The following is a 1153433-nucleotide window of genomic DNA, read 5'->3' on the forward strand; positions in this document are numbered from 1 at the left end:
TTCAAGCTCGCCAACTCCAGATTCTTCACTATCAAGCACTCCATACGTCAATGATGGGAGGTGGCTACAGCCTTTTACACCACTAGTTATGCTGAGGCTATTTCTGAACTTCACATAATCCTTCAGGAGGTATCCTATTACCTCATCAAAACTGTTTGTGATGCCTATGATAACCTCTGAAACAGTGGCCATCATCATAGGCACCTGCTGTCTTGCATAGTTCAAAGCATCTGACCTCAGGGAAGATCTGCATGACCACCTTATCAACAAACCCTGTTTATCGCCAAATAAAGTGTCCCCCAAAATCAAAGACACTACCATAACCTGAGATGCATTTGCCATTTCCTGGGGAGGCTCTTTTCTTTGCCTTACTATTTCCCCTCATCTCCCAAGTGCTCCAAAAGATACAGCATGACTGCAGATGTCATCTTGATTGCACCATGGTGGCCCAGGCAGCTAGGGTTTCCCATTCTCCTCTCTGTGCTCCTGGATGAGTCTACCCCTGTCACCATGCCTAACCCTTATTACCCAGCAGAACAATGATCTCTTCCACCTCAGCCTCTGAGAGCATAGGGACTGAATGGAGCCTAATTCCAATCACACAAGAGGTCATGCCAATCATTTTTAACATTTGAAAAACTGAGCACCAGAAAATCTTACAAATTTAAATGGACTTGTGTCACTCGTTGGACTTGAGCCAGGAATCTTGACTTATATCAGTGTTGCTGAACTATCTCTTGTATCTCATTGACTCTGACCTAAAGCCCATTTCTATATGCTAAAACCAAAATAAAAAACTGCAGTCCTTTCTAGTAGTGATACGTCTTACATAAGACTTCTAGATCAGGCAAAAATTATTATGGATATATATTCCTTACCACCATCTTAGGGACTCCTGATGAAGACGTATTGATCAAAACAAGAGCCATGTCAGGTCCCTTTTATCTACCTGAGGTGATCTTATTGTACGCAACAAATTGTTTATTGAAATAAACATTGCCTGCATCCTACAGTGTTCTGCAGTTTTTTCTTTTGGTTTCAATGTTTCTTCACTGCAGACTTGTTGGATTTTGCCCGACATTTCTATACGCCTACATCTTTCAGTGGTCTCTGCCTACTATGAGCACAGAACTGTCTCAATGCACCTTCTTGTTTCCTGCGTCATGAAGGGGGCTCTAAGGTGGCTGTTGCCTCACCTCTCTCTCTCCTCCGCAACATCTTTTCTCATATCAGGCAGCATTATGGGGTAAAGATCTGGAACAATTACTTATGCTCACTAATACTTATGGGGAATTTAAGAGACGCCTAAAAACATATCTGTTCCTGAAGTATTTAGGTAACTGATCTGTACTATCTTATTCCACAATAACTGATCTCTAGAGCTGTTAATCACTAGCTTTTAACTTTGTTAACTCTACTCAAGTTGTAGCATCTTTTAATCATTGTAAACCGCATAGAACTTCACAGTCCTGCAGTATGTAAACTGTTATTATTATCATCCCCCCATCATGATCTAATACTCTTCTGTGACCTCAACCTTATCTTGGATGCATTAAAGAAGAAACCATTCAAATCCATGGTCCTCGCTGAGCCAATTTACCTCATGTGGAAAACCATGTTTTCTCATAACCATCACCTCAGCAAGATGGGTCAGTGATCTTTAGGCCATAGTCAGCTATGCTCCATACACTCAGTTCTTTTACAACCAAGTAGTGTTTGAGTACAGCCCAAGTTTCTTACAAAAGTCATCAACAACTTCCACATCAACCAACCCATTGTCCTTTCCTGGACCTTGTGACCTTCCAGTGAAAAGACTTGCTGCAGGCATAGCCTCCAACTGCTGCAGTACCGACTTAGTCTTCAAGTCCTCACAATATTTTGTCACCTTCAACCCTAACATTCCAGGGTTTCCAGCTTCCAAGTGTGCAGGGAGGTCTACTATTACCTGATTGCTTAGGTGTCCATAGTGTCAGGTCTAGGACCTCTTCCATTGCCTTCTTCAGAGACATTCCCTTATCTGACATCTGTAAAGCTACATTATGATCTTCCTCAGAAAACACCACTACCTTGATGCTCTGCCTCACAGGACATGGCATTCAGTTAGTTTGTCCTTAGAAATATACTTGCCGGCTAAGGACTGGGCAACCATTCAACACTACCTCACCATCATGTGCCTGCATTTCCTCCCCCCTCTCAACTTGTTTCCTAGAGAATGCAACATTGCTTACCTAAAACCAGAGTTCTGTGTGGACAGCAGGGGAATGCAGCCACACTTAGCCTTCCCCCAGCCCTGCTCTCTCATGCAAGCAGGAAAAAAAGCTGAAGTAGGCAGGAAACTACACTGAGTATGGGAACGCCTGATCTTGCCCAGAAAGCTGAGGAAGGCTACATTTAATGTTTCCACTCCCAACCATGCCTAGTAACTCAAGTGGCTTACTTAGCTAGAGGAGAGCTGTGGCACACTAGATCTTTCAGAAGATGTCACCAAGTACATTTGTATTCCTCTACTGTCGCTGGAGAATCCACCATAAAGTAAGCAACTCTGCTTGCATTCTCAGACCACCTAAATGATAGTCAAGAAAATACAAAATAAATTAAGTAAACTGTGCCCCAACCTTTTGGGTTTTTTTTTCTTCCATACCTGTTTAAGTTATACTCCCTCTTTGTTGTGCCAATGAATTCCACAACTTGGGTTGGAGGCATTTGTTGGAATGGTAATATATGAGGCAGGGAAGGTTGAAAACAGGCAATCTTGCTATAGAGAATGAGAGAGATTCTCTCAGAAAGACAGAAAGACTACAGCTGAGTTGATGTCATTCTCTAGGCAAGGAAGCACATGCTACAAAAAGTGATAAAGTGAAATCTCCTGAATGCGAGCAAGAGATAACTGTTCCTAGATGATAAAGAATCTTAGAGATTGGAGGGTGGATAAGGTTTCCTGAATAGTGAGAAACAAGTGTTCCATGGAATATGGCACAGATGCCAATCAGGTAAGGAAAAAACAAAGTGGTGGTGGATACAGTGCAGATGCGATAGCAGTACCACTAGGCTGTGCAGGCTCTGTCCTGGGCCCTTTCCTCTTTTCCCTATACACTCGCTCTCTTAGTACGCTGATCTTCTATCATGGTTTTCAATATCACCTTTATGCTGACAATTCCCAGATCTCTCTCTCCATGCCAGATATCTCTGCGGAAGTTCAGGCCTGAATTTCAGCCTCCCTGTCTGACATTGCCACTTGGAAGTCTTGCTGCCATCTTAAACTGAATTTCTTATCTTTCCGCCTAACCCTGCCTTCCCCCTCTAGCCGTTCTCTATTTCTGTGGCTACGCTATCCTCCTCGCTGTCTCATCAGCTTGCAACCTTGGGGTGATCTTTGACTCCTCTCTCCTCTGCTCAGATCCAACAGACTGCCAAATCCTGTCGCTTCTTCCTCTATATTACCAAAATCCGTTCTCTTCTGTCTGAACACACTACCAAAACTCTTGTCCACGCTCTCATCACCTCGCGCTTAGACTACTGCAATGTACTTCTCTCGGGCCTCTTGCGCGCCCGTCTCTCGCCTCTTCAGTCCATTCAAAATGCTGCTGCGACTCATTCAGTGAGAGCGCTATTCTCACATTACCCCTCTCAAGTCACTTCTTTTTCCCTTTTTTTTTTTTATAATTTCTTTATTCATTTTTTCATATTACAAGTGTATCAGAAAAATTTATATGATCTTATAAATACACACTTGATTTACCTTCATGAACACTTTAAGTACAACATATCATATTTATATACATATTTTATAATGTTCTAAATAATATGTAATTCATTTAATATGTATGACCACTTCATTGGCTCCCCGTCCATTTCCGAATAGTTTAAACTCCTCTTGCTGACTTACCAGTGCATTCGCTCTGAAGCCCCCCAATATCTCTCCTCGCTTATCTTCTCCTATGCTCCCCCTCGTGATCTCCGCCCATTGGGCAAGCCCCTCTTATCTGTACCCTTCTCTTCCATTACCGCCTCCTGAATCAATACGTTATGCGCTGTCCCTGGCAGTGTTCAAATCCAAGCTAAAAGCCCACTTTTTTGAAACTGCTTTCAACTCTTAACTCCCACTTACTGCTGTCAGATACCTATATCCACCTATAATCTCCCCAACCCTGAAATGTCCTGTCTAAATTAGATTGTTGTAAGCTTTTCTAAGAAGGAACTGTCTATTGTGTGTTAAGAGAAAGTACAGCGCTGTGTGCACCTTTCAGCGCTATAGAAATAATAAGTAGTAGTAGTAGCAGGAAAAAATATGCGACACTGAAAAAAAATTAAAGAGTATCACCTTATACTGAAGTGGTGACTGAGGAGCTGCCAGTAGGCGAGATGAAAAGGCATCTGGATAAATGCCTCTTTGAGATGGAGACTGGTCCGCCATTCATTGGGTACCAGAAGAGGGAAGATGGTGGGAATGAAATATCTCGTTCTATGCTTGAGGCAAGCATTGCATGAACATAAGAACTAATCTAATCTAAACCTTAAGTTTATATACCGCATCATCTCCATGAGAATGGAGCTCGACACGGTTTACAAGAACTTATAAAAGAAATTTGTATTTATTTTATATTTTTTAATTTAAGGAAGAAATTTAAATAGAAGTCTTCATTTTCCTCTATTTTTGGGTACCTTCTCTACTGCATTGTATTGAATGAGAAGAGATAGTTATGCTATTAGAAGCAGAATGTAGCAATCCTGTATATGAATAGAAGCCCTAAACAATAATCCACTCAATCAGAAAAGTGCATATCTTATTCTGATATTACTATATAATCTCCTCTTAGTTCAGGAAAAAGGCCTCAGAAAGGGAGCCTACGCAGTCTTATCATAGACTACAACAGTTCGCATAGTTTACAATGCTCCATACTCCAGTCATCGGCCAAAAAACCTGAATTCTTTATTAAATCTTTTATTTTTTTTATATCATTTTCTTAAAACATTTTTTAAAATTTTTCTTAAATAATTTGTTCAATTCTTTCATTGATTTTTATAGGCTCTTTTCAAAAGTCATTAGAAATACACTTCTACTTTAGTTTGAAAAAGATTGACAGCTATTTACTTATCTCAATCAGTTATTCTACATGCCGACGCAGGCCAGCGTTTCACGGAGTTCAACTTTTTATCCGCTGCTTCAGGGCCAAATTTAAAGCATCAAGACATATTTTTATTCAAGACTGTCAAAAATTCAGGCCTTTTTCCTGAACTAAGAAGAGATTATATAGTAATATCAGAAAAGATATGCACTTTTCTGATTGAGTAGATTATTGTTTAGGGTGATATAGTGACTATTTTGGCCACTCGGGTTGATAAAATCTTAAGTTGTATACTATATGAATAGAAGCCCCCCAGGGTTAGGGAAAAGGTTGAAGGAGTTAAGGCTGCCTTAAGGCTTACCGTAAAATGAAGCGAGGCTGTTTGTCAGTAGAGGAAAATAATTGCAAGGCCAAATTGGGGCCCACAGGAGCCTTACCTGCTGTGTGCTGATGGCTGAGTACTTGTTACCTTAGAGATGATCATTTGGATGATACTGCCAATCTGCTCTACGGATAAGTTCTTGGGCTATGTTATTCTGTGTGTTAGTGTGAGCTGAGAAAGGTGTTCCTGCTGAAGGAATGAAACTCAATATCATGTTAAGGAGAATAGATATTCAGAAAAAGAAAAATGGGTCTGAGATATACTCTTTATATCAACTGTTTCATAATATGCCCTTGTTGAACAATGTACTTGAAAGGGCTGTGAACATTATTTTGAACAAAAACTAATATAGCAGAAAACCTGGGAGGTAGATAAAGCCCATACCATACTTTATGGTCAATGTAGTCTGAACTATCAGAAAATCAATATAAGTTCTGATTGTAGAAATATATATTGGAAAGTAAATGTTAGTTTAAAAGGGAAAGGCACCACAGGTTTCCTTTTGTTTAAAGTATAGAAGTGGAAGAAAAAATTTCATATGCATTGAGCATGAACCCTGTCTTTATTTGCCCTTTACTTAGCAATGTAGTTGAGAGGGCTCCGGATCCTCTGCTGAATAAATCCAAAATAGTTAAAGAAAAAACTGATAGGCAAGGGGAGAAGCCTTGGAAGGTGGGAGTCCTTGCACATGCCCAGTAAGCCAAAAAGCTTACTATTACTAAGGGAGAGCACCGACGCACAGGATGAGTCTAAGGACTTCACCAATAAGTGTGGCTGCATATCTCCTGCTTGTCTCCGGAGAAATTCTCTAAGCAGCTGGCTACTTCTATACATATACTGTAGCTCTGGGGGATCAGTGTCCCAGAATCCTGAATATATTGGTAAAGGGGGAATTTCTATTTCTTTTTTTTTTTTTACTTTATGATAGCAGGGCTCATTTTCAAAGCACTTAGACACACAGAGTATCATAGAAAATGTATCTTCTGGTCTGCCTCCTATGTACATAACCAGCCACAGGGTACCATAGGAGGCCAGGAGTTGCACAAGTGGCACCTGAATGGCAGGAACTTAACCCAAAGAGCTTACCTTAATCTTAGTATATTTTGCTTCACTCCACTCTAACCACTTTGGAGCACACTGGTTGCTTTATCAGTATGAAGAGAAACACAAAACCTAGAGCAAGGAACCACTGTTCCACAACGATATTGATGAATCCAAAAACACAAAAAGGTGGAACAAAAAGTTCCTGGATGCTCAGGAAGCTTCAGATGCAAATGTTTATTGTTCTCAAAATGTCAAAAACAAAAAAAACCACCACCCTGCTGCGGTATCAGTGTGCCAAAGGGGCAGGAATTTTAAAAATAAACACATGAAAAAGTATTACTGTAAAAATGGCAATGCAAACTACTATATTGGTGTACATGAGAAGGATTCAAGACAAAGTTAGACAAGTTCCTGCTGAACCAGAACGTACGCAGGTAAGGCTAGATTCAGGGCACTGGTCTTTGACCTAAGCGCCGCCACGGGAGCAGACTGGTGGGCACAGTGGACCACTGGTCTGACCTAGCAGCAGCAATTCTTATGTTCTTTGGTTCCTTTGGCAATTTGTTCCCAGGAAAATTCAGACTGTACTAGAGAGAAACACAAACGTAGGCAGCATAAAAATGAACTCATCTGCAATATTGATTGTGGGTATTCCTAGGACCGAATATATTACTCTGGTTTTGAAGTCTTTTTTTAAATTTATTGATTTTCAAACTAAAACAATGCAATACAAATAAAATTAATTACTCTGGTTTTGAAGTCTTGACATTGGTTACCAGTACAGCAGCAGATATATTATAAGGTGGTGGTGGTTGCTCACAAAGTTTTATATTAATCTGCTCTTTTATGTTTTCAAAATCTGTGGGAGATTTACCAACCAGTGAAAAACTTGAGATCTGAGGGAGAGATGCAGTTGATTAATATGAAGGAAGATAGGGTTCATTATGCCAGATCAAAGATGGCTGTTTCTATAGGTAGGAAAAACAAAACAAAACTTTGGATCTCCCTTCCTGGAGCTTTGAGAGTATGTAGGGATCTGATGACTTAAGAAACCCTTAAAAACACAACTATTTATAGATGCTTTTTTATAAACTTAGTGAGATTTAATTCCCCAGGTATGGGTGGGTTTCAATCTTAAATTTGAAGTATCTGTATACAAATGCTAGAAGTGTAAAAAATAAAATAGGAGATTATATAGCACTGAATGAGATAGATATAATAGGCATTTCGGAGACCTGGTGGAAAAAGGACAATCAGTGTTGTCTGGGTACAAATTATATTGCAAGGATAGAGTAGATCAAATTGGAAGGGGATTGCACTATATAGTAAAGAGGGAATTGAATGATATAAAATAAACTTTCTGCAAGACATAGATAGTGTAGAATCCTTATGGATAGAAATTCCATGTGTGAAGGGAAGGAATATAAAAAAGGGACAAAATGAGCAGACAGATGAAGTAATGTTTTCAGAGATTAGGAAAAGCTGGAGAATTGGGCAACAGTATAATAATGGGTGATTTTAATTACCAAATTCACAAGATGAGATAAATCAATTCACTAACAAACAAAAATACTTTTATCCCCTACTGCTGAGAATGGAAAATAATATTCAGCAATAATAAATTATGGAGGAGAAAAAGACCTCACTTATAACAAGATGCTCACCATAACAACATAAAACTGTAAAAAGAGTAAGTCTTCAGTTCATCATGTCATAAAAAAACTCCCCCACAACTGCAGCAATATCTTCCATTCAACAGCAGGAAAGCACAAAATAGGAAAATACTACAAAATTTGAAAATGAGATGTGGAGCAGTAAGGAGGAATTAATTGCATACTGAGAAAAAGGCAGTCTATCAAGAGTCCAAACTATAAATCCAAATGATCCAGGTAAAGGTCCACAAAACATCCAAATGCATATGCAAAGTTTGAAGTACTAGGTCAAAAGGAGAAATTAGGTTCTTACCTGCTAATTTACTTTCTTTTAGCTTCTCCAGACCAGTAGAGGTTAATCCTTACGAATGGGGTATATATCTAATCATGACCAGCAGGTGGAGACTGAAAACAAAACTTTGGGACAGTATATACTATCCTCCCTTCTCTATTTCCCTCAGTCTGCCGAATAGCCAAGCAGAACCAAGAACTGAAAAACAGGAAGAAAACAATACTCCGAACAGGAGTAACAAATAACATACCCAAATGCTGTTGGAAAATGCAGAGGAGAAATACCCGAAGGAAAATGTCCCCACAGCTCGCCAGCTAAGCCAGCCGAGCCACAGCCGCTGTTCTTTAATTCTCCCCGATCCTAGAAAAATACTAGAACCCGCAGCAAAAAACAAAAACTGCCCGCGAAAAAGCCCCAACAACAACAGACAGGGTGGGGACCTCTACTGGTCTGGAGAAGCTAAAAGAAAGTAAATTAGCAGGTAAGAACCTAATTTCTCCTTCTTTAGCACTCTCCAGACCAGTAGAGGTTAATCCTTACGAATGGGACGTACCAAAGCAGTCCCCTCACGGGCGGGACCCCCGAAGGGCCGATACCAGAACACGCTCACCGAACACCGCGTCCCGACGCGCCTGAACATCTACCCGATAATGCCTAACAAAAGAATGCAAGGAGGACCAAACCGCAGCCTTACAAATATCCACCGGAGGCACGAGCGACGACTCAGCCCAAGAAGCCGCCTGACCCCGAGTGGAATGAGCCTTGAGAAACTCCGGAACCGGCTTCTGACTCAGAAGATAAGCGGAAGCAATCGTCTCCTTGATCCAGCGCGCAATAGTAGCCTTAGAAGCTCCAGCCCCCCGACGAGGACCCGCCAGAAGGACAAAGAGATGATCGGAGCTCCGAAAATCCCGGGTCCGCTGCACGTAAGCGCGGAGAACCCGACCGATATCCAACTTGCGCAGCTGCCGTTGCTCAGAAGAACCCTCCCGACTACCCAAGACCGGGAGGACCACCGATTGATTGACATGAAAAGGAGAAACTACTTGCGGCAGAAAGGAAGGAACAGGCCGCAAAACAACCCGCTCCCTCGAAAATTCCAGGAAGGGAGCCCTACAAGAGAAAGCCTGTAGCTCAGACACCCGCCTAGCGGAAGTAATGGCCACCAAAAAGACCGACTTCAGCGTAAGGTCCTTCAAAGAACAGCCATCCAACGGCTCGAAGGGCGGGCGCACCAGAACCGAAAGAACCAGATTGAGATCCCAAGAGGGAATCGAGGGCCTTATGGGAGGCCTGAGCAACTTGGCCGCCCGAAGAAAGCGAATCACATCAGGAATGGCCGACAAACGCTGACCTGTCACCAACCCCCGAAAAGCCGACAGGGCCGCCAGTTGAACCCGGAGAGAAGACCAAGCCAGGCCTCTATCCAGGCCATCCTGCAAGAACTCTAGAATGTTAGGCAGGGAAGCGCGAAAAGAGACCACTCCCCGCGCCCGGCACCATTCCTCAAAAAGACGCCAAACCCGCACATAAGCCCGAGAGGTAGAAAGCCTCCAGGACCCCAAAAGAGTAGAGATCACCTTATCTGAATATCCCTTCTTACTCAGGCGGCCCCTTTCAAGAGCCAAGCCGTAAGACAAAAGGGAGACGGGTCGAACATGGGAATGGGACCCTGCACCAGAAGATCGCACACGAGAGGCAGAGGAAGAGGATCCGCCACCAGATGCCTCACCAGATCCGCATACCACGGACGACGAGGCCAATCCGGAGCCACCAGAACCACCAGCCCCGGATGGCGAACAATGCGAAGCAGTACTCTGCCCACTAATGGCCAAGGAGGGAACACATACAACAGCCCCTCCGTTGGCCACGGTTGAACCAGAGCATCCAGACCCTCGGCCAGACCGTCTCTGCGACGACTGAAGAAGCGGGGCACTTTGGCGTTGCCACTTGTGGCCATCAGATCCATCAGGGGCTGCCCCCAAGCCCGCACTATCAACTGAAACGCCACGGCGCCGAGACACCACTCTCCTGGATCCAGGAAGTGACGACTGAGGAAGTCCGCCTGAACGTTTTCTACCCCGGCAATGTGAGAGGCCGAGAGGTCCAGAAGATGCGACTCCGCCCAAACCATGAGCCGAGCCGCCTCCTGCGCCACCTGAGTGCTCTTGGTGCCCCCCTGACGATTGACATAAGCCACCGCCGTGGCATTGTTCGACAGGACTCTGACCGACTTGCCCAACAAAAGGGAGTGGAAAGCCAACAGCGCCAGCCGGACCGCTTTGGTCTCTAACACGTTGATCGACCAGGAGGCCTCCTCCGCGGACCAGGTACCCTGAGCTGAGTGACCCAGACACTGAGCCCCCCAACCCAGGAGACTCGCATCCGTAAGGAGCACCGTCCACTGCGGAAGATCCAGACCCACCCCCTGAACTAGGTGAGGGGTCTGGAGCCACCAACGCAGACTGCAGCGCGCCAAGCCTCGCAGGGGAACCGGAACATCCATCCCGTGCCTCTGGGGAGACCACCTCCGGAGCAGAGCATACTGGAGAGGACGCATGTGGGCCCGCGCCCACCTCACCACGTCCAGGGACGCCGCCATCGACCCCAAGACCTGGAGGAAATCTCGCGCCCGAGGACACCGGGACGCCAAAAGCAGGCGAATCTGAGATTGCAATTTGCTCACCCGGGCCTCTGGGAGGAAGACCTTCCCCAAGGAGGTGTCGAACAGCACCCCTAGGTACTCCAGACGCTGAGCCGGGACCAACCGACTCTTGGAAAGGTTGACCACCCAGCCCAGCGACCGGAGAAACTCCACCACCCGAGCCGTAACCCGGGAGCTTTCCTGCAACGACTTTGCCCGAATTAACCAGTCGTCCAGGTAGGGGTGTACCAGGATGCCCTCTGACCGCAAGGCTGCCGCGACGACCACCATCACCTTGGTGAACGTCCGGGGAGCCGTGGCCAGCCCAAAGGGAAGCGCACAGAACTGATAGTGCCGACCCAAGATCGCAAAGCGCAGGAAACGCTGATGAGAGGCCCGAATGGGAACATGCAAGTAGGCCTCCGTCAGATCGAGAGAAGTGAGAAACTCAACCGGCTGAACCGCCAGAATGACCGACCGCAGAGTTTCCATACGGAAAGAGGGAATCTTGAGAGCCCTGTTGACCCCTTTCAAATCGAGGATGGGCCGAAAGGTCCCCTCCTTCTTGGGCACCACAAAGTAAATGGAGTACCTGCCCGTGCCCCACTCCGGAGGGGGCACTGGAACAACTGCCCTGAGATCTAGCAAGCGCTGAAGGGTCTGGCGAAAAGCCTGCGTCTTCCCAGGAGTCTGACATGGAGAAGCGAGGAAAAGGTCCGGCAGAGAGCGGGCGAACTCCAGGGCATAACCGTCCCGCACCACCTCCAGGACCCACTGATCGGACGTGATCTCGGCCCATTTGGGGAAAAATTAGCGCAGCCGGGCCCCCACCGGAACCAAAGGGGGCGCCGGCAAGGCGTCATTGTGCAGGACGGGAAGCGGGGGAACCGGCGGAGGGATTCCCTGCCCCCCGACGGGCCCCCCGAAAGGGCTGCATGCGCTGGAAGAACCGACCCCGGGAAAACCCCGGAGACTGGAAAGAAGCAGCCCCACGCCCAGGGCGATAATTGCGAAATTCCCGCAAACGCCCCCGGGCCGCACCACCCCGAGACGCAGGGCGGGCACGGTCCTCCGGCAGACGGGGAACTTTCGAGTCCGACAGAGTCTGAATCAACTTATCCAAGTCCTCTCCAAATAAAAACGACCCCCGAAAGGGAAATTTAATAAGCTTAGCTTTGGACGCAGCATCCGCCGCCCAAGCGCGCAGCCACAACACACGCCTTGCGGCCACGCCAAAAGCCATAGGCTTAGCCGAGATCCGCACCAAGTCATATAGAGCATCCGAGAGGAATGAGGCAGCCATCTCAATCTTCGCTACCTCCTGATCCACCAGAGACCAGTCATCAGACTCCCGATCCAAGACACGCTCCGCCCACCGAAACACGGTGCGAGCGACCAGTCCCCCACAAATAGCCGCCTGGACCCCAAAGGCAGAGACCTGAAAATTTTGCTTAAGTATGTTCTCCAACTTGCGCTCCTCGGAGTCCCGCAAGGCAGAACCGCCCTCAACAGGCACGGTATGCCGCTTGGAAATTGCCGAGACCACCGCATCAACGACTGGCGAAGCTAACGTAGCCCGATCCCCTTCTGGAATGGGATACAGGCGAGCCATGCTGCGCGCCAGCCGAAACGGCGTCTCCGGCGTTTTCCACTGCTCCAGAATAATATCCCGAATATCCTGATGCATAGGAAAAGAGCGGGAAACGGAACGGATCCCCCGTAACAGAGGGTCCCCCACACGCGGAGTCTCCGGCGGCGCGTCCTCAAAACGCAAAACCGAAGAAACCTGTTGAATAAGGTCAGGCAGCTCATCTCTCTGAAAAAGGCGCACCACGGACGCCTCTTCACCGGCGAACGGGAAACCCGACAACCCGCCGCCAGCTTCCGTCCCCTCCAGAGGGTCCTGGAATTCCTCAGAAGGGTCCAGGTCCTCCTCCAGACCGACACGTTCCTCCGACCACAAATCTTCGTCCCACGACACCCGCGGACGCTTGGACAAGGGAGGCGGCGGAGGGGACGTCACGCCAGACGAGAGGCAAAGCCGCAGGGAGCGCGGAGGAAACCCCACCCCCCGAAACCCCCTGGGCGCAACCGGGACCCCCAGCCGCTTGAAAATAGGCTCTGCATAAAGAAAAGAAAAAATCAGGAGAAAACCCCCCCGAGGGTCCCAAGGGACTCCCTGCCACAGCAGGGGACCCAGCAGAAACCTGCCCCTGCATAGACAAAACAGGGGGAAGGTCACCTGAGGTGGAAGATAAAATGGAGGGGCCAGACAGAGAAGATGGCGGTTTTCCCGCCAAAAAAGCTCCCTCCATAGCCTGAAGCGGCTGAGAAACCTGAACAGTCTCAGCCGCTAAAGCAGGCAAGCCGGCATCAGCTGTCAAAAAATCAGCTGAGAGGGAATCCTCTAAAACCCGACCGTCGGCGGCTCGGGGAATCCCTCCGTGGGCGGACGGAGAAGACCGGGCTTCCCCACCGTTCCCTGCCGACTCGCGAGGCACCATCGGCGGGGAGCTCTGGGCGCCTGCAGCCGCTGCCGACGGAGCTCCTCCACCGCACCGGCCTGAACACCGCTTGCACAGGCCGGCCGCGAGTGCCTCGCGTCTGGAGCACAATGAGCACTTTTTCCCTTTAGAAGTGCTCATTGCTCCATACGCGACCTAGCTGTAAAAAAGTGCCGGTTAGTTGAAAAAATACAGTAAAATACAGTTTTCTTAAAGGGAAACAACCCTCCAGACCAGCACTACCTCAGGATTTTTTTTTTTTTTTTACAGAACAGACTCCACAGGCTCTCTAAGCAATATGCCTTGCTTGATTTAGGGGGCAAGGCTTACTGCTGAGGCTCCTCTAAAAAAATGTGGGGAGGTGGAGGAAGTGGGGGGAGGGACCCCGCTCGAGACCCGCCGGGTTTGACACCCCCGAGGTCGGACGAACCCCCAAACAGAGTCCGTCCAAGCTCCGTCCGGCCAAAAACAGGGACAATAAACCCCCTAAACAAATTCCAACAGCCCTACCAAGGGAGATGGGTACAGATCACATCAACACCTGCTGGAGACTGAAAGAAGACTGAGGGAAATAGAGAAGGGAGGATAGTATATACTGTCCCAAAGTTTTGTTTTCAGTCTCCACCTGCTGGTCATGATTAGATATATACCCCATTCGTAAGGATTAACCTCTACTGGTCTGGAGAGTGCTAAAGAATGACAATTGCCATATACATACAAAGTTCAAAGTGCTTATCCAAAATGACAATTCCCTCCTTGGCTGGAACAGGAATTCTTCAAACTTTCAGCAAATTTTTCTGGCACTTGAGTTTTCAGTGGAAACACCGTGACATAGCATATTTTGGAGGAATGGACACACATCCCTTCTTTTATCTACTAAAGTTTTGTTATATGAGAAAACACTTTTTTAACTGAAAGATTAATGTATTATTAGAATAACCTACCAACAAAGAATGTTTAAAAACCAGTACTGTGACAGAATCGAAGCATCTGTGGGATAGCTATACACCAGCGGTCTCAAACACGCGGCCCGCATGTGTCTCTCCAGGTTTTATTTGCGGCCCACGGTCTAGATGCGATCAACAGCATTTCTCTTCCCCTTTCCCTTCCTTTTGGAACAGCAGCAATTCTGGCCGGCTCGTTCCGTTCAAAGCTGCGGGTTGGCGGCTCCTTGCGAGCCTGTGTATGAAGCCTCTCTGATGTTGTGACGTCAGAGAGGCTTCCGATGCAGGAGTGGATAGCGCGAAGATCCACCAACCCGCAGCTTTGAACGGAACGAGCCGGCTAGACATGCTGCTGCTCCACAAGGAAGAGAACGGAATGGGAGGGGAAAAAGAAATGCTTCTGCTACATAGGAAAGGGGGACCCTAGGAAAATGCTGCTGCTGCTGTACAGGGAAAGGGAGAGGGAGGGAAAGGGGAAGAGAAATGCCTCTCCTGCACAGGAAAGGGAAATGCTGCTGCACCCAATTGGGGAAAGAGAGGGAAGGAAGGAGAAGGGAGAGGAGAGGAACAAGAGAAGAAGCCAAGTTCATGGGAGGGAGGGAAGGAAAGGAGATATCAGATCATGGAGGGGGAGGGAGAGATGCCAGGGCATGGGGGAAGGGAAGGAGACAGATGCCAGACCAGGGGAAAGGAAGGAAGGAGGGAGGGAGGGAGAGAAAGGAAGGAAGGAAAGAGATGCCAGACCATGGAAATAGGACGGAAGAAGAGAGATAGGAAGTGAAAGTAAGACATAGAAACGTAGATTTTGAAAAGAAAGCAGAAAAATTGAACATTAAGTTAATGCCAAAGATGGATGCAAGGCAGAAAGTGAAGACGGAGAGAAAAACAGTCAAAGGACAAGAAGGCCCTGGAAACATAGTTGAAAGCACAGAAAAATAAAATCACCAGACAACAAAGGTAGGGAAAATGATTTTATTTTCAATATAGTGATTGAAATGTGCCAGTTTTGAGAAAGAAAAGATATTAAACTTTAAATGTGAGGGTTGCAGAAAAAATAGAGTACTTGGAGGGCCGCAGAAAAAATAGTTAATGTCTTATTAAAGAAATGATAATTTTGCATGAGGTAAAACTCTATAGTTTATATACCTTTCCTTTTAACTGTTAAAGGAACGTTTTATAAACTATAAAGAGTTTTACCTCATGCAAAATTGTCATTTCTTTAATAAGCCAACTATTTTTTCTGCGGCCCTCCAAGTACCTACAAATCCAAAATATGGCCCCGCAAAGGGTTTGAGTTTGAGACCATTGCTATACACGGTAGTAGGGCTCAGAGATTATAGAATTGCTAACCTACCCTTCATTCTTTTAAGGACAAACCTGGGACAGGTGATAAGGAGAAAACAAGGGACAGCATGATCTAACACTGCAGGCCATAGGGTAGCCATGGTGGAATCATCTTGCTAATGGCTACAGATTGTAATAGCTAGATAACATGAAACAAGACCAAAAGGGGCCTAGAAGCTTAAATATCTGGTAGCTGTTTGGTACTTGGTTGGGGGAAGTTTATGGGATTAGTCTTTGTAAGATTGTTTGCACAATAAATAATTCTGTCCTCCTGTATATTTCTACCTTGCTGAGAGCTCATAACAGTTCACCATTATCAGCATATATGCAATTCTGGCATATTTTTGTAAACTATTGCAAAGAGTGATGTCGCTTGCTTTGACAAGCAATATTCCAACTAGTCCATTCTTCATGTAGGAAGGGCTGACCCTCAATCCCCTAAAGCAATATTTTCAACACAATCCTTGGGGTACACTCAGCCAGTCAAGCTTTCAGGATATCCACAATGACTATCTATGAAATAGATTTGCATACAATAAAGGCAATACATGAACATAAGAACATAAGCAGTGCCACCGCTGGGTCAGACCACAGGTCCATCCCGCCCAGCAGTCCGCTCCCGCGGCGGCCCAACAGGTCACGACCTGTCTGAATCACCCCTTAGTTTCAGTACCCTACGATCCCTTTGTCCCTCAGGAATCCGTCCAATCCCTGTTTGAATCCCTGTACTGTATTCTGCCTGATCACTTCCTCCGGGAGCGCATTCCATGTGTTCACGACCCTTTGGGTGAAGAAAAACTTCCTTGCATTTGTCTTGAACCTATCCCCCTTCAGTTTCTCCGAGTGCCCCCTCGTACCTGTTGTCCCTCTCAGTCTGAAGAACCTGTCCCTATCCACCCTCTCTATGCCTCTCAGGATCTTGAAGGTCTCTATCATATCTCTATCATTCATTTGAAGATCGTGTAAACCTGACTGGCAGACTGGTTGTGAAGCCATCATTTATGACAATAGGGGTAAATCCATGGCTTCTCTGTAGCTTATCAACACATGACCCAGTTTACCAAGAAGGGACATTAATTCTTATATGTTTTCAGGCCCTGGATTCCTCAGTGAGATTTTAATCTGGTTCTCAGTTCACTTACACTATGAAGCAGATAGTGCTGAAGGGTAGTTTCTCCAATAGTCATTTATTCAAGTGTTTCACTGTGGAAGCAATTCCAAGATTCTGTTTTCTGTTCCTTTCTTACACTGACTACATTTTGGTAAAGGAAGCTTAGTTTCTTTTGCTGTTACTTAGCTGTTTGGTTCCAAATACCACTGCTTTTGAGATCATTGGGACACTAGCAGATGATTTATCTGCACCATTCCTACCTTACAGGGATATAACCAAAATGTCATAGTTCTAGCTACTGGCATACATCTACCTATAATATGAATGAAAATTAACAAACAAGGTAAGCCTTATTTTGTCTAAGAGCTTTCAACACAGTAATGACACTGCAGGCTTGACGACCCTATGTGTAGATGTTGTAGTAACCTGTGAGTGCATACTCTCGACTTGCTCAGTACCTGTGTGTCCAAAGCATGCAAGATCAGAGTGACACCATCACAAAGAAAATAATGGAATTTTATCAAATCATTATGTTTATTGCCAGGCATTTATAACCATACAGATGATGCATTTGGCTTTGAATCAGTCTCTTGAACTTTTTCAGCTCCTCCCAGCCCCGACTTGGGTTTTGAGAGAGAAACTTCATGAACAGAGAAAGACTCTTGCTCAGCAACATGCCAAAAGCATTCTCTTTGCCCGATCCTTGCTTTTGTACATGCTGCTCAACATGTCAAAAGCAAGGGAGGCCTTCACTCACTGAATTCTTATACCATACAATATGCCATTAAAATCCGAACAGAAAATAAAATTTACAGTCTTACCAAAGTGATCCTAGTACAAAGAATTTTTTTTTTGTTGCAAAATAATTTTGTATTCACACAGTACATGACGTGATAAGTTCTGAGAAAAGACACCTTTGTATTGGCTCATTATTAACCACCATTAAGAAAAAGGGATACCTAGCTTATGGTTCTTCATCACTGGCAGTGAGCTCCTGCTCCTATTGTCCTATCCTGTATCATGGAAATGGGCACAATCACTCACTTCTATTCTCTCATCTAACCATTGCTGTGATGAAACAATATCAAAACGGACATCTTTGAACTTCCCCTTAAAGCAATGGCTTTATTACACTAAAATCTATGTGTAGAGCCTGACAGCCATGTAACACATCTCCAGAGGGGCTCTCCATTAAGCAGAAGAGACTGCTACACATCCGATACTGAGAGGAGCCTTTCACTGCAAAGGCACCCGAGAGCGTTTTCACCAGGACAGTAGTACTCAGAGATGAGGTGGCTCTATCTCCCCTCATGCCACTTTACTACACAAAATAAATGAGCCAGGGAGGCAGTGAATTCCCTGGCACTGGAGCTATTTAAAGGCAGGTATGACAGCTGATGCTTTAAAACAGTACAGGCACCTGTAAGAACAGATTTTTTTCATCCCTTCCCCCCCCCCCCCTAGTTACATTCAGGTCTCATAAGGCCATGATTCTTCAGCAATGAAAAATATCTATATGCATTGGACGCTTTCTACACACGCATGTGTGAAGTAGCCTGCTTGCATGAAAAGGCAGACTGGAGGAGAGACATTAGGAGAATATAACCCACTTCCACAAAAGCTAGGCAAAACTAAAATACATCAGAAAGAAAGCAAAACTGTACAAGGTAAAAGTAATTTCTTACCCCGACTTACCCAGTATTTCTAGAACATGAGAGAAACCAGTATGAACATAGTAAGACCAAAGCTGATGAAGAGACTAGAAATGGAAGTGATCTCACCTGCAGCACTTGACCAGTCTCTAGCACTGCTGATCTTGTAAAACTGTGGAGCTAAGAAGGGACCAGAACATTTGGATTACCAACACCTCACTACTTTACCTTGCTTTTCAGTTCTAATTACAAGTGTGCCTGCTCACATTGCTGGCTTGTCTGTTTTTCACAGCAGCCAGCCATTGGCAGTAGGTGGTGATTGCTGGCAGTGACCCAACATGTTGGTTTAGCCAATTTCCAGTGCTTCTTTCCTCGTGGTTGTGGTTTTAATACTGTATGACTGCTTGTTAATGCCACACATTTTCCACCCTATCCCCCTTGATTTTGGCACAGATGTATGAAATGGCCTCCCAGAGGATAAAAAGGAATGTAATGTATAAACTTTTATACTGATAGGGGACACTTAAAATATTCTTCCAAATGTTTCTCATTTAAAAAGGATTTTTTGGAGTTACCTCACCTACTGCCAAATCATCTGCATCATGAAAGCTGAGGCAGTTTAATGTATAGAATACAATTGCAAGCAGAAGCTGCTGGTAGATTCCTGTTTCCAGTATGAAGGGAGGAAAGAGATCCTACTGCACTCAGCTTGATGCAACATCTTTTATCCCTTTAGATTCTGGAAAAACAGAAGGATCGAAGATCCCAGAATGGTGAACTTGCCCAACAGACTTTTTAATGCTAAACCTCCTCTTCCCTCCTACCCCCCCTTTTTTTTGTAAATAGATGCATCTACCTATAGTCCTATTTTAAGTGATAAACTGTCAGCATCAGTGCTTTCCAGATTACTGAGAATACTACACTGAGTTCCAGCTACACGTGAACTTCTGGTGTTTCAGATCCATCTAAACAAACTGCATCGACAGCTGGACTCAGAACTGACAAACAGACGGACTTCCATCTGAGTCTCAGTCATTGGGAAATGGAATGTTTAAATACATTGGTGAAAAAGTGATTCCATATTTAGGGCTCCTTTTATCAAGCTGCGCTAACCCCTGCGCTGGCCAAAAAACTACCACCTACTCAAGGCAGGCGTTAGCGGCTAGTGCGGCCGGCAGTTTAACGCGTGCTATTATGCGCGTTAAACCGCTAGTGCGGCTTGATAAAAGGAGCCCCTAATCTCTCTCATATACTTGATGTAATAGGGCGGAATTTCTTTTGCATCCCCTGGACCTGCAAGATGCCAATCTCCACATTTCTATTAGAGAATTTCAAATCACTTCTATTCTTTTCAACCTCACACTGGCTCTAAGAATTTTCAGGAACATGTTAGCTCCTCTCATTGTGCCCTATTTCGAACTGACAGCTATGGAAGGGACAACCGGTATTAGTTTTGTGCACCACTCACTGTGTTTTCCTGACCCCTGCCATGAGTCACATAAAAGGAGTATTAATTACATTTTCTCTTTCTTTGAGGAGCATAATCAGCAGTGCATACATATCCAAGTACATGCTCAAATATAAACCTGGATTTTTGGTCTCCCCCCTCCCCCCCCAAAAAAAAGGCCCAATTTATATTTAAGTCTTCCACCTCTCAGACCCATCCCAGGCCCTACCTTAAGCCCTGCTGATCCAGTGGTGAGCCAGGGCAAGATCAATCCTCCTATGCTCCTGCCCCAGCCAGTCTCATTACTCAAAATGGTGATGTTAGTTCCCACAGTACTTGCTATGTTTATTTGCTGCCTTTTCATGAAGAGGATAGCCTGGGTCACTTATTACATTAACAGTAGCAGTGCTCAGACTTCCAGACCTGAATAGAAATGAGGCTCTTGATGAAGGTGCTTTGTGAGCAAGTCTCAAACTGATACCCTTGAAGTTAAGAAATTTCAGCTAATGAGGTATTGGAATTTTTACTAAAATTTAGATAGCATGTTCTAAGCAAGGTTTCCCCAGAAGTATAGAATTATTATTATTAATCTATATATTTATTTTTTGGGGGGGGTTTCTAGTACCAGCTTTAGTAGCAAGAGAGCCTATAGCTGAAAAGTGGATTGGTTTTCATCCATTATGGCTTGTGTTACTAGGTGCAACACAATAGAACTAACAGTTACTTACCTGTAACAGGTATCAGAGGACAGCATGCAGATATTTACACATGTGGGTGACATCCACACAGCCCAGTACAAATGTGAAAGAGTGCCATCACTGCAAAAAATTTTGAAGTCTCGAGACTGCCTCTGCCAAGCACACACTGGAGCCTTCCTGCCCAAAGTCAGCTCATGGAGCCTTCAGGTCAGTAAAAGGGCTAAGAAGCAAACTAGGGGAGGTGGGAGGGTTGTGAGAATATTTTGCCTACTGACCTTGGATAACACCTGTTACATGTAACTGTGCTTTATCCTAGGACAAGCAGGCAGCATATGCTCACAGTACAGGGTTGGTGGGTAGTTGGCATTTAAACAGAGAATAAATTTTGTCGAACTGTTTGGCCGAACCAACTATCTCATCTGGAAGGGTTCTTCAGAGAGCAGTGAGATGTGAAAGTATGAATTTAGGACTAGGCAGCTGATCACAAATGTCCTCAATGGATTGCAAAATGTGCTACTGAGGTTGCTATCGCTCTAACTTTATGTGCCATGTCAGGACCATTCAGTGTCAGCCCAGTCCAAGCATAGCAGAAGGAGAAGCAGTCCGCAAGCCAGGTTGAGCTAGTTCTCGGTTACCCGAGCGCCTGGCATGTTAGGATAAAATGATAGGAACAGCTGAGTGGAAGTCCTGTGAGGTAGGACTTCCACCCGCCGAACAGGAGAAAAAAACATGGTTGCTGCAGGTACAAAGACAAGGCCATTCACCACCCCATGGAGCGGTGAATAGACTTGTCCCCGCAGTTAAGTAAGGTAGCGTGTTAAAAATACTTATCACCCCTCGCGCAGTCCAGCCACCCCCTCCCTCTTGATCTCCGCGGTCGGGGCATCTCCCTCCCTCTCTTCCTCTTCGCTGGCAATTTTAATTTTTCTGTCTCCGAGCAGCCCAAACCTTTAAACAAGTCATGCACGGCTGCCTGAAACTTGTCCTCTGACGCAACTGGAAACAGAAAGTTTGTCAGAGAAGTTTCAGTGCAGCCACATGTGACTTGAGAAAATACTCGGGACGCTTGGAGACAGAAAAATGAAAATTGCCAGCGAAGGCGAGGGGAAGGGAGGGAGATGCCTGGATCATGGCAATCGGGAGGGAGGGGGCTGCTGAGCCACACGAAGGGCGCTGAAGGGAAGTGGAGAGAGAGGGGCAGGGGAGAGAGGGGAACAGACAGCGAAGGGAAGTGTGTAGGGGAGATAGGGGATAAAAAAAAAGGGCACATGCTGGACTGGGGAGACAGATACCAGATCTGAGGGCAGGAAAGGAGGAGAGAGATGCAAAAAACAAAAACAAAACCCTGGGGTAGGGAAGGAAAGATGGAAGGGAAGAAGACAGATGCCAGACTATGGGGGGAGCCTAGGAAAGAAAATGGGTGCCAGATCAATGGGTGGAGGGTGGGGGGAGAGATGAACGGAGAGGCACAGTAATAGAGCAGATGCCATATGGAAGAGGCAGAGAAAACAACAAAAACCAGAGAAAATGACCCAAGTTTTCACAGAGAAAATGGCAAGCCAAACAAGGCAAAAGTTGGAAACCATCAATTTTCAAAAACTTCATTTTATTTCTTCAGAGAACTAAAAACACTGTCCACATTTGTGTTTATGGACCCAACACAGGTCGTGTTTCGGTAAAACACCTTCCTCAGGGATCCAATGAAAAAGATGTTATAAAATAATGTTGCTAACCAAATATGGAGAAGACCAGAACCTCACCAACCTCCACGAGAACATTACAGCTTGCATAATGAGACTCCATTCTTGGTCCTTCTCGGTACAGATGAAATTGAATGAATCAAAAACAAAATTACTCTGGCTCGGCCCAAAATTAGAACACCTGCCCACCCTCTTTGCACTACCCTTAGGTGCTGCACTGCAGCTTGAGTTCTCAAGCAAGGTCCTTGGCATCTTTATCGATTCTTCTCTCTCCCTCAATGACCACCTCAACTCCTTGGCTAAATCATGCTTTTTCAGCCTTCACATGCTGAGGAAAGTAAGATCCTATTTTTGCCAACAACATTTTGCTGTCCTTGTCCAATCCATCATCCTCTCCAAACTAGACTACTGCAATGCCTTCTACTTAAGCCTATCAAAAAAAAGTCTTCAAAGACTCCAGCTAATCCAGAATACTGCAGCCAAGTTGATCTTTGCAAAACACAAGTTTGACCATGTCGCCCCACTCCTAGCCAAACTTCACTGGCTCCCAGTGATTTCCAGAATCCATTTCAAATGCTCCTGCCTGGCTTTTAATATCATTCATGGCATCCTTCCTCCCTTAATCCCACTATCTTATAACTCCTCGAGTACTGATTTTACCAGACCCGCCCAAAGGTATAAACTATCCTTCCCCTCTCTATACGGTATTAGCTATGCAGGCAAACTGGGAAAATCCCTTCTCTTCAGAATCACAGGTCTTTGGAACGACCTTACTACCCCACTGCGGACCCTGGACTCCCTCCAATTATTCCGCAAGCAACTGAAAACCTGGCTTTTCACTAAAATGTAATTCTATCCCCCCTTACTCTTCTCTTCTATATATAAGTTCATGTAAACCTTTTTTTTCCCTTCTCTTCCTATATTTTAAGTTCTTGTACATGAAAGGAATTCAAGTGTATGTTTTATGTGATCTTTTAAAATTTCTATGTTACACTTGTTGATATATGAAAATTAATAAAAAATTTAAAACAAAAAATAAATAAGTTCTTGTAAACCGTGCCGAGCTCCACATCCGTGGAGATGATGCGGTATATAAACTTAAGGTTTAGTTTAGTTTAGAAGTGCTCCATAAACTCTCGCTGAAAAGTGAGGCACAGAGAAGTCAGACAGTGGATGGAAGGAATAGAATGATGAGAAGATGAGGAAAGCAGAAACCAGACAACAAAAGGTAGAAAAATTTTCTATTTCTTTTTTTTCTTTTTGCTTTAGGATAAAGTAGTATATTAGTTGCTTTAGGATAGAGTAGTATATTAGTTGTGTTAGCTAAAGATCTCTTCCTCTAGTTCAGCAGCCAGAACTTTTGATTTATAAAATGACAATTGTACTGAAAATTGTTTCTTTTTATACTTTAATAAAATAAGTTCAGTATTAAATTATTTGAGGCTTGTGCGGATGGGATCAGATGGTTTGCAGGAATGGGGTGGGGACCGATTTCACAGGGATGGGGCCAAGTTTGCGGGGACAGGGACAAATTTTTTCCCCGTGTCATTCTCTACTGTGAGCTTTTGTGTGATCCAAATAATAAGTAAGAGCTGGTTTACAGTCTAAGGTGCGTAGAGCAGCTTCACCAGGATATGAATGTGGTCTTGGTGGAACATTCCCTCTCGCCCCAAGGAAGTACTGTGGCCTGGCTGAGGCGAAATTCTGAGACTACTTTCAAGAGGAATTTTGGATAGGTACAAAGGACCACTCTGTCACGGTAGAAAGATGTGAATAGAGGATCAGATATCAGTGCTTGAAATTCGTTGACTTGGCCTGCCGAGGTAATACAGAGCAGAAGTGCTACTTTCAAGGTGAGAAACTTCAACGATGTAGAAGAGTGGCCCAAATGGTGGTTTGATAAGAGTAGATGAAACTGAGATCCCAAAGGACTGGTGGTGGCTTGATTGGAGGCTTCATGTGAAGAAATCCCTTCATAAACTTGGACATAAACTTGGATTAAGATTTGTTGTTTACGGAGACATGAAACACAGCTATCGCACTCAGGTGAATTTTAGCAACACAGCTATCGCACTCAAGTAAACTCTAGCAGTTTTTAGGCCAGAGTCAGATAAGTGTAAAAAGGTAATCCAAAACTGAAGAAATAGGACAAGAAAGGTTGCAGCATTCGTTGAAGTGAATTCACTAGAAAAAGTAACAACGTTGAGTGGATGGCCATTTAGAAGCTTCAATAATATCTAAAACTGGCCTTGAGAACTCTGATGGGTATATGGATGAGGAGCAAGATACCATGCTGTGAAAGCTAAGGAGCCAAGATTGGGATGCAGAAGAATGCCCTTGTTCTGCGTTAGTAATGTTGGGCAGATTGACAGAGAGGGGTTCCCGTACTGTGGATTGCTGGAGAAGAGGGAACCATGGCTGACGGGATTATCGAGGGGCTATTAGTATCATGGTGGCTTGTTCTTGGCAACATTTGAGCAGAGTCTTTGTCAATAATGGAAATGAAGGGAAAGCAGAGAAACTTGGGCTGCCAGCTGAGAAGAAATGTGTCAGACTCCAGGCAACGGCGAGTGTAGATCCTGGAGCAAAAAAGTTGAAGTTTGTGATTGGAGAGGGATGCAAATAGGTCTATCTCTAGCATTCATCATTTCTGGAATATCTGTTGGAGAGTGTTGGAGTTGAGAATCCACTCATGCAGTTGAAGTCTGCTTAGCCTGGCCGCTAGAATGTTCTGTTTTCCTTCTACATAAAGTGCTTTGAGAAAGATGTTGAAAGGAATGGCCCGATTACAGATCTTTAGTGCTTCTTGTCATAGAAGGTGAGATCCTGTAGCTCCCTTGCTTGTTCACTTAATACATAGAGCTACTTGATTGTTCATGAGAATGAGGACTACTTGGTTGAGTAGATGGTCCTGAAACGTGAGAAGAGTATTTCAAATTGCTCAGAGTTCTAGGAGATTTATGTGTAATGGTTTCTCATGGGTGGTCCTCGGAGCCCCATGTGCATAAGATTCCAGATAGGCTCCCCATCTGAGAATCGATGCAGTGGTCGTAAGAACTTCCTAATGCAACGGGGTTTGAAAAAAAAAAAAAAAAGAGACCTCTGGAGAAATTGGTGGGGGAAAGCCAACATATCAGAGACTGATGAGTTTGGATGTTACTTGTATCTTCTAAGACAATGTTAGACCACTGAGAAGACGAGTCCATTAAGAAACTCTGAGGTATAGATGAGCAAATGGAGTTATGTGTACTGTAGATGCCATGTGACCTAGCAGACATAACATTTTGCACGCCGTGATCATGTGGATTCCAGAACCTGAGAAGATTGGAGATGAGATTTCTCATAATTTACTGCAAAGCCTAGTAGTTCCAGAAGTTGTACTGTCAACTGGATTGCTATGTGTGCTGTTTAAGGAGTGTGCACCTTGATCAACCAGTCGTCTAGATAAGAAAAACATGGAGACCATAAGCAGGGAAGTGTTGCTGCTCTAACTACTACACATTTTGTGAATACCCGAGTCACTGAAGCTAGGCCAAAGGATAGAACTTGTCTTGATCCCACTCTGAAACAAAGGACCTTCCTGTGAAGAGGGTGACTAGTAATATGAATGCAAGCTTCCTTGAGATCTAGAAAGCAGAGCCAGTTGTTCGCTTCCAATAATGGTAGCAAAGTTCCCAAAGAGACAATCCAAAACTTTTCCTTCACCAAGTATTTGTTGAGTGCTCTTAGGTCCACGATTGGACGTAAGGCCTCCCGTCTTTTTCAATATGAGGAAGTATTTGGAGTAGAACCCCCTGTCCCTCAGGTGAATGGAGACTAACTCAAACTGCGTTTAGTTGGAGAAGAGCCAAGAGTTCCTTGTAAAGGAGGTTTTTCTGGTGATATGTGAAAGAAGACTTTTGTTGGATTGTTTGGGGTCTTCTCTGGAGGTGGAGGGTATAATCTTGCTTGATTATGTAGAGGATTCATCGATGGTAGAAGTGAGTGAGACAGCCTCCAATGGGTAAAGGGGGAGGCTGAGAAATGCTGGCTAAGCTCTCCAAGCGAAAGTCAAAAAGAGGGTTGTGTTTTTTGTTGAGGCCGAGTTTTCTGTTCCATCTGTTGCCTCTGGCATCTCTGAGGTTGCGTCCTGGAAGAGAAAGAGGGAGGAATGTACTTGTGGCCTAGGATAGTACAAAGTTCTTCTTGAGGAATAGTATCTAGTTGTGGACTGTGGCTTTGTTGTTTTAGACGAGTACAAGGTGGTCATGGAGTCCTCATGGCGCTTTATTTTTTGTGCAGCTTCCTCTATTTTGTCACCAAAAAGTTCATTCCCCAGACAGGTAATATTGGCCAACCTCTCCTGGGGTCAAGGTCTGAGACTCAAATCCAAGCTTGTCTGTGCATTGCTATGGACACCACTGATGTTCTAGAAGTAACATCAAATGTGTCAAATATTGAGTGGGCCATATATATTCTTGTTTCAAGAAGGTTGTGGTTATTTCTTGGAAGTTGGCTAATTTGTCTGGTGGAATGAACCTCTCAAAGGCAGCCAAAATCTGTGCAAGCTGCTTCAAATAAAAAGTCAAATAAAAGTTATAACTTAGGTCTCTACTGCCAGACTTTCTAGAGTCCTTCCCTCTCTGCCAGGTAGCGTGCTGGCATACATTCTGGAGCTGTTAACTTTTTTCAAGGCAGATTCTACCAGTAACAACTTGTGTTGAAGCTGTGGTCTATTAAATCCAGGACAAGATTGAACCCTATAAAGGGAGTCTATTTTGCATAGTACTACAGAACATTATAAAATGGTAAAATGAGACAGTCCATTGGCCATTCTTTAAAGTCTAGAGCATCAAATAGCTCTGCCCTGGACTCTGACTCAGATTCCAGTTTAATAGCCAAGGCTTGCCCCATCTGCAGTATGAAATGTGAGAGACTCTCTGGGAGGCAATGGAGTTGGGTCAAAATCCGAACCATATAATTCCACTGAAGAGAGAATTCTGATAAGTCAAAGTCATATTGTTGAATGTGTCCTGCTGTTGATGAGCGTCGAGACTGGTGTCAAGGAAAGTGTCTAGTTGGTGATAAATGTCTGTGAGATTGGTGCCAATCAGATCTATCAATTCTCCTTGTAGAAGATAGGCGGTGCTGACCCGAGGTGGATCGGGAGGAGGAAGTACAACTCCTAGAGGATGTACAACACCTCAGTACCGACCGATGTTGGTGCAGAGTACAGGACCGGTGCTTCGTGGAGCTAGATGATTGCTGGGGCTGGGCTGACCCCAAAGGTGTCATGTCGGAACCTAGGTCTGTTGTGAATGCAGTAACAGAGAGAGCTCCTGCTGTACCAGCTCCAGAAGCTGATCCTGGAGCGACAGTACCAGTACTGAAACTGATGTCAGCACAAATGGTGCTCGGCGTTGGTGTCAAGGCGTTGGGTGACCTCGAAGAGGCATGCATCAGGGAAGACACCACCTTAACGACAGAGACCTTGCATGCGGCCTGCGACGCTTAGAATCTATTGAGGGTGTCAAGGCCTGAGAAGACATCAAGGTGAACTGAGGTGGGGAGGAGTGCTTACACCTCTTAGCAGACTCCTCTGATGATGGCGGTACTGCAGCCATTGACACAGATCTCGGTGTCGAGGATGGTGCTGGTATCAGGGCAGAAGGTCTTAAGGCTTTCAGCTTCTGCAGATCCAGACATGGTTGATGCAACTATGGTGGACAAAAAATGTTTTTTTGTGCTGAAAGTTGTTTAGACCTCTTCTGCAACTGGAAGCAGTGTGAGCAAGACTCAGGATGATGGGCCAAGGCACTAAAGGTTCCTGTTATGGGGGATCAGTGACTGATATGGTCCTACACAGCATTTGAAAGCACTCTGCAGTTTTGTCATGGTGAGAAAAATTGTCCAGGGAGCTTGAGGAGATGGAATACCGAAAAATGTTCAATGTTCCTAGCCTGAAAAATAGGCTTCAAGGTGCCCAAAGGCCCGAAAACGAATAGACCTCAACTTTAAAGAAAATTATACCAAAAGGTAAAAAAATAAATATGGCAAATGGTGAGGTAAAGACGGCAAAAAAAAAGACTGGGAAGGAAGAGAAACAGAGCCCTTGGAAGAACTCCAAGAAAACAGTGCTTTCAGCTCCGCAGAAGACTGAAAACTGATGGTTCTGCAAGCCAACTTCAGACAGGATGGCTCCAGCGCATGTGAAGTACAAGCAGTCTCAAGACTTCAAAATTTTTTAAGTGACGGCACACTTTTTCACTGTCTGTACCAGGCTCCTTAGATGACATCACCCACATGTAAGAATATGCTGCTTGCTTGACCTAGAACTTATATTCAGCACTAAAGTTGTTATGCAGCATCCTTTTACATCTTTGGGTGTAGTAGTTTTAAAATTTTTAAAACTAATATCCTTCATTAAGAGTACATGATATGACGGCAATGTCAGCATCCCCTTTCCTCAACTTTTTCCATTCCAAGTTTTATAGCCGAGATTCTAATTTCCATATAAATTCAAGGGGTTTATTTTTGCACAACTGCATCCTCAGTTATGTTGTCAAGAAGTTAAGAGACTATTAAAGTACTATTTGGGCAGAACAAATTTCTGAATAGCTGACCAACTTGTTTGGTAGGCTGCCAATAAGAGACTATCATGCTCAAGGCCATCTATTCCTAAATAACTTAAATCTGGATTATAGTGACACTCTGTAGAGAAGGCTTTACAATTGGGCAGTAGTGGATGGATTTCTTTCTAAAGGAAACATTTGCAAGTAGCACCATTACCTGCAAATAAGGCACAATTTTGGCATGTGCAGAGTATTTGGGATTGATGAAGGGGAATGAAATGAAAGTTTTGTCTTACCTTAGTCAATTCATATCAGATTGGACAACCACTCCTGATTGCATAGTTTATGCAAGCATACAGATTACTGGATTTTTGTTTTTTTATTAGACAGTGCTACCTTAGTATTTGTCTTCTACTTTGTTTCAATCTGTAAAAGCGCTGAACATTATCAACTGAGGGGAGTAAAAAGGCTGGAGAGTGGTACAGATAAGATCACTTCATGATTTGTTTGTCTCTCGCTGCAGAGAACAAATGCTTTTGCATCCAGATTAGTATAGAGAACTAATTTATCAAAAATCAAAAAAAGAAAACAAAATTTCCATTTTGAAAAAGGATGTGTACATGAGATACTCTTTCCTTATATAGGTTGAACAGTTGTGCTCCAATTTACCCATCTGTAGAACAAAGTAGGGAAACAAAGTAAACAGATGTTGCAAGTACAAAGTTGTGTTCAGTACAGGCAACATATCAAACAAGTTACAACAGCATCAAGTGCAGACATCGTTATAGTTCTGCCAAGTAGACAAAGCAGGCAGCACAAATGCGTGCAATGGTGTTTTAAAATTTTTTTGAAAGGGTAAATTTTAGCTAGTGACTTTTCAAAAATTCCTCTCCTTTACTTACATTCCCAGGTAGATGTTCCCATATAAAATCTTGTTCTACAAAGGGTCTTAGTTCAGTTACTAATTTGCTTCCTAATTCCTATATACAGTACATAAGCTTGGAATGAGCACAGTTCTCACCTGTCTCATATCACTAACAATGTTATCACAGCGTTTCCAGGAATCCAAACTAAAGTTCTGTAGTCTTATTAGAGTGCTTCTGGACTCGCACTAGAATTGTCTTGAGTTGTACTGGCTCCCCTGGGGGTGACTTCAATTATTCGTGGTTTGTCAATGATGCGTGCAAAACGATTTCCCTTTTCCACAATCCCAATTATCCAGGCCTGAAGCCCTTCTCCATATTTTGGGGATTTGATTTCAGCACAGAAACGGGCAGCTTGCTCTCGAGGAAGGCATATCAACAGTCCCCCTGCAAAATCAGCAAATTAGGTATAAATCAGCAGTCTCTTTGGTTGCACAGCATTCCAAACAAGCAAGCAGCTGAATGGATTGAAAGGGAAGGAGAACAAAGAGTAGAGAAGATTAGTCTGTGCTCCTGTAGCATCAAACTTCTCTGGCACAAAAGGCAGCAGCATCACTGCACGTCAAATACTCTAAAAGCTGACAGACCCTAATATCCAAAGTCATCCAAAGCAGATCCAAAGTTATGGAGTTTGAAGAAGCAGTAATTTCTGTAATCATTCAATCTCTCTATAAAAATCATGTCAACACTCATGACAAATTTACATTGTAATGAAAGTGAAATGAAAACCTGGTACACTAAGATAAACAAATATCCTTTGGTGCTCAAGAGCAGCATATACACTTACCAGAAGTTTCAGGAGATGTTCCCTGGAGAAGTCCAAAGCGATTCCCACAAGCTTTTGTGATGGCAGCCATCTTAGCAATGATAGGTAAGTTATGGATGACAAAGGAGACATCACATTGTTGCTGTTTTGCCAGATTCTGTGCATGTCCCAATATGCCAAAGCCAGTGACATCTGTGGCAGCATGAGCATTGAAGGTATGCATGAGACTTGCAGCTGAAGAGGGAGAAGTCAAGAGACCAAAAGATTACTGCTGCTCATAGAAAACTTATTATCAGGCACCAACAGTTCTTAATCTACACAGCAGCTAAACCAAAATATATGAGATTCTTATAATGAGTATAATGAGGTATGGGAAGATTAGGCTCTTTCCTCGATAATCTTCTTTCCAGTAAAAAATACAGGAGTCTTAATAAGTGGGTTACTTCCCCGAAACCACAGGTTTCTTGCAGAAGGATGTCATCTACATCTTTCTGCTCCGCCTCCTTCCTCATTGGGCTGTGCCTAGTCTCCTCAGTTTGTACCAAAGCACTTTAATAGGAGACATAACAAGGAGGGGTACGGGGAACCTCCCTAACACTTCTGTTCTGCTCTATAAAAACAATGTTAACACAAGAACATCTTGGGTAGAACAAATGGGGCACCTAACTTATGGAGCTCTCACATGCCTCTTTTTATTGTGTTTTTGTTTTTTTTTTAAATTAAGGCTTTTACTCTTATCTTACTGGCAGGAAAAGATCTCTAATTCTGGACACACATCTGACTGAGGCAGTAGGCAGACAAATTGTAAATGGACAGGATGGGATATCAAGATTCCTGTACCCTTTTACTGGAAAGATTATCACAGTAAGAATATAATCTTCCCTTCTAGTGCAAAGGGTACAGGATTCTTGACAAGTAGAACATTCTAAAGCAGTCCTTTGAGTATAGGGTGGGACAGATGAGCCTGACCTAAGAGTGGAGTTCCTTTGTGCTATCACATCCACCTTGTAAAAAACTTTGTAAAAGTTGTGAAGAGTGGATAATGTAGCTGCCCTATAAATCTCCTCAGCTGTCCTACAAATCTCCGCAAGTGGAACTGCTCATGCCTCCATCCATGAAGAAGCCACACTTCTAGTGGAAAGTGCTCTCAGATATTGGTGGCTATTTACCACGCCCAATGCATTCTGATGAAATTGACATGGAAGCTGGTCTGCCTTATCTGGCCTAATTGGTTAGAACAAAAAGATGATCTGAGAGCCTAATATCATTGGTCACCTCAAGGTAACAAGAGAAGAACTCTCCTCACACCCAACAACTTCAGCACTTTGTCCTTTTTCCTTGAACCCGTGGAATAGAAAGTGAGTAAGCAGACTTCTTGACTGACATGGAAGGCCGAAACAATCTTCAGCAAAAATGAAGGAACTGTGCGTAGGGAAATCCCAGCTTCTGTAATCTTGGGAAATGGCTCTCTGCATATGAGTGCCTGAAACGCCAAGACTCTTGCACCAGGTGACCCTTGTAATGCCCCCCACTTCAGCCGTAAACCGTGCCGAGCTCTACGATTGTGGAGAGGATGTGGTATACAAACTTAAGGTTTAGTTTAGTTTAGTACAGGCTGGCATCTGTTGTCAGAATCTCCCAGGAGTCTATACACAGAGGTATGCACTTTGACAGGGACTCTGATGGAGCCACCTACTCATGCTTTGCCGGCTCAATCTAAGGGAGAGAATCTGTCTACAGAGACCAGCAGGATAACAATGAGTCCTGAAGCAGATACATATGTGCCTTCACCCAAGGCACAACTTCTATGGCTGCAGACATTGACCCTAGGCCTTGGAGATGTTACAAAGTCATGAGCCGATATAGTCAGGATGTCTGAAATTTGACTCTTGAGATTCAGTTTGCATGGCTTGGAAAGAAAAAAATGCAGCCCACTGCTTTGCTGAAACAGATTCCCAAATGGCTTTTCTGGAAATTGATGATCCAACCTAGGTCCTGTAACAGCTGAACCAATTGCGCCACTGCTCTCTCTCCCTCCACCTTAGACAAGGCTCTGATTAGCCAATCGTCCAAATATGAATGCACCTGTATCGTAGCTTTGCAGAGATGAGCTGCTACCACTTAGCATCACCTTGGTGAAGGTCCATGGTGCTATTACCAGCCCAAAGGGGAGAGCGGAAAACTGGAAATGTCTCTCCATCAAGTGAATCTTAGATACTTCCTGTGATCTGGAAATATGAGAATATGCAGATAGGCCTCCGTTAAATCCAAAGCAGCTAGAAATTCTCCTGGCATCAGTGCTGCAATGACTGACCAGTGTCTGTATGGAATTGGGATACTTTCAGATATAAGATTGGTCTCCAATTATTCACTATGAAGTATATGGAGTATCTGCCCAAGCCCGATTCATCAGAAGGTAAGGGCTCCATGGCCTGAATATCTAACAGTCTTCTCACCGTCACTCGGACTTTGACCGCTTTTCTCTGAACATCCAGCCAGTCTGCCAGAGGTTGACAGAATTCGATCTTGTATCCTTCTCAAATGATATGAAATACCCAGCAGTCTGAGCAGATCTGCACCCAGACCTCCCATACGCTGACAGTTTCCCTCAAATCTGTGGAGGTTTGGCCACTGATCTGACATCATTGGGATTTTTTGGAGGCCGTTGTGGTGCAAGAACTGTAAGGTTGATGTCGCTTGTTGCTAAACCTCTGTCTAGATTTCTGGAGTGGTCTCTGAGCAGAGGAACCTCTGTAGTACTTATGAAAGCGCAGAGATCCATGAAAATTATTTTGACCAGATTCCCTAGGGGTACATGATGTGCTGTCTGGCACTATCTTAAGGTGATTCTGCCACACTTTCAAGTCATCCGGTCCCTTACCAAAGAGAATTTGTCCTTTGAAGGGAAGCCTGCTTAAGGTAGCTTTAGAGCCTGTCCACTGCTGGATCTAGAGCATTCTGCATGCAGAAATAGAATAAGCACAAATCTTAATCATCACTATGATTACATCATATAATGTATCTGCTACATAGTCAATTCCTGCTATTACCAACTGGAGATAAACATCGTCATCCACTACAGGAGTCTGACGTGATCTGGTGTTGTCACTGCTGCTGTCTTAATCCCAAGAGCCAAGGCCTCAAATTGCCTTTTTTATTTATAGGTTTCATTATAACTTGTACAGAAAGAAATTATTTGGAACAATATTGAGGCCTAAGAATCCAACTGACATATATAAAAATAGACTTCTTCTAATTATGACAGGGGTCGCTATGCAAATGATAACTAGGAACTGGAAAAACTATGACAGGTTAAATCTTTTTTTTTGGTGGGAAACATTGTGCTTGTATTACAGGTATGAAAGAATTAATGCAGAGCAATTGGGAAATAAGGAGAAATTAGGTTCTTACCTGCTAATTTACTTTCTTTTAGCTTCTCCAGACCAGTAGAGGTTAACTTTACGAATGGGTATATATCTAATCATGACCAGCAGGTGGAGACTGAAAACAAAACTTTGGGACAGTATATACTATCCTCCCTTCTCTATTTCCCTCAGTCTGCCGAATAGCCAAGCAGAACCAAGAACTGGAAAACAGGAAGAAAACAATACTCCGAACAGGAGTAACAAATAACATACCCAAATGCTGTTGGAAAATGCAGAGGAGAAATACCCGAAGGAAAATGTCCCCACAGCTCGCCAGCTAAGCCAGCCGAGCCACAGCCGCTGTTCTTTAATTCTCCCCGGCCCTAGAAAAATACTAGAACCCGCAGCAAAAAACAAAAACTGCCCGCGAAAACAGCCCCAACAACAACAACAACAACAGACAGGGTGGGGACCTCTACTGGTCTGGAGAAGCTAAAAGAAAGTAAATTAGCAGGTAAGAACCTAATTTCTCCTTCTTTAGCACTCTCCAGACCAGTAGAGGTTAACTTTACGAATGGGACGTACCAAAGCAGTCCCTCTCACGGGCGGGACCCCCGAAGGGCCGATACCAGAACACGCTCACCGAACACCGCGTCCCGACGCGCCTGAACATCTACCCGATAATGTCTAACAAAAGAATACAAGGAGGACCAAACCGCAGCCTTACAAATATCCACCGGAGGCACGAGCGACGACTCAGCCCAAGAAGCCGCCTGACCCCGAGTGGAATGAGCCTTGAGAAACTCCGGAACAGGCTGCTGTTTCAGAAGATAAGCGGAAGCAATCGTCTCCTTGATCCAGCGCGCAATAGTAGCCTTAGAAGCGCCAGCTCCCCGACGAGGACCAGCCAGGAGGACAAAGAGATGATCGGACTTCCGGAATTCCTGGGTCCGCTGCACATCAGAGCGAAGGACCCGACCGACATCCAACTTGCGCAGCTGCCGATGCTCAGAAGAGCCCTCCCGACCACCCAAGACCGGGAGAACCACCGATTGATTGACATGAAAAGGAGAAACAACCTTCGGCAGAAAGGAAGGAACAGGCCGCAAGACGACCCGCTCCCTAGACAACTCCAAGAAGGGAGCCCTACAAGAGAAAGCCTGCAGCTCAGAAATACTCCTAGCAGAAGTAATGGCCACCAAAAAGACCGCCTTCAAAGTAAGGTCCTTCAAAGAACAGTCGTCCAAGGGCTCGAAAGGCGGGCGCACCAAAACAGAGAGAACCAGATTAAGATCCCAAGAGGGAACCGAGGGCCGTAGGGGAGGCCTAAGCAACTTGGCCGCCCGCAGAAACCGAATCACATCAGGAAGAGCCGATAAACGCTGACCTGACACCAACCCTCGAAAGGTCGACAGGGCCGCAAGATGAACCCGGAGAGAAGACCAAGCCAGGCCTCTATCCAGGCCATCCTGCAAGAACTCTAGAATGTTAGGCAGAGAAGCGCGAAAAGAGGTCACTCCCCGCGCCCGACACCATTCCTCAAAGAGACGCCAAACCCGCACATAAGCCCGAGAGGTAGAAAGCCTCCGGGACCCCAACAGTGTAGCGATCACCTTGTCTGAATATCCCTTCTTGCTAAGGCGACCCCTTTCAAGAGCCACGCCGTAAGACAGAAGAGAGACGGGTCGAACAAGGGAATGGGACCCTGCATCAGAAGGTCGTCCGAGAGAGGCAGAGGAAGAGGAACCGCCACCAGGTGCCTCACCAGATCCGCATACCACGGACGTCGAGGCCAATCCGGAGCCACCAGCACCACCAAACCCGGATGGTGAACAATGCGAAGAAGCACTCTGCCCACCAGCGGCTAAGGAGGGAACACATACAACAGCCCCTCCGTTGGCCACTGCTGGACCAGAGCATCCAGACCCTCGGCCAGCCCTTCCCTGCGACGACTGAAGAAGCGGGGCACTTTGGCGTTGCCACTCGTGGCCATCAGGTCCATCAGGGGCTGCCCCCAATCTTGCACTATCAACCGAAACGCTCCGGCGCCGAGAAACCACTCTCCTGGATCCAGGAAGTGACGACTGAGGAAGTCTGCCTGAACATTTTCTACCCCGGCTATATGAGAAGCCGAGAGGTCCAGAAGATGGGACTCCGCCCAAACCATGAGCCGAGCCGCCTCCTGCGCCACAGGAGTGCTCTTGGTGCCCCCCTGACGATTGACATAAGCCACCGCCGTGGCATTGTCCGACAGGACTCTGACCGACTTGCCCAGCAAAAGGGAGTGGAAAGCTAACAGCGCCAGCCTGACCGCTCTGGTCTCCAACTCGTTGATCGACCAGGAGGCCTCCTCCGCGGACCAGGTGCCCCGAGCTGAGTGGCCCATAAACTGAGCCCCCCAACCGAGGAGACTCGCATCCGTAAGGAGCACCGTCCACTGCGGGAGATCCAGACCCACCCCCTGAACCAGGTGAGGGGTCCGGAGCCACCAGCGCAGACTGCAGCGCGCCAAGCCTCGCAGGGGAACCGGAACATCCAAATCTTGCCTCCGGGGAGACCACCTCCGGAGCAGAGCATACTGAAGAGGACGCATGTGGGCCCGCGCCCACCTCACCACGTCCAGGGACGCCGCCATTGACCCCAGGACTTGGAGGAAATCTCGCGCCCGAGGACCCCGGGACGCCAAAAGCAGGCGAATCTGAGATTGCAATTTGCTCACCCGGGCCTCTGGAAGGAAGACCTTCCCCAAGGAGATGTCGAACATAACCCCAAGGCACTCCAGACGCTGAGCCGGGACCAACCGACTCTTGGAAAGGTTGACCACCCAGCCCAGCGACCGGAGAAACTCCACCACCCGAGCCGTAACCCGGGAGCTCTCCTGCAACGACTTTGCCCGAATCAACCAGTCGTCCAGGTAGGGGAGAACCAGGATGCCCACCGACCGCAAGGCTGCCGCGACGACCACCATTACCGTGGTGAACGTCCGAGGAGCCGTGGCCAGACCAAAGGGAAGCGCACAGAACTGAAAGTGCCGCCCCAAGATCGCAAAGCGAAGGAAGTGCTGATGAGAGGCCCGAATAGGAACCTGCAAGTAGGCCTCCGTCAGATCGAGAGACGTAAGAAACTCCCCCGGCTGAACCGCCAGAATGACCGACCGCAGCGTTTCCATGCGGAAAGACGGAATCTTGAGAGCTCTGTTGACCCCTTTCAAATCCAGGATGGGCCGAAAGGTCCCCTCCTTTATGGCCACCACAAAGTAAATGGAGTACCTGCCGGTGCCCCACTCCGTAGGGGACACCGGCACCACTGCCTCGAGATCTAGCAAACGCTGAAGGGTCTGACGAAAAGCCTGCGTCTTCCATGGAGTCTGACATGGAGAAGCGAGGAAAAGGTCCGGCAGAGAGCGGGTAAACTCCAGAGCGTAACCGTCCCGCACCCCCTCAAGGACCCACTGATCGGACGCGATCTCGGCCCATTTGGGGAAAAATTTGCGCAGCCGGGCCCCCACCGGAACCAAAGGGGGCGCCGGCAAGGAGTCATTGCGCAGGACGGGAAGCGGGGGAACCGGCGGAGGGATTCCCTGCCCCCCGACGGGCCCCCCGAAAGGGCTGCATGCGCTGGAAGAACCGACCCCGGGAAAAACCCTGAGCCGGGAAAGAAGCAGCCCCACGCCCCGGGCGATACTTGCGAAATTCCCGCAAACGCCCCCGGGCAGCCCCACACCTAGACGCAGGGCGGGCACGGTCCTCAGGCAGACGGGGCACCTTCGAGTCTGTCAGAGTCTGAATCAACTCATCTAATTCCTCTCCAAACAAAAAGACCCCCTAAAGGGAACTTTAGTAAACTTAGCTTTGGACGCAGAATCCGCCGCCCAAGCGCGCAGCCACAAAATACGCCGCGCGGCCATGCCATAGACTTAGCCGAAATCCGCACCAAGTCATAAAGAGCATCTGAGAGGAACGAGGCAGCCATCGCAATCTTCGCTACCTCCTGATCCACTAGAGACCAGTCATCAGACTCCCGATCCAGGACACGCTCAGCCCACCGAAACACGGCGCGAGCGACTAGCTCCCCACAAACAGCCGCCTGGACCCCAAAGGCAGAGACATCAAAATCATACTTAAGAAGAGTCTCTAACGCACGCGCCTCCGAGACCCTAAGAGCAGAACCGTCCATAACAGGCACGGTATGCCGCTTAGGAAGTGCCGAGACCACCGCGTTCCCCATTGGCGAAATTAAGGTAGCCCTACCTCCCTCCGGGACGGGATACCCAAGAGCCAAGGCGCACACCAAACGAAACTGCGCCCATAGGCCACTGCGCCAACACAAAATCCCGCAAATCCTGACGCACAGGAAAAGAGCGGGAACCAGGACAGACCCCCTGAAGCAGAGGGGCCCCCATACGCGGGGTCTCCGGCGGCGCCACTGCAAAAATGCAGCACCAAGGAGACCTGCTACACAGGTCTAAAAGCTCATCCCTCTGAATAAAAAAGCGCACCACGGACGCATCTGCTCTGGAAGACGGGAAACCCGCCGCCCCGCTGCCAACAGGCGTCCCCTCTAGAGGATCCTGGAAGCCCGCCAAAGCAGCCAGGTCCTCAACCAGGCCAACACGCTCCTCCGCCCACCAATTCGCAATCCAAGCCCCCCCGCGGGCGCTTGGATGAGGGAGGAGGAAGAGGGGACGCCAAACGAAAAGAGGGAGGCAAAGCCATAGGGGGCGCGGAGGGAAACCCCCCCCGAAACCCCCCAGGCGCACGTGGGACCCCCAAAAGTCCGCACAAAGAAAGAAAATAAATTGGGGGCAAAAAACCCCTGGGGGTCCCCAGGGACTCCCTGCCCCAGCAGGGGTCCATGCTGAAACCTGCCCCTGTGTTCGCCATACAGGGGGAAGGTCACCTGAGGTTGCAGACAAAATGGAGGGGCCAGACAAAGAAAATGGCGAAGTTCCCGCCAAAAATGCTCCCTCCATGGCCTGTAGCGGCTGAGAAGACTGAACAGTCCCAGCCGCTAAGACAGGCAAGTCGGCATCAGCTGTCAAAAAATCAGCTGAGAGGGAATCCTTCGGGGAATCCCTCCGTGGGCGGTTGTGGAAGACCGGGCTTCCCCACTGCTCCAAGCCGACTCGCGAGGCACCATCGGCGGGGAGCTCTGGGCGCCTGCAGCCGCTGCCGACGGAGCTCCACCACCTCACCGACCCAAACCGCCGAGTTCAGGCCGGCCGCGAGTGCCTCGCGGCTGGACTAAAATTGTGGCCTACTCCCCCGGAGAAGGGCACAATTGCTCCAGACGCGACCTAGCTATAAAAAAGTGCTGGTTACATGAAAAAATACAGTAAAATACAGTTTTCTTAAAGGGAAACAACCCTTCAGACCAGCACTACCTCAGGATTTTTTATTTATTTATTTATTTTATTTTTTTTACAGAACAGACTCCACAGGCTCTCGAAGCAATATGCCTTGCTTGACTTAGGGGGCAAGGCTTACTGCTGAGGCTCCTCTAAAAAAATGTGGGGAGGTGGAGGAAGTGGGGGGAGGGACCCCGCTCGTGACCCGCCGGGTTTGACACCCCCAAGGTCGGACGGACCCCCAAACAGGGCCCGACCAAGCTCCGTCCGGCCAAAAACAGGGACAATAAACCCCTAAACAAATTCCAACAGCCCTACCAAGAGAGATGGGTACAGATCACTCAACACCTGCTGGAGACTGAAAGAAGACTGAGGGAAATAGAGAAGGGAGGATAGTATATACTGTCCCAAAGTTTTGTTTTCAGTCTCCACCTGCTGGTCATGATTAGATATATACCCATTCGTAAAGTTAACCTCTACTGGTCTGGAGAGTGCTAAAGAATAAAAGGTTTAAAGAGCAACTAAAATGGTTAAGGGGCTGGAGGAGTTGCCGTACAGTGAGAGGTTAGAGAAACTGGGCCTCTTCTCTCTTGAAAAGAGGAGACAGAGGGGACATGATTGAAACATTCAAGATAATGAAGGGAATAGATTTAGTAGATAGAGACAGGTTGTTCACCCTCTCCAAGGTAGAGAGAACGAGATGGCACTCTCTAAAGTTAAAAGGGGATAGATTCCGTACAAACGTAAGGAAGTTCTTCTTCACCCAGAGTGGTAGAAAACTGTAACGCTCTTCTAGAGGCTGTTATAGGGGAAAACACCCTCCAGGTATTCAAGACAAAGTTAAACAAGTTCCTGCTGAACTGGAACATACACAGGTAAGGCTAGTCTCAGTTAGGGCCGCCGCAGGAGCGGACTGCTGGGCATGATGGACTGCTGGGCACGATGGACCACTGGTCTGGCCCAGCAGCGGCAATTCTTATGTTCTTAAAAAAAATATGGGGGTCCATTAGAGGCATTTGTTAAACAAAAGACTAAGGGCCTGTTTTACGAAGCCGCACTAGCGGCTGCGCTGCAGTAACGGCCCCAAAGACCATAGAGATTTAAAGGGCTTCGGGGCTGTTGCTGTGCGGTTTTGTAAAACAGGGGGTAAGTGATGAAACCTTTAATTCCAAGATGCTTTCTACACACATCCATAGAGGAAGTGAGGGAGTGAAGTGTACTCTTGTTTTAATATTTGTTTGACTAAGTGCTGTTTTATCTGAATGTATATTTGTTTGCACTTTGTATCAGTTCTGAAAATTAATAAAGATTTACCAAAAAAAGAAATTAAACCTAGAACATTCTCCAACATTCCAATAAAACTGGCTGTTTAACAATCAAAAATAATAAGAAATTCAACTACATAGGGGGCATGGCTTGGACGCGCATGAGGTCGGAAGCCTGATCACAGAGCTCCTCTCTTCCCTGCTTGTTTTAAATAAATTAAGGGGGTTTATTGAAAAATTTCACCTCTCAAATGGCTTCCACTCGTCAAACAAAGATTAACAGTGCTTGTGGAGGATCTTGGGGGGGGGGAGTGAAACCATGACCCTCCCACACACATCACACCAGCTGAATCCTCGGAGATTTTAGAAACAGTTATTGCTGAGTTGAATGTTATGAAAGCTGTGATATCAGATACGAACAGCAAGGTAGTAACAACAGTGAAAGACGAGGTTGCTAATATCTCACAGCAACTTGCAGTATGTATGTCCAGGATGGACTCTGTGGAACAGAAGGTGGCAGTCTTTCAAGGAAAACTGAATAGTAGCAGTAACGATCACAAAAGGTTACTGCAATTGAACAAGGAATTGGAGCATTTAAGCAACCACTCCAGGAAAAGCAATGTCCAGGTTCTGGGGTTACAGGAGGTGGGGGGGGGGGGGGTCGAGGGGCCGGAACCGGTTACATTTGTGGAGGGTTTTATCCCCAAATTACTGAAACTGAACTTTGCGGCTCCCTTTGAAGTAAAGCGGGCACACAGAATACCGATGGGAATGAATAATAAATTCAAAGGTCCACATCCTTTAATATTTAAGTATTAAGATATGAGGCAGTGGAAATTTTAGGCGCTGCTAAAGAGAAGAAAATGCTAACGTGGTAGAAAAATAAAATATCCCTAGTACCTGACTTTGCAAAATGCACAGCTGATCTAAGGAAACAGCTGTTGGCTCTATGACCAGATTTAAAACAATTAGGAGCCAGATACGGGCTCTTTTACCCTGCAGTGATGCGGGTCACTTTTAACAATAAAACTTTTAATTTTGACTCTGCTGAATCTCTTAAGGATTATATAGATCAACATATGCAAGCCATGGAGCCATGGAGTAGAATCTCAAGATTCTATAACGGTCACATACAAATACGAGTCATTTAAAACAAATTGATACCGATACTGTGCATTATTAATTACTTTTGCTTTGGTTGAAATACTTTATACCAGGGGTGCCCAATACGTCGATCGCGATCGACCAGTAGCTCAGGAAGGCAACGTGAGTCGATCGCGGAGCCCATCCCGGGCTCCGTGATAGACTCGTGTTGCCGTCCTGATCTACAGGCCAATCAGCCTTCCTCTCCAGTGTTCTCCCTAGGGCCTTTTAGCTGGGCGGTCCGCCCAGCTGTCATCTGCCGCCGCCGAACATTAAAAAAACCCAAAAAAAACTGGCTTGGAGATTTCAGCCCGTAGCGAACTTATGCTCCGGGCTCTAACGTGTGCGTGCCGGCTTCTCTTCTCTCCGAAACCGGAAGTTATGTCCGTCGGTGGGGGAGGGGGGAGAAGGGAAGCCAGCACGCACATGTTGAGAGCCCTGAAGCAAGCGTTCGCTACGGGCTAATGCGGGAGACAGGTTAGTGAAGCATTTGTTCTTCTTCCTGCCTGGTCCTGCCTACTTTCTGTTTCCGCGAAGGCAGGACTCGGCAGCATTTCCCCCAATAGGTTGATCACGATCTTGGGCTGATCAGCCTTCCTCTTCCCGACGGCAGAATTGATGTCGGGGAGAGGAATGCTGGTTGGCCGAAGCAGGGAGAGCTTGGGGCCTGTTATTGGTGGCGTTTGGGTCCTGGTCCCCGATGGCAAAGGCAGTGGCAATGGCTTGGGGGAGGGCAGGGAGAAAGAAAGAAAAATGGCAGGCAAGGAGACAGAAGGAAAGCAGAGAAACAGAAAAAAAAAAGAAAGGGAGGCAGAGAGAAAGAAAGGGAAGAGGAAGGAAAAGTTGGGGGAAGGAATGAGGTCTGGAGGAGGGGAAGCATACAGGCTAAAAGAAGGGAAGAAAGATTGTATGCACAGTCAGAAGAAGAAAGTGCAACCAGAGACTCATGAAATCACCAGACAAGGTAGGAAAAATGATTTTATTTTAAATTTAGTGATCAAAATGTGTCTGAATTTATATCTGCTGTCTATCCTTATTTCCGCAAATGAATTTAAAAAGTTCTCAATTCGATTTGATACCTCCATTCTACCTAAAAAAATATTTTTCTCATTTTGGTCCATTTATACTATCTCTTATTCAGAATAGTCTGCTTACATCTACTGTCCCATCCCACTGGAAAAAGGCATCCATTACTCCTATCGTCAAAGATCACAAAATTAGTATAAATGAAGTATCAAATTTTCGCCCAATCACTAATATACCATTCATAGCAAAATTAACAGAAAAGCTGATATTTAATCAACTATCCGACTTCATAGAGAAAACAAACGCACTACATCCGAATCAAACTGGGTTTAGAAAATTTCATAACACTGAATACTCGTTAATAGGACTGACTTCCAATATTCAATATTATTTAGATCACCACAGATCTGTTATTCTTTTCTCCCTTGACATTTCGGCTGCCTTTGATACCATAGATCACGATTTACTTTTATTTAGACTTGAGGAAAAAGGAATAAATGAACAAGTACTACAATGGTTCAAATCTTATCTTACAAATCGAACTTCCACAGTCAGATTCAATAATGTAAATTCGAATTCATTTACTACATCATCTGGTATACCACAGGGTTCTATCTTGTCCCCTTTATTATTCAACATCTTCCTATCTCCGTTATTAGAAATTAGTCAGGCCTTAGGTTTTATACCATTTTCCTATGCAGACGATATACAACTTATACATCCCTTGGATCCCGAAAACTATTCAGAAATTTCAGCTATAAATCAAAAATTGGAACAAATTCAAAACTGGTTAGATACAAATAAACTTGCATTAAATATAAATAAAACAAAATCTATTCTGTTTACTTGGAAGAAAGAAATAACACTCATTAAACCTTTTCATCTTAATAACATTCAAATTAATTTGGTCCCCTCTGTTAAAATCCTTGGTATAGTGATTGACGCGAATCTATCATACCATGATCATATTTCCCTCGTAGTTAAAAACTGTTTCTATAAACTTCGCCAAATTAGGTCAATCTCTAAATTCCTTACCACATCATCTTTGAAAATATTAATCCATTCTTTTATAATATCAAAAATCGACTATTGTAACGCTTTATTTTTAAATATTACCAATAAGGAGAAAAGGAGACTACAAATCATCCAGAATACAGCCGTAAAATTAATTTATAATGCAAAAAAGTTTGACCATGTTTCCCCTCTCTTGAAGGACGCGCACTGGTTACCTATAGGTCATAGGATCATGTATAAAATAATGTTTCTTATTTTTAAAACATTAGCATCTAATGAACCTCAATTCATATCCAAACTATTAATTCCTTATAAGCCAAAACGCTCACTGCGATCATCAGAACAAAATTTACTTTCCGTACCCTCATTAAAGATTATTGGGACCAGAAGACTGGATATTTTTACAGTTATGGGCCCTCAATGGTGGAATACTTTACCACAGTATATTCGATCTGAACTAGATATTGTTAAATTTAAAACACTTTTAAAGACTTATTTATTTAAAGATGCCTACGATTTTTCTTAATTATTTTTAAATTTTTCTCTTACATGGTGCTCTGGTTTTATAATACCCTTCCCATTGTTCTTTCCTTTTTTTAACTATACCCAAATATTGTAACTTTTACCCCCATTCCTTAACCTCATGTGTGTGTTTTTTTAATTTTGTAATTTATAATTTGAATTATTTTGTAAGTTTCTTCTATTTAAATTGTAATATGTACATCGCCTAGAATCTGTAATAGGCGATTCATCAAAAACTGAATAAACTTGAAACTTGAAACTATATTTTACACTAAGGTCCCCTTTTACTAAACCGCAATAGAGGTTTTTAGCGCAGGGAGCCTATGAGTGTCGAGAGCAGCGCTGGGCATTCAGCGCAGCTCCCTGCGCTAAAAACTGCTATTGTGGTTTAGTAAAAAGGGAGGGGGGTATATTTGTCTATTTTTGTATGGTTGTTACTGAGGTGATAGTGCATAGAGTCATCTGCTTTGACCTCTTTGAAAAACCCTGGAATAGGAATGATAATTAACATTTTCTATGCGTACAGTGTGCTTTGTGTTTTTTTTTTTTATTTTATTGTTGGTAGATCATTTTGACTTGGTCATTTAAAAAGTAGCTCGCAAGCCCAAAAAGTGTGGGCACCCCTGCTTTATACTGTATGATGAATTGTTTTAAAGGAAGAAATACAAATACAAATATTTTGAACTGACCGTATGAAGACAAGGTAAAGAGAAGTTTTGGTGCTGCAGCGTATGAGGACATCGCCCAGCTTTCTACCATAAAGGAGTGTCAAGTAATATTTTTTCAAGGGGAGCTAAGTTGATTTTCGTTTTCCAAAAAGAAAACATTGCTGCCCTCTACTGGATTCCCATGACTTTAACTGTCAGGAAGCAACTAAATTGGATTAGCTACGGGGCTGTGTTTGTGTTTTGTATGAAAATACTTGAAATTGTTTACTTCTATATTAAAGTCGATATGGATGCCCGGTTGATGTCACCTTTAGTTGGATTGTTTGACAGTTGTATCTGTGAATTGGAAATGACGTGACTCTTCAGGGAGAGGAAGAAATCTGTAGTTTGGAAGATGTTTTCAGGGACAGCCTGCAAAGTGCTGATATCATATAGGGATTGAATGTAGTAGAATTTACTATCCGTTTCTTGGGCAGTTCTCTGATATGTTATTTCCTTGTACTTGTGAAAATCTAGTTAAATATTTCATTTTTTAATTCATTATTCATTTCAAGATGCTTATTCTTATGGAGTTTTAAGCTATTAAAATTTTTTAATTTAATTTATGAATGTATGAGCAAGAGCTTTAGGGGGGTTATTAGATATTTGTAATCATTAACAGTTGTTTTACTTCAAATTATAAGGGAAATATATCTTTTGGGGGTTAAGAATATTTCTGAAATTTCTAAGTAATTAATTTTTATGCTTAATATTAATCCATTTATTATTTATAGGGTGATTAAATATGTAACTAATCAATATTGTTCTCATTCTAGGGAGGTTTGTTATTTTGTAATTGATTCAATTTTTAATATAAATGGAGTTTCTGATGGTGGTTATTAGACACTTTCATTAATAATTGATAGAATGCAGGGGAGGGGGGAGGGTGGCTGGGGTCTGATCAAACGAGTCTGAGTACACCATGAAATACTTAATTAAGTGGGCGGGGTGGGTTGGGGATAGGGATGTATGTGGTAATTATTCAGATATTATCAGTTTATGGATTTCTAGAATTTAATCAATTTAAATGGCTATGAAATTTTATTTGTTAAATGTAAATGGACTTAATCATCCCATAAAGAGGAAAAAAATGATGAATTTAAAAAACAAACAAACAGCAGGCTGATGTTTATTTCTTGCAGGAGACACATCTTTCTTCAACTGAGGCCAGGAAGTTGGAAGGTGGCTGGGTGAAACACTGGTTTTTTTTACGCCTGTGGAGGGTAAGAAGGCTGGTGTAGCTATCCTGGTTAATAGGAAATGCTCTGCTTTATTTGGTAATGTTAAAGCAGGCCCTATGGGAAGATGGATTCATATTGATATGGCCTCAGGAAAAGATGCCCTGAAGCTTATAAATGTGTACGCCCCTAATAATAATCAGGCTGATTTTTTAAAGAAACTTCAGCAGTCGATTCTATCTCTGGCTTCATCTAATCTAACTGTAGCTGGTGACTTCAATGCTGTTATGGATTCATTGTTAGATAAGCAGCCTAAAACAATTCAACTCTCTAGGTTTAGATAATTTGGTAAGATCGTGTGGTTTGAAAGACATCTAGAGATTGTTTCATTATAATGCTCGGGAATTTTCATTTTGCTCCCAAGTTCACAAATCATTCTCTAGAATTATTTTTTTGTTTCAGATAATTTAACACCTCAAGTTATAAAAACTAGCATAGATCCGATTCTTCTGACAGATCATGTAGGAATTTGGATCGAAGGTCAGTTCAATGAAGTAGACACCTCTACACCTGTCTGGAGATTCAATAATACACTGCTTGCAGATTCAAACTTTCTTGAAGAAATAAAACAAAAAATGGATGAATATTTTCAATTTAATACCTCAGAGGAAATCTCATTGGAAACCACTTGGGATGCTTTTAAAGCTATGATAAGAGGGCAAATAATTTCTTATGCGGCACACATGCGGAAATTGCTTAAATTAGAATTTTGTAATCTGGAACAAAATATTCGATCCTTAGAATCACAATTGGTTTCCAATTGGGAATATGCTACTTTACAAGCCCTCTTGAAAGCTAAATATAAATACAATGAGATTTCCTCACAATATGCTAGGAAAAATTTGTTTTCTCAACAAGCTTTGTATTATGGAAACTCGAATAAAGCGGGAAGATTATTGGCTAATTATCTTAAAGCTAGAAAGAGAAAAGTAAAAATTTTGGCTATTAAAGTTGAGAAGGGTAATACTCATTCTCAAATTGGAGATATTTTGAAAGAATTTTTGAAATTTTATAAAGCTTTATATTCTTCTGAGCTCATTTCTAATAAAGAAGTGGAAGGATTAGAATTTTTAAAGTTAATTCAGGGACCAAAAATTCCCGAACATATAAAGAGAAATCTTGATGCATCTATATCATTACAAGAGCTTCAGACAGCATTGAAGTCCCTCAGAGTTGGATCCGCTTCGGGTGGTGATGGATTCACGGTGGAGTTTTTCAAATCATTTCAAAATTTACTTTTACCTAATCTTTTAAAATTATATCAATCACAACTGAATAGAGGTTGTATTTCAGGTACTATGGCTAATCTTTGACCAAAGCCAAATAGAGATCCCATGTTGGTTTCAAATTACAGGCCTATTTCTTTAATTAATGTGGGTGGAAAACCTCTGGCTAAGCTATTGGCTCTAAGATTAGCTAAGGCTCTCCCTTATATGATTGGTATGCATCAAACAGGGTTTGTTGCTCAAAAACATTCTTCAAACAATACCAGACTGGCTTTCCACATGTTAAATTTAGCAAAAGCCATGGAAAATCTGGCCTTCTCTGTAGCTTTGGATGCAGAGAAAGCCTTTGATCGTCTGGAATGGACTTTTATTGTATCAAGCAATGGGATGGTTTGGTATTGGTTCCGGATTTATACAAATGATTCAAACTTTGTATAGTTCCCCTTCTGCCAGATTATATATTAATAATATTTTTTCAGAACAATTTTTTCTGGAGAGGGAAGTTAGACAAGGGTGTCCTTTATCTCCTTTGTTGTTTGACATTGTACTGGAACCCTTGCTATTGACTATTCAACAAGCAGAGGAGATACAGGATATTCCTTATGCAGGTCGGGAATATTAAGGTCTCTGCCTATGCAGATGATATTTTGCTTCATTTGAAGAATCCACCATTCCGCATTTACTGGAATTGATTGAAAGATTCGGTAAATTTTCTGGTTATAAAATAAATTGGAATAAATCCGAAGTTCTTCCAACTAAACGTACATTTTACAAAAGGATTATTTGATACACTAGTGTTTAAGCACGTTCCATTTGTTACAGTAACGGGTGCTAGAATAGCCCCACCTATACCCCGACACTACCCATGCCCTAACTGTACCATGGCCGGATCATGCCTCCCACTGATCCCAGGCCCACCACCTCACCTTTCACCATTTCCGTAGTCCTCTATACCCTTTTGGCCCTCATACCATTTCCATCGCTCCCTTTCATACCCTCTACCACCTCTCTCTGATCCTGTGCCACCCCTTTTACCATCTTTTCATTTTAGGTCCCCTCATCTGTCTCTCTCCTGCCCCTTCCATCCTCCATGAATTCCCCTATCCAGCAACACCCCTTCCCTGCTCCCCTCTGTTCAGCAGTAACAGCATCCATAATCCAGCAGCTCACAATCAACACGTTTGCCACTACCAACTCCCCCTTTTTTTCCCCCTTAGGAACCTTTCAGTCATGCCGCCACAGCCACGCCGCCGTAGCCTACTCTCCACGTGGCCAGCTAAAGTCCACTGAAACCCCCTCCCTCCATCATGTCCACACTTGTAGGCCTGTTTCCTACCAACCGGACAAATATTTGTCGGCGTTAAACCCATTCCAAGGCTGAAGAGTGCTGATCTTTTCCCCCTCTTGTTGCTCACACTGTGCGGTGCCGCTGCACGTCGGAAGCTCCCAGCCACCAGGAAGCCTCCCGGAACACCCTCTGCAGCACGCAGTCACCACACACAGCACTCTCTGGCCACATCCATCCCACGCCGCATTACCGCAGCTCGTGAGAGGAGGCTCTGGCGCACTTAAAAATAAAGTTTGGCCATTAGGACTGTATTTTCTTGATGGAGGACTTCCACTTCGATAGCTTGAGTAGGTGGAGAGCAGGGAGGCCAGCGCTTTGCAATTTCTCTGCCGGTCACTGGCACAGCTAAGTGCACATGCGCACTCCTGCCGCACGGACCTATGGATCACGCAGGTAAGAGTGTGCATGCGTGCTTAGCGTTTTATTATAGTAGATTCCCATTCCTTTGGAAGGAAGAAGGGTTCAAATATTTAGGCATAATGATACAAAAGACTCTTGAAGACACAATGAGTACATGAGAAATCTTTATTGCAGAAAGTCAAAGAAATGTGTGAGCATTGGAATCCTTTACATCTTTCTTGGTGGGGGAGAGTACAAACTGTGAAGATGATGGGTCTGCCTAGGGTTTGTTATCAAATAGGGATGTTGCCAGTTTTTTTTCAGGGGTCCTTTTATAAAAAAGTAAATGTTTTAAATGTTTTGGCTGCATCTCGATCGATGTCCATATTTTCCAACAATGGAAGCAACATAGATGACCTGGCAAATATTTTAAGTGGCTTACAAAGCCAGTTCCTAGCTTGTCTCAGACTTCAAAATAGGATGGTTTCCTAATATGCACATAGAACAGCAGGTGAGCTGGCTCTACTAATTGAGATGCCAACTGTGTGAAAGCATAGAACTGCATTCTTTTAATCCAGGCAACCAATTGCCGCATTAGAGAGGCCACATTGTACCTCCACATATCAGGGACAGCCAGCCCTCTGCAGCCCAACAACCTGGACAGTTGCCACAATGTTGCCCTTGGTTGTTTGTTTGTTCCACAGAAATTTATGTAAAACTTTATGAAATCTGTTTATATCTTTGACAGTGAGGACCATGGGGAGGTTTTACAGCATATAAACCCATTTAGGGAAGAGGACCATCTTGAAAAGTGCTATATGCCCCAACAAACTTAAAAAAAAGCAAGTGAGATGTATTTATCAACCAACAGTTACATTTATAGCACTTAGGCATAAAGTCCCAATAAAATTGCTTGACTTGGAACCAGATCTTACAGAAAAAGTCCTAACTAGGATCCAATTTTCGGAAGGTACAAACATTAAAAAATGTTACTTAAAAAAAGAAAAAGAAGATTCTGCTTATTCTGCCCTTCAGTACCAGTGGTGTATTAACAGGAGCAGGGGGAGGCAGTTGGCATAACAGGTACGGTGCTCCACCAACTCCTCGAGGGCCAGCATCAGCAGCGCTCACACTTCACTGGTCTTGTTGGCTTCAGGCCTTCCTCTCTGCCAGATCCCGCTTTGTTGACGACCGGGAGGGGAGGGTGACAAAGAGAGGAAGGGAGCAGAGGGGGAGAGAATTGCTGCACTGGGCATCATCTTTCTGTTGATATTCTGCCTTAAATCTACTTATTTGGGATAGCATTTTGTTGATATGCCAACCCCACCTGACTGGTGAGAGGGAGGGAGAAGGGGTATTGGTTTTATGCCTGATCTGACATGTCAGACTGTTTTAAATTTTCTGTAAAACTCAATTAAACTAAAATAAAAATTGTCAGAACTGCTGCTTTTTATGGGGATAGGTTATTTTTATGGGGGAGACGGAAGAGATTCTGGCAAGGACAGGTGGGATTTTTGTCCCTGCACAACTCGATTCCACAAGTCCCAATTTATAGGTTTGTTCCTCAGTAAAGTACATTCAATGTAACACCCTATATTGACATTCTCTGAATTCTGCACTAACAGAACTCTGGGATCCATTTTATCAATTGGACTACATCAAGTGAATCTTTTCTTAATCCTAAATCAATGCAGCATCCCCAGGTCTATCTTAATAACGGTACCAGAAGAGTACAACAGTGCCTTGTTGGTAATCCCAATTACTGAGCATTTTAAGACTGCACAGTACTCTTAAGGGTTGAATTACACAGAACTGTGCATCAGTTGTTCAATGGACATGACCCACAGGTTCTGGGACTGGTCTAGTTTATATGCTACGGAACTATAAATTAGAACTCCACACCCAGGAGTGCTAAGCTTTGTCAGACTCAGAGTGCCAAGATGAAAAGTGATTATTGCTTCAGGGACCAAGAGATGTACTCCTGATTGTGGGGCTCTCCAAACTAATTATGAAAAAAAGTGTTTGCATTTGTGCTACTAAAACTATGTAAATCTTTCTTCTTCCCTCATACTTCACTGTGTTAAGTGCAAGTTGTCCATTTCTCTCTGGAGTGATTGAGAGGCTTATCAGTACCCATGCTATTGCAGGAATCACCATCATTTGTTTTCTCTAACTTGTTTAAAGGTCTGTTTCAGTATGTCGATACTTAACTATTTATGTACTCAAATATAAAGCAGTGCTCAACTGGCACATGTATTTTTTCTAAAAATCAGTCACAGCTCAGCCTTACCTGTCCTGTTCAGTGTGGCCATACTAAACATTGCTTCCTGGTAAGCCAGCTCTACATCTTCTCGTGACACCACCAGCTTGATCTTATTCCATTTCTCTGGCTATAGAAGACAAACAGTGAAATAAAGAGATGCCCCTCAAAAAACAGCTCCTGTTTTGCCACATAATCCATCTAGCATTTCACTATAAGGAATGTTCAAATATCTTCCCATCACAGAAAGAAAACATGCATCTATTACATGGGTGGACAACTCTGGACCTCGAGGGCCGGAATCCAGTCAGGTTTTCAGGATTTCCTCAATGAATATGCATGAGATCTATTTGCATGAACTGCTTTCAATGCAAATTCATTGAAGAAATCCTGAAAACCCGACCGGCCTTCAAGGACCAGAGTTGCCCATCCCTGATCTAATCTTTCTAGTCTGTTGGAGATCCCCCCAAAAATGGCATCAGAACGCATTGCCACTACAACTCAGTATCTTAGAAAGGTTTGAACTCCTCTCCTTATTGCAAAAAAAAAAAAAAAAAAAAAAAATTAAATAAATAATAATGTAGACCATAGACCTGCCTTTCCCAATCACATTCTAATCGGGCTTAAGCACGTCTCAAATTTCTCTCATCTTCAGAGCAGACTAGCACCTAGCTTGCCACATCCTTACAGAGTTAAATCCATTGTCAATCTTTGAATTACATATATTACAAATAACAAAAGCTTACATTATCCAGCCACTGATGTGCGTTGACAGCAACTTGAGTGCCCAAAGGCTTTGTTAGAACTAGAACATCTCCTGGAACAGCACTATCGGGCCTAGAAAAATAAAAAATTTCACAATATTTGGAATCCACTAATAATCAAAAAATCCTAAGCAAACTACAACACACTTGACAATGAAAACCAAAGATAAAAACAAACCCACCCTGCCCCAATTAAAATAATTTCCCATAACCCTTGCAAACCATTTTCATCAGCTCCGCAAACGGAGAAGATCCACCCAACAATTAAAACCTATATCACATCCAGGAACAATAGCAAAAGTTTTTAACTTTCTAAAATTTTAACAAATCTCTCTCCAATCAGAAAGGGTCAGAGAATTCCACAAACCTGGACCAGCAAAGTGATATTACTTACCTGTAATGGAGATTCTCCACAGAGAGCAGGATAAATCACTCACAGACCAGTGATATCATCCAGTGGCACTACAGGTGTAAAAGCTCTTCTAGAGTTCAGAAAAGCATGGAAAGACCTTCCTAAGCATGTGCTTACTAACCACAATCACCATACTTGCCTATTTTCAAACTTGTGCTCTCTTCAGCTATAAGCAGGTTCATCCTAGAGGGGAAGGCAAATAGGCTTATGTGGCCAACTTATTTTACTGTCCACGGAGAACCCCCAGTACAGATAAAGCAGTTACTTACCGTAACAGGTGTTATCCAGGGACAGCAGGCAGCTATTCTCACATATGGGTGACGTCATCGACGGAGCCCGAATGCAGACGCCTCACAAGCATACTTGCTTGAAGAAACTCGAAGTTTCGAGTCGCCCGCACCGCGCATGTGCGAGTGCCTTCCCGCCCAGCGTAGGGCACGTCTCCTCAGTTCAGATAGCTAGCTGAGAAGCCAACCAGGGGAGATGGGTGGGTTGTGAGAATAGCTGCCTGCTGTCCCTGGATAACACTGTTACGGTAAGTAACCGTGCTTTATCCCAGGACAAGCAGGCAAGTATTCTCACATATGGGTGACCTCCAAGCTAACCAGAATGGGATGGTGGGGGTGTTGGCAATTTAGGAGAATAAATTTTGTAATACTGTTTGGCCAAACTGTCCATCCCGTCTGGAGAAAGTATCCAGACAATAGTGAGAAGTGAAGATATGAACAGAGGACCAAGTAGCAGTTCTACAAATTTCCTCAATAGGTGTAGATCTGAGGAAAGCTACTGAAGCTGCCATAGCTCTGACTTTATGGGCTGTGACTTTACTGTGAAGGGGTAATCCAGCCTGGGCATAGCAGAATGAGATACAAGCCGCCATCCAGTTGGAGATGGTACGCTTAGAAATAGGATGTCCCAACTTATTGGGATCGAAGGAGACAAAAAGTTGAGGAGCAGTTCTGTGTGGTTTGGTGCGTTCCAAGTAGAAGGCCAAAGCACGTTTACAGTCCAGAGTATGAAGAGCAATTTCTCCAGGATGAGAATGAGGCTTTGTGGAAAAAACACTGGAAGAACAATGGACTGGTTGAGATGAAATTCCGAGACCACTTTAGGGAGGAATTTAGGATGAGTACGAAGAACCACTTTGTTATGATGGAACACTGTGAACGGTGGGTCAGCAACTAAAGCTTGCAGCTCACTAACTTGTCGAGCAGAAGTGAGGGCTATGAGAAACACCACTTTCCAAGTGAGATACTTCAGATGAGCCTTATCAATTGGTTCAAATGGAGGCTTCATGAGTTGAGAAAGGACAACATTGAGGTCTCAAACCACAGGAGGCGGTTTGAGAGGAGGTTTGACATTGAAAAGTCCTTTCATGAATCTGGAAACCACCGGATGAGCAGAGGGGTTTCCCTTCAATAGGCTGATGGAAAGCTGCAATTGCACTGAGATGGACTCGGATAGATGTAGACTTGAGGCCAGAATTGGATAAGTGCAAAAGGTAGTCCAAAACAGAAGATAAGGAGGAATGCAGAGGCTCTTTATGATGAGAAAAACACCACGTAGAAAATCTAGTCCACTTCTGGTGATAGTATTGTCTAGTGGTAGGCTTCCTAGAGGCTTCAAAAACATTTCTTACAAATTGAAAAAACTGAACAGGGGTTATGTTGAGAGGTACCAAGCTGTCAGGTGTAGGGACTGCAGGTTGGGATGAAGTAGAGATCCTTGACTCTGTGTAAGCAGAGAAGGAAAAACTGGTAGAAGGTATGGCTCCCTGCTGTTGAGTTGAAGTAGAAAGGAGTACCAAGGTTTTCTCAGCCACCGAGGATCAATTAGAATCATGGTGGCATGATCGTTCGTCAACTTGACCAGAGTCTTGAGAATGAGAGGGAATGGAGGGAATGCATAGAGGAAAAGATTCGACCATTCCAGAAGAAAAGCATCTGCCTCGAGGCGATGAGGAGTGTATATCCTGGAGCAGAACTGAGGCAGTTTGTAGCTGTGGGGAGCTGCAAAGAGGTCTATTTGAGGTGTTCCCCACAGTGAAAAAATGTGATGAAGAGGGGCGGAATAAAGTGTTCACTCATGAGGCTGCAAGAAACGACTTAAGTTGTCCGCCAAGCAATTCTTCGCCCCTTGAATGTAGACAGCCTTGAGGAAAGTGTTGTGGCGCATTGCCCAGTCCCAAACCTTCATAGCTTCTTGACATAGGGAGGCAGACCCCGTCCCTCCTTGTTTGTTGACATAATACATGGCGACTTGGTTGTCCGTCCGAAAGAGGACTACTTGGTCGTGAAGCAGATGTTGAAAATCATTGAGAGCTTTGAGGATCGCTCTGAGTTCCAACAGATTGATATGACACTGACGATCCATACTGGTCCATAGGCCTTGAGTACGGAGACCATCGAGATGAGCGCCCCAAGCGTAGGTTGAAGAGTCTGTCGTGAGGACCTTCTGATGGGAGGGCCTTTGAAAAAGCAAGCCTCTGGAAAGATTGGAAGAGAGCATCCACCAACGGAGAGACTTCTTCAATGAAGGAGTGACTTAGATGTGTTGAGAAGGAGGGTTGCAAACCTGCGTCCATTGAGATGCCAGGGTCCACTGAGGAATTCTGAGGTGAAGTCTGGCAAAAGGAATCACGTGTACTGTGGAGGCCATGTGACCCAAAAGTACCATCATGTGTCTCGCCGAGATGGAAGAGCGGGAAGACACTGTATGACAGAGCTGAAGAGCTTCCAGACATTGTTGTGGAAGGAATGCTCTGAATTGGACAGTGTCCAGAACAGCTCCAATGAACTGTAGATTCTGTGAGGGCTGAAGTTGAGATTTGGGAAATTTGATTTCGAATCCCAGACTTTGTAGAAACCAGGTAGTCTGTTGGGTCACTACAATAACCCCTTGATATGTGGAATCTTTGATGAGCCAGTCGTCTAGGTAGGGAAATACCTGAAGACTATGATTTCTTAGAGCTGCTGCTACCACTACCAGGCACTTGGTGAATACTCTGGGAGACGAGGCCAGGCCGAAGGGTAGTATTCTGTATTGAAAATGCAGATTCTCCACCCGAAATCTGAGGTACTGACGGGAGGCCAGATGAATGGGGATATGAGTGTAGACCTCCTTGATATCCAGAGAGCATAACCAGTCGTTCTGCTCGAGAAGGGGATAAAGGGATGCCAGGGATAACATGCGAAACTTTTTTTTGATTAGAAATTTGTTGAGAGCCCTGAGATCTAGAATGGGTCGTAGATCGCCCGCCTTCTTCGGAACAAGGAAATAACGGGAGTAAAACCCCCTGTTCTGCTGTTCCAAGGGAACTGGTTCAATGGCATGGAGACGAAGCAGAGCTTGAGCTTCCTGAAGAAGGGCAGTCTGGGATAGATTGGAAGGATACTCTCTTGGAGGAAGCTCTGGTGGAATCTGAGAGAAATGAAGAGAGTATCCTTCCCTGATGATGGAAAGTACCCAGAGGTCGGATGTAATTATCGTCCATCGGTGATAGAAATGATGGAGACTAAACTAAACTAAACCTTAGGTTTGTATACCGCGCCATCTCCACAAGCGTAGAGCTCGGCACGGTTTACAGGGTTAGGTTGAAAAGGAGCTACAATGAAGGGTTATAGGAAAGGAGCTAAGAAGATAAAGAGGGACAGAGACGACCTCCTATAGGGGGAAAATGTTAAAGAAACCTTGCCAGTAGTATGAAAGGCGAGAGTCATTTTGAAGAGTTTTTCTGCCTAGCTCTGATTAGTTAGAGGGGATAAAGGAGGGAAAGATTGTGGAGGGATGTTTTTTCTAGGAGATGCAGGGGACCTAGGTTAGAAGACAGAGTAGTTACACCACACTATAGATAAATAACAGCACAGTTTAAATCATAATAACTAAATAAGTCACTGCTCCAGTCTAGAGAAAATATATTGAAACTATATTGAGTAGCAAAACCTATTTCCAATTAGTTGAGACTATTTAAGAATAAATCAAAGGCACTTATCAATTTCAGATTCCCTGATTGTTGCCATAGCTTCCCTGCTCTTGTTATTGGCTCCTGGAACGTATTCAGTCTCTGCCTACAAGCAGACAGACTTGCTCCCGTGTCCAAATGTTCCTGCAAACTGCATAGAAGTGTCATCCGTCTAACAGTCTGCTCAAAGCACAATCTTATACTTGATTTGATGTGCCAAATGCTCTGGCTTACTTCCTTTTGCTTATTATTTTCATCTAATCTTGTGCTTGGCCACCTCCATATACTTCATCCGAGTGCTTGCCGATGCTTTAAAGCAGGGTTGTCAAAGTCCCTCCTCGAGGACTGTAATCCAGTCGGGTTTTCAGGATTTCCCCAATGAATATGCATGAGATCTATTTGTATGCACTGCTTTCAATGCATATTCATTGGGGAAAATCCTGAAAACCCGACTGGATTGCGGCCCTCGAGGACAGACTTTGATACCTGTGCTGTAAAGGATGAACACGCTTGTTTACATAAAGTCCCTTCACAGCCCACTGCTTGAGAATCATCAATGTGTGGCTAACTTGTCCTGCTTGTAAAGGGGATCCCAATAAGAGCACAAGATTAAATTTTTTAATAAAAAGCATAATTTTTTTTTTTTAAGTGCTGATATTTTTATTTTAGTATAAAGTACACATGTGGCAATGAAATGTGGAGCACAATATCTGAAATCACAATGTGTGTACTTTATACTAAAATAAAAATATTAGCACTTTTCAAAAAAAATTATGCCTTTTTATTACAAAATTAAATCTTGTGCTCTTATTGGGAGAAAATGTTATTTATCCCAGGACAAGCAGGCAGGTATTCTCACATATGGGTGACGTCATCGACGGAGCCCGGATGCGGACGCCTCACAAGCAGACTTGCTTGAAGAAACTCGAAGTTTCGAGTTGCCCGCACCGTGCATGCATGAGTGCCTTCCCGCCCAGCGTAGGGTGTCTCTCCTCAGTTCTCAGTTTTCTCTGCATTAACTTCGTTACTTGTGCCTTCTCTGAACCGCAGTTTGTTATTTTTTTCCTCACGAATCGCTGTTCTTATTTTCTTTATTTTATTTTCAGTTTAAAAAAAATAATAAATTTTTTTCCTCTTCCGTCCGTTTTCTGGGACAGGCCGCACGGCCGCAGCCTGAGGGCTTCGATCTTGCGGCGGCTATTTTCACTTCTATGTCCCGGCCTGTCACGGGCTTCAAGAAGTGTGACAAGTGTCAGCACGCGATCTCTCTTATGGACCCACACCGTCTCTGCCTCAAGTGCCTTGGGCCTAGACATCATCCTAGATTGTGCCTGCGCTGTCAACGCTTCAGCCTTGAGCTTTCAGTCGTCGTTGTATTTTGGTGGACGAGCTCTTCGAGATGGAATTTTCTACTGATCCCTCGACTTCAAAGGTGACCTCGGCCTCGACTCCTAATGAGGTTCCTCCTGCTTCTACCTCGAGCCTCATCAGACCTGTCGTTTGCAGCGGTTCTTTCTTCGACGACATCTGCTGTTTCCTCAGGTCAGCTCAGCAGTCAGTTCCAGCAGTAGTGATTAAAGTGCCTAAGACTTCCAAGTCGAAGCACACTCGCACTACCTTGAAGGAACCTCCAGCCAAGGCAGGTGGTCCGGTTTCAGACGTGGATCCATCCTTGCCGGCTTCTTTCCAGACCATGTTGGAGCAGTTCATTCAGTTCCTTACTAATATGGGACCGAAGTTTCTTCTTCTTATCCAGCCTGGGCATTCAGCAGTCTCCCGTGAGGTCGAGCCGCTTCCACTGCTTCAGGCTGACCTTCCACACTCTTTGCAGGGAGCAGAGTCTCTGCGAGTGTCTGGTCTGGCATCAGTGCACGTACAGCAAGGAGCAGATTCTTTGCAAGTGCCTCGGAAGGAATCCTCACACTCCTATACAAGGAGCAGAGAAAGTAGCTTTAAGGTTTAATGTGCAACTACAGATAAAAGCACGGGAACTGGTACCTAGATTTATTAGGGATATTTGGAATTTAAAAAGAAAAAAAAGGTAGATATCAGAATTTGTATCATAGTGTCTCAATTGCTAGCCCCTCCTATGGAAGTGTTGATAGGGAACTTGGTGACAAACTATATACTCATATATAGACAGCCCAATAGTCAATCCACATTCCAACCAATCAAGATGATGTATTCAGTGTAATCACTGTAGTGCTTTAGTTCCAAGGCATACAATCTGGAGGCTTAACGCTTGCCCCATCCATCTTCAGCTTGCTAGTGTTAAAGAGGAGTTCTGTAAACTTAAGCAGGAGTTGGATGCAATTAAAGCAGCTATGATCAACCCACAGAATCATACCAATTTACCACCACTGCCTCAAAGAATAAAACAACCCAGGAATAAATGGGTCACAGCAGGCTCGGGTAGACTGCAGTATGTGACACAAACACCCACCCTCGCAATTGCTGCCCCTACAGAATTCCTTTGCTCCATCAGACCAGTGCGATGCTAAAGAAAAAAAGAATTGAGGTGGAACTAAACTAGTGAAAGCAACTTGTGAAGAAAAGCACTCCCAAAGCAGAAATAAAAAAAATCTCAAACCAGAAAATTATTGCTGCTAGGGGAATTTCATCATCAGAGGAATTCACCTTGGAACAGAGGACGAGGAGCCAAAATAGTGAAATGCCTTCCAAGATACTTAGCTATCAGGAACACCAGGCATATATTGACTATAATTAGGGAAGAAACAAAGAATTGAACCCTGATGTTATCCACCTAAGAACAAATGACCCAGCCAACAATACTCCACTTGCAGCGCAGAAAGCTTTTTGGTAGCTGGGGAAGGGGTTAAAACCTTTTGTAAAGACTGTAGCTTTTTCAAAAGTACTGCCTACTTATGGAAAGTGAGATGAAAGAATACAAAATACAGATAACTTCAACAGGTGGTTCAAAGCCTGGTGTCATTAAGAAGGCTTTCGGTACATAGGAGGCTGGGGTAATACTTGGAAAAACAAAACTATATTGTAATGATGGACTGCATCTTACTATGACAGGAAAAAGAATCCTAGCTGAGAAATCCAAGCAACACGTTTCTAGGCATTTAAACTAGAAGGTGGCGTATTTATGCAAGTCACTTCTGGTGGTCACCCCCAGCAAAAGAGAAGATATGACGGTAGTAAAAATAGCAATGAAATCAACATTATTAGCAATTCACTTTTTAGAAATGCAACAGGAAATAAGATGAACCTAAAAACTTTACAAAAAATGAAAATGCCACAGAATGGTAATTGGAAAGCAATGATCACAAACGCTTGCAGTCTAAGCAACAAAAATCAGTATCTGCAAGCCCTGATAAGAGGCAGACATGGATATTGTTGCTATCACATAGACATGGTTTAGTGATGGATGGGACAAACATACTGGGATATAATCTTTTTAGGAAGAACAGAGATGGTCGAAAAGGCGGAGGAGTACCGTATTTTCACGCATATAACGCACGCGTTATACACGATTTTACAAACCGAATATAACCATGCGCGTTATATTCGTGAGCGCGTTGTACACATTTTTTTTTACATAGTCTCCCCCCCCGACGTCCGATTCAACCCGCAGGACCGCTCGCACTCGCACCCCCACCCTGAAGGACCGCTCGCACCCCCACAGCCTCCCCACCCCCCCATCATGGAGAAGCTGCCTACCGTTGTCCTGCTGCTTCCTCTGCCGGCAGTCCCGCCCCTTCTCTGAGCCCTGCGTCTGCGCTGCTTCCTCTTCCGGCGGTCCCACCCTTTCTCCGACATCAGAGAAAGGGCAGGACCGCCGGAAGAGGAAGCAGCGCAGACGCAGGGCTCAGAGAAGGGGCGGGACCGCCGGCAGAGGAAGCAGCAGGACAACGGCAGGCAGCTTCTCCATGATGGGGAGGGGGTGGGGAGGCTGTGGAGGTGCGAGCGGTCCTGCGGTGGGGGTGAATCGGACATCGGGGGGGGGGCATCAGGCTTTCAGGGTGGGGACAGGACTTCAAGGGGGGACAGGACTTCAAGGGGGAGAGGAGAGTCGGGGCGGGCGAAAGGAGAGTTGGGGCTGGCGAAAGGAGAGTCGGGGCGGCCAGAGGAGAGTCGGGCGGCGATGGGAGAGTCAGGGCGGCATGCGCGGTATACGGGTGTGCGCGGTATATAAAAATTTCTTTACATAAATTACAGTTTCCTGCGCGCTATACTCGGGTGCGCGGTATATGAGTGAAAATACGGTACCTCTCTACGTAAAGACCAACATCCAAGTCAGGGGGGAAGGAAGAAGCAATATAGATCATTTTGAAAAGAGAAGATGGAACTTCTTATCTACAGACCTCCAACTCAATCGCAGCAAAATGATAAAGATCTGGTTGCAGATATCAAAAATCTGGGAAAGAAAGGGGAGGTGCTGTTGCTGGGTGATTTCAATCTGCTGGAGATCCCAAAAAATAGTATCAGAATGTGTTGCCACTACAACTCAGTAAAACCGGGCAAAAGTATGAAGAGAGGACCAAGAAACCGCCCTGCAAATTTCATCAGGATGAATCGTACGAGATGCCCCTCAAGATGCAGCCACACTTCTCATCGAATGCTGTAAATGAGATTGTCGGCTGCTAGCCACAGGTGATGGAAGTCATGGAAATGGCCATTCTAATCCATCAAATGATCGAGGATTTGGATGCTGTCCTACCACGGTGAGACACAGCAGTGAGAACAAAAAGGTATCAGACAGCCTGAACTCAACTGTACTTTCCAAACAAAGGAGCAAGACCCTCCAACATTCAAATTGTGTAAGATCTGATCTGTGCGCTCTGACCTGTTGGATGAAATGCCGTCAAATTAACCTCCTGATTGACTTGGAAAGGAAGATACAGTATGGAGACAAACATCTGTGTCTGAAACACAGAGAAAGGGTTCCCTGCACGAAAGAGCAGAAACTCCAAAATCCAATGTGCTGAGACAACAGAAAAAACATCTTTCAAAGGGGCCTCACCAAGGCCCTGTAAAACAATGTTAAGATTCCATGAAGGGAAAGGAAGACGCAAGGGAGGACACAGATGAAAGCGCCCCCTCATACACCTGGTCACATCTGAAAGAGCAGTAAGCGAACTAGTGCATCAGTGTGCTCAAAAACATGAGAAACCTGCAATCTGAACTTTCAGGAAGGCCACTGCTAGACTTCTGTCTAAATCCCCCAGAAGGAAAGCCAGGACTACCTAACTGGAAGCCTTCTCAGGCTCCATCTGATTCCTAGAACTCCACCGTGAAAAAATCTACCAGGCTTTGGCAGAAAAAGCCATAGTAGAGAGAACTTCGAGAACAAGAGTTGAGAAAACTACCTCCAAATAACTGCTCATCATCAAGGCTGAGCGCTCAAGAGCCATGCCTTAAGACCACAATGCCAAGGGATCTCCATGGACATTGGTCCCTGATTGAGATGATATTGACGAAAAGGGAGTTGTTGCCTCTCGTTCTGCTAAAGATGTACGAGAACCGCATACCACAGTGGCAAGGCCAATCCGGAGCCACTGATCACTAGGCCAGGATGCATGCTGTCTGGAAGACCCAACCAAAGGCCACGGAGGGATCATCATACAGGAACTCATGCACCAGCCAGGGCAAAACCAAGGAATCCGGCACTAGTTTCCGTGCTGTTCGTCGACCGAAAAGGCACCTGGCTTTCAAGATATCAGTCAAAGCCAACAAGACCCTCTGGGGAAAACCCCAGCACTTACTCACTGTGACCTGTGCTGGAAATGTGCTGTAGCATGCTTCACTAGCTGGAATCAGAAAAATCACTGCCTCATGCTGGGAATGCCTCTGCAACACTGATCTTCAGGCTGCCATCAGACCTTATGCCCGACTGCCCTGTGGACCGAATGGACACGCTCAGGAACGGGTAGAGGTGAGAAGACACAGCTGGCAACCAGTGAGACACCACTGAGTCTCCAACGGATGCCAAATAGCCTGCGCTTGAATCCTCGCTAAGAAGGAGAAAGATGGGGATGGCCCTGAGCTCCTATGTAAGTAAATTCAGACTGGCTGACAGGTACCACCAGGGATGGCCTGTCAGCTGTAGACTGAAGTATGTGAAATCTTAATGCAGGTAAAGCTGAATAATCATTCCAAGTACCAGAAACCCTGAAAAATACACTGAATAAAATAAATTGTGGAGAGCAGAACAGCACACGTGCAAAAGGGAAAAACAGTAGGTGGTGCTAAAGAATACAGTGAAGTATAGCAGAGGCAGAGAAAAAAATCCAGAGTGGATTCCTTCTGCAGATGGCACATGGTCATGGGGACATTACCCATCTATCTAGAATGTCTCGCCTATTGCATTGGAAATGATCTATTTACTCTGATCTATCAGGTGCTTCGGAGTGATCAGAACTGACCACTATCAAATCATGATGCTGGACTCAACTGACCTTTGGCCTGACCAGCACCACACATCTTATGTTCCAACACTGAATAAAGTTGGATAACTGCTTCAAAAGTGATCTTCTCAGGCCAGTTCCTCTAAAGAAAACGAGGCTAGAAATAGTCAGCTAGTAAAGGAGATAGCATGCCAGGAGATCTAGGATGTTTTTACATCCCTTTTACATATAACCACATGGATGGTAAACCATGTTTGTAGGATCAACAAGTAGTTTATACAATGCTCAATAAGTCCACTGAATGTCAAACTAGAAAATCTCTTTTGATGTGCTTTTTCATTCACAAAGTTGCACCAATGTTTTCCATTACACTTTCACAGCAATATGTTTTATGTTCTCTCTCTCTCAACACACGTCAAACAAACAAACAGTCTCCTGGAGGACAATTAAAAGGGGAGGGCCAGAAATCAGTATAATAGGCCTGCTAAGATCAGGGAATGAAAGGAGAAGGGGGAACATATACCAAATTTCATTTTTTTAAATTCATGCAAAAAAACCCCAAAACAAAACATTTAACTTGTAACATACATGATGAATTCATTTGGCTGACAGACTACAGTAGCAACTCCTCCAATTATGATCCAGGGGTTAATGACAGTCTGACCACCAGTGACCGAGGTCCCACCTTCCTCTGCTGCATCACGAAATCCTCTAATCATTAAAGGCATGATCTTCTCTCGCTCCTGAAAATGGCAAAGGAGGGGAATAAAGAGATTAGGTTCTTACCAATATCTTTCTAGTAAATAGATATATCATTCTGGACAACGGGTAATATCCCAGTGCTTGCAAGCCGTGCAGGAATCCCTCCAATCCAGCTTTTGACTCCTTCCTCCTCTAGAGGCTCTGCAGTCCCCTTCAGTTTGTACCAAAGCAGGCAATAGCCCCATACAGAAACACATGTGAAGAAGTATGGGGAAAATCCCTGAACTACAATTCTGTTCGGTTCTGAAAACACAAACATGTTAAATATTGCCACTGAACAATCAAAATAGCAAAACAAACATGCCAAACAGGAACTTACCCTAATGTATTATAGCAATAGATAATTATTCAAACCCTTAAGGTCTGACATCCAAAATAAGTTTTGGACTAACTTTCGGACTGAAACAGTAAGCTCCAGAATGATACACCTATCTACTAGATAAGATAAGAACATAAGAATTGCCGATGCTGGGTCAGACCAGTGGTCCATCGAGCCCAGCAATCTGCTCACACGGCGGCCCACTGGTCAAAGACCAGCGCCCTGAGACTAGCCCTACCTGAGTACGTTCCGGTTCAGCAGGAACTTGTCTAACTTTGTCTTGAATCCCTGGAGGGTGTTTTCCCCTATGACAGACTCTGGAAGAGCATTCCAGTTTTCTACCACTCTCTAGTTGAAGAATTTCCGTACGTTCGTACGGCATCTATCCCCTTTCAATTTTATCTGACCCTCCTTCCTGACCCCTCATTGCCTCCCCTATCCCCAGTGGACCCCCGTTATGGGCCCTGGTGGTTCAGCAGGTAATTTGGAACAGGAGTGATCCCTGCTTACTCCTGTCCATGATGTCTCCTGGCTCATTTTGACTCAGGAGATGGCATGGGCAGGAACAAATAAAGATCATGAGATATTCAATGTCAGTACCCTCATGGGTGGTAGCACTGAATACTAGGGCTTAATTTAGCGTCAGCTGAATATTGGAGAGTCTTTTTCAAAATACATATAAAGACACTGGAGAATACATGTCTAGACTGCAGTATGTGCGGCAGGGACAGTCATTTTATAAAGGAACAAGTTCAATAAAAGAGCACTTTTGCAAGTGTAAGTACTGGTATTTATAATTGCGAGAGCTGATTTTACAAAAGTGGACGACCAGCTAAAGCCAATTAAGGAGTTGAGTAACATAACTTAAAAAAAATAAAAGGATGTGATTTTAAATACTACTACCATGACGCGGGAAGTCATCATGCCATTGTATCGAGCGATGGTGCGTCCACATCTGGAATACTGCGTTCAGTATTGGTCGCCGCACCTCAAGAAGGACATGGCGGTACTTGAGAGAGTCCAAAGGAGAGCAACGAAACTGGTAAAAGGGCTGGAACACTGCCCATACGCCGAGAGGTTGGATAGGCTGGGGCTCTTCTCTCTGGAAAAAAGGAGGCTCAGGGGAGATATGATAGAGACCTTCAAGATCATGAGGAGCATAGAGAGGGTGGATAGGGACAGATTCTTCAGACTGAAGGGGACAACAAGTACGAGGGGGCATTCGGAGAAACTGAAGGGAGATAGGTTCAAAACAAATGCAAGGAAGTTTTTTTTCACCTAAAGGGTCGTGGACACTTGGAATGCGCTACCGGAGGAAGTGATCAGGCAGAGTACAGTACAGGGATTCAAACAGGGATTGGACGGATTCCTGAGGGATAAAGGGATCGTGGGATACTGAGGGAGGAGCTGGGATGTAACACAAGTATAGAAAGCTAACCAGGTAATAAGTATAGAAACCCAACCAGGTCGTGCATGTGCAAGACCGGAGGGTTAGGACTTCGATGGGAAGATAGGACTTCAATGAGAAACCAAGGTGGCAAAGGAGCCCCTTCTGGTGATTCAGACAGGTCGTGACCTGTTTGGGCCGCCGCGGGAGCGGACTGCTGGGCAGGATGGACCTATGGTCTGACCCGGCAGAGGCACTGCTTATGTTCTTATGTTCTAGAGAGTGCCCTCTCGGTCTCCCTACCTTGGAGAGGGTGTCCTTATCTACCAAGTCTATTCCCTTCAGTACCTTGAATGTTTCGATCATGTCCCCTCTCAATCTCCTCTGTTCGAGGGAGAAAAGGCCCAGTCTCTCTAATCTTTCACTGTACGGCAACTCCTCCAGCCCCTTAACCATCTTAGTTGCTCTTCTCTGAACCCTTTCGAGTAGTATCGTGTCCTTCTTCATGTACGGCAACCAGTGCTGGATGCAGTACTCCAGGTGAGGGTGCAATAGGTGTGTCATTCTGAACAGATAAGACATACAAAAGCAGTCCCAGAAATCTAAGGCAGGACCATTATGCTGGCTCATAACACTGTAGGACCCAAAGGTCCCTTGCCGCTACATCCACTCTGTAACACTTGGAAAATGTATGTAAAGTAGATCAGGTCGCCACTCTACAAATTCTCCTTGGAAGAGAATGCCTGAGCATCCATCTACGATGAAGTCATGCTTCTAATTGAATGCAGTTTTACACAGACTGGTGATCGTTTTCCAAAGGCAATATATGCAGATGAAATGGCCCTACAGATCCATCTAGGAATCGTGGCCTTGGAAGCGAGTGTGCCACATCTAGCCTAACTAGTGAGCACAAAGATGGTCAAATATATTGAACTTGTCGGTGACCTCAAGATATCTTAGAAGCACTCTTCTTACATCCAATTTTTTCAGAATCTGGTCCTTTTTCTTAGAATCTGTGGACTAGAATGCAGGTAATCTGACTTCTTGATTGACGTGGAAAGCTGCAACAACCAAAGCCAGGCTGATGGAAGAACTAGTCATGCTGAGCCCGGAAAGCAATGCTGGCCACCCTGCTGGGCATTTGGTCACCTGCTTCAGCTAAGCTGAATGCTACAGCCCCCCCCCCCCAAAAAAAAAAAATCTGTGCCACGTGATGCAAAGATACTCTAAAAGTGCTAACTTTGTGCAATCCTGGCAATAATTCACACGAGGAGAGCCCAAGGACTTCATTCCAGCAGTTTTCTATGCAAAATTCAAAGTTTTGAAGAATCGGGAAGATGAAGGAAAAAAAACGATTGTTAAAAATCCAAGATGGCCACTGGCACAAAATTTGCACCAAAATTGTGATTTTTATAAACACATTTCCCGAACTTTAAAAACAGCGATTTTAGGATATTTCAGGAGGGGGAACATCTGGAAACACTCAAAACCCCACTTTTTCAGCTTCCCCCTATGTCTCTCACAGGTTGTCAGCCTGTACTCACTGTGACCAGACAAGATCCATGCTGTAAACCAGGGGTGCCCAACGCGTCGATCGCGATCGACCAGTAGCTCAGGAAGGCAACTCGAGTCGATCGCACTCGTGTTGCCGTCCTGATCTATGGGCCGATCAGCCTTCCTCTCCAGTGTTCTCCCTAGGGCCTTTTAGCTGGGCGGTCCGCCCAGCTGTCATCTGCCGCTGCTGAACATAAAAAAAAACCCCAAAAAAACCGGCTTGGAGATTTCAGCCCCTAGCGAACTTATGCTCCGGGCTCTAACGTGTGCGTGCAGGCTTCTCTTCTCTTCCCTCCGAAACCGGAAGTTATGCCCGGGGAGGGGGAGGGGGGGAGAAGGGAAGCCTGCACGCACATGTTGAGAGCCCTGAAGCAAGCGTTCGCTACGGGCTAAGGCGGGAGACATGTTAGTGAAGCATTTCCTCTTCTTGCTGCCGGGTCCTGCCTACTTTCTGTTTCCGCGAAGGCAGGACCCGGCAGCATTTCCCCCAACAGTTCCTCGCGATGCTGGTCGGCCGAAGCAGGGAGAGGTTGGGGCGGCGTCGGCTTTCGGGCCTGTTATTGGTGGCGGTTTGGGTCCTGGTCTCAGATGGCAGTTTGGGTCCCCGAAGGCAGTGGCAGTGTCTTGGGGGAGGGCAGGGAGAAAGAAAGAAAGAAAAAGGGCAGGCAGGGAGACAGAAGGAAAGAAGAGAAACAGAAAAAAAGGAAAGGGAGGCAGAGAGAAAGAAAGGGCAGGGGAGAGGAAGGAAAAGTTGGGGGAGGGAATGAGGTGTGGAGGAGAGGAAGCATACAGGCTGAAAGAAGGGAAGAAAGACTGGATGCACAGTCAGAAGAAGAAAGTGCAACCAGAGACTCATGAAATCACCAGACAAGGTAGGAAAAATGATTTTATTTTAAATATAGTGATCGAAATGTGTCTCAATTTATATCTGCTGTCTATATTTTACACTAAGGTCCCCTTTTACTAAACCGCAATAGAGTTTTTTAGCGCAGGGAGCCTATGAGCGTGGAGAGCAGCACTGGGCATTCAGCACAGCTCCCTGCGCTCTAAAAACTGCTATCGTGGTTTAGTAAAAAGGGAGAGGGGTATATTTGTCTATTTTTGTATGGTTGTTACTGAGGTGATAGTGCATAGAGTCATCTGCTTTGACCTCTTTGAAAAACCCTGGAATAGGAATGATAATTAACATTTTCTATGCGTACAGTGTGCGTTGTGTTTTTTTTAAATTTTATTGTTGGTAGATCATTTTGACTTGGTCATTTTAAAAGTAGCTCGCAAGCCCAAAAAGTGTGGGCACCCCTGCTGTAAACCTTCTGCTCTTTCACAGTAGCTGAATGAGAATTTCACTGCCACAATGCTGGGAATGGTTCTTCAAAGTTGATCTTTGGCCTGCCAGTCAGACTCCTCTGTCTGACTATATCTCTACCCCTGTGGACCAACGGATGTGCACTGGAACAGGTGGAGGTGCAAAGACACAGCCGGCACCCTGCAAGACACCGCCGAGCCTTCTAAGGGCGCCTAACAGCCTGCGCTTAATCCTTGATAAAAAGGGCAGCAGAGCGCTCTAGTGAAGGAGGAAGGATTCAAAAGCTGTTGTGGATTCCTTCTGTATGGCTCACAAGCACAGGGATATTACCCATCCATCCAGAATGACTCACCTATTGCACTAGAATAGTTTTTAAATGAAGTCTCTACAGACATTTCTATAGATGTAGAAGCAGAACTGATGAAAAGGGAATAAAGCAGGACCTAACAATTTTTTGGGGAGAGGGTTGGAATCCCCTCCCATAGCAGCAGTAGCTACCTTAGAAACTGACTAAGATATTTTCATTCTATTTTGTGCCTGTGGGCAAAGATACTGTAAAAATCAATTCATTAAGAAGCCTCTTCTAATCAACTACATAATTAATAGTCTCCCTTCCCTCTACGTAGATCAGTGGTCTCAAACTCACAGCCAGCTAGGCACTTGGAATTATAAAGAATGATTCTTTATGGAAAACTTGTGCCTTAAGTGTTCGGCAGTTGTGCTCTGGAACGTTGCCTGCCTCATTGCTGTAACCTCATGCAAGTGCTTTCCTGCGTCTGTACGCGATTGTCCACTCCACCTCACAATCGCGTAAAGACGCAGGAAAGCGCTTGCAGTTACAGCAGTGAGGCGTGCAACATTCCAGATCATAAGGTAACAATTGGAGGCAGTGCAGCTTGTGTATCCGGTGCTGGAGGAGGAGAGAGCTGAAGGCAGTTGCGGATGCGACCACCAGACACTTAAGGCACAAGTTTTAAATAAATAAAGAATCATTCTTTATGATACCGAGGACCTCAAAATAGTTGGTCTAAAATCTTGTCTCTTGCAGTTGATACTTTGATAGTTTTCCACTTTCTGCATGTTGCACTGCTTTCAGCTGGGTATAATTTAAGATAATCCACATTTTGGATTTGTAGGTACTTACCTCAAGCAAAGTTTGTCATTTCTTTAATAATACATTAACTATTTTTTCTGCGGCCCTCCAAATACCTACAAATCCAAAATGTGGTCCTGGAAAGGGTTTGAGTTTGAGACCACTGATGTAGATGAAGCATTTGTTTCACCTATCATCATAGCCTGGGTCTCCATCAGTCTCTTTTCATAATCACCCTCCCCTCCAGTCTTCGCCCAGTCTATCATATCCCCCCTCCACAGAACCTTCACCCAGTCTGTCTCTCTCATGCCCCTCGCTGCCTCAAACCACATCTCTTGACCCTGTACAGTGATCAGGCTTTGCATATAATTGAGCCACACAGAGAAGGAAGTGGTTTAAAGTATATGAATAATAATAACAGTTTATATACTGCGGGACCGTGAAGTTCTATGTGGTTTACAATGATTAAAAGATGTTACAAATTAATTGGAATTAACAAAGTTAAAAGCTAGAGATTAACAGCTCTGGGGATCAGTTATTGTGGAGTAAGATTGTACGGGTCAGTTGCCTAAATACTTCAGAAACAGAGATGTTTCCTAAATTCCCCATAAGTAGTAGGCGTAAGCAATTGTTCTAGATCTTTACCCCATAATGCTGCTTGATGTGAAAAAAGATGCTGATGATGTCTTAAGTTTACATCCTCTAACTGGAGGGGAGACAAAGTTCAAGGGTGAGCTTCTCTTATGTCTGTTCATAATCACCCTCCTGAACCTGATCACCATTCAGGGCCGAGAAGTGGTTTGAGGCAGTGCTGCTATAGGAAGGAAAAAAGATATCAGGGGAATGAAGCCCCAGGTACTAGGATGAAATTTCTAGATGCCATGGCAACTGGGATTCTTCAGGTTCTAGCTATAGTATATGATTACCTGAGCAAGTCATACTTTACCTCCTCATTCATCTTTTGACTGACACTCAGCAACATCAACATGTTGTCACATTCAGTAATGCCCATGGCATAGAGATCACTCAACACATTGGCACAGGCAATGCGACCCTGGGATAGTAAGAAGCACAATGGTGAACAAGATGCATTGCCTCAATATAACACAAGCACAGGTTGCATTATTAGCTGAATGTTTTTAACGGTCTATGAAAAACTGAGTTTATCTAGATGTTTCCTTTCAAAACTGTTATAGCATCTACTTCATAAGCTGCTTACCATCATGTAGGGGTCTTCTACAGAAGGGTAAAAAAAGTCTGTGGTCTGCACAAGTGAAAGGCCACCATGGCGTAATGGAATTACACAGGAGTCCATACCAATTCCTGAACACAGAAACATCAGAATTTTGCAAGATCAGAATAAAATATCAATCCTTGGGCACCAGTTAGAATACACTGCTAGGTATGAGAAGCACCAGGGAATAATTAGGCAGACACTGCTTAGCTAACTGAAACACTTCTTATAGTAAGTTGTGCTACTTTTTAATGCAAGAAAACCAAGACTAAACCACTGCACTAATCTTGCTCCTAATGCAATACGATTAGCACAAGAAAATCAGCATAAAACCATTGTACTAAGATATCACAGTGCAACCCAAGCTGGTGTAGAGATGCAGCACAGGAGAACATAAGAATTATCATACTGAGGCAGACTGAAGGTCCATCAAGCCCAGTATTCCTGTTCCCAACAGGGGCCAACCCAGATCCTAAGTACCTGCCTAGATCCCAAAGTAGTAAAACAGATTATATGCCTCTTATCCTAGGAATAAGCAGTGGATTTCCCTAAGCCATTTCACCAGTGGTGTAGTAAAGCGGGGGGAGCAGTGCATCGGCACTTCTCCGCCTCCCCAATTCCATACTTGCGCCCTTCCCGCGTACCTATTTAAATCTTCACCAGTGTGAGCAACTTTTCCGGCCTGCTGTCAGCACTGGCCTGGCTCCCCTCTGAAATCATTTCCTGGTCGCATAGTTGGTAGAAGGAAAGACAACACTGGCGCAAGAAGGCTGGAGAAGCTGCTCTTGCTGGCGAAGACTTAAAGAGGTACAGGGAAAAGGGAGGGTGGCAAGTCTCCTATCATCACTTTACCACTACATCTCACTAATGGCCTTAAGGATTCTCTTTTAGGAAATTATCCAAACCTTTTTTAAACCCCACTAAGCTAACTGATATCACCAAAAGGATCCCTGAAAATTAAATTTGCACTGCTTCACCTCAGATGACCCAAGATCCATGGTAACCTAAGAGATCCCTGCTCCCCATCCTCAATGATCTCCCTGGTGGACAAAAGTGGGGGCCCTGGTCCAAACCCCCCCCCCCCTCCCACAAAAAAACAACTTTCCTAGCAACTAAAGTCACCACCTTGCTCTTCTCACTAATCACATCCTAGGTAGCTAAGTGACCTTTCCCAATATCCCACTCCAGAGCTGGGAGGCAGAAGTGATGCCCAATCGCTCCTGCCTCTGCACCGATGGCAGTACCCAACTCCATGCAATGTGTCAGATGCAACATGCAGAGTATATTTTCTAGGGAAAATAGAAAAGGAATGAATGCTTTAGTGGCAGACTGATCACACATGGGATCAGGCACCGACATAAAATGGCGGCATAGAGGCAGAATCAAATGGGCATTGTTCCTGTCTCCTAACTCTGGTGGTTGACTTTGGAAGGGGTTTGAAAGGGTATTAGGGTCCGCTTGGACACCCAGATGGCTGTGTGCAAATTGATTTTGGTGGTGCTTTGCTAATAGTAAGGTGCATTATGTTCTACCACTTTTAGCCAAGCAAATGAAGTAAGGTATGACACTGGATTTAAGTTATATCTTCAGCTGTAGTTCGAGGTAGGTTATGTTTAGGTACAACATATTTTCCTGTTCCTGGAGGGTTAAGTGACTTGCCCAATATCACAAGGAGACACAGTGGGATTTGAATCAGGCTTCTCAGCCCAACAGTGCTACAGATTACCTATAAATTGTTAAGTGAACTTTGGATGCCAGATTCTCTAATCTCTAACACTACGGTAAAAAAAATACCACAGTGGGTGCAATATTTGTTTTACTGGCAATTCTCAGTACAATCGCATGCAGTAAAGGTGAGAGGAAATGTGCTCAGAAGAAAAATTGCTAGCACAGCTGCTCCTCCTCCTGCCTGCACTGTCAAAAAAAAAAATACAGCCTTTGCTCTCCCTGCTTGAACAGGCAAACAAAGAGAGCAGGGGCAGCTTTTTTTAAATGGGTGCAGCTGTTGCGAGTATTACATTACATTAGGGGATTTCTATTCCGCCATTACCTTGCGGTTCAAGGCGGATTACAAAAGGTTAATTTAAAAAAGACAGAATTACAATGATTAGCTAGAGAGGTAAGTTGTAGATCTTAAGAGCATTTAGAGGTCGTGTTGTTATTGCTGTTTCAGGAATTTCTTGAAAAGTGTGGTTTTTATTTCTTTTCTGAACGTCCTATAGTCTGGGGTGGTCATCAGAAGGTTGGAGATCTGGTTGTCCAGTCTTGCGGCTTGAGTGGCTAGGAGGCCGTCGTGTAGTTTTGTTCTTTTTACTTCTTTGATTGGGGGGGGTATGAATGGGGAGTGCGTTTTTCTGTGTCTGGTACTGGGTGCTTGGATGAGGCGATTGTTCAGGTATGATGGGCTGTCTCCGTGTAGGGTTTTAAATAATATGCAGTAGAATTTGAATTGGATTCTTTCTTGGATTGGGAGCCAGTGTGAGTTGATGAAGGCTTCAGTGATGTGGTCATGTTTTTTCAATGAGTAGATGAGTCTCAAAGCTGTATTTTGGATTGTTTGGAGTTGTCTTATCATAGTTGCAGGACATGGAAGGAAGAGTATGTTACAGTAGTCCAATATACCTAGTATTAGGGATTGTACTATAAGTTGGAATTGTGTTCTTTCAAAGAATTTTCGGACTTGTCTCAGGTTTCTCATGATTGCGAATGATTTTTGAATTGTTTTATTTATTTGCGGTTGCATTGTGCAGCATCTGTCTATGGTCATGCCTAGTAGTTTTATGGTGGTTTGGATGGGATATTTGGTTGCGTTTATGTCTAGGTTGGTTGTGGTTTGGATCTTGTCATTTTCTAGGAGGATGAATTTGGTTTTGTCTTGGTTGAGTTTAAGTTTGTGATTTTTCATCCAGGTTGTGACTGCTTCAAGTGTTTGGTGAAGTTTGTCTGTCATGGTAGGTTTAGAATGATCATATGGGACGAGGATGGTGATGTCATCCGCATAACTATAGGAGGTTATGCCTAGATTATCCAGATGCGTTCCTAGAGAAGCAGTGTAGAGATTGAAGAGGGTAGGGGATAGTGGAGATCCTTGTGGTACGCCGCAGGGGTTTGACCAGGATTCTGACTTTTCTTTGTTTGATTTTACACTGTAGGTTCTGAGTTTTAGGAATCCTTCAAACCAATAAAAAAACAAATAAAAAAACAAATAAAAAAACAAAAAACCCACCCTTTGCCCCCCCATCACACCAAACCTGGTAGTCTAGTGGCCACCCCCCCAATCACCCTTGACAGCAAGTTCCCCCTCCAACAGTCCCTCACCACACTAAGCCTGGTGGTCTATCCTCCTCGGTACCCTGACATCAAGCTCCCCTTCCCCCGACAGCCCCTCCACCATGCTAAGCCTGGTGGTCTAGTGAGCCATCTCCCCCCCTTGTATCTTTTTTAGAAGGCCAGCAGGAGGGATGCTCATTTCTGACCACTCAACTTAACAAAACCCAACGTATAGAAAACCTAATATACTGATAGGTAAAAAGTTCTAACATGCTTGGCTGGGCGTTTCACTTATCTTTAATTTTTGGCTCTTTTATGAGTTTATCCGCAACTTTATGAGGTTCCTGACGAAGGATTTGGTCTTCCGAAACTGAAGCAGATGAACTGGATCAGAAGCAGCAACATGCAGCGGATGCATAACATAATGAACTGAAACAGCTCATTTCATCTTCTCTGGGACTTTTTGGATTCATTTTTCCGATTCTCCACAATGAGATGTCCCTCTTCTCTAATATTTTTTTGTGGTTAGGGTTACGCAGTTCTCAATTTTCAAATAGTGCAGCGCATTAAATTATTCACTATTTTTTCATTTGAGTGTTTGCACGATTCACTTGATGCACATGGAAGACTCTATGATGATGTGGTGCATGTTGCTTAGTCACATGCACGGGTTGAAGTACTGAACGGCTTGTCCGTTTATCTAACTTTTTAATCCACACTGAGGTCTTCTCACTAAATTTATTTATTTATATACCAGTGTGTATATTTTCCCCGATTGGGGGTATTAGTGTATGCTCTGCACTATTTGTAAAACTACTTTACCTTAGAACTTTTTACCTATCACTTCTGACCATCAGCAGGCCCACCTCTTTAAAACAGCGGGCTTTTCCAGTGCATTTGGGATGCACTGGGGAGGGGTCTAGGGCCTTGATTGGCCCAGGCTCGTAAGATCCCTCCTATAGGAGGGGCTTTAGACATCTGGGCAAGAGTCTTAGGTCCTTTCCTCCCACTGCATCCCAGGAAACACCAGGAAGGGGCCACAGGAGGGGTCTTAGGCACCTGGGCAAGTCAGGGCCCTAGGCCCCTCCCTGGTGCATCCCTGTCATTTTAAAGGGGTGGACCTGCTGAGGGGAAGGAATGAGCATCTCTCCTGCTGGTCTTCTAAAAAAGGTACAAGGGGGGACGGCACACTGGACCACCAGGCTTGGTCTAGTGGGGGGCTGTTGGGGGGGGGTGTAGCTTGCTTTCAGGGGGTACCGGGGGAAGGGAGGGGGGATGGCTGGCCTACTAGACCACCCAACTTGGTGTGGTGGGAAGTTGTCAGGGGGTCCCCGAACCTGCAGCAGGAGAGAATGGGCATTGGCAGCAATGGTGGGGTACAAGGCCATCAGGCTTTTTTTGGGCTCCATTTAGGAGGAATTGGGACCACTGTAGTAGAGTGTCTTTGCTGCTTTATTTTCGTCATTAAGGTTCAGACCTTGCTGTAAATATTGGCCATGATTCCTCATAAATAGAGAGGCATTCCTTTTTGAGAATCGCCCGGAGAGACTTTAATATTAAAATGACCTTGGACTGCATCTGCATAGCACAATTAGAGATTGCTAGAAAGCACAGAAAAGACCACAGTGAGCTGTTTTGATGATCGGGTAGTAAAATACGTGAATTTTTAGAGAATCTGCTTCTTAGGTCTCCTTTTACTAAGCCGCATTAGGGCTTTAACGCGTGGAATAGTGCATGCTAAATTGCTGCCCGTGCTAGACCTTAACACCAGCATTGAGCTGGTGTTAGTTCTAGCTATGTAGCATGGGTATAGCATGCGCTAAAACCGCTAACGCGGTTTAGTAAAAGGAGCTCTTAGTCTTGTTTCACCAAATTAGAGTGCTCTTACATATACAAGCTGATGAGAACAACGTGAGGGAAAGGTAATATTACATACAGACAATAAAATCAAGTATATCATGGCACACAAACTCAGCCCAGATAAAAGATATTACGTTTGTACTTAGATTTCACATTTAAGCAGATAGAGGAAATAGTTATCTTTCTATATTCTGCATACAAAGAAAAAATTAAACGTAACATATCAACTATTATAAACTCGATCAGTAATAAGCTAGTGAGTTTTAAAAAAACAAATCAAAACACAAGAGTGAAAAGTGTCCAGATACTACAGCCTTGAAGGGGGGGGGGGGGGGGGGGAACCATCATATCTAGTTAAACATAAGTTCTTAAATAGTGTTATTTATTTGATGTTATACTACAAAGAAATTCAAGTGATGTATTTCATTTTAAATGTTTTATTATTTGTACACTTGTTGTAAGATTAAGAAATGAATAAAGAATTTAAAAAAAAATAAATACTGTTAGCAAACAGCAGTGTGACACATGGGAAGATGAAAGGACAACAGGTGGCAAAGTAGCTTCATTCAATTATTAAAAATCCTGAACTGTGAGTGCTTTGAGAAATAATAATAAAAATCTTAGGTATGTTTCCAGCATCAATTCTCTACCTCGAGAGCATAAAGAAATAAAACAGCAGTGCCTTCGCTCAGCTTCAGCATCATCCCTCCTCCCATGACAGCAAGCATCCAAGCCTCCAGCACAGATACCCCCCAAAGGGCCACTCACTCACCCAACGTTGGTGTCACGATTCCCGACATGAAGCCGCCTCCATCGGCCTCAGGGCCTCCGCCGGGCACCACATCTCCCCCCGCGGATCTCGCCGACTGCAGTCCCGACAGGAGCTTGAGCAGCGTCTCCTGCGGGACTTTGCAGCCTCAGCCCTTCAGCTCGGAGAAAGATGTTAGCCGAAAACTCTTGTCCAGGCCGAAGGCCTCCGGGTCGAAGGGCCGGTAACCGCCGGGAGCCGAGCTCTCCGCCATCTTTTTTAGTCCTCCCTCGACCTGTCGACGGGAAGCAAACGTCCTGTGAGAAACCAACACAAGCAAGTCCGACGTCCCCCCCCCCCCCGGTACAAACATTAAAGCAGCCGTTTCCCAGGCAACGGCATCGTACCGTAGGCAAACAGCGGGACTCAGTAATTGGGATGGGGGGGGAGGCTCAGAAAGAAGAGGTTACAGCAGGGGTGAGGAAAGGGTTGGAAACGTACGACAGCATACCTTCACGAAAGCGGCGCCACAGAAACCGCCAGCCCCCCAGTAACGGAGTACATGAGAGGGCGCCAACCCCCAGCAGCGCAACCTCTCGCTCACCTGCAGATTCTCCGCTCCAAAGCCGCCCAGAGCCCGCCAACCACAGACAGTCGAGAGCGGGTGAGCTGGCCAGAGCGCCGCTTCCGGTCCACTAGAAGATCGTGACGCAATCGGAGGGCTCTACCAGGTGAGGCGGTGTTCGCTGTGGTGGAGGTGAGGACTGTGGGAGCCGGTGCAGATGGTATCGTCCTAGGCCAGGGGTGTCAAAGTCCCTCCTCGAGGGCCGCAATCCAGTCGGGTTTTCAGGATTTCCCCAATGAATATGCATGAGATCTATTAGCATACAATGAAAGCAGTGCAAGCAAATAGATCTCGTGCATATTCATTGAGGAAATCCTGAAAACCCGACTGGATTGCGGCCCTCGAGGAGGGACTTTGACACCCCTGCCCTAGGCCTTTCCCTCTTCCTACTACTACTACCGGTACTACTATTAGTTATTTCTATACTGCTACCAGACACACTGGGCGCTGCACAGAGTCACAAAGAGTAAGAAAACACTCCCTGCTCGAAAGAGCTTACAATCTAAGAGCTTACAATCTAAACAGGCAAGACAGACAAACAATATTTTGAATTCAACAATCAAGTGACACAAAACATCCTATATAAATGCAGTAGATGCCGATGGATCTTCGAGATTCTGTGACTGTAATGACCTATTTTTTGATTCGACTGCAGTTGCTTTTTGCTACCCTATGGGGCCGATGCTCAGAACTCCTGTGATACAGAGAATAGCGCCCAATGCCAAACCTTAGCTCCTCTATGCTCATCGCTAATGGTATGCACACTTTGAAACCGAGTCAGGGGGAGGAACATGCCTGGTGCATGCACAAAAGAGTTTCACAAAAAAACATAGCTCTTGGGTGCATGGCCAAGCAAACGGAACTGAAGCACATATTAACATCATTCCTCCATCTTTAGCTTTTCAAATTTTTTTATTTATCTAAAAAGTTTATGAGTGGATTTTTGACAGCTTTGAAAGAAGCAGCTGTGTTAAAACTGAAAAGGGGCCATGTGTCACTATTTCTGTGGTGTTGCATTGTACACAGAGTCTGGCTTCTTGGCGGTTCAGTTTAACTTTTGCCTATATATATTTCTATTTTTAGTTTGTGATCACTTATTCCATACTGGGTGAGGGTATAACTGTGTTCTGTTTGTATGAAAAAGACATGGTTTTCTGTTAGCATTGACTGTGCTGGATCGATCTGTATCAGTCTGGCCTGGCTTATTCAGTGGAGGGGGGTGTTAAAAAATGATCAGCCCCGGGTAACAAATATACTAGGTATGCCACTGGCACCTACTACCCTTGCACTGACCTTCGTTTGATTCCTAGACCCTTGCCAAATCTCCCATCCCTATTCTTCTCCCCCCTCCCCCCCAACAGTAGTGGGGGAGGAGAAAGGAGTGTGCCTGTGGCATCATGTTATACAGTGGAATTTAACCTTTTTACTTGGGACAAATCCATCTTTCTACTCCTTTACTAGCATTTCTGTTTACAGACCCTGCCTATTTGGTATCTGGCAAAATTCAGTCTCCATAGGTAAGTTCAGTGAACTGTTGATTAATAAAGCTTCTCATTGCAAAACATTATGTATTGATGACATTGGCTTGCTAATGGATCTGCTGGGGTAGATCTTTGGCAGTGTAAATTACGCAGCAACAGGGATATACAGACTCATTTGTAAGAAAAATAAGAGCCATATTGAAATAAATTGATAAGGTGGTATATCAATTTTTTATTAAACTTGAAAAATAAGAGCCATTTATTGTAAAGTTACTTGCCTAAACATGTAACTCTATGCAGATTCAAAGAGCACAAAGGAAGTTTACGCTCTAATGAGCTGATGCTGAAGACCTAACTGGTGCTAAAGGTGATTAGTGCTGGACTAGCACCAGCATTAATCTATGCAGAATATTCAGAGAGCTCTAGCGCAGGAAACATACATGCCAAAGATCAGCACAAACAGTATTTAAATGTAATCAAATAGATGTTAGTGAAGTCATTTCCTTTTTCCTCCCAATGCTCAGAGAACAGCACACAAAACAAAGCTGTCCTCACCAGTGTTCCCTCTAAGCGGGCGGGTGTTGTGAGCAAACTTTTTTCACTGTGAGCTAAAAATATCGGGCGCCAGCAAGTTATGAGCCAAATAAATATGTTGCTTTCTACCACAGAACTTCCTTACGTTTGTATGGAATCTATCCCCTTTCAACTTTAGAGAGTGCCCTCTCGTTCTCCCTGCCTTAGCTACTAAGTCTATTCCCTTCAGTACCTTGAATGTTTCTATCATGTCCCCTCTCAATCTCCTCTGCTCAAGGGAGAAGAGGCCCAGTTTCTCTAATCTTTCGCTGTACGGCAACTCCTCCAGCCCCTTAACCATTTTAGTTGCTCTTCTCTGGATCCTTTCGAGTAGTACCGTGTCCTTCTTAAAGTACCAGTGCTGGACGCAGTACTCCAGGTGAGGGCGTACCATGGCCCGGTACAGCAGCATGATAACCTTCTCTGTCTCTTCAGTCCAGCATCTGCCCCTTCCATTCACTGTCTGTCTTTCCCTGCCATCTCTCCTCCTGCCCCCCCCCACCCCCCAATTTGGTCTAGCATCCATCATCTTCCTTCTGTTCCCCTCATGGTCTGGCATCTCTATCCTTCCCTCCCCCCTGTGGTTTTTAGCATATCTCTCTTCTCATTTCCTCCACTCAGATCTGATCATTCTCTGCTCTCTCTTCCCTTTTCTTCTCTGGTCTTCCTTCTCTATTTTCTGCCTCCATCTAAATTAAATTCTTTCTTACTATTTAGTCCCGTTTCCCTCTTTTCACTGTGTCTACACACAGCTTGTCACCCCTTTCCCTCACCCCTCCATTATCTTACTATTTTCTTCCCCCTTTATTTATCTCCTCCTTCCATCCAGTATGTGTTCTTTCCCCACTTCCATTCAGCATCTGCTCTCCCTTCTCAACTGACATCCATCTGCCTTCTGCTCTCTCTCCCTTCTTCTCACTTCCATCATCTGTCCCCTTCTCTCTCTCTCTCATCTCCTCTATTCCATCATCTGCCCCTTCTCTCTCTCTCTCTCTCTCTCCCCCCCCCAACTTCCATCATCTGCCCCCCTTCCCCTCACCTTTGTGGGTCACTTTCTTTCCCCTGAGGGTGGCTCATGTCACAGGGGAAGCTTTGGCCGAGCAGAACCGCTTGATTAACAGTGGAACTTACTTGATTGATGTCGATGCTGGGGCCCGTTGCCGTTTGAAGGAAAAAAAAAAAGGTGGAAAAAAGGAACCTGTAAAGGCGAGAGGAAGGGAAACCTCCAGGACAGCTGCTTTTTGCCCTCCTTCAGCGGTCCAAGAGTTCAGACCAGCAGCGGCAGCTCTGTATGCTTTTAACTTCGGCACAGAGCTGCCCCTAATCAATAGTTTAGCGCGGTTTCATGAGGCAGCCTCGGGGCCTTTGATAGCCGGCCCGCTTCGATGATGCGATGTGGGCCGGCCTAGCAAAGGCCCCGAGGCTGCCTTATGAAACCGCGCTAAACTATTGATTAGGGACAGCTCTGTGCCGAAGTTAAAAGCATACACAGCTGCCGCTGCTGGTCTGGAGGTGCGGAGACAAGGCAGGAGGCAAACGCGGTGGAAGGCAGGAGTCCCGGCGAAGGCAGGAGTCCCGGCACAGCGACTGCAACAGGAAGTTGCAAGTCAGCTGACGCCGGCCTTTCGTTGCGGCGGGGACCGAATCCTTCGCGGACCGGCAAGATTTTGTTTGCGGACCGGCGGTTGAAGAACTGTGCTCTACACTGTGTGCGCTGTGACGAGAAACATGTGCGCTGCGAGGTAATATTTTGTGCGCCAACGCACCCCAGCGCAGCTTAGCGGGAACACTGGTCCTCACCCCTGGAAATCTATTGCCAGCTTATAGCTGTCATTGGGGTGTTTAAAGAGAGGATTTCCCACAATTTTGTCTCTAAAATGTGCCAGGTTTTATTTAGTTTGGAAGACCATGCAAGTCCCTAAGCACTAGTAGTGAGAGATGAATGTGTTCAAGTCAGAGCAAACCCGAAAGCGAAAACACACATTAGCATCGGTTTTCTGTACTTACAGAGGGATGCTCAAAAGATTTGTGGTAATTGGAACTCTACCGCACATCCAGCACAGAAGAATCAGAGTGGTATGGTCAGAGTAATGAACTTGCAAATTCTTGCTGCATTAAAATTGCAGCAGTAATTTGCTGCTCAGTACTCTGGATTAGTCCAACTCTAATTGATTCAGGCACTGACAAGAAAGCCACACACGCTTATTTTGGTGATATCCCACTCTAAGTTTCAAAAACTGGCTGCCAAGGCCACCAAAATAAGCGTTTGTGGTAATGAATCTTCTGAGGCAGGTCTGGGGACCAAAACACTAGGAGGGTCAGTATGGGTGCTGTACCCTTAGCATTGGGAGTGATAGCTAAGCAGCGCTGGAGTTCTCACGGACAGTTAAGTACCATCTCACATGTTGTGAGATTTTTCTGTGTAACTCCTGGCCCATTAAAAAAAATGGCAAGCTGCCCTACCTCTCCCCACCCCTCTGGAAGCAAAATAGAGGCAGGAGGGATGCCCACTCTCTCCTGCCATTGCTGCGTGGTCCTTAATACATACATTTACCTCTCAATACTGTTTAGAACAGAGTTCCAGAAGAGACAGTCTGTTTGGATAAGCAGTCCTGCAAAATATTCTTACATCCTGAGCACCAACTTTCCTCCAGCCCTTTTGGATTATGCCAGGCTCATGTTTATGCAATATTTAAACTCTTCTTGAGTCAAGATCCTGGCAGCTGGGGAGTCCCACATGTGAGATAAAAAAAAGATATTTACCTGTAGCAGGTATTCTCCAAGGACAGCAGGCATATATTCTTAAATCCCACCCACCTCCCATTATTAGCTTCTTAGCTTTTTTACTGTACTGATGGTCCCAAATGTCGATGTTGGGCAGGAAGGCACCTACATGCGCATGGTGGGGGCTCCACCTCAAAGATTTAAGGTGACAGTATACTTGGCAGTGTCCACACTGGGCTTTGTGGATGACATCATCTACTTGTGAGAATATACTGTATGCCTTCTATTGCCACCACCTACCATCTCCCAGTAGAGGTGGTGGCGACAGAGACTGTGTCTGATTTCAAGAAAGCTTGGGATAGGCACGTGGTATCTCTTAGGCCCTCCTTTACAAAGGCACGCTAAGCATTTTAGCGCGGATTTAGTGCGTGCTAAATCAACACGTGCGCTAACCGTTAACCCATCCTTTGTAAAAGAGGGGGTTAGAGAAAGGAAGAGATAATGGTTACACTTAATGGAGATGGGCCATTTGGCCTTTTATCTGCCATCATGTTTCTATCTTCATTTTATCCCATAGCCAAAATACAAGGTTCTAAGCCTGTGGACAGCAGATCAGATTCATGCATTATTATGGAGTACTTTGTATTTTCAGTTAAAAGGCAAAATATTTTCTGATGGACATTATGGGACATATAGTTTAATGGTTCAGCTATCTTTCCTTCTGAATGGACTTCTCACCCAGGCATTAGCAGTCTGTCTCACTTCCAATGCATGCAAGACACATACGGATCAGGAAAATGCTAGCCTGGCCTTGCTAGAGCTGGTGTCTTCTTGTGATCCTCTCCCATTGATTGCAAAAATAACAATCATTTATTAAGGTTTCAAGTTTTCAATGGTCACTGTGTTTCTACAATTTGACAACCTGCCAGGAGAGTTGATTTTTTTTTTCTTTTCGTCATCTATTTGGGCAATTGGAATTGGTTCTTTAAATATTCACACTTGCAGCTCCATTTTGTTTGATTGCACTTGCTATAAAATCTGAAAATACAGCCCACAAGGCAGTTCTAGTCTATTTTTGTTTATGTCAGTATATTAAGGAATTAAATATCAATGTTAAGGACTACTATTGTGAAAGCTTTCCTGAGTTAATGAAATTTTGCAATTCATTCAATGAAGGACAGATTATAGTTCACTATCTGATATACGGTTTGTGAACACAATTGCACCAGGGTTTGTTCTTAGTATTCCACTTTTGGTGAGCAGGAAAAAGGGGAGAGAGATTTGTTTGTTGGTCAGATGATGACAAAGCAGTTGATGGCACCCCAGTCTTTCTGTGATATATCATAAGAACATAAGAATAGCCTTACTGGGTCAGACCAATGGTCCATCAAGCCCAGTAGCCCATCCTCACGGTGGCCAATCCAGGTCACTAGTACCTGGCCAAAATCCAAGTTGTAGCAATATTCCATGCTACCGATACAGGGCAAGCAGTGGGCTGGAAGGTGCAATGTTTTGGTCTGGAAATGAGGTATGTGTATGGGATGTTTGCATTGTTCCATTTATTGTTCATCAAAGCTGAATAAGATTCTAGGAGCATTGCAGTAGAATGGGGACTGGAAAGTGAGGGCCAGATTGTCAAACCCTACTATGCGATTAACAATGATTGCTAAACCAGTCCCAGCTGGTTTAGAGTGTCAGTTTAGCGCCCAGTTATCAGAATGGCTCACTGTGGTCTTTTCCAAGCTTTCTAGCAGCCTCTGACTCTGCCATGCAAAGGCATTACAATGAGGTCATTAATATTAAAATGGTAGTAAAATGGGATCATTAATATTTAAACGAGCACTCCAGGCAATTCGCTATCATTGACGGGTGATTCTCCAAGCATGGTGCTGACTTCTGATGACCAAAACTTACCAGCTGGTCTGAGGGTGCCGGTACTGTGAAAAGCACATCTCAGGTGTGTGTTTCTGGCTGTGGCTCATGATAAAATTTAAGAAAAATGCACCATTCACATAAATTATAATAGTTTTTTGGGGGAAAAAATCTCAAAAGCATGCATTTTGGAGTAAAATTCAAAAGCCCTTTAATTATATGCGTTTGTGAGCCATACATGTTTTGTGCTACAACAGTGGATGGCGTTATGGATGGTGGTTCTTATCCTTATGCTCTGCATGTTGTCCTGATGAAATGACATGCGATGAGACCCGAAGATGATGATGTTGGAAGAAGGGAGGTACAGCGGCCATGCAGGACTGTAGTGCATGCCTGTCCTCATGTGACATGCACTATGATGTATGCATATATTGCGCTTTAATAAGGCACACCCAAGATATGCATGTCCCTGGAACATACGCATATTTACGCCTCTTTTCTTGTACTATTCTGCACCATGTGCCAATTGCTATTACATTACATTAGTGATTTCTATTCCGCCATTACCTTGCGGTTCAAGGCGGATTACATCCAAACTAAAACAAGAATTACATTCAAAATTTGAAGGAATAGAATAATCGACGACATAAAATTTTTAAGGTAATAAAAACGTTGGGTAAAGAGTTACCAACGGAAAGTAGAAGTCTTTAGGAGATAAGAATAAGGTGAATTATGGGGTTTTAGATAACGTTTGGTAGATAGAAGGATATTAGAGTACTAAGGGTATAGAGAGTGTTGGATGTTGGGTTGGGATTGGTCGTGCTGGATAGGTTTTATGTGTTTTTTGAAGAGTATGGTTTTAATATCTCTCTTGAAGGTTTTGTAGTTTGTAGTTGAAGATAACAGAGTGGTGATTTGTCTGTCCAGTTTAACTGCTTTGGAGGCTATTAGGTTGTCATAAAGTTTTTTCGTTTGACATTTTTGGATGATGGGTGAGAGAATAGTGAGGGGTTCTTCTGTGTCTGGTTGAGGAGGATTGATTTAGTCGGTTATTCCAGTAGGTTGGGCTTTCTCCGTTGATAGCCTTGTAAAGTAAGCAGTAGAATTTGAAGTGCATTCTTACTTCTATTGGAAGCCAGTGCGAGTCATGGTATGCCTCTGTGATATGGTCATATTTTTTTAGTGAATAGACAAGTCTTAGGGCTGTATTCTGTATTGCTATCACCAACATAGAAACATAGAGTATGTCGGCAGATAAGGGATGGCGGCCCAACAAGTCTGCCCACTCAAGAACCTACCCTCAACAAATCTGCCCACTCTAGAATCCCCTCTCCCATGAGAATCAATCTTTTAAGCATAACTCTGTAGCAACCCCATATGTTTGTCCCATCATCTCTTGAAGTCGGGCACGTTGCTGGCCGATCAATCACCCTTTTGGTGAAGAAGTATTTCCTGGTGTCACCATGAAATCTTCCCCCTTTAAGTTTTAGCGGATGCCCTTTTGTCGCCGTGGGACCCTTGAGAAAAAAAGATTTCTTCCTCCATTTCAATGCGGCCCGTGATGTATTTGAATGTTTCTATCATGTCCTCCCTTTCTCTGCGCTCTTCGAGAGAATATAAGCGCAGTCTGGTCAGACGTTCCTCATAAGGGAGATCTTTAAGTCCTGAGACCATCTTAGTGGCCATTCTCTGGATCGACTCCATTCTCTTCACATCCTTTTGATAATCTGGTCTCCAGAACTGGACACAGTACTCCAGGTGAGGTCTCACCATGGATCTGTACAATGGTAGTATGACTTCAGGCTTTCGGCTGATGAAGCTCCTTCTGATGCAACCCAGCATTTGTCTAGCTTTTGCTGAGGCTTTCTCCACTTGATTTGCAGCTTTCATATCGTCCCGGATGAATACTCCCAAGTCCCTTTCTGCAGTAGTTCTTGTTAAGTTTTCACCGTTCAAGGTGTATGTTCTGCATGGATTACTGTTTCCAAGATGCATTACTTTACATTTTTTGGCATTAAAGTTTAGTTGCCTAGTACTGGACCATTTTTCCAGCAGAAGTAGGTCCTCCATAGTGTTGGGCCTGGTTGTGCTGTCAGGTTCCTTTGCCCTGCCCACAATGTTGCACAGTTTAGCGTCATCGGTAAATAATGTAATTTTGCCATGAAGTCCCTGAGTCAGATCCCTTACAAAGATATTAAACAGCATTGGGCACAAGACCGAGCACTGTGGCACTCCACTGGTCACTCTTGACGTTTTTGAGGGTATACCGTTTACCATTACCCTTTGAAGTCTGCTGCTAAGCCAGTCTTTTACCCATGCTGTCAGTGTTTCTCCTAGTCCTAGCGTGTTCATCTTGTTCATTAACCTACGGTGTGGGACACTATCAAAAGCCTTGCTGAAGTCTAAATATACGATGTCCAGGGACTCACCCCATCCAGATTTTTGTTACCCAGTCAAAGAAGCTTATCAGATTGGATTGACAAGACCTTCCCTTCGTAAAGCCATGCTGGTGGGGATCCCTTAACCTTTCATTATCCAGAATCGCGTCCAATCTGTTTTTAATCAACATTTCCATGAGTTTACTCACTATTGATGTGAGACTCACCGGTCTATAATTTTCAGCCTCTGATCTGCATCCCTTTATGTGGAGTGGGATAACGTTGGCAGTTTTCCAGTACAGGGGCACTTTTCCCTTGCTTAGGGAAAGATTGAAGAGCTCGGCTAACGGTTCTGCCAGGATATCTCTCAATTTTCGAAATATTCTGGGGTGCAGATTATCCGGGCTCATAGCTTTGTTCACTTTTAGTTTTGATAGCTCGTGGTAGACGTCACTCGCGATAAATTCCATGTCCTGGAATGGGTCCTCCGAGCTCCCCTTTGTCTGTAGCTGAGGATCGAATCCTGGCGCTTTGCAGGTGAAGACTGAGCAGAAGTAGTAATTGAGTAGTTCTGCTTTGTCCGCGTCCGAGTCTGTAAAGTTGCTGTCAGGTTTCTTCAGGCGTCCAATACCGCTTGTGTTCTTCTTCCTGTCGCTAACGTATTTAAAAAGGATTTCTCCCTTTCCTTTACCTGCCTAGCTATGTTTTCTTCCATCTGGAGTTTGGCCTCTCTGACTGTCGTTTTAACTTTTCTAGATTTTTTCAGATAGGTTTCTTTAGCTTCCGGTCATTGTGATTGTTTGTAGATAACGAAAGCTCTTTTCTTTTGCTTTACTAGTTCTGAGATCTCCGCAGAGAACCACTGTGGTCTATTTTTCTGTGTCGTTTACTCACGGTTTTTATGTATATGTTGGTTGCTTTTTGCAGGGTAGATTTCAGAGCCAACCATAGTACTTCTACATTGTCCATCGTGTTTTGATTTTGCAGCACTTCGTAGACATAGTCCCCTCCATGCCCTGAAAGTTAGTTCCTTTAAAATTTAGGACCTTAGTCGATGTGTTTGACCTAGTGGTTCCTTTCTTGAGGTGTAAATTTGGTGACCCTCAGTCAACCTCCGCAAACCTCATTTGCATGCGCGGTTCTTCGAGAATGACTTATCTTTTTTAAATCATTATATTTACGGCTGTAACAGCGGCCTGTTGGATTTTACCAGCGATATTAGAGAATCTGGCCCTGAGTTACCTATGAAGCACACTAAGGTTTTGACCAATTAATATACAGTCAAATCTTGGATAGTGAGTAACGTGGTTTACGAGTGTTTTGCAAGACGAGCAAAACATTTTCTTAAATTTTAACTCGATAAACGAGCGTTGTCTTGCAGTATGAGCAAGACATATACATGAGCATGTCAAATATGCACAATATGTGTGTATCGCATCACTGATTGTGTCTGAACGTAATACATGCACCTACAGTTCAAGCACACACAACATGTGCACATCTCACGCTGAGCACGGCTGAACATAATAAAAGCATCACGTCCAATTCACCCGCAGTGTTTGAAACGAGTGAGATCTTACAATACAAGTACGTACCGTACTGTATTTTATATTAAAGTTTTTGGGATGTGGAACAAATCGTCCCAGTTTCCATTATTTCCTATGGGGAAATTCACTTTGATATACCAGGATTACGAGCATGCTTCTGGAACGAATTATGCTCGCAAACCAAGGTACCACTGTATTATCAAGAAAAACATCTACAGTAGCTTCCTTTACTATTTGCATATCCCTGTAAACGAGTGATGGCAGAAGAGGGTGCCAGATGGTATCAATAGTTTCAAAGTTCCAGTGATGATGTGTATCACATTGTAAATTGGTGAAGTGCACTGCAAAAAATCAAGCAAGCTTTGTGCTACAGAACTTAATGTTAATAATTCACTTCCAGGGTTAGTACATTTGAAAATAGATTTAATCTGATTCAAGTTAAAAGTATTTTTAAAGATTCCACGGCATTAAAGCAAAACTAGACACAGCACAAAACACTTTTTTAAAGTATAAATTCACATTATTTTTTTAATCTGCAGAAGTTAGCTATCAAAAAAAATGTCAGCAACAGAACAGTAAAGAGTTCTGGGTAACTACCACTTAAAAGCAGTTATTAGTTATTGGACTGACACATGATAATCATTGCATCATGACAGAGGCAACACCTATTAATTTCTGAATGAGCTGGGCACTTACAGTCAAGAGTCAAGTTCACTGAAAATCACATAGGCAATGGATAATGAGTCTTGATCTCTGATCCAGCAGCTTGTAATAGTTACTATACCCGATTATTACTTTTGATCAAGTTAACTTGAATCAATGTTTTTGCTAATATCTTTTCTAGTAGATACTATAGGTGTGTCATTGTGGATGGATGGGTAATATCCCATTTCCTGCAAGCCATGCAGAAGGAATCCACACTGGCTTTTGAATCTCTCCTACTTCACCACAGGGCTCTGCTGCCCTGTTCAGTTTCGTTCCCTAGTGAGAGGACATTCTTTCCATTTTGTCAAAATCTGAGTACCCAAAATACAAGGCAAGGGGTAAACACAAGCTGCTGGACTGTGCAAATCATGATTCCCTAATCAGAACTGATTTATTTTTGGAAAAAATAAAGACTATTGTGCATATTGTTAGGCCAGTGAGGGTGTAAAATGTTTTCCCTCTCTGTGTCTGTGAAAAAAGCCTCCCTCAGGGCCATGCATATAAATGAACCAATGTATTTCCATCAATCTAAATTTATTTCCTCTCACACTCAGTATCAATTTATTTCAGCCACTATCATCTCAACAGAGAAAAAAAATATTAAAAGAGAAAACTGTAATGCATGAGGAAGATTAATGTAAGAGAAACCAGATAGCTGACACTGTAAACATGCCCAGTAGATCATGAGGAATCAAAGGGAAATTATTCTGTTAATTGTTCAGACTTCTAAGTTCTGGAATTTCTGAGATTTGTTCTGGTGGTCAAAATAGGCAGTTTAGCATTGGGCGTTTCCTTGACATTAGGTTATGATTGAACAGACATTTTTCGAATCATATAGTTCAAGATGCCGCCATTCTGGAAGTAGGTGAGCTCTACATCTGTGTCAAATCTCATGACAGCTTGAAAGGTCTTCCCAGTGTCCAGCTGTACAGAGGAAAAAGAGGGAGGGTGAAACTTTTAACAATGAAAAGAAAAAAAAAACCCAAACATTTTCAGACTGCTCCTGACAACAACATTTATTTTATAAGCATTCAAAAACATCTGTCATAGAAATATGCTGAGAGAACAGGGAGAAAAAAAGATGGTGAGTCAACAAGCAGAGATATGGCAGGACACTGCAATGGAGATTGCTATTTCAAGTTTTATTTAGACTTAATATACCGCACATCCCAAAGTAGCAGAAATTGGCTAACAGGAATAATAACTTTATTCTTATAATAATAACTTTATTCTTATATACCGCCAGCAATCTTGCGACTTCTAGGCGGTTTACAATAAGAGAAACTGTAAATACAATAAAGGGAAGCTGTACATACGACGAATTAAAGAGTATAGCAGTGTACATCTGATAACATTAATAATGTTAACGACAGTTTGTGTGCTGCAAGGCCGGAGGTGCCAAGCTATTTATACAGAAGTAGAATTAATCCGTAGATTGAATGGAGTGTTCATAATTAGTGATTAGGGTTACCAATTTACAAGTTCAAGTATGTGATGATGTTACGAGGGGGGCTGATGTTCCGGTTCGTTACCTAGGTATTTCAAGAATAGGTAAGTTTTTAGGTGTTTCCTGAATTCTTCATAGTTGTTTGTGTGCGTAATTAGTTTTTCTAGGTCTTTACCCCATATGGCTGCTTGATACGATAGCAGTTGTTGATGGTGTCTCTTATATTTGCACCCTCTAGCCGGTGGGGAGACAAATTTCATGTGTGTTTTTCTTTCATGTTTGTTGGTTGGGAATGAGAAGAGGTCTGTAATGCATTTTGGGGCTAGACCATTTAATACTTTGAAGCAGAGACATCCTAGCTTGAACTTCGTGTGTGCCTCCATCGGCAGCCAGTGTAGGAGTCGGTAGGAAGGAGTTATGTGATCGGACTTCTTCAGCCCGAAGATCATCCTGACTGCTGCATTTTGTATCAGTTGTAGTCTTTGCATTTGCTTCTGGGGGATTGTCAGATGGGTGATGTTGCAATAATATACATGCCAAAAACATTTGGTTCAGTATGGAGTAGGTTTGTCTTCAGATACTGAATTCTTTCTTTATTTTAGCATTTATAGATCACTTAGGGGTCCTTTTATTAAGGCATGCTAACCGATTTAGTGCATGCTAAATGCTAAGGCATCCATTATATTCTATGGGCGTCTTAGCATTTAGCGTGCTAAATCAGCGCACCTTACTAAAAGGACCCCTTATAGTCTAAGTCATTGTCTCTCAAACTGTGTGTCACGACACAGTGGTGTGCCCCGAAGAGATCCCAGAATTTTACATTATTTAAAAAAAATTCCCTTCATAAGTATACACTAGAATAGATGACATGTATGTAGTGTACGCAAGCGTCTGTATGTGCAAGGATACAACCGCCCAGACAAGCATCATTCTTTGACATGATTGGTTCTTGAAAACTAACAGCAAGTAATTTTAGTTTTATTTTTTTATGCAGTAGTTATCCTAACTTGAGCAACAAAGCAATCAAGGCTTTGTTACCATTTGGATCTTATCTTTGTGAACTTGGATTTTCCACTCTGACAGAAATTAAATTGAAAAAAAGAGAACGACTGCAGATGGTGGATGATGAAATCTGTGTTTGCTTGTTAACTATCGAGCCGCATTTTGAGTTAATTTGCACTCAAAAACAAGCACGTCCATCACATTGATTAGCAATTCTATTATATCTACTTTAGTTTCACCATTATTACAATTACCCATACATAGCTTAAATTAAACTTTTTGTTGGTTTTGTAATTTTATAATTTCAATTATAATGTGCTATGAAAATATTTGCTTCATTTAGTGTGCTGTGAAAAACATTTGCTCCGTTTAGTGTGGTGGAGCTAAAAAGGTTTGAGAGACTCTCATCTCAGTTTACATTCAGGTGTTCGAGGTTCTCTCCCTCTCTGTCCTGACGGGCTCACAATCTGACTAAAGTACCTGGGGCAATATAGTATTAAGTGACTTGCCCAGGATCACAAGGAGCAGGGCTTGAACCTGCAACCTCAGGATGCTGAGGCTCAGTGGCATAGTAAGGGAGTTGCGGACGCCCTGAGCGCCAAGTCGGTAGGGGGTGCTGGCACCGCTCCGCCACATCATGCCACCCTCGTGCCATCCCTCCCCCCACCCCATACCTCCATATTATCTTCACTAGCACGAGCAACTTCTGTCTGTTGCTCGCACCAGCTTGGCTCCCCTCTGAATCATGAGGCCAGGATGTTTTGTCAGAGAAAATCCAATGCTAGCATGAGGAGCATGACGCTACTCGCGCTGGCGAAGATTAAGGGGGAGGGAGGGAGAGCGCAAGTGTGGAATGGGGGGCGGGAAGGAGCAGAGGGTGCGCGGAAGGAGCGGGGGGCACAGAGAGGAGGGTGCAGGGGCACCTCCTACCCTTACTACGCCACTGCTGAGACTGCAGCCCTAACAACTAGGCCACTCCTTCACTCTTGTCTCATTCAACCCCATTAATGTCAATAGAGGAAGCAATTTTACAGCAATTGGCTGGCCCAGAACGTCCTCTCCGACGTCAGAATTAACGTCGGGTGGTGAGAGTTGGTCGGCCCCACGGGGAAGGGAAGCAGGGAGAGCTCAGAACTTGGTGCCAGCCTGTTCCCCGATGGTGGTGGTGGCAGCTTATTCCCCGATGGCGGCGGTGGCAGCCTATTCTCCAGCGGCAGTGGCAGCCTGTTCCCCAGCGACAGTGGCTTGGGGGAGGGCAGTGAGAAGGGAAGCAGATTGGGCATCCCTGCTCTAGACGAGCTGCACTCAAGGGGCTAAAGAGCCGCATGCGTCTCGTGAGGCGCAGTTTGCTCACAACTGGCTCAGTTGGTCCTCGTTTTCCGTCTCTGGGCAAAAGAAAGAAATTCACACAGCCTCCAATAGTTATACAGCAAAAGCTTCCAGCTTCTGCTTAACACAGTAGATTACAACCAACTGGCACAACCCCTCTTGCTTCTTCTGCCTTTTAATTGAGAAGCTTCTGACTGATGTTACACAATACAGATCAGCAGTTACATCTGTGAGTCATAAAAATGACCTATCAGCAATTAAAAGGTAAAGTCTTATAACTGTCAGCAGTTAGGTGGAAAATCCTTGTTAAAGTCCAGGCATTACAAGCAATTAAATCATACCAGGACTTACACTGAAGTTCAGATGGATGATGGTTGGGGTGCGACTATTGGTAGGAGCTGGGGGTTTCATTAGAAAAATAGAGTTGGAATCAAAGGTTTGGTGTACCTCTCTCTCTCTCTCCTCCTTCCTCTTTCCCCCTCTTGCCTTTCCTCTTCCCTCTCCTCTCCCCTCTCTTTATGTTGCCTAGGTATGCGTGACACACAAATAGAAGATTAGATTAGAGTTAAGATTTGGAACAGCAATCCATCACACTGGTCATATGGTCATCCAAGCATCTGCCGCTTAAAGCGTAATCTGTTTAGAGTAGCATTGGAGGCTGAATTGCCCGCCCACTGCCTAATCCAGAGCATCTGGCACACAATCCACTCCTTCCATAATCAAATGGGGATAGACTTCCTCCAGCTCTGAAGGACTATGCTGCAACCCAGTATGACAGGCCTATGCAGAGCGGTATTATAACTTTCTCTGATCTACTTGTAATTCCCTTCTTTATCATGCCTAACTTTCTATTTGCTTTCTTCGCTGCTGCCACACATTGTGCCGACGGTTTCAGGGTCTTATTTATCAGTACACCCAGGTCCTTTTCCTTTTCGGTACCTCCAGATTGGCTGGTAGGTTTGGAGCATTAAAGGTCAGCGCTTCACTTTGTGCATCACCAGGCAATGTCTGGGCATTGCTTGGAGTGCTCATTTTAATATTAATGACCCTGTTGTACTACATTTACATAATATTATCAGAGGCTGCTACAAAGCACGGAAGCTAAACTACTTCAATGCTAAACCAATTAGAACTGGAGTTGGCAGAAGAGGAATCTCAGACCTCTCAGAAGAAGAAAATTATCTCACCTGTTTATATTTTACAGTGCAGGTATTGGAAACAGGCTGGAATACCCCGATGCATAGAAGTCTACAGCAAAATGTGGCATGTATGTGAAAGCTTGCAGCATTAAAATAAAAATGGTTGCATAAATTTGATTCTATTTGGCAGTCCTTCACAAATTGGGTGCAAAGTTAATATTTCTGCTATTGACAATGCCATATTAACTGATACATGGGGGGTGGGAAGGGAAGGTAATATTGAAAAAAACTTTAGTTTGAGCTTATACCATTTTTCATTGTTTTTCTTATCTTTAATGTCGACAGGTTTTTATTATACTTCAATGACGACTGTACTTTGACCCAAAAGAGACATGCACTTTGTTAACCACTGTATTATTTAAAAACAAAAAGTTAAATATTAAAACCTGGTTCTTTGAGCAAGCTTTTGCTGATTTTTTGTAATTTGACCATGAACGAGGCCATTGCCTGCTAGGGTGACCAACCGTTGGTCATGAGTTTAAGGGAGATTTAGTTGCAACAAATTTTGCGCTTTTTTAGTGTCGCAGTGTCACTCCAGCAAATGTTCACGGAATGGATAATATTAAACAAAACAAGTTCCTTTACAGGTCACCCACATCATTAACACTCGCAGGGGCAGATTCTCAAAACTAAAATCTGCCTTTAACGTGCTCGCTAAACCGGTTCCAGCCTGTTTAGCGTGCATGTATTTTAGCGGCGGATTATCAAAACGGCTTATCGAGGTCTTTTCCAAGTTTTCTAGCAGTCTGTGATACTGCCATGCAAATATAGTACAACAAGGTCATTAATATTAAAATGAGCACTCTGAGTGATTCTCTGTAATCACCAAGTGATTCTCTAACCTCGTTGTGCCACATTTGTAGCCACAATTTGCCGCCAGGTCTGAGCTGTCATTGCCTTACTTTCTGATCAGTGCCTGAGCACTGATTGGCTCAGGCACTAACAGGAAAGTAAAGTTTGACAGCTCAGACCTCCCATGCAAATTTAAATAAAAAACCCAAACTCCAAATTGAAGATTTCCCCTCCCCCTTACCTTGTTAATGATGGCTAGCTGGAGGAATGCCTTATCCTTCCGGCCAGGAGACACGCATCTTCAAAATGGTGGGCCTTCCCTTCCCCATAGGAGGGACTAAAACAACCTGGGCCAATCAGAGCCTTAGGCCCCTGGAGGGGAAGGCCCACCATTTTAAAAAAAAAAAAAAAGGTGGACCTGCTGGCCGGAGTAGGCATCCCTCTGGCCTGCCATCATTAACAAGATAAGGGGAAGGGGACGGGGTTATCAGAGGCATGGGGGTGTCGGTGAGGGGGGTGCATGACAGTGGGAGGGAGTGTGTATCTCTCCCACTGCTGGGGGGGGGGAGGGGTCAGAGGAGCATTGCTTGGCCGGAGGGAGTGGGCATCTCTCCTGCTGCCAGGAGGTTGTCAGGGGGGGGTGTTGCTTGGCGGTGGGAGGGAGTGGGTTTCTTTCCCACTGCTGGGGGGGGTGTCAAGGCAAGACATTGCTTGGTGGTGGAAGGAAGTGGGAATCTCTCCCGCTGCTGGAGGAGTGTCAGGGGAGGCGTTGCTTGGCGGCGGGAGGGAGTGGGCATCTCTCCTGCTCTGGGGGGGTATCAGGGGAGGGAGTGGGCATCCCTCCTGCCGATTTTCAATTTGTTTTGGGGTTTTTTTGTGCATTTATTTTGTGCATGTGCTGATCACTATCACCAGCGATGGGCACAGGCAAATTTAGCGAACCTTCACTACTCTCCGCCAACCTCTTTTGCATGCGTGTTATTTGGAGAATGATTCGCTTTTTTAAAATCACTACAATAATGGCTGCAACAGCAGTCCATCAGTTTTTAACGCAAAATTTTGAGAATCTAGCCCACAGTCCACCTCTTGGTAAGAAACTGCCGGTAGTGGTCAAATCTCTTTCTCTCTCTCCCTGTGGTTGGGTCCCTTTCTTTCTCTCCTTCCTTCCTTCCTCCCTCCCTACCCCCAATGATCATGTGTGGTCTGGTCTCTCCTTCTTTCCTCCCTCCCCCCTACTTCCATCCCTCTTTCTAACTTTTCATAGCTGCAGGCAGTGCTAGCAATTAAGGTAGAGCACTGCCGGCAGGCTAGATGGCTCCGGTTTCTCGTGGTCTCTTCAGTCAGTTATTTAACTAACTGTTCCGGTGTAGCAGGGACTGGAGAGGTGCATGAGATTGGAGTCAGCTAGCCTGCTGGCAGTGCTCTGCTTTAATTGCTAGCACTGCAGGCAGCTATGAAAGGTTAGAGAAAGGGAGGGAAGGCACCATGGCTACCAGGCAGGTGGTGGTAGCAGGTGGCGGGTGGTGCTGAGGAAGCAAGGGAGCCTATTGGAAGATTGGAGCTGGGGGAGAGAGATCATGATGGCGTGAAAGACAGATGCGCTGAGTTGAGTTTTTTCCCTGATGGAAATTTGAACTTTTTGCCAAAATATTTTCATTTACCTTTGGGGTTTTCTTCTTCTTTTTTTCATTATGGGGATGCAGAAAGGAAGTTCCCAGCCATGTCCTCCAGCAGCCGGGAACTCGAAGCATCTGATTCAAACAACCATAACTGGAATGGTTGCACACCACGTGACGGAGGCATCGTCGGCTTTGGGAGGAATGCCGGGCAAAACGGTAGACCTCAGTGTCTATTGGGTTTCTCTGAGCCCAGATCAGGAGCAGGCTCCCCTCCAGCATGGAAACAAGAGCACAGTAGGAAAGGAGACAAATCAGTCCTCCCAAGAGGTAAGGACGACATCTACCTCTGGAGGAGCAATAGGATCATTGGTGAATGTTTGCCCTGCTGAAGTCTGGATATCGGTATCCTGCGAGGAAGTTGAAAAAACTCCCTCTTTTGGTAGTGAGTCCATCTACTTTGGAGAGATGACAAAGCCTGCCATAGTCAACTTGGATGCACTGTGGAAAGTTACTGAAGTTTTGGATTCCAACTTGAAGAAAGCAGTGACAATTTTGTGTAATGACTGTGTGGAGCTATTAATTCCTTGGTGAACATTCAAGGTGAAACACTACAAGAACACAGTGAGAGTATTAAAAAGTATGAAGAACAGCTTAATCATATTAAGACTCTATAAGTGGAAATTATTAAAGAAAGGTCATATATCCAGAAAAAGTTAGAATTCATAGAAAATAAGCAAAGGAAAAACAATTTGAGAATGTTAAATTTTACAAAATCTCCGATTGTATCAATTGTTGAAATAATGTGGCGATATATGAGAGAAATATTGATGATTCTCACAGAGAATTTACCACCTATTTTGAGAGTTCAGTATTTAACCCATGGGAACAAATCGGGGAGCTCTACTATTACTGATACAACGTTTAACTTCAGGAAAGGGAACAATGATGCCATGAGACGAATGGTAAAGAGAAAACTCAGGAACAGCTCCAGAAAGGCACAGACAGTGGACCAAGCCTGGACCTTATTCAAGGACACGATGAAAGAGGCACAAAACCGGTATATACCCAGATTTAGAAAAGGGTACAGAAAGAATCAAGCAAAAGACCCAGCATGGTTAACCAAAGAAGTTAAGAAGGTGGTAAGAGATAAGAAAATATCCTTCAGGACATGGAAAAAGGACAAAACCGAAGAAAATTGGAAAGAGCACAGGAAGCACCAAAGAGAATGTCACCGCGCAGTCAGAAAAACAAAGAGAGAGTATGAAGAGAGACTTGCAAAGGAGGCACGGACTTTAAACCTTTCTTCCGATATGTGAAAGGGAAACAGCCGGCAAGGGAGGAGGTGGGACCCCTGGACGAGGGGGACAGGAAAGGAGTAGTAAAGAAGGAAAAAGAAGTAGCGGACAGATTAAACACTTTCTTCTCGTCGGTCTTCACAAAGGAGGACACATCCAATGTACCAGAACCGGAAAAATTCTTTAAGGGGGACCAAGAGGACAAATTATCGTGCATAGAGGTAAGCCTTGACGACGTACTCAAACAGATAGACAAGCTAAAAACTGACAAATCTCCGGGCCCGGACGGAATCCACCCAAGAATACTAAAAGAACTTAGAGATGAAATAGCGGAGTTACTGCAGCAGATTTGCAACCTATCCTTAAAAACGGGGGTAATACCGGAGGACTGGAGGATAGCAAATGTTACACCTATCTTCAAGAAGGGATCCAGAGGCGACCCGGGGAATTATAGACCGGTCAGCTTAACCTCAGTTCCGGGGAAGATGGCCGAAGCGATAATCAAGGACAGTATCAGTGAGCATATAGAAAGAAATAAGCTGATGAGAACAAGCCAGCATGGTTTCTGTACTGGAAGATCTTGCCAAACGAACCTGCTGCACTTCTTCGAAGGGATAAGCGGACATTTGGACAAAGGTGACCCCATAGACATAGTATACCTGGACTTCCAGAAAGCCTTTGACAAAGTACCTCACAAGCGCCTACTAAGGAAACTGTGGAACCACGGGGTGGAAGGAGACATACACAGATGGATCGGTAACTGGCTGGCGAAAAGGAAGCAGAGGGTAGGAGTAAAGGGACACTATTCTGACTGGAAAGGGTCACGAGCGGGGTCCCACAGGGGTCGGTGCTGGGACCACTGCTATTCAATATACAGTATTTATAAATGACCTGGAAACAGGGACAAAGTGCGAAGTTGTTAAATTTGCAGATGACACGAAACTCTCCAGAAAGGTTAGATCTGTAGAGGAATGTAAAGAACTTCAAATGGACCTGAACAGACTGAGTGAGTGGACAAATAAATGGCAGATGAGCTTCAATGTAGAAAAATGTAAAGTTATGCACATAGGGAAAGGGAACCCGATGTACAACTACACAATGGGGGGGATGGTACTGAGGGAAGGCAACCTAGAAAAGGACTTGGGGGTTTTGGTAGATAGAACAATGAAGCCGGCGGCACAGTGCGCAGCGGCCTCAAAAAAGGCAAACAGAATGTTGGGCATTATCAAAAAAGGTATCACTACCAGAACCAAGGAAGTTATCCTCCCGCTGTATAGGGCGATGGTGCGACCGCATTTGGAGTACTGCGTTCAGTACTGGTCGCCGGACCTTAAGAAGGATATGGCGATTCTCGAGAGGGTCCAGAGGAGAGCAACAAAAATGATAAAGGGCATGGAAAACCTCTCATATGCTGAGAGGCTGGAGAAGCTGGGGCTCTTTTCCCTGGAAAAGCGGAGACTTAGAGGGGATATGATAGAAACTCATAAGATCATGAAGGGTATAGTGAAGGTAGAGAGGGACAGATTCTTCAGACTAGCAGGGGCAGCAAAAACTAGAGGGCACTCAAAAAAATTGAAGGGAGATAGGTTCAGAACAAATGCTAGGAAGTTCTTCTTCACGCAGAGGGTGGTGAACACCTGGAATATGCTTCCAGAGGAGGTGGTAGAGAAGAGTACGACTTTGGGGTTCAAAAGGGGATTGGACGAGTTCATGAAGGAAAAGGGGATCCATGGGTACAATTAGAGGGTTACTATACAGTACAGAAGGCTGAAAAGTAATAGAATAGTAGAGTAATAGATCACTACAGGTCATTGACCTGGGGGGCCACCGCAGGAGCGGACTGCTGGGCGTGATGGACCTATGGTCTGACTCAGCAGAGGCAATGCTTATGTGCTTATGATACGGCTGGAGGGGTTGATGGTGAAATGAATCAAAAATTTTCTGGAGAATTCCTTGGAAGAAATTACTGAAAGAACTACTCTTATTTGCCTTGGAATATGATAGGGATTTAATTCTTCGTACTTATTTCAGACATATTAATGACCAATATCTCAGCTCAACAATTCATTTGTTTCCTGATATATCTGAAGTGACAGGGAAGAAGGAGGGACTTTTTGGCTTACAGGTCTAGGGTCCAAGCTTTGAGAGCATCTTTTATATTAAAATTTCCTGCAAAATGTTGTGTTTCACCAGGTGGTAAAAATTTTCTCTGTTTTGAGCAGAAGCAATTGTTGGAATTTATTGTAGCTAAGGAAACGGGTAGAGTAATGATAAATTTGCCATCTTATTACAATTTGACATGTCTGCAGCTTTCGATGTCATCCATCATGACATTCTGACTCATCTGCTCTCAGAGATAGGCCTTGATCATGCAGTTTTACATTCGTTTTCTAATTTCTTACGATTACATTCTTATACTGTTAATATGGATGGTATAATGTCACTTCCTTGGAAGCCGTTGTGTGGGATCCCACACGTTTGCCTTTATCTTCCATCCTTTTCAATATTTATATGTCTACTTTGAAATATCTTGATACATCAATCTTTGAATCTCTTTACATTTATGCAGACGACATTTTCATCCTTCTTGGGGTAGATTCGAATCTCTCAAATCTTTCCTTGGACATAACTCAGTGTATAACGAAATTACAAGCTTGGGCATTTTCTGTTCAAATGAAATGAAGCCAAAACTAAACTCTTATGGCTCGATCCAAAATTGGATCATTTTCCTTCTGTTTTCTTGTCGGGTATTTCTCTACAGATTGACTTTTCCTCCAAAATCTTGGGTATCATCATAGACTCTTCCCTCTCATTCAATGAACAAATTAACTCTCTAGTAAAAATAAATATTTCTTAAGCCTTCACATGTTGAGAAAAGTTAGGTCCTGTTTTCAGTAGCAGCATTTCTCTGTTCTTGTTCAATCTATTATCCTCTCTTGGTTAGATTATTGTAATTCAATCTATTTAAGTCTAACCAAGAATAGCCTGCAGAGGCTCCAGTTAATTCAGAATACCGCGGCTAGGTTGATTTTCAGCAATGGTAAATTTTAGCATGTATCTCTGCTATTGCCCAAACTTCATTGGCTCCCAATATTTTCTAAGATACACTTTAAATGTGTCTATTTAACTTTTAAGATTCTATTTGGCATATGTTTCTCACTTGTATCTCTTTCCTGGAACTCTCAAAGATTTGGTCTAGTCAGGACCATGCAAAAACTTAAACTGTCTTTTCCCTCTCTTAAAGGAATTGCTTCTATTGGAAAATTAGAGAAATCCTATTCTTTTAAATTAACAGAAATATGGAATGATATTCTCCTAAGGCTAAGAGAATTAGGTTCACTCCATCTCTTTCGCAAAAATCTAAAAACATGGCTATTCTCAAAATTATAAGTTTATGTCTACTTCTTTATTTTTATTTGATGTAAACTGAGTCGAGTTTTATTATATGAAGATGACCGGGTCTATAAATCTAAGTTTTAGCTTAGTTTAAGATCAATAGCTTCTCCTATAGCTTGATACGTACTGACTACCAATTTTGTTCATCCAATGCTGTCTTCTTAGTAACATATACATTCTTTTCTATGACTTTTCTTTTTCTTGGTCTCTAAAATTGTGGATTAAATAATCAAAATTTTCTAATGTTTGGTGACTATGTTCACCATAAAAGATCATGTGGTTTTCAAATGAATCTGTATTCAAGTATTGTATGCTTGCTTTTGAAGTTATTAATTCAATTAAAAAAATATGGGAGCTGGGAGGATCCAAAATTTAGCTCATTAGCTCTCTAATAGAGGAGTTCCCGGGAAATACAGGAGAGAAGCAGCAAGCAGGGACAGGTTTTACACCCACTTCTGAATCCACTATGTGCAGAGGGGGTGGGGTAAACTTCAAGCAGCAAGCAGGAGAGCAACTCATTAATCAATCTGGTAGTGCCTGCTAGCTCAGCTGCTGAGAATAAACCAGGTGAGTTTCCACAGTTAGAAAGGCACAGGCTGAGGCATGGGAGGCAGAGGCATGAGGAACACAAGCATTGCAAAGAGAGACAAACCAAGCTTTCCAGCTCCAGACCTCACAGCTCTAAAGGGAACATAAGAATAGCCTTACTGGGTCAGACCAATGGTCCATCAAGCCCAGTAGCTCATTCTCACGGTGGCCAATTCAGGTACCTAATTCTTGGCCAAAACCCAAAGAGTAGGAATAGGTAGCAACATTCCATGCTACCGATCTATGTCTTTCTCAATAACAGACCATGGATTTTTCCTCCAGGAAATCGTCCAAACCTCTCTCAAAATCAGCCACGTCAAATGCTCCAACCACAACCTCCAGCAACGTGCTCCAGAGCTCAACCATTTTCTGAGTAAAAAAAAAACCAAACTCCTCCCATTGGTTTCAAAAGCACACCCCTGTAACTTCATCAAGTGTCCCCCAGTCCCTGCAATTTCCAATGGAGTGAAAAATCGATCCACTTGTACCCGTTCTACTCTACTCAGGATCCTGCAGACTTCAATCATATCTCCCCTCAGTCGTCTCCTCTCCAAGCCGAAGAGCCCCATTACCCCCCAGTCGTTCCTCATATGAGAGAAGCCCACATCTTTCTCAAGATGAGACCATAGCTGAACTCAGTTCTCCAGGTGAGGTCGCACCATGGAGCGACACAGGGGCATTACAACATTCCCAGTCTTGTCAACTATCCCCCCCCCTCAATAATTCCCAGCATCCCGCTTGCCTCCCTGCAACACTTCACTGCAGGCAAGGAATCTGATTTCAGGCACTCAGCCAGGAAGGCGTGTAGGCAGGCTCAGTCAACTAATGATTATGAGAGATTAAGCCTAGCAGATAATAGCCTGGAAGAACTGTCTGATTATGCTTTGGAAACAGAATAGCAAAAGCCCACAGTAACTGTGGGCTCCTTTTACTAAGCTGCATTAGGGCTTAGCGCAGAATAGCACGCGTTGAATTGCCGCGCGTGCTAGACCTTAACACCAGCATTAAGCTAGTGTTAGTTCTAGCCGCATAGCGCGTGGTGTAGCACGTGGTAATATCCTGCATGCACTAAAAACGCTAGCGCACCTTAGTAAAAGGAACCCTGTGTGAAACGAACTCAGTGTTTTTAAAGCCACACCCTGAGATAGAAGTACTGGGGAGAAGGGGGGGAGGGAAACTCAGTAGCCTTCTACCTAAGTCTCTTGAAACCCAAAGAGATAATAGCATTCAAAGTGAAACATATAATTGGAATGCACTATGTTAATAAAGCCAACCATTTTGATGTTTAGTGGTTTTGAAAATAGACGTTTAACTTTTGGACGTCATGTGGGAAATGTCCAAAGTTGGACTTGGATGTCCTATTAAAAAAAGGCCCTGAGAGGGTCCTATGTGCCCAACCACAAAATCAGGACGTACTGTATATAACCATTAAAAGATTAGCTCTTCAAGTGTTTTCCATTTTACAAAGTTGTCTTACATTAAAGTTTTGGGCTCCTTTTACGAAGCCGCATTAGCGGCTTTATCGCACGCACCTTTTTTGCGCACGCTAACCCCTGCGCTAGCCAAAAAACTACCGCCTGCTCATGAGGAGGCGGTAGCGGCTAGTGCGGCTGGCAAATTAGCGCGTGCTATTACGCGCGTTAAACCGCTAACGTGTCGTCGTAAAAGGAGCCCTTGGTCTCAAACAGAAAAGAATGAACAATTCTGTCCTATCATCAGTCAAAAATTACTGATAAATTTTGGAGAGCTCATTGGAAGGGGAAAAAAAAGAATAAAAAACAATGAAGCACGGGAAGGACACAGTAGTTTTCCTCTAACTCAGTGTTTTTCAACCTTTTTACACCCATGGACCGGCAGAAATAAAAGGAATTATTTTGTGGACCGGCAAACTACTAAGACTAAAATTAAAAAAACACATTTCCGCCCCGTCTCCACGAGCTCGGTTCCCGCAAACCATTTGATCCCATCCGCACAAGCCTGTTATGATTTTATATTGAATGTATTTTATTAAAGCATAAAAAGAAACAATATTCTGTACAATTGTCATTTTATAAATACAAATATACAGAGCAAGGACCAACAAAACCCCTGTCTCCCCTCCCCTTCACATATATCCCCTCTATTATCAAGAAAACTGAACAAGCCAAATTATTACAGAATGCTACACAGAAATATCATGCTAACAGAATAGTGCAGTCACACTTGACAAGAATAGTGTTAGGGGAGTGCCCCCTGGTCAGAGAGAGCCCTAAGCCCGCTGGAAGCTAAAGAAGCACTGCCTAGGCTTTGCAGTCCCCAGTTATGTCTCTAGCAGGATATATATTTCAAATCTGATATATTCTGACAAAATAGAAATAAAATGATTTTTTTCTACCTGTTTCTGCTTTTATCTTCTTTTCACTCTTTTTCTTCCAGTGTCTGCCCTGTCTGTTGAATCCAGCATCTGCCCATTCCATCCACTGTCTGCCCCTTCCAGAAACTGTCTGTCTCCCCCTGCTCTAGACCACCCCCCATCATCTTCCCTCTGTTCTCTCATGGTCTGGCATCTTTTTCCTTTCATCTTTCTTTCCCTCCCCCCTGTGGTTTTTAGCATCTCTCTCTTCTCATTTCCTCCACTCAGATCTGATATCTCTCTCCTCTCTCTCTTCCCTTTCCTTCTCTGGTCTTCCTTCTTTATTTTCTGCCTCCGTCTAAATTAAATTCTTTCTTACTATGCAGTCTTCAGTTTCCCTCTTTTCACTGTGTCTACCCACTGTGTCTACCCTTTCCTTCACCCCTCCACTATCTCACTAACTCTATCTTCTTCCCCCATCCAGCATATGTCCTTTTTCTTTATCCCTCCTTCCATCCAGAATGTGTTCTCTTTCTCCACTTCCATTCAGCATTTGCTCTCCCTTCTCCCTACTTCCATCATCTGCCCTCTTCTCTCTCCCCACTTCCATCATCTGCCCCTCCTCTCTCTTTCCCCCCACTTCCATCATCTGCCCCTTCTCTCTTTCCCCCCACTTCCATCATCTGCCCCCTTCTCTCAATCTCTCCATCCACCACAGGCCCATCTCTCTCCCTTCCTCTCACCTTTCTTTCTGATTTTGGCAACAAGATCGGCAACGCTTCCCTCCTCCGGTCACGATGACATTCAAGATCGGCAATGGGCCTCCTTCTCCTCCCGGCATCAACAGCACTTCAGATCGGCAACGCGGTGCTCAGTCCAAAGCTTCCCTCTGACTCGAACTGCCTGGGCAGAAACAGGAAGCTGAATCAGAGGGAAGCTTTAGGCTGAGCACTGCTTTGTCGATCTGAAGTGCTGTTGATGCCGGGGTGGAGAAGGAGGCCTGTTGCCGAACTTGAGTGCCGTTGCGAGAGGGGGGGAGGCCCATTGCTGATCTTGAATTGCATTATGGGGGGGGGGGGGACTGCCAATACCGCTCATCGCCGTTGCAGCTCAGACGCTGCCAATGCCCCAATCCGATCTTGCCGGCCCTGCGCGGACTGGCAGGAATTTTCTGCGGACCGGCGGTTGAAGAACAGTGCTCTAACTTTTCAATCTTTTTATACCTATGGACCAGTGGAAATAAAAGAATTATTTTGTGGACCAGAACCGTTCTGTGGACCAGCGATTGAAGAACACTGGGCTAAGTCATGGGCCAGACCCCGCCCATCTCTGCCCCAGACCCTGCCCTTATAATAGTACTAATTGTAACACTATTTTTTCCATTCATTTTTCACACACAATATAATCTTATTAACATATAATGGTTAACCACAAAATTATACTGCTTCTCAACATTCATTCTTACCAGAACACAGATAACTCCTATGCAAATATGGGACTAAAAACTAAAAGTATTAATATATACAAATGAAACCCTAAGATTCAAGACTCTGCATGCAGTACAACCCCAGAGAAAAAGAAACAAATGCATTTCTTCCTGAACAATGCAAAATATAGACACAATTCAATCACTAAATTCAAAAGTAAAATCATTCTTTGTTGTCTCCCTCCCTCCATGCTGTGCCTTACCTTCTGGCCTGCTCCCGCCTGGCTGTTTTATGCCGCCCCTGGTGTTATCTTTGGGCCGGCTCCCTCTTCCTTACAGATGCAGTGCACAAAGCTGCGAGTAGCGGCTCCTCACGCCACATCTGGAAGCCTTCTCTCTAATGTTGCGACATCAGAGAGAAGACTTCCGGTTCTGATGCAGGACGTGCATAGGAGCTGCTGGCCGCGACTTTGTGCACTGCGGCAGTGAGGAAGAGGGTACCGGCCCGAAGATAACGCTGCATCGATCGCAACGTGGACAGACGGTTAAAGAACACTGTCTCGGGCCTGATGCACATGCTGGAATGGCAGGAAATTTCTGCGGACTGGCTCCGGTCTGCGGACCGGTGGTTGAAGAAAACTGATCTAGAGTAGAGAATGACACGGTGACAAAATTCATCACCGTTCCCGTCCCCGCGGATAACCGTGGGAAACCATCTTCATGTCATTCTTTAAGGAGAGAGGGAAGAATCAGAATATAAATGTCCACAACCACTGACCCTCAAGTTTTGCTTTGAAGAATGCTGGTGTAGAAGGACTGAGGTTGAAATAGACACTAGAAAATGACATGGGATTATTTCCCGCGGTTATCCACGGGGACGGGGACGGTGATGAATTTTATCACCGTGTCATTCTTTAATCTAGAGCATGATCAGTATCAGTGGATGCTGCCACTGATAATACCTCTCTGCACACAGATGAACGAATCGGAGAGATTGAGGTCATACTTCGCACACTCTGGTTTAGAAGTGAGGTTCATTCCTGTCATGGTATGTATGTACTCCCGGAGAGAGAATTAGAAATTAGCAGGTTGAAAGGGAAATATCCAGCAAAAAAAGTAGGATGCACAATTTGATCGTGGAGCCCAGATGTGCATGTAAACTAATTAGTCTACTGGGTGCTAACAACCAATTACTGGTGTCAAATGGAGGAGTAGCCTAATGGTTAGTGCAGTGGACTGTGATCCTGGGGAACTGGGTTCAATTTCTATGGCAGCTCCTTGAGACCCTGGGCAAGTCACTTAACCCTCCATTGCCCAAGGTACAAAAAAACAAGTTGTGAGCCCACTAGGGACAGAGAAAGTACCAGCATATAATGTGTACAGTGCTGCGTACTAGTAGCACTATAGAAATGTTCTATCAAATTGGGATTTTCGCCAAGTGTTGCGAACAATGGTTTTGTCAAAGCTCGATTATTGTAATGGCATTTATTTGGGACTGAAAACTCAAAAAAATCGGCATATAATGGAGAAAGAGGGGAAAATGAATGAGTAAATGAAAAGTGCTGGCATATTTTTTGAGCTTTGAGGACATGTTGAAAGAGGGAGATGATTGAGTCATGAATTGTTACACATTTTTTCACTTTTTCATTTACTATATTGTTTGAGTTTTTGGAAGCACGTTTCTTCACTTAGAGACAATATGATGTATCGGGCAAACTTACTTGGGCTTCAATAGCCATCACGAAGTCGACAGCCCGGGGGATACTTTATTAAATTACAGTTCCCCGATACTGAAGTCTCTAAAGTTTCTTACAGGTTTTATACTCATAGAATCATTGAGCAGTATTTCACTTTTCATTTACTCATTCATTTTTCCCCCTTTCTCAAATATATGTGAAGAGGTGTCCTCCTCTTCTCATATCTTTGCCGATTTTTTTGAGTTTTCATTCTTATATGCGGCAAGTTATTTAGTATTTCTCCATTTATTTGTGATTGCCATCAGTCCGTATTAATACTACAGAATAAAGCCTTAAAACACCAACCCCACGTTTCAAATCATTTATAGCAAAAAAAGGTGTATCCTGATGGTAAAAATAATTTTGATAATGAATTTCTAAACATGTTTTAATTATGATAACAAATAAACTGTTGTCATCAGTTCCTAACATTCACTTTTTCTATACATCTCTATTGGTGTTCTTCTTATTCCCTCTTTGAGCAATCAAACTTGTGGTGGGCATATCATAACTATACAGACATCAGTCTTCGGAACCTCTTATGATGTATAAATCATTTCAAGTTCCTGTCTTGTATATTTTAATAATCATTTATGTCTACCACTTCCTACCATTCCCTATTAAATCTTTATTTTTAATTCTTTAACTCATATTTAAGAATAAAGTTATTATTATTATTATTATTTTGATGATAATACCCATAAAATTTTTTTTTGTTTTTTTAAACCTTGTAAATCGTGTAAACAAAAAACTTCTAATTCTAATTGAAGGGCAACACTTATCTTGAAACTTGGTGCCACCATCAACGTTGATGTTTATTTGTTATCATAACAATTAAAACTTGTTTAGAAATTCATTACCCAGATTGTTTATTTTTACCATCTGGATACCCCATTTTTTTTTTAACCTATAAATGATCTGTCCGTATTAAAGATTTGCAAACTGTTCAGAACTCAGCAGCTTGGATTCTGATGGGAGTTTCCCATTAGGAGCGTATTTCTCCGATTTTGAAAAAAAATTACACTGGTTGCCCATACATTTTCATATACAATTCAAAATCTTGAAACTTGTTCAGCAAGGAATTTATGATACCTTGCCAGATTATTTGGCTAAGGGCTCCTTTTACTAAGCTGCGTTAGGGCATTAACGTGCGGAATAGCGTGCGCTGAATTGCCGCGCGTGCTAGACCTTAATGCCAGCATTGAGCTGGCGTTCTAGCCGCGTAGTGCGCGGTAGTATCATGCATGCACTAAAAACGCTAGCGTACCTTAGTAAAAGGAGCCCTAAGTGTTTGACTGTGTTCAAACCGACTAGAGCTCTGAGATCTGAGAACCGTTTGTTGCTTGATGCATGTAAAAGGAACACAGTAAGATACGTAAGTACAAGGAAATCCTGTTTCTCCATTGCTGGGCATGATTTGTGGAATGCCCTTTCAGGAATTTTGAGATTCTGTGGAAATTTATTGCAGTTCAGGAAATTATTGAAAACTCATCTTTTTGCACAAGCTTTTTTCTTGACATGAGAAGAGTAGACTAATTGGAGGTGATGTATCTTGATAACTTTTTCATCTTTGTAAAGACACGATGAATAGTATTCTTCTTTGCCTTCTATGTTTTTTTTTATTGATTCAGTTTTTTATTGTTTAAGATTATTGAGGAAATAGAAACATAGAAAAATGGTGGCAGAAAAGGGCCATCGAGTCTGCCCATTCCAAGTATCTGCCCCCCTGAATTTACTCCCTTAAAGATCCCACGTGAATAGAAACATAGAAAAATGGTGGCAGAAAAGGGCCATAGCCCATCGATGTGATGTATTCCATACTGTGTATGTTTATTTGGTTTAAAACAGATTATAAATGTTTTAAATAAATAGTAGTAGTAGTTAAATAGCATGAAATTGGCACTAATTTGGGTTTATGCGCACATCTGTCTACATGCTATTCTATAATGCTGCACACCCAAAACGTCTCAGAGGCAACCCAAAAGGGGGAAGGGGCATGGGTGGGTCAGGAGCATTCCCAAAATTTAGATGCAGTATTCTAGAATACTGGGTTTTCACGCCTAACCTACTGGGTACTCTCATTCAATAACATCCCTCCCATCGTATAGTTGTACCTCAGGTTTCTGCTTCCCACATGCAGTACTTTACATTTCTCAACGTTGAACTTCATCTGCCATCTCGTTGCCCATTCCCCTAGTTTATTCAGGTCCCTTTGTAATTCTTCGCAGTCCTCTTTAGTCCGAGCTCCACTGAATAGTTTGGTGTCGTCTGCAAATTTTATTATCTCACACGTCGTCCCTATTTCTAGATCATTTATGAATATATTAAATAGTAGTGGCCCGAGCACCGAGCCCTGCGGAACACCACTTGTGACCCTCTTCCAGTCCGAGTAGTGGCCCTTCACCCCTACCCTCTGTTTCCTACCCGCCAACCAGTTTCTGATCCATCTATGCACATCTCCGTCCACCCCATGGTTCTTCAGTTTCCGGAGTAGACGCTCGTGAGGCACCTTGTCAAAGGCTTTTTGGAAATCTAGGTATACGATGTCTATGGGGTCTCCTTTATCCGTCCGTTTGTTGATTCCTTCGAAGAAGTGCAATAAGTTAGTTAAGCACGATCTCCCCCTGCAGAAACCATGTTGGCTTGGTATCAGAAGTTCATTTCTTTCCAAATGTTCATCGATGTTTTCTTTTATCAGCGCTTCTGCCATTTTCCCCGGAACCGAGGTCAGACTCACAGGTCTGTAGTTTCCCGGGTCACCTCTTGATCCCTTTTTGAAGATGGGCGTGACGTTGGCTATCTTCCAATCCTCTGGTATCACACCTGTTTTCAGGGATAGGTTGCAAACTTGCTGCAGTAGTTCTGCTATCTCCTCCTTTAATTCCTTCAGAACCCTTGGATGGATTCCGTCTGGACCCGGGATTTGTCAGTTTTTAGTTTTTCTATCTGCCTGCGCACATCTTCAAGGCTCACTTCCATGGATGTTAATTTTTCTGCTTCATTTCCATTGAAGAATTGCTCAGGTTCCGGTAAGTTGGTTGTGTCTTCGTTCGTAAATACAGACGAAAAGAACATGTTAAGTCTTTCTGCTACTTCTTTCTCCTCCTTCACTACCCCCTTCCTGTCTCCATCATCCAGCGGTCCCACCTCCTCCCTAGCTGGCTGTTTCCCTTTAACATATCTGAAGAATGGTTTGAAATTTCGTGCCTCCCTGGCTAGCTTCTCTTCATACTCTCTTTTGGCTTTTCGAACCACTCGGTGACATTCTTTTTGATACTTCCTGTGCTCCATCCAGTTCCCCTCAGTTTTGTCCTTTTTCCATTTCCTGAATGAATTTTTCTTATTGCCTATCGCTTCCTTCACTATTTTAGTCAGCCATACCGGGTCTTTTGTTCGACTCTTTTTGTTCCCCTTTCTGAATCTGGGTATGTACAAATTTTGCGCCTCGCTCACCGTGTCCTGAAAAAAAGACCAGGCATGTTCTACCGTTTGCCATTTCTTGGAAGTGTTCCTAAGTTTCTTCCTTACCATTTCCTCATTGCTTCATAGTTTCCTTTCCTGAAGTTGAAAGTTGTTGCTATGGTTCTCTTTCCTTTCGGTATTCCTACTTCAACTTTGAACTTGATCATATTATGATCGCTGTTTCCCAACGGTCCCACTACTTCCACTTCCTTTGCAGGTCCCATTAGCCCATTTAGGATTAGATCCAAAGTTGCATTTCCTCTCGTCGGTTCTCTAACAAGCTGCTCCATGAAACAATCTTGTGTAGCCTCCAGAAATTCTGTCTCTCTAGCGCATCTGAGCTTCCAAGTTTCCAGTCTATCCCGGGTAGTTGAAGTCTCCCATAATAACTGTGTAACCACTTTTGCATTCTCGCTTCATCTCGGTTTCCATTTCTCTGTCGATATCTCCGGTTTGCCCGGGTGGACGATAGTATAGGCCCATCTTTATTTCATGTCCTTTCCTATCCGGTATTTTAATCCATAGCGATTCCAGCTTGTTGGTCATCTCCACTGTGTCCATTCTTGTCGATTGTATGCTTTCTTTTATGTATAGGGCTATTCCACCTCCTTTCTGTCCTGACCTGTCCTGGCGATAGAGCTTGTACCCCGGCAGTGCTGTATCCCATTTGCTTTCCTCATTCCACCATGTTTCAGAGATTCCAATGATGTCTATGTCCTCTGCATTGGCCAAAGCCTCTAGTTCCCCCATTTTGTTGCTTAGGCTCCTTGCATTAGTATATATGCAATTTAGGTCCTGGCATTTTCTTGTCTTCACTACCTTTCCCTGTGCTTCGATCCTTGGTGTCTTCTCTTTTGCTGCACTCTTTCTAACCTCCTCTTCTGGGTTAGTCGACTCCTGTAATTTATCCCTTGCTTCTTCCCAGCCTTTTTTCCCCTTAGTATCTTCATGGATACCTTCTTCCGAATCGTCGACTCTAGGTCGACTGTCGGCTTTCCCCTTCCTTTTAGTTTAAAGCCTGTTCTATTCCTCTCATGACGTTGCTTGCTAGAAGTCTTGTTCCCGCTGTGCTCAGGTGCAGTCCATCTCTCCTGTAGAGCTTGCTCATGCTAGAATTTATCAATTTTTCAGCAGGCATTAAGTCCTCTTATCCAAAGTTGGGCATGAGAATTTGTTCTAAGCGCTATTCTACAAAGGGTGCTCAGCCTGATGGGCTCATTATAGAACAGCACTTGGCAAGGATTTTCCCCGGTGCCTAAATCTGGGCACCGGTGTGTTGTAGTGTATCCTTAAAATCATTTGAATTCTAAATTAGATTTGTTATGTAAATGGTTGAACGATTATGATTTTAGTTATAAATCTTCAGCGATCGTTGAGAAATCTTCAGCGATGTAGCTATGAGGTAAGTCAGGGCTGTCCAACATCAGTCCTCGAGGGCCACAATCCAGTCGGTTTTTCAGGATTTCCCCAATGAATTTGCATGCACTGCTTCCATTGTATACAAATACATCTCATGCATATTCATTGGGGAAATCCTGAAAACCTGACCTGGCAAGGGCCGAAGTTGGACGCCTCTGATTAAGTCAACCAGTGCCGCAAGGCAAGCCAGTTCCATTGAAGGATCATACAATCAGTTTGGGATTTAAATGTGATAGCTTCTTGAAATTTGATAAACATATTAATTCTGTTAAATCATCTTATTTTTCAGCTTATATTAATGACAAAACCTTTTTTGAACAGATCCAATTTCATCACAATAACCCATGCATTTGTAATGAGTAGACTCAACTACTGTAATTCTTTATTTCAAGGACTTACTAAAACCAGCTTGAAACGACTTCAACTAGTTCAAAATGCTGCAGCTAATGGAAAAGATCAGATCATATTACTTTTGTTTTATGAGACCTGCACTGGCTTTCCATCTCAACCAAGATCACGTTTAAAATTTTAAATCGCTTTATTTGATCTTTAAGCAAATCCAAATGGGGCACCTAAAAATCTTTCAGATAAGTTGGTTAAACAAGAACAGCAACGTTCTCTTAGACTTCCGTAGCTGGCATCATGATTGTTGCAGTTTTCTGGGCCTCGCTGCGTCTGGGTAGGTAGAACTGACATTTCAGCAATCCTCTCAACACCGTTTGTAAAACCTCCATCACTGAAACTGGCTAGACTGACCTCAACAAGAACAGAACCATTAGTTGTGTTGGATCTACTGTGGAAACTATACCAGGGTCCCCCAAAGTCCCTCCTTGAGGGCCGCAATCCAGTCAGGTTTTCAGGATTTCCCCAATGAATATGCATTGAAAGCAGTGCATGCACATAGATCTCATGCATATTCATTGGGGAAATCCTGAAAACCCAACTGGATTACGGCCCTCAAGGAGGGACTTTGGGGACCCCTGATCTATACCCACCTCTGTTACTAATTTGTCTAGTTATTTCAGATGCTGCAAAATTTTGAGAACTTGGATTTAAAGTTTTCTGAGTTTTGTAATAGTTTGAAGATTTAGATTGGGAAGTGTTTTATTGCTTTTGATTGCTGTTTAGATTATAAAATGTATTTTATTCAATTGTAAACCACTGTAATACTAACTGTCAAAAGCAATGTATCAAATCTGGATGTGCCAGGGCAGTCCATGGGTGAAGGTCATAGTTATATGGTTAACGGTGATGTTAAGCTCACTAGCTGGATAAAGTGAGGACATGGTCAGCGCTGAACTCAGTCAGTGCCAGCTACTGGTTAGAAATATACAGATTTAATTCAGCAATGGTGGCTGACATTTAAAAACAATTCTGACTGCCCCGACTAAATATGGACATGCTGGTTTTACACAGTACATGATTTAGACCAGTGTCTTGCAAACTGTGTGCTGTGGCACAGTGGTGTGCCATGAAGAGATTCCGGGTGTGCTGCGAGAGATTCCAGAATTTATTTTTAAAATTTCCTTCATAAGAAATAATTCATAAAATTAATATACACTAGAATAGATGATATGTATGTCGTGTACACAAGAGTCTGTCACTGCCGGCACTAGCACCTCTCCTCCTCTCTGCCCCCTGGCATATCTCGGTAAATATTCGCTAACGAGAGCAATATCTTCCACCTGCTGCTCGCACCAGCCTCAGCTCCCTTCTGACATCATTTCCTGTCACAGGACCAGGACATGACATCAGAACGGAGCCGAGGGCAGCGCAAGTAGCAGATGGAAGATGCTGCTCATGCTAGTGAACATTTATAGAAGTATAATTTCAATTTTAATGTGCCGTGAAAAACATTTGCTCTGTTTAGTGTGCTGGAGCTAAAAAAGTTAGCGAGACACTAATTTAGACAGAACCCAGACGTATAAGCAATGTTTTAGAAAGAAAACAGGAACCCATTTCAGGTGCTAAGCAAACAATGTTAAAATAAAACATTAACAATTCTCCTGATACTAGACATGTGTCATATAAGTCCACAGAAATTATAAACTGAAGACCTGGCACAGTGGCTTGGAGGCAGTGTCACGCAATACCAGGTAGTAAGGCAGGGTTTGATTCCTGAGCCAGGCCTCTCCTCTGGCAGGCTGCGATGGGAAAACTATCAGCATTCTATTAATGGTGTGTCAAGAGTCAATGCTCATGTTAGAACACAAGCAAACTACAGTGGTTAATGACAATAAGTGACATCTAAGTTAGGCCTTTATCTGCCTGTTTGTGATACTGTTTTTGAATAATTTTCTGGATATTTTCTTTTTTTCTTTGTATAGATTAGGTGCAGTTAGCCCCATTGATTTGGACTAGATCAGTGATACAGTTTCATTTAAATTTTCTTTTGTATTTTGATGTACCTAATTTTGTTATGTATGTAACAAATATATATATATATATATACTGTTCTGTCAAGACCTGAATTACCCACTGCTGTCTAGAGGCTGTCATGGCCCCACGTACCTTGATCTGGACCTGCATGCTTGGTGCGAGTTCTTTTGGAATGTTAATGGTGTAGCGCTCGCGTCCAGAGAGCCCCAATGTGTCTGCATTCTCTCCTGGAAGGTACTGCAAGGGAATCACCCCCATTCCTACCAAGTTGCTGCGGTGAATACGCTCATAACTCTCAGCAAGGACAGCTTTGATCCCCTGCAAGAATTCAACAACATCAAACGGACCTTAAATTTTTGAAGCTCATAATTATTACCTTTGTCAGCTGGATAAAAAGAATAGCTCTATCTCAATATTTTGTTCTGGAGAGCGATGGGAGGGGAGATGGCAGAATTCCAGATCTAATTTGCTATTTGGAATATTCATGATCAAAGCCAAGATTTGAGCTGCAGCTTCATCGATCCAGGGATTCTACAACAGCATGAGGCAACCTGAACTTTCTTCATCTGTTTTAGGGGGCTTAAAAAAAAATCTAGCTACATATTTTTTCAACATTTCCCAATAGCACCAAATGGCCAAGTGCCATTGCTTTTTGGCAATATCATCACCTTTTGAGACATCTGGGCATTCAGAACTGTATTTCCCATACCTCTCCTAAAGGCACAAATAGCCAGTTATGTTTTTAGGATATCCAAGATGAATATGCACAAGAATAGATCTGTATATGCTGGAGACCCATTGCACACAACTCTATTATACATGAAGTGGCATTAAAAAAAAAGTCCAAGTCCGAATTAGGACGTTTTGCTCATTACATCCAAAAAAGGTTGATTTTAGAACCATTTTTGAACAGGAAAAACAGATGAGTTTCCCTTTTGAAAATGGCTCAAAGATTAGAGGTTTTTGCACAGAAAAGGTCTAAAGAGAGGAACCATTTTTCAAACTGAGAGGTCCAACTTATAAACAGCAAGAAATCAGACACAGAAACATCTAGCTGGAATCATTTAAATGGCCACACAGATATCCCTGCTGATCAGAAAGGCAGCCTAGAGGTTAGTGCAGTGGACTTTAAAGAGGCACCTAGGTACAATTCCCACAACATCTTTATTTTGGATTGTCAGCCCTCCAGGAACAGAATAAAAGCTTCTCTACAATCCTATATTTAGGTACAGTAGGTAATTTGGTGGTTTTGGAGTGTTCACAATTTCCATCAGAAATGTAATCAGTAGCATTGGATTTGGACCTGGATCCCCTTGCTCACAGTCACCAGTAGGCTAATCTTGGGAGCTGCTTGCTGCTGTGTTGGGTATGCTCATAATATTATGGTTACCAGACGTCCAGGAAAACCTGGGCATGCTCAGATGATTTTTAAAAAATGGGAGAGTCTGTCTGGGTTTAGCCGGCTCTCTCAACTCCCTACCACCTCTTTTCGTTGTAACTGAATCTTTGGGCAGCTGGGAGCAGCAATGAGGTACGCTTGCTACTGCCGGTCTGCCCCGGATGCCACATCTCTTCAGCTACAGTACTTCCTGACTTTCAGAAAGGTGGCTTCTGGGGCAGGCCGGCAGTAGCAGGCTTCCCTTGTTCCTGCTGCCAGCTGCCCAAAGATTCAATTACAGAAGCCGAGCCTAGGGAGAAGGAAGGCTAGAGAGTTGGGAGCTAGAGCAGTTGTGAAGTGAAGCAGTGTATGAGGAGGGGAGAAACAGCATGGAGGGAGGGTGGGCTGGAGAAACAGAATGGGGGGAGGAAGGGAGGAAGACTGGAGAAGCATTATGGAATGGAAAAAATGCTGGATGTAGCATGGAGTAGCATGGAGTAGAGTAGTGCTGGATGGGAAGGGAGAGACAAAAACAGCAGAAGAGGTTGAAAGGAGAGAGAGGGGCAGCCGCGGAGGAGGGGATTCACTTCTTAAGGGGGAATTATGGAGGGGGTCAAGCCTTAATCCCTCAAGTGGTCAGCTGCTTAGTCAAAACACATTTTTGTAACTTAGACCTGAAACATACTAGATAAAAACATACTTTTTTGTCTTAAACATTTCCTGTTTCATTATTGTTGAAAGATGTTTTAATTTCGGGCCCTTCCTAGTTCTGCCCAAAACATGCCCCCTATATGCCCCCTTGCTATCTGGACAAACACAGTGGAACATGTCCCAGTTTTGCCTTTAAAAAAGATTGTGATTTATACATTTTCGGCAGATGGAACTTTTTTGGCTATTTTGAGATGTCTATCTGCTTCGAAAATGAGCTCCATAGCCATTTTGACCATCTGAAAACCCGTCTGGTGAGAGGTGCCTTCAGGAGAGGAGATGGGACATATTGGTTTAGGAAATAGCAAATAGATTAGTTAACTGAAGAAAATATATTAAAAAAATAATACAAGAGGAATCCTTTGCTGCTCTGTGCCAGGAAAGTCTTCTCCAGGCAAAATAGGACAAACAAAATCAAAGCACACCTATGTTTCTTTTTGATGTGTAGTTTGATGTGTTGGAAATATTTTGATACTGAACACTTTTTAAACTAGGAAGAAGGGGAAAGCCGACAGTCGACCGAGAGAGAGAGTCAATCGGTATACCCGGAGGATACCGTGCAGGAAGATGGAGGGGAAGACTTACCAGATCACAGACAAGACAGACCAAAAGGGACACAAGCGGGAAGGACACGCAAGAAGGGAACAGCTTGCAAATTCAAATGTATGTACACGAACGCAAGAAGCCTTAGAAATAAGATGGGTGAATTAGAAGCTGTGGCATAAAAGGATAACGTTGACATCATCGGCATCACAGAAACATGGTGGACTGATGAAAATGTCTGGGACAAGGTGCTACCAGGATACAAACTATACCGCAGAGACAGAGTGACTCAAAAAGGAGGAGGCATTGCCATATACGTCAAAGAGGGAATTGAATCTACTGGAGAGAACATGCCACAACAGACGGATAAGTTAGAGTCTCTATGGGTCAAAATTCCGGGAACAAATGGACCGAAAATGAGGATAGGCATCTACTACCGCCCCCAGGGCAGTCCGAAGAAGAAATGACGGAGAAATGACGGAAGAGATTAAACACAACTGCAAGGGAGGCAACGCAGTTATCATGGGCGACTTCAACTATCCGGGGATAGAATGAAACCTAGGCATCTCCGGCTGTGCTAGAGAGACCAAGTTCCTGGAAACTGTAGAAGATTGCTTCCTGGAACAACTTGTCAAGGAAAATACAAGAGGAAACACAATTCTGGACCTAATTCTAAATGGACTGCGAGGACCGGCACAAGATGTAGAAGTAGAAAGGACGCTGGGAAACAGCGATCACAATACGATCCGCTTCAACCTGGAAATAGGGGCAAAACATCAGTCCAGAATGATGGCCACGGCGCTAAATTTCTGAAAAGAATTACGAAGGGATGAGATGCATGTTAGGGAAGAAGATTAAGAACAGGATAAACACTGTAAAGACGCTAGAGCAAGCTTGGTCTCTTTTTAAGGATATGGTCACCGAGGCACAAAATCTATATATACCGCATATCAACAAGGGATCCAAGAGGAAAAAGAAAAAAGAACCAGCGTGGCTCACTGTAGAGGTAAAGGACACGATCAGAGACAAAAAAGCCTTGTTTAAGTAATGGAAAAGATAAAAAACAGACGAAAGCTGGAACAAGCACAAACAACATCAACGCAGGTGCCATAAGGCGGTAAAAGAAGCCAAAAGAGACTACGAGGAAAAAATAGTCAAGGAGGCAAAAAGCTTCAAGCCGTTCTTTCGATATATTAAAGGGAAATGACCCACGAAGGAAGCGGTGGGACCGTTGGATGACCAAGGAATAAAGGGAGCGCTAAAGGAGGACAAAGCAATCACCGACAGACTGAACGCGTTTTTTGCATCTGTTTTTACCGAAGAGGACATACACAGCATACCGGAACCCATCAGGCTATATGCTGGAAGTGAAAACGGGAAACTGACAGGGATAACGGTCAGTCTAGAAGAGGTATGCAGGCAGATTGATAGGCTTAAGAGCGATATATCCCCGGGACTAGATGGCATCCATCCGAGGGTCATCAAGGAACTGAAAGGGACCATAGCTGAACTGCTTCAACCAATAGTCAATCTGTCGATCAAATCAGGAAAAATTCCAGAGGACTGGAAGGTGGCGAATATTACACTGATCTTCAAAAGAGGTTCGAGGGGAGACTCGGGAAACTACAGACTGGCAAGTCTGACCTTGGTACCGGGAAAGTTGGTAGAGGCGCTGATAAAGGACCGCATCATTGATCACCTTGACAGACATGGTCTGATGAGAACCAGCCAGCACGGTTTCAGCAAAGGCAGATCTTGTCTGACAAACTTGCTGCACTTCTTCGAGGGAGTAAACAGGCAGATAGACAAGGGCGACCCGGTCGACATTGTATATCTGGACTTTCAGAAGGCGCTCGACAAGGTTCCGCATGAATGACTACTTCGGAAAATTGCGAGCCATGGAATCGAGGGTGAAATACTCACATGGATTAAAAACTGGCTGGAGCATAGGAAACAGAGAGTGGGGGTAAATGGACAATACTCGGACTGGAAGAGCGTCACCAGTGGGTGCCGCAGGGCTTGGTGCTTGGACCCGTGCTCTTCAATATCTTTATAAATGATCTGGACATAGGTACAACGAGTGAGGTGATTAAATTTGCAGACGATACGAAGTTATTCAGAGTAGTGAAGATGCAGGGGGATTGCGAATATCTGCAACGTGACATAATCAGGCTCGAGGAATGGGCATCAACATGGCAGATGAGATTCAACGTGGATAAGTGTAAAGTGATGCATGTTGGTAACAAAAATCTCATTCACGAATACAGGATGTCCGGAGCAGTACTTGGAGAGACTTTCCTGGAAAGGGGCTTGGGAGTTCTGATCGACAAGTCGATGAAGCCGACTGCGCAATGTGCGGCGGCGGCGGTGAAAAGGGCGAACAGAATGCTAGGAATGATAAAGAAGGGGATTACGAACAGATCGAAGGTTATCATGCCGCTGTACCGTGCCATGGTGCGTCCTCACCTGGAGTACTGTGTACAGCACCAGTCGCCGTACATGAAGAAGGACATGAACTACTCGAAAGGGTCCAGAGAAAAGCGATCATGATGGTTAAGGGGTTGGAGAAGCTGCCGTACAGTGAAAGATTAGAGAAACTGGGTCTCTTCTCCCTCGAACAGAGGAGATTGAGAGGGGACATGATTGAAACATTAAAGGTACTGAAGGGGATAGACTTAGTAGACAAGGACAGGTTGTTCACCCTTTCCAGTGTAGGGAGAACAAGAAGGCACTCTCTAAAGTTGAAAGGGGATAGATTCCGTACGAACGTAAGAGAGTGGTGGAAAACTGGAATGCTCTTCCGGAGGCTGTCACAGGGGAAAACACCCTCCAGGGATTCAAGACAAGTTAGACAAGTTCCTGCTGAACTGGAATGTACGCAGATAGGGCTAGATTCAGTTAGGGCACTGGTCTTTGACCAGAGGGCCGCCGTGTGAGAGGACTGCTGGGCATGATGGAACGCTGGTCTGACCCAGCAGCGGCAATTCTTATGTTCTTATTATTCAATATGCTATGTATTTTTGAGTGAATTCTTTTTGATGTGTAACATATTAGATCCACACTTGATTTTAGGCAAAAGAGTGAAAAGCAAAGATGTCAGATATTTTCTTAGGTAGGTGCAAAGAGCTTCACGGTCCTGCAGTATTTAAGCTGATTGTTATGTTATGTTGGGAGTCAAATTAGACACATTTACTGTAATATCAGCTCTGTGCTGTCTTGAAATGGTCTATTTTCCTGGAAGAGTATAATAGCTACATTTCTTTTTTCAGTGTTTACCTCCGCACATTGTACACATACCCCATGCAGTCCTCACTAGTGCTACCTGATTCACGATTCAAATTGATTCACCGATTCGAATCAGGTGAATCGATTCGAATCGATTCAATTAAAAAAAAAAAAATCGGCCTCCCGATTTGATGACCGACCCTTCCCCCTGTGCCTTCCTAAAGCAGGAGCGGCTTCGCTGCCTCTTGCTGGCCGTCCGCTGCCCCTCCTGCTTGAGGGGGAAGGGTCAGTCGAAAAGGCCTGCATGTTCCCCCAGTTTCCCTGCTCTTATCTTAAGCTTATATGGCAGCCTGCAGGATCGCTGGTGCTATAGTGAACCCTGCAGCTGCTGTCGTCCTCAGCGGTACGGTCTCTGCTACGGTCTCTGCTACGGTCCCGCCCCTCCTCTGATGTCAGGGTCAGGATTGCGGCAGAGAGAACGTGCTGCTGAGGAAAATGGCAGCTGCAGTGATCGCTATAGCACCAGCGATCCTGCAGGCTGCCGCATTAGCTTAAGGTAAAAAAGGGGAAGCTGGGGGAACATGCAGGCTTGCGGGGGGAACAGGCCTTCGCAGCAAGGGGGGGAAGGCCTTCATGGTAGGGAGAGCAGGCCTTCGCAATGGGGAGGCAGGCCTGTGCAGAGGGAGGAGGAGGAGGAAGAGTGCCTTCACGTCAGGGAGGCATGCCTGTGCAGAGGAAAGAGTAAGAGAGGGGAGGGGAGATGCCAGACCTGGGGTGAAGTGAAGGGAAGAGAGAGACCAAACCAAAAATAGGGGAAGGAAAGCAGAGGAGAGGTGCTGGACTAATGGAGAGAGGGAGAGAGAAATGCAAGACCACAAGGGGAAGGGATAGATACTGCTCCAAAATAGGTGGGCAGGGTGCAGGATGGCAGAAGAGACAGTAGGAGAAAGCCTGTACTTGGGGAAGGGGATACAGGAGGTAAGGAAGAGAGAAAGAAGAAGCTGGATATGGGGAGAGACATGAAACAGAGATAAGATGCTGAGCATGGAGGGAGCATAGGAACAAGGACACAAGGGGGACACTACTGGAGAGGAGAATAGGGACAAGAACACAGAAGAGAGATGCTGGATGAAAGGGTAGTTGAGAAAAAGAGAGATGGTGGATCTGTGGATGGTGGGGTCCATCGCTGCAGCTGCGGGGTGATGGAGATGAAAAAAAAGGAAAGATGCCAGACCTCCGGGGGAGAACAGAGATGGAAGATGGATGGTTAGCACAGAGAAAGAATAAAGAAGAGCCTGATCAGAAGACAACCAGAGGCTGGGACCAACATGATTTGAAAAATGACCAGACAACAAAAGGTAGGAAAAATAATTTTATTTTCTGTTTTGTGATTACAATATGTCAGATTTGAAATGTGTATCCTTCCAGAGCTGGTGTTAGACCCTGAACGTGAGCTAGGATTTAACAGAGAGAGGAAAAGTATTTTTTGTTTGTTTATACCACAGGACCAGTGTGGGTAGGAGAGGGCAAAGGGGGTGAACAGGATATAAAAGGGGTGAAGAGGCTATAAAATAAACCCACTAGGATGTTTGAAAAAAATAAATAAATAGAAACCACCCAATTGGGCAGGAAAATCAAATTGAATAATCAATTCAATAGGCTGAATCGAATCAAAATTTTTAATTCCTGAATTGGGCAGCACTAGTCCTCACTCCTGAACAGCCATCGTGGCCTCACAGCTCCTCTCCACAAATCACAGGATAGCCAGCAGTGAATGACCTAACCTGGTATCTGTCATACACAAAAGCTCTCTTGCATTTTATCTTCCATCCCCAATAACAGAGGAGGCTCTGCCTTCAGATGTTCCTTCCTGCAAGCACCCTGATACCTTTAACAACACATTCATCATTCACATTTGAATGATGTGTTTTATTAAAAGTTGCCCCATGCTCAAAAACCATGTATTGTAGGCCTGAAATGTATATTACACATGTGGGTACAGGATACGCCATCATCTCTTTGGCAATGTAAAAATTTGATGCATTGTTTGATGACCTGGGTAGCTAGAGATGCTTGTCTGATCTTCAAAAGAAAGAAACACTTTTAGTCTGTTTGGAAATATTATGACACTTTAGGATTCGGTTATTCGCAATTTTTTTTTTTTTTTAAACAATTTCTTTTTTGGGCTATTTTTTAGCCATCCGAACCTCCCCGGAACCTTACCTGGTGGTCTAGCGGTGAAGTGGGTCAGGATCGATCTTCTTATGCTCCTGCCCCGTGCAGAGCTATCACCAAAATGTCTTGAGACTACAACAGGAATTCACGGCAGCCATTTTGGTGACGGCTCTACATGGGGCAGGAGCATAGTTAGATAGCTCCTGCCCTGCTTCACTGCTAGACCACCAGGTAAGGTTCCGGGGACACAGGAGAGAGGCGGGGGTGGGTCAGAGCTAGCCGAAAAGTTATTTGTGATTTTTCACACTTCGCGGTCCGGCTCTGCACCTAACCCCTGCAGATACGGAGGGAGAAGTAGATGTGCTTTCTTCTAAGTCTCGTAGTCTGATACCGTAATAAATTAAATCTATGATCGGGTTGAGAGGCTCTTTGAGATATACAGATATGTCGTCCTTTTTCTTTTTGGGATGTTTCTGCTGTGGTAGGGTGGGGGAGGGTTGGGAGGGGAGTCTGCCTTTGGGGGGGTTTAGGCTTTATATTCACAATAATGTATATTGTTTGAAATCTTGTGCTCTGGTAAATGTTCTGTTTTTGTGTTGTATTTTGTATTTCTAATAAAACAGATTTTTCTAAAATATGCCACGCATGTTAACTGCTGTCACTGCTCAAGAGATGGCATGCCAATATATTTGAAGATAACCACCCTATGTACGTATAAAATGACTCATCTGGAGGCTCATTTTACTAATGAGAAATATAATTTTTGGTCCTTCACTCCAATCAGGACACTGTACACACGCTTCATTTGGGCCAAAAAAATCACAGTGGAAGGAGAATTGGCATCAGGATGACTTTTAGAGGACTATCAGGGTTTTAAGGACTTGATGACCAGCTTTGAAATCAATTTGCAAGAACAAAATAAGAGACCAACAGTGGTGAAGCCAGCCGGATGCATGACAAACTAAATTATAAACTTCTGTGAAGTGTAATGAAGACCCTTAAGATCTGAGCCATATTTTAAATGATGGGTATTGAGTACTGAGAGTCTGTAATTCCAAGTTGAGTGCAGGAAATGTTTTTTTTAACAAAAGGCAGAAGGCAGTAAAACAAGCTAATGTCATTTAGATTGGTATTAGCTAGTTCCTGCCTCCCTTAATGGTATAAAATGTAAGAATGCAAGGAATAATTAGAGCTGTGTCTCACAGAAAGTCTTATTAAGGTTTATATAATGATTTTTTTTCAAGCTTGTTCTGCTAAGCTGTAATACTTGTACCTGTGCTTGGAAATTTGACAAAAATATGTAAGTTACAAACTCAAAAATATGGGGATGGAAAAAGGGGCAAGAGTAAAGGGAAGTAAAAGCAGTGAGGGGGATGGTGGGGGAGGGAAAAGGTAAGGAAGTGATGGAAGGAAATATAGTTTAAACCTGAAACTTGATTTATGTGGTGTATGAAGCTGGCATTTTGAAGACAACTGGGTTCCACTGTTGCTACTAATTTTAACATTTTGATTAAAAGGTTTTTTTTAAATGTGTGGTAAGCTCCCCCAACTCATACACAACCATTAGTGTCTTTGGTATATGTGTGAGGTAATGTTTCATCTTAGAGGAGCTGTACCGTGGGCGTCTGACTCACCAACAGAAAAGGTCCCTTGGCTGCCCAGTCCCTGGAACTTCCTGAGCCATACTCCTTCCCAGCCAGGATGATCAGAGGATGGCCTGCTTGTTGGTATCGCTCAGCAGCATCAAAAATATCAATCTGACAAGACATATAAAATTGTCCATCCGTTATTATATTATCCTGTCCATTTGCCCAAAATAGTACTGGTCCTGAACAAAACTCCCTTAGATTTCTTAGAAGTTCAGGAAGCTTAGACCAACAGAAGAATATACCAAAGGTCATGTGCATGTGTTCTGAAAGTCCACCACTCTCTTCATTCATCCTTTGATATAGGAGGACCCACCTCTTTTCACCACATTTTATTTATTTATTCATTCAATTTTCTATACCATTCTCTCAAAACGGTTTACATTAATTTATTCAGGTACTCAAGCATTTTTCCCTGTCTGTCCTGGTGGACTCACAATCTATCTAACATACCTAGGGCAATGGAGCAGCGTGGGTTTGAACCCACAACCTCAGGGTGCTGAGGCTGTAGTTTTAACCACTGCGCCACACTCTAATCAGACCACTTTATCCAGTAAGACAAAACTGGAAGAAACTATTCTTTAGTGGCAGTTGTTGTCATAGGTACCAACATTTAAAAATGACTGAAAGTGCCAAACACAATATAAATTACCCCTCCCTGAAGACAAAGGAGCTTGATCAATATTGGGGGTACTCAGTACCTACAGAGTTAGCTCCTATGGTTATCATGCAACAATACCAGGCAGTTATTCACCTCCAGAAGAAATCCTATAAATTACTGAGAACAGTGAAGTTTGTGGAATCCAATGGATTATAGGATCCAAGGCAACATGGATTCACTAGAGATAGGTTTTGTCAGACAAATCTGGTCAATTTCTTTGATTGGGAAAAATACACAACACGCTTTCATGTAATACTGTAACCAAAATTAAAAAAAACATAGATTTAAACATAGTTTGTATGATTTGAGTGCTATTTAGTTAGTTTAAACTGTTAACTTAATGTATTTGGGGGATTGTGTTTCAGAGACTGACACCCAGTATAAAAGACTCGTCTTTTGAATGTTTCATTTGGCTTCCTGAAGAAACAGTGAAACATGGCACATCGAGGCCAAAGTATTGTATTTATCAAGATAAGTGTCATTTATTTTTGATGCTTTGTGCTACATTGTTATCTTGTAAAGTGGAAGATTACAAAGATTGGGTGACGAGGTTGTTTGGGGATTTGTTCCCCTTTTTCCTCCATGTTTCTAAGCACAATCTTTCCACATATGAGAGCATGTATTAGAAACCTTTCATGAAGTTTTATTGAATTTTGGTTACAGTGTTACATGAAAGCGTGTTGTGTATTTTTCCTAATTGAATTTTTCACGCTTTCTTTTGGAATTGTGTTTCCTCCCCTTCTAATTTTGACTTAGTCGGCAATTTCTTTGATTGGCCAAACTTTCCTCAGACAAATGTCAGAGACTGGTAGATGGCTGCAAGAAGTGTCTCATTGCCGTTATTTCAGTCAAAGGGCGTAACACTAGCTATTAGGGTGTAGGGTGTTCTAATTTATTCCTCAGTTAGAATACACATTTTTGTGGATATCTTTTGTTTCATGTGTAAATCAAGGAAAATTTTTGTTGTTTACCTGCAATTACATCACTTTCTTTTCCAGAGATAAATTAAAAAAAAAAAAAAATTTGACATCAATATGTGAACATTTCTTAAGAAAGAACTGAATATTTCATGGGGTGTACTAATTTTCTCACATGACTGTACCTAGCGTTTCGAAGGAAGCTAAAGACCTACTTCTTTGATTCCATATACTCTACTGATATTTAACTACTGAACCCGATCCAGTACCCCTATTACATCAGTAGCTATACTATGCAACCTACTAGCTCAAGTCTACTAACTATCTCTGCACTCTTCAAATTACCGAACAATTCTTAATCTCTCTACGGAACTGTTATCTTCTCCTATTTTTGTTTGCAATATATCAATTTGTGAACCTGTAATTTAAAATTATAAGTCACATTGAATCTGTTTGGACATAGTGCGACTCAGAAATCCCAGGTTAGATTAGACTAGATTTACTACTTTGCATCGTAATTGTTTAACACACTTTAGTGAAAAGACCCCCATATGACAAAAGAAAAAGAAAGCAATTAGGGAGGGATGGAGGAAATTACTAGATGGCACAAAACAATGGATTGCAGCCTAAAAAAAGCTCACTTCAGATAGGAAACAATTCGGCCTACTGGATCTCTAATCCCTCTACCTAAAAAAAATCCTTTCTAAAGAAAAGATCAATACAAAAAAAATGAAAACAAATTCACTAAGTCAGTGCTAAAATTAATTTGATGTGGTGAAAATGAACAATCTGATGCACAACAGTAATGTGACTTCTTTATAAGCTTCCAACGGTTAGGGCTAGATTCATTACGCAAACCGATCATTTACCGATCGGTTTGCGACCCGATTTCCCTCTGATCCGATTCACTAACCTCTGTCCCGATCAACCTCCGATCCGTGCATGCAAATGAAGGGGAACGGCATTCAAATGTAGGCAGGCAGCAATTCACTAAACAAAATGAGGGACATCGCCTGGACTGACCGATCCAAAAATAAGCGACTTCTGAGGTCCTTTCTGACTGCCCTGCCTTCTGCCGCTCTGCTTCTCCTGCTTTCTGTCCCCGACCCAGCTCTGTCTGTCCCGACTCTCCTGCTCTCTCCCCCCGACTTTCCAGCACTCTGCCCCGATCGCCATCCCCGCAGAGAGAGCCCGTGGTTTTAAAGCAGGTTAAAACCACAGGTTCACTGGGCTCGCAAAAGTTAGAAAAGTTAAGAAGTTAAAAAAAAAAAAAAGGGTCACTGCTGCTTTAAGTATGCGCAGACCATCTACAGATGGTCTGCGCATGTGTTGGGATCGCTATAGAGCGATCCGGGTGCTCAGTTGGGGGCGTGATTCCGATAGCCCTCACGGATTGGATCCAATCCATGCCCTTAGTGAATCTAGCCCTTAGTCTTTGCCATGTTTTACCCTGACCTCCACTTTCATATCCAGACTGTCTCCTGCTTTATTACAGGGAAAAAGTGATAGACTTCACTTCTGCAAGTGATATAACACTGTAGTAGCAAAAAACACAGTTCTTTAGCTGTGGGAGCAACTATCATGAGTAACAAAACTGCAGGCTCCTTACCGTTTCATTTGAAGGGATGTGTACGGTCTGAGGTGCCTGTTTATTTAGGAATTTGTTGAACAAACGGATGTTTGCGAATGTTCCTCTCGCCATGACAGCATCGTTACCTCTGCGTGAGCCATACGAGTTAAACTCTCTGGGAGTCAAACTGAAAGAGAGAGCATTCTTTTTGTTTACCCCTGTTATATAAATCATGTAAAGCAGGTTCAAATTATTCATCTTTTTTTTTTAATATTTAAATATTTATTAAAGATTTTGTAAGATAAGAAATACACGCAATTCAACATTCAACAGAAACATCAAATGCAGATGAAACAGCAAATACAGAAAAAAAAGGGCACACCAACCGTACAATTTTCTTCCACATAACCCCCCTTCCCCCTATCCCCCCACCCCCACGAACTCAATATCCCCTGCCCAATGCTCTCCAACGTGCCCCCCCCCACCTCCCCCATCACCTAACAGACCAACAAAGTAACAAGGCCCGAGGGACCCTTTATAGAGTAGCCAACAGCGCTTCCAATTTGCTCCATGTTGAGGTCTGGAGTATATATACATGGCGACGTTTAGCCACCGCCTGCTCCATCCTCCCCAGGGATAACAATCGATTGATCCAGTCAAGATGTGTTGGGGCTACCCTATTTTTCCAATGATTGACTATTAAACATTTTGCTGCTGCCAAACCCCATCGAAGTAGTTTGGTTTGCCAGAGATGCTCCCTATTATTATGTAAGCCTAGCAAGCAGCTCTGAGGGGTCGCTTCAACGCAGTCCCCCAGAAAAACAAACATAGTATGAACCAATGCTGTCCAAAAGGGGCCAATGATCGCACAATCCCACCAAATATGTAGGAAAGACCCCACATCCATATTACATCTCCAACATTGATCAGACACTCCTGGGAACATTCTATGCAGTCGTTCCGGGGTATAATACCATCTAGTTAGGACCTTACAAGCATTCTCTTGAACCAATGCACACGAGGTAGCCTTATACACCTCCCTAAAAATAACTCCCATTCTTTAGTGGTTAATTGCGACTCCAAATCCCCGTCCCAGTGCTTTTGAAAGGAGAAATGAGTGGGCGAATGACCTCTCCAATACTGGTACACCACTAAGAGCGGCCTAGGAACCTTCTGCAGAAGCAACCTCAAATTCTCCAAGTGTTCCCATTCGAGTGAAGACTGGGAACCCCAGCCCTGAGCCTGCATAAAATGTCTAATCTGGAAATAGGCCAAATAGTTCCTATCAGGCAAATCAAATTTCCTCTGGAGCATGGCAAAAGAAAGGATCCCAGAAGTCCCCAACAAGTCTCTAAAGACATGCAACCCTTTCTGAGACCACCGATTAAAAACCCGATTGTCCCTGCCCACCGGGAATTGGGGCTCCGCTTGTATATTAGACAGGGATGACACTAAGGCTCCATTACCCAATTTAGTATGTACTTGGGTCCATACCCTAGCCAGATGTCGTACAAAGGGGTTATTAATGTTTTGGATCCATTGGCACTGTGAACCTGATACCCAAAGCCTGTTCTTCAACAACTCCCGGCCCCCATACTCCTGTTCCAGCTGTACCCCACTTTTGTGTTCCCCTGGGCAGAATTAGGGACATAAATATTGATAATGGTCAATGGACGACCTTGCAATATACCCTTCAAGGCCAGACATCTGCTCACTCTGTCCCTATAAATCTGTTTCACCTGCAGCCCCAGACCTTTGCGTACCAAAATGGCCAACCCACCAGCTCTTTTTGTGGCCCCCTCCCCCTGATGTGTCCATATCAAATCAAATTGTGGTCTTTGAAGGAGAGACACATCTCTGGACCTCAAATGGGTCTCTTGTAACAGACAAATATCCCAGTTCATACGTTTGAAGTCTCTAAAAACCATGCTCCGCTTGCCAGGACTATTTAGCCCATTTACGTTCCAGGACCCAATGATAACCTCTGGATCCTCCACAAGTGGCCTCCCTTGGCCCAAATCCAGTCGTCTGCTAGTGCCCATCCCAACAGTACCCCCTCTCCACCCCACTCCCCTCCAAGTAGCTGATCCTCGAAGCCTCAAATCAGCCATGGTGAGAAAAATGAATCATTTTGAAGAGGCTCATACACATCTTACTGCCTTTCCCTGCATTCATTCATTCCCCCCAATCCCCTCCGCAATGCAAACCACACACTCTCTATACTACAATCGCAAAAACAACCAATCACACATTCACCTCATAATCTACAACTGCTCAGGCAACTAGGTTGCTCAACCCTTAAACTGCTTCTAAGATGAGACAATTGACAAACCACAACAGAAAATACACCAGTTCAAAAACTGGAAAACATTGCAATGTGAATGGGATCATAACTTTCCCTAAAAAGTCAGGGAACAGAAAAACATACAAAAAGAGATTTAGAGCAGTTCAAGTAGTCGATGTTTAAGGCTGGCTAGCTTCAGCAGAGACCCGAGATTCCCGATCACCAATCTCCACATTCGTGCCAAGCAAGCTCCGCTCTTGCTGATCCGCTGGCATACGACATCCCATGTCTTTCAGTGCCATCCAGGCATCAACCACATTATCCACCTTCCGATGTTTCCCATTGATAGTAAAATGTAATCCAAAGGGAAAAAGCCATATATAGTGGTAGCTCTCAGAGCGCAACAATTGAGTGACTTCCCGAAAGGATCTCTGTTTTTGGAGAGTAGCAATTGCCAAGTCTTGATAGACCCCCACCGTTATCCACTGCCTGGTAAAAGTGGGACGATGGCATGCTGCCTGGGAGATCTTTTCTTTCACTAAGAAATCCCCAAAACAGGCGACTATATCGCGATTACCAGGCCCCCGCGTCTGGCCCAAACTTCTATGGGCCCGTTGCAAGTCGATGGTAAACTGTGCCGCCCGATTCTCCTCTGCAAGCAAGTTTTTACAGAATTCCAACACCACTTCTCTAGCATCTCTATAACGTTCAGTTTCGGGGATACCTTTAAACCGCAAATTATTGCGTCTCAATCTATTTTCCAAGTCCTCGACTTGCCGTTTCAGATCATCCAACTGTGCAAGCGCCGTGTCCATCGTGGTGGAGGTCTCCTGCAAAGATATCTCCACATGGCCTAGCCTATCCTCAGAGGCTGAAACTCAGCCACCCAAATCTCCCACCTCCGCCCGGATCTCCACCAGCGCTGCCTTAACATCAGAGCGCAGACCCACCATTTTGGCTTTAAGATCTTGAAACCACAGCTCAATTTTCCATACCACTAGCCACTCACTCTGTAAAGAGTTAGCCTTAGATGATTCAGTCTGCATGGCTGCGCCATCTTGAGCGGATTCGTCGGGGAGCTGTTACCATACGATCTTGTTTTCACGCTCATAGCGCCAGGATAGTGGAATTTTTCCAACTTTTTCTTACTCACCATACATTCAGCAAGCGTACTCTCCCCAAAGTAAAGCACGCGCTCCGCAGTAGAAAGTGAATATAAAACTAAAAAGCTCGAGCCCCAACGGAGCTCTAGAATTAAGCTGCTATACTTCTCGATGACGTTACTTCATCCTCTCAAATTATTCATCTTAATATAATCCTTCCCTCTCCGCTATTTAGAACAGAATGTTGTGTGGGTATTAAACAATTTAAATCCTCTTAGCACAGATATAAAGAATGACATGCATTAACTTAATTATGACTACAATAACAGACATCACAATATAGCATAACATCTCAGAAAATCAAACCCACTGACTTTAAAATTCTTTATTCAACCTAGATATTGTTTTCAAACATTTTAATGCCTCACCTATTTCCATTACTGTACACTTCCTCCTCGGTATTCGAGGTTTCATTAACCACGGTTTTGATTATTAGCGGTTTTTCATTCTCTGGCTCCGCCCCCCAATTTACATCACAGGAAATCGCTGCTCCTGGCATTGGATAGAGGAAATCGCTGCTCCCAGCGTTGTATGGAGGAAATCGCTACTCCCAGAGCAAATCAGGTTAGGTTATTCGTGGTTTTTAATCTTTTAGGGGGTTTGTTACCGAAAAAACCGCAAATAACATATGAAAAGCTTCTATGCTTTGCCCCTATCACCGCAAATGGGGAGGGGGGAGTGTAAAGTCCTGTAAATCACCTGTGAACCTGTACTCAAAATCTCCCTGTAATTGTGTAAACTATACTTATGATAATGTAACTATAATTCCCCATATTACTATATGCACCTCCTAGCTTGTAAATCAGTTTGAACCTGTATTGGATAAGTGCAATACAGAAATTCACATTAGATTAGATTAAAGGAGCATTAGAAATTAGTGGACAATCTGCAAGCAGAGTACAGTACTGGATTTCTTCACTATTTCTTTTTTTGTGTGTATGTATGTAATCGTCTTTATTCATGCAAGCTACAACCAATGATACAAACAACTGCATAATAGGCATCGGAAGTACAGCAGAGCAATCAACAGCAAACAGGACAAGCAAAGCAAAACAAACCTGTCCATATAGAGATGCAAACAGAGATAAGAACAGCACGATACCAACAATCATCAGCATAGAAACAAATACACAGCATAGAAACAAATACACTACAATTTGAAGTGAGAATACAAGGCTCGCACCCCCCTCCCCCCACGACAGCATACAACCCCTCCACACACTCAGACCAGGCATAAACCCCCCCCCATCCATACCCCCAACTAACCCACACACTCGGCTAGAGAGTCCCAACAGGGGCAAGTCGCTCAGGCATGGTACCATTTAGGATTTAGGATACACCTGAGGAAGACAAAAAATGCTCCCATAGAGCATAATAAGCCTTTCACACCTCCTTATTTCTGGAAGAGTAAGTGTGGAGCTCAAATCGAGCGAGAACCCTCATTCAGGCACTCCACAACTGGTAGGAAGGAGGCTCCGGAGAGGCCCAATGTTGCAGAATAAGTTTTTCCCCCAGTAGGATAGCGTGGAGTATAAACTTCTGGGATTCAAGAGGCAGTCCTTGTTGGGAAAGTACATCCTGTACATCCCCCAATAAAAGTGCAGGAGGGTTCCAGACAAGAGTTCGTTGGAGCGTAGAAGTAATAATAATAATAATAACAGTTTATATACTGCAGGACCGTGAAGTTCTATGCGGTTTACAAAGATTAAAAGATGGTACAAATTGATTGAACTTAACAGAGGTGAAAGATAGTGATTAACAGCTCAAGAGAACAGTTATTGAAGAGAAAGAGTTGTACGGGTCAGCTGCCTAGGTACTTCAGGAACAGATATGTTTTTAGGCGTTTCCTGAATTCCCCATAAGTAGTAGGCATAAGCAATTGTTCTAGATCTTTACCCCAGCAACGTTTCACAGAAGCCCAAAAGGAGAGCTCCGAGCAATCAAAAAAGGAGTGCAGGAAAGTTCCAGGTTGTTGATGGCATTTAACACAAATATTGTCCGATCACAGGCCCATAGTGCAGCCTTTGGAATGGGAAATATATGTTTTGGAACGGGAAATATGTGCAGAATTTTGAATTATGTTTCCTGTAAAGAAACCACTTTTACAAACACAAACATTTTGGGAAAAAAGTTGCAGATCTGTAATTTTGACCTCCATACCCAGTTCTGTTGACCAATTCCTCACTATGGGATTGAGGCACAACACACCCTGTAGGTCCTTACCCCTTTTGTACCAAGTAGATATTTTATTTAGTGCAGGTGATGTTAGGAGGCCCTCACTATCCAATGGACCAGAATCCCATGATAAAGGGGAAGAAGGGACCAAAGAATCATAATAATTTTGACTCTGCAGGTAAGTATACATCGCAGTCGGGGACAATCCCCAATGACCCTGCATTTGTGAAAAGGAAGGAAATTGACCCCCCGCCCAACTGTAACAGATCCCCCAGAATGACCTCTCGTTCATCCCATCCCCGGAATCCCGGGAGTCCAGAAAACCCAGGTAAGAAACAGGGATTGTGCAGGAGGGAAAGGAACGGAGATGTATGTGACAGTCGCTGTTGCTGACCACGCCATCATCGCCATACCCGGCAAAAGGAAGTGAGGAAGCTCAACGTGGGGTACGCCAACCGTATAGAGGGCCCCTGCAAGCCATGTATGTAAGACGTGAAAGACAGAGGGGTGCAACAGGTGGCTAAAAGCCCCACAGGAGAGTAGCGATGATGGGGTACGATATTTCACAGTGTTTTATTGTTATACAATTCTTTGCGTCAAAGTCAGAAAAAACAAAAGTATGGATAAAAAGATGACTCTTCTGGTAAAGCTTTGTTAAAACAAATTTATTAACAAATCACAAATGTTCATAAAGCACAACATGGACCCATGTTATGGCACAGGACTGTCTTCTTCAGGGGTAAATATATCATTAATTGGGAAATTGACTTAGTAAGATACTGTATGAGACTGGGCAATCATAAATGAAGATGCAAGCTCAGAAGATTGTGAAAAAATTACAAGAGGACCTTGTGAGGCTGGGAGACTGGGCATCAAAATGACAGATGAACTTTAATGTGAGCAAATGCAAAGTGATGCATGTGGGAAAGAGAAACCCAAACTATAGCTACGTGATGAAGGGTTCCACGTTAGGAGTCACTGCCCAGGAAAAGGATCTAGGTGTCATCGTTGAGGATTTGTTGAAACCCTCAGCTTAATGTAATGTAATGTAATGTAATTTATTTCTTATATACCGCTACATCCGTTAGGTTCTAAGCGGTTTACAGAAAATATACATTAAGATTAGAAATAAGAAAGGTACTTGAAAAATTCCCTTAATGTGTGATGGCGGCTAAGAAGGCAAAAAGAATGTTAGGAAAGGAAGAGAAAACAAAGATGAAAATGTTATTATGCCCTTGCATTGCTCTATGATACGGCCGCACCTCAAATACTGTGTGCAGTTCTGGTCGCAGTATCTCTAAAAAGATATAGCGGAATTAGAAAAGGTAGAAAGAAAGGCAATGAAAATGATAAAAGGGATGGGATGACTTCCCTATGCGGAAAGGTTAAAGTGGCTAGGGCTCTGCAGCTTGGAGAAGAGGCAGCTGAGGGGTGATATGATGCAGGTCTATAAAATGATGAGTGGGGTAGAAAAGGTAGATGTGAATCACTTGTTCACTCTTTCCAAAAATACTAGGACTAAGGGTCATGCGATGAAACTACTAAGTAGTAGATTTAAAACAAACCAGAGAAAATAATTAAACTCTGGAATTCCTTTGCTGGAGAATGTGGTGAAATTAGTTAGTTTAGCAGAGTTTAAAAAAGGTTTGGATGATTTCCTAAAAGAGAAGTCCATAGTACTACTACTATTATTTCTAGAAGGCTACCCGATGAATACAGAACTGTACAGAGTCACAAAAGAGACAGTCCCTACTCAAGTGAGCTTACAATCTAAATAATCAAGACAAACAAACAGAATGCCAGGGTAGGGGTTACAGTTAGAGGGGATGGTTAAATTGCTGGCTAGGGTGGTGAGAAGAGGGGAGTAGGCTTATGAGTTGAAGGCAGACTCAAAAAGGTAGGTTTTCAGCCTACTTTTGAATAAGGAAAGGGAAGGGGCATGGCGGACAGACTCAGATAGTTTATTCCAGGCATATGGGGCAGCGAGCCATAGGCCATTATTGAGATGGCTTGGGGAAATACATTGCTTATTCCTAGGATAAGCAGCATAAAATCTGTTTTACTACTTGGGATCTTTCTAGGTATTTTGGACCTGTGTTGGCCACTGTTGGAAACAGGATACTGGGCTTGATGGACCTTTGGTCTGTCCCAGTATGGCAATTCTTATGTTCTTAAGATTATCCATTGCTAGCGTGTACTTCAAAAGCGTTTTATCTTTTTATCCCTAATTTTGCTTTTTCTGTGTTTGCACGAAGTGTTTCCCTTTTTTTTGTATTTTTCTTTACGTCAAAACCATTTTCTTTTGTCCTGTGAATTATAATTTTAAAAATACTGGCGCTGATATCTCTTAGTATAGTAGGGCCTAATTTGACAGGAACAGCTCATCTTCTAGTACCACTAATATGTAATCTTGCCATTGGACATCGGCTGAGTCTCTGGAACTAGTATTGGAGGAATCAGCTTCATTTGTTTGTTAATTGGGAAGTTAGGGGATTTCCTAAGAGAAGAAAGCATTATTTGGATACATGAGACTCATTACACAGATCAACACATCATTTTCATCAGAGTTAATGTTGGGTGGGTTTTGTAGTATTTTTCATGCTGATTTCAAATCTGTTTAGTTTTTTACTAGCACGCCACATTTTTGTAATGAGTCTCATTATATATAATTATAAATGTTAATTGGGTGATATATCATGCGTTTATAGAATAAACATATAAGGAGGGTTAACGACAGTTGTCCTTGTTTATCATGCCAAGACATTGTACTATTCATCCAGATAGTTTCTGTTACATCTGTGGTTCATTCACAACGAAAGCACACCATTGCCCAATTATCGTAGATCTGAAGAAGGTATACACATTGTACTTTGGCTGTCCACTGGGTGACCAGGATAAGTCTTAGGCTCCATATATCATCTATACCAGTTGTTCTAACAGACTTCGTGACTGGCTCAATCGACGAAAGGCAGCAAAGTCATTTGCAATCCTAATTATATAGAGGGAACCGCAAGACCATATTAAAGATTGCTACTTTTGCCTTGTGAACACAAGTGGATTCTCGGCAAAAACTAAGCACAAAATTATATATTCCACTCTGGATTCTGCTATTAGGCCTGTTCCTCATGATGACTGTCCCTGTACCTCCACCAGGTGGACTTGCTTCTGTGAAACATGATGAGGAATGTGATGATGATGCAGCAGTTGGTCACAATCCAGAATTATCTGATCCTGATGATGGTGTGTGGGTCCTCGTGAATGGAATAAACTTCCGGGATATTTATGACAGTAATCTAGTTTGAGTAGTTTTAAGAAAATGTTGAAGAAACTTCTCTTCTGTAAGATGAAATATGGGACTTGAATTATAGTTTTTTGATGCGAGGCACTGGTAGCCTCTTTGTAATTTTAGGAGGCTTTACATTATTATTATTATGTTATATTGATGTTTGATTTCTTGTATTGTATGTGATTCTGTTTGTGTATGTACTCTACTATGACCCGCCTTGGGAAAGAAATACAAATACGAAATACAAATGGGAATGATGAAGATTCAGAACCAGAGACCTTTACATAAGCTGAGCTCAATGATCTTATTCGTGATCTAAATCTTTCAAAAGAAAAAGCAGAACTTCTTGCTTCAAGGCTTAAGCAAAAGCACTTGCTCATTACAGAAAAGGGAATCATAACAACAACATTCTTCACTGTAAATGGATCATTGTGCTTTTGTCATGACATCAACGGGCTCTTCAACAATTGGTCACAAGTGCATTGTGCAGATGAATGGCTTCTCTTCATTGATTCTTCACAGAGAAGCTTAAAGGCAGTGATACTGCACAACAGAAATTCCAAACCAAGTATTCCAATTGCCCATTCTGCTCATCTAAAGGAATCTTATGAGAATATGAAGAATTTACTAGAAGCAATCAGTTATAAAACATACCAGTGGAACATCTGTGGTGATCTGAAGGTCATTGGCATGTTAATGGGAATGCATGGAGGATTCAATAAATATTGCTGTTTTCTGTGCTTGTGGGATAGCAGAAATACAGCTGAACATTATGTCAAGCGTGTCTGGCAGCTGAGGGATACCTATAACCCAGGGACAAGCAATGTGAAATTTATGCCATTGGTGGAGCCTCATAAAATATTTCTTCCACCTCTTCATATCAAGCTGGGGTTGATGAAGAACCTGGTAAAGGCCATGGGTAAAGCAAACTCTCCAGGTTTTCAATATCTTGTTAAGAAATTTCCAAAAATCAGCACTGCAAAACTGAACAAAGGATATTTATAGGCCCACAGATCAAGTCCACAATGTAGGATAAAGATTTTAAGCAATCACTCTCAGCAGCTGAGCTTGAAGCTTCGGAGGCATTCAAGTGGTTAGTGGAAAACTTTATCAGCAACTATAAGTTTCCTTCATACAAGGAAGGAGTTCAGAATCTCCTTGACTCATATCAAAAATTTGACTATCGCATGTCATTAAAAATACACTTTTTGCACTCACATCTTGACTTTTTTTCTGGAAAATCTTTGTATAGTGAATGACGAGCAAGGAGAACATTTTCACCAGGACATTCAGTTAATGGAGCATAGCTACCAAGGTTTCTGGAATGAGAGTGCAATGTCCGACTACTGCTAGATGTTGTGCCATGACAATCCAGACACAACTCACAAAACAAAATCATACTCTAAGCATTTTTGAAGAAATATTGGTTGCTAAGTGACACAATCCAGTGTAATTATGCTATGCTGTGTGCTTATTTGACTTTGGACCAAAGATACTGCAACATTTCTTTAAGTTGATGCTGCAATTCTTAAAACCCTATATGCTAAAACACTATAAACTAACATTAGTCATAACTCTAAAAGTTTATGTGACTGAAAAAAACTAATAACAGATCTGAAATCAGCGTGAAAAACTGATTTAGAAAAATGTGCTGTGTTGTCAGATGATTCCGAAAAAAAATTTTTTGTTGCCTTGTTATGTAAGACTGTTAAAGTTTGTGGCTCTGCATGGTTTGTGGTTGTGGGTGACGGGTGGTAGTGTTTGTTCTTGAATACCAGTGGCTTCAGGAGTCACAATAGCCGGTGACGTGTCAAAATTGTGTGAGACAATCGCGTGCAAAGCCGGGCCGACAATCGCACGCAGGACATCAGCACGCCGGATTTAAACTGAATTTTAATGTACTCCAAGGGGGTGTAGACGGGGGAACCACCGCACTTAACTTAGCAGTGTAGGCACTGCCGTTGGGGGTGGGGTGGGGGAACCTCCCCACATTAAAGAGGAAACTGAATTTTTTCCAAAAAAATAGGGAAAAAGCCTGTTTCCTCTATAATTCTATAACTTTTTTTTTACAAAAATTGTTTTACCTCTATACACAGGGAAAAAAACATTAGTAAATGGTAAGAAGGTACCCATGCAAGAACCATCATGGATTATTTCACCTATGCAGAACTTCCTACCATTTCAGCAGTAAGTTATCAATGTGGGCTACTGTTAAGACTTGTTATTTTACCACTAACTTGTGCTAGTACAGGTCCCATTTTATGGTGTGATTCCTGGTTGCTAATAATTGGGGGTTAACTGTGTAAAAACCAGTCTTGACAACAGCCCATATTGATAACTTGCTTGAGGTTGTGGTAACACAGGTTAGTGTAGATGGGATAAATAAAAGTTTAGACAAATTCCTGGAGGAAAAGTCCATAGTCTGCTGTTGAGATAGACATGGGGAAAGCCTCTACTTGTCTTGGGATCTGTAGCATGGAATGTTTCTACTATTTGGGGTTCTGCCAGGTACTTGTGACCTGGATTGACCATTGTTGGAAGCAGGATTCTGGGCTAGAAGGGCCATTGGTCTAACCCAGTATGGCTATTCTTATGTTCTTATTGCATAGGTGCTATTCTCTGCCTAAGTTGTCTAGCGCAGTGTTTATCAACCTTTTGACACTTATGGACTGGCGGAAATAAAATAATTATTTTATAGACCGGCATAAGACAGGCAGTTGAAGAACACTGGGCTAAGTCTTGTCCATCTCCACCCAATCTCTGCCCCAGATCCCGCCCCCATAATAGTACTAATTGTAACACCATTTTTTCCATTCATTTTTCATATATACACACACACAAAATAATCGTATTAACAACACATAATGGTTAACCACAAAATTAAAATACACAAAGCACATTGTATGCTTTTCAACATTCATTCCAACCAGAAAACAGATAACCTCATGCAAATGCAGGACCAAAAACTAAAAGTACTAATATTTACAAACAAACCCTAAGATGCAAGACTCTGCAAGCAGTGCAACCCCAGAGGAAAAGAAAAAAACTGCATTTCTTCCTGAACAGACAGCAGATGTAAATCAATCACTAAATAAAAAAATAAAAGCATTCCCCGTATCGTTGTTGTCTCTCTCCCTCCATGCTCTGCCTTGCTTTCTGGCCTGCCTCCCGGTGTTATCTTCGGGCCGGTCCATGGTGCGATCAATGCGGCGTTTTCGGGACGGCTCCCTGAGTGCTGCACTGCACAAAGCTGTGGGCAGCGGCTCCTCGTGCACGTCTTGCGCCTCATCTGGAAGCCTTCCCTCTGATGTTGCAATGTCAGCGAGAAGGCTTCCGGTTCAGGCGCGGGACGTGCGTAGGAGCCTTTTCCCACGGCTCTGTGCACTGCAGCACTCGAGCTGGCCCGAAGACGCTGCGTAGATTGCACTGTGGACTGGCGGCTGAAGAACACTGTCTTGGGCCCGATGGACATGCCGGCCCTTTGGACCGGCACCGGTCCACAGACTGGCGTTTGAAGAGTACGGGTCTAGCGCATAACTGCAAAGAGGTGTTCAGGTAAGAGGGGCATGGTTAGTTCATGAGTGTTCTATTACAGTGTACGCTTTACAGAATACTGTCAATTGTGCCTGCAGATACTGCATTTAGTCGCAAATATTTATGCCTGTCACAGAACCACTGTAAGTGGTCACACCTAAGTTTAGGCATGTCACTGCCCACTTATACTAGCATTCTGTAGCGGCCTTGGCATGCAAATTTGCCATTACAGAATACTAGCTTCGTGCTCACCTTTTTGGTTCCTAATTTGTAGCCCTTTTCATAGAGTTGCTTCTCCATGTGAGTAATTCTATAACAGAGCAGCTATATGTTTAAATCTTTTTTATTCATTTAAATAAGTAACAAAACAAAGAATCAATCAATCCCGCAACAGAGTCAAGGCAGCATTTTCCAACTCTAACAAGTCAATCTCCCAACCACCCACCCACCCACCCTCCCACTCCCTCCCATGGGAACAGCCATAAAATTAGCACATCAATTCAACAGTCTACTGCGTACAACCAGTGTCAGAGTAGCACAAAAAGGCATCCAACAACGTAAATATAATGAACCTGATTTAGAGTTCATATCTGCAATGGCCAGACGTTCATATCCCGCCAATTGAATCATCTGCGTTCGCCAATGAGCTACAGTTGGGGTATGTGAGGACAGCCAGCATTGGAGAATAGTTTTAAGGCCCATGAATATAGTCTTTTGAACAAATGCTGTTGCGCCTGGACGGTTGGGTGTTAAAATAAATTTCAACGTAAAGAGAAAAGTGTTCGTTGGTGTCCAGGTACAGTTCCAAATGGATTGAACATGTAATAGCGTTCCTTTTCTGCAGGAGATACCAATAGTTTCATTCCCAAGGAGAAACTCCGTTTAAGAACATCCATCGAGATAGTAATGTGTAAGTCTTGAGTCCATTGAAAGGCCAAAGAAACATAATCCAGTTCACCGGCTAGGTCTTGTAGAAAGCGGTGATGAAAGCGTAATGGTATGGGCTCCTGAGCCGTCAAACAGAAAGCTTCTGACAATTTGTCCTTAACATCTTTTCTTAAAGCTGGTCTGGGCAAAGAGTTGACATAATGATGTAGTTGGTTATAGGAGAACCAATCACCGGATACTAGCACGGAAGAGTCACATAATGTATGAAAAGATTGGAGAGATCCATCAGACTGTAATACATGAAACAAATAATACATTCCCCTCCCAGTCCACCAAATGCGGGCACCCAAATCCATGCCCGGGGAAAAGGCTCCATTACCAGTTACAGGGAGACATGGGGGTCACATCATATCTAATGGCCAGTCGCTGGCAAAGAGATTTCCAAATTTTTCTCAGGGGAAACAAAAACAAATCACCATAAGTCACCTCCCTTTTAGGTAGGCAACTAACATGTAGTAGGTAACTAAAGTGGTAGGGGGTAAATGCTAAACATTCCACCCCCGTAGCCGTAAAATATGAGGTGTTACAGAACCAGTCGTTCAGATGCCGGATTTGGCAAGCCTCGTTAAATCTACCTATGTGTAAGAGACCCAGACCCCCTTGGGAGGTAGGTAGTGATAAGTTATGCAAAGTAATCCTAGATCTTTTACCCCCCCATAGAAATCGTGTTACTGAACGGTGATGCTGTCGGAGATGCTGTCGGAGATGGGTGTGCAATAAAAGAATAGGTAAAGTTTGCAAAATATAAAGCCATTGTGGGATCACCATCATGTTATATAAAGCGATCCTACCCATTAACGTCAAAGGATAAGCTCGCCACGCCTGTAGACGCTGTTCAGTTCGAGAGAGCAAAGGCAATACATTTATAGAATAAAGGGTGGTTAAGTCCCTAGGAATGAGGACACCCAGATATCTGATGGATGAGCTAGCCCATACAAGAGGAAAGGGACCAGGCCAGGAGTCACAAATTATGGGTTGAAGTGGAAGTACCAAAGATTTCTGTTTATTCAGTGTCAGTCCAGAATATAAATGAAATTCATCCAGAAGTTCCAAAGCACGCATCAAGGAGCGATGCGGCTGAGCAAGGGTAAGCAGAATGTCATCCGCATAAGCTAGCACTCGTAATTGGGATTCTCCCTCCAACAACCCAACCACAACATCATCCCGCTGTATAGTTCGTAAAAGAGGCTCTAAGTAGAGAAGAAAAAGTAAAGGGGACAACGGGCAACCCTGACGAGTACCCCGGCCAACTGCAAAGGTCCTTGTTAAGATACCATTCACTAATAGGGAAGCGGTAGGAGCAGAGTATAACACCCGCAGAGCTGACCAAAACCAGCCACCCACCCCCACATATTGCAATACTTCAAAAAGGTAGGTCCAGTTGACTTGATCGAAGGCCTTTGCAGCGTCTAAACTGGCCAAAATACCCGGTGTAGATGTCGCCTGTGCTCTGGACATTGCCAATAGCACTCTCCTGACATTCACCACCGAGTGCCGGCCCTGGACAAACCCTGCCTGTGCAGGTGAGATCACATGCGGTAAGATAGGAGTCAACCGGTTGGCCAACAAACGGGCCAAAATTTTAATATCTACATTAAGGAGGGATATGGGACGGTAAGAGTCAACCTCGTCTTTGGGTTTACCCGGTTTAGGGAGTAATGTAATGGTAGCTGTGTTGCCATGAGATGGAAAGGTTCCTTTCTCCAATGCCACCACATAGTAGCTTAGAAGAGATTCACACACCTGCAGTGACATGGTTTTATAAAATTCAGTTGAAAACCCGTCAGGGCCTGGAGCTGTACAAGATCGTAAATGTTTGATCGCTTTCTGGATCTCCGTACCCTGAATCGGTCCATTCAACACCGATCTCTGCAGGTCTGTGAATTTAGGCATGCCCGCATCTTCCAAATAGTCTAAGACATCAGGGCCCGTATAGTTGCCAGGACTTTTATAAAAATTAGAGAAATGTTGATAAAATGTCTCAGCAATGTCTGCCGGTTTAGTATGGTAAGAATGAGTTCCCGATTTAACTCGGGGGATATAGCGATCGTCCTGCCAGTTCCTAGTCAAGGTGGCTAACAATTTACCTGTTCTATTCCCGAAACGATGAAACCTATACTTTCTATAAAAAAGGGAGCGCTTTGCCCGGTCATGCAATAAAGCATTCAATGCTACTTGCGCTGAGTGCATTTCCTCACAAAGTATTCGAGTAGGATGGAGGAGGTAACGAGCTTTCAAACGAGTATATTGATTCTCCAGTCTAATAATGCCATTGGAAATTCGTTTGCGACGAGCTGTGACATAAGAAATGATCGCCCCTCTAAGTACAGCCTTGGCCGTGTCCCAAAAGAGATCTGGAGTGGATTGATGGTGTCCATTAATTACCAAGAAATCCTCCCAACAAGAACGTAAGTACGCTAGAAAAGAAGGATCATCCTTCAAGTATGAAGGAAAGCGCCACCTGTAGCTTCCCGAAGGAGGCGAGCCCCAGGACACATCCAGCCAGACAGGACAATGATCAGATATCGCCAACGGTCCAATGGATGCCTCAGTTACCCGAGAAAAGAAAGGTTCCGAGATCAGGATATAGTCTAAGCGGGAAAAGGTCCCATGTGCCCGAGATTGGTGAGTATAGTCCCGCTCGAACGGATGAAGGAGGCGCCAGGGGTCCACCAGTCCCAGGGACTTGCAAATGAAGGGTAATCCCTTAGTATTAGGTGTAGAGGGAGAAGTGGAATGACCAGAACGGTCAACTGTAGCATCCATTACTTGATTAAAATCCCCCACCACTAATAACACTGCACAACAAAGTTTTTGCTTCCTGAACACTGCTGGGTGTTTCTTATAGAATTTTGGGTGCTGATCATGAATATTACATCAAAAATTACCCATCACGTACCATTTCAGAGAAATCTTCAATTTTGTCGTGATTTTTTCTTATATTTGGATGCAAACAATTTTTTCTCCCATAAGTGTCTTATCAACAACGGTTTGTGCCGCCTGGGTATGTCCATGCATAAAATCTAGCCAGGTTGGAAGCTGTTTTATGGAAGATGACATCCTGGGCATGTCTGGGCAGGTCTGAACGAGCTTGCGCTGTCTCACCATGCTATAATGGTGGCTTCCATACACCGATCCTGCTCATTTGGTTAATATAGATAGTCCGTGTGTGTATATAGTATCAGTATAGTAAAGTATAGTAGTATAGTAGCTGTAGCAATATAACAGTAAGTAAGCTTGATGCTATAGACGTTTTGGTGTCGGGCAATATGTCTCGTCGGTGTCGTAACAGCCGCGACACATTCTGCTATATCTGTGGGGAATATACACTTACGCCTCAGAGACGTTCGATGACTGCCCTTGTAAAGAAAGCCTATCATCTGTATTTTGGCTGCAAAATAGGTGATCAAGACAAGCAATGGGCGCCTCACATTTGCTGTGCGACATGTGCTGTTAGTCTGAGAGCCTGGCTCAGAGGTACTCGAAAGACGATGCCATTTGCTGTTCCGATGATATGGCGAGAACAGAAAGACCATGTGACGGACTGTTATTTCTGTTTGACTAATGTGTCTGGTTTCTCTGCCAAAAACAAGAAGTCAATTGAATATCCTAATCTGCCTTCAGCAATGAGACCCATGCCACATGATGACAGTCTTCCAGTTCCGAAACCACCAGAGGATTGGACCTTAGACGAACCAGATGAAGAAACTGCAGTGCAGGGTTCTAACAGTGACATTGACCCGGATTTTGAACCATCCTCATCAGGCGATCCACATCTGATAACACAGTCCGAATTGAACGATTTGGTCAGAGATTTGGGTCTGTCAAAAGCAAAAGCTGAGCTGCTAGGTTCGAGACTGCAGGAATGGTGTTTGCTATCACCAGGTACGAAAATTTCTGTGTTTCGAGACCGGCATCATGATATAACCAAATTTTTTGCACAAGTCGACAGTCTCTGTTTCTGTTGTGACATTGAAGGATTGTTCTCGGTCTTTGGTTGTGATCACAACCCGGAAGAGTGGCGTCTTTTCATTGATTCGTCAATGTTAAGCCTGAAAGCTGTTCTGTTGCACAATGGCAACGTTTATCCTTCAGTACCTGTTGGCTATGCAGCACATATGAAAGAAACATATGAGAATATGGAAATGTTACTAAAGTATGTCCAGTATACCAGGTATAACTGGAATATCTGTGGAGACCTCAAAGTCGTTGCTCTGTTACTAGGACTGCAGCTTGGCTATACAAAGTACTGCTGTTTCATCTGCGAATGGGACAGCCGAGACAGAGAGTCGCACTATTCTAGAAAGAACTGGCCACTCCGTAAAAAGTTAGTTCCAGGACAGAAAAATGTAGCACATGAATCGCTTGTTGACCCGACAAAGATATTTTTGCCTCCTCTTCACATTAAACTGGGACTCATGAAGAATTTTGTGAAAGCAATGAACAAGGAAGGGAAGGTTTTCGTTATTTAAGACAGATGTTCCCAAGAATAACTGATGCCAAGATCAAAGAGGGTATTTTTGTTGGCCCCCAGATCAGACATGTTATGAGTGACAAGCGATTTGAAGATCTGTTAGTTGGGCCGGAAAAAATTGGCTGGAAAGCCTTGAAAGACGTTGTTGACAATTTTTTGGGCAATTACAGAGCCCCAAACTACATTCAGCTGGTAGACAAACTTCTCAAAGCATACAAGAGAATGAAGTGCAATATGTCACTCAAGATTCATTTCCTCCATTCACACTTGGACTTCTTCCCCGCAAATCTCGGTGCTGTGAGTGACGAGCACGGTGAAAGGTTTCATCAAGACATAGCTACGATGGAGAAACGATACCAGGGCAATTGGAATCCGTCAATGCTTGCCGACTATTGTTGGATGCTACAACGTGATGCACCAGACACTGAATATAAAAGAAACTCGGGAGCAAAACACTTTTAATTCTGTTTCATTTAGTCGCTTGTGCGAAACGTAAACTTGACTATATATTTTATTGTCAGTAAACATAAAAATGTCTATTTCTCATAGTTCTTACGTGATGCAGTAAAACCAAAACCATATTTGAGCATACCAAGTTGGTACCTGTCATAATCACCAAAAACTTTTCAGGAATCAAGACTTAACCAAAAAATTGTTGTGCAGTGTAATGGAACGGAAGCATCTTGGAGTCCCAGCGAAACTAAAGAATTAAGGTAGATTTGAGAGTGAATGTTAGGCCCATATGTAATCAACAGTCTGAATTCTGTACCCTGTAATGAGATATGTAATAGTAGATTCCTACCCTGAGTGTCAGGATGGCAGGAGGTGACAGCACACTTCAAACCCTTGCGAATCAGTAAACATACTCCAGCCCGCTTACCTGAGGAGGAGGCATAAAAAAACAGATCCCACCCATCCTCGCCTCAATTTCTCATGTTCTGCGGCAGTCAATTTAGTCTCCTGCAAACAGGCCAAATCTGCTCAGTGATGTTTAGAGCAGCTATATATAGGCACAGATTAGAGAAATAAAAGTAGAGGCCTACTTTCCTTTGTAGAATAATGGAGAAAGAAAAACATAAATGCATTTCCTTTCGTACTTAACACAATACAAATATATCTGTGATGCACTTCCCAAAGTTAACACATTTCAGTTAATAAATTAAAATAATTGTTATTTTTCCATCAGTTGGTCTCATTTTTTCTTTTCTGCTTTCTTATCTGTCTTTTGACAATTTGTTTCCATGGCTGTTATTTGTCATGTGCACATTTGCACTTATAAGTGTGCGCGCCTAAGTATCAGTGATATGCATGTAACTTATTGTATAATGTTACATCTGTAAATGCGTGCCCCACCCATTATATATATACCCACCTTTAAAATATGCGCTATTGCCCACCTCTCGCCTCTTCAATCCGTTCAAAATGCTGCTGCGTGACTCATATGCCATGAGAGCCGCTATTCTCACATTACCCCTCTCCTCAAGTCGCTTCATTGGCTCCCCATCCATCTCCGAATACAGTTTAAACTCCTCTTGCTGACTAACAAGTGCATTCGCTCTGAAGCCCCCCTCATCTCTCTTCACTTATCTCCCCCTATGCTCCTCCCCATGATCTCCGTTCGTCGGGCAAGCCCCTCTTATCTGTACCCTTCTCTTCCACTGCCATCTCCAGACTTCGTCCCTTCTTTCTTGCGGCGCCATATGCCTAGAACAGGCTGCCTGAATCGATACGTCGTGCTCCCTCCCTAGCGGTGTTCAAATCCAAGCTAAAATCCCACTTTCTAAAATGTTTTCAACTCTTAACTCCCACTCACGGCTGTCAGATACCTATACCTACTGTATCATTTCCTCTACTATAATCTCACCAACTCCGAAATGTCCTGTCTAAATTACATTGTAAGCTCTTCTGAGCAGGGACCGTCTATTGTATGTTAAAATATACAGCACTGCGTATGCCTTTCAGCGCTTTAGAAATAATAAATAGTAGTAGTAATAGTAGAGAATGACACGATGATTGTTACCTGCGGCTAGCCGTGAGTAGCCGTGGATAACCCGCCAAAATGGGGAGAGAAAAAATAGTGGTCGCTGCGGAGACAGGGACAAGGCCATTCACTGCCCTGTGAAGTGGTGAATGGTCTTGTCTCCGCAGTGAAGCAATCAACGATTGTGCGGTCCAGCATCCCCACCCGATCATCGCATCCCGCATCCTGCCATCTACCTCCCTCCACCTCACCTTAGGTGCCAACTTCAATTCTTTTTCTCCCAGCCGCATGCTTTCAATAAGCCTTGCGCACAGCTGCTCGAGTTGTTGAATCTTCTCCTCTGATGCAACTTCCTGTTTCCAGTTGCATCAGAGGAGAAGATTCAACAATTCAAGCAGCCGTGCGTGCGCGGCTTATTGAAAGCGTAAGGTTGGGAGAAAAATAATTAAAGTTGGCACCTAAAGTGAGGTGGAGGGAGATGGCAGAACGCTGCGATCGGGCGGGAGGGGGCTGCTGGACCGCGCGATCCATGATCGCGCATGTTCCCGGCTCACACTAGGAAGTAGGGAGTGAAAGTGAAAGAGATTCTGGGCCAAGGGGATGAAGAGGGAGAGAAACAAATCCACAGCAGGAAAGAAAGGGGAGGACAGGCAGGTGAGCCAGATGCTGGAAGCAGGGGAGTGGGGGAATGAGGGAAAGAAGCTAGATGGGGTTGCAGAAAAGAGACACATTGGTGTGGAAGATGAAGAGAGGGGAAATCTGGACACAGGAAGGTAACAGAAACAGACGGGAAATTATGTACATGGCATAGGGACAGAGACATAAAGGGGACATATATGGGGGGAATTATGTGCATGGGGGCATAAACGGAACATACATGGGGATGGTATATGGACACGGGGGGGGGGGGGGCAATGGCCGATACATAGGGGAGATATTAGAAATGGGGAAAATAGGAATACAGAAGCGAGATGGTTTGTGGGGATAGGATGTAGACCGAGCTCACAGGCTCCAGCGGCTTGCACTAATTACATTGTAACGCGCCATGAAGGTAAGAGGGAGGGAGGGAGGGAGATGGTCGGACCATGCGAGGGGTGCTAAAGGGCGGTAGAAAGGAACAGATGGTGAAGGGGGTGGTGAGAGGGAAGGGTAGTGATGGAAAGGAATAGAACAGACGCTGAAGGAGGGTGGAGAGGAACAGATGCTGAAGGGAAATGTGGAAGACAGAGTGGGGAGAAGATGCTAAAGGGAAATGGGGAACAGAGAGTGGGGAGAAGACACTGAAGGGAAATGTGGAACAGAGAGTGGGGAGAAGACGCTGGAAGAGAAGAAGACAGAGATGCCAGACTATGGGGGGAGCGGAGGGAAGAAGATGGGTGCCAGACCAATTGGGGAGGGTGAAGGGAGAGGCACAGTAACAGAGCAAATAGAAGATGCAGAGAGAAGACAGACAGTGGATGGAAGGAATTGAATGAGAAGATGAGGAAAGCAGAAACTAGACAACAAAGGTAGAAAAAAAAATTCTATTTCTTTTCTTTTCTTTTTTTTTTTTTTGCTTTAGGATAAAGTAGTATATTAGTTGTGTTGATAAAAATTTATAATAAAGCCCTGCCAACTTAACATCTCTTTCTCTAGTTCAGCAGCCAGAACTTTGATTTATAAGGAAGGAATAAGCTAAATATTGCAGTACTGAGGCTTATATGGATGCTGCGGGGACGGGGCGGTGAAGGGGACGGGGTGGAGAAGGGAATGGTGGTCCAGGGACGGGGCAGTGACAGGGACAAAATTTTTCCCCATGTCATTCTCTAAGTAATAGCACACTGGTGCATATTCAGCACGAATGTTTGCACACACGCTAATAGTCTCAACATTTACACATGTAATTGATTTGTAAATGTTAGCACCTGCTTCATGTAATTCCTCTCCATGTGCCTAGATCTGCTGGCACAATGCCTACTACTGCATTCTATCCATTAACTTAATTCCATAACACCATATAGACTATATGCAGAAACTGAATGGACAACAATAGTTTGATTGACAAGGGTGGGAGTTAACTTCCTGATGTAGCTGGCAAGTTGATTGGCACTCAATGGTCACATATGTCTATTTAAGGAAGTTCCCACTGGAATAAGCAGTGCTACTTCACAAGTGCCTTCAAGCATACATTTCAGAGTAATAAGGGAGACCTACACAAATTAAAATTAAAAAAAAAAATCAAGTGTGTGTAGGGCTGCACATTTAGTGTGTTTTTAACGTGCTAAAATATTAACTTGCATCAATTTTAACATGTTAATCGCATTCTCCTACCACTTGCAGCCTTCTGAATTTGCCTGGAACCTCCATCCTGTGGCTGCTGCAACCCACAACCCTCTCCCGAATTCACCACCTTTTCTTTCGGACTCTTTCCTCTCATCTACTAGCTTTCAAAATTACCCCTGCAGTAACGGCAACAGCAGCAGCCTTTCCTCAGCCCGGTCCTGCAGCTTTCAAAATCATCCCGGCAGCAACAACAGTAGCTTTTCCTCAGCCCAGCCCCAGAGCTTTCAAAATCACCCTGGCAGCAAGAGAAGCAGCCTTTCCTCAACCTGGTCCTGCAAAATCACATCAGCAGCAACAGTGGTAGCGTTAATTCCTTGCTCGGGCTGACCTGTAGTCTTTCTTTATCCATATCTCACCCCTTTGATGCAACATCTTGTTTATGGTGGGACCTGGCTGAGGAAAGGCTCCGGGTTGGTCCAGGCAGTGAATCAGCGCTGCCACTGTTACTGCTGACATGATTTTGAAAGCTGCCGCTGTTGCTGCCAGGGCAATTTTGAAAGCTGTGGGACCGGGCTAATGAAAAGCTGCTTCTGTTGCTGCCAGGGTGATTTTGAAAGCTAGTAGGTGAGAGAAGAGGGGGGGGGGTCAGGCTAAGGAAAAGGTGGTAAGACTCAGGAGAGGGAAGGAGGATGGCTGAGAATGAGGTGCTGTACTCCAGGGGGGTGAGAGAGAGGAAGAGGTGCTGAACTGAGGGGAAGCAGAGGCTGAAGAAAGGGTGCTAGACTGAGGGTACAGAGGGAGGGGTGCTGGACTTGGGGGGGGAAGGAGAGAGAGAGAGGGAGGAGCAGAGGGAGAGTTGTTGGATAGGGGTGCTGGACCTGAAACAGAAGTGACAGAAAGCACTGTACAGGGTAAAAAAAAGAGGCTTAGAAGGAGCAAATTAGAGGTAAAGAAACTTCTAGTTATAACTTACCCTCTGTAGGTTAAATAGCGAGCCGCTGGACTGTTTCTAGCTATATTCCCAGCAGGAGAGATGTGATCAGTAGTTACAGAATCTCCCAAATTTAATAGGACATATGCATCAACTATAGATTTTGGGGGCTGAAGCTCCATTGTCTTAAAAAAAAAAAAAAAAAAGGAAGAATATTTTGAGAGAAGTACAATTTAATTTTTCTATTTCATCACACTTGCTCTAGGCTCATTAGAGACAGTGTACAGCAGAGCCAGGTCTACAGGTCTACTCTGGGTCTGAGCTTCTGCTTCCTGACTAGATTAATCTCTTCTATTTTCCCTGTCTTCCTAGCATACAGGGATGTCAGCTAAGTTCACACCTATTTATACCAAGCTATTTGCCTGGTGAATTGTCACTGACCAAACCATTGATTAGTGGCATTGAGAGATTCATCCTGGAAGAAAACCAAATGTGTCTTATCAGCAAACATTCACCATTCGGTATATCAAACTAAAGCTTAATATACTGCTATTAATACCAATAGTACAACACAGCAGAATACAGTCATAATAATAATAATGATAGAGACAAACAAAATAAAAGAAATGAAGTCTGATTGACTGGTTAAGATGGAATTCTGACACTACCTTAGGAAGGAACTTGGGTTGAATATGTACTCTACTGTGATGAAATTTTGTGTAAGGTATATCAGCTACTAAAGCTTGGAACTCACTATTAACCCTGAATGCTCAGACTACCACCAAAAATGACTACCACCCAAAATAGGACCTTTCAGGTCAGGTACTTTAGATAACAGGTGTCAAGTAGTTCAAAGGGAGCTTTTATTTATTGGGTGAGGGCAATGTTGAGATCCCATGACACAGGGTGGGGGGGGGAGGTTTGATGGGAGGTTTGAGCAATGGCAAGTCACTCATGAATTGCACAGAGATGAGCTTGCCCTCTACATGGTGATAAATTCCAGTTACACCGAGGAGTAAAATTACAGAGTTGGTCTTGAGACTAGACTTGGAAAGGTGTAAAAGAAATTCAAGCAGCTTTTATGCAGGATAGCAGAAAGGATCTATGGCCTTGCTCTCACACCAGACAGCAAACCTCTTCTACTTGAAGCCATATAACCCAGTGGAATCTATCCTGGAAACAAGCAAACCCTTGGAGACACCCTTAGGCAGATGTAAGGAATTGACTTCTATCCACTCAACAACTCCTTACAAGAGCTGGTAAGAATGTATGAAAGAAGTGAGCATAGCTTTCTGAAAGACTTTCCTCCCATAGGACTCCAGTGGCCTAGGGTGCACCAAGATGTGAGTCACACAACTCTTGGATCTTGTGGATTCAACCACCATGGAATGGTGAGGAACCTGGAGCTTCTTGAATGTAGAAGCTTTCTGGATTCTATACAAAGAATCAGCCTTGTATATAGGTTGTATAGAAAGGAGTGTCTTTCACTGCTTCATCTGTTCCTTTCGTAAGGATCCTCTGCATGAGACCCGTCACAGCTTCCTTTGGTGGCAAATCAAACTCAGTGAGCTCATCCTCAGTTTCTAACTCAAGTGGGAAGGACTTGGCCATCTCCTTGACAAAATCAGTAAAGGAAAGATCCACAGAAGATTTTCTTCTATCATGTAGAGAGGGCAGGGATCTGAAGGGATATCAAGAGATCCCCTTCTCTGAAAGGACTTCTGGTTCCTCCTCACACCTGTTTCAGACTCATGAAAATAATCCTCACTTGGATTTGGGTCTGTTCCTGCTTCAGTCTACTGACAGGTTGATCAGGGCTTGCACAAGAACAGGCAACCTCCAGTGCCCTGAGGAAGCTTTCTTCCTTTAGACACTGGATGTTGACAGCATCTTAATGAGCAGCAATTCTACTTGCAACAGATTGAGCATGGGCTTTCAGGATGGGCTGAAGCTCCAGCAGGTCTGAGGCTGAAGCTCTTGATGCCAGAGCAATGCTTCAAGCCAACAGGAATCCCATCTCCTCAACCCCAGTTGGTATGTTCAAGGCCTAAGTGGGCCAAATGAACTGCGAGGATAAAAAGGGGAAACTTAAAAGTGCTGAAAAGCCCAACTAGGATATTAAGAGAGAGAGAAGGCACTGGGCCCATGTTAACATTTACATGTATCTGAGCCTGTGACAAGCTCGGTCCCGTTTAGTCCCTGATTTAGCCATGAGGCGGAATGCTGGCCATTGTCAGTTGGATTGTGAGCATGTGGTGTCTCACTCGCTAAAAGATAAGTGTTTTGCTGATTTATACAGATTGTAATTGTGATTCTCTGAAGTTACATTTTTTTGTATAAAACTACTATGGGAGGTTTTTATGCCTATGAAATGATTTGCCCTTTCTAATAAGAGGAGGGTTTCCTCCCTGACGGGGTTCTGAGGCTTTTCCTCTGGGTTATTTAGCTCTTTTCTTTTGTATATTGACTGTTTGAGCTGTGGGGTTTCTATTGTATTTTCTGGAATCCCACTATTTACCCTTCTCCACTGAGAATATTGACCATTTAAACCTACTCTCTGGTTTCTGTCTTTCAACCAGGTCTTAAGCCATAATAGGAAATCACTTCCTATCCCATTTATTTATTTAATTCATTTTCTATCCCATTCTCCCCAAAGAGCTTAGAACAGGTTACATCAGGGGTGTCCAACCTGTGGCCCGAGGGCTGCATGTGGCCCCGTGAAGTATTTTGTGCGGCTCCGGTCGAGGACGATGCAGTGTTTTCCTCTGCTGCCCCTGGTGCTTACTGTCTTGCCGGCTCCCTCCTCTGTCTTGCTGCAGAATTTGCAAGTTTGTGCAGCCCCAGAAACATTTTTTTTGGCCAATGCAGCCCAGTGAAGCCAAAAGGTTGGACACCCCTGGGTTACATAATATACTGTACAGTTAACAGGTTACAATTTGCCATAGTTACAGTACAAGTTTTTTTTAATACAATTTTATCCTAATTCAACACATACTAGGGATCTAATATCAATACGAATAGTATAGAATTTACAGATTACAATTTACCACAGTTACAGAGCAAGGTTTTTCAATACAAGTTTTATCCTATCCTGACACATACTGTGGATCTAATACCAATCTACAGGATAAATTTGACAGTACAGTGCAAGATTTATCAAAATAAGTTTTTATCCTATGTCATCACTCTCACTGTAAAATTTCAACAACTTATCTTTCTGTTTCTTTAAGTCATATATGGTTGTTGTTCTCACTCTATATTCTTCAGTCAGACATTGTACAGACACATCTTTATCAAGCTTCTTCAATACCTCAACTTTCTATGTTATTGACAGAAATAAATGCTTCCTTTTATGTTTCTCACTGCTACCCTGAGTGAAATCGGCATCTCTTTGCCATTTTCCAGCCCTCAGACCTGAATTGCACAGAAATCATGAGAAAAGCATGCACCTTCATTGGTTTCAGCATGGATTATGTCAGGGAAATTGACTACTTCTGGTTTGCGTCAAATTTCGGTTTTCAGAGCTTTTCAGTTTTCAGAATTTCGGATATAGAATCTTGTACAAGCATCTATTTCTAAGGCTGTCTGTACATGTTTAGTACAGCTTAGTGAAAGAGAGTGAGGGATAGACAGTAATACTTTATAGTTCAAAGGCCCTATATATATGTGATGATAGGTGAAAAAGCTAATGCCTCTATTGAGCTCTTGTCAGTCTCAAAGTGTTTCATCAATCTAATTACAAAAGTTTTCCATTCCTATGTACTCCTTAAGTTTCTGCATCTTTATTCTAAGGTTCTTAATGAAATGGTCTTCCCTTAAGAAATGTTCATTGAGCTGTCATCCTATTCTTGATGTGATAGTTTGTTATGTCTATGAAGACTGATACACATCTTCAATTTTTGCTTGTTTCTCTGATATAGCTTCCTTCACATTTTTTTTGCATTGGATCATATACAGTATACTACATTTCATAGAGAAACATGAATGTGGGCCATTTATTTTTAATGTCTTTCCAAGTGGGTACTTGTGGGGTCATAAGAACAGCCTTACTGGGTCAGACCAATGGTCCATCAAGCCAAGTAGCCCGTTCTCATAGTGGCCAATCCAGGTCACTGGTACCTGGCCAAAACCCAAGGTGTAGCAATATTCCATGCTACCAATACAGGGCAAGCAGTGGCTTCCCTTGTGTCTTTCTCAATAACAGACTATGGGCTTTTCCTCCAGGAACTTGTCCAAACCTTTCTTAAAACCAGCTATGCTATCCGCTTTTACCACATCCTCTGGCAACACATTCCAGAGCTTAACTATTCTCTGAGTGAAAAAAAGTTTCCTCCTATTGGTTTTAAAAGTATTTCCCTGTTACTTCATTGAGTGTCCCCTAGTCTTTGTAATTTTTGACAGAGCGAAAAATCAATCCACTTGTACCTGTTCTACTCCACTCAGGACTTTGTAGACTTCAATCATATCTCCCCTCAGACGTCTCTTTTCCAAGCTGAAGAGCCCTAACTGTTTTAGTCTTTCCTCATATGAGAGGAGTTCCATCCCATTTATCATCTTGGCCACTCTTCTTTGAACCTTTTCTTGAGATAAGGAGACCAGAATTGAACGCAATACTCCTGTGATACTGAATGGGATGATTCATCATGGCCAATTCAACGCAGGATATTTCATCACAGCCACACTGAATCATCCCATTCTGTTGATTGGCTGAGTACTATCAATGGCAGTATGCAGGGGACGGCATCTTCTGCAGGGTCCCAGGCTCTGATCCCGGCTGGGGGACAGTGGGGTTTAACATTTGATTTGAGGGGGGGGGCATGGCCTCCCCAACAAGGCATGAATCATCCCATTCCATGCTGGGGTGTAGGAAGAGTCATTGCGGAAAATTCACCGCTGAAATGACTACACTCAACTGGCTGCGGTTAATCGTCCTAGACCCTCCCTGCGATATGGGCAGGCATATCTTGCATTGTGGTATGTTGCAGAATTCTGTGTCAATTTTTTCTCTCTGGGATTGTGATAGCATGGGTGCATGTTCAAGCCCTAGGCCTTTGAAAAGTCTGCAAAGAAACAACTGAGGCAGCTTTTAGCCTTTATTCAGGACAATAATGTAGAATACAAAACAGAGCGCTCATCCTACTTTGCAGGCAAAGCCAATTGAACAACAAAATGTTCCTCACACACAGATAGTAGAAGTGTAGTGTGAAGGGCTCCTTCCTGTACTGGGTTTTTTAACATTCCTCTAACTCTAGGATTTTATCTTCCTTAGTTGGACCACACACTTCCTAGCTTTAATGTGGCCTATGGGGAATATATTTATGGTGGACCAAGATTCTCTTATATACTCCTTCTCAAGATTTCTGTTATAAGTTTACTTCTTAAGTTTCTATTTTAAAGATAGAGAGTTGCTGAAAGTCTTTTCTCCTTATAATGAATTATCTCTCTCCAATACACTCTCTAGAATCTAATTGCTAATGTAATAACTGATCCCAAATCTTATTTTAAGCCGCAATGATTCCTTGTTGAAAATTGCGGGATATAAGAAACTATATGCTATGGTATGTTTAGAACTGGAAGGGGGGAGGGTATTATTTATTTCAGCACTTTATCCTCCAAAAACAGGTATTGGTGGATTTTCCGGGAATGGGATGTTCAGTTTAATTTGTTCACCTTTGTATGTTTTTTTAAATGGCTTTGGTGAACCATTTTGAGATATGATGATATGATATATAAATTACCCAATAAATAAATAATTACATTGAAGATCTTGTATAATTTTTCATAGGCTTTCTAGTTCTGGATTGTATGCAATAAGTTGTACTTCATAATTCTCCTTTCTTTGTACGTTAGTAGGTTTTGTTTTTGGGAGAAGATACAATTTTCTTGGAGATAATTTTAGGGCAATAGTGCTTTTGTTTATTCTGTCCTGTGGATTTAGAGCAAAATGCAGTGGTATACTTCATTTTATAGGAAATTTGTTCCATTAATGTTAACTAAGGGCTCCTTTTACAAAGCCATGCTAGCGGTTTTATCGCACGAACCAGATTAGCGCGTTAGCTGGAAATCTACCGCCTGCTCAAAAGGAGGCTGTAGCGGCTAGCGCGTGCAGCAATTTAGCGTGCGTTATTCCACGCGTTATGGCCCTAGTGCAGCTTTGTAAAAGGAGCCCTAAGTTTCCTAGCAAACCTGGGGAAAATCCAGATATTTTGCTATAATTTAGCCATTTTGAGTTTGACCTCAAATTATATGCCTGTTTCTGATTCCTTTCACTGAAAGCATTGTACTGATCCAGGGCTGGCCCATTCAATAGGTGAACTAGATGACTGCCTAGGCAGTATAATTTAGTAGGCAGAAGTGGCACTTGGATTCCAGAATCTCTCCCCCTCCCCCTCTACTGTGGTATCCAGAGTCCTCCTCCTTCCTTTCTTCTAGCTCATGGTATTCCCTTACACCAAGAAGACACATTGCGGCCACGTGCATCCTTGCATGTTCAAGGCATGCCAACTCCCATCCTCGCTGAAACAGGAAGTTTGGAGGGGTCAGGAGCTTCTCTGGATCTTTTTCATATGCTTTTACATCTATTGGAATGAACTTCCAGTAAATATTAGAATTCTTCCTTTATTGTCAAGTTTTAGGAAATCTTTAAAAACACATTTTTTAAACAGATCTTATTGAAGTTGTGGATTCTGTTTAAATCATTTTTTCTTATAACTGCTAATTAGATCTAATCTAAATATGTTAAATATCTTCATGTAAACCGAGTCAAGCTTCTTTTTTGGAAGAAGACTTGGTATATAAATCTAAGGATTAGATTAGATTAGAGTTTGAAAACCTTCAGCATGCACATATGCTGTAGGTCCCACATTGGCTGCAATACATTTTCTAAAACTGCCGTATTGCCACTCCAGACAGAAGGGAGGTAAGCAGCTGAACACATCATAGGGGAGGGGAAGGTGGAAAGTGAGAAGAAAGGAATAACATAAGTGCTGACTACCATGATGGAGATTATCACTGCTTGGGACAAGAACTCTGAAAGGTGGCTGTTACAATTATGTAAAAATTAATCACTGGATCCTGCAAAATGTTTGTTTTTACAAATAAAAAAAAAAGAGGTTAATGGAGAAAACCTCACAAAAACCTCAAATCACCCACCCCCCCATCCCAATATTTTAAAAGTGCTTTTTTGGAAAATCACTTACTCTTCTCTTCCTCTAATTCCTGGAAGCATTTCAGAAACCAAAAATATAAAATAAAATTAAACAGCAAATCATCAGTGCACTGTGAGCAAAGAATAATTAAAAGCTAAATACATACCAGGCTGTCAAAGAAGGGTGGGGATTTAATGTACGTAGATTTTGGATCCCAAGAATATAACTGATCTGATGGGGCATCTAAAGAGTTCCAACTTTCATTGACTTTCTAAAGAAAAATAATATTATAGTGCAATTAGATGCAATTTTTGTAATTGATGTATCATATTTAGATGGTAACATACTGTAATAAAGGGGAAGCCTTAGTGGGATGGTATAAATCATTTCTAACTTTGGGATTCCTGAGCCTTGCTTCACCCTGGGAGGATAATTATACAAATGTATAAGTGAATGTATCTGGTATATACATTTATAAAACTGCTACCTTTTCTGCAAAGTACATATAAACCTTTTGTTATAAAACTGCTGTTTACATGTGCTATCATCAGCAAAAGTTTAACACATAGATCTGTGCCTGCTCTTGGTCAGGCATAAAAACCATGATAAACAGCTACAATTCAGTAAGTATGCTTTAATTGGGTTTTACATGTAGAAAGAATAATTTTATATAATTTGCCTCTATATACACATATAAAAGTACATGGAGGGAATGAGCCTACATACACTAAAGTACAATTCCAGTCCTGTAGGCAGTCAGCCAGCGCCAGTGCCTCTCCCTCTCTCCGTCCCTCTTCCCTGCTGGCACCACCCCATGTTTCTAACTAATTTTAAAGCTATGTCATAATCATTCAACCAGAAGTCATTAACAGGCTATTAATCCCTCACACTACTCATCGTACTTTACGTTCTTCAAATCAAAACCTATTAGCTATCCCTTCACTTAGATATATTAACACTATGCGTACTAGCATTTTTTTCAGTTACAGCCCCTATTATCTGGAATTCCGTACCAAACCATATAAGAGAAATTATATCCCTTGATAAATTTAAAAGTAGCTTAAAGACCTTTCTTTTGAAAGATGCATATGAGATTTCATAGTCCTTTTAAGGAAGGTGATGGAAACTTGTTCTCTTCCATTTGCCTTGTATTTGAGATTACTTGCCTGCTTTTCCCTTTCCTCTTGTTTTTACCTTCTTCCCAGCCTTTCCTATTTCAATTTTGTATTTCTGCCCAGTCACCTTTTGTACCAGTATGTCACTGTTTGTCAATGTATCAGTCTGTTAATGTTATTTTAATGAAATTGGTTTTTAATATATATTTTTATAATTGCTTTTTTTTTAAATATATACTATGTAAAACCACTTTGAATTTTGATAAGGCGGTATATCAAATTTTAAATAAACCTGAAACCTGAGTTTATATTGTTTGATCACAAAGTTCATATATAATACTGATCTATCAAGGACCCTTTTGGGATTCAGTTTTGTCTGATGCAGTTGATCTGTGCCGAAACATAGTCCGAGTTGAGTCTTTTAATAAAGTGTACTTTAATATTCCCATCTCTGAGGCCCTTGCTGCTTTTCTTCATTCAAATGGCATGTTTAACTTTTAGATATGAATTTTATATTACTAAAAAGAATAACTCTTTTAAAAATTTCGATAAGAAATGGTCTGCCCTAAATATCATCTCATTCCTAAGTATTTTGTCTTTATGGCACTTCTCACGTATTGTTATTCAACTCGTTTGTTGTTAAACACATTTTTCAATAAGTAAAGGAAAACTTAAAAAAAAGAAACAAGAACTGAGCTACTCGTTGAGAAGCTGCTAGCTACCTATAATCTGGAAAGGCCTCTGTCAGAGACAGGATACTGGGTTTGAAGGACCCTGGTCTCAGCCAGTATGTCCATCTGAAGTGCTTCATTATACTGTTGCATCACACAGTGAATTCATGAAGAAATACTGAAATGTCACCGGTAATGAGTAGGAGTTGCAGGCTTCTTTATTGCCGCATGGTTATTTATACAAACTAGGCTTGGTCAAAACACATTTTCTATTTTGGCTCAGCTGCACGTTAGCTCAAAAACTGAACAATTATTATTTTTTTTTATTTTTAAAAGATTTATCAGTGCTCAGATCTCTTCCTGATGCATGTTAAGGCTGGGTCTACTCAGTTCTGATCCTGAAGGTCCACAGACAGATCAGGGTTTCAGGATATCCACAATAAATAGGCATGAGAGAGATTTGCATATCAAGGAGGCAGTGCATTCAAATCTCTCTCATGCCTATTCATTGTGTATATCCTGAAACCCTGGCCTGCCTGCCTTGGGACCTCAAGGCCTGGAATTGAGCAGCTCTGTGTTAGGCAATATGTGCCAGGGAGACAGCCCCATACGTGGTCAGCTTCTCATCACATAGTGATGTCTAAGTCAAAGAGGCAAAGTTTAACAGCCTGTGGGTGACACAAAACAAGCAAGCATGAGGATCTTTCTCTTCACAATAACAGGGCAATACAAGAGTGCATTTAATGGCTGCAGCAAAATGTTTCCAGCTGGAAACAGGCAAAGAGAACTCTACCGCTAACAGTAAGTTTGCACCTTATTAACTCATGTTAACAAATCATACTGAATCCATGAAACATTTTCTCTCTGAAGGAAAAAACACTCTTTGGAATACTAGCATAGACATCTGCAAAGCCATACAAATTTCAGGGAAGTGAGGAAGGGTTCATGGACTCCCATGGAAAGCTGCGACCATTTTGAACCAAAAGATTAAAGCACATTTCTACTGTGTTTTGCCCTGGAGATGAACTTGTGGTCATGAGCCTAAGTTTCATTGCTCAAAAAGAGGACATAGCTTTACAGAGACATCATGTGCACACCAGCACCTTGTGGTCACCAGCAACTGTTGGAACAACAATTACCAGTACGCATCTGGACGAAGGACCCAGTCACAGGAAAACCACAGAGAACAGTAAGCAAACTTCCAGGTATGGGCATAGGACCAAGTTCAAGTTCAAGTTCAAATTTATTTGATAAATCACCTATTAATAACATTCTAAGCGATGAACAATATTAAAATATAGTAAAGGGAAATAAACAAATTTTAAAACAATTTTAAGACAATATGTTAGACAACAAATATTATTAAGGAACAAGTAAAAAGTCAAAGTGCTAGGGAGTTTCTTTTTACATGTGGCTTAGTGACATACATGATATAAAAGGGAAAAAAGGGAAAAGTTACAATATTTTAAGCAAGAAAAAACATAAAAGGATAAAAAACATAGGGAAGGGGGGAAATAATTTTAAAAAGACATGCAAATTAATTTAGTCGTTTAGGTATTAAAAGCGTCGTTAAATAAAAATGTTTTTAAAAGTTTTTTAAAGGAGAGGAGGTCTTTTTCTTGTCTAATATAAAGTGGTAAAGCATTCCAGGTTTGAGGAGCTAAAACAGAGAACATTTCATTTCTCCTTGTTCCCACAATTTTTAGGGATGGGTACCGATAGTAAACCTTGAGATGATGATCAAAGAGAACGAGATGAATGATACGGAGTGATCGTTCTAGATAAAAATTGCGGTTCATTAAATAATAGTATTTTGAATACCACAAATGCTATTTTAAAGGTAATTCGATGGTTGATAGGCAACCAATGAGACTTAATTAATAATGGTGTTACATGGTCATATTTTTGTGCTTTGTGAATAAGTTTTCTGCTGTATTTTGTATTATTTGGAGTCTCTTCTTTTCTTTTTGCGGTATATTAAATAATAGAGAGTTACAGTAATCTAATCTAGAGATGATCATGGAATGAATAAGTATATTGATGGATTTGGGTTCTAAGAAAGCTGAGATAGATCGGATCAGTCGGAGTTTATAAAAACAGGACTTAACAATGTGACTGATGTGGTCATGAAAAGAAAGGTTAGTGTCAATAATTACACCTAGAATTTTCAGCTTAGATACTGATTCAATCGGGGTGTTATCAATTGCAAATGAAGAAGTTGGAAGAATATCTTTTCTCCAAGGGAAGAACATAGATTGAGTTTTCTGTAGGTTTAAAGACAATTTATTAAGACTAAGCCAGTTTTTTATTGTGTCCAGTTTGGTATTGATTGATTTAATTTCTTCATCATTTTTGGGGTCAAATGAGTGAAGAAGTTGAATATCATCAGCGTAGGAGAAAGAGGTAAAGCCCAAAGATTGACAGATAGTAAGCAGAGGAGAAAGAAAGATGTTAAATAAAAGAGGTGACAGAATAGATCCCTGGGGAATTCCAAAAGAAGAAGAATAAGAAGTAGAGTGATCATCTTTAGTTATGACCGTGGAAGATCGATTAGAGAGAAAAGAAGCAAACCAGTTTAGAACCTTTCCACAAATGCCAAAGGATTCCAAACGATTAAGTAATAGAGCGTGATCAATAGTATCAAAAGCCGCAGATAGGTCTAAAGAAAATAGGGAAATCGATTTGTGATGATCCAAGAAATAATGAATATTAGTAATAAGGCCTAACAAGGAGTATTCTGTATTGTGGTGTTTACGAAATCCCGTTTGATTAGGGTGCAGTGCGTTTGTAGATTCAATAAAATCAGAGAGCTGTTCTAAAACCAGTTTTTCGGTGATTTTTGCTAAAAAGGGTAAATTAGAGATAGGGCGATAGTTGGATACGTCTTCACAGTTAAGATTATGTTTTTTTCAGTATCGGAGTAACTATAGCTTTTTTCCAGTTGGTAGGGACAGTGGCTGTAAGCAGACTATTTTTAATGAGTAAATGAATGAAGGGGCCGAAACAAGCAAAAAATTTTTTCAGGTAAAATGGGGGGGATTAGTTCAGAACGTGAACTTTTTATTTTAATTCTTTGGAATACTCCTTCTATGTCTTTTAAAGATGGAATTGTAAAATTTGTACATTTGGACATTGGTATGGAAGAATAAGAGCTACTGGATATGGGCTCATCAAGATTGTTTGTAATAAACGTTTTTCGCATGAGAGCAATTTTCTCACAAAAATAATCGGCCAAATCTTGAGCTTTGGGAACAGATTCCGAATTGTTATTTTTATTTTTAAACTCTGGAGTAATGGATTTGAGAACAGAAAATAATTCCGAGCTATTTTAAGCCTTAAAGATTTTTTTTGAGTAAAATTTTTTTTTTGCTTGATTAATTTTTGTTTTATAAAAGTGTGCCTGTTCTCTATATCGCTGAAGGTTTATGGGTGTTTTTGATAGACGCCATTTTCTTTCTAGAGATCGGAGTTGTGCTTTTAAAAGGGATAATTCATCTGAGTACCATGGATTACGCAATTTGCGGGAAGAAATAGTTTTTGAGATTGTAGGAGCTTTGTCATTCAAGAAAGATTCTAATGAGGAATTCCAGTAAAGTAATAGATCATCAATAGATTCAAAATTAGGGATGATTTTAGAGGAACTGAAAAAAGGAGTGATATCGTTAGTTTCTAATTTTGAGAGGTCTCTAAATGTAATATTTTTTAAAGGTTCGGAGAGAGTTTTTATTTCTATAGGACGTGAGTAATGGCAATTGAAAGAGATGAAGTAGTGGTCTGACCATGGTACAGGGGAAATAAGGGGTACTGAATAAGATAAAAGTTGGGATTTGGATGTAATAATCATATCAAGTGTATGCTTTGAGGAATGAGTAGGTTCCCTAATGTGAGTTACCAAATCTAAAGTCTTGATGAAATGTAACATGTCAGTTGTAAATGAATTATTAGGGTTATCGAAATGAATATTAAAGTCCCCCATAATAATGGGGCAGGTAGAAGCAGAACAGAAATCAAATAATAAATTATGAAGAGAAAGTAGCTTGGTATGGTCCAAAGGGGGGGAATATAAAGTAAAAGGAGATCAATTTTTGGGTTCTGATTAGTTTGAACATGTAAAAATTCGACAGTGGTGTTATTGATAGATTGATCACAAATCCTGACTAAGTTTTTTTGAAAGATAATAGCTACACCACCGCCTTTGCGATTCTGACGATGGTTCCAGTAATAATCAAAGTCAGGAGGGCAACAATAAGACAGAAAAGCCTCATCGCCAGTAGTAAGCCATGTTTCTGTAATGCATAAGATTTGTAGGCCTTGATGAAGGATAGATCTTTCAGTAGATGATGTTTGTTTCTGATAGATCTTGAATTAATAAGGCCGATTTTTAGGGGTTTACTGTTAGAAGAAGAGTGACTGTAGGAGGAAGTAGGAGATTTTAGTGTAAGGTCATTTGAGCCCAAAGGTAAAGTTGGGATTGTAAGGATAGATTGTGGAAGGGATTTAGTAGATTTATGTGAAATAGGTCTAATGGGTCTATTTCCCCAATGTACTGGAATGTTATTGTTAGCAATAGACATAGTGTAAACTGAATTAGTATTATAATGCGGATTAAGAGTGTAGAAAAGCAAGACTGGAGTACCGATAGTATTAAAAATTAGTGGCTTGTATGTGTGGCTAAAAAGGACTAAAAACGTTAGGAATAAACTAAAGAAGCGAGCGCACTCGGAATGCCCACGAAGGAGCCTGCTCCTTTTGTGCGCTCCTTCGGCGCGCGCCAAAGGCGTGCGCCGCAGAGAGTCCCACTAAATAGGGCATGCGCTGACCTGGCCGGGGGGGGGGGGGGCGGAGTCCGGCGGGCCGCCGCTTCACAGCGGCAGAGGAGCAATGAAGAAGGTAAACTGGCGGGGGGGGCGGAGTCTGGCAGGCCGCCGCTTCGCAGCGGCAGAGGAGCAATGAAGAAGGTAAACTGGCGGGGAGGCGGAGTCCAGCGGGCCGCCGCTTCGCAGCGGCAGAGGAGCAATGAAGAAGGTAAACTAAAATAAAACAAGAAGTAACATGAAACTAAATGGTAAAAAACAATAGCACAGGATTAGCAGAAAACAAACTTAAGTTCTAACAAAGTGCAGGTCAGTGCAAAGGTGCTGTGATGGGGATAGGACAGTGTAGTAGCACCTTTGCACCAATTCAATAGTCCTCAGGTGACACAGGATGCATTGACATGGACCAAAATAAAGGCTATATAAAGAGCCTCCCTTCCTGATTTTAGCTAGAGATAACCTCTGTACAGTCAGACTTTGCTGGCTTCTGTCTGTATAATCTCTCCATTGTATCTTCAGACTGATAATACAATCTTATTACTGGTGTGCCTCCGCTGTTACAATTTAAATACTCTACTTGAGTCAAGGGCACGTCCCATGTCCTGGACGAACCTCGTGAAGGAAGGTCGGTGGGATCCCGTGGCCCCTTGCGGGGACGGTGATCGAGACCTCCGTCTCGCCGAGAAGGAAGGAGAAGCCTCCCTCGAATAGCGAGGTTCTCGTTCGGACCCTCGATCCGACACCGGGGATGCGCTATGGAAGCGCTCCGGGGTCGAGGACCTGCGTCGCCTCGAGGAGCCCCTCGGGGACGACGCCGGGGTTCGGGGTACCGATCGATGTTGGATCGGGGACCCCTCCCCGGACTCCCTCGGCAAAAGCCTGTTGCCTCGGACCGGAGCCCCGGACCGAGGGGGAGTCAGTAAGAGCTGTGGGTTAGTAAGAGACAGCTCGGTAACCCGTAGTGGTCCCCCCGATCGAGTCGAGGGGGAGCGGCCTCGGGCCGGAGGGGAACTCTGGGCCTTTTTTGAGAGGGGCTTCGATCTTCGTTTCGCCCCGCGAAGCTCCGTCAGGGATGTGCGCCTCGAGTGCCTCGGAGAGGAGTCCGAGGAAGATGAGAGGCGGCGGAAACGGCGCGCTTTGCCCCAAGGGGTCTCGACGCGTCGCTCAGGCTGGTCCGGCGCACGCGAGGCCGAGGTCGAGGCCGGTTGAAGGTGAGCCATGGCAGCGGATAGCTCCGTTGTGATCATTGCTCGGAGCAGCTCCTGGAATACCGGCACGGACAGCATCGATGGCATGTCCGAGGTCGCGGTGCACTCCACCGGGGGCGATCTCGAATCAGAGCATTCCCGAGTGGTGGAGGCACGTCCCGAGGTCTTGGGTGGTTTTGCCGGGGCTGTGGGTAGGGAACTCCCCCCTTGTCCCGCTATTGTCCCCGAGGTTGGCTTCTTCGGAGGTATGGAACCTGAGGAGGGAAGAGGGGACTTACCCAGAGCCGAAGACTTCTGGGAGCTCGGGGTCTTCGACGTCAAGTCCCGAGGCGGGGCCGAGGTCCCCGCGACAACCCAGGAGCCCCCGGATCGCGAGAAAAGGGCGCGTTAAGCGCGATGAGCAGGAAAAAGAAAGATTAATACGCACAGTGACTTTGAACAAGGAAAAAAATAAAAAATGGCAGTGTAAGAAGGCACTTGGGGCAGAGCTAAGAAAAAACGTGTCTTCTTAGCACTGCGGAAAAAAACGAACTGGAGACCATGAGGAGGGGATGCGCCCTCTAGTGGAGCAGGAGGCACACATGCGTGATGCAGCATAGCAAGCTTGAATCTTCAATCAAGTTTGCTTGAGATGCTGTCCACATCGGGGCTCCGTAGATGACGTCACCCACATGTGAGAATATCATGCCTGCTTGTCCTGGGATAAATGTATTATTGGTTTTGGAAATATACTGTGCGTCTGAGCAGTCATTGCCTTAGAGCAGTGGTTCCCAACCCTGCCTGGAGGACAACCCCCAGCCAGTTGGGTTTTCAGGATAGCCCTAATGAATATGCATGGAGCAGATATGCATGCCTGGCGCCTCCATTATATGCAGATCTCTCTCATGCATATTCATTAGGGCTATCCTGAAAACCCGACTGGCCTGGGGGATCCTCCAGGACAGGGTTGGGATCCACTGCCTTAGAGGGAGTCACAGTGAGAAGGTAAGCAGCGTCTTTTCATAAACAACTAAAAAATTTAATGGGGAAAAATTAGACAGTCGTTACCTCTATTTTCTTATAAACTTCTTTAAACATCTCAGGAATGACAAATTGGCGCTCAACAGCTTGAATTTCATCTCTGGTTGGCCAGATATCCTTTAGGAATATAGGTTTGCCTTCTGCATTTCTTCCTATGGGAAACATGTGAATTTAACAACATTTTATTCAATTCAGCACTTTTGTTTTTACCAGAAGCATTCCGGTTCAAGGCAGAATTCAGTGACTACAAAAGTTAGACACATCATATTAGTTGCTCTGGGAAGAGTAATCTGTCATTTTACAGGAGCTGTTATTAAACCTCACACAAAGATGAATTTTTCCAAGTTTGCAAGTTTATTAAAAATTTGATATATCACCTTAAAATTGTCAAAGCGGTGCACATTACAATAAAATTATAAAATTCAATTATATATCAATTACATATCATTAGGACATTGGGTAATTACATGACAAATGGAAACATAGGAAAGAGGAGAGGGGAGCTATGCTCTTCCTTAGTTATTAATTATACCCAGTGGTATCCTTTTTTTTTTCTCGGGTAGAGGATCATAAATAATAAGCGTCCCTAAACATGAATGTTTTTAAATTAATTTTTAATTTATCGATGTTTTCCTTTTCTCTTAAGTGAGCTGGTAATAAATTCCAGTGTTGGGGTGCACTAACTGAAAAAATACGTTTACAGGTGGTATCATAAAAGATAAGTCTTCTTGTGGGGAAAAAACCCCCAATTTCATAAGGCATTAAAACTACAAGACATTAAAGCTCACTTGCTTTAGTGTTCCAACACATTTCCATTGATTGCTCTACTGATGTTTCCTATTGGAAGGGAGTTAAGTGAATCATAAGATATACATTTTAGATTATTAACCTCCTTGAGTAGCTATTCCTTTAGTTGTTTTGGTTTTCTTTTATATACATTCCTTAGTTTTATTCTCTCCTATAACGTGCACTAGTTGCAGATATGAGTGTTTTGGAATCTGGTTTCAATTTCCCATTCTTTTTATTTTCTTGTCATTGATTTGAATTTGCATTTATATATGTAATCTCAGTAAAATGTCTAATAAAACAAACAAACAAAAAATATACAATAACTTCTTACCCATAGGTTCTTTCTCAAAGTCAATCCTTATGGTTCCTGCAATGGCATAAGCTATGACCAGCGGTGGAGAGGCCAAGTAATTGGCACGAGTGTTGGGATGTACACGGCCTTCAAAATTCCTATTCCCAGACAATACCCCCACTGCTACAAGGTCACCCTGTGTCCATATGAAAAGAAATAAAACCAAGGTACAGGTCTAAATACTCAAAATGAAACCAAACGAGATCAAATGAAAACATCTTATAAAGAACCAAGCATATTGTAGGTAATTCCATTAAGGTGCTAACATTTATGTTATGTAAATGATTAGAATAATGGCATCTGCTCCATACTCTCATTTCTAACATGTTTATTATTTATTTTATTTGTTCAATTTTCTATACCATTCTCCCAAGGGAGCTCAGAACGGTTTACATGAATTTATTCAGGTACTCAAGCATTTTTCCCTGTCTATCCCAGTGGGCTCACAATCTATCTAATGTACCTGAGGCAATGGGGGGATTAAGTGATTTGTCCAGGGTCACAAGGAACAACATGGGTTTGAACCCACAACCTCAGGGTGCTGAGGCTGCAGCTTTAACCACTGCTCCACACACTCCCCATGTCTGACTCTGCTGTCCCTTTCCTTTCTGTACTGATTGAATAGCAAAAGGCAATTTAGGAAACTAACACACAGAAATGTGCATGAACACCAAAAACCTGATTGTAAATAAATGCATATCTGACAGATGAACATACACATAGGCGGAGTCTGGGGGGGGGGAACACAAACTTTTACTTACAAGTTATGCATGCATCTCTGGCACTGAGGTGCAAACATTTTTACCAGCTCTTCAATGGGTGTATGTGTTCACAGATAAGAGCATATGTGCTTATCTAGTGGAAAAGAGTGTGGTGTAGTAGTTAAAAGCTATAGCCTCAGCACCCTGAGGTTGTGGGTTCAAACCCTGCGCTGCTCCTTGTGACCCTGGGCAAATCACTTAGTCCTCTACTGCCCCAGGTACTTTAAATAAGATTGTGAGCCCACCAGGACAGAGGGAAAATGCTTCAAGTATCTGTATGTAAATTGCTTTGAATGTGGTTGTACAATAGAGAATGACACGGGGAAAAAATCTGTCCCTTTCACCGCCACTGCCATCCCATTCACCGCCCCGTCACCGTCCCCGCTGCATCCATATAAGCCTTAGTACTGTAATATTTAGCTTATTCCTTTCTTATAAATCAAAGTTCCTGCTGCTGAACTAGAGAAAGAGATGTTCAGCTGGCAGGGCTTTGTTTATAAATTTTTATCAACACAACTAATATACTATTTTATCCTAAAGCAAAAAATAAATAAATAAATATAATTTTTTTTTTCTACCTTTGTTGTCTGGTTTCTGCTTTCCACATCTTCTCATTGAATTCCTTCCATCCACTGTGTGTCTTCTCTCTGCGTCTTCCATTTGCTGTTACTGTGCCTCTCCCTTAACCCTCCCCCCCAATTGGTCTAGCACCCATCTTCTTCCCTCCGCTCCCGCATAGTCTGGCATCTGTCTTCTTCCCAATCTGTCTTCCACATTTCCCTTGGGGGTCTGTTCCTCTCCACCCTCCTTCAATGTCTGTTCTATTCCTTTCCACCACCACCCTTCCCTCCCTCCTTTACCATCTGTTCCTTTCTACTACCCTTCAGCTCCTCTCACGTGGCTTATCTATCTACCTTCCTCCCTCTTATTTTCATGGCACGTTACAATGTAATTTGTGCAAGCCACTGGAGCCTGCGAGCTCGGTCCCTGTCCCATCCCCACAAACCATCTCGCTTCTGTGCTCCTATTTTCTCCATTTCTAATATCTCCCCTATGTATCTGTCATTGCCCCCCCTGTGTCCATATACCATCCCCATGGCATGTCCCCTTTATGTCTCTGTCCCTATGCCCCATGCACATAATTTCCCCTCTTTCTGTTACCTTCCTGTGTCCAGATTTCCCCTATCTTCCTCTTCCATACCAGTGTGTCTCTTCTTTTCAACCCCATCTAGCTTTTTTCCCTCTTTCTTCCCCCCCCCCCCTCCTTCTAGCATCTGGCTCACCTGCCAGTCCTTCCCTTTCTTTCCTGCTGTGGGTTTTTCTTTCCGACTTCATCCCCTTGGCCCAGAATCCTTTTCCCTTTCACTCCCTCCCACTCCCTCCTTCCAATTTGAGCCGGGATGGGAACACTAGCGATCGCACGGTCCCCGCAGCCACTACCTGCCTGCCCAATCGATCCTAGTGTTTAGCCAGCTCTCTCCCTTCTCCTCACCTTAGTTTATAGGTTTTCTTTTTCGGCGACCTGCACGCTTTCCCAAAGAGCCGCGCACGCGCGGCTGCTCAGTGTTCAATCTTCTGCTCTGCTGCAACTTCCTGTTTCCGGTTGCGTCAGAGCAGAAGATGAAACTGAGCAGCAGCGGGTGCGCGGCTCTCTGATAGCGTGCGGGTCGCCGAAAAAGAAAATCTACAAACTAAGGTGAGGAGAAGGGAGAGAGCTGGCTAAACACTAGAATCGATTGGGCAGGCGGGTGTGAGCTGCGGGGACCGCGCGATCCTTCATGCCTCACTGCGGGGACAAGGGTGAATGGCCTTGTCCCCGTCGCCGCAGCGACTGCTAGTTTTCTTCCCCGTTTTCGGCGGGTGACCTGCGGCTAAAATGCGGTGGCCGCGGGTAAACCGCCACCGTGTCATTCTCTATTGTACAACTACAAAAAGGCGGTATACAAGTTCAAATCCTCCTCCCCCCCTAGTTAAACATTTGCAGAAGCTGTCTGTGACTAAACTGCATATGCAACATTTGACTTCTTGTTCACATTTTATTATAGCTTTTGCTGATACTTCCTGTAAGTATTCTACGAGGTATCAATTGTTTTTGCAAGAAAGACATTCTGTTTAAGTTTTCCTGTACTTGTTACAAAGCAGTTTTTGGGATGTTGCCAGACTATCTTGCTTCCCATTTCTCTTTGAATTATCTCAACAAGCGTACACGTAGAATACATCTATCAACTATTCCCCTTTAAAATCCTGCCAATTGAAGAAGTTTTTCGACAGAATCTTTTCCTTCCAGGCCGCCAAACTGAATAAGTGGCTAGGAAAATCTATACTAGAGGCCACTTCTTATTTTGATTTTAGGAAAACATTAAAGACCCGTCTGTTTGACTTGTCTATATCTTAGTACTACAACTGTTCAACTCATTTTTGTTTCTTAGCTGATGCATTTCAATTTTAACTGATTTTTAATTGATGTATTCCAATTAATTGATTGTTTTATTATATCATTTCAATTTTATTGATTGTTTGTATTTTTATCTTGCTGTGAACCACTTTGAACCTTTTTTGGTATAGAGGTATACAAAAAATAAATTATTATTATTCTCTTTTTCTGTTGTTATATAAGCACCTTACAGTATATGGGGAGCTCTCCAAAACATCCCCATATCCTACTGTACCCAGTTGTATACCACCCCAATAGCCCTTATACCTGCAGGTGTCACCAATATGATAGAACAATAGGTGTTAGGTGGTTTTGGTGGGCTCACACGTCCCACCCCAAGTGTACTAGTTAGTGGGATATTGGCCTGGGCTCCCTTCTCTGATGTTCACTGCTCTGACCACCCCACCAGGCTATGCCAGCCTCAATACCCTGAGGTTGCGAGTTCAGTTCCAGCCTGTTCCTTATGACTTTGGGCAAGTTACTTGACTCGTCGTTGCCCCAGGTACCACAGATAGATTGTGAGTCTGCCAGTACAGATAGGGAAAACCTAATAGTACCTGATTACTAGTCAATGTATTATAAACTGCCTTGGGTGAAATATCTTCATGAAAAGGCAGTTATTAAATTCCCAATAAATAAATATAATAGGATCATTGGGGACATTACCCCACCCATCAAGACTTACCCAAACATTTAAGAATTGTATAAATATATAATCTCATGCTACATAATTAAAAACTAATCCTTATTTCATGACAAATAACTTTTGGACTATAACATATCTTAAATAGGAAACTATCATTAGGAAGATTTTTCCTCACAAAATCATTTTTTAAAATCTAATTTTTTTTTTAAAGCATTGATTTTTATCCACCCTATGCTTAAGCCTTACAGGTACCGGAAATAGAGAAAATTCCAGGCAGATCTGTCTCCAAAATGTGAACCTCTGCTAGGAAGTAGCAGATGAAAAATCCCTTTCCCCTTTCCCCACCCTAATCAGAAAGGGAACTAGAGAAGCATGGACTGTTTAAGTGCCCCTGGCTCTCCTCAAGAGTTCCTGTGTCCTTCTGGAGAATGCAGTAAGCGCAGCATCCTTTTATGCCAAGAACTGTTATAACATACTTGGGTAATGGCTTCCACAACAGCATCTGGTAGAGGTCCACTGTTACCAATACAGGTCATACAGCCGTAACCCACCACATCGAACCTGCAGACAAAAGGCATATAAGTTGGAAGGACCATTGATAAAGGCTTCTAATAGCTACTGTATATTAGTCTTGCAGAAAGAAACTGCTCTCTTTACAAAATGATACAGCTTTTATTGATGAAATGAAGAACAACTAACATGATCATGTACGAGTGTAAGCATTTGTGTCCCCCATAGATCCCTTCTTCAGTAGTATTATTATAAGCATACAATAATGCCTTGCTATCTCAAATATATACGTTTAAGTCACATTTTGATCATCAAAGATGAGAACACTCTTCCAGGCTATTTTCCTGTCTGAAATACTCATTTACTGATCTCTTCATGGATTTGGATTTTAGAGCTTACTCAACATTTCCAAATTTGAGCTCTAAGAAAGTTATTTCCATGTCCAAATTGGCAATCCAGTTGTACCTGAGATAATGGGGAGCAAAATGATTTGCCCAAGGTAACAAAGTGGGAGAAGCAGGTTTAAATCCTGGCTTCCAAAACCACTAACTCCACATGTGTAAACTCCCCCTCTTTTGTGGGTAAATTTTATTGAGAGTAAGGAGAGAGAAGAAATCTTGGTAAAGTGCTTTTAAAATACAAAGAGACTAATTTTTCCAGTCCTTTTTTGGTAAGAGAAAAGGTACCAATACTCATACAGGGCCAATTTTAAGGGCAGAGTCTATAGCTCTGTCCCTATATTAGCCACATCCCCACAGTAGCCATACCTATTTTAACAGCCATGGAACATATAAAAAGGCATCTTTGAAAATGGGACACCAGTCCCTAGGTCCAACAAAACAACCCCTACGAGTGACTATAAACTAATAAAATATGTAAACAACATTTCAGCTGAAACTCCCTAAACCAGACTCTGGCATGCAGCACAACACCAGAAAACCAAAAATATTTCCCCTTGTAGTGCTATAAAGATAGCAGATATAAATGTAAAAAACTGACATATTCCATTCATTATATTACAAATTAACAACTACAATAAAATACAATAAAACAAAAAATTAACATAACACAGCTATCACGCTATTTTAACCTAAACTAAAAATTTTGTTTTCTACTTTTGTTGTCTGGCCATGTATTTTTTCCCCACTCTGGTTTCTACTGTCCTCATTTTCTCTTAACTCCTATTGCTAGATTTCCTGTTCATTTGTCATTTTTCACTCCTCATTCCCTTCTCCACTTCCCTCCCCAATCCATTCAGCTTTTTCCCCCTCTCCCCCTTACATCCATTGTCTTCCCTCTCGGAAATGTGGAGATGAGCCAGCAAGGAAAAGAAAGGTGTTGGCACACCATAACAACATGCACTGGCACAAAAAAGCCCTTATTCTTTCTCCCAGCTATCAGTTTCTGCTTGTCCTGGTAGAGTTGCATAAGAATGTGGTTGACTGAACATTGGGCTAGATTCACTAAGCAAGCCAATCATGTACCGATCGTTTTGCGAGTCCTTTGCGACCTGATTTCCCTCCTGCAGTATTCACTAACCTGTTTTGCGATCCGATTCCGATCCATGCATGCAAATGAGGAGAACTGCATGCAAAGTAGGTAGGGATGCGATTCACTAAACAAATTTCCCGATCCGACTAGGCTGGCCGATCAACCCAAGAAGCGACTGCTGGAGACCAGTTGAAAATATCTTTCTGACTCTCCAGCTCCAAGGAAGCCCTGCTCTGCCCCGTGTCTCCTGCCTGCTTGCACTGATCTTCCAGCCATGCTCTGTCTCCTACCTGCTCGCCCTGATCTTCCAGCCCTGCTCTGCCCCGTGTCTCCTGCCTGCTCGCCCTGATCTTCCAGCCCTGCTCTGTCTCTTGCCTGCTCGCCCCGATCTTCCAGCCCTCCTCTGCCCCAAGGTAGAAGCCTGAGCCAATCAGGGCCTTAGGCTCCTCCCCATGCATCACATGATGCAACTGGCGGGGCCTAAGGCCCTCATTGGCAGTGCCTTATGAGGAAGGGTAGGAGGACTTTGCGGTTCCTCATGCTCCCCGAAGACTTTGTGGGAGGCCTAAGGAGCAGGAGGGACTGAGTACCCCTCCTGCTCCCAACTTTGAGGTACGGGGGTGCCTGGTCAAGCCGGGCCCAGCCAGGGGGTTGGTCGGCCTATGGAGCAGAAGGGACCGAGCACCCTTCCTGCTCCCAACTTTGAGATAGGGGTGTGCCGGGTCGGGCCAAGCCCGGCCCGGCCGGGGGGTTAGTCAGCCTACGGAGCAGGAGGGACCGATTACCCCTCCTGCTCCCAACTTTGAACAGGCGGGATGTCGGGCTGTGCTGTCTCGGGGGTGGGCCGAGGGGGGGGGGGGGGTTGGCCTACGGAGCAGGAGGGACCGAGCAACCCTCCTGCTCCCAACTTTGAGGTACAGTGGTGCTGGGCCGGGCCTGGCCTGGCTGGAGGTGGGGCGGCCGGGTGTGTGGCGCGGTGGGCCAATCGGGGGGAGGGTCAAATGGTGGCGGAGGGGCAAATTTTTGTGGAGTTCGGGGAAGGAGGGGTGTTCGGGGCACTTGTTGGGAGGGGGGGTTAATTTTTTTTTAAAAATCGGGCAGATATTTTTCATGTGTAAAACACACAAAATATCTGCCCGATTAAAAAAAAATTTTAAAAGACAGCGGCAGAAGCCCTAACAACAGTGACAGGAGACTGTTTCTCCTGTCACTACTGTCAGGGCTTTAGCGATCCGTGCAGTTGGCTGGAGGCGTGCCAATGATCATCTCCATTTGCATGCAGGCCTTTTATGAATTCATTGGCCTGCATGCAAATGGAAACGGATCGGAGGATTAGTGAATCTATCCCTAAGTTCTTGATTCTGGAGAAACTGGTTACAAACTAATACTATTAGTTTAAATGTACAAGTCCTGGTTTAAGAGATTAAGTACTAAGGGCTAGATTCATTAAGCCAACCATCAAGTCCCGACCACTTAGCGACCCCTACCCGATTCACTAACCTTCCTCCCGATCCGATTCCGAACCGCGCATACAAATAAGGAGAAGGGCATCCAAAAGTAGGAAGGCAGCGATTCACAAAAAAACATTAAGGAGCACCGACTGGTCTGGCCGATCAAAAAAGAAACGACTGCTGAGGACCAGTCGCTCACATCCCTGCCAACTCTCCTGAGCATTCTCTCCTATAGGACTCCTGAATTTCAGCCAGCTGAGGCATCTTTCCTGCTCTCTGCCGCCTCTACTCTCCTGCTCTCTGCCGCCCTTCCCCGCAGTGTGAGCTCATGATTTTAAAGCGGGGCTGCATTGCGGGGAAGGGTGGCAGAGAGCAGGAGAGTCGGGGCGGCACAGACTTCATTTTGGTCGTGTTCTTCTTTTAAGCAAGGGGCTGCACTGTGGGGAAGGGCGGGAGAGAGCAGGAGAATCGGGGTGGCACAGTCATTTCGGTCTTCTTGCTTTGGTCTCTGCATAACAGGCAACTTGCATTAACCACGGGCTCGTGAATGTTTCTTCCTTGCACGGACAGAAAAACTCTAAGGAGCACGGAGCTCAAGTGCAGACCATCTACAGGCAAAGAAGATGGTCTGCGCATGCGTCGGGATCGCTCTGCAGCGATCTGTGCAGTCGGTGGGGGGCATTACTCCGATTGCTCCCATTTGAATATGGACCCATAGTGAATTGGTCGGCCTGCCATGGATCGGACACGGATCGGACACGATCAGGCAGGTTAGTGAATCTAGCCCTAAGACTGTTAGGGGGAAATTCTGTATAGGACGCCGGTCTCAGCAGCCACCTAAGAAGCGGCTGAGAATCACACACCGGCATCCTATACAGAATCGTGTCTGCCCTATGGGACAGACACCTAACCCTGACTAACCACCCCGATTCTCTAACCTGCGCTTATGTCACAGGCACCGGTTAGAGAATCATTGAGGGATCCCTTGCAATCAGCTAATCGTGGCAAGGGAATCCCCCTGTGGAGATCAGCTAAGCAGCAACGGCTGCGGCAGTGAACCCCTGCCCCTTCCCTCACAGTACACCGGACAGAAAGGATGCCGACTCCCTCCTGCCCCTGAACTCCACCCCCCCACCCCCCTCCCGTTGAAGACGATACCACATGAAGCTGAACCCCCCTGACACCCCGTCAAACTGCAGGCCCCCCACATCGCACCCCTAACTCTACCTCCCAACTCCCTCCCCATACCTTTTAGTTGAAAGTCCAGCCGGAGAGATACTCACATCATCCGGTCGGCAGGCCTATCACTCCAAAATGATGAGCCTCCCCTTCCCGGTGCATTCTGGGATACACCTGGGAAGTTCCTAAGGCTCTGATTGGCTCAGATGCCTAAGGCCCCTACCATAGAAGGCAGAATTAGGGGTGCAGGGTGGGGTCCTGCAGCTTTGAGAGGGTGTCAGGAGTGGGGGGGGAGTTGGCTTCAAAGGATATCGGGGGTTCAAGGGGGTAGCGGCAAGAGGGAGTAGGCATCCCTCCTGCCAGGGGACTTCGCCGGGTGCGAGTTCCCAGCAACGGCTGATTGCAGCAGGGAGATTTCCTTGCTGTGATCAGCTCAGCAACTTCGTCTACTTAAAATGTAGGCTAGGATTTTGCTGGCCTACATTTCAGGTGACTATCATGGCCCTAGGTGATGATCCCCTTCCCCAGGACTTGATACTTTTTCATTAGAAACTTTGGATGCTTTTTACTAAAGCTTAGCACAAATTAAATGCTGTCGGTCCTATTTTATACCTCTGGACCACATGGCACTTATCACACAGTAAGCTTTAGTAAAAGGGCCCCTTTATTGTTAGCTCATGTTTAATATGCAACAGCCACTGTAGCTGATTAAAATCTGTCTTACCCTAGTTGGGACAGGTAAGGCATGACTCCACTATTCTTCAGGTAGTACGTCACCACCCCACTGCCTGGAGACAAGCTAGTTTTAATGTACGATTTGACAGTCAGCCCAGCTTCCACAGCTTTTTTAGCTAACAATCCTGTGAAACAAAGAATAATTTGCAGTGAATATACACCATGCCAGATGGATTTCACAGTTTACTTAGGATCCATCAACTGTTCTTTGCAAAAGATTTTCTCGCGTTATTAGAGGATTGGAACATTTGATTTAATGACAAGAAATGAGACTGGTTATCAGCAAGCAAATATTTCACAGGATGCGTCAACAGTGCTCAGAACTCCTAAGCTGTTCTGTACAGTGCAGAATTCTGCCAGAACAGCACTGAAACATAACTTCGTAATGTTCAGCTCTAATAGTATGCAAATCATATGCACGCCATTAGTGTTGAGCATTGGGAAGTTATTTTTCGGAACCTGTTAGTCCAATAAAAAAATAATTACTGTGTTTTTTGCTCCATAAGACGCACTTTTTCCACCCCCAAAAAGGGGGTGGAAAAGTGGGTGCGCCTAATGGAGCATATATACCCACCCCCTACGGTACCTTTTTTCTAAATTCCGGTTTCAAGTTTTAAGTTTTATTAAAAGTTTGATGAATTGCAAAGTGATGCACAAGTCTAAATACATATAGAAACATTTTGCAATTCAGGGGGACAACCTGATTGATATACACTGAACAATAAACATGAACAGACCCAGAGGGAAAAATGGGGGAAGAAATACAATATGTGATAGGAAAGAAAGACGAAAAGGGAAAGAACGATAAGGAAGGGAATGACAACACTAACAGTCTAGCTGATACTACCAAGATACTAATGTTTTAAGAAAAGAGAGAAAAATTAGCAGTTAATCGCATCTTTAAAAAGAAAACATTTTAACTTGCTTTTGAAACTGTTGATAAGACGATCTTCCCTTATATGTATTGCTAATGAATTCCATAGTTGTGGAGCAATGACAGAAAAAATTTATTGTCTTTGGGTATTGATAGATTTCACAGTAGGAACGACCAACAAGTGTTGGTTATTAGATCTGAGTGATCAGGTGGGAGTATAGGGTATTAAGATACGCTCAATAAAAGCCTGGGTTTTGTGAAGTATTGATTTAAAAGTTAATAGGGGTAGATTTTATAATTTATTTGGTGTACTACTGGAAGCCAATGAGATTTTTCAAGAAGTGGGGTAACATTGTCAAATTTCTTCGCCTTCCAAATAAGTTTGATGGAAGCATTTTGAATAAACTGTAACCATCTAATCTCTTTTTGAGGGATTCCTATGAACGGAGCATTGCAGTAGTCAGTTCTAGATATGACCAGCGAATGGATCAAGATATTGAGCGATCTGGGTTCTAATCATTTGGAAACCACGGATTTGTCTTAGTCTAAAGAATGTAGATTTGACTACACTGCTAATGTGTTCATGAAAGGATAATTTCTGATCAAAAATGACTCCCAGTATCTTAATTGAAGTGACTGTTTGAAGAGTAGTACCAACTAATGTAATGGGATCGTTAAGACCAATTCCCTCTTTCCAAGGAAAGAGCATTACGTTGTTTTTTTATGTTGAGCCAGTGATGAATTTGATGAAGCTTTTCATTAATGGAAAGAATTTCTGTGGGATTTTCTGGATCGAGGGGATGAAGAAGTTGAATGTCATCTGCGTAGGAAAATGCACTGAATCCTATCGACTGACAGAATGTCATCAGAGAAGCAAGAAAAATATTAAATAAGAGGGGAGAAAGAACTGAACCTTGGGGGATTCCAACATTAGTACTGCAAGTTTCTGAGACAGTGTTGTTAAATGAGAGTATATAGGAGTGGTCGGTAAAGTATGAACGAAACCATGTCAAGACTTGGTCAATAATTCCGATTGATTCCAACAGTCCAGGCACCATTCAGTGAGCATCGCAGGACCAGGCAGGCGACGAAAAACTCACATCTGCATTGTGCTTCACTCAGCTTCAAGGCATGGAGGCAGCCATCAAGGGAGGAGCAGGAGATACAGCCCCAGACTGCCGGAATTTAAAAGAAAGGTACCGGGGGGGGGGGGGGTCTGCCTGCCTGAACTGATGGAATTAAAAAAAAAAAAAAAAAGGCACTCGGGGAGGGGGGGCTCTCTGCCTGCCTGCCACTAGGCCTGCCCTGTGCCCTGTACCCTGTCCTGGCCTACCATAAGACTACCAGAGAGGGTACAGGGCAGGCCTAGTGGCAAGCAGACAGGGTACACCATTTGCTTTAGAATTTTTTTTTCTTGGTTTTTCCTCCTCTACATTAGGTGCGTCTTATGGTCAGGTGCGTCTTATAGAGCAAAAAATATGATATCTTTGACAATTTATTCTCTTGAAAACTTGTTCAAGATGCATTAACTTAACCCTATAGAAAGGTTATCACCTTCATTGAGGCTGTTGACTATTTCTTGTCACAAAATCTAGGAAAAAAGATGCTGCAGGAAACCTAAGCTGTGAGTATAAGCACCCCATGAACAGAGGTCATCCCACTCAACTCAAGTATGATAACGGCTAGAGAATGAAAAAGGGAAAAATTTTTTCCCATTCCCATGGGAATTCATTTTCCCATCCCGTCAAGCTCTTTTCCTGTCTCTACCCCATTCCTGCAAGCTCTTTCCTCATCTGCACAAGCCTCAAACACTTTAAAATCATGAGTTTGAAGCTTGTGCAGTTAAGGCAGATCTTACATGAATGTGGCAGAGACAGCGACAAAACTCACTGGGACGGGATAGGGAAATTGAGTTCCTGTGGGGACGCGGACAAATTTGTCCCCGTGTCATTCTCTAATAGTGGCAAAGAATGACAGCAACCTGAATGACTCTGAATGAAACTTACCTTGAACTACCACTGAAAATTTGTGAGTTAAACCCAAATAATAAATAAATAAGTTCTAAATGGACCACCAAGATGTTTTGTTTAGAGTGTAGGTTCTAAGAGTTAAGACGCTACATTCTAACCTGTCACCTAAGATATTAGCAAAATTATTTCATTAGTTTGGCATGAGGGGGAAAACACCATCCTCACTACGATCTTGGGAAAGCTATGAAGAAACTTGTCCTACCTAAGCAGCATGTACTTAAAAGCTCACAAGATAATTAGGACACAGCAGTTCCAGCCACTGTGCCTTCTTGCTAGCTATATTCAATTGTCTAAGTAGCTTGAAAACAAACCAAACTGAAAGCAATTCTGCTGCATGTAAATGCATGTTTTGTCCTTTAATCATACCTATTCGCCTAATCCCAACCAGCCACCATATGTTCAAAAAAGAGAAATGCATATTGGAACCTGACTATCTATACTTGACATTGTATTATAAAGAAGGTATTAAAAACCACTTTATTCATGGAAGCATTTAAATGATTGTTTACTCTTGATCTATGAAAATATTTTTACCGATCTATGCGGTTGGCCATGTCAGGTAAATTATCTGTTTGAAGAAATTGGAGCATTTGTTGTTTGTTTCTGCAAAGCTATTGTATGTGCCTGTATTTTATGACTGTATTTTGTAAACCGTGGAATAGGCGGGTAAGAAATGTTTATAAAGAAATAAATAAATAACTGTAAATCAGGGGTGTCCAACCTGTGGCCCGAGGGCCGCATGCGGCCCAGTGAAGTACTTTGTGTGGCCCCGGTCGAAGGCGATGCAGTGTTTTCCTTTGCTGCCCCTGGGCGTTTACCGTCTTGCCGGCTCCCTCCTGTGTCTTACTGCAGCGTTTGCACGTTTGTGCAGCCCCCAGAAACATTTTTTTTGGCCAATGCGGCACAGTGAAGCCAAAAGGCTGGACACCCCTGCTGTAAATAATGTATATGCGTATAGTTTATTTACTTGTATCCCACTTTACTAAATGACTGTATATGATGCATACTTAACCTGTAAACTGTCTTGACTACATATTACGAATGTACAACCTGCAACTCATCCTGAGCTTTTTGGGGAGAATGGGCTAGAAAATGAATTAAATAAATAAGCAAATAAAATCACGCGATATGTGGCTAGAGACCCTTACCTGCTCCAAGCATAACAGATGGGTTACTGGTGTTGGTGCAGCTGGTAATGGCAGCAATCACTACCGAACCATGAGTAATCTCAAATTCACTTCCATTAAATGCAAACTTTAGCCTGTCGTTGTGGTGCTCAGGTGCAATTTGAAATCCTTTAAAACCTTGCTAAACGTGAGGAAAAGGGAAGTAAACGAGAACGCGTTAGCTTGAAAGGCTGGCGGTGACAGAGTTTGCACTATGGACTCGTATTAACTACAACTTCAGAAATTACCCAGAAGACACATTTGTAAAATATTATGGCCTGAAAAGCAGCAGAGTAAAAAAAAAACCCACAAAGGACGTAACATTACATATTTATTTATATACCGCAAAACCTTACAGGTCACTGTGGTTAACAACACAAGAAAACTGGACACCAGTGAAATATAAAGTGTATAAATAACCAGTGGTATAGTAAAGGGGAGTGCGAGAGGGGCGGTCAGCCCCGGGCGTGGTCTTCCTTGGAGCGCCGGCACCCTTCCTCCTCTCCGCCCCCTCTTCCCACTCCTCCCCTTGCTGTGCGCGCCCACCCACGCTCCTTCCCCGTACCTTTTCAACTTTGGCGCGAGCAGCGACAAACTTCCTGCCCACGTCGGCTTCGGGAGGAAGTGACGTCAGAAAGAACGCCGAAGCCGACATGGGCAGCAAGTTCGTCGCTGCTCGCTCCAAAGTTAAAAAGGTACAGGGAAGGGGCATGGGGGGGGGCAGGGAAGATGGTGGGAGATGGGCACCACCCCCCCAGGCGCCGGTCACCCTCGCTACGCCACTGCAAATAAAATGACATGATATACAGTACTCCCCCCAATATTCGCAGGGGTTCTGTTCCAGGAACCCCCACGAATCTTGAAAAACTGCGAATACAGTTTTTAGCGGCGGAAACAGGAGAGGGCAGCCAGAGAGCAGCCGGAGCGCCGGCGAGTGAAGGAAATCACTTGCAGTATGCTCTGACCGCCTCTTCCTGCACTAAAGTTCGGCCTCACCAATCAGGCTCCATCCCTCATCGCCTCTTTGCCACACTGAACTCCTTACTCAAGGTCTCCCCACCTCCAACCCCTCTGTCACTCTCCCTCCAGACTATGGCTGAGTACTTCTATGACAAGGTTTACAAAATTAACCTTGAGTTCTCAATTGAACCACCTCCCCCAGCCCGCTCTACCAACCCCCTCCTCGTCCCTTGCCAACTTATCTTCCTTTCCTGAAATTACTGAGGACATTTTCTTTCCTCCTCCACACACCCCACCTGTTCCTCTAATCCCATCCCCACCAATCTACAAGTACTTACCACTATCTCTCCTACTGTCATCCCAAAATCTGCTATTTTCTCAACCTATCACTCTCCACTGCAACTGAGCATGATGCCTTCAAACACGCTGTTACACCACTCCTCTAAAATGCAACCACTTGGGCATCAAAAAATCCAGTGCTCAAAACTGCAATGCCCAAAAGTCACAGGTGCTCAAAGCTCACGTACCCCACTGTCGCTGCTCTATAGAAGACAAGTTTGAAGGTACACAGGGAGAGAGAGAGAGCAACATGAAGCTGTTTTCAGCCTTGACTTATTTACAGGTCATAGCAGTTTTGACCATTTTCAGTCCCTTAACATATACATGCGACTTACTTACACATGAGTATATACAGTAGGTTAGATTATTGCAATACATTTTATAATCTATTATCTTAAACACTATTGAATCAGCATCAGATGGTCTAAAATACAGCTATAAAATTAATCACTGGTTCATATAAATACGATAATAAATAAGAATTGGCTAAGCGATCCTTGTCCCTGAAAATATATGAAAAACTAACAAAATATAAGAAAATAACTAAGCAACTGGTCACTTAAATAAATTATCAATATAAGTAATAAATAGGAAATAATAACACGTGGCACTAAAGGACATCAGTATGAGCCTTAAATGGATAACATGCAGTATATAGGCCTATATACTGCATGTTATCCATTTAAGGCTCATATTGATGTCCTTTAGTGCCACGTGTTATTATTTCCTATTTATTACTTATATTGATAATTTATTTAAGTGACCAGTTGCTTAGTTATTTTCTTATATTTTGTTAGTTTTTCATATATTTTCAGGGACAAGGATCGCTTAGCCAATTCTTATTTATTATTGTATTGGACAGTATTGGCTATTCTAGTCTTTCTGGGTTGCAAATTCTTTTTGCTGTTTTCATATAAATATGACCATGTTACATCACTGTTCATAGATTGCCAGTTTCTTATCATGTTAAACTTAAGAACATTTGGCCTTTTATGAGGGGATGACTGGTCATCTTTCTAACTTACTGATACCACATGTTCTATCTAAAACTTTAGCGACCTCAATCCCACAATAGACTAATTATCTCCTTTAGCTTAAGCTGCATAGATTGCCTACGAGAGATAGCATCTAGTTTTTCTAATTTGGCGCCATCATAATGGTTTTGCTTCTCCAGTTTTTTAGAGCTAAAACCATTCTTATAAAGGTTTAAAATATGAATGAAGACTTATTACTGTTTCCTGGCTTTTGATGGTACTTATATAACTACACATTCAACACTAACAGTCTGGTTGATGGTGGGTGGTAGGGTTGCAGGCAAGAAATAATGTACGGTAAATACCTTTCCTTTTTTCCCTCTTCTTTATTGAATTATAAGCTGCTTTTCTTTTCTTTTATTCTACAGTTTATTAATATTATTGTAATCTGCTGTCTTTTGTTGAAGAGTGGTACAGTAAGTTCATTAATAACATAAACTAGCATTCTATTCACCACTTCACCTTTTCTCCAGGTGCCCTAAGCTGTTTAGCCTTTGTTCATAAGGGAGGTGTTCCATCTCCTTTATTATTATTTTTTTTTTGTATCAATAATTTTTATTGAAGATTTCAAAGATATAAAAACCAACATAGCATCATTAATAAAACAAAAATGCCCCCTACTCCTAACCCCAATTCTAATTTGCCTCCAATAACATTGCCCACACGTTCATTGTTCCTTCAGAACAGAAGCTTCCAACTGCTTTTTCCTTTATCATTTTTGTCACCCATTTCTGAATCTTTTCTAGTTGTACCAATTCCTTTTTGAGATGGGCTAGTTGGAGCTTAATTTTATAGGTGGCATTTTATGCATGTATATTTGCACACACACACACAAAAACCCTTTCTAAAATTATCCCTTTATGTACAGAAAAGGCATTTATAAAACTAAGCTGCCGATGCACAGGGTATACTTTTATATGGTATTCACATAGGCTTCCAAGCAGGTGGAGAATGGATAGGGCTGGGTTTATGATTTTAAAGTGTTCGAGTCTTGCAGGGATGGGGCAGGGACAGGGATAGAACTCACAGGGACAGGACAGGGATAGAGATAGAGTCCGCGGGGACAGGGACCAATTTGTCCCGTGTCATTCTCAATGCAGCTCCTCAGGATCTCTCCACTCTCCCCACACCCTTTCCCAGGAACTCTGTTCATCTGATAAGTCACTCTTACCTGTACCCTTCTCCTCTACCAACAACTCCAGAACCCATTCCTTCCAATTTGCTACACCAAATGTCTGGAATAGATTTCCTGAGTCGCTATGTCAAGCTCCATCATTGGCTGTATTCTCCAGGCTAAAAGCCCACCTTTATGAGGCTATTTTTAACTCTTAATCCCTTATTCACCTATTCACTGCCCATACAGTAAACATTCCCATAATAAATTAAATTTCCTAATCCTTATTTGTCCTGTTTGCCTTTCTTGAATAAATTGTAAGCTCTTTTTTGCAGGGACAGTCTCTTATAGGTATGCTGTAATTATCGACTCTCCTCCTATGCTCTATCCATGTGAACCCCCCCCTTGCATTTATGCCCTATACCAGTGTTCTTCAATCACCGGTCCAAGGGTCGTTGCCAGTCCACAGAAATTTCCTGCCGGTCCACAGGGCCGGCATGTGCATCAGGCCCAAAACTGTGTTCTTCAACTGCCGGTCCGCTGTGCGATTGATGCGTTGTTCATAAGATTATATTGTGCGTATATATATGAAAAATGAATGGAAAAAATAGTATTACAATTAGGACTATGGGGGCAGGGTCTGGGGTGGAGATTGGGTAGAGATGGGCAGGGTCTGGTCCATGACTTAGCCCAGTGTTCTTCAACCGCCAGTCTGTGGACCGATGCCGGTCCACAAAATAATTCTTTTATTTCTGTCGGTCCATAGGTGTAACAAGGTTGAAGAACACTGCCCTATACCACTTATGCACCCTTTCAGAATAGTGCTAAACTGCATTGCTGCCACTCACATGCAGGTATGCAGGCTTTGTACATTTATGCACACAACTGGTGCTTAAATGTGGGCACTCGGTTTGAGAATTGCCCGTCACGTACCCCCACTTTCCAAAATCTTTTTACTTATAAACAACCTAAAAATTTTTTACAGCAGCAGAAATATATATTTTTTTTGTTAGGATTTATAAAGTTTAACTGTGCCTAAAGGATAATCCCTAGTTTTGTATACTGCAACAATGTACAGAGCACTGGCTCTGCACTTAATGCTAGTTGCCTTCCTGGTGTTGCTTTACAAGTTAACTCACCCATTCTAGACTTTCCCATTCTAGAGGTAATCTGTATTGCAGGAAATCTCAAGCCTTAATGTCAAAGGATCAGTTTTCTTCAACACTAGCCATGCAAGCTACACTGCTCTTGTCTAATCCTAGCCAGGGATTTTAAGGATAATGAAAGGCACAATTTCCTTCACTCCTTAAGCCTTTAACTAAAGTTAAGACGGCATCAGCAGCTAGGGTATTTAATGCTAGACTATAAACTTGCTGAAAAGAGGTAGATTCATGCAAACTGATCCATATGTGCCTTCACATGTTTCACCGAAGAATCCCAAAATTATCCGTCAGCTTGAACTATGAAATGTTAATGTAGCACAAAGCAGAAAAAAAACCCTCAAGGATTTCTACCATGTTTTGATGTTTTAAATCCCTTTTCCCTCCAAAATCACCCCTTCATTGTAAACTTGTTTTCTTCCTTCTAAATTATATCCCCTATTTCTATTCATGTTATATGCCAGTGGCACCATGTGCTTTATGTCTTAAGTGAACCCTTTTGATTGTTGAGAGCTCTTCTAAAGTGTGGGCCTGATTCTATAACAGGACACCTCTGTGAGAAGTACAAAAAGGTGCCTATTTCATGCATATTAAACAAAGGCCTGACTCCATTTTGAAATCATTAGTTCAAAGTTTTATAATTTTTATAGATCCTCAGAGGGCCACCACACACTCAAATGTGTTTCATAGTGCGGGGCTTTATGCACCCTTTCGTCACTGGACCTGTATTTTAAATTGAGTATAACATACGTTTTATTATTGTGACTAAAGTATAGGTATGCTAAAAGTACTTAGCTTTTTGGTTGACGTTTCTACCCTCCCGACTAGCGTCAACCAAAAAGCTAAGTACTTTTAGCATACCTATACTTTAGTCACAATAATAAAACGTATGTTATACTCAATTTAAAATATAGGTCCAGTGACGAAAGGGTGCATAAAGCCCCGCACTATGAAACACATTTGAGTGCGTGGTGGCCCTCTGAGGATCTATAAAAATTATAAAACTTTGAACTAATGATTTCAAAAAGGAGTCAGGCAGACTTGTAAGATAATTTCTTGCATGAACGGACTGAATTATGCAATGGTCTCCATTTAAGATAACTAAGTGCTGATATTTTCATTATATTAAACAAAGGCGACATAGATGCCTACATGCCTTTACAAAGCTGGTGTTAGATATGCTGGGACCCAGGGCAGATATTTGGTGAAGGCATGAGGGCACAGGGAAACTGCCCTGTTCGCACCCCCTCCAAATCAGCAGCCCTGTACTTTTTTTTTTTTTTTTCTTTTATTGATTTTCAATTTAAGTTTCAAGAATTAACACTTGTACAGAAAGCAATAATAGGATAGATATGAAATGCTATAACTCATAAGTTAATAAATTTACTATTTATGCTCAAGTCCTCAACTTGGATCCAAGAATCAAGAAAAAATGGCGAAAATAAAATTACTAATAGTTACAAAAGAACTGAAAGCTTAAGTCCAATAATCAAATTATAGGGCTCAAAGATTACTTACATTCAGACGAGACATTGCCACAAATTGGATAATTGAGATGTACTTTTACAAATTAAGTGCTCAGAATCGGTTCCAGTACTGAGAAAAGGCCAACACAGACATTCCAGCTAAAGTAGGACACGGGAACATATTTGTCCCTGTCCCAGCAGTAACTCAATTTCCCCGTCCCCATCCCCGTGAGTTTTGTCGCTGTCCCTGTCCCATTCCCTTATGCTCTACCTTAACCGCACAAGGCTCAAACACTTAGGATTTTAAAGTGTTTAAGGCTTGTGCAGACGAGGACTGAGCTTTCAGGAATGGGGCAGGGGCAGGGACAGGAAAATAATTTGCCGGGATGGGAAAATGAGTTCCCGCTGGAACGGGGGAAAGATTTTCCTCCAAGTCATTCTCTAATTCACACCTATTTCAAAGTTGGTGTAAATATGTGCATGTTCTCTATACACATACTTCAAGGTCCTCAAAGGAAATAGCCCAGAGAACTTGAAAAACAGATCTCCCTCTACACACCTCTAAATGAGTATCCCTAACCACACCGTCTCCAAAGGACATAACATAATGTGAAACCTGTTAGCAAGCCTTCTCCGCACACACACAGTGGCATAGTAAGGGTAGAAAGTGCCCGGGGCGGTGGTACCCCCATATCTTCTGTGCCCCTCCCCCACTCCTTCTTGCCTGACCTTCCACACTTGTGCTCTCCCTCCTCACCCCCATGTACCTCAAAATCTTCACCAGCGCAAGTGGCTTTGGCAGCATGCTCCTCGCACCAGCATTGGATTTCCCTCTGATGTCATTTCCTGGTCCTGTGACCCGAAAGTGATTCAGAGGTGAACCAGGCTGACGCGAGCAACAGGCAGAAGTTGCTTGCGCTAGCGAAGATAATACAGAGGTATGGCGTGGGGGAGGGATGGTGTGAGCATGGCGTGGCAGAGAGGAGCCAGCATCCCTCACCAACTTGTGCCTGGATGGCCGCACCCCCATTACTATTCCATTGCAAACACACACGGGGTGACACTGGCTGCACATACTGTTTAGGACCCACCCCTATCCTAGCAAAGATAATACTCAAGCATCATTCTGGTCTCATTTTCAACTTTCTTTAAATTAGTCCTCTTATCTTGTAACTCCTGTTATTCTATCTTATCTATCTATATGCTCTATCTCTGCTTACACAATATGCTGTCCATTAAAACTTTTTATTGCATATTGTTGTTGACATTGTAACGTAGCATACTTTGTATTGTAATTTGAATATTTTTACTACTGTAATTGTCAATTGCTTGTGCTTGACTTATTCTTCCTGAACACCATCTCGAGTGATTTCCTTCAAAAAGGCAGTAAAGAAATCCTAATAAATCTGTTTATAAAATACTCATGTGCATCATAGTTCTGGCGCTGCTCCGCCCACAGTTTGACTCCAGGAATGCCTACATGCAGTACAAAATGCTGTCCTGTCATCATATACACCTGTATATGCACATACAGCAGAACTGACAAGGGGGCTGACTCATTCTACAGGAGATTCAAGGTCCACCCATTGCTCACCCCGTGCTACCCATTGCTCCGCCCCTGGAATAGCTGATTGGCAGCCAGAGGCAAAAGGAGTGGCTTCCCGGTGCCATGGCAGCAGGAAACATCTTCATAAAGTGTCATCTCCTGCTGATGCTAATTTTGCGGCAGCAGGAGGTGACGTTTTATGAAGGCATTGAAGGCATTTCCTGCTGCCACGGCACCGGGAAGCCACTCAGTGGGAGATTGCAGCTCATCAGCAAAAGAAGAGCTGCAAAAGTGGGCAACTTGGCAGATCTGCATAAAGTCACACAATTTTATAAAAGGCCTTTTTCATAGTGTAAAACTGGCTTTGCATACAAAAAAGTCCATAAAAATTACCCCCACCTCATTAGCAGCATACCTGCTGTGTTTATTTGATATAAATATTTCTCTTAAAAATATCTAAACCTCTATAACGTTTTTCATCTGAGGAGAACTGATATTACCAGAAAGCAAAAATAAATAGGTCTTATTTTCACAAAATCACTTCCCTGAAGGGAGACAGGTAAGGGGATGAGCACACCTCTTAAAGTGACCACTTGCTTCTCACCTTGGCTCCTAAGCAGCTCTCAAAATCCTTCTTCATTTCAGATACAGCTACTTTGTCCTGAGGCCTCTTGGGTCCACTGCAACAAGGGACGACAGTGCCGAGATCCAACTCTACAACCTGTTCGAGTATAGCCAGGAAATGGGTGAGACACTCTGCCACGTCACTGCACAGTGAAGAAATCAAGGACAGCTATAGACACTGGCATATATCCATCCATCTACTATCTGCTTGTTTCATGCAGTGTTCCCCAATACTAACTGTTTCATGCAGTGTTCCCTATGGACCTGTTCCACCCCACACATGATTTTATAAACCTTGAATATATTCCCTCTCTATTGTCCCTTCTCCAAGCTAAACTGTTTAGTCTTTCTTCATAGGGAAGCTAATCTATCCACTTTATAATCTTGGCACTTTTAGATGAATTTAATGATAACTTGCAAATGACTAAAAATAAGACTGGCAATTCATAGTGAGTTCTTTTAGATCTTGAGGGAGAATGCAATCTAGACTTAGTGATTTGTTAATCTTTAGCCTGACACGTTGCTCTGGTTTATTTTTTGGTTTCACGGTTATTTCCTTCAATTCCTCCGACTCCTCATGTTCACAGATTGGAAACCTTTGCAACATCCTCCTCGGTAAAAGAATTAACTTAGGGGTCCTTTTATCAAGCTGCAGTATTTAACGTGTCGAATACCACGCGTTAAACTGCCTGCCGCGCTAGCCACTAACGCCTGCATTGAGCAGGCGTTAGTTTTTTAACCGGCTGTGGGGGTTAGCGCGTGATGAAATGTCCGACACGTTAACCCCGCTAACCCCTCTGAGTGCCTCTTTCACCCACTGATTATCTAGCAGTCTCCCTCACTGATGTTTTTTTGCTTCAAATGTACTTGAAAAGCTGTTTTTGTCTCTATAACAAGTTTCTTCTCAAATTCTCTTGGCCAGTTGTCCTTCCCTCCCTCTGTTCTGTGTCCCAAATTAATGCCTCCCTTCCGCTGGTGTTTACCTCCTCTGGTCAACTCCCTCCTCCCAGCTGCACTTCTCTTCTGATGTCAGAAGGAAGGCTTCTGGGTCAGCCACGTATAGGAACTGCAGCTTTGTAAAAAAAAGTGTGGCTGAGAGGAGGGAGCCGGCCAGAGGAGGTAAACACCCGTGGGAAGGAGGCACGAATTTGGGACACAGAACAGAGGGAGGGAAGGACGACGAGGGGTGCGTTAGGACACAGAAGGGATGAGGAGGGTCACTTTGGGACAGGAAGGGAGAAAAGGGCTGTGTTGGGACACAGAAGGAAGGGAGAGAGCACAAACTTCGGACAAAGGATGGAAGGAAGGAGGGAGCGAGCATGAACCTGGGACAAAGAAAGGAGGGAGGGAAGGAATGAAACATGAACTTGGGACATAGGATGAAAGACTAGAGGGAGTGAGGGAAAAAGATGCTGAGGTGGGGGAGGGAACAGAAAGGGAGAATTGCTGAGAATGGGTGTCTGAATGAGAGGGAAAAAGATGGTGCATATGGGGAAGTGAAGAAAGAGGTGAATTGTTGGGCATAGGGAGGGGAAGAGAAATATTGAACATTGTGGTGGGAGAGGCATGAGATACAGATGCATGGGGAAGAGAGAGATGAGAGGGAGAAATGTTGGACGTGGTGGTGGAGAGGGAACAATGGGATAGATGAAGAACAAAAGTAAGTGTAAGCCTCCTATCTTTTCTTTCTATTTAAACTACAGTACTTTAAACATTAAAGAAACAGTCCTCAAAATAATGTTTTTATAGACTGTGTACTGTACAGGATCCGAGTTACATACAAATTCAACTTAATAACGGTTTTAAAAACGGAACTTGTTCTTAACCCAGGGACTGCCTGTATTTTTAAACAATCTCTTACCCTTACTATACCTTTTACTTTTTGTTTCTAAATTTTATTATAAAGTTTTATTATAAAGTTAAATGCTATCTGAATTGTTTTACTTGAAATCTTTCCTCAAGTGATTATTATTATTATTATTCTTTATTCTTATATACCGCCATACCAGTGAGTTCTAGGCGGTTTACATTAATTAGCAAATGATCTGCATTGACAAGCAGATTTACAACAAAATTAGAAGCAAATTTACAGCAACAAGCAGATTTACGATAAATTACAACGATTTACAGTAGTCAGCAGTGAAATTACAGCGATTTACAACTGTCTGCAATGAGGGGAAGATTTACATCAGTGTAACAGAAATTGCAGGTTTGATCGAATTAGATAAGGGAAGTAGAGAGTGTGGAAGGGAGGGTCTGGTGAAGGAGGAAGGGGGCAGGGGTGGGGTAAGTGTTATGTGGGGTGAAAGGAATATTAATGTGGGCTCATTTTCAATTTTTATTGCATTAAAACATCTATTACTAAGAAGCTCTACCATTATTACTCCCTGCACAGGCCTCACATTCCACTAAGAACTAGATCTAACAGTTTCCCTTCTCATGGTTTCCAGAACTATGTGCTCTAGGGGTCAAAGGTTTGATTTACTGTCTTTCTGTGCTACAACCAAAGCAGTTTACATTTATTATATGCAGGTTCTTTGTCTCTAGTGGGCTCGCAATCTAAGTTTTTGTAGCTGGAGGAATGGCGGGTGAGGTGACTTGCACAGGGTCACAAGGTGCTGCAGTGGGAATCAATTCCCATTCCCCAGGTTCTCAGCCCACTGCACTAACCATTAGGCTACTCCTTTGGTTCCCTGTAAACTCCCTACACTCTATATAAAAAAAAAAAGTAGTCATTATTGACACCTCCCTAGTGTACCCTAATGCAGAGGTTCTCAACATGGGGTACACATACCACTGTCAGGGGGTACATGGCACTGGCACTGTACATCTTCCACCATCCTTCTGCTGCCACATATCTACTGCTTTCCTCGTCTTCTCTCTCCAGCCCCGCTTCCCTCTTCCTGGACCAGCAATGGCAGCTCACTGTGTGCTTTTAACTTCTCCACACAGCTGCCCTTAAGAGTTAGTTTAGCTGGTGATTTCATCATGCAGCCTCAGGTCCTTTGCTAGGCCAGCCCGCCTCTGACGAAAGAGGAAGTTGCATTATCGGAGGTGGGCCGGCCTAGGCTGCCTGATGGAACCACAGTTAAACTAATGCTAGCGGCAGCTGTACGGGGAAGTTAAAAGCACACACAGTGAGCTGCTGCTAGGGGGAGACGAGGTACTGCTGGACATGGTGAAGGGACAGGGAGAAGTCCTGCTGGACGGGGAAGATGGAAAGGGAAGTGAGAGGAGGTGCTGCTAGACCTGGCAGAAGGGGAGGAAAGGGAAAGGTGCTGATGGTCTTGAAGGAGAAGAGGAGGGAAGGGAGAGGTGCTGCATGCTGGAGAGGAGGATGAGATGGTGCATGGGGAGAGAGCATATTAATTGTGAGTGGGGTTGGGGGGGAAGGAAGGAAGGAAAATTGTTGCAGGAGGGGTGAGTGATGAGAGAGGGAGAAATGGACATGGAGTGGAGTGGAGGGGAGGAAGAAATGGTGCATGTGGCGAGAGCATATTAATTGTGAGTGGGATTGGGGAGGAGGGCAGGAAGGAAAATTGTTGAGGAGGGTTGAGAGTAGTGAGAGAGAAATGGACATGGGGTGGAGAGGATGGAGAGATGGTGCATGGTGATAGAGCACGTTAGTTGTGAGTGGGGTTGGGGGAGAAAAGGAAGGAAAATTGTTGCAAGAGGGGTGAGTGATAAGAGAGGGAGAAATGGACATGGATAGAGTGGAGGTAAAAATGGTGCATGGGGAGAGAGCATGTTAATTGTGAGTGGGGTTGGGGATAGATGGACTGGGGGAAGAAGGGATGTCACACTCGAGGGAAGGGGCAAGGAGAAAGAGAGACAGTGTGCAGGAGGCAGGAAGTGTTGGACTCAGAGAGGGAGAGATGTTGGATGGGGAGGGCAGAAAGGAAGGAGAAATGTCACTCTCAGGGAAAGGGGGAGAGGGCAGACAGCAGACTCATGGAGTGAGAGAGAGTGATGTTGGTTGGGGGAGGGAATGAAGACCGGAGGAGAGAGAAATGTTGGAGTGGTGGAGGGTAAGGAGGGAGAAATGTTGGACTGGGGGGGGGCAGAAAAGAGGAAGGGAGAGAGAAATGTTACACTGGGAAGGGGGAGGAAAGATGACTCAAGGAAGGGAGAAATGCCAGACCAGGGAATGGAAGGGAAGGAGGGGGAAGAGAGATACCAGACTGCGGGAAGGAGAGGAGAGAGATGCCAGACTGTGGGAAGGGGGGAAAGGAAGGAGAGAGATGTCAGACCACTGGGAGGAAGGAAGGAAGGAGAAAGATGTCAGACTACTTGGAGGGGAGGGAGGGAAGCAGAGCGATGTCAGACCATGGAAACGGGGAGGGAAGGAGAGAGCGATGCCAAACCATGGGAGATAGGAAGGGAGGGAAAGATGTGGAAAAGTAGATTTTGAGAAGAAAGCAGAAAAATGGAAAAAAGTTGAATGTTAAAAGTTAATGCCAAAGATAGATGCATAAATCCGTTTCCTTAGAAACCCAGAGATCAAATGTTATAAGACGGAAGGCAGAAAAATATGCACTATGTATTAAAGTAACTGACTTCAATAAAGAGTCCTGTCTACATATATACTATACTCAGAGATATGAAACTCCTTTTTGAGTTTCATATCTCTGAGCATAGTATATATGCATTGATTACTCTCTGTAGACAGGACTCTTAATTGAAGTCAGTTACTTTAATACAAAGATAGATGCAGGACAGAAAGTGAAGGAGAGAAAAACAGCAAATGGATAAGAAGGCCCTGAAAACAGTTAAGAGCACAGACAGAAGGAAGTGCAACTAGAGGTGGGAAGAGATGATTAGAAAAATAAAATCACCAGCCAACAAAGGTAGGGGAAATGATTTTATTTTCAATTTAGTGATTGAAATGTGTCAGTTTTGAGAATTTATATCTGCTATGTATATATGAAAAATGAATGGAAGAAATTGCATTACAATTAGTAATAGGGGCAGGGTCTGGGGCAGAGCTTGGGTGGTCGGCGGTGGGGGGTACTCGGTTGATATTTGTTAGACTTAGGGGACACTTGGCTTGAAGAAGTTAAGAAACACTGCCCTAATGAGATTCTGCCTGATCAATAACTGAAACTTCATTGTGCTGCTAATTTTATTTGCCTGTCTAATCTCTGTATGTACTCCAATATAGATCCTAACCTGTTCCAACACGCTGAGATTTGCTAGTTAGAAGAGGATAAAACCAATGATGATGATCTTTACTGGATGCAAGCCAGAAACATGTTACCCAATTTCAAACTCAGGATTTGTTTGGTGGTAGGAGAGATCACATTTTCAGCTAAAGAATGAGTTCTAAAATGTGTGCTGTCTGAAGGGCTACTCTCATTCAAGAGACTGAGGGCTAGATGCACTAAAGTCTCCAATTGTGTTCTGATGGTCACTAAACCTGTTTGACTGATTTAGTGACCAATCGGATTTGCGGATCTATGCAGAAAACACTTAAGGCCCCTCACTGGGAGGGGCCTTAGGTGCCTGAGCCAATCAGGGCCTTAGCCCCTCCCCGTGCATCCCAAGATGCTCCGGTAAGGGGAAGGCCCACTATTTTGGAGTGGCAGGCCTGCTAGCAGGAGGGACTGGGCATCTCTCCTGCTGTCATCTAATTTTGAGGTACTGGGGAGGTTCGGGAAGTGTGGGGTGATATGGGGGAGCATCCAGTGACAGGAGGGAGTGGGCATCCCTCCTGCTGATCTATTTTTTTTTTTTTTTTAAGGAAGGGCAGTGGGGAAGGGGAGGGAGGGATCGATTCGGAGGTCCTTGTGAGGAAAGAGGATCAATGCAGGAGGGGGTTTTGTGCCCGGCAGGAGAGAATGTGCATTCCTCCTTCCAATGTTTTGGAAATTGGGGAGGGGCAGGAGAAGGGTCGGTTCGGGGGTCCTTGGGGGGGAGCATCAGGGCAGGGGGACGGTTTGCAGCCAGCAGGAGGGAGTGAGCATCCTGCCAAATTTTTTGTTCCAGGGGTTATCGGGGGGGGGGTCATCATTGGGGAGGCGATTTGTCCTTTTTTTAGTGGGGAAGATATTGTGTGTGTGCAACATCTGTGCCATTGAAAAAAAGGAAAGAAAATCCCCCAAAAGCTGAGTGACAGGAGGCAGCTTTGGGCTTCTTCTGCCACTTAGCTGTTTGGGTTTCCCCAAGCTGGTTCTGCGCAAGTGTCGCAGTCGCTTTCACAGCAACTGATTTGACAGGATTACAGCGAACCTCCGTGCATATCACTTGCATGCAAACTTGTCAGAACATCGATCGCTGTTCCGGAGTCGGCCCAAAAACCGGCCAACAGCGACTTGCATGGTCTTAACGTCTGTGTTTTGTGCATCTAGCCCTGAATACGTTTCAGTTATAATTATAGGAACACATTAGTTCAAAACCTATGCCACAATCCAGCACCAATATTTCAGAACAGGTTAAAATGAAGCAGAACCCTTTCTTTTACTGTGCAGGATGTCTAAAGAAACAGATGCAAGCAGTTAAGAGGCCTTTTGCCTCAGTTTAGAATAAACCATTGTGCTTCTGGCATCTCCCATAAATCATTTGCTTCTGGTTAGAGAATGACACGGGGAAAAAATCTGTCCCCGTCCCCGGCCCACCATCCTCTGCACCGCCCTGTCACCGCTGTTCCCTTCACCGCCCCGTCACCGTCAACCCTTTCACCGCCCCGTCACCGCCACTGCCATCCCATTCACCGCCCCGTCACCGTCCCCGCTGCATCCATATAAGCCTTAGTACTGTAATATTTAGCTTATTCCTTTCTTATAAATCAAAGTTCCTGCTGCGGAACTAGAGAAAGAGATGTTCAGCTGGCAGGGCTTTGTTTATAAATTTTTATCAACACAACTAATATACTACTTTATCCTAAAGCAAAAAATAAATAAATAAATATAATTTTTTTTTCTACCTTTGTTGTCTGGTTTCTGCTTTCCACATCTTCTCATTCAATTCCTTCCATCCACTGTGTGTCTTCTCTCTGCGTCTTCCATTTGCTGTTACTGTGCCTCTCCCTTCACCCCCCCCCAATTGGTCTAGCACCCATCTTCTTCCCTCCGCTCCCCCATAGTCTGGCATCTGTCTTCTTCCCACTCTGTCTTCCACATTTCCCTTCAGGGTCTGTTCCTCTCCACCCTCCTTCAATGTCTGTCCTATTCATTTCCACCACCACCCTTCCCTCCCTCCTTTACCATCTGTTCCTTTCTACCACCCTTCAGCTCCTCTCGCATGGCCTACCTATCTACCTTCCTCCCTCTTATTTTCATGGCACGTTACAATGTAATTTGTGCAAGCCACTGGAGTCTGCGAGCTCGGTCCCTGTCCCATCCCCACAAACCATCTTGCTTCCGTGCTACTATTTTCCCCATTTCTAATATCTCCCCTATGTATCTGCCATTGCCCCCCCCTGTGTCCATATACCATCCCCATGGCATGTCCCCTTTATGTCTCTGTCCCTATACCCCATGCACATAATTTCCCCTCTTTCTGTTACCTTCCTGTGTCCAGATTTCCCCTATCTTCCTTTTCCATACCAGTGTGTCTCTTCTTTTCAACCCCATCTAGCTTTTTCCCTCTTTCTTCCCCCCCCCCCTGCTTCTAGCATCTGGCTCACCTGCCTGTCCTTCCCTTTCTTTCCTGCTGTGGGTTTTTCTTTCCATCTTCATCCCCTTGGCCCAGAATCCTTTTCCCTTTCACTCCCTCCTTCCAGTTTGAGCCGGGAACACGGACGATCGCACGGTCCCCGCAGCCCCCACCCGCCTGCCCAATCGATCCTAGTGTTTAGCCAGCTCTCTCCCTTCTCCTCACCTTAGTTTGCAGGCTTTCTTTTTCGGCGACCTGCACGCTTTCCCAAAGAGCCGTGCACACGCGGCTGCTCAGTGTTCAATCTTCTGCTCTGCTGCAACTTCCTGTTTCTGGTTGCGTCAGAGCAGAAGATCGAAACTGAGCAGCAGTGGGTGCGCGGCTCTTTGATAAGGAACCTATCTAAGGGGCAGAGACGCAAAGCCTACACATCTCAAATTGGTTTTAGCCAGTCTAACTGAAATGTTATTTTTAAGAGCAATGCAGAGACTTTCGGTCACTGCTTTACCATACATGGAAGCAGTGACCTGAACGTTCTATGCTAATGAGCTTCCTGGTATTTAAACAAGCTCATTAGCAATCCCCTCTAATGCTCAGAAAAACAGTGCAGGGAAAACTCTGTCCTAACGGCTGAAAACTGACAAATCTGAGCCGTTGATTGTCCCATGCTAACTTTCCTGTCAAGTGATTGGCTCAGGCACTCACAGGAAAATCAGCAGAGGCAGCAGCCATCTTCTCTCCTACACACCCCAAACTTAAAAATTCCCTGGTGGTCCAGTGGACCCCTGACCAATCAAATTCCCTTGTGGTCTGTTGATCCCCCTCCAACCTTGAGAAATTTCCGAGTGGTCCAGTGAACCCCTCTGACCCTACTGACCTGACCTGGCGGAGGTTGGAGGGAGGAGTCAGGTCCTGGTGTCAATTTAAATAGAACAGAAACAATGTAATCCAAACTTGTGCTTCACAGAACAAAGCTCCCACACCATACCCCTTCTGGCTTTTTTTCTGGATCATAAACCCCAGGACTGAAGGGGGTTCAGAAATAGATGTGAATGTTTATTATTATCTTACCTGAGTGAAATCTGGATCCTGGGCAGCGTCATTGAAGTTCCTGAACATTCCCACTGCCTCGAGGTACTTCTGAATATATTTAATTTTTTCTTCTTCACGACCTGTAGATGAGTATTGTACATAAGCAAAGACTCCACCATGTCACACTTCTACAGCGATGTTTAGGTTTTTCTCACTTCCCCTGCACTCACCTGTCTGCAGCAGATATCGGACACTAATGTGATCCACTGGGAAGAAAGCCACTGTCGCTCCATATTCAGGACACATGTTGGCAATGGTGGCACGATCAGCGATGGACAGTTGGGCCACACCTGCCCCGAAGAATTCAACAAACTTACCAACAACACCAACTTGGCGGAGGTGCTGAAAAACAAAACAAAACAAAATGTAGCTCTCACTTAATTCCAATACCATACTCAGGTGAGTCAGGTCCCCCATTTACAAGCCCACGGTCACTTCTTGTGTTGGTCGGCCAGCCTGGTCGGTTTCCAAGATTTGTTTAGTGAATCGTGTCCCTGACTACTTTGCATGCCGTTCCCCTCATTTGTATGCATGGATCGGAATCAGATCGGCACAGAGGTAAGTGAATCGGGCCAGAGTAAAATCGGGTTGCAAACCGATTGGTACACGATCAGTTTGCTTAGTGAATCTAGCACTGAATATTGTGTTAACTGGCTAAGTTTGAAAACCCCCACCCCAGGCACACCCTGATTTTTTTTCTTTGTTTTGTTTAGCTAAGGGCTTCTTTTACTAAGCTGCGAAAGCGTTTATAGCGCGTGCTAAACCCACACTACGTGGCTAGAACTAACGCCAGCTCAATGCTAGCGTGTGGGGCAATTTAGCGCGCGCTAAAAACGCTATCGCAGCTTAGTAAAAGGAGCTCTAAGTATATGCACACTGTGATTCTGTGCAGACAGATTTTGCTATATGGGGAGGATTGGACTGGTTAAATATATTCCATTGAAATAGCCTTTAACAGCATAAACATTTTGACTTTAAACCCCTTTTCCATATTACGGAAAGTAAACATGTCACCAGCTTACCTTTGTAATAGTTAGAACTATGTCTGTGGAAGTTACCAGGGGATGTGGATTTCCTTCCAGTTTGTAGCCAATTACTTCAGGGAGCACCATACTGATCGGCTGGCCCAGCATTACAGCTTCTGCTTCAATTCCTCCTACCCCTTAATGTAAAAAAAGACAAAGCTAGAGACAGTAAAACCATATACGTACAACAGACAGAATGAACTTGTGGCAGCACCCATCCAAGTACCACCCGGAATGGTTTAAGCCAGCGCTTTGCAACATTTTCCACAGAGTACCCATCCCCTAGCTCAGAGGTAGAGAACTCCGGTCCTCAAGAGCCGTATTTCAGGATTTCCCCAATGAATATGCATGAGATTTATTTGCATGCACTGCTTTCAATGCATATTCATTGGGGAAAATCCTGAAAACCCGACTGGAATACGGCTCTCGAGGACCAGAGTTCCCTACCCCTGCCCTAGCTCAATGGATCCCAACCTATCATACTATTCGTACTGAAATTAACCATAAAGCATTAAAAAGTTATTAAAATCATACTTTTTACAACAGGCTTTTGAAATTGACTCCTTTCTGATTGATCACATTCATTAATTTGAGCGGTTCACAAGCAACTGACCTACTATTATAATATTATTTTACTGTGTGGATGGACTTGAATATATCTTTGATATGAATTATTAAAATAGATCTTTTCTTTATATTATGGAGTTCTTTTCAGTTTTTTTTTTTATTTTATGTAATTTTAATGTAATCCGCTGAGAACTTTTATAAGATTTGGCAGAATTTCAAATTTTAATAAACAAACATCTTCCTTCAGCTTTCAAACTGCCATCTAGTGAATGGTGTTTGAGGGTAGATGGGGCCACTGTACAAACTGCTGTTTTCTGGTGCAACTTCTCATGAACAATTAAACACCCACAATGAAAGCGTTTTGTTAAAAATTTAACTACGTGAAGTCAATCTGCTTTGTTAAGCAATTTGATAATGGTAATAATGGGTATTTCTATCCCACTTTATCCCTTCTTAAAAGTTTAGAACAAGCTAACATAAAATGAGAACTGAACAAATATTCAGAAAATATAAAAGAATATAAAAAAATAATTAGCATGGAAAAAATTTCAAAAAAATAACTTCAACATCTTTCAAAACTGATAATATGAAGAACAGCAGCAAACATTTTGTGGTAATGCATTCCATTGCTCAACTAAGTGGACTGAACAGGATTTACTATAACCAGATTTCAACCTAATTACTTTGAAAGAAAGATATTGCAAAAGATAGTAATTCTGTGTTCAACCACAAAGAAACCTATTTGATAAATTAATTAACTTAATGATACAGGACAACTGCCTTCTAAAATTTTAAAAACTAAACACAACTTAAAAATTATTCTGGCCCTCAATGACAACCAATGAAGAGAAACCAACAATGGAGAAACACAACGGAACTTTGCTTTATTAAAACTCAATCTAGCAGCCATATTTTGAATCGGTTGCAATTTACTGAATTGTTCTTTCTTGGTAAGGGGGAGGGGAGTTTCTGACAAAGAAGGTAGGATTAGTGAGGTTAGGGTCATCAGAGGAGGCGGGTTTGGAAAGGAGGGGAAAAAATTGTCACATTTTTTCCCTGCTTTTAAATAGTTATTCAATAGACACATCGGTAATGTTTTTGTATTCTTAAAAAGTTTCACGACTTAATAAAAGATACTTTAAAATAAATGCGCACAATGCTTCGTTTTCTCAGGATCTATCTTCCAATTTCCTTTGCAACATTCCTATCACCCACCCCGGCCAATCCAAGAAGTACAAGAACTGACCTTTCATAGGGCAATGCCTAGCATCTGCCACCTGAGCCGTAGGGTGTTTTCTAATGGGTATGTGTCATGGATTTGATGCAGCTAGGCCTGAACAGCCAAGTATGAGAGAAGTCAATGGCGCACAGTGACCTTACCCCATCCAAGCACTCCCAAACCATCAATCATAGTTGTGTGTGAATCTGTCCCCACCAGGCTGTCTGGATAGTAGAACCCATCTTGATCAAATACCACTCGTGCCAGGTACTCTAAATTCACTTGGTGGATAATTCCGGAGCCTGGGGGAATAATCCTCATATTTTGAAAAGCTTGGGATCCCCACTGAAACAAAAACAGAAAGTAGAATATTGTCAAACAACACTCTGTACGTGGAAAGCTGAACCCCCAGTGACTGGGACTTATATACCACCTTTTTGTAGTTTTACAACCACACTCAAAGCAGTTTATATTCAGGTAACATAGAAACATAGAAATAGACGGCAGATAAGGGCCCACGGCCCATCTAGTCTGCCCACCTTAATGTCCCTCCCCTACCTTTGCCCTGTGAAGAGATCCCATGTGTCCCTATATGTCCCAGTGGGCTCTAATCTATCTAATGTACCTGGGACAGTGGAGTATTAAGTCAGTTGCCCAGGGTCACAGAGAGCAGTGCAGAGTTTGAACCCACAACCTCAGGGTGCCGAGGCTGTAGCTCTAACCACTATGACACACTTTAAAAAGGATGAGTATGGGTTCTGCACAGGTGAGATATGGAAGGCAATAGTGATCATTTTGGCTTCATCACCCACTTATTTTCTAATGTTGAATGATTTATGTAAAATTTTGATTCATATTCAAGCTGAAGCTGAGGTGAAGACAGTTATTTGTCTCTTAGGAATGACGCACATTTTGTCTTATTGTAGTGCATATCTAGTAAAAAAAAAAAAAAAAAAAAAGCAGTGGGGGCTAACTTTATAACACAGGTGCATATGTTGCACTGATTTAATAAAAGCAACATATGCACTTATATAAAATTACTAAAGGGAAGCTAAGCGGACAGAATCAATGCATGTAAGTATATTTTATCAAACAGATGCATAAGTGCCAAGTCTGTCCTTGCCCTGCCCAACCCTCCCCCCCAAAAAAAAAAAAAAAAAAATACCTACACATATGGTAGATGCCCAAGGAGCCTATTCTGTACTGGCACCTGGGCACCCAACTACCATTATAAAATACTAGCATCTTATATTTATGTGTCTACAGTTACACCAGCTATAGGCTCAATTCCACTGCAGTTGTGTGAATGTGGTAGGGAGGCATTCTTTTATATTCTGTAAGTTATACTGATTTCTACAGAAAGTGCTAAAAATTGTGTGTGCAAATTTGGGTGCACACCCAATTTAATTAACGAGCCAATTAGGATCTTAACAAGCAACTTTTGCCAATAATTGAATTTAATATGTACATACGTAACTTTAGGCGCAAGTTTTATACACAAGTCCAAAAAGGGGGCGTGGAAATGGGAAGGTTATAGGCGGATCGGGGTGTTTCCTCCAAGTTATACAATAGTTATTGATCTGTGCTTAATTTAGGTGTGAGGATTTGCACATTTCCGTTGGTGTAAATTGCCATACCTAAAGTTGGGCATTGTTCTAAACGCTATTCTAGAAATGACATGTAACTTTGAGCACTGTTTATAGAATAGCCCTCAGAATTTTTTTTCCAGCTACTATAATAGTCATTGGTCTTTACCATAAGGTGTCTGGGGACAGACTTAAATTTATTTATTTAATTTGATTTATATCCTGTCCTCCATAGAGGGCTCAGAACGGGTTACAAGGTAACATACATAAGATCTCAATATGTATACTTTGGAAGAAAGGCAGGAGAGGGGAGATATGAAAAGAGACGTTTAAGTACCTACGTGCATAAATGTGCATGAGACGAGTCTCTCTTATTTGAAAGGATGCTCCGGAATGAAAAGGCATAGGATGAAGTTAAGAGGCGATAGGCTCAGGAATAATCTAAGGAAGTACTTTTTTTTACAGAAAAGGTGGTAGATGTGTGGAATAGGCTCTTGGTAGAGGTGGTGGAGACAGAGAACTGTGTCTGAATTCAAGAAAATGTAGGACAGGCATGTGGGATCTCTTAGAGAGAGGAAAAGATAATGGTTACTGCGGATGGGCAGACTGCATGGGCCATTTGACCTTTATCTGCTGTCATGCTTCTATGATTGTTTTTAAGCGCCATATATAGAACCTAGTTCTACGTGGGAGAAACACCTATGTCACACCCCTGTCCCCACTTGAATTTAGGCGCTGTACTGCTTATGTGCACTGATACAGAATAGTGTTTGGGTGCCCTGCTTGCATTTTCACGCATAAGTGAACTCTTTTGTGCATAACGGCAACTATTCTGTGCATTTAAGTGCACCAGAGGCACTTCTAGGATTGCTCTATTGAGATAAAGCATTGCTGTATTGAGATAAAAGCATGCACTAAGGTTCATCTATGTTCACTTATTTTGTGGGTTATAGACAATGAGGTTCTTTTATAAGAGCCGCTCTGAATGTATATAATGCTATTTTACATGCTCAAGCTCCTTATAAAATTCCTCCCTTATTGCTGTTTGTTATTTAGATCTGGGGAGAATTCAGTATGAAAGAGGAAAAGGAAAACAAATGCCAATCTGCACGTGACCATGCTGACATTAGTAAGTCCAAAGCAATAGGGCTCTTTTTTTTTTAAGATACGAATAGGCAATCTGACCAGGGCTGTGGTTTCTGAGTCAGAGTCGTGGAGTCAGTCGAAAGCTATTTTTGGCCTGTGGAATTGGAGTCAGTGAAAATGTGCCTACTCCAACTCTTAATAGAGTTAGATTGTATGTCATGCAAATATTATAATGCTTACATTTCTTATTTCACAGATAATTTGATTAACCCATTTGTTTTAGGATCTCTTTTACTTTTAGAATATATTTGTTATCAAGTTCTTTGATGATTACAAAATGTAATCATATTTTAGGATATTTATATTAGCGCAAGTGGCGCCTAGAGAATGACACAGGGACAAAATTTGTTTGTCCCTGTTCCCGAAAGCTCTGTCCCCGCCCTGTTCCATCCCCGCAAACTCCTAACTAGATATATAAATAAAGGAGTCGGAGTCAAAGTGGAGTTACCATAAATAAGGAGTTGGAAGATTTTGTGTACCGATTCCACAGTCCTGAATCTGACCTTTTTGAAAATGGGAAAATAACCGGTGTCAGGTCAAAAGCACGCCGGGACAAAGGCGCGCCCAGACAATTGAGCGCAGCGCGCGCCGCCATGCCGCTCTAAATTACTGTTTTTAGCACTCCGACGGGGGGGGCGTGGGGGGGAACCCCCCACTTTACTTAATAGACATCGCACCGCGTTGTGGGGGCGTTGTGGGGGGTTGTAACCCCCCACATTTTACTGAAAACTTCACTTTTTCCCTGTTTTTAGGGAAAAAGTTCAGTTTACAGTAAAATGTGGAGGATTACAACCCCCCATAAAGCACAGTTACTTACCATAACAGGTGTTATCCAGGGAAAGCAGACAGATATTCTTAACGTATGGGTGACATCACCGACGGAGCCCCGGTACGGACACTCTTAACTAGAAAGTTCTAGTTGGCCGCACCGCGCATGCGCGAGTGCCTTCCCGCCCAACGGAGGAGAGCGTGGTCCCCAGTTTAGATAAGCCAGCTAAGAAGCCAACCCGGGGAGGTGGGTGGGACGTAAGAATATCTGCCTGCTGTCCCTGGATAACACCTGTTACGGTAAGTAACTGTGCTTTATCCCAGGACAAGCAGGCAGCATATTCTTAACGTATGGGTGACCTCCAAGCTAACCCTTTGATACAGTTCCTCATAGGAGGCTGTTGAACAAACTTGAAGGGCTGAAGTTAGGAACCGAAGTGGTGAACTGGGTCAGAAACTGGCTGTCGGACAGACGCCAGAGGGTGGTGGTTAATGGAAGTCGCTCGAAGGAAGGAAAGGTGACTAGTGGAGTCCCTCAGGGTTCGGTGCTGGGGCCAATCCTGTTCAATATGTATGTAAGTGACATTGCTGAAGGGTTAGAAGGAAAAGTGTGCCTTTTTGCAGATGATACCAAGATTTGTAACAGAGTAGACACCGTAGAGGGAGTGGAAAATATGAAAAAGGATCTGCAAAAGTTAGAGGAATGGTCTAATGCCTGGCAACTAAAATTCAATGCAAAGAAATGCAGAGTAATGCATTTGGGGATTAATAATAGGAAGGAACCGTATATGCTGGGAGGAGAGAAGCTGATATGCACGGACGGGGAGAGGGACCTTGGGGTGATAGTGTCCGAAGATCTAAAGGCGAAAAAACAGTGTGACAAGGCAGTGGCTGCTGCCAGAAGGATTCTGGGCTGTATAAAGAGAGGCGTAGTCAGTAGAAGGAAGAAGGTGTTGATGCCCCTGTACAGGTCATTGGTGAGGCCCCACTTGGAGTATTGTGTTCAGTTTTGGAGACCGTATCTGGCGAAAGACGTAAGAAGACTTGAGGCGGTCCAGAGGAGGGCGACGAAAATGATAGGAGGCTTGCGCCAGAAGACGTATGAGGAGAGACTGCAAGCCCTGAATATGTATACCCTAGAGGAAAGGAGAGACAGGGGAGATATGATTCAGACGTTCAAATACTTAAAGGGTATTAACGTAGAACAAAATCTTTTCCAGAGAAAGGAAAATGGTAAAACCAGAGGACATAATTTGAGGTTGAGGGGTGGTAGATTCAGGGGCAATGTTAGGAAATTCTACTTTACGGAGAGGGTGGTGGATGCCTGGAATGCGCTCCCGAGAGAGGTGGTGGAGAGTAAAACTGTGACTGAGTTCAAAGAAGCGTGGGATGAACACAGAAGATTTAGAATCAGAAAATAATATTAAAGATTGAACTAGGCCAGTTACTGGGCAGACTTGTACGGTCTGTGTCTGTGCATGGCCGTTTGGAGGAGGATGGGCAGGGGAGGGCTTCAATGGCTGGGAGGGTGTAGATGGGCTGGAGTAAGTCTTAACAGAGATTTCGGCAGTTGGAACCCAAGCACAGTACCGGGAAAAGCTTTGGATTCTCGCCCAGAAATAGCTAAGAAGAAAAAAAAAAAAAAAAATTTAAATTGAATCAGGTTGGGCAGACTGGATGGACCATTCGGGTCTTTATCTGCCGTCATCTACTATGTTACTATGTAACAGAGAGGGAGGAGGGATGGTTGGCCATTAGGAAAATAAATTTTGTAACACAGATTGGCCGAAGTGCCCATCCCGTCTGGAGAAGGCATCCAGACAATAGTGAGTAGTGAACGTGTGAACTGAGGACCAAGTGGCAGCCTTGCAGATTTCCTCGATGGGCGTGGAACGGAGGAAAGCTACAGAAGCAGCCATAGCTCTGACCCTGTGGGCTGTGACAGCACCTTCCAGTGAGAGACCGGCCCGAGCATAACAGAATGCAATGCAGGCAGCAAGCCAGTTAGAAAGCGTCCGTTTAGAGACAGCGCGCCCCAGACGGTTAGGGTCAAAGGACAAAAAGAGCTGAGGGGAAGAGCGGTGAGCCCTGGTACAGTCAAGGTAGTATGCAAGGGCCCGCTTACAGTCTAGCGTGTGTAACGCCTGTTCCCCAGGATGAGAATGGGGTTTAGGGAAAAAGACAGGCAACACAATGGACTGGTTAAGATGAAAGTCCGAGACTACCTTGGGAAGGAACTTAGGATGGGTACGCAGAACCACCTTGTCATGGTGAAAAACAGTGAAAGGTGGGTCGGCAACCAGTGCATGCAGCTCACTAACCCTCCTGGCAGAGGTGATGGCAATGAGGAAAAGCACCTTCCATGTAAGAAATTTGAGTGAAGTTGTGGCAAGAGGCTCAAACGGAGGTTTCATGAGGGCTGATAGAACCACATTCAGGTCCCAGACGACTGGAGGAGGCTTCAGAGGTGGTTTTACATTGAAGAGGCCTCTCATGAACCGGGAAACCAGTGGATGAGCCGTGAGAGGTTTTCCGAGGATAGGCTCATGAAACGCAGTGATGGACTGAGGTGGACTCTGATTGAGGTAGACTTGAGGCCAGCGTCGGAAAGAGAGAGCAAATAGTCCAACACAGTTTCCACCGCCAACGAGGTGGGATCGTGGTGATGTAGGAGACACCAAGAGGAGAACCTGGTCCACTTCTGATGGTAACATTGGAGGGTGGCCGGTTTCCTGGAGGCATCCAAAATACGACGGACAGGCTGAGACAGATTCTCTGGAGAGGTCAGCCCGAGAGAAACCAAGCTGTCAGGTGGAGCGAGGACAGATTGGGATGTAGTAGAGATTGATGCTGCTGCGTAAGTAGAGTAGGAAACACAGGAAGAGGAATGGGCTCCCTGGAGCTGAGCTGGAGCAGGAGGGAGAACCAGTGTTGGCGAGGCCACCGAGGAGCGATGAGAATCATGGTGGCTTTGTCCCTGCGGAGTTTGAATAGCGTCCGCAACATTAGAGGCAGGGGAGGAAAGGCATAGAGGAACCGATCCGACCAGTCGAGCAGGAATGCATCCGGGGTCAGACGATGGGGAGAGTAGAGTCTGGAGCAGAACTGGGGCAGCTGATGGTTGTGAGGAGCTGCAAAGAGGTCCACCTGAGGAGTGCCCCAGAGAGTAAAGATGGAGTGGAGGGTGGGAGGATCCAAGGTCCATTCGTGAAGTTGCAGGATGCGGCTGAGATTGTCAGCCAGGGAGTTCTGTTCGCCCTGGATATAGACGGCCTTGAGGAAGAGACTGTGGGCCGTGGCCCAGGTCCAGATGTGGATGGCCTCCTGACATAGGAGGGGAGACCCGGTGCCGCCTTGCTTGTTTATGTAGTACATGGCGACCTGGTTGTCTGTGCACAGGAGAAGAACCTGAGGGTAGAGAAGGTGCTGGAAGGCCTTGAGAGCATAGAACATGGCTCTGAGTTCCAGGAAATTGATGTGATGTTGACGCTCCTGAGGGGTCCAGAGGCCCTAAGTGCGAAGATCTCCTAGGTGAGCTCCCCATGCATAGGGGGAGGCATCTGTGGTGATGATCATGGAGTGAGGGGGCAGATGGAAGAGTAGTCCCCTGGAAAGATTTGAGGAGTTCAACCACCATTGAAGAGATTGCTGAAGAGACGATGTCACAGAGATGGGATGAGAAAGAGGATCCGTGGTCTGTGACCATTGGTTGGCCAGAGCCCATTGAGGTGTCCTGAGGTGGAGTCGTGCCAGAGGAAGCACATGGACCGTCGAGGCCATGTGGCCCAGGAGAACCATCATTTGCCGAGCAGGAATAGAGCGACAAAGGAGCACTTGACGGCAGAGATGGAGCAGGGTCCGTTGGCGGTCTGAGGGGAGAAACGCCCTCATCAGAGTGGTGTCGAGGACGGCTCCAATGAACTGAAGTCGCTGTGTGGGAAGCAGATGCGACTTGGGGTAGTTGATCTCGAACCCCAGGAGATGGAGGAAAGAGATGATGTGTTGAGTGGCTTGTAGCACAAGCGGAAACGTAGGAGCTTTCACCAACCAATCGTCCAAGTATGGGAACACCTGGAGGTTGTGAGACCTAAGGAAGGCCGCCACTACAATAAGGCACTTGGTGAACACCCTGGGTGATGATGCAAGGCCAAAGGGTAGCACTTTGTACTGATAGTGGCGGTGCTGTACCTGAAATCGGAGGTAGCGACGTGAAGTCAGGTGGATTGGAATGTGAGTGTAGGCCTCTTTGAGGTCTAGACAACAAAGCCAGTCGTGATGAGAGAGAAGAGGGTAAAGCGTAGCAAGGGAGAGCATCCTGAACTTTTCCTTGACCAGACACTTGTTGAGGTTCCGGAGATCGAGGATGGGACGGAGGTCTCCTGTCTTCTTGGGAACCAGGAAGTAGCGGGAGTAGAATCCCTGACCTCTTTGGTCTGGGGGTACCTCTTCGATGGCATTGAGAAGAAGGAGGGATTGGACCTCCCTCAGGAGGAGGGGGGATTGAGAGGAGTGAGAAACAGACTCTATGGGAGGATTGTCTGGTGGAAGATTCTGGAAGTTGAGAGAGTAGCCGTGGCGAATGATGTTGATGACCCATTGGTCTGATGTGTGACCTCCCAACGGTTGAGGAAGAGTTGAAGACGTCCTCCTATCGGCTGAGGAAGAGGCAAGGATGGTGGGAGACTGGCTATGCCCTGGAGAAAAGAGTCAAAAGGGCTGAGATGGTTTTGACTGTGGGAGAGGCTTGGCAGGTTGGTGAGACTGTGAACGTGCCTGAGATTGGTGCTGCTGACGAGGCCGGCGAGGCTGTTGTTGTTGAGGTGGGTTGAGAGGTCTGGCCGAGAACCTGCGTTGGTAGGAAGACTGCTTTTTGTAGGGGCGAGCAGGTGGAGTTTTCTTTTTAGGTTTGATCAGGGTATCCCACCTGGTCTCGTGTGCCGAGAGTTTCTGGGTAGTTGAGTCCAGGGATTCCCCACAGAGTTCATCACCGTTGAAAAACACATGCGTCTTCTTCGCTCCGCGGAAACGAAGAAACTGGGGACCACGCTCTCCTCCGTCAGGCGGGAAGGCACTCGCGCATGCGCGGTGCGGCCAACTAGAACTTTCTAGTTAAGAGTGTCCGTACCGGGGCTCCGTCGGTGACGTCACCCATACGTTAAGAATATGCTGCCTGCTTGTCCTGGGATAAAGCCGGCACGATGTCTATTAAGTAAACTGGGGGGGTTCCCCAACAAAACCCCCCGTCGGAGCCCCTAAAAACTGTAATTTAGAGCGGCACGGCGGCGCGCACTGCGCTCAATTGTCGGCGCGCGCTTTTGTCTTTCGCGCCGTTGTCTATGAACCAAATAACCACTCAAATTTCAATACTGCTTTTACTGAGCTAAACTGTGTACAGCATTATTGCAGATCTTCTGTAGGAGGGCTCATTCATTTGTCTCTTGTTCGCCTAGGACTAGACGGTATAGAAATTTTAAAAATAAATAAATAATACATTTTCAAGCCTGTGCAAATTCAAGCCCCTTTTTATTAAACTGTTCTTCATCAGCATTATCCCTAGTTTCAGGAAATTAAGGGCTCCTTTTACGAAGGTGCGCTAGCGTTTTTAGCACACGCACCGGGTTAGCGCGCGCTATAGCGCCCACTAGCCAAAAAACTATCGCCTGCTCAAGAGGAGGCGGTAGCGGCTAGCGCGCGTGGCAATTTAGCGCACGCTATTCCGTGCGTCAAGGCCCTAACGCGCTTTCGTAAAAGGAGCCCTAAAACACGTGCAAGGTTATTGTGTCACCAGGAAACAGGAAGAGAGGGTCTTGCTTAAACAGACTTCTTCCCACTGGTTTTTGAAAGCACCTACTCTACCCTGCCCGAAAACTCCCACCACACACTGAGGACAAGGCCCCCAAAGATTTATTCGTTAGCTGTACTTAGATAGCACTTTTCTATACATACATAAGTTTATTTCATGGCAAATAAAAACATGTAACCAATTTAAGTGCTCATGCAGCGCTTTGCCCCCTATATCCATCAAGGATATGTATACAGTATATTAAGGGCAATTCTATAATAGATCACGTGAGTGTGTAAGTGTACAGAGTACTGTCACTGTCATGGTTAACTAGTGCCACTTATGCGCATAAATGCACAACTTGTATAAACATTATTCTGTAAGGGCAAATGTACGTGGCACAGAATATAAACCGATACAAAAAAGGAGGCAAAAAATGTCAATAAGGACTCTATGAGTGTGTCTATCAGCTAATCACTCCTAACAAACCAAACCACACAGATACCAAATATCAATTGAAGAATAGGGGCGCTCTCAGTGTGAGGTTGTTAGCGACGGGAGAACAATCTCCAGCGCTTCCACTTACAAAGACGGAGGTGAATAACCCCGCCTGCACACCATCATCGGGCGTCCCTAGTGTGCAAAATCAACTGTGCAGAAATACTAACAATAAATAAATCACAACAGTGAACAAGTGAGAGAGTGAATCAAACTGAAAACTCACTCATAGAGTCCTCCCCAGCCTAATCCCCAAGATACAAAATGAAACCACAGCCAACTTAGCTTTTAAAGCGAGCCAAATGAAGTCAATGAGCATTGCGGGAAACCAAGATAGTCATAGGATCAACCGGTTTCGGGTGAAACCCTTCATCAGGATCTTAAGGCTGGAGCAGAACCGGCTGGGAGGGAAGCAGGAGACCGGTTGATCCTATGACTATCTTGGTTTCCCGCAATGCTCATTGACTTCATTTGGCTCGCTTTAAAAGCTAAGTTGGCTGTGGTTTCATTTTGTATCTTGGGGATTAGGCTGGGGAGGACTCTATGAGTGAGTTTTCAGTTTGATTCACTCTCTCACTTGTTCACTGTTGTGATTTATTTATTGTTAGTATTTCTGCACAGTTGATTTTGCACACTAGGGACGCCCGATGATGGTGTGCAGGCGGGGTTATTCACCTCCGTCTTTGTAAGTGGAAGCGCTGGAGATTGTTCTCCCGTCGCTAACAACCTCACACTGAGAGCGCCCCTATTCTTCAATTGATATTTGGTATCTGTGTGGTTTGGTTTGTTAGGAGTGATTAGCTGATAGACACACTCATAGAGTCCTTATTGACATTTTTTGCCTCCTTTTTTGTATCTTTTTAAGCACCTTTCGGCAAACTTAGAGGAGTTTATATTACAGAATATAAACCAGCATATATGAAAACCTGGACATCAGCAATTTCTACAGCAGGACCATGATGTGGAATTTATTGGCAGGAGTTGTACGGTTGTATGGTGATAAGATGAATTTTAAGAAGATGTTAAAAACACACCCTTTTGTTCAGGCTTTTTATTAATTCGGTTGAATTTTAGAAATCTGAAAAAGTTTTGTAGTAAAGACACTGATACTGTAAAATCTGTTTAACTGTCTCAGGTGCAATTTGTGCATGTATGTTTCCTATAAGTGTCCTATTTGAATTTGTATGTTTCATTGAATTCCGCTTTGATTTAAAGCAGAAGAGAAATTTTTTAAAATAAATAAATATAAATGCAAGGGGGTGTCAACATGGGCGGGGCATGTGTCTTGGGTAGGGCTGTCATGTATGTCAGCAAATTGTGCCCTGTTATTCTTTAACCCGTCAACCTTTTGTTTTCTTTCCTTTTGGTTATTTTTTCCTTTCCCCAACAAATACTGTAATCTATCCCTTTCCCGCAAACCCTTTTGTTTTTGTTTGTCTATTGTATTGGTCTTTTTACCATGTCTGGGTTTTTTTATTTTTAACCCATTGTTTTTACTTTTAACCGCTTTGGTTTGACTATATTTGTTAAAAAATGTGGTATATCAAATAAACTAACTGTAACTGTTTATAAGATACAATATGTTATACATGCCCTTAATGCATATGGGTGTCTGAAGTTACATCGGGTATATGACTGGTGTCACTGCAGATACGTAAATGCAAGGTGTGCTGATGCCGGGTTATGCTAGTATTTAGATACTCAGATTCCATTATAGAATAAGCTCTCATTATGTGGCATAGGAGCGCCTAAAAACAGGCACTCATTTATAATAGAGTGAAGTGAAAAAAATCCCCTCTCCGGATTTCCCTTATTATTGCATGTTTCTCACTGAGTGCTTTCTGATCTTTAAACAGTTTGTAATATTAGACAAAAGAAACCTGAGTAGACACATAACACAGTTTTTTAAATTATTACCTCAATTATTTAAGGAACAAAACTTATCCAACACCCCAATCACCTATGTGAAAAAGTAACTGCCCCTAAACTTAGGGCTCCTTTTACAAAGGTGTGCTAGCAATTTAAGTTCACGCACCAGATTAGCGCGCGCTAGCTGAAAAATTACCGCTAGTGCACCTTTGTAAAAGGAGCCCTTAATAACTGGATGTAGCACCTTTGTCAAATATTACACTTTGTTTTAAGATCAGAAACCATTTGATGTGACATATATGCAATAAGAAAAACTGGAGGGAGGTGCTTTTCACATCACTATAGAATTGCTTCCACTAAGTCTACAAAATATGCAAATTTCTTTCATGCATATTTAGAGTAGATATCTTGGAAAACCAACTGTTGTGAGGTCAGCAGGACAGACTTGGGGAGACCTGTGTTTATGGGTTCTAATGTATTTCTCTTCTGAAGAGCATGAAGACACACACTCTTTTGCTCCCCTACCTTCAAAAACTCAAACCTCTCTCTGTTCCTTTCAAATTCAAGTTCCTGATTCTTCTGCAAACTATCGGGCCTGCGGAAAAGAAAATAGATTCATACGTTGAAGTCATTTTGCAGTCCCCAATCCTTCCGCTTCAGAGACCATTTCAGTGCAAGTCTTCCTAGTAATGCCCTGGAGTTCTAGAATAGCCTGGACCTCATTCCCACAGAACTGGGACTGGTCTATTCACTGACAGTACAGTGACTAAATGAATATTAAATGCCGGAGGAAAAAATGGTAAGGAGAGGGATGGGTTCCTGACGCCACAGGACAAAAATCATTTTTAAAAAGAGAGAGAGGGAAGGAATGATGGGTTTCCAACACAGTGGGGAACTCTTATATTATTCTGAAAAGTCATGAAGGGGGAACAATTATTACTTTTTTTTTTTTTTTTTTTTAAACTTAGCCTGATAGTTCCTGACTTTCAGCACGGACCAGCTAAGCTTGTAAATGCAGCTGGTCAGGTTTGGTCAAGTATTTGCCTACAGATCAGTGGCTTAGAAACTAATATAGACTTGTTATCTCAGTAGATCTTTGAATATCTACCTCTAAGTCATCTTTCTTCTCACAAGCAAAACATTTCATGCCTGCCGAATATAAGTTTGATTTGGCGTATTAATGATTAATTTGGGGTTTTTTTTTGAGAGATTGAATTTTTGTTAAATATAATGGAGTTCTTTTAAATTATATTGGAATTTTTAAAATTGTAAACCACTTGAAGATCTGTGTAAGTTGAGCGGTATATGAAGTTTTACTCCCATCTCCTTTTACAAAACCATAGTGTGGATTTTAGCACCAGCCACGGTAGTAACAGCTCCGAAACATAACCAAGCAATGCCAATGTCTTTGCGGGACTTTCTTCCACAGCACAACACAGTACCATGTTCAACTTCCACCTCCTTTGTTGCCCATTTAGGGTTTCTGTTCTTCATTTTACAATCAAGAAAATCAAGACTACAAACCATTGCAAGGTATACACCTATGCCAATATCAGGGCAGCTAGTCTTTCTGTATTGCTATGATGCACAATTTAGCAACAGGTGATTGCTACTTATGTTTGTAACTTAGAAGAACATGCTTTAGGCCTTTATGGGGTGTGTGAGGGTGAAGATGTGTGTGAGAGGGGGTTCTGGAGGTATGTTTATGAAGGATGGGGTCATATTCCTAAAGCATCAAGACTGATTAATTCTAATTTAGTGTTTTTAGTTAAAATGTGAATCAATCATGTCATGAAAGGTCAAAATGTAGTACTGGCACTGCAAACATGTGAACACAAGTTATATTGTATAAGCAGTCTAGGAAAGTAAAGGGGTGCCAGGTTAACTCTTGTCATCCTTTAAGAGAAATATTACAGATCAGAAGCTTTGTGAAGAAGGGGGATAGACAAGATTTGTTTTAGAAGGAAACAGCAAGAGTCAAGGACATTCATCAAAATTCCTTAATACACCCCGTATTGCTTCCATGTTTGTAAATCAGGCTTATAAATGATGGAGAATTATCAGTTCAAAAGACAGAATTCTACAGTATCAGAAGTGAGGTAGATCACTTTCAGAAAAACTTTTCTGCCATTCCAAGTGTAAGTTTCAGGATAGTTTTAGGTAAGGCCTAAGTTATAAACAAAGAGGAAATGGAACTGTGGTGTAGAGGAAAAGGACAGACAGGCTGGAGTCAGGAGCAATAGAAGAGGGGCTGGATTAGAAGTCAGGGCGACTGTTCTCTGCTCTGTTCCAGGTTCACCCCCCTCCCCTCCTCTTCCCCTGAAAGCTAGGGGATGAAGAAGAACAACCCAGCTGTATTAGAACCTGAAAAGTAGTGGAAGAACTACATTATAAACTGTTCCTCCAGAAATTAAGGCCAAGTTTTAGGTGGAATCTATGTAACATTTTGCTTGATGTGTCTTGTGTTTGATCAAGAAATTACCAAGGTTAGTTTCCATTACAGCGCATTTTATTCAAGCCACAGTATCTATTGGGTTGGCACCATTCGTCTGGATGTCTGTAAGCACAGGCACAAAAAAACAAATGCTCAAAGACAGCCCCCCCTCATATATCCACAGTCACTTTAACAGGTCACACTCTACCCTGTCTCTGAGATTTCAAATGGAGACTGCATTGACTACACTAACTGATGATGTATAACGTATATGGACAGTGGACTGGCAGACGTCTGTGAACAAGCAAAGCAAAAGACTGGGTTGTGCATTCCTTTGTGATTTACGAACAAGCAAGCTTTATGGACTTTGTGAAAAAATTATGGAGCTGCATGGTCTCAGACAGTTTTTGTGAAATTAAGGGAAGGATTTTTTAATGAGCCTATGAATGATGAAAAAAGAGCATAAGCTCGATTGCTAAATGCTACCCATATTTTTTTTTCTAAGGCTTTTTCCTACCCTAATAAAAAAAAATATATATATATACAGTTTATTTATTGATTGATTACTTATAGCCTAAGCAGTTTACATTCAGGTTCACAATATGACTACTGAGAATTTATGATAGGGCTGAGAGTTTTGGGGTAAAATATACAATTTTTTTTTAAAAATTGATTGACTTGATAGTAAACAACTGTCCTCATACAATATTGTTGGAAGGGGAAACATGCCATTTTATCATCCTATAAATTGTTCTTTCTGCTGTGGACTTGTTTTAAATCCCTCACCTTCTGTTGAAGTCAACTTGGATGGAATGATCAATGACCAAGTCAGCAGGACAGACGGGATTGATTTTTTCTGGGTCTCCTCCCAACCTTTTCACAGCATCCCGCATGGCAGCAAAATCGACCACAGCAGGTACACCCCTAAAAATAAAAACAACAGAGGCAGTTGCAGGTCAGGATTAACTAGCCCAAAATGACTTGCTTATTATTTTTTAGCCCACCTGAGTGAAATTCTTAGCAAAGCCTTCCATGAATGAATGAACCTCTGCAGCAGCCATATACAAGCAAGACAACTATTTACAGCAGTAAACTCTTACAGAGAATATGCTCAGGCAATAAGATGTTTTCTTATTAAATGGCGCCATTAATCATGTCTGATGCAGGCCATTTTCGCTCTCTGGAAAGCTACTTTCAAGGGTTTTATGTAGTCAGTATCATGGCTTTTTTCAACTGATTCTCTGAAGAAGTACCAATGGAACAGATCTGTCAGAGTCAGTTATTGTGGCCACTAAGATAAGTGGTTTTTCTATGAACTTTCTATGAATTCAGTTTTATGTGACTAAATTGTTATTTTGCACAGAATTGCCATTTTGCATAGATGCTTTATTCATTAATTTCATTTTTGGACAATCATATTAACTAATTTATAAAAACTACTACTAAAATTTTTTTTAATAGTATTATATTAATTGTCACACTTAACAAATTATTGGATTTATATCAAAAGGAAGGAAGCGGACCAATGATTGAAGCCATTATATTGCATTTGTCAAATAGCCACAGGCTGTTATGAGACACAGCAGTACGGTCTGAGGTTTGCCTTCTTTCAAGCTATCTATCAGTACAATTGAATTGATTAATTAATAAATTAATCTTTTTATTCCACTTTTGTTATATATTTCTTATTAAATGTACACAATATTATAGCACAGAGTTTCTATACATTAAATGCAGTGTAAAAAAATTTTTAAACCCCAAAGCCTAACATCATTACAAGATTTCAATTCCCCCAATCTATTTAAATAGTATACTGGATATAGTTTTAAGGAAAATAAAATGGTTTGACCAAACAAGCTAGAAACCTGACCATTATGGTCAAATCTATCTATTTGGCGGGGGCTGGTGCAACAACATTACTACAATACAAAAGCTAAGTCATTTACAATGCTACAAGATTGGATTAATAAACAGTAAATGATTTTGAAGAAGTTAATAATGGGCAGACTGGATGGACTGTTCAAGTCTTTATCTGCCGTCATTTACTATGATAAAAAATTTAATATGAACAAATCACTCATTCAGATGGATCAATGAGGAGTTCTGCCACACTGAGCTTACTGCTTGGGTGGCGTTCCGAGTATCCTAAAAAGAGTGATTATTAAATTTGGATTTAGCGCTATGGAGTAGAGAGTTGCGCGGGGACAGAAATCCCACCCATCCCCGCCTGTCCCTGCCAGGATCCTCTCCGTCCCCACCCGTCTCCGCAAGGATCCTCTCCATCCCCACCCGTCCCCGTCAGGATCCTCTCCGTCCCCACCCATCTCCGCAAAGAATTACCTCCATCCCCGCCTGTCCCCATAAAAAATAGCAATTACTTCTGATAGGATCAGCAATTCCACAGTTTCTTTTGTGTTTGCGCTGCTGTTTTCCTTGTGGAATCTCTTTGGTGGAACCCTTTTTTTGTTTTCTCTTCAGGTAATTAACTTATAAACCCCCTCTTTTACTAAGGCTGACGTGTCCATTATATTATATGGATGAACCCTGCTTCCAAAGCCCTCCATCCCCGTGGGAGTCCCGTTGGCCAGAGGGGGGTCCCCGTGGAAGTCCCGTGGGTTAGGGGGGATTCCCGCGATCCCCGTTCCCGTGCAGACCTCTACTATGGAGTTGAGTTTTGGTGAATCAACAAATCTATCTCAGGCATATTCACTGTCAATATCCTCTAAACCTGCCTGGTTGTATGTATCTGAAAGACTGAGTTGAGAACATATGAAAAAACTGTCATCGTGTACCTCTCTCTCCCCACAAATCCCTTCCCATGGATTTAAACCATCCCTTTTTCTCACATACGTGAAATCTTGCAGAATAACCCGTGAAGGCCTAAATGGCACTTCAACATTCTTGTGCTGTGTCATGCTCCAGTTCAAGATATTCTCAATGTCTTGTTTCTTCACCAGAAACTCATCACAGTTTCTAACGGCTGCTTCCAGGAGAACTCGAATAGAAAAGGGCAAGCGTGCTGCAAAAAAAAAAAAAAAAAAAATCAAGTCAAATTTTTTAAAAACTAACTAAAATACATTGGGGGAGGGGGGAAGAGGTGGTCAGCAACATGGTTCATAAAACAATTTACAAGTAAGAAACATTGGCATAATCTGTACAACTGACAATCCATTTATATTTCTTAAATGTGCCACAAATGATATGTTCCACTGAAGCTTGGAAAAGACAGTTTTGTAATTTGTATGTTTTCTTTTTTAATATGTGGCAAATGAACAAAATCATCAGACCATCATAAGCATTAGATAGTAATAGTATCATAGGGAATATTAAAACTGATCCTATTTTTTTCAATACCTTCCCCTCTATGTTTTAAGATTCTCCTTTTCTTCATTAGACTGAACCTTCTGTATTCAAACCAGAAATCAAATAAGTCTTTTCTTCAGTCACATCTAGAGAAAATGGCAGTGATTCTCTATGCCTTCTCACTCTCTTGCACTTTCTTTAGCCATATCCTAATTATTCTGCTGCAATATTTTATAACTTGCACTTTTAAAGAAACTTTGGCTGGACAGAGACAGTGGCCATCCTCCATCCTCTGGCCTCTTAGCAGGGTGGGTAAAAATTAAGGGGTTCATAATCGAAAGAGAAAAAGGCCATGGCCTAAGTCGGCACTTGGACGATCAAAAACGAAAGACGTCCAAGTGCCAATAATCGAAACGGATTTTGGACGTGTTTACAAACGACCTAGGCCTTCATAGTGCCACTGAAAGACCATAGCTAAATGGGGCGTGTCAGGAGGAGTGTCGAGGGCGGGATCTGGGCGGGACGTGGGCAGGCTTAGACTTAGTTGTAATGCATGTATAACCGAAAGTCAAACAGCACAGGATCGACGGAACTTGGACGTTGTGTTTTAGACCATTTAAAACATGGTCTAAGTCACAAAAACCCACCTAAACTCACCAGATAAGCACTGCAAACACATAATACAGACCCCCACATACTACCCCGGTGATCACTGACCCCCCCCCAACTCCATAAAAATCATAATCACACCTTTAAAATTCAGCCTCCAGACCATCATCACCTGGCAGCCTAGCTTAGGAAAGCCTAGTCGTCCTGCACTGAAGCATCTTAAGCAGTCTTGGGGATGGGGTAGGAACCCATTGAGAGGAGGCCCCATGCCCATAAGCCCCTGTAATCCCTGCACTGATACTGAAACATGTGCACTCCCCTATACACCCCCCAAAACCCTTTTGTACTGGCATATAAGTGGCTCCTGCAGCCATAAGGGCTATTAGGGTGGTAGATAAGTGGGTCTAGGGGATTCTGGAGGTGGTTTGGGGGGGCTCACTGTGACCTATATGGGAGTTGTAGTAAGATGATGACATGGCACCCTTTTTGTGAAATGCCCTATAAGGTACCCCACTATTTAGGTGCCATGTCTGGGTGTTCAGTCCATCACTTTGCAGACCTCTCCCACGTCCAACAGGGCTTGTTCTAGGCATTTTTGACTTGGACGAAAAGTTGGACGAAAATGTGGTATACAGATGGACGATTTAGCGACTTGGATGATCAGATCGGCAGGACTTATACTTAAACGATTTTCAAAAAGGAAAAAAATTTGGACATATTTTTCAAAAATGTGTCCTAGGCTGTTTTTTACTTTGGACGACTTGCAACTTAGACAAAAACAGACTTAGACGTTCCTTTCGATTATGCCCTTCCACGGCTTTAAAAAAAATCTGATTTTAAAAAATTTAAATTGAATTTTTTTTAAGAAGATGCTTTTTGAGGAAAAATCTATCTAAAAAAGATACATTATAGTCCAAAATTGAATCATCATGAAATAAGGATTAGTTTTTAATTATATAGCATGAGGCTGTATATTCATGGAATGTTTACATTTTTTGGTAAGTCTTGATGGGTGGGTGGAATAATGTCCACAATAATCCTGATGTATGTACTTAGAGGGGCATAATCGAAAGGGACGTCTAAGTCCATTTACGTCCATCTCGCAAGTCGTCCAAAGTTAAAAAGAGCCTAAGACATTTTCGAAAGATACGTCCAACTTTTTTTTACTTTCGAAAATCATCTAATTATACATCCTGCCGGTCTGATCGTCCAAGCCGCTAAATCATCCATCTTTATACCATATTTCCGTCCAGGTCCAAAACGCCTAGAACAAGCCCTGTTGGACATGGGAGGGGTCTGCAAAGTGATGGACTGCACACCCAGACATGCCACCTAAATAATGGGGTATCTGACAGGGCACTGCCGTGAACTTCACAAAAAGAGTGCCATGGCTTCTCTTCACTACAGCTCCCTTATAGGTGACGGTGAGCCCCCCCAAACCACCTCCAGAAACCCCTAGACCCACTTATCTACCACCCCAATAGCCCTTATGGCTGCAGGATCCACTTATATGCCAGTAAAAAAGGGTTTGGGGGTGTATAGGGCAGTGCACATGTTTCAGTATCAATGCAGTGATTAAGCACAGTTACTTACCGTAACAGGTGTTATCCAGGGACAGCAGGCAGATATTCTTAACGTATGGGTGACGTCACCGACGGAGCCCCGATACGGACACTTTTTACTAGAAAGTTCTAGTTGGCCGCACCGCGCATGCGCGAGTGCCTTCACGCCCAATGGAGGAGTGCGTGGTCCCCAGTTAAGATAAGCCAGCTAAGAAGCCAACCCGGGGAGGTGGGTGGGACGTAAGAATATCTGCCTGCTGTCCCTGGATAACACCTGTTACGGTAAGTAACTGTGCTTTATCCCAGGACAAGCAGGCAGCATATTCTTAACGTATGGGTGACCTCCAAGCTAACAGAGAGGGAGGAGGGATGGTTGGCCATTAGGAAAATAAATTGTGTAACACAGATTGGCCGAAGTGCCCATCCCATCTGGAGAAGGTATCCAGACAGTAGTGAGTAGTGAATGTGTGAACTGAGGACCAAGTGGCAGCCTTGCAGATTTCCTCGATGGGCGTGGAACGGAGGAAAGCCACAGAAGCAGCCATAGCTCTGACCCTGTGGGCCGTGACAGCACCTTCCAGTGAGAGACCGGCCCGAGCATAACAGAACGCAATGCAGGCAACAAGCCAGTTGGAAAGCGTTCGTTTGAAGACAGGACGACCTAGACGGTTAGGGTCGAAGGACAAAAAGAGCTGAGGGGACGAGCGGTGAGCCCTGGTACGGTCAAGGTAGTAAGCAAGGGCACGCTTACAGTCCAGCGTGTGCAAAGCCTGTTCCCCAGGATGAGAATGGGGTTTAGGGAAAAAGACAGGCAACACAATGGACTGGTTAAGATGAAAGTCCGAGACCACCTTGGGAAGGAATTTAGGATGGGTATGCAGAACCACCTTGTCATGGTGAAAAACAGTGAAAGGTGGGTCGGCAACCAGTGCATGCAGCTCACTAACCCTCTTGGCAGAGGTGATGGCAATGAGGAAAAGCACCTTCCATGTCAGAAATTTGAGTGAAGTTGTGGCAAGAGGCTCAAACGGAGGTTTCATGAGGGCTGAGAGAACCACATTCAGGTCCCAGACGACTGGAGGAGGCTTCAGAGGTGGTTTGACATTGAAGAGGCCTCTCATGAACCGAGAAACCAGTGGATGAGCCGTGAGAGGTTTTCCGAGGATAGGCTCATGAAACGCAGTGATGGCACTGAGGTGTACTCTGATTGAGGTAGACTTGAGGCCAGCATTGGACAGCGAGAGCAAATAATCCAATACAAGTTCCACCGCTAAAGAGGTGGGTTCATGATGATGCCGGAGACACCACGAGGAGAATCTGGTCCACTTCTGATGGTAACATTGGAGGGTGGCCGGTTTCCTGGAGGCATCCAAAATGCGACAGACAGACTGAGACAGATTCTCTGGAGAGGTCAGCCCGAGAGAAACCAAGCTGTCAGGTGGAGCGAGGACAGATTGGGATGTAGTAGAGACTGATGCTGCTGTGTAAGTAGAGTAGGAAATACAGGAAGAGGAATGGGCTCCCTGGAGCTGAGCTGGAGCAGGAGGGAGAACCAGTGTTGGCGAGGCCACCGAGGAGCGATGAGAATCATGGTGGCTCTGTCTCTGCGGAGTTTGGATAATGTCCGCAACATCAGAGGTAGTGGAGGAAAGGCATAGAGCAACCGGTCCGTCCAGTCGAGCAGGAATGCATCCGGGGCCAGACGGTGAGGAGAGAAGAGTCTGGAACAGAACTGGGGCAGCTGATGGTTGTGAGGAGCTGCAAAGAGATCTACTTGAGGAGTACCCCACCGAGCAAAGATGTAGTGGAGCGTGGGATGATCTAGAGTCCACTCGTGAGGTTGAAGGATGCGGCTGAGATTGTCAGCCAGGGAGTTCTGTTCGCCCTGAATATAGACAGCTTTGAGGAAGAGATTGTGGGCCATGGCCCAGGTCCAGATGCGGATGGCCTCCTGACAGAGGAGGGGAGATCCGGTGCCACCTTGCTTGTTTATGTAGTACATGGCGACTTGGTTGTCTGCGCACAGGAGAAGAACCTGAGGGTAGAGAAGGTTCTGGAAGGCTTTGAGAGCATAGAACATGGCTCTGAGTTCCAGGAAATTGATGTGATGTTGACGCTCCTGAGGGGTCCAGAGTCCCTGGGTGCGAAGATCTCCCAGGTGAGCTCCCCACGCATAAGGGGAGGCATCTGTGGTTATGATCATGGAGTGAGGGGGTAGATGGAAGAGTAGACCCCTGGAAAGATTGGAGGAGTTCAACCACCATTGAAGAGATTGCTGAAGAGACGATGTCACAGAGATGGGATGAGAAAGAGGATCGGTGGTCTGAGACCATTGGTTGGCTAGAGTCCACTGAGGTGTCCTTAGGTGGAGTCGCGCCAGAAGAAGTACATGGACCGTCGAGGTCATGTGGCCCAGGAGGATCATCATCTGCCGAGCTGGAATGGAGTGATGAAGGAGCACCTGACGGCAGAGGTGGAGCAGAGTTCGATGGCGGTTGGAGGGGAGAAATGCCCTCATTAGAGTGGTGTCGAGGACTGCTCCAATGAACTGAAGTCGCTGTGTGGGAAGCAGATGCGACTTTGGGTAGTTGATCTCGAAACCCAGGAGATGGAGGAACGAGATGGTGTGTTGGGTGGCTTGTAGCACAAGCGGAGACGTAGGTGCTTTCACCAGCCAATCGTCCAAGTAGGGGAACACCTGAAGGTCGTGAGACCTGAGGAAGGCCGCCACCACAATAAGGCATTTGGTGAACACTCTGGGTGATGAGGCGAGGCCAAAGGGTAGCACCTTGTACTGATAGTGATGGTGCTGTATCTGAAACCGGAGATAGTGATGTGAAGTCGGATGGATTGGGATGTGAGTGTAGGCCTCCTTGAGGTCTAGGGAGCATAGCCAGTCGTGGTGAGAGAGAAGAGGGTAAAGCATGGCCAGGGAGAGCATTCTGAACTTCTCTTTGACCAGACACTTGTTGAGGTCCCTGAGATCGAGGATGGGACGAAGGTCTCCTGTTTTTTTGGGAACCAGGAAGTAGCGGGAGTAGAATCCCTGACCCCTTTGGTCCGGAGGTACCTCTTCGATGGCATTGAGGAGAAGGAGGGATTAGACCTCCCTCAGGAGGAGGGGGTTTTGGGAGGAGTGAGAAGCAGACTCTACGGGAGGATGGTCTGGTGGAAGAGTCTGGAAGTTGAGAGAGTAGCCTTGGCGAATGATGTTGAGGACCCATTGGTCTGATGTGATGACCTCCCAATGACTGAGGAAGAGTTGAAGGCGTCCTCTGATCGGCTGAGGAAGAGGCAATGAAGGTGGGAGACTGGCTATGCTCTGGGGAAAGGAGTCAAAAGGGTTGAGACGGTTTTGATGAAGGAAGAGGCTTGGCAGGTTGAGTCTGTGGGCGAGCCTGAGGCTGATGCTGGTGGCGAGGACGGCGAGACTGTTGTGGAGGCGGGTTGAGAGGTCTGGCCGAGAACCTGCGTTGGTAAGAAGACTGTTGCCTGTAGGGGCGAGCAGGTGGAGTCTTCTTTTTAGGTTTGATCAGAGTGTCCCACCTGGTCTCGTGTGCTGAGAGCTTCTGGGTGGTCGAGTCCAGGGATTCTCCGAAGAGTTCATCACCCAGACAAGGTGCGTTAGCCAGGCGGTCCTGGTGGTTAATGTCTAGGTCAGAGACTCTCAGCCATGCCAAACGGCGCATAGCTACCGCCATGGCAGATGCGCGAGAGGTCAGCTCAAACGAGTCGTAGATGGAGCGAACCATGAATTTCCTGAGTTGGAGGAGGCTGGAAATGTGTTGCTGGAAGAGAGGGACCTTACGTTCAGGAAGATATTTCTGTAAGGAGGAGAGCTGTTGCACCAGATGCTTCATATAGAAGGAGAAGTGGAAGGTGTAGTTGTTGGCTCTATTGGCTAGCATGGCATTTTGGAAAAGACGCTTACCAAATTTATCCATAGTTTTTCCCTCTCTGCCAGGAGGGGTGGAGGCATATACACTGGAACCCTGAGATTTTTTCAAAGTAGATTCCACCAGGAGGGATTCGTGGGGCAATTGAGGTTTGTCAAACCCTGGGATTGGAATAACCCGGTACAAGCTATCCAATTTACGAGGGGCCCCGGGAACAGTGAGGGGAGTCTCCCAGTTTTTATAGAAAGTTTCCCGTAAGATGTCGTGGATGGGCAACTTTAGAAATTCCTTGGGAGGTTGTTCAAAGTCTAGGGCATCAAGAAAAGCCTGAGACTTTTTAGAGTCAGACTCTAAGGAGATGGAAAGAGCTGCTGACATCTCCTTAAGGAATTTAGAGAAAGAGGATTGATCTGGTTTGGAGACGGTGTCGGTCATGGAGGGTTCTTCGTCGGTGGACGAAGCGTCCTCTTCGGTACCGTGCGGGGAATCTTCCCACAAGTCTGGGTCTCTAACGTCGGGGTGTGCACTTTTGGACATTGGTGTAGAGGGCTCAGCATGGCGGGTCTTTGAGAGAGATTTGCCTGAGCGCACCGAGACGGTACCGAGTGAGGAAGACCGATGTCGTTCCCGGGACCGGGCAGGGTCGGCAGCAGCACGGGTATGTGCTGTAGGTGTTTCAGCCAAGAGCACCGGCATAGAGGTATTAATCGGTACCGAGGGGGTCGACACCGATGGGACAGTGCGAGGCTTGGACCGGTCCTGTACCGGAAGGTGCGGCGCCAGCAACGCCGGCAACAGTTGTTGGAGTTGTTGCTGCAGCTGCTCCTGTAACTGTGTTTGGAGTATGGCCGCGATGCGGTCATCCAGGGGAGGCACCGGTACCGCTTTTTTCTTCTTCGGTACCAAAGGTGCCGCTCTACGCTCCGGCGATGAGGAGGCCGATGATGAGGCACTCACCGAGATCGGAGCGGAGCGTTTGCGGGGTCGGTGCGGTGCCAGGAGGGCCGGTGTCGCAACCGTGGCAGGAGGGCGCTCGAGGGAAGTGGAAGGCTTCTTAGCCAGCTTACCTGGGCCCAACGACCCCGAGAAGGGATCCGGTGGAGTCGACGTCGTCGGTGCCGACTTTTGGGGTGCCGTCGACGTCGCAGCCGATTCCATGGCAGATCCGGTACCAAACAAAATATTTTGTTGGATCTGCCTATTTTTCAGAGTGCGCTTTTTAAGCGTAGCACAGTGGGTGCAGGTGTCAGCCCGATGCTCTGGACCCAAGCACTGCAGGCACCAATTGTGCGGGTCGGTGAGAGAGATCGGGCGTGCACACCGCTGGCACTTCTTGAAGCCTGGTTGAGGGGGCATGAAGGGGAACACGGCCTCCACAAAATCAAAGCCGGAGGCCTGGATGGTGACAACAGGCCCCGCCGGGGCCGGCTCGAAAAAATAAAGAAAACTCGACGAGTTTTTTTTTTTTTTGAAAAGAAAATTGAAGGAATCCAAAGGGAAAAAAAGAAGCAAATCGAAAAAATACGCGAGCGGGAAGGCAAACTAAATGATTTCAACAGCCGTTGAAACACATGCGACTTCTTCGCTCCGCGGAAACAAAGAAACTGGGGACCACGCACTCCTCCGTCGGGCGGGAAGGCACTCGCGCATGCGCGGTGCGGCCAACTAGAACTTTCTAGTAAAAAGTGTCCGTACCGGGGCTCCGTCGGTGACGTCACCCATACGTTAAGAATATGCTGCCTGCTTGTCCTGGGATAACAGGGGATTATGGGCATGGATCCTCCTCTCTATGGGTCCCTAACCCACCCCCAAGATGACTTAAGCTGCCTCTGGGCTGGACGACTAGGCTTTCCTATGCCAGGCGCCAGGTGATGATGGTCTGGAGGCTGAAATATAAAGTTGTGAATAAAATTTTAATGGGGGTGGGGGGTTGGTGATCACTGGGGTAGTGTGTGGAGGTCTGTGTTATGTGTTTTCAGTGCTTATCTGGTGAGTTTAGGTGGGTTTTTGTGACTTAGACCATGTTTTACATGGTCTAAGTCACAACGTCCAAGTTCTGTCTAGACTCTGTTGTAAAACTTTCGGTTATAAATGCTGTATGACTAAGTCTAAGCCGGCCCATGTCCCGCCGAACTCCCGCCCTCGACACGCCTCCCGAAAAGCCCCATTTAGCTTTGGACATTGAGCGGCACTAAGAAGGCCTAGGTCATTTTTAAATACATCCAAAACCCGGTTTTATTCTTGGCGCTTGGACGTTTTTGAGAAATGTTCGTCCAAGTGCCGACTTAGGCCGGTTTTTGGACGTTTTTCTCTTTCGATTATGAGTCCCTTACCGTATATACTTGAATATAAACCAAGTTGACACTCTCCCCCCCACCACAAAAAAAGGTTGACTCGAAAATAAACCAAGAAATCATGGTGTGTAGTAAGTTAAATAGTTTTTTGATTCATTATTGAAGTCATCCTTTTCAATTTCATAAGCATAATGGGCTTTTTTTGGCTTCAGCAATGTTGTATTTATATTTGTTGATTGCAACCCTCCATGCAGTTTTGTGTTCAGGTGACTTATTTTTTTGCCATTTCCTCTCAAGTTTGGGGCAATATTGATTTTCCGCTTTCAAGGTATTCGTGAACCAAGGGGAATTCTTTGCAGTTCTTGTGTTGCGATAGCAAAGAGGGGCCTGTGTGTTCAATTGCATTGTTCCAGGTAGTCAGCATTGTGTGGACGCTCTTTGAAGCGGTGTTTAGCATTTCAGACATTTTATTCCAGAACTGAGTGGGGTTAATCTTGCCTCTTGATAGCATTTTTGTGTTGGGACTTTTGGTGGGTGCATTTACTCATGTTAATTGTAAGTGGTAACACTGCTTTCCACGGTGTGTGAGACTACAACATGAATTGGGGCCAACTCTCTTTAAAGGAACAATTCCTCTGTCACTATCATCCTCCATAATATTAGATTTTTGCCACCAAAAGAATGTTCTTAGCCAGCTTAACTCAGAATCCTTAATTCCTTGGTAATTATCTGGTAGAACAGCCAGTGGGATAAAAATTTTGCTGCTTTGAATTTTTGTTTTAAGACACTGTCTCAAAGAGAGATGTCATGTGATGCTGCCTGGCTGAATTTTGTCTCTGTCAACTAATAATACCTGTTTTTCAAGTAACATTCTTTTTGTCTGAAAAACAGGTTAGCAAATAGACCCTTTTGAAAATTAGAAGGCTTTCTTTACATAACACACATTAAGTCGCATTTACTTGTGTTGATGTCAGTTAGTAAATACAGTCCTTAGATTTTCATGAGTAGGGTAATCATTCACACTTAAGAGGAAAAATTACATCCCATTTAACTTAGATTTCAGACATTGCTTAGGCTGTGTATATCGTAGTACTGGCATTTTACATTCTCTCCTTTCTAGCTAGGGCAGGGGTGTCCAATGTCGGTCCTCGAGGGCCGCAGTCCAGTTGGGTTTTCAGGATTTCCCCAATGAATATGCATTGAAAGCAGTGCATGCACATAGATCTCATGCATATTCATTGGGGAAATCCTGAAAACCCGACTGGATTGCGGCCCTCGAGGACCGACATTGGACACCCCTGAGCTAGGATAAGTCGAGCTGGTAGGAAAAGTTATCACTGTTGTCTGTTGGTTCTGATTGCGTGTGTGGAGGTTTCTCTGTGGTTTTTGCTTTGACCAGGGTAACATACCATATCTGGGATCTTCCAATTTATTCAGATTGTAGAACTTTTTTTCAGGTTGCTTGAGGTCCAGAGGCTCTGCTATATGTGTAAAAGGGTTCCTCATGATTGAAGACCTACAAGTCCTCCTGAAACAAATGAAAAAAATAACACAGTAGTACTAATTGACTCATTTATATTTTTTAAAAAAACTTTTGTGCTTATTGGCATGGCTTGCTCAGGAAAAGATTTATAGAACTGTTCTTTTGAAAAAAAAAAAAAAAAGAATAAAGAATGATACTGTTGTCTCAATTTTTCAAATATTTCTCTCAAATTACAAACCAATCTTCTAGAAGACCCTTATCACAAATACTCTTAAACATGGCACAGTTGTTTGTTCTCAAAAATTTAATGAAAAATCAGAATGTTTTTAAAAAGATGCTAGGAATGAAACACGATATGAAAATACAAGTTTGTAGAAGCAACTAATTGGCAATGTAAAAAAGTGTTGCAAAAATGTCCCTTATTCAAGGCAGGTACTTATGTACTAGGCGATCTAGGTGAACTTTCAGCCTTGCCACCTGCGATGGGGTATGTATGCAATCCAACATCTAGAGAAAGACAGGGGAATTTTTAATGGTCATAGCTGGGAGCAAAATCCTAAAATTGGTTCTAGAACCTAGAAGGGAGCTGTAGAAAGAAGCAGCACTCTGAACTATAAAGTTTAGCGAAAGAGAAATGAAAGCTCTCTAACTCCTCCAATGAGAAGGGAAGCAATTAACCTTCTCCAACCAAATACAAAGGTGGGGCTCTCAGGAGGAGTCCACTTCCCTATAAGAAGAGGTGGCTGGAGCAGAGCAGAGTTTGGCCTGTTTGGGAGGCAAACAGATGGAAGCTGATTCGTACACTGGAAACTATAGAACAGCCTAAGGCAGCAAACTGTTTTTGTCTATACACCTATTTGGAAATGGACTGAACTAAGAGGTGTGAACTGAATGGGCAGACTGGACGGGCCATTTGGCCTTTATCTGCCATTATGTTTCTATGTTTAATTGTTACTTGCTAGCAGAGGGCATGTAGCTGCCACTAGTAGTTACGAGGGTAGTGGCAGGTGAACAAGCCACGACAGATGAACCTGACCTAATCTTTTTTTGGTAACCTACTATAATTTTCTAAGTGCTTTTGATTTCAAAGAAGTTTGTGGGCAATTTTTCCCTACGTGGAAACACTGATTTGATACTCAGCAGCCAGGATTCTCAAAAACCCGTGTTAAAAAGCGACAGTTTGCTAACGCAGCTGTTTTGATAATCTAAAAAAAAACAAGACAAAGCGGGTTCCAACTGGTACATACATAGTTAAACCAACTTCACATACGATAGAGACAAATCAAATAATCTAAACCTATAGCAACCAGCGCTTACAGTTGTCATAAAGTCTTAATGCCCATATTTCACCTTACAAAATAAGAACTTCTTCAATAATTTCTTTAAATTGTTCAAATTTCCCTGCTCGTGTATATACTGAGGGATGCATGCGTATGGTTGCAGTTTGAGTCTTCTATGAAATGAATGTGCTGCTCCAACTCGCCAGTGCAGCATGTGGTTTCCACAAGCAAGGACTCCGCACTATAAATCTGCCCTGAAAACTGCTTATGATATGGCTCCATTGCCCCCATCACAGCCTCGGTAAACTGCTCTCATTGAAAGCAGAGAAGGGCACAGCAGCTGGTGTGCTTACCTTCACAGCGGGTTTATCTATTTTCAGTTGATTTAGTTGTTTTCCATCTCTGGGCTTCCTAACAAACTTTGTCCATATACTAAGCAGAAGTTCTGCGCAGGTTACACACAACTAGATCAACAATTAAAAAGATAAATAAAAGCCAGGGGCCCCCAGAGCACCTAAGCTGCACCTTTGAGCTGCTCAAAGTATTACGTGATCTCCAAATACAATATTAAAAAAAAAGAAATTTTGTACATTTTGGCAAGATGTTCTTTACAACTTTATTTTCAGTTTATATGGCAATTACCAAGGGATAAACAGTCGTATTAGAAAACAGTATCATATTTAGGCAATTCATACAATAATAATAATAATAAAAAAAGACAATTATTAGGCCACAATAATAGAGGGATCCAAACCTCAATTTAAGGAGACTTATTTACCTAAGAACAAAAGAAAAAATCCTACAGAAACCACTGACAATCTTATCCTATTTAACACATGTTCTGCCACTGAAGTGTATTACAAATCTCTCCCAATCTCTGTAACAATAATATTCACAATGAACAATACACAATGCTAAGTTACTATTTTGTAATTGGTTTAGCACGGCATGCATTTGATGTTAATACACATGAGAGATGAAATGTCAAATACACACACAGATCAGCTGACATGCAAGTAGCTGAGTCAACTTAATTGGTATCATGTTTTCCACTGTACTGACTATAGAAAAAAGTGGGTGTTTAAGAGAACTTGGATGAGTGGTGGGAATGTGCTCTGGGGCTTTCTGCTGTCACTCCTCACTTTGCTTCCTGTCCATGATTTCACTCTGCTGCACACAATACTACATTCATAATGGTGACCCCCAACAGTGTACAACTACTGCTTCTTCATAAACAAAAAAAAATTACTCCTCCCAGAGCCAGATGTAAAGACAAGAGGCTGTGCACTATTTTGTCATACATTCAATTCATTAGCATGCCTTACGTTTTAGTTCAAGTGAAACAGATTTTAAAAGAGATTAGGTATTTACCTTGCTAATATCTTTTCTAGTAAATAAGGAATGTCATACTGAACACCATATATAATAATCTGCCCCTGTAATTTGGTGTATGTTGGATGAACAAAAAGGGCGATTAACATACGCCTTAATGAACATAAGTCACGAATAACCACTAAGGCTTTGCAAGCTCCAATAGTCCAGCACTGGTTAGATAGGGGTCATAGGATAGAGCATATTAAATGGAGTGATTGATAATACGGAAGAGGCGGAACCTGAAGGTGATTGGGAGAGGAGGTTGAATGTACTGGAGCAACGGTGGATCTATCGTTTAAATACCGTTATCCCTAATGGGCTAAATAATGAACTGGATTGGGCTTCGCTGTTATAGGGGGCTGTTTCCTGGGTGTATATCCTTCATTAACATCTTCCTCGTATAATTATACAGAGAGTTTAAGATTTATTGGACGCTCGCTTTGAGATCAGACGTTTGCGTCCCGCAACGGTGGGACATTAACATCTCGGGGGCGGAGCGTATAAATGTATGGATGAGAGGAGGTATGGCCGCCATTCCTTCTTAGACGCAACTGTCGGTTTGAATGGCATAAATAGGTGGGTGAATAGGAATGAAGTGGTTTTATTACTGAGATTAAGACTGCTAAGACATTGTGAGTATTAATATGCACTACAATTTAGCATTTATGGTTGAAGACTTAGGTTTCTTTTCTATTTCTTTAGGGAGTGGTAGCCTTGAGAAAGCCCTTTGAATTACATGGGCAAAACATGTTGGTGACTCTACCCCTGCTGAATAGCATCTTTTTTCACAGCTAAGTACTTTTAGTACATATTTATATATTTAAGACTAATATTTAAATTTATATTAGAAATATTTATTACACTGGATCCGATGACGAGGGGGAGCATAAAGCCCAGCACAGTGAAAGTAGTTTGAGTGCTTAGTGGCCCGCTGAGGACCAGTAAAATAAGCTTGAAGTGAGGCAGTATGAAGTTTTGGATTGAATGAAGCACGGCAAGAATGTGAGATAAATTCTTACATTTGAGCATATTGGATACTGAGCACTAGGGCATTCTCTCCATGCTTGCAAGCCATGCAGAAGGAATCCATTCCAGCTTTTCAATTTCTCCTCTTTCAAAGGACTCTGCTGCCCCCTTAAGTTTGTACCAAAGCAAGCAATAGCCCTATATAGAAACACATGAGAAGGAGGGGTATGGGCAGTGGCGTACCTAGCATATGTGACACCCGGGGACCATCATTTTTTGACACCCCCCATCTGTATGAAAAACATGATTTTTAGTAACAATCCAAACGTCACACAAGAGTATACCTAGGAAAAGGCAACATCATACATACTGCAGTGAGCAGTACAACATCAATACACCCACTGTAAAACTAAACAAGCCAGACTAGTACAGATCAATCCTGCAGTCAATTCTAACAGAAAACCATGTCTTTCGAACACACAAAACACACCTTCGCCTAGTATGGAATATGTAATCATAAACTAACCCTCCCCCTTTTACAAAACTGTAGTGTGGTTTTTAGACATGGTGGTAACAGCTCTGACGCTCATAGAATTCAGAGCATCAGAGCTGCTACCACCACGGCTGGTGCTAAAAAACGCTTCACAGTTTTGTAAAAGGGGGGATAAAATAGAAATACACAGACAAAGGTTAAATTGAACCAGCAAGAAGCTGGACTCTGCATACAATGCAACATCACAGAAACAGTGACACATGTCTCCTGAAGCAATAAATAAATAGAAAATTTTTTTTCTACCTTTGTCTTCTCTGGTTTCTGCTGTCCTCATCTTCTTGTTACTCTCTTCCTTCCATCCACTGTCTGCCGTCTCTCTCCCCCTATATGGCATCTTCTCTCCTTCTATGCCCCTTCCAGAAACTGTATGCCTCCCCCTTCCATCTCTCCTTTCACCTCCATTGGTCTGGCATCACTCTCCTCTCCTTCCCTCTCCCACACCTCTCCTCTGAATCATTTTCCCTTTTTCCCATCATTTTCCTTTTCAATTTATTTTCTGCATCTGTCTAGATTACGTTCTTACTACCCTGTCATCAATTTCCTTTTTTACTGTCTACCTACAGCTTGCCACCTCTTTCTCCCGCCCCCTCCAGTATTTCACTAACTCAATCCTTTTCCCCCACCATGTGCCCTCCTTTTATTTATCTCTTCCTTCCATCATGTGCCCTCTTTCTCTACCCCTTCCATCTAGTACCTTTTCCTCTCTCTCTGTCCACTTCCATCCAGCGACCACAGAAACGAGAAGGTGGTAAAAGAGAGAAAGAAATGGGAAAAGAAAAAGTGAAGAGTAGGAAACACAATTAGTCTATGGAGCTGAGCCCTCCGCAGGGGACAAACATTGTGGAGCGAGTAGCAAAGTCCAGTCCCCAATGCAGGTCTAACAGTCAATGTCGGGGATCTCAGGAACCGCATAGGTAGGATAGTTATCCGGGCAGGCCCTCCAGGAATATACAAATCTCCGCCGGTGTGGTGAAATATAACGCTTTATTGTCATGGTGTACTCTCAATTTTGCCGGGTATTGTAGAGCGAAACACATCTGTTTTTGATGAAGCTGTGTGCAATACGGGGCCATTGCTCGGCGCTGCTCCAAAGCCCTAGGAGAGTAATCTTGGAACAGGAGAAGCCTTTGGCCTTCAAAAGAGATGCTGCCCTTCGATTTGTAGTGGAGCAAAAGCTGGGTCTTGTCGGCAAAGTTTAGAATGCGGGCAATGACGGGCTGCGGCTTCCGATCTCCATCCCGGCGCACCCCGATCCGGTGCACTCTCTCAACCAGCAGAGGCGAGCCCCCTGTATCCATCCCTAGCTCCTTAGGTAACCAAGTGGAGACCAGGGTGTGCAGGTTAGTTCCCGTGAGTGATTCCGTTAGACCGATAAGCCGGATATTATTTTGTTGGCTCCGGTTCTCAAGATCCTCAGCTTTTTCCTCCAACTGATGGCATTTTTCCTCTAGGATCTGGGCACCCGCCTCCAAAGCCACCGTGTGGTCCTCCTGTGCCGATACCCGGTCCTCCACATGGGTTCTGCAGCAATCTCCACCGGGAGAGCATTCCAGGCGTCCACCACTCGCTGTGTGAAGTAGAACTTCCTGGCATTTGTCCTGGGCTTGTCCCCCCTCAGCTTCAGTCCATGACCTCTTGTCCTAGTCACATTTGACATCGTAAATAACTTTTTATTCTGCTCTATCTTGTCGATTCCTTTTATTATTTTAAAAGTCTCAATCAGATCCCCTCGCAGTCTCCTGTTCTCAAGGGAGAACAGTCCCAGTTTTCTAAGTCGTTCTTTGTAGTTCAAGTTCTCCATACCTTTTACCAGCTTCGTTGCTTGCCTCTGCAGCCTCTCCAGCAGCTTTATATCCTTCTTTAGGTAGGGAGACCAGTGTTGGACATAGTATTCCAAGAGTGGTCTGACCATTGCTCTATAAAGCGGCATTATGACCCTCTCCAATCTACTCGTGATTTCCTTCTTTATCATGCCCAACATTCTATTTGCTTTCTTTGCCGCCGCCGCCGCACATTGTGCTGACGGTTTCAGGGTCCTATCTATCAGTACCCCCAGGTCCTTTTCTTGTTCGCTCTTACCCAGGGTTGCACCTGACATGCTATACTCGTGCTCCTTGTTCTTTCTGCAGAGGAAAATTAATTGGCTGATTTCCGCTCCAGTCACCCCTCTGGTCTTAAAGGTGGATTCAGAAGGTTTTTTTTAAAGAAACAGATGTCAAAACATGATGTTCTGGGCCCCAGAAACAAACTGGTCGATATTCTAACTAGACTTGTGCCAAATATTTGTATTCAATTCAATTCAGCCCTGAATACATTATGGGGCTCATAATCAAAAAAAAAAAAAGTCTAAAAAGTGGCCTAAATGGGTACTTGGACGATCAAAAAGCCTGATCGTCCAAGTACCCATAACCAAAGCTGGTTTTAGACGTATTGTTTATTGTTTATTCAGATTTTTGATTAAACGCTTTTTCGAAACTACAAAGCGTTGAACAAGATTTTAAATAACATTTAAACAAAAAAATTTAACAATTAAAACATACATTTCTATAAAAAACTACAAGACTAACAACAATTACATACTAGGAAAATACGGACCGAAAGGCCTCTAGACACGAATAGGAAGAGGGGGAGAAATACAATTGATATAGAAAATGTGAGAAACATTTAAGGTAAACACAAAAGGGACTGGGAAAATAAATGTAAAAAACAAGAATAGGATAATCTCTAAAATACACTGGATCAATTAAAAGCATCTTTAAAAAGAAAACACTTTAAATTGCTTTTAAAATTTTTAAAGTTTTTTTCCATTTTTAAGTGTAAAGGAAGAGTATTCCAGATCATAGGGGCTGTCACAGAAAAAGTTGAGGTAAGACGTGTACCGATTATTTTTAAAGATGGAATGTTAAGATTGTATTGAGAAATAGATCTTAAAGCTCTTGGAGGGTCATATGGGATCAAAAGTCTGTCTATAAATGCTGGTGTATTGGTCTGCAAAGTTTTAAATGTCAGAAGGGCGATTTTATAAGTTACCCTGTGTGGGACAGGCAACCAGTGGGCTTTTTGAAGCAAAGGAGTAACATGATCAAATTTCTTTGCGCCCGAGATTATCTTAATGGCTGTGTTTTGGATAAGCTGCAAGCGTTTTAAGTCTTTATGATAGATCCCTTTTAATAATGAGTTACAATAGTCCATTTTTGATATTACAAGTGCATGGATCAGAACATTCAGAGAACTAATATCAAGTAGAGGGGCCAATGATCCAATCATCCTTAATTTATAAAAACAATTTTTAACCAATGCACTAATTTGTGGTCGAAATGTTAACTTATTGTCTATAAGGACACCTAAGATTTTAATAGTTGTAATTGGTGGAAGTGGAGTATTTTCAATGGTGACTGGAGAAATTAATTGTGCTCCCTCTTTCCCGGGGAAGAGGAGAGTGTTAGTTTTTGAAATATTTAAAGAAAGCTTATTAGTATTTAACCAGTCATGAACTTTACTTAATTTATGATTAATTGACTGAATCTCAGTTTGGCTATTGGGATCAATGGGGTGCAATAATTGAAGATCATCGGCGTAGGCGTAAACGGTAAACCCTATTGATTGACATAGGGTCAGGAGAGGAGCCAAATAGATATTAAATAAAAGAGGTGATAAGATGGATCCTTGTGGAATACCAAAGTTAGAATGATAGGATTTTGAAACTGAGTTATTGAAATGTACTGTAGAGGCTCTGTCAAGGAAATAAGAGCGAAACCATTCAAGGGCTTGATCGGCTACACCTATAGAAAAAAGACGTTGCAATAAGAGATGATGATCGATAGTGTCAAACGCTGCTGCAAGATCTAAAGAGATTAATAGAACTGATTTATGTTGGTCAAGATAGTAATTTATACTTGTAGTGAGACCAAGTAAAGAGTATTCTGTAGAATGGTTTATTCGGAAACCAGTTTGATTAGGATGCAGAACATGCGTTTTTTCTACAAAATCAGACAGTTGTTGGAACACGATTTTTTCAGTTAGCTTGGATAGAAAAGGTAGATTCGCTATTGGACGGTAGTTAGAACAATCATCAAGGTTATTTTTTGGATCTTTTATGATTGGAGATATGATAGAATGTTTCCATTCTGGTGGGATATTAGCAGTAGATAAGCAAGTATGGATAATCTGAAGAATATATGGCCCAAATAATGTGAAGTATCGTTTAAGAAAAAAAGGAGGAATGGGTTCTAATTTGGAACCTTTAATGTTAATACAATGTAAAATGTTTTCAATATCTAAAACCAGCTTAGGCCTTTCCCTTGCTTCTAAATGCATAATGCGAAAAGAGGCGTTTTTAGAGGAGGGGAAAGGGCAGGAGGTGGGCCGACCTAAACATAGGCGTACAGCAGGTATAACCAAAAGTTTAGGCAGGTTGCCTAGTCGGCACTTATTCGTTTTGACTTAGACCAGGTATAAGTGCCGAAAAAGGGGCCGCTGGGCTGATCGTAGCAGCTCAGCGGCCCCAGCAATCTGCCTACTGCAACTATTGCGGCAGGAGAGATGGCTCATCTCTCCTGCCGCGATGGTGATTGCCCACCCCCTGAACCACGGCACTTCGGGGTGAGCATCGCGGCAGGACATCTCCCCTGCCGGCAATCCTCATCCCGAAGTGCCACGGTTCGGGGGGTGGGCGATCGCTATCACAGCAGGAGAGATGAGCCATCTCTCCTGCCGCGATCCACCCCTCCCCCCCGACCGGATCGGGCAGGAGGGAGCCCAAGCCCTCCTGCCCCAGCGACCTCCCCGACTCGATCCAGGCAGGAGGGAGCCCAAGCCCTCCTGCCCCAGTGAAACCCCCTATCCCCCACCCTCACCCCCACTAAGATACAGGCATGAGGGATCCCAGGCCCTCCTGCCCTCGATGCACCCCCCCTCCCACGATCGCCCCCCATAACCCCCAATCGGCCCCCCACCCGCTAACCCCGCGACCCCCTCGCCGACCCCAATCGACACTCCCCCACCCTCGACACCCCCCATACCTGAAAAAAAGTTGGACAGACAGGTTCCAAGCCCGTCCAGCTAGCAGGCCTGCCATCTGTCGAATGGCGGGGCTTAGGGCCTGATTGGCCCAGGCGCCTCAAACCCCGCCCACAGGTGGAGCCTGAGGTGCCTGGGCCAACCGGAATCGGCCCAGTAGCCTTGGGCCCCTCCTGCGGGCATGGCCTTAGGCACATGGGCTAGGTTGATGGTGGTCTGGGAGTTAAAACAGCTGAACGTAGAGGCAGGCCATTATATTAAAAAAACCTCCTTTTGGACTTTTTTTTGAGAATGGACATTTTCACTGCTTCTGCTTTCAACGTTTAGGGCCTTAGGCCAAAAGGGGACTTAGACTTTTTTTTTTTTTTAAATTATGCCCCTCCACTTGTTTTCAGCCAAATAATGATCTAAAGTCAAATACAAATAATCCAGGCCTGAAATAAGCACTTGATCTCTGATTTCACATGGCTTCTTTTATTATTTGTTATGTTAAAGCTCAATGCCAATTATTCGAAGTTGGTATTTGTATTCGGTCAAATTGTAAAATATGCTATTCAGTACAGTTCTAATTTTCTGACACAAATTTTGACAAGTTGGTTCCCAATGAACTGACAAACCAAAGGAAGTAGAAACTGCAAGGTTCAAAAAAAGAAGCTTCACATAGATATTTTCAATTTCAAAGTCCACTATCAAAAGAAGAACATCAAGAAACCATGAAACTGACTCTGAGTGCTCAAACTACTTGTATAACCCCATCTATGAAAAGGCAATACTACAAATCCCAGGGCCTGCAGAAAAAAAATAGACCAAAGCAGATCTCCAACCAGGAACACCTCCACTCTGCCCTTGGTTTATGTCAATTGAATCAAATCTGAGTCATCTCAAATGTGTATACTAAAATCCAAACTGACCTTAACTTAGCTGTGAGGTTCATATTTATTTGTTTAAAATGGGACATACTGAATACATCTTTAACATCTAAATTGCTGCCAAAAATCATAGAACAGAAAGGGGAACTGCTCTGATCAGAAAAAAAAATTCTGCTTACATGATAAATTCGGAAAGCCAAGTAAAACCAGACTAGATTTAACACTCAAATATACACAAGACTACAACATTATCCAGGTTACCTCGTTCATTTTTTACATTAACAAATTAAGTACAAATATATAGCAGAGGAAATCAGCATTGTAATGCAAATACAAGAGCAAAGAAATGTATTTGTTGCAACAAGACCAGTGTTCCCGCTAAGCTGCGCTGGCGTGCGCTGGCGCACAAAATATTACATCGCAGCGCACAAGTTTCTCGTCACAGCGCACACACGTGCTTGCAGGCAGGCGAGCTGGCAGTCCATGTAACGCGTCGCAAAGGTAAGGGGAGGCTGGGGGAGGAATCGGACGTCGGGGTGGGGGTGCGAGCAGGGAGGAGGGCGATCGGAAGAGGCGTACGGCAGATGGCAGGGCGGCGAGAGGAGAGTCGGGTGGGGGGGGGAGTAACACCGGAAGAGAGCGGCAAATCCGGGCAAGGCAAGACTTGCAGAGGCGTACCTAGGGGGTGCGGGGGGTCGATCCCGACGGTCCGCTCAGCTCGCCAACAAGGAGAGGCAGCCGGACTCGCGTACGCTCCGACCGCCTCTTCTTGCAAGAAGCCGGGTCTTATTCAATCAGGAGCTGCTTTGACATGAGTGAAGAATTGATTCCATTCCAGTTTCACAACAATTATTCTACAACATATTGAGTGAACTCTTCTCATTGAAGGCAAACTTTGTGCCCAATAAAATGGTTTTCAATATTTTGTTTTAATGTATTTATACTTTTGTGTAGAAGCTGGAATTGATAGATTGTCTAGAAATTGAAAGCATCAAACGTATTGTCTTCTGGACTGTTTTTAATTTACAGTTTACACATATGGATGTAACAGACATAACTACATTTGTTGTAAAACATTTATTAAGATATCATTTCATCCCTACAATTTCTGTAGACTGTTTTAAAATAAATTTGAGTTTTTCTGGTAAAAAAAAAAAAAAAAAAAAAATTAAGAATTTTGTACTTTCAAGAATTAATGCGTTGTTTTGTGTTCTTAAAAATATTATTTAACGTTATTTAATTTAGCGTGTAGGCCTAAAATTCCTTTGAATACCTCGTCCTCATGTATCAGCAACTTTGACAACATATTTATTTGGCTCATAACTTGCTGGCGCCCGATATTTTTAGCTCACAGTGAAAAAAGTTTGCTCACAACACCCGCCCGCTTAGAGGGAACACTGAACAAGACTATTCTTACCTTGTTGCTATCTTTTCTAGCAGATAGGTATATCATAGGATATTCTTTCCACACTCTTGAGTTGTGCAGAAGGATTCAATTTCAACTCCTCCTCTTTCTCCAGAGGGTTCTGCTGCCCCATTCAGTTTGTACCAAAGCAGGTGATAGACCTATATAGGAACTCATAAAAAGGAGGGGCATGGGGAGACTCCCCGAACTACAGATCTGTTCTGCTCTGAAAATATAACAAACATGTTAAATATTTTAAACTGAACAATCGAAACATCAAAATAACCAATCAGAAACATTTATGGAGCTCAAACATTTTCCCAATGTATAGCAACAGATCATTCTTCATACCCTTGTGGTCTGACGTCAAAAATCTCAATTTTGACTCAAACCTCCTGACTGAGACACGACAGATGGAGTAAATAACTGACACGGCAAGGTTGTAGACTGACACACTAGAAAAGATATTAGCAAGCTAAGAACCTAGTTTCTTTTCTAGTGCAGAAGGTTTGTCATTCTGGTTAATAGGGATGTACAAAAGCAGACCCAGAAACCCAGGACAGGACCTCTGTGCCTGCTCATAACACTGAGGATCCACATCAACTCTGTAGAACTTGGAGAATGTATACAGAGTGGACCAGGTCACTACCCTACAAATCTTCCCGGGCAAAATCACCCAAGTTTCTGCCCATGAAGCCATACTTCTTGTGGAATGTGCCTTCAGAGAGACTTGTGATTGCTTGCCACAGGCAATATATGCTGAAGGGATGGCCATTTGTATCCATTTTGAGATGGTAGCCTTAGACGCAAGTCTACCACGTCTAGTCTGATTGGTGAGCACAAATAGATGGTCCAAGAATCAGAACTCATTGGTGACCTCCAGATAACGTAGGAGGACTCTCCTCACATCCAGCTTCCTCAAAATCCAGTCCTTTTTCTTTGACCCTGTGGTCTGAAACATTGGCAATCTTACCTCTTGATTGATATGAAACGCCGAAACAACTCTCAGCAAAAGAATGGGACTGTGTGCAAGGAAACTCCAGTCTCTGTGATCTTGAGGAAGGGCTCCCTGCATGATAGGGTCTGCAGAATTGAGACTTGTCTTGCTGACATGGTGTCAAGGAAAACGATTTTGAGAGTAAGATCCAACAAACATATCTCTTGAATAGGCTCATAAGGAGCCTGACTGAGGCCATGTAAAACCATGTTAAGGTTCAATGATGGAAACGGTTGTCTTACCAGTGGTCTGAGCCTAGTTTCCCCTTTAGGAATCTGGCTATATTTGGATTAGAAGCCAGGAGAGCTTTGCATCCACGGGCTCTGAACCACGAAAGGTCCTCCAATTAGACTCTGAGTGATGTCACTGTGAGGCCTTTGGAGGAAAGCTAGCACCAATGCAATCAGAGCACTAAATGGCTCCATTTTTTTTCTTTTGTGCACCAGTGGTGAAATGTCTCCCGATCCCTTAGTGTAAGTGGAGACAGTTGTATATTTCTTAGCTCTGAGGAGAGTATTTGCCTCTGAGTATCCTTTGCACTCCAGCATTGCAGGCTCAAGAGCCATGCCGTAAGACCAAAGCAATCCAGATCTTCAATGACCACTGGGTCCTGAGTTAGAAGATCGGGCTGTACCTGTAGTCTGAGACCCTGGTCCCTCTGAAGATGCACTAAGTCTGTGTCCCATGGCCTGCATGGCCAATCCAGTGCTACAAGGACCACTATCCCTGAGTGGTTTGCTATTCTGTGGAGTATTCGCCCTATCATGGGCTATGAAGGAAACACATACAAGAGCTCGTTCTTTGGCTATGGCTGGACTAGGGCATCCAGACCTTCACTTCCAGGCTTGGATCTTTGACTGAAGAACCAGTCACTGTAGCCATCAAATCAAAAGTTGGCCGACCCCAAAGAACAATGGACTGGAAGGCTGCTGCAGATAACATCCATTGTCCTGGGTCTAAGGTCGCTCAGTAGACAGGTCCCTCAGAGATTCCTGAGCCCTAGAGACCAAAGGGGAGGCTAAGCCCGATGTTTTGCCTCCCCTTCACATGCTGCGTGGCATGTAGCACAAGGACATTCTTCCAGCACCCATCCATCACAAAACTGCCATTCCCTCCAGCCCCCCTCCATATGGGTTCATCACCTCTCTTCATTCCCTCCAGCTCCAGCCCAAGCCCCTCTGTGCTCCAGTACCTCCCTCTCCCTTCCCTTCAGCTCCAGCTCTGGAGCTTGTCAGTCAACAACCAGCACCCCCATGGGTCCAGCAGAAACAGAATCTCCACCTTCCATAGGTCCAGCTAAACAAGAAGTTACATCAGAAAGCGAAACTCAGCAAAAAAAAGGCCCCAAGCAGGCCTGTAAAGATTCTTGTTCATGGCTGAGGCTTGTTATGGCGAGGCTGTGGAGTCGGAAGCAATGTTTAGATTACTGGAGTCAGTCAATGAAAATGTACCAACTCCAACTCCTAATAGAGTTAAATTCTGTGTCATGCAAATATTATAATACTTAAATTTCTTATTTCACAGATAATAGTTTATGATTTATTTAAAATCTGCTATACTGCCTGGGCTATATACAATAGATCTCAGCAATTTACAATAAAATAAAAATGGAAAGTTGAAAAGAGCTACAATGATAACAGGACAGCACTCTGTGAAACTTAAAATAGAAGTAGATAAGGAAAGAGTCAGAAGAGTCTAGGAGAAATGGAGAAAAAAGGCAATACAAATCTCAAACCAGACAAGTTTAAGTTGGCTCAATTTTATGCTTTGCTGAAAAGCCAGGTTTTCAGCAAAACTTAGAAATTCTTTAAAGACAGTTCACACCTTATATTGAGAGGAAAAAATCCTAAAGATGAGGGGCAGCACGGTAAAATCCATTTTTTTCAGGATATGTTAACAAGATTATGTGTTTACTTTGCTAATATCTTTTCTAGTAGATAGACATGTCATTCTGGATGGACGAGTAATATCCTAGTGCTCACAAGCCATGCAGAAGGAATCCACTCCAGTTTTTGAATCCCTCCTACTTCACTAGAGAGCTCTGCTGACCCCTTCAGTTTATACCAAAGCAGGCAATAGCCCCATACAAAAACACATGTGAAGGAGGGGTATGGGGAAACTCCTCAAACTACAATTTTGTTCTGCTCTGAAAACACAAGAAAAAGTGGGGATGGAACAGTGCACATTAACCAGGAATTAGCATGCAGTAAGTCTTAATGATGAAATAAATTTGTATTAATGTAAAAGGTCCCGAAACAATCCGTGTTTCGGTTTAAAAATCCTACCTTAGGGGTACATATACTGTATTATCTAAAAATGAAACACATAAATTAATAATAAATAATAATAACATAACATTATCACAATAAATCATAATAAAATGTTGACAACCATACTATAAAGATAAAACCAAATGGATGGAAAAAGTAAAACAACCATGTACACATAAAGGATAAGTATAAATGACATTCATATTATCATGATAAACCATAATGGAAAATAACATCAATGCAAAATAAACATAACATTTCATTTCTAGATCACAAAACCTCACAGTTCTAGGCAGTTTACAAAAGTGAAGAGACTGTACAACATCGATGATCTACAATGCTTCCAAGGACTTAAAAGCAGCAATTAATTTCCCAGGTATCTAACAAATAGTATTGAATTCAGTAATTTTCTGAAATTCATGTATGATGAAGAAAGGGAAAACAATTTACGAAACTCAGCATCCTAGCTGGCAGCTTGACAAGCACATAATCGTTGCAGAAATCTCTTTATGTACACAGCCACGTACAGAAGAAAACACAAATAATGATGTAACTCGTAATGGACGATCTGGAGTAAAGAGTGTAAACTGGATGCCTGTACACCACGCTGAGCCAGTTGGAGGGCTCAGCGGGAGCATTTTGAATTTAATTTTTCCTGTCTTAACCTTTAATTTGGCCCTACCAACCTTCCTCAACCGTTGGACCGGGAGCAGCTTGGAGAACTCCTCGGGCGTGGGAGTGCACTCCGCCCCTCCCCAACGTTGCCACATTGAGCCAGTTGAAAGGCTCAGCGGGAGCATTTTGAATTTATTTAATTTTACCTGTTTTAACTTTTACTTTGACCCTGCCAACTTTCCACAATGAAGCTAATCTTGCAAACACATACCCAGATCACCCTACTGATAATCCCTCTCTTAACCAACTGGAAGGCAGTAGCAAACAACCTTTTCCCAACACCCACCAGTTCAAATACAAACAAATTCCACCACCCAACCAGGAGAATCTCAATAGACAGAAGCTCAAACCACCAGACTGTATTCAACACTCTATCACTCCAACATGGGGAAGAAGACCAACAAACCCCAGGACCAAACCTCACCCTCACCCTAGATTTCTCATCTACCCAATAATGACCCACAACCCTCAAACAGAGCTCGCCACACTTACATGTGCCTACTTAAACATCAGAGCTGTAGGCACAACAGAACATATCAAAAACTGGATAAAAAACGAAAACCTAGACTGCCTCTTCCTGGCTAACATCAGACACAGATCCCAAAATAGCTGAAGTCTGCCCACAGGGATACAAAATAACAGTGGTCTGCAGAGAAAAAAAAAGAGGAGGAGGACTAACAATCTTAATTAAAGAATCCCTAACTCTAAATATACTTGAAAAAACAGCCACCCCATACATGGACCTTCTAGCCTGCCAACTCTAAACTGCATGCTCACTAAACTGCATGCTCTGCTACATAACACCCGGAAACTGGACCACAGTAAGGCCTGAACTTGAAGACTTCATATACCGAAACTCACTAACATCAACCTACAACCTAATCCTAGGAGATCTAAACCTACACCAATCATCCAAACAAGTAGATAACTTTCTTTTATTTCTCGATGCCTTATCATTCCAGATTTTAGACTCATAAACCACTGATGAGAAAGGTCACCAACTTGACATCGCAGCCTTCATGACCCATCAACCATCTCTATCAGAAATTCATACATCTAATGGAATATGGTCCCGATCCCTCTGGTCAGACCACTACACATACTCCTTCAACATCAACTGGACCAAAAACAAAACCATACCAAAATCCAAAAAAGTAACCTACTCCTCATGCATAAACATCAAGCCAATCAAATTCTGGAATAAAATAGACGATACAATACAGGAATGCAATCCCAAAGACTTCATTTCACAATGGTGCAAACTGAGCACTCGCACCCTTGATGAACTAGCCCCAAAACAAAACCAGAACCAGCAGACAATCAGACCAATGGTTTAACAATGAAATACTCCTACTCAAAAAACAATGAGGACGACTAGAAAGAAAATGGAGAAAAACTAATCTAGAACATACAAAAACCACCTGGAAAAAGCTAAACAAACAATAGAAACTACAACTAAAGGATAAGAGAAAAGCACACTACACCAACTTAATAGGCACAGAAACTCAAGACACCAAAAAACTATTTCAAATACTAAAAGATCTAACTGACACCAAACCCTACCTGAACACTAACAATCCCCCCCTCAACCACCCTCTTAGCTGAACACTTCAAAAATAAAATTACAAATGCCAGAGCTACCCGCAACGGTACCCCAACCCACTTAAAAGAAATCACAATACCCCCCACAGAAAAAGAATCAATGGTTGCAAACAGAACCTGGTCCCACTTCCCCAATTTACAATGGTCCGACTTTAATAAATTCTACAGAAAGTACAGTCACACATCATGTGACCTCAACCACTGCCAACCATATCTCTTAAAAACCTCCAGCACAAAATTCCGTGCCCTTCTCCTACAATGGATACAAACCATGCTCACAGATGACCTTTTCCCAATTGACTTCAGCGAAATCATTGTCACACCGATCCTAAAAGACCCTAAAGGAGCAACGGATCTACCATCCAATTACAGACCCATTGTCTCAATACCTCTCTATGTCAAACTAACAAAGGGCTAGTAGCCACACTCCTCACCAACTAACTATCTGGAAGACCACAACATACTCCACCCTACGCAATCCGGCTTCAGAACCAACTTCAGCACAGAGACACTACTAGGCTCCCTTGTTGACACAGCTAGACAACACCTCAGCACAGGCAAAAAATGCTGCTCATACAACTGGATCTGACCGCAGCATTTGACCTGGTAGACCATACCATCCTACTGCAAATTTTGGACACAATAGATATCACTGATAAGGTATACTCATGGTTTGATGGATTCCTAAAATCCAGAACCTACAGAGTAAAGTCGAACAAAGAAAAATCAGAACCTTGGTCCAACCCCTGCAGCGTACCCCAAGGATCCCCACTATCCCCTACTCTCTTCAATCTCTATACTGCCTCCCTTGGCGCCTGCCTGGACAAACTAGGTCTAACCTCAAATAGCTATGCAGACGACATCACCATTCTCATACCTTTTGATCAACCCAAGCCCTCTATGACAGACACACTACACCAAACACTAGAAACAGTAGTAACATGGATGAAAGATCATAAACTGAAGCTGAACCCAGACAAAACAAAATTCATCCTCCTCGAAAATAACAAAGTTCCAACCATAACCAATATCGAAATTAACTCAATCAATTACCCCATTCAACCCACTCTAAAACTACTAGGAATGATGATAGATAGATGCTGCACCATGCAACCACAAATCAATAAAACAATACAGAAATCATTCGCAGTTATGAGAAACTTAAGACAAGTTCGAAAATTCTTCGATAGAACACAATTCCGGCTCTTAGTACAATCCCTAATCCTAGGTCTTTTAGACTATTGCAACATTCTCTACCTCCCCTGCCCAGCAACAATGATAAAACAACTACAAACAATCCAAAACACAGCACTGAGACTTATCTATTCATTGAGGAAATACGACCACATCACAGAGGCATACCTCAACTCATACTGGCTTCGAATCCTGGCAAGAATACTATTCAAATTCTACTGCCTACTATTTAAAACCATAAACGGCGACAGCCCAACCTACCTAAACAACCGTTTCATCCAAACTACATAAACTAGACATTGAAAACGCACACTCCCTTCACGCACCCTCCAATCAAAGAAGTCAAACGGAAAGCACAGTTACTTACCGTAACAGGTGTTATCCAGGGACAGCAGGCAGATATTCTTTACGCATGGGTGACGTCACCGACGGAGCCCTCGGTACGGACCTTTTTAACTAGAAGTTTCTAGTTGGCCGCACCGCGCGTGCGCGAGTGCCTTCCCGCCCGACGGAGGAGTGCGTGGTCCCCAGTTAGGATAAGCCAGCTAAGAAGCCAACCCGGGGAGGTGGGTGGGACGTAAGAATATCTGCCTGCTGTCCCTGGATAACACCTGTTACGGTAAGTAACTGTGCTTTATCCCAGGACAAGCAGGCAGCATATTCTTTACGCATGGGTGACCTCCAAGCTAACAAAGAGGGAGGAGGGATGGTTGGCCATTAGGAAAATAAATTCTGAAGTACAGATTGGCCGAAGTGCCCATCCCGTCTGGAGAAAGCATCCAGACAGTAGTGAGTAGTGAATGTGTGAACTGAGGACCAGGTGGCCGCCTTGCAGATTTCCTCAATGGGTGTGGAACGGAGGAAAGCAACAGAAGCGGCCATAGCTCTCACCCTGTGGGCAGTGACAGCACCGTCCAGTGACAGACCGGCCCGAGCATAACAGAACGCGATGCAAGCTGCAAGCCAGTTGGATAGCGTCCGTTTAGAGACCGGTCGACCCAGACGATTAGGGTCGAAGGTCAGGAAGAGCTGAGGGGACAAGCGGTGAGCCCTTGTACGATCCAGATAGTAAGCCAGGGCACGCTTGCAATCAAGAGTGTGCAATGCCTGTTCCCCAGGATGTGAATGAGGTTTCGGGAAAAAAACAGGCAACACAATAGACTGGTTGAGGTGAAAAGCCGAGACTACCTTGGGAAGGAACTTAGGATGGGTACGCAGAACCACCTTGTCATGGTGAAAAACAGTGAACGGTGGGTCTGCGACCAGTGCATGCAGCTCACTAACCCTCCTGGCAGAGGTGATGGCAATGAGGAAAAGCACCTTCCATGTCAGAAGTTTGAGCGAAGTTGAGGCAAGAGGCTCAAAAGGGGGTTTCATGAGGGCTGATAAAACCACATTCAGGTCCCAGACGACCGGAGGAGGCTTCAGAGGTGGTTTGATATTGAAGAGGCCCCTCATAAAGCGGGAAACCAGAGGATGAGCCGTGAGAGGTTTCCTTAGGATAGGCTCATGAAATGCCGTGATGGCACTGAGATGGACTCTGATAGAGGTAGACTTGAGGCCTGCGTGGGACAGGGAGAGCAAGTAGTCCAGAACAGTTTCCACCGCTAAAGAGGTGGGGTTGTGGTGATGACGGAGGCACCAAGAGGAGAACCTGGTCCACTTCTGATGGTAACATTGGAGTGTGGCCGGTTTCCTGGAGGCGTCCAAAATGAGACGGACAGGCTGAGACAGATTTCCTGGAGAGGTCAGCCCGAGAGAAACCAAGCTGTCAGGTGGAGCGAAGACAGATTGGGATGCAGTAGAGACTGACGCTGTTGCGTAAGTAGAGTAGGAAACACAGGAAGAGGGATGGGATCCCTGACGCTGAGCTGAAGCAGGAGAGGAAACCAGTGTTGGCGAGGCCACCGAGGAGCGATGAGAATCATGGTGGCCCTGTCCCTGCGGAGTTTGGATAAAGTCCGCAACATCAGAGGTAGCGGAGGAAAGGCATAGAGGAACCGATCCGTCCAGTCGAGCAGGAATGCATCCGGGGCCAGACGGTGAGGAGAGAAGAGTCTGGAGAAGAACTGGGGCAGCTGATAGTTGTGAGGAGCTGCAAAGAGGTCCACCTGCGGAGTGCCCCAGCGAGCAAAGATGGAGTGGAGCGTGGGAGGGTCCAAAGTCCACTCGTGAGGTTGAAGGATGCGGCTGAGATTGTCGGCCAGGGAGTTCTGTTTGCCCTGGATATAGACAGCCTTGAGGAAGAGACTGCGGGCCATGGCCCAGGTCCAAATGCGGAGAGCCTCCTGACAAAGGAGGCGAGACCCGGTCCCGCCCTGTTTGTTTATGTAGTACATGGCGACTTGGTTGTCTGTGCATAGAAGAAGAACCTGAGGGCAGAGAAGGTGCTGGAAGGCCTTGAGAGCGTAGAACATAGCTCTCAGTTCGAGGAAATTGATGTGATGTCGACGCTCCTGTGGGGTCCAAAGACCTTGGGTGCGTAGAACTCCTAGGTGGGCTCCCCATGCATAAGGGGAGGCATCCGTGGTTATGATCATGGAATGAGGGGGCAGGTGAAAGAGAAGACCCCTGGAAAGATTTGAGGAGTTCAACCACCATTGTAGAGATCGCTGAAGAGACGATGTTACAGAGATGGGATGAGAAAGAAGATTCGAGGTCTGTGACCATTGGTTGGCTAGAGTCCATTGGGGTGTCCTGAGGTGGAGTCGTGCCAGGGGAAGCACATGCACCGTCGAGGCCATGTGGCCCAGGAGGACCATCATCTGTCTGGCAGAAATGGAGTGATGAAGGAGCACCTGACGACAAAGGTGGAGCAGAGTCCGTTGACGATCGGAGGGGAGGAACGCCCTCATCAGTGTGGTGTCGAGAACTGCTCCAATGAACTGAAGGCGCTGTGTGGGAAGCAGATGCAACTTGGGGTAGTTGATCTCGAACCCCAGAAGATGGAGGAGAGAGATGGTATGATGAGTGGCTTGTAGCACAAGTGGAGACGTAGGTGCTTTCACTAACCAATCGTCCAAGTAGGGGAACACCTGGAGGTTGTGAGACCTGAGGAAGGCCGCCACCACAATGAGGCATTTGGTGAACACCCTGGGTGAGGAAGCGAGGCCAAAAGGCAGCACTTTGTACTGATAATGGCGATGGTGCACCTGGAATCGCAGGTAGCGACGTGAAGTTGGATGGATTGGAATGTGAGTGTAGGCCTCTTTGAGGTCCAGGGAACATAGCCAGTCGTGTTGAGAGAGAAGAGGGTAAAGCGTGGCCAGGGAGAGCATTCTGAATTTCTCCTTGACGAGACACTTGTTGAGGTCCCTGAGATCGAGAATGGGACGGAGGTCTCCTGTCTTCTTTGGAACTAGGAAGTAACGGGAGTAGAATCCCCGGCCTCTTTGTTCCGGAGGCACTTCTTCGATGGCATTGAGAAGAAGGAGGGATTGGACCTCCCTCAGGAGGAGGGGGGTTTGAGCTGAATGAGAAGCAGACTCTACGGGAGGATTGTCTGGTGGAAGAGTCTGAAAGTTGAGAGAGTAGCCGTGGCGGATGATGTTGAGGACCCACTGGTCCGATGTGATGACCTCCCAACGGCTGAGGAAAATGTGGAGCCTGCTTCCGATTGGCTGTGGAAGAGGCAATGAGGGTGGATGACTGGCTAAGCCCTGGAGAGAGGAGTCAAAAGGGCTGAGATGGTTTGGCAGGAGGAAGAGGCTTGGCAGGTTGATTTGACTGGTACGAGCCTGGTTGTGCTGGTGCTGGCGTGCTCGCCTAGGTTGCTGTGAAGGTGGATTGAGCGGCCTAGCAGAAAACCTGCGCTGATATGAGGTCTGTGGTCTGTAAGGGCGAGCAGGTGGAGCCTTTTTCTTAGGCTTTATGAGAGTGTCCCATCTGGTCTCATGGGCTGAGAGTTTCTGCGTGGTGGTATCCAGGGACTCTCCGAATAACTCATCCCCAAGACATGGGGCGTTGGCAAGTCGGTCTTGATGGTTGACATCTAAATCAGAGACCCTAAGCCAGGCCAGGCGGCGCATAGCCACAGCGATGGCAGATGCACGGGAGGTGAGCTCAAAAGAGTCATAGATAGAGCGCACCATGAATTTTCTTAGTTGGAGCAGGCTGGAGATCTGCTGTTGAAAAAGAGGGACTTTGTGTTCTGGCAGTTACTTCTGCATGGCGGAGAGTTGCATGACCAGATGTTTCAGGTAGAATGAAAAATGGAATGAGTAGTTGTTAGCTCTGTTGGCAAGCATGGCATTCTGATAGAGTCGCTTGCCAAACTTGTCCATTGTTTTGCCCTCTCTGCCAGGAGGGGTGGAGGCATAAACACTAGAGCCCTGAGTCTTTTTTAAAGTGGACTCCACCAGGAGAGACTCATGAGGCAGTTGGGGTTTATCAAATCCTGGGATTGGTATAACCCTATAGAGGCTGTCCAGTTTACGGGGGGCCCCAGGGACAGTCAGCGGGTTCTCCCAATTTTTATAAAAAGTTTCCCGCAGGATATCATGCATGGGCAACTTTAGGAACTCTTTGGGAGGTTGATCGAAATCCAATGCCTCCAGGAAAGCCTGTGACTTCTTAGAGTCAGATTCCAGAGGCAAAGATAAGGCCCCCGACAACTCCCTGAGGAATTTAGAGAAGGAAGATTGTTCAGGTTTAGATGTGGTATCGGGGGCCGAAGGCTCTTCGTCCGACGACGATGCATCCTCCTCGGTACCGGGAGGGGATTCTTCCCATAGGTCCGGGTCTCTGACATCGGTGTGTGCGTGTCGAGAGACCGGAGTGGAAGGCTCGGTATGGTGAGTTTTAGACAAAGACTTGCCTGAGCGTACCGAGACGTTACCGGGGGATGAAGACCTGTGTCTGTCTCGGTCCCGGGAAGAACGGTGCCGGTCAGGGTCGCGGGAAGACCGGTGCCCTGCTCGGTCCCGAGGAGGATCGGTCGTCGTCAAGGCGATAGTCTCGGCATGGGTATGGAGATGTGGCGCCGAGAGAATAGGCATGGAGGAGTCCAGAGGTACCAATGGAGTGGATACCGGTTGGACGGTGCGGGGCTCGGGCCGGTCTGGTACCGAAAGCAGCGGTGCCAAGATAGATGGTAAGAGCTGCTGAAGTTGCTGTTGGAGTTGTTCCTGCAACTTATCCTGGAGGATGGCCGCAATGCGGTCATCCAGGGGGGGCACCGGAACCACTTTTTTCTTCTTTGGTTCCATGGGTGCCGCTCTACGCTCCGGCGATGAGGAGGCCGATGACGAGGCACTCACCGATATCGGAGCGGAGCGTTTTTTGGGGCGGTGTGGAGCCGAAAGGACTGGTGTCGCCACCGAGGTGGGAGGGCGCTCAAGGGTGGAAGGCTTCTTAGCCGGCTTACCTGGCGCCGGGGGTGCCGAAGTCGTTTCAGGCGGCGTCGAAGTGGTCGGTGCCGATTTCGACGGTGCCGCAGTTGAAGAGGTCGAATCCATAGTCGGGCCGGTGCCGAAAAGCAGATTTTGTTGGATTTGACGATTTTTCAAAGTGCGTTTCTTAAGAGTGGCACAGCGGGTGCAGGAGTCCGCCCGATGCTCTGGTCCCAAGCACTGCAAGCACCAATTGTGTGGGTCAGTGAGGGAGATCGGGCGTGCACACCGCTGGCACTTCTTAAAACCGGGCTGCGGGGGCATGAATGGGAAGACGGCCTCCGCAAAATCGAACCCCGAGGCCTGGATCGTGACAACAGGCCCCGCCGGGGCAGGATGAAAAAATAAAGCAAAAAAAGAAAAGTTTTTTTTTTTTTTTTAAACAGAAAGAAAAAAGCACCCGAAGGTGAATAAAACGAAAAACTAACGCGAGCGGGAAGGCAAAAAGAGAATTTCAACGGAGTTGAAAAATACACGTCTTCTTCGCTCCGCGGAAACAAAGAAACTGGGGACCACGCACTCCTCCGTCGGGCGGGAAGGCACTCGCGCACGCACGGTGCGGCCAACTAGAAACTTCTAGTTAAAAAGGTCCGTACCGAGGGCTCCGTCGGTGACGTCACCCATGCGTAAAGAATATGCTGCCTGCTTGTCCTGGGATAAAAAACTATATGATGGCCTCCTAGCCACACAAGCAGCAAAACTTGACAACCAAATCTCCAAGCTACTGATTATGACCCCAGACTACAAAACATTCAGAAAAGAAATAAAGACTCTACTTTTCAAGAAATTCCTGCAAATGACTTAATACCGCTAGCTCCTTCCCACTTCCAAATACCACTTCCCAATACCTTCCCGATTCCCCAAAGCAACCTCATCTACTCTTTATCTCCTCTAGAAATTACCAGATATCTCCTCTTGTAATACGTTTTTTGTAACTCTTTTGTAATCCGCCTTGAACCGCAAGGCAATGGCGGAATAGAAATCTCTAATGTAATATGCCTGGTCAAGCAAAACTTTATAACAAATAATCCCGAACGTAAACAATATTCTGGCCTCGACTGGAAGCCAATGTAGCTCTCTATAGCATGGTGTAACGTGGTCTGATTTCTTTAAATTGAAGATCAGACGCACTGCCGCATTCTGGATTATACGTAATCTGTGAAAATTATTGTGGAGACCTGCAAGATGTACAGAATTACAATAATCCAGAGTCCTAAGCACTAATGATTGTACCAGTAACCCTAATGAGATTGAGCAAAAGAAAGATTTCATTTCACGCAGTTTCCACAGAATGAAAAAAAAAAAAACCCACATTTTTTAACCAACACATTAGTAAAGGCTTTCATGGAGAGATTCCTATCCAGGTAAACACCTAGGATTCTAATTTCAGAATTAATGGGGTAAGATACCCCATTTAATGTTAAATTTTCTTCAGAACAGTTAGAAGGGGATGCAAAAAAAAAAAACCCCTTAGTTTTGTCTGTTAAGTTTTTGAGTTTGAATTCTCTCATCTAATTGTCGACAATGTGTAAAATATCTTGAATTTTATTAAGAGATGCTGCGAGGCTGGAGCAGATGGGGACTACAATGGTAATATCGCCTGCATAACTATAGATTTTTAAATTACGGGCGGTAGCGTTTTTAGCGTGTGCTTCAGATTAGCGTGTGCTAACCCCCGCGCTACGCGGACAAACTAAAGCCATCTCAATGGAGGCGTTAGCGTCTAGCGCGTGCAGCATTGTAGCATGCGCTAAAACCGCTAGCGCAGCTTAGTAAAAGGAGTCCTAAGTGACGACAGTCTCTAGCAGAAATGTGCCATCAGCACCATTGGTAGAACATTAGCATCAAATGGATCACACCATTAAAGATTTAAAATTTCTTGTTTTAAAACCAGTCAAACAGGGAAGAAGAGGTGGCGATATAGAATCAGCTCTACTCAAAGAGGAATAAAGATTTATTTTTTACTTTGATTTCTTTCCTTCCTGGTTCCACAAAGTTTGAATGCAGACATTGATCTTTCTGTCTTTCTATAAATATCTTCATACATGTTTATTATTTTAAGCCGTTTCATTATGACTTTACAATTTTATATGGTTCTAGTTTTAACCAATTACATATATATGACAGATTTGAAGACATTTCATCCTATATAATAAAACCCTAGCCGCGCGTGCACACTCTGAACTGCGTGCTTCCATGATCTGTAGGTCTGTGTCCGCAGGAGTGCGCATGCGCGCTACTGACAGCTAGCACGGACCTCCATGCTCTCCAGCTCCTCCAGGCATCGAGCGGCAGTCCTCATCCAGTCCACCGAAGGGCTCTTCTGTCTACAAAAGCCTACTGAGGATCGCGGCTGGCTGTAGCGAACCTCGCTGGCCGCTCTGCACCTCAGTAGCATGTTCCCTCTGACGCACCGGATCGCATCAGAGGGAACGTGCTACCAAGGTGCATAGCGCCTGTGAGGTTTGCTACAGCCAGCCGCGATCCTCAGTAGGCTTTTTTGATTGCAGTGTCTTGCTGCTGGTGAAGATCGGCCCTTTAAAGGTAGGCGTTAGGAGAGGTTTCCGTGTTTAGCTGGCGTTTGTTGGGTATCCCCACCAGCTAAATCGTAGATATGCTGCTACTGTGTAGAGCCACTTTAAATACCCAGGAACCCCTTTGGCCTCCCTTTAGGCTTCAGGTACTGGGTAGGACTGATATCTATCTGCTCTAAACCTCAACTGCAGTGACACAGGCACATGGGCCGTGGAGGGGGCTGAGAGTATTAGGCAAATTATTTACTTGAACTTTCTATACGGGATTTAATTGCGGTACATATGCAGAGCAAAGCAGTTTTATAATCTACACAGTAGATATTAGAAAAGAACTACAATTTCATTTAGGACAGAATCAATAATACTCCCTTTGCTTTCTCTCTCTCTTTATTCGGGGCAGACCAGGAAGAGCAGGTAAAGGGTCAGGTACTTGGCTACCGGGCTGTAACCCAGGGTGGGCCCGGAGGACGGGTTGAGAGCGGCCGCTCCCGCGCTATAGTTCGTGTGACCCCACTCCTCCCGGGAAGCGCTATAGGGGGAGAGCCAGGCCGGGGACACCGAGGCGGGGTCCAAGTCCAGGCTGTGGTTGCCTCTGTAGTCGGGGTACTAAGCGGCACCGGGGTAGATCTGCAGGGAGGGTGGGGGCGCACGGAGCCCGGATACATGCCGACGTCTGTATGCTGAAAGGGTGCGAGCGTTGGGGAGAGCTGGACAGAAGGGGGTGCTGCAGGCACCCTGGAAATGGGAGGGGGAGGAGAGGGCCCAGGGATCTGGGTGATAGGGGGAGAGAAAGTGGAGGGTGGTGTGGGCACCCGGATGCAGGCGCTGCAGAAACCCAGGCAGAGGGTGCAGTTACTGCTGCACTGGGATAGCGGCCTCAAGTGAAGCGGCAAAGATGATCGCTGGAAGCAGTACTGCTGAAGGAACTGAGAAGGGGGAAAGGGGAACTTCCAGTTGCAGCAAGTGGACTTTCTTTTTACAGCTGATACTACTGCTGCTCTGTCACTGAACTTGAAATGTTGTAAAAGGATGACACTGGATGTTGGAAAGGGGAAACAGAGACAAAGGGAGCTGGATGTTGGATGAGGGGGAAGGGATACAAGGGATTGACAAATAAGTTGGTGAAGGATGAGGGAAGAAATATATAGAGAAAGATGGGGTGATTCTTGATGGAGGGGAAGACAGAGACAGCAGCATGCTGGATGGGATAGCAGAGAGAGAGAGAGAAGATGGAATGATGCTAGATGGGGAGAAAAAGGTAGAAATAGGTAAGGTAAAAGGGGAAATGGGAGCCTGAATATGTGTAGGTAAAAGGAAGGGAGAGGGGTTACTGCTGGACAGGGGGAACAGGGAAAGGGTACTACTAGACAGGGGGGAGGTAAAAGGAAGGGAGAAGGGCTACTGCTGGACAGGGGGAACAGGGAAAGGGTACTGCTGGACATGGGAGGTAAAAGGAAGGGAGAAGAAACAGAAAGAAAGACAGACAGACAGACAGGGGGCCAGGGAGAGAGACAAACAGAAAGAAAGAAAGGGGGCAGGGAGAAAGAAAGACAGACAGAAAGAAACACCTCAGCGCCCCATTGTGCTAAAAGTCTACACATCTATTCTAGGACCTGTTAATGTAACGGGCTTAAACACTAGTAGTAGATAAGAGCAGATAAAACCTCATCTAGCTTGTCTAGTTATTCCTTCTTACCCTTTACACTCAAAAGATCAAACAAATTGGTACCCCTAAAACTACCATATCTCCTTGAATATGGCATTCTTGTCACTGTTCCACATCAGTCAATAACTCAATGAAAAAGTAAAACATCTGTCAAAATCCATAAGTTAGGCAAAAGGTTCTCAGCTGCTGTAAGTACAAGTAGTAAGAACCGTATGCTACAGAGTGTAATACTGGCTGCAAGTAAACCGCAAACTAATTAGCAAAGCTTCTGTTTCATCTCAATAAGTATACAGGTTCTGTTATCTGTGTGTCACACAAGTGTGACAAGCAGTCTGGCTGGAATGGCCACTCGGTTACATTGCAGGCATGGGAGGGAGGGGGTGGGGAAAGAAGGCTGTTGTGGATGTGTAGACTACAGCAAATTGGGTTGGGGGGGAGGAGGGGGGCAAAGCAAGTACAGGCAACAGGGCTGACTCGAAACTGCAAGACAATGCCTCACTGTAAGCTACACAAAGACATCAGAACTGTACTGGAGTACAGTGGATTTTGGATTTAGAAATTATTGCTTACATAATTGTGGCAGATACACACCAAACCTATTGGCCTAGGAATCTGGAAAGAGGGCAAGGCCACTTTCATCATTAGGTAAACCAGGTGTCTGCATAGGGCGGAAACTTCCGGGGGCACACACTCAAAACAAAACAATACTGTAGGTCTTGGCGACCACACAATCTCAAAAATCCATGAACATGCACTTTTGCCCACAGGGATGGCAAGTAAATTTTCAAATGGCTCATTTAGCAGGGTAATTAGCTTTTGGAAACTGGCCATATTGTGAATATACAGTATCCATATAGTGGAGTGGAGTAGCCTGGCCAAGCATTTACTCCCAGGAGAAATGCTACTTTTTGCTGGCAGCCCACATAAAACCCTAATGGAAAATACGCAGGAGCCTTGAGTTTTATGATACTTTGTGTTTGACTCAAAGCTCTGATGTAGTTAGTGCACAGACCATGGAACTGGAAGCTCTAATATGGATTATCTGGTTCCAGGCAGTGAATCAGGAATACAGCACAATCACAAGACCAGGGGCACAGGGTGACTGCTTCAGTTGATGGTGCACTTAAAATTTCAAGATGTTCCTCCTCAAGTTGGTGGTAGAAGTAGAAGAGCTCTACTGTGTGGTACCAATGTACGCCCATGCTTAGGACAACTCAGTGAGAGGGCTTCTCTCATTCTCTTCCCTAATTGGGGAAACTAAATATGGGGGCTGATGTCCTGAGAGTACCAGTACAATTAATTAGGGCTACAAGTTCATTTGCAGTTAACTCTGCAATTAATGCATTAATTGCAATTAAAATTAATCACATTGCAGCATCTCCTGTCTCCTCCAAACATCTTAGTAGTAGTGGAGGAGTAGCCTAATGTTAGTGCAGTGGCCCGAGAACTGGGTTTAATTCTCACTGCAGCTCCTGGTGATTCTGGACAAATCACTTACCGTAATCCTCTATTTGAGCTGGGTACAAACTAAGGGGCAGATTCTCAAAACTACAATCTGCCTTTAATGTGCTCACTAAAGCGGTTCAGGCCAATTTAGCGTGCCTGTAATTTAGCGGCGTATTATTAAAACGGATTACCGTGGTGTTTTCCGAGTTTTCTAGAAGTCTCCGATACTGCCATGCAAACGTAGTACAAACGAGGTCGTTAATATTAAAATAAGCACTCCGAGCGATTCGCTATAATTGCTGAGTGATTTCCCTAACCTCATTGTGCCACATTTGCGGCCAAAATTTGCCGACAAGTCTGAGCTATCGTTGTCTTCCTTTCTGATCCGTGCCTGAGCGCTGATTGACTTAGGCACTAACAGGAAAGTAAGGCTTGACAGCTATGACCTGTAAATTTTGCTGCTGTCAAGCAGCCCCCCCCGGCAGCAGGAGAAATGCCCACTCCCTCCTGCCGCCAAGCAATGCACCCCACAACAACCCTGGCAGCGGGAGAGATGCTCACTCCCTCCTGCCACCCCCCCTGGCAGCAAGAGAGATGCCCACTCTCTCCCGCTGCCAGGCAACACCCCCAGGGAGAGGCCTATGACTGAATGGCCCAGACGCCTAAGGCACATCCCAGGATGCATCGTGGAGGGGTAGGCATCCCTCCGGCCAGCCATCGTAAACAAGGTAAGGAGGAGGGAATATCATGTAGGCGCTACTTGAGATTGGTGGTGAAAGGAAGTAGGCACCTCTCCTGCTGCTGGGGGGGGGGGGGGCACTGCAACCTTACAATTAATGAGGGCTCTATACAAAGGGCCCAGGCTGTGGAAAATGCCATGTTAAATGTTATTATATAAAATTTAAAAAAATTCAAGAGGGAAGCGGGCAACCTTAAGTTAGACATGTAGAGTAGAGAATGACACAGGAACAAATTTGTCCCCCTCCCCACAAGAACTCAATTTCCCCGTCCCGACCCCATGAGTTTTGTCACTGTCCCTGCAGGCCCCGTTCCTGTAAGCTCTGCCTTAACCGCACAAGCCTTGAACACTTATGATTTTAAAGTGTTTGAGGCTTGTGCAGATGAGGACGGAGCTTGCAAGAATGGGGCAGGGACAGGGAACAAGCTGGAGAGGGCGGACGGGAAAATGAGCTCCCGTGGGGACAGGGAAAAATTTGTCCCCGTGTCATTCTCTAATGTAGGACTTATGTACTAATTTCAGCACTTTTCACTCTACTCATGCATTACATATATTTTTGGACTTAGGTCCCAGTGGATGCCCAGAGGGAAAGGTTTGTGTAGTGGCAGTCAACATAAGGCCAGTGAGACAGTGAACATTCACAGGCCCCTTCCGGGTAGGATATTGGGGTCTGTGAGTCCACACCATTGACTGCTGCAACTATAGTTACTACTTTTCTACTTGAGAATTTTATTTTTATCATCTGGGATCATGTTGATTTGTATCTGTTAAAATAGGGTCATATTGGATAAAGTTTAAGACGCACTGGGTTACTGGTCACCAAAAAAAGCACACCCCATTTTTAGAGTGCTTGGCCCATGGCTCAGGTGACGGTATTTTTAATCACCAGTATCTTGGTAATCACATTGTATGCTTCGTATTAGTTAAATATCCATTCTTCTTTTACCAAAGCTTAAAGCTGGAACACTGACTGCCTGTTGAAATCTTTATAAAAGATGCAAAGATACTGGAGCAGAGGCTTTAGAAAGCGGAACTCAAGGCCTTTAGAATGCTTAGTATATTTGGTTTAAAATAATGTATAGAATTTAAAGAAATAAAGCAAATGGAATAAAAGGTAATAGCTTTTTTATTGGACTAACTTACCCCCTCTTTTACAAAAGCCAGCACCATGGACCAGCGCGTTAAAAGCTCCGACGCCCATGGAAATTGAATGGGCATCGGAGCATTTGCTGCGCGGCACTTGGCTGCGCAGCTTTGTTAAAGGGGGCCTAAAGTGCATTGTTTGATTAGCTTTCGAAGGCAACCCTTGTTTCTCAGATCAGAAATAGACAAATGTTGACAACCAATTATCTTTATTCCTTTTGTTTTGAGTACCAAGGATCTCTCATGTGGAACAAATGCCAACATATCTAAGACAACCCTACACCTACCTTTACCATGGCATAACTCAAAAAGAAATCCGTAGATTACAACTGATCCAAAATACCGCAATCAAATTCATTTTTAAGGCCAAAAAATATGATCATGTTACCCCACTTTTTCGAGAGTTCTACTGGTTACCAGTCTCTCACCGAACTACATATAAAATTCTCCTTCTAACTTTTAAAATCAAGACCTCTCACCTCCCTTGTCTTTCTAGATAAATGTCTCATTCCACATACCCCTCCTAGGGTCCTTAGATCTACGAATCAAAACCTATTGACAGTACCTTCAATCTAGGATCTATACCAGTGGTCTCAAACTCAAACCCTTTGCAGGGCTACATTTTGGATTTGTAGATACTTGGAGGGCCTCAGAAAAAAATAGTTAATGTCTTATTAAAGAAATGACAATTTTGCATGATGTAAAACTCTTTATAGTTTATAAATCTTTCCTTTTGGCTAAGTCTTAATAATAATATTGTCATTTATAGCTAAAGAGACATATGATCAAGAAACTGTTTTATTTTACTTTTGTGATTATGATAAACATACCGAGGGCCTCAAAATAGTACCTGGCGGGTCGCATGTGGCCCCCAGGCCGCGAGTTTGAGACCACTGATCTATACTATACTAGAAATTCCATTTTCTCAGTAGTTGCTCCCTCGCTCTGGAATGCAATGCCATCTTATCTTCGCAATGGAAATTCCTTAAGTAAATTTAAAACAAATCTCAAAACATTTCTCTTTAAAGATGCCTATCAATAAGTATGTGTGTGTGGGGGAAGCTTTTAAGAAGCGACATCCCTGTTTACCTCTCGTTACTCCCCATCCCCCTACCCTTCTTTTATTTTTATCATTGTAATTAAAATTTTCCCCAAAACCTCTCGTTTCTAATCAGTCCTAATTCGTCATAGCTTTAGATTTACCCTCTTTTTATTTTACCCCACCTAAATAAAAATTATATTAGACCTTTCTAATTTTTAATATTGTAAACCGCTCAGATACATGTGATGGTTCATAGACAACCCCGCGAAAGACAAAGGCGCGTGCCGACAACTAAGCGCAAGATGGAGGCGCGCGCCGAAGAAAATTACAGTTTTTAGGGGCTCCGACAGGGGGTTTTGTTGGGGAGCTCCCCCCCAGTTTACTTAATAGAGATCGCGCCGGCGTTATGGAGGGTTGTAACCCTCCACATTTTACTGTAAACTTTAACTTTTTCCCTAAAAACAGGGAAAAAGTGAAGTTTTCAGTAAAATGTGGGGGGTTACAACCCCCCACACCGCCCCCACAATGCGGCGCAATCTCTATTAAGTAAAGTGGGGGGGTTCCCCCCCACACACCCCTGTCGGAGCCGTAAATACTGTAATTTTCTGCGGCGCGCACCTCTGCGCTGCGCTCAATTGTCTGCGTGCGCCTTTGTCCCGGCGCGCTTTTGACCTGACACCACATGTGATGGTCAGTATATCAAGCCATGAATAAACTTGAAACTTAAACTTGAAACTTACCTTGAATTCCAGAAGAAACTAAAGACATAGCTCTTCTCTCTAGTAGTCTATAGTCTCATTCTTATCTTTCACTCCTTCCTTCTAAAACCAACCCTCCTTCTAACACAGTAACCTCAAGAACTTGATCTAAATCTTATTGTGCATAGATTCCTTACAGAAAATTGCAGTTTGTAAGACACTGTATTGTACTGGATTATCTCAAACAGAGGACTAACACAGCTACCACACCTTTTCACTCAAAATGCGGTTGGAAAAAAATTCCAGGTTGACTCAGCATTTCTAGTAATAATTTACAATGGGAACATGTAGGTGAAAGGTAAATTGAAGTGAAAAAATAAAACTGAAAGGTATGCAAATAGTTAACAGCTGTTATCGTGTTAGCTAAAACCTTTAAAGAAAATTAAGAGGATAGATGAACCCCCACACTCAAGATCCGCATAATCCACGAACAGTAATTTTGCCTGTACTTGCACCATCTGAAAGGTTCCCCCCCCCCCCACCGTCCTACATAGTCTACAAAGAGAATTAATCACTTGAATAAAAACAACAAAAAAATTCACATAAAGATACTATTAAGGAAGGTGACCCGAAACAGAAAGAAACCAAAGCCTTTGCTGGTAGGAATCGCCATTGGATTTCTATATCGGAAACATTCCAGCTGTAATACACCAAATACTGGCTCATCTTATGACAGACAGCTATTCTGAGAACACGCTTTCCTATCGCCAGAAATGAACTCTAAAATAGCAATGGTTTTTGTACTTTTATCTAAAAAAAAAAGTTATCTTTTTAAAGTATGGATCCAGCTGCCAGAACAAGGCCATGGCTATGGGAAAGTATGCTTTGAGAAGTTGCAAATGCCCTCCGAGGTCTTTCTCCACATGCAAAATGGATTAAGAGAAAACAAACTACATCCTTTTTTTTTTTTTTTTAAATATATATATATACACACACAAGTAGAATACCAGTCTCCTTTGACTAAAGTTCAGAGAGGGTAATATTTTCCTTTACCTTAGTTCCCCTGCCAGGGTAGAGTTTCCTGGCTCTGAATGCATGGCAGAGGGCAAGGCTGCTGGAGCAAAGACCCGGGGACACGACCCCTTGCCAGTCTGGAAGGGATCAGCGCCTCCTGCCACAGAGGCAAAGGAGTGAATGAAAAGGCCCGACACGACGATAAAAAGCAGAGAGGCAAACCCCCCCCCCCAAAGAAGGTGCCACCAGCTCTAGCCGACACTCACCCTTCTGCAGTCTCGGTGCTGTTTTTGTGCGAGCTGGGGAGGAGAGAGCGAATGCGACCAGGGCCGGAAGAGCGTCAAGGCCACCAGCAGCACTTCTGCAGGCTGCTTGCCTGCTCTCCTCTATCCCTTCCCGTCTGTGTGAACAGGATCCGGCTCTGCCCTGATAGTACAGACTCCGCCTCGTCTCTCTCTCTCTCTCTCTCTCTCTCTCAAGAAGGAAACTAGAGTGCCCAAATACATGGGAATAGGTGGTAAAAAAAAACAACAACCAACCAAAAACAGCAACCTAGCAGCTTTTTAACAGCCCTTTGCCCTTCTTCTGAGTCACACTGCTGCCTGCCAGTCCTTGATATGTTGATACTTACTATACAGTACTGCAGAGTCTCTTCAGCTCTTTTTCAAGGTCTAAACATTTTAGGAGGGGGGGGGGGTGCTGAAAAGTTCTCAGCCCAACCAAGAAGGGAATGACGTGGAGCCATGAAATTTGCAAGTTATTCCACATATTCACCCCCTTAGTTCAACCCACTTGACACCTGGTGTCTGAAGTTTCTGTAACCCTTCCAAGAACTACTCTCTCTGGCCACTGGAATACTGCTGGGCTGCAATCACCTCCGAATCACTCGAAAATTGTCACCCTTTCAAACTCTTTTTAAGGTTTGGGAAACAGAAAATAGTCAGAAGGAGCAAGACCTGGTGAGTGGGGCAGATGAAACCCCAGCTGCACCAAAACATCCATCATTTTGCCAGCCTTGTGAGCAGGTGCTTTGTCTTGCAAAAAAGAGAACTCTTAGTCCTTTCCACAGCTTCCCTCTCCTTTTTTTTCTTTCAATGACTCCTATAACCGGGCACAGCAAGTTACAGTAGTGTTCTGCATTAATTTGGCCCCTTGAAAGATAGTCAGTCATTGCAACATCTTTCTAATCCCAAAACACTGTGGCCACAACCTTTCCTGCTGACTTTTGGGTCTTGAATTTCCTTGGCCTTGAAGAACCTGAGTGCCATAGACTGGTTTGTCTCATGATCATAGTGGTGTAACCATGTTTCATCAACATTAACTAGTCGTTCCAAAAAGTTGGCATCATCTCACTTAAAACGCTGCAAAATCGACTTTGAAGTGTCCACTCAACGTCATTTCTCATCAGCATTCAAACATTTGGGCACTCACTTGGCTAACAACCTCTACATACCCAGCTGCTCGTAGATTATACACTCCACATGTTCTCTGGATATCTGTAGAGTCTCAGAAATTGTTTTAGCTGATATTTGCGAATCTATCAAAATCAGGTGATGGACATGGTCAACAATTTCAGGAGTTGACACCATTTGAGGCAGCCCAACAGCAACTTGGGTCTCAAAATCTCCACGCTGAAAGTTTGCACACTACTTCTTCACTGTGGAGTATGATGGGCATTTGTCACACTATATTCGCATCATTCATGGATTTCCTTTGGCGTTTTCTTCTGCAGGAACAGGAACTTCATGACAGCTCGGAGTTCCGCACTTTTCGTTGACATGGTTTAATCAACGATCTGAAACAATGTCCAAACATAGCATTATGATTCTGCAAATTGGCACTTTGTAAAATAAAATAAAAGTCTTTTCAGCTACAGTGGCAAAATAACACTCAGAATTTAGGAAGTTGGTTGGGTTGAGAACCTTTCAGCACCTCCTTGTATTTTGTTGTAAAAAAATTTTTTTTTGTTTATAAAACCATTTTTACAGCATTTAATATCCATCCTATTCTTATACAAAGACACTACTAGAAATGCTGTTTTGTATACAATTTCAGCTAATATTTAAAGCCTTAAGTGCTTTAATTTGAAGTCTGTACTTTTTAAAATGTTATTTGTAAATTAGTTATTATATCCGACTGTCTTTAGAAAGGTTGCCAACAATCCGATCATAGCAGTCAAGGTAATCACTTCCGGTTATCAATTTACAGAACAGTGCAGTACTGGTAGTCCCTGATTCCACCTACTGAAATCCAGGGGCAGTAGAAGCCTCTTTGGCCAAACTCTGCTCCCTAGCTCTACCCCTGACTCCAACCCTGACTCCAAACATAGAGAAGTATCTATTTTTTATTTTGTTATATCTAATTTATCTATAATCCCAAAAACTATCGTTCAGTAAGTATTTCCTATTATATTGGGCACCAAAGGCATATTAAAATCTTTTACAGGTTGCCAAGTTTCTAAGTTTATTTATTGTTTGACATACCAACCATCAACATGTATCTGGTCGGTTTACAATGCTAAAAATTTAAGGAATAAAAGTACAATTAAAATGTGGTGGAATGAGAACAAGACTATGACAAAAGACATTGACAAAAATATATGAGAGATGCTTAGGGAGGGGAAGAATTGAAATTACATCAAAAAAATAAAATTAAAGGGAGGTACTAGGGGAAGGGAAAAAACAGAGAGGAAAGGTTGGGCTGCTCCTCAGATGTGCGGCTTCATTTCGGGCCGTTCCCTTTGTGCTGGGGTGAGATCTGCTTCTGGCCTTCTTCCTCCCTCGAATCGTCGCCTGTCTACCTGGTTGATGCGCTGTGGCCCTGTTCAGTGGGAGAGGTGGGGGCGGTGAGAGATTGGTGGGGCGGTGGGGAGTCTCCGTTCATTTGTGCTGTTTGCCTTGACGTCTGGCCCTGCCCTGCTCGTCGGGCGGGATCTGCTTTGGCGGAGCAGGTGGACCTGATGTCAGAAGATCGCTGGTGGTGCTGTGGTGCATTCCGGAGGATCTACATTGATGGGAGCGGCCCTGGGACTTTTCCTCTGTCAGCTCGACTCCTTCTGCTGATGGTGGCCAATGGTGGATTGACACCGAGGGATCATCTATAGCTTGCCTTCTCTCTATGACCAGATTGCCGCGCTGAGGAGATGTGGTGTTGTCGACTGGCCTACACTGAACTGAGCCGAACTGAACTTTTATCTTGCTTCATTTTAATTTTTTATTTTTAAATTACATTCTTCTTTCCTTCCCATTCCATTTTTCTTTCTTCTTTTATAATGATTTTCTACTGTTTTTTTCTTCTATCATACACTTTTTTTACGCTTCTAAGCATAGATTGAGATCTCATCTGGGACAGATAAGAAATATCTATGTGCCTTTGTATGGTTTATCCTGACCTTAATGCTAAAATTTTTTTTTCTTTATTTATTGTGTTTTTAATATTTATGCATATAGTTCCTACCATTCACCTTTAGCTAAAACTTTGGCTACATGTTTGGCTAAAGCTCTCCCTTTTATTATTGGAATGCACCAAACAAGATTTGTTGCTCAAAGACATTCTTCTAACAACACTAGGCTTGCCTTGCATATGTTGAATTTGTCAAAATACTTAAATGATCCGGCTTTTTCTGTATCCCTCGATGCAGAGAAGGCCTTTGATTGTGTTGAATGGACCTTCATGTATCAAGTGTTGGAGTGGTTTGGTATTGGTTCAGGATTTATACAAATGGTTCAAACATTGTATAGCTTCCCTGTTGCTAAATTGTATATTAATAATAATTTTTCAGAAGGTTTTAGGTTGCAGAGGGGGGTTAGACAAGGCTGTCCCTTATCTCCTTGCTTTTTGATATTGTATTGGAACCCTTGTTATTAGCTATTCAGCAGGCAGAGGAGATTCAGGGTATTCTTCGTAGAGATTGGGAATATAAGGTCTCGGCTTACGCGGATGATATATTGCTCTATTTGAGAAATCCTGAGACATCCATTCCTTGCTTACTTGAAATGATTGAGAAATTTGGAAAATTTTCAGGTTACAAGATAAATTGGAGTAAATCAGAAATTCTTCTACTCAATGTCCATTGTATAAAAGGTTTGTTTGATTCATTTCCCTTTCTTTGGAGGGAAGATGGAATAAAGTATTTAGGCATTTGGATTAAAAATATGATGGAAGAAACAATGAAAATAAATGAAAAATAGTTTTTACAAAGGGATACAGAAATGTGTGAGCAATGGAATCCTTTACATCTTTCATGGTGGGGGAGAGTACAAACTATCAAGATGATGATTTTGCCTGTGGTTTGTTATCAGATGGGTATGTTGCCGGTTTATTTTCAAGAGTCCTTTTATAAAAAATTAAATAGTATTCTTATAAAATTTATTTGGCTGGGTAAAACTCCTAGAGTGGCCTTGGTATCTTTACAAAGACCAATTTCAGAAGGAGGGGTAAATTTTCCCAATTTTTATAGGTATCATCAAGCCTATATTTTGCGCCAGGGTATGTATTGGGTCCTCCCAGAGCTCATGGAAAAACTCCCAGATTGGTTGTGGCTAGAATGGCAACTCATGTCTCCATTACTCCTTTGCCATGTGCTCAGTATCAAAATGCCTAGTTACAATAAAGATAATAGAATATTGGCTGATACATGGAAAACAGTGTGTTATGTAAGTAATTTAACAACTATTCCAATTCACAAATCTACAAATCAATCTATATGGCTGAACTCAAAGATTCAAATTGGCGGAGAAAGGCTCGCCTGGAAGCATTGGATGATAGCAGGAATACAAATATTAGATGATGTTATTTCTAATAGTAAAATGCTTGAATTTTCACAGTTGCAACATAAATATGGTCTTAATAGATCAGAAAGTTTTAGATGGTTGCAACTGAAGCATGCCATTCAGGTGGGGTTCCCTGACTGGAAAAACCTTAAAAATCAATATAGTATGTAGTTCTTATGCTTTCAGGCGGACTTCTTGGGTCACCAGGCCGCCCAGTGGTATAAATTATTAATTGGACTTATTAAAAAGAAACCAAACACTGGTCTGAGAGACATTTGGAGCATTGAGATTAAGCATCAAATTACTGCATCTCAATGGCTACGAATTTGGTCTTGGAGGATGAGATGTACAGTGTCGGCATCTATGAGACAAACTTGGTTTTTTCTGTTACATAGAGCATTATGGACCCCTGTTCGGTTACAAAAATTGGAAAGCTCTAAGTCTAATAAATGTTGGCACTGTCATCTCGAAGCAGGGACTTTAGATCATTTATTGTTCTATTGTCCATTTATTATGACTTTTGGGAAATCAATTTGGGACCAAATTAACTGTTTATTAGATAACCCAGTGGCATTATCATATGATACTGTGCTGTTTGGTATGGCAATGAAAGCAAAAAGTCAGATTTCTACAATAAATAACAAATTATTACTTATAATGACTGGGGTTGCCATTCAACAAATTATGTATAATTGGAAAAATTGTAGTAGATTAAATTATAAATTCTGGTGGAATTCCTTATGTCATGCTTATAAAATGGAGAGATTTATTGCAATACAGCGGGGATGTGTGGGAGCCATTAACAAAGTATTGTACTGATTAGATGACTTTTTTCCCCTTAAATTTACAAGTTCAATTGTGAGGGGAGGGAGCGGGGGTAATTTTATTGTTACATATTGTATAAGGTATTGATTATATGATAGGAAAGAGTGGGAAGGGTGGGAGATATGAGCATATCATTTGTACCATTGATGATTATTAAGTGATATATTTATTGTTAATTTGTTTGGACATATTATCACACTTATTGTAAGTTTGAAAATGTATAAAGAATTATTTTTTAAAAAAAAGAGATCTCATCTGGGACAGATATGAAATATCTATGTGCCTTTGTATGGTTTATCCTGTCCTTAATGCTAACAATTTTTTTTTTCTTTATTTATTGTGTTTTTAATATTTATGCATATAGTTCCTACCATTCACCTTTAGGCTACTAGGCATAGATTGTGATCCTGTCTGGGACAGACAGGGAATGTCTATGTATCCTGGTATGGTTTATTCTGTCTCTGTTAACAGGTTTTTTTTTAGGTCAAATCATTTTTTTATTGATGACAAAACCCAAACAAAACCAATCAATTCCAAAACCACTCCGCAAGAACACAAAACAGATGTAACATGGAAAGAATAATATACAGCAAACAGGCAGTCATCAAGAATTTTCAAGCTTAAGGTACCCCCCACCCTGCAACACCTCCCCTACCCCCCACCACAGAAATCCCTCCCCCCCACCCACAAGATCAACGACCCCCCATCAAACACATTGAGTAGAAACAGACATAAGAACATAAGAATTGCCGCTGCTAGGTCAGACCAGTGGTCCATCGTGTCCAGCAGACCGCTCACGTGGCGGCCCTTAGGTCAAATACCAGTGCCCCAACTGAGACTAGCTTTATCTGCGTACGTTCTGGTTCAGCAGGAACTTGTCTAACTTTGTCTTGAATCCCTGGAGGGTGTTTTCACCTATAACAACCTCCAGAAGAGCGTTCCAGCTTTCCACCACTCTCTGGGTGAAGAAGAACTTCCTTGCGTTTGTACGGAATCTATCTCCTTTTAACTTTAGAGAGTGGCCTCTCGTTCCCTCTACCTTGGATAAGGTGAACAACCTGTCTCTATCTACTAAGTCTATTCCCTTCATTATCTTGAATGTTTCGATCATGTCTCCTCTCAGTCTCCTCTTTTCAAGGGAGAAGAGGCCCAGTTTCTCTAATCTCTCACTGTACAGCAACTCCTCCAGCCCCTTAACCATTTTAGTCGCTCTTCTCTGGACCCTTTTGAGTAGTACCATGTCCTTCTTCATGTATGGTGACCAGTGCTGGATGCATTATTCCAGATGGTGGCGTACCATGGACCGGTATAGCGGCATGATAACCTTCTACGATCTGCTCATGATCCCTTCTTAATCATTCCTAATATTCTGTTCGCCCTTTTCGCAGCCGCAGCGCATTGCGCGGACAGCTTCATCGACTTGTTGACCAGTACTCCCAGGTCTCTTTCCTGGGGGGTCTCTCTGAGTACCGCACCAGACACAAGCAAGTAACAATTCTCACAAACCCGAGAACCAGTAGGAAATAAATGTCCCCCCTAAATGATCCCCTAACACCAACCCCCCAAATATAAAGAAATCAGCAGGCACACTCTCCGACAATCAACGAGCGAAGACACCCCTCCCCCCAGACAAGAAAAACCAACAACCCCCCCCTTATATGCTGCCTCCCCCCGTTGAATTGAACCAAGCATATCCACAACCATACCACTTCATACATACCTTCTGCATTCCCCCACCCACAAACACAACATGGTGAATACCCAAGAGCGAGAAAAAAAAAAAATAAGCAAAGAAAAAATGTCTCCAATTTCAAATGAATTCAAAACTAAGCTCCGAGCCCTAGGAGATAAAAACTGTATATAAGCATCCCAAATCTGCAAAAAAAAAAACCCCGCTTACATTTAAAGGTGAGATGGGCATGTCGTTGCTCCGGTATCATCAGCCCATGGAAACGATTACGCCAGGCCCAAAAAGCAGGTGCGGTCTCCAGCATCCAAACAGCAAGAATGATTTTCTTACCCAGCACAGCAGTCTTCTGCAGCAGCATCTGATGCCCCCTGACACGAAAAGACTTGTAACAATCCAGTAGTAATCCAACAGGGGACTAGGTTGTTTTTTTTAATGTATTCTTGTTGTACACCACCTTGAACCAAAAGGCATTTGTGCGGTATATAAAAATAAACTTAGATTATGTTATGAGTTGATGTGAGCAAAGATTTTTCTTCATGTACAGCAAATTGAACTGACATGAGCAATCATTTTCCATTACACTACCCACAGGTGGGCCACCCACCCAGTAGAAGCACATCTACAGTTTATAACAGGGGTGGCCAAAAGGTCGATCATGATTGACTAGTAGATCGCAAAGGCAACGCGAGTCAATCGCGGAGCCGACTCATGTTGCTTTTGCATTCTCCCTGCTTCTCCAATGCTATAACAGGCCAGCAGCAATTGCAGAAGTGCTGGGCACACCAGCCTTCCCTCTCCCCCCCCCACACTTGACGTCAATTCTGATGTCGGAGAGGAAGTTCCAGGCCAGCCAATCGCTGGCTGGCTGGCACGGAACTTCCTCTCTGACGTCAGAATTGATGTTGGGGGGGAAGGCTGGTGGGCCCGGCGCTTCTGCAGTCACTGCTGGCCTGTTGTGGCATCAGGGAGCAGGGAGAACTCAGCAGCAACAGCAGCTTGGGGGCCTGTTCCCAGATGGCGGCGGCGGCTTGGGGGCTTGTTCCCAGATGACGGCCCTGGCGGTGGTTTGGGGAGAAAGAAAGTACAGATTTTAATTTCAATTTAGTGATCAATTTAGATTTTAATTTCAATTTAGTGATCCAAATGTGTCTGTTTTGAGAATTTATATCTGCTGTCTATATTTTGCACTATGGCCCCCTTTTACTAAACCACAGTAACAGATTTTAGTGCAGGGAGCCTATAAGCGTTGAGAGCAGCATGGGGCATTCAGCGCAGCTCCCTGCGCTAAAAAAATGCTATCGTAGTTTAGTAGAAAGGGAGGGGGGTATATGTGTCTATTTTTGTATGGTTGTTACTGAGGTGACATTGCATATTTTAAAGTCATCTGCCTTGACCTCTTTGAAAACCCCCCTGCATATAAATGATAATTAACATTTTATCTGCGTAAAAACCCACGCTGCTCCTTGTAACCCTGGGCAAGTCACTTAATCCCCCCTTTGCCCCAGGTACATTAGAGAGATTGTGAGCCTGCCAGGACAGATAGGGAAAATGCTTGAGTACTTGAATAATTTCAAGTAAACCGTTCTGAGCTCCCTTGGGAGAACGGTGTAGAAAATAAAAATAAATATATATAAATAAATAAAACTTTGGGGTCCTTTTACAAAGGTGCAGTAGAGGTTTAACGAGCGGAAAGAGTAATAAATCTCCTATATCGGCTGGGTACTGAAAGAACGCAACCTTGAAAGTGCTGATCTGCTGTTAATGATCTGTAACCTGTCATTAGAGGCTTCTTTTACAAAGGTGTGCTAGCGGTTTTAGCGCGCGCTAAAATGCCGCACGCGCTAGCCGCTACCGCCTCCTTTTAAGCAGGCAGTAGTTTTTCGGCTAGCGCGCGCTAATCTTATGCACGCACTAGAAACGCTAGCGCACCTTTGTAAAAGGAGCCCTAAAATAATTTGTAGTCTATGTCTTCAATTGTTTTTGTTTCATGACTTCAGTATATCAGATTTCCACTGCTACAACAGAGAAACAACTCCTTCATTATCTCTTTCTTTTGGCTAGGACATTTTACTACAGTGGCAAAACAGTTTTCTGCTGATGCAGTGGTTAAACTGCTTGATTTGGCAAATGCTATTGGTGTTTATATACTGAAGTGTGAGAGAACGGAGGCTTCGTGTTATGAGAGCCGCGAACCATCCTGTTCATCACGAAGGCTAAGCCCAGTTTGAAATTGTTTATTAGAGAGTTTAGATTTGCCATTTTGCATATTTAATGAATCCTGGCTTGTTTATATAATGAGAGTCCAGTCATTACTATTTGGAGTTTCTACCTATGTAAATGATAGCATTAACGGGGCATGTGATAATTCACTTACTGTTCTTGCCCTGAGTTAAGAAACGTAATAATTTTCATGAATGTCAATGAATTGAATGTTCCTGTTAAAAGAAGGAAAATCTTCAACTATCTTCAAAAAAGAGCAAGCAGATATAACATTCCTTCAAGAAACACATCCCTACAAATGAATGCTTAAAACTAAAAATACCATGGATATCAGATAATGTTTTCTCCCTTGCATTTTAAAAGAAGAGAAGAGTGTCAATCTGAACATAAGAACATAAGCATCGCCTCTGCCGAGACAGACCATAGGTCCATCGCGCCCAGCAGTCCGCTCCCGCGGCGGCCCCCTAGGACAGTGACCTGTAAGTGATCCTTTACTTAAGACATGTTGTCCTGTATAGTACCCCTCTAACTATACCCTTCAATCCCCTTTTCCTTCAGGAACTTATCCAACCCCTTTTTAAAACCCAAAATCATACTCTGCTCTACCACCTCCTCTGGAAGCGCGTTCCAGGTGTCCACCACCCTCTGAGTGAAGAAGAACTTCCTAGCATTTGTTCTGAATCTGTCTCCCTTCAATTTTCTTGAGTGCCCTCTTGTTCTTGTTTCCCCCACCAGTCTGAAGAATCTGTCCCTCTCTACCTTCTCTCTACCCTTTATGATCTTGTAAGTTTCTATCATGTCCCCTCTAAGTCTCCGTTTTTCCAGGGAAAAGAGCCCCAGTTTTTCCAGCCTCTCAGCATATGGAACGTTTTCCATGCCCTTTATCATCTTTGTTGCTCTTCTCCGGACTCTCTCGAGTGTCGCCATATCTTTCTTAAGGTACGGCGACCAGTATTGAACGCAGTATTCCAGATGCGGGCGCACCATCGCCCGATATAGTGGCAGGATAACTTCTTTGGTTCTGGTAGTGATTTCTTTTTTGATGATGCCCAACATTCTGTTCACCTTCTTTGAGGCCGCTGCGCATTGTGCCCCCGGCTTCATTGTTTGGTCCACCATAACCCTCAGGTCCCTTTCTAGGTTGCTTTACCCCAATACCATGCCCCCCAATGTTTAGATTCAATCCAAATATTACAATTCTTTCCCAATCAGTAAACCTGAGAGTGGTTGGGTAGATATTAAAATTCAGGATCACAATGAAACATTTTGGGGTCTATATTCAAAGTGATTTAACTGGCCAGAAATAGCTCCTGGACGCTTACAATTGATTTTTGGGGGATAACTGGTCATTTTCAGTGGCACCTATCTGAACACTACCACTCTAGGAGCAGCCATACTAGAACAATCTAAGGGCATGGCTTACTGAATCACAGATGATTCTAGTCCGGAGGAAAGAGTTGGATTTCACAGCGAATAGGGCAATGCAAGAGTAAGTGTTAAACATTCTGAGGCCCAGGGAAGAAATTTGGATGGGGCCACAAACCCATCACCAGGCTGCATCTCCTTAAGCTCCATGATAGCTTTGGGTTCCCTGTTGTATATAGGCCCAGTTACTGTAATGTAACACTAATTCTTTGCTCTTTTTTTAATATTATATGTTTTCTTTATTAAAAATTTGTATACAAGATAAAAGATACAACTCTCTGAAAACAAACACAACTGGAAACAGAACTCAAGATAAGAGAGTCTACCATATGGGTTTTTTGTGGAGACTAAAAGAACCCAACAGAAACAGATCAATATTCACCCCCCTCACCCCCTTCCCACCCCCATAACCCCTTCACCATCCCAAGGTTCTTTGCTCTTAAAATATTGCTATCACATCTACAACTAGTTCACAGTGCAGCAGTAAGACTCATATATGGACTATGGAAATCAGAACACCTACAGTACAGAATGACACAATGACAAAATTCATCACCATTCCTGTTCCCATGGATAACCACGGGAAATCATCCCCATGTCATTCTTTAAGGAGAAAGGGAAGAATCTGAGTATGAATGGGCATAGCCACTGACCCTCCTGCACTAAGGAATGACACAGGATGGTTTCCTGCGGTTATCCACAGGGACGGGAACGGTGATAAATTTTGTTACCCTGTCATTCTCTAACCTACAGCCTTACTATATGAAACTACATTGGCTGCCCTTAACCACAAGGATCAAGTTTTTATATTAGGCATCGCTGCCTTTAAGATCCTGACAGGCAATGCCCCCAACTACCTAACAGAGTTGGCCATTCTACTCGAGGATGCCTTCAACAGATATTCCACCCCAAATATTGTCCACTTTATATTGTTGCATGCTGGGAATATCAATTAGCAAACTGCTAGAACCAACTACCACTTACACTACAATCTTGCAACCACTATCTCAGGTTCAGAAAACTTTAAAAAAAAACATTTCTATACCAAGACAGGGAGCCGACCCGGAAGTAACTGAAATGGTAATTGCAAAAGCCCATTTCTAAACTGTCTAATGCAACTCCTGAGATATAATGATGAGCTACTTGAACTTGTAACTATGTATTTGTTACTAACTGTATTAATAGCTGTACTACCTGTACTAGTAACTCTATTGAATGTCCCTGTCAAACTATTCATTGTAAGTTCCTGGGTAACTGAATAGGTAAAGGAGGAATAGAAAACCTGATTAATACTGTACAACATAACACTTGATCTGGAAGGGACAAGTTCAAGTTAACATGATAAGATCCCCATAAAAGACTTTGTGAATTCTATTTGGCTGTCACTTGGGGGTGTCTTTTACTACAGCTTAGCACGCACTAATGGACATTAGCATGCGTTAAGAAGCCCATTATATACCTAAGGGCATCTTAGAATTTAAGGTATATTAATTCTGTTGGAATGCATTAAACTTTAGTAAAAGAGCCCTTGATAAATTTGGCTTAGAGATTAATTCCAGTAACTGGATAAAAATATGGTAATTGTCAGACTTTTTTTTATGCTGACATGCTCTCTTTCTTCTCTATTGTTCACAATTGCAATTAAACCATTATCAATGTTATTGAGCACCTCAAAGGAAATGGAACGCATATTAGCTGGGGGAAAAAGATGTCTGCACTACGTAAGTAATCATCTTTTAATCTTGAAAAATCCTTTGCAGGCTGAAACACGCATTTAAAAGATTATAGAGTGCTTTAGAAAAAGTTTAGAAATATTTCAGACTAAACCAGTAAAAATCTGAGTGCAGTCCCACCCACGCCCATTCTAGGTACTCTTCTAGTCAGGGAGGCACCACTCAATACCAGGGCTTAGTCCTGTAGTCTTATAAACTCTAGTATGGATTCTCCATTATGAGACAATTATAAATCTTTACTGAAAAATTTTTCATCATAAAGTTTAAGATGGTATATAATAGTATTTGTTGCAAATTCTAAAATACATCACCACAAGGGTAAGCTTTTTTGTGTTTGAGTGTCTGACCCGTTATTGTACCTTGCTCCAGTGCTTGACTTGATTTCTGCAGGGAATCTGAGGAGTCAGCAGCATCAATGGTTTATTTTTTCCTCTTCCCACTACTTGGCACCCTGTGCTAACAGCTGAGTCAGCTGATTTCTTTCTTAACTTCCATCTCCAAAACATAGTCTTAATATTTGCTGTTCACAGCACAGGGTAGTAGTTCCACCCTGGAACTTATAGCATGGTTTTTCTCACTTTAAGATAAGCACAAGAGTGAAAGAACTGCTTCCTCGGTCTTGAGAAACTTTTCATTCTAGCTGTTACAAATAGCAAAAAACCGCACAGGGTAAAGTCAGAAACGCTACAGCAGAGGCTGTCTGCATTGTCCAGGGCCAGTTTTAGGGGACGGGGTGGGGGTGGGGGGTTAAGGAGGAGTTTTAGGGGGGTATTTACTTTCCATTTGCTCACATTAAAATTTCATCTGCTAGTTGGACTCCCACTCTTCCTGTCAAAAGATTTCTGAAAATCTAGATACACTCCAGTACATCACCTGGGTCACCTTTATCCACACCTTCATAGAAGTCAAGCAAATTGGTGAGGCAAGACCTCCCTTGGCAGAACCCATGCTGATCCTGTTTGTCTACGTGTTCTATAATTTTATTTTTTTAAATAATTATTTCCACTATTTTGCCCTGCACTGACGTCAAGCTTACTGGTCTGAAGTTTCCCAGATCTCCCCTGGGCTTGATGGACCTTCAGTTTGTCCCAGTATGACAATTCTTATGCTCTTACAGAGTCTAACATACAATTATTTTTTTAATGCATTTCCACAGCAAAACCAGTTTTCCCCAGAGATACACAATTTGGGAAGCTCTGATGGCCTTCTCACAGACACAAATAGTTTGGTATTAAGTGAGCATATCTCCAACTAAAATTAAAATAAATTCCATTTTCTGGAACTAAGCATCATACTTAGAATTTATATTTTGTTTCTCAGAAAGAAGCACAATATCATAATAATGAACACATTCCTTCAGAGAAGTTAGATACTGTAATTGGTCACTAAGGGCTCCTTTTACTAAGCTGTGATAGCGGTTTTAGTGCACACTGAACTGCCGTGCGTGCTAGACCTTCATGCCAGCATTGAGCTGGCGTTAGTTCTAGCCACGTAGCGTGGGTTTAGCGCGTGCTAAAAACCCTATCACAGCTTAGTAAAAGGAGCCCTAGGATTCCCAACACTTGTTTGAATTACTGCTCCATCTAACCCAGGGATCTCAAAGTCCCTCCTTGAGGGCCGAATCCAGTCGGGTTTTCAGGATTTCCCCAATGAATATGCATGAGATCTATGTGTATGCATTGCTTTCAATGCATATTCACTGGGGAAATCCTGAAAACCCGACTGGATTGCGGCCCTCAAGGAGGGACTTTGAGATCCCTTATATATCCTCTGTCTTATGAATGGACTATAAAAGCCAGCATCTGGCTCTTCTTTATTCCCATTTGGTTTGATAATGTACTATAAAGCTCAAAATTCACTTTAAGCAGGGACTTAAGATTAGCAAGAAATTTTCCTATATCTATCCTTTCCTAGTGTTGCTTTAAACTAAGACATAATAATTTCTGCACTATACAGTCACCATCACTATTTTTGGTAAAAGTTGCTTCTCTCCAGTCCTAGCTTACTCCTGTGCTTATTTTCCAGAAACGTAATCTTCAAGCGCCATCTTTTGTTTTAGGGCTGTATAGCCTGACAATTTAAAGTAAAACCAAATGGACGAGTGGTGCAATCACCCAGCTGCTGCAGTTGCCCACTCTATTGAAAGCCCAGGCAAATATTTATAAATAAGGCACGATCCCTGTCTCCAGTCATCATGCAACTTTAAAATGTGCATTAGATTTGGATTAAAAGGAGAGAATGTTCCTTGTTGGAAGCTCTTTCTTTGACATTGCTGTCTTTGTTGTTTGTTGTTTAGTATTCATACTAATAAAAAGATTTGAACATAAAAGGAGAGAATGTTCCTTTTTTATTTTCTCATTTCCTTGATTTATCTTAAAAAAAAAGAAAAAGATTCAAAACCTTGCAACTTGCCTCTCAAAATTATATCCCCACAGTGAACATTGTTTTATTTTATACTTCATAACCAAATCTTCTCCTCTCGTATTAACCCCCTTATGCTCCGCCCTGGGAACTCCGCTCATCTGATAAGTCTCTCGTCGTTACCCTTCTCTACTGCCAACTCCTATCTCGGTCCCTTCTACTTTGCTGTCCTGCATGCCTGGAACAACCTGCCTGACTCGGTATGTTAGGCTCTGTCTCTGGTGGTTTTCAAGTCCAGGCTGAAAACCCACTTTTTGAGGCTGCATTTAAGTCCTACCACATATTAATTAACTATCCCTTCCACCTCATCAGCCTCCTTCTTACTCTCCACATGAGCAACATGTATAGATTCCTCCCCTTTTTGTCATGTGTGTCTGTCATAATTAGACTGACTTCTCCCTCCGGATTCGTGGGGGATAGGGGCAGAGCCGGACTGCGAATGGCGAAAAACTGTGAATATCCGGCTCTGACCCACCCCCACCTCCCTCCCGCCTTCCCGGCCTTACCTGGTGGTCTAGCGGGCTTTCGGGGCAGGAGCGATCTTCCTACGCTCCTGCCCCATGCAGATCGCCATTAGGAAATGGCTGCTGTGAGTTCCCGTAGTCTCTCGAGACTACGACGGGAACTCCCTACAGCTATTTCCTAATGGCAATCTGCATGGGGCAGGAGCGTAGGAAGATCGCTCCTGCCCCGAAAGCCCGCTAGACCACCAGGTAAGGCCGGGATGCCGGGGGAAGACTTAACGATGGTTTTGTTTTTTTCTTTTTTCCCCCTCCCCCAAAAATCACGAATATGTGAAATTGCGATTACCAAAACCACGAATGGGGAGGGGGAAGTTTAAGCTCTTGCAAGCAGGGACAGTCTCTTGTGTGTATTGTACAGCACTGTATGCGCCTGGTAGAGCTATATTATAGGTAGGACTCACTGAAACAGAGAAATGTAAATTGAACAGTGTTTCAAGGAATGAGACTTAAGAGGTTATATAAGAAAGCAGCTAATGGGGTAGGTTAGACTGTAGCAGAGGATTAGGTAGATTTTCTTTTCTTTTAATTGAAAAGCTTTTTATTGAGATATATACAATGCAGCATTTCAGAAACAATCCTGCCCATAACCAAGCTGAAAGTTATAAACACAGACACAGTTATTAATTGTTATACCCCCTACACCAGGGGTAGGGAACTCCGGTCCTCGAGAGCTGTATTCTACTCGGGTTTTCAGGATTTCCCCAATGAATATGCAAATGAAAGCAGTGCATGCAAATAGATCTCATGCATATTCATTGGGGAAATCCTGAAAACCTGACTGGAATACGGCTCTCAAGGACCAGAGTTCCCTACCCCTGCCCTACACTATATCTCAGATTTGTTCCACCCATCCCCTGATGCTGAGGGAACATTCAAAAAGCATAACAGGTAAGCCCTCCACTCCCCCTCCATCCCCCCAAAGTGCAAAGTCTAAGTCTGCAAGAGAAAGCTCCTCCAGATACTGTCATAGCAATGCCGCTCCCCATGTTGGAGGGCAGTCAATTGATACATTTGTTGCCACTGTTGTAATTTCTGTACCACCATCTGCCAATTCGGTGACACAGTTTGGTTCCAATGAGCTGCAGTCACAATACGTGCAGCTGTGAGAGCCAATATACAAAAGCTGGATTCTCCCTGTTCCAAATCGAGCTCATACCAAGACAATAGCACATGGCACCATGAAGTAGGCACTTCCTTACCCAATATCCTAGATATTTCCCCAAAAAGAGTGTCCCAAAATCCTTGTACCTGTACATATTCCCACCACATATAGATAGGTCCCCACTCCCCACCCCCTCTCCTGCAAAATCCCTCTCTACCATGCCCCATCTTTGCTAAAAATATTGGAGTATAAGAACGATGCATGAGTACCTTGTACCAATTCTCTGCAATCAAAGCTCCAATCTCCAAAGATGATACTGCCATGTTGTTTCCCAGTTTTCTAGTGATATTGCATGACTCCAATCCCTCTCCCAAGCTTTCATATAAGGTAACACCAAATTCTCCCTCTTATTCAAACATTTATATATAGCCAAGACAGCCCTTTTCTGTAAGGAAGGACTATAAATTTCTCTGAAGCAAGTCCCATAAAAGCCCTGAAGCCTGTAGATAATGTGTAACCTGTAAATAAGAGAAAAAATCCTTAGATGTCAGGCCAAACTTAGCCTGAAGTTCAGAAAAGGGTCTCACTCTCCCCAGAGCCACATCACATAATTGGCCTGCACACAGTAAACCCTTAGACTCCCAGGATGCAAAATCCCCCTCGCCAAGGCCAGGTGCAAACCTCAGATTAAATCAAGTGTCCCCCTAGTCTTTGTCATTTTTGACACAGTGAAAAATCGATCCACTTGTATCCATTCTACTCCACTCAGGATTTTGTAGACTTGAATCATATCTCCCCTAAGCTGTCTCTTTTCCAAGCTGAAGAGCCCTAATCTTTTTAGTCTTTCCTCATATGAGAGGAGTTCCATCCCCTTTATCATCTTGGTTGCTCTTCTTTGAACCTCTTCTAATGCCGCTATATCTTTCTTGAGATAAGGAGACCAGAACTGAGCACAATACTCCTGGTGAGATCGCAATATGGAGCGACACAGAGGCATTAATAACATTCTGAGGCCCTCTTCTATCAAACTGCAATAACAATTTTTAGCGCGGGAGCCACGCTGAATGGCCCGCACTGCTCTTATTAACCATCCCTTTTTTAATAATTCCTAGAATCTTGTTTTTTTTGGCCACCGTCACACATTGGGCAGAAGGTTTCATCATATTGTCTACAATGACACCCAGATCTTTTTATTGGGCGCTAACCTCCAAGGTGGACCCTAGCATCTGGTAACTGTTATTTGGGTTATTATTCCCAATGTGCATCACTTTGCATTTGTCCATATTAAATTTCATCTGCCACTTGGACACCCAGTCTTCCAATTTCCTAAGGTCTGCCTGCAATTTTTCACAATCTGCAAGTGTTTTAACAACTCTGAACAGTTTACTGTCACCTGCAAATTTAATCACCTCACTCACCGTTCCAATTTCCAGATCATTTATAAATGAATTAATTAGCACTGGTCCCAGTACAAATCCCTGCGGCACTCCACTGTTTACTCTCCTCCTTAAGGCACACCAATCCCTTACCTAAGAGCGATATCCACTGACCACTATCCTCTCTTGCCTCCCACTCAATCAGTTCCTGACCCAGTCCGTCACTTTGCGGCCCATTCCGAGGGCACTCAGAGTATTTTTATTAGATGCTTGTGTGGAACACTATACCAATCACAACTATCACTCAGTGCAAAATATTCTTATCCAATGGGAATTCTGATTCCACTTGCTCAAACAGAGTCAGTGGTAATGGGATTCTTCATTATTCCCCACTATTGGAATTATTATAGTTTTATTTCATTTAAATTTTTATAACTTATTTTTATAACTTATTTATAGTTTATTAAATAGATCACTTATCTTAAATCCTTATCGGTTCCCCTTCCCGACGCGTTTTGAATTCCTTTTTCAAGGTCGGGGGAACAAAAGATAAGGGTAATCCTACTCCATTTTCTGCTGCCGCTGGCTATAAATAAGTTATAAAAATTTAAACAAAATAAAAATATAATAATTCCAATAGTGGGGAATAATGAAGAATCCCATTACCACTGACTCTGTTTGAGCAAGTGGAATCAGAATTCCCATTGGATAAGAATATTTTGCACTGAGTGATAGTTGTGATTGGTATATTGTCTAAGTAAAAGTAGTGAGTCAATTGTAGTTGGTGTGTGGAACACTGACATAAGTTTTGCTAAAATCTAAATACACTGCATCTAGTGCATTCCCTCTATCCAATTTTCTGGTCACCCAGTCAAAGAAATTGATCAGATTTGTCTGACAAGACCTGCCTCTAGTGAATCCATGTTGCCCTGGGTCCTGTAATCCACTGGATTCCAGAAATTTCACTATTCTCTGTTTTAAAAGCATTTCCATTACTTTACTTACCAAAAAAGTCAGACTTACTGGCCTGTAGTTCCCTGCTTCTTCCTTACTTCCACTTTTATGGAGAGGGACCACATCCATTCTTCTCCAGTACTACTCCCAACTCTAGAGAAGCATTGAAAATTTCAAGTTCCTTCAGTACCCTTGGATGTACACCATCCAGCTCCACTGCTTTGTCCACCTTTAGTTTAGCTAGCTCCTCATGAACACAGTCCTCTGAAAATCATTCAGGATCTACCACACCACCATCCCTGTTTGCATTTTTCTTCTTCAGTCCTGTTCCTGGTATTTCTACTTTGAAGGAGACAAAAGAGAAGCAAATGTCCAATGTAGCATACAATAAGAAACAAAGAAAATGGGACACAAAAGAGTCTAGGATTTTAAATTTTTAATCCACATCACTTGCTCATAGAAACACAAAACATGTATCACATCAAGCTCTCGACATGGCCGTGTTTTGGCAGGTTCATCTTCATCAGGAGAAGTAATCCTTTACAAATATAAAATGTAAAAATACAATCATCAATATAATATGCATCATACATAATCAAAAGTGTTTCTTCATGCTTGGAGACAGATTTATGTTCATGGAAAACTGTCTGAGCAAAGGGGAGAAAAAACAGGAGTACCATGAGGTTCATCGTTTTCGGCGGTGTTGTTTAATTTATATAGCTTACCCCTATGCTCTTTATTGCATAGTCTTCAGGTGTCTTATAGGGTATATGCCAATGATCTGTTATTCTTTTTCCCTTTAGAAGGGTTGATGGATCAGGCTCTTGATAGCCTAGATTTTCTTATGACACAAATTAAACAGTGGATGTGTTCAAATAAGTTGATGCTAAATGTACAGAAAACAAAAGTAGTGCATTTGGCAAAGACGTCACAGGCAAGTTCATGGTCATCAGTGAGGATCTTGGAATTTGTGGTTCCATTGTCATCAAAATTTTAATATTTAGGGATAATTCTTAATTCTCAATTGTCTTTTAGACAACATGTGTTGAACCTTATTAGGAAAGCTTATTTTAAATTGCATCTTTTAAATAAACTTTAACACTATTTACCATGGGATGACTATAGGTACATACGTCAAACGAAGGTGTTGTCGACCATGGATTACTGTAACATCATACTGCTAAGTATCCCTCAGACTGTTATGAGTTCCTTGCAGGTGGTTCAGAATTCTATTATTACAACATTGTTTAGATTGAAAAAGCATGACCACATATGAGTTTTATTATAGGCTCTATTGGCTTAAAATTGATTTTCAAGTTAGATACAAGCTCTTAATCCTGACTTACCTAAGTGCGCAAGGTCAAGCACATGCCGTGAACCCTGGGCCAAGAGCTTTCTCAGCCATGAGACCTGCTCTGAAGACCTTCAAGAACGCAATGTTGTTGCCCTCATCTTCAGCCTGCCTTGCTTCCCTTGCATTCCTCAGCTGCCTTGCCTCTCATCACTCACTATATTGCGCACATGATAGCAAATGCCTGATTTGCTATGCTTCCATCAGTGGGCTCCATTCCAAACAGAGAGGCTGCTGAAAGTGTACAGCACTGATAACAGAGAGGGATTGTTACTGCCAGTTGGTTGACAGGGGAAAATACGTCACTACTTCTCTGCCACATACTTTGCCTTTCTGCAATCCTCTTCCCACAGAATGTATAACTCCTTACACTTTGTTATCAAAGTTGCACTCTTTTGTGCAGTGTGGTTTGACAATACAGACATGAAGAGGTCAGGCTGCAGACAGTTAAAAGCAGGGGTATTTTCCTGTGCAGCATCTTGTATTTGGCAACAGGGAAAGATAAGCAAGTTTAAAAGGTTGTTGAAACATCACCTGTTTTGCCTTATGAAGTATGCTAGCTGAGTTTTGAGATAATTCTAGAACTGTATTGTAATTATATTGCTGATGTTTATAATGAAAAAGATGAGTTGGCAATTGTAGTTATGCTGATTTTATGGATGTAGATCATGTAATGTGAAATGCTTATGTTTTAGATGTTATTTTTATGTAATATGTTACTTTTATTGTGTGTTATATTATACTCCACTTTGATAAAGGCAGATTATAAATAAACAAAAAAAAACCCAAATTATATACAGTATATTAAAAATAATGAAAACCAAAACCATCAATAAAACTGTTTATATTAATCATAATAGAAGATTGTAAAGATACTCAAGGTGATAAACCAAAAATTGCAATTATAATAAAATGATTAATAATGATTAATAATGTTTAAAAGGATAAAAAATATAATAAAATACAGATCTCTACTTAAGATAAAAAAATAAATAAAAGCCCCCCCCCCCCTTTTTTTTCAAAACCATAGCACGGTTTTTAGCACCAGTCATGGCAATAACAGCTCCAACGCTCATAGGACCAGTGGTCAGAGTCTTCTCCGACATTGCAACAGTGGTGGCCAATGTCAATTGAAAGGGATGCACGAAGAGTGCATCTCTTTGTCGGGAAACCCATATGCTATTTCACTGGGCAGAGTCTCAGGTGCTGTCGATAGTACATGTTGCAGGTGTGGACAATGTTCAGGCTGTCATCCTCAGCAGACAGACCTTGGATATAGGTGAGTGGACACTGTCAAGGGCAGCATTTCAGACCATTGTTCAGCGCTGGGGTCATCTACACTCTGACTTCATGGCAACAGCGAAAATAAAGAAAGCAGATTCTTTAGTTGAAGATTTGAGCCCAGCAGCGAGAGTCTAGACCAGGGGTCCCCAAAGTCCCTCCTTAAGGGCCGCAATCCAGTTGGATTTTCAGGATTTTCCCAATGAATATGCATGAGATCTATGTGCATGCACTGCTTTCAATGCATATTCATTGGGGAAATCCTGAAAATCCGACTGGATTGCAGCCCTCAAGGTAGGACTTTGGGGACCCCTGGTCTAGACCAGTCATGGGCAACTCCAGTCCTCGAGAGCCGGAATCCAGTTGGGTTTTCAGGATTTCCCCAATGAATATGCATGAGATCTATTTGCATGCACTGCTTTCAATGCATATTCATTGCGGAAATCCTGAAAACCCGATTGGATTCCAGCCCTCGAGGACCGGAGTTGCCCATGTCTGGTCTAGACCAGGGGTGGGCAACTCTTGTCCTTGAGGGACGGAATCCAGTTGGGTTTTCAGGATTTCCCCAATGAATATGCATTTGCATGCACTGCTTTCAATGCATATTCATTGGGGAAGTCCTGAAAACCCGACTGGATTCCGGCCCAAGGACCGGAGTTGCCCACCCCTGGTCTCAGGGCATCTTGTTGTATGTCTTCCCTGACCCATGATAGGCCGAGTCATTCAACGGATTGCAGCTCATTAGGGAAGAGTCATTCTGGTGCAGGGATCTCAAAGTCCCTCCTTGAGGGCTGCAATCCAGCCGGGTTTTCCCTAATGAATATGCATTGAAAGCAGTGCATGCACATAGATCTCATGCATATTCATTGGAGAAATCCTGAAAACCCGACTGGATTGCGGCAAAGGAGAAACTTTGAGATCCCTGTGGTAGTTCCAGATTGGCCTTGTAGATGGTACACAGATCAAATGTGTCTTCGAACAGCCTTTCCTTAGAATTTCAGAGACTGGAATCTAGTGGAGGCACTCGTGAAAAGCTGGTTTTCAGGAGAGGTGTAACAAATTAATAATACGTATGAAGAATTGCTGCCTATATACAGCACCAAGAGGATGTACCTGGGGAAAGCTGTGAAATGGAGCTTTGTTGGGCAGTAACTGCCATCCTTTTTGGACTCAGATAAGTTCATTGATTTTTGTACAGTTTGTATTTTTTGCATATTGCTTTCAATTTTTCACTATTTTAGTGTTGAAAGTGATTGTGGGCATTCTGTGGATTAATAGCCATTCTCCCACTTCGTGAGGAAGAGCACCTAGGGGTTATTAATTTTCTAACATGTATTTTGAAACTTGGGTGTATTTCCCAACACTTATGAAAGTTCAAAGAGACATAATGATGTATGAGGCAGACTCATTTAGGTAGTATTTTGACAATCACTGTTCATGAATCGTCAGCCCGGGATAGGACTGCTTATTTATATTTATTTGCAGTCCACCAGTACTGAGATCTCTTTCTTTCTTTCTTTCGTTTTGAGCTCCAGGTGCCCATTTTTGCGAACTGGGATTAGGGGGGCTTTTTGCCCTCTTTAAAAACTATTTGCCAATTTTTGGAAAGTTGTTATTTAGTTTTTGACATATCTTAGGTTTTTTTCAAGGCCTTCTGTAGCATAAGAACTGCCATACTGGAACAGACCTAAAGTTAATCAAGCCTAGTATCCTGTTTCCAACCGTGGCCAACCCAGGCTCAAGCACCTAGCTAGATCCTAATAGTACAACAGATTTTATGCTGCTTATCCTAGGAATAGGCAGTGGATTTCCCAAGCCATCTCAATAATGGCCTATGGACTTCTCTTTTAGGAAATTATCCAAAACATTTTTAAACCCCGCTAAGCCTGTTTTGTTTTTCAATATTTATCAGACCAGAGGAAATCTCAAAAATGCCCGCTCAGAACCAAATAGCTGCCCCTCTCCTGCTCTGCCAACAGGTTGTTTGTACGTCACACAGCAGCCTGTGACGTTCCCGCGATTACAGCCGCGCTCTTGAGGCGGGAAGCTTGGCGCGCCGCGGATAGCTCAAAAGCAACAACGAACGGTCAGCGTGAGCATCGGCAGGGCACACATGCACGAACGAAAAGTACAGGAACGGCGCACGCGCCTGACAGCGCAGATTACGTAAGAGATCGGTGGAAGAGGCAGTTGTCAAATCTGGCCGGTTCGTTTTTCAGACACGCCCCCAAGCAAAAGAGTCCCTCCTTCGGGTCCCGCCTCTACCCCGGCTCCTCCTTTCCCGGACCTCTTGTGACCCCGCGCAGGCTCAGTGCGCGGCCTTCATCAGGCAGTGTCGCCAATCAGTGGTGCCCGGCATTATTTTCCGAACCGTTCCTCCCTGTTCCGGCCGCGTGGCACGCGCAACGGGTAAGAAAAGAAAGAGGGGAGGGCGGAAGGGGCGGAGTCGGGGGGTTGCACTGACAGTACGGAGAAGGGAAGCAAAAGCACAGCGTGGGGAGTTTAAAAGGCTGGCACAGTTGTCTATAGGAGAGAGGCATTTTGGGTCTGGGCCGGAGGGTGTAGGGGAGATGGTGGTACCCCCTGATTTCAGGTAAAAGTTACCCCCTCCCCACCAAGGGCAAGTAGCAGCCTTTCTGGTTGTTTGAAGTTGTCTCCCCTTGCTCGTGTCCGCTGAAGCTTGTCTTCCAACGTACTGTCATTCGATTCCCTTTTGTCTGGGACAGTGTCTTCGGATGGGGCTTGGTTTTGCGAATGCTTTGGTAGTACAGCACTCTTTGTGCCAGGGGAAAGCGTACAGGGGAATTCTTGGTCGTTTTAGAAGGGCTATTTACGTTTGAGACATGCATAAACCAGTACTTAAAACGTTTTATTATGCATAAACATGTAAGTTTCCCTTTTACAAAGCTGTGATATGCATGTCAAAGACCCCAAGTGTATGCAGGGTACGAGCCTTTGATGGTCTCTAGGCAAAAATGGTGGGCCACTACACCCTCATATAAATACATTTAAAAACTCTCAGGAGTGGGGCCTTGCATAGTTCTTACAGCAGGTAAGCATTGCTTCCTGATTTTTGCTGTCAAGTGGGGTGGGGAGAATATCTAGCTCTCTGGGCAGTAGTAGTTCTCTGGTCCCAAGAAACCCACTTTTCCAGCAGCTTTCAAGAGCAACAATCATCCTTGGGAGCTGCTGAACTAGTAGTACATTTGACAGGACCCCCCCCCCCCCCTTATCATTTGGGCCCTAGGATGGGCCTAAGTTGCCTTAAACTTGTCCCGAGTGTATACAAATGGTAAGGGGGTATGATCTGGGTGTGTTTTGGGCAGGATAGGGTGTGCCTAGATTCTAGAACATAAATGTTTGGGTTTTTTCCCCCTATTTCAGAAGGGGAATAGACTTCATTATAAATTCTGACATAGGAAATCTACTACTAAGCACTTGAGCAGCAGAGCACTAGTAGGATTAAAGGATTTACCCCTTTAATCCCCCCTCTGTTGTTTTTGTCCCTGAAAAAAACAAGGGATACCTGTTTCTTTGTCAGCATCATGAAAATTAGAGGCTGACTGAAACCAGGTTTTCCAGTTTCAACCAAAACTAACCATTTTCTGCAGAAACCAAAACTGCAGATGGAACTTATTGCCTGGTTTTGTTTGAAACAGAAAACTAAGATTTGGTTCTCTGAATGTGAACCAATGAAGCCCACTGGGGATTGTCAGAGCTTGCAGTTGGCAGCACTCCAGTAAACTCACAGGAGATTACCCTCAGTCCCAGGAACTAGAAGCACAGGCTAACAACTGGGAGAGCCATTTTAACAAAAACATCTTTACAAGTCTGACACGTTTAGGTTCCTGTCAATGCAGATGTAGTTAAATATTCTTTGAGACAGAACCTTTGTAAGATTATGTTAAAATATGTTTACTGGCTTTTTATCCTTATCCAAACTGCACAAATAACAAGAGAAAAACATTGAGATGTTTCCTATTTTATATATAGTTAAAGGATAACCATTATACTGTAGATTATTGAGAGTGTGGCGCAGTAGTTAAAGCTACAGCCTTAGCACCCTGAGGCTGTGGGTTCAAACCCACGCTGCTCCTTGTGACCCTGAGCAAGTCACTTAATCCCCTTATTGCCCTAGGCATGTGAGCCCAGTGGGACAGATGGGAAAAAAATGCTTGAATAGCTGAATAAATTCATGTAAACCATTCTGAGCTCCCCTGGGAGAAAGGTATATAAAACTGAATGAATAAATAAATATTAAAACAAGGTAAGGAGTTCAGCTACTGGTCTACAATGAGGACATTATTGAAGCCTGATGCAGAATCCAGAATATAAAAGCTCATTGATGTTAGTGAATGCAAGGTCTATATGCTCTGAAAAGTTATAATCAACAGCAATATATTTCTCAAACTATTTTCTAATATATGAATGTCATTTCAACTAGAAAATCGTCTAAATATATTCCCTCAAGGCTGTTTCGCTTTTCTCAAAAAGATTGGCTCTAGCTTCCCAAACTTGGAGCCCCTTTTACAAAGCTATGGTAGTGAGTTCCAGTGTGGTAAATGCAATGCAGTCCATAGGAACTGAATGGGCTGTATCACATGTGCAATGCAGGAATTGCTGTGGATTTGTAAAAGGAGACCTTAAAGAGGTCAAACTTTTATCAACCCGAAGTAAAGCTATTTCATATGCAGGACCTATATTTTGGAATTCTATGTTTGATACTTTTCAGGGCAATCTCATTCTAATTAAGATAATTTTATTTCAGCAATATTATGGGCCTATCAATCACCCACTGTGAGTAATGCCATGTATTCTAATATAAGTTTTGTATTACTGTATTATTTATATTGTAATGTACATTTGTATTCAATACCACTCTGCAAATACTGTACTGATGTCCATCACTGTACTGATGCCGTTGATCCAGGAACAGATAAGGGAACTAGTGCAGAGGGAGTTGGCTTCCATACATCAAAGCAACTTATGCCACCCTGTGACACCACCGGCACTAACCCAGCTTGAGCATCGCTTCTCAAGGGCATCGAGGTCTAGGTCATGCACTCCCCATTAACACCGGTCAAGAACCAGGACATCTAGACATCTGAGCTCTTCCATTCTATGTTGTATCGGCATCATCAATGATCCAGGAGTGCTTCCATTATCTCAGCCAGCACTGTTCTTATTGATGTATAATTTCAGCCAGCACTGTTTTTATTGATGCATATCCAGGCATTGATCATAGAGATGGTCTTCCTCGCCACCACCAGGCATCAAGGAGTATTCCTCAAGATTTGTCTTAGCATAAATAGAACCCCACAGAGGCTTAGGAAGAAAAATGCCTGTCAAAGCCAAAAAGAAATCCTTGCTATATAAATAAGTATAAAGAAATCCTCACTATATAAATAAGTAGAAATATGTGAGTGTAAGGGGAAGTGGAATCAGTTTTATAAGGTCTTCCCAACAGCATTACACCTGATTGACTAGACTCAACAAACGCCTCTGGCCCACCTTTTACATCATTCAACACTACCCTTATGTTAATACATCACATAAATTGTGCTCTAAATCAATGCATAATTGTGTAGCCACTTCCCAAACAGTTTGGGAAGTTTGAAGCGATAAGTATAAAATGAATATTCAAATAAGTTCAATAAAGATTCCTTTTTCATCCGTGCAGAGTCATGCTGAGATTTGTCTTATCATACCTACTCTGAGAACCTGGATATCTCGGCAGATGACTCATATGGTTTATCCTCTGACCCATCTTCACCACCACTTCGTAGGACATCACTTCCAGAGAGAATATCTTTCACACGTTTCGTCCATCAAATGGGTTAGGCTCTTCCAGTGAAAATGGAGTCGGAGTCTGAACCCAGGGAAGAACTCTTTGAGGCCTTGGATTATCAACAGATTCCCAAAGACTGTCTGAAACTACTTTTTCATAACTTGATGAAAGATACTATATTTAAAAATTGATAGGTCCCATTCCTGGTCCCAGTGGCTCCCAGGAAACTGGATTCTCTTTTTCCAGAGTACAATCTTGTCCAGGATTTGATAAACCTCAATTGCAACACCAATCCCTCCTAGTAGAGTCTGCACTTAAGAAAGTTAGCAGTTCCCGGAAGACAGGGAAGAACCCTGGACAAGTTTGGGAAATGTCTCTTTCAATATTCCATGCTTACCAGCTGAATCCTTATCTATAATTTCTATATATATGACCTTCTACATGAAGTCATTAATCCAACAGATAACTCAATTTAAACAATTTTTGTCTGATGATCAACTTTCCAACACATTTCAAAAAATTTATTAGAAACCAGAAAGTTTATGGCCCGGTCTGTTCTTGATGCCTTTGATGTAACCTCTAGAGCAGTGGTTCTCAACCCTGTCCTGGGGACCCCCCAGCCAGTCGGGTTTTCAAGATATCCCTAATGAATATGCATGAGATAGATTTGCATATAATGGAAGTGACAGGTATGCAAATCTCTCTCATGCATATTAGGGATATCTTGAAAACCCGACTGGCTGGGGAGTCCCCAGGACAGGGTTGAGAACCACTGCTCTAGAGTATCAGCCCTCTCTATCGCTATGAGAAGGCAAGCTTGGCTATAAATCTCAGACATTGACCAGAATGTGCAAGACCGATTAGCCAACATACCATGCCTAGGAGATAACCTGTGTGATGAAAAGATCAAGGAGGCTACCCAGAAAATCAGCAGACATGAGCAGAATATGTCCACTCTCTCTGCTTCAAAAGTTTCCAGATCTCAGCCTCTCAAGAGGTACTTCCATCCTAGATCTTCTTCCTCCTCATACAATAAAATAAGATATGTACCATACTCTATTATATCGAGAGCTCCTACACAGAGGAGCCTAGGCAACAGAAAACTTAAAAGGCTCAACCACAACAATAGACACAACAGTCTTTTTGACCAGCTTCTGGAGTATTTAACCAGCATTCTACAATCTCTGCCTTCCACTCTGTCATTTGGAGGCTGTCTCATACATTTCTATCTTCGTTAGCCTCTCATTACATCAGACACTTGGGTTCTCAAAATTGTAAAACAAGGATATGCTCTTCACCTATGGAGCATACCTCCAAACTATTCTCCAAAAGAGTTGTCTTTCATTTCCTATCAGACTGCCCTTCTTCAACAAGAACTCTTGGCCCTTTTGCAGCTCAATGCCATCAAACCAGTACCCCTTCTGCAGAGAGACCAGGGGTTCTACTCCAAATACTACCTCATACCAAAAAAGACAGAAGGTAATTTTAAATCCCCCTCAAATATTTAGTGAAGGAGAAATTCTGGATGCTCTCTCTGGGAACCCTATTTTCACTCTTGGAGAAGGACGACAGACTTTACTTTCTGGATATCAAAGAAGCATATAAGCATATTCCAATCCTTCCACCCACAAAGTATCTTTGCTTTCAGATAGGAACACGACACTACCAATACAAGATGCTGCCATTTGGCATAGTGTCAGCACCCAGGGTATTCACAAAATGTTTGGTTGTAGTGGCTCCAACACTCCTTTTATTACATCTTTCATGTATTCCCTTATCTCGATGACTGGTTGATCAAGGCGTTGTCACCTCAAGCTGCTTAGTTAGCCATCAACTCGACTATACATCTCCTGGAATTTCTAAGGTTCACAATCAATTATCAGACATCCCATCTCCAACCAACCTAGAATCTGGAATTCATTGGGGCTCTACTGGACACAAATCAGGCTTATGTTTACCTTCCTCAACAGAGGCTAGACACTCTACTTCACTTCTGCAAACACATGTCTACTCTTCAAACCATCACTGCAAGACAGATAATGCAATTTTTAGGACACATGGCTTCAACAGCTCATGTAACTCCATTCATACGTCTTCATCTCAGAGAGCCTCTGTGGACTCTTGCCTCTCAGTGGTCTCAAGACACAGATCGGCTATCCCAGAAACTCAAAGTCACCTCTCCATTATGTCAGTCCCTTCAGTGGTGGTTGGTACCAACAAATCTGTGCAGGGCCTATTCTTTCAAATTCCTCCGCATCAGAAGATACTAACAACAGATGCCTATATGTTTCTATGGGGAACTCACCTAGATGGCTTTCATACTCTCAGGGCATCTGAAGTGTTCAAGAAAAATCTTTCCACATCAATCTTCTAGACTAGAGCTACGAGAAATTCACAATGCTTTTCAGACCTTTCAAGATCGCTTTCTCAACCAAGTAATACTGATCCACAAAGACAATCAAGTACCAATGTACTATGTAAACAAACAAGGGGGTACAGGGTCTTGCCTGCTTTGCCGAGAAGCAATACAAACCTGGAATTGGGCAATTCTGTGAAATATTTTTCTCAAGGTTGTATATCTAGCAGGCAAACAAAGACTGGCAGAAAGACTGAGCAGATTCCTTCAACCTCATGAGTGGTAACTTAGCTCGACTGTATTACATCAGATCTTCTAAATCTGGGGGGGAAGGGGGCTCCACAAATAGATCTCTTTGCAACTCTGAACAATCACAAATTTCCTCACTTCTGTTCCAGACTATATTCATCTCATTATCTGGAGACAGGGGCTTTCCTTCTAGATTAGAGAAATTTGTTTGCCCATGCAGTCCCTCCAATTCCTCTAACAGAGAAGACTCTGTTCAAACTGCGATAGGTACCAGCTACTATGATCCTCATAGCTCCACGGTGGCCGAGATAACCCTGGTTTTCTGTTTTTCTTCAGCTCGGTGTAATGGAACTCATTCTACTGAAATATTTTCCAACTTTACTGACTCAGAACGAAGGGTCCCTTCTCCATCCCAGTTTCCATTCTCTAACACTCAGTCTGATACCTCTCTCCCAATGGATAGATAGATTCACACTCTCTACTCCAGTATCAGCCATAATAGACGCTTCCAAGAAATTGTAAGCACACAACACCGGTGATCTTCCAAGCATTTGTCTCGGATCCACCTTATACAACATTATATCATGATAAAGTTGTCCTTTGCACACATCCCAAATTCCTACTAAAAGTATTCTCGGACTTTTCATCTCTATAGTTCTGCCTGTCTTCTTCCCAAGACCACATTCCTATCCTGGTGAAGCTGCACTCCACGCACTGGACTGTAAACATGCTTTGGCTTACAATCTGGATCGAACCAAGCCTCATAGAACTTCCACTCAACTATTCCTGTCATTTTGATTTTAACAGGCTGGGAACTCCTATAACCAAAAGAACAATCTCTACATGGTTAGCAGACTGTATCTCCTGCTATACTTGGGCTGAGCTGCCGCTGGAAGGTTGTGTCGCAGCACATAAAGTTAGAGCAATGGTAACTTCAGTAGCTTGTCTATGTTCCGTTCCCATTGAGGACATTTATAAATCAGCAATCTGGTCCGCGGTTCATACTTTCATATCCCACTACTTTCTGGAGAATCATTCCAGATGGGATAATCCATTTGGCCAAGCAATTCTGCAAACTTTATTCTCTGTTTAGATGCCAACTTTCCTCCAACCCTTCAGTATTAGCTAGGGAGGCCCATCTGTGTCCTGAAGAGGTGCTGAGTGAGGATTTGCTAAGGGGAAGAAAAACAATGGAAAATCTTACCTGTTGGCATTCAAACTTGGGAAAAGGTAAAACTCTGGCTTCAGTAGGTTATTTTATTGTCCTTTTTTACTTTTTAGTTCAGTACTCTGCTTTTTCAGCAAAGTCAGTTTAGGCAATAGTGTAGCCTTTAAAGTCTCTCAGGGTTTTTATATAAAAAGTAAAGGAAAATTTAAATCAATTAAATTAAATATTTAAGGAGAGGGTAAGGTTGGGCAGATTGGATGGACCATTTGGGTCTTTATCTGCCATCATTTACTATGTTATTATGTTATGTTTCATCTTGATTAGTATTTTAGGTTGCATTTCAGAGCATAAGATAAGATTAGGGCACATATAGCAGTTGAGGAAAGTCTTTGTTCAGTGTTTAACATTAGTTTAAAATACAGCTAGAAAAAGGAAGCCATAAAGAGCATATTTTTTTGCAAAAGTTTTTCAGTTAGGCAGTTAGAAACCTTTTGTTTAGTTGCCTTTCAGTTAAACAATAGTGCCTGATTACAGGGAAAAATCAAACAGTCAGGATCAGTGCAGGGTGACTTATCCAGGAGGTGTAGCTGACATCATTTACACTTTAGAAGCACAGCTAATGAAAAGGTAACCCAGATCTCAACTGCTCCTTGCCAGAGGATGTGGTAAGAGTGGTTAATGTACTAGTTAAAAAAAAAAAAAAAGGCTTAGACAAGTTCCTAGAGGGTTTCAAAAAGGGGTTGGACATGTTCCTGAAGGAAAAGGGGATTGAGGGGTACAGTTAGAGGGGTACTATAAAGGATAAAATGTCTTAAGTAAAGGATCACTACAGGTCACGGACCTGGGAGGCCACCGTGAGTGCGGACTGCTGAGCACGATGAACCTATAGTCTGACTCGGCAGAGGTGATGCTTATGTTCTTATGTTCCATAGTCTGCTGTTGAGACAGACATGTGAGAAGCCATTGCTTGCCCTGGATTGGTAGCATGAAATGCTGCTACTGTTTGGGTTTTTGCCAGGTACTTGTGACTTGAATTGGCCTCTGTGAAAATGGGATACTGGGCTAGATGGACCATTGGTCTGACCCAGTAAGGCTGTCCTTTATGAAGAGGTGCTGAGTTAGAATCTGCTAAGGGAAGAAAAACTCCATTTTGGAATATCGTACCTGCTAGCACTCAAATTTAGGAAAAGGTAAACTTGGACTTCAGTAGGTTATTTCATTGTCCTTATCGCTTACTTTTTTAGTTCAGTAATCTGATGTTTCAGCAGTCAGTTTAGACAATATTGTAGCCTTTAGAGTCTGTTAGGGTTTTATATAAAAAGTGTATTAGTTTAGATTAGCATTTTAGGTTTACATTTCAGAGCATAAGATCAGATTAGGGCACAGATAGCAGTTGAGGAAGTCTCTAATTAGTGTTTAATTCCCTCTCTCCTACCCACCCTTCCCATGCTGATCTTTTGATTTATAGGCTCTTCAGCCAATTAGGAACAGGGCATTGCTTGTGTAGAATTTTTTTCTGCTTTTCTTATTTTTTTCCATCAGGTGTAAGTACTTCTGCAACCACAGTATGGTTGGGATGTAGGGTTACCAGACATCTGGAAAAATCCAGACATGTCTTCTTTTTAGAGGACTGTCCGGGTGCCCGGATGGACTTTCCAACACCCAGCAGTTGTCCGGGTTTTGGAAAGCTCTAGTCATTTGTGGAAGGTCTCTGAGCATGCTCGGATGCCCCCAGACACAGCCCCGAGGTCAGGAATAATGAGATGAGTCTTTTGGGAGGGGCGGGACTGAAGGCAGAATGGGGTGTGGCCAGGGGCAGGACCACGTATCCGAGATTTCACTGAGAAATGTATGGTAACTCTACTGGGAAGCAACGTGTGACCAAAGCTATTGCTCATGTTACAGCTTCTATCTCTGTGCAGCAGAAAATGTTACCCGAGTAGTTCCATGTGCATGCTGTTGTCAGCTTGAATATCTCATGAAGGAAGTAAATGAACTGAGAGAGGAGGTGGCAAAACTGAGAAGCATCCGTGAGAATGAGAGGTACATTGATGAAATGCTTCATGTAGCAGTGGGGAAGAAGAGGCGGTTTTGAGGAAGGAAAGCTAGGCTCAGTTTATAGGACTCTGCTGGAATGACACTGTGACTCCACCTCCCATTGAACTGAAGAACCAGTATGCAGCCGTGGAAGTGGAGGTGATGAAAGCATGCCAGGGATAGGAAGGACCAAAGCTCGAAATCCCCAAAGTTGCTGGAGGATAAGGTAGTGGTGGATGGTGCATCCATCTGCAGGAAAGCCAGCACGCCTTTAATCAAGGAAGAGAAAACTACAAACGTCTCCTGAGGAAGGCAAGTTTGTTTGCCGAAACCCGGATCCTGGTTGGGATTCCATTTCATCCTAGGATTCCATTTCATCTGGGACCTCAAGTTTCAAGTTTATTAGTATTTTATATACCGCCTATCAAGGTTATCTAAGCGGTTTTACAATCAGGTACTCAAGCATTTTCCCTCATATGGTCTTTTTAAATTTCATTATTGTCTGTTTTGAATAAACGTAACTAACGGTTGGTATAGACATCTCTCTTGCCTCTTTGCTGTTTTTTGTACTTTTGCCGAGGCCTGTTCGCTTTTTTCTTCCCCACATCCATCTGCAGACCAGACATGGTGTCCCAGGAGGTATGTTGTTTGCCTGATACCAAAATTGAAGATGTTATGGAGATGTTATGACTATTATTCAATTCTGCCCATCCATGTTGGCACTCGTGAGACTGCTAGGTACCTCTATGAATGTATCAAAAGTGACTTCATGGCTCTGGGATTGAAGGTGAAGCAGTCAAGTGTACAGGTGGTATTCCCATCAATCCTCCATGTTGAGGATAAAGGCCTGGGCAGAGAAGCTCACATCCTGGAGATGAATGTGTGGATGGTGTTCTTGAAAGTGTTTTGACTTTCTAGACCATGGCATGATTTTCCAAAGGCTGCTGAGCAGGGATGATGTGCATCTATCAGCAAATGGAAGAAGTGTCTTCAGCAGCAGACTGGCTAACCTAGAATCGTTGGGGTGGGGTGATCAAAGCCCCCAGGTGAATATAAGTCTTCAGGTAAGTGAATCACTGAATACCTCTACACAAAAGTGAAAAAGGGGCCATGTCTGGAAAGCTGTATATACCAATGCTCGAAATATGGGAAACAAGGTTCTGGATCTGGAAACTGTGATGGAAGAGGCTGTTGGATTTAGTGGCTATCACAGAGATGTGGTTCGTGGAGAACCACAACTGGAATGCAGTTATACCGGGCTATATGATCTGTTCAGAAAAGATAAGATAGGAAAAAAAGGAGGGAGAGTGACATATGTAAAGATCATATTAAAGCCACACAATTGCAAGATTTGCAGGGTAAAGAAGATACATTAAGGGTCAATCCGGAAAGAGGGAAAGGAAAATGAATTTATATTGGTTTGATATAAATTTCTCCTTCACAGATAGAACATAAGAATTGCCATCTCCGGATCAGACCCTGGGTCCATCAAGTCCGGTGATCCGTACATGCGAAGGCCCCACCAGGTGTACCCTGGCATAGTTTTAGTCCCCATATTACTGTTTGCTTCTCAAGGGAGATGTGCATCTAATTTACCCTTACCCGTATCACTCTATACCACTCTTTAAGGAGATGTGCATCTAATTTACCCTTACCCGTATCACTCTATACCACTCTTTAAGGAGATGTGCATCTAGTTTACCCTTAAATCCTAGAACGGTGGATTCTGCAATTACTTCCTCTGGGAGAGCATTCCAGGTGTCCACTACTCGCTGCGTGAAGCAGAACTTCCTGATATTCGTCCTGGACAGAGATTTAATAGCTAACAGAGATTTAATAGTTGACATTCAGAATATAGCTGTAAAAGGGGAAGTATAACTAATAAATGATTTTAACCTGCCAGATATTGTTTGGGATATCCCTATTGCAGGGTCTTCTAGAAGTAGGGAGCTCCTGGATTCTGTACAAGGAGAACTGTTCAGCAGTTGATAATGGAACCCACCCAGGATGTGGCCATTCTGGGCTTAGTGCTTATAAACGGGGAAAGTGTTTCTGATGTTATAGTGGGTGATCACCTGACCTCCAGTGATCACAGCATGATGCAGTTTAATATTAAGACAGGTGTAGAGAGGGCTCATTTGAAAGTGAAGATTCTAGACTTTAACAAAACTAACTTAGTTCAGATGGGCAATTACGTGAAGGAATTGTCTGAATGGGAACATCTGGAAGAAGTAGGAAATTAGTGGGCAAAACTGAAAGGAGCTATTGTAAGGGCAACAAACCATTTTGTAAGAAAAGTAAGTAAAAGTAAGAGGAAAAGTAGTAGCTGAAAAAGTAAGGAAAAAGAAGTTGGCTTTCATAAACTACAAAAGATCGCAGAAGGAGAAAGATGGACAAAAATATTGAGAATTTAAGAGAGGCTGGTTGTGTAGTCAGGAAAGCAGATATGCAAATGAAAGAAAAAATAGCTGACACAGTAAAATGGGGGTGGGGGTGGGGGGAGAAGACATTTTTTAGATAAGCTGCTAAATAAAAGACTGAATTGCTTAACAGCTGAAGATCTGGGAGCAGGAACGCAGAAGACAAACACAAATAGTGATAGAGATGTGGTAGACGTTGATTGATTTTTCAGAGGATTGTGTTCATGAGGAGCTAGCTAATCTGAAGGTGGACAAAGCAATAGGGCTGAATGGTGGTACATCCTAGGGTACTGAAGGAACTTAGGGAAACTCTGGCAGCTCCGCTGGCTGACCTTTTTCAGTGCTTCTCTAGAATCAGGAATTGTGGTCCCTCTGCACAAAAGTGGAAGTAAGGAAGAAATAGGGAACTATTGCCCGTTATGTCCGACTTCCATGGTAAGTAAATTAATGTAAATTCTTTTAAAACAGAGAATAGTGATGTTTCTGGATTCCAGTGGATTACAGGACCTGAGGCAACAGGGATTCTCTAGAAGCAGGTCTTGTCAGACAAATCTTATCAATTTCTTTGACTGGATGACCAGAAAATTGAATAGAGGGAGTGCCCTAGATGTAGTGTACTTAGATGTTAGCAAAACCTTTGACAGTGTTTCACACAGGCATCTAATAAATAAAACTGGGTGCCCTCAGGATGGACCCGAAAATGACAGACTGGATTAGGAACTGGTTGAGTGGAAGGTGACAGAGGGTTTAGTGGTCAATGGAGATCTCTCAAGGTTTGGTTCTTGAGCCTGTCTGATAAGATTGGCCTCTGCAGATAATACCACAATCTGCAATAGTAGACACCACTGATGGTGTGAATAACATGAGGAAGGACCTAGCAAAGCTGAAGAATGATCTGAAATTGGACAGGAAATGTAAGGTTATGTATTTGAGCTGCAAAATCTTAATGGAACAGTACAGTTTAGGGCAGGGCTGCCCAAGTCCGGTCCTCAAGATCTACTGGCAGGCCAGGTTTTCAGGATATCCACAATGAACATGCATGAGAGATATTTGCATACCAAGAAGGCAGTGCAGGCAAATCTTTCTCATGCATATTCATTGTGGATATCTTGAAAACCTGGCCTGCCAGTAGATCTCGAGGACCGGACTTGGGCAGCTCTGGTTTAGGGGGGTGAAGAACTTTTGTGGTTGAAAAAGGGAGTTGATAGTATGTGATGATCTTAAGAAGGTCAAACAGGTTGAAAAGGTGATGGCGAAAGCTAGAAGAATGATAAAAGTGCATAGGGAGAGAGAGGTATGGCCTGTAGCAAAAAGGAGGTATTGATGCCCCTGTATAAGTCTTTGGTGAGACCTCATTTAGAATTGTGTACAATTCTGGAGACCACACCTTCAAAAAGATATAAACAGGATGGAGTTGGTCCAGAGGAAGGTTACTAAAATGGTTTGTGGTTTTCGTCATAAGGTGTATAGGGACAGTCTTAAAGATCTCAATAAGGGGGGAGGTTGGGTGGGATGTATTTTTTTTTTAAAGTCTTATCATTATTTCAACTGCCTTAATTTTGGCAGATCAGTTCTCCTTACAGAATGCTTTCTGGAGTTCTCTAATGCTTGCCAGTACAGTGACTTTATTTGACTTCCTTCTGAAGCAAACCACCCCGTCACTGGGAAAGATTAAGGAGTTAAACCAACTCCGTGGTCCTTGTAGGGCATGGGTTTGGTGCCCTGATAGGGCCCTCACTCTTCTCTTCTGTTTTTCTCTCTTATTCTTAAGTCCTGTTAATCAGTCTTTAACAACTCTGTTTCATCCAAAGCTCTGTCAAACTCGTACAAAGTCAAAACTAAACCAAAGAAAACTACCATCCTTGCTTCAGTCCGTAACCACAAGGGTTGGGCAGCCAACTCCCTTGCAGTATTTTGATATACTGACTGGCCCGCTTGCTGCTGCCTTGGTAAAAATATGCCCATAGTATCTTAAGTTCTTTTCATTTGACTACATTTGTCCAGAATCTTTTCTCCATGTCGAGGTCATCCTCTGCTTTTTTTTAGGCCTGTTCCACTCAACTTCTTACTTACAGGTATAGATTAAGTTCATGGCCTCAGGCCCTTCCTCCATGGGGTGGATCTCTTCCTCTGGTTTGGCTTTGTCCCACCCTTCCTCCTCTTCCTCTCTGCCTGTGCCTTCATTCAATGATTTTGAGTCCACTCCTTCCTTTGACAGAGGTTTAGGAAATCTGTAAACCCCTCGAGTACTGATGGCAGCCATTCAGGGAGTGGCACGGGGCCAGGCTGGAGCGCAAAAGCTCACTCCTGCCTTGTGCGCTGCTGGCCACAAGATATCAGGAGGCAGCTGTCCACTGAGAGAGGGGCAGGAGTGCGGAAAGCTCGCTCCTGCTGATACACTGCTGGACCATCAGAGTGGGGTGTGGGGGTTAAAATTGTTATATTTGCTCCATAAGATGCACAGACATTTCCACCCACTTTATGGGGGATAAAAGTGTGTCTTATGGAGCAAAAAATACGGTAATTGTTTTCTTAGTTGTGGATTGGTAATTGTTTATAAGAGAAAACAGAGTAGGGCTAAATGGTCAATTTTCTCAGTGGAGAATGGTTAATAATACAGTGTTCCAAAGATTTATACGGAAACCAGTTCCTTTTAACTTATGTATATGTGATTTGGAAAAAAAAAAAGTGAGCTGATTAAATCTTCACCTAACACAAAAAATGTTAGCTGAGGAACAAATTATAAGGAATTGCAGGGGCATCTTGTGAGAATGGACTTCAGATGGCAGATGAAATTTGATGTGAATAAGAGCAAAACGATGCATGCAGGGAAGAGTAATCCAAGCGATGGCTTCTTGATGCTAAGTTCTTGTTAGGAGTCACTTTAGAAAATATATCGAAATCCACTGTTCAATGTGTTGAAATAGCTAAGAAAGAAACGTAGCATAAAACAAAGGATAATGTGATGCATATTGAGTATTACCACACTTTCAACCCTCCTCCCCTCCCCAAATCCATAAAATATATAGTGATTTAGAAAAGGTACCGAGAAGGGGCAACCAAAATGATACAAGCCTTTCTTCTAGGGGAGTCATTACATCCCTTAAGAGGCTGGGGGGTTTCAACTTGGAGAGGGCAGAGGGAAAAGATGACAAATTAAATAAGAAGAAAACTATAAAATGCTAAGTGGAACAGCATAGTTAGGAGGTGGAACTTTTTGCTGGAAGATGTAAAAGCAGTTAGCATTGCTGGGTTAAAAATGGTTTGGGCAAATTCCTCGAAAAAGCATAAAATCTGTCTGTGTTAGGATCCTGCCAAATACCGTATTTGCCGGCGTATAAGACGACTGGGCGTATAAGACGACCCCCCAACTTTTACAGTTAAAATATAGAGTTTGTTATATACTCGCCGTATAAGACTACCCCTTCTTCCGCACACCTTCTGCACAACCTTCTGCCTGCCTGTCCCCCCCTTGAAGGTCTGCACCCCCCGAAGGCCTGCACCCCCCCGAAGGCCTGTCCCCCCCCCCCTTGTAGGCCTGTCCCCCCCTTGAAGGCCTGCCTGCCTGCCTTTCCCCCTTGAAGGCCTGTCCCCCCTTGAAGGCCTGCCTGCCTGCCTGTCACCCCCCTCCCCCTTGAAAGCCTGCCTGCCTGCCCGCCCGCCCCACCCTGAAGGCCTGATGCCCCGACCCACCCCGAAGGACCGCTCGCCCCCCTGGCCTCCCCGCACCACCTATGAAGCAGCCGCAGCAGGATCGCGAAGTCAGCGTCAGCGATCCCTGCGCTGCTTCCTGCGCCACGGTCCCGCCCCTCCTCTGATGTCAGAGAAGGGGCGGGATCGCGGCGCAGGAAGCAGCGCAGGGATCGCTGACGCTGACTTCGCGATCCTGCTGCGGGCTGCTTCACAGGTGGTGCAGGAAGGTCAGTGGGGCGAGCGGTCCTTCTGGGGTGGCGGGGGACTGAACGGCAAGGCCGGGAACACCCCCTTAGGGCTGGAACCCGGGGCGCACCGCCCCCTCTGCCCCCCCCTTGGTACACCACTGCATGTAAACAGTACCCGGCGTATAAGACGACCCCCGACTTTGGGGAGGATTTTAAGGTACTGAAAAGTCGTCTTATACGCCGGCAAATACGGTACTTGGTATCTGGATTGGCCACTATTGGAAAGAAGGATATTTGGTCTGACTCAGTATGACAGTTCTTATCCAGTGTTATGTGCGCCATGACAGACTGAGAAGCACAACCCTGACCAAAAATATTTTGGTTAAAACTTTTAAATAGCTGAAGAATTACGTGAAGAATAGGCCATAGTGCTTTTCATAAAAGTAATATATTCATGGTTCTTTTCACTATTTGTCTTTTTTTTTTTTTTTTTTTCCAGGTCATAATATATCCATGCTTTATGAAACAAAAATATTTTGGTTTTTGCATTCGAACTTGGACTTAAACATTTGAGAAATATCCATCTAAAATTAAGCACCGTGAAACCTTCAAAATGACATCTACGTTTACAAATGGTTCTTCTCAAGAAATCAAAAGGTGTGTTTGAAATGTTAGACATGGGATAGTGTATTTATGTAACATGGATAGGGGGCACACTATAATTCTGAAAACTTAATGGAACTGGATCAAATTTAGCATGTGGCAAAATCCTGGGGAAAAACATGATGAATTAATAATAATAATAAAAAAAATCACCTCTGTCTAGGGTTTTCATAGAAATTTATTTCCCCAGCAAACAGCTCAATAAGGCCCCCTTTATGAAACTGCATTAGTGTTTTTTAGTGACGGCAACTGCGATAAAACCCCGACGCTCATAGGAATTCTATAAACATGGGAGCTTTTATTGCAGCCGCCAGCGCTAAAAAACACTAACGCAGCTTCATAAAAGGGAGCCTAAATTTCTATGGAAAAGATTGTTAAGCGCTTACAGCATAGCAGTGTTGAAACATAGTTGTTAGGGAAAATCTCTTTTAAAACTGCCCTTACTCTCTTTCCAAATCATACAGACAGATGAGAAATTATTCGATGAAGCATGCCCACCTTCTCCATCAAGCACCTCTATTCCTGCTGAGTTGGATCTTAGTGTTCCAGATGTGTGTTTAATTATCTTTGTTAATTCTACTGTGAAAATCAAAGAACTGAACTATACAGCTTTCTTAATGGTTGCTATGTACAGTCATGTGAAAAAATTAGGACACCCCATGAAATTAAGAAATGTTCACATATCGATGTCGAATCTTTTTTTTTTTTTTAATTTATCTCTAGAAAAGAAAGTGATGTAATTGCAAGTAAACAACAAAAATTTTCCTTGATTTACCCATGAAACAAAAGAAATCACAAAAATTAAAATAAATCAAACTAAGAATTTTCATTAACATTTGTTTAAAGAGTAAGCAACACTTCAAAGAATAGGAGGGGAAGGAGAGATACTGGCCACATGACATGTATGTGAATCTTCTGAGGGTGGGTGATTTGTATGTGAAACTGCTTATACTGTACATGAATATAGTACTCCCCTGATATTCACGGGGGTTCCGTTCTAGGAACCCCTGCGAATGTTAAAAAAACCGCAAATAACATTTTTTAGGCAGGGGAGACAGGAGAGAGCAGCTGGAGAGGCAAGAGAGGGCAGCCGGAGCGCCGGTGAGTGAAGGAAATCACTCGCGGTATGCTCCAACTGCCTCTTCCTGTACTAAAGTTGGGCCTCACCAATCAGAAGCTGTGTGTCAAATTTGTGGGGGAGCACTGTATCTGGTGCAAGTACTAGTAACAGTCTGTAAATGAATTCTTTGAAGTGTTGCTTACTCTTTAAACAAATGTTAATGAAAATTCTTAGTTTGATTTATTTTAATTTGAACTCTGATTTTAGATATTAACTGATTTACCTTACCCCACCCACTGATGTGAAGCAATTAAAATAGATGTGTGTTGCATAACATCAGAAAAGCACTACTTTTCTTAATACTCCCCTTACTTATCTTGAATTTTCCTCTGTTTTTGTCCTTCTGTGCTGATGATGCCCAAAGGATATAAATGTACATATTCAATTCCACGAGAAAAACAGTGAAACATTGATTTTCACTCTGTCAAAAAGTACAAAGATTAGGGGACACTCGATGAAGTTACAGGGAAATACTTTTAAAACCAATAGGAAAAGTCCATAGTCTGTTATTGAGAAACTAAACTAAAGCTTAACTTTATATACCGAGTCATCATTCTAAGAAAGCTCGACTCGGTTTACAGCAGTTAAATAAAAACGGAGAGGAATTTACAATGATAAATAGAAACTGGAAAAGGTAATAGCAAAATTTCAGGAGAATTAATTTTCAAAATGTTTGGCAAATACAGTAGTTTTTAAAGAAGTTCGGAAGGATTGAAACGAACTGGAGCTCCTCAAAATAAAGGGAAGATCATTCCAAAGTTGAGAGAATTTGAAGACCAAAGATTGACTGAAGATCTTGACTCCTTTGATTCCTTTTCTAGAAGGAAGGGAGAGTTTGGATTGTTGTATGCCTCTTGCAAAGGAAAATCTGTAAACATTCCAAAATAAAGGAATAAGGGGAATAAAGAAACCATGTAGAATTTTGAAAGAAATACAAGCGCATTTAAATTGAATTCTAAAATAAACCGGTAGCCAATGGAGGCTCTGGAGCAAAGGGGGCCACATGGTCAAATTAGCTTTTTCCAAAAATCAGCTTCACAGCAGTATTCTGAATTAATTGTAATCTTTGGAGACAGATTTTTGTGATGCCAAGGTAGATAGCATTACAGTAATCAAGACGAGATAGTATAATTGATTGGACCAAGTCAGAGAAATGTCGGTGATGAAAAAGATGTCTAACCTTCCTCAGCATTCTTAAACTAAAGAAGCATTTCTTGACCAAGGAATTTATTTGGTCTTTAAAGGTGAGAGAGGAATCAAAAAGGACTCCCAATATCTTAGCAGAAAACTCAATCTGTAGAAAGGACCCAGATATCAGAGCTACAGTAGGAGGAAGACAGTCCAATCTTGGACCTAACCACAAAAGTTTAGTGTTAGTTGTATTAAGTTTCATCTGGACAGAAAGAGCCCAAGCTTGAAGTTTGGAAATGCAGAGATTTACTTTGGAAACTAGATTGGTAATATCTGAATCGATCTCAATCAGTATAAAGATATCATCCGCAGAAGTGAATAGCGTTTCCCAAGCTGACAGCTTAAAGGTATTCAGTGCGGTCACATAGAGATTGAATAAAATTGGAGAGAGTGGAGAGCCTTGGGGAACCCCACAGGGAGGCTGCCAGGAATTGGAGATATCGCCTTCAACATTTACTGAATAGGGAATGATACAAAAGAAATTTAGAAAACCAATCCAAAACAACCTGATGGAGACCTATATCTGAAAGTAACTGAAGTAGTATGTCATGAAGTACTACATTGAACGCTGCAGATAAATCAAACTGAAGTAGAATACAACATTTATTTTTAAGACATATTTGTTGAATTTTAGAGAGAAGAAAGATTAATAAGGTTTCAGTATTAAAATTAGAGCAAAACCCATGTTGAAACGGCTGAAGTAATGAAAATTTCTCCAAATAGTCAGTAAGTTGACCAGCCACTGCTTGCTGTGGATCTGTAGCATGGAATATTGCTAACTCCTTGGGTTTTGGCCAGGTACTAGGGACCTGGATTAGTCACCATGAGAATGGGCTACTGGGCTTGATGGACCATTGGTCTGACCCAGTAAGGCTGTTCTTATGATTTTTATTATTTTCAATCCTCCCCTTTAATTAGTTGGAAAAAACCCATCTAAATTTACAATTTATTCAAACCTAGGAACACAAGCCCTAATTGCAATGTAACAGGAATATTAGTAGGGAACTACAGTGTTTTGTCAATTGCCCTTTAAAATAAATTTATTTTTCAGATTACAGAAAATCATTCGTGATCTGCAGAGTGAGTTAAGAAATTTGCAGAATGGCTGTCAGATTGGTGAGGACAACACTGCAGAACTACGAAGGAGGATTAACCAATTTGAAAAGGAAAAACTGGATATAACGGCTAAACATAATGAAGAGGTGTGATCATTTTTTCTCTTGTAATAGCATATTTATTTATTTTTTTTGCTTTCTTTTGACAGTTTGGACATATACATATTCTGTGCTCCAGAAATCTGCGAGAGACCTTGTTGAAGAACTTAGAATTGGCTGTTTTGAGAGAAATCAAGGTCTCAGTCAATGAGTAGAATGAATCGGTCACTCAAGTGTGTGATATCTGATTCTGCCAATATGGATAGCTTTTTGAGTTTAGATTTCCATATTTGCACTGGATTTGATATGCAGCTCTGCCTCATAACATAAATCTGTCTACTTTCTCATTCTTTTTATTTGGTAGGGTTGTCAATTTTTTGAAAGAACACCCCCCTCACCCCCCCAAAAAACCCCCAAAAACTGATGATAGCAGCAGTGCAGGATTAAGGCACGGGCAAACTAGTCACATACCTAGAGCCCAGTGGTTTAGGAGGACCCTGTGAGATGTACTCAAGACTCAAAAGGTTAGAATTGTCAACTAGCTTTTTTTTTTTTCTGGATTTGATAGATTTTGCCCTAATGTCCAGAACATAGAAAGATGGCTAATGTTAGGACATTTTTCTTCTTTGTATCTTTTTTAGTTCAATCTTTATTAAACTTTTAGCATCTTACACAATGGTGCAGAGTTACAAATATTCAGTAATAGTTTGGCAACTTGTAGCAATTACATCATGAGAAAAACCCTCACAATATACAGTATCTTATCAACCCTTCCCTCCCTTACTCAAGCCCCCTCCCCCCTCCCACTTTGTTTGGTAGGTCAACCACATTCACACTAGAGAATTGCGTGGGGACAAAAATCCCACTCGTCCCCGCCCAAATCCTCTACATCCCCACTCGTCCCCGTGAAGAATCCCCTCTGTCCCCACCCATCACCATGAGGAATCCCCTCCGTCCCCGCTCATCCCCGCGAGGAATCCCCTCCATCCCTGCCTGTCCTATAAACTTCAGAAATAGTTATTTCATTTAATTATGCTACTGAATTAAAGGCTCTGGTAGAGACCCATTTACAAATAAGCAAAGACACTTTATTGATTTGGAAATATTAATTGATTTGGAAATATTAATTGAGAAGAATACATACTTTGTAACTGGGTTTCTACCAGAGCCTCTGATGTAAATATAAAATATAAATACTCAGCTGATGAGAACCCTCAGCTTAGGACTTCCTTTGCAGTTGGCCGGGGGTCCCTTTTGCCAAGTTTGGCAGGCAGCAGTAGCATCCTTGAGGCACAGATGCTGGCACCTCAGTGGCTCATGGATACTGCCAGCAACTGCTGTGCTTGGTAGAGGGGAGTTCTAGCCATCTCTAGAGGAGGTCCTCTGCTGGTGGTGCTTGGGGATCCCCACCAGCCAAGGCAAGGGCCAGCAAGTACTTCAACACTGTAGAAATAAAACCAGAAATGCATATACAGTGGTGCCTCACACAACGAACTTAATCCGTTCCAGGAGCAAGTTTGTTATGTGAAACGTTCGTTGTGTGAAACGCGTTTTCCCATAACAATACATGTTAAAAAAAATAATTCGTTCTGTAGCATAAAATATGCTAAGATGACATAAAAAAAGATAAATTTTTGGTTATTATTTTTATTTAGATACATCTAAAAACATAATTGTTTTTTAAAACAACACACATTTTTTAAATTTAAAGACAGACTAAGTAGAGTCTAATTTTACAGTGAGAGGGCAGAGTCTCAGCGGCAAAAACTGGGACTTAACTGTTCATTTTTTTTTTTTTTCTACCGTGTTTCCCCGATGATAAGGCAGGGCCATCAAATAAGACAGCCCCCCCCTTTTTAGAAAAAAATGTAAAATAAGGCACCCCCCCGCAAATAAGCCACCCACCGATACCTGCGCTTACCCGAATCGGGTGGTACGGTGGGTGACTCCGTGTGGTCCCTGGCACCCCCGACACGATCGGGGCAAGAGGGAGCTCAAGCCCTCTTGCCCCCCCGACTCCCCGACACGATCGGGGCAAGAGGGAGCTCAAGCCCTCTTGCCCCCCCCGACTCCCCGACACGATCGGGGCAAGAGGGAGCTCAAGCCCTCTTGCCCCCCCCCGACTCCCCGACACGATCGGGGCAAGAGGGAGCTCAAGCCCTCTTGCCCCCCCGACTCCCCGACACGATCGGGGCAAGAGGGAGCTCAAGCCCTCTTGCCCCCCCGACTCCCCGACACGATCGGGGCAAAAGGGAGCTCAAGCCCTCTTGCCCCCCCGACTCCCCGACACGATCGGGGCAAAAGGGAGCCCAAGCCCTCTTGCCCCGCCGATTCCCCAACTCCCCGACAATATCGGGCCAGGAGGGAGCCCAAGTCCTCCTGGCCACGGCGACCCCCTAACCCCACCCTGCACTACATTACGGGCAGGAGGGATCCCAGGCCCTCCTGCCCTCGACGCAAACCCCCCCTCCCCCCAACGACCGCCCCCCCAAGAACCTCCGATCGCCCCCCCAGCCGACCCGCGACCCCCCTGGCCGACCCCCACGACACCCCCAACCCCCTTCCCCGTACCTTTCTGTAGTTGGCCGGACAGACGGGAGCCAAACCCGCCTGTCCGGCAGGCAGCCATCGACGGAATGAGGCCGGATTGGCCCATCCGTCCCAAAGCTCCGCCTACTGGTGGGGCCTAAGGCGCCTGGGCCAATCAGAATAGGAATTTTTCAAGTACCTTTCCTATTTCTAATCTTAATGTATATTTTCTGTAAACCGCTTAGAACCTAACGGATGTAGCGGTATATAAGAAATAAATTACATTACATTACATTACATCAGGGCAGGTAGGAAAAAAAGACGAGCTTTGCGGCTCAAGTTCCATCAAACCCCGCGGGATCCCCAAGACCACGAGGGGGGTCCCCACGGGATCCCTACGACCCGAGGCGGTGTCCCCACGGGATCCCCGCGACCCGAAGGGGGAACCCGCAGGATTCCCGCGGGTCCCGCGGGATTCCCATCGTCCCCGTGCAGCTCTCTAATTCACACACATTGCTTAACAAAACCCACACACATCTACAAAAGAAGCCATATTCCCAGATCTTTGCCAAATTACTGTCATACTGATAGTAAAGACATAATGTTTCCTACTAAAAATGAAAATTCAAGAGTGATGCTTTTCCAGTTTTTAACTATCAACTGTAGTGCCACTCTAGTAAATATTAGAAACGGTGGTGAAAAAATGAGGCACAATAGCAGCCCCCCAAAAACCACCTCACATCCAGCACGCCAAAATCTCACATACAAACATTGTGTGAAAAAAGATTGCAGTCCAGAGGCACAGTCAGAAATATTGCAACTTGAGCAAGGAAAAAAGAAAAACTTAGCTGTCCACGAAGTCCCAGCTGTCTCCAATCAGGCTTACTCTCAAGCCTCACTACCCGGGCCTCATGGGTAAACCCATCCGACGGGGAAATCTCCGTTTTGCTCTTGCTGCGTCAGGGATGAAAAACTTCCTGCATCAAAGGCAATCCACCACGACCCTCTGTGCAAATCCTTCACAGATTTCACCCCCAAGATTTCTAGATTTCTATAGTGTTGCAAGTGCAATTCTAGGTTTTTTCCCAGACCATATAAATTTAGTAAGCATTCTGTTAACCTGTTTGTAAAATCTTACAGAAAAAAGATAGGTAACATACTCATATAATACTGAACAACCGGAGCTATCATCATTTTCACAGTATGAATTCTTACCCACCAGGTGAGATGTAAGAGACACCATTTATTACACAACCCTTGTGTTTGAGAAAGAAGACAAGTCTCATTAGTTGACATTGTGTCTGCCAAAACATATAACACACCACTCATTCAGCAACCACCACTCTAGCACACTCTAGCACACCACTCTAGCACACCACTCTAGCAACTTTCAGCCAGTTTTGCAGGTAACTTCTAAAGGCCTCAGAGTTGGAGCCTATGCACAGTTGTACTATCACAAACTGAAGTGATCAGCGTAGTGTTGTTTCTCCTTGCTCCAATCATTGGCCGAAGGACCTGATGTTACTCATTTTTTTCATTTTCCACTTTTCTTTATATAAATTATTTAAGATTTTCTAATTCCTCAATTTTTTTGTATATATATAAATATATATATATTTTGTTCATCAATATTTTCTCCACACAGTCTTCTTAACACCAGTGTCCCCCTTGTTTGTAATTTCAATCATTTGTTCGCATGCACTTATCCAACACGTTGAAAAAATTGACAAAAAAGCTACTTATCTTAAGCAGTGCTTGTTTGTAAAAATGCCGACGTGGCCAGCGTTTCGCGGAGTTTATTCTTATCCGCTGCTTCAGGGCCAGCACTAAGGCATCCAGCTATTGCTGTATTCTCTCGTCCAAATTTTCCGGTATGCAAATAGATCTCATGCATATTCATTGGGGAAATCCTGAAAACCCGACTGGATTGCGGCCCTCGAGGAGGGACTTTGACACCCCTGCTCTAAGGTATACATATTCAGGGTTTTCAGTCTCTCCTCATACGTCTTTTGTCGCAAACCTCTTATCATTTTCATCGCCCTCCTCTGGACTGCTTCAAGCCTTTTTGTGTCCTTCGCCAGATACGGTCTCCAAAACTGAGCATAATACTCCAAGTGGGGCCTCACCAATGACCTGTACAGGGGCATCAATACCTTCGTTTTTCTACTGGTTACACCTCTCTTTATACAGCACAACATCCTTCTAGCAGCAGCCACCGCCTTGTTGCACTGTTTTTCCACCTTTAGATCTTCGGACACTATCACCCCAAGGTCCCTCTCCCCATCCGTGCATATTGGCCTCTCCCCTCCCAGCATATACGGCTCCTTCCGATTATTAATCCCCATTACTCTGCATTTCTTTGCATTGAATTTTAGCTACCAGATTTTAGACCATTTCTCTAACTTTTGTAGATCCTTTTTCATGTTTTCCACTCCCTTCTCGGTGTCTACTCTGTTACAAATCTTGGTATCGTCCGCAAAAAGGCTAACTTTTCCTTCTACCCCCTTCAGCAATGCCACTCACATATTGAACAGGATCAGCCCCAGCACCGAACCCTGAGGGACTCCACTACTCACCTTTCCTTCCTCTGAGCGACTTCCATTAACCACCACCATCTGGCGTCTGTCCGTCAACCAGTTTCTAATTCAGTTCTCCACTTTGGGTCCTAACTTCAGCCCTTCAAGAGCTTCCTATGAGGAACCGTGTCAAAAGCTTTGCTGAAATCTAAGCAAATTACATCTAGCATATGTCCTCGATCCAGCTCTCTGGTCACCCAATCAAAAAATTCAATCATGTTCGTTTGGCATGATTTACCTTTATTAAAGCCATGTTGCCTCGGATCCTGTAACCCATTAGATTCAAGGAAGTACACTATTCTTTCTGTCAGCAACACTTCCATTATTTTTCCAACAACCGAAGTGAGGTTTACCGGCCTGTAGTTTCCCGCTTCATCCCTGCGATCACTTTTGGCAGAAAGAAAAATATTAGTGATCAAACTATGATATTACATCTCCATACAAGGCTCACTGACAAGGTCAGTCCTAGATTAGCCTTCAGCTTACACACTCCACTCAGCAAGGCTCCCTGCGCTAATAACCACTATTGTGGTTTAATAAAAGGAGGGGTAAGTGTGATTCTATAAAAGGCGCACACCCTTTATAGCATCAGCTAGTGTTGATTCCTGTGTCCTAATTTTGACTGTCAGACTTATCCCTGCTGAAACCTGGTGAAAATGCTGGCACTGACCCATTATTCTGTAACAAAATTGCATAACTTTTTGGAATGCCCCTTATCTCTATCTGAGTTGTGCACTATGGGATTTGGGCATCAAGAGTTATAGTGTGTAGCCAGGTGCATGTGCAAATCCTAATTGGTGTCAAATATCAATATTTGGTTGTTGGCCGATTATTACTCGTTAGCCACTTAAGCTGCATGTGTTATTTCAGTCATGCCATATATAGAATCTGGGGGTATGTGATTAGGTATGTGACTTTTAAAAAAAATGTTTTAGCTAACTTAAAAGTTATAAAATGACAAGAATTTTACTCATCCTAAAATGTATTTTGGCACAGATGGAGTTTTATATTTCTAATTCAATTACTGAATGGGTGAGTAAATTACCTCAAATCATGAAATTTATCTAGGTTTTATTTAACTTTTAGCTGACTTTGTATTTTTGCATTTTTTGTAGTTGCTCATATGATGACAGTAAACAACTTGTACCAAGGAATGTTTTTAAAATCAAAACCAATTTTACTTGTCTTCAGTTGATTGTTTCTGAATGTTGTGGGGTTTTTTGTTTTATTTTTTAATAGGTGTTCAAATGTGAAACCCACATAACCAAATTGCGATCTCAGGTTGAGAAAGGAGAAGCCACCCGACAACGTCTTGAGTACGAGTTGGCTGTTACCAGAAAGGATGCTAATGCTGAAAGATGTGCTTTTGAGGAGAGGCTGGTTAGTGGTTCGAAATTACAAGAACAACATAAAGGTAAATGTACATAAATTGTTTCACTGTTATCATGTACTTGAATTAGATTTCAGTGCTTTGAAGTGAAATAGGCAAGCAGGTTTCAGCAATTACTGTTCCCTATAAGCAGAGCAGGAGTCCTTCACCTATGATCCTGCCAGAAGGGAGGAACTATTTCACTATCAGGTTTTCAGTAGTGAGGGACAGGCAAGTTTTGCAGAACTCCAGAGAGTTTCTTATGATTGAAAACACAATACTGAAGCGTCGCTCTCCCTGGCAGCAATGCAGGACTCCTATGAAAACCTGATTATTTTTATGATGATCTAACTGTATTAATAGTTATACTGATCTACCTGTACTAGCAACCCTTCTTAATGTCCACGTCAGTCTGTCCACTGTAATTTCCTGGGTAACTGACCCAACTTCTTATAATGTAATCCGACCTTAAATTGAAAAGGTAAAAGCAGAATAGAAAATCTGATTAACATAACATGTACTGAGATACTTAATGAAAAAAACCTCTGACTTTGGTTCTAAAATACTGCGTTACAGCTAATTAAAACATGTTTGATTAGGATGTACAGAAAAGGAAGTGTGTGGTGCAGAGTTACAGCCTCAGCACCCTGAGGTTGTGGGTTCAAATACCTCGCTGTTCCTTGTGACCCTGGGTAAGTCACTTAATCCCCTCATTGCCCCAGGTACACTAGATAGAGTTTGAGCCTGCTGGGACAGATAGGGAAATATGATAAAGTACCTGAATGTAAACCACTTAGGATATAAGTGGTATATAAATAAATAATTAATAATACATGAAAACAATATTCCTCCTAATCTATAACATGTGCCCAACTTAAACTTGTTCAAATCATGTGTGGGGTAGTTTTATAAGAGGGTACCTATAACGAATATTCATAAAAAGTGTCATTCCATTGGGAGCCAATCTAATTTATACTGAAAAGGAGTTGCCTCGTCCTTGATTTCTTAAATGTGAAACTCCATGCTGCCATATTCAAGATCTTTTGTAGTTATCTTTGGAAGGCCTAGGTAATAAGACAATATTCCAGATGACTTAAAATGGCTGCATGGATTAGTATATGAAGTTTGAGAGAGTGAATATATGCCCTCAGTTGTCACATCATCTTTAACTTCAGCTAAGCCTTCCTTACCACCCAGTTGATTCCTTTAGTATATCATAGCCAGTTCTGCAACATAAGTGTTTTAAAACTAAACTACAAACCCATGTACTAATAAAAGTGTGTGTGTGTGTGTGTGCAGGCGCAGGGGGTTTGTTTAGGAAAGTCCTAGGTTTCCTTCCAGTGAAGGGGTGCTGTTTCACTATCAGGTGTTTAGTAATATAATTGATTTCTCCATTTCTTATAAGTAGAGGGCTCTTAAGATGTCCAATATTGCAAGATACGTTTCATTGCAACAAGATACATTTTACACAATAAAAGTAGCCCTCTGTTATTCTCCTGAAAGGTCCTGGGTTTATCCAAAAGTAACTGTTCAATAGAACTAGTAATCCTATAGCCTAATATATTGCAGTCCAAAATCTCTTTCCTTGTCATCTACAGCAGATGAATCCAGACAAGTGGGTTGTGTCCATCCACCAGCAGGCGGAGATGGAGAATTAAACTGAGCTCTATCATATAGGATGGAAAGATCCCTGGTTAGCCAGTAGTCTCTAGTTCCAGCAGACGGAAAGATGGTCTTTCTCCTGCTCCTGTTTTATTCTCCTGCTCTGCATGGTCTGCAGAGGTGGCTCCTGTTTTTGGCTATGCTGCCTATTGCAGTGTAAAGCTGGGATGCCAGATCCCTACCTGTCCTTGGTAGCCCTATTTGGAATTTGTCCTGCACTTCTTGCTCCCTCCTCACTCAACCCCTCTACTAAAACAACAACAATAAACTAAAAGTTGTTAAACCCAGAGGGAGTGCAATGTACTGGAGGCAAAATTAAAACATCATACTGTGGATATTGGATTGTTTGATCACTACCATTCTCCAGATGGAGGGATGAGTACTGCATGTTGTTGCTCCTTCCTACTCTTTACTGTTTCTTCATGCGGTGGTTTCTCCTTGTTGGTACTTCCATCAGTTAGGCTGTTACTGGTCACTGGCACCCTTCTGGTCCTTCCTGTGGCTTCTCTGCCCTGGCAAATTAAAAAAAAGAAACAAAAAACCGCCCCACACACAAGGGAGGAGCCCAAGGTGCCTCAGCCAATCAGGGTCTTAGGCCCCTCCCAAGGAGGGAGGCCTATGGAGCAGGAGAGACTGGGCACCCCTCCTGCTCCCAACTTTTATGTATACGGGGAGGGGGGGAGAGGTGGCGGGCCAGAGGGTGGGCGGGCAATTTTTGACTCTCCTGCCCTCTGCCGCCCTTCCCCGCAGTGTAGCCCTGCTTTAAAACCATAGGCTCGCACTGTGGGGAAGGGTGGCAGAGAGCAGGAGAGTCAGGGGAACCAGATCAGGGCAGGCAGAGAGAGCAGGGGAGCCAGAGAGAGAAGAGTCGGGGCAGAGCAGTTTTTTACACAAGCGACTGGTTCTCACCAGTTGCTTGTTCTTGATCAGCCAGCCAGTCAGTGTATAGGGGAAAAAGTTTAGTGAATCGCTGCCCTCCCAAATTTGCATGATATTTCCCTCATTTGCATGCACGGATCGGGATGGGGGTCGCTAAACACGTCAGTGAATCGGTACACGATCGGTTTGCTTTGTGAATCTAGCCCTTAGGTTCTCTGGAAAGCGATAAGTGACTGTGCAGATAATGGACTTTAACACTTATGTTACAGTCAAACCTGTTAAATGAAAGAGCATATCCTCTACTAATTGTGTGTAGTTGTCTGCCTTCTTGTTGCTGAGAAAGTTTTTCACAACAAGAACAGTTGAAGATCAGGCACATGATTCAATTTCATTAACTGATGCTATAAATGTGGGTCATTTTATAAGTTGTCTGATCTGTGGACCATTGAAAATTCCTGCCTTCAGGTTTTCCATGGTAAATCCTGGTAACATATGTGCATTGGGGCTCATAATTGAAACTTAAGTCTAAAAACCTGCCCAAGTCAGCACCTGGATGATCTAAAAGACAGATTGTCCAAGTGCCAATAATTGAAATGGCCTTTTGGACATATCCAGGGACATTTTAGGCCTCTGAATCCTGCTGTGCGCCCAGAGCTGAAAGGGGCATTTTTGGAGGAGTGGTTAGGGTAGGATGTGGGCCAACCTAGACTTAGTCATCCTGCAGGGATAACTGAATGTTTGACGAGACTGCCTAGGTGAAACTTATATGTTGTGAGTTAGACAATGTAAAGACAGGTATAAGTGCCCAAAAGGTATTGAAAGTGACCAGATAACCACTGCAGAGACAAAGTAAAGACCACAACATATTCCCCCTGTGTTCACTGACCCCATTGTATCCCCACAAAGTTCACAATAAAAACGTACATACCTGCCTCTGGAACATCAGCACCTAGCATAGGAAAGCCTAATAGAGCTGCACAGAGGTGGCTTAAGTAGTCTGGGGGAATGGGCTAGTGAGAGGAGGACCCAGGTCCGTAAGCCACTCTAATCACTACATTCATGGTGGAAAATGTGAGCCCACCAAAACCCATATAGGTGCGTGGGTATAGTGGGTTTTAGGGGTGTTTTGGGAGGTTCACCATACTCTATGAGGGAGTTCTAGTGAGATGTTTGTGGCACCCTTTTTGTAAAGTTCACAGCAGTGCCCTGTAAGGTGCCCCTCTGCTCTGTTACCATGTCTTGGTGGCCAGGCCATCACAATGCTGGCCCCTCCCACGTCCAAAAGGTCTTGTTCTGGGCATTTGGGACTTGGACAAATTTTTGTTTGAGAATGTGGTATAAAGATGGATGTAGAGGTGGTCTGGACGTCCAAACCCCTAGATGTACAGATAGATGATTTTTGGAAAAAAAAATTATTTTATTTTTAAACTTTTTATTAATTTTCAAATCAGTAAAAAGTGCAGAACACTATACATACATTAACCATTGCAGTAAGTACTTATTATCAATCAATAAAATTACTATTACTTATATATATATATATAATAATTTTATTTCTTGTATACCGCTATACCGTGAGGTTCAAAGCGGTTTACAGTAGATACAGAAGAGATGCAATTAAGTAAGATTAATTAAAATGAAGAAAAAGTACTTGGAGTTCCCTGACTGTCCCAAAGGCTCACAATCTTGCTAAAGTACTTGAGAAAAATAAATTAATTAGGCTAGAAATATAGAATAGAAGAAGGCAGGAAAACAGTACATAAGAAAATTAATTTAGAATACATAATATAGGAGGTTTTTTTTTGGATATGATATATGGGAAGGATTTAACATAATAAACATAATAAATTATGTATCATTAAAAAATTAAATCTAGTAACATTACAAAGATTCTAAACTGAATTCCATCCATTGATTGAGGAAATGGTTTAGTAAAAGATTTTAGAAATTGAAATTGGTTACATTAATTAAGAAAATTGAACCAGGTTGTAGACTAAACTTGGGAATATAAAGAGGAGATAGAAGGAGAAGAGTTTAGGTAGATTGAATATGCTTAGTGAATAAATGGGTTTTGATTTCTTTTCGGAAGGCTTTGAGATTAGATGTTGTGATCAGCAATTTAGAGATTGAAGGATCAATTTTTGCTGCATGTGTCGCTAGGAAGCCATCATAAAATTTCTTACGCAGAATGCCTTTGAATGATGGGTAGGAGAATAGGGTCTGTGACCTCCTTGTTCTGGTTGGAAGTAGACGATTTAGGCGATTGTAAAGATAGGAAGGTGCAGTACCGTAAATTACTTTGAAGAGTATACAGTATAACTTGAAATGAATTCTGGCTCGGATTGGTAGCCAGTGTGAATCTAGATAAGTGTTAGTTATATGGTCAAATCTTCCAAGAGAATAAATCAATCTAAGAGCAGTATTCTGAACAGTCTGGAGTTGTTTGATCATATAAATGGGGCAAGGTAGATAGAGAATGTTACAATAGTCTACCGTATTTTCTCGCATATAACGCGCGCGTTATACGTGGTTTTTACGTACCGCGCATACCCTTGCACGTTATACGCATGAGCGCGTTGTACAAATTTTTTTTTACATAGTTCCCCCCCCCGACGTCCGATTCACCCCCCCCGGCAGGACCGCTCGCAAGCACTCGCACCCGCACCCCCACCCTGAAGGACCGCTCGCACCCCCACATCATCCCGACCCCCCCCCATCATGTAGAAGCTCCTACCGGTGTCCTGCTGCTTCCTCTTGGCGGTCCCGACACCAGACACGATCGGGGCAAGAGGGAGCCCAAGCCCTCTTGCCCCCCGACTCCCCGACACGATCGTGGCAAAAGGGAGCCCAAGCCCTCTTGCCCCGCCGACTCCCCAACTCCCCGACAATATCGGGCCAGGAGGGAGCCCAAGTCCTCCTGGCCTTGGCGACCCCCCCCCCTTGTTGTTCGGGCCAGGAGGGAGCCCAAACCCTCCTGGCCACGGCGACCTCCTACCCCCACCCTGCACTACATTACGGGCAGGAGGGATCCCAGGCCATCCTGCCCTCGACGCAAACCTCCCTCCCCCCAACGACCGCCCCCCCAAGAACCTCCGACCGCCCCCCCAGCCGACCCGCGACACCCCTGGCCGACCCCCACGACACCCCCACCCCCCTTCCCCGTACCTTTGTGTAGTTGGCTGGACAGACGGGAGTCAAACTCGCCTGTCCGGTAGGCAGCCAACGACGGAATGAGGCCTGATTGGCCCATCCATCCCAAAGCTCCGCCTACTGGTGGGGCCTAAGGCACCTGGGCCAATCAGAATAGGCCCGGGAGCCTTAGCCCAACCCGACCATGTGCCCAAGGCCCCGCCCCCAGGAGGGACCTAAGGCTCCCGGGCCTATTCTGATTGGCCCAGGCGCCTTAGGCCCACCAGTAGGCGGAGCTTTGGGACGGATGGGCTAATCCGGCCTCATTCCGTCGTTGACTGCCTGCCGGACAGGCGGGTTTGGCTCCCGTCTGTCCGGCCAACTACACAAAGGTACGGGGAAGGGGGGTGGGGGTGTTGTGGGGGTCGGCCAGGGGGGTCGCGGGTCGGCTGGGGGGGGCGGTCGGAGGTTTTTGGGGGGGCGGTCGTTGAGGGGGAGGGGGGTTTGCGTCGAGGGCAGGAGGGCCTGAGATCCCTCCTGCTCATAATGTAGTGCGGGGTGGGCGTAGAGGGTCGCCGTGGCCAGGAGGGTTTGGGCTCCCTCCTGGCCCGAACAACTAGCGGGGGGGGTCGCCAGGGCCAGGAGGACTTGGGCTCCCTCCTGGCCCGATATCGTCGGGGAGTTGGGGAGTCGGCGGGGCAAGAGGGCTTGGGCTTCCTTTTGCCCCGATCGTGTCGGGGGTGCCGCGGTTGGCTGGGGCAAGAGGGCTTGAGCTCCCTCTTGCCCCGATCGTGTCGGGGGTGCCGCGGTTGGCTGGGGCAAGAGGGCTTGAGCTCCCTCTTGCCCCGATTGTGTCGGGGAGTTGGGACGGCCAAGAGGAAGCAGCAGGACATTGGTAGGAGCTTCTACAGGCTTTCAGGGTGGGGACAGGACTTCAAGGGGGAGAGGAGAGTCGGGGTGGCCAGAGGAGAGTCGGGGCGGGCGAAAGGAGAGTCGGGCAGTATGCGCGGTATACGGGTGTGCGCGGTATATAAAAATTTCTGTACATAAATTTGTGTTTTTTGCGTGCTATACCCGTGTGCGCGTTTTACACGGGTGCACGTTATCTACGTGAAAATACGGTACTAGTCCTAGTACAAGAGATTGAATCATAATCCTGTATTGGTCTTTATCAAATAATTTTCTAATTTTTCTTAAATTGCGCATTGTGAAGAATTTTCTAATTTTTCTTAAATTGCGCATTGTGAAGAATGCTTTTTGGGTAGTTTTTTTTAATTGAGTCTGCATTCAATGATAATGGGTGGGGAGGGAAAATAAAGGGAGGGAAAGGGTATCAATATATATTGAATGTGCTAAGATCTAATCATGTAAAATATCATAGAATATTGGTTAAAATTTGATTATGAAATAGATGGATATAAAACTTTATTCTATAAATGTCAATGGTTTAAATCATCCTATTAAGAAGAAGAAATTATTATCGTTCCTTAAAAATCAAAATGCGGACATTTACTTCATTCAAGAGACGCATCTTTCTGAAATTGAATCTAAAAAATTATCTGGGGGATGGATTTCTAAATGTTTATTTGCACCGGCTTTAAAGAAAAAAGCTGGAGTGGCTGTTCTAATAAACAAAAAATGTAATGCAGATTTCAAATTAATAAACTATGATCCCTTAGGTAGATGGGTGCATATCGAAATGGTTCTGGGAAATACAACCCTGAATTTATTCAATTTATATGCTCCTAATACAAATCAAACGGAGTTTTTCAAAAAAATTCAGCAACTACTTTTACCATTGGCTACATCTAATTTAATAGTAGCAGGGGATTTCAATGCTGTAATGGATCCAATTTTGGATAAAAGACCAAGTAGAATTATGAAATCATTAGGCTTAGATAATTTGATTCAATCCTGTGATTTAGTAGATATATGGCGTATTCTTCATTTTAATGATCAAGAATTTTCTTTTTGTTCTCAGGTCCATAAATCCTTTTCACGAATTGATTATATATTTGTTTCTAATAACATAGCGCAGCGTGTATTAAAAGCAGTAATAGATCCCATTATAATATCAGATCATGCTGGTGTGTGGATTAATCTTCAAAATCTTGATATTGAACACTTCAACTCAATTTGGAGATTTAATAATACTTTATTAGCGGATTCAAATTTTCTGGAAAATTTTAAATTAAAAATGCAAGAATTCTTTTAAATTAATGATTTGGATAATATTAATGCTGAGATCTTATGGGATGCTTTTAAAGCAACAATGAGAGGAAATATTATTTCATATTCAGCATACATTAATAAACAACATAAAGTACAATTTCTTGAGATAGAAAAACAAATTAAATTATTAGAAAATAAATTAATTGAGAAATGGGAAAATAATACATTACAAGAATTATTAAAACTAAAAGTTAAATATAATGAGATTTCTTCTCAATTTGTGAGGAAAGATATATTTAATAGACAAGTTCAATTTTACGGAAATTCAAATAAAGCTGGAAGTTTATTAGCAAATTTTCTTAAAGCAAAAAAAAGAAAATCCAAGATTATTGCAATAAAAGATATACAAGGTAATACACACACTAGCAATAAAGACATTTTAACACAGTTTCTTGATTTTTATAAAGATCTATATTCTTCTGAATCTTATGAAAATAAAGAACAAGATGGACTAAATTTTTTAAATTCATTTATTGGACCAAATGTTCCAGATCATATAAAAAGAATTTTAGAAGAACCTATATCTTTAAAAGAAATAGAATCAGCATTGAAGTCTCTTAGAGTTGGATCCGCTCCGGGTGGTGATGGTTATACTGTTGAATTTTATAAATCATTTCAAAACATTATTTTACCATATTTATTAAATTTATATCAATATCAAATGAATAATGGAAACATATCAGGTACTATGGCTGATTCACTAATTATTGTCTTACCAAAACCAAACAAGGATCCTACTTTGGTTTCAAACTACAGGCTTATTTCTTTATTAAATGTAGATGGAAAATTGATTGCTAAAGTACTAGCAATAAGATTGGCAAAAGCTCTTCCTTTCATTATTGATGTACACCAAACAGGATTTATTGCTAAAAGACATTCATCACATAATACTAGATTAGCATTTCACTCTTTAAATTTAGCAAAAACTATGAATGATCCAGCTTTTATGGTATCTTTAGATGCAGAAAAAGCATTTGATAGAGTGGAATGGAATTTTATGTATCAAGCTCTGGAATGGTTTGGAATTGGTTCCGGTTATTAAAATGATTCAGACTTTGTATAGCTCTCCTGGTGCAAGATTATTTATAAATAACAATTTATCAGAAAGATTTAACTTGCAAAGGGGAGTTAGACAAGGATGTCCTTTGTCTCCCTTACTTTTTGATGTTGTTCTAGAACCCTTATTAATTGCAATTAATCAAACTAAGGAGATAAAGGGAATCCCATTCTCTTACTGGGAATATAAACTTTCTGCATATGCAGATGATATTTTATTATATTTAAGAGAACCGGAGAATACTATTCCAAGTTTACTTAATCTTTTAGAAAAATTTGGAAAATTTTCTGGATATAAAATTAATTGGAGTAAATCGGAAATTCTTCCAATTAATGTTCACTGTACCAAAGGACTATTTGATTCATATTCATTTATTTGGAAAGAGGAAGGATTAAAATATTTAGGAATTATGATCAAAAATACAATTGATGATACAATTAAAGAAAATGAAAAACTTTTATTGAAAAAAATAACTGAAATGTGTGAACAATGGAATCCTTTACATCTTTCATGGTGGGGAAGAGTTCAAACAATTAAAATGATGATTTTGCCTGTGGTTTGTTATCAAATGAGTATGATACCAATATTTTTTCAGGGGTCCTTTTATAAAAAATTAAATAATATTCTTACAAAATTTGTTTGGTTTGGGAAAAGACCCAGAATTGCTTTAGTATCATTACAAAGACCAATTATGGAGGGAGGGGTAAATTTTCCAAATTTTTATAGGTACCATCAAGCCTATATTCTAAGACAGGGTATGTATTGGATCCTCCCAGATCTCATGGAGAATGTACCAGATTGGTTATATCTAGAATGGCGGCTCCTGTTCCCATTACATTTAGAACATTTAATTAGTATAACAATGCCTAAAAGATATAAAGATAACAGAATTTTATTAGATACTTGGAAAACATTAAGATATATCAGTAATCTATCACCAGAACCAATGAATAAATCACTAAATCAATCTATTTGGGCAAACTCCAGGATCAAAATTGGCGGATTTAAGATCATCTGGAAACATTGGATTATTGCAGGAATACGAACTTTGAATGATGTCATTTCTGAAGGTTCTCTGCTTAGTTTTTCACAATTGCAAAATAAATTTGGTTTAAATAAAACACAATATTTTAAATGGATGCAATTGAAGCAGGCCATTCAGGAAGGGTTCCCTGAATGGAAAAATCTTACTACTCATTATAGTCTGCAGGTTTTATGTTTCCAGACGGATTTTTTGGGTCACCAAGCCGCAAAATGGTATAAATTAATATATGGATTTTTAAATAAAAAAAAGAAAACTGGTCTTAGGGATATTTGGAGTATTGAGATTGGACAGACAATTTCTGCGTCTCAATGGCCACGATTTTGGTCCTGGAGATTAAGATCTACAAGGTCAGCATCTATGAATCAAACATGGATGTTCTTGTTACATAGAGTGTTATGGACCCCTACGCGCTTGCAAAAAATAGATAGTACTAGATCCAATAGATGCTGGCATTGTAAAATAGAAGTAGGGACGTTAGATCACTTAATTTTTTTCTGTCCCTGTGTAAATGCTTTCTGGAATTTGATTTGGCCCCAAATTAACAAATTATTAGAAAATCATGTAGGACTCTCATATGATACCATACTATTTGGCACTGCAATGAGAACTCAGAGTCCGATCTCAGCAAATAATAACAAGCTGCTATTAATATTGACAGGAGTCGCCATGCAACAAATCACTCAAAATTGGAAGGATTATACTAAACTGAATTATACGTTCTGGTGGAACTCTGTTTGTCACATCTACAAAATGGAAAAAGTATTAGCATTACAACAAGGGAATCTTCACAATTTTAAGAAAATTTGGCAACCATTGACTAATTATTCTAGTGATTAGACTTCTTGGCACATTGATAGTAATTATACAGGAATGGGGTGGGATATATATAATTTTTGGAAATATGAATTGGGAGAAAGGGGAGGGATTTATAATTTATGATTATATATAATTTATAATATATAATGTTTATAAGTCTGGATGTATTGATGATAGATACAATGATATATAATATTTAATTATATTAATTGTAATTCAGTTGTTGTAAGAATGGAAAATTAATAAATAAAATTTAAAAAAAATAAAATAAAATAATTGAGTCTGCATTGTGCAGCATCTGTCTATTAATACACCCAAAATTTTAAGGGAGACCTGTATTGGATACTTAATTGTTTTGAATTCCAATTCAGTTATGGATGGATTTTTGTCAGTTTCAAGCATAAGGAATTTGGTTTTATCTGCATTTAACTTCAATTTATGGTTGGTCATCCATTTTTCTACTTCCTCCAGAATTGTTTCCAGATGACCTAATGAGTCTTGGGTATCATAAGGGAAGAGAATGGTAATGTCATCTGCGTAGCTGAATGATGTTACATTTAGGTTATCTAAAGTGGTGCCCAGAGAGAATATAAAAAGATTAAATAAAATGGGTGATAGAGGGGACCCCTGAGGAACTCCACAAGGGTTAGACCATGGGTCTGATTTAAGATCTTTTTGTTTGACTCTATAAGTTCTTTTTTTTAAGGAAACCTTGGAACCAGTTATGGACCTTGCCAGAAATCCCAATGTCATCTAGTATCAGCAGCAAAATAGAGTGATCTACAAGGTCGAAGGCGGCAGAGAGATCTAGTTGTATTATAAGGATCTTATGTATATATATATGAACAAGGAGCATAACAAAGAAATAACCCTCCACACCCACCCTACCCTAGATGTGTGCAGAAATTTACAAAAAGTAAAGATAAGAGGCAATTATGATGAAGTGATAAGATGTCAATGGGCTCCACGCCAATTTAAATACATTTCTATGCCCCAACGTATCAGCATTTATCTTCTCGTATCTATAGCATAAGCATAAATTTGCCCAACAGAAAGGAAAATTTTTCCAATTGCGAGTGACCATCTGCATGAGTATCCCGTCATAATAAGGAGCAGCCTGCTTTTATATCGGTCCAAAGGGGGTTTAAGATTTAATAACGTCCCGCATATGACTATATCATATGTCAGTGGAATCGATGACTCAAATATGGTATTAATCTGTCCCCATATCGATTTCCAAAAATTAAGTATTAAAGGACAATAGAACAACAGATGATCCAATGTCCCTATTTCAAGATGATAATGGCTGCAGTCGAACCGGGGTCCAAAAAGTCCTATGCAACAAGAAAAAACAAGTTTGTTTCATTGATGCTAACGCTGTACATCTCATTCTCCAAGACTAAATTCATGGCCATTGAGTAGCAGAAATTTGTTGCTTAATCTCAATGCTCCAACTATCCTTTAGAGAAGTTTTTAGTTTTTTATTCATAAATTCAGATATTAATATATACTACTTGGCTGCCTGATGTCCTAACAAATCTGTTTGGAAGCATAGGCTCGGCAAACTATACTGATTTTTTAAAATTGCGCCAGTCAGGGAACCCCTTCTGAATGGCCTGCTTCAACTGCAACCATTTATATACTTGAGATTTCGAAATACCGAATGATTGTTGCAATCGTGAAAAATCAAGCATTTTCCCATTTGATATCGCATCAACTAACGTGCGTGCGTATACCTGCCTGTAGCCAATGTACTTTTGGTGACTAATGCTCTATGTCCAAATCAGACTTAGACATTTTTTAAAATTATGCCCCTCCATGTATTCAATGTATGAACTGTCTTTATTCAAAGCCTTTACAAATTGTTTCAGCAGGCCTACCTTTATATGTAGTGGTATCAGTATGATTCTATCTCGTGCTACCAAAGGCTCATTGATTACATTTTGTCCTCCAAATACCATATTTTTTTGCCCAATATTCATGCTTGGCTTCACTATCCCAAAGGCATATCTTATTATCCCATAACCATATCTAAGAAACTAGAGCTGATGTGGTCTATCCAATTCAATTTTCTGAATCAGTGCCCCAAATAACACAGAAACAGGCCAAAACCCTAGTCACCAAGAATTTTTTGTTGTTGTTGTTGGCCTATGTTATTTTCCAAACTGTAGCTGCTGAAATGCCCATTTCTTCAGCTCTTTGGGAAACCTTAATTCATCTGACAAAATTAAATCTTTGACTTTCTTGCATATTTCTGTGGAAGTTGCTTTCACAGGCCGTCCAGCATTGGGGTCATCTGCAATGGACTCTCTACCCCACTTAAACTGCTTGCTCCAAAATTATACTTTATAGGAGTCAAGTGTTCATGGATCTCCTTTGGCTTTTTCCTTTCTTTTGTGAGAAATCTAGCAGTTTCTTACTTGATTCACATGAGGACTCTCTGGCATCCTGTCTCTTGGAATGTTAGACTCGCACTTAGTTGCAACTGTGCATGAGTAACCTTGACATGTCACAAGATGCATGGACTTGTTTCAACACGCTTGCTACTTTCTTTCATACTCAGGTAGATACATTATTGAATGCCCCTCATATTTGGGGCTCATTGGCAGACAAAACAAGAGTTTAGTTGAAATATTTTCCACCGGATCTTGAATTTAGGAATGGCAAATTCTTTCTTTATAATTCAGATTAAATGTAATTTGCCATATTTCACTGTAAACTTGATATACTTGATCAATCTAGGTTTCCCTCCGGGTATTGCTCACAGTGCAAGCTACATACCATTTTGTTGGTACTCCTTGACTTCATCAATTTCTTTTTGTAGATGTGGTCTCCAAAAGTGAATATCATAAGTAGAGAGGGGTTTCTACTAGTAATACTTCTCTTTATGGAGCCGGGTATGACTTTAGTTTTACCTGCTGGTTTGTCAAACAGGCAGATTGAGGTAATCAGAGATGGCGAACCCTGAGGCCTTTGTCTTCAAGGCACTTGGCTTTGAATATTTCCATAGGCTTGTAGAATAAAATAGCCAGTGATAATCTCAGGTTTTAGCATAGCCTTGATTTATTCCAAGTTTCCAAGTTTATTAGGTATTTTTGATTTATCGCCAATTCAAAATTCAAGGCGATGTACAAATAAAATAGTTGGTGACACACTTGCAATTATTAAATTAAACAAACAATTATTAAATTAAACAAACAATTATTTAGGAGGCTGTTCCCACTTCTGCAATCGGTCTTTTTCCTCTCAATGCTGATATTTGTGTTCCCTAACCCACAGGCTTATAAGCTGTAGGCCAAGGGGAGATACGTGTAATTTTTCACTCTGTGCTTTTTGCTTTAGTTTGTTTTAACTTTTGCAAACTATAATTCTGTAAGTGTGCTGCATTTTGAAAGCAGTAACAGTAAAAGTTTTAAGCATAATTGAGTTCTTACACGTCTGCAGATTGTTTGTTTTATTGAAAGCTTCTGTACCTCTACTAATGACTGGAGAGTCAATTCAGAGTGGTTTACATGAGTTTTTGTAGTAGTGTTACAATACAGAGTTAGCATTTTCTGAGGTAGTTTTCAATATAGACACATTTATATCATAAGATCATAATCAGTAATCCTACGTATATGCACATACAATACATAAAACATGTTTAGCTTTTTGTAATTTTAGTTCTTCATGCACTTCAAAATTTAGAACTTGGAGCTCCTTTTTGATCAAGCCGTGCTAGCAGGGTTAACGCGCGTAACTTTTCATCACGCGTTAACCCCCCCGCTGGCTACAAAATACCGCCTGCTCAAGAGGAGGCGGTGGCGGCTAGCGTGGCTGGTGGTTTAGTGCGGCTTGATAAAAGGAGCCCTTGGTCTCTAGTAATGATGGTGGCAGTAAAGTTAAATATATTTGTACCCTGCTTTAACACTGTTATTTAGTGCTTTAGATTTAATCTATTTATTTATTTAAAATATTTAGAATCCATCTATCAAATTTTCCAGGTGGAGCCCAAAATAACATTCCTAAAATCATGACAAACAAGTGGTTAGAGCTGCTGCTTCAGCACCCTGAGATTGTAGGTCCAAACCTAGTGCCACTCCTTGTGACCTTGAGCAAGCCATTTCACTTTCCATTGCCCCAGGTAACATAGCCAGATCATGAGCCCGCCAGGACAGACAGGGAAAATACTAAGAGTAACTGATTGTAAATTCTTCAGGTGGCTGTGCTGATGGATGGTATATCAAATATCAAATTAACTTGGAAAACATAAACAAGAAAGCGCTATGTGTGTTTTTTCCATAGGAATCAACAAAATACTACCGTATTTTCACGCATATAACGCGCGCGTTATACGCGTTTTTACCTACCGCGCATACCCCTCGCGCGTTATATGCGTGAGCGCGGTATACAAAAGTTTTAAAACATAGTTCCCACCCCCGCCCGATTCACCCCCCCAGCAGGACCGCTCGCACCCCCATCCCGAACGACCGCTCGCACGCGCTCCCACCCGCACCCGCATCCACGATCGGAGCAAGAGGGAGCCCAAGCCCTCTTGCCCGGCCGACTCCCCGACGTCCGATACATCCCCCCCCCCGGCAGGACCACTCGCACCCCCACCCCGAAGGACCGCCGACTTCCCGACAATATCGGGCCAGAAGGGAGCCCAAACCCTCCTGGCCACGGCGACCCCCTAACCCCACCCCGCACTACATTACGGGCAGGAGGGATCCCAGGCCCTCCTGCCCTCGACGCAAACCCCCCTCCCTCCAACGATCGCCCCCCCCCAAGAACCTCCGCCCGCCCCCCCCAGCCGACCCGCGACCCCCCTGGCGACCCCCACGACCCCCCACCCCCCTTCCCCGTACCTTTGGTAGTTGGGCCAGAAGGGAGCCCAAACCCTCCTGGCCACGGCGACCCCCTAACCCCACCCCGCACTACATTACGGGCAGGAGGGATCCCAGGCCCTCCTGCCCTCGACGCAAACCCCCCTCCCCCCCAACGACCGCCCCCCCCCAAGAACCTCCGACCGCCCCCCAGCCGACCCGCGATCCCCCTGGCGACCCCCACGACCCCCCCACCCCCCTTCCCCGTACCTTTGGTAGTTGGCCGGACAGACGGGAGCCAAACACGCCTGTCCGGCAGGCAGCCAACGAAGGAATGAGGCCGGATTGGCCCATCCATCCTAAAGCTCCGCCTACTGGTGGGACCTAAGGCGCGTAGGCCAATCAGAATAGGCCCTGGAGCCTTAGGTCCCACCTGGGGGCGCGGCCTGAGGCACATGGGCCCAACCCGACCATGTGCCTCAGGCCGCGCCCCCAGGTGGGACCTAAGGCTCCAGGGCCTATTCTGATTGGCCCACGCGCCTTAGGCCCCACCAGTAGGCGGAGCTTTAGGATGGATGGGCCAATCCGGCCTCATTCTTTCGTTGGCTGCCTGCCGGACAGGCGGGTTTGGCTCCCGTCTGTCCGGCCAACTACCAAAGGTACGGGGAAGGGGGGTGGGGGGGTCGTGGGGGTCGCCAGGGGGGTCGCGGGTCGGCTGGGGGGGCGGTCGGAGGTTCTTGGGGGGGGCGGTCGTTGGGGGGGAGGGGGTTTGCGTCGAGGGCAGGAGGGCCTGGGATCCCTCCTGCCCGTAATGTAGTGCGGGGTGGGGTTAGGGGGTCGCCGTGGCCAGGAGGGTTTGGGCTCCCTTCTGGCCCAACTACCAAAGGTACGGGGAAGGGGGGTGGGGGGGTCGTGGGGGTCGTCAGGGGGATCGCGGGTCGGCTGGGGGGCGGTCGGAGGTTCTTGGGGGGGGCGGTCGTTGGGGGGAGGGGGGTTTGCGTCGAGGGCAGGAGGGCCTGGGATCCCTCCTGCCCGTAATGTAGTGCGGGGTGGGGTTAGGGGGTCGCCGTGGCCAGGAGGATTTGGGCTCCCTCCTGGCCCGATATTGTTGGGGAGTCGGCGGTCCTTCGGGGGGAGGGATGTATCGGACGTCGGGGGGGGGGGCATCAGGCTTTCAGGATGGGGACAGACCTTCAAGGGGGGACAGTGCACGGAAGTCAGGGGGGGTGAACGGAGAGTCGGGACAGCGCACGGAAAGTCAGGGCAGTGCACGGAAGTCAGGGGGGGGTGAACGGAGAGTCGGGACAGCGCACGGAAAGTCAGGGCAGTGCACGGAAGTCAGGGGGGGGTGAACGGAGAGTCGGGACAGCGCACGGAGAGGCGGGGCAGTGCACGGAAGTCAGGGGGGGTGAACGGAGAGTCGGGACAGCGCACGGAGAGGCGGGGCAGTGCACGGAAGTCAGGGGGGGTGAACGGAGAGTCGGGACAGCGCACGGAGAGGCGGGGCAGTGCACGGAAGTCAGGGGGGGTGAACGGAGAGTCGGGCAGCATGCGCGGTATAATCGTGAGCGCATTATACCAAAGTTTTTGTGCTTATCATCGTGATTTCTGCGCGCTATACACGTGTGCGCGTTTTATACGGGTGCGTGTTATTTGCGTGAAAATACGGTACTTCAGTTTTTAGAGGCACTGTGACAGAGGAAATATATAAAGAAAACCAATTATAATATTTTCTTTAGACTTTTGTCATACTGATGCACACTTTAATGCAAGTGGCTGAATACATACTTAAACTGAGTGTTAAAAAACAAAACAACAACTTGGTTTTGTGACTGAGACACAATCTATAAAGCATCTCTGACAAATTACTTCCCCGGGTAACTTTAAAAATATATATTTGCTTTTGTTTAATACATAGGTTTTTAAAATGCTTTAAATTCCTTCAACGCTGACTTTCATTCTGCTTCAAATAGCACAGAATGAAGATCTGCAGGAAAAGATGAACACGCTGGAGGAAATATTTCGTAATTCACAACGTAACTGGCAAGAAAGGCTCCAACAGCTTGAAGCTGACTTGGAAGAAAAGAAAAGTATTATTCAAAGCTGCAATATTGAGAGTGAATTACTTATGGCTGAAAAACATAAACTGGAGACAATTTTAAAGGTACAAAGTTAACAGTATGTAAACTATTAAAAAAATATTGTGCTTTGGTTTACCTCATTTGCCCCTTCCTTTACAAAGCTGCGCTAACGTTTTTAGCACGGTAACAGCTCCGACACTCATACATTTCTTTTCCAGAGATTAAAAAAAAAAAGATTTGACATCGATATGTGAATATTTCTTAAGAAAAAACAGAATATTTCATGGGGTGTCCTAATTTTTTCACATGACTGTACATTCCTCTAGCACTTTTGTGAAGGGTTTTTATTCTGCGGTCCTTTACTTCTCCTTAGTGGATGAACTCTGGTCAATAGTAGTATTCCTGTATGGTTTAAGAAGCAAAGTGGTTATTGTTTGAAGTTAAACAATTATCATCCAGATGTACAAGTAGTGTTGCAGTTGTTAATCAGTCATGTATACAGTGGAACCTTGGTTTACGACTTAATTCGTTCGAGAAGCATGCTCGTAAACCAAAGTGCTCGTATATCAAAGCGAGTTTCCCCATAGAAAGTAAGGGAAACTTGCTTGATTCGTTCCTGATCCCCAAAACAGGCATATGCCTTCTTGTGGTTCAACACTTCTCCCACTCCCTGTTTCAGCATTTCTCCGTCTTCTCCCCTTTCTTTCCATTACCACAGACCATCTTTCCCTTTTCTTATTTCCCAGTCATCTTTCGTTCTTCACTTTCCCCCATCCCTACCTTTTTCTTTCTCACCTCCCTCACGGGTGCCGAAGGTAACTGCCGTTGTCTTCCCGACAAGTCAAACAAGAAATTGTCCAAACTGGGTAAAGCCAATGAGCGCCAGTATCCAGGTGAGCAGGAGCAGGCGCCGCAGCATGCGGCCATCGTAGTCAAGCAGTGTCAGGGGCAGGTGGGCGGCGGAGGGGGAGGCGGGGCTCGGGGGCAGGCAGCATTGAGCTGTTCTCCGGCAGCGCATTCTGGCATCTGCGATCTGTGGCCATCCCGAGCCAGGTCTGCTGTGGCTTCACCCCCTCCCCTTCTGCTATGGTTTCTTAATCGGTGGCAGACAGCATGGAGGAGGAGGTGTGGCAAATTCTCCCCCTCCCTCCCGCTCGCACCTGAACAAGAGCGAGCGCCCGACATGCACTCTTGTAGCATGACACCGTAGAGGAAAAGCCACAGCAGGAACACAGTCAGGTGTGCATCCTCGCCTGGGAAAAGTCAAGTTTGACTAGGAGTTTCTTGAGAGAGATGGGAGAAGCTTTTGTAGTTATCCGGCCTTTTCTCTCTCTATCCTCTTCATGTGCACGCCTCTTGGAAGTGGAAGGAGACCCGCAGAGCCGTCCCACAGACACACACCTCCCTCTCCGGCAGGCCAGGTAGCTCGCTGATCGAGTCAATGCTCGGTTTGCGAGTTAGTTTGCACGAGTGTTTTGCTCGTCTTGCAAAACACTCGCAAGCCGCGTTACTCGCAAATCAAGGTTTGACTGTATTCAGCTGCACAAGTTAAATGAGTAGTAGAGAATGACACAGTGGATGTTACCTGCAGCTAGCCGTGAGTAGCCACGGGTAAAACGGTGGAGGGGGGTAAGGTGCTCACCGCAGGTATGGGGACAAAGCCATCCACCACCCCGTGGTCACCCACACATGCACGTGACTGCATGAACACTTTCAACAAGTAGTTTTCAACAAGCTACTCAAACCTTAAAACGCGCCGCAAAGGTAAGGGGGAGGGAGGGAGATGCACGGACCGTGCGAGGGGTGCCGAAGGGCAGTGAGGTGGCGAGATGGATGGGTGGATGCTATGGGGATGGGACGGTGAAGGGGATGGCGGGAATGGTGCGGTGAAGGGGACGGTGATCTGGTGACGGGGCAGTGATGGAGACAAATATTTTCCCAGTGTCATTCTCTAATGAATATACACAAAGTAAAGTATTGTTTCTTAATCTTTGTGTTTGGAGGGCCAACTAATAGATCAGTGATCTCAAACTCAAACCCCCTGCAGTGCCACATTTTGGATTTGTAGGTACTTGGAGGGCCTCAGAAAAAAATAGTTAATGTCTTATTAAAGAAATGACAATTTTGCACGAGGTAAAACTCTTTATAATTTATAAATCTTTCCTTTTGGCTAAGTCTTAATAATAATATTGTAATTTGTAGCTAAAGAGACATATGATCAAGAAACTGTTTTATTTTACTTTTGTGATTATGATAAACATACCGAGGGTCTCAAAATAGTACCTGGTGGTCCGCATGTGGCCCCCATGCCGCGAGTTTTAGACCACTGTAATAGATGGAGGAAGGGGAGTGATTTATGAATTTGAGTAATCTGAGAAGTATACTGGTGGCTATGTTCATCTTGGATTTTCAAAAATTACTCTTAGCATAGTATATTGTAATTCTGAGAAATATAATTACTGGAGGATAAATGATCACTGCAGCTGCAATTTGACCAAAACTAAGATTTATGAAGGTCAAAAATATTTTATCACTCAACTATAATAGATTTTAAACCATTTCTCATATTGGTTTACTACTGCGTTTTCCTAAAATAGGAAATTGTTGGTTATTTTAGGACCAAGATAGAAAACTGCAGGACGTACATAGGAAGATACAGGAAATGGAAACAATACGCAATACTCAGATGGAAACTTTGGGACATCAGGCAAATGAACTCGAATATAGCCATGAGCGTGAGGATAGATTAAAACAAGAGCTTGAGGTAAGTAACTTTCATCACTGTTACCTTAATTTTAGTTAAAATATGTCAGGATTCCAGGTGAGACCACACTTTTTACTTAGAAAGTAAAAGCTAGTTTTTCTGGTTTTATTTAAAGAACTGATAGTGTGTTTCAAAAATTCTTCATAATTCTCTAGCTTATGGGATTTGTTTCTACCATCACAGGATAATTAATTTTCATTGCTCCAACCTAAGCATTATCTTTAAAAAACAAGATACGTGAACTTTCTAGACCATGAATATATATCCACAATGAATAAAGATAGATGTGCATGGAATAGAGGTAGCACCCATAATTAATATGCATGAAATATATTTGATTGTATCTTGAAAACCTGAGTGGCTAGGTGTGTCCCAAGGACACTTTTGTAGCATCTGTTCCCCAGATTTAATATTTATATGAGAGACTAACTACAGAATCATAAGAATAGCCTTACTGGGTCAGACCAATGGTCCATTAAGCCCACTAGCCCGTTCTCACAGTGGCCAATCCAGGTCACTAGTGCCTGCCCAAAAACTAAGAAGTAGCAAATGTCTTCCCCCATGTCTTTCTCAATAACAGACTATGGACTTTTCCTCCAGGAACTTATCCAAACTTTTCTTAAAACCAGCTACCTGCTATTACCATATCCTCTGGCAACGCGGTCCAGAGCTTAACTATTTTCTGAGTGAAAAAAAATTTCCTCCTATTTTTAAAAGTATTTCCCTGTAACTTCATCGAGTGTCCCCTAGTCTTTGTAATTTTTGATGGAGTGAAAAATCGATCCACTTGTACCCGTTCTACTCCACTCAGCATTTAAGAACTTAAGAAGTTGCCTCCGCTGGGTCAGACCAGAGGTCCATCGCGCCCAGCAGTCCGCACCCGCGGCAGCCCATCAGGTCCATGACCTGTTAGTGGTCCCTGAACTCATCCTATAACCTATCACTACTTCTATCTGTACCCCTTAATCCCCTTCTCCTTCAGGAATTTATCCAAACCCACTTTGAATCCCTGTATTGTGTTCTGTTCAATCACAGCTTCCGGAAGTGCGTTCCATGTGTCCACCAGTCTCTGGATGACGAAGAACTTCCTGGCATTGGTTCTAAACCTGTCCCCTTTCAGTTTCTCCGAGTGCCCCCTTGTACTTGTTGTTCCCCATAGTCTGAAGAATCTATCCCTATCAACCTTATCTATGCCTTTCAGGATCTTAAAAGTTTCTATCATGTCTCCTCTAAGTCTCCGCTTTTCCAGGGAGAACAGCCCCAGCTTTTCCAGCCTGTCGGCATATGACAAGTTTTCCATACCTCTTATCATTTTTGTCGCTCTTCTCTGGACCCCTTCAAGTATTGCCATGTCTTTCTTGAGGTACGGCGACCAATACTGGACACAGTACTCCAGATGTGGGCGCACCATAGCACGATACAGCGGCATGATGACTTCCTTCGTCCTGGTCGTGATACCCTTCCTGATAATACCCAGCATTCTGTTGGCTTTCTTTGAAGCCGTCATACATAGTGCTGATGCTTTCATTGTTGTATCCACCAGCACACCTAGGTCTCTTCCGAGGTTGCTTACCCCTAGCAATGATCCCCCCATTGCATAGCTGAACATTGGGTTCTTTTTCCCAATATGCATGACCTTGAATTTCTCTATATTAAAACACATCTGCCACTTTTTCGCCCACTCTTCTAGCTTCGTTAGGTCCCTTTGCAGGTCTTCACAGTCTTCTGTGGTTCTAACCCTGCTGCAGAGTTTGGTGTCATCCGCAAATTTGATAACCTCACATTTCGTCCCCGTCTCCAGATCGTTTATAAATAAGTTGAACAGGGGCGGTCCCAACACCAACCCCTACGGAACTCCGCTCATGACCCATTGCCAGTCTGAGTATTGGCCCTTTACTCCAACCCTCTGTTTTCTGCCCGCCAACCAGTGTTTAATCCATCGGTGTACATCCCCCTCCACCCCGTGGTTCCACAGCTTCTTAAGCAGCCATTCGTGGGGTACTTTGTCGAAGGCTTTTTGGAAGTCGAGGTAAATGATGTCTATGGGTTCCCCTTTGTCCATCTGGCTGTTTATTCCCTCAAAGAAGTGTAGTAAGTTTGTGAGGCATGACCTTCCCTTGCAGAAGCCATGCTGGCTCGCCCTCAGCTGCCCATTCTTTTCTATGTGCTTGCAGATGCTGTCCTTGATCAGTGCTTCCATCATCTTTCCCGGAACTGAAATCAAGCTCGCTGGCCTATAGTTTCCCGGGTCACCTCTCGATCCCTTCTTAAAGATAGGCGTGACATTTGCTATTTTCCAGTCCTCCGGGATCTCCCCAGTTTTCAAAGATAGGTTACATATTTGCTGGAGTGTTTCCACTATTTCCTTTCTCAGTTCTTTTAGCACCCGTGGGTGGATTTCGTCTGGGCCCGGTGATTTGTCGCTTCTCAATCTATCTATTTGTTGGAGGACGTCCTCATGGCTTACCTCTATTCACTCCAGCTTTTCATCTTGATCCCCACTTATGGTCTCCTCGGGTTCTGGTATATTGGATGTGTCTTCGCTCGTGAAGACCGATGAGAAGAACTTGTTTAACCTGTCCGCTACCTCTTTTTCCTCCTTTATCACTCCCTTTCTTTCTCCATCATCCAACGATCCCACTTCCTCCCTCGCCGGTTGTTTCCCCTTCACGTATCTGAAGAACGGTTTGAAGTTTCTCGCTTCCCCAGCCAACTTCTCTTCGTACTCTCTTTTTGCTTTCCTAACCACCCGGTGACATTCTTTCTGGTGTTTTTTGTGTTCTTTCCGGTTTTCTTCAGTTTGGTCCTTTTTCCACTCGGGCATCTCTTTTCCAAGCTGAAGAGCCCTAACCATTTTGGTCTTTCCTCATACGAAAGGAGTTCCATTCCCTTTACCATCTTGGTCACTCTTCTTTGAACTTTTTCTAGCGCCACTGTATCTTTCTTGAGATAAGGAGACCAGAATTGAACGCAATACTCCAGGTGATATCACACCATGGAGTCATACAGGGGCATTATAACATTCTTAGTCTTGTTAATCATCTCTCTTTTTAATAATTCCTAGCATCTTGTTTGCTTTTTTGCCCACCGCCTTGGTAGGCATATATATATATATATATATATATATTTTAGTGTGCTTCCCTTTTTTTAAAATTTTAACCTCTACCAGACAAATGTAAAAACTTATAATGTGTTTGTATCTGTAGTACTAAAACAAAAAGTATTTTTTTGTTTCTGGAGGACAAATAGTAGAAAGCTAATAGTAACTGTTGTAAAAGATGATAGTTGCCCCCAAAGGGTAGACAAAGCCATGCTCATTACAAGGTGCCTCCTGTAGCATCAGCCCGACATGTATTTGTCCGTCGCCTCTCTGGCCCGGGTGAATCAGTTCAGCACCCTCCATTTCCAGTTGACTCAGGATAGCGTGACCATCCGCAAGAGCAGCATTTCATGGCTGCCGCAGAATGGGGCCGCTTGGTAAGAGAAAGGGCTAAGGCAGACATGAGCAAACTACGGCTGCCTCCGACGCCGTGGGTTGGATTAAAAAACTAAATGGGCCGGATATAGCCTACGGGCCGTAGTTTGCCCATGTCTGCTTTACAGTCTACGCCCCAGAAATATCAAAGAAGAGACAAGTTAATCTAATCATGTATTTTTTAATGAGTGTAACTTATGGGCAGACTGGATGGACCGTTCAGGTTTTAATCTGCCATCATTTACCGTGTTTTCCCAAAAATAAGACACTGTCATATTAATTTTGGGCCTAAAAAAGGCACTAGGTCTTATTTTCGGGTAGGTCTTATTTTTTTTTCATGTACAATGATCATCTCTTCTTTGCTCTCCTCCACCCCAATTCTTCCAATTTCCTTTCTCTCCCCCACATATGCAGCATCTTTCTTCCCCTCTCACCCATCCCCTTGTGCAATATCTTTCTATCCCTCCCTCCCATCCCCCTGTGTAGCAGAACCCTTGCAGCTTCTATCTTTCCCATTCCTGCCTCTCATCCCTTGTGCAGGAGAACCCTTGAAGCTTCTTTCCCTCCCTTCAATCCTCCTGTGAAGCATCTTTCTATCCCTCCCATCCCCCCTTGCCGCTGCTGCGGATCCCACCACCACCCCCCACTGACCCTTCCATCGCTCCCTCCCATCTGAACACTGACTGCGAGCCGAAATACCTGGAAACAAACGGTAGCGTTGGCAGCACATGCTGCATCGCAGCCTGCCCTTCTCACGTCTGGGTATTCCTCTGCCGCATCACTGATGATGTCATCAGCAATGCGGCACTGAATGGCCGGGCATGAGAAGGGCAGGCCGCAATGCAGCCTGTGCTGCCAACGCTACCGTTTGTTTCCAGGTATTTCGGCTCGCAGTCAGCGTTCAGATGGGAGGGAAAAATGGAAGGGTCAGCGGGGGGGGGGGGGGGGAGATGGAGGGGAAGCACTGCTGCCGGCGACGAGCTTAATTTAGGGGGTAGGGCTTATATTAAGACCTACCCTAAAAATCATGCTAGGGCTTATTTTCAGGGTAGGTCTTATTTTCGGGGAAACACGATACTATGTTACTATGTAAGATGCACATGTAAGTTACATGCACCCCTGCCGCTTGTTATGGCTGGAATAACTGAGGTCATATAAAAATAAGGCATTACGACCAGGGCCACCGAGAGAAAATCTGGGCCCTGGTACAAAGAAGGTGTATGGGACCTTATACAAAATTTTACACACATTTATGTGTGTATATTATTATTTCTAACAATTGTAGATTACATTGATACATTTAGATAAGTATGTATAGGTATAAATGTAATAATAAAGTTTCATTATCCCAGGACAAGCAGGCATGATATTCTCACATGTGGGTGACGTCATCTACGGAGCCCCAGCGCGGACAGCTTTTCAAGCAAACTTGCTAGAAGTTTCAAGTTTGCACACTGCACCACGCACGTGCATGCCTTCTCGCCCACTAGAGGGCGCATCCCACCTCGTGGTCCTCAGTTCAATTTTTTCCGCGGAGCCAGAAAGCCCTGTGGATCTGAGCTCCAGTTGTATTGCCTTCTAGCTGCCGCGTTTCGTGGTTTTCTTTGATTTTTGATCGATTCGCGGTGCTGCTTCTTTTTTCCTTTCGTTTAAAAAAAAAAAAAAATATTTTATTTTTCGTTAGGCTCCGGGGGCTCCCGGCAGCCGTGGCCGCGGGACGTCGGTCGTTCCCGGCCTTCTTTTTCGTTGATGTCCCGTCCTGTTACGGGATTTAAGAAGTGCAGCCGGTGTGAGAGGTTACTTTCCATCACTGACCCTCACCGGTGGTGCATTGTCTGTCTTGGGCCGGATCATCCGACAGCTTCGTGTGATCGCTGTGCGACTTTTCAAAACAGGGCCCTCCGTCGCCGTAAAGCCAGAATGGCGGAATTGTTCGCCGTGGACGCGCCGCCCAAGGCCTCGACGTCGGCCTCGGCCTCGGCCCCGGCCTTGACCTCGGCCTCGGCGTCCTCGGGGGCCTCGGCTTCGCCTCGGCCCTCGTCTTCGAAGGCGTCTTCAGGAAAACCAGCTTCGGGTAAGTCCTCTGTTCCATCCCCTTCAGCAAAGAAGCCGTCCTCGACTCCGGCTAAGGCGGGTGGGTCGACCCCGGCCCCGCCTCGGACCTCGACTTCGCACACCCCGAAGGAATACTCGAGACCGAGGTCGCCCTCCAGGGAGTGTGCTCCGGACTCGGAACTCCCCACCTTCGTGGGGATTCCGGCCTTCCAGGATCTCCTTCGAGCCCTGATTTCATCGGAGCTGTCGGGGGCCCTGGAAGTGTTGCAGCGGGCTGCAGTTCCGGCGGCCTCGACCTCGGCCGGGGCGCCCTCGGCCTCGGAGGCTCCGGCCTCGGCTCCCTCGACCTCGGGAGCCCCGGCCTCGGTGACCTCGGTCTCGGGTACTGTGGCCCCCTTAACCTCGGTCCCGGCCCTGCCCTCGACCTCGACCTCGGGGGGGCCGCCTGAGCGGAGTGTGAGGCCCAAGGAGAAGTTGCGCAGAGTGCGCCGTATTTCCTCCTCCTCCTCGGGGTCTTCCCGGGACGCCTCGCCCTCGACGCGACCTCGGACGGGGCGCCGATCGAGGAAGTCTAAGCGGCCGCGGGGCTCGCCTCGGAGGCACGATCGTTCCTCGCCGCTCGGGGGCGAGGCGCTGCAGGTGTCGGAGTTACGCCTCGACAATCCGAGGCTCCTCCGTTCACCTCATGGGAAGTCTTCCCGTGCTGCCTCGCCGAGGAAGTGGGAGAGTGTCCCCCGGACCCCGGGGTCCTCACCCAAGGTTTCTGCGAGGCGGAGAATTTCTCCTTCCCCCTCGAGGGCCTTGGAGAGGGGATCCTGGGACTCGGGGTCAGTAAGGGATCCTCATTATTCCCATGAGGCCTCCCCCCTCTCCTCGGTGGGGAGGTCGAGAACCCCGTCTCCCCCGGCCAGGCCGTCCTCTTTTACATCCTTTGTTCAGGACATGGCCCGAGCCCTGGGGTTAGACCTGATGGTCGGTTCTCAATATTCCAAAGAATTTTTGGAGGAGCAGGACCTTCCCACTCCCCCTAGAGAGGTGCCTAGGCTCCCCCTCAACAGAGTCCTTCTACAGACCTGGTTAAAGAACTTGTCGAACCCTCTTACAGTCACGTCTGTGCCTTCAAAAATGGAAGCGAAGTATAGGACGGTGCCCCCTAAAGGGTTCGAAAAGGCGCAGCTCTCCCACCAGTCTCTTCTGGTGGAGTCTGCCCTTAAGAAATCACAGCCCTCACGGGTTTCTGCGGCGGTTCCACCCGGCAGGGAGGGGCGGACCCTGGACAAGTTTGGCCGTCGCCTCTATTCAAATTCCCTGATGGCCACCAGGGTTCTAAATTATGCCTTCACCTTTTCCTCCTATTTGCGTGGCATGGTGAAGGACCTTCCTCAATATCGAGACTCCTTACCGGACTCCCAAAGGGCAGGATTCGATAAGTTTATGTCCAACCTGTCTCAATTGCGGTTGTACCTATTTCATGCGGTGTTCGACGCATTTGAGCTGGTTTCGAGGGTGTCGGCCTTCGCAGTGGCCATGCGCCGCCTGGCCTGGCTTCGCACCCTCGACATGGACCCAAACCTGCAGGAACGTCTTGCAGACTTGCCTTGTGTGGGGTCCGAGTTATTTGACGAGTCCTTAGATGCGGCGACCAAGCGGTTGTCTGAGCAGGAGCGCTCGTTAGCATCCCTGGTCCGCCCCAAACCTAGGCCCCCGCCGCAGAAACCTTTCCGTCCTCCGCCGCGCCGATATCCTCAGAAGTCGACCCCGGCTTTTTCGAGGCCACCTCCGAGGCGTCCGTCTCAAAGGGGCAGAGGGGGACAGACCCAAGCCCCGGCGCAGGGTCCTTCTAAGCCTGCGCCTTCCTTTTGACAGGCTGAGCGGACGGTGCGGGTTCCCCTCCGCGATATCACAGGAATCCCTTCCTATCGGGGGGCGTCTTCAGTTCTTCCGGGAGGCATGGACCGAGATAACCTCAGACGCTTGGGTGCTCCGGATCGTCTCCGAGGGCTACTCGCTAAACTTTGTGTCCTCGCCACCGGACCATCCCCCAAGTCTAGCCTCTTGCAACCGATCGCAGCTACCGACCCTTCTGGCCGAGGCCAGGTCCCTATTGGTGCTTCGGGCGGTCGAACCGGTCCCCAAGGACCAGCGGGGTACGGGGTTTTACTCCCGTTACTTTTTGGTCCCCAAAAAGACCGGGGACCTGCGCCCCATACTGGACCTCAGGAAGCTCAACAAATTTCTGGTCCGGGAGAAGTTTCGAATGCTGTCTCTCCCGGTTTTATATCCCCTCTTGGAGGAAGGGGACTGGATGTGCTCCCTCGACTTGAAGGAAGCATATACCCATGTTCCGGTGCACCCCGCCTTCCGAAGATTTTTACGATTCCAGGTGGGGGACCTACACCTCCAGTACAGGGTCCTACCCTTCGGCCTGGCCGCGTCCCCACGAGTCTTCACGAAGTGCATGGTGGTGGTTGCGGCAGCCCTGAGGTCTCGTGGGCTTCATGTGTTCCCTTACCTGGACGATTGGCTCATCAAAGCCCCGACCAGGGAGGGGGTTATCTCAGCGACCCGACAGTCTATTGCCTTCCTGCAAAGCCTCGGGTTCGAGATAAACTTTCCAAAATCTCAGTTGAGCCCGGCTCAGTCTCTTCAATTTATAGGTGCGGTGCTGGACACGGTGCGCCTGCGCTCCTACCTCCCGCCCCAACGGTTGGAAGCCTTGGTGCGGATGGGCCGTCAGGTCTCTCAACTGTCGGTGGTGTCGGCCCAGCGCATGATGATGCTGCTCGGTCATATGGCATCGACGGTTCACGTCACTCCGTTTGCAAGGCTGCATCTGAGGATTCCTCAGTGGACCCTCGCTTCCCAGTGGCGTCAGGAGTACGATCCGGTGTCTCGCCTCATTTCGGTGACTCCGCTTTTTCGGAAATCGCTGCGTTGGTGGACAGACTCTTCAAATCTGTCCATGGGTCTACTGTTTCTCACCCCTCCTTTTCGCAAGGTTCTGACCACAGACTCCTCGGAGTACGCGTGGGGAGCCCACCTCGACGGTCTTCGCACGCAGGGCCTGTGGTCTGCCGAGGACCGTCGGTGTCACATCAACGTGCTAGAGCTTCGGGCCATCTTTCTAGCACTTCGAGCTTTCGTTCACATATTGCAGAATCAGGTTGTCCTCGTCCGCACGGACAATCAAGTGGCAATGTACTATGTGAACAAGCAGGGTGGAACGGGGTCTTGGCCCCTCTGCTCGGAGGCTCTTCGCCTTTGGGAGTGGGCGGTCTCCCGGAACATCTTCCTTCGGGCGGTCTACATCCAAGGAGAACTGAATTGTCTGGCAGACAAACTCAGTCGACTTCTGCAACCGCACGAGTGGACTCTACACTCCGCAGTTCTGCGCGAGGTTTTCGCTCGCTGGGGAACGCCACAGGTGGATCTGTTTGCCTCTCCGGAGACCCACAAACTGCCCCTGTATTGTTCTCGGATGTACTCGCGGGACCGTCTGGAGGCCGATGCCTTTCTTCTAGATTGGGAGGGGAGGTTCCTGTATGCGTTCCCTCCCTTTCCTCTGATCATGCGAACGTTAGTACATCTCAAATCGTCCACGGCCACGATGATTCTCATTGCACCTCGGTGGCCGCGTCAGCACTGGTTCTCCCTGCTGCTTCAGCTCAGTGCCAGGGAGCCTCTTCTTCTGCCTGTGTTTCCTTCTCTGCTGTCTCAGAGTCAAGGATCCATGTTACATCCCAATCTGCAGTCATTGCACCTGACAGCTTGGTTTCTTGCTCCCTAACTCCTCCGGATCTGTCTCAATCGGTGAGGGAGGTGTTGGAAGCCTCTCGCAAGATTTCGACGAGGCTTTGTTATTCGCAGAAATGGACCAGGTTCTCCACCTGGTGTTCGTCTTTTCACCTGGATCCGGTATCGGTTCCGGTATCCTCGGTTTTGGACTATTTATTCCATCTGTCGCACTCTGGCTTGAAAACCACTTCGGTGCGTGTTCATCTTAGTGCTATTTCTGCTTTCCACCAACATCTGGATGGACGCCCTCTGTCGCTCCATCCTTTGGTAACACGCTTCATGAAAGGGTTACTCAGGGTTTGTCCCCCTCTTAAGCCTCCTTCTGTCGTGTGGAATTTGAATGTGGTCTTAGCTCAACTGATGAAACCCCCTTTTGAGCCACTCAACGAGTCTCTCTTGAAATTTCTGACTTGGAAGGTGGTGTTTCTGATTGCCCTCACCTCCGCTAGGCGGATTGGGGAGTTGCAAGCTTTGGTTGCGGACCCTCCTTTCACTGTCTTCCATCATGACAAGGTGGTTCTCCGCACCCATCCTAAGTTTGTACCTAAAGTTGTTTCTGATTTCCACCTCAATCAGTCCATTGTCCTTCCTGTGTTCTTTCCTAAGCCCCACTCCCATCCTGGCGAGACGGCGCTTCACACGCTTTACTGTAAGAGGGCGTTGGCATATTACCTTCAACGCACCAGGTCTCATCGGAAGGTTCCTCAATTGTTTTTGTCCTTCGATCCCAATCGATTAGGGCATCCAGTTTCCAAGCGCACTCTGTCTAACTGGTTGGCTGCTTGCATTTCCTTTTGCTATACTCAGGCTGGACTTCCGCCCCCGGGTCGAGTCACGGGGCATAGGGTCCGAGCGATGGCAGCTTCGATAGCTTTCCTCCGATCCACTCCTATGGAGGATATATGTAAAGCTGCCACTTGGTCTTCGGTTCATACGTTCACCTCTCATTACTGTCTGGACACTTTATCCAGGAGTGACGGCCGGTTTGGCCAGTCAGTTTTGCAAAATCTGTTTTCCTAAATTGCCATCCTCCCACCTGCCCTTTTTTTTTGGTTGGCTTGGAGGTCACCCACATGTGAGAATATCATGCCTGCTTGTCCTGGGATAAAGCACAGTTACTTACCGTAACAGGTGTTATCCAGGGACAGCAGGCATATATTCTCACAACCCGCCCGCCTCCCCGGGGATGGCTTCTTTGCTAGTTATGGAACTGAGGACCACGAGGTGGGATGCGCCCTCTAGTGGGCGAGAAGGCATGCACGTGCGTGGTGCAGTGTGCAAACTTGAAACTTCTAGCAAGTTTGCTTGAAAAGCTGTCCGCGCTGGGGCTCCGTAGATGACGTCACCCACATGTGAGAATATATGCCTGCTGTCCCTGGATAACACCTGTTACGGTAAGTAACTGTGCTTTTTTGTCAGTTTCTCTTGTTTTGTATTAATGCCAACTTGAAAGAGTGTTTGCAGTCTTTTTTTATTAATCTCATCACGTTTTTGTTTTTCTTTACATTTTTGAGCTCTAGATTTTTGAAATGACATGTTTAAAGCTGGTTCCTGAAATGAAATATAGAACATAGAAATTTGCCGTATTGATATCGAGAATTTTGTTAGTGGTTCTAAAGTTAGAACAATATTGCTATTGTCTTTCTGCTAACCGTCAAGCCGTTTATAGTCTCGAATCTCTCGATAATGTAGACAAAAAGGCACGTGATGTCAGTGGGTCCTTTATGCTACAATTACAGCATTTACAAGGAACTTTAGCCTGTGGAATTATTTCTTCCTTCGCTGTCCTGTAAAGTCTTCTTTGCAGTCCACGTTGAATCAACGTGGCTCATGTCCCGTTTTCTTTTTCTTCCCGGGATTCGATGGGAAAGCAAGGAAGAGTAATCTGAGCTAGGAATGAACACGTGAGAACACTCATTGATAGTCACTTTCGCAAGTTTTTGTTTGTTGAATCTTGAATCGTATGATGTCACTCAAAAGTATTTTATCATTGTCACAGCCTTTTATTGCTTTATGTTCACTCAACGCTTTGCGAGCTTGTATGCAAAGGTTCTCCACCGTTCTTTGTCTTAATTTGCAAGGATGTCTCCTTCTCGAGAGAATGACACGTTTCGGTTTTCGTGATGTTTCTTGTGCTTCATTGGGCCTCCTTGAGCTTCATAGGCCCTGGAGCTATGTACTGGCTGCACCCCCCCCTCTCCTCAAGCCTGGTGACGACACCGGTTTACACTAGTATTCCATAACACAATCTATGTTCTTTACAGATTAGTCTCACCTTGCATCTTAAAGGGAAGTGCCCAGTTATAGAATTGTCTCCTATGCAAGTACATATGTCAACAGCACACATACTTGTCAAGTTGACTGGATACATTCCTGGCAGCATGCTTAAGAAAAGGTAGAAATGTAAATTGCATTTTTGAAATATTTATGCATTCTTTTGAAGCAAAATTCTGCCAACACAAAAAAGAAATGCACTTAAATGGATGTACTTTGCATCTGTGGCAGTTTTCAAAAGGAAGGTATGTATGCACTTGAGTATTTTCAGAAGTACAAAATCGCATGGGCTTTGTCCAAATGTGCACCATTTGAAATATGTTTCCTTTTTCTGCAAAACAACAACAAAAAGAAAACCTTTGAATTTTTTTCCAGGTATAGTATGATGTAGTAGTAGAAAGTAATTTTATCACATGAAAAAGCAGAATGAAATGATTGCTGATTCACTGTGATATCTAATATTACCAGAACATTTTTCTCTATATCCTTTCTTAAATTTGTCTTTTTTTTTCTTCAGACAATTACAGACAGAATGAAAAAATTGGAAGAAAACATTGAAGCAGAGAGAGCAGCACATTTAGAATCCAAATTTAATTCAGAAATCATTCAGGTAATTATATATAGACTTTTTAAATTTGCAGTACACTTTGAAGGTAATTTTGTTAATAACACACTTGGTTAAGTAGGCCCTTACTTAGGTGTTATTTAATAAAGACACATGGTGCATATATGTCTTTATAAAGGACTAGTGTAAGCAGTGTAACCTATATGCTACATTGAATTATTTTGCATCTTTAAACAAAATGCAATATTAACCAAATAGAAACTGAGTAAAAACATAAGTTTTTAAATTATTACATGATGTCTAATGCAATAGACACTTCATTCCTGAATGTGTGGGTAGTGAATCCCTTCTCGTGAGAATTCTTGCAGGGAGCTTCTGTGCTGTCTTACAATTCCTCAGTCGTCTCTCTGCAAATGAGATGGTAGGAGATTCTTTATCTGCTCTTGTTTCTTTTCATTTAAACTCAGTCTTTTTTGCTGTTTTGTAAGGCTTTTCAGTGCTGCAAAGGGATCCCTCTTTTGGGACATCTCTGGCTTCGGTAGAGAACAGACTCTGAGGTTGAGGGTCTGCTCCCAAGGGGCAAACAACTTTGCAGTGCACCCTCTTGGACAGCCTGCACTAACGGTTTGGGGGTCCAGTGACTATTCTCTTGGTAGCAAAGCTCACCCTAGGTTCATTAAGTGCAGGTTGAGTAGTTCCATGGTGGTTTTTTTCAGACTCGGGACCTACTGCTTTCCTCCCCCCATTTGTGTGTGGGTGATCCAGTGGGGGTTGAGCTCACTGGCCAGTTCATTGGGCCCAAGAGGCAGTCAAAAGACACAAGCAGTATGGATTCCATGCTTGTTAAGCAAGAGGTTCTCCTTGTAAGCTGTTTACAGCTTCCACACTTGCAGCCCCAAGCACACAGCATGGCACAGTAACTAACAGGCTGATAGCCTGGGAAAAAAAATCAGGGGGGTAGTCTTTAAAAGTCTCTTTTTTAAAAAAATTTCTAGGGTTAGATTTAGGTTCCCCCACCTCTAAAATCCTAAAATTGCTAATTTATAATACCCAGTGTAGCTCCCCTGGGCCGTTTTTGATGTTAGAATTGCTGCTTTGGCAGCCATCTTGGATTTCCTAATTTGAAAATAAAAGCCTCTTGTCTGCCTCAAAATGCCTCTATTTTGCTTAAAAACAAGTGTGATGGACTCTTCAGTCTAGGATATCTTGGATTCCTTCCAAGTTTATGGTAGATGGTCATTTGAGGATTATCTGTATTCATGTGCCACGCAGCCCATGAAGGGGCGGAAGTCATGTGCAAGCAGCAAGAGAGGAAAGGGAGGTTACCAGTGGTGTGCCTCAAGGTTCTGTTCTTGGGCCTGTTTTTTTTAACATTTTTATAAACGATATTGCTGAAGGGTTGTCGGGCAAGATTAGCTTCTTTTCAGATGATACCAAAATCAGCAATAGAGTAGACACGCCGGATGGTGGGAATAACATTGTATGGAGCGATCAGAAGATATGGATTCCTTCATAAGGGCAATGAATGTGATTGTTATATGGAAGATGGGAAAAATTTATTCAGAAACTGTAAGACTTGTAAAGTAGCCCACAAAATAGGGTGATTTTTACGTTCTTTAGCTAGAGAGGAGCCAAGCAGATGCTGCATGGGATTAATGAATGCCTGTTTGTGACACCCGTTTTGACATAGATGTGTTGGAGTGAAACCAAAGCATACCTTGTCTAAGTAGAAAGCACATATGAGTTGTAAAAATGAGGAAAATTAACACCTCCATTTTCTTTAGAGTATAGCAAGGTTTTAATAGTAATCCTCGGCCTTTTATTATGCCAAAGAAAGCGAGATACCATCTTCATAATGCTATCATAAAAATGATTAGAGAAGAATAAAGGCATCATATACATAGTATACAATAGGGGATATTTGATTCGATTTATTAAATTTGATATACCGTTTGCACATAAGTATTAAGCAGTTTACAATACTAATACAATTGGAATGAGGGATACATTACAGACTAAAAGAATACCCTCTCTGTCCCAGTGGGCTCACAATCTAAATTATATTGAATATAGAAGAAGAATTAATTACTAAAGAGATATGAAGAAAAAGTGTACTGTAGATACAAAAAGGCATACAAAAGGCTGAACAAAGAAACTACAAAATACAGTATCAAGACATAAAGTAGTAGAAAGCATTGACATTTTAATAGTTCCAAGCTTTCCTCACTAATTCAAGTACAGGGGATCCCATTGCTGACATAAGGTAGTAACCTTCTGTAAAGCCCATTGTTGATTTGTTCTACTAGTGTCTATGAGATTCGGCAGTAATATGATCCCTAAGTATTTCAAACCCTGAGTCTGCCGCTGAAAGGGAAATTAAGAAAATATAGCCTTGGTACAATGAATATTTAAGGGCGTCAGTTCTGATTTGCTCCAATTAATCTTGTATCCTGAAAAGGATCTAAAGGTATCTATTAGTTGGAGCAAAGCAGGAAGAGAGATACAATAATATGTCATCTGCATAGGCAGATAATTTATATTCAGCTTCACCAATTGAGATTCCCTGAATCTGAGAAGCACATAAGAGAGTTTCAGATGTGATTTTGAATAACAAAGGGGAAAGAGGACATCCTTGCCTAGTACCTCTGCACAAGGGATAAAGAAGAGTCTGTCGGATAGCTGTCAGTATTTTCTGTTGACCTAACCAATGCTAGCAAAGGCCTATGGGAGATTATATTAAACATATTCTGATCTTGGTGATGTCACTGTAGACAGGCCTCAGAATGCCCTAAATTACATCTAAATTATCAGTGCTTAAAGTGTAAAAAAAAAGGCCTTGACACAGCTCTGAGGTTCAACAGATGTATAATAGAATATTTTTCTGTACTTTAGTACCAAGCATATAAGAACATAAGAAGTTGCCTCCGCTGAGGCAGACCAGAGGTCCATCTCGCCCAGCGGTCCGCTCCCGCGGCAGCCCATCAGGCCCATTGCCTGAGCAGTGGTCCCAGACTATCCCTAAAACTACCTCTACTCCTATCGGTATCCCTAAAACTACCTCTACTCCTATCTGTACCCCTCAATTCCTTTATCCTCTAGGAACCTATCCAAACCTTCTTTGAAGCCTTGTAACATGCTCCGGCCTATCATAGCCTCCGGAAGCGCATTCCATGTATCCACCACCCTCTGGGTGAAAAAGAACTTTCTAGCATTTGTTCTAAACCTGTCCCCTTTTAATTTCTCCGAGTGCCCCCTTGTACTTGTGGTTCCCCATAATCTGAAAAATCTGTCCCTGTCTACCCTTTCTATACCCTTCAGGATCTTGAAGGTTTCTATCATGTCTCCTGTAAGTCTCCGCTTTTCCAGGGAGAACAGTCTTTCCAGCTCTTTCAGTCTGTCAGTATATGAGAGGTTTTCCATACCCTTTATCAGTTTAGTTGCTCTTCTCTGGACTCCCTCAAGTACTGCCATGTCCTTCTTGAGGTACGGCGACCAGGCCTGGACACAGTATTCCAGATGCGGGCGCACCATTACACGATACAGTGGCAGGATGACCTCCTTCGTCCTGGTCGTGATACCCTTCTTAATGATACCCAACATTTTGTTTGCTTTTCTTGAGGCTGTGGCGCACTGTGCCGACGCCTTCAGGGTTGTGTCTACCATCACTCCCAAGTCTCTTTCAAGGTTACTTACCCCTAGCAGTGATCCCCCCATTTTGTAGCTGAACATCGGGTTCTTTTTCCCTACATGCATGACCTTGCATTTCCCTATGTTAAAGCTCATTTGCCACTTTTTGGCCCATTCTTCATATTTTGATGTTTCTTTCTTATAAGCATTGCATCTTTGTTATAGTAAGCGTATTTCTTGCACAATCTATTCTTTATGCAACCATTCTTGGCTATCATTGCCATTAATTTCACTTCCTTCTGAACCTCCGGAGGGTACTGTACCGAGGACCTCTGGCAGGTTGTAGGGCCACCACTTTACATATTGGGGGCTTGTCTGCAACACCCTCTGCAAAACCTTACAGAGACATAGTATTGTTAATGTATAAATGGGCAATCATGCGGAAAAAGGTAGGTCTAAAACTAAATCAATGTAATGTTCTGAATAAATAGGGCCACTCCACTCTGTCCTAAGACCTTCTTGGCATCTAGAGATACCAAGAAGGCAGGGTGGTCAATTTGTTTAGATTATATGAGGTAGATGGAGACATAAACAAATATTATTTGAGGAGATCTACCGCTGATAAAACCCATTTGTTCAGGAGCAATCAAATATTATAAGGGTTCCATCAGTCTATCTGCCAAAATTCTAGCATATATTTTAGCATCGATATTGATCAGAGATATGGAACGATAATTAGAGACTTCTAGGGAGTCCCTACCGGCTTTGGGTAGGACTACTGTTCAGTTCAGTTATTGTCCCCAGACTTGCATTCCCTGGACAGAAAATAAGAATATAGAGAGAATAGTGAGGGACAAGAACTTATTCAAAATTATGAAAAAATTTGGCAGTACATCCATCCATACCTGGAGTTTTGTTAGGTTTGAAAGATTTAAGTGCCTGTTGTATTTCCCTAACGTCAATAGGAGCATCTAATTTCTCCCTATTTGTAGTAATTAGTTGTGGAGATGTCAGCTAGAAAATAATCAATAGTAGACTCATCTCCATTATTATCAGATTGATAAAATTTGGTACAAGGGCAAATCAAAAATTAGAGGCAATTGTTAAATTACATGTTAACCGGAACAGAGCTATTGAATAGTTCGTCCACACACAGTGTAGCACTTGACCTTTAGTTGTGTGGCAGTCACGAGGTCAGAAACATGGACGCTCCATTGCAAGATTGCACCATCGAAGAACAACATAGTGTGTTTTCTTTGTTAACTTTCTGTTGGGACATGAAGGGGCCTATTCTTACACATTTTCAAGCGCACAGGCAAACAGTGAAAAGTGAAAATTATTGCGCATTGCTGCGAAATGAACTTAAACCTGCAATTCGTAGCAAAAGAAGAGGAATGTTGTCCAAAACAGATTTGCTGCACCATAACAGCATACAGCAGTAGCAGTGGCAGCAGAAGAGACAATACAACAGCTTGGGTTTAGAAACATAGAACCATAGAAATAGACGGCAGATAAGGGCCACGGCCCATCTAGTCTGCCCACCCCAGTGACCCTTCCCTACCTTTCTCTGTGAATAGATCCCACGTGTCTATCCCATTTGGCCTTAAAATCAGGCACGCTACTGGCCTCAATAACCTGAAGTGGAAAACTATTCCAGCGATCAACCACCCTTTCAGTGAAAAAGAATTTCCTGGTGTCCCCGTGCAGTTTCCCGCCCCTGAACATCTTTCACATCCTCCTTGCAGCCCGAACCTGGCACTTAGCGATTATCACATCTTCAGTCCACTGAAGGAGTTGCTGTGAGGTCACAGATTTTTCTAAGATGATGAAGTAAAGGAAGCGGTGTTTATCTGGCTTTGGGAGCAGCTGAAAAACTTCTCTGCAGGAATGTGGAAGATAGTTGAACGATACAATAAATGTGTGGTCTTGCATGGAGACTATGTGGAAAAGTGATATGTTCAATTGCTCACATTTACTTCCATTAAAGCTGTTAAATGTATTTTGCCTTTATTTTTTGATTTACCCTCATATAATAATAATGAAAATTAGATGAAATAAGATCAGGACAGGTGATGATATTACATGATCCATCTCACATGCTATGGATAAGACTTTTTTTACATCAGCACTTAATCAGTCCCTTCAGTGGTGGTTATCACTGGCCAATCTGTCCAGGGGCCTTCTCTTCTTCTATGCTCTGTTGGGGAGCTTACCTAAATGGCCTTCACACTCAGGGCAGCTGGAATCTGCAAGAGAAAACTCTTCACATCAATCTCTTTGAATGTCGTGCAATTCGAAATGTTTCCATATTCCAAGATCACTTCCTCAATCAAATAGTTCTCGTATGTACAGACAACCAAGTAACCATGTTCTATGTGAACAAACTAGGAAGCACATAGTCTCATCCACTTCTCCAAGAAGTGAGAAAAATTTGGTCTTGGGCAATTCCTTGCAACATGCTTCTCAAAGCAGTTTATTTAGCAGGAAAACAGAATGTCTTACCAGGCAAGTTGAGCAGAGTTCTACAACTTCACGAGTAGTCACTCAATTCAATTGTTTTACATCAGATTTCCAGAGATTGGATCTCTTTGCTTCACCTTACAATCGCAAGCTTCCAATCTTCTGTTCCAGAATCTACACTCCAATTGTTTGGAGAGACACATTTCTATATGCTTTCCCTTCTATACCTCTAATTGGGAAGACTTTATTCAAACTTTGCCAAGAACAAGCAACTATGATTCTCATTGTGCTCAATTGCCTCGTCAAATGTGGTTTCCTACAGTTCAGTGTATGAGAATCCATCACACTTCAAGTCTTTCTAATGTTGCTGACACAGAATGAGGGTATGCTTGTTCATCTTAGTCTACGTTTGTTGGCTCTCACAGTGTGGCATATTTCTCTCAACAACTAGATACTTTACTACCGTATTTTCACTCATATACCGCGCACCCGTGTAAAACGCGCACACGAGTATAGCGCGCGGGGAACTGTAATTTATGTAAGTAAATTTTTATATACCGCGCACACCTGTATACCGCGCATGCCGCCCCGACTCTCCCATCGCTGCCCGACTCTCCTTTCACCCGCCCCGACTCTCCTCTGGCCAGCCCGACTCTCCTTTAGCCCACCCCGACTCTCCTCTGGCCAGCCCGACTCTCCTTTAGCCTGCCCCGACTCTCCTCTGGCCAGCCCACTGTCCTTTAGCCCGCCCCGACTCTCCTCTCCCCCTTGAAGTCCTGTCCCCACCCTGAAAGCCTGATGTCCCCCCCCGACGTCCGATTCACCCCCCCGCAGGACCGCTCGCACCCGCACCCCGAAGGACCGCTCGCGCTGGACACGCACCCGCACCCCCACCCCGACGGACCGTTCGCACCCCCACAGCCTCCCCACCCCCCCCCATCATGTAGAAGTTTCCTACCATTGTCCTGCTGCTTCCTCTGCCGGCGGTCCTGCCCCTTCTCTTAGCCCTGCGTCTACGCTGCTTCCTCTTCCGGCGTTCCTGCCCTTTCTCTGACGTCTTGAGATGTCTTGATGGCTTGATTTCTCCAAAGGGAACGAATCCTTCTGGGTTATTTCTTGCAGCAGGCCCTCCGTTATACTGGCCTCTCGAGAGGAGAACACTGTCTCATCGGACGTGCTCTACTCTCGTGGTGAGCTAGCTCCCAGCGGCAGCGGCTGAAGGGGAGGGGTCATGACTTCGGGGCTCAGAGTCACATCTAACCCGTGGGTTTCCGTCGAAGCACTCCTCTCTGCCCTGACGCTTCCAATGGGCGAATCCCCGAACCGGCTTGCTCGTTTTGAAGACGTCTGAAAATGTCTTCAATTGTAGAAACCATGGGTCTCGAGCGCTGGGAGGCACCACCAACGCTCCTACCCCTTCTTTTCGGCATTTCCGAAGGTAGGAAAAACACTCTAAGTCGTCCTGTCAGTATTCAGATCACGGCCCATCTTTCAAATTTCTGATTTGGAAAGTAACCTTCCTTATATCTATCACGTCTGCACACTGAGTCAGTGATCTTCAGGTGCTTGTGTCAGATCCATCTTTTATAACATTATACCATAATAAGATTTGTTCTCTGCACTCATCTCAAGTTCTTCCCTAAAATTGTCTCTGAATTTCACCTTAACCAGTCTATTGTTCTTCCAATCTTCTTTCCAAGACCACATTCTTACACACAGGACTGTAAATGTGTTCTTGCTTATTATTTGGATTGGACCAAACCTCACACAGAACTTCCACTCAGCTGTTCCTCTCCTTTTATCCTAACAGACTTGAAGCTCCTGTCACCAAGAGAACCATCTCTACATGGCTGGTGGACTGTATTTCCTTTTGCTACGCTCAGACTGGGCGGTCGCTGGAAGGTCGTGTAACTGCACATTAAGTCAGAGCAATGGCAACTTCAGTATCCCATCTATGTTCCACTCCCATTGAGTACGTCTGATAACTAGTACATCTGACAGCTAGGGAGTTCCACAAGTGAGAATATACTGCCTGCTTGTTGTAGGATAAAGCACAGTTACCTGTAAAAGATGTTATCCAAGGACAGCAGGCAGATATTCTCACAACCTTCCCACCTCTTCTAGTTGGCTTCTTAGCATTTTTTATTGAACTGATGGTCCCTTGAGTTGATGTTGGTCAGGAAGGCACTGGCAGTCTTGAGACTTTTCAGTCTTTTAAAGTGATAGTACACTTTTGCACTGTGCGTACCGGGCTCTGTGGATGATGTTACCCACATGTGAGAATATCTGCCTGCTGTCCTTGGCTAACACCTGCTACAGGTAAGTAACACTGCTTTTCTTTCTGGCACTAAAAAATTCAATGGAGAAAATACTGGCATTATCACATAAGATGGGGAACTGATAAGGACTGGACTCCTGAATTAATACAGTTGTCTTGTAGATGTTCTAAACTTAAATTTAGCACATGTATATTTTAATGTAATATTTTAATTTTCTTATTTTGAGCCATTGTGAATATGGAATATTTAAATATGCAAAATAAACTTGCAGGACTTTCTATTGACCAAGGAAACAGTTTTACCATTTGGGTTGTTTTAGGCTATTTATCAAGGATATTTTAACTCTTAAGAAAACTAGTTTCTCTTGGTTTTGCTTTCATATGACAGCTAAGAATCCGAGACCTTGAAGGAAATTTGCAGGTAGAAAAGGCTAGCCATGCAGAAGTTGCATCTCATTTGGATATGTTAAAGCATCAGTTCAGAGAAGTGGAACATGCTTATGAAAGAGAGAAATGCATGGCTGATGAGGCCACTTCAAAACTAAAGACGTAAGTGACTCTACCATTGCAAATGAAGTTCACTTTCTGGTTAATAAATGTGAAACTGCATGAAAACATTTTACGTATGTGTATTTGTACATCTTAATTTATGCTGGATGTATGATATATAGAAAACTGTATAGTTTTTTAATGGATGCACACTGGTAAGTGGAGTAGTGTAGCGGAAGGTGTAGTAATGTCTGATATTACAGTTAGAGGCATAAATTCTTGTCAATTTACAATTATAGACTTGTGAAAATATATATATAGCGGTAGTTTTCTGAGGCAGGAATACTTCATTGTGTGCATGAAATATTTGACTGCACTGTACTAAATTTAAGTTTAGAACAATCTACAAGCTAACTGTATGTTAAATATTTGACTGCACTGCAGGGCTGGAGATAGAAATTTAAAATAAGAAATCAGGTGAGGATCATAAGTTCTGTTTATTTTGCCCAGTTTGCTCTTTTTCAAAACTATAGACCCCAGGGGTAGGCAATTCTGGTCCTCGAGAGCCACAAGCAGGTCAGGTTTTCAGGATATCCACAATGACTATATATGAGATGGATTTACATGCACTGCCTCCTTGAGATGCAAATCTATCTCATGCATATTTACTGTGGATATCCTGAAAACCTGACCTGCCTGTGGCTCTCGAGGACTGGAATTGCCTACCCCTGCTTTAGACTATAATTAACCTCTAACACACCCTTTATTTCTTCATGAATAAGGATCATCTGTGTGTCCCAAATTTCTTGAATTCTATTACTTGCTTAGCCTTCATGCCTACTGTAAATGTTTTCTAAAGAAGTTTGCTGCAGGTTAGTAATGAATGTTAACAGAAGCACTGATATGGGAATGATAGTAAAGGAGAGTAGGAGTCTCTGTTGGTGGGGAGGGATTTTGGAAGAGACTGAGGAGGAGGAGGATTTGGAAGGCAGTGTCTGAGGAGGAAAATGTCTACCTTCAGAGTAGAGAATGATACGGTGACAAAATTCATCACCGTTCCCGTCCCCGCGGATAACCCTGGGAAATAATCCCATGTCATTTTTAGTGTGTATTTCAACCTCAGTCCTTCTACACCAGCATTCTTCAAAGCAAAGCTTTTGGGTCAGTGGTTGTGGCCATTCATACTCTGATTCTTCCCTCTCTCCTTAAAGAATGACATGAAGATGGTTTCCTGCGGTTATCCGCGGGGACGGGAACGGTGATGAATTTTGTCACTGTGTCATTCTCTACTTCAGAGCTCCAAAATGTGCTACTCTCATGGTGAGCACTTTTACTACTTGTTAATATATTCTAAATAATCTCTGGAACAATTTAACTGAGATAATGATTTTAATTTTCCAAAGATAAGCAGGTTGAGTTTAGTGCCATAACATATGTTGATAACCTTATTTGTGCTGATGACATAATGCGCCTAACAAGAAAAGACTAGAAAGCCTTTTTGCACATGTGCAATTGATATGAGACAGGATCATGTACTGAGACCTACCCCAATCTGTTTTTACATGCGGAACGGTGGTGAATTACTCTAAACCAGTGGTCTCAAACCCAAACACTTTGCAGGGCCACATTTTGGATTTGTAGGTACTTGGAGGGAAAAATAGTTAATGTCTTATTAAAGAAATTACAACTTTACATGAGGTAAAACTCTTTATAATTTATAAATCTTTCCTTTTGGCTGAGTCTTAATCATAATATTATAATTTATAGCTAAAGAGGCATATGATCAAGAAACTGTTTTATTTTACTTTTGTGATTATGATAAACATACTGAGGGCCTCAAAATAGTACCTGGCACTGCTTTAAACATTCAGGCCTTTTTCTCAATTATCATATTTTTCAGTCTGTTTGCCCCAAAGTGTTGGGATTTTGTGGTGACTTATGATTTCAAAATTTCTGCAATTATGGCTGATAAGAAAGCCATAGGATACTTGTAATTTTGACTAGCCATTGTCCAGAACAGGATGCTGGGCTCAGTGGACCTCATTCTTACTCACTATGGTTTTCTTTATGTTATTAAAGTGCAGCCCTCCTTGTAACGAAAATGTCACCGCCTACCACAATGAATGCATTCATTTCCTATGAATTTTCAATTATATTAAGACTTGATGACTAGGATTTTTTTTCTGGCTAACATAGCCCAGATATGAAACTAAAGTCCAAGCATAAGAACATAAGAATTGCCACTGCTGGGTCAGACCAGTGGTCCATCGTGCCCAGCAGTCCACTCACGCGGCGGCCCTCTGGTCAAAGACCAGTGCCCTAACTGAGACTAGTCCTACCTGCATACGTTCTGGTTCAGCAGGAACTTGTCTAACTTTCTTTTGAATCCCTGGAGGGTGTTTTCCCCTGTGACAGACTCCAGAAGAGCGTTCCAGTTTTCTACCACTCTCTGGGTGAAGAAGAACTTCCTTACGTTTGTACGGAATCTGTCCCCTTTTAACTTTAGAGAGTGTCCTCTTGTTCTCTCTACCTTGGAGAGGGTGAACAACCTGTCTTTATCTGCTAAGTCTATTCCCTTCATTATCTTGAATGTTTCGATCATGTCCCCTCTCAGTCTCCTCTTTTCAAGAGAGAAGAGGCCCAGTTTCTCCAATCTCTCACTGTACGGCAACTCCTCCAGCCCCTTAACCATTTTAGTCGTTCTTCTCTGGACCCTTTCGAGTAGTACCGTGTCTTTCTTCATGTACGGTGACCAGTGCTGGACGCAGTACTCCAGGTGAGGGCGCACCATGGCTTGATACAGCGGGATGATAACCTTCTCTGATCTGTTCGTGATCCCCTTTTTTATCATTCCTAGCATTCTGTTCGCCCTTTTCACTGCCGCCGTACATTGTGTGGATGGCTTCATCGACTTGTCGATCATAACTCTCAAGTCTCTTTCCTGGAAGGTCTTTACAAGTACCGCCCTGGACATCCTGTATTTGTGCATGAGAATTTTGTTACCTACATGCATCACTTTACACTTATCCACGTTGAACCTTATCTGCCACGTTGATGCCCATTCCTCGAGCATGATTATGTCACGTTGCAGATCTTTGCAATCCCCCTGTATATTCACTACTCTGAATAATTTCGTATCGTCCGCAAATATAATCACCTCACTCGTCGTACTAATGTCCAGATCATTTATAAAGATGTTGAAGAGCACGGGTCCAAGCACTGAGACCTGCGGCACCCCGCTGGTAACACTCTTCCAGTCTGAGCATTTACCCCAATTCTCTGTTTCCTATGCTCCAGACAGTTTTTAATCCACGTGAGTATTTCACCCTCAATTCCATGGCTCGTAATTTTCCAAAGTAGTCGTTCATGCGGAACCTTGTCAAATGCCTTCTGAAAATCCAGATATACAGTGTCAACCGGGTCACCCTTATCTATCTGTCTGTTTACTCCCTCAAAGAAGTGCAGCAAGTTCGTCAAACACGATATGCCTTTGCTAAAACCGTGCTGACTGGTCCTCATCAGCCGGCGTCTGTCAAGATGATCAATGATGCGGTCCTTTATCAGCGACTCTACAATCTTTCCCGGTACTGAGGTCAGACTCACCGGTCTGTAGTTTCCCAATCTCCGCTCGAACCTTTCTTGAAGATCGGCAACACATTCGCCACCTTCCAGTCTTCTGGAATCTTTCCCGATTTGATCGACATATTGGCTATTAGTTGAACCAGTTCAGCTATGGTCCCTTTCAGTTCCTTGATGACCCTCGGATGGATGCCATCCGATCCCGGGGATTTATCGCCCTTAAGCTTATCAATCTGCTTACACACCTCCTCTAGACTGGCCGTCAATCCTGTCAGCTTTCTGTCTTCGTTTCCAGCATATAGCCTGATTGGTTCCGGTATGCTGTGTACATCTTAGGTAAATACAGATGCAAAAAATGTGTTCAGTTTGTTGGCAATTGCTTTGTCCTCCTTTAGCACTCCCTTTATTCCATGGTCATCCAGCGGTCCCACCGCATCTTTCACAGGTCGTTTCCCCTTAATATATCGAAAGAACGGTTTGAAGTTCTTCTCCTCCTGGGTTATTTTTTTCTTGTCCCTTTTGGCCCCTTTTACTGCCTTATGGCACCTGTGTTGATGTTGTTTCTGCTTGTTCCAGTTTTCGTCTGTTTTTGACCTTTTCCATTTCTTAAATGAAGTTTTCTTGTCTGTGATCGCTTCCTTCACCTCTACAGTGAGCCACGCCGGTTTTTTGTTCTTTTTCATCTTTGATCCCTTGTTGATACGCGGTACATATAGATTTTGCGCCTCAGTGACTGTGTCCTTAAAAAGGGACCAAGCTTGCTCTAGCATTTTTACAGTGCTTATCCTCTTCTTAATCTTATTCCCTACCATGAGTCTCATCCCTTCATAATTCCCTTTTCGGAAGTTCAGTGCCGTGGCTGTCGTTTTGGACTGATGTTTCACCCTGACGTCCAGATCGAAGTGGATCATATTGTGATCGCTTGTTTCCCAGCGTCCCTTCTACTTCTACATCTTGTGCCGGTCCTCGCAGGTCATTTAGAATTAAGTCCAGAATTGCATTTCCTCTAGTATTTTTCTTGACAAGTTGTTTCAGGAAGCAATTGCCTACAGCATCCAAGAACTTGGTCTCTCTAATGCAGCTGGAGGTGCCTAGGTTTCAGTCTATTCCCAGATAGTGAAGTCACCCATGATAACTGCGTTGTCTCCCTTGCAGTTGCGTTTAATTTCATCCGTCATTTCTCCATCAATTTCTTCGGAGTGCCCTGGGGGTTGGTAGTGATCTTCGTTTCCAGGCCATTTGTTCCCAGAATTTTGACCCATAGAGACTCTAACTTATCCGTCAGTTGTGGCGTGTTCTCTCCTGTAGATTCAATTCTCTCTTTGACGTATATGGCAATGCCCCCACCTTTTTGAGCCACTCTGTCCCTGCGGTATAGTTTGTATCCCGGTAGCATAGTGTCCCAGACATTTTCCTCAGTCCACCATGTTTCCGTGATGCCTATGATGTCAAAGTTATCTTTTTGTGCCAAAGATTCTAATTCACCCATCTTATTTCTAAGGCTCCTTGCGTTCATGTACATACATTTGAGTTTGCGGCCTGTTCCTTTCCTGCATTTCCTTCCCTCTTGTGTCCTTTTCGATCTGTCTTGCCTGTAATCCGGTGAGTTTTTCCTTATATCTTCTTGCACGGTATCCTCTGGGTATACCGGTTCCCGAACCATCGACTCTCTCTCTCGGTTGACTGTCGGCTTTCCCCTTCTTCCTAGTTTAAAAACTTCTCAACTTCTCTCTTGATGTTGCTTGCAAGTAGCTTCGTTCCGTCTCTGCTGAGGTAGAGTCCGTCCTACCTGTGCAGCTTGCTCTTCCCCCAGAAGTGATCTTTGAAGTTGATAGATTCACTGATTGAACCTTTTAATATTGAATATTTATTGCTGCTTGTTCTTTGGAGTTGAATTTGAGGCAAGGCAGACTTTTATTTATGGGCAACTGCTGTTTAATAATTTTCCTGCAAGACTGAGTGCAAGCATTAGGCTCAGGCATCAAAGATTATACATTGAACAAGCCCATAGTCTGGTGATGACACTCTGGAAGCTTGCCTTTAAAGTCCCTGGCCTGAACATATATCGATGGTGAGTACATCAATGTCCTTGCGAGACACATCAGTATCTTCTATTAATTTGTTTGCCTGTTTTATCTTCTGTTCCTTCAAAGCCCAAATCTCTTCTTGTAGGAAAAGAAAATATTTTATTTATTTAAAAACACTTATATCCTGCATATCCAAATAATCCATGCGGGTTACAATATATACACATAAATTAATAAACATAAAAGCAATACCGTTTCTTCAAAGGAAACTCCCCCCAGAATAAAGTCAACCTAAAATCATAAGAAGATTCCTAGAGCTTTAGTTATATATGTGGGAATTATGATGAATGAAGTTACACCTTGGAGATTTATCATGATGAGGCAAATTTAGAAAGAGCTGTTATTTGTAGACATAAGGAAGTAAGAATTCTGATTTCTTAATTGTTAGCCACAATGAAGATAATGGGTTTCCTCATAATATCCTGAGATATTTAAGCATTAGAAGGGGTAATTTTGATTTAAAATCTTTAATTTCTGATTGTAACTTATTCTGAAACATTCCCTGATTTGGTCATATCAGGGTTAAAGAGCAGGAAAAGTGCTGAATTTTTATGCAGAAATATCTTCTGTCTTTTGTTCTTCAGTCTTCCTTTTTTTCCCTTTCTTCCTTTGTTTATTTCTATCTTGCCAGTGGCAACTTTACGAATTTTTAAAATACTTTTCTGAAATGAATCCAATATTCAGTTAAGAGATCTTGGCATTCACTGATTGGATCTTGGACTTTCAAACCTCCACTAAAGAGCCTGTGTTAAAATACAAGAAAAATGGATGTTTTATGTGTTGGATAACATGCAGCATAAATATTCAGGTCAATATTCAAAGCAATTTAACCAGCAAGAAATGACTATCTGCTAACTTTCAATGGCATTTAACCGGTTATCACCACTGAAAATTAGCAGATAGTGTCTAAGTGAAAGCTGACTATTTTGGGACTGTTCTGGGGACAGAGTTGGCACTTGGGGCTGGCTAAGTGCTGATAATCAGTACTTAACTGGCCAGGGTAACCACAAAAATGGGATCACATAAAACAGTCATATCTTTATATGGCAATGCTGGCTGGTTAAGTTCTGAATATCGACTTCTTTGACTGGGTGACCAGTCATCTGGATGCCGGGGAGTCCCTGGACGTGATATATTTGGACTTCAGCAAAACTTTTGATAGCGTCCCACACCGCAGGCTGTTGAACAAACTAAAATCGATGGGATTAGGGGATACATTCACTACATGGGTAAGGGATTGGCTAGATGGTAGGCTTCAAAGGGTGATGGTAAACGGTACCTCCAAAACGTCAGCAGCGACGAGTGGAGTACCTCAGGGCTCCGTCTTAGGGCCGATTCTATTCAATTTATTCATAGGAGATTTGACCCAAGGGCTTAGAGGAAAAGTATCACTGTTTGCCGATGCCGCCAAACTATGCAACATAGTAGGCAAAAGCAGTGTGCCTGACTTTATGACGCAGGACCTACGGCAGCTGGAACAGTGGTCATCAACTTGGCAGCTAGGCTTCAATGCTAAAAAATGTAAAGTAATGCACCTAGGCAAAAAAAATCCACACAGAACTTACACACTAAATGGTGAAACCTTGTCCAGGCAGCTAACAGTATTACATACATATTTCAGGATTTGCACAACATAAAGATCCCATACATCAGCAAAAATCATAAGATTATACCATCTCAGCCTCAAAAATAATATCTCAACCGCTTCTGAAACAGGAAACAAGTGCATCTTCTAGTCATACCCTAGTCCTACCGTAAACATGACTAGACCATACCCCTTTCCATTTGCGTGCAGTTTTGTTTTTGATGTGCATATCCCAGCTTTATAAAATGAACTTACATAAACATCTTCGTGCTGGTTTATGCAGATTATGCAGATTTCAAATGAGAATAGCCCTTTTTAAAATGACTGCCTTGGAAGGGCATTTTTGAAAGAAATGTCTAAGTCTAATGTGGTCGCTTTCCTCAAAATGTCCAGAGTTGAACATACAAAAATAGTCATTTCAAAATCCAAACCACTAGACGTCCCAAATATTATTTTTTTGAAAATCGTCTACTTAGACATCTAGGCTGCCGGGACATCTAGGCCACTAGAATGTCCAACTTTATAACCCATATTTGACCACAGAAACATCCTACTTAGAAAAGTCCAAATACAGAGCATTTGGATGTGGCAGTGGCCAACATTCTAATGGACTGGCCACATAGACGTACCAACAGAGCAATGGGGCACCTTAGAGGGTACTGATGTGAACTTCACCTAAAGCAGTGGTCTCAAACTCGTGGCCTGGGGGCCACATGTGGCCCACCAGGTACTATTTTGAGGCCCTCGGTATGTTTATCATAATCACAAAAGTAAAATAAAAGAGTTTCTTGATCATATGTCTCTTTAGCTATAAATGACAATATTATTATTAAGACTTAGCCAAAAGGAAAGATTTATAAACTATAATGAGTTTTACCTCATGCAAAATTGTAATTTCTTTAATAAGACATTAACTATTTTTTGCTGAGGCCCTCCAAGTACCTACAAATCCAAAATGTGGCTCTGCAAAAGGTTTGAGTTTGAGACCACTGACCTAAAGGGAGCTAGAAGTACATCTCACCATAAGCCCCTTATAAAATTTATGCCATCCAAATTCATATTCTTCAACTACTTTTTAGCCTTTTTATTGTGGGCTTTGGCATAGTGTGTTTTTTCTTTGCTGTTTTATGATTGTGTCAAATGCTGTAAATAAAATATAAAAATTCAAGTAATCCCCCCCCCATCATGCTACTGCTGTTCTATATACCATAAAATGATCTAAGGCTTTCTTGCCATACCTCTACCTGCACTTCATGCAGATTAATGGTCTTCCATATTTGGGCTGCATTTTTGCTTTACATATCTTACATACCTTAGAGCAGGGGTCTCAAAGTCCCTCCTTGAGAGCCGCAATCCAATCGGGTTTTCAGGATTTCCCCAATGAATATGCATTGAGAAGAGGAGGCTGCGAGGGGACATGATCGAGACGTTCAAAATGCTGAAAGGCATCGATAAAATAGAGCAGGAAAATAAATTATTTACATTGTCCAACGCGACACGGACAAGAGGACATGGTTTGAAGCTAAGGGGGGACAAGTCCAGGACAAATGTCAGGAAGTACTGTTTTACGCAGCGAGTGGTAGACGCCTGGAATGCTCTCCCAAAGGAGGTTATTAAGGAATCCACTGTGCTGGGATTCAAAGGCAAATTAGATACACATCTCCTTATGAGAGGCATAGAGGGATATGGGTGACTAAAACTACATCAGGTGTATACCTGACTGGGCCTCCGCGTGTGCGGATCGCCGGACTCGATGGACCATGGGTCTGATCCGGAGATGGCAGTTCTTATGTTCTTATGTTATGTTCTTATGCACATAGATCTCATGCATATTCATTGGGGAAATCCTGAAAACCCGACTGGATTGCGGCCCTCAAGGAGGGACTTTGAGATCTCTGCCTTAGAGAGTGAACAAGAGTTACTTTATAAAGAGTAAGATTTACAGTAGCCTAATAGGTTTTGATTTTCCTCAGGATTACTCTTAGAAGTCATTTAACTTCAGAAAGGAAATATCTTTTCCTGCAAGCTACTCAGAAGATAGCATCATGGTTGTCCAGTTTTCAGTCCGTTCATCATCACCCCCAATATTGTCTGGTTCAGAATTGGAGAGCTCTCCTAAGATAGACTTAGCAAATCCACTTTATTTGAATCCATCATCTTAATCCTTCTCCTGTGAGAAGTTCTCCTTCAGAGCAAGCTATCTTTCCCAATGTTGGTAAAAAGATGTCACAAGTAACCTCCTTTGACCTGCAAGAAGTAGAAAGAGTCAAGAACATAGCTTATTATAAGGTCTTCATAGTCATAGTTCAAAGGGACAAAGCCAACATGAATTTAGCCAAGAATAGTCTTACCTTACTAATCTATGTTTTTTGAAGGTGTGAACAAACATGTAGATATAGTATATCTGGATTTTCAGAAAGCATTTGACAAAGTACTTCATGAGAGACTCCTGAGGAAATTAAAAAGCCATGGGATAGGAGGCAGTAGTCCATTGTGAATTGGGAACTGGTACTAGTAATCTTAAAGTACCTTAATTTATCTAAAGGTACTGTAGCATTTCCAGTACACCAGAGTCCAATCCACTTTCCACCCCTTGATCTCTCACCAGGACTTACTGGGATGGAGTTTAGGGGCGGCATTGATGGGCAGTGGGTCACAGACGGCAACAATTCACCTTGTTGCAGCCTTGGTTAGTGCCTGATTCCAAAATGGCAGTGATGGCCTCTACCAGTAATCTTGATAGGGGTCATCCTTCCATATGGAGCTCCATATATGGAAGAATGACTCCTAGTGATAGAATCGGGAAACTTCCATTAAGGGTCATTGGTGCCTACTTGGTGTCACCTGGGACCCACTACTCACAAAGCTGATGTCTGTGTAAGTCCTAAGGGGGAAGGGGCATGGGTTGGATTTTGGAGGAGGGTTTTTTTTCAGTTGGAGGAGCAATTGTGGGTGCCTGATTAAGGAGTCAGGTTGATGTTGGTGTGGGTGTATATTAGGTGCCTGACTGGGAGAGGAGATTGGTGAATATGATGTTGCATCACTGATAGCGTGCTGTGTTTCTGGACTGCTGGTAGCAGAGCTGCACTTACTGCTTCTTGATGTGGCCCTAAGTTTGACTCTGGTCTCGGCAGTCCTGACAGTTGAATGTACAGTACTGACCTACTTAATAGCTGTCACAGCCGGTCACACCTTTGCTATCCTATATCATGCCCAGATCCCACCCACTCCGTGTTAGGGAGCAAAAAAGGTGTGGGGGGTCTACAGTAGCTGTCTTTTTAATGCAGGAGTCAGTAGTTTGGGTCTGTGTTACTGTCTACAGTGCAGTAAATCCTACATTAACTGCTTAACAAAGCTTATTATAAGGTCTTCATAGTCATAGTTCAAAGGGACAAAGCCAACATGAATTTAGCCAAGAATAGTCTTACCTTACTAATCTATGTTTTTTGAAGGTGTGAACAAATATGTAGATATAGTATATCTGGATTTTCAGAAAGCATTTGACAAAGTACTTCATGAGAGACTCCTGAGGAAATTAAAAAGCCATGGGATAGGAGGCAGTATCCTATTGTGAATTGGGAACTGGTTCAAAGATAGCAATTGGAGTTGGGCTATATGGTTAATTTTATGAATGGAAAAATATGAATAGTGGCATGTGCCACGGATCTGTATAAGAGCCATTGCTTTTTAATATATTTATAAACTAGTGTTTAAGCCCGTTACATTAACTGGTGCTAAAATAGATTAGTCTGATCCAATATGGTTATTCTTATGTCTTACCCCCATATTCAGGCTCCCATTTACCTTTTTACCTTCTCTATTTCTGCACTTTTTCTCCAACTTAAAAATCTGTCCCTTTTCTCTGTCCTTCACCTCCAGAGAACTCCCTCTCCATTTCCCCTTTCCCCATCAACCTTCACTTAGCTTTTATTATTATTGATGACAATTTTGCATGAGGTAAAACTCTTTATAGCTTATAAATCTTTAACCTGTCCAGCAGCACCCCTTCCCTGCTCCTCTCTGTCCAGCAGTATCCCTTCCCTGTTTCCCCCTGAAAGATTTATAAACTACTAGCTGATAACCCGGCGTTGCCCGGATATTTATTTATCCCAAAATGTCCAACCCCCTACATGTCCCACCCCCCTATGTCCCACATGTCCCACCCCCCACGTTACCCCCCCCACATGTCCCATATGCCCCACCCCCATGTCCCAACCCCCTACCCTCCACATGTCCCAAAGGAATGTCCCTCTCTATGGGGCTGAACTTAGACTTAAACGGCATCGGGAGTGTCGGTATTCATCTCTGCGAGCCCGAAAACTATGGGTTGGACATTAATATCTGTCGCTTTTGATAATTTTAACATATCACCCCCTTCCCACCCACACAGTATTTTACCCCGTCCCACCTGCACAATATTTTTCCCCAGATAGTAAGTCATATGTGTACCAAGTTTGGTTGAAATCTCTCCATGCGTTTCAGAGTTATGCTGAGTATTCATGTGTGAACCCGAAAACACTATGGGGTAGATACTAAAATCTGTCATTTTCAATCATTTTTACATATCCCCCCCTTCCCACCCCCACAGTGTTTGTCCTCAGATAGTAAGTAATGTGTATGTCAAGTTTGGTTGAAATCTGTCCATGCATTGAAGAGTTATGCTGGAACATACATACATACACACACACACATATATTCAAATTATAATGTGAAATATTTGACAAAATGAATACAATACAACTAACGCAAAACTTGATTATAAACAACAATTTTAGTTTCACCTCCAGGAGCAAGAACATATAAATTCTTGGGTGAACCCACCCTTGAGCAAGCAACATAGAGTTGTGGGCCGCGAGACCCCCAGAACATATCACCCCAGGTAGTGAGGGATCTGCATACCAAGTTTCGTCCAAATTGGTCACAGTGAGAATGGCAGCTTTTTACATTTTTTCCATTGACATGAATGGGTGAAATGTGATTTTCTGTTTGTAGCTCCGCCCACGTGTGCTGGAGGGCCGCGAGACCCCCAGAACATATCACCCCAGGTAGTGAGGGATCTGTATACCAAGTTTCGTTCAAATCGGTCAAGCCGTTTGTGAATTACTGTGAGAATGGCAGCTTTTTACATTTTTTCCATTGACATGAATGGGTGAAATCCGATTTTCTGTTTGTAGCTTCGCCCACGTGTGTAGGTGGGCCACGAGACCCCCAGAACATATCACCCCAGGTAGTGAGGGATCAGCATACCAAGTTTCGTTCAAATTGGTCAAGCCGTTTTTGAATTACTGTGAGAATGGCAGCTTTTTACATTTTTTCCATTGACATGAATGGGTGAAATCTGATGTTCTGTTTGTAGCTCCGCCCACGTGTGCAGGTGGGCCGCAAGACCCCCAGAACATATCACCCCAGGTAGTTGGAATTACTGTGAGAATGGCAGTTTTTTACATTTTTTCCATTGACATGAATGGGTGAAATCTGATTTTCTGTTTGTAGCTCCGCCCATGTGTGCAGGTGGGCCGCGAGACCCCCAGAACATATCACCCCAGGTAGTGAGGGATCAGCATACCAAGTTTAGTTCAAATCGGTCCCACAGCTTTTTACATTTTTCCCATTGACTTGAATGGGTGAAATCTGAAGTTCTGTTTGTAGCTCCGCCCACGTGTGCAGTTGGGCCGCGAGACCCCCAGAACATATCATCCCGGGTAGTGAGGGATCCGCATACCAAGTTTCGTTCAAATCGGGCAAGCCGGTTTTGCGGAGGCAGTTTTTACATTTTTTCCATTGACATGAATGGGTGAAATCTGATGTTCTGTTTGTAGCTCTGCCCACGTGTGCAGGTGGGCCGCGAGACCCCCAGAACATATCACCCCAGGTAGTTGGAATTACTGTGAGAATGGCAGTTTTTTTACATTTTTTCCATTGACATGAATGGGTGAAATCTGATTTTCTGTTTGTAGCTCCGCCCATGTGTGCAGGTGGGCCGCGAGACCCCCAGAACATATCACCCCAGGTAGTGAGGGATCAGCATACCAAGTTTAGTTCAAATCGGTCCCACAGCTTTTTACATTTTTCCCATTGACTTGAATGGGTGAAATCTGAAGTTCTGTTTGTAGCTCCGCCCACGTGTGCAGTTGGGCCGCGAGACCCCCAGAACATATCATCCCGGGTAGTGAGGGATCCGCATACCAAGTTTCGTTCAAATCGGGCAAGCCGGTTTTGCGGAGGCAGTTTTTACATTTTTTCCATTGACATGAATGGGTGAAATCTGATTTTCTGTTTGTAGCTCCGCCCACATGTGCAGGTTGGCCGCGATACCCCCAGAACATATCACCCCAGGTAGTGAGGGATCTGCATACCAAGTTTCGTTCAAATCGGGCAAGCCATTTTTGCATTGGCAGCTGTTTTACATTTTTTCCATTGACATGAATGGGTGAAATCTGATTTTATGTTTGTAGCTCCGCCCACATGTGCAGGTGGGCCGTGAGACCCCCAGAACATATCACCCCAGGTAGTGAGGGATCCGCATACCAAGTTTCGTTCAAATCGGGCAAGCCGGTTATGCGGAGGCAGTTTTTACATTTTTTCAATTGACATGAATGGGTGAAATCTGATTTTCTGTTTGTAGCTCCACCTAGGTGTGCAGGTTGGCCGCGATACCCCCAGAACATATCACCCCAGGTAGTGAGGGATCTGCATACCAAGTTTCGTTCAAATCGGTCAAGCCGTTTTTGCGTGATCGCGGCACATACATACATACATCCGATTTTATATATATAGATAAAGAGTTTTTACCTCATGCAAAATTGTAATTTCTTTAATAAGACATTAACTATTTTTTTCTGCAGCCCTCACAGTTAAAGTTTAACATCTTTCCTTTCTCAAAACTGACACATTTCAATCACTATATTAAAAATAAAATCATTTTCCTGACCTTTGTTGTCTGGTGACTTTATTTTTCTGTGCTTTTAACTATGTTTCCAGGGCCTCCTGCATGCTTCTCCTCTGGTCCTTCTTCCCTCCCCCAAATTCCCCCTTCCTTTTACCTCCCCCCCTGTCCAGCAGTACCCTTTCTCCCTTCCCTGCTCCCCCTGTCCAGCAGTACCCCTTCTCCCCTGTCCAGCAGCACCAGTTCTCCCTTTTACCTCCCATGTCCAGCAATACCCCTTCCCTGTTCCCCCTATCCAGCAGTAGCCCTTCTCTTTCCTTTTACCTCCCCCCCTGTCCAGCAGTACCCCTTCACTTCTCCCCCTGTCCAGCAGTAGCCCTTCTCACTTCCTTTTACCTTTCCTCTGTCCAGCAGTACCCCTTCCCTGCTCCCCCTGTCCAGCAGTAGCCCTTCTCACTTCCTTTTACCTTTCCCCTGTCCAGCAGTACCCCTTCCCTGCTCCCCCTGTCCAGCAGTAGCCCTTCTCCCTTCCTTTTACTTCCCCTCATCCAGCAGTACCCCTTCCCTGCTCCCCCTGTCCAGCAATAGCCCTTCCCCCTTCCTTTTACTTCCCCCCATCCAGCAGTACCCCTTCCCTGCTCTCCCTATCCAGCAATAGTCCTTCTCCTTCCTTTTACCTCCCATGTCCAGCAGTACCCCTTCACTGCTCCCCCTGTCCAGCAGTAGCTCTTCTCCCTTCCATTTACCTCCCCCCCTGCCCAGCAGTACCCCTTCTCCATTCCCTGCTCTCCCTGTTCAGCATCTGCTAGCTTTAGTTTAGCTTTAGCCGCAGTTTCATCAGGCAGCCTCGGGGCTTTTACTAAGCTGGCCCGCCTTGCATCATTAAAGTGGGCTGGCCTAGCAAAAGCCCTGCAGCTGCTTGATGAAACTGCGGCTAAAGCTAAACTAAAGCTAGTGGTAGCTGTGTGACTAAATGATAATCACACTGAGCTGCCGCTGCTGGTCAGAAGGTGAGAAGAAGAGGAGTCCTGGCAGCATATAGCCGGCAGAAGTCAGGAAGTCAGCCGGCGTCAGACGATCGGGGCAGAAGGCAGGAAATCAGCTGACGCAGGCACGGATGATCGGCGGCAGAAGGCGAGATTATTCTACTGCGCATGCGGAGGCATGGAAGCATGAAGACACGGAGGAACGGAGTTTGAAGTGTGCATGTGCGCTAAGGGTTTTATTATGATTGATAACCGGGAAATAGAATCAACAAGTGACATGCTCAAGCTTACAGATATGACTAAATTACAAACAACTAAGGAGACTGGTGTTAGAAGACCCAGAGACCTGCAGTGAAATAGCACCACAAAAGACAGCAGTTTTAAAGAAAAAAAAAAGCATATCCTCTGGGGTCACGTTTCATCTATCTTGAAAGCATCAAGGGTTGTCAAAAACTGCAGTTGACTTGTTTGACCAATGTTCTCTGGCCTAAGTCTGTAATTCAGTGGTTAGAAGTTTGAGCTATCAGTTTGGTTAACTGTGAGAACTAATATAACACAGATGTTCTTTTGTTTATTCCTGCAGTTTTTGATGATCCTGATCCAGCCAAGTTAAACAAAATGTGGTCACATTGGCCCAAGTTCTGTAAACGGCACCTAAATTGGCTGGTGCCTACTAAAATGGTGCCAGCTGCGTATCATTCATGCTTAGGCACTTTTAATAGAATTGCGGCTACCGGCGCCCAAGAAAAAACTTACGCACCAGTAATGTAGGCTAGGGTTTTAAAGGCCTATATTTAAGGCACCTATGCTTTACAGAGAATTGTGCATAGTGGCGCCTAAGGTCATCTCTGCCCCTAACCACGCCTACTTGACCTTAGATGCTGTTAAATGCCAAGTTTTTAATTTGTTTTAAAATGGTGTGGTCAATTACTGTGCTAATTAAAGCAATTAAGTTAGGCATCAGGTGATTCTGTTATCATGGTTTGGTCTATTTTGTTGTTTTGCCCTCAGGAGCCTTCCATTTATCATCATCCAGCCAAGGGCTAAAAATTCAAGGTGTGAGTGAGCTGGGCAGCAGACGAATGTTGCTACTTAATCTAACCCGGAAATGATGTCATCCAATCCAAACTGCAGCCAGTACGGGGAACAAAAGGTTTTACAATATTGCCCCTATTCAAAATTCTCATTCAATCCATAAGGAGTGAGAGTATCCAATTAAAAGATTCAATACTGCTTTCGTAAATAAAGGCGGGCCTTTTTTTATCCCCGATGTAAGTATCAGGTATGCTTTCCATAGCCATCCAATGGAGTTCATGCTGCCCAGCTCACTCACACCTTGATTTTTTAGCCCTTGGCTGGATGGTGATAAACGGAAGGCTCCTGAGAAAGGGATTTACCCAAAACTAGGCTTAGTAGAACCTGTATAACACTTTTCCAGTGGGGACAACTTAAAATTGAAGAAGAAAGAGTCATGGACTAAAGAAATTGAATGAATTATGGATGAAATTTGAACGTCGTTTTTGAGCTAAGTACTATTAATTTGTGAATGTTGAGGAGACATTTAGTAATTTAATGAGTTTTAGGATGAGATTCACTAGAGATTTTTATATATTTTTATTTATGAAATTCACTTAAAGCACTTTTGTGTTTTTGCACTACACATAAGAATTGCCGCTGCTGGGTCAGACCAGTGGTCCATCCTGCCCAGCAGTCTGCTCATGCGGCGGCTCCCAGGTCAAAGACCAGTGATCTAAATGAGTCCAGCCTCACCTGCGTACGTCCCAGTTTAGCAGGAACTTGTCCAGTGTAGTCTTGAAACCCTGGAGGGTGTTTTCCCCTACAACAGACTCCGGAAGAGTGTTCCAGCTCTCCACCACTCTCTGTGTGAAGAAGAATTTCCTTACGTTTGTACGGAATCCATCCTCTTTCAACCTTAGAGAGTGCCCTCTCGTTCTCCCTACCTTGGAGAGGGTGAACAGTCTGTCTTTCTCTACTAAGTCTATTCCCTTCAGTATTTTGAATGTTTTGATCATGTCTCCTCTTTTCAAGGGAAAAGAGGCCCAGTTTCTCCAATCTCTCACTGTATGGCAACTCCTTCAGCCTCTTAACCATTTTAGTCGCTCTTCTCTGGATCCTTTCTAGTAGTACCATGTCCTTCATGTACGGCAACCAAGGCTGGACACAGTACTCCAGGTGGCGCACAATGATAACCTACTCCGATCTGTTCGTGATCCCCTTCTTTATCATTCCTAGCATTCTGTTCGCCCTTTTTGCCACCGCAGCACATTGTGCAAATGGCTTCATCGACTTGTCGATCATAACTCCCAAGTCTCTTTCCTGGGAGGTCTTTCCAAGTACCGCCCCGGACATCCTGTATTCGTGCATGAGATTTTTGTTACTGACATGCATCACGTTGAACCTCATTTGCCATATCGATGCCCATTTCTCAAGCTTGATTATGTCACTTTGTAGATCTTCGCAATCCCCTTGGGTCTTCACTACTCTGAATAACTTCGTATCGTCTGCAAATTTAATCACCTCACTCGTCGTACCAATGTCCAGATCATTTATAAAGATGTTGAAAAGCACCAGTCCAAGCACCAAGCCATGCGACACCCCCGCTGGTAACACTCTTCCAGTCCGAGTATTGTCCATTTACCCCCCACGCTTTGTTTCCTATGCTGCAGCTAGTTTTTATGTTTAAATCATTTTTATTAAAGCATAAACATAGCAGTGAACATAGCATAGTACAATTTTCAAATAGCAAACAAATCCAATCCCCACCCACCCAACCCACCAACCCCCCTCCCACCCTCCCACCCACCCTGGCAGCAGCGGTAACAAATCAAGAAAGAAAAAGCAAAAAAGGGGGGAAAAAGAAGTCAATTAAGTACCCCAAAGTTGGTTTTGAACATAAGGTGTAAAAGTCAAGCTAAAAGGGTACCAGCACTGAGTGTATAAACGTCCAGCTTTAGTGGATAAGTCCATCACTTCACGTCGCTCCAGTAACATTTGGTGTAACATTAATGCTCTCCATTGAGGGACAGTCGGAGGTTGTGGTGAAAGCCATTGCAACAAGATACATTTCCGTCCCAGCAATACAGTTTTCCTTAAGAATGCTGCACAACCTGGTCTAGGTGGATGAAATCGAATCTGCATCGTGAAAAGGAAGTTTGGGTGCAATCTCCAAGAGCAATGCCAAAGGCGTGTCACCAAAGACACTAACTGTATCCAGAAGGAGGATATCATGGGGCAAGACCAAAACATATGTCCAAACGATGCCATAGGACCAGCACATTTCCGGCAACAGTGATCAGCACTTATCCCAATCACATGTGCCCTCTTGGGCGTACAGAAGGCTCTCAGGATAAATTTGTAATGTCTTTCCCTCTCAAGCGAGGACACAGTCGTGGTCCTTCCCAAATGAATGCCTCTGCGAATCACATCCGCTGCAATGGGCAATTGGAGATCAGCAGACCACCTCTGAGCCAAGGCAAGAAAGTCCAATTCACCCGCCCGTTTCTGTAGCCCCTTATGGAAGAATCTGAGGGACATTGACTCAGGAAATGTGAGTGCAATCGCTTCTTGCAATCTGTCTTGTATATCCTCCTGTAACCTCACCGGTGTCAAGGACTGCAAATAATGTGTAAGCTGTTGATACGCAAACCAGTCCATAGATGATATCCGAAACTGCGTTTGTAGGTCTCTGAAGGGAATCGGTGAACCATTATCTTGTACGGTCTGTGACACATATTGTAGGCCCTCACGAGACCAGCGTCTGAACACTGCGGAATCCATGCCAGGTAAGAAATCACCATTCCCAGTCAATGGAAGACAAGGCGTATGATGTGGAGAAATCTGTAGGCCCTTGCACAACAACCTCCATGCTGTACGCATCGCTGGTAAAAGTGGATGGGACTTCAGCTGAGGTAAGTCTGGTAACTGAGGCGCATGAAGGAGATAGCTAAAATGATATGGCTGGAAGGAAAAACATTCAATCACAGGCATAGAAAAATCAGAAGTGTCACAGAACCAGTCATGGATGTGACGTAATTGACATGCTAGGTTAAACCGAGATATACATAATAAACCCAGCCCCCCTTGATCCACAGGGAGCCGTAACTTAGCCAAGGAAATCCTCGCTCTTTTACCCTGCCATAAATATTTAGAGAGATGGGCGCCATGCAGTGCAGTGTGAGATGTGGTTAACATGAGAGGGAGCATTTGTAAGACATATGTCCATTGAGGCACTACCATCATGTTATAGAGAGCTATTCGGCCTGACAAGGAAATAGGGAACGTCCGCCAGCCATGCAGCGTACTAGCAGTCCGATGAAGCAAGGGTATTATATTGGCGGAATAGAGTCTATTCAAATTTTGAGGGATAATTACACCCAAATATGTCAGCGAGGAAGTAGCCCACTGTAATGGAAAATCACCCGGCCAAGTGTGTCTCACCTCTAAAAGAGTGGGGAGTGCTAAAGACTTTTGCTTATTCAACTCCAGGCCAGAATAAATGTGAAACTCATCCAATAGTTCTAACGCTCTTGGTAGTGAGCTGTGTGGATTATCCAATGCAAGTAAAAGGTCATCCGCAAAGGCCAGCACCCGTAATTGCGACGTGCCCTCAGGTAAACCCTCAAGGATATCATCCTTTTGTATAGTGCGCAGTAAGGGATCTAAATACAGCAGAAAAAGCAAGGGAGATAGCGGGCAGCCCTGTCTTGTCCCCCTACCTATGGCAAAGGGAGATGATCGCACTCCATTCACCAATACTGAGGCCGTCGGACCATTGTAAAGTGCTTGCACAGAGGACAGAAAGCTTGCGGGGATCCCTATATAGTTTAAGACCTGAAACAGGTAGTGCCAATTAACTTTATCAAAGGCTTTTGCTGCATCTAACCCAACAAGCAGTCCAGGGCAGTGTTCTAATTGAGCACGGGAAAGAGCTAATAGTATGCGCCTGACATTAAGGGTGGAATGCCTGTTGCGAACAAATCCCACCTGTTCCGGCATTATAATGGAAGGCAGAACAAGGGCCAATCTGTCAGCTAGGACTCTAGCTAGGGTCTTAACATCCACATTCAGTAGAGATATCGGTCGATAGGATTCTATATCGTCTGGAGGTTTAGATGGTTTTGGAATCAAAGTAATCAGGGCGTCATTACTATGACGAGGGAAAACCCCCTGTTCCTGTATAGCTATGTAATAATCCAAAAGAGAGTTACCTATACAGGGGGATAAGATCTTATAAAACTCGGGGGAGTAGCCATCCGGACCCGGTGCTGTACAAGATCGCAACTTTTGAATTGCCAGGGTCACCTCCTGTACATGTAACGGCCTATCTAATCTGGATGTCTGGGCCACTGTCAGTCGAGGCAATCCCGCATCCGCCAAATAGTCCTGTACGTCAGGACCCGTGTACAAGCCAGGGGATGCCTAAAATGCCTCAAAATATTTCTGAAAACCCGCCGCGATATCCACCGACGAAGTTAAGAACTTCCCCGAGCTCTCCCTTATCATGGGTATGTATCTGGACCCCTTCCAACTCTTTGTAATAGCCGCTAGCAATTTCTCCGCCTTGTTACCATATTTATGAAATTGAAATTTACGATAAAACAAAAGTTTCTTGGTGCGTTCGTGGATGAGAGAATTAAGCTCCACCAACACCGCCCTGTATGCCTCGGTAGTAGCCGCAGATGGATCACGCAACAAGTCCTGTTTCAGCATTGTCACTTGTCGTTCAAGATATATTATGCGATATGCTATTCTACGGGTTCTAGTAGTGACATAAGCAATAATATCCCCGCGTAATACCGCTTTGGCCGCATCCCAAAATAAAGTTGGTTGGTCAACATGTTGGGCATTATGTGTACAGTAATCCTCCCATTTTTCGTTTAAGAATTCCTGGAAGTGAACATCTTTGTGTAAATAGGAGGGAAATCGCCATCCAGTTCCCGGACCCCGTGGACCCCCCAGTGCCACATCAATCCAGATCATATTGTGGTCCGATATTTCCAAAGGGCCTATCGTGGCCTCCGAGACCTTAGGAAACAAAGTCTCAGAGAGTAGAATGTAATCTAGTCTAGAAAAAGAACCGTGCGCTCTCGACTGGTGCGTATAATCCCGTTCAGTTGGATGTAATAGTCTCCAGGAGTCCACCAACCCCAAGGCTCTACACAAATAGGGAATGCCCTTCGTTTGTTTTACTCTGGTCATACTCGTCGACCCAGAGCGGTCCATAGTGGGATTATGTACCTGATTTAGGTCACCCACCAAAATTAGGGGGCAGCCCAGATCCTGCACACAAATATTCACCAAATTCTGAAAAAATGCATGTTGATAGCTATTTGGACCATATCCCACCAATAGTCTGAATGTCCCACCCGGTCCCTCCACCCTTACCAATAGATACCTACCCCGAGGTTCACGTCGCAATACCCGCACTGTACCTAAGAAGCCCTTGCGAATCAATATGGCCACCCCAGCTCTCCTCCCTGGTGCAGAAGCAAAGTGTAAATCTCCGACCCATTCTCTCTGAAGTTTTCGGTGTTCACTATCAGTAAGCCTAGTCTCCTGTAAGCAAGCTATATCTACAGAGTGATGTTTCAATTGGGAAAGTATTTTAGTGCGTTTTACTGGAGAAATGATTCCTGAAACATTCCAGGAAAGAATACGTAAATTACGATCACCCGCAAGGATCCCTGTTCCTCCCGTCAATAACACCACTTCCCGTAGTATTAAGAGTCCCGGGACGCCCAGCCTCGCCCCGAGACCACACAATCCACTCCCAAGCAGACCACCCTCTCCGCTGGAAACCATGCAATAAAAAAGGCAGTATACATACAAACATCCCCAAACCATACCGCTGCTGCCCCCAAGAAATCCCCAGGCCCCTCTTCCCCGTTAACTAATCCCAGAACCCCCATCAGGAGGAACTAGAGTCACAGAAATGGTCACCCCCCAGGGCAACCCTGACCTTCAAGTATCTGCTTATCACCATAATACATGAAAAACAATGTCCCTGCCAACAGCAAGTAGCACAAAAGTCTTATGCAGGCACCCACCCTACCCAGCCTGCGTCCAAACCCAGGTTAATCCGCTCCCGGCTTCTGGGCGCCCAGCTGCTGCAGGTAGACATCCGCCTCCTCTGGGGTCTGAAAGGTTTTCCAGACTCCATTACAATGAATCCTCAATGTAGCTGGATAGTTGAATTGAAAACGCTGCTTTAAATCCGCCAGGCGTGCACATAAAGGGTAGTAAGGTCGCCGCCGTTCCTGCAAAGCTACCGAGAAGTCCTGGCTCAGTCGGACTGGCTGACCATCATAGTTCAGATCAACCTTCTTGGCTCTGTACTGGCGCAGCAACTCAATTTTGTGTTGGAAATTTAACAATTTCAATATCACAACACGCGGGCGCCCGTCTAGGCCAGATCGAGGGCCCAGCCGATGCGCCCGTTCTATGCGTAAGGGCCCCAGTGAAGGTCTCAAAGTGAACTCGTCCCGCAGCCAGGTCTCCAATAATTCAGGTAAGGCTCTCTCCGGCAACGTCTCCGGAATGCCCATCAGACGCAGGTTAGAGCGACGAGATCTGTTCTCTAAATCATCAATCTTATCATGCTGAGCCCTAACCTGCGCCTGCTGCGTGCTAATATCTGTGTCCCGCGCCGTCGAGGAATCCTCCAAGTCAGACACTCTGCCTTCCAGCTCCGCGGTGCGAGCCGCCGCTGTGGCCAGCAAAGCCTCAATATTAGCAATTTGGGAGGCAAGTGTCTCCATTTGGGGCCCCAATACCTGCGAGAGCGCTGTTTTAATTTCGCTCAGAGCCGACTCAGTCAGGCTGGAGACCGCCGCCGCGGGACTCGCCGCCATCTTGGGCTCCACCGGTCGTGCACGTGGTCCGGTTTTCTTTGCTGATTTCGGCTGCATGAAGTCTTGGGATCGGGTAAGGTAACGATCCATATATTTAGGGATCGTACCCGGCGTCTCTTACAGCGATCGGGTCGGCAGGGTGTCAGTAATTCTGTGCAAATCGGCAGGGCTGCCCCGGAGTGAACGAGGAGACGTCCTCACTCGCTCATGTCATCACGTGACCCTCTGCAGCTAGTTTTTAATCCACGTGAGTATTCACCCTCGATTCTATAGCTTGCAATTTTACGAAGTAGTCGTTCATGTGGAACCTTGTCAAACGCCTTCTGAAAATCCAATATACAATGTTGACCAGGTTCCCCTTGTCTATCTGCCTGTTTACTCCCTCGAAGAAATGCAGCAAGTTCTTCAAGCAAGATCTGCCTTTGCTGAAACCGAGCTGGCTGGTCCTCATTAAACCGTGTCCATCAAGGTGATCAATGATGCAGTCCTTTATCAGCACCTCTGCCATCTTTCCTGGTATCGAGTTTCCTGGATCTCCCCTCGAACCTTTTTTGAAGATCGGCGTAACATTCGCCACCTTCCAGTCATCCGGAATCTTTCCCAATTTGATCAGCAGATTGGCTATCAGTTGAAGCAGTTTAGCTATAGTCCCTTTCAGTTCCTTGATGACCCTTGGATGGATGTCATCCGGTCCCAGGGATTTATCGCTCTTAAGCTTATCAATCTGCCTGCCTACCTCTTCTAGACTGACCGTCAACCCTGTCAGTTTCCCGTTTTCATTTCCAGCATATAGTCTGATGGGTTCCAGTATGCTGTGTATATCCTCTTCAGTAAATATAGACGCAAAAAATGTGTTCAGTTTGTGATTTCGTTGTCCTCCTTTAGCACTCCCTTTATTCCATGGTCATTCAACGGTCCCACTGCTTCCTTCGTGGGTCGTTTCCCCTTAATATATTGAAAGAACGGCTTGAAGTTTTTCGCCTCCTTGGCTATTTTTTTTCTCTTAGTCTCTTTTGGCCCCTTTTACCGCCTTATGGCACCTGTGTTGATGTTGTTTGTGCTTATTCCAGTTTTCATCCGTTTTTGACCTTTTCCATTCTTTAAACAAAGTTTTCTTGTCTCTGATCGTTTCCTTTACCTCTACAGTGAGCCACGCCAGTTCTTTTTCCTCTTGGATCCTTTTTTGATACGTGGTATTATAGATTTTGCGTGGTATCATAGCTTCTATAGCTTAGCTTCATCAGTAATGCCAGGTTTCACACTAAGTTGTTGAGGGGCAGGCTTTAGTTTTAGGTGTGTTTAACAATAGGCAATACTATCTATTAGCCTGACTTTTTTGTTAATTTGTATGTGAGGCTTTGTGGATGCACAAATATAGCTACGCCTATGAAGATGAAAGTAGGAACTAGCAGTCAGAGTTAGAGTTGGCAGAGGATACTATGTCTCTGCTGGCTGAACAAACAACTGGACTACAATATGGGAAGTTAGAGCTAGCAGTCTGAGAGCTAGAAGCACTAAACAGGATTGGTAACCTCATGAGTCTGCTCCGATCCGATTTTTGGCCGATTCTAAAAGAGCTATTGATGTGCTAAAAGTTTTGCATGCAAATGATTCACATGGAGGTTCTTCGTAATTGCCGTCTCTCCTGATCTATTGATTATGACTCTCACACATGCTCAGAGTCGGCAGGGGAAGCCCAGTGTCATAGCTAAGCTGAGTGACACCCGGGATAGTGGTGCCTTTCCCCTGCGTACATCCCTTCCCCATACCTTTTTAACTTCGGCGCGAGCAGCCACCAACCACCTGCAACTGCTTTGGCGCTCTCTCCGATGTCACTTTCTAGGCATGGGTCCCCGAAGTGATGCCGATGTGGGCAGCAAGTTGGTGGCTGCTCACACCAAAGTTAAAAATGTTTGGGGGAAGGGAAGTGGTGTGCACGCAGCAGGGGGAGGAGTGGGAGGGGGTAGGGAGTGGAGAGGAGGAGGAGTGCTGGCGCCCTGAGCAAGATGGTACTGGGGGTGAACCGCCCCCACTGCCCCCCCTTACTATACCACTGGGGAAATCCAAACTTCTGAAAAACAGGGGAATTTCTGCTTTGGAAATGCCCCTCATTCCCAAAGCAGATATTCCCTTCATAAAACATTAATTTGTGCCATGGTTAGAGCAAGCACTGTACTTGGTTAGAGCAAGCACTATACTTGTTTGATTTGTATATCACTTTGCAGTGTTCTACCCAGAAATTTTTTCCAGCCAGGTGGCATGAAAAAGTAGCCAGGTGGGGCGGGATGGGGAAATTTGGTGGTGGGGAAAATTAACCCCCTCTTTTACTAAGGTACGCTAGCGTTTTTAGCACACGCAAACCCCTGAGCTACGCAGGAAAACTAACACCAGCTCAATGCTGGTGTTAGCGTCTAGTGTGCACGGCAATTCTGCACACGCTAAGTACAAGCTAAAACCGCTATCGTAGCTTAGTAAAAGGAGCCCTAAATGTGTACTATTTTTATTATTATTATTTTCCAATGCTCAAAATGACTTCCTTTTTTAAGGTTTGACACTTGTGCCAGAATATTTTTACTAAATTTAAGAAGTATCCAATTCTAGAAGGGAATAATTAGATATTTGCCCTCTTTCAAATGGTATAGAGCAGAGATCTCAAAGTCCCTCCTCGAGGGCCGCAATCCAGTCGGGTTTTCAGGATTTCCCCAATGAATCTGCATTGAAAGCAGTGCATGCACATAGATCTCATGCATATTCAATGGGGAAATCCTGAAAACCCGACTGGATTGCGGCCCTCAAGGAGGGACTTTGAGACCCCTGGTATAGAGGTTTAAAAAAGGGAAATGGGTTAATGAAGTCATTAGGTTCAATCTAGAAATTTATTTCTGCATGAATTTAAACAACTAAAAAAAAGATAAATATAGCTCATCCAGTCATACAAGAAATGGCTCTACAGCACCTCTAATAATGTTTTGATCACTAGGTTCTTTCCTGAGGTCTTACTGAGGATATGAAATAGATGCGATCCCCACTTCCAGACCTCTTTCACATAATTTATGGAGAGGTGTTACTGAGCCTTGAAGGAGACCTGTGATTGATCTTTATCTTCTACTTTTTTTGTTGTACACTTCCCCCTCCGTATTCACGGGGGTTAAGGGCAGAGCCGGCCCATGAATATTAAAAAAACATGAATAATATTCGGACCAGTTCTGCCCCTAACCCCCCGCTTCCACCGGCTATTGTAAGCCCTGAAAGCCCCCCCTTAAGCCTTACCTGGTGGTCTAGTGGGTTTTCATGCAGGAGCGATCTTCCCATGCTCCTGCTCCATGCAGATCGCTCACAGGAAATGGCTGCCTTAAGCTCCTGTAGTCTCTCAAATCATTTCCTCAAGCCATGGTCTTGGCATTTCTTTCCTTTCCTCTCCCTTCCCTGGTCTTCCTTCTCCTCTCTCTCTCCCCAATTGGGTACTGCTGCAGTAGCACTTCTCTTCCCCTCCCCAATTGGGTGCAGCAGCACTTCTCTTCCCCTCCCCAATTGGGTGCAGCAGCAGCATTTCTCTTCCACCCCCCCAATTGTGTGCAGCAGCTTTTCTCTTCCCTCTCCCCCAAAAAACTTGAGTGCAGCAGCCAGAACATTTCTCTTCCCCCTCCCCCCAAAAATGGGTGCAGCATCAGCAACATTTCTCTTCCCCCTCCCTCCCAAAAATGGGTGCAGCAGTAGAACATTTCTCTTCCCCCCTCCCCCATTCGGTGCAGCAGCAGAATTTCTCTTCCCCCTCCCAAAAATGGGTGCAGCAGCAGAACATTTCTATTCCCCCTCCCCTCCCCCATTCGGTGCAGCAGCAGAATTTCTCTTCCCCCTCCCTCCCAAAAATTGGTACAGCAGCAGAACATTTCTCTTCCCCCTCCCCTACCCCATTAGGTGCAGCAGAAGAATTTCTCTTCCTATCCCTCCCAGCTCACACACCTGTCGGCAGACTTGGTAGGCAAGTTGTAAGCTTCCTTCCATCGCTGACCTATCTTCCATAGGGAGGGAAGTTTACAACTTGCTGCTCTTCCTTGCTTCGGGCCTTCCTCGTTGCTGGGTTCTGCCTTCGCGGAAACAGAAAGTAGGCAGGACCCGGCAGCAAGGAAGGCCTGAAGCAAGCTGTAAGCTTCCACCCGTTGTTGACCAGTCTCCTGCCTGTCTCCTGCCTTAGCCCGTAGGGAACTCGTGCTTCGGGGCTCTAAGGTGGGCGTGCCGGCTTCCCTTCTCCCCCTCCCCCGCGATGTAACTTCTGGTTTTGTAGGGAAGAGAAGGGAAGCCGGCACGCACATCTTAGAGCCCCGAAGCATGAGTTTGCATTACCAAGCTGGTGAAAGGTGGGTTTTTCTTTTTTTTTTTTAAATGTTGAGCAGCGGCGGCGGCAGCTACAGGATTCACGATAGATGACAGTTGGGCGCAGCGCCCGGCTAAAAGGCCCTGGGGAGTATACTGACTTTGGGTGATTCTCTTGAGACGGTAAAGCAGTTTTTAAAAATCTATTTATAAAAAATATATAATGTAGAGCTGCTAGTTGGCGTTCAGTGCATACTGTATGTTTATCTCTTTGTAGTTTTACTGTCAACTCCCATTAGCATTCAAGGCTGGAAAATCTGTTTAAAAACTGACCATTTTGTTCAACTCCTGAACATCTTTTATGGGTTTGCTTGAGGAAGGGGAATTTTAAGACAATTCTTAGCTAGGGAGTCTCCACATATGGGACTGACTGTCTGCTTGTTCATGGAGAAAGCAAAGTAAACCTGTAACAGGTGATCTCCACGAACAGCAGGATAAGTCATTTACACATACCCTTATGTACTCCTGTTATTTATTTAACAAATTTCTCAACCGCCTATTACTAGGTGGCTTACAAATAACAACATTCATAAAATAACTTAAAAAACAAAATTTATACAGACAGTCAGTAAACATTTGAAGTCCTTCAGTAAGAGCAGTTTATCCACAGTGTTCTTTTATATGTTAATCAAAACCAGAATAAACAATATTTTTTCTAGCTTAGTTTTATAGTATGACTGAGAAGGCCTTGCAGTGTGTGTTCCTGGGTGGTACTTAACCACGCATGTGCAGAAAGACTTTCTAGTCTTTTCTACCTTACATCTAGGCACATTCCTTCATCTAATGCCATCATCTATAGAAGTGATTGACCTCACCTACTGTCTATGAAAAACATCAGTGAATGGCAAGTGACTAATTTCCAGTAGTTTGTCATCTATTATAGAATGAGAGTTGGTGAAATCTTACAGTTTTCTTTCAAGGTATTAAGGTCTATAAGGTAAACATCAATCCTTTGATAAATTATAAACATCATTCTTTTAAGTGTCAAGGCTCCAAACAGTCCCTCCATAAGTTTTAAGTGAAAAACAGTGACTGTTAGATGGCATGACATATATAGTACTATTGGCTTGTTTCAAAAGTCTGTTCCATACTAAAACTTTTCAGACTAGAGCAAGATTATTCCTTAACAATGAACCATCTTACTGAAGAAATAGAGGGGAAAAATAGGAAGATTACAGAGCTTTCCGTAAGACTCAAGAATAATGAAACAAATTCCAAGGAGCTACAGGAAGAGCTTACATTGGTAAGTACCAGTATGCAAAATGTTTTTTTTTAAAATTTCTAATCCAATGGAAATTTGAAATAATCATATGAAAAGGGTTGAGAATGTCTGTCCATCTCTCTATCTGGGGCAAAATAACTTTCTGAAAATGTAATGGGATAGGATGGAACTTGGTATGCAGTGAAAAATGGGTAAAAAGAGATAAGTTTGAAAAAACCAGATCAGAACAGGGGTTCCATAGAAATAAGACCTCCCCCTACTATTAAAAAAAAACCTTTGGCCCAGCATATTTATATAGGAGGAGTAGCACAGAAACTTAGATACAATGAAACATAGCAGGGAATTTACACAAACCAGATATATGCACACTTGTTGAAGCAATGCAGATGTAACATAAATGCAAATAAAAAGAAATACTGTAGTGTTAAAATATTTTCAGCCAATCTAGCAGTGCTTCATCATTTGTAGTTAAAATTTTCTCATCTGTCATAGGTCTGTAGGGCTCTATGCATTTCTGGTTCTGGTATTGTCTCGGCCCTCAAAGGATAGTATGTTATGTTAAGTTAATCAGATTTTCTATTCCACCTTTACCTATTCAGTTCAAAGTCTGATTACATATCTGGAGCTTGGGTCAGTTATCCAGGAAATTACAATGGACAGTTGGACAGGTAGATCAGTACAACTATTAATACAGTTAGGTCATATTTACAAATACATAGTTACAAGTAAGTCCATTGTTGGCTTGTCGTTATGTCTCATTGGTTGCATAGTGTGACAAACCCAGGTCCGTTTCGGGTTTTGGCCAAAACAAACCCGAATCCGTACCGGGTTTTGCCCCAGTGATCAGGAGTATTCACAGTGCACCTAGATGCAGGAGGGCTGATCAGGTGACCTGCCAATTGATTGATGAAGCTGACTTCTGCTCTGATTCTGACATGTAGGTAGAAGAGACAGGGCAGGATAAGATTAAGAGAAAAATCCTACACTCCATGCAGACCTGTCACTGTCAGAAAGCTTATTCAGTTTGAACAGCCTGTTAAAATCAGGGCTAGGGAGAAACCTGCCTGTAATAGCAGGAAGCAAGCCGGTGTGTGGAAAACCCTTCCCCCCACCTTCTCAGAGGGGGAGTGGTTATCCACAGGATATAACGAGGCACAGGGGACACATGAGGGAGAGAGAGGAGAGACGGGAGAATGGGAAGCTGAGAGGAGGCAGTCTCTCACAGACTGTCCCATGCTGAGGCAGATGAGTTACCTCCTGTCTGGGACACTGGAGTACAGCCAGAAGGAGAAGCCATGGAGGGGCAGGAAAGCTGTGTAGGAGCTGACACTCTGCCAACACCCATGGAGACCCAGTAAGCCTAAGATTGGGATTTAATTTCTTTATGCTGCAAGCTTGTCTCTTACCCGTTTGAAGCCAGTGAAGCTCTCCTGGGAAGCCACATTTTTGAGGTTTTCTGTAAAGCAGGAATGTGTGTGTTTTCTGACAAACCATTTTGAATGTATTTCCTGTATGATGCTTCAGCTGGGAAATCTCGATGGTCCTGCACAGCTGTGCCTGATTGCTACAGCAACGTTTAGAGGGAAACGTTTGCTTGATTTTGAACTCTGAATAATGCTGTGATTCTTATGTGTTCTGGACTGTTGGATAAAAGCATTACTTATCTGATTATTACTGCTCTGGTGAAGAGAACTGTATTTCTTGACTGATTAAAGTCCAGAAGCAGGGGACTGTACACAAGGCAGTGCTGACCCAGATTCAACTGCCTAATTATATTATTGTGAACCTTTGTATTTCATGCAATACCAGTCCATCTTGAACTACAAGGCTGTTGCCTATATTTTTTTGATTTATTCAACCAGTGGTTGAAATAAAGTTTATTTTTGCTTTGCCATTTCTGACTAAGATGCCTTTATACTTTGCATGCTGATAAGTTTAGAATGTGCCTGTTCTAAAGACCTGAAGGATCCCTTAGTGGAAAGGGACACGTCGGGTTTCAGCTTTGGTCACATTCCCAGGTGCTTGCTGCGCCTTACAGGAGCCCGGGTTGTGTCAATTTGGTGTCAGGAGTGCGATTTGGTACCTCCTTCAGGTGAAGAAAGGCATAGCAAGGTGGAAAAATTTTTTTTTTTTTTTGTTCTTCTGGATTTTCAACTGTGGATTAATGTTGTCGGAGGAAAAGTTTGTTGGACTAAACTTCTGGAAGTGATTGCTGAACTGGGAGTTAGAAGTCTTCAGGACAGCGTTTTGGAGCCTGCAGAGGAGCAGCTGGATCAACAGCGGATGAATCCACAGCAGTGCAGCGCAGGAGAGTGTTCCAGGAGTGGAGCCGGTGACCAGACGATCCCTGGAGTTTCCGGTGGAACCAGAGGGGGCCGGGAGGTCCTGGAAGATGGGCGGTGCACCCTGTAAGGAGCACAGAGGCGAAGACTCGCCAGTACTGCGGTAAGCGCACTAGACAGAGGGTCTAGGAGGGTGGTACTGGGGGTGTCAGTGATTGTTAGGATACCACACTTGGATCGAGTGTTTGTGTCTCACATTTCCACAGATCCAGGATGGAGTCTTCAGCATTTGTGGCAGTGGCAGCGGAGTGTCACAGGCAGAACGAGGAGCTGAAGAAGGTGATAGACGCCAATCAAGGTCTGTGGCAGGCGAGCCAAGAAGCAGCAGAGTGGCACCACAAGGACTTTGTACATGTACTGGAGGCACAGGCACAAATGATGGGACGGCTGTTGCAAGTGTTAGAGGCATACATGGACGCCCAAAGTAGGGTAAATATTGTGAGACCTGCTTTTAGAGCACACCCACCCACACCCATCCCGATACACACATCTGGGGATATAGGACCCAGTGGGAAAAGATTTGCTAGAACCCAGGGTAACACCCAGAGGAAATTTACACCTAATACAGGGGTGCAATGTTTCAAGTGTGGGGGAAGAGGACACCGACAGTGGGAATGCAGGCAGAGGAGAGACTGTACCATAACAACTGAGGTAAGGAGGAGCCCTCAGGGGGGTTATGTGCAGAAGGTATGGGTACAAAACAAAGCAGTGACTGCCTTACTAGACACAGGGGCGGAACAGAGTGCTATGGCCAGTGACCTGTGGCAACAGATAAAAGGTGACATCTCGGAAAGCACTAGCCTTAAGGAAGTTGAGATAGGATGTGTCCACGGTGATAAAAAGAAATACCCGGTGCGGATAGTGAATGTGAAGAGTGAAGGGGCAGCGGTATCATTGCAAGTTGCCCTAGTACACAACCTACCTTATGCCCTGATATTAGGTCAGGATTGGCTAAGAACCCAGGGAGGAGAGTTCCAAGTAGCCGGCCATAATAATATAAGCATACAGGCGGGTAGCCAAATATTAGGGGCATGGACCAAAAGAAAGCAGAATTACCCGAGGAGAGTACGGAGAGGCTGGCAGCCGACATTAAGATGGGTATCAATGTCTGATAAAGCCAAGGCCCCTACTAGAGCTTATGAGCGCGCAGCAGGTTATGACATATATGCAGCTCAAGAGGTAGAGGTGCCCGCTCAGGGGAGAGCAGTAGTATGCACTGACATACAGGTATCACCACCCCCAGGCTCCTATATAAGACTTGCCTCACGGTCAGGTTTGGCAGCGAAGAAGGCTATAGAAGTGGCAGTTGGGGTGATTGATCCCGATTACCGGGGTAATGTTGGAGTAATATTGGTGAATCATGGGTCGGAGCCCTATTGGGTCCGACAGGGGGATTGCATCGCTCAGATGATATGTGAGCGGATCTGGCCAGCAAAATTGCAACAGTGGGTACACTTGCCAGTAACAGGCAGGGGTGCTAAAGGCTTTGGCTCATCCGATAGGGCAATTCCCGCAGAGCAAGGTAAGCAGGAACAGCTACCAGGAGAGGCTCAGCAGGGAGTTAGGATAGGACAGAATGGCAGTCAAGAACATAAGATACAGGGAAGTGTCCCAGAAACAATTACACTACATGAACCTCAAAGGAAGGGCAGAGCAGGTATGGAGGAAGTCCTCAAACAAGAACTGAGGGAGTTGAGGGAACAATTAAAGTCCCTGAGGGAGGAAAAGAAACAAGAAATGTACGATCATACACAACAGTCAGCAGAAACCTTTAATAAAGCCCTGACGGAGATGGCTGGGCAACTCTCCCAAATAGGCAAACAGGTAGTTGATAACCAACATCAGCAAGAAGAACTGGGAAAAATCTTAGAAACCCTATCAGGGAAATGGAAGGATAGGGAAGGAGAAAATAATAAATGGGGTGAACAGAAACAAGTACTAGATGCCCAAGTAGAACAACAGAAGTTGCAGCTTGATAAAATGGAGAATACACTAAAAGAAATTCAAACCCAAGTAGGGAGGAGTAAAAAGGAAAGGTTGAACGAGAGGGCTGAGGCTGTTGCAGCCCTAGCCCAGCGGGTGGAAGGGGTAGAAGTTCTGGATCAAAGAGAGATGGAGCCTACCCAAACACCAGTGCTACATTGGCCTGAAGATTTTCAGGACCCTCCTGCCATTACACAGGACCTTGAGAAGGACTGTAGGAATTCTAGGTTAAGTGAGGAGGCTGAAATGAATAGGGTAGAGGAAGATCTATCCCTACCGGACCCAATGATGTTAGGAGAGGAGGTGAGACTCTCTCCCCAGAAGTGGGCACAATTTTTCCCTCACTTGTGTCCCGGTCAGCTCGGAGGGAGTTTACAGGGACCTGAAGCCACTCAGTCCTCAGGTAAAAAAACTAGAAATAAGAAACGTCATTGATTATTGCGCATCCCAGAGAATACAGGAGGTCCTTCATCTTTAAGCAGGAGTCAGCTTTTAAGTGTGGGGGAATGTGACAAACCCAGGTCCGTTTCGGGTTTTGGCCAAAACAAACCCGAATCCGTACCGGGTTTTGCCCCAGTGATCATGAGTATTCACAGTGCACCTAGATGCAGGAGGGCTGATCAGGTGACCTGCCAATTGATTGATGAAGCTGACTTCTGCTCTGATTCTGACATGTAGGTAGAAGAGACAGGGCAGGATAAGATTAAGAGAAAAATCCTACACTCCATGCAGACCTGTCACTGTCAGAAAGCTTATTCAGTTTGAACAGCCTGTTAAAATCAGGGCTAGGGAGAAACCTGCCTGTAATAGCAGGAAGCAAGCCGGTGTGTGGAAAACCCTTCCCCCCACCTTCTCAGAGGGGGAGTGGTTATCCACAGGATATAACGAGGCACAGGGGACACATGAGGGGGAGAGAGGAGAGACGGGAGAATGGGAAGCTGAGAGGAGGCAGTCTCTCACAGACTGTCCCATGCTGAGGCAGATGAGTTACCTCTTGTCTGGGACACTGGAGTACAGCCAGAAGGAGAAGCCATGGAGGGGCAGGAAAGCTGTGTAGGAGCTGACACTCTGCCAACACCCATGGAGACCCAGTAAGCCTAAGATTGGGATTTAATTTCTTTATGCTGCAAGCTTGTCTCTTACCCGTTTGAAGCCAGTGAAGCTCTCCTGGGAAGCCACATTTTTGAGGTTTTCTGTAAAGCAGGAATGTGTGTGTTTTCTGACAAACCATTTTGAATGTATTTCCTGTATGATGCTTCAGCTGGGAAATCTCGATGGTCCTGCACAGCTGTGCCTGATTGCTACAGCAACGTTTAGAGGGAAACGTTTGCTTGATTTTGAACTCTGAATAATGCTGTGATTCTTATGTGTTCTGGACTGTTGGATAAAAGCATTACTTATCTGATTATTACTGCTCTGGTGAAGAGAACTGTATTTCTTGACTGATTAAAGTCCAGAAGCAGGGGACTGTACACAAGGCAGTGCTGACCCAGATTCAACTGCCTAATTATATTATTGTGAACCTTTGTATTTCATGCAATACCAGTCCATCTTGAACTACAAGGCTGTTGCCTATATTTTTTTGATTTATTCAACCAGTGGTTGAAATAAAGTTTATTTTTGCTTTGCCATTTCTGACTAAGATGCCTTTATACTTTGCATGCTGATAAGTTTAGAATGTGCCTGTTCTAAAGACCTGAAGGATCCCTTAGTGGAAAGGGACACGTCGGGTTTCAGCTTTGGTCACATTCCCAGGTGCTTGCTGCGCCTTACAGGAGCCCGGGTTGTGACAATAGGCAGTTTAGAAATAGGCTATTACAGTTGTTTTAGTTACTTCAATGTTGGCTTACTTGGTACAGAAATGCTCTTAAAAGCTTTCTGAACCTGAGATAATGGTCATAGGATCATAGTGTAAATGGCAGCTGCTTCCTGCATTTCACTAATTGATATTGGATGGATAAGGTGATTTGCCTGGTAGACTTTATACTATTGCATGCTGGGAATTTTAAATGGAAAAGATTTCTGGTGGAATATCTGTTGGAGGCACCCTAGAATAGGATGGCCAATTCTGTTAGCCAGGGGCATTTCCTCTCCGGATCTTAAAGGTAGTGATGCTAATTTAAACTTGATTCTTGAGGTTATGGACAACCAATGTAGTTTCATATAGTAAGTAGGGTTGTAGGTGTTCCAATTTCCATAGTCCATATACGAGTCTTACTGCTTCATTTTGAGCTAGTTGTAGATGCAATAGCAATGTTTTATAGTAAAGAATTAGTGTTACATTATAGTAGTCTAGTTGGGATAGGATTAGGGATTGCACTACAATTCAGAAGGCCTCTGTTTAAAGGTACCGTATTTTCACGCAAATAACACGCACCCGTATAAAACGCGCACACGTGTATAGCGCGCAGAAATCACGATGATAAGCACAAAAACTTTGGTATAACGCGCTCACGATTATACCGCGCATGCTGCCCGACTCTCCGTTCACCCCCCTGACTTCCGTGCACTGCCCCGCCTCTCCGTGCGCTGTCCCGACTCTCCGTTCACCCCCCCTGACTTCCGTGCACTGCCCCGACTTTCCGTGCGCTGTCCCGACTCTCCGTTCACCCCCCCCTGACTTCCGTGCACTGCCCCGACTTTCCGTGCGCTGTCCCGACTCTCCGTTCACCCCCCCTGACTTCCGTGCACTGTCCCCCCTTGAAGGTCTGTCCCCATCCTGAAAGCCTGATGCCCCCCCCGACGTCCGATACATCCCTCCCCCCGAAGGACCGCCGATTCCCCAACAATATCGGGCCAGGAGGGAGCCCAAATCCTCCTGGCCACGGCGACCCCCTAACCCCACCCCGCACTACATTACGGGCAGGAGGGATCCCAGGCCCTCCTGCCCTCGACGCAATCCCCCCTCCCCCCAACGATCGCCCCCCCAGCCGACCCGCGACCACCCTGGCGACCCCCACGACCCCCACACCCCCCTTCCCCGTACCTTTGGTAGTTGGGCCAGAAGGGAGCCCAAACCCTCCTGGCCACGGCGACCCCCTAACCCCACCCCGCACTACATTACGGGCAGGAGGGATCCCAGGCCCTCCTGCCCTCGACGCAAACCCCCCTCCCCCCCAACGACCGCCCCCCCCAAGAACCTCCGACCGCCCCCCCAGCCGCCCCGCGACCCCCCTGGCGACCCCCACGACCCCCCCCCCCCCCTTCCCCGTACCTTTGGTAGTTGGCCGGACAGACGGGAGCCAAACCCGCCTGTCCGGCAGGCAGCCAACGAAGGAATGAGGCCGGATTGGCCCATCCTAGAGCCTTAGGTCCCACCTGGGGGCGCGGCCTGAGGCACATGGTCGGGTTGGGCCCATGTGCCTCAGGCCGCGCCCCCAGGTGGGACCTAAGGCTCCAGGGCCTATTCTGATTGGCCCACGCGCCTTAGGCCCCACCAGTAGGCGGAGCTTTAGGATGGATGGGCCAATCCGGCCTCATTCCTTCGTTGGCTGCCTGCCGGACAGGAGGGTTTGGGCTCCCTTCTGGCCCGATATTGTCGGGAAGTCGGCGGTCCTTCGGGGTGGGGGTGCGAGTGGTCCTGCCGGGGGGGGGGGGATGTATCGGACGTCGGGGAGTCGGCCGGGCAAGAGGGCTTGGGCTCCCTCTTGCTCCGATCGTGGATGCGGGTGCGGGTGGGAGCGCGTGCGAGCGGTCGTTCGGGGTGGGGGTGCGAGTGGTCCTGCCGGGGGGGGGGATGTATCGGACGTCGGGGAGTCGGCCGGGCAAGAGGGCTTGGGCTCCCTCTTGCTCCGATCGTGGATGCGGGTGCGGGTGGGAGCGCGTGCGAGTGGTCGTTCGGGGTGGGGGTGCGAGTGGTCCTGCTGGGAGGGTGAATCGGGCGTCGGGCGGGGTGGGAACTATGTTTTAAAACTTTTGTATACCGCGCTCACGCATATAACGCGCGAGGGGTATGCGCGGTAGGTAAAAACGCGTATAACGCGCGCGTTATATGCGTGAAAATACGGTACTTTCTGATGGATTTTAGCTTTCTCATCATAATGAAAGCTAGTACTGACATTCATGCAGCCCTCTGTGTATAAAGGTTGCCCACCCCTGAGATGTTAGGGTCCACCTTGGGGGTCAGCGCCTAAGAAAAAGATCTGGGTGTCATTGTAGACAATATGTTGAAACCTTCCTCCCCAAAGTGTGGCAGCGGTCAAGAAAAGCAAACAAGAAGCTAGGAATTATTAAAAAAGAGATAGTTAACAAGATTAAGAATGTTATGCCTCTGTATCACTCCATGGTGTGACGTCACCTTGAGTTTTTCGTTCAATTTTGGTTGCCTTATCTCAAAATAGATGGAACTCTTCTCTCGTATGAGGAAAGACTAAAGAGGTTAGGGCTCTTCAGCTTGGAAAAAAGACTGAGAGGAGTCTACAAAATCCTGAGTGGTGTAGGATGTGTCCAAGTGGATCGATGAATTTTACTCCCATCAAAAATTACAAAGACTAGGGGACACTTGATGAAGATGCAAGGAAATACTTTTAAAACCAATAGGAGAAAATATTTTTTTCACTTGGAGATTAGTTACGCTCTGGAGCACGTCAGAGGTGGTAAGAGTGGTTAACGTAGCTAGTTTTAAGAAAGGTTTTGACAATTTTTTGGAGGAAAAGTCCATATTCTGTCATTGAGCCAGACATGGGGGAAGCCACTGCTTGCCCTGGATCAGTAACATGGAATGTTGCTACTATTTGGGTTTTTGCCAGATACTTGTGTCCTGGATTGGCCACTATGAAGATGGGATACTGGACTAGATGGACCATTGGTTTCAAATTTAATAAAAGTTTGATTGTATCACATTAGCAAAAATTTCAAAGCGATATACAAAATTAAAAATAAATAGTATATGGCAATACAATCGGTAATTATGCAAGCTTAGAAATTAAGGTTCAAAAATTTGATTCCAGATAACTGATAGGCCTAACTGCATGCATATCACAATCTTTAATTTGAGTAGACAGAGTGAAAGTCAGGAATTAAATTACAAAATTCATAGATATAGAAACAAGGTGGTAAACCAGAAGAAATATGGTGCTTAGAAACACAGATAAATGATTGTAGATAAAGGAGAAATGTTCCATCCAGTCTTTCCATCCTTAGCATCCAGTATATCCTCCTCCTCCCTAAGAGATCTCATGTGCCTGTCCCATATGTTCTTGAATTCAGATATAGTCTTTGTCTCTACCACCTCTACCGGGAGACTATTCCACACATTTACCACCCTTTTTGCAAAAAAGATTTTCCTTAGATTTCTCCTGGGCCTATCACCTCTTAACTTCATCCTATGCCTGCTCATTCCGGAGCTTTCTTTCATATGAGACTCATCTCATGTGCATTTATGCCACATATGTATTTAACAAATATCAATCGGTCAATGTGTCTTCTCAATCAAAAGATTTTTTTCTATTTTTTGGGGCATCAGACATGCCAGTTGTTCGCCCCAATTTTTAGCGATACAACAATTTTAGTGGCTATGGCTGTTAGATCAGAAAAGTCGAGCATCGGGATGGTCAGTTAAAATTGAAAAAAAGGGGGACTTAATCTTGAAAAAGCCTTACGGCGAAACATGTCGATATGACAGGTCCCTGACCCGATCTTACCAAGGAAACAACGCTTTTAAGATAAGTTATTTCTTTATAAAACATTAAAAATTTTTCAGCAAGTGGGCGAATGAAGAAGCCACAGCCATAGCCACTAAGATTGTTGTATCGCTAAAAATTGGGGCGAACAACTGGCATGTCTGATGCCCCAAAAAATAGAAAAAAATCTTTTGATTGAGAAGACACATTGACCGATTGATATTTGTTAAATACATATGTGGCATAAATGCACATGAGATGAGTCTCATATGAAAGAAAGCTCCGGAATGAGCAGGCATAGGATGAAGTTTTTGATTGAGAAGACACATTGACCGATTGATATTTGGTATATTGCACTGGCCAATGTAGAAGTATTGACTGGCACATTTACATATGTATTTTAAAACACTCTAAATGACTGCCACTTACGTCTCGCCAAATGTTCCACTTTTAACCTTCCTTCATTAGCCGATATTGAGCGTCTTTTTCAAAGAGTCAGTTTAAAGGGTTCATTCCTCCCTCCATCTTAAAAAAATTTTTTTTCTTGTTTTGGTCTTTTTATATACTCTCTTATCTTAAATAGCCTTAACTCTGGTTCGTTACCATTGTCATGGAGAATTGCCACAATTTTTTCAATAATAAAGGATCTTGAGGATGCCTCAAATTATCGCCCCATTGCTAATATTCTGTTCTTAGCTAAACTAACAGAAAGAATAGTATTTGATCAATTATCAGACTTTGTTGAATCAACCAATGCTTTACATCCAAACCAGACAGGGTTTAGGAAAACCCACAATACAGAGTACTCACTGATTGGTCTGACCACAAATATACTTTACCACCTGGACCATCATAACTCTGTCATCCTCTTTTCCTTAGATTTGTCAGCAGCATTTGACACGATTGATCATGCCTTACTTCTTAATAGACTAAAATCCATAGGTGTCTGTGATCAAATACTTGATTGGTTCAGCTCTTTTCTTTCTAATCGATCATCCATAGTTACCTTTAATGACACTGTATCAAAACCTTATACTCTTAATTATGGTATTCCTCAAAGATCCATCCTATCTCCATTATTCAATATTTTTTTGTCACCCCTATTAAGTCTATGTCAGTCTATAGGCTTCACTACCTTCACATATGCCGATGCTAAACTGGATTGCTGCAATTCTTTATTAATAAATATCACACAAAAAGAAAAGAAGTGCTTTCAGATAATCCAGAACACTACTGTTAAACTCATTCATAACGGAAAAAAATATGATCATGCCACTCCTTTTCTGATTAAATCACACTGGCTCTCAATTAACCACCCCACTTTTATTTTATTCTTGGTATTTAAAACTCTTTCTACTAATGAAACACAATTTATTAATAAATTTCTTATCCCTTATCCATCGCGCGCTCTCTCCGGTCCACTAATCAAAAGCTCATAGTAGTCCCGTCTTTAAGGGTTATCAGAACTCGACGACATGATATGTTCTCAGTGATGGCTCTGCAACTTTGGAACACTTTACTGCAGCATGTAAGAGAGGAAAATGATCTTAGCCGTTTTAAAAGTAACTTAAAGAGTTTCCTTTTTAAATATGCTTTTAATCTTTAAATTATGTTCAAATTTTATACTAGTTTCCCTCCAGGTTTCCCTCCCTAATGTTCTTTCCATCTATGGTTCTTTTCTGTACTTTAAAACATTTAATTGTAGTTCAACCCCTCCTTACCTTGTGTATTGATTAGTCTGTTGGTCTAACCCATCTTTTTAAAAATTTTAAATGGTATGTCTAAATATGTTTATATTTTTATTAATGTAACTTGCTTAGTAAATCTAAATAAGCGATTCATCAAATTAAAATAAAACTTGAAACTTGAAAACATCTGTCATATCTCCCCTCTTCTGCCTATCCTCCAAAGTAAACATATTGAGATTTTTAAGTCTGTACCCATACTCCTTATGATGAAGACCACTGACCATTTTAGCAGCCTTCCTCTGAACCAACTCCATCCTGTTTATATCTTATTGAAGGTTAGGTCTCCAGAATTGTACACAATATTCTAAATGAGGTCTCACCAGAGTGTTGTACAGAGGCATCAGTACCTCATTTTTCCTACTGGTCTTTCCTCTCTCTTTGCACCCTAGCATCCTTCTAGTTTTCACCATCATCTTTTTAACCTGTTTGGCCACCTTAAGATCATCACGTACTATCACACCCAAGTCCTGCTCCTCTTTCATGCACAAATGTTCTTCACCACCTAAACTATACTGTTCTCTCAGGTTTTTTGCAGCTCAAATGCATGACCTTGCATTTCTTAGCATTAAATCTTAGCTGTCAAATTTCAAACCATTATTCAAGATTCACTAGGTCCTTCCTCGTGTTATTCACACCATCAGGGGTATCCATTCTATTCCAGATTTTGGTATCATCCACAAAGAAGCAAATCTTATGAAGGGGTGCTTAAAAGTTCTCTGTGAAATTCCGAGCCATCATGAAGTTCCTGCAGAAGAAAGCTGCAAAGGAAGTCCTTGAATGCATGATGCAAACATTGAGTGATAAATTCCCATTATATTCCACAGTGAAGAACTGATGTGCAAACGTTCAATGTGGAGATTTTGAGATCAAAGATGCAGCAAGGTCTGGGAGGCCTCAAAAGGTGTCAACTCCTGAAATTGTTGTCCACGTCTTGACCTGATTTTGACAGATTAGTGAATATTGCCTTAAATATTTTCTAAGATTCAACATAAGAATAGCCTTACTGGGTCAGACCAATGGTCCATCAAGCCTAGTAGCCCGTTCTCACGGTGGCCAATCCAGATCACTAGTACCTGGCCAAAACCCAAGGAGTAGCAACATTCCATGCTACCAATACAGCGCAAGCAGTGGCTTCCCCCATGTCTTTCTCAATAACAGACTATGGACTTTTCCTCCAGGAAATTGTCCAAACCTTTCTTTAAACCAGCTACACTATCCACTCTTACCACATCCTTTGGCAACGTGTTCCAGAGCTTAATTATTCTCTGCATGAAAAAAAATTTCCTCCTATTGGTATTAAAAGTATATCCATGAAACGTATTGGGTGTATAATCCAAAAGCAGCTGGATAATCAGAAGCTGTCATCCAAGTGGGTGCCCAAATGTTTGTGTGCTGATGAGAAAAGACTTTGAGTGGACACTTCAAGCTGATTTTGTAGCATTTTAAGCAAGCTGGTGCCAACTCTTTGGAACTACTAGTTACTTTTGATTAAACATGGTTACACTACTATGATCCTGAGACAAAACAACAGTCTAAGCAATAGTGGCACTTAGGCTCTCCAAGGCCAAGGAAACTCAAGACCCAAAAGTCAGCAGGAGAGGACATGGCCACAGTGTTGTAGGATCAGGAAGGTGTTGTAATGACTATCTTCCAAGGGGCCAAACAGTTAATGCAGAATACTACTGTAACTTACTGTGCCAATTAAAGGAGGCATTGAAAAAAAAAGGAGAAGGAAGTCCTCTGTATTTCTACCTACACCTACTATTATTGTTTCTATAGTGCTACCAGATGCATGCAGTGTTGTACATTAAACATGCAAGAGATGATCCTTGCTCGAAAGAGCTTACAATCTAAGTTATAACAGATACAGGTGCTCATGAAGGGACAAACAAGGGAAGAAGGGGTAGTGAGGGTAGGGGCTACAGGGAGAAAGAACAGATATAGTGTATTACAAGCTGCAAGAGTTAAGATCTAAAAGCAGCTTCGAAAAAGTGGACTTTGAGCCTGGATTTGAATACCATCAGGGATAGAGCCTGGCGCACTGATTCAGGCAGGTTCCAGGCAAACAGCGCAGCAGTGTAGAAGGGGCGGAGTTGGATGTTGGCAGTAGAGGAGATGGGTACAGGCAAAAGAGACTTACCCAAAGAACAGAGTTCCTGGGGTAGGGTGTACGGAGATATATTGAGGAGCTGCGAGTTAAGTGCACCTGTCTTAATATTAAACCATTCCATGTAGTGATCATTGGATGCTAAATGGCCACCCACTGTAAAATCAGAAACACTTTCCCCATTTGTCAGCACTGAGTCCGGTATGGCCCCATCCCGCATGGATTCCATTACCAACTGCTGCAACAGTTCCCATTGTAAGAGATTTCAGGATCTCCCTACTTCTAGAAGATCTCATACTAGGGATACCCCAATCAATATCTGGCATGTTAAAAGAACCTATTAGTAATACTTCCCCTTTTACAACTACTTTATTTTTCACTCCATAAGATGCACTTATGGAGACTGCGCTGGACCACCGCCAGTTAAAAAAAAGATACCGGGGGAGCTGTGGGCTGCTGGCTTCCCAGCACCAGACCACCAAATGCACCTATGTGTAGAGGAGGAAAAACCATGAAAAAAAATTCTGAACCAAATTTTTTTTCCTTGGTTTTTCCTCTTCTACAGGAGGGTGCATCTTATGGCCCGGTGCATCTTATAGAATGAAAAATATGGTATATTCTAAATATTTACTATTAAATCTCTGTCCACCACTTCTGTCTGTGAAGGAGGGCCTGTATATCACACCAATGTAAATACATTTTCCATTCCCTCTTTCCAGATTGACTTACAGTGCCTCTTCCTTACCCTGCAGATCTTGCAATTGTGTGACTTTAATATGATCTTTAACATACAATGCCACTCCCTCTCCTTTTCTTTCTACCCTGTCTTTCCTGAACAGATTATAGCCTGGTATAACTATATCCCAGTCATGGTTCTCTGTGATTGCCATTATTTCCAACTCAGCCTCTTCCATCATAGCCTCTAGATCAAGAGCTCTGTTTCTTTTCCAGACATTGCCCCCTTTACCCATTTTTGTTGAGGTATTTAGAGATTCACTTACCTGAGGGCTTAAACTCTCCTTGGGGCTTTAATCATCCTGCCCCAATGATTCTAGTTTAAAGCCTTTTGTCAGTAAGTTAGCCTATCTGCTTCTGAAGACACTTCTTCCCTTCTTTGATAGATGGTACACCATCCTTGCTCAACAGCCCTTGGAAAATTATCCCATGGTCCAGGAAGCTGAAATGCTCTTGACGCCACCATCCATGCAGCCACACATTCATCTCCAGGATGTGAGGTTCTCTGCCCTGGCCTTTACTTTCGACAGGGAGGATCATCAAGAATACCACTTGCACATCTTGCTTCACTTTCTCTCACATAGCCACAAAGTCACTTTTGATATGTTTGGAGGGGTACCTAGCAGTATCATTAGTGCCAACGTGGATGAGCAGCATCAGATAATAGTCATTAGGCTTGATGAGTCTTGGCAAGCTCTCCATAACATCTTGGATTTTGGCACCAGGCAAACACTATACCTCCTGGTACATCATGTCTGGTCTGCAGATGGATGCCTCTGTACCCTTCAGAAGGGAATCACCAACCACAATTAGCTTACGCCTCCTAATGGTCACTGATACAGTAGCTTTCGGGATTTGGGAATTTGGTCCTTACTTTCCCTGAGATGCTCGAATTGCCTCTGATTCCAAGGCTGCATACCGGTTTTACAGTTCAAGGGCAGGTGGAGTCATAGTATCAATCCTGCAGGGTCCTGTAATCTGAGTTCAGCTGTCCTCCCTCAGCATGACCTTTTCTTCCCCACTGCTGGAAATCTTTGATGCTTCATGAAGCATTTTATCAGTGTACCTCTCATTCTCATGGATGCTTCTCAGTCTTGCCACCTTTTCTCTCAGTTCCTTTACTTCCTTCATGAGAGATTCAAAGTGAAGACAGCTTGCATATGTATGGAATCACTTCCTCTGCTTGGGTGAAGCTGTAACCTGAGAAACAGCTTTGGTGACACAATGTTTCCCAGTCATACTATGGTTGATAGATACTCACTACTAGAAGGAAAAAGAAAAAAAGCAACAACAGGACCTCTAAAAGGTGTGTTTTTTTCCAGTGAGATTTGACAAACATTGCATTGCAAAGATATTATACAAGCTACTCTCATACTCGCTCAATCCACTTTATAAAATGTAAAGTTCACACTGTTGGGGAAGTATTAATAGCAGGTTGTTTAACCATATCCAAAGGATGGAAATTGATAAAAGTTCCAAGCTTCCAACAACTTGAGTAGACTTTGGACAATATATATATATATATATATATATATATATATATATATATAGGTTATTAAGATTGACTGCTAAACCATATGATCGACTTGCTTTTTTGAGAGCGTTTTTGGGAACCTGACAATAATTTCCAGTACCCCTGAGACAGGCGCACCCAGTTACATGGACACGATTTAAAATTATTTTCTAAACCTCATAGTCTTGGTATAAGACTATTGAGGGAATTGTAGGAATGATCATAAAAAAATGATGTATGTTTGGATTGGATTTGATTTATTATATTTGATATACCACTTGTACATGTGTATTAAACGGTTTACAGTACTAATACATTAGAAATAAGGGTTACATTTTCTTTTTTTTTTCCATTATTTTTTATTTTCTAATTTTTCATAAAGTGTACATAATAATAAATTACAATTGATAAATGCATATTATCACTTTTATATCTAATACATTATATATCTGAATTTGATTTTCCCCCTCACCCTCCCCCCTCCCTTTCATTACTTTAATATAATATTTTAATTTTCAAATTTTTATAAAAAGTATACAACATATTAGAATACAATTGATAAATATTCAATAACTTTTTTATATCTAATACAATATAATCTAAACAAATTTTGTCCCATTTCCCTCCCCCCACCCTTTTATTACCTTTTATTCATACGTTACATTTTGTATAATATATTATAACATACTATGTATAAATTAATTTTTCTTACCCCCCCTTTATGTGTGTCATAAAAAAGATCCTTAAAAGAAGAAAAGAAGAAGAAAACATCATATTATTTATTCATTACAGTATTTTGTCAATGGCCCCCATATTTTTATAAATTTAGTATATGTCCCCTTTTGTATTGCTATTGTTCTTTCCATTTTAAAAATATGACATATTGTATTCCACCAAAATGTGTAATTTAGGTTGTTGTAATTTTTCCAATTGTTAGTTATATGTTGAATGGCAACCCCTGTCATTATTAATAAAAGCTTATTATTTTCTGGTGAAATTTGACTTTTTATTCTCATCATTGTTCCAAATAAAATTGTATCATATGATATTGCAATATGATTTTCCATTAATTTATTAATTTGTGGCCAAATTGAATTCCAAAAAATTTTAATATAAGGACAATGATATAATAAATGATCTAATGTCCCTGGTTCTAGATTACAGTGCCAGCATCTATTAGACTTAGAACTGTCTAATTTTTGCAAACGAGTAGGGGTCCAAAAAGCTCTATGTAATAAAAAGAACCATGTTTGTCTCATAGATGCTGACACTGTACATCCCATTCTCCAAGACCAAATTAGTGGCCATTGAGATGCATTAATTTGATGTCCAATCTCAATGCTCCAAATGTCTCTTAGACCATTTTTTGGTTTTTTATTCAAATATCCAGATATTAATTTATACCACAATGCGGCTTGATGTCCTAGGAAGTCTGCTTTAAAGCATAAGAACTTTAAACTATATTGATTGTTCAATGTTTTCCATTCAGGGAACCCAACCTGAATGGCCTGCTTCAATTGCAACCATTTAAAACTTTGTGTTTTATTAAGACCAAATCTATGTTGCAATTGTGAAAAATCCAGCAGTTTACCTTCTGAAATAACATCATCTAGAGATCTAATGCCTGCAATAATCCAGTTCTTCCAAAGGATTTGAGCTCCGCCAATTTTGATCTTGGAGTTTATCCATATGGATTGATTAGTTGATTTGTATATTGGGATGGGTGTTAATTTATCAATAAATCTCAATGTTTTCCAAGTATCCATTATTATTTTATTTTCTTTGTATCTTTTAGGTATATTAATACTTGGTAAATGAACTAAATTTAGGGGAAACATAAGGCGCCATTCCAAATATAACCAATCTGGTGCATTATCTATAAGTTCTGGGAGGATCCAATACATACCCTGACGTAGAATATAGGCTTGATGGTACCTATAGAAATTTGGAAAATTTACCCCTCCCTCCTTAATTGATTTTTGTAAGGTTACTAAAGCTATTCTAGGTGTCTTACCAAGCCAAAGAAATTTTGTTAAAATTCTATTAAGCTTTTTATAAAAGGACCCCTGAAAATAAATAGGTATCATACTCATTTGGTAGCAAACTACAGGCAACATCATCATTTTAATAGTTTGAACTCTTCCCCACCAAGAAATATGTAATGGGTTCCATTGCTCACATAACTCCGTAACTTTTTTTAATACATATTTTTCATTTTCTTTTACAGTATCTTCAATTGTTTTTTTAACTTGAATGCCTAGATATTTAAATCCTTCTTCTTTCCATATGAATGGAAAAGTATCAAATAATCCTTTTACACAGTGAACATTCAAGGGTATAATTTCAGATTTATTCCAATTAATTTTATAACCTGAAAATTTGCCAAACTTATCAATTAATTCCAATAAAGAAGATAAGGTAGACTCTGGATTTCTCAAATAAAGCAAAATATCATCCGCATAAGCCGAAATTTTATATTCCATATCTGAATATGGAATACCTTGTATCTCCCTCGTTTGCTTTATTGCTAACAATAAGGGTTCTAATACAACATCAAATAACAAAGGAGATAAAGGACAGCCTTGTCTAACTCCCCTCTGTAATTGAAAACCATCAGATATCTTATTATTAATATTTAATCTTGCAATCGGGAAGCTATACAATGTTTTTACCATTTGTATAAATCCAGAACCTATACCAAACCATTCTAAAGCCTGATACATAAAATTCCATTCTACCCTATCAAATGCTTTTTCAGCATCTAATGAAACTGTAAAGCACAGTTACTTACCGTAACAGGTGTTATCCAGGGACAGCAGGCATATATTCTCACATGTGGGTGACGTCATCTACGGAGCCCCGGCGCGGACAGCTTTTCAAGCAAACTTGATTGAAGTTTCAAGTTTGCACACTGCACCACGCATGTGCGTGCCTTCTCGCCCACTAGAGGGCGCATCCCACCTCGTGGTCCTCAGTTCCATAACTAGCAAGGAAGCCATCCCCGGGGAGGCGGGCGGGTTGTGAGAATATATGCCTGCTGTCCCTGGATAACACCTGTTACGGTAAGTAACTGTGCTTTATCCCAGGACAAGCAGGCATGATATTCTCACATGTGGGTGACCTCCAAGCTAACCAAAATAGGGCAGGTGGGAGGATGGCAATTTAGGAAAACAGATTTTGCAATACTGACTGGCCAAACCGGCCGTCACTCCTGGATAGAGTGTCCAGACAGTAGTGAGAGGTGAATGTATGAACCGAAGACCAAGTGGCAGCCTTACATATGTCCTCCATCGGAGTGGATCGGAGGAAAGCTATCGAAGCTGCCATTGCTCGGACCTTGTGACCCGTGACCCGACCCGGGGGAGGAAGGCCAGCCTGAGTGTAGCAAAAGGAAATGCAAGCGGCCAACCAGTTAGACAGAGTGCGCTTGGAAACTGGATGCCCTAATCGATTGGGATCGAAGGACAAAAACAATTGAGGGACCTTCCGATGAGACCTGGTGCGTTGAAGATAATATGCCAACGCCCTCTTACAGTCAAGCGTGTGAAGCGCCGTCTCGCCAGGATGGGAGTGGGGCTTCGGGAAGATCACAGGAAGGACAATGGACTGATTGAGGTGAAAGTCCGAAACAACTTTAGGTAAAAACTTAGGATGGGTGCGGAGAACCACCTTGTCGTGATGAAAGACCGTGAAAGGAGGGTCCGCAACCAAGGCTTGCAACTCCCCAATCCGCCTGGCGGAGGTGAGGGCAATCAGAAACACCGCCTTCCAAGTCAGAAATTTCAAGAGGGACTTGTTGAGTGGCTCAAAAGGGGGTTTCATCAGTTGAGCCAGAACTACATTCAAATTCCACACGACAGATGGAGGCTTAAGAGGGGGGCAAACCCTGAGTAGCCCTTTCATGAAGCGTGTCACCAAGGGATGGAGTGACAGAGGGCGTCCCTCCAGAGGTTGGTGGAAAGCAGAAATCGCACTGAGATGAACCCGCACCGAAGTGGTTTTCAAGCCGGAGCGCGACAAATGAAATAAATATTCTAAAACCGAGGATACCGGAACTGATACCGGATCCAGGTGAAAAGACGAGCACCAGGTTGAAAACCTGGTCCATTTCTGCGCATAGCAAAGCCTCGTTGAGATCTTGCGGGAGGCTTCCAACACCTCCTTCACCGATTGAGACAGGTCCGGAGGAGTCAGGGAACAAGAAACCAGGCTGTCAGGTGCAATGACTGCAGATTGGGATGTAACATGGATCCTTGACTCTGAGACAGCAGAGAAGGAGAGACAGGCAGGGGAAGAGGCTCTCTGGCACTGAGCTGGAGCAGCAGGGAGAACCAGTGCTGACGCGGCCACCGAGGTGCTATGAGAATCATCGTGGCCGTGGACGATTTTAGGTGTACCAACGTTCGCATGATCAGAGGGAACGGAGGGAATGCATACAGGAACCTTCCTTCCCAGTCGAGTAGGAAGGCATCCGCTTCCAGACGGTCCTGCGAGTACATCCGAGAACAATATAGTGGTAGTTTGTGTGTCTCCGGAGAGGCAAACAGATCCACCTGTGGCGTTCCCCAGCGAGCGAAAACCTCGCGTAGAACTGCTGAGTGTAGAGTCCACTCGTGCGGTTGCAGAAGTCGACTCAGTTTGTCCGCCAGGCAATTCCGTTCTCCTTGGATGTAGACCGCCCGGAGGAAGATGTTCCGGGAGGCCGCCCACTCCCAGAGGCGAAGAGCTTCGGAGCAGAGGGGCCATGACCCCGTTCCTCCCTGCTTGTTCACATAATACATTGCCACCTGATTGTCCGTGCGGACGAGGACCACCTGGTCCTGCAATATGTGAACGAAGGCTCGAAGTGCTAGGAAGATGGCTCGCAGCTCTAGCACGTTGATATGACACTGACGGTCTTCTGTCGACCACAGGCCCTGCGTGCGAAGACCGTCGAGATGGGCTCCCCACGCGTACTCCGAGGAGTCCGTGGTCAGGACCTTGCGAAAAGGCGGAGTGCGGAACAATAGCCCCATGGACAGATTTGAAGAGTCTGTCCACCAACGCAGCGATTTCCGCAAGGGCGGAGTTACCGCAATGAGGCGAGACACCGGGTCGCACTCCTGACGCCACTGGGACGCGAGGGTCCACTGAGGGATCCTCAGGTGTAGCCTCGCAAACGGCGTGACATGTACCGTCGAGGCCATATGGCCCAGCAGCATCATCATGCGCTTGGCCGACACCCTCGGTAGTTGAGAGACCTGGCGGCTCATCCGTACCAAGGTTTCCAACCGCTGGGTCGGCAGGTAGGAGCGTAGGCGCACCGTGTCCAGCACCGCACCTATGAATTGAAGAGACTGCGACGGCCTCAACTGAGACTTTGGAAAGTTTATCTCGAACCCGAGAGTTTGCAGGAAGGCAATAGACTGTCGGGTCGCTGAGATAACCCCCTCCCTGGTCGGGGCTTTGATGAGCCAATCGTCCAGGTAAGGGAACACATGGAGTCCACGTGACCTGAGGGCTGCTGCAACCACCACCATGCACTTCGTGAATACTCGTGGGGACGCGGCCAGGCCGAAGGGCAGTACCCTGTACTGGAGGTGGAGGTCCCCCACCTGGAATCGTAAGAATCTTCGACAGGAGGGGTGCACCGGAACATGGGTGTATGCTTCCTTCAGGTCGAGGGAGCACATCCAGTCCCCTTCCCCCAAGAGGGGGTACAAAATCGGGAGAGATAGCATTCGAAACTTCTCCCGGGCCAGGAATTTGTTGAGCTTCCTGAGGTCCAGTATGGGGCGCAGGTCCCCGGTCTTTTTTGGGACCAGAAAGTAGCGGGAGTAAAACCCCGTACCCCACTGGTCCTTGGGGACCGGCTCGACCGCCCGAAGCTTCAAGAGGGCTTTGGCTTCGGTTATAAGGGTCGGTAGCTGCGAACGGTTGCAGGGGACTAAACTTGGGGGACTGTCCGGCGGCGAGGACACAAAGTTGAGCGAGTAGCCCTCGGAGACGATCCGGAGCACCCAAGCGTCTGAGGTAATCCCGGTCCATGCCTCCCGGAAGGACCGAAGACGGCCCCCGATAGGAAGGGGTTCCTGTGAAAGTGCGGAGGGGAACCCGCCCCGTCCGCTCAGCCCGTCAAAAGGAAGGCGCGGGCTTAGAAGGGCCCTGCGCCTGGGCTTGGGTTTGTCCCTCTCTGCCTCGCTGAGACGGACGTCTCGGAGGCGGTCTCGAGAAAGCCGGGGTCGATTTCTGAGGGTATCGGCGCGGCGGAGGCCGAAAGGGTTTCTGCGGTGGGGGCCTAGGTTTGGGGCGGACCAGGGATGCTAGAGAGCGCTCCTGTTCCGACAAGCGTTTGGTCGCCGCATCCAATGACTCGTCGAATAACTCGGACCCCACACAGGGCAAGTCTGCCAGGCGTTCCTGCAGGTTTGGGTCCATGTCGAGGGTGCGAAGCCAGGCCAAGCGGCGCATGGCCACCGCGAGGGCCGACACCCTCGAAACCAGCTCAAAGGCGTCGTACACTGCGTGGAATAGGTACAACCGCAATTGAGACAGGTTGGACATAAACTTATCGAATTCTGCTCTTTGGGAGTCCGGTAACGAGTTTCGATATTGAGGAAGGTCCTTCACCATACCACGCAAATAGGAGGAAAAGGTGAAGGCGTAATTTAGAACCCTGGTGGCCATCAGGGAATTTGAATAGAGGCGACGGCCAAACTTGTCCAGGGTCCGCCCCTCCCTGCCTGGTGGAACCGCCGCAGAAACCCGTGAGGGCTGTGATTTTTTAAGAGCAGACTCCACCAGAAGAGACTGGTGTGAGAGCTGCGCCTTATCGAACCCTTTAGGAGGAATCGTCCTATACTTCGATTCCATTTTTGAAGGCACAGACGTGACTGTAAGGGGGTTTGACAGGTTATTCAGCCAGGTTTGCAGAAGGACACTGTTGAGAGGGAGTCTAGGCACCTCCCTAGGAAGAGTGGGGAGGTCCTGTTCCTCCAAAAATTCTTTGGAATACCGAGAGCCTACCATCAGGTCAATCCCCAGGGCTTGGGCCATGTCCTGAACGAAGGATGAAAATGAGGACGGCCTAGCCTGGGGAGACGGGGTTCTCGACCGCCCCACCGAGGAGAGGGGGGAGGCCTCATGGGAATAATGAGGATCCCTAACCGATCCCGAATCCCAGGATCCCCTCTCGAGGGCCCTCGAGGGGGAAGGGGAAGTTATCCTCCTCGCAGAGCCCTTGGGTGAGGACCCAGGGGTTCGTGGGACACTCTCCCGTTTCCTCGGCGAGGCGGCCCGGGAAGACTTCCCATGAGGTGAGCGGAGGAGTCTCGGGTTGTCGAGGCGCAACTCCGACACCTGCAGCGCCTCGCCCCCGAACGACGAGGAGCGGTCGCACCGAGGCGAGCCTCGGGGTCGTTTAGACTTCCTCGATCGACGCCCCGTCCGAGGTCGCGTCGAGGGCGAGGCGTGTCTGGAAGACCCGGAGGAAGAGGAGGAAAGACGGCGCACTCTGCGCAACTTTTCCTTGGGCCTTACACTCCGCTCAGGGGGTTCCCCCGAGGTCGAGGTCCGGGGCGGGGCCGAGACCGAGGTGAACGGGGCCACCGTACCCGAGACCGAGGTCGCCGAGGTCGGGGCTCCCGAGGGAGCCGAGGCCGGGGCCTCCGAGACCGAAGGCGCCCCGGCCGAGGTCGAGGCCGCCGGAACCGCAGCACGCTGCAACACTTCCAGGGCTCCCGACAGCTCCGATGAGATCAGAGCTCGGAGGAGATCCTGGAAGGCCGGAATCCCCACGAAGGTGGGGAGTTCCGAGTCCGGGGCACACTCCCTGGAGGGCGACCTCGGTCTCGAGTATTCCCTCGGGGTGTGCGGAGTCGAGGTCCGATGCGGGGCCGGGGTCGACCCACCCGCCTTGGCTTGACTCGAGGATGGCTTCTTTGCTGAAGGGGATGGAACAGAGGACTTACCCGAAGCTTGCTTCACTGACGACGCCTTCGAGGAAGAGGGCCGAGGCGAGGCCGAGGCCCCCGAGGACGCCGAGGCCGAGGTCAAGGCCGGGGCCGAAGCCGAGGCCGACGTCGAGGCCTTAGGTGCGTCAACGGCGAACAATTCGGCCATTCTTGCCTTACGGCGACGGAGGGCCCTGTTTTGGAAGGTAGCACAGCGATCACACGAGTCTGTCGGATGTTCGGGCCCAAGACAGACAATGCACCACCGGTGAGGGTCGGTGATGGAAAGCAACCTTTCACACCGGCTGCACTTTTTGAATCCCGTAACAGGACGGGACATCCACGAAGAAAAAGAAGAAGGCCGGAAACGTACCGACGTCCCGCGGCCACGGATTCCGGGAGCCCCCGGAGTCCGAGGAAAAACGAAAGACTTTTTTTTTTTTTTTTTTTTTGAAAGGAACCGAAAAGAAAAACAGCACCGCGAACTAATTCGAAGGGAAAACAAACTAAACGCGGCAGCTAGAAGGCAAAAACACTGGAGCTCAGATCCACAGGGCTTTCTTGCTCCGCGGAAAAATTTGAACTGAGGACCACGAGGTGGGATGCGCCCTCTAGTGGGCGAGAAGGCACGCACATGCGTGGTGCAGTGTGCAAACTTGAAACTTCAATCAAGTTTGCTTGAAAAGCTGTCCGCGCCGGGGCTCCGTAGATGACGTCACCCACATGTGAGAATATCATGCCTGCTTGTCCTGGGATAAAAGCCGGTTCATCCATTTTTTTTGATAAGTTTAGCATGTGAAATAATAGTCTAGAGTTATTGGAGGAATGTCTTTTAGCAACGAAACCCGTTTGATGCATATCTATAATATGTGGGAGAGCTTTAGCTAATCTCAAAGCCAAAATTTTCGCCAAAAGTTTATTATCAACATTTATCAAAGATATAGGCCTGTAGTTTGAAACCAAAGTAGGATCTTTATTTGGCTTAGGCAAAACAATTATTATTGATTCAGCCATAGTACCTTTTATATTACCTTTTATAAGTTGTGTCTGATATAATTTTAATAAATGTGGGGAAAGGATATTTTGAAATGTTTTATAAAATTCTACTGTGTAACCATCACCACCTGGAGCGGATCCAACTCTAAGAGATCTCAATGCTGTTTCTAATTCTTTTAATGATATAGGTTCTTCTAAACTTCGTTTTATATGATCAGGAATTTTAGGTCCATTAATTAAATCTAAAAATTTTTTTCCATCTTTTTGTTTCTCCAAATAAGGTTCGGAAGAATACAGGTCCTTATAAAAATTTAAAAATTGTTTTAATATTATATTTGTTTGATTTGTTATTATACCATTATCATCTTTTATTCCATTAATATTAGTTCTCCTTTTTTTTGCCTTAAGATAATTTGCCAATAATTTTCCCGCCTTATTGGAATTTCCATAATACACTGTTTGCTTGGAAAACAAATCTTTTCTTATCATTTTTGAAGTTAATTCATTATATTTACCTTTTGTTTTCAAAAGAGCTTGTAAAACTTCATATTCCCATTTACTTATCAATTTAGCTTCTAATATTTTTATTTCTTTTTCTAATTCTATATATTGTTTTTTGATCTGTTTCCTAATAAAAGCTGAATATGATATAATATTACCCCTCATAGTTGCTTTAAATGCATCCCATACATTCTCTATAGATGTATCTTCCACTAAATTTGTTTGAAAAAAATCATTAATTTGTGTTTTAAAATTTTCCAAAAATTTGTCATCCACAAGCAATGCATTATCAAATCTCCAAAGAGGTCTATTATTTTCTAATTGATCTAATTGTAATTCTATCCATATTCCCGCATGATCCGAAATGATAATAGGACCAATGGAGGCTTTAATCACCTGTTGCACTTTATTTGTTGAAACAAAAATATAATCTATTCTTGAAAATGATTTATGAACCTGTGAACAAAATGAATATTCCTGATCATTAAAATGAAGAATACGCCATATATCCTTCAAATCACATGATCGAACTAAATTATCTAGACCTAAAGATTTAATATTTTTACCTGGTTTTTTATCCAATAATGGATCCATTACAGCATTAAAATCTCCAGCCACCACTAAATTAGAGGCAGCCAGTGGTAATAACATATTTTGTAGCTTTTTGAAAAATTCTGATTGATTCGAATTAGGGGCATATATATTAAATAACGTCAGGGTATCATTTCCCATACCTATATCGATATGTATCCATCTTCCATGTGGATCTGAACTTTTTACCTTTATATTGGCCATACATTTTTTATTTATAAGAATTGCAACCCCTGCTTTTTTACCCACTGCTGGAGCAAAAAAACATTCCTTTATCCATCCACCTGATAATTTCTGTGATTCCTTCATATTAAGATGGGTCTCTTGCAGACAGTAAATATCCGCATTTTGCTTTTTTAAAAATGTTAATACTTTTTTCCTTTTAATTACATGATTCAGGCCATTGACATTAATAGAATATATTTTAAAAGACATTATACATTTTAATACTTTTCATTATCTTATTCTTCCTCTCCTCTTTCATATTTAATATCCAAAAAATTTTCTTCATGACACACATATTTAACCCTAATGTATCTCCCTTAATTATTCTAGTAAATATTCTCCTTGTCCCTCCCTTTCCCACCCAGTACATTGGCTGCTTAAGGATACACATTGGAACTGTAATCCGAACATTCTCCCCATTCCAGGCAATCAATATTCAATATTTAAACAAATTTCCCTTCTATCTATCTATATTGATCTTTTATATCTTTAATCATTTTCCATAACATTTCATTAATGTATCATTATCCATTTAACAATATGTTAATTTGTATTTCCTTAGTATTATGATTTCAACATATAATTATTTTAAACATATATGTAGTGTATTATTTAATAATTTTCCTATATTTTGTTCTTTCTTTCATATAATTTTTATTGTCTTTTCTTTATATTGTTTTCCTCCTTTTCTTCAGATATTTCGATATGTCATATTTTTCTAATTTTTCATAGAGTCCTCAAAACCATCTTAATGTTCTATGTTAAAATATCATAGGTTCTGGTTTAGAGAGAAAATCTTTTAGTTTTTCGGGATCCTCAAAATATAAGGATTTGTCTCCAGATGATACTCTCATTTTCGCCGGGTAGTATAGACCATATTTAAATCCTTTTTCTTTTAGTAGAGGTCTCATGTCTAGTAGTCTCTTTCTTTTATTTGCTGTGTTTTTGGCAAAGTCTGGTAAAAACCATATTCTTGATCCTTTATAATTTAGGTTTTTATCTTTTTTTGCAGCATTTAGTATTTCTAGTGCTTGTTGGTATCTCAGCATTTTGAAAATTATTGGTCTTGGTCTGTCTTTGTTTTCTAAATTTTTAATTGGGATTCTATGCGCCCTTTCTATTTCAATTGGTTGTTTCAAGTCTAACTGTAGTATTTTTGGAATTAAATTTTCAAGGAAAAGGATAGTATTTTTTCCCTCTAAATTTTCTTGTATTCCAAAAAGTTTAATGTTTTTCCTTCTTCCTCTATTCTCGTAGTCCTCCAGTTGATCTTTTAATTTATTTAATTCCAGGCTGTCGTTTTTACATCTTTTTGATTCACATTCTATAGCTTCCATTTTTGATTCTAGTTCAGTTGTTCTTTTGTTGTTAACTTCCATTTGTCTATGAATATTTAAAATTTCTTCTTTCATTTCCGACATATTAGTTATAGTTTCCTTAAGCATTTGTTTGATTTGTCTTAGTTCTTCCATAACTTCTGTTTTGCTTAATATGTCTGATTCTTCGATAGGAAGTGGTATTTTGCTTGGTGTTATTTGGTCTTGTTTCTGTCTTTTTGCAGATGTACCAGCCTCATTTTTGTTTTGTCTGGTGCTTGCCATGTTGTTGTTTTCTTTTTCTTGGTTATTCTTATTTCTTTTGATATTCTTAGGTTTTTAATCTCTTTACTTCCAAGATTTAGTAGAAATTTTCTTTTTAAGCCCTTTTCTTTTCCTCAGTTATCTGTCACAATCTTGAATATTCCTTTTTTAGTTTATTTATCTCTTTAATATTGGCTAGATGGTTATTTTTGATTTTTTTCTCCTTCTTTTATCTTTTACCTATGTCAGTTTGAAAATTCTTTCCTTTTTTCTTTTACTTTTCTCACTTTCACTGTCTCAATGAAGGAGGGGAACATTCAGTCCAACAACATTTCCTTCCCTTAGATCTCTCTCAGATTAGTCAATTTCTTTCACAAGTTTTAATTTTTCAGCGCTGACAAAAAAAAAAAAAAAATTCTTAATAGTTTTTCCTCTCCTCTCACAAGCCCAATCGCAGCCCCGATTGAGGAGAGCATCACTTTATAGAGTTATTTTCCCTTATTTTGACCAACTTGAAGTAACTGTCTTCTGTTTTTTCTCAGCGTCTCTCAATCATTAGAAAATTTTCCCTGTCCCAGTGGGCTCACAATCTAACATAACATAAAATCTTTATTTATATACTGCGAAAGCCATTCGGTTCAATGTGGTTTACAGGAAAAGTGGCTGAAGACAGTCGGCGAACTCCAAAAATTGAAAGAGTACAAAATTGTATAAAACACATAGAGGGAGGTTAAACAGGGTTTTACAAGGAGGGAGATAATGATAAATAGTAAAGATCAGGGTCTTAGAGCAACAACTAGAATAGAGATTTAATTTAAGCTGGGTTGTCCTATTTGGGGAAGAGGTGCGTTTTTAGAAGCTTTCTGATGATGATAATTAATCCAATTAATGTGGTTACTTTATATCTATTTTAGTCTGTCTACATCAAAAAGACATTAGATAAAAATATTGTAAAGTTTAGATGACAAGCTTGTAAAAGATAAGAGGACTTATTCTTACCCAAATCTCAATAGAAAAAAAAGAGCATGCAAATTATAACCCATAATGAGATGAAGGACACGTTAGTTTGTTTGACTGACAATTTTCTAGACCAATCTTTAGGGTAGACTTACCATGACATAACAGAGTGAACAAAAATGAACTAGTCTTCCATGGTTTATAAACATGAGAATTCTTGTATACCTGGCTGCAGTGGAAAAAGTGAGGTACAGTGAGAATGTCAAATTGCTTATTCTATATAACAGGGGTTGAAGGGTAAAAGCAGAGAGTCACAGATTTGATGTACTGTCTTTCTGTGGGTACAACCAAAGCCATTTACATATATGCAGGTACTGTAAAACCTTGGTTTGCGAGCATAATTCATTCCAGAAGCATGCTTATAATCCAAAGCATTCGTATATCAAAGCGAATTTCCCTATAAGAAGTAATGGAAACTCAGATGCTTCTTTTCACAACCCAGAAACTTTAATACAAAATATTATACTTACTTGTATTTCAAGACCTTGCTCATTTAGAACAGTCACTACACTCCTGCAGCATCAGATAGAAGAACCATCAGCTCAGTTGTGTTGATGTGACGCGTGTATACTATATGTACTTGTATTGCAAGACATTGCTTGTATATCAAGTTAAAATCTAATAAAATGTTTTGCTTGTCTTACAAAACACTTGCAAACCAAGTTACTTGCAATCCAAGGTTTTACTGTACTTTTTCTGTCCTTAGTGGGCTCACAATCTAATTTTGGACCTAGAGCAATGCAGGGTTAAGGAACTTGCCCAGAATCACAAGACACTGCGGTGAGAATTGAACCCAGTTCCCCAGGTTATCCCAGGACAAGCAGGCAGCATATCACCGACGGAGCCCCGCAGCGGACAGCCTCGAAAGCAAACTTGCTTGAAGATCTCGAACTTTCGAGCACTGCACCGCGCCTGCGCGCGTGCCTTCCCGCCCGAACTAGGGGGCGCATCTCCTGAGAGGATCCTCAGTTCGTTTAATTCCACGGAGACAAGAAGACACGTTCTCTTTCTCTGCAGCAATTGCCTTCTCATCACCGCGGCTGTTTCTTTTTTAAAGTCGGTCGCTGTGCTTATTTCTTTATTCCTTTCTTTTTCTTTTCATAAAAAATAAAAAATAAAAAAAATAAAAAAAAAATATTGTTTTTCTTTTTTGTTCGGTCGTCGCGCTTTGGGCCTAGGCCTAGGCTCCTTCGTTCGACACGGACTTTATTTTTTCCATGTCCCGGCCTCTTACCGGGTTTAAACGTTGTCGACAGTGTAATCGGGTGATTTCTGTCACCGATCCCCACTGCCGTTGTTTACAGTGCCTGGGTTCTTCTCATTCTCCAGAAGATTGTCATCGCTGCTTCACCCTTACTCCAAGGGCCTTTCGACGATGTTGTGCTCAATTTTTTCAACTTTTTGGCATGGAGCAATCTTCGGATCCGGCCTCGACCGTAGCGGCTGCTCCGGTCTCGAAGGCTTCGACTCCGACGACCTCGACACCTGTGGTCTCGAAGGCCTCGACCCAGACTCCGGCTGGAGTTTCGGTCTCGAAGGCCTCGACCTTTTCTGCCTCGGTTGCCTCGAAGACGACGCCATCCACGAAGTCTTCTACGGGGGGTAAGTCTCCGAGTTCCCTTTCAGGTGCCGTATCCAAGAAGCCACCAGAGTCCTCGGCACGTCCACCTTCGAAGCGTACCTCCAAGATAAGGGAATACTCACCTTCGAGGTCGCCCTCTTCGGAGCGTACTGCTGCACCTACGAGGTCAGAATCTTCTGTCTCGGTGCCGATGCTGGAGAACATGCTGAAATCTATCCTTACCACTCAGATTTCCTCCTTGGTAGCTCAATTGGTCCCGTCCTCGACCTTGCCTCGGACTGATCAGCCTGTCACTCAACCAGAGCTTCCAGTCTCCCGAGGCCGATCCCGGACACCGAAGAACATTTCTTCATCAGAGTCTTCTCCGGGCTCACCTCCTCCGAAGCATCGATCGAAGCATTCAAGACCTGTTACTTCTAAGCTTCGGAGGGAGTCTTCGACATTGGATACCGAGGCTTCTTTACCTTGTTCTTCGAAGTCAAAGTCGAAGCATGGATCTCGACGAGCCTCGACTCGAAGCCCTTCTCGATCCAGAACACCGTCGAAGCCAGTCCGTCGAGACAGTCCTACACATACCTCGACTCATTCTGTAACTCGTACACCTACTACTTCTCCTTCCAGGAGTTTGAAAAGGAAGCATTCTCTTACTCCAACTCATAGTGCAGCTTCTTCGGTCACTCTGCGTTTGGAATCAGACCTTTCACCATATTCTAGAGAGGCTTCTCCATCCTATTCAGTTCAACATAAATCACGCAGTGGTTCTCCTGAGGACACATCTGATCCAAAATCAGTTTCTTTTGCCAAATTTATCTTTGACATGGGCCAAGCTCTCAAGATAGACCTTCATTCAGACTCAAAATATACTCCTGAGTACTTAGCGGATATGGAGCTTCCCCATCCTCCAAAAGAGTCACTCAGATTACCTATGACTCCTGTTCTACAGCAGACCTTCTCTCGCAATATGGAAACTCCTTATTCTATCACTGCTATTCCATCCAAATTAGAATCTCGTTATAGAACGGTCCCCTGTAAAGGGTATGAAAAGTCTCAGCTTTCTCATCAATCTCTAGTTGTAGAATCATCATTGAAGAAAGCACATCCCTCCAAAATCTATGCTTCGGTCCCTCCTGGTAGGGAGGGCCGTACCATGGATAAGTTTGGACGTCGTTTATACCAGAACTCTATGATGGCAAATAGAGTTCTTAATTATAATTACATATTTACGTCCTACTTCAACCATTTTTTAAAGATTTTATCTTCATTTTACCCAGACATCTCTACCAATCGCCTATCAGAATTTAAAAATATCCTTAAGACTCTTTCTCAGTTGAGACTTTTCATGCTACAAGCTTCCTATGATGCCTTTGAACTCTCTTCTAGAGTGTCGGCATTTGCAGTAGCCATGCGTAGGTTAGCATGGTTACGGATAGTGGACATGGATCCTAACCTTCAGGATAGATTGGCTAATCTTCCTTGTCAAGGAAATGAATTATTCGATGACTCTATTGAGGCAGCTACAAAGCGTCTTTCAGAACATGAACGCTCTTTTGCTTCCCTCATTCGTCCAAAACCTAAACCTGTACCAACTAGAGGTTTCAAACAAACTCCACGTCGCTATCCGCAGAAATCAACTCCTGCTTTTTCTAGACCTCCTGCTCGTCGGCCTCCTCCACAACAAAGGCAACACAAATCTCAGACTCCTGCTGCCACCAAGCCTGCTCAGTCTTTTTGACAATCTCGACCTGAGCATTCAAATTTCTCTGTTTCCAAATTCTCACCTCCCCATAGGAGGTCGCCTGTCCACTTTTTATCACCAATGGGAGCTCATTACTTCAGACCTCTGGGTACTTACCATCATACGAGAGGGATACTCTCTTCGACTCCTTCAGGCACCTCCAGATCGCCATCCAAGAGAGTGTCTTTCAAATCAGTCGCATTTTCCCCTTCTGCTTCAAGAAGCTCGAGCTCTTCTTCTCCTACGAGCAGTGGAGGAAGTTCCTCTTCCACAAAGGAACTTGGGATTTTATTCCCGATATTTTCTAGTTCCCAAAAAGACGGGGGATTTGCGACCAATTTTGGATCTCAGAGCTCTCAACAAATATCTAGTCAAAGAGAAATTTCGAATGCTCACTCTGCCAACTCTATATTCCTTAATGGATCAAGGGGATTGGATGTGCTCTCTCGATCTCAAAGAGGCCTATACTCATATCCCTATTCATCCAGACTTTCGCAAATATCTCAGATTCCAGGTAGGAAATCTTCATCTTCAGTACAGAGTTCTCCCCTTCGGACTGGCTTCTTCCCCCAGAGTTTTCACCAAATGCCTAGTGGTTGTAGCTGCAGCTCTTCGCAACCAGGGTCTTCAAGTATTTCCATACCTGGACGACTGGCTCATCAAAGCTCCCTCTTTTTCAGAGGTTATTGCAGCGACCCAACAGACTATTCTTTTTCTGCAAAGTTTGGGATTTCACATCAATTTTCCCAAATCTCAGCTGACTCCTTCTCAATCCCTCCAGTTCATAGGAGCTACTCTGGACACTATCAATCTGAGAGCATATCTTCCACAACCACGTCAGGATGCACTCCTTCAACTGTCTCAACAATTCTGCCAACTTTCCTCTGTTCCAGCAAGGAAAATGATGGTTCTGCTTGGTCACATGGCTTCTACAGTTCATGTGGTTCCTTTTGCCAGACTTCACCTTCGCATTCCTCAATGGACACTGGCATCTCAATGGCAACAATCAGTGGATCCACCAACTCGACTAATTTCCATCACGCCTTCATTAAAGAAGTCTCTCCGCTGGTGGATGCTCTCTTTGAATCTTTCAAAAGGTTTACTGTTTTATCCTCTTCCTCATCAGAAGGTCCTCACAACCGACTCGTCAATGTATGCATGGGGAGCTCATGTGGACGGTCTTTGCACTCAAGGGCTCTGGACCCAAGCGGACCGGCGGTGTTCTATAAATCTGTTGGAACTCAGAGCGATATTCCACGCTCTCAAAGCTTTTCAGCATCTACTTCACGACATGGTGATTCTAGTACGTACCGACAACCAAGTAGCCATGTATTATGTCAACAAACAGGGAGGGACGGGATCTCACTCCCTCTGTCACGAAGCTCTGAAATTGTGGCATTGGGTGATTCTTCACAACATCTTTCTCAGAGCGGTTTATATTCAGGGTCAACAAAATTGTTTGGCGGACAAATTGAGTCGTCTTCTACAACCTCACGAATGGACACTCAATTCTCCTACTCTTCGCCAAATTTTTGCTCGTTGGGGGACTCCACAGATAGATCTGTTTGCGTCACCTCTCAACTTCAAACTGCCTCAATTTTGCTCCCGCATCTATACTCCTCAGCGTCTCGAAGCGGATGCGTTTCTACTGGACTGGAGGAATCAATTCCTTTATGCTTTTCCTCCGTTTCCTCTGATTCTCAAGACTCTGGTCAAGTTGAAATCAGACCGGGCCACCATGATTCTGATAGCTCCTCGGTGGCCCAGGCAGCCTTGGTTCTCCCTTCTACTTCAACTCAGCACCAGGGAACCTCTACTTCTTCCAATATTTCCTTCTCTACTCACGCAGAATCAAGGATCTTTGCTTCATCCCAATCTACAGTCTCTACATTTGACAGCTTGGTACCTTTCTCTATAACAGACTTTTCTCAATTCTCTCCGTCTGTGCAAGATATTTTACTTGCTTCCAGAAAACCATCAACTAGACAATGTTATGGTCAAAAGTGGACAAGATTCTCTGCTTGGTGTTCTACACGTAATTTACTTCCCAGATCTGCTTCCTTGACATCAATTCTGGACTATTTACTTCATTTATCACAATCTGGACTTCAGACTACATCTATCCGAGTCCACCTTAGTGCTATAGCTGCTTTTCATCAGCCTTTGGATGGAAAATCCCTTTCTGCACATCCTATGATTTCTCGTTTTATGAAAGGACTTCTCAATCTCCATCCTCCTATTAAACCACCTCCTGTGGTTTGGGACCTCAATGTTGTTTTAGCTCAACTTATGAAATCTCCTTTTGAACCACTTGACAAAGCTCATCTCAAGTATCTCACTTGGAAAACTGTTTTCCTGATCGCCCTCACTTCTGCTCGACGCGTCAGTGAGTTACAAGCACTAGTGGCTGATCCACCTTTTACAGTTTTTCACCATGACAAGGTTGTTCTACGTACTCATCCTAAATTCTTACCTAAAGTTGTTTCAGAATTTCATATCAATCAGTCTATTGTTCTGCCTGTATTTTTTCCAAAGCCTCATTCTCATCCAGGAGAGGCGGCTCTTCATACATTGGACTGTAAACGTGCTTTGGCTTTCTACCTTCAACGCACTCAACTTCACAGAACATCTCCTCAACTTTTCATATCTTTTGATCCGAACAGATTGGGTCGTCCTATATCAAAACGCACAATCTCCAACTGGATGGCTGCTTGCATTTCTTTCTGCTATACTCAGGCTGGTCTTCCTCTGCAAGGTCGAGTGACGGGCCACAAAGTTAGAGCTATGGCGGCGTCTGTAGCTTTCCTCCGATCAACTCCTATTGAGGAAATCTGCAAGGCTGCCACTTGGTCCTCGGTTCATACTTTCACTTCTCATTATTGTCTGGATACCTTATCCAGGAGGGATGGCCATTTTGGCCAATCTGTTTTGCAAAATCTTTTTTCGTAATATGCCAACTTCCCTCCATCCCTTTCTATTTAGCTTGGAGGTCACCCATGTGTGGGAATATGCTGCCTGCTTGTCCTGGGATAAAGCACAGTTACTTACCGTAACAGTTGTTATCCAGGGACAGCAGGCAGATATTCCCACAACCCTCCCACCTCCCCTGGTTGGCTTCTTGGCTAGGTATCTGAACTGAGGATCCTCTCAGGAGATGCGCCCCCTAGTTCGGGCGGGAAGGCACGCGCGCAGGCGCGGTGCAGTGCTCGAAAGTTCGAGATCTTCAAGCAAGTTTGCTTTCGAGGCTGTCCGCTGCGGGGCTCCGTCGGTGACGTCACCCATGTGTGGGAATATCTGCCTGCTGTCCCTGGATAACAACTGTTACGGTAAGTAACTGTGCTTTCTCAACCCATTGCACTAACCATATTAAATATCCAAAGCAAAATAAAACACGACATAAAGGAGAAACCCAAAAGAGCATGTACAGTTCCATGGGTATGTACTGGTAAGAGCTATGTGTCGCTAAGGCATTAAATTTAAAGGCTGACAATAATCATATCACCTTAGGCAGTCCTGGGGACAGAGCTTCAGTTGTGGGTGGACAAATGTTAATAAGTTTTATTTAACAGATGAAGTTAATTCTCTTGTCTCTTACTGTTGGCCTTTTATGCTTAAAATCATTTGAATATTGCTTAGAAATGTTTATTTATGGTAAGAAATAACTGGGAACATTACTGATCTAGAAAACCAGATCAGTATAATTACAAACATTTTGAAGTTTAATTTATTACAACATATCTAATATTTAGTGCTGACCATAATGGTCTAAAGCTTTTTAAAAAAAATTTAATAGCATGTTGGTAATGTTAGTTTGAATGTTTGCTGTTTTAAAAACATTTTAATGTTCTTTTAAAACTTTCTATCTATAAATAAAGGCAAAGAAACATCAGAGTGATATAGAACAGATACATGAAAGCAGCATGAGAGATTTGGAGTTACTCTTGGCCAGCTTTACTGTGTCAGGTCAACGGACTTCAGGTTAGTTGAATCTATAAGATGACAGCAGCATCTGTCAGTGTTCTAGAGTCACTCCAATATGGGAATTCTACAGATGCCTTTTATATCCCTCTTCTCAGCATGCTTTGATTTGATGACATATGAGGAATGCTTACAGCAGTAGAGTAGCCTAGTTGGCTTGAATTTGGACATGCTGCTAGTGCCAACCCAGAACTTGATTTACTAATGTTGATGTCTATATTCTCAGATGGAAGAGTAACTAGGGTTGCTGTGCTCCAAATCCAACTGAGAAAGCAAAGTCCTTACAGTGTATCTACAAAAGCAGCAGATGCTTTTAAGTGAGCTGAGCCAAATTTTAAGCAACCTTCAGCAACTTAAAAGTCACATATTCAAAAAGGTTGTATAGGACACAAAATATGCTATACATTTTTTTGTGCTGTAATAAATTTCTGATTACTGTTGCTTTTATGACAGGTACTTATCCTGCTTTTAGGATGGATTTTTAATGCAGTTGCATAAGTAAATTTCTTTTCTGTATATTGTGTTAAATATCATATATCCTATCTGAAATATAGTGGTGTAAATATATTTGTAAACTTCCCTTTTATCATGTTGTTCATTTATCTTTTTGAAATATGTTTAGCATATTCTTTCATTTTTAAAAAGGCTTCACGTCTCCTTTTTAAAGAAAGGGCCTTGCTGAAATCAAGTTGTGTTGATCTCCTGGAGACTCACCATCAGGCTTTGAGCAATTCCTCCACACTGCTTTGGAGGATGTGAAGTCCTTTTGAGGCCTACCCTAATTTTGTCTCCAGAGATGTTTTGTATAGAGATAAATATACAGCAAAAAGAGGGCAAGGACAGTTCTCATGTATGTAAATAGAAAAGGAAACAAAGAGAAGTTCCAAGCAATGTACTATAAGAATGCTGTACATAAAATTATGAAAGGTAATATAATAGTGTATTGCTCTCAAGATTCGGTGGTATCAATTATTTACCCCATTACCAGCTACTGTGAAGGCAATTATATAATTGGGTGCCTCCATTTAGGTGCCCTGAAGCCATGCATTGAGTCTGTAATGACGGCATCTGGGTGTCCAGATTCTGCAGTAAAATATGAGTGTAATACATTATCGGCGCTCATTATATGTACTCATCTACAGTTAAACCATTCATAGACCTAGCATAACCATGCTCTTGAATATGTAGCAGGGACTCATGTAATTTACACTATTCTGTAAGTTATACAAGTAAGGGGGAGCCCTCCATCCTCTGCCCATGCATTTACATGCTATGTCATTTACACCTGCCCTTAAAGAATAATGTTTAGGTGTCTTGCTTGATTTCCACACTATTAAGCATGAGCTGTTACATATAATGCTTAAAGTGTATAGGGTCTTCAGATTGCCGATAGTGTAACATAACACAGCACGACTGCAATCCTCACTAGTCCCAAGCACCTTGTTTTACTTCTTTTAAATCTTAATTTTTCATTTCATTTTATTTTACAAATAAATAATTTTAAACTTAGCTTTATGGTGAATAGCTTTAGTTAACACATTTCCCCTGTCTTTCCCGACGCATTTTAAAGTCTTCTTCAGGGTCGGGGTAGACTCTAAAAATAATGATATAATAAATTATATCACAAGGCAGAAGGCAGAATATTGCACCCTCCAGATTAAATCTCAAAACACTTACATGGTAATGAAGCATTGTAGCATAACTGCTATTCCTGACAGTTTGCCACTTTTAGCTCAAAATGGCCACGGTGTCTAACTATGTTCAAAAGTAGGAAAATCCCCCTGATGTCATCTCACAGGAGCCAATGAGCAGGCTGAAAAACCGTGTAGTTAAATCCACATAAATGCTGACTAGTATTTAATCTAAAGGAGTCATCCAGTCTCCAATTTCATTTAACCCATGAGGCATCATAGTATTTAATAAAAGCATCCACCGAAGTTCTTGAATGTTAAGAGTCTGCTCAACATTACCTCCCTCCCACCCGATCTCTATGGAGTCTATTACTCTCCATCTCAGATCTTGTAATATATGCTTAAAGAGTTTCCAATGGCAGACAAGGGGAGCTGTTTCATTTGATGTATGCACTCGAGATTTATGTTCAGTAAGCCTCACTTTTATTGGTCTGGTAGTCCGTCCCACATAGATCTTTGGATAGGGACATTGGATTATATATATAACAAAAGAAGAATTACAATCTGTGTTTCTTCTTGATTGGAACATTTTGCCCGTGATTGGATGAGACCAAGAGCCACCCGCCAGAGTGTAAGGACACCACAGGCAGAGGCTACAAGGCAAATGGCATCCCTGTTGTCATAGCAATGGCCTACCAGAATGTGCTAGTTTTAATACTTCCCCTATATTTTTAGCATGCTATAGGAAAATATTGGCCTCTCTCCAACTGTATCAGTTGCTAATTTAGCAATATGCCAGTGGTGCATAATTATTTGATTTATTTGCGGGGCGAAGGAGGAGAATTAGACTGAGGCTGTTTATATTGTAATAATTCTCTATGAATGTATTTTGCTTGCAAATAAACCTGATAAATTATTGCTTTGAGATAACCTCAGTGGTAAAATCTTGCTTTCATATTTCGAGCTTGAACCCGAAATTCAGTCAAAGAATGACAAATTCTTGTAAGGCGCAGGAATTGACTGATGGGTAAACTATTCTTGAGATTCACAGCTATCTTAATAAACTGTTTCTGTCAGTCGATATGCGGTAAATTGTGGTAAGTAGATGGTCCTGTTGTTTTATAATCTTAATGTCCAAAAAAAACAATCTCATGCTCATGAATTGTGGCAGTAAATTTTATATTGGCATCCAATTGATTAATCCATATTATAAAGTTGTCTAGTTCAGCACGAGTAGATGTCCATATGAAGGAAATGTCATCTAGAAAACGTTTCCATATTGCTTCAGATTTAAAAATGTCTGCTGTATATAACCATTTTTCCTCTAAAGCTGCCATCTATAAGGTAGCTAGTGAAGGGGCTAACAAAGCCCCCATAGCAATGCCATGTGTCTGCAGGTAAAAATGACCCTGGAACCAGAAATAGCTTTTAGTCAAGATCAATGTAGCCAGTTTCATCAAAAATGCAGATGGTATCCATGGGCACAATGTTTGCATCTCTAATACTTCTGATATCATCTCCAAAGCTCTATCCACTGGAATCGTGGTATAAAGGGCTGTGACGTCCAATGTCACTAATAGGCAATGCGATTCCAAATTTTGTATTTCCGATAACATCTGTAGCATGTGTGTGGTATCTATTACCCTAGACGTTATCTTCATTACCTCTTTCTGCTGAAAAATATCCAAGAATTTTGATAACGGTTCCAATACTGAATTGTGCATGGAATACTATAGGGCAGCCTGGGGGGGCACTAAGTTCTTATGAATCTTTGGTAAATAGATTTGCGGAGTTACATGAAAAGTTGGTCTCAAGAAAGCTGCTTCCTTAGAAGTAATATATTTGGCCTTATATGCATCCGATATAAGTTTGGAGATGATGTGTTTCAAATCCATCACTAGCTCTTCTTGTAATGGCAAGTAAAACTGAATGTCATTTATTTCACAATATGCCTCCTGTGAATGTTGAGTCAGATGATGTTGCACTACTATTGCGCCTCCTTTATCTGCATGCGTAATAATCAAATTGGAATTTTGATTTAACAATTTAAGCGCTAATTGTTGGTCCCCTATTAAATTCAATAAATGACTTCAAGGTGTTCCACTTTTTGAAGAACCAAATCTCTGAAAGTAATTAAATTGGGATGTAAAGGGCCCTTAGGGTACCATCTTGATTTAGAAGATATGATAGACCCGTCATCTCCAATCTGATTTTCATCAAAAAAGACTTTTAAGTGCAGTTTGCGTATTAGACCCAAATTAGCCTGTTTTTGAATGCATCATATTTAGTAGTTGGGACAAATCCAAGACCTAACTTCAACAGGGAAATTTGGCTTGACATTAGTCTTTGTCCAGATAAATTTACAACTGCTGATTGTTCCTCTGCTGCGATCTGTTCTGTGGTCCCGGGGCCATTTGGACTGGTGGTTAAGGTTGGAATCCTATTCTGTGCGAACCTCGCAATCTGTCGCCCTTGTTGACCTCTGGAAAAATACCCCCCTTGTCCTTGTTGGCATCGATTAGATGAACTCCCTGTGCTTTGACTACTACTTGATCCTGAGCCAGTGGATAGTTGGTCCTCATCGAATGGCTGTTTAGAAGTTGTCACAGGAACAGACCTAAATAGCCATATATAGACTTGATTATTAGAATAATCTCTTTCATCCTTCTTGATTTTTTTGATTTTCATTTGTTTAATAGAATCTTTATATGTGTCCAAATTCTTATTCTGATTCCCATCCAGACTAATGAATTCTATTTCATCTGTGCATGAGTGTTTTATGCTTTCCTTAACTTTTTCAATATTTTCTTTAAGTTCTTTTTCCAATTTAGTCATTTCTTGTATAATCAGGAACATTAAATCCATGCTATACTTATGCACACCACAAATCCTTAAATTCATTGTCATAAGCAAATAGGGTAAGTCCCTTTTGGATTCGTAATCCCCTAGGTATCATTGAGGTAGAAACATACTGGACTAAAGTATTGGCATGCAATTCAGCCCTAATCAATCGTTTACGACAAGGATAGGGGATTCTCCCAACTGCTGTCCTCCTTCATATAGAGTTTGTCTATTTAGTAACTCAGTCCGTTGTTCCTCCGAGAAACTAAATAAATTCTTATTTATTTGTGTCACTTTTGTAAAACAAATCTTGAAATTGCACTTCTTGAAATATATATAATCCCAATTGATTTCCACACTATTATGCGACTTGGGAGTTCTGATCGACAAGTCGATGAAGCCGTGCACACAATGTGCAGCAGCAGCAAAAAGGGCAAACAGAATGCTAGGAATGATAAAGAAGGGGATCACGAACAGATCAGTGAAGGTTATCATGCCGCTGTACTGGGCCATGGTACGCCCTCACCTGGAGTACTGCGTCCAGCACTGGTCGCCGTACATGAAGAAGGACATGGTACTACTCGAAAGGGTCCAGAGAAGAGCGACTAAGATGGTTAAGGGGTTGGAGGAGCTTCTGTACAGCGTAAGATTAGAGAAACTGGGCCTCTTCTCCCTCGAATGAGGAGATTGAGAGGGGACATGATCGAAACATTCAAGGTACTGAAGGGGATAGACTTAGAAGATAAGGACAGGTTGTTCACCCTCTCCAAGGTAGGGAGAACAAGAGGGCACTCTCTAAAGTTGAAAGGAGGTAGATTCCGTACAAACATAAGAAAGTTCTATAAGAAAGATATATTTATTATATCATCATTCACCCAGAGAGTGGTAGAAAGCTGGAACACTCTTCCAGAGGTTGTTATAGGGGAAAACATCCTCCAAGGATTCAAGACAAGTTTCTGCTGAACAAGAACGTGCACTGGTAGGGCTAGTCTCAGTTAGGGTGCTGGTCTTTGACCAGAGGGCCGCTGCGTGAGCGGACTGCTGGGCATGATGTACCACTGGTCTGACTCAGCAGTGGCAATTCTTATGTTCTTAAATATATATATTTTAATTTTAATTATTTATATTCTGAATATTCTACAATTCTATGCGGATTACAAATTATTCAGGTACTCAAGCATTTTTCCCTGTCTGTCCTGGCGGGCTCACACTCTGTCTAATGTACCTGGGGCACTGGGGGATTGAGTTACTTGCCCAGGGTCAGAAGGAACAGTACGGGATTTGAACCCACAACCCCAGGATGCTGGGCTTAGCTCTAACCACTGCACCACAAACTCTTCACATATAATGCTTAAAGTGCATAGGGTCTTCAGATTGCTGATGATGTTAACATAACACAGCACAGCTGCAATCCTCACTAGTCCTGTACACCTAGTTTTACTGCTTTTAAATATTTTATTCTTTATTCAAAGTATTTGATTAAACGCTTATCCAGCAGTACAAAGCGTTGAACAAAATTTAAAAATTACAGAAAGACAGACATGTCTGCAATATAAAACATATATATATTAAAATGTTGGACAAACCAAGACTAAACAGACAAACTCAGATCTTTGAAACAATAGGAAAAGGGGCGGAAATACAATTTTTATAAAAAGAATATATAAGAGGAAAATACAATAGGAGAAGAGAAATAAAATAAAAAAATGATTAAGAAATTAGTGGCTTTGGAATAAAAAACATTTGAATTTGTTAAGTGAGGTAGATAACTCATTAGCAATTATATACATCCTTAACGAGAAAACACTTTCAACCGCTCTTAAATTTTTGCAAGTTACATTCTGCTCTTAAATATAAAGGAAGAGAGTTCCAGGTCAAAGGGGCGGTTACTGAAAAAATAAGGGTGCGACGAGTGCCAATTATCTTCAGAGATGGGACATTGAGGGTATGCTGGGAGGCTGATCTTAAGGCTCTAGGGGGATCATAAGGGATCAAGAGTCTTGTCCGTTAATTTTTAATTTCATTTTATAAATAAGTCTTCTTCAGGGTTGGGGTAGACTTTAAAAAAATAATGATATAATAGATTATACCACAAGGCAGAAGGCAGAATACTGCACCCTCCAGATTAAATCTCAAAACATTTACGTGTTAATGAAGCATTGTTAATATAACTGCTATTCCTAACAGTTTGCCGCTCTCAGCTCAAAATGGCCACGGCTTCTAACTCAAAGGTAGGGGTCAGTAATATCCAGAAATCTCGTGAGTCTCCTCAATAATTTTTCAAATTGGTTTTCACACTGTTCAAATGTCGCAGCATAATACTTAATTGTTCTTTATTACTTTAAGAATTTTTGTCCTTTCATAGTAAAATAGTATATGTTAATATGAAAGGAAAAAATAAAGTGCAATTAAGAATTACGTTACAACAGGTTTTGGATAGCATGAAAACACATTAATCTCTCGTGTGGGAATGCCATTTCAAGATTCTGCAGACGTATTATCCTTTACCCCCACTATTATCAACAGGGACCTTCTTATCTGAAACTGCAGAGGGGCTAAAAGTGGCATATAATTTCAGTTAAACCATGGGGCACAATTTTGACTGGAGTCAAATTTGTAATGAAGGTTCTTTAGAATGGACACTGGAATATCAGTTAAGTTCTTATATGAATCATTGACCCAAAAGACCTTCAGATACTTGGGTTCTCAGCATAATATGGAATAGAGACAAACTTTCTTTATTGAAAACCCTGCTACATTTTGTACCAGAAACTTCAGACACTGTCAGCATCAAGCATCAGAATCTACTTTTACAGGAGCTTTAGTTCATAGTTCCTTTTCTCCCTCCTTACAGACTAATTCAATTGAATAGAGGTTTATAGAGGAGGTCTACAGGGACATAGTAGCCCTACTGCCAGTCTTGGCAACCTCTGTGCTACCATTGTGCCAAATCCACTGCTAACCCTGGCTTTGAGCCAGGGAAAGTTAGGGAAAACATCTGGTCCTTGATCAGAAGAACTGACCGGATTAGGGCCAAAGACCCTGAGACAGCTGCCTACTCCTCAGAGAATGAGGATGAGCAGGATAGGTATTGGATCAGCAGGAACAGTCAGGAAACCAAAATAAATCTGTTGCAAAGTCTGCCAGGTTTTCAGTTTAGAAAATGAAGCCTGTCTCTTTAAAACAGTATCAGTGCAGGGAGCACAGTAAAAGCCATACTCTACTCCAGAGAGAGCTAAGTCCCATCCCCCTTCCCAGGAGAAGGGAGTGTGGCAGTGAGACACTTAAAGAGAGAGTTCTGAGACAGGAAGGTGAAGGGTAGAGCAGTACACCTGAACTATGGCTGGGCAAGGAAATGGCTGAGAACATTCTCTGTTTCAAGCCACTGAGAGCCAAGAGGCTGGTGAGGACATATACACAACTGAATTGCCACTGGAGATGACACTGCTTTAGGAGTGCATGGAGGTGGGTCTTTAATAGTGAGGAGAAAGGAATCCTGACTGTTTGAATTTTTCTTTCTTTGCTGAAAAGGCAGTTGCCTTTAATCAAGGGAAAAGAGAGAATTATTTTTGGTGCTGTTTTTTCCTCCGAGAGACTGTTTTACTTGCTCAGTGCAGTTAGAAGCCTCATAAAGAAAAGGAATGAACTATGTTTATCCTGCTGGACAATGTTTGCCATTTTTCCCAAGTAGTGCCATGAGCCAGCAGAAATGGAAACACCTAGTAAACCTGGGTTGAGAAGGACTGTGAAGCTAGGGAAAAGAATGAATGCTGTTTGCAGTGTTTTTTGAATCCTGCTGCAAGGAATTTTTTGTTCCTCTAATTGTTTCCCAAGAGTTCATCAAACTCAAAGCTTAGTGTAGCTCAGTTTTACCTGCAGTGCAGACAACAATTAGAACCTGTGTTTAAAGCAGTGGAGTTTTCTTTTTCTTTGTTTGCTGTATTTTGGTTTACTTATCTTTGTGAAGTGTTTTGGACTCATGGTCTAAAAGTCTTCTAGTGCATTGCCCTGGTGAAGAGTACTTTCTTGCTTGAGCCAGAAAGCCCAAGTACAATGATGGGAGTTTTGTTGATTTTTGAACTGAGAGTGCTTTGTTTTTCTCCTCTGTCCATGATGAAAATTGGCTATGCTGAATAGTGACCAGTTGATGGTCCGAATAGAAGTTGAAAACTGTTACTGAATTCTGTTTGCCTTGGGGTCATTTTATTCACTGCACAGTGTATTCTGTAGTACTAGGCGAATGCCTAGACTAGTCTCACCCGAATGGTTTCCTCATTTCCAGGGGAAACACACCCAGTCCCAGGAAAGCCGTGACTAGCACCGTCCACTGTCCTAGGCAGGAGCCTAGCACGTGATACTATGGAGGAGAAAGGTCTCCTGAAGTGAGAACATCACTGTGGAGAGGCAGGAAGTGGTCCTGTAGCCAGGACCTCCCTGCCAGGGGTTATAATATCCTTTTGCACTGAAGATGTCTCCAGGGTATTCTGTCCTGGAGGGAGAGGTTAGGATTGCTGTGGTAGTTGGAGATCCATTTATTATGCATGTAGATAGCTGGGTGGCTGATGGATGTGAGGTTTGCTTGGTCACTTCCCTGCTTGGTGTCAAAATGACAGACCTCCTGAGTAACATAGATAAGATTTTAGAGTGTGAGGGAGTAGCCAGCTGTCTTAGTATGTGTGGGTACCAATGACATAGAAAAATGTAGGAAGGAGGTTCTGGAAGCCAAATTTAGGTAGAAAGCTGAAATCCAGGTCCTTCAGAGTAGCATTTTCAGAAATGCTCCCCATTCCACACGCAGAAGCCAAGAGGCAGGCAGAGCTCCAAAGTCTCAATGTGTGGTTGAGACGATAGTGCATGGATGAGGGATTTAGATTTGTTAGGAACTGGGCAGCCTTCTGGGAAAGGTGAAGCTTATTCCAAAAGGATGGATTCCACCTTAACTGGGATGGAACCAGGCTGCTGGAACTAAAGTTTAAAAGGAGATAGAGTAGCTTTTAAACTAAGATGGGGAGGGGGGAAAGCTGACAGTCATCCAGGAGCGGATGATTCGGATTTGGAGTATCCTTGAAGAATACTATTGAAACAGTATATTTAGGAGTCCCGATAGAGGGCGTAGTTTGTACCCATTGCATGAGGCGAGCTCTAAATTTGGGGAGAGGCATTTGTTATCAGATATCTGAACAACTGTCCCACATATCTGATAACAAATGCCTCCCCCAAATTTAGAGCTCACCTCTTGCAATGGGTACACACTACCCTCATGGAAGGTCAATTCTCACAGGACCTAGGCAAAATCATAATCACCCCAATTGTGAAAGATCATAAAGGCCCAATAGATATCCCCTCCAACTACAGACCCATCGCTTCAATACCAATATACGTTAAACTAATAGAAGGACTAGTTGCACAATACCTCACTAACTACCTGGAAGACCACAACCTACTTCACCCCTCACAATCAGGGTTCAGAACCAACCATAGCATGGAGACACTACTAGTAACTCTACTAGACACAGCCCGACAGCACCTTAGCAAAGGCAGAAGGATGTTGATAATTTAACTTGATCTCTCTGCTGCATTTGACTTGGTAAACCACACCATACTACTACAGATACTAGAAGCCATAGGGATCTCAGGCAGGGTATACAACTGGTTCCTAGGATTCCTTAAATCAAGAAAATACAGAGTAAAGACAAACGACCTTAAATCAGACCCCTGGTCTAACCCCTGTGGAGTACCACAAGGGTCACCACTGTCGCCAATGCTCTTCAACCTCTTTATATCCTCCCTTGGGACCACTCTAAATAACCTAGACGTAACATCATTCAGCTATGCAGATGACATCACCATTCTCCTCCCCTTCGACTCATCAGATCCCACTTCAACAGAAAAACTGGAAAAAAAACACTAGAAGCAGTGGAAAAATGGATGATAGACCACAAATTGAAGCTGAACTCGGACAAAACAAAATTTCTACTGCTTGAAAAGGCCAAAACTCCATCCTTTTATAGAATTAGAAATAAATGACACCAAATACCCTATACAGTCCGCTCTTAAACTCCTAGGAGTGATGATAGATAGATGCTGCACAATGCAGGTCCAAATCAACAAGACTACCCAGAAAGCCTTTTTAATTATGCACAATCTACGAAAAATAAGACAATTCTTCGACAAAGAGCAATATAGGCTCATAGTCCAATCCCTAGTCCTAGGTCTAGTGGACTATTGCAACATCCTCTACCTACCATGCCCCGCAAACATGATAAAACAATTACAGACTGTACAAAACACAGCCCTCAGATTGATCTATTCACTAAGCAAATTTGACCACATCACCACTGCCTACCTAGACTCAACACTGGCTACCTATACAAGCGCGAATTCAATTCAAATTATGCTGTCTATTATTCACTTACCTAAACAATCACCTAAATTGGAACCATATAACTAGACAAAGGAGACCTCAGACCCCATTTACCTACCCCCCATTCAAAGGTACTCAGCGCAAGAAGACGCAAGCAGCGAAACTTGACCACTCCATCTCCAACATGCTGACAACAACAAGCGACTTCAAATCATTTCGAAAAGAAATCAAAACCCTGCTATTCAAAAAATGTATCTAGATATCAAAACTCATCCCCTTGTCCATCCCCTCTCTTGTAAATTTCCCCTCAAAGTCTCTACCATTCTTGTAATTTTCTCTTCAAAGTCTCCCTAAATTGTAATTTTCCTGGAAATGTCCAGTTAGCTTCTTTTGTAATCCGCCTAGAACTGCAAGGTACTGGCAGAATAGAAGTCACTAATGTAATGTAATGAAAGATAGGAGTGCTCAAGAAGAAGACAGAATAAAGGACTCAAATTATCCCTATCATCTTCTCAACTGACTATAGATACAAGGAAAAAACACAATTTGAAGTGTCTGTATATAAATGATAAAAGCCTAAAACATAAAATAGGAGAGTTAGCATTTATAGCACTGAATGATGAGATAGATATATTAGGCATCTCAGAGGCCAGGTGGAAGGAGGACAATCAATGGTATACTTTTACCTGGATACAAATTATATTACAAGGATAGAGTAAATCAAATTGGAGAGGGGGGGGGGGGGCGGTGGTTGCACTATATAGTAAAGAGAGAAATGAATCAAACAAAATAAACATTCTACGTGACCTAGCAGTGTGAAATCCATGTGGATAGAAATTCCATTTGTGAAGGGAAGGAATATACAGGTAGGATTATAGTATGGGCCACGGGACAGAATGAGTAGACCAATAAATGTTTTCAGAGATTAGGAGAGCTGGTAAATTGGACTACAGTATAAAAACGGGTGATTTTCAATTACCAACAAAAAAATAATGTAACTTCAGGTGTCACAATTTCAAAAGACACACAACAGTAAACACCTGATAATTCAAAAAGCACATAATGTGTAATAAAGGGAGAAAAGAACTCAGACCTTAAATGTCAAAACTGCTATTTTAAAGTTCTTCACTTAAAAAGGTCACCTTTGAATCACTGGTCTGAAAAACTCCCCACTGTTACATTTAATGTGTTATGAAACTTTCCAAGCAAAAATTTATTGTTCATAGAAAAAGCACCATCATTTAAATTTTGAAAAAAACACTTTATCTGCATTTGTAGAAAATTGTCACACTTGAATGCCAGTACTACTTCTTAAACCCTACTGGGCCTCCATTTACCAAATCGCTGAGGCTTCGTCAGGGGTCAAATGCTGAAAACCTTTGAATATAAAATAAAAATCAGATAAATAATTTAAGTCAAATAAGCTTAACAGTGCTGTGCAAAAATTACAATGGAACTTTACTTATAATATGAAACTCATTCATGAAAATGGTGCTGTTGATTTCAGATACTGGAAAACTTTTAACCATTCATGCATCTGTTGATCCACCTATCAAATATAATTTTTTCTGTGGTGTGTCAATTCTAGTTAATTAAATTAAATTGTTAATGGAAAACCCTTAAAATGAATTTTCTTGTGCAGAATGAAATGAAATTTTTTTAAAAAAACCTCTGTGACTTAGTCAATAAAAAGGACTCCAATCAATTTTTTCTTTCAAGCCATAAGGGTACAATGAGTTCAAATAAAAAAATCCAAAAAAGACTCTTAATTTCAAAGCCAATTTGTGGTCACCTCCCCTATGGTTCTTCTTGATGGTTTCTATGGCAAAACAATGCAAGTCATTAAAAGAATGATTTTTTTTGTGTTGCAATGTTGAACAAGAGATTTTTTTGATAATATTCCTCTTAATATTAAACTTGTATTCCAACATACAAACCCTTAATTCACTTGTAGTCATACCAATATAATATAGACCACATGGACAACTGATCACATAAATGGCATGGTCTGATTTACGTGTGCTGAAATGTTTGAAGATATACTGTTTGCTTGTGCATAGAACTTTGATCTGTAAAGTTATTGCACAAATAGATCAGGAGCCACATTTGAAATGACCTGAGGGAAGTAATTTGTTGGAACTTGGCTTTGAAAGCATCGATGAACATGAAAATTCCTTTAGATTCTTCTCATGAGAAAAGGCAAACCTTAATTGGACATCTGAAAAAATTAGTAAAGATTGCACAATGGCCCACCATTTTCTAATTAAGTCAGTTATCATTGAACTGTGTGTTGAGTGTTTTAAAACACAAGTTAAGGTGACATTCTTGTCAGTACATTGAGCAGTATCTGAAAGTAATTGGTTTCTATTATTAAACTTAGCTCTAATGTATGCCTTACAAAGGATATTAGATAGGTAACCTCTAATTCTGTTCCTGTTTTATATTTTGTTCCAAAGATTCATAAAAAATTTAGGCAGCCTCCAGGAAGACCCATTTTGTCAACGAGAGAATCACTATTGGAATCACGTTCCATTTTTATCAATTCTTTTTAAAAAATTGAAGTTCCTAAATATGATTCTTATATCAAGGACTCCAAACACTTCTCATCAAAGCTCAACAATGTTGATATGAAAAATGGCCCTTTCATTTTGGTCACATTAGATGTATCATCTCTTTATATGCCCATTCCACAGAAGATACATTGGAAATAATCAGAAGAGTATTAGATGATAGACCTAGATCCCACAACATGCCTTCTGATTTTTAGTTCATCTCTCATGTTTAGCCATGTGTGAGAATTTTTTCTCTTTTGATCGAAAACTTTACAAACAGATCAGCAGAGTAGTGATGGGGGCTATCTTTGCTTCGTCAGTGGCAAATTTGTACATCATACAATTTGAAAACACATGGATTTTCCACTCATTCAGAAAATTTACACATGGTAGAGATATATTGATGACGTGTTTTTACTTTGGATGGGTACGGTTCATGAGTTAAGAAGTTTTTTTAATCAATTGGCTCAACATATGTGACCAACATATTTATTATATTGAAAATTTTTCTACTAAGCAAATACAATCTTGGGATATATCACTTGTTTATGAGAACAATTGTTTTGTTACAAAGAATTTTGAGAAATCTGCATCTAAAAATACTTTTCTTGATTTCTCTAGCTGTCATCCATATCATCTCTTTTTGCAGATGTTGTGTTTGAGAAGAAATTATTTGAACTTGAAAGATTTTAAGAATCAAACATGCAAAATATCTGACAGATTAAGAATTTAGAGATTGTCCATCTAATATCCTTCGTAAAGCGTACATTAGAGCTAAGTTTAAACTCAATGTACTGACAAGAATGACATCTTGTTTTTAAAACATTTGACACACAGTTCAACGATAGCTGACTTAATTAGAAAATTTGGGGACATTGTGCAGTCTCTACCAATTTTTTCAGATGTCCAATTAAAATTTGCCTTTTCCCGTGGGAAGAATCTAAAGGAATTTTTATGTCCATCAATGCTTTCAAAGCCATGTTCCAACAAATTACTTCCCTCGGGTAATTTTAAATGTGGCTCCTGTTCTATTTGTGCAATAAATTTACAGATCAAGGAGATCAAAGTTCGATGCAAGGGCAAACAGTATATCTTCAAACATTTCAGTACATGTAGATCAGACTATGTAATTTATGTGATCAGTTGCCTGAGCGGTCTATATCATATTGGTAAGAGTGCAAGAAAATTAAGGATTTGTATGTTGGAACACAAGTCTAATATTAAGAGGAATATTATCAAAGAACCTCTTGTTCAGCATTGCAATACAAAAATCATTCTTTTAATGACTTGCGTTACTGTGCCATAGAAACCATCAAGAAGAACCTGAGGAGAGGTGATTGTGAATTGGCTTTGAAAAGAAGTCTTTTTGGATTTTTCATTTGAACTCATTGTACCCTAATGGCTTGAATGAAAGAATGGATTGGAGTCCTTTTTATTGACTAATTCATATGAGGGTTTTTTTTAAAATTTCATTTCACTCTGCACAAGAATTCATTTTAAGGGTTTTCCATTAACAATTTAATTAATTCGAATTGACACGCCAAGGAGAATGCAGCATTTGATTTGTGGTTCAACAGATGACACGGTGATGCATGAATGTTCTTTCCCCTTTCCCACTGTCTCCATTTCTTCTTCAACATGTAACTTTTCCCTTCCCTTCCCTTCCCTTTTACCCTCACTCTCAAGTCTGTCCAGTAGATGTCATGTATGTTCACCTAATCATTTTTAATGCCTAATATTTTATCTTACTTTTATCTCTTTTTAGATTTATTGTAAACTGTCCAGATATTCTTTGATGGTCGGTATATTAAAAACCAATAAACTTGAAACTTGAAATTTGAATGGTTAACAATTTGCTAGCGTCTAAAATCAATGGCACCATTTTTATGAATGAGTTTCATATTAAAGTAATGTTCCATTGCAATTTTTGAGCAGCACTGTTAAGCTTATTTGACTTAACATAAAAATCAGATAATTTATGTTTGTAGGTTTTCATTACTTGACCCCTGACGAAGCCTCAGCGATTTGGTGAATGGAGGCCCTGTAGGGTTTAAGAAGTAGTGCTGGTGTTCAAGTGTGGCAATTTTCTATAAATGCAGATAAGTGCTTTTTCAAAATTTAAATGGTGGCGCTTTGTTTATGAACAATATATTTTTGCTTGAAAAGTTTCATAACTTATTAAATGTAACATTGGGGAGTTTTTCAGACCAATGATTGAAAGGTGACCTGTTTAAGTCAAGAAGTTTAAAACAGCAGTTTTCACATTAAGGTCTCTGAGGTCTTTCCTCCCTTGATTATATATTATATGCTTTTACCTATATATGATTTTGATTATCCCCAACATTGACTAGATAAATGTTACTTCAGTGAGTACTAGGGAGGTAAAATTCCTAGATGTCATAAATGACAGCTTCTTAGAGCAACTGGTCCATGAACTGATAAGAGGGGGAGCTATTTTAGATTTGGTCCTTAGTGGAATGTATGGCATAGTACAGGAGGTAACTGTATTTGGTCTACTGGGAAACAGTGATCATAACGTGATCTAATTTGAGCTGATATCTGGAGTGACGTCGCTAAAGAAATCTACTGTAGCGATACTTATTTTTTGAAAGGGCAACTACGATAACATGAGGAAAATGTTTAAAAAGGTAAAAAGATTGGTGGCAAATATTAGGACTGTAAACTAGGCATAGATGTTATTTAAAAATACCACCGTGGAAGCCCAAACCAGAAGAGGAAACAAGAGCTGGCATGGTTAAAAGGTGAAGTGAAAGAAGCTATTAGAGTCTAAAATACATCCTTTAAAGAATGGAAAAATAATCCAAATGAAGAAATTAAGAGATATAAGCACTGGCAAGTTAGATGCAAAACGCTGATAATGAAAGCTAAAAAAAAAGAGTATGAAGACAAACTTGCTAAAGAGGTAAAAACTTAAAGTAACAATTTTTTTTTAGGTACATCTGAAACAGACACCCTGTGAGGGAATCTGTGGGACCTTTGGATGATCAAGGAGCAAAAAGGACACTCGGGGAGAATGAGACCATAGTGAAGAGACTGAATTAATTCTTTGCTTTGGTCTTTATGGAAGAAGATGTAAGAGAGCTACCTGAACCAGAAATAGTTTTCAAGGGGGGTGATGCAAAGATACTGAAATCTAGGTGAACCTGGAAGATGTACTAAGCCAAATTAAGATGTTAGAATTATAAATCACCTGGATCAGATGGTATAAATCCCAGGGCATTGAAAGAGCTGAAACATGAAATTGCTGATCTGCTGTTAGTGATCTGTAATCCGTCGCTAAAATTGTCTGTAGTACCTGAAGATTGAAGAGTGGCCAATGTTATGCCAATTTTTTAAAAAGGCTCTAGGAGAGATCCAGGAAATTTACAGGCTGTTAAGCCTGACTTCAGTGCTGGGCAAAATAGTGGAAACAATTATAAAAAATAAAATTGTGGAAGATAAAGACAAACATGAGTTAATGGGACAGAGTCCACATGGGTTCAACTAAGGGAGGTCTTGCCTCACCAATTTGTTTGACTTCTTTGAGGGTGTGAATAAACCAGTTGATTGTCCTGCCAACATTCTTTCCCATGTCTCATGTCCATCCTGGCAAGAGAGTAATGCACACCTTGGCCTGCAAAAGAGCCTTGGCCTTCTACCTGGAGTGGGCTAAAGCCCTTAAATAGTTCACCCAGCTTTTTGTTTCTTTTGATCAGAACAACATGGGGGGCAGCCATCCAATATACATGCTTTTATCCAATTGGCTAATAGACCGTATCTCTTTAATTTATGCCCAAGCTGGGCTGACCTTTGAGGGGCCATGTCAGGATGATGGCTGGGTAGATAACCCACTTGAGGTCAGCTTCCATTCAAGAGATTGCAGGGCTGTGATATGATGTCTTCAGTTCACACATTCATATCTCATTACTTCCTTGAGCAGCATGCCTAACATAAGAACATAAGAATTGCCGCTGCTGGGTCAGATCATTGGTCCATCATGCCAAGCAGTCCGCTCACGCGGCGGCCCTTTGGTCAAAGATCAGCGCCTAACTGAGACTAGCCCTACCAGCATACGTCCTTGTTCAGCAGGAATCAGTCTAACTTTGTCTTGAATCCCTGGAGGGTGTTTTCCCCTATGACAGTTTGGAAATCATTAACTAAATATTGTAAAGATTGATTTATTTTTATAATTGAGGAAAACATGCATATCCAGGGAAGGAGGAGGGGGGTATGTTTTGGCATTTGTTAAGAAGTATAGAAGGGTTGATTACAAGTATTTTTATGAGGTGTTGGTTAATGGAAAGTGGGTAGGAGAAAATAAGTCTTGTTTTTATTCTATTAAATATATTGTGCTGTAATGATAATATTTTATGTAAATGCATCATTTTTTGTGCACGATTGAAGTTTTAAAAATGAATAAAGAATTAAAAAAAAAAAAAAAAAGGAAATAAGACCAGATAAGCTGGGATTTAGAGGAAATATCCAGTTCATCTTTAGGATATCTCTACACAGTCTTTAAACATCTTTAGAAGAAACAAGTAAGAATGCTTAGTCAGTTGAAAAGATATCAATAAGAAATATTTTTTGACTACTGTAACTAATTGTGACCTTAGAATTACATGGTTCTAACTACCGAAAGTCATTCTCAGGAATTTGAAGTGGAGGTTTGTGGGGCAATTTGGTGTTCAATGACATGTGCGGATTTAGTTTTTAATTTAACACCAGAACAGAGTTTCTCCAAATACTACATAATGATAATATAAAGATAATGTCAGATAGAACCCGGAAGTCATCGGAGTTAAAAATACTGAAAATTGTCACTTAGAAACCTGTAATTCTAAGGTCGCTTAATGTTGGTGTCTTAGGGGTACGATATTGCGCACATGATTGTGCAGTGGTAGGATGTTCTGTGCTGAAGGATTGAATGGCTATCAGTTGATATCTCCCCCTTATGTGCACCTGACTCATTTCTGCTTGTCAATGGGAAATGCTGTTTACATTATAAATTGATGATCAGTCTGGCTGGCAGGTAATTTTGCTTGCCAGTGAGCATTGTATGTAAGATTGCATCATATACCTAGCTGGTGCTGCTATAACCTGGAGTTTCAAACTTTCTTGAGGAGAGTAAGACAGCTAGTCAATTATTTTTTTCTTCTTTTACAGTCCCTCTAGTCTTAACTAATTGTAAATATCTCTTAGGCTTTTAGCACAGACTTTTTTTTCTTATGTACGAGACTTTAGAACTTTATTTTCATGTTCTCTTTACTATAGGCATTCACAAGGAGAAAGATAAATCTCTGAGGCCTGCAGTTGTCCTTGAGACTTTGAGACATACCTTGACAGAATATCAGAACAAGCATGTAGACACATCTAATGAGGTAAGCTGAACTGTTTGGCTCCATGCATATAGCCTTCGGTCTGCAGTGGTTTGTATTTCTTGCTGGTAACAAAGGTCAGCAGACTGAGTGTGTTGAATTGACAGCTTCTCGGATACCAAATTAATTTATCACTTCTGTAATCTGGACCGATGTTACAATATGAATATTTGTAATTTGACTCACTGGCTTTGAATGTAGCTCTCTTAAAATATGCTTGTGTATATGTTTCTCTGTTAAGTGTAGAAATCACCTGGTTACTGATTGTCTGCTTTATAATAATCAGATCTGAGTTGAGCATATCTTAATATCAGAATTATAGATAAACATGGCTTATAGGAAGAAGCTAGCATGGATTAGCAAAAGAAGGTTGCACTCAACTATTAGAATTATTTGAAGATGTGATTAAAAATTAATTGATCAATTTGGTATATTCAGAAAATATTATAAAATATCTCATGAGTGCCTAACTACTGCCAGGCTGTAGCTCCTCCTAGTCAAGCACTCAGGACAAACCAACCTCTTTCCCCCCTTCCTCTCTCTTGCTTCCTGTAACCCCTGCCTCCTGCAGCCTCAGACTGGTGCCTAACTACTGCCTGGCTGTAACCCCTCCCAATTAAGCACTCAGGTGACCTCACAGATGTTGCTACATATTTAGTGAAAACAATTTTTATTGAAAAAGCAGAAAAGAGCAGCAAAAACAGCAATATGTACAATATATGTTCAAGAGTTATACAACAATGTCCCCAACTCTAGCCCCCCCCTTTGTCCAACCATCCCACCCAACACCCAAAGTCCACTGTCCCTTTACCCCCGCTACAATAAAAAACAAAGTTATACAGAGGCAAGGGGCAGCAGCTAAGATAAACCAAGGTTATAGACAGAAGTACAATAACACCAGAAAGAAATCACGGAACATAAAAGCGAACAGCAAGCAAAATGTGAAACAAGCAAAGGACCAAAAGCTCATCCCTACTCGACGAGAGAGGCCCAAACAAAATTTTATCGAAAACACTGCAAATAGAGCCCTGGACTCTTATGAGCCCTGAGAGATATAATGCAAGACCTCCCCCCCAGTTTTGCTCCCCGCCTCTCCCATAGAGAAGTAGGACACAACAAAAAAAATTCCTCAAACAAACAAAAAGCAAAACAACAAAAGAATAGAGGAACAAAGTAAAAAAGCAAAAAAACCCCCAAAACCACCAAACAACAAATGTTTTGAGGAATACAGAGGAGATCCACATCTGGGGAAAGGCAATCACAGAGCTGCCGACCCCCCCCACCACACAAATCACATCAGCCTCATAAGGTATTTAGAATCAGACTATGGATTCTGGGAGACAAAGAATAGATATAAGGACTCCATACCCGCAAAAAGAACTTAGATTGTCGAAAAGAAGCATACACCCGGCCCCTCTCAAGCAACATCAAAGCATGTAACTGATTGCGCCATGCCCAATAAGAGGGGGAGCTATCTGATACCCACTCTGCCAGGATAATTTTCTTAGCCACCAAGCCAGCCTTCCACAGAAATAGTCTGCCTACATCAGGTGGGAATCGAAAGGCCTCATATTTATCCAAAAGAAACCCCACCGGAGTGAGAGGTATCGAATGGCTGTAAAAACCCTCCAAATATCTGACCACCAGCCTCCAGAAAGACTTGACCACCAGACAACTCCAAAAAGCATGAAAGAATGACTTGGGGTGGTTTTACATTTCTCACATTGATCTGAGTCTGCCAAGCCAGAGTGAGACAATTGAACCTCTGTGAAATACGCACGGAGCAAAACCCGGAATTGACATTCCCAGAGTTCAGCAGAAACAGAAACAGTCGGGATGTGCTTAATAAGACATCCTATATCTAAATCAGTCAGCAGCAGACCTAACTCCGGAGCCCAACAAATACATAAAGACTCTCTATATCTAGCCCGTGGAACCAGCAAGCATAAAGCTTTATGCAGTGCCGAAACAGAAAACCCCCCATCTTCAAATTGATCAAAGATGGTTCGAAGCTTATCCCCCAAACCCATCTGTAGACTCTCCGCTGTCAAAGAACGCACATAATGGCCCAGTTGTAGATAAGCAAAAAAAAAAATAAAAAATCAGTGGCCGGAATCCTCTCCCAAAGTTGAAAAACACGCCAAGAAGGAAAAGTCCCATCTGGGTTGAGTACATGTGCCAAAATAGGCAAACCCAATTGTGTCCAATGTCGAAAAGGAGATGAAGATCGACCCGGCAAGAACTGAAGATTCCCTTGGAGAAGCACCCCTGGCCGTCCCCCCAAGCCCAACACCAAAACCTTCCAAATATCATGCAGGGGTCTCAATAAAAGACTAGAATATAAGGAAGAAGGAAGAGAAGTCCGCGGAACATGGCAGCAAAGAAGAAGCAAAGAAGATAAATGCCAAGGATGATAATACGTCAGTTCATAATCAAAATAAGTATATACTTCTTGCTCCAAGATCTAATCCCCAAGATAACGAAGTAAGAAGGCCTGATTATATTTCTGCATATTGGGGACACCCATGCCACCCCGAGACCAAGACCCTAACAAATAACGAAACACCATCCAAGGTTTTTCCCACTTCATAGAAACTGAGAGAGAAGTTGATATAACGCATGAAGATCTTTTTGCAGTAGACGAATAGGCAACAGTTGCAGGACATAAAGCCATTTTGGAAAAATAATCATATTAAAAAGGTGTATACGTCCATGTACCGAGAGGGGAAAAAATTTCCAGCTATCCAGACATCTATAAGTATATTCAAAAAGCAGTTGTAAATTAGTCTGTTTGAGTGAAGTAACCAAAGATGTTAATTGGATGCTTAAATACCGAAAGGCCTTATCCTTCCAGTGCAACGGGAAGATCCCTAGCCAAGCAGCTCAGACCTCTTGAGATGTAAGGTAGTTTGTCTCAAGTTAGAGATTGCTCTAACTTGAGACGTGTATTAACCCTGAGGATTCAACTGCAGCTGCTGCCCTCTCCCATGGGGGCTACTACTTCTCCCATACCATATGCCCTACTGATCGAGGCGGAGGTGTTGGTCTTCTTCTCTCTCCTTTCAGATTTCAAACTCTTCCCCCACCCCGATCACACCACTCTTCCTCATTTGCAGTCCTCTCCATTTGCCTATTTACTCCTCTACTTCTCCAGAAGGCACTCATATATTGTCCCCCTGACAAGTCCCCTTCCTCCTTTCTCATAGAGGTTGATTCCTTGCTTTCCATCTTCCTTGATTTATTATCTTCCTCCCTTCTTCTTGGGGATCTTAACATTCATGCTGATGATCCCTCCAACACTTTTGCCTCTAAGCTTCTTGCCTTAACCTCCTCATTTGACCTCCATCTATGGTCCACTACCCCTACTTACCAGCATGGCCACTGCCTTGATCTTGTCGTCTTCTCCAACTGTTCCTTTTCTAATTTCTCCACCTCACTTCTGATCATCATCTGATAATCTTCACAATTACTCACCCTCCCCATAAAACTCTCATGTAGTAGATTTGAAATTAGTTGGAAGGAATATTTATTTAACTGAATGAGCTGTGAATTTGTTGCTGGAGATTTGGTTATAGTATCTAGCATAGCTGGATTTAAAAGATGCTTGGACAAATTTCTGAAGGTAAAGTTCATAAACACTTATTTGCAAAATGGGCTTGAGAAAACCACAGCATATTTTTGGAAGCAATATACTCCCTGTCATCTGCTTAGGTAATTTCTTAATGATGTTTATTAGTTAACAGGATGATGGGCTTGAAGGACCTTGATTAGACTCAACTTGGCATGTCTTAAGTTCTTGTCATAAAACCTTTTTATCACAGGACAAGCAGGCAGCATACTCACTGATGGGTGACATCACCGACGGAGCCCCTGTACGCACCACTTTAAAAGTGCATTGCCACTTTAAGTGTTTAGAAAGTTCGTGATAGCCTGCATCACGCATGTGCGAGTGCCTTCCCACCCAACGTAGGTGTGTGGTCCCTCAGTTTCTTAGTTTCTGCGGAGCTAAGAAGTCGCGTTTTTCAACGGCTGTTGAAGTTTCTTTTTCCGCTGCCTTCCTGCTCTCACGGTTTGTGACTTTTCCCTTCTTTCTTTTACTTCTAAAAAAAAAACCCCCAAAACCCCCACAATTTTTGTTTTTTCTCTTTTGCGGGTTCAGCCTGGCAGGGCCTATAGTACCACCTTGGCCTCCAACTTCGATCTTGCCAGGGAGGTCTTCCTGTCAATGTCCAGCCTGCAGACGGCCCATCTCGGTAACTGACCCGCATTGCAGGTGCCTCCAGTGTTTGGGGCCTGAGCACTGCCTGGAGACTTGTTCCCGGTGTTCGTCTCTCTAGAAGAGAACACTAACAGAAAATTCTTTTCAGTGCTGCTATGGAGGGGGAGCCAACCAAGATGACACGGCATCCTTCAACACCGGCAGAATCATTTTCAGTGTCAGAGCCTTCTGTGGGTAAGCCGCCTTCCCCTACCCCATCTGGGACTTGGGTCAAAGCAGCAGTGAGCCAAGTCCTACCGATCTTGAAAAAGTCCCAAAAATGCTCCACTCCAATCTCGGTGAGCTCTTCATCATCGGCCTCCTCATCGCTGGAGTGCAGTGCGGCATTGAAGGTACCGACGAAACATCCAACAGTATCGGTGCTTTCCCTTAAGCAAAAAATTGATAATTTGCTACGGGAAGAACTTGGTGAGCATTTACAGATGCTGGTGCCTTCACAATCTATGCCAATCCCAACACCAACACTCCCAGTTCCAGTCCGGTCTGAGCTCATGACACCAACTGCACCTCCCGCCATCGGTGCAGAGACATTCAACACGGAAGTCGATACCTCCATCTCCCTGGCGCCAGTCGTCCTTGACACAAACATCTCCAGAGGCGACTCCAGTGTGGTCCCAGAAGGCATTACAAAAGCTGAACCATCTTGAGCCTTCGACACCGAGTCTCCGACACTGTCCACATTCTATTCAGGATTCAGACTTGTGTGGGAGACTGAACAGGACCCACTCTTATCTGATGATGAGGGTTCTTCTGATTCACCTCAATGTTCTTCTCAGGAGCCTCCTGTTTTTTTCTGAAAAGTCCACATTTTCCTGATTTCTTTGTCAAATGTCTGAAGCTCTTTCCATTACACTTGAAGCTGACTCTAAACATAGTAAGCAGTTCCTGGAAGCTTTAAATTATGATCAACTGCCAAAGGAACTACTCAAACTTACCCTTCATGACATTTTACGAGAAACTAGTCTTAGTTAGGGTGCTGATCTTAGACCAGAGGGCCGCCGCGTGAGCGGACTGCTGGGCATGATGGACCACTGGTCTGACTCAGTAGTGGCAATTCTTATATTCTTATGTTCTTAACTTTCTATAGAAATCTGGAAACGCCACTTTCCATTCCTGTGGCTCCTTGAAAATTAGACTCTCTATACTCAGTGGTTCCTATACCTGGTTTTGACAAGCCTCAACTTCTTCATTAGTCCCTACTAGTAGAGTCCACCTTGAAAAAGTCTACTGGGGCTAGTGTCTACGCATCTGTACCCCCTGGTAGAGAGGGCAAAGCAATGGATAGATTTGGTAAATGCCTTTATCAGAATGCCATGTTGGCCAACCACTCTGGAAACTATAATTTCCATTTTTCCTTTTACCTAAAGCACCTGATTCAACAGATTTCACTTTTCCAGAAATACATTCCAGAACGCAAACTTCTTGTGTTCCAACATCATATTTCTGATCTGTTTCAATTGAGAAAATATATGGTACATTCTACTTATGACACATTTGAACCTACCTCCCATGCTGCAGCTATGTCCGTAGCCATGAGACGTCTGGCCTGGCTTCGTGTTTCAGAACTTGATGTTAACCACCAAGATTGACTGGCAAATGCATCGTGTCTTGGAGATTAACTTTTTGGCCTTTCCCATGGACATGACTACACAGAAGTTATCTGCTCATAAAACCAGATGGGAAACTCTTGTCAAGCCTAAAAAGAAGCCTCCACCTCCTCGTCCTTTCAGTCCAGCTTCTTCTTACCAACGTTGGTTTGCTAAGTCTGCAGCTCTTGCTCAACCTCAACCTAGAAGGCAGAAACAACAACCTCATCAACAACAGGTTGCTGCCCAAAAACCTGCACAGCCTTTTTGACATGTTTCTTCAGAGCATAGCCACAGTCACCATTTTACATCCTCTGCCTCAGCCCATTGGAGGCTGTCTCCAACTTTTTATCTCCCTTTGGGAGCTCATAACATCAGACCTCTGGGTCTTAAACATCATTCGTCAGGGTTACATTCTCCATTTTCACACTCTGCCTCCAGATCATCCACCAAGACAGTCTGCTTTGGACCCTGCACAGTTCTCTCTCTTCTCCAGGAGGTTTAATCCCTTCTTCTGAATGCCATTGAGGAAGTTCCTCTTTCTCAGCAGAACAAGGGATTCTACTCCCATTACTTCTTGGTTCCAAAGAAGACGGGAAGACTGCGACCCATTGTGGATCTCAGAGATCTCAACAAATTTTTAGTCAAGGAGATATTCCAGATGCTCTCCCTCGCCCTGCTTTATCCACTTCTACAGCAGAATGACTGATTATGTTCTCTGGATCTCAAGGAAGCCTACACACATATTCCAATTCATCCAGCTTCCAGGAAATACCTCAGTTTTCAGATAAATCATTGTCACTACCAGTACAAGGTTCTTCCCTTCAGCCTGGCATCTTCTCCAAGAGTCTTCACGAAGTGCCTGATTGTAGTAGCCGCATCTCTCTGATTGCATGGTCTCCAAGTCTTTCCTTACCTGGATGACTGGTTGATCAAGGCTGTTTCATTTCCAGAAGTGGTCCAAGCAACATCTCAGACCATTTCTTTTCCACAGGTTCTAGGATTCAAAGTCAACTTCTCCAAATTGCATCTCATTCCGACTCAACGTCTTCAATTCATTGGAGCTATCCTAGACACCACTCTAATGAAAGCGTTTCTTCCTCCGGATCACCTGAACACTCTCGTCAACCTCTGCCAACAGATGTTCTCTCTTCAATTCATCTCTGAAAGACGCATGATGGTTCTTCTGGGCCACATGGCTTCCACTGTGCATGTGTCACCACTGGCAAGGTTTCATCTTGCACTCCTCAGTGGACCCTTGTGTCTCAGTGATCTCAAGTGACAGATTGTCTCTCACAGCATTACTCAAGTTTCAAGTTTATTAGGATTTTATATACCGCCTATCAAGGTTATCTAAGCGGTTTTACAATCAGGTACTCACGTATTTTCCCTCTCTGTCCCGGTGGGCTCACAATCTAGCTAATGTACCTGGGGCTATGGAGGACTGAGTGACTTGCCCAGGGTCACAAGGAGCAGCGCGGGGTTTGAACCCACAACCCCAGGGTGCTGAGGCTGTAGATCCAACCACTGTATATCTGTACCATCATCTCTTCTACAGTCGCTTCAATGGTGGATGACTTCCTTCATTCACTCACTTGCCCCCTCATCACAAGGTACTCATGACAGTTGCTTCTCCTTAAGCTTGGGGGGCACATCTGGATGACTTTCAGACCCAAGGTGTTTGTACTGCCAGGGAATGGAAATTTCACATCAATTTCCTCGAGCTCAGAGCGATGCATTATGCCCTCAAGGCTTTCCATCATCTTCTCTGCCCTCAAGTCCTCTTTCTTCGCCCCAACAATCAAATAGCAATGTACTACATAAACAAGCAAGGAGGCATGGGCTCTCTCTTGTTATGTCAAGAGGCCCAAAAATTCTGGACTTGGGCGACTGCTCACAACGTTTTCTTAAAGGCTGTCTACAGTCAAGGGGAGAAGAATTCCCTAGCAGACAACCTCAGCAGAATTCTTGAACCTCACAACTGGACTCTCAACTCTGCAACTCTCCACTCCATCTTTGCTCAATGGAGCACTCCACAAGTGGACTTGTTTGCGGCTCCCCACAATCACAAGTTACCCCAGTTTTGTTCCAGACTTTGCTCTCTTCTTCGTCTGGAAGCCAATGCGTTTCTCCTGGATTGGACAGGCCTGTTTCTCTATGCATTCCCTCTAATTCCTCTCATGTTAAAAAAAACTCAATGCATTCCCTCCAATTCCTCTCATGTTCAAACTCAAATGAGAGGCAGCCACCATGATTCTCATTGCTCTTCGGTGGCCCAGGCAACATATATATAAGTTGTGCATTGGAATTTTGTATGGATTGAAAGAGGGAGAGGTGGTTACAAGGAAGACCTGTGAGAAGCAAATTGCAGTAGTCGAGGCAAGAGTGGATAAGGGTTTTGGTGGTGTGCTCCGAGACAAAGGGTTGGATTTTGGTGAAATAGAGAAAGAGGCAACAGATTTTGGCAATCTACTGGATTTGTGCAGAGAAAGAGGAATTGAATATGACTCCAAGGTTGCGAGCTGACGAGACAGGGAGGATAAGAGTACCATCCACTGAAATAGAAAGTGGGGGGAGAGGAGATGAGGGTTTAAGTGGAATGACAAGTAGCACAGTCTTTGCCATATTCAGGTTTAGGTGATGATGGGACATCCAGGAAGCGATGTCAGACAGGCAGTTTGAGACACGGGCATGGATACCTATAGAGATCTCTGATGTGGAGAGGTAGATCTGAGAGTCATCGGTGAAGAGGTGATAGTGAAAACCATGGGGAGAAGATCAGAGCAGTAAAGGAATGAGTATATATGAAGAAGAAAACATAAGATCATAAGAATTGCATACTGGGACAGACTGAAGGTCCATCAAGTCTAGTATCCTGTTTCCAACAGTGGCCAACCCAGGACCCAAGTACTTAGCTAGATTCCAAGTAGTAAAACAGATTTTATGCTGTTTATCCTAGGAATAAGCAGTGAATTTCCCCAAGCCATCTCAATAATGGCCTATATACTTCACCTTTAGGAAATTATCTAAACCTTTAAAAAAATGCTGCTAAGCTAACTGATTTCACCACATTCTCCGGCAATGAATTCCAGAGTTCAATTACATGTGTGAAGAAATATTTTCTACGGTTTGTTTTAAATCTACTACTTAGTAGCTTCATCGCATGCCCCCTAGTCCTAGTATTTTTGAAAAGAGTAAACAAGCGATTCACATCTACCATTTCCAATCTACTCAGTATTTTATAGACCTCTATCATATCACCCCTGAGCCATATCTTCTCCAAGCTGACGAGCCCTAGCTGCTTTAGCCTTTCCTTATAGGGAAGTCGTCTCATCTCTTTTATCCTTTTCATCATCCTTCTCTGTAACTTTTCTAATTCTGGTATATCTTTTTTGAGATATGACAACCATACTTGCACACAGTATGTGAAGTGCAGCTGTACCATAGAGCAATACAAGGGCATTATAATGTTTTCATCGTTTTCCATTCCTTTCCTGATAATTTCTAACATTCTATTTGCTTTTTTAGCTGCCGCTGCCACACACTGAGCTGAGGGTTTCAATGTATCCTCAACAATGACACCTAGATCCTTTTTCTGGGCGGTGATTGCTAACATGGAACCCTACATTACTTAACTATAGTTCAGGTTCCTCTTTCCCACATGCATCACTTTGCACTTGCTCACATTAAACATCATCTGCCAGTTTGATGTCCAATCTTCCAGTCCCCGGGATAGGAGTGGTGGAGGATCCACCACTATATACACTTAAAGGTGCAGTGTGAGAGATAAGAGTAGAGCCAAGAAAGAACAGAGCCCTGAAATCCAAGTGAGGATAGCATATCGAGGAGAAGATGGTGGTCTAAAGCAGCGGATAGATTGAGAAGGATGAGGATAGAATAGAGAGGCCTTTGGATCTGGCTAGGGTCAAGTCATTGGAAACTTTAGCAAGGGTAATTTTCATGGAGTACAGGAAGTGAAAGCCTGATTGGTGTGGGTCAAGAACATTTAGGGTTGACAAGAAGTCAAGGCAACGGCAATGAGCAGCACCATGGATCTGTTGTATGCCAGCACAGAATATTACAACTGAGTTATTGGACCAGCCTATAGAGAACTTTTTCCTTTAATTAGGACCAATTCCCTTTTCTGTGAATTGAAATTGATTTTTAGTCTTTGAAAATAATTGCGCTCTATCTTTTACAGTATTGCTTGTGTATATTGGTATATAAATATTTCAAATATGCCCCCTCAATTTCAAATCCACGCTAGTAAAAACTCAGATGCTCATAGAATTCCTAGGAGCATCGAGGTTCTTACCTCCATAGCCGGTGCTAAAAATGTTGGTGCGGCTTTGTAAAGGAGAGGGGATAATGTTATAAGTATACATATGTTTTTCATGTATGTGATTGGATCTAACAAATGCTAAGATGATCTTATAAATAATTCTACAGTGAATTTTTTGTGAAATAGCTGTTTAAAATTTTTTGAAATTAATACAGTTGTGTATTTTGAATAAATACAAGACTTATGGAAAATAAGCTTGTTAACACATTTTGAAGTTGAAACTAATTTTGAGGTTAATGTCTTATATGAATGTGACTAACTCTCAAGTAATTAATTATATCTTGTTAACGTTTCTCTGTCTTAATGCAAAAAAACACTATAAAATATATAGAAAGATCATTCAAATGATGTATGTAGTGTTTCTGCTCTTAAAAAAGGCCAACAGCGCAACCTTAGAATCTTCTGAGATAGCAAAAAGGGCAAATGTAAGTGACCATGGAAATAAATACATTTCTAGGAATGGCTAAAGCTGCTAGATCTTTCCCAGTGAGAATAGATATCTGGTGTATCTGCAAGTTGGAGACTCTTCTGAGTCTCAGTTCAGCAAGATACAGAGTAGATAGGAATAAGCGGGCTGTTATTTCAGAGGAAGAACACCATATTTTCCTTTGCATGGTTGAAAAGTTTGCTCAGCAGGAATTGGCTTAGTAATTTGCTCTTTTGTTAAACTGTGCCAGAGACAACAGTAGAGAAAGTAAAGGGTGGCTTTAACAAAAATAAAAAAAAGCAGGCTGACAGAAAGAAGAATGAACTGTTGATGAAAGAGAAAAATAAATCACAAGTAATACAGAATCAACTGTTCTGCTGCAGGACTTTCCAATTGGACTGTTAGACTTTCCAATTAGACTGTTAAACAAGATGAAATCGATGGGGTTGGGTGAGAAACTAACTGCATGAGTCAATGATTGGCTGAGTGGTAGACTTCAGAGGGTGGTGGTCAACGGCACCCTCTCTGAGACATCAGAGGTGACTAGCGGAGTCCTGGGACCATCCCTTTTCAACATATTCATAACTGACTTGACCCGGGGGCTTCAGGGTAAAGTAGCAATGTTCGCTGATGACGCCAAACTGTGTAACATAGTAAGTGAAAGCAACCTCAAGGACAGTATGACGCAGGATCTGATCAAGTTGGAAAACTGGTCCTCGACATGGCAGCTGGGCTTCAATGCAAAAAAATGTAAAGTTATGCATCTCGGCTGCAGAAATCCATACAGAACCTACTCCCTGAATGGAGAAACACTAGCCAGGACTTCAGAGAAACGGGACTTGGGGGTAATCATCAGTGCAGACATGAAGGCTGCCAAACAAGTAGAGAAGGCCTCTTCTAAGGCAAGGCAAATGATGGGATGTATCAATAGAAGCTTCGTCAGCCGCAAACCTGAAGTCATAATGCCACTCTACAGAACCATGGTGAGACCTCATCTGGAATACTGTGTGCAATTCTGGAGGCCACATTACTGGAAAGATGTGCTTCGAGCTGAGTCGGTCCAGCGGATGGCCACTAGGATGATCGCCGGACTCAAGGGGCTCTCATACGAAGAAAGACTGGGCAAACTGCAGCTCTATACCCTAGAGGAGCGCAGGGAAAGGGGTGACATGATTGAGACGTTTAAGTACGTCACAGGTCGTGTCGAGGTGGAAAATGATATATTCTTTCCCAAGGGACCCTCAGTCACAAGGGGGCACCCGCTCAAACTCAGAAGAGGGAAATTTAGTGGTGACACCAGGAAGTATTTCTTCACAGAAAGGGTGGTAGATCACTGGAACAAACTATCAGTGCAGGTGATCAAGGCCACCAGCGTGCTCGACTTTAAGAAAAAATGGGACACCCACGTGGGATCCCTTCGAGGGTCAAGTTAAGAAACCAGGTCACTAGCACTCAGACTTAATGGGGTGGGTCAATGGAGTGGGCAGACTTGATGGGCTGTGGCCCTTTTCTGCCGTCATCTTTCTATGTTTCTATTCTTATTTAAATAAGATACTAAGAGAGTGGATGTAGTTTGTATTGTATCCTGAGAGTCTTCAAGAAATCCTGTCAAATCTATTTCAATAGAAACTAATTGATCCACCACTTGTTCTGTTGGAACTTTTTGTTTTCTTAGAATATAGTAGAGAGACGAGATAGGTATTACATCAGCATTAATTATCTCCCAAATCTCCATGAGATACTTATGAAAGAGAATCTCAGGAGAAATTAAGTGGGTTACAGAACATTAACCATTCTCAGGTTTCTATCCCTTTCAGTATTCTCCATTGATTCAAGTTTTAGATGAATTGAATGAGAATCTTTCATAGAAGAAAAGGAGAATGTCTGTAGATTAGAAACCTGCTTTTCAATATTTACCATAAGTGTATCTAGTATTTTAATATTGGAATTCACATTTTCAAGTTTTTCCATGACGTCTTTCGAAAATGATTGAGAGTGGACAATAACCGATTTCAATAAATTCTCCATTCTTACATTAAGTTGCCATAAATCTTTAAAGGAAACATCCTGTGGATTTTCATCTGAGCCTTCAAACCCTTCCATTATAGCAGAAGAAATCTGAGGCATTTTTAAGAAGGAAATAGCAAGATTGGTTTGAGGTTCAGAAGTTTCCATAGAAGTACTAGGATCAACTGCGGATCCTGATCCTGCAGGAAAATCAGGAGGTAGAGGAGGAGTTTGATCAGAAGAGCTAAGTGTGGCCCCTGAAGCCTTTCTGATCTCTCAACCTGAAAGGGGTTTGGCTCAAGTGTTGTTACATGACGGTCCATCAGACCTGATGATACCGGGGTAGAGAGTTTAGTTTTTCCTTTTTGCTTCCCCATTACAAAATACTCTTAACCATAACAAATACAAAAAAAATAATAGTGAAGGGAAAGGTATATTTACCAACCCACACTCAACTCGTCTCTACGTAGCTCAAAGGGGCTCCCAAGGGGCCTTGCGTGGCGCGTCACAAGATCGTTGGTGTTTTCTTTCTGTTGAATAGGACCCCGATGATGTCACAGATGATCCTTCTCAGTGCCTATCTGAAACATGGCATAGGAAGACAGAGAAAACGCTGCAGAGAGACACAGAGGCAGGCAGAAACAGCAGGAGAAAGCCCCTCTCTCCATCACCAGATGCCCTCAGGTCAGCACTTCCTCCAGTCTGAGCCACAAGATTGTTGGCATTTTCTGTTGGTTGAATAGGACCCCGATGATGTCACATATGGTCCTTCTCAGTGCCTATCCGAAACATGGCACTGGAAGACAGAGAAAACGCTGCAGAGAGACTCGGAGGCAGACAGAAACATCAGGAGAAAGCCCTTTTCTCCATCACCAGATGCGCTCAGGTCAGCACTCCTTCCAGTCTGAGCCACAAGATTGTTGGCGTTTTCTGTCGGTTGAATAGGACCCCGATGATGTCACAGATGGTCCTTCTCAGTGCCTGTCCAAATCATGGCACTGGAAGACAGACAAAGTGCTGCAAAGAGACTCGAAGGCAGGCGCAAACGGTAGGAGAAAGCCCCTCTCTCCGTCACCAGATACCCTCAGGTCAACACTCCCTCCCTTAATGCAATGTTTAAATTTTTTGGTTAATCCATTCATAATGGCATGGACACAATTTAAATCAAATCTTTCTAACTAATGATTTAAATTGTGATTTAAATCAAATCCATGATCTGCCCATTCAGCCTCCACAGTAGATGCCAGTTCATTTCTCATTTTTGTGTTCTATATTCTATTCCATAAACTAAAAGAGGTAAATTAATATCAGTGGTGTACCTAGCATATGTGACACCCGGGGCCCATCATTTTTTGACATCCCCTCATCTATATCAAAAATATGATTTTTAGTAACAATCCACATATCGCACAACAAGAGTATACCTAGGAAAAGGCAGCATCTTAAACACTGCAGTGAGCACTAGAACACCAACACATACATTGTAAAACTAAACAAGCCAGATCCGCACAGTCAATTGATCCTGTAGTCAATGCCAACTGAAAACTATGTCCTTTTCATACACACAGAACAGAGATATACCCTCACACAATATGGAATAATCACAAACTAAAAACAGTAGATGTAAATTTGAAAAAACTGATACATAACAATCACCATTTTACAAATTAACAAATAGAAATAAAACAAATAATGAGAAATATGAAAATACCATTTTATTGGACTAATCATTTTTCAATTAGCTTTCAGAGGCCAAATCTTTCTTCAGAACAGAACAGTATACTGCTGTTATGGTATCCTGTCCTGAGGAAAGGGGTTTAGTCAAAATATTGCCTTATTTCCATTTATAAGCTTTTATCAATACAGTTACAATACTACTTGATTCTAAGTAAATCAACAAAAAAATCTTTTTATCTTTTGTCGTTTCTGCTTTAATCATCTTCTCTTTGCTCTCTTCTTTCTATAGCGTTTGTCCTCTCTCCCTTCCATGCAACATCTGCCCTCTCTTTGCCTCTTCTACCCAGCTTCTGCCTTCTCTCTCTACCCCTTCCATCTACTGCCCACACTCTCTCTACCATTTCCATCTACTGTCCACCCTCTCTCTCTTCCATGCGGCATCTTCCTTCTTTTTATGTCCCTTCAATAAACTGTATATCTGCGGTCCCTTCTCTCCTTTGCACATGATTCATTTCAGCTTCACCCCCTCTCCATTTTTCTGTCTCCACCCCCTCCCCTATGCTTTGGCATGTCTCTCTTTCTCTTCTCCTTTCCTTCCTTCCTTCCCACTCCACACCATAGTGTGGTATCTCTATCTCCTTCCCTTCCCTCCCCCCATGCCATGACATATCTTTCTCCCCCTCCATGGTCTGGTATCTCCTTTCCTTTTTTCCTTTCCCTCCCTCCCAGGGACTTGGCATCTCTGGTTCCCCTCCCTTGTCTTCCTTCTCCCTCCTCCCCTCTCTCTCCCCAATTGGTTGCTGCAGCAGCAGCATGATTTCTCTCCCCCTTCCCTATGCAGCAGCAGCATTTATCTCCCCCTTGCCTGTGCAACATTTCTCCCCCCTTGCCTATGCAGCATTTCCCCCCACTTGCCTGTGCAGCATTTCCCCCCACTTGCCTGTGCAGCATTTCCCCCCACTTGCCTGTGCAGTATTTCCCTCCCACTTGCCTGAGCATCATTTCTATCCCCCCTTGCCTGGGCAGCATTTCTGCCCTCTCCTTCCCTGTGCAGCAACAACATTTCTCTTCCCTACCCAGCATTTCTGGCTGGTTCCCCTGCTCAAAGCCGCAGGCGTCTACACCTCACACGATCCGCGGCTACGTCGGAAGCCTTCTCTCTGACTTCGTGATGTCAGAGGGAACGCTTATGACTCAGCCGTGGATCGCCGACACCCGCGGCTTTGAGCAGTGGAGCTGGCCAGAAGCTGAGGAACCGTCGGAGTGAGCACCTGCGGACACCACTGTTTACTGCCACTGTTGCTGGTTAAGGAAAGCAGCAGCGGCAGAATAGGGAGGGTTGCCAGCTGTGTACCCCCTTGGGGTGTGCATCCGGGGCAGACCTCCCCCCTTGGTACGCCACTGATTAATATAAAGGTCACCATCTGAGATATGCTAGATATGTTTTATTTAATATAAAGACATTAGATTTCATAATTCATTTTAATTTTGGTTCTGATCTGAAAAGAATACTTGAAGTAAGATGACTGGGGAGGGGCAGAAAGTTCCTATTAGATGTTATATGCTGCAGGAAATGAAAGGGAATTCTTTCCCTCATTCAGTGCTGCAGTTTCCATTGGATGATCTTGCCCTTCAAATGTTGCAGCTACAATGGATTCATTATCTGTATTTGCAGCCAACTAGTCATTATGGGGAGAATGTGTTTTCCCGGCTGACCTCATCAATATATTTTTTCAAGCACACTACCAACCTCATTAGTTGCTCTTCTCCCTCCCATCTATCCCTGTTTTATTAATATTTTTCATTGATTAGTAAGAGCATCTGTCACTTTAAGAAGCCTGCAGAACTTGGCTGTAGTAGGTTATTTTTTCTTCATACATGTCTACCTGCAAAATCAATAGAGGGCAGTAGAGGGAAGGGCCTGTCTGGAATATCAGGAGGAGGAGCAGCAGCAGCACTGAGACAAATCAGCCATGTAAGGGAATGTTATGGCTAAAAGACCACCATAGAGGAAAAGAAAGTTTAATGTGGCAAAGGGAATGTTTTACAGGGCAGGAGGGAAGGAATAGAAGATGGTTGCGATCTAAACCAATGTTTCCCAACTTCTTCAAGCCAAGTACCCCCTAAACCTAACAAATACCAACTGAGTCCCTGCCCAAGCTCTGCCCCAGACTTGCCCAAACTCCGCCCCTGACTCCACCCATAATTATAGTACTAATTGTAATGCAATTTCTTCCATCTATTTTTCATATACATACAATATAATCTTATAAATACATAATGGTAACCAGAAAATTAGAAAAACACAAAGCACACTGTATGCAAAGAATGTTAATTATCACTTATATTCTAGGTTTTTTTTCAAAGAGGTCAAGGCGGATGACTTTAAAATATGCAATATCACCTCAATAACAACTATAGAAAAACAGACAAATATAGTGCAAAATATAGAAGCAGATATAAATTCTCAAAACTGACATATTTTGATCACTAAATTGAAAATAAAATCATTTTTCCTACCTTTGTTGTGTGGTGATTTCATAAGTCTGTGGTTGCACTTTCTTCTAACTGTGCATCCAGTATTTCTTTCTTTTTTTCTTTCTACCTCCTGCATTCTTTCTCTCCTCTAGACCTCATTCCATTCTCCAACCAACATCTCTCTCTGTCCCTCCATGAGTCCAACTTTTCTTCCTCTTTCCTCCACCCCTATTGACAACAAGCCTCTCTCTCTCTCTCTGTCCATCTTTCTTGAGAGATCCAGGCATCTCTCCACCTCCTCTACTGCCACATCCAACATTTCTCCCTCTCTTATCCCCCAGATCATGTGCAGCATTTTTTACCACTGCCCATCAGACCCATGCCCATTTCTCCTTCTATCACCCCTCTCCATCACTATGTCCTCCCCCTTGCATTCCTTTCAATCTGCCCATCTGGTACCTCTCCATCACTATATCGAACATTTCTCCCTCTCATCCTTCTGTTCCCCATGCATCTCTACCTCACTCCTCTCTCTCTCCATGCCCAATTTTCCTTTCTTCCTTTCCCCATGTGTACTATCTTTCACTCACACTCATGCCCAACAATTCTCCCTTTCTATTCCCTCCCCTCCTATGTCCCAAGTTAGTGCCCCCTCACTTTCTCCATTCTGTGTTCTATGTTCATGCCCCCCTTTCTTTATGTGTTGAGTTCGAGCCCCCTCCCCCTCACTGCCTTCCAGCCTTTGACTCCAAATTAAGTTGCACCGCCCACACATCTCCTTTCTCCCTCTCCCTGAAGCCACTCGGCGCCGAAGCCTGCCTGCCCCCCGCTGAAGCTGTCGCTGCTGATTCCTCCCTGCCTCCCCGCCCGCCCACTCGTTGCACCCCCACCCCAAAGCCGATATTGCCACCTGACATGCTCCATTCCCCCCTCCCCTGCTGCCGCCGCTGCAACTCTGGGCAGGGACGGGCCAGGTGCATGCAGCGGCTGCATGCGGCCAGTCCTCAAACCTTTCCCCTGACGTCAATTCTGACTGACTGGCCCGGAACCTTCTCTCTGATGTCAGAATTGATGGCGAGAAGGCTTGTGGGTCGGCCGTGTACAGTCGCTGAACATGCCTAGCCCATCTCTGGCCAGAGTTACTGTGGTGACGAGGGGGGAGGGGATGGAGCATATCGGGTGGCAGGTTCGGCTTTGGGGGTGGGGGGTGCAGCGGGAGGGGAGGCAGGGAGGAATCAGCAGTGGCTTCAGCAGGGGGACAGGCTGGGAGAGATCCTGCTTGGCAGCCAGTATATAATGGAGGCAGTGTATGCAAATCAAGTTTATGCATATTCATTTTGGATATCCTGAAAACCTGACTGGCAAGGGGCTACTCCAGTACTGAGTTGAGAAACACTACCCTAGGATACACGTACCGCGTGCTGAGAAACATTGATCTAAACCATCCCATCTGTCAAAGCCCTCCCCAGCCCATCCTCAAATGAATGGCCGTGCAAGTCTGCCCTGTACCGGCCTTAGTTCTAAAATAAATACCCATTATTTTCTTATTAGAGATCCTCTGTGTTCATCCCATGCTTTTGAACTCTGGCACTGTTTTTTTCTCTACCACCTCCCTCGGGAGAACATTCCAGGCATCAACTACCCTCTCCATAAAGAAGAATTTCATAACATTACTCTTAAGCCTACCACCCCTTAACCTCAAATTATGCCCTCTGGTTTTATCATTTTCCTTTCTCTGGAAAAGGTTTTATTCTATGTTAATATCTTTCAAGTATTTGAATGTCTGAATCCCTATTCCTCCTGTCCTCTAGAGCAGACAGGTCAAAATCTGGCTTGCGGGCCAAATTTGGCCCACGGGGGTGATTATATTTGGCCTGCGATCTGGTCCGAGATTTGGCCCGCCATTCCTTCCCGCAGCAGAGAGAATGTGTGAATGGCTGGGGTCAGCACTCTTCCTCATTGGACCTCATGCTTGTCTGTCACCGCTGCAACAGACACCCGATTGGTGGGAGTGAGCATGCTCCATTTTCCTCCTTCCAGCGTCCTGGACTGACGACTTGGTATGTCGGGTGGGAGGAGGTGGCGATGGTAGCTACCACACTCTCTGGTGAATGCGTCAGAGGCTGCCTGGGTGCACCTGGGGAGGTGGTTGGGGGGAAACATGCAGGCCTTTGTGGAGCTGTAATAATTTTCAGCTGCACTGTTCAAATAATGCTGTTAAAAGTCTAAGACTGCCCTAGTCAGCGCTTATTTATCTAGGTGCCAGCATCTGCTACTTCATTAAGTAGCACTGAATATAGGACGGCTTAATTTTAGGATTCCAGAATGAGCTTTGATGCATGAGGCACCGGTGAAACAGTTTCCTTTGATTGTTTTAACACGCAGCACAGGATTAGTATAGTTTTGCTCTCCAAGTCTAGATTCATTATTCATCCATCCTCTCGTGCAAATTCATTTAACAAGTTGTAATTGCTTTTGTCAAACTTATTAATTTTGAATATAAAGAAGATTTGATAATGACCAGGCAACAAAAGGTAGAAAAATAATTTTATTTTCTGTTTTGTGATTACAATATGTCAGATTTGAAATGTGTATCCTGCCAGAGCTGGTATTAGACAGCAAGCGTGAACTAGGACCTAAAAGAGAGAGGAAAAGTCTTTATTAAGGTGTGCATTTAGCGCGTGCTAAATCAGTTAGCATACCTTAATAAAAGGACCCCTAAGCATCTTAATTGATAATTCAGCCCGCGACTCAGCCTATGTTTTAGATTTCGGCCGCTTATGTGATTGAGTTTGACACCCCTGCTCTAGAATATACATATTGTCACAAACACTCTTAGCGCGGAGTTGAAAAATGACAAAACTGTGATCCGACGTGTCCCCCTACTACCAAGGGTATCTTCAGGTCAGCTACTTGGCCCTAGGTGACTGCCTAGGCTTGGGAGCCAAGGTAAGTACTGGCTTCAACCATTCAAATACCAAACTCAGGCAGAATTTCTCAAAGTCAAGAATGGTCTTTATTCTGACCCCAGTGGTCCAAAGGTATAACATAAAGAAAACACATTCAGCTTTTCACAAAAATCAGTTTTCAAAATAAAGTCAAAAGGAAAACATATGCTTCTGGCACACAATACCAAGAATGCTATGAGCTTAAACTCAACTCTAGTCCAGCACTAAAATAGTGATTCACCAGCATTCAACTCCTTGCATGACCTCAGTCCTGATTGCAGGGAGTGATAATTAAATGTAATTTTGAAAAGGGAAAAAGAAAAACACATGTCTTGCCAGAGACCATGCATTTTTGCTCAGCCTTCAAATTACACTTGCTTGCCAGAATCAAAACTTATTTTCTGTGACAGTTTATTTACAGGCAGGAACAAGGTATTCACAGTGCAGTACATAGAAGAGTGTTATAATCCCCAGCAGCAGACAGTTTTGAACATTCCCTCTGAGGCACTAAACAGTAGGGAAGCTCTGCCTCAGGCTCTCTAGTCACTGTAGCACCCACTGATAGGCAGCACAGCTGAACGAGATTCTGTGATTGTTTCTCCACCACGGCAAACACAGCTAGTTTTCAGCATACAAAAACATTCATTCTATCTCAATGCCTTTTGGCCCAAACTAAACATACAGTTAGCAGCATGTAAAAATCCAGGTAAGTAATTACCGTACTTCTTAGCCAGAAATAATGTCCAACTCAAAAATCAAGGAACCCAAAACACAAAGCATACTTTGAAAGGAAAAATACCAGCTGCCTCACAGCTACTCACTGTTTCAGTTTATTTCCATGAGCTCTGCTTGGTCCTCTGAGGTAGGGCAGGCTTCCTGGATTTCTATTTCCATGAAATCCTCTGGAACATGAAAGTTGGAAGTAGGGCAACTTTCTTCTACTTCCTGCATGGGCCAATCTGAGCCCTCAGAGACTGCTGCTGTCTCTAAGGCCTTGCTTCATGCTGCCAGAGTGTTTCTGCCACATCACTTTCCACTCCCCTTACTGTTTCATCCTGCCTGCTTTTAACCAGCCCAAAGCCACTCCCCTTCAGCCTGTAGAGAGGGATGGGCTTTGGTTTCACTGCAGGCAGCCTCAGCTCAAGTTCCCCTGTCTGCTTTGCCTTATTCTTACAGGTACAGCCACCTTGGCTTTAGCTGCCGTAGCAGATGTACTAACACGGTGCAAATGCTGTGTTTCTGCCTGCTCATACCCAACCTGATCCTGATTACTATTATTCTTATAGCATGGGCAAGGGAGGTCAGTCTCAGGCAACTGAGCAGAGCTGACCTGGTCAGCTCTTCTGCACAGGATCTTCTTGGCAGGTCTAGGTGCAAAGCCAGCATGGGGGCTGGGTTTGTCATAATATGCAGGGCTTTCATTTTCTCATGTCTTTTGGCACAAATCCCCTAACATTTTTGTCGCCTTTATCTGGACCGCTTCAAGTCTTTTTATATCCTTTGCCAGATAAGGTCTCCAAAATTAAACACAATATTCCAAGTAGGGCCTCAGCAATGACCTGTACAGGAGCATCAACACATCTCTCTACTAGTTGCACCTCTCTCTATACAGCCTAGTAGCCTTCTGGCAACAGCCACCACCTTGTCACACTGTTTCCTTGCTTTTAGATCTTCAGGCATTATCACCCCAAGGCCCCTCTCCCCATTTGTGCATATCAGCCTCTCCCCTCTCAGCATATACGACTCCCTCGGATTTCTAATCTTCAAATTTATCACTCTTTACTTCTTTGCATTGAATTTTAGTTGCAAGACATTAGACCATTCCTCTAACTTTTGCAGACACTTTTTCATGTTTTCCACTCCCTCCTTGATGTTTACTCTGTTAAAAATCTTGGTATCATTCGCAAAAAGGCAAATCTTTCCTTCCAACCCTTTGGCAATACCGCTCACAAACATTAAACAGGATTGGCCCCTGCACTGAATCTTAAGGCACTCCATTACTCACCTCTGATAAAATTCCATTAACCACCACCCTCTTGAATCTGTCCGTCAACCAGTTTCTAATCCAGTTTGTCACTTTGCGTGCTAACTTCAGAGATTCAGAGAAGGGTGATAAAGGGATTGGAGCACCTCCCTTTTAAAGAGAGGCTAAACAAATTATGGCCTTTAAACTTGGGTGTATGATAGAAATTTATAAACCTGAATGGTGTGGAATAGTTAAATAAGGAGCAGTAGACAAACAGAAAAACAAAGGATACTTTTGCATGTACCTCACAATTAATGGTGGAATCTTTTGCCTGAGAATGTGGTCAATATGACCAACACAATAGGCTTCAAAAGAAAATGGACAAGTTTCTGGAGGAAAAGTCAATAAAAATTATATTAGCCAGGTAGTCTTGGAAGAACCATTAGTTCCCCTCCCTTCTGGAAATAGCTATCAAAAATAGGTTTATTCTTTGGATCTGCTTGGTACTTATGACATAGACTTCTGCTGTAGGAGATAAGATACTGGTTTTGATGGACCTTGGTATGACTCAGCATGACTTTTCTTATGTTCTTGGAAATGCTGGTGGGAGAAGAGAGTTTAATTGTGACTGTAAGAGATTATCACTGCACTGTAACACTAAAGGAGTATTATAGCCTCTGTGCCACAGATGGCAACTGTGTGCACAAAACTGGACTGAGGTAAAATGCTTGACAACAGAAGCACAGGCTTTCTGATGCTGGAAATGGCCTGTGGTCATATGTCTGATACTCATTTGTGCTCTTGTGCATTCTGTGTGCTGTCTTAGACATTATTATTATCATTATACTTAACATTTCTACTTCTCTGAACATACTTAAAAATATTTTTTTTTTCTCTTCAGCTTGAGAAGACGAGGCAATCATTTAAGATGATGTCTAAAGAACTTGAATCTTCGAAAGAAATAGCATGGTCTTTGGGTAAAAATTGTAAGGTAAATTGTTTAGATTTGCTGTTATCCTCTATTTATTATTATTGAAAGTTGCATGCCCAGAATTGCTTTTGTTTTAAAGAGATAAAGATCAACAAAGGTACTAAGGACCTAGATTGGCCAACGTGAAAACGGACTACTGGGCTTGATGGACCATTGGTCAGACCCAGTAATAATAATAATAATAATAATAATTTTATTCTTGTATACCGCCATACCCAAAAAGTTCTAGGCTGTTCACATTCATTAATTACGGTCCGCGGTGATACACGGATTTACAATATTTTGACAAAATTACAAATTTACAGAATTGTAACAAAATTACAGAACTGACAAAATTACAGAATTGTAACAAAAAAATTACAGGCAATGAAGAGGGGGGGGCGAGGGGAAAACTATAACTGAGATTTAGCAGGGGTAGTGGTAAGACAGAAGGTAGGGTTGGTACGCGATAGCAAGCGTGAGTTCAAGTGTGGAGGGGGGGGAGAGTGGGAAAGGGGAGAAGCCGGTGGCAAATGGGATTAAGAGCCCTGTTCACGGAAGAGGTGCGTTTTGAGGAGTTTTCTAAAACTAAGGTAAGAGGGGGCCTCGAGTATCATTTGGGCAAGCCAAGGGTTCAGCTTAGCCGCCTGGTAAGCAAAGGTTTTGTTGAGAAATCTATTGAAGTGGCATAATTTTAGGGATGGGAAGGCGAACAGCTGGGTTCTGCGGGATTTCTTGTTGGTGAGATTCAGAGTGAAATGGTGATTGAGGTAACTCGATAATAGGCCAAAAACTGTTTTGTAGCAGAAGCAGGCGAATTTGAATAGGACTCTGGATTCGAAAGGGAGCCAATGCAGTTGGTGGTAGAAAGGCGTGATGTGGTCCCATTTGTTCAGGCCGAATATGAGGCGGACGGCAGTGTTCTGGATCAATTTTAGTCTCCTCATGGTTTTCTTTGTGGAGCACAAGTAAATGACATTGCAATAGTCTAGTACACTGAGCACGGAGGACTGTACCAATAGGCGGAAAGAGGAGTCTTCAAAGTATTTTTTTATGGTGCGCAGTTTCCAGAGCACTGAGAAGCATTTCTTGACAGTGAGATCGGTGTGATTTTCTAGCGATAGATGTTTGTCTAGAGTGACTCCCAGTATTTTTAATGTTTGTTCGAGGGGGAAGACCAGACCTTTCACCTGGATTGTGGAGTCTTTGATTTTGTCATTGGGGGAGGCTAGGAAGAATTTTGTTTTGTCCGGGTTTAGTTTTAATCTGTAGGATAGCATCCAGAGTTCTAACTGATTGAGTATGCTTGTGATGTAGGCTAGAAGTTCTGAGGAGAAAGTGGAGAGTGGGATGACTATTGTGATGTCATCTGCGTAGATGAAGAATTTGAGTTTGAGGTTATGAAGGAGGTTACCCAGGGAGGCGAGGTAGATATTAAATAGTGTGGGGGATAGGGGGGAGCCCTGTGGCACCCCGCAGGAGTTAACCCAGCTAGGTGAGGAAGAGTCGTTTTTAAGTACTCTGTAAGATCTGTTTTGTAGGAATCCGCGAAACCAATTGAGGACCTGGTCGGAGATGCCTATGTGGGTCAGGCATTCGAGAAGAATGTTGTGGTCTACTAGGTCGAATGCACTGCTCAAGTCGAGTTGGAGTATCAAGGCGCTGGAGCCCAGGCTGAAAAGGGTGTGCAAGTGGTCAATTAAGGCTGCTATGATGGTTTCGGTGCTGTGGTCTGTTCGAAAGCCCGATTGATTGTCACATAGTATGTTGAATTTATCCAGATAAGCGGAGAGCTCAGCTTTTACTACCCCTTCCGCTATTTTGGTGAAAAGAGGGATGCTAGCGATTGGTCGGTAATTAGAAGGGGCGTTTGGGGGTTCTTTCGTGTTTTTTATGATTGGGGTTAACATAATATGGCCTTGGTCTGGAGGAAAGTATCCTGAGGAAAGTAGGAAGTTTACCCAGGTTAGCATGTTGGCTTTGAAGGGGATGGGCGCAGTTTTCATGATGTTTGGTGGGCAGGTGTCTAGTTTGCAGAAGGAGTTAGAATATTTGTTGTAGAGTTTATTGAAGGTTTCCCAGTCCAATGTTTTGAATTGGTTCCAGTTTAGATCTGTTCTGGACCCTTGTTCTAGTTTATATATGTCGGTGTCAGGAAGAATGGGAAAAAGCTCAAGAGGATTAGTCGAGGCAGGTAAAGTAGATCTTAGTTTTTGAATCTTGGAGGTGAAAAAATCAGCTAAGGTGTTTGCGGTTAATGTGGAATCTTCATGGATGTTGGTGAATGTCTCGATGTTGTATAGGTCATTAACCAGCTTAAAGAGAGAGCTACTGTTATTTGTAATGTCACCAATTTTGTGTGAATAGAATTTTTTCCTTTTTTCGTTGGTAAGGTTTTTATAGTTTAAGTCTCCAGGTGTTTCTGTGTTCCTGGGATCCCGATTTTAGCCATACTCTTTCCGATTTTCTAAGGTCCCTCTTCAACTGAAGTAGCTCTGCATCGAACCATCCCTCCTGCTTTGTAGTTCTGATTTGTCGGGTTTTTATGGGGGCTATTTCGTTTAAAATGTTTGTGCTGTCGTTGATCCAATCTGTCATAATTTGTTCTGTTTCTTCGCTTAGTTTTGTGTTCTTTTCGTAGCGGGCCCAAAATTCCTCTGGGTCAATCTTACCCCTGGAGGTGATAGTTTTGATATTTCTTGCTTTGTCGTTTTTAGAGGGTTTTTGTTGGCAGTCAATGAAAAAGTCACAGATTCTGTGATCAGACCATAGGGAATCTGACCAATTGGATTTGATCCAATTAAATTTTGGGCTGGACAGTACTTTGGAGGAGAAGGTCACCAGGTCTAGCTGATGACCTCGTTGATGAGTTTTGGTTGGAGGGGGTTTGAAGAAGCCTAGTTGGGTGATGAGAGACCAGAAATCCGATACTTCTGGATGATCAGGTTGCTCGAGGTGGATGTTGATGTCCCCGCACAGTAGGTTGTATTGGCTAGTTAAGGAGTTAGTAAGTAAGGCTTCCGCAAAGTCCTCTTTGGCTAGATTCCATTTTTTTGGTGGGATATAGAATAGAGTAATTGTTAGGGAGGCGGCCAGTGATTTTGACTTAAGTGAACAGGCTAGTATTTCAGCGTTAGGCGAGGACTTGGTGTTAACTAGAGAGCAGTTGAGGTGGTCTCTGAAGATTATAGCTAGACCACCACCTCTTCCCCAGGTTCTGGCCAGGGAGAGAATCTTAAATCTTGGGGGTAGACAGTCTTTGATTATGATGTCCTGGTCGGAGTGCAGCCAGGTTTCAGTGATTAGTACAAAGTCTGGGTTAGTTTCACTCAGCCAGTCTTTGATCAGAATGGCTTTGTTCCTCAGTGATCTAATATTTAGGTAGAAACCTAGTAGGTTCTGTTGGTTGGGGTGGGTGACAGGGTAGTCGTGAGAGTAGGGTAATTTTTTTAGAGACCTAGGTTTTTTTGGGTAGCGCTTATACGAATAGCGGGCAGGTGGAGGGTTTGGAGGTGAACTGGTATTAGGTTGGTTCTGAGGCGTGTGGCTATTCTTATGTTCTTAAGTTACATGTGATGCCTTTTACCTAAATTAATAATGTAGTTGGGGTAGTTTTATAATAGGGCACCAATAAAACTACCCCAAAGTATAGTACACATTTCCCGCCCTTTATGTCCTTCCCTTAAATGATCTTCTTTTCTTTTACAATTGTGTTTCATACCCTTTAACCTTAAGTTTCCCGTTAGCCAAAATATCCTAGTTTTAATTTTTATCTACGTTGTATTTTTTTTAAAATCCCTGATATTTTTTATTGTAATTTGCTTAGAAGTCTAGATAAGCGATTATTTTTTTTCAAATTTTAATAAAACTTGAAACTTTATTTTTTTTTTTTTTGCCTATTTATAAAGGCCACTGACAATAGGCAATGAAACAGTCTACCGTATATACTTGAATATAAACCGGGATTTTTGGGGCAAAAAATTGGCCCAAAAATGGAGGTCCCGATTTATATTTGAGCTAACAATACATCCCTTTCAAAATTATTGCTGGCTACCGCCACCAGGCTCTGCACCATGCCCCCCTCCTGCCCTAGCCTCATACCTCTACTGCCGATCCCCGGTGGAGTTGCAGCGGGCAGGAGCAAACTTTCCGAGTTCCTGTCCTGCTGCTTACTGGCTGCTGCGAGTTTATTTTGCCCTGAGCAGCACGAGTAGGCGCTTGATTTGGCACTGCTGCTCAGTGCTGAGCGTTTTCCTTACAGGCTCCCACAAATATAGATGCTGAAATACACCAGGAAGTCTTGCTGCCATGAAGTCAAAATACAGCTTCCCATACTAAAAACCCAACAGATATTTCAGCCAGCATTGGCCTTTTTGGGGTAGAAGGCTGAGAAGAAAGACACCAATTTTAGGAGGCTTCTGTTACAATCCTCTGAAATAATGAAATTCCTGTCATCAATTAGAATTACTGCTTATAATAAATTCAAAATGTTGCCTCTGCAGCAATCAGCCAATAGAAACAAAGGAGTTGCCTCCAACAACAAACCTTAATGAAGGCATTTGCTTTCACAAAGTTACAAAGGCTTCATAAATTTACCCCTTTTATATCTTGCTTTCCAAATATATATAAAATCAAACTACCGTATTTTCACGCAGATAACGCGCACCCGTGTAAAACGCGCACACGGGTATAGCACGCAGAAACCACGATTTTATGTACAAAAACTTTTGTATACCGCGCTCACGGGTATACCGCGCATGCTGCCCGACTGTCCTTTCGCCCGCCCCGACTCTCCTCTGGCCACCCCGACTCTCCTTTCGCCCTCCCCGACTCTCCGTGCGCTGTCCCGACTATCCGTTCACCCTCCCTGACTTTCCGTGCACTGCCCCGCCTCTCCGTGTGCTGTCCCGACTCTCCGTTCACCCTCCCTGACTTTCCGTGCACTGCCCCTACTCTCCGTGCGCTGTCCCGACTCTCCGTTCACCCTCCCTGACTTTCTGTGCATTGCCCCGCCTCCCACGCGCCTTAGGCCCCACCAGTAGGCGGAGCTTTGGGACGGATGGGCCAATCCGGCCTCATTCCGTCGTTGGCTGCCTGTCGGACAGGCGGGTTTGGCTCCCGTCTGTCCGGCCAACTACCAAAGGTACGGGGAAGGGGGGTGGGGGTGTCGTGGGGGTCGGCCAGGGGGGTCGCGGGTCGGCTGGGGGGCGGTCGGAGGTTCTTGGGGGGGGCGGTTGTTGAAGGGAGGGGGGTTTGGGTCGAGGGCAGGAGGGCCTGGGATCCCTCCTGCCCGTAATGTAGTGCGGGGTGGGGGTAGGGGGTCGCCGTGGCCAGGAGGGTTTGGGCTCCCTCCTGGCCCGATATTGTCGGGGAGTTGGGGAGTCGGCCGGGCAAGAGGGCTTGGGCTCCCTCTTGCTCCGATCGTGGATGCGGGTGCGGGTGGGAGCGCGTGCAAGCGGTCGTTCGGGGTGGGGGTGCGAGCGGTCCTGCTGGGGGGGGTGAATCGGGCGTCGGGCGGGGTGGGAACTATGTAAAAAAATTTTTGTATACCGCGCTCACGCGTATAACGCGCGAGGGGTATGCGCGGTAGGTAAAAACGCGTATAACGCGCGCGTTATATGCGTGAAAATACGGTACAGATTAAATTTCAGTTGTGATGTAATAGTCTTTATAATATACTTGTGTATTTGGGGAACATGTTTCTTAAGTCTTTTTATATTAACCTTAATGGAAGAATACATGGGTCCTTGACAAGCTAGTCACAAATGTATTAAATTTGTCCAAATATACTGTATAAAGGATATCACTTGTATATTTTTGTTCTTTCAGTTCTACCTATCTAACATGACGCATTGTTTTATATTGTTTTCAAGAGAGGCTGCATACATACGAGTATCTTTCTTAAATTTTTTCATAAAGTATACAAAGTCAGCATCAAGAAGCTTAGAATACCGATCGGTAGTGAGTGAATAAATAAGTGAACATTAAAGTGGTAAGGAGAAGGAGGGCGCATACAGGCATTGGGAATGATTTGGTTACTCATTGAATAGAGAGAAACTCAAAGGAAACAGGAAAAGAGGAAGTGGAACCATGGAGATAGCTGACTAGGTACAAGAAACTTAGGGACTAATGTGAGAAAAAGCATGATTAAGAATAAAAATAAGCATAACTGGGATTAGGAAAGAAAAATGAAGAGAGGAGGTGAACCTAAATATAGAGGTGTAATGCTATATTCTTGTACAATCCCCCTTTATTCCTGGACCAGTAGGTTTATACATCCTTTGCTGCCAGGCACTGTAAGAAGCCTCAGATGATTGAAGTCTTAACTTCTCCCTCTTCTAGCATATCCTGGAGCATGCCTCTTGGACACCAGTCTTGCTTTCTACAATCCAGCCTTTAGGGGCTTATCTATTCTGCTTGTGTTCTTTTTGCTAGTTTTCAGTATTTTTTTTTCTGCATGTTCTTGGCGGGTTTGCCCTCATGCTATGGAGGTTCCCTGCGGGGACATCTATGCAGCAGGAGATCACAGACTGTTGGAGAACGTCTGCTTCTGGGGGGTTCCTTGCACTGCAGTAAGCCCCCTGGACAGCCTGCAGGTTACATCAGGGCTCTGGGATTGGGAGCTAGCTCACCCCAAGTTCGTCCATTAGTGGGGGTAGTGTAGGCTGAGCAGTTACGTGGAGGTGTGACCGGGATCAGAGCCAGACTGCGTGCCGCCACCAGGTGCAATGTGTCCAAGGGTGCTGGAGGTCACTGGCCGTGATGGTCGGGCCAGTGGAAGCAGTTAGAAGACTTGAAATCCAGCTTTCTAGCTTCATGAGGCTTCAGATCTCCCTACATGCTGTTTCAGCATTGCCTGCTTTTTCTCCCATTCAGCACAATGGAACAGTGAATAACAGTCTGTTTTAGCGATTCTGGGGGAGTCTTCAAAATGGGTCTTTGGGTGGTTCACCTCCCCCTCCGCACCTCTAAAATGCCCAAATCACCATTTTCTAGGGATTCCTTTTCCTTTCCTGTCCATTTTATTGCAAAATTGGCACCAGAGGTGGCCATCTTGGATTTTCCCGATTTGAATAAAACTATATATTTTTTTATAGTTAAGAGCTTCATTTTTGCTCCAAACTTCACAGATGGCCTCCCCAGGTCGGGATGGGACAGATTCATGCCTTATTTGTGGCGGATGGCTGTTGAATGCGCAGCCATTTTCCACATGTGCTGTGGCCCACGAGGGGGGTGAAGTTGGCACGGATGCAGTACCTTCCATCTCCGTGGAGACCCTCCTTGAGAATTCTGCCCCAATTTCCGCAATAATCGTGTCTTGGGATTCTCGTGAGAGCTTGCGGCATATTGGTGAAACACAAGCGCGGTTCTGGAGAAAAGCCTCATAAGTCTTCCAAGCACTCTAAGAGCTCCTTTTACAAAGCCGCGCTAGGGCCTTAATGTGCGGAATAGCGCATGCTAAATTGTCACGCCGCTAGCCGCTACCGTCTCCTTTTCAGCAGGTGGTAGATTTTCAGCTAGTGCATGCTATAACACGTGCTAATCCGGTGCATGTGCTAAAACGCTTAGTGCACCTTCATAAAAGGAGCCTTAATTCTGAGGCGCACAGAGCGTCTCTCACCGCAGGAGATCATTTTTCCTCTGGAATTTGTGAATATGCTCTATCAGGCATTCTTAGTTAAGAAGTTCATGCCTTTGGTCACCCCACCAAGTCTTTTGTTTTGTTCCCCGATGGGGACCCCAGAGCGGAAAATTGTGATACTCATGATTGCGTCGGGCAAAGGGAGGTTCAGAGGCATCCAGAGATGTGACAAATTTGGCGGAGCTCTGCGATCAGGATCCATGTGGGTCCCAGGACCTGACTGACGATCCCACAGTATGCAGGTTCTTCAAACCTGCTTGCCCGTTTGTCTGAAGGACCTTATTATGGAATCTCTGCAGGAATTAAAACTGCAGCTGGATCAGCTGGTCCAGGTGGAATGTTCTCTCATGAGTGAGCAGAGGCTGCTAACTGCCTCCTTTCCTGATAACCCCGTGGTTCACTTGCTACAGCGTCTGGGCTGGGTGATCAACCTTCGGAAGAGTCACTTCGGAAGAGTATTTGGAGTACCTGGGGGTCCACTGTCAACACGGGACAAAACAAAGTGTGCCTTTCCACATCCCGTCAAGAGAAGATTAGGAAAGTCATCAGAGATCTGGCCACTCAGACCCCAACAGCCTGGCAGTATCTCCAGGTCCAGGGGCTCATGGTGGTGACGATTTATGTAGTTCAGTGGGCCAGAGCCAGACTACATCCCTTGCAGGAGGCTCTTTTGTCCCAATGGAATCCACAGCAGGGCCCATTGCTTGCCCTCCTGCCTTGAATGGCGATGGCGCGCAGCAGCAAGGCATGGTGGTTGCTTCCACTATCTCTGGCCAGGGGTCTTCCGCTTTGTATTGGGTGACTCTGTCAACAGACGCAAGTGTCTCCAGCTGTATGTCTGTCCCAGTGCAGGGCCGGTGGGCGGCCTTGGAGCGCCAGTTGATCAATCGCCTGAAACTGAGGGCGATTCATCTGGTCTTCTTGCATTTTCAGAGTTGTGTCCATCATTGAACTGTCAGAGTGTTCTTGGACAATGCCACGGTGGTGGCTTATGTCAACCAGCATGGGGCACAAGGAATCCTACCCTGAGCATGGAGGCTTGGTTGCTCTTTTGCTGGGCGGAAAGACATCTGGTAGCATGTCCGCAGCTCACATGCCAGGCGTGGACAACGTTTAGGCAGAGTTCCTTGGTTGCCAGACATTAGACCATAGAGAGTGGTCTCTCTCCCAGAGAGCGTTTGAGTGCATAGTGCAGTGTTTGACTTCATGGTGACCGTGGCGAACAAGAAGGACGATCGGTTTTACAGTCAAAAGGCAGGCACAAATGGCCTGGATGCTCTGGTGCAGTCCTGGCCACAGGAGGGTCTTCTTTACACCTTCCCTCTGTGTCCCATGATAGGGTATCTGTTGCATTGTATAGCAGAGCACGGGGAGGGAGGGGGGACAGTGATCTTGGTGGCTCCCGATTGGCCGAGGTGGCCGTGGTATGCCAACCTGGTGCGACTCCGATGGAGCCGGGAGCTGCGGTTGCCCTGTCACTCTCATCTACTCACACAAGGGTTGATTGCTCTGCAGGACCCAGACTGCTTTGGTCTTAAAACATGGCTCTTGAGTGTGTGTCTTTGATGGTCTGAGGCTATTCTACTTCGATGATAGCTATGTTGCTTCATAGCAAATGGAAGTCCTAAGTGAAAGCTTGGCGGCCTAAGTGAAAGCTTGGCGGTGCTACCAGGCTTGGTGCACCTGCTGTCAGAAGGATCCTTCTCCCTTGGTTCCTCGGGAGTTTCTGCAGGATAGCCTGAAGAAGGCTTTGCAGTGGCTTCCCTACAGATTCAAATTACAGGTCTGTCCTGCCTAGGCCCCATTGCCTTGAGGGGATCTTTGGTGGTTCATCCAGGCGTGGTCCGTTTACTATGGGGCACAGTTTATCTGAAGCCTCCTTTGCACCTCCCTTGTCTGATGTGGAATCTGGTTCTCCACTCCCTGGCTTGCCCGCCTTATGAGCCTCTGAAGCAGATGTCCTTGATGGATCTCACTATCAAGACAGTATTCCTTGTGGCTGTCACATCAGCTCAGAGAGTTTCAGAGCTTGAAGCTCTTTCTTGTTGGGATCCTTTCTTGCATACGATTCCTTCCTTCTGAAAGTGGTTTCTGTCTTCCATGTGAATTGGGAAGTTTGACTTCCAGCATTTGTTCCTTCCAACTGCAGGAACTCACAGACCTTTCAGAAAAGTCTGCTTCTGGAGGGTTCCCTGCTTGTCAGTAAGTCCTTTGGACAGCCTGCACATCAGATCAGGGTTCAGGGACTGTTCCCTTGGGAATTACCCCAGGTTCATATGCTAGTGGGTAGCGCACAGGCTGCGTGGTTCCATGGAGGCAGGCCCAGGACTGAGGCCAGACTGCCTTCCTCTGCCAGGTGTGCTCTGCGGCATGTCTGAGGATGGCAGAGGTGACCATGGAGGTCAGGCCAGTGAGGCAGTCAGAAGATTCAAAGTTCAGCTTTCCAGCAAGTTGAGGCAGAGGTTCTCCCTGTGAACTGTTTTTGCTCTGTCTGCTGTGTTTTCCTTTCAGCACATGTTTCTGTGAGTACAAGCTGACAGCTTGAATCAGAGATTTTTTTTTTTTTGGGGGGGAGTTGTCTTTATAAATGTTGTTTTATGTGGTTTCCCTGCATGCCCTACCCCCTTGCACCCCTAAAATCCTAAAATAACTGTATTTGAAGGTTCTCTGTGGCTTTCCCAGGCTATTTTTCCAGATTTGATTTTAAAGTTATTTTTATACTTGCCAGCTTAATTTTTGAAAGAAAACTACATAGATGACCTCCCCAGGGCAGGATGTCATGGATTCATGCCTCGTTTGCGGCGGATGGCTATTGGATGCGCAGCCGTGTTCCACCTGCGCTGTGGCTCGCAAGGGGTGATGTCTTCTAGCGCCTTATCTCCCAACTCCTGTGAAAATGGCATTGAGGGGCCCTGGGGAGTGCTTATGCGACGTTTTGGCAAAACGCAAGCGTGTCACAGGAGATAAAACCCATAAATCTTCCAACAGTCCAAACCTTCTGCCGTGGAGGATGGGTTTCCCCCGTATTTTGTTAATATGCTTTTTATCAGGCATACATGATTAGAAAGTTTCTGCCTGTTTCCCTTCCACTGGACTCCATGCCGGTAACGAGGCCCCCTGCTCTGGTGGACCAGGGTCTTCTGTCCCGTTTCTCCTCAGGGATGCTAGCAGGTAAGCTGGTAGTGCCTGCAGTTTCACCTGATACACTTTCCATGCCTCTACTTTCGCAGGGGAGCATTAGCAGCTGAAGATCTGTCAGATCTGGCGGATCTCCAGGATATGGATAGGTGCGGAGTCCCTGATTTGGGGGAGGATCCTACTGTGCATAAATTTTTCAATCATATATATCTTGTGGATTTGATCTCTGAATCTCTCTAGGAATTAAAGCTGCAGTCTGAGCAGCCTGACACTGCAGAATGTGGCCTTTGGTTACTCATGAGGAAATAATCTGCCTCTCTTCCTGATGATCTTACAGACATTTGGGAAAATCCTGAGGGTTCCTTGAAATGTGCTCACACCATGGCGCGGCTTTATCCAATGGCAGATGCCTTTAATAAGCGATTTGCTTCCTCAAAGGTGGATTACACAGTGGCACAGGTTACCAAGCGCACTTCTCTCCTCAGTGATGGGGTTGTAGTCCTGAAGGATGTTCAGGACTGATGGGTGGATTTTGTCTTCAAGCGTCTGTTTGATTCGGTGGCCGTGGGTGTTAAGGCGGCGCTTACCTCTTTTGTAGCAAGGGCATGCCGTTCCAAACTGCACCATGATCCTGATACTGTGGTGGTTCTTGACTTGGATTTTATAATCTTGGGAGTGGATTATATGGCTGATGCTTTGTATGGGCTTCAAGAAACCAAAAGAGTATTACCAATACTATGAAAACTCTAATTAAAAAATTGGTAAAAAAACCCAAAAACAAACCCTTTTGTACCCAGCTCAAGGATGACACCTGCAATATAAAACAGAACTTTATAATTTTCAAAAAACTGAATAAGGGGGTTTCAGTATGGGCTCAATTATCCCTCTGAATGACCAAAAGCCCAGAGGCATATCTACACATTCCCATTTTTCCAGACCACTGGAAGTATCTGAGGTTCCACATCTTGAGGCAACAAAGAACCAAAAAAGGTACTGCAGAGGCAATGTATATGATGCCAAGTCTTTATTTCCAACACAACGTTGTTATAAAGTGGTACACCTTTGTATTGGTGGAACAGGGACCTGACACGGTCCGTGTTTCAATTGACAAATCTTCCTCAGGGGTCCTAATATAAATATGAGACTAAGTTATTCTATGTAAGAAAACCAAATATCATGGTGAACTTGTGATAGTGCAACTTGTGAAAAGCCACCACCATAAGGATAGGGTGTGTGTTGAATGATGTAGCATAATATGGTGAACGCAACATTCAAGTGAAAAAGGATTGATCCACTTTATAGTGAATTCTGCAATAGTACAAATGCATAATAAATGTGCATTGAAGTGTAGGTTTTTAAACATGGTAAAACAGATTTGGTGGATAGTGTGAATTACTGGATGAAAGTATAATGAAGAAGTGAATAGTGGGTCAAAGTGAACCAAAAAATGGGCAGAATGAGCATCTACCATACAGATTTAGAGGACAGCGTGAATTACTTGATGAAAGTATAATGATGAAGTGCTGGTTTTTCGAGAGTAGTATTTTTTATGTTTCTCTTTCAGTTGGAATTTGTATTCTCTGGATTTATCTTGCCATTTCAGTTTAATATATTTTCCTTTTCTCTTGATCCATACATGTCTGATTTCTTCGGGCATTTCAGTTTGAGCATTTCAGTAGTCACTGAAGGAGTCCTAGTTGGCGTAGAAGTCGTCTGATAGGTGGTCGGCAAATTTGGTATCATAACTGGATCAGAACACGGCCTCATCAATTGGACTACTGGTTAGGATTGCGGTTGGAGATATGGTTTTGTTGGTTTTGGAATTAAGCCAGTTAAGCTTGAAATTGAATATGTAATAGTCTGACAGAAGTGATTATTGCCAATTACTTTCTGAGGAGGAAATAGGGAGTTAAAGAGGGTCTTTGGAAGAAGTGGCAACAAGGTCTAGATGGTGGCCTTTTACTTGTGTGGAACTGAAGGGTAGTCAGGAGTAGTCTAAGCCCTGTAGAAAGGAGAGTAGATCGTTGACCGAGTTGTTGTTTTTCGATTCCAGGTGAAGGTCTAAATCCCCTGGTAATATGCAATTAGGAGAGGCAAGTGAATTTTTAAACACAAAATTGTGAAAAATGTCCTGTACATTGGTCCAGTATTTGGGTGTCACATAGAAGAGAATGCAAGTGAGAGAAGTTTGTAAACATGGGCTAGAAAGCTGACATGCAGAATTTCAATGTTGTGTTGTTTGAACTCCAGTAGGTTGATTTGGATAAAGTCTTTCACTATGAGAGCAAGGCTGCCTTCTCATTTGTTCTTTCTACATAGTAATAGTGTTTTGTAGCCTGGTGGACAGAGGTCTTTGATGAGAGGGTCTTCTAGCGAAGGAAGCCATGTTTCAGTGAGGAATAGACAGCCTGAGTTTTCAACTGGCGGAGCGATCGATCAACCATCCCTCCACTGTTCATGCCTCCAGCATCGATCTCCCTGCAACGACAACAGAGGAGAGTCAAAAGGCGAGGTAGGCAGTGGGAAGGCCGTTAAACTGACTAAAAGCTGGTAGGCTGGATTTCTGTTTTCTGACCAGCCTTTATAAAAGTGCCATCAGAATGGGTTTAGCACTTAGTTTTAGGGGGTTCCTAGTTTAGGCGCCCCTTTCTGACAGTGCAGGCTGTCTCTTTATAGCACTGTTTTTTATCGTTCAGGTACCTAATGTTTAATGATCTATTTCAATTGTTGCGGTTTGTTCTAAATTTCTTGTTATGAGCACTTATTTGTTGGGTAGTGTCCCTGTACTCCTCTTTTGCCTTTATCCTCTACAGATATTCCTGGCTGCTTTGTCACCAACTGGTTTCCTGGGGGGGCAGTCCTGAGATAAGCGGGGAAAGCCTCATTATGTGTAATGAGACTTCCTACAAGCTCTGGCAGTATGGGAAAATAACCCACAAGTCCGCCCCTTCCTCCGATCTGTCACATCCTCAACCTATCATTCTCCAGTGCAACAGTTCCTGATGTCTTCAAACATGCTGTAGTTACACCTCTTCTCAAAAAACCTCATTAGACCCCACATCCCCTTTTAACTATTGCCCCATTTCCCTCCTCCCCTTCCTATTCAAACTACTTGAACGTGCTGTTCACTGCCATGGCCTGGACTTACTTTTTTATCATAATATTCTTGACCCACTTCAATCGGGCTTTTGACTTCTCCATTGTATGGAAACTGCCCTTGCTAAAGTCTCTTAAGGATCTGTTCCTGGCCAAATCCAATGGCCTCTACTCTATCCTCATACTTCTTAGATCTGTCTGCTGCCTTTGATTCTGTTGTTCACCACCTGCTCCTCGATATGTTATCCTTGCTGGGATTCCAGAGTTCTCTTCCTAGCTGTCCCATTGTACTTTCAATGTATGTTACAATGGATCCTCCTCTGCTGCCATCTCACTGTCTATTGGGGTACCTCAAGGTTTTATCTTGGGCCCTCTCTTATCCATATATACCCGCTCTCTCAGTACATTGATTTCTTCCCATGGTTTTCTTTGTTGCTGACTTCCAGATCTACGTCGCCACACCTGATATCTCTACAGGAATTCAGGCCTGTATCTCAGCCTGCCTGTCCGACATTGCTGCTTGGATATCTCACCGTCATCTAAAACTGAATATAGCTGAAACTGAAATCCTTATCTTTCTACCTAAACTCACCCCTCCCCTCCTGCCATTCTCTGTTTCTGTAGATAACACTCTCCTTCTCCCTGTCTTGTCAGCTCGCAACCTTGGTGTGATCTTTGACTCCTCTCTTTCCTTTTCTGCTCAGATCCAACAAACTGCTAAAACCTGTCACTTTCTCCTCTATAATATTACCAAAATCTGACCTCTCCTCTCTAAGCACACTACCAAAACCCTTATCCATGCTCTCATTACCTCTCGCTTAATCAGACTACTGCAACGTACTTCTCTCAGGTCTCCCACTCACCTCTCTCTCACCCCTTCAATCTATTCAATATGCTGCTGCACAACTCATCTTCTGTGAGAGCTGCCATGCTGCCATTACCCCCCTCTTCAAGTTACTTCATTGGCTCTCCATCCATTTCCGAATACAGTTCAAACTCCTCTTACTGACTTACAAATGCATTCACTTTGTAGCTCCTCTCTTCACTCATCTCCCCTTATGTTCCCCCCCGTGAACTTCATTCATCGGTTACGTCCTTCTTATCTGTACCCTTTACTTTCACTGCCAATTCCAGACTTTGAACCTTCTTTCTTGCTGCTCTGTATGCCTGGAACAGACTGCCAGAGTCAATACGTTTTGCTCCTTCTCTTACAGTATTCATATTCAAGCTAAAAACCCACTTCTTTGAAGCTGCGTTCAATTCTTAACTCCCACTCATTGTCAGATACCTATACCCAAGATGTCCTATCTGTCAAGATCAGCAGAGACCATCTATTTAATATTAAATGTACAGTTTTGCGTACGCCTTTCAAAGCTATAGAAATGGTGGTAGTAGTAGTAGTAGGGAAACACTACCATGTTTACACCTCCCCCCTTAACAACTACATGCTATTATAGAAGAGCGTTTAGGGCATTTGTGTGTCGGAGCAGCACCTTTTGCAGCATTTATGCACACAAGGTATGTGTAATGGTAGGGAATTGCCCTAATAGTGTTTGTGTTCTTTGAGCGGGGGAACCCTTGAATGATTTTTACATATTTTTTATTTATTAGTTTGCAAATAACTAAAGACCAGCCTTTTTTCTTTTAACTGTGTTCTGTTTTGTTTTTTCATTATTGCTACTATCTATACTTTCTTGTGTCAGAATTATGTCTAGGACAGGCCTTCCTAAACCCATCACCAGTCAGCTTTTCAAGATATCCCTAATAAATATGCATTAGAAAAAACAGCATTGGTTGAAGACTCATCATTTGCAAAGAAATTTCTTATCACAGGATTGTGATTTATAATACCAATATGTGGACATTTTTGGACTGATGACTTAAATTTGTTGCTTACTGATTATTGTGGCAGACACTGACATAGTAACATAGTAGATGACGGCAGATAAAGACCCGAATGGTCCATCCAGTCTGCCCAACCTGATTCAATTAAATTTTTTTCTTCTTAGCTATTTCTGGGCAAGAATCCAAAGCTCTACTCGGTACTGTGCTTGGGTTCCAACTATTGAAGTCTCCGTCAAAGCTCACTCCAGCCCATCTATACCCTCCCAGCCATTGAAGCTCTCCCCAGCCTATTCTCAACCAAAAGACCATATACAGACACAGACCATGCAAGTCTGCCCAATACTGGCCTTAGTCCTTCAATATTTACCATTATTTTCTGATTCTAGATCCTCTGTGTTCATCCCACGCTTTTTTGAACTCCGTCACCATTTTCCTCTCCACCACCTCTCTCAGGAGCACATTCTAGGCATCCACCACCCTTTCCGTAAAGTAGAATTTTTTTACATTGCTTGAGTCTACCACCCCTCAACCTCAAATTATGTCCTCTGGTTTTACCATTTTCCTTTCTCTGGAAAATATTTTGTTTTACGTTAATACCTTTCAAGTATTTGAATGTCTGAATCATATCTCCCCTGTCCCTCCTTTCCTCTAAGGTATACATATTCAGGACTTCCAGTCTCTCTTCATACATCTTTTGGTGCAAACCTCCTATCATTTTCGTCGCTCTCCTCTGTATTGCTTCAAGTCTTATTATGTCCTTCGCCAGATACGGTCTCCAAAACTGAACACAGTACTCCAAGTGGGGCCTCACCAATGACCTGTACAGAGGCATCAACACCTTCTTTCTTCTACTAGCTACGCCTCTCTTTATACAGCCCAGCATCCTTCTGGCAGCAGCCACCACCTTGTCACACTGTTTTTTCGCCTTTAGATCTTCGGACACTATCATCCCAAAGTCCCTCTTCCTGTCCGTGCATATCAGCTTCTCACCTCCCAGCATATATGGTTCCTTCTGATTATTAATCCCCAAATGCGTTACTCTGCATTGAATTTTAGTTGCCAGATATTAGACCATTCCTCTAACTTTTGCAGATCCTTTTTCTGTACATTGGCACAAAAATTAAAAATATAAAGATAATAATAGATCTTTCATATATATTCATTGTGAGTATTCTGGAAAGATGACCAGTCGTTAAAGATATGTGGCAGATTTGGATCAATATGATCTAGGAGTTGAGTCTTCCCTCTGATAGCGTTAACTTCACTTGGATTTGCTACTTTTGATAAACTGTTTTAGAGTTGGAGGTCATTTGGTTTAGGATAAGCCCAGAGATATTGCACGAATACAGGATATTGCATGAATACAGGATGTCCGGGGCGGTACTTGGAGACACCTCCCAGGAAAGAGACTTGGGAGTTCTGATCTACAAGTTGATGAAGCCGTCTGCATAGTGTGCGGCGTTGGCGAAAAGGGCAAATGATAAAGAAAGGGATTACGAACAGATTGGAGAAGGTTATCATGCCGCTGTACTGGGCCATGGTGTGCCCTCACCTGGAGTACTGCGTCCAGCACTGGTCGCCGTACATGAAGAAGGACAAGGTACAACTCGAAAGGGTCCAGAGAAGAGTGACTAAAATGGTTAAGGGGCTGGAGAAGTTGCCGTACAGCGAGAGATTAGAGAAACTGGTCCTCTTCTCCCTCGAAAAGAGGAGATTGAGAGGGGATGTGATCAAAACATTCAAGATACTAAAGGGAATAGACTTAGTAGATAAAGACAGGTTGTTCACCCTCTCTAAGGAAGGGAGAATGAGAGGGCACTCTCTAAAGTTGAAAGGGGATAGATTCCGTACGAACGTAAGGAAGTTCTTCACCCAGAGAGTGGTAGAAAACTGGAACGCTCTTCTGGAGTCTGTCATAGGGGAAAACACCCTCCAGGGATTCAAGTCAAAGTTGGACAAGTTCCTGCTAAAGTGGAAAGTATGCAGGTGAGGCTGGGGTCATTTAGAGCACTGGTCTTTGACCTAGGGGCCGCCGCGTGAGCAGACTACTGGGCACGATGGACCACTGGTCTGACTCAGCATCAACAATTCTTATGTTCTTATTGTTAGAAGATTAATATTGCATGCACTGGTTATGTGTTTCAGAATAATTTAAGGTCACCTAATTTTTATAAAATACTTTATTATCAGGAAAATGTTAACTTTTTTTAGAAACGATGAAGTACTAAGTTCTGGCAGTTCATATTGACTGTGATCTATACAGGAAACACAACAAGAGATATTGTAACGAGATATTTTAATAATATTTTGTAAAGATATTTTAATAAGCATAATAGAATAAAGAAGTTAACAAAAGCTCTTCCTTGTTTTTCTGTTGTGTAGGAAGCTCAAGGTAACATTTCTGAAGCCAATAAAGAATTAAACCATCTTCGTGCCAAGTGTACAGACAGAGAGGCATTAATAGGTACCTTGAAAATGGAGCTACAGAATACACAACACTGTTGGGAGAAAGAAAAAGTACTTGTTACGGAGTCTGACAAGGAAATCCAGAAACTTTCCAAGACTTACCAGAAAGATAATGAGGTATTATTAGATAACAGATGACTGTAATCTTATTTTATATATGTATAGAGCCAACAGTTACTGTTAGTGTTCAAGATTGATTCTAGTGTGCATAAATATATAGATAACAGAGATATATTGAGAAATACATATGTAGAATCAAACTATTGGAAGGCTGAAGATTTGTATGGTATCCTACTTAGTAATATAGTAGATGACATGAAGAAAAAGATCATTAGCTGATTGTCTGCTCATTTACTGCTATCCATAATGCTACTGATTCTGTCAAATCTTTTTTTTGCGTGTGTTTCAAGCTTGGTGATCTAAATTGCTATCAAAAATAGTGAAGAAAAAAAATTAATATATTCCCCATATCTAAAGTTTAAAACCATGGCAAAGTTAGATGAATATAACCTGCATAAGAGGCAGTAATCAATGATCGTATAACATTGCTAGACACCCCCATATATGTAAATGTGCCTATATATGTTAAACAAAAGTTCAGTCATAAGAAAGCAAAACTAGTTCTCAGCAACATAACAAATAAATATTCCAGTCTTAAAATATTATCTGTATGTACAAATCAAAGTGTAGCTCCATATAAGATTGTCTCCATAATATTATATTGATTAAAATCCAAATGACTTATCTCAATAAGAAGGGGAAGGTAAGCCATTTTGTTGTGGTGGGCCTGCTGGCCAGAGAATGTAAGCATTTCGCTGGCCGGACTTTCTACAAAGAGGAAGTCTAGAAGCTTGGGTGGGTCTGGAGGAGGTGTGTCACCAGTTGGGGGGTCTGGATGGGGTTTGGGGGGTTCTGATCTGGTTGGGGGCATTTCAGAAGTTCTGGGGGGTCTGGCAGGCGGGCATGAGCCTTCCTTCCAGGGGAATTCTTAGAGGGATTTGGGGGTTTCAGCGGGAGGGAGTAGGCACCCCTGCTGTCGGGGGAATTCTTGTGGTGGGAAGGGGTGTCAAGGGTTCTGGCGGGAGGGAGTGGGCATCCCTCCTGCAGGGGACTTTGCGGGGTCCATGCCACTGCTGCTCAGCTCATCCCGAAAGGATGTTTTCCTTGCTGTAATCAGCTCAGCGGCCATGTCTGTTTTTAGGCATCTGTTGTGGTCCTAGTTAGATGCCTAGGGCCGCTTAAGCTCTCCGAAAGCAACTTTTGGTTGAAACTACCCCCAGCCTTGGGTGAACTTAAGTGTCTCAATGCGTCTCCCTCAACTGCATCAAACGCCTACAATGTAGGCAACTTGCCTTAGGGTTTTGTTTTTTTTTTGTGCGTCCTAATTGACTGGTTAGATAGTAGTAGGATGCCTACAATTGGCTTGCCGTTTATAGAATCAGTCCCTAAATATATGTTTTTTCCCTAGATTTATTGTCAATTATTGTTACTATTGCACATAACATCTTTTTTTTCCCCCAAACTTTATTTATGAAAATAGCAAACAAAAATAAAATATTCTGATGTATCATAGCCAATGTTGTGATTAACATCAAATCACAATTACTCACACTAGGAAACATCTGTTCAAACAAAACGTAATATCCCAATTAACCACTTTTTCTATCACCTAAGCCCTTTCTCCCTCCTAAGTACTACTTAACAGAACAAATTCATTTTTATTAAGGGTTGACATTTTTCTATCAAGCTGTCTTAGCTCGCCAAGCAACATAAGAATATACAGATTTTATGATAGGTAACAAAATGACCATACTTAAAAGATGTCAATTTATACATGAGGCAAATATAGTCCAGTTTAATTAAATACCAGCTCCACTGGTGGCAATCTTGGCTGCTTCTAATATCTAACCAAGTTGAATTTTGTCCTACTAAGATGGGAAGTGAATTTATGTGCTTGTTTAGTAATCCTTAGAGGTTTATAGTGAAGAAGACAGGAATCTACATGTCAGTTTCAAGATTTCGCATAATTGAATTATCAAAGATGTCCAAAATGATTTCACAGCAGGACAAGTCCATCATATGTGGAGAAAAGTTCTTTATTCTTCACACTTTCTCCATTTATACATCCTGAATTGTTGAGTTGGTGTGTAATACCATTGGTAAAATATTTTATAGTCTCTCAATTCAATCACAGCTTCTGAAATAATTCAACTAAATAATAAACCAAATACTGAATATTATGATATGAAGTGCTCAGACCCACAACCTAAGTTTTTAGTGCTCAAAAGCGATGGGACCATCACAGCACTGTCCTGCACAATGTTAAACATTAACATCTAGGATTTCACTTATCGTATTATCCATGGTGGTGCCACTGCAACACTGGAACAGCCTTGTTACTGTTATTTTAAATTCACACTCCTGAAACTGCTCATATCAAGCTGTCCCCCCAACTCAAGTTTCTCCTATTACGCTCTTCATCAGGAGGGGATGCAAGAAATGTTTAAAAAAATATAAAATATACACGCCATGCATACTCATACTTAACACGCAAAATACTCAAATTGCAACTAACATATTTAATACCTTCCTCAGCTTCTACTACATGAAGGGCTAACAAACCAAAGTCTGGTTGATCCCTATTTGCAAGTTCATACTTCCTGATTTAAACCACCCACTCTAGGCTGACGTAACAAACAGTAAGAAGGGCATTGAATGAAGCCAAACTACTCAATATCCAATCACCAGTTAATTTTGACACTCATAACTGGAACCAATCAATTTCAGTGTCGAGTCCGTGAGGAATCAACATGCACCAATTAAAAATAAATCTATGACAAAAATCAGTGACAAAAATTGAGACACTTTCCCCATTAACTTAGCACATGCACATGTATACTTTATTTATTTATTTATTTATTCATTCAATTTTCTATACCGTTCTCCCAGGGGAGCTCAGAACGGTTTACATGCATTTATTCAGGTACTTAAGCAGTTTTCCCTCTCTGTCCCGGCGGGCTTACAATCTATCTAACGTACCTGGGGCATGTCTCCATGTGTCCTGCTTCCTGACAATGCATTACTAGAGGGACCAGTTGTTCTCTGCGGATATTACATAAATGTTAAGCGATGTGTAATTTTATAACTCTTTTAGTGTAGTCAATGTAGTATTTATTCCAAGAACACACTATACAATATACCACCGTCGACGAGTTGCAATTAGTGTTTGTCCTCAATTCATATCTTCTACGAGTCATATAAGGTATGCTAATGCTATCTTCCACTAGCACATGTTACAATATTTACACTGGCCACAAACTTGATGCCCCCGTCAAAGTTTCATGGTTCAAGTTTATTAAAATATTTTTTAGACCGCTTATTCTGGTTTCTAAGCGGTTAACAATATAAAATTACATAAAAACAAATAATAATTTACATAGAAACTTATAAAAACGGGATAAGGGATAAAAGTCAGAGACATACAGACTACACAACAATGGGATAGTAGAGATGATAGCTGACTTCTTGGTGCCTTAACATTTGCCCCAAATTTCACCCTAAATCTGTCGAACCGACCAGTGCTTTTTAATATCCTATAGTTGTGCACCGAATATAGCAAGGCACACACTAACGGGTTCTCAGCTCTAGATGGGGTGGAATTAATTTACCATTCCCTCTGACAGTGCTTGGCTCACTTGGCCCTTCTTACTATTTTTTTTCAGGATAACCACGCTGTGTGAATTTGTAAAATATATATTACAAGCTTGTATATGGAATTCTTGATCATTAGAACATATCCTTCTGAGCCTCAAAAACTGACCAACAGGAATATTGTCACATAATGCTTTAGGATGGAAACTTTAATATTGTGTTCCTCTCTGCGGCTCTCAAAGGGCCTCGTTTTCATATGGAGTCACTTTGGTCAGTCATTGCCTCAATGCAGCCAGAGTAGTTTCTAGCAGCTCTGGACCTGATGGAGGCATATTTACACATTCCCATCTTTGCGGATCACAGATGCTTCCTTCATTTTCATATCCTGGAACCACATTTTTATTTCATGGCCCTGCCCTTCGGTCTTGCAACGGCTCCATGGACCTTCACTAGGTGATGGTAGTGACCCATCTCTGCAAAATGGGCTGACTAGTCCAACCTTACTTAGATAAGTGGTTTATTAGAGCCCCCTAGAGGAAGGAAGTAGAAAGAGTGGCTCAGGCCTTCATGATGACCTTTCAGAGACTGGGCTGGATTGTGAACTTGAAAAAAGAGCCAGTTGTGGCCAGTCCAGACGCTGGAGTACCTGGGTGTCCTTTTCGACACAAAGAACATAAGGACATAAGAATTGCCGCTGCTGGGTCAGACTAGTGGTCCATCGTGCCCAGCAGTCCACTCATGCGGCGGCCCTTAGGTCAAAGACCAGTGCCCTAACTGATACTAGCCTTACTTGCATACGTTCTGTCTCAGCAGGAACTTGTCTAACTTTGTCTTGAATCCCTGGAGGGTGTTTTACCCTATAACAGCCTCCGGAAGGGCGTTCCAGTTTTCTACCACTCTCTGGGTGAAGAAAAACTTCCTTACATTCGTACGGAATCTATCCCCTTTCAACTTTAGAAAGTGCCCTCTCATTCTCTGTACCTTGGAGAGGGTGAACAACCTGTCTTTATCTACTAAGTCTATTCCCTTCATTATCTTGAATGTTTTGATCATGTCCCCTCTCAGTCTCCTCTTTTCAAGGGAGAAGAGGTCCAGTTTCTCTAATCTCTCACTGTACAACAACTCCTCCAGCCCCTTAACCACACAAACAGAAGCTTTGGGGCAAAATTTTGAATCCTGCCAAAAAGGTTCCCAAACTGACCAGATGACCACTGGGATATGAAGGCATGGCTCCCCGCCAAATTCCCCCAGTGGTCACTGACCCTCTTCTATCCCCAAAGATGCGAATGAACAGTACATACTTGTCTGTATGATAGCTTCAGATGGCCAGTCCTAGTAGAGCACCAAGCAGGTGCCTGAAATAGCCTAGTGGGCAGTACAGTGGACTATAGAGATGGGAACCCAGGCCTATATCCTACTCTAACTATTGCACTGATGAGCCTCCCAAAACCCACCCAGATCCCACTGTACCTACATATAGGGAACACCTGCAGGCATAAGAGCTATTGGTATGATATACAGTTGTGTCCAGTAGGTTTTGGGTGGGTTTTGGAGGTCTCACCATTCACTATAAGGGAGATATGGTGAGATGTGTACCTGAGTCTTTTTATATGAAGTTCACTGCGGTGCACACTAACATAGTAGATGACGGCAGATAAACACCCGAATGGTCCATCCAGTCTTCCCAACCTGATTCAATTTAAATTTTTTAATTTTTTCTTCTTAGCTATTTCTGGGCAAGAATCCAAAGCTCTACCCGGTACTGTGCTTGGGTTTCAACTGCTGAAATCTCTGTTAAGACTTACTCCAGCCCATCTACACCCTCCCAGCCATTGAAGCCCTCCCCAGCCCATCCTCCACCAAACAGCCATATACAGACACAGACCGTGCAAGTCTGCCCAGTACTGGCCTTAGTTCAATATTTAATATTATTTTCTAAATCCTCTGTGTTCATCCCACGCTTCTTTGAACTCAGTCACAGTTTTACTCTCCACCACCTCTCTCGGGAGCGCATTCCAGGCATCCACCATCCTCTCCGTAAAGTTGAATTTCCTAACATTGTCTTTGAATCTACCACCCCTGAACCTCAAATTATGTCCTCTGGTTTTACCATTTTCCTTTCTCTGAAAAAGATTTTGTTCTACGTTAATACCCTTCAAGTATTTGAACGTCTGAATCATATCTTCCCTGTCTCTCTTTTCCTCTAGGATATACATATTCAGGGCTTCCAGTCTCTCCTCATACGTCTTCTGGCGCAAGCCTCCTATTATTTTCGTCGCCCTCCTCTGGACCGCCTCAAGTCTTCTTACGTCCTTCGTCAGATACGGTCTCCAAAACTGAACACAATACTTCAAGTGGGGCCTTACCAATGACCTGTACAGGGGCATCAACACCTTCTTCCTTCTACTGACTATACCTCTCTTTATACAGCCCAGCATCCTTCTGGGCTGTATAAAGCCACTGCCTTATCACACTGCCTTATCACACTGTTTTTTCACCTTTAGATCTTCGGACACTATCACCCCAAGGTCCCTCTCCCCGTCCGTGCATATCAGCTTCTCTCCTCCCAGCATATACGGTTCCTTCCTATTATTAATCCCCAAATGCATTACTCTGCATTTCTTTGCATTGAATTTTAGTTGCCAGGCATTAGACCATTCGTCTAACTTTTGCAGATCCTTTTTCATATTTTCCACTCCCTCTTCGGTGTCTACTCTGTTACAAATCTTGGTATCATCTGCAAAAAGGCACACTTTTCCTTCTAACTCTTCAGCAATGTCACTCACAAACATATTGAACAGGATTGGCCCCAGCACCGATCCCTGAGGGACTCCACCTTTCCTTCCTTCGAGCGACTTCCATTAACCACCACCCTCTGGCGTCTGTCCGACAGCCAGTTTCTGACCCAGTTCACCACTTTGGGTCCTAACTTCAGCCCTTCAAGTTTGTTCAACAGCCTCCTATGAGGAACTGTATAAAAGGCTTTGCTGAAATCCAAGTAAATTACATCTAGCATATGTCCTCGATCTAGCTCTCTGGTCACCCAATTAAAAAATTCAATCAGGTTCGTTTGGCACGATTTACCTTTTGTAAAGCCATGTTGCCTCGGATCCTGTAACCCATTAGATTCAAGGAAGTACACTATCCTTTCTTTCAGCAAAACTTCCATTATTTTTCCAACAACTGAAGTGAGGCTCACCGGCCTGTAGTTTCCTGCTTCATCCCTGTGACCACTTTTATGAATAGGGACCACATCCGCTCTCCTCCAATCCCCAGGAATCACTCCTGTCTCCAGAGATTTGTTGAACAAGTCTTTAATAGGACTCGCCAGAACCTCTCTGAGCTCCCTTAGTATCCTGAGATGGATCCCGTCTGGTCCCATTGCTTTGTCCACCTTCAGTTTTTCAAGTTGCTCATAAACACCCTCCTCCGTGAACGGCGCAGAATCTACTTCATTTTCTAGTGTAACTTTGCTAGACAATCTCGGTCCTTCTCCAGGATTTTCTTCTGTGAACACAGAAAAGAAGTATTTGTTTAGCACATTCGCTTTCTCCTCATCACTTTCCACATATTGGTTCCCAGCATCTTTTAGCCTAGCAATTCCAGTTTTCATCTTCCTCCTTTCACTAAAATATCTGAAAAAATTTTTGTCTCCCTTTTTTACATTTTTAGCCATTTGTTCTTCCGCCTGTGCTTCGCTACTAGATTTTTGTGCTTGCTCTGCAAAATGTCTAAACTGCTCTGCCACCTTTGTCTCCTGCCTACCCACCCATCCACCCCTCCCTCTTCCTATCCCTGACATGCTTTCATGTTCTCCTTATATATACGGATAACTGTATTTGTCAATATTTGCTTATTCTAATCTGAAGAAGGGTTACCTTTGAAAGTTCATCATAAAATGCATTGAGCTAGTCCAATAAAAAAAGTATCATCTTATTTTCTTTGTTTTGTTTCTTTATATTACCTTGGAAAATGGACTAACATGGTCACAACACTATTCGACTTTATATCGAAAAACAGACTTCTGGAAGCCTTCCCTCTGACGTTGCGACATCAGAGAGCAGACTTCCGATTCAGGCGCAGGCCATGCGTAGGAGCCTTTTCCCACTGCTTTGTGCACTGCAGCACTCAGGGAGCTGGCCTGAAGATGCCGCGTTGATCACACTGTGGACCGGCGGCTGAAGAACGTTGTCTTGGGCCCGATGAACGTGCTGGCCCTGTGGACCGGCAGAAAATTTCTGCAGACCGGCGGTTGAAGAACACTGCCTAAGACCATCGGAAATATGTGTTTTCCGATGGTCTTAGGCGATCCCTGTGAAAGGAGGTTTTGCCCTCTGAAAGCTAGTTACAATATGTGTTTAGTAAAAAGGTATCACCTTAATTTCCATTTTTTAAAATCAACCTTAAAAGTAGACTAACACTGCTACCACAGTATTTTATCTAGGAGGTCTTTTCTGAAGCAACAGTTACAAAGTCACATGCCCAAAAGAGAACATAATAATAACTTGCCCAAAAGAGAACATAATAATAACTTTATTCTTGTATACTGCCACACCACATTAGTTCTAGGCGATTTACATCAAGAGGACTGTACAAACAGCGAACATATACATCATATGGTACATTTGAGTTACAAGTCATTCGGTTAAATAGAATTTCACAATATCTAATGAATAACAAATTTATCAAATAAGTAAGTTTTCAGTAACTTTTTAAAAGAATAATATGACTGGGTTTGTGACAACAGCATGTTCCACCAAGTATTTGTTTTTCCTGCTTGATAGGCTAATGTTTTTTCTAAGAATCTCTTATAGTGACAGGTTTTTGGTGTCGGAAATGCAAACAAGTAATTTTTTTTGAGTGTTCTTATTAGACTTAAGTATTTCAAAATGGGAGATGAGATAAGTAGGAGCCAAACCAATTAATGCTTTAAAGCACATACAACCCGTCTTTATCTATGTTTCTATGTTTCTAACCAAATTTAAACAACTCCCTGACTTCAAATGGTAGCCAATGGAGTTGCTGATAGTATAGGCTAATGTGATCACCCCAAAAATCAGATGAACTGCTGTATTTTGTATTAATCTCAGTATATTAATGATTTTTTTTAGATGTCCCTAGGTAAACGATGTTACAGTAATCCAAAATTGATAGTATTGAAGACTGGACCAGTAATCTGAAGGAGATTAGATCAAAATATTTTTTGATTGTATGAAGTTTCCAGATCTAGCCTAGTATCCTGCTTCCAACAATGCCCAATCCAGGTCACAGGTCACAAGTACCTGACACAAGCCCAATTAGTAGCAACATTCCAGTAGCTACCAATTCTATGGCAAGCAGTGGCTTCCCCCAAGTCTGTCTCAATAGCAGATTATGAACTTTTTCTCCAGGAACTTGTCTAAACTTAAAAAAAAAAAAACCCCCAGATATGCTAACCATTCTGGCAAGAGGTTCCAGAGCTTCTCAATTCTTTGAGTGAAAAAAATATGTCCTTCTGTTTTAAGGAAAGGCAGGAAAGGGGAAATATGATAGACGTTTAAATACTGGAACATCAAGATATGAGCATATTACTCCATATCTCCGACAATTGCATTTGCTGCCAGTTGTATTTAGAATTCAATACAAAACAATTATGTTATATCACCAATTTCTATATAGTATGATCCCAGAATTTCTTAAGAGTTTGTAGTCTGGGTATCAACCATTAAGATCATTACACTCCGGAAGCATTGCTGAAAACGAAGGCTAATCCTAAATATGTGGAAATGAATGCCATAACTTTCACATGCTTACAAACCTTGTGGCAAAAATACTTATTTGATATAATCCAGACTAATAGTAATCAATGTATGTCTAAAGTATGTCTAGATTGTATTCAATTTTTCAAAACCTGACGCCTCAGCCCCACCACTCCACCGCAATACTTTTTTTTCATCTGGCGTAGTACCATACAAGATTTACATTCATTTGTAGAATTTTTGAATTCGGTGGATCCAAATATAAAATTCACGATGACCTGCCACAGGACAAAAATTGATTTTCTAGACATTACGGTACAAATATGTGGGGACAAAATTAACACGTCCCTCTATCGTAAACCAGTCACTCGTAACACAATTCTACATTTTAGTAGCTTTCACCCATTTAAGCTTCGATTTAATTTGCCTGTAGGACAGTTCCTGCGGTTACGCAGGGTTTCTTCCACTATAGAAGAATATAAACAACAAGCCAGTGAATTGAAAAAGCGCCTCCTCAGTAGGGGCTACCCAGTACGATCTATTAAGCAGGCCTTCTATAGGGGAAAATATGCGCAGAGAGAGCTTTTACTACAGGAGTCGCCTAATATTCAAGACGAAGAAGACAATCTTACCTGTGTTCTTCCGTTCTCTAGAGTAGTAAAAATGGTAGTAAAAATATTTAGAAAATACTGGTTCATAGTTCAATCTCACACAGCGCTAAGTTCCTTCCCTAGAATAGCCTACACCCGAGGGAGCACATTAGGTCAACAGTGTAATTTCCAGAAATATGGCATTCGCCCGGAAGAAGAGGGGGGGGGGGAGGGACACCACGACATATGTGGAAGATGTCAATGGTGCCCTTCAGCCATTCAGGGTGAATCCTGGCAGGTCCCGGGGCGCCCAGTCATTTTGAGAGCTCAACATATTACTAATTGTGATTCTCAGGGGGTGATTTATATTATAGTATGCCCGTGCGATCTCATATATGTGGGACGCACGAGTAGGAAAATAAAGACCAGGCTAACGGAACACAAATCACGAATTGTAAATAAGATCACACAGGCTCCCTTGGTTGAACATTGGTTAAGATTAAACCATACAGTGGCTCAGATGGCGGGTCATCAAGAAAGTAGTCGGGTGGGATGGACGGGGGGACTCTTTTAAACTCAATGAATTTGAACAAAGATTTATTTTTTCTTTGGATATGGTTGAACCCCACGGATTAAATATCGAGATTGAATGGGGTACGGTATAATTCAGGCAGGACCAATAGGATGTAGGGGGTGGAGACTTGGATGATAACGAGAGGGGATTTAAATTCCACTCCAAGGACGCCGCCGCCATCTTTTCTCATGAATAAAGTGGAGTCGGATGACAGCGGCGCCCTTGGTGAGTACACCACTGAAGCGAGATTATTATTAACTTTAAACTAACTATAGACTGGAGGGAGAGGTTATACAATTGTATGTGACAGCTTTCTCTTTTATATTCTGCAGGGAGACCCTTGATAAAACACATCTTTGTGAAACATGTCGGGTCTGACTCCCTGGGTTTATGCTGAGATGAGTATATAAAAAACTTTTAGAGTTTACACCATGACGTTTAAAAATTGAAGAGTCTTATAATATTTATTCCTTAAAGGTTCTTAAAATTTATTAGAATTGAAAAAATAAAAAGTAAAAAATTAAAAATCACAAAGATTTAAATAACGTTACAAACCCGACAGCCAATGATGAGGCACCCACATCAAACTTCCCGCTTTTTGAACTGAATATTGCGGTGGAGTGGTGGGGCAGAGGCGTCAGGTTTTGAAAAATTGAATACAATCTAGACATACTTTAGACATACATTGATAACTTTCACATGTGCAGGAGTTAAATTGTGGAATAGCCTTGTTGGTCAAATTCAAAAAAAGTAGAATGAAACTATTTGTAGACGCATTTCTTTAAGCAATTTACTTTATGTAAGGATTAAATCTGTTTGTTTTTTGTTCCTATCTTGTTCTGATTTTTATAATATTTTATGTATGTAACTTTTTGTAAACCATTTTGGAAAAAAACGGTATAGAAATTTTAAAAATAAATAAATAAATATTTAATTGGCATAAATGCACTTGAGGCACATCTCTTTCAATTGAAAAGAAGCTCCAGAATGAGAGGGTATAGGATGAAGTTAAGAGGTGATAGGCTTAGGAGTAATCTAAGGAAATACTATTTTTACTGAAAGGGTAGCAAATGCATGGAATAGTCTCCTGGTAGAGATGGTGGAGACAGTGACTGTGTCTGAATTCAAGAAAGTGTGGGACAGGTACGTGGTATCTGTTAGGGAGAAGAGGAGACAGTGGATGCCATAGATGGGCAGACTGGATGGGCCACTTGACCTTTTTCTGCTGAAATGTTTCTGTGTTTGTATTAAAAGTATATTCATGTAACTTCATTGAGTGTCCCCCTCCTTTACTACCCCCTCCTTTACTAAGGTGTGCTAACTGATTAGCGCGTGCTAAATGCTAATGTGTCCACAGACTAACATGCACGCTACATCGATTAGCGTACCTTAGTAAAAGAGGGCCCTAGTCTTTATGCATTTTGAAAGATTAAAAGGTTAGTTCACTTTTACCTGTTGTACACCATTTAGTCTCTCTTCCAAGCTGAAGAGCCCTATCTTCTTTAGCCTGTCTTCATATGAGAGGAGTTCCATCCCCTTTATCATTTTGGTTGCTCTTCTTTGAACCTTTTCTAATTCTGCTATGTCTTTTTTGAGATACAGTGGCCAAAACTGAACGCAGTACTTGAGGTGAGGTCACACCATGGAATGATAGAGGCATTAAAATATTCTTGGTTTTCTTTACCATCCTCTAATTCCTAGCATCCTGTTTTCTTTTTTGGCTGCTGCTCACACTGGGCAGAAGGTTTCAGCTTATTGTCTACAATGACACCTAGATCTTTTTGGGGGTTCTAACTCCTAAGGTGAACCCTAGCATCAGGTAACTGTGATTTGTTCTTCCCTATGTACATCACTCTGCATTTGTCTACATTAAATTTCATCTGGATGCCCAGTCATCAAGTTCCTAAGCTCTGAATAGTTTAGTGTCATCTGCAAATCATCTGCAAATTTAATTATCTCACTTGTTGTTCCAATTTCTAGATCATTTATAACTGTGCTAAATAATGCCAGTCTCGGTACAGATCCCTGCAACACTCTACTGTTCACCCTCCTCCATTGAGAATAACTCTACCCTCTGTTTTCTGAACAATAACCAATTCCTAATCCATAACAGAACATTACCTCTTATCCCATGACTTTTTAATTTTCTCCGGAGTCTCTCATGAGGAACTTTGTTGAAAGCTCACATTTATCCAGTTGTTCTTTCAGTACACTGGGGAGTATACTATCTGGTTCAGGTGATTAACTCTTTGATTTAGCTCAAGATGTCTTTTATGTTCACCAATAATTTTTTTAGTTCCTTCTCATTGTCGGTCTTCAATTAAGACCAAAGTAAAGAATTCATTCAGTCTTTTTGCTATAGCCTGGTTCTCCCTGAGTACCCCTTTTATGCCTTGATGATCCAGTGATCCCACAGATTCCCTCACAGGCTTTCTTCTTCTGATGTATCTGAAAAAGTTGTTACTATGAGTTTTTATGACTACATTTCACTGTGCATATCACGTTCTCTTTGTAAGATCCAAATGTTGAGATATGCACTAGTACCTTCTTATGCAGGAGGCATGAATTAGAGTTTATTATACCACAATTTATACTATTGCTACCATGCCATAGAGGTACTTTTTTCACTGCCTGTTTTATGTATTTGTTTGTTATTAGTGTATAATAGGAAACTTACATTGGATTTGACTGGATGTTGGTGTAAGACAATTGTGAGGTAAAAAGACAAGTTAAATTTAGATAGTGTTATCAGTGTTTAAAACAGGACAGTAGAACAGTGATATAAAACAGTGATTCTCTGCTCATTTGTATGTACTTTAGAGTTCCAGTGCCTAGAAACTGGAACACAGTTAAGAAACTGCTCATATTCTGTTACAATCATTATATATATTTTTCTGTTTGAGCTGGAGGAATTCTTAATAATTCTCTTTAAATCACAGCGTTAAGTGTTAAAATGTACTGATTTCAATCTGTTTCAAAAGATAACAGCTACTCTGCATGTTATATTAAGTGGATTGATGGACTTGAAGGACTTCATAAAACCATTTTTCCTTTGTTTCCTCTCTGATAGGAGAAGCTAACCTTCCTGCACAGTTTGTATCAGCGTTTGATTGCAGGCTGCGTGCTAATAAAACAACCAGAAAGCATGCTGGGTAAATTTTCCTGGCTTGAGCTTTGTGCAGTCTTGCAGGAGAATGTTGAAGTCCTTATCTCAGATCTCAACAGGGCTAATGAGAAGGTAACTGTCCTCAGGCACCAGATACCTTGATTAAATTCAGTGACATTTGTCCACATCACAGTAACATTAAGAGGGAGTGACAGTTGTCTTTTTTTTTTTAAGTTTGAATGTTAATAATTCAACACCATTAATTATAGCATGTCTACAACTCAGTTTGATGCCATTGCTGTGGTTATGTAAATGTGACTGAAATCTGTAAGAAGTCTCTAAGCTCTACTTTCTGTACAGGGCATGCTAATATTACTAGCCAGTATTAGCCACAGGGACCTAATTAGAGGAAAATAAATTAATCTTACTGATGAAGCAATTCAAAGGACTTAGTCATTTACACTAATAAACCAACTCTTTATCTTGGCATGAAACTGAAACAAGACCTAGTGACTTAAGGAACACTGAATTGGGGAAGCAGAAGTGGGGGCATAATTTGCTTGTAAAATCTGAGAAAAAAGTTTTGAAATGGTGGTCATATCCTATGTCTATACATAGTTATGCATAAATACATTCATAGTTTTTCATGGACTGCAGATGATTTTGTTGATAAATCCTATTTGCTTAATGAGCACTAAAATTATAGGCATACTTTTAGATGACTAAGCATATCTTTCTATCCCAAAGAAACATCTTTAAAAAGGTGAACAAATTCATCAAGGTAAAATGATTTGGCTCAGTGTATAGTTTTGTCACTCCTAATCTAGATTTGTGTTCAGGCTTTGTTAGCCAGGTCAATATTTTGTATCTGATCTTATAGACAGTTTTCCAGATCTCAGCTACACTAACATTTGGTCATATTAGTAAGGAACAAATAATTTTTCCATACTTTTCTCATTTTCTTGAGTCTATGAACAAGTTTCTTCTGTTCCATGTTCAAAACCAGGATAGCTTGAAATGGATTATTTGACTTTACTTGCATTACTGAGTATCAAAGAGAATGGTGGGAAATTAAGAAGATCTTAACATAAATTTTCCCTTAAAACTATGATTGGAGTTTGAAGGGGAGGGAGAAAAAGGTTTATTTTTGTTTTCTGTTTGTGTATTTTGTGGATACATGAAGAAGATAATGGTGGTAATTTTTATACAGAAACAGACAATACATTTAGTCCATATATCTTATTTAATCTTCCCTTCTGTATCGACTTCTCAAAGCTAGAATCTTTTTCTTTCCCTTAGAGAACCTTTATGCTTGCCCCAAGCTTTCTAAAATGTATTTTCCTTTGAAATGAAGTAATTTGGAGTTGTGGTGAAAGTTCAGTTGGTTTGGGTTTTTTTTTAGGCTCTAAAAGGAAGTACACGATTGATAAAGGGGTGGTCAATCATGATCTTCAAGGGCCACAACCCAATCTGGTTTTCAAGACTGCCACAATGAATATACATGAGATTGATTTGCATATACTGCTTCCATTGTAAGCAAATAGATCTCATGCCTATTCATTGTAGAAACCTTGAAAACCTGACTGGGTTGTGGCCCTCAAGGGCCATAGTTGCCCATTAGAGAATGACACGGGGAAAAAAATCTGTCCCCTTCATTGCCCCGTCACCGGACCACCGGACCCTTCACCGCCCCATCCCCGCCGTCCCCTTCACCACCTCATCCCTGAACCCACCGTCCTCTTCACCGCCCCGTCCTTGTCTCCGCCATCCCCTTCACCGCCATGTCCCTGCAGAATCCTCCCTTCCCTCTTGCCACCTCGCCACCCTTAAGCAACCCAAGAATCTCCCTCCCTCCCCCCTTACCTTCGTGGGGTAAAGAAACTTAAAGGAGGGAAGGCACGCGGTCACCAGGCGCGCGCACGCGGCCCCTTCCCTCCCTCCCTCCCTCCAGCCAAATCTGTCTCCCTCCATCCCCTTACCTTTGTGCACACAGTATTTCAGATGTGGCTGTACCATAGAGCGATACAAAGGCATTATAACATTTTCATCTTTGTTTTCCATTCTTTTCCTGATAATTCCTAACATTCTATTTATTTTCTTTGCTAGCCGCCACCGCATCACTTTGCACTTGCTCACATTAAATGTTATCTGCTATTTTGATGCCCAGTCTCATATGGTCATTTTTCTATTTTTCACAATCCTCTTGCGATTGAACAACTTTGTGTCATCAACAAATTTAATTATCTCACTAGTTATTCCCGTCTCTAGATCATTGAAAAATATGTTAAAAAACAATGATCCTAGCACAGACCCATGGGGAACACCACTTTTTACCCTCGCCACTGAAAATATTGATCATTTAAACCTATTCTCTGTTTTCTCTCTTTCAACCAGTTCTTAATCCATAATAAGACATTACCTCCTATCCAATGCCTTTCTAATTTTCTTAGAAGTTTTTCATGAGGTACTTGTCAAATGCCTTTGAAAATCCAAATATATCTAGAAACATGATGGCAGATAAATGCCAAAAGGCTCATCCAATCTGTCAATCCACAGTAAACATTATCTCTTCCATTCTCTAAGAGATTCCACATGCCTATCCCTGGCTTTCTTGAAATCAGACACAGGCTTTGTCTCCACCACCTCTACTTGGAGACTGTTTCACTCATCTACCACCTTTGCTGTAAAAAAAGTATTTCCTTAGATTACTCCTGAGCCTATCACTTCATAACTTCACCCTATCCCCTCTCATTCCAGCGCTTCCTTTCAAATGAAAGAGACTCGACTCATGCGCATTTATGCCATGTAGGTATTTAAATGTCTCTATCATATTTCCCCTCTCCCGCCTTTCCTCCAAAGTATACAGATTGAGATCTTTAAGTCTGTCCCCAAAGACCACGCACCATTTTAGTATCCTTCCTCTGGGCCGACTCTATCCTTTTTATATCTTTTTGAAGGTGCTGCCTCCAGAATTGTACACAGAATTCTAAATGAGGTCTCACTGGCCATACCTCTCCCTATGCACCCTAGCATCCTTCTATCTTTCGCCATCACCTTTTCAACCTGTTTGGCTGCCTTAAGATCATCACATACAATCACACCTAAGTCCTGCTCTTCTGTCGTGCACTAAAGTTCTTCACCTCCTAAACTTACCTTTCCCTTGGGTTTTTGCAGCCCAAGTGCATGACCTTGCATTTCTTAGCATTAAATTTTAGCTGCCAAATTTCAGACAATTCTTCAAGCTGCGCCAGGTCTTTCTTCATGTTAGTCACACCATCCTGGGTGTTTACTCTATTGCAAATTTTGGTATCATCCGCAAAGAGGCAAATCTTACCCTACAGCCCTGCAGCAATATCATTTATAAAAATGTTAAAAAGAACAGGCCCAAGAACAGAACCTTGAGGCACACCACTGGTAACATCCCTGTCTTCAGAACGATCTCCATTTTTCTTCAGAGTGATCTCCCTTGATCACTACCCTCTGTTGCTGTCAACTCAACAAGTTCTTAACCCAGCCCATCACTTTGGGACCCATCCTGATGACACTCAGTTTATTTATTAGACATCTGTGTGGAACACTGTCAAAGACTTTGCTAAAATCGAAATACACCACATCTAGCACACTCCCTCTATCCAATTCTCTGGTCAAACAGTTAAAGAACCAAAGTGGCCTTCTTTTCCTCTTACTTTTACTTACTTGCCTCACAAAAAAGATTTCTGGCTCTTACAATTTCAATTACAATTGATAACCCTGCCCCATCACTTCTAGTTTAAAGCCCTCTTCAGTAGATTAGCCAGCCTGCTGCCAAAAACACTTCTTCCTTTCTTTGATAGATGCACACCATCTTTACTCAGCAGCCCTTGGAAAATCATCCCACAGTCCAGGTAGCCAAAACGCTCTTGACGATACCAGCTGGGTAGCCACGCATTCACATCTCCAGAATACAAGCTTCTCTGCTTTGGCCTTTACCCTTGATAGGGAGGATGGAGAACAATACCACCTGTGCACCTGACTGCTTCACCTTCTCTCCCAGAGCCACAAAGTCACTTTTGATACATTGCAGGAGTACCTGGCAGTATTGTTAGTGCCAACGTGGATGAGCAACATCAGATAATAGTAATCAGGCTTGATGAGTCTCGGCAAGCTCTCCGTAACATCTTGGATTTTGGCATCATATTATAAATTCGCTCATCTTGATCCACATATTCATTCACCCCTTCAAAGTAATGTAGTAGATTGGTGAGGCAAGATTTCCCTTGACTAAATCCATATTGGCTTTCTCTCAATCCGTGCTCATGTCTCTCAGTCCATGCTCATGTTCTGTCATTTTGTTCTTTATAATAGTCTCTAGCATTTTGCCTGGCACCGATGTTGCACTCATCAGTTTATAATTTCCTGGATCACCTCTGGACCCCGCTTTAAAAATCAGCATCATATTGGCCACCCTCCAATCTATGCTGGATTTTAAAGATAAATTACAAATGACTAACAATAGCTCTGCAAGTTCATTTTTCAATTCTATCATCACTCTGAGATGTATGCCATCAGGTCCAGGTGATTTGCTACTGTTCAGTTTGTTAAATTGACCCATTACTTCTTTCAGTGTTAGAGATTTGTTTGTGTTTCTCTGGTTCATCAGCATTGAATACTATTTCTGGCACTGGAATCTCTCCCACATCTTCCTCGGTGAAGACTGAAGGAAAGAATTAATTTAATCTCTCTGCTATGGCCTTGTCTTCCCTGAGACCCTCTTTTACCCCTCAGTTGTCTAGAGGTCCAACTAATTCTTTTCCTAGCTTCTTGTTTTTAATATACCTAAAAAAGTTTTTGCTGTGAGTCCACCAGGACAGTTAGGGAAAATACTTAAAGTACCTGTATGTAAACTGCTTTGAGTGGGGTTATAATACTACAAAAAGGCGGTATATAAATCTCTTTCCTTACACTTCCAGTGCAATCTTCTTTTCAAGGTTTCTTTGCCTTCCTTACTAGTTCCTTGCATTTGACTTGCCATCCCTTGTGCTGTATCTGGCGAAGGATATAAAAAGAATTGAAGCAGTCCAAAGGAAGGCAATGAAAATTATAAGAGAAAAAAAGTATGAGAAGAGACTGGAAGACCTAGAGCAATGTAAGGAAGTTCTTCTTTATAGAGGGTGGTGGATGCCTGGAATGTGCTCCTGAGGGAGGTGGTGGAGAGGAAAATGATGACAGAGTTAAAAAAAGCATGGGATGAACACAGAGGATCTCGAATCAGAAAAAATTAAGGCCAGTACTGGGCAGACTTTCACGGTCTATGTCTGTATATGGCTGTTTGGTTGAGGATGGGCTGGGGAGGGCTTTGATGGCTGGTATGGTTTAGATGGACTGGAGTGAGCTTGATGGAGACTTCAGTAGATGGAACCTAAGCATAGTACTGGGCAGAGCTTTAGGTTCTGACATAGCAATAGCTAAGAAGAAGGAAGATTTAAATTAAGTCTGTAATTTAAAGAGTGGGTAGGGTTGGGCAGACTGGATGGACCATTTCTGGTCTTTATCTGCCATCATCTACTATGTCGAAACTACATCATCTACTATGTCTGATGTTACTATATCATGGGTAGGCAATGACGGTCCTCGAGAGCCACAGGTCAGATTGAGTTTTCAGGATATCCACAATGAATATGCATGAGATAGATTTGTATCTCAAGGAGACAGTGCATGCAAATCCATATCATGTATATTCATTGTGGATATCCTGGAAACCTGACCTGCCTCTGGCTCTCGAGGACTGGAATTGCCTACCCCTGACCTATATCATCATTTCTAATTACAGTGACAATCATCTATTAGCAATATGTAAATGAAGAACTAGTGACTTTATTCACAGCTTCATTAACTGTGATAGGAAAGAAAAGAAATCAAACACCCTTCTTTATCTTTACGGAGAGGGTGGTGGATGCCTGGAATGTGCATCTGAGAGAGGTGATGGAGAGGAAAACGGTGACAGAGTTCAAGGAAGCATAGGATGAACACAGAGGAGCTAGAATCAGAAAATAATAGTAAATATTGAAGAACTAAGGCTAGTACCGGGCAGACTTGCATGGTCTGTGTCTGTGTCTGTATATGGCCAATTGGTTGAGGATGAGCTGGGGAGGGCTTCAATGGCTGGGATGGTGTAGATGGGCTGGAGTGAGCTTTGACTGAGACTTCAGTAATTGGAACTTAAGCACAGTACCGGGCAGAATTTTGGATTTTTGCCCAGAAATAGCTAAGAAGAAGAAAAAAAATTTAAATTGAATCAGGTTGAGCAGACTGGATGGACCATTCAGGTCTTTATCTGCCATCATCTACTATGTTTATATGTATACTCTGGAGGAGAGGAGGGACAGGGGAGATATAATACAAATGTTTAAATACTTGAAAGGCATTAATATAGAACCAAATCTTTTCCAGAGAAGAAAACATGGTAAAACTAGAGGGCATAATTTGAGGTTACAGGGAGGAAGACTAAGGAGCAATGTTAAGAAATTCTTCTTCACAGAGAGAGTGGTAGATTCCTGGAATGCCCTTCCAAGGGAAGTGGTGGAGAGAAAAACGGTGTTGGAATTAAAAAAAAACATGGGATAAAAATAGAGAATCTCTAATTAGAAAATGAAGGATGTAAATTAAAGAGTTAAGGCCGGTATTGGACAGACCTGCACTGTCTTGAGTCCCATATATGGTGATTAGGTGTAGAGTGGGCATCAATGTGAACTCCACTAATATGAAACATGAGGATGTTGCTGGTCAGACTTTACGGTAGATATCCTGCAAACAACGGGATGGTTGGATTGGCTGAAGTGAGCTTGGACAGCAACTTCAGCATTTGGAACCTAGGGCAATACTCTACAGTCTATGGCACAGAAGTATCAAAGAAGAGACAAGTTAATCAAATCATGTATTTTTAAATGAGTATCATTAATGGATGGACTGGATGGACCGTTCATGTCTTCTACGTTACAATTATTTTCAGTCGGATCCTCCTTCCACTTTCCGAAGGATTCTCTTATAGCTCTAATAGCTTCCTTCACCCCACTCATTAACCATGCCAGCTGCCGTTTGGTCTTCCTTCCTCCTTTTTTAATACATGGAATATATCTAGTCTGGGTATCCAGGATTGTATTTTTGAATAACATCTGTGCTTGATGTAATCTTATGACCTTTGCAGACGCTCCTATAAGTCTCTTTTTCACTATTCTTCTCATGTTATCATAACATAACAGTACTCTTGTATACCGCTACAACATCGCAGCTCCGTGTGGTTTACAACTAAAGAAGACTTCATACACAGGGATATGACAATTCAATAGCTAAAACTTTTTCTTAAAAAGATAGGTTTTTAACAATTCAGTTGGTAAAAGTTTTTCTTAAATAGAAAGGTTTTTAACAATTTCTTGAAGTTAAAAAAGAAATAAGAACTGGAAATCAACTTACCAAAGCTCTTATCCAAAAGAGCAGTCAGGTAAGCCATAATTCTACTGAAAAATCTCTTATACAGGCAACCCTTTACAGAAGGAAAAGCAAAAAATCTAATTTCTTGAATTAGGCATCTTCTGTTTCCAAAGAGAAAATGCTTAGAGATGCAGGTTGGAATTAAACCATATAGTATCTTATAACAAAAACACCCAAGTTTGAATAATATCCTTGATTTAATTTGCAACCAATGTAATTTTTGATAGTAGCCTAAGACATGATCAAGTCTCTTAAGGTTAAATATCAATCTAACAGCGGTGTTCTGGATAAGTTGTAGCCTCCGTTTATAGAGTTTTGTGTCAGCTAACTTACTTCTTAAACAGGATATGGATTCCATAACTCACAACATTGGTTCAGATCCATACATTGTGCAGAATCTTTACTGCAAGAACTGACGTCTAAAGTCAAATTTTATATAAGCAGGAGTACACAATTGTACTTCTACAGTTTGACATCTTGGCTGCATTTGATATAGTGGACCATTCTCTCTCACTTTTTAGATTAAACTAACTGAGAATAAAAGGCATAGTCTTGAAGTGGATTGAATAATTCCTGACCAACAGAACATATGAAGTAAGGAAGGGTAATGACAAATCCCAAGCCTGGAAATCTTTCTATGGCATATCGCAAGGCTCTCCGCTATCTCCATCACTGTTCAGAATATACCTCTTCCCCAAATTCACATATTCTCCAATGCAGACAATATTTTTCTGTTGTGTCCAGTGAAGGATACTTTTGAAGCCATTGCCCAATACATAGGAAGGGTTGTTGAAGATCTCTATGTATGGACAAAGAAAAGCTTCCTCAAACTCACCAAACTGAAGATCAAGGTCCTCTGGTTTGAAAACTTTAGCTCTTTGCCTTATACAGATTTGGTGTTGACAGCCAGTGAAAAACTCAAGATTGATGGAACATCAAATGTGCTGAGTGTAATTTTAGACTCAGATCTTACCTTTGCTGACCAGATTAATTAATTTTTCTACAGACTCAAGACAATTAAGAGCAATTAGATCTACACTGAGTCGGGCTAGGTTCAGGACAGTAGCACAAGTGGTCTTCCTATCTTACCTAGACTATTGCAACTCCCTGTATTACTGGAAAAAGAATGTAGAAAACTTAAGTTACTCCAGAACACAGCTGCCAGACTAATCTTCCGATGAAGTCAATTCTAGAGTGTTACCCCACTCTTAAGAGAGTTACACTGGCTACCCATAAAAAAGCGTATTCAATATAAAATGGCGTGCATGGTCCACAAAAGCAAAAAGAAACTGCAGATGGAAATGTACAAGGCAGAAATCTTTATTAAAAAACATATAAATTTGTGATCCTTTGAAAATGACTCTCATATACATGGAATGCGGACCCTACACGGTCCTTGTTTCGGAGAAACACTCCTTCCTCAGGGGTCCTATTGAAGAATGACGAAAAGCTGTGTAAAAATGTGATGACATAAAATATTAGTGCCACCAATCGTTTGTGTGATCTGTGAAGATGAGTAAGTGAACAATGGTGTAAACATAAAGACTGTGACAGAATGTGCGAAAAGAAAGGACCTGAACCAACGAGAAAAATTGTAAAATAAAATTAAATTAGACTAATGATAATGTGGAGGAGTGGTGGGTAAAGTGAATAGATAGTAGAAAATAAATAAATGCTAAAAAGATGAATAATGAAATGATAGTTGTGTGAAATGAGATCCAACTAGTGTGATACCTTAGGTGCGATATTATACAAACTGGAATATATTGTGAAAGATTACTGTGAATGTGAGCATTGAGAGAAAGTGACATGAACAAGATTTATTTAAAGGCTGAGTGGAGTGAGGGAAAAGTGAAATACCTACTGAGATGTCCAATATATCACATGTAGAGAGTGATGTGGAAAACAACGTAATAAAATGGTCATCAAAATTCTTAAAATGAAGGAGAATGAAGAGATGAAGTATGGATATGAGTTCTGAGAATTGCTACACCTGAAATGGCGTACGGGAATAGTCTGCATGCGGATGGTAAGAAATAGAAATAAAGCTTGTGTGGCCAGTACACAGGACTAGGATATCTTTAAATAAAACAGCTACAAATACTGGAGAAATTGAGGGGAAAGGCATTGGTTTAAAAGTAACTGCTCTGATTAGGGTTAATCCATGCCAATAGGAGACAAACAGGGTATAGACCAAAACAAAAACGAACCTGCATTGTCCGTGAAAGGAGGTCCCGAATTGTCATCTAACTTATTAGTACAAAAAAAGTATTTATACAACACTATTAAACATCCAGGATTATGCCAACGGATATTAGCCTGAAAAATAATCACTTACTTCGAAACTGATGTGAAAAAATCTCTCCTTCTGAGCTGATGCACTGAGTGAGTCCAGCTGCCGAAAGTGAAAGAAAAGAACCAGAGGGTTGAAAAAGGATTACCGGGCGTAACGTCAAAGGCACATACTGGATTTGGAAGTGACGTCAAAGGCTCGTCCTGGATATGGGAGTGGTATGAGGGGAGGGGAAGGGGTGGAAGGAGGCGAAAAGTGGAAACTGGCAGACCAAAAATCTATGGGCATGAATGCAGAATGCCAATAATAGGATATTGTTATTGAAAAAATGGAAACGTGTGTGTATATATGGTGAAAATGTGATTGCTGATGGGTACAATACTAAATAAAAAAAGAAATGTTATGTACAATGTGTACAGAAAACTAAGGCTCTTCTCTTCAAACCCCTAATTCAAAATGCAAAGGCATCTCTGCTTCCTCAAACTTGTAACTCATTGTCCATGACCACTAATTAAAATTCTTGTTGTAAACCACATTGAATCCTTGTCAAAACTTGCGGTATAGAAGAAAATGTATGGTATGCTATGGTATGAATTTCTTGTGTGGACTAATTCCAGGGATTATATGAAATCTGATCATGTTTTGATCACTTATCAAGCAGCCCCAGCACCCTTACTTCCTGCGTCAATTCATGTGCTCCACTAAGAACTACAAGAAAGTTACCAGCTAGAGGCTTATTTGATGCATTCAGTGTTTCTTCTAGAACAGGGGTAGGCAATTCTGATCCTTGAGAGCCACAGGCAGGTCCGGTTTTCAGGATATCCACAATAAATATGCATGAGATAGATGTGCATCTCAAGACTATTTTTATTGAGTTTGTTTTAATTTATTTTTTCTTTTATTTATTTTGTTTGATTAAAATTCATTTATTCATCTTGTTACTTACTATTTAATTTTTGAAATGTAACTTATTTTTATCTTTCTTGGATACTTTGGGGCTCCTTGTAATTACGTATATCATAATGTTTTTCTTTGGGGTTCTTCCTCCAATTTATCTTTTAATATAAGCAATGTTTTTCTCTCAGGCACTTTAGTTTAGATTGTGAGCCCATCCAGGACAGAGAGGGTGGTTAAATGTGCCTATTATATTATTAGCTTTGTAAACCGCTTAATACTTATGTGCTAGCGGTATTTTAAATTCAATAAATATAATAATAATGGCAACTGTCTTCTGGGAAGATGAAGAGCTTTAACTTCTGGAGTTCATGCCACATAAGACAACCATAACCGAGGAGAGTTATGCTAACAGAATGATTGCTTTGTGGGAGTCAGTTAAGGAGAAAAGACGAGGAAAACTCACTGCAGGCATGATGCTTCTTTTTGACAATACGCTGGTGTACATATCACGATATTCACAGGCTGCCATCTGAGAATGTGGGTTTCAGTAGCTGACCCATCCTCCCTACAGTCCTGTCCTGGCTCCCTTGGATTATCATCTGTTCGAGTTTAGAAGAAATCTCTCCGTGGACAGCGGTTTACAAGTGATGAAGACGTCAAGAAAGCCGTGATTTCCTGGTTTGAAGGTCAAACAGAAGAATTCTTTTCAAAGTGGTTCAAGTCATTGCAGAAAAAGTGGATGAAGTGAATGGAGCTATCAGGGGATTAAAAAATAAAAACATTTTTTGAACACTCTATTCTTTCCTACTGAGGTAGATTGAACACCCCTTATACTAAGAAATTTGCTTCTCACTGGGATACCAAGGTTCTGTTCTCTCCTGGTTTTCTTCCTTTCTCTCCCATCATACTTTCAGTGTATGTAATGATGGATCTTCCTCTTCTGCCATCCCACTGTCTACCAGTATATCTCATATTTCCACGAGAGCTGCCACATTCACATTACCCCTCTCTTCAAGTCACTTCGTTGGCTTCCCATCAGTTTCTGAATACAGTTCAAACTCCTCTTACTGATTTACAACTGCATTTACTCTGTAGCCCATCAATATCTCTATTTACTTATCTTTCCCTATGCTTTCCCCTGTGTTCCCCCCATGAACTCTGTTCATTGGGTAAGTCCCTCTTATCTGTACCCTTCTCCTCCACCGCCAACTCCAGGCTCCATCCCTTCTTTCTTGCCGCACTGTATGCCTGGTAACAGGCTGACAGTCAATACGTCATGATCTGTCTCTAGCAGTATTCATATCCAAGCTAACAGCCCACTTTTATGAAGCAGCTTTCAACTCTTACCTCACACTCATTGTCAGTTACCTATACCCATCGTATCATTCCTTCTGCTAGAAACTCTTCAACCCTGAGATGTCCTGTCTGTCAAGTTAGATTGTAAGTTCTTCTGAGCAGGGACCATCTATTCAGAGCTATAGAAATGATAAATAGTAGTAGTAAATAATAACAAATTTTAAGAAACACAGCTTTATGTAATCAGTGGCTTTGAGCGACCCAGGATGGGCTTAAAACGTTTAAAAAATTGTTTTCTGATCAAGCACAGTTTTTCAAACTTTAGGGTTTTTTGGGTAACCCTCCTAAAGGGATGGGGACCGAGATAAACTTTGTCCCCTGGTTTCTATCAGCTGTCAATTAACTTAGTTACATTTTATAATGGACATAAAGTACACAGGATTAAGAAAAATTATTTTTTATCTTTCATGTAAAGTCTTGCCTAAAACAAGCACTTTTTAAAACCTGTGTGTGTCTTTGAGCTGATGTAAAACCTAACATGGAGACTTTCCTCTTTCCTTTTTTAACATAGGGAGCACATGCTTAGATTTTAGCTTCACCCACCTTGTTTCCTTGAAAACACTGTGTGGTGCGTCTTTCTTAAATTATTTGCACTTATATGCAATATACACATGTAAGAGCTGCAGTTTACATGTGTATGAGTTTATGAAATAATGGCTATGATGTACAGATTCCATAAACAGATTTGTAAATGTGTATGGAAAAAAATATCCATTATTTTGGCTTGTTTTCAGTTTTTAAAGATAACTTCATGGAAGATTTTATCAAATATAATATGGGATGCAATCAGGATTCAGAACAAACTTCAGTACAGAGACACTACTAGGCTCCCTTATGGATACCGTCAGACAACACCTTAGTACAGGGGAAAAAATGCTGCTCATACAACTGGACCTAACTGCGGCATTCGACTTAGTGGATCACAACATCCTTCTACAGATCTTAGACGCAATAGGCATCTCAGATAAAGTATACTCTTGGTTTGAAGGATTCCTAAAACTCAGAACCTACAGTGTAAAATCTAACAAAGAAAAGTCAGAATCCTGGTCAAACCCCTGCGGCGTACCACAAGGATCTCCACTATCCCCTACCCTCTTCAATCTCTACACTGCTTCTCTAGGAACGCATCTGGACAATCTAGGCATAACCACCTATAGTTATGCCGATGACATCACCATCCTCATCCCATACGATCATTCTAAACCTACCATGACAGACAAACTTCACCAAACACTTGAAACAGTCACAACCTGGATGAAAAACCACAAACTTAAACTCAACCAAGACAAAACCAAATTCATCCTTCTCGAAAATGACAAGGTCCAAACCACAATCAACCTAGATATAAACGCAATCAAATACCCCATCCAAACCACCATAAAACTACTTGGCATGACCATAGACAGACGCGGCACTATGCAACCGCAAATAAATAAAACAATTCAGAAATCATTCGCAATCATGAGACAAGTCCGAAAATTCTTTGAAAGAACACAATTCCAACTTATAGTGCAATCCCTAATACTAGGTATATTGGACTACTGCAACATCCTCTTCCTTCCTTGCCCTGCAACGACGATTAGACAACTCCAAACAATCCAAAATACAGCTTTGAGACTCATCTATTCATTGAGAAAACATGATCACATCACTGAAGCCTTCATCAACTCACATTGGCTTCCAATCCAAGAAAGAATCCAATTCAAATTCTACTGCATATTATTTAAAACCCTACACGGAGACAGCCCATCATACTTGAACAATCGCCTCATCCAAGCACCCACTACCAGACACAGAAAAACGCACTCCCCATTCATACCCCCCTCAATCAAGGAAGTCAAAAGAACAAAACTACACGACGGCCTCCTAGCCACTCGAGCCGCAAGGCTGGACAACCAGATCTCCAACCTTCTGATGACCACCCCAGACTATAGGACGTTCAGAAAAGAAATAAAAACCATACTTTTCAAGAAATTCCTGAAGCAGCAATAACATCACGACCTCTTAGTAACTCTAAAACTGACATTAGATCTACCCATTACCGCACTAATAATAACAAAAGAACCTCCACTGTGACCACCTATTAATTCTTTTACAAACCACCTCATCCACAACAACACGTTAAATGTTTATAAGATCTACAACTTACCTCTCTAGCTAATCATTGTAACTCTGCTTTTTTAAATTAACCTTTTGTAATCCGCCTTGAACCGCAAGGTAATGGCGGAATAGAAATCCCTAATGTAATGTAATGTAATGTAATGTAATGATATAAACTGATGTTGGTCATATGATTATGCATTTTAAACTGAATGCCTTACTTTTTTCTGCCCAACATAAAGGTATCCTATTTGGAAAATGCTTGTAAGAACAAATCCGATACCATGAAGGAGCTTCATCAGACCCATGAAGCTGCTTTGGGTAAGCTAGCTGAACAGATTAAAGAGAAGGACAGCTCTTGGCAGAAAGAGAAAAAGGAAATGGAACTGCACTATTCAGCTGTCCTCACAGAGGTTAATGCAAGAGCACAGGTATATGATTCTAGATAGAGATTAAAAAAAAAAAAAAAAAAAAGAATTCCTAAAGTGGTTATCAAGGTTCATTCCAATTTAAAGTTTTGGGGTAATTTAATATGCTTTTAAGTTATATTTTGCTATTGATCTTTCTTAAATGGGTAATCTTATCATAATTGTACCTCAAAGAAATGTCTTACTTGACTGCTGAATTACTCGCCTTGTATTTCCTTTGCCGACCTTTAAAAATTATTCAGTAACTTGAGGCATGAATTGAAGGGCATATGGAGACATAGTGCGACATATTTAGAGTTCTCACAGAAATCTAAATTGAAGAAACAGTATTACTGATCGAAACAGTGGCAGAAATTCAAATTAAGGGCTCCCAAGCAAAATATGGGAAAGGACCCAGAGCAGGGAAGGTTCCCCAAAACAACCTGAATTTAAGACTTATTACAGCTAAGATTGGTTATGGAGGTATTTGTTTAAAAGATGCAGACTTATAAAGGGCCTCTGATTGGTTAAGGAATACTTATATGCTTGTTTGAAAATTTGGATATTCCTTTCTTCAAAAAATGATAGGATAATCTAAGGAAAATATAAGGTGAGTTGTAGAAAATCTATTTTTATAGATCTGTGCCAGTTGAAATATTTGACAGTGTAGAGTAAAGGGAAAGCTTCGTTATACCTGGGCTGAGGACTGTTTTCAAAAAGTGGAGAAATAAGAGAGGAGAGGCCATCGGCTTCAAAAGTATACCCCTCTTTATTGAAAATAGAGTTTTTAGCATTAAGGGGCAAATCCTATAAATGGCATCCCGATTGGCCTTAGGGGTCTGGCCAATCGGAGTCTTAAGTCATACCTAGTGCATCCCAGAATGCAAGTATAGTTGAATCAGGATTCTCACAAGATGAAGTTTCAGCTAGACTTTGCTAAACATATACCAATATTACACTATCAGCATTTTCCTGTTGGCTTTGCTGACTGACAGCAAATAAATGTTTTTGAAAACTAAATGCTCATAATACTTCTATATTTGACACTGGTATGATGTCTTTCACTCTTTATTAGGTAGTTTTTCTCTATTTCTACTTGATACTATAAAGCTGCCAGAGGAGGGCACACACTCCCCACTTTTAAAGAAGGAAAAACTGCTTGCAACTTTAGTTTGTTGGCAGCAGTCTTTTCTTGATTAGGTTTTTAATAATATATATGTTGGTTGTCATGGATTGTGGGAAATTTTTCATAATATATAGTTGGGGAATGTGCTTAAGCAAGATGATGAAACAATCATACACAGTATTTCCAAATTCTGTGAAGGAAAAATTTGTCAGTTTTGAGAATAGATTCAATTGCAAGTAGCTATACCAGATGTTTCAAAGAACATTTTCTGATTCATCTAAGACAGGAATGGGCAACCAGAGTTTTTGTGGGTCACAACCAAATTGATTTTCAAGTTTTCCACAATAAATATGGATGAGATTGATTTGCTTCTATTGCTGGCAAATTGATCTCATTGCATATTCATTGGGGCAATGTTGAAAACCTGACTGGGTTGTGGCCCTCAGACTCTGGTTGCCCACATCTGATCTAAGTCTTAACTTCTGGATTATGAATTCCCATTCAATTTCATATATAGCAGCATTCCAAATTGCTCACCAAATCAATTTATTTGAATATGAGTTGTTGGGTCAACCCTGCAATTTTTTATATAGTGGAATGGAGGAGTAAACTGGTGACCTGGGGATGAGGGGAACCAGGTTCAATTCACACTGTGACTATGGCAAATCACTTAACCATCTGTTGCCCTGGGAAAAATATGTACATATAATATATAAACACTTTTATTGTAACCACAGAAAGGTAGTATATCAAATCCTTTCCCCGACCCTTCTGCAGGACTAGCAAGCCTGATTCAACAGTAGTATTCAAACCATGACCTTGTATAGAAATACACCTGGAAAAGGAAGCCAAGCAGCACTGCCAAATCACGCGCCTGTTCGTGCTGCTCAGCGGCGGAAGAAACTCACGGCAGCCAGTTAGCAGCGGGGCAGGAACTAGTGATTGGCAGTAGAGGTATGAGGGTAGGGCAGACAGGGGGACACAGTGCAGAGCTTGGCGGTGGTGGCCTGTAATAATTTTGGAAGGGGGTATATTGTTGGCTCAAATATAAACTGGGACCCCCATTTTTGGGCCAATTTTTGGGCCCAAAATCCCAGTTTATATTCGAGTATATACGGTATACTGTACACTTAAAACCCTCTGCAATGTTTTCCAGCAGATATGAAAAACTAAAAAACCCTAGAATAATGTAAAATTTGCATTATTGTCAAGATGACTTAGAAAGTTGATCCTGGGAATAGAGAAATGCATGGGTGTATAATCACTGGGATAGTTTTCTGCAGAATTGTCTTTAGAAGAATTTCAATTGCAGCCGCCAACATTGTCCACAAGGAGCCATCTTTCCTCATAGTTTTTTGAAAATTTACTGAATGAATGGAAGGATTTGACAGCCTTTATCATGATTTTCCTTGGAAATCCCCTGTTCGTCCAGAAAATGATCTATATCATAAAGTTATAAACAGACCTTAAATTCAAAGCATTTGTGTAACAGTCATAGCCAACCTTTTCATGGCATAAATGGAAGACACCTTTTTGGTTAAATATCAGACTAAAACTGTCAAATATTTCTGGTTTATTGATGATATTTTTATGATTTGTCCTGAGGGAGAAGTCTCTTAAACAATTTCTTAGATTTTACACAAGAACATAAGAATTACTATACTGTGACAGATTGAAGGTCCATCAAGCCCAAATGCCAACCACAAGTACCCAGCAAGATCCCAATAGAGTAAAATAGATTTTATACTGCTTTATACTATTTATTTATTTGTTTGTTTATTTAATTACTTTGTACTCAGCTTACAATCATGTACATATACAATACTATAAAATAGACATTCTTAATAATAAATCCCACACACACATAATACATCACAACAGAATCATTCACTAAGGGCTTCTTTTACTAAGCTGCTTTAGGGCATTAACGCGTGCTAGATGCTAATGCCAGCATTGAGCTGGCGTTAGTTCTAGCCGCTAAAACTGCTAGCGCACCTTAGTAAAAGGAGCCCTAAGAGTTCAGCTGTCATACATTAAAATTTTTCTTAATTAATCAAGAACGCTTTCATGAATTGGTAAGTTTTCAGATATTTTTTTAACTGCTGCATTGTTGTGCAAAATCGTAATGTGCTGGGCAAGGCATTCCACAATTGTGGTTCAACAACTGAGAATGAGCTGTCAAAACATGATTTAATTACTTTAGCAATTTGCATCTGAAAAGACAAGTGATTATCAATCATACATCCTAAAATTCTAATGACAGACTTAACAGTTAACAATTTAGAAGCTGTTCCTAAAGGTAATTTCATTGGCATTTCAACATATCTGCTTATCACCAAAATCTCAAATTTTGCTACATTTAGCAGCAATTTATTAGTCATCCATTCATTTACATAGTCAATACACTTGTTCACTTGTGTTGCACCATCATCAGGAAAAAAAAATGGTAAATCATCCACATACATTCGGTAACTAACATTTAAGTTTTATGTTTTATTAAAACTTTATACCGCTCGTTCATACGACAGGTCTACAATAACTATAAAATGTAAAAAAGAACTCAAATTAAAATATGACAGACCTCAAGACATTTAAGCATACATACATAAATACCACACCACATAACCCAAAATAAACCTAAATGTCTTTTAGCCATTAAAATCACAGGATTCACATGGCAAAGACCCTTTCCCCTCAATATATATGAATTATCTTTGCTAATGAAGAATCTTTACCAAATACCTCACAAAATAAAATGTTTTTAGTCTAGTTTGAATGCTTGCATGCTTACCTCCAACCTCAATTCACGTGGTAAATGATTCCGTAATTGAAGACCAAAGAAATAAAAAGCCTTATTTTACCCTATTGGCTGAAGGAAGAACCAGCCTATTATCTTGGATTGATCTCGGAATTCTAACCTGCGCATAAGGAATTGTCAGGGTAAATACTTGAGTTGCTGAAGATAAAAAGCCTAATGTACAAGAGTCAAAGTTTTAAACTGAATTCTATAGAAAATAGGTAATCAATAAAATTGCAAATACAGTAGGATGACCTTATCAAATTTCTTTTTGAAACCCAATAATTTGATCGCTGTATTTTGAATTATTTGCAATCTTCTAAGATTACTTTTTTATACGCATAGAAACAATGTTACAATAATCCAATTTAGAAATTAATAGCGCATGAATAAGAGTATGTATATTATGCTCTTGAGATAGTCCTCTAACTACCCGTAACGTTCTTAGTGTATAAAAACATAATTTAATTAATCCTGAAACTTGCCTTTCAAAATTTAGTTGATAGTCAACGATGATTCCCAGATATTTAAAGGTTGATACTGATGGAATCTTCTATCCTTGGCTGAAGAGAATGGCCCGTTATTCAGCAAGACATACACGTCTCAATATTGACTAATTTATGATTGTTAAGCCATTTAGCTATTGTTATAGGTTCTTCACTAATAGGTTTTAAACTAGTTTGTATAGGATCAATTTTAGCAACAATCAGTATAACAATATACCCACATAACAATATACATAGAAACATAGAAATAGACGGCAGATAAAGGCCCACGGCCCATCTAGTCTGCCCACCTTAATGTCCCTCCCCTACCTTTGCCCTGTGAATAGATCCCATGTGCCGATCCCATTTGGCCTTAAAATCAGGCACGCTGCTGGCATCAATCACCTGTAGTGGAAGACTATTCCAGCGATCAACCACTCTTTCAGTGAAAAAGAATTTCCTGGTGTCACCTCGTAGTTTCCCACCCCTGATTTTCAACAGATGCCCTCTTGTTGTCGTGGGACCCTTGAAAATGAAGATATCTTCCTCCTCCTCGATGCGGCCCGTAAGATACTTGAACGTCTCGATCATGTCCCCCCTCTCTCTGCGCTCCTCGAGCGAGTATAGCTGTAATTTGTCAAGCCGTTTTTCGTATGGTAGATCCTTGAGTCCCGAGACCATCCGGGTGGCCATTCTTTGCACCGACTCCAGTCTCAGCACATCCTTGCGATAATGCGGCCTCCAGAATTGCACACAGTATTCCAGGTGGGGCCTCACCATGGATCTATACAATGGCATAATGACTTCCGCCTTACGTCTGACGAAACCCTTTCGTATGCAGCCCATGATTTGTCTTGCCTTGGACGAAGCCTGCTCCACTTGATTGGCAGACTTCATGTCCTCACTGACGATTACCCCCAAGTCTCGTTCTGCTACCGTTTTTGCTAGGATCTCGCCATTAAGGGTATAAGACTTGCATGGATTCTGGCTGCCCAGGTGCATAACTTTGCATTTTTTGGCATTGAAGTTGAGTTGCCATGTCCTAGACCATCGCTCCAGTAGGAGTAGGTCGTGCATCATGTTGTCGGGCACTGAATCTTCGTCTGTTGTGCATTTGCCCACTACATTACTCAGTTTGGCGTCATCGGCGAATAATGTTATTTTACCTCGAAGCCCTTCTGCCAAGTCTCTTATAAAGATGTTGAATAGGATTGGGCCCAAAACTGAGCCCTGTGGTACTCCACTAATCACCTCCGTCATTTCGGAGGAGCTGCCGTTCACCACCACCCTTTGGAGCCTACCTCCAAGCCAGCTCCCAACCCATTTCGTCAATGTGTTACCTAATCCTATAGAACTCATCTTGCTCAGTAACCTGCGGTGTGGTACGCTATCGAATGCTTTGCTAAAGTCCAGGTACACGATGTCCAGGGACTCCCCAATATCTAGCTTCCCCGTTACCCAGTCAAAGAAGCTGATCAGGTTGGATTGGCAGGATCTCCCCTTAGTAAATCCATGTTGTCGGGGATCCCGTAGATTCTCCTCATCCAGGATCTTATCTAATTGGTGTTTGATTAGAGTTTCCATTAGTTTGCTCACTATCGATGTTAGACTCACTGGTCTGTAGTTTGCTGTCTCCATCTTTGAGCCTTTCTTGTGGAGTGGAATGACGTTAGCCGTCCTCCAGTCCAACGGGACGCTGCCTGTACTAAGGGAGAGGTTGAAGAGCGCGGACAGTGGCTCCGCCAAGACATCACTCAGCTCCCTAAGCACCCTGGGGTGCAGGTTGTCCGGCCCCATTGCTTTGTTAACCTTGAGCTTTGACAGCTCACTGTAGACACTGCTGGGCGTAAACTCAAAGTTACTAAATGGGTCAACTGAGCCAACCCTTGTCTGTAGCTGAGGGCCGAGCCCTGGCGCTTCTCGGGTGAAGACTGAGCAGAAGTATTCATTTAATAGTTGGGTTTTTTCCGAATCCTTTTCCACATAGTCTCCGTCTGGTTTCCTAAGACGTACAATCCCGCCTGAGTTTTTTCTTCTATCACTGATATACCTGAAGAAGGATTTATCTCCCTTCTGGATGTTCTTTGCTAGAGACTCCTCCATGAGGAATTTAGCCTCCCTGAATGCTGTTTTGACGGCTTTTGATTTGGTCAGGTAGTCTGCTCTAGAGTCCTGCTTCCCTGATTGTTTGTAAGAGATGAATGCTTTTTTCTTCTCCTTGATCAGGTCTGAGATCTCCGCAGTAAACCACTGTGGCTTATTGTTCCTTCGCCGTTTACTTACTGATTTTACATAGCGGTTTGTTGCTTCTTGTATGGTTGCTTTCAAAGTCGACCACATGTCTTCCACGTTATCGGTTTCTTCTTGGCTTTGTAGCGCCTGGTGAACGAAGTCTCCCATTTCTTTGAAATTTGTGTCCTTGAATTTGAGGACTTTGGTTAGTGTAGTAGATTTAGTGAAACCTTTCCTGATATTGAACCATACCATGTTGTGGTCACTGGAGGCCAATGTGTCGCCCACCGAGACCTCTGTGACACTTTCTCCATTGGTAAGTATCAGGTCCAGTATTGCCTGATCCCTTGTCGGTTCCAACACCAGTTGCCTGAGGCTTGCTCCTTTTATAGAGTTTAATAGCCTCCTGCTGCTGCCGGAAGCAGAGGTAAGTGTAACCCAATCCACATCAGGCATGTTGAAGTCACCTAGCAATACTGTGTCCCCACGCAAGGTGATATTTTCTATATCTTCAATTATTTCCATATCCAGGTCATCCTGTTGTCTTGGGGGTCTGTAAATTACGCCAAGATACAAGCATTTGTCCTTCCCTCTGGCCAAATTAACCCAAAGGGATTCCCCAGTATACTGGACATCTGAGATTCTCGTGACCTTAATGTCATCTTTAGTATATAATGCTACACCCCCTCCCTTCCTACCCTCTCTGTCCCGGCGAAGCAAGTTGTAACCCGGTATGACCATGTCCCACCCGTGGGAGTCTGTGAGCCAGGTTTCGGATATCGCCACCACATCCAGGTCGGCATTCCTTATTTCTGTTTCCAATTCCAGGATCTTGTTTCCTAAACTGTGTGCGTTGACGTACATAGCCCTCCATGTTATATTTTTGTTATGTCTCAGTGGGGATATTCCTGTTTGAGCTATTTGAACTCCTTTAGCATTGTTTGTGTTATTTGTGCTTTCCTGAGGCTCAGAACCACAATGTGTACTCCCCATATACCCAGAACTACAGTGTGTACTCCCCCTAGACCCGGAATTACAATGTGACCCATAAATATGATGTGACCCTACTCCCGACTCAAAAGTGTGTGCTCTCACCCCTGACCTAGAATTTCGGTGTCTACTTTCCTCAGCCTCATAAATGTATTGGCATTTTAGTTCGCCTGGTATGTTGTTTGTGCCTGTACCCTCCCCCGACTTACCTAGTTTAAAGCCCTGTGGAGTAGGCGGGCTAGGCGGTGTCCAAGGACATTCTTCCCTCTTCTGGTTAGGTGTAGCCCGTCGTGTCCCTGTAGTCCTTGCAATGCTTCTCCATGGTGCAGAAACCCGAAGTTCATCTCCTTGCACCATCCTCGCAGCCAGTCGTTCGCCCTTTGTGTTCGATCCTCTCTGGCTCTGCCCTTGCCCCTCACTGGGAGAATCGAGGAGAAGACTACCTGCGCATCCATCCTCCTCAGCTTCTCCCCCAGGGCCCTGAAGTCTTCAGGTATGCTGTCCGGGCTGCTCCTTGCGGTGTCGTTGGTTCCGACGTGGATTAGAACCATGGGGAAGTGGTCTCGGGGCTTGATGAGTCTGTCAATGCAAGCAGTGACATCCCGGATCCTGGCCCCTGGCAAACAGCAGATCTCTCTTGATTGTAGGTCTGGTCTGCAGATTGGTCCCTCGGTGCCCCTCAGCAGCGAATCTCCGATGACCACCACTCTGCGCTTCTTAGGGGTGGGCTGTACTGTTGATTCCGGAGTTGGAACCGTCTGCTGAACAACTACTTGTAGCTCTTTCTCCGGACCTTCCTGTAGCAGCTGATATCTGTTCCTCAGGATGATATGAGGTGTCGATGTTGAGCTGTCCTGTATGGGGGAAAAAGAGACAGAGTTAGGTCCTCTGCATTTTTTTGTGGAGGAAGTCACCAACTGCCAGGAGTCAGCGTCTCCAACCACTTCCTGCATTCCGGTAGTTTGTCTCAAGGTGGCCGTTTTGGATGCTATGGGTGTTCCCAGGGTGGTCTTGTCAAGTTCCTGTTCAGCGATCTGAGACAGCTCCTGAATGACTCCATCGATGAAGGTTTCGTCGTCTCGGATGCTCCTTAAGCGCTGAACCTCCTCTCTCAGGCTCTTTAGCTCCATCAAAAGGCTTTCGTCCGTTTGAACCATTACTTCTGTCTGCGTTGAGACTGTAGACATCTTTGAGGGGATGGCCTCGGTCTGTACAGAGACCTCTGTCCTCCGTCCTGGTTCTCCTTCCATCTGTACTCAGACCATAGCCATCCCCTGAAATCCCAACTCTTGAATTATTGTAATCAACAGTGGAACAAAAATATTAAATTGCACTGGTGCCAATGCTGACCTATGTGGGTCAAATACGCACCCAATGGTGCCATATATAGGTTGAATAGCAATTGGGATAGTGCTGACCCTTGTGGTGCTCCAATACAAATTGGGTATCGGGCTGAACTTTTCCATTCACTTTTACTTGAAAGAATCTTTCTCTCAAAAACAAGTAAAAACCATGTACTAGTTATGGCTCTTATCCCTATCTCTCAGTTTTTATAAAATAACAATTCAGTATTTACAGTTTCAAAAGATGATGAAATATCTAATGACACCAACTAGTAATTCGCATATAACCATCCATACCCCTTCTAATCTGATCTGTAGTTAACAATAGGGTTTCTACCCCATGGCCTCTCTGAAATCCAAATTGGCAGGGATTCAAAGCACTATTTTGCTCCATGAAATCATCAATTAGTTATAATACTGTTTTCTCAGTTATTTTTCTTAACAAAGGTAAGACAGTAGTTGGCCTATAGCTATTTAAACTATTCACATCTAGTTTCCAGCTTTCAAAATAGGCTTGATCATGGCTAGTTTTAATATATCAGAGAAAACTCCCTACTGTGGTGATGCATTCACTGTCATGCAGAGAGCCCTTCCTCAAGATCAGAGGCGGGAGTTTCTTTGCACACAGTTCCATTCTTTCTGCCAAAGGTCATTTTGGCATTTTCATGTCAATCAAGAGGTACATCACAGGGTCAAGCAAAAAAGTACAGGTTTCTGAGAAAGTTGGATGTGAGGAGAGTCCTCCTACGTTATCTAGAGGTCACTAATGAGTTCCGACTGTCGGACCATCTATTTGTGCTTACCAGTCAGGCTAGACACGGTAGACCGGTGTCTAAGGCTACCATTTCAAGATGGATACAGATGGGCATTTTGTCATCATATATTGCCTGTGGTAAGCAATTGCTGGACTCCTTGAAAGCATATTCCACAAGAAGCGTGGCTTCTTTGTGGGCACAAGCTTGGGTGATTTCGTCCAGGGAGATTTGTAGGGCAGCAACTTGGTCCACTGTTCTCCAAGTTCTACAGAGTGGATGTGGCAGCACAGGAGGACATCGTCTTTGGGTCCTCAGTGTTATGAGTAGGTGCAGAGGTCTCGCCCTAGATTTCTGGAACTGCTTTTGTACATCCTTACTCTCCAGAATGACAAAAACTGATAAGTAAAGTTTCTAAGGAAAGTATAAATTAAAGAGGGGAAGAACTCATAAATAAGGCCATTTACTCACACTGACAAAGTGGGATTCATATAGAATACTTTAACCATATCCAAAAAGGAACTCCTAAGTCCATATTTAATAAGAATTCCCAATGTACAGTCAAATGCTTTTTGGACTTCTAAACTAACCAACAGCAGGGATCTGCAACGTGACTATGAGCTCATAGCTGCCATGCCCATGACCCTTCTTTCACTCTACACTGTCTACCAATTTTGGACAAACCCTACTGGGTCTGGATGTATTATGTCTGTATCTTTGCCATAGCCTAAGTTTAAAATTAATGACTGATAGCCGAAAAGAATCCAACAAGTTCGGATTTCTACTAGGTTTAGGCAGTATCAGGGAATGATTAGCATATTCTGGAAAAGACTTATTCAGAAAAACCACCTCAAAATATGTGACCAGTGACAATATATGTTCCTATAGTATTTTATAGAACTCAGCAGACATTCCATCAGGCTCTGGTGACTAGATAAAAGCAACTAAGATTTCATGAGCTGAAACTTCGATAAGTTTAAAGATGAGACATAGGAATCAAAATCCCACATGCCACATTTTGCCCTTGATAAAAGGTCTTAAAATACTGGCAAAATAAGAATGTTATGCATGATCTGTTGTAGTGATTTTCGTATTGTACATGATCCCTTTGTAAAACTGAGGCCCTGCCAGTGATAAACTAAACAAGCAAGAAGTCTGAATGTGTGATAGCCAAAGTAATAAATATTTTCACTTATAATATTGCAAAGATCTACGTCAGGGGTGTCGAACTCAATCAGAGAAGGGGCCAAAATCTAAAATCCAGCCTAAATCACGGGCCGAATGGTTTACTGAACAGTCATAAACTGACAATGTTAACCAGAAATGTGAATTTAAAATGAGTGGAACAATCTTTTCCTTAACAGTGCTGTTAACCAACTCACATGCTATCAAGCAAAACAGTAATATTGGTATCAAGTAAAACAGTAATATTGGAATGTACCTAAAATGCTCATTGTTTTGTTTTCTGGCTAGATGTCTGACACCGTTTTCCCCGTATCAATGAGTCAATGTTCAGTTTTATTTCTTGGGCTGTAGCAACCCGCAAAACAGCATGGAGGTTGTCATCGGTAATGCGTGATCTGTGCTTGTTTTTGTTCAGATTCATTATTGAAAACATCTGTTCACAAAGATAGGTGCTCCCGAACATGGATAGAATACGGGCAGCATGAAGTCGGAGCTCTGGCATTGAGTCAGGGGGCAGTAGAGGGTAGAAGTCCTCAATTTCAACATCCTGAAACCTTGATTTCAGGCCACTGTCAGACTGAAGCTCGATTATCTCCATCTGAAGGTGATGGGGCACATTGTTGACATCAACTGTAAAAGGATTGGCAAAGATGTCAAAGCCTGAGTGCTGTGTTCTAAAGTCAGAGAAGCGCCGCTCAAATTCACGTAGTAAACGGCTAACTTTGGTAGCCAGCCGACTGCAAGGAAAAGTACCAGAAATAGTGGTTGAGATACTCAAACAAACGGGAAAGTGGGCAAGATTGTCCTGTTCCAGTTGGGACTTCCATAGTTGAAGTTTACGCTGGAATGCTGTGATCATGTCAGACATCTTCGTGATGACTTGTTTGCGTCTCTGCAGCTTCAGATTCAGTTGGGCGAGATGCTCGCATATGTCACACATCATAGCAAAATCACATAGCCAGGCGGGATCCGACAGTTCAGGCAAGGGCTTTCCTTTACTTTCCATGAAAAGAGCAATTTGTTCTCTGAGCTCAAAAAATCTTTTGAGGACTGCGCTCTTGCTCAGCCATCTTACTTCTGTGTGGTATGGCACGTCTCCATGCTCTGCACCCACCTCCTGTAAAAACTGCTGGAACTGGCGATGATTCAGGCCACGTGCCCTTATAAAGTTAATAGTTTTAATGACTGTGGTCATTATGTCATTCATGTCCAGAACTTTTCCACACATAGCCTCTTGGTGGATAATGCAATGATAAGTAATCAAGGGTGTGTGGCAGTGACTTTTTTGCATTCTTTCCTTCATTAGTCCAACCAAGCCTTTCTTTTCTCCGCACATTGAAGGTGCGCCATCAGTAGTTAGCCCCACCAACTTTTCCCAGGGTAATTTAAAATTATTTATAGATTTCTCCACAGCCTCAAATATATCTCTACCAGTCGTCGTCCCATACATGGCAGCTACATCCAAAAGTTCCTCAGTGACAGAGAGGTCGGTCTTCGTAGCACGTATAAAGATGGACAGCTGCGCTGTATCAGTGTTGTCTGTGCTTTCATCGATAGCAAGTGAAAAAGCGAGATAACTGCATGCCTGTTCGGCCAGCTGTGATGATAGATTTCCTGAGAGTTCTTGAACTCTGTCTGCAATGGTGTTTCTTGACAAACTGACAGTTTGAAAACTCTGTATCTGGTCTGGGCATACTTTCTCACACACTTTTAGCATGCATTGCTTCAAAAAGGCACCCTCTGAAAAACACCTTGAAGTACGGGCAATTTCTTCAGCCACTATAAAGCTTGCTTTCACTGCAGCATCATTTTTCGCTGTAGCCTTTGTAAACATTTGCTGCTGTGATTGTAGTTTGCCTTTTAGTTCTTTAACAATTTTATGCTTTTCTTCCAAAGTATATTTGCCATACTTAACATTATGTTTGGTGTCAAAATGACGACGTATATTGTACTCTTTCATCACCGACACTGTCTCATAACACAATATACATACTGGTTTGCCCTCACTAAGCACAAACATGTATTCATTTTCCCATTTGTCATTAAATTGTCTGCCTTCACCGTCAACTTTTCTTTTCCTGGACATTTTGGGATCAATATTGGCAGTAAAAGATGTAGTTTATTGGAAATCTGCGTTAGAATGAAAAAGTCAGTCAATAAATGCCTGGCTGGGTACAGATAGCAGATTCTGTTGCAATTTTTATGCCTACACTTTATGCCAGGAACTGGAAGCTTCTGCTGTGTATTTTTTTTACATAGTTCCCCCCCGACGTCCGATTCACCCCAAGCAGGACTGCTCGCACGCACCTGCACCCCCACCCCGAAGGACCGCCGACTCCCCGACTCCCAACACGATCGGGGCAAGAGGGAGCTCAAGCCCTCTTGCCCCCCCGACTCCCCGACACGATCGGGGCAAAAAGAAGTCCAAGCCCTCTTGCCCCGCCGATTCCCCAACTCCCCGACAATATCGGGCCAGGAGGGATCCCAAACCCTCCTGACCACGGCGACCCCCTACCCCCACCCCGCACTACATTACGGGCAGGAGGGATCCCAGGCCCTCCTGCCCTCGACGCAAACCCCCCTCCCCCCATCGACCGCCCCCCCCAAGAACCTCCGACCCCCCCTGGCCGACCCCCACGACACCCCCACACCCCTTCCCCGTACCTTTCTGTAGTTGGCCGGACAGACCGGAGCCAAACCCGCCTGTCCGGCAGGCAGCCAACGACGGAATGAGGCCGGATTGGCCCATCCGTCTCAAAGCTCCGCCTACTGGTGGGACCTAAGGCTCCCGGGTCTATTCTGATTGGCCCAGGCGCCTTAGGCCCCACCAGTAGGCGGAGCTTTGAGACGGATGGGCCAATCCGGCCTCATTCCGTCGTTGGCTGCCTGCCGGACAGGCGGGTTTGGCTCCCGTCTGTCCGGCCAACTACAGAAAGGTACGGGGAAGGGGGGTGGGGGTGTTGTGGGGGTTGGCCAGGGGGGTCGCGGGTCGGCTGGGGGGGCGGTCGGAGGGTCTTGGGGGGGGGGGCGGTCGATGGGGGGAGATAGATAGCAAGTACGGCCGGCGAGATCACAAGCCTCCTATGTCACCGCGCGTCATTGTGATGGAACGCAGCGGCGTGCAGTGATGACAGCGCGGTGCGGGCCACATTGCAAGGCCTGGCGGGCCGGATTTGGCCCGCGAGCCTTGTGTTTCACACATGTGATCTACGTAATAGTCTTTTTGTGTAACGTAACATTGAGAGCCATCCTAGCAGCCTACAAATTATCCCTGTTTACTGGGCTCCGAGATATGATCCTATGCTGCTTGCACTGTTCGGATTGCTTTTTCAAATACAGCAGCTCACTAGTGGCTTGCTGCTTCTTGGTGGCCACATAAGCTATTGTTTCTCTTCTGAGAACCACCTTTGCAGAAATGATTTTAGTAAACTTGAGTCGGCATTCTCAAATCAATGTTTATATGAATCCGCCTCCAGCTTCCATCTGTTGGGAAATCCATCTTTTTAGCTCTTGAAAGAAATTTATATTGCATGTCTGGAAGGTGAATATTTTTTGCTAAACGTGAGCTCTCTTGCATACTCTTAAGGAGATTTTCCACATTATATTCCCCCAAAATCTCTGGTCCATTGGGTTATAATCGAGGTTAAAGGTGTTTTGTTCAGTGATTTCTTAACACCTTCATGATAATGTCCCATCAAGCCTTTTGAATAAGGCAGGCAAAGGCCAATATTAATCAAATACAGATTTATCAAAATCTATGTGACAAGTTCGAAACAGTAAGTGAACATAATGTTCAAGTTGTAAATATGGGTTCCTGTCTCAAACTCTCAATACGTACGCTCTTCAATATCTCATAGGATAATATAAATTCATCATTTTTCACATGATGTTGAATTAGCCCATTGTGTCCACCCAGTGTCCATAAACTTGGGATAAAATGTTTATTACCCAAGATAGGTAGATATAAAGTAACTCCAAACCCAATAATACATATCAAGACATTGTTTTACCATATTGGACAGATGACCATATCTAAAAAGAAGAACATAAGCCACATAGAACTCTGAAGACTGATACACCCAATCTCTTACATATCTCAAATGGCAGGCAATATTATAAATTCTGAGGTCTGGTAGCCCCATACCTCTGTCCCAAGAGGTAGTTGTAATTGTCGAAGGGAGGCATGAGGCCTCTTCACACCCAATACAAAATTTCTAATTATTCCATTCTTGTAAATCTTTTAGTTTAACAATCAAGGGCAAATGATGGAATGCATAAATCCACTTGGACATTAAAATCAGTTTTACTAACTATATTTGTCCCCACCATGACATTGGGAGGTGTTACATCCATCACATAAAACTTTACTGTCTGTTAATAACCTAGGGATATTACAAGAGTAAAGTGTTGACACAGTTTTATGAATCTGCCGACATAGGTATTTCATCCTTTCTCCCACCCAAGTAAGTGGTAGTTTTCCCCTGCCAATGCTGATTTAAGTCTCTAGTCAGACTCAATGCTTCCAATTTATAATTAATCCACAATCCTGAGGTTTGGCCCAAATCCTGCATTTAGTCCCAATAATTTCTGCAGGCGGTCTGAAGTCTTGTAACTGCTAACAGAAGGTCATTTGTAAATAGGATTAGTTTAAATTCCTGCCTCCTCACTGGTATCCTGAAAATAGCAGGGTCGCCCCCCCAGCTTCAAGGCCAATAGTTCTTTGCATAATACAAAAAGAGTTGGATAAGAGGCAACTCTGCCATGTGCCCCTCTGGACATCAAATCTGTAGGAATGTAGACCATTCAGCAGGACTTGGGTCCAAGGCTCCTGGTAAAGGAGCTCAATCATGCCCAATAAAGGGCCTTGAAAACCAAAGCATTATAAAATGTCCCACAGGTAAAGCCATAAGACCTTATCAAAAGCTTTTTTCAATATCAAAGCTTATGAGCGAGAAGTCCACTTAACTTGTTTATTCTGACCCCATGGCACGCAACAAATGGCATGCATTTGCTATTGCATTTCTCCCCTTAATGAATCCCACTTGATGAGAGCCTATCAAACTGGGTAAAATGCCTAGCAATCTGTGGTATAGAATTTTTGTATACATTTTTACATTGACATTTAACAAAACATTTGGAACTTCTTATAATGGCACCTTGGGTGTGGGCAGATTGGTAGTGCGGGAGACCAGGAGGTGTGGGGAACACCTCCTCTTTTTTATTCCTTCTCCCCCTCGTAGGGATATTGGGATCTCTTTTCTCAGGTGGCTATGAGTCCAAGTCCTGTCTTGCTCTGTGCGTTATGTTTATTGGGGTTTTGTTGGGGGGGGGTTAAGTGGGAGATCTTGGGGGTGGGGTATTGTGGGAATTGTTATAGTTTTGCTGGATTTCATATTGTTCTATGCAGTGTGATAGGTTTTTTTTGTATCTTTGGAAACTTAAACATTGTTTCAACATATGTTGACATTTAACAGATATTGGTCTATTACAGTGGTTCCCAAACCTGTCCTGGAAGACCCCCAGGACAGTTGGGTTTTCAGGATAACCCTAATGAATATGCATGAGAGTGATCTGCATATAATGGAGGTGCCAGGTATGCAAATCTGCTCCATGCATATTCATTAGGGCTATCCTGAAAACCAGACTGGCCTGGGGGTCCTCCAGGACAGGTTTGGGAACCACTGGTCTATAAGAACTAGTTAACTCCGTGTCCCGATCTGGTTTTAATATTGGAATCACTATGGCCGCCCCTCTGTGATCTTCGGATTTGTGAGCACCTCTTTGTAAACTGCAAACAAAACTGGAGGTAGGTGGTGATCCAAAAATTATATAAAACTCTTATTGGAAGACTGTCTAGGTCTGGACTTCAACAATGCCATATGTTTAATGGTATATTGAATCTCCCTTGGATGGAGGGGCACATTCAAAGAAGCTAAATTCTCAGATAATTCAGGCAATTGAATGTCTACTAAAATTGGTGATTATTCAAAAGAGCATCTAGATCGGCTGTGTGTAGAGTTTTATAATAATTATGTAGCATGCTGTTAATAAAGGTGGTGGGTGCTATTTTGTTCCCTCTCAGATATTCAATAAGAGGAATAAAACGGGGCTCTTGGGCTGGCTAAACAAGTGTCCATTCTATTTCCAGATTTAAAGAGGTGATGTCTTCCAAATTTCAGAGAGTTCTGAGTTTGCTGGTGAATTATTCAGGGCAATTTGCAGCTGAAAATATTGCTTCCTATTAGTTATTGTCAATTTATTTGCTAAATTCCTTGGAGGCTGTAATTACCTTTAAAAAGCTATATTCATAGTATTATTGATTTTAGGTTAAGTAATCTTTGTTAGAATATGCTTATATAATTTTAATACTCATTTATGTTGGTTTATTACAGAAATTTCAAGGGACAGCAGAGAAAACTAAGGAGAAGATAGTGGATGTTGAAAAAGTAAAGGATAAGATGGCTTTTGAAAATTCTCACATCAAAAATGTATTAATACATACTCAAAATGAGCATAAAGCCCTATTGACTGCTTGTGCCTTATTAGCTGGTGCTTTTTACCCTTTGTATAGCCGATCATGTGCCTTGTCTGTTCAAAGAGATTTTCTCCAGGATCAAGTCAATGTCTGTGAAGTTCTGAAACAGGAAATTAGGTTACTGGCACAAGCTCTGTCTGATGCAGAGAAAAAGAAACAAGATGATACCAGAAAAAATACAAAAAAATTCCAAGGCATGATTCGTATATTCCGGAAAGGTGTAATAGTAGTTCTGGCTGTGAATAGATTTCAGCATTTGGGTCGATCATGTAGCTCTCTCTTCACCTGGATGGAAGGCTTCAAGGAAGGCACTGGAATTATAGTGTGCATGGGAGGATCTCGAAGAAATCATGATCTGTCAAGTAAGATGATCTGTTTTTTGTGATTATATGAAATGAAATGTGCGTGTTTATTAAAATTTGATATATAGCCTTTCACACAAGAATACAAGTGATTTACAATGTAAAAAAAACATACAGAATCAAGTGAAAAGGAGCTACAACTATTGAGAGAAAAGGATTAAGAAAGATAATATTAAAATTACACAAATAACACCTAGAAGAAAAAATATGGAAATTAGTTTAAGTTGGGTTTTTTTTTTGAAAGGTGATCAGAAGGTAATTTTATAACGGGGCTCTTGGTTTACAAGGGCAAGTAGGAGCCTGCTTAGGCACTATTTTATAAAGAGACATGGGCACACATGTGCCTTTATAAAATACTAGCAAAGGGGATAGAAATTGTCTACTTTGCAAGCATTGACAGTTACACTGCTCTCAAGCAAAGTGCATGCCATTATATCATGAAACATAATTTTACGTTGGTTGGTATTGTACAAGAGGCCATTAATGTGTGTATTTGGCCATGTAGGCCTGAAAATGCCTTTATAAAATTGTCACTTTGCTGAAAACTTTAGGCTATCAAATTGATTGGAAATTCAAGTGCAGATATACAAATACTCCAACCCAATCAATATCAAAATGGAAAACATTCATAATAATGTATATGTCTTATAAGCTTTCAATGTAGGATTTCACAGATCTTCAGATAGCTGTCCAGAGTATATAACTATATTAGTAGCTGTATGTTAAAATTGGATTTGTTTCATAGATGATGTCTTTTTGATATGGTCCGGCTCCCCAGAGGAGCTCCAGGAAATTTTTACCTGGCTTAACACCTTGGACAGTAATATAAAATTCACCCAGATTTGGGATTTTGAAAAGATTACTTTTTTGGACACTGTTGAAATGAAATTTGAGCATAGCCTTAATTTCAGACTTCATCATAAAGATATAGAGAAAACCAACTATCTTCAATACACTAGCTGTCATCCTCATAGGTTAAAAAAGCCCTTCCTATAGGGCAATTTTTTAAAGATATGATGGATATGTACATCCATTTTTAGAATTTTACTGGGAGTCTAAATTATTAACTTCAAAATTACATGCCAGGGGTTACCCCTCAAAGGTCATTCACAAAGCCTTTTTATGGGCAAAATTTGCTAACAGAGACCTCCTTCTGCGGAAGACTATGGGCTCCTTTTACAAAGGCGCGCTAGGGCCTTAACGTGTGGAATAGCGCGCGCTAAATTGCACGTGCTAGCCACTACCGCCTCCTTTTGAGCAGGCGGTAGATTTTCGGCTAGCGCGCGCTATAGCACGTGCTAATCTGGTGTGTGCATTAAAAACACTAGCGCACCTTTGTAAAAGGAGCCCTATGTGACATTGCTTTAATTACAAATGTTCCTTGAACATTGATGTATAAAAGAGAGTTCTTTAACACAAAACCTACTGTTCTTTTGTATAATATTGTGTGTGTATATATAATTATATATATATATAGACTGTAGGGGTTATGTTTTTTTCTAGGCTGAAAGACCTCAAGTGTTCACAGTTGTCTGAATTTGGAAATGATTCTATCCAGACAACCTATTGTGAACTATCACTGGTCTTAATTGCCTTTCTTTTGACACTCTGTTTTTGCATTAATTACTTTTAGGTCTTTTCTTGTATTATTTTAACTAATGCCTAAAGTGATAGAAATCTGTCAGCTGCCACTCAAGATAGTACTGTTGTTTTCAATTCATGACTCAAATTGTTGTTTATTAAAAGCTTACTTATTATATAGAGCTTAAGATACTTAGCTTATATGGTACTGCTGTGACGATAGTGCTGGCAGTTCTTAGCTATATTGGAAAGATATAAAAATGGCTCAGCTGATATTCATAAATCGTAGCTGGGTCATTGATGCTTTTATTTCGCTCTTTATGGTCTTGTGCTCAACGGAGCGTCTGTTTCACTTTGTTAGGAGCTTCATCAGGAGATTTGCTGTAGTTAAATCTTATTGCACTTTCCTTTTAGCAATCACTATTTAAAAAGAAAGAGAAAATAAACCCTCTATTACGGAATGTTACACTGGGAAAAGCTATAAGGAAGTACTGACAATTCCAATTAAACACCTACCTACCAAACATTTCTCTCGAAATCTGCACTCTACTAATTTATCTTAACTTTTAGTTTTAATTTTAGTTTCATCTGTTGCCGAGTTGAAACTTTACGGCATGCTAGAAATTCAACCTATAATCACTTTCAATGCAACTACACTAAAGCAACTATTTAACTTTTTTCCTAAACCCCGCTGGTTGAATGCATAAAGCCTTTAACTGTCCTAAAATTTCAGTCGATATAACTAAAGTGCCAATGCCTATGGTAACAATAAATAAAGCTACTTACTAGCGGCAAACCGCTGAATTCTTATAAAATGAATCCTCTGGAGAGAGACGTGTCTTCCTTGCTAGTGCTAAAAAATTTTTTTTTGCTAGCAAGTTTCAATATGGAGACGCCTGCTTTTTAACGTTCTCCTCCGTATGCACGTTCTTATGTACTGACATTCAGTGCACCGGCGTCCTTTAACATGCCTTTAGCTCTAGAGATCTTTAAGAAGTCCCTCTCTACTACATTGATCTTTATCAACAGCCGCATTCTATTGTAACATTAAATTTAAAAGTTAATTAACTTTGTTAAAACCACTCAACATTGTTTCATTAATTTATTTGCTAGAAACTATTTTTAATTAAAAAGTTATTCTTGTAAAAATTTTTAAAAAAAACCTCATTACTTAGCAAAGATATTTATGTAATGTAATTGTTTAGGAAGATTAAAGGTTGAATAAATGTAAGTCAAATCTATTTTTAGCTTATTAACTTATTTTTTAATATCTTAATGAAATATTTGATAGATTATTGATTATGAAATTTAGTGGAATATCTGAAGACATCACAATAATATTAACAGTATATTGAAAAGCTTAAAAAATGTTTGCCAATTAATTGTAGTATAGAGACTTTTTGGATGTAAACACTGGAGACGGTAAATCCATCTCTGCTCTATTTGTAAAAGTTTTTTCCTCCTATCCCCCTCCTCTTATAGATTCCTGTACTTGATCGATAACCTGACATTTCAATGTATGGCGATATTGTAGACAATGTGCAACTAAAGGCGTTCTTTGCACTGTTGATGTATGCAGGACTTATGTTCTGCCATGCAGACCCTAAATGGTCTAGTAGTTTTGCCCACATAGATTTTTAACCCTTTCAGGACCAAGGGACATATTTGTCCCATAACTTTAAAATCCTATAAATTTTGATTGGGATTGTCTACAGTTCTAAATTTGATATGTACGGATTCCATATTATACTGCCTTTATGTAAACAAACTGGTTCCGACATTCATTCATTAGCGTCGTTGCTAGATTGACGAGAAGATTCACTTGCCACACTGTCCATAAGCCAAAAGTGTGATTTTTTAAAATAAAAATAATGATATTTCACAAAAAAAATCAATTTTTTGGCATCTGCAAGCCCTTTTTACCATAAAAATGTCGTCAAAACCACAAAAATTGGCCTACGATCCTTATGGTCCTGAAAGGGTTAAACAAGGGCATACTATCATGTAAATTACAAAATCGCTTTTGCAATTAGTTACATATTGTAATCGATATGTTCTGTCATTAATGGGGTTGACAAAACTGTTTCCAGTTATGGTAAGAGAACATATTTGACAATTTCTACAGATTGTATGTTGACCTGTATATATTTTTCTTGATCTCTTGCCATCTGGTTTAACATACAATATTTCCTTCAAATTTCATGCTCTTGTATATGTTATTCTAATTTTGGAATCTTGAAAGTATGGAGATTTTTGAATAATTAGCCAATGTTTTCTTATGATTTCTGTAATTTCCTGAGAGGATGCATTATACTGACAGGCACAGGTATGTCTTTGTTGATTATTTTCTTGCTCTTGTACAGATTCAAGGGGTTGCAGCAACCACTCCCTATGGTTGAATTTAGCTCATTGGTATGGTTTTCTTATTATGTGCAATAGATATCCTCAAATTTTCAAATCCTTTGCTAGCTTTTTTGAGGAATATTTGAAATCTTTTACTTCCGAGAAAATTCTCCAATTGGGCTAATGGTAAACTATTTTTTAGAGCTATTGGATGGCAACTTTGGTATTGTAATAGTATCAGTTGGTTTCACATATAATCTAGAATGTAAAAGATTATCTTGGATTGATATCCAGGTATCCAAAAAATTAATTCCTTCTGTCGAATAATTCATTGTGAATTTAATATTGTTATCATATGTGTTTAACCAACAAAAAATTGCTCTAACTGATCAATAGTTCCTTCCCATAACATAAAAACATCATCGATGTATCTTTTCCACCCTAGGATATACTTGTTCCATTCACTGTGATATAGAAAGACTTCCTCAAAATTTTTCATGTAAACCCCCATGGCTACCCCTTTTGTCTGCAGAAATAATTGTTTTCCATCAGTGAAAATTTTTTTCTGTCAAAGTTATCTTCAATAAAGACATCAGAAAATCAGTAGGGCATTGATTGATATGGTCTACTCCGCGTGTTACCAAAAAAACAAATACAAAAGAGGTGTACTAGAATAGGTCTACTCCGCGTGTCCAATAACTGCTGAGCTATATTCAAACATGCCTCTTGTGGGAGGGAAGTATATAGGGATACTATATCCAGAGTAACCATAATAATAGACCGGTTGTTCAAATCCACTGATTGTAACATGATAGAAAATGGCTAGTATCTTTGATGTATGATTGACTTGGTGCTACTAAAGGTTTTAAATAGTAATCCATGTATATGGGTAACAACTCCAAGACAGAATTATTGGAGGATATAATGGGGTGCCCTGGGGGTTTGTGTATACTTTTGTGTATTTTAGGGATCGTTGTTTGATCTCGATTTAAAAATTGAAATTCACATTTAGTCACTTTACCTTCATCAAATCCATCCTGTGTAAGTTGTAAAATTTCTTGTTTCAACCCAGATGGTACACCTTCTGACCCTTCTTCCCAGCTCTTGCTGGCTATGTGGCTGATGCTTTGTATGATCTGCTGAGGGTAGTGGGCAAAGTCTCAGCTTATTCTGTGTTTGCTTGCAGAATCTTGTGGATCAGATATTGGGCTTGGGGATTCCATGTCTAAAGCCACGCTCAGCAGGCTTCCTTTCGGGGGCAATATACTGTTTGGCCAGGAGTTGGATGACCTAATGGTTAGCGTCCAGGATCACTGTCCTGTCCTGGAAAGCAGACCTAGGACTTCTAAAGGGCAGGCCTATGGGTCCTTTCGAGGCTCATGCCATTTGTTCATTTTCTTCTCTGGGTCAGAGTCCACTGCAGAGATTCTCTGGAAATAGAAAATCCCAGGGCTCTACCTCCCTGCCAAGTGGGCAAGCCAAGACGTTGCAATGATGCCAGGTCTCTAGTCTCTTCGTGCAAGATCAGAGGCAGGCTGCAGGACTCTCTGGAAGCATGGGAGGCTATCACGAATGACTAATAGGTCTTGGAGGTCATCAGGGACTGCTACAAGTTGAAGTTTGCCCATTCTCTCTCTGCCTTGTTTGTAGACTCGCCAGTAGGTAGACTGGAATAAAGCAGTCCAGGTCCAGGTGATCCTCCAAAAGTTGCTGAACATTCAGGCAATCAAATGTGTACAAGATGCAGATCAGATACTCCATATACTTTGTCGTGCCCAAGAAAGGGTCAGAAGATTGGAGGCAGATCCTGGACCTCAAGTACATTAATGTGGCTCTCAAAGTGCCTCATTTTTTTATGGAGACCTTCTAGTCGGTTATCACCTCAGTGTAGCCAGGGGAGTTTCTGGCAGCGCTGATCTTGATGGAGGCATATCTTCACATCCCAATATTTACGGATCCCAGGCGCTTCCTTCATTTTCATGTCCTGAACAGTATTTTCAGTTCAAGGCTTTCCTATTTGGTTTGGCTACAGCCCCCTCGGTCCTTCACCAAAGTGATGGTTGTAGTGGTAGCTCCTCTCTGGAAGCTGGGTTTGCTTGTCCATCCTTACCTGGATGACTAGCTCATCAGAGCCCCCTTGCAGGAAGAAGTGGAGAGGGTGGTTCAGACTGTTTTGATGACCCTTCAAAGTCTGGGATGGATTGTCAACTTGAAGAGCCAACTGCAGCCTGTTCATTCCCTGGAGTATCTGGGTGTCCGATTCAACACGGAGAAAGGCTGGGTGTTTGTTCTAGAGGCACACAGACTGAAACTTGGGAACCTAGTCTCAGCTTTCCTGGCTCAACAGTCTCTGTCAGCCTGGGATTATCTTCAGATTCTGGACTTGATGGCAGTCATGATAGAGGTGATTCCTTGAGTGAGAGTGCATATGCATCCCTTGCAGCACTCTCTTCTCTCGCGCTGGACTCTCTGCATGTTCAACTGCCCTGGATGGCAGCGGCCCTCTGCAGCTTGGCTTGGTGGCTTCGCCTTCTGTCGGCATCAGGGATGCCTCTATGGATCGACTCCTGGGCCTTGCTAATATTGGATGCCAGCTTCTTGGGCTGGGGAGCACATTACAAAGAACACCCATTGCAGGGGCATTGGTCTCCATTGCAACACCACTGCTCCATCAACAGGCTGGAGCTCCGAGCCATCTGGTTGATACTGATTCGGTTTCAGCCCTGGTTGGCAAGCAAGGCGGTCAGTGTTTTCAGACAATGCCACAGCGATGGCTTACAGTAGGAAGGCACCCAGAGTTTCGGCCTCCAGAAGGAGGCGCAAGTTCTCTTCCATTGAGCAGAGACTCATCTTCTGGCCATTACTGCGATTCACTCCAGAATGAAAAATGTACAGGCAGTCTTTCTGAGCAGACACTCTGGATCTGGGAGAGTGGTCTCTCTCGCCTTAGGTGTTTCAGAGCATTGTCAACCATTGGAGCAGCCCTGCATGTGACCTCATGGTGACGGTGAGAAACAAGAAAGTGGTGTGATTCTTCAGCTGCAGATGTGGAAGCACAGGATCGATGTACTGGTTCAGCCTTGGCCTGTGGATGAACTCCAGTACATTTTCCCTTCCTGGCCCATGGTGGGGAGAGTCCTGAGAAAAGTGGCCAGGCATCAGGGACAGGTTATCCTAGTGGCTTCAGACTGGCCCCAGCACCCATGGTATGTGGACCTCGAGTGTTATCAGAACAATCCCCTTCTGAGGTTTCAGCCCTTCTAGGGGCTCCTCTCTCAAGGTCCGATTATCCTGCAAGATCTGGAGTGCTTTGGTCTCGCATAATGGCTCTTGAGCACTCGACTTTGAACCGGAAGAGCTACTCTGATCTGGTTGTGTGCACTCTTTTGAGAGCCAAGAAACTTGCCACATTCGCAGCGTACACCAAGGCATGGGATATCTTCAAATGTTAGTGCCACAAGGAACAGCTGGACCCTGCCACAGATTCGGTGTCAGCTGTCCTGTTCTTTTTTCAAGTAGCTCTGGATATGGGCTGGTGGTTTCCTCCCTGAAAGTTCAAGTAGCTGAACCCCTGTTTCAGGTCCCAGGGTGCCAGATATTCTGTCTCTCTGCCTGGATGTTGTAAGATTCTTTAAGAGTGCTGTAAGGCTGCAGCCTCTGGTTTGCTAGCCCCATCCATCCTGGAACCTGATAATCGTCTGAAAGGGCTCTCTAGGCCTTTATTTGACCATGGACCTGACTATCAACTCTGAGTGTCAAAAGCAGCGCAGAGCATTTAACGCGCCAGCCTACGCTAAAAACTGTTATCGTAGTTTTGTAAAAGGGGGGGGGGGGCGGTTAATGAAGAAAGAATACTTTGAGGACAGCATGATAGTTTGTTATGTTATATGTTGATATCCGATATGACTGTATAAGGTCTTTCCTATTTTATATATAGAGTTCCATTTGTTTTATTTTTTTTATTTTATTGAATAGTAAATTCCCAAGATCTGATTAAATCGAGTGATATATAAAATTTTAATAAATGATAAATGCTTTGTTTTGACTTTCACGAGTTACGAGTATGTAGCAAATGTAGGATTAAGTGCATATTTTATTTTAAACAGCTTTAATTATGCACCATACTTCTTAAATATGTATTGTTCAGTTTTAAAACATTTACAATGTGGGTTTTTTTTCTGTTTTCAATAGGATACCAAAAGGAGCAAAATTATAGTCATGAAGCTTTAAACTGGTTCACTAGTTCAGATCTTCTTGCTGCAATACTGAGTTCTATATCTGATCTACAGGAAGTCATTTATAAAAAAGGTAATAGTTTCTTTTTTCGCCATTTACAATATTGCTTATTTGAATGTGAGCATGTAAAGTGTGTGTGGTAAGGTTCACCATTATCTACAGTGTTATGTATTTCCTTAATAAGTATCATCAATTGATTCATATGTAGGTAGAGGTAGAGAATAGAGAATGACACGGGGCAATTTACCATGGTAAACCGTGGTCACTGCATTAAATCTGCAGAAATAGAGACATTTGCAACTGGTTTACCACAGGAATGGGGACAAGACCTTTCACTGCTCTGTGGGAATGGGGACAAGACCTTTCACCGGCCCGCAGGAGCGGTGAAAAGTCTTGCTCCTGTGGTTAAAAAATTGCGCCTGTATCAGACTCGGCATCTCCTCCCCAGCTCCTCTTGCACCTATTTTACCTTCAGCAGCCAGCCATGCCATTATGAAGACAGAAGGAACCCAAAACCAAAGCCTGAGACCAATGTGATTTGAAGAATAAAATTACCAGACAACAAAAGGTAGAAAAAAAAATTTATTTTATATTTTGTGATTAGAATATTTCAGGTTTGAAATATGTATCCTGCTAGAGCTGGTATTAGACATAACTAAGGACCGCAAAGCCCAGGCTGTGCTTCTTTAGCTTCTAGCTGGCTTAGGGCTCTCTCTCTGACCAGGAGGTAGTCAGAGACTGCCATGTGTGACTGAAGTATTCTGTTAGCTTTATTTTTCTATGTAGCATTCTGTAGTAATTTGGTTTGTTCAGTCTTCACAATAATGGAGGGGATATTTGTGAAAGGGAGGGGAGACAGGGGGTATTGTTGATCCTTGCTATGTATTATTTGTGTTTATAAAATGACAATTGTACAGAATACTGTCTCTTTTTATACTTTAATAAAATAAGTTGTTTAAAATCATAACTATTTGAGGCTTATGCGGATGGGATCTGACAGTTTGCAGGGCAGGAACGGGAACTGAGCTCACAGGGATGGGGACTGCGCTCACGTGGACGGGGCAGGGATGGGGATGAGCTCATAGGGACGGGGCGGGAACGATGATAAATTTTGTCCCCGTGCCATTCTCTAGTAGAATTGTGTTGTGCTCTAATAGTGCCACATGCAGGTCCTCAATTTAGTATTTATATAACAATGGAGACACTTAAAGAGACAACCTTTGTTGTCTTTCTGCCAATTCAAAAATGTGAACTATTGAAATGTAGCTTCCTGTTTCGGAGGAGAAGGGTAGTAGGCACACACAGTATTAGAGCAGCCCCATGACATGGGTTCAAGTTACTCACAGGCTGCGACTGCAGCGGGAGAGAGGGCAGTGAGGAAGTTGAAGGGATGGAAGCTTACATCACCTCACCACATAGTAGGGGGCCCCCTCCCTGTTTGCTGCCCCCAACACCTGCCCTGGAAGAGATACCTGGACAGTCTGTTTGCCTTCTAACACCGTTGGTCCCCCTAATGTTTTCGGGCAGGCAATCGGTGGCCCAAAGGAAAGAAAATAATTTGTGCGCTGCTAATGGGTGTGTGAGATGGGGGGGAAGAGAAATGCTGCTGCACCCAATTGGGGAGAGAGAGGGAAGGAGGGAGAAGGAAGACCAGGGAAGGGAGAGGAGGGAACGAGAGATGCCAAGACCATGGGAGGGAGGGGAAAGAAAGAAAGGAGATACCAGACAATGGAGGGGGAGGGGGAGATGCCAGACCAGGATAAAGGAAGAAGGGAGAGAGAAAAAGGAAGGAAGGGGAAGCCAGATAATGGAAGGACAGATGGAAGAGAAGGAGAGCAGAGAGATTCCAGGGCATGGGAGAGGAAAAGGAAACTAAGGAGATAGATGCCAGACCAGAGGGAAAGGAAGGAGAGGAGATGCCAGAACATGGAGGGGGAGGGATAGATAGAAGAGAAGGAGAGGAGAAAGATGCTAGGGCATGGGAGGAGGGAAGGAAAGGAGATAGAGATGCCAGACCAGAAAAATGGAGAGGGGGGTGAAGCTGAGATGAATCATGTACAAAGGAGAGAAAAGGCACAGGATAGACAGTTTATTGAAGAGAAATAAAAAGAGGGAAGATGCCATATGGAAGAGAGAGAGGGCTGACACTGGATGGACACTGGATGGAGAGGGCAGACAGTGGATAGAAGTAAGAGAATGATGAGAAGATGAGGAAAGGAGAAACCAGACAACAAAGGTAGAAAAACATTTCTATTTGTTTTATTTATTTATTCTTTAGGATAAAATATTATTGTAGCTGTGTTGCCAATCGTTTATTAATAGAAAATGGAAATAAGGTGATACTGTTTATTGGACTAATTTTAATACTTTTTTTAACTAATTCAGAGACCATAACTCCTTTTCTCAGGTCAGGACAGGGATACTATAACAGCAGTATAGTTTACTGACCTGACAGATGGAGCTGCAAGCAATCAACGTGTGGATGCGGCGCTAGTGTGAGGAAGAAGGATTCCACTTCGTGCGCAACTGGACAACGTTCTGGGGGAAGAGCAAGCTATTCAGGAAGGACGGACTCCACCTCAGCAGAGACGGAATGAGGATACTTGCAAGCAACATTAAGAGAGAAGTTGAGAAGTTTTTAAACTGGAAAGAAGGGGAAAGCCGACAGTCGACTGAGAGAGAGAGTCGATGATTCGGGAACTGGTATACCCGTAGGATATCGTGCAGGAAGATGGAGGGGAGGACTCACCAGATCACGGACAGGACAGACCAAAAGAGACACAAGAGGGAAGGATAGGCAAGTAGGGAACAGGCTGCAAACTCAAGTGTATGTACACGAATGCAAGGAGCCTTAGAAATAAGATGGGTGAACTAGAAGCTGTGACACAAAAGGATGACATTAACATTATCGGCATCACGGAAACATGGTGGACTGATGAAAATGTCTGGGACACAGTGCTACCGGGATACAAACTATACTGCAGAGACAGAATGGCTCAAAAGGAAGGCATTGCCATATACGTCAAAGAGGGAATTGACAATGGATAGATAAGTTAGAGTCTCTATGAATCAAAATTCCAGGAACAAATGGATCAGAAATGAGGATAGGCATCTACTACTGACCCACAGGGCAGTCCGAAGAAATTGATGAAGAAATGACGGATGAGATTGAACGCAATTGCAAGGGAGGCAATGCAGTTGTTATGGGCGACTTCAACTATCTAGGGATGGAATGGAACCTAGGCACCTCCGGCTGTGCTAAAGAGACCAAGTTCCTAGAAACTGTGGGTGATAGCTTCCTGGAATAACTTGTCAAAGAAAACATAAGAGGAAACACAATTCTAAGACATAGTTCTAAATGAGCTGCGAGGACCGGCACAGGATGTAGAAGTAGAAGGGGTGCTGGAAAACAGTGATCACAATATGATACGCTTCTACCTGAAAATAGGGGCGAAATGACGGCCACGCCCCTAAACTTCCAAAAAGGAAATTACGAAGGGATGAGACGCATGGTGGGGAAGAAAATTAAGAAGAAGATAAACACTATAAGAACGCTGGAGCAAGCTTGGTCTCTTTTTAAGGATATGGTCACCGAGGCGCAAAATCTATATATACCACGTATGAACAAGGGATCAAGGATCAAAGAGAAAAAAGAATAAAGAACCGATGTGGCTCACTGTAGAGGTTAAGGAAGCGATCAAATACAAAAAAAACCTTGTTTAAGGAATGGAAAAGATAAAAAATGGATGAAAACTAGAATAAGCACAAACAACACCAACGCAGGTGCCATAAGGCGGTAAAAGTGACAAAAAGAGACTATGAGGAAAAAATAGCCAAGGAGGCAAAAAACTTCAAGCCGTTCTTTTGATATATTAAAGGAAAACGACCCGCGAAGGAAGCGTTGGGACCGTTGGATGACCAAGGAATAAAGGGAGCGCTAAAGGAGGACAAAGAAATCTCTGATAGACTGAATGCATTTTTTTGCATCTGTATTTACCAAAGAGGATATACACAGCATACCGGAACCCATCAGGCTATATGCTGGAAGCGAAAACGGGAAACTGACATGGTTGACGGTCAGTCTAGAGGAGGTATGCAGGCAGATTGATAGGTTTAAGAGCGATAAATCCCCGGGACCGGATGGCATCCATCCGAGGGTCATCAAGGAACTGAAAGGGACCATAGCCGAACTACTTCAACTAATAGCCAATCTGTCGATCAAAACAGGAAAGATTCCGGAGGACTGGAAGGTGGCGAATGTTACGCCGATCTTCAAAAAAGGTTCGAGGGGAGATCCGGAAATCTACAGACCAGTGAGTCTGACCTCGGTACCGGGAAAGATGGTAGAGGCACTGATAAAGGACCGCATCATTGATCACCTTGAAGGGCACGCTCTGATGAGGACTAACCAGCACGGTTTCAGCAAAGGCAGATCTTGTTTGACAAACTTGCTGCACTTCTTCAAGGGAGTAAACAGGCAGATAGATAAGGGCGACCCAGTCAACATTGTATATCTGGACTTTCAGAAGGCGCTCGACAAGGTTCAACATGAACGACTACTTTGAAAAATTGCGAGCCATGGAATCGAGGGTGAAATATTCACGTGGATTAAAAACTGGCTGGAGCATAGGAAACAGAGTGGGGGTAAATAGGCAATACTCAGACTGGAAGAGCGTCACCAGTGGGGTGCCTTAGGGCTCGGTGCTTGGATCCGTACTCTTCAACATCTTTATAAACGATCTGGACATAGGTATGACGAGCGAGGTGATTAAATTTGCGGACGACACAAACTTATTCAGAGTAGTGAAGACACAGGGGGATTGCGAATACCTACAACGTGACATAACCAGGCTCGAGGAATGAGCATCGACATGGCAGATGAGGTTCAATGTGGACAAGTGTAAAGTGATGCATGTGGGTAACAAAAATCTCATGCACGAATACAGGATGTCCGGGGCAGTACTTGGAGAGCCTTCCAAGGAAAGGGACTTGGGAGTTCTGATCGACAAGTCGATGAAGCCGTCCACACAATGTGCAGCGACGGTGAAAAGGGCGAACAGAATGCTAGGAATGATAAAGAAGGGAATCAAGAACAGATTGGAAAAGGTTATCATGCCGCTGTACCGGGCCATGGTGTGCCCTCACCTGGAGTACTGCATACAGCACTGGTCGCCGTACATGAAGAAGGACATGGTACTACTCGAAAGGGTCCAGAGAAGAGCGACTAAAATGGTTAAGGGGCTGGAGGAGCTGTCGTAGAGTGACAGATTAGAGAAACTGGGCCTCTTCTCCCTCGAACAGAGGAGATTGAGAGGGGACATGATCGAAACATTCAAAATGCTGAAGGGGATAGACTTAGTAGATAAGGATAGGTTATTCACCCTCTCCAAGGTAGGGAGAACGAGAGGGCTCTATTTAAAGTTGAAAGGGGATAGATTCCATACAAATGTAAGGAAGTTCTTCTGCACCCAGAGAGTGGTGGAAAACTGGAACGCTCTCCTGGAGGCTATCATAGGGGAAAACACTCTCCAGGGATTCAAGACAAAGTTAGACACGTTCCTACTGAACAAGGACGTACGCTGGTAAGGCTAGTCTCAGTTAGGGCACTGGTCTTTGACCAAAAGGGCTGCCGCGTGAGCGGACTGCTAGTCATGATGGACCACTGGTCTGACCCAGCAGCGGCATTTCTTATGTCCTTATGTTTTAACCTCTGAAAGCTAACTGAGAAATGTATTAGTCCAATAAAATGGCAGGCACTAAATTTTCTTCCCCCCATGCCTCCTATCCAAATTCAGCCAGCTGAAGATCTCTTCCTCTAGGAAAGAAGGGGAAATTTGTTCAGAGATGTTTGGAGGTTGCACTGGCACTGATATGGCACTGATATGGTAATCTTTGTTGCTTGTTTTGAATTTTAAAATAAATGAAATAAAGTGGAAATAAGTAAATAAGAAAATGGGTAAATAAATGGGGGTAGGGCAGTGGGTGTGGAAGGGGGCAGGGCATGGTAGGGTGTGGAAGGGTTGGGGCAGGGGGGCCCAGTGGACTTGTGTGCCTAGCGGCCCTCGACAAAATAATCCTGCCCTGCTTCTAGAAGTAGGGAGATCCTGGATTCTCTACAAGGGGAGCTGTTCCAGCAGTTGGCAATGTGAGATGTGGCCATAGTGGACTTAATATTTGCAAATGGGGAAAGTGTTTCTAATGTTACTGTGGGTTATAATCTGGCATCCAGTGATCACTGTATGGTGTGATTAAATATTAAGACAGGTGTAGAGAGGGCTTATTCAAAAGTAAAGGTTCTAGACTTTAAAAAAATGAACTTTGTGCAGATAGGGGATTACATCAATGAATTGTTGTCTGGATGGGAGCTTCTGGAAGGAGTAGGAAAGCAGTGGGCAAAACTGAAAGGAGCTATTATAAGGGCAAGAAACCATTTTGTAAGGAAAGTAAGTAAATATAAGAGGAAAAGATGGCCACCTTAGTTCTCAAAAGTAGTAATTAAAAACAGGGGTTGCCCTATAATGAGATCAACTGAGGCAGGGGCCTCAGGAGGCACTCTTTAGGGAGTGGCAAGTGTTTATTTTTCTCTTCTGAATCTCTCCTTTAATTGGGAGCTTCAGCTGCTGTCTCCACCGCACCCTTACCCTAGCATCTATCCTTCCCTCCTGACCAGCATCTCTCCTTCCCCTCCCCCCCGCTGCTGCCACAGAATCTACCTTATTTGCATTTCAGAAGTTACCGATGGTAGCGATTTACATAGGCTGCCAACCCCGGTGTCTTTTTTCTGCTACTGTGACCTGCTAAGATTTAATGCTAAGAAATGCAATGTCATACATTTGCGCTGCAAAATCCCAAAGGAATTGTACAGTTTAGGGGGTAAAAAATTTCTATATATGACACAGGATCAGGACTTAGGTGTAATAGTATGTCTTGATATTAAGATGGTCAAACAAGTTGAAAAGTCAACGGCGATAACTAGAAGAATGCTAGGGTGTGTAGGGAGAGGTATGGCCAGTAGGAAAAATGAGGTTTTGATGCCCTTTTATAAGACTCTGGTGAGACCTCATTTAGAATGCTGGGTTTAATTCTGGTGACTGCATCTTTAAAAAGATATAAACAGGATGGAGTCTGTCCAGAGGAAGACTACTAAAATGGTCGGTGGTTTTCATCATAAGGCATATGGGGACAGACTTAAGGATCTTAATATATATACTTTGAAGGAAAGGTGAGAGAGGGGTGATATGATAGAGACGTTTAAATACCTGTGACAATAAATGCAGATGAAGCAAGTCTCTTTCATTTGAAAGGAAGCTCTGGAATGAGTGACATGCTATAAAGTTAAGAGGTGATAAGCTCTAGCGAAGTGTGTTTTGCAATGATCTCACCTGATGAAAAACAAGTTTCTCTTAAATATTTGCCTAGACCTAGACCATGGAATGATTTTCTAAGAACTGCTCAGCAGAGATAGTGTCCATCTATCAAAGAAGGGACGAGCGATCACAACATGATCAACTTCAGACTCGATGTCGGGAAGGGGAAAAGTACCAAAACCTCAACCACAACTTTAAACTTCAAAAGGGGAAGATATGATAGCATGAGAGCCATGGTGAAACAACGGATCAAGAAAAAAATGGGCAAAGTCAAAACGGTAGAACAGGCATGGTCCCTTCTGAAAAATACTATCACGGAAGCACAAAGCCTCTACATTCCGAGGATATCCAAAGCAAAGAAAACCAAAGGCAAAAGAGAGCCGGCGTGGCTTACTAAAGAGGTGAAGGAAGCCATAAAAGAAAATAAGGACTCCTTCAAAGCATGGAAACGCACGAAAACAATTGAAACTTGGAACAAACACAAGGGTGATCAGAAGAAGTGTCACAGGGCAGTGAGGGATGCCAAAAAGGACTATGAGGAGAAAATAGCGCAGGAGGCCAAAAACTTCAAGCCCTTCTTCAAGTACGTGAAAGGGAGAAAACCCGCAAATGAGGCGGTGGGACCGCTGGATGACCAGGGAAGGAAAGGGTACATCAAGGAAGACAAACAAATCGCAGACAGACTAAATTCATTCTTTGCGTCTGTCTTTACAAAGGAAGACACTGCAACAATTCCAGAAGCAGTGAAAGTGTTCAAAGGAGTAACAGAGGACAGCCTTACCACAGTAGACGTGGATTTGGACCAGATATACCGCCAGATCGACAAACTCAAAAGCGACAAATCCCCTGGACCAGATGGAATTCATCCGAGAGTCTTGAAAGAGCTAAAAGTGGAAATCGGAGAACTATTCCAAAAACTTGCCAATCTGTCAATCAAAACAGGGCAGATACCAGATGACTGGAAGATAGCGAACGTCACGCCGATATTCAAAAAAGGATCAAGAGGAGTACCGGGCAACTATAGGCCTGTGAGTCTCACGTCGGTCCCTAGGAAGATGGTTGATGCATTGATCAAGGATAGCATAACCCGGCACCTAGACACACACGACCTGATGAAAGCCAGCCAACATGGATTCAGGAAAGGGAAGTCATGCTTGACGAACCTACTTCAATTTTTTGAGACAGTGAACAGACAAATTGATAATGGAGAACCAGTGGATATTATATACTTGGATTTTTAGAAAGCATTCGACAAAGTTCCACATGTAAGACTCCTCAGGAAACTGCAGGGTCATGGAATAGAAGGAGATATACTAAGATGGATAGGCAAATGGCTGGAGAACAGAAGGCAGAGAGTGGGCATAAATGGGAAGTTCTCGGACTGGGAAAATGTGACTAGCGGTGTGCCCCAGGGCTCGGTACTTGGGCCCATCTTATTTAATATCTTCATCAATGACCTAGAGGATGGAACATCCAGTGAGATCATCAAGTTTGCAGATGACACAAAGCTATGCTGGGCCATCAAATCGGAGAAGGACAGTGAAGAACTCCAGAGTGACTTGAGCCGATTGGAGAATTGGGCAGATAAATGGCAGATGAAATTTAATGTAGAAAAATGCAAAGTGATGCACTTAGGCAGAAAAAATAAGGAACACAAGTATAGTATGTCAGGTGCAACTCTGGGAAAATCTGAACAGGAAAAGGACCTGGGAGTAATAATCGATAGGACACTGAAGCCGTTGGTGCAATGTGCGGCGGCAGCAAAGAACGCAAATAGAATGCTAGGCATGATAAAGAAGGGAATCACGAGTAGATCGGAGAAAGTCATAATGCCGCTTTATAGAGCGATGGTCAGACCACACTTGGAATACTGTGTCCAGCATTGGTCTCCATACCTAAAGAAGGATATCATACTGCTAGAGAGGGTGCAGAGACGAGCAACAAAGCTGGTGAAAGGTATGGAGAACCTGGATTACGAGGAAAGACTTAAGAGACTGGGGTTGTTCTCCCTTGAGAAAAGGAGACTACGAGGGGATATGATCGAGACATTCAAAATACTGAAAGGAATCGACAAAATAGAGCAGGAAAAAAACGTTATTTACAATGTTCAATGTGGCACGGACAAGAGGACATGGGCTAAAGCTAAGAGGGGACAAGTTCAAGACAAATATCAGGAAGTTCTGCTTCACACAACGAGTGGTGGACACCTGGAATGCTCTCCCAGAAGAGGTAATTGCGGAATCCACCATTCTAGGATTTAAGGGTAAGTTAGATGTACATCTCCTTATGAGTGGCATGAAGTGACATGGGTAGGGGTAGGCTAGATGCACTTCTCTTTATGAGAAGCTTGGAGCGATATGGGGACCAAAACTATGCCAGGGTACACCTGGCGGGGCCTCCGCGTGTGCGGATCGCCGGACTTGATGGACCTAGGGTCTGTTCCGGAGATGGCGCTTCTTATGTTCTTATGTTCTTAATAACAGATTGGCTAATGTACTGAAGAGGGCTTTATACTAAATTGACTGGGGATGGGTATAAAATACCCAAAGATAATTAATAACTCTGGAATGTATGCCAATGTCCATAGTATGGGAAACAAAATTCCAGATCTAGAGGCTCTGATGGTAGAAGCTGAATTGGATTTAGTGGCAGTCATGGAGACATGTTTTACAGAAAACTATGATTGGGATATAGTTATACCTGGCTATAATTTATTCAGTAGGGATAGGGTAGGTAAAAAAGGCAGAGAAGTAACATATGTTAATAATAATATTAAAGTGACAGAATTGCAAGATGTAGGGAGTAAAGAAGAAGCGCTGTGGGTTAATCTGGAAAGAGGAAATAGAAAATGTATTTACATTGGTATGATATATAGCCTTTTTCACAGAAGAAATAGACAGATTTAATTAAGGATGTTCAAAAGATAGCTAGGAAAGGGGAAGTACTGCTGATAGATGATTTTAATATACTGAACATTGATTGGACTGTCCCTGCTGCGGGTCATTTAGAAGCAAGGAGATCTTGGTTTCCTACAGGAAGAATTGTTCCAGCAATTAGCAATGGAACCCATGTGGGATAGAACTATTCTGGACTTGCTGCTTACAATCAGGGAAAGTATTTCTGAGGTTATGGTGGGTGATCATTTGGCATCTAGTGATCACTGAACGGTGAGGTTCAATATTAAAATGCGGGCAGCGAGAACTTACTCAAGTTTGAAGGTTCTAGACTTCAAAAGAACTAACTTTGTCAAGATGGCGGAATACCTCAAAGAGGAATTAGTTGGATGGGAACAGCTGAATGAAATAAAAAAGCAGTGGGTGAAACTGAAAAAAGGTATTCTAAAGGCAACAAAACTTTTATGTTAGGAAAGTACATAAAGGTAAAAGGAAAAGAATTCTGCTTTGGTTCTCAAATATAGTAGCTGAAAAGGTTAGAGAAAAAAGGTTAGCCTTCATAAATTACAAGACGTCTTACAAAGAGGATGACAGGCAAAAATATGTGGAAAAGCTATGAGAAGCGGGAAAAACTGTCAGAAAAGCAAAGATGCAAATGGAAGAAAAGATGGCTGATATGGTAAAATTGGGGAACAAAATGTTTTTTAGATAAGTGATAGGAAGAAGTATGAAAATGGCATAGTGAGGCTCAAGGGTGAAGGGGGCAAATATGCAGAAACTGATGAGGATAAGGCTGAACTGCTTAACAATTATTTCTGTTCTGTATTCATGAATGAAGTGACCGAAATCAAATGGAATGTTGTGATAGACTGGGAGAGATTCATAGAAGACTGTGTTTGTATGGAGCTAGCTAAATTAAAAATAGGCAAAGCGATGGAGATTGATGGGATACATCTGAGGGTACTCAAGAAACTTAGAAAAGTTCTGGCGGCTCCTTTGTCTTATCTTTTCAATGCTTCCTTAGAGTCTGTTGTGGTTCTGGATGACTAGAGAAGGGCAAATGTGGTCCCTCTGCAGAAGAGCAGAAGTAAGGAGGAGGTTGGGAATTACTGGCCGGTTAGTCTGACCTTGTTAGTGAGTAAACTAATAGAAATGCTTCTTAAGCAGAGGATAGTGAGATTTCTAGAACTGAATGGACTGCAGAATCTGAGGCAGCATGGTTTTACGAGAGGTAGGTCTTGTCAGATGAATCTGATTGATATCTTTGACTGGGTGACCAAACAGTTGGATATGGGAGGAGCGCTAAATGTAGTGTACTTGGACTTTAGTAAAGCTTTTGACATAGTTCCGCATAGGCGATTGATAAATAAAATGAGTGCATTCGGTATGGGCCCTAAAGTGACAAACTGGATTAAAAGCTGGTTAAGTAGAAGGAGACAAAGGAGACAAATGGAGACAAAGGAGATAAATGGAGCTTGCTCAGAGGAAAAGGAAGTTGTTAGTGGAGTGCCACAGAGATCTGTTCTTGGACTGGCTCTATTTAAGATCTTTGCGAGTGATTTTGTGGAAGGACTGTCTGGCAAAGTTTGTCTTTTTGCGAATGATACCAAGCTCTATAATAGGGTAGACACCCCGGAAGGTGTGGATAACACAAGGCAAGATCTAGCTAAGCCTGAATAATAGTCTCGTAACTGGCAAGTAAGATTTAATGCTAGAAAAAATGCAGTCATGCACTTGGGCCGCAAAAATCCAAGAGAACGGTATAATATAAGAGGTGAAGTACTTCTGTGTATGGAAGAGGAGTGTGATTTGGGGGTGAAGGGGTGATTATGTTTAATTTCAGGGTGGCAAAACTAGGAAGACGATTGGGTGCATAAGGAGAGGAATAGCTAGTAGGAAAATTAGGACCCTGATTTCAGTTTATTCGCACTCCCTTTCGTTTTTTACTTCTCCCTATCAATTTTTTTTTTTTAATGGAATAATGTAATCCTGGCTGTTTTCCTCTTGTATCCTGTGTTTGTCCACGCCATTATCTGAATTGTCTAGGTTAGTCTCCCTCTTTTAAATTAATTTTTTAGATTATGTTTTTATGTAAACCGCTTAGAATAAATTATAAGTGATATATCAAACCAAAATAAAAGTTGAAACTTGAAAACACGAGGTCATAATGCCGTTGTTTAAGTCTCTGGTGAGGCCCCATTTGGAATAATATGCACAGTTTTGGAGACCATACCTTCAAAAACCTTCTGGAGTCAGTCCAGAAGGTTGCTATAAAATTGTTTAATGGACTTTGTTATAAATCGTATGGGGACAGACTTAGGGATATTAATTTGTATACTCTGGAAGAAAAACGGGAGAGAGGGTTTATGATAAACATGTTTAAAATCTCTATGGCGTTAATGTATAGGAGGTGAGTCTTTTTCAAAGGAAGGAAACTCCTGAAGGAGAGGACATGGGATAAAGTTAAGGCTCATGAATAATCTAAGGAAATACTTTTTTACAGAAAGGGTGATAGATACGTAGAATAGTCTCCCAGTAGAGGTGGTGGAGGCGAAGACTGTATATGAATTTAACATAGCATGGGACAAGCATGAGGGATTTCTTAGGAAGAGGAAATAATGGATACTGTGGATGGGCTATTCGGCCTTTATCTGTTGTCATGTTTCTATTTGCCAGACAAAATTGCTGGCCATTGATTTCTAAGACTATATAGACAAATGTACCCATCTTATCTTTACCATAGCTTCTTCTTAACAGACTTCACTCTATCGGTGTCACGGACCAAGTTCTTTCTTGGTTCATATCCTATTTAACAAACCGCACTTCTACTGTTCTCTTTAATGATTCAACATCTAAATCTTCATCAACTACTTATGGGATTCCTCAAGGATCTATTCTCTCTCCGTTATTATTTAATATTTTTCTAGCTCCTTTAATTACCCTATGTCAATCCGTGGGTTTTCAGGTGTTTGCATATGCAGACGATATTCAGCTTCTGCATCCAATAAATACTAACAAAACATCTGATATCCAAGAGATCAGTGAGAAACTCGATCAAATTCATCAATGGTTAAATAGAAATAAACTTGCTCTTAATATTAAAAAAACCAACGTGATGCTTTTCCCATGGAAAGACAATTCTACTCTTATTGCTCCCATCACAATAAAAAACATACCTTTACAAATAGTTAATAATATAAAAATCTTAGGGGTGACTTTTGATACAAAATTGAACTTTCATGATCATATTAGTACCATAGTTAAATCTACATTCTACAGATTACGTAGGATACGATCTATTGCAAAATTTCTATGCCCTAAATCAATAAACATTCTCATTCACTCTTTAGTGATTTCTAAATTGGACTACTGTAATGCTCTTTTTAAGGGGATACCACTAAACAAAATTAAACGTCTTCAAATTATCCAGAATGTATCCATTAAACTCATCACTAAGTCTAGAAAATATGACCATGTTACGCCCCTTTTGATAGATGCACACTGGCTTCCAGTTATCCATCGGATAACATATAAACTCTGTTTGCTTGTTTTTAAGTCTCTTCTCTACAAGACTCCTGCATTCATATTTAAACAATTAATACCATATCATCCAATCAGAACCTTGAGATCTAATGAGCAAAATTTGTTGACTATTCCATCACTTAAGGTTATTAATACTAGACGACAGTTTATTTTTTCGGTAACTGCTCCTCAAACTTGGAACGCTCTCCCAATTTATTTACGGAATGAGCAGGACCTGGGAAAATTTAAAAGTAATCTAAAATCATTTCTTTGTAAAGATGCTTTTAATATTTAATTAAACAGTTCTTAAACCAGCGATTTTATTTTATTGTATTATGCTCTGTGGTTATTTATATCCCTATTGTATTTTTCCTTTGTTTTGCTTTTCTTTATTAATTGTATTTCAAACTCCTATCTTACCTTATGCAATGTAATGTAATGTAATGTAATGTAATGTAATTTATTTCTTATATACCGCTACATCCGTTAGGTTCTAAGCGGTTTACAGAAAATATACATTAAGATTAGAAATAAGAAAGGTACTTGGAAAATTCCCTTACTGTCCCGAAGGCTCACAATCTAACTAAAGTACCTGGAGGGTAATAGTGAAGTGAAAAGTAGAGTTAGAGGAAAAATAAAAATAAAATAAACATTTTAAAAAGACAGCATTGATCTAAATACTTTGGAAGGTAGAAGAGAGGAGAGAAAGGAATAGAAGCAGAATGGGTCAGCGTCAGTAATGAAGTGGAGCAAGTAAGTTTAGGAGGAGCGATTGACGTATCCAGAAAGGGCTTCTTCTGGCCGACAGTCCCAGGATGCCTATGTCTCCTCCCCTGCGATGTTCTCCCATCCATGCATTCCCTCCCAGACACACTGCCCATGCCCCAGCCGCTCCAAGGAGGCTGCCCCAGATGAGGTCCACGGTGAATACAGGATTCTCTCCTCTGCGGGAAAGCCGCCCGGAGCCGACGGTCGATCTTCTTAGCGGATTGCAGGGGGGGAAGAGTTCACACTCTTGGTAGGATCGGGTCTGAGTGCTCTCGGTGGTTGTGGCTGGTCTCATTGCTGCTTAGATGTAAAAGCAGTTGATCTCCACTGCTGCTGATATTTAAAAGCAGGCAGATTGATCTCTCCAATGGACTGCAGGGGGAGGGTTTCACGCTCCTGGCAGGATCGGGTCTGTGGGCTCTTGGTGGTTGCTGATGTACCCGCTGCTGCTTAGGTGTAAAAGCAGTTGTTTTCCCAATGCTGCTGATATTTAAAAGCAGGCAGATTGATCTCTCCAACAAATTGTATGGTGAAGAGCACACATGTCTGGCTGGATTGGGACAAAGGCTCTCGATAGTGGCGGCTGGTCTTGGTGCTGCTTAGGTGTAAAAGCAGTTGATCTCCTACTTCTGATGATATTTAAAAGCAAGCATATTGATTTTTCCAACGGAATGCTGGGGAAGAGCTTACTTGTCTGACTGGATCAGGGCAAAGGGCTCTCGGTAGTGATGGCTGGTCCTGTTGCTGCTTAGGTGTAAAAAACAGTTGATCTTCCTAGTGTACTGCAGGGGGAGGTGGAGCTCACACTCTTGGTTGGATCGGGTCTGAGTGCTCTTGGTAGTTGCGGATAGTTCCGCTGCTGCTGAGGTGTAAAAAGCAGTTGATTTCCTACTGTTGCTGATATTTAAAAGCAGGTAGATTGATCTCTCCAATGGACTGCAGAGGTTGGTGGGTTGGTCCCGTTGCTGCTTAGGTGTAAAAGCAATTGATCTCCCACTGCTGCTGATATTTAAAAGCAGGCAGATTGTCCAGGGAGAGGAGCTCTGCACTCAAACTGCCATCCTCCTTGCCTACCCAATGTTATTATTTAAAGTTTGTAATGTTTTGTCTCTATTTGACTATATTTTAATATGTTCATCGCTTAGAATTTGATTAAGCGATCAATCAAGAAAAATATTAAACTTGAATTTGAAACTTAATAGGTACTGATTTCTTGTACCTGTAGTAAACAGGTACTGATTTCTTGATTATAATTGGAAACACCTGCACTATAGAATTTACCAGGAGAGGAAAATCTTACCTATCTAGGGGTCTCTAAGCTTATTCTGGTCATTGACATCCAAGTGCACAAAACTTTTTTCTGTTTATTAAACCCTTGCAAATCTCTGATACTTTGCCTCTGGAATTCCCTCAAAATAGTCTTTTTAAGCTGGGGCATTAACCGTGCATTTTCAGTGGCACTCTGTGCCCCGGAGAGGTGACTTAGAGCCAGGAGCTTCTCCTTGCTGTTGAAATAAGTTTGAATATTAGGTCCATGGTGTTTATTTTAGAAGCTTTAGTCAAGGTTTGGATATGCAGCCGTAAACTGGTATTTTGATGATTATGGTACTCATTTTCAAAAGAGAAGAATGTCAAAAAATAGCATAAAGTGGTATTTGGACACTTGTCTTGCTAGATCGTCCAAATCGCTATTTTCAAAACCATATTTTAGATGCTTTTCTATGCAGTTTATCTAAATCTCAAGGGGATGTGTTGGGGGTATGGTTTGGGCAGGACTAGGGCAGACTTATGATGTGGACATTTTTCTGCCACAATGGAACATTGTAGAAAACATCCAGGGCAAAAATTGGACATTTGAGCCTAGACCTGTTTCAATAACGAATAAGTGCCAAAAAGGTGCCCAAACTGATCAGATGACCACTGAAGGAATTAAGACATGACCTCCCTCTTACTTCCCCAGTGGTCACTGATCCCCTTTCACCACCCAAAGATGTGAAAGAAACAGTACATACCAGCCTGTTTGACAGTTTCAGATGTTAATGGCCAATCCTATTAGAGTAGCAAGCAGATTCCTGGAGTAGCCTAGTGGTCAGTGCAGTGGACTATAGAAATGAGACCCAAGTCCATTTCTCAGTCTAACTAGTACACCTGTGGTGAAACGTGTGAGTCCCCCAAAATCTACTTTACCTACATTAAGATGATACCTGCAGGCATAAGGGCTATTGCAGATAAAGATGGATACAGTAAGTTTTGGATGGGTTTTGGAGAGCTCACCATATAAGGTTGGGATTATGGTGAGATGTATACCTGGTACCTTTTTGATGAAGTTCACTGTAGGGTGCCCCCACTGCTCTGCTGGGATATCTGTACAGGCAGTCTGCTAAGAATGATGGCCCCTCCTACATATCAATTACTTGGTTGTTGTTGTTTTTCCAAAAATGGTCCTAAAAGATAGATGCACAAAGCTCAAAAACATCTAGCAAATGATCATTTTCGAAACAAAAATGTTTTTCTGATTTGAAAATATCCATTTTCTCATACACAGGTCCTACAGAATGGAATAAACTTCTAGTTTATATTAGAAAGCAGAAGGACTTCTGCACTTTTAAGAAACTGTTGAAACGGCACTTATTTTGTAAGATAAAATATGGACATTGATGTCTATGTATGATGGGAATTGTTTTGATTTTATATGTTTGTTGGTTTGTTATATTAATTATGTATGTGAACTTGTAATCCGCCTTGTTAAAGTCAGGCTATAAATAATAAACTATACAATATTTTTGGATGTAGACATGTTGAAAATACCCCTTTATGTCACATAAATGCCTAAATCTCAGTTTTACAAAGCTGTGATATAAACTGTATAAGCTTAAAACTCTAGGGGTATATTCTGGGCTTGATCTGGGTGGAACTAGTATGGGCCTGAAAAACATGTATTTCTCGTTCATGTGAATTTCCTTCCCGAGATGAACATCTATGTAAAAAGATTGATACTTGGATTTATACCTGTTACCCAGGATGTCTCGATTTAAGAAAGGTACTGATGTTGAGCAGTGCTATGGTGGAGGGGTTAGGAGAAGCCACCACCTTAATACCCCATAGTTGATGCCTTGTCTTTGCCCCCCCTTTGCCTGAAAGCAAAATGGGCAAGGCATGCCATTCTCAGCTTTGGGTAAATTTAACATTTCTGGTCCTAAATTGGTTAACATAACCGTATATGTTGACCCTTTGATATTTTAGGTGCCTGCTTCACTCTCTACTGTATTTTTCACTCCATAAGATGCACTTTTTCCCCCCAAAAGTGGGTGTAAATAAGGGTGCGTCTTATGGAGCGAATACCACAATTTGACTAGTTTCTCACGCCGTGGCCACCCGATATTTGATCTAATATCGGGTGGCCACGGCGTGAGAAACTAGTCAAATTGAGGGATTGTAGCCCTGAGGAAACCCCCCAAGGGTGAAACATGTTGGCGATTTTATCCCTCCTTGTCTACCACCCAAGCTAAGTACTATTCACTTTATAACTTAGTTAAGTTGATGGTTTTACTTAACTTATTGAAGATTTAACATTATTTAACAAGTGACCCGATGACGATAAGGTGCATAAAGCCAACTGTTATGAAAGCTTATTGAACATTTGGTGGCACTTCTGAGGGCCGGAAGAATTATTGATATAGAAGGTATTTAGGGGAGGTTGAATCTAACTGTCTCTTTCAATTGTGATCCAGTGTTTGACTTCTACAGCATACTGTTCTGCTGTTTTATTATCATCAATAAAAATCGTTTAAACCTAAAAACAGGTATGGAGGGGCCTTGCCGGGATTTTAAAAAGGTACATAGTGGAGGAGGGCACTGCCTGCCTGCCCTGTGCCCTGTCCTGGTCTGCCACTAGACCAGCAGAGAGGGGCCGGAGTACAGAGCTTGGCAGGGAAGGGGGACAGGGTGCAGAGCTTGGCAAGGAGTATGAGGTTAGGTGCAGGGCCTGACGGGGAGAATTTTATTCAGATTTTTTTTTCTTGTTTTCCTCCTCTAAATCTAGGGTGCGTCTTATGATCAGGTGCGTCTTATGGAGCGAAAAATACGGTACTTTAGAACAGGCTCTATATCAGCATATCCTGTCCTAAAATACTAGAGGAACTGGAGATATCATGACCTGGTCAAGATCGGCAAGTTTTAATGCTTCCAGCCTCTTCTGAAATAATTTTGGAAGTAAGTTTTCTGTGTTATTTGTTAAGGCCCACTTTTGTGGCATACAATCTCACAGAGAGAAGATCAGGGGGTTGTTATCTGAATTTTGAAAAGGGCAAGAAAGCATTCATAATGCCACGTTTACATGGTAATTTTAATCATTTTTTTGCAAACATGCGGATGTTGGGGAGTCCCTGGACATCGTATACCTGAACTTCAGTAAAGCATTCGATAGCGTACCACACCTCAGGTTGCTGAGCAAGATGAATTCTATAGGATTGGGCGACACATTGACGAAATGGGTTGGGAACTGGCTTGGAGGTAGGCTTCAGAGGGTAGTGGTGAATGGCACCCCCTACGAAATGACGGAGGTAATCAGTGGAGTGCCGCAGGGCTCGGTCTTGGGCCCGATCCTATTCAACATCTTTATAAGAGACTTGGCAGAAGGGCTGCGAGGTAAAATAACATTATTCGCCGATGACTCCAAACTAAGCAATGTAGTGGGCAAAAGCACAACAGACATAAATTCAATGTCCGACAACATGATGCACGACCTACTCCTACTGGAGCGCTGGTCTAGGTCCTGGCAACTCAGCTTCAATGCCAAAAAATGCAAAGTCATGCACCTGGGCAGCCAAAATCCATGCAAGACTTACACCCTTAATGGCGAGATCCTAACAAGAACTGAAGCAGAACGAGACTTAGGGGTGATCATCAGTGAGAACATGAAGACTGCCAATCAAGTGGAGCAAGCTTCATCCAAGGCAAGGCAAATCATAGGTTGCATACGCAGGAGTTTTGTCAGCCGTAAGCCTGAAGTCATTATGCCATTGTATAGATCCATGGTGAGGCCCCACCTGGAATACTGTATGCAATTCTGGAGGCCGCATTACCGTAAGGATGTGCTGAGACTGGAGTCGGTCCAGAGAATGGCCACCCGGAAGGTCTCGGGACTCAAGGATCTCCCGTACGAGGAACGGCTGGATAAGTTGCAGCTGTACTCACTCGAGGAACGCAGAGAGAGGAGTGACATGATCGAGACATTCAAGTATCTCATGGGCCGCATCGAGGTGGAAGAAGATATCTTATTTTTCAAGGGTCCCGCGGCAACAAGGGGGAATCCGTGGAAAATCAGGGGCGGGAAACTGCACGGGGACACCAGGAAATTCTTTTTCACTGAAAGGGTGGTTGATCGCTGGAATAGTCTTCCACTTCAGGTTATTGAGGCCAGCAGCGTGCCTGATTTTAAGGCCAAATGGGATAGACACATGGGATCTATTCACAGAGAAAGGTAGGGGTCATTGGGGTGGGCAGACTAGATGGGCCGTGGCCCTTATCTGCCGTCTATTTCTATGTTTCTGTAATATTTCTCTTTCAAATTAGCACCAGGCATTAAAGTATGCATGATGATATCAACTCATGTACTTTATTGTGGGTTCTGCTGGGGAGGTGGTCTGGGCAGAGTGCAGGAAGAATTTACAAGTATGCATGCTGATTTTATAACACTAATTTATGTGCATCCATATATACTTTCTTGTGCATCAATTTCCACCACTTGCACTGATGTTTATAAAATATCACCCAAATAGATGCCTACTTGGCTTCTATATATGTATCCTGCTATTCTTAATGAGTAATTTTATAACAGCCCACCAACCATCTATAGTGCAGTACATTCACTTATACCTGGGGGGAGGCAAACAACCTTTGAAAGGCTTCAGATTCCCTGAAAGGAGGTTTAAAACCAAAAATCCAAGCACACCTATTAGAAGTGACATATTGTGGAAAACATCTAATATACTCCACATATGATGCCTTTGAATTGCCTCAAAGTTGTCTACAACTGCTCATAGGCTTACCTGGTTATGATCCTTTAGCCACAAAGAATATGACCTCCAAAACATAGTGAATGCTGCTTGTACAGAAGATAGTCTTTTGGCACAAAGTTGAAAGAAACAATAGGCATAATTGTATGACTTTGCAGACATTGATGGCCTCCACAGTGAGTCCCTATGTGCTTTAGATGACCATAATTCATCCATTTTATCAGGATGCAATCCTACTAGAGGAGGTGTTACCAACAATTTTGCAGACAAAACACAAACAAACAAAAAATTCAACAGTTTGCTCAAAGGCCAAAACAGAAGAGTCAACAAAAAGTCTCATAATTAGTCAGCCAAAGCAACCTCTAGCCAAGAACAGCCTTACCCTTCAAAGGAACACTATTGGTTATGGAAAGGGATTGGGTTTTGTATACCGCCTTTTTGTAGTTTTACAACTATGCTCAAAGAGGTTCACATACAGGTACTTCAATTATTTTCCTTATCTGTCCTGGTGGACTCACAATCTGTCTAATGTACCTGGGGCAGTGGAGGATTAAGTCACTTGCCCAGGGTCACAGAGAGCAGTGGGGTTTGAACCCACAGCCTCAGTGCTGAAGCTGTAGCTCTAGCCACTATGTCACCCTCGCAAACCAAGGCTTTCTTACCAAAGGACGGAATGTCCAATCTCCAGAGAAATGTCTTATCTGTTCAGAAATTCAAAGTCAGTAATAGTAAAGTAGTACATGAAAATATTGGCATCATGGCTGCTATGGTTCACTTTGGTCTCTGCCTGACTCCATATGTGAAGATATGAAGGGGAGTTCATTTTAATGGAATCAGTTTTTGCAGCCTCTTTCCTGTAAATTAAAGTCGCTGTTCTCCTGACTAAGAACATTTCATTTGTGGACATCTCCTCAGAATTTGAAAGGTCACCCTTTCTAACAGTATCAGCATTGGTGTATTCTCACTACAGATGTCTCCAACATAAGATGGAGAGTTCATTTCCAGTCTAACATGCTCAGGGGCACAAGTTAGAAAAAGAAAAACTACTATGTATCAATTAGACTTTCAGGTTGCTGAAAGTTTTCATCCTGTACCTCAAACAGAACTGCCCTAGTACAAATGGATCAATGAGAAAGGGGTATGTGTGTGTGGGGGGACGACGACACTTTATTTCTGTGCTGAGAAACATGCAGAATTTGGGATCAGACAGTAGCAATTGGAGCATTGCTGAAAGCCACATAAAGTCTTAACACCTTTCTATATTTTTCATATTCTACTATCTAAGCCAGGGGTGTCAGTCTCTCTTTGAGTGACGCAATCCAGTCGGGTTTTCAGGATTTCCCCAATGAATATACATGAGATCTATTAGCATACAATGAAAGCAGTGCATGCAAATAGATCTCATGCATATTCATTGAGGAAATCCTGAAAACCCGACTGGATTGCGGCCCTCGAGGAGTGACTTTGACACCCCTGATCTAAGCAATACAATTAAAAATACATTAAAAGAGGCATTTGTTTCACTGATGTAGACAGTGTGTTCTATACTTTTGACATAAAAGAACAATAAAAAGTGTTGATTGCATAAAGTTTTATGTTTTGTTATAGCAAATCCAAATCAGCCCAGTCTCCAAAAAATGCCTTAAGGCCCATAGCAAGTTAGGACACAGGTAGGCTCTTTTTATCACAGGATTAATCTGATTTGAATGCTTCTGTAAGAAAACTTAAGGTGCTCTTGTTGTATGAAATGAATTTGAAGCAAAAATCTAACCATGCTGAAATATGGCTGCTAAAAAAACACCAGGAGAATAAATAAAAGTACAGATTAGGAGAAGGCTGTAAGAAAATCTATTTCTTAGATAGAAGAATGTAAAAAATGCTCAAGGAGTGAGAAGTAGAGAATGACACGGTGACAAAATTCATTACCGTTCCCATCCCCGCAGATAACCGCGGGAAATAATCCTATGTCATTTTCTAGTGTCTATTTCAACCTTGGTCCTTCTACACCAGCATTCTTCAAAGCAAAGCTTGCGGGTCAGTGGTTGTGCCCAATTATACTCTGATTCTTCCCTCTCTCCTTAAACAATGACATGAAGATGGTTTCCCGCGGTTATCCGCGGGGATGAGAACGGTGATGAATTTTGTCACCGTGTCATTCTCTAGTGAGAAGATTTTTACTAGGCAGTGCATCTTCCTGGCATGCCAAATTTTTTAGCAGATAAAATTCAGCAAAGTATTTCAACTACATGAATGGTCTCTGGATTTGAGGAATAGCAATCTGGTTGTTTCAAAAATGGGGAACACACCAGGGTGGACCTTATTTATTTCTTTATTTGCTCATTTTTTTAGCCTGTCCTCCCAAAGGAGCCCAGAACGAGTTACAAAATACATCCACAATATAATCGAAACAGGACATAGATGACATAATTTACAATATAGACATGACAATAAAACGTATGCACTAAGCAGCATCTGGTGAGAGTAGGTGGTGAAGGTGCATTGACTCTGAATGGCATTGCTGGGTGCATGTCCTTAAGGCGCTGTGTTTGTGAAGAGGAAGGTTTTCAGAGCCTTCCTGAAGCTCTAAAGTCCATCTAGTGTTCTAACATATGGAGGGGATTGTGTGCCATAGTCTGGGTATGAAATGTGAGTAGGAGCGTTTGCGGGCTGTTTCGTTTTTGAGGGAGCGGCCAGGAAGTATGGTCAGTCATTTTTCTCCTTGGGACCTCAGTGGTCGTTTTGAAAAATAATTTGTAGTTTAGTTGTATGTAGTGTGGAATCGTTTCGTGGAAGGTTTTGAAAGCGAGGCCCATGGCCTTGAAGGTGCAGCGTTTTTGAATGGGCAGCCAATGCATGGAAGCTAATGTAGGGGTAATGTCACGGATTGCAGCATTTTGTACCCTTTGGAGGCGAGGGAGAGTTTTGGTAGGCAGGCCCACTAGTAGTGTTTTTGTATGTATTTGGTGAGAGCAAAACATATATAATATATTTATAATATATAAACAGCCTTGGTTGTACCACAGAAAGGCAGTATATCAAGTGCATGACCCATGATGTGCATAAATTATGCGCAGAGTTCCAGCTTTGTGCTCAGTGATATTCTATAATTTTAGCGCTCATAAATGTGCAGCAGCAGACTTAGGCCATATGTTTTGTACAGTTCTGGAATGAGATATGTCAACAATTCACTTAATTGTATTCAACCTACATTGTCCGAATAGGGGATTTATTGTTTGATGGGCTGTTCAGGAGACATTCTGTGGACACTGGAAAATTCCAGTTTTTTCAAAAGACCTCATTGTTGGCCAAGAAATGTATTTTCTGTTGCCTGGCCCCAGAGTTCCCCACAGTCTTTCATTCGAGAAGTCAATTGATTAAGCCACTGCTTGCCCTGTATTGGTAGCATGGAATATTGCTACACCTTGGGTTTTGGCCAGGTACTAGTGACCTGGATTGGCCACCGTGAGAACGGGCTACTGGGCTTGATGGAGCATTGGTCTGACCCATTAAGGCTATTCTTATGTTCTTAAGCTGTTGACCATGAAGTGGGTGGGAGTTTCGTGTACAGACTCTCCACATAAGGAGCATAATCTAGAATAAATAAATTACTACTGTGAGGATTATTTTTGTGCACTGCCGCTCTCTTCTTGAGATGGAAGGTATTGGGGGGAGGGGGTTGGAGGTTATGTTGGGATGTAGTGTTGGGAATTATATGGGGTTTCCTTGGGATTTAATGAGCTCAATTTTATGGGTCTTGATACCACATGATGCATTGAACTTGGTCTCTTTTTTCTGTTCTGTAATTTGATGGTTGTGTAGAGCTTTTAACACTAATTTCACTTGGAAGAGGTATTGTTTTGTTGATCTTGACCAATATAGAGATTAGTGATCATTTTAGCACACAATTTGCTTAGCATTCAAATGTAAGGATGTGCTCAGAGGGGAAGAGGGAGGCGTATTAAGTGTTGCATTTATGCCTTTATATTGACATGGCATAAGTGGGTGTGCTGAAATTTTAGCACATAATTGTGGCTTATAAAATGACAGCTGTACAACATATTGTTCCTTTTTATACTTTAATAAAATGATTTCAGTATAAAATAGCTATTCAAGACTTGTGCGGATGGGATCAGACAGAGTCCGCAGGGATGGAGGGGATCAGACAGTGTCCGCGGGGCCAGAGTCTGCGGATATGGGGACAGAGTCCACAGGGGCGGAGATGGGGACAGAGTCTGCAGGGACAGGGTGGAGACTGGAACAAATTTTTTCACTGCATCATTCTCTACCATAGAAGTCTGCCCGGCAGTGACTTTGCTTTCTAATTACTGGAGTTGCCATCTAATCATTGCTAGGTTTGTTTGGTTCAATTCTTTCCATACAGTATTCCTTTGTGTTTATCACACACATTTTTGAATTTCATTACTGTTTTCATTTCCATTGCTGCATACTGGAGGATGTTCCAGGTATCTACCCATCCTCAGTAAAAACGAAGTACTTGATGTTATTTCTGCGGCGTCCCCCTCCCTCCTGCAATCTAAATTCATGTTCTCTAGTTCTACCACCTTCCCATCTCTGCAAAAGGTGTGTTTGTATATTAAAACTTTTCACACATTTGAAGGTCTATATCATATCATCCTTGTCTCTTCTTTCCTTTAGAATATACATCTTCAGGTAATCAAGTCTCTCCTCATACATCTTGTGGCACAAACCCCATACCATTTCGTCACTTTCTTCTGCGTTTTAAGTCTTTTTATTTCCTTAGCAAGATACAGCCTCCAAAACTGAACACAGTATTCTAAGAGGGGCCTCACCAATGACTTGTACAGGGGCATTAACACCCAGTGGCATACCAAGGGGGGGACGGTCTGCCCCGGGTGCAGCCTTAGGGGGGGTGCACAGCCGGACAGGTCCGGAAAATTCCTGGGCTGTGATGGCACTCAATGGCATCGGCACACCCCCCTCCGCGACGGCACTCAAGTTCGGCCTCCTCCCGGCATCAGCAGAACTTCAGATCAGCAACAAGTGCTCAGTCAAAAGCTTCCCCTGACTGAACTGCCTGGGCGGAAACAGGAAGCTGAGTCAGGGGAAGCTTTTGACTGAGCACCTGTTGCCGATCTGAAGTTCTGCTGATGCCGGGAAAAGGATGCTGAACTTGAGTGCTGTCGCGAGGCAGGGGGGGGCGCCGATGCCACTGAGTGCCGTCGCGGAGGGGGGGCACCGATGCCGCTGAATGCCATTGCAGGGGGGGGGGCGCCGATGCCGCACAGTTCCATCGCGGGGGGCCTTGCCGATCTTGTTGCTAAAATCGGAAAGGTGAGGGAGAAAAATGGGCCTGTGGTGGATGGAGAGATTGAGAGAAGAGGACAGATGATGGAAGTGGGGGAAAGAGAGAGAAGGGGCAGATGATGGAAGTGGAGAGAAGGGGAAGAGAGAAGAGGGCAGATGATGGAAGTGGGGGAAAGAGAAAGAAGGGGCAGATGATGGAAGTGGGGAGAGAGAAGAGGGCAGATGATGGAAGTGGGGGAAGAGAGAAGGGGCAGATGATAGAAGTGGAGAGAAGGGAGAGAGAGAAGAGGGCAGAGGATGGAAGGAGGGGATAAATAAAAGGAGGGCACATGATGGGGGAAAAGGAAATACTGGAGGGGGTGAGGGAAAGAGGTGGCGAGCTGTAGGTAGACAGTAAAAAAGGAAATTGATGAGAGGGTAGTAAGAACGTAATGTAGACGGATGCAGAAAATAAATTGAAAAGGAAAATGAGGGAAGAAAGGGATTGCAGAAGAGAGATGTGGGAGAGGGAAGGTGGGGAGAGAGATGCCAGACCAATGGGGGTGAAAGGAGAGATGGAAGGGGGAGGCATACAGTTTCTGGAAGGGGCATAGAAGGAGAGAAGGTGCCATATAGGGGCAGAGAGATGGCAGAGAGTGGATGGAAGGAAGAGAGTAACAAGAAGATGAGGAAAGCAAAAACCCGAGAAGACAAAGGTAGAATAAAAATTTTCTATTCATTTGTTACTTTAGGACACATGTGTCACTGTTTCTGTGGTGTTGCATTGTATGCAGAGTCCAGCTTCTTGCTGGTTCAATTTAACCTTTGTCTATGTATTTCAATTTTATCCTCCCTTTTACAAAACTGTGGAGCGTTTTTTAGCGCCAGCCGTGGTGGTAGCAGCTCTGATGCTCAGAATTCTATGAGCGTCATACTGTTACCACCGTGGCTAAAATCCACACTACAATTTTGTAAAAGAGGGAGGGGTTAGTTTGTGATGACATATTCCATACTAGGCGAAGGTATTTTCTGTGTTCTTTGTGTTTGAAAGACATGGTTTTCTGTTAGGATTGACGGTGTAGGATTGATCTGTACTAGTCTGGCTTGTTTAGTTTTACAATGGGTGTATTGATGTACTGCTCACTGCATATGTAAGATGCTGCTTTTTCCTAGGTACTCATGTGTGACTTGTGGCTTGTTACTAAAAATCATGTTTTTCGTACAGATGGGGTGGGGGGTGACAAAAAATGATGGGCCCCAGGTGTCACATATGCTAGGTACGCCACTGTTAACACCGCCTTTCTTCTTCTGGTTATACCCCTCTGTGCATCCTAGCATCCTGGCTGTGGCCTCTGCCTTGTCACACTGTTTTGTCACCTTGAGATCTTCAGATACTATCATTCCAAGGCTCCTCTTATGAGTGGTGTTCATCAGTTTCTTGCCTCCCATCTTGTATATCTCTTTCGGATTTCAGCATCCCAAGTGCATTACTCTGCACTTCTTTAAATTACATTTTAACTGCCAGACCTTTGACCATTCTTCAGTTTTTGGAGATCTCTTCTTATGGTTACTTGCTCTTGGATATTTACTCTATATTGGCTATCTTTGTATTATCTGCAGAAAAGCAAATTTTTCCTTCTAACTCTTTAGCAGTGTCTCTCACAAATATATTAAACAGAATCAGCCCCTGTACTAACCCTTACTCTACTACTCACCTTCCTCTTTTCAGAGTGCATTCCATTTACCACCACCCTCTGTTGTCTGTTGGTCAACCAATTTCCAGACTTTAGGTTCTAAGTTCAGCCCTCTCAGCTTATTCAGGAGCCTTCCATGAGGAGCTGCATTAAAGGCTTTGCTGAAATCCAAGTAGATTACATGTAGTGCATATCCTTTATCCAGCTCCTTGGTGACCTGAGAGGCACTGGAGTGACATAAGACTCCAATTGGCCAGATTCCTAAGACTAATCCCATGGAGAAGGCAGAAGGGATGTTGGTGGTAGGGGGGATGTCGAGGTGTCGGCGGCAGGAGGTAGCAGGCATTCCTCCTGCTACTCTTTGCTTGTGGGGGATGTCAGGGGTTTGGGAGGGTCGGCAGCAGGAGGGAGTGGACATCCCTTCTGCCACTCTTCACCTGAGGGTGTGTCAGAGAATCGGGAGGGCCGGTGGCAGGAGGGAGTGGGCATCCCTCCTGTCACTCTTCACTGGGGGGGGGATTGGCACTTCAGGGGGGGCCAGCATCAGGAGGGAGTGGGCTACTCTGTACATTTGTAAATATAACACATTATTAAAAGAAAAAAAAGTTTTCTTTCATTGCCAGTCTTGAAAGTTTTATTAAAAATTCTGTTGGAATCTCATGTGGCCTTGGCCTTGATTCAAGGACATCCTGAATTATGCTGTGGAAATGGAATTTCTTTTTCTTTGAATGTTACTTTCTAGTTTATCAAAAGACTATTGACTATGGCTGCCCAAGCACATACTGTTGTGCTGTAGAATACTGTACAGTATTTATAGAGCTCAAACTTATTTGTTTTTGTAGGACTGGTGTACAACTTCACCTCATATTTCTGTCTGAGGATTTTTATAAAGGCTGTTGTGATAAATTCCTATAGATTCATTCAAAGAAAATTTTATCTATTAGCTGACAAAATGTGCATTTTGAAATACTTTATTTCAAATGCTGCTTGTGGATTCTTTTCTTCGTTACTCTTTAAGAAAAGATTTTCATTCAGCATAATACTGGGAGTTCTTAAAGTGCAGAATAGTGAACTCTAGTATGTAAATGAGCTTCTCCATGGTTGTCGTCTTACAGTGATAGCATTATAAGACAAGTAATGACAGATTAAAACCTGCCTAGTAGGGGAAAAACTAAATTACAAGACTTGTATTAAGGCATAAATAAACCCATTAAATGTTATCTGGAATACCAATTAGTAGAAGGAGCACTGACAATTTTATTTATCAACATTAAACACAATTATTAATTACAGACCTGACAAATCTAGCAGTAAGCAGGACATATTGGGTGTGCTGGGGCCATAAGTCCATTATATGAGAAGGATGATTACCAAAATCCTGTGGGGAAATAAGTAATTGTAGTTGTAAAATTTTAATTGCCTTGGAATAAGGTAAATTATATTCTCTTGTTTTAGAATACAGATATGTTCGATTTATAGTACATGTATCAAGCTTTGCAAGTAAGTAAATGATTTAGATTTCTGTGTTTTAAAATAAAGAAAACAGTGATGAAATTTACTACAACCTGTACGGAGAATTAATAGTTCGAATAACTGAATGCTACAGATCATGAATTTTACAAAGTCAGTGCTATAATAGCCACTAGTTAGATGTATTTTTTCAAATTTTTATTTATAAAGGCAGCATATGTGCCTTTCTAAAATGAGTTTCCAGAATTATCCTCAGAAGCATACTAATACTCTGGTACAGGGCTTAATTTGTGGGGGAATGGCCTGGAACATAGTTCTTCCACTTATTTTCTGACTCCAGAGAAGCAAGGGCATCCTATTGTAATCCCTCCCTTCCAGGCAGCCTGCAGAGAAGAGGAGGGTAGGCTATGAGCCTGGAGAAGCGCAGAAAACAGTTACTGTAATGCTGAATCTATCTCTTCTTCTCCTGTTGCTTCTGCTCCTGGCCCACCCAAACCTTTTCTGGCTCCACAGTTCCACTTCCTTTTTATCTACAAAGTAAGCCCTGCTCTTGTCCAAAGTTACATCTATTCCAAGGCAGGCACAAGTAAGTACTCTGTGATAAGCACATATCCCTCTCATAATCTCCCAAATGCTGCCCTCAGAGACACTGATATATGACTCAAGTAAAAGTAGTCATCTTTTTGTTGCTACTTGGGATCTAGCTAGGTGCTTGGGACCTGGGTTGGCCTCTGTTGGAAACAGGATACTGGCCTGTCCCAGATACTTCAGCCTGTCCCAATATGGCAATTCTTATGTTCTTATACACACTTGTGTGCATGTTTATACTTGCATAATTTTCTAATAACTGTTTTCCAACTTTAAACCTCATTTTATATGCAGAAAATTCTTAATAAAATAACTCCCCCCACCTCTTGTTTCAAGATCTGATACCTTTTATAATTCAGGCTTCTTATTTGCCTGGAGATCAGTAGGCTAATGAAGATATTACTTTGAATTTCTTGGAGCTGAATGATGGAATTGATAAATTTGAAGAAGTATATGGGACAATGATAGGGACCCTCTCAAATATTGCTGATAGGGATTTTTTTTGCTTAAGTGTTACTTTAGATCAAAAAGGCAGTCATTTATGAGGAAGATGTGTCACATGAGAGTCTGAGGTGATTGAAATTGTTTTTTGCTGTTAAGAGCAGAAGTTATTCATTTGGAAGCCTCATCTTATCTAAACTGTATTGTACACTAGCACTCAAATAAGTGTGCTTATTGGAGGAAGGGGGGAGACAATCACACTTAATTTTTTGGATATTAGGAAGGGGCAAATTTAAGCACTCTAAATGGCTCTGCTAATCGTGTCTTATGATGATGCTCTTTGTAACCGACTTTTAGTTTATTCCTTTTTGCTGTTCCAGCTATGATAGCATTTCTTCTTTAGTTTTATATATCTTCACTAAGGATTTGGAACTAGAGAATTTTTCCCCATCCTCGTGGGAACTCATTTTCCCCTCCCATCCAGGCTAGTTCTTTTCCTGTCCCCTGCCCCATTCCTTTAAGCTCTGTCCTAATCTGCACAAGCCTCAAACACTTTAAAATCATAAGTGTTTGAGGCTTGTGCGTTTAAGGCAGAGCTTACAGGAATATGACAGGGACAGCGACAAAACTCGTGGTGGCAGGACGGGGAAATTGAGTTCCTGCAGGGACGGGGAAAAATTTGTCCCTGTGTCATTCTCTATTTGGAACCTCCATTTTGTGGACTTGATAAAGATATTTATCTCAGAACAATCAGGTAACATATCTTTGCAGCATTCCAGTATCTTCCCTCCTCCACTGAGAAAAATGGTCATTTAACCCTACCTTCTGTTTTCCGTCCAATATTCAGTTTCTAATCCACAACAAAACATTGCCGCCTATCTAATGGCTCTTTAATTTTATCCTTAAAGAAGGCTCGCTGGCTTCCCATAAATCACAGAACCACTTACAAAATAGCCCTATTAACCTTTAAAGTCCAAATGTCTAAATCCCCATTATTCTTAGAAAGGATTCTTACCCCCCTATACCCCTAAGGGCTCCTTTTACAAAGGTGCGCTAGCGTTTTTAGCGCAAGCACCGGATTAGCGCTCACTATAGCGTGCGCTACCTGAAAAACTACCACCTGCTCAAGAAGAGGTGGGAGCGGCTAGCGTGCATAGGATTTTAGCGCGTGTTAAGGCCCTAATGCACCCTTGTAAAAGGAGCCCTAAGATCTGAGGATAAACATCTACTTTCCATTCCATCATTAAGAATCATTAATACCCGGCGAAACACAATTTTTTCTGTAATGGCCCCTCAAATATGGAATTCATTGTCAGCATATTTGCATGAAGAAAATAACCTAGACAGATTCAAAGGAAAATTAAATTGTTTCTATTCATGGATCCATTTGATTCATAAAAATATTAAAGGCTAATCCAAAACAGATGGAGGGGCATAATAAAAAAAAACGTCTAAGTTCCCTTTTGGCCTAAGGCCTTAAACGTTGAAAGTAGAAGCAGAAAGTAGAAACGTAGAAAGTAGATACATCCAAAAGGAGGTTTTTTTAAAATATAATGGCCTGCCTCTACGTTCAGCTGTTTAAACGCCCAGACCACCACTACTTGTACACTAACAACATATAATTAACCTAAAAAAAGCCTAAGTCCCAAACGTCCAACACAAGAGCTTTTAGGTGAAAGAGGAGCCAGTCCTTCGCCTAAAACCTGGGGTCTGTGACCGGTGTATGTCAAAAATAACACCGGTTTCAGAATCCACCCCCCCCATAACATCGGGGCAGGAGGAAGTCCAAGGCCTCCTGCCCTGGAGATCCGCGACCCCCCGCCGACAACATCGTGCCAGGAGAGAGCCCAAGCCCTCCAGGCCCCGCCGATTACGATCGGACCAGGAGGGAGCCCAAGCTCTCTTGGCCACGCGACCCCCCCCCCCCCGCTGACATCGGGCCAGGAGGGAGCCCAAGCCCTCCTGCCCAGGTGACTCCCCCGCTGACATTGTGCCAGGAGGGAGCCCAAGCCCTCCTGGCCACACGATCCCCCCTAAGATCGGGGAGGAGGGAGCCCAAACCCTCCTGCCCAGGTGACCACCCTATCCCCCACCCCCATTAAAATCAGGGCAGGAGGGATCCCAGGCCCTCCTGTCCTGATAAAAACCCCCATGACCGCCCCCCCGAACCCCTGATCAGCCCACCGAAAACCTCCCCCGACCCGCGAGACCCCCCCCTGCCGACTCCCCGATCCTCCCCATACCTGAAAATTGTTGGCTGGACAGATGAGTGCCAAGTCCATTCGTCCGGCAGGCCAGCCATCCCTTGAATGGCTGGCCTTAGGGTCTGATCGGCCCAGGCGCTCAAACCCCACCCACAGGTGAGGCCTGAGGCGCCTGGGCCAACCGGAATAGGCTCAGTAGCCTTAGGCCCCTTCTATGGGTGGGGCCTTAGGCACATGAGCCGGGTTGTTTTCACTGTGGATTATTGGGTCTCCCCATTTTTCTTTGTTGTCTGCATTACTTGCTATCCCCTTGATTTTCTAATTTCCTCAGAAGTCTTTCATGAGGTCTTTGTCAAACACCTTTTGAAAATCCAAATGCACAATATCAGCTGGTTCACCTTTATCCACATGTTCATTCACCCCTTCAAAGAAATGCAATAGATTGGTGAGGCAAGATTTCCCTTGACTAAAACCATGTTGGCTTTCTCTCATTAATCCATGCTTGCGTATATGTTCTGTCATTTTGTTCTTTATAATAGTTTCTACCATTTTGCCCAGCACTGATGTCATTCACTGGTCTATAATTTCCCGGATAACCTCTGGAACCCTTTTAAAAAAATCGGCGTCACATTGACCACTCTCTAGTCTTCTGGTACTATGCTGGTTTTTTAAAAAAAAATTACAAATTACTAAAAATAGCTCTGCAAGTTCATTTTCAATTCTATTAGCACTCTGGGATGTATACCATCCGGTCCAGGTGATTTGCTACTGTTCAATTTATCAAATTGACCCATTATATCATCCATTGCTGAACCAGGAGTATGGGGTCCAGGCTGAGAGAGAGAGTTAAAATTCTTAGAGAAGTCCAGTACAGGGAGGAAGGATTCTCCAGGGAGTTCCCAGGAAGGGTATCTGAAGATGGGACTAGGGAAGAAAGAGCTGCCTATCTGTATATGCCTCTGTTATGTATGTATCCAGGCTGAGAATAGAAAACTGCTAAGGTAGGAAATCTCTTTCCTGGAAAGTTTGAAGCTATATGGCTAGGCTAGGGTTAGGCCTGGGTTAGAGTAAAGCTGTCTTTAACCTCCTGCACTTTGTGTTTGGGATTGGACAGAAGCTAACCATAGGAGGGTTTTTAATGGACTTCACAAGAAACTCTACATTTAAGACAGGCTGCATGTGCAGTAAATAGGCTTCAGTATGTTTTGGTTTTAAAAAATAGATTTCGTTTTTAAATTTCATAGCTAGTCAATCTGTTCTGTGAAGGCTCAGCACTGAACCCTCACTCAAGCAAGACATATACCAATATAGTTATAAAATCCTGTATCATGTACAGTTATATGTTCTTCCAAAATGCCTGATCTGTAAACTAAACAGTTTTCTTTGTTTCTCTTTTACAGATATACATTCTCGTTCATGTAGACATTTAGTGGTTACTGGTGCCAGGAGTTCCTTTTCAAAGCTCATGGACAAATTGAGTATGTTGATGCAGAATGTACCAGTTGGTAATAACCAGTTCACTGGCTGTGGAGAAAAGAATTCCTTAGCTCACAGACTAGCCCATGGACTTCATAGAGCCAATTCACAAGCTCTAAAAGTTGGTGCAAAGGCTCAAGTACCCATCATGGTATGTATACGCACATTGACGTGTTAGTGAGAGAAAATATTCATGACCAACTTTGTTCTTTAATTTGGGATAAGAGAAATTTGAAAAAAAAAAAAAATCAATATTTTTTAGGGTTAAAAAGCTGCATGAATATAGATATGAAAATTAGCAAGCTTTGAAAATCACCTAATTTGTAAGAATATAACATAAGCAATGCCTCTGCTGGGTCAGACCTGAAGTCCATCGTGCCCTGAAGTCCGCTCATGTGGTGGTCCAACAGGTCCAGGACCTGTGCAGTAATTCTCTATCTATACCCCTCTATCCCCTTTTCCAGCAGGAAATTGTCCAATCCTTTCTTGAACCCCAGTACTGTACTCTGCCCTATTACGCTCTCTGGAAGCGCATTCTAGGTGTCCACCACACGTTGGGTAAAGAAGAACTTCCTAGCATTTGTTTTCAATCTTTCCCCTTTCAATTTTTCTGAATGCCCTCTTGTTCTTTTATTATTCGAAAGTTTGAAGAATCTGTCCCTCTCTACTCTCTTTATGCCCTTCATGATCTTTTAAGTCTCTATCATATCCCCTCTAAGTCTCCTCTTCTCCAGGGAAAAGAGACCCAGTTTCTCCAATCTCTCAGTGTATGAAAGGTTTTCCATCCCCTTTATCAGACGCGTCGCTCTCCTCTGAACCCTCTCGAGTAATGCCATGTCCTTCTTAAGATACGGTGACCAATATTTGACGCAGTACTCCAGATACGGATGCACCATCGCCCGATACAGTGGCAGGATAACTTCTTTTGTTCTGGTTGTAATGCCCTTCTTGATTATGCCTAGCATTCTGTTTGCCTTCTTAGCGGCCGCTGCACACTGTGCCGTCGGCTTCATTGTCATGTCCACCATTACCCCCAAGTCCCTTTCTTGGGTACTATCATTTAATAACATCCCTCCCATCGTATAGTTGTAACTCGGGTTTCTGTTTCCCATATGTAATACTTTACATTTCTCAATGTTGAACTTCATCTGCCATCTCGTCGCCCATTCCCCTAGTTTGTTCAAGTCCCTTTGCAATTCTTCGCAGTTCTCTTTAGTCCGAGCTCCACTAAATAGTTTGGTGTTGTCGGCAAATTTTATTATCTCACACTTCGTCCCTGTTTCTAGATCATTTATAAATATATTAAATAGTAGCGGCCCGAGCACCGAGCCTGCAGGACCCCACTCGTGACCCTCCTCCAGTCCAAGTAGTGGCCCTTCACTCCTACCCTCTGTTTCCTACCCGCCAAACAGTTTCTGATCCATCTATGTACGTCTCCTTCCACTCCATGGTTCTTCAGTTTCCGGAGTAGGCGTTCATGGGGCACCTTGTCAAAGGCTTTTTGGAAATCTAGATATATGATGTCTATGGGGTCTCCTTTGTCCATCCGTTTGTTAATTCCTTCGAAGAAGTGCAATAAGTTCGTTAGGCACGATCTCCCCTTGCAGAAACCATGTTGGCTGGTTATCAGAAGTTTGTTTCTTTCAAAATGTTCATCAATGTTTTCTTTTATCAGTGCTTCCGCCATTTTCCCCGGAACCGAGGTCAGACTCACCGGTCTGTAGTTTCCCAGGTCACCTCTTGATCCCTTTTTAAAGATGGGCGTAATGTTGGCTATCTTACAGTCCTCTGGGATCATGCCTGTTTTCAGGGATAGATTGGAAATTTGCTGCAGTAGTTCCGCTATCTCCTCCTTTAATTCCTTCAGAACCCTTGGATGGATTCCGTCCAGACCCGGGAATTTGTCAGTTTTTAGTTTTTCTATCTGCCTGCATACATCTACAAGGCTCACTTAAGAACATAAGAACATAAGCAGTGCCTCCGCCGGGTCAGACCATAGGTCCATCATGCCCAGCAGTCCGCTCCTGTGGCGGCCCAAACCTGTCTGAATCACCAGAAGGGGCCCCCTTGATTTCCCATTTAAGTCCTATCTTCCCATCGAAGTCCTAACCCTCCGGTCTTGCACATGCACGACCTGGTCGGGTTTCTATACTTAATTCCTGGATACTTCTCTCAGTATCCCACGATCCCTTTATCCCTCAGGAATCCGTCCAATCCCTGTTTGAATCCCTGTACCGTACTCTGCCTGACCACTTCCTCCGGTAGCGCATTCCAAGTGTCCACGACCCTTTGGGTGAAAAAAAACTTCCTTGCATTTGTCTTGAACCTATCTCCCTTCAGTTTCTCCGAATGCCCCCTCGTACCTGTTGTCCCCTTCAGTCTGAAGAATCTGTCCCTATCCACCCTCTCTATGCCCCTCATGATCTTGAAGGTCTCTATCATATCTCCCCTGAGCCTCCTTTTTTCCAGAGAGAAGAGCCCCAGCCTATCCAACCTCTCGGCGTATGGGCAGTGTTCCAGCCCTCTTACCAGTTTCGTTGCTCTCCTTTGGACTCTCTCAAGTACTGCCATGTCCTTCTTGAGGTATGGCGACCAATACTGAACGCAGTATTCCAGATGTGGACGCACCATCGCTCGATACAATGGCATGATGACTTCCCGCGTCCTAGTTGTGATGCCCCTCTTTATGATGCCCAGCATCCTGTTGGCTTTTTTCGAGGCTGCTGCGCACTGTGCAGATGGCTTCAGTGATGCATCCACCAGCACACCCAAGTCTCTCTCAAGTCTGCTGTCTCCCAACAATGCCCCCCCCAATTTATAGTTGAACAACAGGTTCTTTTTCCCTATATGCATGACCTTGCATTTTTCCACGTTAAAGCGCATTTGTCATTTGTTTGCCCAGTCTTCCAGCTTCTCCAGGTCCCTTTACAGGTCCTCACACTCCTCCCTGGAACTAACTCTGCCGCACAGTTTGGTATCATCTGCAAATTTTATAACCTTGCACTTTGCCTCCGTTTCCAGGTCATTGATAAATATGTTGAAGAGTAACGGCCCCAGCACCGATCCCTGTGGCACACCGCTTGTGACTCCCCACCAGTCAGAATATTGACCCTTTACTCCAACCCTCTGCAGTCTACCCGACAACCAGTGCTTGATCCATCTGTGCACATCCCCTCCCACCCCGTGTTTCCACAGCTTCCTAAGCAGCCTTTCATGTGGCACCTTGTCGAAAGCCTTTTGAAAATCGAGGTAAATGATGTCAATGGGTTCCCCATTGTCCACCCGACCGCTTATTCCCTCAAAGAAGTACAGAAGGTTCGTTAAGCACGACCTTCCCTTACAGAATCCGTGCTGGCTTGTTCTCAGTAGGCCATTTCTCTCGATGTGCTCACAAATGCTGTCCTTGATCATAGCTTCCACCATCTTCCCTATAATTGAAGTCAGGCTCACCGGCCTGTAGTTCCCGGGGTCACCCCTCGATCCCTTCTTGAAGATAGGTGTGACATTCGCCAATTTCCAGTCCTCTGGTACCTCTCCAGTTTTCAAGGATAGGTTGCATACATGCTGGATTGTGCCCGCTATTTCTTGTCTCAGTTCCTTCAGAACCCTTGGGTGGATCCCGTCCGGGCCCGGTGATTTGCCGCATTTTAACCTGTCTATCTGTTTGAGGACATCCTCCTTACTTACCTCTATGTGCTCCAATTTTTCGGCCTGTTCCCCACTCGTGAGCTCCTGTGAGTCCGGTATATTAGATGTGTCTTCTCTCGTGAAAACCGACGAGAAGAACGCGTTCAACCTCTCAGCTGCCTCTTTATCCTCCTTAATCACTCCCTTCCTGTCCCCATCGTCCAACGGCCCCACCTCCTCTCTCGCTGGTCGCTTCCCCTTTACGTAACTGAAGAATGCCTTGAAGTTTTTCGCCTCCCTGGCCAGCCCCTCTTCGTATTCCCCTTTTGCTTTTCTAACCTCTAACTTCCATGGATGTTAATTTTTCTGCTTGATTTCCATTGAAGAATTGCTCAGGTTCTGGTATGTTGGATGTGTCTTCATTTGTAAATACAGATGAAAAGAACATGTTAAGTCTTTCTGCCACTTCTTTCTCCTCCTTCACCACTCCCTTCCTGTCTCCGTCGTCCAGCGGTCCCACCTCCTCCCTAGCTGGTTGCTTCCCTTTAACATATCTAAAGAACGGTTTGAAATTTCGTGTTTCCCTGGCTAGCCTCTCTTCATACTCTCTTTTGGCTTTTCGAACCACTCGGTGACATTCTTTTTGATACTTCCTGTGCTCTTTCCAGTTCCCCTCAGTTTTGTATTATGTATTAGTATTTGTTTATTTGGTTTTATATCCTGTCCTCAAAGAACTCAGAACGGGTTACAGTTTACATTCAAAGTGTTACAATATATGTACATGGGTTTTCTGCTGTGACATGCCTTGTGGTTACATTTTCTAAAAAGAATTCTATTTTAAGCCTTTTAGAGGATAGATAGAGGCAAATTCTAGTAACACCCTCCCCATTTAGTTTGAGATCTTCTTTTATGAGAAGGGGGGAGGGTGCTGAAAAGTTCTCAGCCCATCCAAGAAGGGAATGATGTGGAGCCATGAATTCCACATATTCACCCCTAAGTTCAACACACTTGGCATATTGTGTAACCCGTACAAAAAATATTCTGGTCACAAAAATACTGCTCCATTAGTGAAGTCGCCTCCGAATCACTTGAAAATTGTTGTCCTTTCAAACTTTTTTCAAGGTTTGGAAACAGAAAATAGCCAGATGGAGCAAGATATGATGAGTAAGGTAGATGATCTATGCACTGAAACCCCAAATGCATCAAAACATCCATTTTGCCAGTCATTTGAGTAGGTGCATTGTCTTGCAAAAAATGAACTCCTTTCTGCAGCTTCCCTCTCCTTTTTTCTTTCAATGCCTCCTTTAATTAGCACAGCAAGTTACAGTAGTATTCTGCATTAACTGATTGGTCCCTTGGAAGAAAGTTGGTTATTACAACACATTCCTGATCCCAAAACACTTGACCTTGATCTTTCCTGCTGACTTTTGGGTCTTGACTTTTTCTTGCATTTTACTGCTTTTCTATGTTTTATGATTTCATTTTCTGTTCTCAATAAACATGAGAATTTAAGTTCATCTACTCTGCTCTGCCGGCTTTGGTTTGCTGGAGTTTTGTTTTGTGATTTCTTCTCTTTACAGTGGAGTATTAAGGCTTTTTGCTTGTTATGATTCTTGAATTTTCTTGGCCTTGGAAAACTTGAGTGCCGCCATTGCATGGACTGTTGTTTTGTCTCAGGATCATAGTGATATAACCATGTTTCATCAATAGTAACTAGTCATTCCAAAAAGGTTGACACCAGCTCGCTGAAAAAGCTTCTAAATCAACTTGGAAATGTCCACTCAACAATGTTTTTCATCAGCATTCAAACATTTTAGCACTCACCAAACTGCCAAAATCAGGTCATGGACATGGTCAACAATTTCAGGAGTTGACACCGTTTGAGGCCTCCCAAACCTTGCTGCATCTTTGGTCTCAAAATCTCCACATTGAAAGTTTGCACATCACGTTTTCACTGTGGAGTATGATGGGCATTTGTCACTCAATGTTTGCATCATACATTCATGGATTTCCTTTAGAATTTTCTTCTGCAGGCATAGGAGCTTCATGACTGCTCAGAATTCCATATTTGAAAATTCTGACGAGAACCAAAACACTATGGAGAAGGTGATGTTCAAGATACAGACTTTATTGAAAGTACAGTCCAATAATCCACATGAAGAGATACCTAGGACCCAAGTTATTGGGGACTATGGACTCAACACGGTCCTAGGTATCTCTTCATGTGGATTATTGGACTGTACTTTCAGTAAAGCCTGTATCTTGAACATCACCTTCTCCACAGTGTTTTTGTTCTCGTCAGACTTCTGTTTCTATGGAGTATCAAGGATCAACCTTTTGCTTACGTGATATTTGAAAATTCCACACTTTTCATTGACATGGTTCAATCAATGATCTGAAAGTGTCAAAATATAGCTTTACAATTCTGCAAATTGGCACTTTGCAAAATAAAATAACACTCTTTTCAGCTACAGTGGTATAATAATGCTCAGAATTTAGGAAGTTGGTTGGGCTGAGAACTTTTCAGCACCCCTTGTATCACCTCTCTGTGGTACAACCAAAGTCTGTCATAATGATTTTGTCCTGTCTACTAACGATATATTCCAGCTTCCAGTCACAGGATGTGACAACCTGTGAGACTTTTTGTTATCCAAAGAAGTTTTTTAAAAGTTCCTCCTCTATATTATACTTCATTTTCTTAGGTAGAACAGCATGTATGATCCCTGTTTAGTTCCCCTCTAGTGCTCATCTTTTCCCATGTTCTGCCACAATATTTTGTAGTAATCTAAATAGCCAGTATTAGTGTTGCTGATGCCTAAACATCCATCCTCTTAGGTCCCCTGCAGGCTTGGCTATTTAAGCACCTGTATTTTCATTAGGACTGCTAGTTATAGAATTTGCAGGCTACCAGACAAACAGCTGCTAATTGATTCCACTATCTCCGATGGTCTCAGACCTGGTCACGTGGGTGCCTGTATTACTTCTAGGCAATGTTCTCTAAAGGACTGAGTTCATGTGAGCAACATTTTTTTTTTCATGAGCAAAGACTGAGTTGATGTGAGTAAAAATTTTTCTTTACTCTGATGGTATTATACACACTGTACATTACAAATATAAATAAAGAATAGAAAAAAAAAGATGATTTTTTTATTGAAAGGATTTAAAACATTTTTCAGTTAGCTCTCAGAGGCCAAGACCTCCTTTCCCAGGTCAAGATAGTTGGTCAGAAATGTATCAAAATTGGTTCAATGAAAAGATATTATTTTAATTCTATTTTCTATTTCTATTTATTAACCTTTATAAACATAGGTACTACACTACTTTATCCTGAATTAAAAATACAATTCTTTTTCCTACCGTTGTTTTCTGGCCATTCACTTCTCTGGTTTCTGCTTTCCTCGGTTTTAAGTCTCTTTCCAGGATTTTTCTCTACTCCTTTGTCTTTCTGCTGTCTTCAGTTTATTTATTTTTCTATTTCTGTGTCCAGATTTAACTTATTCTTGCTAATCTAGTCTTCAAGTTCCCTCTTTATTTATGGCCTACCAGCAGCTTTTCATCTTTCTTCCACACCCTGACTCTCCTATTTTACTTCCTCTTATTCCTAGTCTTTCACTAACTCTGCCCTCTACCCTTTCCATACAGTGTTTGCCCCTTATATCTGCGCTTTCTTTCTCCTTCCATCATCTCCCTCCTTTCTGTCTCTCCCCCTCCCAAATATCTACTCATTTCTCTCCCCACTTCCATCCAGCATCTGCCCCTTCTATACAGTATCTGCCTCCTCTCCATACACTCTCTCCACTTCCATCAGTATCTCCCTCCCATGTCTCTTCCCCCTTCCATACTGTCTGCCCCTTTCTCCCCTTTCACTTCTCCCTTCCATCATCTCCCTCCTATCTCTCCCCATTTCCATCCAGGCTTCTGTCTCCCTCCTTCTAAACAGTTTATTTTCCCCTCCCCTTTCCATCCAGCATCTCCTCTCTCTTTTCTTCCATCCTCTTTGTATCTCTTCCCTTCCATACAATGTCTGCCCCTTCTCTTATCTTCCCTGTACTTTCTAACCTGCATCTCCACTTTCACTTCCCCTGTTCCATCATCTGCCTCCTCTCTGTACCCCACCTCACAATATCTGCCCTCTCCCCTGTTCTATCTAGAATCTGTCTTCCCACTTCTATACAAAATCTACTCCCTCTCTCTCCCCCACCCCAAACCATTTCTACCGGCTTCTATCCTCTCTCTCTTTCCACTCTACTTCCACCACTGTCTTCCTCCTGTCTTCCCTACTCCTCTCCAACCAGAGTCTGACCTCTAGCATCCCAACCACTTCTGCTGCTTTCCTGAAAGAACAGCAGTGGTGGAAAACTGAAGCAAACCAGCTGCGGGACATTCCCATACATATCTGCAGCTGCTGGCTTTGCCCCAGAAGAAATGATGTCTTAGAGGGTGGGTCGACAGCTGCAGATATGTATGGGAATGTCCCGCAGACTTCAGTCATATCGCCTCTCATCTGTCTCTTTTCCAAACTGAAGAGCCATATTCTTTCCTCATATGAAAGGCATTCCATCCCCTTTAATATCATGATCACTCTTCTTTGAACCTGCTCTAGTTCTGCTATATTTTTTTTTTAGATAAGGTGACCAGAATTTAATGCAATACTCAAAGTGAGATTGCACTATTGAGTGTTATAGAAACATTATAATATTCTCAGTCTTATTTACCATCCTTTTCCTAATTCCTAGAATTCTGTTTGCTTTGCCACACACTGGGTAGAAGATTTCAGCACATTTACACCTAGAGATATTTTTCTTGGGTGCTGACTTTTAAGATGGACCCTAGCATCTGCTAACTGATTTGGATAATTCCCAATATACATAGTTTGCATTTGTTCACACTTAAAATTAATCTGCCATTTGGATGCCCAATCTTACAATTTCCTAAGGCTTTCCAGCAATATTTCATAATACACATATGTTTTTTTGATTGGCTGATATTAAGATTCCACGATTGAAACGGCTGTCTTACCAGAGGGCACAACCTGAGCACCTCCTTCAAAAATCTAGCTAAGTCATAATGCGAGGTCAAAGAGCCCTTCTCCACTCGGAATCTAGAACAGGATAGTCCAACTACCTGCATTTTGAGGGATCCCACTGCCAGGCTTTTTTTGAGTCCAGCCTGCAGAAACACCAGCACCACTGACATTGGAGTCCTTGAGAGATCCACCTTGTCCTTTTCAAATCACTGCTGGAACTACTTCAAGACTTTTGCAAAGGCCACAATCATTGTTGAGTTCTTTTCTCTAAGAAGGGTAGCATTGACCACCTCCAAATAACCTTTCTGCACTAGGGCTGCATGCTCGAGTAAGACCAAAGCATTCTGGACATTCCATGGGAACTGGACCCTGAGACAGGAGATCTGTATGCACCAGCAATTTGAGACCTCTATCCATTTGACGGCACACCAGGTCTGCATACCAATCTAGTGCTACCATGATTACCAACTACAGATGGTTTGCTATCCTCCGAATGACCTGGCCTATCTTGGGGTAAATATATAAATATATACAATAGTCCCAGTTCTGGCCATGGCTGAACCAGGGCATCTAGATTGCTGCTCCTTGGCTTGAATCTGTGGTAAAAGAACTGATCTACTTTCTTGTTCTCTGCCAATGTCATGAGGTCAAATGTCAGCTGTCCCCATCGGCACATTATGCAGTCGAAGGCCTTTTGGGACAGTGACCACTCCCCCAGGTCTAAAGGTTGGGACTTGTATACCGCCTTTTTTTTTTTTTTTTTTTTGTAATTTTACAACCACACTCAAAGCAGTTTACATACAGGTACTTCAAGCATTTTCCCTATCTGTCCCAGTGGACTCACAATCTATCTAATGTACCTGGGGCAATGGAGGATTAGTCTGCCGGATGAGATAGTCAGCTTGAACATTGTCTACTCCCGCTACATGCAATGCTAAGAGCGCCTACAGGTGGCATTCTGTCCAATGGAACAACAACTTGGCATCGTAGCACCTGGAGACAGTGCTATACTGTAGGAACATGCCTCATCAAGAAGTCCAAAATTTGACTTGAGTGGCTCAGGAAGAAAGACCCAGCCTTCTCTCTGCTGAAGCATTATCCCAAATACTCCAGGCACTGGGCTGGCTCCAGGTAATTTTCCCAGAAGTTGATAATCCAACCCAGGTCCTACAACAGCTGTACCACCTGGGTCACCACTCTTTCTCCTTCCATCTTGGACGGGGCTCTGATCAGCCACTTGTCTAAGTAAGGATGTACCTGAATTTCCTCCTTAGGATGCCTAGTGACGCCTAAGTGGAGGCTCCCTTCGACACCTATGTTTAAAAGTAAGCATGGCTATGGACGGAGAATAGTCGTGGTTGACTTAAGTATTGTTAGGTATCTGACATAGGCACCCCCAAATTAAGCAAGTGAAAAGCTGGTCTAAAGGAACGGTGCCTATGTCTAGGACACCTATCAATGCCTAAGTCTGTTTAGGTACTGCTAGGCGTTAGGTGCGATTCTATAAACGGCAACATTTTTTTGATTGACAACCACACCAATTGGTGATGTATATAGAATCTAGCCCTAACTGTTTGAACTAAAAATTGATCACTCAGTCTGGGCCAGGACTCCTTCAATTTGGGGCTCTTTAACCTGTTTCTCTCTTCTTTCTGTTAGAGTTCTGTCAGGTTGGATAACTGTTTTCACTATCTTAAGTAGCCCTGAGCTCATTAATTTGGGGCAGACAAATTAAACAAATGTTGAATCTCTTTCACCCAATTCTGTGGTCTAACATATTTTTTGCTTTGAGTCTTTCAATTCAGCTTCTCATGAGTCTGCCCTCCATTAGATCTTCATAGTTTGATATGTGACTTCCAGTTTGTGTGAGTGCTTTTAATTTGACCAACTTATGTTCTGCTAAAGTTGTTAAATTCCTTGTAAGCTCTATGCTGGTTCTTCTACTCTGTGGTTCTTAAACCTGTCCTGGGCGGACACCCAGCCAAGTTGGGTTTTCAAGATATCCCTAATGAATATGCATGAGGCAGATTTGCATATAATAGAGGTAGCAGGCATGCAAATCTGCCTCATGCATATTCATTAGGGATATCTTGAAAACCTAACTGCCTGGGGTCCCAACCCCCACCCCTCACTTGCACTTATCTTGAAAAAGTATGTAATCTCTCTTTGACTGGCTACCATTTGGAATAGTGTAAAAAGGATGACCCTTATTATAATGTTCATGACTCATATTACAATATTTATTATCCTTATCTGTTTTATGTTATGAATCACTTTTGAGATACTGCCAACATCAGACATTAGGTGGAAGAAATGCACTGGGCCATTCTGTGACTGTAATATTTCTGCAAAGTAAGGGCACAATGCCAGAAATGCTTGCCAATACTCCAGTCACTAGACCCCCACTTTGAACAACTTCAAAAACACTTATGCACATGAACTCTTAGATATCAATGAGAAAAAGGATCAATACAAGAAAAATATGCATCTATTATTTATAGTGGAAAATTGCTTTCATATTCATAAGGAAGTTATGGAGAATGGTTGCAGAAATGAAGGAAAGCTCACATGCATGTAGAAGTTAAAGAAAAAAACCCTCTTCCATTTTGCATAGTGTCTTTCCCTTACTGCCTATAAGCATCACTTCACACCAAGGAGAACCATGTCCTACACAAATACACAATTGCTTGCTTTGTACAACTCTGAAGTTGCTCTGCTTTCTCCACCCTTCTTTCCTTCTCCCTTTTGGATGGAAGTACCGTCATATTTTAATACTGCACTTTACAGAGGAACTTAACATACAACAGAGCAAGGGATGGGATAAAAAGGAGCTCATCTGCCTTTCAGAGGGGCTCGTTAGTTTCATGATGACACAGCTCCATACAAAAGGATGTAATTTGATAACTACAGCATATGCTCATACACCCCTTAACTACACCTACCCACTTAACACAGTCTCAAGCTCAAACCACCTGAGAACAGTATTCAAAAGTACACAACTTTAAAAATTGTTTTACAGCTCAGGTGAGCTACTGATTTACACCAGTTTCTCTGAGATGGTCTTATACCAAAGTTCAAACTCCTGTTCTACTGTCTGGAAATCCTATATCACATCTGTCAATGATCTAATAGTTAGAGTAGCAGACTTAGAGACAAGGAATCCAGGAATTTGAAGATGCAAAGAATCTAGGGATGAATTCCACTTGGTCCAGGTGAACCAAGCTTGGGATCACTTTAATCAAACAACGTGCCAGAAGTGTGATGAGAAGCTTCATATCCTGATTGAGGAGAGAAATGGAACTATTAAGAGCCCACTAATTTGGTGTGCCTGCCAGGTTTTGGGAGAACATAACACTGTTCCAGAAGCAAGTGACATCCCAACCCCTGAAATTCAGCGTACATAGCTGCCATTGCTTTCCCACCTGGAGTTATAGAATTCATGACCCATCCCATCGGGGCTTGGTGCTTTAGCAAACTTGAGAGCACTTATTGCCTGCTGAATTTCTTTTACTTCTATGGGTACATTAATTATGTCTAACTGAGCAGGTGTTAATACAGGATAGTACTATTTAACTAATAAATTCATCCCACGTCGGCAGAGGAGGGGAATGGATTGGGCTGGTGTGAAAGAGTTGCTCCATCCTCCTGATGCTCCTGCTATGTGCCGCCATTAGTGGGAGCTTGAAGGCACCAAACTTAAACACAGGTCAGCTCCATTGCTACCAAGATACCTAGAATTTAATTCCCTATCCAAAGTAACTTGGTCAGACCGCCTACTCCTAGAATTTACCATATTCTTGAAAGAGATATCAATACCCAAACCGACCCGCCGAGTAGCCTCTTATTATAGAAACAAAGTAGCCCCTGAATCATACTGGAATGAAATAGATAACTTATTACTATCCCATCCCAAGACTTCCTTGACCATTGGAAAACTATCAGTGAACAAATCCTAAACAAACGAGTCCACTCAAATGCAGCAAAAGCTCTCTATACAAATTCTCATGGGAGTATATTGACTTACACAAAGGTTCAGGAATGATGTGCCTGTCTACTAGAAAGAAATCGGAAGCAATGATTAAAGAAATAAAGTGCATAATAGATGAGAGTTAAATACTGTATTAAAATTTTTGTGTAACGGTTTGTTTTTATGTTGTTCTTTTGTATATATTCTGTAACCCGTTTAGGTATAGGCAAGATATAAATTAAAAAAAAAATCAATCAAATAAGGTAGGTACCTAATCTTCCCTTGGATAAACATAAGATATCTGTTTTTCCAACTAGAATCATCCAGATAGCTTTAGCTGGTCAGCCCTAAAAATCAAGGCTGACCAGCCAAAGTTTGTCTCCTGAGAAAACTCCCAATGCTACCAGTGTGGTAAGTGGGGGTGGGGGTGGGGCGGGAAACAAAAATCTGAGTTTGTACAGCTAATTCCAAAATAGTTGCATAAACCCATTGAATATTGACCTCAGAAATGTTGCCTAAATGATTACACACACAAGAACAAAACATAAGAATTGCCATACTGGGACAGACCAAAGGTTCATCAAGCCCAAAATCCTGTTTCCCAACAGTGGCCAACCCAGGTCCCAAGTACCTAACTAGATCCCAAGTAGTAAAACAAGTGTACAGAATATCCATAACTATTTAATGTTTGCTCACTAAATTTTATTTTTACATTGTAGTCGGCCTTTTGCAGAATGTGGATGGGGCAGAAATTGAGTTTGACTAAATAACTTTGAGGCTGATAGTCAGCCAGTTTGGTTACCAGCTAAAGTTAATTGCTGTCACAGATGTTTATCATCATCTATAGTTTCAACACAGCTATCCATATACTGCCGTGCAATGGCAAAAAGAAGCAAGTGCTTCAGTAAAGATAGGCACTCGCTGCTTTTTACCATTGTAGGGTAGTATACAGTAAATAACAGTGCTTAATGTGGAAATAGTGTACTGACAGCACTATCACTGTCTATTTAGTTTAGGCCTGTTATTCAGAAAGCCTAAAAAATCTGTATGATTATCCTTTTAGTGACTGAAATATGTTTTTGATCCATCTTGCCTCTCCCCATGTTATCTGGTCGACAAATCTATGGATAATATTGGCCATTTATCAATTTGAATGGCCCAGTATTATCTGTATATTTTTTTGAAAATACACAAATAGTTTAATTATGCATTTTTTGTGGCCACTGGTGAACACAAAAGTGCTTTAGAATAGCGACCCTTATACTTACAGATAGATACATTTAAGGCTTCCAATAACAAATGTATTTTGATTTTTTTTTTTCACAGAAAAGTTTAGCAGTTTTACAGAAGCAATTGTTAGAATTCACGCAAAGATTGCACACAACAGAAGTGGAGCGTCGTTCACTACGTATGGAACTTGCAGAGCTAAAGTCCAATGCAAATAATTTCAAAATAGAAAATGACAAATTGCATCATCTGCAAGAGGAAATACAAGCATTGAAACAATCTGTAAGTACCTGTTTAATATATCTAGAAAAGAATTTACTTTGCAGATATTTGACTTTTAATTTATAAAAGAATCGTTAAAATATATACAGTATTATACTAGACTGCTGCCATCTGTGTGTCTAAGGATCATATTTTTGCTGAAAGGAAAGCTGAAATATTAGCTCTATTTCTTTCTTCTGAGCAGGGAGACTAGTATCACTAATCTTTATGGTAGGGGTCAGTCTGGATTCCAGTGATTACCATACTATATGGTTTAATAGAAATACTGGCTCAGAACTAAACTTTCCTTAGCAAAGCAGCAGATGAATCCAGAGACCAGTGGGTATAGCTCACATCGACCAGCAGGTGGAGATAGAGAAACTGATTTACAGTTGGGCTGATAGCCTGGTGTTCCTCCTGTTGAATCAGTTTTGCTCTATCTCCCAGCAGGGGTGGAGCTATCTCTCTAGCTCCTGGACTTGGACTGTGCCTGGGGCTTTGGTGGTCATTTCTGCTCCTCTGTTGAGCCTTTGGCTCTTCAGCAGGACCGGGGTGCCTGGCTGTGTGGTGCCGGCTTTAGGAGCTACACCTGGGCCCTCCCAGGTCCCTTCTCCACCCTTCCCTCCGATTGATTGAGGGGTTTCTTGCTTTCGGCGGTGTTTGTTTCTTCATTCCAGTTAAAAAAAAAAACAAAAAAAAAAAACATTCGCTCCTTCTTGTGCTGTGCCGTTTTGAGGCGGCTTTCAGGATCGATTACCAGCTTTATCCTTCCTTCAAGGGGAGCGGGGTTTACAGTGTGGTGAGTTTCTTTCTTTCATTTTCCTGTATTCCGCCTCGAGTGTCGGTGGGCGGCGTCGGCTTCTCCGTGTAAAAAAAAAAAATAAATAAAATTTTTTATTTATTGTATTTGCTGGACCGGGTAATGGCAGAGGAATCTCGTCAGCGGTGTTCGCGCTGTGGAAAGCGCAGGACGCTGGCGGGATTTTGCTCAACCGGTTGCTTAGATTCACCGACCGGGGATTCATTTTTACAGGCTTGTGAAGTGGCCATTTCCCGTGTCCGGGAAGCACGCTCGACGTCCCCGCTCCTCAAAGTCGACTCGGACTTGCGGCGGGGCTCTTCCGCGGCTGAGGGGGGATCGGCAGCGGGCGGGGAGTCGGAAGCGCTAGAGGAAGCAGAGGCTCCGCTCTCCGGCGCTGAACAGGTTAATGCGGCGGCAGTTGGCCTGGGATCGTTCACACCGGAATTTATTATGCTTATGCACAAAGCTTTCATGCTGCAGAGCGGTCAACCTGTTCAACCGGCCCCGGTGAACTTTCCGGTCCTGCCTGTGCCCTCTACCTCTACTGTTCTCCATACAGTTGATACTGGGGCGTCTGCTGGTGAGGTGATTTCTCCTGTGAAGTCGCCGGTTCTTAAAAAGCGCAGACTTGCGACTGCGGACGTGGGGGAGCCTATTGTAGTTTCCTCTTTTTCTCTTCCGGAGTCTTTAGAGGAAGGTGAGGTAGGGGATTGGGAAGAGGAGGATTCCCCGAGTAGAGACGTGGATGACCCTTCCGCGCTCCGTCTTTTTCATAGAGAAGAACTTTCTTCCTTAATTTCAAAAGCGTTGCAGGGTTTAAACATCTCTCAAGAAGATGCTAAGGTGTCGGGAAACCCTCTTATGGCTGGTACTCGTAGGCCGCCTAAGTCGTTTCCAGTGCGTGAAGCCATGCAGGAGCTGATTTCGGCTCAATGGGAAACGCCGGAGGCCGGTTTAAGGGTTTCAAAGGCCATGCGGCTATTGTATCCGGTGGACCCGACCGAGCTTAAGAAATTTAAGTTACCCAAGGTGGATGCTCTAGTGGCCGCTGTTACTAAACGGACTACCTTGCCAGTGGAAGGGGGTGTTACGTTAAAGGATGCCCAGGATAGGAAGATTGAATCTTCACTGAAATTATCCTTTGATGTGGCTGCAGTTACCTTACAGGCCGCAATTTGCAGCTCTTATGCGGCGCGAGCCTGTCTGCAGTGGTCTCAAGTGACGGCGGATAGTATGATGGAGTCTGGGGGTTCTGTCCCTTCGGAACTGGCGGATTTGGAATCGGGTTTGGCTTATCTGGCTGATTCCTTATATGATATTATTCGCGCTTCTGCTAAGCAGATGTCGCTTTCGGTTGTTTCTCGTAGATCTTTGTGGCTCCGTCATTGGGCGGCAGATGCGGCATCCAAGCTTCGGCTTGTGAAACTCCCTTTTAAAGGGGGTTTATTGTTTGGGGAGGATTTAGATAGATTGGTGAAAGATTTTGGGGATTCCAAAACTCAGCGGTTACCGGAAGATAGGCCTAGGCCCCCTTTGAAGTCCTCATCATCTAGGCCCCGGTTCAGGGATATTAGGAGATACAGGTCCGGTAAACCATTCTTCAGATCCGCATCTAGATCTTTCCCTTCTTCGGGACCCAGGTATCAGCAGAAAAGTTCCTTTCGTACGACAAAACCTCCTTCAGGTCAGCCAGCCCGGGCCCCAGCAAGTCGCACTCCACAATGATGGGGACTTGGCTCCCTCCGCTTTTCCCTTAGGGGGACGGCTGTCGGCGTTTTGGGCGGAGTGGGCCAAAATCACGTCAGATCAGTGGGTGTTGGACATTATTCAAGAAGGGTACAAGTTAGAATTCGCCTCTCCCGTCGCCGATTCTTTCTTGGTGTCCCCGTGCAATGGGGCGGCCAAGGGAGACTCGGTTCGCTTCACTCTTCAGGTGCTCCTGGATCTGGGGGCAGTGGTGCCGGTGCCACCGGAAGAGGTGGGCCGCGGCATATATTCCCTGTACTTTGTGGTGCCAAAAAAGGGGGGGTCCTTCAGGCCGGTGCTGGATCTCAAAGGAGTCAACAAATTTCTCAGTGTTCGCCATTTCCGGATGGAGACGGTTCACTCGGTTATTGCGGCAGTAAGGCCGGGAGAGTTTCTCACGCCCCTCGATCTCAAGGAGGCGTACCTCCATATTCCGATCTGGCCTCCGCATCAGCGGTTTCTGAGGTTTGCGATCCTCGGCCAGCATTATCAATTTCGGGCTATGCCCTTTGGCCTTGCAACGGCTCCCCGCACCTTTTCAAAGGTGATGGTGGTGGTGGCAGCTTTTCTGCGCAAGGAAGGAATTCGGGTTCACCCTTACTTAGACGACTGGTTGATCCGCGCGTCTTCCAGGCAAGAGAGTTTGTCGGTGACTCAGAGAGTAATCTCTCTCCTTCAGTCGTTGGGGTGGATCGTCAACTTTCCCAAGAGTTCTCTGATCCCATCTCAATCGTTGGTGCATCTAGGGGTCAGGTTCGACACTTGTCTGGGGATGGTGTTTCTTCCCCGAGAACGGGGCGAGAAATTGCAGTCTCAAATTCGATGTCTTCTTGGGTCTCTCAGACCTCGGGTTTGGGATTATGTACAGGTTCTGGGCTCGATGGTGGCGACTCTGGAGGTGGTTCCCTGGGCTCGGTTCCACATGAGGCCATTGCAGAAGTCACTTCTTTCTCGATGGTCCCCGGCATCTCTGGACTACAATCTCAGGCTCCAGTGGAATCCTCAAGCGGCTCGCAGCATGCACTGGTGGCTAAACGAGTTCCATCTTTTCCGGGGCATGCCGCTAGCGACGCCGGAATGGGTGGTGATTACAACGGATGCCAGTCTTCGAGGCTGGGGGGCTCAGTGCCTGCAAGCTTCCGTACAGGGGGTGTGGACCTCGGAGGAGGCCCAGTGTTCGATCAATTTGCTGGAACTGAGAGCTATAAGGCTTGCGCTTCGGGCGTTTCAGTCCATGATTCAGGACCATCCGACCAGAATCTTTTCGGACAGTGTCACGGCGGTGTCATATATCAATCATCAAGGGGGTACGCGGAGTCCTCTGTTAGCCGAAGAGGCGCTGAGGCTGTTTCGGTGGGCGGAGGTGCATCTTCCACTTCTGTCAGCGGCGCACATTGCGGGTCACGAAAACGTGCAAGCGGACTTCCTCAGCAGAAATCTTCTCGATCCAGGTGAATGGGAGCTGTCTCCTCGGGCGTTCGAGCTGTTAGTCCGTCGGTGGGGGCTTCCAGAGATGGATCTCATGGCCTCATCCCGAAATGCAAAGCTGCCTCGGTTCTTCAGCAGATGAAAGGAGAGGGGCTCGGAGGGGGTGGACGCATTAGCTCTCCCATGGCCGTCGACTTCCCTTCTGTATGTATTTCCCCCTTGGCCGATGATAGGTCGAGTGTTACAACGCATCTCTCTCTTTCAGGGCAGGGTGATCCTGGTAGCTCCGGATTGGCCGCTTCGGCCTTGGTACGCGGATCTGATTCAGCTCTCAGCAGGCGATCGGTTAACGTTCCAAGTAACTCCGGATTTGCTGACTCAGGGTCCAATCTCCATGGAAAATCCGGCCCAATTTGGTCTTACGGCCTGGCTATTGAACGGTCGCGGTTGAGAAAAAGGGGCTATTCGGAACAGGTAATTGCCACTCTCCTTCAAGCTAAGAAGATTTCTACTTCTGCCTCCTATGCTAGAGTGTGGAGAGTGTTTGAAACATGGTGCAGAAAGCAGGGTATTGCGCCCTTCCAGGCGTCGCTGTCGGCCATTCTTTCTTTTCTGCAGGAAGGCAGAACTCTATAAAGGTGCAGGTGGCGGCCATTGCTTGTTATAGGGGCCGGGTGTCTCGCTCGACGCTCGCTTCACACCCGGACGTGGTTCGATTCCTTAAGGAGGTTCACCATATTCGCCCGCCGGTAAAGCGCACCTGTCCAGAGTGGAATCTGAAACTTGTCCTTAATAGGTTGCAAACGGCTCCGTTTGAGCCTTTGTCTGGGGCGACTTTGAAGGATGTCACGTTGAAAACAGTGTTTTTGGTGGCTATGGCGTCTGCGAGACGAGTGTCGGAGCTGTAGGCTCTTTCTTGTAGAGAACCTTTTTTGCGTTTTTCGGATGCGGGAGTGTCTGTGAGGACGGTGCCATCCTTTCTTCCTAAGGTGGTTTCTTCGTTCCACTTAAACCAGAGTTTATTCCTCCCGGCATTTCGGAAGGAGGATTGGGGGACGCGTTTCTCGTTGTTACGTTTACTGGATGTACGCCGGATGGTTCTTCATTACTTAGGGGTGACTAACGACTTTCGCCGGTCAGATCATCTCTTCGTGTTATTTGCAGGTGCACACAAGGGTATGGCTGCGTCTAAAGCTTCGATAGCACGTTGAGTCAAAGAGACTATTGCTTCGGCTTATTTGTTGGCGGGGAAGCTCATGCCGGAGCAACTTCGGGCTCATTCGACTCGAGCATTAGCAACGTCTTGGGCGGAGTCCGGTGGTATATCTTTGGAGGAAATATGCCGGGTGGCTACTTGGTCTTCTGGGAATACCTTTTCAAAGCATTACCGTCTGGACGTGGCGGCATGTGCGGAGGCAAGTTTTGGCGCTTCAGTGATTGCAGAGGCGACATTGGCTTCCCACCCAGTTTGAGTTTGCTTTGCTACATCCCACTGGTCTCTGGATTCATCTGCTGCTTTGCTAAGGAATGTAAAATTATGTCCTACCTGTTAATTTTCTTTCCTTTAGAAGCAGAAGATGAATCCAGAGCCCCACCCCGGTGGTTTCTCTATTGGTCTATTGGGTTCTAGGTTCAGTGAGGATATCGTTGGTGATTGTTTTCTTACACTTCTGATTGGAATGTTTCACACTGGAATGAAGTTTTTTATTTTGGATACTCATGCTCCTTTCTCGGGATGCTTGGGCAAAGTGCATAACTGATTCAACAGGAGGAACACCAGGCTATAAGCCCAACTGTAAATCAGTTTCTCTATCTCCACCTGCTGGTCGATGTGAGCTATACCCACTGGTCTCTGGATTCATCTTCTGCTTCTAAAGGAAAGAAAATTAACAGGTAGGACATAATTTTACAATACTGGACATGGGTTTTAGAAGCACTCACTTGATGATAAAAAAAACTGCATCCAGAATTAGTCCAGTCTAGTTTCTGGGGTGCATGTATGTCCACTGTCCTTGCCCAAATATGGATCTGAAAAAATCCCAGCCCAGATAAAATCCTCATATTCCCTTGACATATGCTTCAAACAGTTGAGTAGTAAGGTGGGAAGGCAGTCCATCTTGATGGGGGTGCCGGCACCTGTCCTTCTCTCCGCCCCCCTCCCCCCACCACTGCACGCATGCACACTGCTTCCCTTCCCCTGTACTTCTTTAACGTTCCCGGTGCAAGTAGCAACCCTGACCTGCTGCTCTTGCCAGTGTCGGCTCTTCCTCTGACATCACTTCCTGGACCCGTGCCTAGGAAGTGACATCAGAGGAAGACCTGACGCAGGCACAAGCAGCAGGTTGGGGTTGCTGCTCATTCTGGGAACATTAAAGTAGTATGGAGGAAGGGAAGGGGTGGGGAAAGAGTGGATGGAGGTGGGGGGGGGGGGGGCAGGAGAGGTACGTCTCCGCCCCGGATGCCTCTCACCCTTGCTACGCTACTGGCTTCAAATAAATACTTTTGCTTAAATCAGCAACTCCTGTACTTGAGATAAAGAACCAAGAGAGCACAAAGGGACATTGTGATATTCCGTTGACCCAAATGTATTGCTTTGCACATAAAAGATCCATCTTGGGCCACTCACCCCTGCACCCAAGATATTGATATTTAAACAATTAAAAGATTTAGATTAACGTATTTTCACGCAAATAACACGCACCCGTATAAAACGCGCACACGTGTATAGCGCGCAGAAATCACGATGATAAGCACAAAAACTTTGGTATAACGCGCTCACGATTATACCGCGCATGCTGCCCGACTCTCCGTTCACCCCCCCTGACTTCCGTGCACTGCCCCGCCTCTCCGTGCGCTGTCCCGACTCTCCGTTCACCCCCCCTGACTTCCGTGCACTGCCCCGCCTCTCCGTGCGCTGTCCCGACTCTCCGTTCACCCCCCCTGACTTCCGTGCACTGCCCTGACTTTCCGTGCGCTGTCCCGACTCTCCGTTCACCCCCCCTGACTTCCGTGCACTGCCCTGACTTTCCGTGCGCTGTCCCGACTCTCCGTTCACCCCCCCTGACTTCCGTGCACTGTCCCCCCTTGAAGGTCTGTCCCCATCCTGAAAGCCTGATGCCCCCCCCCCCGACGTCCGATACATCCCTCCCCCCGAAGGACCGCCGACTCCCCAACAATATCGGGCCAGGAGGGAGCCCAAATCCTCCTGGCCACGGCGACCCCCTAACCCCACCCCGCACTACATTACGGGCAGGAGGGATCCCAGGCCCTCCTGCCCTCGACGCAAACCCCCCTCCCCCCCAACGACCGCCCCCCCCAAGAACCTCCGACCGCCCCCCAGCCGACCCGCGATCCCCCTGACGACCCCCACGACCCCCCCACCCCCCTTCCCCGTACCTTTGGTAGTTGGGCCAGAAGGGAGCCCAAACCCTCCTGGCCACGGCGACCCCCTAACCCCACCCCGCACTACATTACGGGCAGGAGGGATCCCAGGCCCTCCTGCCCTCGACGCAAACCCCCCTCCCCCCCAACGACCGCCCCCCCCAAGAACCTCCGACCGCCCCCCCAGCCGACCCGCGACCCCCCTGGCGACCCCCACGACCCCCCCACCCCCCTTCCCCGTACCTTTGGTAGTTGGCCGGACAGACGGGAGCCAAACCCGCCTGTCCGGCAGGCAGCCAACGAAAGAATGAGGCCGGATTGGCCCATCCATCCTAAAGCTCCGCCTACTGGTGGGGCCTAAGGCGCGTGGGCCAATCAGAATAGGCCCTGGAGCCTTAGGTCCCACCTGGGGGCGCGGCCTGAGGCACATGGTCGGGTTGGGCCCATGTGCCTCAGGCCGCGCCCCCAGGTGGGACCTAAGGCTCCAGGGCCTATTCTGATTGGCCCACGCGCCTTAGGTCCCACCAGTAGGCGGAGCTTTAGGATGGATGGGCCAATCCGGCCTCATTCCTTCGTTGGCTGCCTGCCGGACAGGCGTGTTTGGCTCCCGTCTGTCCGGCCAACTACCAAAGGTACGGGGAAGGGGGGTGGGGGGGTCGTGGGGGTCGCCAGGGGGATCGCGGGTCGGCTGGGGGGCGGTCGGAGGTTCTTGGGGGGGGCGGTCGTTGGGGGGGAGGGGGGTTTGCGTCGAGGGCAGGAGGGCCTGGGATCCCTCCTGCCCGTAATGTAGTGCGGGGTGGGGTTAGGGGGTCGCCGTGGCCAGGAGGGTTTGGGCTCCCTTCTGGCCCAACTACCAAAGGTACGGGGAAGGGGGGTGGGGGGTCGTGGGGGTCGCCAGGGGGGTCGCGGGTCGGCTGGGGGGGGCGGTCGGAGGTTCTTGGGGGGGGGCGATCGTTGGAGGGAGGGGGGTTTGCGTCGAGGGCAGGAGGGCCTGGGATCCCTCCTGCCCGTAATGTAGTGCGGGGTGGGGTTAGGGGGTCGCCGTGGCCAGGAGGGTTTGGGCTCCCTTCTGGCCCGATATTGTCGGGAAGTCGGCGGTCCTTCGGGGTGGGGGTGCGAGTGGTCCTGCCGGGGGGGGGGATGTATCGGACGTCGGGGAGTCGGCCGGGCAAGAGGGCTTGGGCTCCCTCTTGCTCCGATCGTGGATGCGGGTGCGGGTGGGAGCGCGTGCGAGCGGTCGTTCGGGATGGGGGTGCGAGCGGTCCTGCTGGGGGGGTGAATCGGGCGTCGGGCGGGGGTGGGAACTATGTTTTAAAACTTTTGTATACCGCGCTCACGCATATAACGCGCGAGGGGTATGCGCGGTAGGTAAAAACGCGTATAACGCGCGCGTTATATGCGTGAAAATACGGTAGTCCTCTTTTCCTTCTGGCCAATTCTGAAAAGTCTGACAGACTCAGACTCAAACAGCAACAGTCTTACCTGTGAAAAGTAGCCACTATGACACTGGTCCCTGGAAAACTACTACACTTTAAAAAATTGCTTTCTAAGATTTCACATTACATTTGCTTAATATATTATATAAAAGAAATATGTAGACTTTTGTGACAAAGAACCTTTAGGAAGAAAATATTAATAATAATTACAAGTAGACTTATTGAATAACAAAATAAGTTGGAGGACTAGAGATTTCAGCACAGAAATGATACTGGTGGACCACTTCTCCTTGGTCAGCTATACAGAGTACAGAGACACCCTCTTCAAATACAAAATATCTGATTAGAAATATAGAAGTAAGCATTGAAATATTGAGAGGCCTGATTGCAGTAGAACACTGAAACAAAAAGATCAAATATGCATTTGCTCCTACACTAAGCAAATATAAAGGTAGAAGATGCATATTCTGAAGTTCCTTATACTGAAAATACAGTTCTTATTTCTAACTTTTTATCTCTATGCATTTTTGATTTTTTTATTTTATTGGTCTCTCCTCCTGCCTTGTCTTCTAACTCCATTTCAGACATTTTGATTTCATTTTCCAGTTCTTTTCTCTCTTCTTCACTTCTAGTTTTCATTTCTTCAGCTTCTATCCACTCATGGCTAGCTTTCATTTGTTCTTCTCCACATCTGATTTTCCATTTCTCAATTCTCCCTTTTAATCTATTACCTACCCCACAGGTTTGCATCTTTCACCCTCTTCCATCCCCTACTAGTCTTCTCTATCTTTTCTTTGTTCTCATTTTCCCTTTAGACTATTTCCCCTCTGTCTTTTATACATTCCCTATTCACCCATTCCTATCTTCTGTATTCTTCCCTCCCTAGACTTCAATTATCTTCTATCATCCCCTAACTGTAATATTTTATATCTAGGCTTACTTAATGTTCTGATAAAAGCCTTTACAACTGGTCCAGAGTGAGGCAGCTTGACTTATTAGCAGTACTAAGAAATCTGATCATATTATGCCAGTACTTAAGGAATTACACCAACTACCAGTAAAATTTCAGAGTAAATTTAAAAGTTTGTCTAGTTTTTAAATAATTGTATGGCATAGTGAAGCAAAGTTGCATTCCCTGTGGCAATGCTGCCTACTCAGTTGTACTTTACAATCTAGCCAGGAAGAGTTACTAATGATACCTTTAGTTGCTATTACTCATAAAATGATTACATGTTCTGGAACAATATCATTTGGTAGGTCCACAACAGTAGAATACCTTGCCAAATGAATAGCATTATTTAGAGGGATAAAAAAAAAAAAAAAAAATTAGCAAAAAGCTGAAAATGTATTTTCAACTAAGTTTAAATTTTTTTGTCAATTGTTAAAGACATTTTTAAAATTATATTATGATAGCTACAAACAAGAGAGACACTTTGAAATGTCTGTATTCAATTGCTAGAAGCAAAAAAGAAAAAATTGGAGAGTTAGGCTACATAGCAGTAAATGAAGAAGTTGATTTAATAGGTATGTGACACTTGATAGAGGAAGGATAACTAATGGGACACTTATCAGGATATAAATTATATTGTAATGATAGGTTGAACATAAGAACATAATAGTTGCCGCTGCTGGGTCAGATCAGTGGTCCATCGCACCCAGCAGTCCGCTCCCGCGGCAGCCCTTAGGTCAATGACCAGGCCCTAATTGAGACTAGCCTTACTTGCGTCCATTCTGGTTCAGCAGGAACTTGTATAACTTTGTCTTGAATCCCTGTAGGGTGTTTCCCCTATAACAACCTCCGGAAGAGCATTCCAGTTTTCTACCACTCTCTAGGTGAAGAAGAACTTCCTTACTTTTGTACGGAATTTATCCCCTTTTAACTTTAGAGAGTGCCCTCTCGTTCTCTCTACCTTGGAGAGGGTGAACAACCTGTCTTTATCTACTAAGTCTATTCCCTTCATTATCTTGACTGTTTCAATCATGTCCCCTCTCAGTCTCCTCTTTTCAAGGGAGAAGAGGCCCAGTTTCTCTAATCTCTCACTGTATGACAATTCCTCCAGTCCCTTAACCATTTTGGTCACTCTTCTCTGGACCCTTTCGAGTAGTACTGTGTTCTTCATGTACGGCGACCAGTGCTGGACACAGTATTCTAGGTGGGGGCGTACCATGGCCCGGTACAGCGGCATGATAACTTTCTCTGATCTGTTCATGATCCCTTTTTTAATCATTCCTAGCATTATGTTCGCCCTTTTTGCTGCCGCCACACATTGTGTTGACAGCTTCGTTGACTTGTCAACCAGTACTCCCAGGTCTCTTTTCTGGGGGGTTTCTCCAAGTACTGCACTGGACATCCTATATTCGTCTATAAGATTTTTGTTACCGACATGCATCATCTTACACTTATCTACGTTAAACCTCATTTGCCATGTTGCGGCCCATTTCTCGAGCGTGTTATGTCACGTTGCAGGTCTTCGCAATCCTTCTGTGTCTTCACTATTCTGAATAACTTCGTATCATCTGCAAATTTAATCACCTCGCTCGTCGTACCAATTTCCAGGTCGTTTATAAATATGTTGAAGAGCATGGGTCCAAGCACCGAACACTGCGGCACTCCACTCGTGACGCTTTTCCAGTCCGAGTATTGTCCATTTACCCCCACTCTCTGTTTCCTATCTGCCAGCCAGTTTTTAATCCACGTGAGTATTTCACCTTCAATTCCATGGCTTGCGATTTTTCAAAGTAGTCGTTCATACAGAACCTTGTCGAATGCCTTCTGAAAATCCAGATATACAATGTCAACCGGGTCACCCTTGTCTATCTGCCTGGTTACTTCCTTGAAGAAGTGCAGTAAGTTCATCAAGCAAGATCTTCCTTTGCTGAAGCTGTGCTGGCTGGTCTTCATCAGATTGTGTCCGTCAAGGTGATCAGTGGTGTGGTCCTTTATCAGCGTCTCTACCATCTCTCCTGGTATCGAGGTCACACTCACAGGTCTGTAGTTTCCCGTATCTCCCCTCTAACCTTTCTTGAAGATCAGCGTAACATTCATCACTTTCCAGTCTTCCGGAATCTGTCCTGATTTGATCGACAGATTGGTTATTAGTTGAAGCAGTTCAGCTATAGCCCCTTTCAGTTCCTTGATTACCCTCGGATGGATGCCATCCGGTCCCAGGGATTTATTGTTTTTAAGCCTATCATTCTGCCTGCATACCTCTTCTAGACTGACCGTCAACCCTGTCAGTTTCCTGTCTTCGTTTCCTTTGTATAGCCTGTCGGCTTCCAGTATGTTGTGCATATCCTCTTCGGTAAATACAGACGCATAAAATGTGTTCAGTTTGCCGGTGATGGCTTTGTCCTCCTTTAGCACTCCCTTTATTCTCTGGTCATCCAATGGCCCCACTGCCTCCTTCGCGGGTCGTTTCCCCTTAATAAATCGAAAGAATGGCTTGAAGTTTTTTGCCTCCTTGGCTATTTTTTCCTCGTAGTCTCTTTTGGCCCCTCTTACCACCTTATGGCACCTGCTTTGATGTTCTTTGTGCTTTTTCCAGTTTTCATCCGTTTTTGACCTTTTCCATTCCTTAAACAGTCTTCTTGTCTCTGATCACTTCCTTCACCGCTACAGTGAGCCACGCCGGTTCCTTGTTCTTTTTCCTCTTGGTCCCTTGTTGATACGCGATATATATATATTTTGCGCCTTGGTGACTGTGTCCTTAAAAAGGGACCATGCTTGCTCTAGCATTTTTACAGTGTTTATCCTTTTCTTAATCTTCTTCCCCACCATGAGTCTCATCCCTTTGTAATTCCCTTATCGAAAGTTCAGTGCCATGGCTGTCATTCTGGATCAATGTTTTGCCCCTGTGTCCAGGTTGAAGTGGATCATATTGTGATCACTGCTTCCCAGTGTCCCTTTTACTTCTACACCTTGCGCCGGTCCTCGTAGTCCATTTAGAATTAAGTCCAGAATTGCATTTCCTCTCGTATTTTCCTTGATAAGTTGTTCCAGGAAGCAATCGCCTACAGCATCCAGGAACTTGGTCTCCCTACTACAGCCGGAGGTGCCTAGGTTCCAGTCTATCCCCAGATAATTGAAGTCACCCATGATAACTGTGTTGCCTCCCTTGCAGTTGCGTTTAATCTCGTCTGTCATTTCTCCATCAATCTGTTCGGATTGCCCAGGGGGTCGGTAGTAGATGCCGATCTTCTTTTCCGTTCCATTTCTTCCTGGAATTTTGGCCATAGAGACTGTACCTTATTTTTCGTTTCCGGCATGTTCTCTCCGGTAGACTCAATTCCCTCTTTGATGTATAAGGCAATACTCCCACCTTTTTGACCTACTCTGTCTCTGCAGTATAGCTTGTATCTCGGTAGCACAGTGTCCCAGATGTTTTCCTTGTTCCACCATGTTTCCTTGATGCCGATGATGTCAAGGTTATCTTTTTGTGCCATAGCTTCCAATTCCCCCATCTTATTCCTTAGGCTCCTTGCATTCATGTACATATACTTGAGTTTGCTGCCTGTTACTTTCTTGCATTTCCTTCCCTCTTGTGTCCCTTTCGATCCGCCAGGATTTCTGTCTTGCCTATGATTAGGTAAGTTGTCCCCACTATCTTCCTGCATGGTATCCTCTGGGTATTCAGTTTACTGAACCATCGATTCTTGGTCAACTGTCAGCTTTCCCTTTCTTCCTAGTTTAAAAACTTCTCAATTTCTCTCTTAATGTTACTTGCAAGTAGCCTCGTTCCGTCTCTGCTGAGATGGAGTCCATCCTTCCTGAATAGCGTGCTCTTCCCCCAGAATGCCGTCCAGTTGCACACGAAGTGGAATCCTTCTTCCTCACACCAGCGCCTCATCCATGCATTGACTGCTTGCAGCTCCGTCTACCTCTTCTTGTTGGCCCTGGGTACCAGCAGGATCTCTGAGAACGCTACCCTCGGCATTCTGGTCTTCAGCTTCCCTCCTAGCATCCGGAACTGGTCCTTCAGTCCTTCCCTGATGTAGTTCCTGTTGCTCATGTTGTTTGTCCCTATGTGGATCACCACCGCTGTATCTTCCTCTTCCACGCTGTTGATGATCTTGTCAATGCAGCTCACTATATCTTCTACCTTGCTCCCGGTAGGCAGGTCACCAGCCGATCCCGCTGTGTGACTGTCAGTTTGTCTGATGATGGAGTCCCCCCATGACGATTGCTGTCCTCTCTATCTTCTCTTGCCTTTCTAGTCGCAGATACGTGTCCCTGGTGTATGACCAGCCATAGGTCCGTGTAGCTCTGTGCACTTTCATCTTCCCTCATCCTGGTGTTGGCTTGCACTGGACTCGTCTTCCTGTGAGTTCCCTCCACTGTTTCCAGGTCTCGCTGCTGCATCACCTATTTCTTCCTTGTGGTTGTCCTTCAGGTGGTCCTCACTTACTGTAGGTGTATCTTGGTCTTCACTCACTGTAGGTGTATCTTGGCAGCTCCACTGTTGTTGGTGATGTTCCACGGCCTCCCTGTATGCCCGCTCGATGAACTTCTCTAACTCCCTGACTTCTTTCTAAACGGTTTCCTCTGTTATGAAGTTTTCTGCCTCTCTGTCCTCCTCTTCCACTGCTCGAAGTGCTTCTAGTTCCAGTATTCTGCCCTCCAGGAGTCTGACTTGCTTCTTCAGGCCTTCCAGTTCCTTGTATCAAGTACATACATAAGACCGCCTCCCAGAGGGGATGTAGTCATACATATGGCAAACGGTGCAGAAAACTGGGTAGCTCAACATCCTGCTTCTGTCTGCTGCATCCATTGCTGTCCTCTTGCCAGTCTGTTGTGTGAAGTGGCTTCTCCTTGTGTAGGAATCTATGTAGCATCCTTGGTGTTACTCTGAAGTCTTTTTCTTGATTTTAAACCTGCTACCCCTGTTGCTTGTGTGTGTCCTCTGTGTCTTCTTTGATTGCCCTCTGCTACTACTGTGTTTGTTTATCTACTGCTTGTCTGTCATGTTGCCCTTGTGGTACTTGCCTGTGTAGGTGTCCTTCCCTAATGTTTCTTCTTTGCTCTTCCCTTCTTAAGGCCCTTTGCAAAGGTGCTCTTGCTAAGGCGAGCACCTTTAACACTTGCCTTCGATGCGCGCCAAACGGCTGAGCGCCGTTGACCTCTTCCCCTTTTAAGGGGGAGCTCTGGTGGATGACGTCGGGGGGTGGGCAGAGTTACCTCTCACTGATGTCCCTTGCTCTCTCCTGCCTTCTCTTGCGCCTTCTTCCCCTCTCCTGTTCCTTCTCTGCTTTTCTCTCCTTCTCCTTTCCTGCCTCCTGCTTGCCTGCCCAAACCTGTTAACTGAGCGCCGTTGGCCCCTTCCCTTTTAAGGGGGAGCTCCGGTGGATGACAGGAGTGGGCGGAGCTACCTCTTGCCAATGCCTCTTGCTCTCTCCTGTCTTATCTTGCTCCTTCTTCCCCTCTCCTGTTCCTTCTCTGCTTTCCTCTCCTCCTTTCCTGCCTCCTGCTTGCCTGCCCAATTGGAGGGTGGAGCAGTGCTATATGTTAGAGCAGTGGTCTCAAACTCAAACCCTTTGCAGGGCCACATTTTAGTTTTATAGGTATTTGAAGGGCCTCATAAAAAATAGTTAATGTCTTATTAAAGAAATGACTATTTTGCATGAGGTAAAACTCTTTATACTTTATAAATTTTTTCCTTTTGGCGAAGTCTTAATAATAATATTGTAATTTATAGCTAAAGAGACATATGATCAAGAAACTGTTTTATTTTACTTTTGTGATTATGATAAACATACCGAGGGCCTCAAAATAGTACATGGCGGGCCACATGTTTGAGACCACTGTGTTAGAGGGACTTGGTCTAGCAGAATAAATACTCAACAGGAAACAGTAATGTGGAATCTTTATGGATAGAAATTCCATACGTGAAGGGAAAGAGAATACTGGTAGAGCTATATTACTGTCTACCAGGCTAGAACAAAACAGATGATGAAATGTTGTTAGAAATTATGGAATCTAGCTGATTTGGCAACACTATAATAATAGGTGATTTCAATTACCTTTTAACAAAGTATACCACCAGTCTGATCTTTGAAGAGAAATTCAGTATTAATCTTAACAAAAATATAATAAAGGTACATGGTCTCTTAACAATCTAATTCCTGCTCCTAAACTTATGCACCTACTCATATTAGAGGTGGTAGTAATTTGCAGTTACATGCGTGTGTGTAGTAGACTATTCTATAAAATAGCACCTAAATGCCATAGGCATAACTGTAGGGGATGGAACTGAGTGGGTCATGGGCATATTGCCAAGAGATGTGCATGACTTATAAAATACTGTTATGCGTGGTGCATACTGCATAGCACACTTAGTCTTGCCAACTTACCCCATGGGCTGCAATATTTGTGAAAAAATATTGCCAATTTTGTGCTGCTGTTATCTTTTCTAGCTGGGAGCATTAAGCCAAAAATGCAGAGCCTCATGCTCCTGGGGAGTTTATTACAGAGGCTGTGATTTTAAAAAGGAAAAAAAAAAAATCCTGCTGCAAATATTCCTCCTTGACCCTCTTGAAACCCCAATCGTACATCTCCTTTCATCATCTGACACCCCACAACAATACATTTCCTCTCATACCCGATTCATCCAGGCCCATATTCTATAAACGGCACCTTAAGTTAGGCACCTAACTTAATCATTAAAAGCCATTTAAAAACAATTTAAAAATTGTTTAAAAAAATGTAGGCGCCTAGAAAAACGGCGCCTTCATCGCATCTATGGAGGCATTTTAGAATTCCTAAGGTCAATTCTCTAAGAGAGCAGGAGCTGGCAAGCCTTGAGCATGCGCAGAAGCTCAAGGCTCCTCTCCGGTGTAGCATGGAACAACCAACTGGGGGCAGATGGTAGCGCCAGTCATCAGGGAAAAAGGGATTTGTGGAGGAAAAGTAGCACCTTCCATTGAAAAGAGAGTTTGTGGAAGATGGCAGTTTGGTTATCGAGGGTGGGGGGGGGGGGAGACAGCAGTGGGGGGTGGGGAGGATAAAAGCCTAATGCAAACTGTAGTGCCGATCATCGGGGAAGAAGGGTTTAGGAAGGAAAGTAGCACCTTTCATCAAGGGAGGGTTGGGCTTGTGGAAGATGATAGTGTTGGCAGTTGGGAGGAAGGGGGTTTGTGGAGGAAAGTAGCAGCTTGCATAAATTTGCAGGGATATTGTTCAAAATTAAAGTATACCCATACTTTAAAAGATGTGTTGATACTATCGTATTTCCCCAAAAATAAGACATTGTCTTATGTTAATTTTGGGCCCAAAAAAGGCACTAGGTCTTATTTTCAGGGATGTCTTATTTTTTTTTTCATGTACAATGATTATCTCTCCCTTCCTCTCTTCCATCCCAATTCTTTCTATTTCTTTTCTCTCCCCCACATGTGCAGCATCTTTCTTCCTCTTTCACCCATCCCCTTGTGCAGTATCTTTCTATCCCTCCTTCCCATCACCCTGTGCAGCAGAACCCTTGCAGCTTCTATCCCTCCCATCCCTTGTGCAGTAGAACCCTTGAAGCTTCTAGCCCTCCCTCCCACCCACCCACCCCGCCGCTGCTGTAGCGCACCCCCCCTGCTGACCCTTTCATCTCTTCCTCCCATCCGAACCACGACCGCGAGCCAAAATACCTGGAAACAAACGGCAACCCAGGCTGAATCGCAGCCTGCCCTTCTCATGTCCAGGCGTTCCTCTGCCGCATCACTGATGATGTCATCAGCAACACAGCACGAAATGGCTGGGAGTGAGAAGGGCAGGCTGTGATTCAGCCTGTGCTGCCGTTTGTTTCCAGGTATTTTGGCTCGCGGTCGGGGTTTGGATAGGCGGGAGAGATGGAAGGGTCAGCAGGGGGGGTAGGGGCACATGGGGGGGCGGGGGCGGGGGAAGCGCTGCTGCCGGCGACTAGGGCTTATTTTCGGGGTAGGTCTTATTTTCAGGGAAACACGGTATGACAGGGAATAGTATACACATACAATTTGCATAAACACGCAGTTTTAAAATTAACCCTTTAATGTTTTGCTTAAAAATAAATAATCATAGCCTTTTTTTAATAGAAATTATTGGAAACACTACCAAATTTCCTATTAGTTTTTTACAGGCAGGGTGTTGTGGATTTATTTTTAAACTTCTGATTCTGAGATAGAGTTTAATGGTCCTGTTTGTGTATGTATAGTATGTTTGTTTTTGGAAGGGAGCTGTTTGTATCTGATTCATGGTTTATGAATGGTATTTGGGTTGAAAGGAACGCACGAGGTTTTGGTGCAGTTCTTTTTCTTATGATTTTTTTGGTGATAAGAGAAATTTTCAAGGGTGTGTAATTATATGATTTGGATATGAGATCACATTCACAGGTCCTCAATCACTGATGCTTCCTCTCCACCTTTTATATCTTCCCCAAACCCTTGGTCTCCTATACTTACCCCTTTCCTTTCCATACCAGACCTCTTCTTCCTCCCAATCCCAGTGGCAGCCCCATGACTGCTTATGCTATGCAGGAGCCAAAATCAGGGCAGGTTTGTCTTCAGCTTGCAGGACTTTGAGGCCTTACCATGTGAATTGCCCAAATTTGTGATTTCAATTTATATTTGAGTCAACCATCGCCCCCCCACTTTGGGAGAATACAGTTACCTCAGTCTATATTTGGATCGGTTTATATTCAAGTATATTCTGTTTATATTTGAGAATATATCAGTTTACATTCGAGTATACACTTCTCCCTCTGTATTCGCTGTGATAGTTGATTAACAGAACTGCAAATACAGGAAAACCGTGAATAACTTTTTCATATGTTATTCGCTGTTTTCTATTAAAAACCATCGTGAATATAGTGAGACCGCGAATAACATGGTGGGAGACCTGGCCTGTTCCTGAAGGAGAGGCAAAACACGATGAAGAAAGTGCTGGGAATCGGCGATTTTCTCTGTAAATGCTTGGAATCAGCAATTTTTCAAAGCAAGCTGATGTAATTTGTGGGTAGGAACCAGCAAGCTAAAAACCGTGAATAATCGAAACCGCAATTACTGAAACCGCGTATATGGAGGGAGAAGTGTATATTCAATTATATTCGAGTATATACGGTATCTTCTGTATCTTTAAGAGTCCAGCCTCAAAACAAGCTCATTGGAATATACCCCAGTGCAGTTGGTCCATATCATCAACTGGAAGAATAAAATTTAATTTCTAAACAGCATTTCAGTTTCAGTTTTGTTGAAGAGTTGCTTCAGTTGAAGCCTCTCATCAAGTTGCTTCTGGTGTTAATGGAACCTCAGCTTTATTCTTATCCAGCAAATGAAAACCCTTTCTTTGAACAATTTGATTTTTTAGTTCAAATGCCTGATGTACAATTTGCTTTTTTGGTGGTGATCTCTATAACTCATAAATTTAGGAAAGGAGTTACTAAAGTACATTAAGGGAATAGCAAACAATATATGTCTCTTAATGGGGTCCTTTTATCAAGCTGTGCTAAGCATTAGCGATACCACAGCATAATTACTATGGGGCACGCTCAGGCATCCTGTGGTAAATTCCAGATTAGCATATGCACACCAAGCAGTAAAAAATTATTTTTATTTTTACCATGGAAGGAGCATGCCTGGGGAGCTGGAGAATAGGTATGTCTGTGGTTGTCAACAGAGCTACATTGTCACATACTAACTGATTAATGTGAGATCATGGGAGCCCTTACTGCCTACAAAATAGCTGGAAGTAAGGGCTCTTCTGTGACGTCCATTCTGGATTCCATACATTAGGTGTTCAATCCCAACCTGCAATCTGGGAGTTGCAGAAATCCACAAACTTTTCTGAACACATGCTCTGCCCCCTTAGCCTGAAAGCTAGCAAACATATCCAGCTGCAATTTCTGCACGCAATCAGTGCAAAAGGCTTTGCAGTTGCTCTACTTCTTTTTCTTATTTTTTTTTTTGCTTAAAGTTCATTTTCTTGATGGCTTCAGTGCCTTGAGACTCCTTCCAGGTGGTCCCCTGTCAGAGGAAAGGATGCAATCCCACAGTGCCAGACTTCTGCTTCACAGAGAAACTCTGGTGGATCTGTGGAGCCAGACTGCTATGTACCACCATTTCTAGACTCGGGGTCCTTTTCCCTAGGAGTCTGCTTTCCGATGACCTTGTTATGGGGTTTCAAGCGCAGACTCCGTGCAAGCTGTCTTTTCCGCCGCCGACCGTGTGGATGAGGATCTGTGGGGGCAGAGGTCATAGTCAGTGTCTGGCCAGCTGGAAATCCAAAGATTTCAAGTCTGGATCCATTTGGAGCTGTTTCTGAGGCAGAAAATCCTTTTCCTAATGCTGTTTAAAGCTGCCGATAGTCTGGCCATGCTTAACTGTGAATAAACCTCTATTATCTCCAATGGGAACTTTGGGGGTGGCTTGTAAATCGATTTTAAAGTAATTTGTTCACAGTTTCTGAGGATAGGGTTCAGGTCCCCCACTTCTCCAGACCCCAAATCACTATTTTTTTTATCATCATTTTTTTGTTTATTTTTGCCGTTTTTGGCATGAATTCATGACAGCGACCATCTTGGATTTTAAAATTGATATTTTTTTCTAACTTTTATTTCTGCCTCAGAAAACCCTCGATTTGCCTCAGAAAACCATCATTTGGGATGGACTCCCTAGCCCCTAATCTGTTGAATGTGGACATTGATTGCGCCGGATCAGTGATTGTGTACCGCGTGCCATAGCGCGCTTGGGAGGGGGCAGGAGCTTCGGACTTTGCCTCCTCCAAGTAATCTTAGGCTGGTGAGCCGACCTGGGTCCATGCCTTCCAAAGAAAATCTCACCCAGAGGTCGTCCTGGAGTCTGGCACAAAACGCCTGCGTTCTGAGTATGGGAACTCTTTTGACATGGCGCATATACCTCAACAGAGCCCTGCCATGGTTGCGGAGTAGGTCTTTTCACCGGTATTTATTCGGCTGCTCTAAAAGGCATATTCCTCAGACCCCACTCGTTTGACACAGTGGGCGAGCACATCGGGACTTTTTCGGTCTGTTGTGCCTGTGGCAAAGCTTCCTGTTTAGGAGCCCTCTCATCTGGCTGTGCCAGACCTCGATTGCAGTAGTTGCCATGCAGATATTATGATTCTTCTATTTCCTGCCACTGTCTTTATTTTGGATCCGGCTGATGCCTTTGCTGAGACTGGTCTCCTTGGCCACCCTGTGCATCTGGATCTGGGTGCTGACCCTTCTTTGCAGATTTTTACGCAGGCTTCTATCCACCTCTTTATGTGTGATGTTCTGAAAGAGCTCCATTTGGATTCTCTACCTTTCATTTCTCAGGCTTCGATCCTGGACTGTTCTCCTGTGCTCTTTTTTTCATTCAGTCCACAACTCCTTGGTCTGGTTTCAGAACAATGTGATACCCCGGAAAGCTCTTTCTGACCTTCTAAAGCTATGTCTACGCTTTTATCACCTGGATCCTGATTTTTGGCAGATTTGAACAGCCTGAGGTAGATTCTGCAATGGCACAGCGCTTCCTAGTGATGGGGGAGTGAGGTTTAAGGACTCTCAGGATCGCAGAGTGAATATTATGTTACAAAACATTCTTTTCTAGTGGCATAGCCAAGTGGCGGTGGCCACTTCCTTTGTGGCACATTCCAGTCTGTGCACAATATGTCCTCTGTGGAGGTGCATGTCTGTGGACTTTCAGGTGGGGCGCCTGGATAAGGTAGTCAAAGTGCAAACCATGGTATGGATTAGGTGCCAGGCGCCCTTTATGATCTCATTCGAGTTCATTTGGATCCGTCTTTGAACTGGGGACGCTGCTTCAAGGATCACCTTAAGCAGACATCTTTTCAAGGGCCAGCTTCTTGTTGGTATAGGTCTGGATGATCTCTACACAGATGTTGCCAAGCGCCGCCCTAAATCGCTCCCTATGAACAAGTTTCGCTGGACATCGGGAGGGGGTCATAGTACTCTTCGTGACTCCCGCAGGTGTCATAAGGGATACTCAGGTTTTTCCTCCCAGAGACATTCTTAGAGCTATGCCCGTGTTATAACGGTTCCAATTCCAGGCGTCCTCGGGTTCCTGTTTAGTGGCTGCACCTAAAAGAGTGGCTTCCTCATCGAAGGGTGACTCTCAGTTTTGTCAGGAGTGGACTCAACTTTCATCGGACACTAGTTAGTCTTTCTTTGACTGCCACCTGCTTGGTTTCTGGACTCGGCAAATCGACCGAAATGGAGTCCAGGGTCCGCAATACTCTGCATTGCCTCTTAGACATCGGGATGCTGAAACAAGTTACAGACTCATACCAATCACAAACAAACAGCAAATAAACCCACATACCCAGAACAGATCAACCAATTCAAATCATACCGCCAGAGTCATCCAATCACTTGTTAAGTTATGCCCATAAGGCATCATAGTTTTCAGCTCAAACATCCATCGAAGTTCCTTAAGATTTAAAATGTGTTCAATATTGCCACCTTCCCACCCAACTTGTACTGTATCTATAATCCGCCATCTCAAATCAGTGATCTTATGATTAAAAAGCAACCAGTGACGAACTAAGGGAGCTGATTTGGCCCCAGTATTTACCCGAGATTTGTGTTCGTTTAGTCTTGTATTCATGGGCCTGGTTTTACGGCCAATATAAATTGTAGAGCATGGGCATTGAATCATATATATGACATGAGAGGATTTACAGTCTGTTTGGGACTTGGCAAAGTAAATCTTCTCTGACTGGGGATGCACCCAGCTATCCCCAGTCAAAGCAAATTCACACCACTGACATTGTCCACAACTGAAGTGGCCTTTTTGAATACAGTCAGGATGATTTCTAGGAGGTTTAATAAGCTCACCCAAATTTTTTGCTCGCTTATAAGCAAAAATTGGAACATCCAAGTCAGCACCTAACACTAATCTAACCACATGCCAATGTTTCAAAATGATATTCTTTATATTCCAAGCCAGGGGAGAAAATTGCTGAACACATACTAATGCATTGTCTTCCATGGAATTCTGACTATATTCAAGTAGCCACTTTCTATGTGCATATCTTGCTTTTAAGTATGCTTGGTGTACTATTTGACGAGGATATCCTCTCTGTTTAAACCGCTCTTTTAAAATACGGGCTTGCTTCTTATATTCATCTAAGGAATAGCAAATCCTGCGGAACCGCAGGAATTGGCTCTGAGGTAGACTATCCTTAAGTTTACGAGGATGAAAACTATGGTATTTAAGTAGACTGTTCCTATCAGTGAGTTTGCGAAATATGGTAGTTAACAATTTTCCCTGTTCCAGAACATGAATGGGGGCTTAGGCGGATACTCCTTATACTTCATCGTACCAGAAAGGCTCAGAGCATTGGATACCCATTCTGGATCTTAAGTCAGTCACCCGCTTCTTGTGAATTCCTTTTTTTCTAAATGACAATGGAGTACACGGTGATAGCTGCTGTCTCTCCAGGAGAGTTTACAGTGTCCTTGGATCTCACAGAGGCTTACCTCCATATTACAATCTACCCGAAGCATCGCAGGTTTCTCCATTTCCATGTTCTGCAGTAGCATTTCCAGTTCGCAGCTCAACCCTTTGGCTTCACAATGGCAGCTGCCCTTTCATCAAAGTGATGGTAGTTGTGGCGACTTTCCGCCAGCAGGGGGTCCAAGTACACCCTTGGGACAGCTGCTGATCTGGGCTCCATATCGTCGGGTGTACGAAAGTGCGGTGGAGACGGTAGTATTTCTGCTGCAGGCATTGGCAAGTTCAGGAAGAGACGCTTGGCGTTCTCCCAGTCCCTGGAGTTTCTGGGGCTTCTCTTCATCTCCAAGCAGGGTCGTGTATTTCTTCTCAAGGCACATAGACAAGAACATTCAACAACAAATAGGAATTCTGGACTGTCCGACTCCCTTGGCCTAGTTTTATCTGCAGATTCTGGGGTCTCGGGCAGCCTCCTCGGAGGCAGTCCCCTGGGTCAGAGCACCCATGTGCCCTTTACAGGAGTCCCTCCTATCTCGGTGGTCTCTGCAGAATTTTCCCCTTCAGATTCCACTCCCCTGGATGGTGCTAGCTAGCTGTGACTTGAGCTGGTGGCTTCAGGGGGAGGCTCTCTACCAGGGTTGGCTTTTTTGGATTTCCAAGTGGATGACTTTTAGGATGGATACCAACCTTTTGAGTTGAAGGCTCACTGCGGGGCCCACTCCATTCAGGGGCAGTGGACTCCTGTTCTGAAACATTGGTTGACCAATCATCTGGAGCTTTGGGCAATTTGGTTGGCACTACTTGCTCTCCAGCCCTTCCGTGTGGGGCAGCCTTAAGGGGTGGCAGAGCAAAGCTTAGCCTCTCCCCTGATTGAGCAGGGGGACAAAATGCTCAACTAGTCTGTTGGGACAGCCTTCTCTCTGTTTGGGGCTCAGCAGGGCTGAAGGTTTCGCATGATAGGATGTGGACCATCTGCAGCCCAAAAAACGTAAAGTGCCTTCATCAAAGAGTGACTCTGCCTCAGGGTCCAGATAATTTTCCAGATTTTATGAAATACCTGTGGAATGCATTTCAGAGCAGCCGTTCTTCTCTTGGGCATTCCTGCTCTACCGCAGACTTGTCTTTGGCTGGCGTTACTTCTTTGGGTGCAGCCTCTTCACAGTTAGCTACTGTTCAGGGGCTGGCTGACCCCAGCCTGGGGATACTGATGATGATATTGACCAGCTTGCAGACCCCTTGTTTTCCGGCACTGCTCTTCCTGTGACTGAGAGTCTGGGGCTGTATTCTGGATCTTTGGATCTCTTAGAGGCTTTAGAACCTGGGGATGATCCCACAGTTCTGCATTTATTTAAATCTGTGTCTCTGCCTACTCTCATCTCGGAGTCTGTGCAGGAGTTGAATTTTGTCTCTCAGCCGACTCCATCCACATCCTCTTTGTGGCTATGTGGTGTGTGGTCGCAGTCTTCTACTTTTTCCTGGCATCCTGGTATGAGCATTCTGATCTCGGAGTACTGGATCTTTGCAGAAGGTGCTCTCAGGGTTACGAGAGCCATGTCTTGTTGGTATCCTTTGAGCAGGAGTGCCAGCAGCTTCTTGGTCAGCCTAAAATGGACTATGATGGCGGAGGTGATTAAGTGCACCTCCCTTCCCAGTGAGAGTGGTATTTAAGAACATGCAGGACCGCCATGTGCAGTGGCTTTGGGAATAAAGTCTGTGGTGGCGTCCTTTGTCACACGTGCTTGTCTGTCTCGGCTACACACACTGATGAGTGAGGCTGTAGAGCCCCTTCCTAAGCTTCTTTTGCCTGAAGCAGATTATGTTGCTGATGCCTTGAATGACCTTATGCAGGTCCTGGGTAGGCTGTCGGCTATTCGATATCTGCTCGCAGAATGCTCTGGATTAGACAGTGGGACGGAGGTTCCACCTTTAAGGCTAATCTTGCTAGGCTTCCTTTTGAGGAGCATTTATTATTTGGCAAGGGCTAGGACAGTCTCATCCATTCTGTAGTGGACCGTCACCCTCTGACTGCCTGACAGCAGACCCAGAACCTCTAGTGGTTCAGGGCACTCTAATTTTCTTAATTCCAGGCATTTTTGCCCATTTTTAAGCTCCACGTCTCAGAAATTTTCCTAGGGCTCTCCTCTGCTAAAAAAAAAAAAAAAAAGCGCTCTACTGCCAAGCCGAGGGAGGTCTTTCTATATATCAGGGGCAGGCTTCCATCTTGTTCGATCAGTGGATTCTGGACATTATTTGGTCCGGCTACAACCTAAACTATGCTCGGTGTCTTTTTACCCAAGCATTCTCAGAACCCTGATTCTTTCTGACTTGTACATTACCGCTTCTTTCTTCCCAAGGATTTTAAGTAGCTTTTTTTTTTTTTTTTGTATCGCTCTTTTCTGTTTGTTGTATTTGTCTTACTGTGTTTGTCTTACCTGATTTCCCTCTGCAATATATATTATGTAAACTGCTTAGATATTATTTTGGATTTTGTGGTGTATCAAAAATAAATTGGCCTTGGCCTTGAACCTTGGTTAGTAACTTCTGTAGTAAATTAAACTGATGAAAATGTGATATTTTATTGCAGCCTAGTAACTAGCCCCTAGTGGGTTTTTGCTTTAGTGACTTTCTAGATTTTACTATGATAAGATTTATTTATTTCAAGCACTTATTACTCACTTAACACCTAGACGGTTTTCAATAATAACACCCACGATCACATAAAATAGTAGTACATATTGTTTTGTGGTGTGTTTTGATGCTTGTATAATAGCAGCTAGCAACTCCTTCCCTTACGTGAACATCTCTGGACCACTTCTGTCTCTCTTAACAGAATGCCTGCACAAAAACAAGCTTTTAACAATTTTTTAAACATCAGACCATTATATATAACCGCAAATGGCCTGGCATCGAAGGGAACCATGAGGCCTCCATCTACACTACTCTGCCTCCAGCACAACGGAGGCATGAATGGTTCTTTTCTTGCATTCCAAATTTCTGCCTAAGGTGTTATTGAATTTTGATTTTAATCAGTCAGTTATTTGGCCATCAGTTTTTCCTAGATTATATATCCATAAAGCCCTCTTTTCCTCTGCAATGCAAAAATTGTCAGTTTTTTACATGCTTTGGCTCAAGCTTTTAGAAATACCTTTGTTTCATTTTACTATGATAGACCTGAGAATGTAATATTAAGGCAGGCCTGCCTATGTAAGGGCATACCAAAAACCCTTAGTGTAAGGGCTGTAGTGACTTAAGATACTCATCTAAGCTATCCTTTCATTCAGGAGATGTTTAAGGTTGTGATATGGAATTTGCCCTTACAGAAACAGCATGTGAATATGTTGACCAGAGTCTCTGGGCAGGATAGTTTTGGGCTGTCCTTTTCAGATAGCCTTATTGAGGGGTTCAGCTACACACCATCCCTTCTAGAAACCATTTTTATAAATGTGGGTTATTGTCTCTGTTGGTTCAAGAAATAAAAATAAAATGAATAAGAAAATTATTTTATCATAACAAAAATATTTCCTATCCCAGAATTCAGTAAATGATGCTTATTTTTTTTCGAGTCAGCAGAAGGTAGTGTCAAAGCAAAGTACTGTAGTTTGCAGTGTGATGTCAGAGGGCAGTGTTCTTAAACTGATCAACATTACTGGCTCAAACTGATCAATATAACTGGCTCATATCTTCTCTTGCTTTTACGGTGTTCTGCCAGCCTGAGTGCACAGTCTGTCCTTTCTCTCTTGCTGATTGAGGCATCCCAGCCAATTTGTGGTTATAACTTGTTTCACAAGTTTCCAGCATGCTTCAGGGCCGCCTCCTCATTCTATGATTCACACTGCATCTTTTTGTATCAGATGTGCCAGGAATGGGTATCCTGTATTTAAAGAAAAATTAAAATATGGAGGTTATTGATGAACAGGGAGCAGGACTATCAAACATGAGGATAGCAGGTTCAGGTAATCCATAGAAACTAAAAGAGAAATTGTAGGAATACCCAGTGGAAGAGATAAGCATATATGCTTCATTTTCTCCCACATTTACTTTTTGCCTCTTTGCTACTTCCTCTCATTTTTGGAAGTAAATCTCCATTTCTTGCTGGGTTTATACCCCAAAATAATGATTTTTTTTCCTTGTAAGTGCTATGATTAGTACCTAATGTTAAAATGTATGTTTTTCTGTGGCGAATATGAGTAGAATAATTTTCCATTTGATAAACTTGAGTAGGCCTGGAGGCAAAGGGATGCTTATGTGCTAGATATTGTAATTTTTCATTGTTGGAATACTACAGAACTAGTCTTAATGAGGATAATTTTTAGATAGTCTGCTGTGCTTGTAAAGGCACCCATGCAGCTGCAAACTGATTTTCCAAGGGCAGTTTTCTTCTTAAAATCCTACAGACTGAAATTCCATGGTGATTATTTTAACCCAGATACTTGATAGGCATGCATTATATTGGTGAGAAAACACCTTAGAACAGGGTCCCCAAAGTCCCTCCTTGAGGCCGAATCCAGTTGGGTTTTCAGGATTTCCCCAATGAATCTGCACTGAAAGCAGTGCATGCACATAGATCTCATGCATATTCATTGGGGAAATCCTGAAAACCCGACTGGATTCGGCCCTCAAGGAGGGACTTTGGGGACCCCTTAGAATGTGAAGATACAATCCCTGTGACTATTTGTTTTAAGCAATCTTACCTGTTCCTAATTCCACCCATTTTTGGGGTGGGGATGGGGGGAGAGGAAATGTTCTAAACAGATCTTTTTGGATAGACTGTCCCCATAATAGTGCAATTATTTTTACATATATTTATATCCTGGGAGAAACTGATAGATTGCTTCAAATCTTTTGGTGTGTCAGTATTTAACTGGATTTTGCTGCCTTTGAATTTGTTAATTTCCAAAACAATTTTTTTCCCGTTTCAGAAATCTGTCCCCTTTGAGAAGTTCGGAAGTGCATGTGAGGAGTTAAATAGTGCATTATATCGAGAGCAACAGGCACAAATACTTTTAATTGAACAGGCACAACAGCTGCAGAAACTAAATTACAGGCTAGAACTGCATTCTACTGGAGAAGCAGAGAAGGAGCAAACCCTAAATGAGGCTGTAAAGGTAAAAATTAAAGTATATTTGTATTGTTACTTAGCAATTTTACCTATATTAAACACTAACATAGAGAGTTGAAAGTTCATCTGGACCACTGAATAGCAATTTGTTTAATAGTCTTTTTTGTTAATTATTTGCCTGTGACCCAAATAAGGTAATCTTAAAATAAAAATAAAAGCATCCATTAGACTTAGTAATAGAGGAATACTCCTAGGAATCTTTATAATTGATCTGGAAATGGGAATGCCAAGGGAGAAGATCAGATTTGCAGAAGACAAATTAGTTGCTAAATCACATAAGGACTGTGATATTGCAGAAGGACCTTTTGAGACTGAGAAATATTCAAATGACAGATGAAATGTAATGTGGACATGTGCAAAGTGATTCATATTAGGGAGAATAATGCAAACTTTTGTTACATTGGGCATACAAGCCTTGACAAGTGGATTACGTCCCCCCAATTGTGAGCTGTTACAGAAGGATCATATACTTTTTCTTCAGCTGCCCTCCTTCCTCACTAGACTGTACTGCTTTTTTTCAGTTTTTCCTTCTGCAAGTGAGCTGGAAGATGTCTTTCTGATCTGCTTTGAGAAGCTTTTATTATTTTCTGTTTTTTTATCCAATTTTGAGACTTGTGGTGCTCAGGAGGTCCTCAGTGGCCCTGGGACAGCTTTGCCCTCTGACAAGCTGTCTACAGCTGGCAGGACAACTATAAAGGAACCTGTCTAGCTAGCCTGCACTAACAGTTAAGGAGTTTGGGGACTGTTCCCCTGAGAGCAAGGCTTGCCCCTGATTTATCAGGCACTTGAGCACAGGCTGTGTGGCCCTGTGGTGGTCTGTGAGAGGGGGGCTTTGACAAGTGCAGACTGCGTTTTTCCTCCTCTAGGAACGGTGTGGAGGTTTAAGGTCTCAGTCCAGCATTGACCTGACTGGCAGCCTGAAGATTGAAGGATCCTGGACTGAGGATTTACTTGTTTGAGGCTAGGGTCTTCTCCACTATCCAGATGCAGTGAGAGCTGAAGCAGGCTATAGCATCAGTACAGCACAGCACAGTGAGTAAGGCCATTGTAGCCTATCAGAAAATCGGTGGTGGTGTCTTCAAATAACAGTTTTGGGGGTTTCTGGCTAGATATAGGGTTCCTCCACCTCTAAAATCCCCTTCCATGAATTTTTTGTAATTTGCTGTAGCTTTCTCAGGCCGTTTTTAGGCACCACAATGCTACTGTGGCAGCCATCTTGGATTTTCCAATTTTGATTTAAAAACCTTTATCTGCCTCAAAACACCTTGATTTTACTTTAAATAGTTTATTATGGACTCCTCAGATCTTTCTATCCCTGTATCATGCCAGGAATGCGCTGGATGGTTGGCTGAGGAGTGTCCATGTGTCACGTGCCACAGCGCATGTGGGGGTTGGGGGCCTTGGGCTTAGCCCCCTCTGATACCTTGAGGGTTGGGGAATCGCAGGAGGCATGTATTTATCACTGAGGAAATCCTTCCTGGAGCCCTTGGAAGGTGATTTGGCGAAACACAAATGTGGGGAGAGCCAAAGAGATAACAAGGTGAGTAGTATAGTTTTACATCCAAAACATTGTAAAAGGTAAGTACATTAACTGTATAATAGTTATGATCATATAGGAGGTGTGTGTATATTCCCACTTATATCATTTCATTTTTGCAGATTGAACACCGTAGAGATTTTGGCTTCTTCAAGATGGAGCTGCTTGAATCATCCGGACGTATTTTGCTATATTTGTGTGTAAAAAGTGCATATGTAGGTTATTTTGGTGTCAAGCTTGGAGATCAAGATAAGCTATGCAAAACTTGTACGGAGCATTTGCACCAGTGGACAAATAGAAAGAGAAGTTGCCTGAAATTTGGAGTTCCAATGGTTTGGAGGGAACTGAAAAACCACTTCAATGACTGTTATTTTTGTATTGTTAATATCATAGGCATCAATCAAAATAATCATGATAGGTGGTCTTACCCAGTGTTCCCGCTAAGCTGCGCTGGGGTGCGCTGGCGCACAAAATATTACCTCGCAGCGCACAAGTTTCTCGTCACAGCGCACACAGTGTAGAGCACAGTTCTTCAACCGCCGGTCCGCAAACAAAATCTTGCCGGTCCGCGAAGGATTCGGTCCCCGCCGCAACGAAAGGCCGGCGTCAGCTGACTTGCAACTTCCTGTTGCAGTCGCTGTGCCGGGACTCCTGCCTTCGCCGGGACTCCTGCCTTCCACCGCGTTTGCCTCCTGCCTTGTCTCCGCACCTCCAGACCAGCAGCGGCAGCTGTGCATGCTTTTAACTTCGGCACAGAGCTGCCCCTAATCAATAGTTTAGCGCGGTTTCATAAGGCAGCCTCGGGGCCTTTGCTAGGCCGGCCCACATCGCATCATCGAAGCGGGCCGGCTATCAAAGGCCCCGAGGCTGCCTCATGAAACCGCGCTAAACTATTGATTAGGGGCAGCTCTGTGCCGAAGTTAAAAGCATACAGAGCTGCCGCTGCTGGTCTGAACTCTTGGGCCGCTGAAGGAGGGCAAAAAGCAGCTGTCCTGGAGGTTTCCCTTCCTCTCGCCTTTACAGGTTCCTTTTTTCCACCTTTTTTTTTTTCCTTCAAACGGCAACGGGCCCCAGCATCGACATCAATCAAGTAAGTTCCACTGTCAATCAAGCGGTTCTGCTCGGCCAAAGCTTCCCCTGTGACATGAGCCACCCTCAGGGGAAAGAAAGTGACCCACAAAGGTGAGGGGAAGGGGGGCAGATGATGGAAGTTGGGGGGGGGGGAGAGAGAGAGAGAGAGAGAAGGGGCAGATGATGGAATGGAGGAGATGAGAGAGAGAGAGAAGGGGACAGATGATGGAAGTGAGAAGAAGGGAGAGAGAGCAGAAGGCAGATGGATGTCAGTTGAGAAGGGAGAGCAGATGCTGAATGGAAGTGGGGAAAGAACACATACTGGATGGAAGGAGGAGATAAATAAAGGGGGAAGAAAATAGTAAGATAATGGAGGGGTGAGGGAAAGGGGTGACAAGCTGTGTGTAGACACAGTGAAAAGAGGGAAACGGGACTAAATAGTAAGAAAGAATTTAATTTAGATGGAGGCAGAAAATAGAGAAGGAAGACCAGAGAAGAAAAGGGAAGAGAGAGCAGAGAATGATCAGATCTGAGTGGAGGAAATGAGAAGAGAGATATGCTAAAAACCACAGGGGGGAGGGAAGGATAGAGATGCCAGACCATGAGGGGAACAGAAGGAAGATGATGGATGCTAGACCAAATTGGGGGGTGGGGGGGGCAGGAGGAGAGATGGCAGGGAAAGACAGACAGTGAATGGAAGGGGCAGATGCTGGACTGAAGAGACAGAGAAGGTTATCATGCTGCTGTACCGGGCCATGGTACGCCCTCACCTGGAGTACTGCGTCCAGCACTGGTACTTTAAGAAGGACACGGTACTACTCGAAAGGATCCAGAGAAGAGCAACTAAAATGGTTAAGGGGCTGGAGGAGTTGCCGTACAGCGAAAGATTAGAGAAACTGGGCCTCTTCTCCCTTGAGCAGAGGAGATTGAGAGGGGACATGATAGAAACATTCAAGGTACTGAAGGGAATAGACTTAGTAGCTAAGGCAGGGAGAACGAGAGGGCACTCTCTAAAGTTGAAAGGGGATAGATTCCATACAAACGTGAGGAAGTTCTGTGGTAGAAAGCAACATATTTATTTGGCTCATAACTTGCTGGCGCCCGATATTTTTAGCTCACAGTGAAAAAAGTTTGCTCACAACACCCGCCCGCTTAGAGGGAACACCCTGATCTACCTTAAGCCAGAAGACCCGTTCCACCTTTCTGTGAACTACCGTATTTTCGCGGATATAACGCGCACCATTGTAAAACGCGCACAGGGGTATAGCGCGCAGAAATCACGATGATATGTACAAAAACTTTTCTATACCGCGCTCAGGCATATAACGCGCATGCTGCCCGACTCTCCTCTGGCCACCCCGACTCTCCTTTCGCTCTCCCCGACTCTCCTCTGGCCACCCCGATTCTCCTTTCGCCCTCCCCGACTCTCCTCTGGTTGCCCCGACTCACCCTGACTTTCGGTGCACTGCCCCGCCTCTCCGTGCCTGTCCCCCTTGAAGTCCTGTCCCCCCTTGAAGGTCTGCCTGTCCCCCCTTGAAGGTCTGCCTGTCCCCCCTTGAAGTCCTGTCCCCATCCTGAAAGCCTGATGCCCCCCCTCGACGTCCGATTCTTCTCCCCCCTCGGCAGGACCACTCGCACCCCCACCCCGAAGGACCGCCGACTCCACGACAATATTGGGCCAGGAGGGAGCCCAAATCCTCCTGGCCACGGCGACCCCCTAACCCCACCCCGCACTACATTACGGGCAGGAGGGATCCCAGGCCCTCCTGCCCTCGACGCAAACCCCCTCCCCCCAACGACCGCCCCCCCCCCAAGAACCTCCGCCCGTCCCCCAGCCGACCCGCGACCCCCCTGGCCGACCCCCACGACACCCCCACCCGCCTTCCCCGTACTTTGTGTAGTTGGGCCAGAAGGGAGCCCAAACCCTCCTGGCCACGGCGACCCCCTAACCCCACCCCGCACTACATTACGGGCAGGAGGGATCCCAGGCCCTCCTGCCCTCGACGCAAACCCCCCTCCCTCCAACGACCGCCCCCCCCCAAGAACCTCCGACCGACCCGCGACCCCCCTGGCCGACCCCCCCACCCCCTTCCCCGTACCTTTGGAAGTTGGCCGGACAGACGGGAGCCAAACCCGCCTGTCCGGCAGGCAGCCAACGAAGGAATGAGGCCGGATTGGCCCATCCGTCCTAAAGCTCCGCCTACTGGTGGGGCCTAAGGCGCGTGGGCCAATCAGAATAGGCCCTGGAGCCTTAGGTCCCACCTGGGGGCGCGGCCTGAGGCACATGGGCCAAACCCGACCATGTGTCTCAGGCCGCGCCCCCAGGTGGGACCTAAGGCTCCAGGGCCTATTCTGATTGGCCCACGCGCCTTAGGCCCCACCAGTAGGCGGAGCTTTAGGACGGATGGGCCAATCCGGCCTCATTCCTTCGTTGGCTGCCTGCCGGACAGGCGGGTTTGGCTCCCGTCTGTCCGGCCAACTTCCAAAGGTACGGGGAAGGGGGGGTGGGGGGGTCGGCCAGGGGGGTCGCGGGTCGGTCGGAGGTTCTTGGGGGGGGGGCGGTCGTTGGAGGGAGGGGGGTTTGCGTCGAGGGCAGGAGGGCGTGGGATCCCTCCTGCCCGTAGTGTAGTGCGGGGTGGGGTTAGGGGGTCGCCGTGGCCAGGAGGGTTTGGGCTCCCTTCTGGCCCAACTACACAAAGTACGGGGAAGGCGGGTGGGGGTGTCGTGGGGGTCGGCCAGGGGGGTCGCGGGTCGGCTGGGGGACGGGCGGAGGTTCTTGGGGGGGGGCGGTCGTTGGGGGGAGGGGGTTTGCGTCGAGGGCAGGAGGGCCTGGGATCCCTCCTGCCCGTAATGTAGTGCGGGGTGGGGTTAGGGGGTCGCCGTGGCCAGGAGGGTTTGGGCTCCCTCCTGGCCCGATATTGTTGGGGAGTCGGCGGTCCTTCGGGGTGAGGGTGCGAGTGGTCCTGCCGGGGGGGGGGGGATGTATCGTACGTCGGGGAGTCGGCCGGGCAAGAGGGCTTGGGCTCCCTCTTGCTCCGATCGTGGATGCGGGTGCGGGTGGGAGCGCGTGCGAGCGGTCGTTCGGGGTGGGGGTGCGAGCGGTCCTGCTGGGGGGGTGAATCGGGCGTCGGGCGGGGTGGGAACTATGTTTAAAAACTTTTGTATACCGCGCTCAGGCATATAACGCGCGAGGGGTATGCGCGGTACGTAAAATCACGTATAACGCGCGCGTTATATCCGCGAAAATACGGTACTCCATATCTCAGAGGATAAGTCCATATCTCAGAGGATAAGTCTTGCATGATTCCCAAACAACTACACATAGTGAACGTTTTGACCAGAATGAATTGAGTGATCTGATCAGGGACTTAAATCTTTCGAGTCCCTGAATGGATCCTCTGGGCTTCCTACTCAAGGCTTTACAACTGATTTTGTGAGTCTCATGTGGAAAGCTTATTTAAGTTGTCAGGATCTGTCTGCGCCCATGGAAGGCACACCTGTGGCTGCACAAGAGGATCTGGCCTCCCAAAATGCATCTCCCCCGGAGAAGGTTTCCATTCTGGAACCAGATGACCAGTCAGAGAAGGACTAGAGAGACTGAGGGTCGGAGTCCATGCCTTTACTGTCCCAGAGTGAATCTTCGATTTTAGGATATTCGGTGCATCAAGCAGAGGCCGCTTGTCAAGAGACGGGGTGGCCCTTGATAAAAGGGGAGGACCCGTCAGTATGCCATCTCTTCGAGCCAACAGCATTGCTGAAACTTATTACAGATTCCCTGCGAGAATTAAATCTGGAAGCTCCGCAGACCTCAGCTTCACAGTGCTCTGTTATGAGCAGCTCTAAGACTCAGACTGCATTTTTTCCCTCACATCCGGCCATTACTTTGTTTGTCACAGAGCATTGGGAAACCCCAGAGGGCTCCTTGCAGGTTGTTAAGACAATGTTAAAGCTGCATTTCATGGCTCTTGAATTTCTGCAGCTGTTTATTCGGGTTAAAGTGGATTTCATGGTAGCACAGGTTACCAAGCCTACTTTCCTACCTAGTGAAGGAGGTGTCATTTTAATGTTCTGTTTTTGATGACATGTCATGGACCGCCTGTACTTACAATCTGTGAAAACTTCTTATGTATTTGAGGTCTATGCTTGTATTTCTATGACAAAATACTAATAAAACTGATTGAACTAAAAAAAAAAAAAGAATGCCCAGGATTGCAGGGTAGATGATGTCCTCAAAAGATAGTTTGAGGCCTTGGGAATCAAGGCAGCAGTGGTGGCCTTGTTTGTGGCATGCACTTGTCATACAAGATTGCATCAGACTCCTTCGGTGGATGACGGGGTTTACCCCCAGCTGATGATGGTGTTTGTTTATGTTTGTAAGTTTTTACATACTGCTCTTCGCTATGACATCAGTGTGGTTTACAAAAATCAAGAAAAGGAAAAGAACGCCAATATTAAAAGATCAGATTAAAAGAACAGTCTATACAAAACAAACATGAGCAAGGTTTCTGCTTATGCCGTCTCCGCTCATAGAATTCTCTGGATCAGGCGATGGGTGAGAGATTTGGCTTCTTGAGCAATGCTAAGCAGGCTCCCTTTTAGGGGCAAATGTTGTTTGGAAAGTGATTAGATGATCTTATGGCCAGTGTGGCAGATCATCGCCCTAAAGCTTTGCCTGACAGCAGACCTCGAACCTCTAGAGGGGTTGGGTTGGATTGAGTTAATTTTCGATGCGATTTTGTCATTATTAGGGAAGAGTCTCTAGACAGAGCTACGGAAGCACTAGGCAACCTTAATCCTCTGGTTCTTGCACCACAGCAGCCTCCAAGAAACCCCAATTATGCCAGGTCAGTAGTCATACCTCCGCAGATAGGCGGGAGGATGTCAACTTATTGGGAGGCTTGGGAGCTGATTTGCTCGGACCGCGGTTGCTGGACATCATTCAAAATGGCTACAAGCTCAAATTCTGTCACCCATTTCCAGATCTATATGTGGACTCTCTGGCTGCAGGCCAGAGAAAGTGGTCATATTCCGGGTGACGGTGACAAGGTGTTTAGCCATTCGAGCCTTAGAGTCTGTGCTTCCCACAGAATCAGTCTTAGGCAGATACTCTATATACTTCATAGTTCCCAAGAAAGACTCAGATGACTGGAGACCAATCCTGGATCTGAAGACCATTAATGCACACTAAATATGCAGCAATTCTACATGGAGACTGTTTGGTTATTGCGGTGGCTCCAGGGGAATTTTTAGCCTCCCTGGATTTAATAGAGGCCTATCTGCAGAAAGTATCTGAGATTCCATGTTCTGGGGAGACATTTCCAGTTCTCCACGCTTCCCTTTGGATCTCTGATCAGAAAATGAAGGTATGAGTTGAAGAACTAAGGGCTAGATTCACTAAACTTACTGACTGTGTACTGATCGGTTTGTGACTCCTTTACAATGCTGACCTGATTCACTAACCTTGTGGCTGATCTGATTTTGATCGTGCATGCAAATGAGGGGAAACGGCATACAAAGTAGGAAGGACGCGACTCACTAAACTTTTTCAGGAACACCGACTGGGCTGACCGATCAAAAAAGAAGTGACTGGTGGGGACCAGTCGCTCACAACCTTTCCTGCTCTCTGCCGACTTCTCCTGCCTTGCGTCCTGGACTTCTCCTGCCTTGCCGCCCTGGACTTCTCCTGCCTTGCCACCCGGACTCTCCTCTCGCTGCCCCGCCCTGCGCCTCGAATCTCATTAAGGATATGTAAGGTGACATGGGCTATGAGAGCTGTTGTGATACTGCTTTGTTATTGCAAACACTTTACGGTTTCTCTGATTCTTTGAGGAAGATATTGCGAAACGAGCTCGTCAGAATCAGAATGAGTCTAAAACAAGTTGCCTGACATTATCAAAATAAGTGGTTTTTACACTTTTGATATTTATACTGTATATTATCAATGCAAGTTTGCACGGCATGATTTTTGCACATTAAGGGTGGTGGAGGATGGGCAGTGATTGAAATTGTTGTCCACATTAGCTGAATGGCCAGTGGCATGTGAAAATGGACACGTGATCTGAGGCTTTCCTCCTTCCACAAGAGATAATTGACATATTTTTCCAGTTTTACATCTACAGTTTTATGATTTTGTTTGTTTATCTAAAACACACATATCACAAAATCTATGCGAGTTAAAAAAATACACATACATAAATTAATAAACACTTTAAAAACACATCAATCGTCAAACAAAATAGAATTATTAAAATAAACTATATCTAAGTTTAAGTTATGTTAATATTTCCTTATTTTTCTTTTTATCGTTACTTGGCTCTTATTTTACCATTTTTGTTGTGAAGGAAAGTGGGGTTTTTTTCTTGTAATTGTTATTTTTTGAATAATTGTTTGGCTTGTTAGGGCTCTTCATTTAGAAAAGAAACAGATGAGAGGGGAATATAATAAAAGTTTATAAAATCATGAGTGGGATAGAATGATTTAATCAAGAACAATCAGTAAAATAGGAGAGAGAGACTGTGAAACTGAAAACAAAACTGTAGAAAGTATTTCTTTTCAGGCAGTGCATAATTAAGCTGTGGAATCTGTTGCTAGGTGATATGGTCAAAAGTGACAAGGATTGCTGTAAGTTCTTGTGGGAAAAGTTCATGAAAATGCTCAGCCATGAAGAACTGGGAAAACCATTGCATATTCCTTGACTTGATCTATGAAAAATTGGGGGGGTCCTTTTATCAAGCCGCGCTAGCGGGGTTAGCGCATTGGACATTTTATCACGCGCTAACCCCGGCGGCCGGCTAAAAAAAACTAACGCCTGCTCAATGCAGGCTTAAGCGGCTAGTGCGGCAGGCGGTTTAACGCGCAGTATTACGCGCGTTAAACCCCTACTGCAGCTTGATAAAAGGACCCCTTGATTTTTTTTTTTTTTGTGGAATCTTCTGGGTAACTGTGAACTGGACTGGGCACTGTCAGAGACAGGATGCTGGGCTCAGTGGATCTTGGTTTGCTTCATGCTTGATTGTCTTATGGTCTCATCTCTTGGTGTCAGGTCAAAAGCGCGCTGGGACAAAGGCGCGTGCAGACAATTGAGCGCAGCGCGGAGGCGAACGCCGCAGAAAATTACAGTTTTTATGGCTACGACGGGGGGCATGGGGGGGAACCCCCCACTTTACTTAATAGAGATCGTGCCGCGTTGTGGGGGCATTGTAGGGGGTGTGGGGGGTTGTAACCCCCCACATTTTACTGAAAACTTCACTTTTTCCCTGTTTTTAGGGAAAAAGTTAAGTTTACAGTAAAATGTGGAGGGTTACAACCCCCCAAACCCCCCACAACGCCGGCGCGATCTCTATTAAGTAAACTGGGGGGGGGCTCCCCAACAAACCCCCCCTTCGGAGCCCCTAAAAACGGTAATTTTCTTCGGCGTGCGCCTCCATCTTGCGCTCAGTTGTTGGTGCGCGCCTTTGTCTTTCGCGGGGTTGTCTATGATGAACCCACCTCTTTGGCAGGAAGGTCAAGGAGATAGCTGCTCTCATAAAAATAATCATTTCTCTACTGATCTCATAAAAATAAGCATTTCTCTACTTTGTAAATTCATTCCTCTATCTTGAAAAAGGAAAGAAACCATTCTCAACAAAACCACCTTATTAGAGGAAGCAAATCTTTTCACAAAGGTATGCTGCCAGTATTCCAGATAAAGGTATTATGATCTGCAGCAGCCTCCAAAACTGATATGAGAAAGGAAGCAAGCCAAACCTTAGCATTGTTTAGCTAACTGTCTTTGTGGTACCTGAGGACCAAAGTTACTTACTCTACTTTGGACAATAGTTTGCAACAGACAGTGTGTTTGGTTAAACTGATTGCTAGGGATAAAAATATATAATCTTTAAACTTTATTTTAATTTTGTTTTCCAATTTTTGGGCACATTGTATTCAGAAGTTTCTCTTCTTGCTGTCTAGCATCATAATCTTTAATAAAATATATACGTGTCAAACAATAAATTGCCCGCATCATTCTTTTAACATTTTAAACAAACTATTTGTTAGTTGTGCATTTACTGTGCATGAGGATTTGATGTCCCCCCCCTTCTTCCTTTTCCTGCAACTCATATCTGTACCAAAGAAAAACTCGTGTCTTGTTTTAGCTTTTGGTGTATGCTTGGGGTCTCTGTGAAGGCAAGTTAAATGCTCACAGGTGGTTTGACTGCATTATGACAGGCATATTTTGTTTGTGTTATTTCTGAAGCTGTTCCCTTCCCTCTTCTTCCCCCAGTCAAAGCTCAGTTCTTCTAGGGTGCAGTACCATGAGTTATCTTTATCAAATATTTTCCTTCTGTTTTGTGAAATCCTATCCCCAGCTTATTCCAGTTATTGCAGCGACAGTCCTTGAGGTATAATCACAAACCCAGTTCCCTGTGGGACTTGTTCAATGTGATCTCATCATCTAATCCAGCATTGGGTGTTTTTATAAGTGACCTGAGCATGTAGAACAGGGGTATGCATATACAGTAAAAATGAGACACTCAGAAACCATAGAGCCTACTTTAATATACACGTAGGCATTACTGAGACAGAGAATACTTGAAGTTGGAGCAGGATTCAAACTTACGAGTGTGTTTTTTTAAATAGACATCTATGCCACACACACTGTTATTCCTGCATCAAAGCAGGTGTAACTTTATGCAGGAGCTTAAGGATAAGTTTTGTGTGAAAATAAAGGCATATTGATGCTTCTGCTTCCTTTATGAAACACTTGCAACATGTGTCAGCTTCCTCTCTTTTCTCACTACTACTACTACTACTACTACTACTTATCACTTCTGTAGCACTGAAGGACATACACAGCGCTGTATATTTTGATATTAAAGAGGCGGTTCCTGCTCAGATGCACTTACAATCTAACTTGGAGAAATAGATATGATATATAGGATTGGGGAAGCAGAACCCAAGGTGAGAAGAGTTAGGATGCTGTTCTATAAAATTACCATTTCTGAGGGTACAGAGGAATCCGAGAAACTCAATTTTAGGATTCAAAAGTGTCTTTGTAGAGCCAGCTTTTTAAAAATCCTTTTAACCTATTAAGTGATTTTTCTTCCCTAATATATTTTGGCAACGAGTTCCATGTTTGTGATTCTGTGACAGAGAAGATTGTGTCCCTCTGGGAGGTATGCTGTCTGCCTGGTGCCAAAATCCAAGATGTTATAGAGAGATTGCCAAGACTCATCAAGCCTGATGACTATTATCTGATGCTGCTCATCCATGTTGGCACTAATGATACTGCCAGGTACCCTTGTGAACTTATCAAAAGTGACTGTGTGGCTCTGGGAGAGAAGGTGAAGCAGGTGCGCACGTGGTATTCTCACCCATCCTCCCTGTTGAGGTTAAGGGCCAGGTCAAAGAAGCACGCATCCTGGAGATGCATGCGTGACTACGTGGATGGTGTCGTGGAGAGCGTTTTGACTTCCTGAACCATGGGATGATTTTCCAAGGGCTGCTGAGCAGGGATGGTATACATCTATCAAAGAAGGGAAGAAATGTCTTTAGTGGCAGGCTGGCTAATCTACTGAAGAGGTCTTTAAAGTAGAAGTGATGGAGCAGGGTGATCAAAGCCCCTCCCTCCCCCCCCCGGGTGAGTTTAAGTCCTCAGGTAAGTAAATCACAGAATACCTATACACAGATGGGAAAAGAGGGCAATGTCTGGAAAGCAGTATATACTAATGCTCAAAGTATGGGAAATGAGATTCTGGAGGGGACTCATTTTTTCTGGGGGACTGGAAGAGCATCTTCTGCTGTCAGTCTGCCTGAGGGATGTGAGTTTGGAGAGTAATTGCGGGCTGGGGGTGGTTGGTCTCAACCAAAAATTCACTGGCAGTTTCAGTAGAAAACCAAACCCAAGTTTTTGGTGCCAAAACCGAAATTTGGTCAGCCTCTAAATGAAACAGCACCTTCATTGGCATGAATATAGGTAGAGAGCTCCTGCACAGTTTAGGTGTAACATTGGCCATTTGGTCTTTATCATCCATCATTTATTGGAAGTATTGAATAGGCATAATACATTAATATAGTACTGAACGATAAGTAAAAGCGAAATGACGTTACTGATATAAAATCTTCACATAAATGTTATTCATGACAGCTGTAAAATAATGAAAAATGAATAAATACTAGTAACCTACTTTTGATCTACCTGCTACTACTACTATTTATTTCTGTAGCATTACCAGATATATGCAGCGCTGTACATTAAACACGCAAGAGACGATTCCTGCTTGAAAGAGCTTACAATCTAATTATGACAGACACAGTGGACAATATAAGCTGCTTGTGTAGGGAAATACAAAGAAATGAAGGGGTAGAGAGGGTAGAGGACTACAGAGGGGAATGATAAACAAATATAGTGCTTTACCAGTTGGTATATCGCAAACACTAAATCATAGCCTCAGTCTCAATCATGGGTCAAAAACTCCCATCAAAAAGCAGCACTTATCTCCAAATTCCCGATAGGAACCACTGTTTCACTTACATCTTAATCGGGGGTGGAAGTGGGGGGTGGAGGGGGAGGTGCTTTCAGCAAAATCAGTCCACATGCAAATTTCTCTCAAACATTTTCTCAAATCATCTGAAAAAAAGTGCACAATATTTTAGTAAAAAATAAAGATGAAGTGGTCCATAATAAACTGCAGCATTTGGACACAAATGTTTGTCTCTGTCCCCTCCATGTTGATTAAATGACACTTATTCTATTGCAAAATAGGTAAATGACTCAAAGCCATGGTGATGCTTATTACTTGTGCTCCCTGTTAACCACGAGTAGCACAGGAGGAATATTCACTGATTGAAGTCTATAATTTCCTTATGGTCTTCCTAACTTATAACATACTGCACTGGCATTTCAGCACATGCTACATTTATAGATGTACAGTCCCTGTGAGTCTGCAATCGATACTGCTTTCCATCAACAGGATTAATGAATTTATCCAGTTTTTCCATCATGGAGCAGATAGTACAAGTTCCACACTTATAGTGTCCAATCAGTGCAGACCGTGCCAGCGAAGTCAGCTGTAAGAAGTATAGCTGGACTCAGCCATTCTTTCAAATTCCTCATCCTCGAGAACGCTATAAGTAAGAGTTGATCTTTAAACACTGGATGTGCTTGAATTATGTCCCAATTTCTTCTTATACATTAATACTTACCATACTTAAATTAGTGTATGACTTGTTTTAAACATAACTTTTCCGAGCATGGTAATAAGCCTAGTTGCTTAGTAGCCAGACAGTTAAGGAAGAAGTCCCTTATGACTAATATTCAAAGAATGATGGGTCATGGTGGTCAAGTATTATTTACAGATAATGACATTAGGGACCAATTTGTGGCCTTCTATGTGAAATTATATTAAAAAAAGACACACATGCCATTGGAAAGTATTTTGGATTATTTGTCTAGCCTCCCCCTGCCCAAGCCACTGCACTGAATGGGATGCAGGTATGGATGGATGCTCCAATTATATTCATCCATGTAAGTGCTAGTATTCTATAAATTTGGCACACAAATGGCACTTAAGTTTAGGCATTAAAGTTATAGAATGAGGGGGGACTGTGTTTTGCACCCTTAATCATTTTGAAATAATGGCGCCTATGTGTGCAGGTACATGAGTGACATAGTGACCCCCACGAAAATGTCAGACAAAAGAAAAAACAGTGGGAATAGACGAGATGTTTCCATATGGGATCTTTTATTAGTGAATAGTTCATACGACTCACAGTACCTTCTTCAGGAGTCTTCTGTATTTACTATATTTTTTGCTCTATAAGCCGCACCTGACCATAAGACGCACCCTAGATTTAGAGGAGGAAAACAAGAAAAAAAACATTCTGAACCAAATTGTGTACTAATATATACCATGCTCTGCACCCAACCCCCTCACTCCCTGCCAGGCTGTGCATCCTGCAATTATTTGCAATTCAGTTTACAATATAAAAAATATAAATTTTAAAAAGTTTATGTGTATGTGTGTGTGTATATGTGTGCCACTGTCTGCTTTAAGATCTAGTAATTTAGTTCATCCAGTACAGTTAAGCTCACCAAGATTTCAGTGTGGCTATGTAGTATTACATCTGTTTAATCAGATGAGACCTCAAGAAGATTCCTTAGAAGAAAGTAGTTTTGATGAGGTTGTGATGAGGGTAATTTCAGTATAAAGAATATTATTCCTGTTGTGCTGTTAAACACATGAGGATAATATTCTCTGTGAATTTGAACTCTTAGAAGATTTATGGAATGTAGTTGTGAAGAATGTGAAAAAATATGACTTAATATATATATATATTTTAAGTCATATTTGACACGCAGCTCCTGATTGGATAAGGCCCGACTTAGTGCAGGAAGAGGCAGTCGGAGCATACTGCGAGTGATTTCCTGCACTCACGGCGCTCTGGCTGCTTTCCTGCCGACCTCTCCCGCTGCCCTCTTCAGGCTCCCCCTTGAAAAACCGTATTCGTGGCTTTTCAAGATTCGTGGGGGTTCCTGGAACGGAACCCCCGCGAATATCGGGGGAGTACTGTATAGCACAGCAAGAAATGACAAACCAGGGCAATACAACTAGGACTGAATCTAAAAACTAAAAACACTGAAAATTAATTTAAAACAAACCCTGCCCTCCCTTGGAAAAAATGATAATGATCCACTTTAAAAATTGATGTGTATAGCTGCTGCAGACGGAGCCCTAGTCGACTTTGGGGGCTCTGGTGTTGGTGTGCTACTTTGGCTGTGGGCTCTATCGGCTGCAGGCACCGGCAGCTCTTCCTCCTCAGGCTCCGCCTCCTCCCTGGGACAGCCACGGTCTGGTCCACTGCCCTGAAAGTTATGGATAGAGGCTGGCAGTTGCAGTGCAGGCACCAGCGGCTCTTCGTCCTCGGGCTCCGCCTCCTCCCCAAGCAGCGAGATGGCCGTGGTCCCGGTCCACTGCCCTGAAAGTTATGGGTAGAGGCCGGCAATTGCGGCTGCAGGCATTGGCGGTTCTTCATCCTTGGGCTCCGCCTCCTCCCCGAGCAGTGGAACAGCGGCAGTCCCAGTCTGCTGCCTCAGTAGTTATTAATAGAGGCCGGTGGTTGCAGCTGTTCCCATGCTCTCCTCTGAGCTCTTCACGGACAGAAGGTGAGGTCAGCGGTGAGGGCTCAGCACCACCATCCCGTCCACCATCTTGACCTCCTCACTCATTCAACCAGACAGGTAGAGCTGCGGCTCATGGCGAGCAGGGTCTAGAGACCTGGGAAGGTGTAATTCTCTCTGTGGCTGGGTATATTCGCTCCATAAGACACACCCTTATTTCTACCCACTTTGGGGGGGGGGGAAAGTGTCTCTTATGGATCGAAAAATACGGTAATTGAAAATCAAATATTAGCAACACTAATAGTGGGTGGAGATTTTAATATAACACTGGCTCTGGACATGGATAGCTTAAATCAGGGGGAAAGGGTTGGGGGTGGGGGGAGAAGGGTATTAAAGTTAGGGTAAGAGGATTCATGTGAAAGAGGGGATTAATTTATATTTGGTGCTTTATTAAATAATCCCCAGACCTGGACTGTACATTCTTTTTGGCACCACATTGATGCTATTCTTGAATTGATTGCTAATAGAGAATGGCTTGGCCCCACATTTGATAGAAAACCAGGGATAAACGGAATTATTTGGTTAGTTCTGACTGCAATTTAGGTAGAGCCGAGGCAGGGCGAAAAAGAAAGAGGATGAAGGTTCTGGAGATTAAATAATAGTTTATCAGATGATGTAAAGGTGGTACAGCAAATACAATTAGACATCAAGGAGTACTTTGAAACAGGGGATTTTGAAGGGTGTGAGATGGGATGTGTTTGAATTTGTAATTCGTAGGTGAATAATTGTGTAGGAAGCCTAGAAGAAAAAAAGAAACCAAGAAAGTTGATCAGCTGATGAAGAATATCTAAAGGTTAGATGAAAGGGATAAAATCAACCTGTCTGCCAACATTTAGACTTTGACTAGCAGAAGAAAGGGACAATTTAAAGCAGTGTATGTTGAGAAGATCAATTTTCAGCTGACGTATGTAAAACAAGGATGATTTTTTTTTTTTAAACAAATACATAGGGCTGGTTGCCAGTTAGCTAGCAGTGAAGTGAAGGAAGCAAAGGGAATTCAGACAGAAATGTACAGTAAGATTCAGGCAGGGATAGCTACTAGTTATTTGGGGAAATTAAAGGAAAGCCTTTAGAGGTTTTTCAAGGAATTGTATAGGACTAGAGTTCCTGTGTGGATATCAATATAAGTACTGTAGCTATTTTAATTCAGTTCCCTTTCCCTCTCTAACCTGGGAAGAGGTTAGAGAAACTGATAATGGGGAATGAAATGTGGGAAGCAACTATGTCTTAAAGTACAGAAATTGCCTGGATTAGATGAGCCTGTGGTGGTCTTTGTGGATCTGATAGTAGAGCTACTGGGGTTACTGTTCCATGGGGTGATAGGGGCTGAGAAAAGTTGGGCAGGGATCACAATGATTCACAAAATAGGGAGGGACCCTGGGTTATATGGATACTATAGACCTATTTCATTGCTCAATTTAGATATGAAAATATTAGCGAAAGTGCTTGTTAATGCACATGGCCATCCTGGAACTGATCTATGAAAGCTAGGAGGCTTTATGTCAGGGTGACAGCTTTAAGATAATGATAGAAAAATCTTGAATCTAATATGGACAGCTAGGGAGTAAGAGATTTTTTTCTTCCCTTTAATCAATAAATGCAGAACAGGCTTTGACTTGGTGAATAGGACCTTTATTTTGATGTGGTGGCTTAGATGAAAGCCATCTTGTATCCACATTTTAGAGCAATAGGTAGCTATAGAACAGGTGATGGAGAGGTTGTAGGGATAAGATTACATTTAGTGAAAGCAGGAAAAAGACATCGTTGAACTGTGTTTCATGTGATACAGTTATGGGAGAAATACCAGGCTGTGTTACTCAATAGTAAGGAAAGATTAGGTTCTTACCTTGCTAATTTTTCTTGTAAACAGGAATGGTAGTCTTGACCAGTAGGTTAAACCCTCATCAGTCGCACCTCCCATCACTCTGGGAAGAGCTCCATCCCCTCAATTGCTGCTAAAGCTTCTAGTGAGTCCTAAAGTGCAAACATGAAAGGGGTATGGGAAATTCCCCCAAACTACATAAGTCTGTTTTGCTCTAAATGCAAACATTAAACAACAATGCTGATAAACCACAATTAAACAAAACAAACAAGGTGGTAGTAAAAGGAACCATCTACCTGTGTGCCATCTGCACCAATAGTTCTGTTGTTCTTTTGAGTGAATTCTTTTTCATTCCTGACCTTACTGGGTGGGCGATAGAAACAAAACATCTGACTAATCAGGCATGTCTGAAACAGAAAATAGGCTAGTATACATCAGACAGGGCAGGCATCAAGACTGCCATTCCTGTTTACAAGGAAGAAGATTAGCAAGGTAAGAAGCTAATCTTCTTGTGCAACAGGACAGGTAATCTTGACCAGTGAGATATATCGGAGTTGTCCCCGGTTTCTAGGGAGGGAGAGATGAACCTGCTGCCAGTACTGAGGACCCAAAAGTGGTGTCCAGCCCAGCTACCACATCCATCCTGTAACATGTAGTGAATGTGTGGAGATTAGACCAAGTGGCTGACTTACAAATCTCTGCAGGTGAGACTGCTCTAGACTCTGCCCAAGTTAATGGAGCGTTGTGAGTAGAGTAAGCCTTCACTGCTACTGGAGACTGCTTTCTGCTTCCAATATATACAGAGGATATGCCCTTCCTGATCCACCTGGATATGGTTGCTTTAGATGCTGGTCTTCTCCTACGTGCTACATTCGTAAGCACAAAGAGATGATCACACAGCCGGAATGCATGGTCACCTCCAAGTAATGAATCAAAATTTGACACACATCCAGAACTTTCAACACTCCATCTGCTTTCTTCACTCCTGTAGGTGTGAAGGATGGGAGTCACACCTCCTGGTTCATGTGAAAACTGGACACAACTTTCAGTAGGAAGAAAGGGACCATTTGAATCGAGATGCTAGCCTCTTAAATGCGAAGAAAAGGCTCCCTGCAGAACAGAGTCTGCAGTTCCGACATTCTTCTCGCTGATGCCAAAGCCACTAAGAAAACTATCTTAACTCAGATCTATCAGGGTCACCTCCTCTAAAGGCTCCTGTGGAGTCTTCGCAAGGACCTATAGGACCGGATTAAGGTTACAAGATGGAAAAGGCTGTTGCACTGGAGAGTGAAGATGTAAGGCTTCCTTCAAAAATCTGGATATTTGCAGATAGGACACCAACAAGCGCTTGCTGACCTGTGCTTTGAAGCAGTAAATTCTGGCTATCTGTACCTTGAGAGAGCCAACCACCAGGCCGTTCTTCAGACCATCCTGCAGGAAGTTGAGCACCACTGAAACTGATGTGGTTTCTGGGTCCAAGCATTGTCGCTCGCACCAGTTCCTGAAACATTTCCAGGCTTTCATGTAGGCCACTAACGTGGACTGCTTCTTAGACCTCAGGAATGTGGCAATAACTTCAGATGAATAGCCTTTATGCCCTGAGGCTTCAAGCACAAGAGCATGCCAAAAGACAAAAGTACTCTGGATCTTCCAGAGCAGTGTGTTTCAAACTTTTTCAAGCGGGGGCACACCAAAGGTAGTGGCCACGACTTGAGGCACCCAGAAATGTGCGGACATCATTGTGATGACATCACACGCATGCACGACTTTATCACGCTGACATCCACTCATGTGCAGAGGCCCTCCAGACAGGCCCTGAAATGCCAGTAGGACGTGCCAGCAGGGAAGTCTAACAAATATCAACTGAGTACCCCCAACCACAGACCTCCCAAACTCCAACCTAGACCCACCTAAGCTCTTCCCCAGATTCCACCCCCTTTACTAATTGTAATGTAACTTTTTTTCCATTCATTTTTCATATACACACAATATACACAGTAGATATAACCCATTTCTCACTCTTTTTGAAAATGACGAATTTTTTTTTTTTTTTTTGTAAGTTCTTGTAATACATCTTGGATAATTATTTTGTAATCCGCCTTGAACTGCAAGGTAATGGCGGAATAGAAATCCCTAATGTAATGTAATATAAATTCTCAAAACTGACACATTTCAATCACTATATATAAAATCATTTTCCCTACCTTTGTTGTCTGGTGACTTTATTTTTCTCTGCTTTTAACTATGTTTCTTATCCATTGACTGTTTTTCTCTCTGTCTTCACTTTTTGCCTTGCATCCATCTTTGGCATTAACTTAACATTCAATATTTCCATTTTCCTGCTTTCTTTTCAAAATCTACTATCTCTCCTTCCCTCCCTATTTCCGTGATCTGACATCTCTCTCCTTCCCTCCTTCACCCCCCCCCCCCAGTGGTCCGACGACATCTCTCTCCTTCCTTTCTCCATTCCCCATCTTCCATCTCCCTCCTCTTCTTCCCAAAATCTGGCATCTCTCTTTACTACTACTACTACTATTACTACTATTACTATTTCTATAGCGCTACCAGACTCACCTCCTTCCCTTCTATTCCCTGGTCTGATATCTCTCCCTTCCTTTAGTCATCTCTACTCCCTCCCCAGTGTAACATTTCTCTTTCCCTTCCTCCTTTTGGCTCCCTGCAGTCCCTCTCCCTTTCTGTCCTCCTTTCTGACCCCCCTCCCAGTCCAACATTTCTCCCTCCTTTCCAACATTTTTTTCTCTCTTCCTCTTGCATGCTTCTCCTCTGGTCCTCCTTCCCTACCCAAACTAACATCTCTCTCTCAAGAGCCATTATTGGTTATGTCTCAGGAGAAAGTGGTTCTGCAGCCAGTTCCTTCTCATCCCAAAGGGGGGAGTATCATCTTTTCATGTTAATCAGTTTAAGTCTCTGGTATTTTAGGAGAATTCTAAAGGCAGAGTTTTGGACCATGTTCATTAGTTGAACATAAGGAGAATGTTGCACTATTATTTGAAGAAGTGAGTTTAGGAGATTGGACAGACTATTTGTGGTAGTTGATGGAAAAAAGAAGTGTGAGGCTGCCTTTAAAGTGACAGTGGTGCATTAGATTACAGAATTGATTGCTTCTACCAACTTGCTCAAATTTTTTTCAGAACCAGAGGTGCATTTGATGAGGGGCAGGCTTCATACTGGGCAGGGGACAGCCTTATTCCTTGTCAGGAGATTTGCAGAACAGCCATGTAGTCATCCTTTTCATTCCTTTGTGCTTTATCATAGCTTGGACACACAAGTAATGGAAGATGCAGTATTTGGGGCTTAGGTTTCGAAGTCTGCTTTATCTGGTCCCTGCCGTTGAATTGACTGCTTTGGTGGAATGTATGAAAGAGAAATTTAGATCTAACTTGCTAATTTTCTTTAGTCTCTCCAGAAAGTCCGGACCCCATGCTATGGCATTATATAAGACTTAGTGAAGAGGTTTTCACCTTGAGCACTGTTTGCTTGAGGGGTTTTTCCTCTGTGGCTGGTATGCCCACCTTTGTTTTAAACTAGTTGATGATTTTGATTATATCTTGTTCATGAAGAGTGTAGTGTTTTGGGAAAATTTGTCTCCTATATGCTTTATTATTGAAATACTGACTAGTGCATAGGATTATGTAAATGATGATTAATGGTCACTAGTCAGTAGTTTTCAGTCTCCATTTGCTGGCAGGAGAAGGCAAACCTACATGTCTAGGCTGGTTTGGAGATAGAAAAGAAAAGAAAGCAGATAAGTTCTAATTTCTTCTTTTGGAAGAAATAAAGATCTAGAACACGAGATCATATTATAAAGGTGTTAGATTCAGGAGGAACATCAGAAAATTACACTTCTTCCTCTGTATTCGCTGTGATAGGGGATTAACAGACCCCGGACTACAGAAAAACCACGAACAACTTTTTCATGTTATTTGCTGTTTTCTATTAAAAACCATCATAAATATGATGAAACCGTGAATAACATGGTAGGAGATATGGCCTGTTCCTGAAGGAGAGACAAAACATGATGAAGAAAGTGCTGGGAATCAGCGATTTTCTCTGTAAACGCTTGGAATCAGCGATTTCTCTATGCAAGCTGACGTTATTTGGGAGGGGAGGAGCCAACAAGCTAAAAACTGCAAATAATCGAAACCACAATTGCTGAAACCGCGAATATGAAGGAAGAAGTGTTTTTATTTTATCATGGAAAAATAGTTGATGTCTAGAATGGCCTTCCAGTGCAAATGGTGGAGACTATGTATGAGGGATGATTGAAAAGTAATGAGACTGCCTCTGTTATTCTTTACAAACAGTAGATGTGGCAACGCTGTGCTGGTTCTTGTGAAGCCCAAACATCGGCATTTCTGAACCTGCATTTGAACTGCTGTAGTCTTCATTGTTAGGTCACAGCAAGAGGAAGAATTTTGTACATTTTGCCATGGCAGATGAGGAAGATGTCTTTGAAAATACACCAGAGGGTGTATGATTGAATTTTGTGTTAAATTTGGAAAGAGCGGTAATGAAACTCTTAAAATGTACAAGCATATGGTGGTGAAGCACTTCAAAGAGGGTAACACCTGAGTGACTGACAAAGTGCATTCTGGGAGGACATTCACCACAAAACGGTGATGTCACAAAACAGTCTACTGCACGTCTTTAAATTGTTTTTGAAATGCTGCCAGAAATGTATTGAATGTGAAAGGTGCTACTTTGAAAAAGAAAAATGTTCAGATCATGTGGAGTCATCTGATTCTGAATTAAAAAAAACAAAACAAAACTGTCTCATTACTTTTCAATTAGCCCTCATAATTTAAATTTTATTTGGCATTTATATTCTACTTTTATAAGGATTGTCAGAGTCAGGCGAATTACAAGACGAAGCTTGCATAACAATCTCCCAATCTCCAATGTAGAAGAATTACCTTCCTGTCCTCAACATTATGAACTCCAAAAAGGATAAAACAGCTAGGTCTCGGGTAAGGTTTTGCAGTTACTATATGTTAATGACTGAAATTGATGTAAAATAACTGCAATGCCTCTGTATAATTTTTTGAAGGCGTTCCTAGGATTTTGCCATTCAGTTAACCAGGAGGAAATCTGTTTACCATGTGTTAACTGAATGGCAGATAACCTGATGCAGATAGCTATACTTCTTGAGCTGGGTTAAATTGTTTCATGTTAAATAGTTAACATATGGTAATTATATGCATGTTATATCTCCGTGCCTGGTATCAGTTATCTGTTTTCATGTCTATTATCATATTTTCTCAAATAAAACTTTAGTTTGCCAAGTGTCAATTCAAAGTTATCCTTGGAGAAAAATAATTGCTTAATTAAAACTATTGCTCTCTAAAGACAGTATTTTAATATAGTTATGTTACCTTTTCTTTCCTTTTGGAGATGTTTATCATCATCTTTTGGGTGTCTCTCTCCCCCCAAAAATAAATAAATAAATAGATTTTATAGCCTACATCCTAAATATCAAAGGTATTAAAGCAGTTTGGCTCAGATAATGAAACTACTCTAGAGGACATGAGTCAGAATGCATTATAAATTCTGTCTTATAGTTTCTTCCAGCTGCTTTGCACTGGTTATGTGATTTACAATTGTGACTTCATTAGAAAACTATCTTTGGAGAATAACTATGTACAAATTATTATTCTTTAGTAAGTGGTTAAGCGTTGTAATAGTAAAACTTTCCACTTGGTTATTGGTTCTCAAAGCAACTTTTAAAAATGTTATTAAATGAATTCAGAGATTAAATCACATACATAAAAGTCAAGAATGAACAAGGAAGCTATGGGTTTATTAAATTTGCTTTTTTACTGCTGCTTAGTGTCATAGTCTAAACAGCTTCTTCTTATGCATATCCTCCACATTTGTTGTTATTTTACTGTGTTTTCCAAAATGTTGTAAACAGTACTAGCTAGCTATAACATGATAGCTTACCATATTTTCACTCATATACCGCGCACCCATGTAAAACGCGCACACGGGTATAGCGTGCGGGAAACTAATTTATGTAAATAAATTTTTATATACCGCGTACACCCGTATACCGCGCATGCCGCCCTGACTCTCCCGTCGCCGCCCGACTCTCCTATCGCTCGTCCCGACTCTCGTCTGGCCACCCCAACTCTCCTTTCGCCCGCCCCGACTCTCCTCTCCCCGTTGAAGTCCTGTCCCCACCCTGAAAGCCTGATGCCCCCCCCGACGTCCGATTCACCCCCCCCCCGCAGGACCGCTCGCACCCGCACAGCCTCCCCACCCCCCCATCATGGAGAAGCTCCTACCGTTCTCCTGCTGCTTCCCCTGCCGGCGGTCCTGGCCCTTCTGTGAGCCCTGCGTCTGCGCTGCTTCCTCTTCCGGCGGTCCCGCCCGAAAGGAAGCAGCGCAGACGCAGGGCTCACAGAAGGGCCGGGACCGCCGGCAGAGGAAGCAGCAGGAGAACGGTAGGAGCTTCTCCATGATGGAGGGGGGTGGGGAGGCTGTGGGGGTGCGAGCAGTCCTTCAGGGTGGGGGTGCGAACGGTCCTGCGGGGGGGGGGGGATGTGAGCGGTCCTGCGGGGTGAATCGGACGCCGGGGGGGGGAACTATGTAAAAAAAACGTTGTAAAACGCGCTCACGCGTATAACGTGCAAGGTTATGCACGGTTTGTAAAAATCATGTATAACGCATGTGTTATATGCGTGAAAATACGGTAAATACATGATAGATAAATATAGAGAAAATTTATAAAATAAATTATTTTATATATATATATATATATTTTTTTTTTTGGTTCAAATCTGTTTATTGGTTTTATAGAAACAACAACCAAGAAAAATAATGCATATATATACAAATGCAGCTAGCATTTCAAAAATATTTCCACTTCCAATTCAACATATATTGTATAGCTGGTCCCAACTAGTATATGCCCACCATTGTAGCTGGAGAGTCGAGGAAATTGCAAGCAATTACATTACATTAATATTTATGAATCACTAATATGCCCCCAGAAGGCGTTCCATGCAATTTAAAATTTAGAAGATTCTGGCCATGTCCAGGATATCCATTATTTCATTAGGGTTCATGACGTAGATATCTTGGTTTGTGTTCATGTAGGCATATGGTTATGGTATATGGTTTGGAGAGATTTGCCATTTCTGGTGTTGTAAAACTGAAATTACAGGTTTTGGTATGAGTGCCACTTTCCTGGTTTGTGGGGTGATGGATATGTAGAGAGCTTGATCATCTCTCGAAATGGGAGGGAGAGGTGGTTTATGCCTTGTTTGGTTTCTATTGGCCTGTTTTGGGGGGGGGGGGAAGAAGAAGGGGAAGTAAGATATTTTCCAAATAGGTTTCTAGGCTTTACAAAGTTTGGGTAGGAAGTGTTGGTCCTGAATGGTGCTGGCAAAGGATTCTACCATTTTGCTGCCAGGTATGGAAAGGCTGTATAGTGAATAGTCCTGTATTTGATTCCTCTAGGATTTTGAAATTTTATTCTCATATGGTTGCTTATCTGGTTGTATTTATCATTGGGTGGTATTTCTATTAAATTCAACATGTAGTTTGGTGTTTTGCCAAGGAAGATTAAAAAGATCAGTTTACATAGTTTAAAAATACACCTTGCATTGAAGGGAAGCCAGTGTAGTTCAAGCGCTATAGGGGTGTGTCTTCATCATATTTAATTACAGAGATAATGAATCTGGCTGCTTCATTTTGAATGCTTTAAATGCCTTGTCCTGAAGAGGTGAGGTGCTGAGTAAAGATCTGCTAAGGGGAAGAAAAACTCCATTGGAATACTGGCATTCAAACTTAGAAAAAGGTAACACTTAGATTTTAATTAGGTTATTTTATTGTAATCCTCTTTTACTTTTTTAGTTCAGTAAGTTTTTTCAGCAAAGACAGTTTAGGCCAGGGCTGCCCAATTCTGATCCTCAAGATCTACTGGCAGGCCAGGTTTTTAGGATATCCAGAATTAGTATGCATGAGAGAGATTTGCCTGCACTGTCTTACTGGTATGCAAATCTCTCATGTATGTTCATTGTGGATATCCTGAAAACCTGGCCTGCTAGTAGATCTTGAGGACTGGAATTGGGCAGCCCTGGTTTAGGCAATTTGTTCTACTGAAAAGTTCTCAGCCCAACCAAATTCCTAAATCCTGAGCATTATTTTGCCACTGTAGTTGAAAAGACTGTTAGGTTGTTTTATTTTGCAAAGTGCCAATTTGCAGAATGTAATGTAATGTAATGTAATTTATTTCTTATATACCGCTAAACTCCGTTAGGATTCTAAGCGGTTTACAGAAAAATAGACAATAGGGTGCATTAAAATTATAAGTAAAATAGGTACTTAGAAATTCCCTTACTGTCCCGAAGGCTCACAATCTAACTAAAGTACCTGGAAAAATGACAATTAGTAGAGTAATGAAGAAATAAAATAGAGACTAGATGAGAAAAATAAGAAAATAAACATTCTAATAAGATTACAATGATCTAAAGGACTTTGAAAGGTTGAAAAAAGAGGGGAGATAAGAATACGGTAGATGCAGAGGGAGAACCGTTGAAGCAATAGAATTCTGGAGAAATTTAAATGAAATTTGAATGATAAAATAAAACAAAATAAGTGGTAAAACAATAAGTGAGATTAAAAAATATATCATAAACTAAAAAGAATTGAAAATAAAATCAAAACAGTCAAAACTGAAGTCCAGCTTGAACGGGCCCCCGAGCCAACCGTTGGTCCGATGGCCGGACTGCAGCCCTCCTCCGTCGGCTCTCCCCTGTTGGAATGGGGGAGCAGCGAAGACAGTGTCGGGTGCCCCGCTGGAACGGGCCCCCAAGCCGACCGTTGGTCCGATGGCCGGACTGCAGCCCTCCTCCGTTGGCTCTCCCCTGCTGGCATGGGGGAGGAGCGAAGACAGTGTCGGGTGCCCCACTGGAATTGTAATGCTATGTTTTGACATTGTTTCAGATCATTGGTTGAACCATGTTAACGAAAAGTGTGGAATTTTCAGGTGTGGAACTCTAAGCCATCATGAAATTCCTAGTCCTGAAGAAGAAAATTCCAAAGGAAATCCTTGAATGTATGATGCAAACATTGAGTAACAAATGTCCATCATACTCCACAGTGAAGAAGTGGTGTGCAAACTTTCAGAGTAGAGATTTTGAGACCGATGATGCAGCAAGGTCTGGGAGGCCTCAAACGGTGCCAATTCCTGAATTTGTTGATTATGTCCATGACCTGATTTTGGCAGATTGGCAAATATCCGCTAAAAAAATTGCTGAGACACTACAGATATCCAGGGAACGTGTCTGGTGTATAATCCATGAACAGCTGGGTATGCAGAAAATGTCAGCCAAGTGGGTGCCCAAATGTTTGAATGCTGACGAGAACCGACATTGAATGGACACTTCCAAGTTGATTTTGCAGCATTTTCAGCAAACTGGTGCCATTTTTGGGGAATGACTACTTGCTGTTGATGAAACATGGTCAAACCACTATGATCTTGAGACAAAACAACAGTCCATTCAGTGGCTGCACTCAGATTCTTCAAGGCCAAGGAAATTCAAGACCCAAAAATCAGCGGGAAAGGTCGTGGCCACAGTGTTTTGGGATCAGGAAAGTGTTGTAATGACTATCTTCCAAGGGGCCAAACAGTTAATGCAGAATGCTACTATAACTTGGTGTGCCGATTAAAGGAGGCATTGAAAGAAAAAAGGAGAGGGAAGCTGTGGAAAGTTCTCTTTTTGTAAGACAGTGCACCTGCTCACAAGGCTGGCAAAATGATGGATGTTTTGATGCAGATAGACCATCCCACCTTACTGACCAGATCTTGCTCCTTCTATTTTCCATTGCCAAGCCATAAAAAGAGTTTGAAAGGGCAACAATTGTCGAGTGATTTGGAGGTGATTCAGGCAGAGAAGTATTCCAGTGACCAGAAAACAGAGTATTTTTTTGGACGGGTTACAGAAACTTCAGGCATGATGTGCCAAGTTTGCTGAACATAGGAGTGAATATGTGGAATAACTTGTAATTTTTATGGCTCCATGTCATTCCCTTCATGGTTGGGCTGAGAATTTTTCAGCACCCCATCGTAGTGTAACCTTTAGAGTCTCTGTTAGGGTTGTTATATAAACAATGTTTCAGACTAGATTAGTATTTTAGGTTGCATTTCAGAGCATAAGATAAGGTCAGATTAGGGCACAAATATAAGTGGAGAAAAGTATTTGTTTAGTGTTTAATTCCTACCCACCCTCCTCAGCTCCCACCCATTCCAAGGCTGATCTTTAGGTTTACAGGCTCTTCAGCCAATTCAGAACAGGGCATTGCTTTGTTATGATTTTTTCTGCTTTTTCTTCTCTTTTATTTCCCATCAGTCATGAATACTTCTGCAACTACAGTATAACTGGGAAACATCATACTACCAAAGCTGTTTGCCAGGGCACAGCTTCTGTCTCTGTGCAGACAGAAAATATTACCCAAGCAGAGGGAGTGGTTCCATGTGCAAGCTGATGAAGGAAGTAGAGGAAGTGGCAAGATTGAGATGCAAATGCTTAAAGAGAGCAAACTATGCAATATAACCAACTTTTTTTTCACGCAAGACCTCATACACCCAAGGCACTACTTTAATTATTTCGTGCCCTTGCTGGGGTGGTGCATTCATCACTGGTCTTGTTGGCAATCAAATGTATGAATTAAAATATAGGCTATTATATAAACGATTGTGTGTGATTGATAGTATATCCAAAAAGAGCACTTATCTCCAACCCAAAGTGTACAAGAAGAGCACTTCAGCATAGTTTGCTCTCTTTAAGCATTTGCATGTCTGAGGTATTTTTGAGTGGACTTTAAATTTCCTTTGTACAATCAAGACTGAGAAGCATCCATAAGAATGAGAGGTACATCGATGAAATGCTTCATGAGGCATCAATGATTTCCAGCAGTGGAGAAGAAGAGGCTGTACTGAGGGAGGACAGCTGGACTCAGATTATGGAATCCTGCAAGACTGATACTGTGACTCCACCTCCCCTTGAACTGAAAAACCGGCATGCAGCCCTGGAAGTGGAGGAGATGAGAGCATCTCAGGGAGAGGAAGGACCAAAGCTCAAAATTCCCAAAGTTGCTGGATCAGTGACCATTAGAAGGTGTAAGCTAGTTGTGGTTGTTGATTCCTTTCAGAGGGATACAGAGGCATCCATTGGTAGACCAGACATGATTTTTCAGGAGTTATGCTGTCTGGTGCCAAAATCCAACATGTTAACAGAGAGCTTGCCAAGACTCATCAAGCCTAATGACTATTATCTGTTGCTGCTCAACCATGTTGGCACTAATGATATTGCTAGGTACCCCTCCAAACGTATCATTTGTGGCTATAGGAGAGAAGGTGAAGCAGTTGGATGTCCAAGTGGTATTTTCAATGTTTCTCCCTGTTGAGGGTAAAGGGTAGGGCAGAAAACCTCGTATCCTGAAGATGAATGTGTAGCTGCATGGATGATGTCAAGAGCGTTTTGGTTTCTTGAACCATGGGATAATTTTCCAAGGGCTGCTGAGCATGGATGGTGTGCATCTATCAAAGAAGGGAAGTAAATATGTGGAGAGTGGACCTCTGAGCTGCTCTACAAATGTATACTTTGGTGTGCATCTATCAAAGAAGGGAAGAAGTGTCTTCAGAAGCAGATAGGCTACTGAAAAAGGGCTTTAAACTAGAATCATTGGGGCAGGGTGATTAAAACCCCAATGTTAATTTAAGACCTCAGGTAAATGAATCACTAAATACTTCTACACAAATGGATAAAGGGGGCAGTGTCTAGTTAGGTAACAGGGTTCTGGATCTAGAGGCTGTGATGGAAGAGGCTGAGTTGGATATAATGGCAATTACGGAGACGTGGTTCATGGAGAACCATGACTGAGATATTGTTATACCAGGCTATGATCTGTTCAGGAGAGACAGTAGAAAGAAAAGGAAAGGGAGTGGCATTATATGTTAAAGATCATATTAAAGCCACACAATTGCAGGATCTGCAGGGTAAGGAAGAGGCATTGTAGGCCAATCTGGAAAGAGGGAATGGAAAATGTATTTACATTGGTGTGATATACAGGCCTCCTTCACAGACAGAAGTGGTGGACAGAGATTTAATAGTAAACGTTTTGAATATAGTTGTAAAACTTTAATGTTCTGAGCATGGACCATGAGACACCAGCGCACTCATAAAGCCGCAGCTGCCAATTAAGCTGCTAGCTTTCACTCAAGGTATGAAAAATAACAAAAACATGAAAAATGATGCTAACGCAAGGTTCACCAAAATATTTAATTTTATTGTTTCTATTTTTCTATCATGGACATCAAAAGGCTAGTTGCGTTAGCGGGAGGTTGTTATAGTTGCCAAAATGCTGGCCTTCTGATAACGAACTCAACTCGATACTTCGAAGCTCCCCAATATATACCTTCAGTTCAGTTTGACATCATTGGCCCGTGGGCCAACCAAAAACAGAGGTGGTCTTTAAAGTAGACAAAGAAAATTCCTCTACGTTTAAAAGTTTCAGAAATCATATTTGTTTTGTTTACATTCATTTCTGAATATACATTAACATTTTATTACATATCCAATATTCTTTTTGACATTTCCAAAAAGAGAACCTGTATTTTTATTTGTTAAGTGCTGAAATATTCTCAGCCTGCTTTGAACAACTAAGTTTCATGTTACACCTACAAACAGTGCTGAAAACTGGTCAGCCTTAGAGGAAAGTAGGGGCTGTCTCCCCCTCTCCCTGAGCTGACAGCTTCACACACAGTGTCTGACTTTAATTATTTCCAGATGTTGCGCTCAGGCTTCCTTTGAATTTCTTTAGGTTGCAAATATATATATAATATGTTTTTCAAAACCAATTATTTTGTTCAATACACATCCATACACATAATCACTCACTTTCGGGGCCCCTTCATTCATCAGACCATGTATTTTCATTCATATTTAATGCATGTTATATCTCAGTTTGGGATATGTAATCTAATATGTTCTTCCTAGCCAGCCTAAGGCACATCTGGTATCAATTAGAACCACGAGGCTTAGAAGCGGGAAACTCTGAACAAAAGGACACAGGTTAAACACAAAATGGAGTAATCAAACAGAAGAATACAGAAAGACAGAGAACAAAATGGAGTCCATGTATATCCTGATTTCCTCCATGATCTAGCCTAATAGCAAAGTACATAAAAAGAATATTATTATGTTTTTCCTTAATATTAATCTGTAGTGTGTGTTTTTCTGGCCTTGGCTACATCCATATTCAAATTTTTATTCACCAATTTTTCGTACGCTTCTATTGGGCGTGGCCTTATCTAACACATATGCTTGTATCTAACTAGAGTTACCCAGAATCATACGAAGCAGGCGCTTAATACTGCACTATCATGTCCTGACGTCCATTCCTTTACCGTCCCATAGACATCATCCCCTACTGGCCACGAGCCACTACTGCTCATGTTCTTCTGGAATTGAATGCCTTGGTAGTAGAGGCTTTCAGTAGTGTTTCAAAGCATTATTGATTGCTGGGATTCTGGGGATGCTGTTCATCTGATTGTGGCTTAATGATAAGATGGAACTGAATGATGAGAAGGAAGAGCAAGTGAAAATGTGGATATGGAATGAAGGGGAGAAATTGAGATGAAGGATGAATGAATAAAATAAATAGAAGGATATGAAATAGAAGTAGGAAATGAATGAAGGAGTGGATCAGAAAAGAAGTGAGTTATAATTCCATAGGAAGATAAGCAGAATGATGGCAGGGAAAAGAAATGTGAGCATAATAAATAGGGATCACAAGGGAAGATAGAGGTATGAGTGAAGAAAGGGGGAGAAGGGACTGTCTTGAATCAGAAAAGTATATGTGAAAAAGAGAGAAAAGCAAAGTGGATAGATGAGATGTTGAAAGACTAATGAAGAACTATAAAGGGTAGTTGGACCTGATGGAAATAAATATGACAAGCTAAGTTTAGGAAGAGGGCTTTATGGCAAAATAAGAGAAGAGCTAGCCAGATGCTGCAGAGTCAATGCACTTTTAGGCAAGCATAAGTAGCTTTAAGGAACACTGTACTCTTTTTCTGTATTTAGAGCATCCCTTGGAGAAATTTAAGATGAATTGTAAGGCTTAATTATTTAGTGATGCATTTGACTAATTCATATGTTGATGTTCCTTTAATGGATAGTCATGTTAGATGCATTGATGTTCGAGTTTGTAGGCGTATTTTCTGTCCTTTAATATCTCTGAAAACTAGACCTGTTTCTCAAAGTTCATTTCCAGGATGAGCAATGGCTCTGCCAAGTTGGTCTGGCTAATAATTTTTCCAGTGTGTGCTGAACCGTAGTGTTAGTTTCATAGAAATAGGAACTTCTTCCTAGTTTCAAATAGCAGCCTCATTCACAATCTTCTCAGACCCTCAGCGTCACCACTCAGAACTCAACGTATCATTGTTCTGAGCTTTACATGGCAAATCGTCACTGGATCTGTATGTATTATTTTATGTTATTTTTTTAAGAGCTTAATTTATAATTTTAAATAGTATTCAACAACTTTAATTCGTTTTTCAATAGTCTTGAAATAATGTACTTAGCTTTATATGCTGTTCTTCATTTAAAGCTAAGTACATTATTTCAAGACTATTGTAAAACAATTTAAAGTTGTTGAATACTATTTAAAATTATAAATTAAGCTCTTAAAAAATAACATAAAATAATACATACAGATCCAGTGACGATTTGCCACGTAAAGCTCAGAACAATGATACGTTGAGTTCTGAGTGGTGACGCTGAGGGTCTGAGAAGATTGTGAATGAGGCTGCTATTTGAAACTGGGAAGAAGTTCCTATTTCTATGAAACTAGCATTTATGAGGTAGCCGTTTGATATTTTTCATGCTACACACTTGAACCGTAGTGTTAGCCATGCATGCTTGCGAGCACTTTGCAGAGATGTCAGTCACAGTTTTTCTCCTCCTCCTCCTCCTCCTCCTCCATGGGCTGTGCAGCTTTCCTCAATTCTTCTTTCTGCAAGCGAGCATGAATGTGTCTTTCTGATCTGCTCAGTTACTTTTTTATTTTAAGATTTCTTGTATATTTTTGCAGTGCCACAGAGATACCGGTTAGAAGGGACTTTTCTGCCTTCTCAGAGAGGAGCAGACTTTATAGCTGGCAGGTGTATCCCTCGGGGACCTGTTCTGCCTGCCTGCCCTCAGCACTTGCTTCCTTGACTTGGTCAGGAGCTTGAGCACTCAAGGTGTCAGCTGTGGTTTCGACCTCTCCACCTACTTATTTATTTATTTATTTAGTCAGACAATTTTCTAGCCCTTCCTCCCAGAAGAGCCCAGAACAGGTTGCAATTTTACATAGTGAAAGGATAGCAACAAAGTTACAAATTCACACATAGCAGATATACAGAACAACCAATAGAAAGGAAGAATGGCAACAGTGAGATAATTCCTAGGAGCTGCATGTAGGACTGAGAATATATTTAGGAGGTGAGAACAGTAGCAAGGTGAACGATAAGGTCATATGAGTATAGCAGCTAGAGATACAATACATTCGTTACATAGATCAAATACATTCAGTAAATACATAGTGGAAGGACAGTAACAAAGTTACAAATTCCCACATAGCAGATATGCAGAACATTCAATTGAAAGGCGAATGACAAGGTAATATAAGTATAGCAGTGTGGTCCGTGAGGGTAGAGGATCAGTCTAACTGGTCTGACTGGCAGCTCGAAGAACTCAATGCATAAACTGACTGGTGATTTGAGGCAATGATCCTTTCCAGTTCCAGCTACTCTTTAAGGAAGCTGAAGCAGGCTGCAGCAGCATTTCCTCAGCAAAGTCGAGGGGGGGCGGGGGGGGGGGGATGTAAAAAAAAAGAAAAGTTTTTGAATGTTTCTGCAGTTAGGTCCTTGGTCCCCCTCTCTTAAAATCCTATTTTTTAAATTTTTTTTGGTTAGCTGTGAGGCATTTGTGAGCTGGTGCCAAAATGCTGCTCCAGTGGCCATCTTGGATTTCCCAATTTTTTCCCAAAGTTCTCAAACTGCTCCAAAACTCCTCATTTTTCCTCAAAACGGGCAGGGATGGGGTCCTCAGACTCTAATCCCCCTGTATCATGCCACATTTGCGCTGGATGGGTGGTTAAAGAGCACCTTTGTGGTGCATGTTTTGCGACACGTGAGGAAGGTGCAGGAGACTTAGGCTTAGCCTTTCCACAGGCTTTTAGGGGATTCAGTCAGGGGATGGAGACACTTTCCAGATCCCCAGGACAGTGGTTCTGAGCACCGTAAGAGAGTAGAAGCTTCGCAGCCCAAGAAGAGGTGATTTTACAAACTTAAGGGGAAAGAGGAGTTGCCCTCTCAGGCTTATTCTCAGGGCAGAGCTCAGCCTGTAAGGTCCGCTGGCGAGAGGGCCATTGTACGGCCAGATCTTGACGCTGAGAGCACTTCTTCCCCGAGAATAGATGCTATTCTAGAGTCTGATGGGCCTTCAGACAGGGACTTGGAGGAAGAAGGGTCAGATTGAATGCTCTTATTGTCCCATAGTGAGACTTCCTTAGGGGGAGGTACAGAGTCTCAGACAGAGGTCCAGAAGGCAGTGTGTACCATGGACTAGAGAGAAGATCCTTCAGTGCGCCAACTGTTTAAGTCCTTAGCATTGCTGGAGATTATTACTGAGTCCCATCAAGAATTTAATATAACTCCTCAAGCCCCGCCCCCTCACAATGTTCTCTTCTGAATGAGGTTTGGGCTCAGCCCACAGTATTTCCGTGGCACCCCAGACATGAGGATCCTAGTTATGGAGTCCTGGGAGCCTCCTGAAGGCTCTCTGAAAGGGACTTGGATGCTCGTCAGGCATAATCAAACTTATAACAAAAGGTCTTCTAAATGCTAATAAGGTGCCCAAACTGACCAGATGACCACTGGAGGGATTAAGGCATGACCCCCCCTTACTCTCTCAGTGGTCAATGACCACCTCCCACCACCCAAAGAATTTAAAAAAACCCAAAATAAACCCTCCAGTACATTCTAGCCTGTATTATGAGGGGGTACTGAAAAATTCTCAGCCCAAGAAGCTTTAGATGTTAAAATAGACATTTGATGCAACAAAAGAAGAGGCACAGGAGATATCTAAACCAACCTTCAGTTATATGTGCTTTATTAATTTTATATCCAATATTCAAAAACAAGTCCTTGACATACAATGTAAATGTGGTCCTGACTAGGATCTAAGTTTCGGCGAGTATGTCGCCTTCCTTAGGGGACAATAAGGAACTTCTGTTACTTTGCAAATATTGTGCTGAAGCTGTAGTCATAAAAAAAATGAAGACCATAAACAGTAAGTGCGGCAAACTTTCTTAATTTTAGTAATTTTTAAAGTTTGCCGCACTTACAGTTCATGGTCTTCATTTTTTTTTTTTAATGATTACAGCTTCAGCACAATATTTGCGAAGTAACACAAGTTCCTTATTGTCCCCTGAGGAAGGCGATGTAGTTGCCGAAACATGGATTCTAGTCTAGACCACATTTACATTGTATGTCAAGGACTTGTTTTTGAATGTTGGATATATCATTAATAAAGCACATGTAACTGAAGGTTCGTTTAGACATCTCCTGCGCTGCCTCTTTTGTTGCACTATTTTACTTAGAGGCCTGGGACTTTCTTTCTCCTTTTTCTGAACATAGACATTTGAGCACAATGAATAAAGGATACCGCAGTGAATTTCACTTTAAAAGTACCAGGTACGGATGTCACCTTATATTGTATGGTGAGCCCTGAAAAACCTACTGTACCCACATTACGATGACACCTGCAGGCATAATGGCTATTGTGGTGTATAGGTGGGTACAGTAAGCTTTGGGTGGGTTTTGAAGGGCTCACCATACAATATAAGCAAGATATAGTGACATCTGTACCTGGGACTTTTAATATGAAATTCAGAACAGTACAGTAGAATTTCAGTTATCTGGCATCCATGGGGATTGGTTGATACCGAATAACTGTTTTTCTGGTTAATTGAGAGTGAGTTTGAAACCTTGTCTAACACTGTCTCAATTCTCCACCCCCCCTTTCCCGCCCCAAAGCACATGTGTGGCAGTGGTCCAGAGCCACAAAGCCTTCCTCCCTCCAGCCCAAAGTGGTAGAAGCAAGCAGTAGTCCTGAGCTGCGAACCCCCTCGCTTGCTCCCTCTCTCTCTTCCTTATCCAAAGAGCAGTGGTCAGCTCGAGGCAGCCTCAAAACAGGCTGCTCATGGCCAGCCCTGGCAGAGCCTTCCTCTGATGTGTCAGAAATGACACGTCAGAGGAAAGATCCTGCTGGGGCTGGCCACGAGGAGCCTGTTTTGAGGCTGCCTCCTGCTGACCGCTGTGCTTCAGGTAAGGAAGAGAGAGAAGGAGAAAGAGAGGGAACAAGGAAGTTTGTAGCTCAGGACCGCTGACTGCTTCTGCCACTAAGGGGCTTGAATAAGGGAGGAGGGCTTTGCGGCTCTGGACCGCTGCCGTGCTGGTGCTTCAGGGCGAGAGGGAGGGGGGTTTGTAGCTGCTTTGGGGCTTGGGCGCTTGAGGGAGGGAGGATTTGCAGCTCAGAGCATTGCAACACTGGTGCTTTGGATCAGGAGGGAGGTGGGGTTCGGAGCGCAGGACAGCCGCCACTTGTAGCTCTTTGGGGCTCTAATAGCTGCACTTTCATTGACGGTCTTAACCCATTTCTATTTGGATAATTTCTCTGCTCTGCACATTCCTGTTTTCCAGAGTTATTTCTGCTTCCTCATTCCTAGTAATCCTTCTCCTGGTGCTCATGGATTCAAGGCTAATGACAACCCCATGCCCTAAAAGACAGTCTGATTTTCCCAAGCTTTTACTGCACAGTGAGGATTGTAGAGCCTCTGAGATTACATGTTATATTAGACTAAAACAAGTTGAGAGAATATAAAATTGGGGGGTTGAGAGAGAGTGTGCTTTAGAATGAGAAATTTTCCAGTAGTCCCACATATTGAAACATGCACTCAAACACTCACTCCCCTTTGGCAGGGTCTGAGGACTGGGCATCCAGCATAAAGTGCTGAATCAAGAACAGGAGGGGCACAAGGATTGGTTGATGAGCATGAGAAAAGCCAAAGACCCAAACCAAGAAACAGAGGCTGGGAAATGGTATACCTCTTGGCCCTTCCTCCCTAACTCTCCTCCGTTCTCTCTGGTCACATTTTCTACTACTACCGTACTTTGAGCCCACACAGCCCAGTGCTCACTAGTGCTGCCTGATTCAGGGAAAAAATTTTCAATTTGATTGGGCCTATTGAATCGATTTTTCGATTTGTTTTTCCTTCCCAATTGGGCTTTTAAAAAAAAAATTTTTTTTTTTAAATGTCCTGGTGTGTTTATTTTATAGTCTTGCCACCCATGCCATCCCCCTTTGCCCTCTCCAATCCCACGCCGGTGCTCTGGTGTAAACAAAATAAACAAAAAATTATTTTCCTTTCTCTATTAGGTCCTAACTCATACTCATTGTCTAACACCAGCTCTGGCAGAATCACATTTCAAATCTAACATAACCAGAAAAAAGAAATTTTTTTTTCTACCTTTTACTGCCATATTCAACATTTTGTTTCCCACTGTCTACCATCTATCTCTCTCTCTCCTTGCCTTGTGCCCTGGGTCAAACCTCTCTATTCCCCTTCATGCAGTATCTCTCCTTTCCTCCCCTCTGTTATCATGTGCAACATTTCTCCCTCTCTCTTCTCCATGCATGTCTCACACCTTTCTTCCTCTTTGTTTCATCTCTCCCTTCCTCTCCTCTACCCCAATTCTTCCTCTCTCCTCTCATGTGCAGCATCTTTCCTTCTTTCCCATCATTCTGAGCAGCAGCTTTCCTCCCCTCCCACCCCTCCCCCTGTGCAGCAGCACCCCATTGACCCTCCTACCATGAGGCCTGATGTACCTCTGAGGCTTCCTAAAACAGCAGCAGCACTCTGAATGGGCTGTTTCAAGGCTTGCACCATTAGGGCTTCCCTCTGCTGTGTCAATGATGATATCAGTGACACAGCAGAGGGAAGGCCCTGGCGGGGCAGGCCGTAAATCAACCCGTTCAGAGCGCTGCCACTACTGCTGTTTTAGAAGGCCTCAGAAGTATGTCAGGTCTCACCGGGGTAGGGTTTCTAGATTTTAGGCGTGTAAAATCCGGACACATGGCCCTGTCCCCAGCCCCACCCAGTTTTACCCTGCCCTGTTCCACCTAAGTCATGCCCTGTTCCGCCCCAGTCATCCCCCCTCCCCCATGAACCTCTTCTCAAGCTTGGAGCCACATTTGAGGGCCTCCGAACATGTGCAAGTGTGATGTGATGACAACATCATGTGCAGATGCCCTCCTGACGTGACCTCACGCTTTTCAAAACTCAAAGTGCCAGGATTTGAAAAGCTGTCCAGATGCCTGGATAGTCCTCTAAAAATAGTCCTCTAAAAAAGGTAAATCCGGATGTCTGGTAACCTTACACTGGGGTGGTGTGGGTTGGGGTGTTGGTCATTGAATCAGTGATTCCGATTTTCTTGGACAACAAATCGATTCAAAATGATTCACCAAAGTGAACTGGCGAATTGGGCAGCACTAGTGCTCACCACCTATGAGATATAGGAGCTCATTTTCAAAGCACTTAGACACAAAAAGTGCCATGGTATAATGTGTGTCTAAGTGCTGTGAAAGTGAACCCTATAGTGATGGAAAAAAATGTTGTTATTGTAAATAAAAAGTAGACCAGTGTTCCCCTCCATTCCACTTCAGGTTAGTCCCTGACCGTAGCACCCTCCAATTATTGTGCAAACAACTGAAAACCTGGCTATTCTCTAACATATAACTTTATTTCCCTGCTCATATTCCCTCTATTTATAAGCTCCTGTAAATCTCTCTCCTTTTGTTTTTAAGCTTTGTAAACCGTGCCGAGCTCCACTTCCGTGTAGAAGATGCGGTATATAAACTTAAGGCTTAGTTTAGTTTAGTCTCTTAAATATCTAAGCTGCCAAGGAAAAGCATCTTTTAGGAGAGAGATTTTAAGCTCATAGTACGACACTACAACCCATCTTTCCCATCTTTCCAGTAAAAAACCTTATTTCTACCAGTGACTACAGGCTTGAAAATAAAGCAAAGATACCAGCTGGTCTTTATACTGAGCTGATTTAGTCCTGTTAGCAATATATCTTCCAGCCAGTGCTAACTGGGTAGGTTTCAAGTTTCAAGTTTATTCAAAATTTGTTGAATCGCTTATTTAAATTTACTAAGCGATTTACAGAAACAAGAAAAATAATACAAATACAAGGTTAGTTCAACTTTAATACAATGTTAAAAAAAAGAGAAAAAAAAAAAATAGAAATAAAAATAAAAATTGGGTTAAAATTAAGTTAAAATTATACAGACTAACAGACACATAAGGAAAGAAGGGTAAAATTACATATGTAAAATAAAATAAAAGGTGAGAGGTAAAAGAACATGAGGTAGGGAAAAGAAGTAAGGAAAAAGATGGAATTAAAAAAGATTAGGGAAATTGTTTTCATACATTATATGCATCCTTAAAAAGAAAACTTTTTAAGCTATTTTTAAACTGCTTTAGATCCTTTTCAGTTCTAAGATACAGGGGCAAATTATTCCATAGTTGCGGGGCTATGACAGAAAATATATCAGTACGACGAGTTCCAATTATTTTTAGTGAGGGAACTGTTAAAAGATTTTGATTGGTTGATCTTAAAGTGCGAGGGGTACAGTAAGGAATAAGTAGTCTGTTAATAAATTGAGGTTCGTTTGTGGTCAAAGTTTTAAAAACTAAAAGTAGTACTTTAAAAGTAAAATGATGAGAGATAGGGAGCCAATGAGATTTAATAAAAAGTGGTGTAACGTGGTCAAATTTTTTACAGTTATGTATTAATTTAATTGCTGAGTTTTGGACTATTTGGAGACGTCTTTTCTCTTTTTGAGAGATGTTAAATAATAATGCATTACAATAGTCCATTTTTGAAATAATAAGTGAATGAATAAGTATGTTTAAAGATTTAGGTTCTAAAAATTTAGCGATTGATCTAATCATACGTAATCTAAAAAAAGATATTCTAATTATATTTGTAATATGTTCGTGAAAGGTTAATCCATCATCAATTGTGACTCCTAATATTTTTAGGGAGCTTACTTGGTTTATTTTTTCATTATCTAAAGTAAATGAAGAATCTAAGCGTATATCTTTTTTCCAGGGGAAAAAGAGTGCCTTGGATTTTTGAACATTTAAAGCTAACATGTTTGAGCTTAACCATTTTTTAATTTCTCCTAGTTTATTGTTCAATTGTGGGAAACGGTTAACAATGTAAAATTTTTGTGTCTACCATTTTGATCTATTTTCTCTATCCGCTTTCTTTTGTCTTCATATTTTTTCCAAGAAAGATCTCCTTTATTAAATATTCCCCTTTTACACATCCCTGTTCTTACTAATCCAGTCATTCCACCTCCCCCTCTGATTCGTTGCTCATACAGCATTCCCATCCTTAAACTTCCTCATCACTCTATTATCTTTTTGCTATCAGCTCATTTGGGTTTCCTGCTGTATCGGAATTTGGTGTAACTAACACGAGTTTTCTCCTCATTTTTAATGATCCCTTTATATTTACCCTCATTTACTGCTCACTCCCAAAGTTTATAAAGGGAAAAGGGATGGGATTTATTGCCTTTCAAAGTGGTTGACATATAATATACTGGTATTTATTTTTTACCTGGGACAATGGAGGGTTAAGTGACTTGCCCGGAGGCACTAGATGCTACAGTGGGACTCAACTCGATTCCCCTAGTTCTCAGACCACTACATTAATCATTAGGCTACTCCTTCATTCCAGAGTTTAATATGCATGCACCGAGTCTGACCAGTTAATATTGCTGCTGCCAGTGGTTGATATCCATCCTTTCATTAATAATATGAATACTGTCTGTGTAGCATTCCCAGCCTAAGTAGCTGAAGCTAGGTTATGGACTCAAATCCAAATCTTTGACAGCACAATGAATGCATTTAAACAATGAAATGGAGGTTGGATAGTAATCAAACCCGTCATAAGTTTAATTGCAGTTTGAGGTTTATATGTTGAGGATTGCCAGTGATGACCTCACTATGACTACCTATTACTTGGGAAATGAAGAACCAGAATGTGATACTAGCATAAATGTACTCTGGAAAATCATTTAGAATGTGAATATCATAACTCAAGAGCCACTCACACAACTCAAGCATGGAAAATGTTTGTATTCATAATTTAAAAAAGTATTCAAAGCCATGCATTCTCCAACCTCTATTCAGTCGATTTTACAAAATTATTTGACAATTTGACACATTTCTGTACATTTGTATATATTTGCACATTATTAGAATTGTTAAACTTGTACACAGATTTAGCATTTTCTGGCATTTCTTAATGTTCCTGTTTTTGAGAAAAGGAAATGTTAGTGATCAGTGCAGTAAAGGGAACTGGAGAACTGTGAATCTTGGGTAGGATAAGGCATCTGGGAAATGGGACTAGAAAAGAAGGGATCTCAGGAAACCTTTGGGATTAGCAGAGGAGAGGGTATTTAATTAATTGTCCTATTTAATGACAATTAATGTCACCCTTCCTGTCAGTGCCTTGACTCCTTCCCCAAGTCTCCCCCACACTCCCACCAGACCCTTGTGCCTCAAAAAAAGCAGGAGTGTGACTCACTCGCTCCTGCCTCTGTTGCTGCCTTCTTCAAAAAGGGTTGCATCCTGCATGGCACATCCTGGGATGCACTGGGTGGATGGAGCTAGTATACCATGCAAGGGAGAAATTTCCTTTTATACTAGCCCTGCCTAGTTTGTCCCAGGATGCCCCATGTGGAGCATTGCTATTATGAAGAAGGTGGTGCCAGAGGCAGGGGTGAATGGGCCTCACTCCTCCTTCTTTTGAGGTATAAGGGACTTGGGGGGGGGGGGTCAAGGTGCTGCTAGACTATTTTGCTTTAAATCAGGGACAGGGGGTTGGGTTGGAAAGGGGGGCTACTAAACACCAGGGAATGTAATGTTGGCAGTTGAGGGTTAGAGAGGGAGGGGACACTAAATACTGAGATATTTTGGTTATTTGGGAAGCAGGAAGGAGTAAGATCTGTACAAAGGTGGAGTGAAGAACAGTGGACTACTGGGGAACAATATAGAAAGCTATCGGGTGCATGGAGTTTGGGTGGGGGGCTTTCGCTAACCCTTCTTCACTGCCTTAGATATAGCAGTAATTTTCTCACACTGTAGACATCAGCACACAGGCTACATTGCTGCGGATTTGCTGATAGCCTTTTTACTATTCATTTTAATATTCTGTGCTCTGATGTCTATACATGAGTTAGTTTTGTTGCTAAAGCCCTTTCTGCATCATACAGCCCATTAATGAGCTCGCAGACTACTTATTAACCATGCAGTGCAACCCGCAGTAGCTTTCTGCATTGGCTCCCAGGAACAATGGTGCCTAGAGATATTTCCCTTTCCTCTGTAGCCCAGGACCAAAGATGTGCAAAATATGTTGTACTAGAGAGTGACATGGTAATTGTTACCATGGTAATTCCACAGTTACTGTGGTAATGAGAGGACCTAGATCACCTCGCCCAGTATTACCATGGTAGCAGTTGAGGGTCAGAGAGGGAGGGGCCACTAAATACTGAGATATGGTAGTACCACAAGAACAGGAACCATTGCTGCGTTAATACCGCAGCAATAAGGACACAGGGCAGCCCTCCACAAATCTACCTTTAACATTCCTGGTGGTCTAGTGACCTCTTCAGGAGCAGGAAAGAACCTAACTCTTTCCTGCCTCTGCTGCTCCAACGAGTTCAGGATGGCTTCTGAGACTTCATGCGGCAGCTTCATGAAATTTCAAAGTCATGACAACCACCTTGAAAATCTTCAGAGCAGCAGTGGCGGCTATAGTGGTGGAAGGGGCAGGAAAGAGTTGGGTTCTTTCCTGCCCCCAAAGTAGCCAGTAGACCACCAGGGATGTTGAGGAAAGGCAGGGGGGGGGGATTAGCTTCATATTGCGGGGGAGGGGGGAGAGATGATGCTAGAACAGGGAGGGTAGGATAGATGCCAGAGCATGGAGGAAGGGAAAGATGGGTGGATGGATGCCAGAGCAGAAAGGGAGGAATGGATGCCAGAGCAGAGAGGGAGGGAAGGATGGGTGGGTGGATATGGATGCCAGGAGAGGGAGGGATGAATGAATACCAGAGCAGGGAATTAGAGGAGGAATGGATGGATGCCTGAGAATGGAGGGAGGGATGCCAGCTAGCATAGAGGAGAGAGATGCCAGAGGGAAGGGAAGGAATACAGAGATGCCTGGGGGAGGGAAGGGAAGCAGATAGATATGCTTGGTGAGAAGGGAAGGAGATAATGCTGGGGAGGGGAAGGAAGAAAAGGAAAGAAAAGAAGAGAGAGAGATGCCAAAGCATGGGGGAGGGATGGAGAGAGAAAAATGACGAGGGAGTGAAGCTGAAATAAATTATGTGTAAAGGAGAGAAGGGGGCTAGGCTGGATGGAAGGGGGAGACAGCAATGCTGTCATGGTAAATGCACCGAAGCCCTTCACTTCCTATTGGGTTTGGGTACAACGGCTCTGTAAAAGAGTCCCTAAGTTATTTGTTTTTCATATTCTCTAAAGCAGGGCTGCCCAAGTCCGGTCCTCGAGATCTACTGGCAGGCCAGGTTTTCAGGATATCCACAATGAATATGCAAGAGAGAGATTTGCCTGTATGGCCTTCTTGGTATGCAAATCTCTCTCATGCATGTTCATTGTGGATTTCCTGAAAACCTGGCCTGCCAGTAGATCTTGAGGACTGGACTTGGGCAGCCCTGCTAGGCAGTACTTGATTGAGTTTTTCTTTTCTTTATTTGTTAGCTTTGTTTTGTTGCTTGAAAATGCACATTGTCTGTCTATGCTGTTGCTTCACATTTAGAAAAGCACTAAGCTATGTGCTATGGTTTGCTTTTACACTGAAAAAAGCACTAAGAGCTCTGTTTATCAAGCAGTGGTAGAGTGTTTTAGTGCTAATAGGAATTGAATGAGTGTTGGACCATTTACCTTGCCAGCCTGTGATAAAACGCTCTCCTGCTGCTTGATAAAGGGAGCCCTAAGTTATTTGTATGTGAAATTCTGAGAGCTGGTCTTGATATGTTTGCAAATATCTGTTTTGCTAACAAAAAAAAAAAAATCACTTCTAGCTTTATTTGTTGTGATTTTGTGAACTGAATAACAACTAAATTTTTGGGGAGAACTGAACTAAAATATCACTAGTACTGAGCTGATGTTTGGTTTCTGTGTGCAGTGCAGAATCTAGCATGCCTCTCAATTTTTATTGATGCAAACACAGCAAATACAACACCAGCGCACCCCAAAGGTGCACAATACAAATAATAATGCATCATATTAGGATTTTATATACCGCCTATCAAGGTTATCTAAGCGGTTTTTACAATCAGGTACTCAAGCATTTTTCCCTCTCTGTCCCGGTGGGCTCACAATCTATCTAACGTACCTGATTAGAGCTGGTTTTATAGAGAAATAAATGTTGTAGGATGTTACAGAGCTACTTGGAAAGATTGTGGTTCCGAAAGAAAATATTGCACAAATTTTCACTGACTTCATTACAGTTAGGCATGGCCTCTGCATGTTCTTTAAATTTTCTTAAAATAATGTTGATCCTTAATTTCTGTTATAATTGAAACAGTTCACAGAAAGGATTTTAAGAAAGATGTACCATCATGCTTTGAAATTTCCAGTTTTTATAAATATTAAGACCTAGAGAGCAAACTTGAGGACTGCATGGTGGATTAAGGGAAATATCTCAAGGCTGTGCTGTTCTGATAACTGAACCTGAAGCGACCTTTCTCAGACACAATTACAGAGCTGTATGTTTTCCTTTAATTTCATCAGGGGTTTAATTAGTATACAAATAAAACTTCCCTTATCTTCCTTTCTACCTAATTGGCTTGTCTTCTCTTATATATGAAGAATGTGAGAGTGGGCTGTAATTAGGGTGACCATGTTAACCTCTTTTTTTTCTCCAATGTACTGTTGCCTAAAGGCTTGAAGGCCTAAAAGCAGTGTTGTGGATTATTGCTTTGCAATCACAATGACTGTCTCCCAGGCTTTCTCATGAGCAGAAGGGCTTTGGGTGCTGCAAGTTCCCACTGCTTAACAGGATCTTCATTTTTCTCCTTTCTAAATGTTTATTGATTATCTCACTGTTCTACACTCAGCCTCCAACAACTTAATATCAGGTGACAGTCTGGAGAGTTCTCCAAGTAATTAGAGTTGAGCATTGGGGGAACAATTAGAAGCAGAGTTATTAAACTTGATTTATCCTATTCTCTCCTGAACAGTTTCCTGGATGTCAGACCATCACACTTTCACATTCTACCCTTGTTAAGAAATTAGTGGCTAACCTGCTGCTTATCATTGTTGCCTTGCTGCCTTGAGGCACACCCACTTGGTTTCAGTCACTCAGCTGTAAATATTAGAGTCCATAAAGTTTATCAAGGGGTTTAATTAGATCCCTTCTTAAGAGTAAAGGGGGAAAAGAGGCTTAGCAAACAAAAGTATATTACATATCCTGCAGCTGTCTGTGGTGTTTGACATCTATTAGAATTATTTATATTGATTTGGAACACTGAGATCTTGTCTGTGATTATTGAATAAATTCTAGTATACAAAAATATTAAATATTTTTGAAGTTAGGAAATTTTGCTTGCAGAACTGTGAATGGAACTTGTAATGAAAGCCATGATTTTGCTTGATAGAAAATTTGTATCCTATCCTTTTTGTGTACTGAGTATATTCCTAGCCACAAAATGGCACATGAAGTTCAACGTTGAGAAATGTAAAGTATTGCATGTGGGAAGCAGAAACCCGAGGTACAACTATACGATGGGAGGGATGTTATTGAATGAGAGTACCCAAGAGAAGGACTTGGGGGTAATGGTGGACAGGTCAATAAAGCCGAATGCACAGTGCGCAGTGGCCGCTAAGAGAGCGAATAGAATGCTAGGTATAATCAAGAAGGGTATTACAGCCAGGACGAAAGAAGTTATCCTGCCGCTGTATCGGGCGATGGTGCACCCACACCTGGAATACTGTGTCCAGTTTTGGTCGCCATACCTTAAGAAGGATATGGTGTTACTCGAGAGAGTTCAGAGAAGAGCGACACGTCTGATAAAAGGGATGGAAAACCTTTCATACGCTGAGAGATTGGAGAAACTGGGTCTCTTTTCCCTGGAGAAGAGGAGACTTAGAGGGGATATGATAGAGACTTATAAGATCATGAGGGGCATAGAGAGAGTAGAAAGGGACAGATTCTTCAAACTTTCAAAAAATAAAAGAACAAGAGGCCATTCGGAAAAGTTGAAAGGGGACAGATTCAATACAAATGCTAGGAAGTTCTTCTTTATCCAACGTGTGGTGGACACTTGGAATGCGCTTCCAGAGGACGTTATAGGGCAGAATACGGTACTGGGATTTAAGAGAGGATTGGACATTTTCCTGCTGGAAAAGGGAATAGAAGGGTATAAATAGAGGATTACTGCTCAGGTCCTGGACCTGTTGGGCCGCCGCGTGAGCGGACTGCTGGGCAAGATGGACCTCAGGTCTGACCCAGCAGAGGCATTGCTTATGTTCTTATGTTCTTATGTTCACCGTTTTTCTTAAGGTGAATAATGTTGATAATAGCAGATTATTAATTTGCATTAGTTTTGCATTTTTTGTATTTCTGCAAGGACCACATCCCTCCTGTTGATGATGTCATCTGATGTACTACAGGTTTACAACATATAAACAAAGCTGCCAGAGCTTTCCAAAGTGGTATATTGCACATGTTGTGGGCTTCCAGCATCTGCATGATCATAGGGCAGGGGTGCCCACACTTTTTGGGCTTGCGAGCTACTTTTTTTTTTTTATTATAATATTTCTTTATTGAGCAAAACCAGCATCACACAAGTACAAGAAAAAGAGCAAAAATACATAAATATATCTGCTAAACAATGGCACCCGCCCGTCCACACGAAGCAGACAGCAGACACAAGATACAGATGGTACATGCCCAAAAGAGGATTTTACAATTACCCTCCCCACCCCTCCCCCACCAGCACCAGAAGCATAGAACAAAGGCAAAGGCAAAAAATCCCAACTCCCCAACCCACCCCACCCCCAGACCAGTGTGGTAAATAACAGCTAGGAACAGAACCAGAAAGAAAACTCAGTATAAGAGGAGACAGAAACAGACCCACAAGAGCAAACCCCACTAAGGGGAGGTGAACCTCCAGGTCCCTGAAGGAGAGCATAACGGACACGTCAGCAATTCAACAATAGACTCCGCTCCCCATGCGGAAGAGTCAGCCAGTACCCCTCCCAAACATCTTGAAATTTGATCCAAAGGCTGTGTCCCTGCTGCTCTGCGTTCCAGCAGAGCTAAATCAAAAAGTGACCCATGCCACTGGGATAAGGACGGAGCTTGCTGTGACCGCCAAAAGACCAAAATGATCCTCTTAGCCAAAAGGAGAGCCTTAGAGATCAACAACCTCTGTGCTACCGAGCAAAGTGGAAGGGCATCACTATCGTAAAAAAGGGCAAAAGCAGGGGTTCATGCAGGCAACGAAGCACAAATGGAGGACAGGAAAGCCCACATCTCCAGCCAAAAAGGCTGGATCAACGGACACACCCAAAACATGTGCCCCAGAGTAGCAGGGCTCAAGGAACACTTGGGACAACAAGCAAAACCAGCACGATGAACTCTGCGGGGAAATAAACATTCTATGCAAAAATTTATATTCCTGCTCTCTATGAAGCATGTTCTGAGAGAGGAAACGCAAGAAAACAAAACAGTGAGAAATCAGAGTGGGTAGAATAGTACAGCCCAAATCAGCGCTCCATGCCCCAGCCAGCATGTCAGCCCGTGCATTAGACAAAGAAGACTGTAAGGCACTGACAAAGAAACGGAGACGCGGAGCCGAGTCCTCCCACACCGCCAAACTCTGACCCAAACTCCTTGCCACCGAAGCACTTAAGGGATCCTGAGCAAGACTCCGAATGTAATGATGAAGTTGTAAATAGCTGAAGGCATCCACACTGTCCAACCCATATAAAGACGCCAGCTCAACAGATGACAAGAGAGTCCCTCTTTCAGAAAGGACATCTCCCACCCTACGAATCCCATGATCATGCCAAACCTGAAAAACTCGGGATTCACTACCCGGACTAAAATGCGGATTTCCCACTAGAGGCAACATAGGAGAGACAGTAAAGTTAAGACTCAAATGTTTACAAAGCATTTTCCATATAGTCCTCATATAGGACCAGACTACATGCCGCCTCTGAGACGAAGCCAACTGCATGGAGGGTGCATGCAGCAGAAATAGACCAGAAACAGGTGCCAAGAAATCCCTCTCCACCGCAAAGGTCAAAAAAGAGGAACTCTCCAAGCACCAATCCCGCACCTGCCGCAGACCACATGCTAAATTATAAGTGCGTAAATCCAATAAACCAAAACCCCCTTGCGCCTCAGGCAACATCAAGATGCGAAGTGGCATGCGAGGCCTCCTCCCCCTCCACAGAAAAACCCGCAGAGCTCGGTACAACACCTCCAAGTCCCGACGACGGATCCAGAGGGGCAGAGCCTCTAGCAAATAAAGCCATCTAGGAACAATCATCATATTATAGAGAAATATGCGACCCCCCGAGGGATACCGGCAACGCACCCCATAGGCGAAGATTCTCAACAGATTTACGGAGCAAGGGCCTCACATTGAGCTCATAAAGACGCTCTACCAAAGAAGGAATATAGGTGCCTAAATATTTCACCTGTTGAGAAGCCTCTTTCAAGGGGAAATCAGACCATACAAAGGGCAATATTAATCGATATTAATGGGCAATGCTTCCGATTTAGATACATTGAGTTTAAGACCCGATAAGGCCCCAAACCTCCGGAACAAGTCCAATAATAAAGAAAGGTTCGTGACCGGATCAGTTAATACCACCATAATATCATCCGCAAAAGCCATGCAACGCAGGGAAGAAGTTCCCATCTCCACTCCTGATATTCGAGGATGCGTTACGTATCTGAAGCAATAAGGGTTCCAGAAATAGAATATAAAGTAAAGGTGACAGGGGACAACCCTGCCGGGTACCCCTCTTCAATGGGAAAACCGGAGAAGCAACCCCATTAACCAACACAGCGGCCGCTGGGTTGGAATAAAGTGCACGAAGAGCCCTCAGGTAAAACCCATCCACCCCATAACGTTGTAAGAGTGGGAAAAGAAATGCCCACTCGACCCTATCAAAGGCCTTTACGGAATCAAAACTAATGGCCAACGCAGGCAATCTCCGAGATGCACAATGAGCCAAAACTATCAAGAGCTTCCGAACATTATGGCCCGCCTGCCGACCTTTCACAAAACCCACCTGGTCTACCCCCACCAAAGAGGGAACAAGCGGCGTTAGCCGATTAGCTAAGATCCTCGCTAAGATTTTAAGATCAACATTAATAAGTGATATAGGCCGATATGATTCCACCGAAAGAGGATCTTTACCCGGCTTAGGCAGTACCGTGATCAAAGCCTGATTCGAACTGGAAGGAAAATGACCCCCATCCACTGCTTGCTCATAATACAGTCGCAACGGATCAGCCACAAAGCCCTGTAAAAGACGGTAGAATTCACCACTGAACCCGTCCGGACCCGGCGATTTACACAAAGGCAAGTGTTTAAGAACCCTCAACACCTCTTCCCTCGTGATAGGAGAGGTAAGGCTCGCGCTTTCAGTGTCCAATAACTGAGACAGGGGTAAAGTGTCCAGATAAGCGTGGATCTGAGCGTCCTGGTTCACCACCTCTGCTGTATACAAGGAGCTATAGAAGCGCACAAATAACTGTTCAAGATGAGACTGGTCTGTTACCAGCCTCCCCCCCGAATCCCGAAGGGAGGTAATGGAAGAAGAACCCCTCCGCGCCTTAGTCAGTTGGGCCAGCATTCTGCCAGGCCTATTACCGAAACAATGCAATCGATATTTATAATAAAAAAGGGATTTCTGGGCTTGCTCGTGTAGGAGGGCATGGAGCGCTGACTGTGCCACCCGAAAAGCATTCTTATGTGCCAAAGTAGGCGAGCGGAGGGCTAAAATTCTGGCCTCCCGCACCTTATGTTCAAGGAGCATAATCTTAGCTGCCCTCATTTTCTTCCGGCGGGCACAATAGGCCAACACAGTCCCTCGGAGTACCACCTTAGCGGTCTCCCAAAAAAGCACCCCATCACCTGCATGCACCCCATTAAGTTCTGCATAATCCCGCCACTGCCGCTCCAGATACTGTTTGAAATCAGGATCTGAGTAGAGCGCCACTGGAAAACGCCAGCGCCCTCCCCCACCAGGGGGCCCTCTTCCCACACTAATATCCATCCATACCATAGTGTGATCCGAGATGACCATAGTTCCTATTTCAGCCTTATGGACCGCATAGAAGGAGGAGCGCGAAAGGAAAATATAGTCTATTCTAGAGGAGGAATCATGCACCTTAGAAGTATGTGTAAAATCCCTCTCCTCAGGATGGCATATTCTCCATACATCCACTAGATCTAAAACATTCAGCCAAGCCTGTAGCCCATTATCCGACCTCCCGGAAGAACCAGAGGACCCCCTGGTGGAATCCAATACAGGATCCAAGATAGAATTAAAGTCCCCCAGCAAAATAGTTTGGGTCACAGAGATCTGGGTCAGTGATATCAAGACCCCCAAAAGCTTTTTATAAAAGGATCTTTGAGAGCTATTGGGAGCATACACAGACATCAGGATAACAGGTTGTTGATACAAAGTGCCCTGCACAAGTACATAATGCCCCTCCGGGTCTGAGATAACTCTGGACTTAATAAAAGGTACAGATTTATATATGAGCAAGGCCACTCCGGCCTTAGCCTTAGAAGCAGAGGCAGAATAGCATTGGCCCACCCATGACTGTCGCAATTTACCATGTTCTTTCTCAGTAAGCTTAGTCTCCTGCAAGCCCACAATATTAGCCTGATGCCTAGCTAAATATTGCAAAATCTTAGTCCTCTTAATGGGGGAATTAATACCAGACACATTCCACGTCACACAGCGCACCCCCTTTTTAGGTGACATCCAGTGAATAGAACCAGTGATACCAACGCACCCAAAAAACCAAAATCTCCTGCCAGGGGTCCCAGCCCTCCCCCCGACAGCCACACTTCCAAAGAACACACATACTATACCCAGCAAGCACCACACTGATCCAGGACCCCCTCCCCTCCCCACTTCCCCCAAACCCCCCCTCCCAATCCCCCGAAAACCACCACTCCTTCATGGAGGGACTCTATGTGACCCAAGCCCCCCCCCTCCAGCCTCCCACACAGAAACCCCGCCCCCAAGATGAGAAAAGAATCAAAGACAAGGGCTAGAAAAGTGGCATCAGACAGACGTGCTGCAGAAAGAAAAAGAACTACACAGGTCAAATCGTAGTAAAACAAGTAGCACAAACAAAACAAACAAGTGCTATAAAAACATCTTCAAACCGGAACAAAATACTGTCCTCATTAATTGGGTGCAACAAGTGTAAATGCAAAGTGGCATAGACATCATGTCCCTGCAGAGAGGCCACCCTCGCTCCATTTGGCCCTCCACTGAAGCTGTAGAAGAAGGCACAGGAAAGAAGCATAGCCTTCAAGTGCATTGTAAAACTTGGGCCCGAGCCGCATCACTAGAGTCAAACATAAACGGCTGCCCATTATAGAGCACACGGAGCTTGGCTGGAAACTGCAGCGTAAAACGCAGCTTGCGCTCGGTGAGCTGTTTGCAGACTGAAGAGAAGCTCCGACGGAGAGAAGCCACCTGTGCAGAGTAGTCCTGGAATAGCAGAACCCGCTGATTCTGGAACTGTAGATCTTTTCTTTGGCGGTAATTCTTGAAAATCAGATCTTTGTGGGCAAAGTTAAGAATACGCACAATCACCACACGAGGCCTGGGCATACCTTCCTGTTTCCTGCCCAACCGTTGCGCTCTTTCTATTCTCAAGGGGCCCAAGCCATGTGCAGCCAGCAACTCAGATACCATCCATTTTTCCAGGGTAGGAAGCAGCTCCACATCCGATATTGTCTCAGGGATACCCACCAAACGCAGATTGTTCCGCCTAGAACGGTTCTCCTGGTCCTCCAATTTTTCCTCACAACTGAGAACTTTGCTACGCAGTTGGTTCAGCTCCTCCTGTACTGCAATAATAGAGTCCTCCGCTGAGCTGACCCTGTTCTCAACCTCAGCCACTCTACCATTAAAATAGGCCACTGTGGTGGAAAGTGTCGCCAGATTTGCATTCATTTCGTCCAAACGGGAGCCCAGGGCAGTTACAACCGCTTCAGTGAGGCGGCTAATTAACTCGTCACCCACCGGATCCGTCGCATCCGCAGAGCCCGCCGTTTTCCCTTCAGTTCCAGGCCCCAACTTCAGGCGCTCACGCTCCTTTTTGCCTGTTTTCGCTGCCATTTCCACTCCGGTTTTGTGTACAAACCTGTCCATAAGCCCCAACAAAACCGAAGGAAGCTCTTAGGGCGAAATATAGTCGGCGAATATAGTGCAAGGAGGCTAGATCAAGGGGAGAACCGCGGAGCTCAAGGGAAACGCGTCTTCCCTGCTCTCTGCACGGCCACGCCCCCCTCGAGCTATTTTTAAAATGACCAAGTCAAAATGATCTACCAACAATAAAATTTAAAAAAACACAAAGCACACTGTACGCAGAGAAAATGTTAATTATCATTTATATTCTGAGTTTTTTTTTCAAAGAGATCAAGGCAGATGACTTTATGCAATGTCACTTCAGTAACAACCATACAAAAATAGACAAATATACCCCCCTCCCTTTATACTAAACCGCAATAGCGGTTTTTAGCGCAGGGAGCTGCGCTGAATGCCCTGCGCTGCTCTCGATGCTCATAGGCTCCCAGCGTTAAAAAACGCTATTGCGGTTTAGTAAAAGAGGGCCATATTGCAAAATATAGACAGCAGATATAAATTCTCAAAATGGCCACATTGAAAATAAAATTGAAAATAAAATCGTTTTTCCTACCTTTGTTGTCTGGACATTATTCAAATCTTGTTGGTCCCAGGCTCTGGTTGTCTTCTGATAACTTGCTTGCCATGGTCTCCTTCTTTTTTCTTTCTCTGTGATAACCATCAATCTTCTATCTCTGTCCTCCCCTTCCATTTCCCTTCCCTCCCCTGGAAGTCTGGCATCTTTCCTTTTTTTCATCTCCATCCACAGATCCACCCTTCTCAACTACCCTTTCATCGAGCATCTCTCCCTCCTTCCCCATCACCCCAGGGTCCACCATCTCTCCCTTTCTTTTCCCAACTACCCTCCTATCCAGTATCTCTTCCCCCCCCCTCCACACCATCCCTTGTGTCCAATTTCTCTCCCTTTCTGTTCCTTCCCTCCCTAAATCCACCATCTCTCTCCCACTCCTCTGTTTTTAGACCCATTATTTCTTCCCCCCAAAGTCCGGCATATGCAGGTCTCTTTGAACCCCCCTTCCCTCCCTCCCTCCCTCTGTCCGTGTATTTCTACACCAGGGCCCCAAAGGCTTGCACTCCACCTCTTGAAGGCCTGTCTGTCCCCCTGAAGGTCTGCACCCCCCCCAAAGGCCTGCACATTCACCCTTGAAGGCCAGCACTACTCCTTGAAGGTCTGCCCCCTCCCCCTCCCCCCGGAAGGCCTGCGTGTTCCTCCCTGCCCTCCCACATCCATTTACCTAATTCCTGCAGGGAGCAGCTTGCAGAGAGGATCGCTGGTACTTTAGCAATCCTTGCAGGTTGCCATAGGCCTCAGGAGCTGTCTTTCCTCTGCCCCGATCCTGTCTGTGACTCAGAGGAGGGGCGAGACCGTGGCAGAGGGAAGACAGCTTCTGAGGCCAATGGCAATCTGCAAGAATTGCTAAAGTACCGGGAGGCCAGGGAGAAAGCTGGATGTCGCCCAGCAGCAGCTGCTCGCCCAACAGCTACAGCAAGATGTGGACCAACCCCAAACTCTCTGTGGAAAGCAATGAGGGCAAGCTGCCCTGCGCGGACTACATCAACATGTCCACAGCCAGCGGCTCCATGACCAGCACCCCTCCCGATTGCTACCTAAACCTGACTCCCTTCCCCGCTCCTTTAAGCACGTCCACTGCCAGAAGGACGAGAGCGCATTATGCCCCTCTGCCGCCTGCTCTGTGCCGAGGACTCCTCTTCCTCCTCCACCAGCAACGGCAGCCTGGGGGGCCTGGAGGGAGGCGGGGACTGAACGTGCTGACTTTTGATTGGCTTGCATTCTTCAAGAGGCGGGCCAGTCAGGAGGGGAAAACAAACCAGAAGGGAAGGGAACCCGGCTCTGTGATCGACTGGGGTTGCCTGAGCGATCGACCGGTCGATCGCGATCGACGTATTGGGCACCCCTGTCATAGGGGATCACCTCTGTTCTTTCAGTTGAGAAAAACACTGTTTTTGTAGTTTTCTTCATTTTTTGGTTTGGCCACACCTGCACCAGAGCCATATTTTTATTGTTAAAACTATTTGATTCTACACTAGATATTTCTCACTAGTGTGCCAGAAACAGAAGACTCCCAGTGCCTCCAGGAAGCATGAGCAGTGCAACAGAACAGTGTCTGTCATTGATACTCATAAGTTGTGCCTAATGTACTTTAGACCAAAATGTGACATCTTACTTGTTCTACTTGTCAAAAAATGACATCTATTGGTTTTAAGCTCATTGGTTCAACTAAACCTGACTTAAGTGCATCTGAGTCACTGATGCTACCCAAGAATCCTGGAGCCATACTAGATGCTGTGGATGAACCAACTTCAGGGAAAAATTTATCCTTCCTGTTGTTGAGCATTGATTAAGGCCATTGAGATTGACCATCATTGAAGTCAGCATATGAATGATTTTGCTGCGCTAACTTCAAGTATACAGTATGGTTTGTGATGGTGATGTTGAGAACAGAGGTTGAGGCAGCCGCCATTCCTACTCTGAAGCATCCCCACAATGAAGATTTCTCATCCTCCTTTACTTCAGGGACATTCTGCAATCTTTCAGGGCCTTTGTTCCAGCCACTGATACAGTTCATATAACTAAGGCAGATATATTACTTATCATTTCTATAACCCTGTAGATGTAGCAGCCCTATACATTAAAACATTCAAGAGACAGTCCCTTCTAAGTAGAGCTTACAGTCTAATCAGCAGATAAGCAGGGCAAGTAGGGGGACAAGGTTTCTCAGGCATGGATGCTTTATAAGTGTGTGGGGCTAGGAATTAAAAAAAAACTTTGAAAAAAATGGGCTTTTAAGCTGGATTTGAATACTACTAGGGACAGAGCTTGACATACTGACTCAGGCATTCTGTTTTTGTGTATGGTATAGCAAGAGGAAAGGCATGTATTCTAGAATTGGCAGTAGAGGAGAAGGGTACAGATAAGAGAGACTTGTCTGATGAACACAGTTCCCGGGGAGGAGTATAGGGAGGGATAAGAGAGGCGAGATATTGAGGAGCTGCAGAGTGAATGCACTTGTAAGTCAGTAAGAGGAGTTTGAACTGAATGCAGAAATGGATAGGGAGCCAATTAAGTATCTTGAGGAGAGGGGTAATGTGAGCATAGTGACTCTAGTGGAATGTAAGATGTGCAGCAGAATTTTAAACAGATTGAAGGGAAAAGAGATGGTTACATGTACCACCTTTACAAAGCTTGCTGTCAGCATTTTCTGTTGGCCTAACCAATGTCAGCAAAGGCCTATGGGGCAGATTGTGCATATATAACACACATACAACATCGGTGCCATTGAAAAAAAGAAGCCCTAACAGCAGTGACAGGAAGCTGTTTCCCCTGTCACTGCTGTTAGTGCTCTGTGCATGTGTCAGTCGCTCACTGAGCGATTGATCCGTCAGGTTTGCATACAAATGATTTGTACCTCCATGTAATCTATCATTTGGAACCTCGTGTCAATTTTTTGATTTAAAAAATCTTTTCAGCTGTTTTGGAAATTGAGGAGAGTTAGAAAGTGTTTTGATCACTATTATTTCTGACTATTAGTTCACTCTCTGTTTTTGCCATTAATAGACTATTGTAACATCATTCATTTGGATGCTCAAAATCGCTCAAAATCTTACACAAATTGCAAACTTTACAAAATACTGCAATTCGGTTAATCTTCAGATTGGAAAAAGGAGACAGATCCAACACTTTTCCCTTTCTCTTCCTTCCCTCACTCTCTTCTCACATTACTCTCTCTCTTTCCAACTGCAGCAACTTGTGACTCTGGGTACGTCATTTAACTCTCCATTGCCCTAGATACAAAATGAAAACCTGTTTAATATGTAAGTTGCTTTGATTGTAACCATAGAAATGTGATATATTAAACCAAATCCCCCTTTCCCTTCCTGAAAGGAAGACTGAGCTACTTATCTTTCCACCTAAACAATACAATACATTTATTTATATACTATAAATACCTCAATAAACTTCAGGGCAGTGATGCTACTTCCCTTCTCAATAGATCTTATTCAGAACTTGGGGGTATATAATATGTAAATTGATTTGATTGTAACCACAGAAATGTGATATATTAAACCAAATCCCCCTTTCCCTTCCTGAAAGGAAGACTAAGCTACTTATCTTTCCACCTAAATAATACAATATAACAGGGGTCAGCAAACATTTTTTGTAAAGGGCCAAATAGTAAATATTTTAGTTTCTGCGGGCCAAGGGGCAAACTCAAGGATATTTTTGTAGATAGGTCTAATTAAATAACAAGCAAAAAATAAGTTTTTACAAATTTATTGAACAAAATATACCGTAATAATCATTTTCATTTTTCATTTTCGTGAAGAAATTGCGTTGTGATGAAATTTTGGATTGGATATGCACTGGTCATAAAACGAGAATGATAAACGATAAAGACAACTATTATAGATTCATGATAGAACAAGCAGAATAGTGATACACATAGTTCTATAAATGCTGCCGAATTGTAACTGTGACCACGTGGCGTCACAGCAGAGGCCATCAAGAGCGAGAGAATGAGAAACTAAAGGAGTGCCACATGCGGTCTTTCTCACAATTCCACAATTTGGCTGTCAGCTGTTATAGTGTGTACTTTGAAATTTTAAAGAATTTAAAATTGTAAAACCCATTCTTAGCTTGCAGGCTGTTCAAAAAGAGGCAGCGGACTGGATTTGACCCATGAGCCGTAGTTTGCTGACCGCTGTAATACAATATTTATTTATATACTATAAATACCTCAATAAACTTCAGAGCAGTGATGCTGCCTCCCTACTCAATAGATGTTATTCAGAACTTGGGGGGGGGGGGTGAGGCCTGGAGGACACCCCAGTTAGAAATGTTTAGGAGTTTGGAAGAGCAGACTGTTGGCTTAAACAGGGGTTGATCCTAACAGAACCTAGTTGAATCCCTGTTCCACTGTGTTTGGGTTGGGCAAGTCACTTACCTTACAGAAGATCTCTTGCTCATTTGTGGACTATTTAATCGGGATTCCAGATGGAGAGTTTGCAGTTAGTTATCAAATACATTCTTGAATGGCTACTGCACCTAATCTTTTTAACATACGACTGTTTAACCTATAGCGCAACCCCCCCTCCAATTTATACCCAGGTAATACAGTATCCCATTGATTGTTCTCCTTCCACCAGGTCTCTGAGATGCCTATTATATCTACCTCATAATTCAGTGCTATATAATCTAACTCTCTTATTTTATTTTGTAGGCTTCTAGCATTTGTGTACAGACACTTCAAATTGTGTTTTTTCCGTATAACTACAGGATGCTGAGAAGACAAGGAAAATTTGAATCTATTACTCTGCCTTCCTCTTAAACCGTCATGGCTTTCTTTCACCATTATTGAAACCTCTTTACTGGGACTTTCTAAATATCCTGTATCAATTGTATCCTTCAAGGATATCTCACACTGAACCATCCATTCCTGGGCGGCTGTCGGCTTTCCCCCACATCTCAGTTTAAAAGCTGCTCTATCTCCTTTTTAAACGTTGGTGCCAGCAGCCTGGTTCCACCCTAGTTAAGGTAGAGTCCATCCTTTTGGAACAAGCTTCCCCTTTCCCAGAAGGTTTCCCAGTTCCTAACAAATCTAAATCCCTCATCCCTGCACCATCGTCCCAACCACACATTGAGACTTCAGAGCTGTGCCTTGGGTCCTGCACGTCGAACTGGGATCATTTCTGAAAATGCTACCCTGAAGGAACTAGTTTCAGCTTTATCTACCTAAGAGCCTAAATTTGGCTTCCAGAACCTCCCTCCCACATTGTCCTTTGTCATTGGTACCTACATGTACCATGACAGCTAGCTCATCCCCAACGCTATCTAAAATCCTATGTAAGTGACACGTGAGATCCGCCACCTTCGCACCAGGTAGGCAAGTGATCAGGCGATCCTCATGCCCACCAGTCACCCAGCTATCTACATGCCTAATGATCGAATCACCAACTACAACAGCTGTCCTAACCCTTCCCTCCTGGGCAGAAGCCCTTGGAGACACACCTTGGTACAAGAGGATGTTGCATCCCCTGGTGGGCAGGTCCTAGCTACAGGATTATTTCCTACTTCACCAGGGTGATGCTCTCTTTCTAGGAGACCTCTCTCCTCCAAGGCAGCACAGGGCTATCAGAATGGAGGTGGGACTTCACTAAAACATTCCTGTAGGTCTCCTCTATGTACTTCTCTGTCTCCCTCAGCTCCTCCAAGTCTGCTAATCTAGCCTCAAGGGAACATACTCATTCTCTGAGAACTAGGAGATCTTTGCTGCGAACACACACATATAACTTCTCGCCAACCGGGAGAAAATCATACATGTGACACTCAGCAAAAGACTGGATAGCACCCCTCTTGCTGATGGACCAGTGTTAGCATCTTGTTATCGAGCTGCTTAATTAATTAATTAACCTTATTAAGCTACTAGGAATATATTAGACTAGTATAGAGTAGTGCTGCCTGATTCAGGAAAAAAAATTTCGATTCGATTCAGCCTATTGAATCAGTGATTCGATTTGATTTTCCTGCTCAATTGGTTGTTTTTTCAAACATCCTGGTGGGTTTATTTTATAGTCTCTTCACCCCTTTTATAGCCTCTTCACCCCCTTTGCCCTCTCCTACCTACACTGGTGCTGTGGTGTGAACAAACAAACAAAAAAGACTTTTCCTCTCTGTTAAATCCTAGCTCACGTTCTAGGTCTAACACCAGCTTTGGCAGGATACACATTTCAAATCTGACATATTGTAATCACAAAACAGAAAATAAAATTATTTCTTCTGCTTTTTATTGTCTGGTCATTATTCAAATCATGTTGGTCCCAGGCTCTGGTTGTTTTCTGATAACTCGCTTGCCAGGATCTCCTGCCCATTTGTCGTTTCCTTATTTCTCTGTGATAACCATCCATCTTCCATCTCTGCCCTCATCTTCTGTTTCCCTTTCCTCCCCCGGAGGTCTAGCATCTTTCCTTTTTTACATCTCTCTCTTTCTCTACTACCCTTTCATCCAGCATCTCTCCCTCCTTCCCCACTACCCCAGGGTCCACCAGCTCTCCATTTCTCTTCCCAACTACCCTCCTATCCAGTATCTCTATACCCACCCCCCTCCACACCATCCCTTGTGTCACCTTCTCTCCCTTTCTGTTCCTTCCCTCCTTAAATCCCATTGTCCATCATCTATCTTCCTCTCCTGTTTTTAGACCCATTATTTCTTCCCCCCCCTCCATCCCACCCAGTCCGGTATATGCACATCTTTTTGAACCCTCTTTCCTCCGTGTACTTCTACACCAGGGCCCCCCTACCCCTGAAGGCATGCCCCCCTAAAGGCCTGCATGTCCTCCCCCATGTCCAGCATTTGTTCTCTTTTCATCCAGGTCTTTCTATGCCTCTCTCTCTCCTTCTTTCCTCCCTCAACTGACTCACATTGAAAATAGGAAGCCAATGGCGTGACTAGAGAAGAGGTGTCATGTGGACAGCTGTATTTAGGACCAAATGCAATCCTTTCATGCCTAAAGTAATACCTGGAAACAGCGAATTGCAATAATCAAGACTTCTTGTAATAATGAACTATCTTGATCAGATTGTATTGGTCCAAAAATGATCTTAATTGACGGACCATGCGCCACTGATAAAAAACAAAAAAAGCATTTGTCTAAGGCATGTAATGTGTGCTGGGTTTAGCACACCTAATTATTCTGAAACTTTACCTCCTTATGGTGAAAGGGAAGCAGCATATTTTCCCAAAGTATAGCACCTATCTGAAAGTTGCACTGACTACTAAAACCGCACAAATCGCTTTGCGCGCATGTCTATTTTCCCTTGCGATCCTCAGGAGCTGACTACTGCAAGAGCAGAGACTTATTAGTAAATAGAGTCGTTGGGTTAAAATTTAATTTGAGTGAGAAAGAGAAAACTGCCACACGAGAGCAAGAAGTCGAAAAACAGCTCAGCAGCGTGCGACCCCCCCGCCCTGGGCAACCATACTCGCTCACCGCAAAGCATCCGCCTGGGTCGCTCTCTCACCATGGCAATGCTCTGCCTGCCTCCTCCTGCACTCGATTGGCAGTTGGGTCTCACTTCCTTCCCCCGGCACACCTTCACCATTGGACGTTTCCACCATCTGCAGCCGCAGAAGAGGGGTGGTAGGAGGCATAAGGTCATCACTCTCTCCAAAGTGGCAGCCGTTGGTGTGTGAAGGAGCCGCGGCAGAGGTAGGATGACAGGAAGGGAGTGAAAGTGACATCAAGCTCAGCCCCCCCCCCCCCCCCCCGCTACTGCCACTACCATCGCTGCGCATCACGATCTACGTCATCCGACCTTGTCAGCCTTCTCCTTCACTTCGGCCTGGAGGGTTGCTATAGGAACGTTTTGCTTTGGTATCGGTCATGTTATCCTTGGCCGGTGACTCAGTCACCGAATCAGAAGGCCAATTTTTTTTTTTTTTAGGAATCGATTCGAATCGATTCACCCAAAGTGAATCGGTGAATCAGGCAGCACTAGTACAGAGAGCCTTAGGATTATATTATACATATGCTTTGTTTAGTGTTTGTTTCTTAGATAGTCTTAGGGTTATAGTGTATGCTTATTTAGTGTTTGATTCTTTGCAGGTTATGAAATATAAAGAGTTCTCCTGCTGTCCTAATTAGAATAATTGACAATAAATTAAGACTATAAGTAAAGAAATGAGCTAGGGGAAGGAATGGAGACTAAGCTGGATCCTGCTCTGCCTGCCAGAAACTATCTATAGCAGATGGTTCAAGCTTACAAAACTGTAAGCTTTATGGAGACTAGCTAAGTAAACTTTTTCTTTTAAGATCTAAACTAGCTATAGAAGGGAACTTACAATTCAGCTTTTCTTCCCAAACCTATCAAAGCTCAGAGCAAAATAATGTATACTTGCCTAAAGGTATGTCTTCTCTCAGAAAGACAATGTCCTCTTCCTCCTTTTTCTTCTCTCATAACTTTTATGGGTGACATACCATATGCATTTGCTTTTGTATCTTTTAGACTCTAAGACTATAAATTCTGTAGGGATTGGGGCTTCGGTAAAAGCCTCTTTCATTGTTTAATGACTAGAAATATTTTTATAGAGCAATTTTACTTGATTTTTCAGACAGATTTATAGTCTAAAAAATGTAGGCAGTATTGATATTATCCCAAGACAAGCAGGCAGGTATTCTCACTAGTGGGTGATGTCATCCGACAGAGCCCCGATACGGACATCTTGCAAGCATGTCTTGCTTGAAGAAACTCAGAAGTTTCGAGATGCCCGCACTGCACATGCACCAGTGCCTTCCCGCCCAATGGTCCGGGCGTGTCTCCTCAGTTCTTTTTCTTCCGCGGAGCTGAGAAGTCTATCTTCAATTTGCGCCCATTGAATCTCTTTTTTTGCCTTCTATTTTGCCGCGGGTTGAGTTCTTTTGGCTCTCCTGTGCATTTATTTCTTTCTTTGATTTCTTTTTTTCAAAAAAAAAAAAAAATTTTTCCTTCCGATACCGGGTCGGCCGCGTGGCTGGGGCCCCGCGCCTTCGACCTTGCGGCGGAGTTTTTCCGGCCTATGTCCCGGCCGATTACCGGTTTCAAAAAGTGTAGCAAGTGCCAGCGCGCGATTTCGCTCACGGACCCTCATCGACGCTGCTTACAGTGTCTGGGACCGGATCACTTCCCGAAATCGTGCCGGCCTTGCTCCACTCTGACGGCGAGAGCGTTTAAGCGCCGCTGTCTACTGTGGGAGTCCATGTTCAAGATGGAAGCTTCATCGGATCCTGCAGCTTTGACATCGACATTGACGGGTGCTTCGACTCCTTCAGCAAAGCCCTCTGCCTCCCCGGCTGCTTCGGGCCTCCTGAAACCGGCATCGTTCACACCGGTTTCGGCCCCGGCTTCGGCGCCGGAGCCTTCCTCCGTCTCCTCGGAGCAGGTATCGACCCCTACAGTTCCACCGGTGGTGCTCAAGGTGCCGAAGACTGGCAAGCAGAAGCACGCAGCACCGAAGGAGTGCGGAGACCGTGCAGAAGGGCCCCCTTTTGGTGCGGATCCCTCCATATCGGCTTCGTTACGGTCCCTTCTGGAGGCTCAGTTCGTGGAGCTCATGCAGACCATGGGGCCTCGACTGATTGCCACCATCCAGGGTGACCTCCCAGCTTCGGCTTCGAGGGGCGGACCGCCCCCTCCTCCTCGCCGCACGACCTCGTTGCTTGGCGAGGAGGAGCGGCGAGCGGTGTCCGGGTCCTCGAGGAGGTCCTCCGTTAGTGCTGTGCCTCCTTTGGAACCGATTCCCTCGAGGAGGGCCTCCCTTAGTGATATGCCTCCCTTGGAGCCCATCCCCTCGAGGAAAGCCTCGTTTAGTGACCTGCCTCCCTTGGAACCGATTACTCCGCCCCATGACTCAGTGTGGCGTCCACCTTCGGGGCCACCCAGTCCTGGGCATAGCAGGAAGCAAGACGAGTTCTTCCGAACCCCCTCTCAAGCCTGGGCGTCGTCAGGGGAGGCACCGACTCTTCCGCCTCTGCGATCGACGGCATCGAGTCCGATCTGCTCCTTGGAGGCGTCTGACCCAGTTTCTCACAGACGGGCTCGATCCCCTTCCAGGCATCGATCCAGACATTCTTCGAAGCATTCCTCTCGGCACTCGACCGTCTCGCCTCAGAAGAAATTGCCTCGGTTGGGGTATGCTGCTTCGACTGGGTCTCCTCCTCCGGGCCCGGAGTTCGAGGACCCCGAGGTTTTCTACTCGTCCTGTTGCTCGCAGACCTCTCTGGAGCCTGAAGCCTCTTCTTCTTCTAGTCCGTCTCGCAGACCGGCGACGGCGGACCAACTGTCCTTTTCATCGTTCCTCAGGCATATGGCAGATGACATGGACATTACTCTCAATGCTGGGTCTCGATATTCCAAGGAGTACCTCGATACCATGCACTTGCCTCGTCCTCCGGCAGAGTCCTTGCGGCTTCCCCTGCACAAGCTCCTCGACCAGATCTTCATGCGATGCTTCGAGTCTCCTTACTCTATCCCTGCGGTCCCTGGCAAATTGGATGCGCGGAACCGCACGGTGCATCATAAAGGCTTCGAGGGTCCTCAGCTTTCTCACCAGTCCCTCCTGGTCGAATCCTCGCTCAAGCAGTCTCATCCTGGCCAGGTCTATGCTTCAGTGCCTCCGGGCCGCGAGGGCAGAACCATGGATAAGTTTGGTCGACGCATCTATCAGAATTCGATGATGGCGTCTCGAGTCCTGAATTACAATTTCCACTTTGCAGCCTACTTGGAATTTTTTCTACCTGTGCTTCGGAAGTTCACACCATACATCGTGTCCCAGGCTAGGTTTGAGTTTGAGGAAGTGGTTGCTTCGCTATCCCAACTTCGGCTTCAGTTAATGCAATCTGCCTATGATGCGTTCGAGCTCTCAGCCCGAGCGGCGGCCTGCTCGGTGGCGATGTGCCGGTTGGCCTGGTTGCGGACCATTGATATGGACCCGAATCTTCAGGACCGCCTGGCGAACGTCCCGTGTGCTGAGGCGGATCTTTTTGACGAATCCATCGAGACTGTCATGAAGAAGTTGTCTGACCACGAAAAGTCCTTCCAATCTATCCTTTGGCCGAAGCCTAAGCCTCAGCAGTCTCGACCTTCTCGTCCGCCGTTGATTTATCAGAGGCGTTATCAGCCGAGGCAAACTCCACCTGCGAGGCAACCGGCGAAGCGTCAGCCACCCCAGAAGGGTCAGCCTAAGTCTCAGTCGCCTGCTGTCCCTAAGACCATTCAGCCTTTTTGACTGTCTCGTCGAGGGCATGACCAACCTCGTTCTGCCTCCCCCTGTTTTTCCCATCGGAGGGCGCCTCCATCATTTTTATCATCACTGGGAGGCCATAACAACCGACCTCTGGGACCAACTGAACCAGGGGTTTTACTCCCGGTACTTCCTTGTTCCGAAGAAAACGGGCGACCTGCGACCCATTTTGGACCTCAGGGTCCTCAACAAATTCCTAGTCAAAGAGAGGTTTTGCATGCTGACACTTGCTTCTCTCTACCCCCTCCTTGAGCAGAAAGACTGATTATGCTCTCTGTATCTCAAGGAGGCCTACACTCATACTCCCATTCATCCGGCCTCTCGCAAGTTCCTCAGATTTCGGGTGGGACATCTCCATCTGCAGTATCGAGTGCTTCCATTTGGCCTGTCTTCGTCCCCCAGAGTCTTCACCAAATGTCTGGTGGTGGTGGCCGCGGCCCTTCGGAACCAAGGTCTTCAGGTATTCCCCTACCTCGACGACTGGCTGATCAAGGCTCCCTCGGCCTCGGGGGTCCTCTCAGCGACCCTGTCAACGATTCTGTTCCTGCAGAGTTTGGGATTCGAGATCAACTTTCCCAAGTCTCATCTACAGCCGCCCAGTCTCTTCCCTTCATCGGGGCTGTCCTGGATACCGTACGTCTCAGAGCATTCCTTCCTTCTCAGCGCATGGATGCTCTTCTTCATCTCTGCCAGTCTGTGTCTTCTCGCCAGACCATCTCAGCGAGACACATGATGGTCCTCCTGGGCCACATAGCCTCTACAGTTCATGTGACGCCGTTTGCCAGACTCCACCTCAGAATTCCTCAGTGGACCCTGGCATCTCAGTGGACTCAGGTGGCGGATCCGTTGACTCGACACATCACAGTCACTCCTGCTCTTCGGCAGTCTCTGCTCTGGTGGATGACCTCTTCGAATCTATCCAGAGGTTTGCTGTTTCATTCTCCTCCCCACCAGAAGGTTCTCACAACCGTTTCCTCGACCTATGCCTGGGGAGCGCATCTGGATGGGCTTCGCACTCAGGGATTCTGGACCTGTGCGGACCGACTCCATCAAATCAATCTTCTGGAGCTCAGAGCCATCTTCAATGCTCTTCAAGCTTTTCAACATCTGCTTCACGACATGGTGGTCCTCATTCACACCGACAATCAGGTCGCCATGTATTATGTCAACAAGCAAGGGGGCACGGGCTCGGCCTCCCTCTGCCAGGAAGCTCTCAGAGTCTGGGATTGGGCGGTTCGCCACAACACCTTCCTCAAAGCTGTCTACATTCAGGAGAGGGACAATGTCTTGGTTGACAAACTGAGTCGTCTTCTCCAGCCTCACGAATGGACACTCCACTCCAAGCCCCTTCATCAGATCTTTGCTCAGTAGGGAACGCCTCAGATAGACCTCTTTGCGGCTCCCCACAATTTCAAGCTGCCTCAGTTTTGCTCCAGGATCTACGCTCCTCATCGCCTCGAGGCAGATGCTTTTCTGCTGGATTGGGGGAATCGCTTTCTGTATGCGTTTCCGCCATTCCCTCTCATTCAAAAGACTCTAGTCAAACTGAAGTCCGAACATGCCATCATGATTCTGATAGCTCCTCGGTGGCCCAGGCAACCTTGGTTCTCCCTTCTACTTCAACTCAGCAGCAGGGAACCGTACCTACTTCCAGTGTTTCCTTCACTGCTTACTCAGCATCAGGGGTCTCTGCTTCATCCCAACCTGCAGTCTCTCCACCTGACAGCTTGGTTCCTCTCAACGTAACTCCGCACCAGTTTTCCCAGGCGGTGAGGGATGTCTTGGAGGCTTCCAGGAAGCCTGCTACTCGTCAATGCTACTCCCAAAAATGGACTAGATTTTCTTCATGGTGTATTTCCAATTCTAAGGAGCCTCAGCGAGCCTCCCTATCCTCTGTTTTGGACTATCTTTTACATCTGTCTCAGTCTGGTCTCAAGTCGACATCTATACGCGTCCACCTGAGTGCTATTGCGGCTTTCCATCAACCTCTACAAGGGAAACCTCTCTCTTCTCATCCTGTGGTTTCCAGATTTATGAAAGGACTTTTTCATGTCAATACTCCTCTCAAACCGCCTCCAGTGGTTTGGGATCTAAATGTTGTCCTTTCTCAGCTTATGAAACCTCCTTTTGAGCCTCTGAGCAAGGCTCCACTAAAGTTTCTCACTTGGAAAGTGGTTTTTCTGGTGGCCCTCACATCTGCTCGCAGGGTCAGTGAGCTTCAGGCCTTGGTGGCGGACCCACCTTTCACAGTATTCCATCATGACAAGGTGGTCCTCCGCACTCACCCGAAATTCCTGCCTAAAGTGGTCTCTGAATTTCACCTCAACCAATCCATTCTGCTTCCAGTGTTCTTTCCAAAGCCTCATTCTCATCCTGGAGAATCAGCTCTTCACACTCTGGACTGTAAACGTGCTTTGGCTTTCTACTTGGATCGCACCAAACCACACAGAACTGCTCCTCAACTTTTCATCTCCTTTGATCCAAACAAGTTGGGCGACCTGTATCGAAGCGCACCATCTCCAACTGGATGGCGGCTTGTATCTCTTTCTGCTATGCCCAGGCTGGATTACCCCTTCCCTGTAAGGTCACAGCACAGAGGGTCAGAGCAATGGCAGCCTCTGTAGCCTTCCTCAGATCGACACCGATTGAGGAGATTTGTAGGGCTGCCACTTGGTCCTCGGTTCATACGTTCACCTCTCATTATTGTCTGGATACTTTCTCCAGACGGGATGGGCAGTTTGGCTAAACTGTGTTACAAAATTTGTTCTCCTAAGTTGCCAACTCTCCCACCATCCCATTGAGGTTAGCTTGGAGGTCACCCACTAGTGAGAATACCTGCCTGCTTGTCCTGGGATAAAGCAATGTTACTTACCGTAACAGTTGTTATCCAGGGACAGCAGGCAGCTATTCTCACGTCCCACCCACCTCCCCTGGGTTGGCTTCTCTGCTAGCTACCTGAACTGAGGAGACACGCCCGGACCATCGGGCCGGAAGGCACTGGCGCATGCGCGGTGCGGGCATCTCGAAACTTCTGAGTTTCTTCAAGCAAGACATGCTTGCAAGATGTCCATATCGGGGCTCTGTCGGATGACATCACCCACTAGTGAGAATAGCTGCCTGCTGTCCCTGGATAACAACTGTTACGGTAAGTAACATTGCTTTGTAAGTAAAAACATGATTTTAAGAAACAAATCATTTCAACTAAAGTAAGTGTTTCGGAGGAAATGATAATGTTCTAAAAAGGGTCCTTAGAACACATTTTGTCTTAGATAGTATACTGTACATTGGCTTGCAGTGCAATTGTAGAAGATTTGAGGTATACTAAACTAAACTAAACTAAACCTTAGGTTTGTATACCGCACCATCTCCGCATGCGCAGAGCTCGGTACGGTTTACAGAGGTTAAGAGGAAAGGAATTACAAAGAAGGGATATAGGAGAGGGACTGAGAAGATAGAGAGGGGCAGGGTACTAGAGAACGGGAGGAGATTAGATTTTTGAGAAGAGCCAAGTTTTCAAGCGTTTACGGAAGGATTGGAAGGAGCTAGAATTTCTGAGCGGGGATGAGAGGTTGTTCCAGAGTTCCGTGGTTCTATAGGGGAGGGATGTTCCAAGTTTTCTGTCTGTGATTTGGATATGACTGTGGTGTTGTATTCTGTTTGTGCGTATTTTCTGTGTAGAACTCATTAGCAGTTCCACTTGTCCTGTTTTATCTATAGTAGGTGTATCGGTATGCTAGGTCACAGTATAATAGTGTTGGCTATTCAAAGGTAAGGTTCTTGTTTGAATCATAGAATTAGTGCTTCTGTTCTATGCAGGGCTGTGGAGTTGGAAGAAATTTTGGATGGAGTCAGTAAAAGGATGATGTATTGATAATGTATATGGTCATGCTGTGGCCATAATTAAGTAGACAACAAGAAGGCAAAGAAGGCGTCTTTTCAACCAAATGTTCAAGTCTTATTCAAAAAACGTTTGTCCCAACAAGGATCTTAGTTTTGGTGTATGATGTACACCTTCCTCAGGGGACCCTTGGCTGGTAGATACAAAGTGCAAAATACACTGTGATTGCCTCCACAAGACTTCCTTGCCTTCTTGTTGTCTACTACTCTAAAGCGAGGTGTTCTCCTGTTTGCCTGGTGGCCATAATTAACCTATTTTTCAGATAATTGACATGATGTAGTATTGTGTTCCAAGATTCATATAGAGCTGCCTATAGGTGGCTTGCTTGGTGGCAAATTGCTGATGTCCCTGGTTGTGATACCAGTGTTTAATCACGAAGGAGTATATATACACAGAGTGACAGGTACAACTTTGGTAGCCTTGTTTGGCAGACTAGATGGAGCATACAAGTCTTTATCTGTCATCATTTACTATGTAACTGTGTTTGAATTTGTACATGTACGTGATTTTTTTTTTTAACAAAAATGCCTAAGTATAAAATTGAGGACCGTTTAGATTATGTAAAGCTCTAGAAAAAAACCAGGCCTCATCTCTTCCTGATTTTATTCACCAAATCTATTTCAGTCCATCATCTGTTGTATTATTAGCTGTCTCATACCATAAAATAACACAATATAAGGTGAAAATTATCAATGAAGCGTGGAAGGAATCAGTTTTCTATGAGAACCTGAACCATCCAGAGTCCTCCGAACAATCTTCTGCACAAAATCATGCCACTAATTTGGTGCAATGCAGATGTTTCCTATACTTTATTCTCCTATTTATGTTAAATTATAAGTGTTCTAATAAAGTAAGAGTTTGAACTAAAAATAGTCACTGAAAATGATACATTTAACAAGTGATTTTAGTCAAATGTGCAAAATCTAAAAATAATTCAAAACAGACTTTCTTCAAGGTGTAAAAGCTGATTACCTGACAGAGCACCCTGTTTCGTTTTCTTCATCAGGGGCAATTGCAGATTTACAATCTCTTGCTGTCAAATTTCTTATCCAAAATAGCTCTCTATTATGATTGTAGACCCACTCCGATTTAATTTCATGACCTGATTCATTTTTATGAATGAATCGGCAACATCCTCCACCCCAACAGATCTGAGGAGCAAAAGCCCCATCTGAATTGGGAATCATTCTAGTAACAATGCATAGCACTTGCCACTGAGCTAGCTTCACACATGGGCTTTTATGAATACATTTTCCTTTTTTTAAAACGTCTGATAGTTTCTTCTTGTGTAACCTTTATACAAAGATTCATCATGAGCTACATCTGAACCTATATTTATTTGCATTTTTTTTACTAGCCAACCTGAAACACAATAGTAATATGTTAGTTGACTTGGATAATGGAAAGTTTGGACAAAAATATATAAAATCTTTATTGTATAATTTGTCAAAATATATTTCATAGTCAATCTGTGTTCTTTGGTGTTTAATAGCCTATAGCATAAATTGAGGTTATATATCATGATTGACAACTAACTCTGTTTTCTGCTTGCTTGCAGAGTCTCTCCGAGGCAAAAATGGAACTGAGAAGAAAAGATCAATCTCTGCGTCAGCTCAATAGACATTTTACCCAGCTGGAGCAGGACAAGCGTCGACTGGAGGAGAACATCCGTGAAGCAGAGTGTGCCCTTCGCATGGCAGCAAAGTGAGTGCAGAGACCTTTGGGAGATCACATAAACAGACAAAAGATCAATTCTTGCTTTCATGCACAGGGATTTAGCCCAGGATAATACAGTCTTTGAAAATAAAAGTACAGCTGTCTTTCTTTGATATTCACTGATACAGACTCAAAAAGAAAACTCTGGTATAGCTCAATAAAATTAAGTGTATAGCATATTGCTGATAAACTATGAAAGATCAAGCAAAGGCCTAGCTATGTTACTTTTAGAGTTCAATTTTACATAGAATATAGAGTTCAGAACTGAGACATGTAGTTTGAGATATGTTCAATTCTAATGGTATTTTAGAGCCTTTTTTTTTTTTTCCCCTAAAATACCTGTAAGAGTGCATGTGTATTTGCTGGTACATGTGGTGGGAGCAGCTATTTTAGAAATCTATACAAGAACAAAATGAGTGGCTTAATCCCAGCAATTTCCTCATGGTTGTGTTGCCCTATTTTACAAACTTGTACATGTAAACCTGGAGATTAGAGAAACTGGGCCACTTCTCCCTTGAAAAGAGGAGACTGAGAGGGGACATGATCGAAACATTCAAGGTAATGAAAGGAATACACTTGGTAGATAAAGACAGGTTGTTCACCCTCTCCAAGGTGGAGAGAATGAGAGGGCACTCTCTAAAGTTAAAAGGGAATAGATTCTGTGCAAATGTGAGGAAGTTCTTCTTCACCCAGAGAGTAGTAGAAAACTGGAACGCTCTTGCAGAGGCTGTTATAGGGGAAAACACCCTCCAGGGATTCAAGTTCCTGCTGAACCAGAACATACGCAGGTAAGGCTAGACTCAGTTAGGGCAGTGGTCTTTGACCTAAGGGCTGCTGCGTGAGCAGACTGCTGGGCACGATGGACCACTGGTCTGACCCAGCAGCAGCAATTCTTATGTTCTTATTGTAATTTTGGTTTCATTTTGGGGGCAGAAATAAACAACATGGGATTCTCTTAATTCTTTATGTGAAAAAAAAAAACTGCATGAAATACATACATTTTATAAAAGTGTGAATGATTCTGAGCTGATAAACCTGACAGGGAACTTTTTTTCCCCCATACATGTCTTCCCTCTGTATAGATTTCTGATCTGCCTAAGCTCCTTCCCTCTTTAAATATCTGTGATATGGACTGCCCTGTGTAAAGAGCAGCTCTCTGAAATCACCATTTACATAGGTATGCAATCTACATGTGTAAATACTACTTTCTAGTATGACAGACATTCTGGACTAGATGCACTAAAAGTCTCTGATCATCTAACGATCGTCGCTAAACCAGTTTGACTAGTTTAGCAACTGTTCGTATTTGCTGATCCGATGCGGTTTTCAATACGATTGCTCATTCTCAGATTCTGGCATGCAAATGAGGGCATTAATATTAAAACCAGCCATTTCAGTGATGCCCTAAATCGGATCCGAAAACCCGACTGCAGCATTAAAAGTGACTTTGGAAAAGGAAGTTGATATGCTAAACCAGAGGCTTTGGAGAACAGAGCAGGATTTACAGGCAATCTAGTCCAGGGAAAATGGTTTGAAGAAAACCACTGAGGAATTAAAGAAGGAAAGAGATGCCCTCAGCTGCCAATATGACCAAAAGTTGAGAGAAAATGAGTCAACCAGAAGAAAAACTTAAAAAGACTCTTCAAGTTCTCAATGAGAAGCAAAGGTTTTCAGAAGAAATGGAAACCAAGATTATTGCTTTGGAATCTGATTTAAAGGCATCTCAGGAGAAACTTCAGAGAAAGAGTGTTTGGGAGCAACTGATGCTGGGAGATGTCCTGTGAATGGAAGAGGACTAAGCCCAAGGCCCAGAGAAAGAGCTTCATGATGCTCTGGTGAGGCTAAGGGAGGCCCCTAAAGAGGGGTGACTTGGTATCTTCTACAGAATTCTGGAAAGAGTTACTGCAGGCATGCACTCCTGGTAATGGGAAGACGGTGAAAAGTGCCACCAGTTCTCCAGAAGTGGATATCCCAGGGGTTTGCTGTTCACTATTATCCTGCACCAGGGTGCCAGTACATTGGCAGCGGATGGGAAGGAATCCCAGTCTAAAGATGCTCCCTGAATGAGGGGATGTGAAGTTCCCCCCAAAAGAATGAATACCAGGGGAGAAGGTATAGATTGTCAGAGTGTTATTGTTCGCATGGATTTCATACCAGACAGAATACAGCTTGACCATACTAAGTAGATGCCACTGGAGGAAACTAGTTTTGGCGCTAAAATAGACTTAAAGGCAAATTCTATAAGAAGCGCCCAAAAGTTAGGTGCCTAATTAGGCACTGTTCAGCGTGATTCAAGTAAAATTGGGTGCTGTTTAATGAATCACGCTGAGCGGAACCTATTTTTGAGGCGCACAAGAAATAGGCCAGCTCTAGGCACAACTGAAAGTTAGGCGCCTAGCTGAGCGCTTAAGCATGCTTAAGAGCAGTGATTCTGTAAGAAGGCGCCTAACACGTAGCCATGCCCACGCCTATTTTTTTGAAGGCCGCCTAAATTTTTAGAGGTGCCTTGTTTCAGAATTGAGCTTTTTTGATAGGCGCTTATGTTTCAATCAGTGCTGATTAAAAAGCTAAACTGAGCTTGTTATTCAATTTAGATAGGCACCTATCTAGATGGGCACCTCTGAAATAGGTGCCTAACTTTAGGCGCTGGTTACAGAATTTGGGCCTTAATAGCTACTGAACCTAGTACAATAGTTTCTATAGCCTCACAGGCCAAAACTAAAGAGGTGCAGAAAAGACACTCTGAGGAAAGTGAAACCCTCAATTTCTGGGAAAAAGAACCGAGAGAAAACTAAAACTAATTTGGGAAAGGACTCTGATGTAGTTGCAGGAAATAACCATTGTCTTAAGCCAAAACTCAAGTCTACTGACACCAGTGGTAATGTGTCCAAAGGTCAAATATGCAAGCAACCAAAGGAGGCATTGATCCAGGACTCTCTAGGGATGGAGGGAACCCAGAACCTGACAACCAGTAGCCTAATGACTACTAGGGAATACAGAAGAAATGGGCTCCACAGGTGCCATGATAGTACAGGCAGGGATGCCTGGAGATCAGATGTCCGAGTCCGCAACAAGGACAGTGGAAAGCCCGGAAAGGCTTGGTGACTAAGGAGTCGCTATCCAGAAGTGTGCCTGTAGAATGGAGCATGAAAGATGGGGTCCAGAGACGGTCTCGGAGATTCCCTTTGTGGGTGGAGGGGCCTAGGTGTCCTTAGAATTAGTATCCCTCAGCCCTTTTGGGAGGGTCCCCAAATAGAAGCAAGCACTCAAATCAGTAGTGTTGAGCTGAGGGTGTGTGAAAAATAAGTATCTATCTTCCACTAATTCTACCATTCCACCTCCATACAATTGAGGCTGCCAGCCCAAAACTGAGCAATTACATGTCCCAGACCTCACTGGACTTTACAGCTTAATGCTGAGCTTATTTAACAAGGTAACCTTGCTGAGTCAGGTGGGAGTTCAGCAGGGAGGTGTTTATTTTCCACAGAGAGGTCCCCACAAGAGAGAAAAGTCTCTGAGGAAGGAAGGAGCCCCTGGGAGAGAGAGATTTCCCCTTTCCAATCTGTAGGCTGAGGGAGCTTTGGAAAGGTTTGGGATGTGCGCAAGAAACTCCAGGGGTAAGCCTAGCCCGGGGGTCGGCAACCTGTGGCTCCAGAGCCGCATGCAGCTCTTTTCCACCTTTGCTGCGGCTCCGGTAGTGTGTCACGCAGGCATGCACCTTACAGGTCCAGTGTCGCGGCGGGAAATAGCCATGCTGAGCAGTGAGCTCAGCACATACACAGATAAAAGCCTTGCTTGCTGATTGGTCCGGCGGCGCCGTGCCGCCGGACCAAACAGCAAGCAAGGCTTTCATCTGTGTAGTGCTGAGCTCACTGCTCAGCATGGCTATTTCCCGCCGCGACGCTGGACTTGTAAGGTGCCTGAAAAAGAAATCATCCTGGCCGGGGTCGGTGTCATGCTCCGGAGATCTACAGCCTTCCTATCTCCCTCTCCCTTCTACCTGCTTCCGGCCACATCCCCTGCTCCGCGGCTCTCTTCGGCAACTCAGCAGCAGCTTCTGACGTCGGGGCCTACCCTCTGCGAGTCCCGCTTGTTTCAACTTCCTTTTTCCACAAAGGCGGGACTCGTAGAGGGAAGGCCTCGATGTCGGCAGCTTGTCTTGATCACTGCTGCTGACGAGTTGCTGAAGAGAGCCGCGGAGCAGGGGGGTGTTGCCAGGTGCAGGTAGAAGGGAGAGGGCCAGATGCAGGACTCGTGGGTGAGGGAGGAGAAGAGAGAGAGAAAGAGAGAGGGGAGGGAAACAAAAGGAAATCTTTCATACTGGGCTGGGCCGGAGTGGAGGGAGGGTGGAAAGATTCTAGCTACAGAGTGCAGTAACAAAGGAAAAGGGGGGAAAGCTGAAAATGGAGATAGTGACACAAAGAAGAGAAAGGGTAAGCAGGACCTACTGAATAAGGATAGAGATACAGAGGGGACATGAAGAGAAGGTGAAATAGAGACATAGAAGTAATGCTGAAAAAGTGGGGGGGGGGATAAAGACATTGAAAGGGCAAATGGTGAACATGGGGTAAAGACAAGGATAGAGACAAATGAAAATTCTGAAAAAGTGGTGAGATAGGGATATAGGTGAGATGGACACAAAGAAGGGTGATGCTGGAAAATAGGTGGAATGGTAATTCTGACAGACACAGAAGGGAAATGCTGGATCAAGGAGAGATGGGGCTCAGGCTGGATGGAATGAGGAGAAATGCCTTGTTGGCCCGGAACTTCCTCTCCTACGTCAGAATTGACGTCAGGGAGCGGAATGCTGGTCAGCGCAACACTTCTGCAGGGAAAGCTTGGGACGGCGGTGGCTTGGGGGCTGTTCCCCGATTGCGGTGGCAGCAAACCGAGTGGCTTGGGGGAGGGCATGGAGACAGAAAGAAGGGGGAACAGGGAGATAGAAAGAAAAAGTTGGGGGAGAGAATGGGGTCTGGAGGAGAGGAAACATACAGGAGGCTGAAAGAAAGGAAGAAAGATTGAATGCACAGTCAGAAGAAGAAAGTGCAACCAGAGACTCATGAAATCACCAAATAGCAAAGGTAGGAAAAATGATTTTATTTTCAATTTAGTGATCCTGCATATAGCATTAAGATAAGAAACAATATATACAGTGTTAGATTTGTTTTATAATGGTTTTGCGGCTCCAAGTTTTTTTTTCTTTTCGAAAACGGGTCCAAGTGGCTCTTTATGTCTTAAAGGTTGCAGACCCCTGGCCTAGCCCATAAGGAAAATAAATGGGGAAGTGACTTAAAGCAATGAAAACTAAGCAATTGTTTGCGCTTTTCCTGAGTCTGTGAGAATACAGACTCAGGTCTCTAGAAAAATAAAAGCTTTTGTTGCACCTTTTTACAGTGATTGTTTGTGCTGTTTTGAGTGCATGTGAGCAGTGAATCTGCCACATACACACTGAGTGAAAAAATATTTCCTCCAATTTTAAATCTACTACTTAGTAACTTCATTGCATGCCCCCTAATCCTAGTATTTTTGGAAAGAGTAAACAAGTGATTCACATCTACCTGTTCCACTCCACTCAGTGGCTCAGTGAGAGGCGCCTGGAGCGGTGGCACCCCTCCCTTGCCCTCTTCTCTGCCCCCTTGCTCCTTCCTGGCTCTCCTGCCATGCACATGCGCATGCTCCCTTCCCCTGCATCTCTTTAATTTGTTTTTTGGCTCCAGTGTGGGAAGTTGATATGAAGGCTTTGAAACTCATGTTGATGCAGCTATATGATAAAACAACAGCATGACATGATGAAATAGTGCAATGAAAACCCGAAGCAGTTGCAGCTCCTGAAGACGCTGGTTCAGTGAAATACAGTGCAGTGTCACCATAGCGCGATGTTGAACTGGCTGAAGAAAAATTTTCATTAAGGTTTGGAGTGGTGGAGAACCAGGACATCAGTTGCAGCTAAGATCATTGGAACTTTTATCATTGAGGCAACATACAGCATACAATATTGAGACATTAGGGAACTGGTAGTGGTAAAGTGAAAGGAGCAGTGGTTGAAAGAACTTTAATCCACTCCGGATTTTCTATCTCATTGGGGATCTTTTTTCATGAATTTCTCCTTTGAGTTTTATAAGGAACTAGTTTTTTTTTAACCCATTACATTAATGGGTGCTAGAATAGATGTGTAGTTGTAGGCATTTCTTTCTTTCTTTCTTTTTTTCTCTCTCTCTCTCTCTCTCCATGTCCATTGTCTGTCTTTTTTTTTTTCTGTCTCTGTCTATCCAGCAGCACCCCTTCCCTGCTCTCCCTGTCCAGCAGTAGCCCTTCTCCCTTCCTTTTACTTACCTCCTGTCCAGCAGCACCCCTTCCCTGCTCCTCTTGTCCAGCATTAGCCCTTCTAACTTCCTTTTACCTTCCCCCTGTCCAGCACCACCCCTTCCCTGATCCCTTTGTCTAGTTTAACTCCCCCCTATCCAGCAGCACCCCTTCCCTGCATCCCATGTCCAGCATTAGCCCTTCTCCCTTATTTTTACCTCCCCCTGTCCAGCAGTAGCTCTTCTCCCTTCATTTCTCCTCCCCCCGTCCAGTAACACCCCTTTCCTGCTCCTACTGTCCAACATTAACGCTTCTCCCTTAATTTTATCTCCCTCCTGTCCAGAAGCACCCCTTCCCTGCTCCCCTTGTCCAGCAGCACCCCTTCCCTGCTCCCCCTGTCCAGAAGTAACCCTTCTCCCTTCCTTTTACTTCACCCCTGTCCAGCATCACCCTGTTCCCTGCGCCCCCTGTCCAGCAGTAGACCTTTAGGAAAATTTAAAAGCAATTTAAAAACATTTATTTTTAACGATGCTTTTAATATTTAATTCAATAATTTTAAGACCAGTGATTTTATTACTTTATGTTTTAATGTAATTTGTTTCCCTATTGTGGTTTTCCTTTGTTTTGCTTTTCTTTAATTAATTGTATTTCCAAACCCTTTCTTACCTTTTGTAATGAGAACATGTATCAAGTAATTACCCGATGTTATTATTTAAGTTTGTATTGTTTGTCTCTCATTGAATGTATTTTAAAATGTTCATCGCTTAGAATTCTGATTAAGCGATTAATCAAGAGAAATAATAAACTTGAAACTTGAAACTTCTCCCTTCCTTTTACCTCTCCCCTGTCTAGCAGCACCCCTTCCCTGCTCTCCCTATCCAGCAGTAGCCCTTCTCCCTTCCTTTTACCTCTCCCCTGTCTAGCAGCACCCCTTCCTTGCTCCTCCGCCTCCCTTCATTTTTCCTCCCCCCGTCCAGTAACACCCCTTTCCTGCTCCTACTGTCCAACAGTAGCACTTCTCCCTTAATTTTACCTCCCCCCTGTCCTGCAGCACACCTAGCTCCCTTTCCCAAGCAGACTTATCTAAGAAGTCTCCCTTGTTTTTTTTCAAAGGCAGCTTTGGTAGGGGCAGCTGCAGATTTTTTTTCAGCTTGGGAAACCACCGAACGAAAACCTCAACCACCGTTGGTTTCCAGCTTTGGCAGAGTCCGCATTAGGCTCCTATTTTTAGCAGGGAAAACTGGCCGCATGCAAAACAGAACCTGTTGCTGGGGAAATCGCCGTGTGCAAACTGACACAGCCTCAGTCTGCTACACATGTGGAGGCACAGCACCACGGATCATGGACCCACTGATTTTGAAGTGCGCATGAGCGCTAAGGGTTTTATTATAGCGGATATGTGAATTTATTTATGTGCACGGTGTGGTTATATAAATGGTATTTATAAATGTATGTAATTTTACAAAGCTTGAAAAACTGATTGACAATAAATTTATTAGAAATTGCCCAAAAAGCTTCTTACTGATATTGTATCTTTAATTTTTTAGGTGCAAGCAGCATCACGAACTTGCTGCCTGCATCATATCAGCTCTCCCTCTGACATCACTTCCTAGGCATTGGACCCAGAAGTGACGTTAGAGAGAGCCGACACCGACACGGGCAGCAAGTTTGCGATACTGTTCATGCCAGGAAAATTAAAAAGGTACGAGGGAAGAGAAGGGGAGCATGCATGAGGTGGGGGAGGGGTGTCAGGAAGGCGTGGGAGGGCAGAGAGGAGGACGAGTGTCGGCACCCTCACCAAAGTAGCGCCCAGGGCGGACTGCCCTCCCCCGCCCCCCCCCCTTAACTACGCCACTGACTCCATTCAGTATTTTATAGACCTCTATCATATCTCCCCTGAGCCATCTCTTCTCCAAGCTGAAGAGCCATAGCCCACTTTAGTCTTTCTTCATAGGGAGGTTGTCCCATTCCCTTCATCATTTTTGTTGCCCTTCTCTGTATCTTTTTTAATTCCACTATATATTTATTGAGTTTAAGCAACCAGAATTGCACACAGTATTTGGAGTGTGGTTGCACCATGGAGTGATAAAAAGGCATTACACTTCTCCCTCCGTATTCACTGTGATAGGGGATTAACAGATCCGCAAATACAGAAAAACCGGGAATAACTTTTTCATATGTTATTCACTGTTTTCTATTAAAAACCATCCTGAATATGGTGAAACTGTGAATAGCTTGATGGGAGACCTGCCTGTTCCTGAAGGAGAGGCAAAACAAGGTGAAGAAAGTGTTGGGAATCAGCGATTTTCTCTGTAAATGCTTGGAATCAGCGATTTCTCTATGCAAGCTGATGTAATTTGGGGGGAGGAGTCAGCAAGCTAAAAACCGTGAATAATTGAAACCGCGATTGCTGAAACCACGAATACAGAGGGAGAAGTGTATAACATTTTCATCTTTGTTTTCCATTCTTTTTCTGATAACTCCTAACATTCTATTTGCTTTCTTAGCTGTTTCTGCACCCTGAGTTAAAGGTTTCAATGTATCATCAATGATGACATCTAGATCTTTTTCCTGGGCAATGACTCCTAATGTGGAACCCAGTATCATATAGCTATAGTTCAGGTTCCACATGCATCGCTTTGCACTTTCATATTTAATATCATCTGCCATAGTGCAATTTTTCACAGTCCTCTTGCAACTTAACAACTTTGTGTCTTCAGCAAATTTAATTCTCACTAGTTGTTCCTATCTCTAGATCATTGGTAAATATGTTTCAAAGCAGTGGTTCCAGCAAAGACCCTGGGGGTACCCCATTATTTACTCTTCTCCATTGAGAATATTGACTATTTAATCCTACTCTCTATCTGTTTTCTATCTATTAATCCAGTGTCTTGCAAACTTTGTGAAGATGTAGCACACTAAACTGGTGGCTACAGTTTGAGGGCATTCGGAAGTGCGAGGATGTCAATGTGATGACGTCATGCACTTGCTTGACATCATCACGTCAATATCCATGCATGTGCGAAGGCTCTCCAGATGGGGCCCTGAGCCGTCTGTGTGTGTGGGTTCTGGAAGGAAAGAGGTGCAGAGAGGCACAGGGGAGGAGGAGAGGCATCTTGCGGCACACCTGGAATCTCGTGTGGCACACAGTTTGTGATACACTATGTTAATCAGTTCTTAAACCATAATAGGACAGTACCTCCTATCCCATGACTTTCTTTCCAAATCTTTATTATTTTCAAAACTTACAATAAGTGTAACAATAAAAACCACATTTTATACATCAATGACATACTTAATATACTATTAATACCCATTTTAGAATTAACCCCCCCTAACAATCACAATGCCCATCACATAAAACTTTTATCATGAACTCCAATATATCTAAATTCATTAATCTATCAGACCCCCAACCTCCCCCCCTCCTGGATGTGCATGTTATAGGGAAAAACAATTAATTAAGTAATACAATATTTTGTTAATAGCTCCCAAATCTCCTGAAATTTCTTAAAATTCTCTTTCTGAATGGCTAATAGTCTTTCCATTTTGTACACATGACACAATGAACTCTACCAAAAACTATAATTAAGCCTCGTCCAATTCTTCCAATTACTCGTAATTTGTTGTATGGCAAATGCAAACAGTGTCTCACTTCCGGTTCACCACACAATTATTTCCCACGTACTCACCTTTATAGGACCCCCAGGGACCCCTGAAGAAGACTTTTTGTTGAAACGCGGACTGTGTTGGGTCCTGTATCCCTAGCAGACTAGGTCCTTTAAGGCTCTTATGTGGATGATTTAATTTTATGTGGATGGAATTTTTTTATGTGGATGATTTTAGTGTACCTTTGGAACTTTGATACTTTCAAATAAAGTCCATTTGGGAACATCGTCACTCCACAGAGTTTTTTTGATTTTGTATGGCAACTCCTGTCATCCTGTATAATAAAACGTTAGCGGCGCATGCGCTTTTAAAAAAGCGTGATTCCTGCCGCTGTGGTGTGTGATCCGTGGCCGTGTTCCATTTTAGAACCCAGCCAGGGATCACTCTGGCCACTCCCCTCCTCCCGCCCTCACCAACCCGAAGCAAGCTCAACATACCTCCCGCCCTCACCTCACCAACCCGAAGCAAGCTGGAACATACCTCCCGCCCTCGCTCACCGCTGCTGCCGCTGCCGCTGATCCTCCTCTTCGGGGCAGCCTGCGATTGTGGCCAGCTTTGGCGGGCCTCGCGGGCCGCTTTCCGGCCTCGGTGGCACGTTCCCTCTGATGCACGGGATCGTGTCGGGGGGGGGGGGGACGTGCTTCCGGGTTGGGGAGCGGCCTGCGAAGTTCACTGGGGCCGGCCACCATGATCGCGGCCTGCTTTGAAGAGGAGCAGGCCAGTAGACGCCGGGATGGAGGGAGGGTAAGCAGGGGGATTAATTCAGGGGGCCAGAAGGAGAGGGAAAGGGGGCTGCTTTGGGGGAGGGGTGTTCTGGGGGGAGACAGAAGGGGCCATGGAGAGATAGGAAGAGGGAAAGGGGGCTGCTTTGGGGGGAGAGGTGTGCTGGGGACAGACAGTTTTACTCTGGGGGGAAGACAGAAGGGGCCATGGAGAGACAGGGAGAGAGAAAGGGGGCTGCTTTGGGTGGGAGGTGTGTTGGGGACAGACAGCTTTGCTCTGGGGGGAAGACAGAAGGGGCCATGGACAGACAGGGAGAGGGGGAGGGGTGTGCTTAGGGCAAACAGCTTTGCTCTGGGGGGAAGACAGAAGAGGGCCATGGAGAGACAGGGAGAGGGAAAGGGGCTGCTTTGGGGGGAGGTGTGTGCTGGGGGCAGACAGCTTTGCTCGGGGGGGGGGGGGGGGAGACAGAAGGACACAGACAGCGGCCAAGGAGAGAGAGATAAAGAAACACAGACAGACAGACACATCTATTCTAGCACCCGTTAATGTAACGGGCTTAAAGACTAGTTATTAAAAGCCTATTGTTTTTAGATGATATTTGACTTTTAGCTCTCATTGACATGCACAGTATCATAGGATAATGCCACTGCATTTTCCAACAAACAATTTATTTGGTCCCATATTGACTTCCAAAAAGCCAAAGTAAATGGACAATAAAACAATAAATGATCTAAAGTCCCTGCTTCAAGATGACAATGCCAACATTTATTAGACTTAGAGCTATCTAGCTTTTGTAATCGAACAGGGGTCCATAAGGCTCTATGTAACAGAAAAAAAACAAGTTTGTCTCATAGATGCTGACATTGTACATCTCAACCTCCAAGTCCAAATTCATGGCCATTGAGATGCAGAAATTTGGTGCTTAATCTCAATACTCCAGATGTCCCTAAGACCAGTTTTTGGTTTCTTATTTATAAATCCAGCTAACAATTTATACCACTGTGCGGCCTGGTGTCCCAGGAAGTCTACCTGAAAGCATAAGAATTCCAAACTATATTGGTTATTTAAATTATCCCATAACTTTCTAATTTCCTCAGAAGTCTTTCATGAGGTACTTTGTCAAATGCCTTTTGAAAATCCAGATACACAAAATCAACTGGTTTACCTTCATCCACAGTTTATTTACCCCTTTGAAGAAATTTAGTAGATTGGTGAGGCAAGATTTCCCTTGGCTAAATACATGCCTATGTGTATATGCTCTGTAATTTTGTTCTTTATCATCTCTACCATTTTGCCCAGCACCAGCATCAGACTCTATAATTTCCTGGATTACCTCTGGAACCCTTTTAAAAAAATTGGTATTACGTTGGCCACCCTCCAGTCTTCTGGTACCACACCCCTGAAGCATCCGAGATTTCGATGACAAAGACCCTTGGGGTAAACATGGGACCTTGTGGTGGTTGAGCTGAAGGTGACAAGCAGTGGATTATGAGCACAGAGTGAATACTGTTTGGAACTGGAGCCCCATTATCATGGGAATCTATGCACATGGACAGTTTTGTTTCATTTTGATACTCAGTTAAGAAAGATGTGGAGTTTTTTTTATGCCAATGAGAATGAGACAGCCTTCTGATACGTGTATGGAACTGTCATGATGATTTTTGAGGCTTTTTTTTCTCCACTTTTGTTTTACATTATCACTGAGCCTCTAATGAGCTGCCTTCCATTTGATACTTATATAGCAATAGTTTTGTAATTTTTTGGGATATTGTAGTGATAACAGGGCTAAGAGGGAGCAATGTGGGCTACTGTTAAGCGGGTTATTTTACTGTTCATCCCAATTATTAGTAACTATGTCTCATTGCATAAAATGTGACCTGTTCTACAATAGCATGTTATGGTAAAATTACATGTAATAACTGTAATCCATGTTGATAACTTCCTCCTTAATGTCATGTAAGCATCTTGCAACAGATTTTTTCCACATGGGGTCACGAGAATAAATGTCTTCACTGTTCGTTACAACAAAAAACTTCTGCATTTCTGCTCCAGTCTCTATACCCCCCATTGCATTGCATCAGATGCCTTCCTCACTCATTGGAAGGACAGATTCCTTTATGCATTTCTCCCATACCTCTCTTTGGGAAAACTCTACTCAAAAGTTTGCCATGATTGAAGCACCATGATCCTCATAGCACCTCTTTGCCCATGTCTTATTTGGTTCTCGCTCCTCTTAGAGCTCTCATCCAAGAAATCGTGCACATTCCAACATTACTGATGCAGAATGAGGGATCCCTCCTCTACCCGAACTCCCACTCGTTAACGCTAATGGTATGGTTTCTTTCACTAAGCAAGTAAATGCTTTCTTCCTCTTGGCTGCTGTATCTGCTGTCATTGAAGTGTCTAAAAAACCTTTCCACTCAGCGCTGTTACTGCTTCAACTGGACCAGGTTTTCTTCCTGGTATGCATTGCACTCTCTGGAAATGGTGATGTGTCTATTTCTGTCCACATCTCCACATCTCCAACTCTGGCCTAAAAATCAGTTCAGTTCAAGTACATCTCAAATGCTATCGGTGCATTTTGTTCTTGCTTGGACAAGAAACCTCTATCTATTCATCCCTTGGTAGCCTGTTTCATGAAAGGACTATTCCACACAAAACCATTTATCAAGTCTCCATCTGTTGCTTGGGATCTTAATGTTATACTATCTGCTCTTATGATGTCTGTCTTTGAGACGCTTGCATCTTGCTCTTTCAAATTTCTCACTTGGAAAGTCATTTTCCTCATTGTCCTTACGTCTGCATGCCGAGTGAGTGAACTTCAGGCTCTTGTGTCAGATCTTTCCTACACAATACATACCTTTAATTATCCCTGCTGTTTGAAACAAAACTCCAGAAGAGACAGTTGGTTTGAACAAGCAGTTATGCAGAATCTTATTTAGATCCTTGCTGGGTACTAGAGCATAGAGTGATTTATACAAACCCGAAATTGTTACAGTCTCTTCTCTATCTACAGCACAGGTGTCAAAGTCGGTCCTCGAGGGCCAGAATCCAGTCGGGTTTTCAGGATTTCCCCAATGAATCTGCATGAGATCTATTTGCATGCACTGCTTTCAATGCATATTCATTGGGGAAATCCAGAAAACTCGACTGGATTCCGACCCTCAAGGAGGGACTTTGACACCCCTGATCTACAGCAAAGAATTCTCCAAGTTTGATGCCCATGTTTACAAAGTAGTGCTTTGTTTAGGGAGACCACATAATGTTTAGCCTGATGGTAAGCAAACCTATTACCCCATCCTATTCCTAAGGGCATCAAAGTCTATCAGTTCTCCCTCCTCATCTAATAAGTTTTAAAGACCCATTATACACTCTTTCCAAATCCTTAAAAATTCTATGCTCCCTCCTTGGTTCAAACCCCAGGTTACTTCGCAAAGGCAACAAATCAGTGACACCTGGGTTTTGTAGTAAATGACAGCAGATAAAGACCCGAATAGTCCATCCAGTCTGCCTAACCGTACATGCTCTATAAATTTATCATTTAATTTAAATGGTCCTTTTTCTTAGATATTTCTGGGTCAGAAACCCAGAGCTCTGCCCAATAGAGTGCTTAGGCTCTATCTACTGGAGTCTCCATCAAAACTCACTCCAGACCATCTAAAGCATCACAGCCATCAAAGTCCTCCCCAGCCCATTCTCAGCTGAATGTCCATATACCTAGCCAGTGACACTCCAAAAAGATCAGGAAATCTCACATTTCATGCAGCTTAATTCAATAAGAAACTTCACTAAAATAATTACCCAACATTAACCTCCAGCTCCTTTTCTTTCTTTCCAACCATTGCAGCTGAATTGCTCAAATCAAATTAGCAATGGCTGGCAGAGAGACGATTTAATTTACATAATTTACTCTCTTCTTAAGAGAGTTGGTTTGTAAATGAAAGATAGAAAGGCTTGAGAAGGGAGGCGGGTCCTCTAATGATGCTGGTCTGATGGTTCACAGTCTGCCCAGTACTGGCCTTAGTTCTTCAATAAATACCCATTATTTTCTGATTAGAAATCCTCTGTGTTTATCCCATGCTTGTTTGAACTCTGTCATTGTTTTCCTGCCCACCATCTCCCTTGGGAGCCCATTCCATGCATCAACCACCCTCTCCGTAAAGAAGAATTTCTTAATGAGTCTACCACCCCTCAACCTCAAATTATGCCCTCTAGTTTTACCATTTTCCGTTCTCTGGAAAAGATTTTGCTCTATGTTAATACTTTTCAAGTATTTGAATGTCTGAATCATATCCCCCCTGTCCCTCCTTTCCTCTAGGGCAGGGGTGCCCACACTTTTTGGGCTTGGGATCTACTTTTAAAATGACCAAGTCAAAATGATCTACCAACAATAAAATTAAAAAAAAAACACAAAGCACACTGTACGCATAGAAAATGTTAATTATCATTCCTATTCCGGGGGTTTTTCAAAGAGGTCAAGACAGATGACTCTATGCAATGTCACCTCAGTAACAACCATACAAAAATAGACAAATATCCCCTCCCTTTTTACTAAACCATGATAGCAGTTTTTAGTGCAGGGAGCTGCACTGAATGCCCAGCGCTGCTTTCGATGCTCATAGGCTCCCTGCGCTAAAAAACGCTATTGCGGTTTAGTAAAAGGGGACCATAGTGTAAAATATAGACAACAGATATAAATTCAGATACATTTTGATCACTAAATTTAAAATAAAATCATTTTTCCTACCTTTGTTGTCTGGTGATATCACGAGTCTCTGGCTGCACTTTCTTCTTTTGACTGTGCATCCAATCTTTCTTCCCTTCTTTCAGCCTTTATGCTTCCTCTCCTCCAGACCTCATTCCCTCCCCCAACTTTTTCTTCCTTTCTCCCTGCCTCCCTTTCTTTTTTTCTCTCTTAATGCCCCCTTTCTTTTTTTCTGTTTCCCTGCCTGCCCTCCCCCAAGCCACTGCCGCTGCCATCGGATAACAGGCCCCCAAGCCGCCACCGCCATCGGATAACAGGCCCCAAAGCCGCTGTCGCCCCAAGCTCTCCCTGCTTCCCTGCGTCGAGCCGACCAGCATTCCTCTCCCCGACGTCAATTCTGCCATCGGAGAGGAAGTTCCGGCCCAGCCAGGCAGCGATTGACGTCGGGGAGAGGAAGGCTGATCGGCTCAGTAGATCGCCAAGGCAAAGTGAGTTTATCACGGAGCCCGGGATGGGCTCCGTGATCAACTCACTTTGCCTTGGGGATCTACCAGTCGATCGCGATCGACCTATTGGGCACCTTGCTCTAGGGTATGTTCAGTGCCTGGATTCTGATCATTGAGACACTTCTTGTATGCTCTGCTCTTGTATGCAGAAGAGATTGCATAAAGCTAGGAAGTTGCAATTCGATAAACTTTGCGGTACAACTTCGGGAACATCGAGTATGGCTGAAGACTCTGACCCCCTCCAGTACTGACACTTGCTCTGCATCGTTGATTCATTCCACCTCTTCATCTTATCTATAAACCTGGTGAAGTTACAGACTTTTTAATGTGACCACTCAGTGATTTACGCACATTCAAAAATGTTTTGTGCATTAGCACTATTTGAAAGAAAAACCTAGAGTACCAGCTTACTATTAACGACAATAGAACATAAGAATTGCCACTGCTGGGTCAGATCAGTGGTCCATTATGCCCAGCAGTCCGCTCACGTGGCGGCCCTCTGGTCAAAGACCAGCACCCTAACCGAGACTAGCCCTACAAGCTCCTGTTCTTGTTCAGCAGGAACTTGTCTAACTTTGTCTTGAATCCCTGGAGGGTGTTTTCCCCTATAACAGCCTCCAGAAGAGCGTACCAGCTTTCTACCACTCTCTGGGTGAAGAAGAACTTCCTTACGTTTGTACGGAATCTATCCCCTTTCAACTTTAGAGAGTGCCCTCTCGTTCTTCCTACCTTGGAGAGGGTGAACAACCTGTCCTTATCTACTAAGTCTTTCCCCTTCAGTACCTTGAATGTTTCGATCATGTCCCCTCTCAATCTCCTCTGTTTGAGGGAGAAGAGGCCCAGTTTCTCTAATCTTTCGCTGTACGGCAGCTCCTCCAACCCCTTAACCATCTTAGTCTCTCTTCTCTGGACCCTTTTGAGTAGTACCGTGTTCTTCTTCATGTACGGTGACCAGTACTCCAGGTGACGGCGCACCATGGCCCGGTACAGCGGCATGATAACCTTCTCTGATCTGTTCGTGATCCCCTTCTTTATCATTCCTAGCATTCTGTTTGCCCTTTTTGCCGCCGCCGCACATTGCTTGGACGGCTTCATCGACTTGTCGATCAGAACTCCCAAGTCCCTTTCCTGGGAGGTCTCTCCAAGTACCGCCCCGGACATCCTGTATTCATGCATGAGATTTTTGTTACCGACATGCATCACTTTACACTTATCCATGTTGAACCTCATCTGCCATGTCGATGCCCATTCCTCGAGCCTGATTATGTCACGTTGGAGATCTTCGCAATCCCCCTGCATCTTCACCACTCTGAATAACTTCGTATCGTCCGCGAATTTAATCACCTCGCTCGTGTCATAGACTTTTTTTCTGGAGAACAATGCTGGAGGCCTATCACAAGCTCCACCAAAGTCACAAACCAATGCCAAATTCAAGGAAGCACTGCAGATGATCTGGGACATTGTGCCACAGGAACCCATCGACAGGGCTGGTAGGCTTTCAGACGCTTTGAGAAGTTCTAGTGTTAAAGCTGGGGGTTGACACTGTGGGTCTGATTCTATAAACGGTGCCCTAATCACAGATACCTAGCAATGCCTAACTAAAATTTGTGCACAACTTAATTGTTTTTTAATGGGTTAAGTGGGCGTGGTAATTGACCATGCCATTAAAAACAATTTTTTAAAATAATAATTTAGGTTGCAGGCAGCTTATTCTCAACATATGGGTGACATCATCCATGATGCCCGGATGCGGACAGCTTCGCAAGCAGACTTGCTTGAAGAACTTTTAGAAAGTTTGCGACTGCCGCACCACGTATGCGCGAGTGCCCTCCCGCCCGACGCAGGGCGTGCGTCTCCACAGTTCTCAGTTTTCCGCAGAGCCAAGAAGTCCTATTTCGACACTCTGCGCTAGACTTGGTTCTACTTTGTGCCTTCTCTCACCGCGGCTTGTGTTTTATTTCTTTACAGGATCGCTGTGTTTTTCTTGCGCGTTTTATTAAAAAAAAAAAAAGACTTAATTTGGTTTTTATTTTCTGTCACTGCATGGCCTACGGGCTTCAATCTCGATGAGGCTATTTTTCCGTTTATGTCCCGGCCAGTCACAGGCTTCAAGAAATGTAGCCGGTGCCAGTGCGCCATCTCCCTCACTGACCCACATAGGTGGTGTGTTCAGTGTTTGGCACCTGACCATTGTCCGGAGTCGTGTGCCCGCTGTCATACCCTTCAACCTTGAGCCCTCAAAACGTTGTCGAGTTCAAGTGGAAAAACTCTTTGACAGTATGGATCCACTTTCCCTGGTCTCAACCTTGAATCCGGTCAAGCTTCTCACCAGGGTTCCGCTTTCTGCCTAGACCTCGGCCTTGACCTGGACCTTAACCAAACCTTTCTCATTCAGCGGGTCCTCATCCTCAAGCAAATCTAAGTCTTCTGATGAGATGCTTGCCTCGCTGCCTCCCTCATGTCAGGTACCAGCAGTAGTTATCAAGCTGCCCTAGAAGCACATCTCCAAGTCAAAGAGTCATTCTTCCTCCTCTTCCTCGGAGTCTATAGCCACACCAAATGTGCCAGATCCTCAAGTCTCGATGTCACATTTGGAGACTATGATCCAGACTAGTGCTGCCCGATTCACAATTCAAATTGGTTCACTGATTCACTTCGGGTGATTCGATTCGAATCAATTTAAAACAAAAAAAAATCGGCTTCCTGATTCAGCTGACCCTCCCCCCTCGACCCCTAAAGCAGGAGCTGCAGCGCTGCTCTTGCTGGCCAGCCGCTGCCGCATCTCCTTTAGAGGGCGAGGGGGGAGGGTCAGTCGGGAAGTGCTGGTCCGGCCTTACCCCCGGCATCCGGTTTTCCCCCTGGCGTCCGTCTTCCCCTCTGGCCTCCCACACACTATTTACTTAATAGGAGCAGCCTGCAGAGAAAATTGTGGTGCTAGCGATCTTTGCAAACTGCTTCAGAGCTGTTTTCTCTGCTGTGATCCTGCCTCTGATGTCAGAGGAGGGGTGGGACCGTGGCAGAGGAAACAGCTTCGAAACAGTTTGCAAAGATCGCTAGCACCGCGATCTTCTCGACAGGCTGCTCCTATAAGGTAAACGGTGTGGGGAAGCTGGACACCAGTGGGAGGCCAGGGGGAACACGCAGGCCTTCCGGGGGGAAAGGGGGTGAGCAGTCCATCGGGGGGGGGGGGGTCGGGGGGGACAGGCAGGCAGGCCTTCAGGGGGGAATGCAGGCCTTCAAGGGGGGGGCAAGCCTTCAAAGTGGGGACATGTCTTCAGGGATGGTGGCATAGGCCTTCAGGGGGGACAGGCAGGCCTTCAGGGGTGGGATGCAGGCCTTTAAGGGGGGACAGGCCTTTAAGGGGGGACAAGACTTCAAGGGGGGAGACAGGCCTTCAAGGGAGGGACAGGCCTTCAAGGGGGGACAGGCCTTCATGGGGGACAGGCAGGCAGGCCTTCAGGGGTGGGATGCAGGCCTTTAAGGGGGGGGGACAGGCCTTTAAGGGGGGAAAATACTTCAAGGGGGGAGACAGGCCTTCAAGGGGGGGGAACAGGCCTTCATGGGGGATAGGCAGGCAGGCCTTCATGGGGGATGCAGGCCTTCAAGGGGGGGGGACAGGCCTTCAAGGATGGTGGCACAGGCCTTCAGGGAGGGACAGGCAGGCCTTCAGGGGTGGGATGCAGACCTTCAAGGGGGGGAGGACAAGCCTTCAAGGGGGAAATAGGCCTTCAGGAATGGTGGCACAGGCCTTCAGCGTTGAGGTGCAGACTTTCAGGGGGGGGGGACAGACCTTCAGGGGAGGGGGCGCTGGTGTAGAAGTACATGGAAGGATCGGAAGGGGGGTCAAAGAGACGTGCATATGCCAGACTTCGGGGGGAAGAAATAATGGGTCTAAAAATAGAGGAGAGGGAGAGAGATGATGGACAATGGGATTTAGGGAGAGAAGTTGGACACAATGGATGGTTTGGAGGGGGGATAGAAATACTGGATAGGAGGGTAGTTGGGAAAAGAAAGGGAGAGATGGTGGACCCTGGGGTGGTGGGGAAGGAGGGAGAGATGCTGGATGAAAGGGTAGTTAAGAAAAGGTGGATCTGTGGAGGAAGATGAAAAAAAAAAGGAAAGATGCCAGACCTCCGGGGGAGGGAAGGGGAGGACAGAGATGGCAGATGGATGGTTAGCATGGAGAAAGAAGAAAGAAGGAGACCCTAGCAAGCAAGTTATCAGAAGACAACCGGAGCCTGTGACCAACAAGATTTGAATAATGACCAGACAACAAAAGGTAGAAAAACTAATTTTATTTTCTGTTTTGTGATTACAATAGGTCAGATTTGAAACGTGTATCCTGTCAGAGCTGGTGCTAGACCGCAAATGTGAGCTAGGATTTAACAGAGAGAGGAAATGTCTTTTTTGTTTGTTTATTTTGTTTACACCACAGCGCCAGTGTGGTTAGGAGAAGGCAAAAGGGGTGAAGAGGCTATAAAATAAACCCACCAGGATGCAGGAAAATCGAATCGAGACACCAATTCAATAGGCTGAATCGAATCAAAAATTTTTTCCTGAATCGGGCAGCACTAATCCAGACCATTTTGGATCGTCAGTTTGGTAATATGCTTGCCAAACATATTTCTGCCTCGACTCTGCTTCCTGCAGTCCAGTCTGAGCACTTAGCACTATCACAAGGAATCGAGTCCTTGGCAGTGCCTCGAACTGAAGTTCCTTACTCTATATAAGGAGTTGAGTCCTTGGGAGTGCCTCAACAGGATTCTACACACACTATGCAAGGAGTCGAGTCTTTGCGAGTGTCTCGTCTAGAGCCTCAGAATGTTTCTCAAGGAGTCCAGTCCATGTCAGCGCCTTGAGATACCTCGACACAAGGAGTTCAATGTCTTTTGGTGTCTCAATCTCAATCTTCAGGCTTTAGCCCTCCTTCCTCGCATAAGGCATTGCCCTTTCTGAGGCATAGGACGAAGACTCCTTGACAGCGAGACCTGCCTGGTTCGAGGCACAGTTCTCCACATCAGGCAAGACATCCATCGAGGCACAGATCCTCTTCTCAAGACAGGCCTCGTTTCTCCAGGCTTCGAGACTCTTCGAGGCCTCCAGCTCCGAAGTCGAGGACACCACCTCCGGAGCCTTACACCTATACTTCTTCTCCTGTGAGGGATTCTGTCCATTCTCTCAGTGAGTCATCTATACCTGCATATTCAGATCTCAGGTATCAGTACTCCAGAGAAGCTTCACCTTCTTTCTCTGCCTTGCAAGGCGCCTTGAGGTCACCTTCTTCCCCTCGAGGTCAATCTTCCTTGGACTTTCCTTTTTCTTCTTTCCTATGTCAAATGAATAAGGACCTCAGTATTACTTTGGACTCTGATTCCAAATACTCTACAGAGTTTTTAGAGGAAATGGGTATGTCTTGTCCTCCCATGGAGTCTCTTAAATTGCCTATTAATAGACTTCTTTCTCAAACTTTCAAGTGGAATCTTGAAACACCTTATTCCATTCCTGCTGTACCAGGAAAGCTGGAATCTCGTTACAGGATGGTCCACTGTAAGGGTTCAAGAAATCTCAGTTATTCCATCAGTCCCTTCTCGTGGAGTCTTCTCTGCCAAAGTTTATGCCACTGTCCCTCCTGGAAGAGAGGGCAGGACCATGGACAAGTTTTGTCGACGTCTGTATCAAAATTCTCTTATGTCAACTAGAGTTTTGAATTACAGTTTTGTTTTCTTATTTCAAGCATTTGCTTGACACACTGCCTGAATATTTTCAGGGTTTCAGCATGCGATTACCACCTTGTCTCAACTCTACATGCATCTCCTGCAATCTTCCCATGATGCATTTGAGCATTCCTCGAGGGTCACTGCCTTTTCAGTGGCAATGCGCCAGCTTACCTGGCTCCACACTGTAGACATGGACTCAATCTTCAAGATCGTCTGGCCAACATCCCTTGTCAAGGCAATTAATTGTTTGATGACTCCATGAAGGCAACTACTAAACGATTGTCTGAACATGAGAAGTCATTTGCTTCCATCATTTGTCCTAAGCCTAAGCCTGCTTATCTCTAAAAGCTTCAGGCCTCTTCCATCTTATCAAAGGTATTTTCCACAGAGAGCAGCTCCTTATACACAAGCGCCACCTAAGAAACAACAGCAGCAGCAAAGGCAGCAAAAATCTCAGACTCTTGCTGCGCCTAAGGCCTCTCAACCTTTTTGACCATCTAATACTGAGCATAACTGCCATCGCTCTGCCTCTGTCCTCTCCCCTTCCCATTGGAGGTCGTCTCCATCATTTTTACCACTGCTGGGAGATGATTACATCAGACCTCTGTCTATCCTCAAGGAAGGATACTCTCTTCGTTTCCTCCAGATTCCACCAGATGTTCGTCCAAGAGAGTATCCTTCCAATTCTTCGCAGACCACCCTTCTTCAGGAAGCTCAAGCTCTGCTTCATTTCCATGCCATCGAGGAAGTTCCCTTGAAACAGCAGAGCAGGGGGTTTTACTCCTGTTACTTCCTAGTTCCGAAGAAGATGGGTGATCTGCGCCCTATCTTGGATCTCAGAGCACTCAACAAATTTTTAGTCAAAGAAATATTCTGCAAGTTGTATCTGGCATCCTTATATCCACTTCTAGATCAGAACAATTGGTTATGTTCTCTAAATCTCAAAGAGGCTTACACTCACATTCCCATTCATTCAGCCTCTCGACAGTTCCTCAGAGTTTGGGTGGGAAATCTGCATTGCCAATACAGAGTGCTACCCTTTGGCCTGGCATCATCTCCAAGAGTTTTCACCAAGTGCCTAGTTGTAGTAGCAACAGCTCTGCAGAACCATGGTCTACAGGTGTTTCCATACCTGGATGACTGGCTCATCAAAAATTCAACATCTCAAGGGGTTATTATAGTGACCCAAATGACTATTTGGTTCCTTCAAAGTTTGGGGTTCAAAATCAACTTTCCCAAGTCCCTGCTACAGCCTTCTCAAACTCTACAGTTCATCGGAGCTGTTTTGGACACTGTAACTCAGAGAATTCCTTCCTCAGCAGCGTCAGGATGCTCATATTCACCTTTGTCACAAAGTGTCATCCCTCACTACACTGTCAGTGAGACACATGATGGTTCTTCTAGGTCACATGGCCTCTATAGTTCACGTGACTTCTTTTGCCAGACTTCACCTCAGAATTCCTCAGTGGACCCTGGCATCTCAGTGGGCTCAGGCTTTCAACCCACTTTCAACACATCAGAGTGATTCCTTCGTTGAGACAGTCTCTCCACTGGTGGATGCTCTCTTCCAATCTCTCCAGAGGTTTACTGTTTCAAACACCCCCTCATCAGAAGGTCCTCATGACAGATTCTCGACCTACGCTTGGGGGGCTCATCTCGATGGTCTCCGTACTCAAGGCCATTGTTCCAGCTCAGATCGTCAGTTTCACATCAATCTATTGGAACTCAGAGCGATTTTCAATGCTCTCAAAGCTTTTCAGCATCTTCTTCATGACCAGGTAGTCCTTATTTGGACAGACAACCAAGTCGCCATGTACTATGCCAACAAGCAGGGAAGAACAGAATCCTTCCCTCTTTGCCAGGAAGCTTTGAAGGTTTGGAATTGGGCAATCCTTCACAACACCTTCCTGAAAGCTGTCTACATTCAAGGAGAGAAAAACTGTCTGGCGGACAAATTGAGTCATCTTCTCCAACCTCACGAATGGACACTCAATTCCTTGCCTCTTCATCACATTTTTTCTCAGTGGGGAACTCTTCAGATAGATCTCTTCGCGTCTCCCCACAACAACAAACTGCCTCAATTCTGCTCCAGGATATACTTCCCTCACCGACTGGAGGCATATGCTTTTCTACTGGAATGGATGAATCAGTTTCTCTATGCGTTCCCTCCATTCCCTCTCATACTCAAGATACTTGTGAAACTCAAACAGGAATATGCCACCATGATTCTGATAGCTCCTCAGTGGCCCAGACAACCTTGGTACTCCCTTATACTTCAACTCAGCAGCAGGGAGCCACTACTTATACCAGTTTTTCCCTGGAGTAAGGGGTCTCTGCTTCATCCCAGCCTGCAGTCTCTACACTTGACAGCTTGGTACCTCTCAACTTAACTGCCACTCTACAGTTTTCTCAATCTGTATAGGACATTTTAGAGGCTTCCAGGAAGCCTACCACTAGACAAAGCAGCAAAACTTAACCACTCCATCTCCAACCTGTTGACGGCAACGGGCGACTTCAAAACTTTTCAAAAAGAAATCAAAACCCTACTTTTCAAAAAATTTATCCAGCTATCTTAACCCAACCCTTCCCCCTCCTCCTAGATAAATTCTCCCCCAAAACCTCCACTTAAATAATCTCTTCCTCCCCAAAACACCAACCAAGTATTCAGATCCCTGAAATGTAACGTAATCTTATTTGTACTCTAACTGTAATCTATTTGTTATATCACACAGTAACGTACAGTCAATTTAATATCCAATTTGCAAGTTCTTCCAGAATTAATTCAGGTACCTCTCCTCCCTTGTAACAAAAAAAAAAACAAAAAAAACCCCAAAACTGTTGTAACTTCACTGGAAATGTCCAGTTAGCTCTTTTGTAATCCGCCTTGAACTGCAAGGTATAGGCGGAATAGAAGTCCCTAATGTAATGTAACAATGCTAGAATCAGAAATGGACTAGATTTTCTGCTTGGTGCACCATTCATCACAAGGAGCCTCAATCTACCTCCTTGTCTTCAGTTTTGGATTACCTGTTCCATTTGTCTCAATCAGGCCTCAAATCCACACCCATTCGAGTCCATCTCAGTGCAATTGCTGCTTTCCATCAGCCTATCGAAGGGAAACCCTTTCTGCTCATCCTATGGTTTCCAGATTTATGAAAGGCAAATTGAACTCTTGGTTAAGCCCGCTTATTTGTCAAATAGATTCTTATAACGTTAGAAAATTTTTAAAAGCGCACTTGTTTGATAAGTTTGTCAAATAATTATGTAATCTTCTTTTTATCATCTTTAAAAAATTTTTTTTTACCTGATGTATTTTTCACTGATTGTACAGTTCTTCTTTGCTGTTAACCGCCTGAAACTTCGTGGTTGGGCAGTATACAAAAATAAATTTATTATTATTATTATTAAACCACCTCTCAAACCTCCTCCAGTGGTTTGATTATTAAACTTCCTCTCAATGTTGTTCTTGCTCAATTGATGAAGCCTCCTTTTGAACCAATGGGTTCAGCTCATCTCAGATATCTCACTTGGAAAGTGTTTTTTCTTATTGCTCTCACGTCTGCTTACAGAGTCAGTGAGCTACAAGCTTTAGTATCAGACCCACCTTTCACAGTATTCCATCATGACAAGGTGGCTCTCCATACTCATCCTAAATTCTTACCTAAAGTGGTTTCAGAATTTCATCTCGATCAATCCATTGTACTTCCAGTGGTTTTTCCAAAACCTCATTCTCATCCTGGAGAAACAGCTCTTAATACTCTGGACTGTAAGTGTGCTTTGGCTTTCTATTTGCAAAGAACTAAGCCATACAGATCACCTCAGCTTTTTGTCTCCTTTGATCCAAACAAGTTGGGGCATCCGATTTCCAAGCGCACCATCTCCAACTGGTTAGCGGCTTGCATCTCTTTCTGCTATGCTCAGGCTGGATTGCATCTACAGAGCCATGGCAACATTAGTAGCTTTCCTTAGATGTACTCCTATTGAGGAAATCTGTAAAGCTGCCACTTGGTCCTCAGTTCATACCTTCACCTCTCATTATTGTCTGGATGCTTTTTCCAGATGGGATGGCCATTTCGGCCAGGCAGTATTACAAAATGTATTCTCCCGAATTGCCAACTCTCCCACCATCCCATTCTGGTTAGCTTGGAGGTCACTGTGCCCAGAAACTGGCCCTGAAGCAGCGGACAAACTAGCGGTCCGCGAAACACCGGCCGCGTCGGCTCCGGCTCTAGCCCCGAGAGTGTTGAAAAGCTCCGGTCCTGGTCCCGGCAGTCTGAGATGGCACAGAATAAATGAAATCTATGAGTAAAACTATAAACATCAAAGATAGTAAATTCTTGTTAGTCTTTTTCAAATATTGAAGTGGCCTCTATTCGAATATTCCTTGTGAAACATACTGGACATTAGATATAAGTATAAATAAAAGAATAAAAAGTTTAAAAAGAAGAATAAAAATAGGATAAAAACAATAAAAAAATAAAATACACGAAGCAGGTTTTTGGCCAGTGATTGCAGTACGGAGTATGTATAGTGATTACATCCACGCTGGCAGTGACTGTCGATAAGATCTTAAAGCGTAGTTCTCCTTATTTCTGAGGCCTTTTCCTGCATGAAAAGTATGTTTTCAACTGGATTAAACAACTAGCTTAATAGAAGTGAGGTGCATTGACTGAATTGAGACCTCTTCATACGAATGGAGTATTGACTTCTGTTTGTATATTGATCATTTATACCACTCAGTTACAATTCCTTGTAGCTTGGAGGTCACCCATATGTTGAGATTCCACTGCCTGCTTGTCCTGGGATAAAGCACAGTTACTTACTGTAACAGGTGTTATCCAGGGACAGCAGGCAGCTATTCTCGCAACCCACCCACCTCCCCTGCTTGGCTTCTCTGCTAGCTATCTGAACTGAGGAGACGCGCGCCCTGCATCGGGCAGGAGAGCACTCATGCATGCGCGGTGTGGCAGTCATGTACTTTCTAAAAGTTCTTCAAGCAAGTCTGCTTGCGAAACTGTCCACATCCGGGCTCCATGGATGATGTCACCCATATGTTGAGGAGAGCTGCCTGCTGTCCCTGGACAGCACCTGTTATGGTAAGTAACTGTGACATATCTGCACGGTGCCTAGTGACATCTAAGCTGAGGCACCCTCCAGTGCATTACAATGCCTACCTGAAAAGTAGGCATGGTTAGGGGCAAAGAATAGGCATGATAGAATTGGGTGTCTCTAGAGGTCTGAGGTAGCTACCTAATATTCTGGCACCTACCTCTAGAAGGTTTAGCGATTCCTAAGTCTGCCTAGGTGCTACTAGGTATGATTCTATAAATGGCGATGTGCAGTGACAACCGCATGAAGAGAGGCCTACAAGTTAGGTGCCACTGTGTGCCATTTATAGAATCCGACCCTTAGAGCCTTCACAGTGACTGCAAAATCCTGACACATTAATTGTATTGTTTGAATGATGTTAATTTACTGTGCTGTAGCTGAGACATTTTTAATGTGCAACACAAAAATGTCAGTAGCATCAGCATAGCTTAAGATAATTAAGGGGTCCTTTTATCAAGCCATGCTAGTGGGGTTAGCCCGTCGGACATTTCATCACGCGCTAACCCCTGCGGCCGGCTAAAAAACTAATGTCTGCTCAATGCAGGCATTAGCGGCAGGCGGTTTAATGCGCAGTATTACGTGCATTAAACCCCTACCGCAGCTTGATAAAAGGACCCCTAAATGTTATAAAATAGCAATACGTAAATATGATGACTAAATAAGTATGTAAAACTTCTTGTTGAAAATCAAAGCCGTTGCTGAGAAAATGAAAGAAAAACTCTAGGGGTGTTCCCTTTTTTGCCTCACCCTGTATTTTCATTGCTTTTTTTTTTTTTTTTTCCTTTAGTTATAGAAAACAATTTTGCTACATATTTTTATATTGCCTTATTTGCTCTTCTCGTGGCAGTGTGGCATATCACTGATGGCTCTTTACTCTGTTCTTGACCTGGTGTTCAGACTTATACTGCATACCTTTGCAGAGAGTGACATGAACAATTAAGAACTTTTAATTCTTACTCTGTTACAACATTTTTTGTACAAGGAAACTCTCATTTACAATGTTGGCACAAAATAGGTGAAGCAGAACTTACATCTAATCTGGTGGTTATGGTTTTAGCCTAGATTTATGCCATAGATTTACCAAATAAATTGATTATTCCATTACATTTCTGGATCATCCATACTTAAACTGGGAGCTCTTCTTTATGGATTTTATATTCTTTTGGGAATGGGTATTTCTTTTTTTTGATTGATAGGTTCAGCACAAGTGCTAATGATGATTCTCTGTTTGTTTTTCTCTCTTTATTACTGCCCTTGAGAATCTGAGGAAATGCTATAAAAATAATTGGACCTTGCAAACAGTGACTAGTTTTCTATATTTTGAGTTTTCTGTTTTATCAACACTTACATTTTTTATGAGGAATAGTCTGACAATTTTTCATTTTCTGCTGAATATCTGTATTTATTTCCTTTCCTCCTTCATATTTATACTGTGGATTTACCATTCTAGACCAATCCTGAAACAAAAGACCAGCTAGAAACAAATGTAAAACACTCAATCAATTCTGGAATAGAACATTAGGTTAATGCTCACCAATCTTTCTGCAGGTGTGAGCCATTTTGCACAGCTGCAGAAAGCGCATGACCCCTGGGTGGTATAGGAAAATGACATCCTATGGGTGTGACACTCAAGAGTCCTTTTATTAAGGCATGCTCACCAATTTAGCATGAGCTAAAGATTAGCGTGCGCTGATTTCTAAGGCGCCCATAGAATATAATGGATGCCTTAGCATTTAGCATGCGCTAAATTGGTTAGTGTGCCTTAATAAAAGGACCCCTCAGGTTGTAAACCCAAATATGGGTTTTGCAACTCACAGTTTGGGAAGCTCTGCATGAAATAAAAAGTTGTGTGAATCAGAATTAGGAAAGTGAGTAAATGAGCACATTTATCTGGTATTATACATCACACTGTCTTAAAAAAAGAATCTCTCTCTCTCCAGGGTCTTTAATTTAGTTTCTAGGCATTGACTGAGAGTAATTTTAATAGAAAGGAGTCACTCTTGCATTTAGTTTTACAGTGGTTCAATGTTGGTAAATCAAAGAACATGACACAATATATATGAATATGTTTGTGTAAATAATTTCTAACTGTTCTTTTCAATAGATGGATACTTATAAAAAGGCATTTTAGGACCATTGTGTTTTTTAGAGGTATAACTTGTAAATACCAGTGTCATTTTGACTCTCATAATGTGGTACTTTAAGACTGGTTTGATGTCTGATATACATCTCTTTACCCTTAATATTGCTGGAATCTATTTTCTAATTAGGATTCCTTCATCCTTCTAGACTAGTCCAGACTGATTATTTATTGTATTTATTTATTTTTAGTATTTATGTAACGCTTACAGCCTAAGCCAGGGGTAGGCAATTTGGTCCTCGAGAGCCACAGCCAGGCCAGATTTTCAGGATATCCATAATAAATATGCATGAGATAGATTTGCATCTCAAGGAGGCAGTGCATGCAAATCCATCTCATATATATTCATTGTGGATATCCTGAAAATCTGACCTGGCTCTGGCTCTCGAGGACTGGAATTGCCTACCCCTGGCCTAAGCGGTTTACATTCAGGTACTCAAGTATTTCTCCCTATCTATCTCCGTGGGCTTACAATCTAACTAACATACCTAGAACAGTGGAGTGTTAAGTGACTGCCTAGGGTCATAAGGAGCAGCACTGGTCTTGAACCTGCAACCTTAGGGTGCTGAGGCTGCAGACCTAACCACTAGGCAAGCAGATGGAGGCAGAGAACTAATTAGTTCCAGTAATATTGCCTGTATAAATAATGTTGCATCCTGGAACTTTTCAGTATTTCTCTGCCTTTAGCAAATGGTACAGGAGTTTTTACAGGCCTGATTTCCCCGATTGCAGTTCACGGCTTGCATTCTAGAGGTCAATTCCTATGTAGTTGCAGCATGAGTTCAGGCAATTTTGGGGACATGACATTGCTTTGTGAGTGGGGAGGGAAGACACTGATAGAGGTTCCTGGTGGTGGTCAATATGAGTGATGCAGGTGATGGTGGGTTATGGGGGGATTCAGCAGATCAGTAGTACCACCGGCTCCTACTGCCTGGTCTGTGATGGAGAAACCCAGTTTTTCACTTTGTTACTGGAGAACATGGGGAAATCTGTGGAGAGGAGGGAGGAAATGGGAACCGCAAGGACCTCAGGGTGGCAAGGACTCTTGGGGTCCTTGAACTTCAATTCTTTTGCCCCCAAACGGCTGAGGATCTCGGGATAGCTCCTCAGAATTGATAGAGTTGTCATCCAGGTTTTGACTGCTTCTGTTGAAGGCAGTTCACTTGGAGAAAAATGCCTTCCTTGAACCTAGGGAGCTTTTTCTGTAGGGGGTGGATAATTCCCAAATGATCTGGCTGTTCAGAAGGGAGATATTATTTTTTCTCATTAATCAAGTGGTTTCTGCTCTTTATATTTTCATTCCAGCACAGAAGGAATCTTACAAAAGGATCCCATCTTACAGGGATAGGCCTTGCCTTTGCATGAGGCATTCTTACAAATGGTTCTGGTGGTGTAGCATATGCATGATGTGGTTCTGCAGGACACAAAATCGACTGGCAGTTTATATCTACTCTTTGGAAAGTACTGGAATGCATTTCTATATCCCCAAGGTGGATACCTTAGTGACAGCTATAACTAAGAAGACCACAATTCCTGTAAAGAGTGGCTTGGCCCTTAAGTGATAGGAAGGTTCACCTTCTTTTGAAGCAGGGATTTTGTACCTGAGCTATGGCTGTATCTCCAGGGTGGTATTTCATATGTCTTAACAGTTTTCTGCTTCTCCCAAAGGTTACCTACCAGGAGTCAGGCTACATTCGTAGCAGAAACCTACTAGATCTCATTCATATCTACTTGTGTTTAGTGGCATCGGTCATGTTAGCTTGCCAGTGGGTTGGGCTCCCGTGTTGGTGGATTCAGTGTATAAATCGTCAGTTACACATGGCGGCCTTTTGGGGACATTTGTTGTTTGGGGAGAATTTGGACAAACTGATAAAGCAGTGGTTCTCAGCCCTGTCCTGGGGGACCCCCAGCCAGTTGGGTTTTCAAGATATCCCTAATGAATATGCATAAGACATATTTGCATGCCTGGCTCCTCCATTATATGCAAATATTTCTCATGCATATTCATTAGGGATATCCTGAAAACCCAACTAGCTGGGGGTCCCCTAGGATAGGGTTGAGAACCACTGTGATAAAGGATTTGGGTGAAGCAAAGCCACAGAAACCCCAGAAGGTCAAAGGCCAAAACTCGCTCTAACTCCAGAAGTTCTGGAAACAGGTCTAGGGCCAGAATGTGGGGCCACTATTAGCATGGTGGAAGACCTTTGTTTCCTCTTTGGGTTCAAAAATTGTGTTCTAAGGAATGCAGACAAGTGCAGTAATGCAGTGTTTCCTGAGTCAGTCCTTTCCAGTCAGGTTTTCAGGCTAACCTCAAAGAATATGCATGAAAGAGATTTGCATATAATAGAGGCAATGTATGCAAATCAAAAAATAGGCAAATTAGGTGATCATGACAGTCTGTGCTATTTGTTTCCATGTTAAACAACACATTTTTATCCTTTTCCAGAGACAAGGAATTGATGACCAGTCATATGAAAGGTGTTGAAATCATTCTTCATAAGGTAGAGAACTTTTTATGAAATATTACAAAGTTGTAACATCTAAAATTAAGTATACATTTTGGGCCAAATTTTCCAAATGGTGTCCTGAAGTTAGGTGGCGGTAGGTGTCCTACTGCCGTCTAATGAACCAATCAGGATACATGTTTAAAAAAAATGCAGGCACTTTTCTTAGATGCCTCTCGCACCAACGTTGGACGGAGGTGCATAGGGACGCCTACAGATGCCTAAGACTGGCATGAGCATTGTTTGTGTCAGAAGTGGCCTTGGACATCCATAGAAGTTCTTATGCACTTCCATAGGTGAGACAGGCGCCTTAAATGTAGGTTTTTAAAATGCTGGCCTATATTTAAGGCGCCTATGTTTAAAAAAAAGATGAAAAAGATGCGATTCTGGATGTGACACCTGCTGGTGATGGACATGCAGCAGCTGCTACTTCCAGAATTGGGTCTTTTCTAAATACCTATGGATCCCTTTTACAAAGCTGCGATAGTGAGTCTTGGCAAATGCGACACAACCCATAGAAACTGAATGGGCTGTGTTACATTTGCCGCGTATGAATTGCTGCATGGCTTTGTAAAAGGGACCTTATATGTTCTGTGTTAAAGTACATAAAGAATTATGGTCTTGTTGCTAGAATGTGTGACTATATATCAGACAAAATCCTGTGGCCTAAGCTGAAGACTTATTTTTAGTAGTACTTCACTTTGACCTGAAGCTAGGGCTGACAATACATTGTGGTGTCAGATCCTCTCTTTGGAAACCGATAAGTGTAGTTCCTCAGGACTCACCGCTTTCCCCATTATTGTTCAATTTATTTATGAGCACACTACACTTACTTTTATTAATGGCGGGAGCCTGCCTTACCTCTTATGCAGATAACATTTTCATTTTACTCCCAGTTCAGAGTAATCTTACCCTTATATATGCTGAGATTAGCTGATGTGTTTATAATTAAAATTAGAAGGTAGCTTTACAATGATCAATACATTTAAGAACAGCAAATATGACAGACTGACTAACTTGTACAATAGGATAAAATGGGAGAACTACGTACAATATTGGATAATAAAGAAACAAATCAGGTAAAAACAGAAGGTAAGGTAGAAATAATTTCTCTGCTCTGCTAAAAAGAAGGGAGATCCTAAGTAAATTAGAATATCATCCTGATAAGGGCGTTTAAATGTTATAAGCATCTTTAAATAAAAATGCCTTTAATTTTGATTTGCATCGAGTTACATAAGCTTTAGTAAAGGTGTTACAATACATGAGTTAAATATACTCGTATATATATCTTATCTATTTATACCATCTATGTACGTATTCTGTATTATTCGTGAGTTCACCCATTCATTTTCCAAGTGGGTAGTAGCCTGTTGTTTCCTTCATGTTGCTATTCCCCCTAAATTGTTTATTTGCTAAAGTGTTCTGTGAAGAGTATCGTCTTTATTCCTTTCTTGAACTTTTTGATGTGGTGGAACTCCTCAGAAGGGAGTTCCACCACATTGGGGCCATCGAGAACATTCTTTATCCTAGGACAAGCAGGCAGCATATTCTTACATGTGGGTGACATAATCTATGGAGCCCCAGTACAGACAGTTTAAAAAGTGTACTATCACTTTAAGTTTTAAGAAACTTCACGACTGTCTACACAGAGCATGCCTGAGTGCCTTACCGCCCGACACTCGTGTTCATCGGATCGGTACCGAAGACTTTGAAAACCTTCCCCTAGACATTGTTCTCCTCGACACACATCTTCTCCAACTCTTCTCTATGATTCAGATTTGTAATCTGACTGTGTGTGAATTTACATAAGACTCAGTCACCACAAAAAATGCCTCGCAGAAAGAATTCTCCTCCAGAAAGGATTTCCTTTACTAGGCAGTTGGGCAAAGCCCTACCTGTCAAATTGGAAGCTGACACTGGACCAAGCTCCTGAGTGGATGCCTTGGACTACAATGAGCCTCCCAAAGAGCTTCTCAAGTTACCTTTATATGGCATTCTTAGAGACACTTCTCAAAAATTGGGACACGCCTTTAATTATCATGGTAGCTCCAAGAAAACTAGATTCCATTTACACAATCATTTCTTGTCCAGCTACAACATCATTCATTATTTATGGAGTTAACCCTTAAGAAATCTTCCAGTACAAGAGTTTATGCCTCAGCGCCACAAGTGCGTGAAGGCCGTACTATGGACAAATTTGGACATTGCCTTCATTAATATTCTATGCTGGTGAGCAGGATACTTAATTACAATTTCTACATGTCTTGTTATCTAAAACACCAGGTAAGGAAATTGCCTAATTTTGAAAAGTATATTCCTTAGAGCACCTTACAGAATATCAGCAGATTATTCACACTCTTTCACGGACTAAAAAGTATATAGCAAAGTCAGCTTATGATTCTTTTGAGATGTCATCAAGAGCATCTGCTATGTCGGTGGCTATGAGATGTCTAGCTTGGCTAAGAGTCTCTGATATAGACTTCAATCTTCAGGATAGATTAGTCAATATTCCATGTTTAGGAGAAGACATTTTTTGCGAGTCCATTGAGGCGGCCACACAAAAATTGACACAACATGAAAAGAATTGGAATTTTTTAGAACAAAGGCTAAACCTCAAGCTTTACAGAAGTCTGTTAAGCCTTCCTATTCATATCAGAGGTGATATACTTGTAAACCTTCTGCTTCTAGGCCACCACTGCAAAAGAAGCAAAAACAACGGTCTCAGAAAGCTCAGCTGGCAAGAGATAGTACTGACCTGAGGGCATCTGGTAATGGAGAGAGGGGCTTTCTTAGTATGGAATTATCTTGGTAAGGAGATTCAGAAGCAAAATGCAATTTGACTTGTAGATTGCGTATAATTCTAGCGAGGTCACAACGGCTCTTGAAAGGATTATGTCTCACCGTGGGGACAAATGACAGACCCTTACTAAGGACCTTAATCTAATCGTCAGTTAACTAAGTCCCTGAAATATTAGTAACTAAAAGGTCTGGGGACTGTGTGATCGTGTCTGGGGTCGAGTACCCTGATTGTATGAAGTTCTTCCCCGACCCCTCCTGCGTCTGTTTCCATTTTTCCTACTGGCCATTTCGCTCTCTTCACCCTAGCATCTTTCTAGCTTTTGCCATCACCTTTCCAACCTGTTTGGCCACCTTAAGTTCATCATATACTATCACACCTAAGTCCCGCTCTTCTTTCATGCACAAAAGTTCTTTACCCCTAAACTGTACCATTTCTTCAGGTTTTTGCAGCCCCAATGCATGACCTTACATATCTTAGCATTAAATCTTAGCTGCCAAATTCTGAACCATTCTTCAAGCTTCGCTAGGTCCTTCCTCATTATCCACACCATAAAGGGTGTCTATTGCAGAATTTGGTACCATCTGCAAAGAGGTAAATCTTTCCAGACATCCCTTCAGCAACATCGCTTACAAAAATGTTAAAAGTTAGGGCCTAAGAACCGAACCTTGTGGCACACCACTGGTAACATCCTTCTCCTCAGAACAATCTCCATTGACCAATACCCTCTGTCACCTTCCACTCAACAAGTTCCTAACTCAATCTGTCACTTTGGGCCCATACCAAGGGCACTCAGTTTATTAGATGCCTGAGTGGAATGATCTCAATGGCTTTGCTAAAATTTAAATAAACCATATCTAGCACTTTCCCTCTATCCAATTATCTGGTCACCCAGTCAAAGAAATTGATAACATTTGTCTGATAAGACCTGCCTCCAGTGAATCCTATATTGCTTCAGGTCCTACAATCCACTAGATTCCAGAAATTTCACTACAGTATAATCTCGTTATAACGAACTTCAAGGGACCTGGAAAAATCGTCCGTTATATCCAGAGTTACATTTTTAAAAAACTTTATTTAGGGCAACTTGGAACAACGTAAATCGATGAACAACAGTCACTGCACAAGCATATCAGCAACATCAATAACAAAACTCAGCAAAACATTGGTATGGTACGAAATGATTGCAAACCAGAACACTGTACTGGAAAGAAAAATACTCTGTCACTTTTTTTCTGGGCTGCATTTTGATACTATATCAATGGCATGCCATGTGCCTTGTAGGCGGAGCCTGCATGTCTGTTATAGCTGAATAAAACTACAGCTAAAAGCAGCTCTGGGGACCAAAATAGTTGTCTGTTTTATCCGAAAGTTTGTTATATGCGAGTCCGCTATATCCGATGATTTTCTGTATGTTTATAAGGGCGCTCGGCTGGGACCAGGGGACCTCGTCAACTAGAGTCGAGGTTCCGTTATAAGCAAGTCCGTTATAACGAGATTATACTGTATTCTCTGTTTTCAAAGTGTTTCCATTAATTTATTTACTAGCCTCTTCCTTAACTTTTGCTTTTGTGGAAAGGGACCACATCTGCCCTTCTCTGTCCTCTGGTACCACTCCTGACTCTAGAGAAGCATTGAAAATGTTAGCCAATGGAGCACCAGAATTTTCCTAAGTTCCTTCAGTACCCTCAGATGTATGCCATCGCATCAGATGTATGCCATCGCATTGTCTACCTTAGTTTAGCTAGATTCTCACAAACACTGTCCTTTGAATACACAATAGAAATATTTGTTAAGCAATTCAGCTTCATCACCTTTACATATTCCTTCCCTTCATCTTTGAGTCTCGTAATGCCATATTTGCACTTCCTTCTATCACTAACATATCTTAAAAAATAAAAGATTTGCTTCCCTGCTTTACAGTGTTGGCTATTTTTCTTCCATTTGCATTTTTGCTTTCCTGATTACTCTTCTAGCTTTTCTTAACTTTTTCAAATGTTTTTGCTCGTCTTCCTTTTTCTGCAATCTTTTGTAGTTTGTTTGTTTTTTTAGCTCCTTCTTTTGAGAATCAAAGTAGCCTTCTTTTCTTCTTACTTGTATTTACTTTCTTTACACAATGGTTTGTTGCCCTTACAATAGTTCCTTTCAGTTTTACCCATTACTTTTCTACTTCTTCCAGATGTTCCCATCCAGACAACAACCCCATTGGTGTCTAGTCATTCAGTCTTCATATTGAGCAGAACATTCTCTGATCCACTTGTTGAGATTTATAAAGCGGTAACTTTAGCATCCTTCAATCTTTCATAAAACATGACTGTCTGGATGTTCAAGCTAGGGAAGATGAAGTCTTGGGAGCCAGAATTTTGGTGACTGTGCAGTTCTCTTCCCACCCTACGTAGTTAATGCTTTGATATGTCCTAAGTGTCTGGACTGGTCTGATAAGGAAGAATAAATTAGGCCTTAATATCTCATTTTCTTTCCTTGAGTCATTCCAGACCAGTCTAGAATCCTCCCTGGTTATGTATATATACACGAGTCATTGCTCTTCACTTTTGTATCAGAAAAGTCTAGCAGGCTCTTCTCTAGGTCCTGTTGAAATAGAATTAATGAATGAATCCATTAATCCATATCTTATTCAAAATATTAAGATTTGTTCTTTTTGATAATGATTTGTGGTAAGTTCTTTCTACTTTGTTATGAAAACTACTGGCTATCAGGAGGCTGTGAAGGATTCTGAATTGATGATGGCATAGTTAATTACTTATCTCCACCTTCTGGCAGAGGGACATGATCCAAGTGTTTGGAATGGTCTGGAAGGACTCAAGAAAAGAAAAATATTAGCTAAGAGCTAATTTAGCTGCCTTCCCATTTGTGAATAATGGAAACCTGATTTTTTGTTGTTTTATTTCCTTTTTTGTTTGCTTCTGCTATGTTCCTTCTGTTATTGGACATCCAAGTATCACTTTGTTAATGAGATATTTGATGATAAATTAAATGAAATAGGAAAATCAAGCGTATTTTTTTCTTCTTTATGTTCCTCAGATTCTACAGAAGAAACCCCAGTTTGAAGCATCTCTTACTTTATTTTTAACATTTTGACTTTTGCGATCCTTGTTCCTAAAGATCAGTTGTGCAGGACATACAGGTGTTAGCACAGCTGGTTTGCTGATGACAACTCTGTTCATATAGCTGTCTAGTGTGTCATCATTCATTGTTTAGTGTCATTCTGACCTAGCCAAGCTAAAAATGGTACTCCAGCTCAAAAGGGATTTAGAAAACCTTGACGAACTAAAGATACAGCATTGAAGAGTGTCATTGGCAGTATGCTTACAATTGTTTTTATTTGAGACATTAGTTACATACAAATTACAGATGTTAGTTTTGGGGGTTTTCTTCACCTTTATAATGAAATGATTATTTTTTTGTGCAATAGTTTTGCTGCCAATGAGGAAATCTCTCTTAAAAGAGACCATTGATTTTACTTAATGTAATGTGGATTTAATTTCCAGCTCAAGGTCACTGGAATCACTTCATAAGGGACATGTAACAGTTCATATCCCTCAGCAAAAACATACATATATTATAATGGCTTACGTCTGTTAAAAGGGACTTGGATCATGTTAACATTTTCTTCGGCAAAGTAGATGAAATTGTGGAGCATATTGTGATTGGGTGTTAGGCCTATCCTGGACAGACCAGCCTGACTTGACCAGTACATAAGACCGACTGAGCAGATTTTAGAGTGGCAGAGAATTCAATAATAGCTGGATTGGAAGTTAAAATTCAAAACACTTCTTTGGTTCAAATAATAGTGTTTTATTGGAACCCAAAATACTGACTTGCTACAGTTCAAAATAATATCATCAGCAAACACTGCTCAAACCCCTTGAGGATCAAAATAAACAGTTTTGAATCTTTTGCTCTGGTGCTCTACTTTTCTTCAAGACAAAAATAAAAACCTTTTATGAAGCAAACAGTTCCTATCATCTTTCAGCCATTATTGGCTCTGGTTTCCATTTCAAATGAACAGCCCAGTATTCACTGGAGTATGGGGCACATAAACTCTCTTTTACTTCTTTGTCACTCTGAATTTCCTCCAATTATTCTTTGGCTCTGCCATTCATTTAGCAAGTCCAGGCCAGCACATCTGGTAGGATCAGGCAGTATGCACTTTTCCTTCACTTGCCCTTTTAAGCAGCTCTTATTTTAAACCAATCTACTGACAATTCACAGAGCTTTTACTTTCCAGGTCCTATGACCTACCTGAAAGCACTACTAGGCACCACCGATTATTGCAGCCTAGTAGTGTGGGATTCTAGGCACCCCAATTGATTTAGTTGTAGCAAATCCCACCCAATCCCATTCAGGTTTCAAAAGCATCAATTGTTTTGTTACAGCTAGATCTCACTGTGGCAATTTATGGCTTGTGGCCCTCTCCACACTGCCACTACTAGAAAATACTATTTGTCTTGCAACTTTATTCTTTTGAGACCGTGAACAAACAAATTGATAGTGGAGAACCAGTGGACATAATATACTTGGACTTCCAGAAAGCGTTCGACAAGGTTCCACATGAAAGACTTCTCAGGAAAATATAAAGCCATGGAATAGAGGGAGATATACTAAGATGGATAGGCAAATGGCTGGCGAACAGAAAGCAGAGAGTGGGCATAAATGGGAAGTTCTCAGACTGGGAGAAAGTGATAGCGGTGTGCCCCAGGGCTCTGTACTTGGGCCCATATTATTTAATATTTTCATCAATGACCTAGAAGAAGGAACATCCAGTGAGATCATCAAGTTTGCAGACGACACAAAGCCGGGCAATCAGATCGCAGAAGGATAGTGAGGAACTCCAGAATGTCAGTTAGAGAAATGGGCGGAGAAATGGCAGATGACGTTTAATGTGGAAAAGTGCAAAGTAATGCATTTAGGCAGAGAGAACAAGGAACACGAGTATAGAATGTCAGGTGCAACTCTGGGTAAGAGCAAACAAGAAAAGGACCTGGGTGTACTGATAGATAGGACCCTGAAACCGTCGACACAATGAGTGGCAGTGGCAAAGAAAGCAAATAGAATGTTAGGCATGATAAAGAAAGGAATCACGAGTAGATCGGAGAAAGTTATAATGCCGCTTTATAGGGCAATGGTCAGACTACACTTGGAATACTGTGTCCAACACTGTAAGAAGTGTAATCTGACCATTGCCCTATAAAGAGGCATTATAACTTTTTTTCCTGCTCTATTTTGTCGATTCCTTTCAGTATTTTGAAAGTCTCGATCATATCTCCTCGCAGTCTCCTTTTCTCAAGGTAGAACAATCGCAGTCTCTTAAGTCATTCCTCGTATTCCAAGTTCTCCATACCTTTTATTAGCTTCGTTGCTCGTCTCTGTCCCCCTCGGAGAGAGCGAGACCAGAAGGCTTTGAGCATGCGCAAATGCTCAAAGCCTAGTCCAGCCTGGCGCAGGAAGAAGGAGGATCTCTCCCGCATCTCACCGCCCAGCCCAAACCAACAAGGGAGGATCTTCGGGCACTGGCACTGGCACGTCCTGTGCATTGGTGCTGGTGCCGATGCCCAATCGGGTAAGAGATGTTTTGCGGTGCTGGGGGGGGTGACGCGAGCGGGGGGGAGGATGCCGGATCGCAGGGGGGATGCCGATCGGATTGAAAAAAAAAAGTTGTAAAACACGCTCATGTGTATAACGCGCAAAGTTGTGCACGGTTTGTAAAATCGTGTATAACGCGCGCGTTATATGCGTGAAAATACGGTACTTAAGTCAATTTAATTGTTTTTGTAAGCCGCTTCAAATCCTTTGGGAGATTTACAGTATATAAAACACCACATTAAATGAAATGAAATGAAATTGATAAAGGGGTGTTAGAATAGAAAAAGTTAACTCGTTTTCTAAAAGTACCTCAGCATGAAAAAACCTAAATATTAATGATGACACCTTTTTTTTTCTAGATTGTTTTGAATGGGGGAAGAGGGGTGGGGGAATAATCATCAAAGTGAGCAAAATAATTAATAGTGTAATGTTAACAGAATCCTGGCTCAGAGACAACAGTAGTGTCATCATAAGCGAAGCAAGCCCACCAGACTATCACATCATGCTCCAAAACAGGTAAGAGAGGAGGGGGAGTAGCAGTAATACACAAATCCAACCTGGGATTCCAGCAAATGAAAACTAAGCCAACAGAAGCAGAATGTTTACTTCTTAGAGTAGGAAACACAAACACAATGGGCATTAATGGTGTTATACGTCATCCCCAACCTAGACACAGAAGAGTGGCAAAACATCATGAACCTAATTGCAGAAGTCAACCTAAAATTTTCCTCATTCTGCCTAAAATTCTCCTCAGCCTGCCAAAAAGCCCAACAAATAGTCCAACAACTGGAAGGCCTAGGACTACACCAAACAGTGAAGGTAAAAACCCATGCTAAAGGTCATACCTTAGATGTACTATTTGGCAGGGAGGGGGATATAGGGACTGCAACCCCATCTCTGGGAGAGTATTATGGACAGACCACCATCTAGTACACTTCGGGATGACAGCCAGAAAGTAGAAATCAAAAACCTCTGGAACGAGACTGAAAATGGGGAGATGTTTCATAGACAGCATCATATTCAAAAACAGCATGGAGACACACCTCAGAGAAGCACAAACGAGATCACAGACCTTACAGAATGGGTGAAAATCTGGGAAGAGGCACTGGACTGTAGTCTAGAGGAGGTAGCCCCAGTAAAATTACAAAAACCAAACAAAAGAGATTAATTTACCTCCTCAGATGACATAATGAAGCTAAAAAGAGAGAAAAGAAAACTCGAAAGAAAATGGAGGAAATCAGACAAAGATGAGGAAGCTAAAAAAAAAAGACCTGACTTAGAAATTACATCAGGAAAAAAAGAAAAAGAATTCCTCTCAAAAAAGATCCTTGAAGCCGAAAAATCCACAAAAGCCTAGTTAGTGTATGGTTTATTGAGGAAAAAACTGAAATCACCATCAAATGTTCCCTAACCAGTAAAGAGTTCAGCAACTTCTTCACAGAGAAAATAATGAAAAGACAAAAAGACAATGGCCTAAATAACATTTCAATAGACAAACTTATGAGGAAAACAGGGGAGACAATCGAAGAGTTTGAACCCATTACAGAGATCCAGGTGAAGAAACTTCTGAGAAGAGTGAAACTGTCCCCACCATCCCTTGACACATGCCTGATACACCCAGTGAGAGAGCTGAAGGGTCCAGGACTCTCCTACCTCACGGACCTTATCAATACATCATTACAGTCCAGACATGTTTCACTCAAATAGAAACTCTTTTATCAAACCCATCCTGAAAAATAAAGAAAAGGACCTAGAAGATCTTTCCAAGTGCATACCGATAACCAACCATGAATATCTAAACTAATAGACAAATTAATATGCCAACAAATATTAGACTTCCTAGAAAACTCATTTAAGCTAGACCAGGCCCAATCAGGGTTCAGAAGACACCTAAGCATGGAAACTGTACTAGTAGCAGTACAAGACTCGGTCCTCAAACACCATGCTAAAAGAGTAGACATGCTACTGGGATTTCTGGACCGCTCAGCAGCCTTCGACCTAGTCCAACACACACTGCTAAAATCAAGATGCATAGGATTGGGCCTCAAAGGAAAAGTCTTGGCATGGATAGAGTCCTTTCTATCCAAATGACTAACGAGGGTAGAATTGCAGGGGACTACGAGCAACTGGGAAGAAACAGAAATAGGAGTACCACAAGGATCAGCTAGGCCACCCATGCTATTCAACATCTTCCTCTAGCCACTGGGGAAATTCATCAGGAAACTGAGATAAGAATGCTACATCTAAGCAGATGACGTCCAACTGATCATCCCACTGAAGAAACAGTACAGGAAGACTAAACAGAGGATCAAGACAGGCCTAGAGAACAAAAATCTACAGATGGTTCCAAACAAATGGACTAGTAGCTAACAAGGAAAAAAGAAAACCACTCCTAATTAACAAATGGGGAGGAAATAGCCCAAGATATCGACTAACCCTGAATGGCAATACCATAAAATCATCCATGGAGGGGTTGAGAAACCTAGACATGGCACAGAATCAACACATTGTAAAAAATTCTTATGGCAAACTACTGAGTTAGAAAACTTAAACCCTATCTCACCCATCAAGCAATGTCCAACGTAATAATAACCCTGGTTCTTTCAATCTTTGACTGCTGCAGTGCAGTCCTGGGCATTCTGAAGTACATGATCAAGCAGATTCAAATGGTATAAAATGCAGCAGCAAGATTTATGCTGGGAAAATTGAAGCAGACGAGTGCCACCCCACTACTGAAAGAGTTACACTGGATCCTGATTGAAAGCAGGGTGAAGTTCAAGATCTTGTTGCTGACACACAAAATCATTCATCTCTCAGAGCCAAAATATCTAACAGCCAGAATTCAATATCATACACCAATATGCGCATGCTGAAAATACTGTCCTTCAGAGACATCAAACATAAAAGCGTCAGGACAAAAATGTTCTCAGTGATGGCTCCAAGGTGGTGGAACTCCCTTCCGAAGGAATTAAAACTGGAAAAGTACATCAGAAAGTGATAAACACCATCCTCTTCACAGATTACATTAACAAATAACATAGGGGTCCTTTTACTAAGGCGAGCTAATCGATTTGCCAACACAGCACCTCTGCACTAATTTTCACTGCTGCACCAATTTACAAGCTGTTGTTTTATTTGTATTTTAACTTTGTCTTATAGTTTTGTTTTACCCATTGTCTTTACAGTTTTTGAATCTTACTGCTCCTCTGCTGCCGCAAAGCGGCGGCTCGCTGGACTCCGCCCCCTTCAAGGTCAGCGCATGCCCTATTTAGAGGGCCCCTCTGCGGCACATGCCGCAGAGGCGCGCGCCTTTGGCGCGCACAAAAGGAGCAGAACTTGCTCCTTAGTGCGCTCCTTCGTGCGCGTTCCAAGTGCGCTTCCCCGCTAGGAACTCTTCTAACTTTCTTAAGATTTCTTAACCATACCTACAAACTGCAGTTCATTAACCTCATTCGCCTGATTACCCTTTACTTCTGTATCTTATACTTACATGATCAGTCTAACCTAGGCTCTCTTAATATGCCAACTACAAATAATAATATCCCAGTCATCTGGGGGAATAGGCGCATTGGACCTATTGCTTCTAAACCTAACAAACGTTCTCCTCAATCTCTTTTAGTAGTCCCAACCACTTCAGCATGTTTGAATAACTTCACATTTAATACATACACCTCTCACCAAAATCTTCTATCTTTTACTAATGAACCACTAAAACTCGGGCTTATCAATTCAAGATCTATTCGAAACAAACATCATTTACTAAAAGATGCTATTCTCCTCCAGGGCCTTCATATCCTTTGTATTACCGAGACATGGCTTTCATCTGGTGATGAGGCTTTTCTGTCCTACTGCTGTCCTCCAAACTATGATTACTACTGGAATCATCGCCATAACCGTAAGGGAGGTGGTGTAGCTATTATCTTTCAAAATAACTTAGTATCTATACGAGATCAATCTAACAACAATTCTGTTCTAGAATTCTTACATGTCCAAATTAATAAGAACTCAAAAACAGATCTTCTCTTACTTTATATCCCTCCCCCCATAGATCTCACAAAGCTTCTTTCTTTGCAAAACTTATTATTTGATTTTTGTTCTGATTCTGTTTGTCCTATTATCTTAGGTGACTTCAATATCCACTTTGATAACCAAAACAATCCTTATACATCTGACAATACCAATTTTATCAAAACCTTAGATCTGGCTATACACATAAAAGAACCCACTCATTCCTCAAAACATACACTTGACATGATACTTACAACTAAATCTCAATCAATATCTTACTCGGAGCCTGTTATCTCCCCTGTACCATGGTCTGATCATTGTTTTATTTCTTTATATTGCTATTACTCCTACTCGACCGAAACAATATCCTCTTCTGAACCCCTAAAAAGAATTACTTTCAGAGACCTCTCAAAATTAGAAATCTCGGATATTACCCCTTTTTTTAGTCCCACCTTAATTATTCCTAACTTTGACTCTGTTGATGATCAACTATTTTCTTGGAATTCCTTACTAGAATCATGTCTGAACGCAAAAACACCATTAATCTCTAAAACAATTCCTGCCCGAAAAGCTCGTAATCCATGGTACAATAGAGAACTTTCACTTATCAAAACGCAACTTCGCTCGCTCGAAAGGAAATGGCGCTCCTCAAAATCATCCATGAATTTAGAGCGTTATAAAGAACAAGCACAATTTTATAAAAATAAAATCAACCAAGCAAAAAAACTTTTTTACTCTAATAAAATTGATAAGGCAAAAAATAGCTCTGAATTATTTTTCATTCTTAAATCCATTACCCCTGAATCAAAAAATAATAAAAAGAACTTTGAATTTACTCCTAAAGCTCAAGATCTGGCTGATTATTTTTGCGACAAAATCGCTCAAATACGAAAAACCCTTGTAACAAACATAATAGATGACCCATTATACAATAACACTGATCTCACCTTACCAACATCCAAATGCATAAACTTTAAAATTCCATCATTAAAAGAAATAGAAGGAGTCTTTCAAAGAATTAAACTAAACAATTCTCGATCCGAACCAATCCCTCCGATTTACCTGAAAAAATATTTCTCTTGCTTCGGTCCTTTTATCCATTCACTTATTAAAAATAGTTTTCTTACAGCTACTGTCCCTTTGAACTGGAAAAAAGCGACCGTTACTCCAGTACTGAAAAATTATAATGCTAACCGCAACGATGTTTCCAACTATCGCCCAATTTCAAACTTACCTTTCCTAGCAAAACTAACCGAAAAACTGGTCTTTGAACAACTGTCAGATTTTATCGAGTCATCTAACGCATTGCATCCTAACCAAACAGGCTTCCGAAAACACCATAACACAGAATACTCAATGTTAGGCCTTGTAACCAATATTCACTACTATCTAGACCACCACAAATCGGTTGCTCTTTTTTCCTTAGACCTTTCAGCGGCCTTTGACACTATAGATCACGCTCTCCTACTCAATCGCTTGGAATCTTTTGGAATTGGTGGACAGGTTCTAAAATGGTTTACATCTTTTCTCTCCAACCGATCTTCTACTGTTACAGTTAGAGATGATTACTCTGCCTCTTACTCTTCACCTTTTGGTATACCCCAGGGTTCTATTCTGTCTCCTCTTTTATTCAATATCTTTCTCTCACCTTTACTTACTATTTGTCAATCACTGGGCTTTACATCATTTTCCTACGCTGATGATATACAACTCCTTCACCCACTTGATCCCGAAAACATCGAAGAAATTAAAGCTATTAATATTAAATTGGACACAATAAAAAACTGGCTTTGCCATAATAAACTCTCATTAAATACCCAGAAAACACAAACCATGCTATTTACTTGGAGAAAAGATATTACTCTAATATCTCCATTTGTCCTTAACAATAACCCAATTGAATCTGTATCAACCGTGAAAATTTTAGGCGTAATTATTGACTCGAACTTATCTTTTCATGACCACATAAATCAAACTGTAAAATCCTGCTTCTATAAACTCCGTTTGATAAGATCCATTTCTTCTTACCTAGAACCAAAATTGGTTAATATCCTTGTTCATTCCATGATTATCACCAAAATAGATTACTGTAATTCTTTGCTCTATAATATACCGCAAAAAGAAAAGAAAAGGCTACAAATAATCCAAAACACTGCCATAAAACTTATATACAAAGCAAAAAAATACGATCACGTAACACCACTACTCATTAAGTCACACTGGTTACCTGTTAATCACCGAATAACCTTCAAAATAGCTCTTTTAGTCTTCAAGGTATTGTTATTTAACACGCCCCAATTCATATCAAGAATGATTACTCCATATCATTCAACTCGACCCCTTCGATCTTCACAACAAGATTTATTATCGATCCCCTCTCTAAAAATAGTGGGAACAAGGAGAAACGATATGTTCTCTGTTTTAGCCCCCCAACTCTGGAACACTCTGCCTCTATTTATTAGAAAGGACAAAGATCTTATCTCTTTTAAAAAACAATTAAAGACTTTTTTATTCAACGACGCATTTTCCGACTAATTAGTTAGTCTCTTGATTTTTCTTTCTTCTTTTCCCCATCCTTTTGTTTTTTCCATTACATGTTTTTCACTTCTATTTGAGTAAAATTTGTAACTTTTCCCTCCTTTCCTCTCAGTCATGTCTGTCATAAAACTAAATGTACAGTGTTATCCCTAAATTGCAGGTTACTATTGTTTTATTTGCTTTTAATGAGATATATGTTTTTTATTTAAACTTGTTTCTTTTTTATATAAGCTGTTAACAATTTTGTTCTACGCTTTTTAACTTCTTAATAATTAGACAGTTAGTCTTCCCTTAATTCGTTTTAACTGTACATCGCTTAGAATTTCTTATATAGGCGATTAATCAAATAAACGTGAACTTGAACTTGAACTTGATTTAGTGCACACTAAATTAGCTAGTGCAGGGGTAGGCAATTCCGGTCCTCAAGAGCCAGAGCCAGGTCAGGTTTTCAAGATATCCACAATGAATATGTATGAAATGGATTTGCATCTCAAGGAGGCAGTGCATGCAAATCCATCTCGTACATATTCATTGTGGATATCCTGAAAACCTGACCTGGCTCCGGCTCTCGAGCACCGGAATTGCCTACCCCTGATTTAGTGTGCCTTAGTAAAAGAGGGGATAGAGAAGATAGCTGCCCCCTACCACCACCACTTTAAACACAATAGGGTGAACACAGTAGAAATGCCCAGAATGCTGAGGATTTGACAAAGTACAAATAACTAGAATTATCAAGATCAAGTTTCAAGTTTATTCGTTATTTGATTGATCACCTATCACAATTGCTAAGCGATGTACATAAATAATAAATATAAGGTAAACAATAACAAGAATATATAAAAAATTTAAAAATCTTTTAAAAATAGACCGATTACAACAGGAAACACTAGGATAGAAGGGAACGAAATACATTTTAAGATAGGATGTGTGTAAATAAGACACTCTAATTCTGTATTGTAACACCACTACAGAAGCACATGTAACCGCTCTGAATTGAACTCTCAGCCATTAGTAGCAGTATAGAAGCTTTCAATAAACCATAAACAATCACCTACCCCATAATATGCAAAAATCCCGCAGTGGTGTGAAGTCTACAACTCAATTTTAGGGCAGTAACATAAGAAGTCTTCCTTCTGGCTGGTTAATAATAAAAAAAAAAATTATTCCAGCTTCCTAAAATATATTCTGTTAAAAACTGCTGCTATTTGAAAGAACTCAAACATGAAATTACTTATCTGCATTTAGTGATCTGTAGCTAGTTTGTCGTTCTACAAGTCGAACAGAAGACAAACCCACAAAAACAACAGGAAACAAGCAGAGAGTGGGATGGGACAACATACTTTCCACAACAGAAGGAACCGAAAGGATTATGTAAAATGAATGTTTATTATATCCATCCACAATGGTCTTATCCCGACACAGCACTGTTTCAGCGTAAAATAGGCCTGCCTCAGGGGTCACATATACTACAATACAAAATAGAATAATAAAAATGAATAAGAGCATAGCATACAGATACTGCACCATGCAACCACAAATCATTTGCGGTCATGAGAAACCTAAGGCAAGTTCGAAAATTCTTTGACAGAAAACAATTCCAGCTCAGGGTCCAGTCCCTAGTCCTAGGTCTCCTTGACTACTGCAAAATCTTCTAGCTCCCCTGCCCCGCAACAATGGTAAAACAACTACAAACAGTATAAAACACAGCCCTGAGACTAATCTATTCACTAAGAAAACATGACCACATCACCGAGGCATACCTCGATTCACACTGGCTCCCAATTCAAGCAAGAATACTATTTAAATTCTACTGTCTATTATTTAAATCCATAAATGGTGACAGCCCAGCCTACTTGAACAACTGTCTAATCCAAACTACCACAACCAGACACAGGAGAACCCAGACACCATTCACATACCCTCCAATCAGAGACATCAAACAGAAAAAACTGTACGATGGCCTTCTAGCCACAAAGGCAGCAAAACTAGACCACCAACTCTCCAATCTACTAATCGCGACCCCAGACTACAAAACTTTCAGAAAATAAATAAAAACCCTGCTATTCAAGAAATCCATGAAGACTAACTAACACCGTATGAAACATTACAATCCTCTGAAGCAACCCGCTCTACTCTGTAACACCTCTGGACATGTCCAGAAATCCTCTTCTGTAATCCGCCTTGAACTGCAAGGTAATGGTGGAATAAAAATCACTAATGTAATACAAACATCATGAGAGAAAGATAAAAAATAAAAAACATATAGCCAAATCCGTACAGAATAATATCCGAGTCAAAGTGTAATGAATGTCATGAAATCAACAGCGCTCTGGAAAAAGAGCCTTTGTGGAATTAAAAGAGCAAAAAAAATCATAATCCTGAGAGAAAAGACAAATTAATTACCTAATTATCATCTATTATATATGTGTGTAAGATAACATCATATTATATTTCACGTGGACCAAAATGATTCTATAGATAACGATTAAAACTAAAACACCACGTACCTAATTATGCCAATGGGTCAAATGTTAGATTGTAGAGCACCCAGTGACTCCAACTTGTAATTTTCATATCAGCTTGTTAAAGTTGCCACTTAAATTCATTGTTTGATTCTATTATCTTACTTTCCTTTAGAACGCTAACCATTTCAGTTTTAGGGTAGAAATGATCAACATGGGCTACCGTTTAGGTGTCATTTTACAGTTAATCCCAGTTATTAGTAACTAGATCTCATTACATAAAATGGGACCTCTGCTATAATAGTTCATGTCATAATGGCAGCCTACATTGATTATCTACTCCTTTTTGTGACAGGGAATTTAGAATGGTGTGATTTCATTTAAGAAATTTTAAAGCTTTTCTGAGCATTTCAGTGAGGTTGCCGTAAATTGAGGTCATCAAGCAGTCATAGTTATTTGCAAATCTATCTAGTTCTAGTAGAGTTTGAAACTAGGAATCATGCAGACTTATTGCTAGTAATGTTTATTCATTCATTTGTCCACATTTGAGGTACATGCCTGAAAAGCCCTAGACAACTTACAAATTAAGCATACATAATTTAAAATAAATATTCCATCACTTATATAAAAAATAAATAAAACAAAGTAACCAAACAATAAGAACATAAAGTACAGATTTCTCATACCATGAAAATCAGTGACAAGTCTGTTGAAAAAAATCCATGTTTTATATATCTTATGAAATGACAGGTAGTCATAACTTACATTTGCATTTCTAGCAAAACCATCACAATTCTCCGAAACTGGTGCCAGGAAAATGTTTGTGAAATCCCTGTATAATAATGAGATGAAAATATTCCTATCATGATACCTGTGTGTGTGTGTGTGTGTGTGGGGGGGGGGGTTCTAAATAAAAACTGTTGTCTTAAGCAGTAAAAAGAGGGTCTAAATGAAAAAATATATATATATATATATATATATTTTAGACATTTGTAATGTACAAAGCAGGAATACTACAACTAACTTGGAATGAATTTGTAAAATAGTAACCTCCCCCTTTTACAAAATTGTGCTAGTGTTTTTTAGCGGTAAAAGCTCCAACACTAATAGAATTCCTATGAGCGTCAGAGCTGTTACGCTGCAGCCAGCATAAAAAATGTGTGGTTTTGTAAAAAGGGGGGTTATGTGAACTAGGGATAGTGCAAGGATATTAAACACCCTAGGCAAACTTTCAGCCTTAAGTCCCTTTCAGTTAACGTTTAGGATCCTGAGACATCCTTACTTGATTTTGGTATATAAATTGAACAAGCACAGCAAATAAAGATACAGTCCTCACAGGATATGTAATATGTCAAACAGTGAGAATGAAATAACAAAGGAGGAAAGCTAATGCTGTAAAAATATTTCAATAGAATGTCCTTTTTGAAAAATTCAACAATTCAGTATAAAGTGATACAAGAGATCGGACTCAACATGGCTGTGTTTTGGCAGTGCCTGCATCAGTAGTCACACAGTCTAATAGTTGTATCGCACAGGGTTTGTTAGTGACCTTGTATATGTAACACCCCCCACCCCTGGTTAAGGTGTTCAGGGCAGCTGCCTAGAATATGTTTAGGATAGTTAGACAAAAGGGGTCACACCATTATTTATTGTTTAATACTAATCATTTCTGTAGCACTACTAGGCATACACAGTGTTGTACATATTATATGCAGGTACTATCTCTGTTCCTAGCGGGCTCACAATCTTAATTTTTTTTTTAACCTGGGGTAATGGAGTGCCAAGCAAATTGCCCAGGGTCACAAGGAGGTTACAGTGGGTGCTTTAGGGTAAGGGGGTTATAAATTAAAAGCAATCTCAAGAAGGTGAGCTTTTAGTCTGGACTTGAATATTACCAGGGACGGGGCTTGATATACCGACTCAGGCAGTCTGTTCCAGGTGTACGGCGCAGCAAGAGAGAAGAGATGTAGTCTGGAGTTAGCAGTAGAGGAGAAGGGCACAGATAAGAGAAACTTGCTCAATGACTGGAGTTCCCAGGGAGGAGTATAGGGAGAGATAAAGGAGGAGAGAAATTGAGAAGCTACAGAGTAATACATTTGTAGGTCAGTAAGAGGAGTTTGAATTGTTTACAGAGGTGGATAGGGAGCCAAAGAAGCGACTTGAGGGGGGGTGATGTGAGCATAGTGACTTTGGCAGAATATAAGTTATGCAACAACATTTTGAATGGATTGTAGGGGGATGAGGTGCTTAAATGGGAAATCAGTGAGTAGCAGGTTTCAGTAGTCTAGGCGAGAGGTGATAAAGGTGTGGATAAGAGTATTTGTAGTGTGCTAAGAGAGGAAGGGTTGGATTTTGGCTATATTATAGAGAAAGAAATGGCAGGTTTTGGCAGTTTGGTGGATTTGTGCAGAGAAAGAGAGAGAGAGGAGTCAAAGATGACCCTGAGGTTATGAGATGACAGTATTATCCACTGAGATAGAGAGTGTGAGTAGAAGAGAGGTAGGTTTGGGCAGAAGGATAAGTAACTCAGGGATCCTTTTATGAAGGTGCGCTAGCGTTTTAGCGCAAGCACTGGATTAGCGTGTGCTAGCCAAAAAACTACTGCCTGCTCAAGAGGAGGCAGTAGCGGCTAGCACGCATGGCATTTTAGCGCGCACTATTCTGCGTATTAAGGCCCTAATGTGCCTTCGTAAAAGGAGCCCTCAGTCTTGGCCATGTTCAGTTTTAAATGTCAGCAGTACTACCAGGCAACAATGTTAGACAAGCAGGCTGGGTCAGGGGGTTGGATTCTTGCAGCGATTTCTGGTGTAGAAAGGCAGATTTGGGAGTCATTAGCATAGAGGTGATATTGAAAACCATAGGAGAAGATCAGAGCACCAAGGGAATGAGTATAGATGGAGAAAATAAGAGGTCCCAGGATAGAGCCTTGGAGAACCCAAACTAATAGCAGAATAGCAGTGGAGGAGATTCCAACACTGCATACACTAAAGCTGCAATGTGAGAGATAAGAGAACCAAGAAGGAACATGGTCCTGAAATCCAAGTGAGGGCAATGTATTAAGGAGAAGGCGGTGGTCTACTGTGTCAAAAGCAGCAGATAGATCAAGAAGGATGAGGACAGAGTAGAGGCTTTTGAATTAGGCCAGGACCAAGTTATTGGAGACTTTAGCAAGGGCAGTTCTGTGGTGTACAGGGGGCGAAAGCCAGATTGGAGCAGGTCAAGAAAAGCTAGGGATGACAAAGTCTAGGCAGCGGTAGTGAACAGCATTTTCTAGTAACTTAGATAAGGGGATGAGGGAGATGGAACAATAGAAGGGCAGGTAGGGTCCACTGAGTGTCATGGAAGTACTCAGCCACTGTCTGGGGGAAAGTGAGGGTGGGGGGAGGGGTCAGAGGTGAGGGCACCTTGAGTAGAGAGTTCAGCGTGGCAAAGAGATGGTGGGGATTGATTCCAAGAGAATTAGTCAAATGGATATAGTAGTTTTGTTTTGCAAGGAAGAGAGCTTGACTGGTCAGCAGGAATTTGAAGTGTATAAGTCAGTATGAGTGTGGGATTTAAGATGGAGACATTCATCCGATTGGGCACAGGAACATAAGGAGTGAATTGTATGGGTCAGCCAGGGTTAGGGTTCGATATGCCTTACAGAATGTGAGATGGGAGGGACAAGGGTATTTAGAGCAGAGGAAAAATTAGTATTCTGTAATGTCGCTGTCTGTATACAGTCTCTTCCCATGTAAACCGCTTTGAACTGTTTGTGGTATGGCGGAATATTAAAATAAAGTTATTATTATTATTCTAAGAAGAGACAGCTTCATTGACAGATTTATGTAGTGTAGAGTTTGAAAGGAATGGTGATATAGTGGTGGAGAGAGCGCAAGGGTCAATAGACTTGAGATTCCTAAACGTCTTGGTGGAGATTGGCCATGTGAGGGGAGGAGGGTGATGAGTCATGAAGGTTATCAGATGATGGTCACAGAGGTGGAGAGATTAGCGATTGAACAGTTGAAGAAGAGGACAAGATCAAGGCAGTGGCTATTCTAGTGTATAGAGATTGTGTAGCACAGCTGAAGGTTGAATGAGGATATTAGAGCTAGGAACCTGTTGGTTTAAGAGTCATAGGGCTTATTAGCATGGATGTTGAAGTCACCAAGAATGAGGGAAGGGGATAAGGGTTTGAAAATTAAAGAAAACCTGGAGTTAAGGTCTTTAAATGACCGCTATTCTGCGAGGTAGAGAAGTGACTAGCCGGATGGAGTGGACTTCTAAAGAGGAGAAGCAATGAGTCTGAGGTGGAAGAAGGGGTTGAAAAGTATAAAAAGATGAGAGTAGCAGCCCAACACTATCTCCGCAACCAGCTGGGCAAGGCATATGGGAGAGAAGGTAACCTCCATGACATAGGGCAGCGACAGAAGCAGAGTCTTCAGGGCAGAGCCAGGTTTCGGTTAGTGCAAGTAGATGGAGGGAGCAAGAGATAATGAGGTCTTAGATATAAGCAAGCTTGTTGGAGACAGAGCGGACATTCCACAGGGGAAAAAGGGGAGAGGAACAGAGATGAGATTGGAGATGCTTCGGTGGGACTTAATTAGGAGGACCGAGATTAAGATTGATATCCCTGGCAGAGAGCAAAAGGAGGAGCAGGAGGATACAGATGAGTGTAGGAGAGGCATGGTGGAGGGAGCAGTGCCATGGAAAAGATACATGTAGGGAGAGTGGGGATGGCTGAATGAGAGAGAGAAAGTGTTGAAGCTTTAGGGTTGTGAAAAAGGTAGAAGACAAAAGAGAGGGTGAGGTGATGAATTCAAAGAATGAGTGATATGTTGAAGAGGAGTTCGGTGGTTTGAAGTGAAGAGAGAGATTGGGGAAAATCATCAGCAGGAGGAAGCGATATACATGAGCCATAGAGGGTAATGGGGAGTGGGCACCTGGTGCTACTTTAGTAGGCTTAGAAAGACTTGTGATGCAATGCTGGCCCAAGAATGGGTTGTATAATCAAATTGCCTGTGAGTAGTATCATGAGGGTGAGAAGAAACTAATAGAAGCAGATCTACTGGGGGGTTTGCGTGTGAGAAGTATGGTTAAGTGTACACCAGAGGTTAGAAGGTGTGGGTAAAAGTAAATCTGCTCATACCCACAAGCAGATAAGAATCAGGAAGTCTGCATTCAGTTCTTTTAAGCAGCTGGAAGTTGAGGAGTGGGTGTGGCTCACTGGGCTTTAGTGAAGAGACTTATCTTGTGTTTGGAAGATTAGAAATGTTCCATAATCAAGCAGAGAGGGAAGGTTATATTATTTTAGAGAAGCAGAGGGGAGACTCACAGGTTGGGGCCATGGTGATACCAGAATTTACCAAGTAAGCTCTGCATCAGACTTCACACTTCAGAAAATGATGGAGATAATACCAGTCCTTTTGCTGAAACTAGAACCTTTACTGTCCTTCAGTTGATGAGGGTACAACTTCAAAATTTTAAAAATAGATGGCCAACTATACACAAAACTTGCATAGAAATACTACTATCTTCTCCTTGTTGCTCAAACCCACTATCTGGTTTGGTGAGGGCTTGGCTTGACCTGCCCAGTTCACTTGCTATACTTAAGCAGATTTTAATTATTATCAAGATTTAATTAGTTGGTATACACTTTGTTGGCTAGGTGATAAGCCACTGCAGTTCTTTTCTTTTCTCCTCCTGCTTGCTGTGGATGAAAATGACAGAGTGCTTGGATGACAAAAACAGATACCCTGAATGAATCCTCTCTCCTTTTCATTAGGACTAAATGTGGGGGTGGGGGAGGTTCCCCACTAAAACAAGCCAGCAACCAGGTTTGAGGTCTAATGCTTTCCTTTGGTCCTTGACTCCTTGCTCCTTTTAGTGCCAACTTGTGGGAGTTTAGCAGACTTATTCCACATTCAGGATTTCTGCTTCAGATTGGACAGGAGGGATCTTCCTCTTGGCATGAGTCAAAGACAGGAGATGGAATCCAAGACAATCTGACTGGCAAGCAGGGAGCTAATAACACAGGAGGTAACTGCTGCCACCAGACCCTTTCTCAAATTATTATAAACCCTCCTACCCTTCCTTCAGTTTTTAGAGGCTTCTACCTTATTCTCCTGAGTTCTTTAAATCTGTTGTGAGCATGCTGTTTCCTGGCACCTATCAAGAAATCAGAAGTTCAAAGAAAGGCCATAACAGAAACTGACTCCAAGCTATCTTATCAAGGATAGAAGCCTTGAGATGAATGCTAGAATAAAATTTAGGCAGCCTCTTCTTATTGGCTGTCAGAATTACTGATGAACTGTGCACAGCATTGAGAGAATTCTAGATAGCACAAACTATTGTTGAAATTCTCATGATATTACTTCTCATAATGTTATGTGTATTTTGGTCATACACATCACAACAATTAGTTTTGGGTGCACCATTACCAACTGTGTGTGATACAACTATTAGGTTGTGTGACTCTTGATGCAGACAACACTGCCAAAACATAGCTATATTGAGTTTGATCTCTTGTGCCACATGCATCTTTAGTTGATCAAGATCACTTTGTTTACTGAGTTGTTGAATTTTTCAAAAAGGGCATTGTGAGCCCACCAGGAGACATAGGGCAAAATACTTGAGTACTTGAATGTAAATCACTTACATATAAGTGATGTATAAATACTAAAGATAATTAAATAAATCAATTTTCTTACCCCTCAACCAACCCTTCCCCCCAAAGGCTAAAAAAAGTTAGAAGGCCTACTGTCAATCCAAGCAGCAAAACTAGATAAAGACATCATCAGAATCTTAGGTGCCTTATTAGATTATAGAATATTCCAGAAAAAAAATAAAATGATGTTATTTAGGAAATATGTCTTGCAATGCTAATCCAATGTCTGTCTAATAATAAGCTTTGAAATGTAATATCTTGGAAATATTCAGACACCCCTTATTGTAATCTGCCTAGAACTGAAAAGTTAAGGTGGAATAGAAGTCAATAAATGTAATATAGTGTATTAATTTTTCTCTTTTGTTTCATCCTCACTGTTTTGACATGCCATATACATAAACTGCACCAAAATATAAGTTGGGCATTCCCTAGGACATTGCAGGAAAGTTAACTCCCTAGACTCTACCAAAAATATATAAACCTCAAATCTAAATTTGTAAGATGAGGAGCACCCTCAGCGTGAGTTTGAAAGCTTTAAAGAGCGACTCAAAGGGCAGCTCTAGTGCTTAGAATAGCAAAGCCAGCAAACACTGAGCAGAGACTACCACTCACTGCCATCATCTGGGTGCTCCTTGCTACTATTTGACTACAGCACCTTTATTCAGCTAAATAACTGGAGGGACAAGTGTCTTTTTTTTCATTCTCTGTTCGGGTCAGTGGGTTAGGCATTCGGGGCATTGCAGGACAGTGAACTTTTGTCTTCCACTTATATATATATATATATATATATATATATATATATATATATATATATATATATATATACACATATACATATACATTGTTTGCACTTGACTTGCACTTTAAAGCACACAGGAGCACCCAGATGATGGTGTACGGCTGGCAGTGAGTAGTAATCTCTGCTCAGTGTTTGCTGGCTTTGCTATTTTAAGCACTAGAGCTGCTCTTTGAGTCGCTTTTTAAAGCTTTCAAACTCACGTCCTCATCTTACAAATTTAGATTTGAGGTTTACATATTTTTGGTGGAGTCTAGGGAGTTAACTTTCCTGCAATGTCCTAGGGCACGCCCAACTTATAGTTTGGTGTCTTTTAAGGATATTTTGTCTTGGGATTTTTTCTATATACATAAACTGAACAGTCATGAGTGCTGCAACACCACTCCTCTCAGAACAATCCTATATATCAGGCATGTCCAACTTCGAACAGGTCGTGATCTACTTTTTCCGGCCAAAAGTGCCGGTGATGTACCATCATGAAAATTAAGTTTCAAATTAAATTTTAACTCAATAAAGTTGGAAGATTCCCCCCCCCCCGCCCCCCTATTTTTTAATGAACCTTCTGTCATTTACTTGGATGTGATCAGCTATTAAGCAAATTAAACAAAAACAGAGAGACTCAGATCCAGTAAGAACTGTGAGGGGGAACGGAAAGTACATTTTTTCTTAAAGTTTTATTGAGTAATAACTTTAACTGTCTTAATAACTTTCTTTAACTTTTATTGAGTAATTTGTGTTAAATTTAGATCGAGTATTGATCCAGGCTGATCTTGCACAATCTTTAATATTTCACTCTTGCTCATTAGTGAGACATTTGAGCCTGCATTTCATCCACCAGTTTTTTAAAATTGGGTGAATATTGCGTCAGGGCTAGTCTCAGGGAATCCTGGAGATGTTCATCTGACATGTTGGAACGTTGTGTACTCTTTGTCATTTTCAGATGGGAAAACGCAGATTCACACAAGTAAGTTGAACTGAAACAGGAGTGTACAGCTTCACTGCATCTTCTCAAGTTGGGAAATTTGTCTCTAAGCACTAGCTTCCAAAACAATTCTTGCTCAGCATGGGTCTTGAGAAAAATGTCATTTTTAAGGGTTAATATCAATGAGTAATTTTTGCTGATAGCAGCTATAGTTTCATTAATGTCCACATCTACTTTGAATGGGTATGACAAGAACTCCACAAGTGTTCCAATTTTTTGGAAGTCACAGAATCTATTTTCGAATTCCTGGATAACAACAGATTTCTGTCACATACTTCTCATTCTGAAAAACAAAATTTGGATATTGTTCCAAATGGACCTGCGTATTAGGAAAATGATCAAAAGTGTTGTTTACAAGATCAGTCATCATTAGCTCAAATTTGCTCTTGTAAGATGAAACTGTACTCATCATTTCGCCAATGCATTTGTTTTTAACCTTGTAGTTCAAGGTTCATATCACTTAGTTCGCCTGTAATGTCAGTGAGAAATGCCAGATCACATAACTACTCCTCATCTTCCAACTCTGCTTGGTCATCTCACTTCTCCTTTAAAAAACTTCTTATTTCTTTGCAGAAATTTGTGCCTACTTAGCCACCTTACATCTGTGTGCAAAATGATTTCCGCTGCCCCTTCATCAAGAGTAAGATTAAAAAGCCATCTTTGAAGTGATTTTCCATGAACTGAATTTACAATTTTAAAAGTGATGTCCATAACAGTCTTTGTATTGATTCTCTTGCTTGCCAAAACTTGCTGGTGAATGGTGCAGTGGTAAGAAAGGAAATCTGGGAAGTCATCATGCTGTCTACAGAGGGCTATGAAACCCTTAACTTCACCTGTCATTGCTCTTGCTCCAACAGTAGTGATGGAAACAAGTCTATGCATTGGAAGATTATACTTTGTTACAAAAGAATGGAAAGAATTGAATATTTCCTGATCAGTAGTTCTCTCTTTTAAAGAAATCATTCCAAGTAGTTCTTTAACACTGAAATCTTCAAAAACCATCTGGATAAAGACTAATAACTGGGCTATGTCACCGAGACGCAAAATCTATATATATTGCGTAACAACAAGGGATCCAAGAGGAAAAAGAGCAAGGAACCAACGTGGCTCACTGTAGAGGTGAAGGAAGCGATCAGAGACAAGAAAACTTCATTTAAGGAATGGAAAAGATCAATAATGGACGAAAACTGGAATAAGCATAAACAACATCAACGCAGGTGCCATAAGGCAGTAAAAGGGGCCAAAAGAGACTATGAGGAAAAAATAGCCAAGGAGGCGAAAAACTTCAAGCAGTTCTTTTGATATATTAAAGGGAAACAACCCGCGAAAGAAGCAGTTGGACCGTTGGATGACCATGGAATAAAGGGAGTACTAAAGGAGGACAAAGCAATCGCCGACAAACTGAACACATTTTTTGCGTCTGTATTTACTGAAGAGGATATACACAGCATACCGGAACCCATCAGGCAATATGCTGGAAACAAAGACGGGAAATTGATAGGGTTGACAGTCAGTCTAGAAGAGGTATGCAGGCAGATCGATAGGCTTAAGAGTGATAAATCCCCGGGACCAGATGGCATTCATCCGAGGGTCATCAAGGAACTGAAAGGGACCATAGCTGAACTGCTTCAACTAATAGCCAATCTGTTGATCAAATCGGGAAAGATTCAGGAAGACTGGAAGGTGGCAAATGTTACGCCTATCTTCAAGAAAGGTTTGAGGGGAGATCTGGGAAACTACAGACCGGTGAGTCTGACCTCGGTACTGGGAAAGATGATAGAGGCGCTGATATAGGACCACATCATTGATCACCTTGATGGACACGGTCTGATGAGGACCAGCCAGTATGGTTTCAGCAAAGGCAGATCTTGTTTGACGAACTTGCTGCACTTTTTTGAGGGAGTAAACAGGCAGATAGACAAGGGCGACACGGTCGACATTGTATATCTGGATTTTCAGAAGGCATTCAATGAGGTTCCATATGAATGACTACTTCAGAAAATTGCGAGCCTTGGAATTGAGGGTGAAATACTCACATGGATTAAAAACTGGCTGGAGCACAGGAAACAGAGAGTGGGGGTAAATGGACAATATTCGGACTGGAAGAGCATCACCAGTGGGGGGCCGCAGGGCTTGGTGCTTGGACCCATGCTCTTCAACATCTTTATAAACGATCTGGACATTAGTACGACGAGTGAGGTGATTAAATTTGCGGACGATACAAAGTTATTCAGAGTAGTGAAGACACAGGGGGATTGCAAATATCTGCAACGTGACATAATCAAGCTCGAGAAATGGGCATCGACATGGCAAATGAGGTTCAACATGGATAAGTGTAAAGTGATGCATGTCGGTAACAAAAATCTCATGCATGAATACAGGATGTCCGGAGCGGTACTTGGAGAGACCTCCCAGGAAACAGACTTGGGAGTTCTGATTGACTGCCATTAACTGTTGCTGAGTAACCAATTTCAATTTAAGCTCTTTGAGCTTCAGTTTCCAAATTTCACTTTTGGGTGGAAAATCAGCATCAAACTCATTGCTTTGCAGAGCCTTATAATGATGTTCCAGATTACCCTTTTTGGGCAAGGTTACTGGGGCGTTACAAATTAGACAACAACACTTGTCTTTCACTATGATGAAGAAGTAGTCCATTTCCCATTCATCATGAAAATGGTAGGTTTTGTAATGTAATGTAATGTAATGTAATTTATTTCTTATATACCGCTACATCCGTTAGGTTCTAAGCGGTTTACAGAAAATATACATTAAGATTAGAAATAAGAAAGGTACTTGAAAAATTCCCTTACTGTCCCGAAGGCTCACAATCTAACTAAAGTACCTGGAGGGTAATAGAGAAGTGAAAAGTAGAGTTAGAGGAAAAATAAAAATAAAATAAACATTTTAATAAGACAGCATTGATCTAAATACTTTGGAAGGTAGAAGAGAGGAGAGAAAGGAATAGAAGCATGATGAGGTGATGAAGTGGAGCAAGTAAGTGTAGGAGGAGCGATTGATGTTTCCAGAAAGGGCTTCTTCAGGGAAGAGACTTGGCCGACAGTCCCAGGATGCCTATGTCTCCTCCCCTGAGATGTTCTCCCATCCATGCATTCCCTCCCAGACACACTGCCAGTGCCCCAGCCGCTCCAAGGAGGCTGCCCCAGATGAGGCCCACGGTGAATGCAGGATTCTCTCCTCTGCGGGAAAGCCGCCCGGAGCCGACAGTCGATCTTCTTAGCGGATTGCAGGGGGGGAAGAGTTCACACTCTTGGTAGTATCTTGCTCTTCTTTGGAACACTCATCTTCATTATACTGGGGTGGCTGGATGTAAGAAGGCCAAATCTGCTAAGTTAGTATAAACACTAGCTGAATCTGGTCCCAAACCGTCACTGTCCCAAAGTATTAAAGATCAACAGGAACTGAAGACCTCTGGATGATGTGCAAAACCACACATCCAGTTCTAAAAGTAAAAATAAGAATTCATCATACTGGCACCAATAATCAAATACCACCAAACAATCATCAAAAAAACTCAAACACCTGTCCAGCAAACCAGATAAAATCAAATACCGCCAAACAAGTTCAAATACCACCACAAGCGATTTAATAAATCCTGCACACAGTATAGAATCAACGCAAAGGCAAGGCGAAATAAAATTGCAGTGTAGAATCAATACAAAGGCTAGGCAAATTAAAATTGCAGAGGCAAGCAAAAGTCACAGTGATTTGAACCAATTCAAAGGCACGGCATAGGCAGGTTACAACAAAATTGGAAAAGCCAGCCAAAATCACCAAATTGTTGACATGTGTGTCTGCCCGAAAACATTTAATGAAAGCGAACTATAAAGCAACCAATGACCAGCACATGATACAACTAATACGGTAAGTATATTCAAGTAAAGCCCAGGCGAATGGATATCGCCTGGTATATAACACACTTCTAAGGGATGTTGGGGCAGGAATGGGTGATTCTGAGAGGCAGGAGACTAGGTATGATGCCAAGCCTGTGGTGTATCATACCCCCTGGGGTACCCATACACTATTGGCATGAAAACAACAAGCGCCCCCAATATACCCGCAGGCAAGATTCCCGCAGGTAGGGGAAAAAAACAGGTAAAGGATCAGCGGCAGCAGCAAGCCTTGGCAGACAACCTGCCAGCACAAGCTCTCACCTAGTGATGGGGAAGCTGGGGCTGGCAATCTACCTCTGACCCCTCCGCGATCTACAGGTAGATCACGATCTACCTTTTGGACTTGCCTGCTATATACATATAATTGATACCATGCATGTAACTTTGTTCATACATATACACAATGAAGGCTATTTCTAAAATCCTGGGTAAATGAGCTGTTTGAAAGAGTGCCTACTTTCCCTGCTGGTAAAAGGACATGCTGATGATTTTTTTGAGTTTGTGTAGCTGTCGGGATCTATTGTTTTGCTTTCTGTGTGGTTGCTCATAGTTGACCCTTGGAATTTGCCACCCTATGTGACTGCCTACTCTATTGGCCTTAGTTTTCTTAGCACAAATAATCAACTAAGTAAATCAGGTACTTTAATAATTGGGTAATAATCCAGAAGAATAAATCTATTTAACGGAATTTAGGCGTCCTGTTTTCTATGATGAGCCAAAAGGCTTTGAGTAGTTAATGCTTCTCCATTTGGACTGGGTTACAAGACCATTTCTGGACATTTACAGCAATATCCATCCACTATCAAGCAGTCTAAAGCTGAACAAAATTAAAAACTTTAGTAACTTTACTTTTCCAAGATAATCCCAACAGCTAACCAAAATATCATTGACAGTCACATAGAATCCCAGACTAACATTTAAAGATATGCAGGTCTCTCTCTGTGCCTGATGTGAAGATTTATGCAGAAACCTTCAAAAAAAAAATCTAATGACAATTTCCTTTATGAAGAAGGGAGAGTGGGGAAGAGAATTCCATTACAGTGTGCTGAATGGGGTAAATTGGTCCTTCTTGGAGTTTGCTAACTTTGTTGTAATGCTCTACTACTATCTTCAGCTGATGGAGCCTGAGAATGCAGACAGCCTTGCTACCTTATTGGCTAAAATGCTTGAAAAAAAAAAAAGTAGAACTTCCTTCACAGGCTGGATTCAAATGTTCTCAGGAAAAGTATATCAGGTTAGAAGAATAGCTATGAGCCTTAGTTTGGGATACTGGGATTTGGGATATACCAAGATTTGTAACAGAGTGGAGAGAGTGGAAAACATGAAAATGGACCTGCAAAAGTTAGAAGAATGGTCTAACATCTGGCAACTAAAATTCAATGCGAAGAAGAGCAGAGTGATGCATTTGGGGGGGTAGAAATCTGAGGGAACTGTATGTGCTAGGAGGTGAGAGACTGATAAACACTGACAGAAAGAGGGACTTTGGGGAGATTGTGTCTGAGGATCTAAAGGCATCTAAACAGTGTGATAAGGCGGTGGCTGTAGCCAGAAGGATGTTAGGCTTTATAGAAAGAGGAATAACCAGCAGAATAAGGGAGGTGTTTATGCCCTTATATAAGTCATTGGTGAGGCCGCACTTGGAGTATTGTGTTCAGTTTTGGAGGCCATATCTGGTGAAGGATATAAAAAGATTTGAAGCGGTCCAGAGGAAGGTGATGAAAATGTTAAGGGGTTTGAGAAGAGACTGGCAAACCTAAATAATGTATACTCTAGAGGAGAGATGGGGGAGATATGATACAGATGTTTAAATACTTGAAAGGTATTAATATAGAACCAAATCTATTACAGAGAAGAGAGAATGGTAAAACCAGAGGGCATAATTTGAGGTTGCAGGGAGAGAGTGGTAGATGCCTGGAATGCCTTCCCGAGGGAAGTGGTGGAGAGGAAACTGGTGATGGAATTAAAAAAATTGTGGGATAAACATAGAGGATCTCTAATTAGAAAATGAAGGATATAAATTAAAGAACTAAGGCCGGTACTGAACAGACTTGCACTGTCTGTGTCCAATATGTGGTGATTTGATGTAGGATGTGCTTGGGAGGGCATCAATGGAAACTTGGATCAAGAGGATGCTACTGGTCAGATTTGATGGTAGATGTCCTGCAAACAGGATGGTTGGATAGGCTGGAGTGAGCTTGGACGGCATCCTGACTGTCATGCAGTGGTAGTGGGAGTTATCATGGTGTGGGACTGTTTTACTACATCAGGGTGTGGATGACTTGCCACCATTAATAGAAACAAGAATTCTTCTTTTACATTAGAAAGTTCTTAGGGAATCACATGATGACGAAGGCTGAGTGGTGGTTCTCTGCCTCAGCTCTGACCTATTCTGCTTATAATTTTTAAATTTTTTCCCACTTAACGCTGTCAGAACCAGTTTATTTTCTAGCCATTATTCAACATTTGCTACAATGGTCCTATGTAGCATTGATTCTTGGAAATATCAGTACTATGGAAAACCAACACTTGTCCTCTGTGCACTGTAAGTTTTTGTCTGTAGCAATTTTGTTGGCAAAAAGAGGCATTATATGTCTTTGGATGGACTAATCCTCCCTGGACTTACAAGCATGAAAAGAAAGTATAAAGGAGCTAGCCCAATGAGACCTTCATGGCAAGCGCCTTGGTCTGGGTGGCTGCAAAACTGTGTATTAGAGTCTCTGGCAAGACTGTCTTCTAGTTTTTTCTGTTTTCTCATGAGATGAACTGATTCTAGGAAGGGGAGGATTTGGGGAAGAAATGGAGGTGTGGAGAGTTGGCAGGGGGTTTGGACGGAAGGGTTATTAAACCAAAATGGAAGCAGCCAATTTAGAGATCTTAGAGAATAACATTTTGCTAGTGGGCTGTACCCTTCTCTCTCTGGTAGACATATGAAGAATCTACTTGGGTGATTGGCAGAGAGAGAGGCCTTTCTGAATGACAAAGTTTTTTACTATCTATATAACTTTTCAGCATATTTTAAGTATGTTTCTTAGTTTGATTCAATGTGTTTTTTGCACTTGCTTTCTGTATTTGTTATTGACTGATGTTTGACTGTGTCTGACTTAAATCAAAAACTTTTCAAAAACAGACCAAAAAGATAATTCTTGAGTAGAATCTCAGGACCTCCATCTATGAACTGAAACTGAGCCAAAAATGGGTCACACATCAAGATAGTGACCCTAAAGTTTAGGGCCTAAGCATTCAAGTAAATTTACCACAAAATGGCTGAAGAAAATAAAATTTTATGTTTGGGATTGGCCAAGTCCAAATCCCAATCTAAACCTTATAATGATGTGGCATGAACTATCTATGCATGGAAACCCTCAAATGTTAGAGATGAATCAGTTCTTGGTGGAAAAATAGGCCAAAATTTTGCAAAAGTAATGAGAGACTGGTCAACAGTTATAAGAAATGTTTAGTTGAAATGACTACTGCTCAGGGAGGTTCCAGCGCCCTCTGCACATCATCTTTGTTAAACTATCGCTCTCATAAGTTGAACTATATTCTCTCTGTCTAAGCTCAGGAGAATCTAACTATATGTGAAGCCAACTTATCTCTGGAAGTGCTAATGTAAAATGTACTTATCCGTAGGTTATAAACATTCGTTCTATGTCTGCTAATTTAGGATGAACAATTGTGCTAGACGAATGCCTCCGTAGCCCATATTGCCTTAATTGTCTGTATCTCGTTTGTTTAATTAATTTATGTGTGTTACCTTGTAACCCGTTCTGAACTCTTTGGGGAGGACAGGACATTAAAATGAATTAAATAATGAATGAATGAAGGGTTTACATGCCTTCTCATATAATGACACTGGGGGGAATTCATCAGTGTTTGCTACTGTTAAGACGGGTTATTTTACAACATTATGCTAATTTAGAACCAGGTTTCATTGGATAAAATGGGATCCTGTGCTAAATAAATTCATCTTAACAGTAGCACACATTGATGAATTCCCTCCTTACTACTGAATTTAAAAAAAAAATTTTTTTTAAAGATACAACCAGAAATATGTCTTTTCTGTCTGCTTTATTCAGTGGGCTATTTTCTCTTAATAAGATTTAACCATGTTTTGGTTAGAAATTATGGTTAAAATACAGATCATCTTTGGAAATTCACAAACTTTTTTTTCATCATTTTATATATTTGAATGTGCCTGATACTATGCTCGTAGTTAAGGGGAAAGTCAGGTCCCATTAGAGAGACATGGCAGCTGTTACTAGTGAGGTTAAAGAACCATGGCTGCCTGTTCTCTGCTGCACATTAGACCTGCATTATTTATACAACATGTGTGTATGTGTTTTTGGTCAGTACTGGCAATCTACTTTTGTACTTTCACATCCAGGATTTCCCAAGTGAATTCTGTCGTAGAAAAAAGAGAATCATCAATATCACAGTTACTGTTAGCTTTGAAACTCAAGTTTATCTCATTTGGGAGCTCAAATTTGATAAATTTTCTTTGATACCGGGTGAGTTTTTAAACATCAAACATTGAATTGACCAGGGTACAGTAAAATATTTAGATCTATTGACTGTTTCAGAAGGGCAAAAAGCAGAACTCTAGGGCTTTGATGATCATAATCTCTCAGTAGCTTAATTCACAATATTGTTTTGTGTGTGCACAAATTGATATTAATATGAACATAAAATGTTGGTTGTTAGTAATTATAAAATATCAGCCAAGTGTTTCTAAGAATAATTTGAATGATTTTTAATATATGAGTAGAATTTGGAGTGAGCTCAGTACACTGGGTGCATGACAGAAACACAAGGTTATAGTCATGATCCACATATATAGAAATTATTTTATAGGATATCCCTTTCTCAAAGGTTCTTTAGGTAAACCTGAGAATGTTGCCCCTATTCCCACAAAACTTATCAAAAGTACTGTCTATAGAAGGTGACAGGGCTTTTTGCTAAATGTTTTAGGTTCCGATTTCAATTTCAGAAAAAAAAAATACCTAAGAAAAAACTATCACAAGCCGATTTTATTGCATAATTTTGAATTAGTTTACTTTCTTTGGCTAAAGGTGTGTTTTTTTTAAATTTCAGAATGGGAAAAGAATTCCACAATAAATAAAAAAATCATAATAATGTTGCAAATAAAGACCATAAAATAAGATTTATCCTTTCTTTTAAATAACAATTTGTTATTTTGGGTAGGTGTGCATACAGATTCTTATATGGAATCTAACATCTTACTCTACTCATGTCTGAGCCAAGCAAAAATATCTGCAGAAAAAAAAACTTTTCTCCTCTACCGTGCTCAGCTATTCAGTTGTACAAATGCATTTAGGGTAACATTTAAGACAATCTTGGATAATTAAGAATAGTAAAGAGCATATATAAGAGGTTAAAAATATTAAGAACAGCTTTCAGGATTTAGAATTGGAATTACATATCTTTTGCGAAAGAGTAACTTGTTTGTGCATGACGGTGAGAAATATGTCTACACTGTTGAGCTATACAATCATTGGATTTAAATGGATGTATTTGTAGTTTTCATTAGAATGGTGATAAACCCAATTGCTACTTATAGCCATAAGGTGGCAGTATGATATCAACAGCATAACCCTCATATTTTTCAACACTTAGAGAGTCGTTTGCAAAAATAATCTACATTATATAGTTTTACCCTAGGTATACCTCTTAACAATTATAGATTGAGATTTTATCCAAATACTTTTAATTTTCTCCCTGGTTCATCTGTTTTGGATATTATGCATTGAAATAGGTGTTCGTTTTTGTATGTGTAATTACTGTGTTCCAAAATACTGTACACTGAGAAATTTGATTTCTAGTTTTAGTAAGGATTCTGATTTATATTGAATCTTAGGTTTTGTATTTACACCTCACTGAACTCATTGTATGCGAATGTCATGTTTTTCTTAACATTTCAGTAGTACTTATCATTCTTGTTAATATTCTGTAACTAATTAGTTTAGTTAAAATATGATACAAAAAATAGCATTTTTGTTTCATCCAGTATGATTTTATATTTTTGCTTTGTTCTCTTTTTTTTGGGAGGGAAGGGGGGGTCATATTGGATGGTGAATTTTCCCCTTTCATTTCAGTCAAGAGGAAGATGTGTTTTCTTCTCAACATTCTCTGCTAGCACTCTGAATTAGAGATTTATTTGCAACAAAAAATCAATTAGTCCTAAATTTATTCATGGATTTCAGGCCTAACGATCAATGCATGTCCACTCAGTGGGCTCAAGGGGACCCAGTTCATCCCAGTTAATGTGTCTGAGGGGGAATTACCATTGATGCTATTTTTTTTCCCTTTAGGTCAGAGATCAGATCTCACTGTCATGGACTACGACAACCAAGAATGAATTCACCTTAATTTTGCCCAAACTGCATCCAGAGACCTTTACAATGAAAGGGCAAATGTGTGGACCTGAGGTGCTAGCATGCCAGGTTAGAGTCTACATAACTTTTTTGAAAATTATTATTGCTTTTGTTTTAAAAAAAGTTTCAAAGAGTAAGGGCTTTAAAAGTATTTTGACCACTATGGATACGCTATTTTCTTTGACACTTATATTTACTAAACTGTAATATTTGATAGGAAAAAGTCATTTAACAAATATTATGGCAGTAGTGTTTAAGGACACATTATTAATACAGCTGTGCTTAATTTTCTGCCTTTTGTAAATTGGTTCCTATCTTTGTCTGATACTGTAAAAATGCTTTCCACTTCTTTAAAAAGTTAACAGTTAACTCTTAAGATCTAAAACGTAAAAAAATTAGCTACTTTCATATCTGCCAATGTAGTTTGTGGTGAATGCAAATGTGACATTTTCATTCACAGAAGTTAGTCATTTACGTAGTCATTTATCTTCAATCCTAGTATGTTTTCATATCTAAACCAATTGTTCTTTTTGTAAAGCTGCAGAGACAATATGGTATGTACACATTGGAATCATACACTTATTTGAATAGTCATTAAAATGATTTTATTATGCTGCATTATTCTTTAGAGGCAGGCTGCTTGCCTTTTATTTATTGATGACTGAATTAAAAGCACAGGGATAAGAAATCAGTTGTCTTATATGTAAGATAATGTCAAATTTCAGTTATATTCAAAAGTGCCCAATATCTTAAATGACATAATACAGTGTCTGAAGCAAAGTCTAGCAACTGATTTCATTGTCACACCACTTCAGTGAAGAGATGAAACCATATTTAATATGAAACTATACTTAATATTAAAAAATATACTCTTGGACGCACTTTTTTTTTTTTTTTTTAAGTTCAATAAGATTTTTTATTGAAATTTCAATACAAAACAAAGAAATGAAATACAATCTTACATGCATATCGGGCATCAGTGTTAAATACAGGCTCTGCTCAAAGGGGATTATTTTATAATAAGATGCCTTTCTTAAAGGCCCAAGAAAGCACCTATTTTATAAAAGCAGCACAAGTGCCTAAGTGCGAATAAAATATATACCAGATCCCCAACCCCAATTGCTTGCATACTTTTCAAACGTAGTAGTAAATTTGTGCATACTAACTATATTTTAAAAAATATGCACACACATCACATCATTATCCTGGGAACACCTGAACACAATCCGCATAAAAGTCCACCCAATCTTTGGCACATGTACTTTAAATGTGCATATAAAGTACATGTATTTTACAGAAACTTTTTTCTACATGTAAAACAGGCTTTACAAATGGAAAAACTTTAAATTACTCCCAAAGTATGAGAATACAAAATAGATCTCTACTGTATACAATTGTGCCATTTGATGCCAATTTCTAAATTTCTTCTGTGCATGAAAACAGAAGAGGAAATAAAAGTGAAAACTTGCATATAGTGAGGGTACAATAAGCCTAGTGTTGGGCCTTTTCTTTCAAGCTTACTGAATTTTGGAAATAAATTATACATACATAGGATGTCAAAGGCCCATATTCTATAAACAGCGCCTTAACGGTACATAAATTAAGAGCAAAACACCGTTTAAAACAACTTTTTTAAACAAATTTCAAGGTGCCTGACAAATCCGCCCCTGGAAGCGTGTCTACATCGATGCTTTACAGCACCTAATGCCACTGTAGGTAGGCATGGCTAATGCTGGAAGTGGCGTTATGTGTGATTCATATCAAAGGTTGGCACTGAAAATGTAGGCCTTGAAATCCCTGGCCTACGTTTCCAGCACCTACCTTTCCTGAAGGCGCAATTCTCTAAACTGTGCCGTCGCGTGATTGGCACACGATCAGCAGCTGCTTTTAAGGTGGCCTCTGAACATGGCGCTGTTTAGAGAATCCAGGCCAAAATGTCTATCCATTTGTGTGGCAAGCAGAATAACACTGACTTTTTAATGGAATGAGACCAAATTTAGCATGGTAAAAAATGATAAAAAGACCCATCAATTTTAAAAATTTACCTGATTGGATTGAGAGTGCCCAAGACATGTGTTCCTCCTAAAAATAGCTCAATATGTTTCTGAAGATGTGGTTCCAGCTTCTGCAGCATAGAGATTTTGAAGCACTGAAATCTAGCAATTAGGGCATAGCTCCTTTCAAATGGCCTCTCCCTTCATCAAAATAAATCCTGTCACCCAATTCATTTTTACTTTTTTCAATTATGAATTTGTTATAACTCATAATTGAAGCCAATTTACTAATTAACCTCTCCCCCCTTTTTTTTGTAAAGCTGCGTTAGGCTTTTTTATCGCCAGCTGCAGCGGTATTATCTCTGACACTCATAGGAATTCTATGAGCGTCGGAGCTAATACCACTGCAGCCGGTGCTAAAAAAAAAAAAAAGCCTAACGCGACTTTATAAAAAAGAAAGGAGGTGGGGGGTAAGTTAGGTGCCTAGGCCTAGTTCATAATTGAAAAAAATAAAAAAATTGGGTGATAGGCGCCTGTCTTGGGTGCAATTCTTCAAGAGATAGGTGCTTATTGCATGGCTCCTAGCAGTGCCTAACTTGAAAGTAGGTGTGTTTAGGGGTAGAGAAGGAGTTAGGCATTGCTAGGCACGATTCGCTAAAGAACTTAGACACCTTTAAAACTCTGTCCTACATTAGAGGTGCCTAAGTTTTAAGTTAGGCGTGATTCTGCAATAGGAGCCTAAATGTGATTGAGAAGAGTTAGGCACCTATATTATAGGCAGCTATCTTTTTTATACACCATTTACAGAATTTCCCCCTTCATGCATTTTAGTAGCTTTCCGCTTCACCAAGGTACAATAATGAGCAGGTGGACTGTAGAACTCGTACAAAATTTTACTTTGCACGCTTATACATTTCTTCCTTAAACTCTGAATAGGGCTCCATATATTTGGCTGCATCTGAACTATGGAAAATAAAATGATTATTTTCCTATAGTTGCAATTATTTTCCTATAATTGGCGTATGTGTAGATTGCTGTTTTATTTCATTATGTTCACAAAACCACTATATTCATATGATACTACAAGGTCGTGCGTCTACGATATTTTCAAATGATAATAAGATCACACTTTGTGCACATAATTTGTAATTTTAGAAGTTTTTCTGACATTTTCTTGTCATAGTGTTTTCAAATGGTCTTGCTACAGCTCTATTAAGATGTAAAATCACAATTTTTGCTTCTAATGAGCCCTTTAGTCAAGTTCGATTAATTATTTATGCCATTTGACACTTATTCAGCTTCATAGATCAGGTGCAGATTCAATGTGTTGATTACCTTTAGCCAACAATTGGGACATATGACATCAATATTACTGCATAACTGACGCCATTCTCAATGTTTTTAGATCTTGGCAGCATTAGTTATACTTTTTGCTTTATATGGTTTGTTTACTAATGTTCTATTTTAAACTTACATTGTTTACAGCATTATCAATTGCTGTTCCTGTTTTTTTTTATATGGACTAGCAATTGGTTATTTACAAGACAATGCATATTGACTTTGTGTACGTCTAAGTTGTTGCATTATGTACTGATTACATTTTATGTGTTATGCATGTATTTGTGTTTAATATATAATTGTAAATTTATTTTCATTTATAATTTGATTCTTTTTAAGATGTATTTTCCTGGAGCAATTCTATTTATTTGTTTTATCCCTTTTTTAAAATATTTTTCATATTATATTGATTTTATATAACTACCCAAAAGTGAATCGGGAAGAATAGCTCAACAAAAAACTCACTTCCCAAAGGAGCAAATATGAACAAAACAAACTTTAAGCAAAGATACCTCACACACATGCATACAACTCAAACGTACTCAGAGAGTGGGTTATCAGACTTCAGGACGAACCCGCAAAGGTGGAGCGTCTGAGATGGTCATCTTCTAATCATGGCACATGAGAGGTAATATATATTTTTTTCATTTTTAAAGCAGATAGTGTGAAAGCTCAAATATGTGAAAAAAAATCTTATAACTTATCTGACAAAAAAGCTGAACGGGATTCAGAAGCACACTGTGGGTTCTAACGTGTTTTACCTGGGCTGTCTCAAAGAACCCGTATGGTAGCGCTCAGATGTGATTCTGCTTCACTCAGCTGCAACTTGGGTGAAGATGTTTGCAGGTGGCAGAAGGTGACAGGTGACAGGCATGAAAATCTCTCATGCATATTCATTAAGGATATCCTGAAAACCCGACTGGCCTGTAGACCCATTTGAGTAGTCCTGCATTATATGTTTCCCATTCCTTTTTCTATTCCAGCATCATTTTTGTTTCCACCATCTCTTTTAGAAAGACATTCCAGGTGTCCTCCACCCTTTCTTTGAAATATTTCCTGATTTTATTGTACTGTAGCTTCATTTTATGTTCTTTAGTTCTATTTGAAAAAGGCTTGTTTAGTCAGTCAGTAGTTCCTTTCAAATCCACTCTGTCCCTACTCTCTTCTAAGTTATCCATATTTAGGACCTCCAGCTCACATATCTGATGGAGATCTCTTACTATCTTAGTTGATTTCCTTTATACCAGCAACAGTCTTTGTGTTGTTAGTGAAATAGAGCCTCCAAAACAGAACGCAATAATCCTAGTGAGGCCTCACTAGTGCCCTGTGTAGGACATTATGTCCTTCTTACTGTTTATGTTCTTTGCTATGCAGCTTAACATCCTTTTAGCTTTCGTCACCACCTTGTCACATTGTTCCTTCATCTTGAAACACTATTACTCCAAGGCGTCTCCCATGGTCTTACATTACATTACATTAGTGATTTCTATTCCGCCTGTGCCTTGCGGTTCTATGCTCATCAGCCCCTTTCCATCTTATTGCATACAGTTCCTTTGGATTTTTGTACCCCAACAAGGCAATTTATAACGTATGTGGATATATTGTAAATGTAAACCGCCTAGAATTGAGAGGGTATAGAAATTTTTTAAATAAATAAAATAAAGTATGTGCTAGCTGCCAATTAAGTGCACATGTCGTTAATGTAACGGCATATGCATGCATATATACTAACATTCCAGTTAACCACTATTCTGTAAATTACGCGCATATCTTACTTAGCGTTTTTGTTGAAATAATCATGTTTGAAATCCAGTATGTTCAGCATAGTGCATCTAGATAGTAATTTAGCTTTTAGATCAAACCATACTGTACAATTATCACTGCGGCCCAGGTTGACCCTTATCTGGATATTACACGGTCTCCATTTCTGAGAACAAGCTTTAGGGTCACCACTTCACTTGTAGGTTTATGACCATTTGCCTGAGTAGAGCTCCTTGAAAGGAATCCATGATTTCCCTATTTTTTTTCAGATTTTGCAGATGTAATGCTGCATGCACTCTATATTTGGTAGGGTGAGATCTCCTAACAGCATCTCCTTCATCAGTCCCAACATTTGGATCTCTATGACCAATTCTCTGTCTACTTCTTCTGAGAAGTAGGTCTGTAGACAAAGGCAGTGTGTATGGAACTGCCATCTTCTCTTTCCAAAATGTCAACAGTTCTTTCTCCTTTCTCTACACTTTTTTGCTTTGGTATCATTTTTGCCATAGTGTTACTCCTTCCCTTTTCAGCCAACTCTATCCCTCTGAAGCAAACTGTAGCCTGATATTTCTGTTTCTCATTCATTTGACTCGCTAAAAACCATGTTTCTGTAATAGTGATGGTATAAAACAGGAGAACCAAATCCACAAACTCAGACACAAAGCAAGGCATACAACCATTGTAAACAATGTATTACCGTATTTTCGCGGATATAACGCGCACCATTGTAAAACGCGCACAGGGGTATAGCGCGCAGAAATCACGATGATATGTACAAAAACTTTTCTATACCGCGCTCAGGCATATAACGCGCATGCTGCCCGACTCTCCTCTGGCCACCCCGACTCTCCTTTCGCCCTCCCCGACTCTCATCTGGTTGCCCCGACTCACCCTGACTTTCGGTGCACTGCCCCGACTCTCCTCTGGTTGCCCCGACTCACCGTTCACCCGCCCTGACTTTCGGTGCACTGCCCCGCCTCTCCGTGCCTGTCCCCCTTGAAGTCCTGTCCCCCCTTGAAGGTCTGCCTGTCCCCCCTTGAAGGTCTGCCTGTCCCCCCTTGAAGTCCTGTCCCCCTTGAAGGTCTGCCTGTCCCCCTTGAAGATCTGCCTGTCCCCCCTTGAAGTCCTGTCCCCCTTGAAGGTCTGCCTGTCCCCCTTGAAGATCTGCCTGTCCCCCCTTGAAGTCCTGTCCCCATCCTGAAAGCCTGATGCCCCCCCTCGACGTCCGATTCTTCTCCCCCCTCGGCAGGACCACTCGCACCCCCACCCCGAAGGACCGCCGACTCCCCGACAATATTGGGCCAGGAGGGAGCCCAAATCCTCCTGGCCACGGCGACCCCCTAACCCCACCCCGCACTACATTACGGGCAGGAGGGATCCCAGGCCCTCCTGCCCTCGACGCAAACCCCCTCCCCCCAACGACCGCCCCCCCCCAAGAACCTCCGCCCGTCCCCCAGCCGACCCGCGACCCCCCTGGCCGACCCCCACGACACCCCCACCCGCCTTCCCCGTACTTTGTGTAGTTGGGCCAGAAGGGAGCCCAAACCCTCCTGGCCACGGCGACCCCCTAACCCCACCCCGCACTACATTACGGGCAGGAGGGATCCCAGGCCCTCCTGCCCTCGACGCAAACCCCCCTCCCTCCAACGACCGTCCCCCCCCAAGAACCTCCGACCGACCCGCGACCCCCCTGGCCGACCCCCCCACCCCCCTTCCCCGTACCTTTGGAAGTTGGCCGGACAGACGGGAGCCAAACCCGCCTGTCCGGCAGGCAGCCAACGAAGGAATGAGGCCGGATTGGCCCATCCATCCTAAAGCTCCGCCTACTGGTGGGGCCTAAGGCGCGTGGGCCAATCAGAATAGGCCCTGGAGCCTTAGGTCCCACCTGGGGGCGCGGCCTGAGACACATGGTCGGGTTTGGCCCATGTGCCTCAGGCCGCGCCCCCAGGTGGGACCTAAGGCTCCAGGGCCTATTCTGATTGGCCCACGCGCCTTAGGCCCCACCAGTAGGCGGAGCTTTAGGATGGATGGGCCAATCCGGCCTCATTCCTTCGTTGGCTGCCTGCCGGACAGGCGGGTTTGGCTCCCGTCTGTCCGGCCAACTTCCAAAGGTACGGGGAAGGGGGGTGGGGGGGTCGGCCAGGGGGGTCGCGGGTCGGTCGGAGGTTCTTGGGGGGGGACGGTCGTTGGAGGGAGGGGGGTTTGCGTCGAGGGCAGGAGGGCCTGGGATCCCTCCTGCCCGTAATGTAGTGCGGGGTGGGGTTAGGGGGTCGCCGTGGCCAGGAGGGTTTGGGCTCCCTTCTGGCCCAACTACACAAAGTACGGGGAAGGCGGGTGGGGGTGTCGTGGGGGTCGGCCAGGGGGGTCGCGGGTCGGCTGAGGGACGGGCGGAGGTTCTTGGGGGGGGGGGGGCGGGCGGTGGGGGGGGGGGGTTTGCGTCGGGGGCAGGAGGGCCTGGGATCCCTCCTGCCCGTAATGTAGTGCGGGGTGGGGTTAGGGGGTCGCCGTGGCCAGGAGGGTTTGGGCTCCCTCCTGGCCCGATATTGTTGGGGAGTCGGCGGTCCTTCGGGGTGAGGGTGCGAGTGGTCCTGCCGGGGGGGGGGATGTATCGGACGTCGGGGAGTCGGCCGGGCAAGAGGGCTTGGGCTCCCTCTTGCTCCGATCGCGGGTGCGGGTGGGAGCGCGTGCGAGCGGTCGTTCGGGGTGGGGGTGCGAGCGGTCCTGCTGGGGGGGTGAATCGGGCGTCGGGCGGGGTGGGAACTATGTTTAAAAACTTTTGTATACCGCGCTCAGGCATATAACGCGCGAGGGGTATGCGCGGTACGTAAAATCACGTATAACGCGCGCGTTATATCCGCGAAAATACGGTACTTTGAGCCAGTTGTTGGTTTCATTATTATATACAGTTTTGCCTGTGTTTTTTGACCTCATCACTGAACTTTTTATATTGAAATATTTATTGCTTTGAACCAGTTAGTTGGATTTATCAGTATATATAGTTTTACCTGTGTTTATTCAGTTTCATTATTTATTCATTTGTTAGTTTTATCTGTGTATGATGTTTCTTTTGCCTTGATTTCTCCTGTGATATATTATATCTTATTGTACATTGTATATATGTTTTATTTATCATCATGATATTTTATTTTACATATCCCATTGGTTTATATGTATTTATTAATGTATTGTGTATTTTTTATTATCATTGTATTTTGATATCTAATAGCGCATTTATTAATTCTTGCTTTTATTGTGCTTTTTCACATTGTTTTGTAATTATTCGCTTTTGTATGTGTCATTGATTTTCTCTTTCATATTTGTGATTTTGATGCGTTCTAGTTTATTTTTATTGCATTGTTATATTTTTATTGGTGATCTGATGCATTAATGTTTATGTATTAATTTATGTATGTCTATATTTGTAGACTCCTGAAGCAGGCCATTTTGGCCAAAACATGTATATGTCGAGTCATTGAGTTATTGGATGAATAAAAGGACTTTTATGTAATAGATTGAGTCTACCAGTCTATATAGGACATTTCCACTCCTTGCTTTGCGTCTATAATAGTGATTGCATCTAAATTCTCCAAATTAGAATTTGCAGTTGGGGAATTGTTGCCTACATTGTGAACATCTTTGGGACATTGCTGAAACAAGGCTGCCCTGTGAACTTCTAAAAGCTAAGTTACTCAGCATTTCATATTCTGCTCTTTTCACTGGTTTTCAGCATTATATCTGCTTAATTTCTCTTCTCATCCCTGTTTCTTACTTTAAAAAAAAAAAAAAGCACAAAAAATAAACCCTTTTCTTTCCTCTGCTAAATCTTATTTCCTCTTCCTCTTCATAGGAAAAAGGGTAAGACTTTGTTAACTCTAATTAAATCCTGGTGCCTGTGGCTCAGGGTGACTAAAGTAGGGAAAATCCTGTTATAAATCCTGTGTTTTAGGGTAGCACTGATAGAACCTGCATTTTTGCTTAAAATACTGTGTTTTAGGTGGTATAGAGCCTATATTTCTGTCTTACTAGTATTCAGCCATTGTTTTCTGCTGATTAGGTGGAGAAGGGAGGGGCTCTGTTTTACTTCTAAGGTTAATTGCATTATCTTTGGGACATTGCTGAAACAAGGCTGCCCTGTGAACTTCTAAAAGCTAAGTTACTCAGCATTTCATATTCTGCTCTTTTCACTGGTTTTCAGCATTATATCTGCTTAATTTCTCTTCTCATCCATATTTCTTACTAAAAAAAAAAAAAGCACAAAAAAATAAACCCTTCTCTTTCCTCTTTTAAATCTTATTTCCTCTTTCCCTTTCCCTTCATAGGAATAAGGGTAAGACTTATAGTCCCACCAACCCCAGGGACCACTATTCATATATAGAGACCCATATAATCAGGACTTCACAACCAATCAAGATGACCTTTATTCTATGCAATCACTGTGGTGCTTTAATTACAAGACATACTATTTGGAGGCTTAAGGCTTGCCCCATCTGTCTTCAACTTGCCAGTATTAAGGAGGAGCTCTGCAAACTTAAACAGAAATTGAATACAATTAAAGCAGCTTCCATCACTCCACAAAATCATACCAACTTACCACCTCTACCTCAAAGAATAAAACAGCCCAGGAATAAATGGGTCACAGTAGGCTCAGGAAGACTGCGACATGTAACACAGAAACATCCACCTTCACTAATATTACCTCTACAGAATTCCTTCGCTCCACTAGTGCACTGCGATACTCAGGAAAACAGAAGGGAGGTGGGACTGGAACCAATGAAGGTAACTCAAGAGAACAAGCACACCCTAAGTACAAATAAAAAAGCCAAAAACAGAAAACTATTACTGTTGAGGGATTCCATCATCAGAGGCATTAACCTTGGAACACAGGGCGAGGAGACCAAAATAGTGAAATATCTTCCAGGATCCTCAGCTACCAGGAGTTCCAGGCAAATACTGACTATAATTAAGGAAGAAACTAAGGATTTTAACACTGATGTTGTTATCCATCTGGGAACAAATGACCTGGCCAACAACTCCACACTTGCAGCACAGAAAGCTTTTCGGGAGCTTGGTGAGGGCGTGAAACCTTTTGTAAAGACTTTAGCTTTTTCTGAAATACTGCCTGCATATAGAAAGGGAGAGCAAAGAGTGAAAAACACAGATGACTTTAATAGATGGCTCAGAGCCTGGTGTCATCAAGAAGGCTTCAGGTACATAGGAGGATGGGGAAATACATGGAAGGACAAGAAGCTATATTGCACTGATGGGCTACATATTACTACAGCAGGAAAAAGAAACCTTGCAGAGAAATTTAGACAATATTTTTCTAGGCATTTAAACTAGAAGGTGGGGGTGGTGTATGTACGAAGGACAATTATAGAGACCACCCCCGGCAAAAGAAAAGATGTGATAGTAGTAAAGGCTGCAACATAAGCGATATCAGCAACTCATTTCTTAGTATTGCAACGGAAAGTGAAACGACACAAAAATCCATACGAAAAAGGAGATTATCGCTGAAAAATAGCTGGAAAGCGATGACCACAAATGCTCGCAGTCTAAGCAACAAAGTTCATGATCTGCAAGCCCTGATATTAGAGGCAGATCTAGATATTGTTGCTATCACAGAGACATGGTTCAGTGAATCACATGGATGGGATGCAAACATACCGGGATATAATCTTTTTAGGAAGGACAGAGATGGTCATAAAGGTGGAGGAGTAGCTCTCTATGTAAAGATCAATATCCAAGCGACCAAAATGCAAGGGACCTGGGGAGAGAAAGAAGCGATATGGATTGCTCTGAAAAGAGAAGATGGAACTTCTATCTACGTGGGTGTAGTCTATAGACCTCCGACTCAATCGCAGCAAATTGATAAGGATCTGATTGTGGATATCCAAAAGTTTGGAAGGAAAGAGGAGGTTCTGCTGTTGGGAGATTTCAACCTGCCGGATGCGGACTGGAATGTTCCGTCTGCAGAATCGGAAAGAAGTAGGGAGATTGTGGATGCCTTTCAAGAGGCTCTGCTCAGACAAATGGTGACGGAACCCACAAGGGAAAAAGCGATATTGGATCTGGTCCTCACAAATGGAGAGAGTATCTCTAATGTTCGAGTGGGTGCTCACCTGGGTAGTAGCGATCATCAAACGGTTTGGTTTGATATAACGGCTAAAGTGGAGAGCGGCCGCACGATACTTAAAGTCCTAGATTTCAAACGTACAGACTTTAATGCAATGGGAAAGTACCTGAAGAAAGAGCTGTTATGATGGGAGGACATAAGAGAAGTGGAAAGACAGTGGTCTAAGCTGAAAGGAGCGATAAAAATGGCTACGGACCTTTATGTGAAGAAAATCAATAAAAACAAGAGAAAAAGGAAGCCGATATGGTTCTCCAACCTAGTGGCTGAGAAAATAAAGGCGAAAGAGTTGGCGTTCATGAAATATAAAAAAAACCAAGAAGAGGAGAGCAGAAAGGATTACAGGGTGAAACTCAAAGAAGCCAAGAGAGAGATACGTTTGGCGAAGGCACAGGCGGAAGAACAAATGGCTAAAAATGTAAAAAAGGGAGATAAAAATTTTTTCAAATATATTAGTGAAAGGAGGAAGATAAAAAATGGAATTACTAGGCTAAAAGATGCTGGGAACAAATATGTGGAGAGTGATGAGGAGAAAGCAAATGTGCTAAACAAATACTTCTGTTCTGTGTTCACAGAAGAAAATCCTGGAGAAGGACCGAGATTGTCTGGCAAAGTTACACGAGAAAATGGAGTAGATTCTGCGCCGTTCACGGAGGAGGGTGTTTATGAGCAACTTGAAAAACTGAAGGTGGACAAAGCGATGGGACCAGATGGGATCCATCCCAGGATACTAAGGGAGCTCAGAGAGGTTCTGGCGAGTCCTATTAAAGACGGGAGTGATTCCTGGGGATTGGAGGAGAGCGGATGTGGTCCCTATTCATAAAAGTGGTCACAGGGATGAAGCAGGAAACTACAGGCCGGTGAGCCTCACTTCAGTTGTTGGAAAAATAATGGAAGTTTTGCTGAAAGAAAGGATAGTGTACTTCCTTGAATCTAATGGGTTACAGGATCCGAGGCAACATGGCTTTACAAAAGGTAAATCGTGCCAAACGAACCTGATTGAATTTTTTGATTGGGTGACCAGAGAGCTGGATCGAGGACATATGCTAGATGTAATTTACTTGGATTTCAGCAAAGCCTTTGATACAGTTCCTCATAGGAGACTGTTGAACAAACTTGAAGGGCTGAAGTTAGGACCCAAAGTGGTGAACTGGGTCAGAAACTGGCTGTCGGACAGACGCCAGAGGGTGGTGGTTAATGGAAGTCGCTCGAAGGAAGGAAAGGTGACTAGTGGAGTCCCTCAGGGTTCGGTGCTGGGGCCAATCCTGTTCAATATGTATGTGAGTGACATTGCTGAAGGGTTAGAAGGAAAAGTGTGCCTTTTTGCAGATGATACCAAGATTTGTAACAGAGTAGACACCGAAGAGGGAGTGGAAAATATGAAAAAGGATCTGCAAAAGTTAGAGGAATGGTCTAATGCCTGGCAACTAAAATTCAATGCAAAGAAATGCAGAGTAATGCATTTGGGGATTAATAATAGGAAGGAACCGTATATGCTGGGAGGAGAGAAGCTGATATGCACGGACGGGGAGAGGGACCTTGGGGTGATAGTGTCCGAAGATCTAAAGGCGAAAAACAGTGTGACAAGGCAGTGGCTGCTGCCAGAAGGATGCTGGGCTGTATAAAGAGAGGCGTAGTCAGTAGAAGGAAGAAGGTGTTGATACCCCTGTACAGGTCATTGGTGAGGCCCCACTTGGAGTATTGTGTTCAGTTTTGGAGACCGTATCTGGTGAAAGACGTAAGAAGACTTGAGGCGGTCCAGAGGAGGGCGACGAAAATGATAGGAGGCTTGCGCCAGAAGATGTATGAGGGGAGCCTGGAAGCCCTGAATATGTATACCCTAGAGGAAAGGAGAGACAGGGGAGATATGATTCAGACGTTCAAATACTTGAAGGGTATTAACGTAGAACAAAATCTTTTCCAGAGAAAGGAAAATGGTAAAACCAGAGGACATAATTTGAGGTTGAGGGGTGGTAGATTCAGGGGCAATGTTAGGAAATTCTACTTTACGAAGAGGGTAGTGGATGCCTGGAATGCGCTCCCGAGAGAGGTGGTGGAGAGTAAAACTGTGACTGAGTTCAAAGAAGCGTGGGATGAACACAGAAGATTTAGAATCAGAAAATAATATTAAATATTGAACTAGGCCAGTTACTGGGCAGACTTGCACGGTCTGTGTCGGTGTATGGCCGTTTGGTGAAGGATGGGCAGGGGAGGGCTTCAATGGCTGGGAGGGTGTAGATGGGCTGGAGTAAGTCTTAACAGAGATTTTGGCAGTTGGAACCCAAGCATAGTACCGGGTAAAGCTTTGGATTCTTGCCCAGAAATAGCTAAGAAGAAAAATTAAAAAAAATAAAATAAAAAAAATAAAATTTTTTAAATTGAATCAGGTTGGGCAGACTGGATGGACCATTTGGGTCTTTATCTGCCGTCATCTACTATGTTACTATGCTACTATGTTTAACATCTGCGCATTGGTATTTTCCAGCTATTTTGATTGTTCTTCACAGATTTGTGCCTTGCTCCCATCTCTTTGTTGCTGCTTCTTTGACTATTTGGCCCACTGTCGTCCTGTTTTTACTGGGAATGGCACCCTAGGCTCATGCATTTTGACTTCCCACATTTTCTAGTTTAAACACCTGCCTAAATTGCTTACTTAAGGGACCCTTTACTAAAGCTTGGCTGCACTAATGGCTAAGAAACCCCTAGGTATAAAATGGGCTTCTTTGCATTTAGCATATACCACTTCCATTCACACACAAAGCCCGATAAGACCGGCTGACGCAGAAAATGTTCCAACGCCCATAGGGATTAAATGGGTGTCAGAGCATTTGCCGGACTGTACTCGGTAGCACCACTTTGTAAAAGGGGGCCTAAATGTGCACCAAGCTTTAGTAAAATGATCCCTTACTGTCCTCCTCCCTGCCAAAGAAAGATATAGGCTATCTTTACGATATAGTATTTGTTTTACCAAACGTTGCATCTTAAACCTTGTTTACACCAGGTTTTGAGCCACGTATTGAAGGTGTTGGTCCAACGCTGTCTCTGTTCTCCTTTTCCATAGAAAATGCAACAGTCCTCATCTCTCTGTAGTTTGTTAAATCTTGAGTTACTGCCTAGCTTTGACAGATCTTAGCAATTTATAATACATATAAAATCTCTCTATATAAAATCGGATGTATCTGTATGTATGTATGTCTGGTATACATATCACTTACCATCTGGGGAAAATACTGGGGGTGGGAAGGGGGTGACATGTACAAATTATTGGAAACGACAGATACTGACACTCCTGATGACGTTTAAGGCCAAGTTCAGCCCCATAGAGAGGAACAGTCCTGTGGGACATATGGGGAATGGGGCATGTGGGATGGGGGAACATTTTGGGATAAATAAATATCCAGGCAAAACCAGGTAATCAGCTAGTATAACATAAAAGGAACTCCATAAGTGCATAGGAAAGGTGTCCACACTAATTGAAACACAACAAGAAAACAAACATTGCCCTAGACCAGGGGTGTCAAAGTCGGTCCTCGAGGGCAGCAATCCAGTCGGGCTTTCAGGATTTCCCCAATGAATATGCATGAGATCTATTTGCATGCACTGCTTTCATTGTATGTTAATAGATCTCATGCATATTCATTGGGGAAATCCTGAAAATCCGACTGGATTGTGGCCCTTGAGGACCGACTTTGACACCTGTGCCCTAGACCCTTCAAGGATGCAGTTTCTAGTCAGGTTATTTCTCCCTAGGCAGATTATAGCATCTGTTTGGAATCTTTCCTTTCTTGTTTGATTAAATATATTCTTTAGTTTCCATTTTTGGTAGCTGAGAATTCTGGAATGCATTTTTTGTGACCTTCACACTGTTCCTAAGCTAATGCCTCTGGAGTCTCCCAGCAATAGTATTTTTCTCTTTCCAAGTGTCTGTGTCGTGGGGATTCCATATACAGTTCTCACCTGAAATTCGCAGGGGTTCCGTTCCAGGAACCCCCGTGAATCTTGAGAAACCATGAATACAGTTTTTCATGGGGGAGACTGGAGAGGGCAGCGGGAGAGGCAGGAGAGAGTAGCCGGAGCACCGGTGAGTGAAGAAAATCACTCGCTGTATGTTCAGACCGCCTCTTCCTGCACTAAAGTCGGACCTTACCAATCAGGAGCTGCGAATGACCGGGGGAACACTGTATATCTACTATCTCTGGCACTAATTTGGATCCTAATACTACATTCTCATAATTGTCAAGAGCAGCAAAGTCATTTTTTAATGATATCCTTTGGAAGAGAGGGTGTCTCTTTGTCACAGGTTGTGACAGAGGTGTTTCAACAGTGGAGGGTTAGGGGCAGGCACAAGAGGATGATAAGGTGGTTTTAAGTTAAATGATGATTGTTTTGAATTATTTATATGACTAGTTCTATGGTATAATTTTCCATAAGATTGAATTGTTTTATATTAGACTGTTGTGTAAATGGCTTTGTTTTTGTTATGAATAGAAAGACGGTATAGCAAATGTTATTAAAAAATTGCCATTTGCATGCAATCTATGGTCTAAATCCTGCTAATCGCTTGTGGAGATGTTTCTAAAATAACCCTTTATTTAAGAAAAGTGTTTCTTAAAATCCTTGTGTCTTAAGGTCTGATGATGTGTGAGGCCAAAGACTTGGAGATAGGCTAGAATGGCTAGTGGAACCCAATTACTAGCCTTTGAAGAACAAAGAAGGAAATACACAAATAAGATCATTGTTCAATATGAGAGATAATCAGGGTTTAAGTATGTTTGGCATCAGAATGTAGCAGCACTAGCTGTGTTGTAATCACCTCTATTGTTGCTGCTTTTGGTTATATCAATAGGCTTTATGTACTTTTTTGTTTTAATAGAAAGCAAGCAAGTGGGAAGTGGGATAGAACACGTCAACCTTGAGACAAACAATATTTATTTCTGTGAAAGTTAGAAAGAAAGTGGAAGAAAAGTAATGCAGAAATAGATAAGATAAAGTGGAGAAAGAATATAAAGGAATATAATCTTGAGATCATTAAAACCAGGAAAATATACTATGGTAACAAAACTAATACAGCAAAAGATCAAAGTAGGGTTTTATTTTCATTATGAAAATCTATAACAACACCACCAGAACAGATAAATAAATCTATTAAACCCTCTGTAGAAGAATTAGCTATCTCTTTTAATGATAAAATTTTAAAAATAAGGTCATCCTTCTCTAATATTTTGGCGCCTTTCAATATATCTTATAATGAAAAGTTTTCTAATGAAATTCCAGTCGATAGATATTGGCACACGTTTGATACAACAACGGAACACCAACTGCTGCAACTATGTACTAAATTTAGTCAGAAAAAATGCCTGCTTAATCCTGTCCCTTCATACATTTTTTTTGTTACTTCTTGGTTTACAATGTTGGTTAACTATATTCTTACCAATGGCTTTTTTACATCAGAAATGGGACGAATTATACTTTAACCCATTATTAAAAAACTCTGATTTAGACTCAACAATGGCTCTTAATTATCACCCTGTTGCAAATATACCGCTGCTAACAAAGATTTTGGAAGCTATTGTAGCAAAGCAACTATCAGAATATTTGAATACATTTTCTATACTTCATCCATTTCAACATGGATTTCGTCCGAATCATAGTACAGAAACGCTTCTTATTTCACTAGTTGCGAAAGTTCAACATTTTCTAGTCCTTGGATGCTGTGCTGTGTTGTTGCAATTTGATATTTCAGCAGCTTTTGATGTTGTAGACCATGATATTCTTATACAACTTTTGATTATTATTGGACTAGATCAGGTGTAGGCAATTCCGGTCCTCAAGAGCCAGACCAGGTCACGTTTTCAGGATTTCCACAATAAATATGCATGAGATAGATTTGCACCTCACGGAGGCAGTGCATGCAAATTCATCTCGTACATATTCATTGTGGAGATCCTGAAAACCTTACCTGGCTTCGGCTCTTGAGGACCGGAATTGTCTACCCCTGGACTAGATCAAGAAGTAGTTCAGTGACTTCCTTAAATTACGATCGTATCAAGTACATGCTGAGAACAAGTTTTCCTCATCATGGACTCCTGTTTGTGGAGTACCTCAGGGCTCTCCTTTGTCTCCCATATTGTTTAATTTATATATGATGACATTGAAATATTTTAATTTATCTATTTCAGAATCGATTTTTACATACGCTGATGATATTTTTATCTTACTTGAAGTTGATCCATCACTATCAAATTTATCAGTAGACATTAATTCCTGTATCTCCAGACTTCAAGAGTGGGCTTCCTTAGTGCGTATGAAGTTAAATGCCACCAAAACCAAACTGTTATGGTTTGGCCCTGTGTCACACAATTTATCTTTATCTATAATATTAAATTCGGGTGATTCCCTTAAGATTTAATTTTCATCTATAATTCTTGGATTTGTATTAGATTCTACTCTCTCCCTGCCTAATCAAATTGATAACATATCTAAAAAATGCTTTTTTAATCTATGGATGTTGAGGAGGGTTCGTTGTTTCTTTCATCAATATTATTTTGTTATTCTGGTTAAGGCTATAATTTTAGCACATTTAGGGCTCCTGTTACAAAAGTGTGCTAGCGTTTTTAACGCATGTACCAGATTAGCGCGCTATAGCGTGCACTAGCCAAAAATCTACCGCCTGCCCAAAAGGAGGCGGTAGCGGCTAGTGCACGTGGTAATTTAGCACGCATTATTCCGCGCATTAAGGCCCTAGCTAGCGCGGCTTTGTAAAAGGAGCCCTTAGAATATGCTAACTAAATAGAATCTGCAGAGACTACAGCTTATTCAGAATAAGGCTGCCAAGCTGATTTTTAGAAAAAATAAATATGATCATGTTACTCCATTGTTGAGGGCACTGCATTGGCTTCCGATATATTGGAGAGTTCAGTTTAAGTGTGCCAGTGTTGTCTTTAAGAGCTTATTAAGAGCTTATAGTCTTTAAGAGCAACTCCCTATTCAATGGCATCACTGCAAGAGATATAATATGCCTCAAAAAAGTCCAGAACTCAGCAATTCGACTCCTATACAACCCCAGCTACCATGACCCCATTACTCCAGCGCTCTGTGCAGCTCACTGGTAGCCAGTCAAAAAAGCGATGCATCTTCAAAGCCCTGGTCGTGACACACAAGAGACTCTACCAAAAAAACCCAGCCTATAGACTGCTACACCTAAAGACCCCTAACTGCCTACTCCGCTGCAAAGCAGAACAAAGACTCAGCATTCCCGCAGGGAGATCCCTCCGAATGAGTACGGCATATAAACGATCCTACAGCCATTTCCTACTTCAGGTATGGAACCGACTACCCACACAGATCAGGTCGCTAGACTCACTAATGACCTTCCGCAGAGTAGTAAAGACCTTCCTCTTCCGCCAACAGACCATTAAAAACTGCTTCTTCAATATACTTCTCCTAGTACTCTTCGCTATGACCAGCTCTGTTATTGTCTACTGTGACCTATTTGTTGTCATGACTAGTCTATTGTGAATGTCTACTTGTAATCTGTTCTGAGCTTCTGGGAGAACGGGATAGAAATCGAAATAAATAAATATATGGAATTAAACTTTAGGTAAACTTTCTCATTCTGTGGTATTCACTTATGGTAAAAATTTGGAATGATCTTCCTTCAATTATCAGAACTTCTTTTTCTTTGACATATTTTAGAAAAACTCTGAAAATGAATTTGTTTCAGAAATTTTTAACTGATGGTTGAAGGGACATACTTTTAAAGTATTTTTTAGTTAAAGACGGAATGCGAATTTACTCTCTTTCTTTTTAATTTTATTACTGTTCCATTAATGAATTTTATCTTAACTTTTGTTAACCGGTTCGAGTCCCTTATGGGAATGACCCGGTATATAAAGCAAAGGATTAGATTAGATTAGAATTCAGTACTTCATAGTTCTCATCAATGATATACCCTACGACAGTGGTTCTTAAACCTGTCCTGGCGGACCCCCAGCCAGTCGGGTTTTCAAGATATCCCTAATGAATATACATGAGGCAGCTCTGCATATAATAGAGGTGACGGGCATGCAAATCTACCTCATGCATATTTATTAGGGATATCTTGAAAACCTGACTGGTTGGGGGTCCCCCAGGACAGGTTTAAGAACCACTGCCCTACAAAATTAATTAAAGTCACATTGAATAAGGGCAGAGTTTAATAAATGTGAAGAAGATGGGAATGAAGCAACTTTTGGAAGCCTGATGGTAGAAGGATATAAGGAAGGCAAGACATGCGGACAGCTTTTCCTTTATCCTTGGCTGAGCTTGCCTCCTTTTACATGTATTAAACTTCATGAGATATAAGAGTAGTATTTTTCTGCTGAAGCTCAGCTAATGAAGAGGGTTCTAATAAAAAAAAAGAGAGGTGATACTGGATTAACAATACCATGTGTGTATGGTAGTTTGCAGCTTTATTATAGCCTGTCTTAGTATTGAAACGTCTATTTTTTCAGCATCATAAAGGATATGTATTTCAACTGATATTATCCAAGAAAGACTTTCTTTCCTTCTCTTAATGTAATCAAGTCTCTCAGTTTTAAGAAATGCAGAAATGCATTTGATGGCTGTGCCTCAGGTAAAATCTTGGCAAAGAAAGGATTATCTACAAGTTGAGTGAGTTTATTATGGCTTAGTGATTTACTGATTGATTTCATTTGCTGTCAGTTAAGACTCTCTTAATGTCAGTTTTCTTTGCATAATGCCTTGAAATAAAAACTGATGAAGTTCTTCAGATTGATGCCACTTACATAAAACTGACCCTGATTTGCCCTGATTTGCATGGCAATTTAAGTGACAGCAGTTACAGGAAAATATAGCAATGAATATGCAACTTTAGGATTAAGAAAAATGCAGTAAACCTTACAGAATATAGTGATCTACATAGAAATAATAAGATTCAATCACATTCACAAAATGCCTATGCAGAGCTCTATCTTTACCCCCTCCCTTTTATGTGGTCCTTTTTTAATATTGTATTTTTTCCCATCCCCCTTTCCCCTTATTTTTCCCCTCAGTATGTTTTCTTGATTATGTAATTCAGTCTGGTTTTTTTCCCATTTATATTATGTTTTTAAATTTTGTTGTAAATCGCCTAGATGTTTCTTTTTTTTTTTAATATATTCTTTATTCATTTTTTAAAACTTACAATAAGTGCAACAGCATATAACCTCATTTATAACTTAAATACATCACTTAATAGCCTATTAAAATCTAATTCAGGTCTAAAATCTAATTCAGGTCCCATATCCTCCCTCCCCCATATTCAATAACATTCTTCAAACAAAAGAAAACATATAATAACCCCACATTATTTGCACTCATAAGAAAGCCAAAATACCCTCCCACTCCCCTCCTCCCACCTTGGACGTGCATATTTAAGTGGAAAAAATGATCTTCATTCATTATAGCATTTTGTTAATGGCTCCCAAATATCCTGAAATTTCTTAAAATTCCCCTGCTGTATGGCAATTACCTGTTCCATTTTAAATATGTGACATAGAGAATTCCACCAAAAGCTATAATTCAGACGATCCCAATTTTTCATAATATGCTGTATGGCAACCCCTGTCATAATAAGTAATAGCTTATTATTATTAAAAGATATTTGGCTTTTTGCTCTCATTGATATACCAAATAACACCATATCATACGATAATGCCATCGGATTTTCCAACAAGCTATTTATTTAACTCCAAATTGAATTCCAAAATTCAAGTATCAATGGACAATAGAATAGCAAATGATCTTATGTCCCAGCTTTGAGATGACAGTGCCAGCATCTATTAGACTTAGAGCTATCTAACATCTGTAAATGAACTGGGGTCCAAAATGCTCTATGCAACAGATGCAGACACCGTACATTTCATCCTCCAAGCCCAAATTTGTGGCCATTGAGACGCAGTAATTTGATGCTTAATCTCAATGCTCCAAATGTCACGAAGACCAGTTTTTGGTTTTTTATTCAAAAATCCAGATATTAATTTATACCACTGAGCGGCCTGGTGTCCCAGGAAGTCCACCTGAAAACATAAGAACGGCAAACTATACTGATTACTAAGATTTTTCCATTCAGTGAACCCCTCCTGGATGGTCTGCTTCAATTGCAACCATCTATATAATTTTGTGATTTATTAAGACCAAATTTGTGTTGCAATTGTGAAAAATCAATCAGCTTACCATTAGAAATAACATCTTCCAAAGTACATATACCTGCCTTCATCCAATACTTCCAGATGACCTTAAATCCGCCACTTTGAATCTTGGAGATCAGCCATAGGATCTGATATGTTGATTTATGAACTGGAATAGGTGTTAAATTATTCACACATTTTAGGGTTTTCTATGTATCTACTAATATTCTATTGTCCTTATGTAACCTAGGCATCTTAATACTTAACACATGACTCAATCTCAGTGGAGACAGGAGTTGGCATTCCAAACATGACCAATCTGGGATATTTTCCATGAGCTCTGGGAGGATCCAATGCATACCCTGATGCATAATATAGGATTGATGGTACCTATAAAAATTAGGAAAATTTATTCCACCCACCGTAATTGGTTTTTGTAAAGATACTAAAGCAATTCTTGCAGTTTTACCCAGCCAAATAAATTTTATCAGTATACTATTCAATTTTTTTATAAAAGGACCCCGGAAAAAACTGACCTTAGTAAAAGGAGCCCTTAAAGTTTTAAATATTTATATACTACTGTGGAAACCATGCAATATCTTTTGAAAATATTACATTATTTATGCACTTTAATGCACTTTGAAAAATAAAATACAAAAAATAAGAGAAAAATAACAAAACAAATGGAACTAGTGAAGAGAAATAGTGGAAGTTCACTCACAACCTAATCTGGTCCTATGAGTGTCACCTCTGAAGTTCCAAGATTCCTTAACTTATTTACTATCTACTAGAATATTACTGTATAAGCTGAAGTAATTACTACATGTGCTAATGTTACCATTAGTGCATGGTCATTAAAAAAGATTTGTTGGTAATAAGGACTCGCATGCTAATCTGGCACACTAACTGATTAGCATTGGATCATCCTCTCTCCATACCCACCCCCTAACAAACCACAACCATGAAAAGATAAATCTAATCTAATCTAATCTAAACCTTAGGTTTGTATACCGCATCATCTCTACATTTGTAAAGCTCGACACGGTTAACAAGAGTTAGAGTAGAAAGGAACTCCAGTGGAGGGAAGAGGCAAAATGAAGAGAAAATTTAGAGGACTAGAATAACCAGAGAGGGAGGAGGAGTTACATTTTTGAGAATAACCAGGTTTTCAGATGTTTACGGAAGAGTTGGAGGGAGCTCAGATTCCTAAGAGGGGAGGTAAGGTTGTTCCAGAGCTGAGTGATTCTGAAAGGGAGGGAAGAACCTAGTTTTCCTACAAGTGAAACACCTTTTAGAGAGGGAAAGAAAAGTTTCTGTTTTTGGGTGGATCTGGCAGAATTGGGGTTAGAAAAAAATCTGAAGACTCACCTCTTAGACACCACTGTCTTAGTTTCTGTATAGCACCCCCTACTTCTAGGTCCCTCCTCTTGCTTCTCCATGCCCCTTTCCCTACTACTTTCCCCTTCCTCTTTGATATGTTTTCTTGAGCCTGTATAGGTATGTGCGACTCACAAATGGAAGATTAGATTAATTAGAAATGTCTTAATTGTGAATATGTCTTATACTGGGTTGTAGAAGATACTTTGAACAATACTATATTGTGGATTACACAAGAGTGTTATGTGATCAGATTACATAGAATGCTGGGAAAAAAAGAAGTAAAAAGTGTGGGAAACTAAAGAGAAGATGCAATATATGCAATTATTCCACAATATCCATAACTACAGTGTACCTTTGACAAGCACATTCAATTGAATGGAATGTATATAAGGCAAACTTTTGCTACCCTGTAAACAAAACATTAGTCCAGATAGGTATTTTAACTGAGATACAAAAAAAGCAGGAGAAAGCTGGAAGGGAAAATGAATTAAAAATAGTCAAAAAATGTTTGAGAACAAGAAGGAATAAAAACCAAATTATCAACTATATATAAAAATAGGTCCTGCTTTAAGGAAGTTGCATTTGTTGGTGCAAAAATAATTAATACTATAGTTTCATAAAATATGAACATGTTTATATAAAATATTTTAGAGAATATTTATTCTAAATAAACTTTACCATACCATACATTTTTTTATATTCCACAAATTTTGACAAGGATTCAATGTGGTTTATAATAAGAGTTCTAGTCTGTCACCATGAACAATGAGATATAGATAGAAGAGATAAAGCATTTCAAGCTACAGGTGTGAAGAGAAGAAATGAGTCTTTATCATTTTCTTAAAGTTGTAATAAGTATGTATCAAACAAGATGAGTTAATGGATTAGAGTTCAGATTTCATAAAAATCTTGGCCCATAATGGGAATAATTTTATAAAGTTGTTTTAGTGCCCTCCCACATATGTACTTATGGACAACCAATATATATATATACTAGTCTTTAAGCCCGTTACATTAACGGGTGCTAGAACATATATGTGTGTGTCTGTCTTTATTTCTTTCTCTCTCTCTCCTTAGCCGCTTTCTTTCTTTCTGCCTTTCTTTTTCCTTGGCTGTCCATCACCACCCCTTGCCTGCTCCCCCTGTCCATTTTCCCTTCCTTTTACCTCCCCTGTGTCCACCACCACCCCTTCACAGCTCTCCTTATGCAGCAGCAGCCCTTCTTCCTTTGTTTTACCTCCCCCCTGTCCAGCAGCACCTCTTTCCTTCTCCCCCTGTCCAACATTAGTCCTCTGTTCCTTTTTCTTCACCCTCCCTGTCCATCAGAATCTCTTTCCTTCTCCCCCTGTCCAGCAGTAGGCATCCCTTCCTTTTTTATCCCCCCCTCCTCCTTCTTATCCCTTTGATACTCTTACTTTGCTCTGCCCCTGATCAGAGGTCCTGACAGCCGCCCAGTTGCACCCATTGGAAAAGTTCCCACTGCCGCATCCTGCACCCCTCCTGACGTGGCTCCCGCTGTCCTTTCTGTCTGTCTCTGTACCTGGCCTCCTTTGCCTGTCTGTCTTTCTGTGTATCTCCCTGCCCCTGTGTCTTTCTTCTTTTCTTTGTGTTTCCCTTCCTCTCTCTGTCTGTCTGTCCAAAGCAGCATTCCCTCCCCCTCCATTTCCCCCCCCACCAGTTCCCTGTGCAGCAGCATTAGCGTTTCCTCTACCCCCCCCCCCCCTTTCCCTTCTGGCGGTCCGGACTACAAATGTGATGATTCCAGCAGCGCCTGCATCAGTCTCCACACGCCGCCCCGGGCCCCTCCACCGCCCCGACTCACTCCGGTACGTCCCCGATGACATCATTAGAGACGCGGCAGAGCAAACCAGGGCAGCAGAAGGGCCCGAAGCAGCGCGCGAAGACCGATGCACACGCCGCTGGAATCGCCATTCGGGCCCACGGGAAGAGAAGGGGGTGGGTGGCAAAGGAGGAACGGAGATCAGAGAAGCGCGCATTGAGAGCCGGGGGTGAGGAAGGCCACCGCAGCTGTATAACTTTTTTTTTATTTGAAAGCCGCCGCCGCAGCCGGGGCCGCGCATGCGCACTCGTGTTTCCGCGATGGATCAGGGAACACGACTTTTGAGTGCGCATGCGCGGCCTAGCATTTTATTATATTAGATATATCTCCCAAATCTGATATACCGTATTTTCACGCAAATAACACGCACCCGTATAAAACGCGCACACGTGTATAGCGCGCAGAAATCACGATGATAAGCACAAAAACTTTGGTATAACGCGCTCACGATTATACCACGCATGCTGCCCGACTCTCCGTTCACCCCCCTGACTTCCGTGCACTGCCCCGCCTCTCCGTGCGCTGTCCCGACTCTCCGTTCACCCCCCCCTGACTTCCGTGCACTGCCCCGACTTTCCGTGCGCTGTCCCGACTCTCCGTTCACCCCCCCCTGACTTCCGTGCACTGCCCTGAATTTCCGTGCGCTGTCCCGACTCTCCGTTCACCCCCCCTGACTTCCGTGCACTGCCCCGCCTCTCCGTGCACTGTCCCGACTCTCCGTTCACCCCCCCCTGACTTCCGTGCACTGCCCCGCCTCTCCGTGCGCTGTCCCGACTCTCCGTTCACCCCCCCTGACTTCCGTGCACTGTCCCCCCTTGAAGGTCTGTCCCCATCCTGAAAGCCTGATGCCCCCCCCCGACGTCCGATACATCCCTCCCCCCGAAGGACCGCCGACTCCCCAACAATATCGGGCCAGGAGGGAGCCCAAATCCTCCTGGCCACGGCGACCCCCTAACCCCACCCCGCACTACATTACGGGCAGGAGGGATCCCAGGCCCTCCTGCCCTCGACGCAAACCCCCCCCCCCCCAACGACCGCCCCCCCCCCCCAAGAACCTCCGCCCGCCCCCCCAGCCGACCCGCGACCCCCCCTAGCGACCCCCACGACCTCCCCACCCCCCTTCCCCGTACCTTTGGTAGTTGGGCCAGAAGGGAGCCCAAACCCTCCTGGCCACGGCGACCCTCTAACCCCACCCCGCACTACATTACGGGCAGGAGGGATCCCAGGCCCTCCTGCCCTCGACGCAAACCCCCCTCCCCCCCAACGACCGCCCCCCCCCAAGAACCTCCGACCGCTCCCCCAGCCGACCCGCGACCCCCCTGGCGACCCCCACGACCCCCCACCCCCCTTCCCCGTACCTTTGGTAGTTGGCCGGACAGACGGGAGCCAAACCCGCCTGTCCGGCAGGCAGCCAACGAAGGAATGAGGCCGGATTGGCCCATCCGTCCTAAAGCTCCGCCTACTGGTGGGGCCTAAGGCGCGTGGGCCAATCAGAATAGGCCCTGGAGCCTTAGGTCCCACCTGGGGGCGCGGCCTGAGGCACATGGTCGGGTTGGGCCCAGGTGGGACCTAAGGCTCCAGGGCCTATTCTGATTGGCCCACGCGCCTTAGGCCCCACCAGTAGGCGGAGCTTTAGGACGGATGGGCCAATCCGGCCTCATTCCTTCGTTGGCTGCCTGCCGGACAGGCGGGTTTGGCTCCCGTCTGTCCGGCCAACTTCCAAAGGTACGGGGAAGGGGGGTGGGGGGGTCGTGGGGGTCGGCCAGGGGGGTCGCGGGTCGGCTGGGGGGACGGTCGGAGGTTCTTGGGGGGGGGGACGGGCGTTGGGGGGGGGGGGGGTTTGCGTCGAGGGCAGGAGGGCCTGGGATCCCTCCTGCCCGTAATGTAGGGCGGGGTGGGGTTAGGGGGTCGCCGTGGCCAGGAGGGTTTGGGCTCCCTTCTGGCCCGATATTGTCGGGAAGTCGGCGGTCCTTCGGGGTGGGGGTGCGAGTGGTCCTGCCGGGGGGGGGGGATGTATCGGACGTCGGGGAGTCGGCCGGGCAAGAGGGCTTGGGCTCCCTCTTGCTCCGATCGTGGATGCGGGTGCGGGTGGGAGCGCGTGCGAGTGGTCGTTCGGGGTGGGGGTGCGAGTGGTCCTGCTGGGGGGGTGAATCGGGCGTCGGGCGGGGTGGGAACTATGTTTGAAAACTTTCGTATACCGCGCTCACGCATATAACGCGCGAGGGGTATGCGCGGTAGGTAAAAACGCGTATAACGCGCGCGTTATATGCGTGAAAATACGGTACATGATCTGGAAAAATCAAACAAAACAAAAATGTAATATTTTTTAGTGCATGGTGTGCATGTGTACAGTGTATAAAATTACCATAGGACACCTCAGTGCGTCCCATTGTAAGCCATTTCAAGTTGCAATAAGGACCCTTTAATAATTATACAATAATATTGCAATGAACCATAATCTATATTGCATCTTCAAAAATATTAGCAAATATTATTTACAGTTTAAAATGTATTACTAGTATAAAATCATACTAATATACAGGTACTGTACATAAATCTATAAATATAGCTCTTATAAATGGTTAACCATATCTGATGGATCCTGTGTCATAAAAAAGTAAATAACATTAAGAAAGGGATCAACAAATAACACCAAAATAGTGTACAAGCTGACAGAACTTGGACTAAATATTCTTTATTGGCAGAGACCCGACACTGACAGTATTCGACCCAAGGCCTGCATCAGGGGACTTTAGAATTTTCTCTGAATAGGTTTCACATGTAAAAAAGAAACAATTGAGATCATGGTTACTGCGGATGAGCAGACTAGATGGGCCATTTGGCCTTTATCTGCCATTATGTTTCTATGACAAACACAGTGTCCATGCTCGCTGATCTCCAATTAGTTGTCAAAAAAGAAAAGTAAACAAAATCTCTCTTAGGTTCTCTTTTACTAAGCAGTGGTAGAGGTTTCTACCGCAGCCTGGAGCACTAAATGCTCCAAAGTTCAAAGGAATTCTATGAGTATCAGAGCATTTAGCACTCTGGGCCATGGTAGAAACCTCTACTGTGGCTTAGTAAAAGGAGAGGGTAAGTTGTCAGGTTTTTTTTTTTCTATTACTTCAATACATCCATGATAAAAAAAAAAGTCAACAAATAACCCCCCCCCCCCACACACACACACTTTTACAAAACCGTATTGCGTATTTTAGTGCTGGCTGCGGCAGTAACAGCTCCGATGCTCATAGAATTCCTATGAGCGTCAGTGGTGTTACCACCAGGGCCGCCATCAGAAATTTCTGGGCCCCTTACTGAGCAATCCTATTGGGCCCCCCACGCACCCCTTCCCCCCGACCCCCCCTTCTTCCATGGGCCGAATACACACATACTTTTCTCTGTCGCCGCACTCTTTGACCAAAAGATTTGTAAGCCTGCAACCACGTTAGGGCCCTCTTTCAGCAGGGCCCTAACTTAACCTAAACTAAACTAAACTATACCTATCTATTCTAAACTAACATATGTCTAATACTGAACTAATAACAAACTAACAAACATCTGCATAATAAATAACTAATAAATAATAGTGCTAGTAGCTATAATTCACTTTTGAATGTAAAATCTCAGTTAAGGATTTCTTTTGACTTTTGTAGGCCAGAAGTAGATCACAATTGCACAATATTTTTTGTAACAAGTATTAAATGTGTTTTTATAAATACTGTAAGCTTAATAAATATATCAGAAAAAACTACACATCAGAGCGCATACCTGAACAAACACATCTGTATGATCCCATCCTCCTCAGCTTGCCTATAGCTGCATCATGCATGTTAAAAATGTACGATATGTTGATATGTGCACCTTCCTTCCTTCCCATCCATCCTCCTCAGCCTGTCCTTACACATCCACAGCTGCATGTTAATGATGATGTATATGTTATGATGATAAATAAGTGCATATGAGCACATCATTAACATGCAGCTATGGATGAATATAAAAAAGAAACAATATTCTGTACAATTGTCAATTTATAAATCAGCGTCTTCTTCCCACTCTCTCTTCCCCATTTCCCTTCAGCGTCCTCAGCCCACTCTCTCTCCACTTTCCTTCAGCACATGCACATAAAAACAAGCAAGTAATTTATATCATTTTCATTCTATTCATTCATAGAAATTAAAGTCTAAATAATGCCAGTCACATAACAAAACATGATTTTACAAAAATAATTCCCTGCACAGTCAAGCCTGCAAGGATTACTAGATGTCTTTTAGCAGCTCCCCTCCCTCCCTCCCCCTTACCTTTGTGGCCAAGTAAAAATGATCTACCAACAATAAAATTTTAAAAACACAAAGCACGCTGTATGCAGAGAAAATGTTAATTATCATTTATATTCCGCGGGTTTTCAAAGAGGTCAAGGCAGATGACTTTATGCAAAGTCACCTCAGTAACAACTATACAAAAATAGACAAATATTCCCCCTCCCTTTTTACTAAAACGCGATAGCGGTTTTTAGCGCAGGGAGCTGCGCTGAATGCCCCACGCTGCTTTCAACGCTCATAGGCTCCCTGCGCTAAAAAACGCTATTGCGGTTTGGTAAAAGGGGGCCATAGCGCAAAATATAGACAGCATATATAAATTCTCAAAGCAGACACATTTTGATCACTAAATTGAAAATAAAATCATTTTTCCTACTTTTGGTAATTTCATCAGTCTCTGGTTGCACTTTATTCTTCTGACTGTGCATCCAATATTTCTTCCCTTCTTTCAGCCTCCTGTATGCTTCCTCTCCTCCAGACCTCATTCCCTCCCCAAACTTTTTCTTTGTTTCACCCTGCCCTTTCTTTCTTTTTCTCTCTCTCCATACCCCCTTTCTTTCTGTATGTCTGGTTTTCTCTCTCTCTCACCCTGCCCCCTTCTTTCTTTCTCTCTCCACACCCTCTTTCGTTCTGTATGTCTGTCTTTCTCTCTCTTTCCGTGCCCCATTTTTCTTTGTTTCACCCTGCCCCCTTTCTTTCTTTCTGGCTTCCTGTCCCCCCTTTCTTTCTTTCTCCCTTCCCTCCCCTATGCCACCACCATTGGGAAAATGCTGCCACCGCCACTGGGGAATAGGCTACCACTGCCGCCATCGGGAACAGGCTGGCGCCGAGTTCGCCCTGCTTCTCTTCCCCGCGGGGCCAACCAACTCTCGCCACCCGACGTGAATTCTAATGTCGGAGAGGACGTTCTAGGCCAGTCAGGCAGCGATTGGCTGGCCCAGAACGTCCTCTCCAACGTCAGAATTGACGCGAGTGGCAAGAGTTGGTCGGCCCCACAGGGAAAAGCAGGGAGAACTTGGCGCCGGCCTGTTCCCGATGGCGGCGGTGGCACTCAAGTGGCTAAAGAGCTGAAGTTTGCCGGCCTAGAGAGAACACTGGAGGGTGGCCAGCTGTGTACCTCCTTGGGACGTAAACCCGGGGCGGGGTGGGGTGGACCGCCCCCCTCCCCCACCTTGGTATGCCACTATCTGTACCTCACTCCCTCCCTCCTTTCTTCTATTCCCCGTGTACACAACCATCTCTTTCCCTCCCTTCCTCTCTTCCAAGTCCATGCCTTCTGTGTCCAAAAACACATTCCCTCCCCCACCTCAGCATCTCTTTCCCTCCCTTCTTCTCTCCCAAGTCCATGCCTTCTGTGTCCAAAAACCCATTCCATCCCCCACCTCAGCATCTCTTTCCCTCCCTTCCTCTCTCCCAAGTCCATGCCTTCTGTGTCCAAAAACCCATTCCCTCCCCCACCTCACCATCTCTTTCCCTCCCTTCCTCTCTCCCAAGTCCATGCCTTCTGTGTCCAAAAACCCATTCCATCCCCCACCTCAGCATCTCTTTCCCTCCCTTCCTCTCTCCCAAGTCCATGCCTTCTGTGTCCAAAAACCCATTCCCTCCCCCACCTCAGCATCTCTTTCCCTCCCTTCTTCTCTCCCAAGTCCATGCCTTCTGTGTCCAAAAACCCATTCCCTCCCCCACCTCAGCATCTCTTTCCCTCCCTTCTTCTCTCCCAAGTCCATGCCTTCTGTATCCAAAAAACCCATTCCCTCCCCCACCTCAGCATCTCTTTCCCTCCCTTCCTCTCTCCCAAGTGCATGCCTCGTGTCCAAAACGCACTCCCTCCCCCCTTTTGTGTTCCGTGTTTGCCTACCAGCCCATCTTTGCAACTTTCTCAGCAAAACAGAGCTCGAGCCGAGAGGCTTGTCTCCTGTTTCCTGCCTGCCCTGCCGCGCACAAATAGCCGACCGGAAGTATTCTCCGACGTTAGCGCTGACATCGGAGGGCAGGCTTTGCTTAAGCCCTCCCTCCGACGTCAGCGCTGACATCGGGGAACACCTCCGATCGGCTATATGTGAGCAGCAGGGCAGGTAGGAACAGAAGACGAGCCTCGCGGCTCGAGATGTATTTAACTCCGTGGGTCCTCCGTCCAGCTCTCTCCTGTGCATCTGGGGCGGACCGCCCCCCCCCCCCCCAGGTATGCCACTGGGACCGGCACCGGTCCGCGGACCGGCAGTTGAAGAACTGTGGCCTAGGACCCTGGGGGAGCCCGAGCCCCCTGTCAGCTCCGGGCCCCTGAATGCAGGACTGGTAGTACTGCCCTGATGGCGGCCCTGGTTATGGCTGGCACTAAAGACCACCCTACGGTTTTGTAAAAGGGATAAAATAATCAATGTAAAAGAAAAAATAAAACATTTTAATAGGAAATAAGATCTAAGATACAAGGCGATATTATGATAATAAGGGAAAAGAAAAAATAACCCCTCTGAGAGCATATTACTCTACCTACCTACCTCAATCTACCTTACTAACAATAAAAACCATTCACTAGGAAAACTACACAGTCGCTTCAAGTTCCTTTTTAGCTGAAATAAACTCTATTAACTGTTTAGGGTCAAATAATTATAAGACACCCCTTCAAAGAAAATCATACATACACAAGGAAATTTCAATACATATTGGCTCCCAAAGCAGCTACCCTTAGCCTAAGAGCAAAAATGCCTGATGCTGCTTCTGCATATCACAAGAAAGGGCAGGAAATATACATATATTTGATCTATAAACTGCTGATTAATATTGCGGAAATACAAATGCAAAATAATATTGTGATCCAGTTCCAAGTAAAAAGTAACAATCAAAGTCAATCTCTGTGTTACTGTCTCAAGTGAGGATTCAAGAGAAACAGTTAAATCCACTAATGGACCAGTTCTTCCCAAAGTCTCAATGCCTCCTGTAGATCTCACAGGAGCATACTAAGCTCTTACAATTGGAAGTAGAGTGTCTTCTGGAATCTTGAGAACTTTCTTAGTAGAGTAAAGACTGAAGATAACAAAGGGGACTTGGGAAAATTAAAAAAAACACACAAGTTATTCCTTCTTAACTGGTTTTCTATCTTCCTATGAACCCTATTTTTATCTCTCACCAAGGCCACTCCAAGATTTTGTACTTCCCCAGCCTTCTATTCCAGACATGGTTTTTTCAGACTGCTGAACTAACTCTTGGGACTAAGATGCAACCTTTTCAGAAAAACTTTCATTTCACCCCCATTTTCTCCACAGTTTTCAAAAAAGAGGAATTCAGATTTTGTACACATCCCAGAATACCTTTAAGGTAATCACAGGGAGTTTATTAATCTTGTCTACACCTCCAGGAGGAATATTCACTCACTGTAACAGATGATCAAAGTTCCAACGGTGTCAAGATTTTCAATATGTATTACCTTGGGGGGGGGGGGTGTGGTGGGGGGGAAGGGGGGAAATCTCTGCCAAAGGAAGACTCCTTGCCAGCATCGAGGAGGACAGAAACTCCCCCAAATTCCTCCCTTGCTGTTCATCCTCCAGCAAACTCCTGGATTGGAGAGGCACCATGCGGTTCTCAGGTCTCAATGAAACCCCATTCCCACTTCTGCTGCTAGTCTGAGCAGACAGCATTTGAGCAGTGGAGGTAGATGGTGTGGAACCATCTGCCAAAAGAAAGTTCTACCATTGTTTGCTTCATTAGAGGTATCTGGCTAGATGCCAGGAGACGTGCCTTCACCATTCTCTTCCTCTTACCCATAACTGCAGGTATGTCTGAGCATTGGGAACTCAAGAGAGGCGGTTGGTACATGCTCTTCAGTTATGCACCATTTTGGATCTCCTCTTGTCAAAGTTTTCTTGAATGGTGAACTGCACATGGAACGTACTGCCGGAGGCTGTGATAGGCAGAAACACGTTACAGGGCTTCAAAGAAGGTTTGGATATTTTCCTGAAGGACAAAGGGATTGAGGGGTACAGATAGGGGGAGAGGCAGGTTATAGGGATAGGAGTAAGAGGTAAGCTATAGAAATAGTCAGAGATCACTGCTCAGGCATTAGGCCTGAGGGGCCGTCGCGGGAGCGGACCGCTGGATGAGATGGACCTCTGGTCTGCCTCAGCGGAGGCAACTTCTTATGTTCTTATATATGTGGGGCCACCTCAGTTCTTTTACTGTGAAACCCAAATCTCATGTTCAGTCTATGATACAGTACCTTTTTCTATACCTTTTCAGAAATGTTATGTGTTTTGATATTTTTTCCTCTTAGAAGATTCTAATTAGGTCTTTTTGATGATAAGTTTTCATAACTTTTAATATGACCATGGTCTGTACCAGTATTAGTACATCCATTGACATAGAACAGTCTAATTTTCAACATTCTGTTTGGTTTCACTTCAGCTGTATTTGACCAGTGTCCCAGAAAGAAAAGACTGTGACATCAAAAAGTGCAAATGGTGCAAAGAGATGAGATTGGTTGCCTTCACCAATAAATAGTGGCAAGCATGTCTCGGGAACTGAACACATCATCCATAGCCATACTATTTGTCAGAAAATGAAGATTAGAGAGTCTGTATTATCAAAAGCAGAAATAAAACTCTTTGATTAGGCCATGTCTGGTCCAGCTGTATTTATATTGGAGGACCCACAAAATTCTTGGATTTGTTGTACTGGAATGCATCATTATTGAGGGGACACTGACTCCTTTTAATTATATGCATCAATTGAGGCCATTAGGACCAGCTATCATTGAAATCATGCTTGATGCTTGTGAGCTCCAGCAATAAAGGATTCCAATGCTAAGTGTTGACTGAAGGAAAGAAAATGTCTGTATTCGGAGCAAGGAGCTTGAGGCAGCCACCATCAATTCTGCAAGTATTTTGAGGGCTTGGAATACAGCCACTGGTAACACCACAAGTGAGCCCAGTAGGCTGTCACGTTATCTCCTGCATTTGTATCAGTAGTCCTTTATGAGGAGTTGTAAAGGAAGATCTAGGAGATGCTGAGCTACAATCTGATGAGGATTGTTGCATCAACATGGATTGCATAGACACTGATGTTTTGGGCAATATAACCATACTGCAATTCGTAGTGATGCCTGGAGACATAGTACTGATACCACGGTATCAACAGACACCAGCCATTTCAACCATTGTCATTCTGCAACAGAGTCTAGGCCCCATCAAACAAGAGGAATCTTTACATAGGCCTTATCTCTTACAAAGCAGCTTTCTGCCGATTTGAATCTTGCTGAGGTACTGCCTTTAGATCAGAAGACTAGTTTGATCAGGAGAAGTTTACAAGTTGCCCGTTGACCTCCTCTCCTCCTCAGAAAATGCAAGAGTCAAAGCCTCTACTGTAGGATCTCTCCTTCACCACATTTTCAGGGAAATTGCTGAAGCCATTTATTTAACTTGGAGAAGGAAACAAAGCCCAGAGCAGATATGTTGAATATCTTCCAATATGTCAAATCCCTAAGCATGCAGACACAATTATGTTCATGGATTTTTCAGGTTGTGTGACCACTTTCTGTATACAACCTGTTAAGAAGAAGGCTGAATCTAGTATAATCTTTCTCAGGTCTAGGTATAAATGTTGACTCGAGAAAGGAGTTCATTGAGCAGAGCTTGAAATAAAGAACATAATCTAGGAACCAGCAGATAAGAAAAGGCTTGATAAAATTCAATAGTAAATCCTTCGTTGCCCAGAGCCTTCCCTCTAGGAAGTTATTTAATCACTTTAAGGATTTCCTGAAAGTATATGTCTTTGTCTAGATCATTATTCTGGGAAGGGGATACTGTTGAATGGATTAGATATTTGGTGAAATTTTGGAAGAGAGAGAAGGAAAAGTTTACTTTAGAGAGAGTATAGAATTTTATAATAATTCTGAAATTGCTGTACAATATCTTTTATCTCAAATCATAGACTCTAGATCTATTCATTCTATTTTTAGATAGTATGCTAATGTGTGACTACCTTTATTAATTTCAGTATAAAATCTAGAGTTTTGTAATTGCATGAATTGAATTACGTCTCTTGTCAAGATGGAGTTATATTTAAATTTTAAGGATTGAAGATTAGAGTATGTTGATGGGTCATTGTTAAAGACTCAACTCTTTGATAGGCTGGTATCTTAATGCATTCTGCTTTATTTTTTCAATCAAGTTCCTTATATTCAACTTGATGTATTTTATCTGTTCTATGTATTACTTCTTTCCCTGCCATGCCGGTATTTTCTGCATTATATTGTAACTGCTTTCTGTCTTTATCTGTTTTTAAATCCATTATTCTAATTTGTATTTTATCTGTATCCCATGTATTAGCTCACCTTGTTGTGAACCGCCTAGAACTTTTTCGGTATGGTGGTATATAAGAATAAAATTATTATTATTATTATTATTCAGTAGGTATTGAGATTCTAAATTTTTACTGTTATTCTCAGTGTCAGTGAGAAATTTATATTCCCTATTCTTTCCTGCTAATGAGGTGCTCTCTTAAAGTGGCCTTAAAAGAATCCAGCCAAACTTGTTTATAGGGTTCATATTAAAATAACTGTCAATTCTATCTTTAATACGTATATTAAACAAAGACTTCATCTTCAAGGAGGACAGGACTAAATCTCCAGGGAGGTCTAGCCCTATTCTGAAGAACTTTATCAAAACATAAAGATATCAAAGAATGATCTGATATTGCTCTACTATAAATATCTGCACAGAGGATATGGAGTAATAATGGGGATGATATGAGAAAAAAGTCTATATAAGAAAAACTATTGTGGTAAGGGAAAGAAAGTATAGTTGTTCTCCTTAGGGTAAGTGCATCTCCACAGATCAACCAAGCCAAAGTTTTGTTTCAATTCAGTAATTTTTATATTTGCTTTGGTGTTTCTGTAACAGAGAAGATCTCCATGCCCCCTTTCTTTCTCTATGTTTGTCTCTCTCTCTCTCTCCGTGCCCCATTTCTTTCTTTCACCCTGTCCCCTTTCTTTCTTTCTGGCTCCATGCCCTCCCCCATGCCACTGCCATTAGGAAACATGCTGCTGCCACTGTCGCCATCGGGAACAAGTCGGCGCCGAGTTCTCCCTCTCTGCTTTTCTGCCCCGCAGGGCCGACCAACTCTCGCCACCCGATGTCAATTCTGACATCGGAGAGGACATTCTGGGCCAGCCAATCGCTGCCTGGCTGGCTCGGAACGTCCTCTCCGACGTTAGAATTGACCTTGGGCGGCGAGAGTTGTTCAACCCTGCGGGGCAGAAAAGCAGAGAGGGAGAACTCGGCGCCGGTTTGTTCCCGATGGCGGCAGTGGCAGCAGCATGTTTCCTAATGGCAGTGGCATGGGGGAGGGCATAGAGCCAGAAAGAAAGAAAGGGGACAGGGTGAAAGAAAGAAATGGGGCATGGAGAGAGAGAGAGAGAGACAGACATAGAGAAAGAAAGGGGGCATGGAGATATTCTCTGTTACAGCTCCCCAAATCTGGAATTCCCTACCTCTTAATATTAGAGATGAAAAACTACTCGCTAAATTCAAAGGCTTACTAAAAAGCTGGCTATTTAGGGATGCTTTTATCTGACCTTTTTCTGGTTTAATCATTTTACTTTTTCTTAGAACTTATCTGGACAAGGAATACTGTTAAATAGAAATCAAGTTGGTACCGTCCCCAACCTTTTCATGTCCTACCCACCCTTTTATTTTATTTTTACATTGTATTTAATCCAATTTTATTTTTTTTCCCCTCATTTTTTTTCTTAGTATTTTTATAATCATAATGTTTTTAATACCATGTTTGTTGAAATTGTTTTGATATTTTTAGTTTTGTAAATCGCATTGGATTTAGATATTGCGATTATATCAAACATTAAATAAACTTGAAACTTGAGAAAAAGAAAGGGGGAGCAGGGTGAAACAAAGAAAGAAATGGGGCAGAGAGAGAGAGAGAAAGACAGACTTACAGAAAGAAAGGGGGCATGGAGAGAGAAAGAAAGAAGGGGGCAGGATGAAACAAAGTAAAAGTTGGGGGAGGGAATGAGGTCTGGAGGAGAGGAAGCATACAGGAAGCTGAAAGAAGGGAAGAAATATTGGATGCACAGTCAGAAGAATAAAGTGCGACCAAAGACTGATGAAATTATCAAACAAAGGTAGGAAAAATGATTTTATTTTCAATTTAGTGATCAAAATGTGTCCGTTTTGAGAATTTATATATGCTGTCTATATTTTGCATTATGGCCCCCTTTTACTAAACCGCAATAGCGGTTTTTAGCACAGGGAGCCTATGATCATTGAGAGCAGCATGGGGCATTCAGCGCAGCTCCCTGCACTAAAAACCGCTATTGCGGTTTAGTAAAAAGGGAGGGGTATATTTGTCTATTTTTGTATAGTTGTTACTGAGGAAGTCATCTGCCTTGACCTCTTTGAAAACCCGCAGAATATAAATGATAATTAACATTTTCTCTGCATACAGTGTACTTTGTGTTTTTAAAATTTTATTGTTGGTAGATCATTTTGACTTGGCCAGTGTTTCAGATGCTGCCTTTTCCTAGGTACACTCTTGTTGTGCGATATGTGGATTGTTACTAAAAGTCATATTTTTCACATAGATAGGGGGGTATCAAAAAATGATGGGCCCCGGGTGTCACATATGCTAGGTACGCCACTGCTAGCAGAAAACCATGTCCTTTTCATATACACAGAACAGAGAAACACCTTCACCCAATATGGAATAATCTCAAATTAAAAATAGAAATATGTAGACAAAAGTTAAACTACCGTATTTTCACGCAGATAACGCGCACCCGTGTAAAACGCGCACACGGGTATAGCGCGCAGAAACCACGATTTTATGTACAAAAACTTTTGTATACCGCGCTCACGCGTATAACGCGCATGTAGCCCGACTGTCCTTTCGCCCGCCCCGACTCTCCGTGCGCTGTCCCGACTCTCCGTTCACCCTCCCTGACTTTCCGTGCACTGCCCCGCCTCTCCGTGCACTGTCCCGACTCTCCGTTCACCCGCCCTGACTTTCCGTGCACTGTCCCGACTCTCCGTTCACACGCCCTGGAGCCTTAGGTCCCACCTGGGGGCGCGGCCTGAGGCACATGGTCGGGTTGGGCCCATGTGCCTCAGGCCGCGCCCCCTGGTGGAACCTAAGGCTTCAGGGCCTATTCTGATTGGCCCACGCGCCTTAGGCCCCACCAGTAGGCGGAGCTTTGGGACGGATGGGTCAATCCGGCCTCATTCCGTCGTTGGCTGCCTGCCGGACAGGCGGGTTTGGCTCCCGTCTGTCCGGCCAACTACCAAAGGTACGGGGAAGGGGGGTGGGGGTGTCGTGGGGGGTCGGCCAGGGGGGTCGCGGGTCGGCTGGGGGGGCGGTCGGAGGTTCTTGGGAGGGCGGTCGTTGGAGGGAGGGGGGTTTGCGTCGAGGGCAAGAGGGCCTGGGATCCCTCCTGCCCGTAATGTAGTGCGGGGTGGGGATAGGGGGTCGCCGTGACCAGGAGGGTTTGGGCTCCCTCCTGGCCCGATATTGTCGGGGAGTTGGGGAGTCGGACGGTCAAGAGGGCTTGGGCTCCCTCTTGCTCCGATCGTGGGTGCGGGTGGGAGCGCGTGCGAGCGGTCGTTCGGGGTGGGGGTGCGAGCGGTCCTGCTGGGGGGGGTGAATCGGGCGTCGGGCGGGGTGGGAACTATGTAAAAAAAATTTTGTATACCGCGCTCACGCGTATAACGCGCGAGGGGTATGCGTGGTAGGTAAAAACGCGTATAACGCGTGCGTTATATGCGTGAAAATACGGTAATGCAACACCTCAGAAACAGTGACACATATCTCCTAATACTATACAAAATATAAAGACAGTAGATGTAAATTTGAAAAAAAACTGATACATAACAATAGAAAATAGAAATAAAACAAATAACAAGAAATAAGAAAATACCATTTTATTGGACTAATCCATTTTTCAGTTAGCTTTCAGAGGCCAAATCTTTCTTCAAGACAGTACAGTATACAACTGTTATGGTATCCTGTTCTGACCTGAGGAAAGGGGTTTAGTCCAAAAGAAATAGCCTTATTTCCATTTCCTATTTATAAAGTTTTATCAATACAGTTACAATACTACTTGATTCTATGTTAAGCAACAAAATATATCTTTCTACCTTTTGTAGTTTCTGCTTTAATCATCTTCTCTTCGCTCTTTTCTTTCTATACAGTGTTTGTCCTCTCTCCCTTTGATGCAACATCTGCCTTCTATTTTTGCCTCTTCCACCCAGCCTCTGCTCTCTCTATCCCTTCCATCTACTGTCCACCCTCTCTCTGCCCCTTCCATCCACTGTCCACCCTCTCTCTGCCCTTTTCATCTAGTGTCCGCCCTCTCTTTCTTCCATACGGCATCTTCCCTATTTTTATGTCCCTTCAATAAACTGTATATTCTGTGCCCTTTCTCTCCTTTGTACATGATTCATTTCAACTTCATCCCCTCTCCATTTTTCTGTCTCCACTCCCTCCCCTATGCTCTGGCATCTCTCTCTTCTACTTTCCTTCCTTCCTTCTTACTCCACCCCATAGTCTTTCATCTCTATCTCCTTCCCTTCCCTCCCCCCATGCCCTGGCATCTCTCTCCTCTCCCCCTCCCCTCCCCCTCTATTATCTAACATCTCCTCTCCTTCCTTTCTCTCCCTCCCTCCTTCCTTCCTTTCCCCTGGTCTGGCATCTATCCTTCCACCCCCATGCCCTGACATCTCTCCCCCATGGTCTAGTATCGCCTTTCCTTTCCCTCCCTTCCATGGTTTTGGCATCTCTCTTTCCTATCCCTTCCTGGTCTTCCTTCTCCCTCCTTCCCTCTCTCTCCCCAGTTGGGTGCAGCAGCAGAAACAGCATTTCTCTTCCCCCTTCCCCCATCTCTTCTCACTTTCCTCCTCCACTGCTCTCCCTTCAGTCCTGCTGCAGCTTTCCCTCTTCCATTTTAAGTCCAGCAGCATTCTCTTCTGTTCCCAATCCAGCAGCACCTCTCCCTCTCACCTCCCTCCACCACTCAGCTCCAACAGCACTTCTCCCTCCCCTCCTCTCTACTTCCGTTTCCCCCACTGACTAGCTGCAGCACCTCTCCTTTCCACTCCCAGGGCCAGCAGCACCTCTCCTCTCTGACTAGCAGGGCTCCTCTCCCTTCCCTTTCCCTTACCCACTCACCTCCCAGGACTAGCAGCACCACTCCCTCCTCTCCTCTTTTCTTCTTCTTCTATCAGCACCCCTCCCTCTTATCTCCCAGGTCCATCGGCACCACTCCCCCCTCCTGATTAACAGGCTCTCTAGTGTAACTTGCCTGACTGCTGCCATAGCTTTAGCGAGTAAATTCCCTCCAGCAGCCTTGGGGCCTGACTGCTGCCGTAGCTTTATCGAGTAAATTCCCTCCAGCAGCCTCGGGGCCTCCGAGGAAGAAGGAAGTTGCATCATTGGAGGTGGAGCGGCCTAGCAAAATCCCTGAGGCTGCAGAAGAGAATCGATTCGATAACACTACTGCAGCTGTCAGGCAAATTACAATAAGACTAGTCCATGGTATAGAAAATGACAGCGGCAGCAGGAAGGCAGGAAGCATGCCGGCACTGCGTTTCCCCAAAGCAATTTTCTACCTCTCCAGGCCCTTCTTCCTGATTGTGAACAGGAGCCGCCCATCGCATACGCACACAAAATACAAATTGCAGGCTAGTGTTACGGGGAGGTTTTGAAAAATCGCCTGGTTTTTTGGGTTTTTTTGTCTTTTTTTTAACTTTCTGTGGCCGGAGTCGAACACAGAACTTCAGGCTGTGCCGAATCAGACTGAGGAATCCTCAAGCCGGCGAGAGGGGTTTAAAAAAATGTTTGAATGACGTCGTCGGCAGCAGCAGGATTCGCGACCACGATGACAGCCGGGCACCCGGCTAAAAAGCGCTAGAGAGAACAGTGTTGACAAACATCTTTTTTAAAGTGTACATTTTAGCAGAAGAATGTAAAGATCTTATGATTTGAGAAAATTCAACATATCCTGATACTAAACCATTTAATATCTTAAAAACCAAACTTATGAGTTACATTAATTATACCAAACCGTCAAATAACTGACACACAGCCCTGACCTTGCTTGAAGCTTTCATTAATATAATTGTCTGTTAAAAATGTAATCCTGTAAGTCAAGTATAGCAGAAAAGCTTCTAAAAATTATACATACCTTGGAAAAAAAAAAGTAATCTAGTAAGAAAGCATTTGGAATGGTGGGGTGGGGGAGGAGAATCAATGCACTTTCTTTTTAAATTATGAGAATATTTAGGCTACTAAGTGTTTGGCGCAGTGATTAAAGCAACAGCCTCAGCACCTTGAGGCTGTGGGTTCAAACCCATGCTGCTCCTTGTGACCCTGGGCAAGTCATTTAATGTCCCATTGCTCCAGGTACATTAGATAGAGTATGAACACACTGGGCCAGATAGGGAAAAATGCTTGAGTACCCGAAGGTAAAACACTTAGGATATAAGTGGTATATAAATATTAAAAATAAATCAATAAAATTACTATTTGAATGAAATTTAAAATGTTGGTTAGTATGTTTTCCTCCCCATTCAAACATCTTACCTGGAAAGTGGTCTTCCTTATAGCCTTTATATCTACATGCTGGGTCAGTGAACTTCAGACACTGGTCTTGGATCCACCCTATACAAGATTCTACCATGATAGGGTTGTTTTCAGAACAAATGTGAAGTTCCTCCCGAAAGTCATCTCTGAATTTCATCTTAACCAGTCCATAATTCTACCAGTTTTCTTCTTAAGGCTGTATTCTCATCCTGGTGAAGTAGCACTCCACACTTTGGACTGTAAATGTGCCTTTGCTTACTACTTGGATCACACCAAGCCTCACAGAACTACCACTCAACTCTTTGTGTCGTTCGACCCTAATAGACTTGGAGTTCCTGTTATCAAGCGGACCATGTCCACTTGGTTAGCGGATTGTATCTCTTTTGCATACACTCAGACTAGACTGATGCTAGAAGGCTGCATCACTGTTCATAAAGTTCGAGCTATGATGATTTAAGTAGCCCATTTACACTTTACACTAATTGAGGACATTTGTAAAGCAGTCACTTGGTCTTCCATCCATACCTTCACTTCCCACTACTGTTTGGAGAACCATTCCAGATGGGACAATCGGTAACGGCAAGCAGTTCTCCAAAATTTATTTTCTTCCTAAATGCCAACTTTCCCTCCAACTCTTTCAGTTTCACCAGGCTCATGTTTCCTAACTGTAACCCTTTTCCTGGAGGCATGATCCTGGTACCTTGGGAGTTCCACATGTGAGAATATTATACCTTCTTGTTCTCGGAGAAAGCAAAGTTACATACCTGTAGCAGGTATTCTCCAAGGACAGCAGGTATATATTCTCACAACCCGCCCACCTTCCCTAGTTGGCTTCTTAGCTTTGTTACTCAACTACAGGTTCCAAGAGCTGATGTTGGGTGGGAAAGCACCAATACGTGCGCGGTATGGACAGTGCTTAAATTTTTTAAATTTGCATTTATAATATACATATTTCACACAAATGAAATGCAAAGAAATCATAGCCCACATCAGTGAAAAGAAGCAACTGAAATATGATACATGAAATTTAAATTTAGGAAATTAAGCAGTGCTTAAAATTTAAAGTGACAATGCAATTGGCATGTGTCCATACTGGGTTCCATGGATGACATCACCTACATGTGAGAATATATACCTGTTGTCCTCTGAGAACACCTGCTACAGGTAAGTAGCTTTGCTATATTGCTAGTCTGATGAGATTTTCTAATAGCAAATTCCATGAGCCAGATAGAAAAGGAAGATAGGGAAAAGCATGCAGGAAGTCCAAGGAACTCATTATTGTGCTAAGATAGTGTGACTTCAAGCAATTTGATCTAGGGCTTTATTCCTTTTAAAGTGCAGCACTAATATTCTTAAAGTCAAATTGTATATTTTTCTCAGAATATAAATTCTTAATTGTTCAAAAGCAGTGAAGCTGAAAGGAAAGAGACAGAGTTCAATACCAAGATATTGCTTTCCTACTTTTTAAATTAGTGAATCTAAGCTATTGTTCTTTACATTAATAATAATGCACTGGAATAAAAAGAAAACCAACATTGTAAAAGGATTATACTTATTTTCTTCCTTATAAAACATTTTAAATGATATTGTGTATAACCTTATTCCTCCAGTTTTGTTACTAGCAAGTGCTGGTAGTAGACAGAGGGTTAGATTTACTAAAAGTAAATTTCAGTATTTGACTTTCTCTCTGTATCTCTATTTTGCCTTAGAATATGATTAAAAGTTTCATGGATGTCTATCAACTTACCTGTTCAAGAATTGTTACACTGGAAAGAGAAATAACATCACATAAAAAGCACATTGCAGCCCTGAAGTCAGAGCTTCAAAAAGCTTGTCTTCGTGAAAATGAAAGCTTGCATTCGGTAAGTCTTCACATTAATGTGGTAATAGAATGAATGGTCAGCTGTGCTTTCATGTGTAAGTCTACTTGCTGCAGTTTTGAAGAGAATACTTGCTAATAAGGAGGTGTGAGAGAGTGAGGGGTACTCCATCACTGATACTGCGATTACACCATTCTACAGCAGGGGATGCTAGCTCACAGAGGTGGGACTCAGGCAAGGAGGAGTTCATATGCCTTAGAGTGGAGTAGTTCAGGAAGGCCCTGAATCAAGAGGTCTCTAGAAGGAGAGATCTTTCCTAGCTGTGAGCTGAAGGAAAGCCCAGGGGAACAGAGTGGCCTCAAGTGATTGTGAGAAAGACTGGCAAGTTGAAATGTCTATTATCTATTTAAAGACTTTTGATAAGTGTGAAAGGCCTGTGTGTGAAGCTAGAACTTCCTTAGCTATGGGTTGAGGAGAAGGCCGGGGAAGCAGAAGGCTGTGAGGAAGCCTGTATATGTGGACTTTGTTCTGGGGTCTGGCTGGGACCAGACCATGATGCTTGACTAGAGAAAGACTGTTGCAACATGTATGTATGTGTGTGTGTGTATGTACATGCGTACCCCACTAAACCCACTCAGGCTATTACAGGAGGCTTACTTGCTTATTTATCGATTTATTTAAAAAATGTATAACCCTCTATATCCACCAGTTTTGTGCAAGGTACAATAAAACATATGCAATAAAACCACATAATAACATAACAATAACACAAAAAAAGACAAATTTAAACCATAAAATCCACTAATAAATACATTCAGAGAGGATTGTCTTATATAAGAAAATGTGGATACAAAGGGCTCCTTTTACGAAGGTGTGCTAGCAGTTTTATCGCACGCACCGGATTAGCGCGCACTAGTCGAACATCTACTGCCTGCTCAAAAGGAGGCGGTAGTGGCTAGCACGCATGGCAATTTAGCACGCTATTCCACGCATTAAGGCCCTAGTGCACCTTGGTAAAAGGAGCCCAAACTATGTTTCTTCTGAATAGATCAAAACCTTTACATGTACCTGAAATGCCATTTAATATGAAGTGCAGTAAGGTTTAGCATATGTATGGTAAAGGTTTTTAAAAAAAATAACTTCTCAAGATTAACCCAGAATCCAACTAGATATGACGCAAGTCATAAATCTCTTTTCTAAACAATTTATAAAATCTAAAAACATATAATTAGGGCAATTATTTAAATGGGCACTACAAGTTAGGTGCCTAGATGCAGATCACTGCTCTAATTCTGTAACAGTATCTAGGCTCCATGATTTTGAAATAGAATAGTAGCTTAAATTAGCATTTTAGCATATAACTTACAGTACTCTGTAAATTCTCCCCTTGCATTTATGGTAGACTTAGACGTAATCTCAGGAAATTCTTTTTTATAGAAAAGGTGGCTGATGCCTGGATGTCCTTCCGAGACAGGTGATGGAATTCAAAAAGATGCTAAGAACATAAGAATTGAGCTGCTGGGTCAGACCAGTGGTCTATCGTGCCCAACAGTCCGCTCACGCAGTGGCCCTTAGGTCAAAGACCAGTGCCGTGAGTCTAGCCTTACCTGCGTACATTCTGGTTCAGCAGGAACTTGTCTAACTTTGTCTTGAATCCCTGGAGGGTGTTTTCCCCTATAATAGCCTCCGGAAGAGCGTTCCAGTTTTCTACTACTCTGGGTGAAGAAGGAACTTCCTTACTTTTGTACGGAATCTATCCCCTTTTAACTTTAGAGAGTGCCCTCTCATTCTCTCTACCTTGGAGAGGATGAACAACCTGTCTTTATCTACTTAGACTATTCCCTTCATTATCTTGAATGTTTGGATCATGTTCCATCTCAGTCTCCTCTTTTCAAGGGAGAAGAGAGCCAGTTTCTCTAATCTCTCACTGTATGGCAACTCCTCCATACATTAACCATTTTAGTCACTCTTCTCTGGACCCTCTCGAGTAGTACTGGGTCCTTCTTCATGTACAGCGACCAGTGCTGGACACAGTATTCCAGGTGGGGGTGTACCATCGCCTGGTACAACGGCATGATAACCTTCTCCGATCTGTTCGTGGTCCCGTTCTTAATCATTCCTAGCATTCTGTTCGCCCTTTTCGCCGCACATTGTACAGATGGCTTCATTGACTTATCAACTAGTACTCCCAAGTCTCTTTCCTGGGGGCTCTCTCCAAGTACTGCATGATATAAAAAGCAAAAATGGTTGCATGTGTGTTTGATGTGTTGAGTGGTGCTTAGATGGCAATTTTGGCTACGAAGAACTAAGGCTGATACTGAGCAGACTTGTACGATCTGTGTTCCATATATGGCAATCCAGTTTAGGAATGGAGAGTTCTTCAATGGAAACTCCAGTAATTGGAATGTGAGACAGTGTCAGGCAGATTTTTATACTCTATGTTTCACAAATGACAAGATGGATTTGGATACTTGGCTTTGACGGCACTCTGGTAGTTGGAACCTAAGGATTGTCACAGGCAGACTTCTATGGTCTATGGCCCAGAAGTGCCTAAGAGAGACATTGATCAAGTATTTTATATTACATTTGTTATTGGTTTAATCATGAATTGATAATGAATGTGACTGAGTAGACTGGATGGACTGTTCAGATCTCTGCCTGTCATCATTTACTATGCTAGTACTTACTTTAAAAAATGGTAAGTGCACACCTAGAATTTATGTGCACGAGTATACTCTTAACTGCATAAGTGCTAATATTCTATAATAAAAACATGCAAAGGGGTACTTAAATTTAGGCACCAGATTATAGAATGAGAGGAATTATCATTCCTTTGTCTTTAGTAGTGCAGCAGATACTGAATTTGACTGTATGTGTGGTTGATACATTCAGCTGTATAGAGAGATAATAGAAGCTTGCTGCTGTTGTTGTTAGGTGCCTTCGATTTGTGTTTGAGTCCTAGCAACTTGATGAATTACAGATCTAAAAAGAAATCGGTGTTGTGCTAGCCTAGTAAGGTCCTCCTTCGTTATCCCCATGGTTGTTTTCAGTGTGTCCAGCCATCTGATTGCAGGTCACCCTCTTCATCTGGTTCTTTCAATCTTCCCAAACATGATGTCCTTCTCCAATGATCTTTCTCTTCTGATAGTGTGACTAAAATAAGATAGTCGTAACTTCATCATGTGGGCTTTGAGTGCCATAGCTGGTTTGATCTCTTCCAGAATCAATTTTTAGCTCTTCTGCAGTCCTTGGTATGCATAAAATCCTTCGCTAGCACCAAAGCTCAAATTAGTCAATCTTTCTTTCTGTCTTGTTTCCGTAGTGTCCTGCTTTTGCAACTGTAATTGACCACAGAAAATAAGTGTGTGGACAAGTCTGATCTTAGAAAATGACACAGTGACAGAATTTGTCAACGTCCCCATGGATAACTATGGGAAACTATCCCCATGTTATTCTTTAAGGAGAGCGAGAAGAATCTCGGAGTATGAATGGACATAACCACTGACCCTCAAGCCTTGCATTGAAGAATGCAGGTGTAGAAGGACTGAGGTTGAAATAGACACTAAAGAATGACACGGGATGGTTTCCTGCAGTTATTTGTTGAGAGCCTTTAGTGAAGAGCAACGAAATGCTATTCTGAGGAGTATTTCTTCCCTGCTAGTTGCTTCTTTGTTTATGAAAGAGCCCAGGAGATTGAAATCCTTTACAGTTTCTATTCTATCGCCTTCAAGCTCAAAATCATAATTTTCCGTGTTCATGATCTTCGTCTTGTTTATATTCAATTCTAATCCCATGTTATGACTTTCGGCTTTGACTTTTCTCAGTAGGTATAGCATGTCTTCTTTGCTGCTAGTGATGAATGTTGTATCTTCTGCATAGTACAGATTGTTTATATTTCAGCCACCAACTTTGAAACCAATGCTCTCTTCTTTCAAATTTTCTTTTCTGAAGATGGCTTCGCTGTAAAGGTTGAACAGGTAAGGTGACTAGCTTGCTAGGATATACTAATTGTAATGGCAATCAGAACATATTATTAGTCCCTATAACAAACTATTTTTTCATAATCCTTGTTTTGAAAAGAAAAGTATTCTTTGATTATTTTAATGATTTATGAGCCATGTAACTTGCAAAATGTTTTCTTCCATTAAGTTCATGTAAGACTAATAATGTAATTGTGGAGTTTAGAGATTTTGTCCTTTAAGAGGTTTATTGAATGCAGATAGTTTTGTGACACAGACATCGGGCAGAAATATCTGCTATAATAATTCCCTTAGCGCACATGCACACTTCAAACCTGGTGGCTCCGTGTGCGTCCGTGTCTCCATGGCTTCGCATGCGCAATAGAAGGAATCAGCGGAGGTTTCTTCTGCGCATGCAGAGGACATGAAGTAGGGACGCAAGGAGGTGACTCCCCCCTCCCACCTTTACTCTGTCTAACAGGGTGTCAAACTTGCGGCCCACCAGGTACTGTTCTACGGCGCGCAGTCTGGCTGGCTCCCTTATCCTTGCTGAAGTTATTTTTAAGTTCAAAGCTGCTGCGGTAGCTCCTCTCATGAGCTGCACCTGCGTCGGAAGCATCTCTGACATCAGAGAGAAGGCTTCTGACGCAGGCACGGATCATGAGAGGAGACGCCATGGCAACAGATTTCAAAGAATAATTTACAGTTTACTTTATTTGATAATCCGCCTTTCCTTTAGCAATAACAAAGCAGCATACAATAAAAACAAAATATAGAAGAAAAGAATGCCATTAATTTGAAAGAGACAGAAAATAGACAGAACGTATAGCAGAAATAAAGGGAAGGGGCAATTGGGGAATAAATTCAAATAGTAATCTGAGGAAAGGAGGGAGGGAGAATATTGTAAGACCTAGTAAATCTTCATGGCATCACTAGTGGTATGAATGTTTTTTCAAACAGATACGTTTTCAATAGGGATCTAAATGTAAGGGTGGGAAGATTCAAGTTTAAGAAAATATAGGAGGGAATTTCAGAGTGAAGGGGTAGTACAGAAAAAGTTCTGGTTTGTGTGGTTGCATAATGAATCTGGCAAACTGGAGGAATCTGGAGGCGCTGTTTGTTAGTGGAATGGAGGGTCCAGGTGGGTCAGTAAGAATGAATAAGAGAGGAAAGATAGGTTTGGGAGTCAGAATGTAGAATCTTATGGGTGAGAATGAGACTTTTAAACTATGAGGTGATAAAGGCAGTCGATGATGGATAAAGAGAGGTGTGACTCTGTCAAAATGGGTAGCATGAGAAAGAACATGAATAGCAGTGTTTTTTTTGTTGTTGTTTTTTTTTGGGTTTTTTTTTAAATTGTCTTTATTAGCAATTGCAAAGGGAATAGTTTGTAGATGAAGGAGTTGATACAGAGGAAACAGGGTAAATGACATTATAATAGTCCAAATTAGGGAGCATAGAGAATAGATATCTGTGCAGATTAAGAACATAAGAATTGCCAAATGGGGGACAGATGGAAGGTCCATCAAGCCCAGTATCCTGTTTCCAACAGTTTCCAGTCCAGGTCACAAGTATCTGGCAAGATCCCAAGGGGTAAAACAGATTTTATGCTGCTTATCTTAGGAATAAGCAGAGAATTTCCCCAAGCCATCTCTATTATAACTTATGGACTTTTGTTTTAGGAAATTATCTAAACCTTTTTTAAACCTTGCTAAGCTAACTGATTCCACAACATTCTCCAGCAAAGAATTCCAGACTTTAATTACACGTTGAGTGAAGAAATATTTTCTCCAGTTTGTTTTAAATCTACTTCTTAGTAGCTTCATTGCATACCCCGTAGTCCTAGTATTTTTGGAAATAGTAAACAAGCAATTTACATCTACCCTTTCCACTCCACTCAGGGTTTTGTAGACCGTTATCATATCTCCCCTGAGCCATCTCTTTTTCCAAGCTGAAGAATCCTAGCAACTTTAGCCTTTCCTATTAGGGAAGTCATCCCATCCCTTTTATCATTTTTTGTCGCCCTTCTCTGTACCTTTTCTAATTCCACTATATCTTTTTTGGGATACAGCAACCAGAATTGCACACAGCATTTGAGGTACAACCATACCATAGAGCGATAGAAGGACATTATAACATTTTCATATTTGTTTTCCATTCCTTTCCTGATAATTCCTAACATTCTATTTGCTTTCTTAGCTGCTGTTCCATACTGATTTGAGGGTTTCAACGTATCCTCAACGATGATATCTAGATCCTTTTTCTCGGCAGTGAATCTTAATGATGAACCCTGCATCGAGGAACCAAAAGTGTTTAAAAAAAAACAAAACAACCCCAAAATCCTAAGAAGAATTTCCATACTTCTCCCTCCAGGCATGGTAACGACACCTCCCCTATATCGGGATCTCTGACACCAGAGAAGTGTTGATGCTGCAGTGATTGTTCTCCCTTTTCTTCAACAGCCTTTTTGGATTTTCAATGTTCTGTACACCTCAACAGGCAATGCCACAGGTGGCCTCCACATCTGCTTCCTAGCCTGTACCCATACCTTCTCTTCCTGAGACCAGGGCTATGCTCAAGGAAAAGCTTTCAGAGCTACAGCTTAAGCAGCCTGCATAGCTTTCAGGGTGCTTGTGCCAGCCTCAACCCAACCCAAGAATGCATCAGAACATCAGCCATTGGAGAGGTCCCACACTCTGGTCCACATCGACTGTCAGGGACAGCACGATTTCAACCGACGCATGTGTCAGCATCGGCAGAGGAGCTCTTTCCTGGGTCAGATGACTGACTCCTGCCTCAGCGCTCATTCATCCAGAGCCTATGCTTCAGCTGATATTCTCTTCCACTCACATCCTGAGAGGAGTATATTGAAGAGTCAGATTCAGATATTTCCTGGAAATGGAACAGGATTCAAAGGACATCTCAGCTGAGGAGTCCATGGCATACCTTCTGAGCTCTCTCCGCCACTTGAGAGGCATAAGCCTGCTTCAGAAAACATTTTTTCCAGGATATGTCCATGAATGGTTCGAATAATGCCCTTTAAATTTGAATGGTGGAAGAACCTCGTTCAGGTATTAGATTGACTTCCCTCCTAGGGAGTGTATCACAGTGCTGCTTCATAGAATTAACTTCAAATTCATCCTGGGGAAGTAGCACTACACACCTTGGAATGTCTCCCAACCTTTTGTAGCCTTTGACCCTAACATACTGGGGATTCTCATCACCAAATGTTCCATCTTGACTTGGCTGGTTGACTGTATCTCCTTTACTCATGCTGGGCTGACTCTGCATTGCCATCTTACTGCTCACAGTGTGAGGACCATGGTTGCATCTGTAGCCCATTTCTGTTCTGCTTCCATTAAAGAAATTTGCAAGGCAGCAACATGGTCATCCATACACTCTGTCACTGCTCACTACATCTGGAGCAAAATTCCAGGTGGGATAGCCGGTTTGGACAAGCAGTTCTGGAAAATCTTCTTAATACTTGAATGCCAACTCTGCTCTCCAGCCCTTTTCATCACCAGACTCACTTTCTACTTCAGATACTAACCTTGTTTATAAATATGTGAGCCTGGTAGCTAGTGAGTCCCATGTGTGAGAATATTATTATGCCTGCTTGTTCTCAGAGAAAGCAAGTATACTTTCCTGTAGTAGGTGTTCTCTGAGGACAGCAGACATATATTCTCACATTCGTCCCTTCTCTCCTAGGACTTGTCATCTTAGGTTTTATGCTGTATTGACAATCCCGTGCTCGAGTGTCAGGCAGGAAGACATGTGCATTGGGAGCACTGCTTCAACAATTTAGTGACAGTACACTTGGCTATAGCCACACTAGTCTCTGTGGAGGACGTAACCCACATTTGAGAAGACATGCCTTCTGTCCTCAAAGAACGCCTGCTACAGGTAAGTATATTTGAATTTGTTTCTACATAATCAAGAAGTTGCTTAAAGACAATGGGCTAGATTCACTAAGGTCACCGATTGTGTCCTGATCACTTTGCGACCCTGACCTGATTCACTAACCTTACTCCCGAACCAATCCATGCCCGATCCGATCCGCGCATGCAAATGAGGGGGAATGGCATGCAAATGTAGGAAGGCAGCGATTCACTAAAAAATTTCAGGAACACTGACTGGGCTGGTAGATTAAAAATAAACGACTGCTGAGGACCAGTCGCTTACATCCCTGCCGACTCTCCTGAGTATTCTCTCCTATGGTCCTCTGTAAGCAACCAGCTGAGGCACATCTCCTGCTCTCTGCCGCCCTGACTCTCCTGCTTTCTGCAGCCCTTCCCCACAGTGTAAGCTCGTGGTTTTAACATGCGGCTTTAAAGCGGGGCTGCACTGCGGGGAAGGGTGGCAGAGAGCAAGAGAGTCGGGGCAGCGTGGACTTCATTTTAGTCTCCTTTTAAAACAACTGAGCATCTGAGTCAGCTGCCGTTTCAGTATCCTTTGGCATGGTCTTCTTTACTTTCTATGCCAGAACTCCAGTTAATAAACACCAAATTGAGCCCTTGATGGGGATTACATCGCTTTTCCATTGAAAGTGGAGTAAAGAAAGAGCTACGAAAGGGCCTTAAGAAAACTACCACAGGAACAGTGGCGTTAAAGCAAAAAAAAAAAAAAGCATAGTTAAAAAAGAAAAGTTGCTACGGAGGGTAAGCACATGCTCAGACCATCTACAGGCAAAGAAGATGGCCTGCGCATGCGTCAGGATAACTCTTCAGCGATCCGTGAGGTTGGTTTGGGTCGTGCCTCCGATTGCATTAATTTGCATGAGGAGTCTTGATGAATCGATTGCCCAGGAAGGATCAGCCACGGATCGCCCAGCAAAGGTAAGCTTAGTGAATCTAGCTCAATATGTGCTGCAATTTAGGAGATAAAGGGCAAATTAAAGATGAGGTGATAGATGATATGTCAGAGTCAGAAAAAGGGTTTTTTTTTTTTTTTTAAGTGAGCACACCAGGGTGTGATTCCAAGGGCAGAGAACTAATCCAGAGGTAAGGCTCTTATAAATCACTAGTGTTTAAGCCCGTTACATTAACGGGTGCTAGAATATATGCCTGTCTGTCTCTCTCCCTGCTCCTGTCTCTTTCTTCCTTTTGTCTGTCTGTCTGTCTCTCTGGTCCCCTGTCTGTCTTTATTTCTGTCTGTCTCTCTCCCTGGCCTCCTTTGTCTGTCTGTAATTCTGTCTGTCTCTCCTCCCCCCCCCCACTTTCTTTTGCAGAAGCAGCAGCGGTATTTCCCTTCCCCTCCAGGTCCCTGTGAAGCAATTCCCTTCTCTTACTGTGAGCTGTCCTGCTCCATTCGGCCCCTCCCTTCTCTTAATGCGATCTGGCCTGCTCCGTTCGGCCCCTCCCCCTTCCCTTCCCGCGGGCTGGCCTGCTGCGGCCGAAGGTTTTTGTTTCAAGTTTTAAAAGTGCCGGCGGCGGCTCCTCTCACGCTGCTGATCCTCCTGTAAAGAGCAGCCTGCGATGGTGGCTGGCTTTAGCGAACCTCGCAGGTTGCTCTCCAGCCTCGGTAGCACATTCCCTCTGACGCACGGGATCGCGTCAGAGGGAATGTGCTACCGAGTTGGAGAGCGGCCTGCGAGGTTCCCTAAAGCCGGCCACCATCGCAGGCTGCTCTTTACAGGAGGATCAGCAGTGGTGGCGGTGGCAGCAGCGAGTGAGGGCTGAGGTATGTTCCCTGTCGAGGACGCGGGCAGGGAGAGAGTTTGCCTTTCTTCCAGGGTGAGTGAGGGCGGGAGGAGGAGAGTGGCCAGAATGTTCCCTGCCGCTGGGTTGGCTGCCACGGATCACACACCACAGCGGCAGGGAACACGAAAACCTAAGTGCGCATGTGCGCTTAGGGTTTTATTATATAGGATTTGTAGGAGATAAGGTAGTGGTGGGGAGAGTTGAGCTTTTTAACTTTGTCTTTATTCACTTTCTATGTTTACATGCTGGATTAAGCATACTCCTTATTTTCTCCACCCCATTGCAGATATGCATGATGTGGTCTGAAGGGTAGGCTGGTTTATGTGTAGAGGAATGTTAGGATGTGTAGAGGAAAGAGTTACAAGAGGCTACTAATGCATTTCCTGGCTCCTAACATGCACTATCCTAAAACCCTATGTAAATCAAATTCATGCAAAAGTTTTGAGACACCTTTCTCTCCATGATGATGATTTTTAACAAAACAAATTTTATGTACTTGAAAACTTTTTGTAATACTGGAATATGGACTGTTAGATAACTTCTGCACAGAGATATCTCATAGCAGGAGCTATGGGACACATGGCAGAGAGATTTCCCAGGAACAATTCTAGTTCTGTATTTCAGCCAGGTGAGTCAGTTTCTTTTTGTTCTCAGATCTATATCTTGAATCAATGACAAAGATTAGATGCCTCTTTCTTTACACTGATATTTGAAACTACTTTTTTTTCTGCACTGTACCAGTTTTTCTTTTGTTTGTGGTAAGTAAGATTTTCATTCCCCAGATCTAATACTTCTAAGTAACAGGCCCTTTTGTTATGTCATTCACCTCCTGTTATGCTCTTCAACTTCTTTTCTTTTTCTCCCATGTGTGATGAATTTCTTTTGCTTAAATAAGAACTTACTTAAGTATCTCATCTCCTGTCAGATTTCTAGCATTGTAAGCTACAAATGTATATTCTGGCTTTCTCTTCTTCAGTTTTCCTATTTTGGTGGTGGGGTGTGTCACAAGATATTAAAACTCATCTGATTTTCCAGAAATGTCTGTCAGGGTTAATGACATAAAAGCCATATTGAATCGGACCTAGGTCTATCGTATTCAACATCCTGTTTCAGATACTGGCTAGCCTGTGGCAGAAGTGCCCGACAGATTTTGCCAACTGAATTTGGACCAAACCCTCCATGATTTTTACAAAAAAAGAATTGATGCAATAGGTCTATAATTAGATGGTAATGAAATAGATTCTTTGATACTTTTAATTATTGGCATGATAATTATGTTACCTTCCTCTTGAGGAAACTTCCCTGCATCTAAAAAGAGTCAGTTAACCACTCGTATAATTTTAATTTAAAATTTGAAGGAGCAACCATTAGGTCTGGGGAGCAGTGATCTAGAAAACAATACGATTGTGCATATTTGCGAAATAATTTGGAAAATGCATTCCAGTCTGGAATTTCAAAAGTAGACCAGTATAAATCTGCATGAACTTCTTCTTCCTTCATATTTAAGTAAGAATCAGTGTTTCCTAAACAAGATAGACAGGAAGATCTCAAACCTTAGAGCTAAAGAAGTTCGCTAAATCATTTGAAGATGGAAGAGGCAACCATGAAGATTGTGTCTTTTTTGTCCCATTAAACACATTATTTACTAATTGAAATAATTTTTTGACATTAGTGCTGGTGGTCCCTACCTTAGCTGAATAGACTTTTCATTTATCCCTTAATAGTAATTTATAATTTCTAACTTCAAGCCTCCATTTTTCTTTATCTGCAGCTAATATAGATTTTAGCCATTTTTTCTCAAAGTGGCGTACTACACGTTTCATCTCCAATAATTCGGTATCATACCACTTTTTAGAACAAGCTTAGGGGCAATTTCATCTAAGATGATGTTACAATTCTTTTTCCAATTAGATGGAAAATCAGAAATATTACCTTCTAGTAATGAGTCAACCCGTTTCCAAAATTCAATTGGGTTAGAAGGTTTCCTAATAAGAATTTCTTGTTTTTGCAGTGCTAATTTTGAATTTTGTTGCTTGAACAATCCTAAAAAGAAATAATAAATGTAATGGTCTGACCAAGGTATTGGTGACCATCTACCTTCCTGTAACACTATTTTAGATGTTAATTCTGATTTGGTAGTTAATGATACCAAATCAAGATGATGACCTCCATTATGAATTTGTGAAGGTTGTGAGAAAGAATAATCTAATGAAGATAAGAAAGCAGTAAGATCGGCCACATCTTGGTCATATTCAGCTTCCAAATGGAGGTTAATATCACCTAATAGTGAACAATGTGGGGTCACAAGTGAATTATTAAAAATGAATACATAAAAATACTGTTTGACCCGAGTCCAAGAGCCAGGTGATAAATAAAATAAAATACAATTTAAAGGATCTAATAAATCTGTTCTGTTAAGGGTACAAGAAATCATTTCTAAATAGTTTTTTGGCAACATGTCTTGCACTTTAAAATTAAAGCTCTCATGTAGTATAATAGCAATTCCTCCACCTCTTTTATCCTTCTGGCAAAGAGGAATAATTTTATAATGAGGAGGAAGCAGATCATTAATAGCAGGTTCATCATCAGAAATGAGCCATGTTTCAGAAAGAAACCAGATTGAGATTCATGCAAGAGAGAAAATTGATCAAGATATTCCATTAGTTAAGAATGGACCAATCCTTCCATAATTTTTTTTTTTTTTTACAAAAAATGGAATGGATGCTACTGGTATATAATTAGTGATTAATGCTAATGATTCTTTGGGGTTTTGCGATGAGATTTGAACCCTGGCCTCCACAATTCTCATCCTACTGCTCTGTTAGGTAGCTATTCCACTAATGTAATACCTCCTTTTATTTTGTGAAACACTAATGGTACCCTCTCTGTTTATTGAAATACATTTTCGGAGGCACCTTTTTATCTTTAGTGAAAACTCAAACTCAGCAACTGGTGCGTGATTTTATAACAGGTTTCCTGGCTGGGAAATCCAAAAAGGTGGCTATTTTAAGCTTATTTTATAAAGATAACATAGGTTTCTGTATAAAATAGGATCTCAGATCACCCTCAGTATAACACAGATACGAATGCACTCATTTTCACCTGTTCCAAAGTTGGTGTAAATGTATGTCTACTCTACCTCCTCAGTCTATAACATGGCACTTAAATTTAAGCACTTCTTGAGCAGTTAAATTCTAGTATTCTATAAATTGAATTTTGTTCACACCTTTTTCTTTATGGTTTATAGTTTTTATTTATATCCCGCTTTATACAAAGCAGGTTCCAAAAACACATACATAATAAAATACACAGATACACACATTTAAATACATAACCATACAAATATAATACCATTTTAATAACCTAAACACACATAAAATAAACATCAAAAATCATAGTCTGTTATTGAGAAAGACACAGTGGAAGCCACTACTTGCCCTGTATCGGTAGCATGGAATATTGCTACACCTTGGGTTTTGACCAAGTACTAGTGACCCGGATTGGCCACCGTGAGATTGGGCTACTGGGCTTGATGGACCATTGGTCTGACCCAGTAAGGCTATTCTTATGTTCTTATAGAATATTAACTCCATTGCACTTTTCCCCACCACAGCCTCTTTATATCAAACTGTACAAACAAGGTTCAAAAAAATGTTCATTTTCCTCAGCACCCATATTTCATGTTGCAAAACAAATGATGTTTCAGGAAACATTTAACATGTTTAATTTTACTAGCCCAAGGTGAGTTATGTTCAGATATACTAAGTATTTAGGTGGGTGAATGCACACTTGTATTACTATTTAAAAGGGTTTATCAAAGACCTTCGGTCACTGTCCTCACTGGGAAGAATACCAGGTGTTCAAAATAGTATACAAATTAAGTTTTATTACATAAATATAGTATTCCTAGCCATAATCATTAATTAAGTACAGAGTTTGAATCAATACATTACCGGTTATTGCATCATCACTCCGTCGGGGGACCGCGATCAGGAGGCTTATTCAATATGTCATCACACAGCTCGTCAGCAGTGGAAAAGTCCCTACCTTTTTTCAGGGAAAACACCATTTATATTGTACTTTTTACCCATCCCCTCATTGTGGATTGGATAATCAGACACGTGCTACTTGCATGCCGAACTGATTATCACCAATCAGTATGTGTTAGAAACACCTAGTCTTGCTCGTGCTAATCGCATGTTGGGCTGATGTGCCTCTGTGATCACCAATCAGTATGTGTTTACGACTTGTTTTCATAGTGCTTGTGTTTTCCCTGTAACAACTGATACGTATCCAAGGCAATCTCACTCAATATCAATATTCCTCACATTCCATTCGTTTCTCATTTGTATCACAACACTTACACATGTAAGTGCTAGCAGAGCACTCCGCAGTATTCATAAGGTATATATGCAACTGCCTTGATGCTTAGGCAGAGCATGAGCGGGCTCCCAGTTACACCTGAAAGTGCCACCTTTAGGCCAGCCATAGACCTGGCGTAAATGGATGTGTCTAAATAAAGGCACATGGACGCCAACTTATGCAAGTATTTTATATCAAAAAGTGTGACTATAAAATAGGATCACTACACACTTGCTTTTAGCACTCAACTTTGGCTTCCAGTTATAAACTCGCCCCTACATGTCTACGTTGGTGTTTTATAATATATACATCTCTGCTCTTCTTGCTCCCAGACTATTCCTTTGAGAATTCCCGCACATAGCACACACCTAAATACAACCTCTCTTTAGCACATGTACACTGCCAGACAATTTTATAAAGGGCCTTTTTTGAATGTAAAAATGTCTTTATATAGAAAGAAATTCATAAAATTGTCCCCTCAATGTAGATGTTATAAAAGACAGAGAAAGACAATGGTTTGGTAAGAAAAAGTAGTACCAACGAGCAAGTCTTCAGGAATATCTTTCCGATCAATTCCAATCTTCTTCTAACTAAATCTCCATTTTGTGGGGTTAAGTAAACAAAAAGCCTTGACCACTCAAGAGAGCCAACTTTTAGAAATGTTTTTTTCTGTTAATTGCTAAATAGATCTGCACAGTGTCTCTTGTTGCAGCCTCTGTAAATATGGCATTTGTTATATCGACGTTCAACTGTTTTGTGGTTAACATGGAGCAGAGTATTCTCACCCCTGGTCCTGGAAGCAGAAAGAATAAATGAGCACAGAGCAAGGGATTCATTCTATGCGATACAATAACCATAGGGCTAGCATTTCCCTCACCAGCTGTCTGAAGCAGAGGATAATGAATAAAGTTGAAATGCTAAGAATAACTACTTCTGCAGTGTATGTTGGCTTTCCACTCATATGTTCTATTAGCAGATAACAATAAATTGTATAATTTAAGGTAAGATGTGATTGTTTAGAAGTAGAAGATGCATTTAAGAGCACTCTGATTTATAACTGACTTCGGAGATGAAAGTTTCTGCTGTGAGTGATTTGTATGCAGATGTATATATCTTAATAAAATATTTAATTTGGTTGAAATTGTTTATAATCATGTGAATGTTATTCAATACATTATGCCAAACCACATAGCGAAAAAAAAGTCAATAAAATTTCCTGATCTTTAAAAATAAATATTTTTTCTGGATCAGTTTAACAGTCTACATCCTCTGCTGTAGTGCTTTAATCATCACCAACACAGTTTACAATGAGAACACACAGAGAGCTGGTTCAAGCCAGCTCATCTGTTGATTTTGGCCAAGCACCTTCATTTTGCTACGTTTAGCTGTCATTGCAGAATGGGGACACTGGGCAGAGAACCTGAAGAGGGTGGGATGCAAGTCTGTTAAAGACTTAACCACATCAGCCTGGTTCGTTTCAACAATCCTTTATTTTTTCTTTTAATAAACTTGTAATTTTACTGCCGTTTTGTATCCTGAAATTAGATGAGATCTTCTAGAATCTGTCCCATCCAAATGTTCTTCTGATCTGGTGGCTTAATTACAGCTGTGAAAACAGTGTTGATTTAAGCCTTAAGATTCTTAAACATGTGAACCTTTATTAGCTAACTTTGGTCTGAGGTCAACTCTATACCTGGGTCATATTGCTAGACAAGTATTTTACTTAGGCAGAAATTTTGCCAGAAGGAGTACCATATCATACAAAATATTTTCAATGCATAAGCTTTTAATGTAACAATAATAATCTTTATTTCATATTTAATAATAATATTTTAGTTCATGTAATGCTTTCAGCTCCATCAAAAACGGCAATGCTAAAGATTTATGGGAAGAGTAAGTACTTTAAGCTACATTCATATAGATTGACTTCAGCTAACTTTAATTCTAAATCATGCAGCTGCACAGCATCAGTTTTTCTGACAGTTTTATTTGTTGTCAGGAAGTAAAATTGTCATTCTTGCAACAGAAAAGGACAATAAAAAACCCAGCAATTACCGTATTGTTCGCTCCATAAGACTTACCCGACTATAAGACGCACCCCCCCTGTAGAGGATGAAAACCCAAGTAAAAAAAATTCTGCCTACCATCCTGCCCTGTACCCTGTCCCCCATCTGGTAATCTAGTGGTAGGTCGGGACAGGGTACAAGGCAAGTCTAATGGTAGGCAACCTCCCCACCCTGGGTATCCCCCAGTACCTTTTTTTAAATTGCACACACACCTCACCCGGGTACCTTTTTAAAAATCCTGACGGTGCTTTCTGCGCTCATGCCTCGCTAGACGGCTGCCTTCTGATCTGTTTCCCTGCTCTCTTCTTGCAGCGGCAGAGCGGCGCACGAGGCAGGCACGTGCTATTTGCATGCCTGCCTGGTCCTGCGCCGCTCCCTGAATGGCTGCTGTCAGTTCTCACAAGTCCCACGAGAACTGATGGCAACCATCCAGGGAGTGGCATTGGGCCAGGCAGGCAAACAAAAAGCATACACCTGCCTTGTGCACCACGCTGCCGCTGCCGGAAGAGAGCAGGGGAACAGATCAGGATGCAGCCGTCCAGTGAGGCAGGAGCGTGGAAAGCGTGCTGGACCACTAGGATTTTAAAAAAGGTACCAGGGGAAGGGGGTAGTTATATTCGCTCCATAGGACACACCCTTATTTCCATCCACTTTTTTGGGGCGAAAAAGTGCATCTTATGGAGCGAAAAATATGGTATATACAACTTCATATTAACCTTAAACAGGTAAAAATACATACTCATCATAAACTAGGGAACATAATCTGAAAATTTTAATATTTAAATAAATCAGGGAACTCAAAGTCCCTCCTTGAGGGCCGCAATCCAGTCGGGTTTTCAGGATTTCCTCAATGAATATGCATTAAAAGCAGCGCATGCACATAGATCTCATGCATATTCATTGGGGAAATCCTGAAAACCCGACTGGATTGCGGCCCTCAAGGAGGGACTTTGAGACCCCTGAAATAAATGTTTTACATTAGAAGGATTATATAATTCCCATTTATTTGTATAATTAGAAGACTTTGTATAATTAGAAAGTTCACAGTGTTTATACATTACTTCTCAGTGCAACCATTCAATTAGTGTTACAAATACTGTAATTATATACAAGGCCTCCATATAAAAATAAGCTGTATACATTGCTTCCAGTTTCTTAAGAATTACTTTAATAATTTCAAAATGATTTTCAATTAATAAAGAACATAATGAGTTGTTACGCCATTATTATGTGGCCTGCCCTTGACATTTTAAAGTGTATTTATTTTGTATGTACATGTAAAGATCCAATCCAAAATATGGGAATTTTATAGCAAAAATGTAATATCTAACAATGCAACCCAGTTCAGGCAGTAGTACAAAGATTATAGAACTGGTTTTGTCAGCATGTATCCTTTTCCTTCCATACATTATTCTCTTTGTTGGGTTAATTATGTGTGGCTTTGGGCAAGAACAGTTTGAAGTATATAAATTATTTGTACCAGTTGACCTCTCATTCATTATGAAGCTTAGGCTATAGTACATTTCTCTGAGGCTTAAACCAGAAGCCGGACCTGTTTTGTTTATCTTAGCTGGATTCAAAGATTGCTTCCTTTTGGACACAATGCTCTGAAAATGCAGAGGAAGAGGTCTAGAGAATTTCTCTTACCTAAAGTATAGTAAGTTAAAAAGCTTACGTTGAGTTAAAAAGCTCAGACTGGAGATGAGTACAGAAATCTGGTGCAGATTCTCAAGGGCATTACCTTCAGATTTCAGATCTCGAGACAGCAAAATATCTTCACCAAGGAGCCTCAATCACAGTTGGAATAACAGACAGCATAGTGTTTTAGAACCCATGTCATCACTTTTGAAGGCTTTACAGACATCTCTCTGGATATGATCCTTTTTGAAGCGTGAGGACTTGTCCATCGTTTGAAGTTAATCATTGGAATTCCATGATGAGTTTTTTGTATTAGTTGATGGATTATCTCTTCAAGCTATGATTGTTTTTCTCTTCTAGAGTTTTAAAACTATAAGCAGAATTCCATGTTCTTAGAAACTTCTCAGTTTCCCTTATGGTTCCATTAGATGACATAACACCAAATGCTGGACAGCATCCAGTGGAGTGTCTCGCTGTTGTTGGATTTATCTGCAACGTTTGACACATTGAGCAAGGAACTAACTGTTAGTGAAATGTCTGTTCAAGATGAATCCCACTTTGTGCACAGCATGCATATTTCCTCCTCTCTGCCTTTGTTTAGAATTATACCTGCTGCCCCATGCGAGTTACACCCCACTGAGTTCTGTTTTCCCTTTTTCCCATTTTCTTGCTAGGTAGGGAGCCTTTAATCCAGGGGTGCCCACACTTTTTTGGCTTGCGAGCTACTTTTAAAATGACCAAATAAAAATGATCTACCAACAATAAAATTTGAAAAAACACAACGCGCACTATACGCAGAAAAAAAGTTAATTATAATTTATATTCAGGGTTTTTTTTCAAAGAGGTTAAGGCAGATGACTTTGAAATATGCAGTCACCTCAGTAAACAACTATACAAAACTAGACAAATATACCCCCTCCCCTTTTACTAAACCACGATAGCGGTTTTTAGCGGAGGGAGCTGTGCTGAATGCTCACGCTGCTCCCGATGTTCATAGGCTCTCTGCACTAAAAGCCGCTATTGCGGTTTAGTAAAAGGCCATAGTGCAAAATATAGACAGCAGATATAAATTCTCAAAATAGACACATTCTGATAACTAAATTGAAAAAATAATTTTTCCTACCTTTGTTGTCTGGTGATTTCATGAATCTCTGGTTGCACTTCCTTCTGACTATGCATCCAATATTTCTTCGCTTCTTTCTGCCTCCTGCATGATTCCTCTTCTCCAGACCTCATTCCATTCCCCAACCAACATCTCTCTCTCTCTGTCCTTCCATGAGTCCAACTTTTTCTTCCTCTCTCCCTGCCTGCCCTCTGCCACTCGACACACTCCATTCCCTCCCCCAACTTTTTCTTCCTCTTTCCCTGTCCCCTCCTCTTTCTTTCTTTCTTTCTCCCTGCCCCCTTCTTTCTTTCTGTTTGTCTTTCTCTCTCCCTGCCCTCCTTTTTTCTTTGTCTTTTTCTTTCTCTCTCCCTACCCTCCTTCTTTCTTTGTCTCTTTTTTCTCTCTCCCTGCCCCCTTCTTTCTTTCTGTCTGCATCTCTCCCTGCCCTCCTTCTTTCTTTTTGTCTCTTTCTTTCTCTCTCCCTGCCCTCCTTCTTTCTTTCTATCTCTTTCTTTTTCTCTCTCCCTGCTTCCCTATCTTTAAGTGTGGATGTTTATGTTATAAGGTGGTGCATGGTATGGCTCCAGGGTATTTAGTGGATAATTTTAACTTTTCTAGTTTTCAATGCTCTTACCTTATTTATCTGGTATTCTCATCCATCCTTCCTGTTGAGGGTAAAGGCCAGGGCAGAGAAGCTCACATGACTTTACAATCATTATTCCATTCGCCACCTCTCTCTCGGAAGTTACCCCTAAGGCAACAGATGCACTAAATTTGATGGAGCAATGGATGAGTGAATTCAGATTAAAGCTTAATTCGAAAAAAACAAAATTATTTGTAGCTTGATCACATCCGCTTGACACTAAATCATCACTGTGCATCAATAAAACTCAGTTATCCTAATCAATCTACTATGAAGGTATTGGGCGTGACATTGGACCAGAACCTAACCATGAAAGACCAGGTGGACTCCTTGGTTAGAAAGTGTTTTTTCACTCTCTGGAAGCTTCGATCCATTAAAGCATATTTTGATGTTTCATCATTTAGAATTCTGGTACAGTCCCTTATACTGAGTCAACTTAATTACTATAATATCGCCTATTTGGCAATATCCCAGAAGAATATGCGGCGATTACAACTGATACAAAATGCGGCGGTCAGGCTAATTTTGGGGTTGAAGAAGTTTGATCATGTAACGCCTTCCTACTGACTTCTGCATTGGCTGCCGATGGAGGCATGTGTGAGATTCAAGTTTGGATGTTTTTGCTTTAAGGTACTATTCGGATTAGCCCCTAAATATATAACTGACCTTTTCTCTTTCACAACCAACAGACATAAGAGAAGCTCATACTTGAATTTTGTTTCCCCACTAGTTAGAGGATGTAAATTTAACAAACATCATCAACATCTTCTCGCACATCAGGTAGCATTATGGGGTAAAGACCTGGAACAACTACTTATGCCTACTACTTATGGGGAATTTAGGAAAAATCTAAAAACATATCTGTTCCTGAAGTATTTAGGTAACTGACCTGTACAATCTTAGTCCACAATATCTGATCTCTAGAACTGTTTGTCACTAGTTCTTAACTTTGTTAATTCTACTCAATCTTTTAATCATTGTAAACTGCTTAGAACTTCACGGTCCTGCGGTATATAAACTGTTATTATTATTATTATTCTGGAGATGAATGCATGGCTACATGGATGATGTTGTTGAGAGCATTTTTGCTACCTGGACCATGGGATTATTTTCCAAGGGCTGCTGAGCAGGGATGGTGTGCATCTATCAAAGAAGGGAAGAAGTGTCTTCGTCAGCAGGCTAGCTAATCTACTGAAGAGGGCTTTAAACTAGAAGAGATGGGGCAGGGTGATCAATGCCCCTGGGTGAGTATAAGCCCTCAGGTAAGTAAATCACTGAATACCTCTACACGGATGGGAAAAGCTGGAAAGCATTATATACTAATTCTCAAAGTATGGGAAACAAGATTCTGGATCTGGAAGCTGTGATGAAAGAAGATGAGTTGGATATAGTGGTGACCACGGAGACATGGTTCACGGAGAACAATGACTTGGATGTAGTTATACCGGGCTAAAATCTTTCAGGAAAGATAGGGTAGGAAGAAAAGGAGGGGGAGTAGCGTTATATGTTAAAGATCATATTAAAGCCATACAATTGCAGGATCTGCAGGGCAAGGAAGAGACACTGGATCAATTTGGAAAGAGGGAATGGTAAATATATTTACATTGGTGTGATATGCAGGCCTCCTTCACAGACGGAAGAAGTGGACAGAGATTTAATAGTAGACATTCAGAATATATCTAAACAAGGGGAAGTTTTACTAATAGGTGATTTTAACATGCCTGATGTTGATTGGGGTAGCTCTATTGCGGGGTCTTCTAGAAGTAGGGAGATCCTGGATTCTCTACAAGAATAACTGTTCCAGCAGTTGATAATGGAATCCAAGCATGATGGGGTCATACTGAACTTAGTAGTGCTTACAAATGGGGAAAATGTTTCTGATGTTACAATGGGTGATCATCCGGCATTCAGTGATCACTGCATTGTACGGTTTAATATTAAGATGGGTATAGAGAGGGCTCATTCAAAAGCAAGGATTCTAGCCTTTAAAAACACTAACTTTGTTTGGATGGGGGTTTACGTCAAGGAATTGTTGTCTGGGTGGGAACATCTGGAAGGAGTGGAAATGAGGTGGGCAAAACTGAAAGGGTGACACTTTTTGTTAGGCAAGTAAGGAAAAGAAAGCCGCTTTGGTTCTCAAAAGTAGTAGCTGAGAAGGTAAGGAATAAGAGGTTAGTTTTCATAAACTACAAAAGATCACAAAAAGAGGAAGACAGGCAAAAATATCTGTAAAAGTTAAGAGAGGCTGGTCATTTAGTCAGGAAAGCAAAGATGCAAATGGAAGACATTTTTTAGCTATATTAGTGATAGGAAGAACTGCAAAAGTGGCATTTTGAGACTCAAAAGTGAAGGGGAGAAATATGTAGAAGCTGGTAAAGAAAAGGCTGAATTGCTTAATAAATATTTCTGTTCTGTATTCTCGGCTGAAGTGCCGGGAGTGGGATGGCAGAAGACAAGCATGAATACGGATGGAGTAGTGGTAGACCCTGATTGATTTTCAGAGGGTTGTGTTCGTGAAGAGCTAGCTAAAATAAAGGTTGACAAAGTGATGGTGCCCGATGGTGTACATCCAAGGGTGCTGAAGGAAATTAAAGGCATTCTTGTGGCTCTGCTGACTGACCTTTTCAATAAGTCTCTAGAGTCGGGAGTGGTACCGGAGGACTGAAGAAGGGCAGATGTGGTCCCTCTCCACAAAAGTGGAAGTAAGGAAGAAGAGAAATGCAGTAAGTCTGACTTCTGTGGTAAGCAAATTAATGGAAACTCTTTTAAAACAGAGAATGGTGAAGTTTCTGGAATCCTGTGGATTACAGGACTGGAGGCAACATGGATTCACTAGAGGTAGGTCTTGTCAGACAAATCTAATCAATTTCTTTGACTTGGTGACCAGAGAATTGGTTAGAGGGAGTGCGCTAGATATGGTGTATTTAGATTTTACCAAAGCCTTTGACAGTGTTCCACACAGACCCTTGGGATGGGTCCCAAAGTGACAGGCTGGATGTAGAACTGGTTGAGTGGAAGGCGACAGAGGGTAGTGATCAATGGAGATTGCTCTGAGGAAAGGGATGTTACCAGAGGTGTGCCTTAAAGCTCTGTTCTTGGTCCTGCTCTTTTTAACATTTTTATAAATGATATTGCTGAAGGGCTGCAATAAAGTAGACACCCCAGATGGTGCAAATAACATGAAGAAAGAGCTGTCAAAGTTTGATGAATGGTCTGAAATTGGGCAGCTAAAATTTAATGCTAAGAAATGCATGGTCATGCATTTGGGCTGCAAAAACCCAAGGGAACGATACAGTTTAGGGGTGAAGAACTTATGTGTATGACAGAAGAGTGGGACTTGGGTGTGATTGTATGTGATGATCTTAAGGTGGCCAAACAGATTGAAAAGGTGGCAGTGTCAGCTAGAAGGATGCTAGGGTGCATAGGGAGAGGTATGGCCAATAGGAAAAAGGAGATATTGATGCCCCTGTATAAGACTCTGGTGAAACCTCATTTAGAATATTGTGTACAATTCTGAAAGTCTCACATTCAAAAAGATCTAAAAAGGATGGAGTCGGTCCAGAGGAAGGCTACTAAAATGGTGCGTGGTCTTCATCATAAGACATATGGGGACAGACTTAAAGACTCAATCTGTATACTTTGGAGGAAAGGCGGGAGAGGGGAGATATGATAGAGACGTTTAAATACAATCAGCAAAAAATTGTTATTAGCCTAGTGGTGGGGATACTCCATGAAAGCAAAACTAAACTAAGCAAAACTGTCAGGATTTGGACTGTAAAATTGCATTCGTTCGGAATAGAAATTTGAAAGATTTGCTGTGCCCTGCGGATGTTTGGACAAAGAAGGAAAGAGGGAGGGTTGGACTTTTTCGGAGTAACCAGTGCACTGCTTGTTCTTTATTAAATGAGGGAGACCAAATTTGTATACCCTGAATAAAACGTATCAGGATAACCCAGTTTGTTACTTGTGAAAGCATTGGAGTAGTTTATGCAATATTCTGCCCTTGTGATCTATGCTACATAGGTCATACTGCACGCAGTCTTAAAACAAGGCTGTTTGAACATCGTTCTAACATTTCACACAAAAGACAGGTAGATATACTCACACGACATTGTGTTGAAAAAAAAATCACTCTTTTGAGGAATTTAGGTGCTTTGTATTACAGCATATTCCCCTTACAGCTCATCATGGGGATGTGAAAAGATTGTTATATCAAAGTGAATAGCGGTCTATTTTCTTTTTGAAAACTATCTGGCCTAATGGACTTAATCAGAAAGTAGAATGCTGTGCCTTCTACTGATGATGAGATCGTTTGTTCCAGTAAATAAAGTTTTTTGACAGTGACCCCTATGAACCCGGAAGTATAAATTCCAGCGCCATTCTCAGCCATGTGTGGACGGAGCAGGAGAGAATGTGATTGCCCTGATGCAGCTGTTCGGCGAAACAAGAGCCTTGCTGGTGACATCCAGTTCCTTGTCTTTTGTCAGCGTGAGAAGTGCTGTAGCAGGAAGATCTACTCGCTGCTGTTTGTGCCATTGTCATGTTTCTTCAGCCTTCACATGCTGAGGAAAGTGAGAACCTGTTTCCATCAAAAACACTTTGGCGTCCTTGTCCAATCCACCATCCTTTCCAGACTGGACTATTGCAACTCTATCTACCTAAGCCTAACAAAGAAAAACCTTCAAAGACTCCAGTGGATTCAGAATGCCGCTGCTAAGCTTATCTTTGCAAAAAGCAAATTCGACCACGTCTCACCACTTTTGTCCAAGCTCCACTGGCTTCCGATAATCTCCAGAGTCCACTTCAAATGTGCCTGCCTTACTTTCAAGATCCTACACAGCATCCTCCCCCCCTTTATTCCTCTTTCTTGGAACTCCTCTCACCCCAATTCCACCAGATCCACCCAAAAACTGAAACTTTCCTTTCCCTCTCTAAAAGGCGTCTCCCTTGTAGGAAAACTAGGTTCCTCCCTCCCTTTTAGAATCACTGAGCTCTGGAACAACCTTACCTCCCCACTTAGGAATCTGAGCTCCCGCCAACTCTTCCGTAAACATCTGAAAACCTGGTTATTCTCAAAAATGTAACTCTTCCACCCTCTCTGTTTACTCTAGTCCTCTAAATTTCCTCTTCATCTTTCCATCCACTGGAGTTCCTTTCCACCCTAATTCTTGTTAACCGTGTCGAGCTCTGCGAATGTTGAGATGATCCGGTATACAAACCTAAGGTTTAGTTTAGTTTAAGATAAGTGAACTGTTTTGTTCTTTTTCTGGCTCCCTGTGCACAGTGGTGGCTTTGGTCCCATTTTGAAAAATTACATTTTGAGACGTGTGGAGTTTTTTGCCTATGATACAGAGCAGGACTGGCTTAAGAACTCATTGGGTTGCCATCCTTATATTGTTGATAAGTTGAGGCTTTTTCTACACCTATTATAAATGTACTTTCATGGGGTATCCCCACCACTAGGCTAATAACAATTTTTTGCTGATTGCATTTATATTTTGTTATTGCGATTTGGATTCTTGAGAGACGTTTAAATACCTAAGTGGCATAAATATGCATGAGTCGAGTCTCTTTCATTTGAAAGGAAACTCTGGAATGAGAGAGGGCATAGGATGAAGTTAAGAGGTGACAGGCTCAGAAGTAATCTTTTTGTTCTTTCCCTGTGCACAATGAAGGGTGTAGTGCCCAATTGAGGGAGATAAAAATAATTAGAATAAAGCTGGGACAGGAGGCGAGAGGGATCCCTCCTGTCCCAGCCACCACTGGACCACCAGGTCTCATGGCAGGCCCGGCAGAGCCCTGCAAACAGGTTTGGGGGGAAGGGGGATCAGCACTGACCCGAATATAAACCAAGACCCCCATTTTTGCCGTTGATAGGTCAAGATGCAAAGTATGCTATAAAGTTTCCATAGGCCAAAGGCATCTTTTCATACTTTCTTTGAGTTCTCCATTTTGAATAGTTTCAGTCATTAGAGCTCTTCTTATTGAGGGCATAATGTGTTTTATTTTTTTCCAGGGCATGGTACTGGGGTAGTTAACATTGAGTTAATTAAGGAGCTTCTATTGGCAAGTCATACAGTGGTCTTATTTACACAAAAGAGATTGGCAGTTCCACTTGTAGAATAGTGATTTTTGGAAGTGGGCAGAATGATGGTATTGTATTTGTTGAATACAAAATGGCTTCTGTTCTAATTTCAGTATTGAAACTTTGCTGATCTCTCTCCTCTCTAAAATCCAACAAATTCAATTTCAAAATAAATATTCCATCTTACTCCAGTTTGATTTATCTGCGGCATTCAATGTGGTTCATCATGACATTCTTCTTCAACTACTTATAGATATAGGTCTCCATAAAACTGTTCTGGACTGGTTCTCTAAATTTCTTAAATACCGCTCTTACTCAGTTCATTTCGAAGGTAATACATCTACTTTCTGGCAATCTTCTTGTGGAGTCCCTCAGGGCTCCCCGCTCTCACTAATTTTATTTAATCTTTACATGACTACCCTTAATCTTTTCAAGTTATCCACATATGAAACTTTGTTCACTTATGCAGATGACATTTTTATTCTGATAAGACATAGAGCCAGGTACTATTGATTTAGTGCCTAAAGTTAATCTTTGCATCTCCAAACTCCAAACATGGGCCCAGTCTGTTTGGATGAAATTGAATGCATGCAAGACAAAATTATTGTGGCTTGGCTTGGCCTGAAATTGGACTATTTCCCTAGCATTGGCCTCTGGAACTCCCTTACAAATCGAATTATCTGCCAAGAATTTGGGAGTCCTTTTCGATTCTTAATATCCCAGATTGGTTCTGGTTAGAATGGCGACTCATGTTTCCTTTGCGACTTGGTCATGTTCTTAGTATCAAAATGCCAAGGTTATATAAAGATCATAGAATATTTGTTGATACATGGAAAACTTTACGATATGTAAATAGTCTAACTCCTATTCCGATAAATAAATCAACAAATCAAACGATTTGGCTAAACCCCAAGATCAAAATTGGCGGTTTTAAAATCATCTGGAAGCATTGGATGATGGCAGGAATATGTACATTGGAAGATATATTAACTAATAGTAAGCTGCTTGAGTTTTCACAGTTGCAACATAAATTTGGTCTTAACAAATCACAAAGTTTTACATGGTTGCAATTGAAGCAGGCCATTCAGGCGGGGTTCCCTGAATGGAAAACTCTTAATAATCAATATAGCTTGGAATTCTTATGCTTTCAGGTAGATTTCATGGGACACCAGGCCGCACAGTGGTATAAATTAATATCTGGATTTGTTAATAAAAAAACAAAAACTGGTCTTCGGGACATTTGGAGCATTGAGATCAAGCATCAAATTAATGCGTCTCAATGGCCATGAATTTGATCTTGGAGGATGAGATGTACAGTATCTGCATCTATGAGACAAACATGGTTCTTTCTTTTGCATAGAGCTTTTTGGACCCCTGTTTGTTTACAAAAACTAGATAGCTCTAAGTCTAATAGATGTTGGCACTGTCATCTTGAGGCTGGGACATATTTTATTCTGTTGTCAATTTATATTATTATTTTGGAAATCAATTTGGCCTCAAATAAATAGGATGTTAGAAAATCCGGTGGCCTTGACATATGATACTATTTTATTTGGCATGTCAATGAGAGCAAAAAGTCAGATTTCGTCAAATAATAGCAAGCTTTTATTTATTTTGACTGGAGTTGCCATTCAACAGATTATATTCAATTGAAAAAATTATGACAGATTAAACTACAATTTTAGGTGGAATTCTGTTTGTCATATATATAAAATGGAACGCACATTAGCAACACAGAGAGGATATTTTGGTAAATTTCAAAAAATTTGGGGATCATTAACAAACTTTTGCAATGAGTAATAAACATTTTCCCAAAGTAAGATATTTGAAATGATGGGATTGGGTGGGTAATATTTTATTAAATCCTATAATGTATAAGAATATATAAATATTTTTGATGTATTAGGGATGGAACTTTTGGAAAGGGAAGGGAGGGTTTTCTGACCTGATATTAATTGTCTTAGATGCTAGGAATAGTATATAATATTCAATATATTATAGAATCTAGGGATTGACTGAAATGGGAAAGGGGGGGTTGAATGTTATATTTAAAGTGATACAGGAAAGTTAATCAAGTGTATTTTATCAGTTCGAATGATTTTTTCTGATATTCTTGGTGTAATATGTAAAAATAAATAAAGAATAATAAAAAAAAAAGGATCAGATTAGCTCTGTGATCAAGAAATGTTTTTTCAATCTGCGTATGCTGAGGAAAGTCAGACATCTTTTCCATCAACAACATTTTTCCATTCTGGTTCAGTCGATTATTTTATCTCATATTGACTACTGTAATGCCCTCTATATTGGTATTACAAAAAATTGTCTTTCTAGATTACAATTGATCCAGAACACTGCTGCCAGATTGATTTTCAGGAAATGTAAGTTTGATCATGTGATACCATTACTTTACAATTTGCTTTGGCTTCTCATGTATTTTAGAGTCCAATTCAAATGTGCCTGTGTCATTTTCAAAATTCTCTTTGGCATCTTCTCTGCCTATATCTTGGAATCTTTATAGATTCTCTTTTGCAAGGGGCGATCAACAATTTAAGCTATCTTGTCCATCTAGTAAAGGTATCAAAAGAACCAAAGCTTTTGGTCAATCTCTGTCCTTCAAGTTCACCCAACTTTGGAATGATCTTCCATTTTTTTTGCAAAGTTTTAGTTCTCTTTCATCCTTTCGCAAGTCTCTGAAAACCACCCTGTTCACCAAACACTTTGGTAATTAATTCCTCTCCCATTTCTGCTATGTTACTACGTGCTTAATTTAATTAATATTTTATATTTTCTTTACCTTATCTAACCACTGTAAACTGAGTTGAGCGTTCTTGGATTGAGGACTTGGTATACAAAACTAAGCAATAGATTAGATTACATTAGAGAGCCTTTCAACAATGCTGGTATGTTTAATAGTAGAATTGTAAAGCAAAAACAAGAAGTACAAATATCTGCAAAAACACATGACTGTCCATCAACGGCAAAATGGATGCTTGAGGAAGCAAAATGTTCAATGCAAAGTCTTTATTGGATAAAGTGAAAAGACTCAACACGAGCTGTGTTTTGGCTGCAAGGTCTGCCTCAGGAGTCACGTCACTCTTGATAGTGGATCACCTTTCCACTGAATGAAACAATGCACTTAAAGCATCATAAAATAATCACAGATCACTCAAATGCATCTGCTTCTGCAAAATGCCTGACAAAAAATAGAAAGTCGGATTGTGGAGGAAGATGCTGCTGCTATGTTTAATGGTAGAATTGGCCTATTTGGATTGTACAAAGGTGTCCATCAAAAGAGTTGCTTGACTTTTTTTTTTAATTAGGTATTTATATATCGCCTATGAAGTGGTTTACAATCAGGTACCCTATTTGTCCCAGTGGGCTTGCAATCTATCTAACTTACTTACCTGAGGCAATGGAAGTTTGAGTGACTTTCGCAGGGTCACAAGGAGCAGTGCACACACACCCTCAAGGGCCCGGATTCTCTAAATGGTGCTGATATTTGCGGCCACCTTAAAAGTGGCTGCCAATCATGCGACAGCGCTGTTTAGAGAATCACGCCTCCGGGAAGATAGGCACCGTAAATGTAGGCCAGAGTTTTCAAGGCCTACATTTCCAGTGCCTATTTTTAATGTAAATTGTGTCTACATAGGCACTTTATGGCACCTAATGCTACTTCCAGTGTTAGCCATGCCTATAATGCCGGTAGGTGCCTCCGGAAATGCAATTCTGGCACCTTTTGTTTAGGTGCCGGTAGGTGCTTTGAATTTAACATTAATTGGCATTTCAAACAGTGTTTTTGTGTTAAATTAGGTGCCCAAATTAAGACACTGTTTGTAGAGTCTGGACCAGGGTGCTGAGGCTGTAGCTCTAACCACTAGGCTGCTCCTTTGTTATATGTTTGTTTAATGTGGGCATGTCACTTAAGATATAATGTATAGAGGGGCATAATCAAAAGAAACGTCTAAGTCTGTTTTGGCCTAACTCACAAGTTGTCCAAAGTTGGACACGGGAAAAGGTCCATTTTCAAAAAATACATCCAGCATATTTTTTTTTTTTGAAAATCAGCCAACTGTACGTCCAGCTGTCTGATCGTCCAGACCGCTAAGTTGTCCATTTGTGTACCCCATTTTCATCCAAAAATTCATCCAAGTCAAAAACACCTAGAAAAAGACCTTTTGGACATGGGAGGGGCCAGAAAAGTAAGGGACTGGACATCCAGACATGGCAAGAGAGTAGTGAGGCACCTTACAGGGCACTGATGTGAACCTCACAAAAAGGGTGCCACATAAACATCTCACAACAGCTCCCTTATAGGTCATGGTGAGCCCCCCAAAACAACCCCAGAATCTACTAGATCCACCTATCTACCACTCCAATAGCCCTTATGGCTGCAGGAGCCACTTATATGGTAGTACAAAAGGGTTTGGGGGTTTTTGGGGGGTGCACATGTTCTCCATGAAAGCAGTGATTAGAGTGGCTTACGGGCCTAGGCCCTCCTCTCCATGGTTCACTAACCAACCTCCAAGACCACTTAAGCCACCTCTGTGCAGCTCTACTAGGCTTTCCTATGCCAGGCTTCCAGGTGCTGATGTTCTGGAGGCAGATATGTAAAGTTGTTATGTTTTTTTTTTATGGGGGGGTCAGTGAGGGGTCAGTGATCACTGGAGCTGTGTATGTGGGTCTGTACTTTGTGTATGCAGCGGTTATCTGGTCACTTTGGATACCTTTTGTGGACTTAGACCTGGCTTTATATGGCCTAAGTCACAATGTCCAAGTTCCATCTAGGCAGTGTTGTAAAACCTTCGGTTATACATGCAGTACAACTAAGTCTAGGATGGCCCACGTCCTGCCCAAATACCGCCCTCACCACTCCTCCTAAAACGCCCCTTTTAGCTCTGGTCTTTCAGCAACACTGTGAAGGCCTAAGTCGTTTTTAAATACGTCTAAAACCCGTTCGATTATCGGCACTTGGATTTTTTTGTTACTGATCGTTCCAAGTGCCGATTTAGGCCAGTTTTTAGACATTTTTCTGTTTTGATTATGAGCCCCATAGTGTATATGGCAATCTGAAGCTTACAACTAGTTTATTTTGCTATTTTCTTCATAATTTTTTTTGTAAAAAAAAGTTCATAGTTGTTACACATTCTATATGTTAATTCAACTGGATTTTGAGAATTTACAGTAAATCCAAACTGCAGTCCATTGACCTAGAATAAAAAAAAGTTGATTTACATGGCATGATTGTTTTTTTTGAAAAGATGAGATATGTTCACTAAGGACCTGTTTTACAAAGCCGCCCTAGCGGCTGCAGCGCGGTAACAACCCCGAAGCCCATAGAGATTTAAAGGGCTTCGGGGCTGTTGCTGCGCGGCTTTGTAAAACAGGCCCTAAATCCTGTTCAAAATTTACTTGCTGATTCTTACGTGCTGTGGCCATCATCCAGTTTCCTGTGCATGAACTTGCCGCAGTCTTGGAAGGTTAAATATGCTCTGCCTATTGCAACATGGTGTTTCTAAGAGTCAGTTCTTAGAATATTGTTTGAATGTTTCCAGTCTGAAATTGAGCTGTATGTTTAAAGTAGTCCAAAACCAATAGTCAGTAATTCTAGCTTACCCCACTCAAATTGTTTATACCTAATAAGCTTGATTCCTTGCCCAGTTAATATAATTTGGGGTTTATGTTCCTAGACATGCATGCTAAATATCAACTTGAACTTAGCTAACGAAACCTGACATTTTTAACTGGTGTATCAAATAACAAATGTATATCTTCTAAGTACTGTAGGCAAAAGTGAGGAGTTTTCATACCGAGGAGTTTTTTAATCCTTGCATATGGATGTAAAAAGAACCCACAATCTATAGATGTTCTTTCTAATAGTTTTACATTCATTTAAAACCTTTATCCGAACAATCACAAACCACCTTCAGATTTAATATAAAGAAACCTGCAGCTGCCTATTGAAAAAATGGTTTAATTCTACCTTTTTGGTGCCTGGACTATGTTAAAACATTGAGAGAAGAGAAGAAACAAAATCGTTAATGTTTCTAATACACTACATGCAGATAAGTTGAGTCAGAGGAAGACTGTTGTGATTTTGATTTATTTTGAATTAAAATATACTACCAAACTTCTGCCCATTCTTCCAATATGCTTTTCATCTTTAATTTCATTCATCTTTCCAGTATGCCTCATGTTTTGGATTTTCATATAATCAGTTAATAGGCACTGCTTTCCTTGCTACTGTTTCTGCACTGTTTCCTTTGAAAACACTGAAAGGCACTGGGTTGAGTACCTTTTCTTGGGACACCCCAGTGGTCACATTCCTTCACCAAAGTGGAATCCATTGACCTCTCCATTATGTTGAAAACAGTGGGTCACATAACAATCTCTTTGGACCTCTCCCCCAGCCAGTCAGATATTCACGAGAATCTTAATGGATATGCCTGAGATAAATTAGCATCTACTGCCTTCAGTGTATGCAAATACAGTATATAAAGCATGTTAATTAAGGTTATTCTGTAAACCTGATTGCACAAGGGGAGCCTAATTAATGGTTTCATCACCATTGGTTAAACCAACTTTTATCCCAGTTTATAATGTTTGTGCTTTGTCCCAGTGATGTTGGCTCTTAAAATGACCAATATAATCTCTAGTGATGTTATCACTAGGGATTAGGCATCAATATATGGGAAAAATGCTAATCTATGGAAGTCTACCCCAGTGATAATACCAAAAGAGATCTTGGCAGACATTTTTGAAGACTGGCATTGTCAATGCAGAAGCCAAGTGGGCATTTGTCCTGCCTCACTAGACTGCAGCAATCCCCTAGTAAGCCTGAGAAGTGGTCAGGGATTGGGACTTAGAGCCTCGGGAGGGGAGGTACCATATGATAGATGCTTGCTGACAACATGAGGAGATTGGGAAGTCCTATGCAGGTCTTCTGTTGGGAGAGAGGGTTGTTGGCATAGGAGGGAGTATGCTGCTGGTGGTCTGACACTGGAGCAGGAGCTGCAAATGGGAGGAGAGCTCTTACTACATGGGGGGGGGGGGGTGATACTATAAGGGGAATTAACTGGGATGGAGGAAGAAATACCATGAGGGAAAGTTTCCAGAAGAAGCAGTAATTTTGTTTATACAAAATGCAACTTTGTAAAATTGTTGCTTTCTTTTTATCTGAAAAAACTTTAAAGTGCAGTTCTGCATGTATTTTTCAAGAGGCTCTATGTTTGCATAGATGTTAAAATTATTAACATTTATGAACACACGTGTAGGTAAATGTTACAAGGGTATCTAAAGGTGTTCTCTAAATACTGCTTAACTTACAATGTATGTATTTCCAAAGGGGGGGGGGGTGTCATACACAGAAGTGGAGCATAGGCGTGAAATAGGCAGAGCTCTAGCTTATGTAACTTGCAGAATACTGCAATTTTCACACATCTTTGCCACACTTAGGCATTGTGATGAAGAAAGTCTAGCTCTCCAAGGAAAAACTTCTACAGTGATAAAATCTCCAAATCCAACAACCAGAGTGTAGTGCATTGTTTAACATCTGGCACTCCTTAACCTCTATAAAAAACTCCACCATGCTCCCCTCATCTCCATCAGCCGACGATCTAGCAAAATTCTTCAACGAAAAGGCCACTACCTTAAGATGCTCCTGCTCATCAGCAGTCTCTTACAACTCTCTGGTGCCACTGACTCCAGCCCTAGCCTAACCGTCTCCAATCCTATCCCAGTCAACAGATCCTGGACTGCCTTTGAGCACATATCCGAATCCCAGGTCTCTAAATTCTGCCTCAAACTAAAATCCTGCACCTGTACCTTAGACACATTCCCCTCCTACCTATACGAGAAAATTCCCGCACAGGCCATCTCATCTCTTACCAAACTTATAAACTCTGCCCTACTATCGGGCCTATTTTCTGCAGAAATGGGACATATTTCCTTGACCCCACTACTGAAAAGAGCTGATCTAGACCTTCCACACCATGCAGCTATCGCCCAATAGCAAATATTCCTCTCCTGACCAAGATGCTAGAGTCCATCATATCTGCCCATATCTGCTCATCCTATTTAGAGAGATTCTCCATTCTCCTACCTTACCAATGTGGCTTTAGAACCAACTTTAGCACCAAATCCCTATTGGCCTCATTAATCTCAAAGGTTCACCAACTTCATTCTTGTAATAAGTTCACTGTTCTTCTACAATTCAATCTTTCTGCAGCTTTTGACGTCCATCATGATATTCTAATTTTCCAACTCTCTGAGATAGGCATTAACTCCACATTCTTAGACTGGTTCTCGAAATTCTTACATTCCCGCTCTTATACTGTTAACATGAATGGTACCTCATCTTTTCCTTGGAAACTGATATGTGGAGTCCCGCAGGGTTCACCTCTATCCCCTATTCATTTCAACATCTATATGTCCTCCCTGAAACTCCTCAATCTATCCCCCATGGAAACACTTTGCACTTATGCTGATGACATCCTTGTCCTCCTCGTGACTGACTCGAACCTCACTAAGCTCTCTGAGAACATATCCTCATGTATAACGAACCTCCAATCCTGGGCCCTTACCGTACAAATGAAACTGAACGAGTCCAAAACAAAACTACTTTGGCTCGGCCCAAAATTAGATCAGCTACCCACTCTCATCCCACTGTCCTCTGGCACCACACTGCAGCTTGAGTTCTCAAGCAAAGTTCTGGGCATCATCATTGACTCTACACTGTCCTTCAACGACCACCTCAACTCCTTGGTAAAAAAATGCTTTTTCAGCCTTCACATGCTGAGGAAAGTGAGATCCTGCTTCCATCAACAACACTTTGCTGTCCTCGTACAATCCTTTATCCTTTCCAGACTGGACCTTTGTAATTCCATCTACTTAAGCCTAACAAATGAAAGCCTTCAAAGACTTCAGCGGATTCAGAATACCACGGCTAAGTTAATCTTAACAAAAAGTAAATTTGACCATGTCTCCCCACTCCTGTCCAAGCTTCACTGGCTTCCAGTAATCTCCAGGGTTCACTTTAAATGTGCCTGCCTAACTTTCAAGATCCTACATTGCATCCTTCCTCCCCTTATTCCACTATCTTGGAATTCCTCAAATCCCAATACCACCAGATCCACCCAAAAATTCAAACTATCCTCCTCATTAAAAGGCATATCCCATGCAGGAAAACTAGGGACATCCCTCTCCTTCAGAATCACAGAGCTCTGGAATAACCTTACTACCCCACTCCGGAATCTGGGCTCCCTCCAACTTTTCCGAAAACATCTGAAAACTTGGCCATTCTCAAAAATGTAATACTTCCTCCCTCTTTGATATACTAAGTCCCTCTAAACATTCTTTATACTAAGTCCTGTAACCCTTCATTGGAGTTCCTTCTCTATACCAGTTCCTGTAAACCGTGCCAAGCTCTACGATTGTGGGGAGGATGCGGTATACAAACTTAAGGTTTAATTTAGTTTAGTGGTTGCTGTGGATGGAATCTGCAAAATGGAAGCTGAAACAGCTTTCAGGGAGATCCTCTCCCTCAACAAGACTTGGAACCTGGACTGCAAGTCTTCTGAATGCTTCTCGGACCCAACACTTCGGCCAGAGACCTCATCACACTCAGAAATGCCATGTATGCAAACGGGTGGAGTAACGCAGTCGGCCCTGATCCCAGATACACCTCCCAGAACTACACAGATTGCACTCAAACCCACTAGCAGGCAAACCTGAGGTTAGCAACGCTCCTATGAGAAACAAAATCCTTTTTCTGTCTAGGTATTCAGATTGCTAGAACAGATATGTAAATTTATTATTTTAACATTATCCAAACATTACAATACCTAAAAGCGTTGCTGGAAAATTGGAAGAATCTTCCACTTTCAATGCTTGGCCATTGTGCTTTATTAAAAGGTGGCTATTTTGCCTAAGATTCTATATCCATATGTATATTCTATATCAATCACAAAAGATTCCATGTTGGATGAAACAGAAAGATATCAGAGTATTCAAATCTATTACAACCAATTTCATATGGAAAGGAAAGGCTGCAAGAATTAACTATGCTAAACTTATTCTTGACAAAGGAACGGGAAGATTAAACATGCTTGATCTACACTGCTATAATGTAGCTTGTCAACTTAGATTGATCAGATTTACTGCAGAACTTGAATAAATATAAGGTCATGCCACTTCTTCAAAATACAGATCTGAAATATTTTTCTTTAATATGCTTCATTTACAGGGTGTGCAGATTTGGTAATGGTTTCCAAACCTTTTAGATCCACGAAAACCACTTTGCACTGGACATACAGATTGTTTAATTTTCATCCAAATATTTCATCTGTTTTCTTCTTTTAATGAATCATAACTTTGCTTCAGGGACAATATAGTTTTCTATCTATGGGACATTAAAAGTAGGGATAATTATTAAAAACTGTTGATATATGCAGAATTATGTCCTCTTTTGATTTAAAAGAAAAATAGTTATTCCCAATTTATATTTTTTGGGTTACCTACAATCCAGACATGACAATTCATTTAACATAGAACACGGGGATGGGAATTTAAACCTCCAGAGTTGAGCTTGGTTCCACTGTTGTTTTTACTGTACATAGTAATATAGTAAATGATGTCAGATAAAGATGTACATGGTCAATCCAGTCTGCCCAACAATAACATTCATTATCAAGGCAATGTTAAACCAACAATCTAGTAATTTTTTATTTTACTTGCTAAGTTTTCCTTCTGTTTTTCTCAAGCAAAAGTTTTCTTGTAATATATGTTTAAACTTCAAATAAAATAGTGAGTGGGAGCCAGAAGGCCTTGAGCATGCGCAGATGCTCAAGGCCCAGCAGAGATCAGCGGCAGACTCTTTGGGCACTGACATGTCCTGTGGATTGGTGCAGCGTGACGGTGTCCTGTCCGCTCGAGGTAAGGGTTTGGGCCACGGGGGTGGGGGGGGTGGGGTGGGGGGGAAGCCAGTTCTTGGGGGGGGGGGGGTTGCATATCAAGTCAACACTCGGTTTGTGAGTCGAAGTTTGCAGAAGTGTTTTGCTCGTCTTGCAAATCACTCGCAAACCACATTACTCGCAAGTTTGACTGTATTTGCTTTTCAAAATGAGTAATGCAAGTTAGATATCTGTCACACTCCTAACATGTCCCTTTATAACATCTGCATGGAACGGATCTCCCCTTGTAAGCAGTGGATTTCTAAAACTGCCATTTACATGTGTAAGCAATCTAAACACATGCAAATTCTGCTGTTTAAATTAGAGGTCTGCATGGGAACAGCAATCGTGGGAATCCTGCGGGTCCAACGGGGTTCCCCACAGATCCATGGGACTCCCATGGAGATTCCAGGTATGGAATCTAAGTTGTTCCAGGTATGCAAGCTAAGTTGTTATTTACTTCTAAAGTGCATGGTGTGCATGCCCAAGCCTGTTGTTTGTTATGATTTTGTCTATTGGAAATTGGGATTATTAATCACTGACACATTGAAGTAAGTACTGGAAGAAAATGAAAGTTGCTTTCAGATATTAATGGGAGGTTTTTTTTAGATATATGAAGCATAACAGGTCTTTTTCTCCCATTATTTTCTTTCTTTTTTTCATTTGTGGTTTTTGATTTGGAGAGCAGGGCAACCGGTCTAGCCTATTGATGTGGGTATACAACATCATGGACTGAGATCTTAAAACATACCTACTCTTCTTATTGATTATAATACTTGAAATCACCCATTATTATATTGTTGCTCAATTTGCTAGCTTTCCTAATTTCTTAAAACATTTCTTCATCTGTTTGCTCATTCTGTCCTGGCAGACAGTAGTATAACTCTACCTGTATATTCTTTCCCTTCACACATGGAATTTCTATTCATATGGATTCCACACTGCTATCTATGTCATGCAGAATATTTATTTTTTTTATTCAATTTGCTCTTTAACATATAGTGCAATTCCCCTCCAATTTGGTTGACTCTGTCCTTGTGATATAATTTGTACCTAGGTAGATTAGTATCTCATTGATTGTTCTCCTTCCACCAGGTTTCTATTATATCTATCTTATCAATCAGTGCTATATACTCTCTCCTATTTTATGTTTTTAGGTTTCTAGCATTTGTATATAGACACTTTAAATTGTGTTTTTTCCTTGTATCTACTGGCTGCTGAGAAGTTGACAGGGATAATTTGAGTCCTTTACTATGTTTTCTTCTTCAGCACTCCTGACTTTCACCATTATTGAAACCTCTCTATTGGGACTCCCTGATATCCTGTTTCATTAGCAGCAATGATCTGAATATTAACTGTAATGTTGAGGATTTGGATGATGCTGAAAACTGGATCCATGAGGATATTGAACAAAGTGGGAGCTAAAAGAGATCCTTTCTCTGTATGAAAGCATTTCCTGCTGTTACTATTTAGACTACCACTCTGCAATCTCAATTTTTGTCTTCTGGTTCTTTTGCTTACTTGTGCTCTGAAAAATATTTTTTTGTGTATTAATGTATTTCAAATGTTTAAACGTCTGGATCATATCTTCCTGTTCCTCATTTTCTTTAGAATATACATATTCAGGTCTTTAAGTCTCTCCTCATATTTCTTATATTGTTTCATGTTAATGTGTTCTTGTTAATTATTCATATTTAGTATTTGTATTCAGCCAAATTATGTCTTCAGTTATTTATATCTGAATGATTAGCAAAAAAAATGGTATTTCAGTACATCTCTAGTTGAAATGGTTTGGCAAAATGAAGGGAAGATTAAATTCTTACCTCAATAATCTTCTTTCCAGTATAAAGAGACATGAGTCTTGGCAAGTGGGTTTCTTCCCTTCACCCATTAGGATTGCAGAAGGCATCATCTATATTTTTCAACTCCACCTCCTTGTGTCACTGGGCAGTGCCTCAGCTCCTCAGTTCATACCAAAGCAATAAGTAACCCCCAAGAAGGAGAAATAAAAAGGAGGGCATGGGGAACTCCCCGACAAATCAAGTCTTTTCTGCTCTGCAACAATAACTTTTAATCAAACCAATAAACATATAGTCTAAACGAGGTGGAATTAAACAACCCACCTACCTAAGTGCAAACATTTATACAACTCCTATAGTCCCCCTGGTTTGTCTAGAAAGTTAATTCTAATTCTTCGTACTTGTTGAACCGAAGAACAGTAAGCATCTTCATATTCTTTTGGTAGCTCAAAGACCAGCATCGGGAGACACACATATATGTCTGAGACAGAAAGCAGGCTAGGTAACAATCTGACAGGACGGGCCATCAAGACTCAAGTCTCTTTATACTGAAAAGATGATTATTGAGGTAAGAACCTAATCTTTCCTTCCAGTGCACAAGAGACGTGAGTCTTGACAAGTGGGACGTACCAAAGCAGTTCCCTGAATATAGGACGGTGCAGATAAACCTGCTGCAAGCACAGAGGACCCAAAAGCAGTATCCAAATGTGCTGCCATGTCCACTTGGAAAGCTTTGTAAAAGTATGGAGAGAGAGTGTTCTACAAATCTCCTTGGGTGGAACTGCCTGGGATTCTGCCTATGAAGAGGCCATGCCTCTGGTAGAATGTACTTTCAAAGAAATCATCAGCTGTTTACCACAGCCAAAGAACACAGACAAAATAGCCATTCAAATCCATCTGGAAATGGACACCTATGAGGCAGACTTTTGCCATCTGCTAACACAAAAAGATGATCTGAAAGATGAAATTCATTTGTCACCTTAAGATGATGGGGAAGGACTCCCTTCATATCCAGTAATGTCAAAACTTTGCCTTTTTTCTTTGTGCCTGTGATATGGAACACCGGAAGCCAGACTTCCTGATTAAAGGTACAGTGTGTAGAAACACGTCCACCTCCGTAAGTCTGTAAGCTGTGCTTAGAAAAGCTCTCTGCATGGTAGAGCCTGAAGCTCTGAAACCTTTCTTGCTGAGGTGATAGCCACTAGGAAAACTGTCTTGAAATTGAGATCTATAAGTGATGCATTCTGTAAGGGTTCATATGGAGCCTTACAGAGGGCCTGTAGAACAATATTAAGATTCCACATAGGGAATGATTAGCTCATGGGAGGATGCAGCTGCAACGCGTCCTTTGGGAATATGGTTATGTCAAGATGGGACGCTAAGGACCCTTTCTCCTCTCAAGCTGTAAAGCACGAGAGGCTCACCAACTGCACCTTGAGAGAACCAACTGCCAGACCCTTTTCAAGAATGTCCCAAAGGAATGACAGGATTACAGATATGGGAGCTGTATATGGCTCCACCTTCTGATCAACACACCAGTGCTGAAAATATTTCCACTACTTAACATAAGCCATGACAGTTGCTGGCTTCTTGGATTATAGAAGGGTAGTTATGACTACCTCTGAATATCTTTTCATTGCTAAGGCTGCACGCTCAAGAACCATGCCGTGCTGGAAGTAGTCAATCACTATTATAGGACTCCCAGGTGTTGGCTGATGGAAAAGCTAAGTACACAGATAAAAGTTTAAAGAACTTTATTTATTATTAAGTGAAACATAAAGATATAAAAGCACAATACTAAAAAAGAAAATTTTTTTAAAGGTACAGCCAATGATGAAGTGCCACGTAATTCTTCCCGCTAATAAGAATTAAACAGCGGTGGAGTGGTGGGGCTGAGGTGTCCTTTAAATGATGAAGGAGAGTGGTGACATGCACAAGTCCTATAATATGTCATATGTCATATAATATGTCATATAATATGATTATATGTTGGAAGGGACTTGCAAGTATATATTCAAGACAGTGCCATAGGACTATAGGTGCTGGAAGTAGTGGCAGCCTGAGACATCTGTCCCGTTGTAGTCGCACAAGATCCACATACCATGAATGATGCAAACAATCCTGTGCTTCTAGGATCACTAACCTGTGATGGGTCGCTCTTTTTTGAATGATCCGGCTTACCACTGACCACAGGGAAACACATAAATCAGTTCTTTTGTTGGCCAAGGCTGGACTAAGGCATGCATACCAGTGCTTCCTGGCTTGAATTGCAAATTGAAGTACCGAGAGACTTTCATGTTGTCTGCTGGCACCATCAGGTTGATTGTCGGCCTCTCCCAGTGCTTTACAATTTTGCTGAAAACACTCAGACACAAAGACCACTCCCCTGGATCCAGGGTCTAGCAACTGAGAAAGTCGGCTTGCACATTGTTTATTCCCTTTACATGTGCTACTGATATGGCTTCTAGATGGGCTTTCAACCAATGAAACAACAATTGGGCCTTCATTTTAATGCAGCACTCTTGGTGCCTTCTTGTCTGTTGACATATGATACAATGTGGCATTGTCCGAGAAAGCTCTGACTGCTTTGCTTTACAAGGACTTTTTGAAGGCCTGCAGTGCTAGTCAAATGGCTCTCAGTTGCAATCTGGACCAGTTTCTCTGAGGGAAACCAGCAGCCCTGAACAGGGCAGCCCTCATAATGACCTCCTCAGCCATACAGATTGGCTGTCATCAATATCGCCCAAGAGGAAATGAGCGGTAAGCCTTTGGTCCGTGTCTCTACTTAAAGCCACCAGCACAGACTTTGATGTGCTTCCGCTGTCCAGGGCAACTACATCTGAAGCAGATCCATTTGCAGAGATCAGCGGGGTAGTAGTGCACTTTGAAGAGGATGTAGATGAGCTTTCACTCAGTAGACGAGCTTTCGCCCAAGGCACTACATCTATGATCGCTACTATGGACTCTAGCAACTGCAAGTAGTACCACGCCATAGGAGCTGGTATTACCAAGATCTCTAGAATCTGATGCCTTCAGTTTGAGCACTTCTGGAAGAAAAACATGACCCTCTGCTGTGTTGAAAAGAATCCTCAGATACTCCAGAGATTGTGACACTTCTGGAAATTGATAGTTCATCCCATGCCCTGCAGGAGTTGAACAATTTGTACCACTGCCTGGCAACCTTCGGCTCTGATCAGCCAATTGTTCAAGTACAGATGAACCTGAATCCCTGCTGTGCACAGGTGTGCTGCAGCAACCATCATCACCTTTGTAAAGATGTGAGACACTATTGCTAACCTGAAGGGTTTCGCCAAAAACTGGAAATGCCTCTCCAGTGGGTGGAATTTGAGAAACTTTGTGTTCCAGGTATATGTAAGCAAGCCTTTGTCAATTCCAGCAAGTCTAGGAATTCCCCTGGTGCCACCAAGGCTGTGACCAAACGAACGGTCTCCAGTTGATATCTGGGTACCTTTAGTGCCGCATCGACAGACTTAAGATTCAGAATGGGCCTCCAATTGTCTGAGTCTTTCTTGAGCTCAATAAAGTATATTGAGTACCTGCCCAAGCCTGATTCTGCATCCAGTACTGACTCCATGGATCTCCAGAAGCCATTTTACCATCACTTTCTCCGGTATTCCTGCTCGAGAATCAAAAAGAATTCCAGAAGAGGGCAAAAGAATTTGAGCATGTAGCTCTCTTGAATGATGTCCAGCACCCATTTGTCTGAATAGATCCGTGCCAGACCTCCTTGTATTCCAAGAGAGTTCCTCCAATTCGGGGAAGCTCAGGCTCTAGTTTGGAGTCATTGGAACTTCTTGGTAATAGCTGCTGAATGTGGGGGGGGGAGCAGGGGGGGGGAGTTGATGCCTGAGGTCATCTGGAGCCCCGGAACCTCTATCTAGATCTCTGAGCAGAGGAGCCCGTTGCTGCATGGTGAGACTTCCTGTAGCCACAAAAAGAACCATGATTAAACCCCCCACCCCATCCCAGATCTACGGTCTGGCAATGACTTGGGACAACGATCTCCCTGGTAGGGCTGCCACAGAATTTTGGTTGTTATCGACCTGGAATCCCCTAAACCCCTCACTTTGAGGGAGTAAAGGCATTGACCCTAACCCCTCTTCATCCCAGTCCTTTTCTGACTGGATTTCTGGTTCCTGCAGCAAAGCTTTCCGCTGGAGAACTGCACTCTACGAAGATAAACCCCCATGCACAGCAACCGGTGATACTCCAGACTATGTAGATGCTTCATATTTCACATAAACTTCAAACATCAAACTTACAAAATCAGTCAAATTTAAGTATTCAATTTTATGTATTCAGTTTTCTATACCGTTCTCCCAAGTGAGCTCAGAACGGTTTTTGCATTAATTTATTCAAGTGCTCAAGTATTTTTCCCTGTCTGTCCCGGCGGGCTCACAATTTATCTAATGTACCTGGAGCAATGGGGGGATTAAGTGACTCGCCCAGGATCACAAGGAGCAGCGTTGGTTTGAACTCACAACCTCGGTGCTGAGGCTGTAACTTTTAACCACTGTGCCACACTTTCCCCTGTCCCGGATCTCCTGAGGATCTCTGCAGGAGAACTTTTTGTATCCTCATGGGTTCAGAGGCGTCTCTGCACATATGTTGGAACATAAATCCCTCCTAGGAATTCTATGAGTGATTGAGCTTTTACCGCAGTGGCCTGCAATTTAAAAAAAAAAAAACCTAACACAGCTTGATAGAAAGGGGCCCATATTATTTCTGAGAGCTTGATTGGTTACCTTTCCTAAGGAGGTAAGTTTATTTTGTGGGGAAAAATGTTGGTATTTCCTGATGTAGCTTGAGCTATTTAACAAAGTGCTATTCTATAATTGTGTGCTTATCTCTGATAGTGTATACTGTGCAGATTGGCATACCTTTAGGCAACATCTTAGCATGGCACACATTTACATATAAGTTATAGAATCTTATAAGTTACACATGTAATTGGGCACAAGCATTAACACCAGCTTTTTGGCTGGCCCAAGTGCTCACTCTTCAGTGCATGAATGCTAGAGTTCTGATGTTCTTTATGGAATATGCACTAGTCAGGTGCCCTCTGGGCACCTATATTTAGGTGCACTAGTATAGAATTACCCCACTGTCTTCATACTTATTCCCTTTCTCACTCTCTGGGTAAACTATATGTATTTTCACAACATGCATGCTTTTATCTGCACATAGAGTATGAATTTTCAAATAGTCCATTGCTGAAGGTAAAATACTATTTTCAAAATGCCTTCAAAATGGTCCTTCCTATGCTATTATTACAGGACAGTATACTTTTAATTATTGTGGTATTCTTTGGGATAGTAAAGGAACAGTGTCATAAATTAATTTTCAGTGTCATTGTATTTAGGTCCTTAGAAATAGTAAAAGTAGTTTCCCTTGCTTTTCCTTATTATTATTGGATTTTTATTTTCTAGCTTCTTCTAGATTGTCTTGGCCTCACAATTCTGGGCTAATATAAGTGCAACTAGAAAAATTTCCTGTGGAAATATTTGGAATATTATTCCTTGTTTTTTTCTTCTTTTTTGTGGAGATTGTTGTACTTTTCATATAAAAGATTGTTTAATTTTAAATTTCATTAAAAATTATTGTGGCATTTATTATCGATATTTTATAACATATAGAAGGCCACTCTTTTTCTCAATTTCTTTCTGTAACTTACCATTTTTATCATTGAGTGTTATGTAGTTCTTAAGCCATTAAGCTGTCTAATTATGGCAGTCTTTCTCAGGTTCAATTTAGATTCCCATTTGAGCTTGGAATTTGAAAAAGAAGCATTCTACGCACACGCTATATTTTTTAGACTTTTCTGTCTAGTTTAATAAAGAACATGAGTAACCTATAGTCACATGAGTTCTGAGCAATCAGGCAATCAAATGGAGCATTTTGCTGTTCATGAGCAGTCATATGGCAGACAAACACCATGCACCTTGACTACCTATTATAAAGCTTTTTGCAGCAATGTCAAGTGAAAAAGAGTTAATTGGGTGAGGCTGTAGAGCATGTTAGGGGCATCATAAAGAGCTGCTGTCTGAGAGTCGAATGTTAGTGAGTCAGTGAAGTGTGCCTGAGAGACAGAGACCTGTCACAAAGTTCATGTGAACTACAGTTCAGTTAGGGAACTGATGTGGTTCCACCTCACTTTCTCCTCCATTGCATTCAAGCACCTTTGATTTTTCACAGTGTGTATAAATGTTTGTTTAATACCTTGCTTTCTCCTAACCTTTCTGTATTCACATAATTGAACAAAGGATTATAATGTCTGGCAAACTTGTTAGGTCGTCTTGGTAGAGAAATGGACATCTAAGTATGCCCATGTAAAGCTACATAAGTATTTGGCTGGTACAGATCCTTTCATAAAGTATAGCTTTGCTGAAAAGACATCTATATTTGGCACCACACAACAGAACATGCCATTTTATAACTGAATGCTTTGAATCAAAGATCAGCTTCATTAAAAAACTTACATTGTCAACTTTTCTATCCATTGTGATCCCCTTAAATACCCCTTCCAATCTGTCCTCCAATCTCTGTTCTTCTGATCTTATGCTTAATTTGCTGTATTGTCATTGTACTGTCCTAATGTATTCCACTGTGAATGTTGGCTTGTAACCCGTTCTGAGCTACTGGGAAGACGGGATAGAAATCGAATTAAATAAATAAATGTATATGTAGTGCCTTTGCAACTATATCTAAAAAGTATTACATTTTATAAATCTGGACATCCTGATTAGGGAGATATTCATCTCTCTGCGGTAGAAGGTGAGAAGGGTGACCCTATAGCCATCTAAGGCACTGTACTTCAACCGCCGGTCCGCAGACTGGTGCCAGTCCGCAGAAAATTTCAGCCGGTCCGCACAGGGCCGGTGAGATTGAGTCGGCAGTTAAATTTCCTGTCAACTGCGGTAGTGTTGGAAGACTGCTATTCCTCCCAGCCTCGGGCGATCAAGACAAGTTGCCGACATCGGGGCCTTCCCTCTGTGAGTCTCGCCTGTTCGGAAACAGGAAGTTGAAACAAAATAGGCAGGACTCAGAGAGTGAAGGTACAGACGTCGGCAGCCTTTCTTGATTGCCACCCCTGCCGAGTTGCTGAAGAGGGCCGCGGGGAAGATGCAGGTGGAAGGGAGAGAGCTACAGGTGCAGATGGAAGGGAGATGGTCAGCGTGTGCGGGAGTAAGTTTCTGGGGAGCCTTCGACAGTGGCTGTCTCCCCTCCCAGCATCTCTCGTACTTACCAGGGCAGTGATTCATTGGCAACTTCCTCTTTCCTCAGAGGCGGCAATAGACCCAAGGCTGCCTAAGTAAATCGCTGCTGCAGGCAAGTACTGAGAGCTGTTGGAAGGGGAGGAAGCAATTGTTGGAGGCTGGGAAGCTGCTGGATAAAGGGAGAGTTGCTACTGGACCTGGAGGGATGTAGAAGGAGAGATGCTGCTGGGAGGGGAGGAGGGAAAGGGATGGAAAGAGAGTTACTGTTGGATAGGGGGAGGAGGGAAGGGAGAAGGAAAAATGGAAGGGAACAGCTGGCAGGAAGATTAGAGGGGGTAAGGGGTAAGGATGGAATGGAGAGATCAGATGAGGAAAAGGGGAGAGAGAGGAATGAGAAAGTAGAGAGAGATTGATGCTGGAAAGGGGGGTCAGCAGAGAAATGAGAGAGGGATAAAGATGCTAGATCTGGTGTAGGAGAGATAAAAATGAAGGAAGCAGTGAAGCTGGAATGAATCATGTAAAAAGGAGAGAGAAGGCACAGGCTGGATGGAAAGGGGAGAGGGGCATAGAAAGAAGTCAGATACATATGGAAGGGGAGAGGGCAGACAGTGGATGGAACGGGCAGATGCTGGACTGAAGAGACAGGGCAGACGCTGGAAGGAAAAGAGTGAAAAGAAGATGAAAGCAGAAACCAGAGACAACAAAAGGTAGAAAAAAAATAATTTTATTTCTATTTTGTCATTAGAATATATCAGATTTGAAATATATATCCTGCTAGAGACATAACTGGGGACTGCAAAGCCAAGGCAGTGGTTCTTTAGCTTCCAGCTGACTTAGGGCTCTCTCGGACCGGGGTCACTCCCCTAACACTATTCCTGTCATGTGTGACTGCAGTATTCTGTTAGCATGATATTTCTGTGTAGCATTCTGTAATAACTTGGCTTGTTCCATTTTCTTGATAGTAGAGGGGATATATGTGAAGGAGAGGAGAAACAGGGGTTTTGTTGGTCCTTGTTCTGTATATTTGTATTTATAAAATGACAATTGTACAGAATATTGTTTCTTTTTATACTTTAATAAAATACATTCAATATAAAATCAAAACTGCGGCTTGTGCAGATGGGATCAGATGGTTTGCGGGGACTGAGCTCACAGCGATGGGGTGGAAATGTTTTTTTAAAATTTCAGTCTTAGTAGTTTGCCGGTCCACAAAATAATTCTTTTATTTCTGCCGGTCCACGGGTGTAAAAAGGTTGAAAAACACTGCTCTAAGGTATTGAGATTTAGGGGCTTTGGGGAATGTTGGTGGAAAGAGGAAAATGTGTGTAAGGTGAGGGAAGGAGAGGGAGGTATGACTGGATGGGTGAGTTGAAGGGTAAGAGAGAGCAGGAAGGAAGGGAATGGTAGGTGCAAGGAGGAAGAATGTAGGTCTGCAGGAAAAAGAGAGGGAGGGGAAGTAGAAGGAGTGGCAGTTGGGATAGATATGCCTTTATATGAATTGAGAAAGGAGAAATTTGCCATTGTATTACATCTTAAGTATGAACTTTCTAACTGGTGTCTTTTTTTATTTATTGTTGCAATCTGTTGGGGTTTTTTGGGGGGGTTTGTTTTGTTTGTTTACTTATGGTAATCTATTCTGAGCTATCTGGGGAAAGCCAATTATAAAATCTGAAATTATATTTATGTTTGGAATAGATTTAGTTAGAATACATTAATAGTTGTCATTAGAATACATTAATAGTTGTCATTAATAATTTGCCATACTATCATGCAGTGCCTGTTCTGACTTTGCTTTAATTTAAATACCTATATTCTGCTTTTCACCAACATAGGACATACAGAATGAATCTTTGCCTAGGTATTCCTTTATCTTTTGAAGTCTGAGTAAATTAATTTTTATGGTGATAGGTTGTCAGCCTGATGCACAACTCCTCCGTGTGGTGGAACCATCAGCTCTTTGTCTTGCCTTCTTTTTTGAGACCTATTTATCAGGAGGGTCCGTGCTAGTAACTCTCTAGCAATCTACATGCAGGTTTCAAGATCATTAGAGTATGCAAACCTCCCTACCAGTGCCAAGAAGGTAGTTGCAAGATGAGGTGTTTTTTTTTTCTAAAATAGATATTAAGATTATTTATATTGATTAAATATATGTCTGAACCTAGAGGATGGCAAGCATCTTTATAGATCGTCCATTTCTTTATCAATCCAGGAGGAATAGGAACCTAAAAATACAGAGTAGCTAAAACAATAACCATCATTTAAAGAGAAAATGTATACACCTAAGTTGGATGGGGGGAGTAAAGGGATGGATATGGGATTCCAGGTATTTGATCATCCTCTTCAGTACCAGCTCAGATAGACATGGGGGAAGCCATTGCTTGCCCTGGATCAGTAGCATGGAATGTTTCTATTATTTGAGTTTTTGCCAGGTACTAGTGACCTTGATTGGCCACCGTGAAGACAGGCTCTGGGCTAGATGGACCATTGGTCTGACCCAGTAAGGCTATTCTTATATCCTTATGCACACATTTATTTATTTATTTGTATTTATTCATTTTTCCATGCTCTCAAGGGAGCTCAGAACGGTTTGTATGAATTTATTCAGGTAGTCAAGCATTTTCCTCTGTCCCAGTGGGCTCACAATCTATCTAATGTATCTGGGACAATGGGGAATTAAGTGACTTGCTTAGGGTCACAGCGAGCTGCATGGGTTTGAACACACAACCTCAGGATGCTCAGGATGTAGCTTTAACCACTGCACCACACTTTCCCCGGTTATCCCACCTGCCTTTCCTTTCACTTAGTAGACAAAGACAGACTGTTCGCACTCTCCAAGGTAGGGAGAATAAGAGAGGGCACTCTCTAAAGTTGAAAGGGGATAGATTCCGTACAAACGTAAGGAAGTTCTTCTTCACCCAGAGAGTGGTGGAGAGCTGGAACGCTCTTCCAGAGTCTGTTGTAGGGGAAAACACCCTCAAGGGTTTCGACTAAGCTGGACAAGTTCCTGCTAAACTGGGATGTACGCAGGTAAGGCTGGACTCATTTAGAGCACTGGCCTTTGACCTGGGGACCGCCGCATGAGCGGACTGCTGGGCAGGATGGTTCACTGGTCTGACCCAGCAGCGGCGATTCTTATGTTCATCCTAATCTGAGGAAACCGTCCCTTTTTCTTATATTGTCCCCCTCCCTGGTTCAGGCAGTCACTCTCCTATTTCACAATCCATGCCAAACATTCTATCTTCCTTCCTTCTCTCTCTGCAGAGTGTCCCAGGTACACACTCTGACACCTCCCCTTTCTCGCCTCTTGGTTCCTTCATTTCTGCCAAAGGTGGTATCTGCATTCCATGTTAATCAGGAAGTGTGATTGCCTGTTTGTCAGCCTACTGGTTCTAAGAAGCTTGATTGAGTTATCTAGAGGTCACAAATGAGTTTTGTCTCTCTGACCATCTGTTTGTGCTGATTCATTCTTCTAATCGGGGCACTCCCACTTCCAAGGCCACTATTCCCAGGTAGATCCATAAGGCCATTTTATCAGCCTACATTCTTTGCAGTAAACAGTCTCCTGTTTCTATTAAGGCACATTCTACCAGGAGTATGGTGTCCTCATGGACTAGGGCGATCTCCCCTAAGGAGATTTGTAGAGCAGCTACTTGGTCCACTCTGCACACATTTGCCAAATTTTACAGAGTAGATGTGGCTGCAAGACAGGACTTTACTTTTGGGTCCTCAATCTTGAGGTTTGGTGCAGTCAGCCCACCCTAGCTTTTTGGGACTGCTTTGGTACATCCCACATATCTAGAATAAGAACATAAGAACATAAGTAGTCGCCTCCGCCGGGGCAGACCAGAGGTCCATCCTGCCCAGCGGTCCGCTCACGCGGCGGCCCATCAGGCATATTGCCTGAGCAGCAGTCCCTGACTAATTTTATACCTACCTCTACACTTATCTCTAAACCTTCCACTGCTCTTATCTGTACCCCTCAATCCCTTTGTCCTCCAGGAACCTATCCAGGTCTTCCTTGAAACCCTGTACTGTGCTATTTCCTATCACGGCTTCCGGAAGGGTGTTCCATGTGTCCACCACCCTCTGTGTGAAAAAAAATTTCCTTGCGTTTGTTCTAAACCTGTCCCCCTTCAATTTCATCGAGTGTCCCCTTGTTCTTGTGGTTTCTTTCAAATTGAAAAATCTGTCCTTGTCAACCTTTTCGATGCCCCTCAGGATCTTGAAGGTCTCTATCATATCTCCTCTGAGTCTCCGCTTCTCCAGGGAGAACAGCCCCATCCTTTTCAGTATGTCAGTGTATGTAAGGTTTTCCATACCCTTAATCAGTTTAGTTGCTCTTCTCTGGACTCCCTCAAGCATTGCCATGTCCTTTTTGAGGTACGGTGACCAGTACTGTACACAGTATTCCAGATGGGGGCGCACCATAGCCCGGTACAGTGGCAGGATGACTTCCTTCGTTCTGGTCGAGATACCCTTCTTAATGATACCTAGCATTTGGTTTGCTTTCCTCGAGGCTGTGGCGCACTGTGCTGACGCCTTCAATGTCGTGTCTACCATCACTCCCAGGTCTCTTTCCAGCTTACTGACCCCTAGCATTGTTCCCCCCATTTTGTAAGTGAACATCGGGTTCCTTCTCCCTATATGCATGACCTTGCATTTCCCCACTTTGAAGCTCATTTGCCACTTTTTCTCCCATTCTTCCAGTGTCGTAAGATCCCTTTGGAGATCCTCGCAATCTACCGTGGTTTCAACCCTGCTGAATAGTTTGGTATCATCTGCGAATTTGATGACCTCACATTTTGTTCCCGCCTCCAGGTCGTCGATGAATATGTTAAACAGGAGCGGTCCCAGCACTGACCCTTGAGGAACCCCACTCGTGACCCCTTGCCAGTCCGAGTAGTGGCCCTTTACACCAACCCTCTGCTTCCTGTCTGACAGCCAGTTTTTGATCCATCGGTGGACCTCCCCTCGCACCCCATGATTCCATAGTTTCCTGAGCAATCGCTCATGTGGTACCTTATCGAAGGCTTTCTGAAAGTCTAGGTAAATTATGTCTATGGGTTCACCTTTGTCCACCTGGCTATTTACCCTCTCAAAGAAGTATAACAAGTTTGTGAGGCACGACCTACCCTTGCAAAACCCATGCTGGCTCGACCTTAGCTGTCCATTTTTTTCGATATGATCACAGATGCCCTCCTTAATCAGTGCCTCCATCATCTTTCCCGGGACCGATGTGAGGCTCACCGGCCTGTAGTTTCTCGGGTCGCCCCTTGAACCCTTCTTGAAGATGGGCGTGACATTAGCTATTTTCCAGTCCTCCGGGATCTCTCCAGTTTTTAGGGATAGGTTGCATATTTGCTGAAGTGTCTCTGCTATTTCATTCCTCAATTCCTTGAGCACCCTTGGGTGGATGCTGTCTGGACCTGGCGACTTGTCGCTCTTTAGCTTGTCTATCTGCCTGAGGACATCCTCCTGGCTCACCTCTAGTTGGATCAGCTTGCTATCTTGATCTCCATTTTCTATTTCCTCTGGTTCCGGAATGTTGGATGTGTCCTCCCTCGTGAAGACTGATGTAAAGAAGTCGTTTAACTTGTCAGCTATTTCTTTTTCCTCCCTCACTACTCCCTTTCTACCCCCATCATCCAAGGGCCCCACTTCCTCCCTCGCTGGTTGCTTTCCCTTTACGTACCTGAAGAATGATTTGAAATTTTTTGCCTCTCTCGCTAGTCTCTCTTCATATTCCCTCTTTGCTCTCCTAACCACTCGGTGGCACTCCTTCTGTTTTTCCTTGTGGTCCTTTAGGCTGGCCTGCGTTTGATCCTGTTTCCATTTTTTGAACGATGCTTTCTTGTCACTGATCGCCTTTTTTACAGCAGCCGTTATCCATGCTGGGTTCTTTATTCGATTTTTCTTGCACTCTTTTCTGAACCTGGGGACGTACAGGTTCTGTGCTTCTTGCATCGTACGCTTGAGCAGGGTCCAGGCGCTTTCTACGGACTCTATCTTTCTTGTGCTGCCGTTGAGTTTCTTCCCCACCATTTTCCTCATTGCATCATAATTCCCTTTTCTGAAGTTGAACGCTGTTGTTGTGGTTCTTTTCACCCTGGATGATCCCAGTTCTAGTCGGCACTGGATCATGTTGTGATCGCTGTTCCCCAGTGGGTCTAATACTATTACTTCCTTTGCAGGTCCCCCCAGTCCACTGAAGATTAGATCAAGAGTAGCCTCTCCTCGCGTAGGTTTTGTGACCAGCTGCTCCAGGAAACAGTCCCTCGTGGCCTCCAGGAATTTGGTCTCTCTCTCGCAACTTGAGTGCCCGATACTCCAGTCTATCCCAGGGTAGTTGAAGTCCCCCATCATCACCACACTTCCATTTTTGCATACCTGCCGCAGTTCAGTCTCCAGGTCCCGGTCGATTTCTTCCGATTGGCCAGGCGGACGATAGTATAGACCCAATTTGATGTCTGCTCCAGATCCTCCTGGTAGCTTAACCCATAGTGATTCCAAGCCGTCCGCCCTTACTGCTGTTTCCATTTTGGTTGAGGGTATGGAGTCCTTTATGTATAGCGCTATTCCTCCACCCTTCTTGTGCGTCCTGTCTCTCCTGTAAAGTTTGTACCCTGGTATGACTACATCCCATTTATTGTCATCAGCCCACCACGTTTCTGTGATTACAATTATGTCTAGGGCTTTTTGACTGGCTATAATTTCCAACTCTCCCATTTTGGCCCTGAGGCTCCTCGCATTTGCGTAGAGGCAATATAGGTCCTGATTTGTCGCCCGCCCTGCTGTTTTCTTTCCATGGCTCAGCGCTCCCACCTGTCTCGCCTTTACTCGGTCATCCACCTCCCGTGGCGTGTCCGTTTTGCCCCCAGCCAGTATCCCCTTTTTTGGATGGTCCCCTGGCTCCCATTGTACTCTCTCGACCCTGCCTGTTAGATTCATTTGGGCACTGGGCCCCTGCATTGTATCTGTGGGTCCCTTTTCTGAAGATTTCCACTCAGTCCCTTTGTCCAAAAGTTCCCTCCCAATCCCTTTGTTTAAAAGTTTCCTCTCAGTGCCTTTGTACAAGATTTTCATCTCAGTCCCATCTGTGGGTCCCTTTTCTGAAGGTTCCCACTCAGCCCCTTTGTCCAAAAGTTCCTTCCCAGTCCCTTTGTCCAAAAAGTCCCTCTCAGCCCCTTTGTCCAAGAGTTCCCACTCAGTCCCTTTGCCCAAAAGTGTCCACTCAGTCCCTTTGTCCAAGAAGCCCCTCATAGTCCCTTTGCCCAAGAATTTCCTCTCAGTCCCTTTGTCCAAAAGATCCCACTCGGTCCCAAGCTCTCTTTTGCGATGTCCTTGCTCAGTATCATTTTTTGATACCAATGTCCGGTGTGTCGAGGCCAGATCGACTTCCAGCTTTCCCCTACTCCTCAGTTTAAAGCTAGGTCTATGGCATTTTGGATGTTTCTTGCCAGCAGCCTCGTCCCAGCCGTGCTCAGGTGCAGTCCGTCTCTCCTGTAGAGCTTGTTCTTCCCCAAGAAGGTCGTCCAGTTTCGAACAAAGTGGAAACCCTCCTCCTCGCACCATCTCCTCAGCCATCCGTTCATTTCTTGTAGTTCGCTCTGTCTCTTTGCGTCTGCTCTCGGTACTGGCAGGATCTCCGAGAAGGCTATCCTCCTTGATCTCAGCTTCAGTTTCCGCCCCAGGATCCTGAACTGCTCACATATTGTCTCACATATTGTCTCACATATTGCACTGGAAAAAGAGATTATGTCTTTACCTTAGTAATATCTTTTCCAGTAGATAGGTGAGACATTCTAGACTTGCGCCCTGTCCTTCCTGTGCCTGCTTGCTGTCTCATTCTGTTTAGGCTTCTCCAAGTTGGTTTCTTGGATACCAGCCAGACCTTTTTGGGCCTTGAAAATTTCTGTAAATATGTTCAAAGCATTTGCAGGGGTACTTCCTGAGCTCCTTTGATGCTTTTGTTGGCTGTTTGTTGTTCTAATGTTTGCTTTTTTTAGCAGAACAGTTGATTTCTTGAGAATGTTCCCATTGGTGACCCTATTTCACATGCTGTTGTTAGAGCTTGTTGTGCTTGGGTACTAACTACAGGTGGCAGTAGAATGCTCAGTGAAGTAGAGGAGGGTCAGAGAAAAAAATCCAGTGTAGATTCCTTCTGCAGATGACTTGTGGCCATTGGGAGATAACCCAAATGTCTAGAATGTCTCACCTATCTACTGGAAAAGATATTATCAACGTAAGGACATAATCTGTTTTTAGTTGCCAAAAAAATAGTGTTTGCTGTGGGACCCCAAACTTCATCCAAAGTGCATCATGGTCTGACCAACCTACCAGCTCTAGTCTATCATCCTCTAGTACCTATGATAAAGTCTTCTACTAAAATCTAGTCTATATAGGAATAGCTTCCATACCTGTCTCCCCTTCATTTTTAAACCACCATACTCATATGTCAATCAGTTGCGTAGTGGGGCAGTAAGACAGACAGACAGAGGACAGGGAGAGAGATAGAAAGAAAGAAAGACAGACACACAGGGGGCCAGGGAGAGAGACAGAAAGAAAGATAGAAAGAAATGCGTAAGTCTACACATCTATTCTAGCACCCGTTAATGTAACAGGCTAAAAAACTAGTAGCTTATATTTTTAGAATAAGATTCCAACCTATAAAAGCCTCCTCTCTGCAACACCCCCCCCCCCCCTCTCTCTCTCTGGAACCTGTAGCCTGGACCATCACTCCCCCCCCTCTCTCTACCTCTCTCTCTTTCTTTGTCCTCACAGCACCTGTTCAGGAAGTTGTCTTTTTTCTCTCATTCACAAGAGCACTGCTGCCTTACAAACACCACCTGCATTAGGTTTTCCACTCTGTCTGCCACTTTCCACCATGTTTAGTTGTCAGTTATTCCACTCAAGCTTCTTTAATTGCAGACTGCACCCTCTTTGTAACACTATTAATGGTGAAGGTTAAGCCAAAAGGAAACAGCCAGCAGTAAGTATTCCATCTAGGCTTCACAGTGATAACCTAAAGTCCCTTTGTTTCTGTAACATGATAGAAGCCAAGTCAAAGTACATTATTGCAGCTTTATGGACTTCCTAGTCAACCAGGGGGTTGCATTCTGCTTGCAATCATTTTTTTAATTGTGTAATTTTAAAGGCAGAAAATATTGTCCTTTTTGTTTTTTTCTTCTCATATTTCCCAAGGACCTTGATGCTTATCTGAGACCAGAATCATCTCGCATATTTTCTGCGACATCCTTACAGTCCTCATAACCAGTTAACTCTGGTATTCTAATCCTCAAATTTTTTCCTCCATATAGTGTTTTTAAATCCTCATTCAGAAGTTGATCCTTAAGTTTCTCTTTCTCTGACAGTCTTTTTACTCAGTTTACTCACTTTTCCCTCTACTTCCTTCATACATTGACCTAGCTGCATAGGCAACAGAATGCTTTTTTGTTTGGGGGGGCCCTGAAAGCTCTGCCCCAGACCCTACCCCATAATAGTACTAATTGCAATACCATTTTTTCTATTCATTTTTCATATATACATACAATATAATCTTACTAACAACACATAATGGTTAACCACAAAATCAAATTACACAAAGCACACTATATGCTTCTCAACATTCATTCCTACCAGAATACATGGCCTTGGTCACACATACAGAATATAGATAACCCTTATGCAAATACGGGACCACAAGCTAAAAGTACTAATATATAAAAATGAAACCCTAAGATGCAAGACTCTGCTTACAATGCAACACCACAGAAACAGTGACACATGTCCCCTAATACTGTACAAAATATGAAGACAATAGATGTAAATTTGAAAAAACTGATACATAACAATCACCACTTTACAAATTAACAAATAGAAATAAAACAAATAATGATAAATAAGAAAACACCATTTTATTGGACTAATCCATTTTTCAATTAGCTTTCAGAGGCCAAATCTTTCTTCAGCACAGTACAGAATACTGCTGTTATGGTATCCTGTCCTGACCTGAGGAAAGGGATTTAGTCCCCCCAAAATTGCCTTATTTCCATTTCCTATTTATAAACTTTTATCAATACAGTTACAATACTACTTGATTCTACATAAAGCAACCAAAAAAAATTTCATTCTACCTTTTGTCGTTTCTGCTTTAATCTTCTCTTCACTCTCATCTTTCTATACAGCATTTGTCCTCTCTCCCTTCCAATCAACATCTGCCCTCTCTCTTTGCCCTTTCCACCCAGTCTCTGCCATCTCTTTCTCTACCCCTTCCATCTACTGTCAACCCTCTCTCTGCCCTTTCCATCCACTGTCCACCCTCTCTCTTCTATATGGCATCTTCCCTCTTTCTATATCCCTTCAATAAACCGTATATCCTGTGCCCCTTCTCTCATTTATACATGATTCATTTCAGCTTCATCCCCTCTCCATTGTTCTGTCTCCACCCCCTTCCCCTATGCTCTGGCATCTCTTCTCCTTTCCTTCTTTCTTTCCTACTCCACCCCATGGTCTGGCATCTTTATTTCCTTCCCTCTCCCATGTCCTGGCATCTCTCTCCTCTCTTATCTCCCCCTCTCCCTTAATGCTCTGATACCTTCTCTCCTTCCTTTCCTTCTGGTCTGGCATTTGTCTTCTTAGTTTCCCTTCCCTCCCCCCATGTCCTGGCATCTCTCTCCTCTCCTATCTCCTCCCCTCTCCCTCCATGCTCTGGCACATCCTCTCCTTCCTTTCCCTCTGATCTGGCATTTGTCTTCTTAGTTTCCTTTCCCTTCCCCATGCCCTGGTATCTCTCTCCTCTCCTTCCATCTCCCCTCTTATCTGGCATCTCCTCCTTCCTTTCTCTCCTTCCCTCCTTTCCCCTTGTCTGGAATCTGTCTCCTTCCCTCCTCTCCCCAAGCTCTAACGCTGTGCTTGCCAGTTTCCCAACTCTTTTCCTCTGAATCCAGAAGTTATGTCATAAGAGGGGAAGGAGGAGAAGGGAAGCCAGCAAGCACAGCATTAGCGCATCGGAGCATTGGTGAAGTCACTTGCAGGAAGTGAGGGAATCGAAGGGAGCAAGCGACACTCACAACTCGCTGCTCCTGCTTGCTTCGGGCCTTCTTTGCTACAGGGTCCTGCCTTCGTGGAAACAAAAAGTAAATGGGACTCAGCAGCGAGAAAGACCCAAAACAAGCAGGAGCAGCGAGTTGTGAATGCTGTGCTGCCGACGGCTGAGGCATTGAAGAGGGAAGAGAAATTCTGCTGCTGCTGGGAGAGAGAGGGAAGGAGGGAGAAGGATGACCAGGAAAGGGAGAGGAGTGAAAAGAGAGATGCCAAGCCCATGGGAAGGAGGGAGGAAAAGGAAAGGAATGGCATTGGGGGGAGGAGGGAAGGAGACAGATGCCGGAGCATGTGTTAAGTCGCTTGCAGTCAGCGAGGGAATTGAAGGGAGCGAGGGAAGCTTACAACTCGCTACCCTGGAGCCCCAGCCTTGGAGCCGCCAGCATTGGAGCCACAGCCAATTTTGGGGGCCACAGTCCCTGTGGACCCCCTCCCCTGTTCCGATGCCTATGCCTAGCTTCATCAGATACCATGGAAGGTGCTGAAAAGTTCTCAGTCCAACCAACTTCCTAAATTCTAAGAGTTATTTTTCCACTGTAGCTGAAAAGAGTGTTATCTTATTTTGTTCAGTGCCAATTTACAGAAACAAAATTCAATGTTTTGACATTTTCAGATCGTTGATTGAATCATATCCACATAATTCTCTTCTTGGTTGGGCTAGAACTTTTCAGCATCCCCCTCTTGTATGTCCTGAAGCACCTCCAACAAGTTGCCTCTCAAAATTGATACCTCTTTATTTCTTGAAACCAGGCTTGCAGCTCCTCGCTAGTCTGCCCATTAGTTATACCCATTAAAAATACATGATTAAATTAACTTGTCTCTTCTTTGATATTTCTGGGTCATAGACTGTAAAATCCACCTGGTATTGTCCTAGGTTCCAAATGCTGAAGTTGTCATCCAAGCTCACTCCAGCCTATCCAACTACCCTGTTTGCATATCTATCATAAAGTCTGGAATTTGCTACACTTCTGTTACTTTTCTCACAGACTGGCCCTACTTTCACTCGCCCACTTTTGATCCACCTCAGTATCACTTGCACCATCAGTATCACAAGCCTCTTGCTCTGCTCCTTGACCTGTGCTAAATGCAAATTCCTTCAAATGCACTGTGAATGTTTGATGTGAATGTTTGATATGACTGGGTCCCACTTTTGATTCACCACTTTTGTTTCTGGTACTTCTTGCTTTACAGGGTGTAAGTTTCCACAGTATTAAAGGACTGCATGGTGAAGCACCTCACTTATCTGTCCTGTCCAGTCGCTGATGTAATTTCTTCCACTCTCCCTTGCTTTAATGCTTCAGGAGAGCCTGGAATCTTGATAGAAAGCTCTACTGCGCAACCTATTTTCTTTTGCCAACTGTTCCCTTTATAGTAGCTTCCATTTGAAGCTGCTGTGCTTCCAGATTACTTCCTAAACTAAAATATAACTTAGCCTTGTATACCGGGTCATTCAACCATGGGAAGCTCGACATGGTTAACAATAAAATTAATGAAAAATACTAAAATACATGGAAATTAATTTTCAAAGTGTTTAGCAAATAGATAAGTTTTCAAGGATTTCCGAAAAGATTGGAAGGAATTAAGACACCTCAGAATCAAAGGAAGATCATTCCATAATTGGGAGAATTTAAAAGCCAAAGAAAGGCTGAAATTCTTAATTCCTTTAATCCTTTTCTCTGAAGGGAGGGAAAATTTAAATTGTTGAGTACCTCTCACATATGAAAATCTATAAACGTTCCATAGAAGAGGAATAAAGATACCACGTAAAATTTTAAAAATAATACATATACATTTAAACTGAATTCTAAGACAAACTGGGAGCCAATGAAGGCTCAAAAGCAAGGGAGTCACATGGTCGAATTTGCTTTTTCCATAAATCAACTTCGCAGTGGTATTCTGAATCAATTGCAGTCTTTGAAGACAGATCCCTGTGATGCCAAGATAAACAGCTTTACAATAATCTAGCCGAGACAGTACAATTGATTGGACCAGAACAGAAAAGTGACGTTGATGAAAAAGAAATCTAACCTTCCTCAGCATTCGTAAGTTGAAAAAACATTTCTTAACCAGAGAATTTATCTGATCCTTAAAGGTGAGGGAAGAGTCAAAAAGTATTCCCAAAATCTTGAAGGAGAACTCAATTTGTAAGGAGGCTCCAGAGTCCAGAAGGAGGGAGATAATCCAGGTTTGGGCCTAACCACAAAAGTTTAGTTTTGGCTGCATTTAGCTTCATCTGGACAGACATAGCCCAGGCTTGAAGTTTGGAAATACAGTGGTTTATTTTAAAAGTTAAATTAGTAATATTTAAATCAATCTCAATCAATATGGTAGGGAAGAATATTAAGAAGAGGATAAGCACTGTAAAAACGCTAGAGCAAGCTTGATCTCTTTTTAAGGACACAGTCACCGAGGCGCAAAATCTATATATACCGCGTATTAACAAGGATCAGAGGAAAAAGAACAAAGAACCGGCGTGGCTCACTGTAGAGGTGAAGGAAGCGATAAGAGACAAGAAAACTTTGTTTAAGGACTGGAAAAGGTCAAAAACGGACGAAAACTGGAACAAGCACAAACAACATCAACGCAGGTGCCATAAGCGGTAAAAGGGGTCAAAAGAGACTACAAGGAAAAAATAGCCAAGGAGGCCAAGAACTTCAAGCCGTTCTTTCGATATATTAAGGGGAAACGACCTGCGAAGGAAGCAGTGGGACCGTTGGGTGACCATGGAATAAAGGGAGCGTTAAAGGAGGACAAAGCAATCGCCGACAAACTGAACACATTTTTTGCTTCTATATTTACCGAAGAAAATGTACACAGCATACCGGAATCCATCAGGCTATATGCTGGTAATGAAGATGAAAAGCTGACAGGATTGACGGTCAGTCTAGAGGAGGTGTGTAGGCAGATTGATAGGCTTAAGAGCGATAAATCCCCAGGCCCGGAGGGCATATATCCGAGGGTCATCAAGGAACTGAAAGGGACCATAGCTGAACGGCTTCAACTAAATTCTTGTGTTCTTAATATAAAGATATCATCTGTATAGGTAAAGAGTGTTTCCCAAGCTGACAATTTATACGAGGTCAAAGTAGTCATATAAAGATTGAACAGAATTGGGGAAAGCGGAGAGCCCTGGGGAATCCCGCAAGGAGGCTGCCAGGAATTAAAAATATTGCCATCAATATTGACTGAATAAGAACGAGACAATAGAAATTTGGAAAACCAAACAAGGACAACCTGATAAAGTCCAATATCTAAAAGTAATTGAAGCAGAATATCATGATGCACTACATCAAATGCTGCAGACAAATCGAACTGGAGCAAAATTGAGTATTTATTTTGTAGTCGTAATTGAATTTTAGAAAGAAGAGAAATCAGTAAAGTTTCAGTACTAAAATTAGAATGAAATCCATGTTGAAAAGGTTGAAGTAGTGAAAATTTCTCCAGGTAATTGGTGAGTTGACCAGCTACAATTGATTCTAGCAACTTTGTCAACAATGGTATATTAGCAATTGGTTGACAATGAGAAGGGATAGTAGGATCTAGATCCAATTTTTTTCAGGAGGGGAAGAAATGTTATTTGCCCCATAGATTGCGTGAAGTATCCATTTCCCAATGAGTAATTTAGTAAGATGGTCAGCCACAATATGCCCTGTGAAAGAATATTAAGAGAAAGGTAAGATGGAAAAGGATCCAGTGAACATTTACACTTTCTCAACTTTTCACACAATTTGGAGACTTGATATTCAGAAATTGAATCATAAGAGTACCAATAGCGATCAGCTGGTATCTTCAGTGTGAAATTTTTAAAATAAGAGGAGAAATATCCAGTATTTCCTACAGGAAAAGACTGCCTAATAAGAGAAATTTTGTCTTGAAAAAAGCAGGCTAAAACATCAGCAGAAGGAGATAATGATTGAACAGACTTTGAGTCAGAATTAGTCAAAGAATGCCAGAGTTTGAAAAGAGTGCTACTCTGATTATTGGACTTAGCTATTTTGCATCCATAATAGGTTTTTCTTGCTTTCCTAAGTTCAAGGTTATATTTTCTAATTGCAGATTTCCAGTTTAATTAATCTGTATCCGAATGGGATTTTTTCCATTTCTTTTCTAACCTCCTACAATTTTGTTTTAAGGCTCTATGAGAGGGTAGGAACCATGGTGCGTTCCAGGCATAGGAGATTGTTTTGGTAATAAAAGGCATCAAAGATTGATAGGCACATTCTGTAATGGATCTCTAATTAAGCCAGCTATCATCAATAGTTTGCTCCCTAGGAGAGCCAGGGCGAGAATCTAAAACTTGAGACCAAGATTTTCTTTCTAAAAGTGATAGTTTTTTTTCTGCAAAAATTGAATCGGAATATGGGGCATATAAATTGGAAGTGAGAATTTGCCAAGAAAATGGTCAGTCCAAGAAACTTGCTGCCCTTCCATCAGGCTACTCCAGTGCAGCAGGAGCTTAATGAAAGTGCTTTTGCTGCCCTGGACTGCCTCCCACCTCTCCTTGTTACATTTGCCTATCTATGCTGCTCCTATATGCTCTCATGGGAGCCTGAGGAAAGCTGGTGCATATGTACACTGATGTATTCACACTGCTTGCCTAAAAAGACACAAACCTCTTCTGCTATTATATCTGTAGGCAGTGTAATCTTTGTCTCTACCTAATGCTATAAATCAGGGGTGTCCAACCTGCGGCCCAAGGGCCACATGCGGCCCCGTAAAGTATTTTGTGCGGCCCCGGTCGAGGATGATGCATTGTTTTCCTCTGCTGCCCCCTGGTGTTTACAGTCTTGCCAGCTCCCTCCTCTATCTTGCTGCAGCATTTGTGCGTTTGTGCGGCCCCAGAAACATTTTTTTCGGCCAATGCGGCCCAGGGAAGCCAAAAAGTTGGACACCCCTGCTATAAATACTGTATGCATAACTCATGGTACATGCTTATTAAGACAGGTTTTTTTAATCCATGTGTCATGTCTCTCTTACAAGGACAGATTCTGTCCCTTCTTTAAATTGTGAAAGTTTTGATTATTTCTTAGGAAAGATTGCTGAATTATGTAACTGCTTTGGACATTGATCTTTTCTTTTTAAAATTATTTATGGCTCCCTTTTATCAAGCTGCATTAGGATTTTTTATCACAGACTTTGGTGGTAAAAGCTCTGCCGCTCATAGAATTCCTATGAGCATAAGAGCTTACCGCAATGACCTGCGATAACCTTAACGCAGCTTGATGAAAGGGGGCCTATAAGCTTTCAAATTTTTTTTTACTAGCATTAAAGCGTGAAACATAGGAATATACACCAATTAGGAAATACAAAATATACTAAAAACAAACATTTTCCAAAAACAAAAGAGAAAAAAAAATCATAGGAGTATATTCCTCCATAAGCCTACAATTAAAATGAGATAGACCATTAGGAAAACAGAGGCATAGTAACTGAAAGCATTTTTAGATAATAAGCGCCTAGTTTTGGATTCTTCAGAGGAACAGTTAGAAATGTATAAGTCTAGGTAGTTATAGTCAGTAATCTATGCTATGCCCTCTATTTTGAGGACAGGGCTGGTATATTCAATTTTGTAAAAAAGAAAAAAAAAACCCACAACTTAACCTTGCATACTAAAAATATATTTAAGCAAACTATCTGCAGTTTTTCAGTTTTGATAACTTTGTGTTGTACCCTTTTCAGTCCACATTTAGACCTGGCCATAAGGTGAGTACAATCTTAGGATCCTTTTTATCAAACCGCTGTAGAGCTTTTTACTGTAGCCCGGTAAGAAAAATGCTCCAACGCTCATTCAATTCCTTTGAGCATTGGAGCATTTACCCTGCTGGCCCATAGTAAAAAGCTGTACTGCGGTTTGATAAAAGGGGGGCCCTAATAATAGGAAGTTTGTTTTGATTTTGAGAGCTTTTTTTCTGCATTTAACATGCTTGAACATACTATTCTTCTAAGCAGACTTTGCTCATGCAGCTTGGATGACACTGTTTTAAATTAGTTGTGTTCTTTTCTTTCTAAATGTTTTCAACTGATAAAATGGGGGAACTACCTGCTCTAAAACACAGAACCAGTGGTAGAGGGTACCTCTGGGAACATTTTATCTCCTTTCTTTAATATTTATTTGGGACCTTTAGACAAGATTGTCATTGATTTTGGCATTTCATATCAGATGTATGCTGATGAAATACAGCTATATATCTCTATTGATTCAGGCCAAGACCATACAGCTAAATCAGCTAAATTACTGCTTATGGGCAGCGGTAAACTTGATGAGAATGAATAAGTTTGAATTCAAACAAATCAGTTATTCAGATTAATTTTTTTATAAAAATCCTCATTGTGATTGACAGCATTTACCAAGTCTGGAAACAATAAGCCTATAGTTTGGATGTACACTTAGATTCAGCTTTTAATGTTAATGTCTAAATACAAATTGTTGCAAAAATCTCCTTTATGAAATTATATTGTATTTGACAAATTAAACAGCATCTCTTGGAAGATATCTTTAAAAATGTTCCCTATTCCTTGATTTCATAAATTGATATTTCCAGAGCAATAAGAATGGTATGCTGAACCTTAGGGTACTCAGTCAATCACAGATTTTTAAATCTCCTCCTTCCAAGAGTCTGCTGCCCCTTTCAGTTTTTCTTTGTGCAGGCAAGCATGAAAGGTGTCTTCTGATCTGCTCAGTTTATTTCTTTTTATTCTGTGATAGTTTTATGGGTTTTTTGCACGTGTCACAATTTTTTTCATGAAATCAGAAATCCCTTTTGATAAGGGGTCTACTCTGCTTGTGTGGAGGGGGCAGATTTTAAATCTGCAACTGACAGGTGTATCCTTTGGGGACCTGTTTCAACCAGCCTTCTGAAGATTAGTGGAGTCCAGGGTCTGTTCCCCTGGTGTTTGCTCGCCCCTTTGACTTGGTCAGGGGATGGAGCACAGGCTGTTTAGGTGCTAGTAGTGTTCCTTCAGGGCGCTCACAGTGCTGGCTGCATTTCATCTCCCTCCCCCCTCCTTTTTGTGAGAGATTGGGAGTGGGTTGAGTGTCAGTCTGAAGATTCCAGCATAGTGGCTGAATGATTGCAAGCAGATGGTCTCGCCAAGAACAGAAACACCTGAGAGGATCTGAAGCAGGCAGCAGCAGCACTATTTCCCCAGCACATGGTCTGTGAGTAACAGGGTTGGGGGGGGGTCTTCAAAAGCTGATTTTAACTGTTTCTACAGCTAGTGCCTTGTTCCCCCTTCCCTGAAATCCTGGGGTTTTTTTTAGACTTTTGGTCAGCCCTGGGGTGATTTTAAGCTGTTTTTTTAAGCACTGAAGTTTACCAGGAGCAGCCATCTTGGATTTTCCCAATATTTTTTTCTCATACTTCTCCAAACCCATCTCATTTTGCTTCCAAAGTGGCAGGGATGAAGTCCACTGACTCTCTAATACCCCTATATCATGCCTTGTTTGCGAAGGATGGGTGGCGGAAGAGCGCCCTTGCACCACATACTACATCAAGTGAAACAGGGAGGCGGGAACTTCATGTTTAGCTCCCACATGGCCTCTGGAGCATGGCATATGGCTTTTGAGCCTGTTAGGGGACTGAAAATTTCCCTAGGAACCCTGGAAAAACAGCACAGCATGCCAAACTGGCGCAGAGGCTCTACAATCAAAGAAGAAATGTCTCTTCCCTTCTAAAGGAGAAGGAGAGTTGCCTACTAAGACCTTCATCCCGAGTTCATTAATCTGCTCTGGCAGGCATAAGCACACAACCAGAATATGCAATATAGGTCCACTGAAGAGCGACCCTTGATGCATGCCTCTTAAGAATCCTCAGAGTGCTTCTTATATGAAAGTGACTCTATTTTTCAGTTAGACAGGTATTCAGTGGACAGAAGTTCAGTTTTGATTACCTTACTGTCTTAAAGCGAGGTCTCTCTGATGGGAGATTCGGCCTCCTATGTTGAAGATCAGGATGGAATCCTGGCTGTGGACCTGGGAGAGGATCCCTTCATATGACAGCTGTTCAAGTCTTCAGCCCTGCCAGACATTATTAGTGAGTCTATTCGTGAGTTCAAGATTTATCCTGCTCAGCCCCAGTCATCTCTGTGCTCTTTTTTAAGCAAGATCCGATCTCAGCCCACGTCCTTTCCATGGCACCCAGACATGAAACTCCTGGTTACAGAGCCCTAGGAGGTCCTGGAAGGCTCCCTCAAAGGGACAAAAGCCATGATTAGGCTGTATCCTATGGCTCAAGAGTTCCAGCAAATGTTTGCTATGACAAAGGTAGACTCCCTGATGGCACAGGTGACTAAACGCACGTCTTTATCCAGTGAGGTTGGAGTCATGCTGAAGGATACACAGGACCGCAAAATGGATATGGTCCTCAGTAGGTAGTTTGAGGTCCTGGCCCTAGGAGTTAAGGCAACATCAACTACTGCTTTTGTAGCACATGCCTACCATTCATGTCTGCGATTCTTGGACTTGACAGCAGCTGAGTCATTATTTCAGCTTATGCTGGCAGGGGTGGACTTTGTGGCTGACACACTTTATGATGTACTTAGAGTCATGGTGAGAATCTCCGCTTATTCCATCTCCACCCAACTTATACTGTAGATTAGACAATGGGTAGGTGATTCAACCTCCAATGCTACATTTAGCAGGCTCCCCTTCAAGGGACATATGCTTTTTGGCAAAGGCCTAGATGATCTTAAGGCCAGTGTGCAAGATCATCCCAAGTCCTTACTGGACAGCAGACCAGAACCAGAGTTCTTTTGGAGAGGGTCTCAACATTTTCCCAGCATACAGAAAATTCTTGAGATTTCACGTGCTGGAGAATCACTGTCAATTTGCAGCACTACCATTTGGGCTTGTAACGGCACCCCGGACATTCACCAAGGCGATGGTGGTGATAACAGCTCATATCCTCAGGGCGGGCTGGCTGGTTCATCCTTAACCTAGACAACTGGCTCATCAGAGCCCCCTCTTGAGAAGAGGGAGAAAGAGCAGTGGCAGCAGTTGTGCAAACTTTGCAGAGTCTGGGCTAGATTATAAACTTTCAAAAGTGCCAATTAGTCCCCTCTCAGTCTTTGGAATACCTGGGACTTCTCTTCAGCCCTGAATAAGAATCTGGTGAGATCTCATTTAGAATATTGTGTACAATTTTGGAGACCACACCTTCCAAAAATATAGAAAGGATGGAGTCATCCAGAGGAAAGCCACTAAAATGGTGGGTGCATGGTCTTCATCATAAGGTTTATGGGGACATACTTAAAGATCTCAATATGTATACTTTAGAGGAAAGGTGGGAGAGGGGAGATATGAAAGAGACGTTTAAATACTCACGTGCCATACATGCGTATGAGTCAAGTCTCTTTCATTTGAAAGGAAGCTGTGGAATGAGAGGGCATAGAATGAAGTTAAGAGGTGATAGGCTCAGGAGTAATCTAAGGAAATACTTTTTTACAGAAAGGGTGGTAGATGCATGGAACAGTCCCTTGGAAGAAGTGGTGAAGACAGAGACTGTGGCTGAATTCAAGAATGCCTGGGATAGGCACGTGGGATCTATTAGAGGAAGAGATAATGGTTACTGTGGATGGGCAGACTAGATGGGCCATTTGGCCTTTGTCTGCCATCATGTTTCTATTGTGGAAGGTTGAGTTTTTCTATCAGAGATATGCAGACAGAAGCTTTGGGGGCAAATTATGAACCTACTCTAGCAGCCAACACCAACAACGTGGCACTACCTATAGGTTACATTACATTACATTACATTACATTACATTACGGATTTCTATTCCGCCTATACCTTGCAGTTCAAGGCGGATTACAAAAGATTTGACTGGACATTTCCAGTGATGATCACATTACAGAGGATTTTACTGGACATTTTCCAGTGAGGATACAAATTTATTTTTTTTTATTTTTTTTATTTTTTTAGGTTCTGGACTCAATGATGGCTACCATAGAAGTAGTGTCCTGGGTAAGGGCGCATATGTGTCAACTTCAGGATGCACTGTTGTTTTGTTGATCTCCCCAGAGAGACACCCTACAGGCCTCTCTACCCTGGATGGAGGCAGCCTGCCACTGCCACAGCATGAGCTGGTAGCTCCACCCACAGTCTCTAGCAAAAGAAATGCCACTTCAGATAGATTCCTGGGTCACACTGATAGTGGATACCAGGCTGTTCAGCTGGCGGGGGGGGGGGGGGGCACACTGCAGTGGTTGCCTAGTACAAGGGAAATGGACACCATCCCAGTGGACCTAGGAGAGTGGTTAGTGGCCTTGTTGGTGTTCCGAGACATTGTAGGATGTTGGGGGCATCCGACATTCGATCTGATGTCATCAGCATACAACAAGAAAGTACCTCAGTTTTTCATCCAAATATACGAGACCTGAAGTGCAGGATTGGATGCCCTGGTGCAACCATGGCCAAAGTCTGTACTGCTATATGTGTTTCCTCCATGGCTACTAATAGGCTGGGTGTTCCGTCATATTGAATCTCACCCAGGGAGGTGATCATCGTGGCCCTGGATTGGCCCATGCATCCTTGAAATGTGGATCTGGTATGCCTACAAGTGGACAAATATCTTCAGCTCCAGGTGTATCCAGACTTCCTCACAGAGGGGCCAATTACTCTAGAAGATCTGGGTCACTTCAGTCTTACAGCATGGCTCTTGAGTGTGCGGTGCTAGCCAAGAAAGGATATTTAGAAGTGGTCATTACCACTCTGCTGAAGGCCAAGAACACATACATTCATTCAGCATTTGCCAAGGCATGGGATACTTTTCACACTAGTGCAATAAGGAGAATCTGGAGCCCAACAAAGCCCCAATATTGTCGGTACTGGCCTTCCTTTAAGAAGATGCCCAAAAGGTTAATCTACCGAAAACTACAGACCATTTAATATAATGGTAGTTTTACAAATGAAGGAAAGATCTCAGAGTTGCCACTCCCAGGATAATATTGTTATTGTCCGGAAGGGAATTGTGGCTTGTGGTATCTTTCATTGATCAACCTTCATTGTTAATTTGTAGTAATGTAATTATTCTTTAAATTTACTTTAAAAATTATTGAATACTACCACTCTAAACTAGTTTCTCATTTTCTTTAGGGAGTATTTAACCTATAAATTTTTCTTAGTTTTTTCTTATTTTTTGTGCAAAAATGCTTAAAGTGCAAATATTTCCTAAAGTGGCTAGTACAAATCTAGCTTATTTATCTGAATATGCTGTGCAAAATAGCAAAGATAACAAAAATAAAACATCATGAAAAAGGCCTAAAACTGGCACTTATCTGTTGAACATGATGTATCAGAGAAACGGCACATTCATCTAGCCGTAAGATTAGTATTGGTGTTCCTTACAGTGCAGTTGGCAGACTTGTCTTGCTTTAGAGGCCGAAAGAAGTGGGTCTTCCTGGCTGCTAACCAAGACATTATTAGATTCTTCAAAGGAGCTCTGAGACTCAGGCTGCCAATCTGAGATGGAATTTCAACATTGTATTAGAGGGTCTTCAGAGGGCACCATATGTGCCTTTGGAGGAAGCTTCTCTCATGGATTTGATGATCAAAGTGGTGACTCAGGTGTGCAAGCTTTGTCATGCAGGGAACTCTTTCTGAGGATCACGGAAATGGAGGTGACCTTGCATACAGTACATTCCTTTTGACAAAGGTTGTTTCAGCATTTTACATCAACCAGAAAGTCAGGCTACCAGCCTTTCAACCTATGGGTTCTAAGAAGAAAGACAAGGCTTTAAAGCTGCTGGACGTCTGAATAATTCACTTGTGTTATCTAGAAGTAACTAATGAGTTTCGTCTATCAGTCCATCTCTTTGTCCTAACCAAAGAATCAACCTGAGTCAGACCAGCCTCTAATGCCAGCATTTTCCAGTGGATTCAGACAGTGATCTCAACCTACACTGTGGCAAACAACCACTGGTGTTATTTAAAGCACATTTGATCAGAGTAGTAGCCTCCTCAGGTAGAATTGAGGGTGATTCCTCCGGAGGAGAGATGTAGATCTGCGACATGGTCTTCGCTACACACTTTCACTAAATTCTATAGGGTGGATGTGGCAGTGCATGAGGATTCTACTTTTGGATCCTCAGTACTGAAAGCAGGCTTATCTCTCCTACATCCCTGAGGTTTAGCATACCATTCCTATTATACTAGAAAAAGAGATTAGGTTCTTACCATGATAATATCTTTTCCAGTAGATAGGAATGGCATGCTGACACCCCCCCCACACCTGATAATTTCTGATGCGCCTGTTTCTGCCTTATGCTTCATGGTCCCCTCCATAGCTAAGACTTCTCTGCTGCTTGGACTATGGGTTCAGAATCAGTTTGCAAACAGAATCTCAAGACATAATTGAGGTCCACTAATATTCAAACTGTTGCTTTTATTTGATGTGTTTTACTGCTCAGTGGCAATGTTCACTTGTACATTACAGTTTCATTATTGACTGTTATAATGTTATAGAAGCATATCAGAATTTTGGTTTTAAGGAGTTCCCCGTGTCCTTCCATTTCCTGTCTACTCTAGAGCTCTTGCATGCTTTGGAATGAACTGAAATGGGCAGCAGACTCCTGGGAGAAGGAGGAGGTTGCAAAAGCTATGATTGACATCTTTCTGCAGTATGCTCATGAGAATTGACAAAGTACCCTAAGGTTCAGCATACCATTCCTATCTACTGGAAAAGATATTATCAAGGTATGAACCTAATCTCTTTTTATAACTCATTATAGAGTCTTTTTATTAAGATGTAGCAAAATGTGGCCTTAGTTTCTTTGGGTCTTTCCTTTGCATTGTCATTTTTACCACAGCAGTAAAATGACTGATTTTTCTTTCTTCTTTTTTTTGTATCAATGACTTTGCACTAATGTTGCCATTATTGTGCAGCCATTTTTTAAAATTACCACTTGAGCACTTACCGCCACCCATTTTGTAGGTGGTAAAGTCTCACATGGTATTCCTACACTAATATAGATGCACTAACTGTTTAGCACATGAACACCCACTTTCTGTCCTTGAACATGCTCCCTCAAAAAAAAAATAATAATGTGCAGTTAGTTCATGCATATTTGGAAATTACTGCAAGACTCCTGAGTGTATCCTGCAGTATGCCATTTCAAGCTTCAATAGGCGGGACTTTGAGGAGGAATGGATATAGCTGACATGGGGCTAGTTGTCTTTGGGATGACATGGAGAGATTGAATAGTGGTGCTGGCCTTTATCTTTACTCTTGGTCTTCCTCAGTAAATACTAATGCCTATATTTTTCCTCAGCAACATGCATTTCCCTTGAAAAATGAGGAATACAAGTTGGTGGAGGTGACCCACCCATTGACACATTCTCACTACTTCCTCTTCATGTCCTCATGACAGTTCCTTGCCATATGAACATGGTATGGATCTGCATGTGCACAACATAAAGGTGGAATTGTCCCAATCAGAATGGTGCACAAAAAAATGTCTTTCAACTCATCTGATGAATCCAAATGCCTTTATTCTTCCAAAATTCATAAAATGACTTTATGACTCGACATGCGCATGTTTCGGCCCAAGCGGCCTGCCTCAGGAGTCTTATAATAATAATAATAACAGTTTATATACCGCAATACCGTTAAGTTCTATGCGGTTTACAGAAGATTAGTGGGGTACAAGTTGAGTTTGACGTACAAGTTGAGTTAACTTAAGGGATGTGGGAACAATGGGGAAAAGGGCAAGAGAGGGGAAGGAGGGAAGTGGGTCAGCTGTCTAGGTATTTCAGGAATAGGTGAGTTTTGAGGCGTTTCCTGAATACCTCAGAAGTGGTGGGCAATAGGAGTTGTTCTAGGTCTTTACCCCATAGGGCAGCCTGATGTGAGAGAAGATGCTCATGGTGTTTTTTTAGTTTGCATCCTCTAACCGGGGGAGAAACGAAGTGCGAGTGGGAGCTTCTCTTGTGTTTGTTGGCTGAGAAGGAGAATAGATCAGTGATGTATTTAGGGGTTAGTCGCAGCGTTCGGCAACGCGATACATTTCTCCAAAGCAGCATTTAGTGAGATTGTGCACTTTTTATACAGTTGAAGACTCATAAGACTCCTGAGGCAGGCCGCTTGGGCCGAAACATGAGCATGGCGAGTCATAGAGTCATTTTATGAATTTTAGAAAAATAAAGGCATTTGGATTCATCAGATGAGTTGAAAGACATTTTTTTGTGCACCATTCTGATTGGGACAATTCCACCTTTATGTTGTGCACATGCAGATCCATACCATGTTCATATGGCAAGGAACTGTCATGAGGACATGAAGAGGAAGTAGTGAGAATGTGTCAATGGGTGGGTCACCTCCACCAACTTGTATTCCTCATTTTTCAAGGGAAATGCATGTTGCTGAGGAAAAATATAGGCATTAGTATTTACTGAGGAAGACCAAGAGTAAAGATAAAGGCCAGCACCACTATTCAATCTCTCCATGTCATCCCAAAGACAACTAGCCCCATGTCAGCTATATCCATTCCTCCTCAAAGTCCCGCCTATTGAAGCTTGAAATGGCATACTGCAGGATACACTCAGGAGTCTTGCAGTAATTTCCAAATATGCATGAACTAACTGCACATTATTATTTTTTTTTTGAGGGAGCATGTTCAAGGACAGAAAGTGGGTGTTCATGTGCTAAACAGTTAGTGCATCTATATTAGTGTAGGAATACCATGTGAGACTTTACCACCTACAAAATGGGTGGCGGTAAGTGCTCAAGTGGTAATTTTAAAAAATGGCTGCACAATAATGGCAACATTAGTGCAAAGTCATTGATACAAAAAAAAGAAGAAAGAAAAATCAGTCATTTTACTGCTGTGGTAAAAATGACAATGCAAAGGAAAGACCCAAAGAAACTAAGGCCACATTTTGCTACATCTTAATAAAAAGACTCTATAATGAGTTATAAAAAGAGATTAGGTTCATACCTTGATAATATCTTTTGTGCACCATTCTGATTGGGACAATTCCACCTTTGTGTTGTGCTTTTGAGATTGTAGTTTTGTTTCCCCTGTTTTATCCTTGTGGATCTGCATGTGTACATGACATCAGTTTTAAAATGGCTTTTATATATCTCTGCCCATTTTCACATGTAAAAATTGCTATTTATACTTGAGGATGCTTCTAAAATAAGAGCCTATATATAGGAGTACCATCAAGTGTGATTTGAAAATTTCAACTTGTATAAAACACAACTGGTAGATTGATAAGTTTCAAGTTTTATTAGGATTTTATATACTGCCTATCAAGGTTATCTAAGCGGTTTTACAATCAGGTACTCAAAAGTAACAAAGTTCTGCAGAAAGGATTACCCTAACTGTGATCTCCGTTAGATCTCAAATAAATTTCAAGTCATTTGTCAAATTTAGCTTGTATTATTTAATATTTTGAATAGTATGAGTCATATCTATAATAATTTTATTAATCACATTAATTCAGTTATTTATTTATATTGCAAGTTATAATATATACATATACCTAACTATAGCTTTTTGTTTGACAAAAGGGCCCATCTTAGTATAACCAGTTAGTATAATACCATTAATATGTTGTTCCCTGCAGCATATAATGTGTGCTAACTGCTAGTAAATGACCCCGTCAGCAAGTTCTCGTTCAAATTAATAAAGGTAGCATATTGCAAACTGAGGCAGCACACAAAAGGTGCTTTCTAAAGAAAATCTGATTGATTTTTGGCAGTCTGTTAAAATGTAACCCTTTGAATGGCTATTTAAATATTATTGCTATTGATCTTTGCTGGAAATTTTTAGCTGTTTTCTTGTTCTAGTTTTTATTATGTTTTTCTATTATTTATTCTGTTTCTATTAAGAATTTTATCTTTTTATTATTTTAATATGTGTTTAAGCTGCATACCCTAGTGACTGAACTTGCTGGCTATGCTGATTGGCTCTTTTTCTCACAGGTAGGATCCCAGTTGGTTGTTGGAAAGAGCCAATCAGCATGCAGCCAACTATTGCAGGAGAAGAGAGAGAAAACATCCAGTGCTGAATTAGCAGCAGGAACTATGAGCTACTGACCAAATAACTGAATTCTGTTTTGGGAAAGATTCAGGTATGCTGATTCTGCAGCTATATATAAATTGTGTACCAACGTGCTAAATCTGTAGTTTCTATTGTGCTTGCATCCAACCAACTTTTATAATTGTGAATGCAAATTTGCCTAATGAATGACTAATTGAAAAACTGAATAGCAAAATATGAAAATACATTTATAAGTTGCCCTGTCACCAACAAAGTTATCCATCCACCCACAATGCTCTACTACACAGTAACTAATTTTCCTATAGTAAGTCTAATTAGGGAAGACAACTAAACAGGCATTGTTGCACACCTTTCTAAACATAAAATAATTTGTTACCAACTTATTTTTTTCAAAATAGCATTGATGGGCAATGTATGAAAAAGCACACCTCTGAGTATTTGCATATACTCTCTTCCCTCCCTATTTGCAGTGATTAAATGCAAAGCCGACCTGTGAATAACTTTAGGGCCACTCTAACCCACCTCCCTGACCTCTCTACTTACTTTTTAAAGCCTGGTGGTTTAGCGGTGAAGCAGGGCAGGAGCAATCTTCCTACGTTCCTACCCCATGCAGAGCCGCAAACAAAAATGGTTGCCTTGAGTTCCCACTGTAATCTCGTGAGACCATGTGAACTCACGGCAGCCATTTTTGATTGCAGCTCTGCATAGGGTAGGAGTGTAGGAAGATTACTTCTACCCTGCTTCACCGCTAGACCACCAGGCTTTAAAAAAGCAAGTGGAGAGGTCCGGGAGGCAGTGTGCCTCAACGAGATGAAAACCGTGAATAATCAGTCATGAGTGCTGAACCCCCAAATATGGAGAATGATCTGTATAACTTCTGCAGATGAAGAGGAATTATCCAAAAATCCTGATGATGCATGGGGAGGAGCCTAAGGCCTGCATTACAGATAGCGGCAGCCGGTGGAGGAACAGGGTAGCAAGGGCTGAGGGGGCCAAGGGAGGGTGATCTCCGCTGGCAGGAGGGAGTGGGCATCCCTCCTGCCATATTTAATAGGTTGGCGGTGGGGGGAAGGGTTTATGGTGACAGGAAGGAGTGGGCATCCCTCCTGCCATTTGTTGGCATCAGCGGCATTGGTGGGGAGGGAGGGGGCATTTTGTCGGGGAGGAGGATTTTTTTATTTTATTGGGCAGATATTTTGCGAATGTAATACATGCAAAATATCTGTGCCATTAAAAAAACCTCCTTTAGAAAATACAGGGATAATACTAGTTGAAAGCGGAGGGAAGTCAGAAAGTACTTATGTCGAAAAATATATGTGAACTGACCTCACTTAAAGATAATGACCTGTCTATGGAGAGTGATCAAAAAATTGTAAGTTGCTCAGAGACGTGAAACTCTACAAGGAAGGTGTACACCCTCCTAGTGTTGGTACAGAGTTTACCTTCCAGTCATTGCAGCTATTTCAATAATGATCACGCTCCAAGCCAGAATTCAAAAAGAGTAAAGAAATGTCACAGTCTTTCAAAACACTTCAAAACTTTTGAAAGACTGACATTTCTTTACTCCTTTTGAATTCTGGCTTGGAGCGTGATCATTATTGAAATAGCTGCAATGACTGGAAGGTAAACTCTGTACCAACACTAAGAGGGTGTACACCTTCCTTGTAGAGTTTCATGTCTCTGAGCAACTTACAATTTTTTGATCACTCTCCATAGACAGGTCATTATCTTTAAGTGAGGTCAGTTCACATTAAAAAAACCTTGGCAGAAGCCCTGACTGCAGTGACAGAAGGCAGCTTCTCCTGTCACTACTTTCAGGGCTCTGCACTGACTCAATCGCTCACTGAGCGGGTGGGTGAGTTTGTGTGCAAATCAACATCAAAGCAAGTGTCATAAGGCGGTAAGAGGGGCCAAAAGAGACTACAAAGAAAAAATAGCCAAGGAGGCTAAAAACTTTAAGCCGTTCTTTCGATATATTAAAGGGAAACAACCCGCGAAGGAAGCAGTGGGGCCGTTAGATGACCAGGGAATAAAGGGAGTACTAAAGGAGAACAAAGTCATCGCTGACAAACTGAACACATTTTCTCCGTCCGTATTTACTGAACAGGATATATCCAATATACCGGAAGCCGATAGGCTATACACAGGAAACTGATCTAGAAGAGATATGCAGACAGATTGATAGGCTTAAAAATGATAAATCCCCGGAACTGGATGGCATCCACCCGAGGGGAATCAAGGAACTGAAAGGGGTTATAGCTGAACTGCTCCAACTAATAGCCAATCTGTCGATCAAATCAGAAAAGATTTGAGAAGATTGGAAAGTGGCGAATGTTATGCCGATCTTCAAGAAAGTTTTGAAGGGAGAACCGGGAAACTACAGACCAGTGAGTCTGACTTCGGTACCGGGAAAGATGGTAGAGGCGCTGATAAAGAGTCACATCATCGATCACCTTGACGGACACAAACTGATGAGGACCAGCCAGCACGGCTTCAGCAAAGGAAAATCTTGCTAGACAAACTTACTGCACTTCTTTGAAGGAGTAAATGGGCAGATAGACAAGAATGACCCAGTCGACATCGTATATCTAGATTTTCAGAAGGCGTTCGACAAGGTTCCTCATGAACGTCTACTTTGAAAAATTGTGAGCCATGGAATCGAGGGTGATATTCTCACGTGGATTAAAAACTGGTTGGTGGATAGGAAACAGAGAGTGGGGGTGAATAGATAATACTAGGACTGGAAAAGCATCACGAGAGGAGTGCCACAGGGTTCAGTGCTCGGGCCTGTGCTCTTCAACATATTTATAAACGACCTAGAAACTGGCATGACGAGTGAGGTGATTAAATTTGCAACAATACAAAGTTATTCAGAGTAGTGAGGACACAGAAGAATTGTGAAGACCTACAAAGAGACATAAATATGCTTGAGGAATGGGCCGCAAAATGATAAATGAGGTTCAACATGGATAAGTGCAAGGTGATGCATGTTGGTAACAAAAATCATATGCACGAATACAGAATATCCAGTGCTATACTCGGAGAGAGCCCCCAGGAAAGAGACTTGGGAGTACTTATAGACAAGTCAATGAAACTGTCCGCGCAATGTGTGGCAATGGCAAAAAGGGCAAACAGAATGCTAGGAATGGTTAAGAAGGGGATCACAAACAGATCTGAAAAGGTTGCCATACTGTTATACCGGGCTATGGTACGCCCCCACCTGGAATATTGCATCCAACACTAGTTGCCGTACTTGAAAAAGTACAAAGTACTACTCAACAGGGTCCAGAGAAGAGTGATTAAAATGGTTAAGGGACTGGGGGAGTTGCTGTACAACAAGAGGCTAGAGAAACCGGGCCTCTTCTCCCTTGAAAACAGAAGACTGAGAGGGGACATGATCGAAACATTCAAGATATTGAAGGGAACTAATTTAGTAGAGAAAGAGAGATTATTTATCCTCTCCAAGGTGAAGAGAACGAGAGGGCACTCGCTAAAGTTAAAAGGGAAAAGATTCCATACAAATGTAAGGAAGTTCTTCTTCACCAAGAGAGTGGTAGAAATCTGGAACGCTCTTCCAGAGTCTGTTATAGGGGAAAGCACCCTTCAGGAATTCAAGATAAGGTTGAATGAGTTCCTACTGGAACAGAACATATGCAAGTAAGGCTAGACTCAAAAAGGACACTGATTTTTGACCTAAGGGCCGCCGCGTGAGCTGACTGCTGGGTATGATGAACCACTGGTCTGACCCAGCAGCGGCAAATCTTATGCTGTTATGATAGTGAATCAATCGTTGTTTAAAAATCAGCTAGAGAATCGGCCAACAGCAATTGAGTCGCTATCTTTAGTGAATTTGGGCCTAAGCTATTAATCAGATTTGCTAATTCAAACATTAAGAATGACAGCAGAGAGTGTCTCTGGTGGCACGCAAGTATATCCTAAGAAATTGGAAGCAACCTGGGCCATTGATGACAGAGTGGAAAAATTAAGTGTATGTATTGCTCCGCATGGAGCGCTTGGATGTTAAAAGAGCATCACCTGCAGCCTGGCTGTGATTTACACAAATCTGGGCTCTGGTGTGGGATAATTTGCCTCCTAGAGCCTGAAGTTATTTGTTGAATATGTAAAATTTGTGTGGGGGAGGGGGATGGGATGGGAGTGGAAGTGGGTGGGAATTGTCTATATATACTCTGTGGCATCACCATGAAGGATAAACATGTGTGGCCCACTCTGCATTATACTGAGTTCTTGGCTATTTTATTTTGAAAATTTAATAAAGAAGTTTGAACCAAAAGAATGGCAGCAGAATAGACTCCTGGAGAGCATGACTTAGGAGATCCCAGGGATATGAAATATCTGTTTTCAGATATGCTTGGTGCAAACTTGCCTCCAGAAAAAATATAACCTACTCATATACTCAGGTTCTGATACTAGCCATTGTCGAATATATCCCACAACACAGAGGAAACACAACCCCACATGTGAAAATGTAAGACAAAAAAAGGAGTGGGGAAGGACTCAGTCAACCACCTCTAGGGATAATCAATTTATTGAAAATATATATGAAGAACTGGCACTCCAATAAATATTTCTGTCACGGGCTACATCTAATTTAATTGTAGCCGGAGATTTCAATGATGGTCATGGATCCATTATTGGATAAACAACCTAGTAAGCAGATGAAATCACTAGGTCTACTCTAGATAATCTTGTGCAAGCCTGTGGATATGGCGGATTCTTCATTTTAATGCTCGTGAATTTTCTTTCTGCTCACATGTTCATAAATCATTTTCAAGAATTGATTACATTATTGTGTCAGATAATTTAATTCAACAGGTTATAAAAGCCAACATAGATCCTATCCTTTTGACTGATCATGCTGGAATTTCGATAGAGTTTCAGTTTGCTGAAAAAGATTCTATTAGACCTGTTTGAATCTGCAAGCAATGTATTATTAAATCTCCAAACTTTCTTGAGGAAATTCAAATAAAAATGAATGAGTATTTTCAACTCAACACCTCGGAGGAAGTCTCTTTGGAAACCATTTGGGATGCTTTCAAAACTACATTGAGAGGGCAAATAATTTCATATTCAGCGCACATTAGGAAACAACTAAAATTGGAATTTTCTCATTTGGAACAAACTATCTTTACTCAAAATGGGAACAAAATACTTTACAGGCCCTTTTGAAAGCTAAATATAAATATAATGAGATTTCCTCACAATTTGCTAGGAAAGATTTGTTTTCTCAGCAGGCTTTGTATTATGGAAACTCGAATAAAGTGGGAAGATTATTAGCTAATTATCTTAAAGCTAAAAAAATAAAAGTAAAGATTAGGGCCATTAAAGATGAGACGGGTACAACTCATACTCAAATTGGAAATATATTAAAACAATTTTTGGAGTATTACAAGGCTTTATATTCTTGAGTTTTATTCAAATAAAGAAATTGAGGGTTTAGAATTTTTTAAAGTTAATTCATGGGCCAAAAATTCTCGAGCATATAAAAGGAAATCTTGAAGCGCCTATATCACTTAAGGAACTCCAGGCAGCATTGAAGTCCCTCAGAGTTGGATATGCTCTGGGTAGTGATGGATTTACAGTGGAGTTTTTCAAATCATTCCAAATTATACTATTACCTCATCTTCTAAATTTATATCAGTCACAACTGACTAAAGGTTATATTTCAGGTACTATGGAGGAATCTTTAACCATTGTTTTGCCGAAGCCAAATAAAGATCCTCCTTTTGGTTTCAAACTACAGTAGACCTAGTGATTTCATCTGCTTACTAGGTTGTTTATCCGATAATGGATCCATGACCATCATTGAAATCTCCGGCTACAATTAAATTAGATGTAGCCCGTGACAGAAATATTTATTGGAGTGCCAGTCTTTAATTAATGTGGATGGAAAACTCCTTGCTAAGCTATTAGCTTTAAGATTAGCCAAAGCTCTCTCCCTTATATGATCGGTATGCACCAAATTGGTTTCGTTGCTCAAAGACATACTTCAAATAATATTAGATTGGCATTTCATATGCTAAGTTTATCAAAAACAATGAATGATCTGGCTTTCTATGTCTCTTTGGATGCAGAGAAGGCCTTTGATCGTATGGAATGGACTTTCATGTATTCATGAAGCGATAGATTGATTTGGTATAGGCTCCAGATTTATTCAAATGATTCAAACCTTGTATAGTTCCCCCTCAGCCAGGCTATTTATTAATAATACATTTTCTGAATGTTTTTGTCTGAAAAGGGGAGTTAGACAAGGATGTCCCTTATCTCCTTTGCTTTTTGACATTGTTCTGGAGCCCTTGTTGTTGGCTATACAGCAGGCAAAGGAGATACAGGGGATTCCTTATAAGAACATAAGCAGTGCCTCTGCTGGGTCAGACCAGAGGTCCAACATGCCCAGCAGTCAGTTCACGCGGCAGCCCATCAGGTCCAGGACCTGCGTAGTAATCATCTATCTGTACCCTTCAATCCCCTTCTCCTTCAGGAAATCATCCAATCCTCTATCTTTATCCTTCAATCCCCTTTTCCTTCAGGAAATCATCCAGTCCCTTCTTGAAACCCAGTAGTGTACTCTGTCGTATCACACCCTCTGGAAACGCGTTCCAGGTGTCCACCACCCTTTGGGTGAAGAAGAACTTCCTAGCATTGGTTTTAAATCTGTTCCCTCTTAATTTTTCCAAATGCCCTCTCGTTCTTGTAGTTTTCGAAAGTTTAAAAAATCTGTCCCTCTCCATTTTCTCCATGCCCTTCATAATCTTGTAAGTCTCTATCATGTCCCCTCTAAGCATCCACTTCTCCAGGGAAAAGAGGCCCAGTTTCTCTAATCTTTCAGCATATGAAAGGTTGGGAATATAAGATCTCTGCTTATGCAGATGATATCTTGCTTCATCTGAAAAATCCTGAATCTACCATTCTGCATTTACTTGAATTGATTGATAGATTTGGCAAATTTTCTGGATACAAAATAAATTGGACCAAATTGAAGGTTCTTCCATTAAATGTACATTGTGCAAAAAGACTATGTGATCCATTCCCATTCCTTTGGAAGGAAGAGGGTATAAAATATTTAGGTTATTATGATTCAAAATACATTGGAAGACACAATGACAGTAAATTAAAAATCTTTATTGCTGAAAGTCAAAGAAATGTGTGAGCATTGGAACCCATTACATCTCTCTTGGTGGGGGAGTACAAACTGTCAAGATGATGATTTTGCCTGTAGTTTGCTACCAGATGAGTATGTTGACAGTTTATTTTCAGGGGTCCTTTTATAAGAAATTGAATGGAATTCTCACTAAATTTATTTGGCTGGGTAAAACGGCTAGAATAGCTTTAATATCTTTGCAAAAACCAATTGCGGCGGGGGGGGGGGGGGTAAATTTCCCAAATTTTTATAGATACCATCAAGCTTTCATACTGCGTCAGGGAATGTATTGGATCCTTCCTGAAGTTTTGGAGCATCTTCTGGACTGGCTTTACTTAGAATGGCAACTTATGTCCCCATTACGGTAATTTAGCTCTCTTTAGTTTATTGTCCCATTACAGTTATGTCATATATTGAGTATTAAGTTACCCAGAATTTATAAGGACAATAGCATTCTTTTTACCACCTAGAAAACCTTAAAATTTATTGATAATTTAACATCTATATCAGTACAACAATCCACATGTCAATCCTTATGGTTGAACTCCAAGATTCAAATTGGCGATGCTAAGATCCTCTGGAAACATTGGATGCAGGCAGGTATACGTACTTTAGATGAAGTGTTATCAAATGGGAAAATGCTTGATTTTTCACAACTGCAACAATCATTTGGCATTGCAAAGTCTCAAACATATAAGTGGTTGCAGTTGAAGTAGGCCATTCAGAAGGGGCTCCCTGATTGGCGCAATTTTAAAAATCAGTATAGTTTGCTGGGTCTATGCTTCCAGATAGATTAGCTAGGGCATCAGGCAGCCAAGTGGTATAAATTAATATCTAAGCATCTGAATAAAAAACCTAAAACTAGTTTAAGAGACATTTGGAGCATTGAGATAAAGCAACAAATTTCTGCTACTCAATGGCTACATATTTGGACTTAGAGGATGAGATGTACAGCGTCAGCATCTATAAGACAAACATGATTTTTTTGTTGCACAGAAGTTTTGGGACCCCTGTTAATTACAAAAGTTAGATAGTTCAAAATCTAATAGATGTTGGCACTGTCATCTAGACATAGGGACACTGAATCATCTGTTGTTCTATTGTCCTTTGATACTTAACTTTTGGAAATCTATTTGATTCTGGAGACTGTGGTTCCGCTGTCGTATGAAGCGGTAATCTGAGGACATTGTTATCTCCTACACCTCCAATAGGTAGACATAAAAGCAGATTACTTGGTATAATGATTGGGGTAGCCATGCAAATGGTTACTAAAAATTGGAAGAATTTTGACAGATTAAATTTCACTTTTTGGTGGAATTCATTATGCTTGTGTTATAAATACAAGAAAATTAATTCTGAACTAATGGATAATAACAAGTTGTTTAAACTGACGTGGGGTCCATTGACCAATTTTATCAATCTTAATTAAATAGTTTATTCCCTTATTTCCGGTTTGATTTGCACATCCAGGGAAGAGGGGTGGGTGGGAGGGAGAGGGATGTTATATTTGGATTTGTTTATTAATTACATATATGTATTGTTGTATGATGTATTGAATACATTGGAATTAGAGTGGGTGAGAGGGGGGTGAAAATGGTTTCTCATATATTTATTGATTGATGTAAGTGCTGTTTTTCAAATTACTGCTATGTATTCCTTTATGCACATATATAACAATACACAAAAATATACAGGTCTAACAAAAGAGTCAGTCCTTTTTGTAATGGACCCCAACACAGTCTGTGTTTCAGCTATAAAAGCCTCCCTCAGGAGTTTATAAAAATAGCCCAGTAGATGGCGCCAAGGTACAGGAAATAAAGCCAAAAAGGCATTCTCTTAGGGCTAGATTCACAAAGCCTACCTTTGCTGGGTGATCCATGGCTGATCCGTTTACGAGTCTTCTTGGGCGATCGATTCAGTAAGCCTCCTCATGCAAATTAATGCAATCGGAGGCACGCCCACACAGTCACTGAATGGATAGCTACAGAGCGATCAGGACGCATACGCAGATCCATCTTATTTTCCTGTAGATGGTCCATGCATGTTGTTGGCTCTCAGCACAAGCGTGGGAGGGGGGGGGATCGAGGAGGCTAGAGCCAAGGTCGTCAGTATAGGACATGAAGGAGATCAACCGGGGCTGGTGGCGAGAAGTGCAGCCCTGCTTTAACCTGCGGGTTAAAAACACGGGCTCACAGAGGTGCATGGCCGAAGAGAGCAGGGCGGCATGGCGGAATAGGGCAGAGAGGCAAGGGGGGAAGAGAGGAGAGCGACAGAGAGCTGGGCACTTTTTTGATAGTTTCAGGGCTGCAGGGCTAGGATTTCAGGCAGAGAGCTGGACAGTCGGAACGGAGGTGAGCGACTGGTCCCCAGCAGTTGCTTCTTTTGATCGGTCAGCCCAGTCGGTGTTCCTGAAGTTTTCTTTTGTGAATCGCTTCCTTCCTACGTTTGCATGCCATTCCCCCTCATTTGCATACGCAGATCGGATCGGGCAGGAATCGGATTGGGAGTAAGGTTAGTGAATGGGGCGGGGTCTCAAAGTGATCGCAAACCGATCGGTACACGATCAGTTTGCTTAGTGAATCTAGCCCTTAGTGTCCTGTTAGGAGCCTGCTGCTCAACGTGGTTCTAAGTACGAAAAAGAAAAATGCTGCAAGCTTCTGCAGCGACACCATTCGGCTCAAGCAGAATCTCACAGCGTTTTTCTTTTTTGTACTTGGAACCATGTTGAGCAGCAAGCTCCTAACAGGACACTAATGGGCATTATCTCCTTGTGGTGTTGCAATATAAGTCAAATTTATAACTTTGTTAAATTTATATGTACCTAATGAACATCAAGGGGCTATTTATGATAAGCTTACCACAGTTTTGGTTAGGAATGCTTTAATTTTACTTGCAATCCTAAGTTTGATAACTTGACTAGGGAAGTTCGATATGCTTAATGAAAGAGTTTACAGCTGGAAAAGTTTCTGACTCACTGGGGATTATACATAGTACTCACCAAATTCAAGGACAGACTGGTGGCTGGGTGATAAAACAGGTTATGAGTGAGGTATCAGTGATAAAGTTTATGTCGCTGCACTTCGTCTGATTATGCTTTTGCGGTTTTGACAGTAGATTTTTCTATGACTGGGCCTAGATGTAGAATGTGGAGATTTCAGGATGTTTTACTGCATGATGAAGCCAATATGGAATATATAGGAACCTAGATTCAACAGTATTTAGAGATCAATGATATGCCAGAAATCTCCCTAAAAATTTGGGAGGGATTGAAGATGGTTATATGAGGACAGATTATTTCTCTCCAAGCTCATTTCTTGGAACCTACAATCAACAAGAGAACCATTTATGTGCCCAGCTAGAAACACTCCAGCAGCAGGAGAAAAGAGAGGGAACATTCTGTCACATTCACCAGCAGCTTCATGAGGTTAAACTCGAGCAACATGAGCCAGAATTGTTAGATATTGTTGAAAATCTGCAAAGCATCCAACTACACTATTTAGACAGTTTGTAGAGGTGATAGACCCAACTGAATTTAGCAGAGAGTTCATCCATGGAAGTTTTTAATGACGAGTGGAGAGCTCCATCTTCCCCACAGCCAAAAACTTTTGATGAGCTCAATCAAAAGTCAAACAAATGATGATTTTTGCTTATGATTATGAAGGCATCATCATTACAGACAAAGTTTCATGTGGAAGAAGTGTCACAGTAGTGTATGATCGTGATTTTTTTGCAAAACGTGCAGAAAAATTCACAAAACCCGACCTCAGTTGCTCTTGGCTAGACCACTCATTCTTCACGAAAATGCTTGCCCGCACATAGGGAATGTCGTCATTAAAAACTATGCAAATATGGCTAGGAAGTGTTACCTAAAACGGTGTCTTGGATGGAATAATGAAGCTTTCTGGATGTTGGGACTCGGTCATTGCAAAGCAGGGAGATTATATTGAAGGATTGTAAAGAAATACTAGAAAAAAAAAATAAAACATGTAAATTAAAAAAAATAGTATGCATTATTTATGAAATGACCCTTGTAATTCCTAAAATAGAACATGATTATTTCTAGGAAATTTTTATAAGAAAATGATCTACTTCAGATCAGAGCAAAATGTATGCTCTTCAACAGGATCAACATAGCTTTGACATGAAATTCTTTTAAAAGTACATCACATTTTCAGTTTTTTACTTTTCACAGGTTATCACCAACTGCCCATATACTGAAGACTTTAATGTGAAAATTGTAACTGATGCTATTAGTCAAAAAAACATGTCAAAAACATCAAGAGAATTCTACGTTTGTATGATGACATTACTATTCAGCAAAATGACAAGTTGTTCAACAAATGTCTCAATGCAGATCTGCTGAACACAAAGTTTTCTAAATTTGGTACAGGATATCTGTGAAACACATTTGATTTCATTTCGAATCATGGTGCTTCTGTTCATCTGATGATTCTGTATCAGTTTCTTCTGTATGCTGATGGAAAATACAATTTTAATTATGGTTTAGGAGGTTTATTGTTTATTTGGATTTTCTATACGACCTTCATTGACAGGCCAAAGTGGTGAACAGACTAAAAAAAAAATAGAAAGGAACTCCAAAAATAATACTGGATAGAAACCAACTGAATAAGACTATATTTACATAACTGAGATGGGACAGAAGATACACATTTGCAAATAGCAGCCATCATGCAAAGAATTCAAGGCTTACTAATCAAAACAATCATACAGAAATGAAAAATCACAGGATGACTCCAACACATGCCAGCCCACCAACTCTTCAAATGCTTGATGCCATATAGATAAATGAAGGCCATTCAAGGCAGGAGGCTCAGAATGATGTGTAGATTCTTGGGGCCTGATTCTGTATAAGACGCTGGTCTCGGTGGCCACCTAAGAAGCAGATGAGAATTGTGAGCAGCATCCTATGCAGAATCACGTCTATCTTAAAGAACAGATGCCTTATCCCCTGAATCTCTAACAAGTGCCCATGTTAACCAGCGCCAGTTAGAGAATCGCACCTGCCTGATCAAAAGATAGGCGGCTTGGCCACCTATCTTTGCTGAGGGATCCCTTGCCATCAGCTGATTGCGCACAGGAATCCCTGATCAGCTGATCCAGCAGGACTCTCAGAAATCGCGGCTTTAGGAAGTCCTGCCGGCTCAGCTGATCGGTAGGAAAATACCCCTGCCGCAATCTGGTGAGCCAGCTACACCAGAGGCCCCCCCCCAAACACATCCCAATCCATAATTGGCAGGAGGGATGCCTACTCCCTTCTGCCTAACACCCCCCAACATCTGAGATCATCAGGAGGGCTGCCCACTCCCTCCTGTCTACTACCCCCAACACGCCCACCCCCACATCAGCAATTGGCAGGAGGAATGCCCACTTCCTCCTGCCTAACACCCCCCTTTACATCCACAATTGGCATTTGGGATGCCCACCCTCTCCTGCCACCAGGCTCTTTCAATTCCATGACACCCCCACTCTGACACCTCCTGTACCTACAAACCCCACACTCTGACACCCCCCTATATCTTTAGAAGAAGACCGGCAAGAGAGATGCCCAGTCCCTCCTGCTGACGGACATACATCTTCCAAAATGGTGAGCCTTCCCCTTCCTGGTGCATCCTGGGATGCACTGGGGAGGGGCCTAAGGCCCTGATTGGCCCAGATACTTAGGCACCTGGGCCAATCAAGGCCTTAGGTCTCTTTCCCAGTGCATCCTACTTTTACTGGAACAATGGTCTAAAACTTGGCAACTGAGCTTTAATGCCAAAAAGTGTAAGGTTATGCACCTTGGTAGCAGTAACCCCAGCAGAACATACACCCTGAACGGGGAAATCTTAACAAGAACTGTCGAAGAATGGGACCTGGGTGTAATCATTAGCGAAGATCTGAAGACGGCCACTCAGGTGGAGAAAGCTTCGGCCAAGGCTAGACGAATGCTGGGTTGCAACCGAAGAAGTTTTGTCAGCTGAAAGCCTGAAGTCATAATGCCGTTGTACAGGTCCATGGTGAAACCTCATCTGGAGTACTATGTTCAGTTTTGGAGGCCACATTATCAAAAAGACATGAAGAGAATTGAATCGGTCCAGCGAATGGCCACCAAAATGGTCTCAGGACACAAGGATCTTCCATATGAAAAGCGTCTAAGCAGGCTGCAGCTATATTCTCTCGAAGAATGCAGAGAGAGATGAGACATGATAGAGATGTTCAAATATCTTACAGGCCATATCGAGGTGGAGGAAGATATCCTTTTTCTTACGGATCCCACAGCAACAAGAGGGCATCCTCTCAAACTCAAATGTGGGAGATTTCATGGTGACATCAGGAAGTACTTTTTCACCGAAAGGGTGGTTGATCATTGGAATGGCCTTCCACGTCAGGTAGTTGAGGCCAGCAACGTGCTCGACTTCAAGAAACGATGGGATAAACGTGGGTTCACTTCGGGAAATTGCTTAGGGGAGTATTCTTTTAAGGGGAGGGTTCTTTTGAGTGGGCAGATGTGTTGGGCCGACGGCCCTTTTCTGCCGTCATATTCTATGTTTCTATCATGATCTTAATCTGTATACTATACCCAATAGATAACCAATGGAACATAGAAACATAGAAATAGACGGCAGATAAGGGCCACGGCCCATCTAGTCTGCCCACCCTAATGACCCTCCCCTACCTTTGCCTTGTGAATAGATCCCATGTGTCGATTCCATTTGGCCTTAAAGTCAGACACGCTGCTGGCCTCAATCACCTGCAGTGGAAGACCATTCCAGCGATCAACCACCCTTTCAGTGAAAAAGAATTTCCTGGTGTCACCTCGTAGTTTCCCGCCCCTGATTTTCCACAGATGCCCTCTTGTTGCCGCAGGTCCCTTGAAAAAGAAGATATCTTCCTCTGCCTCGACGCGGCCCGTGAGATACTTGAACGTCTCGATCAAACTTACAGGCATGGCATAGCACATGAATAGCAGTTTTGCAGTTTTTGAAGTACTTTTAAGTTTAATTTTGAAGTCCCTCATAAATACTACATTAATCCAGCCTCTAAAGCAGGGGTGTCCAATGTCGGTCCTCGAGGGCCGCAGTCCAGTCGGATTTTCAGGATTTCCCCAATGAATATACATGAGGTCTATTTGCATGCACTGCTTTCATTGTATGCTAATAGATCTCATGCATATTCATTGGGGAAATCCTGAAAACCCGACTGGATTGCGGCCCTCGAGGACCGACATTGGACACCCCTGCTCTAAAGTAACAGAGCATGTAAGAGGAAGTGAAATGTACCTGTGTCAAAATAACAGCAAACAAAATAAAGTTGTTGCAGAATGATTGGCTGAGTGGCAGACTTCAGAGGGTGGTGGTTAATGGTCTCCTCTCTAAAACATCGGAGGTGACCAGTGGAGTGCCGCAGGGCTCGGTCCTGGGTCCACTCCTTTTCAACATATTCATAGGGGATCTGACTCAAGGGCTTCAAGGTAAAATAACACTATTCGCCAATGACGCCAAACTATGTAATATAGTAAGTGAATGCAGTTTACAGAATTATATGGCGCAGGACCTGCTTACATTGGAAAGTTGGTCCTCAACCTGGCAGCTAGGCTTCAATGCTAAGAAATGTAAGGTCATGCACCTCGGAAGCGGAAATCCATGCAGGACGTACTTCTTGAACGGAGAAACTTTAACTAGGACTTCAGCAGAATGAGATTTAGGAGTAATCATCAGTGCAGACATGAAAACTGCCAATCAAGTGGAGAAGGCTTCATCTAAGGCAAGGCAGATATTGGGTTGTATCAATAGAAGTTTCGTCAGCCGAAAGCCTGAAGTCATAATGCCGTTGTACAGGGCCATGGTGAGACCTCATCTGGAGTACTGTGTGCAATTCTGGAGGCCACATTACAGTAAAGATGTGCGCAGAATTGAATCGGTTCAGCGGACGGCCACCAGGATGATCTCGGGGCTCAAGGGTCTCTCGTACGAAGAGAGACTGAACAAATTGCAGCTCTACACTCTCGAGGAACGTAGGGAGAGGGGAGACATGATCGAAACATTTAAGTACCTCACAGGACGTGTCGAAGTGGAAGATGATATTTTTTTTCTCAAGGGACCCTTGGCCACAAGAGGGCACCCGCTCAAACTCAGGGGTGGAAAATTTCATGGTGACACCAGAAAGTATTTCTTCACAGAGAGAGTGGTTGATCATTGGAACAAGCTTCCAGTGCAGGTGATTGAGGTAGACAGCATGCCAGACTTTAAGAATAAATGGGATACCCATGTGGGATCCCTACGAGGGTCAAGATAAGGAAATTGGGTCATTAGGGCATAGACAGGGGGTGGGTAAGCAGAGTGGGCAGACTTGATGGGCTGTAGCCCTTTTCTACCGTCATCTTCTATGTTTCTATAAAAGCCCAATTATACCGAAGCTGAGACCTAAAAGAGATTTGATGGTCAATAAGTACACCCAAATGATGAAGATCATCTTGGAGCAAATGTCATATTGCATCGCCTTCACATTGTTGCAAATCTCCCAACACCATACAATATATGTTGACATATATTTCACTTTTCATAGGCTGATGATCATGCTTTTACAATCAAATTCTCATTCAGCATAAGAGGGAGATGTTTACAAGTTAATTGGAAGAAAGATAACACCAAACAATAGCAAATGACTCAAAATGTTGACCAGGGTTTTTCCTTATCCCCTATTTAGTACAACAAAGAGGAAAAGGTTGTTCCCATAGAAACAGTGAAACTAAATAACATAGATGTGAAATTTAAAGAAGAAATTAAATAACTGGGGGGTTTGGTTAGATATTGGCCTAACACTGGAAACTCAGGTTAATAATCTGATTAGAAAAATCTAGTTTAAGTTAAAATTGTTGTATAGAATGAAACATTTCATAGAGAGAAATTATTTACAGGTTATTGTCCAGTCTCTTGTACTTACTTCCATGGATTACTGTAATATTTGATTGTTAGGTATTTCTGCCAAACAGATGAAATGACTGCAGATTATGCAGAATGTTGCAGCTAAATTAGTTTTATGAGGAAATAGATATGATCATGCTATTCTATTATGAGAATTACACTGCAGCAAGAATAGACTTTAAAAGTTTGATTTTGATTTTTAAGATTTTAAATGGGTTATGTTCTAGTTATTTGACAGATCTGATAATTGTATGCAAATCAACAAGAGATTTACGTTCCTCAGGAGAATTATGATTAGCGATACCATTTGTTAAAGATTGAAGATTATTCTCCTTTAGAAAGAAAATGCATTTCGGTAGATCTGCAGAGCTATGGAATGTTTTACTTATTGAAATTAGAAATCTATCCAACATTGGGTTATTTATAAAGACAATAAAGACATGGTTATTTCAGAAGTATCTTGATTAAGATTGATGTTATGATACTGTAACCTGATAATGGTTATTTTAGATGCACTTTGATGGATTAAGATTGATGTTAATGACATTGTAAATGTACTCATACTACCTGTTGATGGCAAACTTTGTTATAAGATAATATTAGATGTTATATACAGTATTTTAACTTGTAAACCGCTTAGAACTTTGTGGTTAAGTAGGCTATAAATGTGGAATTGAATTAAATTAACTTTGTGAGCCACAATTAATTGACAGTGAGCTACAGGACAGTAAATCATTGCAGTGAAAAGAACATGGTAGTTATGATTAATTATCTCTTTGATACAAAAAACAAAGTACTGGCTATGAAGAGGCATGACAATTCAGTAGTGAGTAATTTTCAAATTACTGATCCACTTCTTAATGCTAAGCAGTTTTCACACCCTGAGCAGAAAGAGGTCAGCTTGTTTTGAACTGTCTGGAGTTCAAAGAAAAAGAAGATAACCTTGCTTAAACAACATTACAGTAATCAGATTTAGTGGCAACTAAAGAGTAAAAAAAAGTGGTGCAGGAACTATCATCTAGATAGGTATGAAGGAACCTGATTAGATGGAGGGATTGGAAACAAGACTAATAATTTTGAATATGTGATTTTCAAAAAACAGAGCTCTACTGAAAGTCACACTAAGATAATTTAAGGTGGTAACCAAGATAAGAGGAGACATATAGTGGGGCCAGTAACCCAGAATGCCATAGATTTGGTTTGGTTCAAAATAGATGGCTGGCATCCAACCAATCAGCTACCAAATGTAGACACAATTGAAGATCAGTAAGGTCTGGGTTGTGAGAGTCCTGTTCCTACAATAAAAGAATATCATCTGCATATATACATGCTTTGATTCAGAACAGTTGTATAACAGCAACTAAGAGACTTGGATTAAAAAGAAGAGGAGATAAAACAATGACATGAAAAGGTGGATGAAGGAACAGAAACCAAGTTGGTCTGATCAGAAAGAAAAGAAGAGAACCTGTCAAATTCTTGTCTAGTGATCCCAAAAGTAACCAAATAAGAGAAAGGAAAATGGCTAACCAAAGGCGGCAGTCAGATCAAGGGAAATAAGAATAGCATTGCATGTTCAAAAACTGAATGAACCTGGTTAAGTCTACAAAATCCTGAGTGGAGTAGAATGGATACAAGTGGATCGATTTTTCACTCCGTCAAAAATTACAAAGACTAGGAGACACTCGATTGAGTTACAGGGAAATACTTTTAAAACCAATAGGAGGAAATTTTTTTTTCACTTAGAGAATAGTTAAGCTCTGTAATGCATTGCCAGAGGATGTGGTTAAGAGCGGATAGCGTTGCTGGTCTTAAGAAAGGTTTGGACAATTTCCTAGAGGAAAAGTCCATAGTCTGTTGAGACAGACATGGGGAAAGCCACTGCTTGCCCTGTATTGGTAGCATGGAATATTGCTACACCTTGGGTTTTGGCCAGGTACTAGTTACCTGGATTGGCCACCGTGAGACGGGCTACTGGGCTTGATGGACCATTGGTCTGACCAGTAAGGCTATTCTTATGTGACAAAAATAGTTTCTGTCGTTTGTCCTGTCTGAAATCTCAACTGGGAAGTATGGAGGATATTAGAATATTCAGTATGCTGAGTCAGTTGACTGAAAATGACTCGTTCTGTCAGTTTAGCCAGAAATGGGATATTTGAGACTGGTCTGTAGTTTGTAAGTTCAAATGAGTCAGCAGCAGAATTCTTAAGTATAAGCTTGATAAAAGCATTCTTTCAGGAGAGTGGGTCTAAACCATTTGTGAGATTGTTGCTCACCATTGCCAAGGCAATAAGAAGGAAACCATGAACGGAGATGGAAATCCAAGAGGGGAGGAATGGGATCCATTGAATAAATTGTCTTTCTAAAGAAATTGATCACCTTATTAAAGAGGGTTAGTGAAGGGATGTTAAATGTAGACCATGTATTGACAGGCAACCCAGTATCCTCTGTTGTCTTAGGCCAATACACACTACAGTTTTTACTATTATGAGGGGCTACTAAAAAGTTCTCAGCACAAGAAGAGAATAAGAACATAAGAACATAAGCAGTGCCTCCGCCGGGTCAGACCATAGGTCCATCCTGCCCGGCAGTCCGCTCCCGCGGCGGCCCAAACAGGTCACGACCTGTCTGAATCACCAGAAGGGGCTCCCTTGCCACCTTGGTTTCTCATTGAAGTCCTATCTTCCCATCGTAGTCCTAACCCTCCGGTCTTGCACATGCACGACCTGTTGGGTTTCTATACTTATTACCTGGTTAGCTTTCTATACCTGTGTTACATCCCAGCACCTCTCTCAGTATCCCACGATCACTTTTCTTGACACTTTTTGTTACATTTCAAGTCATTGCAATGAAAAGTGTCAAGAAAAGTGTGGCATAACTTGTAAGTTTCATGGCTCCACATCATTCTCTTCTTCGTTGGGCTCAGAACTTTTTAGCAGCCCCTCGTATAGCCCCATCTCATAAAATAATCTTCCTTTATCTCTCCAGATACAACATTCTCTAGGTCCAAATACACTTTAAAAACACATTATTTTATTCAAAGTTACGATAACTTCTTATACTTGCGTCTTTCGACCTATGTTTAGCTATGGAAATGGGGGGTGCTCTGCACATACAAAGATTTATATCTTTTAATTGTTTATTTTATGGCATTGTAGTTCCTTTCTAGTTTTTTAAATATATTTACATATTTTATTTGTAAACCGCCTAGATGGCATTACTGAATAGTAATATATTAAATAATAATAAACTTGGAAATGTTTAAATGTTATTTGACTGAGATATTTTTGGGTCCTTTTTCAAAGGTGTGCTTGCCAAACAACGTATGCTAAATGCCAAATTGCCCATTCTGTTTCTATGGGAAGCTTGGCACTTAAGGATCTTTGTAAAAGCCCACCTTTGTGTCTCAGCTCAGTCCATTCTAACTGTATCTTTTATATATATGTAAACCATTCTGAGCTCTTCTGGGAGAATGGTATAGAAAATTGAATGAATAAATAAAACCAAAATCTTTAATGGATAAACAAGCTTATCAACATCTTGGATTCTACACTATGGCTGTTATTGTGTGAAAAAGATTTGGATAAAAGCTAAAATTTCTCAGGAGTTTAAATGGGCCGAGATGCTTGTTTGTAATGATGCAAGACCTTCACAGTCAAGGGAAGATTTTAGGTACTCATATTAGCAATGGCATGTGCTGCCATGACGGATCACAGCTGGGTTTAGTTGCTGCAACCTTTCAGCTTAGATGCTGTGCCAAAGAGAGGCTCACATATGAGGCCACACTGGCTGTGAGGGTATAGTTAGATGTGGCTCCCTATTGGAGAGTATATGATATACATGTGCAAATAATGGCACTAAATCTCTACAAATGATCCTGGAGTTCAGAGATCCCTCTTATTATTCACTTATAAGCCACACAGACCACAAGGAGCAAATAGAAAAGAATTTATTAGGGAAAGTGCAAAACAATACACTTCTCCCTCCATATCTGCGGTTTCCGTATCTGTGGATTCGCTTAGTCGTGATCATAGACTTTAAAATAAAAAAGTATGTAACCTCTGTCTGTTGGTATTGGGTTGTCTCTTCATGTAAACAGCTAGAACAGCATTTGCAGTGGTAATCTGTTGATATTGTATGATGCATAGTGTTGATATTCTTGAGCCTTTTGGAGGTGCATCTTATATAGGAGTTTTACTTCAAATCATGATACCATCGTGAATGGCAATTAGTCTATGCCATATTTTTGTAGTTTGACAAATCACAAGAATGTCTTTGACATTATCTTGGATGCGCCCTCCAGTTCTTGGGGCTCCAAGCAATCTGGGGCAGCATAAACAATTGTCCTTCCCCAAGGTTATGCATGCCTCAGAATTGAGCCAGTTGTGTCACTGGATTGAAAAGCGAGGGTCACAGCCAGGAGTCCTTCTTAAATGCCAAGTAGGCAATTCACAGCGTAGTCAGATGACGTAAGCCAGCACAACAGGTTGACATGTTAACATCTGTGATCCACTGCTTATATTGTAGCAGGGGGATTACCTCCTACACTGGCCTCTCTCTGTTCCCTTTCTGCCACTTCTGGGACATACTTTTCAGCTTCTGTAACATCTGGAAAGCAGCTAGGCCAGGTCTTAGCCTGCTTTGATGAGCATTAAAGATGGTACAAGATGAAAAGGATACAGGAGAAGGAGCAGACAATTGAATTAAAGAAGAAGGAGGATGAGAAAAGTAAGCTTGTGGGGGTCCAGAAAGTTGGATGAGACCAGGAAGAAAAAAGAGAAGAGTGAGCAGTGAGAGAGAGCGATTTAGCCACTCCCGAGCATGGAGTATGCTCAGCATGGTTATCCTCAGTTCTCTGCGCTCCCCCTCTTTATTTGCAGCTTTTCTAACATCCCCACTGGGCCGAAGAGGAGAAACCATAGATGCTTCCTTTGTTTTTCTATATTTCTAAGGTCATGGTACTAAGACGGTAGCAAGGACAGAACGTGCCCACGTGCTGGCTGTGCCTGTATAGGAGAGTGGTTTCACTTGGATCCTTTTTTTAGTTTAAAATGGATCTTTAGTAGTGTAGCATCCTAGCTAATACTGCATAGCCTTTCCTTCCAGTTACCATGTATTCACCCACCCCTTCTGTAAGCAGTGCTCTGGCTCTTGAGTACATCCCTTTGTAGGATCCCATCTCTCTGAAGTATGAAGCTTATCAAATTAAGCCTCATGCTGGCCTCATCCCCACTCTTGCCATCTGTAAGCAAGGACATCATCCATCCATCCAGTGAGCTGTGGGACAAGCAGGAGCGTGTCTGTTCACCCAAAATTAGATCTGCTGGCCATGGCTGGTGTTTTGCTGATGTTCTGGCTTATGCATGTCAGCACATATGTAAGATATAAATGTACTGTATATGCTTACTTGGGTGGGGGGAGGGGTAGCTGATAAATTAAACTTGTTAGCTTCTGCCACACATTTTGTAAAATATCAACAAAATACTATGTGTCCCCATTTCTTAGTGCACATCTCAGCCTACCCAACCTATGTATAAATTTTTCCTTCACTGTTAGATATGGCTTCTTTGTAATATTAAGAAAATAAATACATACGCTGTATCTAACCTGTAGTCAATTCTTCTTCCTTTAGTCATACTTTCTTTCTGATCTGGCTCTTACACATCAAAGAGTTCTTTTGTTTTGCTTCATTCTCTGGTGCCAGCTTCCAGCTTCTGTACACTGTGAGCTAGATTCACTAAACAGGGTCAGTAATGCCATGTGGGGCCGATGCGGTCCAATTTTTGGCCAATTTCAAAAGAGCGATTAATGCTCAAACAAGTTTGCATGCAAATGATTTGGGTGGAGGTTCGTTGTAATCCCCGTCCGATCCCGCTGATGAATCACTGTGAAAGCGACTCTCACATGCACAGAGTCAGCAAGGGAAGCCCCGAAGCAGCCTCCTGCCATTCAGCTGTTAAGGGCAGGAAACCTTATTTTTTCTTTCTTTCTTTTTTTTTTTAATGAACACATATATTGTGCATGTGTTACCCACACACAATATCTGTCCCCCCCCCCAAAAAAAAGTTGTGCTACCCCCCCCGACAACTGTTGTCAGTTGTCGCAACCTCCCCATGACAACTGTGGGTCCTTGACCCCCCCCCCATGATGACAGCCACCCCCACGACGACACATCCAGAGAGACAGGAGGGATGCCCACTCCCTTCTGTCTCAACAACCCAGTTGTGCTTCTGGGCTACCTGGACCCCCCTAACACGCCATCCCAAGCACTCCTCCATGCTCCCCCTGACGCCCCCCATCCTGCATGAAGATCCCCCTCCCACCACCCCACCAACAAGACCCCAAAAGACAACCCTGCTATCTGGGCCAATCAGGGCCTTAGGCAACCTGGGATGCACTGGGAAGGGACCTAAGACTCCGATTAGACTGGGTACCTAAAGCCCCTCCCATAGCCTCTGCTATCTGTATGTGTTTTCCATGAAAACTCATGCCTACTACTGGTTGTCTAAAAATAGGTGTGGAAATGCACTGTCCACCCCAGCACCTGCCCTGGGAGCACCACCTATGTCAGCGTGTCACAAACTTTTTAAGGTGCAGCACAGTAATCTCGTGGCCACGACTGGAGGGCACCCAGAAATGCGACGTGATCATGTCGACATCTGCACATGTCCTCCAGCCACAACCCTGAGCCTCCTATTACCGCCGGTGGGGGTTGGGGGTGGGAGTGCTGCAGAAGGAGAGGTGAGGGGAAGGAGCAGAGGCGCCAGCGAGGAGGAGAGGCGCAGGTCAATTTTTGAAAGCCCTATTTTTGTAAATCAGACCCATTTTATGCACAGAAATGCCTTTGAACATTATTCTCTGTATATGTTTTTGAATCACAAGTGGAAAATTCAGTTATACTAGAAATAAGTTTAGAAGCACTGTCATCTTCACAGTAATATATTAATATTTGAAAATCTTTCTCCAGATAGCTCAGCTGTAAATCCTTATGTCAGAGGGAAATGCACTATTTAGTTGATTCTCTGTCGTTTATTCTACTGCCCTATAATTTAGAAGCTCCCTTCATTTTTCTTCTAAATACTCAGATTCTCATTCTTTCCAGCCTTAACCTTTATGCCTGCATTAACACCCAACAGTTCCCTCCTCCTTTCAGCTAGCAGCATGGTCAAAATTGGTCCCTGTTGGAACTGCACTGCTGTGGATCTTCATTCACCAAGCACCTAGAGTTTCCACCCTTATTTTTCCTTCCCCCCCCCTTTGTGTTACCCAGCTATCACAGAAACAATTTCCAGTCAGGGGCCACAAATTGCAATTTCTTCTTTAACTTGGTATGTATTCATAAGGAGTCTGTCAGCTGTCTGTGTGGAGAAATAAGCCATGTTGGGCAATCAAAGCCAAGTCTCCTTCACTTCATTCATTTTATTATTTAAAGACTGCCTACCGGACACTATCCTGAGCAGCTTATAATAAATATACAACACAAAATAAAAGGTACCAGGTCTATATTCATCTGGACGTGATGAGCATTTTTCTAAGCATTAAAATAAACCCAAGTATGTGTTTCCAGGTCATGTCAGGCACCAGTATTAAATAAGTGGGTCTACAGCAGTACCTGGTAATTAATCGAATACAGACTGATACTAGGTGCTACAACCATATGCCTAACCAGGCAAAGCTATGACTGACTTTTCTGCGATCCAGTTTGGCCCAGTTAGGTATGCAGGCACTGGCACTGAATATCACTGATGCTTGCAAAACCTCTGACTGTATCCCTAGACCACCCTAGTAACGTCCAGATTGAGCTTGGCAGTTAAAGCCAATATTTACTGGCACTGCCTTCTTAAGTGACTTGAATATTGACTGCTATAAGCGAGCAGGAGCCTCTTGCCCACTTCAATCATGCTGAAATTCAACCCCTACAACTTCAGACACACAATAATTAAAACAACAAAATCAGAGTCCATAGCAAAGCTCCCCTCAGCTTATCTCATACCCTCTTAAATGACATGTAATGTAATACATGGTTTCAAGTAATTGCTCCAAAGAATTTACTACCTTCTTTAATTGAACAATATGCTTTTAAAGGATCACCTGAACCTGCTGCAGTATTAGTCATTCCTGAAGGTCTGGGATGAGCATTACTGTTTTTATAAAGCTACAAGGTACCTCATGAAACATCAGAAAATCCTGAATCGACTTCAAAGAAAATTGCTGAGTTAGTTGCTAGGTATAACCATTGATTTTTCTCTTGGAGACAAGAAAAAAAAAAAAAGAGAAGCATGTCGCAGTGGAATTTTAGGAACACCTTAAAAGTAAACTTCTTGATTCCTATTCCATAGAGAAAATATTAACATATGTTTTCTCTGCAGAAAATATATTGAATTGCACAATATAGGTTCATACCTTGCTAATATCTTTTCTAGTAGATAGGTGTGCCATTCTGGACAGTAGGGTATTCTCCCTGTGCCCGCAAGCCATGCAGACAAAATCCATTCAAGGTTTTCAACCCCACATCCTTCTCCAGAAGGTTCTACTGCCCCCTTCAGTTTGTACCAAAGCAAGCAATAGCCCTACACAGGAACAGATAAGAAGGAGGGGGTAGGGGGAAGACTCCCCAACCTACAAATCTTTTCTGGTCTGAAACTATAACAAGCATGTTAAAACATTTTAATTGAACAATCGAAACATCGAAATAACCATACCAAGCAGAAAAATGTATGCAGCTCAAAAATTCCCCCAATGAATTATACCAATAGATTATTCTTCATACCGTTAAGGTCTGACTGACATCAAAATCTGTGTTTTGACTCAAACTTCTGATTGAGACAGTAGGCAGGCGAAGAAATAACTGACAGAGCAGGGTTCCAGAATGACGTACCTATCTACTAGAAAAGAAATTAGCAAGATAAGAACCTAATCTCTTTTTCTAGTGCAAAGGTTATGTCATTCTGGACAATAGAGAAGTACAAAAGCAGTCCCAGACATCTAGGGTGGGACCTCTGTGCCTGCTCGTAGCACTGAATACCCAAAGACAGTGTCCTCCCATGCTGCTATGTCCACTCTGTAGAACTTGGAGAATGTGGGCAGATTGAACCAGGTCGCTGCCCTACAGATCTTTCCAGGAGCAGTCACCCAAGCTTCTGCCCATGAAGAGGCTACACTTCTTGTGGAATGCACTTTCAAGGAGACTGGCGATTGCTTGCCACAGGCCATATATGCAGATGAGAGGGCCTGGCTTGGGGACGCAGGAAAAACAAGATCGCAAAGGCAACGCGATCGAGTCACGTTGCCTTTGCGATCTACTGGTCGATCGTGATCGACCATTTGGGCACCCCTGGACTAGGGCATCTAGGCCTTTGCTTCTGGGCTAGGATCTTCAACTGAAGAACCAGTCTGCCGCCTTGTTCTTCACTGTAGCCAACAGATCGAAAGTTGATTGACCCCCGTCCATCTCCCCGTCGACCCATAAAAGTTACCTATCCCCATAAAAAGCAGCAATTGCTTCTGACAGTTTTGATTTTAGTTTAATTGAGTTTTGCAGAAAGCTCAAAACAAAGTCAGACAGACCTTCACCAAATACAGAACAATGGATCACAAATTACAAATAGAAATATGAATATCACAACTGAACTGGAAACCCCAAAACAAACTTTAGCTGGTAGAAATCCCCAAACCTCATCAGCTAATGACCAGCTCCTCAGGTCCAGAGACCGAACTTTACAAGTTCTGCAGCTTGCAACAGTATTTCAGAGCCGCTGCTGCCTCCCTACCCCCTTGGCTTTCATTCATGCATGAAAGCAGTGGCAGCTTGAGGATGCGGCCATTACCTGCAAAGCTTTGAGATTTCTGGTTGCTAGATTGGAGGAGGAGATCTTTCGTTGGCAGAGCTTGGAGATCCCCACCAGCTCAAGTATTTATATTTTGCATTCAGGTGGGGAGAACATTTGGTGCCCATCCAACCATTTTGGGCTCCAACCCCTCCCATCCCTCCCAAAAAAATTAAGAGCCCACAGGGGTGTAAACAATGCTCTCCTACAGGACACACACCAATAGGTTCATGGAAAGGCTTTCATGACTTCATAATTTTTCGCTTCAAAATTTATTTATTTTTTGTCGGTGGTACCTGCTGCAGGATAATCTGTCTCCAGAGCACACTGTTGCTTCCCAGTCTTTCCCATGCTCTTCTACTGCACAGCCGCAGTGAGTGCTGGTGTTTAATCACAAGATCTTTGATGGGGAGAGCTCTCACATGTTGCCAAGGCTTACTCCACCAATCTGAGAGAAAGAGCTGGAGCCCGATTGCCAATCAGGAGCACCTCTATAAGGAAGTGCTTCTGGTTGGCCATCAAGCTAAAGCTCTGTCTCCCCAACTGGTGGATGTACGGCAATCAGCAACTGGATCGACGGAATATTAGGTAGGCTTCGGGAACCCCGGTTCCATCCCCATGGGAGTCCCATAGGCCTTGGGGGGGATCCCTGTGGGAGTCTCATGGGCCTGGGGATTCCCCTTGGGAGTCCTGTAGACCTGGGGAGATGCCTGGGATTCCCACAATCCCCGTTCCCATGCAAACCTCTAATACAGACCCCAAGCTCCACAAAGTTTTCCGCAGGTTGGCCAAATAGACCCAAGTCTGCTTCTTCTCCAGGCAGGCCAAGCTTTTCCCCACATTGGGGATCTGTGGTACACCGAAAGCCGCAAAAAAAAACACACAAAAAAATAAAGAAATATACAGAGCAGATCAAAAAGAGACCTTGTGCTCGTGTGCTGAAGGAAAAACTGAAGGGGAAAGCAGAATCCTCTGAAGGTGGAGTTGAAATCCTACAGTGGATTCCTTCTGCACGGCTTTGGGGCAAGGAGAAAATACCCTACTATCCAGAATGACACATCTACTGCACTAGAACAATTTTTAGAGCTCCTCGCCTGAATCAAACTGAATTTGCTCAGGTCAATTTTTTTTCTTATCGGAATTGCAAATTTACTCTTTATTCAATGTATGATTTTTAAGGTTATGCACAGCTACAGTTTGTATCTATACTTCATTTTGTTTCAAAATTAAATGCCACAAAATATAAAATTTGTTTGGTTTGATCTCCTTTAGAACATGTGCTTTTTTTTAAACAAAACCACCTCCAAATGAAACAAGGCTGTTGCATCTTTTTTGTTTGAAAATGAGTGATTTTGTTTGATGTGCCATTGCCTCTTTTATCAGATGCAGCAGTATTCTGCTTGGAGATGGCATAGAGTGATCGTTATGTAAATGAAAATGCAATGCGTAGCTCAGAATATTTCTTCAGACAATTAGGCATGTCCTATTTTCCATTAATCTTGGAAATGAAAAAAGATATTGAGATCCATGTCCCTTTTGTGTTTGTAGTACCAATGCATTTTAAAACAAGTAGGTTTAACTAATATCTTGAGGTGGAAATGATAGTTCAAAGCAGCCGCACAGAGACAATCCAAAAGCCTAATTTTTACAAAGCGCACTCTAATTGCATTTCCCTATCTTCCAAGAAACTTTACTGGCTCCCTGTGGAAGCATGTATTCGTTTTAAAATAGTTTGCTCGGTTTATCATGTTCTCCACACTGATTCCTCTTATTTACTAATGCAACTTTCTCTTCATCAAGGATTCAAGATATGTAAGTCTTGAGTCCCTTCTGCTAAAGGTATTCCATTTTTTTTTGTTTGTTTAATTTTCTATACCGGTCTCCCCAGGGAACTCAGAACGGTTTACATGAATCTATTTAGGTCCTCAAGCATTTTTCCTGGTGGCTCACAATCTATCTAATGTACCTGGGGCAATGGAGGGATTAAGTGACTTGCCCAGGGTCACAAGGAGCAAGCCTGGGTTTGAATCGTTTACCCCAAAGTGTGAGAACAGAAAGAAAGAAGACATTGAGGGCTTTTTGTTCAACAAATTTTATTCTTTTTATCAATTTTGTACTTTTAACGTTTGTATATATTTTTAATATATTGTTAATGTCCCCATACAGTTTTGGGGTTATATTGTTGTAAATTACCTAGAACCTGAAAATTAGGGATCAGATCCTTTATGAAGAGATTTTTTCCGAGGTGGTTTACACCACATGTAGCCCTTCTTTTACAAAGCCCGATAGCGTGGGTCCCTGTGGTAACTACCCTGAAGCCCATAAGGATTTAAAGAGCTTTTTTTTTTGTGGGGGGGGGGGGGGTGTAACTTGACATAAACAATTTACATTGTGTTAACAAAATATGTATAGTAGCAGGAACAAATGTAGCATAAAATGCAGTAAATGAGTGAGGCAAATTAAATCCTAACAATCCTAGCAATAGCTGCATTATATAAAGTATCCCTCACTAAAAACTTGATGGGCATCAGTGACACTGCCCTCACCGTAGTTCTTGTCCACCTTTCTAAGAGAAAAGGACTGTGGCTGAAAAGTAAATACTAGAAGGAAATATGATGGAGGGTGTGTATTTTATTGAGCATTCAGTAGAAACACCATCTGCACTTGTATACATCTAAAGAATGAAAAAGTATGTGTCATTACTATAGCCTGAAGTCACAAGCTATTCAGTGACCTTTCAAGGAACACAAAGTAGACATGAATAGCTCTTGCTGATAAAGATACGGGCGTGTATTAATGGTGGTTAGGATGTCCTGTGCTTTCTGGTGCTAAAGCTCAGGAACTGTAGTTGAGAAGAGGTTGCACATGTAGGGGGAATTTTATATAGCATATTTAACACATGGAACATGGCTGCTGTCAAATTACTCGGGTATATACACAGATGTAGTACAGGCACATGTGTAGGCATGCTTCTGGGCAGCATTTGGAAAGAGGTAGAGCAGAGTTACAAGGTATATGTATAGAAGGCAATTCTGTAACTGGGCAACACAATTTAGGCACCCGTTGTACAAGGACTTGGGAGCCTGTTCTGTAAGTCGGCATCAGTATGAAAACCAAAAAAACTCTGAGGAGTGACGATGTTCCTAAATGGACTTTATTTGAAAGTGTCAAAGTTCCAAAGGTACACTAAAATTATCCACATAAAATAATTCCATCCACATAACAGCCTTAAAGGACCTTGAAGTTGTGTGCAGTTTTCATAGAATAGCGCCATTTACGTTCTGAAATGCTGAGCGCTCCCTGCCGGCATTTACACCCGGTTTCAACTGGTGTAATTTCTGGCACTGAACATGAGGCGTGGGAATCAGCTGTGAGCACTATTCTGTAAAGGATACTGCAAGATGAGTGTGCATTATATCATGGTGCTTAGCGCCAACCTTTGAGCGCAATTTACGGAATCTAGTCCTAAGTGATTTGCACGGTAAAATTATTGACTAAAGCTGAGTGTTTGCTAGTATTTGAGTAGGTATGCATCTGTTTGAGTAAGTCCTTGTAAATACTTTTAAAACCAATAGGAAGAAATATTTTTTCACTTAGGGAACAGTTAAGCTCTAGAACACGTTGCCAGAGGATTAGCATAGCTGGGTTTTAAAAATGATTTGGACAAGTTCCTGGAGGAAAAGTCCACAGTCTGCTAGTGAGACAGACATGGGGAAGGCCACTGCTTGTCCTGGATCAGTAGCATGGAATGTTGCTACTATTTGGATTTTTGTCAGGTACCTGTGTCCTGGATTGGCCACTGTGAAGAAAGGATACTGGACCCACTATGACTATTCTTATGTAAAAGAACACGTGGAATACGGTATAAATGAATTGAGTGTGTATTCAAAGCTGCACCATCTTTCCAGTAATGTTTGAGAGCTTTTTTTCACTAGCTCTAAAAGTTTTCTTTATAAAGGCACATGAATGCATATGTTATAAAATGGTCTTCTGATAGTAATTTCCAAAAGCTTTAGCCACAGAAATGAGTTTGTATAAAATCTGCAGGTATTTGGCCTGAGCAGAGGCATCCTTGGGGAGAACTGAGGAAGGATTAGCATTTACACACATATATTTGAAAATTTGCCTTATGCAGGTAAATTAATCTTAAAAAAAACTGTGCATCTGCTGAAGGGCATGTATAAATATACATATATAATTTCCCCAGAGTAATTTTCAGAGCAGGAGTGTATGTGTCATTTCCCTATAAAATTTGGCATACCCTTCATAGAGAAAATTATGCTTGTACTTTCTAAGTGTAAAATAACTCTCTAAATGTACAGGCATTTTACATCCTGAGTCTTTTTCTTTTAACCAGCCATCATGACAATAAATCTGCTGTGCCCCTGATAGAGGCTTTAGCACTGTATCTCTGGGAAGACAGAAATAGTGGGTGCCCGGAAGTTTGAAGCCGGATCTTAGATGTTAATGAAAAGCCGGGACTTCTTGTGGGCACGAGGGCAGCTATTCGTTTTGAAACTTCAGCCTGTTTTTATTTCTGAACATTTGAAATTCATCAGAAAGAAATGTGTTGAAGCTCAGAAATTTCCTCTCTAGGAGAGTCCCAGATGAGTCGGTCCTGAGAAGCTTTTTAAGTACTGCAGAATATTAACTGAAGAACCAATTAATACTAGGTTGTTATTTTATGAACAGATGCTATACAGGGTTGGAAAAAGGTATTTTACACCTGTTTATAAAGGAAACATGGGTCTCTCTGTGCACTTATAAATAGGCACTCGGAACTGGCCCCAGGGGAACACAAATTTGTTGTCTGTTTTCTGTGTATACATATATATTTTATAGAAAAAACAAGCTCTGAGCCACATAGGGAGGAGCGAAGACAAATCGTCCGAAGCCTTGGGGCCAATCGGCTAGGGGTAGAGGGGGGTGGGGGGGAAGGGGAGGAGGGCAGGATAGATTAGGGATGAGCGGAGGGGAGGTCGCCCCTCTCGATCCAGCATCACACGAGGGTGCTGAGTGCACGATTTGTACACGAGTACATCACAATTCTAACCTCTCTCTGCCCGACTCCTGCAGACAAGCCTATATGTGTAAAACATGCAGTACACCTGGAAAATGCTTTATTAAATTAGCTCCCTAACATAAACCACATCTAATATTAATTGAGTTTGTCTGTCTGTTTTATTGTTTTTGAATTAAATGTATGTATGTTTGTTGTTACAGGCGAAACACAAGAACTCAGACCTCTCTGTTGTGTCAGGAGCCGCTTATCAACTTGAAAAGAAAACGCTCTCAGAATGTTTCCCTTTGCAAACTGTGCCCGATAACTCTTACGGCTTTCAGCAGGACGGTTTAGGCAACAGTAGATCACACTCGCCTTTCTACACTCTCACGAGTAACATTGCCGGCACCAAACGAGCCATACAAAGTGGATATTGAGATTGCACAAATGTTTTCAAGGAAAAAAAGAAAAACTGTACTTATGGTATTATACAATTAAAATACATCCTTAAAATCAAGTTTTAAAAGCATATTTATTTTTTTGCTGTTTAATTTATATGGAAAAATTGTACAGAAGTGCACTTTTATATTTTGCTAAAATTCATTTTTTTTTTAAAGTTTTAATTATTAGTTTTGGTGCTCATTTTTTATGTAACATGTTTTTAAATGTTAGAGTGACAGATTTTGGGTAATTTTCTTCAGTCTTAAAAATCAATAAGGCATTTTAGTCTCTATCTATCAAAGTTGTTTCATACTTGTCTCTTCTAAAGCAGGCCTGCAATACTTTAATAGGATTGAGAGCGCTATTTGAAATGTATGCCAATGATTCCTGTCATTTCATGGCAGCCCTGCTATGGTTCACTGAGCCCCCTCTTCCCTCTTGTCAGCTCAACTGAAGACAAGCATTTAGTTGCAAACTTTAAGCAGGTTGTGCAAAACAGAAATGATGTGACTGCTTCTTCTCCTGCACAATAATGTCACTCCTGGTCAATGTGAGAAGGTCAGGTTGCTCCTTTTAAAGATACATGATACCACATGCCCATTTGAACAAGTTAAGTTAACGGCAGAAGCTGGTCCCTGCAAGCATTAAAACCCAACCTTTTTATCAGTCAGTGTTTGATAAGAAAAAGTCAAAGGATTTCTGATGATATGTTTATGTATTTCATAAAGATCATTCCCAGATCGGCACTGGAGTTAATATATTTAATATGTGCGTGAATACTTTAAAGCAATGTCTGCTTTGACCTTCAAAACAGAATCCTTTTTTTTTTTTTTTTTTTTCCTTCCTTTCTTTTTTGTTGGTAAGACCCAAGAGTGACGCCCATCTTTGATGCTGACAGAATTTAAAGTAAGGCCATTGCCCTGCATTTTCTGCCTTGTAGCACACAAAAGTAAAATTGTATGTCAGGCCGAGATGTCGGTGAGCTGACAAGATGCCCCAGTGACATTTCAGCTGGAAAGAGCAAGTGTCTTGCAACCAAGTGGTCAAATATCAAATAATAGGTCAAGCAGGAAGGATCTGAGTTTTAACCACAAAGAGGTTTCTGGTAACTTACTTGACAAGCTTTTGGGCGCTTTGTGGCTTGACAAAGTGATGTTCTGTTGGGTATCACTAGCAGACTCCTCTTTATTGCCTTCAGAAAATCAGGCATTTGACATTGATTAAACTCTTTAACCCTTAAAGGTTAAATCTGTGCAGTCAGCATCATTGTAAATACCCAAAAGCTGTAATTTATTATTTTTGTATTAATCGCCAGAATCCCCAATTCTATTAACTTTTCATGTACAGTGTGGTTTGATGCAAACTCCATATATTGTCTCATTTTGGATCTGCAATGCTCTTCAAAATAATGTTACCGGCTTTGTGTGCAGGAGTCAATTATTTCAGGGTCCTAGGTTCATAACAATTGAATATTTGTATTTGGGAAACTTCTAAAAATTCTATTTAAAAAAAAATAGACGATTAGCCAAATTATAAGAATTGTCAGATTTATAGTAGGGAATTATGTTATGCTTTCACTGTGTGTCCTGTCACTCTGGAATTTTTTTGAGCATTCTTTATATTTGAAATCTTTCCTAAGAAACTCAGGTTATGTATTTATCCAAAGTGTGTGTCTTTAGTGGATGGATAGTGCATATAATATCACTGAATGTTATCTGACAGGTATCTTTATGAGTGGTGAAAGTTATAACTTTTCTAGCAACTTAAGAATCATTAATTTCTCCTCATAAGTGGAGGGAATCATTACAGAATTAGCTAGTAGGTGTTATATATGCAATGTACATTGTATCTGAACTACATATGTTATTATCACATATAATAAATCAGCCATTTACAGTGCATTTGCAAAAATTGTGGTTTTCTTATCTTTGAAAGAGTCTGTATTTATGAACAGAACAGTTATCTAACATTTTGGACCACTCGGGATTTGGATCATTTTCTTATTGAGCTGGTAAGGGGAGAAGTGCAACATTTTAAAAATGACTGAGTTATGGGAAGAAAGTTTTAGGTATCGCCCTGCATTTTAAACCTTTATAGTCTTTATCAGATTTCCTGGATTATATACTTAGTTTTACCCTGAGTATCTTTCCCTCAGCCAGTTTTCTTGTCACTTCATATTGTTCTGAGATTTTATGGTATATTATTATTATATTATCCAAGATGGGTTACAGGAAACATGCAGTATAGAAAATGTGTGTATGGGAGGGGAGGGGGGGTTAAGATTGTCCTTGTTTAAGTGCCAAGTACATAAGAATGCAAAGGAGATTTAAAACAATTTTAAATTGTTCAATTTCCTGATTCAAATTGGCAATTTGTTCCATTCTTCAGGATCATATACTGTTAAAATCTTTTTCATGGTATAATCCAGCCATACTTGTTTGTATGATGGAACAGCAAGCTGACAATTATTCTCAGAATGCAATGACCGAGAAGGAATATATACGGTAAATGAACAGAGTTACACAAATATTCAGAAGACAGATTAGGAAACCGGTTATTCAAGTATACAGGTATATAACAGGTTATTCTGAAATATGTAGGTATCTTTGTTTCCTGTTAAAGCAGTTGGAATCAAGACACATTGTCAGTATAAAAATTGTCATTCAATTTTCAAAATAAGTCTGTTTTTAGGCACTGGGTTCATTTGCGTGCATCTTAGAACATCGGTAGAAAATATTTTGCTTCTAGAAATAAACCCGCCTAAGAAAAGTTGATGCTCTGCAGAGTAACCAAACTGTATAAAATCAGAAGAAAATACTAATTGAGATAAGCTGGGGATTGGGGGAAAATGTGGTTTTTAGCATAAGGAAAATAATGCACACAAAAATCCAGAAGGACAAAAATAGATATTTAAAAGCATTGTTACTAATTTTTCAGTGTTTCAACTGCACATATTGATATTCAAAAGGACTTACAAGATCAGCATCCAATGTTAGGCGCATAAGTGCATTTTGATTAAAATTCAGTGCCAGCTAGGCATACAAATTAGCATAGCCAATATTTATCAGTTTAGATTTAGGAGGAGCTGGATCATTTTGGGGACAGGCCATTGCATCTGATGAGTCGATCCTTAGCTGGGTGGCATAAGGAGGAGCTGGCAGTTATACTGTGGGGACCAATACCAGAAAGGTGCAGGAGAGAGGTTCTGGAAACCAAATTTAGGGCCCCTTTTATCAAGCTGCACCAGAGCTTTTTAACGTGAACCGGTGCAGCAAATGCTCTAACACTCATCAAATTCCTATGAGCGTCGGAACACTTACCTCACTGGCCCGTACTAAAAGCCTCTCGCGCAGCTTGATTAAAGGAAGGGAGGGGGAAGGCTAAGCTTTTAGAAAGTAAGTTGCAGGTATTTGAACAAGACTTAAACCTTATAATGAAACTTTACTTTCGGAATTTAAATCAAGAATTTTCAGGACAAAGAATTTGAATCTATCCCGATGTATCTAAGATAAAACAGGACCACAGAAAAGAACTCCTTTCTAAGCGTGATGAGACTAAAATTGGGGGGCTTCCTTTCTTTTGGCATACCCCTTTAAATGTTTGATTTGATACTTGGGGATTAAATACACTTTCTTTTTACCATCACAATTGAGAGTCTTTCTAGACCTTAAAAAGATCTCTAGAGATAAGTAATATATATGATCTGCTGGATTTAAAAGATAAGTGGGGCTGTTTAACGTAGTTAGCTTTCTTATAATAGGTTTTCTGTTTTATTTCTCTCCATGGATTTATTGGATCTCTCCTTCTTCTGATTTTGAGGTCTAAGAAGGAAAATAATTTAAATGCCACATTTATAATTTTGTTTCTTTATGATGTCTTTTGCTTTCTGTATTTCTGCAACAAGTGTGTATGACTTGTGATAATTTTCAAATTAATAAAAAATAAATAATAAAAAAAAGAAAGTAAGTTTCAATTCAGAATCTCCAGGATAGCATTCGTTAAAATAAATGCTTTCCAATCTACACAGAGAATCCCAGAGGCGAGTAGAACTCTGACATCTCAAAGCGCGGATAAGAAGATGGTGTAAGGGAAAGAGATTTAGGGCTCCTTTTACAAAGGTGCGCTACCGTTTTTAGGGCTTGCACCGGATTAGTGCGCGCTACCCGAAAAACTACCGCCTGCTCAAGAGGAGGCGGTAGCGGCTAGCGCGCGGGGCAATTTCCGCCCGTAAAGGCCCTAACGCACCTTTGTAAAAGGAGTCCTTAGATTTGCTAGAAACTGGGTAAAGAGGGAAGCCAGATCCCAAAGTATGGGTTCTGCCTTATGACTGATATCAAATAACATGTCTAGAAAGAGAGAGCATCTCTAAACTGTATTGTGGAGGAAAGCCAGCATTCACTCAGGCACATATAGGGCTCCTTTCACGAAGCCACGTTAGCGGTTTAACGCGCGTAATAGCGCACGCTAATTTGCCAGCTGTGCTAGACGCTACCGCCTCCTCTTGAGCAGACGGTAGTTTTTCGGCTAGCGCGCGGGTTGGCGCACGCTAAAAAGGTACGCGCGATAAAGCTGCTAACGCGGCTTAGTAAAAGGAGCCCATAGTTTGTTTATTTGGTTTATAGTTTATTCCTTTATAACACAGGTGTCAAAGTCGGTCCTCGAGGGCCAGAATCCAGTCGGGTTTTCAGGATTTCCCCAATGAATCTGCATGAGATCTATTTGCATGCACTGCTTTCAATGCATATTCATTGGGGAAATCCAGAAAACCCGACTGGATTCCGGCCCTCGAGGAGGGACTTTGACACCCCTGCTTTATAACCTGCTTATACCCAAGCAGAGAACACAAATTACAAACACAGGGCCCCTTTTAAAAAGCTGCAGGAGCCCATTCAGTTCCTGTGGGCTGCGTCACATTTGCTACACCGGTACTTGCTACTGTGGCTTTGTAAAAGGGGCCCATAAAAAATATAACAGCAATAAAGAATACATTCCAGGTTGGCAGATACAACATATTTTAAAATCACAATCATTGCTTGTCAAGGTATCAATGACAGTCACAATATTCGTATGCTCACAGTTTTGACTGTGAGCACGTAACACTAGCTGAGCCAGTTGGTTAGGGAAGGGGTAGTTGAGCGGGCTGTGGGAGGCGGGAGGGGGTGAATAGGAAGGTAGTGGGATAGGTATTCGTGGTAGAGGATTAGCGGGATTGGTGGGGAGGGAATTGTGGACAGGTGAGGTGTGACAGGTGGGAGGTTCTGTGAGGAGTGGGGATTTAGAAAGAAAGTTTTGGCGGGTTTGCGGCGGTATTTTTGGTTGGGAGGGAGGTCGGTAGGGTGAGGGTTTTTTTAGGGGAAAAGTTTCCCACCCATTTCCCCCCCCCCCCTCTTTTTGTTGTCAGGGGTTTGGGCTGGGGATTGTGGGTTCATAGTGGGATGGGTGGTTAGGTTGGTCATAGTTTTATTGCGGAAAAATTGATGTTTTGGGGGAAAATGTGGACCAGTGTGGCTATGAAAATAATGGGGGATTTGTTTTTGAGCTGCTCATGTGCGACACCGCCATGGGTGGCGGCAGGACTCTGCAGCACCACGAACCCTGCTGGGATGGGGTATTGGGAATGGGGAGACATTTTTGTGTACGGAGTTAGTTCGTCACCGACTAGCTCCAGGGGTTGTGATTGTTATGCTACACTGTTTTTGATGTATGGTTATCAATGATGGATTTATTGTACTTTTGGGAGTTAATAAAGCTGCAGCCCAAATTTTGCCATTAATTGACTGGTGTTATTATTATTGTTGAGGGAAATGTAAGCAGAGATGTGTGAATGGCAGTGTTATAACTTCAACCAATACATTTTCCCAGGGACAACTTCAATACATACAAAATGTCCATCTCGCTGTACATTTCTAAACAATTGCATAAGTCTGATTAAACAAATGACTTTATAAATGTTTCCTGAAATGCATAGTATCCATAGTCATCCTTATTTTCAAAACAAGACTACAGTTGAAAGGGACTTTTATGAGTTGCTTCAAAAAGTACTTTATTCAGTGCTAGAATATCAATGGAGCAGAAATTCCTGATCTGAGGGAATGATTTAGCACATTTAATCTTAATACTGAAGACAATGTACAGATTCATTCTTCAATGCCTTATGGATCAATAATAAGATTATATACAACATTCTTTCTTTAATTGGTAGCCAGATGCTAGGATTTACCTTGGGGGGTCAGTGTCCAAGAAAAAGATCTGGGTGTCATTGTAGACAATACGATGAAACCTTCCACCCAAGATGCTAGGAATTATTTAAAAAAGGAATACTTTACAACAGTGTTCTTCAACCACCGGTCCATGGACCAGTGCCGGTCCACAGAAATTTCCTGCCGGTCCACAGGGCCAGCAGGTAAATCAGGCTCAAAACAGTGTTCTTCAACCGCCAGTTCACGGTGCGATCGATGTGGCGTTATCTTCGAGCCAGCTTCCTCTTCTTAACTGATTCAGTGCACAAAGCCACGGGCAGCGGCTCCTACGGGCATCCTGCGCCTGAACCGGAAGCCTTCTCTCCGACGTTGCAACATCAGAGGGAAGGCTTCCAGATGAGGCACGGGACGCGCAAGGTGCAATTAGTACTATTCTGGGGGCGGGGTCTGGGGTGGAGATTGGGTAGAGATGGGCGGGGTCTGGCCAACGACTTAGCCCAGTGTTCTTCAACCGCCGGTCCACAGAATAATTATTTTATTTCTGCTGGTCCATAGGTGTAAAAAGGTTGAAAAACACTGCTTTACAAAACTGTTTTAATGCCTCTGTATCACTCCATGGTGCGACCTCACCTTGAGTATTGCGTTCAATTCTGGTCGCCTTATCTCAAGCAAGATATAGTGGAACTAGAAAAGGGTCAAAGAAGAGCAACCAAGATGATAAAGGGGATGGAACTGTTCTCGTATGAGGAAAGACTAAAAAGGTTAAGGCTCTTCAGCTTGGAAAAGAGACAGCTGAGGGGAGATATGATTGAAGTCTACAAAATCCTGAATGGTATAGAACGGGTACAAGTGGATCAATTTTTTTTTACTCTGTCAAAAATTACAAAGACTAGGGGACACTCAATGAAGTTAAAGGAAAATACTTGTAAAGCCAATAGGAGGAAATATTTTTTCACTCAGGGAATAGTTAAGCTCTGGAACGTATTGCCAGAGGTTGTGGTAAGAGCAGCTAACATAGTTACTTGGTTTGGTCAAATTCCTGGAGGAAAAGTCCATAGCCTGTTATCGAGACAGACATGGGGGAATATGATTTAACATATGAGGATCCTGAAATGAGCTGGGCAGCAGCATCCTGAACAATCTATAATGCCTCTAGGTCTAAATTCTGTTAACGATGTGATGCAGTAGGCGCCCTACTGCCACCCAACTGATCAATTGTAGGCGCCATTCTAGGGTGCCAGTCTTGTGCCTATGGAGGAACATAGGGGTGCTTACAGATGCCTAAGGCCAGTGGGGGGTGTGGTTTGTGGCCTTAGGCATCTGTAGGCATCCCTATGCGCCTTTGTAGGCACAATGTTGGCACCTTGAATGTGTAGGCCTTTAAAATTTTGGCCTACATTTAAGGCTCCTGTTTTCAAAAATAGCCTGTTTTCAAAAATAGCTGATGTGATCAGCAGCCGTTTTCTTAGGTGGCCACCGATACTGGTGCCATTTATAAAAATCCGGCTCCTAGTTTACAAGCAGACAATCCTAAATACAATGAATTATAACTCTTAGTACAAAATGTTGAATCACAGAACAAAAATCAGTCATTGGTAAACAAGATTTTTAATTCACCTAATATTCTTAACTTGGGTTAAAATAAGGTCCGTTCTAAGGATCCTGGTAAACCAGGGAGTTAGAATATCTAGAAAGAGTGGCTGTGATGAAGGCATTAGCAGCCAAGATGCATTATAAACAAAGGAGCTGACAGAGAGAGAGGGGATATTCCCAATAGCACATAGATCCTCTCACATAAATTTATACCTGCTCTGAAGATGTTATGTGCATGTAATCTGAGGCTAAATTTATAAGAGGCTGCTTTGATAAAGCACCATCTAAGCTGCCTTTGTGAAACTTAGGTATTATGTGAAGGTGAGTAGGTACCTACTTATCTTTATAAAATTCTAGTGTAAGTGGCAGGCACCAACATTTATAATCAGCCTTGGAGCAGGTGTAAATGTCTGTCAGGTAAATGCATAAATTCTAGTGCTTTATAATATGCCCTGCATATCTGTGTCTTCTACCCAATCTCTGCTCGTCCACCAGCAAAGTGCATGCCTTCAGTCCGAAGAGCATACTTTTTGTGCTAATCAGTATTTTATAAATGGTCCAAATTGTTAAGTAAATGATGAAGTGGAGAAGATTTTATAAAAATTAATATTAAAAGGAAGAAAGAATCATAATAAATATAAAAGAAATAGAATAAAAAAGGAAGGGGAAGATTTTTCAGGATAAATGAATGAAACGTGGAACCTTGTCGGACTTGGATGAGGTTTTTTCCCTGTCACCAAAAAGGTTTCTGAGATCCTTTTCCTCCCCTTTATTTTACACCTTATGCTTTGAATAGTGGGATCTTTTTGTTATTTTGGTGGGTCTACGAACCCAAAAATCCCTAGCCTATATGTAGTGCAGTCACTCCACTCTCTATAGCATACTCTCACAGCGGGGGTCCAGGGACTGTGTGCTAGATCTGCGGATCCCTTTGGGGTTTTCAAACCTGGGGACAATCCCACAGTTGTGCATTTATTTGTCTGCGGTTTTGCCAGATCTTATTTCGGAGTTCAATTTAGTCACTCAGCCAGCTCCGTCCACTACTGTTAGTCTCTCGTGTGTCTCCCCCATTTTTAATGCTATATGTGTTAAAACATTTTTTTTATGTTAACCGCCTAGAAGTATTATAGGCGGTATAGCTAATTTTTAATAAACTTGAAACTTCTTGCTAGCTTTGTGGTGTGTGCTCACAGTCTGCTACCTTTCCCTTGCACTCTGATATAAGCATTCTCATCTCGGAACAGTATGGCACTCTGGAAGGTGCTCTTAAGATAGCAAGAGCCAGGCCTCACAGGAGTGTCAGCAGTTCTGGGTCAGCCTAAGGTGGATTTTTTGGTTGTGCAGGTGACTAAGTGCACCTCTCTACCCAGTGAAGGTGGTGTACTTAAAGATATGCAGGACCACCATGTGGATGTGATCCTCCGGAGACAATCAGGTGCACTTGGAACAAAGGAGACAGCTGTTGCAGTCGTGGTCCCTCAACTGTGAAACAAGCTTCCCCTTGGCTTAATAGCGAAACACAGACCTGTGTCGGGCTAGACTAATTGTGATGATTAATAACCCGGAAGAAGTACAGTGAATAACAGCATAAAATGGAGCACTGAAAGGACTTCAGTATAATTGAACAACTAAGTGGAGTGGTGCTATGAGATCGAGATGGACAAAACAAATGTGCTAGTCACAAGGACACTTCAGAAATTTTAATAATAATTATCGAGATTGGGAAGGTTTTGCTTGTATGATATGTGCATGATTAGTTTTGATAACTGAATGATAAAATTATATTGATGTGATAATATTTTGTACTTTCTTAATAAATGCTTTATAAAATGAATAAATAGCTTTTGTGAATTTTAAGAAATAGACTATGTTGAAGCTATTTCAATCAACTGATAAGTCCCGTTGTATAATTGTAAATTGGTAATCAAGTAAATGCAAATTCATTGGGGAAATCCTGAAAACCCGATGATTGTGGCCCTCAAGGACCGACGTTAGACAACCCTGGTTAAGAGATTTTTATTCTCATTCAGTGTTAGCAATCTAAGTTGATAATCGCCTTTTAGATTTTTTTTGACAGCAAGGTATGATTTAAAGCTTGATTGTATTTCTGAATTGATTGAATTTGCGCTCTATCCCTGTTTATAACAGGGACGATTAATGATGTTGCTTAGACATGTCTATGTTATATGTGGTAATCACAGGGAAACAAGATTTTATGCATGTGATATGGAAACCACATACTTGTAAGCAGTATATAAATTTTGAATTAAATAAATAAGTGAGAGAATACCAATTCAATTTGGCAGTATTAGCTCCGATGCTCATAGAATTCCTATGAGCATCGGCGCTAATACTGCTTTATTTTGGATAAGTCATAGAGACATCCAGGTTGAGACATGCTCAGTTTCCGCTATATTCTATAAAAGGCTCTGCTGAACATGGAGCCTTTTGCAAACTACAGGAGTGAATATGGATTTGCTGGAATACACAACAGGAGCAGCCATTTTAGAAACGTATGTATTCACAAAGACTGGTTATCAACATGGCATCTTTCACATGTAAATAAATAAACTATATTGGGGAAATGTTTATTCTAGTACCCACATTACATCAATAGTAATAATAAAAAATACTGTGTGTTACAAATATACTAAACACTTTAAATCACAATGAATCAAAACAACACAATTAAATTTATATTTTTATGTGCTCAGAACTCCACCTATGTGGTTATATTATCAAAGACCAAAAGTATAGGAACCAGCGTTCTCACAGGGCACATGTAACACCCATTAAATAATAATTTGTGCCTGATCTTCCATATTTAATGCTATTGTCATAAGCAGTCAAATATATATGTATCCACAAATAGTTCTTATAATAAATTTATCTGCTGTATTACGTTGGCATGTTTGTTACCTCTGGTGGTCGCAAAATAATTCAATCCTCTATTGTGACTGCCAAGTGAAGACTTTCAAATAATGTAACATGTGCAATCCCAATCTCAAACATACATGACTGCCTTTTTACATATTTAACTGTTTCTAACAATACCAGTAGATGTGGGAGATCAGACACAAATTATTATTTAATGCGTGCTAAATGTGCCCTTTGTTTTCCACACTGTTGATAATATGACTACACAGGTGGAGTTCTGACTACACAAAATATAAATTTAATTGTTTTGATTCATTGTGATTTGAAGTGTTTAGTCTATTTGTACTACACCGTATTTTCTGGTACATACTTAACATTTCTTTAATTAGCATAACTTCATCTTGTTCCAACTTCTACTCTCCACAGCATCCCTGTGGCATGTAATGATATCAGGTTAACTTTGAGACTTGAGTTCGATGGGAATTAAACGTCCCCAAAAAGGGACATCCAAATCATCTGTTGCTAGCCATATAGTTTCAAGAGCGATGGTCCTTGGCTTTTGAAAATAAAAATTCAGTATCTCTTCTACAGGCAAACTAGAGAGAAAAGCTGCAGATTTATTGCCAATGGTTCAAAAAACCATAGCAACAGTAGAAGGAATTCTAGTAGCTGTAACCTCTGCATTTCCAGTCATTGCTCCAACAGGCATTTCAAGTACAGCATTAACAATACATGCATCTACACTCTGAGTCCCTGAAATCTCTATCACACTGCTGCAGGATCAGTAGACTATTGAGCTGAGAGCAACTTCACAAACAGTGTTGCAACACTGCTAGTGGATTTTCCCCAGAAGAATGGCAAATAAAGTATTGACACCACAGCAAACAAAAGTCCATTGAGCCAGACTAAAATGAAGCTACTACTACTTATCACTTATATAGTGCTAAAAGGCATATGCAGTGCTGTACATTTTGACATTTATAGACAGTCCCTGCTCGGAAGAGCTTACAATTTAACCAGAAGTCCTAAATAGGGATGTAATTTACTTTCCTTCTTGCCTATAATGAGGAAATATGTCACACGATAGAATAATCTCAAATTTATGCCACTGAATTAGTACTGAACCATATATCCACACATGAAAAGTACTAATTACTAATAATGAAACCTTATCACACTTTATATAGAACTATATGTTCACCGCTTAATATAGAGCGGCTACATATGTAAGAGATTTTTGTATGGACCTTCAGAGTGCAGCCAGACATTTCATTCTACTGGCTGCTAGAGTCTTTGTCAGTCCAATCATTTATTTTCTTTGGTTTTTTTTTAACCTAGTTTACTTTATCCATAAAATTAGTGTAAACCACTTTGGGCTCCTTTTACTAAGCTGCGCTAGTGGTTTTAGCGCGCACGCTAGACACTAACGCCACCATTGAGCTGGTGTTAGTTTTTACGTGTAGCGCGGGGGTTAGCGCGTGTGAATCTGCAGTATGCGCTAAAAATACTGGCGCACCTTAGTAAAAGGAGCCCTTAGCCTATAGACCACACCACCTCTCCCGACATGCATGTTTCAAAAGAAACTTTCTTCAGGGTCGAGGGGAGCTGAAAAAACAAAATCAAGCATCATTCACTTAACATCTCTTATTATCAACAGCTTCTAAATAGAGTATAAAAAATGTGATGCCCAGAGTTGAAAAAATTGATAATACAGTATAACATTGGTTTGCGAGCATAATTCATTCCAGAAGTACGCTTGTAATCCAAAGCACTTGTATCCAAAGCACTTGTAATCCAAAGCGAATTTCCCCATAGGAAATAATGGAAACTCAGACGATTCGTTCCACAACCCAAAAACTTTAATACAAAATACTATACAGTACGTACTTGTATTGCAATACCTCGTTAATTTAGAACAGTCACTACACTCCCGCAGCATCAGAGAGAGAACCATCGGCTCAGTTGTGATGAAGTGACGCGTGTATACTGTGTGTACTCGTATTGCAAGACTTTGCTCGTTTAGAACAGTCATTACACTCTTGCAGTGTCAGCGAGAAAAGAACCTTCGGCTCAGTTGTGATAATGTGATGTGTGTATACTCTATGTACTTGTATTGCAAAACATTGCTTGTATATCAAGGTAAAATTTAATAAAATGTTTTGCTTGTCTTGCAAAACACTTGCAAACCAAGTTACTTGCAATCCAAGGTTTTACTGTATATCCTTTAACCCAGGGGTGACCAACCTGTGGCCCGAAGGCTGCATGCGGCCCCGGTGGAGGGCGATGCAGTGTTTTCCTCTGCTGCCCCCTGGTGTTTACCGTCTTGTCAGCTCCCTCCTCTGTCTTGCTGCAGCGTTTGCGCGGCCCCAGAAACATTTTTTTCAGCCAATGCGGCCCAGGGAAGCCAAAAGGTTGGACACCCCTGCTTTAACCCATTAGCTGACAGAAAACTTACAATGAAGAAATCATGTTAGCCCAGGTTAGAATGCCATGGAGCTAGGCACCAGACATTTACCATCTTGCTCCATCCCAATCTGTAATTTAAATCATCAACTGTCTTCTGGATTGGAGGGTGGCCAATGTAATACCTACTTTAAGAAGGGAAAGCATATGAAGTATTGCTAAAGGAATTTTTCCAATCTCTGTATTTGTGAATGTATACAGTATACTGTATATATATCTCTACAGTCTCTGTGTGTGTTTCGCTGCACCAGTTTGAATGGTGTGATACACAAAGATTATTTTGTTTAGGACTGAAGAAAAAACTGAAACGATAACCAACTATTAGATGCCACTGTCAATAGACTGCAATCAGTGTCCACAGGAACAATTTTTGAGGAGGACAGGGTGATTCCAGAGGTGCTCTCAAGCCCTGGATCAACATTTATGTGTTAGGGAGCTACCAGCTACCACTCCACTCTGAACTTACTTTTAAGCTGTTTTTACAATTTTATTTACAGTGGTCTTATATTTTACTTGTATTTTATTTTGTAGCCTTGTCTTCTTCCTCCTCTGCCGCTGCGAATTTTCAAAGAACCACAATTTATCAACTGATTGCTTATCCCTCATAACACTTGTCGCTCTCTTCGTTCGAGGACCCAAAAGCTCCTTACAGTCCCTTCACTAAAAATCATTGGCACTAGAAGGCCCGATATGATCTCTGTAATGGCTCCCCAATTGTGGAATGCCCTATCCCATTACATCAGAGAAGAAAAAGACCTCAGTCAATTTAAGAAACTTTTAAAAAGCCGTCTTTTTAAAGACGCGTTTAATTTTTAACCTCCTTCTTCAGATACAAATATTAGGGCTCGGATTTTTTACCCCTTCCCATTGTCTTATCCCTTATTTCCTCTCTCTCCTTAAGCCATGAAAATGTAACTTTACCCCTTTATCCTCACGTTCCAAGTACGTCTTAAAATTGTTAGTCCCAAGACTTGTGTTTGTTGTTTATTTATTGTAACCCGCTTTTATGAAGTTGTTAATCGCTTAGTAAATCGAATAAGCGATCCATCAAATATAAATAAAAACCTGAAACCTGATAGGTGGGGGATCGTGTGCCTTGGTGCCAACATTTAGGTGCTGACATGCACCTGCCTTTTACATGGTATAAGTGTTGGTGCCTAAACATTGGTACCCAAATGCCAACTTAGGCTCTATTTTATAACAGAATCTGAGCGCCCAGATGCCGTTATAGAATACTTTCTTACTAGCCTACATTCAGCACTATTTAATCTATCAGAAATGGTGCTGATCAGTTAAACAGTATTTAATCGGCTAACTGCAAATATTCTGCATGAGAGAGTTGGTTATCTCCACTGAATATTCTGGGATAGCAGATAAAAGTTAAATGGCTATATCGTGTGATAATTGGCAATATTGAGTGCTGACTAGCCAAGTTTAGCTGCCAATTTTGGCCTTTGCAAATAGCAGGCCTACCTTTGGCTGCTATTAGCCGGCCAGTGCTGAATATTGACATAGCCAGTTAACACTGGCCAATCCCTCCCCCCTCCTCCTGGATAATCAACATCAGTCAAACAGCCCAGTGTTGAATATCCATGGTCAGCACTGGGCTGCCTCCTATGGTCTGAACATTGGCCTCTTAGGCCTGGATTCTCTAAACATCACCGTTTTCTTTAGGCGCCGGTAAGCACCCAAACTCAGTTAAAAAAAAAAAAAACAACCCACAGTTCAAAATGACATTTTTAATTGAGTTTCATAGTGCCTACTGGCGCCTAAAAAAAATCAGCTCTGAAATCGCACCTCCGTAGGCCACCTAACACCTAACTTTGGGCCACCTAACACCACTGTGGGCGTGCCTATGGAGGTGCGATTCACATCATAGGCCACCTGTGCCCTGCAGAATGCAGGCTGCATACGTTCACATTCAGCAACTTTGTCGGTGGTGCGATTCTGTACCTGGCGCTGTCGCCTGATTGACACACGATCAGCGGCTGCTTTTAAGGTAGGCACTGACAATGGCGCTGGTTATAGAATCCAGGCCTTAGTGCAAAGATATTGGGCACCTAATTTTAGCACCCTTTATAGATTTTCCCCCTATATGAGTAGAGCATGGGTAGAGCTAGGACAGTCCGAGAACTTAGCCCAGCAGCAGCACTATTCAGTCCATTATCTGGATAACTTATTTGGATAACTTAGGGACAGTCTTAAAAGGCTGCCTTAAGCTACCCAAAGAGTGGACTGAATACTGCTAACCGGATAAAGTTCTGGTGCTGACTATGTTGTTTGGATCTTCAGCGACTATCCAACGAGTGTCTTGGAATATACACTGGAAAATACTCTCCTATACACAATATTTACCGTACTATGTTTGCCATACCACAATCTCTCATATCATGTTTGTCATTCAGTATTTACTGTACCATGTCTTCTATGCCAATGGTTCCCAACCCTGTCCTGGAGGACCACCGGGTAAATCGGATTTTTGGGATAGCCCTAATGAATATGCATGAGAGAGATTTGAATATAATGGAGGAAACAGGCATGCAAATCTGCCATATGCATTTTCATTAGGGCTATCCCAAAAACCCGACTGGCCCGGTAGTCTTCCAGGATAGGGTTGGGAACCACTGTTCTATGCTATGCATGCTTGCCTTACCATTTTTGCCAAGTCGTGTCTCACTCTGTCAGCCATGCTTGTAATACTATGACTACCATGCTCTGCGCTGCCATTCTTCACTCACCATGCTATGTCTCACCGTACCATGTTTTGCCATTTTATGTTTTACCTTGCTTTAACTATTCTCCCCCCCCCCCCTTGTACTAAACCATGATAGCGGTTATTAGCGATGGGAGCTGTGCTGAATACTCCATGCTGCTCCCGACGCTCATAGAGTTCCTATGAACATTCAATGCGGAGCATTCAGCGTGGCTCCCTGCGCTAATAACCGCTATCACGGATTAGTAAAAGGGGGGTGGGGTTGCCATACAGCAAATTATGAAAAGTGGAAAAATTGGGATCGGCTGAATTATAGTTTTGGGTGGAATTTGTTATGCCTAATCTTTAAAATGGACTGGGTAATAGCCATACAGCAGGGGTATTTTAAGAAATTTAGAGATGTTTGGGAGCCATTAACAAAATATTGTACAGAATGAATATTACTTTTTTCCCTTTGTTCATACACGTCCAGGGTGGGGAGGGGGGAGGGAATATTTTCTGATTTATTATGCTTAAGAACAATTGTTGGGTATAAAGGAGGGGGATATTTGATGTGAGTTAGAATTTGATGGTATATTAAGGGATGTTAAAGTATAAAATGATTGTATCTTATGTTACACTTGTTGAAAGTTTTAAAAATGAATAAAGATTTATATTAAAAAAAAAAAAGGGTGGGTTATGTTTGCTATCTCTATCAAACAATGGTTTTCCTTTGTGGTGCAGGGATTACAACTACAGCCTCGACACCCTGTAGTTGTGGTTTTAAGTCCACGTTGTCCCCTGTGACACTGAGTGGGCCACCTGGTCCCCCATTGCCACAGGTACATTAGATAGATTGTGAGCCTACCGGGCCAGATAGGGAAAAATGCTTGAGACCTTGAATAAATACATTCTGAGCTCGCCTGAGAGAACGGTATAGAAAATTGAACGAATCAAAATGAATAAATAAAGAATATCCAGATATTTTTCAACCCCTGTAGCCCGTGTTAAAAAAAACTGTTGACCCCAGTGGTGAATAGTGCCCGAGTGCTTCTAAAAGCAGGTAGGTCCTATTTCAGGACTTTCAGCAGTACCGGCTGCTTTAAATGGAAAGTAAAATATTATTTGCATAACGTAGCTGAATTTTCCACTGGGTAATCAGCAGTGAAATCAAGTGAAGGGCAATAAGGATGGCAGAGCTGATTAATTAAACATGTGCACTGGTACCGTACATGAGAATTATTTTATTGGTTTTGCCACATGCTACTAATGTTATCACTGGCCGGGATTATGAATGGCTCCACACTGAATTCGCTTCTCATACAGATTTAGCAGCTCGCTTGCGCACACAGACCAAAGCAAGGCCTTAGCGCTGTTAACAAAACCTGCAGCACATTTATAAAAGCAGAATTTCCCCTAATTTGTATGTAAGCAAATCTATTAGTTTAACGGAGTAGGACTTGTTAGCAATTCCTTAGCCAGGGCCCCCCTGAGCCTCAGTCTCTACTACCTTAACAACTGATTAATAATGAGCATGCTGTGCCCTGCGGAATGCAGCCTGCATACATTCACGTTTAGCAACTTTGGATATTCTAAATAAGGTTCCTGCTTCGAATGGATTGCAGATATGAATACAAAGACAATTGATCTGTCAGATTCCCTTATTATAACTGAGAAAACAACAGATAAATTGAGGGACGCGCGTGAGAGTGAAGGAAACAGTTGAAAGATATAAAAGCGGGGGGAGGGGGTGTGTGAAATTTGAAGCCTCGTTAAATGGTTTCAAGGTTGGTGTACTGCACACGTCCGCCGGTAGTTTTGGCACTGGGATTGGTTATAGGCTGAGTTGAAGACTTGAGCATAGGTGTGAGTGGTGTAAGTTGTGGAGAACTCAAAAAGAATTGCAGAAATACTTGGAATGTATTACCGCAGACGTTACGTCAAACCTCTACTTTCTGGCAATTCAGGAAAGGGTTGAAAACTATGCTTTTGTGGTGTGAGTCAGGGAAAATTTGAGGGGAAAATCAGATATTGTACAGAGAAATGGGAAAATTGGGAAAATAGTTTGTTTTTGTTGTTATTTTAGGGGATGGTTAGCGTTGAGGGTTTAGTGATCTGTTTTAATTATGTTTTTTAGATTTGTTGTATGCTTTCTGTATATTATGTATGTTGTTTCTGTACCTTGCCCAAATCTGTGGATGGGTGGGTTATAAATATTTTTAAATAAATAATAATAAGAAAAATATACAAGGATAAGAAAACACTAGCCCCCTTTCTGTCTTTGGATAATATGTACATTTATTCTTGTGTACCAATATTCACAGCCAAAAAAAACTGAATAAAGAAAATAAATGTAGAAAAATGATTAAACTCCATAATCTGAAGTCCCTAATTAGAAACCATATAGGATAATGTTTGAATCCCAGGCTATAGACAGCAACATGCAAATTAGCATTCCACAATACAGAATCCCCCAATTCTATAAAAAAGCGCTAAAAATTGTGTGCACAAATTTGGGTATATCCCAATTTGCATGTGCAATTTAATTGAATAACCAACCAATTAGTGCCGATAATTGGGATCTTAGGCCCGGATTCTCTATAGGCGCCAATATTGGTGGCCACCTAAAATGAGAATTGCGCCTCTGCAAAAGATAGCCGCCAGAAATGTACGACTGTCTTTGCCATGAATCATGCCTATGTAGGCACTTTAAGCCACCTAATACCACTTCTGGCGTTAGCCACTCCCATAGTGACATTAGGTGGGCTAAAGAGGTTCTCAATGGAGGACCACCAGGCCAGTTGGGTTTTCAGGATATCTCTAATCAATAAGCACGGAGCAAATTTGCATCCCTGGAGCCTCCATTATATGCAGATCTCTCTCATGCATATTCATTAGGGCTATCCTGAAAACTCGACTGGCCTGGTGGTCCTTCAGGACAGGGTCGGGAAACACTGGTCTAAAGCACCTACACAGGCATGATTCTGGTACCGCCTTTTTAGGCGTCAGTAGGCACCTTGAAATTCAGTTTAAAACATTATTTGAATGGCGTTTGTAACTGAGTTTGGGCATCTACCAGCGCCTAAAATATCGGCGCTGGTTAGAGAATCCGGGCCTTAAGCTTTATCTTTATTAGCATTCCTATATCGCTTAAATTTCAAGTTTCAAGTTTAATAACATACATAGTAGATGACGGCAGATAAAGACCCGAATGGTCCATCCAGTCTGCCCAACCTGATTCAATTTAAATTTTTAATTTTTTCTTCTTAGCTATTTCTGGGCGAGAATCCAAAGCTTTACCCGGTACTGTGCTTGGGTTCCAACTGCCAAAATCTCTGTTAAGACTTACTCCAGCCCATCTACACCCTCCCAGCCATTGAAGCCCTCCCCTGCCCATCCTCCACCAAACGGCCATACACAGACACAGACCGTGCAAGTCTGCTCAGTAACTGGCCTAGTTCAATATTTAATATTATTTTCTGATTCTAAATCTTCTGTGTTCATCCCACGCTTCTTTGAACTCAGTCACAGTTTTACTCTCCACCACCTTAGCTGCGGGGTTCTCCAGCGGCTGGCGGACAGAAGCATTTCCTAGAGACCCGGCACCCAACAGGTACACACCCCTGAGCCACCCCTTTGACACCTTTTGGGTTCTGGAACAAATTGTCAGCGTTGCCATTATGGCCTAAGGGGAAGTTGCTTTGATAAATGAGTACCTGTACTTTGGATTACGAACATGCTTCGTTCTTTTGTTATACATCCTCAGTTACCCAACCAATTAGATTTATTATGAAATATTTAGACTCCTGACACTACCTTTGTAGCCGAAACATTGTCAGTGTTAGGTCTGTTTTTATTCTACACTGCATATATTCTCTTTAAAGTGATGACTTGGTCTTTTTGGCTGTTTTGTGCTTGTTTGCTGTTTTCCTTTTTGGGTGTTGTTACCTCTCTCTACATAGCAGAACTTCTCCTTTGAATACTCTAACCCATCCCAGAATCCAAAGCCCTGTTATCAGCACCAGTCACATAACATATGCCTGTCTTTATGGTGTCTATCTCTTGCCCTACTTTTACCGTTGACTGACAGACATCTTGGTAGTGCCAGCACTTGGGGGAGGGGGGGGGGGACGGACAATGATGCTTCCTTCTTGCTACATTAGCTGCTTGCTTCATGTTTTTGATGAATAATTCATGACCCTTTGTATAAGCCTTTGGTGTTATTTTGAAAATATGTTCTCTGAGGATTGTGTTTGTCTAATTGTTTTTTTATAACTTTATTTTTGTAAAGTGTGTAAACCATATAGTTTTAAACAGTATAGAAATTTTTAAAATAAATAAATAAAAATAAAGGTAACTGTACTCTTTTCTTTCTTCTCAGTGCAACATAGATCCAAAAACTGGGGAACCCCAGGATGAATTAAACCTAGAAGCTGTCCAATTCTGCCAGAAGCTGGGCAGCAGGGCCACACGTGTGTCTGAGGTGATCGGCTCAATGGACCCAGTCATCTACAAAGCCATCCAGGAGGGAATAGAACGAGTGAATGAAAGAGCTGTGTCCAATGCCCAGAAGATACAGAAATGGACTATTCTGGACAAAGATTTCTCAGTGTTCGGAGGAGAAATAGGTCTGTGCTCAATGTAGCTCATGGCTAAGGGGAATTACTCGAGTCCTCATTGTGTCCCAGGGACTCTCTTAGGGCACAGGGAAGCTAGGTGGTTTTTAATAAATGGTATAATAAAATGATTTCTTATGGGCAACTGTACAGTATATTGTTGCCAAAAGCTCTCCTTGGCTAGGCAGGGGGAAAAGAGTTATGTGATTAAAGTCTGTTTCTGCAATTTGGGAGTAGGATTTGGGCCAAGTGGAGAAAGTGATTAGGGAACACTTTAGAAAAACAAGTTATTACTGTGATGAGGATCAGTTATTTATGGACATCTTTTCCATGGTTCTAGAGCAGAGTTAGGAAGGTACATCCTTCCCATGGTTCTAGAGTAGAGTTATGAAGGGACATCTTTCCCATGGTTCTAGAGCTCTTCGTTTCTAGTTATTTCCTCTCTGATTTTGTCTCTTGCCTTCTCTCCAGGTCCAACTATGAAACTGAGGCGTCCTGTTGTGTCACAACTTTACCAGGATACGATTGATGCCTTCTACAAGTTGTGATGTAATATTCTGGGCTGTGAAGCTAGATCTGTGAAGAATGATAATTTGGAGGGATTTTTGGGAAAAGGATGGTTCCTGGGCACTGAAGCCTACTGATCTTCATTGCAGCTGTATATGCCAACACTTTATTGACTATAAATCATGATCAGAAGATAAAAAAATAATTGCCAGAATCTTCATGGACTAGATGCATGGTCTAAGCCCAGCAAGGTCTCACATCATATCTCATAAGCATAGTCCTGCACATTCAGACCAATGATCCATCTAGCCCAGTATCCTGTTTCTACAGTGGCCAATTCAGTACCTGGCAAAATCCCCCAAATAGTAGCAGAATTACTGTGGATGGGCCATTTGGCCTTTATCGGCCATTGTGTTTCTCTGTTTCTTCTTCAATTTAATTTGATATACCACCTATCATACTTCTAGGCCAGTGGTCTTAAGCGCAAACCCTTTGCAGGGCCTCAAAAAAAAATAGTTAATGTCTTATTAAAGAAATGACATTTTTGCATGAGGTAAAACTCTTTATAGTTTATTAATCTTTCCTTTTGGCTAAGGGCTCCTTTTACAAAGGTGCGCTAGGGTTTTTAGCGCACGCACAAAATTACTGCGTGCTATAGCATGCGGTAGCCGAAAATCTACCGCCTCCTAAAAAGGCAGCAGTGGCTAGCGCACTTGGGAATTTAACGTGTGCTATTGCGCACGTTAAGGCCCTAGTGCACCTTTGTAAAAGGAGCCCAAAGTCTTAATAATAATATTGTAATTTATAGCTAAAGAGACATATGACCAAGAATCCATTTTATTTTACTTTTGTGATTATGATAAACATACCGAAGGCCTCAAAATAGTACAAGGCGGACCGCATGTGGCCCCCGGGTGCAAGTTTGAGACCACTGTTCTTGGTGGTTTTACATTATAAAATAATTAAAAAAGAAAAATAATTAAAATATTTATTTAATTTTTTTGGCCTATCCTCCCTAAGGAACTCAGAACAAGTTACAAATCAGGAACTCAAGCATTTTCGCTATCTGTCCTGGCAGCCTCACGTTCTGTCTAATGTACCTGGGGCAGTGGAGGATAAAAGGAAGGTCCGACGAATTCTGGAATCTAAAATATGCAGATGGGGCGATTGGAGGAACGCCCCCATCTGCCTGCATGGATCGCTGTTGTGCGATCCGCGCGCATGCGCAGACCATCTCTAGATAGTCTGCGCATGCCCATCCAAGCGTGAGGGTTTTTTAAAAAAACTTATATGGCAGGCACATTTCTCATCTTAGCCACCGCCTCTGCCGCCTGCTTTCACTTTCCCCCAGCCTCTCGCTGCAAGCCTGTGTCTTGGGCATGATTTCCTGCTTTGCCAGTGTCTCTGCTGGGCCCACGCAAGATTAATGGCAGAATGTGCAGGAGAGAGTGCTTGCGGAGGGACGACCTCTGGCGATACACTGTACCGGAAATAATTTTAAAAAATAAAGAGTAGGCCTCAGATTTCAACCTGGATTCCAGAGCAGTTGGTCAGGTTCTTAGCCCTGCAAGCCTGTGGTTTTAACCTGCTTTAAACCCACAGGTTAAAACCACGGGCTCGCAGGGCGGGGAAGGGCAGGAGAGATTCGGGGAAGATTGAGGCAGAACAGGGCAGCATTCAGGGGGGAAGATTGGAGCAGAGCAGGATGGCATTCGGGGCGAGCAGGCAGGAGAGATTGCAGAGCAGGTCAGAGAGCAGGGCTTCCAGAGTCGGAAAGACATTTTCGACTGGTCCCCAGCAGTCGCTGCTTCAGTTGATCGGCCAGCCCAGTCGGATCGATAATTTTGTGTTGTGAATCGCATCCCTACCTACTTTGCATGCGTTTCACCTCATTTGCATGCACGGATTTGAAGCGGATTGCAGGAGAGGGGGAAATTTGCTCGTAAAGGGGTACACGATCGGTTTGCTTTGTGAATCTAGCCCTAAGTGACTTGTCCGGGGTCACAAAAGAGCTGCATGGGGTTTGAACCCAACTATAAGCAGTCAATTCAAAGTAATTTACAATAAACAATCAATGTTACAATAACTTTAATGAGCAATTATTGGTGCTAATTGGTTTTAGTTAAAAAATTTACATGAGTACATTTAGGCTCAGGTCCAAAAAGGGGCATGGAAATGGGAGTGTCATGGGTACATCGAGTGTGTTCCTTGAATTTACATGCACATTTATAGAAGAAGGGGGGTTTGCATCTAATTTCAGTTGGTGTAAATGGCCATGCCCAAAGTTATGTGTGATTCCCGGCATTAAGCGCTATTCTATAAACTACACCTAACTTTAAGCACTGTTTATAGAATAGCACTGAGTATTAGTTTTTCCAGTGCTGATTTTTGAGCTCTTCCAGCCCCAGAAAGAGGAAGTTACATCAAGCTTTGCTGAAACTGCCTGTTTCTGGGTCCAGCAAAGCCAACCATAGGCTACCCCTCTTCCCTTCCCATGAAACATTTGGTCACACCTCACTCCACGGAACCATCCGTTCCAAAGAGGAAGTTTGGTAGAGGCAGGAGCCGGCTGGCCTTGAACATGGCATAGATGCTCAAGACCATTCATCGGGCAGGCCGTGTGATGCTGTGATGCAGGTCCTTGAATCAACACCCCACGGCTGCCTTGATGCCGATTCTCCTGGGCCACCCAGTACACAGTGAGGCATCCTGTGAAAGCCCCACTGCAGTTGTTTGCCTGCTTTACTCCTGCCAATAGGAGAACCTTCTATTTTTTGAGGGGGATGGGGTTACTACAGGGGAAGGGGGTGGCAGATGTAGGGTGAGATAGAATGTACAGAAGGAGAGAGTAGACGTTGGATAGAAATCGAAGAAGTAGAGAGGGCAGATGTTTTTAGACGACAGAAAAAGAGAAGGCAGACATTGTTGCATATTGCATGCAGAGGTGACATTTTTTAATAGGGGGATGAAAGAAAGATGTTGGACCAGGGGAGAAGAGGGGAGGGGCAACTTTTAATTGCGTGATTTATCATGATTACAATTTTGAATCTTCCTGCAGACCTAGTAAATGCCCATTTTACATGTGCAAGTACTGCATGTAACTTTTCTAGAATCATCTCTATTGTCCACAGACCACAAGGATGACCTTATAAGGATTTGAGTATGAGATGCTGGGATAAATTGGATCCAAAACAGAGAGAGAGAAGCATACAGAGGAAACCACAGGAGGAGAATTATCAGAGGACTTTAATTTGGAAAGAAGGAGGGCTGTGAGGTCTGTTATTATCTACTGTCTGACTTTTCTGATGCTTCTTTAGAGTCATGAATGGACCCATAGGACTGGAGAAAGATGGATATGGTCCCTTTTTACAAAAGTGGAAGAACCTCTTGGATAATGTACAGGAGAAAGAGACTCAAGGAAAAGAGAGAGAGAAAAAAAACGTGGGTTTTTTTTTTTTAATGTCTTTATTCATTTTAAAGCCATAAGTAAGTGCAAAATAAAATACAATCATATAATTCTATAAAAGCACTTAAATACAATTACAATTATAATCTATAACAAAAAGATTATCACCCCCCCCATAATTATATCTAAGAACTACACTCAAATTGAAAAATACATTCCAACCCACCCTGGAAGTGTTTGACCAAAGGGTCATAATCATCAATCACTGCAAAATTTTGTCAGTGGCTCCCAAATCTTCAGAAACTTCTTATAATATCCCTGATGTATGGCCATATTACATTCCATCTTAAAAACATGACAGAGAGACTCCTACCAAAAGGAATAATTCGGTCTATCCCAGTTTTTCCAATTCCTTACAATAAGCTGTATGGCAACCCCTGTCATAATAAATAGAAGTTTATTATTATGGGATGATATTTGACTTTTAGCTCTCATCAAAGTGCCAAATAGCACAGTGTCATATGTTAGTGCCACTGGATTTTCCATTACTTTGTTTACCTGAGCCCAAATGGATCTCCAAAATTGAAGTATCAAATGACAATAAAATAATAAATGATCTAATGTCCCAGGTTCGACTGGGACATTAGATCATTAGACACCTATTAGACTTGGAACTATCTAATTTCTGTAACTGAACTGGGGTCTGTCAATCTATTGAGATAACCTCATAGGATTTATCTCTCTCTTGATGCAGGCAGTTTGCTAAAACATGGCATGTCGGGGTTCCTTAGATCAGTGTGTCGCAAATCCTTTTAACTTTGGCACATGAAGGCAAATGTTCTTCATGGCACAGTATAAATGAAATTATAAAATTCAAAACCAACAAAAAAATAAAATTGAGTGTTATATATTTAAAGTTCTTTAAACTATGTATGGGCAATTTTAACAACGGTAAAACTAAAGTAGATAGAACAGAATTGCGATGGATATGCTTGTTTCTGAATGCAAATTAACTCAAAATGCAGCTTGATGGTCAATAAGCAAACACACATTCCATCATCCACCATCTGCAGTTGTTCTCTTTTTTTAAAAATGTAATTTCTGTCAGAGTTTGCAAAGATAAGAAGATCCAAACGGTAACAAAGCCTTGATTTCCTTGTTGCTCAAGTTAGGATAACTACAGCATGAAAAATAAAAATAAAATTACTTGCCGTTAGTTTTCAAGGACCAATCACTTCAAAGAATGATGCTTGTCTGGGCGGTTGTATCCTTACGCACACAGACACTCGTAACATTGACAGACTGTTAGGCGACATACATGCCATCTAGTCTAGTGTATACTTATGAAGGGAATTTTTTAAAATAAAGTAAAATTCTGGAATCTCTTGTTCCACACCCGAAATCTCTTCAGGGTACACTACTGTGCCTGGCACACAGTTTGAGAGACACTGCCCTAGATGATTTGTTCCTAAAAGGATTGATTTATTTATTTAAAAAATGTATATACCTTTTAACCCTTTCAGGACCATAAGGATCGTAGGCCAATTTTTGTGGTTTTGACGACATTTTTATGGTAAAAAGGGCTTGCAGATGCCAAAAAATTGATTTTTTTTGTGAAATATCATTATTTTTATTTAAAAAAATCACACTTCTGGCTTATGGACAGTGTGGCAAGTGAATCTTCTCGTCAATCTAGCAACGACGCTAATGAATGAATGTCGGAACCAGTTTGTTTACATAAAGGCAGTATCATATGGAATCCGTACATATCAAATTTAGAACTGTAGACTATCCCAATCAAAATTTATAGGATTTTAAAGTTATGGGACAAATATGTCCCTTGGTCCTGAAAGGGCTAAAACTAAACAGTTTACATAAGAACATAAGAAGTTGCCTCCGCTGGGTCAGACCAGAGGTCCATCGCGCCCAGCAGTCCTTATTTGCTCTCTCCCACCCCCAGAGTGTGAGTGGTATGAGTATCAGAAATAGCTCCATAATGGTTATGTTCATAGTCACCCCTCTTTGCTTCCAGTTGTCCAACTACATAGCAGCACAAAAACCCTGGCAATAAACCCCACAGCCAATCTTTATGTCATTGTACTTCCTCAAGAATGATCCCATAGGTAGAGGTCCTCTCTGTTTGCCCTCACTTCTTTCAAATTGTGCAGGTAGTGTCTAACAACTGCTGTTGCCCTTGCCATTCTTCAGAGGAAACTCTGCCCCTGGGTATTATTCTGCATCTAAAGCTCAGATGTCCTATGAGAAATTGCCTCTGCTTTAAGGTCACCTTCCTTTACAGGTTTAGTAGCTTTCACTAGGTCTTACGCTTCCACTAGTTTTGGACCTGGCACTGCCTTCTCCGAGAAGTCAAGCTCTCCGCCCAGGAATGTGATCACTATGCTTAGATCCTATGTCTTAATCTATGCTAGGGGAATGCCAAAGTCACATGGCATACTTTAAAACTCCTTCAACAGTTCTGTACAAAACCACTGCTCTGGCTGGGCCATGCAAAGAGAAAATCATCAACGCGATGTACTATATTCTCATTACCTGACCTCTGAGCAGTTACCCAGTGCACAAAAGTGTTTCAAAGCAAACCAAAGAAACGCTGTGGAGAGATGATGTTCCTGATAAGAATTTTATTAAAAAAATCAGCAAAGCAATCCACATAAAAACCTTAAGGACCTAGTCCGCTGAGAACGTTGGACCCTAAGACAAGAAGGATCGAAGAGAATACCACCTGTGCACCTAATTGCTTCACCCTTTGTCCCAGGCCATGAAGTTGCTTCTGATACTTTCAGTGGGATGCCTAGCAGTATCAATTGTGTCAACATGGATAAGCAGCAAAGGATAACGGTCCATAGGCTTGATAAGTCTCGGCAAACGTTCTGTTACACATCAAATCTGTGCTCCAGGCAGACAGCATACCTCTCTTGACATCATGTCTGGCAGGCAGATAGGTGCCACTATAATCGGTAACTCTGGCAGGTTTAAATCATTCAATTGAATGGAAAGCATTTCTATGAAAGAAGGACATCACCATCGAGGGATTGGTTGATTGTGAAGTCATCACGTTGGAGACACTGATTCCGCTTCCTTTTAGGGAGAGCTGCGTTATTTGCCAGTTAGTAGCCAATTTGAATGCTGTGAGAAGGTTGCTTCCCTGACGATGCTTCTGCGAAACAGGGTCTCCCATTAGGATTACAACTTTTGTACAACTTTTGGATTTTTGCCAGCAAGTATAGCAAGTTCAGATAAGTGAACATAAAATTGAATTAGAACATAAGAATTGCCGCTGCTGGGTCAGACCAGTGGTCCATTGTGCCCAGCAGTCCGCTAACATGGCAGCCCTTAGGTCAAAGACCATTGCCCTAACTGAGTCTAGCCTTACCTGCGTACGTTCTGGTTCAGCAGGATCTTGTCTAACTTTGTCTTGAATCCCTGGAGGGTGTTTTCCCCTATAACAGCCTCTGGAAGAGCGTTCCAGTTTTCTACCACTCTCTGGGTGAAGAAGAACTTCCTTATGTTTGTATGGAATCTATCTGTCTTTATCTACCAAGTCTATTCCCTTCATTATTTTGAATGTTTCGATCATGTCCCCTCTCAGTCTCCTCTTTTCAAGGGAGAAGAGGCCCAGTTTCTCCAATCTCTCACTGTACGGCAACTCCTCCAGCCTCTTAACCATTTTAGTCGCTCTTCTCTGGACTCTTTCAAGTAGTACCGTGTCCTTCTTCATGTGTGGTGACCAGTGCTGGACGCAGTACTCCAGGTGAGGGCGTACCATGGCCCGGTACAGCGGCATGATAACCTTCTCCAATCTGTTTGTGATGACCAGTGGAGTTTTTTATGACCTGTGATGACTGTGGGCTTACTTTGATATGGCTGTGTGTCGTTTGTAATTTCCCCTGGAAAGATTGAGGTCTTTTTTCTCCACTGTTTGATTTACTTTCTGGAGGCTACCGTTTTCTTTTTCAGTAGAAGAGAGTTGCCTTATACTATAATATTGTGATTTAACCAACTCTGTCCAGTGAATTAAGTTATGCCTCTATACCTTTCAGAAGAGAATCAACAACCACCACTACTTTCATTCTCAAAAAAGATATAGTATAATTAGAAAAGGTACGGAGAAGGGCAACAAAAATGATAAAAGAGATGGAATAACTTACTTATGAGAAAAGGCTAAAGCGGCTAAGCTTGGAGAAAAGACAGCTAAGGGGTGATATGATAGAGGTCTATAAAATATTGAGTGGAGCAGAAAGGATAGATGTGAATCACTTGTTTACTCTTTCTAAAAATATGAAGTGCCTAAGTAGTAGATTTAAAACAAACCAGAGAAATATTTCTTCACACAACGTGTAATTAAACTCTGGAATTTGTGGCTGGAAAATGTGGTGAAATCAGTTAGCTTAGCGGGATTTAAAAAAGGTTTGGATAAATTCCTAACAGGGAAGTCCATAAGCCATTATTGAGATGACTTGGGATAAGCAGCATAAATACTGTTTACTACTTGGGATTTAGTTATGTGCTTGGGACCTGGGTTGGCCACTATTGGAAACAGGATACTGGACTTGATGGATCTTCGGTCCGTCCCAGTATGGCAGTTCTTATGTTCTTATTGGCTACTGTTCCAGCAGCTTTGAGATTTTTTTGAGCTCTGTTTTCTCTTGTTCTTGAGATATTATTTTATCTTCTACCTCTAGGGCTGCAAAGCAGTTCTTCAGTTCAACTGAAGATGGAGTAGTGCTGTTCACTTTGTAGGGTCTGGTTCTTTGCATCCAGTTAGTTATGCGTCGCTAGGCATCTGTAATCAGGGTACCTAGAGACGCCTAAAACAGGCACTGTTTATAGAATCTGGCCCTAAACGGCTATAGCCTAGGGCTACTCAATTCTGTGCCTCAGGGTCCACAGGCAGGCCAGGATTTCAGGATATCCACAATGAATATGAGTGAGAGAGATTTGCATACCAAGGGAGCAATGCATGCAAATCTCTCGCATGCATATTCATTATGGATGTCCTGAAAACCTGGCCTGCCTGTGGACATCAAGGACTGGAATTGAGTAACCCTGCTATAGCTTGAAATAAAATACCTTTTTATTTTGTTTTTTCTCTGAGGATGAAATAAAAAGTAGAGAGATTTCTGGAAAGATTTTGTTCATTCTAACTGCTGACTGAAAGAATGTTGTTAATACTCCACTTCTGCTTTAAGCCAAGAGAAGGTTTCATAATTGGAGTCAAGATTTCAATTTGACCTTTCTGGGACAATCATTGGGCAGGTGGATGTTTTCTGTTACTGAAGGATTAATAGTTCACTCCTTTAAGACTAAGACTTGATTTTTGTTTTCCTTTGGGGTTTTTTTTTTTCCTTTGTGAAAGACAGAAACAAAACACTGGTCCATGACAATCTGCTGCAGGCATCCTTTTGGCATTTTTCTCTATTGTACACAGAATGACTTAAAACTTGTGACATATTAAAAATTAGTTTAGCTATGTGAAAATGTGGCTATCTTAGATGTGACAAACATTCCCTACAGGAATCCTGATGTTGGCTGTCAGTGGCTAAATAATAAAGCCATATGTATAAATATACAGTATATTTACTTAATCTAGTACATGCAGTCGTGCACAGTCGCTGGTGATTTCTTTCTAAGATTTCTTCTTTGAAAATGATGTAAAAATTCTCCAGATCTCTCTCTTCAAAGAAAACAGATTGCCCTCTCTCCCCCCCCCCAACACACACACACACACACGGTACACCTTTTCCAAACCTTAGACCACTGTCTTGCAAACATTTTGGGCTTCTGAACATGTACGGACTTCGACCGGTGATGCCACACATCATCATGTCGATGTCCACGCATTCTCAGAGTTTTACACAATAATATAAAATAGTAATATAAGAATTCCATTCAGATAGGAAAGCTCAGTTAGCATAGTAGAAACATTTATATACAGACAATACCTAGGAATTCAGACTGCCAAGTCTAGAGAGAAGGCTAGCTTAAAATAAACTCTTTTTAAACCTTACCAAAGATTATTCTTTCCTCAATTCTATCGGCAAGCTATTCCACAAGACTGGTACTAGATAGAAAAAGCACTGTTTCTAGTAGAAGCCAAATGTGCTTTAGATATGTGAGGTAAAGCAACTCTATTATCATCTAAAGATCTTAATAATCGCCGTGGGACATAGAACATCACCAAGGAAGAAAGATATGGAGCTTGAAGTTAAAACAAAGTTATGTACTAACATCAGAATCCTAAATTTAATTGTAAATTCCATAGGTAACCAATGGTATTTTATATATAAAGGGTTTAGATAACAATAGTCAGATTGAATGCTCCTTATAATAGTCTCTAAACAAAAATGCATTCAGGAACACACCATTATAAGAACAAGTAGCAAACAGTTATTATTAACAAATGGAGAAAAGACCTCAGTGTCACGTTGGATCAAAAAACAAATCCTCTGGACAAAGCAACTTCAAATAAAAATTTAAAGATGCAGACACATCCTCGGTCTTAAAAACTCCACATTCTAAATTATTTCTTTGTTTTGAGTAAAAATCTAACATCAATAAGTAGCTTTTCATAACTTTTCACCGCTACAAATTATCTTCTTAGCAAGGAAAACTCAAAACAAAAAAATAGAAAACTTATCTGCTGCAGAGATCTTCTTTATATGGTGTGTAAGCAGAATCTAAGATTAGCAGAGGGTCCAAATCAGTTACAAAACATAGAATATTCTCCAGCGGACCCCCTTCAGCAGACTCCCGACAGGGCCCCTGTTTCGCTATAATAAGCTTTGTCAGGGGAATGAGATTTAGCTTGAGCATAACGCTTCAAAATTTCTGCAGAAATACACGTCCAGGGTAGGGGGGGGGGGGTTGATATATGTATTTGTTATAGAAGATAATTTTGACTGAATTTAAGTGCTGTTAAAGTATAAAATGTCTGTAAAATATGTTGCATTTATTTTTGGCTTTAAAATGAATAAAGAATATATATATATATATATATATTTTTTTTAAGAGGGTGTAGAGATTCTTCATCTAAAAAATTTCTAATAGATCTAAGTTGTCACAAAGCTCCAAATCCTCTTGACACTACTGAAGAAACCTGCTTCTCAAAGTTCAAATGACTATCAATTATTATTACCAAATATCAAAACTATCTACCATCTCCAAAGTTCTTTGATCCCATACTAAATTTAGATGTGGAGGCTCCCTATCTCCCGTAATACAGCAAGTAACCGTTTTATCTAAATTCAGTACTCAATCCATTATCCATTATCACTCGCTTATCATCTTCAAACTATCTTGTATAAGATTCAGATCTCTTGTAATTGGTGAAAGTTTATAAACTAATAAAATATTGTCAGCATAGATTTAGGTACTTATCCCAGCCTCTTGAATCCTACTAGCTAATTGACTCAAAAATAAATTAAACAGTTCCTGCTCAGTAGAGCTTACAATCTAATCAAGCAAACGGGACAATTAAGGGATTAGGAAGTTTCTCAGGCATGGGAACTATACAAGCAAGTGGGGGTTAGGAGTTAAAAGCACCTATTTATTTATTTAGTTTTATATCTCATTCTCCCAGGGGAGCTCAGAATGGGTTGCAAGTTTATATACATATTAAAGTATTTTTTATACAAGGTGCTGGCAAACAAGGCATGGCAGGACATTGTCTGACAGAGATGGCAAAACAATCAACAAAGCATGGCAAAACACAACTTAACATAATGTGGTATGGTGAGACATAGCATGACAAACATTGTATTACAAGCGTGGTTAACATAGGTTGGCAAACATAGTATTATATTTACAAAACATGGCATGGCAAACATAACATGGTAGATAAGATATAGTATACAGTACCCCCTCCAAACCCGCAGATTCTGTTATTCGTGATTTATTTTTAAAGAAACGCAACATCCTGGACCTTCCCCAGACCTTACCTGGTGGTCTAGCGGTGATGCGGGGCAGGATCGATCATCCTACACTCCTGCCCCATACAGAGCCGTCGTCAAAATGGCTGCTGTGAGTTCCTGTAGACTACAACAGAAACTCACGGCAGCCATTTTGATGATGGCTCTGCACGGGGATGTAGCGTAGAATGATCGATCCTGCTCTGTGTCGCCGCTAGACCACCAGGTAAGGTCTGGGGAAGGTCCGGGACATAGGAGGGAGGCAAGGGTGGATCAGAGCCAGCCCTGAAAGTTATCCTTGATAGTTCATTAATCACAGACTGGCTCTGCCCCTAACCCCCGTGAATATTGAGGGGCTGCTGTACAAGTGTGGCTAATCTAGTATGACATGACAGTATGTTATGTTAAAAGGTAGAGCCTAGCACAGTAGACATGGATGGCAAACACTGTGTAGTGGGCATAGCATGAGAATGTAGCACAATAGACGTGTGGCAATCATAGCTTGAAAGATACAATGTATAGTATAGCAGAGTGAGAGAGAAAGGTGAGAGTATGACAAAATGTGGCAAAGCTTGGTGTGGTTGGGTATATAGCAGATAGAACGGTAGGATCTTGCACAGTGGAGGCTGTATATTATACCAGAGGAGGTGACTCTGTAGGGTAGAGCATTATATGATGAGCAATATAAAGTGCAAGAGTTCACGGTATGGTGGGCAAAGCGCATCAGCATTTCATACTTGTGACAACGAAGGGCTTGCACTCTTTGTAAGGTTTGTGAACTTGGATAGGTGCATTCTCAAGGGAAGAGGTGGGTTTTTATTGCCTTCCTGAAGTTCAGTAGACCTTCTAATGATCTAATGTGGGTAGGTAACTTGTTCCAGAGGCATGGTAGATAGTTTGTGTAAGATTTTTTGGGAGGGAAGCAGTCTCAAGGTGGAGGGTGCATCCCAAGGGCATGAATAATAATTTTTCTTCTTGTGAGTGGAGCAGTCGATTCGGGGTGTAGGGTAGTTGTTTGTTTGCAATATAAGCTAGAAGAGTTTGTAGGTCATTTCTAGGCCTTTTAATATACATTGTTTGTTGATCAGCAACCAGTGGGCAGCGTGCAGTGCCGGGGTGATTGGGTGTCATATGTGAAGATTTTGCAGGAGTCAGATAGCAGTGTTTTGTACTCGTTGTAGTCAATAGGTGGTTTTTGTAGTGAGCACATTCAAGAGCTTGTTGCAATAGTCTATATGGAAGCGAAAGCATATAGTAGTTGAGCGAAGTCTGGCCCTGATAAGTATCGTTTGATTTTTTTTATAGCTTGTGGAGGTAGTAGAATGAGATAGATGCTACCTGGGAGAAATGGTCAGAGAACGAAACGTCACTGTCAATGATCACCCCAAGATTGCTAGGGTGGCAGATTCCAATGGGCGTATGAGTTTGGGGCCATCTCTTCTTATCCAGAGGAGTTTGGTTTTCATTGTGTTTAGTTGCAACTTGTTTCGAGTCATCCAGCTTTTTATTTCCAAGAGGCAGTTGTGTAGTTTGGAGATTTGAGTGTCTCGGTTTAAGCCTAGCAGTAGGTATAGTTGTATGTTGTTGACAAACGAGTGGATCTTTATTTGGTATTTTGAAGCGATGTCTTTTACTAGTCTGATAAAAATTGAAAAGCAAAGGGAACAGGAGAGTGCCCTGCAGTATTCCTTATTTTATTGGTTTAGGTTGCTATGGGGTAGATTTAAGTAGGACACTTTGGGTCCTATGGCTCAGGAACGATGAGAACCATTGGAGTCTTCATCATTTATTCCAATAGTTGAGAGTCAGACAAGTAGGCAGAAGTGGTCAATGGTATCGAAGGGGGCACTGAGATCTATAAGGACCAGTAGTCTATCATTTCCTTTGTCTAGTATGTTCCAACAGTCATTGATAATATCTGTTAAGACCGTTTCCATGCTATGGAATTTCCTGAATCCGTATTGGTATAGGGAGAGGGTGTTTTGTCTGTTGACAAAGATCAGGAGTTGCGATAGAACAGTCTTTTCAAGGATCTTGGAGATGAAGAGAAGCTTGTAGTTGCTGGGTTCATTTGGATTTATTGTCGGTCTTTTAAGATTGGTTTGATGATTGCCGATTTCCAGCTTTCTGGTACCATTCCCAATTCCAGGGGGGAATTAATTAGTGGTAAGTTTGATTTGAGGAAGGCATCTTTTGTGGCCATCAGGAGGTTTAGTGGGCATTGGTCCAGGATTGATCCAGAGGGTCGTAGGGTGATGATTGTTTTTGCTACTTCTTCATGAGATGGTGCAAGGCATTTGAGGGTTTCAGTTCCAGGTTCTCTCATTACGGAGGGGTAGGGGGGGTAGGGGAGGAATTCTAGGTGTTTGCTGGGGTATGTGGTGTCTAATCCAGATTTGCATGTATATGATTTTTAAATTTTTTAAAAAAATTTTTTTCATGGAAATAGATGGAGAGAGTTTCACTATCTTTGATCTGTTTTGAGTTTTCTGTAGGAGTTTAGTGTAGTAGAATTTTTTTTTTTTGGGGGGGGGGTTTGCATCATAGATTGATAGTTTGTACTCCTGTAGTAGGTTTTTCCAGTGGGCTTTGTCCTTTTTATCTTTGGACTTGCACCAATTTCTTTTGGTTTTTCTTAGCTCTCTTTTCTTCTTCCTAAGGTCGTCTGTACATCAGAGGGAGGAGAAGTTGTTAATGTTAGGTTTTATATTTTTGGTTTCTGCTAGGTCTTCATACAGGGTCTTAATTTGCATGTGCCAGTTTGACGCGGCTTCTTCGATGGATGGACTTTGTAGCAGATAGCAATGTGATAACACTATTATTGCACATTAAGCATTAGTTAGATTAGGGCCCAAATTTACTAGAGTAAGAAAAAGAACACAGTCATGCTCCCCACTCCCCCCTGGCAAACTCAATGGATATATTTTAAATAACTAATTGCTAGTTTTCTTTTCTTACTGTATTTTCAAAATCTGCTGACTTTGAGCACTGGTAACAGCTTAAGTGCAGATATCTAGGATGCGATAGATAACTCAGAGGCTGGTGATATTCCTGCTGCATTCCTACCCCATCATCTGTCATGGATCCACGTTTAAGTTGATTCTGCCATAAATTTAGGCAAAACGATCTTTGTGCCATTAATAGCAGAAAATCCCAAACAAATCACGAATATAATCGCCTTGATATCACTGCTACCCTCCTCTTATCAGTTTCGCCAAGCAGATATACTGTTGTCAGCTGTAACGGAGACGGTGCCACTAAGAAAACTGTAATTTATTTATTTAAAAAAAAAAAAAAATTTTAATCTCACAGTGGAGACCGTCTATTTTATGACTGACTCTAAGGTATTTGAAAGCCCCTCAAGTTCATGGTTTTCCGGTATTCTAAGTTCTACTGATAGCTTTTCCTGTATATGACACACTACACCACCCCTGTGGTCTTGAAGGCTGCTTTTGTCTATACTTTCTTTAGTCACAAATCATTCTGAGGCATCCCTTAAGTGCATTTGTATTGTTAAGTGCACCGGCCTGATTTGGTGTTAATTCAATTCGAGTGCCCTTAATATCTTTCGTGGGGGGATGGGGAGGTGATGCAATATAGGCAGACTGTACCTTATGAAACAGGTTCCAGGTTTGCCTGAGAGCACTGCACCTTTCCCACAGCAATTTACCAGTGCTGCTGATAAAATTTTCATAAGGAAACCTTTTTAGTCTGGCCCTATTGTGTTATCGTACCATTAAAGACTTGGGGAATTGAGGCTGTCTACTGGTGACAGTTTATCACATTTTCCATTATTGCTGCCTATATATATATGTAGCCTCCTACAGAGTCACAATATATGTGCACAAGTCTTTATATTGTAACAAGAACCTAGGTCTTGGTTCTGTACTGAGGCTTTACTCCTTTACAAAAAACTCAAATACCCTTAGTGCAAATCCTATTCTCAAAAAAACGAGATTTTGCTTTTTACTCCTTTACAATAGCATAATTTTAAATCTCTTCCTAAGGCTCAACAACGCACTGTGGACTTTTTTTTTTTAATAATCTTTATTCATTTTAAAATAATTTCAATAAGTGAAGAACAATAAATAAAACATTTATACTATAGACATCACTTAAAATATTACAAGATTCTTACAGATTAATAACCCCCCACCCAAACTATTCTTTATCATTCCAGTATCTATAAATTTATCATAATTCCGTTAATCACTACATATTTTAAACATAAAATTACATCTTAGACTTATTTTAAACTTATAAACCACCCTGCCCCCATCCATAATAATAGTTGATTATAACCCTTATATTCCTCCCACCCTCCCCCCTCCTTTCCTGGATGTGCAATTCTTCTAACAACAAAATTGTATAATTATAATAAATCTACAAAAGACGTCAATGGACCCCATATTAAATTAAAGTTTTTAAAATTCCCTAATTGATCAGCTCTCATTTTTTCATATTTATATATCTGACATAAACTTGCCCACCAGAAAGCAAAATTGAGACGATCCCAGTTTTTCCAGTTATGTGTAATCAATTGAGTTTTAAGCCCACAGTACATTGTTGAGCCTTAGGAAGAGGTTTAAAATTATGCTATTGTAAAGGAATAAAAAGTGAAATCTCTCTCTTTTTTTTTTTTTAAGAACAGGATTTGCACTAAGGGTATTTGAGTTTTTTGATTATTACAGTCAGAGCAGGATTAACCAATAGGCCAAGTAGGCACGTGCCTAGGGCCCGAAATGGTCAGGGGGGCCCGATGAAGGAAGGCATCAACATTGTTTTTTCCAAATGGCGATGGGCCCCTCCAGCATCGATCGGCAATGCAGCCCCCCCCGATCGGCAACGTGGGCCCCCCCCCATCGACGGAAAGTAAGACAAGCAAGCAACGCGGGTAAGAAAGGCAACGGGAACTGTAATTGTGCAAGCAGTGCTGCTTGCCCAAAGCTTCCCTCTGACGCAGCTTCCTGCTTCCGCCTGGGCGCATGGTGGGGTAGGGTGGGGCAGGGGGCCCAGTGTACTTGTGTGCCCAGGGGCCCTCAATGAATTAATCCTGCCCTGATTACAGTCCCTTTGTGTTTTTGAGTGTGGAGTGAGGCATTACTCCTTTTCCCCACTTTTGGTAGGATTGTATAAGTGAGATGTACATTTGATAGAGTGGTAACCTCTAACCTTTCAGTGATAAGATACTGCAGGACATTTAAATGCACTAGGACAGGGGTGCCCAATACGTCGATCATGATCGACCGGTAGATCGGGAAGGCAACGTGAGTCGATCGCGGAGCTCATCCCGGGCTCCGTGATAGACTCGTGTTGCTGTCCCGATCTACCGGGCCGATCAACCTTCCTTTCCCCGACGTCAATTCTGACATCGGGGAGGAAGTTCTGGGCCAGCCAATCGCTGCCTTGCTGGCCTGGAACTTCCTCTCTGACATCAGAATTGACATCGGGGTGCGGAATGCTAGTCAGCGCGACGCTTCTGCAGGGAGAACTTGGGGCGGCGGTGGCTTGGGGGCCTGTTCCCCGATGGCGGCGGTGGCAAACCTAGTGGCTTGGGGGCCTATTCCCTGATTGTGGCGGCAGCGCAAACCTAGTGGCTTGGGAGAGGGCAGGGAGAAAGAAAGAAGGGAGACAGAAAGAGGGGGCATGGAGAGAGAGAAAGAAAGAAAGGGAGGCAGAGAGATAGAAAGAAAGAAGGGGGCAGGGAGAAAGAAAGAAAAAGTTGGTGGACAGAATGAGGTCTGGAGGAAAAGAAGCATACACAAGCCTGAAAGAAGGGAAGAAATATTGGATGCACAGTCAGAAGAAGAAAGTGCAACCAGAGACTCATGAAATCACCAGACAAAAAGGTAGGAAAAATGATTTTATTTTCAATTTAGTGATCAAAATGTGTCCGTTTTGAGAATTTATATCTGCTGTCTATATTTTGCACTATGGCTCTCTTTTACTAAACCGCAATAGTGGTTTTTAGTGCAGGGAGCCTATGAGCGTTGAGAGCAGGGCATTCAGCGCAGCTCCCTGTGCTAAAAACAGCTATTGCGGTTTAATAAAAAGGGAGGGGGATATATTTGTCTATTTTTGTATGGTTGTTTTTGAGGTGATATTGCATAAGGTCATCTGCCTTGACCACTATGAAAAACCACCGGAATATAAATGATAATTAACATTTTCTCTGCCTTTCAGTGTGCTTTGTGGGTTGTTTTTTTAAAATTTTATTGTTGCTATATCATTTTGACTTGGTCATTTTAAAAGTAGCTCAGAAGCCCAAAAAGTGTGGGCACCCCTGCACTAGGAACTGAGAGAGAGAGAGAGAAACCCAATAGTTTATAGCAAACGCCTCATATGAAAATGCCTTTGAGAGCAGGAGAATGCACTTTGGATAGGAACTCCATACATTGAAAGCAAGCACCAGACTTTTACAGAGATGTTCCTTTAAAGAAAGTATAGCATCAGACAGTTCCTGTTGACTCATGGCCTGATTCTATATAGCTTCATGTCTTTACATTTTTCTTATTTACATACAGTATGTTCTTATTGTGTTTATATGAACTCAGTACTTTTTTGGGGTAGAATATCTTTTTCAAAATATTTTTCATATTTGTTTACACTTTATTGCATTAATTATGATTTTTAACATATTTGATATTTTAATGATTTATGTTTCTTGTACTTTTTAACATATTTTGTCACTTTGGTTTAGTTATATTTGTGATATTTATTATGGGGCTCATAATCGAAAGAGAAAAACGTCCAAAAACCGGCCTAAGTCGGCACTTGGACGAACATTTCTCAAAAACGTCCAAGCGCCGAGAATAAAACCGGGTTTTGGATGTATTTAAAAACGACCTAGGCCTTCATATTGCCGCTCAACATCCAAAACTAGAGGGCGGGAGTTGTGCGGGACGTGGGCCGGCTTAGACTTAGTCGTACAGCATTTATAACCAAAAGTTTTACAACAGAGCCTAGACGGAACTTGGATGTTGTGACTTAGACCATGTAAAACATGGTCTAAGTCACAAAAACCCACCTAAACTCACCAGATAAGCACTGCAAACACATAACACAGACCCACACACACTACACCAGTGATCACCAACCCCCCTCATCCCCATAAAAATTTTATTCACAACTTTAAATTTCAGCCTCCAGACCATCATCACCTGGTCACCTGGCATAGGAAAGCCTAGTTGTCCAGCCCAGAGGCAGCTTCAGTCGTCTTGGGGGTGGGTTAGGGACCCATAGAGAGGAGAACCCATAGGTTTCTTTCAATAAATTGTAGACTGCTATTAGAGTTCTTACTAATACTCAGAGATATGATCATGTTTCTCCATTTAAGGTGTATCACTGGCTCCCTAGCATTTAAAGTATTACACCATAGGTGTCGGAATGGGTGGGCATAGGGGCCATGGCCTCCCCCCAAATTGCCAATAATATAACAGGGCCCGACAGCGATCCTACAGGGAAAGAAACACTTTTTGCGAGGCTGGGAGCGGCATTTTGCTACCGGCCAGCATGCCTGCTGGTTGGCCCTCTCTGCTGCATGCCCTTCTCCGCAATCTTTCCCGATAAAATTGACCTATTAGATGTTGTGACCTATTAGATGTTGTGATGTCTAAGGAGGTCTTAGTGGGTTCCTGTTTTACGTTTAGGGGGCATGTCGGTGCACTGATAAAAAAAGATATTTTTAAAGCTGCGATTGCTGAGCAATTTGCAATCTTATTTGTCAGATATTATGTTTAGGACCATCTTATACAGTGTTGTGCTATCATGTCTTGACTACTGCAATATGGTGCTTCTGGGCGTACCTGCATCACCACTGTTTGCGTTGCTGGTAGCTCAGAACTCAATTGTTCGAACTCTGTTTCGACTAAGCAAGCATGATCATGTGACAGAATGCTATGTGTCATTGTATTGGTTGAAATTAGAATATCGGATTCTTTATAAATTATTGGTCACGCTGTATCTTTGTATTCATAATCAGGTGCTGAGGCATTTGTTGGATGGCATTCTGCCATATGAACCGCAGCGTGAGTTGCGTTCAGCTATTTACGCTGATCTAGATATTCCAACAGTGAAACAACTGCGATTGTCTGTGTCTAGAGTTAGTATGTTTTTATGTGTGTCCTCAGGAGTGGAATAAGCTCCCAGGGTACATACGACAGCAAGCAAATTTGAAAAAACATCTTTTCTGTAGGATGAAATATGGGACCTAAACTGGTATATGTCTAGGGGAGGTGCTGGTAGCCTCTTTGTGATTTTCATGGGGTTTTATATTATTTGTATGTGTTATGATGTTTGATATTGTTAAAATGTATGTGATTGTTGTATCTTATTGTGACTCACCTTGGGAAAGGGGGGATATAAATAAATAAGCTATAAACAATAAACTATCTACTCCTCCCTTCCCGCCGTGTGTCTACCTTTAAGTTCTCATAAAAGTGCAGCGCCGCTCTGATGTTGGCCCCTAAGTTAGGTAATGGCATCTAATTCACAAAGTGGTGCCTCAAAAACAAGGCCCACTTTTTAGGCAGGCACTTTGGACTAGGTGCCTACTTTTTATAGAATTGTGTTTTTCGAATTAGGTGCCTAACTTACAATTAAGTCCAATCAATGCAATTTTGAGGTGCAAGTGCTAATTATCGATGCTGATTAAGTCTATAATTTAAGGGCTCCTTTTACTAAACCGTGGTAGAGCTTTTTACCACAGGCCAGCGAGTTAAATGCTCTGACGCTCATTCAGTTCCTATGAGCGTTGGAACATTTACCTCGCCTGCCTGCGGTAAGAAGCTACCACAGTTTAGTAAAAGCCAGCATGACTAAGTTAGGTGCCTACATTGGCTAGGTCAGGGTGGGCAAACTCTTTGACTCGTGGGACACAATGGGTTCTTAAATTTGCCAGAGGAGCTGGGCGTTCGGGGGAGGGCGACTGGGGGGGGGGGGGCGGGCAAAAGAGGGGGTGACCGGGGGGGGGGGGGGGCGGCAACAAGGGGGAGGTTACTGGGGGGGGGCAGGAAACAGGGGGGAGGGGAGAGACCAGGGGGGGGTCTGATGCACCACAGAATGATGGTAAAAGAAAGGGCTAAGGCAGAAAGAAAGAAAGCCCCCCCCAAAGGGCAGACTATTTTCTCTGGTTTCTGATTTCGTGTTCTTTTCACTCCCTTCCAGCGTCTGCCCTCTCTGTCGAAACGGCAACTAATAAAGTGCTCAACTCCTGCCCTCAGCATTCCGGGACCCACCGCGAAGGCAGCCGGGAGCGGGTCAGCCTGGGCCTGCAAGGCAACACATCCTCCTAGCGCCGCACACCTGTGCTAGTCCCCACATCCGCACACACGCCACTGCCTGCAGCATGGACCAACCCCTGTGCATGGCACAGTGCCTGGGCTGTCTTTCCCCCCCGATGCGCCACAGGCAAGCGCACACCCCGTTGCGGCGATCCGGTCAACTTGATCGAACAGTACACCTCTGCAGGGACTGGGAAGCCCAGGGCCACCAGAGAACCACACCAGCAACCCGACGGCACCCCAGTCCACATGTGGTGTTTTAAAAAAAATTTGCAAGAGAACCGCCAACCGCGTATGCACCCCTGAAAGAGGCTATGCCCTGTCGCTGGCACCTGACCCGGAGGCGACAGAAGGCCGTGGGCCAGATCTTCTGACGGGCCGGATTCAAAAGCTAAACGGGCCGGATATGGCCCGCAGGACGTAGTTTGCCCATGGCTGGGTGTGATGCACCGATATAGGTGCCTATGTTTAGGTAGACTGTATAGAATTTGCCAAAGTTTTATTCTACACTATTCTAAATCAAAAGAAATAAAAACAATCTTTTTGAGTTTTTCTTTATTGTGAGATCTGAAAAAGAGCTAATAATGATGATCTAGCTATACCCCATGTGTCTGCTTTTTCTGGTAAGTCTTTGAGGTCCCTGCTTTCATGCTGCTGCTACTTGAATTACACTCCGGGCACCGAGTGTCCTGCTCATGAAAAATGATAATTTTATCCCTAGTGATGTTGCATACAGGTCTGTAAGTCAAAAGAGAAGGTCGGTTCCCAGTGGCAAAAAGGCGAAAAAAAAAAGCATATGTATGTGTGATTTAGATTATTTGATGAAATATTGGTTAAGGCTTGAGGCAAAAAGGATAGAGCTTTGGTCACAGAAGGACGATGCACTGGAATTTATAATAGATTAACCTATCAGCCCTTGATCTTCAACAGTATTTGGAAAGAAAGAGAAAAGACAGTTTTTTACTTTATTTATTAATTTTTCAGGTTTGAGAACACACCCAAGGAAGAGTTAATTGGGGGGATTATTCTAAAGCACATTTCTTGTCTAAAGCATGTTTTTACAGGTGAAAAATAGCTGTTATAAAATTATATATGGCTATAATCACAGAAAAATAAGTGCGCAAAAAGATTACGCCTACTGTTTCTTGGTCTGTTCTATGGGGTGTTGTGTGGGCACATCTGGTGTGGAGCTGGGACGCACATGTGGGTTTTTAAATTAAAAAACGCTTCTGAATGCGTACAGTATACACCAGTGGTCTCAAACTCAAACCCTTTGCAGGGCCACATTTTGGATTTGTCGGTACTTGGAGGGCCTAAGAAAAAAATAGTTAATGTCTTATTAAAGAAATGACAATTATGCATGAGGTAAAACTCTTTATAGTTTATAAATCTTTCCTTTTGGCTAAGTCTTAATAATAATATTGTCATTTATAGCTAAAGAGACATATGATCAAGAAAGTGTTTTATTTTACTTTTGTGATTATGATAAACATACTGAGGCCTCAAAATAGTACCTGGCGGGCCGAGAGTATGAGACCACTGGTATATACAGATTTCCACCTTTCAGGTGAAATGGTGCAGTATCCATGTTAGTTCACTTTTTAAGATAATATATAGAAATAAAACAAAACAAAAGGAATAAGTGATACCTTTTTATTGGACTAACTTTCTTGATACCACAGTTTCCATCAATAAAGGCTATATACAAGAAACCTACAGACAGATGCAGCTATCTGTACAATTCTATACACAGCCAAGCCACATGGTACCACCCTATCTGCTCTGACCCAAGAGACAGAGATGAACACCTCAAAACCCTGACTGAGACCTGGATGCACTAAACTCACCATGTGTTTAACGGTCATCGCTAAACCAATTTGCACTGGTTTATCATTGAAGTAATTTACCAACTGATGTACACAATGGCTCACCACAGGCTTCTTTGTGTATTTATTGCAGCATCTGACTCTGCTCTACAAATAAGCTCATTAGTATTAAAAACAAGGTCATTAATATTAAAAACAAGCACTCCGACCGAAGCCCTAACGTCCCTTAGGGATGCAGAAAATCTAGTACCGACTTCTAATGACTCCAAATTACCAACAGATCTGCCATATATGCGTGTGTTAAAGGCATGTTTTATGTGCGCCCCTCTTGCCTCACCCAAGGACCCCTAGACTTCCCCCCCACCCAATGAATATCAGCACCAGCAGGGATGTTCACTCCCTTCTGCTTTGAAAACATGACCCCTCCACACACATTTCTGACCCTCCTGCAAAGATCAAAAGCAGGAAGAATGCCCACACCCTCCTGCCTTGGCCACTTGGACCCTCCCGTGCCCTCTAACTCGCCCTCATACCTTATACAAAAGACAGCAGGAAGGATGCCCAGTCCCTCCTGCCAACAGACCTGCCTCTTCAAAATGATGCGCCTTCCCTTTTCTGGTGCAACCTGGGATACACCAGGAGGGGTCTATGGCCTCTTGTACCTTATACAGAAGGCAGCAGGATGCCCAGTCCCTCATACTGACAGGTCTGCCTCTTCAAAATGGTGAGCCTTACCTTTTCTAGTGTATCCCTAAGGCTCTGATTGGCTCAGGTGCTTAAGGTCCCCTCCTCTGGGAGGGGCATTAGAAGTTTGAGCCAATCAGGGTTTTAGGCCCTTCCCGGTGCATCCCAGGTCTGCTGGCAGGAGGGACTTTGTATCCCTCCTGCTGTCGTCTTTATAAGATAAGGGAGTGTGCCATGCATCCCCCAGATGCACCCTTTCCTGCAGCTCTTCCTCTGTACCTGTTCAAACCTTTGTTGGCTGCATTGAGCAGCACCTCTTACTCGCTGCTTGCACAAGCCTCATCCTTCCCTCTGATGCCACTTTCTGGTCTCTGCAAACAGTGAGTGACAGAAACAGAGAAAACTGAAGGCAGATAAAGACCATATAGCTTATTTTGTTTGCTCAACCATGCCATCCACTATCCCGTCCTCTCCCTTAGAGATTCAATGTATTTGTCCCAAGCTGTCTTGAATTCAGATACACTCATTGCCTTCACCACCTCCACCAGGAGGTCATTCCAAGCATTCGCCACTCTTTCCAATGAAACGTGATGTCAGAGGGAGGATAAGGCTGGCATGAATAAAGGGTAAGGGTTGCTGCTTGTAGCCAGTGAAGATTTTAAGAGGTATGCTGGTGGGGGAGGGGGGGCAGGGGGATCGAAAAAAGAGGAGAAGCAGTGTAAGCTGAGACAGGAGAGGCACTGGCGCTCCCACTAAGGTGGCAGCTGTAGTATTATGCTCCCCCCTGCTCCCCTTACTACACCAGTGGATAGACCTACCTTGTGCATATATTTGCATATTTTATAATCTACATGTGAACTTGTGAATTCAGCTCATATTTTGCTCAAACTCCAAATCTGTACACACCTTCTAGTTAAGTACACACCATCATATCATGATGTACTTTTTCGCTGGTCGGTGTTTTACAAGCGTCACCAGCTCCCCCATCGCCCCAGGTAGATAGATTGTGAGCCCACCGGGACAGACAGGGAAAAATGCTTGAGTACCTGAATAAATTAATGTAAACTGTTCAGAGCTCCCCTGGGAGAACGGTATAGAAAATTAAATCAATAAAATGTACACTTATATATCAATGTTTTACCTGTAAAAATGGTTTACAAAATTACTCTCCTCATGTATTATTATGTGTGTATGTTTTTTGCTGCATAAAATAGTTTTGATTAGTGCCATGAGATATAAATATGTTTAAAAACTAAATATAGAACCCCCGAAAAATGACATTTATCAATTCCCATTATGATTATCAACCATTTTTCCATTTTTTTTTTTTTTTTTTAATGACACTCATTTAACCTTACATTGTTGTACTAAAAATGTCCCCTTTTGTGATGCACCTCTCATTAGAGGGTGTGGGTTGTCCAGTAGCGGTGACTGGTCCTTTATATGGGGAGAAAAGAGAGAAATTGACAATCAATTCTCCAATTAAAAGTAAATGTTCCTGTTTGATAGGGTGAGGCTAAGCTCAAGCTATAAGTTAGATGGAGATGAAAAGAAGAAAAAAAAAAATCCTTATTTTCTAAAGAGACGAGTTTTTGTTGGAAGGGCTTTTTTATACTTACCTCTAATTTGGAGAGAAGACTTCTTAGGCCTGATTCTATAAATGGTGCCTAGTGACGCTTAACTTGTAGACACCACTCTGCGCAATTGTCAATTGACAGGTAGGTGTTCTTTATAGAATTATGCGATAGTAGATAGCGTCCTTCTTTCTATCGTTATTATTGTATTTCATTACCCTGCCTTTCCCTTTGTTTTCCCTTTCTGTTTATTTTGTTAGTTGATAAATTAATATGTTTTGTTCAGTGTTCATCTGTTTTTTTGATAATCCCTGTATTATCTGTAAATTGAAAGATTTGTTCATCGCTTAGATAGTTGAGTAAGCGATTAATCAAATACTTAATAAACTTGAAACTTGTAGTGTCAGTATTTTAGGCTGGGTTTTTTTCCTGGCCTAATTCACCTGGCCTAACTACAATACTTAGTGACACCTAAGTTAACCATGCCTATTCTCCGTCCTTAACCATTCTTACTTTTCAGGAAGGTGTCATTAGGCATCATAGGACGTTGCATAGATTCCCATGTGCAAGCTAAGTTGGTAATTTTAAAAATAGTCTTTTATTGGGTATTTAATGGTGTGATCAATTACCATACCATTTAACCCATTAAAAAAAAACAATGAAGTTGTGTGCAAATTTTAGTTAGTCATTTGTAGGCGCTCATGATTAGGGCATCGTTTATATTATCAGGCCCTTTCTGCCCAATGATTAACAGGCAAGTTGAGCCTCCGTTACCTCAGACTATATGAGGGGCTGCTGAAAAGTTCTTAGCCCAACCAACAAAGTTGGGGCAGTCTCCATCGAGGGCTATACACTTAGTCCAGAAAGTTTCCACTTTTTTCGTTCTGTTGGAAAAATGTGGAACAAAAAAAAAAAAAAAAAAATCACTGGACTAGGTGTATAGCTCTCGATGAAGGCTGCCCCAACTTTGTTGATTGGGCTGAGAACTTTTCAGCAGCCCCTCGTAATCCAGGAGTTAGATTAGGGGCAGGGATTCTAGAATGTTCCTCTGTCAAAAGGGAGAGCACAGTTTGATAATCTTACTGCATGTGCATGCACACTTAAATTGCCTAAGGGAATTCACTGAGAGAAGGATACTTTCAATGTCACATACCTAAGTAAATTGCATGGTCAAAAATTGACTAACTCTGCTCAGTTAAAAGTATGTATGGGCTTTTACAGCTCATGTCCTGTTAGTTGGCTTAAAAAGAGGAATTCCCAGGGGCATATTATGTTCAGGATAGCAAAATACTGCATGCATTTAAAATTTTCCAGGATATGTATCCTGTCTCGCCCACCATGTGCCATCCTCACAGACAGAGGAATAAAATATGTGGTTGCTAATTTTCAATAAGAAATAAAAGGACAATTCTATAAATTGGCACCAAGATATAGGTGCCACAATGGGACGCACTTAGCGCAAATTCTGTAACGCTTCAGAGCACACCTTAGCCATTATAGTACACTAACACAAAGTAGAGGCTTAGATAGGTGGGGTGTTTCCCCAAAAGGATTTTGAATAAAATGGCACCTATGCAGATCAGCCCTTCAGTTTCACACTGATGCCTACTTTACAAAAGGTCTGTTCCCTCTGACATCAAAACTTAAGAGTTAAGAACATAAGAACTGCCATACTGAGACAGTATCCTGTCTCCAATAGCAGCCAACCCAAGTCTCAAGTACCTAGCATCTCAATATTGACCTATGGACTTCTCTTTTAGGAAATTATCCAAACCTTTTTTAAACCCCGCTAAGCTAACTGATTTCACCACATTCTCTGGCAACGAATTCCAGAGTTTAATTGCACGTTATGTGAAGAAATATTTTCTATGGTTTGTTTTAAAATTACTACTTAGTAGCTTCATTGCATGCCCGTTAGTCCTAGTATTTTTAGAAAGAGTGAACAAGCAATTCATTTCTACCCTTTCCACTCCACTCAGTATTTTATAGACCTCTATCATATTCCCCCTGAGCTGCCTCTTCTCCAAGCTGAAGAGCCATAGCCACTTTAGCCTTTCCATATAGGGAAGTCGTCCCATCCCTTTTATCATTTCTGTCACCTTTCTCTGTACCTTTTCTAATTCTGCTATATCTTTTTTGAAATAGAGTGGTAAAATCTGGACTTAACGCATTTTAAAGTGGGACTTTCCCACACACTGGCTCTGATTCTATAAGCGGTAATTGGCTTAAATGGTGCGGTAATTGAAAACGCCATTAAAAGCCAATTAAACATTTTTTTAAAAAAATGATTAAAATTCTACACCTACACCTAAAACAAAGTGCCTACCTGATAAGTTAGTATGGTTAGGGGCAGAGTTTGAGTGTGGAACGACTTAGGCATCGGTAGGTGTCTGTGTTAGGTGCCGGTAAATTAAGCCAGGAATACTCTGGCCTAATATACCATCACCTAAGTTGAGTAGGAGCTGCTAGGCATGATTCTATAAAAGATGCCTGGCAGTAAATTGAAAGCTGCGCCAAACGGTGCCTAGCAGTTAGGCGCAGATAGGGTCCGTTTTTATTCAAACAGAGCAGCACTTATGGGAGGGGGGGGGGCTTTAAAAAATATTTTATTGCAAGCTGTACATTAATCTTGTCATTACAGAGCGGCACCTACATAGAGTTGATGCCAATGCTCTTTGCACCTCTTATTTAGAGGTGCAGAGTTCACCCTTGCTAACTCTGCATTATCTATTTAACACATTATAATCACAATGATCTAGGTCAGGGAAAGGAGGGAGGGAAAACTGTTGCACAAGGGGATGGGAGGGATGGGAAAGCTGCTGCACAGTGGGATAGAGGGATTGAAAGCTGCTGTTCATGGAGGAGAGAGGAAGAATTGTTGGACTTGGGGTAGAGGAGAGGAAGGGAGAGATGCAACAAAGAGATAGAAAGGGGTGTTAGGGAGAATCTTATTTATGATAGATGAGAGGGAGACAAACATGGAGAACAGAGAGGGAGAAATGTTGGAAATAGGGTGGAGGGCAGGGAGAAATGCTATATAAGAACATAAGAAACGCCTTCACCGGATCAGACCCTAGGTCCATCTAGTCCGGCGACCCGCACACGCAGAGGCCAAGCTAGGTGCTCCCTGTTGGAGACTTTGATTTCCTGTATCCCTCAATGTGACTTGCAAGAAGGTATGCATCCAGCTTGCGCTTGAATCCCAGAATGGTAGTTTCCGTCACAACCTCCTCCGGGAGAGCATTCTAAGCGTCCACCACTCTCTGTGCGAAACAGAACTTCCTGATATTTGTCCTGGACCTGCTGCCCCTCAGTTTCAGTCCATGACCTCTTGTCCGTGTCACATTTGAGAAAGTGAATAATGATGTTTCTTGGTCTATTTTGGCAAATCCTTTTAATATTTTAAAAGTCTCTATCATATCCCCTCGCAGTCTCCTCTTTTCAAGAGTGAACAGTCCTAGTTTTCCGAGGCGTTCTTTGTAGCTCAAATTCTCCATACCTTTTACTAGTTTCGTGGCTCGCCTTTGCACCTTCTCCAGCAGGGTTATATCTTTCTTTAGATATGGAGACCAGTGTTGGACAAGTATTCCAAATGTGGTCTGACCATTGCTCTGTAAAGCGGCATTATGACGGCCTCCGATCTACTCATGATCCCCTTTTTAATCATGCCCAACATCCTGTTTGCTTTCTTTGCCGCCGCCGCACATTGAGCCGACGGCTTCAGGTTCCTGTCTATCAGTACTCCCAAGTCCCTTTCTTGTTCGCTTTTGCCCAATGTTACACCTAACATTCTATATTCATGTTCCTTATTTTTCCTACCCAGGTGCATCACCTTGCATTTGTCTATGTTAAAATTAATCTGCCACTTTTCCGCCCACTTCTCCAGCTGATTCAGATCCTTCTGGAGATCCTCACAGTCCCTTTGAGAGCCAACTGCCTGACATAGTTTTGTGTCATCTGCAAACTTGATTATATTGCTTGTTGTTTCCTCTTCCAGGTCATTTATAAAGATATTGAACAAGATGGGCCCAAGAACCAAGCCCTGGGGCACGCCGCTAGTCACCTTCTCCCAGTCCGAGAATTTCCCATTTATGCTTACCCTCTGCATTCTGTTTTCTAGCCATTTGCCGATCCATCTGAATACGTCTCCTTCTATTCAGTGACTTAGTAGTTTCCTCATAAGCCTTGTCGAACGCTTTCTGGAAGTCCAAGTAAATTATATCCACCCTTAACCACCCTTCCATACCACCCTGACGCCCTTTCTATCCTTTCACCACCCTGATATGCTCCTTTCTCTCTCCATGGGGAGAGAAAGAAATGTTGCACATGATAATGGAGAGGAGGAAGAGAGAGAGATGCTGCATGGAGGGCAGTAGAGAGTTTTGTCTAGGGCACAAGCCAAGGAGAGAGAGAAAGATGGTAGACAGTGGGAAAGAAACAGAAATATTGGATATGGTAGTGAAAGAAAAGGTACAGAGATGGAAGATGGATGGTGAGCATGGATGGGCAGGAGACCCTGGTGAGTGAGTTAACAGAAGACATACAGAAACCAGAGCCTGGAACCAACATGATTTGAATAATAAAATGACCAGACAACAAAAGGTATTTCCTATTTTGTTATTACAATATGTCAGATTTGAATCATGCAGTGGTATACCAAGGGCAGGGAGGGGGGTGCGGACCGCCCTGGGTGCCAGCCCAAGGAGAGTCCACAGCTGGCTGGGTTTGGAGCCTCCCGTTCTGCCCTAAACGGCACCTCAGCATGGCTGCCGTACTTACTCCGGAGCAGAGTTGGCAGCCGTGCTGATGTGCAGGAAGGTCCCGCAATGCCTGCGTCTACCGCCTCTGCTCCGAAAGAGGTAAGTGATGTTGGAGAAGGTGGACTGGCAGCCTCAGTCATTGTGGGACCTTGCTGTAACTCCCTGCGTTTGCCGGCCGACCCCCTTCCGATGTCACTTACCTCTTCCGGAGCAGAGGTGGCAGAAGCAGTCATCGCAGGACCTTGCTGATTTGGATGGAGAGAGAAAGGAGCATATCAGGGTAGTGAAAGGAGAGAAAGGGCGTCAGGGTGGTATGGAAGGGTGGTGAAGGGTGAGAAAAGGGTAAGAGCTGTATGGAAGGTTGGTGGAGGGAAAGAAAGGGGGCAGATGCTGATGGAAGTGGGGGGAAGGGAGAGGAGAGAGTGAAATGCCAGCCCATGGGGGGGTGGGAGAGGGAAGAAGAGGAGAGGAGAGAGATACCAGACCATTGGAGGAGGGACGGGAAGAAGATGGATGCCAGACCAATGGGGGTGAAGGGAGAGATGGAAGGGGGAGACATAAAGTTTCTGGAAGGGGAATAGAAGGAGAGAAGATGCCATATAGAAGGGGCAGAGAGAGGGTAGACAGTGGATGAAAGGAAGAGAGTGACAAGAAGAGGAAAGCAGAAACCAGAGAAGGTAGAAAAAAATTCTATTTATTTATTTTTTTGCTTAAGGGGAGATGCATCGCTGTTTCTGTGGTGTTGCATTGTATGCAGAGTCCAGCTTCTTGGTGCTTCAGTTTAACCTTTGTCTATGTACAGTATTTCTATTTTACCTCCCCTTTTACAAAACTGTGGAGCGTTTTTTAGCGATGGCCATGGTGGTAACAGCTCTGAGGCTCAGAATTCTATGAGCGTCTGAGCTGTTACCACCGTGGCTAAAAACCACTCTACAGTTTTGTAAAAGGGGGTGGGGTTAGTTTGAGAGTACATATTCCATACTAGGCAAAGGTGTGGTCTGTGTGTTTGAAAAGACATGGTTTTCAATTAGGATTGACTGTGTAGGATTGATCTGTACTAGTCTGGCTTGTTTAGTTTTACAATGGGTGTATTGATGTTGTACTGCTCACTGCAGTATGTAAGATGCTGCCTTTTCCAAGGTACACTCTTGTGTGACATGTGGATTGTTACTAAAAATCATGTTTTTCATACACATGGGGGGGGGGGGAGAACAAAAAATGATGTGCTCCGGGTGTCACATATACTAGATACTTACAAAAACACAGATGTATTGAAAACCAATGTATGTAAAGCAACACTTTCAATTGGAGACTATTGTGGTCAATAAACGTTATGGTAATAAAGTTTTGCAGAGACTATGTGAAGCAGGTGACAGCTCTAAATTCACTCAAAAAGAAGGAAAAAGCCTCAGAAAAGGCCCTCCCACCGCCACAAAGGTGGATATAAAGGTGGTTAGACGGTAACCTCACAGGCAAAACCTTCATTTATAATGAGCATTTGAGCAGAAAAACAATGCTTCACATATGCAAAAAATAGATAGAGGAAAAACCACTTATCTTAAACTGATCGGCACACCGACGGAGGCCAGCGTTTCACCGACAAGCTGCATCAGGGTGTGACCCGACCGATCAGTCTGCAAAACAAAGAAGAATAAAACAAAAAGAACTTTAGCAGTTTCAAATTGAGTTTCAACTTCTTAGTATTACAATGCTGACATGTACCTTAAGAGAGCGAGAAACAAACGCTTCAAAAGAGTCCATAAGATGGCTTCCATGGGGCGGCATTGTTTTTCTGCTCAAATGCTCATTATAAATGAAGGTTTTGCCTGTGAGGTTACCGTCTAACCACCTTTATATCCACCTTTGTGGCGGTGGGAGGGCCTTTTCTGAGGCTTTTTCCTTCTTTTTGAGTGAATTTAGAGCTGTCACCTGCTTCACATAGTCTCTGCAAAACTTTATTACCATAACGTTTACTGACCACAATAGTGTCCAATTGAAAGTGTTGCTTTACATATACAGTGGTGCCTCGCATAAAGAACGCCTCGCACAGCGAACGCTGCACACAACGAACTTCATGTCATGATTCATACAACGAACTTCGTTTCACACAACGAAGTCGCCCGAGCTTCCACGATCGCTGCCAATGTATTGCATCCTTCCGCGCAGGCACTGCAGGCAGTCGTTAGTCACTGCGCTTAACGCGTTTCACATAACGAACTTTTCGCATAACAAACTTGCTCCTGGAACGAATTAAGTTCGTTGTGTGAGGCACCACTGTACTAGATACGCCACTGGAAATATGTATATCTTGCCAGAGCGAGCGTGAGCTAGGACCTAACAGAGAGAGGAAAAGTCTTTTTGGTTTACACCACAGTACCGGTGTGGGGTTGGAGAGGGCAAAGGGGAGGGTGGATGAAGAGGCTAGAAAATAAACCCACCAGGACGTTTTGAAAAAAAAAAAAAAGCCCAACTGCTCAGGAAAAGTGAATTGAATCGAAATTTTTTTTTTGTAATTCTTTATTAGTTTTCAAATCAAATACAAAAGTGCAAAAATATATATAATCAATTAATACAACAATCAGCACTTATATCCAAACAAATAATATGAAATACATTTCCCCACCCTCCCTGGATGTGTGTGAAGATCAATTAGGAATCAAAGGTTTAATTAGTCAATCAGTTTTTACAAATTCCGCTAATGGACCCCAAGTCTTTAAAAATTTTTTATAATGTCCCAGTTGTTTCGAATTCATTTTCTTGTATCTATAAAACTGACTCAGTTGAAATTCAGTCTGTCCCAATTTTTTGTTATCAATTGCATAGCTATCCCTGTCATTATAAGAAGTCTGTTCTTGCTCGCAGTAACTGGACTCTTAGGTTTTAATAAAGTCCCAAATAACACTATTGGCCTCTTTTACAAAGCTGCGCTAGCGGCTGCTGTGCGGCAACAACCCCGAAGCCCTTTAAATCTCTATGGGCTTCGGGGCCGTTAGCGCAGCGCAAACGCTACCGCGCCTTTGTAAAAGAGGTCGTATGTCATAAAACAATGGAATTGAAGCTTCCAATATCACATTGATTTTTCCCCTAATAGCCTTCCAAAAATTGAGTATCAATGGACAATAGAATAGCAAGTGGTCCAGTGTCCCTATATCAAGATGACAGTGCCAGCATCTATTAGATTTTGAACTGTCTAACTTTTGCAAATGAACTGGGGTCCAAAAAATTCTATACAACAGAAAAAAACAAGTTTGTCACTGGTGGCAACGGGCACCTTGGAAGGTGTTGGAGGATCTTGTTTTGGTCTCTTTGCTCCACCGGTGGCAAAAGCAGTCTCAAATTTAGTTTGTTTTTTTGAAGCCGTGCTGTTTAGCTATAACTTACACAAAAATTTGCTTTGAAAAAGGTAGAATTACAACTGCTGAAGGCTTTCAATAATGCAGGGAAGGGAGAGCAACGGATCACACGTCCATTCCTCTTGGCAGCTAAGCTCCACCCCCCAATCGAATTGAAAAATTAATTCAATGGACTAAATTGAAAAGAAAAATGTTTCCCTGAATTAGGCAGCACTAGTCCAGAGTGGGGAATTTTGAACTGGGTGATTAAATATCTTTATTCATTTTAAAGCTAAAAATAAGTGCAACATATTATACAGACATTTTACACTTTAACAGCACTTAACTTCTATCAAATTTAATTTTATGACAAATATATATATCATCCCCCCTTTATACATATCCAACAATTGCACTCTAATTAAAAGTATCTCCCCACCCACCCTGGACGTGTATGATCAAAGGGCAAAATCAACAATCACTCCTTACAGAATTTTGTCAATGGCTCCAAACATCCATAAATTTCCTATAATGTCCCTGTTGTATGGCTATCATATGCTCCATTTTAAAAGTGTGGCATAGAGATTCCCACTAGAAAGTATAATTTAAACGAGCCCAGTTTTTCCAGTTTTGAACTGGGTGACTAAAAAAAAAAGGTGATTAGAAAGAGCTCAGATTGAAACAAAAAAATGAACAAAATGTTCTTTGCTTTTTTTTTTTTTCCTCCAGGAATGACATGAAATGACTGGATATCCTGAGTACTCTTTAGGGTCCTGATGCTAGGTATTTGTGATCTGGATTGGCCTCGATTGGAGATAGGATGCTGGATTCAGTACACTTTGGTCTAACCCATAACACTTTTCTTATGTTCCTGTATTCAACAATATTGCTGTCTGATTGTTTTCCTTCTTTCCTGGCTTCCCTTGGTAGAAAATCCTTTCCTGGTTAGGAGGATTCATGTTTCTGTTCTGCATTACTTCATTACTCATCATTGCTGTTTAATTGCTGTTGGCAAAAAACATATTTTCCTTGCTCTTTTGAGCATTCCTTGCTGCTGTTGCTGTTGGCGGTCATCACAGTGTTCAGAAAAGCAAGCAAAAACACAAAAAGTGCACTGCCGCCATACAAATGGCAGATGGAAAGTAAGATTATGTGTTGAAAAGCACTTCTGTTCTCATTTGTCAAATCTCCAATTCAACATAATTGAAAAAAAAAAGAAAGAAGAAGAAAGCTCAGTTGAATTGTTTATGGTTAAACAGCAGTATGGCTTGCTTTACAAAAAAATATCACCTTATGAAAAAATATGCATTGACAAAGAAGGAGGCAACTGGTCTGAGTCTGTGACAGAGGAGGAGTCAGACACAATGGGAAGAGAAAGAGAGAGAGTGGAATGATTCATTTGTAATGATATACCACATGAAAAAGTCTCTTAGCCAGACCTCAGATTTGGGGGGGGGGGAGGGCTGAGCTCACAGCAGGGGGAGGAGACACATTTTTGCCCCACCTCTTGTATCTGCACTCATATAACATAACATAACATAACATAACTTTATTCTTCTATACTGCCATAACCAAACGATTTCTAGGTGGTTTACACAGAAGAAGGCTGGACAATCAGCAAAATACAAATAGTTAAAAATACAACAGTTACTTAGATATACTCAAAGTAGAGTTTTCCTAACAATAGTACCCACGTTTAAGAAATAAATTTGTCAAACAGCACTGACTTAATTTCTTTACGAAATGCATCAAAAGACAACATAGCTTCACCAATGTATTTACCCAGCCAAAATGTGAATCTTATCCAAAAAAGTCTTGTATCTGCAACCAGTAATTTTTGGATAAGCAAATAAATGTGAATTCTCAGTTTTCCTTATAGGACTATACTACACGAAATGATATAAAAATAAGTTGGGGCCAATACCTGAACTGGCGGGGGGCCCCCAAACCCTGCCAGCTGAAGCCCTCCTCCTTGCGGAGCCAGGGAACTGGCACTTTTCCGGGTCACTGTGCCAGCCAAACTCCTCCCTGTTTTTCTGTGAAATTGAGCATGCATGAGAGAGGCCCGCCCCCCCCCACACACATGTGCAAAAACTATGCCTGCACAGGAGACAAGCCCTCCTTGTGAATGCTCAGTGTCAGTAAAAACAACTATGAGCGGGAGGGGGTGGGGGGTGGGGGGAAGGGGCATGGTGGTATCCAAGGAAAAGTGCCATGACTTGCCTGGCTTTGCGAGAAGGAGGGTTTCTGTAGTTAGGGCTTGGGGACTCCCATCAGCCAAAGCAGCAGAGAGCACTTCAATCTTGGGGGACCTGAACCTAAAATTTTGGGCCCAGGCCCTAAGGTCCCCTGTGGGTACGCCACAGGCAGCACCTATCTCTGCTCCAGAGCCACCAATTAGAAAGAAGGATAAAGGAGCCTCTAATATTGTGCCTCAAATATGAGGAATGAGGACAGAAACTACTGTAGGCCCTATGCCTTCCTGCAGGCAAAATGTTTATCTGTGATTCAGTGCCACTTGTATTAATTCCATGAGAGTGAGAGGAGACACTGGACAACCTGTTCCCAGTCTCTCCCACCTGTGATGATCAACACAACTCCAGTCAGAGAAAATGGAAACTGCCTCTACCAATCACAGATAGCCAAGAAGGCAGAGTTTCTGCCCAGTTACCCCTAGAATTTCAGGTCCAAAGGAGCATGTGCTATAGGTATAGAAATAGGCAACCAAAGGAAGGATTCAGAAGGGGAAATAAAGAATGTGGAAAAGACACAGAAGGGAAATTTGATAGAAGCAATCGTCTCAAGGTAATCTGAAAGTCAGTGCCCCCGTGTTATAACTAACCGTTGATGGGAATACTGGAATCTTCTACTCTCTCTAACCACAGTCAGAATTCTGTTCTAGCAACCACTTGGTGGACAAAATCCAGTTATGAGAAAAATTGATATAAGATTTATGCGTCCAAAGGAATATGGTACTTTATACAGCACAGATCACCTAACGAAAATCTATTTATGTATCAAGTTTCAAGTTTATTTAAAATTTGATCGATCGCCTAATCATACATTCAAGGCGATGAACAATTCTAAAATAATTTATAACAATGTACAGGGGAACAGCGTTCAAATTCCAAAGACATGACTAACAGGACAGACAGAACCAGTAAGGAAGGCAGGGGTAGAAATACAATAATTGAGAGAAAATGAGACAATTAAGGGAAACTACAAAAGGAAGGGTTTGAAAGAAATCAGAAATTTTCAGCCGGGTTGAGAGAAATCAAAAGTCTGAACTAACGTGTGCAGTCCTAATTTGAGATGTCTAGCACTATCTTAGGAATCTCCTTGAAACTCTTGTTGTATTCATTGGTTTTCACAGACCTTGCACCTGTAGATTTCCCATAGTCCCTCGCACATTTGTTGTATAGTAAATCCCCTCAGGTATTTTCTGCTATTTAGTACTCAGCATTTCATTCAGCCAGTAGCCTTTTTCTGTAGATCCTTTCAGCTTAGCTAAATTTTGCTTGGCAGCATTGAACGGATATTCTGGAATGGCCCACTCTACAGCAGGGTCTGCCTGAGTCATCAATGAAAATATTTCTCATTGGAAGAAAACCTTAGCAATATAAGGCAACTCTCTGAAACTAGGCAGAAGAAAAATAAAAGAAAGAATCTTTAAAAAGATGTATTTAATGTACCAGGTTTTGCCAGATATCTTCTAAATTCTCGGTGGATTGTTTTAAGGTCCAAGCCCACTGGTTGCTGTAAACTAGAAACATAGAAAATGATGGCAGAAAAGGGCCACGGCTCATCTATTTTGCCCACTCTAATGACCCACCCCCTAACTTCCTCCATGAAGAGATCCCACATGCCTATTCCATTTTTTCTTAAAATCTGGCACACTGCTGGCTTCAATTACCTGTGGTGGAAGATTATTCCTGCGATCAACCACCCTTTCAGTGAAGAAATATTTTTGGTGTCGCCATGAAATTTCCCACCTCTGATTTTCAATGGATGCCCTCTTGTTGCCGAGGGTCCTATAAGAACAAAGATGTCTTCTTCCTCCTTGATATGGCCAAGGACATATTTGAACGTCTCGATCATGTCTCCCCTCTCTCTGCATTCCTCGAGTGAGTATAGCTGCAACTTACCCAGCCGTTCCTCATACGGAAGATCCTTGAGTCCCGAGACCATCCTGGTGGCCATTCGCTGAACCGACTCAACTCTCAGTACATCTTTTTGGTAATGTGGCCTCCAGAATTGTACACAGTATTCCAGATGAGGTCTCACCATGGATCTGTACAATGGCATTATGACCTCGGGCTTACGGCTGACGAAACTTCTATGTATACAACCCATGATATGTCTAGCCTTGAATGATGCTTTCTCCACTTGATTGGCAGTCTTCAAGTCTTCACTAATGATCACTCCCAAGTCTCGTTCTGCTGCAGTCGTTGCTAGGGTCTTACCATTTAGGGTGTAAGTTCTGCATGGATTTTTGTTGCCAAGGTGCATGACCTTACATTTTTTGGCATTGAAACTTAGTTGCCAAGTCTTTGACCAATGCTCCAGTAGGAGTAGGTCATGCATCATACTGTCGGGCACTGTGCTTTTGCCTACTATGTTGCATAGTTTGGCGTCATCTGCGAATAATGTAATTTTACCTCGAAGCTCCTCAGCCAAGTCTCTTACGAAGATGTTAAATAGGATCGGGCCCAAGACCGAGCCCTGCGGCACTCCACTGATCACCTCCATCGTTTCAGAGAGGGTACCGACTACATCAAGGTGTTTGTCATAATTAAGAATAATTATATAGGTGAAATATTTTATTTATGCTGTGGAAACTTATTTTTATTTATTGGTAAGCAAGAAAGTTACATATGCTGAGGAAGTATGTTAGCAAAAAGGTCAAATTAAGTTGCAATTAGAAGATTAGATACAATGGACTCAAAATTTTAAATGATTTAAACAGCCAGGAGAGGCCATTTAAATTGCCTGCCCAGTGCTAACTGCGCATATTCACTGGCTCTTAACTGGATTGTGTCGCTCAAAATGTTCATTTATAGCCCACACTGAAACCAGCTATTTTGAGGATGTTCCAGGGGTGGAGTCAGCTCTTGGCCAGTTAAGTTCCAATATTCAGCACTTAACCAGCCAAAGTAACTGCATAAATGGGACCGCGCAAAAGTCAGTCCTATCTTTACATGGTTCACCATAACCAATTAAGTACCTAGGGTAAAATTCTATAAACAGCGTTTAAACTTGGATACCTATGTTAATTGAGAAATACTGTTTGAAACGGCAATTAACACAGAATTTAAAGTGCTTACTGGTACCTATATAAAATGCTCCAGAATCCTGCCTACCGGCATCTAACGTCACTATAGGCGTGGCTAATGCTGGAAGTGGTGTTAGGTGCTGTAAAGCGCCTACATAGGTGTGATTCACAGCAAAGACAGGCACTGGAAAACCCTGGCCTACATTTCTGGTGCCTGTCTTTCTCGGAGGTACGATTCTCTATACAGCACCGTTGTGTGATTGGCATGCGATCAGTGGCCACTTTTTAGGTGCCATATATTGAATCCAGGCCTTAATATCGCAGTTAACTGGCTATGTTTTTTCCATTCCTTATATACTCAGAAATTCAATGCTGGAGCTAAGCCATGGCATGGCACTGAATTTCTGAGGATAACTCTGGGGAAAACACTGATCACCACTGGCTGAATATCAGGCTTAATTCTATCACTGCAATACCGCACACAATTGCCATGATAGAACAGAGTATAAATTGGCATGTGCATGTACGTTATAGAATACATCACTTACCTCTCAACGTCTATGAACTTGTACCAGCTATAAAACCATAAATTTGACTGAACAGCTAAACATCTACTATCAATCTGCTCACTCCACAGAAAACTCCACGGACTGTATATTTTGACATTGCATAATGGTTCACTTCACACCTGCGGTTTAATAAAAAGGGGGGAGGGTGGGGATAATTAAGATTGAAAACAATTGTTGAATAATACAATATACAGTAATATCATATCATTTTTGATAAATGAATAACCAGGTTCCTGGAGGTCTATAAATCAAAATTAATCCCAAGTTACTAGCAAATTCTTTGTCAGAAAAGTTGACATATCATTATCTCCAACTTCGAATCCATTATTGTTTCTAATAAAGTAACAGAATAAAAATCCTTTTAGATTAAAGTCAAACCACCTTCCCTCCTATGTTTTCTAGGACTATGTAGCATCTTATTCCAACACTATTGGGAAATCCTGATCTGTAACCCATGCCTCAACTATAAACGTAAAACCTACTTGCGAATCACCAATCAAATTCTTAACCGGAAATGTTTAGTTACAAGTAGATCTAACATTAAATAATAACATTGTATAGGCATATAATCCTATATTTTAACAGTACCTTTTTCTGGAGTTATGAATATAAGATTTTCAATATTCCTATTTTTAAATCTCCCCTATCTTTATAATGTCTTTCACTAATTACATTACATTACATTAGGGATTTCTATTCCGCCATTACCTTGCGGTTCAAGGCAGATTACAAAAGAATTATCAAGGATGTATTACAAAAAGATCTTACCAAAAAGATATCTGGTCATTTTCAAAGATAATAAGCAAAGAGTATGGCTAGTTGTTTTGGGTAGGTGGCTTTAGTGAGAGGTGGTATTTGAAACTTGTGGTGTTATTTCTTTTTCAGGGATTTCTTGAAGAATATGGTCTTTATTTCTTTTCTAAAAGATTTGTAGTCTAGGGATGCCATCAGTAGTTTGGCGATTTGGTTGTCTAGTTTGGCTGCTTGAGTGGCTAGGAGGCCATCATATATTTTTTTCCGTTTGACCTCCTTAATAGGGGGATATGAGAATGGGATGTGAGTTTTGCTATGTCTGGTTGAGGTGTTGTGGATGAGGCGGTTGTTCAGGTAGTTTGGGCTGTCTCCGTATAAAGTCTCAAATAGTAGACAGTAGAATTTAAATTGTATTCTTGCTGGGATTGGAAGCCAATGTGATTTGAGATATGCTTCTGTACTGTGGTCATGTTTATTCAATGAGTAGATGAGTCTCAGTGCTATGTTTTGGATTGTTTGTAGTTGTTTTGTTATTGTTGCAGGGCAGGGGAGATAGAGGATATTCTAGTAGTCTAATAGGCCTAGTATTAGGGACTGTACTATGAGCTGGAATTGTGTTTTCTCAAAGAATTTCCTAACTTGTCATAAGTTTCTCATGATTGAGAATGATTTTTGTATTGTTTTATTGATTTGCGGCTGCATGGTGTAGCATCTGTCGATTGTTATTCCAAGTAATTTTAGAGTGGGCTGTATGGGATAGTTGATTGCGTTGATTTCTATGTTGGTTATGGTTGGTATTTTGTTGTTTTCGAGGAGGATGAATTTAGTTTTGTCTGGGTTCAATTTCAGTTTGTGATCTTTCATCCAAGTCGCTACTGATTTTAGTATTTGGTGTATAGTGTCTGTCATGGAGAGTTTTGGTTGATAGAAAGGTACGAGAATGGTGATGTCATCTGCATAGCTGTAGGAGGTTATGCCTTGTTTGTCTAGGTGGGTGCTGAGGGAGGCCGTATAGAGGTTGAAGAGTGTGGGAGATAGAGGGGATCCTTGGGGAACGCCGCAGGGGTTTGATCAAGGTTCAGATTTTTCTTTGTCTGATTTTACTCTATAGGTTCTTGATTTTAGGAGTCCTTCAAACCACGAGTATACTTTATCTGTGATAACTATTGTATCTAGGATTTGTAGTAGGATGTTATGATCCACCAGGTTGAATGCAGTGGTCAGGTCTAGTTGTATGAGCATCATTTTTTTTCCTGTGCTGAGATGTTGTCTGGCTGTGTCCAAGAGGGATCCTATTAGTGTTTCCGTGCTGAAGTTGGTTCTGAAGCCGGATTGCGTGGGATGGAGTATGTTTTGGTTTTATAGGTAATTGGTGAGGAATTAGGCAACTAGTCCTTCTATTATTTTCCCCCTGCCAGGATCAGTTGAGCTGCAGAGCCCCACATCCTTCCCCCATGACATTCCTGGACGTACCCTGACATTCCCTGACATCCCAACATCTCCTTGACATCTCCAACATCCCCCTGACATCCCCATCATCTCCGACATCCCCCCTGACATCCTGGACCTCCCCCAATATCCCCTGACATCCCCCTGACATCTCCACTCTCCCACATCTCCCCAACATTCCTGTGTCCCCCTCCCACATCCCTGGACCCCCCCCCCCCTTGTACCTTTGGATGAGAAAATGGCAGGAGGGAAGCACACTCCCTCCTCCTGCCTACAGGACCACGTGCTGCAAATGACTGGGCTTCCCCCTCCCAATGCATCTTGGGATGCAGTGGGAGGGGACGAAGGCCCCGATTCGCTCAAAATCGCCATCAGTCACAGGGCACAACAGACAGGATTAAACCCGGTCCCTCTGGTTCATAGGTTACAATGCTAACCAATAGGCTACTCCTCCGCTCATGAGAAGATTGTAGACCTTTGCTTGACATCCAACTGGCACTTACCCATACAATTGCTAATATTCCATAATTATAGAATTATAATTATAACTGTAGTGTGGAAATGGTGCTTACATTTTAGATTATAGAATTAGGGTATATACAGGTGTATCTATAAATCATATTCTTTAGTAGCTCCTTAAATTGCTGTAGTCCTGTATCATCCCACATCTGCTCGAGCTTCATTAGCATTCTCTGACCTCGGCTAGGACAAGTAGGGTCATGAAAATGGGTAATGATGGTAATGCTGTCTCAGTATGTACAGCAAGAAACCTATGTATTGTCTTGTGCAGCATTAAAAGATTATTCTGTGTAACTTCTCTGACCAAACATAGCTGGCTGGTCACTATAGTAGGGCTGTCATAGAACATAAGATTGAAGGTCCATCAAGCCCAGTATTCTGTTTTCAAAAGTGGCCAACCCAGGTCACAAGTACCTGACTTGACTCTTCTCCGGGGTTATGTAGGCTTGATCCATCTTTGGCATAAATCAGGGATTCTCAACCAAGTCCTTAGAACATACCCAGTTAGTTAGGTTTTCAGGATAACCATTATGAATATGCACGAGATAAATTTGTATGCAAATGAATGAATGTGGATGTGTTAGCTATGGGTGGTGAGAGAATCCAGTTTACAGCTGTCAGTAGCCAAGACATTAGCATTATCAGTGTTGTAAATGGAGAGGCAACACTTGCATCACATAAAACCACTTGATCACTACAAAGAAAAATCTGCCTTGTTAATGCAACTGGATAAGATTCTCAATTTGAAGCAACCCTCTAGTTTCCTTTAGCAATGGACCTGCAGTCAATTTATATATGCATTCTAGAGGTGTTAGGATCCCAAAAACCTATATTTGGGGTCACAACTAGGGTGGGATCTCCATAGATGCATCATTATGTTCCTATGTTTCTATTATTTGCACTTCTGAGAAGGTTACAGAGCTTTATTTTGTCACTATCATGGGGTCACAAAAAAAAGATTGACAAAACACTACTCTGGAGTCAAAAGATTAACCCCCAAGTAATACCCCCTTAGGAAAGGCAGCGTCCCGTCGGACTGGAGGACGGCTAACGTCATTCCACTCCACAAGAAAGGCTCCAAGATGGAGACAGCAAACTACAGACCAGTGAGTCTAACATCGATAGTAAGCAAACTAATGGAAACTCTAATAAAACACCAATTGGATAAGATCCTGGATGAGGAGAATCTACGGGATCCCCGTCAACATGAATTTACAAAAGGGAGATCGTGCCAATCCAACCTGATCAGCTTCTTTGACTGGGTGACGGGGAAGCTAGATATTGGGGAGTCCCTGGACATCGTGTACTTGGACTTTAGCAAAGCATTCGATAGCGTACCACACCGCAGGTTGCTGAGCAAGATGAGTTCTATAGGATTAGGTGACACATTGACGAAATGGGTTGGGAACTGGCTTGGAGGTAGGCTTCAAAGGGTGGTGGTGAACGGCACACCCTCTGAAATGACGGAGGTGATCAGTGGAGTGCCACAGGGCTCGGTCTTGGGCCCAATCCTATTCAACATCTTTATAAGGGACTTGGCAGAAGGGCTTCGGGGTAAAATAACATTATTCGCCGATGACGCCAAACTAAGTAATGTAGTGGGCAAATGCACAATAGATGATGTTTCAATGCCCGACAACATGATGCACGACCTACTCCTACTGGAGCGTTGGTCTAGGTCCTGGCAACTCAGCTTCAATGCCAAAAAATGCAAAGTTATGCACCTGGGCAGCCAAAATCCATGTAAGACTTACACCCTAAATGGCGAGATCCTAACAAGAACTGAAGCAGAACGTGACCTAGGGGTGATCGTCAGTGAGGACATGAAGGCTGCCAATCAAGTGGAGCAAGCTTCATCCAAAGCAAGACAAGTCATAGGTTGCATATGCAGGGGTTTCGTCAGCCGAAAGCCGGAAGTCATTATGCCATTGTATAGATCAATGGTGAGGCCCCATCTGGAATACTGTGTGCAATTCTGGAGGCCGCATTATCGCAAGGATGTGCTGAGACTGGAGTCGGTTCAGAGAATGGCCACCCGGATGGTCTCAGGACTCAAGGATCTCCCATACGAGGAACGGCTAAACAAATTGCAGCTATACTCACTCGAGGAGCGCAGAGAGAGGGGGGACATGATCGAGACGTTCAAGTATCTCTCGGGCCGCATAGAAACGGAGGAAGATATCTTCCTTTTCAAGGGTCCCACGACAACAAGAGGGCATCCGTGGAAAATTAGGGGAGGGAAACTACGAGCTGACACCAGGAAATTCTTTTTCACAGAAAGGGTGGTTGATCGCTGGAATAGTCTTCCACTGCATGTGATCGAGACCAGCAGCGTGCCTGATTTTAAGGCCAAATGGGATCGTCACATGGGATCTATTCACAGGGCGAAGGTAGGGGAGGGATCTATTCACAGGGCGAAGGTAGGGGAGGGACATTAAGGTGGGCAGACTGGATGGGCCTTGGCCCTTATCTGCCGTCTATTTCTATGTTTCTATGTTTCTATGTTACATTGACTCCCCTGCTCAGTTTGAAAAATATTCTCACCCTAGGCTTTTCCACCTTTCAACGCTTCCACCCTTCATGTCTTTCTTAGTAAACAGTATTCTGAATGCTTTTCTACATATCCAAGCCTGTGGCAGTATCACATTAGACTCCAGAAGAAGGCCTTTTTGACTGAAACATGGACCGTGTCGGGTCCTTGGCACAATACCTTTACTGTTTATTGTCTGATTTACTGACTGTTCAGCGTTTTTAAACTGTGAAGACTCACAGGTTAATGAAATTTTGTGGGGATTTGTTTAGGATTTTTCTAGATGTATCCAGGACCACTCAAATGAGGAGGAAAGAATTTCTGAAATTGAAGGATAGAGTTTTGGCCCTGGAGGCATCCTTTTACCTGAAATTTCCCTGTAAATGTCTGGTTAAGTTACAAGATATTGAGTATGCTTTCTGGGATCCTATACAATTACAACAATTTTTAGTTGCAAGAGAACAGAAATGAGATTTGTTTCATTTAGTTGAGAATATGAGGAGAATTAAATTAATTAATATCCCACTTTTAGGAATGATTCAAGGTTCTTTAGTTTGAATCGAGAATTATTGTCCTTTATTTTCCTGAATTTATTTGATTAGAAATAGCAATATGTGCTCCCCATTAATGTGGGCTTAAAAGGAATTATGTATGTATGGTTTGATTATGTATTGATTTATGTATTTATCCTTTTTTCCTTTGGAGTTATTGGATATTGTAAATGTATTCAAAATTTATAAAAAAAAAACAAAAAAAAAACTGAAGACTTTTGGATCTATCTACCGGTATTGGCCTGCATCATTTCCAATAAACTTTTACATCAAGATCATCGACTCCACAGTTCTCGTTCTTTGCTTTGGTTTCTCCTCTTTTCCTGTGGAACAATTGGTGAATTTTGTTGGCTTAAACTTTGTGGTCCAGGATTTGGCACCAAGCGTGATTTTATAAAAGGCACATGCCCTTTATAGAATTGCATCTAGTGCCTGTCTTTTCTGGGGCTCATTTTTGAGTGTGATTTAGAGAATCTGCTCTTTAATACCTTCCTGGCCTGCATGTTCCTTCCAGGCCTGCATTGTTCCTTAGCAAAGCAGGCTATCTATTTTTGTAACTTCAGTCCTGGAGTCCTGCAAGCCAGGCTGGTTTTCAGGCTATCTCTTCTGAATATGGATAAGGTCTATTAGCATGCAGTTGAGATAGAGCATGCTAGTACATCTCATGCATATTCATTAAGTAATGCTTAAAACTAGAAGGGGTTTTAACCCTCGAGAACCAGTGCTTGACATCCCTAGACTGGAAGGTTTCTGCTCATGTGGTATCACTAGATGGGACTCTTGTTTGTATATAAATCTGAAATGACATGAAACATCAGACTTATTATAGGAAATAGCAATTTAATTTATTTGAAATTTGTATATATAATCTATGATACATTATCTCTCGGCACACTCACAACTTTTACTGAGAATATGGTTCATTTGTGTTGTCCTTAGAGCTCAAAAATTGTCCTAAATTGGCACTTGGGATGTCCTAATCTCCAGGATGTTCAAGTGCCGATAATTAAAACCACCTTTCTGGACATCTAGCAAGGTGTCTCAGCCTCTGTTTGTCCAGAGCTCAAGATGGGCGTGATGGAAGTATGTTGTGGGCGGGCTTTAGGCGTGCATAAGGGTGGGTTAGACTTGGATATCTTGCAGCCATAATTGAACGTTTTGCAAGATGTCCTGGATAGAACATAGATGTTTGGACCTAGAAGGGTCTAAGTGCCACAAAAGTGCCCAAACTGACCACTGCATGTATAAGACACTCCCACACTCCCCTCAGTGTTCACTGACCCCCCCTTCCACCACACAAAAATGAGACAAAAAAAATACATATCTGGCTCTAGAACAGCAGAATCTGGTATGGGGAAGCCTAGCAGAACATTAGGTGTATAGCATTACCTGGTGGGTGGGCTAGTAAACCATAGAGAGGAGGACTTGGGTCAATAAGGCACTCTGACCACAACATCTATGGTATTAAATATGAGCCCATCAAAACCCACCCAAACCCTACTATACTGCCATATAGGAGCCACCTGCAGCCATAAGGGCTATTGGGGTGGTACACACCATAAATTATAAGGGGGTTATGGTGAGATAAACATCTGATATCCTTTATATGAAGCTCACAGCAGTGCCTTCTAAGGTGCCCCACTGCTCTGTTGGGATGTCTGTGTGACCAAACCATTACTATGCTGGCCCCTCCCATATCCAAATGGTCTGGATTAGGACATTTTGAAGATGGATGTTTTTGCATTTGAAAATGGCCACAAAAGTTAGATATCCTAATGGCTAAGAAGTCCATATAGATCATTTTGAAAAAATAAATTTGGACGTCTAGTGGTTTCAAAAGCAGATGTTCCCCCACCCCAATATTTGGATGTCTTGTACTGAAGCTCGTGTATTGTAACGCCTATACTGAAGCTCATGCAAACCGCTCTGAATTGACTCCCCAGATCATTAGTAGCGGTATAGAAGGTTTTAATAAACATAAATATACGTTCAAAGTTGGACTTAGATGAGCTACCGAAAATGCCCCTCCATGTACCCAGAGTAAAGTTCATTCACACAGATAGAACTCTTGCTGGGGAGGGGTGGGGGGAGACAGAAATACGGATTAGCTGCCAGGCCACCCATGCAGAGTCATTAGTCCTCCAAATTGTCCTCCTAATGCTGGTCTCTTACTCCACGTGATGTGTTGAACGAGTTGACACCCTCCTTTCCTAACGTCATACCGGCATCCTTTTTGATACATGTTGATTACCATTTTAGAAGGTCTTCCACTTTAGAAGCTGAGTGAGTGATACTTTACTTTCCTGTCTACATATTGGCATGCTTTTCCTACTTTATTAAAGCAGTTTTTAGAAGGTGTTGATGCCCCTGTACAGGTCATTGGTAAGGCCCCACTTGGAGTATTGTGTTCAGTTTTGGAGACCGTATCTGGCGAAGGACGTAAGAAGACTTGAAGCGGTCCAGAGAAGGGCGACAAAAATTATAGGAGGTTTGCGCCAGAAGACGTATGAGGAGAGACTTGAAGCCCTGAATATGCATACCCTAGAGGAAAGGAGGGACAGGGGAGATATGATTCAGATATTCAAATACTTGAAGGGTATTAACGTAGAGCAAAATCTTTGAGAAAGAAATGGTAAAACCAGAGGACATAATTTGAGGTTGAGGAGTGGTAGATTCAAGAGCAATGTTAGGAAATTCTACTTTACGAAGAGGGTGGTGGATGCCTGGAATGCGCTTCCGAGAGAGGTGGTGGAGAGGAAAACGGTGACGGAGTTCTAAGAAGTGTGGGATGAACACAGAGGATCTAGAATCAGAAAATAATAGTAAATATTGAACTAAGGCCAGTACTGGGCAGACTTGCACGGTCTGTGTCTGTATATGGCCGTTTGGGGGAGGATGGGCTGGGGAGGGTTTCAATGGCTGGGAGGGTGTAGATGAGCTGGAGTAGGTTTTGACGGAGATTTCGGCAGTTGGAGCCCAAGCACAGTACTGGGTAAAGCTTTGGATTCTTGCCCAGAAATAGCTAAGAAGAAAAAAATTAAAACAATTTAAATTGAATCAGGTTAGGCAGACTGGATGGACCATTCAGGTCTTTATCTGTCATCATCTACCATGTTACTATGTAAACCTCTTAGACCTGTCAGGTACAGAAATTGCGATATAGCAAATGTTACATAAATAAATAAATCCTAGAATATTTTGAGTATTTTTGTACAGGAATGGAAATGTGTACTTCACCTCTCACCTCACCTACCCTCACACATTGCATATTATAAGGGATCTTCAAAACGTTTCTGTACTTTTATTTTTTAAAACACTATTTATTAAATATCTCAAAAGCAAATTACATCACTACCTGCAAGGCAAGCCAGCTTGCCTGACTGACTAGTCACATGACATTCTGCAACATGCCCTTTTTTCACTTCTCCTGCCCCAACCATCGCCCATGAAAATCTGAAAGTGCGGAAACGTTTTGAAGAACCCTTGTAAGGCCTTCAACTTAGCCAACTTGCTCCCCCTCCAAACTGTCCAGAATTCGGCTGCATGACTTATATTCTGGGAGAGCTGCTATACTCATGTTACCCCTCGCCTAAAGTCACTTCATTGGCTTCACAACTGTTTCCGAATACAATTCAAACTCCTCTTACTGACCTACAAATGCACTCACTCAGCTGCCCCTCACTATCTCTCTTCATTATCTCCCCCTATGATCCCCTTGTGAGCTCCACTCAGCTGGTAAGTCCCTCCTCACTGTGCCCTTCTCTTCAACTGCCAACTCCAGACTCCTATCCCTTCTGCCTTGCTGCACCATATGCTTGGAACAAGCTGCCAAAAAACCCTATGGCGGGCACCGTCTTTGGCAGTGTTCAAATCCCAGTTAAAAGCTCACCTTTTTGAGAGTACTTTTGACTCCTAACTCCTCTCACCTTGGGTTCTGCCTCCTCAATCCTATATGTTATGTCTGTCTGTCCAAATTAGATTGTAAGCTCTTCTGAGCAGGGACCGTCTATAAATATCAAAATGTACAGAGCTGCGTACGCCTTATATAAGTAATAAGAAGTAGAAGTAAGCATGATAAAAGTGGCAGGCATTTTATTCTGGTATTTATTATAAGAAGTTAGTAATAATAAATATAATCAATGTTCTAGGGCAGGGGTAGGCAATTCCAGTCCGCGAGAGCCGGGCCAGGACAGGTTTTCAGGATATCCACAATAAATATGCATGAGATAGATTTGCATCTCAATGAGGCAGTGCATGCAAATCCATCTCATTCATATTCATTGTGGATATCCTGAAAACCTGACCTGGCTCCGGCTCTCAAGGACCGGAATTGTCTACCCCTGTTCTAGGGTCATAAATGCAATAAATAGGAAACAAAGCTAGTATTTGGAGAGTTTATGGTTTCTCCCTAATTTCAAAATGCATTTGCATCCTGATAGGAAGCAAAGTAGCAGTGCTCATTAACCGAAGACTCCAGCGTTCAGAAAATCTAGTCCCGGCTCATTCTGCTGCTGCTCACGTCTCCCTTAGTTTCCTTTTTTTTTTTTTCCCAAAAGGCCATCAAATATGACTGTGTCTGTCCGAAGTATCATGCAAGTTACTCTCTTAATTCCCATCCATCTAAGAAAAAGTCTGGTTAATTAACTTTGATTACAATCGACCAGCTGCAAGTAAAATTGATTGCTCACTGCTCCTAATTTCAATGCCTTGCCCGTTCCCTGCCCCTGGTGGTCTTGCTTCCTGTTCGGAGTCCTAAACCTGCTTGGTAAAGGACTGCTTCCTTGCAGGTTTCTCAGACTGTGACAACAGTGTTCCTGTTCTCCTGCCCTGCTGTTCACTCTGAGATGGCTATTTGTTTGCTATTGCATCTAATTGCTTCAGGTTGTCACGCTGTACATTTGGACTTCATTCAGCCCTCCATTATTTATCGAGAGGAGCTCAAGTATTGATTCCAAATAGCTAGCAGAATGCCAAGCATATGAGTAAGGAGCTGAGCGAATGCAGTGCATGAACTTTTATGATGTGATGTCAAACAGGAACATGCAGACTTATATCAAGTCAAAAGGACAACATATGTTATACTGTAGTTGCTACAGATATGCACAATCATTAATCAATTAATGAAACTTGTGCATTTGGAAAAGACACTTAAGCACAAAAGAGGATCTGCAAAAAAAAAAAAAAAAGAAAAGAGTGTGGAAGAGAGGGTAATTTGTTCCTTGAAGATGCAAAACAAAGCTATTACACTTGAGATATCTAGTACTGTACAACATTATTATGGTATTTCTATTGAAAAAATACCATTGCACATAAAGGAAATACTCCTGGATGTGTGTGTGGGGGAGTTGGGGGTTCTGAAAGAGGCATGCACAGGACAAGGGAGGGTGAATGTTAATTATTTTCTAAACTTTTAAGATTAACAGATAGGGAAAATGCTTGAGTACCCGATTGTAAAAACCGCTTAGATAACCTTGATAGGTGGTATATAAAATCCTAATAAACTTGAAACTTGAATGAAACTCTTGTGTGTAAATACCCAAGTTCTCTTTTCACTTTTTCCCAATGGCCAGAATTTAATGCTATCCCATAAACATGTGTTTGAATGATTTTCTTTCACTTTAGCTGTGTCATGTCATGATTTTGTAAAGTACGAGGGGCTACTCTAAAGTGGAATGAAAGACAGTAAATTTGGAGGACTTTCTAAAATGGGAATCAACATGTATCAAAAAGGATGCCGGTATGACATTAGAAAAGATGAGAATGATGTGGACCCAGGAAACTTACAAATTAATCTATACTTTTCTTGACACTTTTTGTTTCAATGTTATGAAATGAAAAGTGTCAAGAAAAGTGTGGAATAACTTATAAGTTTCTTTTTTAAAAACTTCTTTATTCATTTTTAAAACTTTCAATAACTTGTGTGAGTGAAGGTCCCCTTCCCCGGCTTTAAACTAGGTGAGCTGGGGGAGGGGACCCTCACTCACCCAAGTTGGGTAAGTAACTCAGAGGTAAGAAATCGCGCGAATACTAAAGGGGACAGAGGGAAGGAAGAAGGCAGAGCGAAAGACAGGGACTTAGTATCTGAGATAAGCAATCAAGTCGGTAGAGTGGAGGACAAAGGGAGAGATGGAGACTCCATCTTGTGGTCAGTGGGAAACACTCGCATGGACAGGAGGTCAGGGGGGAGAAATCACTTGGACACTGAAGGAGACCAAGGCATCAGAAGGGGTGACAAAGGCAAGATTGAAGGGGACAAACTATCTCAGTTAGAAAACACTCCATAGAAAGAATGGACAGCCATGTATGCTAATGCCCGTAGCTTAGGCAACAAAATACTAGAACTGGAAACGGAAATGAGAAACGCCGACCTTGATGTAGTGGCAATATCAGAAACATGGTTTTCGGAGTCCCACGGATGGGATATGGTCATACCAGGATATAACTTACTCCGTCGAGACAGAGAGGGCAAATCAGGAGGAGGGGTAGCTCTGTACATTAGAGAAGACATCAAAGTTACTAAAATCACAGACATCAAGTATACGGGAGAGTCCCTCTGGGTGAACCTTCCCAGGGGCAATAACAAATGCCTGTATCTTGGTGTTGTATACAGACCACCTAGACAAAAGGAGCAAGCAGACGAAGAACTAATGGAAGACATTGAGACCATCACACTGCATGGAGATACAGTGCTGGTGGGAGATTTCAATATGCCCGATGTGGACTGGAACGAACCTTCCGCTACAACCAGCGGCAGCAAGAGGATACTAGCCTCCATGTGAGGAGCATGCCTCAAGCAGATGGTATTGGAACCCATCAGGAATCAGGCAATCCTGGACCTATTGCTCACCAACGGTGACAGTGTCACAGAGGTATCGTTGGGATACACCTTGGCATCAAGCGATCACAACATGGTGTGGTTCCACCTCAAGAAAGGAACCACTAGGTCAAATACGTTGACTAAGGTACTAAATTTTAAAGGAACTAACTTTCAGGGCATGGGGGACTACGTCTACAAAGTGCTGCAAAATCAAAGCACGACGGACAATGTAGAGGAACTATGGTCGACTCTGAAATCTACTCTGCTAGAAGCAACCAACATATATATAAAAACCGTGAGCAAACGACGCAGGAACAACAGACCACCATGGTTCTCTGCGGAGATCTAAGAACTAGTAAAACAAAAAATAAACATTTGTTACCTACAAACAATCACAGCAACCGGAAGCTAAAGACACATATATGGCTAAATCCAGAAAAGTTAAAACGACAGTCAGAGAGGCTAAACTCCAGATGGAAGAAAACATAGCTAGGCAGGTAAAGAAAGGGGAGAAATCCTTTTTTAAATACGTTAGTGACAGGAAGAAGAACGCAAGCGGTATTGGGCACCTAAAGAAACCTGACGACAATTTTACAGACTCAGACGCAGACAAAGCAGAAATACTCAATAACTACTTCTGCTCAGTCTTCACCTGCGAAGCGCCAGGATCCGGTCCTCAGCTACAGACAAGGGGGTGGGGGGGGGGGTTCGGAAGACCCATTCCGGGACATGAAATTTACTGCAAGCGAAGTCTACCGTGAGCTATCAAAAATAAAAGTGAACAAAGCTATGGGCCCAGACAATCTACACCATAGAGTACTTCGAGAATTGAGCGATGTCCTGGCAGAGCCGTTGGCTGTGCTCTTCAATCTTTCCCTGAGCAAGGGAAAAGTACCTCTGGACTGGAAAACTGCTAACCGCTTCACAAAAAGGGAGGTAGGTCAGAGACTGAAAATTATAGACCGGTGAGTCTCACATCAATAGTGAGTAAACTCATGGAAAAATTGATTAAGAACAGATTAGACACATTTCTGGATGTTGAAAGATTAAGAGATCCCCACCAGCATGGTTTTACAAAGGGAAGGTCTTGTCAATCCAATCTGATAAGCTTCTTTGATTGAGTAACAAAAAAACTGGATGAGGGTGAATCCCAGGACATAGTGTATTTGGACTTCAGTAAGGCTTTTGATAGTGTTCCACACCGTAGGTTATTAAACAAGATGAACTCGTTAGGACTAGGAGAAATACTGACAGCATAGGTATAAGACTGGCTCAGTGGCAGGCTTCAAAGAGTAGTGGTGAACGGTATCCCCTCAAAAACGTCGAGAGTGACCAGTGGAGTGCCACAGGGCTTGGTCTTGGGCCCGATGCTATTTAATATCTTTGTAGGGGATCTGACTCAGGGACTTCGAAGCAAAATTACACTATTTGCCGACGACGCTAAACTATGCAACGTTGTGGGCAGGGCAACAGAACCTGATAGTGCAACCAGGCCCAACACTATGGAGCAAGACCTGCTTGTATTGGAAAAATGGTCCAGTACTTGGCAACTAAACTTTAATGCCAAGAAATGTAAAGTAATGCACCTTGGGAGCAGAAATCCATGCAAAACATACACCTTGAATGGTGAAAACTTAACAAGAACTACTGCAGAAAAGGACTTGGGAGTTCTCATCCAGGAAGATATGAAAGCTGCTAATCAGGTGGAGAAAATTTCAGCAAAGGCCAGACAAATGCTGGGTTGCATCAAAAGGAGCTTTATCAGCCGAAAGCCGGAAGTCATACTACCGTTGTACAAATCCATAGTGCGACCTCACCTGGAGTACTGTGTCCAATTTTGGAGGCCACATTATGAAAAGGATGTGAAGAGAATGGAGTCGATACAGAGAATGGCCACTAGGATGGTCTCAGGATTTAAAGACATCCCATATGAAGAACGCCTGATCAGACTGTGCTTATGTTCTCTCGAGGAGCGCAGAGAAAGGGGGGACATGATAGAAACATTCAAAAACATCACAGGTCACATCAAAGTGGAGGAGGAAATCTTTTTTTTAAAGGGTCCAACGGCGACAAGACGGCATCCACTAAAACTTAAGGGAGGAAGATTTCATGGTGACACCAGGAAATACTTCTTCACCGAACGAGTGATTGATTGATGGAATGATCTTCCACACCAGGTGGTCGAGGCCAGTAGCGTGCTTGACTTCAAGAGTCGATGGGACAAACAGGTGGGAGTACTACAGAGTTATGCTCAAACGATAGATACTCCAGGGAAGAAGGGTTCTTGAATAATCAGACTAGTTGGGAGGGAGGGTTCTTGAGTGGGCAGACTTGTTGGGCCGTCGGCCCTTTTCTGCTGTCATACTCTATGTTTCTAAGTGCAACATAAGATACAATCACTTTACACTTTAACATCACTTAATAGTCCTAGCTCTTGGGGCTACTTTTTTGGTTAAATTTCCAGCAAAATGTTATATTACCTATCAGAGTAAGAATTTTCTTTTTTTTGAGCCCAAACAGCTTTTAGATTTTATTGGACCAAAAGAAAGGTTGGAATCTTAGTCCAATGATAAATGACCTACCATCTGACTGTAGTTAGGGTTACCTAGGCCGTTACTCTAGTAAGAGTTATATTTCTAATTGTGAAAATTTCATTTCTTGATCCCTATAATTGTGGACTAAATATTAGTTAATGTTTCCATTACATCTGATTGTATAATTAGGTGATTTCCTTTTGTTTGCTTGCTTGATTGTTTCCGATCTTTTTCAAGTTATGTATGCTTGATTAAATTTAAAAGGTTATAAATAAAAAAATAAAAAATAAAAAAATATTCCATCAAAGTCTAACTCACATCAAATATCCCTCCCCCCTTGTAAGTTTCATGGGTCCACATCATTCTCTTCTTGTTTGGGCTGAGAACCTTTTAGCAGCCCTTCGTAGTAGAGAGGTTTTGTTATATAATTTCACATTATGGGAATTATTTAGCCAAACAAAGAATGGTGGACTGGTGGACTCAAATGTACAGTACTCCCCCAATAGTCACAGGGGACCCGTTCCAGGAACTCCGTGAATCTTGAAAAACCGCGAATACAGTTTGTCATGGGAGAGCCTGAAGAGGGCAGCGGGAGAGGGAAGAAGGAGAGCAGCTGGAGCGCCGCGAGTGCAGGAAATCACTCGCAGTATGCTCTGACTGCCTCTTCCTGCACTAAGTCGGGCCTTATCCAATCAGGAGCTGCTTTGACATGCAGCTCCTGATTGGATAAGTGGTTCCCATTTGACATTGTTTCTCCCCATAGAGAACTCAGCCCACTATGGCCAGTCCTGTCTTTGGTAGTAATCTTTGTGTCCCAGCTGTCCAAAAGGCAGAGATAGCAGGAAAACATGGAAAAACTTTTGGAGACCCATTAGGAATGCCACCATTTTTAAGTCTCCAATGACCTCCTAACTTCAAGGCACCTAGTAAGATCTTGATGCTATTGTAATGCTCTTTGAGGTACACTGAGTAAGCCAGTGGAAGAGATGGGCACTTGTTCCTCTTATGGAGCAGCACAGCTTTGATGCTCCTGGATGAGCTGTCAATAAAGAGATGCCACTCTTTCAGGTTACAGGTGATTCTAATTCCCTCAGACTGGTCACATTTAGGAGAAGCAGAGCCCGTCTTGATGGATGAAGAAAGTGAAAAAAGCATGGTGACGCTTCCTCTGATCTATGACTTGAACTCTTTCATTCAATAAGTTCTACTGCTTGAGCCTAGCCGTCAAAATCTTGGAATTGAACTTGGTGAGACTAAGATCTCAGATTAAGTCATTGAGGTCTTTTTGGTTTGGATTGTATGGGTTTCTCTCATTAGCTGCACCACTGATATTATAAACTGGATCTACAATGTCTCCCTCATTCTCTGACTTACTGCTCTTTTCTTTTTTTTTTTGGTTTAAAACGTTTTTATTAAGAAGGAGCATACCGACAAACAATCAAGCAATGGAAATACAACCGAACCATAATCAGGTACAAGGTGCCAGGTACAAAGTATAAAATACAAGGGAAGAAAACGGTACACAATGCAAAAGGCCGATGAGCCAGGAAGAAAGGAAGGATATAGGAGAGAGGGACTGAATCATCCAGGCACACCAAATGAACAGCAAGCCCCCCCCCCCCCCTAAACTCCCCGATATCAGCCAGGACCCTCAAGACCCAACACCCACCAAACAACCCGTAAGAAGAACCAAGTTGGCCGCATACCTCCTTCATTTTCCCCAAGAAGAAGAATCCCCCCCGCCCCCCCCAAATCAGCCCAAAACCACCCTACTACCCCCCCCCCCCAGCGACTGGAGAATGGAGAAAGAAAGAGAAAAAGGTAGTAAGAAAAGGCAGAAAGAAGAAAAAGGAAAGAAAAGAAAAGGGAAGAGAGGAAAGAAAGGAAAGGAAGGGAGGAACAGCTTCAAACGGGAGCAGCAGGCGCAGGAAGCTCAGCAAGGGCCCGCTCCCAGATAGACTGATACAACAGGGTCTGCCCCCCCGTCTGTCCCCGTATACCCCTCAGCTCCCAATGTGCCACCTCCCTCAAGGCCCGATGCCACCCCACTAATACCGGTGGTTCCACATCGATCCATTTGCTAAGGACCCCCCGCTTGGCAACCAGGAGAGCGACATAGACAAATCGCCACTGAGCAGCAGTGAAACCCTGATCCAAGAACTCCACCCCATGGCCCAAAACCAAAATCCGATAAGACCATTGGACTGGCACCCCCAAGATCAGAACAAGAAAGTCCAAGACCCCATTCCAGAAAACACCCAGGGACGGACACTCAATGATCATGTGCAACAGTGTCCCCGACGCACGCTCACACTTCGTACAATCCGCTGAATCCCACAAACCCGCCTGCAGACCCCGAAGTCGGGTAAAAAAGGTACGATGGAGCAATTTGAACTGAAGTTCCTGGAGCTGTACACTGCGGGCCCCCGAAGTAACCCCGGAGAAGCAAGCTTGAAGCTCCCCCGACGTGACCTCCTCCCCCAATTCTCCAGACCATCGAGCAGCCAGGTCAGGCAACAAAGTATTTGCCCTCTCCGCCCTTGCCGTCCGATACCAAAAGGATAAGGAATTGTGAGCCGGAGGTACGGACAAGAAAATCAGGTCCACCCGTAAAAAAGAGCCACCCCCAGGAGTGCGCCGCAGGCTAGCCATGTAAAAATGCCGCAACTGGAGGTAAGCGAAAAAGGGCATGCGCGGCAAGTCCCACTTAATACGTAGGGTGTCAAAGGAGGGAAAAACAAAAGGACCAGAGCTCAGCGCAGACACATGACCCAGACAGAAACAGGGGCCGAATCGCGTCACCACTCCCGCTGTGGGTCCCACCCCCGGGGGAAAATCAGGATTGTGGCTGATCAGTTGAAGAGCCCAGTTGCCCTGTCCCTGACCAATCCTGTGCCTCCACCACCGCAGTGCCCTACAAAGGGGAAGGAACCAAACCGAAGCAAGACCCAAGCGAGGGAGCCTCCACCGAGGGCAAGTCAAACAAGCAAAAGCTCTATGAGGTGTCGTCCAGAAATCAAACAGCCCCCCTGGGGCAAAACGAGGAACCTCCGTATAAAGCTCATGGACCCATCTCATCAGGGCGGCGACATTGTACAAGCGTAGATCTGGTAAAGCCAGCCCCCCCCCCTCCCTACTCAGAATAAGCTTCCGCCAACTAATTCTTGCCCTCCGATTATGCCAAATAAAGGAGCTAATAGTAGATCGATAGAGACGCTCATCCCCCGCCTTAATCCAGAAAGGGAGCATCTGCAAAGGATAAAGGAGTTTGGGGAGCAGCACCATCTTCACCAAAGCAATTCTGCCGCACAAAGATAGAGGCAGCTCACCCCATCGCACACATGAGTCTTGCAAAGTTTTCAAACGATCAGATATGTTCCGGCGATACACCGTGGACCAGTCTGCTCCGAGGAAAATACCCAGGTATTTGAGTTCCCCCGCAGCCCAACGGAATGGAAATCCAGGATCAGAACGCGAGGCACACGGGGAGGAGACTGGAAGGGCCTCTGACTTACTAAAATTAATGCAAAGTCCCGAGAATGCCCCAAACTGCCCAATAAGGGCAGTCAGACAGGGAATCGATTCCCGCGCCCTACTCACAAAGATCAGCATATCGTCCGCAAAAAGAGAGACCTTACACTCCTCAGCGCCCACCCGGATGCCCGAAATATCTGAACAGGTCCTAATCTTTTGGGCCAGAGGCTCCAAAGACAGGATAAACAAAAGCGGAGACAATGGGCATCCCTGCCGCGTACCCCTATACAACGAGAAGGACTGCGTACGACACTTATTGATAAGCAACTGGGCCGTAGGAGACGCATAGAGATAAGTAATCCACTGATGAAAGGCCCCAGAAATACCGAATTGCTGCACAACCCAAAAAAGATAAGGCCAAGTCACCTTATCGAAGGCCTTTTCCGCATCCAAGCTAGCCAGTAGATCATCCCCTGTGCGAGTCCTGCCCTCCCCAAGGGCTACCATCGCCCGCAAGATATTGGCAGAGGCAAATCGACCCGGGACAAAGCCCACCTGGTCAGCATGAACTAAGTGAGGAATCACTTGAGCCAGTCGGCGCGCCAGAATTGCCGTAAGGAGTTTCATGTCCTGGTTCAAAAGGGAGATCGGCCGGTACGAGCCCACCAATTCCGGATCCTTACCAGGCTTTGGTAGGACCACCACATGGGCATGGTTCTGAGCGGGGAGAACCCGTCCCGTATTCTGCATGTCAGCGTACATAGCCGCCAATGCCGGTCCCACTTTAAATTTCAGAATCTTATAGAACTCTGGCCCCATACCATCCGGTCCAGGAGCCTTCGCAAGTTTCAACGCCCCCACCGCAGTTGTAATCTCATCACACGAAATAGGGGCATTCAGCAGACTTAACTGCTGGTCCGATACTCGAGGTAATACAAGGTCCCGGAAAAAAGTGTCACGCGCCTCCAGATCATAAGGGCCCGGGCCGTAGAGATCCCGATAAAAACGAACAAATTGGTCTTGAATCTCAGCCTCCCCTGTGTAAACCATATTAGCGCTCGCCCTTATGCGAGAGATACGAGTAGCCTTACGAAATGGGCGCACCAGATTGGCCAACAATTTGCCCGCCTTATTTCCCCATTGATACAACCGAAACTTGTAGACGTCAATATGGGACATAGCTCTTTCAGTAAAAATGACATCAATTTGTTTACGCAGGCTCAAGTATTCCGCCCTACCAGCCTCCGAAGGTGCAGCATGCAAGGCACTCCTACACAAGCGTAATTGGCGAGTGAGAGACACTAAAACTGCATCGCGTTTCCGACGTTGTGCCACCGTATAGGCGATAATTCGACCCCGAAGAAAGGCCTTAGCAGCTTCCCAGAAGATGGTATCAGAGACCTCTCCTCCACCATTGGTTTGACAGTAAAAATCCCATTCCGTGTCAAGATAAGCATGAAACGTTTTATCTAAATAAAGTGAAGGGTTCAAGCGCCAGATATGGTCATGGACAGGACCCTGCCAGTGCAAGGTAAGGGAAACCGCCGCGTGATCGCTGAAGGGAACATCGAGGATGTGAGTACGTACCACCCTACCAATGACCTGTGACGGTATCAAGATGTAATCCAACCTGGAGTGGGTATGATGCACTGCGGAATAAAACGTAAAATCCACTTCCCCAGGATGGAGAGTTCTCCATACATCTACCAGTCCCAACTCGCTCATCAAAAAATTTACGCCGATGCGCTCATTGTCTCCCCGCACCGCCCTCGGAGGTCTGCAGTCTAGGGTGGGATCGCTAGTGATGTTGAAATCCCCCGCCAGGATGAGCTCGTAATTAGGCAAGGCCAAAATATGAGCAAGCACAGCGGAAAAGAAAGAGTGATCATACACATTAGGGCCATAAACGTTGCACAAGAGCACCGAACGATCCTGTAGGGTGCCAGCCCAAAGGACAAAACGGCCCTGGGGATCCACAATGGTCTTATGCGTAACTGCCACCACCGTTTTATTGAAAAGGATCGCGACCCCACGCTGTCTGGAGTTATAAGAAGAGTACACCGCCTCTCCCACCCAATCCCTGACCAACTTGGAGTGTTCACTAGATGTAAGGTGGGTCTCCTGAAGGAAAGCCACTGACACCCTTTCCCTCCCCAGGAAAGACAGCACTTTCTTACGTTTGATGGGAGAGTGGAGACCATCCACATTAAGAGTTATATAAGTCAGATCAGCCATATCCATGGGAGCTACCTAGAAACAAGAAAGTAATACATAGGGTCTCATATTCCCAAAGAGCCTCCCAGCATAGCCCTCCGGGAAAAAGAAAAGAAGAGAAAGAGAAAGACTCCCCGTCGCCAGGGGATACCCACCCCCTAACCCAACCCACCCTCCTCCAAGGCCAGACCAACCCCCAGCCCCCCCATAATGCATCCCCCACCCATCCACTCCTACCCCCCCACCTCCCTATCACGGAAAAGCCCGGGGAGTGCAGCAGGAAAGCTCTCCAGATCCCCCATCGGACCACCACATTCTTCCCCTGCCAAGTCTGGAGGATCCCATGGAGAAAAGAGTACGCACAACCCCGCCTCCCCCTCCCCCCTCCCTGCCAATCACACCCCACAGACAGTCCCCATACCCAACACACAAACAGCCCCCACTCAAACCCCCCCAGCCGCACAGCCCACGCCCTGTTTCCCTCCCCCTGCACTATATCATTGCAACCCTCCCATCCCCTACCCCCCGACAGGCTCGCCCTCCCTCCCATCTCCCACAACCCCCAAAACCAAAAGGTAAAAAACATCCCCATATAGCCCTCCCCCACCCCCCTCCAGCCCATCCACATAGAACAGAGAAACAATGAACAGTGCAAAAAACATAAGAAATGCAGTGTAAATCCCAAAAACCTTCGTAGAACAACCAGAATAACAGCCCCGTTCAGATCAGGACTCCAGCACTCCCAGGAAGGTGAGCAGCCCTCAAATGAGGTGCCTGCACTCCACAGACAGGCAGACATATAGAGTCATTAATGTCCCCAACCTGTGTAGGCAAAGAAACAGATAAACAAATATACAAACAGAGCTCCCCCCCCCCGGGGACAATAGAAACCAGCATTTACGGGCGACACAAAGTCCGCCAGCCATGTCAGGGGGAGAAACATAGTCCAGGCACCAGAGAGCGACAGGCCCAAAATGCACCGGGACATGGCAGGCAGTCAGCGGCCAAGGGAACCCCCCTAGGGGCCACCCCTCGGCACCAAGAGTCACAAATGGCCCCACCCCACTCCCCCAGTCCACAGAATGAACCCATAAGAGCCTAGGGGAGTCAGGGGCAGCCAGGACCTGGTATGGCAGGACCAGACAACTCAGGACGCAGCCTCTCTTCGACGCTCCGCCAAAAAGGCCTGCAGTTCCTCCTTGTTCTCGCACAGACGAGTCCCATCAGATGTATGAATCCGGACCCTGGCTGGAAAGAGGACAGCAAATTTCATACCACGGTTCCGGAGCTCCGTGCAGTAGGGAGCCAAGGCCTTCCGTCTTCCCGCCACTTCAGCCGAGTAGTCATTGAAGAGCAGGAGCTTCGCCCCTTCGTAAGCCAAAGTCCCAGATCTGCGGAACATCGCCAGAATACGGTCCTTGACAGCTGCATTCAGGTATCGGGCAATCACCGGTCTAGGGCGCGCCTCATCCCCTCTCGACATCCCAATGCGATGCACCCGCTCAATCACGCAGCCTCCTGCTTCAGGGTGCCAGCCCACCTGTTCAGGCAGCCATTTTTCCATGAGGTCTCTCAGCTCCGTGTCCTTGACCCGCTCAGGGAGGCCAATGAGCCGCAGGTTATTTCGCCGCCCCCTGTTCTCCTGGTCTTCCAGACGGGAGTGGAGCAACTTGCAGGTGGCCTCCAGATCTCGAACCCGCGTCTCAGTCAGCCCCGCCTCATCTTCCCGGGCCGAAACCCGTTGCTCTAGTTGAGTGATCTGGGACCCCTGGCGCTCGACACAGTCCTTCATTTCGTCCACCGCCGCTTGGAAACGAGCGAATTTGTCATCAATAAGGGCCGACAAATGCCGAGTCAGCTCCCTAATTGTCTCCTCCTGCAGCGCGACGGTGGTTTTTGGAGACGCGCTGGCGGCCGCCATACTTGAGGGGAGCGTGGTCTGTCGCAATTTTACGGGCCGCGGAGTCTTCGAGGGCATGGCCCAGGACCCGACGCTATCCCCGAGGCAAGTTCGCGCCACCCCCGTGCGCTGCGAGATGTCAGCTTTTCCCGGAGATCAAAATAGAGACCCGGCCACGAGGTGAGCACTTTTAAAAAGGCTGGAAGGGCTGGAAGGGAACGGAGCTCGGGCTGGAAGCCTCCGCTCAGCTAAGCCTCATCACGTGACCCCCACTGCTCTTTTCTGAAGGCAGCTGTTCTCTCTCTCTCTCTCTCTGGGGAGTGAGTATGGAGAGTTCAGGACAATGTGGCACAAGGGCAATGGATGAAGGAATGTCCAGATATGTGATTACAGATGCATGCCTGCCAGTTCAATGTTTGGAAGGGTTCACCATGCATTAGTAGCAGTTGCTTGAGTGGTCAGTGGGTTCCCACCAAATTCTTCGGATATCAAACTTCATAGCTCTCTTTTCTCCTCTGTATCATCCTGCAGAAGAACAAAATGAAGTTGTGCTACTGAAAACAATAAATTTATTTCACCTATGACTAATGTGTATGAGTTGCAAATAACTTTGAATAATTAAAAATTAAACATTCTATAACAATTTTATAGCAGAAAATTCCAACAACAAAATTCCAGAAACAAAATTGTATTATCTTCCAAAGTATTTTGGCAGCACTCACATGTGAGGTTGTATCCATAAACCATAAATTAGAAAAAATTAAAACATGGTTAGACTCAAACAAACTGTCTCTTAACATCAACAAATCAAAACTTATGATTTTTCCTTCCAAAGAAGGAATAACGTTTCAGGCTTCCCTGAAGTTCAAATCGCTCCCTATCAAAGTCGTCCCTACTCTAAAACTGTTAGGAGTCACTTTTGACAGTAAATTTTCTTATCACAATCACATTACCACGGTTGTTAAGAAATGTTTTTTATCATCTTAGAATGATATGTTCTCTTGCAAAGTTACTAGAACAAGCTTCTTTGAATACATTGATCCATTCTCTAGTAATTTCTTGCATAGACTACTGTAACGCCCTTTATAAAGGCATTGCAAAAAAGGAAATTAGACAGCTTCAGATTGTGCAAAACACAGCTATTAAGATCATTTGTGGCGCTAAGAAATATGATCATGTCTCACCTCTCCTATTCAGTGCACATTGGCTACTTTTAACCTTTACAACAAGACTAAATAATCAACTGGAGTTTATTAACAGACTTAATTCCTTATAATTCTTTAAAATCACTTTGTTCAATGTCACAAAATCTTCTCGTCATACCTTCATTAAAATTAATCAATACGTTGCGTTCCAATAACTTTGCTGTCACTGCCCCTACTCTCTGGAATTCAATGCCCAATCATTTGTGCAGTGAATCCAAAATATAACAATTCAAATCAAATCATTTTTTTCTTGTTTTCCTCCTCTAAATCTAGGGTGCATCTTATGGTCAGGTGCGTCTTATGGAGTGAAAAATATGGTAAGTCCATAAGCCATTATTAAGATGGACTAACATCTTACTCTCCAAACTCAATTTCATACTACTTTCAGATCTCAAGCATTATACACTAAAGTCATCCCTTTAAACTTAACTGTGGCTCAATTGACAGCCAGTGTAATTATCTCAAAAGTAATGTTAAATGACTGTATTTTTTTTATCTCAAAAATTAGCCATGCAAATGTGGCCTATTTAGTAATTTATTTGTAATTCCACCAAAAAGGGAATTGTAATAGTTCAACTGTGGAAAAATATTAGCCTGTACCACTGTTCGAAAGCTACCAGAAGAACATATTGCTTGCAGCTGTCTCTGCCAAAACAGGCTTCCTTACAAGCTCATTAATATGTGCCTCAAAAGTACCTTTGACCTTTCTTCAGCTTTTAATATTTCTCCAGAAAACAGCTCCATGTTCATTTCTTTTACTTGATCAAAATTACTGAACCACGTCAATTTAGGGCTCCTTTTACTAAGGTGCGCTAGCGTTTTTAGCACACGCACAAGATTAGCACACGCTATAGCGCATGCTAGCTGAAAAATTACCGCCTGCTTAAAAGGAGGTGGTAGCAGCTAGCACGCGGGGCATTTTAGCACGCACTATTCCATGCAGTAAGGCCCTAATGCACCTTTGTAAAAGGAGCCCTTAGTCTTTTGTTTATTCAGTTATAAAAAATTGTTATATTTCCAATTATCTATTATTCGGCAATGCCCCTATCTGCATTAGCAGTAGCTTCAAAATCAATACATGCGGGACATAAAATAAAAATATAATCGGCATATGACAACATACAAATGCTTAAAGATGATAAAATCTAACCTAATGAACTCATGTAAACATTAAACAACAGAGGTGAAAGTGGTGAGCCCGTTGGAACACCACAATGAGTTCCCAAAAATTCATCATTTAATCCCAGTAGCGTGAGAGCAAGATGAATTTAAGTTGAGTATGAAATTTTTCATAAGATTCAACTAATAACTTCATAAAAACTTCTAAAAAAGTATAATGCTAAAAAATTAAAAATAAATACAAAATAGGATAAAAGAATGTAGACCAATGAGAACAACGATACACCAATATTCCCACCGGATATAAACTATTATCGAAGGTGAAGGAGGTGTGCCTGAGGCCTTATTCGTTATATTTTTGTCCTTTTATATTTAAATTTTGGAAGTCAATATGGGGACAAATAAATCTTGTTCTGGACTCAAATGTTCCACTATCATATGAAGCTATAATATGTGGAACAATACTACATGTGAAACCCACTTTAGATAAATATAAGAGCCGTCTTTTTATGATCATGACTGGCATAGCCATTCAATTGATCATGAGTAATTGGAAAAACCATGACAGAATAAGTTACACTTTTTGGTGGGTGAATGTGTGTACTACATACAGATATGAAAGAATTAACGCAGAATGTAGGGGATTTAGTAGTGTATTTAATAAAGTTTGGAGCCCATTGACTAAATTTGTGAAATTATAGTAATGTTTATTTATCTTTTCTTTTCTTCTGCTCATTTACCTTTACACATCCAGGGGGGGAGGGGGTTGGAGGGAGGGAATTAAATATTGAGAGTTATATTTGGGTAACTTTATTTTCTTCATTGCATATTATATATTATGTTATGTTACTACTATTGTAGAAAACTTGAAAAATTTTGAACGATATATATATTACCTGTACAGTTAATAGTGCAATGTATGTAATAATTATTGTTCTTTTATTTGTAAGGCACTGTTTTAGATTAAAAATCAATAAAGAGGGGAAAAAAATATTAGAACATCATTAGTGTGTGTTTGAAGATGTTGATAACACTGGTATTAGTGTAAAGCATTCTAAGTATTGGGGGACATAGTTGACATATATTCCAGTTTGAACTCTAACTACAAATCTATAGGGATAAACAGCAAGCCATCTTTAGTGGAAGTACATGTGCAAAGTGATGCACAATGGGAAGAATATCCCAAATCATAATTACCAGATGCTAGAGTCCACCTTGGGGATCAGCATCCAAGAAAATGATCTGGTTGTCATTGTAGACAATATGCTGAAACCTTCCGCTTAATGTGCAGTGGCGACCAAAAAAGCAAACAAGATTCTAGGAATTATTTGAAAAGGGATGGTAAACAAGACTAAGAATGTTATAGTGCCTCTGTATTGCTCCATGGTGCTACCTTACCTTGAGTAATATGTTCAATTCTGGTCGCCTTATCTCAAAAAAGATTTAGCAGAACTAGAAAAATTTCAAAGAGTAGCCAAGTTGATAAAAGGAATGGAACTCCTCTCATATGAGAAAAGACTAAAGAGGTTAGGGGTGGGCTGTTCAACTTGGAAAAGAGATGGCTGTGTGGAGATATGATTGAAGTCTACAAAATCCTGAGTGGAGTAGAACGGGTATAAGTGGATTGATTTTTTTTTCTCCATCAAGAATTACAAAGACTAGGGGACACTCAATGAAGTTACCGGAAAATACTTAAAACCAATAGGAGGAAATATTTTTTCACTCAGACAATAGTTAAGCTCTGGAACGCATTGCCAGAGGATATGGTAAGGGTGGTTAATGAAACTGGTTTTAAAAAAGATTTAGACAAGTTCCTCAAAGAGAAGCCCATAGTCTGCTATTGAGACAGACATGAAGGAAGCCACTGCTTGCCCTGGATTGGTGAATTATTTTTAATACTTAATATACCGCCAAAAGCTGAAATGCTATAAGGTGTACAGTTCTAAAACCAGACAGAAGTGACTCTCAGCCATACAGTTGGAGTACTTTTGTATATTTTATTATTTAATTACCCACTTTCACCAATTTGGAATTTACCAGTTCTAAAACCAGCTCATTATAACAAATTACAAACTTAAAAACATATCATTGTGCACCAGCAACAATTATTATACTAATTATTCCCTCACATACATAGGACCCACCTCAAATATATGAATCATCTAATTGCAACCCTCATTATCAAATCCACTCATTAACTCTATAGAAGACCTCAATAAATAGCTGTTAAGATCCAGTTTCTCCAAATGGCTTAAAATGTAATACCATAACCCTGTTTCTAGAATATTAATAATAGGATAACTACCTCTATTCAATTACATCATGGTGCAAGACAGGGTTGCCAAGTAACCCCACTTCTGTTTAGTACTGGAACCTCTAATAATAACTATACATCAAAATCCAAACATTTTTGGTACTGGTACAGCTAATGCTGAAATTAAAATTGTGGCTTATATCGATGGTCTCTTATTTTTGGCAAAACCGCAGATTTCAGTCCCACAATTGATGCATGTTGTTGAAAGCTTGTCTTCCATTTCTGGATAAAAAAAATTAACTGGGACAAGTCAGAAGTAATACTCCTTAATTCATTCACAATTCAGTCTAACATTGGAAACCATAATTTTCAATGGTTCTCACTGCAATTAAATACGACTCAGTAAAGATCCTGAACAAACCATCTTACTTAGCACAAAAAAATAGTTTACCATGGTGTCCTTTATATCTCTCTTGGTGGGGCATATCATTAGAATGATACTGAGGGCTCTTTTTACTAAGCTGCGGTAGCGTTTTTAGCGTGCGCTAACCCCCACGCTATGCGGAAAAACTAACACCAGCTCAATGGAGGCGTTAGCGTCTAGCGCATGTGACATTATAGCGCATGCAAAAAAACGCTAGAGCAGCTTAGTAAAAGGAGTCCTGAGTTGTGGCTGTTCTTTTCTACTCCAAATAACAAGTAATACGCAACTTTACACTCTTGGTTTGAATTTGTTTATTTTAGATAATTTGAGGGTTTAAAAAAAAAAAATCTTTATTAGATTTTCAAACTACAATTGTGCAACAAGTAATTCATATACATAAAATATTGCAAGACAAGCACAATAAACTTTCAGAGTTTGATTTTGTTTGTATTTTTTAATGTGATTTTGTATATGATTTTGTTCCTCACTTAGATTTGTGGATGAGCGGGTTATAAATAATTTTAAATAAATAAAACAATTACAATTATATAGTAGAAGTCCAAACTTCCGGACTGCTCGGGGATTGGGATAGTCCGGATTTACCAGATTCTCAGGCAGTACTCGTAAACTTCAGATTTAAACTAAACTAAACTAAACCTTAGGTTTGTATACCGCGCCATCTCCACAAGCGTAGAGCTCGGCACGGTTTACAGAGTTAGGAAGAAAGGAACTCCAATGAAGGGTTATAGGAAAGGAACAAGAAGAAAGAGAGGGACAAGGGTCCCAGAGATTTCCCCAATGAATATGTATGAGATCTATTAGCATACAATGAAAGCAGTGCATGCAAATAGATCTCATGCATATTCATTGAGGAAATCCTGAAAACCCGACTGGATTGTGGCCCTCGAGGAGGGACTTTGACACCCCTGTTTTAAGGGAAGATTTGAATTTCTCCATGGTTGTTGTCTCTCTTAAAGAGTTTGGAACCGAGTTCCAAAGGGAGGGAGCAACAACTGAAAGAAGAGTATTTCTCCTGGTATTAATATGTCTCAGTGATGGAACTAACAAGTTTTGAACAAAGGTTCGAAGGGTGCTTGGTGAGGAGTATAAATTCCGGCTGCCCTGTTTGTCTTGTTTTAAATGTCAACAGTAATGTTTTAAAAGTAACACAGTGATCAATAGGGAGCCAATGAGCTTTAATCAGGAGGGGAGTGACATGGTCAAATTTCTTGGCCTTGAATATGATTTTAACAGCAGTATTCTGGACTATCTGTAGTCACGCAGCAGTAGAGCATTTTACCGTGGGCCAGTGAGGTAAATGCTTCGACGCTTATTCAATTCCTATGAGTGTTGAAGCACTTACCTCGCTGGCTCGTGGAAAAACACTTTGTTGATCAAATGTATGGATATAGACAGATGGCATGCATCTCATATGTCATTATTGTATAACTCTAAATCCCTCATCAATCATACTACCATTTATTTGTCACTATGAAATTCTCTTGGCTACTTATATGAACTTAAAGCATCAGAAAAAAAACCAAGAGTCCATAAAACAGCCATATGAAAACTCTTGGATCAATATTTAAAAAATAAGGTATGAATATTCTGTCACTTGGCTTTTACTACCACTTTACTTTTCTTCATTCTTCTTACTCTATTCCAGGGGTGCACACACTTTTTTGGCTTGCAAGCTACACTTCTCCCTCCGAATCTGCGGTTTCGGTATCCGTGGATAAGATTATTCACAATTTTTTGGGGGGAAACAGGAAACGCTGCATTCTGGACCTTCCCGCCTCCCTCCCATCTTCCCCCTGGCGTCCTGGACCTTACCTGGTGGTCTAGCGGGCTTTCGGGGCAGAAGCGATCTTCCTACGCTCCTGCCCCGTGCAGATCACTGAGACAAAGTGGTTGTGGGGAGTTCCCATCGTAGTCTCGAGAGGCTACGGGAACTCCCTGCAGCCATTTTGTCTCAGTGATCTGCACGGGGCAGGAGCGTAGGAAGATCGCTCTTACCCTGAAAGCCCGCTAGACCACCACGTAAGGTCCAGGACGCCAGGGGGAAGATGGGAGGGAGGCGGGAAGGTCCAGAATGCAGCGTTTCCTGTTTCCCCCCAAAAAATTTGGGATGCCGGGGGGTTTGGGATGCCGGGGGAAGGCGGAAGGGAGGCGGGGGTGAGTCAGAGCTGTCCAAAAAGTTATTTGTGATTTTTCAACATTCGCGGGCCAGCTCTGCCTCTAACCCCCATGAATATTGAGGGAGAAGTGTACTTTTAAAATGACCAAGTCAAAATGATCTACCAACAATAAAATTTTAAAAAACACAAAGCACACTGTACGCAGAGAAAATGTTAATTATAATTTATATTTGGTTTTTTTTCAAAGAGGTCAAGACAGAAGACTTTAAAATATGCAATGTCACCTCAGTAAAAACTATATAAAACTAGACAAATATACCGCTTCCCCTTTTACTAAACTACGATAGCGCTTTTTAGTGCAGGGAGCTGTGTTGAATACCCCTCACAGCTCCCGACGCTCATAGCTTCCCTGCGCTATAAAAACACTATCATGGTTCAGTAAAAGGGGGCCATAGTGCAAAATATAGACAGCAGATATAAATTCTCAAAACGGACACATTTTGATCGCTACATTGAAAATAAAATCATTTCTCCTACCTTTTTGTCTGGTGATTTCATGAGTATCTAGTTGCACTTCCTTTTTCTGTAAATCCAATATTTCTTTCTTTCTACCTTTCTTTCTTTCTGCTCCTCCCCTTTTCTTTCTGTCTCTCTTTCTTTCTCTCTCCCACTGCCCCTCTCTTTATTCCTGTCTTTCTCTCTCCCCCCTGCCTGCCTGTCTTTCATTCTCTCTCCCCCTGCCCCCCCAAGCCATCGCCCAATTTTTCCACTTCCCTGATTCTTTCTCTCTCCCTGCCCTCCCAAGCCACCATGCCAATTTCTAGAGCCAGGCCTGGCGCATACAAGCGCTGGGCCCATAAGCCTTCCCCCCCCATGACATCAATTCTGGCGTCGGAGAGGAAGTTCCAGGCCAGCCAGTCACCGATTGGCTGGTCCAGAACTTCCTCTCCAACGTCAGAATTGACGTCGGAGGTGAAGGCTTGTGTGTCTGGCGCTTGAACATGCCTGGCCTGGCTCAGGGAGGTGGGAAGAACAAGATTGCAAAGGCAATGCGATCGACTCGCATTGCCTTTGCGATCTACTGGTCAATCGCCATCAACCATTTGGGCACCCCTGCTCTATTCTATTTCATCTTATTTTTACCTACACATGTTATTCATTTTTGTATTATAATTTCACAGTTATTCTATTATATCCTGGATGGTAATTTAATGTTATTGTTTTGATTGTACTGACTGTTTTAACCTTTGTTAGTTCTGTTTTGAAAATGTAATAAAATTGTTTGAACTAAAAAAAAACTCAATAAACCAGCTATGTAGGAGTGTTTTAAAGGCCTTGCTAAAATCTCATTTCAGCACATCTAACTCTTTCCCTCAGTCCAATTTTCAGATCAACCAGTCAGAGAAATTAATTCATCTGGTAAGATCTACCTGCGCTTTGCTGTGCAGATGCCTGTTTGCATAAAGAGCAATTCACATTGACATTTTATATTTTCTGAATCTACCTGTTCATATTCTATGCCATACATTCACTTATTGGAGATGAGAAGAGGCCTAGTGGTAGAGATCAAATCCCAGTGCTGCTCCCTGTGACCCTGGGCAAATCACTCAGTCCTCCATTACCCCTGGTACAAAATAAGTACCTGTATATATCTAATCCACCTTGAATATGTAACCACAAAAAAGCAGAATACAAGTCCCATTCCCCCCCTTATTGTTATGCATGGTTTTGAAGGTTTACTGGCTCCCAATGCAGGCTTAGCCGAAACATTGATGTGCCAAGTCCTTTTTTGACACCTTCATCCTTTGACTTGAAATAAAGTTTCATAGCATGCCTCACATTTTGCTTCATCGTCTATACCAGTGTTCTTCAACCTTTTTACACCTGTGGACCGGCAGAAATAAAAGAATTATTTTATGGACCGACAAACTACTAAGACCGAAATAAAAAAACACATTTTCGCCCCGTCTCCGCAAGCTCGGTCCCCACAAACCATCTGATCCCATCTGCACAAGCCTCAATTATGATTTTATATTGAACGTATTTTATTAAAGTATAAAAAGAAACAATATTCTGTACAATTGTCATTTTATAAATATAAATATTCAGAGCAAGTACCAACAAAATCCTGTCTCCCCTTCCCTTCACATATATCCCCTCTACTATCAAGAAAACTGAACAAGCCAAATTATTACAGAATGCTACACAGAAATATCATGCTAACAGAATACTGTAGTCACACATGATAGGAATAGTGTTAGGCTTTGCAGTCCCCAGTTATGTCTCTAGCAGGATATATATTTCAAATCTGATATATTGTAATGACAAAATAGAAATAAAATGATTTTTTTCTACCTTTTGTGGTCTCTGCTTTCATCTTCTTTCCACTCTTCCATCCAGCGTCTGCCCGTTCCATCCACTGTCTGGCCTCTCCCCCTTCCATATGTATCTGACTTCTTACTATGCCCCTCTCCCCTTTCCATCCAGCCTGTGCCTCCTCTCTCCTTTTTACATCATTCATTCCAGCTTCACTGCTTTCTTCATTTTTATCTCTCCTACACCAGATCTAGCATCTTTATCCCTCTCTCATTTCTCTGCTGACCCCCTTTCCAGCATCAATCTCTCTCTACTTGCTCATTCCTGTCTCTCCCCTTTCCCTCCTCTAATCTCCCTGCCAGCTGTTTCCTTCTCCCTTCTCTCCTTCCCCCTATCCAACAGTAGCTCTCTTCCCATCCCTTTCCCTCTTCCCCTCTCAGCAGCATCTCTCTTTCTACCTCCCTCCAGGTGCAGTAGCAGATCTCCCTTTATCCAGCAGCTTCCCAGCCTCCAACAGTGGCTTCCTCTCCTTCCAGCAGCTCTCAGTACTTGCCTGCAGCAGTGATTTCCTTAGGCATCCTTGCGTCCGTTGCCGCCTCTGAGGAAAGGGGAAGTTGCCAAAGTGAATCACTGCCCTGGTAAGTACAGAGCTGCTAGGAGAGAAGACAGCCACTGTTGAAGGCTCCCCATGATCTTACTCCTGCTATGCCCTGCACATTCGCGACCCCCCCAAGCCGGCAAAAGCAGTTTTGCACCGCAGGTCCTGCCGCCCAAGACGAGCCGGAGGCATCCTACCTGCCGCATCTTGCACGTGGGCAGACTCTCAGCACAGACGCTGCTGATGGCCCCAATCCACATGCTGACCCCCCCCCCCGCGCACGCTGACCATCTCCCTTCTACCTGCATCTTCCCCAGGGTCCTCTTCGGTGACTCAGCAGGGGCAGCGATCATGACAGGCTGCCGACGTCGGGCATTCCCTCTCTGAGTCCCGCCTATTTTGTTTCAACTTCCTGTTTCCGCATAGGTGAGACTCACAGAGGGAATGCCCGACGTCGGAAGCCTGTCTTGATCGCCTGAGGCTGGGAGGAACAGAAGATTTCCGCGAACACCACCGGGGCAGGAAATTTAACGGCATCCATCTCGTCGGCCCTGCGCGGACCAGCAGGAATTTTCTGCGGACCGGCACCGGTCCGCGGACCGGCGGTTGAAGAACTGTGGTCTATACTGTATAACTGTGGGGTGGACATCTCCTATTTTTTTTTTTTATTCTATCTCTGGTAAGAACCATATTGCCTTGGATCCTGCAGTTCATTGGATTCTAGAAACTACATGAATGTAGTCACCACAGAAGCCACATGAACCAGCCTATTTTCCCCAGCTATCTCCTTACTTCTGCTTTTATGGAGAGGAACCACATCTTCCTTCTTCCAGTCCTAAGGGACCATGCCCAACTTTAAAGCATTGAAGTCAGACGGTACAGCCAACAGAACTTCCCTAAGTTTCTTCAATATCTTCAGGTGTAGGGTTACCAGTCGCGTGCATTTATCCGGACATGTCCGGGCATCCGGACGGCTTTTCAAAACATGAAAATACAGATAAGTTTTTTTCTGCTTAGTTTCAACAGTGCTTGGAGTTAATACACTGTAGCGTTTGTTTTTTGATTTTGATGCTGACTAATCCTGTGGATGAAACACTATATGGACATTGCGATAGAAATGCAGTAAACACTGCTGTGGAGGGGTTTTTTTTAGCCCATGAAGCATGAACTGAGGCTTTTTTCTCCAAATACTTACATGCTGTGTTCAGCTTAGTACACAATACTGTATTTCTCTCTCACCCTATATTGTACTACATAGTGGTCATTGGAGTAATTATTACTGTGTCAAGCATAATTTTTGGCTTTTTCTTTGATTATTGAATTATGCTCTATTGAATTATATAGTAATTGAAATCACCCATTATTATAGTGTTGCCCATTTCTCCAGCTTTCCTAATCTCTGAAAACATTTCTTCATCTGTCTGCTCATTTTGTCCCGGGGGACGGTAGTATAACCCATTGCTTTGTCTGCTTTTAGTTTGGTTATGTCTAGGGTTACTAGATGTCCAGATTTTCCCAGACATGTCCTCCTTTTCGAGGACATATCCGGGGGTCTGGATGGCTTTTTAAAACCCGGCACATTGTCCAGGCAGGAGGAAATCGAATCAGGCAGGAGGAAATCGATGCATGCGTGGATTTCCTCCTGCCTAACGAGAGCAGGCAGCAGAGGCGGGGCTAGGATGGGGTTGGGGATAGGCCTGGGGGTGGGTCTAGGGATCAGCAGTTTACTAAAGTAAAATCTGGTACCCCTGGTTATTTAACTCTCGATTGACAGAACATAAAAGTAACATTAAGAATAAAGTGATAGGAGCTCCATTAGCAAAACATTGTATAGAAAAAAAATCATGAATTCTTCTATCTGAAGGCTATTATCATTGAAGTTGTACATCAAAGTAAAAGAGGAGGAGACTTTAAACGTTACTTGGCCCAGCATGAACAACGCTGGATCGATCGTCTGGGATCTCTTGCCCCGGGCGGTCTGAATAGAAATTTTGAATGGCAACACTTCTACTAATTTTAAGTAGAATCAGTACGATCCTTTCTATTTGGGTTTTAAATCTTCCCGGTAAGGGTTAATGTTGGGAGTGATGATGTCAGAACGTCCCAGTACGTTGCCTTGTCAGCACGCTGAGGCACAAGTATAAAGAGCATTGCCGGTGCCATATTTCCTCTGTTTGCGAGCTTTTGGCAGCTAACAACGGAGAAGTAAGTCTGATCTTGATTGATTATAAGAATGTTTTTAAAAGAAGTATTCTCATGTTATCATTCGATTATATTCTAGATGCCTGAATGTCTCTGCCTCTGGCCCTGAAGCAGTGGACCGAGTGTTATGTCTACAAAACGCTGGCCACGTCGGCAACTTATTGGCAGTAAACAGGCAATATATGAAATAGCAATGACAACGCTGAGATAAGTATTCAGTTGCCAAATTCTTTCTCAAACTATTAGAGAGATGTACCCATGAGTCTATAACTATTTAAAAAAAAGTTAAAAACAATTTAAAAATATATATATAAAAAAATATTTAAAGTGAATTGAACTAAATCTCAGGTTTTTTGGCCGATGATTGGAGCAAGGAGCAGCTACGCTGATGTTTCAGTCTATGATAGGTCTGTGCGTAGGTTCCTATTCTGAGGCCTTTTCCTGAGCAGTTAGAATTAGAAGAGAATATATTCTGGATGCATCCTCTCTGAAAGTGGTATTTGTTATTATTTTGGTATAGTGACCCCTGGTTATGTCCTCATGAACACAGTCTTTTGAAAATTGAGGTAGACAAACATGTTTTTTCCTGTTACATAGATCTTTTTGGACCCCTGTTAGGTTACATAAGTTAGACAGTTCTAAATCTAATAGATGCTGGCACTGTCATATAGACATTGGGACACTGTTGTTCTATTGTCCTTTGATACTCAACTTCTGAAAGTCAATATGGGGACAGATTAACCTCATACTGGAATCAACAATCCCTTTGACATATGAGGAACATTGCTGCATATCAAGCCTCCCATGGATCGATAAAAAGGCAGGCTTTTACTAATAATGATAACCCGCAATTGGAAAAATTGCGACTGCCTCAACTTTCCGTTTTGGTGGGCCAATTTATGTTTAGGTTACAAATACGAAAAGATGAATGCTGATATGTTGGGGCATAGCAAATTATTTAAATTGGTTTGGGGCCTGTTGACATCCTTTGTTACTTCAACATAGTTGTCTTTGTCTAAATTTTTGTTTGTTTTTATACATATCCAGGATGGGGTGGGTGGGGGGGGGGTGGTATATCTTTCCGGTTTATTTCTTGATTAAATTGTTGGATGGGAGGGGAGAGATTTTTTTTTTTTTGGCATTGTTATTGATGGAATTTAAGTGCTTATTTTGTTTATTAATGTCTGTATAATTCATGGCACTTTGTATTAGTTTTGAAATTAATAAAGATTAAAAAAAAAAGAAATAAATAAATAAAATTGAGGTCCATATCATTTCCAATTCCTCTTTGTGTTTGTTTTCTTAGGCCCTACTCCCGGTCCTTCATCTGTGAACTCAGAACAGTAATAATTGTTAAGCGCTTCTGCTTTATCCTCTTTAGCCTCTACACATTCCTCCCCTTTATCTTTGAGTCTCACAATGTCATTTTTGCATTTCCTCCTGTCCAGCGATATAGCTGGGACTCAGTGGGCCCTGAGTGGGAGGACCTAGATGGGCCCCCCCAGCACACATGTGCTCCCCCTCCCAAGTTCCAGCACCCCCTTGGGTCTGGCACTCCCCGGGTCTGGTACCTCTCCTCCTCCAGTATTCAGTTACTTTCCTGCCTGCGGGGTCCTCCCCAGCTACAGCATCTGAGGCAGCACTAAAGGCTTCCTCTCTGGCTGGCGGGACCTTTCCTCTGCAATGTCCTGCCACAGGAAGTTGCATCAGGATGGCAGGATGCGGAAGGGAGGGTTCATCTGCAGGCGGTCCTGGGAATTTGGACAGCCTCGCTCAATGGTAGCTACACTCCTGCTCCTGTCACTTTAAAAAAAGACTTGGCCCTCACTTTACTGTATTATTTGCTTTCTTGATTCCTTTCCCACATCTCATCTTCTCCATATATTGTTTCTTGTCATCCTTTTTTTCTCCAATCTTCTGTAGTTTATGAATGCTAACCTCTTTTCCTTTTTTTTTGGGTGGGGGGGGGGCTACTTCTTTTGAAAAGCATAGTGGCCTCCTTTCCCTCTTACTTTTATATACTTTCCTAACAAAAAGGTTACCTGCCTGTGAACGCATGTTGTATCCATACGATTTAGGAAAGGAATAAACAGCTGCCTTGGAACAGCTTTATGCATGAACTTTTAAGGAGGCAGTTTTATAAACATACATAGTTAATGGTAGGTGCAAAGTATGTAGTACCTGAATATAATATGTATAACTACTTTGATTGTAACCACAGAAAGGCAGTAAGTATATCAAATCACATTCCTTTTCCTTTACATATGCACTTTCACAGCTTAAGAGTCCTGTTATAGAGTGAGCTGCTGATACGTACACACTTATCTAGATTATCAGTGTTGGTCAGAGCCTCTGGTAGACTGTTGCATCTCGAGGATCGTTACTGACATTTTCCATAATGCACATTAATACCATATTACTATTACTTTGAAAGCATCCAGCTGGCCTATGCTACGGGTTACACAAATGAGAGCTGGAATGAGGAACTCATTTTATGCAGGCCATGAAAAAATCAGTACTTATAGTCAGTGCTGCATTAGAGGAGTAGCCTAATGGTTAGTGCAGTGGGTTAAGTACCTAGGAACTGGGTTTGATTCCCACTGTAGCACCTCATGATCCTGGGCCAAGTCATTTAACCCCCTCCCCCTTCCACACACATATACACTGCCCCAGGCAGAAGTATAGCCAAACCTCAAATTTTGGGTGGACCACTGGGGAAACTGGGCAGGCACAGGGCCCCAAATTTTGGGTGGGCCACTGGGAAAACTGGGTGGGCAGATGTGGTCTTCCCATCCCCCCCCCCACGCCAACTCAAAGTATTAAAAATATCTGAGATGGCAGGGATCTCCAAGCTCCACCAGCTGCAAGGGTCCTCCGGTGCCAAAAACTCCTCCCTCCCACTTGCTCCAGCTGGCGGCAAGAGCTCCTCCCTCTCACACTTGCTCCAGAGCGTGGTTCTGTCCATGCACTGCTGCTGCCCTGCCCTTCCCGAGCATGCCCAAAACTCTGGGGGAGGCCAGCACTTGGACTGTGCCATAGGCTGGAGTAAGTGTGAGAGAAAGAAGTTCTTGCCGCCAGTAAATGGGAGAAAGAGGAGTTGTTGCCACTGGAACACCCTTGCAGCTGGTGGGGCTTAAGGATCCCAATCAGTCATAACAAGGGTGTGAGGATTATGGGTGGGCCAAAACCTTCATTGGATGGGCCCAGGCCCACCCCTGGCTATGCACTGGCCCCGATACAAAAACTTAGGTTGTGAGTCCACTAGAGACAAGGAAAGTACCTGCATATAGTAAATGTAAACTTTTTTGGTTTTTACACAGAAAGGCAGTATATCAAATCCATGACTCTTTACCTAAATGGAGAATCCATAGGACCCATATAGAAACACTTTTTGTATTACACTACTGTCCTAAGGGAACATCTTACAATTTGTTAGGTTCGGATGGTATTTCTTCATTACATTTTTTTTAAAAAGAAGAGCTGCCCCATATCCTGTGGCAATGTTTTCTGGAGAGATGGTAATTTGAAGAACCACCTAGCACAGCCTGCTGAGTCAATGGTCATTTATTTCTTATGTAATGTAATGTAATTTATTTCTTATAAAAAAAAAAAAAATGTCATCTCTGATGTACATTATTAGTGCTTATACTCAAATAATATCAATGAAAAAAACACTATGAGATCTAATACACAGTGTTGCACAGTCTCAAACTCCAAACAGCAGCAAGATAAAAGTGAAAAAAAAAATCAATGATGTAATCCATCTGTGAGAAAGCCAAAGAAAGCAGTAGGGCTTGAAAGGCAACATCCGTGAACGGCTTGCAGTGGAGCTGTGAGAAAATGAGTAGTATAAGATTCCCTCCTTGCCTTCCAAGAAAGAATGTGTTAAATCTGTTCTGAACTTTGAACCCGAGCAGTGCATTTTATATAACATGTACCTATAATAAATACACAGTAGTAATGACTTGTAATGTTAACACAAGAAACAGCTGTCAGAACTATGCTGGGGCTGATGTAGTCCAAGCACAAAAACACAGCGGTTCATCTGTTCTGAACATGCCCCAAAGTGACACCTTCGTCAGTGGAGATTTTACAGAATAACAAATCTATGTTGAAAGCAAATATTCCCATTGGCCTTAGCACTCCATTGTTTGGAGAGCACATGGAACATTTACAGGCATTCACATCAGACGGGGCTTTAGTACAGCACCTCGTGTTCTCGACTAAGAAATCAATTCTGCCTCATCAGAAGCAGGCAAACTCTCACAGCTTTAACTCCCAGTATAATAATCACATGGAACTCAAACATGCAAAATAAATACATTTCCGCGCCTGGCTGGCCATGACGACTTTGGGTTGTTTTGGACTGAAAATTGGTAGGAACTGCATTACAGTATAGGGACAATTTTTTTTGTTTGTTTAAATCTTTATTGATTTTCAAACTTTGATAGTGCAATACAATTGGTAAATCATAAATATTGCATAAAACACACTAATAACTATACAATTATTACATTAAACAATCATTTACTCCCATCCTCATCTTAATTATTAATACAATAATACATATGATGTGATTTCAATATTATAATTAAATAATTTAACTCCGCAACGTATATTTCCCTCCCCCACCCACCCTCCCTGGATGTGTAAAGAAATCTAATAAAAAGGGAAGAAATATGACCCTTACTGTAACGCAACAAAAGTAGTCAATGGACTCCATACATCATTAAAGGTCTTACTAGTCCCCAAACGTTCCGCCATCATTCTTTCAAACTTCTATGTGGTACACACATTTACCCACCAAAAAGTATAATTAATCCTGTCATGGTTCTTCCAATTATGTGTGATCAGTTGAACAGTTATTCCTGTCATGATCAGGAAAAGGCGACTTTTATACTTGTCTAACGTAGGCTTAATATGAAGTAACGTACCACAAATTACAGCCTCATAGGAAAAGGGAATAGATGACCCAAGAATGAGATTTATTTGTCCCCAAATTGACTTCCAGAAATTAAGAAATTATAAGGACAATTTTTAAGACAGCGTGGGGCCAGGGTTCATCTGTTAGAGGTACAGGTATAAGATTGATTCTCCCTGTGTACATGCCATGCGCTGAAAATGCAAACCCCTTGCAGACTGCCCCTGCCCAGACTTGGCCACGATCCTTTCTACTGGGAAAAGTGCCCACCTTATGCCCCAAACAAACTTTTTTCACTTGTACTGGTGAGTGGGCAATTTTCAGGCAATCATTTTTCACAGGTAAACGATCTGTTTATTGACAGAAAATCCTTTCATAACTAAATTTCCCATTACTACTAACTTCCAGAAGCACGAAAAAATGTCAGCTATGGCAGTGCGGTGGAGAACCAAGATTTGGGGCTCCTTTTACGAAGCTAGGCGCTAACACCTCCATAGAGCTGGCGTTAGTATTTTCTGTGTAGTGCGGGCGGCATTGTAGCGCGCGCCAAAAAAAAAAAACACCAGCGCACCTTCGTAAAAGGAGCCCTTAGCTTTTCCAGGCTGGATTTCTGCTCCTCAGATTGACTGGAGTTGGTAATAAGGCAGGGGCAGAACTCGCAGCTAAGGAGGAGAAGGATCCTTGACTGTCCCTCAGTGGTGCCATTTGGTAAACTAAACTAAACTAAGCCTTAAGTTTATATACCGCGTCATCTCCACGGAAGTGGAGCTCGACACGGTTTACAAAGCTTAAAAATATAGGAAGAGAGAGGAGAAAGATTTACAAGAGCATATGAAAAGAGGGGATGTAAACAGGAGAAGAGATGTTATATGTTAGAGAAAAGCCAGGTTTTCAGTTGTTTTCGGAAGTTGGAGGGAGCCCAGGTTCCGCAGCGGGATAGTGAGATCGTTCCAAAGGCCCATGATTCTGGAGAGGAGGGATCTTCCCAGTTTGCCTGCATGGAGGATGTCGTGCAAAGAGGGGATGGATAGTTTGTGTCTGTGGGCTGATCTGGTGGTAGCAGGCGTCAGGGCGAGGAAGGATAGAGGGATTAGGGGCGGAAGGATGCCAAGCAGGAGCATTTGAAATGAATTCTGGAAAGTACTGGGAGCCAGTGAAGATTGGTAAGTAGTGGGGAGACGTGATCAAATTTGCGTTTAGCAAAAATCAGTTTGGCAGCAGTATTCTGGATAAGCTGGAGTCTGCGAAGACTTTTTTTTGTTAGGCATAAATAAATGGCATTACAGTAATCGAGTTTGGATAGGATGATGGATTGTACAAGGACGGTAAAGTGTTTTTGGTGAAAATAGGATCTAACTTTCCTCAGCATGTGGAGGCTGAAAAAACATGATTTTGGTAGCCAGACCTAGGAGTCACATTAGTCAAGATCCAGAGGAAACCAAATTTTGTGACCTTTAGCCAATGACTATTGCTGCGATGGTTAGACTGAAGAGGAGGACGATGAAATGTGTAAAAAAAAAACCCAGCTGGTTGTGAGTAAATACATATCTCATTACTAGTGTATTAAAGAGCTTTATCTATCTGGCAAAATGTAATATTGTTCTTAAAAGAATAACTTATCTAAGATGTGCAGCACAAATTCTGAACAAAAAACAAAAATGGTTTCCATCAATTGACTTAATGGGCATAATAAGAGGCGATACATACTAGCCAGAAATCTCTGCTACCTAATGATGATACCCTATTGGATTTAATATTCTTATCACCATTTTTTTGACGAATGCTTTATGTCAGTCCCCTGAGGTTTTTGATGTTGGCTGGAGTGATCATAGGTTAATTTCTATTTTTGTAAAAAAATAAAAAAATTGGCAAAGACAGTAGTTTCAGCGCCTACAAAGATTAAAGTGAGATCATGATTTGAATTGAATGAGTTAGCTTTAACATGGATTCCAAATCTTAAAATTTGATGAATCACGGACAGTGGATGAAATTGTAAACCATTGGAATGCAAGTCTAATAAATTAATTAGATAAGAGCTCCTGAACAGAAATTGCGGTTAGACAAAATTATGTGCAACTGTTGTGAAAGTTAGATGTGAGGTACCTCAATTTGGCAGAAATCACAAATTTGGACTTGGTGGATGAGATGTACAGCGTCAGCATCTATGAGACAAACATGGTTTTTCTTATTGCATAGAACTTTTTGGACCCCTGTTCGTTTACAAAAGTTAGATAGTTCTAAGTCTAATAGATGCTGGCATTGTCATCTTGATTTAGGGGCACTGGATCATCTGTTGTTCTATTGTCCTTTAATACTTAAGTTCCGGAAGTCGATATGGGGACAGATTAATGCTATACTTGAGGCATCGATTCCTTTGACATATGAGGCAGTCATATGTGGGACGATGTTACATCTGAAGCCCTCATTGGACATATATAGAGGGCGGCTTTTCCTTATCATGACCGGGATAGCCATACAAATGATTAAGCGTAACTGGAAGAACTGGGATCGCCTTAACTTTAATTTTTGGTGGGCAAGTTTATGCTTAACTTATAGATTTGAAAAAATGAATGCAGATATAATGGGTCATACTAAGAAATTTAAGTTAATCTGGAGCCCTTTGATATCTTTTATGGATGCGTTGTAATTGGTTTTGGGGGGTTTTTTTGTTTGTTTTTTTTCCCTTTGATCCTGTTGGTATATTGCACATACACCCAGGGGGGAGGGAGGGTGGGAGAGAGATATTTATGCCATGGTTTTATTCTCTTGCAAGGTATTGGTTGGGTGGGGTGGGGGTGGGGGGTATCACGCTATGGGAATTTTGATTGATTATAAATGCATATATGAATAATGCTGTTTGTGTAGATACTGTACTGCATTTTTGTTAACTTTGAAAAATTAATAAAAGATTTAAACAAGAAAGTTATAAATTACGATTAACTGAATATAAAACTTTGTGTGAACAGAGAAAATGTGATTATTATAGGCAAAGCGTTCATTTACCCCTATTTTATGAAGCCACATTAGTGTTTATCATCGCCGGCCATGGCGGTAGGAATTCTATGAGTGTCGGAGCTTTTACCGCTCTGGCTGGTGATAAAAAATGCTAACGCTGCTTCCTAAAAGAGGGAGGATAGTTTTAAATAAGCTGAGGGAATTATTTGCTACAGTAAAAAATTTGGTTAATGGATATAAATTGAAACATTTGTCTCAGGGTCCTGATGCTGTTAAATATGCAAAATATTTAGAAGAAAAATTGGAAGCAGTAGATCAGAAAGTAGGCTTGTGCAAGGCATTGTACATGGGAAATGTTCTTAAAGAAGATGGATTAACCCAGGGATGTCAAAGTTCCTCCTCGAGGGCTGCAATCCAGTTGGGTTTTCAGGATTTCCCCAATGAATATGCATGAGATCTATTAGCATACAATGAAAGCAGTGCAAGCAAATAGATCTCATGCATATTCATTAGGGAAATCCTGAAAATCCGACTGGATTGCATCCCTCGAGGAGGGACTTTGACACCTCTGGATTAACTGGATGGACACAATTTAGAAATTTGACAACAGATGAAGTGGATAAAATTGTAACAAATTTGATGAGTCGGGGCTGCAGCAGCTGGAAAGCCCGAGCTGTTGGGATTATTTAAAATATGCTGAGGCAACAGAGCTGCTTCAGGAAATTGGACTTCTCTCAGATTTATTTGATTTTTTTTTTCCCAGTTTATGAATTATTTTAAATTTTATTCCATATTAATTGAATTTCCCTGAATTCTATTATTTAACGGTTCTATTGTTTAATGGTTCCTCCCTTCTATTCCTTTTTATTTGATCTATTGATATTTTATTTTGGTGGGATGATTATGATGTTGTCCAGACATGTCTATGTTATATGTGGAAATCAAAGGGAAACAAGATTTTATGTATGTAATATGGAAACCGCACAGCAGCAGGATCGGGACCAGCGTGGGTGCCCTGCTCCGCCCCCCCCCCCCCCCGATCCAGCCGGGACACAGACAAACTACATAAAAGGCCCAGCGCCTGCACCGCACCAACAGCAGCAGGATCGGGACCAGCGTGGGAGCCGTGCTCTGCCCCCCCCCCCCCCGATTCAGCCGGGACACAGACAAACTACATAAAAGGCCCAGCGCCTGCACCGCACCACCAGCAGCAGGATCGGGACCAGCGTGGGAGCCCTGCTCCGCCCCCCCCCGATCCAGCCGGGACACAGACAAACTACATAAAAGGCCCAGTGCCTGCACCGCACCACCAGCAGCAGGATCAGGACCAGCGTGGGAGCCCTGCTCCGCCCCCCCCCCGATCCAGCCGGGACACAGACAAACTACATAAAAGGCCCAGCGCCAACGGCGCGCAGCCGTTCGGTGCGCCGACAAAGGCGCACGACAAAGGCACCTGCGCCTTAGTGAGCGCCTTCGTGAAAAGCCGACGTGAAAATCGTACACCCCCAATACTACAACGACGTTTAGATCGCCTGTCTTGCTGAACCTCCAAACGCCTGTCGATCTCCAAACCAGCGCCTGCAGTAAAGACCGCAGGGAATCCGACGCTCGCTAAGTACTGCTTTCATAGCCCCAGGACCCAACTAAAGCAGCAACTCATACAACAAAGTGGTGAGTGAACCAACATCCTTTCTACTCACAAATATGGCAACTTGCACACCCAAACTCATTCTTGTCCTACTACTGTTATCCCTATTCATAGATAAACGGAAAACAGCAGGATACCATACACACTCCATACCCATCCACACAACTTCACACAGACCAGTTCTACCATCCAGGAAACTCCACACCCCTAGAACCCTGATCCCCTGTCTAACATACAGCCACGAAAGCATTCCTAGTACCTGGGGAATAAGACCTCCATCAAAACCCAAGACTAGCACAGAAAAACAACAAACACTACCAAGAACAATCAACACAGTCACTACTCCCCCCTCTCACACAAAATGCTCATCATTGACATGCGCATATATGAACATTAGATCTATTAGCCCAAAGACTGAACTAATCAAGGACTGGCCGATTAAAGATAATTTAAGCTGCCTCTTCTTAACCGAAACCTGGCTCACATCCGACGCAGACCCACACATCACTGAATTCTGCCCCAACGGATACAAACTAGAGCTAGTATGTCGAGATAACAGAAGAGGAGGAGGCCTGGCAATCATAGTAAAAAACAATCTCAACATTAAAGTCTTAGCCAAGCATTCCACCCCTCACCTTGAATTGCTAGCTTGCCAACTCTCTGACAACACGCTCACAGGAAACCTGAACTGCCTTCTCTGCTACGTTACACCAGGAAAGTGGAACACCTCAAAACAAGAACTCGAAGAATTCATACTCCAGAATTCCCTCTCCTCCACACATAACTTGATCCTTGGAGACATAAACCTCCACTTAGAAGACCACTCCTCCAAACAAGTAGCAGAATTTATGTCATACCTCACTATCATACCAAATCCTCAACCCCGAACCCACACACGAAAAGGGCCATCAGCTTGACATTGCAGCATACGCGTCTCCCAACCTCAACACACAAAACATCCACATCACCAAGGGCTCCTGGCACCCTACCCTCTGGTCAGACCATTACAAATATACATTCACAATCAACTGGACGCAAAGTAAATACAAACCCACTCCACACAAAACAAGCATCAAGACCAGACAGAAAATTGAACCAACCAAATTCTGGGACACAGTAGACCCTGCAATAGACTCCAGTAACCCTATAGAATTCATAAACAGCTGGTGGTCCCTAAGCGAATCTACCTTGAACAAACTAGCCCCAATAAAAACAAAAAAAAAAATATGTAGGCCATCAGACAAATGGTTTGATACCGAGCTCCTACACCTAAAAAGGCAATGTAGACAACTAGAAAGGACATGGAAAAAACAGAAACAAGACCACACCAAAACAGAATGGAGAATCCAAATCAAACAATACAAAATCAAACTGAAGGAAAAATGGAAAGAATAATAAGAACATAAGAACATAAGAACTGCCATCTCCGGATCAGACCCATGGTCCATCAAGTCCGGCGATCCGCACACGCGGAGGCCCAGTCAGGTATACACCTGATGTAATTTTAGTCACCCATATCCCTCTATGCCTCTCGTAAGGAGATGTGCATCTAATTTGCCTTTGAATCCTAGCACAGTGGATTCCTTAATAACCTCCTTTGGGAGAGCATTCCAGGCGTCTACCACTCGCTGTGTAAAGCAGAACTTCCTGGCATTTGTCCTGGACTTGTCCCCCCTTAGCTTCAAACCATGTCCTCTTGTCCGTGTCGCGTTGGACAATGTAAATAATTTATTTTCCTGCTCTATTTTATCGATGCCTTTCAGCATTTTGAACGTCTCGATCATGTCCCCTCGCAGCCTCCTCTTCTCAAGGGAGAACAGTCCCAGTTTCTTGAGTCGTTCCTCATATTCCAAGCTCTTATTAGCTTCGTTGCTCGTCTCTGCACCCTCTCCAGCAGTTTTATATCTTTCTTTAGGTTGGGAGACCAATGTTGGACACAGTATTCCAAATACTATTCCAAACTCATTGGCACCGAAAAACTAGACACAAAAAAACTTTTCAAGCTCGTACGAAATCTCACTGATACCAACCCTTTTCTAGCCACCCAAGGAAACCAGTCTCCAACAGCTCACCAATTAGCGGATCACTTCAAACACAAAATCATCACAATCAGATGTACTTTCAATAACTCACAAAACAACATAGAAGAGATACTAATAAATTCCACAATAGACGATGCCATCTCAGCAAATAGGATCTGGACCAACTTCCCAACATTACAATGGTCAGACCTAGATCGACTTTACAAAAAATACAGCAAATCTTCATGCGATCTGAACAATTGTCCACCCTACCTACTAGCTACAGCATCCACAAAATTCAAAGCTAATCTCACGCTATGGTTGCAAACTACTCTCAATGAAGGTCAGTTCCCAACAGAACTTGGCGAAATCATAATTACTCCTATACCGAAAGACCTCAAAGGACCAATAGACAACCCAACAAATTATAGACCAATCGCTTCCATCCCACTATACGTCAAACTAATAGAAGGTCTTGTTGCACAATATCTCTCCAACTACCTAGAGGACCACCGCATTCTGCACCCATCACAATCAGGATTCAGAACTAACCATAGCACAGAAACACTACTGGTATCCTTACTAGATATTGCCCGACAACATCTCAGCAAGGGAAACAAGCTGCTAATCATCCAACTCGATCTTTCAGCAGCTTTCGACTTAGTTGACCACTCTATACTACTCCAGATACTAGACGCCATAGGAATTTCAGGTAGAGTTCATAACTGGTTTCAAGGTTTCATTAAAACAAGAACATACAGAGTTAAGTCCAAAGATATTATATCCGACTCATGGTCTAACCCCTGCGGAGTACCACAAGGATCTCCACTATCGCCCATACTCTTCAACCTCTTCATAGCTTCCTTAGGCACAACTCTAGATGCCCTAAATATAACCTCATTCAGCTACGCGGACGACATAACCATCCTCCTCCCATTCGATATTCAAGACCCCAGCTCCACAGAACGCCTGACAACAACACTGGTAACAGTAGAAAACTGGATGACCAACCATAAGTTGAAGCTAAACGCGGACAAAACTAAATTCCTACTATCAGAGAAAGAAAAATTACCATCCTTTACAGAACTGGAAGTAAACGCAATCAAGTATCCAGTACAGAGCACCCTCAAAATTCTGGGAATACAACTAGACAGACGCTGCACCATGCAGACACAAATCCACAAAATCATCCAAAAAGCTTTCTTCACCATGCGAAACCTAAGAAAAATCAGAAAATTCTTCAACAAAGATCAATACAGAATCATTGTCCAATCCCTGGTGCTTAGCATTGTAGACTACTGCAACAGCCTCTACTTATCATGCCCAAACAACATGATAAAACAACTTCAGGCCATTCAGAACACCGCCCTCAGACTTATCTACTCTCTTAGCAAATTTGACCACATCACTAATGCATACTTAGACTCTCACTGGCTTCCGATAAAAGCAAGATCACAATTCAAATTCTACTGTCTACTATTCAAAGTAACCCATGGAGATGCACCAAGTTACCTTAATAACCATCTATACTGCAACCTCACGCACAGAACAAGGAAAACTCAAAGCCTATTCATACACCCTCCTCTCAATGGTATTCGACGCAAGAAACTTTACGACAACCTTCTAGCGACACAGGCTGCGAAAATTGACCCAACCGTCTCCAAACTGCTGACCAAAACAACAGACATCAAAGTTTTCCGAAAAGAAATCAAAACTCTTCTATTCAAAAAACACCTTCCATCATTCTAACCTACACGCACACGAATACCCCTTCATAAACACCACTCCTATAGTATCCCCTAACCAAATTCTTCAAACCTTCCACAAAATCATATTCAGAAACCTAAAAATACAACCTCCATCCGGGATCAGAATATTGCTTCCCTTAACGCTATGTAAGCAACCTCCATCTGTAACCAGAATATTCCCTCAACGTTATGTAATAATCTTCCTAATTTGTATGTATTGCTATTGATATGTAAACTTGATATGTATATGTTATATACCTGATATGTAAACTCCCTGGAAATGTCCAGTTTTCACCCAATTTTGTAATCCGCAAGGCACAGGCGGAATAGAAATCTCTAATGTAATGTAAGTATATACATTTTTAAATAAATAAATGTACATAGCTAGTGCTTCTATCTGTAAAGTTAGGAATTTCTATGAAATATTTTTCCTTTGACTATGGAACCAGCTGCCCACGCAAATCAGGACACTAAGTTCACTGATGGCTTTCCGAAGAGCAGTGAAGACTCTCCTTTTCTGTTAAAACTTGACATCGGCACAGACTCCCACTCTAGATTCTTCCTTCTTTGTGCTTCCTGTTTGTGACTAGTCATGTCCTTGGATTTATTTTATAACTGTCTTCTTGTAACCTGTCCTAAGCTTTTTGGGAGGATGAACTAAAAAATCAAAATAAATAAATAAATAGGCGTTGTAGGTAGGCATCGGTAAATTAGACCAGGAATTCCCTGGCCTAATATACTGGCGCCTACCACAAGGAAGCCTAATGATGTCTAAGCACGCCTAGGCACCACCAGGTGTGAATTTATAAAGGATGCCTAGCGGTGGATTGACAACTGCCTGGAGCAGCATCTACAAGTTAGATGCTGCTAGTTACCATTTATAGAATCAGGCCCCATTCTTTCAGGATTTGTGCTAGAATTTTATAAAGATGCAGCCTGCAAATAGGTGATTCACACGTAGGCATCTATGTATCAAATCTACATTTTCTAGTAGTCCACTAAGAAGAGGGGATTACCTGGCTGTTTTGAATTAGAGAACATTTTTTTAAAGGAATTGTGAGTCCATTGAGGTTCTACTTTTAAACTAAATAAGGGATCTAGGAGGCTTCTCTTAGTTATTTTATGTGTAGAAGATTATATTGATTGTGCCTGGAGCAGGTTGACTCTCTGTGCCTTGTCAATATGCCAGTTAATAAGCCGGGTCAATTTTTGGAAACCAAGAGAAGATCTGGGAATGTTTACATCCCTGACTTGAACAAAAGAGAGGCACTTTATTGACGTTACAGTCCTGAAGTCTTACTGAGCGAGGCGGTTGCCAATGTCCTAGCACAACAAATGCTTTGATTCCTCTGGAGGCATCTCTTACAATTCCACGCTTTAGACATTATTGATGGGCCCCAAAGATGGAATGAGCAGAGGAAAACAGCTTTTACAGGATGTTACGGTACAAGCGAAGGGTCCCTCCCTGTCATAACAGTTTGCATTTTAGAGCAGTCATCATCCTAGTAAAGGCAGCATCTTCACTCAACAGACTTTCTTTGCTTTTAACACATTTGAAGATAATTTTGTAAAAGGTATAGGTCCAAGTAAACAAAATGTGAACGTATTTTTTAAGAGGCTCACAGACATAAAGACTTTTTTATAAGGCATGTGCAGCCCCATTTTAGAAAGAATGTAATATAAAGAAATAAAACAAACAAACGAAAAAACCCAAGGAAATAAGGTGATACCTTTTTATTGGACTAACTCAATACATTTTATGATGCATTGAGTTAGTCCAATAAAAAAGGTATCACCTTATTGCCTTTGTTTTTTTGTTTTATTTCTTTATATTACCTTGGAAAGTGGACTAACATGGCCACCACACCATTTCACTCAAGAAAGAATGTAGTACTCAAAATTAAAAGATGTGTGCAGTTCTGGTGCTATTTTAGTAAACCATGTGCCAACATAGAGCCTTTTCAAAAAAGGCATGCAGGAAAGCATGTTTATGCATGGTTTACGTACAGCAGGAGCAGCCATTTTAATAATTATCACACTCTAAAACCTCAACAGATGTAAATTGGCAAAGTACATGTCTACGAGTTGGCACTAAACCTAAACCTAACTATGTTGGTTAGGTTTAAGGATTTTGATCTCCACATTCCACATGTTAGTTTCCCTACAACTCTCTTTTTTCTGACTAAGTGTTGGCATTTACATGAGTAAGTTTGCAGTGGTGTAACAAGGGTAGGAGGTGCCCAGCATGGTGGCGCTCCCCTGAACCCTCTTCTGCACCCCCGCTCCTTCCGTGTCTTCCCTTCCCACCTTTTCTTCCTTCATTGAAATCATGGAGGAAGAAACTGCTCAACTTTTGTCCTCAGCCAAGCCTACTACATGCCCCTCAGACCCTATTCCCACCCCTCTACTTGACCCCCATCTCAAATACTGTTATCCTTCCCAACTGCCATATCCTCAGCCTATTGATTTCCACTGCAACTGTCCCTGATGCCTTCAAGCATGAGGTGGCTAAGTCGCTTCTCAAAAAACCCTCACTGAACCTCACCTGCCCATCTCTCTTCTGTTCCTATCTAAGCTACTTGAGCATGTTGTCCTCCATTGTTGCCTTGACTTCCTTTCATCTTGACAGACTTTTGATCCTCTACAATCCACAGAGACTGCCCTCACCAAAGTCTGCAGTGACCTGTTCCTGGACAGATCTAAAGGCCTCTACTCGATCCTCATACTTCTTGACCTGTCTGCTGCCTTTGATACTGTTAATCACTGCTTATTCCTTGACAGGCTGTCCTTGCTTGGATTCCGTGAATCTGTCCTCTTGCCTCCCACCTCTCTCATCGCACCTTTAGCGTATGTGCTGGTGGGTCTTCCTCTGATGCTATCCTGCTAGAAGTTGGCGTATCCTAGAGTTCTGTCTTAGGACCTCTTCTTTTCTCTCTCTACACCTTTTCCCTCAGTGCCCTGATCTCTTCCCATGGATTTCATTATCACCTCTATATTGAGGACTCCCAGATCTACCTCTCTACACCTGAAATTTCACCCAAAGTCCAAGAAAAAGTCTCTGCCTGTGTGGCTGATATTGCTGCCTGGATGCTTCGCCACCATCTGAAACTAAACATGTCCAAACTGAGCTGCTCCTCTTTCCTCCTAAACTCTCAGCTCCTCTCCCTCCTTTCCGATCTCTGTAAATAATATTATCGTTCCAGTCTCCTCTGCTTGCAACCATGAGTTGTCTTTGTCTCCAACCTCTCATTTACTATGCATATCCAACAGACTGCTAAAGCCTTTTGCTTCTATCTCTACAACTTCACCAAAATTCACCCCATCCTCTCTGGGCATACTGCCTGGACCCTTGTCCACACTCTCGTAGTCTCAAATTTAGACTACTGAAATTTACTTCTAACAGGTCTCCTGCTGAACTGCCTCTCCCCCCCCTGTAATCAGTGCAAAACTAAGCTACACGACTTATCTACTGCCAACCTCGCTACACTCATCTTACCCTTCTCCTCAGATCCCTCCACTGGCTCCCTATCCGCCTCCGCATACAGTTCTAACTCCTAGTACTAATCTACAAATGTGTTCATGCTGCAGTCCCTCAGTATTTCTCTTGTCTTATCTTCCCTTATAAACCTCCTCAGATATGCTGCTTTTATCTGTATCTATCTCCTGCACTGCCAATTCCAGACTTCATTCCTTTCATCTACCTGCCCCCTATGCCTGGAATAAATTACCTGAGTTTGCCCACCACACCCCTTCCCTTGTTTAAAAGTAGACTGAAAACACACCTTTTTTTTATATAGCCTTCAATCCGTAAACCTTACTCCCCCACTGTTCACCACCCTAGCTAGCAGATTAATCAACCCCCATAACTGTATCCCCCAACCTGTTTGTCTGTCTTGTCTGTTTAGATTGTAAGCTCTTTTGAGCAAGGACTGTCTCATTCGTGATTCTGTACAGCACTGCATACGTCTGATAGTGCTCTAGAAATAATTAATAGTGGTAGTAATAGATTCAATTATGAGTTTTATCAAGCTCATAATTGAAAAAAAATGTAATTGGCCAATAGGTGTCTACCTGATTCTAGCGGCACTTAGCACCTAAATGGGCATGTTTGGGGGCGCGATTCTCTAAAGAACTTAGGCACATGAAACCTTGGCCTATGTTACCAGTACCTACGTTTTTGACAGGCGCCATTAGCTTGATTGACATGTGGCCGATGTCTTTAAATTTAGGCACCGTTTACAGAATCCGGCCCTAAGTGCCTCTTTCCTCTTCCTAGGGTTACCAGACGCCGGAATTCCCTGGATGGCTTTTTAAAACCCAGCACTTTGTCCGGGTTTTAAAAAGCTTCCCATAAAATTGTGTCGGGAAGGGGCATCCATGCATGCGCAGACAAAACGCGCTGATGTCATGCCAACGTATGCGTGGATGCCATCTGGGGGCGGGACTGGGGGGAGGGTGCGGAACATGGCGTGACAGGCAGAATGGGGCAGAACTGGGTGGACCTGGGGCATGCCATGGGTCCGGATTTTCCTTCAGGAAAATCTGGTAACCCTACCTTTTCCCCTTTCCTAGGCCTTTGGATGCTGTCAGTGTGTTTAGAAATGGCTCCCTGATTCTCCCCTCCTGCAAGTTCAGACATGGAATTCAAAGAAAAGAACTGCTTGCTGAGCTACTTTCCATCTCCTTATGCCAGTTAAAAAAAAAATCCATTTAAGACCTATACATGAAATCACAAATTGGAGGCTGGATGCAGTCTAGAGAATGACACGATGACAAAATTCATCACCGTTCCCGTCCCCGCGGGAAACCATCTTCATGTCATTCTTTAAGGAGAGATGGAAGAATCAGAGTATAATTGGGCACAACCACTGACCCGCAAACTTTGCTTTGAATAATGCTGGTGTAGAAGGACAGAGGATGAAATAGACACTAGAAAATGACATGGGTTTATTTCCCGCGATTATCCGCGGGGACGGGAACGGTGATGAATTTTGTCACCGTGTCATTCTCTAGTGCAGTCCAAAGGAGAGAGAGGAAGATATTTTTATCTTGACCTCTTTGATGCATCGCTGTTCTGTGTTGCTTCTACTCTCTGTATCGGTGCTATTGAGTTACTTTGATCCCAGGCTCAGGCTGCTTGCTTCACTGTCCTGTTGCTAATCTTCTAGGCCTTCAGCATAAGCAACAACTGCTATTAATCAGACTTTCCCTCTCTCGGTTGCTATTATAGTGGTGGGTAGCAATTGCACATGATTCCCTTTCTATTGTGTGAACCTATTTTGTTCATAATTTGTCTCCATTAAAATAATGGGAGGCAACCACATACATGGGTGGCTGTTATTTATATCATCATTCTCCATTAGGATGCCATGATGCAAGTTTTCCCCTAGCTATTGAGTCTTTGGTCTTTCACTGTCTCCAGGCTGGTTGCTTGCTATGAATTTGTGGCACTGGGGCTGTTTACAGGGTGCCAGAAAATAGAAAGGAAAAAGAAAAAAAATTCTCCTCATCCATTTTCATCTTTTATTGCAAGTTAGGAATCCTTTTAGGTGCTCTTTCCCCCCCCCCCCACTCCTGTTATGATTTTATTTGATTATGTAAACTGCTTAGATATTTCATTTTATAGGCAGTATATTAAATGACATTAAAATCTGACGTGAAATGTAACATGGCTGATGTGCATACACATATGAATAAAATCAGACAAGTAGACTCCGAGAACTGTATAAGCTGTTTACCTAAGGATCAACAAAATCAATAATTGCTAGTGACAGGTCCAGAAATCCCTCTGAAATTTGCACTTATAAGTAAGAAAAACAGAATCCTGTGGTATAGGATTGACACAAGAAATATGGACTTTGTATGTAGGAACGAATGTTATATAATCAGTGGTATAGCAAGGGTGAGAGGTGCCTGGGGTGGTGCCCCTCTCCCGCTCTCATGTCCACCAACCCCTCCTTCCCCGATCCCCCCACCACGCGCGTGCCCCCCTTCCCTTCCCCTGTACTTCTAGTTGTTCACCGCCGCGAGCATCAAGAGCTACAACGTGCTCCTCGCGACCCCGTCGGCTCTTCCTCTGATGTAACTTCCTATGTGCGGCACCCGGAAGCGACATCAGCGGTAAAGATGACGTGGTCGCGAGGAGCACATTGAAGTTGTTGCTCGCGGTGGTGAACAACTAGAGATACGAGGGAGGGTAGGGGGCACGCGTGTGCGTGGTGAGGGGAGGAGAGGGAAGAGGCGGGGTGCCAGCGCCCCCACAAACATGGCACCTGATGCGGACTGCCCTCCCCATCCCCCTTACTATGCCACTGTATATAATCTTGTTTGAATCTGACTATATTTTATTATGGATGTAGCGATATTGTTACCTGGTTAAAATTGTGGATTTGTGAGTTATAAATATTTAAATAAAATAAATAAAAATGTTGTTCTGCCCTATTTTAAATGGAGTTCCTTTTCTATAGACCGGGCAGACTTGCACGGTCTGTGTCTGTATATGGCCGTTTGGTGGAGGATGGGCAGGGGAGGGCTTCATAAGAACATAAGAAGCGCCATCTCCGGATCAGACCTTCGGTCCATCAAGTCCGGTGATCCGCACACGCGGAGGCCCTGCCAGGTATACACCTGGCTTACCCTATAGCCAACCATATCTCTATATGCCTCTCTCAAGGAGATATGCATCTAGTTTGCCCTTCAATGACTGGGAGGGTGTAGATGGGCTGGAGTAAGTCTTAACAGAGATTTCGGCAGTTGGAACCCAAGCACAGTACCGGGTAAAGCTTTGGATTCTTGCCCAGAAATAGCTAAGAAGAAAAATTAAAAAAAAAAAAAAAAAAATTTAAATTGAATCAGGTTGGGCAGACTGGATGGACCATTCGGGTCTTTATCTGCCGTCATCTACTATGTTACTATGTTACTATATATTGTATACAGTGCTCCCCCGCAAATTCGCAGTCAGCGGTTCGCGGTTCCGGTCATTCGCGGTATTTTCCCACCATGAATGACCGGGCATGAGAGGGCAGCTTGGGAGGCAGGAGAGGGCAGCCGGAGCGCCGGCGAGTGAAGGAAATCACTTGATGTGTACTCCGACTGCCTCTTCCTGTACTAAAGTCGGGCCTTACCAATCAGGAGCTGCATGTCAAAGCAGCTTCCGATTAGTGAGGCCTGACTTTAGTACAGGAAGAGGCGGTTGGAGTATATAGTGAGTGATTTCCTTCACTTGCTGGCGCTCCGGCTGCCCTCTCCTGCCTCTCCAGCTGCCCTCTCCTGTCTCCCCTGCCTATAAACCATATACGTGGTTTTTCAAAATTCGCGGGGGTTCCTAGAACGGAACCCCCATGAATTTCGGGGGAGTACTGTACTTGTAAACCACTTGGACCTGTCATACGAACAAGCAGTATAACAAGTTTTAATAAAACATAAAGATTTTTCCCCTTATTTCTCAGTGTCGGGTTGTTGTTTTTTTTTTAATTTATTGAAGAGCAGGAAAAAGTACATTGCTTGTTTCATTCTTGTTTGTGCTGTTTTAATCCCCCTACATTGGTAAGTGAGTGAACAATTTCATTTGTGTTGCAAGAAATGCCGTCTCAGGAGCGTAGGCTGCCACATAGGTTGCTTGCTCTACTTTTTCACACTACCCTTTTCAGTTCAAAGGACCCTTGCGTGCTTGTAAAATATGTAATAGTTAGAGGATTGTATAAAAATAACATTAAAATATTATAAAAAGTATTCAAGCTTAAAAAGAATCCTGCCAGAGCAGCACTCAAATCAGAAGGGATTCGCCTACTGCGCGAGAACGCTGGCATCGGTGGCCGAAGCACCGTTACTGACCTGAGTGCTGCTGTGGCAGCACAGTTGGGACTCACACAGGAGACCTCTTCAGCTGGCAGGGCTTGGCTTCCTTGCCAGCCATTAAACAGAGGGGGCCTGAGCTGAAGGTGAGGGGCCCAGGCCCCTGAGGCCCCCCATGGGTATACCACTGAAATGAAGCAATCCAATTTGATACTTACTGATCCCAAGTTTAGACAGCTCTTTAATAAAATGTTTAATACATATAATATAACTAGACAGGTTTTTTAATTTAAATATACTATATTTTTATTAAATAACCCAAATTTTAACACTATATTATACATTAAACATAAATGAATCCATATTGCACTTCCAGTTACTAAAATCTTTATTATCCCACAGACAGTGGAAGAAAATCTAGAGCTTGTACTCAGTCCATTCACATTTCTTTTCTATTGAAAATAAAGCCGTTCCACATCAAAGTTCCCTTAGCTATGTTTAATGTATAATATAGTGTTAAGATTTGTGTTATTTAATAAAACTACAGTATATTTAAATTTTAAAAAAAGCCTGTCTAGTTATATTATATGTATTAAATACTTTTTGAGATAGGTAATTTGGTTAATTGTACACTGCTTTGTAGTGTTTAATAAAATGTTGAGATCTACTACACAAAACACAACCAACAGGTCCAGTGAAAGACACTCACCTCCTGTACTTTTACAAAATAAGCTCCAATAATGCACAAATGCTCCAAGGCAGGTACTCTATATGTGGAGCTGTATATTTTATTTAAAAAACACACCATATAAATCACAACTCCATCCCCAGTGAAACCAAGGGCTCCTTTTACAAAGGTGCGTTAGGGCCTTAACGCGCAGAATGGCGCACGCGCTAGCTGCTACCGCCTCCTCTTGAGCAGGCGGTAGTTTTTGAGGTAGAATATGGTGTGTGCGCTAAAAACGCTAACGCACCTTTGTTAAAGGAGCCCTAAATGACACCCACAGGAATGCCTACACATAGGTTTGGTAAGAGTAGGTGCACATTTTCTATTCACATAATTTGTATGCATGTACAGTAGACTCTGTTAACCGGAAATCTAGCAACCAGAACTTTCAAGCAACCAGCAAAAAAACCCCCAAAAACCTAAAAAACAAAAAAATACTGTAATACTTTAAATGAAAATAAAATCAATTTCTGGTGGAAATTTAAATGCAAACTTGGCACGCTACACCTGAGTATGCCCACGCGTTGCATACCACATGTCAGGTAGTTTGTCTAGAACAGTTTATGGTATGGCATAGTATAGGGTATAATATTAGTTAGGCCTATTTTTAATAGTAACTCTCAAGCAACCAAAAACTACATTTATCTGGCATCTATCAATCCCCATGGGTGCCAGTTAACTGAGAGTCTACTGTATTGGGTTACAGAATTTTATATAAGCCCTTTTCTGTGTGTAAAACAAGCTATATAGGTGGAAAAAATACTTTATACAATTGCCCCTGTTCCTGGTGGTATCTTTTCTTTTTTTTCTTTTTTTAAAGAGGATATCTTTATTCATTTAAAAGCCAACATCAAGTGCAACATATTATCAAATAAACAGCACTTAATTCCATCAAATGATATAATAAATACATATCCTTTCCTCCCCCCACCCTTTCATACAGCATAAAGACAATCAAGAATAATACAAATGCTCAAGACAAACAAAATTGCGATCAAATAATAAATTAAAGGCATATCTCCTCCCTCCCTCCCCTCTCCCACCCATGCATCCTGGATGTGCATAATCAAAAGGCTAAAACTAAAATCAATCTTTACAAAATTTTGGCAATGGGTCCCAAACCTCCTTGAATTTCTTATAATGTCCCAATTGTATTGCACTCATATGTTCAAATTTATAAGTTTGTCACAAGGATTCCCACCAAAAACTATACCTGTCCCAATTTTTCCAGTTATTTAAAATGAGCTGTAAGGCAACTCCCGTCATGATGAAAAGTAGTCTATTATTGCATGAGGTTATTGGACTCTTGGCTCTCAATAACGTGCCAAACAGCACTATATCATATGTTAATGCCACTGGAACTTCCAGTATTCTATTGATTTGACCCCAAATGGATCACCAAAAGTTAAGTATCAAATGATCCAGTGTCCCTATATCGAGATGACAGTGCCAGCATCTATTTGACTTAGAACTTTCTAATTTCTGTAATCTAAAAGAGGTCCAAAAACTTCTATGCAACAAAAAAACCATGTTTGTCTCATAGATGCTGACGCTGTACATCTCATTCTCCAAGTCCAAATTCGTGGCCATTGAGACGCAGAAATCTGCTGCTTTATCTCAATGCTACGAATGTCTCTAAGACTAGTTTTTGGTTTTTTATTCAAAAATTCAGATACTATTTAATACCACTTGGCTGCCTGATGCCCTAGCAAATCTGTCTGGAAGCACAGACCCAGTAAGCTATAGAGTTTTTAAGTTTCGCCAATCAGGGAACCCCTTCTGAATGGCCTGCTTCAACTGCAACCACTTATATATTTGAGACTTTGCGATACCAAATTTTTGTTGCAGTCGTGAAAAGCCAAGCATCTTTCCATCTGATAACACATCATCCAGTGTGCATATGCCCGCCTGCAGCCAGTGCTTCCAGAGGATCTTAGACTCACAATTTGAATCTTGGAGTTCAACCACAAAGACTGACACTTGGATTGATGAATCAGAATAGGTATTAGGTTATTAATAATTTTTTTAATGTTTGCCATGTGGAGAATAAAATTCTATTGTCCTTATAAATCCTAGGTAACTTGATACTTAAAATATCTTAAAATTCACAGGCAGCCCATCACCTCTCATTTTTTGTGAACTTTCTCATGAGCTCTTTTTGCCATTTTTAAAAAATCAGCACGTAGGTGTTCTCTAGAACAAGGCTGGGTCAGCTTGTGCTGTTCCTGTCAAAGACTTACATAGTTGGTACTCCAAAAATGAGCATTCACAGGGCTATCTGAGTTCTTTAGTTAGTAGGTTGATCATATTCAGATGGTGTACTCGAGAGTGATAAGGAAAAAGCAGGGCCTTTATATTGAAGAAAAGGCTACAGATGATGGGCTAAGATATGTATGAGAATAGATATCGCACCATGCATGGAAAAATTGTACGTAAACAACTTTTTAAAAAAAACAACTAAAAATGGGCAAAGCCATGGGGCCAGCTGAAATACAGCCCAGGATACCAAGGGAGCTCAGAGAAGTTCCTGTGGGTCTTCTAAACGATGTGCTTAATAGATCTTTGGAAATGGGGGAGGGGAGGTTCCACAGGTTTGGAAAAGTGCTGATGTGATCACTCTTCTCAAGTGGTAACAGAGAAATGGTGGGAAACTACTACAGGCTTGGCAAGCTTTACCTCAGTGGTGGGAAAAGTAATAGAAGTTATACGAACAGAAAGGAAAGTAAACCCATTCCAATGGGTTGCAAGATCTGAGGCAACTTGGTTTTACCAAAGGAAGATCTTAGGTGAGCAGAAAACTTGAATGAGACCATGCACTGGGTGTAGTCTATTTAGAATTCAGCAAAGCCTTTGATATTAAACCTGGAGCAACCTGAAGATGGGTTCCAAGGTGATGTACTGGATTAGAACTTGGTACATTAACAGAAGACAGAGGATGCTAGTAAATAAAACTCACTCAGGAGAAAGAAAAGAAAGGAATGGAGTGCTCCAGGGATTGGCCTGGGACCAGTTCTGGTCAAAGTCTCTGTGAGCAGAGGCACAGTAAGGGGGGTGCAGGAGGGACAGTCCACCCCAGGCGCCATCTTGGTAGGGGCGTCAGCACCTGTCCTCCTCCCTGCCTCCCCGCTCCTTCCCCTGCTGTGCACACGCCTTCACTTCCTCCCCCTCCCCCCCATACCTCTAGCTCAGGGATCTCAAAGTCCCTCCTTGAGGGCCGCAATCCAGTCGGGTTTTCAGGATTTCCCCAATGAATATGCATGAGATCTATGTGCATGCACTGCTTTCAATGCATATTCATTGGGGAAATCCTGAAAACCCGACTGGATTGCGGCCCTCAAGGAGGGACTTTGAGATCACTGCTCTAGCTCTTCCCTGGCACAAGTATCAACTCTTATCTGCTGCTCACGGCAGCAGAGGCTCTCCCTCTGATGTCACTTCTGGGTCCCGCGGCTAGGAAGTGATGTCAGAGGGAGAGCTGACACCGACACGGACAGCAAGTTGATGATGCTGCTTACGCCGGGAAAGTAAAAGGGGGAAGGGAAGGGACGAGCCCATACAGCGGGGAAGGAGCAGGGGGGCCGGAGAAGAGGGTGGAGGAGGGGTGCCACTGCCCTGAGTGCCTCTTACCCCCGCTACGCCACTGATTTGTGAGCAATATTGTTGAAAGATTAGAAGGAAAAGCTTATTGTTTTGTAGTTGATACAAAGATTTGCGGAAGTGGACACCCTGGAGGGAGTAGATAACATGAAAAATGATCTATAGAAATGAGAAGCATGGGCTAATGCTTGATAGTTAAGTTTTAATGTGATTAATTTTAGGAGTAGAAATCCATTGGTCCCTGGCAAGCATCAGCTGTCCTCCCTGTCTAGCAATAATTGTGGTGGCTGATGGTCCAATGTTGTATCAACTGCTTTGCAATGAGCAGCCGGTTTGGCTAAAACATCCAGCAGCACGTGGATGTCCTTTGGAAATACATTTGTTTGGATTTACTTATGGAAAATGAGTTTTTATTGAGCAAGCAAGAGAAATAAACAGTGCAACAAGACAAAATGGTCAGCCGTGCTCCTTCATAATAACACTCCCAACAATCAACATCGTTTGGCTTTATAGCATTGGGTTTTACTGCCCTTTGTTCACATTTGGGTTAGAAACAATTGCTAAGATCAAACCCATTGTAATTACACCACAACCCAAAAGCTTTAGTTAAATTAACACGTTGTGGTACTTTTAATGCACACTGCCTTAGACTCCAATTTCTTCTTTCCATAAAATTTCCATCTTGTTGCACTAAAACACAAACAGTGGCATGTTAAGATAACACACATTACAAGTAAGTTTGCTTAACTCTGCATACATCTGAGTCAGTTAATTCAGTTGCAGCAATATTCTACGTACCTACAGCCGTATAGATATATAGCTATAAGCACTCTCTGCTCTACTAGCTCAGCTCTGCTCAGCCTCTCACTGCGATGTTCTCTGCAATTCCTTTTGAATCCCCAAGGACTGAATGGGATCCTCAAGTACAGGAGGGCCACGTTCCAGGCAGTAGAAGTCTGAGCCTGCCTATGCTGAAGCCATTCCGAGGTTTTACATCAGTGATCTTCTACTAGGCCTGTGATCCAATAATGGCTGCCTGTCCTTTTTTTTTTTTTTTCATTCCACAGCAGCTCTTTCCAGCAAAATCCTACCCTCTCCCTTCAGAACTGGCTCAGGTGCTACTGACATCCAGAAGCTAAAGTGCTTCGGTTTAGCACTTGTGCACTGCGTGGATTGTGCTTTAGTCTGCCACTAACTTTTGACCTGGGCTGGCCACTCTTGGTGACAGGATACTGGGCTAGAAAGATCTTTGTTCTGACTCAGTATGGCATTTCTTATGCTGCCGCAGCTTATACTGAAGAGCTGGTCCTGAGGACCAAAAGCAACTGCAGGTTAAGGAAGCAAGAGAAGCATTAGTGACCACTGCTGGTAGGAAGAGAGAAATACTGGGTGTCTCTAGGTCAGCAAAAGAAGGAGGAGAGAGGGGGATACTAAAGGGGCCATGGGGAAGGGTAGAGGGCCAGAAAGAGGGATAATGATGGTATCGGGGTGGGACACAGAGTGGATGATGGCAGGGGATATTGATGCGGGCCATAGAGGTGGCAAAGGATGGGGGGTCAAGAGAGAGATACAATAGTTGCACGAGGGCTGGGGGATGGAAAGATTGAGAGACTGAGTGATGGCATAAAATAACAGAGGGATGAAAGAGTGTCACTGGCACATTGCAGTCAGCACTGTCATAGCCCCACGTGGGAACAGAGGGGCCCCCCACTTAAAAAATGATCAAAGATCATTGCTCTAAGGCAAGGTACCACCCTCTGCATGCCGGAGCACATTGTACCCTGACAAAACTAACCTTAACTTTTGCCTCTGACTGCCAATCTTAAATATTATGAACGCAATATAGTTAAGAATAGTTAAGCTCTGGAACGCATCGCCAGAGGATGTGGTGAGAGCGGATAGCGTAGCTGGTTTTAAGAAAGGTTTGGACAAGTTCCTGGAAGAAAAGTCCATAGTCTGTTATTGAGAAAGACACGGGGGGAGCCACTGCTTGCCCTGGATCGGTAGCATGGAATATTGCTTCACCTTGAGTTTTGGCCAGGTACTAATGACCTGGATTGGCCACCGTGAGAACGGGCTACTGGGCTTGATGGACCACTGGTCTGACCCAGTAAGGCTATTCTTATGTTCTTAATATTTTTATTGTATTACCGTTCTTTCTTCACCCAGAGAGTGGTAGAAAACTGGAACGCTCTTCTGGAGTCTGTTATAGGGGAAAACACCCTCCAGGGACTCAAGACAACGTTGGACAAGTTCCTGCTAAACCAGAACATATGCAGGTGATGCTGGACTCATTTAGAGCGGACTGCTGGGCACGATGGACCACTGGTCTGACCCAGCAGTGGCAATTCTTATGTTCTTATGTTATAGCTCATTTCTTTAAGCACAGATCATCCTAATGATGTGTACGTAACATAAACTTATCATTGGAGGTATCACATGGGAGTACTGACGCTCTTGCTACTGTTCCCCCAGAGTAGGTAATATAGACATCCCTTTTGATTTTGTAGGAGATCCTTTCACTGATTCTGCTGACGGGCTTCTCTATATTCCCTCTCTTGGCAGCTGGGATGGTTTACTGATTCTTATTATGGTGGTAATGCCATTGATGCCCTTTGATGAGCATAAATACAAATGCTATAAACCAGTAGCTCTTAAAACCCTTCTGTACACACCTGGGGTCATTTTGAACCCAGCCCGACTTGTTAGTTTAGTTGCTTACTTATAAATTGTAATTTTGATTTCAAATTCCAGGTAACATTTTCGATATTAACAGACAATGCGTTTCCTGTCTATGATAAATACAGCTTTTGAATTTTTTTTGTTTTAACCTGGTTCAACATGGTGGACAGGGACAGATTCTATGGTGGACAGGGACAGATTCTTCAGACTGTGGGGAACCACAAGTACAAGGGGTCAAACGGAGAAATTGAGAGGGGACAGGTTTAGAACAGATGCGAGGAAGTTCTTTTTTACCCAGAGGGTGGTGGACACATGGAACGCGCTTCCGGAGGTTGTGATAGGCCAGAGCGCACTACAGGGTTTCAAGGAAGGTTTAGACAGGTTCCTAAAGGATGAGGGAATTGAGGGTTACAGATACCCTGTTTCCCCGAATATATGACACTGTCTTATATTTTTAAAAACTCCAAAATATGCACAATTTCTTATTTTCAGGGGGATGTCTTATTTTTCCATGAAGAAGAATACAGTACACATTTATTGCCTGTATATGGTACAGGTCATCACATCTCCATATTTCCATTCTCTGTTAATTTGGTAGGTAATTGCTCTAGCATACCAAGGAAGGAGCAGAGGGGTAGTCTGTTCTGGGTCTAGGCAGGGTGTGTGCATGGAGCAGGTGTGGGTCCGCAGTCCACGTGTGCCATCATTGTTCCACTGGCCCCAAATTCTCTCATATCAATTTCCTGTTCCAGGGTAGGGGACCAGCAGAGCTGACACACACACACACACACACGTCCTGTCCCCACCCTGAAAGCCTGATGCCCCCCCCCCTGACTCACCCCCCCCAAAGGACCGCTTGCACGCACTCCCACCTGCACCCCCACCCTGAAGGACCGCTCGCACCCCCACAGCTTCCCGACCCCCCCCTCCATCATGTACAAGCTTATACCAGTGTCCTGCTGCTACCTCTTGGCGGTCCTGACTCCCCGACACGATCGGGCCAGGAGGGAGCCCAAGTCCTCCTAGCCCTGGCGACCCCCCCCCCCGCTAGTTGTTCGGGCCAGGAGGGAGCCCAAACCCTCCTGGCCACGGCGACCCCCTACCCCCACCCCGCACTACATTACGGGCAGGAGGGATCCCAGGCCCTCCTGCCCTCGACGCAAACCCCCCTCCTCCCAACGACCGCCCCCCCCACGAACCTCTGACCGCCCCCCCAGCCGACCCGCGACCCCCCTGGCCGACCCCCACGACACCCCCACCCCCCTTCCCTGTACCTTTCTGTAGTTGGCCGGACAGACAGGAGCCAAACCCGCCTGTCCGGCAGGCAGCCAACGACGGAATGAGGCCGGATTGGCCCATCCGTCCCAAAGCTCGCCTACTGGTGGGGCCTAAGGCGACTGGGCCAATCAGAATAGGCCCGGGAGCCTTACGTCCCTCCTGGGGGCGGGGCCTTGGGCACATGGTCGGGTTGGGCCCATGTGTCTCAGGCCCTGCCCCCAGGTGGGACCTAAGGCTCCCGGGCCTATTCTGATTGGCCCAGGCGCCTTAGGCCCCACCAGTAGGCAGAGCTTTGGGACGGATGGGCCAATCCGGCCTCAATCCGTTGTTGGCTGCCTGCCGGACAGGCGGGTTTGGTTCCCGTCTGTCCGGCCAACTACAGAAAGGTACGGGGAAGGGGGGTGGGGGTGTCGTGGGGGTCGGCCAGGGGGGTCGCGGGTCGGCTGGGGGGGCGGTCGGAGGTTCTTGGGGGGGCGGTCGTTGGAGGGAGGGGGGTTTGCGTCGAGGGCAGGAGGGCCTGGGATCCCTCCTGCCCGTAATGTAGTGCGGGATGGGGTTAGGGGGTCGCCGTGGCCAGGAGGGTTTGGGCTCCCTCCTGGCCCGAACAACTAGCGGGGGGGGGGGGGGAGGGGTCGCCAGGGCCAGGAGGACTTGGGCTCCCTCCTGGCCCGATATTGTCGGGGAGTTGGAGAGTCGGCGGGGCAAGAGGGCTTGGGTTCCCTTTTGCCCCGATAGTGTCGGGGAGTCGGGGGGGGGGCAAGAGGGCTTTGGCTCCCTCTTGCCCCGATCGTGTCAGGGGTGCCGCGGTTGGCTGGGGCAAGAGGGCTTGAGCTTCCTCTTGCCCCGATCATGTCGGGACCGCCAAGAGGAAGCAGCAGGACACCGGTAGGAGCTTCTACATGATGGGGGTGGTCGGGAGGCTGTGGGGGTGCTTGCCAAATAGTGCCTTATTTTCGGGGGGGGGGGCCTTATATTTCCCAGGTGGGGGAAAAAAGGGGGGTGTCTTACTAAAGGAGGAGATCCTATAATGGGGGAAACACGGTAGATGTAGAGGTAGGTTACAGAAATGGTCAGAAACCACTTCACAGGTCACAGACCTGATGGACCACCGTGGGAGCGGACCGCTGGGCGCGATGGACCTCTGGTCTGACCCAGTGGTGGCAACTTCTTATGTTCTACACACCTGGGGTCAAATCGACCCCACAGGTTTATGAACGTAACATTGTCAGAATTCTTCATTTTTGCTCGGGTAAGTTCATGTTTTACTTTATAAACTGTATTTACAAGAAGACAATTTTATAAACTTTGTCTGTATAAACTGACAAAAAGACAACAAAATTCTGCCAACACTGTTGCAGAGCTGCATGCCCTGAACATTGTCAGTTTGTGTGCAGTGAGTGTACTGAATAAGAGAAGAAACATTATTGAAACATTGCCGGAACATCACCGGTTGTGCTGTAGACCTAAATATACATTTAATAAACACGTAAACGTTTGACTTGAGTGCATGACAGTGAGAATTTGCTAAATTATTAAGCTAAAGCAACTTTCAGTGCTTATAAGCGATGGGGGTCAAAATAACCCCAGGTGTGTAAAGTTGTCAATAATTTAACGTATGCATGGAAGGGTTAAACCCCCAGCCAGTCAAGTTTTCAAGATATCCCTAATGAATACACATGAGGTAGATTTGCATGCCGGTCACCAGGGCAGGATTAATTCGTGGAGGGCCCCTAGGCACACAAGTCCACTGGGCTCCCTGCCCCGCCCCTTCCACACCCATGCCACGCCCCCATTTATTTTCCCATTTTCTTATTTACTTCTTTATTTATTTTATTTTAAAATTCAAAATAAACAACAAAGATTACCATACCAGTGCAGTTTTTCTGTTATGCAACCTCCAAACATCTCTGACCAAATCCCCCCTTCCTTCCTAGAGGAAGAGATCTTCAGCTGGCAGGGCTTTGGGAAGCCCACCAATTTTATAGTCAAATATATTTTATTGAGCAAACAAAACTGTAACAAGACAAAGGTACCAAATACAAAGCAGCTCAACATTTTAGGAAGTAACTCCCCCTCCCACCCCCAAACAATCCCAACCAAACCCCTCCCCCTCGGGGTCACCCACCAATTTTATATTTTGCATATGGGTAGTAGGCATGGGGCATGGCGGGAAGAAAATTTAGTGCACACCATTTCTATTGGACCAATACATTTCTCAATTAGCTTTCAGAGATTGAAACCTCTTTTTTCAGGTCATTAAACTATACTGCTGTTACAGTATCCCTGTCCTGACCTGGGAAAGAAGTTTTGGTCTCTGAATTAGTAAAAAATGTATTAAAATCTTCTCTCCTTTGTACATGATTCATCTGAGCTTCACCCCCCTTTCCATTTTTCTGGTCTGGCATCTCTAACTCCTTTCCTTCCCTCCCCCCATTCCCTAGCATCTCTCTCCTTTCCTTCTCTTCTATCTCTGCCTCTCCCTCCATGGTTTGGTATCTCCTTTCCTTCCTTCCTGTCCCTCCCTCCCATGGTCTTGGCATCTCTCTTCCCCTAGGCCTCCTTTCCATCTGCTATTTCTTTTCTCACCTCCTTTCTTCTTCAGTGCCAATAGACAGACAAAAGGTGGGAATGGATCTTTCAAATTCAGCTTTTCTCAATTTTTCTGCCTCCTTCTCAAATCTGTTTACTTTCTCTTTTTCCCTTTCCTTCATGTGCAGTACATCTCCCCTCTTCCTTGCTCCCTTGTTCCCTCTATCTCCTCCCCCCTCTATATGCAGACTTAATCCCTTCCTTCCATTTGCATTTCCCCTCTCCCTGTCCTCCTATACATATGCAGAATTTCCCCCTTCTCCCCATTTCTCTCTCTTTACCCTACCTAGCATCTTCCCCATCTCTCTTCCACTCTCTCCCTGACACCCAATTTTGAGTAGCCAGAAATCCAAGTGGGTGGGCATAAGAACCCCACCCCACAGGCAATTGAGTCGCTTTCTCTCCCACCTGGGTGATTTGGTCTCTCAACTCCTCTGTTGCCACGACAACCCTGCTGGTGGTGCTGTTGGTTTAAGGGCTCTCCAGGACGGAAGAGGCTAAGCGTAAAATGAGCGAGGAGCTGCTCCCACTGGGAGAGCACAAGGCAGCGTTGCTGGGATTGCTGATTCGGCAGCAACTGTTCTGTTCCAAGCGGTGCTGCTGCTCGGCCAAAGCTGCCCTCTGACATGAATCGCCCAGGTAGAAACAGGAAGCTGTGTCAGAGGGGAAGCTTTTGGCTGAGCACCACTTACAACAGAACGGTTGCCACTGATGCAAAGAGGAAGGGGGTGCTGATGCTGAGGGGAGGTTCTGATGCAAGAGGGGGTGCTGATGCCGGGGGGGGGGGGGATGCTGATGCCGGGGGGGGGGTGTTGATGCTGGGGGGGAGTTGCTGATGCTGAGGTGGGGGCCTGCATTGCTGATTTTCCAGGGGGCCCGTTTCAAAACAAAAAAATTCAGAGTCGTCTGTTGTTTCTTCAGCGGGCCTCCCTGAAAAGTTTGGGCCCTAGGCACGTGCCTACTGGATCTACCCGTTAATCCAGCCCTGCCTGTCACCTCTATTACATGCAAATCTGCCTCATGTATATTCATTAGGGATATCTTGAAAACCCGACTGGCTGGGAGTCCCCGCAGGACTGGTTTAAGAACCACTGCTATAGACGTACAGCTGAGAAGAGCTGCTGTAGGTGCATCAAGCTTGAACATAGACTCAGAGGATGGACGTTTAGTTCACATTTGCTCATTCGAGCTTCAGAAAATTTCCAAAATGTATTTTCCTCATTATGCTATTCTTGACACTCTTTGTGCCATTTGACTGTAGTAATGCTAATATGACTAAGGTAGGTTATTCTCAGAAAATCAATGTCTGCTTTTGTGTCTGCTGGCTCCACTGGGGGCAGATTTAAGGGTTGAGCCAAAGTATTGCAACACTTTCAACAGACACAATTTATTTTCTAACCTTTTATTTAGGTTTATAAAGCTACAGTACAAGCTGAACAACTTGAAAGATACATGGACTCCCAGGACAGGTGCTCAGGGCTTATTGCGAGCATGGCAGTCCTTCCGTAAGCAAGGTGTGGAATAATTATATTGAAGGTTTCCTGAGTCAGGGCAATGTAGCACAAGATACCAAGAACACGTTTCACGGTATTACCAATAATATCAAGCTTCAGTATCACTCTAGTTTCGATAGGAAAAATGGTTACCACTGTATACACTTCTTTTAAAGGGCAAGGCATCCCTTCTTCCCTAAGAAAAATTCTTTCAGCAACAGTGAAATTCTGCTGAAGCAATAGATAATTATCATTACTCTTAACCTTCCACGTATCATGCAGGTCACCTCCAAGACCTGGATGCTTTGAGGCAAATCCCTATATAATACAGTGAGACACCAGATAGATTCATGTAATGAGTTCTATCCCCAGAGAAAGCTGAATGGCCTTTCATAGAAGTACATCAGTTCTAAAAGATATTTACAGCTTGGCCTATTAGATGCAGCTCAACAGATCACCCCAACTATTGAGGTTCATTGAAAAGCATCAAGTTCTTAGACTTGATAAAACTGGACACTTTTTAAAAAAAATTCTTTATTGATTTTTAATCAAAAACAGTGTCATACAAATGAAAGAACAAAAGATATTCCACATATTACACTATCATCTTTACAGATAACATAAATATCATTCAATTTAAAAAAATCTGTACCTTTCAAATTAAACATGTTGGGGGCAGACCCAGAAACACTTTTATGTTCAAACTGGGAGCACTTACATTTTTTTAATCATAAAAAAGTATCTTTCCTTTTCTGGAACCAGCTGAGGGAGACAGCAATAAATTGGCGCATCCAAAAGTGTGGGGTGATGACCTCCTGAGGAGCAAAGGGCAGGGGCAGCAGGAATGTGAGAAGGGGAAGAATGATCCCAGCAAAAAGTCACATGCTGGAAGGGAGCTCCAAGGAGGCCCAGGAACATTTGTGTCTCTATTGGTCAGTATTATTTGCCGATGACGCTAAACTATGCAACGTTGTGGGCAAGGCAACAGAATCTGACAGCGCAACCAGGCCCAACACTATGGAGCAGGACCTACTTTTACTGGAACAATGGTCCAGTACTTGGCAACTAAATTTTAATGCTAAAAAATGTAAGGTAATGCATCTTGGTAGTGGAAATCCATGCAGAACATACACCTTGAACGGTGAGAACTTAACAAGAACTGTTGCAGAATGGGACTTGGGAGTAATCATCCGGGAAGATATGAAAGCTGCCAATCAGGCGGAGAAAGCTTCAGCCAAGGCTAGACAAATGCTGGGTTGCATCAGAAGGAGCTTTATCAGCCGAAAGCCTGAAGTCATACTGCCGTTATACAGATCCATGGTGAGACCTCACCTGGAGTACTATGTCCAGTTTTGGAGGCCACACTATCAAAAGGATGTGAAGAGAATGGAGTCGATCCAGAGAATGGCCACTAGGATGGTTTCGGGACTTAAAGATCTCCCATATGAAGAACGTCTGAGTAGACTGCACTTGTACTCTCTCGAAGAGCACAGAGAAAGGGGGAACATGATAGAAACATTCAAATATATCACGGGCCGCATTGAGGTGGAGGAAGAAATCTTTTTTCATACGGGTCCCACGGCGGCAAGAGGGCATCCGCTAAAACTTAAGGGGGGAAGATTTCATGGTGACACCAGGAAATTCTTCTTCACCGAAAGGGTGATTGATCGATGGAATGGTCTTCCACGCCAGGTAGTCGAGGCCAGTAACCTGCTCGACTTCAAGAGACGATGGGACAAACAGGTGGGGTTGCTGCAGAGTTATACTTAAAAGATGTATTCTCAAAGGAGGGAGGGTTCTTGAGTGGGCAGACTTGTTGGGCCGCCAGCCCTTTTCTGCCGTCATACTCTATGTTTCTATGTTTCTAAGAGAATGCCTTGAGATTAGCTCAAAATAAGCCTGTTTTATTGTATCTGGGGAAATGATTTTGGAAGCTACATATAATGTGCTTGTCTGGGCAAATGTCTGATTTGTCTGAACTAGTACTAAAAGATTGAATTAACTCTTCGATGATGCTATGCACCAATTCTATATCAGCAATTATGCCATGATAGAATATTGGCATGTTGTCATTTATGTGCCAACATTTAGGCATGGCCTCTTATGCTATTTCAATGGCTGGTGCAACTAAATGTTGTAGTTGTGTGCATACTTGAAAGTATTCTAGAATCGTAGCGCATAAGTTCTGGGCATGCCCTGACCCACTCATACCTCTCCCATATGCACACCCCCTTGCAATTATGTGCTATAGACTTTGTGCACTAAAGGCCAGATTCTATAAATAGCACCTAGGCGCCATTGAGCATGGTTGTCAATCATCCACTAGTTGGTATTTATAGAATTGCAAATATGGTCCAAAGGAAACAAGGAGAGCAACTCTACGATAACTATACAGCAAAAAGAAAAGTGGGGAAGGAATTGTACACGTCAACCTTGGCTAAAAGGAGGTTTATTAAATGCAAATATCTATTAAAATATGGTACAATCAAACTAACCTCTGACTCATTCCAGACCCGACACAGTCCATGTTTTGGCTTCGAAATGGAAGCCTGCCTCAGGGAAGTTTATGATGATCCAGTAGATGGCGCTTGAACATTTAACTTCCAAAAGACTTCAAGGTGCCAAATAACAAGCACTCATAAACACTCAGAATGTAGAAACAATTGCACAGCCACGGAGCTTCACCTGCGTGATTGCTTCTACATTTCAAGTGTTTATGAGTGCTTGTTATTTGCAGTATGTAAGATGCTGCCTTTTCCTAGGTACTCATGTGTGACATGTGGCTTGTTACTAAAAATGTTTTTCGTACAGATGGGGGAGGGGGGTGTCAAAAAATTATGGGCCCCGGGTGCCACATGTGCTAGGTATACCACTGATTGTATGAACCAACATTCAGACTTTACACTATTGTCAAGCTTAATATAAGACAGTTACAGTTATTTTATTTGATATACCTCCATTTATAACAAAAAAGTCAAATATAAACGGTGTACAATAAATAAAAACAGTGGGCAATATTTAAAGACAATGAAGACTTTGTAGCAATGGTGTCACTCTATCTGATCTATGTTTCCCACAGATCAACTTCACTGAAGAATTCTGTAACACTTGCAAATGTTGCATAGATATGGACCACGAGAGAGAGGGTATATGATTGAGATATTTACATAAGAGAATGACATAGGGATAAATTTGTCTCCGTCCCCACAGGAACTGAAATTTCACCATCCCGTCCCTTTGAGTATTGTCACTGTCCTTGTCCCTGCCCGATTCCTGTAAGCTCTGCCTTAACCGCACAAGCCTTGAATACTTATGACTTTAAAGTATTTGAGGCTTGTGCAGATGAGGATGGCACTTGCAGGCATGGGGCAGGAACAGGAAAAGAACTTGCGGGGCAGGGACGGGAAAATGAGTTCCCGTGGGGATGGGGAAAAATTTGTCCCCGTGCCATTCTTTAATTTACATTTCTCCATAGCAACTGAAAGGGAGATTTGGAATAAGACGGCATAAGATGAATTTGAAGGGAAATAGACTCAAAAGTAGTCTAAGGAAATACTTCTTTATGGAAAGGGTGATAGATGAATGGAACAAATTCCCAGTGGAGATGATGGAGATGAGGACTGTGTCTGAATTGAAGAAATCATGGGACAGGAATGTGGAATCTCTTAGGGGGAAGAGTTGATAGCAGATGATATGGATGGGCCTTATGACCTTTATCTGCCGTCATGTTCTATGTTTCTATGGTAGTGCATCCCAGATATAGCGAAATGCAGTAATCTGGCTGTGATAGCACAAGTGCTTGAACTACCAACTGAAAGTGATCGTAATCAAAATACTTCTATATACGCTGAAGCTGCTTTAGTTGAATAAAAACCCTTCTAATTAGTTGTTTAATTTGCACCCACGTAGAAAGATAATGCTCCAATAGGATCCCTAAAACTTTCAATGAGGTTTCTAAAACAAAATTCTATCTAAAATAATAAGTGCAAGACAAATTAGTTCTTTTGAAGGTGTCAGGTCAAAAGCGTGCCGGGACAAAGGTGCGCACAGAAAATTGAGCGCTGCGCGGAGGTGCGCGCCGCAGAAAATTACTGTTTTTAGGGCTCCGACGGGGGAGGGCGTGGGGGGAACCCCCCACTTTACTTAATAGAGATTGCGCCGCGTTGTGGGGGCATTGTGGGGAGTTTGGGGGGTTGTAACCCCCCACATTTTACTGAAAACTTCACTTTTTCCCTGTTTTTAGGGAAAAAGTTAAGTTTACAGTAAAATGTGGAGAGTTACAACCCCCCAAACCCCCCACAACGCTGGCGCGATCTCTATTAAGTAAACTGGGGGTGCTCCCCAACAAAAACCCCCGTCGGAGCCCCTAAAAACTGTAATTTTCTTCGGCGCGCGCCTCCGTCTTGCGCTCAGTTGTCGGCGCGCGCCTTTGTCTTTCGCGGGGTTGTCTATGAACCCTTTTGAAGGCAGCCTAAGCCATCATATTTTCATCTTCACTGTATTTAATTTTAATCTATCTGATGAGCCCAGTATTCCAATAATATAAAACAATCAGTTATATCCATTAAACTATCCTCAAATGATGTCAAAGAAGGAATCATTTTTGTAATATCATCTGCATATAGATATACAAGCATGTATCCTTTGAGAATTGGTGCAAAGTTCATGTGTATTGCGCAACTGCGCATGCCGTTTTGAAAATTGTTCCCCTTATCTATCAGTCTGTTAATTAACAGCAATTTTTCTCCCATTGGACATGTCAGACTTCACCTATTTGGATCTGGATTTTAGATTTAATTAGTTGACCTTCCAAATCCCACCTCTAGGCTTTCTACCTGGTGTATGACCTTGATTAAAGTGCCTTGTTTCAGCCAAACAGCCTGAATATCGAATGCAAGGCAAGAGCCCATTCGGAATTATGCACATTCATCTGTTCTGTTGCTTCCCAGGAGCACTGTACAATTTGTGTTTTATGCTCTGTCACCTTGACTTTGGTCTCCTGACACCCTCATCTGCCATGCTCTTGTTTTCAAGCACAGCGCCTGCAGGCAGCAGTGTTACAGAACACAAGATCTGTTTTGACACCCCTATGTGATCATAATAGCCTTCCCAGCAGACACACAAGAATCTGTGTACCCCCATGCTGCTTGGGAAATGATATGTTGACATATAATTAGCAACAGATGTAATCAGAGGCACATACCAGTCCACTTTGCAGTTAAAGAATGAGGATTTTTCCACAGGAGGCAAAAGGTTGTCAGTTTGGTGTGGGTTGTTTATTTCAACAGCTACATTCAGTTTTGAATGGCCTCTACATGCGAGGGTTCTTCAAAAAGTTCCCGCACTTTCATATTTTCGCGGGAAATGGTTGGAGCTAGAGAAGTGGTATGCCGGAGTGTCATAGAATGTCATGTGACTAGTATGCGCTAACCCACGTTAAAGCAAGTAGGTTGCACTGCAGTAGATAACATGAGTATTAGTGCCTAATAACTTGGCTGCCACATGGGCAAGCATTACCAGAAGGAGGCAAAATCCATGAGCAGGATATGTGGTTCTGGATCTTTTGACAGATTTGAAGCTTGCAAGGAGTGCTATAAGTTTGGATAGAGTATGGGTGGGCGACCTGCAGCTCACCATTGAGTTTTACGCAGACCCTGAGACCACAGGAAGTATACACAGATCACTTAACCTTTCTTTGTTCCAGGTACAAATAACTTAGATTGTGAGTCCACTAGGGACAGAGAAAGTACCTATATATAATGTGTGTATAATGCTGCATATATCTACAGTGCTCCCCCGCAAATTCGCAGTTGTGGGCCCGGTCATTCGTGGTATTTTCCGACCACGAATGACCGGGCAGAAGAGGGCAGCTGGAGCATCGGCGAGTGAAGGAAATCACTCGCTGTATGCTCCGACTGCCTCTTCCTATACTAAAGTCGGGCCTTACCAATCAGGGGAGTACTGTAGTACCACTGTAGAAAAGATTATTATTATTAGTAGTAGTAGTAGTAGTAGCAGTAGTAGTAGTGGTGGTAGGGGAAGCATTTGGGGCACCCGGAGGATGTGGTTTTAAACCCAGGCTGCTCCTTGTGACCCTGGGCAAGTCACTTAATCCTTGACAAAAATACTCACTGCGCACACATTCTTTGTATGTTTATACCCGGTTGTAGCTTGAACATAGGTATAACAATGCAATTGCTGTATTGGAAGGAAAACCTCAGGCCCCCCCGTTTGCGGCTAGCTATTTCGATTTAGCTTGCAAATTATAGTGGGACAAACATCATTGGTTTAAACCTCCCCCTATCATTTAAATTATAGCTCTTAGCTTTTAGACTTCTGAATTCTTCATAAATAGGTATCATATAATTTTAGTACTTAGCTTTAGCTTTCGTGCCGGGCTGTTGCCATTATTATAAAGTTAGTGCTTTTTAGGCAACGGACAGCTAAAAATCAATAAAGAATTAAAAAATTGTTGTACATTAATTTATACTCATGTATAGTCATATGAGTACTTTAACTTGGATTCTCTCTCTAGCAAGAGTAAAAACAAAGTAGTGATTAAAATAATACAGTTCAGTCTCGATTATTGGACCTCCACTAATCTGACCATCCGGCATATCCGACAGACCCCCCGGAGACATCATTTGCATTGCTGTTAAGAAGCGTGGCTTCTTTTTCTGTTTTCCAGTGTAGTATAGAGGGAAGTTCTGCAGATGAGACAATTTTTTATTTTTTTATATCTTTATTCATTTTAAAACAAAAAATAAGTGCAACATATTATACAGTCATTTTATACTTTAACATCACTTAAATTCAATCAAAAATATATTCTATGACAAATACATATATCATGCCCCCTTTCTGCAAATTCAACAATTGCACTCCAATTAAAAGTATCTCCCCACCCACCATGGACGTGTATTATCAAAGGAGAAAATCAACAATCACTCCTTACAGAATTTTGTCAATGGCTCCCAAATATCCATAAACTTCCTATAATGTCCTTATTGTATGGCCATCATATGTTCCATTTTAAAAGTGTAGCACACAGATTCCCACCAAAACGTATAATTTAACCGATCCCAGTTATTCCAGTTTCTCAAAATAAGTTGTATGGCTACCCCTGTCATTAAAAAGAGACAATTTCTTTTGGACCACCTGTTTTTATTGCAAAACAGCATTGGGGTAAAACCCTTTATTAATGCACTGTTTGAGGAGTTACCTTTGTTTTCAGTATTATCTGACTTTTCACTTGTCCAACAACAGGTCAGTCCAATTTACATCAAATAATCAAGATGGTACTGTATTCCGTCCCGTACCCCTCCTGAAGAAGCCAACCGGTGAAACCTGGGTTAGGGGGTCGGTGAATCTGTTTGCATGTTGTTGTAACTTTAAGGAGGTGCCCGGAGCAGCTGTTGATTGTTTCCCACCATAAACCAAGATAAGTTATTACAGTTTTTTTCTACATAGATTTGGTTTATTGTATGCTCTGTACTGGTTCTGGTGGGTGAGACTGTGAACATTATGATGGTCTCTCTGCACAGCTACTCCGTGATCTTTGTTCACTGGGATAAAGTTGTGGGTCTGAATGTTCACTTTGTATAAGTCATATTTATGAATTGAACATAATTTGAGACTTATAAAATATTTTTAGGTGATCAATGATAGTGACTGTATTCTAATAACCACGAATTAATAGAACATGTGGAAATGTTTTCCATGACCACTAGAAAGCCACAGAGCCCCATGGACTGTAAAGTGGGCCAGAAGTTCCCTGATGTGATCCTGATCTAGGTATGGTACGAAAGGAGAAATTAGATGAATAGTAGTTGTTCACAGAAAAAGTGCAACTGAACATGCTCGTAAACGTCCTCAGGATTCTGAAATTTTCTCTACCCATGCAATATTGATTTAACAAAGAAAACTTTGAAGGTCAAAATGGTGGAACATTCAGACTGGGCTCATATTTGTCTATTCTGCAAGTTTAATTTGTCCCTGGCTTTCAGTAACAAGTTTATTTTCCCAAAAAAACAAGAAAGCGTTAAGGTCCACATCAAAGTAATGCATCTCCATCTATAAGTCCCTGATTCTTTTGCACTCAGGTATTCCTCACAGGTATACCTTTAATTCTCATTATACACCTTACTTTAATTCCAGTCCATTAAAGAATGCCATTAATGATTCATAATGGTCTGTAATAACTGTCCATCATTATCTTATCATGGATAATTATAAAATTGCAAAGAAAATCCTCCATAACCATTTCCTGTAATCAAAATGCAGGTTTCCTTAATCTCACTTTACAAAATTTCCTGTAATTAATAAATAAATTTCTTTCACTTATCTGCCTATTATTTTATCTTTTCCATTGTTGACCTCCCTCTTATTACATTGCTGTGGTATCTTGGTCCCAAGGGGCTCCATTTAAACCCAGACTGCAGCTGCAGGATTCTCCAAAGTAATTTATTTTATATCTTAAGACTCAGAGTTCTGTTCTTGAAAAAAAAAAAAAAGTATCTTTCCCATAAGCAGAGGACACAGAACACAGGAAGTATAGCTGACTTTGGAATTCATTTACCAAACTGCAGGAAAAGTTGGTCATAGCGTACTCTTATGCGGCTTTTTACCCGACAGCCAGAAAATGGCCACTTTTCTATTTTTTCAATTAATGGTTATACATTAATATTAATAAGAAACCTTTAGCAGCTGATTGTAAAATATATGCAGCCACCATTTTTAGATCTTAAATGCTGGGTCCTTGAGAGGCTTCGACTGTTGGTCTGTGGGGGCAACTTTAAATGTTACCTTCTCCAGAGAGAACAAAAGTGGATGTTTCTATTACACACATGAGAACCTGTTGGTTTAAATGCAACTATAGAGTGGAGAGCTTTTTTTTTTTTAATTTCTTTATTGATATTTTGAACTTGACAATGTATACATTTGAAAAATCGGAAAAAAAAAAAAACTATATGAAAATACACTATTAACATCACTAAGAATATGTTTATTCTTCTGTTATTTGAAAGGCACTACAGAGTTATTTTTGGTGATGTTCATATCACTTACCATTTCACTAGTCTAAAAATGCTTCACTTCTACTACTACATAAACACGAAACACACTCCAAGAAAAACTGCCACAACCTAAACTAGATACAACAAAAAAGGCAGAAATAGTCAAAACAGGTTCACCAAGGGGGCGCTCAGATTCAAAACTATTCACACCACAAGAGCCACGTAAAGACTGGCATGGATAATACCATAATTAAAGGGTGCTCTCAGCGTGAGCGAGCAGCGATGGGAGACAAGCTCTAACGCTTCACAGATCAGGTAGAGGTAGAATACCCCCACCCACACACCATCACTGAGCACCCTGAGTGTGCAATAAATCAAAATGAAAAAATTCACAAATCAAAACGAGTGAATCAACTAAGGTGAATAACAGGTGAAACCTGAGCGTCCCCTAAATGAACCCTGCCAGCCAAAAACCCCAGCGCAAAGTCAAACAGCAAAAAAAGATAAACTTAGCTGAACAATGAGGAAGGAACACATCGCTGAGGCACAAAATTGAAGCGCATCAGGATACCAGGTTCAACCAGGCTGGTTTTGGGGACAAACCCTTCTTCAGGAACCCATGAACACCACTTTACATGGCTCTTGTGGTGTGAACAGTTTTGAATCTGAGCGCCCCCTTGGTGAACCTGTTTTGACTATTTCTGCCTTTTTTGTTGTATCACTTCTACTACTAGGCAGCCATTTTGAATTTGTGAAGCTGGAAATTAATTTGGTTTATTTCTCCTTTTAACCATTTGGTAAAAGTTTGCAAGATGGATTTTTGCCTAATTTGTTTTTTGGTTTTCAGAGATTCTCCTGAGGTAGCCTAAGTGAAATGGGGCTCCTGTCGGGAAGCCAATACTGAGAAAGGAGAGCACTGTGAGGACGCTGTGAGGAGTCGCCTAAGAGATGCTGAGAATATTGTCTGCAATGAATCTCTATTGTCTCGTAATTTTGCTTTTATACACTTTGGATATTTTGGATGTGTTTTGTCCTTGAAAAACACAGATTCTTATTGAAAAGCTGAGTAAAGGTTATTTTCTTTCTTTTTTGTATTTTGAAAATTGTACCTTGAAGACTGTTGGACAGTTATATCTATGAGCACTAGTGGTGGGAGGCCTTAGAGTTTTTTGACCAGTGAAGTTTCCCCTATGTACACTGCTAAGAATATCTTGAAGAGCCTTACACTTAAGGGTTCACTGAGGTCTTCACTCCAGTTTTTACACCATTATATCCTTTTGCTTAAAGATATTCTGAATGCATTTTGAAGGGTGCATATATGCAAATGTTGCCATTAGCACGTGGCCATTAACAAAAATCAGCTTGTGAGCACTTACTGAGGAATTCTATAAAGTTTGCCTAAAGTTAGACACCTATATGGCGCACCTGGCCAATGTAGGCACCGAATTTACCCCCTTTTACTAAGCCACGGTACAGGTTTCTATCACAGCCAAGAGCGCTAAATGCTCCGATGCAGGTCCAACACTGACAGGAATTCTATGAGCGTTGGCAGAGCATCGGAGCATTTAGCGCACAGAGCTGCAGTAGAAACCTCTACCCTGGCTTAGCAAAAAGGGGGTTAATTGTTTAATAGACTTAATCGGCAGTGATAATTGACAATTAACACCTCATAATTAATGTACATTTCACTTAATTGGATGTTAGGTGCCTAACTTGGGGCTAGATTCACGAACCTGTCCGATCGGGCCCGATCCGGGCAGGTCCGATGAATTCACGAAGCCCCAATATGCAGATGGGTGTGATCAGAGGAACATCCCCATCTGCCTTCCCGGATCGCTCGATAGCGATCCCAGCGCTTGCGCAGACCATCTGTAGATGGTCTGCGCATAAGATGGATCTCAGGGCTGGCATAAATTTTTTTTTTTTTTTTAAAAGAAAGGCGATCGTTTTATTGGAGCCCGTGGTTTTAACCTGCTTAAGCCCAAGGGTTAAAACCACGGGCTTGAAGTGCGGGGAAAGGAGGCAGGCAGGAAGGCAGGCAGCATGTTTGGAGCAGGAAGGCAGGCGCGTTCGGGGCTGCAGGATAGGGACTGACAGGGCACAAAGCAGGTGGCAGAAGGCAGGGCAGCCTGAAAGGGCTTCAGCGACTGTTCCTCAGCAGTCGCTTTTTTTTGATCGATCAGCCCAGTCGGTGTTGCAGGGTTTTGTTTAGTGAATCGTGTCCCTGCCTACTTTGCATGCTGTTGCCCTCATTTGCATGCGCGGATCGGAGGATGGTTGGCAGAGAGGTAAGTGAATCGGGCCAGGGTCGCTAAGGGGTTGCAAAATGATCGGCACACGATCGGTTTGCTTTGTGAATCTAGCCCTTGGTAGACGCCTACCACTTGGAGGTAGGCCCCTTGTCCAAGGAGCCTACCTCAAAGTAGGCATGGTTAGGGGCAGATCATGGACGTGTTTTGGATGTAGGCAACTTTTAGGACTTAGGTGCCAGCGGGCGCCTAACTTAGACACAGGTATTCAGGCCAAGAAAACCCTGGCATAAATACAGTGCACCTAAAAGTTAGGACGCCTAGCGACCCCCTAAGGCTGCTTAGGCAGTGCTAAGCATGATTCTATAAAGTGTGGCTATATTTTATAGAATCACATTTAATGCTACACTAGTCAACGCCTAATTTTTAAGTGCCATACTGTATATAGAATCAGGTCCTTACTGTTACCCATTTGTCGATACCCTGCACTAATCAGCATGATATTGTAGATACACTAACTGATTAGTACAGAAATGTCTACTGTCCACCCTCCAATGTCCCCTCCACAGAAAAAAAAAATGTTTAAATGATTTTCTGTGTGATTTACACTCAAATGTTAAAATTACCACAGAACATCTGAGCTCATCCATTGTAAGCCCTTTTAAGCTGCTCTAGGCATGCATTAATTCCTAACACAGCTTTGCAAAAGGACCTTTTTATTCTCATTTGTAAGGTTACTTGTAAGGTTTCTCATCCCAATGATATTCCATCCCAATTTTGCCATCAGGTCCTCATTAGCCATGTGACTAAAAGAAAGATGCAGCTCCCTCAAGAACACCGTCTGGCACCAATACTACCAATATTTCAGTCTCAGTTTCTCTAGAGACTACTCTCCCAGCCCCAGGAATGCTGAAGAGGAAACGTGAATCCAAAGCTCCTGCTTTGCAGCGTTATGGAGTAATTCTATAAGGAGGGTGCCAACATTTAGGCACCAAGGCCCTGATTCTATAAATGATGCCTAAAGTTGGGCACCTAGATTGGCACATCTAGCTGGTCTAGGCACCTAGCTTATTTAAATACCTGAAGGAGTGTATGCACGCATTTGCTGGTACCTACAGCAGGAGCAGATATTTTGCAGACATCCATGTAGATAAAATGAGTGGCACAAATCCAGCAGCTTCCATGTGTAAGGGGCTTCACTTCTACATACAGTTGCCCACTTTATAACATGCAAGTGCTGTCAATTAAGGAATGAGGCTGCAATTTTAATTTGGTTTAATTTTAGATGCAGAAATAAACAATGGAGGTTTACGGAGAGTGACTCCCTAAATTCCTTGAGTAAAATATTTGCTTTAACTAGCAGTTTATAAAAAAATTGTACATGACTCATAGCTGGGGTAAAACCCGATGAAGACACATATGAAATAGAGAATACATGTATAGAATTTTGCCTTACCTAAGTCCTGCCCAAATCCTCAAAGGAAGAAAAGCAAAGGGAGAGGAGAGAGGTACCAGATCTTGGGGGGAAAGTGAAATGGAAGAGAGGTGCCACAGCACGGGGGATGGGGAGATAGGGAGGGAAGGGGAGAAGAGAGATGCCAAAGCACGGGGGGATCGGAGGGAGGAATGGAGGATAGGAAAGGGAAGGAGAGAAGAGAGATGCCAGAGCATGGGGGGAAGAGATGGAAGGGAAGGAGGCAGAGATGCGGTGTGGTGGGAAGGAAAAGAGAGGAGAGAGATGACAGATCCCAGAGGGCCAGGGGGAGTGTGTATGGAGAAGTGGAGGGAGGGAATGAAGGCTAATTTTAAATTTAAAAAAAAATGTATTTGTGTTTAAAATATATATCAAAATATCACTTTTGATATTTTAGCTTTCTGGATGGAATGGGCATAGAAAGAGGGCAGACAGTGGATGGAAGGGACAAATGCTGGATGGAAGGGAGAGAGAGGTTAAATGCTGGGTGAAAGGAAGAGAATGAAGAGATGTGGAAAGCAGAAACCAGGGATGACTAAGGTAGAAAAAAAGAAATTTTCCTTTTTTTTTTGCATTAGGATAAATGCGTTAATACACATTTACAAATAGAAAATAGAACTAAGGTGCTTTTTTTATTGGACTAATTTTATTACATTTTTGACTAGCGTTTGGAGACCAAAACCACCTTCTTCAGGTCAGGACAGGATATCGTAACAGCACTATACTATACTGACCTGAGGAAGGAGGTTTTAGCCTTTGAAAGCTAATTGGAAAATATACAGTAGAACTTCATTATAAGGGACCTGGATATAAGGGGCACTCAGATATAGTGGATTAAATTTTAAGTCCCAGCTGAGAGATAAGGACATTCCATGTATGGTTATAGCAGACTTGGTTATAGTCAATGTCCAGTTATAAGAGGCCATTGTTCACAGTTCCAGGGCTTCAGTCAACCATGTATATATAAGAGACTGACATGTTGGTTGGATTCATTGGCTCAAAGGCAGCCACCATACAGCTAAATATACAGTATCAAACAAAGTCATAATCTTTTCTAAATTCATATGATGGAGTGTGCTACGGGTCTGAACACAGCAGTCATTGGTCAGACAGTATTGAATGAAGTGACAGTTTAGTGTTGTTGCAATCATTTCATCAGTAGATTAATGCAAGAGTACCCTTCTCCAGTCAGTGAGCGGTGACTGCTTCTACCATCCTACTAAATCCCAATTTTCTGGATGCTATATCAGCCTTAGAAATGTTACAGCATTACCGTTACACTGTCAAGAGGAGTAGGGTGGCTTTTTAGCACAGTTTTGATATTGACTTATCTCTAAGCATGAATATTGTCTTGACTAGACATTTCTATCTGACTTTGTAAGTGTTGTTAAAATTATTTGCATTTATATACATGTTATGTTGTTAACAAGAAACCAAGCATGAAACAACAGTAGGCCCCATACATTACGCAAACTTTCTCATGAGCTATGATTAAGTAAATGTTAATTAATGGACAGTTTGGATATAAGGGACCTTGGATATAAGGGGCAATTTTTTACCAGTCCCCGAGAGACCCTTAAAACAAATTTTTACTGTATTAGTCTAATAAAATGGTATCTTATTTTCCATTTTTTTTTTGTTTTATTTCCATTTATTAATTTGTAAAGTAGTGATTGGTATTTGCCAGTTTTTTCAAATTTACATCTGGAACATGTGCCACTGTTTCTGTGGTGATGCATTGTATGCAGAGTCTGGCTTCTTGGCAGTTCAAATTTAACTTTTGTCTACATATTTCTATTTATAGTTTGTGATGACTTATTCCATACTGGACAAGGGTGTATCTGTGCACTGTGTATATGAAAAATACATGGTTTTCTGTTAGCATTGACTGTGTAGGATCGATCTGTACTAATCTGGCTGGTTTAGTTTTACAATTGGTGTATTGATGTTCAAATGCTCACTGCAGTGTTTATGAGGGGGGTGCTGAAAAGTTCTCAGCCCAACCAACTTCCTAAATTCTGAACATTATTTTGCCACTATAATTGAAAAAAAGTGTTATCTTAGTTTGTTAAGTGCCAATTTGCAGAAATTAAATTCTCTGTGACATTGTTTCAGATCATTGATTGAACCATATCCATATCATTTTCTTCTTGGTTGCGCTGAGAACATTTCAGTACTCCCTCGTAAGATGTTGCCTTTTCCTAGGTTCACCCTTGTTGTGTGACTCATGGATTAATACCAAAAAAAAAAAATAAAAAAATCATTTTTTCCATATAGAGGAGGGGTGTTAAAATGATCAGCCCCGGGTGTCAAATATTCTAGATATGCCACTTGTAGAGATGCTTTTAAAATAGAGGTGATAGTCTGGGGAGTTTTAAAAGAATGTACTTTTGTTCATAAACCTCTGTTTTATATATGTAAATGATTCTGTGGTTGAAAAACTGCTTTGATCTTTTAGCCTCTTATTACTAAAATACAGCTACGTAATAGCATTTCACATTAAACGTCTAAAAGGTATTGGGAAATACATGACAGATTCTGATTTTGAATGGTGAAGGTTTTTTTTTTTATTTCCTGTTTTAAGAGGAAGCAGAAAGGAATTAAAAACAAAAGCAGACAAGCAGGTATTGAGAACTGGTGTGCTCAGAATCCCAGATGTGTCAAGGCTCATAGATTCTGTGGTGTGACGAGAAGCATCTTGCCAGAGGCTGCCAAACAGAAATCAATGGGAAGCTCCACTTTCCCTGGAATAACAGGGAGAAAACATCTCCTGGCTATGTAATGTGGATACTTGTAAGACTGATTAAGGAAACAGAAAAAGCATTAGTGAACAACAACAACAAAGTCTAGGAGAATTAGGACAGATGTAGTAATCCATTACTTATATATTTTCTTTTCTCTGTTAGAATTGTTATGGTTGGATGCAGCCATCCGTGTATGTATGCATAGGCATAGAACACACACACGATGCATAGTAATTACAATATATTCCCTTTGAAATTCATTGTCTTTCTGAGAGCCCAACTGTCTCCCATTATTTAGGGCAGGTAGAGTGTAAAGAGTTTGCAGATAACTTTATGGAATCAGGGCCAAAGCGACTGCTTTAGATGGCAAGACATTAAGCAACAACAGATGGGCAGGCCCCATTGGAAAACTGCTGGATTCTGCTACTGAACTGGAAATAAATCCCGATTTCACTAAGATCTCTGTTGGCCCTGATCTTCCTCAGCTCAGCGATGAAGTGATCAAAGACTTAAGCACAGATCAAAGCTATGGTTATAGAATTGTAACTGCAGGTGTCTTGCCAAAGGATCTGACTCTAAGGTTCACGAGAATATGGATTTCCAAACATAATCTGAAATGAAAGAATCTGGAGAACGTAAGAATGATTGTAAAGTTCTGTGCTGGGGGTTTATATGGTAATCTAGGTCAATATAAAAAACAACAACTTGTAATTGGACTCAAGGTCCCAGGCATCTCCTTTTCCAGCTGCAACAGTTTGAAAAAAAACAGTGTGAAGAGGTAAGGAAGATAGTCATACCTAGAGTGAGAAGGTCAGCTTGGTATAGTTACAGCGAGTCTGTTCTGCAAGATATATTGTACAGCGAAGATCACAGGCGATGAGAAGACACAACTTGGAGATAGCAGGGTGAGACCCAGGAAAACACCATTCATCAATACTGAGGCAACCACACTCGCCCAGTTACTTGCTTAGAGCTCTAGAGCAGTGGTTCCCAACCCTGTCCTGGAGGACCACCAGGCCAATCGGGTTTTCAGGCTAGCCCTAATGAATATGCATGAGAGAGATTTGCATATAATGGAAGTGGCAGGCATGCAAATCTGCTCTGTGCATATTCATTAGGGAGATCCTGAAAACCCAATTGGCCTGGTGGTCCTCCAAGACAGGGTTCGGAACCACTGCTCTAGAATCTTTGAGCCTCCTCCTACCTGTACCATGACAACAGCAGAGATCAAGGCATTTCTGAGCAAGTCCATAGTGGTTCCAGACTGGTCGTCACACATCCAGTTCATAGAAAGGTGTGTATAACTCACAACTGAGGCTGCTGGTCATGTGTTCCATCAGGAGAGGAGAGAACATTATGCAGTCCTTTTACTAAGGTGCGGTAGCTGATTTAGCGCACGCTAAAATCCTAACATGTGCCGATGCATCCATAGAATATAACGGATGCGTTGGCACATGTTAGCGTTTAGCAAGTGCTAATTTTTATCGTGCACTAAATTGGCTAGCGTGCCTTAGTAAAAGGACCCCAATATTAGGGGTCAGATGGTCAGCAGAGCTCATGAGCCAAAACAGAAGCAAACAAGATATGGCCTCTTTGCTGGATTTTGTTAAATAACATTAAATTAACTGCACAAATGACATTTTAATGACAATTATTTAGCTACAGATGTAGTTCACACTATTTGTACGTCGAAAAAATATTACTTAGGGCTCTTTTTACTACGCTGCAGTAGCGTTTTTAGCGCGCGCTGCCCCCCACGCTACGCGGAAAAACTAACGCCAGCTCAATGAAAGCATTAGCGTCTAGCGCACGCTAAAACCGCTAGTGCAGCTTAGTAAAAGGGGCCCTTAATTTCTACATATTTCAACTGTGATTTGATGTAGGTAAGACTTACTTTAAGCAGTTTCTGAAGATACTCGTAGCTATAGATTCAGCACGCAAAACTGCATAATTTGTAAAGTCTGAAGAAATAAAAATCTACCCTTAAAATTGGCAGACCCTATTAGTATAAGGAACCCTAAATGAATTCATTGATATAATATTTACTATGGTAAATGAGCTACCCATGCTAGAACTGGTATTTATTTTTTAATAAATCTTTATTAATTTTCCATATGAAAACCATGCATTGAATTATATATACAATTGACTTCAAGACAGCACTTACAATCGTTCAAAGAAATACTACAAAACATTTCCCCCTCCCCCCACCCTATTCAAGAACCCGAACTCTTTCATTTGGTCAATTAATACAATAAAATATAATACCCCCCTCCCTCCCACCCCCTCCCTGGATGTGCAAATCGAATAGGATAATCTAGCTAATCAGTGTTAACAAAATTTGTCAATGGACCCCACGTTAATTTAAATATCTCATTATTACACAAAATTTATACATTCATTTTTTCATATTTATAGCATAAACATAAAGAATTCCACCAAAAGGAGAAATTAAGTCTATCCCAATTTTTCCAGTTTTTTTTTTTTTAAGTTCAAGAAGTTTTATTGATTTTGTGAAGTACAATATGAAAAAGAAAACCAGCAATATGAATGTTCCAAAAGTGGAACACAGAGTTTTTAATATCCATTTGCATGGCTATCCCAGTCATTATGGCATAGTCTACTTTTATATCTATCCAATGGAGGTTTAGATGACAACAATTAAACACAGATCACCTCATAAGATAACGGAATCGAAGACTCCAAAATCAAATTAGTTTGTCCCCAGATTGATTTCCAAAAGATGAGTATCAAAGGACAATAAAACAACAAATGATCCAATGTCCCTATTTCAAGATGACAGAACTGGTATTTAAAGGTGATGATTTGGAGGAGCAGAAACAATTCTTGGTAAGCCTGGAAGATGTAATAAATGGAACCAACAAGCTATGGAGAAGCATATCAGGTCAAAAATGAAATTACAGATCTGCTATTACTAATTTGTAACCTATCATTAAAATCATCAAGGGTACCTGAAGACTGGAGGGTGATCAGCTTAATGCCAATCAGTGGCATAGTAAGGGTGCATGGTGCCCGGGGTGGTGGCATCCCTCCCCCACCCTCTTCCCTGCCTCCCCTGCTGTGCGCACCCCCTTCCCTTTCCCTGTACCTTTTTAACTTCTCCAGCATCAGCAGCACACCCATGTCAGTGTCGGTTCACCCTCTGATATCACTTCCTAGGTGTGGCTCCCGGAAGTGACATCAGAGAGAGCACCAATGCCGATGCGGGCAGCAACCTTGCGCTGGGGAAGTAAAAAATATACTGGGGAAGGTAAGGGGCACGCATGTGGCAAGGAGAGGAGCAGGAAGAAGGGGGCGGGGGCGGAGAGGAGAAGGAGGGCTGCACCCTTAGGAAGACCGTGCCCGGGGCAGACCGGCCTCCTCCCCCTTACTACCAGAGGTAATCTGGGAAACTACAGAGCAGTGAGCCTGATGTCAATGCCAGGCAAAATAGTAGAAACTATTATAAAAGAATCAAAGTACTGAACACACGATCTTTCTAATGGAACAGAATCAACAAGGATTTAGCCAGGGGAATCTGCTACTTTTTGTTGAAGGCATGAATAAACATGTGGATAAAGTGAACCAGTTGGTGTGAAAAGCAATTTTATAACTGGGCACTTATGCATCTCTTGTGTGTGTAAGTGTAAATGCTAAAAGATAGCACATAACTGCAAGGGGGCATACAAGTGGGTGGAGCATGGGAGAGGCAGGGGTGTGTCTCCAACATAAGAGGGGCCGCTGAAAAGTTCTCAGCCCAACCAAGAAGAGAATGATGTGGAGCCATGAAATTTACAAGTTATTCCACACTTTTCTTGACACTTTGTTTCCATGTGGCAAATGTGTCTAGCAAATGGTCACAGGTATAGGGAAACCAAGCCATTGTGACATTATTGATGAGGCTGGCTCTTAGGCATTGGTGGAATGATGCATTATGACATCACAATATGAGGGGCCACAGAAAGGTTCTCAGCCCAATCACGAAGAGAATGATGTGGAGCCATGAAAATTACGAGTTATTTTATACTTTTCTCGACACTTTTCATTTCATTTCATATCATTGAAACAAAAAGTGTCAAGAAAAGAGTGGAATAACTCGTAAGTTTCATGGCTCCACATCATTCTCTTCTTGGTTGGGCTGAGAATTTCTCAGCGGCCCCTCGTAAATGTGCAACTTAGGCGCTTTGCATGGTGCACCCATTTATACTTGCCATTGATCTAGTGTAAATAATTGCACCTGAGTTTAAGCATGCCAATTCTGGTTTACACTAGTATTTTGTAGCATCATCTTGGTGCTCAGTGTACAATGTCTACTTGAATTTTCAACGAAGATTTATAGACTGCTTTAAGATAAGTGTCTGTTAATCTTTAGAACTGTTTTGCAATTCCTGTTCTATAAATTACAAAATGCAAAACATATAAAGAAAAAATCTGACGAAGAAATCTGGTGTACCCCTCTTTGAAAGTTTTAAAGTCTGTGATTCATCGAGCTTACCTCCGAAGGTCCGAAAACTAATTTATATTATCTTACCTATACATTATAGAATTAATTGGGTATCTATTTAGAATTTTATGACAGTGTACAGCATTGGCACTCCTAACAAGAAGTGCCAAGTTATTGAATTGCCCCCATGGTGTATCTAGATTTTCAGAAAGCTTTTGATAAAATTCCTCATGATATTCTCTTGAGGAAATTAAAAAAACTATGGCATAGGAAGGCAATGTCTATTCTGGATTGAGAACTGCTCAAAAGATAGAACGCGAGCTTAGGGTTAAACTGACAATTCTCTACATAGAGGAAGGTAAATAGGATCTAGAAATAGGTATACTGCGTCAGTGGCAAGGCCGGGGGGAGGGATGCCTCATAGGCCTAGGACCCCCAGTTTCAGTCCTCCAGATCAGAACATCCCTGAGAGTGCCTCTTTTTTAAATCCGACTAAAAGTGTGCATACTTTAACAGGCCAGGTACACTCTGAGCTGCTCTAAGGAGGACAATTTCAACCTGCACAATCTAAGCAAGTCCTCCCCAGCTTAATTCAGGGCAGTAGAAGAGTTTAAAATACACAGATATAAAGAGAAAGTTTGAAAATGACATTTGTGTGTGTGGAAAAAAAAAAAAAATTTAAATGAGCAAAATACTTAAGAATAAAGAAGAAGAGAGCTTACTTAAATTCCCAGATCACTATATAAGCTCAGGGCCCAGAAGAGGGTGCCATAGCTCCGGATCTAACTCGCACACCGTGAGGCACAATCCCCTGAAAGGCAAATAATTGATTCGGCAGCAGTCTCTCTCCCTCTTAAACACCCTGAGCCGGAGTGGGCACACTCTGGAGAGGAGGCAAAGGCAGGTAACCGAGTGTTAATTAGGTCTGAGTGGATGCCAGAGAAAAAGAAACCCATATACTGTATCAGCAGAGAAATGTTTTTGCTGTGAGGAAACTAATGATACTTTTATCAGGAACAATATAAAGATTGCCTTATTTTTTTTTTTTTTTTTTACTACTGCGCGTCCCATAGGGCTTGAGCAATGAGATATTTCTGTATCTGGCTGTAGGTTCCTTGCAGCTTTTACATAATCAAATCAATACAACTATGATTCACCCTCTGGCAATAACTTCTCCTTGTGAGGTACTTCTGGTTTTGTGGTTAAAGGAAAAAAAAAAAAGAGAGAGAGAGAAAGAAAGTTTAAAAAAATCTGTAAACATTGATTTGTTGAGTTTTACTACTATCAGTATTACTGCTTATTATTTCTATAGCTACTCGACATACGCAGCGCTGTACATCAAAACATAGAAGAGACCGTTCCTGCTCAAAAGACCTTACAATCTTACAATACATTAATTTTTCTAATATGTATTTATAAAATCAATTGACTGAAAAATTACAAATATGTAAGGAGCTGAAAAAAACCTCAGTAGCCAAGACCAGACAGTATGGTTTATTCTTTATCCAGAGTACTGATAGCAAAAGCCCCCATTCCAATCCAAAATTACTTCCACCTCCATTTTTCTTTGTAATTTACTTTTGCTTTTTTTTCCCCTCCCCCCCCCCCGAAACAGAAAAGAAAAGCCCCAAAGAAGATCAGATTTCATTGTCACAGGTTTATTTACCTCTTTTATTTTTCGTTCTTTGGAGAGGCCAAATTTCTCTGCCGGATGCCGGGTGCTGATTGTGGGGAAAACCTGAACGTGGGCATATTGTTAACTGAAAAATGCCTGGCTCTACTGCTCTTCTGCCTCCCCCCCCCCTTCTCTCTCTCTCTCTCTTCTACAGAACTTTGCCCAGTACATTCCAGTATAGCCTTTTCTTTTTTGTATATGATAACTATTTTTAGCTACTGCTTTACTCTGAATATTTTTTTTTTTTACATTGCCAAGTGGCACAGGCGCAGTGGCACAGGTGCAGTGGCACGGGGGCACAGGTGAGTCTACTGTGCTGTCTGGCCGTGGGTGAAGCGGATTCATGCTGCTAGCTAGTGCTAAAGACTCTTTTCATTGGATCAATGCAAGAAAAATCCAGGGAAGGCTGCATGTAAGCACAGAAGTCCCCTTTTCAAATGGATCAGAAAAATATTACCCTTGACACTTGTGCCAATCTGATATCCCTGTTACCTCAACAACCCTTTCAGTATACTGTAGTCGTTGTTAAAGTCCTGCTGGGCAGTGTCGGAGCCTTTTAAATAGCGTGGGTTGCATGATTGGATCCAGCAGGGAGATAAAGATCCAAAGGGAAGGCGCAAAGTTTCCTAAAGTGAGATACCCCTGCAACGAGGGCCTGGAGTCCAATAACTTTGTCTTAAACAGATCTTTTCTTACCTCCAGGGGGCTTAGCAAGGCTGTGCACCTAGGGGGAGAATGGCTCTACATAGCTGACCTTCGGGTTGGGGCTGTGCTAAAGTACAGCTTCAAAAGCCTACCGTTAAAGGTTTATTCCCCAGGGCTTGCAAGCTCCCCTCCCAGTCACATCTGGAATGTTTTGTCACCAGCATTTTTCTACCTCAGATAGAATTGTTTCAAATTACAAAACATACTTTTTTTGTTTCTTATTTTTCAGGTTTTTATTATTTTTTATTAATCATATTTCTATAGTTTTATGCTGATAACAAAGGTTTCAGCTAACAGAATAGAATATGCCATTTTTTTCTGGGAAACATTTTGGTGTTATATATTAGCTGTTGTACAATAGTTTATGATTGAAAGAAAAGCTGATTGCTAATCTAACACAGAAGTAGGGACACCTAACAATTAATACAAGAAGTCTTGTGCATCCTATAAGAATGTTGATGTCTTGTCTATGAAGGGCATGAGGGCCACAAAATGGCTGCCTTGAGAAGTGATTTTTTTTTCCCAGCTCAGTCTTGTCTAAAGTACCCCAACACTTTGTATAACCTAAAGTATATCATATTGCACATATTAACTTTATTTTGAGCTATGAATGAATTGCTGTTCAATTTTTGATCTTTGAAAAGAAAAAGTCTGATGGTCCGTAAGTGGAAAGATTCCTTCATTTGTAAAATGGAATGGTTCAACTACTTCTGTAGAGTCTGGACACAAGTGAGGAGATGATTTAGCCAATGGAACAATCTGATTGGCTGAAAATTCTCGAGCATTTTATAACCTTTCATGTATTATGTACTTTAGATAATAATTTGCATAATATGTTTTGTTTTGTTTTTTACAGATTTGATGTAGTAGCAAGCTTGTCCACTAAAATATATGGAAATAAAGGTAGATAGGTTGCTTATTATACTTTTCTTTTGGGCTAACAATACATCCCTGACTAGTTCTCAAGAGATATGCTGCTTTCTTCGTGCCAGTGAAGAAACAATACAGTTCTACTGGGTTCAAATAGTATATAGGACATCATTTTAAAATGTATGCATGGTTTTTACAGTATAAATAGTGGTGTTTATAAGTGTAAATGCCTTAAACATGCAAATAATGATTTTCAAAAGCTACTGTTTACATTTCCAAAAGCCACAGCATGCAGAGTTTGGATGGAGGCATGTTGTGGATGTGTTTGAACCTGAAAAGTATGCATATATTTCTGATTTATGAAGATTGCCATTTATTGTTATACTAGTCTTATAGCCCGTTACATTAACGGGTGCTAGAATATATGTGTGTGTATCTCTCTTTATTTCTTTCTCTCTCTCTCTCTCCTTAGCCGCTTTCTTTCTTTCTGCCTTTCTTTTTCCTTGGCTGTCCATCACCACCCCTTGCCTGCTCCCCCTGTCCATTCTCCCTTCCTTTTACCTCCCCTGTGTCCACCACCACCCCTTCACAGCTCTCCTTATGCAGCAGCAGCCCTTCTCCCTTTGTTTTACCTCCCCCCTGTCCAGCAGCACCTCTTTCCTTCTCCCCCTGTCCAGCAGTAGGCGTCCCTTCCTTTTTCTCCCCCCCTCCTCCTTCTTATCCCTATGATACACTTACCTTGCTCTGCCCCTGATCAGAGGCTCCCGACAGCCGCCCAGTTGCACCCATTGGAAAAGTTCCCTCTGCGGCATCCCGCACCCCTCCTGACGCGACTCCCGCTGTCTTTCTTTCTGTCTGTCTCTGGCCCTGGCCCCCTTTGTGTGTTTGTCTTTCTGTATATCTCCCTGCCCCTGTGTCTTTCTTCTTTTCTTTCTGTCTCCCTTCCTCCCTCTGTCTGTCTGTCCGAAGCAGCATTCCCTCCCCCTCCATTTCCCTCCCCCCACACCAGTTCCCTGTGCATCTGCCCCTGTGTCTTTCTTATTGTCTTTCTGTCTCCCTTCCTCCCTCTGCCTGTCTGTCCAAAGCAACATTCCCTCCCCCTCCATTTCCCTCCCCCACACCAGTTCCCTGTGCACCTGCCCCTGTGTCTTTCTTCTTGTCTTTCTGTCTCCCTTCCTCCCTCTGTCTGTCTGTCCAAAGCAACATTCCCTCCCCCTTCCATCTCCCTCCCCCCACACCAGTTCCCTGTGCAGCAGCATTAGCATTTCCTCTACCCCCCTTTCCCTTCCCACAGTCGTGACTACAAACGCGGGCCCGAGTCCTTTGCCGCCCCCCCCTTCCCTTCTCGCGGGCCCGACTACACATGGCGATTCAAGCAGCGTGTGCAGCAGTCTTCACAAGCTGCTTCGGGTCCTTCTACTGCCCTGATTTACTCTGGCACGTCCGGAGCAAATCAGGGCAGTAGAAGGGCCCAAAGCAGCGTGTGAAGACTGCTGCACACGCTGCTTAAATTGTCAGTCGGGCCCGCGGTAAGGGAAGAGGGGGGGCGGCAAATGACTCGGGTCCCGGGCAGCGGACAGTTGCTGGGCTCCTCGGTGGGGGGCTCTGAGTGGCCGCGATCCCTCTCCTCCCAGAACCCCCCCCCCGGAGGAACGGAGATCGGCGGCTACAGCCGCTGGCTTCGGAGTCTTCTATCCACTGCGGCCAACCCTAGCGGAAACAGGAAGAAGTCAGAGAGGGCGGGTCGCAGTGGACAGAAGACAGCAAAGCCAGCGTTAGCGCGGTGCAGCGCTTTTCTCTTCATTTAAAAGCGGGTGAGCCGGCGAGAAGGAGGAGGTAGTGGTTTTGGCAGTGAGTGAGGGCGGGAAGGGGGGTAGTCGCCGGCTGTGCTGTGCTTTCCCGATCTGTCCGCCGCATACGCACTCTGGCCACGGACCTACGGATCACAGATCAGGGATTACAGATCACGCAGGTCTGAGTGCGCATGCGCGGCTAGCGTTTTATTATATATGATGCCGTGAGTCAAGCAGAAGCGTTAGATAAGTGCTCATTTTCACCTGGGGTTTGTATTAGTGAATGAGGGAGGCAATTGTGCTTACTTTTCTCTTATTTGATCCCCCTCCCTCCTTCCCACAAATTCCTAAAACAGTTATTTCTCATGACTCCATAATTGGCTGATCATGGTCCGTGGACATTCAGTTTTGTGAAACCTTGCAGAGAAACCCATGTAGCTTGCTAACTTGGACTTGCGCGGGAGTGCCAAAAAGTTTTCAGCCTAACCAAGAAGAGAATGATGTGGATACGGTTCAATCTATGATCTGAAACATTGTCAATACATAGAATTTTGTTTCTGCAAATTGGCACTGAACAAAATAAGATAACACTCTTTTCAGCTACAGTGGAAAAATAACGCTCAAAATTTAGGAAGTTGGTTGATTGGGCTGAGTACTTATCAGCATCCCCTCGTACACGTGTTAATGACAACCTTTAACAAAGTAGATGACGGCAGATAAAGACCCGAATGGTCCATCCAGTCTGCCCAACCTGATTCAATTTAAATTTTTAAATTTTTTTTTCTTAGCTATTTCTGGGCAAGAATCCAAAGCTCTACCCGGTACTATGCTTGGGTTCCAACTGCCGAAATCTCCGTTAAAACCTACTCCATACTGCATACAGTGGAGGACTAGCCTCATGCTAACATAGTGGGCTATGCCCACTGTAGCTTCTAGTGACCCTGGGCAAATCCCGTAACCCTCAATTGCCACAAGATTATGAGGCCACTATGGACAGAGAAACTACTTGCATATAATATATATAAACTGCTTTAGTTATACCACAGAAAGACAGTATATCAAATCCATGACCCTTTACAGGCAAACTCCCAAGCGATACCTCTCTTTTTTAAATATGTTTCTTACTCAAATGGCTGGACATGACAGCATTTGCAAGTGTATTCCCCTGTGTCCTTACTCATATTATACAAAAGCAAAGCCTTTTGTCAAATACACAGGAAAGCATGAAAATCCTGACACGGATGTCTTATGAACCCGAACCATATCCCATTTAGATGCCCTATGCAAAATTGAGATCATAGTGTCAGAAAGGGCTGAAGTTAGCTGCGCATGCCATTAAGGTGCAGTACAGATGTGCATTTGCTTTGAAACAAAATGAGAAATACAACCAAACAGGCTTCTATGGTTTTGTTTAATTTCAAAACAACCTCCATCCCCAAAGGGCCAGCTCAACCACTGGACCAGGTTAGGCTGTAGCCGAGGGTGCCAAAATCCCTGGCCCCTGAGCTCACTGCCAGTGCTTCACCTGGTCCAAAGCTTTCTTCCCCTTCTCTCTCCAGCCCCTAGTCTGGCGTTGCTCCCTTTCCTCTCTCTCTTCCCTCCTCCTTCTCCTATGGCCCTCTAAACATTATCTTGCTTGCCAATAGTAACAAAATGCACAGCAGGCTGTGTTTCCCGTTTGCAATTTCCTGTCAGCGGGACGACCCAGAGCTGGGCAAAAGTAGCTTGCAGTGCATGTTGCTGCTACCAGCAAGCGAGGCAATGTTTAGAGGGCCATGGGGTAAGGAGGAGAGAGGAAAGGGAGCAATGCCAGATTAGGGGCTGGAGAGAGGGGAGAAAAACCATTGAAGTTGGTGCAGGGCACCATAACCCTATGGGTTGGCCCTGCCTCCCCCCCCCCAAAAAAAAACACTAAAAAACACGTGGAGGGGCATAATAAAAAATGTGTCTAAGTCTGAGGTTGGATGTTTTGTGCAAGACGTCCACAAACCCAGCAGGAAAAATGTCCATTTTCAAAGCTGCCAAACGTCTATCTTTCATTCTTGAAAATGAGCTAGGTATAAGTTTTGAACCTTAGCACGTCTACTTTTTTTGCCCATATTCAAAAATAAAAACGTCCACAGGAAAAACATACAAAAGCAAGTTTTGTAGACATACCCACCAACTACTCTGTCTGATCGTGGCAGAAGGAATCCTCATCAGCTGAGCCGGTTTCAGGGATTCTTGGTGGCTCAGCTGATGGGGATTCCCCCTGCCAGGATCATCTGAGCTGCAGAGCCCTACACCCTTCCCTCTGATATCCCCCACATCTCCCCTGACATCCCATCGCCCTGATATTCCCTAAATCTCACCTCACATCCCAACATCCCCCTGATATCCTCTAACATTCTCTGACATCTCCACCCCCCCCCACATTCCTGGGCTCCTCTCCCACATCCCTGGAACCTGCCCCCCACGTTCCTTCAGAAGAGCAAACGGCAGAAAGGAAGCTCACTCCCTTCAGTCTAAAGGGCCGCGTGCTGTAAATGAAGGGGCCTCCCCCTCCCATTACATCTTGGGATGCAATGGGAGGGGCCAAAGGCTCTGATTATCTCAAAATGGCGGGGAGGTCATGCCTTAAACCCTCCAGTGGTCTTCTTGTCAGTTTGGGCAACTTTGTGGAACTTAGACGCAACTCAAATAGGTCTAACTGCCAGTGTCTAAGTTCCCTCTAGGAAAACTTTGATTATGGCTTTGGTACGTCCAGGTTGAAGTCCGCCCGCCCAATTCTCGCTCATAACCCCTCCTCCCACCAACATGCCCCTATGCTCTCTGGACGCACAGCGGCTTAGAAGTGCTGCTGTACGTCCAGAAAGTTGGTTTTGATTATTGGCACTTGGACATCCCTGCTATTAGGATGTCCAAGTGCCGACTTAGGTTGTTTTTTGGACGTTTTAAAGTTTTGATTATGAGCCCCATAAGGTTTTTTTTTGTTGCTTTGATTTCATATTTAGCACAATTTGCAGTTATTTGTTTGCAAATAACATCAACTAAAACAATTCAGAAGAAAATAAACAAAAAAAAGAAAATTTGAACAAATCAAAAACTGCCAAAAATATCCTTGAAACAAAATGAAAACAAAAATACTTGTGAGTGCCCAGTTACAGCTTTCTAAAAGGAAATGGAAGCATGGATGGAAATAGAATGAAGGGTATTACAGAATGAAATTCTTTCAAGATACTGATGAATAAGATGCAGGAAAAATCCAGAAGAGTACAATTAGAGGGTTACTATATAAGACAAAATGCTCTTGAGTAATAGATCACTACAGGTCATTGACCTGGGGGCCGCCGCGGGAGCGGACTGCTGGGCATGATGGACCTATGGTCTGACTCGGCAGAGGCAATGCTTATGTGCTTATGTTAATTCTCCTTATATCTTGGGTGGGGGGAGGGAGGAGCATGTTCAGGATGTTCCAAATTGCTGAAAGAAATATTCACTATTCCTCCAGTTCTGGACTTTTTGCAGCCAAACCTGAAATAAAAAAAAATAAAAAGCTTGAGTGCCAAACAGGATCAGAAGAAGAAAAAAGACCCAAAACTCAATAAGACACCACAATGCAAGTTATGCTAGCTCATATCACAGGACGCAGAGAATGACACGGTGACGGAATTTGTCTCAGTCCCTGCGATTAACCTTGGGAAATCATCCCCATGTCATTCTTTAAGGAGCAAGGGAAGAATCAGAGTATTAATAGGCACAGCCACTGACCCTCAAACCTTGCATGAAAGAATGCTGATGTAGAAGGACCGAGGTTGAGATAGACACTAAAGAATGACAGTCTCTGGTATCCAGAACAGATAGTGTGATGTCACGATGCTTCATTCCACCAATGCCTAAGAGCCAACCTCATCAGTGATGTCACAATGGCTTCATTGTCCTATACTTGGCTCACATAAGAATCAGAGTATGAATGGGCACAGCCACTGACCCTCAAGCCTTGCATGGAAGAATGCTGGTGTAGAAGGCCTGAGCTTGAGATAGACACTAAAGAATGAGATGAGATAGTTTCCACGGGGACGGTGACAAATTCTGTCACCGTGGAATTCTACAAGACATTCAGAATAAAAGGTTCATATTTATGCATCTCTATGAATAAAGGACCCAATTCTATAAATAGTGCCTCAAAATTGTCATCGACAAAAAACATGCTAAGTGCTAGTCTACAAATGGCAGTCAAAGTAGCACCAGAGTCCATGCTTAACAGGCATTCCGATCTGACATGAGACTGGCGAAGTGAAACTGGAAATCTTTTCTTGTGTGTGTATGTTAGTCTCCCTCCCAAATGAATAATGCCTTTTTTCTGTCAATTATTATAGTACCTTTCCTTTTTTTCCCTGATTTCACCCCCCCACCCCCCTTTTTATCACTGGCTGCGGCAGTATTAGCTCCGACGCTCATAGGAATTTTGTGAGCATCGGAGCTAATACTGCTGTGGCCAGCGATTAAAAAAAAAACCAACAACCTAAGGTGGATTTGTAGAAAGGGGGGAGAAGGGGGGGTTGTAAAGTGCTTTGATGTTCTCGAGAGGCAGTTTATAAGCTCACAATAAACAACCATGAGAATTTACACCAACTAAACCCTTTGGTAAATCCTCACACCTAAATTAGGCGCATATCGCTCTTATTCTATGTGCATAAATTGCAGAAAAGCCCCTGATTCACGCATCACGCTCCATGGGCCATGCCCCCTTTTTGGAACTGCACGTAGTGTATATGCACAAATCATGGGACCTAAAAATACATGCATAAATTTTAATTAAAGATAATTGATTAATTATTATCTCCTAATTATTGGCATTAAGGAGGGACTTCATCAAGGGTGCTAGCCAATTTAGCACGTGCTATATGCTAAGACACCCATATGAATATAATGGCATCTCAGTATCATTAGTGCAAGTCTAATTGGCTTTTTCTTCCCAACTAAATTGTGTGCAGAAATTGGATGTATGTCCAAGTTTCCATGTTCAATTTTTTGCACCATTTATAGAATTAGGGCAATAGTGTACATGATTCAATGCAAACATAAATAAATGAATAATGTGAAAAAGGATTCTATATTGCTGAAAGAAGCCAAAAATTAAGCACATGCATCAATCCTCATAGGTTTATGATTAAAAAAAAAAATTACAGCAGGCCAACATTATTTTAAAGTAAGAACACATAAGAACATAAGCCTTGCCATACTGGGACAGCCCAAAGGCCCATCAAGCCCAATCTCCTACTTCCAACAGTGGTCAAACCAGTACCTGGCAAGATTCCAAAAGAGTAAAACAGATTTTATGCTGTGTATCCTAGAAAAAAGTAGTGGTTCTTTCCCAAGTCCATCATAATAGTGGCTTATAGATTTTTCTTTAAGGAAATTGCCCAAACGTTTTAAAACCCTGCTTTTACCATACTTTCTGGCAATGAATTCCAGAGTTTAATTAGACAATTGAGGGCTGGATTCTCTAAATGCTAGTGGCGGCTGCTTAGAAAAGGGGTGCGGATCGTGTGCCAATCACACGATGGCGCCGTTTAGAGAATTGTGGTCATGTCGAAAATAGGCACTGGAAATGTAGGCTAGGCTTTTCCAGGCCTACATATCCAGTGCCTATTTTCAATGAGACCTGCATCATAGAGTCCTACTGGCATCTATGTCGACTTCCAGTGCAAACCATGCCTATTTTAGATTTATTTATAGTATTTATATACCACTTATAGTCTAAATCAGGGGTAGGGCACTCCGGTCCTCAAGAGCCGTACTCCAGTCGGGTTTTCAGGATTTCCCCAAAGAATATGCATTGAAAGCAGTGCATGCAAATAGATCTCCTGCATATTCATTGGGGAAATCCTGAAAACCCAACTGGAATACGGCTCTCGAGGACAGGAGTTCCCTACCCCTGGTCTAAATGGTTTATATTCAGGTACTCAAGCATTTTTCCCTATCTGTCCTGGTGAACTCACAATCTATCTAATATACTTAGGGCAAAGGAGGGACTGAGTGACTTGCCCAGAGTCACAAGGAGCAGTGTGGGATTTGAAACCACAGCCTCAGGGTGCTGAGGCTGTAGCTCTAACCACTACGCCACACACATTGCATGCATGAGAGTTGACCACCGTCTTTTGTAGGCGTTTGCAAGCACCTACATTTTTAAAATTCGATTTAAATTGGTTTTAAATGACACGGTCAATTACCGTGTTGTTTATCACCAATTAAACCACTTAAGTTAGGTGGCGGTAGGGCATTTCACGCTGCCTAACCTTTGGTACAGCTTTGAGAATTTGGACCTGAGTGAAGAAATTTTCTCAGATTTGTTCTTTTTTTTTTTTTTTTCGGGTAGCCAGCATACTTTATTTTATTTTTTTTATAATTCTTTATTCATTTTCAAAATTACAATAAGTGTTATATATGTTCAATCAAAATAACAATAAATACATCACTTAAAAACTATCATTGGTACAATACGTAAACTCTTACCCCTCCCCCCTTCCCACCCCTCCCTACCATGTATTCCATTATTATTCTGATTTGTTCTAAATTTAATAAATAGTAGCTTCATTTTGTGCTCCCTAATCCTTAAATTTTGGGAAAAATTAAGTGATTCACATCTACCATAGGCGGTCGGTAGGTAGCTTAGTTGTTTGGCGAGGGAAACGTGGGCAGTGCTGGGAGAGTTGGACCTGACTCTACTAGTGTGTATCAAATACCAAAGAAAAAAGTGTCAGAAATTAAAACTGTGTAAATTTTAATAGAAATAAATAGGTCTCTTGGAGTGAAAAAAGTGTTCATAGGTGATGCCTACGCGCATCACCACGCCTCTCTCCTCTCTTACACATCTCACTTGCCCTCAGATAGCACAGCTATGGAAACAATTAAACAGTATTTAAAGATCCCTCAAGAAGCAGTGTCTCATAAATTAAACCCTAAAACCCTCTCTGATGTTATGACAACTAAAATTACATTATAGTTCAGAAGCAGAATGGAGCAGAGAAAAGGAGTCCATGAAGGAGAATAGGAAAGGAAGTTCAAGGTGAGTGGCAGGCTCTTTAAACGGGCTCATTAACTTGCGTGGCCATTTTTATTGGCGTGCTGGGAGAAGAGGACACATGCCCTCCCACCCACTGCACTACCTGCAACCGCGGGGGTGGCGGTCTGGTTCAGCAGGCAGGATTATCAGGAGGCAGGATTGGTGACCCAGGGGGACATGAGATGAATTGGGGGGGGGGGGCTACAGGAGAAAGGAGACTAGGATTTGTGCCACTCTAAAGTGATGGCTAATGATAAACCCTTCTTGGATGGAGAGGCAAGCCCCGAGAAGTGACCAAGTGCACCTCCTCACTTGAACGGCAAAAGGGGGACAAGGGCAGTGAACGGGTTCCGAGAAGCTTGGACGGCAGCTTGGGTTAAGTGGGAGTAGAGCTTGGCTTGAACAGCAGTCAGCTACGCACTCGGAGTGAGTAATGATATTCTCAGAGGCCCCATCTTCCCCCTTTTAGTGTGATGGTATGATCGCTGGGTATAGATTAGGACAATTATTAAACAGTGCAGGTATTAGGTCAATAGATAAGTAGTATTGTTAGAGCTAAATATTGTTATACCTAAGTAGAAAACAAGTTGCAGGTTGGTGATAATTGCTGTATTGCTATCGTTTCTAACCATGCTGCTGCCTGTAATAATCTTCTCTTAGCGGAATTACCATGGTCTCAGACTGCGTTCTTGTCGGGAACGGAAAAAGGGGGGGGGGAGGGGCGGAGAGACCCAGCCGAGGCCTCCCCAATTTTGCGATGCCACTTCAGCGAAAGCCAACAAACATTCCTCCACTGGAAAACACTATGCACAAACTTAGGCAAAAGCACACTAATCTAATCTAATCTAATCTAAATCTTGGGTTTATATACCGCATCATCTCCGCAGATGGAGCTCGACACGGTTTACATGGTTAGGGAAGGAACGGAACTCCAGTGGAATTATATAAGTATGAGAGAAGAGAGGTTGGTGTGAGAGTGCCAGGAGCGGGACGGGGTTACGTTCTGGAGAAGAGCCAGGTCTTCAGATGCTTACGGAATGGTAGAAGGGGGCTCAAATTGCGGAGAGGGGAAGGGAGACTGTTCCAGAGCTGAGTGATTCTGAAAGGGAGGGAAGAGCCAAGTTTACCAACAAGGGAGATGCCTTTTAAGGAGGGGTAGGATAGTTTTAATTTTTGAGTGGATCTAGTGGAGGTTGGATTTGAGGAATTCCAGGATAGAGGGATAAAAGGAGGAAGGATACCGTGGAGGATCTTGAAGGTTAGGCAGGCACATTTAAAGTAGACCCTGGAAATAACGGGAAGCCAGTGAAGTTTGGATAGGAGCGGTGTGACATGGTCAAATTTACTTTTTGAGAAGATAAGTTTGGCCGCGGTGTTCTGGATTAGTTGGAGTCTGTGGAGGCTTTTCTTTGTTAAGCTTAGGTAAATGGAATTGCAATAATCCAATCTGGAGAGGATAATGGATTGTACGAGGACGGCAAAGTGTTTTTGGTGGAAGCAGGATCTCACTTTCCTCAGCATGAGAAGGCTGCAAAAGCATTTTTTTATCAGGGAGTTGAGGTGGTCGTTGAAGGATAATGATGAATCTATGGTGATGCCCAGAACTTTGCTAGAGAATTCCAGCTGTAGAGCGGAGCCTGTGGGCAGTGGGATGGAAGTGGGTAATTGATCAAGTTTAGGGCCGAGCCAAAGTAGTTTAGTTTTGGACTCGTTCAATTTCATTTGTACAGTGTGAGCCCAGGATTGAAGTTTGGTTATGCAAGAAGATATGTTAGCTGCGAGATTGGTGAGGTTCGCGTCGGTCTCGATGAGGACCAGGATATCGTCGGCGTAAGTGTAGAGTGTTTCTAGGGGGGATAGGTGGAGAAGATTCAGGGAGGACATATAAATGTTGAAGAGGATGGGAGAAAGGGGGGAGCCTTGTGGGACTCCACAAATCGGTTTCCATGGGGAGGAAGAGGAACCATGTTTGGTGACGGTGTAAGAGCGAGAACGTAAGAAGTTCGAGAACCAGTCAAGGACTGTAGAACTAATGCCTATCTCGGAGAGTAGGAAGATTAGAATGTCATGGTGGACAACGTCAAAGGCAGCAGAGAGGTCGAATTGAAGGAGAACGGCAAATTTTTTGTGAGAGTGAAATTGTTGGATCTTCGAGATTAGGGAGGCCAGGAGGGTTTCGGTACTGAAGTTGGGTCTGAAGCCGTATTGATAGGGTAGGAGGACAGAGAATCTTTCCAGGTAGGCTGAGAGTTGGGAGGAGACGATGGACTCTAGCAATTTGGTTAGGAGCGGAATGTTTGCTATTGGGCGATAATTGGATGGGGAGGAGGGGTCTAGGTCAGCTTTCTTCAGTAGAGGGGTCAGTGCAATGCGTCCCATTTCAGGGGAGAAGAGGCCCGATGATAGGGCAGAATTTATGAGTATGGTGAGAGAAGAGATGGCCTGTGTGGGTATTTTCTCAAATAGATAGGATGGGAATGGATCCAAGGTGCAGTTACAGGATTTCAGTTTCAGGCAGAGTTTGAGGACCTGCGAATCGGATACTTGCTCAAAGGTAGTCCAGGATCTGTTGACTGGGACGGGGGTGGGGACCATTGTAGTAGGATCGGGGGAGGCGGGCACCAGAGGATTGTAGGAGACTACGGGAGGGAAGGAGCTTCTCAAGGCGGTGACCTTTTCATTGAAAAAGTTTGCTAGTAGGTCCACTGATGGGGAGGAGGGAGGTATAGAAGGGTTGGTGTTGGGAGTTAAGGAGCGCCAGATATTGAACAGCATACTGTTCTGGTTTTTTGAACTGGAGATCTTGTCACACTCAGAACCTTCCCCTACTTTAACAGCACTAACTCCTAAAATTCAAGGAGTAAAAACTTTTATGCATGAAAAGGCAGCACTATAAATGTGACACTGAGTCCTAAAACACAAATACACTACCTAGTGAAAAGAATCAGAACAACAGCAAAATCTCTATGAGGGAGAATCTTAGTCACATGTGAAAAACACATGACTCAACAACTATAACACAAGAAACCAGAGATCAATAAGAGAGAGGAAGGCAAAAACTAAACTGCAAATCTTAAGAAGTCAGACTTAAGAACATACAAATTACCATACTGGGACAGACTGGGACAAGCCCAGTATCCTGTTTCCAACAATGGCCAACCCAGGTTCCAGGTACCTAGCTAGATCCCAAGTAGTAAAAACAGATTTTATGCTGCATATCCTAGGAATAATGGCCTATGGACTTCCCTTTTAGGAAATTATCCAAACTTTTTTTTAAACCCTGCTAAGCTAACAGATTTCACCACATTCTCCAGCAATGAATTCCAGAGTTTAATTACACAGTGTGTGAAGAAATATTTTCTCTGGTTTGTTTTAAATCTACTACTTAGTAACTTCATCGCATGTCCCTGAGTCCTAGTACTTTTGGAAAGAGTGAACAAGTGATTCATATCTACCCTTTCCACTCCACTCATTATTTTATAGACTTCTATCATATCACCCCTGAGCCATCTCTTCTCCAAGATGAAGAGCCCTAGCTGCTTTAGCCTTTCCTCATAGGGAAGTCGTCCCATCCCTTTTATCATGTTTGTCGCCCTTTTCTAATTCCGCTATCTTTTTTGAGATATGATGACCAGAACTGTACACAGTATTCAAGGTGTTGCCATGCCATAGAGCGATACAAGGGCATTATAACATTTTCATCTTTGTTTTCCATTCCTTTTCTGATAATTCCTAACACTCTATTTACTTTCTTAGCAGCTGCCGCACTTTGAGCTGAGGTTTCAACGTATCCTCAGCAATGACATCCAGATCCTTTTTCCTGGCAGTGACTCCTAACACAGAACTCAGCATCACATAGCTGTGTTTTTGAGTTCCTCTTTACCACATGCATCACTTTGCAATTTCATACATTAAACGACATCTGCCATTTTGACGCCCAGTCTTCCAGTCTCATACAGCAATACTAGAGATATCAAAACTGAAATTTGAGAATATCAGAGATGTGCATTCCAAAAGCTTATACAGTGGAACCTTGGTTTACGAGCATAATTCGTTCCAGAAACATACTCGTAAACCAAATTACTCGTATATCCAGTGGCGTACCTAGGGGGGGGCGGGAGGGGGGGGCGGGCCGCCCCGGGTACCAGCCCTAAGGGGGTGTTCCCGGCCTTGCCGTTCAGTCCCCCGCCACCCCCGAAGGACCGCTCGCCCCACTGACCTTCCTGCACCACCTGTGAAGCAGCCCGCAGCAGGATCGCGAAGTCAGTGTCAGCATCCCTGCGCTGCTTCCTGCGCCGCGATCCCGCCCCTCCTCTGACATCAGAGGAGGGGCGGGACCGTGGCGCAGGAAGCAGCGCAGGGATCGCTGACGCTGACTTCGCGATCCTGCTGCGGCTGTTCATAGGTGGTGCGGGGAGGCCAGGGGGGCGAGCGGTCCTTCGGGGTGGGTCGGGGCATCAGGCCTTCAGGGTGGGGCGGGCGGGCAGGCAAGCAGGCTTTCATGGGGGAGGGGGTGACAGGCAGGCCTTCAAGGGGGGACAGGCCTTCGGGGGGGGTGCAGACCTTCAAGGGGGGCAGGCAGGCCTTCAGGGGGGTGCAGGCCTTCGGGGGGGGTGTAGGCCTTTGGGGGGGTGCAGACCTTCAAGGGGGTGCAGGCCTTCAAGGGGGGGAACAGGCCTTCAAGGGGGGAAAGGCAGGCAGGCCTTCAAGGGGGGGGACAGGCCTACAAGGGGGGGGGGACAGGCCTACAAGGGGGGGACAGGCCTACAAGGGGGGGGACAGGCCTTCAAGGGGGGGTGCAGGCCTTCAAGGGGGAGACAGGCCTTCAAGGGGGGGAAAGGCAGGCAGGCAGGCCTTAAAGGGGGGACAGGCCTACAAGGGGGGGGACAGGCCTACAAGGGGGTGGGACAGGCCTTCAAGGCCTTAAAGGGAGGACAGACCTTCAAGGGGGGGACAGGCAGGCAGGCCTTCAAGGGGGGGACAGGCCTACAAGGGGAAGGGACAGGCCTTCAAGGGGGGTGCAGGCCTTCAAGGTGGGACAGGCAGACCTTTAAGGGGGGACAGGCCTTTTGGGGGGGACCATGATTTAGAAGTACACGGAGGGAAGGGGGTGTTCAAAGAGACATGCATATGCCAAACTTTGGTGGGGGGAAGAAATAATGGGTCTGAAAATAGAGGAGAGGGAGAGAGATGATGGACCATGGGATTTAGGGAGGGAAGGAACAGAAAGGGAGAGAAATTGGACACAAGGGATGGTGTGGAGGAGGGATAGAGATACTGGATAGGAGGGTAATTAGGAAAAGAAACGGAGAGATGGTGGACTCTGGGATGGTGGGGAAGGAGGGAGAGATGCCGGATGAAAGGGTATTTAAGAAAAGGTGGATCTGTGGAGGGAGATGAAAAAAAGGAAAGATACCAGACTTCCTGGGAAGGGAAGGGAAATGGAAAGGGAGGACAGAGTTGGCAGATGGATGGTTAGCATGCAGAAAGAAGGAGACCCTGGCAAGCAAGTTATCAGAAGAAAACCAGAGCCTTGGACCAACAAGATTTGAAATATAACCAGACAACAAAAGGTAGAAAAATTAATTTTATTTTCTGTTTTGTGATTATAACATGTCAGATTTGAAATGTGTATCCTGCCAGAGCTGGTGTTGGACTGCAAACGTGAGCTAGGATTTAACAGAAAGAGGAAAAGTCCTTTTTGTTTCTTTATTTTATTTACACCACAGCGCCAGTGTGGTTAGGAGAAGCCAAAGGGGGTGAAAAAGCTATAAAACCCACCAGGAGTTTTGAAAAAAATCACCCAACTGGGCAGGAAAATCGAATTGAAAAACCAATTCAATAGGGCTGAATCGAATCAAAATTTTTTTTTCCTGTATCTGGCAGCATTAGTTTGCGCTACTGTCTTAGACTTTAGGACCTGGGATTGGGGAGAGATGGCATCCTCAGTACTTTATAATGCAAGTGAAACGAGGATTTGGTCAGACTTTTGAAGGGTCTGCAGAAAAAAAATATTGTATAGGCCGGGGACATGAGACAGCAGGAAATGGGAACTTTTCTTCCTTCTATTTTTGTGAATGGAAAGGCTGAGGATGTCAGAGAGGTCAGTTAAAATATGTGCTTTATAAGAAAATATAATAATGTGTTTTATAAAGTTTATAGCATAGCTGGCCTACCCAGTGAGGTGTTCCTAGTGGTGATGGTGGCAGCGTGTCAATGTGTTGAGAGGAAGAGGTGGTCTGGGAAATTCTGCTGAGCAAACTCCGGGCCCATTTCCACCCCCCAGTTAGTCCACTCCACTCAACTGGGTCTTTGGGTGTTGTTTTGGGATCTCTTCCAGTGGTTTATCTCCTTCTGGTCCAAGGAAGGAAACTTTGTTATCCTTAGCATTGACCTACAGAATATGTTTGTAACAGCGCTGCTTGTGTGGCATTAGGCTATGTAGTGATCGAAAGAAAAAAACAGACCTTTGCACATTTTTGCACTATATGGTGGGTGTATGAGGAGATTCACATTTCCTGCACAGCTAAGTCCATGTGAAGTTACCTTGTGCTGTATTTGACATCTAGCAAGGTCTCTGTTTGAAAGGAAAGATCTAAACTTAAAAATGAAGTGGCCAGAAGTTATGGTAAAAGCAGATAGTGTAGCTGGTTTTAAGAAAGATTTGGACAAATTCCTGGAGGAAAAGTCCATAATCTGTTATTAAGACATGGGGGAAGTGTCTGCTTGCCCTGGATCGGTAGCATGGAATGTTGCTACTCTTTGGGTTTTGACCAGGTATTAGTGTCCTGGATTGGCTACCATGAGAATGGGCTACTGGGCATGATGGACCATTGGTCTGACCCAGTTAGGCTATTCTTATGTTATGTTCTCATCTGTAGGGGCCTTTGTTTTCACTTCTTATTTTAATGTATTTTTTTTCTGGGAACTTATCAGTGTTTTTTATAATGGGAACAAAAATGGAAGAGAATTAATGTGTGTGGAATGGGGGGGGGTAACTAATTTCTTCAGCTAAATAATTCAATCCACTTCAACCAGACATAGGAGAACTTGTGCACCATTCACACACCCTCCAACCAAAAACGTCAAAAGAAAAAAACTGTTCGACAACCTCCTAGCCATTCGAGCTGCAACACTCGACCCCCAACTCTACAACCAATTGATATCAACCACAGACTGCAAAACCTTCAAAAAGAAATAAAAACCCTTCTATTCAAAAAACACATAAAACCGAACTAACACAATCAGAACTGTCCCAAGCATCACCTGCAACTACTCCATATGTACTTCTAATGTCATGACAATTTAGACATAATTTATGTTATGTTATGTTTGGAATAATGGTTACATATATGAGGTTCAATAAAAGAAAATTTTCACTGCCTGTTTCTATTCTGACCATTTATTCCATTTCATGGTTATTGCAAAAAAAAAAAAAAAAAAAATTTTTTTTTACATGGGGGGGGGGGGGGGGGGTCAAAAAATGATGGGCCCCGGGTGCCACATACCCTAGGTACGCCACTGCGTATATCAAAGCGAGTTTCCCCATAGGAAGTAAGGGAAACTCGCTTGATATGTTCCCCCCCCCACCCCCTGAGGCCAGTGGCGCTGATCCACCCCCCCGGGAACCAGCATCACTCTGCCCCACCCGTGAACGCCCCCCTCCGGTGCGAACCGACACCCCCGCCTGAACAGCATTCAGCCTTACCCCCCATCTGGCACTGGCATGCAGCCCACAGGACGTGCCAGTGCCAGTGAAGGAAGTTCCTGCCTCTTGCCTGGGACTTGAGCATCTGCCTTCTCCAAGGCCTTCTGGTTCTCCAAGGCCTTCTGGTTCTCCAAGAATCTCGGAGAGAGCGAGAACCAGAAGGCCTTGAGCTTGTGCAGATGCTCAAGGCCCAGGCAAGAGGCAGGAACTTCTTTCATCGGAACATCCTGTGGGCTGCATGCCAGTGCCAGATGGGGTAAGGCTGAGTGCTGTTTGGGCGGTGGGGTGCCGGTTCTCGCGCGGGGAGGGAGGGCGGTTCAAGTGGGAGGGTGAGGGGCATTCATGAGCAGGGGGAAAAGCAATGCCGGTTCTCGGGAGGGGGGGTGCTCGCAATTCGAGTCAATGCTCGGTTTGCGAGACAAGATTTGCGAGAATGTTTTGCTTGTCTTGCAAAACACTCGCAAACCGAGGTTTGAATGTACTGTATATTCCAAGTAAAAAAAAATTCAGAATAAACTGCAAAAAAACAAAGGTAATAAAAATATTTTATTTTTCTATTGCTATTGGTCTCCATGTCTCTTTCTTCATTTTTTTGGTTTTGTCTTGTCTTTGCAATATTTTCAGTCTATTTGACGTTTCTTCTCTCTCCATGTCTACCATTATCCTTCTGTGTCCTCATCTGTTCTGTTCAACTTTTCCTCTCTTTGTTCCTGTCCCTATCCTTCATCCAGTTTTAACATCTCATTGTCCCAATCCAGCCCCTAAGTTCAGTATTTTCCCTCTGTGTCTGTCTTTCCCTATCCTGCATTTCCTTCGCTGTGTCTGTATCCCTCCCCCTGTTATCAGCCCCTCTGTGTCCCTATCCTTTCTCCCTCTATACTTAGCATAATTTCTCTGTCTCCCCATCCTATGCTCCCTCAATACCCAGAATCTCTTCAGTCTCCCTGTCACTCCACTCCCTTTCTTCCCATAGCTCCCACCCAGGGCAGGATTAACCAATAGGCCAAGTAGGCATGTGCCTAGGGCCCGAAATGGTCAGGGGGCATCGAAGAAGGAGGGCATCAACATTGTTTTTTACAAACGGCGATGGACCCCTCCAGCATCAATCGGCAACGCGGGCCTCCCCCTCAATTGGCAACGCGGGCCCCACCCCGATCGGCAATGCGGCCCCCCCCCATTGACGGAAAGTAAGACAAGCAAGCAACACGGGTAAGAAAGGCAACGGGAACTGTAATTGTGCAAGCGGTGCTGCTTGCCCAAAGCTTCCCTCTGATGCAGCTTCCTTTTTCCGCCTGGGCGCATGGTGGGGTGGGGCGGGGCAGGGGGCCCAGTGTACTTGGGTGCCTAGGGGCCCTCGATTAATTAATTCTGCCCTGCCCCCACCCTCTCTCTTCCCACCTACACCCATCTCACAGTTCAGTAAGGCTTCCTCCTGGGTCTACAATTTCTCTTCCTCTCTCTTCCATTCAGCATCCTTTCCTCTTTCATCCCTTCTATCAGTCGCTCTCTTTCTAAACCACACCCAAGCTGGCTCTGCATCTATCCCTCTTCCTCCCCTTTCCATCCAGCATATCTGCCTGTTTGTTTGTCCCTCCTCATTTGTTTATCCAGCAGAGCAGCACTTAAATCTCACTCCCTGAGTTCATCATAATTCTTTCCCTCCCTCCCTTTTTTCTACAGGTCCAGTGTTTTTCCCTTTTCTACTCCCCACTCCTCACAGTTCCAGGGTGTCTCCCTCCCTCCAACTTCCTGCAGCTCACTGGTGCTGACATTGGGCTAGATTCACTATGCAAACTGATTGGTTTGTGACCTCTTTGCGACCCAATTTTTCTCCGACCCAATTCACTAACTTCTGTGCCGATCATCCTCCGATCCGTGTATGCAAATGAGGGGGAACAGCATGCAAAGTAGGAAGGGCGCGATTCACTAACAAAATTCAGACACAGACTGGGCTGGCCGATCCAAAAAGAAGCGACTGCTGGGGATCAGTTGCTCACGTCCTTTCCGACTGTCCTGCCAGCCCTAAAATAAACCTGCTCTCTGGCTCCCTGGCTCTCCTGCTCTCTGCCGTGACTTGCTCTCTGCCTCCCCGACACTCCTGCCCTTCCCCCGCATTGCGAGCCTGTGGTTTTAACCCGCGGGTTTAAAGCGGGTTAAAACCACAGGCTTGCAAAGTATAAAAAAATAAAAAAACATAAAAAAAGCAGAAAAGCAGTTTGCAGCTCTGTAAGCATGCGCAGACCATCTACAGACAAAGAAGATGGTCTGTGCATGCTTCTGGATCGCTCACTAGCGATCCATGTGGTCGGTGGGGGGGCGTTCCTCCGATCACCCCATTAGCATGCTGACCCTCTGTGAATTCGTCAGCCTGCCGCGGATCGGCCACGGATTGGGCACGATCGGGCAGGTTAGTGAATCTAACCCATTGTGCTTTGATTGCTGTCGATATGAGCAATTAAAAGTACGTAGCTGTGTCAAGGCTTCAGAGTTCCCTCCGATGTGCTCTGCCCTTGCAGAACAGGTAGTTGCATCATAGGAGGCAGGTCGCATCACAGGGAAAACCCAAGGCCTCAACGTAGCTACTTTCAATAGCTCTACTGCCAGCAATCAAGGCACACCCAGTGGACGGCGGGGAGTAGGAGGGCGAGCTGCTGGAAACCCAGGTCAGTGTGTGCAGTGAGAGTCGGGGGGGTGGTCTTCTTGGAGAGGTTGCTCTTGCTAGATCCGCCCCCCAGGCCCGCCCAGTTTCACCCATCTCTGCCCCATTACGCCCCAATCCCGCATTAGGCTATTTTATCGTTGGCCGCAGTGGTAAAAGCTCCGACGCTCAGAATTCCTGTGAAAGTCAGAGCTAATACGGCCACGGCCAGTGATAAAAGAGCCTAAACACGGCTTCAGAAAAGGGGGCCTTAATTATCTCACTAGTTATTCCCATCTCTGGACCATTTGTAAATTTGTTAAAGAGCCCCAGTCCCATCACAGACCCCTGGGGAACCTCACTATCTATTTGCTCAAATACGCTCTCTCTGTGTTCACTATTCTCTTTTGCTTTTAATGTAGTCTTAATGCAAGTAAAAAACATAATCACCTTCTTATTCCCATGCCAGCAATCCTCAACTGCCCAGGACAATAGGGGGTGGGGGTGGGGGGGAACCTCAGATCCCTGTTTGCTGCCAGTTGTTAGACTTTGCCAGCATACTTGAAAGGGAAGATCCTCATTGGTTAAAAAAAAACCCTCCAACCTCCTATTTGTTAATTCAAGTTTCTCTTATTTTTAACTTCCCTTATCAAATATATCAGTTCATTTAGTTTAAATAATTTATCACAAGTACTTAGCTTGTACTAAAAAACACTGAGGGCTCCTTTTACAAAGGTGCATTAAGGCCTTAACGCGCGGAATAGCACACGCTAGCCACTACCGCCTCCTCTTGAGCAGGCGGTAGTTTTTTGGGTAGTGCGCGCTATAGCGTACGCTAATCCGATGCATGCGCTAAAAATGCTAGCGCACCTTTGTAAAAGGAGCCCTGAATGTCCAATGCAATTCGCTGTCCATTGCCGACGAAGGCTCGCCCGAGTTTCGCTTCTGCTGCGTCAGGGCATCGGACAAACATTGAACAAACTAGTGGGTAAAAGATAAGAAATAAACCTCACGTTCTTTGCTTGTGAAATCACCCTTTTCACAGAATCACTACTCGCTTTGATTGGCAGCCACTTCTTCCTGCTCACAAACGGCTCAAATGACTGCGGGCTCGAGCAGCCTCGTTATGAATGGAGTGGTGATGTCATCTGGACCTTTAACTAAGGGCTCCTTTTACTAAGGTGCGCTGGTGTTTTTAGTGCATGTAGGAAATTACCGTGCTCTACGCTTCTAGAACTAACACCAGCTCTATGCTGGCGTTAAGGTCTAGCGCGCATGGCAATGTAGCAAGCGCTATTCCACGCGTTAAAGCCCTAGTGCACCTTCATAAAAGGAGCCCTAAGTCTAATAGGAAGCTTTATTTAAATCGGAGCTCCTACCCTCACTCTTTTATTTTTAATAGACTTCTCCCGGGTCCAGGTATAAGAAGGTGATCATGTTTTTTTCACTTGCATTAAGACTACGGTACATTAAAAGCAAAAGAGAATAGTGAACACAGAGAGAGAGAGTGAGCAACTAGAATAGATATTTTTCTCTTGAAATGCCTGTACAGATTGTGAACTCCACTATCTACCCTTTTGTATTGAGAATACTGACCATTTAACCCTACTCTTTTTTTTTCTACCTGGTCTGCTTCCAACAGTGGCCAAACCCAGGACACAAGTACTTGGCAGAATCCCAAAATGTAGCAAGACTTCATGCTACCGTTCCCAGCGAGAGCAGTGGCTTTCCCAAGTCTAAACTAATAACGGTTTACTGGCAATATTTATTTAAAAGACCGACATACCAATATTTACAATAACACCACCATATTCCGCTAACATGCATATAATCCCATCATTTTTAAAAGCTTCTAAAGACAAAAAATAATTTAAATGTCTCATTAAATTCCTGGACATCAAGGAATAATCAAACATCCTTATCAAATCATTCAATAAAGTAACAATATATACCTTGCAAATGGCAACATCAGCAAAAATCTAACCAGGCTGCTTTGCGGCCTTCTCTTCTCCCTCTCTGGCGTTCTTCTGCCACATCTCTGTTGATGTCATCAGCAATGCGGCACACGGAATGCCTGGGAGGGAGAAGAGAAGGCCGTGAAGCAGCCTGATTAGATTTTTGCCGTTTGCAAGGTATATCGGTCTTGCGGTCGGTGGCGTTCTAATGGAAGGGAGAGATGGAAGTGTCAGCAGGAGTTCAGCTGCATGGGAAATGGGGGGGGGGGGGCACGGTGGGAAGCATTAGGACTTATTTTTGGGGTACGGCTAATATTAAGACCTTTCCCGAAAATCATGCTTGGGCTTATTTTCGGGGTAGGGCTTATTTTTGGGGAAACACGGTATGTAGCTTCAAGGTGTGTCACATGGTTTTTGTACTTTTTGAAAGCATGAACAATCAATTCTACTATTAATAATATTAATTGATGGCTAACCCCTATTTGTCCTGTTTGTCCATTATAATTAGATTGTAAGGTCTTTTGAGCAGGGATTGTCTCTTATATGTTTAATGCACAGTATTGCATATATCTAGCAGCACTATAGAAATGATAATTCAAATTTACTTGTTCCATTCCACTTAGGATTTTGTAGATCTCTATCATATCTCCTCTCAACTGTCTCTTCTCCAAGGTGAAGGTCCTATCCTTTATATCCTTTCCTCTTATGAGAGTTGTTCCATCCATGTAATCATTTTAGGTGCTCTTCTCTGCCCATTTCTAATTTCACTATATCTTTTTCAATATATGGTAACCAACATTGGACACAGTACTGAGGATGTAGTTGCACCATAGAGTGATGTGGAGGGCCATTTTCAATAATGCGTTCAACTCCAACTTTGAACGTTTCCCACAAGATGTCCAAAAGTCAGGGCAGAGAAACGTCCATTTTCTAAACCACTACATGTCCAAATGTTTTGGGGGAAAATCGCCTACTTAGACATCTTGGCTATCAGGATGTCCAACCTTAGGACGCATAACTTTTTTGGGAGGCCATTTTCAACCACAAAAGTGACCCAAGTTCAAAATGTCCAAATCCAGACCATTTGGACATGGTAGGGGCCTAAATTGTAATGGACTGGCCATATAGACATGCCAATAAAGCAGTTGGGCAACTTAGAGGGCACTACTGTGAACTTCACATAAAGAATGCCAGAAGTACATCTTACCATAACCCCCTTCTAATGTATGGTGAGCCCTCCAAAATGTTCCCAAAACCTACTATATCCACCTGTTTACTACCCCAATAGCCCTTATGGCTGCAGGTGGCACCTATATGGCAGTATAGTAGGGTTTTGGTGGACTCACATTTTCCACCATAAATATAATGGATAGAGTAGCTTATGAGCCTGGGTCCTCCTCTCTATGGCTCACTAGCCCATTCACAGGCTACTTAAGACACCTGTTTGATGCTCTTATACCAGATGCTTCCTGTTCTAGAGCATGTATGTATGGTTTCATCCAGATTTTCATGGAATGGGATGGGCTCAGTGAGCACTGGGGGGAGTCATTACTTAATCTCTCCAGTGATCATTTGGTCAGTTTGGGTACCTTTGTGGCCCTTAGGCACTTCTAAAACAGGTCTAGCTCCGGACTTCTAAGTTCCATCCTGGATGTCCTGGGAAAGGTTCGATTATCACCACAAGATGTCTTAATCTAAGCCCATAATATAATATAGTCCACTATAACAGGAAAGTGCATATACCATTCCTACATTCACTTCACCAGCTCTTTACTGCTCAGGGAAAAAGGCCTCAAAATCGGAGCCTACGCATAGTCTTATCATAGACTGAAATAGGCAGCGTAGTTTTTATTGCTCCATGCTCCAGTCATTGGCCAAATAACCTCATTACTATTCTTTTTAATTTTTTCTAGGTTTATAATTTAGTTTAATGTTTTAAACTTTTTTTTGACTTTTGTTGCTTAGTCTATGTTATAAAGTATCATGCAACACTTTTCAAAGGTTGCCAGAAATGCGCTTATCCCTTAAGTTAAAAAAACGGTGACAGCTCATTACTTATCTTATTCAAATGATTGCAGTGCAAAATGCCGATGCGGCTGGCATTCAGTGGTGTACCTAGAGTATGTGGCACCCGGGGCCCATCATTTTTTGACACCCCCCCCCTATGTAAAAAAATATTTTTTGTAATGACCATGAAACGGAATAAATGGTCAGAATAGAAACAGGCAGTGAAAATTTTTTTTTTAATTGAACCTCATATATTACATTACATTACAAGCAGCGCTGTTACAAACATATTCTGAAGGTCAATGCTAAGGTTAACAAAGTTTCCTTCTTGGACCAGAAGGAGATACTGACAAACCACTGGAAGAGATCCCAAAACAACTACCCAGGAACAACACCCAAAGACCGACTCAGTGTGTGAACCAGTTGAGTGGAGTGGACTAATTAGGGGATGAAAATGGGCCCGAAGTTTGCTCAGCAGAATTTCCCAGACCACCTCTTCCTCTCAACACATTGACATGCTGCCACCACCACCACCATTAGGAACATCTCACCGGGTAGGCCAGCAATGACCACCTCAACTCCTTGGCAAAATCATGCTTTTTCAGCCTTCACATGCTGAGGAAAGCTAGATCCTACTTCAGTCAACAACACTTTGCCATCCTTGTCCAATCCATCATCCTCTCCAAACTAGATTACTGCAACACCATCTACTTAAATCTATCAAAAAAAGTATTCTAAGACTCCAGCTAATCCAGAATACTGCAGCCAAACTGATCTTCTCAAAACGCAAGTCTGACCATGCCTCCCCACTCCTTGCCAAACTTCATTGGCTCCCAATAATCTCCAGAATCCATTTCAAATGTTCCTGCCTGGCTTTCAAGATTATTCACGGAATCCTGCCTCCTCTTATCCCACTGTCTTTCAACTCCTCCAGTCCCGACTCCTCCAGAACTGCCCAAAGGCTTAAACTAGCCTTCCCCTCTCCACGCGGCATCCACTATTCAGGCAAACTGGGAAAATCCCTTCTCTTCAAAATCACAGGTCTTTGGAACGACCTCACCACCCCGCTGCGGAACCTGAGCTCCCTTCAATTATTCCGCAAACAACAGAAAACCTGGCTTTTCAGCAAATTGTAGCTCTATCCTTCCCCCCTTTCTCTCCCCCCTTCTACACATAAGTTCATGTAATCCTTTTTCTTCTTCTCTACCCACTATTTTAAGTTCTTGTAAACCGTGTCAAGCTCCATTCTCATGGAGATGATGCGGTATATAAACTTAAGGTTTAGATTAGATTAGATTATAAACTTTATAAAACACATTATTATATTTTCTTATAAAGCACATATTTTAAATGAACTCTCTGACATCCTCAGCCTTGTCATTCACAAAAATAGAAGGAAGAAAAGTTCCCATTTCCTGCTGTCTCATGTCCCCGGCCTATACAATATTTTTCTTCTGCAGACCCTTCAAAAGTCTGACCAAATCCTCGTTTCACTTGCATTATAAAGTACTGAGGATGACATCTCTCCCCAATTCCAGGTCCTAAAGTCTACAACAGTATCACAAACTAGTGCTGCCAGATTCAGGAAAAAAATTTTCAATTCAGCCTATTGAATTGGTTTATCGATTCGATTTTAATGCCCAATTGGGTGTTTTTTTCAAACATCCTGGTGGGTTTATTTTATAGCTTTTTCAACCCCCTTTGGCCACACTGATGTTGTGGTGTAAATAAAATAAAGAAACAAAAAGGACTTTTCCTCTCTCTGTTAAGTCCTAGCTCACGTTTGCGGTCTAACACCAGCTCTGGCAGGATACACATTTCAAATCTGACATATTGTAATCACAAAACAGAAAATAAAATTAGTTTTTCTACCTTTTGTTGTCTGGTTATTTTTCAAATCTTCTTGGTCCAAGGCTCTGGTTGTCTTCTGATAACTTGCTTGCCAGGGTCTCCTTCTTCCTTCTTTCTTTCCTCCCCGTTTCCCTTCCCTCCCCGGATGTCTGGCATCTTTCCGTTTTTTTGTCTCCCTCCACAGATCCACCTTTTCAAGTTTCAAGTTTATTAGGATTTTATATACCGCCTATCAAGGTTATCTAAACTACCCTTTCATCCAGCATCTCTCCCTCCTTCCCCACCACCCCAGAGTCCACCATCTCTCTCTTTCTTTTCCCAACTACCCTCCTAACCAGTATCTCTATTCCCCCCCTCCACAACATCCCTTGTGTCCAACTTCTCTCCCTTTCTGTTCCTACCCTCCCTAAAACCCATGGTCCATCATCTCTCTCCCTCTCCTCTATTTTCATACCCATTATTTCTTCCCACCCAAAGTCCGGCATTTGCACGTCTCTTTGAACCCCTTCCCTTCCCTCCGTGTACTTCTGCACCAGGGCCCCCTCCCCTGAAGCCCTGTCCCCCCCTTAAAGGTCTGCATCCCACCCCTGAAGGCCTCTCACCCCCTTTAAGGCCTGCACCCCCTGAATTCCTGCACCCCCCCTCGAAGGCCTGTCCCCCCCTTGAAGGCCTGCACCCCCTCTCGAAGGCCTATCCCCCCCTCGAAGGCCTGTCCCCCCCTCGAAGGCCTGTCCCCCCTTGAAGGCCTGCACCCCCCATTGAAGGCCTGCACCCCCTCTTGAAGGCCTGCACCCCCTCTCGAAGGCCTGCACCCCCCTCGAAGGCTTGTCTCCCCCTTGAAGGCCTGCACCCCCCTCTTGAAGGCCTGTCCCCCCCCTTGAAGGCCTGCACCCTCTCTCGAAGGCCTGCACCTCCCTCTTGAAGGCCTACACCCCCTCTCAAAGGCCTGCACCCCCCTCGAAGGCCAGTTCCCCCCTTGAAGGCCTGCACCCCCCCTTGAAGGCCTGCACCCCCCTTGAAGGCCTGCACCCCCCTCTTGAAGGCCTGACCCCCCCTCGAAGGTCTGTCCCCCCCATTGAAGGCCTGCACCCCCCTCTTGAAGGCCTGTCCCCACCTTGAAGGCCTGCACCCTCTCTCGAAGGTCTCCACCCCCCTCTTGAAGGCCTGCACCCCCTCTCGAAGGACTGCACCCCCCCTTGAAGGCCTGCACCCCCCCTAGAGGGCCTGTCCCCCCCCTTGAAGGCCTGCACCCTCCCCAGAAGGCCTGCCTGTCCCCCCCCCCTTTGAAGGCCTGCCTGCCTGTCCCTTCCTTGAAGGCCTGTCCCCCTGAAGGCTTGTCTCCTTCCCCCCCCCAAGGCCGGCCTGCCTGCCCGCCCGCCCCATCCTGAAGGCCTGCACCCCCTCCCTCCGCAGGACCACTCGCCCTCCCACCACCTCGAAGGACTGCTCATCCGCCCAGCTTGCCTGCACCATTTACCTGAAGCAGCCTGCAGCAAGATCGCGATCCCAGCTATCTTTGTGCTGTTTTGGCTCTGTTTCCTCTGCGCGGTCCCGCCCCTCCTCTGATGTCAGAGGAGGGCGGGACCGTGGCAAAGGAAACAGACGAAGCAGTGCAAAGATCGCTGGGATCGCGATCTTGCTGCAGGCTGCTTCAGATAAATGGTGCGGGGAGGAATCCAGATGCGAGACGTCAGGGCTGAACCGGACGCAGGGGGGGGTAAACCGGACCGGGAGCACCCCCTCAGGGCTTGGCACCCGGGGCGGACCGCCCCCCATGCCCCCCCCTTGGTACGCCACTGCCGGCATTTTGCAGGATTTATTCTTATCCGCTGCTTCAGGGCCAGTGTTACAGCATTAAGACTTCTATAAATAAAAGTAAATCGTTAAATATGCAGCATAACATATTTTACTAGCTCAACAGAGTATTTCTCACATTACTGCTACAATCTTCAAACATCGACAAGATCTTCAAACATCAACAAGATGGTGATGGCATTTATTTTATATTCTCTCATCAGCGTGTTACGTAACGTGCTAACGTGACTCCTCCCCACTATCTCCTATTGGTCAAAAAGATCTCAAGTTACAAACGAACCGATCAGTGCCTAGACTTGCCCGTCCATAAGCTTAATAAAAGTGTTGCCGTTCTATATTCTTGTTAAGCCCCCTGGAGCATGGAGCAATAAAAACTACGCTGCCTATTTCAGTCTATGATAAGACTATGCGTAGACTCTGATTCTGAGGCCTTTTTCTCTGAGCCTTAAAGAGCTGGTGAAGTGAATGTAGGAATGGTATATGCACTTTCCTGTTATAGTGGACTATATTATATTATGGTATATTGAATATTTATGCCACTTGGGTGGGTTCATTTCAAGCTATTAATCTAAGCCCAACCATAACACGCCTCCAACATCCCCCCCCCCTTAAATTTTGGATGCACAGCGGCTGAGACGCCTCCCTAGATATCCAGAAAGTCAGTTTCGAAAATCGGCTCTTGGCTGTCCTGCCGATTAGGACTTACCAAGTGCCGGTTTATGCCGTCTTTTCAATTCTGTATTTTTTGAAAATGAGCCCCATAGAAGTATTATGATTTTTGGTTTTTGTTTTCTATTTTGTTTGCTTTTATTGTCTGCTACCACACACTGAGCAGAAGGTATTGGTACAACATATCGTTCATGATAACACCTGGTTCCTTTTCCTGGGTGGTGACTCCTCATGAACCTAACATCATATAGATATAATTTGGGGATATTCTTCCTATGTGCATCACTTTGCATGTGTTCACATTACATTTCATCTGTCTAAAGACCATGCATCTTTTTGTTTCAGCACCAGAATTTTCCATCCAGAAAAACTTGTGCAGTTACCATGTCAAAGTGTCCCATTATTACTCTTTAAATCTGGAGTTCCTCCATACATTCCTACAGGACTATAAACTGATCTGTAACTATGCTATGCCATAAACCTTATTGTAAGATCCTATGAATGCAAACTTAGCCAATGGGTGTTTATTATGCATATACTGAACAGCAGATTTGTTTGTGTTTCTCTCCAAAAACCTCTTCCCTGACTGGAGGAAAAGTGTGAACTAAAGAGCTTTTACGTAATTGGGCATTAAAGGTAACGTGACATTTCAGAGAAAGAACAGGCACGCATTCCTGAAACTCTTTTCTGCCGAGCTGCAGAAAATCTACCCTGTGGCAGGGTGCCTGATTGTGCAGGCACTGTTTTCTTAGGAGAAACAGACAGGAGGTATCAGATAGCCCTGACAGAATGTCTCACCCACCTTTTCTTTTAGGCCATGAATTTCATAAGTGAACAATGAAGTATTCAAGTATAACTTTCACATGCTCTAACTATCCCCAATTCATATTTCAAGAAAAAAAGGTGATGCATTCTTATTTATTTATGGGCTACGGCCCATCCTGACCACAGACAAATATCTAGAAGTACTCCATTTTGTGGGAGGAAAGAGCTCTCTCTCATTCCTGAGACCTTTATTCAACCTAGTTTTTGAAAATACAACTTACGTAAGATGTTGTATTCTGCAAGCTCTGTTTTCACGGGAAACCCTCCCATCAAAGCCTGAATCTAGGGCTTTTCAAGGTTGTCTACAAGTCACTGGGTCCCCTGTTTTCGTCTTAAGAAATCCTGTGCTGATTTTTAGGCATGTGTATTTGATAGCATACATTTGTGTGTGCAAACTCGATTGTGCACACATAGATCTACAGTAGGAATTAATATATGTACAATCAGTCTCTGCATGTTATAAAATTTCAATTTGTATACTTAAAAAGTTATTTACATAAATGAGTAAAATGAACCAAAACACATCCAAAAATTGGGGAAAACATTCAGAAAAATCAGAATTCACAGTAAAAAATTTATGGCCTTACTTATTTCTACTAACTTTCTCCCTTCTCCCATCTCTTGAGATAACGTGAGGGACGAACATTTTAATTTTTTATTTAAGTTTTTAGGTGGTAATATTTCATAGAAACATGATGGCAGATAAAAGCCAAAAGACCCATCTAGTCTGCTCATCCGCAGTAACCATTATCTCTTTATCTCTCAGAGATCCCACGTACCTATCCCTAGACCTTTTGAATTCAGACACAGTCTCTGTCTCCACCAACTCTTCTGGGAGACTGTTCCACGCATCTACCACCCTTTCTGTAAAAAAGAATTTCCTTAGATTACTCCGGAGCCTATCACCTCTTAACTTCATCCTATGCCCTCTGATTGCAGAGTTTCCTTTCAAGTGATAGAGGCTCAACTCGTGCGCATTTACATTACGTAGGTATTTGAACGTCTCTATCATATCTCCCCACTCCCGCCTTTCCTCCAAAGTAAACAGTTCTTTAAGTCTGTCTCCATATGGCTTATGATGAAGACTACATACCATTTTAGTAGCCTTCCTCTGGACCGACTCCATCCTGCTTTAAAATGGTTTTGTTTTCTAGTTTCAGTGCACACTATTTTACGGCAACATTTAATTTAATTTTAATTTAATTTAATTCTTATATACCGCTAATAACCATGATGGATTAATCCCCAAATCCAGCAATCTAGTTCAGACACAGCATCCCTGGGCTTTCTCTCTCCCCTCCCCCCTCCCCTTTACAGAATCTCTGGACTCCCTTAAGCTTACCCATGATTCTGGGGTACCCCCAGGGGCAGGAATGAGGACCAGCCGTTATTACCTCAATGATGCTGTTATAAAAGGGCATGGCTGATCAGAGACTATTGCCATTTGGCAGTATGAGCCATACATCAAAATGTCAAGATTTGTATTTATTTATTTATTTAATACATAATTTCTGTACAAGCTTTTATCCTAACTTGATACATACTATGATCAAATATTAATATACAAAATATGCAGTTTGCTATAGTTATCCTTACATTGCAAGGTTTTCAGTACAAGTACTATAAGCTCATAATCCCATAATCTCCTATTTTCAAGAACAATGATAGGGAACTAAATCCAAATACCAAACATTGCCTCTATATAAAATAGTTATTTTAATGTAAATGGATTCTCAGATGGCAAATAAGACTAATCTGCCTAATTCCTCATTGATCCAAAGGTTTTCTTCTTTAAATATTTTTTCTTTTTTATATAAAAAATGCTCTCTCATTTAAATTCAACTCAATTTAGTTCTCCTAAATCATCTCATGTCATATTGATATCATAATATGCAAATATATGCAAACATCTCAGCTCATTAAAGATTTATCTTAAAGAAGAAAATCTTTCTTTGGATCAAGGGGAAATTGGGCAATCAGTGGACTACAAGATTAGACTTATTTGCCATCTGAGGATCCATTTACATAAAAAAAAAAAAATACATGGAGGGACATTTTCAATGACGTCCAAATCTGAGGCCCCCTTTTACAAAGCCGCAATAGAGGTTTCTACCGTGAGCCAGTGAGGCACATGCTCTAATGCTCATAGGAATTCCGGGAGTGTCAGAGGTTTTACCTCACTGGCCCAAGGTAGAAACCTCTACCGTGGCTTTGTATGTTTTGTGGAAGAGGCACAAACATACTCATTTTCAAACAAAACATCTATCTTGGGGTTTTTTTCTCATAAAATTTTTCAGATGTGTGTCTTATCTTATTGACCTCAAAAAGGTGGAAGTGGATGAATAAATAATAATGAATTAAATTAAACTCTCCACTTATTCAATGTAAGGGCACTATCCCCAACGGAAGAAGAAGCCTCAGGTAATATCACGGCAGAGCAAGAACGTTGGTAAGAGCAAAGAAGTAATTTACGCAATAAATGTGGGGAAGTGAATAAGCCCTGAAGAAACGGCCATACGCCGTGAAACGTTGGCCTACATACAGCATCACTTACATCGTCACAATTTAAAAGGCAGCTTATGAATCCAGTCCTGCATAAGTAGGGTAGTGGTAATTGCACATTCTCCTCGGAAGTTTTTTTGCCAATGATGTGGGTGGAGGAGGTTTGAGCCTTTCTTGTTCTGCCGTGATATTACCTGAGGCTTTTTCTTCCGTTGGGGATAGTGCCCTTACATTGAATAAGTGGAATTAATTTAATTAATTCTTATCTTATTGAGCCATTTTTGAAAACAAAAACAAACAAAAAAAAAAGGCAAAGTGATAAATGCACAAAACAAGTCATTGGGATGTAGGAGGGGGCAGAATTTTTAGTAGACTGGCCACACTGACATCCCAGCAGAGCAGTGGGGCCGCCTTAAGGGTCTCAGGTTCATATTCCCCCATAACCCTCTTATATTGTATGGCGAGCAATCCAAAATCCACCCAAAACCTACTGGACCTAGACTTGCGGCAGTAACTCCTAGAGATATGTTGAAACGCTATATGAAAGAGACACTGGAAATTTCTGAGGATATGCTGCCGCCAATTACCCAAATGTATTATTCACCAATAAAAAGGGAAGAAAAGTTAAAGGAAGAAGATGATCAACGAGTACTTAATATTTCTACAATTTTTGAACTTTCAGATAGCGAACTTGCAAAACCGGCAACACTCCTCTTAACAGTTGCCCTAACACCAGATAAGAACTGGCTATTGAGACTTTTCCTTAAGAATAAACAGAAAGACTTTCTAGGGTATAAAATACAGATGTATCCAGATTTGTCACGAGATACGCAGAAACGTCGACGTGAATTCTTGTTGTTAAAGCCGGCAGTTATTGTTCTTGGGGCGACTTATTTTCTTCGTCATCCATGTAAATGTGTGATAGTGTATCAATCGCAAAAATATGTTTTCTTTGATCCTAGTCAACTGATAACCTTCTTGTCAGCTGTTCGCCTGAAAAAAGGAGAGGATATATGAAGTACTCATCGATTTTGATTTCCTGCCTCAGCCAATAACCTTTATTTTATCTTTACTTTTATTTCTTTGTTATTACCTCGCTGATTTCTACATCTTGGTTCTAATATTGAGGACTTGAGTTAAAGTTAAGCTATATTAAGCTATCTTGGAATTGGGTTAGTAGGACATAATTGTACTTTACTTGCGGCTTAACATTATATTTCTGTACAAGTGTTAACTTGATTGTAATTGAAAATTGATAAATAAATAAAAAAATTTTTTTTAAAAACCTACTGGGACTTCCGGCGGAAGCATGGGGATGTGAGCAGGATGGGCTCTTGGCTCCGGTGCACCCACTGCAGAAAGATCGATAATCGGCTTTGAAAACCTCAGCTCCCGGTGTCGGCGTGCAGGGGAGTGCGGTTGGGCGTCTCGGTTGAGATCTCGCGGCTGTACGGGGGATGGCCGCACGTCGGGGTAAGACGGACCGGGAGCGCCGAAAGCAGCCTGAGCTCAAGATGGCGGCGCACGTGGCACCTGCATCGCCGGCGGCGCCTGAGATCCCCAGCTCTTTATGGGTCGCGGAGGTCACTGCCGAGGTGCAGGCGCGCTGGAGGGCACGCTGGGAGCTAAACTCCAGCGTATTTTGGATAAGCTGGACACGCTGGACCAGAGATTTGCAGCTCTGACTTCGGAGGTTCGGGAGACCCAGCAGAGAGTCAGTTCCACTGAGGAAGCGGTGCAGAGGATCTCACAGGAACAGGAGGATCAGTCTACTTCTCTGGCAGCGCTCCGGGCCAAGGTGGAGGATCTTGAGAACCGGTCCCGCCGAAATAATTTGAGGTTCGTGGGCTTGCCTGAGTCTCTGGGGGACGCGGATCTGGGGGACTTTCTGGAGAAATGGCTGCTGGAGTCTTTGGCCCTTCTGCAGCAATTGGGTCCCATCTATATCGAGCGGGCGCATCGTTTGGGATCCCGGCGAGGAGCGGAGCGCCCGCGGGTGGTTATCTGCCGCCTGCTCAACTATCGCCATAAGATTGCGGTTCTCCGAGCCCTACGACAGGGGAAGAAGCTGCTCTATAACAACAAACCGGTCCTCTGTTTCCAGGACTACTCGGCGGAGGTTTCGCAGGCTTTCGCAAGTTTTCTCCTCTGTGTTCCAGTCTTGTCCGGCGCAGTATTCTTTCTCTCTTCAATACCTTGCTTGGTTGCGGGTGTTGCACTCCGGCAGGCCGCACCATTTTGACACTCCAGAGGCGGCTCGGCAGTTTGTGGAGGAGAAGTTCCCGGAGGTGGCGCCGTGATCTGCGGCTGGGCTTCTGTGGTGGAGCTGTCCCCGTTGGGAGCTGGATGCTGAGGATCTAGATTTCGAGAGAGCTGCGAAGACTCCTTCGAGGACCTTCCCCCTGGGATGTGGGGGGCTTCTGCGGATTTTGCTCCACGTCCTGAACATTTTTTTATTTTTCTTTATTTCATGTGTTGGGTTTCCTGCACTGTGAGTCTGTTCATTTTTGCTATGCGTGTGTGTGTGTGAGGGGGGGGGGGGGTCTGTGTGCTTTGTGTCCTGGGGCAGCTGTGGGGGGTTGGAGTGGACATGGTTTGGATTGTGGAGGGTCTGTCTAAGGGGCTTATTTGGTATGTTTTTTGATGTGATGGAGGGTCTGGGTCGGCTGTGGAGGTGTGGATGATGTGAGTATGGCTGCTTGTCTGGAGAGGGGGGTGGTTGGGGGTTCTGTTTGCTTGTTGGATGGTTGGGGTGCTGGTTGCGGTATTCTTTGTCAGGGGTTTTTTCTAATCTGGCTCTTCTTTGGTGGAAGCCCATTGTCTATTAGTTTCAGGGTGGGTATGGGGGCTGAAGGGATCAGTGAGGGACCTGCAGTGGGCGTGCCTGCTTTCTGGAAGTGGCACCAATTGGGGTGCGGTACTTGGTTTGGTGTGGGTTTTGGGGGGGGCGGGGGGTTGTTGGGGGGGAACAGGGGTTGGGGGTGGGGGGTTTGGTTGGGGCTGGAGATCTCTTTTGGGTCAGACAGGTGGGTGATAGGTGGTGTTTTTTGAATGAGTGGTTAGAGGGGTGGTGGCTGGGACGCTCCTCTGGCCTTTTTCGATGGGATATTCTGTATCTGCTTTTGGCTCTTTTTCTAGTCTTTCCTGGAACATAATTTGATATCTTGGAATGTGGGGGGGATACATTCACCGATTAAACGGTATAAAATATTGCAAGCCTTGAATCGTAGGAGGGCCTCCATTGCTTTTCTCCAGGAGACCCGGTTGTCTTCTGTGGAGCATGCTAAGCTCTGCTCTTGGTGGGTGGGCACATATTTGGAGGCTCCGGCTCTGGGGGGTAAGGGTGGGGTGGTGGTACTTTTTCTTAAGGGTCTTCACCTCCAAACTCACAAGGTTCTTCGGGATCCTGAGGGTCGGTATCTTATTGCCTCGGTCTCTCTTAACAATAAACCCTTATTGCTTTGTAATCTGTATGCTCTTAACAATCCCTCTGCCAAGTTTTTTCGGAAGTTGCATAACCTCTTGTTAAAGTTTGGTGATGTTCCGGTGCTTCTCGGGGGCGACTTCAATGAGGTCCCTGATCCTCGGTTGGATCGGTCTTCTTCCGTGGGAAGAGAGTCTCTTCGGGCCTGCACGGGGGCTAGCATGCTGACTTCCTCTTTGAACTTATTGGATGTTTGGAGGGTTCTCCATCCGGTGGAGCAGGACTATTCCCATCTGTCTCGTGCCCATGGGACGCTTTCTCGCATTGATTATATTCTTTTGTCCAGGGACCTCCTCCCGGCGGTTCAGGAAGCCATGTTAGGCCCCATTGAAATCTCGGACCATGCTTGGATGGGTTTGCGTTGGCTTTGGGGGTCACCGAGGATAGGGGGTGTTTCCTGGCGGTTTCCCTGTCATTTATATCGTAATGTTCGCTTTCATGAATTTTTGTTGGCTAAATGGAGAGATTTCCAAAGTGCCAATCTGCAACACAGGGAGGATCCGATTCTTTATTGGGAGGCTGCGAAGGCCGTGTTGCGTGGGGAAATCATGTCGTTTGTATCTTTTGAGGCTAAGGCACGTCACAGAGAGATTCTTACTTGGGAAACTAGGGTTAGGACTTTGCGGCGTCGCTTCGCCAGTGCCGCTACGTTGACACTTAAAAAGCAGCTTTTGGAAGCACAGCAGGTCTTGAATGAGCTCCTGCACAGGGGGGCTCAATGGTCTAGGGAGCATTATCAATTTCAACTTTTTCGGTTCGCCAACAAGAGTAGCAGGATGTTGGCGTGTTTAGCTCGCTCGTATCAGGGATCCGCAGGTGTCGCCGCTCTGCACGATGCGAGGGGCGTGCTTCACCAGAAGACTGAGGACATTGGTCGAATTCTGAAGGACTTTTTCGCTGACTTGAATGCCTCGCCTGGCCCGGATCTTCTTGCAGGGGGGGTTTATTTGGACAGCTTGGATTTACCCCATCTCAGTACAGATGACTCCGCCCTGTTGGAGCGCCCTGTGCTGGCGGAGGAAGTGGAGTGGGCGATCCGTGCCAGCCCGTTGGGCAAATCTCCGGGGCCTGATGGCTACCGGGGTGAATTTTATAAGTTGTTGGTGGATGAGATAGCTCCGTTGTTGTCGGAAATCTTTAATTTGAATGTGGCCAAGGGGTTTTTGCCCCATTATTTGAATTTGGCGCAGATCATTGTTCTTCCTAAGCCGGGTCGGGACCCGACCCTGCCGGACTCCTATAGACCCATCTCCCTGCTCAATTTTGAGACGAAACTGATGGCTAAGGTGATGGTGAATCGGTTGGCTCGTGTGCTACCTTCCCTAATATCGGAGCAGCAGGTGGGGTTTGTACGAGATCGGCCTGTTTCTAAGAACCTTCGCCGTATCTTGCTGGCCTTGGAGAACTCTAGAGTGGATGGAACCCCCGCTGTACTGGTGAGCTTTGACGCCGAAAAGGCCTTTGACCGGGTGCGGTGGGGGTTCCTCTTTGCTACGCTGAGGGCGTACGGGTTCGGTCCCTTTTTTCTTGGTGCTCTTTGGGCCCTTTATAGTGACCCGGTGGCGCGGATTTCGGTGAATGGTGGCTTGTCAGACACCTTTTCCATCTGTAAGGGGACCCGCCAGGGCTGTCCCCTGTCGCCTCTGCTGTTTGTGCTTTCCTTGGATCCCTTGATTCGGGAGCTTCAGGCCAATGTTGACATCAGTGGCCTTCAACTGGGAGCCTCTCACTTTAAAATTGCGGCTTTTGCCTATGATCTTTTGGTTTTTTTGACTAACCCGCAACGCTCTCTGTCCACTCTTTTGGAGAGTATTAGGGAATATGGGGATTTTTCAGGGTTCACCTTAAATTTGAAGAAATCGGAGGCCCTGGTTTCGCCTGGGGATCTCCGGCACTCTTGGAAGGGGACTTTTCCACTGCATTGGGCGGATTCCTCTTTTCGTTATTTGGGAATTCAACTGTCCATGGATGTTCGGGAGCTTTATAGGTTGAATGTCGCTCGTTTGCTTTCCACTACCGGCTCTGTGTTGGCCGCCTGGCGTAATTTGCCTCTTTCTTTGATGGGGAGGGTGCAACTTTTTCGGATGGTTTTATTCCCTAAGTGGCTTTATGTACTGCAAACGTTGCCTTTGTATCTCTTGCGTAAGGATATCCGGGCCCTGTCCTCTTTGTTGTCCAAGTTCTTTTGTGGTGGTCAGCGACCTAAATTGCAGTGGCAGTTGTTGTGGGCTCCTGGAGCCGGGGAGATTTTGGGGTGCCAGATATGGCTCTTTATAATCAGGCGTGTCTGTTGCGCCACGTCCGAGACTGGGTTTTGGGTACGGATCTTTATACTGATCTCTTTCTGGAGCGCGATTATTACTATCCTTTTCACCTTCTTTCTTTATTGCATGCTAGGCTGGCGACGCTGCCTGTATTCTGTCGGCGGAGTATTTTGTTTAGTCCCCTTTGGGAGGTGTGGCGACGGCTGCTACCGTTTTGGCGGCAGGATCCTCATGTTAGTGTGTTACTGCCTTTGACCGGCAATCTCTCCTTCCCTCCGGGGCTCTTCCCCTCTCTCTTTGGGCGCTGGCGAGCTAAAGGGTTTGAGTATCTTTTTCAGTTGTTGCGGGAAGATGGCATGCTCCTTTCATGCGATGAGTTGTTGGGTAGGGGTCTGCCCTCTTTAGGTCTTTCATTTGCTCATTGTCAACTGCGGCATTACGTGCGGTCTCTTCCTCGGAGCTCTCTTTCTTTGGATTTTGGGATTCGTTTTCGAGACTTTTTGGAAGGGGGGGAGGACTCAGCTTCTGGGATCTCGGTTTCCTTATATCATAAGCAACTTGGGGCGCTTGGTCCACCGCGGGAGTTTTCCATGGTGCTGATGGCTTGGCAGAGGGATTTGGGGCGGGAAATCAGAGCGAGCTTTTTGCTTCAGGCTCTTCGCAGGGTTACTGCTTTGGTGCATAGTGCGGAGCTTCGTGAATGCCATTTTCGGACCTTGTTGAAAGCCTTTGCTTCCCAGAGCCGGGCCTACCATATGGGCTGTGTCAATACTCCCTACTGTCTCACCTGCCATACGGAGGTGAATTCTTATTTTCATGGTCTTTGGGGTTGTGAGAGTGTTCAGAGCTTTTGGGGGGCTCTGGCTTCCTTTCTTCAGGGTCTCTTGCGAGTTTCTGTTCCAGTTTCTGTATATCCTATGTTATTCGCTCATTTTTCCTTGTTTTCTGTGTACACATCTGCGGAGAAATTATTTTTGAGCAAATGTTATATTTTGGGGAAAAAATGTATCTTGAATTTCTGGCTGGCGGAGGTTCCTCCCTCCTTCTGGTACTGGCGGAATAAATTACATGCCCTTCTGGGATGGGAGGCCCTTCTGGCTTCTTCCTCCCGCCGCCGGAGCAGAGACTTTGTTCACATTTGGACTCCTTATTTGGACAGTTTGCCTCCCCGGGTGCGTAGTCGTATCTTGAATAGACTACCTGTGTATTCTATCATGCCTGTCTGATTTGGGGGTGTGGGGTTTGGAGGAGTGGGGTGCTGGGCGGGGTTTGGGGGGGTAGGGGGGGCTATGGGGGGGTTGGGATACTTTGTAACCTGAGAGGACATCAGAGTCCAGTCCTCTTGGGGGTAGGGAGCTCTATTTTTTGTATTTGAAATGTTTTTGCCCTGCTGTTTACTTGTGATTTGGTTGTTGCTTAATAAAAACAGATTTCACATAAAAAAAACCTACTGGACCTAACTGTACACCACACCAATAGCCCTTATGCTTGCAGGTGTCATCGATATGTAGGTACAGTTGGATTTGGGTGGATTTTGGAAGACTCACATATTTCACCATAAATGTAATAGTAGAGTGGGATAAGGGCCTGTGTTTCTATCTCTATGGTTAGCTACACTACCCAGTAGGCCAGTGTTTTTCAACCGCCAGTTCATGGACCAGTGCTAATCTGCAGAAATTTCCTGCCGGTCCGCAGGGCTGGCATGTGCATTGGGACCCAAACAGTGCTCTTCAGCCACCAGTCCACGGTGCGATCGATGCGGTGTTGTCTTCGGGCCGGCTCCCTCTTCCCCAGTGCTGCAGTGCACAAAGCCGTGGGCAGAGGCTCCTACGCGCATCCAGCGCATGAACTAGAAGCCTTCCCTCTGACGTTGCAACGTCAGAGGGAAGGCTTCCAGATGAGGCACGGGATGCGTGAGGAGCCGCTGCCCACAGATTTGTGCACTGCAGCACTAAGGAAGAGGGAGCCGGCCTAAAGATAACACCAGGGGGAGGAGAAGGGCAGGCAGGGCAGGATTAATTTGTCGAGGGCCCCTAGGCACACAAGTACACTGGGCCCCCCTACCCCGCCCCACCCCACCATGGGCCCAGGCGGAAACAGGAAGATACATCAGAGGTAAGCTTTGGGCAAGCAGCACCGCTTGCAAAATTACAGTTCCCGTTGCCTTTCTTACCTGCATTGCTTGCTTGTTTTACTTTCCGTCAATGGGGGGGGGGGGGGGGCGTGTTGCTGATCGGAGGGCCCGCATTGACAATCGGGGGAGTCCCACGTTGCCCATCGATGCTGGAGGGGCCCATCGCCGTTTGGAAAAAACAATGTTGAAGCTCTCTTTCATCAGGCCCCCCTGACCATTTCGGGCCCTAGGCACATGCCTACTTGGCCTATTGGTTAATCCTACCCTGGGGGCAGGCCAGAAGGCAAAGCACAGCATGGAGGGAGAAAGACAACAATGGTAGGGGGAATGATTTTATTTTTTAATTTAGTGATTGATTTACATCTGCTATCTGTTCAGGAAGAAATGCATTTGTTTCTTTTCCTCTGGGGTTGTACTGCATGCAGAGTCTTGCATCTTAGGGTTTGTTTGTATATATTAGTACTTTTAGTTTTTGGTCCTGTATTTGCATGGGGTTTTCTGTGTCCTGGTAGGAATGAAAATTGAGAAGCATACAGAGTGCTTTGTGTAGTTTAATTTTGTGGTTAACCATTATGTGTTGTTAATACAATTATATTGTGTATGTATTTATGAAAAATGAATGGAAAAAATGGTGTTACAATTAGTACTATTATGGGGGCGGGAATTGGGTGGAGATGTGCGGGGTCTGGCCCACGCCTTAGCCCAGTGTTCTATGGACCGGTGCTGGTCCAAAAAATAATTTTTTTTATTTCCGCCGGTCCATAGGTGTCAAAAGGTTGAAGAACACTAGGCTACTCCAGAGACCTACTTGCTGCTATGCTAGGACAGCCCATAATATCTGAAGCTATCATGCAGGCAGGTATGTACTGTTTTCTTCACATCTTTGGAGGATGGGAGGGGGCCAGTGACCACTGGGGGAGTGTGGGGAGGATCATGTTTCCATCCCCCAAATGTCTAAATTGTGCCCTGGACAAATTCTTAAATGTTTGATTATGGCAGAAAAACATCCAAGTCGTAAGCCTGTCCTAGTCCCACCCACACTAAACCTTGAACTATTGATCAGCAGCATAGATATCTATCTAGAAAATAGCTTTTGAAAATAGTGACTTGGAAGGGTTTGGCAAGAAAAACGTCAATCTGCCACTTTATGTAACTTTTTGGACGTTTTTTCTCCTTTGAAAATGAGCCTCTATACTAGATAGGAGTAGTGCTTAGTATAAGGATTTAACACCTGCATATTTATATAGGATAACAGATATGGTGGAATTAGAAAAGGTACAGAGAATGGTGACAAAGATGATAAAGCGGATGAGATGACTTCCCTATGAGGAAAGGCTAAAACAGTTAGGACTTCTGAGTTTGGAAAAAAGACTAGGGGGGCATGCGATGAAGCTACTAAGTAGTAAATTTAAAACAACTTGGATAAAATATTATTTTCACTCAATGTGTAATTAAACTTTGGAATTTGTAGCTAGGGAAGATGGTGAAAGCAGTTAGCTTAGCAGGGTTTAAAAAAAAGGTTTGGATAATTTATTACATACGAGAGAAGAAAATAGAGGTGAATCAATACAAATGAGCTGTAGAACTGTGGAAAAAGAAATGATAAACTGTTTTACTGGTTCTCATGCCAAGTTTCCACGATTCATTGTTATTGGTCCACACCTACTTATTTGTCCTTTGGTATTCCTTCCATAGCAGGTCTTTCACTTTTTGATTTCTTGTGCTTATATACCCTTTATACCTTTTATGGGACCAGCCTTTTTTGGGAATGTTATGCTACCATAAAGGAATACTAACAACATACCTAACTGGATACTATTCTGTACACTGTGCTTCCATTAATACATATTCCAAATATGCTGAAAACGGACTATACCACACACACATTAGGACTGAAGTTGGACTGATGTTTTAAGTCTTCAGTGTAACTGAATGTAATTTCTGTTACTGCATCAGTGGCGTAGCTTTGGGCTGGCCTGGGAGGGCACAGGCTCAACCATTTTTGGTTCAAGCCCTCCCAGTGGCAGCACCACTATCTCCTCCGACATCTGCTCTCCTATCTCTCAAGCCTATCCCTTCCCGGTATACTTTGCATGCATCCCTGGCACCTGCAGCTATTTATTTTTTACTGCTGGTGCTGGCCCTGAAGGCTTCCCTTTGCCACAACCTGCCAAACAGAAAACAGGAAGTGATGTCAGTGAGAGTGGGGTGTAGCAGAGGAAAGCCTTCAGGGTCGGCACTAATAATACAGATGAATCACTGTAGGTGACGGGGATAAGTGCAAGGTATACTGGGGAGAGACTCAGCGGAAGAGAGAGGGGAGAGATGTTGGGTGTAAAAAACCTTTATTTTTATTTATATATCTCTGGGAGGGGTGTGTGTGTGTGCTATTGTATTACATCAAAAATATTTTGAGCTTTTAAGTTTTAAAGTAGGGGGTAACAAAAGAATTAAGTCTATTCCCATTTCTGGCAAGTCATGACTGAATCACAGTGAATCCAAATCAGCTTTTTTGCTATTTGACTTGTACTTCTCAAACATATAGGTGCGCTAACTGGTATAGATTAGCATGTACTAAACGCTAAGGTGCCCATAGAATATAATGGATGCCTTAGCATTTAGTGCGCACTAAATCGGTTAGCATGCCTTAATAAAAGGACCCTATAATATTTTGGGAGTGGTAAAAGTTTCTGCTTTTTTTTTTTTACAAGCTGTGAGACGTTTTCCTGAGAAACATATCATAGCCTTTTTCTCTTGAAAAGTTTTCAAAACCCACACATATTGCTGCCAAGTACAAATTCGGTCAAACTCTTAGTGGTTTACTTTAATGAATGAAAACCATCTATGAGCGATTTTGCACTTTTTTCATTCCATATTTTTCCAACAGAACAAAAAAAAAAAAAGGAAATTCACAGGACTAAATGTATAGCCCTCGCTGGAGACTGCCCCAGCTTTGTTGGTTGGGCTGAAAACTTTCCAGCAGCCCCTCATATGGCCCGGATTCTATAAACAGTGCCGTTGTCGGTGGCCACCTTGAAAGCAGTTGCCGAACGAGTGTCATTCACGCAATGGCACTGTTTACAGACTTGCGCCTTTGGGAAAGGTGGACATCAGAAATATAGGTCAGGATTTTCAAGGCCTACATTTCCGGTGCCTACCTTTGACATGAATTGCACAAAGACAATTTATGGCACCTAACGCCTCTGCTAGCATTAGCCATGCCTACAGTGGCATTAAATGTCATAAAGCACCTCCGTAGGCGCTGTTTTTTAGGCATTGGTAGGTGCCTTCAAATTTGTTTTAAAAGTTCTTTTAAATGGCGTTTTGTACTTAGGCGCCGGTAGGCGACGTTTATAGATTATAGGCCTATTATTGTAACCCATTCTAGGCTCCTGACTCCCGCCCCACCTTGTAACTCTACCTTTAACTACGCCTTGTACCTCCTACCTACCTGCCTCCTACCTACCTGTACCTCCTACCTACCTGCACCCAACTTCCTAAGCTACGCTGATTGACTTGTTTGTAACTTCGCTATCTCCTTCTTGCCTGCTCCCAACTTTCTAAGCTATATTGATTGACTTATTTGTAACTTCGCTGTCGATGTACAGTCTCTTGCCATGTAAACCGCTTTGAACTATTCTGGTACTGCGGTATACAAAAATAAAGTTATTATTATTATTATTATTAAAAATGAACAAATAAATAAATTTGTATGTAAGAGTATAGAATACTAGAACATGCTTAAGGTAGATCTACGTTACATAGATTGTGAGCCCACCAGGACAGACAGGGAAAAATGCATGAGTTCCTGAATACATTCTTGTAAATCATTTTGAGCTCCTCTGGGAGAATGGTGTAGAAAATTGAATGAATGAATGAATAAAATAAATAAATACCTAAATAGCCCCCCTTAAACAAAAGGTGGTTACTGTGGATGGGCAGACTAGATGGGCCATTTGGCCTTTATCTGCCATCATGTTTCTATTGGCCTCTTTTACAAAGCCGTGCTAGCGACTGTGCTGATCTAAGGGCCCCGAAGCCCATAGAGATTTAAAGGGCTTCGGGGCTGTTGCCGTGCGGCTTTGTAAAAGAGGCCGTATGTTTGTGTCTATGTTTGCAGAAGCATTTACACCTCCCCACCTTTTTTACTGCAGTACTGTTGTCTTTTATGCTTTTATTATTTTTTGCTTGATGTGATATTATTAGTTTATATTATGCGTTTTACATTAACATGATAATTATTTTCATTGGTTTTAATTTGTTATGGCTTAATAAATTTTTGACAAAGGTATTGATGCCGAAACACTGTCAGTGTTGAGTCTTCGCAGTGCTACTATTAATAAAGTACACTTTGAACTGTGAACCGCAAGGTAATGGCGGAATAAAAATCACTAATGTAATGTAATACTCTTGGCTGAATTATTGACATCTTATCCTCATGACTCCTCCATTGTGCCGTGCTTCTGTCGTCGTTGAGGCCTTTTTGGGCTTTCTCGTTAACAGTTGAAGTAACATAACGTAACATAAAAATTCATTTATATACCACAATTATCTCTCAGTTCAGTGTGATTAACAGAAAAGTAAGAAGGTACATTCACAGTGAATTATAATCTCCTTTAAAAATTTTGTCAAATAAGTAACTCTTTAGCAATTTTCTAAAACCTTGGTAAGAACAAGAGTTTGTTATCAATTGCAAAAGCTCTTATCCCACAAAACAACCAGATAGGATAAAATTCTATGGAAAGTTCATTTATACATACAGCCTTTACAGAAGGAAATGCACATAGTCTTAAAGCCTGGAAATGCATTCATTTCAATCTTGCCCACTTGATAAAGTCGCTGCAAACAATTCTTAAGTGTGTTACTTTAGGTGTCTCATTTATGGAATTTGCTACCGTTGACAATCCAAAATAAAGTAAAAGGTATCCATGAAGTGTTGTAGAATCAATATTACTTGTAGCTTTACGTTTTAATGTTTAATACTCAGTCTGAACAAGCAGGTCAAGGTGGTTTACACAATTAGTAGCATGTGTAAGGTTGTATGTTCCCTTTGCAATTGCTAATAAAGATATTTAAAAAAAAAAAAGAAAAAAATAAATTTTTTGGTGGCCTATGCAGCTTTCTCGTATTCACATCACGACCCTCTACATGAAGTTGAAGACCATTACTCTATTCTATAACAGAATTTGGGCGCCCACATGCTATTATAGAATTTGTGCTTAGGACTCTGCATTTTGGTTCCCAAATTTGGGCGCCCTTTATAGACTTGACCCCTAGTGCAGGCTTGCCACATTCAGTCCTTGAGGGCTGCAAACACCCCAGATATTCAGGATACTTCTCATGGATATACATGAGAGAAATTTAGCATACAATTTAGGTGGTGGGCTTTCAGACCTTATTTGTGAATATACATGGGGGAGGGCAGGGGCGCCTTAAAATCTTGGTTGCTTGCAGCTGTTGAGGAATGAACTTGGATAAGTCTGATCTACCACACCCCTCTGCATGTGCACAGATGAGCTGGGGAACAGGATGACACAGGCAGGTTGGGTGTGCAAGAAAGTTCTACATTGACACCATATAAACCAAGAAAAAAAGTCCCTAAAATAGGAGAAAAGCAAATACTAAGTACACAAAACACTCCCTTGGGAAATAGCAGCATACTTTCAGGCTCATAATCAAAAAACATACACATCCAAAAAGCATCCTAAATCGACATTTAGACATCCTAATCGCTAGGATGTCCAAGTGCCGATAATCAAAAACACCTTTCGGGACATCTATTGAGGTGTTCCAGCCTCTGTGCATCCAGAACACGCGATGGGTGTGGTGGAGGCGGGCTTTGGACATGCCTAAGGACGGGTTAGACATAGATATCTTGCACTGATAATCAAACATTTTTCAAGACAACCTGGATGGAACTTAGATGTTTGCAACTACACCAAATGACCACTGCATGCATCAAGGTAAGACACCCCCCCCCCCCACTCCTCCAGTGCTCACTGACCCACTTCCACCACACAAAAATGAGAACAAAAAGGTACACACCTGTCTCTAAAACAGTAGCATTTAGTATGGGGAAGCCTAGTAGAGCTGCACACAGGTGTCTCAAGTAGCCTAGTGGTTGGGCTAGTGAACCATAGAGAGGAAGACATAGGCCCATAAGCCACTCAACTACTATACTTATAGTAGTATGTGTGAGCCCACCCAAACCCTACTATATTGCCATTTAGATGCCACCTGCATCCATAAGTGCTATTGGGGTGGTACACAGGAGGGTATAGTAGGTTGGGGGCTCACCATAAACTATAATGGGGTTAGGTTAGATATACATCTGGCACCCTTTATGTGAAGTTCACAGCAGTGGCCTCTAAGGTGTTCCATTGCTCTGTTGGGATATCTATGTGGCCAGTCTATTACTATGCTGGCCCCACCCATGCCCAAATGGTCAGGATTAGGACGTTTTCAACATAGATGTTTTGCTGATCAAAAATGGGTATAAAGCTAGACATCCTAGTGGTCAAGTTGTCTAAGTACACTTCCCCCTTCGAATCCGTGGTTTCAGCATCCGCGGATTCGGTTATTCACAATTTTTTTTAGGGGGGGAAAAAAGAAGTTTCATTTCAGACCTTCCTCCCCTCCCTCCCGCCTTCCCCCCGGCATCACGGTCTTACTTGGTGGTCTAGCGGGCTTTTGGGGCAGAAGCTATCTTCCTACGCTACTGCTCCGTGCAGATCGCCAATAGGAAATGGCTGCTATGAGCTCCCATCGTAGTCTCGAGAGACTACGGGAGCTCATGGCAGCCATTTCTTATTGGCGATCTGCACAGGGCAGGAGCATAGGAAGATTGCTCCTGCCCCAAAAGCCCGCTAGACCACTAAGTAAGGCTGTGATGCCGGGGGGAAGGCGGGAGGGAGGGGAGGAAGGTCTGAAATGAAGCTTCTTTTTTTCCCCCCCTAAAAAAAATTGTGAATAACTGAATCCGCGGATGCTGAAACCATGGATTTGGAGGGGGAAGTGTACTTAGACAACTTGACCACTAGGATGTCTAACTTTATACCCTTTATAGGTAAGGACGGAACAGGCTGCCCAGCCCAGAGAGGAAAGATCTTCGCTCTGCCCGGCCCAACACAGAAGCAGGGAAAGATGAGACCGAAGCACCCGCACTGGCCCCTGCAAACACGGAACACGCACGGAAGGAGGCGATCGGAGGTGGAGACCACCAGGTTAAAGTCTGGGAATGTGTCAGAGCCGGCAAAAAGTTATTTGCGATTTTTCACACTTCGCGGTCTGGCTCTGCCCCTAACCCCCGCGAATACCAAAGGAGAAGTGTAGATGTTTTTTTTTTAATTATTATATTTAGACTTCAAGCAGTTTGTCATTCAAAAAATGGCCATTTTTGTTCCTCCAACTTTGGACGTTCAGCTGGAAACGTCCAAGGTTTTTTTTTTACAAATGATTCAGGTACTCAAGCATTTTCCACTAACTGTCCCGGTGGGCTCTAACTCTATGTAACGCACCTGGGGTAATGGGGATTAAGTTGAATTTAGACATTTTTTTCAAAAATTCCCCTCTTTGTGCCCCATTCCCTGAAGCAGAGCTCCACAGAACAGGTCGGGTGGGGCTCTGGGGACTTATTTCTACACTGCAGAATTGAATTCTATGAAGTATAATGGAGAGGAGTCGAATGCTTAGATAAGTTACCTCTCTTTTTTGACGTGATCAATTTTGCACTTTCACTGTAACCTATAGGGGTAGCTCTGTGATTAAATGTCTCTCCCAAAGGAGTCTAAACAGTGGCCATTATAGCATTTATTAGGCTGCATAGATGACTCAAAGATTTAGGATGAGAGCTTCTCCCTTTATAGAAATTCATATATATTTATAAACTGGCACATACTATTTTTTTCAAGAGATTGCTTTATGTAATTACTACAATACAAGCTGCTTTTGCCGTCACCTATTCCTGACCCTTCTTCGTGAATGTATAGTGGATACAATCCAAAACTACAGTTTATGTTAGAAGAAATATGAATAGGATAGCTTATTAAAAGTAAAAAAAACAAAAAAACTAAACAAACCCAAAAAACATACAAAGTTGAGTAACCCCTGATGTCTTAAAAAAAAAAAAAGTTTAATTGGTACTCTGTATTGATAAACTGGTGCCAGAAAAGCTCTGGGGGCATAACGTTTTTTGTCAGTCCCCAGCTTTTACCAATTTAAATTCTTGGCACTGTATGAAAAAATATGTACAGGGTATTTGAGACTGTAATCCCTCAGGTACTAAATCTACCGTTTCCTGCCACTAGATGAATGTTTCTGAGGTTAAATCTAGCACCACAGTCCCAGATTTCCATGTTCACATTTATACTTAACAGACAAATATGTCTTTTTAAGGTATTCCTTCTGGATGTCAGGTTTATTGTACTGTACTTTCCACCCCCCTTTTTTAAAATTCTGATAACAATAATAAAAAATAACCAGTTCTATCACTGAGTCCATTTATTGAAATGCTTCTTTGCCTTTTCCTTGAAACCTGCACTGGAGAGACTGTAGTATTTATGTCTAGCATAAAGCTAATTAGCTTGTTGGCTATATAAGGGTAGAATTTAGTTGGCATGGATAGTTATTAGTCATTGCACAATCACCCTAGGAAATTCGGTTTTCTGAATTTTTGTCCCATGTTCGCTCCTTTTTTGTGATTCCCCTCTCCAGATTATAGGTGTCTGGCAACCGCTTTTGAATTACCTTGGGATAAGTTAGCTGGAACAGTTTTAAGTTTGAGTTTAGAACAGAAAACAGACAGTAAAGTAGAATCCGGACATTAAGGCAACAACTTCACCCGGAGGGAGGGTCCTCTTCATCAAACCACATGGGAGCAAGAAGCTTCATGTTTAGAACGTGAGATATGCAGATGTGTGTGTGAGCGAGAAAGAGAGACACCAAATGGAAACATAGCAAAGAAGTGGAGAGGTACCAAATTATGAAAGCATTTATAGATGAGAACCAGGAGTTTGCAATGAGCATGAAATGTAACTGGTATGTACAGAGCAGAGAAGTAACGTGAGAGTGGGTGAGGGAGCCAGGAAAGAATGCAGGCAACAGAGTTCTAGCTGGGGTCAGGAAGACGGCTGCTTCCGTCACCAAAATGAGAAAAGAAAAGGACGCGAAGACAGAGCCAACATTTGCTAGAGGCGAGGGAGGAGTATCAGCTCATACAGATGCTGTGGATTTAGACGTAATCTAAGGACCTGAAAGCAGAGACGTGGAATCACAGGGAAGAAGATGAGTCAAAGGTGTCCCTAAGCTTTTGACAGCTGTAGAAGAAATCAGGATGGGCAGATAGAGACTCAAAGGGAAGACGGAGAATATACACAGCAGCTGGAAAGTACACTACATTAGAGGGTTCTAATGCTGGAATGCATGAAGTCAAGGAGGAGGAGACAGCTCATGAGCACTATGATAACCGAACAGACACTATAGACATAGGACAAAAGACATGCGATTTGGGTTGTCATTAGTGAAGAAATTAAAGAGCACCCGAAAGACATTCAAAATGACTCAGAAGTTTAACTTATAAAAGGAAGCGTGATGGAATCCATGACCAAATGCCAAGGAGGCAGAGAAGAATATTGAACAGTAGCTTCAGTAATCCTGAATTCTACCAGAATGAATCATCAAGAGGGGTAATAAAGCAAAGATCTGTCAAGTGAGAGAGGACAATCTGGTAACCTAAAGGTTCTTATATTAGATAGATGATTGATTAAGAGACAATTGTGACCCAGAGGTGATTATTAGAATGATACATTAATTATAGAAAAGAAAAAGGATGTGCACCAAAGAATATTGAGGGGCCTACTTACTACATCAGGTTAAAAAGGGACCTTAAGGCAAGCAAATTTCCTTCCAGCTGTTGCTCTTGAGGAAAGTTAACCTGACCATTTCAAGTGTAGTTAGATTTCCAAGGAATAATGATTAATCACGATTATAAGCATAGCCTCAAAAACTCAATGAGCACTGAACCAACACAAGGTTGCTACAGCAGTCCAGCAATATTATCATTGGCCATATTAGACTGGAAAAAACTGAGCAAAAATCAAAAACCTCAGGAAAAAAGAAACAGTCATACCAAAAAAGATAAGGCACCTCCAAAACGGTAATATATTCTGCAAATTATATATGTAAATATACATTATGCCGATGCTCCACCCAGATGTCACAGCTACCTTCAGACTACATGCTAGTGAAGATATGCCCATAATTATAGAATATATGCACATATGTAACTGATATGTAAGTGTTAATGCCTCCTTTATAGAATTATTCTGCTAATGCATGCTTCAATGTTACTATAGCTTAGGAAGGGTAGTCTATTCCACATTCTGGGGCTCAGAGATTCAAACGTGGTCTCGAATAGCATTTTCCATTGAATCCGATGGGGGGAAGGGAAGGATAGCTTAAGTGGTTGCATTTTTCATGTGGTATGAAATGAACGGGGAATCTTGATGTCTGATACTAGTCCTTTAGAGTTTTCACCATAAATCACTTTATAGACCACGCAGGCAACCTTGAAGAAAATCCTTTGTTTGATGGGTAGCTAATGCAATTCTGCCAACAGTGGGTTAGCCCTCTCTTAAACTGCTATCGTATCAAGCAGCAACATGGGGTAAAGACCTAGAAAAACTAATTGCATACACGAACAATTATGGAGAATTTAGGAAACACCTAAAAACTTACCTGTTCCTGAAATACCTAGACAACGAACCAGGCCATCAACCCCCCTTGTAACATCATCATATACCAGAACTTGTAAAATGTTAACCCTAACCCTACACACAAACTGTTGGTACTATTATTAATGATGACATTATCAGATGCACACTGTTATTCTCTTCAATTCGTTGTATGTACAGCTCTATTCATTGTATCTACAGCTATTATTTATTGTATTTACAGTTTCTATTTAATGTAAACCGCCTAGAAGTCGCAAGATTGCTGGCGGTATATAAGAATAAAGTTATTATTATTATTATTAATTTGCCTACTCTGATAATTAAACTGGCCACAGTATTCTAAAGTAGTTGTAATCTCTTGTTTTCCTTCTCAGTAATGCTATAGTACAAGGAATGACAGTAGTCTAGGTATGTTAGCAAGACTGCCTGTGCTACAGTTCTGAAATTAGCTTGGCTTAAGAGGGAATGTATTGTTCTTAATTGCCTTAGTCTGAAGAATAATCTTTTTGACCAGGGAGTTGATTTGAGCTTCAAAGGTTTGTTGGAAGTCAAAGGTGATGTCAAGGATTTTCCAAAGTTTTTTTTTTCAATTTTGCGGATCTCACTGGTGGACAGTACCAGGTCTGTACATGTACGTGAGTTATAGTCCCCAAAGTTTAAGAAAGTTCTTTTGTGCCCACATGCTCAGGTCCTCTATGGTCCACATTAGGTATTGTAGGGTGGTTTCAAAAGAGTCTCTGGCAACATAGAGTAGAAAAATGTCATCTGCGTAGGAGAATATGTGGATTTGAGGGGAGGAGAATCTATTTGCTAGGGCTCTTAAGCATATGTTGAACAAAGATGGAGACATCGGGGATCCATGTGGTACTCCACAAGACACAGCCCATTTTGGGGACCTCTTATTTCCCTTTCTTCATAGATCCTATTTCCTAGAAATTCGGCAAACCATTTTAGGGCAGATCCATATATGCCCAATTTGTTCAATTTTAGAAGTAGTGTGTGGTCTACTGTGTCAAATGCAGCAGAAATGTCAAACTGCAGCAATACGGATTGTTTACCCCTGCATAAATATGATTTTGCTTTTGACACCAATTCAAACAGTTATGATTCTATATTGTGTGACTCCCTGAAACTGTGTTGTGAATTGTGGAAACCATCAGTCCTGTTTAAGAAGTCTGTCAATTGTATATTGCAGGAAATTGAAGTTTGGCGGGATATGGTCTGCAACCGGCCTAAAGTTTTCAACTCTGGATAAGTCTAATCCTAGTGCCTTAGGTATGGGGGTCAGGGCGATGGCACATATTGTTTTAGGGTATGTACCACTAACTAAGCATCTGTTAACGAGCTATAGGAGAAATCTTGGAGGCGCATGCTCTAGCACAGTGGTCTCAAACTTGCGGCCTGGGGGCCACATGCGGCCCACCAGGTATTATTTTGCGGCCCGCAGTCTATACTAGTGCTGTCTGTACTAGTGCTGCCCGCTCTTTGCAGCGTCCTCCAGCTTCCCCCCTGGCCTCCCACTCTTACCTTCAGATAATTACCACAGCCTGCAGAGAGGATCGCTGGTGCTGTAGCGATCTTTGTAGGCTGCTGTCGTCCCCATTAGCATGTTCCCCTGCTGCGATCCTGCCCCTGACATCAGAGAAGGGGTTGGACCGCGGCAGAGGGAATATGCTGCAGAGGCCGATGGCAGCCTGCAAGGAACACTACAGCACTGGTGATCCTCTCTGCAGACTGCGGTAAATAGCTGAAACTAAGACCGGGAGGCCAGGGGAGAAGCTGGAGGATGCTGCAAAGAAGGGGGGAACATGCAGGCCTTCAGGGGAGGGGGGAAGATTTATAAGCAATAAAGAGTTTTACCTCATGCAAAATTGTCATTTCTTTAATAAGACATTAACTTTTTTTCTGCGGCTCTCCAAGTACCTACAAATCCAAAATGTGGCCCTGCAAAGGGTTTGAGTTTGAGACCACTGCTCTAGCACATTGGCTCGGCAGATGTCCAAACAGCAGGGAGGTAATAGGAATGAATTCATTCCAGTTTCTGTTGGCTGGTATTCCTTCTTCTTTACTGATATTTACAGGATCCATCTTGATGCTATTAACCAGGGAGTCTGTAAATGTCTCTCTAATTATTCTGATCTTTTCCTGAATGTAGTTTGATAGATTGGTTTAATCAGGTTTGTGTAAGGTGGTATTGGATATTACATCTTTAGTAGAGATCAGGGATGTGAAGACCTTAAAAAGGCTCTTGGGTGTGTTCCCTGAATAGGATATCAAGTTATCATTGTTGTTGTTAGGTGCCATCGACTCATGTTCGCGTCCTAGCGACTTGATGAACTGTGGATCTAAAAAGAAATTGATTTTGTGCTAGTCCGGAAAGGTCCTCCAGTGTCATCCCCATGGTTGTTTTCAACCTGTCCAGCCATCTGATTGCAGGTCGCCTGGTTCCTTCAATCTTCCCAAACATGATATCCTTCTCCAGTGATCTCTCTCTTCTAATGGTATGTCCAAAATAAGACAGTCGTAATTTCATCATTTGGGCTTGTTAGTTTTTCTGGTGGTTCATGGCACACCTAAAATCCTTCTCCAGCACCAAAGCTCAAATGAGTCAATCTTCTTTCTGTCTTGTTTCCATAGTACGTTTTGGTTTTTTTTGCTTCTGTTGTGGCTAGTTTGTATTGTTTTATTTCCCTTCTCCAGGTAATGTATTGCTCATGTGTTTGATTTTTTCCTCCGGAGTCTTTCTAGCCTTCTTCTTTTGGTTTTTAAGGCTATTAGTGATTCTGAAAATTATGAGAGTTTTTTTTTCTGTTTTGGTTTTATACATGTGGTTAGAGCAATCTTGTCTAAAACAGATGGGGTAAGGTCAACTGTTTAATGTAATAATTGTATAGTGCGTTCTATGCAGTATTTTATGATTCACTAATTGTATTGCACTATCAAATTTGAAAATCAATAAAGATTTAAAAAACAACAAAAAAGATGTGGTAAGGTCATGCCAGGAGCTTATGGCCTTAACCACAACTTTGCCTTTGGGTTATAAGTGGTCCATTATTGCACCCTAGAATGCTTGCACAGGGATCTTGCTACGCTTTACATTAGATATGTCTACTGTAGGTGCCAGTATACGTATTATAGGTGGTTTCAGGAATAAATCTATTAAGTAGTGATCTGACCAGATAACAGGTTCCCATGTAACATGGTCTATCAAGGGAAAGTTAACGTTTTTGAATATATCAGCTATGAAGTCTAAACTGTGACACCATTATAAGTAATAATAATAATAATAACTTTATTTTTCTTTACCGCCAACAACCAAAAAGTTCAAAGTGGTTAACAAATAAGAGAACTGGACAATCAGTGATAAGATACAAATGTATAACAAGCACAAATATAGTAGCATCATCATCAATCAAGTAATAAATTTGTTAAACAGATAGGTCTTAAATAGTTTCCTAAAAGAACAGTAGGATACAGCTTGACAGTAGGATCACATGGAAAGGTAGTAAAGCTGAGTTGCTCCATTAGGTTTTTAAAGGTGCAGGTTTTGGGGTCATCGTGTATTTCTAAATGTAGGTTTATGTCTCCAAGAACTATTAAGTGACTAAAAGTTGTGGCATAATGAGAAATCAGCGGGTGGTTGGGGGTATCGGGAGCGCTCTCCAGCAGAGCGTGAGAGCACAGCTCTGCCCCTCCCCCAATCCAGCAGGGGAGTACTTTAAAAGAACTGCAGCACCAAAGGCGTGCAGCCGTTCGGCGCGCCGACAAAGGCGCGTGCGCCTTTGCGAAGCATCTGCGCGAATCGTCCGAAACCCCGTCCACACGAAGAGGTTTCTTCTTTACTACAAAAAGGACAACCTGCAGCTTCTTCTAGAACTCATAATTTACAGACTGCAAGTATAACATGTTTAGCCTGTATAACCTATACGTACTACCCGCATGTTCAGCCTATGCAGGCTGCCTGCATGCATAACCAGCGCACCCTGTACAACCATAATTATAGTCTGCATACACAACCTTGCGAAATCTGCATATGTAGTCTATATAACTTATATCTATAGTCTGCACGTATAGCCTGTGAAATCTGCTCGTATAGCCTGTGAAATCTGCATATGTAGCCATAATTTTAGTGTAGCCATAATTTTAGTCCGCATGTACAGCCTGTTTAACATGTGAAATCTGCATTTGTAGCCTATATAGCCTGCAAAATCTGCTTGTGTAGCCTATAATTATAGTCCGCAAGTACAGCCTGTGAAATTTGCATGTGCAACCTGTGAAACCTGCATGTGTAGCCACACTTATAGCCTACTACCACACCTACAACCCGCATGTATAGCCTGATATCTCATATAACCTATCACCACATGTATAACCTTCCACCGCATGTAAAGTTTGATACCGCAGGTTTAACTTGTCATCACATGCACAGCCCATCTCCGCACGTTTAACCCGTCACCAACTACCAACACCCACCACTCACACAATTACCGACACTACCCTCCACTACCCAATACGACTTACTTCCCTCTACACCTCACACAACATGGCAATTTTTAACAAACACCAACTACTCCTAGGAATATTGTACCTAATCTGCTCTAGATGCTTTGGAAACGAAGACAAATCCCCTCAACCCATTCACACTTATCCCTCCTGGCACAGAACAGCCAAACTAACTAAATCAACAAACTCCCCCAACTCCAAAAAAATCTTCCAGAACAAGGCCCACTTCTTATCCCAGTGATAAATACCACACGCAAACCCCGCAAACCATACAGAAACAAGACCAATAACAGAAACCTAAAAAAACTAACATACTCTGAAACTCCAACCCCAACCAGCTACAATAACATCAAAGGATACTATCTGAATACCCGCTCCGTGAGAAACAAAGCACACATAATATAAAACCGGAATTTCTATTCGTGACAGAAACATGGCTGGTCTCTGACACAGATGATATCATAAAAGAAATCCTACCACAGGGATACAAAATACTCCCACTATCAAGAAGCTGGAAAAAAGGAGGTGGCCTAGCGATTATACTAAAAGAATCCTTTAACTATACCAAGACAGATTCAAAAACTTCAGAAAACCTAGAAACACTAACTTGTAAAATCACTAATGCTCAATTAGAAGATCCACTGACAACAACTCTATTCTATATCCCGCCCAAAAAGTGGTCAAGCGCCAGAGAAGAATTCTTTGAATTCCTAACCATTAACATCCTAAAAGACCCGTACAATCTACTGCTAGGGGACATAAACATTCACTTAGAACAAAAGGGAAAGCCAGAAGTAACCGAAATTACAAACTTCCTAATGTCACTCGACTTCCCTATTCCTGACACAGAGATAACCCATGAAAAAGGCCACAAGCTTGACATAGTTACCTTCTCTCAAAAAGAAATCATAGACCCCAAAATACAATATCATACAGGGTCCTGGGGAAAATGCATCTGGTTGGACCACTATATTGGCAATTTCCACTTACACTGGCAAAAACAGAATTCCCAGCCGAAACACAAAAGCAAAAACACGAAAACAATAACCAGCCGAAGTACTATAAACCCAACTGAATTCTGGGCCCACTATGAGCTTCGCCCTACAACCAATGAAATACAGGAATTCCCCACAAGATGGAAAATGTTCAGTAAAGAACTCTTAGACCAAATAGCTCCTTACCAAACATACAAAAAGAAAGATAGAGCACCAAATGAATGGTTTGACTCAGAATTACTAACCAATAAACAGGAACTAAGAAAGCTGGAGAGAACCTGGAAAAAAACAAACAAAGAAACAAATAAGACAACCTGGAAAAAAAAAAATGAAAACACAAAAATATGATCAGAGAAAAACGCACAAAACACTACATACAAAAAATAGGTACAGAAAAAATAAACAGCAAAGAATTGTTCAAACTAGTAAAAACACTAACAGACACAACAAGAATCCTGAAAAAAGACAATGAGAGCACCCCATCTGCCCAAGCACTAACCAACTTTTTTTAAAAACAAAATCACAGACCTAAGAGCAACTCTAGCCTCACCCACAAATGATATCCTCCACTATCTCGAACCCCACGACCAGAATACCAGAGTAGACATGATCTGGGACCACTTTGAATTCCCAAATTGGCATTAGTTCCTAAATTTATTCAACAAATACAGCAAATCAAACTGCCTACTCGATGAATGTTCCCCCAAAATCATGACAACTGCCCCACCAGAATTCAAAATGGAACTATTCATTTGGCTAACAATGGCCCTTACAAACGGAACACTAAACAAAGACATGGGTCACACACTGATTACACCAATCCCCAAAGATCAGAAAACCTCTACAGCAATAACATCCAACTACAGACCCAAAGCAAAAATTCCCCTCTTCACAAAACTACAGGAAGGATTGATCAACCTCCAACTGGTAAACTACCTAGACAGATTTAACATCCTCAGCGAACATCAATCAGGTTTCAGGAAAGGATACAGCACAGAAACGGTCATAGCCTCCATACTAAACCACCTCTATGATCTCTTCAGCAAAGGCAAAAGCGCACTGATCCTACAATTAGACCTTAGCAGTGCGTTTGACCTAGTAGACCACAAAATCATTCTACTGTGCCTTGATGTAATGGAAATCTCGGGAAAGGTAAAGAATTGGTTCCAAGAATTCCTAACAAACAGATCCTACCGAGTAGCCAGCAATGGAAATCACCTGTCAGGGGTACCCCAAGCCTCCCCTCTATCACCTACATTATTCAGCATTTAGCATCCTTAGGTCACCGACTACAAGAATTAAACTTAAAACACTACATATACGCAGACAATATATCCATCCTAATCCCCTTAAATGACATCTCAACTGAAATTATAGACATCCTTTCACACACAATGAGAGAAATTGAAAAATGGACCACCAACTTCAAACTGAAACTAAACACAGAGAAAACAAAAGTCTTCTTGGCAAGCCCCAACAACAAAATAACGAGAACATCTTTAAAAATAAATAGCCACGAATATCTGATTTCCAAAACCATAAAAAATCTGGGTATCACACTAGACACGCACTTGACCATGGCTGACCACACAAACTTAACAGTGAAGAAATGCTTTTATACACTATGGAAGCTAAGGACTATTAAAAAATACTTTGACACAACATCCTTCAGGTTACTGGTGCAATCGCTGATCCTATCCACCCTGGACTACTGCAACATCGTCTACCTGGGTATCCCACAAAAAAACATAAAAAAACTGAGATTAGTACAAAACACTGCAGTTCGCTTAATCTACGGACTGAAAAAACAAGACCACATTAGCCCATAGTACAAAAGACTGCACTGGCTACCAATGGAAGCGCGAATACAGTTCAAATTTGCATGCATCTGCTTCAGACAAATCTGGGGCCTAGCACCTTCCTACCTGCAAACACACTTTACTCTACACAGCCCCACACAAACAACCAGAAACAAAAACATCTTCACCTATCCTAAAATTACTGGCTGCAAATACAAATCCTTCCTCGACAGAACCTTCATGTTCCAAGCTAACAGACAACAATCCTGGCTGGGAAACTACATAAATAAAACCAGACAGACCTACAACGCATTCCGAAAATCTATCAAAACAACTTTGTTTGACAAATTCATCACCTAAACAGACCGATCCGCGCTCACTATGCATTTTTCCCCCCCTACAAACCCGAAGCAATCTTCAGGCATTTCCTACCCCTCTCACTTTCCCTTCCCCTTACAACCCCTCTTACATTCCCTCCCCTACAACCCTTTTCTTCTGTAACATTCCCCTCATGCATTTGTAATTCGCTGAATGTCCAGCCTTCTTTCGATGTGAACCACCTAGAAGTCGTCTGACTATGGTGGTATAGAAAAATAAAGTTATTATTATTATTATTATTATTATTAAATAGTTTATCTTCTATCTTTTTTCAGTTGCCAGGAGGTCTGTACATTATTCCTAAGTCTTTTTCTTCCAGACTTTTGATATTACACACCATATATTCTAGACCCTGTTCATTATTGCTATCTAATAACGTTAAGGAAATAAATGATTTATATAATGTGAACTTCTCTTTGTCCTTTTGGGGCAATGAATCACTTTGTATTCTGGCTAGCATGGGTTAACTAGGACTGGGTTGTTATCATCGGAATCCATGTTTCTGTTAAGCAGGCTGTATCAACCTGATATCCAGCTACCAGGTCACTTAGGATCAGAGTCTTAATACAGGCTGCTCATACATTCATATATATACACTCTATTGGTGTGTAATCCTCTTCTGAGGGTAAGTGTGAGATTCATGTGACCCTTTTTATTTATTTTTTAATCTTTTTATTGCAATCAAAGAAAAGTACAACAACCACACCAAGACAATAAAATTCTGTAACAATAACCCATATTTATCCAGTCCCCAAACCACTCTGCCCTTTGGCCCCACTCCCCCTCCCCTTCCTCCTTCCCTCCCCACAGAAATACAGTAGGCAACCCCAGTATACATGCCATAAAGCACAAATCAACAAGTCATAGATCATTCAGAATCTGACTGCGGCCTCTTGGAGTCAGGACATTCAGATAAGGAGTCCACACTTGAAGGAAAGTTTAACGTCTATTACGGGAACCAGCCACAGCTCTCGCCTCCCATTGCATCAGGATATGCAGCTTATTCCTCCAATTCCATACAGAGGAAGGCTGGTCAGACAGCCAATGATTCATAATACATTTCTTCCCTATGTGATCTTTTTTTAAAATTCTGCTGGTGGGGCAGAGAAGGTTTTGTATTTCTATTACCCACGATCACTTTTGGAACTTCTGGCGTTCTGGTATCCTGTGCTAAGTGGTGTCCATTGCTGGCGCTAACGTCTCCTCAGGACTTGAGTCTGCGCATTTTGATGAAAAGCATCAGGTAATTGATAGAGGCCAAATTTCTTTGAATAAAGTTATTGTTGTATGCCCCATCTATTAAACTTTCTTTAAATAAGAGTCGCCCTATTAAGATTAGGCAGTGGATCTGCAGCATGTTCATTCTTCTGGCTTATCAATGGTTTACTTCCAATGAACAATGTAGTTAGATTTTGTAGTTGAGGCTGAAGTAATCCACAGATGGTGGGCTATTTCTACCTTGCCTTGTCCAGTAGCTGAAGGTCCATGTATACAGGTGACTGCAGTGGGTGGTGGATGGTTTGAATAGCAGCGATCACTTGCTAGTTGGTAGCCCTCTGGACCTCTGGGTAGATTGGAGGTCTTTCTCTTGCCTGGGCAATGGGAACTGCGCATAGAAGCGCACCTTGGCTTGCACCTTAGGCATCACACCAAGTGACTCCACACTGCTAGACATGTCGTTTTAGAATGGTGCCACACCGGAAAAGCGTTGGGGAGAGGAGCGACTCTCCCATGCCGGCCCGATTCTCTCCACGCTTGGACGATGAAGACTCAGGCCGAGGCAGCTGCTGGTGGCAGAGGAGCTGTCTGTCTTTCAAATTTGGAGCCTAGCTGGATGCTGTCCAATGTCTTTAGATTACTGATATGATGTGTAACATATATGTGTTGTTTATATACAAAGGACCAGATACACTAGAGCAGTATTTCTCAACTCGGTCCTGGAGTATCCCCTTGCCAGTCAGGTTTTCGGGATATCCATAGTGAATATGCACAAATTTGATTTGCATACACTGCCTCCATTCTATGCAAATTTCTTTCATGCATATTCATTGTGGATATCCTGAAAACCTGACTGGTAAGGGGGTACTCCAGGACTGAGTTGAGAAACACTGAACTAGAGGGTCTAGGGCAGGGATCTCAGAGTCCCTCCTTGAGGGCCGCAATCCAGTTGGGTTTTCAGGATTTCCCCAATGAATATGCATGAGATCTATTAGCATACAATGAAAGCAGTGTATGCAACTAGATCTCATGCATATTTATTGGGGAAATCCTGAAAACCCAACTGGATTGCGGCCCTCAAGGAGGGACTTTGAGACCCCTGGTCTAGGGGGAAAGTGCTTGGTATATCTGGCCCAAACTGTTGACCTGCAGATGTGTTTATAGACATTTAAAAGTGCCTATTACAATAAATCTTTAATACACAGTTGTGCTGTGAAACGGTTGCATATACAACAGAAATTATGTTCAAAATGCTAACATTATTTGTTTCTATTTTGTGAAGCCAAAGGGACTCAATCAGACCTATAATTTGGGAATGTGTTGCCTATATGGAGAGGTTTAAACAGTGAAATGGCTTTAATCAGAGAACTGGGATGGGTGATTCAAGATTTTTTGGCAGTGCAAGTCTTTTTATAAGGATAATGTACTGGGAAGATAACGGCTTGGATTAAGCCCAGACGCAGACTGTCCAAGTCCCCTGGATTGTACATGGGCTTTCCAGACTCTCTCTTGTCCTGCCTCCTTCCCAGCCAGGTCGCTCAGGAATAGAACACCAGTGCTGCAGTCCTGGAATAACTGCCTAGACAGTGAAATAGCTGTATTTAATGTTTTCCTATTTGCCTCTCTGCTCATCCTGAGAACCGTAACAGGAAACCCATGAGGAGAGGAATAGCAGCCATAGCTCTAAGTAAGCAGGACTGGCTTTTAAGGTAGGGTGTGTGGAGTGATCACTTTTGGTGCCCCAAGCATGCACAAACTTGGAAAGCCACATACCATTAGCAAACCCCACCCAGAGCGTGCATGAATTAGAAGTGCTGCATAATGACCATATCTGTAAGCTGGCTGAATGCCTGCTACATATACACTAGGTCAATGGCAGGTATTAATGGAAATGCCTAAATGTAGGCTAATATTGGATACCCTACTGTAGAATTGCCCCCATTGTGGATTGATACAAAATATAGTAACATAGCAGATGATGGCAGATAAAGACCCATATAGTCCATCCAGACTGCTCAAAAAAGATACACCCATAGGATAGGGTATGATGTCTTACTGACATAAAATCTGGTAACCCTAATTTTACCACTACTGCTGCCACCAACCCAGGCCCAACAAAGGTGCCAGTGGGTGCAAACTTAGGTTCTGAGCCTGCTGAATACAGGAAAATGCCTTTGAACCTGAATACAACTGGCTTTGGGCTATAACTGAAAAAGGCATCAGTTAAATCCCAAATTTCTTCCCTCCTATAAATAGCATTCACTCTCTTTGAATTACATTCTGGGTGTCAGCTCCTCCTTCTCTCTCTCTCTCTCTTTCTTTATCTTTTCATCTGTCTCACTCAGTTTTACCCTTTACTGGCATGTTTCTTGTGCATACATGGCCCTGAGGTGTCCTGGAAAGTACCATCCCAGCCCTTTGCTGTTTGGTATGGATTTAATTAACTGTTATTAATCTAATGAGGTTATGGGCCTTAAATATGCTTTAATGAAAGCTTATTGGCACACAGGGAAAAGAGGTCAAGGAAATGTGACAAGCATAATTGAAACTCTATTCTTCTTTGATATTTTTCTTCTGGTCAGCACAGCAGGAGGGTTATAGGTATATTAACAATGACCTGGTCTTACAGGAATGACCTCTCCTCTATATTTTGGGCACCCTATCAACCTGAAGAAAGTGAATAAAAGCAATGCTCCAATTGTTTATTAGGTCCAAATTGTATCTTAGGAAAAATAGCTTATGAAAAAAACTGGAAACTCGCTGGACTATGTGTAAAGCCCTTGCTGGAGACTACGTTGTTTAACTTGAGTTTTTACCAAACTTTTCAAACCACCCTCGTAAGTCGAGTAGAGAAGTAGACATGATTAGAGCAGTGGATGAAGAACTCGGGAAGATTATGGGCTCCTTTTACGAAGGTGCGCTAACGTTTTTAGCGCACGCACCGGATTAGCGCACGCTATAGCGTGCGCTGGATGAAAAACTACCACCTGCTCAAGAGGAGGCGGTAGCGGCTAGCGCGTGTGACATTTTAGCACGTGCTGTTCCACGCATTAAGGCCCTAAAGCGCCTTCGTAAAAGGAGCCCTATATGTAAAAATTGGCATATTCTTGAAGGACATTCATGTTTTAAAAACAAACAACTCGTAGTTTATTACTCAAGAGAGAAAAATCAACTTGGTGTAATAATCCATGGTTGCTGTGTACTGTTCCATCCCCACTTTTTCTGTTTTTATTGTTCTTTTTGTGGGGTTTTGTTTCCTTGTTGTTTCTGTACAGACTGTTTTATGTTTGGTTTTGTTTTTTTTAATAAACACCAGCTGTAGCAATTAAGTAAGACACATAATATTCGATTTTGCTGCCTGTTTTGTGAGCAATGTCGATTATACCTGTAGAGTGTTTCATACCAGAGCACTCTGGATAATAGTGCTATTCAATCTGCTCTCCAGATAAGTAACTGGTCATATTTGACATTTTTTGTCATCCTAAGTTTATCTGGCTATTTATCCAGATACAGTAGTACCTTGGAATCCGAACTTAATCCGTTCCAGAACCCTGTTCGAGTTCCAAGACAATTTTTCCCATTGAAAATAAGAGAAACTGGATTAATCAGTTCCTTGGTCCCACAAACTCAGACAGCAAGACTGGCAAAGACAGCAAGACCGGGAACCCACTGGCAAAGACAGCAAGATCGGGACCTCCCCCCCCCCCCCCACCAGCAAAGACAGCAAGATCGGGACCTCCACCGGCAGAGATAGCAAGATTTGCAACGGCAACTGCAAGCAGTGCTCAGCCCAAAGCTTCCCCTCTGATGCAGCTTCTTGTTTCTGCCTGGGAGGGAAGCTTTGGGCTGAGCACCGCTTGCAGTTCGGATTCCAAAGCAGCGCTCGGATTCTGGATCAAAAATTAAGAAAAAAAACAGTTCGGTTTCCAAGTCGTTCGAGTTCTGGGGTGTCTGGATTCCGAGGTACCACTGTATTGGAGCACAGTTAGATATAAACAGTGCTGTACATTAAACATGTGCATAAGAGACAATCCCTGCTCAATAGAACTTACAGTCTAATTAGACAAATAAGGGTTAGGGAAATTTTCATAGAGTGAATGATAAAACAGACATTGGTACTTTACAACTGAATGGGAGTTTGGAGTTAAAAGCAGCCTTGAAAAAGTGGGCTTTTAGCCTAGATTTGAATACTGCCAGAGATGGAGCTTGACTCAGGCAGTCTGTTCCAGGCATATGGCACAGTAAGATAGTTAATATGCTGTATTTTTATTACTAATATTACTAATATACTGTATTCTTATTATTAATATTTTGTATTTCGCTGATTGTCCAGTTGTTTCTCTTTCATGTAAACCGCCTAGAATTCTTATGATTGAGGCGGTATAGAAAAATAAAGTTATGCTATGTTATGTTATTTAGAAGGAAAAACATGTCTACAGGTACTTTTTCCCAGTGCATTTTTTTCAGGGGGAGTACGGTTTTACTTTAAACAGGTGCAAACCCGGGCAAAAGACATTGCTGACTTTCCATGAAAGACAAAGTTCTAAAGATTTCCTCAGTATTAGGGAACTGGTTTCCTACAAATTCAAAATACAATTCACCAATCAGTTCAGGTGTGATTTTCAGAATTTTTTTTTGTAGAGATCAGAAGTTATTCCTTAGATTCTAGCATAGCATTATATGTTTCTGGTTTTCATGTTGCTGCTTTAAGTTGGGTTGTGGTACAATGCGTACGTTTCACACACTGTCACTTCAAAATAAGCCTTTTGGTCAAATTCACACAGTAATTACTCTCATCGGCTCAGAGGAGCTCTGGGTTCACTCCTTATTAAAATGGAACTGCAGTTGAGAGCAGAAATTCCACTGACACACTTGGGGACTTAAGTGACCGATAACTTATGCACGCCATCAAATCCTATGTGTAAAATTAAAGCCCTGTGCTTCATTTAACCTCTTTTTATATTTCTCATTTTTCCCTTTAAACTGAAACCAGATGATTGAACTTAGCAGTTAATGACCAGCAAAATGACCTCCTGGTTCCTACTTGTTCACTCTACATACTAACTTGTAATTAATTTCCAATTAATATGGGTAACTCAGCCTTTATTAATGTTATTCAATATCATTCTTCCTAAAAATATATCTAGAGAAATACTGCAGATGTACTGAAGCCTTGTTAAAAAGGATCCTTAACATGCTTCTGGAGGGATACATACAGTGACTCACTGGTCTCCAACATGCGGCCCCTGAAGTCTTCCATCAGAGCCTTCAAATAGTTGGCTGAAATGCTCTTCAAATCATGTAAATGTGTTAATTCAAATCTTGTCCACTAGATATAGTAACTGCAATCAATCTCTTAAGGGTGTTACTCAGGTATCTCATTTACGGTATTTTCTACGGCTGACAATCCAAAATAAAGTTTGCTGATGGGGACAAGCAAACACATAGTCCATCTATCAGTAAATACGTTCAATACATGTGTTGTACACTAACAGTCCTAATAATAATAGGTTTATGCTTGAATGAGCCAGTCCCAATTGTTTTTGTGGTTGTAAAAACCTTTTTAATACTTAAATATATTTATATAGTGCTCCACCACAAATTTGCGGTCGGTGGTTCACGGTTGGTGGTTCGCGGTCCTGGTCATTCACGGTATTTTCTGACCGCGAATGACTGGGCAGGAGAGGGCAGCCGAAGCGCCGGTGAGTGAAGGAAATCACTCACTGTATACTCCGACACCCTCTTCCTGTACTAAAGTCGGGCCAGGAGCTACGTGTCAAAGCAGCTCCTGATTGGTGAGGCCTGACTTTAGTACAGGAAGAGGCGATCAGAACATACAGCGAGTAATTTCCTTCACTCGCCGGCGCTCCGGCTACCCTCTCCTGCCTCCCCTGCCTAAAAACCGTATTCAGTTTTTCAAAATTCGCGGGGGTTCCTGGAACATAACCCCTGCAAATTTTGGGGGAGTACTGTATATGTAGGGACATTATAGGACATTACAGACCTCAATCTGCCATTAGAACTAGTCTTAGCAAGTAGCCTATATGCAAGCTATCACTGGTCCAAAGTGTCTCTTTTAAATTTTTTATGTGAAATCTTTTTTTTTTTTTAAATATCTTTATTCATTTTAAAAGCCAAAAATAAGTGCAACATATTACACAGACAATTTACACTTTAACAGCACTTAAATTCTATCAAATTATATTTTATGACAAATACATATATCATCCCCCCCTTTTTACATATCCAACAATTGCACTTAAATTAAAAGTATTTCCCCACTCTGGACGTGTTCAAAGGGAAAAATCAAAAATCACTCCTTACAGAATCTTGTCAATGGCTCCCAAACCTCCTTAAATTTCCTATAATGTCCCTGCTGTATAGCAATCATACGTTCCATTTTAAAAATGTGGACATAAAGACTCCCACCAGAAATTATAATTTAACCGGTCCCAGTTTTTCTAGTTCCTCAAAATAAGTTGTATGGCAATCCCTGTCATAATAAAGAGACGTTTATTATTATGGGAAGATATTGAGCTTTTCGCCCTCATTAACATGACAAATAGCACGGTATCGTACGTCAGGGCCACTGGATTTTCCAATATTTTATTCACTTGACCCCAAATAGATCTCCAAAATTTAAGTATCAAGGGACAATAGAGCAATAGATTATTCAACAGTGCCAGCCAGCATCTATTAGACTTGGAACGATCCAATTTCTGTAATCGAACAGGGGGGTCCAAAAAGATCTATGTAACAAGAAAAAACATGTTTGTCTCATAGATGCAAACACCGTACAAAATTCCGTAAGGAGTGATTTTGGATTTTGCCCGTTGAACATGCACATACAACTACTCATATATATGGTGATGCGAGCTGATATCTGTGTACCTTACCATGAGGAAGAATTTACTTTTGACACCATGTACGTACCTATTCAGTAAAATGCATGCCCAACTATGCACTCTTTACAACACACAGGTGAGTCAGGCCACATCTGGGCATGTCCAAATATTTAGGTGCCTTTTATAGAACTACCCTCATAATGCATAATTGAAACACAGTAACATAAGAACAAAACATAAGAATTGCCATACTGGGACAAATCAAAGGGCCATCAAGCCTAGTATCCTATTTTCAACAGTAGCCAACCCAAGTCCCAGGTCCCTAGCTAGATCTCAAGTAGGAAAACAAATTTTATACTGCTTATCCTAGGAATAAGCAGTAGATTTCCACAAGCCATCTCAATAATGGCCTATGGACAGCTCTCTTAGGAAATTATCCAAGCCTTTATAAAACCCTGCTAAGCTAACTGATTTCACCACATTCTCCGGCAACAAATTCAAGAGTTTAATTACATGTTGTATGAAGAAACATAAAATAGGATACAGGGATCAACTCAATAAAATTAAAGCCAGCTAGTCATCAGCATATGCTTGAATAAATCCATAGCATTTACCATTCCGTGCTCTAACTAAACAGCATTTATTCCATACCCTATCATACCATATAGTGTCTTATATCCTGCAATTTTCAACAAGGAATCATTGTGACTTATGATAAGATTTGGGATCAGTTATTACATTAAGAATTAGATTCTGGAGAGCATATTGATTAGCGATCAGTCATTATAAGGAGAAAGACCCTGGGATTATGGGTTTAGTATTGTCATAAGAACCATGCAGACAATGTATGGACCAACCCTGTATCAACAAACCTGATCATACTATATTTAATAAGAACATAAGAACAGCCTTATTGGGTCCATCTGGCCCAGTATCCTGTCTTTGCGGAGGCCAATCCAAGTCACAACTACCTGGCAAAAACCCAAGTAGTAGCAGCATTCCATGCTACCATCCATGTCTGTCCCAACAGCAGACTATGGACTTTTCCTCCAGGAACTTGTCCAAACCTTTTTTAAAAAGAACTAAGTACAGTACTCTGTTAACATGTGAACCACTGCCCATGTCCATAGTGATCATGTGGGATTCATCCTCACTAATCTATCAAACCTTACATATAAATACAGAATCCACTAAATATTTGTAAAGATGTCTTTCAGGATCTTCAAAAGTGATCTGTCAATTGTGCTAAATAAGATTTTATGCGCTGAAATCTTCATTTGATCTAACAATTTTTTTTTTTTTACTTCTTACAAACTTATTTAGTAGTAACCCTTAATGCATAGTATTTAAAAATGCTCAAAATTATTCTTAAGTAACTTATCTTGTATCATTCTTTTGAACAGTGTTGGGTGAGGACATGTCTCTTCAACATGTTTTGCCTATCGGATTTTTCAAGGAAGTACCCCCCCCCCCAACTTTTCACACATTGCTATCCTGACTAGTGTTGCTCTCAAAGACATCTTGCGAGACACCTTTAAAAACATTTAATGGATACTGTATTTATATGCCAGCCCTAATCTACCACGGCACACTGTGGAAAATGGCTTCTGCTAGGAAAACTCCATACACTTTTATTCTGAAGCAGATAAAAGGGCTAAGTAAAAATAAGTCCATCTAGAATAGCAGGCTTTATGCAAAGCAGGCAAGTGCAGTCAAAACACTTAGAGCAATCAATTGGAGTTGTTGGGGAAAGTTTTTTTTTTCCACGTCCCATAAATTATTGAGCTGCTAATTTCGTCTTTGTGCCTGCAAGTCATTCTAGCTTTAGGATGACAGCTTTATCCATTAGAGTAAACCCGGTGACAGCAGTACACTGAGTGCTGAGAACTACAGGGAGAAGAGGCCCTTTCTCAGCTGCATTACCACTGAGTAATGCTAGGACACATCAACATCTTAATCAATATGCGAGAGTCAATTACCGGAGAAGCGCAAGCTTAAGCAGGATCTGATGATTAGGTTCATGTTCAGTCCACCAAATGGGCTTAATCAATACCAAGTTGAATATCATACGCTGTATACATAAAGTCCGTCCTCTCTCTCTCTCTTATTTCTCTCTTCGGCTCACACGTTCATTCTATGTATGCTTCTTTTATCTCCAGTCCTTTGATAAAAGATACAGTGAATCACGTTATCTGGGAATTCAAATCAGGGAACGAGGATGAAAGGCCGTGATCTGTGTCTATAGGGAAGATGCAGCGGTCTCCAACTGTTTGTTGTTTTTTTTTTCAAGTAAAGGGCCGCGGTGTGAATACGAGAACGCTCTGAGGACCACCAAAAGGGCCACCAAACTTACCCATGCTACTCATTTTGTAAACCACCTTGACTTGCTTGTTTAGACTGGGTATTAAACATTACAAATTAATACTTTTTTTTTTCCATATCTTTATTCATTTTAAAACCCAACATCAAGTGCAACATATTATCAAACCATGTACAAAATAAAAAGCACTTAAATACCTTCAAATGATATAATAAATACATATCCCCTCCCCCCCCCCCACCCTTCCATACAGCATAAAGACAACCAAGAGTAATACAAGTAATCAAGACAAACAAAGTTACAATCAAATAATATATTAAAGGCATAAACCCCCCCCCCCCTTTTCTGGCCCATCCTGGATGTGTATAATCAAAGGGCTAAAACTAATATTCAATCTTTATAAAAATTTGTCAACGGGTCCCAAACCTCCTTGAATTCCTTATAATTTCCCAATTGTATTGAACTCATATGTTCAAATTTATAAGTTTGGCACAAGGATTTCCACCAAACACTATGGGCTCCTTTTACGAAGGCGTGTTAGGGCCCTAATGCGTGGAATAGCGCATGCTAAAATGCCACAGGCGCTAGCCGCTACCGCCTCCTCTTGAGCAGGTGGTAGTTTTTCAGCTAGCACACCTTCATAAAAGAAGCCCTATATGAGACAAACTTGGGGTTTTTTTGTTGCATAGAAGTTTTTGGACCCCCTGTTAGATTACAAAAGTTGAAAAACAGGACTATTAATCATTTCTATAGCGCTACTGACCAAAAAGTCTCTCTCCAAGAGCTGGGTAACTTGGCAGCTCTGCAGCAGTGGTCTAAGAATCAGGGAAGCTGGGCAAGTCATTTTCACTTCCCATCGCCTCTGGTACAAAACAGAGATTCCAAGGGTGGGCCATTCAAGACAGTGAGATTTAAGGACAATGTGCACAAGATATAAATTTACAGAGTTTTACAAATGAAGAAAGGGTCACAAATGGAAAAAAGCAAAATAAAATATTTATTTTTGGTAATGCTTCTGAAAGGATGTAGGCAGAGTGGAGTCGGTATTAGGACAGTGTTCAGGGAATTTGCCCAAGTAATTTACTTCTAAAGAGCAGTGGTGTAGCCAGAAGGCAATTTTTGGATGGGCCAGTAGGTAGGTTGGGTGGGCATACATTTCCTCCCTTCTTCCCCTCCCGCCCATGAATTTTAAAAATTAAAGGCCCTGTTTACAAACCCACGGTAGTGATTCTTCCATGATATATGCCCTGAATCCCATTCAATGCCTATGGGCTTTGATGCATTTGCCACGGGAGAAACACTACTGTGGCTTTGTAAAAGGGGCCCTAAATACCTTAGCAGGTGAAAATCCCTAGCCTGCTGACTCATGTTTAGAAAAGCCTAGCAGTCAAAGACAGTGCTCTAAGCCATTGACGCCGGCACTGCAGGCATGTTCCGTTCTTATGCATGAACTAGTATTAGTAGTTTGGTAGCACTGCCACTGACTGCCATGGTTTTCTGACGGAGGGTTGAAAGGACTGTGGATGATTTTAGTGGGTGGGGCTTGGTGATCCCAGCCAGCTTTGTGAATGATGCACCTAGAGTTGCCAACTTTTTGAAAGATTAAACCCTATACCTGCCACCACCCTGCTCTACTACTGTTCTGCCCTTTTCTGAACTCCATCCTACCCCCAACAAATAACTGTAGCGAGGGCAGTAGTACAGGATTCGGCACCTCAGACCACATTGAGGGCTAGGAGAGGATAGTTCAATAGCTTGTGGTCTTCAGTCCCCAGTTAATCAAAGCTCTCTCCTTAGTATCTCAACATACAATTTGCTTCCCCATATAGTACTAAATCCAAATTACAGTATATTCTGCATTCATAAAATCACTTGACCTCTCCCCCAACAATTGGAACAGCTGAGCTAAGACATATTCCTCTCGCCCCTTCCTCCCTTCCACAGTCCAGCATCTCTCCCTCCATTCCCTCCACCCCATGAGCATCAATGCAAACCTGGTAGTAAGCAGCACCAAACTCTTCCTGTGGCTGCTGGAGCTCACTGCCTCAGCCATTGCTTCCATCGGTGGTCTTTCCAACAGGAGTGTCACAAGTAGGGTTTCCAGATGTCCGGGAAAACCCAGACATGTCCTGGACTGACTTTCCAAAACCTGGCCGAGGGAGTTGGACGATGGCAAAAGAAAAGTACAGAGCAGACCACCGTCTCAGGTACTCCTATCCTTCACTACCCGCTCCTCCTGACCCAGACCAACATTGCATTTACAATCCCAATGCTCCGGAAGCCAATGCCAATGCTCTGTGCTGGGCTGAAGAGCCTTGAGCATCTGCTCATGCTCAAGGCTTGCTAAACTCTCTTTGAGAATCCTGGAGAGGGTGTGAGCCAACAGGCCTTGAGCATGTGCAGAAGCTCAAGGCCCTTCAGCCCAACACAGAGTGTCAGCGTCAGCTTCTGGAGTATCGGGACTGTAAGTGTGATGTCAGTCTGGGGCGGGGGGGGGGGGGGGGTGAGTAGTGGAGGATAGGAGTGCCGGTCAATGAGAGGGCGGCAATAGGAGTTCCAGTCATTGGGAGGGGGGGGGGTTTGAATAGAAGTGACAATCATTAGGGGGGGGAGGAGAGATAGCAATGGTCATCATTAGGGATAGCAGTGCAGGTCATCGGGAGGGGGAAAGATAGCAGTGACGATCATGGGAAGGCAGTGGAGGATAGCAGTGCTGGGCATCTGGAGGGGTAGAAAATAGTATTGTTGATCATTGGGTGGGGAGGGGAGCTAAAAAAGCACCATCATCCAAAGGAAACCCATTTTGGGTCCAAAAATCTCAGTTTGTATTCAAGTATATACGGTACATATGTGTGATCTTGTCATTACATGTCCTTTTACCTAAAAAAAAACAATTTAATTTGGATATCCTTCCTCACACTTCAAAAGTTAAGAAGGGTCAGACCCTACTTCTTCCAACAACACTACAGGATATTAGTACACAGTGGCGTAGTAAGGGGTGTGTGGTCCTCTCTAGGCGTAGTCTTCCTAAGGGCATGGCATCCCTCCTCCTCTTCTCTGTCCTCCCACTCCTCTCCTTGCCGCATGTGTGCACCCCTTGCCTTCCCCTGTACCTTTTTTACTTCCCCAGCGTGAAGTCGCTGTCCAAGTCTGCATCGGCGCTCTCTCTGATGTCACTTATGGAACTCACGCCTAGGAAATGATGGCAAAGGGCGGGCCGACATCGATGGTGGGCATGTTGCTTATGCCAGAGAAGTTAAAAAGATGCAGAGAGTCCAGGGGGCGTGCGTGGCGGGGGGAAGCGGAGAAGAGTGCGGGGGAGGGGTTGCACCGCCCCGGGCGCCACTCGCCCCTTACTATGCCACTGCTAATACAGTCCACTATACTGTCTCAACTGCAGTACTGCAAAGCACTATTTTTAGGAATCTCCGTGAAAATGATGAAAAACTTCCAGCTGATACAAAACACCACAGCAAAACTCATATATTACAAATCAAGATTTAACCATGTCATACTGCTGCTTTTAGAGTTTTACTGGCTAATAAGAGAAAAGTGAATGGAATTCAAAATACTCATGCTGTTTAGCATTCAAAATGCTATAGGACAATACCTCTTATAGCTTTCCCAGATTTACTGAACTATTAAGCAGATCTGTTAATTATAATAACTCTGACCACTTGACCCTATCATTCCCAATTCTGAAATATATAAAACATGGCACTTCATAGAAAAGCATTTAACTACCAAATTGCAAAAGTGTGGACCTCACCTCCCATTGAAATCTGTGCAACCAATGTATATGCACAGTTTTGCAAAAACAAACAAACAAAAAACCTAAAAATATGGCTTTTCAAGAAGTCCCCTATAGAACTTTCAAGAAACATAGAAACATAATGGCAGATAAAGGCCAAATGGTCCATTCAGTCTGCCCATCTGCAGTAAACTTTATCTCTTCCTCTGTCTAAGAGATCCCAAATGCCTATCTCAGGCTTTCTTGAATTCTGACAATCTTTGTCTCCACCACCTCTTCCAGGAGACTGTTCCACACATTTACCACCCTTTCTGTACAAAAATATTTCCTTAGATTACTCCTGAGCCTGTCACCTTTTAACTTCATCCTATCCCCTCTCATTCCAGAGTTTCCTTTCAAATGATTCTCGTCTCATGCACATTTATGCCACGTAGGTATTTAAATGTCTTTATCATATCTCCACTCTCCTGCCTTTCCTCCAAAGTATTGTATACATCTTGAGATCCTTAAGTCTGTCCCTAAAAGCCTTATGACGAAGGCCACTGACCATTTTAGTAGCCTTCCTCTGGACCAACTCCATCCTGTTTATATCTTTTTGAAGATTCTATACACAATATTCTAAATGAGGTCTCACCAGAGTCTTATACAGGGGCATCAATATTTCCTTTTCTACTGGCCATACCTCTCCTTATGCACCTTAGCATCCTTCTAGCTTTCACTGCCACCTTTTTGACTTGTTTGGCCACCTTAAGATTTCTTATTTATTAAAAAATTTGTACCCTGCCTAAAGCTCTAGCGGTTTCCAATTAACATACATAATCAATTTACAAAAATACATCTATGCAGTCGGTGTCAGGAGCTGAAAAGCTTGAAGAAGGAAGTCAGTCGACTGAAGTACAGGATTCAGGAACTGGAGGGACTTTACATCACAGAAGACCCGATCAGGACAGCTGAAGACCCTTTGAGAGAGAGGCACATCAAGGAACAAGTCAGGGAGCTCGAGAAGTTCATCGAGGAGGCCTACAGGAGTGTGGAAGAACAAGAACACGAATGTCATAGGAAGGACGAAGATACACCCACATGGAATGGAGGACACGAGCAACCTGACTACAAAGAAGAAGCCCATAGAGGAATTCCGCAGGAAGTGGAAGCAGTAAAGCACACCGAGGACACAGATCTCCGACCGGAGCGAAAACTGAAAAAGGGAAAGTCTGCAATCCTAGTGGGAGATTCAATCCTAAGGCAAGTGGATAGCCACATAGCAGGAGGGAGAGAGGATCGGCTAGTGACCTGTGTCCCAGGAGCAAGAACAAAAGACATAATTTACAGAATTGAAAGGATCCTAGAAGGAGCAGAGATGAAAGAGACTGCAGTGTTGATCCACACGGGACAAATGATGTCAGCAGGAGAGCCTACAGCAGAAACGCACTGATTTAACAGTTCAAGATTCTGGGAAGGAAGCTGAAGATGAGGAGTCAGAGGATAGCGTTTTCAGAGATCCTACCAGTACCGAGGGCAGATGTGAAGAGGCAGACGGAACTACAATCAATAAATGCATGGATGAGGAGATGGTGTGAGGAAGAGGGGTTCCACTTGTGAGAAACTGGACAACGTTTTGGGGCAAGAACAAGCTCTTCAGGAGGGATTGACTACACCTGAGCAAAGCAGGAACTAGACTTCTAGCAAACAATGTCAGGAGAGAAATAGAGCTGGCTTTAAACTAAGAAGAAGGGGAAAGCCGACAGTCGACCAGGTGTCGATGATTCGGAAGAAGGTATCCCAAGAAGATACTGAGTGGGAAAAATGCGGGGAAGGCTCAACGGGCGGACAACAAGAGTTGATGGAAAAGGAAGATGAGAGGAAGAATGCAGCACAGGGGGAAGACAAAATGGGCAAAAAACAAGAGTTGGCAGGACAAGAAGAGGATGATAAGGAGAACGTAGCACAGGGGGAAGACAAAATGGGCAAAACTCAAGAGTTGACAGGACAAGAAGAGGATGATAATAAGAACGTGACACAGGAAAATAAAATGAAGACAAGAAATTACCAGGACTTAAATTGCATGTATACTAATGCAAGGAGCCTAAGGAACAAAATGGGAGAATTAGAAGTCATGGCCAAAAAAGAGAACCTGGACATCTTTGGGGTCTCTGAAACATGGTGGAATGAAGAAAACAAATAGGACACAGTACTACCGGGGTACAAACTCTATCACAAAGACAGATCAGATCAAAAAGGAGGAGGAATAGCCCTATACATAAAGGATAACATACACTCAACCAGAGTGGACACAGCGGCGGTGACCGACAATTTGGAATCACTATGGGTCAAAATACCAGGAAGAAATGGGCCTAAGAGAAAGATGGGCCTGTACTATTGTCCACCTGGGCAAACCGAAGTAAACGATGAAGAAATAGAAGCTGAGATGAGGCGGGAATGCAAAAATAGTAACACCATTGTTATGGGAGACTTCAACTATCCAGGAATAGACTGAAGTCTTGGAAACTCAAAATGCGCTAGGGAAACCAGATTCCTGGAGGCTATACAGGACTGCTTCATGGAACAGCTTGTCAGAGAACCAACGAGAGGAAATGCCACTCTGGACCTAATCCTCAATGGGCTAAGAGGACCTGCAAAGGAAGTGGAAGTAGTGGGACTCTTAGGAAATAGTGATCACAATATGATCCAGTTCAAAGTCGAAGTAGAAATACAGAAAGGGAAGAGAACCACAGCGACAACTTTTAGCTTCAAGAAAGGAAACTATGAAGAGATGAGAGTAATGGTAAGAAAGAAACTTAGAAACAGCTCAAAGAAATCGCAGACTGTGGAGCAAGTCTGGTCTTTATTTAAGGAAACGGTGAGCGAAGCACAAAATCAGTATATCCCCAGATTTAGAAAAGGATGCAAAAAAAACAAACAAACAAAAGACCCGGCGTGGATAACTAAATAAGTGAAGAAAGCGATAGCAGATACGAAAAAATCATTCCAGATATGGAAAAAGGACAAAACCAGGGAAAACTGGAAAGAGCACAGGAAGCATCAAAAAGAATGTCACCGAGTGGTTAGAAGAGCAAAAAGAGAATACGAAAAAAGGTTAGCTAGGGAAGCACGAAATTTCAAACCGTTCTTCAGATACGTTAAAGGGAAGCAGCCGGCAAGGGAAGAAGGATGAAGGAGACAGGAAGGGAGTGGTGAAGGATAAAAAAGAAGTGGCGGATACACTAAACATGTTTTTTTCATCAGTATTTACAAGAGAGGACACATCCAATGTGTCAGAACCTGAAATAATCTTCAGAGGAGATCAAGTGGAAAAATTAACATCCATGGAGGTAAGCCTCGAAGATGTACTCAAGCAGATAGATAGACTAAAAACTGACAAATCTCCGGGCCCGGACGGAATCCACCCTAGGGTATTGAAAGAACTAAAGGAGGAAATAGCGGAACTACTACAGAAGGTTTGTAATCTATCCCTGAAAACAGGCGTGATCCCGGAGGATTGGAAGATAGCTAACGTTACGCCCATCTTTAAAAAAGGATCGAGAAGTGACCCGGGGAACTACAGACTGGTAAGTCTAACTTCGGTTCGGGGAAGTTGGCGGAAGCGTTGATAAAAGCAGCATCGAAGATCATCTAGAAAGAAATAAACTGATGAAAACGAGCCAACATGGCTTCTGCGAGGGAAGATCGTGCCTAACAAACTTACTGCACTTCTTCGAAGGAATTAACAAACAAATGGATGAAGGGGCCCCCATAGACATCGTATACTTGGATTTCCAAAAAGCCTTTGATAAGGTACCCCATGAACGCCTACTACGAAAACTGATGAACCATGGGGTGGAAGGGGATGTACATAGATGGATCAAAAATTGGCTGGCGGGTAGGAAGCAAAGGGTATGAGTGAAGGGACACTACTCGGACTGGAGATGGGTCACGAGTGGTGTTCCGCAGGGGTCGGTACTCGGATCACTGTTGTTCAATGTATTTATCAATGACCTAGAAACAGGGACGAAGTGCGAGGTTATAAAATTTGCAGATGACACAAAACTTTTTAGTGGGGTTAGGACTAAAGACGACTGTGAAGATTTACAAAGGGACCTGAACAAACTGGGAGAACGGGCGAATAAATGGCAGATGAAGTTTAATGTAGAGAAATGTAAAGTCTTGCATGTAGGAAACAGAAACCCGATGTACAGCTATACGATGGGAGGGCTGGTAATGGGTGAAATGGGCTGGTAATGGGTGAAATGGGCTGGTAATGGGTGAAAGTAGCCTAGAGAAGGACTTAGGGGTACTGGTTGATAAAATGATGAAGCCGTTGGCACAGTGCGCAGTGGCCTCAAAGAAGGCGAACAGAATACTAGGTATTATCAAGAAAGGTATTACAACCAGAACGAAGGATGTTATCCTGCTCTTGTATCGGGCGATGGTGCGCCCACATCTGGAGTACTGCGTCCAATACTAGTCGCCGTACCTCAAGAAGGATATGGCGATACTCGAGAGGGTTTAGAAAAGGGCGATACGATTGATAAAGGGTATCTTTCATATGCTGAAAGATTAGAGAAACTGGGGCTCTTTTCCCTAGAAAAGCGGAGACTTAGAGGGGATATGATAGAGACTTACAAGATCATGAAGGGCATAGAAAAAGTGGAAAGGGAAAGATTCTTCAAACTTTCAAAAACTTCAAGAACGAGAGGACATTCAGAAAAATTGAGAGGGGGCAGTTTCAGAACCAATGTTAGGAAGTTCTTCTTCACCCAAAGGGTGGTGGACACCTGGAATGCGCTTCCAGAGGAAGTGATAGAACAGAGTATGCTATTGGGTTTCAAGAAGGGATTAGATGATTTTCTGAAGGAAAAGGGGATTGAAGGGTATAGATAGAGAATTACTATACAGGTCCTGGACCTGATGGGCCACCGCGTGAGCGGACTGCTGGGCATGATGGACCTCTGGTCTGACCCAGCAGAGGCATTGCTTATGTTCTTATGTTCATACATGTAAAAAAATACTGCTTATTAACTGCCTTACTATCCAGTACCTTGCTCTCTCACATAAATGCATTTGCAAACAGATGTGTTTTAAAAATGTTTTAAAAAAACTATTCTACTTGCAATTAAATGTATTTGTCTTGGCAAGGCATTCCAAAGTTTCACCCTGGTTGTCAAAATCATCGAATTACTTATTTTTACATGACATACCATTGCTATTTTGCCTTCTGACAGTCTCATTCAACCTTTAGATCCCCCTGATAAGGGCTGAAGGAGACTCACACTTTATAATTCATCTTTATAGCAGTGTTCTTCAATAAGCAATAATCGCGCCTCGGTTTAACCTCATTGGCTACGATACTGACACTGCGCAAAGCTATAGCAGTGTTCTTCAATGCAAGGCCCAGGGGGCCAATGGCACCCCCTGAAACCTCTTTGGCAGACCTAATTATCTTTCTGGGTTTTTTTCCTGCTACTCCGCCTCTCTCTACCCAGGCTCAGGATAAAAAGGGAAAAGTAGATGGTGAGAAGAACACATACTTGAAGGACAAGGCATTTCTCAATAGACAAAAGAGCGTGCATTTGGAAATGGTCACAACCTTGAGTATACTCTATAATGAAGTCTGAAAGTGGGCTGTAGGGATGGATCTCATTGACACACACTGGTCAGTAATGTTGTGCCCCCCCACTTAAGACGATATTTAGCAACTCTCCTTCAGCTCATTAGAATCCAAAGAGTCCCCAACTTAAAAATTAATGAAGACCACTGCTCTACAGAATGACAATGTTCAGTGGTACAAATTGATTTCTGGATTTTTGAATAAAAAGCCAAGAAATAGTCTTAGAGACATCTGGAGCATCGAGATAAAACAGTATATTTCTGTGTCTCGGCCACGAATTTGGACTTAGAGATTGAAATGTACAGCGTCAGCATCTATGAGACAAACATGGCTATTTTTGTTATATAGGATTTTCTGGACCCCAGTTCGATTAAATAAAATAGATAGTTCTAAGTCTAATAGATGCTGGCATTGTCATACTGGTATAGGGACTTTGGATCATCTGTTGTATTTTTGTCCGTTTATATTAATATATTGGAAGTCAATTTGGGGACAAATAAATTTAGTCCTAGATTCAAATGTTCCAATGTCATATGAGGCTATAATTTGTGGAACAATTTTACATGTGAAACCCACTCTAGATAAATATAAGAGTCGTCTATTTATGATCTTAACAGATATAGGCCTTCAACTGATTACAAGTAATTGGAAAAACCGTGATAGAACTAATTATACATTTTGGTGGGTGAATGTGTGTACTACATACAGATACAAACGAATTAACGCAGAATGTAGAGGTTTTAGTGAGGTATTTAATAAAATTTGGAGCCCATTGACTAAATTTATAAAAACATAATAATGTATTTTCGTCATATCTCTTCTTTTCTTTGGTTTATTTATCTTTACACATCCAGAGGGGAGGGGAATAAATATTGAAAGTGATATTTGGGTAACTATTCTTTGTTTGTATTGTATATTAGAATATATTATGATATTATTATATGGAGGAAAATGAAATTATTGAATGATATTTATGTTACCTGTATAGATAATAGTGTAATATTTGGAATATCTTTTGTTCTTTCATTTGTATGACACTGTTTTTATTAAAAATCAATAAAGAATTAAAAAAGAAAAAACAACAATGCCAGCGACCACTTTCTATTTTATATATCTCATGTTAATGTATAATTTTATAGCATGCAGCATGTTGAACTCTGTATCATATGATTCTATAAATAATTCTACAGTATGTAGCGATATGCTGCTTGTAACCCACCTAGAACTCCGATTTGTGAGGATTTAGTGGGAGATATATATTGCACAGAGCATAACATGTTTCTCATAGAGAGAGATGCAGATATAGTGTGAATGTGTATGTTTCTCTGAAAGACAGAAAGAGAGACATGAAAGTGAGCCTATGTTTCTGACAGAGACATAGAAGGACAGAACTTGAAAGAATGTATGTGTTGCTTAGAGAAAGAGAGTTTCTTAGTGACATAAAAATGTGTCTGTCTCTGGGAAAGTCAAAAGAGTGTGCGTTTCTCATAGAAATGCATATAGCGTTTCTTAGAGAGAGTTTATGTCCTTTAACAAACAGAGAGAGAAAGAGAGAATGTGCCTCTCAGAGAAAAAGAGAATATGTGTATGTTTCTGAGAAAGAAAGAGAGTCTCAGTTTGAAGCTTCTAGCTCAGAAATGACTGGACACTTCAAGATAAAAAAGAGCCAGGGACCTTCCTCTGGACAAAAAGGTATCTACTCTTTTAGGATCTTTCCAGGTACTTACAACCTGGATTGGCCACTGTTGGATATAGGATACTGGGCTTAATGAGTCTTTGGTTTGTCCCAGTAAGGCAATGCTAACAATAAATAAATAAAAAAACTGCTGGCAGTCACTCTAAAATTCCTTGCATAAATATTTAATGTGGAATACATAGTGAAGTAACCTTTCCAGGGTTGAACCTAGCTCCTTGGGTGAGATTATTTATCCAAGAATGAAGTGATCTTGTCCTCCAATATCCTTGAAAAACACAAGACATTGCCCTGCTAACTCCAATAAAGTCATACCTCTGCCTTTGATCTGTACTCCTTGTCTTGTGTTTTTCAAGACAAGGGGTACATACCTCTGCCTTTGATCTGTACCCCTTGTCTTGTGTTTTTCAAGACAAGGGGTACATACCTCTGCCTTTGATCTGTACCCCTTGTCTTGTGTTTTTCAAGACAAGGGGTACATACCTCTGCCTTTGATCTGTACCCCTTGTCTTGTGTTTTTCAAGACAAGGGGTACATACCTCTGCCTTTGATCTGTACCCCCCTTGTATTGAGAAACACAAGACAAGGGGAACAGATCAAAGGCAGAGGTATGACTTTATTGGAGTTAGCAGGGCAATGCTGCAACATAAACAGGTTGCTAAAGAAGAGTCCCTATTAAGAATATAAGAACATAAGAATAGCCATACTGGGTCAGACCAATGGTCCATGTAGCCCAGTAGCCAACTTCACGGTGGCCAATCCAGGTTACTAGTACCTGGCAAAACACCCAGATAATAGCAACATTCCATGCTACCGATTCAGGACAAGCAGTGACTCCCTCTCCCAAGTCTGTTTCAATAGACTATGGACTTTCCCCGCAGGAAATTGTCTGAACCTTTTTAAAAACCAGCTATGTTAACCACTCTCAACATAACCTCTGGCAACGCGTTTTACAGCTTACTTATTCTCTGAGTGAAAAATATTTCCTCCTATTGGTTTTAAAAGTATTTCCCTGTAACTTCATTGAGTGTCCCCTAGTCTTTGTAATTTTTTGACGGAGTATAAAATTGATCCATTTGTACCCGTTCTACACCACTCAGTATTTTGTAGACTTCAGTCAAATCACCCCTCAGCCATCTCTTTTCCTATCCAATCCAACCTTTAGTTTATTATACTGGGTCATCCCTGTGATAGGGCTCGACTTGGTTTACAGTAATTAATTCTTCACATAAAGCAAGCTCATTAAGCTGGAATATACCAAAATGAGAACGTTATTAGAATCTTCAATGTAAATTGGGGGAATCCATCAATGATTTCTGAAAAAAGCATTTTTAAGAATTTATGAAAACTTTGAAGAGAGGGTGAGATCGTTCCAAACATTTACAAAGGTAAATGCAAAGGAATGAGAGATATAGGGCTCATTTTATCCAGCCGCGCTAGTGGGGTTAGCGCGCGCAACATTTCATCACGCGCTAACCCCCGCGCTGGCCTAAAAACTACCGCCTGCTCAAGGGAGGCGGTAGCGGCTAGCGCAGCTGGCGGTTTAACGTGCACTACTACGCGCATTAAACCGCCAGCGTGGCTTGATAAAAGGAGCCCATAGCTTAGGGCCTCTTCTATTAAACTGCACTAGCAGTTTCTAGTGCGGGGAGCTGCACTGAATGGCTCACGCTGCTCCCAATGCTCATAGAGTTCCTATGAGCATTGGGAGCAGCGCAGCTCTCTGTGCTAAAACTGTTAGCGCAGTTTAATAGAAGAGGGGGTTAATGCTTTAAGAGCCCTACCCTTTTTAGTCTTTCCTTATACGAGAGGAGTCCCATCCCCTTTATCATCTTGGTTGCTCTTCTTTGAACCTTTTGTAGTTCCGCTATATCTTTCTTGAGATAAGACGACCAGAATTGAACGCAATACTCAAGGTGAGGTCGCACCATGGAGTGTTACAGAAGCATTATAACATTCTTAGTCTTGTTAATCATTCCATTTTTTGATAATTCCTAGCATCTTGTTTGCTTTTTCGGCCGCTGCTGCACATTGGGCAGAAGATTTCAGCGTATTGTCGACAGTGACACCCAGATCTTTTTCTTGGGCGCTAACCCCCAAGGTGGACCCAAGCACATGGTAACTATGATTTGGGTTATTCTTCTCAATGTGCATCACTTTGCATTTGCCCATATTAAATTTCATCTGTCATTTAGATGCCCAGTCTTCCAATTTGCTAAGGTCCACCTGCAGTTTTTCACAATCTGCATGCATTTTAACAACTTTGAACAGTTTAGTGTCATCTGCAAATTTAATCACCTCACTCGTCATTCCAATTTCCAGATCATTTATGCATAAGTTAAGTAATACCAGTCCCAGTTCAGATCCCTGTGGCATTCCACTATTTATCCTCCTCCATTGAGAAAAATGGCTATTTAACCCTACCTTACATTTTCTATCTGATAACCAATTCAGAATCCACAACTAAACATTACCTCCTATCCCATGACTCTAATTTTCTCAGGAGCCTCTCATGAGGAACTTTGTCAAATGCTTTCTGAAAATCTAGATACACTACATCAGGGCTGCCCAAGTCCGGTCCTCGAGATCTACTGGCGGGCCAGGTTTTCAGGATATCCACAATGAATATGCATGAGAAAGATTTGCCTGCACTGCCTTCTTGGTATACAAATCTCTCTCATGCATATTCATTAGGGATATCTTGAAAACCCGACTGACTGGGGGTCCCCCAGGACAGGGTTTGGGAACCACTGATCTACATGTTTATTCACACCTTCAAAGAAGTCAATCAAATTGGTGAGGCAAGATCTCCCTCAGTTGAACCCATGCTGACTCTGTCCCGTTAAGTCATGCTTGTTTACGTGTTCCACAATTTTAGTTTTTATAATAGTTTCCACTATATAGTTTTTATATAGTTTCCACTTTGCATCTAACTTGCCAGTGCTTATGTCTCTTCTTATTTTTTCATTTGGATCCTTTTTCCATTCTTTAAAGCAGGGTTGCCCAATGTCGGTCCTTGAGGGCCGCAATCCAGTCAGGTTTTCAGGATTTCCTCAATAAATTTGCATGAGAGCTGCACTGCTTCCATTGTATGCAAATAGATTTCATGCATATTCATTTGGGAAATCCTGAAAACCCGACCTGGCAAGGGCCAAGGTTGGACACCCCTGCTTAAGGATGTTTTTTTGGCTCTTTCACTTCACCTCTTAACCATGCCACCTCTCGTTTTTATTTCTTTCAATCATTGTTAATATGTGGAATACATCTGGTCTAAGTTTCCACAATTGAATTTTTAAACAATATCCACATCTGATGTGGAGCCACTGTTCTCTATAAAAGCTGGTGTCCCTTTTTTACAATAATCAACAGAAGTTTGGATTGATGTATATCAGGGATTTCAAAGTCCCTCCTTGAAGGCCGCAATCCAGTCGGGTTTTCACGATTTCCTCAATGAATATGCATAAGATCTATTAGCATACAATGAAAGCAGTGCATGCACATAGGATCTCATGCATATTCATTGGGTAAATCCTGAAAACCCGACTGGATTGCGGCCCTCAAGGAGGGACTTTGAGACCCCTGATGTATATGGAAGAGTAGTGATTTTGGTCTTAGTAGATAGCGTGGAGATTTTTTTAACCCATGAAGACTAAATGAGGGTTTTTTTCCACTTCATAAGACTTTATTTTCTTCTGTTGATTTGTATCATTAAATGAGATGGGGCTGGTTCTTTTTAATATTAATGGACTGTGTACTTTGAATGATTTTGATGAATCGTGCTCTCTCACAAGCATTATCTGTAATTGAAATCACCCATTATTATACAGCTTTGGCTCAAATGTAAAAATTAGCATGCCAATAAAGTTTCTTGTATCACATATCTATGAACAAGGGACTAATTATCTAATAGTGTACCTTTATAGAGGCACCAGAAGGCAACTACTGGGTGCATGTTCTATATAGCAAATTCAGCATTACGTTCTTTTATACAGTTCTAGAATAAATAGGTATAGTATACAGAGCTACCAAGGGGGCTGGATCACTGAGAGGGAAAGTTTAACCACATCCCCCAGCTGTGTCCCACCTCACTACACCACATCCCTAGCTTTACTGCTCCCCACCCAACTACACTTTTAGTTCTGCCCAGTCATGCTCCGAATACCCACCCATTCCACCTACCCCTGATAAACCTTGGCCTGCACCACCAAGCTCCTCCCCTTCAGGCAGCCGCATGTGCCTTAACATAGGGCTACCAGACGTCCGGATTTAACCAGACATGGCCTCTTTTTAGAGGACATGTCCAGGCGTCCGGACAGCTTTTCAAAACCTGGCACTTTGTCCGAGTTTTGAAAAGCTTCCTCTTCAGATCGCATCTGGAGGGGCATCCGCACACGCACGGATGCAAAGAGGTAATGTCACATGCACGTACGCATGACATCATCGCATCGGCGCATGTGCGAATGCCCTCCCAACTAACGAGAGGTGTGGCTAGGGCATAGTGTGGGCATAATGGGGTGGAACTGGGCAGGCCTGGCGGCGGGTCTATGGGTCCGAATTTTATGTAAATAAAACCTTAACAAAACTCATAGCCTGCTGCTACCAGATCAGTCTCACATTAAGAGCTGTATGAATTTGCAGCTCTTATTGTGAGACTGGCCCTGTGGCAGCAGAAGATGACATCTCATTAATGCTGATGGAGGGGGATGTTCCTCAGCAGGAGATCTTAACTCTCCTGTGGGAGTGCAGGAAATGATCTGCAAAAGCGGAAGTCTCCCATGGAACAGGAAATACTTGACATGTCAGAATCTATATGTGCATAGGCATGAGCACTTATGCCAGCTATAGATCTCAGTTAAATGTGTGTGTCTAAGTGCCGGTGATATTATATTACATTGGGTTTCTTGTATTCCGCTAATACCACTGAAGTTCTAATGTGCGAAACTTATATAAGTTATGCATGGAATTGTCCCCTCCAGCCCAGTCTCCACCCAGGATGTGCCCACCTGTAATATATGCATGATCACAGATATGTGCGCATTTACAGAATAGTACATAGGCAGATATCTCGTATGTATGTGTGTTTGTGTGCACAGATGTATATACAGTATAATCTTGATTGTCTGATGTAAATAATAATAATAACAACAGTTTATATACCGCAGTACCGTGAAGTTCTATGCGGTTTATAACAGATTAAATGGGACTGACCCATTGTTGGATAAGGGAATTGTCAGATAATACAGAAAACAATGGTAACCTCTTTAAAAAATGCACGGAAAACATACTTTATGCATAAAGAACAGGCACAGGGTATCTGCAAAAGTGGGAACCCAGGTCCAAAAAGTGCTGCACAAACTGGAAAAGCATGGTTTCAGCTCGAAAACATGGCTTCCTTGCAGCATGTGAATCTGGGAAACAGGAAGAGAACAGTTCTAAATGGCAATGTGATGATGTCGCCATGGGGGGGAGGGGGGTCTGTCGGATATGCTGGATGGTCGGATTAGCGAAGGTTGGATAATCGAGACTGTACTGTATATACTGCTATTCTGAATATTTACGCAAATAACTGGGATGCAAATGCTATTATCTACTTTGTAGAATCACCCCCTATATATCTATAAAAGGAGCAGCGCTGAAGCTCTCATTTCAGCAGTGAGCCCGAATGCTTCAACAAAAGCACTCTGTTTGGTAACGAGTAGTCTGTGGTTTTATAGAAGTTGTAATGAGGGTTGTTTCTGCCTCTGAAAATGAAATGTGGAAATGCAAAAGGGTTTCAGAAGAAATTAAACTTTTCATTACAAATTAATATCAAACAGCTTAATCTTAGGCCCAAACTTCATTGAAACCACACAAGAACCCCTCGCTGCTACATTTAGATGTAAGCCTGAGCTGCGCAGGGAGCCCTGCAGGAGCATAGCATGCATTAAACAATAACAGGAGTTGCACGGTTAATGCTCTGAACACCACTCCGAAACTCCATCCCGCAATGTTCTCAGAGCTAGCTCCCCAAATGCAACTTTATGAAGAAAACCTGGAGCAATTTCATTTAATATTACGTGTAGTGCCATTAACACAAGTAAATTACTCTCCAGTCTCATTTTAAGATTTTCTGTTTCTCTTTATTATCTATCTATTGTCAGCCCTCGCTGGGTCTGCCTCCTAAAGATGGAATGGTTGGATGATAAAACACTGCAGTATTTTGACTTCCGTGCCTAGTAAAATCATGCCGTTTTTAATTTCAGATCTGCCGAGGGTGCGAGATGTCTCAGTTTCAGAGCTGGTTTCAACTTTTACCTCGCTGAAACGTTTGTCCGCTCACAACTTTGCAACCCACTGTTGAAAATTGGTATTCTTTGCAACTTAGATATACGATGAAAATAAAAACATCTTCCTAATCCTGTATAGTCAAATGGTAATATCTATCTGTCTATCCAGCTAAGTTTTCAGTTCTCAGTCCCAAAAATGAACTCTAGAGGGGGAAAGGGTAAACCGCACGTCCTTAAAAATCTGAGGTCCGACTCTGTGCCACTTGTAGTTTCTGTCTCTTACAGACCTCTATGACATTTTAGCACTGACGGATCCGTCTCAGCATAGGGAGGTAAAAGTATTACGATCCGTCAGCGCTAAAATGTCATAGAGGTCTGTAAGAGACAGAAACTACAAGTGGCACAGAGATGGACCTCAGATTTTTAAGGACGTGCGGTTTTAGATCCGCGAGGTCCGCGTTTTACCCCTTCCCCTCTAGAAGTTTTCTGAATTCATATAAACAGAGTGGCTGATTCTATAAATGGCGCCTAAATCAGCAGGTGCCTAAAAAAAAGGCACTTGCCACTTTTCAATCGTGCTTAGGTGCCATTTACCGCATCACGGCTAGTGGTGCATATGTAAAAACTTAGGCACCTGAAATGTAGATGAGGGTTTCAAAGGCCTATATTTCACGCAACTAAGTTTTTGGAGGATCACACTTCGTGGTGCCTAATTCACGCTCCGCCCACAGAAATACCCACTTAGGCAATAGGCAATGCTAAGCGCATTACAATAGGCGCCTATCTTTTAGAAAATTGGATAGGTGCCTATCGCCCAATTAAGATTTTTTAAAACCATTTATTGAGGCTGTTAAGACAATTAACCCCCCTTTTACATTACCGCAATAGCGTTTTTTAGCGTAGGCCGGCACGCTGAATGCTCTGTGCTACTCCTGATGCTCATAGAGTTCCTAAGAGTGTCGGGAGCAGCGCAGAGTATTCAGCGCCCTGGCCTGCACTGAAAAACGCTCTCATGGTTTTATAAAAGAGGGGGGGGGGGGTAAGTTAGGCGCCTAAGAGGTGCTTAACTTACCTTCCAACTGAGGAGAAATCAACCCCAAACTGTAGATAAAGATTGAACAGTAGGGTAATCATTACAAAATCCTTTTGGGATTGCTGACCTAGTAAATAAGAGCTGTCGCCACATTTTAGACACACGGAGCCTATTTACTAAAGTGTGCTAAAGTGTTACATAAGAATAGCCTTCCTGGGTCAGACCAATGGTCCATCAAGCCCAATAGCCTGTTCTCAAGGTGGCCAATCCAGGTCACTAGTACCTGGCCAAAACCCAAGAAGTAGCAATATTCCATACTACCGATACAAGGCAAGCAGTGGCTTGCCCCATGTCTTTCTCAATAACAGACTATGGACTTTTCCTCCAGGAACTTGTCCAAACCTTTCTTAAAACCAGCCACGCTATCCACTTTTACCACAACCTCTGGCAATGTGTTCCAGACCTTAACTATTCTCTGAGTGAAAAAATATTTCCTCCTATTGGTTTTAAAAGTATTTCCCTGCAGTTTCATCGAGTGTCCCCCTAGTCTTTGTCATTTTTGATGGGGTGAAAAATTGATCCACTTGTACCCGTTCTACTTCATTCAGATTTTGTAGACTTCAATCATATTTCCCCTCAGCCTTTTCTTTTCCAAGCTGAAAAGTCCTAACCTTTTTAGTCTTTCCTCATAAGGTTAGGGCTCTTCATCTTGGATAAGAGAAGACTGAAGGGAGATATGATTGAAGTCTACAAAATCTGAATGAAGTAGAACGGGTACACGTGGATCAATTTTTCACCCCTACAAAATCCTGAGTGGAGTAGAATGGGTCCAAGTACATAGATTTTTCACTCCGTCAAGGTTGATGGGCAGACTAGGTGGACTGCCTTTATCTGCGGGCATTTACTATGTTACTATGCTATGGTATTATACACTAATCCCCTCATGCTATAACAGATCACCCACATTTAAGTGCTTTTTTCATGCTTAAGTTTATAGCATTCTGTCATTTGCGAGGGGCCGCTGAAAAGTTCTCAGTCCAACCAAGAAGAGAATGATGTGGAGCCATGAAACTTCCAAGTTATTCCACACTTTTCTTGACACTTTTCGTTTCAATGAGACAAATGCATCTAATACATAGTCACAGGAAACCAAGCCATTGTGACATCACTGATGAGGCTGGCTCTTAGGCATTGGTGGAATGAGGCATTATGACATCACAGTACGAGGGGCTGCTGAAAAGTTCTCAGCCCAGCCAAGACGAGAATGATGTGGAGCCATGAAACTTACAAGTTATTCCACACTTTTCTTGACACTTTTCGTTTCAATGATATGAAATGAAACGAAAAGTGTCAAGAAAAATGTGGAATAACTTGTAACAGTGTAGCAAAGTACCAATCTGTAACTATGCATTAAAATGACATATCACGAGGGTAGGAGGCGCCCAGGGCGGTGTTGCCCCCACACACCCTCCTCTCGCCACTCCCCACTCCTTCCACACCAACCCTCCTATTGCTTCCACGCCAACCCACTGCTCCTTCCGCAACCCCATGCTATGCTCGCGCCCTCCCTTCCCACCCTCATGCCTCTTTAAATCTTCACCAGTATGAAAAGCTTCTCCAGCCTGCTGCTTGCACCGGCATTGGCTTTCTCTCTGATGTCCCCTTTCTGGCCCAAAGTCCCGGAAGTGATTTCCGAGGAAGCCAGGCCGGGGTAAACAGCAGGCTAGAGTAGTTCCTTGTGCTGGCGAAGATTTTCAAGTGGTACAGGGTGGTGAAAGGAGCATGGCATGAGGAGGCAGAAAGGTGTCGGCACCCCTACCAAGATCGTCCTCATGGTGGTCCACTCCCTGCCCCTCTTTGCTACGCCACTGTGGTATAGTACATAAATGCAAGGGGGGCATTCACAGGGAGGAGCATAGGCATATCTGGCAGTTAAGCAGCCAACCTAAAGCATAAGAACATAAGAATAGCCTTACTGTCCATCAAGTCCAGTAGCCCGTTCTCACGGTGGCCAATTGGGATCACTAGTACCTGGCCAAAACCCAAGGAATAGCAATATTCCATGCTAACGATACAGGGAAAGCAGTGGCTTCCCCCATGTCTTTCTCAATAACAGACTATAGACTTTTCCTCCAGGAACTTGCCCAAACTTTTCTTAAAACCAGCTATGCTATCCACTCTTACCACATCCTCTGGCAACGTGGTCCAGAGTTTAACTATTTTCTGAGTGAAAAAAAATTTCTCCTATTGGTTTTAAGAGCACTTCCCTGTAACTTTGTAATTTTTGACGGAGTGAAAAATCGATCCACTTGTACCTTTCTACTCCATTCAGGATTTTGTAGACTTCAATCATATCTCCCCTCAGCTGTCTCTTATGCAAGTTGCACCTATAAATGTCTCATCGAGTTGCTAACTTTTATGCGAGCAATAAACTGTTGTAAATGATCATGCCTACATTTTAGCAAGCTGAATCCAACTTACTTTAGTATTCTATAAGGGCACTTATTTGCCCTTTTTGATTAGGCTTACTTGGTGGTGGCCTGTCATACAACTGCCTTCAATGCAAGAAAGTGAGCAAGAAATATAATAGCAAAATACATCATACAAATTAGTAAGACCTGTGACAACAGTAACATTTAAACCACAGCCTAAACCATTTTATGTGTAGTAATTACAGATACAAGAAAAAGTGGGGAAGGGGCTATACACATGACCTGAGCTACTATGCTCATATATGTTAAAACATAACTCTAATTTATTGAGACAATTAAAAATTGCGTATTAAAACAAGATTTGAAAGTCATAAACAGTTTATATTTCTTGTTGGATCAAAGTCCTGAAACCAATCTGTTTGGTGGCCACTATATTATAGGCACGTGTTGTAGAACTGACACGGTCCATGTTTCGGCACAAAGGCTTGCCTCTGGGGTACAGTTAATGTCCAGCAGATGGCAATCTTGTACCATCTACAATTAGATAAACACATATGTCATAGGAGAGCATGAGTGGCATCTCTCCCAGCCCAAAAACCTTTTTGCAGCATTTCCATTTAGAGCATGCAGTAATTCACCCGGTTTCAGCACTTTCAGGATTTTGATCCAACAAGAAATATAAACTGTTTATGGCTTTCAAATTTTGTTGTAATACGCAATTTTTAATTGTCTCAATAAATTTGAGTTATGTCTTAACATACATGAGCATAATATCTCAGCTTGATGTGCACAGACCTTTCCCCACTTTCGCTTGTCTCTGTTTATCATGGGGTAGTGTTTCCTTGTTTTTGCTTAGTAATTACAGATTCCTCTTTACAGCAAAACAGTTCAAAAGGTTCCCAGACATTTTGAACATCCTATAAAGAGAGCCAGATTTTCAGCTATTTTAACTTTGTATAGATGGCAAATAGAATTCCACCACAATGTGAAAGATACTTTGCTATTGTCTTTCCAGTCCTGTAAAATGGTTTTCAAACAGTTGCAATTAAAATATCTAAGAGCTTACTTTGCTCAGGAGATAATAGTTCAGATAAACAGATTAAATGGAAAATGATAACAGAGGCCAACAACAAAAAATTTATTGGTGTCTTAGGATTTTGAACTGTTCCTGGGCCAATTTTTGAATTTTTGAAGACATATTTATTTCAGCAATTTACTAATTATCCTTCTTTTTCTAATAATCAGTCATAAAAGATAAAAATCTGGCCTAAATGATATAGTTTCTGCTCTAATCTCCTGTATAATTTTATTAATATTTTGTTAACCGAGTTGAGTCATCCTGTTGGGATGAATCGGTATAAAAATTGCATTGGACAGACCGCATCAACTCCAGTTTCTTAGATAAGGCTTAGAACAAATATGGCTCTTTTTCTTCTGACTTTTTTTGTGTTTCTTTTCTATATGCATTGTAGTTCCTCCCACTTTCCTCATGTGCAAATTCATCTGTTTCTGTTTATAGGAATACTTAAATATGTTGGATTTTCCCTTTTTAACTGTACATCGCTTTGAATTCAGATATTGCAATTGAATAAAAATTTTAATAAAACTTGAAACTTGGTCACTCCACTAGGATGAAACAAAAGTACGAGGCCATCTCTTTAGTCTTGGAAAAGACAAATTATCAAGACCATCGATGGGTGATTTGTGTAGACTTGAAGATGGTTAATTTTCTTTTTGGTCAACAAAAGTGGCTACACAAACCCCCTCTTTTACGAAACTGCGCTAGCAGTTTCTAGCGCGGGGAGCAGTGCTGAATGGCCTGCGCTGCTCCCGACGCTCATAGAGTTCCTATGAGTGTCGGGAGCAGCGCGGGTCATTCAGTGCGGCTCTCTGCGCTACAAACTGCTAGCGCAGTTTAGTAGAAGAAGGGGTAAGCATCCTTGCTTTTTATGTCTTGGGATAGTAGAGACAAACATGAACACTGGGCAAAAAAATATTGGCCTCTGAGGGAATATACAGTATGGTGATTGGAGGACAAATGTAATCAGTGAACCTTTGGTAGCACAAGATAGAATCATACTGCCACCACTACATCCAGAATCCAGCTATTTGCTTTCCCCTCCCTAAAATTCTGTCACTCCAATAAATTCTTCGACAAAACCCTCGCCTTCCAGACTGCCAAGCTAAACCCATGGATAGCCCAATTAATCCTCGAGGCTCCAACCTACCTCAGCTTTAGAAAACTACTCAAAACACACCTCTTCCAACGCCACGACACTTAATGGCCCCCTACTCAAAGAATCCCCCCCTCCCCCCCTTTTTTCATCTCGCCCCACCCCCACCCCCGATCCACCTTATCCTACTCCCCAATTTCATCTTCTCCGTTGCCTGCATCCCTGCTCAATTTAACACCTAACTCTATGCAATTCTGTTCAACTAATTCTTAACTGCATGTAATCCATGTTTAACTAATGTGAACCGCCTAGAACTCACTGGGTATGGCGGTATACAAGAATAAAGTTATTATTATTATTATATAAAGCTAGGCCTGATGAAATAATTTGTAAAGGCTTTGAATAAAGACGGTTTGTGCATTGAATATGTGGAGGGGTATAATCAAAAGAAACATCTAAATCCGATTCAGACATTTGGCGCTAGACATCCACAGTCGGCAGTGGTAAAATGCCCAGTCTCGAAAAATACGTCTAGAATTATTATTTTTTTTTTTTCCGAAAATCATCTATCTGGACGTCCAGTCCATTGATCGTCCAGACCGCCAGTACATCTATCTTTATACCACATTTTTGACCAAAAGTTTATCTAAGTCCCAAACGCCCAGAACAAGATCATTTGGACATGGGAGGGGCCAGCATTGTGATGGACTGGCCACCCGGACATGGCAACAGAGCAGTGGGCACCTTACAGGGTACCGCTGTGAACTTCACAAAAAGGGTGCCACCTAAACATCTCACTAGAACTCCCTTTTAGGATATGGTGAACCCCCCCAAACCACTCCCAAAACCCACTATACCCACCTGTCTACAACCCCAATAGCTCTTGTAGTTGCAGATGGCACCTACTGTATGTTCTACCGTGCCAAAAGTTTCATTACATTGGGAGGAGAGTGTGGTGTGGTAATTAGAACTACAGCCTCAGCACCCTGAGGTTATGGGTTTAAACCCTGCTCTGCTCCTTGTGACCCTGGGCAAGTCACTTAATTCTCCAGAGGTTGTGGTAAAAGCGGATAGTGTAGCTGGTTTTAAGAAAGGTTTGGACAAGTTCCTGGAGGAAAAGTCCATAGTCTGTTATTAAGACATGGGGGCAGCTTCTGCTTGCCCTGGATTGGTAGCATGGAATATTGCTACTCTTTGGGTTGGGCCAGAATTGGCCACCATGAGAACGGGCTACAGGGCTTGATGGACCATTGGTCTGATCCTGTAAGGCTATTCTTATGTTCCACTACCCCAGGTACATTAGACAGATTATGAGCCTGCCGAGACAGATAGGAATAATGTTTGAGTACCTAATTTGTAACCCATTCTGAGCTCCTTTGGGAAGACAGGCTAAATAAATAAATGATAACTTTGTGCATTGTAAAAAATAATGATTTTGCAACAGTGGTGGATGCTAGCGGTCTATTAGTTTTGGTCCAAAAGACCGACCATTGTGAATTTGTAAGTGATGAATTTTTCAATTCAATTTAAAATAGAGAAAAGAAACTTTCATTCAATAAAATCAAAAGCGTTTTCAGTGGGAGCTTAGAATTGTGAGGAGCAGCTATGTAATTTGAGCCACTTTGGGGGGGGGGGGGGGTTCAAGTCTTTCACCATTGTAGTATTTTCAAAGAGCAAGATTAGAATATCCTGGAGCCACGTGGCAATATCAGGCTGTCCCAGTCCTCATTAGCTGTTAATATAGAAATCAGCATAGGCTAACTGCTCAGACATTGCATTAGCTGTTACTGCAATGCTTTCATTAACTGTTAGCCCATGCCAACTGGTTCATTAACAGTTTAGTAAATGGGCCCCGCAAATGTACATGAAAGTTTCCCAACTGTGCCTGAAGACCAGTGCTGCCATCGTGCCCTACAGAAATTCCGAATATTCAATTTGCTAACACAATGGATTTGGCATTTCAATGTCACAAGAAGATGGAGAGTAGGGAAAGGGAAATACAGTAACTAATTTTGCAAAAAAACTAGGCCATTCTGTTAAAAAAATATACGTAAAACATGTTGAACCTCTAACACAGCTGTTTGAAGCCAGTTTAGTTTTTCTGTAACTGTCAGGGCATCTTTGAGATGGCTTGGCTCAATATGCCATGTAAATAAAGAAACACCAAATGCAAATAAATACAAGTAAAAGGTCAGCAGAGAAGTGGTGGTGGGGGGGGGGGATTCTTCATACATCACCTGCCGTCTTTCACGAACTACACGGTGCTCGGGCCTGATGACGGGAGGATAAATCTCATGTTCACAAATATCTTTGGGTCATTCTGGTAAAAAGCATCCCTTGCAACTTTTCTGTCTACGCTGCTGTGTGTTTAAGCGAGCTACAAATTCTATTAGTTTGTTCGAAATGCCAGACCTCTGAAATCTGCGTCATCGGTCCAAGCCAAATGGTCAAGTAACATGACATCATTGCATTCCAAAACCCATGGCAGGGCTTGATATCTTAGCCACAAAGATTATTTTACCTTGGAGTGATAACCGAAGAGCAAGGTCTATTGCCAGTATCATTGCTTAGACTTCAATAAAGTATTCAAACGACTGATAACTGAGGCTGCCGGCAATTTTCTCCAAGCCGCTTGTTCACTTTGCTATGCAGTATCAACAGATGCTTCTACCATTCAATCAGTGGCACATCCTTTTCGTTACTTCTCTTTCAAGTTCTTGGATATGCATCTTATACCAGGACTAGCTTTATAACCCGTTACATTAACGGGTGCTAGAATATATGTGTGTTTGTCTTTATTTCTTTCTCTCTCTGTCTCCTTAGCCACTTTTTCCTGTCCATTCTCCCTTATTTTTACCTCCTCTGTGTCCACCACCACCCCTTCACTGCTCCCCTTATCCAGCGGCAGCCCTTCTTCCTTTGTTTTACCTCCCCCCTGTCTATCAGCACCTCTTCCTGCTCCCCCTGTTCAGCAGTAAGCCTCCCTTCATTTTTCCCCCGTGTCCATCACCACCTCTTCCTGCTCCCTCTGTCCAGCAGTAGGCCTTCCTTCATTTCCCCCCTGTCCATCAGCACCTCTTCCTGCTCCCCATGTCCAGCAGTAGGCCTCCCTTCATTTCCTCCCCCCCCTGTGTCCATCAGCACCTCTTCCTGCTCCCCCTGTCCAACAATAGGCCTCCATTCCTTCCCCCCCGTCCATCATCACCTCTTCCTGCTCCCTCTGTCCAGCAGTAGGCCTCCCTTCATTTCCCCCCTGTCCATCAGCACCTCTTCCTGCTCCCCATGTCCAGCAGTAGGCCTCCATTTCCCCCCCACTGTCCATCAGCACCTCTTCCTGCTCCCCCTGTCCAACAATAGGCCTCCATTCCTTTCCCCCCTGTCCATCATCACCTCTTCCTGCTCCCCCTGTCCAACAATAGGCCTCCATTCCTTCCCCCCGTCCATCATCACCTCTTCCTGCTCCCTCTGTCCAGCAGTAGGCCTCCCTTCATTTCCCCCTGTCCATCAGCACCTCTTCCTGCTCCCCATGTCCAGCAGTAGGCCTCCATTTCCCCCCCCCCACTGTCCATCAGCACCTCTTCCTGCTCCCCCTGTCCAACAATAGGCCTCCATTCCTTTCCCCCCCGTCCATCAGAACCTCTTCCTGGTCCCCCTGTCCAGCAGTAGGCCTCCCTTCATTTCCCCCCCCTGTCCATCAGCACCTCTTCCTGCTCCCCCTGTCCAGCATTAGGCCTCCCTTCATTTTCCCCCCTGTCCATCAGCACCTCTTCCTGCTCCCCCTGTCCAGCAGTAGGCCTCCCTTCATTTTCCCCCCTGTCCATCAGCACCTCTTCCTGCTCCCCCTGTCCAGCAGTAGGCCTCCCTTCATTTTTCCCCCCCTGTCCATCAGCACCTCTTCCTGTTCCCCCTGTCAAGCAATAAGCCTTCCTTCCTTTCCCCCCCATCCATCATCACCTCTTCCTGCTCCCTCTGTCCAGCAATAGGCCTCCCTTCATTTCCCCCAACCCTGTCCATCAGCACCCCTTCCTGCTCCCCCTGTCCACGGGAGTTAGTACAGGGCCGGTGTCTGCCATTCTCCCCAGAGTCCTTGCGCCCCCCCCTTCCCACGGACCTGACTACCTACCCGGCGATTCAAGCAGCGTGTGCACCAGTCTTCACACGCTGCTTCGGGTCCTTCTACTGCCCTGATTTACTCTGGCACGTCGCTGATGACATCATCAGAGACGCGGCAGAGCAAATCAGGGAAGTAGAAGGGCCCAAAGCAGCGTGTGAAGACTGGTGCACACGCTGCTTGAATCGCCAAGGTAGTCGGGTCCGCGGGAAGGGGGTGAGCGGAAAAGGACACGGACTCCTGTGGCCTGTCACGGAGGGTGGCCAGGCTCCATTTCAGCCGCAGGGAAGGCTCACTGCCCCAGCTCCTTACCCGTCCGCAGCCCGGGCCAGGCCTCATGCGCTTTCTCAGCGGCCCGGCTCGCTCAGTTGGGTTTTTTTTTACTCCGCTTCCTGCATTCGCTGCTCTCAGTGACGTAATAAGCGCGCATGCGCACTTGTCTTGCCACATCCCGACAGAAAAGGGATCAGGGAACACGCGAGGCAAGTGCGCATGCGCGGCTAGCATTTTATTATTTAAGATTGACCATTTTCTTACTGCTGAAAAAAGCATTTCTGACAGCATCGTGAGAGGAAGGCACTTCCCAGTTGATTTACTGAACGTTTTTTCCCCCTCTGTGTATACAAATGTATTGACCCAATTCTTTGCATATCTCCAGTCATAGACAGTGAAGTGGGGTGGGCCACAGGGGCTATGGCCCACCAATATTTTGTCAGTTGATCAAAAATATAATGAATAATGGAATGAAAAAATCTTGAATATCAAAAACACTCAATCCACTTCTATTGGTTTGTTCTCTCCAACATACTGACCCACTCTAAAAGACAAACCTGTGTCAAAAACCTAAGCTAAAAGAGAAAGACATTGGAGAAAAAGACCTCAGTAAAAGTGTGGTCTTTAATCAACCAAGAGTTGGACTCGCATTTTTTCCAATTCTAGGTCAGGAAAAGCTCCACTCATATAACTAACCCTCTCTTTTACTAAGGTGCTCTATGCTTTTTAGTGCGCGCTAAATGCTAACACATGCATGTTATCCTATGGATGCATTAGCAGTTAGTACATGTGTTAATTTAGCGCGCGTTAAAACGTTTAGCGCACCTTAGTAAAAGAGGGCCTAAGGGTAAAGTTATCAACATGGACTACTATTAAGACAGGTTATTCTATCACAACTTGTGCTATTGTAGCACGGGATCCCATTTTTTGCAATGAGACTTAGGGGTTCCTTTATTAAGGCGCACTAACCAATTTAGTGCACGCTAAAGATTAGCACGTACTACATTCTAAAGCATACATTATATTCTATGGGCGCCTTAGCATTTAGCGCATGCTAATCCTTAGTGTGTGCTAAATCGAATAGCACACCTTAATAAAAGGACCCTTTCGTTACTAATAACCCAGTTTAATAGTAAAATAATACATCTTAATGGAAGCCCATGTTATAACTTTTCTCAATTTTTTAACAAGTTTTCAACCAATCTATATGTTACTCAGTTAAATCTGCAAAGTAAATAATTGGCTTAACATGGTATCAGGAACGAGAGAGATGTAGATGGGGCTGGAAATTGGATTCTTAGGCCTCTCCAAATTAAACGATGTTTCACTGTCCCTGACTTCTTTTGTGTCAGCTTGGTGGCTCTTTATCATATCTGCCTCTTAAAACTCATTGATGAAACTATTATAAAGAAAAGAATTACAGAGCATATATATAAGATTGGATTCGTCAGATAAAACCAACATAAATTTAATCAAGGAAATCTTACCTCTCCAATCTACTATATTTCTTCGAAGGGGTGAATGAACATATGGATAAAGGTGAGCTGGTCGATATTGTATATCTCGATTTTCAAAAGGCATTTAACAAAGTACCTCATGAAAGACTTGTGAAAAAATTTGAAAGTCTTGGGATAGGAGCTACTGTCCTATTATGGATTAAGAACAGGTTAAAAGATAGAAAAGAGAGAGTAGGGTTAAATGGTCAATATTGTCAATGGAGATGGGTAAAAAACAGGGTTCAATCAAAGCAAAAAAAATATATATATATATATATATGCAGAACGTTGAGAGAACTAATTATGGCATACGGGGATCTGAAGCTTTTTTCCTCCTTTAAAAATATAGGGAAAGTTCAATGGAGTTAACTTCTCAGGAGAAAGAGGATCTTCTACAGTGCAAGAGGGGGTGGTTTAATTTATGCACTTACCCCCTCTTTTACGAAACTGTGACAGAAGTTTCTAGCTTGGGGAGCTACGCTGAATGGCCTGCGCTGCTCCCGATGCTCATAAGAACTCAATGAGCGTCGGGAACAGCACAGGCCAATCAGCGCGGCACCCTGCACTAGAAACTGCTTTCGCAGTTTTGTGAAAGGAGGCCTAAGAGATAATTTTTGGGGGGTATTTTGGGATAAATAGTGGGTCTGTGCTAGGACCACTGCTTTTCTAACATTTTTGTCAATAATCTAGAGACTTTCCTCAACTACTATCTGTGCCCTAATCTGATCTTATCTTGTTCTCTGAAATGCAACCTAAAGTACTAATCTAAACTAAAACACATTTTCTATAAAAACCTTAACAGAGATCCCAAAGGTTACACTAATGCCTAAACTGACAAGTAAAAGAGAAGGGCAAGAAATAACCTACTGAAGCCCAAGTTTTATCTTTTCCCAAGTTTGAGAGCCAGCAAGTAAGATGTTCTGAAAGGTCACTTTGGTCAGGCACAAAACTTAGAGACTTGAAGAAAGCAAAAGGGTTTTTATTAGCATACATATGCGACTCCCGAGCACCAAGTGGCAGCTTCAGAAGTCCCGAAACCAGGAAGTTACAGTGATATTTATACAATTTTCTGGCTATACAACTGAATTCTAGAAAAAATTTCTCACGTGTTACTTTTCTTAACAATTATTGGTCCTAAGCAGGTCACTAGCAGGTCACTTATCTAAGCCCTGCAGTCTTTCTGTTACATGTCCAGGAGGGCGGAATACAATATTGTGTATGCTAAGATAGCCATAAGAAGCTAAAACACCCAAGCTAAAACACCCAGTGCAGGCAGGCTAGAACATGAGATACGTTAGGTCTACAATTAAACATAATTCAGCATTTTATTAAAGAGAAAACTTAGTTCAAGACTCAAGAAAACCAGTTCCAGACTCCTTCAGTTCCATTATTCTTTTTTTTAAAATATCTTTAATAAAGCTTCAAAACCATAGAAGGAACAATGGCAACTCAGGAAAGAGTACATACAATGGAGCATAACTCAGAATAATGCCAGATATTATACATAGAACCGACACAGAGACCCAGAGTGTCCAGTCTCCTGGGTACAGTAAGGAAGCAGAAGACTGTGATTCCTCTAGATAGCAACTTGAAGCTTATTTTATTTCTTAGTAAACCCCCAAAAGAAAATCCACTTGACTCAAAATATTAGACACTGCGTTCCTCAGCCATAATTCCTTACTACCAACAGCACAACATTCCAAAAAACACAACACTCTTCCTCCTCCCCTCCCTCCCACCTAGTACCTCATAGGGTATCCACATCTTGTCTGAGGAAGCCCCACACATCTGACCTGGAAGGCCTTCCACAAAGAGACATACATAGAGGTTAAACTGTTTCGAGAGGCTCTGTAAGCTTGGATCTCATACCCAGCCATTTCTTGCATTCTTTGGAGCCAGCCCTGTAACAGGGCAGAATTGGGAGACACACAAGGTCTTTTTAATCAAAAGAATAGCTTTGTATAAAAATTTCTGGTAGGGGGTAGATAGTCCGAGCTGTTCCCACTGACTCTTGTCGTCAAAGAGCAACGTGGAGTAATCCCAGGGTATGGAGCAACCCATGATCTGTTCCAAAATAGGCAGTGTTTGTCTTCACAATGTCAACTTAGAACATTCCAAAAATGAGTGTATATATATGCCCACTGCTTTCAGACAAGATGGGCAGAAGCCACTCTCCTAAAGTCGAATGACGTCATCGTATGGCATCTGCGCATGTGTGGATTTCCTCCTGCTTGACGAAAGCAGGTAGCGGGGGGCTGGGGCATAACAGGACGTGGATGGGTAGAATTGGGTGGGAGTGGGGGCGGGTCTAGGAGGGGTCCAGATTTTACTTTAGTAAAATCTGGCAACCCTAGGTACACAGTCCTGGTAGAGGATCCTTTCCCCAGTGGTTTCTCTATCCTGGAACTTCTATAAAATCAGCCTAGAGAATGATAAATATAGTTTTAAAAAGTTTCTTTGAAAAAACATAAGGCAGAAAAAAAAGGCCATAGCTACTCACAACTTGGCATTTTCTCCTTCAAACCGGCAGCATTTCCTCCTCAGAAACAGGGAAACAATGAATCTACAGTACTTCATCTAGTGGGTAAACTTCCAGATCAATGGTTAAAGGGAAAATAAAAATCAGAATCATTTCAAAAATTAAAAAAAAAATCCTCACGTATACAGGAGTTAGTATATGTAAAAATCACTCATAACAAGTTTGTGGACAAATATGACAAAGAATACTATATACTCCATGGTACAACCTCACCTTGAGTATTTGTTCAATTCTGGTTGCCATATCTCAAAAAAGACATAGTTGAATGTTCCGATCCCCTTGAAACAGCATCTATGTGCAAAAACGTCTGAGTCAGAATTACACTGAAGTGGCATTAGTGCGTCTGGAATTTTTTTTTTTTTTAAATTTATAAATTTATTCATTTGTTACAACAAATAAAAATAGGAATACACACTAATGTAAACAAGAAAGTTATTACATTAAAGAAAATAAATTCAATTCCAAGTCCACGTTATTGGGACTGTAACATCACCCGATAAATCACATAATTGCAAGGTAATTTAAATTATAATCTAACAATCAGACACAGTTATATTCCTTTCTTCGTCTGGAATTTATTTAGATTTACTTTGGGTCATGTAGAATTGTACTTTCAGACAGGCAATGGAATGCTTTTTCGTTTGGGGGGCATAAAAGCTCTGCTCCATACCCCACCCATGCTCTGCCCCAGACCCTACCTAAGCTCTGCCCGGGATCCGGAAGGTTCGCCCCCCACATTTCGCCCCCAGCAATTCGCCCCTCACATTTCGCCCCACACATTTCGCCCCCAGACACATTTCGCCCCCACACATTTCGCCCCCGCACATTTCGCCCCCCGGATGTTTCGCCCCCACACATTTCGCCCCCGCACATTTCGCCCCTGAGTGTCAGACTATTCCTCTCGCAGGCGATTTCTTTGCCGACACGACGGCAGGCTACAAATTCAAAGTGCACAGCTGGCTGTTCTCACTGCCTCTAATGTCGGCCCTGCAGCTCCGGACTTCCCCACACCTGCTCTTCCCCCCCCCCCCCCCTATTATTTTAAATGTTATGGCAGCCGCGGCGCTGTATCCATCGGAGGAGACTTCTAACCTCGGCCTGCCCCGGAACTCTTCCTGCAACAGCAACTTCATGTTCCTGCCTAAGCGGGTGGTGGCTGCAGGAAGAGTTCCGGGGCAGGCCGAGGTAGCGTGCACTGTCTGTCAATTCTATCAACCAATTACAGTTAAGGGGGTGCAGATGAGCCTGTTCTTGCCACGTCTCCTCCTCCCCTTCCCAGTCTTTTGAGCTTTGAATCTAAAAGGAGCGACACGCTTACTTAAGCACAGCGTCTGCCTAGCCTGTCAGCCAGTCAAGGTAGAGGGGAGGGGCGGGACCCTGTGGCACCATCCCCCCCCCCCAACGCGGGACCCTGTGGCACCAGGGGGTGCAGATGAGCCTGTTCTTGCCACGTCTCCTCCTCCCCTTCCCAGTCTTTTGAGCTTTGAATCTAAAAGGAGCGACACGCTTACTTAAGCACAGCGTCTGCCTAGCCTGTCAGCCAGTCAAGGTAGAGGGGAGGGGCGGGACCCTGTGGCACCATCCCCCCCCCCCCCCAACGCGGGACCCTGTGGCACCATCAGCTCTTACTCCCTCTAACGCTGGCCCTGCAGCTCCGGACTTCCCCACACCTGCTCTCTCCCCCCCCCCCCCCCGATCACTATTATTTTAAATGTTATGGCAGCCACGGCGCTGTATCCATCGGAGGAGACTTCTAACCTCGGCCTGCCCCGGAACTCTTCCTGCAACAGCAACTTCATGGCCGAGGTTAGAAGTCTCCTCCAATGGATACAGCGCCGTGGCTGCCATAACATTTAAAATAATAGTGATCGGGGGGGGGGGGGGGAGAGAGCAGGTGTGGGGAAGTCCGGAGCTGCAGGGCCGACATTAGAGGCAGTGAGAACAGCCAGCTGTGCACTTTGAATTTGTAGCCTGCCGTCGTGTCGGCAAAGAAATCGCCTGCGAGAGGAATAGTCTGACACTCAGGGGCGAAATGTGCGGGGGCGAAATGTGTGGGGGCGAAACATCCGGGGGGCGAAATGTGCGGGGGCGAAATGTGTGGGGGCGAAACATCCGGGGGGCGAAATGTGCGGGGGCGAAATGTGAGGGGCGAATTGCTGGGGGCGAAATGTGGGGGGCGAAACTTCTGTGAACCGCTCTGCCCTAGACCCCACCTCCATAACAGTACTAATTGTAATACCACTTTATCCATTCAATTTTCATATATACAAACAATATAATCTTATTAACAACACATAATGGTTAACCACAAAATTAAACTACACAAAGCACACTGTATGCTTCTCTACCAAAATAGAAGTTCTGAATAATCTTCTACACAGATAACCAAATCATCAGCTTCTCAAAGTAGTAACATATATTTTGATTCCTGAGGCAGGCGGGTTTCTGCCGAAACATGGCTCTGTGTCGAGTCAAAGAGTGTCTTATTCCCTTTGAATATAAATATACTGGTTGGAAAAGCTAACGGTCAGACCTCTATTTTTGTTTGATTTGGTCCAGTCCTTGCAAAGGGGTGTTTCTTTTGCTTTTTTGGCTTTTTTTTAACCTAAATTTAAGCAACATCAGTATGTATAAATATATAGAATACTAGAACTTATGCAAGTAAGTGTTTGCTTGCGTGGGTAAGTGCTAGTTGAGGACTCAGCGACACATGTAACTCAATGTGAAAATGCAAGAGCGCATTCACAGGAGAAGAGCCTGGGCAGGGCTAACATTTAGGGCTCCTTTTATCAAGCCGCGCTAGCGGGGTTAACGCGCGTGACGTTTCATCATGCGCTAACCCCTGCGCTGGCCTAAAAACTACCACCTGCTCAAGGGAGGCGGTAGCGGCTAGCGCGGCTGGCGGTTTGGCGCACGGTATTACGCGCGTTGAACTGCTAGCGCGGCTTGATAACAGGAGCCCTTAGGCTTGTAACTTACAGAATACTGCAAGTTACGTGCTACAGTTTATTGGTGTTGTTTATGTACATCGTCACATTTACATGCACGCATTTATGCTATTGACATGGTGTAAATGAACTCGCCCAAACATAGACACATGGAGGCTGATTTATACTAGCATTCTATAATGGTCTCATGATGTCCAGATGCTGTTATAGAATTAAGCCTTCAGAGTGCTGCATCTAGGTGCCTAAGTTATGGCCCTTAGTTATAGAACTGACCCCCTTACTGAAAATGAATGTAATTCCTTACGCCTCCACTAGAATACTCCAGTCTAACGACCAACATCTGCTAACCGTTGCTTCAGTTAAAACTATTACTACACGAAGACAATATATTTTTTCAGTCGTGCCCCTCCCCCCCAATTGTGCAATTCCTTGCCAATCTATTTGAGCGGAAAGAAATATTGATAGATTCAAGAGTCAGTTGAAATGCTTTCTTTTTAAAGATGCTTTTGACTGCTAGACATTGTAAAATCATAAGCCTTTCCTTTTGTAGTTTTCCTTGAATGTTTTATCTGCTTTCGATTATTGTATTTCCGTCTCTTATCCCGTACTGGTCCTGTCTGTCCTGTAAGTCATGCATTTGCTATATGAATTTTTGTTTCCCTGTATACTGTCATAAATTGTTTTTAGAATTGTGCATCGCCTTGACTACACGATTAGGTGATCAATCAAATTTTAAATAAACTTGAAAATTGAACTACCACTGAAAATGTTTGTGTTAAATCCAAAATCCTGTCCCATCCGTTCTTTTCAGTATATTGTAATGAATAGTTATGATAATGACTGATAGATTGAAGTGCATGCATTTATAGATTTTGCCGTTTATGAGTAGATCAGTTTAGGGTCTTGTGTTCTCTGTTTCATGGGTTTTATTTCTCTGGATGCAGTACATATATTTTTTATCAAAAAGCAGAAAAAAAACTTGGCTTTAACTACAGAAAACTGGACTCCCGAGAAAGGCATTGCATGCCAAAACGCAGACTGTGTTGGATTTTTTTCCACATCAATTTTTACCTCTGCTGATCTTGTATAAGGTTGGTTTGTTTGTTTACAATAAAGGCTATCTGGATACAATTTTTCTGCTTTGTAGTCGACGTGCACAAATTTCTAGAAAGTTCTACCCAGGTTTTAATTGTTCATATTCTGAATCAACATTCAATATAATCCCAATCTGTAAGACCCCTGATGCAGGCCCTTTGGCCAAAACATGTACATGTCGGATCGCCTAGGAATAATAAATAATCTCAGCACCAATGATCATCTTCACTTCTCAACCTATTCTCCTCCGTTCCTAAGCCTGCAGATTCAGAAACCAACTGGCATAACTGGGTCGCACTCTCCGAATCCACCTATCACTCCCTCGCCCCTCTTTCCACTAAAACCATCTCCTACTCCCGTAAGGCCCCTTGGTATCTCCCTTATCACAGAGAACTAAAGCAGAAATGTCGAGCTCTGGAGCACAAATGGAAAAAATCTAAATCCCCTATAGACAGAGAGTCCTGGATAATCAATATCAAGTTTTGCAATACAGTACTAAAAAAAGCAAGAAAGAACTTCTACGGAGACAAAATCTCCAGATCCAACAACCAGAATAGTACTGTATTCAACATCTGGCATTCCTTAACTTCCAAAAAAGGCTCCACCTTGGTCCCCTCCTCTCCCTCAGCCAATGTTCTGGCAAAATTCTTCAACAAAAAGATCACTACCTTGAGATGCTCCTTCCCACCTACAGTCTCCTACAACTCTCTGGTGCCCACCAACTCCAATTCTACCCTAACGGTCTCTAACCCCATCTCAGTCGACAGATCCTGGACTACCTTTAAGCACATATCTGAATCCCTGGTCTTCAAACTCTGCCTCAAACTGAAATCCTGCAACTGTTCCTACCTCCTACCTATACGAGAAAATTCCCGCACAGGCCATTTCATCTATTACCGAACTCATAAACTCCGCCCTACACTTGGGCCTTTTTTCCCCAGAAATGGGTCATATTGCCCTGACCCCCCTACTGAAAAAATCTGACCTAGACTCCCTCCACACCATCCAGCTATCGCCCAATAGCAAATATCCCTTTCCTAACCAAGATGCTAGAGTCCATCATATCTACCCAACTCTCATCATATTTAGAGAGATTCTCTATTCTACCTTACCAATATGGCTTTCGTCCCAACTTCAGCACCAAACCCCTACTGACCTCCTTAATCTCAAAGGTTCAACTACTTCACTCTCGAAATAAGTTCGCCGTCCTCCTATAATTCGACCTTTCCGCTGCTTTTGACGTTGTTCATCATGATATCCTAGTCTACCAACTCTCCGAGATAGGCATTAACTCCACAGTCCTAGACTGGTTCTCAAAATTCCTACGTTCTCGTTCTTACACTGTCAACATGAATGGCACCTCATCCGCCCCCTGGAAACCAATATGTGGAGTCCCGCAAGGCTCACCTCTATCTCCTATTCTTTTCAACATCTATATGTCCTCCCTAAAACTCCTCCATCTATCCCCCCTAGAAACAATTTTACACTTATGCTGATGACATCCTCGTCCTCCTCGAGACCGATCCAAACCTTACCTCTCGGAGAACATATCCTCCTGTATAACGAACCTCCAATCCTGGGCCCATACTGTGCAAATGAAACTGAATGAGTCCAAAACTAAACTACTTTGGCTCGGCCCAAAACTAGACCAACTACCCACCTCTATCCCACTGTCCTCTGGCTCCACTCTGCAGCTTGAGTTGTCAAGCAATGTTCTGGGCATCATCATTGATTCTACTTTGTCCTTCAACGACCACCTCAATTCCTTGGCAAAAAAATGCTTTTTCAGCCTTCACATGCTGAGGAAAGTAAGATCCTGTTTCCATCAAAAACACTTTACTGTCCTTGTCCAATCCATCATCCTTTCCAGATTGGACTATTGCAACTCTATCTACCTAAGCCTTACCAAGAAAAACCTTCATAGACTTCAGCGGATTCAGAATGCCGCGGCTAAGCTTATCTTTGCAAAAAGTAAATTCGACCATGTCTTACCGCTCATGTCTAAGCTTCACTGGCTTCCGATAAACGCCAGGGTCCACTTTAAATGCGCCTGTCTAACTTTCAAAATCCTACCCGGCATCCTCCCTTCCTTTATCCCATTTTTTGGGAACTCCTCAAATCCTAATACCACCAGACTCACCCACAAATTAAAACTATCCTTCCCTTCATTAAAAGGCATTTCCCATGCAGGAAAACTAGGGACCTCCCTCCCCTTCAGAATCACTGAGCTCTGGAACAACCTTACCTCCCCTCTTCGGAACCTGAGCTCTCTCCAACTCTTCTGCAAACATCTGAAAACCTGGCTATTCTCAAAAATTTAATACTTACTCCTTCTCTGGCATACTAAGCCCTCTAAATATTCTTCTCACTTTATCCTTCAACCTTCATTGGCGTTCTTTTCTCTCCCAACTCCTGTAAACCGTGCTGAGCTCTATGATTGTGAAGAGGATATGGTATACAAACCTAAGGTTTAGTTTAGTTTAGTTTTGTGTTCTGACACCTCTGTGAAGGTTTTTCTCTTGCATTGTGGTTATTTTCTACATGTGCATTTTTGTCCTCTCCCCTTTTTTTTCTGTTGATATATTTTTTCACTCTATTATATGTGATTGTGTCCAGATGAGCCATATCTTTGGTGTGATCAGAATTTTATTTTGTTGTTGATCTTTATGAATATCTTTTAAGAACATAAGAATAGCCTTACTGGGTCAGACCAATGGTCCATCAAGCCCAGTAGCCTGTTCTCACGGTGGCCAATCCAGGTCCCTAGTACCTGGCCAAAGCCCAAGGAGTAGCAACATTCCATGCTACCAATAAAGGGGAAGTAGTGGCTTCCCCCATGTCTTTCTCAATAACGGACTATGGACTTTTCCTCCAGGAACTTGTCCAAACCTTTCTTAAAACCAGCTATGCTATCCGCTCTTAGCACATCCTCTGGCAATATGTTCCAGAGCTTAAATATTCTTTGAGTGAAAAAAAAGTTCCTCCTATTGGTTTTAAAAGTATTTCCCTGTAACTTCATTGAGTGTTCCCTAGTCTTTGTAATTTTTGACGGAGTGAAAAATCGATCCACTTGTATCCATTCTACTCTACTCCAAACAGGAACTGAATTTTATGGCAGTGGATATTTACCTGCTGGGGGGCTAAAACTGCCAGGAGAAGGCTGAGGGGAGATATGATTGAAGTCTGCATAATCCTGAGTGGAGTAGAACGGGTACAAGTGGATCAAATTTTCACTCTGTCAAAAATTACAAAGACTAGGGGACACTCGATGAAGTTACAGGGAAATACTCTTAAAACCAATAGGAGGAAATATTTTTTCACTCGGAGAATAGTTAAGCTCTGGAACATATTGCCAGAGCATTGTGGTAAAAGCGGATAGCGTAGCTGGCTTTAAGAAAGGTTTGGACAAGTTCCTGGAGGAAAAGTCCATAGTCTGTTATTACGACATGGGGGAAGCCACTACTTGCCTTTTATTGGTAGCATGGAATATTGCTACATCTTTGGTTTTGGCCAGGACCTGGATTAGCCACCATGAGAACGGGCTACTGGGTTTGATGGACTATTGGTCTGACCCAGTAAGGCTATTCTTATGTTCTTATGAACTGAGCTCTGCATTTGCCGCTCACGGCATCACCAGTGTTCAGTTTAATGCCTTCTCTTTCCCTTTAGGATTAATCATACTTTTCCTCAATGTGTCATGTGGTCATAAATATCAGTCCCAGCTACTGTAAAGCTTATGATTCTTTTATGTAACATTTATGAAATTCTACCTCACTTCTGAACAGGACCTTGGCATCCTGTGTTGTTGCTATTTAAGCACTACTTACTGGCAAATTCTTGCTCTCGCTAATAAATCATGCAGTATTTAAACCTCTGTCAGAAGACAGCATTAGTGTTTAATGTCACTGTACAATCTGATAATTTTTCATCTACGAACTGTACTTTTAACAGTTACATTTTGCTATGTGTGTGTTGCTAATATTCTTTCTTGCGTCAATAAGGACATCCTTCACACAGAACAGCACAACAGTCTATCTGAACGCACGCATTATTGTCGTACTCAAATCTGCATACGTAGAAATAAAAATTTAGTGAAAATAGGAATTGCACAGATAATATGAGAATGAATAACAGATACCAGATGCTGATAAAACTAAACGGTCAACAGCAACCCATCAACATTAAGGGATCTATTTGCAAAAGCTAACCATATATACAAAGCCGTTTTAATATGCATTTGGAACAGAATACTATGCACTAAGACCTGGATTCTCTAAAGAGCACTGGTAGGCACCCAAGCTCAGTATAAAATGCCCCAAAATTCCACAAGATTCTAAGAATTATTAAAAAAGGGATGGTTAACAAGACTAAGAATGTTATAATGCCCCTGTATTGCTCCATGGTGTGACGTCACCTGGAATATTCTAGTCTCCTTATCTCAAGAAAGATATAGCGGCACTACAAAAAGTTCAAAGAAGGGCGACCAAGATGATAAATAGGATGTTACTCCTCTCATATGAGGAAAGACTAAAAAACTTTAGGGTTCTTCAGCTTGGAAAAGAGACGGCTGATGGGAAATATGATTGAAGTCTACAAAATCCTGAGTGGAGTAGAACGGATATAAGTGGATCGATTTTTCATTCCGTCAAAAATTACAAAGACTAGGGGACACATGATAAAGTTACAGGGAAATACTTTTAAAACCAATAGGAGGAAATATTTTTTCACTCAGAGAATAGTTAAGCTCTGGAACGCATTGCCAGAGGTTGAGGTAAGAGCAGATAGTGTAACTGGTTTTAAGAAAGGTTTGGACAAATTCTTGGAGGAAAAGTCCATAGTCTTTTATTGAGAGACATGAGGGAAGCCACTGCTTGCCCTGGATTGCTAACATGCAATGTTGCTACTATTTGGGATTTTGCTAGGTTCTAGTGACATGGATTGGCCACCTTGAGAATGAGTTATGGTCTTGATGGACTATTAGACCAGTAAGCCTATTCTTATATTCTTATGAGTTTCAAGGTGCCTAAAAAATTGGCACTGGAATTGTGCCTCCTTAGGCACTTTAGGCTGCCTAATGCCACTGTGGGAGTGACTAACACCGGAACTGGCGTTAGGTGGTCTGATTCACATCAAAAGTAGGTGCTGGAAATGTAGACCTGGAAAATCCTTTGCCGGAGGTGCAATTTGGTAACCGGCATTGTTGCGTGATTGACACGTGATCAGCGGCTGCCAACAATGGCGCCAGTTAGAGAATCTGGCTCTAAGTTGCCAATTATAAAAATTGGCCCCAAGATTTAGCCAAGCACTTAGCACCAACTCATGCACTTCACACCAATTCCATAACAGCTCCTTGGTGCCAAGATTTCATTATACATGTAGAATATTAGAGTAAGTTGGCACTGGTGAACCTAAAGTTAGGCACCAACCCCTTGATATTCAGCTGGCAATGGTCAACATTTTTAAAAAACACACTGTTGCAGCTAAATTAGCCCTCAATATTCAGTGCCGGGTCATGTCTGGGCACCAGCACTGAATACAGGGGCTAAATGCGGACTTAAAAAAAATGTTTAAGCTCCAATTTATAGAATTACCCTCTAAGTTTTAACAATTTGTGATCAATTGGTCCTAGAAGACATTAGTGTAGAGGTGGATAACTACTAGCCAGGAAGTCTTTTCATTTGGCCTGCTAGTAGCCTAAGGGGCTCATAATCAAAACAGAAATACGTCTATAATCCCACATATATCAGCACTTGGACGACCTTAAAGACAGGTCGTCCAAGTGCCAATAATCAAAACGGGTTTTAGACGTATCTAAAAACAGCTTAGGACTTTTCAGTGCTGCTGTATGCCCAGAGGTAAAAGGGGCGTTTTAGGAGGAGTTGGTGAGGGTGGGATTTGGGTGGGATGTGACTTAGTCGTACTGCAAGTATAACCGAAAGTTTAACAAGACTGCATAGATGGAATTTATTTGTAGTGACTTAGGCAATCTAAAAACAGGTCTAAATGCACAGAAGGTATCCAACGTGACCAGATAACCACTGTAGACACAAAGTACAGATGCCTATACCCTCCCCCAGTGATCACCGACCCACCCCCCCACTGCCATAAAAATCAGAATAAAAACATACATACCTGCCTCCAGAGCATCAGCACCTGGCATAGGAAAGCCTAGTAAAGCTGTACAGAGTTGGCTTAAGTAGTCTGTGAGGTGGGCTAGTGAACCATAGAGAGGATGACCCAGGCCAATAAGTCACTCTAACCACTGCATTCATGGTGAAACATTTGCACTCCCGAAAACCCTATTGTACTGCCGTATAAGTGGCACCTGCAGCCATAAGGCTATTGGGGTGGTAGACAGGTGGGCATAGTAGGTTTTGGGGGTGTTTGGGGGGGCTCACCATGACCTATAAGGGAAATGTGGTGAGGTGTTTATTTGGCACCCTTTTTGTAAAGTTCACAGCAGTGCCCCTGTAAGGTGACCCACTACTCTGTTGCCATGTCTGGGTGTCCAGTCCATCACTTTGCTGACCTCTCCCATGTCCAAAAGGTCTTGTTCTAGGTGTTTCTGACTTGAGTGAATTTTTGGATGAGAATGGGGTATAAAGATAGACGACTTAGCGGTCCGGACGATCAAACGGCTGGACATAGAAGTAGACGATTTTTGGGGAAAAAAATATTTTGGACATATTTTTTGAGAATGGACTTTGGACATGTTCATCTTTAGGTGACTAGCGACTTAGGCCCATAATGGACTTAGATATATTTTTTTATTATGTCCATCCACATTTCCAAGTTTCCAAGTTTTATTTAAAATTTGATATTCCGCTTAAAAGTTGTCTAAGCGGTGTGCAAAGTCTTGAACAAATAAAATCAAGGGGGGAAGGGACATAATTGGACAACAATGGACTTAAATGACATATTGAAACAAGGGGGATAGGGAAGAAATACAATTGGTGATAGGAGAGAAAGAAACAATAAAGGTCAGTAGGAGGAGGAGATGCTCTTCTTTCTTTCTAATGTATGGAGATCACTTATCATAAGCGTCCTTAAATAGGAAGGTCTTTAAATTTACTATAAATTTTTCTATAGGTGTTTCTTCTCATAGATGTAAGGGTACAGAAATTCCACAATGTGGTTGCTGCAACTGATGGTTAGAGCAGCAGGCTCAGAACCATGGAAACTCAGCTCCTTGCAATCTTTTTTTTTTTTAATTCTTTATTCATTTTCAAAATTACATTAAGTGTTAAATATATTCATTCATAATAACAATAAATACAACACTTATAAACAATCATTGGTACATTACATAAATTCTTATCCCTTCCCCTTTCCCACCCAACTACCGGTATATTATGCCGCTGTACAGATCCATGGTGAGGCCTCACATGGAGTACTGTGTTCAATTCTGGAGACCACACTACCGTAAGGACGTGCTGAGGATCGAGTCGGTTCAGCGAATGCCACCAGGATGGTCTTGGGGCTAAAGGATCTCACGTATGAAGAAAGACTAAAGAAGTTGCGGCTGTACTCACTTGAGGAACGAAGAGAGAGGGGAGACAT

The 1153433-nt window shown here is 42.9% G+C and overlaps 3 protein-coding genes and 1 pseudogene across 8 annotated transcripts; 1 reads left to right on the forward strand and 3 right to left on the reverse strand.

Moving 5' to 3' along the window:
* Positions 1-29395: 29395 nt before the first annotated feature.
* Positions 29396-77315, reverse strand: LOC117348335 (selenide, water dikinase 2-like). 2 transcript variants are annotated; one of them, XM_033920335.1, is made up of 9 exons: positions 77169-77315; positions 76589-76859; positions 70672-70775; positions 70399-70506; positions 63620-63774; positions 52267-52357; positions 51551-51650; positions 30742-30954; positions 29396-30341 (listed from the first exon to the last, which is right to left on the reverse strand). In XM_033920335.1, exons 2-9 carry the CDS (start codon positions 76614-76616, stop codon positions 30121-30123), a joined length of 1020 nt encoding a protein of 339 aa, XP_033776226.1. In that variant the 5' UTR covers positions 76617-76859; positions 77169-77315; the 3' UTR covers positions 29396-30120. The 2 variants fall into 2 exon arrangements, with proteins under 2 accessions (XP_033776226.1, XP_033776234.1); XM_033920343.1 differs by having other exon boundaries at positions 77076-77227.
* A 10855-nt stretch (positions 77316-88170) lies between these two features.
* Positions 88171-261447, reverse strand: ACO1 (aconitase 1). 2 transcript variants are annotated; one of them, XM_033920367.1, is made up of 21 exons: positions 261257-261447; positions 227041-227159; positions 216818-216986; positions 214754-214891; positions 212059-212128; positions 200046-200229; positions 198096-198235; positions 197244-197415; positions 197053-197153; positions 188369-188485; positions 180128-180287; positions 176065-176200; positions 171186-171270; positions 166848-167004; positions 165755-165879; positions 157066-157170; positions 149794-149936; positions 126753-126900; positions 123554-123676; positions 114023-114208; positions 88171-89393 (listed from the first exon to the last, which is right to left on the reverse strand). In XM_033920367.1, exons 2-21 carry the CDS (start codon positions 227135-227137, stop codon positions 89274-89276), a joined length of 2676 nt encoding a protein of 891 aa, XP_033776258.1. In that variant the 5' UTR covers positions 227138-227159; positions 261257-261447; the 3' UTR covers positions 88171-89273. The 2 variants fall into 2 exon arrangements, with proteins under 2 accessions (XP_033776258.1, XP_033776248.1); XM_033920357.1 differs by lacking the exon at positions 261257-261447 and adding an exon at positions 261030-261182.
* A 23453-nt stretch (positions 261448-284900) lies between these two features.
* Positions 284901-893361, forward strand: CCDC171 (coiled-coil domain containing 171). 4 transcript variants are annotated; one of them, XM_033920408.1, is made up of 26 exons: positions 285124-285257; positions 301063-301220; positions 304589-304739; positions 311036-311210; positions 328764-328954; positions 331489-331635; positions 343752-343844; positions 352553-352713; positions 381126-381264; positions 417326-417428; positions 436088-436194; positions 458803-458892; positions 476975-477175; positions 490682-490849; positions 505073-505261; positions 522540-523044; positions 531160-531276; positions 564835-565061; positions 578857-579039; positions 607158-607343; positions 676788-676933; positions 708264-708318; positions 744395-744526; positions 787674-787826; positions 860346-860494; positions 891555-891686. In XM_033920408.1, the coding sequence occupies exons 2-25, from the start codon at positions 301177-301179 to the stop codon at positions 860457-860459; spliced, it is 3777 nt and encodes a 1258-aa protein (XP_033776299.1). In that variant the 5' UTR covers positions 285124-285257; positions 301063-301176; the 3' UTR covers positions 860460-860494; positions 891555-891686. The 4 variants fall into 4 exon arrangements, with proteins under 4 accessions (XP_033776280.1, XP_033776299.1, XP_033776271.1 ...); XM_033920389.1 differs by lacking the exons at positions 285124-285257; positions 860346-860494 and adding an exon at positions 284901-285073 and having other exon boundaries at positions 891555-893361; XM_033920380.1 differs by lacking the exon at positions 860346-860494 and having other exon boundaries at positions 891555-893361.
* A 226087-nt stretch (positions 893362-1119448) lies between these two features.
* Positions 1119449-1119571, reverse strand: LOC117352813 (annotated as a pseudogene).
* Between the last annotated feature and the right edge of the window lie 33862 nt (positions 1119572-1153433).

This window comes from Geotrypetes seraphini, chromosome 1 (genome assembly GCF_902459505.1).
Source record: "Geotrypetes seraphini chromosome 1, aGeoSer1.1, whole genome shotgun sequence".
NCBI classification, from domain to species: Eukaryota; Metazoa; Chordata; class Amphibia; order Gymnophiona; family Dermophiidae; genus Geotrypetes; species Geotrypetes seraphini.

Coding starts and splice junctions, on each gene's coding strand:
- LOC117348335 (XM_033920335.1), bottom strand. CDS start 76,616: ATGTCGGGAATCGTGACACCAACGTTGG. Junction 51,651..52,266: donor CACATCAGTGGCTGGATAAT/GTAAGCTTTTGT, acceptor TGTCTTCTATAG/CCAGAGAAATGGAATAAGAT. Junction 30,955..51,550: donor GGCCACACTGAACAGGACAG/GTAAGGCTGAGC, acceptor CTCCCTCTTCAG/CTGCAAGTCTCATGCATACC.
- ACO1 (XM_033920357.1), bottom strand. CDS start 261,073: ATGCATTCAGAGCCAGGAAACTCTACCCTGGCAGGGGAACTAAG. Junction 197,416..198,095: donor TAGTTCTAACTATTACAAAG/GTAAGCTGGTGA, acceptor TTTGTTTTTCAG/CACCTCCGCCAAGTTGGTGT. Junction 123,677..126,752: donor ACATCCCTTCAAATGAAACG/GTAAGGAGCCTG, acceptor ATGTCTTGTCAG/ATTGATATTTTTGATGCTGC.
- CCDC171 (XM_033920389.1), top strand. CDS start 301,177: ATGACATCTACGTTTACAAATGGTTCTTCTCAAGAAATCAAAAG. Junction 565,062..578,856: donor AGGCTCAAGTACCCATCATG/GTATGTATACGC, acceptor TTTTTTTCACAG/AAAAGTTTAGCAGTTTTACA. Junction 607,344..676,787: donor CCCTAAATGAGGCTGTAAAG/GTAAAAATTAAA, acceptor GCTTGCTTGCAG/AGTCTCTCCGAGGCAAAAAT.